Raw genomic sequence first — 1,153,433 nt, 5'->3', positions numbered from 1 at the left:
ATTAACAACTAAGAAGCATAGCTGTGCATATTTTTGATCAGTATACATTAATGTCCATAAACATTTATATTTTACTCCTTGAAGTATATGTTAAAGCATAATGATGGAAATATATTATCTGCTATGAACATGAAACCCAAATTGTTTCCTTCATTAACTAACTACACCTGAAAATAAATCACTGCTTTCAGAGTGTTATAAAATGGATAAAACCACATCTAAGAGCAGAAACCCAAAGAATTCATTTAATAACAAATGAAATATCTTAGATGTTAAACACCGATAATATGATTTTTGAAAATGTGTCATTTTTTGCTGTTTAGGTTGAGTCATTCTATATAATAAACACTTTAGTGTTCTTAAATTCTTTCTGCTCAAGCATAATTATTGGGGGTAGGGCATGTGATGTAGTAATATTGCTTAGTATTTATTTTAAAAGCCATTCAAAGGCAAAATAGATCTGAAAACATTATCTCTAGAAAATTTGGTTCCAAACAAAACCAAATGGAACACTGCCACCTTTTGGTTATATAAATTGTAAAGTTGCATGACTTCACTGTAGGCTTTTTCAATGGACATGTTTTCAGGTTTAGATATTATAACTCTGTCCCCCTTGATATGAAAATATCCATCGCCAAAATTTTGCTTCCTTTCAGTTTTTTTTTTTAAAGATTTTATTTATTTATTTAAGAGGTAGAGTTACAGAGAGTAAGAGAGACAGAGAGAAAGGTCCTCTATCTGCTGGTTCACTCCCCAGCTGGCCACAGCTGATCAGAAGCCAGGAGCCAGGATCTTCCCCCGGGTCTCCCACACGGGTGCAGGGGCCCAAGTGTTTGGGGCATCTTCCACTGCTTTCCCAGATCACAGCAGAGATCTGGATCGGAAGAGCAGCAGCCAGGATTAGAACTGGTGCCCATATGGGATGCCGGCACCACAGGCAGAGAATTACCCTACTGCACCACAGCGCCGGCCCCTCCTTTCAGTTTTTCACTTTCCATTTCACTAAGTTTGCACCAAAATTCTTGAACTGTAGAACTTGGAAACAATTATCCCTGTTTATTTTGTAAAGGATGGCAAAGTAAAGACCTAGCAATGAAAAGCACAAAGGGCTCTGTTGTGAACATTTCTGTTACTTCTCTTTCCAAACCACATCACCACACTACAAAACAGGAATCTTATGTGCTATATTCAGATTCACCAAACACTAATTGTATTTCATGCAGCTAGGATTTGTGCCTCCCCACCCTGTAAGTATTTTATGTATAAGTTTTTTAATTATAGGGCAAAAACCGGTGCCTAAGCACACCTAGTGCTTCATTGGTAGGTGAAGACATGAAGCGTTTTACATATACATAGATTTTTATTTAGGACAGCAGAATCTGAAAACAAAATAAGGACAATTAAGAGTGGGAGAGAAGGGGCCAGGGTTGGGGCACAGTGGATTAAGCCTCCACCTGCAATGCTGCCATCATTTATGAGAGATCGTTCAAGACCTGGCTGCTCCACTTCCAATCCAGCTCCCTGCCAATGCACCAAGGAAAACAGTCAGAGATGATTCAAGTGCTTGGGCCTTGCCACCCATGTGCGAGACCTAGATGGACCTCTTGGCTCCTGGCTTCAGCCTGGCCCAGCCCCGGCCTTTACAACCATTTTGGGAGTGAACCAGCAGATGAAAATCTGTCTGTGTGTCTGTCTTTCTCCCTCTCTGTAACTTTACCTTTCAACTAAATAAATCTTTTTTAAAAAAGAAATTGAGAAAAGACAAGTAAACACAGGAAAGACAAGGAAAATACGAAAGTGCTAAGTAGCAACAGCAAATCAAACTTTTTTTTTTTTTCATTTCAGTTCCTACAATTGGGCCAACTGTACTAATAAAGGGTCTCTCTGGTTATAAAAGTAGAGAAATGATACATAAAATCAAAATTATAAGATAAAATATATGGAAGAACATGGAAAGACAAATTCTTAGGTGCCATCAAGAAAAAATGCAAAACCAGTGAATTTGTAAAATGACTCAGTAGACAAATCAGGGAAATATCAGACTTGGAAAATATCTTCATTTCTAGTGGATATAGATCAAATGCCCATAAAGGGACATAGCCATAATCTTGACCATGTGACATTGGAAATTGAGTCTGAGATCCCTACAGGAAAGCCTGTAAATAATGGGGTGTCCCCTGAATGATAGAGAAGGACAAGATCATACCTTGGAGAGTAACAAAGACATCTAACTGGGTCCAAGGAGCTAAGTAAAACAAACTTTCCTTTTAAAATTAAAATTAAAACAAAACTCATCATGATACTATGCTATTCTTACAGATAGTAGTCAAATCTCTAAAAGTGGTATTTAAGAAATTGTCCTAAGCCAATTAAACAAACAGAATAGAGTGCATCAAATCACTTCAACAACTTGGAACCTAGAGTATTCCAACAAAGAGAAAAAAAATCCTTATTGAAATGAAATTCAAAAATCAGAAATTACAAACCATATAAGGATACAATCTAGCAAGAGCAGGAGTCATGTAAAACACCAAGAGGTATTTATTGCACATCCCCAAACTGGAAAGTATAAAACTATATAAATCAGATTTTTTAAAATTGTGATAAAAATGGTTAAAGATGCAGCAGATGAAATCGAAATCATAATATTTTCAAAAAGGACATTAAAAAGAAAATATTTGGAAAATCAAACCCTTAAAGAAATAAAAACAGTGGCCAAATTTTTAAAACAGCAAATGGCTGAAAACCACATCTGTTTACGGAAAAAATTATAATGACCTAGAGAACAGATCTAGGAAATTTACATATATGTACTAGAAAAATATAAAGAAAAAGAAATATGAAAAAGAAGTTTTTGAGTTCATTTCTACAAAACAGGGAAGGTTTCTCTTCACAAAACTTATGGTCTTTGTCTCAAGGTGATATTTGTAAACATATTTCAAGACCAGATCCATAGCAGGCACTATGGTTAAATACTCAAAAATGTTCCTTGACACAATGGTAGAAAGATATTCCATGGTGCAGATAAAAAACTGTTCTTTTGGAAGTAGCAAATATTATACAACCAATGGCATATAAAAAGGTGATAAGCGGAAAAGTTTTAACCAACACTCCAAATGCCAGATATAGACAAATATAAAAATTTTCATTTAAAGGTTTATAGAACAACCAGTTAAACAATCCATCAGTACTTTTCAAGCATATAAAACAGTCAACAGTAGAGACAAATGGCTGATGTCCAAGTTATTAAGGGTAAGACCTGGAGAAGGGTGTCTACTTCTAACTATATAGTGTTTTTTGTGGTATACCGTACCAGGTTTTGTCAATACTTGGATATAAGACATGTTTGTTTGTTTGTTTTGTTTTTTTGTTTTTTTTTTGACAGAGTGGACAGTGAGAGAGAGAGACAGAGAGAAAGGTCTTCCTTTGCCGTTGGTTCACCCTCCAATGGCCGCCGCGCCAACGCACTGCGGCCGGTGCATCGCGCTGATCCGAAGCCAGGAGCCAGGTGCTTTTCCTGGTCTCCCATGGGGTGCAGGGCCCAAGCACTTGGGCCATCCTCCACTGCACTCCCTGGCCACAGCAGAGAGCTGGCCTGGAAGAGGGGCAACCGGGACAGAATCCGGCGCCCCGACCGGGACTAGAACCCAGTGTGCTGGCGCAGCAAGGCGGAGGATTAGCCTAGTGAGCCGTGGCGCCGGCCAAGACATGCTTTTTATCCTTAGCAAATAACCTACTTCCCACCCTCAGGACTGGGGGCCGGGAGACAGAAATAAGCAATCTAGTGTGTTTGAGAGACTTAAGACAAGATTGATGTGGGTTCCTATCCCAGAGTTAAGATGCTCCTAGAAAATTTTCTGAAAGGATAATACTTAAACTATATCGTGAGCAAGTTGTAAATCACCATCAGAGCTCTTGCTTTTCTCCTTGTGTGCTTTCCAGTTGCAGTTTTGTAAAACATACTTAACCTTGTGTGAGCAACACACAGTAGTCTGAAGAGCTGTTTTTCAAAATCGAAATGTTGGAGCTGGTGCTGTGGCATAGTAGGCTAAGTCTTCACCTACAGTTCCAGCATCCCTTATGGCTGCAGGTTCATGTCCTGCCGCTGCTCTTCGGATCCAGCTCTCTGCTGATGGCCTGGGAAAGCAGTAGAAGGTGGCCCAATTGCTTGAGCCCCTGCACCCACGTGGGAGACCTGGAGAAAGCTCCTGGCTCTGCCTTCAGATGGGACTAGCTCCAGCCACTGTGGCTATTTGGGGAGTGAAACAGTGGATGGAAGCTTTCTTTCTGTCTCTTCCTCTCTCTGTAACTCTGTCTCTTAAATAAATAAATACATATGTTTAAAAAAATCAAAATGCCTAGGCCCCAACTGTTCTCTTTGAACAAAGTCTAGATGAGGTCAAAACCTGTTTGTTTTTCAAACACTGCCCACTTTGGAAACTTAGTCCTCAGAAGATCGTTTCCGCCCCCCCCCCCCCGCCCGCCCCCCGCCCCGTAGAGCAAATGAAGATAAATACGGAGAGGAAGATTTCTTCTGAACAGGGGAAAGCAATTCCTGATCTTGGAAACATGAATGGACTGCTCTCATCTCACATATTCATCTTCAAGATGTCTTCCAAGATGTTTCCCTCAATTTCAAGGACATCACCTGTGATGTATATCTATCAATGTCCTATCAATATACTTATCTTTGGTGTCTGCCTTCTCCAGTGGATACTGAGTTCCTTAAGAGAAGATATTTTTTCCCTTTTCATCTCCAGGGTTTTGGTTCTAGACAATCCTAGGCACATAGATGTCCTGCAAATGCTTAAGAGTGAATCAATTAATGGGAATTACTCAGTTGAACACTGGCTTGAGAAAAAAGAATGTTTGTTCAGAGGTAGAATTCAAGAACAGTTATAACCTGGGATGAGGCTCGAGAAGTAAGCGTGAACAAGATTGTAAATGGTCTTATACTAAACATTTTGGACTTTATCCTACAGAGTATAAGAAACTTTTGAACAATATATAGAAGTGTATTATAATATAACAAATTTAAGACATTATTTTTAAGTTATACAATCAGGTAGCAAACATTTTTAACATTTTTATTTTAATTTATTTCAATGTCAGTTGTAAATTTTGATTATAATTCTTTAGCCAATTTTATAGAAAAATAGTTATTTCCAGCTTAAATCCTTTTTTTCTTAAGATTTCTCTTTCCACTCCTCTTTCTCTCTGGAGTGTGTTTAGCTATATGTCATGAGAGGAAGACATCTGCTCTCTGGCCATTGGCAGCTGTCCATGCTGTCATCCACTGAAATGCAGAGTCAAGCACGGTTCCTAGGATTCATACTGGAGCAATTGGATGACCCAACTGACAGTTCAGTAAGAAAAAAAGATGGAGGGATAACAGTGAGTCTAAAGAGGGATCAGAATGAAGAATGTTATCTGTGTAGGCCTGGGTAACAACCAGATTAACTCAAGAAGGCAGATGGGCATCTGGGATCTGGAGTTCAGTAGAAAGAGCTGATTTGGGAATAATAAAATAATGCCTGGCAAAGACAGGTGCTCAATAAATACTTGTTGGAAAAAAAAATAGAAATCACGGTTGAAACCATGGGAATACAAATGTACAATGAGATATAATGGCTGAAAACAGAAAGTTAGGAAACACCACTACATATGAAACAAGTTAAAGAAGTGTTGTTCTTTAGATAGCTGGGTGTGTAGGAAAAGAAACAGAGATAGATAGTCATGTCACAGAACCCAAGATAGAAAAGAGTTCAAAAGGATTATTAATTACTATTATCAAATAGTTCAGTAAAATCAAGATAAGGAGCAGAAAGCATCTGCCATATTAAGCCACGGAGAGACCATCAAAGACTTTGCCTAAAGCATTTTGGTGGAGAGGGCTAGATGGAATCCAGATTTGAAAATGTTTGGGAAGAGAAATAACGGCAATAATAAATGAAGGCAACTATTTTACCAAATAATAATATCTTAAGAGTAACAGAAAAGGGAGAGAAAATTTTGCTACCAAAGAGAAAATATCTAAGTTGGAATAGTTGGTTGCATTTAGAATTCAAAAACACAATTTCTGTCCACTAGCCAGTTAATTAGCCTTAGATAGATGTTTGGTTATATGTACTCTTACGTTCATGCACCATCTATGTAGGCATCAGTTGCTAAGTGTCTTGAACTCTTTTCCAGGAGCAGTTTTCACATTTGCCTCAATCATTTGTTTCATTGTCCCATCAAGATTCCCCTGACGGATAAGTCTTCTTGTTCTCCCTTAAGCCACCCTGTACAACTCTCTTACTAAAGTACTGCTTCGACCATGTCACAACACCTACACGTTTTTTCAGTGCTTACTATTTCCTATCAAATAAAGCAGACAGTACTCATGGAGAGAAACAAAGTCAACAAAATGATTGCTCAGTTCAAACAACCACAACATCATGTTTATAAGACTATACCACTGATCATGCCATTCCCTGGGCCTGGAGATAATTCACTCTCCACTTACTCAAATTCCAGTCACCACACAAGGCTCAGTTCAGATTCCATCTCAATCATATTTGCTTTGATCTCTTCAACTAGGACAGAGAGATCCCCTTTTCCTGGGAAATCTGACAGTCTTGAATTTTTATAGCTCCTGTCAGTTTTCACATGCTGTTTATGTTGAAGTTATTGATATGTTTAAATTTCCTAGGAGACAGTAAACAGCTAGAAGATAGAGAACATGTCTCATGTGTCTTTTAGCACTCACAGAGCATCACTCAGAAGAATAACAACAATAAATATGTGAATCTACTTGTTAGCAATGTAAGGACAAGAAGAGTCAAGGAAAGAAAAACAGGTGAGAAGAGTGAGACAAATATTTTACTGCTTATTCAGTAACTAAGACATTCAAATATAATAATATTTTTGGAATTTCACAGATCATATATAAAAATCCTTCTTCATCAGGACTGTGAAAAAAATCCATTTAAAATGAATTCAATATATAGTACACAAATAATAATGACAGTAATTGTAGACTCTCCAACACAAATTAAAAACATCCTGAAGCTGTGTACTTGAAGAGATCCCACGGCTTCTGGGCAGTACTGGGGAGTGAAGGGATAATTGTCCTGGGGAAAGTTTTTGAAAGAAGAAAAAATTCCACTTTGTCCCAGCAAGTAAGTTTAAAGTGTATTTCTTGTCCAAAACACTTTGTGTGACATAGTACAAGACAGGAAGGAGATATGTATTATAGGACTTCCTCAGGAATGTCAGCTTCTAATGGGGAAGACAGAAAAATTGTTGTGAGCATAGGATTACTACTCCAGCCTCAAAGACTCAGCACCAAATCTAATGTGTCCAAGGAAGCCACCAGCAATCACAGTCATGGCCCCTGAGCATTCCTGATCTGCCTGCCATCTCAGAGGGCCGGGATGGCAGCACCTCAGTCCCCAGAGCCCAGAATTTCAAACCCCCACTTGGACATCTCCAGAGTCTTCATCTCTGGCTCAGCCTACAGAACTAGGGCCTGCCTGATGTGATGGTGTCAGCCTTACGCACAAGGAAAGCCAACCTACCTCCTGCTTCTCCCTCCTTGTCAGCATTTATGTTATCTGCTGCCCTTCGACCCTGGACTAATGCTCTCTAACTTGCATTTACTGCAGACCAGAGCTGCTCAGCAGAAATAACATTTGACTCAGCAGAGTCACCAATGTTATTTTAAATTTTCAGATAGCTACATTTTAAAAAAATGTACACTTATATCAGTGAAAGTAGTTTTAATTATATATTCATTATCCTAATTACTTAACACATCAGCATTTAAATGTGTTACAAAAGTTTTAGACACTTTGCACTGTTTGTACGATGTTTCTGAAATCCAGTGTTGTGTTTTATTCGTATAGAGTATTTCAAGGCAGGTTAGCTGCCATTCAAGAACTGAAGAGCAATAAAGTGTGACTACCATAGTGCACACACAATTCTAGACGTTTGATATCCATGGGGAGACTCAAGCAGGAAAAAATACTTAAAATAATGCAGTTAGGCATTTCTGCATTGCCAGCCTACACTATCCCAGTTATATTCTGACAGAGGCACATGGTCCTCTAAGTCCTGACCATAGAACGATCATGGACACTTAATTTTATGACCTGTCAAATGCAAACACTGATAATGAGTAATTTTCTGATTCTGTATTCAAAAAGAAATGTATCCAACATTTTATCATAAGAAATAATATTGGTTCTAGGTGGTTAGTATATATTTTGTACTACTCCTAATGTGAAAGTTTTGTTTTTGTTCTTGTTTTACTTATTTGAGGGTCACTGAGACAGAGATAGAGACTGAGATGAACAGAGAGTGATCTTCTTCCTGCTGGTTCACTCTTCGAATACCAGCAACAACTGGGGCTGGGCCAGGCTGAAGCCACAAACAGGGACCCAACTACTTGAGCTATCAACTGCTGGTCTCTGCATATGCATTAGCATGAAGTTGGAATTGGAAGCAGGGCCAGGATACCAATGCAGGCACACCAATATGGGATGCAAGGATCCCAAGCAGAGTTTTAGCCGTCATACCAAATCTATGCTTTTTTTTTTTTTTTTTAACAGTGGACTTTGAATCTTATCAAATGATTTAAGCTACTCTATTGAGAAAAGCATTCGGATTTTTTCCCTTCCTTAATCTGTTAATCTACTAAATTCATTAATATTCTTTCTAAGGTCAAGGGAAACTTGAATAGGGAATACAAGAATTTCAATTTGTATTTTTTGTATATTGTCTAATTCACTTTGCCAGTATTTCGCTCAGGATTTTCTGCATGTATATTTGTGAGTGGATTGACCTATGATTTGTTATTCTTTTAATGCATTTATCTAATTTGTTATCAGGATTATTTTACTATTGTACAAAGAAGAGGAAGTATTCCTTGGTTTTCTATTGTCTGAAACTTTGTGTATGACTGATCTATTCCTTTAAAAGTTTATAGAGCTCGTTTCTATAGACCTTATTATTTGTGAAAAGATTTGTTAATGATTCATTTTTAATGCTAAAATAATTTTTCAAAATTATATATTATTTAAAATAAAATTAAATCATAAGAAAACAGATTCAAAGAAATATTAAGCTGTAGATACATACCTAAATGCTGGAGAAATACAAAAATTAGAATTGCTACAAAGAGATGGAAAAGAGATTGCAGGTGGGCCCTGAGATAAAATTTGAAAGATGAGTGGGGTTTTATGTAGGAATGAATGCAGATAGAAACCCTGGCAGAGTGCATCCTGTGAGTCAACATCCTTGGTCATAAATGACCAAGTAGTCCACTCTGATAGAGCTAAATGGAAAAATATTGAAGAATATGAAAAGAGAAATTTAATTCACTACTCAAGTGTTTGAATCTGACCTTAATAGCTACATGTAGGTTTTCAAAAATGACAGAACTGCTTCCTATCTCTATTTTGGACAGGTAAGAGTTACCTAATATCATTCTGAATCAGCAGGTGCTGTATTCTGCTAGGCTATTTTTCTTAAAATTCTCTAAGCTTATAACTTCTATCATTTTCTGACAATGTAAGCACTGTGGGAAAACTATAAAATGGCTACAACACATCTTGATTGCCTTTTAAATTTTATCTGAAAGGAGATTCATGTTTAATCACTTATTTCCTGGGTAAACTAATGATTTTCACCTACATAAAAGGTGAAGTGGAAGGAATAGGTGTGACAACTGGTGTAGTAGTTAAGATACAGTTATGAACCATGCACCACAAATTGGAGAACATGTTTTCAGTTCCTGGTTGTGGCTTCTGATTCCAGTTTCTGGCCAATGTGCACCCTTGAAAGCAGCAGGTTATGGCTCAAGTAGTTGGTCCCTGCTACACACGTGGGAGACCAGATTGAATTTTCAGTTCTCTGCTCCAATCCTTGTCCCATCCCTGGTTATTTAAGTTGTTTGGGGAGTGAACCAGCAGATGAGAACTTTATCACTCTCTGTCTTTCTGCCTCTAGAATAAACATCATAAAAAGTACAAAAGTAAAAATTTAACTGGAGTTGCTTTAAATTTGATGCATATATATTTATTGTGAGTTAATATTATTTCTATACTAGCCCCTTTTAAGGTATAAATTGTTATAAAAATTACAATATAAAGAATATATTAGTCCTAGTCCAGGAATTTAACAGCTTGATAAGCACAGCAGAATCAGTAGAAAAACAATCTATTGACTACTTGCATGTGCCAAACCCTAAGCTAAGCATTTTGCTTGCATATATATTTTCATTTTCCTTCTCAATAGCTCTATGAGGTAGATACTATAGATTCCTCCTGATTAACAACCTGGCTTAGATTCTAAAATTTATACATCTGATACAAAGTTTTAATCAAATTTTAAAATAAAACAAATGTCTTTTTTTTTAAAAAATTGTTGGATAAAGCAATGTTTAATACTTTATGTAAGTCATTCACATACTACTTGGCAGACACAGAACTGAACCCAAGTCTCTGATCTAATGATCACACTCCAAAATATATTGCATTGACTGTCTGTCTGTAACATGATTCATAAAACACAACATTGACTAAAACGAAGGGATGATTTTTGCTTGACAAACCCAGATACACAAATATCAATCTAAATAGTTCACTCAGCACCGGGCACATAAAAAAGTTAAAAAAACTGCCCTTATTGCTAATAGTGGAATAATTCATAATATTGATTAGAAAATAAGCCTCACCAAAATATGCAACAGTAAAATTTCCATTATGAAAACGGAATTATGCCTTGGGATCACTGGATTGACTATAAATTGCTCACTTTACTTTGGAATAAGAGAGCCCTAGGGAGAAGGGTCTGTGTGAAATGGATACTTTGTGTCTGCTGCAGGAAAACAGGAAGAGTAAGAGCCAAGGCGTTCTTAGGAAGACAAGTTCAGAGTATTTGTTTTCTTTTCCCCAGGCTCAGATTTCCAGAGGCCCCAAACATAAGCAAAAGAAGAAAAAAAACAAAGAGTTGAAAGGTAAGGTTTAGATAAACGTGACTCATTTGTTCAGAGAAAAAGGTCGAGTTCCAAAGAGATAATAAAAAAAAGAGCACCCTTGAGGACTGGGGCAGTGAGAAAGGCCCAGGCTGAGTCAGGCTGTTTGAAGTCCCAAGTCTACTAGGTCAGGGAAGACAAACACAGATTTTGATGGCAGAGAGGGTTTGTGAATCAAGAAATCACTGGGAATTGCCCAGGAAGCTCTCATGGTGACACGAGCAGACAGGGGCACATCCTCATGTCCTACCTAGATGGCAGCCAAAGTTGACTATTCAATGTTATGTGAGAAGGGAGCAAGGTGGAGAGATTAAAAGTGCTCAAACAGAAATAGAGAGTATTTAAAATAAAAATCACTGTGGCCCTACTAGATGTGGAAGAAACAGGAGGGATAAAGGCACCACCAAAGCCCTCTCTTGTCATTCTCTGTGGGTCTATCAGCAGAACAGCAAGCAAACCCAAGTAGGAAATAAATACGGCCAACAAAGAATGAAGAATGCTAAACACTAATGATTTGGGGGACAAATAATTTAATGCCTAATTTAAAAGAATATTGAGAAATACAAAGGATGAAAACATTCTTCCTAGAAGAGAATTTATACTTTTTAAAGCACATAGTGGTAAGGAACTAGTATGTCACAAAGTATCTACAAAGAATTAATTTTTACAAGCAATTTAAGGGACCCAAGAAAAAGATTTGTCTATTTGGGTAATCTTATTACAAATAAAATTTAAATACATTTCACACAGATTTGGTATTATTTTTTGAAGAATTTAATTTTTTTACAAATGCAAGACACTGGTTCAATGTCTTCTCACCTTGAAATCTCTCAGTTATGGTCTCAATTATTTCACGGACTAATGAAGAGCAGCAACCCTGGATGTAACTTAAGCCTGCAGGGTCATAGGCAATCAGTATGAGGAAGTAAACTCAGTTAAGCTTTTCTGTAAGCACTGTTTCCTTTTTTTCTTTATTCTTCTCTTTGGAGGTGGGGAAGGCAGGTAGAATTTTGTTGGAACACACTTTCTGAGTATGTTTTGTGCACCTGCTAATTTAATGAAGCCAATACCACATTATCTTAATCAGTTCTGGCTGGTATAAAGGAATGTTATGGAATGGATTACTTAAACATCAGAAATCCATTTCTCACAATTCTAGAGGCTTTGAAGTCCAAGATTCATGTACTCACAAATCTGGTGTCTAGTGAGGGCCCTCTTCCGATTTGCAAATCATTGTCTTTTCATTGTATCTTCACTTCGTGGAAAGAGATCATTTCTCTTGTCTCTTCTTTGGAAGGCACTAATCTCATCAATGTGGGCTCCACCCTTGTGACTTAATTACCTCTAAAAGCCCAGTTCTAAAAACTAAAACACAATAATCCATTCACAAGTTTATAAAGGCATTAAAGAAAAAATTATATGACAGTTAAAATGATGTAGATATAGAAATACACTGTCAAGTGCTTTATATACTTGAATTCTATTTTTAATGCTGTAACCTTTCCCATGCTATTTTATGACCTATTTTATTGCTTACCAATACATTGTACTTTTTTCACACATATATAAATATATAGATTTATATCTTAATTTTGATCATTGCTTTCTGTTTTGTTGAATAAATATATGAATTGACTCTAACTTGCTAACTAAATCAAGAACAAAATTTCAGGAAAAAAGTGTTTATGTACTTTTAAATGCTTGTCTGAATATTTCCTTATTTATTTATTTTAAAGATTTATCTACTTATTTGAAAGGCAGAGCCACAGAGAGGCAGGGGCAGAGGCAGAGGGAGAGAGATCTTCCACCCCCTGGCTCATTCCCCAAATGGCTGATCTGAAGTCAAGAGCCAGGAGCTTCTTCCATGTCTCACACAGAGGGCACAGGGGCCTAAGCACCTGGACCATCCTCCACTGCCTTCCCAGGCTATGGCAGAGAGCTGGATTAGAAGTGGAGCAGCTGGGCCTCGAATGGGCACCCATTTGGGATGCCAGCATCACAGGTGGTGGCTTCACCCACTAAGCCATCTGGCTCCTCCATATTTATTTTTAAAAAGAGAATTACTGTGGAAAGAAACTTGATTTTATAGTTTCTGACATGCATTCCCAAATTTCATACCTGGAGATCTGGCTAATTTTTATTTCTGTGAATGAAAGTACTTCTTCACAAAAATGTGGTTCTTTGACCAATGATATTCTTTCTGTTTTCACTCATATTGATGTTAGATGGAAATTTACATCGTTTCTCTAATTCATTGTTTCCTCTCTTACTACCACCATTATTGTGTTGGTCTACCTTTCAAAATCCTTACCAGTATGATTATAATGTTATCTTGACTGATCCCCAACTTCCACCCATCTGCCTAAGTCATTTTACATGCTCTCCCTCTTTTTAATATCAGAAATCCAATCATATTATATTCATATTTAAAGTTCTCAGTTTCTCCCCTTGTTTAATAAACTAAGTGCAAACTCCAGTGTATCATATCATTCCTAAGAAATGAAGGTAAGGCAACCCAAGATTGCTATCACACATGGGCTCTTGTCAGGAAAAAAGAAAAAAGAAATATTACCATTTTCACTAGGGAAATATAACTTCAACCAAGACCTCATCTCCCCTCAGCTTTCTACCTCCATTGCACACACACAACATAATTATAAGAGCTAATCAAAATGGGGGCAAGAAATGCAAAACTCACAAACACTTCAGATATTGAAATGTTGAAACATAAAATATTAGTGTTTTTATATATTTAAGAAAATAAAAAGGATAATTTAAAATTCCACTAATATGGAACAAATATTTAAAAGGAACTAAATAGCTTATCTAGGAGTATAAAAACATTTATGGGGCCAGCACTGTGACTAGCAGATACAGCCACTGCCTGCAGGGCTGACATCCCATATTTTTGTCAGTTTGAGGCCTGGCTGTTCCACTTCCATTCCAGCTCTCTACTATGGTCTGGGAAAGCAGTACAAGATGGCCCAAGTGCTTGTGTCCCTGCACCCACTTAGGAGAACTAGAGGATGCTCCTGACTCCTGGCTTCGGATCAGCTCAGCTCCAGCCATTAAGGCCATTTGGGGAGTGAACCAGTGGGTGGAACACTTCTCTCTCTCTGCCTCTCTCTCTGCCTCTCTGTAACTCTTCCTTTAAATTAAGGAAATAAATCTTTAAAAAAGCAGGTAAGAATAGTTACTAACAGTTAAAAGCAAAATTTATTATATGGAAGAAATATTTTCAATTCTTACTACTTAAAAAGATTACATATTTGAAATTTATGAATATCTTAAATCAATAAGCAAAAGGCCAACAAATCAATGGAGAAATGATCAAGAGATGTCAATGACATTTTACAAAAGCTGACATCCAAACTACTAATACACATCTAAAAGTCAGCAAAGCAACAAAATTCAAATTCAAATGAAATTCCACTATCCACCTTACAAAAGGATCAGTGTCAGATACAGGAATCATAGCAGAGAAAGTGTAATTGATTTAATACCTTGGAAATGAGTTTGTATTAGCTACTACAGATTTATAACCCATGAGTTTCACTACTAGATATATACCCAAATGAAACACTTGCACAGGAAACTATGAGACATAATGGGAATGTTGTACATTAAAAATGTTGTACATTAAAAATGCAGTACATTTTTAAAAGCTTCAGCCTCAAAATAACAAATTACCGTCAATGGAAGAAGATAATTTCATGATGTCATACTATACAGAAACAACAAATTATTGTTATGTGCAACAAATTAGGTGATTCTCACCAAATAATGTTCAGTGAAAGAAGTCAAAAACAAAAGAGCTTATATTTCATAATTTCATTTGTAGAATGTTCCAAAAGACCAAAGTTAGTCTTTGAAGTTAGAATTCCGAAGAACAGTTATCATTAGAAGCGAAGGGTGGAGCCTGGCAGAGGCAGGTTTAGGCTTACAATGAAGCTAAGAATGAGTGAACTTCAGGCCCTTCACTGAATGGGCCCTTTATCAATGTACTCACAGCATAATTTTTTTAATGCTCAAAAGAAAGATATTTTAACAGCAACTGATTAAGAGCCATGGTTCATTCCATTCCAAATTTCCCTGTCACACTTCTCCTTTCATTGCTTGCTTTGAAACAGACAATAGGTATTCCAGGGAACCATCTAAAAGGCAGTAGAGTTAGCCATTCACTTAGTTTGGCTCCAGTGGGACATGCTTATGTGATTCACAACTGCTTTTATGAATAGATCAGTTATTATTATCATTTGCATGTAAGACTGGTTTCTGGGAATATTACTACCACTCCACGTTAGCATCTTAGTCTCATGACTAAAGGTCAGAGATGATATGGTAATATGAGTGTATCTGAGAGTGCTAGGCACTGGGAATATTTGGGTATTCGAAGAGAAATGATGGCCGGCACCGCAGCTCACTAGGCTAATCCTCCGCCTTGCGGCGCCAGCACACCAGGTTCTAGTCCCGGTCGGGGCGCCGGATTCTGTCCCGGTTGCCCCTCTTCCAGGCCAGCTCTCTGCTGTGGCCAGGGAGTGCAGTGGAGGATGGCCCAAGTGCTTGGGCCCTGCACCCCATGGGAGACCAGGAGAAGTACCTGGCACCTACCATCGGATCAGCACGGTGCGCTGGCTGCGGCGGCCATTGGAGGGTGAACCAACGGCAAAGGAAGACCTTTCTCTCTCTCTCTCTCTCTCTCTCTCACTGTCCACTCTGCCTGTCAAAAAAAAAAAAAAAAATTGAGCACCGAAGAGAAATGAGGTAAAATACACAGATCCAGAAACCAGCCCATGAAAATTTTTGCAATAATTTGTTGCTTAAAATTCTAGACAGATAAATTGTTTCTTATAGATGGCTAATCAAAATGAAAGTTGTCTCTTTTCAGAAATATACTAGATAATTCAACATAAGCAATTATGAATGCACTAGAAATCTTTTACGGTTTTGCTGGGGATTGGAAAAAATAGAACTTATCAAAGCCCCTGGATCTGCATAAGGAAAAAGTGCATAGCAGGATTGAAAATTCTGAGTATACATATCTACACAGTTACATGTTTTATGTATCCCACAGGAATATAGTTCGATCTACAGGCATAAGACAAATATTTTTGTCATACTGAAAATGATTTTATAAAATAAAAAAAATCTTTGTTATAAGAAGAGGTGATTAAAGAATTTATAGTGAAATAAAGAAGGTGAGAAACAGTTTTTTAGATCCATGCTATGCATTTTAAAAATAGAATATTACATCTCTGAATTTTGCAATATTTGTGGGTTTTTAAGATTATACATTTATAATTAAGATTTTTCTCATTCTGAATGATTGCTGATTTATACTCATAATTTTGTGTATATTCTCTTTAAAAGAGCCCCCAAAATTGTATAATGGTCATGTTTCTTAAAGCCTGGACTATCATCTGCATTGCCAGGCTATCAGGGCACTGGGAATGTTGTGCTTTTTGATTTGGATGTGAAATGTAATGATTATCACTTGTGACTTAATTAAGTGATGTGTGTGTTTTGTGCATTTTTGTGTATACATGTAATAATAAAAATTAAAGCATAGTAGACAGAAATGAAGAAAGAATATATAAACTGGATGATTCAGCTAAAAATATTTAAAATGTAAAAAATTTTAAAAAAGAAACAAGAAATAGGAAAGCAATGTGAGTAAAATCAAGAAACAAAGCAAAAGGGTTGGCCAAATCAGAGTTCCAGAAAGATATAGACAGAGGCAGGAAGTCAAGGTGAAGAACTAATCGTGAGAATAACACAGAAGTAGTGAAAATAAAGAATTATTAGATTTGGGAAGCTAAATCAAGCCCAAGCATGATTAAAAAAGAAAAAGTAAATTTGAATCTACTCTTAGAAACATCATGGCCAAAATTTAAAAAGAGCATTTAAAAGCAATTGGAAATAAACATTATTTTCAAAGGAATAATAACTAAATTCAAAGCTATAGACTCATCAGCATTACCGGAAATAGTAAGACAGTAGATTCTGTAATGGCTTGAAGAAAAATCTGGGGGATGGGGCCAGCGCTGTGGTACAGAAGGTTAACGCCCTGGCCTGAAGCGCCGGCATCCCATATAGGCCCAGGTTCGAGACCCAGCTGCTCCACTTCCAAGCCAGCTAAGGCCTGGGAAAGCAGTAGAAGATGGCCCAAGTCCTTGGGCCCCTGTGCCCACATGGGATACCCGGAAGAAGCTCCTGGCTCCTGGCTTCGAATCAGCGCAGCTCCGGCCATTACGGCCAACTGGGGAGTGAACCATCGGATGGAAGACCTCACTCTCCCTCTCCTTCTCCCTCTCCCTCTTTCTCTCTCCTTCTCCTCTCTTTCTATGTAACTCTGACTTTCAAATAATAAATAAACCCTTAAAAAAAAAAGAAAAATCTGGGATGATGGCATTGTGGCATACTGAGTAAAGCCACCATCTGTGACTACAAAATCCTATATTGTCACTAGTTTCTGTCTTGGCTGCTCCTCTGATCCAGCTCCCTGCTGATGGCCTGGGAAAGCAGTGAAAAGACAGTACAAGCGTTTGTGCCCCTGCACCCATGTGAGACACCCAGAAGAAGCCCTTGGCTCCTGGCTTTGGCTTGGCATAGCCTTTTGGTCATTGCAGACATCTGGATAGTGAACCAGTGGATAGAAGAACTCTCTGTCATGTCTCTCTGTCTCTCTCTGTCTCTCTCTCTCTCTCCAATTTTCAAATAAGTCAAAAAATCTTAATATTATAAGTACAAATATGAAACATAAAACTAATACTGGATAATAATAACAAGTGAACAGGAATATGCTGAAGACAGTTAAAGCGATCTCCAGGAAAGCATAGAGACTGATTCACTTGAAAATGCATTAAGTTTAGGTTCCATGTTTTAATTTCTAGAATATCAATCAAAATAATGTAATCTATATGGCAAATACCAATAATCTATAAGGCAAAGAAAAAAGTCAAAAAGGGGAGGAAAAGAAAAGCAACATTTATCAGAATGAAAGGATAAAAGAAACCAGAGATAAATCATGAAGCACAAGAGTAGAAATAAACTCAAATAGATCCATAATTACAATATATTTAAATAGGTTTCATCTGAGAAAACAAAACAAAACAAAAATCTGCCATATGGATTGGATTTAAAAACTCAAGCTACATGCTACATATAAGAGACAGCCTAAAATTTAATGAACCAGAAAGATTGAGAGTGAAAGTCTGGAATAAGACAAATCACATAAATATTTGTGCCGCAAAAGCTAACGGCACTCTTTTAATAACAAAGCTTGAAGCTAACAGCATGCTGACATAAAGCAATGAACTACCTAATAAATGTTTTAATTAATAAAGAAGGTAAAATATTTCTAAAATTTAAAGCAGTTAATAAGATAGCCACAAAATAGATAAGGCAAAAATTTGAGACTATCACAGAAAATAAATGGTACAATCACCAACCACCAGCAGTTAGGAACCATTCAGCAACATACAATCAATGAAATAGGAAAGACGTGGGACATTCAAATAGCACTGCTAACGAACTGATTATATATTTTTAAACAGATACTGAAGAACATACATTCTATTCATTTAAACATAACAATTATTCATATAATAAACCATAGACCAGTCTCAAAAATTTGAAAGAATTGCTTCAATTCAGAACACATCCTCAAATTACTTGTTATTAAAATAGAAATCATTATTGATCAATCTTTCTTATTTTAAAAGATTTAAAATACATCTAAATCGTGAGTTAATAAGAAATTATAATGGAAATAACCATATATCCAAAACTGACATATAGGAGCTGACATTTGGCGTAATAGTTAAGTCGCTGCCTGAGACTCCTGCATCCCATATCAGAGGGCCTTGGATCAAGTCTCAGCTCTTTGCTTTCCCATCCATCTTCCAGCTGATGCACACCCTGGGAGGCAGCAATCAATGGCTCAAGTACATAGGTCCCTGCTTCCTAAATTGGAGACCTGGTTGGAGTTCCCATCTCCTGGCTGCAACCTGACCCAGTCCCTGCTATTGTCATTTGGTGCATGAACCAGCAGATGGAAGATCTCCTTCAATCTGTTTCTCTGTCTCTCTACCTTTTAAAATAAAATGAAAAGAAATATATTTGTAAAAAAACAATAAATAAGACAAAAGTGACATACAATGTGATACTGAATTTAAATTTTTTTAAAATACAAGTAGAAGAGAATTTAGAGGAAAATGTACATCATAAATGCTTATATTATAAAGGAAGGATAGATGATAACTAATACACTTACTATACAACTTAAGAAATTCAATGAAAGTGCAGGGTAAACCTAGAGATAAGAAACAAGAGAAAATTATATCTGAAACAAATGAACTGGGGTGGTAATTGTGGTGCCGCCATTTTGGATGTCCATATCCCATACCTGAATGATTGGAATGGAGCCCAGCATCCACTTCTAATCCAATTTCCTTCTCATGTGCCTTGGGGACAGCCAGTTATGGTTCAGGTATTTGGGCTCCTTCCATCCATGTGAGAGACCAAACTCTTGACTTCAGCTTAGCTCACCCCTGGCTGCTGCAGGCATTTGATGCATGCACTGGCAGATGGAAGATCTCTCTCTCTTTCCCTCTCTGTCCCTGTCATTCTGTCTTTCAAAGAAAGGAAGAATAAAGAAAGAACTAAAACTTAACAAAAAACGAAAGAAATATACTGTAAAACTAAATGTGGTAGGCACTGTGGCTCAGCAGGTTAAAGCCCTGGCCTGAAGCAACAGCATCCCTTATGGGCACCAGTTCGAGTCCCAGCTGCTCCTCTTCTGATGCAGCTCTTTGCTATGGCCTAGGAAAGCAGTAGAAGATGGCCCAAGTCCCTGGGTCCCTGCACCCACATGGGAGACCCTGAAAAAGCACCCGGCTCCTGGCTTCAGAATGGCTCCACTCCAGCCATTGCGGCCATCTGGGGAATGAACCAGTGGACGGAAGACCTCTCTCTCTGTCTCTACCTCTCTCTGTAACTCTGTCTTTCAAATAAATAAAATAAATCTTTAAAAAAAAAAAAAAAAACTAAGAAAATGGAAATGACAAACAGAGCCAAAAGTAGGTTCCCTAACATGATGGTTGGATAGACAACCCATCTGAGATGGAGGAGAATGAAGATAGGGAACACAGAGAGAAGGTTGGTTTGCCTTGTCCTAGGATGGTGGAAAATATCCCTGAGAAGATATGCTGGAATAAGAAACCCTTGGAGACCAGGAGAAGCACCTGGCTCCTGGCTTCGGATCACTGCAATGCGCCGGCTGCAGCGCCGGCCGCGGCGCCGGCCGCGGCGCCGGCCGCGGCGGCCATTGGAGGGTGAACCAACGGCAAGAGGAAGACCTTTCTCTCTGTCTCTCTCTTTCTCTCACTGTCCACTCTGCCTGTCCAAAAAAAAAAAAAAAAAAAAAAAAAGAAAGAAACCTCTCCAGACAAGATGACCTATAGTGAAGCTGTCATAATAAAACAGGTCAAGAACAAAAAACAACACTTTTTAATCAAAAATTGTTTGAGTCTTCTCTGCTACTAATTTACAGTCAGGGGTCTCCATGACTGACCTCGGGACCCTCCTGGGTCACAACAATCCAAGCATCCTTGGAGGAGATTCTGAGTCCCTTCATGTCCACATATTGATATTTGCTACCCAGCAAAATCTCAGACCCTAAGTTGAGTATTCAGCCTTCAAAGACTTTAGCAATACCATATCCAATGTGAAAAGAAATTCTGGTGACCGTATCTTCAATATCTATATGGAAACTACCAATTTCTCATTATTTCCACTTCAAAAGATTGGTCCAAACCACTATCATTCTTTGCTAGAATTACTCCAGTGAGTTCTTCCCTGATTTACTTGTTTCTATTTTTAAAAAAATATTTATGTATTTTACTTGAAAGGTAGTTTGAGAGAGAGAGAGATTAAGAGAGAGAGAGAGAGACATCTTGCACTAGCTGGTTCACTTAACAAATGATTGCAACAACTGGGGCTGAACCAGGTCAGAACTAGGATCCTGGAACTCCACTTGAATCTCACAAATGGGTGGCAGGGGCCCAAGTTTTTGAACCATCTTCTGCTGGTTTCCTAGGCACATTAAGAGGGAATAGGATGGGAAGTGGAGCAGCCAGGACTCGACCTGGTGCTTATATGGGGTACCTGCATAACAAGCAACAGCTTAACCCACTGTGCCACAACGCCAGCCCCTGATTTCCCAGTTTCTATTCTCTTGCACCTCCATTATCTATTACAACAGAACAACCAGGGTGAAATTCTTAAAAAGTAAGTCAGATCAGGTCATTCCTCTGTTCAAAAACCATAACTGCCCCCCATTCCTTTTACTCAATAGACAAAGTCCTTGTAACTGCTTCTGCTCTAGTCAACATCAGCTCAACACAGTGTCACAATGTGATGCAGGTTGGGGGGCCTTCTTCTCAGGAGTGACTCTGAAATTCAGACTCTTATCATGTGATTCTATTGCTTCTACAGGACATCTTGAAATGATTTCTGGATTTCTCATCAAAGGTGTGTGTGTGTGTGTGAGAGAGAGAGAGAGAGAGAGCGAGAGAGAGAGAGAGAGGGAGAGAGGGAGAGAGATGAGGAGCTGAGGATTTCACTAGAAAGTTTAGAGGATACTTTTCAAAGAGATGTACAGGCATTCTGCCTGCATTCTACCAGCAGGAATTCACTACATACCCCCCCCCTCAGACTAATGATCTAAATTTGTGTCCAGGTGGAAAATGAAAATCTTGTGGTAAACATAACATTGTCTCTGCCACAGCCAACAAAAGCTATACCATCTGTCTCTTCCCTTAGGCTTACCTGCTGGAGTCCCCCCTTGTTCATTCAAACTCCCAGTAAAACTCATTCCACGGAGCTTTTTCACTAGCTCTCTCCTCTGCCTGAATCTCTGTTGCCCAAGATAATAAAACAATGATATTTTTCACTTTCTTCATTTTCCAAATGACATTTTCTTACATAACATTCAGACGACTAAATTATAGTTTCACCCCATAATTCTAATAATTTTCCTTACTCTATTTTTTCTTTTTCCAGAGTGTTTCTCATTTTCAAAAATAATTTACTTATTTATGATGGTTGTTTTTGTTGTCTTTTTCCTCACTACTAGGATACAAATTATTCAGAGTCATAACTCTTTGTTAGGGCATTGATTTTTTTTTATTTAGAACATTTTTTGGTAAAAAACAGGTACTCAGTAAATAGTTCGCAATAAATATTATAAAGATGGTTATGATACCATGGTTGCAGTGTTTGATTTTTTTTGTTTGTTTGTTTTTACAGGCAGAGTGGACTGTGAGAGAGAGACAGACAGAGAGAAAGGTCTTCCTTTGCCGTTGGTTCACCCTCCAATGGCCGCCACGGCAAGCGCGCTGAGGCCATCGCACTGCGCTGATCCGATGGCAGGAGCCAGGTGCTTATCCTGGTCTCCCATGGAATGCAGGGCCCAAGGACTTGGGCCATCCTCCACTGCACTCCCGGGCCACAGCAGAGAGCTGCAGTGTTTGATTTTAAATTTAAAGTCTTTATATAATTTCTCAGGGGTATAATCATATGAATTTGACTAACATCTAAAATTTTCTATATTTTTCACATGGTAAATTACTTTACTTCTTAAATTTTATGATTTCTGACTCTTCATATCTGATTGTAGCAGTGCTAAAATCAGCCTCCTGTTTTCTAGTTTGTTTCCTAAATTTTTATTTTAATGTTCCATTATTTTCATGATTTCATAGAACCACTAAATCTATGAATATTTCTCTAAGTAAAACTTTTGGTATATACTGTGTAATTTATTTTATAATATTCCCAGCATTTTATTTCCTAAATAGCTTGTAACTTTCAATTCCTTTGACAAATTTACTTACCTAAGCATTTTTCCAAAATAGTTCATATAGTTGATATTAATGCATAATGTTACAAAATGTTAGTTTTCCTCCATTGTGACCAGATAATGTAATCTTCATCATTTCCACTTTGTAATCTGCTTTGTTACTTATCTATGACCTATCTTGTGTATTATGCTTTATATTTACTTTCTTTCCATCCTAATCAATATTTTCTAAATATCTTTTTCTTGGTGATTGTGTACATATGAAATGATGCAGATGACTCTACTAGTGATGTGTGGGGTATAAATTTCCAATTACAAAGAGCACAACAAAATAATACATATGCTTTTCTTCCTCCATGCATTATTCCTGTTATACTGTTTTATTATCAGGAATATCATCTGAAAATTGAAAGCCAGTTCATTATTGTTATATACTTTATATAGCCTTTGAATTTTGTTTCCTAAATAGCTACAATTATTTAAAGTTCATTTTGCTTTTTCGTTTCAACTTTCACTGTCAACATTATTATGCAAATAAATATCTATTAATACAAATATCAGTTTAACAGGGAAAGAGATCCTAGATCACAATTTTTTTTCTAAAACTCTAGATATTTTTGTTTCACTACCCCTCTGTTTTGTTTTGTGTTTTATTTTGTAGTGATTTGGTTGAGCTGGTTTTTATTTCTTTGAAGTTAATACTTATTTTATGACCAAATGCTAGTGGGCTATTTCTCTGATCTACAAATTCAAAAATGTCGCTATAGTTTTTCTTGATGTCACTCTATTGCCATTAATGTTTTCCTGTTCAAGGACACATCTGTAGCTATGTAGATTCCAATTTGCCTTTGGCTCAGAAAATGTTTCCTTCATTTCTTTGACTGTTGTTTGCTGAGTTTTGTTTTGTTTTTTAGTAAAAGGCAAAAGATTGATACGATTTGCAGAGAGAAACCAGAGTATTTTTTTAGAGCAATGATCTATATTCAAGTTCTGTTCTCAGTTATTCATTTATTTTTAATCTCCAACCTCCAGGCTCTCCATGAGAATTTAAATTCCACCCCCCCCCCCTTTTTTTGTTGTTGCTGTTGTTGACAGGCAGAGTGGATAGTGAGAGAGAGACAGAGAGAAAGGTCTTCATTTTGCCGTTGGTTCATCCTCCAATGGCCGCCACGGCCGGCGCACTGCAGCCAGCGCACTGCGCTGATCCGATGGCAGGAGCCAGGTGCTTATCCTGGTCTCCCATGGGGTGCAGGGCCCAAGCACTTGGGCCATCCTCCACTGCACTCCCTGGCCACAGCAGAGAGCTGGCCTGGAAGAGGGGCAACCAGGACAGAATCCGGCGCCCCGACCGGAACTAGAACCCGGTGTGCCGGCGCCGCTAGGTAGAAGATTAGCCTATTGAGCCGTGGCATCGGCCTTTAAATTCCTTTCACCAGATTGATTTTAGACTACACATCTTATAGTTTATAGTCAGGTTTTAAGTATGTTATTGCATGCTTAACTGCCTTAGCTCTCAAAGCTAGTTCTTTTTCTGTTTCTATTTCTTATCAGGTTCTCATTTATTCTCTATCTTCTTAACATTCTGTCTTTCTTTGTGATTTTTTTTAAGATTTAATTTGCTTATTTGAAAAACAGAATTACAGGGGTTGGGGGGAGGGGAGAGCCAGAGATAGATCTTCCATCCAGGTGCAGCGACAGGGAGTGGGGACTCAAACCAGCACCCCTATGGGATGTCAGCATTGCAGGCCGCAGCTTAACCTGCTATGCCACAATACTGGTCCCACTTTCTGAATTCTTATAAGCGTAGAGCTGTCAAATAATGCTCCCACCATATGGCCAGGTTTGCAGTTACCTGAGGCCCATCACTCCTAGAAAGCAAGTCCTTTTAAAGACCTTAAATTACAGTAGTGAATGAGAGTCCAAGGGGAGAGCTTCTTCCTCTTCTAGTGGTTTTCTTGTTTTCTGTGGAAGTTTACTAGAATTTTCTATGTTGACTTCACTAAAAAGGAAAATTTCAAGTTTGACCGCTATGGGTCCCAACAGTTCATACTATCTCAATCATAAATTCCTGAAATTTATATCATTCTTACTTAGATGACAACATTGACTTTGGGTTTCTCTTACTATTTTTATTATTACAACTCAGTATATAAGAGGACAAGCCACAGTTAGCATTCAGGTAATCATTTTTTCTAAAAATCTTTAAAATAGATTTTTTCAATTGCATGTCTTTAAAAAGCAGAGAATAAAGTTAACTTCATAGGGATTACAACTTGCTGAGATGTCTCTGTTTTGTTTATCCTGTAACTCTGGCATCAAAAAGGCCAATGTTGTCAGGAATTGGTTACTTTTATCGTCCTTCTTTGGCTCAGGTAACCATTCAAAAAATTTGGGAAATCAATCCAAACAGACTTATTCTCTCCAATATGTCTTGATGCTAACAAGAATGAGACCAGTCGATGCCAGTGCCATGGCATAGCCATCAAAGCTGCCTGCGGTGCTGCATCCCATATGGGTGCCAGTTCGAGTCCTGGCTGCTCCATGTCCAATACAGCTTCCAGCTAATGGCCTGGGAAAGCAACGAAGATGGCGTAAGTGCTTGGGCCCCTGTACCCAAGGGGGAGATCCAAAAGAAGCTCCTGGCTTCAGCCTGGTCTAGCCCCTGTCATTGTGGCCATTTGGGTTGTGAATCAGCAGATAAAAGATCCTCCCCCCCCCAACCTTTAACTCTGCCTTTCACATAAATAAATAATGCTTAAAAAGAAAATGAATGAGAAAACCAAATAATAAGTAAGAGTTGGCAGGCAAACTTCCTGCCTTCACATAAATATGGAAAGTCACCTCCGCAGTGTCAAGTACAAAACGTGGCTGTAGACTGTTCTCTCACAGGGCTCACATGACTTCCTGTTAGAAAGTTTTCTCAGGGCTGGCACCGTGGCTCAATAGACTAATCCTCTGCCTTGCGGAGGCGGCACACCGGGTTCCAGTCCCGGTAGGGGTGCCAGATTCTGTCCTGGTTGCCCCTCTTTCCAGGCCAGCTCTCTGCTATGGCCCGGGAGTGCAGTGGAGGATGGCCCAAGTCCATGGGCCCTGCACCCCATGGGAGACCAGGATAAGCACCTGGCTCCTGGCTTTAGATCAGCGCAATCCGCCGGCCACAGCGCACCAGCCTCAGCGGCCATTGGAGGGTGAACCAATGGCAAAAAGGAAGACATTTCTCTCTGTCTTTCTCTCTCTCTATCCACTCTGCCTGAAAAAAGAGAGAGAGAGAGAGAGAGAGAGAGAGAGAGAGAGAGAGAGAAAGAAAGAAAGAAAGAAAGAAAGAAAGAAAGAAAGAAAGAAAGAAAGAAAGAAAGAAAGAAGGAAGGAAGGAAGGGAGAGAGAAAGTTTTCTCAGGGTCAACTCACCACTCGGTGCACAGCAGGATGGATGGCTTTTCACAAGCTGGTTACAGTCTACCTTTCAGGCTAACCTTAATGACAGACATAGACCCTTCTTGCATACTGGAGATCATCTTAGATTTTTACATGATTAATTAGCCACTTTTCCTTTCAAGTATTTCCCACATAACTTGTAGAAGCTGCTCCTGTTTTAGAGATGTTTGACTTTCAACAGTTCTGTCCTTCAATTTTAGGAGATGACAGATACAAAAGGACAACTGTAAATTCTTCAACATTATGTCACCCATTCATCCATGCATCTCTTCCATCTGGTCAGATTATTTTTAAGTGTTTAATAAATACAGAGAGCTCTGTGATCACAGAAACTCCCTATCATTATTGTTCATTCCATTCTTAAAATTTCTAACTCTTCCGTGTCCTTAGTGGATTTTATGAGAAAATGTCTTTCCTAAATAAAGTCTAAGCTTGAGTCTGCAAAAACAACTAAGCTGTTTGAATTTTTCTTCAGTTTATATCCAAAACGCATTTAGAGGTACATTTTTATACTTAAGAGGAAAAAAAAAGAATCAGCTTGCTTTTCAATAAAATGAATTTACTTACCACTGAGTAATTATAAGAAAATGCCAAAGACATATTGAAACCATATATACACTTTTTTTTTTCCCTAGAAATCTTCTCTATAGAGAATACAACCTTCATGCATTTTCTAAGTACAACTTCAGGAACATAGTGATTCTTCCCACCATAACCACCCTTCCACACATATTTTTTAAAGGTTAATATTAGAACAGTTTTCTTCATAATGTAATTAGAAAATGTTGGTTCTCATAAAAATAAATGGATTCACAATTAATGGTATTTTTAATTCCAGTTAAACATGACAGTATCTATGACGTGAGGATGGTAGAAAAGATAGTTGTACAGTGGGTCAATACAGAGATAATTGGCTTTAATAAATGTGATACTCTTGTATAGGAATATATAAATAGATTTACTGCTCCAATTAGGCCTAAAGTACCAGCTACTATTTTAATTTCCACTCCTATTTCATACTATATCACGCCAGAGTTAGAGTTATGAAGTGCACTGATTTCATTTGTCAGAATTTTTTACAAAAATAGTTTTATACTGGTCAATATCAAATTAGTCACCAAAATTCTGATCTTACAGTCAATATTTTAGCATGATTTTATAGTTTTCTTTTTTTAAAGATTTATTTTATTTATTTGAAAGGCAGAGTTATAGAAAGACATAGAGACAGAGAGAGAGGTCTTCCATACACTGGTTCACTCCCCAGATGGCCGCAACAGCTGGGGCTGCGCCGATCTGAAGCCAGGGGCCAGGAGCTTCTTCCAGGTCTCCCACATGAATACAGGGGCCCAAGGGCTTGGGCCATCTTCTTCTGCTTTCCCAGGCCATAGCAGAGAGTTGGATCGGAAGTGGAGCAGCCAGGACTATTACCGGCGCCCGTATGGGATTCTTGTGCTTCAGGCCAGGGCTGTAACTCGCTGCGCCACAGTGCTGGCCCCTATAATTTTATTTTCATATTCTATGTTTTGTGCAAAATACAGAAGATAGCCCAGACTGCTTCAATATACTAATGATGTGCTAATTAATGTTAAAAGTCAGTAATCAGGAAGTGGGGTAGAGGCCCTGATATGTTTACCAATTTTCATGCTATACATATTTCCTGATCTATTTTTCACCTAGGGTTCTGGATGCAAATATTTAGGATACAAAAATTAATCTGGAGGCCAACACCCTCTGCTGGGAAGCAAAGTTGTGGGCAGGTGAGAAGCTTCAGTAAATTTTTCCTCTGCTCCTTCTGCAGGTACCTAGGTGCTGGCAGGAGCATCTTTGTAATACAAGCTCATTCAGCTTTGCTAAATTTAATAGTAACCTTCATAACGTTATTACCTTCCATTCAAAAGTTAAGATGTGTAAACTGTATGTGGTCATATCCACCGCTCAGTTCTCCAAACATCAGTTTAAATGATGCTGTCATTAAGAAACCTTCTTAGACAAAAGTGCTCTTTCTCTGCTCTGAAGTCTCATAATTCCTTGTCTATGAACTTGTGTTATAGGGACTTTCATTTGTGTACAAACTGTTCTTATTTTAGGATTCAGAGAAGTGCAGATAGATTGGCAAGACAGGGAACTTAAAATACATTTGCAAGAAGACAATAAAACCTTGGAAAGACTTTAAGATAAATAAGTACCTCCACACAAAATTGCTCAGCAGCAATTCTTCACCGTCGGAGGTTGTGGGTGATTTTGATAGTCTTCCTTCTCTATTCCTGAGGACGTATATAGAAACTCCCAGGAAAGTTTCCTGCTCCACATCCATCCAGCTCTCTGCTATGGCCTGGGAAAGCAGTAGAAGATGGTCCTAGCCCTCGGGCCCCTCACCCATGTGGGAGACCCGGAAAAAGCTCCTAGCTCCTGGCTTCGGATCAGTGCAGCTCTGGCCATTGCGGTCAATTGGGGAGTGAACCAGCGTATGGAAGACTTCTCTCTCTGTGTCTCTCCTTCTCTCTCTGTGTAACTCTGACTTTCAAATAAATAAATAAATAAATATTTTTAAAAAGAAATTAAATCATCTGACAGCAGGTTTCATCTTATCTAAAACATGACATATGCTTGAAATCCAATAATTCTGATTATGCTTTCTTTTGAAAAAGTGTTTTAAAGTGTTAAATCTATACTTTTAAAATATGTACATGTGGACAGAGAAAGATCTTTGATTCCTTTGGTAGAAGTAATTGAATTTTCCTTTCAGAAAACTAAAAATAACTAAATACTTCGGCAGGAGAAGTTTCTTTAAATATTTGCTCCCCTTAATTCAAAAGCCACTTGGTGTCATTTCTCTCTAGAGGGAACAAGCTTGTATAAATCAAGTCTATCTCAAAGGCCACCTAATGTTTTACAACTACATTTTCTAGAAGAAAACATGACAAAAAAATCACCCCGTGCCGCAGCATTATATGAACAAACACTTTAAACCACAATGAAAACCTTACACTTGAACAAATTTGCATACTTTTCATATTTTTGCCAGCAACAGTAGCCATTTAATACGATGGGAAAATGGACATACACTATACCATCACATTCCCTAAGAAGTTCTTTAAAATAATATTATTTAAAGAGGGTGTTTTGATGGGGTTTGTGTCAAAGTGACAGAAAAATACTAATCTCCTATCATGCAGGGAATCAAATAACAGTGTTAATAGAGATTTTGATGATTTTAGAGGCAAATTTAATAATGATATAAATCAAACGTTAAAATAATCCTCTATGGAAACTTACTTCACTTGAGAGAAAAATAAAGTTTCACCAGTAACCATAGTGAGTTGATATTATTGCAGTTGTTTTTATAAGTTGTTGCCATGACTTTTTTGACTTTTGGGCTAGATTTTACTCAAATACAACAGATGGCAATGATTACACTTCTGTAACTTTTTTTTCCCCCTTGAACAACTAAACAGAGCACAATAAAATAAACAGGCTTATACCCCAGAGAGTTTTGTCTTCTTTCACATTTTATTAAAACTAAAAGTGAACAAAGTTACTAAAACCAAATATAAAGTAAGACCAGCATGTCTCAAAGTTTACCAAATTTTTAAAAATATTAATATATTCCATTTTCCTTCCCTTGTGGTTTAAATAGGACTAACACAAAATGGAACAAAATATTGTGAGATAAAGTTGCAACACTGACAGCTCAAATCAGAAGCAAATGTTTATAGCCTCAGAGATAGTTTCTGTTCATCATACCTCTCTCTTGCTACAAAATTTGAGTCATCAGTTTAGATGGAATTAAAATCTGGAATTAAAAAACTTAGTGAATGGTTTTTATTTCAAACATTTCTAATTTATTTCTTGGCAGTATATGATAATTTTCCATCTTTGGCTTCCCATGACTTTCCCTCAAAAGAAGATTTGGATAATTTTCAAAATTTAACCTAAATAAATAAAGCTAAATTATAATTACTACTCACAGAGCATAATTTAAATAAATTAATTATATGAGGATTATTTAATAAAAATGACATGTTAAAGGGAAATATGTTCTAAGGAATAGAGCACTTAATGAGTTATCAGAATATAGTTCCATATCAGATGTTTAAAATGATAATGTGTGTGACTCACCATCCCATTCCTGGGAATTTACCTCAGGGAAATGAAATCAGCATATGAAAGGGTTATTGGTACCCCCATGTTTATTGCAGTTTAAGTCACAATAGCTAAGATATAGAATCAACTCAAATGTCTGTCAACTGAAGACTGGATAAAGAGATTATGTGATATGTACCCATGGAATATTACACAGTAGTAAAAATACAAAATCTTATTATTCCAACAAAATGGATGAAACTGGAAGCATCATACTTAGTGAAATAAGCCAGTCCCAAACGCACAAATACCTTATGTTCTCCCTGATCTGTGATAACTAATAGAACACTTAAAAGGAAATCTGTAGAAGTGAAATTGACATTTTAAGAAGCAAAGACTTTGAACAATCCTTGTTTTGACTGCTGAGGAACAGTTTTATTGTTCATACTATTTGTTGAACTCTCTCCTTAGTATAGATTTAATCTTATGTGTATAAAGTTAATTAAAAATAATCTTAGTTAAAAATAATAATGGGGATAGAAGAGGGAGGAGTAAGAATGGAAAGAATCACTATGTTCCTGAAGTTGTATTTATGAAATGCATGAAGTTTGTATACCTTAAATAAAATGTTTCTGAGAAAAAATTAAAAATAAAGAAAGAAAATGATAATGTGTGTCCTTGGGTAAATCATTAAACTTGTGTTCTGTATGTTTCCCATTCTGGTAAACAAAGACAATAAATTCTGCAGACTTTTTAAATCACACTCACTGCTGATATATTATAACTAGATAAGGGGCTTTAACACATCAAAATAATATCAGTGTTAAAACTATTAGTCATCATGATTTCATTGACATAGATAAGAATCTTTCTTACACATTGTGTGGAATGGTTCCTAAAGTACCAAACTGCCTTTTGAATGATCTCATCATGAGTTCACTCTTTGGTTAACAGCTTAAGAATTCCATGGAATACAGTGTTCTGACTGAGCAATACCAAAAGTATTTGTCTATAAAATTTATATTTTTTAAGCAAATTCTGCAGATATTCAGCAAAAGTGTCACTTAAATAAGACTAGTGCACCAACTCTTACAAAGAGTTGAAAGTACAATCTTCTTAGGGACCAGAGCAGTGGTGTAACAGGTAAAGCAGCATCCTGGGGTGCCAGTTTGTGGGTTCCAGTCCCAGCTGCTCCACTTCCTATCTAGCTGTTTGCTAATGCACCTGGGAAAGCGATGCAAGATGGCCCAAATCCTTAGACCCCTGCACCCACGCGTGAGACTGGAAGAAGCTCCTGGCTCCTGGCTTTGGCTTGGCCCAGCCCTGGTTGTTGTGGTCATTTGGGGAGTGAACCAGTGGTAGAAGACCTCCCTCTCTGTCTCTTCCTCTCTCTCTCTTTCTCTGTAACTCTGACTTTCAGATAAATAGCAGGAACAACAACGAAATACAATCTTCATAACAATTTTTAACACTACACATCAATTAATTACTCAGTATTTCATATCAGAGGCCATGAATCCTGAAACAAATAGACTCAAGTTGAGTATTAGGACATGAGATTTTAAAGCAATACTTGGCAACAATGTTTGAAATTCACACCAAAAAGTGTGAGAGTGAGAAAATAATAAGTGTAAGTAATGCCCAGAAACAAACTGCTAAATCCTTTCCATATATCCTTTCAGGGTTTTTTGTTCCTTACAGTTCTAGAAAGTTTTCTGTTTACATGTGTTTCTTTTCCTGAAAATGTGTTTCAGTTAAAGTCCTAAAAAATTGAATTTTTAAGTATTACATTCAAATATATTGGGTTATATTCCAAAATAATTAAAATCATGCATTCATGACCCACATATCACAAAGCATACTTATCAACAGTTCAAATGGATTTACATTTATGGGGCAGGCAAATGTGAGAGTCACAGGCACTCAGAAACCTCCACCAAAAAGACCCTCCTGGGATTCCATTGAAGTTCTCTTGACCAGAGTTGGTCTCCTCCTTTCTCCAACCTTTCGATCAATGCTCCTTAGCTCTCCCCAGCCCAGATAAACTGAGTGCCTGACCTGGCAGTGGAGCACAAGGCCTGTTACTCCTTTGTACACACAATGATAATGGGCTCCATGGAGAATCTCTTGAATGCCAGATAGCAGTTGGAAAAGCAGGGTAGAATGGTTACTGGGTTTGGGCTTTGTCTGTGAAGCATGGCACCAGTAGCCACCTCAGGCCAACAATAACACAGTCAAAGGTGTGGCAACCTGCCCTGGCCCAATGTATCACTATGTAATACTTAAAGAGCATTGTGCAAAAGATGCATATCTTTATCCTGTGTGTGTGTGTGGTTATGAATATGTTTGACTGTAATCTTGGAATATTATTTCCACATATTGTACAATACATTATTTTAGTTATTCTTGCTTACATTAAATTTTTTTTCTTTGAATGATCAAGGCTTCCAGGGCAATTTTATTCATATAGATTATTAAAAATTGAATCAAGAAAAGGAAAATTGGAGAATTTTGGAGGAGAATGGAAATACTCATTCAAGTATTTCTGCTGTAACATCCTAGGGTATGGAGATTTGAAATGGCTCCAAGGTAGTTTTCAAAAGGGATGCATGAGTATATTTGAAAGAGATAGGAGATGAGAAAACTAGGTTGAGGTCAAGATCTTTCTACATCTCACTGGACATGAAATCTTGAAAATTATACTTAAACTCTCCTTTCTCAGTTTTCTTAAGACTTTAGGTGGATGGAATCAATTGTTCCTCCATTCCTGCAGAAGTACTTTAAAAAGGTACCTGAGAGTAGCATCACACTTGGAGATGGAGACAAGAATAGGCCAAGGAAAGAATGAAGGCAGAACAAGCTAGAAAGACTAAGGAAAAAGAAGTTTATAAATGATCTCAGGGAAAAAGCAGCTGGGAGGGAGTGGGGAAGCAACATTGAAGCAGAGCAAGAAAGATTATCAGCTAGAAAAGAGGTGATCAGCTGTATCAGAGAGGCCAAGAAAGAAACCATAACATTTTCTTTTGTCATATTAGAGAAGTAAAGAGAGATGGCATCTGGCTGCCGTGCGTGTGACAATCATACATGATTCTTTTCAGAATCTGGATGGTGAAAGAAACAGGAGAGATGGCATTTTTTAGCCAACTAACACCTATAATTCTTCTCTGAAGATCTGAAAAGAATCTGAAATCTTCAATTAGTTAATCAGTTGTTTCCTCCTTTATTCAAGGGCTTTCCAGTGGAATTCACAGAGTCGGTCTCTACCTAAATGAATCTTCATTGTGAGAATTGTGTCAGTGACACCCAGAGCCCTAAAAATACAAAGGACAATATTAAACTCCTCAAAGTCACATGACTTATTCATCTATATAGCTCCAGACATTCATATAATGATAGACTGTCTTTGAATGTTCAAGTAATGCTTACAGCAAACAAAATCTAGATCCTTTGCATCACACTGAGTGATAAGAAAAGCTCAGGGAAGAATTTGGGCTTTACGATGAACGGTTCATTTGTTTCCTTTTTATTACAGGAAGATGGAAATAAACTTGCTCATGGATGAAGAAAAAAGAATCAACAAAGAGGGTCATGCACACGAAAAAGAGAGAGTACCAAAAGATTAACTATCACTAACGAGGTGGCAGGGATGAGACCCAGGACACAGGTGGAAGGCCAATCTATCCACTCAAAGGGTGCAATACTGATAGGGACATCCCTAGACACATATAAATGTCTCTGTGGCTGTGAGTGGAAAAGGTGCAGAAGTGAGACAGGAAGGGATTTGAAGGAGTTTTAGTCCATGAAGTAAGAAGTCAGGTTTTCCGTTGAGTGTGAGGAGACAGAAGGGCACAGTCTGACTTGAGCTGAGCTATGATGGTTTGGAGTAGCTGTTGTGGGCTGTTCGAGATAAGCATATGCAATACTTTTCACATTATGCAGCCTTAAACAAATTTAAACTCTTATTATTGTATACAAAAGTGTAGTCAGATGATGTAATGAAAAATCACGTTCATTAATTTAAATATATAAGGACCCATAAATTCTACAACAAAGGAACAAATTATAAATTTGTAAAAAATAAACATGAGCATATAAATCACAAAATGGAAAAAAGGATGAAAAATAAAAACTGGGCAAAGTTCTTTAACTTCTCAGGATTCAAATAATAAAAATTAACAATGTCATTTTTGCTGCTTCAATCTAGTTGTGGTCTATTAAAATCATCACACAGCTAACATATGTCCATCTAAAAAAAAGAAAGACTAATAATAAAAGTGCCCTGAAGAAAACATAATGCAAATCACTTAAAATTCTAACAATCAGAGATATTCATTGTTTAAATTTTACAATATCTGCATTCCAATGTTTACTATGCATATTCACGCATAAAGCTGTGTACACATTTAGAAATTCACACAGAAATATCACATATATATTGTTCTAAAACTTGCTTCTTTCACCTAATATACAAGAGGTCTTCAAAAAGAAGACACGGATTGTGAGGATGCTGTACTGTACATGCATTTCAAAACTTTTTGTACCCAGATGTTTCATTTTCAATGAGTTTTTTTTTTTTTTTTTTTTTTTTTGACAGGCAGAGTGGACAGTGAGAGAGAGAGACAGAGAGAAAGGTCTTCCTTTGCCGTTGGGTCACCCTCCAATGGCCGCTGCAGCCGGCGTGCTGAGGCTGGCGTACCGTGCTGATCCGATGGCAGGAGCCAGGTGCTTCTCCTGGTCTCCCATGGGGTGCAGGGCCCAAGCACCTGGGCCATCCTCCACTGCACTCCCTGGCCACAGCAGAGAGCTGGCCTGGAAGAGGGGCAACCAGGACAGAATCCGGCGCCCCGACCGGAACTAGAACCCAGTGTGCCGCCTCTGCAAGGCGGAGGATTAGCCTGTTGAGCCGTGGCGCCGGCCCTCAATGAGCTTTTTGAAGTCCCCTGATACAATGAGTACCTCTTCATGTTGATAAATAAACATCTACACAATTATCACAATAGGTTATGTATCGTTCAGGTATGAAGATAACAAAATCAACTCAAGCCTATCATTGTGTTTTCATTGTTTATAATTGTTCCTATTACAAAGACTATTTCATGGAAGAACTTTCTACATAACATCTTTGTATGTATATATGATTAATTTCTTAAGGGAAAATTCCTTTTTAAAAAATTTTTACTTACTTGAAGGGTAGAGGGCTGGAGAAAGGGCAGAAAATAAATACATTCTATCCACTGATTTACTTCACAAATGCCCACAATGATCAAAGATGCACCAGGCCCAAAGAACTAGTACAGGAACTAGATATTTAATTCACTGTCTCTCCAGTGGGTGCCAGGGACCCAACTATTTGAGCCATAACCTTGTGGTCTCAGAACTGAAGCCTGATCAGAAGCAGAGCTGGATCTATGACCAAACGACGCCAATAGATATGAGTCATGGGTGTCCCAAGCAATGTCTTAATTGCTGTGCCAAATGCTCACCCTGGAAAATTCTTTTTAAGACTTATTTGAAAGTCAGAGCTACAGAAAGAGAAATCTGCCAACCACTAGTTCACTCCCAGATGGCTGTAATAGCCAGCACTAGGCCAGGAGCTTCATCTGGGTCTCCCAAATGGGTAGCAGCGGCTCAAACACTTCGGCCATTTTCTGCTGCTTTTCCCAGGCTCTGTCCCAGTTGCTCCTTTTCCAGTCCAGCTCTCTGCTGTGGCCCGGGAAGGCAGTGGAGGATGGCCCAAGTGCTTGGGCGCCTGCACCCTCATGGGAGACCAGGAGGAAGCACCTGGCTCCTGGCTTCCGATCGGCGCAGCACACTGGCCATAGCGGCCATTTGTGGGGTGAACCAACGGAAAGGAAGACCTTTCTCTCTGTCTCTCTCTCTCTCACTGTCTAACTCTGCCTGTCAAAAAAAAAAAAAAAAAACAAAACCTTGACCAGAAGTGGAGTAGCCAGGACATGAGCCAGAGCCCATGTGGGATGCCAGGGTGGCATGCCACAATGCTGGTCCCTAATGTAAAATTTCTGAGTCAAAAACTGCTCACTGTATCTTTTGAAACAATTGTCCTCCTGAAAGATTGCACCAATCTTGGCCCACAAGAGCAGCATCTTAATGTATTCATTCCCCCATACTCTTGCCAACAGGTTCCTTCATTCTTTAATCTTTGACAAACAAGTAAGGAAAATATGCTGCGACTGAATTTGCATTTCTTTAAATAGAAATGAGATTGCAATTTTAAAAAATACTTTATTCAATTGTCAAAGTTTTCTTTTCTTATTTTCTATTTCCTACCTTTGTAAACATACAGTATATATTTTTAATACTGATACTATTCAATACTAGTATCATCTACTGCAGGTAAAATTGAAATCTGATGCAGTTATTGTGGAAACACATTTGACAGTACAATAAATGTAAACTGATAAAGTGACTTTAAAATATCCCTGTTTTAAGGGGTATTTGTTAAAACCTCATATTTCTGTGAATAAATGATATATGTTAGATAAAACTACATCGTTGGCACTGTTCCTAGCACACACCCAATAAATGTTTCATTGTATAAATGAATGACTATGTTTAATCTTATTGAATTGTGTTCATGAAACAATAAATACTCCATATAAACATAAGAAATAATACATCACATCATCCTACTTTACAGTGGCTCATCATTTCTCTTAGGAAAAATAAGAACCAAGAGTTCAAGACAATAATTTTTGTTGTTATTAATTTTAATTTCTCTGATTACTAATAAGGTTATACATGTTTTATGTGTTTCTTGGACATATATGTTTTATATTTGATAAAATACCTGTTTGCCTTTGCCAAGATTCCCACTCACTTGTCTTTTTCTCATTGATTTATAGCAGTGCTTTTTATATTTGAGATATCATTTTTGGTTATCAGTATGTATTAACAATACCCCCCAGTTAGTAACATATTTCATAAAGTTCTTAATTTTAACAAAACAAAATATATATAAAAACTTTTCTTTATGACTAATTTTTTTAAAGATTTATTTATTTACTTGAAAGTCAGAGTTACACAGGGAGAGGAGAGGCAGAGAGAGAGAGAGAGAGAGAGAGAGAGAGAGAGAGGTGTTCCATCCACTAGTTCACTCCCCAGATGGCTGCAATTTCTGGAGCTGAGTTGACCCGAAGCCAGGAGCCAGGAGCTTCTTCCAGGTCTCCAACATGGGTGCAGGGGCCCAAGGACCTGGGCCAGCTTCTACTGCTTTCTCAGGCCACAGCAGAGAGCTGGATCAAAAGTGGAGCAGCCAGGTCTCGAACCATCGTCCATATGGAATGCTGGCACTGCAGGTGGTGGCTTTACTGGCAATGCCACAGCACGGGCCCCTGACTAATATGTTTTTGTCTTTTCTTGCAATTCTTTTCCTGTTGTCAGAACAAAAAGATCTTTCCCTCAACTTGAATCTAAAAGTTTTAAGGTTGTTACATCACACTTAAGTATTTAAACAACCTGAACTTTGTTTATTTTGTGGGGAGTTACATAGTTTCATACTTTATGTCAGTATATCAACTATCATATTTTTCATACTTTATGTCAGTATACCAACTATCATATTTATCTAATATGATTTTTACAATTTTTCAAAACAAATTAGCATATCTGTAAATATATAAAGTCTCATATATGCTTTAGGACTCTGCTGTTTCTTTTGACATTATCATTCAGATCAAAGTATTTTAAAATTTTCATTAAGTTTTCTTCTTTAATACATAAACTGCTTTTAAGGCATTTTAACTACCAAATGCATGCATTTTGAATTTCAACTTTTTATTATTGACTTTAGATTAAATTGCATTATGATCAGAAAACATGAGGTATGTAACTCAATCCCTTCCACACTACATTTATCCAATTACTCACTGAATTTCATCTATTGTTTCTTTTTAAGATTTTTATTTATTTGCATTTTTATTTGGAAGGCAGAAAGATAGAGATCTTCCATTCGCTAATTCACTCCCCAGTTGCCCACAGCAGTCAGTGCTGGACCAGGCCAAAGACAGGAGCTTGGAACTCAGTTTTGGTCTCCCACAAAGGTAGCAGAGATCCAAGTATTTGAACATTCCTCTGCTGGCTCTCAGGGTGTACACTAGGAGGAAATTGAATTAAAAGTATAGTCTGGACTCAAACCATATGGGATGGGATATCCCAAACAACAAACTACTATGCCAAATGTCCACCCCCAGAATTTCACCTAAATGTAAAAAGAATATTTTCTTAATGATCCTATCTATGGAAGACTTAAAAGATGGATTGGTATGTGGTACTATTCTACCGTATACTAGGTTCCTGTGCCTAAACAAACTCCCTCAACTTCTTCAAATCTTTGTTCCAGTTAATTACTTTTCAATGATATTTACCCTGTTAATCCTGCTTAAAATTCCCCTCCAATTTATACCTTAATACATTGAATATTTGTACACAGATCTACTTTTTTAAACGATTAATTTTTACTTATTTGAAAGTCAGAGTCATACGGGGAATGGGGAGGGAAGAGAGAGAGAGAGAGAGAGAGAGAGAGGGAGTTTCCATCTGCTGATTCACTTTCCAAATGGCCGAAACAGCCAGGGCTAGGCCAGATGAAAGCCAGGAACTAGGAGATTCATCTGGGTCTCCCAGATGGGTGCAGGGGCCTAAGGATTTGGACCATTGTTCACTGTTTTCCCAGGTGGGTTAGCAGGGAGCTGGATTGAAGTGGAGCAGCTGGGATTTGAACAGGTGCCTATATGGATGTGGGAACCACAGGAGGTGGCTTTACCAGCTACACCACAGCTCAAGACCCTTCTTTTTTTTTTTTTTTCTTTTAGCATTTTCTACTCTTTAAAATATTATGCATTATATCTATTGCTTCTATATTTTGTCTCTCTTCCCCTAAAATAATAAATACCATAAGAAGAGGAATCTCTTCCTGTTTTAGATCACTAACAGGGACCAGAAAATGTACATGGCAGGTGCTCAATGAAAAATGAATGAATCTATTTTCTTTCCTTTTTTTAAGATTTATTTATTTATTTGAAAGGTAGAGTTACAAAGAGAGAGGTCTTCCATCTGCTGGTTCACTCTCCAAATGGCTGCAACAGCTGGAGCTGGGCCAATCTGAAGCCAGGAGCCAGGAACTTCCTCCAGATCTTCCACATGGGTACAGGGGCCCAAGTACTTGTGACATCTTCCACTGCTTTCCCAGGCACACTAGTAGGGAGCTGTATCAGAAATGGAGCAGCGAAGACTGTAACCAGCACTCATATAGGACGCCGGAGCTACAGAAGGCATCTTAACCCACTATGCCACAGTGCCAGCCCCCAAATGAATCTGTTTTCTACTTCATAACTCTTTCCTTAGTGACATCTCATACATTGTTCAACACATTCACTAAGTTTTCAACTGTAAACATTTTTCTTTTGATTTCTAGGTGTTTAACTTGGTTCTTTTTTTAAATTCAATGGGATATTTTGTCATTTTTTCTATGATTTTTCTTTTGCATCTTTCATCTTTATAAATATCCCATAAATAATAATTTTAGATTATCAGGTGCAAGGTGATACAAATTGTTGTTCTGATTATTCTCAGCCGTGTAAGGTTATTTCATTTTATATCTGATGAATTTGAATGTAAGCTTCTCTTAAGCAGAGAAACTACAAAGTCACATTTCAAAGAGCTTGAGTTCTGTTTTGCAAGCTACTAGGATAATGCCATTTCTTCTTGCCAGGAATTTCCTTAGGCCTAAGAAGTCCATTACAGAAAAGGTTCACTACTCTGTTTCAATGGCAGAATCTCCATTGGCAGATATATGAACAGAAGTAACAATTCATGGTTTTTCTCCCAGCTATACCCTGGGGACTTAAAGTGTTTTAGTGTTTCTGCCACATGTTTCTCAAGACACTGCCTTCCCTCTACTTTTATTTTTTAAGGTTTATTTATTTATTTGAAAGAGTTATGGAGAGACAGAGAGTTCTTCCATCTGCTGGTGCACTCCCTAAATGGCTGCAATGACCAGGGCTGGGCCAGGCTGAAGCCAGGAGCCTAGAGATTCATCTGGGTCCGCGACTTGGGTGCAGGGGCCCAAGCATTTAGTCCATTCCCGCTGCTTTCCCAGGATCATTAGATGCGAGATGAATTAGAAGTGGAGCCACTGTGATTTGATCTGGTACCCATATGGGATGCCGGTGTCACAGGCGGGGACTTAACCTGCTATACCAAAATGCTAAAATCTTTTTTATATTTTCAAAATCATGAGTTTCTCAGGTGTGATTCCTCACAATGAAGACACTGTCTGCATTTTAACCTACAGTGATTGGGATTTTCTTGAATCTGTGCCTTTGTCATATGGATTCATGATTAATAGCTCCAAGATGTTCCATGACTTTGAATTAAATTTGGGATGGTTTATCTAGCATTGCTACCATCAAGGATTTGAACATAGAGCTTTACAATTGCCAGTTTTATGAAAATGAATATTGCTCAACTCCCCATGACTCAGAGTTGTGAGAATTCTCTGTCCTGGATTTTAGTGTTCTCTTGCTGGAACACTTGCTTCCAAGAGAGAGCCAAGAAAAGTCGAGTTGAGCATGCCCAGGTTACTCCTTCCCAAATTTCGGTGTCAAACAAATCACTTCACCTCCCCTCAAGAGAGTAAGGAGTAGGAAAGAGAAAGCGTGAATGGAAAAGTGTAACTATAGTCCTTTAACAGGTCAAGAAACTTTTGGAGATAATGAAGGCATACCAATGTAGCCTATGAAAATTTGGCTGATGGTAGAGAGAAAGAGATAATTTGGGACATCTTGTCATTCACATTTTTATCCAAATGAGCCCCAGAAGGAAATCATTTTGTCTAGAGAAGTGGGGTAAAAGAAAGTTAAAAATTAATAAAGTGCAGTTTTTTTTAATGCTGAAGACATTTCTAAAACTAGCATCTGAATTATGGGAAAAGACTTTTTTCTCACCTTAGCTAGATTAATGCAGACAGAAAATCGGTTTAATATTTGTGTGGACTAGGGGTGGTGTCTGTGTGGTGTTTAAGTGAGGCATGTGTCCCATATTGGAGAGGCTTTTTCAACTACAGGCTACTCTGTCTCCAATCCATTTTCCTGCTAAAGTGAACTATGGGAGGAGGCAGATGATGGCTCAAGTATGTGGATCTCTGTCACCCATGTGGGAGACCTGTAATGAGTTCTGGGATCCTGTCTTCAGCATAATATAATCTTGACTGTTGGGGGCATTTAGGGAATAAGCCAGCAGATAGAGATCTGTTATCTATCTATCTATCTATTTGTGTTTCTGTAATTCAAATAAAAATGGAAATAAAATCAAAATGAAGATAAACATTTGTGTTTATAATAGTTTATTCAAGATGATTAAATTCTAGTGTACTGGACCACTATCACTTGCAAAACATGAGAACACTGTGGATGGTAAAATCCTCTTGCTATTCTTATGTGAAGAGTTAGACTGCACTTGCTAACTTTTTTGGTTGTGCATGTCACATGGCTAACTGAAGTCTGGAACACTAGTGGAAGGAATTTGCATTGCATTTAAACCCGGCCTTCAACACTTCCTTGTCCATCCTTGTTCTTCCGAGTGCTCTTTCCTCTCATGCTAGAAAAATCCCGAGGACGTTTTTTGATGCCATGTTTTGAATATGGCAGAAGATAAAATACAAGAAATCTAGATTCTGAATAACTGCTTGGAAAAGAAACTACTTTATAAAAAAATGCACTGTGAGATGTTGAATAAATAAAGTACTTTTAATATTCAAGCCACTAAATTTTGCCAATTTATCCATTACACACGATAACTTTTCTTTATATAATATACATTTTGGATAAGAATGAGATTCTTCCATAACAGAAAGCTAAAATGTGCGTCATTGTCTTGGAAATAATATGGAAGCTATGGAAAAACTGATGTTGCACTCAGTGAAGTTAGAGAGCAAAGGAATATAATGACGAAATATTTGGTAAAAATGCCATCCGCTATTTCTCAGAAATCAGATCATGTCCCTACCTGGACTTACAGGTATATGGAAAATGGTAGGAAAGTATCAGTAAGCTTTTGCCTTTCCCTTCTGCATTTAGCAAGGCATAATAAGAAATAGATGTGCAAGGACTGGCACTGTGGCATAGCAGGTAAAGCTGCCGCCTGCAGTGCCAGAATCCCATATGGGCGCTGGTTCTAGTCCTGGCTGCTCCACTTCTCATCCAGCTGTCTTCTAAGGCCTGAGAAATCAGTAGAAGATAACCCAAGTGCTTGGGCCTCTGCATCAACATGGGAGACCCAGAAGAAGATCCTGGCTCCTGGATTCGGATTGGCACAGCTCTGGCCATTGCGGACATCTGGGGAGTGAACCAGCAGATGAAAGAACCCTCCCCCCTTTTCTCTTTCTCTCTGCCTCTGCCTCTCTGCACATCTGTCTTTTAAATAATAAATGAATAATTCTAAAAAAATAGATGAGCATAAGCAATCATCCACATATTGTTAGCAACCAATAAAAGACAATAAAGGGAGTCCAGATATTGGATGTACCATTGTTGGAAAACTACTCATTTCTGGATGTCAAAGAGTAAGGGACAAGATTGAGAGAGACTTTGAGAAATAAATTTTTATGTAACTAAAATTTAATTCTGGATGCCTTCCCTTTCAAACACAGTGTTTCAGACCATCTCAAGCAAGTACCCTTAAGTTGAAAAGTAGAAGGTTAAGGAAGCTGAAGTATTAATAAGGAAAAGATCTTTGGCAACTGGAAATGGTTGAAAGCAAAGAGTTCAGAAGATTACTAAATCTCTATTTGTTAGAGAGAGAGAGAGGGAGGGAGAGGTGAAAAAGAGAGAGGGAGGGAGAGGTGAAAGAGAGAGAGGGAGGGAGAGGTGAAAGAGAGAGAGAGAGAGAGAGAGAGAGAAAGACGAAAGATGGAGAAAGCGCTTCCATCTGATGAGTCACTTCCTAAGTGGCCAGGGCTGGGAGTCAGGAATGCAATCCAGGTCTCCCACATGGTGGCAGGGACTCAGTTATTTGAGCCCAATCTCTGCCTCCCAGATTCTGCATTAGCAGAAATTTGGAGTCAGAAGCTGGATTCGGGTATCTAGCCCAGGTACACAGGCATTTTAACAAGTATGTTAAAGGTCTATTCCAGTCAACCTAGTATTTGAGAGAAATGTGTCACCTAAACAACCAAGGATTGAGAGGAGGGAAAAAAATAAAGAAGACTAACACATGAGACTTTGAAGGCTATAAGGCCATCTTGAGCCACTTCAGATATGGCCAAAGAGCAAGCTAGACAAGAAAAATTCTCCAAGAAATCAGAGAGAAAAGGCCCAAAAATATTTGATTAAAGCTTCTTTCTTAGAGTGCAGAATCAGAGCCCAACAAAGAACTCTCCTCAACACCACCCGATGCAGCCAGCTCTTACAGTGCTCACTGCTTGGGATTCCAGCATTGCTACGGACAGTGCCTACTAAGGATATTCCTTCCACCCCTTTTCCCAATCAGATTCCCCAAGTTTACCATGCCCCCTAATGAGCTTTTAAATATCACATATGAGAGCCATACAGAAGGAGAGACAACTTGTTGTTTTAGGTTGCAGATTAAAAGATCAAGAGGAGGCATACTTAGGCTTGATGGAAAAGACCACAGAGCCCTGAGGTGCTGGTCATTGAGCTGGATGTTGTAACTGGCCAGAATTTCAAATTATCTCCCCCTGAGAATGGGGTTAGTGTGCTATCTATATGCAGAGGTGAAAGCCACCTGGTTTTTTCAATGATGAAAGACACTGTTCATCTCATCTGTAAGCATGTGTTCTTCTCTATCTCCCAGTCTCTCTTCAGAAATGGATTTTCTGTAGAAAGTTAAAAAAATCTCCTGAGAGGAAAGGCAGCTCCAGACACATGTGGATGGAATTGGTGTATGCTTCTTCCAAGCTTGACCCCAAAACTGTTTTTTGCTTTCCCTGTATGGCTGGAACCAAACGATTCTGAGATTATATACTTCTACTGATGGAAGGAGGGAGAATTCCTTAGTGACTAAGGAGAGACACTCAACCGGTTACAGACTGCAACAAGAAATAAATCACTAAGATCTGTTACAGCAGCTAATGGTATTTTCTTTGCATAATACAAAGCAGATTGTTGAGTTTCTCCCACACCAAGTCATACCTTAAAACTGATCCAGTGAAGCACAATCTACCGCAGAGACTATATTTTTTAAATAATGTTTTGGAGGGGTGGAAAAGTAAATGCAAAAAAATAGTAATGGACTTAGAACACTCTTCCAAAGATCAGAGACCTGTTTAAAGTAAATGATTCATCAGCCCTAGAGAAGCATGGTAGGGGATATAGCAGGCAGCCAGGTATGATATGAGAGTAGATGTTCCATACTGAAGATGGAATATGAGCTCATTCTTCATAAATGGACTTTTGAAAAGTTAGATCATGATTTGAGAGGGAAAGGCAGGTCCATGAATGATATATTGATATTTGGTTGGGCCAGGTTCAAGATATGTGGGCGACCACCTCAAGATCCAGGACCAGTGAGCTGGGGCAGACGCTAGGGATGCAAGGCATGTAAGGTAGAGGCTGCATAATTCTGGAAACTGAAGGATTTACAGGGATGCATTAGAGGTGCCCTGGGAGGAATTTGAACCATAATTTGACCACACTATGTTGGGAGTAGAACTTTTCAGAGACATGAAAATAAAGAAGAGTTGTGGAAATTTTGGAAGTCTTCTCTCTTGAGGATGGTTTGTGGTTAAAAGCTACAAATTAATCAGTTTGGATTCATGACAGCTTACACAACCTACAATAAGTCTTTTACTGTGTAGTATGCCAAATATACAGAATAATACAGCAAGAGTTGAAATTTGCACACTATAACTCAGATGTACCAAAAATATATTTTTAAAATCCAAAGATGATGTCATCCTGTCTCAAGTTTCCACATCTACTTGGTGGATTAAAAAAAAAGTCTTTCAAACACTTTCAAGGGTGCTTGGTCCTTTTAAGTTCAACAGTCTTTTTTGGGTATTAACGACTCAGATACTGCATTATATGAACTCACTGAATTTTTAACGCTTGCCTTCCTCATTCTGCTTTCCTCCTTCCCAAGCTCTAGCCCATCTGATTCCACCTGGTTCATTTGATCTTGGCACTAGCATCAACTGCTGAAGTCCACTGCCTTTCTATAGCATAAAGATAACTTTATAGACCTCTCCCACAAGCTGCTCTTTTAAGAACATCTATATGACATCAGTGCCCATAGAACTTCTGGATTCCCTAGATACCATGCTCACTCTGGAGGATAAATAAATAGTCCCCCTTCCTCCAGATATCTTAATCAACCATTCTCTTTGACCTATAGGTCTTCTTGACTTTGTTCATGACACCTGTCTCAGGAACTTTGCAAATGCCATTCCCTCTGTTTAAAATGCCCTTCACTCCCACATCCTCACTTCATTCAGGTTTCTGCCCATCAGAGAATCACCATCTGGCCACACTTTTTATCTGAAAATTTCAAACAATATTGCAAATGTTTATGGGCTACTATGTGACATTTCAATACATGTATACGATGTATACTGATCAAAACAGCATAATCAAATTTTCCCCTTCTTTGACATTGTTTTATGACACAAGGCTTGGAGCTTCTTTATTCAAAAATATCTATTATGCTATTGTGAACTCCCACTCTCCTGTGTAACACTAGGAAGTTATTCCTTCAATCCAACTCTGATTGAAACCATTATCCAGACTTCCTATTTCATTCCCTATCCCTCCCAACCTCTTACAATTTACAATTCTGTATTCAGATTATTTTTTTCCTTTTGCTTCCACATACGAGAGAGAATGAGTGGCCTTTGTCTTTCTGTCTCTGACTTATTCCAATTAACATTATGTCCTACAGTTCCATGCATTTTGCTACAAAAGACATGATTTCATTATTGTTATGGGCAGGTATTTCATCATGTATACATGTCACATTTTCTTTACCTATTCATCTAATAATTTGATACCTTGATAGATTCCTTATATTGGTTATTGGAAACAGTGCTGCAGTAAACATGTTGAAATAGTATGTCTTTGATACAATGATTTAATGTCTTTTGGATATGTATCCAATGGTAGAATTTCTGGATCTTATGGAAGTTCCATTTTCAGTTTTTTAAGAAATCTCAGTACTGCTTTTCTTACCAGCTGTACTAATTTACATTCCCAACATCAGTGTATAAGTGTTCCCCTTTCTCCACATCCTCACCAGCATTTGTTACATTCTGTCATTTTGATAATAGCCATTCTGACAGGGGTGAGGTGATATAACATTGTGGTTTTGATTTACATTTCCCTCTTGGCTGGTGATTTGGAGTATTTTTTCATACACTTGTTGACCATTTATGTTTCTTATTTTGAAAACTGTCTACTCAGGTCCTATGCCCATTTCTTAACAGGACTGGTTGTTTTCTGTTGTTGATGGGTTTTTTGAGTTGATAATATACTCTGGATTTTAATCTGTTGTCAGATAAGTAGCTTACAAATATTTTCTCCCATTCTGTCAAATCTCGCTTCCATGCTATTGCTTGTTTTCTTTGTTGTACAGGAGCTTCTGGGTTTGACATAATGCCATTTGGCTCATTTTGCTTTTATTTCATGTTATTTTAGGGTCTTATAAAAAAAACTCATTGCCAGCACATGGAAATTTATCTTGGAATGTTTCCCCTATGTTTTCTTCTGGCAACTTTATGGATTTGGGTCTTATATGTAAGCCTTTGATCCATTCTGAGTAGCTTTTCACAAATGGTGAGGTAGCGATCTCATTTCATTTTCTCTACATATATATCTAGCTTTGCCATTGCCACTTACTAAAAAACTATTCTTTTGCCAATTTATGTGGTTAAAATCTTTGTTGAAAATCAGTTGGCTGTATATACACAGATTAATTTGTGGGGTCTCTGTTCTGTTCCATGGATCTAAACCAGCACCAAGCTATAATTTAGTAACTACAGCTTTATTGCACACTTTGAAAACAGATATTGTTATATCTTCAGTTTCTCTTTATTTTTTATTTTGCTCAGCATTACATTAGCTATTCTAAAAGCTTTTTCTTTGGTTCCATATGAATTTTAAGATTGTTTTGTCTATCTCTGTGAAGGATATCATTTGGTATTTTAATAGGGAGGGCATTGAATCTGTGGATTGCTATAGTGTGGACATTTCAACAATATTAATTCTTCCAAACCATGATAATTTCTTCTTTAAAAATAATTTTTAAAAGATTTATTTACGGGGCTGGCACTGTGGCATAGCATGCTAAGCTTCTACCTGCAGCATTGGCATCCCATATGAGTGATGGTTTGTATCCCAGCTGCTCCTTTTCTGGTCTCTCTCTCTGCTTATGGTCTAGGAAAGCAGTGGAAGGTGTCCCAAGTGCTTGTGCCCCTGCATCCACATGGGAGACCCAGAAAATGCTCCTGACTACTGGAACCCAATGGGTTCAGCTCTGGCCATTGTGGCCATTTGGGGAATGAACCACCAGATGGAAGACCTGTCTCTCTGTCTTTGCCTTTATCTGTCTGTAACTTTGTCTCTCAAATATTTACTAGAAAGGCAGAATTAGAGAGAGAGAAAGCGAAAGAGAGAGAGAGAGAGGAAGAGAGAGAGATCTTCCATCTGCTGGTTCACTCCTCAAATGGCTGCAATAGCAAGAGCTGGGCAAATCTGATGCCTGGAGCCAGGAGCTTCTTCCAGGTCTCCTAGGTAGGTGCAGGGTCCCAAGTACTTGGGCAATCCTCTGCCACTTCCCTAGGTTCATTAGCAAGGAGCTGGATCAGAAGCCAGGACATGAATCAGAGCCCCTATAGGATGCCAGAGGCACAGGAAGTGGCTTTACCACTACATCACAGCACTGGCCCCTGGTGATGTCTTTTAACCATGTTTTATGATTATTGTAGAGACATCTGACTTGTTTGATTAAATTTATTCCTAAGATTTACTTTTTTGTGGCTATGGTGAATGGCATTTCTTTTTTTTTTTTTTTTTTTTACCTTTTTTTTTTTTTTTTTTTTTGACAGAGTGGACAGTGAGAGAGAGAGACAGAGAGAAAGGTCTTCGTTTCCGTTGGTTCACCCTCCAATGGCTGCTGCGGCCAGCGCGCTGCAGCCGGCGCACCGCACTGATCTGATGGCAGGAGCCAGGTGCTTCTCCTGGTCTCCCATGGGGTGCAGGGCCCAAGCACTTGGGCCATCCTCCACTGCACTCCCTGGCCACAGCAGAGAGCTGGCCTGGAAGAGGGGCAACCGGGACAGAATCCGGTGCCCCGACCGGGACTAGAACCCGGTGTGCCGGTGCCGCTAGGCGGAGGATTAGCCTAGTGAGCCGCGGCGCCGGCCCGACATTTCTTTCATAACTGTCCGTTCAGTAAGATTATTATTTGGTGTATAAAAATGTTAATGTTTTTTGTGTGGTGATTTGGTGATATTTTACTGATACAGAACTCTCATTAACATCTCCTGCCAGTCTTTTGTGTTTTTTTTGAAAAACAAAATTGGCAGGCGCAATGGCTCAATAGGCTAATCCTCCACCTGCGGCGCGGGCACACAGGGTTCTAGTCCCGGTTGGGGCGCCGGATTCTGTCCTGGTTGCCCCTCTTCCAGGCCAGCTCTCTGCTGTGGCCCGGAAGTGCAGTGGAGGATGGCCAAGTCCTTGAGCCCTGCACCCACATGGGAGACCAGGAAAAAGCACCTGGCTCCTGGCTTCGGATTAGCGTGGTGCGCTGGCTGCAGCACACTGGCCGCGGCGGCCATTGGAGGGTGAACCAACTGCAAAGGAAGACCTTTCTCTCTGTCTCTCTCTCTCTCTCACTGTCCACTCTGCCTGTCAATATATATATATATATATAAAGAAAAACAAAGAAAAATTTAAATTACTTCCTGAATTATATATTTTTTAAAAGATTTAGTTATTTATTTGAAAGGCATAGTTACAAAGAGCCAGGAGCCCCTTGGGGTCTCCCACATGAATGAAGGGGCTCAAGAACCTGGGCTATCTTCTGCTGCTTTTCCAGGCCATAGCAGAGAGATGGATCAGAAGTAGAGCAGCCAGGATTTGAACTGGCGCCCAAATGGGATGCCAGCACTGCAGGTGGCAGCTTCACCAGCTATGCCACAGCGCTGGCCCCTGGATTAAATATTTTTAGAACTACTTATATAAAGGCAAGAAAGAAGCGTATTGTGCCAAATATCATGAATTCTAAATTTAATTAAATCGTATTGGAGACTATAGAGAATCTGAGATCACATATTTAACAGAAGAGAAACATGTTTTTATAATTAATGACAAATTACTGCTGAAAATATTAGAAGTGATATTGACTCACAGTCCATTGAAAAGAAAGACTATACTAAAATATCATATTAACGTACATAATAGTGACATAACACCTTATTCTACTGCAAATGTGGCTCCCCAGAGAGGAAGATATACCAAAGTTTGGGTAGATTTATAAAAATTTCGGCAGCTTCACATTGTCTTAACACTTCTTATTTTACATTTTGGTTGGTATTTTTCCTTTTCTGGTTTACCTAACTTGTGAACACATTGACTTTTTCTAATAATACTTAATAACAGCTACACATTTAATTATAATATCATTCATGGTTTTGAATTCAAGCCAATATAGCCAAAAACTTAAAAATAGAATGTTATTTCTTAGAAATATGGGCTTATTCTCAAGAAACTTGTAGGCAAATAATATATGCCAAAAATCTTTTAAAAACTACAGGGAATATTTTATCCTCACAATATCTTTATAACAAATAACCAGTAATCTAGTTAGAGACTATTAGACTGACCAACAGGGCATTTAATGGGCTCAGCAATGTGACAGTTACTGTGACAAAATGCACCTGGTGGTTAAGCATGCTTCCCACCAGCCCCACAGGCCCTTTCTCTTCCAGACAGATAAACCTGAAACTCAGGAACCAAAATTCTTGAAAATTTGTAAGAAAATGGATTGAAAGACAAGTTCATTTTGTTGCAAAAATTTTGAGTTCCATGCATATCGTGCATTATTTCATCACGTACATTTTCATGAACTTTCTGAGGATTCCTCGTGTTTTGTTCTAACATTATTTACTAAATGACTGATGTACCCTCTCACTTATTTTTTCTCCTTCTGAACTTAGTGCATGCTAGTTGTAATAGATACAAACAATAGAAAAGTATTGGGAAAAAAGCAAACAATCACCCACCAAAGTCTAGTTATTCAAAGGTATTCACATTTTGGTTCACATTATTTCTGAATGTTCTCTATATGTACAAATAATTATAAATATAAAAATTCAACAGGGGCCGGTGCTGTGGCGCAGCAGGTTAATACCCTGGTATGAAGTGCCAGCATCCCATATGGGTGCTGGTTCGAGACCTGGCTGCTCCACTTCCAACCCAGCTCTCTGCTATGGCCTGGGATAGCAGTAGAAGATGGCCCAAGTGCTTGGGCCCCTGCACCCATGTGGGAGACCAGGAAGAAACTCCTGGCTCCTGGCTTTGGATCAGCACAGCTCCAGTCGTTGCAGCCATCTGGGGAGTGAACCAGCAGATGGAAGATCTCACTCTCTCTTTTCCTTTCCTCTCTCTCTGTAACTCTGACTTTCAAAATAATTTTTTTTAAAAAAATTCAACAAAGTACTTTATCCTAAACACACTTTTCATTCTATTTTTATCAATACATTATGTGTATATTTTCAGGTCATTTCTATTGCTTACATTTTATGTAAACTACCAAGAGTGGAGAATTCAAATCCCCTACAATACTTGGAATGCAACCCTATTGTTACATTTCTCTTCAACAATTTTCTTGAGAGTTACTATTTTTCTATTGGATAAACTATAGAAACACTTTATCAAATGGAGAAATTAGCACTTTAAATTGAATTTCACTGAATTATTGAATGATTTAGGAAGCTTGATATCATTCAGGTAAACTATTCAAGCATAAGATGTATGTTCCAATTCATTAAGTTATGCTTCAGATACCTCAATAAAGTTCAATTGTTTAATTCACACGACACATTTGGTTAAATTATCTTAGATGTTTGCTAACATCGTTGTGGGTTGTTTTTGCATTTATTTGGTCTTAAATTTTTTTTCCTAACATTTATTGAGTACTTACTCTATACCAAGTATAATGCCAAGATCCTTCACATATATTATTTCATTTGCACCTCACAGTAAATCTATGAAATATTATTCTTTTTCTTTCAATTTTCTTTATTAAAATTTTCTTCTAGGGCCAGCATGGTGGTGTAACATGTTAAGCCACCACCAGCAACTCCATCATACCATATGGGTACCAGTTAGTGTCTCAGTTGCTCCTCTTCTGATCCAGCTCCCTGCTAATGGCTTGGGAAAAGTAGCTGAGATGATGCAAGTGTTTGGGTCCCTGCCATGCACATAGGAGACTTGGATGAAGCTCCAGGCTCCTATCTTTAGTCTGGCACAGCCCTGACTGTTGCAGCCATCTGGGGAGTGAACCAGGGGATAGAAGTCCTGTCTCTGACTCTCCCTCACTCTCTGTAGCTGTGATTTTCAAATAAATAAAAATTTCAATTAACATATAATAGCTGTACACCATTATGGAGCATAGAATAATATTTCAATAGGTGAATAAAATTGAACTGATCAAACCAGGCAATCAGAATTCCCACCTTTCCACCTTTTGTTCATTTTTGAATCCTACCATCCCCTTTTTCCCAGTTGTTTATGTAGTACATATTACATTGTCATGATCTATAGCTGCCCTGACTATGCTGTGTAAATTAGAACCTGTTATTTCTATCCAATTTTAGTACTATTTATCCAAGCTGTTTATATTCTTCTTCCCAAACTCTGGTAATCATTCTAAGTTCAAGTTTACTATTTTTATTAATATCTACTTCTAAAAGACAAAAAGAGGTATTTATCATTCCATGTCTGCCATATTTCATTTAACATAATGATCTCTAGTTCTTTCCATTTTGCTGAAAATGGGAGGATTTCATTATTATTTATGAATAAATAATATTATATTTTAAATGTGTGTGTGTGTGTCACATTTTCTTTACTCATGTATCCACCAAGGGAAATATAGATTGATTCGATATCTTGACGATAGTAAATCATGCTACAGTGATCCTGGTGGTGGGAATGCAGGTATCAAACGCTGATTTCAGAAATGGAGTATCTTGGAATCAGATAGGACATCTATTTTCAATTTTTTGAGGCACCTCCATTCTATTCTCCATAATAGTTGTACTAATTTTAATTCCCACTAATGGTGAATAATGGTTGCCTTTTTTCTACATCCGAACCAGCATTTTTTTCATTTTTGTGTTGTTGATAATAGCCATTCTCATGTGAGACAATATCTCATTATGGTTTTGTTTTGCATTTCTGCCTTGGCTAGTTATGCTGATAATCCTGCATAAATTTGTTGACTATAAGTAATATTACTTTGGAGAAATATTTATTCAGATCCTCTGTGCCTCTCAACTGGATGGTTTGTTTTCTTGCTGTTGAGTGTTTTACTTCCTTATGTATTCTAGATGCTAATTCCTTTCAGATGAACACTTTGAAAATGTTTTCTCCCATTCTGTTGATCATCTTTTCTTTCTGTTGATTATCTCCTTTAAAGTACAGAAGCTTCTTGGTTTAATAAAATCCCGTTTGTCTTCCCTGTTCTAGTGCTGAGTATTAGATGAATTATTAAAGTGGTGGCTATGGTTGGGTGTCTGACTTTACTCCCAGGTAACATAGCAAGTAAGTATTATTATTTAGAGCTACCCTATCTGTGCTCAAATGATTGTTTACCTTCTCACTCATCACTGATTATAAGCCAAGGCGTAAGACACTATTACTCTTAGAATGCTAGCTAGGATAGTCAGTATTTCCAAATATCTAGTCTAACTTCTAAGATTCTACATTAATTTTAGTTTAGTTCAAGTTCTTCCTTTACCTCCATGAATGATCAAGTGGTACTATTTCAAAGAAATGGAATTTGACCATGGTTTTCCCTCTAAATGCAAAAATGCTCATTCAGTCTTTTGCAGACACTCATTTAATGACTGATGAAATGGAAGATGCTCCATTTTTATAAAGGATTAGAAAATTAATAATGACTTTAAGATTTTATTTCTTTGGTTAGTAAAAGGTACTATACTCTTCAAATGCTTGTTGAAGTGCCACATATTTTGAAGTTATAACTTCCTAGAGTCACCTTATACAACTCAATGGTTTGTTCAGTATAAATGCCACCAACTCCAGCCTTAAAATTTGTAAAAGAAGCACTCATAGCAAATTGCACAGAATTATTATTATAAAAATTATTGGAGAGCTGAAAATAAATATTTAAAAATAAATACATACATACTTAAATAAAAATTAAAAACACCAATTATTTTATTTTAACTTTAAAATGCACATTATAGGGTAAGCATTAAGTTATTGTGTTAGCAGTCTTCAAAAAAAATCCACATTTTTCTTTTGGCTAAATTACCCTTTGGTTTTCCAAAGATTTGGATCTCTTTCTGTCTTCATGCATTCTTGTAAGGATCCTGTGGAGACCCATAAAAACATTTTCTTGTATCCCAGATGGCCTTTTTCTTTTGTTTTTCATTTTGTTTGGAGGTAGTACTACTTAACAGCTGATGGTTAGCAATTTCTACAGAGTGAGCTGTGGGTTTAGCAAGGAAAACAAATCTCCAAGGAACCATACTTAAAGGAAAACACAATTGCTACCTGCACTATAGAAGCCAACTTCCTATTAGTGAAAGTCTAAAGAATGCTTATTAATGAGCATCCAATAAATGTTAAATTTTAGCTACTTTATATACAAACACTTTAATATATGACAGTAATTAAGTTTGACAATTTTTTTTGCACAGGGAAAGATTAAAAATAAATTTTAAGTTGTGACTTCAAAAGGGTCATATTTTAATAAAATCAATAAAACCAAATAGCATCAAAACCTGAACCCAAATATGGACAAATACAGGTCATCATACAGAACAGTTCTGGTTGGCAGGGTTTCTATCCCAGGAACCAAAACACGACCAGTCTCATTAACCAGTTTTCTTTAATCACTTACCCACTTGTCATCTATAGATGTCAATATAATTAACCTACTTATTATAGACTGAGTTGCAACCCCCCACCCCAAAAATTCAAGTGTTGAAGTCCTATGTTCCAGTATCTCAGAATGTGAATGGATTTGGAGTTTGGGCAGTGAAAGTGTAAATTAATGTAAAATAAGGTCACATGTGTGTGCTGTAATTCGCTTTTGTTGTGTTCCTAAAAGAAGAGATTAGGATACAGATTTCAGACATGCCCATAAGGCAGACTATGTGATGGTATTGGGAAAAGATGGGTATCTATACTTCATGAAGAGAGACCTCAGAGGCCACCCAAACTGATGGTACCTTGAGTTTAGACTTCGGAAATAAATTCCTGTTGTTTTAAGACACCTAGTATGTGATATTTTGTTATGGCAGCCATGGCAAAGCAATCTAGTATGGATATATTTGATTAACTGATCAATGATTAATGATCAATCTCATTAACTTGCTGCTTTGTTTAAAGACCTACCTACAGCTACAGTTGGCAATATAGTTAAGCTGGCCTTGAACTCAGCACATTTACAGTTTCAGGGATTACCTGGATAAGAGGAATCATCAAAATATTTGTGAAGACCAAGAGCTGAGCTCCTCTCTTTACCAGTTAATAATTTCACACAGCTCTAGTTAGAAAACCACACAAAAAGCAAGAAAAAAGGAAAACAATCCATCCTATTCCAATGAGCATACTATCAAAAGGAATACAGGCAATATTTTTATTTCAGTCTGTGTTTTCTGTTCCTTACAGATTAATCTATTTCTTATAGATTATTATAAATTAACCATTCTTTAGTTTTGATCTATGCATAAGTACCCTGTGTGTGAGGGTCTCTTGTTTTACAGTGCCCTCTGGCAGCCCCTGAGTGTACTACAAACCCATGATAACAGTTAAGACAATTGTTCTGAGGATACTTTTGTGTTTGTAATGGAAACATCAACTCTTAAATGCCAAGGAAACAATTTTCAGACTCATAGGGAATTGTAAAAGCAGTTTATACTGTAAAATCAAATCCATTTCAGTTGCTACTATACGATTGCTTAGTATAACTTATTACCAAGATGATGTAAAGAAAATACTTAACTGCTTTGGTAAGTCATTGTGAAAAGTGGTTCAGTGAATCATGAGAGACCCCTATTGACCCTTTCAGGTATTATGAGAAATCCATCACTGTTTAAGATACTTTGTCTGCCCTCCCTCATGCTTTTGAGCATTTGTGTAAATCAAAGATGCTTGAGATGAGGAACCATGTCTTATTTATCTTTGTTTCCCAACACCCACTCCAGAGGCAATGCCCATTAGCAGTCCAGTGATATCCATTTAATAATAGTGAATTTTATTGGTTAAAAATGAATAATTTACAATTTATAGGTTCCACTGAGACAACCTTAAATGTGCGGGGATGTATACAAAGGAAACAGGGACTTCTCACAGGTCCAAGAGCAGAAGTAGAGCTGGGTCTCAAGTTCAACTGAAACCTGGGATCTGAGTCCAATTAGGGCTCTTTATCCATTTCTTTTCTTGGTTTCTCTGTGCTCATTTCTTAAGTCCATGCAAAAGAATACAAGGCCACTAGCAGGAACCAATTTTTTTTTAATTATTTATTTTAAAGGCAGAGTTAGACAGAGGCACAGTCAGAGAGAAAGAGAGAGAGGGAGAGAGAGAGAGGTAATCCATCCATTGGATCACTCCTCAAATGGCTGCAACAGCAGGAGCTGGCCAATCGGAAGCCAGGAGCCAGGAGCCAGGAACTTCTTCTGGATCTCCCATATGGGTGCAGAGACCCAAGGATTTGGGCCATCTTCCACTACTTTCTCAGGCTATGGCAGAGAGATGGATCAGAAAAGTAGAGCAGCCAGGACTCAAATCTGCACCCGTATGCAATGCTGGCACTGCAGGCAGCAGCTATACTTGCTAAGCCAGTTGTATAAATTGTTATACTCTCTATGTCAGATGGCTGTGAGTGGTTAGTATTTGATTAACTTGGAAAATAATATACATGCTCTCAATGTGGTGGGAAAGATTGTTAATAAGGGAAAATGCTAGAAAGATTAAAATAATGTAAATCCCAATAATAAATACAACAATTTCATAGTGGAACTAAATTTCATGAAAATTCTCTAAAATATGAACATTCTTTTCCCCCTTTTAAAAAAGCTGACAGTGAGCCGACGCTGTGGCATAGCGAGTAAAGTCTCTGCCTGCAGTACTGGCATCCCATATGGGCACCAGTTCGAGTCCCGGCTGCTCCACTTCTGATCCAGCTTTCTGATGTGCCCTGGGAAAGCAGAAGATGGCCCAGTTCCTTGGGCCCCTGCACCCACGTGGGAGACTGGGAGGAAGCTCCTGGCTTCGGATCAGTGCAACTCTGGCCATTGCAGCCAATTGGGGAGTGAATTAGTGGATGGAAGACCTCTCTATTTACCTCTCCCTCTTTCTCTGTGTAACTCTGACTTTTAAATAAATAATATTTTCTAAAAAAAAAAAAAAAAAGCTACGGGATGTGTTTAAAATAGATTGGTGAGACTACCAGATTGGAATATTGGAAAACAGAACAAAATCCTCTTTTTGTTGGACTTCTGGTAAATTCACTTTAGTTTCAGGTGCATTGTCACTGCTTTAACCCCAAACAGAATTAGCCAAATTAAATGCAGATTCAATGTGTCATCATCAGGATTTTTCCATCTTTAACCTTTGAAACACACTTTCTAGAATTTTCCAAAGAATTTAAATAATATTTCAACATCATCCTATAGATTACCGCACAGTGAATTCTTAGTAAATGTGAACCTCGGGGGGCGCCACGGCTCACTAGGCTAATCCTCCGCCTTGCGGCTCCAGCACACTGGGTTCTAGTCCCGGTCGGGGCGCCAGATTCTGTCCGGGCTGCCCCTCTTCCAGGCCAGCTCTCTGCTGTGGCCAGGGAGTGCAGTGGAGGATGGCCCAAGTGCTTGGGCCCTGCACCCCATGGGAGACCAGGAGAAGCACCTGGCTCCTGCCATCAGATCAGCGCAGTGCGCCAGCCACAGCATGCCGGCCGCGGTGGCCATTGGAGTGTGGACCTTTCTCTCTGTCTCTCTCTCTATTGTCCACTCTGCCTGTCAAAAAAAAAAAAAAAATGTGAACCTCCTGATTAGTTTTTAAATTATCTGACTACAAACAGTGTAAATCTCCAGCAATTTCTGAAGTGGAAAAAGAAGGGATGATTATTGAAGTGTGGAAAGTGGTTGATTTGAGAAGATGGGGTATTTCTATATGTGAATTCTATATGGCTATGTGATGGGTATTTGGTGTGCACTTGAGATAAAATTGGGTGTTCAAGGAAGCACTGACTTTGTGAAATGGAGATCTCAGGTTTGAAAAATTCTAAAGTAACTTAGTGATTCTCTAACATTCTTGTGCATTACTGAGAAGCAGTAAGTCACAGAATCATGTTAGCAGCGACTAAATCATCAGAAATTAGTCAAGTTGTTTTTTTTTCTTTTTTTTCTTTTTTTTCTTTTTTTTTTTTGACAGGCAGAGTTAGACAGTGAGAGAGAGAGAGACAGAGAGAAAGGTCCTCCTTTTTCCATTGGTTCACCCCTGAAATGGCTGATACGGCCAGCACTGCGCCAATCCAAAGCCAGGAGCCAGGTATATCCTCCTGGTCACACATGCAGGTGCAGGGCCCAAGCACTTGGGCCATCCTTCACTGCCTTTCCAGGCCACAGCAGAGAGCTGGACTGGAAGAGGAGCAACTGGGACAGAATCCAACGCTCCACCCAGGACTAGAACCCGGAGTACCGATGCCCCAAGCGGAGGATTAGCCTAATGAGCTGTGGTGCTGGCCAGATAAGTTCTTTAAATCTCAGATAGCCTGATAATTTTCAGGAATTTCTATATAAAATTGTATATATCATATAAACATATTATACATGCATGTAAATTTCAAAACTATTGAAATAGCTACCAGGAAACTTCCAAATACCCACAGGCCAATTCATCCTAAGAAATGAAGGTGACATGTCTGCAAGATAACTACCATCACTTGCTCTGCATTCGGCATTTTCCCGTGTATTCCCCCATATGGATGTGATAAGGGAAAAAGAACCTACCTCCCTAAACCCCCCACTTCTCTTGGAGTTAATATTTAGACGTCTCATGCTTCCTCTCCATCTTCTACACAATGGTCCTTTCACCAAAATAATCTCTCATTTACCCCAATTAAAATCTTGGATGATGATGTGAATTTTTCTTGTTTTTACTGAATAATAGGATTGAGGTATTACAAATCCTACAAGTTTATCCTGTAGTAAAATCATTGTTAATAAGGGGGTAGGATTTATTTATGTTGACATAGATTTAATTCTGTGTCCTTTCTTATTTCACCTAGAAACTAGAAATTTAATCACTCTTTTCTGACTAAAACTTACATGGTTCTACCAATACAATTCAAAGGAGGAATTAATTTTAAAGAACTTATATGATAAATGTCAGTTCTTAAGCCAATCCCAAAGGGACAAATACCACATGTTCTTCCTGATCGGGGACAACTAACTGAGCACCAAAAAGGAAACCTGTTAAAGTGAAATGAACACTGAGAAACGGTGACTTGATCAGCCCTTGCCCTGACTGTTGATGAACAACTTAATATGTTATCCCTCTTAGTATTTTTGTTTGTTTGTTCTACTTAATACTTTTGGTTGAATACTGTAATCAATACACAATTCTTCTTAAGTGCTGAAACTTAACTGAAAAGTGATCACTGTTAAATGTAAGAGTGGGAATAAGAGAGAGAAGAGATGTGCAATTTGGGACATGCTCAAGCTGACTTACCTCAAACGGTAGAGTTAGAAACATACCAGGGGATTCCAATTCAATCCAATCAAGGTGGCATGTACCAATGCCATCTCACTAGTCCAAGTGATCAATTTCTGTTCACAATTGATCATAATGATAGGACTAAGAACCAAAGGGACCACATAAGTAAGACTAGTGTCTGCAAATACTAGCTGATAGAATCAAAAAGGGAGAGAACGATCCAACATGGGAAGTGAGATACACAGCAGACCCACAGAATGGCAGATGTCCTAAACAGCACACTGGCCTCAGAATCAGCCCTTAAGGCACGCAGATCCGGCTGAAAAGCCCATGAGAGTATTTCAGGCATGGAAGAAAGCCAAGACATTCTGAAAAAAAAAAAAAAAAAAAAAAAAAAAAAAAACCACCAAAAACCTAAATGAAAGATCTCTGCTAGTGAGATCCCAGTGGAAAGAATGGGTCATCAAAGAAGGGGGTACCTTTCTCTGAAGGGAGGAGAGAACTTCCACTTTGACCATGGCCTTGTATAAATATGATCAGAGTCGGTGAACTCAGGGGGCTTCCATAGACTTGGCAGCACATGACAAGAGCCTAGGTTGATTACTGATGCCATAAACAAGAGTATCAATTTGTTAAGTCAACAACAGGAGTCACTGGGCACTTACTCCTCATGTAGGATCTTTGTCCTTAGTGTGCTGTACATTGAGATTTAATGCTATAACTAGTACTCAAGCAGTATTTTTCACTTTATGTTTCTGTGTGGGAGCAAACTGTTGAAATCTTTACTTAATGTATGCTAAACTGATCTTCTGTATATAAAGAGAATCAAAAATGAATCTTGATGTGAATTGAAGGTGAGAGGGAGTGGGAAAGGGGAGGGTTGCAGGTGGGAGGGACGTTATGGGGGGGAAGCCATTGTAATCCATAAGCTGTACTTTGGAAATTTGTATTCATTAAATAAAAGTTAAAAAAAAGTCAGTTCTCAGTTTCCAAAATCCATGAACAATCCAAATAAACTTTAATGATTTGTTTAAATGTTCCCTTCCAGAACATTTATTTTCAATATATAAGAACTAATGTGTTACGTTACACTTGATTGATACCCAATTAGATGTATTGAATTATATATCTGGCATATTTATCCAGGAGTTATTTTCCTTTCTCAAATAGATGATAAATTACTCATTTTGTTCAATATTTTACAAAAGTATTTTGTTTAAATTATGTTATCAAATTACACATTATTACTGTGAATGTTACTAGGTTGCTAAATTTCCATTATGCAATCAAAGCTGAATCCAATATTGAAACTTAGCTTTAACTCTGAGCTTGAATAGAAATCGTTATTTACTCATTTAATTTCCCATTCTCTCAAAAAGGTTGCTTAATGATTTTACTCAAAGGAGATTTTTAAACAATCTTCACATCACTCATCAAGTCCACTCAACACTCAAACTATTATACTGATAATTCTATAGACACACAATATAAAAATTCACTACTAGTTTAAGAATGCATTTTATGTAATTTAATAAATTACTCTCCTTTGATTATTTTACTTCATTTAGAACTATTCTTAAATAAGGCCAACATTCAATTATTCACATTGTATAATAGAACCGGGGACATTGCTATTAACGGAAATCACCATTATTTCTTATAATGACAATAAAAAAAGGCAAATGATATTCTTTAATAATTCTATTAAACCCCTAGAATTTAGGTTTCAATTAAAATTTCCTAAGACATCTACCATACCATTGTTGTATTATTAATATAACATCTGGACAACATGTAAAATGGAAATAATTATTTGTGCTGTAAAGCTCAGAAATAGCTATGTGACATTTAAATAAAAAAAATCTTGAAATCTTACGTAAACTAAAGCATTTTTGTAGAAATTCTGAAGTAAGAACTGAAAGGGGGATTAGATGCTGTCAATTGTATTGCAGGTTTACATAACCACCTTTTAGAAGGGTAGTAAATCTTTTAATACGTCACATTTTTCAGAACCAATTACCTGGATTACTGTCTTTCAGCAACAAGTCCAAGCTTCAGCATTCTCTTCTGTGATTTGGAGCTAAAATTCTTTAAACTGATTTCCAACAGGTTTCCTAACCATCTGCTAACAGTAGTCTATGGAGAAAATTGGAAGGCATGAGGAAAGAAGAAAATACTGTCTTCCTGTTCTCTACTTCCTATCAGCATTGTCCCATTCCCAGCTTGCTTTAGCAATCTTAGCATCAACTTCTGAAATGTGATCCCTGTTAAACATAAGAGTGGGAATAAGGGAGGGAAGAGATGTATAATTTGGGACATGCTCAAGCTGACTTGCCCCAAATGGTAGAGTTAGAAACATACCAGGGGATTCCAATTCAATCCCATCAAGGTGGCATGTACCAATGCCATCTCACTATTCCAAGTGATCAATTTCAGTTCATAATTGATCATAATGAAAGGACTAAGAGTCAAAGGGAGCACATAAACAAGTCTAGTACCTGCTAACACTAACCGATAGAATAAATAAAGGGGAGAGTGATCCAACATGGGAAGTGAGATACTCAGCAGACTCATAGAATGGCAGATGTCCTAAATAGCACTCTGGCCTCAGAATCAGCCCTAACGGCATTCGGATCTGGCTGAAAAGCCCATGAGAGTATTTCAGGCATGGAAAGCCAAGACACTCTGGCAAAAGATCTCTGCGAGTGAGATCCCAGTGGAAAGAACAGGTCTTCAAAGAAGGAGGTACCTTTCTCTGAAGGGAGGAGAGAACCTCCACTTTGACTATGACCTTGTCTAAACAAGATAAGAATCGGAGAACTCAGAGGGCTTCCATAGCCTTGGAAACTCATGACTGGAGCATAGGGAGATTACTGATGCCATAAACAGGAGTGTCAATTGGTAAAGTCAACAACAGGAGTCACTGTGCACTTACTCCTCATGTAAGATCTCTGTCCTTAATGTGCTGTGCATTGAGATTTAATGCTATAACGAGTACTCAAACAATATATTTCACTTTGTGTTTCTATGGGGGTGCAAACTGTTGAAATCTTTACTTAATGCATACTAAACTGATCCTCTGTAAAAAAAAAAAAATATATCAATTCCCAACTTGACTCTCACTGGGATTAAACATGACAATAGGTCTGATCTGATTTCATCATCATTTAAAAAAATCATCTATTATTTTTCACTTTATGTTTCTGTGTGGGAGCAAACTGTTGAAATCCTTACTTAATGTATACTAAGCTGATCTTCTGTATATTAAGATAATCGAAAATGAATCTTGATGTGAATGGAAGGGGAGAGGGAGTGGGAAAGGGGAGGGTTGTGGGTGGGAGGGACGGTATGTGGGGGAAGCCATTGTAATCCATAAATCGTACTTTGGAAATTTATATTCATTAAATAAAAGTTAAAAAAAAAAGAATCAGAAGTTAAAAAAAAAAAAAAGAAAAAAACTTCTGCATGTCCCTACCCATAGAAACACAGCAAGCTAGGAGCACCAAGTCAGCACTACTCTGACAATTCAAGAATCAATGTGCTCACTAACTGGGTCTTCATCCAGGACTGTTCATGTATCCACTTGTCAGCTCTCCCTCAGCAGTCTGAGTGTCCACCAGACTACACTTGTCCCAATGGTCTACCACCCACCAGACCTTCCACCCACCCAGTATCCCCTCTTCATAAGCCCAAAGCAAATTGCAAAGAGCTCTTCTAAAACATCAGTCCCACTTGAGCCCCTTCATCAAATTCCTAGGTTCTAGGACCCACCTCTTCCCTATTGTTGCCATAGCTTCTTCTTGTCCTTAAATTCAAATACCTATTTTCACTCATTAAGCCTTCTATGCCAGTGTAACCAATTTCATAACTGCTCTGATATACCTGGTATTGTTTCTGTTACAATACCTATTAAGGCTTCTGAAATTTCTCTACTAGGCATGATTTTATTTATAATCATTTGTTTACGAATTTAAAATTCATTAAGCAAATACCAAGTTACAGGCAATATAAAGAGAGAGATGGAAAATAAACAGTTCCTGACTTCAAGGGTTCACAATAAAGGGGTGAGGTAAGTATTTAAACATGCAATCAACAAGTACATAATCTTGGTAACAAATGAACACTTCAAGTGCTGTGAATGTACATGAAGAGGCACAAACAAGGTGCAACAGGTGGCTTTCTGCAGAGGGTTGTAAGAGAGGAAGAAAGAAAAGCATCCTGTCCCAGGAAAGAATTTCTGAAAGAACAGAGATTTAATTTGAAAATGAAAGAATCTCTGAAGGAACACCTAGAGGAAAAGATATTACAGGAACAAGTTCTGTAACATAGCATAGAAGAACATAAATTGAAGATGACAGGGAAACACTGGTCATGAGAAGTGTTGAATAGGAAACCAATTATTTTTAAATTCACCCTGAAGCAATGGAGACCCAGTGAAGGAATTTTAAAAGATATCTCATTTTTTAATGTTATAAAAATAGGACTTGCACGTTGTATTAAAAAAGACATTCCTCAGTCTTTTTATCACCTTCCAGAAGAAGTTTACTAGTGTACAAATTTATAGTAACCACTAATAGAGATCTTATGCCAAATGCAGTTCAAAGGACGTCATATTTGTCATTTCATTTAATCTTCACAGCAGCCCTACAGGTAATTATGATCATAACTTCTACTTTATAGGGAAGAAAATGAGGCTCAGAAAGACTAACTTGTTCAGGGTAATAAAACTAGTAAAAGTAGTGAAAGTAGTCTTAAAACCTCAGAATCCATGATATAAACAACTAGGCTATAGTGCACCATATTTTTACATGGGTCTGTATGTATGGATAGAAAAAATAAGAAATAAGCATTCTAACACAAATGGTTCATTTTACATTTTACTCTGTACTGTGTTCTTTTCATTAATAATATATCTTGAAGATCACAAATATTCTTAATGACACATTTTGATCTTTTTATTCTTACATGCTGTACAGTACTCCATTATGTGAACATACAAAACTGTACATACATTTCTATATTGATAAAAATTTAGGTTATTTATTAATGTACCTCTTAATAATGTTGCTCTAGAGTATCTGAAATAAAATGTATTGGAGTGAAATAGACATTCTGAAAATCAATGATTGTTTATAGCCCTTGTCTTTTTCATTGGGGAATAGTGTTTTGATTTGTCTTCATAGTATTTGTTGAACTCTTTCTTTTACTTAGGGTAGGGTTAACTGTACAACTATTAAGTGTACTGGAAAAAGATCATTGTAGAAATTATGAATGGGAATCTGAGAGGGAGAGGTAGGAAAGGTTGAAGCGTGGGTGGGACAGAATGTAGAGAGGGAAGTGCCACTATGTCCTTAAAACAGTATAAAGGAAATATATGAAACTTGTATAACTTAAATAAAATATATTACAATTTTTTTAAATTAAAAAGAATAATGTTGCGCAATATTAATGGTATTGGAATTGTTCAAAGGAAATTATTAATATTGAAAAAAATGAAAAAAAGATATCAATAGCTGGATCCCCAGAGTATGAGATTGCCTATTATCCCACAATCTTGACAATGTTGAATTTTCATCACAGTTTGGTTTTTAGTTTTTTTTTTTTTTGCCCATCTGGTAAAAAAAAAGTGATCCCTACAATCTATTTAAATACCCTGATGTGATGAAGTGTGTATGTTGGAAAGATCATGGTAATAGGGTATGGAAGGTAGCTTTGTCACACCAAGACTCAAGACAGAAAAGACAGGTAGCATATAACTACAACAGACTGTGCAACACATGAGGATAGCCTAACTGGAGCAGTGCCTTGAATTCTTTGGGAAGAATGAATACATGGGAGGCCGTATCAGAAAGGCCAGCTGTTGAGAAGGTAGATAAACAGACTCTCATTCATGATACTTAATATTTTGTTAAGAGTGGGCAAGAAAGACAATGGATTCAAGAATATCTCTGAAGTTTATAAGTTGGGAAGCCAAGAGAATTATAATGAAAATAATATCCCTAGGAAACTCAGAAGAAGGCAAGGATTTGAGGGCATGCCAGAGGAAATGAAAATGCTAAAAAATAAAAGAGTCCTTACAGATATAAGATTCCATCATTTATTTTTGGAAACTACTTTCATCTGCAACAGAGGCTACTTCATGAAATTCACATATATTCAGTGTCACTTAATAATGAATCACTGAATTTTGCAGCAATATGAAGGACCTAAAATCAAATCACCTAAGCACATTTGTGAGACCAGATACTATGACAGCATAGTCCTTTAGTATCCTGCCATCTAGTGAACAGTAATAATTTGTGCAACTTGGCCTGTTAATTCATTATCCAGAAATAAGAGACCTGAATTTGATAGTTTCTCATCCTGCACCTTTTTCATTTCCACATCACAGAAATAGAGTCTGAAAACTCAAATTCAGTAAAGATAAAGGAAAGAATAATAGAATATAAACCGGGGTGTTTAATCTCAAAATTTGACAAGAGGCCTATTATAAAAATTTACATTTTCAAATCGTGCAACACTCACAGTTCCTTTTATATTATGACATCCTTTTCCACTATTTACAACAATAAAAGCAAAGCATTTACTCAGCGTATTTTCTCTGTAACAGAATGCTTTAAAATGATCTTTGTCCTTCAATGAGCATTACTTAATAATATTATCAAAATAATATTATCAAAAATTGTATCTATGTGATACAATAGAGATAAGTGTTTTAATATTGTGGCAGTATCTTATGAAATATGCTCTTGATATTTATTTTTATGAATTTTTCCCTGATTTCCCCTGAATTGAACACTTATTTTATCCTGTTAATATAACTTTGTTCCAGTAATCTTTGATAGCCCTTATGTTAAGTGTTTACATGAAAGCCTGTTTTCCCAAGGGGTTCTTGAATTGCTTGTTTGAAGAAACAATGTAATATATGGTTTTATATCTCTAGAAATTCTCGTGATACGTGACACCTATTGTTTTTCAAGAAGTGTTAGTGAATGGATGCATTGAAAAGATTGAATTATTGAAAAATATTTGAAGCTTCATTAATTTTAATTAAAATTAAATTAATGTATAATTTAAAGTAAGTAAGTACTGCAGTCAGCTTTCCTCATTAAGCCTAAAAAAGAAGTGCACTGAACACATTGCCCAAAGACTATAAAATACTGATGTGAACTCATTAGACCTCAGGACATGGATAGAAAAAATCCCCCTTTGATATTTTTCCTCAGAGGATATGGCCTCATTCCCAGGCCTATCCACTTCTTTCCCTTGGCAGATCTCTGTGGTTTGCTGAACTTAACTGCTGAAATGCTCTCAAAATAAGCATAGCTGATGGGCATCTTGATTCTGAATGATGATGCCAGCAGAATACATAAAATTGAGCTATTTCAGATTGCAAATGAAATTGTTCTCAAGAGAGTGTTTCCTTGCCTTTTGGGAAAAAAAAATTGGATGAAACTCCAAAATCATAAATATGTCCCAACAATTCAATTAATATTTGTAGTTTACATTGTTTTGTAAACCCTCTTAATCCAACTACATATCTAAATTTCCTCATTTTTACTATTTCCAAGCTAATTTTAGGGAGTTCAAGTAAGTATTCTACCTACTTTGTGGTTTTTCTTTTAAAGTACTGTTACCAAATTGTGTTCCTTGGGAAAATTGCTTTTGCTTCTCTTACAGTTTTAGCATTCCTGATTTTTTAAAAATTTACTCATTCACTTATTTTATTTATTTTAAAGGCAAAGCAACAGGCAGAGAGGGAGAAAGAGAGAAAGAAAGAGATCTTTCATCCATTGGTTCACTCCCCAAATGGCCACAACAGCAGGAGCTGGGCCAGGTTGAAGTCAGGAGCCTAGAACTCCATTTGGTTCTCCCCAGTAAGTGACAGAAAAACCTATATGGCTCCAGGTCCTACTCAGAATTCCTATTAAACTTTATCTGAAATAAGCCTAGTATCTTGTCAACATTTGCTTGACACTTGCGTCTTATTTCTCAATTAATTCTGAACTTTGGAAGAGAAGAAATGCAACTTATTATTAGCCTCATTAGATGTCAATGTATACTACTAATTATGCTGTCTTCTTTTTCAAATTTTTTTTAATTTACTTATTTGAAAAGGAGAGAGGGAAAGAAAGAGAGTATGAGAGAGAGATCGTCCCCCTGCTGGTTCACTTCTCAAATGCTCACAATGGCCAGGGCTGGGACAGGTAAAACTAGGAACTAGGAAATCCATCTGAGTCCCCACATGGGTGGTGGGTACTTAAGTCATGAGCAATAATCTGCTGCCTTTCAGGTGCATGAGCAGAAAGTGGAATTGAACCAAGTAGGCACTCTGTAATGAGATGATCCCAAGTAACTGCCTCTTTCTTTCAACTTTTGATATTGAACTAGTTTTCATCTTCACAATTATCATGAGGTACATGATCCACATAACACACTGCCTCTGTTATTATTTTTAAAAGAAAAGTCTTGAAAAGTTGTAAACACAACTGATCATCACAAAAGAGGAAAATAAGACTCTAAGATATATTAAAGGCACAAAGTCTTCAATATTTACATAAAATAATTAAAAGTAAACATTAAGAAAGGTGTATAGTCAATATGTAGATATAAGGATTCATGATAATCCATATATGGACATATTAAAAGAAAACTTAGGATGAGTTGTGGGCACTGCTTGGCATGCTCACATCCCATATGAGAATACCTGGTTCAAATCCCAGCTTGTCTTCTTCCAATCATGCTAATGTACCTGGGAGGCAATGGATAACAACCAAAGGACTTGGGTTTCTGCCATCTGTATGGGAGACCATGATGGAGTTCCTGACTCCTAGCTTCAGTGTGGCCTAGCCTGACTGTTGTGGGCTTTGGGGGAGTTAACCAGCAATGTAAGCTATCTCTCTGTTTCTTTTCTTCTCTGCTACTCTACCTTTCAAATAAATAAGTAAATCTTTTTTATAAGTGCACCATCTTCAAGTAAACCACAACAAAAATCTGATAAAGGAACTCTCCTAAGTAGATCATGAGAACATGGAGGAATTTATGGCTTTAAAGAATCTACAGGTGTTCAAGGCAATAAAGTACATCTGGAAACTCAAACTCTACAAGTAATAATACCATCAAGTCATTGCCTAAAGCAATGAATGAAAATGCACCTACCTCTAGATCAGTACAAAGAGAACCTCTGGTATCCAAGCACTCTCCAGTCAGAAGACACTGCATGCCATACAATCAAAGTGAATGCTATTTAGTAGATGACTTCAACAAGATCTTTTACTCTAATGATGGACATTTTATACATCTTTGTTTTTAAATAGTACTCTGAGTATATAGGGGAATCTTTGTTTATTTCTATTCTTGTGGCCAAACTTTCCTTAATATTCAGCTCCTGGGTGACTTTGAACTTCACAAAGTTCAAAATGGCCAGTATCTTTAAACATATCATCATCTACTTCGATGAGTTTCATTGCAGCACTTAGTCCCATATTTATCCTCTGATGGCCTCTTTTATTCCCCGGGTCTTAGAGTTTTTAATTGTGAAGCTCACTCAGGTGCTGGAGTATTTCCCTGAGTGGTAAATGTCAAGCTGATCTGATTTTCATGAAGAGTTCTGAAAGTTGAAAATGCTTGCTTCTGGGAAGAGTTTGGGAGCCCCTGGCAAAGATAAATAAATTAATTAATTAACTCCAATTTACTTTTTAAGGATCTCATTCACTCTTTATGTCATAAAGATTTTGGGAATTTAAGATAAAGATATAAAATATTGAATGGTCATGGTATTACTTGATATATTTGATATTAATGACAATCAGGAGTTGACAGGTGGATTTATAATTGAAAGAAAAAAGGATTTTTGTTAGCATATTTCTAAAGTCTTTTCACTATATTCTCAATAAAAAATAACAGAATGGTACAATATAGTGCATGAATAGTTTCAAAAAATTGAAGAAATAAATGTATTCTCTTTTAATTCCATTTTTCCATAAACAATTTGAAGCACCATCATGCTATATTCTCTTCCCTTACTTATTATTTTTGGTCATCTACTTTTATAAGGGAATAAGTTAAATTTACAGAGGCAATAAGCTTTTCTAATGAAGAGAAAATAAAGTACAAATTCCTTGTGCTTGAGAAGAAAATGCCAGACATAACAAGAATGTGGAACAGGAAGCAGACAGCTGGACCAAGCAGCATACTCAGTTCAGTGAGCACTCAAACTAATGTTCTAGCTTACAAAATGCATGAAATTGAAGTTCTGAATAACTGCACAATACTGATGACAGGACTTGCTACTGATTCTGAATCTAGGGACATATCTAATAAAGAAGTAAATAGATATAAATGGAATAAATTCAGCCAATGGTGAACTAGCCACTAGTGTGAAAAAACTGAAAATGATGCATATCTGTAAGTAAAAATGACATTAGCAAGAGTTTAAGATAAAATTTGTCGACAAACCGGGTTGCATGATCAGTTGCCATCTATGTAAATAATTTGGCAAATGACAATTTCCCTTACAATCGACAAGAGCTTGGTTTAAAAAACATACAACTTAGTCACAAGAAGTGGAAATCCTTAGAGAAATCCATGAGCAAACAGACATGAATATCTTGAATCAAGAAGAGTATATACTTTAAGACAAAGAAAAAAAGCTGTAAGATGAGAAGAGTAGAGAATTGAGGAAGTTGAAAGCGAACTACAGAAAACAGAAATCCTACTGCAACAAGATTGCTCGTCCTCTGAAGATAAGCTGTGTCAAAGGCTCATCGCTTCTCTCAGCTATTGAAGTCTTAAAAAAAAAACCTGCATGTTTTCTTTCCAGTCCATGTAATCTGATTGATAATCAAATGCTCTCAAGCCAAACACCATGAAAATAGCATGTTTTCTCATCAATTTTAAGCAAGAAGAAAAGAATTATCCTATACATTTTTTACCTGTATGCTATTACTATGAACATAAGTTTATAGAGAGATTATTTGGACACATTTGATGTATTTTAAAATAAATATTTGGTCATTAAGACAAAAGGAGCAAATGCTTATAATTCTAAAAGAAAATAAAACGTGTTGATAATAATAGAAGAACCTCAAATGGGAAGGAATGGAGTAAAAGGGGAAGAGAAGGAGAAGAAATGTTTAAATCTGGTGGAAGAAAATGTCTATACAAAGAAATGGGAGAACTGGCAGTAGCAACAAAACTAAATGTCCTGGAACCAGCTTATTCTGCTGTGATGAGAATAGTGGTTTGTGTCAAGTGAGTGATGATAGCTGTTCTGATTCTTTTCATTAAGTCACTCTCGTTCAGAAACATATCTTGAGTATTTCTTTGTCCCCTGGATCCATTTAGGTATTCATACCCCAGTGAAAACATAATTTCAGTTTCTTCCACATTATAAAGTATGTTAACACCTGTTTTGGAGCTGCTACATCTTAATTATTCACCCTCTTAGAAATTCTCGTGTGGATGTTCAGTATATTCTTTTTAGGGAAAGAATAATAGAAAAATTAATTTTTGAAAATAGACTTATTTTTACTTTGATTGCATTGTAGAAATGTGTTAAGGGAATATATATTACAAGAGTATTAATAACTTAATATTACTAAATTTGCCTGTCCAGAAAAAAAATATGTCTTTTTCTTTGCTTTCATTTTTTGTCTCTTATTCCTATCATTAGAGCTTGACTGTAACCTGAATACTAGAAGTGTACAATTGTTTTGTTTCTGTCATTACAATTCAATTATGCGCTGCATAACAATTTATTCAATGACAGATTGTTTTTACAACGTGGTCTCATAAGATTATATTGCCCTCTTAGTTCGTGTAAGTACACTCTGTGATGTTCACACAATGACAAAATCACATAATGATACAGTTCTCAGTACATACTCTTATTAATAAGTAATGCATGACTATTTTGTTCTATTATATTATCATCCAGTTATGGAATAACTAGAAGAGTACTACTGTGTTTTTGCTGTGTATTTCCTAAATAACCTAATATTGTAATAACTTTAATATTGTTTTTCAATTCAGAAACACATTCTCAAGTTTTCACGTATAAAATGTTAACATCTAGGGCCAGCGCTGTGGTGTAGTGGGTAAAGCTGCCGCATGCAGTGCTGGCATCCCATATGGGCACCAGTTCACGTCCTGGCTGCTCCACTTCTGATCCAACTCTCTGCTATGACCTAGGAAATCAGTAGAAGATGGCCCAAGTGCTTGGGCCCCTGCACCCGCATGGGAGACAGGGAGGAAGCTCCTGGCTCCTGGCTCCCGGCTCCTGGCTTCGTATCTGTGCAGCTCCTGCCATTGCGGCCATCAGGGGAGTGAACCAGTGGATGGAGGACCTCTATCTCTTTCTCTGCTTCTCCTCTCTCTGAGTAACTCTTTCAAATAAATAAATAAATTATTTTAAACATGTTAACATCTGTAATGGCTGAAGACTTGAATTCTTATGTTTACTTTGTGTAAATTTCTAATTTCATGGGCAGATACTTCTGGAACAGTCCTGAATGATAAGGTTGATAATAGCTGTTCTCATTCATGCAGTTGAAGTGAATGATGCTGATCTTTAACTTGAAACATATATTTCTTTATCATATTTAAAATTACTATATACTCATAATAATATTTTTGATTTTTATTAATAACATCATAACATTTTATTAATAACATCAAGAGTCTGATCAAAATAAGGTTGCACACTTAAAGTCGTGAAATATTTAATGTTAAATGCAAATGCATTCAACCCATTGTGCATCCTCTAGTTTTGCAAAACTGCCATTGAATAGCCACTACTATCCCTGCTGATTTCTCTAAATTTCACTGTGCAAGAGTTCTAATTCTACTTCCTTCAGGGAGAACCATCAGTCTCTGAAACTGGGTTGTGGTTTCTTTCACATGTAGGTTGCAAAGGAATTGTAGTTTGATGAATATATTTTTTAACAAAGTGACTTGTGCTATAAATTGATGAAACTGCTTTCATCAAAACACATTAATCACACTTGATCTACATCCAGAAGAGCTAGAGTTGAAGTTTTACCACTCACAGGAAAACAAAAGCATAAGTAGTCAGAAGCCAGGAGTTTGAACAAATCAAATTGATAATTGTCATTAATTTCTGTTTCACAGATTCTTCAGTTCATTTAGATGTGGAAAACAGAGATGCTTAAGGCAGAAATTCCCTATGATAGATGACTTATTCATTTTACAAACATCACAGAATGGATATATCAAGTGCCGCTTATGATAAGGTCCTGGGCTCAATAAGCATGGCTCTAACATATACACAAGAATTACATTTCTGGGAAGAATAATCCTTTACATCCAAGGACTTCATATGCTAGAGGGGTTTTATCTTTTATTCGATAGAAAAAGAAGCCAACAATGTCAAATGACTTTCTTTGTTGACTGCGGAATATAATTAGAAACCAGGTGTCAGGTTTTAGACCTACAGCATGACCTTGAAGGGAAATACAATTGGCTGTGTTAGACATTTGCATCTCCTTTTGAAACACCTTACTCAAACTGAAACCTTTGCCAACCACAACTAGCACAGTACTTGAGACACAGTATAGGCACTAGTTTATTTTGATTAGGTTCTAAAACGCTTATTCAAATTTTATTATGATTTAAAATCTGTCTAGTGATGAAATGACTGAATGGCACACATGCCCTTTGACTAAATTTTAATTCAATTAATTCAGTTCACTAGAAACCTGATCATGATTGAGTAGACTGATAAAATTTAGATTTTAGGGCAATCAGGCCAGAAAATGGATCCTATGGGGGTTCATCAATAGACACCCACACAGGAAATCTACCCCAAACATTAGACTATATTTACCCACTTTTTCGCCAAAATAATGAAGTTCTATAATGTACACAAGGTTTTCATTAGGGGTCACACACATCATTTGAAGAAGGAATCAGATTATAGAGGTACTTTTTTCCCCTCCCTCCTTCTCTCTCTCTCTCTCTCTTTCCCTTCTCTACTCTCCTTTTCTCTTTCTCTCTTTCTCTCTTTCTCCTTTCCTGAAAAGCAAAATGTATTAGCAATCTTTGAAGATAATAGAGATCATTTCTCAGACAAAACTGAAAAATGAGTTGTTAGGTAAGAAAAGCAAATGAAGACAATGCAACATAACTCTGCTTCACTGAATTTTGCCAAAATTCCAATAACTATTCAAAAAAAACCCTCTCAGCTTAAAATAGAGAAATTTAAGCAGCTCTATCACTCAATATGTAATTCTGCAACAGAAGTTTTTTCAATAATAGTCTAAGCTGGAGGGAAATAAAGGAAAAACTGACAGATGTAGAAGTAAAGCCTAAAACAACATCCAATAAATGAACTGCAAATGTCAAAATCTAGGGATATTCCATAAGATTCCAAGTTATTAATAATCAGAAAGTCCATGACAACCAACTCAATATTTTTGCTGAAGAGTTTTTGGCAGTAATAATAACCAAACTATCTTTCTGAAATAGAACTGAATATATGTTTTCAGAATTAATAAATGTAAATATAATTCAAGAAACATCTTGTCATCAGATCCCTCCTCAGGAAGATGTCCAGAAGATAAGTTGACCCTCTTGCCCCTAGCTGGTAAATTACATGATTTATATGACCTTCTTTTCTAAACTTTCACAAAATAAAATGCCTAAGATAAGCTTGAGTCTTTAGATAATCACTTATCTGGTTGTAGCACACCAGCTGCTTTTTCTGGAAACACATCTGCCTCTGATCTGAGCTCCAGTGCAAATCATCACGGAGATGTGACCAAGATGGCTCTTTCGTTGCTTATTTCCTTTGAAAAGTGGAAGTTCTAATGATGCTTTGATCAAAGAGATGTGGCAAGAAGTTATCAGAAGATTTCAGAGTCGCCACCTCTGGTACTGTGGAACCAGATGAAAGATAAAGGAAAACATCTGTTTTACAACTAGGCACTGGAGCCCTTTCATTGACTCACAGTGGCTGAAATGTTCCTTTGCTCACTCTGTATAAGTGGAAAAATATCTAATCCCCTTATGAGAGTGAAGCAGAGAGAACAACTGTCTTGACTTGTTTGGAACAGCCTGAGTCTTAACACTTGCAAGTTCCACATCCCAGAAAACTCCCAGGTAAACTGGTATAGTTGGTCACTGGTGTTATCTGAGACAAATGTCTACTCTCTGCACAAAACTGACATGCTGAAAACTCAACATGAGATTGTAAATGGGGTTTTATACAAGCCAAGTGTATACCAGCTTAGATGGACTAGAATGACCTGATTCTGGGCCCAAATCCAGAGGGACCCTTTAGTATTACTTTTATTTGCCTTGACAACTCCAAAAGTAAAAGAAATTTCCCTTCTAAGAATAAGCAAGTCAGTTTAACAACTCCATTTTTGTCTTCTGACTTCAAGAAACATGTGCACTGAGACTATGATGAGAATATTCCCACTTTACAGGATCACATTCATTATTGGGACAACTTTGTAAATATTAGACAGGCTCTAATATACCTCCCTGGTGGACTCTTGGAATGAAATGCACCCTGGAATTAAATTTTCCCTGATTACTACATTGCCCTTTTTAATAGGATTTATTTTTCACTAGCAAACCATTGTACACTTTTGAATCAAACCATACAACTCTAATATACATATTTTCAAATTTTATTTTCATCTAGTTGAAATGGGAGAAGGTGAGAGAGAGAAAAGGACAGAGAGAGAGAGAGAGAGAGAGAGAGAGAATTTTCCATCCATTTGTTTACTCTCCAAATGCCCAGGATAGGAATGCAGCAAAACAGAGTCAGGAGCCCTGAATTCTCCTTCCAGGGTGCTTCAACTCGATATCTCCAGCTGGGTCTTACACATAGGTGGTAGTAGCAGGAACTCATGTTTAGGGAGAACATCAGTTTTCTCCTATGCACATTAGCAGGAGGATGGATCAGAAGCAGGGAGTAGCCTGAACTGGAACCAGGTACCCTGACAAGGGATACATGTGCCCCAAGCTGCAACCTAAAATAGTGTGTCACAGCATCCATCCCAAAATAAAGATCATCTTTTAAATAACACCTCACCATACCTGTGATATACAACACAAAACCACACATGCCTGATTTCAATTAATGAAGCTTAGGTAAGTGGAAAATTAATATAGGTGTCATTCAAAGAGTTTTATTTAAAAATCCAAGTTAAAGGAGTAGGCAATTGCCTCAGGATTAAGATGCTGTTTCGGAAGCCAACATCCTGAATAAAAGTGCCTGGGTTTGAATCCGGCTCCACTTCTGATTCCAGTTTCTACCTGGGAGGTAGCAAGTGATGGCTGCACAAATGGCAAACCAAAACTGAATTCTGCCTCCTGGCTTTGTCCTGTTCCAGCTCCAGCTGTTGCAGGCAAATGTTTAGGGAGTGCACCAGCAAATGAAGATCTGCTTCTGTTTCTATCTCTCCCTCTCTCACTCTGTGTGTCTTGCTCCCTTTCAAATAAATTTTTAAAATAAGCAAGTTTTTAAAATCCATATTTAAAACTAATGTCTTCCCTTCATTTTATCAGTTTCTTATTTTTGAAACACATTTATTACAGAACATGCTGGATAAATTGTGTCATTCTTTTAAGACTTGTTTGCCAAGAAGCAAACCAGTGCAACTTGAAAATAGTTTCTAATAAAATTAGATTTGAACTCTTCAGAAAATTGCTCTGCAAATGGCTGAGAACAGAGACCTATTTTAGTTATTTTTCATCTTATCACAATAGCAAGGCACTTATAAATCAAAAACAGCAGAAAGCATCATTTATCTTCTGGGGTTACCCGAGACAAAGAGAAGCTGTAGTTGCATGCTTGAGTTATACTTAATTTTTAATAACACCTTGTTCTGGTTTTAAATCAATGAATAGCATACAAATTGTAGAAACAAAAATGTAACATAATTTTCCAAAAGAAAAGAATTTAAATCAACTACATTCTCTGTTATCATTCAGCTTCTGTTCAGTATTTTTGCAGCAGAGTTAATGTTCATATTTGGAAATACATACTTTTTTTAAAAAATGGAAATAGGGGCCGGCGCCGCGGCTCACTAGGCTAATCCTCCGCCTTGCGGCGCCGGCACACCGGGTTCTAGTCCCGGTTGGGGCGCCGGATTCTGTCCCGGTTGCCCCTCTTCCAGGCCAGCTCTCTGCTGTGGCCAGGGAGTGCAGTGGAGGATGGCCCAGGTGCTTGGGCCCTGCACCCCATGGGAGACCAGGAAAAGCACCTGGCTCCTGGCTCCTGGCTCCTGCCATTGGATCAGCGCGGTGCGCCGGCCGCAGCGCGCTGGCCGCGGCAGCCATTGGAGGGTGAACCAGCGGCAAAGGAAGACCTTTCTCTCTGTCTCTCTCTCTCACTGTCCACTCTGCCTGTCAAAAAAAAAAAAAAAAAATGGAAATAGGTCTATACTGCTGCTAGTTTCTCTTTTTTAAATTTTGTTTTTTTTTTTTATTTTTGACAGGTAGAGTTACAGACAGTGAAAGAGAGAGACAGAGAGAAAAGTCTTCCTTCCATTGGTTCACCCCCCAAATGGCCCCCACAGCCTGTGCCGATCCGAAGCCAGGAGCCAGGTGCCTCTTCCTGGTCTCCCATTCGGATACAGGCGCCCAAGCACTTGGGCCATCCTCCACTGCCCTCCCGAGCCACAGTGGAGAGCTGGACTGGAAGAGGAGCAACCGAGACTAGAACCTGGTGCCGATATGGGATGCCGGTGTCGCAGGCAGAGGATTAACCAAGTGAGCTATGGCACCGGCCCCTGGTTTCTCTTTTTTTAAAAGTTTTATTTGTTTATTTGAAAAGTAGAGTTCCAGAGAGGCAGAGAGAGAGAGAGAGAGAGAGAGAGAGAGAGTCTTCCATCCACTGGTTCACTCCCTAGCTGGCCTCAACGGGCCAGAGTTGTGCTGATCAGAAGCCAACAGCCAGGAGCTTCTTACAGGTCTCCACATGGGTGCAGGTACCCAAGTACTTGGGCCATCTTCCACTGCTTTCCCAGGCCATAGCAGAGAGCTGGATTGGAAGTGGAGTGGCTGGGACTTGAACCGGTGTCTATATGGGATGCCAGCGCTGCAGGCGGTGTGGTTCTATTCACTATGCCACAGTGCCGGCCCCGTTTCTGGTTTCTGTGTGGCCTGGGGTTCAAGGCCAGTTCTTCTGGAGCTCTCTTCCTCCTGGAAGCTGGAAAAGCCATGCTCCAGGGGTGAGGGCGCCCTCTACAGCCAAGCTGGCTCCTTAGCCTACTCTGCCCCCTATTCCCAAATCCTTCACAAAGCCGTTTCTGTGCAGAAACCATCATCAGGAAACAGCTCCACCTTTTTCTGAATTTGAGTCACTCGCCTGATCTCCAGTTGCCGTGTTCGATTGTACTGAATGAAAATTTCCTTCCAGCCTAAGTTTTTTTCTGTTATTGTTTTTTGGTGCTCCCCATGAAAAATTCTTTTTCTTAAGAAAGGGACTAGGTAAACTGTTGAAAATAAAATTAACATTTACTGATGAATACAGCCATAAAATGAAAAATCCCTGGGCACTCCCAGCCCTGCTGGCACTACACCCCACCCCTGCCAGAGTTCCCAGGTTCCATTTGGTTGCAACAATCCCATTTCTATTTTGTTGTCAAGTTAATTTTCATATGGCATATGGTTTCCCTAATGGTATGAGAAGTACAAAATGACCAGCCCTGATTCTCACACTCAAATTTCGAGTTGAAGGAGAAGAACATAGGTCCCTACTCCTCCCTACGCCTTAGTGAGGAGAAATGCTCACTGCTCAGAAGGTATAGTCTTTGCACACACTTTCACTCTTCATTTTGGATTTGGGAATTTGAGAAAAAGAGTTTATGATACTTCACTCACACTTTGGGACTCTCTCTCCAGATCAACGTATCTTCCCACTGCCGTCTCCAGTTTCTGCGATAACTACACTGACCCTACAGGGAGTCTGTGATGGCCCAGTGCTGCCAGCAACTGGGTGGACACCCTGCGGACTTCATAAATCAGGGTTACAAAAGCCGAATGTGGGGATGTAGCAGGTAAATGCTATGTCGGCAATGCCAGCATCCCCTGTGGGCGCTGGTTTGTGTCCAGGCTGCACCACTTCCAATCCAGATCCCGCTAATGTGCCTGGGAAAGGCAGCAGAGGATGGCACAAGTGTTTAGGCCCCTGCCACCCCCATGTGGGAGACCTGGATGAAGCTCTTGGCTCTGGCTTTATCCTGGCCCAGCCCCAGCCATTGCAGCCATCTGGGGAGTGAACCAGCAAATGGAAGCGCACGCTCTCTCTCTCTCTTTCTCTCCCTCACTCTCTCTCTTCCTCTGTCTCACTCTCTCTTCATACAAATCTGACATTCAGATAAAGAAATAAATCTTTAATAAAGAAAGCCCAGTGTGGCCGCACACCCACAAACACATCTACCTGCGTAGCTGTAAACTCCATGAAAGCTGATGTTTTAACTTCTGCAGGATCCCTGTGCTTCTCTCTCAGTTGGTCCTAAATCTGGACCAATTTAATATGGCAGTAGTTAAGCCCTGTTAAATTCTCATACTTCTGGTGAAAAGCAGATGATTATGTCCAAAGCAGGTCTTCTATTCGATGGTAGTGAAACAGAAATTTTCCTAAACCATTTCTGTATTTTGAATCTTACAGGGAATTAGGAACAAACTCCACGACAGAATTTAATAACTTTAGAACTTAGGCTCATAATGTAAGGAAATATATACTGGTGTAGCTTTGTTCTATCTTATGTATGCCAATTCTCCCTCCTTTAGGACACAACATATGTTATTATTGAAGGATATTGACTAGAGTATTTTTTAAGTCTTACACTATTTTGTAGATTTTATAAAGCATCCTTCCTAGTGTTTAACAAGCAACTAGAAGAGTACTGTTCAAATGGAAGCTAAAAAATAATAACTTTTAACTTTCAGACCTAATGTTTTGGGACCCTAGAGGGTATATTTTGTTTTTTTTTGTTTTTGTTTTTACTGTTTTCTAAAATTGGTTACAGTGCTGCAGATGTGGGGATACAAATGAACTTCAAAAAGTTTGGGGGAAAATGAAATTTAAAAATAAAGCTTTAAAATGTTTATTTTGGTACAAAAATGTTGAAATTCATACATAGATTCTTTGTAACTTATCTTTTCTATGAAATTTAAAAATATTTGTCCTTTGCATGGATTTTTAAAAATTTGCACCAAAGTAAACTTACCATTTAATTCCATTTTCCATGAAATTTTTGAAGTACTTTCAAACATGAGCACTGAAAATCTATTTTAACTAAGTCATTGAAAACAACGCTATGGCCTCTTTAATTTCCAGATAATGGTATTTTTTCAGTCATTTTTTTTGAAATAAGCTAACTGAACATATGTTAACAATTGCCTGTGAGAAAGTGGATATTTATTGTACATTTCATGTCAAGTCAGAAGATTATTATTTAAGCATAAACCATTAACGTGGTTGATTTCCTTTTGTGGCCTTAAGATAGGTTTCCTTACAATTCAGATAAGAATGTTAACCAAAAGAAATACAGGCTTAAAATATGACTCTGATTTAGAATGAGTGGTCTGAAAATTAGAAAGATATCCAAGTTGCATAAATTTCCAAAGTAACTACTGATAAATTACTTACATATATCTGAAGTAATTATCCATATATACTAGATATATTATTGTTAAATGTTAAAAATGGAGAGCTATCACAGTGGATATTCTCTGTAAGTGCTTGACATTTATTCTGAATAACATTGTACTAATTATGGCTAAGCATATGTAATTAATATCTTCTAAGTCTTAGAGAGCTCTGAATTTTTCATTAAGTATATTAGTCTTAATGTCCAATTTTCTGGTGACATTTTTATTGATTCATTTTCTGCTGATTTAAATGGCATGATATTTTAACCATTAGCTGTCCTAAATGAAGAAAAACAAATTCTACTCATATCTAATAATGAAGTAGATACATAAACAACACTCACTGATCTGCAAATATGCAATAGATTGATGTAATCAAAGGACAAGAGAAAGCTTAACTAGCAGTCATAGTACTTATTCAATGGAAGTTAGGAGGGAATGAAGGGTGAAAGAAAAATAAAGTGGACTTCCTTTTTATTTATTTTTCTTGTAAAATAGGGTAGTAGTAGGAGACAAGCACAGGAGGAAATATATTAAAATCTAAATGATATTCCTTTAGGATTCCAGTTGCTCACTTATACCAGTATATCACGTTTCTCTGGGTTTAACCTTTGAAAAACATTTTAATAACAGAAGTTGTCATTTTTATTTTAGTTGCCCTTTAAATTTTGTCTATTAGCTTTGGATATAGTAAAACTTGATCGCAATTCTAACATAAACAGTAAAAATACTGTCCATCTGATCAATGTTTTCTTTCTGATATAAGCTGTAAAAGAAAAAATTTTTATAATAGCAAAAAGCATTTGTTTTATATTATTGTGTACTGTAGATACAATTTTCCATGCACAAAGTTAACACCTAAATTAGAACAGAAATTGTTTTACTGAACAGTGGTAGGCGGCATGGGGAGGAGGGAAGTGGAACATAGGAAGTAAGCAGAAAGGAGGCCCACTTGCAATTCAGACATGCCGCAATTGAATCCAGTCTCTTCCACCTGGTGCTGGCTCCCAATTTCCCCTGGGGCAAGGTGGCTAGTGTCCCTAAGCCCCACATTCATCATCTCCAAAATGGAAATAGTCAGACCTATCCAATAGGGCTGTTTTAAGGTCTGAACACCTAGCATACCTGGTAGTTACAAGAAATTGCATAGGTATTAACATACTCCTCATATACTTTCTCTTCAAAATATTTTCTATTAATAAGTACATTTCTGTAAACTATTGATATCATCAAAGATAATAAAGGGAAGATATAGAGGATAAGATTTCTTTCTGATTTATTTTAAAATAAGAAACAAATGGATGCCGTATCTAAATTAAATTTCGTTTTTGCCAAGTGTTTTTCCCATTTGAGAAAACACATCTCCTAACACTTTACTTCATTAACTGACTTAACAGTATATAGCTCCCAAACCCTCCCATGCACTGTGATTACTAAAATTTTTGGCAGCTGGATATGCTAGCGATGCAGACAGATTAATTTAATTTTAACTAGTGAAGCATACTTTATTAGAATACCATCTTGCCTCTTATTACTTGGGTTAGGCTTGTCAAAAATAATAAATGAAATATTTGTCTATAATTTTCTCCTTCCACTTCACCTATTATACTATTGAATGTCATCAAAAGTGCTTTTAATACTCTAGAAGAGAGGCAGATTTAGATATGATGTGAATTTCAGTGTTGAAATACCTTTAACATACTAATTTTGCCTGCAAAAGCCTGAGTCAAATGTTAGCTTCCAATAAGATACTATGATTCTGTCCAGCAATCTTTAATTTGGTTATATAGCAAATATTTTGTTAGTAACACTTGATTATGGGGAGACACAGAGGAAACGTAAGTCAAATCTATCAAATGCCTAATCAACTGTCTCATTGCTTTTTGTTTTTAAAACTTCAGGTAAAAATAGCTTTTTTGGGCCCAGTATTACCCTTTTAATTCTAATATTGTATATATCTATAAGTAGCTTAACTATTTATTAAGCACCCAAATAGGTTTGACTTATTAAGGTCCAACATAAGCACAACATAGATCCTTTTTTTTTTTTTTTTTGAAGATTTATTTATTTATTTGAAAGGCAGACTTACAGAGAGGCACGTGTCAAGGTAGGTCTTCCATCTGCTGGTTCACTTCCCAAATGGCTGCAATAGCTGGAGCTGGGCAGATCCAAAGCCCAGAGCCAGGAGCTTCTTCCAGGTCTCCCACATGGGTGCAGAGGCCCAAGTCCATTGTCCATGGCTTTTCCAGGCTATAGCAGAGAGCAGGATCAAAAGTGGAACAGCAGGGACTCAAACTAGCACCCATGTGAGATGCCAGCACTAGCCTGGCACCGCAGCTCACTAGGCTAATCCTCCGCCTGCGGCGCCAGCACTCTGGGTTCTAGTCCTGTCCCGGTTGCTCCTTTTCCAGTCCACTCTTTGCTGTGGCCCAGGAAGGCAGTGGAGGATGGCCCAAATCCTTGGGCCCTGCACCTGCGTGGGAGACCAGGAGGAAGGACCTGGCTCCTGGCTTCAGATCAGGCAGCACCCTGGCCATAGCGGCCATTTGGGGGCTGAACCAACAGAAGGAAGACCTTTCTCTCTGTCTCTCTCTGTCTGCCTGTCAAAAAAAAAAAAAAAAAAAAATGCCAGCACTACAGGTAGCAATTTTACCCGCTGCACCATGGCACTAGCCCCACACATAGAACCTTTAACAAAGGAGATTTGAATCTAAGTTTCCCTCCTATCTCAGTTCTCAAATAATAATAACTGGGTTCACTTGCTTAAGGCACAAAGAAAGTGAATTGTCATTGAGGTTTTTACCCAAATATATATACTATGTGCCAGATATTGGCTTGCAGTGGTAAACAGGATAACCATTGTCTCTATTCTATCAAACTTTAAGGCTAAGTGGGAGACAGACAATTAATTAAAATGCTAGCATAAAGTCCTCGATGGTGTAGATATTTGAATGTTTCCAATTTTTGGCTAGAATAACCAAAAAAAAATGGTAATTACTGTTAACTCCCACAGGATAACCACACAGAATTTTAAGAAATTAGAAGGAAAATAAGTTCAGCTCAGAATCTGTTGAGTTTTAAGTGTCACTCCAGAAAGAACTTTAAAAAGTATACAGGGCTCCTGGAAAAATTTCCTGGAATATGAAATTAAAAGGTAAATTTATTTGGAGGCAAAACATTTTGAAATCTGCACTTTTTTTTTTCGTACTATTCATTTCCCATTAACTTTTTGAAGACTGCTTCTATAACCATTCTCAAATCCTAGAATTACTGCTACACTAGAATCATCTGACACAGATTGAGAAAGAGGATTCAACTATGGGGATTATTTTGAGAGTCCAACAAACCAATATGAGAGACAATGACTATGTTGTAGCACTGGCCAAAGCAAAGTCCCAGAGGTCAAGTTCTTTTTAAGACACTACTAAGGCATGGAACATAAAATGTAAGTACAGGAAAAATTGGGGGTAGGGACATATGTTTTACTCTTTTTAAAGAGGAAAGTTGAAATTTGCTTCTGTGATTGGAAAGAATCTAGCCATAGAATGCTTAAGCTCAATGATCTGTGAGTTGGTCTCTTCACTTTACTCTCATGAGTTAAAAGAAATATTTGAGTCAGAGACTGTAATGTAGATTTTTCCAGCTGTGCAACAGTACTGGGAGAGCAAATTAAAGACTTCTTTTTGATTAGATTGGAAACACGGGTTCTCAAATGGAAAGTAAAAATAGACATTGCTATAGGAAAAGGAGCACAACACTCAAAGCAAGACTTTTATTGTCAGCTAAAATTTAAATTGAATCAACACGGGAAAAGTTAAAAATACTTTACTTCATTGATCTTAAGTTTAAATTCTTTCACAATAAAATGGTAAGTAAATTCAGAATTTAACATCTTAAATTAGCCATCTTAAATTTGCTGTGATTCTAGTAGCATTTCCAACATAACTGTTATACCTGAGCAGGCACAAAATTGGTAATCGATATTTATTTTTGTCATAATTTTCATAGTGTTGTGCATTGTGGATATGCATGTTGAATTTAATTGCCATAAGATGCTGTTAAAAAGATTGTGCTGTGATGTAGCAGTGAATGTAAAAGTTACCATGTACCCAGAAAGCAGTGGAAACAATGTAACATATCTTAAACATCAGTGTCAAATACAATTTTTCCAGTAAGTATAAGATAAAAATATAGGCTATAAGAAAGCATTATATTATTGTTTCATCAGCAATATCTTTTTCCCCTTAGTAGTATATAAAAAATGTGTTGCCAATTACAATCAAAAGCATCTTATACTTTAAATAGAGTAAGTGGACCCATTTCCAAAGCATGCCATTGTCTCTCCAACACTTTATGTATCCATTGAATGTTAGTTAGGCTGAGTTGAATATTTTAAGTTATTTTAAAGCTGAGAATATGGACCTCAAAGAACATATTTTTAGAAGGTGCTGTGTTTGATAGCACTATCTGACAGCAGGAAATCCTAATTAATGGGAAAGAATTTAAAAGGGAAACAATTTCTAAAGTGCTGAAACTTTAAATTTTAAAGCAAATCCTGGCAAATTTCCCAGACACTTTTATGGACCTGAAAGAATAGTTGCACTGGACTGTGCAAAGGAAGTGATGTGGTAGACAGATTCTGATGAATTTTCCCAGAGATTTCAGAAAAACATCTCTAAGTCACTTTGTCATTGAAGAGGGATGTAAATTTCAGTAGTTCAAATTTCCTGGATTGCAAGCCAATTATGGATGCCATAAATACTGAGTGCCTATTTGTACAAGGAACTGCACTGGACTCTGTGATCGATGCAAGCAAACATAAGCAGAGCTCTTGTCATCAAGGAGCTTACATTCTGGACAAAGACTAAAATGCTTATACAAATAATTTTAACACAAAATGATGAAGATCTTCCAAAGACATGTGAGTCAGGGACCCTGGCAAAAAGCTACTCACACATTTCTCTATTTGAAATGAAAATAAGAAGGGTAGAGAAATCAGACAACTTAAAGAGATTTATAGTTTGAGATGTTCCTCTATAGAAATGAAAATATATTATTTTTCAAAGGAAATTTGAATGCCCACATTAAGGTTATCTATTCTTAATCAAGTGGAATAAGAAGGAAAATAAAAAGAATCAATATTGTTTTTCCTTATGATGCAACAGCATTTTTAAAGTAGATTTTAAAAGTAGAGCTACGGTTTGGAGCATCACTCTCTGTCTTTATGCATTTCAAGCTAAATGCATGCAAATGAATTTCCTTAAATAAAATTTAAATGTGTGCAATTTTAACAAGGTATTACCTTAAGGGGAAGGCATTTGGTACAATGTTAAGACTCCCATTGGGGTATGGGCTTTGTGGCACAGAGGATTAAGCCTCTGGTTGGGATGACTGCGTCCTATACTGAGTGCCTAGTTCTAGTCCTGGCTATTCTGCACTGCCAATCCAGCTTCCTAATAATGCACCCAGGTGGCAGTGATGGCGGCACAAATACTCAGGTCCTTGTATCTGCCATAGAAGACCTCGATGGATTTCTTCAATCCTGACTGTTGCAGGCACTTAAAGTGAATCAGTGGATATACGATTCTCTCCCTCCTCCCCTCTATCTCTCTCCCCTCCTTCCCTCCATCCCTCTCTCCCTGTCACTCTGCCTTTCAAATAAATACGGAAATCTTTTGGAAAAAAAAAAAAAACAGTTGGGATGTTCATATACCATATTTGAGTGCCTGGATTCCCATCCCAGGTCTGTTCCTAATTCCAGTTCCTGTTGATAATCCTGGAGGTAGCAGGTGATAACTTGAATTCCAGGCTGCCAGGCATTTGAGGAGCAACCACTAGACAAGATCTCTCTGTTTCTCTGCCTCCCTCTCTCTCTCTCTCTCTCTCTCTCTCCCTGCTGCTCATTGTGTGTGTGTGTGTGCCTGTGGGTATGTGTGTATCTGTCTCTCAAAAAATGCATTAGTATTTCCATATTCAAGTTAAAGTAATTGAAATTGTGTAGTTTTTCATCACTTGATTCAAGGCCTCTGCTGCTATACACAGTTTTGTATTAATGAGTTAATAACATGGTTTGGTACTCTCTAAGTCAGTTTCTCTTAATATACATTTTAAGTACATTTTTTGTCCAGATCCTTCTTTATAAAATTTTAATTTTGGGGCCAGCATTGTGGATTAGCAAGTAAAGCCATCGCCTGTGACCCTGGCATCCCATATGGGTGCAGGAACCAAGATCTGGCTGCTCCGCTTCCAATCCAGCTCCCTACTAATGCACCTGGGAAAGCAGCAGAGGACGGCCCAATGGGAGACCCTGAAAAAACTTCTGACTCCTACTTTGGCCTGGCCCAATCCCAGCCATTGCAGCCATTTGGGGAGTGAACCAGAGGGTGGAGGATCTCTCTCTCTCTCTCTCTGTAACTCTGCCTTTCAGATAAATAAATAAACCTTTAAAAATTTTTTGTCATTTTATTTGAGAAGCAGAGAGACTAGAAGAGTTCCCATCCACTGTTGTACTGCCCAAATGCCCACAATGACGAGGACTGAGCCTGGTAAGGAATGGCAGAACCCAGGAGCCAGTCCAGGTCTCCCATTTGGATGTCAGGGATCCAACTACTTGAGCAATCATGTACAGCCTTCAGGGTAGACAGCTGGAATTTTGAGTGGACCTGGGAACCAGGACTTGAACTCGGGCAGTCAACTGAGGGATGTAGGCTTTCCAACCAGCAGCTTAACCACGAGGGCAAACACCGACCTCCATGTTCTTTCTTGATTATTTCTTTGCTATCATCTTTGTTCTGATTTCAACATTTCACATTCCATAATTTCCCTTAAAACTGTAATTATTTATTTGTGAGATTGTCTTTCTCACAAATAAGTACCAGGAGTCCTTGAAGGCAGAAACTGGATCATACCCTCTCTTTCACATTGCCTAACAAAGCAAATAGCATCAACTCAGTATTTCAGCAACTTCATGGAAAAGTGGAACTAAAAAACAACACATTTTCCATTAATTTTTTTGTATATCCTTAAATGTTTCTCCCTTATATATGTTTAGCAGTTGTAGTGGTTTCTTAGATGCATGGTAATTATAAAAACAAAACCTCAGTATACTGCATTTTCTTCTAGGTCCTTTTGCTACAAATAACTTCTTAACCTATTTTTTGTTATTGTAACAAAATACTAGAGGTTGGGTCCTTTATAAGGAAAGGAGAGTTATAGAGTTTACAATTTGGTAGGCTGAAAGTAGAAGGTCAGGCCACCCCATCACTTCTGCTTCTGTAGCAGAGACTGTTTGAAAGCAAGGAGTGCCTTGCTGAGAGAAGAACCAAGAGATGAGGGAGGTGCTGGAATCTATCTTTTATGACATCCTTCTCTCCAGCTAACTGATGCACTCCTGTAAGACCTCACCCACTCTGTCAGACCAGCATTAGTCACTTCATAGAGTAGTCACATCCCAGTTGCTTCCCACTGGGCCCCAACTCTTAAAGGTTCCACCAGCTTGACACTGCCACACTGAGGACCAAATTTCTAGCACAAAAACTAAACCATAACATTTTCCTTTTTCTTTAATATTCCTTGCATTTTTAAGATGAATTATAAGAACTATTTGTGTAGCAGGTACTTATATATTTATCAACGTAACAAATTAATAGTTGTCAGTAGCAACAACAAAAGTTCTGAAATAATGGAAATGAACAACTTTATGCAGCTAAGCTTAATTTGCAATAAATAAAATTGAAGAGTGTACACTATTCACACCCTTTTTTCATTTCCTTATCGGGAAAATAATTAAATTATAGTTTGTAATTCTAACCAGGTTCACTTCAGTCAGATGAATTGCAAACAATACACAAATAAATCATGTTCACTCTCTGCTTAGTGGCTTTCTCGACATTAATAAGATGTTATGTTATTTTAAAATTACACATATCTGATATAGGGAAAATACTGGTCTTATGGAATTAAATTTTGCATAGATATTTCAGTTATGTTTTAAACATATTTTGTTTCCATTAACAAAAGATCTTTTGTGCACACATTCACTCAAGATATAAATGTATTTAATGTCATACAGAAAATTATTAGTGGTAAGAAATAGTAATTTTTTAAAAAACAGAAAATGATCAAATTGATAAATGCCTCTTTTTTTATAATTCTATATCAAACACAGGTAGGTTCTCTGACATCATGGGCTATCTGATTCGACTTTGTATCTCCAGGGCTTAGTAATCTGTTGAGTGCTTATTTGTGATTGTTGCATTATTTTTAGCTTAAAAATATTAAATCAATTTGTTACAATTATTCAACTAAATCAGATCTGTATAAAATAGGGTTTGAATACTTTCCTCTCAACCTTACTTTCTCCCTCCCAAGAGTCACTGAAAGTTTACTAAATTAATGCAGTATTTTTCTCTGTTTATTTTAAATTCACATGATTATATAGGTGTGTGTATAAGCAAAATACAGATACTTAACACACATATATATGTATACTTTCACACAGAGTGAAATACTGCTATACAATTCCTTTTCAGAAATTTTAATGAGAAATCATTTATAAAACAAAACACTTATCCATTTTAAAAGCAATCAGTTTTTAGTGATTTTACAGTTTTGTGTAGCCATTATTACATTCAAATTTTGGAACATGCTTGCCCCTGTAAAGAAACTTCATAACCATTAGCATTAATTTACTTTATCCAGTCCTCAGTCACAAAGCAACCCGTAATCTACTTTGTGTCTCTACAAGTTTACCTATTCTGGATGCTTCATAAAATTAGAATCACACAATTTGTGGGTTTTGCGTCTAATTTTTTTTCTTTAAAGATTCATTTTTATATATTTACTTGAACAGTGAAGGAGGAGGAGGAGAGAAAGAGATCTTCCATTTGCTGGTTCATTCCCCAAACGCCCAGACCAGCTGTGTTTGGGCCAAACCAAAGCCAGGAGCCAGGAGCTCCACTGGAGCCTTCCACGTGGGTGGCAGAAACCCAAGCATTTGAACTGTCATTTACTGTCTCCCAGGTGCATCATCAGGAAGCTGGATCAGAAAGAGCATGAAACTCAATCCCAAGCACTCCCATATGGGATGAAGGCATCCCCAGTGCTGGCTTAACCTGCTCTGCCACAACATCTGCCCCAGCATCTCACTGCTTTTATTTACAATAATTCTTTGGAAGTTCACCAGGTTGCTGTGTACACTGGTACTTCATTCCTATCTATTGCCTGGTTATATGCATATGCATATATGCATATGTTGTTTATTCACTCAGTTAATGGACATTTGGATTATTTCCACTATTTAAATTTTAGATTTTGCAGACATTGCTTACTTTTTCTCGGGAAGATACATGAAAGTGGAATTGCTGGGCCTATAGCAATGCCATATATAACATTCTGACAAACTGCCAGAATATTTCAGAAATGGCTGTCTTTTTTGCATAACAGACATTCTTGTAGAGGGTACAAATTTTTAGCTATTTTTAAACTTTTTTATTTGCACTAACACATACCAATTGTACATATTGAAGGGGTACTATGGAATGGTTTGATACATGTAAACCCTGTGTAATGTCCAGTCCAGTTAAGCATATCTAGCTCCTCAAATTTTTAGCATGTTCTTATGGTGAAAACATTAAAATATTTTCTTATGGTTTTTATTTTTAGAGAAACATACAATGTAGTATCATTATCTATAGTCATTTTACTCTGCAGTAGAATAGCAAAACTTCTTAATTCTAACTGCAGTTCAGTACCCATTAATCAGCATTTCCCCATACCCCTGCATTCCCTAACCTCTGATGATGATTTTCCCAATTTCCAAACTTCTATAAGATCAATCGTTTTTGCATCCCACATATTAGCGAAATTATGCAGTGCGTGTCTTACTGTGTTTGGCTTATTTCACTTGACGTAACAACCTCCACTTGCATCCAGGTTGTAAGTGACAAGATTTCCTCCTTTATGGGCAAGTAACCTCCATTGTTTGTATGCATCGTATTTTCTATATTCACTCACCAGTCAATGGACACTTAGGTTGTCTCCGTGGCTTTGCTACTGTGAATAGTGCAGCTATAAACATGGGAGTGAAGATGTCTCTTCAACAGAAAGATTTATTTTTCCTTGGAAATCTCCAGGAGTGAGATCACTACATGACAGGGGTGATCTATGTTTAGCTTATGAGGAATTCACCATACTATTTCTTCATAACAACTATATTACTTTACATTCCTAACCAAGTGTGCAAACATTCCCTTTTCTCCCCCACTCTTGGCCTATAGAGTTGTACTCACCAATGAGTTTTTGTTTGTTTGTTTGTTTGTTTGTTTTTTGACAGGCAGAGTTAGACAGTGAGAGAGAGACAGAGAGAAAGGTCTTCCTTCCATTGGTTCACCCCCTAAATGGCTGCTATGGCCAGCGCGCTGCGCCAATCCGAAGCCAGGAGCCAGGTGCTTCCTCCTGGTCTCCCATGCAGGTGCAGGACCCAAGCACTTGGGCCATCCTCCACTGCACTCCCGGGCCACAGCAGAGAGCTGGACTGGAAAAGGAGCAACCGGGACAGAACCGGCACCCCAACTGGGACTAGAACCCGGAGTGCTGGCGCCACAGGCAGAGGATTAGCCTAGTGAGCCATGGCGCCGGCCACCAATGAGTTTTTATCTTCATTTTCTTCTTTTCAAAAGAGCTATTTGCATTTTTTTTTTCATTTGTAAGGCAGAATTATAGGAAAAGAGAAGAGACAGATTGGGAAGAGATCTTCCATGTGCTGGTTCACTTCCCAAATGGCCACAATGGCTGAGGCTGAGCCAGGTTGAAGCAGGAGCTAGGCGGGCACTCCGTCAGGTCTCCCTCAAGGTTGGTGGGGCCCATGCACATGTATCATCTTCTGCTGCTTTCCCAGACACATTAGCCATGAGCTAGTTTGGAAGTGGAGTAGCCAGGCCAAAAATCCATGCCCGAATGGGATGCTGGCACTTTGGGTGGCAAACCAACATAGCACCACAGCACTGGCCCCCAGATATTTTCTTACTCATTAATCTCTCTTTATTTCAGGCTCAAGAACTGATAAATTCTCTCCTTTTTTTTTTTTTTTTTGAGAATGTCTTTACCTCTCCATCATATCTAAAGTGTAGATTTGCTTGGTATAATATTTTTGTTTGTTGGTTTGTTTAATATTGATCTGTTTAGGAGCCTGCGCTGTGGTGCAGCAGTTTAACGCCCTGGCCTGCTGTGGTAGCATCCCATATTGGCGTTGGTTCAAGACCCGGCTGTTCCACTTCCCATCCAGATCTCTGCTATGGCCTGGGAAAGCAGTAAAAGATGGTCCAAGTCCTTGGGCCCCTGCACCCGCATGGGAGACACAGAGGAAGCTCCTGGCTTCTGGCTTTGGATCAGCACAGCTCCAGCCATTGCGGCCAATTGGGGAGTGAACCATCGGATGGAAGACCTTTCTCTCTCTTTCTCTCTCTGCCTCTCCTTCTCTGTGTAACTCTGACTTTCAAATAAATCAATCTTTTTTTAGTTTGATTTATTTATTTGAAAGTCAGAGTTACACAGAGAGAGGAGAGGCAGAGAAAGTGAGGTCTTCCATCTGCTGGCTGGTTCACTCTCCAATTGGCTGCAATGGCTAGAGTTGCACGGATCCAAAGCCAGGAGCCAGGAGCCAGGAGCCAGGTTTCCCACACAGGTGCATGGGCCCAAGGACTTGGGCCATCTTTTACTGCTTTCCTAGGCCATAGTAGAGAGATGGATTGGAAGTGGAGCAGCCGGCACTCAAACCAGTTCCCATATGGGATGCCGGTACTCAGGCTAGGGATTTACCTGCTACATCATAGCGCTGGCCCCTGAGTACAATATTCTTGATCAGCAGGTTTTTTCCCTTCAGTGCTATGAAAACCTCATCCTACTCCCTCCTGGCCTGTAAAGTTTCTCTTGATAAATGTGAAATCTGGCAAAAGAAATTTTTATGTGTTTCTCCTCCGCCATCCTTTTCAGCTTTGAGATTTCTCACTTCATCTTTAACCTTGTAAAGCTTGAATACAAACTGTATTGCATGGACTTGATTGAGTTGAATCTATTGGTGACCTTTGACCTTCCTTACCTGGATAATTGTATCTTTTTGTAGATTTGGGATATTTTGTATTAATTTGTATTTGAATGCACTTTCTACTCCTTTAGTATTTTCAGGTCTGTTTTGAACCCTCAATAACTTGAATATTTTCTCTTTTAATACTGTCTCAAAGTTCCTAAAGTCTTTATTTATCTTGATTCTTTTTCTTTTTTATCCTCTAAAGTTATTTTCAAATAGCTCAACTTCAAGTGCATTGGTGCTTTCTTCTGTGTGTTCTGTTTTGTAATTGATGCCTTCTATTGAATTTTTAAATTTCTCTTAGTGTATTTTTCAGGTCAAGCATTTGTTTTTTCAAAAATGTTTCCATCTCTCTGTCAAGTATCTGTTGGAGTACCTATTATCAACATTCTAGTAATTATAAAGTGGTATTTTATGATAGTTTGATTCAAGTTTCCCAATGACTAATCATATTGGTCATCCACTTGTGTGCATATTGACCATCCTATATCTTCTTTGTAGAAATGTATTTCAAATCCTTTGATCATTATTAGTTAAATTTTTTATTCAGTTATTCTTAATAATAAAAGAGAAAGCTCATTGTCTATTCATTTGCCTTGAATAGCTCTTTATGAATATGCTGTTTTCTTCTTCAACCTTTTTCTCATGAACGTATAAATTATCATTATTATATAATACCATTTTCTGTTTTTCTCATTGGTTTTTAATGTCATCCACTGTGCTATTTTTAGATTTATGAAATTAAACATATAAATATTTTCTTTTGGATTCTCACTTTGGTGTTGTATCAAAAATGGTGAAAAGCTCAAGATTATATTTCTATTTCTCTTTATTTTCCTAGTTCCATTCTCCCCTTTAAATCTCAAGAACCATGTGTCTTCATGTAAGCTATATGATATTGATCTAAATTTGTTTTCCAATCAGCCAATTATTGTATCATTTGGTAGCTAGACTGACAGCCTTAAAATGCTGCATTTTTAATTTTGTAAAATTATGATTTTTTTGACTCAGTGCTATTTCTGTATGTTTTTGGCAATAGTAAATAGTAGCAAAATTGCTCTACCTTTTTAGTATCTTTTTGTATTTCAATAACTTTTATTTTGTTGAAAGTTCCTCTTTTTGAGGTAGGCATCCCAAAGTTTGTGAGTCCTTCTTTCATTTTTTTTCTGATAAATATTAAAATCTTTTAACGAGGTATTTCTCCTCAAATATCTTTGGATTTGATTTTCGGATTCTTAAAAAATTGTTAAAGACTCTCCACGAGATATTTTAAATGATTTTATTTTAAAATAATTTTAGTAAGAGTGGAATTTCTTCTAAGAAAAGAATGAGTGAGAAAACAAATCTGAATTAGAAAATTCACAATGTCAACCATCTCCACAGGGACCCACAGATGCTCCTTTCTTAAGAGCCTCCGGATAAACAGAAAGCACATGATTTGGCCACCAGAGGGCAGTGCACTCTAAATAATGGACCTCTGGGGTCTTTCTGATGAAGCCCAGTTTCAAGTTTCTTGAGAATCAACCTTAAGAGTAAGAATGATTATTTGGAATTTTAAATAATTACAAATTTCACTCTGATACCACTAATAAAATAAGTGCTCATAATATTTATAGAATATTAATAAAAACGTAGTCACCACTGAATCAACCCATATTAATGTCATATAACTAAAGGTTACATGACAACTCCTTGAAGACAAGAGCTGTCTATTGCACACCAGCTGTTTCTTCTGCATATACATATGTCTAAGAGTAAAAACTCCAGAAATATTTGATAAGTGAAAAAAATCAAATGATCCATAGTCTTAGCCTTACTCAATTTCTGAATTAATTCTAACAAAATCTGGCACTAGGCACTACAGTAGGAACCAGTACTATCCTCAAGTAAGTGATTACCCTAGGCAGGGACCTGCACTTCATGTTGGTCTTCTCTAGTCATATCTGTCTAGACATACCCTCCTTCCCATTGTCAGTACAAAGTCAACTGAAACCTGTGGTCACTCATATCATGCTCTGGGTATCTAGGACACAGGATTCAATGGAATTCACATATCCAAGGCCCGTGTAGTTGTATTTCTCTAGACTCACCTTACACAGAGTAGATCATGCATCCCAAAGATATGCTCATCCTAGACCCCAAGGGCAGCTATTTCTTTGGAGTACACACAAGGATTTATGGACTGGGACAAAGGCAGTATTCTCTCTTTTTTCCATATTATTTCTGGATCATCATAATTTTAACTGGGATTTTGTATAAGAGGTCTTCAAATATTCATGGAAAATATGTATTATCTTTTAATTTCCATGAATGTTTTGAAGTATACTTGCATCACTTGTACAGAATTTTAAACAATGATAGAAGTAAAACCAACTTAACTTGCTGACAAACTAGGCTCAGAGAGTAACAGATAACAATTCACCTTGCACACCTTTGTAGCTTGAGGACTGGGTGAATAGCAGTATCATCAGATGAAATTAAAAATTCAAGGAGAGTAGTGTAAAGATGACAAATTCTATGACAAACAAGTTACGCTGAGGACTTCTGAATATTTAAGGGCAAATATTAGGGAACGATCAGAAATCTCAAGAGCAAGAATTTTACTACACATTTTATGATACACTTGACAATAAAAGTAAAGAGGCCACCCAGGAAACCTATGTAAAATATAAAAGTAAATACATGAGGCCAATGTCAGCACTTGGGCAAAAAACTTCTGGAAACAAAAGACGCAAAGATGATCAAGAAAGAATGATCAGACTGGAGAACGATCTGGAATACAGAAACTGAGGGAAAGTTTTAGCTACACTTGAAGAGCTCTTGATGTCAATTGAAATGGAAAGGTCCATACAATCGTTTCTCACAAACGTGTCTGGATTTGCCTGGCAGGAGGTGATGTTTGACCTAAGAGGCCATCATGTTGGTGAGTGCCACAGGCTGAACAGTGGTAGGAGATAAGGAAGGAGAGTTGGTGCCAGTGCCTCCGATTCCAAGGTTACTCTCCTAGGAGAAAAGAGTGCAAACACTTTCCAGCCAGATGGAATCAGTTATCTTCAGGAGACTCTGTAGGCTGATAAGAAAATCTGAAAATCAGCCGCTTTGAAAATCCAGACATGGTCTCTAGCTCTTCTCTTTTCTCCTCCTTCTTCAACTTCAGCCATCATCACTTAGCAACACCAATTAGAAGTGAAACATTAAACAAATGAGCCAACTCCTGTCCATCCAGTATAAATTTTCTCCCACCGAGATTATTTTTATTCACCATTATTTGATCATTTTTCTTGGGGGTGAAAATCCAGTAAATGGAGTCTCAACTTATTAACCAGGCAGTTTAAATAACTCTACCTATTACTATCCTATTTATACAGTGACATAAATCTGATGTATTCCATTCTCTAATATTCAACAAAAACAATTGATAAGACATAAGACCCTCCTTTCTCAAAAGTAATACTGTGTCAGGACCGGCGCTGTGGTGTGTAGCAGGTAAAGCCGCCACCTGCAGTTCTGGCATATCATATGGGTGCTGGATCGAGTCCCGGCTGCTCCACTTCCAATCCAGCTCTCTGCTGTGGCCTGAGAAAGCAGTGGAAGTCTTTGGGCCCCTGCACCCATGTGGGAGACCCAGAAGCTCCTGGTTCCTGGCTTCAGATCAGCACAGCTCTGGCCATTGTGCCAACTCAAGAGTGAATCGGAGGATGGAAGACTTCTTTCTCTCTCTCTGCCTCTCCTTCTCTCTCTGTGTAACTCTGACTTTCAAATAAATAAATGAATCTTTAAAAAATAAAGTAATACTGTGTCAGCTGGGACAAATGCAACTCAATGCTTCAAGTCCCACAGGACCATGAGAAGCTTTTGGTTTGGTGCCAAGCTGCAAGCAGACCTGTTGGACAAAGGCTACACATCTCTAAGGAAGAAAAATTATCAGACAGTGTAGCTTGAACACATAAGGAAGCATAACATAGTTTCCCCAGAGCCTCCTTTCTGTTCTATCATTTGGGAGGTGTATCTGCCTCCTCTGATAGAAAGAGTAATGTTATTAAATAGACCAATAATTGGATTTCTCAAGAGTGGATCCCATAGAAAAATATAAGTTTGGACTATGTTTTAACAAGTCCACATTAAACTTCATCAAATACACTTGTCCTCCATTTCAATCTGGAGGAGCAAAATGAAGTTGGTTTATTCTGCTACGACTCTTGCTTATTTCAGTTGGGGTGAAAGACCAAAATTCATTACCATGTGATGCCCAGGATACTTACCCGTTTGATAGACTCAATGAGCCAATTATTTTTGCTGTCACCAAAATTTCCTCATTAGAACATCTCATAGTGAACAAGAAAAGATTTTTTTAAAAGTCATTCTTGGGCATTTTTACAAGTATAACAATTGTGATCTGATTCAAGGCATATTTAAGGAATTATCAACCCTTGATATTCATATTTGAAAAAATTATTTTAGGATATCTTGTAATAGTTGTGAGAATTATGATATTTGATTGGGAATATAAAGATGAATAAGATTTGAGTCTCTGCCCTGAAGAAACCTATAGAGAGTAAATCACTCACCCCAATGTAGTGTGACTAGTGCCGTGTTAGAATGAGGCACTAGAGCCTAGAGAGGAAATCCAAGAATTATGGGAGGTGAAATGAAATCCATACCAGCCTGAGGAAATCTGGGATGACTTCCTAGAGGAGATGTCACTAAAGTTGGGAAGGAAAAGGCAACAGTGCATTCTGGGAGAGGGATGAGCCAAGCAGCATAAAAGCTTGAGATAGCACTGCATGGTGAGAGGATTAAAAATGGTTTGGTACGACTAGAATGCAAATCTGGAAGTAAACAATTTTTATTGTAGTTTAACAAACTCACAATGTGTAGCAGAGATGTTAATTTGTTCTAGGGAAAATATCACTGGTGGAATATTGAATCCAGTTATAGTATCTATTAAGTTCAAAATTTTCCCATGTACCATTTGGGGATTTTTGCTGCTAATACTCAGAGACCTTCAAAACACATTTTGTGATATAGAATAACTTTTTATTTTATAAAAGTTTTAGATTTTTTGGAAAAGATGCAAGTTAGTATGAAGAGTTTTCACAAGCTCTACATCTATTTTCCCTTATTCCTAACATTTTACAGCATTGTACTTCTGCAATAGTTGATGAACAAATTCTGGTGCATGGTTGTTAACTAAAGTCTATACTACATTGGATATTTCTTTACTTTTTATCTAGTGTCCTATTTCTGTCCCAGGATCTCATCCAGGATACCACATTACGTTTACTTGCAATGTGTTTCTTGGCTCAGATAGTTTGTCAGACTTTCCTTGTTGATGACCTTGATGGTTTTGTGTTGTACTTGTCATGAATTTTGCAAAATCCATAATTGGGTTTGTCTTATAGATTGCTCGTAATTACAAGGAAGATATAAATTTGGAGAAGGAACCATGAACTTTTGAAAAGGTAGCATATGATTTTAGAGCAAGACTGGCTTTAGGCAAACTTGATGAGTGGGTAGAGTCCCTACTGAATAACCATTTCCACACTACATCCACACACAATTCCACCTCCTTTCACCAGACCCAACACCAGTGCTGTCTCTTTATCCTCCATCTCTCTCAGATTCTTATACAAAGAACATTGCTTCTACTTTCTTCTCCTCTCTCCTTGTCTGCATCTGGGATGATTGCTCTCTTCAAGATCCTAGACTGTGCCTTCCTCACTTCCCAGAGTTATTACACAAGCTATTCTCTGCTTTGAAATTTCAGCACAGCATTCCCACACCACCCCAATCCACAGCCTCGTTGACAGAATCCCTCTCAATCACCCTGCCTATTCAAGGCAAATGTCAACTTCCTCCAAAGATCACATGCCACCTGAATCACACCATGTTGCTCAGAAAATTCGATCCTTCTGCTCTAAGATCAGCTTGAGTTGTTCCTTTGGAGCATTAGTGTCTGGTGAGGATCAGGTGCTCACGTGATTTTATGACTAATGCCTACTTCCTTCCATTAGATTTCAGCTACATGAGGGCAGAAAATATTTCTGTTTTCTTCACCCAGTATTGTCAGTATTTTGCACAGTGGCCTGACACAATGAATATGTTAGGGTGAGGAAAAAAGAGAACACTGTAGACAATAATATCTTTGTTCTTTGACACAGTTTATCTGCTTTCTGGGATTCTGAGGACTGTAGCAGTGTGACTTCAATTCTCTGTGAACATGGCACTCAAAGGTAAAACACAGGGTGAATGCCTTAGAGGAGTCAAACCACCACCATATAAATTAGAACATGGGGCAATAGTATCTGTAGTAATACAAAAACTTTTCTTGCATTAACACATTCTCTCCCCCCTTTGAAATGAGAGTGTTTTCAGACTAACAAACTCTCTATATTTTAAGTTACATCAAATACTATTAGTTATCTTTTAGGATTCATGGAAATTAAAGTACATTAAAGACATCCATTGTTATATTTTATTACTAGAGTCACTAAAACAACTATCATCTCTGCCTATGAACAGTAACTTCCAAACTGATCTTCTACCAGAAATCACATAAATCTACACACACACACGTTTGTATGTGTGTGTGTGTGTGTGTGTGTCTGAGGAAAATTATAGAAATGGGAGAACTAGAATTAAATCCTTTATTTTTGTAATCATAAAAGATAGATGTAAATAATTAAATAGTGTGGATTGGAATTTATTTTATATATTAAAATATTTAATAAGCACTAGAACATAGACAGCATTATCCAAAAGAGGAATGAATAATATTCAAATTATATCACATATGAAATATTACAAGTGTATATTTCATCATGGTTTCTATCTTGAATAAACAATCATACAAGGACTACATTATTCTAATTGCATTTTTGCAATACTGGGCTTAATTCCAGCTGCCTGATTTTACCAAAACCCACAGCTTCAAAAGCATGTAGTTCTCCTTATACATACATACTTCCCTAATCCTGGTTTAACAAAGAGAGGTTTCTAGAACTGAATCACTTAACAACTGCTTATTTGTCCACCCTGATGTAATCTTGAAAAATGTGAGTCTCTTCGCAGAAGAGAAATCTGTATATTAACATTAAGGTAGCAGTTTAGGTAATTTCAGGGTTCTTATACAAAATCCAATAAGCAGGTTTTGTTAAACATACTTAAGAAAATTCTGTTTTTTCTCCCCTTTCTCCTCAAAACTTTACCAAAATTTGTCTCAAATAGCTGAACTGACATCATTTTATGCTTTGTTCCTCAGTGAACTTTCATTGAACACCTGTTATGTCCAGCTCACTGTACTAGTACCAAAGATACTGACTAAGAAAATCACAGTTCTTTCTTTCATGGTACTTACACTCAACAGGCAGAGATAGACAATGGGAAACTAAGTAAACACATATATACCGGTAAAGAGTTTTATTTGGAAAGGTTTCCTTAAGTGGAAAGTGAGTCTTAAACAACAAAAGAAACGCTGACTTGAAACATTCTAAAGGAAACATATTCAGTGCAGAGAAGAGCAAATACATAAGGCCCCATGGCTGCAGCAAGCTGAGTATGTGAAACAAACCAAAAACCAGTTTAGCTGGAGCACCCTGGTGGGGGAAGAATAATAACAGATAAAATTAGGAGATATCGGCCAGCGCCGCGGCTCAATAGGCTAATCCTCTGCGTTGCGGCGCCGGCACACCAGGTTCTAGTCCCGGTAGGGGCACCGGATTCTGTCCCGGTTGCTCCTCTTCCAGGCCAGCTCTCTGCTGTGGCCTGGAAGTGCAGTGGAGGATGGCCCAAGTGCTTGGGCCCTGCACCCCATGGGAGACCAGGATAAGCGCCTGGCTCCTGCCTTTGGATAGGCGGGGTGCGCCGGCCACAGCGTGCTGGCCGGGGTGGCCATTGGAGGGTGAACCAACAGCAAAGGAAGACCTTTCTCTCTGTCTCTCTCTCTCACTGTCCACTCTGCCTGTCAAAAAAAAAAAAAAATTAGGAGATATCCAGGACACAGATCTTGTAGCATTGTACAGACCAATGATGAGATAAGTGAGAAACCATTAGAAAATTTTTAGCACAAAGAAAATGGAGCCAAAATAGCATTTACAGTTTTTAAAATATAATTCCAGTTACAATGTGGGGAATGGATTACAAGGGTAGAAGTAGAATCAGAAAGAATATTTTGGAAGCTCTTGCAGGTAGGTAAAACAGGCAATGATGATCTGAACTAGAATTGCAACAGCGGAAACAAAGAAAAATTGATTAATTTGAGGTATAACTTGGAAGTCAACAAAAAGAGGACCTGGGGGTGGATTAATTTAAATATGTGGGATGGGGAAGAGAAAAGTGAGGGAAACCCCTATGTTTTTCATCCACCTTCCACCAGGGTAGAAGATAATGCTAAGAAGGGAAAGAAAGAAGCGCAGGGAGGAAGAAAGAAGAAAGAATCAAATGTTCCTAGTTAAGAAGGTTAAGCTTGAAAAGGTTGTTACCAAACTTACAGTTTACAGACAAGGAACACAAAGCCAATGGCTCAGTAACTTGCCCAGGGTGGTTCATAGCCACTACGCTTCCTGGCATTTGCTGTTCAGCCCTTATTCCAAAGTAAATCCAACTTTGCACAGGACCTCAGATTATTTTATTTATCTTATGTTCCCAACATACAATTCACATATAATTAACACTCCATTACCTACCTATTGACCAAATATAGATTCAATCTTCTTGATATTTAGATACTGAGTATGACAGTATAATAAAAATAATGAAAGCTATCACCATACAGAGTTTTTCCTCAAATTGGTTCATGTTAAAGATCACTTAGCATTTTCTACCTTTGTGATTGACATACACAGTGAATGTCTTCAGAGAGGCATGAGCTACAAAGGACAACTTTGATTGAGTCATAGAATCCAAAAAGAATGTTACCAAAAAAACTGTTGAAACTGAAATGGAACCCATTGCTGAGTTAATAGTTCTTACCTTACCAATGTTTGCTTCTTAGTGTTGACAATTTATTTTGGTTATATGGGATGTTTATGTTAGGGACAGTAGAGTGAATGAGGAGCTCTGTAAATTCTTCCAAATATAAGATGACATGAAAACAAACAAAGGATACTGATGTAGCTCATGGAAGCTAAGTGATTGAAATGCCCCATTAAGGAACTAGAACTGTGAAAGAATTAAATAGTACTGATAGTCATATGCAAAATATTTAACATCACTAGTCATTGAAAAAACACAGATCAATATGAGATATAATGCTTCCTATAAAACATGCCAATTTGTAATGATAACCAGTATTAAGTAGAGTTTGGGAAAATGATTCCTTTGTATCCTGCAAGGGATACTCACCATTTTGGGATTGGTATATTTTAGCTAATAGAAACTCACCCCCAACCTCCATGATAAGGAGAGGATTTTACAGCTTAGGTACCTGAAAAGTTTACAGTTAGGGCTCTTTTCAAATAAAGGATGGCCCAACATATACAAATCTTGGTTGCTTTTCTATTATTTCTCTCTGCTTTCTACAGTGACTGCATTACCCTAGAGTTGACTCTCCTTACGCCATGGAACTGCCAGCAGTTCCCACAGCTGTATTATTCCTCCTTCGTCCCATTCTCTTTGAGCCAACAGAATGACTCTCCAAATAGTGGCAAAAAAAAGAAAATATTTCTCACTACAACAGCCTGAGCTAAGTTAGGAGTGCATCCCTGAACCATTCCTTCTGGCCTGGAGGAAGTCTTCACAGATGAAGTCAATCTCTCCAACACCTCTCAAGATGAGAACATGAAAGCAAAGTACAGCAAAAGAAATAGAGAACAATGTTTTCTTGAAGGAGAGATATAAATTAATTCAATTTTTATGGAAGCTTTTTTTTAAAATATGCAGTTTTAAACTATTATGACACTTAAATTTATTCCAAGTAATTAGAACTATACAAAAAAGGAATCATGCACAGGAAATATTTTGATAATTTTATGCATAAAATCATTGAAATAAACCAAATGCTTGGCTATAGTATTACATGAATTACAATGCACTGGTCAAAGGATCTTCATGCAACCGTTAAATATGATTTTTTTCAATAAATATTTACCTTGTAAGTAAAAGTCATGTTGTATCAGTAAATTCACCACGTAATTATTGATGGTCAACTAATTCCCAGACACTGGGACACAGCAAACCAAAAAGATTATGATGCCTGCTCTCCTAGATTTAAATGAAAAGAATAATTTTACAAAAAGAACATAATGAATTTTTTGAAAAGCCATGATTCTCAGGTGCCTACACACTATTTTCAAGATGCTAAGATACTAATGTGCCTTCACACACACAAATCTGCAAAACTGGCAGCAATAGTGTTCTTTGGCCAGTGGCTGAGGTAGGATGTTTTTTGTTTCCTTTACCTACACTACTCAGTTTTCCAAATTGTCTAACATAAACATACTTCGTTTTAAACCAGGAAAGGAGCAACAAGTTTGTGACTTCTTCTTAGAGTATATATTGACTTCTAACATCTTTTCATTGATGAGTAACTGTTAGATGTCTAATTCTTTTCACTGTTACATAGTTGAGTTTGGGTTGTAAGAAAGGTAAGAGAGGATTTTGAACTTATGTTTCCATACAGAGAGTTAATTCCATCTATTTGCTCAATTAAAATATTCCTTGCATTAAATTTCAATCATTTTAGTAAATGATGATTAATTTGTATTCCCAAAGATAGAATTTTAGATTTTTGAAAAAACAATTCAAGGAATGGACATTACCTATTTTTATTATGTAAGATATGATTGCATAGAGAATTAAAATTTCACATTTTAGAATTCCTACAACATAATTCTATCATGTATTAAAAATAACTCTAATACTATCCAAGACATTCTGTATTAACTTGTGTGTGTGAATTCCAAAGACATTCCCAGAGCACAGTTGTTTTGAAACAATTTCCCATGAGAAAAGAAGCCATCAGACTTTTGTTAGTTTGAAAAAAATCAGTTCTTCTCTCAAATGGCCAACTTTACTGCATTAAATAACCACCGCCATCCTCAGTGGGTAACAACTTCTAAGGCACATGTGGCCTCAAGGTAAGTTTTTGGAGGAAAGTCCTCCTGTGCAATGAATTCCTACACACAGTCCATACTATGTATTAAATCGAACTTGATACACTTTGACCTCATGGGGTTGAACAATTGGTCAAACAAAACTATACGGACTCCTTGGAATTTGCTGGGTGAGTGATGAGTGAATCCAAATTTATTCCCAGGAGTACCATAATTAAGTTACTAGTTCCTCACATACTGAACGAAAGTCTCTGAAAGCCCTTTATACTTGTAATTGGAGAAGGTTAGAGACATCTCATGCATGAGAGGTGTTTTCTGAGCGTTCTGACATCCTAGTTTGAAGGATTAATGACTGCCTGTTAATTCCCAAAGTATTCCTTTGAAAAACTGGTCTAAAATTCATCCCAGAAAAAAAAAATCTGCTCACTAAATCTTTGACACTTGTCCTTTCACTATTATTTGGACACCATTTAAAGAACCTTAATTCATCAGAAATAAATACCAGGTATGTCAACTGTTTTCATGAACAAAAACCCAAATGAAGTTATATAACTGTCAAGTACCTCTTATTTAAAATATACGGAGACTTTAGGCAAAAGCAGATCTCTCTATATATCAGATATATAATCATTTATTATGAGTAACTGCTCAAAATACAAGGCTTAAAAAAACTACTTTCAAATAGGAGGTATTCATTTGTAGTGATTCAAAGAAGCCTAGTTTTTTCATAAGAGATTTAAATACTTTTGAAGCAAGGGACTATTAAGTGACAAAGATCAATGACAGGCCAATGTCTGCCTGATAGTAAATATTTTCTGCAAGAGCTGAAAAGAGAGAGAAAGAGAAATTAGAAGTAATATCTAGTTCCCAGTGGAAAGAATAGGTCACCAAAGAAGGAGGTACCTTTCTCTGAAGGGAGGAGAGAACTTCCACTTTGACTATGACACTGTCTGAATAAGATTGAAGTTGACGAACACAAAAGGCTTCCATAGCCTTGGCAACTCATGACAAGAGCCTAGGGTGATTACTGAGGCCATAATCAAGAGTGTCAATTTGTTAAGTCAACAACAGGAGTCACTGTGCACTTACTCCTCATGTAGGATCTCTGTCCTTAATGTGCTGTACATTGTGATTTAATGCTATAACTAGTACTCAAGCAGTATTTTTCACTTTGTGTTTCTATGTGGGTGCAAACTGTTGAAATCTTTACTTAATATATGCTAAACAGATCTTCTGTATATAAAGAGAATTGAAAATGAATCTTGATGTGAATGGAAGGGGAGAGGGAGCGGGAAAGGGGAGGGTTGCGGGTGGGAGGGAAGTTGGTGGGGGGGAAGCCATTGTAATCCATAAGCTGTACTTTGGAAATTTATATTCATTAAATAAAAGTTAAAAAAAGAAGTAATATCTAGTATAAATTGATTAAAGTAATTGCTAACCTGATTAACTGTATATAAGTGTTATTATCTGTGACTTTCTTGAAGATATGCAACTTTTATAAAGTTATAATCACACAATACTTGGAAAGCAAGTCTGTAGAACAGTAACAGCCACAATGTTTTAAATATAATGTTAATTTTTTTCACAAAACACTCTAACAGGAACTTGCAACAATTTAACCCAAAAGCTAGAAATAGAAATACCCAGCTGACATGAATTGCTTGATGTTATGAAATCCACTTGGTAGAAGACCAGTAAGCTCTTCTAGTGCCTAATCCAAATCACAGTGCAGAAATGGTAATTAAAATTGAAAAATAATCTACTCTGGCAATTAAAATTCATAAATTTCCCTTCTACAAACATGACAATGCTGGACAATGAAACATGCAACTGTTTGGCTTTATAAAAATAAACCCTTTAAAACTAGAAACAGAATAAATTAAACAAATAATCACGTAATTGATTACTGAGCATCCCCCAGTGTCATTCCTTACACTATAAAAAGCAAATTAAATTGTCCCTAAGTTGATTTTCAGGAACTTAAAATCTGGGAAGTTCAAGTTAATCTGGATTTGGCACTTGGAAATATCACATTCTGATTTACAAAGTCTTATACTTAAAATATTTATACTACAGTACTAGCAAAGCTTAAACTTCAGGATCTTTCTTTCTTTTGTGTAGGTCTCTTTCAAGGCCCTTGATGGAGCACTAGCAATGTACATTGTGGTATGTTTTTGATTATTTAATCACAGCCTAGTAAAATTCTTGTTTCTTCACACAATGATCTCCTTTCCATCATACTTCACTTCACATTGGATAGTATTGGTGAAATCATGGGCATTTGGGAGATATAGTAAAGAAAGTTTTCAGTTGGAGATTCCTGTAGTCTTAATTTAGTAGGATACTCAGCGGTCTTGAAAATGTCATGGAAATCCATATTATGAATAAATGCAAGGATTTAATTTCTTTTTTTGCACAAAAATAAAATTAGATTATCTTGTTATAATATGTTTGAACAAGATCTAGTTTGAGTCATTAAGACACCTTTTGAAAAGGGCCTCATCACATGAAATCTATGAAAATTAAAGCAAGGACAAATATCAAGATTATGGTGAAACTTTGGTAGAAGAATGCTGAAACTGCCACTGCTTGATGATTGGTTAGAGAAACTGTGGCATATATACATGATGGAATACTACTCAGCCATAAAAAGAATGAAATCCTGTCTTTTGCAACAAAATGGATGCAACTGGAGACTATTATGCTTAGTGAAATATTATTTTTTTTTCCACAGGCAGAGTAGACAAAGAGAGAGACAGAGAGAAAGGTCTTCCATTGCCGTTGGTTCATCCTCCAATGGCTGCAGTGGCCTGCGTGCTGCGGCCGGCGCACTGCGCTGATCCAATGGCAGGAGCCAGGTACTTATCCTGGTCTCCCATGGGGTGCAGGGCCCAAGCACTTGGGCCATCCTCCACTGCACTCCCTGGCCACAGCAGAGAGCTGGCCTGGAAGAGGGGTAACCGGGACAGAATCCAGTGCCCTGACCGGGAATAGAACCCGGTGTGCCGGTGCCGCAAGGCAGAAGATTAGCCTAGTGAGCCGCGGCGCCAGCCAAATGCTTAGTGAAATAAGTCAGATCCAAAAAGATGAATATCATGTATGTTTTCTGATTTGTGGAAACTAATATACAGTACAAAAAAATGTATGTTAGTGAAATTGAAATCTTAAGATTTGATTACTTTTTATATGCCTTGTCTGTACTCCTGCAGAATAGCTTTTCTACTTTCTACTTGTTAGATTTTTTTATTAGGTGGAGGATTAAGTTTTGATTATTAAGTAAATTTAAAGTATGCTCACAAAAATTAAAAGAAAAAATAAAAAAGAAGGATGAGGAGAATGGAGAGAAGGGGCTGGAAAGTTGTATGACATACATGAAATTTATTATCTTTATATAAATAAAAAATAAAAGAAACCATGAGATATAATAAAGGCAGAGTACCAAACAATTAGCTGATAGGATGTTTTGCTTAAAAAAAATCTTTGAAGAAGAGAAAAAAATTTATAGAGACAATGCTGCAAAGACATCAGTAGTTTACTAATAGAAAGAGATGATATTGAAGATGAAGCACCCAGCAACAAACCATTGAAATTAGGTCATAAGGAAAAAATTAGTCTTGTTTGTGCCTCTATTGAAAAGGATCAATGATGGACAGCAGAAAAAATAGCCAGTACCATAGATATATCAATTGGTTCAGCTTTTACCATGCTGACCAAAAACAAAAAAATAATGCAGCAAAGTTTCTGCCTGATGGGCCCCAAAGCAATGTACCAACATCAGCTGCAGACACAGGAGAGCTTTTAATGTAAATTTTCAACAAGTGGGGTGATGATCCTGAAACATTTCTTCCAAAGATTATACCAAGAAACAAAACACGACTTTACCAGTATGATCCTTAAGACAAAGCACAATGAAAGCAATGGTTACCAACAAGTGAAATTGGTCCAGTCAAGTCAACAGCAGACTGGAAAAAGAACAAAAACATGGCAAGAGTTTGTTGGGATATTTAAGGCATTTTGCTTATTGATTTTTCTGGAGGGCCAAAGAACAATAAAATCTATTCATTAATAGAGAGTTTTTAGAAAGCTAATGAAAACCTTAACAGAAAATATCCAGGAATACTTGACCATAGGGTCTTTCTCTACCATGACAATGTTTGTGCTCATTCCTCCCATCAAACAAGCACAACATTTCAGAATTTCAATGAAATCATTCAAACTACACCTTACAGCCTTGACTTGGATCCTTGTTATTTTGATTTCTATCTGTAAAATTTCTTTAGTGAAATCATTTTTCTTCAGTTAATAAGGTAAAACCTAATAGTAACAAAAGACTGTACTGACATGGTTAAACTCACAGTACCCTGAGTTTTTCAGAGATGGGCAAATGACTAGTATCATATCTCTATAAAAGTATCTGAAACTTTTTCAGAAGATTCTATTTATCTATTTTAGAAGCAGAGTTACAGACAGAGAAAGGGAGAGACAGAGAGAAAGGTCTTCCATCCACTGGCTCACTCCCCAAAGGGTGGCAATGGCCAGTGTTGGGCCAATCCAAAGCCAGAAGACAGGAGCTTCTTCCTGATCTCCCATGTGGATGCAGGGTGCCAAGCAGTGGGCCCATCCTCTCAGCTTTCCCAGGCCATAGCAGAGAGCTTGAATGGAAGAGCAGTAGCTGGGACATGAACCAGCACCCATATGGAATGCTCAGCCTGCTAAACCATAGTGCTGGTCCCCAGTATCTGAAATTTAATGGAGCTTATTTTGAGAAAAAAAATCTTTTTCATTTTTATTTTTTAAATTCCATCTTTTTGTGAACTTTCTGTTTTTAACTCATTTGCTCATGCAGTTCACAGTTATTCATATGTACAATTAACCACGTCAATGCATGCATAGTGTCCAGGAATTATCCCCTTGCTCCAGCTCATCCAATATCAAAGCACAAACATTTAAGATACAAAGGCCATGATACAAAAATGCCCTGTAACATGTGGCATGAGAAATATGTGGGTAAATACGGAGAAATAAAATTATACAGTTTATCTATAATGAGATGAGTGCATCTTGGATAAATTCATGCATTATCTATGCTAACAAAATATTATTCCAATATTTTAAATGAATTATCTTAAAGTTGTAGATTACGTGTTTATCATTCCAAGCTGTATTTTTTATTTTTAAATTTTTTATTTATTTTTCTCCCCAAAGAAACATTTTATTTAAGAAATACAGACTTCATGCATTTCATAAGTACAACTTTAGGAATATAGTGATTCTTCCCACCATATTCACCCTACCACCCACTCTTCAACCCCTCTTCCACCTCCTTTTCCATTCCCAGTCCCATTCTCCAGTAAGATCCATTTTCAATTAACTTTATACACAGAAGACCAACTCTATACTAAGTTCAGACTTCAAAAATTTGCATGGGGAAAAAATAAAAATAAAACAAACAAAAACTATTCTTCAACAGTCAAGACAAGGGCTGTTCAAAGTCATTGCAAGTTGAAGTTAACTTCACTTTTTTTAGAAACTTAATTAACTTTAAAGAAGCACTCAAGAATGATACACCTTTTGTGAGCACTTAGACATAATATACAATTCTTTGAGGACAGAGGTTCTGCATGGGAAGATAGCACACAGTGATTCCTGTTAATTTAACAATTAGCACACTTATGTATCATGTCAGTGATCACCCAGGGCTCTTGACATGAGCTGCCTAGGCTATGGAAGCTTTTTGAATCTACAAACTCTTTCCCTATTTACACAAGGCCATAAACAAAGTGGAAGTCATCTCCTCCCTTCAGAGAAAAATACCTCCTTATTTGATGACCACTTCTTTCTGTTTGGGTCTCACAAAAGTCCTTCATGAGGGACACTTTTTGTCATAGTGTCTTGGCTTTCCACGCCTGACATGATTTTAAGGGTTTTTCAGACAGACCAGAATGCCTTAAGGACTGATTCTAATGGCAGAGTGTTATTTAAAGTGACTGTATAGACTGCTTCCCGTGTTGAGTGTTCACTCTTTTTTTATTCTATAATTATTATCAAATATTTAGTTCAATTTATATGATTACTTTAACATTTAATCTTAGCTATATGATCATTTTATCACTCAATCCTATCCCTATGCTCACTCTAACATTCAAGATGGTATTTTTTCCACTCAGTTTAAGGGGACTTGGGGTACCACAGCAAGTTTTTAAGCTATACCTTTCAAAATAGGTCTGTATGAATGTATGAAGAAGTATACAGTTTTGCAGTTGCAAACTTCACACATTTCACAGTTACATCTTTAATAACATGGTGATTCTACCCACCGTGTCCACCCTGTCATCCATGTTCCTACCCTACTTTCTTTTCCCTCTCTTATTTCCAGTATTGTTTTTTAATAAGATCTATTTTCAGTTAACTTTATACACAAATGATTATCTCCATTTTGAGTAAATTTCAAAAGATAGTATGAGAAAACAGAAAAAGTAGGAAGAAAAGAAAAAAGGCAAACTGTTTCTCAACAGTCAGGACAAGAGCTGTTCAAAGTGGTTACTTCTCAAAGTATCAGTTTCACTTCCACATATTGCCTTTTAGATGCTCTATTAGTTATCATAGGTCAGGGAGAACATATGGTAATTGTCCCTTTGGGACCAGCTTCTTTCTTTTTTTTTTTTTAACTTTTATTTAGTAAATATAAATTTCCAAAGTACAGTTTATGGATTACAATGGCTTCCCCCCCCATAACTTCCCTTCCACTCGCACCCCTCCCATCTCCCGCTCCCTCTCCCATTCCATTCACATCAAGATTCATTTTCAATTCTCTTGATATACAGAAGATCGATTTAGTATATATTAAGTAAAGATTTAATCAGTTTGCACCCACACAGAAACACAAAGTGTAAAATACTGTTTCAGTACTGGTTATAGCATTACTTCACATTGGACAACACATTAAGGACACATCCCACATGAGGAGTAAGTACACAGTGACTCCTGTTGTTGACTTAACAATTTGACACTCTTGTTTATGGCGTCAGAAATCTCCCTAGGCTCTAGTCATGAGTTGCCAAGGCTATGGAAGCCTTTTGTGTTCGTCAACTTCAATCTTATTCAGACAGTGTCATAGTCAAAGTGGAAGTTCTCTCCTCCCTTCAGAGAAAGGTACCTCCTTCTTTGATGGCCCCATTCTTTCCACTGGGATCTCACTCACAGAGATCTTTCATTTAGGTGTTTTTTTTCCCCCAGAGTGTCTTGGCTTTCCATGCCTGAAATACTCTCATGGGCTTTTCAGCCAGATCCGCATGCCTTAAGGGCTGATTCTGAGACCAGAGTGCTATTTAGGATATCTGCCATTCTATGCATTCTATGAGCCTGCTGTGTATCCCGCTTCCCATGTTGGATCGTTCTCTCCCTTTTTTATTCTATCAGTTAGTATTAGCTGTGGGGAACCGCAGGCTGGCCACCTATGGGAACTTCCTCACTTTGCTGTTTGCATGGCCTGTTGTAACAACTTGTGCAAAACAAGTTAAGGAAGTGCTGGCTGCTGAGCAAAACAAGTCAAGGAAGTGCTAACCACAGGATGTCCTGAAGACACACAAAGAACCCCGATGGAGCAAGATGAACTTTTGAACTAAGGCACTATGTGCCCTTCAACTTGATTGGACTGTGCCTGCATGGACTGCATGTAAACAGACTTGCCATTGGCTGGGAGCGTCCTGCTAGGGGAACCTTGGGTATATAATGGGGATAGTATTGTGTAGAGGCAAGGGCTTGGCTTCTTTTCTTTCGCCTTGCAGCTGGATGAATAAAGTTCCATGAGAACCGAGTAAGCAGCGATCGTGTCTTTACTATGCTGGACTCTCGCTGGTGAGCATCTGGCAAGTTTTTATTCTATCAGTTAGTATTAGCAGACACTAGTCTTGTTTGTGTGATCCCTTTGACTCTTAGACCTATCAGTGTGATCAATTGTGAACTGAAGTTGATCACTTGGACTAGTGAGATGGCATTGGTACATGCAACCTTGATGGGATTGTATTGGAATCCCCTGGCACATTTCTAACTCCACCATTTGGGGCAAGTCCAATTGAGCATGTCCCAAATCGTACATCTCCTCCCTCTCTTATTCCCACTCTTATATTTACAGGGATCACTTTTCAGTTAAATTTCAACACCTAAGAATAATTGTGTGTTAATTATAGAGTTCAACCAATAGTACTAGAATAAAAAATAATACTAAATGGATAAAGTATTACATTGTACATCAACAGTCATTTGCAACAAAATGGAGGAATCTGGAAAACATTATGCTGAGTGAATGAAGCCAGTCCCAAAGGGACAAATATCATATGTTCTCCCTGATCGGCAACAACTAGCTGAGCACCAAAGGAGAAACCTGTTGAAGTGAAATGAACACTATGAGAAACAGTGACTTGATCAGCCCTTGTCCTGACTGTTGATGTACAATGTAATGGGCCAGCTTATTTCATGATTCCATGTCTTAGCTATTGTGAATTAAGATAATAAACATGGGTGTACAGATAGCTCCTTTATATGCTGATTTCAATTCCTTTGGGTAGATTCCCAAGAATGGGATGACTGGGTCATATGATAAGTGTATATTTAGATTCCTGAGGTATCTCCACATTCTCTTCCATTGTGGCTTTACCAGTTTACATTCCCACCAACAGTGGGTTAGGGTACCTGCTCCCCACCCCTGCATTCTTACAAGCATTTGTATTTTTGTTGATTCCTGTATGATAGCCATTCTAATGTCTGAGGTGAAACTTCATTATGGTTTTGATTTGCATTTCTTTGACAGCTAGTGAGCCTGAACATTTTTTCATGTGTCTGTTGGCCACATGGATTTCCTCTTCTGAAAAGTGCCTTTTTAGGTCCTTTGCCCATTTCTTAAGTGGGTTGCTTGTTTTGTTGTTGTTGAGCTTCCTGATTTCTTTATATATTCTGGATATTAATCCTTTATCAGTTGGAAAGTTTGAAAATAATTTCTCACATTCTGTCAGCTGCCTCTTCACTTTGCTGAGTGTTTCTTCTGCAGTACAGAAGCTTCTCAATTTGATCTAATCCAACTTGTAGATTTTGGTTTTGATTGCCTGTGGCTCTGGGGTCTTTTCCAAGAACTCTTTGCCTATTCCAATGTCTTACAGATTTTCCCCAATGTTCTCTGATAATTTGATTAGATCGTGTCATAGATTTAGATCTTTGATCCATTTTGAGTGGATTTTTGTGTAAGGTGTAAGTAGGAGTCTTGATTCTTTCTTATACATGTTTTACCAGATCCAGTTTTACCAGAACCATTGGTTGAAGAGACTGTCATTGCTCCAATAATTGATTTTGGCTCCTTTGTCGAAGATGAGTTGGTTGTAGATGGTTGGATTGATTTCTGGCATTTCTATTCTGTTCCATTGGTCTATCCATCTGTATTTGAACTAGTACCAGGCTGTTTCAATTATGACTGCACTGTAGTATGTCTTGAAATCTGGTATTGTGATTCCTCCAGCTTTGTTTTTGTTGTATAAGATTGCTTTAGCTCTTTGGGGCCTCCTATGTTTCTATATTAGAAGACTGGCCCTGTTATTTTGATTGGTATTACATTGAATCTGTAGATTGCTTTCAGTAGTATGCACTTTTTGATGATATTTATTCTTCCAATCCATGATCATGGAAGATTTTTCCATTTTTTTGTATCTCCTTCTATTTCTTTCTTTAATATTTGTAGTTCTTGTCATAAGCCCCTGTTCCAGGCCAGCTCTCTGCTGTGGCCAGGGAGTGCAGTGGAGGATGGCCCAAGTCCTTGGGCCCTGCACCCCATGGGAGACCAGGATAAGTACCTGGCTCCTGCCATCAGATCAGCGCAGTGCACCGGCCGCAGCGCGCTGGCCGCAGTGGCCATTGGAAGGTGAACCAACGGCAAAGGAAGACCTTTCTCTCTGTCTCTCTCTCACTGTCCACTCTGCATGTCAAAAAAAAAAAAAAAGATCTTTAACATCTTTGTTAAATTTATACCAATATATTTGATTTTTTTTGTAGTTATTGTGAATGGGACTAATCTTAGGAGTTCTTTCTCAACCTTGGTACTGTCTGTGTATACAAAAGCTATTGATTTTTGTGTGTTGATTTTATATGCTGCTACTTTACCAAATTCTTTTATGAGTTCCCATAGTCTCTTGATGGAGTCTTTTGGATCCCCTGCATGTAGAATCATTTTATCTGAGAATAGGGATTATTTGACTTCTTCCTTCCCAATTTGCATCCCTTTGATTTCTTTTTCATGTCTAATGGATCAGGCTAAAACTTCCAGGACTATATTGACTAGAAACGGTGAAAGTGAGCATCCTTGTCTGTTTCTGTAGCCCAGTGTGAGTGCTTCTAAGTTTTCCCCATTCAATAACACACTGGCCCTCAGTTTGTCATAAATTGCCTTGATTGTGTTGAAGAATGTTCATTCTATACCTAATTTGTTTTATAGCTGTGGGGGCCAGGAGACATCTTAGTTAGAAGTAATAAATGTTTATAGAATTAAAAAATCATAATTTGAGAAAATCAAAATGTACCAATTCTGATCTGTTCACAATATATCAAAATACAAAGAATAACTATAAATGACTTATTAAACATTTTAATACATGATAATTAGTTACTTAACCCACCATGACTTCTATTTCATTTTCAGAAATATTAGTTTAGCTTAGTTATCCTTACAGAAATGTTCTTTAGACTGAAACAACTTTGCTAAATTCATTTGAACATTTAACTCAATCATTTGATTGATCCCATGAGAATCACAAAACACCTGTTGGTCAAGCAATGTTGCTTTTGTTTCTTTTAGGGGACCCTGCCAAATTTTAGATTGTGAGACTATATATGCTCCATTGAAAGTCAGAGAAGACCATAATAACATTTGAAATGAGAAACAAAATAATTATTAATTCATTTATGCTTGGAAGAATAGAAAAGAAAATAAATCAAGAACATAAAACACCAAAAAGGACAAGGAGAAAATTATCTATATTTAGGGTACAGTTTCATCCATCTCATTTTAATCTGTAATTTGGTGGTAAACTTTTTATTGATTTAATAAATGATGATAATTTTCATGGGAGAGATTTTTAAATGTTCAGTTAGACTCTCCATAGTTTGAAAATTATAATTCTATATTTAAAAATAAGGAAAGTATTTTCAATAAATTTTAAGGTCTTTTTAGGACAAAGGCAATAAGTAAATAAATGAATAAAATATAATAAATTAATGAATACTGTCACGATCAGGGTTCAAAACTCAAAATGGAAAAAAAATCAGGAACATTTATTTACAAATAAACTACGTGGAAAGTAGAAAAACACAAGGCATACTACAGCAGTCTGAGTAACAATATAGCTTTACCAGACCAAGAGCAGCTAATGGCATCTAGAATCAGAGTCACTTAGGGAAATCTTCCTGGAGAAGAGCAGCGACCCCAGGTGGAAAGACACCACCATCTTAGGGTGATCCCCAAGGAAAAAGGAATCAATAATGGAATATACTCTCCTGCATCTGATTTCCCAGGCTTCTCGTTGGTCAAATCTGTTTTTGAAGAAGCCGGAAATAACAGAAACTTAGGTGATATAGAGATAGATTTGCCAATGGAAGGTATCTGGGCCAAATATAGATATACAAAATTGGATGATTTTGATAAAATAAAAATAACATGATTATAAGCTTTATTGTGCAAAATAACACTAAATATTGCTTTATGATTATTGCCCTTTATGCCTACTGTGGTGAGAAGGAGGGATGAAAAGGGGGAGCCATCTTCTCAGATTTACAGTCCCGGTGGCCTGTACCTTGACTCAAGAGACCACAACCAATTTCTCTTTTGATCCTGAGCATGTACCACGTATTTTTCACACAATAAATATTCATTTAATTAATTGGGAAGATGAGTGAACACATCACATTTAAAAGGAATAAGATTGATACAAATAAATCCAAACAGTGAAAATAGAAATCTATAACATATTGTTAATCCTGAAGGTAACTCTTTGGTGGTTTGTTATAAATCTATATGCAAAAGAGAGATTACCTTAATTCTGCAACACCCTGGCCAAGGTTTCAAAATTATTCCTTTAGGTTATCTCAAACAATTTTCTTATATCCAAATGAAAAATAAGGCCCTATGTTTTTAATTTATTTTATGGCTAGATGGTTCTCCAAATATATCATTACTAATTCTACCAGTTTTCTTTAGGTGTTATATGGTAACATATTAATCTCTAAATGAAAACAGGATGATTTGTTGGAATGAGTCAGCACTCAGGCCACCCCTGAGAAATAAATCTCAACACTTTCAGGAGAGCCAGGAGAGCTTTGTTCTTTTGGCCTCAACGTGGCTCACCAAGAAAGTGATCATATTTAAATAACATAAGTAAAACTCAAAGTCCCTCAGAGACCTAAAACGTGTAGCTAAATCCAATTCTAACTCAGTTTTCACTTGATTAAAAACACTGCTCCCTATGTAATTCACATTAGGAGAGCTATATCCTCAGGCTAATTATGAAATCATTCTTCTTTGTCATTCCTTTTCCTTTTCTCTTTTCCTCTTCTATAGCAGGAGACAACTATAAAATATTCCCAAGTAACACAGACACTTATATAGAAAGAAAGAAGGGCTAGAAGCATATACATAATTTGCCAACTCCCTCATAAACTTTACGATAGAACCTAAGGGTCTGGTTTTGCTTTTGTTGAGTGTGAATGCATTCTACCTTGAATACAGAAGTTACAAACTATTGCACGTATAATAGATGATGGAGGGGAACACTGAAGGAATAAAAGGAGACAAGAGAAGAGAAAGAGCAGGAGAAAGATAATCTTCTATGTTCTTACTCTCCCCAAATTCTTGAATCATATTCATATCAAAGAAATATTAAAAATAGAGAAAACACATGAAGAAAATAGCATGTGTCACTAGAATTTTTGAGAATTTTAGACAGATCATAGTCCTAGTTCAATGGATCCTAAACTAGAACAGAAAGGGGTTTTTATAATGCAGGAATTTCCTATTGATTTGGGTGAACTCTAAGGTAAGGGTAACTACTTTGTGTGGAGATATGTAAACTCCACATAAAGAAAGAGTATAGGCTTTATAGTTAAAATAATTTTGAGTGTGGTTGTGACTCCGAACATGTCTTTTGGCAAAGAAAAAAAACATAGGATTCTGATGAGTTACACACTGAAGTGTATGTAAGATGAGCTAAAATAATTATCAAAGAGAAGCTTCCCTTGGAACTAAGGAAGTTTCTGCTGTGGTTTCTCAGTTAGAAAACTTTATATGATGAGGAAAAAATGAAGCAAAGCAGAACAAAAACCCTACACAAAAGATGAATGTAATTGGTACACATAAACTAGAAGGATTATTGCAATTTATTCAAGTGTTCTAAGGACGCTGAGGTCTAGCTGAGTTACTCCTTTAAATCAAAGCATTCATCTTTGGAAGGCCACATTCAACCATCAACCAACACATAACCAACAGTCCTATAAAACGACTCAATGCAGTTCATTACCAAAGGGTATATTTTGACAACCAGTTTATCTTAGAGGTTACAATATATAATTATGTGATATAAAGATAGACATTTTTTGGGTGCTGTGGTTTAAGTAGTAGGAATATAATGACATCATTTTAAGAGTTTTTAAAAAATATTTTCAAACATACACAAGTCCTAAGATAGGACAGAAACCAAGATGGGTACAATATAGTGGAAAATTAGAGTGAACACAGATGTAATGTCAAAGTAGGAAAGGACTGAGCCATGGCTTTAAAAATCAGATCTTAGAACAACATGAAGCAATCAAAAGGTTTTAAGCAGAGGAATCCATAGTCTAAGAGATTATTTCTACATAATTTTAAGATTGTTGAAAATCCATGTACAAATTCGAATAAGGGTAATAACAGGATAACTTTATTATTTTTAACATTCACAATATTTAACAAAGTGCCTACTATTCAATACTTCCCAGACTAACTTAGGAGCCTTTTTGATTGAGAACAGTACTTAGGTGGTATGTGGTGCATTCCACACTCCAATGACCCCTGTCTCTTGGTATTCACACTCTTATGTAACCCTCTCTCTTCAAGTGTGGACAGAAATCGTGACTTGTTTTTAGCCAACAAAATGTGTCAAGTGTAAGAAAAATTTTTGATTAGGTTAAATAATGATTTGTATCTCACAGCTAACTTTGTTGCCTTCCTGGCTTATATGCTTTGATGCAACAATGTTCGAGAGATCCACTTGTCAGGGTATACAAGCAACATCTGTCTAGGAAATGCGACCTTCAATCCAATATCCCTTGAGAAACCGAATTCTACCAGTTTTTCCACCTATAAGTAGATCTCTCCCCAGTTGAACCTTTAGATGAGACCCCAGAACTGGCCAACACCTTAACTGCATCAAGAGAGAATCTGAAGAAGGGAACCTAGCAAAGCCATATACAGATTCCAGACCCATAGTGATTGCCATTCTCATTGGATATTGTTTTAAGCCATTAAACTTTTAACATTGCAATTGTTAACTAGAATGAGAGGTGGTGTTTAATGTACACTAATACATTCTTTTCTTGAAATGACCTCAAAAATACAGGTGTGGGAGTTTAGGAACCATTTTTGGGCTAAGAGCTCTGACACCCTAGCCACACTGTAATTCATTCACAATAATTTCCTGAACCAAACTGAACCATTCACAGTCTGTCTCTCAAGAATTCAATGCTTGGGAAAGAGCAATAATGAGGCATAAGTAAGTCACAGTCCTATTTGCACTATGGAAAAATGACTAAAGAACTCCATTACTAAGGAGATAATTTAGTAAATCACATTTTTACTAACAATGATGGCAAACTAGGTGGATTTCAAAAACTCTTCTACAAATTTACCAAAAAAAAATTCTAGTCTATCTGTGTAAGGTTCTCAAATCATAATTCAGGTATAAAATAATACAAACATGCATTATAAACAAAATTCTATAAATACAATAAGTCTTTCAAAAGATACCAAAATGCTATTTGCTTAATAACTTTATGTTAAGGGAAAAATTGAGTTAAATTTGTTAACATTAATTTTTCTTTCAAAAAATCCTTAAATTAAATGTAGGGATATAGCATGCACATCTGAAATCATGAGGAAATTATAAACGATGTTGAGCTGAAAGTGGAGGAGGATGGAATAATAATAAACATTTTTTTAAAAAACTTATTTATTTATTTTGAAAGTCAGAGTTACAGAGAGAGAGGGGGGTAGATATAGAGAAAGTGATCTTCAATCTGCTGGTTCACTTTCCAGACTGCTGCAACTGCCAGGTGAAAGCCAGGAGGTGGGAGCTTCCTCTGGGTCTTCCACGCGAGTGGCAGGGCCCAAGTACTTGAGCCATCTTCCTCTGCCTTTCCAAGGCACATAAGCAGGAAGCTGGATGAAAGCTGAGTAGCAGAGACACGAACCAATGCAAATGTGGGATGCTGGCGTCACAGGCAGCAGTTTTATCTGCTATGGCATGATACTGGTTCCTATAATTTTGAGAGAATACTATGAAAAATGCAAGGGGCCATCTTTCCAGAGGTGGAAAATAAAGGATTGATTTGATAAGATTAGACAGAATATATGCCTAACTTCCTTTGAAATGTTTTTATGGTCCTACAAAGAACTCAATATAAGGAAGCAAAACAAAGCAAGAAAGTACAGTTATCCATATTGCCACTCCTTTCTCCTCTGGAAGAGGACAGCACTGCGGAATACGGAAGGAAAGCACAAAACTCTAGACTTTTTAAGTTCTTGGAAACTTAGTTATATTAGATACCACAGATCAACTAAGTGAAAAGACAGAGCTATTTGGATCCAAGGAGAACTGTAATATAACATTTAGAAATCAATGTTTTAGCATGATAGGAAGCTATAAACCGGAATAATTATTTATGATGATTTTTAATTAATCTTTTTTTTTTTTTTGACAGGCAGAGTGGGCAGTGAGAGAGAGAGACAGAGAGAAAGGTCTTCCTTTCCGTTGGTTCACCCCCTAATGGCCGCTGCAGCCGGCACACTGTGCTGATCCGAGGCCAGGAGCCGGGTGCTTCTCCTGGTCTCCCATGCAGGTGCAGGGCCCAAGGACCTGGGCCATCTTCCACTGCCTTCCCAGGCCACAGCAGAGAGCTGGACTGGAAGAGGAGCAGCCAGGACAGAATCCGGTGCCCTGACCAGGACTAGAACCCGGGCAGAGGATTAGCCTATTGAGCTGCAGTGCTGGCCTTTAATTAATCTTGCATCATTCATCAGCATGATTACTAATACATAAAGATTACCAACAATCTGATGAAGTTTTCATTCGTTTCAAGCTCCCTTCTAACTCAGGGCACCAGGAGGCAGCAGTCACCCTGACCAAGAAGGCTCTACAATTAGCCTGGCATTCCTTCCTGGCTGATGAGAACATGGAAATTTCAAAAACCACTTTCCTTATTTTAAATGTGTATTATTATTACAAGAAATGGAGAAACTGACTTGTAAAGTTGAAATGAGATTAAAGCTTGTTTTTCTGTGTGGTCAATCTTCTTGGCGTTTAACCCAAACTATTTAGAAAGTGTACCATAAGCACAGCAGAGAACAATGGTGGAACTCTAAACCATTCTAACCCCTCCTTTGTTCACCCCTTGGACTCCACACAGACATAACCACAAGATCTAAATTTTGCCCTTACATGTGGCAAGGTTTCTTTTCAGAATCTAATGTGTGGATTTTGATGTAAAATGAGGCCCAATTTCCTATGGTTTCAGTTTTGTCTGTTATATTTTTCTGATTTAATAGTCACTACTTTACCTATTATAGTGTGGCTACTAGCACATTTTGAAAAACACTAAAATTTTGCAAGACATTTTGAAAATAGAAGATATTAAGATTTTTTTTCAGTCCAGGAATAGTTTTGTATAGCATTTAAGTGTGTGTATATTTTAGTCATCAATGTTTCATGCCCATATAAGTACATTTTATATGAAAGTTACAGGTTTTAAGATATCCACTTATTTAAGGGGCCAGTGTGCTGACACAACAGGTTATACTGCCGCTTGTAACAACGGCATCCCATATCAGAGTTTCAGTGCAAGTCCCAGCTGCTGTGCTTCCAGTTCAGCTCCCTGCTGATGTGCCTGGGAGATCAGGGGAAGGTAAATCAAGAAATTGGCCCCTGCCACTCTTTGGGAGATACAGATCTTATTCTGGGCTCCTGGCTTGACCAGGACCAGCCTTGGCCATTGTGGCCACATCGGGAATGAATCAGTGGATGTTCTGCCTGTCTCTTTCTTTTCCCCTATGCCTGACAAATAAATAAAAAGATCTTTAAGAATAGAAAAGATACATTGCTAGAATAATTCAAGAAGAGAATGATAATTCAAAACTAAAATAATTCAAGTGATACATAATTCATCTATAAAACGTATGATGCATAATTCTGAGATTTACGACTTTCAGTTTTCTTAATTTAAGTTATACAAGTTTCATGTATTTCATATATACAGATTTAGGAACAAAGTGATACTTCCCACCTTACCCTCCATCCTGCCCAATCTCCCACCTTTACTCCTCCTTCTCCTATTCCCACTCTTAATTTTTGCATAGATCTTTTTTTTCAGTACATTTCATATCATAAGGTTAACCCTACACTAAGTAAAGAGTTCAACAAATAGTAAGAAGAAAAACACTGTTCCTCAACAGAACAATCAAGGGCTGTAAACAATAATCGAATCTCAAAATGTCCATTTCACTCCAATACATTACATTTTAGGTACTCTTAATAAAGTTACCCCCGATCAGGGAAAACTATTTGAGAAATAAAACTTATTTTCAATGAAACAGTTATGCATTGAAAAATATGAACAGTGGGCTACATACACACTACAGAAGTTGTTTGATTTGCACATAATATTTTTATAGCCTGGACTGAAACAAAATACCTACATCATTTGTATAACAGTGAAAAATACAGTGTAGTGAATTTTAAAATACTGAATTTAAATTCAAGAAACAGGGTCCAGCATTGTGGCACAACAGAATAAGCCACCTTGCACTGCCAGCATCCCATATGGTGCCCATTCTAGTCCCGACTTCTCCACTTCTGATACAACTCTCTGCAGTATGCCTGGGAAAGCAGCAGAGGATGGTCCAAGTATTTGAGCCCCTGCCATCCATGTGTGAGATGCATATGGATCCTGGCTTTGGTCTGTCTTAGCCCTGGCCATTGCAGCCATTTGGGAAGTTAACCAGTGGAAGGAAGATATCTTCCCACCACCTTTATTCTCTCTTACCCTTTCCCTCTTTCTCTGTAATTCTAATTTGAAGCAATTCTAATAAATAAATAATAAATATTTAAAAAAACAAACAATGAACTAGATTAGCTCTAGAAAATAGTTTCAACTTAGGAATCAACTCCAAATAACTCGGTCTGTTTGGGACTTTGTTGAGAATGAATTACGAGACATATCTGGATTCAGCATGAAAAATATTTATTAGCAGTTGTCACCTTACACAGGTATGGAAAGATGTGTGTGTCAGGGTGGAGAGAAGGGATGGTAAATGTGTGGTATTCCTGTCCTAAGCAATATTTCCCAGAGCTAACCAACATCATTTTTTTCCAGCTTCATTACTTGTAAAATAATGGAGTTGGACTATATCTAATCTAAGATGTCTTCAGCTTTATAATTTAAGTCTGGGCAAATTACACTTGTGCATTTTAAGAATAAACATTTCAATTATTTATAACATAAACACATTGTAAATACATAGAATAGAACTTTTAGTAGGAAAAAAAATGAATGAAAAGGAGTGGGCAAACGTTTAGCCTAGCTGTGATAACACCAGCTAGGATGGCTATATTCCACCCTGTAGAGCTAGCTAGAGCTCCTGACTCCAGTCTGTGCTAATATATAGCTTGGGATGCAATGGTGAGGGCCCAAGTAATTGGCTTCCTTCCATCCGCATGGGAGACCTGGATTGAGTTCTCAGGTCCAGGCTTTGGCCAGCCCAGCATAGCCTGGTCCTAACAATTGCAGGAATGTGGAGTGAACCACTAGATGGGAGCACTCTCTCTCTCTCAAATAAATAATTAAAAAAATTGTTTTAAATTCAAAGAAAAAATAATTCAGTATTTTCATAAATCTGATTAAAAAATCAGTTAAGGGCTGTGCTTACCGGACAACATTATAAGTATACCCCACACACGATTTTACTAAAACAAAATGTCAGTGTTTCAAGAAAAAAATTCATCGTTTTATATTCTCATACCAACCACTGGAACAGTTGTGTAAAGAAGTTTCATACATTAATAACAAAACTTGAGTATAGTTTAGAGGTCTGCCTGTGAAAATTCTACTTAATCTATTAATTATCAGGTCAAGGATTGCATGTCATATGCAACAATTTTAAAGCACTATTAAAAACAGATGATTTTTAAAAATCTAAATTTATCCATATTTTAACTTTAATATTCAAAAGAAGCTAATGGATACAGTCTATTAGAGGAAAGGATACAAAGACAAAAGGAAAAGTAAAACTGTAGTGATTTGTCAAGGCATCTTAACGTGGAGAGTTTTAAATCAAGTCTGTGTTAAATTAAACAAAATTTGGCTTGAGGATGACTCTCTACTCTACGTTCAGTTCTTTTGTAAGGAATTGCAACCTAACTCAGTACATAAACTAGTAGAAAGCACAGTTTAGGAGAACACTTTTGTAACAATGAGCTGAATCTAGCCAACCACAGCAGCCAAGCTTTAGCCTATCGGAGTCTGCCAACTGGTCCGACCATGTTCAAATAAGGTAAACACCAATATGAAAACATTCAAGCTATTTATGTACCTCACTCACATCATCCATCCATAAAAATGCTACCTGCCCTCACTAGTAAGATTCACAAATTGTTAGTTACTCAATTAAAATCTCTTAATTCTAAAGTTTTTCTTTTAAGACATAAATACACTATAACAGTAGGTCTGTGTTATTTCAGTTCCACAATTGTGACTCCACCTTAAGTCCCAAACTTACTGAAACCTTACAAGTAACAAGGAGGACAGGTGGCAAGGTGGAGTGCCACTGATGCTTAGTCCTACTTACATCTGGTTCATTTATAGCAGAGGAGAGTAGACTAGGAAACAGCCACATTTTTCTATCTAAAAGCTGCTTTATTCAATATTCAACCAAAAGCAAACAAAAAATGAAACAAAATCATTGCTGAAGATACAAACTAATTTATAAAGCAGTTGAAGTTCTATATCAGGAAAATCAATGTTTTTAATTTTAAACTGATTAGGAATCAGGATTAGTCAGTTGGAGAAAACAGTTTAAAAACATTGCTACCAAGATAACCTTTTCCTAATTTGGAGAAGGCCAACATGTTCATTCTATGTTATGAAAAGAAAAGTGAGAACACACAGATGAAAGGGTAATTTAAAACTAAACAGAAGAGAGAAACATTTATATAGCAAATAATTAAATTTCCACATATTGGGTGTTAATAAATGGTGGTTAGAAATCAAATTAAGAGAGCTATGAAAGCTCTTAATTGTGCTCCTTTTAAATCTTACATAGGTTGTTACTTATACAAAGTCCTTGAACCTGCCAAGAGTTAGACAAGGCATATTCTCTAGAATTATTCTAAGATGTGGAATTTTACCTCTAATGTAAGAGTAATGGTGACCAATGACTGTAGATTTGTCAGTGGGGAAGGGGGAATTGTACTCAAGTATTTATATCCCATTAAATCACTCTTTTACAAAGTGGTTATTAAAGTCTCTTTGGAAAAGACTGCTCATACTCATCCAAACCCATCCCCCTTTTCTTCTCCAAGAAGAAAATGTTGCTGGACATATTATCCTGCTGAAAATCACACCCCCCCCTGCCCCCGCCCCGGCTTTCTTGTACCCTGGCCCTGATATGTGCAGACAGCAAAAACAGAGGAGTTGTGAGACATGTTCTTAGTCTTGTTTTAGCATTGTGTGTTCATGATCTATTCTCCTGTCCTGTGAGCTGGGACACACACGTATGGGATCCAGTGGTTTGAATGTGTGAGGACAGCATCCTGGCAAAAGGCAGAGTAATAAGCAGAGAGAGTTGGGTCCCTGAGTGCCTATATGGAGCTGAAATTCCTCAACACTCTAGATTGTTTCACTAAGGACGGATATGTTAAAAGTGGAATAAAACATTTTTCTATTTAAGTCACACATTTGAGAGCCACTTTATTGTATATGCTTAAATTTTGTACTGATTTTCTGCACACATTTTTAAGTTTATTTTGCAACATCATATCTATATTCATTTATCTAAATGTAAAGAAATATATAGATGATAAAATAGTGACTATTCATGTACCATTTACTCTCACAATTACTAAAATATTACCATTATGGTTATACCTCTTGTTTACTTGTTATCAATAAAAATTCTCCCTCATGGACAACATCCAATGTCACCAACAGATAATCTTGAATTTGACATTTGTTATCCCATGCTTCTTTCATAGCTTTCCAAAAGAGTAAGTTTCCTTACACAACAAATGGCTTTATTTGCATGTTTTACAAGATGATATAAGTTGTATCTTTTTCAGCTGAGAACCTTAGTTCCAAACACAAAATCATCTACTTTATCTAGTTTATCCAGAAAAAAAGAAATATATCATAACATCCAACACACAGTTCAGAGACTCCCCAGGATCCTCAGAAAGGCAAAGTCTATAACTTCACAGTCCAACCACATCACAAAGGCATCTCTCACAAAAACACCCATGCTTCCCACCAGCAACTGTGGTGCCATGGGATGTCGAGGAAATGTTTCTGTATTTATGCACTCTCTGGACTTTCTGAATAATTTTTGGAAAACTTGGCATTTTGGAATGAGAGCAAGGGCTGCAGAGTTCATTTCCAATTGAATATATGGTCAAAGAACTCCAGAGAGTTTTACTGAACTCTGGAGTTAACGTGCTTACAATGTAAGAGAAAATGTGGCTCAGGACCTTGGAGACATCGTCAGACCATAAAAAGCCAGGGTGATGCATGAGGCTGATGTGGCCTCTGTAGAGATGTGCATACAGTCCAAAAAGCTAAATAGAGAAAACAGAATGCTTTCCATCCCTTCTCCATGGAGCTAAGGTTTTCTCCTCTCTTTTCGGGAGGGAAGGGGAAAGCAATGGTCTCTTTCTCCAGTATTTAAGGAGAGAATCCATTTTTCTCTGTTCTTTGCCAATGGACTTTCCAGCTATTCATATAGTACAATTTTCCACCTGGCTTTCACCACAGCACTACAGGAGTAAGGACTAAGGTGAGCATAAATCACACACTTATTTATTGTAAGGTAATAAATAAGAAATATCTCATTGACCCTGTACCCTTCACATGCACATTCAACATAGAATTAATAGATGAATACAAAAATCCCAAAATTTTCTGCCACCATAGGCCAGAAATAACATCTCTGCCTTCCCTCTAGAAACATTATGCCACCACTGTCTGAGCAGATGTCTTAGCTCAGATTACTGAGGAAACAGGCTCTGTGCAAGAAGTTGATTGGGAAATCAAGAATATCATCTCTAAAAGAGTGAGGGAGAGATTAAACAATAATAACAAACTATGTATTAAGAACACACAAAAATTTATTTAGTGTCAAATGCAAACTAAACAAAATAGTCTATTTCAATATATGTTTGTATATTATATTTAATGTAAATAAATAGGTAGGTTCATATAAAATATTATTTTATAATTTTTTATATTTTTATATATTTTATATATTCCATATATTCCAACTCAAATATTTTATATCCTGAATTTTATATTTATTAAATACAACATAGATTTAGTAGTATGTAACATACCTAAACTAGTAGGGATATAAGAAAGTTTTGAAATTTATTTTTCTGTTTTGAATGGCTTCAGGCTGCTATAATAAATATGCTCCAAAAATTAATCTTACTGATCTTTCATTGTTAAAATATTGCCTTTATCTATATGGTCTAAGATTACTTGCTATCATGTTCACATTCTAAGAAATAGGATAGAGGGTGGGACAATAAATGGCAGGTTCTTTCCCTTTATAAGCACAATCTATAAATATTCCACATTACTTCTGACTGCACTCCATGGTCCAGAACTTAGTCATATGGCCACACAGGGCTGCAAGAAAGGCTATAGAATATGGTCAACACTAATACATATTGAATTATTAAACAGCTACTTAGTCACTCTACTGTACCCTGGATATAGTTTTTTTTTTTTTTCATTTAATCTTCACATTAGGCTCATATTAAATTTAATATGCATTAAGTCACAAAGTTGGAAAACTAAAACTATAACTTGAATGTCTCAATTTTTATTTTTTTTTCTCTTTTGATTCTATTATGCATTAATGATAGGATGATGACCTCTGAGTTGAGGGCAGAAAAGGACATCGCGTAAGATGATGTAGTCTTGGGTACAGGAAAGCCAAACTGAGATTATATATTTTCCAACAAGTGCTCTAGGCATGACACCATATTAGATGTCTTCACTCTCATTCATTGAGAAGAATACCAAAAACAGGAGGCACCCAGATCTGTAAATGATGTTCAGTCTGAAGATTGTTGTGACTGAAATTTCACACATAACAATGAGCATCTCTACATTTCAAGACCAGATGTTGACTTGATGCCAACTGCAATTGTGGTTTTTGAGTCTCTGACTAGTGTTTTCTATCCAGTGGAAATCCCTATAATACAACTGGTATTTTAACAAACCCCCTGCTGGGAATGTTTGTTCCAAAATTTCTCTCCTTAGGGCAAAATAAGCTTCCACTTAAGCAACTCTGTTTCATTTGTTGGTTAGTTAGACATTTAATAAAAACAACAACAAATACTTCATTAGCATGTACATAATATTCACTGGAAAGAATTGTCATTCAGAAAGATGTATTGTTTATGGAAGGTGTGGTGTAGTTCAGGAGTCATATTGGAAAGAGATGACAGTTTATAAAAATGACGATTATTTTAAAAATATTTCTTTAAAAGCTGGAGCATCAGCAGTTTGTTTAACTTGTATAACAATAGAAACCTTAGCCATATATCAAGGATAAAAAACTTATCCAGGAATATCTGATAGAAGAGAAATGGAAAACTCATTGATGTGGGCATGAAAGCTGATGTTGAAGCACATTCAAATGCAAACTATCTTGGTAAAAAAAAAAAAAAAAAGCTATTATTTTATATGCTCTTGGTTAAAAATGATTCCATAGTCCTATTTTGAAAAGGAAAGAGATAAGGAATGGCACATTGCTATTTAGGCTGGGACGAATTACTTCTCTGCTATAGCTACTCATCACTCCACTTCTTAGAAACAATTCCCTCTTTTAGAATAATTGACACAAGGGTAGAAATTATGAAAAGTGGTAAACAGGGGAAAAGAATTATTCAAGGCCACAACAAGCTTCATCTACTTAAAAAAAGCCTTCTGGTATGAAATGGCAGATGAAGAATTGCATATCCTTGCCTCCTGTAAGCTTATTAGTACTTTGTATATAAGAGACAGAAATAGCTTATGGAGATTTTGTGGTCTTGAATAGAAATTACAAAAATTTTTGTTTTGTTTCATTAGATTTTATTTTTTAGAGCAGTTTTGGGCCCATAGCAAAATAATGGGAGGTACATAGAATCCATAATGTATGATTCTTTTTTACATTGTTGGATTCAACCTGCTAACAGTTTATTAAGTGTTGGGGCCAGCGCCGTGGCTCCCTTGGTTAATCCCCCGCCTGCAGCGCTGGCATCCCATATGGATGCTGGGTTCTAGTCCTGGTTGCTTCTCTTCCAGTCCAGCTCTCTGCTATGGCCAAGGAGGGCCCTACACCCGCATGGGAGACCAGGAAGAAGCAACTGGCTCCTGGCTTCAGATCGGCGCAGCACTGGCTGTAGAGGCCATTTGGGGAGTGAGCCAATGGAAGGAAGACCTTTCTCTCTGTCTCTCTCTCTCACTGTCCATAACTCTACGTGTCAAATTTTAAAAAAAAGTTTATTAACTGTTTTTACATCTATATCCATGGGAATTACTGGTCCGTAGTTTTCTTGAATCATCTTTGTCCAGTTTTGGTAATAGGATAACACCGGCCTCATAAAAGTATTCTGTCTTCTTTTATCTTCTAAAAGAGATTGTAGAGAATTGGTACAATGTCTTCCTGAAATAGAAAATTGAGCAAGGAACTCACCTGGGCTGATGCTTTTTGTTTTGAAAGCTTATTATTTATCAGTTAAATTTCTAATGTAGATATAGACCTATTCACACTATTTCTTCTTCTGTAAGTTTTTTTCACCACCTTTTATTTTAATTTTTTATTTGATTTTTTATTTAATTTTTTATTTACATAAGTGGAACAAAGTTCATGTGTCTCATACACTCAGTTTTAAGTACATAATGACACTTCCCACCCCATCCTCCCTCCCTCACTCACTCTCACCCTTCCTCCTGCTTGCTTTCTTATTTTTTTTTCAATTTTTGTGACAATATACTTTTTTTTTCTTTGAGAGCAAGTTTTATCATTAATCAAAGAAGCACCTAAGGAAGCAGACAATGGAGTTGGAAACTTAGACTTATCTAAAACTTATGAGCATAAGAATATCTTCCACTTAATACACTAATACAAAGTAAATTTTTGAGAACAAGTTTTACTATTAACTCTCATAATACAACTCTTTGAGGACAGAAGTCCTGCATGGGAAGTTAATGCACAGTGACTCCTGTTGTTAATTTAACAATTAACACTCTATGTATGATGTCAGTGATCACCTGAGGCTCTTGAAATGTGCTGCCTAGGTTATGGAAGCCTTTTGAATCCACAAATTCCTTCAATACTTAGATAAGGCCATAAGCAAAGTGAAAATTCTCTCCTCCCTTCAGAGAAAAGTACCTTCTTCTTTGATGATTACTTCTTTCCACTGGGGTCTCACCCACAGAGGTCCTCATGTAGGACATTTTTTTGCCACAGGGCTTTGACTTTCCATGTCCATGCCTGAAATGCTATTGTGGACTTTTCAGCCAGACCAGAATGACTTAAGGGCTGATTGTGAGGTCTGAGTGCTACTTTAAACAATTATTTTTCTATGAGTCTGCTGTATGGACTGCTTCTCATGTTGGAGTATTCATGACTTTTTAATTCTCTCAGTTATGATTAACAAACACTGAATCCTACTTGTATGATCACTTTAACATTTAATCCTATCTACATAATCACTTTAATGCTTAATCCTATCCCTATGATCATTTTAACACTGAAAATGCTATTTTTATCACTCTATTTATGGGGATTTGGCATCCCATGGCAAGTTTTTAAACTGTACCTTTAGAAATAAGTCCTTAGGAATATATGCAAAACTATCTATCTTTACAATTGTAAGCTTCATACATTTCATAATTACTACTTTAGGGACATGGTGATTCTTTCCACTGTGCCCACCCTCCCACCCACACACCTACCCCCTTCCTCTTCCCGCTCTTATTCCCACTCTTATTTTTTACTCAGATCTATTTTCAGTTAATTTTATAAACATATGATTAACTCTATGTTAAGTAAAGAATTTAACAAATAGTATAAAAAATCTATTCCTCAAAAGTCAAGACAAGGGCAGTTCAAAGTTTTTACAGATTGTGTCTTTCAAGTAATTGGCTCCATTTTATCTTATTATCAGGCATTAGCAGGCATAGTGTTGGGTGTTATTCATCGTACCTCTTTATGTTATTTTAAAGTCCATGGGATCTGTAATGATGTATTATCTTTATTTTACTAAAATTAGTAATATGTGCCCTCTTTTATTTTCCTTAAGTACACTGAATACTTGACTATATTAATTTTATTGCACTTTTGAAAAAATCAGCTTTTGAGCTTTTGATTTCAGTGATATTTTTATTGATTTCTTGTTTTCAATTTCCTTGATATTTACTCTTGTTCTTAACATTTATCTGCCTAATTCTCCATCCCAGTATACTTGTTAGCTAAGGGATAGAGTAGGGTTGTCCCTCCCTCAAGTTAGTTAGGGTCTGATAAAGCTCCACAAGGTTACTCACTAGTCAAATAGTTCTTCTTGAGAATAGACAATGTCAAGAAGACCAGAATACTCAGGTGAGTTCCAAATGGTTCCTTTATTCCTCTCCTTGCTGGGAGCAGAAGGGGAATTTACATTTACAGTCACTATGAGAATCTGATAGTTCCAGAGTGAAAAAAAATCAAACCACAAAAGTGTGGAGCCCCAAATGACTGAATCCCCTTAGAGTGGTCCATACTAAGCCTCCAGCAATTCATCAATTAGAGTTTAAGCTTTTCCCTGGCATTTTTTCCCATAGAGATTTCTACTGGTAACTTCTCCAGTAAGCAATGAGTCTCTGTATTTGATGATAAGTTTCTCCAGTCTTGGAAGAAGTAATTCATTCTGTTACTTCATTTCTCTTCTAGATCCAAGGATGGCTGTTGATTTTTCAGTCTTTTCAGCTTTTTCCTTGCAGTTGGATAGAGCCAACACTTCCAACTTCCTAACAAGCCAGATTGGAAGCTGGAAATCCCAGAAGCGTTTTTACAAGAGAAAAAATGTTGATGATTTTATAGTGAGCAGAGCGTGCTGGAAACAATTAGTTGTACAAATGGCAACTTGAAATCCTGGTATAATATAGTTTTACATTTTGAATGAAAATATAAATTCTGAGTTCATCACAGAAAGACTGACATTATCTCCATTTTTCTCTGCCAAAGTTTCTTTAATGGAGGCCAACAGTGAGGGTAAAAGCTGAAGTGGCTCTGATGTAACCAAGATACTTGATCCCTGTGCTCCTTACTTTTGAAGAAATAGTAGACTCTTTTCCCTGGTAATGAGCAGATGAACCATTTGTCATGAAACCCACATATCCCCCTGGACAAACACAGAAGAAGAGGAGTAGGGGAGGGCAAGGTGGAGAAGGGAAGGAGAGAATTGCCCCAGAAGAAAAATATTAGTCTAGACTCTGCTGTTTTTTCCAAGTGAGGTGTGAGTGCCAGGAGGGAGCCATCACTATCCAACTCCTACTCTTATCTTGCAAGTGACTCCTGGAAGTCTTCTAAAGTGGAAACTTGGTTATTTTGGAGTTAATGCATTTGAAGGCTATGGAGTACCCAGATAATAACAGGTGGGACTTCTGTTGCAGTTCCAAAGCTCCATCCTCTGCCGCACGTGGTCCTCCCAGCCTAGCATGCCATTCACATATGGCTGAATGTATTTCTGCTTCAGCACTGACAGCTGTTTGCTTCTAGCAACTTGCCCATCTCCCACCTTATCTCTTTGGGCTCCCAGAAGAGCTTGTGGTTTTCACACCAACCTAAATAAGCAACAAGAGACTAACTCTGTGGAACCAGAAGTCTATTCAGAAATAGCAAGGAATTACAAGCCAGGATATGTATGTAAGGGTGGACTATAGATACAATCAAGAAGACTGGGACAGAGAAAATTTTTAAACACAAAGAAGAGAAATCCACATAAATGTTTTGAAATAAATCTCATTGGCTACAAGAATTAATTGCCAGTGTTCATGACTAGCCATTGGTAATACTAGTTATTGCTAGAGAAATGTCTTTATAAAAACTTATATGGAATTTCTTTTGTTTTCACAGTTTTTGCCTAGAGTCCCTACCATAGGCAAATATGCCTAGGAACTTTTCCATTAGGACCTCCTGGCTCCATTTTGCTAGTGTTGGACATATGTGACTTTCTTTTGGAGCTGACAACTTTCACATTCATATTACATGTGAAGTTCAGTGAGCATAATTTTCCTCTGAAAATTCTTTATCAAGTTTTTAATCCATCATCTTCACTGCCCACTACATGATGTTTGAGTATCTCTACTCGGTCTTGATTTTTAGACTCATTCAGGTTCCTTTTGGAAATGTTTAAACAAAGATTTCTGCACTTAAAATTGAAACTTAACATGGTGAAGAAGTTTGCCATTCTCCCTGCTCACCTGCTCTGGCTTTTGCCAGAAATAGAAACTACAACCACATATAGGACCAAATCTGCTGGTCATACACATGCCCCAAATGCCTCATGTGAGTGCCCAGAGTTTCCCTGGACCATACAGACACGGGAGATTTAGTTCAGTGTGGGGCTTGGACATTGCTGTTGATGATATGGGATGAAAATGAGCCTACAGAAATAGAGCTTGGGGCTATACTGGATCACAGCCCCTCACACTTATGCTTTGTGTGTTATATCCCAGAGGTCTGACTGTGCTCCACCGAAACTGACTTGTATTCCTAGTGTGGACTGGATTGCTAAGGGAACTCTGGTAGATGCAGAAGCATGGGGGTCTCAGCCCCTAATGTGATCAACTGCCTTTGACATTCTCTATAGAGGCATAGTCAAGGTTGGCCCACTCCAAAACCGGGGACTTGCTGCTTTGATTTGTGCTGGTGGAGACGGTGTTGTTCCTGAAGGGGACAGAATGTTCTTCCCTTCCAGAATGGGTGGGAGGATAAAAAGTGCATTGCTGTTCTGCTGGCCTTCTACCCTGAATTCAGGTACTTGTTAAGTCTCTTATTTTCTGTGTCACTACTAAGTATATTCTTGCAATAGAGATTGGAGGCAAGAATGACAGGCATTTGAAGGACTCCCTCCTTTGAACTGTAAAATAGTCTATGATCTATCTTGTAAGATGGAGAAGCATGCTGATGTCACAATATCAGCTGAAAGTAAGAGCTTTCGGAGCCCTCAAGCTCAGGTTTCCTATATTCCAGAAGCAGATAAAGTGACTATCATAACATTATTGCACTTCTGGTTCAGCATCAAGTCCTGGACCCTTTTCTTGTGTGTAACCCATGGATAATATCAATTCTGTGTTCTTGAAGTGCTTATACTCAGGGAGTGGCTATAGATTAGGCTTTATTTCATCATCTTCATGACCTATATTCAGCCATGGTATTTCATGACTTGTTTTAAAGTGACTCTTGCTAAGATTGAGACTGAGAAATTTCCCGAGCATATTTTCACATGCCCCGTGCACATGTGAAAGGGAATATAATATGTTCTATTCTGGTTCCCATAACTTTTTGAAATTCTGTCAATCAGAAGGCAGTAATCAACTGATTGTTGTATATAGGATGATTCATGGTATATGTACTCAAAAGGTGGAGTTTAGCTTGCACCATTTTGTCTTCCTACTGCCTTTGCTACTAGGTCCTCAAACATTTCTTCTATATGAACATACTCCTTGGCAAGGTGGAGTGTCTCCTAGGCCTCTATTTCATCAAATAATTTCACTATACAGGGATGGTTTAAAGACTTCAGGACTCTTCATAGGATAGTTTCCGGAAGCTGGATTTTACTGGCTCTTGCCAGTAATATTCAAGGCTACCTCTTTCCTAGTTATCATTTGCTGAGCCATCCTCACCCTGTAAATTTAACCTTGGCGATTTTCTCCAACAATGTGCTGCTGCCAGCAGGGCCTCTTCCACAACAGAGACAGCTGGCTGAAAGGTACCACAGCATATTCACCTTACCTCTGGGGTTGGAGTCAGTGTATCCTCAGGTCAAGATTAAGAATGAGAAAAACTGGGGCTGGCGCCATGTGAACCAATGGAAGGAAGACCTTTCTCTCTGTCTCTCTCACTGTCTGTAACTCTACATGTCAAATAAATAAATAAATAGAATTAGAAAAACTAGTGAGAAAGTTGGCCCAAATTTCCTCAAAAGAACTTCCAAAATTCACCAGACAAACTGATTTTTAGAAGGGAATCAAGACATACTATCAGATAATTTTGCGTTTTGGATTAGGGGTGCTCAACTGGGAAAGTGTATCAAAATATTCCAAAATATGAACAACTCTGAAACTCAAAACATTCCTTGTCCCAAGCACTCGAAGTGAGGGATATCCAAGCTATATTGCATGGGCATTTAAATTTCAACATGACTTTTGGTGGGGCACACAATAAACAATAGCAATCAGAGGTATTAAAAATATACAAGAAAGAAAAATGAGAAAAAAGTTTGAAAGAAAAAATAGAAAACAATGATAATAACAAACAGGATAGATAAAAACAACACAATGTCAGGAAGGCAGCAAGTTAACTTCCTCCTGAGAGTAAAAGTCCCTCAGATCACTGAAAACCAGCACCTTGAGCAAGAAGAACCTTATAATCCTTGACCAAGCCAAGGATTTAAACAAGGGCTTGAAATTCTGTAGCTACACACCAATGATCAGGAACCTCTGAGTCTGGGATTAATCCACAGCAGTTCTATCACGTTTTGTCTTAAGAACGTTTTACTCTTTAGAAAAGATTATTGAAGACACCAAAAAGCTTTTTGTTTGTGTGGGTTATGGCTATCAATATTTACTTTACAGGCAATTTTTAAAAGCTGGAGGGGGATGGCACTGTGGCACAGTGGGTTAACACCCTTGCCTGAAGTGCTGGCATCCCATATGGGCGCCGGTTCAAGACCCGGCTGCTCCCTTTCTGATCCAGCTCTCTGCTATGGCCTGGCAAAGCAGTAGAAGAGGGCCCAAGGCCTTGGGCCTCTGAACCCGCGTGGGAGACCCAGAAGAAGCTCCTGGCTCCTGGCTTCAGATCGGCGCAGCTCCGGCCATTGTGAAATAGGGGAGTGAACCAGCAGATGGAAGACCTCTCTCTCTCTTTTTCTGCCGCTCCTCTGTGTAACTCTTTCAAATAAATAATAATGAATAAATCTTTAAAAATAAAGGCTGGAGGATGTCTGTGTGCCATTTTCATTTCTACTTCAAAAAGCTGTAATAAACTTTGACTTTTAAAGAGTTCAAGGTGCCTACATTTAAAATATGATGTTCATTTTCCTTTAAACTGAGTTATTATTATTTAACTGGCATTATCTCTGCAAAATGTTCTGTTATATAGGGGAATATAAATTTATTATATTTTCATTTATCCTTTATAATTTTGTCCACTTTCCTTGGAATATATTCCTCCTTTTCAGAGGCCAACTAACTAACCCTTTAATCCATTAATGATTAATACACTCATAAGGACAAAGGTCTTAATATCTAATCACCTATTAAAGATCCCTCTTCTTGTTTAAGATTCATTTATTTGAAAGGAAAAGTTTTGAGTAGAGAGGGAGAGACAGAAAAAGAAAGAGAGAGAGAGAGAGAGAGAGAGAATCTTCCATTTGCTGTTTCATTTCACAAATGGCTGCAACATTAAGGACAGAACAGGCCAAAGCCAGGAACCAGGACCTCCATTCAAGTCCTGCACATGAATGGCAGGGAACCAAACACATAAGATGTCATCTGCTCCTTCCTAGCCGTATAGCAGAGAGCTCAATTAGAAGCAGAGTAGCTGGGATTTGAACTGGCACTCCAATAGGGAATCCAAGTTAAGTGGAAGCTAAAACTAAACATGTCCCTGGGCCCATTTCTTAATACCTCACAATGGGGTTAAATTTCAACATAAATTTTGCTGGGGACATTCAAACTACTGCACAGTGGGAGTGTAATGGTGCAGCATTGTGATTTTAATTTCATTTCTCTGATGTCTAATGAGTATCTGATGCCTAGAGTATTTTTTCATATGTTGATTGGCCACTTTCATTAAATGAAATATTTTTTCAAATCTTTTGCTTATTTTACTATTCTGTTGCTTGCTTTTTCTTTTATTTTTATCTGGATATGCATTCTTTGTGGGAAATAATCCTGCATCCACTTCTTTCTATTCATCCCTGTTAACTCTCAGACACCACCTCTTACTGTTTTACCACTTGCACATTGCTTTTCATCTATTGCACTTCTTGTGCATTGAATATGATAGACATGGTCCCTCGCTGGGACTCTTACTACCTGCTACCTCTGTCTAGAACATTCTTCCCCAGAGATCCAAATGGTTCTCTCCAACACCTCCTTCAGATCTTTTCTCTAATGTCAGTTTCTTGGTGAGGCCATCCTGATATCCCTATTGGAAGATTCAGATGGCTAAGCAGCCTGATTTAGGGTATCTTGCAATATCTCTTACACATCATATCTGCCATTTCCACCACTGATTTTTTTTAATGTTTTGTGTTGTAGACATCTTCAAACATACAGAATAGTATAGTATAGTATAGTATAAAAATATAATAAAAGATCTTCCTCATATATCTATCATTCAAACATTAATAATTATCAACATTGCTGCAATCTTATTTTCTCTTATGATAATATAAGTACATAAGTGTTCACCTTTAGATAAGTATTTTTAACAGAAACACTGTGCCATCATCATATTTAACAAATTAACAGCATCAAATAACAACAGTTCATTTTTGAATTTGCCAGATCTCTCTCTCAAAGACATCTTATGCAGTAATTTTTAAAGACTAATAATTTGCTTTCTGCTTTTATTCTAACCCTGAAGTTTATTCACAGCATAATTTTGTTTCAAAGAACTAAGAAATTAATTGTTTTTCAGAAGAATTGTGAAAGCATGCTCTTCAGAAGCAGAAGCTGAAGTAAAATTAGTTCCAAATATGATCTTCCTTCAATGTAATGATTATTCACACTGTCCACTGGAGTAGAAAACTATAGATGATGTTCCAAGATTCACATATTTGAAAATCCAAGCAAAATTACTTGCAATCCCCAGAGTGAACAGCTTCAAAGTTCACACAAATATGAAACATTGTCTAAAACACATCAATAAAAATAAACAAATATGCTCTAATTCTGATATTAAAAAGAATGATATAATGAAATTCACAATTGAGAAAAGTGATTACTTTAAGAGGTCAACATGCATGCCAATCATTAAAAGACACTTATTAAATTTTTATTGTTCAAATACAATATTACAATGTATGCTACACCTATTCAAGGGTTATTAAAGCTAAAATGGATTTAAGCAAGTTTTGTAAAGGACATTTGGCATGAGTACCAAGTGAGACAGCAGAGATGACAAGAAAATATATTGCACTGGGAATTAAGAGAGAAAATTTTTAGTGTATTCTCTACCAACAAGGAATCCGACATTAGGAAAATCAATGATCTTTTTGCTTCAGTATCCTCCTGTAAAGTAAGATAAAACAAAAATGTGTCCTTTAGTTCACAGGGTTATGAACTTTCATTTTAAATACCAATATGGTTTTCCTCTCAAGCTGGTTTTTGCCTGCCTTTTTCCAACAAATGCTAGTGATTTGTAACTTAGTTACTTTCCTTTCCTTTCTTTGCAAAAACTATGGGCATACACATTGAAATCTGAATCAAAAATGGAGTACTTTTTTCTGAAGTTCACAGGGTTCAGTTTTCAATACATGATGTATTTGGTGGCTATAAACATTGAGGGTGCTGTGGCCTTCTACAATGTGCTACCCTCATTCTTTCCAGTCATAGCCACATCCAAGAGGATTTCACCACTCTCTCCACACACTGATTGAAATACAGTGTTGTGGTGCTTGCAGCAATATTAGAGACACCCATTGTCCTCATTTCAAAGTTCAGCCAACTTCTGTACTCTTTAATGAAGGAAGTCCACAAAGGGTATGGAACTTTACTTGAATTTTCAAAGTACTCCCACATAAATGTTCCCCTCTTTCTCTTTTTCTTTTACAACCAATATATATATTCTTTCCTCTCCTATCTCTCTCTCCCTCCCTCCCTTTCCCTCTCTCTCTGTCTCTGTCTCTCTCTCTCCTCCCTCGCTTTCTCTCTCTCTCCTTCATTCTCTCCCTCTTTCTAACTCCCTCTACCTTTCTAAATAGTTGTAAGAAAACTGCTGGTTCTCCTACAATTCTCTCAGAAGCAGTCCTGAACACTATGAGAGATTACAGCATCTCAATATACTACTAGCTCTTTACAATTCAGTACAAATTTGAAGTCTCCCATCTTCTCTCTCTCTCTCTCTCTCTTTCTCTTTCTCTCTCTCTCTCTCTTAGTGCACCACCATACAGGTACACAGAGTCATCATCTGCCGTCCACCAAGGTACAAATTCGCACAAAGGTGGTTCAGAAACAGAGTAGCTACTCATCCAAATGGTATCTTAACTGCTGAGCAACAGTGTTAATTCCATAAAATTCGATTAGAAAATGAAAAAACAAGCCATAGACTTGAAAAAAAATGTAATATTTAGCAAAGTACTTGCATACAGAAACACAGTTGTTTACAAAGTTAATACACATGTATTACAATCCAATGATTCTACTCTTAACACCCAAAAGAAATGAAAACACATCCTCACACCCAGATTTATAAATGAGCATTCATAGTAGCATTACTCAAATAGGCCACTACTGGAAATGACCCAACTGTCCATCATACTACTCAACAATAAAATATGAATGAATTATTGTTGAACACATCATGGATGAATCTCAAAACCATTATATGTTCATGATGTGGCATAAAACAAAATTATATGAAGGGTGATTGTATTGACATAAAACATTAGAAAGCAAAATTCTAATTTATAATGACATAAAGTATATCTGAAGTTATCTACATATGGATGAAGGATCAATTATTGGACAAAGAAAGGTACAAGAGTACTATTTTGGATAATTGATTTAGAAATGTTCTGTGTCTTAATTATGGTGATAACTTTGAACATAGCTACATTTATCAAAAACCTACAAGATATGCATTTTAAAATGTTTATATTTCACTGTATAGTATAACTCAACATAGTTGATCTTTAAAAGTCAGCCATGCATTTATTAAGTATATATAGTAAACAAAATCAACTTTTAGTTTATACTTTGGGTTTCATGATATCAAGAAAAGATAAAGGTAGAAGTGAGAATAGGGGAAAATAGCTATTTTATTTACTTGGGTTTATTATTTTTTATTTGAATTATCCTGTGTAACCAGAAGTACAAAACCATTGCAATTATTTTTGCTCTCAACATTTTGTTTCCCCCAAGTAACATTAGGTACACATTTCATTTCATATATATTGAGACAGATTGTCACAAAAGTATATATTTGGAAAGGAATATTTCCTTCCTATTCTCCAGCTTAGAAAGTAGATAATGCTAGGCATAAAAAGCTATGTGATTGAATATTTTTCTTCAACTTCCATGTCAAAAGATGATCTTTTAATTCCATCAGTGGTTAGTTTTGTGGAATGCAGAATTTGGTACCAGAAAACCACTTTAGTCCACTGACAATTTCATAACATGGTCATGTCCTTAGGACACAAATATTAAATTAGAAGAAAATCAGTGGCCGGCACCGCGGCTCACTAGGCTAATCCTCCGCCTTGCGGCACCAGCACACCGGGGTCTAGTCCAGGTCGGGGTGCCAGATTCTGCCCCAGTTGCCCCTCTTCCAGGCCAGCTCTCTGCTGTGGCCCGGGAGTGCAGTGGAGGATGGCCCAAGTCCTTGGGCCCTGCACCCCATGGGAGACCAGGATAAGTACCTGGCTCCTGCCTTTGGATCAGCGCGTGGCGGCCATTGGAGGGTGAACCAACGGCAAAGGAAGACCTTTCTCTCTGTCTCTCTTTCTCACTGTCCACTCTGCCTGTCAAAAATAAATAAATAAATAAATAAAAATAAAAAAATAGAAGAAAATCAGAAAAATTAAACTAAATTGTGATTTTTCTTAACAATCTCTATATTTTTTTCTTTCACTGGTTCTCCTACTTTTTCTCCAAAGTGGCTAATTTTCTCTGTATAATTCAATATTTTCTTTCATGGACTTATATAATGAGTGAACTTAATGAGCAAATGCATAAAATAGGAGTAATATTTTAAAAGTATACCCAAATGTTCACAATTAACTATACTTCAAAACAATGAAACTTGATTGCACACTATCTTGGTCAAGTCCATTAATCTATTCAGGAAAAAGAAAATACTATCACACATTTCAGAGCAACAAATTGTGGTCCAGCCAATAGTGACCACAGAAACCACATCTGGATTGCAGGCAGCCTGTTCAATTCCTGCATGAATAGCACAGTTTCCTAGATGATGTGAGGTGATAATGGTGCTACCAATGGTGATGACATCCATAAGGTAGCAAGGGTGTTACCTTACACATTCACAGTTATGTGAGGTTATGATATTCCTGGGAAGAGATGTCCTTCATTCTATTATATGCAGAAGTAGATGAAGAAGAGTTTAGGATTAAAGATGGAGACGAGATCTGGCAATTCTTTGTATGGGTAAAACTTGTCCCAATACTTCAGAAATTAGCCACAAATGCTAATACAGAAACTCACCTAAGACCACTAGCTCCACTGGTAATCAAAACAGCTTACTATATGTCAGGCACTTGTGGTATATTTTTTAATTATCATATTTAAAAATAATCCCGTCGGGGCTGGTGCTGTGGAGTAGTAAACCACACCTCTGCCTGAAGTGCTGACATCCCATATGGGCACCTGTTCATGTCCCGACTGCTCCATTTCCGATCCAGCTTCCTGCTAATAGCCTGGGAAAGCAGTGGAACATGGCCCAAGTACTCAGGCCCCTACAGCCACGTGGGAGACCCAGGAGAAGTTCTTGGCTCCTGGCTTCTGGCCTTGGATCATCTTAGCTCAGTCCAAACAGCCATTTGGGGAGTGAGCCAAGAGATGGAAGACCTCGCTCCCTCTCTCTCCTTCTCTCTGTCTGTAACTCTACTTCTCAAATAAAATCTTTTTAAAAAAGCTAATTAAAATTAAAATAATTGAAAGTTTACTTTTAAACAATATGGTAAATAAAAATATGTGTAAAAAATATATACTAGTAATAAAATAATAATCCTCTGAGGTATTACTGTCATTCCCCTTTCAAAATGGAAAATATAGGGTTTATCACAACTCAGTTTAAGGCCACATAGCTGAGAAATGGTTACAAATCTGTCCAAAACCTGTGATATTAAAGAGCTTCCGGTTCCTATGACATCTTTCACAATATTGTGGAAGTTTAATATTGGGGGAGCTCCTGGCTCCTGGTTTTGGATCAGCTCAGCTCCAGTCATTGCAGCCATCTTGGGAGTGAACCAGCAAATTGAAGACCTCTCTCTCTCTCTCTGCCTCTGCTTTTCTGTAGCTCTGCCTCTCAAATAAATTAATAAATCTTTTAAAAAATCATCAGAAACTTGCAATAATGGTATTGTTTATGTAACTATTTATTAGGTACTTGCTATGATCCAGGTACTCTTCTAAGTATTTTACTGTTAACTCACCAACATCCTGAGACTGTAGTCATAATCATAAACCTACTTTATATGATGCTTGTACTAACCAACATGACTCAAAAAGACTTTCAAATCAAACCTTGGCAAGAGGTATACTTGAAACATATTTCCAAACACTACAGGAGACTTGCCTTTGTAAAGCTCATAGGAGAGGGTTAGAAAGAACAGTTCCAATACAAGGTTCAAAACAAAATTATTAACCCAAATTGACCTGGGATAGTCACTCAAAGTGACACCTGTAAATGACATATCTGAAGGACAGAGAAAATGCAGTCCAACATCTTCCTTTTTTGACTCACAGCTGAACTAGTTAAATCGCACCAGTGAAAAAAATCTGCCAGATGAACACAGCCACAAAATGATTAATTGGCCTCCAGTCACCAGCTAACCATTGTATTGCAACATGGACTCTATACAGAACACATTTCAGTTTTCCTAGGATTGAAAATGCTTTGGAGCCTGGAAAATCTGTGTTTGAATTCTGGATCCATCCCTGTCTAGTAATAGGAAGCTCAGTGTTTCCACTTTAAAGTGATGTTATTACCTGCTCCTGTTTATTATAAAGAAGACATATTTTGGAAGTCAGAGAATCAGCAGCTGCTGTGGTTATTGGTGCTTCTGTCATAGCTTCCTAACACATCTGTCATCCTTGACCAACTCAACAACCCCTGCTGCTTTTCCTCTAGGCTTCTAGGACTCTGAAACCCATAGTGGCTCATTAACATTTCCCGGGGATAGGCAAGAGCACTCATGTCTTTTACTCTCTGGGTGTCACTGGAGACAGTGATCATGTCTTATGTGAGCTTACGCCTCTAAAATTTTAACTAGCTTGCCTTAAAGGAACAAGAGAATCATGGTGTGATGTGGCATAAAAACTAATCAGAGCCAGCTGTCTTTTTCCATCATTTTCTTACATGGGTGCCACTTCTTCCTATTATGACTTGTGAAGATCTTCCCCATTTCCCAAGTCTTCACAAGGTATGAAGGAGTGTTTGTCAGTTAAATGAAAGCCAGACCAGCTGATATCACATCAATTTAGAGAAGCTAAAAAGGAAACGTTAAGTTTTCTCAGATGGAATTGAGTATAATATTATTTAAGGGAAGCTTGCACAGGTAGATTAGGAATAATTTTGGATGTTTCTCAAACATTGAAGAAAATAAATTCAGAAAGTTGTTACATGGTTCTTCCTTCCCACACACAACATCTATAACCAAAGATTTTTTTTTTTCACATTGTTCTTTGAAGGCGGTACCTTTCTCTGAAGGGAGGAGAGAACTTCCACTTTGACTATGGCCTTGTCTAAATAAGATCAGAGTTGACGAATTCAAGAGGCTTCCATAGCCTTGGCAGCTCATGACAAGAGCCTAGGGTGATTACTGACATCATAAATAAGAGTATCAATTGTTAAATAAACAACAAGAGTCACTGTGCACCTACTCCCCATGTAGGATCTCTGTCCTTAATGTGTTGTACTATGTGAATTAACAGTATAACTAGTACTCAAACAGTACTTTATACTTTGTGTTTCTGTGTGGGTGCAAACTGTTGAAATCTTTACTTAGTATACACTAAGTTGATCTTCTGTATATAAAGATAATTGAAAATGAATCTTGATGAAAAATGGGATGGGAGAGGGAATGGGAGATGGGATGGTTGTGAGTGGTTGGGAGGGAGGTTATGGGAAGGAAAAGTCGCTATAATCCAAAAGTTGTACTTTGGAAATTTATATTTATTAAATAAAAGTTTAAAAAAATGCCAATTAGCCTAAGCAGTTTGAGTCTAAAAATGGAAAGTTAACTTACAAGATCTTCCCAAAAAGCATTCCTCAGTAATTCCCTTATTGCTTCTTCCTTCCTCTTTGTTTTTCTGGACTCATACAAGAAAACTATGGGGCATACTAATTATATTTCAGTATTTCTGTCAGGCAAAAAGATAGGCATGAGTGACAGGGAAGAGGCCATGAAATTCCCCTCCAGGAGTGAAGCCAAGGGCCCTGCTGTCCACCAGTACCCACCCAAGACAGCCATAAATAAATTATGAGCTGATATTTTTAGCCAAGCCCAAAAAGTCCAATTTATAGTCATACGCTCAGAAAGCCCAAAGGTATGCAACTCCCAGATGTCACTCACAAATGCCAATCATGAGCATCACAGCCACATCACTAGTCAGCACCCCTCACACTTCAGTTATAAAAGTGTCAAACCAGGAAGAAAGGGTGCCACATACTTCCTCAACTGGCCCATTCCTCCCTTGGAAAGTACTTTGCGGTAAACTTTTTTTTTTTTTTTTGCTATCACTACTGTCATCTATCTGAACTATAATTCATGACACTGTTGGTGAAAAGGAATCTAGACAGAATAATATGAAAAGTACATTTCCTGACTAGGGTTAAGCTTCTCCATGTTACTCTGAGAATGTGTTTTTCCTAATGAACCACATCCTACCAAATAAATTTTTCCCCTTTTCCTTCTGCTACTAAATTCTGAAAGGATCAATCATGTTTTTTCAAAGAAATAAGCCATCCTAGAGGTTCAATTATCCATTAAATTTTTTTAAAGATTTATTTATTTATTTGAAAGTCTGAGTACACAGAGAGAGGAGAGGCAGAGAGAGAGAGAGGTCTTCCTTTAGTTGGTTCACTCCCCAAATGGCCGCAATGGCCAGAGCTGAGCCGATCCGAAGCCAGGAGCCAGGAGCTTCTTCTGGGTCTACCACGGGGGTGCAGGGGTCCAAGCACTTGGGCCATCTTCTACTGCTTTCCCAGGTCAAAGCGGGGAGCTGGATCAGAAGTGAAGCAGCCGGGTCTTGAACTGGCGCCCACGTGGGATGCCAGCACTTCAAGCCAGGGTATTAACCCACTGCGCCACAGCACCGGGCCCTATCCATTAATTTTATTTTTTTTTGACAGGCAGAGTGGACAGTGAGAGAGAGAGAGAGAGAGACAGAGAGAAAGGCCTTCCTTTGCCGTTGGTTCACCCCCCAATGGCTGCTGGGCTGCGGCTGGCGCACCACACTGATCTGAAGCCAGGAGACAGGTGCTTCTGGTCTCCCATGCGGGTGCAGGGCCCAAACACTTGGGCCATCCTCCACTGCACTCCCGGGCCATAGCAGAGAGCTGGCCTGGAAGAGGGGCAACCAGGACAGAATCTGGCGCCCCGACCGGGACTAGAACCCGGTGTGCCGACACCACAAGGCGGAGGATTAGCTTAGTGAGCCGCGGCGCCGGCCTCCATTAAATTTTAATACAAAAATGAATCAAAAGAAAAATTTCTGAGAGCATTTCTGAGATTACATCTAATATTTCTGATTTTCTTAGTTTGTGTCACTTCTTAATTTGCTGCTTACAATCAGTTATTCAATGCATTTTCTAATCTCTAGATCTGGAATCATTTGCGTCTGGCTATATTGCTAGAGAAAGATGTTTCCACTAAAAGGCTTAAAGGGCAACCACAAATGACTAGCATGCGAGTTGGACACTGGTCAGCATCTTCTCCTTTCAATTCTTAAGTTGAGCTCATAGATTTATTTTAATAATTTTGGGAGACAGCATCTATATGAGCACCAGTTTGAGTCCTAACTGCCCACTTCTGATCCAGTTCCCTGTTAATGTGCCTTCAAAAGCATTGGAGGATGATCCAAGTCCCTGGGCCCCTGCACCCATATGGGAGACCTGACTCCAGGCTTCAGCCTGGCCCAGCCCCAGCCACTGTGGCCATTTGAAGAGTTAAACAATGGATGGAAGATTTCTCTCTCTCTCTTCTTCTCTGTCTGTACTGTGCCATTCAAATAAAAATGAATAAATTTTTTAAAGCAAGATTTTTTTTGACCACTAGTACCAATGAGAAGAAATAGCTGGAAATAACTTAAAATAAGCATAGGAAATAAAAAACCTTATGAAAACCATTTCTATTTTTCAAGGGAAAGGACGTACAATGGAAGATGGACAGCTTTGAGTCCTGCTGTGCATCTAATTCCCATATAACCATGTAAAATCTGCACCTAGGTCCTTTAATATATAAAAAGCTTTATAGCTACATATTTTAGAGTTAAATCCAATTAAGAAAATATTATTGATGTTAAAATTCAAGTTTGTTGTTACAAAACCCCTAGGAGAGGTTACACATAGAAAAAAATCAGTTTCATATTTTCCTCCTAATCCAGTGCCCCACCCCATACATAGGTCCTCATTTTGAACACTAAGTCCCCAACCTCCTTAATTTCACCACTTCTTCCTTACAGCAAGGCAAATCAACATCTACATTAGGTTTATTTATTTATTTATTTTTTTGACAGGCAAAGTGGACAGTGAGAGAGAGAAACAGAGAGAAAGGTCTTCCTTTACCATTGGTTCACCTTCCAATGGCCACTGCAGCCGGCGCACTGCACTGATCCGAAGCCAGGAGACAGGTGCTTCTCCTGGTCTCCCATGCGGGTGCAGGGCCCAAGCACTTGGGCCATCCTCCACTGCACTCCCGGGCCAGCAGAAAGCTGGACTGGAAGAGGAGCAACCGGGACAGAACCGGCGCCCCGACTGGGACTAAAACCTGGTGTGCCGGCGCTGCAGGCGGAGGATTAGCCTATTGAGCCGCGGCGCCGGCTACATTAGGTTTTTCCATCCCACCAGGCAGTCACTAACAGTTGCTGGCATTTGACATTGAAAGCATCTACTTACCATTTCTGGTTTAAGGCTTTGGTGTTTCCTTCTTGATGGTAGATGATGATCTGGGGAGAATAGAGTTCATCTTTTATCTTAGAAGCTAATTCGATTTACTGAGCACTTGCAGACAGGATGACATCCATTACAAAGACTTTCAGCTCCTCATCAATCACAATGCTTTTAGTGTCCGTATCATAAACAGAAACCCATCTCACATTTTTATACTTGTGCTATTGGCAAATGCCACTGTGCTTTCACTATTCCATGTTCATAAAGGATCACAGCATTGAGTAAAATAGAATTCTCTTGAATCATTGAGCATCAGAGAAAAAGAAATATAAACATGTTCCAATCAGTAAAAGACTGGTGTAAGACTTGAAAATGCAGATTTCTGCAGTGGCAGAAAACAGGCTGGCATGCTTTGCCCAACCCAATCTTAAAATGAATACTTTGCCATTCACATTTCAGAACACAGGCACTCACCCTGAACCTGCCAACATTTTTAAGAGAAGCTCCTAAAATATACAGCACTCTGCAAACAAAATTTTCCTATACCCAACATCAGGTGCAAATCCAGAAAACTTCTGTTCATGCATTTATTTCACACTGCATGCCTTCACCTTCCTGAGTCACAAGGGTTGTGTGGGTACGTTCTGCAAGCGATCCATGATTTTAGAACTAATAAGTTGTCTCTTTTTTTTTTTTTTGTTTCCTTTGCTATATCTTATCTTCCTTTTTTTTTTTTTTTTTTTTCACCATTTTCCTCAATGCCATTGTAATGACATTTAGTTAGTGTCTCCCTACCCAGTATTGTCTGGTTTCATCTATTTTCCTTGCAATCAGAGTGATCAATCTAAAATGCAAATATCTACACCTGACTTCCATTTATGAAATTCCACAGGACTAGTCGTTTTCTCCTCCTTCCCTCTCAACTCATTTTCCTTATCCTTAATTATTATCTTTTGCCACCGGCTACCATCAGCTTTCCTTTTTTTTTGACAGGCAGAGTTAGTGAGAGTAAGAGACAGAGAGAAAGGTCTTCCTTCCGTTGGTTCACCCCCAAAATGGCCGCTGCCACCGGCGCGCTGCAGCCAGTGCGCTGCTGCCTGCGCACTGCACCGGCCACCATCAGCGTTCTAAAACCTAAAAACAATAGATTGACTTTCACTTCTCAGGGTCCTTATACAACCAATTTCCTCTGCCTGGATGACAAACCAATTATACTATAATCTCTGGGTGGAACCCATGCCAGGATAACTTTTTAAAGCTCCCTAGGTGATTCTAATACACAACTAGGGTTATAAAACACAGCAATTAAAACCCTTTGTTTTATAGGGAAAAAAATTAAATAGACTTAGGGAAGTTATCAAATTTATCTAAGATCACATGTGACAGGGCTTTTTAATCTTTTTGTGGATGCAAATGATTTTTCAGGATTATTTAATTTGAATGTCAGTAAGAGCTATTGAAACTTCCCATATGTGATTTTTAAGTATTATGTTGAAATGGCAACTACATTAAGAACTATGGTAAAAACATTTTTACTACATGTTAGTCCTTCCCCATAGAATGATTCTTTAGCTAGGATCATTGTATGTAAGACAGGACTTTGGAAGTCTATGTATTCAAAATCTGTCGTGAAAATCTACTTACGGGAAGGCACAGTTCTACAATAACTTACTGGGATATCATTGGCATAATGTTCCTTAATTCAAATGTGTTATTTTGGGCAAAATAAAATATTCTGTGGAGTTTTAAGACCAAATTTTGTTAATACATTTCAAAGAGAAACCCTTGCAGCTCCATTTACTAAAGCATGGGTTTATTTCCATTCTTTTTCCTTAAAACTTTAGGAAAGAATCCTAATTTGAGGTTCCACTTGTGTTCACCATCCTGCTCCCACAGTTCCCAGAAATGAAGCTCTCCTCACTGCAGGCACAGAGTTGCTAATTTATGGTGTTGACAGCTTTATACAATCCATTGTACTAGATTCTGGTGGCATATCCTTTGACTATTCATTGCAGGCCTGGATAATAGAGATGGTTGCTTGAATTATGATTTAGGTCTCCTACTTATGAAAACAATGTACTTTTTCATTTCTTTAGAATAATTATTAAGAAAATCAATCTAACCATACTTAAAAAAATGAGAAAATGTTTGGGCTGAAGATAGTTGCATAGGTAGGTGGATGGATGGATGGATTGATGGATGGATGGATGGATGGAGATGTATCATTAATATAATGAAAAAGGTTATCACAGTGTCTGCAAGTGCATGTGTGTGTGTGTTGCTGCTCTCTATTGGGGATCAAATAAATTCCAACTCTATTCCATTCGAAAACTTCTTCTTCATGAAAATTAAATAAAGTGCCTAGTAAAGTTCTAAGTACCAGGGACAAAGTATAACCCTCAACTATCTTTTTCTAAATTGTTCCAAATTTATGTTTAGATTAAGACAGTCAAAATTTGGCTAAGATAGCCTTTACTGAAAATTATTTTTCCTTTAAAATGGAGTGCTTTAATCTGCATGGCAATGAATAGAATTGACTTTGTTCAGCATAAGTTGTACACATACAGTTTTGAATACATTTTTTAGATGTTTTACCCTCAAGATTTTCTAACCCCAAATTTTCTGTGTGATTCTGGTAAATTGTAGGCAGGCAATTTTTTACACCGATTAATTTATCTTGTTTTATTTCCTTTAATCCTCTTAATATTATGAGGTAACTATAAGTATTCCTCATTTAACCTATGAAGAAATTTAAGCACAAAGAAGGAACTTGCAGAAGACTTACAGAAATAGAAAGTAGTAATTTGAATGCAGGAAACATCACTATGGAAGCCAGACTCTTTTCAATAACACTAAAAGGTCTTGCATGTAATATGGCCAAAACTAGGGAGCAACTATAGCCCAAAAAGGTACTTTCATTTAAAGTCATTCATTCTTAAATACTATGGCATTATGCATTAGTCTCAAATTTGCAAATAAAAATTATGTTGAGACCCAACATACTTGTATGCCATGATTACAGAAATGTTTCATAGTGAGATGCCAATTTAAAAAGCAGAGATCCTGAAAGTAAAAATGGTTTCTATTCCATAGATTCTGTTGTTCTTAAAATTCACCATGCACTTTCTAACCCCCCAGCTTTTTCTCATTTTCATTCTCTTTACATAATTTATATATGTGAATGCCTCCTAGTCTTTCAAATCTCAAATTATAATTCTTGTTTTAGGGAAGCTCTCCCTGCTGCCATCTGCATTAAGTTGGACTATCATAGCATAGTATTATAAACTGGATGCCTTAAACAAAAGAAATTTATTTTGAAAGCTGGAAGCTTAAGATTAGATTACCAGTATGGTCAGGTTCTGGTGAGAGTCCTCTTCTGGGTTGCAGTGAGCCATGTTCTCCATGTGTGCTCACATAGCCGCTTCCTTGATATATGGTTCTGTGGGGAGACAGGGGTTCAGGAGAAAGAGAGGAAGAAGGAGAGAGCAAGTGCTCCCTCTTCTTATGAAGCCATCAATTTTATCCTATCAAATTAAACCACAGCCTTATTACCTCATTTTTTAATCTTTTTTAATATTGAAATTTAATATTTTTTACTCTAACTTTCATTTAATAAATATAAATTTCCAAAGTACAACTTTTGGATTATAGCAGCTTTTTTCTCTCATAACCACCCTCCCACCCGCAACCATCCTATCTTCCACTCCCTCTCCCATCCCATTCCTCATCAAGATTCATTTTCAATTATCTTTATATACAGAAGTTCAATTTAGTATATACTAAGTAACCTGTTAAAATTACTATCTCTAAATTCTAGTAACATTAGGGTTTAGGGCATCAACATATGAATTTTAGGGAATACGTTCAGTGCGTAACATCATTGTATACGTTTCTGTAACATGTTCTCCTTTCTTAGAATAAATGTATTCCACTCACCTGTTTACTTACTTGTGTCTCATTAGTATGTGAGTTTCATGAGTATCTTCGAGCCAGATGCTAATTAAATTACCATGATATTCCTAGTATAAACCTGATACTTAATGGCATTGTGGTAAATGGTGGCTGAGTAATTGAAGAGGTTATATCAAATCATATTCCAACGTGCTTCTTTGCCAAGTCCAACAGCAAACACCATTAGAGCTGGGATAGGAGGACTGTTTTGCCCAAGCAGACATTTGGAGCATTGCTGGAGACAAAACACCAAAACAAGCCTCTGCCCACTTAGCTACTAAGCTTCACGACTTCAGTCTCCTCCAAAGTTCTCATCAAAGTGCATAACTGGAGTAAAACATAGACCAGCATTCATGACTGGTCTAGGAAGAAGGTGCTGCACCTGTTTATCTAAGTAGCATACCAACTCAATTTTTGAATTATTTCAGATGAACCAGATAGTCAATAATAGGACAAACAAATATATCTACTGAATAAATTACCATGTGATAAGGATAATATACACCAGAATCAGTTAAGATTGATTACAAAAAGACAATAGAAGCCTGTACAAAACTTTATTGTACTCGGAATAACAAGCATGTAACACAATTTTGAGCATGACAAAGATGAAACATTTCAAATTCTGTTTCTTACAAAAGCATTAAGTACAGTACACCAAGATTGTTCATAATGTTTTAAAGTTTGCTGAAAATATCAAGATGTACTACGATTTGTGTTGCTACCTTTCTTTACAACTAGAACATTTATTCCCACTAGCTTCGCTACAATGAAAATTAACATATATGGACATACACATGTAATACATGGGATGGAAACTGAAAGCATACAACAAATATTCCAATTGATCAGTAAGTATGAAGTAGAAAGTTCTTTTAGCACTTCTGAATTCATTTTCTCTGAATATGTTGTTCAATGAAACTTTTCTAAAATGTCTTTGATGTCATATAATCTGACCACTCCCAACGTCATCCATGTTTTCTCATAGCATATTCATTCTTTAGAGTTTGAAAATGAAATGAGAAACACTTTAATCTTCTTCAGAGGTGATATTCAAAATGTTAAACAACAAGAGGTCCACTGACCCTAACCAACAGGCACAAACACTGGAGTAAATGATAAGGCCGACAATACAGTTGTCTCTCAGTATCCACCCATTCCAGGACCCTCTCTCACCCCCATACCAAAATCTCCAGATGCTGAAGTCCTATAAAATGGCATTATATGTGCATGTAATCCATGCACAACCTCCTGTGTATTTTAAGTCAGCTCTAGATTACTTATAATACCTAATAAATATAAATGCCAGGTAAATAGTTGTGATAGTACATTGATTAGGGAAGGATGACAAGAAAATAGTCTCTGCATGTTCAGTTCAGATGCAATATTTTTCTGAATATTTCCAAGCCATGGCTGGTTGAATCTGGGGAAGCAGAACATGCAGATAGAGAGGGCCGACTGTACCGTCTATCCCAGCTGAATATCAGCCCTGATCTTATTTCCCATGACCAGATATGCTATTGCTAATGCAGAAGCATAAGTTGTGAGATGTGAAACATGAAATATACACGGACATGAAATTGAATTCCACTCTCTACTACATGGAGACTGAATGTGAAGTATTTCACAGTGACTAAATTTGACTGGCTAACAGGCAATGGTGGATTTTTATATTTAATTCTGATTAAAATGAATGGACTTTATAAGAAACCCTTGAAATTTAATTAATGCTACTCATGTCAAGGTGCCCTATTACTGAGGAGGCTTTAAAATCAGTCTATGTGACCTTTTATAACTCATATAGTTTTTCCTGCAGGACACAAATAATAACAATGCCGAGGTACTTCAGTTTCTTTTCAAGGGATCGCTGTTGGGTTTTCTTCCTGAGATGCAAAAGACCACAAAAGAAAAGCACCATGCCTAGGCTGCTGAATGAGGCACCAGACACTAATAGTTTGGTCCTTTTCTAAACGGATCTCTTCCAACAACGACACTAAAACACAGCGATGGGTCACAGATGCCAGGGGGGCCTGGCTGCCCTTGGATTCCAGGATTCCCATGATCTCCATCTTTCCCAGGAACACCTGGGTCTCCTGGGGGGCCTTCTTTGCTTATTCCAGGAGGGCCCTCTGGACCTAAAATGGGACATTAGCAATACATGAACAGAACATTTTGGATTATGATTTAAAATAGCATTCTGCAAAAAAAAAAAAAAAACACAATGTACACTGACAATACACTTAATGAGCATTTTGCATGTTTGCACTAATTGAAAAGAGAAAACATTCTCTTCCTAATTCTATATGCTGTCCACCTTGAAAAGAATTATTCAAAAGTGATCACTTATTCTTTATAAAAATAGGCTAAACATATTATTATAGCAATCATGCTACTGATTAAGACAATGAGCAAACATTTTAATATTCCAATTTGTAGACTGTCCAAACTTATTTCTTATACACTATCTTTTACCAAAATTATTCTAAATTACCAAATGATAAATACAGGTAAGCAAAGGCTCTAAATAGTGATTTTTATGCCACATCTGCAGTAACATTGATTATTTCCATTATACATTTTTAAAATTTCCATATCTGAATACATTGTTGTTAACATATCATAACAGTGTTTACAGCATTAATTTGTCAACTATTGCCTGATTAGTGCAAGTATCATGCTCAAGAACAAGACACTTCCAAGTGATCAATTTCAGTTCACAATTGATCATAATGAAAGGACTAAGAGTCAAAGGGAGCACATAAACAAGTCTAGTACCTGCTAATACTAACTGATAGAATAAATAAAGGGGAGAGTGATCCAACATGGGAAGTGAGATACTCAGCAGACTCATAGAATGGCGGATGTCCTAAACAGCACTCTGGCCTCAGAATCAGCCCTAAAGGCATTCCGATCTGGCTGAAAAGCCCATGAGAGTATATCAGGCATGGAAAGCCAAGACACTCAGGCAAAAAAGAAAAAAAAAACCTAAATGAAAGATCTCTGTGAGTGAGATCCCAGTGGAAAGAACAGGTCTTCAAAGAAGGAGGTACCTTTCTCTGAAGGGAGGAGAGAACCTCCACTTTGACTATGACCTTGTCTAAACAAGATAAGAGTCGGAGAACTCAAGGGGCTTCCATAGCCTTGGAAACTCATGACTGGAGCATGGGGAGATTACTGAGGCCATAAACAAGAGTGTCAATTGGTAAAGTCAACAACAGGAGTCACTGTGCACTTACTCCTCATGTAGGATCTCTGTCCTTAGCATGCTGTACATTGAGACTTAATGCTATAATGAGTACTCAAACAGTATATTTCACTTTGTGTTTCTATGGGGGTGCAAACTATTGAAATCATTACTTAATGTATACTAAACTGATCTTCTGTAAAAAAAAAAAAAAAAAAAAAAAAAAGAAGAAGAAATTATCAATTCCCAACTTGACTCTCAATGGGATTAAACATGACAATAGGTCTGATCTGATTTCATCACCATTTAAAAAATCATCTATTATTTTTCACTTTATGTTTCTGTGTGGGAGCAAACTGTTGAAATCTTTACTTAATGTATGCTAAACTGATCTTCTGTAGATAAAGAGAATCGAAAATGAATCTTGATGTGAATGGAAGGGGAGAGGGAGTGGGAGAGGGGAGGGTTGCGGGTGGGAGGGACGTTATGGGGGGGAAGCCACTGTAATCCATAAGCTGTACTTTGGAAATTTATATTCATTAAATAAAAGTTAAAAAAAAAAGAACAAGACACTGATCTTAGGCCTTTTAAAGGTGATGATTCAAATTTTTTTAAAAAATATTCAGATTTTAGGCTATAACACAATAGTTTGAGGTATTTCCTACTACTCTACTTCCTGTTATTACAAATAATAAGCATTTGCTTTGCACTTAACTACAGTTCGAGGTATCATTTTAATTGTTCTATATAAACTACATTAAAACATTTGAACCACTAAAAGCCTTATGAATTAACAGCATCTAAAATAATAATAGCAAACCACTAAAAACATAATTGCAATTGTCATGTTCTGTTCTGAAAGTAATATATATATTAGCATTTTAAAAATTCCACTCAAGTCATCACCATTTTACAAATAAGGAAATGTTAAATATCACAGCTAGCAGGGCTTACATACGAGTCCAGTTCAGCGTTAATGTGTGGCCCTCAAAGTCACAAAAACTATACACTGGATAAGCCAGAATGACTACAACTATTCCAGAACATTTCTAAGAACTAGATGTTAGACTATCTTACATGAAAGAGACAACCTTGCATTATCTGTGATTGTAGTACAAAAATTCTAGTAATTGGATCTCAGTGTGTTAAATGTGAATACTCAAAAATGGAAACAACTGTTTTGTCTTCAAATGATTTGACAGTGTCTTGTTGTTTTTCTGAAGTCAAAATGTGCTGCAACACTTTTATGCACCTGTCTATTCTTACCTGGGGGGCCAGGAGGACCTTGTTCTCCAGGAAAGCCAAACCCTTGGCTCCCCTTCTCCCCGTTTCTTCCTGGTAGGCCTGTGGAGAGTCCAATATGTGCCTGAGTTTACATTTCCTGAAAATCACTGCCTTCTCGAATGCTTCTTTCAAAGCTGTTAATACATACGTTGAAAGAAAAGTAGAACGTCTTTTTAAAAATAGCCTGCCATCTATTTTTGTATTACTAATGGGAAACAATTTTTGAAGCAATGGTCAAGATGAAAGACTCAGTGGAAATTAAATTTTAGGAAAAGAAAATGGCTTGGAATTATTACCTTTTGTATTAATCATTGTTCTTTTAGATTTGAAAAAATCTAAGTTGTTCATATAATATTAAATAAAAAGTGAAGAATTATCAACTAAAATTTCACATAAAAATTCAAAGAGAAAAGAAGTTGTGAGCTATTAAAAGGTTTTGTTATAAAATATCGTTTTTGCCAGCGCCACAGCTCAATAGGCTAATCCTCCGCCTGCGGCGCCGGCACACGGAGTTCTAGTCCCAGTCGGGGTGCCGGATTCTGTCCTGGTTGCCCCTCTTCCAGGCCAGCTCTCTGCTGTGGCCAGGGAGTGCAGTGGAGGATGGCCCAAGTGCTTGGGCCCTGCACCCCATGGGAGACCAGGAGAAGCACCTGGCTTCTGGCTTCAGATCAGCGCGGTGCGCCTGCCGCAGCGCGCTGGCCGTGGCGGCCACTGGAGGGTGAACCAACGGCAAAGGAAGACCTTTCTCTCTGTCTCTCTCTCTCTCACTGTCCACTCTGCCTGTCAAAAAAAAAAAATATCGTTTTTATATAAAAGTTTTTTTGAATAAGGTAGTAGTACAAAAAGTAACCAAAGTTAAAATAAAAGTCAAAATGGTGTCTGCTTTTCTATTTAAAGATCCAATTAGACTTCAAAAAAATTTCTAGATGCATTGTGAACATTTCTAATCTATAACTTCACCTGTTCATAATTATGACCTTGGTCTCTCTACTCTAGAATATTGCTATAAGAAAATAGAATAATGAATTCAGCTGACAAATTATCTAATGATTTAGGAACTTAACAATTTTCTTTCCTCATAAAAACAAAGATGAGGGAGGCCATTTAGCACAGTGGTTAATCTGCCACTTTGGACGCCTACATTGTCCCATGGTGTAGTGCCTAGGTTTGAGGTCTGACTTTGCTCTCCATTTAAGTTTCCTGCTAATGTATATCTTGGGTGACAGCAAATGGTTCTTGGGTCCCTGTCACCCACATAGGAGAGCCACATTGAGTTCCTGGCTCCTGGCTTCACCCTGGTCCCACCATGGCTGTTGTAGGCATTTTGAAAGTGAAACAATTGATTTGGGATTCAGTCTCTCTCTCTCTCTCCCTCCTTCCCTCCCTCCCTCTCTCTGCTTTTAAAGTTGAAAAAAATAAATTAATTAAAATAATTTTAAAAACCCAAAGATGAACTTTTCTTGCATGTTAAATGAATATTGGGTATGGATAATAATTTTTAAAATGCCCCTTTCCCCCACTTGCTTATTCAAACAAGTTTAGTACCTTTTAATCCTCTGGCACCTGGACGTCCAGGAGCACCCATTACTCCAGGAACACCATCTCTTCCTGGCAAACCAGGAAATCCTCGGGGACCTTCTGGGCCTATGGGACCAGGTGGTCCAGGAATGCCAGGGGAACCATGTTGGAACCGGCAATGATCACAATTTTGAATTCTTCCACGCTGAAGTAGGACTGGCAGCTGGGCTTAAAAACAAAGAAACCCCATCCCTTATGTTTAAATAGTGACTTACAGTTAACATTTCAAAGAACAACTTACCCAAGAATGTTATGATCACTGAATATGTACATATGTTTTCAACAATAATTTCACTGGTAGGAATTTAACAAACATGGGAATGGGAGGCCAGCGCTGTAGCTTAGCAGTTAAAGCAACCATCTATAGTGCCGGCATCCCATATGGGCGCCAGTTCAAGTACCAGCTGCTCCACATCCATCCAGCTCTCTGCTATGGCCTGGGAAGCAGTAGAAGATGGCCCAAGTCCTTGGGCTCCTACACCCATGTGGGAGACCCGGAAGAAGCTCCTGGTTCCTGGCTTCAGATCAACATGGCTCTGGCCATTGCTGCCATCTGGGGAGTGAACCAGTGGATGGAAGGCCTCTCTCTCTCTCTGTCTTTCCTTCTCTCTCTGTGTACTCTGACTTTCAAATAAATAAATAAATCTTTAAAGAAAAAAAAAAACATGGAAATACCATTGCCCTGTATAACAAATTTATTACAGTGATTGCTTAAAACCAGGGAAAAGTACAAGTGCCCTCATAAAAGAAACTGGTCGATTAGACATCATATTTTTTAATTCAGATATAAAAATTATGCTGCAGATAAAATTTAATAATGGTGTCAATAATGATAAATTGTTTTATAAAAAGGATTACAAAATAGCACATATATAAAAATAGATACCAATTGTAAGTTCTACTTTTTTAATTTATCTAATTAATATCATACACAACTTAATCAATAATATCTATGACTTTTATACTTTGAAAAAAGTTGCTCAGTTCTCTATGCTTGACACTTACCTCTTAATACATCAGTGCAAACTTGGCGAATAAATTGTTCTGAAAATTCTCTTCCCTGCATCAAATTATCAGTGGTTATCAAATGTGCACACCAAGTAAAAAGCATGAAAATACATAAATTGTGAAAGAAACAGAGTACGTACAGGTTTCCCATCCAATCCTGGAGGTCCCTGAGGACCTGTTTCCCCAGGTGGTCCCTTGGGACCCACAGGCCCCATCAAGCCATCCACCCCAGTTTCTCCTTTGGGTCCAATGGCACCTCTGACACCAGGCTCTCCATTTTCACCTCTCTAAAGTACAAAACATCTTTTAATGTTAAATGTAAACATTTCCTAAAGTACAAATTGCATCTTAAAAGTCCTTAAGGATATAACAGAGCATGTATATGTGTGTGTGTAATGTATGTTATGTGAAAATACTACCAGTGATCATGAAAAAATTTTCAAATGCTATTAAACTGTCATTTATCCATACACCCAGCCAACCAGCCCTATAAACAGCCACTATTTATTGAGTATATTGTATAAGTAATAGGTAAAATGCTAGATATATAGCAATAAATGTGGCATAGTCCTGTTCCAAAGATGCTTCTGTTCCAGTGGGACAAATGCAGAAATGTACAATATTCTTTACTGAAAATATGCAGGAAAAAATTCAACTCTCATTCAAGAAAGAGAATCAAAAATATTGGCAAACACGTTAGATTTTATAGCAAATTCAGTGTAAATATACTCACTAATTTGGAAATTCTACTGAGGAATACGAAAGATACTTTCTGTTTACAAAATGAAAAGCTTGGCCAGCACCACGGCTCAATAGGCTAATCCTCCGCCTGCGGCGCCGGCACACCGGGTTCTAGTCCTGGTCAGGGCGCCGGATTCTGTCCTGGTTGCCCCTCTTCCAGGCCAGCTCTCTGCTATGGCCCGGGAGTGCAGTGGAGGATGGCCCAAGTCTTTGGGCCCTGCACCCGCATGGGAGACCAGGTGAAGCACCTGGCTCCTAGCTTTGGATCAGCGCAATGCGCTAGCTGCAGCACGCCAGCTACAGCGGCCATTGGAGGATGAACCAACGGAAAGGAAGACCTTTCTCTCTGCCTCTCTCTCTCTCACTGTCCACTCTGACTGTCAAAAAAAAAAAAAATGAAAAGCTAGATTTACAGGATCAGAAACCCAACAACAAGGTCTATGTAGGGGATGATGTCATGGCCCAACAGGTTCAGTTGCCACTTGCAATGATAGCATCCCACATCAGAGGCTAGTTTGAGTCTCTATTACACTTCTGATCCAGTTTCCTGCTAATGAGCCCAGGAATTCAGCAGAAGATGTTCCAAGTGCTTGGGCCCCCTCCATCCATGTGGGAGGAGTTCCAGGCTCCTAGCTTCAACCTGGCACAGACCTAGCAATTGCAGCCATCTGGGGAATGAGCCAGCAGATGAAATATCTCTCTCTCTTTCGATTTCTCTCTCTCATCTCATCATTCTGCCTTTCAAAAAAATAAATACTTCTTTTTAAAACGAAGCATAATATATGAAGGAACATACCTCTCCTTTCATACCAGGATGACCTTGAATTCCCTTTGAAAATTAATAAGAAAAACTAGAATAAATGCACAAGCTACGTAATATGCCATGCATCTTTTACCAAATATTCAATCAAACTTTAATTTTCTGTTTGGAAAATAATTATAGAATAAGTGTCAAAATTATATAAGACTTTTGCCAGAGTGTCTTGCGAGTGAGATCCCAGTGGAAAGAACAGGTCTTCAAAGAAGGAGGTACCTTTCTCTGAAGGGAGGAGAGAACCTCCACTTTGACTATGACCTTGTCTAAACAAGATAAGAATCGGAGAACTCAGAGGGCTTCCATAGCCTTGGAAACTCACGGCCGGAGCATAGGGAGACTACTGATGCCATAGACAGGAGTGTCAATTGGTAAAGTCAACAACAGGAGTCACTGTGCACTTACTCCTCATGTAGGATCTCTGTCCTTGATGTGCTGTGTATTGAGATTTAATGCTATAACGAGTACTCAAACAATATATTTCACTTTGTGTTTCTATGGGGGTGCAAACTGTTGAAATCTTTACTTAATGCATACTAAACTGATCCTCTGGAAAAAAAAAAAAAAAGAAAGAAAGAAATTATCAGCTCCCAATTTGACTCTCACTGGGATTAAACATGACAATAGGTCTGATCTGATTTCATCATCATTTAAAAAAAAATCATCTATTATTTCTCACTTTATGTTTCTGGGTGAGAGCAAACTGTTGAAATCCTTACTTAATGTATACTAAGCTGATCTTCTGTATATTAAGATAATCAAAAATGAATCTTGATGTGAATGGAAGGGGAGAGGGAGTGGGAAAGGGGAGGGTAGTGGGTGGGAGGGACGGTATGTGGGGGAAGCCATTGTAATCCATAAATCGTACTTTGGAAATTTATATTCATCAAATAAAAGTTAAAAAAAATTATATAAGACTTTTTTGTCTTTTTAATAAGGCTAATAACTAGAAAATGTTAACTCATAACATAAAATTTAATTTGCATTATTTTTTCATTCTAAGATACCAATATTTTCCTATGTTGCAAGTCAAACCAGGTAGGTTAGAATGGGATTCCATTGGTTTTAAAATATATTATTATTTTGGCCGATGCCACGGCTCACTAGACTAATCCCCCTTGTTCTAGTGCTGGTTGGGGCGCCGGATTCTGTCCTGGTTGCCCCTCTTCCAGTCCAGCTCTCTGCTGTGGCCCAGGAGTGCAGTGGAGGATGGCCCAAGTGCTTGGGCCCCTGCACATGCATGGGAGACCAGGAGGAAGCACCTGGTTCCTGGCTTCGGAACAGCACAGCACACCGGCCCTAGCAGCCATTTGGGGGGTGAACCAATGGAAAGGAAGACCTTTCTCTCTGTCTCTCTCTCTCTCCTTGCACCCACATGGGAGACCAGGAGGAAGCACCTGACTCCTGGCTTCAGATCAGCGCAGCGGGTCGGCCGCAGCACGCCTTTTGGGGGTGAACAACGGAAGGAAGACCTTTCTCTCTGTCTCTCTCTCTCTCTCTCACTGTCTAACTCTGCCTGTCAAAAATGAAATGAAAATAAACACTAATCAGTTTAAATATAAGGTATACTAATTCTTTTTTCTGCAATTGAGTAGTATGTTTCTTCAAGTTCACAAGTGAACTTCAAAAAGTTCACGAAAAATTAGATTAAAAAATAACTTGGAAGCAAAAAATTTTTATGTTTATACATATTTTTTCATAATATACATTTCCTACAAAACTCCCTGATTTGTTCTTAATATTAAATTTTGATTGGGAACTATTGATAAAGAATGAGTTAAAAATACCATTAAATGTTATTAATAGGAGCGAAAACACCTATTTTTCCTGTGCTTACTTTACTCATTGTAGATAAGGAAGAGATTAAAGAAATCATATAATTTAAAATATGGTATTTATCTAGTTATGTAAACACTAGGACACATGTATGAAGTTCACTCATCATAATAACTGGATAGATCTGAATAACTATTAATTTTTTTCCATTTCATCTCTTTCACATATTCATTTCAATGGAATATTGAGATAACATTCAGGAAGGACAGTAAAATTCTACACTATTTAAATTCATTGTACATTTAGGCTCTAAAAACACCCAGTTATCAGTTAAAGAGAAGGGATTCTACTTCTACATACACAGAAAGGTTTTCATTACTCAAATAAAAATTGTTGTTCCACAAAACATTAAATTCCATGTATAACATTTCACACCATAAAGTTTGACTTTGGGTATATCTTTTGATTTATTTTCAGGTTCCTTAGACATCTCAGACAAAGAAAAGACCAACGTGGGTAACCATGTGTCACAAAGAAACACAAAATATCAAATTAAAATGTAAGCATAAAATAGCAAATATTTAGTTTTTGTATGAAAATCTACTGGTGCCAGTGCAGTGGCATAGCGGGTAAGGCTGCCTCCTACAGTGCCGGCATCCCATATGGGTGCCAGTTCGAGTCCTGAATGCTCCACTTCTGATCCAGCTCTATGCTGTGGCCTGGGAAAGCAGTGGAGGATGGCCCAAGTCCATGGGCCCCTGCACCCACATGGGAGTCCTAGAGGAAGTTCCTGGATCCTGGCTCCTCGCTTCAGTTCAGCCCAGCTCTGGCCATTGCGGCCATCTGGGGAATGAACCAGTGGATGGAGGACCTCTCTTTATCTCTCTGCATCCTTCTCTCTCTGTTTAACTCTAACTTTCAAGTAAATAAATAAATCTTTAAAAAAATAATAAAAGAAAATCTGTTACAGGTTTGAACATATCCAGTGAAAAATATTATATGCAAATAAGCCAAAATCTGAAATAGTTGAGCACTATGTGACAAACAGGTAGGAAATTCAACACTTGACCTCATGTGTGAAGCTTCATTTCATGTACTAAATTATTTTTAAAACTTTACAAAATTATCTTCAGGCTATGGGTATACAGTACATAAAACATAAATAAATGTCATGTTTAGACTTGAGTCTTTTCTACAGTATGTGCATATGCAAACACTCAAAACCTAAAAAAAAAATCTGAAATGTGAAAACATTTCTGGTCCTAAGAAATTCAATTTTTGTGAGTGAAAAACACTCTTTAAAGCCATTCTTTAAATATTGCTTTTTTTTCCCCCTAAAGAAATACAGAGACTATCTGTTCCAGATATAATCCTACAACTAGAGCCAACCTAAGATGAAATATAAAACAGTTAAGTTCTCAGGATAAGAACAGAATTAGAGCTGAAACTGAAAACAGCTCACATCCAAGAATACATTAAGATGATTTTGTGAGAGAAATATTCACTTGGACTCTATTCACAAAATGAGGGCCAAAACATTACACACGTGCAGCACTTGATATGCTGACAGACACGAAGACTGTTTACGTCAAAGCTAGGGTTGCTGAAAAGCTACAGCTGCTCTTGCCCCTGGGTACTGCATGTAGGCTCAGTTCCTGGTTGTGGGAAATGCTGTTTCCAACAAGTCAAGGACACAGCTTTCTATGGAACCCAAATCATTTCTGCATTAGGGGTGCAACATTGGCTATTTAGCTTGAAAAGTGAGAGAAAAACAAATGAATGGCAGCTAGTGGCTAGCTAAGCTTGAGCTCAAATTCCAAAGGACCTAGGATAATTATTCCAAAATGTTCCGTGAAGGGCATTAGCTTCCGGGGTTGAATGGATAAATGGGTGAAGATCCTATGAGAACAGCTGTCTATAGAGATGGTGTGATTAATTTAGGGGAACTGAAAATCTTTTGCGAGAGAGGGGAATAGGCACAGGTTCAGTTGTGTCATCAAGTTGGTTTGAGTTTGTGGATATTTTCCATCGAACATAAAATAATTACATGATTCTATGTAGGTAAACCTGATTAATTCCTCCTCTCCTTTACTTATGCTCTTAATTGTTAGCTTTTTAATTCTCAACTCCTCCTCAAACCTAGCCCTCAGTTTCCATCCTATGTTGTAAACAATCCTGATGTCATGTCAAACACTCTGCCCTCTGGTATCTCTCAATCTTCAAGTGATGGATACGGAGACCCTCATCCTCGGAGACATTCCTACACAGTTAAACCCCACCTTCTGAGCTGGTATAGTTGCTAAATCGTTCTCCCACTGATACTCAGAGAAACAGCTCTATTTTATGGGAGAACCCAAATGCAGAGCTTGACATTTCAATTCAGACTTAGGGGGAATGAGGTCAACATCTGAAACTATAACATGCTACATACATACTAAGTACATCTATGTTTCTTTTGATTCAATTTGACTCTGACATGGCAAACTGAATGAAACATTACCTAATGAGGAGAGTTTAGTCAGGGAAAAGGCAAAATAATCTTATTACATATCTTTTCATAACCCAGTCCCTCTGCGTGGCATTTTAGTTAGTCTCTAAAGAAGTAAATTCTATCTCTGAAGAAACTGGAAGGAACTAGTACATTCCTCCACTATACGTGGCTCCAACTGCTCACACTGCAAAAGAAAACATGACTAAACAGCAGATATGCTGCCATGGTGGCGCTGGCTGTTTCTGACCAATGACTTCTTCAAGAACGAGGTGGAATTGTCACCTTCCATCATCTACTTGGCCAGAAGAAACCCTGAAAATCAAATTCCAATGTTCTCAGTATCAGAAAATGAAAATACCACAGGTCTTCAAAAATGCGTGGAAATTATGTATTAATTTTAAATATTTTTCACCAAAATAAGTTGATCTTTTATCCATGTTTCCCTGAACCTTTTAAAGTAACTTCTCATAAAACAAAAAGCATTATTGCACCCCACCTAGCATTTTCAACCTTTCATATTTAGGACACATATTACCCCGACCCCCTACTTCACTCACTTTTATTTGAAAATTGCTGAATTATAGGATTTATTATCTCCTTTATATTCAAAAACAAAACCAAATACCTGTTGACCTGGAATTCCTTGTCTTCCATTTTCTCCTTTTGGACCCTTTAATATTTAATAAATAATAAATCAGCACAAATATGATATAATCACATATACAATATAAATTTTATACTATCTTGAAGTCTGAAAGACATGTTACCAAAGCAGTGATGCAAACATATAAATTATGTGAGAGATGGGAAAGTTAGCTACTTCAGAAAAAAAGGCAAAGTGAAAACAAAGTCAACCTAACATTGTAGTCAAAATGGACACAAAGAAAAAACTACTGACTTCAGAGGAACACATAAATAATTTTAAAGAATGAGAGCATTCTGCTGAATCCATATTAATAACATGAAAATAGCATTAAAATTCAATGGATGTGAAAATTTTTATCAATTCGTGACACGATTACATTCAGTGTTGACTATGGGTAAGTGAAGAAAAGCAAACCTCTTAAAAGTTTTCTTTTATAAAATTAAAGCCATATTGTTCTCCTCCAGCAAGAAATTAAGTGTAGATTTTTAAGTAAAGCCAAATTAGAGAGAATTAATAAGTACATAAACATATTTGTTGATTCAATAATATTTTTTTAATTTTTTTTGCTTTTTAAGTAATTTATTATTACATTCATTCGTTTTGTGGGTACAGCAAACTATACTCCTACAGTTGTATCTATGAACCTCATGGGATCTGTTCTCTGTGCATTAATATCACATTAACAAGAGAATTGATGAGAGCTGTGTTGTAGTAATTATCATGTGTTGTGATTCAATAAATATTTTTGAATAACCACTATATAAAGAGTGATTACACTAAATCCTGAAGTACTACTTCATCCCCATCTTGTGGAAGATAATTAAATTGTAGGACAACACTCTTAGATAATATAATCAGTGAAAGATCTAGTAACTAAACTTTTAAATTGGTCTTGCCTTGTATTTTATTCTTTAATTATATAACTGAATTGTCCATATTTATTGAGCAGTACCCATTTTCTGGAACTCAGGGACATCATTGTTGCTTTCAAGTTGCTTATGTTCCAGGATGTGGAAAGATGAGCAACTAAATCAGGACTGATGCAAACACTGACATAAAAGTGTACAATGCATAATTAAATGTGTGTGCAGCATACTACTAAAAATTAAAATGGGGCACCTGACAGAGGGGGCAGGGAATGTATCTCGCTCTTGAACACAGCCCTGAGAGCTGAGTAAGAAGTATACAACCGGGACAATGAAAGATGTGGTACCAAGCAGAAGACACGCATGACACAGGCAAGTACCTGTAGTTCCTTTTGGCTGAAAGAGCACAGCAGAGGTGGGCAGGTGTGTGGGTAGCTTGGCAAGAAATCACACTAATGAAGAAGATTCAGTCAAACCAGCAGGCAAATTATGGCACAGACTTGACTTTGAACTGTGTGAGGCATCATTAAAGGATTCCTAAGCAGACACATGGCATAGCTACTGCATGTTGGTAAAGTGGGAGGAGGAAGAGAGTTGATTGGACTCACGGAGACTGATTACAAGAATGTTACAGTAAACCAGGATCCCTGACCCAAAATGATTAGGACAGTGGGGACAGGGAGAAGGGACCAAGTTCAAAATATGTTTAGGGCTCATAGAACAACTGAATGTGAAGCAAGCAGGCTAGGTTTTAGGATGCCTTCCAAGATTTTTTTCTGAAGTGGGGAAGAGGGATTGACTGTGTGGTAACACCAAACACTATGAAAAGGAATCTACAAGTAGGAAATTATTTATGGAGAAAGATGTCAAGTTTGGTTTTCAACAAGTTACTGAGATAGAAACTGGAGCATGCACACAGATGTAAACCTTACCTTATTCCTACTTCAAAATTAATTTAAAGGAATTTCATTATAATAATATAGGAATACCTTCAATAAAAAATTGCCTGGAAAACAACTGAATTTTGTCATGCTACTCTAAAAGAATAAATTCATGAGGAGGGACTATTAAGAGTGTGAACTTAACAGTTTTTGACTGTTATTTCAATTTGAAATTTCTCCCAAATGTATCCAGAAATCCTACACCTTTCATAATTGTATCAACTTGAATATGCTTCATATTTGGTATTGTTTCTTGTCAGATCCGTTTTTCAGATAAGCAATTTAAAATCATTTTAGAAACAAAACACTATAGATATTCAAATATATAGATTTTTGTTTTGCTTTGTTTAATTATTTGGTTCCCAAGTTGTCTACTGCAGTGAAAAGGTGAGGAATATTTAAGTTATATTTGCTATTGTCTGAGAAGCTGAAGAGCAAAAAAAAAAAAAAAAAAAAAAAAGGAGGGGGGTTGAACAATTAGACATTCATGGGAAAAAATAAAGGAATTAGAAAACGATGTAAGAGTTTTAAAAAGCCCCAATTTTATTACTAAAACAAACAAAAAAAGAAATGCGCACAACATACCTGAATGCCTTTTTCACCTTGATCTCCTTTGTCTCCCTGCAAAAGGACAGTTTAATGTGTATTATAATCTACTATATTCTGTATTCTTTCAAACAAACATGTTTTTCTTCAGTACAAAAAACTGTAAGGTTTCATACAAATTCCACAAGTGCCTGTTTATACAGAAGCTGACTCTTAACACAATATTTGGGAAAACAAAAAAACCACATTATGTCAAAATTATATTCTAAAAGAACAGTTTCTTGTGCTCCTACATGCAAACGCAAATTTACCACCATTTCAATTTTATCAGGAAGAATAAAATTTTTCATTTTGTTCATCATCTGATATTAAACAAATGAGAAAACTTGTTTCGACAAATGCTGTTTTATAAAATCAAATTGGAAATCTTCCATTAACCTAACAGTAGCCACAAGTTTATAGGAAAAAATGACAAAGTAAAACACAATGCTTAAGTGGTATTTTAGAAAATATACACTCCAAAACTGAGCTTCTAGAGGAAACCTCATATTCCATAATGATAAGTTTCATAGAATTTCTCATCTAGAAGGAAAATTAGAGATCAACCAGAACAATGCCCTCATTTTCACAGATAATAAAACTGCTGGTTACAACAGGAAATTGAATTTAGACACCTTCTCCAAACTTTCTTTGTATCTTACCATGATAGCTAAACAATCAACTTTTGTGTTTACAGAAAAAATATAGATTTTCTTTAAAATTTAAAATTTTAAATCAGAAAATTCTTTTTAACACAGGTATGTATTCACAGATTTAGCTAACATTCACCAAGAATCTAATGCTTAACCGCTGCTGACAGGCCAACCCCTGTCTCGGCTCATGCTTCCAATAGCTCTTTTGAACAAAAATGACAAGGTTCATGCTGCATATGAAATGTATATTAGGAAAGCATTATACATGTACTTGAAATTTTTTTCCACAAAAATCAATGCACATTAATTTGTTACAAAATCAACAGTTTGAGGCACTTAACTTTATCAGAGATCAGCCTGACATCAGGTTGAAAAGCGCCTCTATCAGAACATCATGGATCATAAACTTAAAGTAAGAACAAATATCCAATTTAAGCTGAAACTTGGTTCAAAGAATGGGGAAATCACTGATGCTAGACGAAAAGTTTCGGACCACCACAAAGAAATCAGAACTTTACAAATGTATAACTTGTTTTATGAAAAGATGAATATGATGTTGAAGCCCATAGCAATTGACCAAATTAATTAATGAAGAAAAATTAATCTTGTTCATGCCCTCATTTAATAGGGCAAAATGATTAACAGCAGATACAAAAGCCAGCACCATAGGCATTTTTTAACTGATTCAGCTTACACAGTTCTGACCGAGAAGCAAGCTTTTTGTTTGACGAATGCCAAAACAGGTGTGCCCAGATAAGCTGCAGACAAGAAGAAACCTTTCTACGGACATTTTTAACAAGTGGAATCAAGATCCTGAAGCATTTCTTCCAAGAATCATAACAAAAGCTTACACATGGCTTTACTAGTACAATCCTTTAGTACAACCAAAGCGATGGCTATCAAGAAGCAGTCCAATCCTAGCGAAAGCAGAAAGTGAAGCGAAAAGACAAGAAATTGTTAGGATGTTCATGGCATTTTTCTTGTTTACCTTCTTGGGGACTAAAGAACAATAATAACTGTTTATGAGGAAGGCCTTTCGAGCAAGCCAGCCAGAGGTTCAGCAGAAAACCTCCAGGGAAACCTCATCGGAGTCCTGACTGACCACAATAATGCTCTGCTCATCCCTCATACCAAACAAGGCCAAATTTGTGAGAGTTTCCATGGGAAATCACTAAGCATGTACCTTAAAGTTTTTTTTTGTTGTTGTTTTGTTTTGTTTTGTTTTGTTTTGTTTTGACAGGCAGAGTGGACAGTGAGAGAGAGAGAGAGAGAGACCTAGAGAAAGGTCTTCCTTTTGCCGTTGGTTCACCCTCCAATGGCCGCCGTGGCCGGCGCACTGCACTGATCCAATGGCAGGAGCCAGGTGCTTCTCCTGGTCTCCCATGGGGTGCAGGGCCCAAGCACTCGGGCCATCCTCCACTGCACTCCCGGGCCATAGCAGAGAGCTGGCCTGGAAGAAGGGCAACTGGGACAGAATCCGGCGCCCCGACTGGGACTAGAACCCGGTGTGCCAGAGCCGCATGGCGGAGGATTAGCCTGTTGAGCTGCGGCACCGGCCTTTTTTTTTTTTTTTAAGTTTTTCTTTAGCTTCTTCTGACTTACTTTTGTGTCCTGTACCATTTTCTTCGACTACATTGTAAATTTCCAGGACTCCTCAGTTCTTTATGGATGGGGTAAATGGCTAATACTATCACTGACAAAAGTGTCTGGAACTTGATGGAGCTTATACTGAGAAACAAAGGTTACAGTTTTTATCTTTTAATTCCATCTTTCTCACCGATTATTTGATGCTGCCTCATATTTACAAGTACTTTTAGCTGGAAATGAATGTACATGCAGTAGTATGGACGTTGGCACACAAGCATCAGCTGTTCCTCAAAAATTTTAAACAAATAATATTTGTACAGATACAGCTTAGCATGCTGATACTTTACCAAAAACTAAGGATAGCAAGAAAGAGACACAGAGAAAGAGAGAGAGAGAAAGAGAGAGGGAGACAGAGAATATCTCATATTGCTATCTTACCTCACCAAATATTTCAAATCAATATATATGATTTGCAATTTAAACTTTTTAAATGAATTTTAAATGAACTTATTTGTGACATAATTGCTCCATGGCAAAACATTTTAGGTATAATTTTTTATATTCAGAATTTTGTCCCAGTTTTGGTAAGAGTGATATTCTTATTTTGGTAAGAATGTTTGAAACTGACTTTTAAAAAAATTATAATTCACTTGAATTGACTGAAAAAATTTGAATTCACAGGGTATAACTTAATTATACATTTATATTTTCTGATTTGCATTCCTCTCCCAAGATCTTCATCTAGAAGACAATGCCCACTCAGGGATATAAAAGGAGCCAGAGTTATTAGCATGGGCTGAACACATTACACACACATCACTTACATTGGGTGTTAATCATTTAAAAAACAACCAAATCTGCTACGTGCATTCACAAAAGAGAAACCTAGGGGCAGGTATTGTGGTACAGTGGGTTAAGCCACTGCTTGAGACATGGGCAAATAATGGTTTAAGTCCTGCCTCTGCTTCTAATCCAGCCTCTTCCTAATGTACCTTGGAGGCAGCACATGATAGTCCAAGTATTTGAGTTCCTGCCACAATGTGGGAGACTCAGGTGAAGTTTCAGGCTCCTGGTTTTAGCCTAGCCCAGCCTTGACTGTTATGGGCATTTGGGGAGTGAGCTAAAGGATGGAAGATATTTCTATCTCTTCTGTCTCCCCCTGCTCCTTCCCTCTCTTCAAAATTCATGACATTTTAAAAAGTGATTTCTGTTTTCTAAACTATGCATACCTTTTTTCCTTGAATCCCAGGTAAGCCCATGTATCCTGGTTCTCCTGGAAGGCCCAATGCTCCTGGCTCTCCCTGGATAACACACAAATTTCAAAAAGATCATAGACCGACTACTTATGAAAAAATACCAATGATTTTTATCTCTTATATAATATATCAAACTTACAACAGATGGTTAAATATTTGTTGACAATGAGAATCATTACTACAGAAATAATAAAGAATAAAAAGTTTACTAGGGTTCCAATAAAATTTTCTGCATTTTTCCCTGTCTTTGCCAATTAAAAGCATTCCACACTTCAGAATTATATGTTTGTTATTTTAAATCTTCAACAACAAAACAAGTAACAATAAACATGTATTTCTTTTTGTTTACCTATTTACTAATAATTTCTATTCTTTCTCCAAACTCCTTTTTCTCATATTGCTATTTTTAGAAAACTTATTTTCATGTTACCAAACTGAAAAATAAAAGTAATAAAAATTTATAATATCGGCCAGCGCCACGGCTCAATAGGCTAACCCTCCGCCTCGCGGCGCTGGCACACCGGGTTCTAGTCCCGGTCGGGGCGCCGGATTCTGTCCCGGTTGCCCCTCTTCCAGGCCAGCTCTCTGCTGTGGCCAGGGAGTGCAGTGGAGGATGGCCCAAGTGCTTGGGCCCCTGCAGCCGCGTGGGAGACCAGGATAAGTACCTGGCTCCTGCCATCAGATCAGCGCAGTGCACCGGCCGCAGCGCACCGGCCACGGCAGCCATTGGAGGGTGAACCAATGGCAAAGGAAGAGCTTTCTCTCTGTCTCTCTCTCTCACAGTCCACTCTGCCTGTCAAAAAAAAAATTTATAATATCACCATCCACTGTTCTCATTTATGATAATTTTTGTCGGACACACACATATTCAATTATTAAGTACATTCACCCTAAGTGCGCAATTTGACGTCTTTTAATCTCAAAATATAATAATACTGTGATTTTCCTTCATAGTCATTATGTATCTTTATAATATGATTTTTAATTTTAAGAATATTTAACTGTATAGGTTAACTTTTTTTGATAAATTTCCTAATGTTTAAAATTGATTTTCAAAATTTATATTTTTATAAACAGTGACGGGATAGATATCCTTATAGTTAAATTTATGCATATTTAGTTTTCTTCATATACACAGAATATCATTTTCTTAGAAATAAACGTTTGAGCTATTCTCAGAAAAGGAAATCTTGTATAAGTTATCCTAACTCAATTGCCCCACCCTCCATCATACTACAGGAGTTTTTCTTTCCGAAACTAAGATATTTAAAAAAAAAAAAAAGAATTTTTAAGTAAAAAAATCCATGCAAGTGTAAATGGATGATGCCTTGACAATTTTTAGGATCTATCTATAAAAGATGAAACATAGGGGCTGGTGTTGTTGGCACAGTGGGTAAAACTGCTACCCACAGTGCTGGCATCCCGCATGGTTGCTGATTCAAATACCAGCTGCTCCACTTCAGATCAGCTCTCCGTTAATGTGCCTGGGAAAGCAGTGGGAGATGGATTAAGGTGCTTAGGAACCTGGACCCATGTGGGAGACCCAGAAGAACCTCCTGGCTCCTGGCTTGGATTGGCCCAGCTTTGACCATTGTTGCCATTTGAAGAGTGAACCAGGGAATGGAAGACTTCTTTCTCTCTCTCTCTCTCTCTCTGCCTCTCTGTAACTCTGCATTTCAAATAAATAAATCTTTAAAAACAGAGAGAGAGAGAGAGAGAGAGATGAAATATAATATCCTGAACATGTTTCCTGGGTTTTGTCTTATTTTTACCTTTAGTCCAAATCTCTATCATACTAACCAAAGACCATCATTTTTTGTGGAAATCAAGATTTATTCTCTTTGCTTTCTTGTGCTCATTCCTGAGCCAGTGAATACTCCTCTAGGTTTTTAAAAGGCAAAAGAGAACTTAAAATCCCACAGAAATAAGCATGAACCATTTGGTTTGAAGGAAATTGTTAAAAGCACTGTGAGAGTCGAAACTCTTGTGTTAAGCTATTTTATACTCTGACTCCGAGAGTATATTTACATTTGCATGCACTTTTACCATTTCTAGAAAAATTAAGCCAAATTTTTTTCACATCTTTATTGCCCAATGATAAAGTACCTAAAAAATAGAAATGAAACCCTGCACTAGTCATTTTCCTCCTTTGGTATAAGGTAATCTTTAATTTCATGCATCTCTCTTTAAGGATTTCAAACCATTAATTTTCTCAAATAATGAGAACTTACATAGTAAAATTTCTTTGAAAATATTCTCAACTGCATCAAATCATAATTACCTTGTTCCCAGAAGCCCCAGGTGTCCCTGGAAGTCCAGGTTCACCTTTGCTCCCCTGCCAATGAACAAAATAATTTAAATTAAAAAATAAGTCATAATATTTATGATACAGACACTGAAGGGAATATATTTCAACTTTCCTATTATTTGAAACATATTTTTTTATACATAAAGCCTATTAATTAAGCAAAACCCTTTTAGTTCATCAAGTAAAAAGCAGAAATATCACTGTTCTGCAGGAGTACCAATAAGGGCTATCACCAATAATCAAATCACAAGATGTCAACTTCACTCATACACAATAATTATTTGATACTCTATATATTAGCTACCATAAATCAGACAATATATGATATTTATTTTTTTGAGTCTGGCTCATTTCACTAAGCATAACTTTATTCAGTGGGGGATTAACATCATGATTAAAAATAAATTGAAGGAAGGTTATTGCGAAAATTAAAAGAAAAAAGTGAAAGAAAAGAAGGACAGTGGGAAGGAAGCATCATTCTTAGAATTGTATCTAGGAAATACATGAAGTCTGTTCTCCTTATATTATTTAAAAAAAAGAAAAACGTTAGCAAAGAAATGAAATCTGCACATTTATAAGTCTCATAAAACCTCGTGTTAAATTTGGTAGCTCCATGTATAAAGGATGAGGTTAGAATTGTTAGGGATCAATATTGATTATCTTGGTCTGCACAACGTACAGGCAGGGGCCATGCATTAGGAACATCCTCTGGGCTTACACTGCTCATCATAGTACTGTTTCACTTTTTCTGTATGACTCATCTTCAGTGTCAAACTAAAGAAAAGAAAACCAGCTGCAAATATACAGTGGCTTTTTGAAGCAGCAAGAATCAGAAAGCATTTAGTGTGTGCTAATTTTCAAGACTGCTGGGTAATCCTTAGTAACCCATGGGCCACCCAGGTCACTGTATATTTCTGAAATAAAGTTTTACTGCAACACAGACACAGCCCATATCCATCTGTTTATCCATGGATGTTTATTTTGCACCATAACAGAAAAATTAAGACAAAATAGTTACAAACTGGCCCTTTGCATAACAAATTTCCAACACCTGAGCTAATATATTGCATGAAAAGAAGGTGAAATGCTTCACTGAAAACATTACACTAAGTATAATTTTAATTAAGGAAAAAAATTTAAAAGAAAATTATGAGCAATTTCTACTTTGCAAGTTCAGTCATTCAAGAGTTTTAACTAACTCTGTTTATACCTACTGCTATTAGGATCCATAATATTCCAAGGGACCATAAGGGTCCAACACTGATAAAACAGCAGCTACTTTTTCCTAATCGCTGGGTTCCCTTAACACTATATTCTTCTCTTTATAATTTTGTTAGTATAATTAATTTATAAATTAAAAGTAGAATAGATCATATTATGTATCTATCTGGTGTGCCAGGGTTAATTTCCCCGGAACAGTGTCAGCTCAAAGGTTATATGTTTCCAAAGAAGCAATTCTGTCACTTCCTTTTGAAAGGTTCTCCTTGAATCTACTCAATAAGTGGTTGGGAATAAAAATATTTTTCTGAATCAAGCCAGAATTTATTTGGTTTGATCCCTACTCTGTTTAATTCAATTTTTTCCACCCTAAAACCTCTACCCATATGATATTGAAAGCACGGTTAACATGTAGTTGGCAAAACTGGCAGGCAGAAGTAGACAAGCTAGTACAAGAGTCAGTAAACTGATTCATGGGCTAAATCTAAGCAAAAGAGAAACAGTAGTCCTCATAGCACAGGATTCCATATCCCCATAAAATAGTCAAACCGGGATATTCAGTTTCCATCTCACCTTAAAGTAACCTCACCGATATCTTAAATATATTTTTCATGCTCACCTTATTTTTTCTTAATCTGAAAGAAAGCTATCTTTCCCACAGGAATAGGGGAGTGAATATCTAATAAAATTTACTACAAGGCATTTTACAAAATTTTTTTTTCACAGACATTCCACTAAGTAAAAGTAAGAAAAGGAAAACTAGAAAATTAGTAAGATTTATCTTCAGTCATTGGTTTTGGAACAGAGCTCCACAGAGTTGCAAGGACTTCTAAGTGCCCAGTGAAACAGCAGAAAGGAAGAAGGGACAAACTGGTGAGTTTCTGGATCCTCCCCAGCTTGCACAAGTTCTGGTTTATTTTAGCCTATTTCACATACTGAACTTTTCCTTAAGACTTCATTCTTATAACTCATTGTTCATGAAATAATAAACACATTCATAGTAAAAATCAATGTAGTTAAAATTCTTATTGAGGGCAGGCATTTGTCTTGGCAGTTAAGATACCAGTTAAGATCCCCACATCCCACACTGGAGCCTGGGTTCAATACCTAGCTCCACTCCTAACTAGTTTCTTGCTAAGGCTGCCACTGGGAGGCAGCAGGTGATAGCACAAATGCTTGGATTCCTGCCATCCATACAGGAGACCTGGCTTCAGCCTGGCCCAGTTCTTGCTGTTTCAGGCAGTTGGGGGAGTGAGCCAGTACACAGGACACTCTCTCCACATATATATCCCTTCTTTCTCTCTCTCTCTTTCCCTCTCTCTCTTTCTTTCATCCTCTTCCTCCCTCCCTTCCCCCATCACTTTCTGTTTCCTTGTCTCTCAAATAAATAAAAAAAATTTTAACCGTCATTAAAGTTATAAATGGCCACTGTGATTGTACAAAGTTCTCAATCTTGTCAATTTCATTATATTTACCTTAGATCCTGGCGTTCCAGGCTGGCCTGGTAAGCCGGCAATTCCCATCAAGCCCTATATTTTAAAATGTGAATTTTAAGAATAATTTGGAGGAAAAAATTAAAAATTAAATCAATTTCCAAGTTATACATTTTCATAATAATTAATACATTAAATTACAATACTACATTTGGGAAATTTATACAAATACCTCCAGAGGGTAACAAAAGTAAAGAAAAATCAAATGATGCAAGATAGAATACAGGCTTAGTAGACCTTTGATAATGCTGTTGCTCAAAAAGCCTACATGTAGCAAAAATGAATAGAGTCTTCATAAAACACAACAGCAAAGAAAAAGTTGAGTTCTTTCTACATGCCTACCTTCTTCCTTGTGTAACAACATCTAAGAATAAAGCTTTCTCGTGGACATCATCTTGATCAATTTATTTAAAACATCTATCTTTAGCAATATTTTGAGAAGTAAAATCTAAATAATTATGTAACTATAATAAACACTTCAAAATACAAAATGGCCATATTTTTAACCAATCATGTGATTCAAAGTAAGACAAAGGGGACCAGCATTGTGGAACAGCTGGTCAAGCCACCATATCAGCATTCCAAATCAAGTGCCAATTCGAATTCTGGCTACTCCTCTCTGATCCAGCTCCCTGCTACTGCAACTGAGAAGGCCCCTGTCAACCACAGGGAAGACCTAGAAGGAGTCCTGGGCTGCTAGCTTCAGCCTGGTGCTGACCTGGTGGTTGTAGCCATTTGGGGCGTGAACCAACAAATGGAATATCTCTCTCTGTCTCCCCTCTCTGTTACTCTGCCTTTGAAATATTTAAACAAAGCTTTAAAAAATAACAATTATACTACTCTAGTAATTAGGACATAACAATTTAGATTCTAATGTAAATACTGTTATATGCACTTAAAACACTTGGCAAAAGAAATAATTAAAAAATATTCAATTAATTTCATCAGAAAGTATGATCTCAATATGAAAATAATGACAATAGCATGGCATCACTAACTATGCATTTATGTCAACTTAGGATGTTATACGCAATATTGCAATTATAAAATATAAAATATGCTAGTAAAGTGAACAAAATACTCAAAAATTTATATATAGATATTTTTGAAGTTCACTGGATACTATTCAGTGCTTTCTTTTTTTCTGGAGGTTAGACTAGATACTGATGAATAACCAAATTTAATTTATTATTTTAATTAACAAATAACTTGGTAACAATGATAGAAGGAAAATCATTCCATTTTAAAGGGAAGTACTTTCTTTTAAATCTCCTCAAAACTTGAATTTTTACTTAATGGACATTTCTCCTATTTACTCTATTTTTTACTTAAAGAGAAAGCTAATAACAGGCAATTCATAGATTAAAATCATCATCACTTCTAGTAAAAACTAGTATTTTTTAAACTTGTACACAAATGAAAAAGTTTCATAATTTCTAGTATCAAACTCGTATGTCCCTTCTAGTCTTAAAACTTAGTAAAATTACTTGCTAACTAATTTAGGCCTTTCCTGTACTACCTACTCTGAACATTTTCTCCTTTATTAGCACAATAAATTTGTAAAACATGAAAAAAGAAAAAGCACTGAGTTTTAGAACTTTTCCATGGTACTTAGTATTCTGTTTTAAATCAATAGCTATGGGGCGGGCGCTGTGGTGCATCGGGTTAACGCCCTGGCCTGAAGCACCGGCATCCCATATGGGCGCCGGTTCTATTCCCAGCTGCTCCTCTTCCGATCCAGCTCTCTGCTGTGGCCTGGGAAAGCAGTAGAGGATGGCCCCAGTCCTTGGACCCCTGCACCTGCGTGGGAGACCTGGAAGAAGCTCCTGGCTCCTGGCATCGGACTGATGCATCTCCAGCCGTTGCGGCCATCTGGGGAGTGAACTAGTGTTTGAAATACCCCTCTCTCTGTAACTCTGTCTTTCAAATAAATAAAATAAATCTTTTAAAAAATAAATCAATAGCTAAAGTATTTGATTTTGATTTATCTGTAATTTAATTTCAGTGGTCAACATTTTCAGAGTCTGAAAATGAGCATAAACATGATACTTTTCATAGAAATGGGTGTAATTTATGAACACCAAAAATCTAATTGATACATCCCTATAGTTTTGTGAACCCCAGAGCACAAACTCCTGGCACATAAGTAATAACATTTCAAACACCTTGATAACAAAGTTATTAACATACTGGCATTCCTGGTGCTCCTTTTTTCCCTTGTGGTCCTGGAGACCCAATTTCTCCCTAAAAGTGAAACACAGATCAAACTTAAAAGTTGTGTATTACCAATTAATTGCCAGGAGTTTTCTATCAAAGCATTTTGGAACGAAAATTTAGCATATATAAGCACAAGTAGCCTGTCTTTCATTCTTCTAATGCAAGAAATTGTAAAGCAAGGCAAAAAAAATAATGGACTTAACTTCTTATAGATATGGGCTTAGGGTATGAGGAATTGCTATTAAATATTTTCATTGTGACATACCATACTTTCAAAGGAACATCAAGTAGTTCAGAAAGAGTTGGCAAGACGAAACAACAGGGGAAAAAAATCAAGAGAAAATTTTTCTTGTTATCTTAGAGTTTAAGAGCTATTTATCAAACATAATTTATTTATTAATATTAAATCTAAATTAATAAAAATTAGTATTTAGAATAACAACACTTATTCTTCGATTTCTTGGTTTGTGGCTAACTAAGCGCCTAAAGGAAATTTTTAAGTCCAGAAAAGGACACCGCCTTTGAGACAGTGCTGGTCTTCTAAGCAGCAGGGAAGTATTCAAAGATCCCTCATTTTAATAAAATACACCCTGGAATAAGGACATAATTATGAGGATTGGAAGAGTATACAAATCTTGCCAAAGACAGACATATGAAGGAGTCAAGAAGGGAAAGAATGTTTGAAGGTGCATGCTCAGCTCTTGGGGAACAGTGTTGGCACTCATGCTAAGAGGGCAGGAATCATAAATATCTAATGATAAATCAGGATTTCCAAAGGGAGCTAAAGTGCTAACGATGACTATCAGCCGGAGACAGCTCACTATTCCAGAATTAGGATAACAGATCAACGACAAGCTGGCATGAAGCAATGAGCTCACAACCAACAATAAAGAAACAAGAGGCAGCAAGCCACAAGACTAAGAGTCAGCAGGAATAACAACACACTACAGATATTGGAACTGTCAGAAAAATAATTTAGAAATATATTTAAAAATTAAAAAGTAGAATCATGAAAGATTATTAGGGCTGAAAACATAAGGACTTCAAAAATATATGGAAAAACACAATAGAAGATTTTTCAAGTAAAAAATTTAAAATTGTGGAGAGTGTTTATAACATATGGTTTCTATGAATGTTTTGAACACCTTCTATATAACAAGTCTACCAAAAAAGATATGGTTTCAAAACTTAGAACTTCTTTAAATGTCATTAAACTTCTATAAATATGATTCTTGATAATTTTTTTAAATAAACTGATGTTTTTAATAATAGATTAAACAAAATGAAGAATATGTAAACTGGAACCTATATCCAAAAAAATTAACCAGAATATGAGACAGAATCAAAGATATGAAAATATGGATGCTTCTAAGAGATACGAGGTATAAAATTAGATGGATTGAAATATATATAACCAGAATTCCAGAAAGCAGATAGAATGAAGCAGAAGCAGTATGGAGATAATGGCTATTTTTTCCAACAATAAATGGAAGTAACACTGCAGCCCTAGAATGCAAACTGAATTTCCAACAAGATCCATGACAAGAAATCCACATCAAGACATACCACAGTGAATTTTAAGAAAACTAAAGACAAATATATTTAAAAGAATGCAAAACAAAGGGCTATATCACTTATAAAACAATGATGATTTGTTGTTAACAATATCAACCAGATGATAATAGAAATTACTAATTTATTAAGAGAAATTAATTGTCAACCTTAAGTTGTACACTAATTAAATAAAACCTGAAACCTTACTATTATTGTACAAAAGGAACATCTAAACATATAGTTCAGGAAGAAATAAGCTATACCAAAAAGATTATCTTAGATTACAAAAACCGGAAAAGTATTCAACTAAGACAGGCCACAGTCATATAAAACCAGATAATATTAACAGCATAAAATAACAGTAGAAGTAATAAAAACTAATTTGTAGTCAAAATAAAAGCTTCTGAAATTATATCATATTTGAATAATTAACCCTTACCATGATTGCTGTAAAGATGTACTCTATGTAAAAACAACAATATATCAATTTACTCTTTAAAGAGCAGATCCTGGTCCAAATTTTTACACTTTGATTAATACTCACCTTTTGGCCCATTAATCCTTGGCTTCCAGGAAATCCTGGGATTCCCTATAAAGAGATAAACAAATCATTAAAGCATAAGTCATAATTGGGATTTTTTAACTTGAAGAAAATACAAATGTACAAGTTGTATCATGCATATTATAACACTGCTACTTAACAATAATGGTTTTGCAAAAGAGAACATTTATGAGACTCAGCATTATATAAACATCTACCAAAATTAAAGCTTTAAATAAAGCCTGTCAAAGAGAGAAGCTGTGAGGAAATTAGTCTCAGTTCTTACTTCAACCCAATGTAAGTGTTGAAATGAGGCTGTTTCATTTGAATACATTCTATATAACTTATAATGTATAATGCAAGAAAAATTGTCAAATGATGTTCAGATTTCCAAAAGCCCTTACAATCTCCAAGCTTAAATAAAAATAAGTGAAACTACATAATTTCCTCTCAAGTGACCCTTGAAATATTCAGAAAACTTTACTCCTGATGAGTCCCTTGCTGGTGCCATCACAAACACACAACTCAGAACATGTGGATCCACAGAAGGGCAGAGCACTGGAGTCTTTCACATGACTCAATCCAAGTATACAAGATCTCTAGCAAGATTCAGATAACATCTTAATTCTGTACAGTTGAGAATAAACTTAACAAAATACTAGTGTGAAAACAGTTCTGTTATCAACCACTTAATGAATTTACTCAACATGACTATTACCCAAAATAAACAGTGTTGGTATCAATTCATTTTTATTTCTTAATAATTTTGCTTAGGTCCTTTTTTGGAGACATGTCAGTTGAAATAACTAACAGCATTCACATGTATACATATGTGTTGCCTTTTTTGGTAGAACAGGGAATTTAAAGGACAAGGAAACAGGGTCCCATCAGTAAGTCCTTGAAAGCTCTCTCCATTGTCCACCATCAGGGCTTTCACAGAAAGACAGGACTGTTCAGTAGATCAGGGTGGTGGAAGAGCTGCCACCGACAATGAGATCAAGTGTCTTCTATTACAGAGAGTCTATCAATACTTTGATGGTCCCATCTGGAGTTGTGGTTACAACCACTGATCAGTGTTTAGCCACAACAGGGAAATATGGGCACACAGTTATAATATTAATATTTAAATTTGACCTGCGCTGTGGCATAGAAAGTTAAGTTTCCACCTTGCCAGCATCCCATATGAGAGCCCGTTTGAGTCCCAGCTACTCCACTTCTGATCCAGCTCCATGCTAATGCACCTGGGAAAGCAGTGGAAGATGGCCCAGGACCTTGGGTCCCTGCCACCCACATGGGAGACCCAGAAGAATCTCCTGGTCCACCCCAGCCATTGTGGCCATTTGAGGAGTAAATCAGGGATGGGAGATTCTCTATCCATCTCTATCTCTATCTCTGCCTTTCAAATAAATACTATATTTTAAAAAAATATTTAAATTTGAATCATACATTAGAATTCAATTTAATTCTATTTAGCTAAATCAGTTTATCACTTCACAACACCCTCTGCAGAAAAGAAAAGTTATTTGTGAGCAATGACTGTCAACTTGGGGCTCACTATCTACCTGAAAAGACAAACCTCTATAAACACACTCTGAAATGAATTACATCTGAGGCAAAATATATATTCTCAATGTAATAAGTTAACATAAATACTGTTCAAAGTAAAGACCTCTGTTTCAATACACCATGATTTGGTGTGAAGCCTCCCATGTCCTCCTCCCATTCAAACACACATACACATACAAACACACACACATGCATACACATGTGTGTAATTCACTATAAATTCAGGATAAGTTCTGAATTTAATTAAAATATGTAAAACCTTATTAGAATCAAGGTAGCTGCACATTGCTCCATGCAGGAAAACTGGTGAAGTCTTAATACAATCTCAATTGGCTCCCAGATCTCTCAAGGTGACATGCCATGATTCAGGATACCATCAACCCTGAGAAGTTAAACTACTTATTCCATGGGAATTTAGGTCAACACGCCCTTACTTAATTTATGATGTTAGTATGAATTAGTTACAGATACCCTGAATCCAATGCTGTTTCTAAATCTGATCTCAGTGTTAGCAAGACCACTTCCTAGAAAGTTATGACCAGGCATCAACAGCATGAACAGCCCCCTCATTTCTAGCTCCCAGCAGTCCTTGAGACCCCATTTTGTCAAGGTTCACTCCCCAGATATCATATGACACCCTTTTATTAGGGTTATTCTAATACTGAGTTTGGTCTATATTGGTACATAAGCACAAATTTTATATTATTGTAATATACCAAAAATTGAGATAATTTAGAGTAAATTCCAGATTAAACAATGATTATTTTTTGTTTGCCTTTCAAGTTGGTCATAAAGTAATATATTTCATTGATAGCAAAAGATGCCATAATATCTTCTATGACCATATAAACTAAGAATTATTACTTATAAATATGAAGCAAAAGTATATAACCACAAATATTAAAATGTAAAGCATTTATATAAGCAATTCTGTATAAAACTAATAGAAGACAATAAGCATGCATAGACACAAAGGCTATTAAGAGAGAGTTTAAGCAGAAGAACCCAAGTTATTCAGTTATGTTAGTTAATAAAATTCTAGATACTATTTTTCTGGGATCCCAATACATGTGATGTTGAACTTTTGCAAAATTTATATTAGCAGAAATATCATTTAAAACTATTGAAAAGTTAACAGTTTGTTGATCTAAGAGTATTTAGTGACAATTACATCATACAGCAAAAATTTTTCCAAGCAAACTATTTTAGATTCAACTCTTAGTCCATGTGGGTTTGGGTTCAGGCAACTGTGAAAATGTGTAAGTAGAGACAGAAAAAGTATTTTTATTTGGTAAAATTAACTGGACATATTTCCCCTACTTTCAGTTTGGGTTTGAGAGCAGAAATTCAACTGGAAAATTCTGCATAATGTTGTGGTGAAAGAATGTTGACAGGATAAAATGTTCTAGAAGCTTCTCTTCAACTATTTAAACCATTTGTGCATAACTAATACATCATTAAAACAGAAGTGCATACTTTACAATTAACAATTCAGTGTCTATTTCTTAGAGATTATAATGAAGGAAATTTGTCCATGAAATACTACTTAGAACAGATAAAATATCACATTATACTTTCCTGCATGCCAAAGATGAATCTATCTCATCCATGAAACTGAACCATCCTGGATCAAATCTGCTTTTAAATAAGGCAGTACTTTCAATGCACTACAAGTCGATTTAATCTAGTATTGGTATTTTCTGTTAAAATGTTCAGCCTTTCTACATTGTTGTAGAGATATTTAATATCACACAGTTACCAAAATAATAAAAGCATGTTACATATTTTCTTTGGTTTTCTCAATAAGTAATTGATTTGGTCACACCTAAAGTTTCAAAGGAAAAAACACACACGTTGAAAGCCTCATTTATTAGCTGAAAATCTTACACTGTGATTACTAGTAAGAGTGTCAGGCAAGCAGCATGAAGCAGTCATGACAGAGGAGTCAGCGCATTGGCTAGTGGCTGACAGAGCCCAGACCGGTTATTTAAACAATGAAATCCTAGAATCTTCATTTTACACATGGGGAAGATCACAGAATCTAACTCACAGGGTGCCAGAATCTAAACTTTCCTAACTGCTGAGCCCAGTGCTGGCCTTACAATGAATGCATCTTTCTAACGTGCTCTCACCGCTCCTCCCTGACCTTTGAACATTCTAAAATGGATAAAAGTTAGTTCTTTTACATGTTCTAAAATTTTGTCCTCTTTCATCACTATGAAGATGTCAGTTAGCTACTTATTTACTTATTTTTGCCTTTCTTTACCCTGATTTCCAAAGGTTTCTGCTCTATGCAGGAAGACTCGCAATCTAAGGTTTACCACTGGAGGGCACCAACCAGTTGACATCACTACTCTGAATCAATCTGGCCTTTTCATGTTTGGCTTTCATTACACAATAATACTATAATGACTTTCCCATTTTAAATATATTTCATCACTATTTGTCTGAAAAAATATGACCAAGTAATTTAAATGTATTTGCAGTTGAATACCATAACATTTTTCAATCCTTGTTTTTTTAATTTCCATACTGACAGATTATGAGTGATCTACAACAGATCACTCTGTGGTAAAAGCACTATAAAGAGCAGTAACTCACAACTACAGTTGCCAGACCTAAAAGAAACCACTATACAAGTACTTGCAATAAACCTTTAACAGGGAAATTACCAGTTTTACTACTCCCATATTATATTCAAATTAATCTTCATAGGAAAAACATCATCTAAGAACACCAAATGAATTTATTTGACCTGGCCTGCAGACCACGACTCATGTGGATCCAAATTACCCAAATATGAATATTTTAAATAGAAAATGCTTTTAGTCGATATTTTAGGGCATTCATGTTTATATAGCACAGAGTATGTCAATAGTTTGATCTTACAAGTCACAGAAACAGACCAAAGATATCCTAAAAAGGAAAAGTTCCCTGATGGTTATTTTCAAAGCTATCTCCAGTTACTTGTACTTCTCTTACATACCAAAAGTCATTTCCACATTTTTTGCTAAGTCAACAAGGTGGTCTAAACAATGTTACAGTTTCAAAGGTATTGGTTTTTAAGACAAGACAAAAAGATAAATGATTAGCAAATTTAAATAACATATCCAGAAATGCAGAGACAGAGTAGGACTGCCTGGAAAGAACAAGATTAAGAAACCGGGGAATATATCTGCACTGTTACATCTTTGGAAAGATATATACAAGAATTATTCAAAAGATTCATTAAAAATAGAATGAAAATGTAAGTTAATTTTGGAAAACCAATGAAATTCATGTCTATAAGGGATCTTTTACAAGTTTATGAAAATGCATATCATGAAAAAACTATGTATTACTTTCAAATTTTGCACAAAAATGATCTTATGTTTTAATTCCATTTTCCACAACATTTTTAAGTTCCTTCTCTTGTCTGCCCAAAGCATTCAGAACAAAATCCTTCCCCATTTATATCAGAGACTACAGTAAAAGAATATTAAATTCATCAATGTTTTAAAAGGAATGTATCTATATGATTGAAAAATGCATCATTTTGATTGAAAAAGGTTAAAAATAATAGCAGAATTATTCTAAAATGAACTCTAATTCTTTGAAAGTCTAAAAAGTATGTACCACATTTTGGGGGCATATGAATCATAATTTCGGCAAATTTTTCATTAGTGGAAAAAGTAAAAAAGGATTTTTAAAAGAGTTTGATAGAGCCGGTGCCGTGGCTCAATAGGCTAATCCTCCACCTTGCGGCACCGTCACACCAGGCACACCGGTCAGGGCGCCGGATTCTGTCCCGGTTGCTCCTCTTCCAGGCCAGCTCTCTGCTGTGGCCCGGGAGTGCAGTGGAGGATGGCTAAGTCCTTGGGCCCTGCACCCAATGGGAGACCAGGAGAAGCACCTGGCTCCTGCCTTTGGATCAGTGCAGTGCGCCAGCCGTGGCGGCCATTGCGGGGTGAACCAATGGCAAAGGAAGACCTTTCTCTCTCTCTCTCTTTCACTGTCCACTCTGCCTGTCAAAAAAAAAAAAAAAAAAAAGAGAGAGAGAGAGAGAGAGAGAGTTTGATAGCTGTCTGAGTTTCTGAATAGATGTTATTCACCATTTTCCAGAAAAATAAAAAATTGAATCAAGTTTTTTGGAATTACATGTATGATAGAGGTCATCAAACAAAAATATTTAAAAACCACCAAATAAAAGGTGAAGCTAATTTGAAGAAAACAAATGAGGTTTTTACTTAATTTATATTACATAAATAAAATATTCACAAATTATCTCTAATCATATCTTTTCAGTGTATCTCTCATTTATAACTTCATATTTAGAGAATATTATGTATTAACTATTCTAAAGAGACCTAAATCTCTGTTCTACTTATGGTGTAGCAGTTCATTGTGAATGTTGTATTTATATACAATGTATATACGATTTTTGTTTTAAAAATGAAGTGAAAGACTAAATAAGCATTAACTAAACTAAAAAATTTAAAGCAATTACATTGGTTTCCTAAGCATCAAAACCAGGACTTGAATCAGTACTCAGAAATGTGATTCTGGCATCACAAGCAGCAGCTTAACCTGCTGTGCCACAATGCTGGCCCCCTCATTGATTTTTTTAATGCAGATAAAATCTATTTCCAAATGTTTTCTAAGAGTTATTTTCAATCAGGTTTTAAAACACAACCACCAGAACTAGCAATATATTATTACAATTGATTTTTTAATAAAAACAATTGAATTTTCAAACTGTATAATCTAAATTGTTAGATGTGGTTTGCATTCATGCTAAGAAGTGCCGTGTGAAATCCTTAACAGCGGATGTGGGTTTCCCATTAAGATTGGTTCATGCAATGTATATTAATAATGTGCCATTCCCAGAGCCCATAAAAGGAATGGGGAAAAGTATTAACAAATCTGTACAAAGGACTTAACAAGCTTACCCACACAATTGCACATAAAATAAGAACAACAGAACTGATAAGGATCTTCCCTATTTTCTTATCAATCTAAATTAAAATAATCAAGTGGGCAAATAAAGACATCTCCATATAACTAGCATAATAAAGTAGATTATTTCACACAAGAAATCATCATAATAATCTAACATAAACTTTCCCCAAGTATTTTATGTATGTCTTCTGCCTATATGTATAAAAGTAATATGTCAAATAATCAGACCACAGAAAAAAGGTGACTAAAAAATCCATTTGTTTATTAAGTAAACAGTAACTTGGACTGGATTAGCAGTTAACAGGACACCATAAACACAAGTATGGTTGTGGTTTAGCAAGAATTTGAAAGGCATGAGGAAAGGAAATAACAAAAGCCTCTATGAGCCAGTTTCCTCAAACTACTATAGTGCGCCCACACCTTTATTCCTGGAACAAAGAAACAGTAAACATTTCCAGATTAATGAAGGTAAACATATCCTTAATTAAGAAATATGTGCTCACTTCCATAGATACAGAAAATGTGGCTTTCTTTTTCTCATTTTCATGGCACTCCAGGGATCTCAACTCACAGAGTGAATTGAATCCCTGTCTATACATCTTCCCTGTGAGCCAACAGGCTCCTTGTTCACAATGAGGCTGGCTGGTGAGGAAAGAACTAGCTATTAAAAGGTGTGGACCACCTGACAAGGGTATTGCACTAAATACAACATGTCAGTGCGATGGAGCACCTGGACATGAATAACTGTGACAATAAATCAGTAGAAACTTTGAGAATACAGGTAATTTGGTTGGTAACAATTGGCCAAAATAAACTTACCATAATATTCAACAAGCAAACAGTAGAAAGATTATAGTTCTAAAGGAGTATAACAAGGGCTAAAAGCAACAATCAAATCACAATGTGTCCATTTCATTCCTGTACATTTTTTGTATTCTGTATTAGCTGCCACATATTACAGAAAACATATTTTTTTGGGGGGCACAATGGTTTCCAGTTGCATCCATTTTGTTGCAAAAGACAGGATTCCATTAATTTTTACAGCTGAGTAGTATTCCATAGTGCATGTATACCCTAATTTCTTTATCTAGTCTTCAGTTAATGGACATCTTGGTTGATTCCATATCTTAGCTACTGTGAATTGAGCTTCAATAAATGTGAGGTACAGATCACTTTTCATATGCTGATTTCATTTCCTTTGGGTAAATTCCAAGGAGTGGGATAGATAGGTCATATGGTAGATCTATTTTCAGATTCTTGAGAAATCTCTATACTGTCTTCCATAATGATTGCACTAATTTACATTCCCATGAACAGTAGATTGGGGTGCCTTTTTCTATACATCCCCACCAACATTTATTATTTTTTTGATTTTTGTATGATAGCAATTCTAACTGAGGTAAGGTAAAACCTCACTATGGTTTTCATATGCATTTCCCTGATGGCTAGTGATCTTGAGCATTTTTTCATGTCTGTTGGCCATTTGTATTTCATCCTTTCAAAAATTCTTGTTCATGTCCTTTTCCCATTTCTTGAGTGGATTATTTGTTTTGTTGTTGAATTTCTTGAGCTCTAGACCCTAGATATTAATCTTTTATCAGCTACAGAGACCGCAAATATTTTCTCTCATTCTGTCAGTTGCCTCCTCACTTTACTGAGTGTTCCTTTGCAGCACAGAATCTTAGCTTGATGTATTCCCATTGGTCTATTTTTTGCTTTTATTGCTTATGCTTCTGGGGTCTTGTCCAAAGAGTTTTTGCCTATGCCAATGTCGTCCAGACTTTCCCCAATGTTTTTCTCTAGTAATTTGATGGTAACTTGTCATGGATTTAGATTTGTTGATCCATTTTGAGTTGATTTTTGTATAAGGTGTAAGGTAAGTGTCTTGTTTCATATACTTGCATGTGTAGATCCAAAATTCTCAGCACCATCTGTTGAGGAGACTGTACTTTCTCCAAGAATAGATTTTAGCTTATTTGACAAAAATTAGTTGGTTGTAGATGTGCGGAATACTTTCTGAGGTTTCTATTCTGTTCCAATGGTATACATGTTTAGTTTTTGCCAGTATCAGGCTGTTTTGATTATAACTACCCTGAGTATGTCTTGAAATCTGGTATTGTAATGCCTCCAGCTTTGTTTGCATTATTTAAGATTGCTTTAGTTATTTGGAGTCTCTTGTGTTTCCATATAAATTTTAGAAATATTTCTTCTAGATGTGAGAATGCCCTTGATATTTTTTATTGAGATTGCATTAAAGCAGAAAAAGACACAACAAAGAAAGAGAACTATATATTAGTCCCTGGTAAACATAGATGCAAAAATCCTCAACTAAGTACTACCTAATCAAATCCAACAATACATCAGAAAGATCATTCACCTGGACCAATTGGGACTTTTCCTTGGTATGCAGGGATGGCTGAACATATGCAAATCAATAAAGGTGATGCATCACATGAACACCTCAAGAATAAAATCATATGATTATCTCAATAGATGCAGAAAGCATTTGATGAAATAATACAAACTTTTATGATAAAAATCTTTAAGCAAATCGGGTACAGAAGGAAAGTTCTTCAACACCATCAAGGCAATGTATGACAAAACCCCAGCCAGCATAATATTAAATGGGGAAAAGTTGGAAGCATATCCACTAAGATCTGGAACCAGACAAGGATGCCCACTTTCACCACTGCTATTCAATATAATGCTGGAAATTTTATCCAGAGACATTAGGCAAGAAACAGAAATCAAAAGGATACAAATTGGAGAGGAGGAAGTCAAATTATCTCTGTTTGCAGATGACATGATCCTCTGTATAGGAGAACTGAAAGACTCCACTAAGAGACTATTGGAACTCATAGGAGAATTTGGTAAAGCTGCAGGATATTAAATCAACAAAGAAAGATCAATAGCCTTTGTATACTCAGACAATGCCACAACTGAGAAATAACTTTTAAGACAGGAGGCTCCTCTGCAGATCTTTCCTGAGTAAGTTCAACTTTGTGGTTTCTAGTGGGATGGATCCATGAGGCATACACCTTATCTTTAGCAGTAGCAAAAGTTTGTCCAGCTGCATCCTTAGCCTTATCTCTAGCATGTTTTTCTAACAGTGAATCTTGTATTTGTAACATCTTTTCCAATATAAAGAAGCTGAATGAATAGTCCTTAAATCAAGTGCAGGTTCTTTTTTGCTTAACGACTCTTTCACAACTTATCTTATTCTCCTCCCACTTAATTATAAACAACAAAAATAAACTATTTCACACATTCAGCACTTTGCTGAGAAATCTCCTCAGCTAAATACACAATTACTTATAAGTTCTGCATTGCACATGACCAAACGACACAATCAACTAAATTTTATGCCAATATATGACAATGATAGCCACTCTTCCAGCTCCTAAAGCATGTTCCTTAATTTCTCTAGAGCTCTTATCAGCAGTGCATTATAATAACTACTTATCTATCAACAGTCTGTTGATGGTGACATATGTATTTTCTACTATAGTCTACTAACTTTCTCCCAATTCTGAAAGTACTACAGGTTTTCTCAGCTAGACTGCTGCTAGGTTCTGTCCTGAACCAATTCCCTATTATACAGTAAGAGTGATCTTTCTAAAACTAAAATTTGATCAATTCACTTCCCTATATTAAACCTTTGACTAACTCCCATTACTAATAGATATAAGTACAAATAGCAGAGATATATAAAGTCATTCTTGACTTGGTGCCCCCACCCCTACAACCTCATCTAGTTCTGTCTTTTCACCTTCAAGTACTCCATGCAGCCTGAACCATCAAATCCTATTTTCAAAGTACCATGCTTTGCTTTCGACTAAGCTAAAGAGCTCTGCCTTGCTGGGCCAAACAACTAGCTAATATCCATATATCTTCCAGAATTTGACAGAGATCACTGTGCATAAGAATCACCCTTCACACTTTAAGTGGGTAAACTGTACAGTGTGTGAATTATACCTCATTTTAAAAGAAGAATACATCCTTTCCAGCGATGCTCTCAAACTCATCTAGGGTAATACATACCTTCCACTTCTCAAGCCATTCATTGCCCACTTCCATAATATACATACTGTGCTGTGATCTACTGAATCATATAGCTTTTCAAAGACTGGGCCACTAAGTAAATTATCTTCACATTCTCCTCTACTAAAATGATGTCTGTCAATAGTGAATACTCAGTAAATGCTTGTTGAATGAATGACAAAAAAATTTGAACCTTAAATACTGTGACACATCATTGAAATCAATTATAATAAATCTAGCGAGTGTTATAACTGAGTTTATAGTCACTTGCATTGAAGTTAATTGGGTATAATTTGCCACTTAGAAAATAAATCACTTTAAGGTTGATGTGACACCAGCCTTGAAAATTCAAAGTATTAGCACATGAATGTGCTGGTATCTTAAAGCAATGTAATTATTCCCCATTGAAATACAGCCTTTGCCCTCAATTTGAAATCCAGGAGTCAGTGTTCATATATCACTCTGCCTAACTTTCTTCAGGGATGAATCACCATCAGGCTGCCATCCACTGTCTTTAATTAGTTTTAAAGCATTTTTCTAAGAGCTTGAGGCCTTCCAACTTCAACTCCATTAATCTTCTTGGCTGCCACATTAGAGAACAAATAAAATGAACATGTTGTTTTTAGTTGGTCTATATTATTCACTATAAATATTAAAACCTATACTCCCATGCAGTGGAAGAATTCATTTTTGCATCACAAAATATATAAACTTTAATGTTTTTTCCTGTTTTCAAAGATTTTCCACAAATGGCAATGATCAACCTTTATAGTGTATTTCTAACAAGCAAGTTTCCATAATTGTCAAAATAACAGAATAGTTTGTAATGATACACATTCTGGAAGATAATACAGATCAGAAGGATTATATCCGGATGGCATCAGCACTTTTTAGAAACTTTATCTATTAATTGCTTCCCTAAGCAGTATGTTTCCTGGCACAGGAAACCTGACTTCCTCTTTACCATTCATCATAACAGAGAGGATGTGGGGGGAAAAAAGATAAGGTGAACTGTATAGTTTACCTGCAGAGTATCTCTTGCCTTCCCAAACATTATAAGCTACAGTGGGAGAAGAGCTGGAGTCTCTATAAGTAACTCCCAGTTTTCTGTCTTCTATGTTCAGAAGGGGAGATTGCATCTAAATGACCTCTGCTACTGTGTTCTTATTACTCTCTGCCTCAACACTTTGTAGTTTTGTTCAGTTTATCCCTTTACTATCAATCTCTCTGAGTAGTCGCAATGATGCCATGAGGTATCTTATGCCATGAGGTCTTCTTATTCTCTTACCAACAACCCTAACTATTATAGGAAGGCAATGAATGTTGGGATGAAGGAAAAAAGAAACAGAAAATTAACATCTGAAGGGCCATGCTGTCTGGGATGAAAATTATGCAGTGCAAAAGCTCTAACAGGGATACGTTTTTAATAAAGGGAGAGTGGGCAGTGCAGGACCAACCACATATCAATGTCTTACGGTTGGAAGTGAGGAGCCTTAGAGAAGAAAAACATGTCCAAAGCACTTCTCATTTCCTATTCAATATCCTTTGCTTTGCTTTGGTTTTATTAATAAGATTGCAACAGTATTAGTTCAAAGTGTTCCTCACATGACATTGTGGTCTGCATAGACTTGCTGGTCAGTCTGCCATTTATACCATTATTTCAATCAGAAAATGAGTTACAGATTGCAACTAACTGGCTCACAGATGCTTACAACACAGTCAAGAAACAAATTATGACCTGGCTCCCTGTCATCCCCACTGTCCTTTATTTCTCTCTTCCCCTTCATTTCCCTCTCTCTCTCTCTCTCTCTCTCTCTCTCTCTCTCTCTCTCTTTTCTCTGTCTCACACACAACCACAAATTTATATACTTTTTGAAACAAGAGCACAAACCAATAGTCAAACCAAGTCTCACATCTAGTTCCCAAATCCTATAATTCTTACTAAATAATAATTTTGGATAAGATCTACTGAGCTCAGACTATCCCTACTGAATGCACTCCATCCCTATTATCACCCTGGTTGAGACCTTAAACCCCATGGCAGTTCTGTCAAAATGACCGGCTAATTAATGTTGTGATTCCAGTCTCTTCTTCATCCTGCACACACCAGTTGCTCATAAACTGCCCCTAAATCACTCCCTTCCATCAAATTATTCTTGCTCCTCTTCCAGTCTAGCTCTCTGCTGTGGCCCGGGAGGGCAGTGGAGGATGGCCCAAGTGCTTGGGTCCCTGAACCCGCATGGGAGACCAGGAGAAGCACCCGGCTCCTGGCTTTGAATCGGCACAGCACCGGGCGTAGCGGCCATTTGGGGAGTGAACCAACGGAAGGAAGACCTTTCTCTCTGTCTCTCTCTGTCACTAGCTATAACCACCTTTCAAATAATTAAAAAAATAAAACTTGTAGTCAAGAACCTCCATGTTATGCCTTTCTAATCTTATTTCCTATCACCCCACAGGAACAATTAACTGTATCCTCCAGACCTCATTAAGAGTATTTCATTATTTCTTGGGCATACCTTCAACCATCTCTCCTGTGTGTCATTACTCATATTAGTTCTCCCTGTCTTCTTTACATTCCCAGTCAGACTTTCACAACCAAATCTAAGTTCAAGTCCCTGGTAAAAATTTTTCAACCACTCTCAGATGGCTTGCTTCCTATATTCCTTTAAGAATTTATTATTTCCCCACACGTTAGTCAATGTTGTCACATATTTTCAGGTATCCTATGCAAGCCTTATAGAAACCCTATGAAATAAGCATTATAGGAATCTACACTATTCAGATGAGAAGAAAGGTATTTGGAGATGTTAAGTGACTTATTCAGGCTCATAGCTGTGACGTACAGAGATTATCTACAAACCAAGGTCTGTGCCTCTACATGAAGTACATATTTGGCACTTACTAGAAACAGTGTTATGGTGCTAATCATTTGCATCATTTTGTTCAGTCTTCCAAATTAGATTATAAATTCCTTGAAGTCAGTAGTTCTATATAGAACTTGCCCCACTGATAATACCCAAACGAGAATTCAATGAATATTTGCTTGAGCAATTCCAAGCGCAGTTCAATCTTGACCCTATTTAAGACTCAGTGATACTTCTTTTCCCTATAATGTCCAATATTTAGATTCTGAATTCTCAACTGAACACTTCATAATAAATACAATATATCTCAGGTATTATTTCACTTCTTGAATTAGTCTCCCCCCCATCAAATATACCAAAGCAAATTTCAAATTCCCAGAGGACAGTTACCTTTGATGAACAAAAGGAGATCTTCTGATTTTTAAATGTTGACCATGAATTATAGGATTAAAGGTGGGTACAAACTGCATTTCCAAAATAATATCAAGTAAGAATCATCTAGAATTCTTGCTAAAAACACATATGTCTAAGATTTTAATTCAGTATTTCTTAATCATAGGTTTCCCTACTCTTGATTTTTATTCAGTATATTATCGCAGAGAGTTTACTATAAAATAATGGACCAGTGGCAAAGTGTCATTTACTAAAGGTTCTGCAACAGACCAAGATGTTTGTGTTAATTCAATTATTTGTTTGGGCATGAGTGCTTGTGGTTGTGATTCATACTACATCCAAAATTCTTTCTGGTTTGTAAAAGAGGGTTGAATATTTCAGTATTTCATGGTGTTCCACAAAAATTGTCTACAGCATCTACAATCTGGAAGTCACTAAACAAGAAAAAGTCATCTGGATGAATTTAAATAGTCAAAAGATTTCATGAAGAGAAAAGAACTTCATCCCCTATAGCTGAATTGAGGAAGTACTCACAGGCTCTCCCCGCGGTCCGTCTTGCCCTGGAGCACCTGGAGGTCCTGCTTCTCCCTTTTAATCATTTGATAAAAAGAAACAGAGAATTTCATTTGCAGGCCTTCTTACTAACATAATATTATATAACATCACATACAAGAGCACATTAGATACAAAATCACTTCTGAAATATTAAGATTAACCTTTCCTGACATGAAATAACTTTTTCAAAAATACATGGAGTAAACAAAATCCACTTTAAAAATTTATACCTGATGGCACATGATTCCATTTTTATACAACAATTGTAGTTCTTTATAGTCATTCTTATCAAAATAGGACACTCTTATCTTCAGAGTAAATATGACCAACACTACCAGTCCTGTTCATATCCATTTTGATTTTCATTTCTACTTTAAATTTGACTATCCTATTGGATTTAAATGTCATTGCTTTCCAACAGTTTCATCCTAAAATAAAAATAAAACTTTCATTAAGAATGGAGTTATTTCTAGCCTGTTACTTAAAATTATCTGGCATATTAATTTAGCATCCATTTAAAATAAACATTTAGGGGGCTGGTGCAGTAGCATAATGGGTAAAGCCACTGCCTGTGGCACCAGCATCCTATATGGGTACCGGTTCAGGTCCAGCTGCTACATTTCTGATCCAGCTCTCTACTAATGGGCCTGCAAAAGCAGTTTATGGTGGCCCACATGGGAGACCTGGAAGAGGATCCTTTATCCTAGCTTCAGATTGGCCCAGCTCCAACAATTGCAACCACTGGGGGAGTGAACCAGTAGATAGAAGAACTTGCTCTCTTTCTCTCTCTCTTTCTCTCTCTCTCTCCCTCACTCTCTGACTCTGTGTTTCAAATAAATAAATACTAAATCTTTAGAAATTAAATAAAATTATTTATTGGTTGGGCTGGCATTATAGCACAGAGGGTTAAGCTGCTACCAGCAGCACTGGCATCCTATACAAGCACTGCTTTGAGTCCCTGCTGCTCTACTTCCAATCAGGTTACCTGCTAACGTGCCTGGGAAAGCAATGGAAGATGACCCAAGTACTTGGGCTCCTGCCATCCATGTGGGAGACCTGGATGGAGTTTTGGTCTCCTGGATTCAGCCTGGCCTAGCCATGGCCATTGTGGTATTTGTGGAGTGAAGCACTGGATGGCAGATCTCTCTCTCCCTCTCTGCTTTCTCTCTCTCTCTCCCCCTGTCTCTGTAATTCTGCCTTTCAAATAAATAAATAACACTTTAAAGAGAGAAAACAATAAAATATTGTTAGATAACTATTAAAATTATAATAGTTTTCATTTATATACATCTGAAGTATTATGTTCATATTATTTAACCATCTTATTTTATATCGACCTTTGATAAGCTAAAAATTTTCCCCCAAATGAATCAATTTTTAGGGTATACAAAAGTATCTGGTCTTCTACCTTCTAAAACAATAAATAGTAGCTACATAAAAACATAAAATGTGTAATATCCTCACATTGACATCAACTAAAGTTTTTGAGCAAAATAAAGAGTAATGGGAGGGAGTATTGAAATACAATAACACACCCTCAAACATTTACACTTTGGAAACCAGTCATTAATAGCCATGATTCTGTTCCTGTTTGTAAAGTGCTGCATCACAGCAAGCAAGTTTGCTGGAAGCAATCATGGCACACTTGTTTCATACCATGGAGATCATTTCATCCTAGACGACAACAGTAAGTGAATGTCTCAAATACCTGAACTGAAGTACATTTGACGGGTGAAGAGTGTTAGAATACATGCAGTGAAGCATTTTCTCTTTTTTAGTTTTATTTTTCCCAAAGAAACCTTTTATTTAAGAAATACAGACTTCATGCATTTTGTTAAGTACAACTTTAAAAATACATTGATTCTTCCCACCACACCTGCCCTCCCACCTACTCTCCCACCCTTACTCCTCCTCCTTCTCCCATTTCCAGTTCCATTCTCTACTAAGATCCATTTTAAATTAACTTTATACACAGAAGACCAACTCTATATTAATATAAGGGTTCACCAATTTGCATGAAAAAAATAAAACTTGGAGTTGGTGCTGTGGCGTAGCAAGTAAAGCCGCTGCCTTCAGTGCCCGCATCCCATATGGGCACCAGCTCAAGCCCCAGCTGCTCCACTTCTGAACCAGCTCTCTGTTGTGGCGTGGGAAGGCAGTACAAGATGGCTAGGAAGTGAACCAGTGAATGAAAAGTATCTCTCTCTCTCTCTCTCTCTCTCTCTCTCTCTCTCTTTCTCTGCCTCTCTGTAACTCTGCCCTTCAAATAAAATAAACACACCTTTAAAAAAATCTGTTCTTCAACAGTTAAGACAAGCACTCAAAGTCACTGCATCTCTAAGTTAATTTCACTTCTTTTATTATTTTAGAAACGTAGTTAACTTGAAAGACGCACCCAAGAGTGATACATCTTTTGGGCACACTTAGACATAATTATAACTTGTGAGACATAAGAATATCCTCCACTTAATGCACTAAAATGAATTAAATATTTGAGAACAAGTTTTACGGTTAACTCTCATAATACAACTCTTTGAGGATAGAGATCCTGCATAGGAAGTTACTGCACAGTGACTCCTGTTGTTAATTTAACAATTAACACTCTTATGTATGAATCAGTCATCACCTGAGGCTCTTGATATGAGTTTCTTAGACTGTGGTAGCCTTTTGAATCCACAAACTCCTTCAGTATCTAGACAAGGCCATAAGCAAAGTTGAAGTTCTCCCTTCAGAGAAAAGTACCTCCTTCTTTGATGACCATTTTTTCCACTGGGGTGTTACCCACAGAAGTCCTTCACATAGGACATTTTTTGCCATTTGTCTTGGCTTTCCATGCCTGAAATACTCTTGGCTTTTCAGCCAGACCAGAATGCCTTAAGGGCTGATTCTGAGGTCAGAGTGTTACTCAAAGCAATTGTCATTCTGAGTCTGCTTCCCATGTTTAACTCTATTATTATCACCAGATCTTTAATCGTATTTATATGATCACTTTAACACTTAAGGTGGTATTTTTTGGGCCAGCACCGTGGCTCACTAGGCTAATCCTCTGCCTGCAGCACCAGTACTCTGGGTTCTAGTCCCAGTTGGGGCGACGGTTCTGTCCTGGTTGCTCCTCTTCCAGTCTAGCTCTCTGCTGTGGCCCAGGAGCGCAGTGGAGGATGGCCCAAATGCTTGGGCCCTGCACCCGCATGGGAGACCAGGAGAAAGCACCTGGCTCCTAGCTTCGGATCAGCATAGTATGCCTGCCATAGCGGCCATTTGGGGGATGAACCAACAGAAAAGGAAGATCTTTCTCTCTGTCTCTCTCTCTCTCTCTAACTCTGCCTGTCAAAAAAAAAAAAAAAAAAAAGATGGTATTTTTTACCACCCAAGTTAAGAGGATTTGGGGACTCATGGCAAGTTTTTAAAATGTACCCTTAGAAGTAAGTCTGTAGGAATGTATGTAGAACATTACAGCTTTACAGTTACAAACTTCAAATACTTCATAATTAAAACTTTAGGAATACGGTGATTCCTGAAGCTTTTTTTAAAAGTTTTTCACAGTTCTGTATCTAATCAATTTCCCAAAATTGTAGAAAAGGATACAGAAAGGTCTATCAAGTTTAGCAAACATAATGACCTCTTAGAAAAAAATGCAACCATATCACCTTATAAAACTGATTCTTCCAATCTTATGAGATCTTGCATTTTATTAGCACAGTGAACATACCAACTAAAGCCAAATATCTCAATTCTTCCAGTTTTAGTTACAAACTCTAGTTGACTAGAGGAAGAAAGAATAATGTTTTCCTGTAAGTTAACCAAATTAAAGAGAAGGAAGTACCTAAGGATCCAATGGCTCTAAAGAAAAGCTTATGAAAATATCATAGAAAACAAAAATGTAGGTTGGGTTCACTTAATTTGAAAGCTACAGTCTAAAAGTCTAGAAAGTCATCACATCTCAAAGTGTCAATTTTGTGTCATAGATCACTTTTTACTCTATTAGTTATCACAGATTAGGGAGAACATATGATATTTGTCTTTTGAGGACTAGTGTACAATGACTTTCAACAGCCCTGACTTGACTCTCAGGAACAGTTATATAAATATACACACACATACACATACACACACACACACACATATATATACACACACACACATACACACAATTTGTCAAACTCTATTTACTGTAGGGTTAATATTATGTGTATAAAGTTTATTGAAAATAGATCTGTGCAAAAAATAGGAATGGGAATAGGAGAAGGGGCAGGAAGAAGGGTAGGAGTCTGGGTGGGAAGGAGGGTAGGATGGGAAGAATCACTATGTTCCTAAATTTGTATTTATGAAATACATGGAATTTGTATATCTTAAATAAAAGATTTGTGGGGGGAAAAAGTCTACAAAAATTAGAGAAAAGGGTATAGATCTTTTAGCTAGCTAGCTAGATAGATAGATATAGATCTTAAATACTACATGGAAATAAGGCAATATCACTATATCTGAGCTTAACGTTCCTATCAATAGTCAAAAGAATCTTCCAGGGCCAGAGTTGTGGTATATCAGGTTAAAACTCCACTCGCAAAACTGGCATCCCATATCAGAGCACCAATTTGAGTCCCAGTTTTTCCTGCACTGCTTCCAATCTAATTCCCTGTAGATGCTCATGGGAAAGCAGTATAAAATGGCCCAAGTACTTGTCTACCTACCACCCAGGTGGGAGGCTCCAATGGAGTTCCTGGCTCTTGGCTGTTGTAGACATTGGGGGAGTGAACCAAGGAATGGAAGATCTCTCTCTCTATCTCTATCTCTATCTCTCTATCTCTCTCTCTTCCCCTCCTTCCTTGCCTCCCCTCTCATTGTCTTTGACTTTCAAATAAATAAAATAAACCTTTTTTTTAAAAAAGCAGGGTAGGAAAAAGGAGGAATCCTCCTCCAACAAAATGTGGTTCTCAAATGTGGTCCTCAAATCAGCCTCTTCACTTAACATGGAAATATTAAATGCAAAATTTCTGGTAATCATCATGTTATTTTTAATTTCAGTGAGATCACTTTTTCCCCTTTTTTAAAGTTCCACATGAGTGAGATCACCTGATACTTATCTTTCTGTGCATGGTTATTTCATTTAATATAATAAGCTCCAGTTTATATCTGTATTGTTGCAAATGACAAAATGTGTACTTTTTATGACTAGGTAGTATTCCATTATATATATATATATATATATATATATATATACCACATTTTCTTTATTCATTCATCAGTGGATGGACACTTAGGTTGTTTCCATGGAAGAGTGGGAAAAGGTTGATTAATGAGTATGAGGCTATAGCTAGATGGGCATAGGAAGTTCTGAGTTTCTACTGTACAGTGCATGACTATAGATAATTTCAAGTGCTGCATAATTCTCTATAAAAATACTATAAGATAGGATTTTGACTATTTTACCATAAAAATTGTTAAGTGTTTTTAGAGATAAATACATTCACTCTATTGAATATTCCACAATGTGTACATGTACTGAAATACAGAAGTCCATAAATGTGCTCAATTTTTGTCTGTTAAAATTTAATGAAAGATTTAAAAAGTTTCGTAAAAAATGAAAAAAAATACTTTCCATGTATAAGAGAGGGGGAAAATGCAAAATTTCAGATGCTGCCACGGCTTACTGAATCAAAAGTTGAAGTAGGGCTGCAATCTGATTTCTAACAAGTCTCCAGATGCTTCTGTTGCTACAATTTGAGATCCACTGCACTACATGGACCTCCTAATTTCTCCCATCTCCAGGTAATATCTTACATGACTTATTAACTAAATTTGTAGTTTAGATTTTCTGTATGTAAAATAGGGGGGGGAGCAGTTGTTAAATAATAGAAATAATTAATTTGGAAATGCATGAGTACTTTGGTTTATATAGCTATCTCCTTTTACTTCTCTGTCCATGAATCTAAAACTTTAATATTTTCTTATAATTAGCAGAAGGTGTTTTTAAAAAGTAACTAGGTATCAGCATGGTTTTCCAATAGCAAAGTGCCACAATTATTTGAAGATGCCATAATTATTTGAAGATTTAATTGATTCTTATTCTTACTTCTTGTTAGGATAGGTAACTAGATAATACATAATTAAATGAACATAATGCCATCCATTCCTTGCATTCTTATAATCTATAGCAGTGATTCTCAACCTTTAGAACTATCAGAATCTCCTGGGTAGTTTGTCAAACTGCAAATTTTAGGCCCCACTTGAGTTCCTGATTTAATAGGTCTGAGGATGAACCCAAGAATCTGCATTTCTACCAAATACCACTGATGTTCTTGGGACCACACTTTGAGAACTATACTCTAGCCAAGATATCAAGATACTTAGAGAAGACATTTACTCTCTTTTTTTTTTTTTTTTTTTTTTTTTTTAACAGGCAGAGTGGATAGTGAGAGAGAGACAGAGAGAAAGGTCTTCCTTTGCCATTGGTTCACCCTCCAATGGCCGCCGCTGCCGGCACGCTGCAGCCAGCGCACCGCACTGATCCGATGGCAGGAGCCAGGTACTTATCCTGGTCTCCCATGGGGTGCAGGGCCCAAGCACTTGGGCCATCCTCCACTGCACTCCCTGGCCATAGCAGAGAGCTGGCCTGGAAGAGGGGCAACCAGGAAAGAATCCGGCGCCCATCCAGGACTAGAACCCGGTGTGCCGGCGCCACAAGGTGGAGGATTAGCCTAGTGAGCCGCGGCGCCGGCCGACATTTACTCTCTTATGAGTCATTTTTTTCTACAAACTACAAAGATATTGTAGAGCTTTACACTTAGCACTTACTTATAGGATGGTCAGGTTGTTCAACAGGTGCCCTGTTCTTATAAATAGCACTTCCTTGAATTGCACATTTTTAAAAGCAGGAAATATATCTTAAATCAATTTTGATCATGCACAGATCTTAGAATAGTGCCAGATAATGTAAAAAACTGTGTCCCCTTCTTTATAATCATTGGGCATCCCAAAGAAGGAGAGAAAGATAACGGAGAAAGTACTAGTGGATAGTGTTATATAGCATTTGCTACTGGAAGATTATGGAAATCAACTATTACAAGGTAATGGCCAGTAGTCTTTACATAAGAAGATTTTCCTCATTTTTAAAATAATATGTTGTCATAATGTTTCATCAGTAGTTAAAAGGATAATTTCTGCTTGGTTATATTCCCTAAGAAAGCCAAATGCAAAACACAACTAGCCTTTGAAATTCGGTAGTAAACATAACTTAATCTGATCATTTGATCGTTTTCATGATCTGGAGGAACTGGTACAGCTCACTTTGGCTTATGGGAAAAGCATATAACAACTCTACTTCTAATTTACCATTTTGCTATTCTATTAATTTCTTTCTTTATACAAAGGAATAGAGAAAATTTCATGTTCAACAATATCCCACAACCCAGTTTCAACAGATGTCAAAGATGATTTACTCCATAACAAATCTGTTAGTTTTTAAAAGGAAATTTAACCAAAAGCAGACATGTGAAATTTGTATTGCATGTGAATATCCTTTCATGTTGTGGTCCTTGTACCTAACCACAAAAAACAAAAGGATTTAGATTGTGATCATAACAGTCTTCAAAAATCAGGTGGACGGTATATATTACTGGCTATGAAAGCACAATTTTGAGGACAATACTTTCTTTGTTAGTAAAAAAAAAAACATACTTTATTCTGACTTTGATCTCACTACATAGTTTATTCTTAGTTTATAAATAATTCTCTCACATGCCAGAGGGTATACTGAAGATGTAAGGCTGGAGAAATGTCTCTTAACTGACCAAATAGTTAAGATTTTTGGAAGGCTTTATGCCTAGAAAGGGATCACACAAAATAGGCCTGGAATTCTTGTTCTGCCCTGATATTAACTATGTATACTTGGCTAAATCTTTTAATTTCTTTGAACCTGAACCTACAGGTAAATTACCATTAACGCCTGAAACTTTATAGATTCCTGTTAGGAAAATGAAACAAGAGGCTTTGTGAAAGTGCCCTCTGCACAGCTCTAGCCACAGTCACAGAAGGCAAGATTCACTGCCATCAAAAGTTGGGGTTTCCAAAATTTTTATGGATGATTTCTTTTAGGCTGTATTATTTCCAGAAAGTGTTATTTTTATATTTGAAATGGTGTAGTCTGTCACAATTTAGGCAAAAAGGTTAGTTTTTAAAGTAAGGATAAATAACAGTAGCATCATCAGTATCATCATCATTTTATATGTTTAGTGAGATCATTGGGATATAACATGATTTTTTGACAATCTGGTGAAAGGAACTTTTATTATTTATTGAATTACATCTACATGATATGTTGGACAAGTTGTTTAATCTCTTTAATCCTTGGTTTTCTCATCTGTGAAAGGAAATTTTTTTACATCTAACTCAAAATGATTTATGAAGTTAATGAGAAAAATGCATAGACAGTGCTGGGAAAAGGGCCAAGAATGTAGTAAGTATCTAATAAATTATGTCCTTTGTTATAAACTGTCTTCTCCTTTCTTCACATAGTTTCATATGCAGCATAAGCACCATGTTTCATTATTTGTACATTCTAAAATTCTCATGCCTTTATCTCACTGTTCATGCACTGTGCTCACTACAAATTCCACTGTTGAGTAATCCAAACAGAAAGCTGCCTCAGACTCATGCATGAGTTCTAAGTATGAGGAGTACACAATATTATAATGAGCTATTATAATAAGCTTCACAAGGTCTTCAGTACAGCTTTTATATTTCCATCATCTCTTCCACATTTTCACGTACATAAGAAGTTTCTGCTATATAAGAAGTTACCCAGTCAACAAAACCCTTTTTATCCCTCTTTCAATAGGTGACCACTACTACTTTCTTAGAAAAAGTAGAAGTCAAACTTTGTGCCTCCAAATTAACACCTTCGCATGGACTTGCACCGACCTATTCCTCTTTTCTATTACAGAGAAACAGGTATCTTATTCCAGCCATGGTCATCCCTTCCAATTCTGTTCAGTATCCCATTCCTTTCTCTTCCCTAAATGAGGTGGAATTCTACACCTGGATCTAAACTGCTTATTGAACATCTCTTTCTTTGCACCACAGGTTCCTCAAATGAATCTATCATGGTTCTTGCTCCTCCACCTCCACAGTGGAAAACACAAAACCCTAACCAATGAATAACCTGATGAATTGAGGAAGCTGCTAACATAAAAGGAAATATGCTAAAACAAGAGTTTAGTAAGCCACACAAATTTGTATGGTTCTGCAGATTCATGAAATCTGCATCTGTGCATTTAAAATTGAAAAGGAACATTGACTTGAATTGTGTTGTTTGTGTTGTGTATACTGAACCGCGCTGTACTGAGCTCTGATCTCCACCAACAGGTTAACTATAATTAATTTCTTGGGAATGATTCTATCTGGGCAGACTCTAAGAAATTCTTAGACTACCTCATAGTTTTCAAAACTTTTTTATGTTTTAAGATAGTAGAATCCTTTATTCTCAAATATAATTTACATGGAATTCCAGTATACAAAACAGATGAGAGCTGAATTTTTTCTGGTTTTGGCGTGGGCAACAAAAAAATACCAAAGGATGGGCTTCAAATAGAAACTACTGGAAAAATCTGATTTTTAAAAAAATTGTTCTACTCTTTACCTGCATTGTGCATGCATTTTGCTGATGAATAGCCTTTCTAAACTACATTATCTTGGGGCCAGCACTATGGTATAGCAGGTAAAGCCACCGCCTGCAGTGCCCACATTCCATATGGGCACCTGTTTGAGTCCCAGCTGTTGCATTTGTGATCCAGCTCGCTGCTATGTCCTGGGAAAGCAGAAGATGGCCCAAGTTCCTGGGTCCCTGCACCCATGTGGGAGACCTAGAAGAAGCTCCTGGCTCTTGGCTTCAGATCAGCACAGCTCCGGCCATTACAGCCAATTGGTGAGTAAACCAGAGGATGGAAGACCCCTCTCTCCCTCTCTCTCTGCCTCCCCTTCTCTCTCTGTGTAACTCTGACTTTCAAATAAATAAATAAACCTTTAAAAATAAACTATATTATGTTTCTGAGTTTAGAAATTATAAATCTTTAGGGCAGGTGTTAGTCGTCACCTGCAGCACTGGCATCCCATATGGGCACCAGTTCATGCCCAAGGTGTTCTGCTTCCAATCTAGCTCCCTGGTAATAACCAGAGAAAAGCAGTGGAAGATGGCCCAAATGCTTGATCCCCTACACTCTTGTAGAAGCCCCAGATGAAGCTCCTGGCTCCTGGCTCCTGGCTCCTGGCTCCTGGCTCCTGGCTCCTGGCTCCTGGCTCTTGGCCCAGCTCAGGCTGTTGGCCCAGCTCAGGCTGTTGTTGCTATCTGGGGAGCAAGCCACAGATGTAATCCCTCACTCTCTCTCTCTCTCTTAGTTTCTCCCCCTCTCTCTATAAATGTGACTTTGAAATAAATAAATAAATAAATCTTTTTTAAAAAATTACATATCTTTACTTTGCAGGCCAATATTTTATGTAATCATTGAGAGATCAAGCAACATGTGTTCAATCATGGATAATTTTTAAACTGCAATTTCATGGTGAAATACAACAAAATTAACAAAATGTTTATAGTTTTATAATGGTTCTTTTCTAAGTTTTATGTACAGAAATAAGTTATTGGATAAGTTGTATGAGCTCAATATTGGGGCTCAATTATTGATACAAATTCAAAACTGCATTTTAAGCTGACTTAAACTTCCTATATTATTTTAAAGAAACCTCTCAAGAGACCAGGAATAAAAATGTATATCCTAAACCTGATGAAGGATTCCTATATAAAACCAACAACTAATACTCAATGGTAAAGAAATGAAATATTTCTACCTAAGGGTTAGAAACAGACAAGATTGGGGGCCTGTGTTATGGCACAGCAGCTTAAGCAGGCTCTGATCCAGCTCCATGCTAATGTGGCTGGGAAAGCCACAGAAGATGGCCCACGTGTTTGGGACCTGAATGCCCACACAGGAGACTCAGATGAAGCTCCTGACTCCTGTCTTCCACTTGGCCCAGCCCTAGGCATTATGGCCCTTTGGAGAGTGAACCAACGGATGGAAGATATCTCTCTTTGTCTCCCTCTTTCTAACTGTGCCTTGAAAATAAATACATAAACCTTTAAAAAAAAAAGGGACAAGAATGTATGCTCTTATCACTTTCATTTAATATTACATAGGACAATCTGGTCAGAATATTAAAGCTACTAAAAAATAAAATTTTCCTAATTTAGTATAAAAGAAGAAAGTATCCTTATTTGCAGACAATATGATCAACCATGCAGAAAAACCTACAGAATTCACAAAGAAAGATTAAAAAAAAATGAATAAGGCTAGCTAGAATACAGCATATGTAATCAATACATCAAAACTAATGTTTCCATATACCAGCAACAAACCAAAAATAAGCTTTGAAAATCTATTCATAAGAAAATAGAATAAAATACTTAGTTGTGAGTTTAGCAAAAATGTACATTGAAACATTTAAGTCTATACATTGAAAAGATCTATACATTGATACATTTACACATTTGCTGAGAGAAAGTAAAGAAAATCTATGGGTCTTCAAGAGATTAATGGAAAAGGCACACTATTGGGGCTGGCGCTGTGGTGTAGTAGGTTAAGCCTCCTGCTACACTTCTAATCCAGCTCTCTGTTATGGCCTGGGAAACCAGCAGAAGATGGCTAGAGTGCTTGGTCCCCTACACCCATGGGGAGACTCAGAAGATGCTCCTGGCTCCTGGCTTTGGAACAGCCTCGATCCAGCCACTGCAGCCATTTGAGAAGTGAACCAGTGAATGGAAGATCTTACTCTCTGTGTCTCCCTCTCTCTGTAACTCTACCTCTCAAATAAATAAATAAATCTCTTAAAAAGAAATCTTTAAAAAAGAAAGAAAAAAATGCATACTATCTTTTAGTTCCATTTTCCATGTACTCTTTGGAGTACTGAAGTGAAACAATACACCACATACAATATACTGGAAGATTCAATATTGTTAAGATGGCAATTCTCCCTAAATATATTTATATTTATATTCTAAAAGTTGGAAATTAATCTCAACTTGTACCTCGGTAGGGGTTAGACTTGGCGATTATGTTCCAAAGAATAGAATATGGAGAGAAAAAATTAATAAATTCATAGTGGAGTAACCTGACAAATATTATTTTTTTTTTAAGGAAACTTGAGTTGCTTTATTTAGCTTCCAGTTTCTGGGAGGCTCAAGAGTTTTAAGTATCCTGGACAACAAAAAAAAATAAGACTGTGCTTACAGACCTTTTCTGCCATGTTCCTTCTTTAGGACTGCTATTTTATTGTTGCCCTTTCTGTTACATGGATGCACACATCAGGTGTTAAAAGGGACAATGCACTCTACAACTGAGCACCACTTTCTGTAACTGAACAGGCAAAGAATTACACTGAACATCAGCATCTGGCAGTATTTTTTGGAAAAAAAAGTGACTAAAATGGGTTTAAATTGATTAACACTATTAAATCACATCTAATACTTGATACTACATGATTCAATACAGCTATGCAATACAATTATACAAAATGTGTTAACATCAAAGAATACAACCAAAATTAAGATAGCAAACAAAACCTATATAACTTTTTTTTACAGGAAAATACTTTTGAAGTATGCATGTAAGTGCCAATTCTTTTAAAGAAAATCTACTGCAAGCAAAGTTATCAACCTCCAGAAAAATCACACATAGCATTACTAAGCATATCCCCAAAAAGTGTAAAATATGCACACTTGGAAAATACAAAATTAAAAAAAACTATAAGCAACAGGTGAGCTTCATATTTATAAGAATGTGAAAAGAAGTCCCGTTTTTAGCACTGCTGTATAAAGAATTGTCTTTTGACGTGAAGTTCATGAGTTGTCCTCCTGTTGGGACCACACTTTACAAAAATACCGTGTTTTTGAAACGAGATTACAGAGCAAGATAGAGCATCTTAGCAATGTCATCTTTGTAAAGTTTTTCTGAATTTTTTACTCTTTATCAAAACATGTCCCTTAGGTGTGGAAGATTCATTTTTAAAATTTTTCCTAGAAACAATATACAAAGGAGAGGCGTGTTTATTCCCAACCATACTCCTGGAAGAAGCTTTCTGAGGCCCAAGGGGCTTCTCTCTTCTTCCTGGTTGTTTTTGGCCTTGGCATGTCTTTAAACTAAATACCATTAGAGGTTAATATCACAAATGAATAGTCATGTGGATAGCATGTATGTTCTGATAAAATGAGATGACACCACCTGTGTTATTCTTCTCCAAAACCAACTATAATCCCAGTTAAATCATAAAACAAAATACACGAATTCATGCAGTGCTATTCCAAAAAATACCTGATCAATACTCTCCAAAGATTTTAAAGTCATATAAAAATGATTGATAAATTATCATAGACTGGAGGAGACCAGAGAGGAATACCAAACAAACAAACAAACAAACAAACAAAAAAACACAGGGTCCTGAATTGAATCCTTGAACAGAAAAGGGACATCAATGGAAAAACTAATGAAATGCAATAAAGTAATAAAGTATGGAATTCAGTTTACAGTAATGTTCCAGTATTTCTTTCTAAGTTTTTTAACAAACAGCAATATCAAAGGGTTAAAAGGCATAAGTAATATCAAAGGGGTAAAAGGCGTAAGGGAACTCTCTGTAGTATATTTGCATATTTTCTGTAAATATAATATTATTACAGACTAAAAAGCTTATTTAACAAATCTGAGAAGGTCTTTTCTCATAAAATTTTCAAGCTTAGATTGAAACTTACATAGAATTTATATGGTTCTGTGACATCCATTATAATTTAAAAAACAAATTTGAAGTATTTATGTTATCTGATTTCAAGACTTATTTCTTAAATTTTTTTTCTTTTTTTTGTTATTTATTTGAAAGACAGAGAAAGATCCTTCATACACTGGTTCAACAATTGCCCACCACAACAGCCTGGGCTGGACCAGGGCAAAGCCTTTTTTTTTTTTTTTTTTTTTGACAGGCAGAGTGGACAGTGAGAGAGAGAGAGAGAGAAAGGTCTTCCTTTTGCTGTTGGTTCACCCTCCAATGGCCACCGCGGCCAGCGCACTGGGGCCAGCACACTGCGCTGATACTCCACTGTACTCCCTGGCCACAGCAGAGAGCTGGCCTGGAAGAGGGGCAACCGGGACAGAATCCGGCACCCCAACCAGGACTAGAACCCGGTGTGCTGGCGCCACAAGGCAGAGGATTAGCCTATTGAGCCAGGAGCTTGGAATTTGATCCAAGCTCCCACATAGGTGTCAGGGACAAGAACTTGGTCCATCACCTGCTGCCTCCCAGGATGTGCATTATCAAGAGACTAGGTCTCTAACCTAGTGATTGCTGATGGTATACAGTTTCTTTTGATATGATGAAAATGTTCCAAAGTTAAACCATAGTGATGACTGTATAACTCAGTAAATATATTAGAAAGCATTAAATTATGCACATTAAATGAGTGAATTTTGTGCTGTATCAACTATGTATCAATGAAACTGCTGAGTGACCTGATTTATATTTGTAGGTTGTGTGCATGTACCCATGCTCCCCAGTCAGATTCAAAGGGGATCTGAAAGCTATGGTCAAATTAAGAAAAGCACAAAGACACTAACTCATTCATGAACTTTTATTCTGTCAGGCACTGTGCTGATTTTCTTTTTATCTTAATCCCCACCATATCACTTAAGGTAGATAACATTTTCTCCATTCTTAAAATGGAGGAAACTGGGAGTCAAAGAATTTGCCAAACAACATACAATTCATTAAAGTCATTACAATCTGAAAATGCAATTCACTCCCATTCTCTAGCCTCTACACTACATTAAAAAAAAACCATTTTGTATAATTAATGGACTTATGCTAACTGAAGACATAGAAAAATTAAATTAAAATGCCTATTTTATAGGTATACAAAGATCTGTGTTCTTTCACAGTGGATGGATTAGATTATAAAATCCATAAGAGGGATCATCATGGTTTTATTTTCCACTTTATGTCTAATGCCTAATTTAAATATCAATAAAATTTGCTTATGTAATAAGTAGGATATAAAATCTAAGTTCAGTGAAACTAACAGGAAGCTGACCAAGTTCTTTACAATGGGCTATAACAATTTAAATTCAATTTAATATTATCTTGGAAAGCACTCCCAATAATCTTTGATGAATCGTGAGTATTTGTAGTACTTTCATACACTCAAAGAAAATGAATGGACAATATTTTTAAAGAAAACAAATACAACTATAGACAAGGACAATTTGGACTAGATTTTTGAGGAAGTTTGGGGTCTAAAGTCCTGATCATTAGGAAATATGACATTATTCATTTCAACGCTTTATCAAGTGGCTTCTTTAGCTGAGATGGATTATACAAAAAAACTCAATCTTTTAATATGCTGTGATTATATTTCTAACACATAAGAGTTCACAAAAAAAAAGGAAATTTATTATCACTTTAAGTTTAGAATAAAAAATTTAGTGTTGCAACTTTATTCTAATGTCATATGTAATTCAAACATTAGAATATTGATATGTTCTTATAATGCTCACTCACTAGGTACAAAAATATTTTTGTTTTATTTTAATCAATACCTTGAAACCAGGGCTACCCATTAATCCATCTTTTCCGTGTCTTCCTGGTTCTCCCTGAAAAGAAATGTGTTTTTAATACATTTTGCACTAATTTTTCTTCTTTAAAAAGATACTTTTTATTTAAAATAATGTATTCAAGAAGATTTTTCTATCAAACTTACAGCAGGTCCAGGAAGGCCAGGAAAGCCCAAATTCCCCCTTTCACCTTTTGCACCCTGTAGCAAAAACAAACATTTAAACAAATCTTGTGATGATGTTTTCACAATCCTACTCAAATTTATACAGGAAAGCCAATACAATAACCTCATTGTAAGGTCCTTCAAAATGCTCATGGAAAATACACATGATTTAAAAATATGCACACACATCTCAAAAAGCTTTTGCACCAAAATGAAGTTATCTTTCACTTCCACTGTTTTATCAACTTTTGTGAATCACCTTCACATGTAGTAAGAGTTCAGGGAACAACTCCTATTGGCCCTGCAACTCAGCCAATTATTATCTTGCTAGTGCAGCAGGTACAATATAATAGATTGATAAATGCTGAAGTATTATTATATGCATCTTAACACAGAAACAACATCTTGGAAAAAATGAAAGTCAGGAGTATGTAAAATACACAGAGAACATAATCTCAGTCTGAGAAAATAGGAAGGTCCATAATAATGGATTCTCAGTGGACAGGTTTTTAAACAGTTACTTCTTCCTAAAAAATCTGTCACTATAAATATTTTAAAAGTTCAAAATGATCAATAATATCATACAGTCTTGTAGAATACCATGCATTGCAGTCACCAGTTATTTTTCAGTTTTTTTAATGGCTCTGAATAAGTCCCCTGAGAAGGATGAAAAAATTAATTGTTCTAACACTGGGCAAAGACTGCAATTCAAGTTTTCTATGTTTACCGCATTACAAGTTCAATGTGAATATTTGCTGGTGTGATCCATACTTCCCTTTTTGCCATAAAATCCCGGTGATCCTTTATCTCCTTTGGGACCCATTTCACCCTAAAATATAACAAATATTAACATTAGAGAACTCTTTATGAACTATTATGAAGAAAAAAAACAGATAATGTTTGTTTAAAGTTTAATATGCCAATGCATAAGTAAAATTGAAATAAAGTTCATTGAAAAGGTCCTATTTTCTAGACTTTGTAAATAAAGAATGAAAACAAGGATAATTAGTACTATCATAAGGCTTAAAGTTAGGCAGTAAAACTTACTCATCAATTTTTAAATAGCATAAGATTGCACATTTATAACTGGAAACTTTAAAGGTAAATTTTCCAAGATCGATGTAAATTATGATATTAAAATTAACTTAAATCATTAACATACCATTATTTATATATGAACAGTTATGTATAACACATTTGTCCTAAAAAAGTACTTTCACTTTGAATCAAAATATAGGATATATCTATGTTCATGAGGAATATTTGTATATAGTTTTCTTGTGCTGTCATTGGCTCCCGTATAGTAGACAAATACTGGCCCCATAGAATCATTTGAGTTACTTTTCTTCCATTTTCCTTTTTTTCAGCTTCTGGATTTTCTGCATGTGTTTTTAAAGGAATACTATTATTTCATCTCTGAATATGTTATTGAATTCTCCAGTGAAGACATCTGGGCATGGACTTACACAATAGTTCATGGAAAATTACATTATGAAAAAATAGGTACAGGTTTCAATTATTTTGTGGCAAAATAAACTGATCTTTTAATTCTATTTTCTTCAAACTTTTTGAAATACATACATATTTATGAGAAGATCTGTTAATTACTAATGCAAATCTTCTCGTATCTTTCAGATTTTTTAAATTTCACCTTGAGTCATTTTTGTATTTCTGTTTTTCTAACTGTCCATTTCAATCAAGTTGTCTGATTTGTTGGTACAAAGTTAACAGTCTGCTTGTACTAGTTTTATAGGAATTTTTATAGGAAAAGTAATGATGATCTGTCTCCAGTTACTGATTTGGAAATATGTACCTTCTTACTTTACTTCTTGGCCAGTCTAACTAAAGAATTCTCTTCATTTTGTAATTCTGATTCTCATTTACTGTCTTCTCTTATGTTACATTGACATTTTGAAATGTAAAAAATATATATACAACACAACTGAATTTAAAAGAAACCAATTTCAACCTTTGATCCTGGCATTCCATGAAGCCCAGGGAAACCAGGAATTCCACGGTCACCCTGAAAAAAAAAAAAGGTCCTGAAATTAATTAAAAAGAAAAATTTTTCAGCCCAAATAATATCATCACATATTCTTCAACATCATCCTTGTCAAAATCTTCTAGAAAGAAATCTGCAAACAGTTAAATTCATATCTTCACGAAAATCTCTATGAAAGATGAATCCCCATTGAACAGGGTTTCATTTATGATCATAAGAGGAAAGCATTTTTATCTAGAGGATCTCATCGGCAATCCTGCCTTCGCATTTAGTGAGCCAACACCTATTCTGAAAACAACTCTGGCTTCTACAGGGGCAAGACACATGGATCAATTGAAATGACTCCAGTGCCAATCTTCTGTGGAGACAAAGCTATCCCTTTGAGGTACCTTTAGTTCAGTCAGGACAGACTGAACTGAAAATATCAACATACACTAGGACTCTGGAATTTTTTTTAAATTCATGATTTTACAAATTGTTCACAGCAGGGATCTGTTCAGATTATGCCTATGAAGATGAAAAGCCATAAGAGAAAATACAAAGCAGCAGCCTAGCCACTTGATGTTCAGTGGATACAGATTTAGTATTAGTTCTGTGGAAAATGCTGGGTGCCATAGCTTTTCTTAAAAATCTTAACTGTGAAGAGAGAGTTAAGAGAGGACCAATGACTATCATGGCATGATTTGGATCAGAATCAGATGGGTTTTTTTTTTACTTTAGCATGGGAAAACGTGAAGAGGCAGAAATAGCTACACCTTACAGGCCAGGCAAGCATCTCAGTAAAGGACAGCATTCAGACTGGGGTTTTTACCCATGAGTATGGGTCCCCCACTTCTTCTCCCCTCCTCCCTCTTTGGGAAAATCTGGATGGGGGATTTTTCAGTGTGGAATTTCCTGAATCAAAGTCCTCTGGACAATCCTGGCCTTCAGGGTTCTTATTGATTGGAGAAACAAATGACTCCTTCAGTCCAGTGATTATGACCTGGTTGGTCCAGTTGTTTGCTCCCTCAATTCAGTGAAGTCCAATTGATAAAGGACAAGCAAGGGCACTCTGGGCTAGAAGAGACAGACAAACGGATAGGTCCTCCTTTCAAGACTTGTTTCTTCATTCCATTGCACATAAATTTATTTTCTTTGAAAGTTCTCATTTTCTTCTGCCCCTCTTACACTACCTAGTTGCATTAGCAAGATGACCCAACGGTAATACACTGGACAAATCATAGCAAAACCTGTTTTTTCAGATTCTTCTTGGACTCGCTGTGTGTAATTTCTTCTCTCTGATTATAAGGTAGGACACTTGTTACATGAGTGTGTTCAGGAGAAAAGGAGGGTAAAAGGCCAGATAATGACCTTCCCAGCTTATGTGGTCTGCTTCAGGGGAGAATGGCTGGAGAAAGTCAGAGAGACCTTCCTGCTTCTGCTGTCTTCTCAGATTTCAAAGCGCCAATTTAGGGGCAGTGTGACCTGACCACCACCACTAGTTGTGACAGACCTTGAGACAACTGAAGCTTCAGTTTCCTTATCTGTGAGATGGGAATAATAATTTTAACATTCTAGTATTGTCATGAGGGCTATATTAGCCAATAGGCTCAGCACAGGACCTAGCATCTAGGTTTTATATATTGGTTTTATGAGTAACATTATTGCTTCTATTTACCACTATTGACAGCATGTACCCTAGGAGATTCAAGTCAGACCAGATACCAATGCCATCCAAGGTTGCAAAGTGATTAACTAAAAGTGCCTTTCACCAGTTACTTAACAAATAAGAGGAAATGAAAGGTCAGAGGGAAAGTCGGAGAGAAGACACAAAGCACCCAATAAACACTGACTAAATGGTTGTAATGATAGGGATTTGCAAATCAAAGAATCAGTCAACCATTGTGACTCCCTGCAACTCTCCCACTGTTAGCATTCCTGGAGGCTTAACCAGAGGTCCTGAAATAATTATTACTTCTTCCTACTGAATGTTCAGTTATTCTCTGTCAATTCAATTGACTTATTGTTCATACCCAAGAATCTTTGACCTTTTTTTCTAAAGATTTATTTATTTATTTGAGAAGCAGACTTATGGGGGGGGGGTCTTCCATCTGCAGGTTCACCCCCCAAATGGACCAAATGGAAGGAGCTGGGTAGAAGCCAGGAGCCAGATGCTTCTTCCACTCCTCCCCACCCACCCATCCCCTCATATGCAGAAGCCCAAGCACTTCGGCCATCTTTGAGTCATCTTCCACTGCTTTCCCAGGTGCATTAGCAGGGCACTGGATCAGAAGTGGAGCAGCCAGAACACAAACTAGTGCTCTTATGCGACTGGCACCTCAAGCTGAGGTATAACCTACTATGCCACAGTGCTGGCCCCAAATCTTTGATCTTAAAATGAGTGCTCTTTCAACTTTTCATCCATTTCAGGTACTCTTCTACTTCTCCACAACTTTGAAAATCCCTTACTAGAATCTAATGACTTCCAAACTCAGCCTCAACTTCTCTTTTGAGCTCCAGATTCACTTGTCCAAAGTTTAGTTACCTACCTTTTACATCTCAAAAGTAGTTCAAAATAAACTTATTCTATGGTCACCTCAATCACCTAATTGCTCTAGCCAAAACTAGGAATACTAAGTTGAAATTTTTTCCACCACTTTTCTCCTCTAATTCAAATCTACTTTTAAGAAACCATATAGAATTAATTATTCTCTTGGCTTCTCTAGTGGCAAAAGAGGGATATCTGTGACTGATATAATTTTTATAAAGGTTATTCATTCACATGTTTCAAAAGTGACAGTTATTCAAGGCTTATAGAGCCCACTAAAGGCAATTCCTTTTACTCTAAAGTTCCCAGCACTGTAAGTTCTCAATTTTCAGCATTATCTACTGGTTTTCCACAGGGAACATACAGAGTTAACCTCTCATATCAACCAACACCATTTCCCTGCAAATATTTCTAACCTGCACTAATCCCCTTAACTTTCTATTGCAGTTTTGATTAAGTCAGTAATCGGTGTTCACTATATTGAGTCACAGCTAAGCCATACATGTACTTATTACTCATTTTCTTGTCCAAACATTTAGTTCTTCTAGAGTCAAAATTTATCTTTTGGTTGTGCTGCTTACTTTCCTATGAACTTATTGCTATATTCAACTCCAAACTCTCTCCAACTGTTAAGATTAATTCTAAAAAAATGCATTGAAAATTTTACATTCTTTATTCTCTCATAAAGTTGTCTGTTTCATTTCTGAATACACTTGTTCTCTACATTTGTGCTTATTCTTTTGTTTAGTGAAGCACATTATTCAGTGGCTTCCTGAGAACTAATTCATAGTGATAACATTTGAGATCTTACACCTCTGTAAATTTCTTTATAATATCTAATTATGTAATTGATAACTCACTTATAAAAATATAATTTTGAGGTTTTTTTCCCCTCAGACATTTGAAGGCTCTGTTCCATTCCAATTCTTGTTTCAATGTCACCTGTTAAATATGTAAAGTCTTCCTTTTTTCTGACAATTTGTAACTTTGCCTATTTTGAGGGAAGGTCATGAGTTGGGTACAAAGGTAGCAGGAATGGTGGTATTTTCCCTTTCAAAAAGCTTATAGATCTTCCTTTTGTTTGCAATGCCTTGACATTTCATAATATTATACACTGGTATGGTTGTAATAATTATTCCAGGCACTCTATACATATATCCTAGAGACTACACACATTAATATCCTACACCACACTTCCAGTCTCCATCCATACTTTACATAGACAGCCTCCTGCCACCTATCTACAGAAGTAGACATGCAACTGTGTTAGAGGCCTTTAGGAGGCCAGAGGCAGGAGAGAGAGAGGCCTGCAGACCCTGGAAATGGGATTGAGATGGATGGTATAGTGATTGCAAGAACCTGGTATCTGGAATATGGTCTATAACAGGGTCATGAATGGCAGTTCTGCTTCCAGGTTGCCTGAAAACTCCTTGCTCAACACTAAGGAGCACAACTAAAGCAGGCTCTATCATGGGTTCTCCTTCTCTGAGGACATTCATAACTGATTTTTTTAAGTATCCCTCTCTATTGTATGAATTCTTCAAAGAATTTTTGTTTTTTTTAATCTCTAACTTTCCTGAGCTATTTGGCGATTCTTGATCAACAGTTGATATAAAAGTAGATCAGAAACTCTCAATGGATACAGTTCACTGACTATGATCTTTAGTGTAACATGATCTTCAAAAACATTTCATTGGATAGCTCTGGGCATCAGTGGATTTCCCACAGAAGGATCATCTGGGCCTGAGGCATACAGGACTGGCTAATAGTGTTTTTGATGTCAAGTAGGAGGAGTACGAGTTTTTGGGATTGGTCAGCACTCTCTAAATCCCATTGTTGTAGTACAACTCTATTTCTTTAGCCTAGAGGCCCTCATGTTTGCTCAGAGAATAAACTTTTATTCTTCTTCCAGGTGTAAGAAGAGAAATTCACCTTAAGAAGGGAAAGTGGGATGTAACTATTCTTAGATATTCAACCAGGCTTCCAAATGCACCAATGAACTTAGATTTTATGGTAAATAGTTGAGAAAACATAATATTGGTATTGTCCCTGACTATATTTGACAAGGTACTATTTTTTAAATCTTGTATCAGTAAGTGTAGAGAGGAAACAAGACTGTGATTATTCTATTGACTGCAATCAAAAGTTAAAGATATAGGGTACTTCAAAAAGTTCATGAAATATAAAATCTCGATATAAGTTTATGTTGGCGCAAATTTTGAAATACATATGTAAGTTTTTGTAATATGTGTTTCCATGAATTTCGAAGATCCTGACAACAATTGCAAACATACATATACACATATACATATATACATAATATATGTATTATATATATATGTCATCAAAAAGTAGACTACTAAAAGAGACACCAACTAAAACTAAACAAAATAATACTTGTTTGAGGCTTAAAAAAAATTAAACTTACCCACTATCAGCACTATTTTTACTGTTTCTCTGGACTAGCCAATGAGTTTAAACAAGATACAGTGGTAAGAGGGATAAACATAAAAGGAAAAAACATATAATCTTTTTTAAGATTACATATCTAACTTGCCATTATACATAATGCTTTAAGTGAGTTAATAAATCAATTAATTGTTTTAAAAATTAATATATAAAAATAAACAGCTTTTCATATGTAAATAATCAATATTCCTGTTTATCCCAGCACTATTGACAATGGTCCAAAAATGGAAACAACCTAAATGTCCATCATCTAATGAATGGATTAAGAAAATGTAATACATATACACGATGGACTATTACTCAGCCATAAATAAGGATGAGATCATGTCAGTTGCACCAACATGGATGGAATTAGAGGTCATTATGTTAACATTATGTTAACTGTGATAAGCCAAGTACAGAAAGATAAGTGACAGATGATCTCATTCATTTATGGAATCTAAAAAGGTGGCTCTCATAGAAGTTGAGAGTATAATGGAACTACCAGAAGCTGGGATAAGTAGGGGGCACAGATGAATACTAAATTACAGTTAAGTAGAACTAAGACATTCTAACACACCATCATGCAGTAGGGTAATGATATACATGATAATACACTGTACATGTTTTCATTTTCAGTCCTAGAAGAAAGAATTTTGATATTTTCACCATAAAGAAATGATAAATATTTGAGGACATGGATATGCTTACCCTGATTGGACATCACATAATGTATATATATATATCATAATGCCAGATGGTATCCCATAAGTACACACAATATTAATGTATCAGTTAAAATAAATTTAAAAATAAAAAATACTTAAGAAAATATTCTACTTTTAATAGGGAAAAAAGAGAGTTAAAAATTCCTAGGCAAGGTAAACTTAAGTAATATTCAAGATCACTATAAAAAGAGCTTTAATATTATTACAGCAAATTTTCAAGAGTAAACATAAAAATAAGCCATAATCTTTAATAGGGAAACTCAGTACTGGAGAGATGTCAATGCTTCTAAAATCAATCCATAAAGTGAAAGTAATCCTAATTAAATATGAATTGAAATTATAAGAAATTGAAGGAAACATAGCTGAGTTTTATCTGGAAGAATAAGCATTAAAGGGGAGCCAGGAAATTTTTGATTATAAGGAATAATCAAGAAGCAACTCTCCTGCCAATATTAACTCATACTATTAAGTGACAATAATTAAAACAGTTTGGTGGTGGAAAAGATGTAGATAGATCAAGGGAACAGAATGGAAAGCCAAAATGTTGGGCCAATTGAAAATGGAAAGTTAATGACAAAAATGATTTTTCAAATAAATGAAGGAAAAAAGTGATATTCCACTAATATTTTTGTAGCAACTGGCTATCCATTTAGAAAAAAAAAGAAGAAATATACGTGAATGCTTATATAGAGCATTCCTACCAGAAGCATATAGGCTAAAAATAAAATAAGAGAATTTTTAAAATCCTATAAGTAATGATAATCAAAATTCTATAATGTGAAATAAACATAGGAGAAATAAAAGAAAAAATATATAATAAAATTTAATTTTCTGTATGGATAAAATGCCAAAACTAAGTTAATATACTTACTATAAGCCAATAAAACATTTTTACAAAGTAATCTATGAAATACATATAAGCAAATCAATTTCTGAAAAAAAGAGCCCAGAAAGGGGGGAAAAAAAGTGAGGGTATGAACAAAAGCAAAATATAGAGAAGTAACACAATGCCCCAAATCACATGTCAAGGTTCTTTATGTGACTTAACAACAAAGAAATAAAAATCAAACCAGTAGGATTATTAACATATATTGGTAAAATTTAGAAACTGTAAAACTAGTAAAACCCAAAGTTGATATGTGTGAGGAAAGATATTTTCATATACTTATTGGAAGAACACAGTTTGTGTTCTGCAGTTTGTGTCAAGGTATAATGGTGAATTTAACTCTTTTGATCCAGTAACAAATTCCACTTCTGGGTATTCTTTCTATGGATATACTGAGAAAAATTTAGTAAGAAAAATACACAAAGGTGTTCCTGTGATCTCGTTGGTAATACAAAAAAGTTAAGATGACAATAAAGAACCAAAGCAGAAGACATTCTGGGGAGGGAGCTGGGTGGATGAGTTAAGGTTGTGCTGACTGTGCATGAGAGAGTATTCACACTGTACATCTCTCTTGGAAGAAGAGGGATCATGAGCTCTAGATTATAAGTTGCCATACTTGTAAACTGCAAAACGCTTTCAGTAAGAGATTTTTTTGACATGTGGCCCTATATATACATATGAATTTTACACCTATGCTACTGAACAAAGCATTATATAATTCTTCTCACAGTGTACACAATACAGTCAGAGGCACAAGCCTCATGGTGGAAAATTATTCTGACCCAAATCCAGAAGTATAGGGAAAACATGGTCAGACTGGGATTAAGGCATTTTATCTCAATCCCCTGATCCTTGAGTTATGTTAGTCACTTAAATGACTCATGTGCTTCAGTTCTCAGTTTAGCAAATTGGAAAATAGAGATAGTTTATTTCACAATTAGCATAACATGGGCACAGAATAACTTGCTTTGCCAACATGAGGGTTAAGTGTAAGGAGTTATGAATTTAGATTCTACCAATGCAAAATCTTTTTAGGAATAAAACAGAAAAATTTACACTCCACAGGAAAACATTCAAGTAGCCAATATAACAACTCTTGTACCTAAGGCTCCTTCTCCCAGGCTAAAAAAATTTGCTAAGTTTTACACAGGCTCAGGCTATAATGATAGTTGGGATTATTTAAACTCACTAAAATATTTCCTTCCTCTAACACACTGATGGACATTCCCTTTGGGTTTAGCAATCACCACTGGCCTACTTGGGCTTACAAAAAATGTTGACTTGTGATCTGCTACTCCAGAGTCATTGCCTGAGCTCCTCAATGAACCCTCCAAACTGTACACCCAAGGTGGAATTTAGAAATGGAGTTTAGAACAAAGCATGAAGCTTTCTTTAAAAAATCAGCAACATTTCCAAATGATGTCACTATAGGAAGACAAAAAAAAAGGCAAGAAGAGTAATAGTAGCCAGTAGATGAGATAGGAAGTAAAGTTAATGTTCTTCATAATAAATTAAGATGCTGAATCAATTATTTATTGTTAAAATAAAAAAAAGGTTGAAAAATTAGGAAATAATCAAAACTTTGCTAAAGCAGCCACAGAAGTAATAAAACTATGAGCAGACAGAGGATAGCACTATACATATAGCAGGGACATGCAAGAGAGCCTAAGATCAGAAAATATTTAGGGAGGCCATAGCTAGTGTTTCTTTGGGTGAAAAATCTCTTACAAGCAAAATATATATGTTAACAGATTGTCTATATGCATATGTGTGTATATTTATTTTTAAATATTTGTCAATTGTATCAGAGTATTAAGAACAGTTATAATAAATAAATATAATTCTGTAGATAATATTAATATACATATTTATATAAGTTTATACTTAATAACATTATAATCATAAACTCTAAGAAGGAGAGAAGGGAAGTGCACAGGACTGAACTCTGGAACACCCTAACATTTAGAGAACAGATGAAGGAGGAAATGCCAAGAATTCAATAATAAAAAAGGTAACTACTAAAGGCCAGGGAAAATCTAGGAATGTGTAGCATCTCAAAAGCCAAGAGGAGAAATAGTTGCAAGGAGGATAGGAAAAAGAAACAGTCAGTGTCAAAGTTGCTGAAGTGTACAGCAAGGCAGCAAAAGATTTCTGAACAGAACTGACTGTTGGATTTGAAAGTAGACTGGTTATCTAAATATGCAGCATGATTGGGATGGATGTCCCACTGAAGTGGGTTAGAGAGAGACAGGGAAGTAAGAAAGTATCTTTTTGAGTATTTATACTATGATGTGAAACAGAAATGGGGAGGTTGCCAAAGGAGGCTATGTAGTCTTTAGGCTATTGGTAAATTTTAATTAGAAAAAAAATTAACGATGAGAAGAGAATGAGTAATTAATACTCAAGAGCACACTGAGGTTTGCGGATTATAGTTCACCCATCTAACAGGAAGGAGGATAAAATATAACTCTATAGTTAAGAGGGTAGAAACTTGGGAAATTTCTATTTGATTGTTTCAGATGGGGCATTTCAGCAATTAAAGAAAGATACAACAAAGCTATTTTCAAAATCTTTTTTTTTTTTTTTTTTGACAGGCAGAGTGGAAAGCGAGAGAGACAGAGAGAAAGGTCTTCCTTTGCCGTTGGTTCACCCCGCAATGGCTGCCGCAGCCTGCGTGCTGCGGCCGGCGCACCGTGCCAATCCAAAGCCAGGAGCCAGGTGCTTTCTCCTGGTCCCCCATGTGGGTGCAGGGCCCAAGGACCTGGGCCATCCTCCACTGCCTTCCCAGGCCACATCAGAGAGCTGGACTGGAAGAGGAGCAACCGGGACAGAATCCGGCACCCTGACCGGGACTAGAACCCGGTGTGTCGGCACCACAGACAGAGGATTAGCCTATTGAGCCACAGCACTGGACATATTTTCAAAATCTTTATGTTTGGTAATCAACAGGACAGGGTTTTCCAAAACAAAACACCATCATCAGTAATTTATAGTGTTTACTTTAGGCCAAACATGGTGGCCTCAATTAATCTTCACAATAAGCCCATGAAGTAATTCCATAGCTTCCACTTCCCAGATGAAAATGAGATTTAAAGAAATTAAAATGCAGGGTTTAGGAGATTAGCTATCTGAATTCATAACTGATCATGTAACAAGTGCCTGCCTTAAGTCCCCAAATTATACATACATGTACAAAATATGCATGCATGTTCATGCGTGAGCACACACACACATACACACACAGTGTTTGAGGCATGGTGCTACCAGAAAGCTATATGTATAGATTATACTCCTTTTTTTTTGGAAAAGCAGGACAAGGAGGCACTTCTTTTTAATTGGAAAACTTTAGGAGTATTTTAAGAACTATCAGCACTAACATACTAAATTCCAACATATTATCCCCTAAAAACTTTTGTTTTAAATTTAGTTCTCTATTACTGCTCTCTCAAAACATACATTGGTTGTAAAAGAAATCACTAAAAAACAACTCAGTCTTTTGACACTGGAAGGCCAGAAATATGAGACTTACGTAAGGAAGGAAGTCTAAACCGTGAGAGCAATGAGAAACTGAGGTTCTGAAGAGACCACTTAAATGTTAAATGTTCTTACAAAGACAAATAAAGTGGATGGTTCATTCAATAATGATATCTTATATATAATCAATACATCTTATTTCTTAAGTCCAGAAAAAAAAACAATTAATGAATTGGAACAAAGTCTAGATAAGCTAAAAAGTCAATTATTAATATTAACTGCATCTCAGAATTGAATTTTCTACAGAAAAGTTTCATGTCAATTTGAAAATTTATAAATTCAACAAGGAGTAACATAAGTTTTTTTTCCACACAATTTAAATATATTAGATCTCCTTAGGTGTGAGAAAGTATTCAATGGTTTTTTTAGACTTCAAAGAATACTTTTAAAGCATGTAATAAAATGAGATATCAATTGAAGATAATTTGCTGAACGTTCCTTTTGACAGTAAATTCATTAAGAAAAAAAAAACTAAAGACATTTATCATCTGATATACGGAGAACAAAATCAGCAAGAAAGTGGATATAGTTTTAATTATCGTAAGTGGAAACTCCTAATGTGGGAGTCTTTAGAGAAAAGCCACAAGATGGAAATTATTCTGGTAAAATATCCTAACAGAGAACAGTATTGGGTGGAACAGTCTCCCACAGGCCACTGTGTGATGCCTGGAAAAAGCATCTTGCACAGCCACAAGTCAAAGCCATCTCAGGGGTATATTTTGTAACCTTCTCATTTCTGAAGATCATGTATTATAGTAGAACAATCAAGGAAAAACTTTTACCTAACTCACTAAATTACTTTAATTCTGGGTAATGAACTGTCAAAAGCCAACTGGAATATGTGGAAGGAGCTGGGAAGATACCACAAGAGATTCTAGGCCCATGGTGACTGTGTCAAATGAGTTTAACCTTGACAATGAACCTCAGGAAACCACCAACTCCAAATGCAATCATTGCTGGTCTGAAAACAGAGGCTTATGTTGAAATATGCAACTTAGTTATCTTATCCAATTAAATGCATGGCTTTGTAACATTCACACCTCTATATTTAAAATTTAGTATAATGACCCAAAACAATAGAATAGTTAAAGATAATACTAGCAGAATTACTGTTATTCTTTGATTCTTTTTATTATTTTTAAAAATTTTTATTAATATAAAAATAATAGATTTCATATATTTCATAGATACAATTCAAAGAAGATAATCACACTTCCCTCCCTCCACCCATCCCTCAATGCCACCTTTTTACTTTTTTTCCTTTAATTTTTGCAATAACATACTTTCAATTTACTTTATAGTCACTGGCTTAATGTACCACTCTCCATAATGTTCAACAAGTGAAAAAGCAGAAATACCAAGATTTTTTTTTTGAGAAGAAGAGAGATGTGGAGGGACACACACACACACAGAGAGAGAGAGAGAGAGAGAGAGAGAGAGAGAGAGAGGAAGAGGGAGAGGAAGAGAGAAAGCACAAGCAAGCACCCTATTTGCAGGTTCACTCTCTGATTTCCTACAATGGTGCCTGGCAGGAGTTGAAGTTGGGAGTCAGGAGCAATTCAAGTCTCCTGTAAGGGTGGCACAGACCCAATTACTTGAGCCATCACCACTGCCTGTGTGAATCTGCAGAAATCTAGCAGAAAGTTGGAGATGGGCATCAGTTCCAGGTACTCTGATATGCGATGTGGGTGTTTTTAACTGCTAGATTGAAAACCCATCTCCATACCTTTAAAGATAAATTAGGATAAGTAAAAAAATTGCAAACAGTCATAAATAGTCATGCTCTGTCTCACTCTCTTTAAAAGAGATTTATTTATTTATTTGAAAGAGTAACAGAGAGGAGAGACATTTGCTAGGTCACTCCCAAATGTCCACAACAGCCAGGGCTGGACCAGGCCTAACCTAGGAGCCAGAAACTCTGTGGGTAGGCAGGAACCCAAGCACATGGGCCATCATCTTCTGTCTCCCAGGTGCATAGCAAAGAGCTGTATACAAGAGGAGAAGCCAGGACTTGAACCAGGTGCTCTCACCTGCGATGGGAACTTCTCAAGTGATGGCTTAACCTTCAGTGCCATAGTACCCACTCCAGCTATATTGTGATTTTTCAAAAAAAGCACATCTTTTCTCATAAAAGTTTACTCCAATTCTTTTAGGATATACAAATAAAAAGTCTCCTTTTTATATCTAGGCTCTAAAACTCAATTAAGAGGAAAAACAAATACATTATTCATTCATAGACATATTCATTCACATAAGCAATGTTATGTATTTTTCCCCAAAAATCAGACTGTTTGTGTTTGAGATTGCTCAGTGCTTAAAGGACTCATAGAGGCCCCTGGGCCTCTCAGTAGCCAAGAGGATTTCATTCTTCTTTGAGAATTAGATCAACTATCCTGCTTTACCACCCATCACTCTCCCCATTTTATCAATCTACCCTCATCTATTCCATCTTCTGTTTTGTTTTCAGGCACTGATCCTCCTATTTGCCCTGGTGAATGCAATAATTCATGACATCCCAATGATACATATTAGCTCCCGTCATGCTACACATCCCAACTATCACTAAACCTGATGAAGAAAACAGAACAAAAGCAACCCTTTATTTAAAACAAAAACAAAACAACAACAAAAAAACCTGTGCTAGGAGTCACACTAAGTACTTTCATATACAATAAGCATTCAGTAACTTGCCAAAAATTATACCGCTTGAAAGTTTAAAATTTGGTTCCAGAGATATATAATTTTCTGAAATCAACATGAGCAACCATCAAATCACCAAGTGGATAAAGTCTTCATCAGTATTTCTCTGATGTGAATGCTGAGAACATTATTTGTAAAAAGACTTTTGCAAAGTTGGAAGTTTAAAATTATTGTAGGTTTATTGTAATTTTTTTTAAATCAGGACACATCCAAATGCCTCAAAGATTCTGGAAATAAGGCTGTACTCTAGGGATGAAGCTAATAAAATCAAATTAGGGATTCAAGAAAATCCAAAGGGCACCTTGGACATGGACAAATGATCAGAGCTAGTAGTCTCTGACTATCTAGGGAACACATTTAATGAATATGTACTTAAATGGGAAGTATGGGAAATCTCAGTGCTGTAATAAAAGAGCCTGTAACATAAATTTTTGTCTGAAAACTTATGGGAACAGTGTATGACAAGAGACCCCCTTCCAGGTAAATATCGATTTGGAGCTGGACCTGCAGGCATTGGGTTATCTGACACTAATGTGCATATTTTAGTTCTAGCTACACAGAGTAGCACCACACAGAGCTTAACAACAGGACAGAACATGGAATCCAATCCATGCCAATGTCTGCTTCATCCAACAGTGGTCATCTGTTGTTGAGCACTTTCATCAAATTATAAATGCCTTGTATGAGCTTTATTGGTCAATGGTCACCAACAAATTTCTGAGTCCATGAATCTTGAATTCACCAAGGCGAACATTACTGAAAGGCAGCCATCAAGGATAATCCTGTTATTATATTTGAGTGATTAAAACCATCAATTTTGCATGTTTACCTTTCCACCATCTCTTCCTGGTTCTCCTTTGTAACCTGGCAGTCCTTGAGGTCCCTAAATTAAACACAAAATGAAATTCTGTTAATTATATTTTTTAGTTTCCTAGAGTTGAATTTTCTAAAATGTTTACAAACAGATCACATACTTGTATTCCTGGAGATCCTGGAACACCTGGTGATCCTGTGATTCCCTGATACCCCTAAAGAAAAATAAACATGAAACAATTAACATTTCTTTGTGTTTACAAAAAAGAAGCTCTCCACTTTATGATTCCCTTCTGTCTCAAGCTTTTTACACCTAAAATTTCATTTAGCAACTGTTCAAGAAATAAAACTAACAAAACATCAAATGCTTAATAAGCAATTCAAATCCTTCAATGTTTATAAAATCTATAAAAATACATGAAAAGGTCTTCCATATTAATAAAAATATTCAAAAGATTAAATTAAGTGGAAAGCTCTGGGTTGAAAATAGAGAGCTCAAAGAAATGTTCTGTATGTTGGAAACACAGTACTCAAGAGAAAACACTTAAGATTGGAACATTAAACAAATGTATCACATTTTTAAACTACTTGATAAATGGCCAACTGAGTTAATACCTGGAATAAATTAAAACCTTGATGAATGTTAATCTTCAGATGAACTGTATAACAATCTTTGGATTGCTTATTTTAGAAAGCTGCTGATGTTAAATCCAAGAATATGGCTGTGACATATCATTCTCCAACACAGAGCTGTCCACTGAAGGTCAGAAGACCAGAGGAGTCAATTTTATCTCCATTACATCTTACACATCCCTCCAGAAACTGGACCCTTGGTAAAGTAGCACAACTTTTTAGATAGAGGCAAACTATGCATTGTTTACTCAACACATGGCAGTTAAAATCTCCAAAGAAACTTGCAGGCCGCAAACTTTATCTATGTTTCAAGAATGACAATAACATTAACTTGGACCATCTGGCACCTATAAACACACTTACCATTCTATTCAGATTCAATCTTTCTTACTATTTGGATATAGGTATCTATTGCCAACAGTGCTAACACATATCTCATTAATGTTTCCAATTACATCTTCATTCATTAATCCAAAAGCTACATTTCCACATGGCTATCCATGGGTGCCTACTTTGACCTTCATATTCATCCATTCACATGTTGGTATATTTATAACTGTAATTTTAGAGAGTCATAATTCCCTTATTTACACTCACATTTTCAAATATTCCTTCTAATATTATTTGCTAGCTCTAACAATAATAATGATTGTCTCTGAATAAGTCTTACATTATAGATTTTCTTTTTTTACATGCACTAACATTTCTTTTTTTTTTTTTTTTTTTTTTTGTAAAATGCTATGTCAGTTCCTTCCAGAATGATGATGATTGTACAATTTTCATTCAGTTTTTCACAGGGTATAACATTATGCTTTCTGTGTGATGTCTAAGATTCAGAATTTTCTCTTGAGTTCCTTTGTCCAATCTTTAGACATTTCGCTTCACCAGCAAACAAAGAGTTCCATAATCAGCCTCTCCATATGTCATATAAAATAGCCTGTAATGTTCAAACTCACCATCTGCTCTCTGGGTGGCACCAGTTCTGTGTCACTGGATTACAAACCCCCTTCAAGTCAGGAACCAGATCTAATTCATCTAAGAATTACAGCATTGTACACATTGTTGGGCAGATTTTTGTTGATGCAGCAGTGGAAGAAATCTAAGTTATTCAAACTGCATACAATTGTACACAACCTCTCACCATCTTACATTTGTGCAGTTTCCAGTAGCAAATTGAAACTTCTAGTAATAGCAAGTGTTTGATATTCTCAAGATCAGTCAAAAGACAGAAAAAACTCAATCTATACAAATTTTGGTCAGCCCTACATTGCTATCTTTCTGCTTAGCCCTGAAACTATTTCTTTCAAAGACTTTGGAAGAAGTCCTGAAACTGAATCTGAATCCTGACTGATAGCAATGAACATAGCTAAATTACTTTAATATGCCTCCATCAAGAAATCCTGCAGATCTTTTAAAACATTATGCTCCCTCTGGAAAATCCAACATGATTTAACACAAGCTATTGTAATTGGGAAAAACAGTAACAACACTGATTTATAGTATTTATCATATGTTCCACACTAAGCATTTCACATACATTAATTCAAATAAACCCCACATTACCTGGTAATGTGGGTTCTAAATCATTGCCATTTTCAGACAAGGAAACGAAAGCATGGAGGGTTAAGTAACTTGCCCGGTTATATAGCTAGTAAGTCAATAGACTCAGTGGGAATACCCTCTACAGAATGTGCTTCATGGGAAATCAGATCTGATCATTCTTGAATGACTCATCACATTCAAAGAAGTCCATTTTTCCAGACTATTTTTAAATTGTTTAGAATTCTGAGTGCCCAGAGAAAGGAATGTTCATTAAATTCCTCAAAAGAAAGTTGTCACGAAGATTGGCTATTGATCAAAATGGCCAGTCATCTGCAAAGTTCACATTTATTGAATTATTTTTCTTTCACATTTTTTTCAAAAGCCAAGCCAAATGCCATATCTGCTTTATTACTTTTTAAAAGTTAACAAGCTGCTGTGATGTCTGTCCTCTTCGAAGAGGTTGATATGATGTCTTTATCATGGAGGACACATTGCACTTTAATGGATTTAAAGGACTTGGAGATGCCCTGGACTGTGTTCCCAGCTCAACTCTGACTCATAATACGACCTCAGGCAGAGTCATCAAATCCCCAAGTCCTGGGAGGCAACATAGTGAAGTGGAAAGACGATGAATTTTGAAGTTGGAAAAGACCTTGGACTGGATTTTTGCCTCTCCTTCTACTTTCTGTGAAGCTTTGGCTAAGTCACATTGCCTAGCAAAGGCTCAGTTTGTACCACAGGTTAGGCTAATATTATCTACTACACTTTTGAAGAGAAGGAAATGGAGTCACAGGTGGAAACACGTGGCATATGTTAGGAGTTTAGTGAATGAAACTTTCATCATTTTCTTCAGTCTCAAAGACTATTTTATAAAACCATGAGAACAATTTTTCAGAATGGTACTGCAAAGGCTTAACAATCACTGTTGGTGCATTCAAGAAGGCAGGCTCTGGAATCATCATTATGACTTAACCATTTCATAAAGACTTAATACAATACTGAACATACAAGCATGCTTACAGTGTATTTTATAATGACTATTTCATCTTTAGAAATACTAGATAAAAGGGGCTGGTGCAGTAGCATAGCGGGTAAAGCCGCCACATGCAGTGCTGGTATCCCATATGGGTACCAGTTCAAGTCCTGGCTGCTCCAATTCCAATACAGCTCTCTGCTTTGGCCTGGGAAAGCAATGGAAGATGGCTCAAGTGCTTAGGCCCCTGTACCCATGTGGGAGTCCCAGAAGAAGCTCCTAGCTCCTGGCTTCAGATCAGCACAGCTCCAGCCATTGCAGCCAGTTGGGGAGTGAAACAACAGATGGAATATCTCTCTCTCTCTCTCTCCCCCTCCCTCTCTCTCTCTCCCTCTCCTCTCTCTGTGTAACTCTTTCAGATAAAGAAATAAATCTTAAAAGAAATACTAGATAAAAGAATAAAAGCTCCCCACATTATCAGAATAATATAGCACATTTTTTTTTCAAATTTACAATGAGATACATTCTTGAGATATTAGTTGTGTAAAGAAAGTCAAGATTATTTTAGAAGCTAGAGGAAACATGCTCAATAACAAAATAAAGAAAACCAAAGCCACATCCAAACTGGGGGAATCCCAGGGCAAAACACCAGAAGAGATTGGGTGAAATTCAGAAAAATAACTTCTGGACTAAAAATCAGGGAAATAATGGTTAACAGGGAGGAGTATTATAACACAGAACAATTTCCAAGAGGAGCAAGAAATAAAACATTGGTTGACTCATAGCGGGATATACTAAAAAAAAAAAAAAAAAAAAGAAAGAAAAATGCCCTAAAGCTAGAAAAATGATAAGCTTTTACATGTAGCTTACAGAGGTTTACTTTTCTGAACATGAGTTTCTGTTTCATTGTAGAACTATATATTTCTTATGATCTTTGCTTAATGGTATTCAATTTTAGTACTGCAATTATCAACAGGTCTAAATACCTACCCTACCCCCATCTGCAAAATTTCTTGCAGTATTTATGTCTTTTCCATGTTCACAGAGAGTCTCTTTATAAATGAGTCATTTTTAGGAAAAAATATTCTCATTGCCAAATTGCAGGGTTGAAGAATACAAAAATCAATTTAATTATCTTCCATGATTCATAGTCACAATGCTCCAAGAAAGATGTATAGCAGTGAAATGAAAATTAAGAAAATAAAATCCTCAAATTTGCAAGGTCCATCATTTCTTCTAAATCTAGTAATGATCCCATAAAACACTCTGCCAATGTAAACATATACCTTTTTAAAAGTAGAAAGGATGGTAGACATACTGGTTTTCCTTAAATATTCTAAACTTAAAGTGAGAACAAAGTCCAGAGAAATCATTAGGATGTAAACCTTGCTTAGAAAATGAAAGAATGTGATTTAAAGTTTATTGTATAATATAATTGTCTTCAAAGTTTCCCAGAATTCCAACCTATACTCTGGTACACAGCCAGGGTAACTATGCAATGAAAATCAAGTTTGTATTTTTAATGTCCTCTCTGGATTCTCTGAGTCATTGGCAGACTTTATAGCTCTATACAACTAAACTCCAAGAAAATTCATGTCTTTGTCTTTCCACATACAACTAATATAGAAACCAGTTTCTTAACTGCCTAACCTATATTCAAGTCATTTATGTGCTTTAATTGGTTGCTCACTTATGGGATTAATAGGTGACATTAATCAAGTAATTAACAGGTGACATCTGAGCTATGTCCCAAGAAAGAATGGAGATGCAATGGAAGTGAAGAAAAGCAGGCACTGCTGGGATGCTTTCCCGGAGACAAAATCAAAGGGATGCAAAAGGAAGCACAGTGCACAAAAGGACGCCTTTCAGTATGTCCTGCCACAAGACCCGGTGAACCAAATTCACAGAGCCAGAAAGAGAGGAACAAGACAAGACTGGGACAGTAGATTGGAGGTTGCATGCATAGCTTACGAAGAACTTTGATCCTTTTCTAAGCCACTAAAGCGATTTAAAGCAGGATGTCACACAATCAGACTTGTGCTCTGAAAAGATCACCTGCTACCCAATGGAGGATAGATGATGAGGGACAAGGGAAAGCACATAAACCACACAGGAGAGCTGTTCCTGCAGAGGACACTGAATGGCAGGTATAACCTGAGTCCACATGCAGTTTGTTTCATCTAAATTAACAATGGGTTTTCAGGGCTGAGGAATTTTGAGTTGTGGAGGTATGACTAAGTTCCTAGGCAGTGGTATGGCAGATGATAGCACTTAATGTAAGAGGGATTCTAGGGGAAAATATAATTTAATTGATTATTAAATATAAAGTAGCACAAAAATATTTTATGAAATAATTTAAAAAGCATATTTGACATTTAAATCTATATAAGGTGCTGGGGAGGAAACACAATCTCTCCATCAAAGAAAACCACATTGACTACAAATGAAATTTAATCTAAATGTAATCCTCTCTGCCTTAGGAAAGGTGAACTGGTGACAAAAACAAAGCAACATCATCTGATTTCCTATAATAATTTGCCTTGAGCGAAGCACACAAGTGAAAAACACTGCCTACTTTTGACAAATAATCTCTGCAAATAGAACTAAAATCTTAGAGTCACGTATTTTAGTTAAACATTGACAAATTGCCATTTTTCCTAAGATTATACTCAAAGTTGTTCCAAGCTTATAAAAGAGGAGAATGCACAACTTTTTAAGGTAGCCTATTCTATTTTTGGCAATTCTTACATTACAACCTACATTTTTAACAACTATGCTTTTTATATCAAAACAACATAGGTAACCAATAGCTTACCTCTTTCCTTCTCCTGTTGTGCTGCTATATTTTTCCCATAGTACCTACCATTACCCAATACAATGTGTCTGTATTTATCGTCTCCACCCAAAGTATTGGAAGCTTAAAAGAGTTTTAGAAACACAGTAAACATCCAACAAATGTAAAGCTTATAAGTAAATGAATGAAAGAATGACTAATAAGAAAATAAACCAATGAATATTTATTGACCCAACCAGCAATGAAAATAAGAACTATGATAGAGACAGCCCTATATTCATATGGATAATGATCAAAAGAATATACAAGATAAGCATAAATTTATCTTTAAAATCAGAAATGCTAGATGTGTTACTGAACAATTCCTTGAAGAGTTTAATTTATATACAAACACTGGTACACTGGTGTATATATATATACTTATATATATATTTATCTACACATAAACTATTATTATTGTATATGCTACACATAATATATAAAATACAAATAATCAATTTAAAAGACATGTCAGACTAATGGGGAAAGATCCACATATGATTTCTATAGGACAGTGTTGTAGTAAAATGAATGAGCTAATCAGTTAATGTTTGTTTAAAAAAGCTTTATGGGGGCCAGCACCGTGGCTCACTTGGTTAATCTTCCACCTACAGCGCCAGCATCCCATATGGGTGCCAGTTCTAGTCCTGGTTGCTCCTCTTCCAGGCCAGCTCTCTGCTGTGGCCTGGGAAGGCCGTGGAGGATGGCCCAAGTGCTTGGGCCCTGCACCCGCATGGGAGACCAGGAGGAAGCACCTGGCTCCTGGCAGCGCTGGCCATTGCAGCCATTTGGAGAGTGAACCAGTGGAAGGAAGACCTTTCTCTCTGTCTCCCTCTATCTCTCTCTCTCAGTCTAACTCTATCTGTCAAATAAAAAAAAAATTAAAAAAAAGCTTTATGAAGATGTAAGTTTTAAAGGACATTTCATTAGAGAAAAGAGAGAACTACCCAAAGAGTAGGACAATTTATTCAAGACTAATAGGCCATATTTTAACTGGGCTGAGGTTGGGGAGAGGTTGTTGAGAGCGATTAATGTCAGTGGAATAAAATAAGAAAATAAATGTTGTTGCTAAGAAACCCAGAATGAGGTGAAATGAGAATTCAGGTAGGAACTGTTCTCTCTAGAAGAATGTTTCATAATTAAGCTGCCACTTTTAGTTCTCTTCTAGCCACTCCTTTTGTTTTTATTCTAATGTATCCCATTCTCCAGTTCTTTAATTTTCATGACAAATAGAACCAAATTCCCCACTGCTCTCCAATTGTTGAGCCCTCAACTGACACCATATTCAGTTAAGGGTCTGAAAGGAGGAAAGCATAAAGAGTTTTGCCTCATGGGTCCTGCTTGTTTTACTACTAACTATTACCTCCGTCAGTAGTCTGCAAGTCTAAGTAATAGTTCTCCTCCCATTTTTCCCCTACTCTCCACCATCTGAACATCTGGATATCTGAAAACAGTACCCTTCACGTGGATGACACAAGCAGTTCAGTAAATCCTCCCTCATAGTCTGCCTTCTGAGTTCTTATACTCCCCTAGTTATTCCTGCTGAAGGAATTCCAGCTGCTAAATGGCCCTAAATGTGGAGTCCTAAACCAGATCTAACACTCCATGGGCAGTGCTGTCATCTTCCTCAATATAAACATTTCATATTACCTAACTGCCAAAAATTGCACCAGCCTTTTAGGCAGTCCCATTATATATATGCTGAACTCTTTCTTGCCAAGATTAAACAACATCTCATTTTCAAGTTAAGAGCCATATATTTATTCAGGTTGAAATTCACTATGCTAGAATTGTCCATTCTCTAAGTTTCCCATATCTTTTTGGATCCTCAGGTCACTCTAAGTGCTGCAATACATTTCTATTGAAATCAAGAACTAAAAGCCATTAAACATCACAACAAATTAAATAAGCATATAGTAGGGTAGTTCATGCTTAAAAAGAATAAATAACACTGAAAGATATGTTTACATTTCTAAACTTAAAAACAAAATTATAAAGCAAATGAGTAGTCAGAAGACATATTCATAACATATATTTAATGGATTAATTCTCTTGAAGCATGAGATCATATTGCTCTATATGAAAAATACCATCACCCCTACAGAAAACAAAGGACACCCCCCAAAATGGAAATTACCCTGAATGCCAAACTTCTATATTCATTTACCCACTTAAAATTTCTACTCATACACATTTAACACATCCAAAGCTACACTCCTGATTCCATCACCTCATTCTTCCACAAAACTAATCTACCTAGACTTCTCGTTCTCAAATCCACATCTAACTCATTCGCAAGTCCTGGCAGCTCTATCTTCAAAATGTAGAATGTAAGCAGTTCTGCTCACCTTAACACTGCTCACCCTGATCCTTGCTGCCATCATGTCACAACTTGGTTATTGCAATAGCCTCCTGCGTCTCTCTGTTCTCATCCCCAAAGCCAGAGTACTTTCTTTTAAAAATGAGTTAGATCCTGTCACTTCTGTAGCCTGTGGAGCTCACTTTAACAGAAAGCTAAGGTCACCACAATGGCCTAAGGGACTCTGTGCTCTTCCTTCCATTGTCCTTCCTACCTATCCAAATCCATTTCCCACAAATCTTTCCCTTCCACACATTTATACTGGGTGATTTTATAGTCACAGAATTTTGAAATTTTCTGCCTGTGGCTGACTATCACTTGGTGAGGTTTAATGTCTCATAGAAGTAGACCTCTTTTTAAGACTACTTAATGCCACACTTAAGGGGAGCAGGAGAAGGAGGACACTGAATCACTGAGTGTGACCCCTTGAATAACTCACTGCTTTATCTATGGTGGCAAGGTGCAGCCAGGCTTCCCAACGCACCTCTTGAGGTCATGGATATATAAAATCATCTCCAGAATGAACAGCTTAGTATCTTTCACCTTTATTTCTTAGCAAACATGATGGCTTCCATGGACTCTTAGAAATAAACTGGACAGAATCTAGATCTCATTAGACACCATCTTATCATTGTCCAGGTGAAAAAACTGAGTCCTATAGAAGCAAAGCAATTTTGCTGACTAGAGAACAAACCAGACCCAGATCCAATCCCTGCAGTGACCAGCAAGGGCTTTTGTTTAAGTAAAAATGCTTTATTTCATGGAGAGTAACTAATAATGACAAGAAAAGTCTACAAAATAATAAACTAGTCAGTTTATGTTTCCACATATGGCCTTTTTTTTTTTTTTTAAGAAAAATCAATGCCATATCAGTATAAAGCCTTTAGTAATTGCACTACTCTGAATTACCCAGCAGGATATTTAAATATTTCCTCTGCCTCTCTTTTGTAATGATAAAAGAATTCAAATCTTAAACTGATAGAAGTTATTTACCTGATTAAGAAATAAGAAAGAAATGGAATGATATGACTTAGCTCTCTGATTTTTATTGAATTCACTTTCCTTATGAAAATTCATGTCTCCAGAGTGGAATAATTTCCTATTTAAAGCTTCAGTTGACTTGGCCTGGTTATAATGTGTGAAAGAGAATCAAATTGCTTATTGAGGGGGATTGCACAGAACGAAATCCAAACAAAGCAGAATTCCCCTCTAATTGTTCCATCTGAGTTTCCTTGGTCCAGATGGCTCTCATAGCCAGCCAGAGGCTCCACCCACACCTTCCCACCCCTGCTGGGTGCTGGCTCTGGACACATACTAATGACCCTCAGCTGTTCTGGCTTCCAGGCTCTCTTTCTCTTCCTGCTTGGCCACCCAACCTCATGTCTCCTGCAGAGGGAAAGAAACAGGGGTGGGGAATATTTAAGAAAAATCCACACAATGGGAAATCAGCATTTAGGCTGGTTTAACAGTTTCCTGTTTCAACCATGACAAATTATTTGAAACACAGATTAATTTATTATCTTCTAGCTCATAATTCTGAAGCTCAGAAATTCAAAATGGATCTTAAAGAGCTAAATTCAAGGTGTCAGCAGAGCATCCTTCATCTAGAGACTCCAGGAGAGGATTTATTCTTTCCCAAAAGTTCATAGAAAAAAAGATATGAAAAGATTAAGTTTATCTCGGTATAAAAAATTGAGATAGATGTACACAACCGCTCTTTAAAAAGCTAATGGTCATGCATGTAATAACAAAATCATATACAGACTTCAAAAAATTTTGTACCGGGGATTCCAATTCAATCCCATCAAGGTGGCATGTACCAATGCCATCTCATTATTCCAAGTGATCAATTTCAGTTCACAATTGATCATAACGAAAGGACTAAGAGTCAAAGGGAGCACATAAACAAGTCTAGTACCTGCTAACACTAACCGATAGAATAAATAAAGGGGAGAGTGATCCAACATGGGAAGTGAGATACTCAGCAGACTCAAAGAATGGCAGATGTCCTAAATAGCACTCTGGCCTCAGAATCAGCCCTAAAGGCACTCGGATCTGGCTGAAAAGCCCATGAGAGTATTTCAGGCATGGAAAGCCAAGACACTCTGGCAAAAGATCTCTGTGAGTGAGATCCCAGTGGAAAGAACAGGTCATCAAAGAAGGAGGTACCTTTCTCTGAAGGGAGGAGAGAACCTCCACTTTGACTATGACCTTGTCTAAACAAGATAAGAGTCGGAGAACTCAGAGGGCTTCCATAGCCTTGGAAACTCATGACTGGAGCATAGGGAGATTACTGATGCCATAGACAGGAGTGTCAATTGGTAAAGTCAACAACAGGAGTCACTGTGCACTTACTCCTCATGTAGGATCTCTGTCCTTAATGTGCTGTACATTGAGATTTAATGCTATAACGAGTACTCAAACAATATATTTCACTTTGTGTTTCTATGGGGGTGCAAACTGTTGAAATCTTTACTTAATGCATACTAAACTGATCTTCTGTAAAAAAAAAAAAAAAAAAAAAAAAAAAAAGAAATTATCAATTCCCAACTTGACTCTCACTGGGATTAAACATGACAATAGGTCTGCTCTGATTTCATCATCATTTAAAAAAAAATCATCTATTATTTTTCACTTTATGTTTCTGTGTGGGAGCAAACTGTTGAAATCCTTACTTAAGGTATACTAAGCTGATCTTCTGTATATTAAGATAATCGAAAATGAATCTTGATGTGAATGGAAGGGGAGAGGGAGTGGGAAAGGGGAGGGTTGTGGGTGGGAGGGACGGTATGGGGGGGAAGCCATTGTAATCCATAAGTCGTACTTTGGAAATTTATATTCATTAAATAAAAGTTAAAAAAAAATTTTGTACCAAAATAAATATCATTCAATCTTAAACATCACTTAATACTAAAATACTAAAAGAAACATTTTGAAGTACATTTGCAGAAGCTGCTTACAAATGCTGACTCATGGCTATTGCACTCTGATCTCCCCTTTCTCATCATCAATAACCCTCCAACTCTGACACTCTGGCTCCTTCTTCTAAATACTCATTCTACAACACTGGGCCACATAGGTAATTAACAATAATTTCCCTATCTCAAGATCCTTACATTAACTATATCTGCAACATCACTGTTGTCAGGTAAGGTAACATGTTCACAGTTCTTTGGAAGTAGGACATGTACGAATTGAGAAGCCATTATTCTGCATATATCACACTCACTGGTGTTTGATACTAAATATCTTTAAATAGAAAATCATATGCACGTACACAAAAGCACATATATACATACACTGATGAGATGAAGCACTAAGTCTATTATAATTTAAATCAGAGTCATAGACTAATATCCATGATCACTATATCAGGCTACATAGTCTTTAGTACTTCATGTATAGGAATATATTTAATCAAAAATAAAAATAAAAAACCTGCCAAAAGGCTTCTCAGCAACTCATTTCTACACATTGCTCAGGACTTTTCATTACTGAAAAAAAAAAAAAAAAAGGCCCTCAGGGGAGCACTGTGTCATTCTAAGATACCAGCAGATGACAGATCAGCTTATGAAGGGTATCTGCACTGGAATTAGTACAGCACTTCAGCTTCCAGTCAGAGAGTAGCTCCCAGGAAAGGGGTCTCCAGGAGGAGCAAGGTTCTTATTTATAAAAATCTTTTCACCCAGTGTAATTAGGAAAGAAGTCACAGAGGCCATAAGAGAAGTATCTTCATTTTTGTTTCTCTTTATGTCCTTAGAAGAACATACATGTTTATAAATGCTCACCATTTTCCTATCTCCCATTCCCTCTTGAATCCCTTCTGCCAAGCTTTTGCTCTCTCCCTGAATGAAATCCTATTTACCAAGGTCTTCAATTACCCCACACAGCAAATGTAATAGTCTAATCAGGGGTGTCACTTTTTTTGACCCCTTGACCACATTGATCCAACCAATGACCTCCTATTTGAAATAATTTTCTCACTTGGAATCCACACTCATCTAGTCTTGTGCTTCACTGATCAGTCCTTTCCAATTTCCTTGACTGAATCATCCTCCTCCTAGCCCAAAGCTCATTCAACTGCCCCCTTCTCTTTATCGGTACTCACGCTCCACACTCCATCCATTTACAGGGTTTTAGATACATCTACATTGGCCAGCACCCCAGCTCACCAGGCCTGCCTGCAGCGCTGGCACTCCAGGTTCTTGTCCTGGTTGGGGCACCAGTTCTGTCCTGGTTGCTCCTCTTCCAGGCCAGCTCTCTGCTGTGGCCTGGGAAGGCCGTGGAGGATGGCCCAAGTGCTTGGGCCCTGCACCCACATGGAAGACCAAGGGAAGCACCTGGCTCCTGGCTTCCGATCAGCACAGTGCAGCCATTGGGGGAAGGGGGGGGGGGAAACAACAGAAGGAAGACCTTTCTCTCTGTCTCTCTCACTGTCTAACTCTGCCTGTCAAAATAAAAAAAAAAGATATATCTACATGACGACTCCCAACTGAGCACCTTTGACATATCCAAAAATGTATTCTCAATTCTTTTCGCAAGACACACCTATGCCTGAGTCTTCCCCAGTACCGTAAATCGAACCACAATGCATCCAGTTACTCAAGCTAAAATACTTTGCGTCTGCTTTGACATCTCCTCTCACACCTCATACCTAAATTCATCAAAAGTTCTGGCCAACTTTACATTGAAAAGTAATCCAGTACTCTAGTGATCCCTTTTCCTCTCCTCCTCCACATCCTTCCACTCCAAGCCACTCTTACTTTTCAAGTAGAATCATGAAATAACCTCATACGTGATCCTCCTTCTTCTACTCTCAGACTCATATAATATACTCCCTAGATAATATTCATATTTTTCCTTCTATATCTTTGCAAAGCAAATCACTTCCTCTTTCAAAAGCTCAAAATTACCATCACATTCAGAATGAATCCAGCAGGTCAGCTGAGAAAGCCGCCCCAATCATGCAGCAGCTCATCGTTTACTGTAGCTCTAGATGGCCACCTCTGGGTTACCTCTTTGGCCTCTCTGGCTCTCTCTAGAGAGGACCACCTACTTGTTGAACCCTTTCCCATTCACTGGAGCAAAAGGCCTCACTTATCACTCTTTGTCGAAAGTGGACTCTATTTTTTGTATTAAATTTGTTAGCAAACCTCTCTCACAGACTTAAGAAACTTCCACCTTGATGATTATAGTATTTGGGATTTAATTTTAGGACAATGGTTCTTTCATTTCTTGATAACATTTACTCAGAATACAAACTTTCCCATTCCTTCATGGTAGAGTTATTGTCTCATGATACAGAAAGTTCCTAAGGAGATACCATTTTGGGTGGCAATTATTTAACATTCAAGAGCTAATCCCTAACATGTCCTTACTCTTATAAATATGTTGGCAGGTGACTTACCTGTAAACATTTACCAAAAATATTTTAACATTGATTTGCGCTTCCTTTAAAGTTTCTTTGAAGCTTAGAGGATACTGCTTTTTTTTTTTAAAGTCATATTTTAAGTCTATTCTAGCACACATATTCTTTGGAAAATAAGATCACCTGCAAAAGATTTTTAGGACTGGGCATTTGGTGCAGTGGTTAAGTTGCTGTTTGGGAAGCCTGCATAACATATTGGAGTATTTGAGCTCATAGTCCTGGCTACTCTGCTTCTGATCCAGTTTTTAAGCTAATGCTCACTCTTGGAGGCAGCAAATGTTTCAAGCACTTGGGCCCCTGACATCCAAACTATAGACCTGAATTGAGTTGCAGGCTCCCGGCTTTAGCCTGGCTGAACACAGACTATTGTAACATTTGGAAAGTGAACCAGCATATGAAAGAATGCTCTCTGTTTCTTGTCCTTTCAAATAAAAATCAATGCTTTTTTTCTTTAAATTTTAAGATTTTTGACTTGAATATTTCCATGCTGGGAAAATACAAAATTTTTTAGTGTTTATTTATTTTATTTTCATCGACTTGAAGAGCATAGCACGAGAAAGTGAGAGAGAGAGAAATACAACCAGAGCAGGCCCAGGTTTTAGCCAGGAGCTCAAAACTCCATCCAGGTTTCTTATGTAGGTGAGAAGGGCCCAAGCACTTGAGCCATCATCTGTTGCCTCACATGATGCATTATCAGAAAGTTGAATGGGAAGCAGAGCAGCCAAGACTTGAACCACCACTCTGTTGTGGGATGCAGGCATTGTGAGCAGGAGCTTAACACACTGTACCACAAGGCCTGCCACAGATTTTTTTAAATGCATTTATTTATTTATTTATATGAGAGGCTGGCTCATGCCCATGTGCCCACAATCTTAGGGCTGGGTCAAGGCTGAAGTCAGAAATTGTGAACTCAGTTCAGGTATCCCATGTGGGTGGCAGAAATCCAATTACGTGAGTCATCACTGTTATGTCCCATCGTCTGCATTAGCAGACAACTGGAGCAGATAGCAGTACCCAGAGCTGGGTGCTGAACCCAGGCACTAAAATGTGAAACATGGGCATCTTAATCACTAGCAAAACGCCTGCCCTGACAAGATTTTCACACCAGCCAATTCATGATATTGAAACTTATAGGAAGATATTTTAGATGTAGCAGAGACATACGAGATTTTGAAGTAAGGTAACCAAAAAGTGACTAGAACGCTGAGTCTATTGACCAAAATGGCCTTGATATTCCATTCAGTTTGACCAAACTTAGGTAGTCTTATTTTTTTCACTCTACCGTAGCTCCTGACCCATTGATAGAGCATTTACTTTAGAAAACATATAAATTATTTCTCTGCTCCTTTAAGATGTAAGTCTATTTAAAAGTGTGTAGACAGGAATGTCTTACAACCTGAACTGTCCTTCTCAGACGCTTATAATCAACAAGGGAAACAGCACCTCTACCTTCCAGTCTCTGTGGGAGAATAGGAACCTAACACTGATGGATATCAATCAGAAAACACAGATGTTCTAATCACAGAGGAAATGATTTTCAAATTGAGGAAGAACTCAGTACACTCCATCTCACTGGTCAGCTTTTCCATTTGCTACCCCAACATTCAAACACACTCTTTCCCTTTGTATCAGAATGGTTGAGTCCAATCTGTCTTCTGTATTATTGCAGTATTGAGTAAAGTCTTTCTTGTCTAATTGTGTATAGTACAGTTTATACTTCATCACTATGATCCCAGTACTGGAGATGACTAAGCTTTCAGTACTCACAGGCTTACCATCTTGACCAGGTTGTCCAGGATAACCAGGGTTTCCAGGTAGTCCAGGATCACCCTAAATAGAGAAAACAAAATTCTTAGTACAAAACCACCAATCATGTTGGTGCAGTCAGGGAATACTAAGTTCAAAACCGATTCTATTATCTGAGAGTTTTTGCATTTTTTTAAAAAAAAACAAGAGTTCCAATATAGGGTTACAAAAATTGTACTATATTTTAAATGTCTACTTGAATAAATATGGCTTTTCATTACATAAAACTTTCAATTATTTATTTCTGTGAATGTATCAGATATTTTTTTTATTTATTTTATTTATTTTTTTATTTTTTTGACAGGCAGAGTGGACAGTGAGAGAGAGAGAGACAGAGAGAAAGGTCTTCCTTTGCCGTTGGTTCACCCTCCAATGGCCGCCGCATGCGGCGCGCTGCGGCCGGCGCACCGCGCTGATCCGATGGCAGGAGCCAGGAGCCAGGTGCTTTTCCTGGTCTCCAATGGGGTGCAGGGCCCAAGCACCTGGGCCATCCTCCACTGCACTCCCTAGCCACAGCAGAGAGCTGGCCTGGAAGAGGGGCAACCGGGACAGAATCCGGCGCCCCAACCGGGACTAGAACCCAGTGTGCCGGCGCCGCAAGGCGGAGGATTAGCCTATTGAGCCACGGCGCCGGCCCATGAATGTATCAGATATAAAAGTGAAGTATTTTTTACTGGTACAAATGTCAATATTTGTGGCAGGATACATTTTGGAACTTAAAAAAATTGTGAAGTGCCTTAGCAAATATGGCTTCCATGAAAACAATATTTGACCCATAAATCTTTAGAATTAATCCTATTCTAAATGTTGTATCACAGATATGAATATCTGATAATAATAACTCAACTCATAAGATTATTATTTATTTAAAAAACAATCCACAAACCATATGATCTTAGTTGTGGGACTGAAGTTTAATACAGCATAATAATCACTTATTTCAGTTCATCACCCCACCTATATTAACAACCTCAGTTTAACAATGTTTAAATAATACAATTTGAATATTTTCATGACAGCAAGGTACATACCAAACAACTATCTTTGAATACCTGTTGTCCGTGAGTGCATGAAATGCTTACTAAATTAAGAAATAGTATTTTACACTTTATGTTCTGTGTGGGTGCAAACTGATGAAATCTTTACTTAGTATATACTAAATTGATCTTCTGTATATGAAGATAATTGAAAATGAATCTTGATGTGAATGGAATGGGAGGGGGAGTGTGAGATGGAAGGGTTGCGGTTGGGAGGGAAGTTATGGGGGGGGGAAGCCATTGTAATCCATAAACTATACTTTGGAAATTTATATTTACTAAATAAAAGTTTAAAAAAAGAACAGAAAATAAAAAAAAAAAGAAATGATCTTGGCCCCCCCATACCTGAGATTTTCAAAGAATACTGCCCCATTCAACATGGAAATGAGCCCAGGCACATTCTATAGAGCTCTGGCCAGTACTGAGCATCTGGATGATCTCCAACAATGAAAAAACAGTGAAAGCAACACTGTTTTATGAGTGAGGGTGTTCTATAATTCCAAGAAATACTTTAAAAATAATATAGTATTTACCTATCCCTGAATCATCAGGTCCAAAAGGGCTTTTTTGTTGAAAACACGAAGTCTCTATCATCAATATCAGTAAACATTTGTGAGGGAAAAAGTAGGGATTTTCATCCAATAATTCATTATTTTTAATCAAGAAAGCATCCACATAGATCCCCAATTATTAACTGTACTTTTACTGAGCTAAATTTACTGCTATGAAATACTACTTCAGACTCCTGGCTAGGAAGATTTGTTCCTGAAACATAACAAGAAAATAAATGGAAAAAATTATGTGAACTCTATTATGGAACCAATAAAGAAGGGATGGGTTATTCATTTACCACTTTCCCCTCAAGAAGCTCGGCATGAGGAATGGCTTAGAAGAAGGGAAGTGACATGTTTTAAAGATACATAAAAAAGGCCCATAAATCCAGGGGTTGAGGGAAAATTTTTCATTCTTATCCAAGGATGTAAAGTGCTGGTAAGATTTTAGGGAGCAAATTTCTGTGTCCCTAGAGAATTAGTCTCAGCATCTCTCTCTCTCTCTCTCTCTCTCTCTCTCTCCTCCCTCCCTCCCTCCCTTTCTCCCTTCATTACTTTAGAGGGTCTACATTAACCACCCGCCCACCTTTCATCCTTCCTTACTCATGTTCTGATTGGACTTGCTGTCTTTCATCAAATTCTGACTTTGCTTTGTCCTGGGAAGAAATGTTTCCTCCTTTTCCACTTAAGAACCAGTATGACAAAATTCTATACTACTACACTTTCTTTGTTAGTCTATTTCCTCCTGGAGTCTTTTCTATTGAAATATCATGGCAGTTCCTGTAGCAGGGATTTCTTTTTCTCAGCTCTTGTTTTCTCTGAGTTTTCCCTGGCTAATCTTCAATTCTCACTTGGATTGCAGCTCCTTGAAACTGAGTTCTATTAAACTTAGGGGATGGGAGCCATAATCCTGTGAATCAAGTAGAGATTCAGTAACTACTTTCGGACTGATTTTTTTTCAAGCACATTGACACAATTATTTGCAAAACTCAGGTAGGTTTGGTGGTGTTTCCATAAAACTGGAAGAATAAAGCTTGGATTAATTTCACTAATTTCACTGAATGGACAGACGGTCAATTAGAATAGAACAAAATTGAAGAGCCAATTTATTACCCTTAATGAAAGCTAAGGCGCAACCTTTACTGATTATTGTGTGCATAGGACTGCTCTAAAAATGTACATATATTAAATTTCTTAGTTCTCACAAAGACCCTATGAAGAGATACTTTCATTATTCTCATTATATAGAGAGGAAAATTAAGGCCCAGAAGATAAGGTAACTTGCCCAAGGTCATACATTAGTGGTTTATATGGGATTCAAACCCAGCTTATGCATCCTCAGAGCCCACACTCCTAAATACCACTATGCCTGCCCTGCTAAAATGCACACACTCATCAGGACCGCACATAGAGACAGATAAAAAAAACCTGAATATTAAAAAATTATTTCCAAATATACTTATTTAGATATATGATTTAATACTGTATAACTGTGACCAAATTCCTATCCACTTTATTCAAATTTACTTAAATATTTGCATATTTTGAATTTAAAAAAAATATACACAGGTGCAAAGCAGAATGTATTGATGTTAAGTTGAATTTCTGCCACAAAATTTTTGAGTTCTTGACAGTAGTGGAAATATGGACTAACCTAAAACATCTTTGAATATGGCTTGTCAAGTAGTATAAATATAACTAAATATAATTAAAGTAAGAAACAGTTGTGCTTGCAACTGTAACCTGTTGTTTTAAGTTGTTCATCCAAAGCAAATGTCTTTGGAATTCCTTCATGCTACCCTCCTGGACCTCCACAGAAGTGTCTGACCTAGGACCTAGCCCATTCCCGAAGATCAACATCTTTCCTCTCTCAAAACCCAAACAGAAGAGGGATCTACAAGCGGTAGCTTTAGCCACCATGCCACAGGGCCAGCATCCCAAATAGGTACCAGTTTGAGTCCAAGCTGCTCCATTTTCAATCCAGCTCCCTACTATTGCATCTGGGACAGCAGCAGAAGATGGTCCAAATGCTTGGGCCCCTGCGTCCATGTGGGAGATTGGGAAGAAGCTCCTGGCTGATGGCCATTTAAAAAGTAAACAAGCAAATGGAAGATCTCTCTCTCCTTCTCTCTCTCTTTCTCTCTTTCTCTCTCTCTCTCTGCCTGTCTCTGTCTCTCTCTCTCTCTCTCTCTCTCTGCCTCTGCCCCCTCCTTCTCTATAGCTCTGCCTTTCAAATAAATAAATAAATATTAAAAAAAATCCAAACAGGAGGGATCCACTCAGGGAAAATTAACATAAAGATGTGAAGGCCCAGTAATGAAACTTTCCTAAATCTTCTGTGTTTTAGAGACAGGATACATTGATAGCCCAAATAAATCTCTAATTGGTAGAATTATTAGGGTGAAATAAAGGACATCAACAGAGACATGGCTATAGAGAAAATGGTATTGCAGAGCAAAGAAATTCTTGAGAAATTGTTTCAACATAAAAAAGGAAGAAATGTGATTTATTTTCACTTTGGAACTACTATAAGTAACATTGAAGGTTAGGTCAAATATGGGGAGTTTGTCCCCAACAAAAGTTCCAATGGCTACTGAAGCAGGTGAAGAAGCTGTCACTTGAAAGGGATTTGTTTGCAAATTGGGGATTTCCTGGATCTTTCATACAGAACAGAGATATTTCATGGTGGATACTTGGGGATATAGGTGTACCTTATTTTTTCAATTATTTCAGAATTCATTCAATAAAAATGATTACTGTTAAGTACCATGTCATACAAAGGGATTCCAATGGAAAATTCCCTCTTTATTAAACGTCATTGTGAACAAGAGGTGCTTACATATGTAAGTGAAAAGTATTCTAATAGATTCATTATTAATTCCCTGTTTAAATTCATTATTAATTCCCCAATTTCAAAATTAGGGATTAAAAACTGAATAAACTATCCTTTGAGGGGGCCACAAACCAGTGAAAGATACATTTTTGACCTTTCATGAAGAGTTATCACACTACCAAGTCAAAGCATGGAGTGTCTTATTCTGACCTCCATTTAGAACAGCTTTATCATACCTTTCAGAACTTTAAAGAGCTTTCAACAGAAAACTTTATCTTAAAATAAGCACTTCCTATCCACAAAAGGATTTGTCTTCTATTTCAATATCACAGCTCAACACTCAGCTCTCAGAACCCTGTATCTGCTAACTAGAAAGGCAAGCGCTATGCTACACATGTGTCTGTTTGATGGACATCTGAAAAACTCTTCAAAAAGCATCTTACAAAAATGGCCAGTAAGTCTCAGTGGAATCCAGAGTAAAATTATCTCATGCATTTTAGTTTGGGCTCTGTGGAATTAATTAAAAGTCTATCAGTTCTCAAAGCCTGAAATTTTCTAGAAGAAGTGCAACTTGGAGTGTTGCTAAGGCTTCTGTTTTTCACATACAGGTCACTGATCTGGGTAAAGAAACACCTCCAAGGGAGAGTCCTAAAAGGATGGAAGAGTGTGTGTGTGTTCCTGTCCTCCTGCCAGGCTTTCTGAAGAAAATGGAAAGCAGATCAAGAAAGCATGCCAACTCAGATTGGTGGAAAACTGCAATTTCACTTAAAGTGGTAGGTGGCAATGAGACTAGATTATGAGTAAGAAAATGAATATGAGAAACACATGAAAATTGGATATACTATAAATTAGTATTTATAAGGTAATGGATGTACTATAAATTTGTGGTAGAAAACATATGAAAATAAGAATGGGTGGAAGTATAAGACACCTATTGGACCACAAATGAAGAATATGAAAGTAACAGGAGCTTCAGCAGCCTCCCCCAAAATGGTCAGCTGTTGAAATACCCTGGGGGTAGCTTGAATCTCATTGGGAGTCGAGAAGACACTCTGGGTTTTAAGAGGTCAAACATACAGGTGCCTGATTTCTACATTCTATCTCTTGCAGATCAAATTATTTTTATGTACAATATTCATAGTTGAAAAAATCATTCAATTTTTAAAAACAACCTGCTGGAATGGCACACCAAGCTGTCTTACAAGGTATATTCTAGAAGCATCTTATATTTCTTCTTTTAATATCGAATCATCCCAAAAATTATGTGGCTACCTAAGAACACTTGGATTAACTTTTCTAAATAAAACCTAAAAATAATAATTGGTAATGTGTGGATATTTTAAGAAATTCATTGAAAATGGAATTAAAAGATAACTATTTTGGCACAGAAAATTGAAATCCATGTTTAACTTTTTCATAATATATATTTTCTATAACTTTTTAAGACCCTTCAGTTTAATAATAGGAAAACATGTGGAAAGTGTTCTTATGTAAAAAGTAAACTGTTTAAAGCCAGTATATACAACATGGTTTCAATCACATAAAAATATATACACATGTGTGTGTACAAGTAAATATGTAAATGTAACTGGAGCAAATACATATACTCTGCAAAAGTAAATACTACATAATAAAGTAATATATATATGACTCTATTATTAGAATTAGACATTAAACTCCCAATGCTAACATCAGGTTAAAATCTTTTACCACATTTTTCCATCTGAAAATCACTTTGACAAAGAATTTAAACACTGAAGAATTTAGATGATATATATCTTAACAAATGCCCTTTCTTCATGTTTTTACCAGGTTGTAATGAAGTATGATTCTTGGGATCTAATAGCAATATTTCAGGGAAAAAAGAAAAACAAAACAAATAATTCTGTCTCACTTTAATGTAGGTTAGGGTGAGCATTGGATTTAGTTTCAAAAGGCAATTCCAGATTATAAAATGCCTTTTTAATAAAAATACCAAAACTCTAATTATAAACGTAGAGGGCATCAGATGGAGATTTTATAACAGGATCTACCATGATTAGGATTTCTGTGCATTTGCTCTGCTCTTGTTTGCATGTTTTAGTAAAAATAGCATATTGGGTATTACTCACTTTGGGGCCTGGTAGTCCTGGTTTTCCTGGAGGACAAACACAGGGAGCAGGAGTTGAACCTACATCGCTGGGACCATTTAGGCACTAAAAAGACAAAAAAGGAAATGAGAAGGAAACACAGAAAGTCATACATATCCACATACATTTATATATGTGGAGGTACTAAAAATTCATGGAAAATTCGTCTTATCTTTAATTCCATTGTCCATGAACTTTTTAAGACCATTTCTGATGTACATATTTGCATGGGGAGGCAGCTATTTGTATATTATTTAGCCCAATCCAATAAACTGTGAAGTTAAAAATCACAAAAGTCTATAAATAATGAATACAAATTGTGTTTGTCTAATATACATACAGTTGGTGGGAGGAAGCTAAATGGCTTCACAGTATAAACATTACCTTAGGAGAATCATAGTATCCAAGCTTACCTCTCCATTCTGAAAGAAAAACAACATGTATATTTTACAATAAGTTTTTAATTAAGTTGCTAAGTTATCTTTCTAATCTGCAGATATTTAGTTATATAGGTAGAGGTACATGAAATGTCAAAGACAGCAAGCACTGAGTATCTGCTTACACATAGCCTAAAAATTATTGATCTTTATTTGCTTACTTACACATGTACATAAAGACAATGGAATAAAATTTTAAAGGGGGAATAGTGGAAGCAAAGAATTAAAACATCAATGCTGCTTGATTTAACAGTCATGCAAGAACAGAAATCTTCCAGGTAAGATTATGCTCTCTCGAACTTTCAATAAATTGTTTAAGAAGTGGGGATGCGTAGGGAGCCATAAGACATCTGATTACATCATCAGCTGCTTGCATGAAAATGTTAGGTACTTTACTTTAGGAGAGCTTCTCATTCCCTTATTGAATAAAACATGTTTAAAATTCCTTAATGTCATCTTTCTAAACAGTAAGCAATTAGAGCAGAGTAAGAAGAATGTGCAAAAGAAAAACGGGCCACATGAAACCACAGCAGAGACTAAGGAGGAAGACATAAAAAAGTGGATGTGAGAATTCAAAATCTTCAAACTAAAAGCTTTGTTTTAATTGTATAGGAGGGTAATGGGAAAATTCATGCATCAGTACAAAGGCATCAATAAATAAATCAAGCACAATGCACTCTCAAATGCAATACTTTTAGGAGAGATGTATATTGCAAGTTAAAAATATCTAAACTAAAACTATGATGTTTAAACAATTATCTATCTTGAAAACTCATCCATGCTTTATTTATTATATGTGCTTCTCTATATTCTCAAGTTTTCAGAACATATGGATTCATAAATTATTCTGTTTCAAATGATTAAAGACAATGACACCATGATTAGTGTCAAAAAGATTGACAACATTCCACCTTATTTCCATTAGCAATAATGCACTATTTTTTGCCCAAAGAAAGGGGCCTTATTACCTATACACACAGAAATCTATATAATCAGAAACAAGCATGTCAGCTTACAGACTTTTCCCTCTTAACACATTCATGAAAATAGCTAAATAAATAGAAATGTTGCTTATATCCTAGAAACATGAAAAAATATTACTTAGTTAACCACAAAAAGAAAAACTATTACAAAATTAAAAGTTAAAATTAAAAAAATTAAAAAGTAACTATTGATTCATCAGGCTTAAGAAAGTGCTGATGAACAGGAAAATCACTTATTCTCTACTCTTCAGAACTGTACTGTTTAGACAGTGTTCTACACACATATTTAGTTCCATAAAGAAATATACTGTACATCCTAATATTCAGACAAAGCATCCTACATTTGTCAGGAACAGGTGCAATCCTGCTTCACATAAACATTGGAAAAATCACAATTAAAAATGATGTGGAGGGGCCGGCGCCACGGCTCACTAGGCTAATCCTCCACTTTGCGGCACCGGCACTCCAGGTTCTAGTCCCGGTCGGGGCGCCAGATTCTATCCCGGTTGCCCTCTTCCAGGCCAGCTCTCTGCTGTGGCCAGGGAGTGCAGTGGAGGATGGCCCAAGTACTTGGGCCCTGCACCCCATGGGAGACCAGGAGAAACACCTGGCTCCTGGCTTCGGATCAGTGCAATGCGCCGGCCGTGGCGGCCATTGGAGGGTGAACCAACGGCAAAGGAAGACCTTTCTCTCTGTCTCTCTGTCTCACTGTCCACTCTGCCTGTCCAAAAAAAAAAAAAAAATGATGTGGAGGAAAAACATTTCCTTGTGCTCTTTCATTCACATTTACACAGTGATACATTATAATTTTGTTTCAGTTATGAATCTGAAAATATATTGGCTACATTTAACTTTATTAATATGGATAATAAAGACAAAATTGATGATATACATTAAATTAAGCCTCAGATATTTTCTGCTTTTGATGTATTGCTTTGAGCATATCAAATAAAGCAACACTTCATGGAAAAGAAATATATCTTACTTACAAAGCCAGGAATCTCACATGCTGTTTCCCGGTTGTTCTGCTCTGGGTCACAGTAGATGCGCAACTTTTGTACATCAAACTGGAAACAGAAACATAACCCAGTTGAGTTACAGTTGAGTCACACTAATTGTTTTATAAGAGCAACTCAGATAATAAAAACAGCCTTTACACTACTTATGTAAAGTTTAGATCACAGCTAAAACTATAAAAAATACAAAATTTGAACACCTGACATATACTATAAAGGTCTGACACAACATACCTCCCTAAGAAAAATCCCCTAAGGTCAAGAGCAAATCTCGGATTTCCTTCAGAAGCCCAGGAAAGCTTTCTTAGTATTAACAGCTCGTATAGAAAAGCATTCCCCAAGACACTTGAAAATGCTTTCCAGTTTTTCTGTGTTTATCCAAAATTGCTGCAACATTCCAGATTGTATAGTATGGGCTCAAGAAACCATCTTTTGTTTCAGAGATTTAGTTGCTGGAGTGGGATATTGTGTGACAAGTATGCCCAGCACCTGTTGCTGTTTAAATATTTATATCAATGTGACATTGAATTAATACACAGATTTTGTAGAATCATCCATAATTCTCAATCCAAATACAGATATTCCAGCTTAAAGTATATTGAAAAAGTCAAAACAAAATGTATTTAGGTATGAAGTTTATATTTAAGCAAGTTTTGTTTGTGAAGAACTCTGAAATGCACTAATCTAATTTTATCCTTGCAGCTGCAAAGAAATTTTTATAGCCCACACTACAGCTCTAACCATATCATCTTTTCCGAATTCATTATTTAAAGTATGTGTCTCCTGGGAAATGTGAAATTAATGCTTCCGAGAATTCTACTCTGGACTCAAGAGAACGTTTTCCTAAGTAATGTTAGAAACAGATTAAGTCCAATTTTGCATTTTTATATGCACACACACACAATTTCACTAACAGATTTACCACATTTTGATTATATATCTTAAGAGAATTCATAATTAATTTAAATACACTTAAATGTGGTAAACACTATTACAAAGTATAGCAAAGATTTCATTTCATACAGTACAAAACCAAGTCATTAGTTATCTACCTGAACAGTTTCATCTTTCCCAGAATATTTTCCAATTTGGATTTGCCCATTGATGAAGATTCCTAAAACTGGATGTAAGGGCTTATCTTCGATTTGTTGATCATCTATATATAGAGTCACATCTTGCTCTGTTACCAAGAGACGAATTTGATGCCAGCCTTCATCAAATAATGTCTACAGGAACAAAGTATGGAGATTCATAAATAAAACCCCAGACAGTGTTTTGTTTTCTTTGTTCCCACTTCTTTTCTCCCAAACATTGCTGACAAAATCTGTATACCATGGATTGGCTGTGTTATATACAAATTCACCCTCACCTAAGCAGGGCCTCATGTGCTACCCATCAGCTCTTTTATTAACCACATTTTGAGTTCCTACCCTAAAGTTGCTGTGTCAAACCATTTACTAAAGCAACTCCCTCAAAGTCACAGATGTGTGCCTTAATCTCTAAATTCAAATGGCTTCTTTCTTTCCTCTCCGTTTGGTTCGTTGTAGCTTTGTATCCCATCATTATTCTATCTTCCTGATAGTCTCATTCAACTTGCATGATTCAAACCATCTTGATTGTTTTCCTTTCTTTCTAACCAGTCGCTCATTTTTACCATCCCTCCCTTTCAGGTCTCCTCTCCTTCACCCCACCCCCTTTTTTTTTTGATGAGGGCATCCGTCACACCCTTTACACTTTTTTTTTTTTTTTTTTTGACAGGCAGAGTGGACAGTGAAAGAGAGAGACAGAGAGAAAGGTCTTCGTTTTGCCATTGGTTCACCCTCCAATGGGCGCTGCGGCCGGCGCATTGCGCTGATCTGAAGCCAGGAGCCAGGTGCTTCTCCTGGTCTCCCATGCGGGTGCAGGGCCCAAGGACTTGGAGCATCCTCCACTGCACTCCCGGGTCATAGCACTATCTCTTTTATCTAGCTCTTCTGTTCCTGCAGGCCAATATTGCTTCTATGTTATACCGCCTGAGCTGCTCTCCTTCACATGGGACAAATAATTTAACACTGCTTGGAATAAGTTTTCTAAGCTATCACAATCACTCTAACACAGTACATAACAAAAGGAACTTGAACTATCCCCCAAACTTTCTCTCCTTATTTACATCAGATACTATCTTCTTTTTCTAAAACATAAGCTTCTTTCCCCAAGTTGCAAAAACAAGATGCAAAGTTCTACCAAATTTGTCTCTTCAGCATAAATTGATCATTTCTCAATTTCCATTATTACAACCAGTATTTAATGTCTTCCTTTATTTCAATGATTTCAAATGTATCTCTATTTCTGACCTCTCCCTCTTCAAGTATCCTTCATACCTCCAGGAGAATTAATCAATCCTATTAGTGTTTTGTTAAAGAAGATACTCCCTCATATTCATTCTGTATCCCTAATATATGACATAATTTAAGGACAAATTGAAAATACTGTTCATGGAAGGAAGAGGGAAAGGACAGTTTTGACCATGATACACCTGTTATCATGAGCTTTTAATGGAAACCTGTAACCAACTGAATATAAGGACCAATCCAATTTGCATGGCCACTCAGGCACTTCACCAATTGGGTTCACACCTTATACTGTAGTATGAATGTGACTTGTCCTTGAAGGTTCATGTGTTGATTGTTTTGTCCACATGTGGTTATATGAAGAGGTTGTGGAATCTTTCAGAGGCAGGAGGCCCTTAGGTCATTGGGAGCTGCCCTCATGAATGGCTAGGGAGTTTTAATGATACCATGGGATAGTTTGCACACACATACAAGAAAGAGATATTTGTTGTAAAAGAGAGCCAAGCCTCTGAACTCTCCTGTCTTGTGATATATTACTCTGCATGTGCTCTTGCCACCATGGTGCTATCTACTAAGCGGCTGACACCAGGGTGACTCAGCGTTGGCACCATGCCCTTGGACTTCTAGAATTGTGAGTTAAATAAACCTCTTTTCTTTCTAAAGTTATCCAGTGTCAGTTATTTCATTGTAGTAATGAAAACCATACTTGTACTCCTTGCTGGCCATTTGTTCCATGAAATTTATACTCCAAACACATTGGACACTGATTTTCAACCCTCCAAATAAAAATCCTGCTTTTCACTACATACATAATTAATCAATACTGAACCATTGACTTAGTATGACCTTATATCCATTCCCATCTAAATCCTCTGTAATCTTTAGTACAAAACCCATCTCATTTGTGACTATTTTCCCATTGTTTTGTGTTATTACCAATTTTCTCTGCAATATGCCCAATAATGCTTTGTACTTCTATTTTTTTTCTTTCTTTTCTTTTCTTTTCTTTTTTTTTTTTTGGACAGGCAGAGTTAGTGAGAGAAAGGTCTTCCTTTTTCCGTTGGTTCACCCCCCCAAATGGCCGCTGCAGCTGGCGCGCTGTGCAATCCAAAGCCAGGAGCCAGGTGCTTCCTCCTGGTCTCCCATGCAGGTGCAGGCCCAAGCACCTGGGCCATCCTCCACTGCACTTCCGGGCCACAGCAGAGAGCTGGGCTGGAAGAGGAGCAACCGGGACAGAACCAGCGCCCCAACGGGGACTAGAACCAGGGATACCGGTGCCACAGGTGAAGGATTAGCCTAGTGAGCTGTGGCCCCAGCCTGTACTTCTATTTAATACCAGTTTTCTTAAATATATCACTAGTAATAAGCTCCTTGAAAGTTAAACATATATCTATTCATTATCATTTCTTACATAGCTTAGCACATATTCTTTAATGACATTGACAGACAACAAAATTTTAAATTTAATATGCTTACTGAATGCAAATTATACAAATGTATATTTCTATATATAACATGTACATTTCCTGAATCAAATAATATACATTTTGTATACGGTAATTACAGTAAGAAGCAAAACTTAATTTTTTTATCATTACATCTGTATTTTGAACACATAACTTGGAAACTAAATGTTTTTGATTTATTTTATATATTTATTAATTATATATTTATATGTTAGTATAAATATATAATATGTATTATATATTAAGTATATAAATAGTTCATTTTTTAAATATATATTCCTTTTCAGGAAACAAATTACCCCTCAAGACAAGGGTAAATAATATACCAATCATGCACTTGGTATTAATGTTTAAATAGATATTTTTATCTTAATATCATGTAATACAGGGCAGTATAAAACACACCAACATAATCTATGAAGTCAATCAGACCTCTGAAGTACATTAACTCCTACAATTACCATTTACTAACCATGTGACTTTAAGGAGGAATATAATAGCCTTGAATTTAGATTACAAGTGTGAACAATAGCTTCTTCACTGAGTGATGATTTTTATTAACTGTAGCTGGTATCTAGTTGTAGGCACACAAAAGGTATTCACTCCCTTCACCCTTTGTCACCATATTAATTAAGAAACAGTCTTCCTTCTTCTGTTGCTTACCTCCCATAAGTTAATATACTTGTGGTTCTGTATGGGTGCAAACTGATGAAATCTTTACTTAGTATATACTAAACTGATCTTCTGTATATAAAGATAATTGGAAATGAATCTTGATGTGAATGGGATGGGAGAGGGAGTGGGAGATGGGATGGCTGCCAGTGGGAGAGAGGTTATGGGGAGGAAAAAGCCGCTATGATCCAAAAGTTGTACTTTGGAAATTTGTATTTATTAAATAAAAGTTAAAAAATATGAAGTCAGTACCTTTCTTTTAATAGGAAAATTATAGCCATCATTGCACCAACACACACGCTCAGTGGTGCTTTCAAGAGAATACCATTATCACGCATCTTTACCTTAACTCGAGGGTCAGTAAAAGTGATCACTTGTGAGCCATTAATTACACTGGTCGTTGTAAATAATAAGGTTTTGTCCACACCATTTAAGGTCACTGCTATTTGTGGCCTTCCATCAGTGGTTAATATTCTCCATAAATCCCACATTTTCTTGACTTTAAATCTCTGAGTGGAAACAAATACATACGATGGAGGAAGACCTTCTGGGAAAACATTGCTAGAAAAAGAAGAACACGTGTAAACTTCAAGAATTCTCAGCACATCCATAGACATATATTTTTTTTTTTTTTTTGACAGGCAGAGTGGACAGTGAGACAGAGAGACAGAGAGAAAGGTCTTCCTTTGCCGTTGGTTCACCCTCCAATGACCGCCTTGGCCGGCGTGCTGCGGCCGGCGCACCGCGCTGATCCGATGGCAGGAGTCAGGAGCCAGGTGCTTTTCCTGGTCTCCCATGGGGTGCAGGGCCCAAGCACCTGGGCCATCATCCTCCACTGCACTCCCTGGCCACAGCAGAGAGCTGGCCTGGAAGAGGGGCAACTGGGACAGAATCCAGTGCCCCAACCGGGACTAGAACCCTGTGTGCCGGCGCCGCTAGGCGGAGGATTAGCCTAGTGAGCTGCAGCGCCGGCCACATAGACATATTTTTTAAAATGTTATATGAACATACAATGTTTACCTAGTAAGTTCTGATAAATCAACTTTTGATGTTACTTCATATCCTTTTAACTTTGTTGGTGAAAGCTGAATTCTTTTCTTAACCTTTTTCTTTATATCCAAACCTAAAAGAATATCAAATCCCTTCTCATCACGAGCTGCCACAGGAATTCTGGTTGGACAGACAGATTCTATAAAACAAAAGCAATAAAATATGGTTAATCATGAGCCACTGTGACAAGCAAAATAACAATCCAGAGAGAAGCACCAGAGAATACAAGATTTACAAAGTCTATATTTGTAAATATAGGTGTATGAACACAATTTCTGTTAACACATGAAGTAGTTTAGGCATTTGAGAGTAATGTTGCAATTATCGCTTTTTCCCTTAAGAGGTGATAAAAGTAAAACAAAAATGTTAAAGTAATGTTCAATAGATTTTTATCAGGACAATGCTATGCTAAAATTTTCAATACAAGCAACTTAATAGTTAGGAAGTAGAACATTGGGACAGGATTCATGATTCTTATCAAGAATTTGCTATTAATCAGTCATGCACCTTGGATAACGCTCTTAAATGTCTTAGATCTAACAGATAAACTTTAAGATTTTTTTCTTGCATTCACAGCTTTGAAGAGGTGAAAAACATTTGTTTTTCCTAATATTCTTTCAAGTTTAGTTTATTATTTTATAACACATATCATTGGTTTTATCAAGTAAAACTTAACTTGGGCCTCATCTAATTATATGTTTATCAAGCGAACCAATTATTTCATATACTATCAATTATATTATATATTAATCACATTTATAAATAAGAATATTTCCTTTAGAACAATCATTAATATTAAAGAGCCATTTATATAATTTATAAATATATAGATAGTCTATAGTTCTCAGGGAAACTAGCATTTGAAAATATGTAGAAAATTTTTTATGGTTGAAATGCTATTAAACTCTCATACTGTAGAAATGTTACAATGTATTCAGTTTCTTCTAAGGCTCTTATATAACATGCACATTAAACATGACTGCTTATGTTTTATAGAACAGCTAACAGAATAAAACAAGAACAAATTCCACCAAACATGCCCTAAAATAATCATCCTCTTCCATAAATTAAGCAAGGAAAAGGTATTATTTTATAATACAATAAAAGTAAGGATGTAAATTTTATTAGTCTAGAATGTACAGTCACAACTTGTACCATAGAATATTATAAACAAAATAAAGTTTTGACATAAGTGAAATCAGCAGTCTTCCTGGAAAGGGGTGGTTATATTCAGGTCTTTAAAATGTTGTATTTTGAAAGGGCTCAATCAGTTACATTCTTCTCCTGGGAAGCTTGGAAATGATACAGGAACGAATGATTAGAACATGTTGGTTAGATGTGTGGTCCAATGATTTTCATGAAGTTGCTTGCTGTAATTAATGTCACTCTCCCAGCAATTCATGGCTGGGAGATTCATTCCCCAGCCTCCTTCAGGAGCAGGCCTGTCCACTGAGCTTATCATGGTCTGGAGATGAAGTCAGAACACACCAGCTCCACAGAACCCACCGATCCAAAAAGCAAAAACCAGAAGGCACTCTTCCAACTATGCCTCGTGTTATCAGACTCACTAATCAGAAAACTTACTTCTCTTTAAGTGGTAACAGTGAAAGAAGTTTAAGGAGACACCTGAAGAGTTAATCTAGTTCATCTCCATGTGAAAACAAACAGGCAGAGAACAAATATTCAAGAATAACCCTCAATTAAATAGCTTCAACCTATAAATCAACGCTGCGCTTTACTAAAGAGAAGGTATAAGATACTTAATGAAGAGCTCCAACTTTAAGACAAGATTTAGACCTGAGCCTCTCGTAACCTCCTGTGAACCTCCAAACTTATACCTGCAAGACAGACTTGTAAGGATCAAATGTGATGATATATGTGAAAGTACTTTATAACTAAAAAATCGCATGCATGCTCAAGAGATAAAGTAATTATTGCACTCATATTTTTCTATAGTAAAATCTTTCACATTGCACTCTAATCCTCAAATACAATAGAAAACAGTGTGGTACAGTTTGTAAAATCAAGAGCTATAAATTAAGAATCATAATAGGGCCAGGTTCTATAAATTCTTAGCACATCTAAAATTGGGGAAAATATTTCTACAGGGGAAGTACATTTAAATAACTATATTTCCATGTAGGAATATTTTTCCCAATTTCTCCATTTACAAGTAGTTCAGTAAGATCATTGGATATTGGAACTTATAAGAAAAATATAATGTGCTCAAATAGAATACAGTTTGTTGTGTTTGCATATGCCTGGCTATGAGAAACAGAAGAATTTAGAAATACACAATTTCACTTTAATTATCATCTGAATTTTGCACAAACTTCAGGAGAATCAATGGTAAATAATTAACTTCCCCAGTGTGTATAAAAAGTAAATAAATATATAATTTTCTAACCACACCTGAAGAAGAGATAGGAATTGGAAGTACTCACTGTAACTTGGAAGTTATAATTTAAAGTGCCAGGGAAACCAAAGACTAAAAAAGACTCAGTCAAGATCTTGTGCAATACCTAAAAAAGGTAAGTAGAATGATTTGTACAAAAAAAATTGGTTTAAAAAAATGCAGTCAGGAGCAAAGGCAAAAACAACCAACCAGAAAATCCCAGAGACTTAAATTAACAAATGGATTCCTAAACAGGCTACAGTTATTATTTCAGTTTAATGTTTAAAGACAACTCACAATAGAAATGTTTTAGGATGATCACAGATTATTTAAACTTTGGGATTTAAAGATCTAGAAATATTTACTTTTCTGTTAAAAGTGTTAATGGCATAGGTAATTCTGTTTTACTGTAATTAAAAAAACTGATTTTTTAAGTCCTGCCATGCACAGGAATACAAAAACTGCTTCTGTAGAGTCTAGACAGAGCAATCAAATATGCCCAGCTACATTTAATAGAAATACAGTAAAAACAGCAAAACCAAAGTAAATTTTCTGAACAGAGATTCTACTGCATTGATTATCGAAAAGACCACCCAACTTCACACAATGTCTTTTCTCAGAATAGATAGGGATGATCCCACCCTCTTTTTCTAGCAAATAACACTACTGACTTGAAATTTGCAAGGACTTGGAGTCCTTCACCTGAGGAAGATGTCTACAAGACACATGACTGGCAAATGGGAGAAGAGTAAGCACAGATTCTCATAACATTGCTGTCACTGTCAATGCCCCTACTTCGTTCCCTATTTCGTTTGCTTTTCATTCTTAACAGGAAACATTTTTCAAACTTTAGTTATACTTCAATTTAATCTTATGATTAGAAATACACAATTTCACTTTAATTATCATCGAATTTTGCACAAACTTCAGGAGAAACAAATCCTTCTGTTCGAGCCTTGGTATGTTTGAATTTGTTTAATCAGATATATAACCAAGTTGACTAATGTGTCCCTGCTTTTTGAAGACACACTGATCATAGTATTTCTTTTTTAACTTTTATTTAGTAGATATAAATTTTCAAAGTACAGTTTATGGATTACAATGCCCCCCCCATAACTTCCCTCCCATCCGCAACCCTCCAAACTCCCACTCCCTCTCCTATTCCGTTCACATCAAGATTCATTTTCAATTATCCTTATATACAGAAGATCAACTTAGTATATACTAAGTATAGATTTCAACAGTTTGCACTCACACAGAAACACAAAGTGTAAAATACTGCTTGAGTACTAGTTATAGCATTAATTCACATTGAACAACACATTAAGGACAGAGATCCTAAGTAAGTACACAGCGACTCCTGTTGATTTAACAATTGACACTCTTGTTTATGGCATCAGTATTCACCCTAGGCTCTTGTCATGAGTTGCCAAGGCCATGGAAGCCTTTTGAATTCGCCAACTCCGATCTTATTTATAAAGGTCATAGTCAAAGTGGAAGTTCTCTCCTCCCTTCAGAGAAAGGTATCCCTGCCAACCATGTGAGAGACCCAGAAGAAGCTCCTGGCTGCTGGCTTCAGACTGGCCTAGCTCTGACTGTTGGCAGCCATCTGGGGAGTGAACCAGCAGATGGAGCATCTTTATCTATGTAACTCTGCCTTTCAAATAAATAAATAAATCTTAAAAGAAAAAAAAAAAAAAAACATGAGAGCTCAACTATAGCCCACCTCCACAGAAATCTCCATCATTCTAGCCATAGCTCCTGATATGTGCACCTTACCCTTTGAGACTTCTGTTAAAATAAAAGTAGAAATGAGTAAGACATGGCAATTTTCCAGGACATTTTAAACAAGTATAAGTTTGAATTAGATAACCAAATTATCTAGCAATCTACAACCATAATACAATGTACAAGTCATTTTTCATATGAGGAAAAGGGATTCAGAAAAAAATGCTGATCATCATTTCAAGTTAAAGAACACCATGGTGAAGAGCATGGGAGAAACGCACTTGAGTTTTAGGAAATAAAGGACACCAAATGACCACCTAAGCAGGCAGTGTGCTCTCTATCTCTCCATCTCTCCCTCCCCCACTCTACCTCTCTGCTTCCTCCTCTATTTCTCAATCTTTCTCATTTGTCATGAGAGAGTGTTCTATCAGTGTGAAAACCAGACATTTTACCATAAACATCTGGCTTCAAAATGGAAAAAAACAACTAATCCAGCCACATACCAAACATAGAAATAATTTTATCTTTCTTGAAGGTTCTAAAAGACAAATGTTATTAGGTATGCTAGATACATATAAAGATAATTTGAATAAAGTTTTAACATATGCTAGGAAATTACCCATCTAGTCTAACCATCTCACTTCATATAATGGGAAACTGAGGCTCACTTAGAAAGGCTAAGCATAAAGTTGCACAGCTAAGAAATGAGATCAGACCTGTCTTCTGTCATCTAACCCTCTGGAGCAATATCATATATGTCTCTCAAGAAATATATAAATTTCCAGAATTATCCAAAAGTCAACATAGCTGTTAAGTGGAACAGTAAGCAGTCTGTTCCCTGCTCTCCAAATACTTTCACCTATCACAAGCAAGTTCAAAACACTTGAATCAAGATCTGGGCCAAGAAACCCAGTTATTCCAGCCACAGACTGTTGGAACCCCCTGGAGATTCCTAATGAAAGTAACTTTCAGGAGCAAGAGAAGACCAGAAATTAAATTTGTGGGGAGCAACCCGGACTGGACTGAGTTACTGGAATTAAGACTTATTCTATGCATCTGCTCTCCCACAATATGGCGCTGAGAAGGGAGAGACGGCTTCTGCACAGCTGCCTCCAGTTCAACCAATAAACAGCAGGACCTGCTCCTGATTGGAGGAGAGCAGCGTACTCGGCGTGTGGGCAGCCGAGTTAGGATTGGCGGAGGAGGACTATAAAGGAGGAGAGAGACACCATGCACCAGGAACATCTAAGGGGAACATCTATCTGAAGGAACACCTGTGCAGCCCCCGAGAGAGCCGGCCGGCCGTGTGCCGCTCCCCCGCAGAAGTGGGGAAGGTGGCAGGGGGAACCGCCCTTCCACGGAGGTGGAAGGGACGGTAGCCAACCCGGGAAGAACCAGCAGCAAACCCGGGGAGGGCCGAGCAGACGAAAGAACAGCGCAGGGTCCTGTGTCGTTCCTCCACAAAGAGGGGGAGTGACAAAATTCTTTCTTCTTCCTCACTCTGTTCCACCGGTCTCAAGCTTGGTTGACCCAATAAATGCAGAAGTGACATTAGAAATGCGAGAATAATAGGAATAGGATGGCAATGATAGGAAGTGCCCACCAATGTTGCCTCAAAGAAATATCAAACTAACAATAAAACAGGGACAAAAACACCTTCGTCAGAACTACCGAATCAAGTTGATATTGCAAATCTTGGGAGAACACAAGGCCAAGAACAGCCACACTGAAATTGGTTAAACATAGAATGGCAGATGTCCTAAACAGCACTCTGGCCTCAGAATCATCCCTTGAGGCATTTGGATCTGGCTGAAGAGCTCATGAGAGTATTTTAGTCATGGAAAGCCATGACTATGACATTGTCTAAATATGATCAGAGTCGGTGAACTTAAAAGGCTTCCATAGCCTTTGGCAGCTCATGACAAGAGCCTAGGGTGATTACTGATGCCATAAACAAAAGTGTCAATTGTTAAATCAACAGGAGTCACTGTGCACTTACTCCTCATGTAGAATCTCTGTCCTTAACGTGTTGTACAATGTGTATTAATGCTATAACTAGTACTCAAACAGTATTTTACACTTTATGTTTTTGTGTAGGTGCACACTGTTGAAATCTTTACTTACTATATACTAAATTGATCTTCTGTATATAAAGAAAATTGAAAATGAATCTTAAAGCGAATGGAATGGGAGAGGGAGCAGGAGATGGGAGGGTTGCGGGTGGGAGGGAAGTTATGGGGGGAAAAAGCCATTGTAATCCATAAGCTGTACTTTGGAAATTTATATTTATTAAATGTTAAAAATTTTTTTCATTGTACCCAAGTCAGGTTATTCTTGAAAGTGGCACAGATCATATTAAGATAGTCAAAAATGAATCTTGATGTGAATGGAAGGGGAGAGGGAGTGGGAAAGGGGAGGGTTGTGGGTGGGAGGGACGGTATGGGGGGGAAGCCATTGTAATCCATAAGTCGTACTTTGGAAATTTATATGCATTAAATAAAAGTTAAAAAAAAAATTCTAAAAAAAAAAAAAGAAAACCTCTCTCTCTCTCTCTCTTTCTGCATCCCCTTTTTTTTCTGTGTAACTCTGACTTTCAAGTAAATAAATAAAAATCTAAAAAAAGGTGTCTTTTATGACCAAAAAAAAAAAAAAAAAAAGTGGCACAGATCAAAGCCAAGCATGAAGGTCTCAGTGCACAACTTCTCCCTTGAAAAATGAACTAGTACTGAAACAGTATTTTACACTTTGTGTTTCTGTGTGGATGCAAACTGATGAAATCTTTACTTAATATATATTGAATTGATCTTCTGTATATAAAGATAATTGAAAATGAATCTTGATGTGAATGGAATGGGAGAGGGAGCAGGAGATGGGAGGGATGTGAGTGGGAGGGAAATTATGGGGGGGGAGCCATTGTAATCCATTAACTGTACTTTAAAAATTTATGTTTACTAAATAAAAAATTTAAAAAAAATTTTAAAAATGGAATATGCATCTAATGCTCTGACTTTTCAAAGCACTGCCTGAATTATGAGTATGTGTCTTACAACCTGGGGGCTCTTGAGAACTAAGAAGAGAAGAATGTGGTTGGTAGTGTATGGCACAATTCTGTGCAGACAGTAAAAGGTACAGAACTTAAGGCTTCTCCCTCCAGAGGAAGGGAGAGGAATAAACCATGTATCTGCTGCTTTGGCTTTTTGAAGTGCTTCCCACAGGACAGTTTATGTGCCTTACCTGAATAGGGGCACTGATAGGGAACCAGTATAGATGGATGATTGTAGTGGAATGAGAAAGCCATGCCAAGATGGCCACTGGCAAGCGAGCATCAGTTACTCAGGAATGGCTTTGAAACCCACCTGGCAACAGAAACTGCCTGGCAACAGGCTGTGATTGGATGGCTTTGGAAACTGCCTGGCAACAGGCTGTAATTGGTAGGGGCATAGACCGTCCCTTGACCAAATTGGCTGGCCTTGGCTAGATAAGATGTTGTACCAACTGAAATAAACGAGTCTGCAGGCTGCTCACCTCAGGCCTGCTTTCACCCGACTCCTGGAGTCTGTGTGGTGACTCTGCGCCTCTTGTCCCCCCCCCCCCCCCACGCTCCTCCTCTCAGAAACGAATCCACTGCAACATTGTTGAGAAATCAACTGCAACAGATGATGGTTTTCTGCTTTGAACAAGAGAGAGGGTGGTAGTTTGTGCTAGAACTAGAGAATTTACAGTGGCATAGACAGACACCAGGGGAAGCAAGAGAATATGAGTTTCTGAAAAAATAATTCAGCAAATCACTCTAATTGAGAAACTGCATGAACAGACCAACAAAAGTTTCATCCCATCATAAAAAGGTGTAAGTAGCCCTTCATAATCTCTCACCAGATAATTGGTGAGGGTCTTTCCTTACATGCAACAATTCTGTGAAAACTGGGGAAGAGACTGTTTCTTCCAAACACTTGGACACAAAAAAAACTAAAAACACACAAAGAAATAGAGAAACATGGCTCAATTAAAAGAACAAAATACATCTTCAGGTATCAACTATAAAGAACAGGAGTACATTAATTAAGTGACAATGAAAATAACTATCATGAAGAAGCTCAAGAAAATAAGGGATGAACATCAACATAGATATAGAAAATATAAACAGAAACTAAACAGATATATGAAGCTACTTCAAAAAAATTCATGGAAAATACAGTTAAATGAAAAGTTCCAGTGCAAAAAGTTTGAAAACCATGCACATGAAGGGTCTTCATAAAGTTCATTTAAAATGTATATTACAGAAAAACAATGCATTATTTTCAAATTATTTTGTACCAAAATAAATAGTCTGTTAATTCTACTGTTCCAAAGCTTTTTGAAGCTCATATTGGAGTTGGGGAATACAATAAATGAACTGAGACTCTCTACAGGAGTTCAACAGCAGACTTGAATAGTCATAAGAAAAAGAAATAGAAAATTCAAGGATAGGTAATTGAAATAATATAGTCAAAGGTCCAAAAATGGGTTCAGACTGCAGCATAGAAAATTAAAGCCTCTGTCTGCAGTGTCACCATCCAGTATGAGTGCCAGTTTACATCCCAGATGCTGCAGTTCCCATCTAGCTCCCTGCTAATGTGCCTAGGAAAGCAGCCCAAGTACTTGGGTGCCTACACCCATGTGGGAAACTAAGAGGGGGCTCCTGGTTTCTGGCTTCAGCCTGGACCAGCCCCAGCCATTGTGGCCATCTGGAGAAGGAATCAGCAGACAATTGGAAGATTTCTCCCCTCTCCCCTCTTCCATCTCCCTCTCTCCCTTTCTCTGTCTTTCAAATAAATAAATCTTTTTTAAAAAGTCCAAAAAGACAAGGAATGAGAAAGGATGAGGAAAGCCTAAAGGGATAAGCAGACCAATATAAGCATGGGAGAATCAGATGGAGAGCATGGTGAAAAGCAAACAAAATTAAGTTGAATAATGGCTGAAAACTTTTAAAATCTAGGTAAGGAAATGGACGTCAAGAATCATGAAATCAAATTAATTCAAACTAAATTACACCCAGAAAAGTCTATACAAAGACATATTATAGTCAAATTATCAAAAATTCAGAGACAAAGAAAATTTAGAAAGCAGCAAAAAATAGTGATTTGTCACAGAAAACAGGCCTTCCATAAGATTTCTCAGAGAAATAGAAATTTCAAGCCGAAAACAATCAGGATCATATATCCAAAGTGTTGAAAGGAAAAAACAAACAAACAAAATCTGCCAACCAAGAATGGACAACAAAACTATCCTTCACAAATGAAGGAGATGAGGGCTGGTGCCCTGGCTCACTTGGTTAATCCTCTGCCTGCAGCGTCAGCATCCCATATGGCTGCAGGGTTCTAGTCCTGGTTGCTCCTCTTCCAGTCTAGCACTCTGCTCTGTCCTGGGAGTGCAGTGGAGGATGGCCCAAGTGCTTGGGCCCTGCACCCACATGGGAGACCAGGAGAAAGCACCTGGCTCCTGGCTTCAGATCGGTGTAGTTCCGGCCGTAGCGGCCATTTAGGGGGTGAACCAACGGAAGGAAGACTTTTCTTTCTGTCTCTCTCTCTCTCTCACTGTCTAATTCTGCCTGTCAAATAAAAAAAATGAAGGAGATGAGAAAGCTTAAAAGCTGAAGAGATCATTACCACTGTACCTGCCTTACAAGAACACTAAGGAAATCCCTCAAGTTGAAATGAAAGGACACTGAACAGCAACATAAAAGTATTAAAAATACTGCTAAATGAAATGCATAGATAAATACAGAATAATATAGTGATGTGGTGGTGGTACTATATCACTTACTTCTGGTATAGAAATTAAAATTAGGGGCCAGCTTTGTGGTAAGCCACTGCCTGCAATGCTGGCATCCAGAAGCAGAGGAATATGGCCCAAGGGCTTGGGCCCTTGCAACCCAAATGGGACACCTGGAAGAATCTCCTGACTCCTGGCTTCAGCCTGACCCATCCCTGGTGATTGTAGCCATCTGAACAGTGAACCAGTGGGTAGAAGATATCTATCTCTTTCTTTCTCTCTCTCTCATTTCCCTCTCTGTACCTCTGACTTTCAAATAAATACATCTTTTAAAAAAGAAATTAAAATTATAAATATATGTATGGATATACAACAAAGAACATGCATTTTTTGACATCAATAACATAAAATGTAGGGAAGGAGTAAAAATATAAAGTAATGGTATGTAATTGAAGTTAAGTGCTATCAGTCTACAATAAATGGTTATAACCATATAATGCATTATGTAGCCACCCATGGTAACCACAAAGAAAATATCCATGTAATATATACAAAATAAAATGAGAAAGTAATCAAAGTACATCACCAGAAAATATCAATGAAACATAAAGAAAGCAAGCAAAATACGAAAAGAAGTACATAAAAGCTGTAAAAAAAGAATCAACAAAATGACAATAGTCATTTCCTCTCGAAAAAATGTTTTGATACTCAAATCCAATAAATGATCCAACTATCACACTCTTGGGAATATATCCAAAGGAAATGAAATCAGCATATGTAAGAGATACAACTGCAGTCCTATGTTTATAACAGCTTAATTTAAAATAACAAAGATATGGAATCAACCTAGATGTCCATCAACTAATGATTGGATAAATAAAATGTGGTACACATATAATACAGAATATTATAAAAATAAGAAGTAAATCCTGACATTTGCAACAAAATGGATGGAACTGGAGATCACTGTGCTAAAAGAAATAAGCCAGGTCTAGAAAGATCAATAACTCATTTTCTCTTATTTGTGAAACTTAATACATAGAAAGTGTATAAAAATCTTGTGGATGTCATATCATGTGGTATTTAGTTATAAATATTGCTTCACTGAGTAAATGACAATACACTCTTCTTTTTCTACATTATGATCATTGTCAAGAATCTCTCACTCTGTGAAAACTATATCTGTTTTCAAGAAAAAAATAGTATGCATGTACATTATGGCTATATTTGAAGTGAATATGGAAGAATGTTAAAAATAACTATAAAATAAATAAAAGAAAAATTAAAAATAAAAAACACTCCTATCCTCTACCTTCTCTTTGAATTGTTTTTCTATATGGCATTTAGCATGAGCTGATTTTTTTTTTACTATTTAGTTTTATTACATTTTTTTCTTCCTGTCACCTAAACAAAAATGTAAATTTCATGAAAAGAAGGACTTCCATCAGTTTTGTTCATTCTTTTAGCCTCAATGCCTAATATAAATTCTGGCATGTGGCAAGAATTCAATAAAAATTGTTGAATGAAAAATGATTACAACATACGTCAATGAAAAGAGAACAGAAAAAATAAACAAAGAACCAGGGCTGTAGCATAGTAGGCTAAGCCTCTGCCTGAGGCGCCAGCTTCTAATATGGGCACCAGTTTGAGTACCAGCTGCTCCTCTCCCAATACAGCTCTCTACTATGACCTGAGAAAGCAGTAGAAGATGGCTCATGTGCTTGGGCCCTTGCACACATGTGGGAGACCCAGAAGAAGCTCCTGTCTCCTTGCTTCAGATGGGTTGTGTCTCCTTTCTATCTGTAACTCTACTTTTCAAATAAATAAATAAAATCTTTTAAAAAGAAAAAAGAATCAAAACTATTGAATTTTTTTTGAAACATCAACAAAATTGGCAACTCTAATATAGATTAAGAAAAATGAAGGCAGACTCAAATTCAGAAATGAAAGGCAGAGAAAACACAACAGATATAACAGAAGTAAAATGGATTAAAACAAACAACTGCAAACAACTTCACTGTTATACCAAGAAACTGGAAAATAGAGAATTTATATATGTCCAGTAGAGATGCAGAATCGGTAATCATAAATCTCTCAACAGGGGCTAGTGTTGTTGTGTATTGGGGTTACCTGCAATGCCAGCCTCCCATATGGGTCAAAGCCTGGCTGCTTCACTTCAGATCCAGCACTTTGCAAATATACCTGGAAAGGCAGCAGGAGATGCCCAAGTGCTTGGGCCCCTGACACCTATATGGGAGAGCCAAAGCTCCTGGCTCCTGGTTTCGGTCTGGCCTAGCCCCAGCCACTGCAGTCATTTGGGAAGTGAACCAACAGATGGAGAATTGATCTCTCTCTTTCAGCCACTCTACCTCTCTTTCTCTGAACTCTGCCTTTCAAATAAATAAAATCTCTTTTAAAAAGTTCAACTCTTAAAACAGACAAACAAACAAAAAAACTCTCAACAAAGAAAATCTAAGAACGAGTTGGCTTTACTGGTAAATTCTAGCAAACAACTGAAAAAATACTATCCTAATCTATCTAAAAATCTTGCAAAATAATAGAGGAGGAAACAATTCCAAATGTGTTTTTATGATACCAGAAATATCTTGATATCAAAGAGAGAAACACTAAAAGAAGAAAAATAAAGGTCAATATATCTCATAAACACAGATGTTAAAAATTCCACCACAAGATGAATTCAATACCACATCAAAAGGAACATACACTGTGATCAAGCGAGATTTATTTCCAGAATACAAGGATGATTCCACAAATCAAAATCAATCATGATATAACTCATCAACACAATAAAGGATAAAAATAAGAGATACCTAAAATGCAGAAAAAGCAACTCACAAAATTTGATTCCAACTCATTGTAAAGAATATTAACTAATGGGAATGGAAGGACTGCACCTCACAAAATGGACATCATATATGAAAAGCCCACAACTAAAATCATATTCAGGGCCAGCGCCGCGGCTCAATAGGCTAATCTTCCGCCTTGTGGCGCCGGCACACCGGGTTCTAGTCCTGGTTGGGGCGCCGGATTCTGTCCCGGTTGCCCCTCTTCCAGGCCAGCTCTCTGCTGTGGCCAGGGAGTGCAGTGGAGGATGGCCCAGGTGCTTGGGCCCTGCACCCCATGGGAGACCAGGAAAAGCACCTGGCTCCTGGCTCCTGCCATCGGATCAGCACAGTGCGCCGGCCGCAGTGCGCTGGCCGCGGCGGCCATTGGAGGGTGAACCAACGGCAAAGGAAGACCTTTCTCTCTGTCTCTCTCTCTCACTGTCCACTCTGCCTGTCAAAATAAATAAATAAATAAAATCATATTCGGGGTGAAAAACTGAAATATTTTCCTCTAAAATCTTGAACATGACGAGAATGTACAGTTTCACTACTTATAATCAAATCAGTACTATACAGAGAAATTAGGCATATGATAAAGAAATAAAAACATTCGAACTGAAAAATCAAAGAAGTAAAATTCTCTTTTTTGAAGATGAGATAATCTTATATACTGAAAATGACACACACGCACACACACACGTACACACAAACACACACACATATTGTACATCAGCTTTGGTAGCATGAACATCTTAATATAGAAAAACATTTTATCTGTAAACATGGTATGGTTCTGTTTATTTGTACCTTTGATTTCTTTTAGTAATCACCATTATAATTTCAATGACAACTTTTCAGAAATAGAAAACATCGCAAAATTCACGTGGAACCACAAAGGACCATGAATAGTCAAAATATATTGAGAAACAAGAGCAAAGCTGGAGACCTCATATTTCCTGGTTTTAAGACTTAGATATAGGTAAATGTTTGCTAGTCATGTCTTTTTTTTTTTTTTTTTTTTTTTTTTTGACAGGCAGAATAGACAGTGAGAGAGAGAGAGAGAGAAAGGTCTTCCTTTTCTGTTGGTTCACCCTCCAATGGCTGCTGCAGCCGGCGCACCACACTGATCCAAAGCCAGGATCCAGGTGCTTCTCCTGGTCTCCCATGCAGGTGCAGGACCCAAGCACTTGGGCCATCCTCCACTGCACTCCCGGGCCACAGCAGAGAGCTGGACTGGAAGAGGAGCAACCGGGACAGAATCCGGCGCCCCGACTGGGACTAGAACCTGGTGTTCCGGCGCCGCAAGCGGAGGATTAGCCTATTGAGCCATGTCCCTGGCCAGTCATATGTCTTAGAAGTGGTTACTACCCAAAATAAACACAAGACTCATTGGGTAAATGTCTTGAAGGAATATTTATCTAAAAGACACACAAAAGGCCAACAAACATATGGAAAGATGGTCAGCATCACTAATCAACAAGGAACTGAAATCAAAACCACAATGAAGCATCACCTCATACAGTAGAGCAGCCATTATATTAAAAATCAGAAACCAAAAATAAGCTTTGTCAAGGATGTAGAGAAATTAAAACTCTTATGCACTGTTGCTGAGAAAACAAACTGATACAGCTGATGTGAAAAGCACTATGAAGTTTCCTCAAAACATTAAAAATATAAATAACACATTATATAGCAATCCTACTTATGAGTATTTATCAAAGAGTTTAAAATAGAACATGAAAATAGATGTATTTGTTAATATTCATTACAGCAATACTCAAACTGTGAAAACAATCTAAATGTCCAAGTATGTATAAACTGATAAGAAAATTGAAGTACACAGATGAAATAAAATTTAGCTATAAAAAGAAGGAAAGCCTGTCATATAAGATACCATGGATAAACATTGAAGCTATTATACTAACTGAAATAAGCAAATCACAGAGGAACCGATACTGCAAGGCACTACTTTAGTAGTCAAATTCATCAAAGCAGAATGGAATGATGGTTGGTAGTGGCTGTGGGAAGGAGGAATGGAGAGTATTTTTACAATGATTATATACAGTTTCAGTTGAGTAAGATGAAAAGTCCTGAAGAGCTGATGTGTAACACAGCATTATAATGCAAAACCTGCACCCTTAAAAATTTGTTAAGAGGATAGATCTCCTGGTACACGCTTTTTACAAAAAGCGGGGGGAAGAGGAGGAGGGCACTACAGAGGAGAAGGACAAGAAGGAGAAATAGTTGTGGTAATTTTAACAAGAGGCTTCCAGACACATAAATAAAGAAACCATTGCCCATCACAAAATTAATGGTCCTAACATAAGGAAAATATTGGAGATAATTCTCCTAGGGAAACTGTAAGTCCATGAAGATGAAATAAACTGGAAACAAAGGTAAACAACATTGTGTTCATTGTGATTCGGACCAGCAGTGTATAAAAGTAAATAATATTGCAAAATAGTCATTTTATATGGTAAGCATTTCAAATAGAAGTTAACCATTTGTCAAAAAAAGTGAAGTTGTCAATTGATTCAAACACAAATTATATGATTTGATTACACAATATGATGCATCAATTTAGTACAATAATTATACTTTAATATGGCATAAAAGTAAAATGTAAAAATACATGTATTCCATAAATATAATTACAAAAACCACATTTTAAAAGATAGCTGTTGTACAGCTTAAGTAAACTGAATAAACACAGAAATTATTTACATTCTTTGAGCGTGGATGAAGAAATATTTGGAAGGATTTCAAATTTGATTTTTTTCCTACAGATTGTAGATTTACCCCTTTTAAGTGAAGCTGTTCATTCATGTCTAATCAGTATTTTCATAATATAATGCACTACCCAAAACACATATCCAAAATAAGTCACTGAAGCAAACACTGAACAAGTATATTTAATCAGCTAACCTATTTTTGAATACAAATGAGTAAGTGAATTTCTTCAGGAAAATTCTATGTTGATAATGAAATACATGGCTTTAAAAATCAAAGAATTCTGGGGCCAGTGCCGTGGCACAGTAGGTTAATCCTCCGCCTGAGGTGCCTACATCCCATATGGGCACTGGTTCAAGGCCTGGATGCTCCTCTTCCAGTCCAGCTCTCTGCTGTGGCCTGGGAAAGCAGTGGAGGATGGCCCAAGTGCTTGGGCCTCTGCTCCCATGTGGGAGACCAGGAAGAAGCGCTTGGCTCTTGGCTTCGGATCAGCGTAGCTCCTGCCGTTGTGGCCATTTGGGGAGTGAACCAGTGGAAGAAAGACCTTTCTCTCTGTCTCTCCCTCTCACTGTAACTCTACCTCTCAAATAAATAAAATCTTTCAAAAAAAAAATCAAAGAATTCTAACCAATCTGACAAAATAATAGAAAGCTAAATCCATCTGGCCTGTTCAGCATGACAAAAGTCAATTCAGTCTTTCTGTTAGTCACTCATGAAAAAACACAAGTGTGTATTTGCACTTGTTACAGTACTTTTCATTAAAGTTTGATTAAAGAAGCTGCCTAATTTTCTATACTTTCTTAAGTAAGTATTCTAAATAAACTCTAAAATGCTTTTCTCTTTTTCCTGAAACAATTTTTTTTAAAAAGAGTTAATTAATGGTACAATTTTTTTCTTCATCCACAAACAGAGGAATGTTAACCAAATGTAAACTAACATACTTCTGGAGTTTTTGTAGGTAAAGCAGAAAATGAAGTCATTTAATAAATATTATTTTCATTTTACATGAATATTACATTCAACTAGAATATATTAAATGCTTATAATATTACAAATAAAAGACATGAACAAATTATTGTTCCACATAATCTCGAACATAGAATATCTATTTCCTGACAAGATTAACAGTGACCAAAAATTGGAGCTTTTGTCATAACATGTACTTATAATCAACAAGAAGTTAGATTTTGTGGATTAATATATACATAATTAATACCCTTATTTTTTCAAGTGTTCTTTAAAAGAGAATTTAAGCTTTTCCTTTTTTAAAAAATGTAATTGAGGGGCAGAGAGACAGAGAACGAAAGAGAAAGTGAGAGAGGACTTGTATTTGCTGGTTGACTCCCCAAATGTCCACAATGCCAAAAACCCAGTCCAAGGCTCTCAGAAGACAGCATGGGCCCCATCACTGCTGTCTCCAGAGTCTGCATTGGTGCAGAGCTGGGAATCAAACTCAGGTACCCAATGTGAGCATCTTAATTGCCAGGCCAAACACCCACCCCCTTTAAGTCTATCAGTGTAATTTTTAGCACTTTCCCAAATCTTTTAAAATGTCAGTAATTTGATATTCATTTGCTAAAAACTATTCTCTTTCAGAATTGTATACAAGAATATTTGATATTGTTATTTATAGTAATAAAATTTAGAAATAAACCATATGTATTAAATTTGAAATTGTTAAATTAATTACAGTAGCAAATTGTTATCATATTTGTAAGAGTATGGCAATTATATATCTATACACAATGAGGTATATAAAAATTAGAGTATGAAATTGTATAGCAAGGTACTTCTAAAAGTTCATGATGGGCTGACATTGTGGCATAGCAGGTAAGGCTGCCTCCTGCGACTCTGCATCCCAATGAGCACTAATTCATGTTCCAGCTGCTCCACTTCCAATCCAGCTCCCTGCTAGTGGCCTGGAAAAAAGCAGCAGCAGCAAGTCACAGTGCTTGGGTTTTTGTCACCCACATGGGAGACCTGGATAAAGCTCCTGGTTCCTGGCTTCTGCGGCCATCTGGGAAGTGAACCAATAGATGGAAGCTCATTCTCTCTCTGTCTCTCTCATTCTCTCTATCTCTCTCTCTGTGTTTCTCTGACTTTCAAATAAATAAATGTCATTAAAAATTCATGGAAAATGAAGTTATAAGTTTATTCTGGTCAAAAAATTGAAATCTATGCATAATTTTTAAATAATGCATATTTTTTCACAGATCTCTGAAGACTCCTCATATGCTGATTTAGGCAAAATAAATAAATTCTAAGACACACAGAGGGCAGAAACAGCAAAAAGACTACTGTAAAAAATATGTAAAACCTCAGTAACAGGAATGATATGATTATGTGTGGTTTAGTTTTATGCATCTTTACATTCTACCATCTTCATAATAGATGTTCTATACATTAAAGGAAATGTTGTGATTTCTATATGCAGATTATATAAAAACAATTATTCCTAAAAACAAAATTTATCCAGAATAAATCCAACATTAAAATGTGTGCTCACCTCAATTCCAATATCATAAATATTTTGACATTAAATGAAATTATACCAGAGTTTATGAGCAGATAATACCAAAAAGAAATGAATCATTAATTGCTGCCAAATCACAGGAAGACTTACCTTCACAAAGTTTCTGCTTCATCACTTCCCTTATTTTGGATATTGCAATGTAGTCCTCCACATAAAACACATAAGTAGATGAAGGCTTGTTGGCTATGGCTCTCAGTTCTGCATCCTCTGTTTCGGAACCAACACCGATGGCAAATAATGTTATTTTACTGTCTCTCGCTGCTTCTGCTGCATCCTTAACTTCATCTTGGGATTTACCATCTGTAAGTACCACTGCTATCTTTGTCAGAAATCGTGAGGACTTGGCAAAAAGGTAATCAAGTGCGAACTGGATGGCCTTTCCAGTCCTGGTGTTTCCTCCTAAGTAGTGTATGGATTCCACTGCTGCTATCAAATTCTCTCCTGAATCATAGCTGCCCAGGGGAATCTCCAGCACGGGGTAGTCGCTATACTGGACCACTCCAACTTGAATGAACTTTGGTCCTATGTCAAAGTTTTTTGTGATGTTGACAAGCCACTTTTTCACTATTTCAAAGTTTTCTGGGCCAACGCTGTAGGAACCATCTAAGATGAAAACTAAATCTGTAGGAGCAGTACGACAACCTAAGTGAAAAAGAAAACCACCAGAAAATATTTATTATACACAAAGGAAAGAGTAAGAGGCTTTAAATAATGTTCAGGTATAAAATCAAATCATGTGTGGGTATTTGGCTCAGTGGTTAAGACACTGGTTGAGACATCTGAGTCCCATATTGGCGTGCCTGGATTTGATCAATACTTGCCCCTGGATCCTGACTGTAGCTTCCGGACAGTGCAGGTGCTGGGAGGTAGCAGATAATTGCTCAAGTAATTGCGACTCTGCTACCCCATGGGAGACCTGAATTGTGTACCTGACTCTCTTATAGGTCTTTGGAGAGTAAACCCGTGCATTGGAGTACTCTCTCTCATATTAGCAAGTGAGTGAGTGGGTGAGTGGGTGAGTGGGTGTGGGTGTGCATGTGTGTGTGTGTGTCTCAAATAAATAAATATATGTATATAAATATATTTATATGTATATACTTTAAAGTTCTTAGAAAATGAAATTACAAGTTGATGTTTGGATAGGTGTTTGGCCTGTCAGTTAAGCCTCCAGTTAGGATGCCAGTGTCCCACATCAGAGCCCTTGGGTTCAATTCCCAGCTCCATCTCCTGACTCCAGCTTCCTGCCAATATAGAACCTAGGAGGGAGCAGTGATGCCTCAAGTAGTTGGATCCCTGCCATATACACGGTAAATATGAGTTAAGGTCTCAGCTTCCAGCTCCTTGCCTCTGCCCCTCAGTTGTGGTGGGCCTCTGAGGAGTGATCCAGCTGATGGGAGTGCTCACTCTGTTTTTCTCCCTATCTCCATCTCATAAATAAATAAATAAATAACTTTCTTACAGGATAAGTTTATTTTGGTGCAAAAATTGTTGAAACACATTCATTGCTTTTCTTAATATATGTTTCCTATAAACTTAAAATACATTTGTACAAACCAATGAATAAGGAGAAAAAATTAAAAACAAATTTCCTGGGTCAGTGCTGTGGTAGTGGGCAAAGTTGCCACCTGCAGTGCCAGCATCCCATATGAGCACCAGTTTGAATCCCGGCTGCTCCGCTTCTAATTCACCTCTCTGCTATGGCCCGGGAAAGCAGTGGAGGATGGTACAAGTACTTGGGCCCTTGCACCCATGTGAGAGACCTAGAAGAAGCTCCTGGGTTCCGGGCTTCGGATTGGTGCAGCTCCAGCCATTGCAGCCATCTGGGGAATGAACCAGGGGATGGAAGACCTCTGTGTGTGTGTGTGTGTGTGTGTGCATGTGTGTGGGTATATATATAATATTATATATGGATATATATTATAAATGGATATATATCTGCCTCTCTGTAACTCTGCCTTTGAAATACATAAATCTTAAAAACAAACAAATTTCCTGCCAACTTCGACTCAACAGCTCTTCATATAGTTGATAAAAGTTAAATAAGACAATCACCAAAGCAGCCAATTGTTTTCATTACATCCAAGATCAGTTTCTGAGGGTCTGATCTCACATTTTCAGCTACTACTTTAATCAAAACAACACTTATGCAGAGTTAATATAACTTCAAGGTTATAAATCTTTTTCTCTCAAAAATAGATTTTTGTTTTTAGATAACAAAAGAAATACAGGTAATCAGCACATCGTAGAGTTCTATCAGGAACAAAAAAGACTATTTTTGATATAAATTATACCTGGATATGTTATAAACATTTGTAGAAAAAGAATAAAATTTTGTTAAATATCTTGTCTACAGCATACACAGCATGTCTCTAGCCCTATTTCATTCTCCTAGTATATGTATAATGGATATATACTTTATGCCTGATAGTATGCTAGGTACTGTGTGCAAAGACACATAAGAATCTCAATAAAGCTCATAGTCTAATAACACAGAAAACTGGCTGGTGAGAGAAAGTACAGAGTACCGTAAGAGCACTTCAGAGGGAGGAAAGGTTTTACGGACAAGTGAAGAGACAACCTGAGATCCAAAAGGAGAACTTCAACCAGGTCATGGGGAGGACAAATTCCAGTCAAAGGGAACAGCAAGCACAAAGCCCAGAGATAAGAGACAGACACAGACCCTGACAGACAGTTTTATTTGCTTGGGGAATCGCACGTTTGGAATGGCAGAGACTGTGTGTGGGAAGGAGCAGCTGTATCTGGCTTCTCCTATTCTAACTTCTGAATGCAGGAAAACAGCTGTTGTTTATGGTCCACATGATAAAACTTTATATGTATTCTTTATTTACGTTTAGCACGGGGAAGTCTCATATCCCTGGAAATTATGAGTTGTAAAAGATGAGATGGGGAGTCAAGGAAATATGTGATCAAGTGTTAAGTATTTTGATTTTACTCATCTTATTGATCTCCTGTAAGTAGTTATCACATGCCCAATTAAAAGTCATAGTAAGGGTGATTTATTTCTTACACATATTTGCAAATAAGATATAATTGTAAAGTACCTCACTAAAGTAAAATTAGTGACAAATGGCATTCATAGCATTTTTTGCCTCTCTTTAGCAACCCTCTTTTTCCCTTGTCTTCTTTGCACTCGCCTTCCCTTATCTATGTCTGTTTACATACCTACCATGTTAACAGAGTTCACAGGAAGAGGCTCCGATTTTTTTTTTTTTTTTTTTTTTTTTTTTGACAGGCAGAGTGGACAGTGAGGGGGAGAGAGACAAAGAGAAAGGTCTTCCTTTTTGCCGTTGGTTCACCCTACAATGGCCACCGTGGCCAGCGTGCTACGGCCGGCGCACCACGCTGATCCGAAGGCAGGAGCCAGGTACTTATCCTGGTCTCCCATGGGGTGCAGGGCCCAAGCACCTGGGCCATCCTCCACTGCACTCCCTGGCCACAGCAGAGAGCTGGCCTGGAAGAGGGGCAACCGGGACAGAATCCGGGGCCCCGACCTGGACTAGAATCCGGTGTGCCAGCGCCGCAAGGCGGAGGATTAGCCTAGTGAGCCGCGGCACCGGCCAAGAGGTTCCGATTTTAACTCACTCATCACAAACACCAGCAAAAATAAACATTAATGTTAGCTGGATAAGTTTAACAGTAAAGGAATTACCAAAAATTTTCCAAAAAAAAAAAAAAAGAAAGAAAGAAAGAAAGAAAGAAAGAACGAATTGTCACAAACATTGAGCTGAGATTCTGACGATATGCCTAAGGTGTCATACTACAGGTATGTGGCAGTGCCCTCAGGCAGGTGTTAGGGACACAATTCCATAAAACCTCTGCCCTGACCACCACCGCCAGGGTTCAGGGCAGGGACAGCAGAAATGGAATTCTGCCTAAAGGCAAAATCACTAACCCAGGAGAATGCCAGTCTTTTGTTAGTTTTGGAAGCTTAAACAAGATTAAAAGGTTATGCTTTTGGGGAAAGACAAAAGGAAAGGAAAGCTGCATTTGCAGAGCTCCTCAATGTCAGCTCTTCTTAATACTGAGGCCCTCTGTCATCTGAACCTCATAGGGCTTGTGCGCCATCCTATTCAGTGGTTCCCCTCTTACAGGGTTATTCTGGGCCTTTCGCACCCCTTTCCTGGTCACAGAGCAAAGAGTATGTATTTCATAATGGTAACCCTTAGCCAAGAGCATGGGTACAAAAGCAAGCCTTGGCATTTAAAACTCCAGACAAAATACAGGAAGTCTCCTTCTTAGAGAGATGAACGATGTCATAGAACAGGAATGAGACTAAAGATTGAAAGTGCTGTTCAAATACTAGTTACCACTCCAGCCAGCTGTATCACACTAAAAACTCCCTTAAATATTTAAATCTCTTCTCACTCATAGATTTTATACAGTGTTGTCAGCCAGAAGTGTTATACTAATATTAAATAATATTGCTTTAATGAATTTTAAGTCAACTTGAATCATGCTGTTGAATTACGTGATTTAGCTGTTACAGAGACCATAGTTAATTTAGTCAGGTATTCATGAGTTTAAAATATGAATATGGGGCCAGCATTGTGGCTCAGAGGGTTAAGCCACCACCTATAACACCAGCATTCCATATCAGAGTGCTGGTTGGAGTCCCAGGTGCTGTTTCTTATCCAGTTCCCTGCTCAGGCTAGGGCCAGCCCTGGCTATTGCAGCCATTTGGGAAATAAGGTAGCAGATGGGAGATCTCTTTCTCTGTGTGTCTCTTCCTCTCTTCCTATCACTCTGCGTTTCAAATAAATGAAAGAAATCTTTTTAAAAATAAATAAAAGATAAGAATATAAGCAAACTTTTAAAATGAAGTATCATAACTATAAATAATGGCCTGGATAACAGCACTATAATTAGTATGGTTTTTCATCTCCAATGCAAATCTTCCTGTGGGTAATAAATAAAATAGCCACCATTTCCTGAGATGTCATTGTACTAAGCAATTTATATGCATTATTATCTCATTCAATCCTGATAACCATCCTATGATTCTTGTTTATTCCCACATCATGCAGTTCAGAAATGGCTAAACATGGACTAAATATTAGACTGTTCTAAAGCCTGAAAGATTACTAGAATAAACTTCATTAGAGTTGTGTCAAAATTACCCAAAAAAGGAAGCGATTCCTCTCTTTAATGCATAGCACAACCATTTGTTTATTTTAGGGAATTACAACAGTAAAGCCAGTAAGAATGAGCTCTTTAAAACCACTGTTTGAACTCATTTGATTTTATTTACAGAATCAACATGTTGGTAACAAAATAGAAAATGTTGATAGTTCTTACTTGATCTTATTTCACCATCTTCAGCTAAGACAGAATTCTGAAGAAGTAGAATCAAAATAATCCAAAGAACAGCAATGTGATGTGCCATGTTTGTGTTCATTCTAATATTTTGAATTTACAATTCCTAAAAAAAAAGGAAAGAAAAAGGAAAAAGGAAAGTTAAATATATCAGATAAGAACAAATGACAGAATTCTGAAGAAGTAGAATCAAAATAATCCAAAGAACAGCAATGTGATGTGCCATGTTTGTGTTCATTCTAATATTTTGAATTTACAATTCCTAAAAAAAAAGGAAAGAAAAAGGAAAAAGGAAAGTTAAATATATCAGATAAGAACAAATGCCTAGTCATTACACATTAGGTTAAAATTACAATATCAAGTTGGAAAACAGTTAACTTCATAAACTATCCTTAGAATTAATTTAGATTATCATTAACACAATAAAATAATATGCAGCTGATAATCTTGTAATTCATAATTATCTTGGGAAAGTGTGCACTTTTTCTAAGACTGTGATCTTTACTCAAATGTTTACTAGAACTTTTAGTACAGCATGTAGAGCTTTACTTCAATATCTGAATGGTAGCAAATATTTTTTTAAATATGTATTTGCATTTAAGAAACACTCAAAGGGTATCTGGTAAAAATATTTGCATGATAAAGCTGAGAAATAGCATGACAAATGAGGAGTGATTATAAACATTAAAAACTATTTTGATTCATATACTCACTTACATGACTTCAATATACCTTTTAAAAATCAGTCCCAGAATTTTGTTCTGAATATAGCATGGGAATTTGGAAGATACTGTTGTTCTCAACTGTGGACATACCAGAAACTACAAATCCATAGTCATTTTAAACGCAACAGAAAGGAAAGGATTTAAAGAAACCTAAATGAACTATAGTCTTAAAGTTTAGAAGTTATTTACCATATATAGAATAGAAGAAATTCACAGTTGTTTCATCCATGTCAGAAAGGCAGCCCCTTCAAAGAGAAGGAATTTAAAAGACACAGAGAGAAAGAAACAGAACTTACTTCTATTTACTGGTTCATTCCCAAAATGTGTATATCAGTTGAAACAAAAAAAAAGTCCAATAAGCACAATAAATGGTATAATCAATAGTGATCAGAGGGGCAGCGGATTCTAATGTTTAAAAAATGGGGCCGGGGAATGAACCCAGTGACTTGTGATCTTCCCTTAAATGGTGGAAATGCTGCTCCATACTCTCTGTTCTGACAGGATTACTGTGATAACAAAATTCTATAGTTTAGAAACTGCTTTGAGACAACACTAGTTTGTTTAATCTTGCACACTGTTGAGGGAAGTAAGACTGACTTAGGTTCTATGGCTTGCCTGTCATGCACTCCAACAAGCAACAGACTCAGAACCTCTGACTCAAGAACTCTTTCCTCTATATTTATTCAAAAGAAACACTTAGTAAGGGCCTACTGTGTGACAGACACTCTTTCAAGAGCTGGGAATTCAGAGGTGACCAAGCTGGGTAAGAAACCTCCTTTCATGCACTTTGTGTGTACCAGAGACCACATGATTGAATTTCAGACAGTGGTAAGTGGTGTAAAGAAAGATAAACAGTAATGTGTAACTTGGGACCATCGGGAGAGACAGCCTCTTTGAAGAGATGACATCTGAGTTGATATTTAAGCCACATGATGGAATCAGACTTAATAGGATTGGTGACAAAGTTTCCCTTCTACTGATGGAGTAGTTTCGCCTTGCTCTGGGAACAGAATGAAGGTCTAGGAATTGCTTGTGGGAACAAAGGGAAGAACCAACAGCAGGGGGCAAAGTCAAGTGGCAGGAGTCACATGGAGTGTGTATGTTTAAAACTATTTTCCTTAAATGTGGAATTAACCCATCAGTGGGTTTAAAGTATGTGGGTGCATCATGATGTAGCTTCCTCACCAAGTAGATCATCCCTCTTTTGACCCAAGGAGCTCTTTAAAACTGACTTCATTCTCAGGGGAGGCAGGAAATAAAGAAATCAACTGATTGATCATGTCCTCTTTTGCTTTTCGTATCTCCCCCACTTCCTTACCCTCTATGCTACACTGTCATCATTGCTAATATTTTGTTAATATCAAAATAAAAAAATACCGATTAGTGAATTTCTCAGAACAGTAGACACAAATGAAAGCAAATTTCTTGTCCCTGTGCAAAGAACGTAGCTTTAAGGGGATCGGGAGAAAGGCACAGGGATTAGCATGAGGAATGTAATAAAAACTTTCGAAATGAGGAACTGTCAGGAAAGATGCCACCCCAAACTGGTTGTAGTGCTTGGCTGTAAAACGAAGATTAAAAATAGCCCCTCCCCCACCACAGGAACGCATGCTTACTTAAAGGTTCTGTCTTTGACCAAACTGTAAAACAGAATGGGGGGGGGGGGGGGTTGAAATTCTAGTCTTTGCATGTACACATACACACACACACACACACACACACATGTGGCATGTTCTATATTTGAACATAATGATATAAAAGGAAGCACCAATGAGAAAAGAACAGGATTTAGAAGAGCAAAATGCTGGATAATGGGTTTTTTAAGAAGAATTAATTTATGTAAATATGTAAGTGCATAGTGTTTGTTAGCTTCATCAATAATAAAAAAAAAAAAAAGCAGAACAGTGGTTATAACTCCTGGAATTACACAAGTCAAAATGCAACTCCAGAAATATGTAGTTAATGAATATCACCTTAGGTACATATAATAATTTATGGTTAGCTAAATAAGTGACATTTGTTACTGTAATTATCTAAACCACCACCTAGTACAGCAGGCAGAACAGGAAATAATCCCTATTTTATAGAAAGGTTAATAGATACAAAGAAACTATTGTTTTACATATTGTCTTCAATGCTGAATATACAGATTCTCTCTACTCCTGCTCTGCAAAGTCTGATGGGAAAGAGGAATTTAATGACAATTCACTATAACTAGACCTTTAAAAAGATAAGTGAGTACATTTCTATTTAAAAAAAATACATATGTAAGGGTTCAAGTCTTGGTTCCAGCTCCGAATTCCAGCTTTCTGCTAATGCAGACCCTCGGAGGTAGCAAGTGATGTCTCAAGTAGTTGTATCCTTACCACCTATGTAAGACACCTTGATTGAGTTCCCAGCTCTTGGATTTAGCCCTGTGCCAGCTTCAGTGGTTGTGGGCATTTGACTTGGTGAGTAAACTAGCAAATGTGAGCTCTCCTTCTCCATCTCCTCTTTCTACTGCCTCTCCACACACTCAGGTTAAAAATAATAAAAATAGGAGCCAGCACCGTGGCTCACTTGTTTAGTCCTCCGCCTGTGGCACCGGCATCCCATATGGGCGCTGGGTTCTAGTCCCAGTTGCTCCTCTTCCAGTTCAGCTCTCTGCTGTGGCCCGGGAGGGCAGTGGAGGATGGCCCAGGTGTTTAGGCCCCTGCACCCAGAGGAAGTGCCTGGCTCCTGGTTTCAGATAGGCACAGCACCTGCCGTGGCGGCCATTTGGGGGGTGAACCAATGAAAGGAAGACTTTTCTCTCAGTCTCTCTCTCTCATTGTCTGTAACTCTACCTGTCAAATTAATTAATTAATTAATTAATAATAAAAATATACATGTAAGTCAAGAAAGAAAAAGTTATGCTAGGAAACAGTAGCCTCAAACAAGAGTAGCAAAAGGATGTTTGAGACATAAAGGATAATAGCTATGTAACAAATGTGGAAAAAAGTAGACCCAAAAGGAAACTGGAGAAAAGAGGGCTCAGAAGTATTATCTGCTGGAGGAAAAAAGCTAGAGTGGGCTGCAACAGACTATATATTACAACAGAGTATTTGGGAGGAGAATTAAGGATCTCTGGGCGACAAAAAAGGCAAGAGAAACATATAATCATGATTTTGAACAGAAAAGGTACTCAAGAAATGAATGTATTAGAGTATTATTCAGGAACCAAATAAAAAAACATGTATTTAATCATAACAATGTAACTGATTATTGACTTTAAAATGATGCATTGTCTAGGTGGGATAAAAGCAATGCACGTGGTATAACGGAAATTTTCAGTAATTATAATTGAAATTTAAAAGATATACAAAACTAATAAAGAATTTAAATATAAAGAGTTATTTAAAACAGGTAGATAATTTCCAGAAAAGATAGTTACAAGAAATTAGTAGGTTGTAGCTCTATGGTAAAGAGGAATGTTGCAGGAGATCTTCAGGTTTCTAACGATAGCTTTTAAGTAATATAAATTTTAGCCATTTCCATATATTTGAAAAAATATCTTTAATTAGAATGTCAGTATTTCAAGAGACTGTACAAATCAGTCAGATAAAGAATGGAAAACACAAAGAAAAGGGTCTGACAATTAGTGAGCTTTCAATAAGAAGCTGTTATGATTATAGACAAAAAGTACATTTAATTTTGTAAGGCAATTCTGTGGCAAGAAGCACAGACATTTGTACTCAACTTACTATCCAAGAAAATTCTTACATTTTAGTTTATTTTAAAACTTCATGCAAAATTAAATCATTCATTTTTAACTTACTCTTTAAATGTTTAATTTACCCCCCAGCTACTAGCTATTTTTTAAATTACTTGAACATCATGGTTGAAATACAAGAATAGAATCTAATCCATTTCTGGTTAAAAAATTAAAGCTAAAAGGGGAATCCCCTAAAACATAAATTTTGATTAACCATGGTTAGGGGTAATATAGATGAAACACCGCACTATGTTTCAATCCAGATGTTAGAAGCAAGAATGAACTAGCTTATACTTTCTCCAGAGAATATTATATTTTAAATATCTGTGTCACACAAAGAGGTAATTAATGAGTATGTCACAAAAATGTAAAGAGAAAAGCATTAGGGAAGAGTCAAGTAATTAATTAATAAAATTTTATTATTTATCTGGAAAAAAAGGAGGGAATCACAGCATTTTCCACCACTGAATTGAAAGCATTGGTTTCTATCCACTTGTTAAAGATAACACCTTAGGAGCTCATGTCCGTCTTTTCTATTTCCCCTACATTTATAAATGACCTCTAAGAATGAAAGAGACTTAGTCATTCTTTTTCATCACTGCACCATCAATGTCTGAAAAGCACTGCACAGCATTGACCCTCAATAGATATTGTCTCAATTAAATCTTATTCTACTTCCAACAACATCTCCTCTATGTGTCTCCCTACAAGGCAACACCTTGTCATCTCACATCTAGTCTATTAAAATATGTACTTAAGCCATCTCTTTATTGATAACACCCCCTCTAATCCAAACTGCTAGATTCAGAGTTTGCTTCCACTTGCAGAGTGGATGAATGCTTTCTTGATTGATTTGTAGAATTCCATGCACTCTAGCCAGTAAAAGCATACAGGACAGAAGTGACTGCCATATGGAGTTTGGAGGAGTGTTGTAAAATCCAATCTGGCCATAGCAACTACTAAGTATTGGATCAAAAAAATATATATACATGTCTGTATAATCACTTAAAATGAGACTGGTAAAAGATAGCCAAGGAACATGGAGTACAGTGTACTTTATCTGCCGGTGCCAGCAAATCTGCTGAAAATAGGCAGGGAGATTCTGTTGGTAATTTTAACCTGTGTTTATAAAGGTAGTCTTTTTTTCTATCTGTAAATTCCTCTTAAATTACATGCTATTAGCCTCATTTCTTTTTTTTTTTTAAGAGTTATTTATGGGGCCAGCGCTATGGCTATGGTGTAGTGGGTGGGGCTGCAGCCTGCAGTGCCGGCACCCTTAGTGGGTGCCATTTCCAGTCCTGGCTGCTCCACTTCCGATCCAGCTCTCTGCTGTTGACTGGGAAAGCAGTGGATGATGGCCCAAGTCTTTGGGCCCCTTCACCTACATGAGAGATCCGGAGGAAGCTCCTGGATCCTGGCTTGGATTGGTCCAGCTCTGGCCATTGCAGCCATTTGGGGAGTAAGCCAGTGGATGGAAGACACCTCTCTCTCTCTCTCTCTCTCTCTCTCTCTTCCCCCTGCCACTGCCTCTCTATAACTCTGCTTTTCAAATAGGTGAATAAATCTTCAAAAAAAAGTTATTTATTTTATTGAATTGAAAGGCAGAGTCAGAGAGAGAGAGAGAGAGAGAATGAGAATGAATCTTCCATCCACTGGTTCATTCCCCAAATGGCCTCAATGGAGATGGCTGGGCCAGGTGGAATCCAGGAGCCTGGAACTCCATCTGGGTCTCCCATGTGGGTAGCAGGAGCCCAATTTCTTGGGCCATCCTCTGCTGTTTTCCCAGGTTCTTTGGCAGGGAACTGGATCAAAACGAAGAAGCTGTGAGTCACAGGCTCCCATATGGGATGCCAGTGTTTCTCGCGTGTGCAGAAAATTGTCTCTCCAACTAATAAGTATACCTGCCAATGCTAGACTGCTATAAAAACACTGGCCCATCAATCATTCCCATGAACAACTTACCTAAACTTGCTAAGCTAGTTTTTCTCATTTAAAAAATATCAGTCTGTTAGGACTGCTGCAAAGCTAAAAGGGTATGGTAAATCTGTGGCTTATGTAAGTAGCAGGAGCTTCTATTTCATTTTTGACCCTTCTTACATCCCTTGCTCTCAGACAGGAAAGTACTATAGATGATACGTATCTCTGGTAATAGATATTTGATATGATTCTTTTTTATCCCACAGAGACCTTGACAGTACTAAGTTCCTAGAAGGCCATCAAGTATTTATTGGATCATTCATTCAATAAATATTTGAGAACCACCTTGTATCAGGTGTTCAAGTAGGCATCAGAGAAAATAAAAATGAAGGATGCCACAGCACTTTCACTGGAGATTTTAAATCAGCTAAACACCAGAGAATACAGATGTTACAGTAATTTTCAGTTAGCTTAGGATAGTCATTTTAGGAGGACAATCAAAATACAAAACCAAAATAACAAAAGCACATAGTAGTAGCTAAACATGAAAGATGTCAGGCTATGGCCATTGCTTATCTCCATAATTGAAACCGTCCTATAGTTCAACTTCAATGAGCTAAATGTGAATATTCATTTAATTGGAGACCTGTTTTCTTTTTCTTGGATCAGGACTCACAGGAAAAACATTGCAGAGTTTCAAGTTCCATGATAAAGGAGGAAAAACAAAATGGGTTTTCATGGATGGGATGAAATCATGTTTCCATGGAAACCCTGAGCTGGTCTGTTGCAGTCCAACTTTAGTTGGCAACTTGGGAAAATTTCAGCTATAAAAATGTACTTGCAACTTACAAAATGTATCCATCCTATCATTAATGTAATTTTTAAATGATAGCTAGATATGTGCAAAGTATCTCACTGAGTTAAAGACATATTTTTTTAATTCTTTAATTCTTACCAACTTAACCTGGCAAAGATGACATTTAATTATAAAACAAATACAATAAACTAAGTTGTGCCAAAATAAACAGAATCTAGAATATGACTGTCCTCTGATTCCAGTGTTGGAGCAAGAACAGGGACAAGGACTTCCTCGTTACAGACTAGCAGAGTCTGTGGGTTTAATAGCTTTTACTAAATCATGATAACCAAAACAGACTCAATATCCTACCCCAGTCAAGATTACTTTTTAAAATTTTGTCCAGTTATAGCTCCATTACATCATGGCATATGGTTGGTAGATAAAACAAAACTATGTATATATTAAAGATTTTTTAAATATCCTTACATTTTATATTTATTAAAGACATTTACCCTTAAGTAACACATTGGTATACAGAGACTGGCTCCAGTCTCTGAGTTCGCTCATATGAATTCCTTTTGCATTGGTTTTAGACACAAGAAATCCAAAGACAGGCAGATATACACCTGAAGACTCAACTTTGATTTAAAACTGTCCAGTAGAATAAGTTTGATCACATCCCAGTCACATTCACAAACGCTTAAACTCCTAGTTTTACACATATGACAGGCGATACCAGTTTTGGGACATGTGCTGACAAAATGAGTACTCACAGGCAAACACAAAACTGAGAAACTTACAATTAATTCTGAAAGGATTATCCCTCTCTTGACCTTGTTACATGGATGTTCCTTTATTTCCTTCTTTAATGGTTGAGCTTTATGAGATAAATATTTTCATTTGGTTCCTTCCACTTCCTCACCTCCTGCTAAACCATCATCCAACAATCAATTTCTCTGAGGATTTGGCTGGTCTCTCCCCCTCCCCCTCCCTCTCTCTCTCTTATACTATCACTTATCCCAAATATCTAGTTTTCAAAGACAGGTGATATAACATCTTATGCTATAATCATATTCTTTTTTAATCCCTCCTCCAGCAACTCCTAATACACAACCTCTATGTGCAGACATGTCTACCATAGTCAAGTTCAACTACCCACAGATAAAACTGGAAATATCCATGGAGATTTATCCAAATCTAAGCACTTTTGTACTTTCCTGCACACAATGCTAGAAATCATGGCATAGTTGAAAGAGTAAAGGCTTTCATATGAAACAGGCTCAAATTATCAATCTACTACTCACTGTATGATTTAAAACAAATTGCTTAATTCTTTGAACCTTACTGTCCTCTCTAATAACAGGGATAAGCCAACCCTGCCTACCTTGCTAGATTGTTGTTAAAGCTACATGAAATATCATAGAAGCACGTTGCACAGACACTAATCAACTTGAAGAACTAATAAAGAAATGTTTTCTTCCCTTCTCCTTAAATTTTGTTTTAAGATTTATTTATTTGAGTAGCAGTTAGAGAAACAGACAATGAGCTTCCATCTGCTAGTTCACTCCTCAAATGGTCAAAACAGCCAGGTCTTCACCAGGACAAAGCCAGGAGCCAAAAGCTCCATCCAGTCTCCCACGTGGATGAAAATGGGTCATCTTCTTCTGCCTTCCCAGGCACATTAGCTGGAACCTGAACCAGAAGCTTAGCAGCCAGGGCTTGAACCAGCACTTGGATGCCTGCATCCAAACCAGAGGCTTAACCTACTGTGCCACAATGCCAGAACCCTCTGCCTTTAATTTTTTAAAACCAGATTTTCAAAAATATAAATGGACAAAAGAGCAGTTGTTATGGTTGAAAGGAATCCCACTTTCCTGTGTATTCATGGTGCATAATCTGTTAAATTTTAATGAGTCATTGATGGACATCCTGTGATAATATACACTCATGTGTATATATGTATTCATAAATGTATAACTAGTTGCCTGTAGATTCCTTGAAGACAGGAGTTTACAACCAATTATTTTGTAAGCCATACGATGCCATGCGTGTTTTGGCAATCAGTTAAATATTTAGTGACTCCCCCATCACTGGTAAGATATTTTCTTTTTTTCTCAAGATGGTGATATATTTATATTAACATTTTTATTTTCTGAAATTACTTCTAGTGAAGCCACAAACAGTGGAACGACTGGCCCAGAACAAAGTGTACAGAACACAACTGTGGAATGCTATATAGTCCACTGAGACACAGAATCAACTGCTGCATTAGTGGCCATGTTCCAACCAACCAAGCAACCAAACAAGCCAACCCAGATACCACCCAATCCCACATAGAAAACCAACTGTTATTTTTGGAGTAGAGTTTATTTTTAGGAAATGCATCTTTAGCTTTGAAGTTGTGGATCAATTAAAGCCAAAATGTGACACAATCAAATACACAAACAGTAAAAAAAAAAAAACACCACCAATAATCTCTCTTTTGTTCACACAAAATAACTTTCTGTTTTAGCCAAATAACTTTTTGAAGCCCAATTAATGTCAGGATAATTTTAAAAGGTGCTTAGAATCCTGTTCTCTTCCTCTCCTTTTACTCTGTTTCTGTTATCCAAATAATTCCCATTGGAATCATCAACAGAGACTCTTGATTAGGGTCAACATCATACAGATGTGAAACTCCCTAGCTGTACACAGCCAGTGCTATGTCAGCATTATTCACAGCTTATGACTAAGTTTCTAGTTCAATTCCTTTCCCTAACCACCTGTAGAATCTTGAAGCTATATTTTCTTAACACATGTCTTTCGACGCAGGCCAAAACTTAATATACCAGAGCAAAGATATATTTTTCCACACCTGCTTGCATTTATACAGTGAAAATTTTTATGAGAACCTGTCCTAAATATATTATATCTTAAAAGTAACAATGTATTACTGCAGAATAATTTCTGTCTGAAAATTATACACATAAGAAAAAAGTTTGTAGATTTCGAAGGTATGTGCTGATAACATATTCCAAAGCAACTTATATGTAATAACAATATTAAACAAACAGAGCATATTCTGTGGTACACATATTGTTCAACTGTGTCACTTATCAATAAAGGTAGCCAATACATATTTTAAGAAATTCTTTAAGGTGTAGCATTTGGGTGCTAATTATAAAACATATTAAGTTTCAAAATAAGAAATAGTGTTACTCTCAAATGTAATATAAATACATTAGTTTTTTTTAGATTTAACAATTTTTAACATATATACTTTACATTTAATATCATAAATAATTATGTGCATACCATTTTTCTTGAAAGCAGGGATAAATATTTTAATACAGTATGGAATTTATGACAAATATCATAAAGAGAGGAAAGAAGGGCATATTCTTGTGTAAGGTGCATAATTCTGTGATGACAACATTTAAAAATATCTATTTAACAAATATATGCATTCACAAATTTTACGCTGCATATACACGTGTGTGTATAAACTTATACATGAGAGAAAATGGAATCTGTATTTCTGTGCTTTATTTGACATAATGATCTCAAGTTTCTTCAATTTCATTGCAAATATCAGGATTTCATTCTTTTTATGGCTCAGTAATATTCCTGTGTGTGTATATGTATGCATCATCTTTTCTTTACTGAGTCATCATCCATTAGTAGGCATCTATGTTGATGTCATATCTTTGCTATTGTGAATTGGGCTGTAATAAACATGAAAGTGCAGGTGTTTCTTTCATATGCTGGTTTTTTTTCCTTTCCATGTACTCCAAGAAGTTGGATAGCTGGATAGTGTGGTAGATCTATTTACCATTTTTTGAGGAATCTCTAGGATAACTGTAATAATCTGAATTACCACCAACAGTATATTATGGTACTCTTTTCTCCACATCTTGCCTAACATCTGTTATTTTTTGACTTTTGCAGAATATTCATTCTAGCTTCAGTGAGACAATACATCATTTTGGTTTTTATTTGCATTTCCCTATTGGCTAGTGATACTGAGCAATTTTTGTTGGTCGTTCGTATTCAGACCTATTCAGATCCTTTGCTTCTTTCTTAACTGGAACTTTTATTTTTTGTTATTTAATTTCATGAGCTTCTTATATATTCTGGATATTAATCCTTATTAAGATGCATAGGTTGCAAATATGTTCTCCCAATAAGTTGGCTGATTTTTTTTCTTTTGTTGTGCAGAAACTTCTTAGTTGATATAATGTCATTTGTCTGTTTTTGCTTTTATTGTCTGTGGTTTGGGGGTCTTCTCCAAAAAAATCACTATCTGAACCAGTTACTTAAAGTGTTTCCTTTGTGTTTTCTTCAAGTACTTTCACAGTTCCAAGTTCCAGGTCTTATCTTTACATTCTGATTCTACTTTGAGTTGATTTTTCTGCAAGGTGTAAGGTTGGGGTCTTTTTCAAATTTCTGTATTTGAAATCAAATCTTCCCAGCACCATTTATTGAACAAACTGTCCTTTCTCCAAGGAGTATCATTAGATATTTTTATTTTTTTTAATATTTTTAACTTTTATTTAATGAATATAAATTTCCAAAGTACAGCTTATGGATTACAATGGCTTCCCCCCCATAACGTCCCTCCCACCCACAACCCTCCCCTTTCCCTCTCCCTCTCCCATTCCATTCACATCAGATTCATTTTCAATTATCTTTATATACAGAAGATCGATTTAGTATATATTAAGTAAAGATTTCAACAGTTTGCACCCACATAGAAACACAAAGTGAAAAATACTGTTTCAGTACTAGTTATAGCATTAAATCACAATGTACAGCACACTAAGGACAGAGATCCTACATGAGGAGTAAGTGCACAGTGACTCCTGTTGTTGACTTAACAAAGTGACACTCTTGTTTATGGCGTCAGTAATCTCCCTAGGCTCTTGTCATGAGTTGCCAAGGCTATGGAAGCCTTTTGAGTTCACCGACTCTGATCATATTTAGACAAGGTTGTAGTTAAAGTGGAAGTTCTCTCCTCCCTTCAGAGAAAGGTACCTCCTTCTTTGAAGACCTGTTCTTTCCACTGGGATCTCACTCGTGGAGATCTTTCATTTAGTTTTTTGTTTGTTTGTTTGTTTGTTTGTTTTTTTCCAGAATGTTTTGGCTTTCCATGCCTATAATATTCTCATGGGCTTATCAGCCAGATCCGCGTGCCTTAAGGGCTGATTCTGAGGCCAGAGAGCTGTTTAGGACCTCTGCCATTCTATGGGTCTGCTGTGTATCTCACTTCCCATGTTGGATCATTCTCGCCCTTTTTTATTCTATCAGCTAATATTTACAGACACTAGTCTTGTTTATGTGATCCCTTTGGCTCTTAGTCTCATCATTATGATCAATTGTGAATAGAAATTGATCACTGGGACTAGTGAGATGGTATTGGTACATGCCGCCTTGATGGGATTGAACTGGAATACCCTGGTATGTTTCTAACTCTTCTGTTTGAGTTAAGTCAGCTTGAGCGTGTCCTGAATTGCACATCTCTTCCCTCTCTTATTCCCATTCTTATATTTTTTTAAACTTTTATTTAATGAATATAAATTTCCAAAGTACAGCTTATGGATTACAATGGCTTCCCCCCATAACATCCCTCCCACCCGCAACCCTCCCCTTTCCCACTCCTTCTCCCCTTCCATTCACATCAAGATTCATTTTTGATTCTCTTATATACAGAAGATCAATTAAGTAAAAATTTCAACAGTTTGCACCCACATAGAAACACAAAGTGAAAAATACTGTTTGAGTACTAGTTATAGCATTAAATCTCAATGTACAGCACATTAAGGACAGAGATCCTACATGAGGAGTAAGTGCACAGTGACTCCTGTTGTTGACTTAACAAATTGACACTCTTGTTTATGGTGTCAGTAATCACCCTAGGCTCTTGTCATGAGCTGCGAAGGCTATGGAAGCCCCCTGAGTTCACCGACTCTGATCATATTTAGACAAGGCCATGGTCAAAGTGGAAGTTCTCTCCTCCCTTCGGAGAAAGGTACCTCCTTCTTTGATGACCCGTTCTTTCCACTGGGATCCCACTCACAGAGATCTTTCATTTAGGTTTTTTTTTTTTTCCTCAGAGTGTCTTGGCTTTCCATGCCTGAAATACTCTCATGGGCATTTCAGCCGGATCTGCATGCCTTAAGGGCTGATTCTGAGGCCAGAGTGCTGTTTAGGACATCTGCCATTCTATGGGTCTGCTGTGTATCTCACTTCCCATGTTGGATCATTCTCTCCCTTTTTTATTCTATCAGCTAGTATTTGCAGACACATAATTGTGTGTTAATTACAGAGTTCAACCAATGGTACTAGAACAAAAAAAATACTAAAATGATAAAGTATTACATGGGGTTGATGTACAATGTAATACTTTACCCATTCTTATATTTAACAGCAATCACTTTTCAGTTAAGTTTCAACACTTAAGAATAACTGTGTATTGATTACAGTATTCAATCAAAAGTATTAAGTAGAACAAACAAAAAAAAATACTAAGAGGGATAATGTATTAAGTTGTTCATCAACAGTCAGGGTGAGGGCTGATCAAGTCACCGTTTCTCATAGTGTTCATTTCACTTTAACAGGTTTCCCTTTTGGTGCTCAGTTAGTTGTCGCCAATCAGGGAGAACTTACGGTATTTGTCCCTTTGGGATTGGCTTATTTCACTCAGCATAATGTTTTCCAAATTTCTAACAGGGATCACTTTTCAGTTAAAATTTAAACACCTAAGAATAATTGTGTGTTAATTACAGAGTTCAACCAATAGTACTAGAACAAAAAAAAATACTAAAATGGATAAAGTATTACATTGTACATCAACATTCAGCACAAGAGCTGATGAAGTCACTGTTTCTCATAGTGTCCATTTCACTTCAACAAGTTTCCCCTTTGGTGCTCAGTTAGTTGTCGCCGATCAGGGAAAACATATGATATTCGTCCCTTTGGGACTGGCTTAATTCAGTCAGCATGACGTTTTCCAAATTCTCCATCTTGTTGCAAATGACCAGGTTTCATTGTTTTTGACTGCTGTATAGTATTCTATAGAGTACATGTCCCATAATTTCTTTATCCAGTCTACTGTTGATGGGCATTTGGGTTGGTTGCAGGTCTTAGCTATTGTGAATTGAGCTGCAATAAACATTAATGTGCAGACAGCTTGTTTGTTTGCCAATTTAATTTCCTTTGGGTAAATTCCAAGGAGTGGGATGGCTGGGTTGAATGGTAGGGTTATATTCAGGTTTCTGAGGAATCTCCAGACTGATTTCCATAGTGGCTTAACCAGTTTGCATTCCCACCAACAGTGGGTTAGTGTCCCTTTTTCCCCACATCCTCTCCAGCATCTATTGTTGGTAGATTTCTGAATGTGAGCCATTCTAACCGGGGTCAGGTGAAACCTCATTGTGGTTTTGATTTGCATTTCCCTGATTGCCATTAGCATATTTTTCAAAAATACTTTGTTGTACCTTTCTCTGAAGGGAGGAGAGAACTTCCACTTTGACTATGACCCTGTCGGAATAAGATTGAAGTAGGTGAACTCAAAAGGTTTCCATAGCCTTGGCAACTCATGACTAGAGCCTAGGGAGATTACTGACGCCATAAACAAGAGTGTCAAATTGTTAAGTCAACAACAGGAGTCACTGTGTACTTACTTCTCATGTGGGATCTGTCCTTAATGTGTTGTCCAATGTGAAGTGATGCTATAACTAGTACTGAAACAGTATTTTTACACTTTGTGTTTCTATGTGGGTGCAAACTGTTGAAATCTTTACTTAATATATACTAAATCTGTCTTCTGAATACAAAGATAATTGAAAATGAATCGATGTGAACAGAATGGGAGAGGGAGCGGGAGATGGGAGGGGTGCGAGTGGGAGGGAAGTTATGGGGGGTGAGAAGCCATTGTAATCCACAAACTATACTTTGGAAATTTATATTTACTAAATAAAAAAAAATAAAAAAATACTTTGTTGTACATGCCTGGATTTATTTCTGGATTTCCTATTCTGAACCATTGATCTACTTATTTTTATGCCAACACCATGCCATTTTGGCTATAATACTTGTAGTATATCTCAAAATATGTTATTGTGTTGCCTCTGTCTTTGCTTTTACTGTTTAAGATTGCTTTAGTTATTTGGAGTATTTTCTGTTTAGATATAAATTTTATGATTTTTTAATTCTGCAAATAATGCCATTGAATGTACTGGGAATTATTGTGAATCTGCCAGTTGTTTTGGTAGTATATACATTTTGATTATATTAATTTTTCCAACCCGTGAATATGAGGGGTCTTTCCATTTAGTGTATGTGTGTCTTCTTCCATTTCTTTCACTAGTGTTTTGTAATTTTCACTGTAGAGAAGCATCACAACCTTAATTAAATTTGTACTAAGGAGTGTTACTTTTATGTAGCTATTGTGAATTAGATTGATTCCAAAAGTTCTTACTCAGAAAGACCATTGTTGGCATATAAAAATGTTACTGATTTTTGTATGTTGATGGACATTATGAGTTTTATATATGGTATCCTCTGTGGAGACAACTGGATCAGTGAATTAGGAGGAATGCACTTGATGAGATCTCTGATAACTATTTGAAGCTAAACTATCAACTAAATCAAGGCTTTATCCCAGATAACTGTTCAACTACTAGGTTAGACAGAAATACACTCCATCCTCCAGAGCAGTGACAATCAAGAATTTTCTCAGAGACATAGAAAAGCAGTACTAAACACTTTTAATGAGGAAGAAACTCCATACATACCGAAAAAAAAAAATAGTTCTTAAGAAAAATGAACCAAGTTACTGAATACAAGAAAGTCCTCCTGACTCAGTTTAATTGTTTAACATATTGAAGCTCAATGAGATTCAATATTCCAACCAGTATTACATTGTACATCAACGGTCAGGACAAGAGCTGATCAAGTCACTGTTTCTCATAGTGTCCATTTCACTTCAACAGGTTTCCCCTTTGGTGCTCAGTTAGTTGTCACCAATCAGGGAGAACATATGATATTTGCCCCTTTGGGACTAGCTTAATTTACTCAGTACAATGTAATACTTTATCCATTTTAGTATTTTTGTTGTTGTTGTTCTAGTACCATTGGTTGAACTCTGTAATTAACACACAATTTTTCTTAGGTGTTTAAATTTTAACTGAAAAGTGATCCCTGTTAGGAATTTGGAAAACATTATGCTGAGTGAAATAAGCCAATCCCAAAGGGACAAATACCATATGTTCTCACTGATTGGCGACAACTAACTGAGCACCAAAAAGGAAACCTGTTAAAGTGAAATGAACACTATGAGAAATAGTGACTTGATCAGCCCTCACCCTGACTGTTGATGAGCAGTTTAATATGTTATCCCTCTTAGTATTTTTTTTGTTTGTTCTACTTAATACTTTTGGTTGAATACTGTAATCAATACACAATTCTTCTTAAGTGCTGAAACTTAACTGAAAAGTGATCGCTGTTAAATATAAGAGTGGGAGTAAGAGAGGGAAGAGATGTGCAATTCAGGACACGCTCAAGCTGACTTACCTCAAATGGTAGAGTTAGAAACATACCAGGGGATTCCAATTCAATCCCATCAAGGTGGCATGTACCAATGCCATCTCACTAGTCCCAGTGATCAATTTCTGTTCACAATTGATCATAATGATAGGACTAAGAGCCAAAGGGATCACATAAACAAGAATAGTGTCTGCAAATACTAGCTGATAGAATAAAAAAGGGAGAGAACAATCCAACATGGGAAGTGAGATACACAGCAGACCCATAGAATGGCAGATGTCCTAAACAGCACTCTGGCCTCAGAATCAGCCCTTAAGGCATGCAGATCCGGCTGAAATGCCCATGAGAGTATTTCAGGCATGGAAAGCCAAGACACTCTGAGGAAAAAAAAAAAACCTAAATGAAAGATCTCTGTGAGTGGGATCCCAGTGGAAAGAACGGGTCATCAAAGAAGGAGGTACCTTTCTCCGAAGGGAGGAGAGAACTTCCACTTTGACCATGGCCTTGTCTAAATATGATCAGAGTCGGTGAACTCAGGGGGCTTCCATAGCCTTCGCAGCTCATGACAAGAGCCTAGGGTGATTACTGACACCATAAACAAGAGTGTCAATTTGTTAAGTCAACAACAGGAGTCACTGTGCACTTACTCCTCATGTAGGATCTCTGTCCTTAGTGTGCTGTACATTGAGATTTAATGCTATAACTAGTACTCAAACAGTATTTTTCACTTTGTGTTTCTATGTGGGAGCAAACTGTTGAAATCTTTACTTAATGTATGCTAAACTTATCTTCTGTATATAAAGAGAATCGAAAATGAATCTTGATGTGAATGGAAGGGGAGAGGGAGTGGGAAAGGGGAGGGTTGCAGGTGGGAGGGACGTTATGGGGGGGAAGCCATTGTAATCCATAAGCTGTACTTTGGAAATTTATATTCATTAAATAAAAGTTAAAAATAAAAAAATATTCCAACCAGTGTTAAATATGCTGAAATGACATAGCAATATCAGAACCCATGTCCTCTGGGCTTCAAACTGTATTGTTCCTTCTAATCTGCCATACTGCCTCCCTTAAAATGGAAAAAGGTGTAATGTTGTTGCTCTAGAAACAACCTGTAAGAGTCAGCATTTGGTTAAAACACAAGACTTCTACCTACATGTAGTGTCCCAAGACCCTCAAGAAAAGTCTGCTCCTTCCTCAGCACTGGGCAGAACTGTCCCAAATCCAGTCCTGGCTCTGCAAAGCACCAGGTACATGATCCTCCTTGTCATTAATCCCTTCTAAGAGCTGGTGTTTATATATGTCAAAGGAGATGGGAAATCATTTCTAAACCATCGTACTGCTGTGAGGACTAATGTGATAACAAAAGTTAGAGTTTCTCTTACCAAAGCAGGCATTGTGGCACAAAGGTTAAGCAACTGCTTGGGATACAACATCCTTTTTCAGGGTGCCTGGGACAGAGTTTCACCTCCACTTTCAATCCAACTTTCTGCTAATGTACACCCTGGGAGGCAACAGATGATGGCTTAATTACTTGGGTCCCTGCTACCCATATAGGAGACCCAGATGAAGTTTCTGGCTCCAGCCTTACACAAGGCCTTTCCCCAGTTGTTGCAGGTATTTGAGGAATGAAATAGCAAATGTTTTTTACATATTTTTATCTTTTATTTATTTTAAAGAGTTACAGGGGGTAGAGGGAGGGAGGGGGAGAGAGGGAGGGAGGCAGAGAGAGAGAAAGAGAGAGGGATTCATCCATTCACTAGTTCACTTTCCTGATGGCATATTTTTAGATTTTTGATAATAGCTAAAATATATTACCACATAATACACAATAGAAGCTCAATCAATATTTCTTTTACTGGTAACATATCTGTTCATATATTCATCCAGCATTTTATTGCCTGCCTGCCAAATGATGAAATGCATGCACAGTATATGTGCAATTATATAATATATTGCACAATACTGGCAGAGGGTTTTCAATATAAGCCATATTAGATGGAAAGAAAGCAGTATCCAGTCATGATTTGTATTAAGCAATGGGTACAAAATGGAGATACAAAGAATTCTGGTGTTCAAAAACAAGAAATCAACCTGGGGGAAATCTAAGCAAACAACTAACACTAGTTAGCTGAGGGAAACAAGGGAACAAGTATGTAAAAAAGAGTCAATGTCTTACTATCATGATACAAAGCAAGCTTGATATTACTGAACATTATTAGTGTTGCTAATACTTACTTGATGTCATCCTTACGTAAAATTTTATATTTTATTTAGGAATTATTTTGTATAACTAAGAAAGATGGAATGCCATACAACTACTCATAATAGTGTTGGAAGGAACCCAAGATGTTGTGCGCATTCTATTTGAACTTATCCTGGAAGAGGAAACTTGCTATTTCCTAAACAATTCAATCTTTAGAAAATTCTAATTGCTATGAGGTTCTTCCTAATAGTAATCTGCATAAAAGCATTTACTGAGATTTAACATAGACCAGGTAATGAATTAAAAAGTTATATACTTTTTAAAATAAATTCTATGAGCTTTTGAAGTGGGAACAATAATAGTTCTACTTTAAAAGAGCACAGTCAAGTTCTAAGATTTCAACCAAAGGATGAAGTTTCCATGAGGTCTATTTGAAGCCAAATGCTCTCTGCTATATACTACATACGTGTGTATATGTGTGTATGCGTCTGTGTGTGACTCTTATGGCAAAATTCTGCCCATTGTTATCTAATAGCTTATTATGTAGTTAATATTTTATTATACATTAAATGCATTGAATACAGTCCAGGGCTTCTCAACTATTGACATCTAGGTCCAGATAACAATAATAGAGTCTGTCCCATAGCATTCATGGTTTCTACCAATTAGATGTTAAGTGTGTGCCCTGCAGCTGTCACACTGAAAAAATTTCTAATATGTAACCAATTGTCCTGGAGCAGAAAATTCTCCCCCACTGAAAATTGTTTATTTGGGGGCTGGCATTGTGGCACAGCAGGTATATCTGTCCTCTGCAACACCACCATTCCAGTTCAAGTCCCAGCTCTTCCACTTCCAAAATAGCTCCCTGCTAATCTGCCTGGGAAAGCAGCAGAAGATGGCCCAAATGCTTGTGCCCCTGTCATCAAGGTGGGAGACCTAGATGGAGTTCCAGGCTCCTGCCTCCAGCCTGGTCCAGTCGTGGCGATTGCAGCCATTTAGGGAATGAACCAACAGATGGACTCTTCTTTCTCTCTCTCTCCCTCTGTCTTTGTAACTCTACCTTTCAAATAAATAAATAAATAGATCTTAAAGAAATTCACTGATTTAGTCAATAGTGTTGCCTCAGAAGTGACAATGAGATCTTAATGAATAAAACTACATTTGAAGTTTGTAATTCTTAGGTTTCATCCTAAGAATCAACCACATATTCATAATCCTTTGCAAAAAATGCAATTCTATAAAAAATATCAGTTGGCTTAAAATATTTAAAAGACCTGTATGTGCTACTTTTCTGTTTCAGGCTGGGCATCTGCTCTATTTTTTTACTATCAATGTTTCTGAAGAATTACCTTTATTTCAGAATCAGAATGGGTTTTTAAAGATGTACTTATTTATTTATTTATTTGAGAAGCAGTGTAATATACACACAAACAGAAAGAGAGAGAAAGAAAGAAGAGAGATCACCCATCTCCTCACTCATTCCTTAAACCAGGAACACCATCATGGTCTCCCACGTGAGTAGGAGGAACCCAAATGGGTGGGACATCTGCCGCTGTCCTAGATGCATTAGCAGGGAGCAGGATTGTAAGCAGACTAGCTGGACTCAAACTGGCACTCCAAAAATGGGATGCAAGTGTTGTGAGCAACAGCTTAACCCTCTACAACACAACACCAGCCTCAGAATCAAAATGCTTTTGAAATAGATCAGGTATTCCCAAAACACAAATGAAAATCAAGAAACACACTACATACTCAATTTCATGGTTTATATTTGATTTTTATTCTTTGTCTATGAACATTAAAGTTCCTTTGAAATTATGTTCTTTCTACTTTTAGTTTCACAGAGAACTAATTGTAAAACAGGATGTTAATAAGGTTGCATATGAGAATTTTCAGTATGCTTCACTAATTCATATGACAAAGATGGTTATATTTTTCTTGTTTCTCAATCCATACATCTGCAAATCTCTAAAATCTCATGGCTATAAATGAAATTATTATACAGTCCAAGTCTTTAGTGCATTCAAAGTACATAATAGAAAGGAGACTTCACTTCTCAAGAGAGGTATTAAATTGAAGACATGTAATCCATTTCCATGATGAAATGCACATTCACATTCGAGGATAAATAATTCATGTAAATCAGTTGAGTAGGATAGTACTAAGAGAAAATTCATCTGGTTACATTTATGGTTCAGAAAAAATAATGTACTAAAAGAATCTTTGGCTTTTAGCCTAGAGGATTTTCAATGTGATTGTAGATGCAAAATATTTTCATTCATTTTAAGCTCCTAGTCTTCAAAGAAAGGGACTCCCACAGAGGTGTTTGGGGAATTTCAAAGTGGATTACATAGATTTAAACTCCTAAGATTCCAGAAAAGCTAAAGTCTACCTGGTGGTTTTGGCAAAGGTGGGTGAGTAAACAAATTCTATGTCTTTGACATTTACCCTCTTTTGCATGTGTATTCTCATCGCAGTGGGATATGTGAGTCACTCAGGTATTTTTCATTAAATGCTAACAATATATACATGGAGGGAATAATTATCTTTGGTCTATTTGGAGTCAAAAATTTTGGAATACCTGGCTAAGCTCTTATTGCTATTATTGGACCTGCCATTTCTGGGATAAACAGGTCTACCAATATTACTTTCTATCATAGTCTATTCACATGTTATGTTCCATTGGAAGACAGTGACTGACAGTAACATCAATAGATGGGAGGACAGTAATAAGCTATTTTTACCGTATTCTTTGAATAACTATTGCTTTGATTGTATCTTTCCCTTTCCACTGACAAGTAAAAGTGCTTCCTCAATGTGAAGGGAAAGGCTTGTATTTATCATTTTATACATGCTTTATTTGGACTCCTAACCAGTATTCTTCATTCTATATGATGATGCACTGAAACACCTACTTATTTGCTTTCCCAAACAACTTAATCATTAAATTTTTAACTTACATGATTTTTTTCTAAAAATCTGAGTACTCATTTATGTAATTTTCTTATATACTTGTATTGGCAAACAAAGTATATTAAAACTTTCTGAATGCTACCAGTAAATGGTTTCTGGTGATAATTACAATTATTGCATTGGATTTTTACTAGTAAAGAAATCATTCAAATTTTAAGACGCATAAAAATTTAATCAATGGAGAACTATATTTGCATAATATATTCATTGTAAACTATTTTAAGCCAATGATGCTTAGTAATACCACTAGCTATTTCTAAAGTAACACAAGGTACCATGGTTCATCTTATAAGAACCAAATTAGTGGACATGCAATACATATTAAAATTCTGCACTGATTTTTCAACCGTAAAGCTTTGGAAAATGATTCTGCATGGTGTTTCTGTGCCTCTTCAATCAGCTTGTTTTTCTGCATCATCTTCCCATGAATGTTGTGAGTCATTCCATACAGTCTTGGGAAACACAGTGTCTCCCTTCTGTGAAAAAGGAAGGTTTGTTTCCTTATTGATATAATAAAGTGGATTTCTTCCTTCAGTACAAATGCTGAATAGAACTTTTAATAAAATTAGATATCTTGAGCTCAGAATCATCAATTGTGACACAAACCCCCCACATACACAGCACCCACATATCATCCCCATGGGACCTGGGATTGAAAGGAACCAGTACAACATGCAGTTCATTATAACTGTGTTGTAATGAAGTCCCTTGTCTACGACCCACCATTTTAATATCTGCCAGCTTCTACAGAATTGTAGCAGATTAACATGTTAGCTTCCAAGAAGAGTAAAGTCTCAGACTTCATAGTTCCTGATCAAAAAATAGCATATGGAAAATATTTGTTAAATGAAGAGCATGAGTTACCACATATAACTAAATTCCATTATGTAATGTGGAGGTTCACAATGTTTTTTAGCAAATGTAAAAGTTATAGTCCATATTGTGTGATACACACAAAACACAAGAAAATGAATTTAATACTTCCCATTCTCAAATCTACTTAGCTTATAGATAAATAATTGATACTTAAAAAGTTTCCATTTATTTCTGAAATACAGAAGATATAAACAAAATTTTAAAAAATCACAGTATCCAAAAAAAGTATTATGTTCCTAAAACCAAGCAAATTTGACTGATTCAAAACATAAAAACAGTGACACTACAGGATATTTTTATCCTGACATTGTTTGATTTTACCATATCCCTTACTGGAAAAAGCACATTACAATGAGCCCATTTAATGAAAATGATGATATATTAGGTTACATTTGGACAACTACACTGAAGTATTATAGTTGGAAAGGACCCCATCCTATTAAATTCCATTGTTTAACAAAAAGTACTGCTTGACCTATCACAGCAAGTGAACCAAATCACACCAACCACTTGTTCTAATTCTCTTTAAATAGGTGGTGATGAAGGACAGCAACACTTTTGAGCAGGATACCTTGCAATGTAAATTGTAACATAAAACAAAAATAAGTCAATAAACAAGGAAAGAGAAATTTAAACACTCCAGAATCCTCCAGGACCAAAAAAAAAAAAAAAAAAAAAAAAGCCAGAAAAAAAATTTCCCTTATCTCAAAACTCTAAAAATGATCACTTTAACCACTAAACACCACTAACTCATCCAAAGCCATTAATTTTAAATTTCCTACTACAAATTCTTTAAATATTCCATTTTCCTTTAACATTGTGCAAATTACAAGGAAGCCTAATTTATTAAAGCAAACTCTTCTCTTGACTTAAATGGTCATTTTTTAAGTCATTTTGAGACCCTGAGCTACCAAGAAATGATATAATTTCCAGGCCAGTAGATTTTATTCATTGCAAACACCTGCCACTGACTGATCTCACAATGAGTCAAAATTTTGTACACCTTTAGAGTTTCAATTTTAGTGGCTACTACTGTTTCCTCACGAATGAACCTTGAAAGTCTTAAGTAGCTGAGTTCTCTGCTCAAGAACAAATGGAACCTACAATAATTGGTGGAATGAAAGCAACAAAAACCTTCTCTGTCATTGGAGAGCTGAGATTTGGCTGTCTGAATGTTGCTACTTGGGTGAATTTTCAGCTTGTTCTCAGCCTAAGGATGTGCGGTTTTCAGAAAAGAAAATAATCTACATCAGAAAAGAATCTGGGGATGACTTCAGTAAGAGAAGATCTTCCTAAAGAGAACAAATTCAGGGGCAGGCATTTAGCCCTGTGGCTAAGACACCGCGTGTCCCACATGAGAGTAATGGGATTCTGTTCCCAGTCCTGGCTTTCAACTCTAGGCTTCTGCTAATGGAGGTTTGGGAAGGCAGAAATGACAGTTCAAGTAATTGGGTCCCTTCCACCCACGTGGGTCCTGGCTTTTGCCCCTGTGCAGCTCCTTGTGGGCATTTGGGGGAGTGAATCTACAGATAAGACTATTTGTTTTCCTCCCCTCTCTTTTCTCCACCACCGTGTGTGTGTGTGTGTGTGTGTGTGTGTGTGTGTGTGTTTAAAATCTTTTTTGTTCGTTTATTTAAAAAAAAAGACTTCAAATGACAAGAATGTGCCATTAATATGAATCAGGCAAAATTCTGAAATTTTGAAATACATTCATGACCTTTAATTTTTAAATATATTAGTCACTTAATAGAACATACTGTATTTATGATGTTATACATAGTATAGGAGTTACAATCAGTATTTTGCCTACTGTTTTGTGATATAATTTTTAAATTTTACTTCAAGTGTTCTCCTCAAGAATCAAGAGTATAAGTAGTAAAAATAATAGTTTAAATAATCCAAGTACCTTGAATTTTCTTCTGAAAACTAACATTAGAAACATTGCTGATGGTTGATTCATTTACCACTGAAGAGTAAAATAACTATATTAAGCATTGCTGAATCTCTCACAAGGTAGCTTTTACAGTCCATTTTACACCAAAATAAGTCACTTAATTAATTCACTTTCTAGAAACTAGAACAAAGTAACTTTTTATAAAATGTATGTCACTATTTAATTTACATGGAGGCATCCACTAATAATTTCAATTTTAAAAGATAAACATTAGATCTTCTCCTTCATAATACCAGAGGGAAAATGTAACTGCTATGAAATATTTTTAAAACTTCATGAATTGAGTCAATATAAACTAAACCAGTTCCTCAATTTTGTTAATAGTCTGGCTTTTCAGGACAGCATTCACTAGGATGTTGAGAATATAAACAACAATGAAAAATGTCAGACTTCCACTTGGAGGCAATTGCTAACTAAACTAGCAGGTCTGCTTTGAATCATGTTGTATTCAGAAAACCCCATTTTCTTAACTTATCTTGAATTATCTATATGATGTTGTTTGATTTCTTTTATGATACCATGTAATACTTCATATCTTCAGCATTGCAATTTACATAAAAATCAGATGCTCCTCTCTTCTAAAAAGAAAAGAAGAATGTGACTGAAACTAAATTAGGTGGCAGTTAGGCTGGTATGACTGAAATTTTTGATGAGACTATCAAAATTGAAAATGGGTCCCTGAGAAAAATAGGATTTTCTTTGGAGATTTTTTAAGCAAATAGGATTCTCACCTCCGTAGTATGGCATTTATAGAGAAGCCCACAAATTGTATAATGAACTTTGAATCACCCAAGTTCTTTTCCAAACCTGTAATGGCGACATGGAGGGTCCTCCAAGGAACTAAGAGAAACAACTTTCTCAGTAACTAAAAACATAACATAGTTCCCGATCATCAAAACTCTGCAATGCTGGTTTTGTGACCTTGACTCAGAGTCCTTGGGATGTACCAGGAAACCACAATTCTTGGCAGCTACATATTCAATGTGCAAATGTTTACCAGATGTGTTGTTCATATGATCCATGCTGTGTAACAGAAACAAAAATGAATGTACTGTGGGGGGCCAGCGCTGTGGCATAGCAGGTTAAGCCACCACCTGCAGTGCTGGCATCCCGTATGGGAGCCAGTCTCAGCTGCTGGCATCCCATATGGGTGCCGACTGGAGTCCCAGCTGCTCCACTTCCAATCCAGCTCTCTGCTATGGCCTGGGAAAGCAGTACAAGATGGCCCAAATTCTTGAGCCCCTGCACCCGTGTCAGAGAGCTGCAAGAAGCTCATGGCTCCTGGCTTCTGATCAGCCTAACTTCCAGCCATTGTGCCCATTTGGGGAGTGAACCAGTGGATGGAAGACTTCTCTCTCTCTAACTATGCCTTTCAAATAAATAAATAATTTTTTTAAAAAAATGAATGCGCTATATGACATGCTGGCTCTTCTTTGAGCCATCTGGAACAGAGTTGGTCTCATACTTAGGTAGGGGGTATCAATTTGGACTAAAGACAAAACTCCTTAAACCCTACTTCCAACTCCCAATTAAAACTAATCCCACAGCTTTGTTAAATCTGGAATTCTTAAAGGAAAAAGTCTTTAAGAATTCTATCACTATCAAGGGAAAACCCCTTAGGAGACATAAACTGTTTTCAATTATGATACTTCACAGTAAATGAATTTCAGACACTGTATTGACAGCCAATTTTGATAAGAGTGTATGAAGCTTTGTTGTTTGGATTTTAAGACACAGGGGAAAAAATCTTCAAGAGATAAGAGTTAACACATGAATAACACTTTTGTCACTATTATTTATCCTTTCCTTCACGCATTCATTCAACAATATTTATGGTATGCCACTATTTTGAGGCAATTTAGCTAAGCACTAAGCAAAGATTTAAAGAAGCATAGTAATGACTTCAGAAAGTACAAGGATTTTTGGTAGAAGTATGTCAATGCAACTACAATACATAAGTATAGATGTTAACTAAGATATGTACAAGGTACAATGGGAGCTCAGAGGAATGAGTACATAATCCTATTAGGCAGACAAGAGATGGATAAGTCTTCTAAGAACAGGTCAGCTCTCTAATGTGGCCCAGGAGTGCAGTGGAGGACAGCCCAAGTGCTTGGGCCCTGCACCCACATGGGAGACCAGGAGAAGCACCTGGATCCTGGCTTCGGATCAGCACAGTGCACCAGCTGCAGCGCGCTGGCCGCAGCGGCCATTGGAGGGTGAACCAACGGTAAAGGAAGAACTTTCTCTCTGTCTCTCTCTCTCACTGTCACTCTGCCTGTCAAAAAAAAAAAAAAAGAGAGAGAGAGAGAGAGAGAGAACTAGGGATTACTTACTAGATGATCTTAAGAGGATAATACTTTGGATGAGCTTTGTGAAAAAGCAATTCTTTTTTATTTATTTTTTATTTTTATAGAAAGCTTTTATTTAATAAATATAAATTTCATAAGTACAACTTTTGGATTATAGCAGTTCTTTCCCCTATACCTGCCCTCCCACCCCCAAACCATTCCACCTCCTACTCCCTCTCCCATTCCATTCTTCATCAAGATTCATTTTTAATTATCTTTATACAGAAGATCAACTCTATACTAAATAAAGATTTCAACAGTTTGCACCCACACAGATACACATAGTATAAAGTACTGTTTTAAGATCAGTTTTACCATTAATTCTCATAGTACAACACATCAAGGACAAAGGTCCTACATGGGGAGCAAGTGCACAGTGACTCTTGTTGAAACAGCAATTCTGAAGTGAAACCTCTGTGGAAGGTGGGATTGTAGGCAGAGGGTGAGGGAAATGAATGATTGGGGGGGTACTCAGGAAACAGAGCATGAAAGGCCTTTTACATCAGGTGAAAAAAAGTGGACTTTGTTTTTAAAGTTTATTATGGGGGGCCGGTGCTGTGTCGCAGCGAGTTAACGCCCTGGCCTGAAGCGTTGGCATCCTGTATAGGGGCCGGTTCAAGACCTGACCACTCCACTTCCAATCCAGCTCTCTGCTGTGGCCTGGGAAAGCCGTAGAAGATGGCCTAGGTCCTTGAGCTCCTGAACCCATATGAGAGACCCAGAGGAAGCTCCTGGCTCCTGGCTTCGGATCAGTGCAGCTCCGGCTGTTGCGGCCAATTGGGGAGTGAACCATCGGATGGAAGACCTCTCTCTCTCTCTCTGCCTCTCCTCTCTCTCTGTGTAACTCTGACTTTCAAATAAATAAATAAAGTCTAAAAAAAATAAAGTTTATTATGGGAGGGATTTTAGGCAAAGAGTGACATGTTCTTGTCCAAATTTTAAAAAGTAGCAGTAGAAAGAATGGTATACAAGAATACAGAAAGGTCATGGCAACAGCCAAGGTAAAAGGTTGTAAAGATTTGATGTAGGACAGAGAGAGTAGAAATGGACTTGAGAGATTTTCTGAAGTTTAATTAGGCCAGGGGATGATGACTGCTTCAATTGGAGTGAAGGGGAAAAAGAGATTCTCTAGTCTGTGATTCGAACATCTGGTAGAGGGCAATGTCTTTTCCTGAAATTCATGTTTTCTGGAGGATGAGAGACAAGAAATAAAAATCTTCTTAGTTTTTTGAAACTAATTTATAAGTTTTATATGAGGTATGAAGAGACAGAGTCTAACTCCATAGACCCACCATATGCCAGGATGGGGGTAATGGGGAGATGCAACCAATGCTGAGTGAGTGGATGCAGATCCTTGCTGGTTATCTGCTCGTAAGCATCAAGGGCTCAAATTTTTGGCATTAAAATCCTTGTTCTGAAAAAAAAAAAAAACTCTACTATGACAAGAATAACTAGATAACTGTCAGTTCATATGAGTGACTGCTAAAGAGGCATAAAGTTCATTATGTTCCACGAATACTGAATGACATTAAAAATAATGTGTATACTATGAGAATTAACAGTAAAACTAGTCTTCAAATAGTACTTTATATTTTGTGTGTCTGTGTGGGTGAAAACTGTTGAAATCTTTATTTAGTATATACTACGTTAATCTGTATATAAAGATAATTAAAAATGAATCTTAATGGGCCGGCATCGCCCTCACTAGGCTAATCCTCCACCTGCGGCACCAGCACTCCAGGTTCTAGTCCCGGTTGGGGCGCCAGATTCTGTCCCGGTTGCTCCTCTTCCAGTCCAGCTCTCTGCTGTGGCCCGGGAGGGCAGTGGAGGATGGTCCAAGTGCTTGGGCCCTGCACCTGCATGGGAGACCGGGAGGAAGCACCTGGCTCCTGGCTTCAGATCGGCACAGCGCACCGGCCATAGCAGCCATTTGGGGGGTGAACCAATGGAAGGAAGACCTTTCTCTCTCTCTCGCTCTCTCTGTCTAACTCTGCCTGTAAAAAAGAAATGAATCTTAATGAAGAATGGGATGGGAGAGGGAGTAGATCAGATGGTTTGCAGGTGGGAGGGTGGTTATGGGGGGAAAATCCGCTATAAGCCAAAAGTTGTGCTTTTGAAATTTATATTTATTAAATAAAAGTTTTCTTAAAAAATTAAAAAATAAATGCCAGTAAGAGAAAAAGTAAAATAGAAATATAGAGTAAGCCATTGTGTAAAAATGCATCTTTCACAGAAATGTCAAAAACTCTTATCTCCAGATAACAGCACTTTGGATATGTAATTTTCTCAATATTTTTCATATTTTTATAAAGAATATATATTATTTTTAAATTGGAAATAATAAACTTGTATTTCAACTTGTATGTTTTAGATAAAAGTTAATATTTCCAAAGAACAGTATCTTGACCAATAGCAGAACACATAATCAAGATGGGCTAGGTTATACTTACCCAAAAACACATTCAAAAATTTAAGTATTGTAAAGCAGGGAAGGTTTATTTTTTACTTGTGATTTATGTACACCATGATCTGACTAGCAGCTCTGCTCCACTGCACTCATTTTTAGGATTTAGTGTGAGGTGGATGGTGAGTTACTATGGCAGATGTTAAGAGATATGGAGGTCACACATGCAAATTAAATACTGGGGTCCAGAAACATCTACTTTCTACTTAGCTCATTGGCCAGAGCTCAGAACTAGGATGGAACCAGGAAAGGTAATCCTACCATGTATCTGAAATATATTTGGCAACAAGACTAACAAGTATAATATTTAATTCCAAATTAATCAGCCCTGAAAATCACAGCAACAGAACTGTGGAAGGATTTTTATGGCAACGTTTCTCAAGCTGCTAACTACCACCCAGCAGTAGATTGTGAAATCCATTTAGTGTTCTATGGACCACATTGTTTAATAAAAAGAAATGGAGAAGGGGAATGTCAGAACATAATGCTTGTATAAAAGGTAAATATTTATCATGAAACAACATTTGAGATATACATATATGAAATAAATTCAACTGTGTCACAAGGTAAAATTTATTTCTTTCAGAGAGTCCTATAAAATAATTTTGAAAGTGATAATACTGTGAGAGCCCCAATTAAACTAAGTATGCATAAACATAGCAATTGCCAAACTGGGCTGTTCTAACTCAGGTCCTATGAGTACCATTGGAGATTGGGAAATGCAGTCATCCTGCATGGTATCAATCCCAAAGACTTGAATCAAAATTTTACTCTTTAAAAAAGATTTATTTATTTATTTAAAAGCCAGGGTGACAAATAGAGAAGCAGAGACAGGGAAATCTTCTATCCATCGGTTAATTCCCCAAATGTCTCCAATAGCTAGAGCTGGGCCAGGCCAAAGCCAGGTGCCAAGAACTTCATTCTGGTCTCTGACATTGGCAGCAGGGGCCCAGGTAGTTGGGCCATCTTCCACTGCCTTCCCAGACACATGACCAGGAAGCTGGGTTGGAAGCAGAGTAGCTGGGACTTGAACTAGCACTCAGATATAGGATGCCAGCATTACAAGCAGCGGCCTAATCTGCTGCACCAAAACACTAGTCCTAAAGTTTAACTTTTTAATATGTTTCATGATAATAAATTGAAAAATATGAGGAAGTGACTGATTTTTAGCATCTTACAGCTAGAGAGAATATGCTGTTGCAATATATTTATCTTGCAATAAAAATTTCAAATTTCCAAAGAGATTTTCCTTCTCTACCTAGAGCCACATTTTGCTGATCTTTTTAGGAACTGATACAAGTCATATATTAATTAAAATTATATCTCTGATAATGATAAATGGTAATATAAGTGTTTTTACTTTGTATTATATTACCATGTTTTATAAGGTGATGATTTTTATCAAGTTTACTTATGCTTTGGTGTTTAAGGGAAGAAAACACACTTCAAAATTATATTCAATTGGAAAATACCCATTGTATCTGACTGCTTGTCTCAGATTAAATATCTACAATTTTCATCACTCTATTTCTTCTCTTCCATTAAGAAAACACAAATCAGGCATATGATAGTTCTGTATGTTTGTTTAGGTATAAGGTGTAATCTTTATAAATTTAATTTTAAATTTCTCTTTTCCAAAATCATCTTAACTCTTACTTTCTATGAGCAACAGTTTCAGTTAATTTTACTATTTTCTACACTTCCCTCAAATAACCACAATGCTTTTTCCTAACAACCCTTTATAACACTTCCAGCTCAAAAGCCAGTCCTTTGTTTCTACAGGAAAAATGCTTATTACACAGCCAAAAACAACAAAACTTCTCTTATGGTACAATCTTCTTTGACCTCCCAGATGACTCGACTGCCATTTACTACATATGCTGGAGAGGTTTCCTAAGGAAGAGAGTCAGTGTGAACTAATATAATCTACCATCCTGACATTCAAGAGAACCAAATAAAACATGACTAACTGTGTTTAAAAGAATGGAAAACGAAAATATCATCCTCAAAAATAAACTAGCGTGCAGATTTTTACCATATAAAAGGAAGCTGTGGTATGGAAAAATGATGAACATCCTACATCTGTTAATTAAGGAAGTATTATATTCAGTTAGCAACAGTAACTTGTTTAAAGGTGATGAGTCACAATACTCAGTTCCTTCCTGGTGTTATCCAGCTACATGTGTGGGGGAAAGGATTATAGCTACACTGACTCTGTTCCAGACCAGGCAAGGCCAGTAAGATCCTAGGAATCTGGGCAAGAAAAGAAGCCTGGATGGACTTCAGAGCCTCCTCAGCACAACAGGAGAATAAAGAGATAAGAGAGTTTAAGGATCTTGGTTCTACTCGGGTACGGGTCAACTCTTAAATATTATACTCATTATTTATACTGTTAAATACATGATTAATAATTAGTTTTCTAAATCAAACTTAAAAGTCATCTATTTTAATTATTGTAAACCCAATCTATAGATCTAAAACCTTATGAATTTTCCATGTTACAATTTTATAATCAAAATTATAATGTTATAATATTTCTATGACATTCAGTCAACTCCAATGATTTACAGTATTTAATATTGTTGGATCATTCTGTGAATATTTCTGATTGCTATGCTTTAAAAACAAGCAATCATTCCAGGAAACTGTTCTGTCAAGCACTACATAAATTAAACTGGCTGCTTGTGGTATGATATCAAATCTTAAAATGTGGGATTTTTTAAAACTATTTTACAATGTTCTCAACACACACACACAAAATTAGCAAATAAATGCCACAGGAAAATCTGCCAACTAGGATGGCAAGAAAGAAGCAGCAGAGAGATTCTTAAATGGTGGAAAGTACAGAGTAGGGCATGTACAACAGTGCATTAGAAAGTATCTTATTCTTATCTTGGATAAAATTATGCCTGATGTTCTGAAAATTGGCAATATTACACTTCAAACTGAGTAAATAACGAAAATATCTTGAGAAAAAAATCAACTCAAGAGAACTAGAAAACATTCTAGTTTGCAAACACCTTGGTTCCCACCTTCGAAAACATGAACAGTGATAAAGAGAATGTATTACTGGCTTTGATAACATCATTAACTATTTATAAAAGCTTGTAGATAAAAATCCTAAAAGGGATTATCATATGTAAACTCAAAATAGTATTAGAATCATTATCAAATTTTCCTTCTACAAAGCAAGAAATTTATGAAGTGGAAAACTCTTCATTTCTCACTCCAAAGTCGACTGGTTATGTTCTGTTACACAGACTTTCAGATTCAGTGATCTAAAACAGAAACAGCTGCACTGGACTTCATTCATCCAGGAAAACTGACATTTCTCAAGCAATTGCCAAGTGCAATCTCTAAAGTACAACACGTCAGACTTTATCCAAAAGGAGATATTCTTATTTTACTCTATCATCCAAATGCTTTTCAGAAGAAATTGTAAACAAGGTCCCCAGAGCCATATTCCACAATGGTCCAAGGAAGCAACAATGGCTCTCCTCCTCTTGCTTTATCCAAAATATTAATTTCATAATGGAAACAATAAAGGAGATATCAAAATAACTAGCTGCTTTTTACAATTATTAGTGCTTTATAATGTTGTCAGATTAGCATTGTATGTAATACCTTTCCAATTCTATAGCCTCTATTGCTGGAAAGGTCACAAGAATAATATTTCTCAGACCTACAAGGAAAAGTACACTAACAGAGGTATATGCCTTTCAGGCTGAGAAGAAATTAGTTTTATACAAAGAAGGAAGAAGAGTGGCACCTTGCACATCATGTAACACTTCTATTTGTATTCATGAGAATCCATGAGTTTGGACACTTAGACTATACTGGAAAAGCAGAACCCAGGTAGTTTCTAGACGAAGCAAACCTAAGAAAAGCAGGAAATAGCCATGTCCAGTAGAGAAGACACTATACATTGCCCAACTCTACAATCATGGAGGGCTAGCTACAGTAAACAGGAAAAGATATCCATCTAGAATAAAATATGAAAGAAAAAATCATCATAATAATAATAAAGGAGAAGAAAGTACAGTACAAACAGAAAAAGTAAAATTCAAGAAAAGAATACAAACATATTCACAATCATAACAAAGTTTCATGGGTTAAGTTTTATATTTAGAATTCAGAAAAGTGGGGCCAGTGTTGTGACACAGCAGGTAAAGCCACCCTGCAATGTCGACATCCCATATGGGCCACCAGCTGCTCCACTTCAAATACAGCTCCCTGCAATTAGCCTGGGAAAAAGCAGCGGAAGACGACCCAAGTCTGGGCCCCTGCCATCCATGTGGGAGATCTGCATGAAGCTCCTGGCTCCTAGCTTCAGTCTGGCCCAGCCCTGGCCATAATGGCCATCAGGAGAGTGAACCAGTAGATGGAAGATCTCTCTGTCTCTCCCACTCTCTCTTTCAAATAAATAAGCAAATCCTAAAAAAAAGAATTCAGAAAAGTTTCAGTGTGTGTGTGTGTGTGTGTGTGTGTGTGTGTGTGGTTTTTGTCTGCCTCTATATTATTTACAAGCAACCCACCTAAAACACTGGACAGCAAATGCTAAAAATAAAGATGCAGAAAACTGATTAACTAAGGTAATGCTAATAAAGGAAAACATATATATATATATATATATATATATATAAAATTCAAAGCCGAGGCATCAATCAGGACAAAGAAAGGAATATTTCATGTTTATAAAGAACATATTTTAATTATAAAGCTGTGCATATCATTCTTTTAATATTTTATAGGAAAATTTTCTGTATATAAATGTGTTTACTTTCTATATTTTCTACCTTTATATATTAGGTAGACACATTTACTGTTAAACATCATTCTAACAGTTTCAAAGCCAATACAACCTTTCCCCTAACAGTGCACATTTAGAATGTTTTCAAAATATCATTTACATAAAAAGTAGGGTAATAAACACCTCAAGGGATATTCCCTCTAAAAATTAATAGGCTGACAAATCAACTAAATCCAGACTCTCAGACCCTCAGGCCATCAGACAAAAAGGGAAATTCATTCTGTCAACATGGGAGCTGATTCATCATGTCTGGATCAACACAAACATTTCTGAAGTGCTTAGAGTCCCCACAAGTACACCAGCCAACAGCTGACATCTGCTCACGCCAGATACCAGGTTCCCACCACTAAATGTATCATCTCTATAAATATGTGGAAAATTTGAACAATGCATTACAAACTTTTTTATACTTATTTATTTATTTTTGAATTTAAGGAATTTATTAACACATTAGATTCTCAGAGTCACAGCAGATGCATGATAATTACCACAATTCTCATCAATTTTCATGTTAATGTGATATTAATAAAGAGACAACTGATTCCATGTAGTGAATGGATATCATTCTAAGAAAATAATACTTCTCTTACTCCCTTCCTCTTTCCTTCCCTCTCCATTTCTGTTTTATTTTCTTTCTTTTTGAGTTTTTGAGATAATATATTTCAAATTCATACTCTAGTCAAAGGCTTAATGCTCCACTAACTAAAGGGTTCAACAAGTAAAAAGACCCCAGTTCAGCATGAATATAGGCAAGGGCTATTATCAACAATCAAGTGAAAAGATGATGATTTCACTCATATGCAGTAAATTTTAAAATATTTGCAGGTCATTAAAACTATTATTATGAACTAGTGTGTTTCCCATCAGAATGTTTTAATGATTATCTATTTGAAAGGCAGAGTATCAGACAGAGAGAAAGAAAGAGAAAAAGAAGAGAGAGAAAACCATTCACTGGTCAAATGCTCTCAATAGCCAGGACTGGGCCAGACCAAAACCAGGAGGCTGGAACTCCATGGGAGACACATGGGTACCACCTCCACATGTGCAGTAGGAGCCCAAGCACTTGGGTCATCATCTGTTGCCTCCCAGGTGCATTAGCAGGAAGCTGAATCAGAAGCATGGAGTAGTCAGGACTCAAGCTGGCATTCTGATATGGGATACAGACTTCCCAAGCAACAAGTTAACATGCTGCAAACACCTGCCCCAAGTATTGATTTTAATAAGAATACTGTCTAGTGAAATAAACACAAGACAGACTTAGGAGAGAAGAGAGCCCTAGCTCGGGTATTAAAAATGGGTAAAATGAAGTACAATGATGCCCTAGAAATATTTGAAAAGATTTCTTTGAAATTAATTCACAATAATCTACAGAAAACATCTTCATATACCTCTTCAGTATGCCCTTATACAGGATTAACATAGCTACACCCCAAATCCAAAACCTAAAATGCTCCAAAGTCTGAAACTTCTGGGCATCACATACTACTAGTGGAAAATTCTACACCTGACCTCATGTAACCATTTACAGTGAAAAACACAAACAAATTAAAAAATATTGCTTAAGGCCAGCGCCGCGGCTCACTAAGCTAATCCTCCGCCTTGCGGCGCCGACACACTGGGTTCTAGTCCTGGTGGGGGCACCGGATTCTGTCCCAGTTGCCCCTCTTCCAGGCCAGCTCTCTGCTGTGGCCAGGGAGTGCAGTGGAGGATGGCCCAAGTGCTTGGGCCCTGCACCCCATGGGAGACCAGGAGAAGTACCTGGCTCCTGCCATCGGATCAGCGTGGTGCACCGGCCACAGCGCGCCGGCCGCGGCGGCCATTGGAGGGTGAACTAACGGCAAAAAGGAAGACCTTTCTCTCTCTCTCTCTCTCACTGTCCACTCTGCCTGTCAAAAAAAAAAATTGCTTAAAATTAGCTTCAGGCTATATGTATAAACTGTGTATTAAACATAAATGAATTTTGTGTTTAACTTGGAAACTATGCCAAAAATTCCTCACTATATATATATATATATATTTGTGTATATATTTGTATGCATATATATGTATATGCATACATATAGTATATATAGTATATGTATACATATACATATAGTATATATATACACACACACAAATATTCCAAAATCCAAACTCTTAATTCCAAAACACCTTGGATCCCAGGCATTTTTCTTTTCATTTTTTTTTACAGATTTATTTACTTATTTGAGAGGCAGAGTTACAGAGAGAGACAGAGAGAAGGAGAAACAGAAAGCAGAGAGCTCTTGCAACTGCTGGTTCACTCCCCAAATGGCTACAACATTCAAGGCTGGGCCAGGCTGAAGCCAGAAGCCAGGAGATTCATCTGCATTTCCCACATGGGTGGCAGGGGCCCAAATACTTGGACCATCTTTCTCTGTTTTTCTCAGGTTATTAACAGGGAGTTAGATCAGAAATGGAGCACCCAGGACTGAACAGGTGCCCATATGGGATGCCAGTGACTTAACCTGCCGCACCACAATGTTGTTCCCGCAAGCATTTTCAGTAAGGGCTGCTCAACCTGTACGTAACCTCATTTTCCTTTATCTTCAAAATACTTCCTTCACACATTTAGGAATGGCCAGGACTGAATTCTTAAAAGTTGGAAAAGCACAAATTTTTCTATTTTTGCTTGGTGGATATTCCACAAAGTAAGCAGCACTTGAATAATTGAGCTGCACAGGTTTTCCGATAAAGGCACAACACTTTAAGGGGACTTGTGTATTTGTACTGTGGTAATAATTATTTTCTTTAAATAAAGGGATATGTTATAATAAGAAAATTGTAATATTAACTAGAAAGCAGAAAGGTTAAAGTTTTTTGCTTAAACCTTCTCATCCCCTACATTTCCCTTACTGTTACTCACTGGCAATGTTTTTCAAGCAATTACGTATCTCTTGTCATAGTCAAAAACTCATCATTTTGCATTTTTTAAATATACTAAACACAATGAAATTGTTTTTCCATCCTCATCACCAAATAGAAATCATCACCAGAATATTTGTGGCATCTTCATTTCCAAATTCAAAGACTTCATCTGCATTTCCCACACCTTACTCCTTCATTTCCCTCTGCTTAAGATCACATTCTTTTCATGATTTTGCATATTTATCCCTTGAAAGATCTTCTTTATCTTCACAAGTCATCGTCTTTCATTCTCTTTGTTGCATGCTATTGACAAATACATCATCAGGCAGCTAACCACTGTCCCTCACGCAGAAAACATGTTTCCCACAGCTTCAGGACCTGCTCCTTCTCAAGGATTATAATAGTTTGTTTCCTTCTTTTCCACTCACTAAACTCCCCTTACCATCAGGAAAGTCATATCAAACTCCTTAAAAAAACCATGCTCATTTCTAGATCTCAGCTTTTTCTCCAGATAAACATTACTTTGTAATTATGTAGCCAGTAAACTACATAAATTCATAGAAAGTCAGTTAAAATTAGTCTGTATGTATAAGAAATAATCAAAAGGCAAATGTTTTTTAAAAAAGTTGTGAATATCAAGAATATGCCTCCAGTAAACCAATAAGACACAATAAAACAACTGTGAACCTATCCTAACCTCAGCTGATACAAAGCAGCTTTGCTATGCAGATTATGTACACACATCTGTTCTGAAGCGGCCCGGTGCCCATACTGATTAGTCGATGTTTGGGTCTTCATGACTTAAACATCTTAAACCTCACTCCTATGTGTGATCACTTACAAACTTAGAAGAGCAATGAGTCACTGAACACTGAACACAATGAAATGCTTGCTATGTGCCAAAAATAAATCATACCAAACTAAATGATACACTTTTGCTAGTAGTACTAAGCTGACATCAAGAGAATACTATGCTCCTATTATTTCAAAAATGAAAATAAGTCAATGAATGCTGTATGTAAAACTCTCCCAAAGGAGAGTAACACCTGGTGTCAGCCTGGTAGGAGGTTTCTATTACTGTGTTTTAGAGTTCTGCTACTTAACCCTGCCTGATTAATAGGTTATCTGAAATTGAGGGGAGGCAATGATGACTTATAAATCAAACTGCCAGACAAAGTAAACCTAAGAAAGATGTCTGACTGCATGAAACAGTATGAATTCAAAAATATCTCCACTGAATAAATAATGGACCATTTGCAATAAAACAAAATCCAAAAGAAACAAAGAAAAGTTCTAAGATCCAAAATCTGGATTATAGAATGCACCAGTAGGAATAAACTGACTTAGCAGAAGGGCTGAGTAGACTAAAAGGTCTTAGTTGATGGCAAACTAAAGTCATTAGTGTGAACTGGATGCCAACAATTAGCTTGCTCTGGGGCTACAGTGAGGAACAAACAGGGCCACACCTTTTCTATTCAATCACCAATGGCCACAGAGAATGAAAACTGATTAAGTCCATAGAAGGCTGATCACAGCAGGGATAAAAATCCAAATGATCTCCAAAAAAAAGAAGTATTTTTAGAAAATGATATTCCCCTTGGGGCACCATGTTAGCTACCCTTAAATACTGGCAAGATTGCCCCTCAGAAAAGAAATAAGGCTTCTTCCTGTCACTCCCAGAGGACAGAATTAGGTTCAAAGCCTGGAAGCTCCAGGGAGGATGTTTTTGATTTGAGGGGAAAGTTTTTAATAGATGGGGATCTCCCTAAAACTCAAGGTTTCCCATCACTGGCGATGTCTGGCATTGGACAGCAAACTCATTATATGTCACAGGGAGGGGTAACGGCCTCAATTACTGTTGAAACAAACAGTTTTGGTATTGTAAACATCAGTTCTATGACTTATGTTGACCATAGTGTGGGTCTACACTGAACTATTTTTTCAAACTAAGCTCTGCTTCAAGAGGCCAGTTCAAGGCTCATCCCCTTCACCTCCTCACTATTCATGTCTTCCATAGGGCTGACCTTGAGTGTTCTGGACCTTGAGATAATTTGGAACTCAGTTACACAAAGTATTAATTTGCTTCCTAAAAGTATTTTTTAAATAGTCCATCTCCATGCTCCATCAAAAGCAACCACAGATGATGGCCTTCCTCAATCTAGTAAGTATACAGTGGCCACTGAAATTGAACCTGCTAATGCACAGTTTCTCTTGTTTTTCCTATAGCACTTATTCAGTGTTTTCAGAATGATCAATATCTCATTGCCATGAAAGTGATGAAGGTTACAGCAATGGCTTCCTTAGAAGTTCCCATACACCCTTCTCCTGAACACCCTCCACCTGATTTATCAAAGTTCCTGTATTTTTCCATTTAAAATTTCTCAACTCTCTAATAAGAACAATGGCTACAAAAACTGAAACCATTACTTACAATTTTTGCCTAAAATAAAATATACCTTTTTTCTCTCCCCCTTTACCCTAGGATATGTCAAAAGATGACTCAGAAAGTAGACATTCCAAAAGAAAGATTTAGAAGGCAAAAATAAAATAAAATAAAATCTGAAATTCTCTAAATAGTAGTAGGGCTAGTATGTGGCACGGTGGGTTAAGCCACTGCCTGAAACACTGCCATTCCATACTGGAGAACCCATATGAGTTCCAGCTGCTCTGCTTCCAATCCAGATTCCTGCTAATGCACCTGGGAAAGCAGCAGAAGAAGCCCCAAGTTCTTGGGCCCCTGCCACCCATGTGGGAGATCCAAATGGAGTTCCTGGCTCCTGGCTTCAGCCTGACCCCAAATGTGGGCATTTGTGGGTGAAACAGTAAGTCAAAGGTCTCTCTCTCCCTCTCCCTCTCTCTCACTCATTCTTTCTCTTTCTCTCTGCCTCCCTCTCTCTGCCTTTCAGATAGATAAAAATAAATATTTTTTTCAACAAAGTAGTAGCAACAAAGTCTTGCACTTGCCATTTAGACAGCTTGCATCTCTGTATAAGTGGATTCCTTGCAGTCACTCCCTTGGGTAAAACAGGTTTGCCTTACTTAAGAACTGCAACGCTAAAACAATAAAAGAAAGAAAACAGGAAAATTTTCCTCTGCAATTAACTTTATCGTAAATGCTTACCTTTGGTGATAAAATGAAGAGTATATAAAGTTGAAAGCACGTACACATTATTCTTTTAAGTCACTATTATTCAAATCAAACTTGAAAATTTGAAACTATAATTGCTTCTCTAATCTTACTGAGGCTGTTTTAGGCCCACAGCTCAAAAATGTGACAAGTTATTGGAAGGGATATTTGGAATTCAACTCAGCAATCACATCCAAAATGGTGTAGAAACATTTTAAATGCGCAAATGTATTGAATTACTCATACAGCATTTAATAATATTAGGCTTGGCCAAAAAATGCCCAATGTGAAATTACGTTATCCAGCTAAAAATTAAAAATATTTAGAACCACAGTTAGGAAAACACAGATGCACAAATGGTTCTAACTTCTACATAAGTAATTGACTATTCATTTATCTAACTAATTAAAATGAATCAGGCCGGCGCCGCGGCTCACTAGGCTAATCCTCCGCCTTGTGGCGCCGGCACACCAGGTTCTAGTCCCGGTAGGGGCGCCGGATTCTGTCCCGGTTGCCCCTCTTCCAGGCCAGCTCTCTACTATGGCCAGGGAGTGCAGTGGAGGATGGCCCAAGTGCTTGGGCCCTGCACCCCATGGGAGACCAGGATAAGTACCTGGCTCCTGCCATCGGATCAGCGTGGTGCACCGGCCGCAGCGCGCTGGCCGCGGCGGCCATTGGAGGGTGAACCAACGGCAAAGGAAGAGCTTTCTCTCTGTCTCTCTCTCTCACTGTCCACTCTGCCTGTTAAAACATAAAATATTTTAAAAATATTTTAAAAAATGGATCAGAGATTAAAAAATCACTTTTTTCCAGTGTTTTGAGGTAAAAGATTAAAATAATTGATTCCAATTTTCCCAGTGCCACCATATTTCCTTCTGTTTACCCAGAGTCAATTCAATTCAGTTTGCCAGTTTTTTTGTTTTGTTTCTGGTTTAATAAACTACATGCCTAGTTAAATACTGTGTAGAAACTTACATACATTATAAACATAGACTTCACCACAGTTTAGATTCAACCATGGACTCCATTTGTAAACCTTCACAATGAGGTGAGAGTTTGGTGCAGTGGTTAACATGCTACTTGGGACATCCACATGCCATATCAGAGGGCCTGATTCAAGTACCAGCTCTCCTTCTGACCAGTTTTCTGCTAATGCACACCCTTGAAGGCAGCAGATTATGACCTCAAGTACTTAGGTCCCTTCCCAAGTCTCCAACCTGAATGGAGTCCTGGGATCAAGGCTTTGGCCTGGACTGGCCTGGCCCCAGCTATTGCAGGCATTTGTGGAGAGAAGTTATAAGATTGTGATCTTATTCTCATTGTCTCTCATTCCCTTTCTCTCTCTCGCTCCTCTCTCTCTCTCTCTCTCTCTCTCTTTCAAATAATGAAAGCAAATAATTTTTTAAAAAATAATCACATAAGGGCCGGCGCCGTGGCTCAATAGGCTAATCCTCCACCTTGCGGCGCCGGCACACCGGGTTCTAGTCCCGGTCGGGGCGCTGGATTCTGTCCCGGTTGCCCCTCTTCCAGACCAGCTCTCTGCTATGGCCAGGGAGTGCAGTGGAGGATGGCCCAGGTGCTTGGGCCCTGCACCCCATGGGAGACCAGGAAAAGCACCTGGATCCTGGCTCCTGCCATCGGATCAGCGCGGTGCGCCGGCTGCAGCGGCGGCCATTGGAGGGTGAACCAACGGCAAAGGAAGACCTTTCTCTCTCTGTCTCTCTCTCTCACTGTCCACTCTGCCTGTCAGGATCATATCTACACAACACCCATGATCTTAGCTATTATCTTCTATGGCCTCAATGTATTCTAGTATTTTACATCCTTTTGGCATTCACAAGAAGTAATAATTATTTTCTGCTTTTAAAGAAATTGTTTCATTTTAACCAAATTTTGATGTCTCTAATTAGTGTGTCTAGTATTTAAAAGTACATCGGGAATAATCAGTACTTCATGAATTAGAAGAACATGAATTACCCTCTTTCATTTGTATGAGATTCAAAATATGATTCCAGATGTTTCCATCTATAAAGCATGGAACTGTGTATTCTTTTTTTTTTTTTTTTTTTTTGGACAGGCAGAGTGGACAGTGAGAGAGAGAGACAGAGAGAAAGGTCTTCCTTTTGCAGTTGGTTCACCCTCCAATGGCCACCATGGCTGGCGCGCTGCGGCCGGTGCACCACGCTGATCCGATGGCAGGAGCCAGGTGCTTCTCCTGGTCTCCCATGGGGTGCAGGGCCCAAGCACTTGGGCCATCCTCCACTGCACTCCCTGGCCACAGCAGAGAGCTGGCCTGGAAGAGGGGCAACCGGGACAGAATCCAGCGCCCCGACCGGGACTAGAACCTGGTGTGCCGGCGCCGCAAGGCGGAGGATTAGTCTAGTGAGCCGCGGCGCCGGTGTATTCATTTTTAAATTACAAAAGTAGTACATAACTATTTTTAAGAAAAAATAGAGAAAAAGAAAAACAGGGAAGAATATTTCCAATCTTACCACCCAAACACAACAGTTAATGTTTTGAGAAACATGTAACTTAGAGCTAAAAAATATAATTTGATTACTCATAGAAACATGATTTTCCTCAAAGAACCCATAAGTCAGAATCAGGATTTTTTTTTCCAAGTGTTGAAAAGACCAATGAAAAATTTTATATAACTCCCACAAGGAGGCCAAACCATAATATTTTTAAGGATTATGAGAAAAGATCCAGGCCTCCTGGCTGCCCTACTTCCACTCCAGCTCCCTCCTGATGGCCTAGGAAGGCAGTGGAGGATGGCCCAAGTGCTGGGGCCCCTGCACACATGTGGGAGACCTGGAGGAGGCTCCTGGATCCTAGCTTCAGATTAGCCCGGCTCCAATTGTTGTGGCCATTTGGGGGGTGAACCAGCGAATGAAGGTCCTCTCTCTCTGTCTCTCCCTCTCTCTCTGTATGTAACTCTGCCTCTTAAATAAATAAAATAAATATTTTTAAAAAGGAAAAAGATCAATTTAGTTATTCATAATTCATTGTAACATCCATCATCTGGGATTATTCAAGAAATATGTTGCTCTGCTTTGTGTCTTCTCAAAAATTCAGGTGTTATCAATGTGATAACAGAAAGTTATTGGGTCTTTAAGAGATGGTCAGGTCTTGGCCGGCGCCGTGGCTCAATAGGCTAATCCTCCACCTTGCGGCGCCGGCACACCGGGTTCTAGTCCCGGTCGGGGCGCCGGATTCTGTCCCGGTTGCCCCTCTTCCAGGCCAGCTCTCTGCTATGGCCAGGGAGTGCAGTGGAGGATGGCCCAGGTGCTTGGGCCCTGCACCCCATGGGAGACCAGGAGAAGCACCTGGATCCTGGCTCCTGCCATTGGATCAGCGCGGTGCGCCGGCTGCAGCGGCGGCCATTGGAGGGTGAACCAACGGCAAGGGAAGACCTTTCTCTCTCTGTCTCTCTCACTGTCCACTCTGCCTGTCAAAAAAAAAAAAAAAAAAAAAAAGAGATGGTCAGGTCTTGAGGGCCCCTTCCTAATGGATGGGATTCGGACCCTAACAGAGACTTCATGCAGCTCAGTGTTGCTTGTCCTTCCACCTCCTGTCAAGTGAGCACAAAACATTCCTCCCCTGTGGAGGATACAGCACTAAGTAAGGCAACACCTGGGCATCTTGGAGGCAGATAAGAGCCCTCACCAGACAACTGAACATAGGGCACCTTGATCTCGGACTTCCCAGCTCCCTGAATGGTAAGAAAACAAATTTCTGTTTTTCATAGGTTACTGCCTCAGGTACCTTGTCAGGGCAGCACAAATGGAGTAAGAACTGTCACTAGCATTTTTAGAACTAAATGAGTTCTGCATTTCTCAGTAGACTAACTTCTGAAAGGATACATTACTCCACATCGACTATACACAGATGCTCTAAGATGCAGTTCTTAACATCTTCCATGATGGTCTCTAACAGTGTTTTTAACAAAGAAAAAAGCATGCAAACAGTGACATGCAAGAAGATTTGACAATCATACCTGTGTAGCTCCCCCTTACTGCAGGCTTTCCTAAGCTACCAGTTTCTCAATAAGCTGGTGCCAGGCTGGGATGAGAAACCATTTCCAGATAAAAGGCCTTCTTGGAAACAATGTTAGTGTCTACTTACTGAGTACTTATAAGTAGAGTTGTCTGTTGATTGAGTACATATAAATACTATTATCCAAATGGTACCATAGACATATGATTTACATTATAGGTATCTACTTGCACACACTCACATGTTTGCTGCCACTAAAGATACAAGAACTTGAATTGGGTTCCATGTGCCTCCAATTCCCATTAAGAACTCTGCATGTTACCTTTTTCAGGCCTACTCCCTCATCATTCCATGTGACCCAAGCAGGAACCCTGCCTCTACCACTTTCATGAACACAATTACCATGTTGCTACAAACAGAAATGGGCACACCCCAAATTCTTATGTTGAAGCTCTGCCTCGCAAGGTGATAGTATTTGGAGGTGAGGCTTTGGGGAAGTCATTAGCTCACACAGGTAGAGCCCTCTGTATGGCTTAATCAGAAGAGATAGGAGACAGCTTGCTTTTATGTGAGGACCCAGCAAAATGATGGCTGTCTACAATCCAAGAAGAGAGCCCTCACCAGAAACCGAGCCAGCCAGAACTTTGGACCTGTACTTTCCAGTACTATGAGAAATAAATTCCTGTTGTTTGAGCCACCAGGTAATGGTATTTTGTCTCAGCAGCCCCAGCTAACTGAGATATGTCATCCCTGCTCCATAGTACATATCTGCTTTGTCTTGATGTTTCTTTTTTTAAATGTCTACCCAAAGCTGCTAGCTAACAAGTGATTTGAACAGAGAGAGAAAAATAAAGGGGCTATAAAATGGCTGAAAGGCAAACTGACAGCGTAAACTTTCAACAGAGAAGTAGGGTTACCTTCATTCTTAGCACACTGGGTATAAGCGTCTGCATGACGCTTCACTCTTTCTCCACTAACTGCCAAGATATTACTTCAAATCATAAGGAATGCTTTGTAAAGAATGCAATGTGGTGTGTCGTCAAATGAGAATTAAAAACAGTTTGCAAAGAAGTCAAGTGAAACATGCTATGCTTGCTGCTGATTTTCCTAAATTGAAATTAAAACCATTTTTGCCTTATACATTTTGTTCATTCAAGATGTTTGTAAAATATTATTTTTACATAATAAATGGCAGAGTGTTTTCCATTTAAAAATGAAAACTGCCAATTGGCTATAAATAGATTCACTAAACTGAATTTAGCAGTTATTTTGTCTGAATCCCCTTTCTCTAGGACAGCTAAGCACCTAGAAGGCATTTCATAGCTATTTGATGAATGGCAAAACACTTAAAAGGAATGTACCTCTCTGTCTTATCTTCAATATTCTATCATCTTCTGGGCACTGCTAGAAAACATGTGCCTAGACACACCCTATGGGTGGAGTCAAACACTCTTTCTAATCATGTAGCAAAATACATATATAGCAATCGCTAATATTTTTAAGTACATATTTCAGTATCATTTCAATCTTTGAATCAGTGATTTCATGGACTGAAAGTGACCATAAAAATATAATATTTATTCTTTGAATGTTAGTTTTTATTTGTCGCTTGCACAGAAAAAAAGATTAAATTTCAAACAAAATGGTTAGAAGTACAAACTTTCTATAAAGCTGAAACTCCCCTAGAACTTTTTACTTTGCACATTAAAAAGGAACTTTCTTGGTGCTTAAGTTTTTCTTCTTGACACCAATAACTATACAAACAATCAATTAATGGGTAACACAACACTGTAGTCATAGCTAAATTGACCTAGAGCAAAACAAGACAAGTTAAACAAAAAGCACCAAATCAAACACAAGCAACTGGCAGGATTCCCAGAAGGTCACCAAACATGGACTTGAGAAAACTGTCAATGTTTCCTGAAATTTTAAAAGGTATCTCGGAGTATTTCATTAGTAAAAATCAAGATGCCAAATAAACAACAAAGAGAAAAATGCCAAATTGAATCCTTTGGAAAAAAAAAAAAGCATGTATAATGAAAAAAATGATCCTTTGCAAAATTGCTATAGATTTATTTCCTTGGCACTGAAAACATAATGCTTCCATTGCTTTTTAATTGAGGAAATCTTTTAAGTAAATATCCTTGAAATCAAAACAGGCATAACTAGAGCATTCCAAACAGTACTCCATAATAGGGATTATGTGCCTCTTTGACAACATTAGATGATTTTTTTTTATAGAAGGCAAGACAGTTGGATGAAAACCGTACTGAGTAGAACATAAGCAACCTAACATACTATCCAATGCCACCCTGAACTGTTCATGAACCCTTGGCTAAACTGATTTCCCCATACCTCTGTTTCCTCATTAGACAAATTATAATATCCCATTAAGCATTCTAAAAATTCTATCAGTATACAAGAATCCCATAGGTATAGTTAATGTGCAGACATGTAGAAAGGGCATGTCTATACAAAGGATGTGATTATTCTTTTCCACAATAAATTCTAAGTATTATAACCCAGAACCATCTGAAAAACTATTCTCAGGGAAGCAGTAAAATGGGGAAGCAGTGGGTTAAAAGCAGTGATTCTCAAGCTATACTGTCTGGCCAGCAACAGCAACATCTACAGGAATTTTTCAAAAATGTTGTTCAAAATATTTACTGTTATCTGAGAAACATGAAATAGTTCACCTATTTGAAACAAATTCTCCCACCATTTCAAACATAAAAACCATGAAATGAACACACAAGGGGGAATCTTCCAATGAAAAATGCACATTATGAAAACACTATGGGGGCCGGCACTATGGCATAGCGGGTAAAGATGCCACCTGCCGTGCCAGCGCCCCATATGGGTGCCGGTTCATGTCCCAGCTGCTCCACTTCCAATCCAGCTCTCTGCTATGCCCTGGGGAAGCAGTAGAAGATGGCCCAAGTCCTTGGGCCCCTAACCCGTGTGGGAGACCTGGAAGAAGCTCCAGGCTCCTGGCTTCGAATGGCACAGCTCCCTCTGTTGCGGCCATCTAGGGAGTGAACCAGTGGATAGAACTAACTAGCTCTCTCTCTCTCTCTCTCTTTCTCTCTCTCTCTCTCTCTCTCTCTGTGTGTGTGTGTGTTGTGTGTCTGCCTCTCTGTAACTCTGCCTTTCAAATGAATAAATAAATCTTTAAAAAAATATGCATGCATTTCAAAACTTTTGGCACCAAAATAGACATTTTAATTCCACCTCTCCACAAACTTTCTGAAGTGCTCCAAGTATATATTAAGAACCTAAAATATCCTTTGCTTCTTAGGACCCCAGCTTCAGAGGTAAAAATTAAAAAGAGTTTCAAAAGAGTACTTCCACTTAAACCATTCACTAATGTCCAAAGTAAAACAAGAGCAGACTCTTACTTCAAATTTGCAATGAGCCAGGTATGGTTTTAGAACTTTAAATATATTAACTTACGTACTCCTCCTAACAACCCGACTGTGGTAAGTACTACACAGGGACTTCCAAAAGTTCAGGAGAAATGCAATTAAAAGTTAAGTTTATTTTGATTCAAAAAAGATTCACATGCATTCATAATGGGTCAAGCTAAAGAATTACTATTGCATACTGAAATAGTATACAGAGATAGTAAATATGAAATAAAACCATGGGTCCATTTCCTGTGATGCTCTTTACTCACAAGGGCTTAGAGATTGACCTAGAACAAAACCATGCACTGTGGAATAGAGCCCTGGAAATGAACCCAAATGAATGCCAGGTAATTCTCAAAATCTTTCTAAATGAGCCTGGTTATATAAACCAAGAGCAATTAAGCTAACTTCAATTTCTACTCCAGGCCTTTTGCCTGGAAGAGGAGAAACATAAAGTCAAAAAGGGACATTGTAATATTGATCATTCCTAATTGATCACTCATTGTAAACAATGCTGTCGAATCTGTTCTGAATTATCTACTCTCATAGCTCTTTTAGCTAAACTACCCAGAGAGGGTTGGAACTGTGTCATAAAAGGTTAAGCCTCTGCCTGCAGGCATCCCATATGGGTGCCAGTTTGAGTTCCTAGGGCTCCACTTCCCATCCAGCTCCCTGTTAACATCCCTGAGAAAGCAGCAGAAGATGGCCCAAGTGCTTGGGCCCCTGCACCCACATGGGAGGGAGACCCGGAAGAAGCTTCTGGCTCCTGGCTTTGGCCTGGCCCCATCCCGGCTGTTGTGGCCATTTGGGGAGTGAACCAGTGGATGGAAGATATCTCTATCTCTGTCTCTCTCTCTCTCACCTTCTATCTCTGCCTCTCAAATAAATCTTTAAAACATTATCCAGAACTCACAATTTGATTAGAGTCTGAGTGTGCTTCCACATGCCTTTATTTTTGGCATCAAGAGATGTGTCTCTGATCTTCCATTTTGATTACCATAGCTATTTCTTATTCCATAGTAGGAGAAATAGAAAACCCTACGTATAGTAAGTTATAATTACATGTAGTTTAATAACATTAATTTCTAATTCTGTTCAACTTAATAACTTTAAGTTTTAAAGTGTCCTAACAAAAATCTGATTTTCTGACTGAAGGGTTACTAAGATGTTTATATTCTATACTGTGCCCTATGTGTAGTCTTCCAGAAGTCATGGAAGATTAATAGTAGACAGGTTATAACCTCTTGTATTTTAAGAGGGAAGATGAGTCATTTAAATGCATCCAAGTTAGAAATCTAATATTCCCCACATCACTCAAATTAAAGAGACTTGAAACTAATTTCAAAGTTCAAAATCACTTGGTATCTTTTCTTGGAATTCATAACATAAATATTTCTCATTAGAATTATTTGGTCCCAGAGGATTATACAGCTCAGTTCCAATAAAATAATGGGAAAGGAATTGATTGATTGTGTGTGCATATACACATGCATGTGTGGTCAAAGCATTTTCTAATTACTGCAGTTCAGGAAGAAAAGCACTCTCAATTACCTCACCTACACTTTTTGCCAGTTTAGGCTTGCCCTGGCTCTGGTCCTCATTTTGCCTTCTCTTAGATTTTCTTAAACAAACCTTAATGTAACAGGATAAGATTTCATATATTCTACCAAGAACCTAGAAAATACCAGATAGTACTTCTATATTAATTCTATTGACCATGACACTGGGCCACTTTCAGATACTCTCTCATAATCTGAATTTTATTTTATAAAGAATATTATTCTGAAAAGCTAGGTTTGAAGCCTATTTAAATATAGATGACAAGAGATTAGATACTGTACCACAAGGTGAAGTCCTTTACCACAGTGACTAAGAAAGATGAGGCTATTGATTTGAACCTAACCTAAAAATGTTTCTAAAAAGTTCCATCTAAATTTTGCAATAAAATTATAAAGGTAACTTGAAGATGTCTTTATGTTCACCTGTTAGTAAAAAGCAAAAACAGGGTGAGTGTTTGGCCTAGAGAGCAAGTGGATGCCCACTTCCCATATCAAAGTGGCTGGGTTTAACGTCCAGCTCCAATTCCTAATTCCAATCACCCAGTAAAGCAGATCCTGGGAGACAGCAGTGAGGGATTATGTGGTTGAGTTCCAGCCACCTATGTGGGAGCCAGTCCAATCCAGGCTATTGTAGACATTTGGGAAGTGAACCCTGTGGATGGCCATGCTCTCTCTCTCTGCCTCCCTCTTTCTCTGTCAAATGGGGGGGGTGGTAGGTAGAAAAAATGAATAAATTCTAAGGGTATAGCTGGCATATAAATATGTAATCTGACAATATATTAATATATTTTCATTTTGAGATATTTGGGGGTTTTTGGTTTCTTGTATGTGTGTATATGCATTTTGTATTTTGGACTAACAAATATTTAATTTTCTGTGGTAGACTCTTCAGAAGTATTACTCATTAACTGTAATAACAATGAGAGAATACTGAGGTTAGCATTGTACTCCTACAGTTCCCATTGTACAGATGAACAAAATGTAGTTCAGAGAAGTTAGGCAACTACATGCAAGAACACAGAGAACTAGAACAGGCCTTAAACCCACATCTGCCTCAGACTATAGCCCCTATTCCTAAAGAATCCTTTCCCTAGTTTTCTGAACCCAAGCTTAGCACCTGTACCATAACAAGTTTATATACTTCCAACACAAATTGGCACAGAAAATCACAGCTTGGAAATGAATATTCCCTGTACAGAAAGTCTTGGTACAGTCAGCACTGTCTTCACTACAGCACACATGTGGTGAGACTGGAGTTACGCCTACTCTAGATTTCCTTATCCAACTTCAAATTTTCTGATCCATTTAAGCCCATTTGCAAAGTCATTCTATTTCTGTACTAATGGCTTAGGAACAGCTGGAATTTTTTTTAGCCAAAATTTTGAAATCTTGTATCTCTATTAAAACACAAACCAAAGGACCCACTTCAACAATCCAGAAACCTGTAACAGTGAATTCCCTTTCACTTGGGAGAGTTGGTATTGAATGCCTGAAACCCCCAGTTGCCTTGAGGAAAAAAAATATTGTATATGAGTCCTGTCATCTATAGTAATGACAACCATGATCCAGGATTATCTCATCAGGGTCCAAAGATATGTGTTATTACAGCTAGAAGGCTCATGTATATTTCTTCCTTGGCTTCATTTCAACTCTCAAAAAAGGGGAAAAAAATCCTCCACTCTCCTAAAGCAAGTAGGCAAATTCTAATATGCAAAAATCAGTCAAAATGATGGTTAAGTCTCTACCCTGTATAGGACCTCCAACGTCCACAGTATTTTTTTTTTCAATATGGTCAAATCCCTCTTGATGAATAGCTGAGAGTTTCTAAAAAGGGGCCTGTTTCTCCCTCCCTCGGTGTGCACGTGCCCCCCTTCCTAACCTCCCACACACAACCTCCTACCCTTGGCAGTGGAATTTTGCAGGTGTCTGCCCTTACCTTACCTGGAGACCCAACCCAACAGTTCTCAAATTTGAGCAAACACCAGCATCACCTGGAGAGAACATGAAAACACAAACTGCTGGGTTCCAGCTTCTGAGTCTCATCTTCTGTAAGTCCAGTGTGGAGCCAGGGCCCTGGACTCTGCATTTCGAAAAACTCCCAGGTGCTGGGGCTGTGGCTGCTGGCTAGAGACCACAGAGAATCACTCCTGTGATTCACTAGTGCTTCAACTTACCTGCACGTGGTAATCACTTGAGCACAGTTTTTTTTTCCATGCTGACGTCCAAAGTCACACCCCCAGGTACTATTATTAGTCTTCTATGTGGGGGTGCAGCTCAAGCCCTAAACGTTTTAAAGCCCTGGAAGAGTCCACTGTAGGGCCACTTGATCTTTAAATTTGCTTCAAGATCGATTTTAGGTATAAACCTGTGTTCTATACTGCAAAGCATTATATTGTGCACGATAAATACATACAATATTATCTGTCAATTTTTAAATATATACATATATTTTTTTCAAGTATAAGAACTTTTGGTCCACGTCACACAGCCCGGGCCCCTGCCCTGGGCGCTCAGCGTCACGCTCCCCAACACGCCACGTGTGGACGCGGGAATCACTTTCAAGAAGATGAAAGCAGAGGAGAGCGGTCTTGAGGGAGTAATTCTTTGCGCGTTATTCGTTGTCAGAGGCCAAACACTTCGAGGCAGAAATCTGCTCCCACAGAACCTCCCAAGATTCATTAACATCAAGTAACTGCAAGACAAACCGTGACATCTCAGCCTGCAGCCTGGGCGCCGAATCCAAGCTCCTTGGCGCCAAGAAGAAACTTCACAACACCCAGAAGGTCAAACTGCAGCCCCCTGAAAGCCAACCCCGAAAACTCCCTCTTGGTCATTCCGGCAGAAGCCTGTGGCGCCTTACCTGGTGTGGCGTCCAGGCTCCGGGATGCCGTTGCGCCAGGCGCGCAGGGGTGTCCCGGGCGGTGACAAGCCCAACCCGGGCCAAACCTGGGCTGCAGGCGGGTGGAAGCCCGCCGCCCGGAGTCCGACTAGCCTATCGCCTCCAGAGCACTGCGCCTCGGCTCCTAAACGCTCTCAGCCCCCTGGAGGCGGAGCCCGGGAGATAAGGTTCGCGCTCCCCACCCGCCCCCTTTGCGGGGGCGAAGGCCAGAGGGTGGGTTTTGGATCTGGATCTGGATCTGGATGAGAGAGCAGCTCATGTAACTCTGGTGGAAACACGCTCAGTGGAAATCCGGCTGGGACCAGAAAATGCGCGCCTGGGGACTGAAAACTAAGACGAAGAAGGACTTGTGAAAAGGACAAGGGAACCGCGGGAGGGAGGCTAAGGATTACCGGGAAAGCAGGAAAGGGAAAGGCAGCGCATAGGTGTCAAGGGCAAGCACAGAACAGATAAACCCCTGGGGGCATTACTTGAACCAACCAAAGGGGGCCCCTCCTTCTTCTTGGCCAATGAGACCAGCCTCATTCCTGGGGGCACCAAGATCAGTGGCCACAGGCTGATGCACCTTGCTCACGACCTAGCTACCCGAAAACCCAAGGGAAATTCACCTTCCAATAGGCAGGCAGTTTACCTTTGAGGATGTGGGAGTTACAGGAAGCCCGGGAATAAGTATGAGGATGAGGGGTGTTTTAAGCTGTCCTTCTCTGAGCCCATTTTTCACATAGAAGTCTGAAACTCCTTTACTATGTAAGTGCCTTAAACCCTAATAGCTTTTTTCTGGCCCCTGGCTGGCTCTCATGCATCAGTCTCCCCCTCCTCACTCTGCACCCCCACACAAACGTAGGGGCTGCTTGCCCTTTTCTTGTATATACCAGCGTGCTCTCATCCCACTCGTTTCTCCTGCCTCCAAAGCCTGCTTCTCTTCATTCAGATGCCTACTCAGTTGTCACTTTGAGTCCTTCCTGTGAGCCCTATCCAAACGGGATCCCCCACAACTATTTCCTTCCATAGCCCCATTCTGTTTTCAACAAATTGCTTATTGCTATCTGAAATGTGTTTGCTGCTCTTGTGTTTCATAACCAACTCAAGGTACCTAAGAGGGCAGAAAATCAGGGCTCTTACTTCAAGCTTAACCTTCTGTATCTAAAACAATACCTATAAAATATAAGATGCTCAATAAAAACTGGCTGAGTGACAGTGTAAATTATATTATCACCACAGGAGACACCTCAAGAAATTCCTTCCTTCAAATAAGTGAATTTCGCTGAAATCTGCCCAGATATAAACATCATAGAGACTTTGCTGTATTTCCTCATTCATTGATTCGTTTTAGATTCTGTCATTATGTAAATATGATAGAAGCAAATTGCTTTGCATTTGGCAATAGATTTTTAGATATGACACCAAAAGAACCAGCAATTAAAGAAAGAAGGAAGTTAATACTTCACCAAAAGTTAAATTGCTTTTGTTTCAAAGTGAAAAAAGCAGCCCACAGACTTGGGAGAAAATATTTACAAATCTACCTTTAATAATATTTTTATATTTAGAATGGACAAAGGGATTTCAAAAAGTGCACTGATGAGCTAATTGTGGCACAACAGCTTGAGATGCCACTTCCCTCACTGGCATCCCACACTGAAGTACTAGATCAAGTCTTGGCTTTTTTGTGCTTCTAATCCAGCTTCTTCCTATTGCTACTGGGAAGGCCTAAGTACGTGGGCCTGGCCACTGGTGTGACAGATCAGGGTGGAGTTCCTGGCTCCTGGTTTCAACCTGGCTCAGATCTGGCTGCTGTGGTCATTTGAGGAGTGAACCAGTGAGTGGAAGATCTTTCTCTGTCTCTTGTTCCCTGTCACTCTGCATTTCAAATAAATAAAATTTGTCTTTTTTAAGAAGTTTATGAAAAAATGGAATAAAAGCACACATTTTCTAAAAACTTTCTGAAGCCCTCTCATATAAATCATTCTGCAACTCAACAATAAAATGACAACCCAACTTACATTGGAAAAATGACTTAAAACCACACAGTATATGAAAGGCTATTCAATATCAATAACTTAGGGAAAGGCAAACCAAAACCACCAGCAGATTTTCATAGCCACAAGGGTTAGAGTTCACAATAAACTAATGTGTATTTTCTGAGCAAACAGAAGAGAGGAGCTCAGAGCCTCTAATCATAAAGTAATGACAACTACAGACAAGTGTTAATTACCTTGATTTGATCAGTGTACATTCTACACATGTACTGAGATGTCACACTATACCCCATAAATGTATAATCATTGTTAATCAGAAATTTTTCAAAAAATACAAATGGAAATGCTAACTAATATGACTTTATCTTTACCTGTTGAATACATGTATTATATTGTACCCTGTAAATATTTGCAATTAAAATGATAAATTTAATAAAAGACAATAAATGTTAGCAAGAGTATATAGAAATTGGGAGACTCATGTATTACTAGTGGGATTATAAAAGTAGTTCAGTCACTTTGGAAAACTGTTTGGCCATTCCCTAAAATATTAAACAGAGCTATCAAATTGCCTGGCAATTCCATTTCTAAGTATAGTATACAGCTGAGACAAATGAAGATATTTGTCTACACAAACACTTTGATATGAATATCCATAGCAGCATTAATCATAATGGCCAAAGATAGTGACAACCCAATGTCCATCAACTGATTAATGGATAAGTGGAGTGTGACATATCCATACAGAGGAATACTTTTCTGTCATTAAAAGGAATAACATACAACATGTTAAACACAAATGAAATTTTAAATGTTAAGTGAAAAGTGCCAGTCAAAAAACCACATAATGTATGATTCTATCAATATAAAATGTCTACAACAGGCAAATCCATAGAGCCATAAAGTAGATTAGTAGTTGCCAGGCATTAGGGGAGGGGGAACCGGGATGGAGTTTGCTTTGTGGATGATGAAAATGTTCTGGAATAAGATAATGGTGATGGTTACACAATTTTGAATATACTAAAAACTACTGGACTGTTCATTTAAAACAGCAAGTTTTATGGCACATGAATTATATTTCCATTTCAAGACATATGATTGCACTCTTTAAAATGGTAAATTTCGGGGCCAGCGTTGTGGTATAGAGGGTTAAGACACCATCAGCGACTTTGGCATCCCATATGGGCAATGGTTCATGTCCTGATTGCTTCACTTTTGATCCAGCTCCCTGCTAACATGCCTAGGAAAGCAGTAGAGGATGACCCAAGTGCTTGGGTCCCTGCACCCATGTGGGAGACATGGAAGAAGCTCCTAGCTCCTGGCTTTAGCCTGGCCCAGCCCCAGCTGTTGTAACCATTTGAGAAGTAAACCAGCAGGTGGAAGATCTCCTTCTCTCTCTGAAACCCTTTCAAATAAATAAATAAAAATCTAAAACAAAAAATAAAATGACAAATTTCATGCTGAATTATATTTCAATGCACTTTTTAAAAAGATCTATTTATTTTATTTGAAAGGCAGTGCCAGGAAGGAGAGATAGAGAGATCAATCTTCCAACTACTATTTCATGCCCCAAATGCCTGCAACAGCCAGAGCAGGCAAGGCTGAAGACATGAGTCCAGAACTCCATCTGGGTCTCCCACGAGGGTTGTGAGATCCAAGGACCTGGGACATCATCTACTGCAGCTTGGGCACATTAACAGGAAACTGTATCTGAAGAGTGAAGTAGACAGAACGCAAACTGGCACTCCAATATGGCATGTGGGCAACCCAAGCGGCAGCATAGCCTGCTGTGTTGTAACGTCCACTCTACATCTGAATTTTAAAGCCATGGTTTGTATATTTTAAATGGGTGACGTTTATGATATATTAATTGTGCCAATAAATATGTTACAAAAATAAAGAGACATAAAATGCACTGGCTTAAATTAAGAACATTCCTTTAAATCCTGTCATGACTGTCAGGAGAATTCCAGTCCAAAGGGAATTCAGAATGTTTTTAAAATATGTCTGACACAATCATTGCTTGATTTCATCACTCTCATCCCCAAAATATCCCATGTAGTACATATGAGGGTACTTCAGAGGAATTAAAAGATGTTTATTTTGGTACAAAAATTTTTTGAAATTGATATATAGCTTTTGCATAATATGCACGATCCCTAAGTACGTACTTACATATTCACAGTACCCTTTGAGGCAACTGCTTCAATTATAAAATATAGCTATAAATTATCTGGATAACTACTGTGAAGAGATTTTGTAGGTGTAATCAGGTCCAAAATTAATTAGCTTTAAGATAGGGAGACTATATTGATCAGTGAGGTCTGATCACTTGAGCCCTTTAAAAACAGAGACTTTTCCTCACAGAAGAGAAGTGAGACAGGTTCAGGCTAGACTTGAAGAAAGCAATCCACCATGTTGTGATTGTCCCTGGAAGCCACATGCCAAGGAACTGTGGGCAGCCGCTAGATCTAAGAACAGTACCAAGTTGACAGCTAGACAGAAAACAAAGACCTTCATTGTACAACCGCAGGGAAATGAATTCTGTCAAAAACGAGCGAGCTTAGAAGATGACTCTGAACCTACAATGAGAAGTTCAGCCCTAGCCAACACCTTGATTTCAGCCCAGCAAGAACCAGAATCCAGCAACATCATGCCCAGATTTCTAACCTAAAGAAAGCATGATGTAAATATTTGTGATGTCTTCAAATGTTGTTTGTGGTAATTTGTGATGTAATAATAGTAGACTAATGGTGACATAAACTCAGATATTCTAACAAGGTCTAAATTTTCAGAGTAATTCATTTTTGCAGACCATGTTGGTTTGATGCCATTAACATTATTTATTATATCCATGCAATATTTGCATCCAAATGTTTAAATTTGTGTGTTAGGAAAAATATGCTTACCAAGTAAAATTTCCCAATGTTTTGAAATACAATAACAATGGTATGTACAAATCTGTAATTTTGCCCCTTACTCCCCAATAACAGAGATCTTAGTCATATATCCAAAAATTTGAACAGATCAAAAGATCCCTTTATTTCCTTTAAAGTCTTTTGTCATGTATCTGTCCCATCCAAACTCAGGCTATATATATAGAAAGAGCTGTTATAAAAATATGGCTATAATTAATATATTGCTTTCTTATAAGTGCCTTTTGTCCTGACTCTTTCGAGCTCCATGTCTCCACTCGAGGTACTAATTCTTCTTCAGAAGAAGGATAACCCTAGATTACTGCTATATTATTACATTTTACATTTCAAATTTGCAATAAAAGCATAGTCTACCATAGTGAAGCTGAGTCCAACATAGCTCTAACTAAATAAAAGCCAGAACCATCGAGGCTAATGATATATATAGAGATATACATTACCATTGATATTCTTATTTTGTAGATACATAATTCTCAATTGACATATATATTCTCATTCCCACAAGAACAAAAAAAAGTTTGTTAAATATATGAACAAATTTAATGAGACAAGATGAGGGGAAAATAACATCAGTGCAAATATACTGAATAAATTCTTGAATAGAGCTAGGAACAAAATGAGCCCTGTCCTCCCTCATAAAGATTCTAGCCTTGGAATGAGCATTTGGCCTAGCAATTAGGATTCTTATGTCCCTTATCAGAGTACCTGGATTCGATTCCCAGCTTCAGCTACTGACTCCAATTTGTTGCTAATACAGAACAAGGGAGGCAACAGGTGATAGCTAAAGTAACTGGGTTCCTGCCACCCATGTTGGAGACTTGGATTTGAAATGCTGGTTCCTGGTTTCAGCCTCAGCCCAGCCCTGGCTGTAGCAGACATTTGGGGAATGGACCAAAGGATGGAAATGCTTAATCATCCTCTCTCTCTTGCTCACTGTCAGTCTCTCTTATGCATTTTCTCTCTTGCCTCTCTTTCTTTCAGCCTCTCAAATAAATAAATATAGATTTTTAAAAGATTCTGGTGTAGTGGATGAAATCTAATTCGGGGCATAAATAGCTAAAAATCACCTCCAAAATAACAATCATGCACAAAAATTTACTCTTTCTAGATTTTCAGGAACGTTCATCCTTAGCAGATCTTATTACATTCTCTTTCCTCTAGCAATCCTAATTAAATGAACCATAACAAAAACTTAAATCAAGGGCATGTGTGGAGACAAAAATCACAGGCAGCTTCTGCCAGAAGGCAAACATATTTCTTTCTGTGGTTCCCTTCTTGATACTTTTTTACATAAGATTTTTTTATTTATTTGAAAGGCAGAGAAACAGAGAGAGAAAGGGAATGGGGGAGAGAGAGAGAGAGAGTGAGAGAGAGCCTGAGAGAGCCAGAGAGAGAGAGAGAGAGAGAGAGGAGTGGAGGGAGAGAGAGAAAGAGAGAGAGAATCTTCCATCCACTGGTTCACTTCCCAAGTGGCTGCATCGGCCCAAGGAGTCAGGAGGTTCCTCCAGGTGTCCCATGTGGGTGCAGGGGTCCGAGCACTTGGGCCATCTTTGGCTGCTTTCCCAGGCACATAGACAGGGCACTGGATCTGGAGTGGAGCAACTGGGACTTGAATCGGCACCCATTTGGACCACAGCACTGACCCCCTCTTGATACTTTTGATCATACTAACCTTATCACTGGCAGAGAACTTCCCTTTTCTGTTTAGTTAAGGGTCCAGAGTACCAATCTTTAAGGTCTCTTTTTTGCAGTCACAGTATCTGCAGAAAGACCCTATTTTTTGTCTTTCTTTGTTTTCAAAATGAGCTTCAGCTGAAGTTTATCAATTTCTTCCAGGATCCCACTAAAATCTACAAGATGTAGGCCAAGAAACTTCAGTATCTTCACATTTTCCTTCTGCGTCTCTGAAAGATTCAAATGTCCTGAGTCCCAAGTTACTACAGGCTACAGCTTAACAAGCTTTTCCCTTATTGCATAATAATGATGGCCAGCTTCCCAGACCTGGATGGAGGCACATTTTGTGCCTTCCATCTTCCCTTGCCTAGATAATTTTGCATGGTAAGCTCTGTAACTTGCAATACCCTAAGCTAGGCTTGATTTCTAAGTCAATTAGGGCTCTTCTGGTTGCAAGCACAGAAATTTCTCCTGCCTTTGCAGAAAATAAATCCTTTAGAAACATGCAAGTAGCTTACTGCCGGGCTGGAGAATTAACTTTAGACAAAGAGGAACCAGGAGTAGCAGAGATCAGGTATCAAGAACTAGTCACATCTTACAAGGACACCAGCACTGGTATAAATAAGCTTGCATCTTCTTTCATTCATAGATTAATAGAATAAGGACAATAACAGAAGTTGGACCAAAGAAACCTGCTGATCTCATACAATGAGTAGAGTAATCTATGAATGGAAAGACATGTGGCTTACTTACACCATTGCTGGTGTCCCTCTAAGATGCTGAATAGTTCTTGCTACCTGATCTCTGTAGCTTTGCCTGTTTCCTCTTTTTTTTTTTTTTTAATAAAATTAGTTTCAGAAAGGACAGGGACTCTAATTTTTGTGCCCTGCTACAACTGCCCACACTAGAGAAGAAAAAATCTTCAAAGATAATCAGGATGTGGTTACCATAAAAAGGGGAATGAATGATGAGTAGAAAAACAAAACTGGGACTACAAAGGGAAGGAAGATATGCCATGCCCTTAGGACTTCTTTAGAACCAACTACAGGGCTGGCGCCTCAGCTCACTAGGCTAATCCTCCGCCTTGCGGTGCTGGCACACCAAGTTCTAGTCCTGGTCAGGGCGCCGGATTCTGTCTCGGTTGCCCCTCTTCCAGGCCAGCTCTCTGCTGTGGCCAGGGAGTGCAGTGGAGGATGGCCCAAGAGCTTGGGCCCTGCACCCCATGGAAGACCAGGATAAGTACCTGGCTCCTGCCATCTGATCAGCGCGGTGCGCCAGCCGCAGCGTGCCAGCCGTGGCGGCCATTGGAGGGTCAACCAATGGCAAAGGAAGACCTTTCTCTCTGTCTCTCTCTCACTATCCACTCTGCCTGTTAGAAAAAAAAAAAAAAAGAACCAACTACAGGAGCCACCTCCTTCTCCATCTGATACCTACCTCCTTAAATTGTACATACCTCCAGTTTGATGGATAAATAAGAATGCTTCATAAACCGAAAAAGATATGACCTATAATAACCCGTGTTAGAAATAAATAGAAACAACTCAGACGCTCATTGTTGAAATACAGATGGACTGCCTCTTCCAGAAGCATCAGCCTAGCAGCCCAAGATCAATCAGCATCATTCCAGTGCTCTTTGGTTGTGTTTCCCATGAGAGCATCATGGGGTCACCCAACCTGCAGAGGGCACTCTCCATACCTAATGGCTTAGGTATGCACAGTGACCCTAATTGGGCCAATTATAATGCAATCTCACTGGGACTTTTTTTTTTTTTTGGACCGGCAGAGAAAGGTCTTCCTTTTGCCATTGGTTCACCCTCCAATGGCCGGCATGGCCGGCCGGCGCGCTGCGGCCGGCGCACCACGCTGATCCGAAGCCAGGAGCCAGGTGCTTCTCCTGGTCTCCCATGGGGTGCAGGGCCCAAGCACTTGGGCCATCCTCCACTGCCTTCCCAGGCCACAGCAGAGAGCTGGCCTGGAAGAGGGGCAACCGGGACAGAATCCGGCGCTCCAACTGGGACTAGAACCCGGTGTGCCGGCGCCGCAAGGCGGAGGATTAGCCTAGTGAGCCGCTGCGCTGGCCTCACTGGGACTTCTGAAAGGAAGGAGAGGGAGCTTGCTTGTTGCTCTTTCTTAGACTGTAAACCACAGAGAGCCAACAGAGAAGAGCAGAATTGTAGAAAGAGAGAAATAATCTACTGACATCATTTGTGTATTTATATCCAGCCTTTACTGAAATTAGGCCCATTTGTGAAATTTTCCCTTTTGTGAATCAATAAATCTCTATAATTAAAGTAAGCTAATTTGGGTTTCTGTTGCTCTCAACCTGATCTAAATTGAACATCTAAAGTTAATTCAGAAGCTAAAAGACTCTTAAGAAAAAAAAAAGTCATAGAAAGTCCTTTTCTGTGTTAAATCCTGCAAAAATGTCTAGTTTTAAATGCCAGATGTGATTAACAGAGCTTGGAATCAATGATGAATATTTTAATAAGCTTGCTTAAAATGTAAAATTTCAAAGAAATCTGACAGTTTCTAACTTGGTTAAATGACCAACAGCACTTATTTCTGCAGGCATGTTCTTAGATCCAGATGTGAGAGCCCAAATTGGCAGGTAAAGATGAACAAGTCTCACAAATACACTGGAGTGCAGTCAGGGAGTACTGAGAGATATTTATTCCACGTCATGATTTCCCTTTTCCTCAATCTCAGAATCCCAAGATGTTTGGCCAAAAGAACACTGAGTGAAATCATGTTCCCTGGGTTTGGGTCACATTTCTTATACTTTTTTTCTTAGGGCTAAATGGCAAATTCAGTGTTCTTCACATTTAAACAACAACATAAAAATGAGAAATTACCTTTTATTTCTTCCTATAGAAACTTCCAGTGGTCATCATTGTGGCATAGACCTGGATTCAGTTCTAGGTTCCTGGCTTCGGCTTGGCCCAGCCTGGGCTATGAGGGGCATTTGATGGGGAAACCAACAAATATTAGATCTCTCTCTCTCTCTCTCCCCAAACCCCTGAAAATATATATATATATATCTATATATATTTTTTTTTTAACTTGGAAAATAGAGTCCTATCAACAAGGATTCTACAAGTGCCCTTGACTTCTTTATAGGAATGGTTAGTAATAGGTTAGTATAAATCAAGAAAAGTCAAATTTCTATTAACTTTGAAGTTAGTATATGTATATGTAACAAAAAATTGTTTACAAGTTCAATTGAATGGATATGTGTGTATAAAGATATAAAATACTTAAACATGCTGAAGGTATGTATTTTTCTAAAAACTATAACAATCCAAGTCCCTTAACTTTTATTAAAGATCATATTTTCATTAACTTTTCTTAAAGATTGTATTTTCATTGCTCCAGTCACTTCCTTAGAAATCCACAGATTTCTTCAAGTTTTTTATAGTCCCTAAATAATAATTCATGCAAGAAATTAGTGACAACCACTTGGAAAAGGCTTCCTACAGTATGCCGCTTGCTTTTAAGAAAGAAAAAAGGGGCTGGCACTGTGGCATAGCAGGTAAAGTCGCCACCTGAAGTGCCAGCATCCCATAAGGGCGCCAGTTCAAGTCCTGGCTGCTCCACTTCTGATCCCGCTCTCTGCTATGGCCTGGGAAAGCAATGGAAGATGGCCCAAGTTTTTGGGCCCTGACATCCACATGGGAGACCTGGAAGAAGCTCCTGGCTCCTGGCTTCAGATAGGCGCAGCTCCAGCCAGCAGCCATCTGGGGAGTAAACCAGCAGATAGAAGACCTCTCTCTCTCTGTGCCTCTCCTTTCTCTGTGTAACTCTGAATTTCAAATAAATAAATAAATAAATCTTTTTTAAAAAATCCTATACTGTTTGTTTTCACAATTCATGTTAATAAACCCTAGATTTTTTTCTGTAACATTAAATAATTTATTATTCAACTTGTACATTTTTCCCAGGTAATGACTCAGCATTCATTCTCTTAAATTTTAATTCTGTTTAATTCCAAATACTATTCTTATTGAGGTCATTTTGACCATATTTAAGAGATACTTTATTAAGTATCATAAGAGTAATTAGCATGATTGATTAAAGGATGTCTGGGGTCTCTTTCCAGCTGTATGGGGTTAGTGAAATCATAATTATAATCATACATTACAAGCTGTGTATTTTTCTTCCTGTCTTCTGTAAATCATGGCTAATTAAAATAAGCAGTTCTAAATTACTATGTGCATAGATTTTGTCTCAGTCTAACTGCAGAGAGCCTTCTGAAGCTAATCTTTTCTTACTAATATGCATGCCTTTTTATCAGATGCTCTCTCTATAACTCATCTTTATAAATTAGGCCACCTGCCTGCATTACGTCCTGTTGTAAGGAACAGGGAGAGAAATATCTCCCTTTTGCTCTGCCAAGATTTTTTCCCTGGCTACAAACATACTTAGGAAGCTTCATGTAGCAGCAGAGGGTGGGCGGAGATGAATGCCTTGGCTGGCAGCATGCCACACCACCAAAGATGCCAAATTATTAAAACAGAGCAGTCCCTCAGCTGCTGTAGCAGTCATGGCTAGAATCTGTGTACAGGGAAGGTGCAACTTCACCTTCAGCCCTTCCAAAACTTGGAGTGATAAAACCCTTAAGCCTGGATTCCAGAAAGCCGCAAAGTACCTGTTAAACAAGATTCAAAGGGGTCCGAGCTCCATCCCTTACCACCACTTGGTCTGAGAGGAGAGTACTACAAGGGATGAACTAAAAGGCTCCTTACAAATGTGAACTGCAGCTACTTTAGAATGTCCTCCTGGCTCAGCAAAAAGACAGACTCCTGTCCTTGGTTCTGTTAGGGATTACTAAAATCTAAGAATGTGTGGTAATACTTCCAGAGTCACCCTACGAATTATTCGGATTTTTTCCTATGGAAAAGTTAAGTGGCTCTTTAGCAATTTTAGCAGACTGTAGGTTCTGTATAAGGGAATACAGTCGATCTTCTAAGTGATAACTCTCTATGAACAGGCTAAAATTATTAAAGCCAATTCAATAGTCTCACCACATTTCTCAGCCCCAGCTAATCTCACTGTGCAAGTCTTTAGGCATCTGAAGAATTTAATCAGAAGAGGATCTTATATGGGTTTCAGATTTGGCCTTTTTATCTCTGATGCGTATAGGGATAGAAACAGACACAATAACATACTCCTAAATAACACAGCATTTTCCTTTCAAATCCTAAGAGAATGTAACTTATTTCCAGGATTTTCTTGGTGAAAATACGTTTTGTGTCAATTTCTTACTTAAAAATATATTTCCCCTACATATGGAAACTTTGCTAAGCAAGTATTCAAAATCAGGACCACTGCATAATTTTGCACATTGTGAGAATTAAAGTTTCACTTCCTTTGCAACTTGGGCCCTACAAGATGGCTCCCACAAAGAAGGGTTGTGAGAAGAAGGGCCATTTTGACATCAACAAAGTAGTGACTGAAAGTACACCATCAATATTCACAAGCTCATCCATGAAGTGGGTTTCAAGAAGCGTGCCTCTTGAGCACTCCAAAAGATCCAGAAGTTTGCCATGAAAGAGATGGGGACTCCAAATGTGCACACAGATACCAGGCTCAGCAAAGTTGACTGGGCCAAAGGAAAGGAGCATCCCATACCACATCCAAACATCCCATACCACATCCACACAGATTGACCAGAAAACATAACAAGGGTGAAGCCAAGCAAGCTCTACACTTTAGTTGCCTATCTACCTGTCACTGTAGCAGGATTCATGTACCAAGACAAGACACCAAGGCCTCTTATGTCAGCATAAGACCCAGGTAGAATTTCTAATTCAAAATTCTGAGCCTGGAACAAAAAAGGGTTTTCCCTTATGTATGATTTTAGTCTGTCTCCTTTAAATGGTTACCTGCATACATTTGATTGGATATTTTAATGGGGGCCATAAGTCTGATACAATACTGCACATGGGAACATAGTTACTGAAGATTTTTTTTGTTTTGTTTTTTGTACACACTTACTGAGCCCTAAGCTGTCTGGCAAGGGTTAACATCATTTCTCTGTGCTAACAAACAGAACCTGAAATGATTATCTACCTGTTAGATAGGTTACATATAAACAGATAGGAACTGCAGCTGAAGCATGCAAGCAGATAACAACCACATTTAATTCCCAGAACAGATGCCTCCCTTTTTCTTCTTCTAAGCTTGGGCAGACCTCTACCACAACTTTAATCATGTCAGCTAGAAACAAGTTTAATTAAAATACAGGCCTCTGTCACATCACCACTTTCAAAAATCTACAGTCAGTCAGTGTGGAGGAGAACTAACTGCTGTTTAACCCTGTGAAACTGATGAAGAAGGAGGAGGAGGAAAAAGGAGGAAGAGGGGAGGAGGAAGAAGAAGAGCTTCAAAGAGGAGAAGATTGAACACTGTATCCAACATAATATAAATGAGTTTCAGGCCGGCGCCGCAGCTCACTAGGCTAATCCTCCGCCTTGTGGCGCCAGCACACCAGGTTCTAGTCCTGGTCGGGGCGTCGAATTCTGTCTCGGTTGCCCCTCTTCCAGGCCAGCTCTCTGCTGTGGCCCGGGAGTGCAGTGGAGGATGGCCCAAGTGCTCGGGCCCTGCACCCCATGGGAGACCAGGATAAGCACCTGGCTCCTGCCATCGGATCAGCGCGGTGCGCCGGCCGCGGCGGCCATTGGAGGGTCAACCAATGGCAAAAGGAAGACCTGTCTCTCTCTCTCTCACTGTCCACTCTGCCTGTCAAAAAAAAAATATATATATATATATATATATAAATGAGTTTCACATTAGGAAGGTAAAATCTAGACTTAACATTTTTCTATTCTCTCACTCCTTCAATCAAATAACATTAAAAGTTACTAAGCCTTTTTCAAGGGCAGGACTATACCCTCTAAGGTCACACATGTGGATGAGACTAATCATGTTTCACTGCTCAGGTGGCAAATATATTTATCAGTTGAAGGAGAAGTCACTGTGAGTAGATCCAGTAGAATTTATGTAAAATCAATCATTTGAGATAAAATGCATATAGTCAGGCAGAAGAACCCTAATCTCCTATTTACACAGGACCAGACAGGCTCTGATGAATCTTTTCTTCCCCCATTATAGAGACAGACATTTCCCCCATTAAACAGCCTGGTTTACAATGACTGGGGAGTAAGCAAGCTCCAGGAAGTTACACAATAGGATATGGCAAGAGCAGAAGCTGAACAGATTCAGGTCTATATTGAAAGGAGCAAGTGAAACTTACTCCCCCAGAAAATTATCTACTGGCAAAGCTGTACATGATTAATACTTTGTTTATTATTAAATATAAAATAGTTTAAGGCAGAGTAGTATGGATTTTATATTGCCAAAGAAAAATTACTGGGGCTGCCGCTGTGGTGCAGTGGGTTAACGCCCTGGCCTGAAATGCCGGCATCCCATATGGGCGCTGGTTTGAGACCCGGCTGCTCCACTTCCAATCCAGCTCTCTGCTATGGCCTGGGAAAGCAGTAGAGGATGGCCCAAGTGCTTGGGCCCCTGCACCCATGAGGGAGACCTGGAGGAAACTTCTGCTTCCTGACTTCGGATCGGCGCAGCTCCAGCCTTGTGGCCAATTGGGGAGTGAACTATCAGAAGGAAGACCTCTCTCTCTCTCTCTCTCTCTCTCTCTCTCTGCCTCTCCTTTCTATGTGTAACTCTGACTTTCAAATAAATATTTAAAAAATTAAAAGAAAAATTACTGGAGCTCTCATATGCTTTTGGTGGGGGTGTTACTTTGAGTTTTCTGGAAAGAAATTTAGCATATTTATACACTTTGACATAGTAATTCTGTTTTTAGGAAAACAATTCCCCAAAATTATCAGAAAAATAGAGAAAGATTTTTGTGCAGGATGTCAACCAAAACATTATAGTGGGCAAAAAAATGATCAAAGAAGAAAAAATCCAAAAGAGCAAAAATTGTGGATTGGTTAAATCAAAATCATCAGTTTCTGTAAAGACCCAAATAGTGAATATATTAGTTTTTGTAGACCATGCTCTTTCACAATAATTACTCTGCCATTGTAGTATGAAAATAACCACAGATAATAGTAACTAAGTGGATATTACTGTGTTCCAATAAAATCTTGTTCATATACAGAAATTTGACTTCATGTAATTTTCAAATATTATGGAATATTCTTTTAAGTCATTCAACAAATTATAAATGTAAAAACAATGCTTAGCTTATGGATTTTACAAAAACAGGTGGCAGATCAGATCTGTTGAACCCTGGGCTGATTTACAAAATTGTTAAAATTTAATGTTCATTATTTAATAAGTCAAATTATATAATAAGAAAGAGAGAGACTGGAAGAAAATATGCCCAAAGATTTAGGATAGTTAATAGTTATTTTTGGATATAGATATAGATTATTTCTTCTTTTATTCTTAATCCTCTAAGTTTTTAGAGTTTTCTACAATAAGGATAAGCTAATTCATGATGGAACTAAGATTTTAATAGGTACATTTTGGCTCAAAAGATTAATTTTTTCTCATTTTTAGACATTACTTAAAAATTTTGGACTTTCTGAAATTCTTCACAATACTCACACTGGTTTTTAGCGACAACTTTTAACCAACACTACTTTCGTAAATGATCAAACCATTTATTTTCAGGGGTAGACACATGAGGTCTTCAAAAAGTTCACATAGAGACTGGTGTTGTGGCACAGTGAACAAAGCTGCCACCTTTAAGACCAGCATCCCATGTCGGAGCCCTGGTTAGAGTCCCAGCTTCTCCACTTCTGATCTAGCTCCCTGCTAATTCTCCTGGAAAGACACAGTAAAACAGCCCAAGGACCTGGGTTTCTGCCATAATTTGGGAAACCTTCATGGAGCTGCAGATTCATGATTCCAGCCTGAAACGGCCTCAGCCACTGAAGCCATTTTGGAGAGCAAACCAGTGATGGAAAATCAATCTCTCTCTCACTCTGCCATCCAAATAAATAAATAAACCTTTGAAAAATAAGTTCACAGAGATGTGAACTATGAAAAACTATGCATGAATTTCAATTTTTTTCACCAAAATAAACCTCTTTTTTGTTTTATTACACAAATGGATGTTTTCTTTACAAATTTTTGTGATTTCTTATCTATTTAAAAGGCAGAGAGACAGAGAGACAGAAGAAGAAAGAAATCTGGAAAAAACAGCTGTGACTGGAGTAAGCTAAAGCCAGGAGCCCAGAACTCCGACTGAGTAAGTGGCATGGGGCCCAAGTAGTTGGGCCATCCTCTGTTCTTTTCACAGGCATATCAGCTGGGAGTTGAAGCCTTAGCAGAACAGCTGGGACTCAAACCAGCACTCTGATATGGGATATTTGCATTGCAGGCAGTGGCTGATTAACCTGCTGCATCACAACACCAGCTCCCTAAACCTATCTTTTAAGTTTGCTTTCCACAAATTTTTTGAAGTATCCTCATACTTTTTACAATGACTTTCATCAAAGTCTGTCTCTCTTTTAAATTACCATGCCAGACCTATGCTCATTCTGTCTTTTTCGATATCCTTCAACCTCTCCCCAGCCAATAAGCAAGGCATACTGCCCTAGCTCCCTTGGACTTGCTTTGTAGCACCTCCAACTATTCCACTTGACCTGGACCCAGCCCAGTATCTCAAATGTATCCCTCTACCTTACGTGCTCACTAGTCAAAACCCATACACATGCACTCTATTCTTTGATCTCTAGCTAGCACCTGTTAGGCCCAAGATCAGTTAATAAGCTAACTGTTGCTTACTGAAGTAGTGCTGGGTGTTTTAATTGACACTTGCTCACTCTGCAAGCTCTGCATTTATATGATTAAAAAGAATTTTTTAATCTTAATATCTTAATTGAAAAATTAGTTGAGAGGCAATTTGCAGGCATCCAACCCAACATTTCCCAAGCTGTTTCACAAACAATTGTCCTACGAGAGAATGTATTTTGCATACAATATTTCAAGGACTCATAATTCATATTAGCATTCTAAAGGCTCTGCAAAGTCCAAAAGTAAAGATACTCATTTAACGTTATTCCTTGTATCCCAAACTGTCACTTTCTCTCTCTCTCTCTCTCTCTCTCTCCCTTCCTCTCTCTCTCTTCTCTCTCTCTCTCTCTCTCATACACACACACACACGTACACACACACTTCACATACACTTTGTTTTGATAGGAACGTATATGTACCCAGTAGAAGCAGTGTTTCCAAGGGTCATTCTTGGGGAGATCTTGACCTGGTCAAACAAGAGTTGATTTGGGAAAAGGGAGTATAGTAATCCACAATAACATCCTTAAATCATATTGTGTTGGATTGTGAGGTCTCAGACACCAAAGTAGATCCATCCCAGCATGGGGTCTACTGCGTTCTTCAGCTACTTCAGCATGGCTACCATTTGCATCTCTGCATAGACTACTGAGTGCCTTCAACTCTCCTTCTCCACTTGCTGCTTTTCCACCCATCTATCTCTGTGACTCCATGCACAGGCACTATCATGCTAGTACGTTCCCATCGTTGCTGAGTGCTCACTCATTAATTATGCATTTAAACTGGAGTTAAAAGCACCATAGCTTCCCTTGGCTGTTTCCAAAAATTAGCATATGTTTTCAGTATTTGTGAGACAAACACAGCTGACATTTTTAGGAAATTACATTCCATCTGCAAAAACACATTTATCCAACTGTGATGAGATTAGATGTTCCTGCATGTATTTTTCTAAGAATCAAGCATATCCAATATACAGTCTTCTCTGAATGCATCCCATTGTTTCTCTTTTGGCAATGTTTTTCAAATGTCCAATCACCAGGGAAAGTTAGGCATGAAGGTTTAATTCAATTAATAGCTTCTAAGAAAAACATGTACTTTTCCCAAAAGCAAATTTCTATAGCCAGTCTGTGAATGACATAGGATATTACTGTTGCTTAGTATATCTGTCACAAAACCAATTATTTCAGATTTCAAATATGTGCCCTCTTATAAATAGAGCTTAAAGACACACATGGCCATTTCAGAGTTTGTCAGTTTCTCAGCCACAATATGATCTCCTGGATTCATTCTTGGCATTTTCAGAGAAATATATTTCCAGAGGAGGAAAAGCATGACATAGTTTCTCACAGTGACACTTGGATTCTCACCCAGAGTGCAGGAGTGAACCAATAACACTCTACCATACACACAGAGCATCTTTTAAATTCAATATCAGTGAAAAAGATAGACTTGCAACCAAATAATGAGTCAGTTTAATGGCAGGATATTGCTCCAGAACCTAGGTTAAAGCTAAGTTTATTTTCCCTCAAGAAACAACTCTAAATCTGATAGACTGACACTTCTGTAATCATGTATGTAACACCCAAGAAGTCTTAGATGAAAACAATTCAATGAAAGTTGTGAGACTCTGTTACATTATTACACACAACATGGAATCTCCCACTAAGATAGTCATAAAGTGGAAGTGGACGATAATTTTGTTCTTGAAGAAGTCCCTGCATTTTTAATATAATTTTACATTTAAATATAAGTATGTATGTATATGTGTGTGTGTGTGTGTGTATATATATATATATCTTTTGCAGTCATGTCTCTATGTTCAAATAATCCTTAAAAGTGACTCCCCGGCTGGCGCCGCGGCTCAACAGGCTAATCCTCCATCTGTGGTACCGGCACACCGGGTTCTAGTCCCAGCCGGGGCGCTGGATTCTTTCCCGGTTGCCCCTCTTCCAGGCCAGCTCTCTGCTGTGGCCAGGGAGTGCAGTGGAGGATGGCCCAAGAGCTTGGGCCCTGCACCCCATGGGAGACCAGGATAAGTACTTGGCTCCTGCCATCAGCAGCGCGGTGCGCCGGCCACAGCGCATCGGCCGTGGCAGCCATTGGAGGGTGAACCAATGGCAAAGGAAGACCTTTCTCTCTGTCTCTCTTTCTCACTGTCCACTCTGCCTGGCAAAAAAAAAAAAGTTGGGGGGTCATTTTTTTTTTTTTTGACAGGCAGAGTGGACAGTGAGAGAGAGAGACAGAAAGAAAGGTCTTCCTTTGCCATTGATTGACCCTCCAATGGCCGCCGCGGCAGATGCGCTGCGGCCGGCGCACCGTGCTGCTGATGGCAGGAGCCAACTACTTATCCTGGTCTCCCATGGGGTGCAGGGCCCAAGCACGTGGGCCATCCTCCACTGCACTCCCAGGCCACAGCAGAGAGCTGGCCTGGAAGAGGGGCAACTGGGACAGAATCCGGCACCCCGACCGGGACTGGAACCTGGTGTGCCGGCACCACAAGGTGGAGGATTAGCCTAGTGAGCCGTGGCGCCGGCCTCCCCAACTTCTTAATTTTTCCCCTTACATATTCAAGTCTAATAATAAGACTTATTTGAATGGCAGGTTTTAATGGCTATGGTTAATTCCTTAGTCTCTTAGTTTTCTATGTGGAAATCTTACCCTCCTCAGGGATGGTATGGGGAGACAGGGGCCTTTGGGAAGTGCTTAGGTCATGAAGCAAGAGCCCTCATGAAATGGATTAGTGCCCTGATCAAAGAGGCCGCAGAGGGTCTGTCCCTTCTTCCATGGGAAGAAGGGTCCTTCTATGGCCCAGATGGTTAGCCATTGCAGGAAGGAAACAGCTGGTGACTTGCACATGAATTTCTCAGCCTCTAGAACTGTAAAAAACAGATTTCAGTCATTTATATGCTATGCATTCTAAGGTATTTTGTTACAGCAGCCCTAGCAGACCAATACAGTTGGGTTTTCTGCAGTAAAGATCTGTCACAAAATTCTGATGGGCTTAACAAAAAACTATTTCTCATCCTCATTGTACGCAGTTCAGCAGGAAACTACTGCAAGTAGTTACTTTGGGAATTGGTTGGTGACAGATTTAGCTGGTTCCATCCCAAGCATGTGGTGCATGTGGTCTCAGACCATGGAAGCAGAGGGAGAATAAAGACTGTACACTGCCACAGGCCAGAAGTGATGCTTGTCACCTCCCTCTCATTTCATTTTCCAGAGGACTGGGAAATAGACAAGAAATTAGAATCTTTAAAAAGCTTTACTTTCTCTGCCAAATTCACACATATATACAAGGTTTACAAATATGTACAAGGTTTACCATTACGTTTTATCACAGTGACATTTGAATTCTTACCCAGAGTATAGGCATGACCCACTTCCACCCCACCATACAGAGGGCATATTTCAAATTCACCAAGGATGAAAAAGATAAGAGATTTGGAACAAAATGATCAATCCAATTTTATAGGAGGCTAATGTTTTTTTATTCAACACACACACACACACACACACGTAAAGTAACAACTAAATACAACAGATACAAATTTTACATACTAATGCATCGGATTCTTCAAATCTTATCCCCAGATTTTTTTTTTTTTTTTTGACAGGCAGAGTGGACAGTGAGAGAGAGAGACAGAGAGAAAGGTCTTCCTTTGCCATTGGTTGACCCTCCAATGGCCGCTGCGGCCGGCACGCTGCGGCCCGCGCACCGCGCTGATCCGATGGCAGGAGCCAGGATCCAGGTGCTTTTCCTGGTCTCCCATGGGGTGCAGGGCCCAAGCACTTAGGCCATCCTCCACTGCACTTCCAGGCCACAGCAGAGGGCTGGCCTGGAAGAGGGGCAACCGGGACAGAATCTGGCGCCCCGACCGGGACTAGAACCCGGTTTGCCGGCGCCGCTAGGCGGAGGATTAGCCTAGTGAGCCACGGCGCCGGCTCCCAGATTTTCAAACATGTTTCCTCTCTGCCTGACATATTCACCACAAACATATCCCCCTCCCTTCAAGCCCTAGACTTGTTAAATTATCCTCTCCTTTAAGGTCCTGCTTGGACAGAATTTCTTCTGAGAAATCTTAAAACAATCCACCTTCCCTTAACCTAGCTCTCCTATGTGCTCTCACTTTTTCCCCAATAATAACACAATAATACACATTTATTGTGTATTTACTGTTTGCCAAGTACTTTTTTGAGGACGTTAGTTAATGCTTACAATATACCAAAGAAATGGTGCCTTTGTCTGAGTTCCCTAAAAAATCAAGCTTGAGTCAAAATGCTAGCCCTCTATTATGTGAGCATTCCCAAAGAGGCATAGCGGGCCTGGGTCAGGGGTGGGTAAGCAGCAGGTGGAGAGGAGAAGAGTGCAACATGCCAAGGAAGAAGTGTAACGTACATAAGGGACTGAGATACAGAGCTGGCCATAGCTTTATAAAAACCTATATGTTCACAGGAAATCACAAAATTCATCCATTTGTTAATTTCACCCCTTTGTTAAAAACTCAAGAGTTCTGTTTGCTTGGGGTATCACCAGATAAGCAGCCTTAAATCAGATTTGCTCAAAGTAAAGTCTTCTTTACTTGTGATAGCTAAATAAGACAGTTGGATGGTATAGTTCCCTACAGAAACTGCCACCTCGAGATGCAGTTTGCCAGGGCTTTTATAGCAAGGGTTACGGGAGTGCCCAAAATGGAGAAAAGAGGGAGTAGGAGGACACTTCCTGCTCAAGCAACACACATCTTCAGACATTATAAATTCAAACCTCTGACTCAGATTGGTTTCTTGGGCTTTCCTTGTTTGTGGTGGTCTGGCCCTCTCTGAGAAAAAGGTTGCAAGATAAGCGTTCCTGAAACATCCTCTGGAAAACAAGCTCAGGCAAGTCAACTGATTCTCTGCCTGTGTTCCTGTGCTCTCTCTTGCCCAAACCCTGCACTCGGTTACCTCACCTCTAATTAAACACAGCAACCAACTAGCAGCCTCAGGTTTGCAGAGATGGCAGCAGCCTGTTCTATGTGCAAGAAGAGTACAAGATGTTTCAAGGGGACTGCTCCTTGAAAGGAAGGTGAGGCCAGAGATCTGGGGTGGGGCAGGAACTAAAACCAAAAGGATTTCTCTTAGGTAGTTGTAATTACCTCTAGTTTTCAGGTGATTTCAAACAAGATTACACAGTTAGAAAGTAACATAATCATTCATATTTCTTTTTTGGGAGGATTCATTTGTCTATTCAAATGTGTTGTCCACTTCTTCACTGGGTTAGTTTTTTCATTGTTCAGATTTTTTATATTCCGTATATTAAACCTTTGTCAGATGAATAATCTGTAAATGTTTTCTCTTTCTACAGGTTGCCTGTTTAGTTGAGTGCTTCCTTTGCTGTGTAGAAAGTTTTCAGTCTGATCCAATCCCATTTGTCTATTTTTAATTCTATTTCCTGTATCATTGGGGTCTGATCCAAAAAATACTTGCCAATTCTGATGTCATGAGAATTTTCCCTGTTTTTTCCTAGTAGTTTTGACATAGGCAAGCAGGTAGTTAGCAAGAAGGAGCTGAGATATATGCACATCTGCCTACACAGTACAAATCCCCTCCCTGCCACATTCATGCAATGGAGAACCACAACTTCCGCTATGCCAGCCAGAGCCAATACTGGCCAAAAATACTCCACATGGCTGCAGCTGTGACCCCACAGTAATATTTAGCTGATTATAATTTCATTATAATAAAATTATCATGGCTGACACTCCTACTTTCGTCATGCAACTGATGTGATGGCACTTCCAAGATTTCCAAAAAAAAAAAAAAAAAAAGAGCAAAGAAACTGGTGATAATCAAGCCCCACACCAAACTCTTCTCTGTATGAATTTTCACTTAAACCTCAGCCCAGAGGCCACACTACATGCCTCCAGATAATATAAGGAGTGGCACCAAACTTGTTCAGTGTAGTTCACTTTTGAATAGGCCCTGACTCCCTCTTGAGTATGTACTTTCATTTTGTGTGCAAATAAATCTTGTTTCCCTACTAACATTTTCTTATGTCTTGTCCTTGAATTCTTTCTTGCATAACAGACAAGAAACTGGACCCACCCATCTGACAAGTTTCATAGTTTCAAGTCTCACACTTAGAGCTTTGATCCATTTGAGTTTATATTTTTTTAGGGGGTAAGAGGCAGGGATCTTATTTCAAGCTTTTAGAAATGGCCAACCAATACATGAAAAAATAATGTTCAACATTACAAAACACATGAGATTATCATCTCATTCCAGTTAGAATGGATATTATCAAAAAGAAAAATTAATAAATGCTGGCAAGAATGTAGAGAAAGAGAACTCTTAGATACTCTGCGTGGAAATGCAAATGCATATGGTCACTTGGAAAATGAAAAAAAACCTAAAAATAGATCTATCATATGACCCAGCTATCCCTCTTCTAAATGTGCACCCAAAGGAAATAAAGGCAGCATATGAAAGAGATATCTATACCCCTATGTTCATTGAGGCACTGTCCACAATAGGCAAGAAAGAAATGGAATCAACTAGATGTCCATCAATGGACGAATGGATAAAGAAAATGTGTTAACATATAAAATGGGATATTATTCTGCCTTTAAAAATAATGAAATTCTCTCATTTGCAGCAAAAAGAATAGAACTGTAGATAATTATATTAAGTCAGACACAGGAAAACAAATATCACACATTCTAGCTTCTATGTCACAATTAGATTAATAACAATGATCTTTTTATATATTGATCTAAATTTAAGATGGTGATCACCAGGATTGAGTATTGTAGAGCAGCAGGTTAAGATGCCACTTGAGATGCCCACGTTCCGTATTGGAGTATTGGTTTGAGTCCCAGATCCTCCACTGCTGAGCCAGCTGACTGCTAATGCTCCTGGAAAAGCCGTGGATGATGGCCAAGTAGTTGGGTCCCTGCCACCCATGTGAGAGACCTGGATAGAGTTCTGAGCTCCTGGCTTTGGCCTGGCTCAGGCCTGGCTGTTGTGGCCACTTGGGAGTGAACCAACAAATGGAAAACCTCTCTGCCTCTCTCTCTCTCTCCCTCTCCTTCTTCTTCTCCCCCTCCACCTCCTCTTCCCCTTCTTCCTCTTTCTCTCCCTCTATATGTCTCTGTGTTACTCTGCCTTTCAAATAAATGAATAAATCTTTAAGAAAAAATTGTGACTAATAGAAATTGAGAAGTGTGGAGGAAGCAGATGGGAGGACGATGGATAATGGGAACCAAAGCACAATATGGTTGTGGTATTTTTGCAGCACAATGGGGTGACTATGACTCATGATGATGTATCATGTTTTATATAAAGAACTGGAACAGAGGCACTGGTGGGCTTCAAAGACAATGAAAAAATAAGGAAACAGAACTCCTGGTAGTCTGTTATGGTTGATTTATGCTGTGTATATTTGTTGAAATGTTGTACTGTATCCCTTAAAATAGGCAAGCACTATGTGTTAATGAAAAATATTTTTAAAATAAATGAAAGTGACCTAAACAGGATGTAAAACTCAGAATGCTGACTCTAAAACATGCAAGTCAACTACTACACTGCCATAGAGTGCACACTCCATGAAAGCAAAAACAGCTTTCTCCCTAGCAGCCGTGACAAACAGAGCCTGACACATGAACAAGTTTTATATAACTGGTTTTTCTTTAAAAGGCCAAATAAATTAATATTTAACAGAGATAACAATTTATAGAGTTAATCTGGAAAGTTCTATGGCAGAAGTGACATCTGAACTATATCTTCCAAAGAAAAATCTGACACAAAGGCCATATTTGGAGACTGTGCTTTTGAGTGGAGGATTAAAATAAGTGAGTTTCAGGAAATAAGACTTTAAAAGTATATTTATTTTGTATCAAATTTTGTAAACTTGCCATCTTCAAGGTGTGAACACAATGCCTCAGTTGAAGAGAAGTCAACAACAGTGTTCATTCCAGAGGAAAGCGCCTGAAACCATGTCCACAGCCAAGGGAGCAGGAGCATGCCCCAGAAAATCTCCAAATCATGGCTCACCTAATTCATGTTGTACTCTGCACTCCAGGAACCCATAATCATTCATTCTTTTCTAGCCAAAAGTTCTGTTCTTTTGTTACTCAAGTTTCTATGGCTTAAGATGAAGCTACGTTCTTGTGTTCTATCAAGGGAAATAGAAAACATCTGTTTGACATTCTCTCTATAACAAGCTTCACACACTTAAGGCAGTTATTTAAATATTTTCATGATATTTGATCATTAACATAGCACACATGATAAGAGATACCATAGGAAAATTATAGAAAGAACAAATGATAATATTGGCTCTAGAAAGATAATCATTCTCATACTCACACAGAAATTGGAAAAAACTATAAAGAAACAAATTATGTTCTTTATAGTATAATTTCTGTTTATAATGTTTTCCTTGTGATACATAATGCATTGCATTTATGATAAATGAAGTCCCTCTGGAAATGATTATATTTTACATGGGAAAAAATTGCTGAAATATATTTTTAGTCAGCAACATAAACATAACAAAGAAATCCACAAGAATTCCATAATGTTTCAATTTCCATTTGCAATTACAATTAATATCTTTGTATATCAATAGAAGTAATAGAAATAGAATAACCACAAATTATTTTTAGCCACTTCTTATCCTACACTTCTCTTGAAGACAAGCATCATTTTTACTTTAGAAACTATCTACTGACTCTTATGCTCCTATGGTATCCCTTTATCATACTCCTTTGGATGCTTAATCCTATCCACCCAACCATTAAATGTCAGAATCTCATACACACAAAGATCAATCGTAAGAGTTCTCCTTGTTTCATCCTGCACTGCCTCATTAGAAGATTTCACTCAGGTGACAAATATATTTACAACTGCTTCAAGGCTTCTCCTCTGAAGTCTACATCTATGTTCCTGTTGACTAGCGTGATATTTCAATTTAAATGCCTACATGGCACCTACAACTCAACATATCAAAAATCAAATTTATGATGCATGGACTCCTCATCTGAACCTAGTATGAAGTTCTCCTTCTTCTTATGTCATTCTCTTTTACTCCCTATATCTAATCCAATATACTCTAAGCCCTATAAGTATTATCTCCTAAATATTTCTAACCCATCAACTTCCATCCTTCACCACCAAACTAATCAAAGATACTCCAGCAGAATATGGAGTGGGACTTTCTTCATGCCCAAGAGTAATCAATAGCTATACACAGGAAACAGAAAGTACCTCTCCCAAGCCAGTGTGAGAGAGATCGTAAGACCAACATCTTGTTCTCTGGTAGATGCCTACTTATACAAAGCTCTTGTGGATTCTCCCACTCTGCGTATTTGAGTAGGAGGAGACAACAGGAGGGCAACGGCAGGGCTAAGACACAGATGGCAGTGGAATAGTAAAATCATCTTGGAAAATCAATATTGTGTGCCAAGTGGATGTCCCAGCATTTCTGATGAGAACATCAAGCACAGGAACCTCCAGATTGACTGTCAAGGGCAGAAGCTAAGTGGGAACTGAAAGAGATAACAGAATACAGCCAAGTTCATTATCAGAAGCCATAATTTAGCTATGTTTCATACCTGAGTCACCATGGTCTAGTCAGTATTAGTCCATAAAAAAGCTATGGCATATAGGCTGTCTCCTGCTGTGGTACCTGCATCCCATTTGGGTGCCAAATCGTGTCCTGTCTGCTTCTCTTCCAATCCAGCTCTCTGCTATGCCTTGGAAGGCAGTAGAAGATGGCCCAAGTCCTTGGGCCCCTGCACCCATGTGGGAGTCCCAGAAGAAGCTCCTGGTTCCTGGCTTCAGATAGGCCCAGCTCCTGCTGTTGCGGCCATTTGGGGAGTGAACCAGCAGGTGGAAGACCTTTTTTTCTAACTCTCCCTCTCTCTGTCTGTAACTCTCTCTCTCAGATAAATAAACAAAACCTTAAAAAAAAAAAAAAGCAGAGACCAGAAGTTCAAGGATTACAAAAAAGCAAAGTAAAGAAGAAACACTACTTCCCCTTCCTTCTTCAATATCTCACCAGACAGGCCTGTTTCAAGAGCAGACAATGATATTCTAGTACCCACTGCTAGGTGAGTCCAAAGACTAACTTAGAAACACTTGTTGCATGAACAAATGCTAGTAGTATCATAATTCAAGATTTCTTTATTAAACAAAGCTCTGTATTCCATGGTTCCCAACAGTGATAGACCACACCAACTTAATTCAGTAGGCACTTGCCTGCTTCCATCTACATCATTTAATTAGATCTCTCAGTGTACTCTTGCAAGTGAAAAAGTGATTTTGCATTTTTTACACTACTAGCTGATGTTAACATTTTAGGAAAATATCCCTTTCTAAATAGTTTGAAAATATTAAATAATGAAGAAAATGATTGTTGCTACCTGAAGCCTTAAGCATAAAAGCTTTGATGTAAGAAAATTAAATTCTACCCATTTATGAGAAGAATATAAGCAAATACCTACAACTAAAGTTTCATTAAAGACTAAATTTAACGAGAAAGTTCTATGAAGTCTTCTTTAGCAATTTCTGGGCCTCTGCCCTGGTACTTATAATGAGGCCGTTTTACTCTGTATACCCAATAGCATTGCATGTCTGTGATCTCACAAAACATTCTGACTTAGTGATGATTGATAGTTTCATTAGTGCTGGTGACAAAAGATATAGTGAATTAGTAAGCATTGTCTGATGATCATTCTTCTACCCAAAAATCAAAATGAAAGTAAAATTCTAAACTCTGTAAAGAGACATTAACTTCATAAATGTGATAAGCATCAAATATAAATCATAAAGTATAATCTTTTAGAAAGTACTGAACATTCTAGAACAGAAGCTGGCAAACCTTAGCCCATGGACCAAATCTGCGCTGCTACCTGTTTATAAGTAAATATTATTTTATTGGTACACAGCCATCATCACTTGCTTACATAACATTTGTAACTGTCTCAACAGTTTAATAGCACAGTTGAGTGCTGCAGACTATCAGAACTGCAAAGGCTAAAATATTTACTACTTGGTAACCTCCAATAAAATGTCTGCTGAGTCCTGTTAAATACAACACAGAATCTCCAGTTCTGCTGGAATCACCGCTGTCCTCTGAAAGAAAAGCACCTAAACCGAATCTTTTCTGGCAGGATTCACTTAGATAGATAGTGTTTACCAGTAATAATATGATCATTCCCATTAATAACACCTAAAAAATGTAATAAAAGACACAGGAAGTGTATTTCTCATCTCATTTTAACAATCATGTTATTCTTTATAAAAGATATTTTAAATTACCTAAAACTATGATCAAAGAAAGGAAATAATTTTACTCTTGCTTTCCTTTGTGCAGTTAACTGTTCCAAATTCATATGGATCCATCCATGTGCACACATTTTTCAGAGCACACAGTTTATATCTGAAAGTATACAGTTACTTTCACAATCCTGTTCATTTAAGCTTGATTTGAGTTTTAGGAATAGATTATGAGCAGGATTTTCCATCTCTCTTCCAAATGGGGATCTGGATTACTGAACTCAGTTTTTTAAATATGGCACACATTCAGCAAAATAAATTCTATCCTACAAGTGACTAAAATACAGAGGTGTCGTGAAAATTGTGAGTTTATATTCAATATAATAATAATACCAACACTCATTAAGGGATAACAGCATGCTAGACATTGTTGTAAGAAACTACAGCATTATCTATATATCTCATCATCAAACCTGCTTCCTCCTCTACATATCTTGTGTTCTGGTCAATGGAATACTTCAGGTCCATAAAAAATACTCATGCATGAAACTCCATTTATTTCCTTTTCACTGATTTGACAGAGATGGGTCCGGTCACCTGGCAAAACACTGTTGAAGACAGGAGAACTCATGATGGAAGAAACCTGGGTCCACAATTACATTTTGGAAAAGAACTCTATCTATAAAAATTCCCTATTTTAGACTTCATGTGAGTGTGAAACTAAATTCTTTAGTACTTGAACTAATATAAATATGGAGATTTGCTTTTGTCACTAGCATAATTGTGGTGGATATAACCATTTACTCCAGAGGTATTTTTGTTCGTATTACTAAGTATAGGTAATATCTAACACTTGTACTCTGCAGACATTTCTGTTAGGATCATCAGAGCAATTTATAAAAATATACTAAATCATCTAAATATTTGCAACTGTGTAGGTTTTTTAAATGTACTTAACTCCTTGTTCCTAGAAATACACATGCTATTTTTTGCTACCTTTTGGATAAGTCATTTTAGGTAGTGAACATCTTTGTTAAAACTAGAGAACACTAAATAAGCATGTGCACTTACATTAAAGTTTTCATGTATATTTACTGTATACTAAAAACTAAATAAGCATGTAAACTATGAAAATGTTCATAATATCACAACACAAATAAATGCTACATGCCTGAGGTGATACATATATCAATTACTCCAAGCTGATCATTACACACTGCATATTTGTATTATAAAGTACCCATTGTGGGCCGGCACTATGGCATAGTAGGTTAAGCCACTGCCTGAAGTGCCAGCATCCCATATTGGCGCTGGTTTGAGTCCAGCCGCTCCTCTTTCCATACAGCTCTCTGCTATGGCCTGGGAAAGCAGCGTAAGATGGCTGAATTGCTTGAGCCCCTGCAACCACATGGGAGACCCAGAAGAAGCTTCTGGCTCCTGGCTTCAGGTCAGCCCAGCTCAGGCTGTTGCAGCCATTTGGGAAATGAACCAGTGGATGGAAGACTTCTTTCTGTCTCTCCCTCCCTATTCCTGTAACTCTAACTCTCAAATAAATAAATAAATAAAACATTTAAAAAGAAAAAAATACTCCATAGATATATATAACTACAACGTGTCAATTTATAACAAAGTCAGGGCCGGCACTGTGGCACAGTGGTTTAATGCCCTGGCCTGAAGTGCCAGCATCCTAAATGGGCGCTGGTTCTAGTCCCAACTGCTCCTCTTCCGATCCAGCTCTCTGCTATGACCTGGGATAGCAGTAGAAGATGGCCCAAGTGCTTGGGCCCCTGCACCTATGTGGGAGACCTGGAGGAAGCGCCTGGCTCCTGGCTTTGGATCAGCGCAGCTCCGGCCATTGCGGCCAACTGGGGAGTAAACCAGCAGATGGAAGACGTCTCTCTCTCTCTCTCTGCCTCTCTTCTCTGTGTAACTCTGACTTTCAAATAAATAAATAAATCTTTTTAAAAAATTTATAACAAAGTCAATAATGGTTGGTGAATTCAGGTAAGGCATGAAGGTGGTTAAGACAGATTTATTTGCATGCCTGACGAAGGCATGCTATTTGCACTAATTACATAAAGGCCTTACAAATTGCAAGTAGATTATTATGTGTTAATTCTCATAATGTTTATATAATTTTGGTAGAAAGTATAGATTCCTGAAGCATCTTTTATTGTTGAATCATAAAATAACATTATTCAAAGTGGTATATTATTTCTTTCCAACCTGGACTTCATTTCAAGACAATTTTGGACATTTTGTACCACTTAGATTGGAATTTTTGGGTATATTTTCTTTTTGGGAAATACAGAATTAAACAAGAGCCAGAACCTCTCATCTTCCCTTTCCCATAAGAATTCTTACCACCACCCTCCTTTCCCTTGAGCATTAGACCCACGTTACTTAGTTTATGTGAAGAGGCTAAAATAAATTATGGGATGTTTGAACAACTGAAATCACTGCCTGGGGGTTACACTTAATGATCTCAAAAGCTTTCCAGCTGACACATCCCTGTGTAGACGCCAAAATGGAGCAGGGGATTTGACTGTAGGGGACTGGAGAGAAAAGAAAAAGCAGATTTTTATGTATAAGTCATTCTTGGTCCCTGTATCCCATAGCTCCACCCCACCATTCCCCAGTGAGCCAAACTCCTGCCCTATCCCCTTTACATACTCCTTCCAGTTATGAACAATATAAAATGTGCCCATCTATGCTCTCATACAGCCTTGTATCTTTTACAGAGCCCTTTCACATCGGTTCTCACTGAGCAGAGCAGCTCTTTGACTTGAGTACCAGCATGGTCACAATCAAATAGAAAACCCAAGGCTTAGGGATGACTGCCACTTCCCCTTGCCACACTAGTATTTTTGGTAGATGACTGAACCTATGATTGAAGTTCCATATACCTCCCTAAATACTTAGATTCTTACACACACACACCATATACTTCCCTACTGAAATAATAATACTCTGGGACCACACTGGACCCAACTGCTCTGCTTCCAATCCAGCTCCCTGCTAACATGCCTGAGAAAGCAGTGGAAGATGGCTTAAATACTTGGGTTTCTGCCACCCAGGAGGGAGATCAGGATAGAGTTCCTAGCTCCTGGTTTTGGCCTGGCCCATATTTGGCTATTTTGGATATTTGGGGAGTAAACCAGTGTATATAAGATATCTCTCTCTCTTTCTCATATCTGTATCCATCATTCTGTCTTTAGAATAAAATACATCTTAAAAACATAATTAGAAGCCGGCGCCGCGGCTCACTAGGCTAATCCTCCGCCTTGCGGCGCCGGCACACCAGGTTCTAGTCCCGGTCAGGGCGCCGGACTCTGTCCCGGTTACCCCTCTTCCAGGCCAGCTCTCTGCTGTGGCCAGGGAGTGCAGTGGAGGATGGCCCAAGTCCTTGGGCCCTGCACCCCATAGGAGACCAGGAGAAGTACCTGGCTCCTGCTATCGGATCAGCATGGTGCGCTGGCCGCGGCGGCCATTGGAGGGTGAACCAACGGCAAAAGGAAGACCTTTCTCTCTCTCTCTCTCTCTCTCTCTCTCTCACTGTCCACTCTGCCTGTCAAAAAAAAAATTTAAAAAAAAAACATAATTAGATACTCTGATTGCCTAGTTCTTAAGTTACACTCATGCATGAGAACAAAGTTGCTTAGGGCTGAGCTAGGAATGAGCAGGGGCAGAAGAGGCTGAGATAGATTTAGCTACTTGTTTGCAGATGTGTGGACCTGGGATACTTGCACTTCCTGGAATTACTGATAGCAACAGCAGGGGCCAGGAGTATTTTGCTCTTGGCAATCAAGAAGTGGCCACTCCTTTCTGATGCAGCCCTCATGAGAACCATTCAGTTCCAGTTGCCAAATTTGATAACTCCAGGACTGTTCAGGAAAAATATTGGAAATACTTAGGGGTGACTCAGAAACCTCAGGTGCAAAATAAAAGCTGCATTCATTTCATTGCTGAAAAAAAATCAAATGAGATACTTAAATGAGTTTAAGCTCATTAATAATTTTGTCCGACAGCAGGTGGACCAGAAAGATAAATACCAGAAAAAGCACTTCTCTTCTTTGGTCAACAAGTGCCAGATAGCTTTGTATCTCAACTATGTGTATTTAGATGAAAAGTTTCCCTTTGTAAGATTTCCAACATCCTTCAATAATGTGAGCTAACATTTAATAGCAATGAAAGGAAACTAAGCCTGATAAATCACTTGATTCCCTCAGCAGCTCATATGAATGCACATCCTCCCCCTCTAATTCTTTCCCCACCTCCTGTAACTTATCTTCTCTTTCTCTGTCTATAAAAACATGCGCACACACACACACATTGTAAATGGAATACAAATGGACACAACCTTCTACAAAAAAAATCACCTTCCAAGTACTATTTTACTTAGCTACCGCCCATGAGTTGTAAGTACTCTATTTAATCTTTTCTTTTCATTGATTTCATGAATATTTATTGTGTCTAGTCCATGCTAAGCACTCAGCAGGTCACCTAATTTCAATTCCACAAACCTTTCCTATGGGCTTTATTTACATATATCCTTATTAATATTCTTCAATCAACAAGTGTCGACTAAATACTAAACTATCAAGAAATAAGTTTGGATAGATGGCACAAGACCAGGCTTTTATTGCACTATTCTGATTGCTTCCAAGTTTCTCAGCTCCTCTCCAAATTCTTGATATTATCATGGATTCTTTCACACAACTGATACAGCTCAAGGCAACTGCCACTCATGTGGCCTCTGCTCTCAGCCAGGCAGTGACTTGTCCCACTGGAGAGGAAAAGGGTACAAGACATCAGCCCTGTCCTCAAGGGCTCAACCTATAGGGTGTGACTACAAGTAAGGTAAATGTTGAGCCGTGAGAGAAGTCAATTCAAAGGCTACAAACATACGAGAAAGAGTAGAAAATGCAAAACTTTAGGAAGTTAACAATAAGCTTATATGTGAAAGAGATTTCATTACTATCATTTTATGAGTAAGGAAACTGACGTTCAGAAGGTTGAAATGATGTACCTGAATCTGACTGATGACAGAGTCAATGTCGTTTCTCCTACAATTGTGTTGACATGTTCCCCAGGGCTCAGATCCCCAATGTCTGTCTACCTTCCAGCTTTCATGTCTCAGGTATTCCTATTTGGGACAGTTTCTGAAGCAGGACCACAGCCTGGCACAATTGTTCTGAAAGAAAAAAGAAAATGAGAGCTTTCATATTGCTTTGAAGATAATTACCTTTTTAACAATATTTTCATTTCTATATTTTTTATTTTATTCAAAAGGCAGAGAGACAGATATTTGTCTCACCCACTGGCTAATTCCCCAAATGCCCACAACAGCCAGAGCTGGGCCAAGTGGAAGTCAGGAGTCAGGAACTAAAAGCCAGTCTCCCATGTGGGTAGCAGGGATCTAAGTACTGGGAATAGCACCTACTGCTTCCCTGGATGTGCATTAGCTGGAAGCTGGAATTGGGAGCTACAGCCAGGAGTCAAACCCAGGCACTCCAACATGGATTGTGGGCATGCTAAGTGGTATCTTAATTACTACACCAAACAGCCCCATAAACATAATTACATTTTAATAGGTGATGATAATATCAAATGCCACAAACTTTTAATTAACAGATCCATTTCTCATTTAATTCATACATATAAAAACTGTGGGAGGGCATTAATAAAGTCTTTTTTTTCTTCTCCATGTATAATTATTGTGGTAAAGAGGAAAAGCAAGAAGGAAGCAGTCAATTAACACTACTCCCAACTACCATATACCACCATCAACATCAACTGAAATATATGCATAGATATTATATTTATATGTATCATATATATGTATGTATATATGCATATATATACAGAATGGTACATGAAGTTTAGACTTCAAGAACATGTCCAGATAAAAATAACATTAAATTCTACTGATATTCTTCCCCATTATGTAGCAAATAAATATTTTTTTCATTTTTTGCATGAATTTTTTCCTTTTTTAAAAAATCTTGACACTGCTACTCTGGAGAAGCACTGTTAAAACCTGTGAGTTGAATGGTTTCCTCTGATCTCAGCTTAAAAAAATTAAGAAATAATAGAAGCAGAAGTAGCTGATTCTTGTATTCCTCCATGGACCACATGGGCTGCTGAGGATAGGTTCGCATCAAAGGGCACCTGGACATGAGTGACGAGGCCTGCAATCAAATAATGCTAATGCCACAAGAAAAGTGTCACATCAAATATAAAGAAAATGTTCTAGGAGTTCTAAAGTGAAAAATGTTGTACTCTGAAAACCTGGGAAATTTTCTTCAATACTGAAAAACTTTTATGTTGTTTTGTGAGATGATGTTTCAAGAGTGGTTTTTTTAATGTTGCAATTTTCTAAGTGGCAAATTTCTCATTTAAATATTTTTGGAGGAATTCTAAAAGCTCTATAGCCTGTAAATTACTGTTCCAGGCATGTCAAGTAAACAACTATTGTATCAAACACAAAGTCTGTGTTTCCAGCCTAAAGGAGCAACTCAGACTTGGCACTGATCACCATCAATTGTAGGTGATATGAGGGCATTGTAAGGATCTATAGAAAGAAGAAAATTAATAGAAAATTTTCAAATGTAAAGAGTAAACAAGATACTAGCTCTGTTGGAAATGGTGGTAACTTTCATTTTTAAGTAATTTTTTCTTTTCTTAGACACATGTTTTTTTCATAATAAAAGAAAATAATTTTAGAACAAACATTCCCACCAAAAAAGAAAATTACAAACAAAGATATAAAGACTGGAGCCACATTTCTATTGTTCTATTATTATGAAACATGTGCAGGCAGAGAAAAGAGGCTTGGATGCCAGATACATCACATAAATGATCCAAAGTTTATCCATCACAAGCTTATGATAGGAAAGCTCCTCTGTGGTCAGACCAGCATGCAGAACACTGTATAGCATGAAGACTTCTTCCAGATGCATTGGTTGTGTTATATTAACTTAAACAGATCCAGCCACCTCTGCCTCATGCAATTTGCAATATAAAAATGCTTCCAAGAAACATATAGATGAATTTTAAAAAGTTTATTTATTTGAAAGGCAGAGTTACAGAGAAAGATGGAGAGAGAGACTGATCCTTCATCCATCTGTTGGTTCACTCTCCAAATGGTCACAACAGTTAGGGTTGGGCCAGGCCAAAAGCAAGAGATTTATCCGAGTCTCCCACATGGTGTAGGGGGCCAAGGATTCAGGCCATCTTCCACTGCTTTTCCCTGGGGGATAAGCATGGAGCTGGATCAGAAGTGGAGCAGCAAGGACGCAAACTGGTGCCCAAATAGGATGCTGGCATTGTAGGAGGTAGCTTAACCCATTACACCACAACATCAGTCACATAGATGAATTTTAATTATCTTGCAAGAAGTATATTATCCATGCACAAGTTACTAGCTGATAGATTGCGTCCAACAAAATGATCACTTTTTACCCAGTAAGTAAAATCCCTGCCAGCCAAATCCGCACTGCAAACCTATTGCAGGGCCACTCAAGTTAATGAACTGCAGTTCTTAAAAATAATTTGTGTTGGGGCCAGCGCTGTGGCACACTAGGTTAATCCTCCGCATGTGGCACCAACATATGGGCCATATGGGCGACGGTTCTAGTCCCGGTTGCTCCCCTTCCAGTCCAGCTCTCTCCTATGGCCTTGGATAGCAGTGGAGGATGGCCCAAGTGCTTAGGCCCCTGCACCCACATGGGAGACCAGGAAGAAGCACCTGGCTCCTGGCCTCACTCAGATAGGCATAGCTCCAACCATTGCGGCCATTTGGGGAGTGAACCAATGGAAGGAAGACTTTTCTGTCTCTCTCTCTGTCTGTAACTCTACCTGTCAAATAAATAAATAAAAAATCTTTAAAAAAAAATTTGTGCTGGTAATCTTGTTATCAAGTTCCCAAGGCATTCTCAGCTAAGATGTACTTATTTAAATTAACTTCTTATTTAAAAAGTATTTGATATAAGTCATATATTTTTTTTACTACAATGATGAGATGTTAGAGAAATATGTGTCTATAATATGATTAAATATTTTAATTTAGCAACATGTATAAAAGTTCCTCAACTGTAAACAAATGCAGTAACTCCCTTGCTTATCCTAAAGAAATTGAGACTTGAATAGATTTATGTTGTTCTCAGTGTGGCATTATTTATAAGAGTAGGGGAAGAAACCAAGGTTCAACAAGGGTATGTGGACAAAATATACTATAAATCAACTTCTTGGAATAGTATACAGTCATTAAAATTTTTGAAAAAAGATTTAGTCTGTAGAGAAAATTTCATAGTCCAAGGAAGGTAAAAAAATTAAGGGGAATAAAACTGAAGTGTGAAGGCTATCTTCTAAGTACAGATAAATGTGTCCTTGAAATATATGAAGCTGGTTATACTGCGTGACAATTGTATTATGAGTAATTCTTATTCTCCTCTTTGATTTTCCTAAATTTTTATAAGTATTTACAATGTACATGAAATATTTAAAAAAAGAAAGTAAGACACTTATCAGAAAAAAATAATTTCTATCAATTGTGTACAGTGATAGAAATACAGGCACGATGGTAGGGATCATATTAACTATTTGGGAGGACCACACAAAAAAAAGGAAATCAGACTGCTTTCCAAGAGATGAATGAATGAAAACCATACACAAACTCCACCAATCATGAGTAGCCATCTATGATAACAATCAATTTTTAAAATTAACCTTGAGGAAGATTGCGCCATAACTCAAAAGTTCCAATAAGAAACCAGTCTCAGGGAGGCAGGTCAGGGATGAAACTATATCTATTGACACAGATACACACACACACACACACACACACACACTCCACAACGGGTGAGAAATCAAACAGTAAAAGAACAAGATTGCCCCACAGCAAGCCCACTCATTATTTTTCATAGAGTGATTTCTCAATCAATGGATACTAAAATCATAATCACTAGGATGTAGATATCTGTAGTTCTGAAATTTAAGTTTAAGAGTGATCTTTATACTTGAAAGCATGATCTGGAAAATCTGTTATCTTGAGATCTCCTTTTTACCTCATCAAGCTAAGCCAACCAATTAACAAAACTGTGAGTCTATCCCAGCAGTGTCAAAGGAATATGCTTTTCCTCTCCATGCTCAATGCCAACGTCTTTGTTCACCTGGAATACAGCAATAGCCTATTAAAGCAATGTCTTCCTCTCCCATCCCAGCCCTCCACCAATGCCAGAATGACCACTCAATAGCACAATTCTTTTGTTCTTCTTTACAACTCTTCCTTGGCTCTAAGTAAGTACAGAATAGGCTCTGATCACTATGACAACCCAGGTCTTTCATGAGCTGAATGTCCCAACCTTTCCCTTTTCTGTACAGCAGCTCCATCTTCTGGTTATGATCAGTTCACCCTGTCCTTCACCTACTCCAAATCACTTATCCTTCTCCTCATTTGCCTTGCTTTTCTATGTTCCTACATCTGTGGGCACAGTTACTCCTTCTTCCATTTCTTTGCTTTCAAACCAACTAAATGAGACTCACTCAGGATGGAATATGGTCATTAGCATTTTCTAAGTACCTATGTGATTCCAATGTGGAGTTCAATGTTAAGAGCCACTTTCATAGATATTCCTATGCAAGTACTTTCCTCCTTGTATTCTTTTTGTGTCTGTCTCCCCAGTAACTTTCCCTTCCTTCCCTAGCATGCTGAATCCATCAGCAGCAGGGACTTTCTCATTTATTTATTCCTTCATCCAATTCTTACACTCTGTTTAAGTGCCAGGCATTATTCATCTTCATGTCTAATATCCTTTATTACCTTTTCCTTTCCATCTAGTATCCAGCATATAGACTGGCACAGAATAGGGATTCAGTGAAAATGTATTCTATTTCACTGAAATCAATAAAGGGATAGCCCAACTCTTAACTTTTTATACGTTTTTATTTATTTATTTTTATTGTATTTGATAGAGAAAGAGGGATCTTCCATCCACTGATGCATTCCATAAATATCTACAACAGTCTCAGGTATCCCAGGCCAAAGTCAGAAGCTCAGAATTCCATCTGAGTCTCTCACATGGGTGGCAGGGACCCAAATAATAGATGCATCATCTGTTGCTTCCCAGAGTGAGCATTAGAAGAAAGCTGAAATCAGGAGCAGATCAAGAACTCGCAGCCAGGGATTCCAATATGGGATATGGGCTTTCCACACAGCATTTTAACCACTGCAACAAATACCCATCCCTTAACTTTCACTAAATATATTAAATAGCTTCTTCTTAAAGAGCAACTAGTTAGCAAAGATGGTAGATGTGTGCTTTTTTATTTTTAAATTATACATAATTCATATAATTCGGGCTGAAAAAGATCAACTGTCCTGAGGGTGTAGAATTTGTTCTGAGCAATTAACCTCATATAACACAAATAGTTTTCCTCTTAGTATAAAACAATTCCTTCACAGAAGAACATATATTTTGAATTTGGAGCAGATTCTTTTCATTTCTTTTGTGTTTTGATAACAAAGAAGTAAACATGCCAAAAAGGTAACATGTGTTAAATTGGTATGAAGTCTTCTCACGTACCCTGTAATATAATATGTAAGTGAAAATGTTCTCAGTTACTACACTCCTGGAGTTCCCTGATTTCTATTGAGTAAAACCAAGTCTGTCTTATTTTAATTCTTCTGTTCAGGTCTTACCACTCCCAACCCAACCCTTCCTCCTCAGCCTGCCTTCTCACTGTCCTGAAGGCAGATTTTGCAAACATCGGCTACTCACAATAACATAGTTTGCTTACTCTATTTTCCTGCCTTATATTCTCAATTTTTGACTCTCTCGTGGAAAGAGAAAAGCAGTGTAGACTTGTTTTCCCCTTTCCCTAAGCATTGTCTACTGGAACTTCTTTTAAATTAAATCAGGACTTCACTAGTTCAAATGGTTCCAGGAGACTGAAATGTCAATAAGAACAAAGCTTAGAGTCTCCCTTGATAGGTCTTAATTAACAGGCCAATGAGAAATTGTCTTGCTGACAAAAAAAGGAAATTAATCACTGTTTAGGCTACCTTATAGGCCACGGAATTTTTTTTATACAAGCAGTGCATGTTCAAAACAAGTCAGAATAATAACTGCAGATAGAAACTTAATATTGATTTCAAAAATAGGGGAAAAAAACAAAATTGAAAGATCAATACACAATTCTTCTTAAGTGCTGAAACTTAACTGAAAAGTGATCGCTGTTAAATATAAGAGTGGGAATAAGAGAGGGAAGAGATGTGCAATTCAGGACATGCTCAAGCTGACTTACCTCAAACGGTAGAGTCAAAACATACCAGGGGATTCGAATTCAATCCCATCAAGGTGGCAAGTACCAATGCCATCTCACTAGTCCCAGTCATCAATTTCTGTTCACAATTGATCGTAATGATAGGACTAAGAACCAAAGGGATCACATAAACAAGAATAGTGTCTGCAAATACTAGCTGATAGAATCAAAAAGGGAGAGAATGATCCAACATGGGAAGTGAGATACACAACAGACCCATAGAATGGCAAATGTCCTAAACAGCACTCTGGCCTCAGAATCAGCCCTTAAGGCATGTGGATCCGGCTGAAATGCCCATGAGAGTATTTCAGGCATGGAAAGCCAAGACACTCTGGGGAAAAAAAAGAAAACCTAAGATCTCCACGTGTGAGATCCCAGTGGAAAGAATGGGTCATCAAAGAAGGAGGTACCTTTCTCTGAAGGGAGGAGAGAACTTCCACTTTGACCATGGCCTTGTCTAAATATGATCAGAGTCAGTGAACTCAGGGGGCTTCCATAGCCTTGGCAGCTCATGACAAGAGCCTAGGGTGATTACTGAGGCCATAAACAAGAGTGTCAATTTGTTAAGTCAACAACAGGAGTCACTGTGCACTTACTCCTCATGTAGGATCTTTGTCCTTAGTGTGCTGTACATTGAGATTTAATGCTATAACTAGTACTCAAACAGTATTTTTCACTTTATGTTTCTGTGTGGGTGCAAACTGTTGAAATCTTTACTTAATGTATGCTAAACTGATCTTCTGTATATAAAGAGAATCAAAAATGAATCTTGATGTGAATGGAAGGGGAGAGGGAGTGGATAAGGGGAGGGTTGCGGGTTGGAGGGACGTTATGGGGGGGAGGCCATTGTAATCCATATTCTGTACTTTGGAAATTTATATTCATTAAATAAAAGTTAAAAAAAAAGAAAGATTAAAAAAATCTTTACACATGGATTTTCTCCCTGTATTTTGAATTTTTTACTTTATTTGAAAGGCAGAAAGACAAGGAGAGAGAGAGAGAGAGAGAGAGAGAGAGAGATCTCCCATTCACTGGTTCATGCCCCAAACACACACAATAACTAAGGTTGGGTGAGGTCAAAGCCAGGGGCTAGGAACTCAGTCTGGGTTTACCATGTGATTGGCAGGAACCCAACTACTTCAGCCATTACTTGATGCCTCCTGATGTAATGAGGATGTAATTAAGATCTAATTAGGAATTAGAGTGCATTAGTTGGAAGCTGGACTGGAGAACAGAGCTGGGATCCAGGTACTCCAATGTAAGATGCAGATGTCCAAACTGTTCCCAATGCCTTCTCCTAGTATCTGGAATTTTTGGTTTCCAATTTTACATCTTTCTATATTGCCTATCTCTTTTTAAATTTTTTAATTTTTAATAATGTATTTATCCAAGAGACAGAGAGTAGGGGGAGAGAATGAGAGAGAGAAAGAGACAGACAAACCTTCCATCTACTGGTTAATACTCAAAATGTCCCAGGGTCAAAAACAACAGCTAAGAATGCAGTCCAGGTCTCCTACATGCATGGCAGGAGTCCAACTACTTGAGCCATCACTGCTGCCTCCCAGAATATACACGGAAAAAAATCTTAAATCGGGAGCTGGAGCTAGGAATTGAAGCCAGGCACTCCATTATTGGATTCAGGCATCTTAACTGCCATACTTACAACTAGGCCAACAGCCCACCTCCTATTGCCTTATTAGTACCCAGGCATCCAATATCAGAGCACCCACCCATAAATACAAAGCAAATATTAATAAACTCAAAAGGAGAAAGAAATTCCAATATAAGAATAGAAGGCAACATTAGCACCACACTTTCAGGAATGGACAGAATAAAATCAACAAAGAAACAGAAGAGTTGAACTGCACCCGGGACCAACTGGAACTAATAGCATCAGCAAAAAATTCCATCCATCAGGTGCAGAATACATGCTCTGATCAACAGCATGTGAAATATTCTCCAGGATGGTTCATATAATAGGTCACAAAACAAGTGTTCAAACCTGAAATTAAATTGGGTGTCTTTTATAACACTATGCAACAAAACTAGAAACCAGCAATAAAAACAACTTTGGAAACTATACTTAATACATGGAAAACAACTTAATTCTGAACAACCAATCAAAAGAGACATTATAGCCCACAGACATATGAAAACATGCTCAGGATCACTAGCCATTAGGGAAATGCAAATACAAACAACAATGAGGTTTCGCCTCACCCCAGTTAAAATGACTCTCATACAGAAATCAACAAACAATAAATGCTGGTGAAGATGTGGGGAAAAAGGTACCCTAATCCACTGTTGTTTGGAAGGTAGTCTGGTGCAGCCATTGTGGAAGACAGTACGGAGATATCTCAGAAATCTGAATATAGACCTGCCATATGACCCACTCCTGGGAATTTACCCAAGAGAAATGAAATCAGCATATGAAAGAGTTTTCTCTACCCTCATGTTCATTGCAGTTCAATTCACAATAGCTAAGATATGGAATCAACCCAGATGTCCATCAACTATTGATTGGACAAAGAAATTATGGCATATCTACACTATGGAATACTATTCAGTGGTTAAAAAAAAAAAGAAAGAAAGAAAGAAAAGAAAAGAAATCCTGTCTTTTGAAACAAAATGGATGCAACTGGAAACCATTATACTTAATGAAATTAGCTAGTCCCAAAAAGATAAATATGTTTTCTCTGATCTGTGGTAACTACTAGAGTATCTAAAATGTAATGCATATGACTGAAATTTTGAGATGTGTTCATTGTTTACCACCCTTGTCTCTACTGTTGAGGAACAGATGATTTTTCCCTCATACTATTAGTTGAACTTTTTACTTACTGTACAGTTAATCTTTTTTTTTATTTGACAGGTAGAGTTATAGACAGTGAGAGAGAGACAGAGAGAAAGGTCTTCCTTCCATTGGTTCACTCCCCAAATGGCTGCAATGGCTGGCACTGCGCTGATCTGAAGCCAGGAGCCAGGTGCTTCTTCCTGGTCTCCCATGCGGGTACAGAGGCCCAAGCACTTGGGCCATCCTCCACTGCCCTCCCGGGCAACAGCAGAGAGCTGGATTGGAAGAGGGGCAGCTGGGACTAGAACCCAGCGCCCATATGGGATGGCGGTGCCATAGGCGGAGGATTAACCAAGTGAGCCACGGTGCCAGCCCCTGTACAGTTAATCTTATGAGTATAAAGGGAGCTGGAAATAGATCTTTGTAAAAATTAAGAGTGAGAATAGAAGAGAGAGGAGGGAAAAGGGTGGGAGTACAGAAAGGAGGGAGGGTGGTGTGAGAAGAACCACTATGTTACTTATTTTGTATATATGAAATGCATGTGGTTTGAATGCCTAATGTAAAATTTTTTTAAAAGAAAAAAATTCTTGAATAAAAATTGAAAGACAACATAACAATACATATGTGATATAAGAAAAGCAGTAGTAAGAGGGAAATTTATGTGAAGTAATGCCAACATCAATAAAGAAGAAAGAATTCAAATAAAAGCCCATGGTTAAAACTTGAGGAACTAAAAAAGCAAGAATAAAGCAAAGTCAAGATTAGTAGAAGAAAAGAAAAACAATATTCAGAGCAGAAGAAAAGGAAATGGAGACTACAAAAAAATCAAAAGATCACAAAGTGATGAATTGATTCTTAGAAAAGATAAAATTCATAAATCCTAAGAAAAAAAGCTCAAATAAATAAAACCGGAGATGAAAATGGAGACATTAAACAAATGACATCACAGAAAGACAAATGATTGTTAGAGAGTATTATAAAAACTATATGGCAAAGATTTAATGACCTAGAAAAATGGAAAAATTCCTAGAAAAATGCCCCTTATCAAGATTGAATCATGAAGAAATAGAATACCTAAATAGACCAGTAGTGTATAATGACATTGGATTAGCAAAAACAAAAATTCTCCAATCCAAGAAAAGCCTAGGACACATGGCTTCACTGCTGAATCCTGCCAAACATTTAAAACACAAACACCAATTTTTCTTACATTGTTCAAAAAAATATAGAAGAGGAGGAAACTCATCTCACTCTATATGGCCACCATTACTCGATACTATAGCCAAACAAAGACACAACAAAAGGAGAAAGCTACAAGCCAAAATACTTGATGAACATAGATGCAAGAATCCTCAACAAAATACTAGCAAACCAAATCCAAACAGTACATGAAAAAGATTACACACCATGATCAAGTCGGATTAATTCCATCAATAAATTTGATATATCACACTAATAGAATGAAGGCCAAAAATCAAATGATTACATCATAGATGCAGGAAAAAACATAATAAAGGTTATCAAGCCATCAATTAACATACTGAATGGAGTAAAGCTGAAAAATTTCTGTCAATGATCTGAAACAAGAAAAGGATGTCTACTTTCACCACTTTTATGCAACATTACTGGAAATCCAATTCAGAGCAATTAGGGGGAAAATAATGGAAATAAAGGGCATCCAAATTTGAAGAAAGTCAAATTGTATTATTTTAATATGACATCTTCTTATATAAAGAAAATTTCAAAGACTACATCAAAAAACTTTCAGAACTAGTAAACAAATTCACTAAATTGCAGGATATAAAGTCAACATACAAAAATTAGTAGCATTATTATATGCTGATATCAATCAAGAAAGCAGTCACATTTCCAACAGTTACAAAAAAATTAAAATACCTAGAAATACATTTAACTGAAGATATAAAAGATCTCTATAAGTAAAACAATAAAACATTAATGAAAAAAATGGAAAAGGCCACAAGAAATAGAAAGATAACCCATGTCCATGGATTGGAAGAATCAATATTGTTAAAAGGTCCAAAATTCCAAAGCAATCTACAGAATCAATGCAATCCCTATCAAAGTACTAGTAACATTTTTCACAGAACTGGGAAAAAAATTATCCTAAAATGTGCATGAAACCACACATCAAAAAACAAAACAAAATAAAAAAGCAAATAGCCAACACAATCTTGAACAAAAAGAATGAAGCAGGAGTCACTACACTACCTGACTTTAAAATATATTACAAAAGCATCATAATTTAAATAGCATTATACTGTCATAGACACATAAGCCAATGGAACAGAACAAATCCTGGAAGTAAATCCATGCATAGACAGCCAACTGATCTCTGACACAGTGTTAAGAACTCACACTGAGGAAAGAACAGTCTTTTCAATAAGTGGTACTGGAAAAATTGATATCTGCGTGTAGCAAAATGAAGTTAGTCTCTCATCACTCACACATCCCACACAAAAATCAATTCATAATTGATTAAAGACAAAATTTAGTACTTGAAACTATGAAACTACTCGAAGAAAACAGGGGTAATGCTCATGATATGGAAATGAACAAGCATTTTTCAGATCAGACCACAGAGGCACAGGAAACAAAAAAAAAAAAAGCAAAATGAGATTTCATCAAACTGAAAAGCTGCATAGCAAAGAAAACAATCAATAAGGTGAACAAATAATCTACAGAACAGTACAACATATTTACAAATAATACGTCTGATATAGCATTAATAATCAGAATACATAACTAACTAGAAACACTCAATAGCAAAAATATAAATAATCCAATATAAAAATTGGCAATAGACCTAAACAGACATTTTTTTTCAAAGAAACACATACAAATTGCCAAAATGTACATTAAAAAATATGTTCAGCATCACTGATCATCAGGGAAATGCAAATCAAAACCACAAAAAAAATCACCTCATTCCTGTTAAAGACTGGCTATTATCAAAAAAAAAAAAAAAAAAAAAGCAGAAGATAACAAGTGTTGGTGAGGATGCAGAGAAATAGGAACACTTGAACACTGTTGGCAGGTAAATTAAATATGCCATTTGAAAAACAATATAGATATTCCTCAAAAAACTAAAAATAAAACTACTATATGATCAAGTAATCAAATTACTGGGTATATATCCCAGGGAAATGAAATCTGCCAAAGAGAAATTTGCACACTTATATTTTTTTACATCAGCATTCACAATAACCAGGAAATGGAAATTCCTGAGTGCCCATCAACTGCTGAATACATAAAGAAAATGTGGAACATGTACAAAATGGAATATTATTCAGCATTTTAAAGATGAACTCATCAGTTTCAATAACTTGGGTGGAACTGGAGGTCATTATGTTCACTGAAATAAACCAAGCACAGAGATAAAACTGTCACATGCTCTCACTCACATGCAGACTTCAAAAAAATTGATCTCATAGAATTTGAGAGTACAATGGTGATTAGGAGACCATGAGGATAAGAGGGGAGAGAGGAGAATGGGGAAAGGTTGATTAACGATTAATAAGTTACATTCATATGGAAGAAAAAGTTTGGTATTCTATTACACAGTAGATAAATACATATAAGAATGTATATATTAAGCGAGAGTAAAGGATTTTGAATGTTTTTTCCACAAAGAAATAACAGGGGAGACAGATATGTTTGCCTCAGTTTGAACATAACACAATGTACACATGTATCAAAGCATCATGTTCACTTAATCAGTTAAAATAAAAACAGAAACAAAACATTTAAAATCCACACACAAGAAAACAAGCTAGAGAAGAGGACATCCATAAAACACCAACTGAGAAGAAGCCAGTTTGATTCAAAGTTCTAGCAATTTAGTTACACTGTTATACATACCCATACATGCACATTAACATGTGCACACACATACACATGCCTATATATATATATATACACATGTGCACACTTACATATTATCTCCCAAATAAGATTCTACATTCCTTGAGGCTGGTGCCATATCATCTACTCTTTTATATTCCCACAGCACTTAATACTGGGCTAAGCCATCCTCAACACTCAACAAATAGTTTAGTCAAAGTGTTTCTGCAGTTTTTAAATTGGTATGCGTAATTTACTAGTTAATTGACTTTAGTTAATGAAGTAGCTTGTTTTCTCCAAGGAAAATTGGTTAATAATCCCTACTTATCTCGTAAAGTTAGAGTGATACTCACAGCAGATGATCCTTGGGCACAGGCACTATAAAGGCATAGGCAAGTGTGAGAAGGGGCCATAACTTCATAGCTTTCCATATAAAATGAGACTGGAGATGAAGAGAATGTTCACAAAGAGAAATGGGATGACCTTAGGGCAGAGATTGGGTTTTCTTTTCTGAAAAGAGTAGCATTATCTTGTCTCCTTCTTGGCTTGCATTTTGTTTAATCATAGTTCTGATACGACTTCAGTGTTCCATGCAATATACTAAGTGTTCTCAGGGAAACAATAAATATAAAGTGTGAGAATCGCTGCTGACATTTAGTCCTATTAAGGAATTCACATATGAATAGAAACCCAAATTTCTCAGATGGAAATTGTGGCAGACACAATACTGAACCTGTTCTAGCACTACATGGAAGCACTTCAAGACTACTTGATACATTTAAAGCAGGTGATTTCATCATTTTACTTTGTGGCCTTATGCTGAGAAGAACAATGGCTCCTCTTAAATGTCTACATCCTAAACTTCGGAACCCAAAGATGTCAGGTTGTGTGGCACTGGGGAAATTAGAATTCTAATCAGCTGAGTTTGAGACCCGGAGACCGTGCAGAGCCTAAAATGCACAATCTGGATAGGCACAGTGTCATCACAAGGTTTCTTAAGGGTGGAAGAGGGAGAACAGGGTAGGCATTGTAGCACGGCAAGCAAACGCGACCTGGGACACTCCATCCTATACTGGAGTGCTGAGTTCAAGTTCCTGTGACTCAGGAATGATGATGGTTCAGATGCGAGGTTCCTGCCATCCATGTGAGACTCAGATGGAGTTCTGGACTCCTGGCTTCAGACTGGCCTTGCCCTAGCTGTTGCAGGCCTTTGGAGAGTTAACCAGTGGATGGAAGGTTTTTCTCTATATCTCTTTCTCTGTGCCTTTCCAATAAAATGGGGGAAAAAAGAGTTTTGAAAAGGGGGCAGGCATTTGACACACTGCTTAAAATGCCACATCACATATTGCAGTACCTGGGTTCAAGTCCTTGTCCTGCTTCCAATTCCAGCTTCCTTCTGATGCACACTCTGGAGGGACCAGGTGATGGCGCAAGTTCTTGTGTCCCTACCACCCACATGTGAGACATGGATTACGTTATTAATTCCCAGCTTTGGTGCTCGCTTTGGCAGCACATATACTAATTCCCAGCTTGGTCCTGGACCACCACCAGCTATTACCAGCAGATGGGAGAGCTGTGTGTGTTTGTGTGTGTATCCCTGCTCTAAACAGAGATCCTCAATTCTGGATACACACAAGAATCATGTAGGGAGACTTTAAACAACCCAGTGATTAGGGAACACCTCAGACCAACTACATCAGACTCAGTTGGGGCAGTATCTACTCATTTGGAGTTTCCAGATGCTCCAGGAGATTGGAATGTTCAACCAGTTCTGTTCACCTCTGCGTAGCACGTCTGCTTGCTCATAAAAGTGCAGTGTGTAGACCAGCAGCTATACATCACCTGGGAAGTGGTCATCAATGCAAAATATCTGGCCGCAGACCTACTGCAACAGTCAGGACCTAGGAGGGATACTATAAATCACACCCATTATTTGAACAATGAAAATTTGGTATAAAAATTTCTATTTAAGTATAAAGTTGCTTCAGTAATTTTAAGAGTAAAAATAAAATTCTAATCTAGTAGGAAGTGACTACAAATTTTAGTTACCAAAAATAGAGTTAAAGGAACAGAAAAAGTTGAGATCTCCGAGAAATCAGGTATGGTTTTGCTTTGTAGTTTTGCCAGAGCTGGGGCTTTGAAGATGAATAATAAGGCTTATTCTGAGAATTCTGGAAGACTGCAAATGGGAAGTTGCTGCCCAGGAACGAACCAACTGCTGCCAGACTGAGACGCATCCTTGGGGTGACCCACAGGAGCAGCAAGAGGGCAGGGTATCATCCCCTCCTCCAGTACCTCCCACTGAAAAAAATCTAGCATACAGACAGCTGGCAAGGCAGAAATGGGAAATGCAGTGTTTTGCCCCAGTGACACAAAGCAGAACTTATGGAGGTGGACTTGGAATTGAAAGCCAATAGCTCAATATAGAACTATATTGTTCTATAGAAAGAGAACAACTATAGAAAGAGAATCTGCATTCTAACAAGATCCCTGGGGCTTCCCACACATGTTGTATCACAAACAGCCCTGCTTTAGAGGGGGTCACTCTATAGAGGGGGTCCCACCTTCTATACAAGTTACCTCAAGTGAGTCAGTCACTTGGCAGTCACCCCCACTTAATAAAATCACAATTCTCTTCCTAATGCCAATGGGAGAAACCACTACTTTATTGTGGTTTAGCCTCTTACATAGAAAGACTATTTTTCAATGTCAGGAAGAAATGAATTGAGTCCATGTGTGTAACTTCAAAGCTAAATATTCCCATGTCTGTTTTTCCCCTTCTGTTGAAAACGATTCCTAACAAGAACAAAGTGTCATCTTTTTCTTTGTCCTTTCTCAATAGCCGAGTAAAACTGAAAAACTTCAATTGTGTAGTTAATATCAATAAAACAGGTTGCTCCTCCAGGAGAATTGGGTTTCCTAAGTCATCAGAGAACTAGGAATTCCCAGGATTAGGTATTCCTTTCAAGTACAGGTGTCTTGGTTTCTATCAGGGAAAGCCCCCTTAAATTGGGGTGTCTCACTCAACCAGGCATCAGGAAAATGTGCCTGGTTTTCCACAAGGGATACCTGATGGGAAAAATAGCAGCAGCTCAGTGTCAACTCATGGACGCCGCGAAGAAAACATGGTCAGTGCATGTTCTCCTTGGGACCATCGGCATGTTATTCTGTGCAACACCCTTAGATAGCACAGTCCCAGGTCAGGAGTGTTTGTGAATGTTCCTGGTACGCTTCTGCCACCTGGTGGCTAACATCTAACTCTTAGATCTAGAGTAGAATTGTAAAGCCCAGCATTCTGAAATTTATTGAAAGCCGAAGCATAATTATTCCTGAAAATTGCCAATCCTTTTTAATAAATATATTAAGACCAGGTAAAATTGGTTGCATTCACATGTGTAGGATTGTGTGAACAATATGTAAGTGTATATTCAGTCTGATATGATTGCAAATTTAAAATAGGTTTTATAGTGGGAGAGCAACTCATATCAAAGTGTGAATGAAAACAAAGTGAAGCTGTTTCAACCTGGGGATGTTGCACATGATTTAAAGACATGTTAAGAGGATTAGTATTGCATTGAATCTATTATCAAAGGAAAATTTCCATCTGTGTCTACATGTTCAGTTTTTTTAGTTTCAAACATAAAGGCGGTATTCATGAAAAACATGGATTACAAAAAAACTATGCAAATATTTCAAAAATATTACACTATCATAAGCTGATCTTTTAATTCTGTTTTTTGTGAATTTTTGAAAGGCTTTTTGCATTATGAATTTTCTTCCAACTTTTGCACAAAGTAAAAATTAAGTAACATCAAGAATGCCAATAAATTTGATTCAAAGGTTCTTTTTTGTATACTGGCTTGATAAAACACTTTTCTTTTATAAGACTGTTTTGCTTATGTGCAGAGTTATTATTCTCACACCTTTTACAAGTCATAGATTCAGTCCTTGAAAACGTCATGACATATGACATTCAGGGATTCTGTTATTTGAAATTGAAAAAGTAAACTGAAAGATAAATATCCTAATAAAAATATTATGTGACGTTCTTCAGATAATAGGAAAGGAGCAATACACAATAATCACATGTTTGCAACGTAGAAACAAGAAGACCTGCTTTTCAATTTTTTTTTAATTAAAGGAGATTTAAGAAAGTTAAACCCCTTTTAAACTGCTATAAATTTTTGGTAATAAAATAAAATGAAATTTAGATAAAAATTATCTGACATTGTCATTTCTTTTGGTAACCCTAACTCAGTTGCTGAAACACATATTACAGAAGTTTTTGGATTCAAAATATTTAAATCAGAAAAATCTAAGAATCATGAAAAAAATTAACGATGGTATAAACATGAAGGCTGATGATGATTTGGATTTTCAAATGTAATTAAAATAAATGAAGTAGTTATATGATCATTTCAAACAGTTGGCTAAATATACAAAACACATTCAACCATGAGAAATATTTATGAATAAAGAAAAGGTTTCTATTATGTAAAATTCAACTGAACCATCAAATTACTAGAGAACATTAAGAAAACTCTGAAAGACATTGGCATAAGCAAAGAATTCTTCGAAAAGACTACAGAATCACAGGCAATCAAAGCCAAAATTGACAAATTGAATTGTACCAAGTTCAGAAGCTTCTGCACTGCAAAATAAACACTCAGCAAAGTGACCAGGTAACTGACAGAATGGGAGAAAATACTTGCAAACTATGTAACTGATAAAGGATTAAAATCCAGAATATATAAAGCACTCAAAAAACTCACAAACAACAAAACAAACAATCCAGATAAGAAATGGGCGAAGAAATTGAACAGGCACTTTTCAAGAGAGGAAATTCAAATCATCAACAGACATATGAAAAAATGCTCAGGTTCATTAGCCATCAGGGAAATGCAAACAAATCACCTCACCCCATCTAGAATGGCTCTCATACAGAAATCAACAAACAACACATGCAGGTAAGGATGTGGGGGGGGGGGGAATGTACCCTAATCCACTGTTGGTGAGAAGGTAGTCTGGTGCAGCCATTGTGGAAGACAGTATGGAGATAGCTCAGAAATCTGAATATAGACCTACCATATGACCCAGCCATCCCACTCCTGGTAATTTACCCAATTGAAATAAAATCAGGCCAGTGCTGTGGCTCAATAGACTTATCTCCGCCTTGTGGCACCAGCACACTGGGTTCTAGTCCCGGTCGGGGCACCAGATTCTGTCCTGGTTGCCCCTATTCCAGGCCAGCTCTCTGCTGTGACCTGGGAGTGCAGTGGAGGATGGCCCAGGTTCTTGGGCCCTGCACCCGCATGGAGAAGCAGCTGGCTCCTGGCTTCGGATCAGTGCGGTATGCCGGCCACAGCACACCTGCCACAGTGGCCATTGGAGGGTGAACCAACGGCAAAAGGAAGACCTTTCTCTCTCTGTCTCTCTCTCACACTGTCCCCTTTGCCTGTCAAAAAAAATGAAATCAGCACATTAAAGAGTTATCTGTATCCCCATGTTCATTGCAGCTCAATTCACAATAGCTAAGGTATGTCAGCCCATATGTTCATCAACTGATGACTAGATAAAGAAATGATAGTATATTTACACTATGGAATACTATACAGCAACTGAAAACCATTACACTTAGTGAAATAAGCCAGTTCCTAAAAGACAAATGCCATATGTTCTTCCTGATCTGTAGTAACTAATAGAATATGTAAAAGATAATCTATAGAAGGGAAATTTACACTTTGAGATGTGATGATCTTTTAAAGCCCTTGTCTTGACGGTTGAGGAACAGTGTGTTGTTGTTTTTCCTTCCTACTATTTGTTGAGCTCTTTACTTAATGTAGAGTTAATCTTATGAGTATGAAGTTACCTGAAAATAGATCTTTGTAAAAAAATAAGAATGGGAAAGAGTAGAATCAGTGATTGTGAAGATGGCAGATTAGGGAACAACATACTATGCTAGGCTGGGGATACATAGTAAAAAAAAAAAAAGTGTAGGAAGTGTATTCTCAGGAGAGAATAAGAGAGAAAGCAGAACTGGAAATTATACAAGAGGAAAAGGATCACCATGGACCTGCGTGGAAGATGTGAACTCACAGCATGAACACATACACAACACATGACTACAGAAGCTGAGAGCTAGAGTGGGTAGTAGCTTGGAGATGGAGGTGAAACTGGACTGCAGCAACCTGTGGTGATACAGCTGGAGGGAGAGTGTAGACTGGAGCCCTGAGGGCTAGCAGTTGCTAGTAGTTGCCCATGGACCCAGTGGGAGTAAAGGGGTGAATTTATCTGGCCCCAAATTCTCTACATGAGTGCTCACTGCCCAGCTGAGAAAAGTTGGGAGCCATTTTGGGTTTGGGCAGCAGCTGTGGGAGTCTTTGTGAGTCCACATATCAACTAACTGAGACAGGACACCATTCTCTCAGCAGTACTGGCAGCCTTGGCAGGGAGAGAACAACATTTGGCCAATGACTCTTGTGTATGCATCTGATCTAGAGATTCCAGTGGAGGGAAAAATCCATTATCTCCACTGACTTTGAGCACAACTGGGAGGAGAGACAAGTAGCTGGGCACTCATGTAGGACTGTAAGGTGCCCCCAGCCTCCCAACATACCACAGGCTCCTGGGATCAAGATGCCTAGGTGGAGATGGCTTGGGGAAAATCTGCCTCTCTGTTAGCTGGACAGGCTGGCAGGGCAGAGCCCAACCTCTGCACCCAGCAACTGTGGGAGCCTTGCGTGCTGAGACCGTGGGAACTTGGTGGTTACATGAGAGGATGCAGGGTATAGCTGGGTCTCTGGCAATGACTGGGAGCAGCTGCACATACTCAGAACTCCTTAGTATCTTAGGGCAGGTCATTGCATTGGAAATGATGCTCACAGTGAGGACTGTGCAGATCATTTGTGTGGTGCATACAGCAGTGTGGATGAGTGTCAAACACATTGGGGGCTAACATTCAGGCAATGCTGAGCTTGGAGGAGAAAAGGGGAAGGGGTGATTACAGCAACAGAGATGACCATTCCTCCCTTCTGTTGACAAGAGAAGACCTACTATGCACAACTTGGGTGTTACCCTGGATATTTGCCCCACAATGGAGCACTGACCAGAGCTTCCTGGCCAAACCCACCACACACTACTTGGTATTCACTGAAAGGGAGATATTCCACTAAGCCACAGAAGAATAGCTCAAAGATAAAAGCCATCAGAGGAAAAAAAAATCAATAAGTAACTCCACAAATGCCTAAAAATAAATGCAGAAATTCAAGAAAAAGTAGTAAGGAAGACCTCATGACCACTCAAAAGAAACACAATAACATTTCAATATTAGAAAGTAAAGATCAGCCGGCGCTGTGGCTCAATAGGCTAATCCTCCGCCTTGGGGCGCCGGCACACCGGGTTCTAGTCCCGGTCGGGGCACCAGATTCTGTCCAAGTTGCCCCTCTTCCAGGCCAGCTCTCTGCTGTGGCCCGGGAGTGCAGTGGAGAATGCCCCAAGTGCTTGGGCCCTGCACCTGCATGGGAGACCAAGAGAAGCACCTGGCTCCTGGCTTTGGATCAGCACAGTGCGCTGGCAGCAGCACGCCGGCCGCAGCGGCCATTGGAGGGTGAACCAATGACAAAGGAAGACCTTTCTCTCTGTCTCCCTCTCTCTCACTGTCCACTCTGCCTGTCCAAAAAAAAAGAAAGTAAAGATGAAGAGATTGATGAAATTCCAGAAACAGATTTCAAAAAATTAATCATAGGATTACTCAAAAGCATCAGAAGCAAATCCACAAACTAAAGAAAATCATACATGACATGAATGAGATTTTTTCTATGAAATTGAGATATTAAAAAGAAATCAAAAAGATATATTAGAAATGAAGAATTCATAATAACTTAAAAAATAAAATACCTTAGAATAAATTTGAACAAAGATGGCAAAGATCTCTACAATGAGAATTACACAACATTAAAGAAAGAAATAGGGGCTGTCACAGTGGCGTAGCAGGTAAAACCACTGCCAGCAGTGCCAGCATCCCATATGGGTGCCAGTTCAAGTCCCAGCTGCTCCACTTCTGATCCAGCTCTCTGCTATGGCCTTGGAAAGTAGTAAAAGATGGCTCAAGTCCTTGGGTCCCAGCACTCACAAAGGAAGAACTGCTCAGACTTTGAATCTGTGCAGCTCCGGCTATTGCGGCCAATTGGGGAGTGAACCAGCAAATGGGATTCTCTCCACCATGCCTGCCCTCCCACCCATACTCATACCTCTCTTATTCCTCCCTCTCTTATTCCCACTCTTTTACTGAGATCTATTTCAGTTGACTTTATACACGTGTTTAAGTCTATCTTAAGTAAAGAGTTCAACTAATAGTCTGAAACAAAAACACTTTTCCTCAACAGTGAAGACAAGGGCTATTCAATTCATTGCTTCTCAAAGTGTCAATTTCACTTCTACAGATCGTCCTTTAGGTGCTCCATTAGTTATCACAGGTAAAGGAGAACATATGATATTTGTCTTTTGGGGATTAGCTTATATCACTCAGTATGATGTTTATAGATTCATCCAATTTTTTGCAAATTACCTGATTTCATTTTTCTGTTTACCACTAGTAGTATTTCATAGTGTACATATCCTATAATTTCTTTATCGAGTGTTCCTTCAGTTGACAGGCATTTGAGTTGATTCCATTTTTTAGCTGTTGTGAATTGAGCTGCAATAAACATGGGTTTGCAGATAACTCTTTCATATGCTGATTTCATTTAACTTGGATAAATTCCCAAGAGGGGGATGGTTGGATCATATGGTAGGTCTATATTGAGATTTCTGAGGAATCTTCATACTGTCTTCCATTTACAGTGAAAAACACAAACAAATTAAAAAATATTGCTTAAGGCCGGCGCTGCGGCTCACTAAGCTAATCCTCCGCCTTGCGGCGCCAGCACACCAGGTTCTAGTCCCTGTCGGGGCACCAGATTCTGCCCCGGTTGCCCCTCTTCCAGGCCAGCTCTCTGCTGTGGCCAGGGAGTGCAGTGGAGGATGGCCCAAGTACTTGGGCCCTGCACCCCATAGGAGACCAGGAGAAGTACCTGGCTCCTGCTATCGGATCAGCATGGTGCGCCGGCCGCAGCGCGCCAGCAGTGGTGGCCATTGGAGGGTGAACCAACAGCAAACCCTTTCTCTCTCTGTCTCTCTCTCACTGTCCACTCTGCCTGTCAAAAAAAAGTGTATATGCGTCCACTTACAAGGCACTTGACTAACTGAAAGAAATGTTAGTAAATCCAAAGGGAGACATAGCCTTCAATACAGTAGTAACGGGGGACTTCAATACCCCACTTTCATCAATGGACAGATCAACTAGACAAAAAATCAGTTGTTGCTGTGGTGCAACAGGTTAAAGCCCTGGCCTGCAGTGCTGGCATCCCATATGGTCACCAGTCGAGTCCCAGCTGCTCCATTTCTGATCCAGCTCTTTGCTATGGCCTGAGAAAGCAGCAGAATATGGCCCAAGTCCTTGGGCCTCTGCACCCACATGGGAGACACAGAAAAAACTCCTGGCTCCTGGCATCAGATGAGCTCAGCTCTGGCCATTGTGGTCATTTGAAGACTGACCCAGCAGATGGAAGACTACTCTCTTCTCCCTGACTCTACCTCTCTCTGTAACTCTCTCTTTCAAATAAATGAATCTTTAAAAAAAAACTTATAGGATACAGCAAAAGCAGTGTTAAGAGGGAAGTTTATAGCAATCAGTGCCTACATGAAGAATTTGGAAAGGTACCAAATAAGTGAGCTATCAATGCATCTCAAGAACCTAGAAAAACAACAATGCAAACCCTAAATTAGTAGTAAGAAAGAAATAATTAAAATCAGAAAAGAAATAACCAACATATAAACAAACAAAAAAATGCAAAAGATCAGTGAAAGGAAGAGCTGTCTTTTTTGAAAAAATAAACAAAATTGGGGCTGGGGCTGGGGCTTAGCAGGTAAAGCTGCTGCCTGTACTACTAGAATCCCATATGGGCACCAGTTTGAGTCCCAGCTGCTCCACTTCTGATCCAGCGCTCTGCTATATCCTGGGAAAGCAGTACAAGATGGACCAAGTATTTGGGCCCCTACACCCACATGAAAGACTGGAAGAAGCTCCTGTATCCCGGCTTTGGATTGGCGCAGCTCCAGCTATTGCAACCAACTGGGGAGTGAACCAGCAGATGGAAGACCTTTCTCTCTGCTTCTCTCCTTCTCTTTGTGTAACTCTGACTTTCAAATAAATAAATAAATCTTTAAAAAAAATAGACAAAATTGATACACCATTTACCCAAATAACAAAAAAGGTAGGGAGAAGACCAAAAGCAATAAAATCATAGATAAAAAAGGAAATTTAACAACAGATACCACAGAAATAAAAGAATCATTAGTAATTATAGAGAGCTAAATATCAACAAATTGGCAAACCAAAAGAAATGGATAGATTCCTAGGTATATACAATCTACCAAAATTAAGTCATGTAGACAACCAACACCTAAAGAGACCAATAACCAAGATGGAAAATTGAATCAGCAATAAAGACTCTCCCAAAAAAGAAAAGCCCAAGACCAGACGGATTCACTGTTGAATTCTACTGGACATATAAGGAAAAATTGATTGCAATTCTTCTCAAGTTATTCAAAGTACTTGAAAAGGAGGGAATCCTACCATACTCTTTCTATGAAGTCTCTGTCCCCTTAATTCTTAAACCAGAAAAAAGAAACAACAGAAAAGAGAACTATAGACCAATACCCCTGATAAACACAAATGCAAAAATCCTCAACAAAATTCTTACCAATAGAATCCAACAATACATCTGAAAGATCATTCACCCAGATCAAGTAGGATTTATCCCTGTTATGCAAGGATGGTTCAACATCTGCAAATCAATAAATATAATACATCACATTAACAAAATGAAGAACAAAAGCCATATGGCTATCTCAATAGATGAAGAGAAAGCATTTGATAAAATGCAACATCCTTTTATGATGAATATCTTAAGCAAATTGAGTTTAGAAGGTATATCCCTCAACAGAATCAAGGCAATTTGTGACAAAACAATGGCCAGCATCTGATTGATTGGGGAAAACCTGGAAACACTCCCCTTAAGACCCAGAACCAAACAAGGCTGCACACTCTCACCATTGCTATTTAATATAGTCCTGGAAGTTTTAGCCAGAGTCATTATACAAAAGAAAAAAAAAAAGAAATTAAAGGGATATAAATTGGAAAGGAGGAAGTCAAACTATCCCTAACTGCAGGTGACATGATTCTATATAAGAGATTCCAAAAGACTCCACCAAGAGACTATTAGAACTATAAAAGAGTTTGATAATGTGGCAGAATATAAAATCAACACATAAAAATAAATAGCTTTTGTATACAAAAGCCTGTATACACATACAATGTCATGGCTGAGAAAGGACATTCAAGATCAATCCCATTCACAATAGTTACAAAAAGAATTAAATACTTTGGAATAAATTTTACTAAAGATGTCAAAGATCTCTACAACGAAAACTACAAAACATTAAAGAAATAGAACAAGACATTAAAATAGAAAAATAATCGTGCTCATAAATTGGAAGAATCAATATCACCAAAATGTCCATACTACCAAAAGCAATTTATAGATTAAATGTGATTCCAATCAAATTACTAATGGCAATTTAGTTCTACCATAAATGGACTTAAGCTGTTACATTACTGTATGAATCATAATCATCCTGAATGCCTATCTAGTATTCTAGTATTTGTTATTTTTTTGTCTTTTGATAATAGGCATTCTAACTGAAGTGAAATAATACCTCATTGTGGTCTTGATTTGCATTTCCCCAATGGTTGGTGATATCGAACATAAAACATATTTCTTTTTTTTATTTGACAGGTAGAGTTATAGACAGTGAGAGAGAGACAGAGAGAAAGGTCTTCCTTCCGTTGGTTCGCTCCCCTAATAGCTGCTACGGCCGGCACTGCACCAATCCGAAGCCAGGAGCTGGGTGATTCCTCCCAGTCTCCCATGCAGGTGCAGGGACCCAAGCACTTGGGCCATCCTCCACTGCCCTCTAGGGCCACAGCAGAGAGCTGGACTGGAAGAGGAGCTACTGGAACTAGTACCCAGTGCCCCAACTGGGACTAGAACCTGGGGTGCCGGCGCTGCAAGCGGAGGATTAGCCAAGTGAGCCACGGTACTGGCCAATAAAACATATTTCATGTGTTGGAGGGCTATATGTATTTCTTCTTTTGAGAAATGATTGCTTAGATCTTTGACTGTTGGTTAATTGTATTGATTTTTATTTTGTTGCTGCGTTTTTTGAGTACCTTATATATTATATATATTAATACTTTGTCAGATATTACTAATATTTTTTCCCATTCTGTTGGTTGTCTCTTCACTCTGTTGCTTATGCCCTTGGCTGTTCAGAAGGTTCACACTGTAGTATATCATTTATCTATTTTTTTATTTTGTTGCCTGTGCTTTTGGGATCTTATACAAAAAAATTATCTATACCAATATCTCAAAGATTTCTATGTTTTCTTCTAATAATTTCATATTTCAGAACTTACTCATATCTTTGATCCATTTTGAATTGATTTTCTTATAAAGTACAAAAGATGAGTTAGGGGACTGTCTTGTTTTATTCTTTTGCATATGGATATTTAGTTTTCCCAACACCATTTATTGAGCAGACTGTCTCTTCTCTACAATATGATTTTAGCTCTTTTTTCAAGGAGAAGTTGGCTGTAGAGAGATGGATTCGGCTCAGGGATCTCTATTCTATTCCATTAGTCCATATGTCAGTCTTTGATGCTATCTGGGTTAAAATAGCTCCACTTGGTATGTCTTGATATCTGGTATTGTGATATCTCTGGGTTTTGTTATTATCATTCAAGAGTGTTTTGGCTAGTCTATACTGTTGGTGTTTCCATGAAGTTTAGAATTGTTTTTCCTAGTTTTGTTAAAAATGTCATGGCATTGTGATGGATTGCATCAAATCTGTAAACCTCTTTAGATAATATGGAAATATTAACTCTTCTAATCCATGAACATGGGAGGTACCTCCATTTTACAGCCTTGGTTAAAAGTATTTCAAGGTCCTTTATGGTAGTTATTGTGAATGGAATTGCTCTTACAATTTCCTTCTCAGCAAATTTATTGTTGGTGTATAAAAATGCTAATGATTTTTAATGTTGATTTTGTGTCCTACAACTTTCCTTAATATGTTTATCAGCTCTAACAGTCTCTTGGTGGAGTCTCTTGGTTTCTCTAAATCACACTATCTGCAAACAGGGACAGTTTGACTTCTTCCCTTCCTATTTGCATGCCTTTTATGTCTTTTTCTTGCCTAATTGCTCTGGTTAAGACCTCCAACTGAATGAAAGTGGTGATGGTGGTGTGTGGCTTCAGATTTTTTTTTTAATCTTTTATTTAATGAATATAAATTTCCAAAGTACGACTCATGGGTTACAATGGCTTCCCCCCCCATACCGTCCCTCCCACCCACAACCCTCCCCTTTCCCACTCCCTCTCCCCTTCCATTCACATCAAGATTCATTTTCGATTATCTTAATATACAGAAGATCAGCTTAGTATACCTTAAGTAAGGATTTCAACAGTTTGCTCCCACACAGAAACATAAAGTGAAAAATAATAGATGATTTTTTTTTAAATGATGATGAAATCAGATCAGACCTATTGTCATGTTTAATCCCAGTGGGAGTCAAGTTGGGAATTGATAATTTTTTTTTCTTTTTTTTTTTTTTTTACAGAAGATCAGTTTAGTGTACATTAAGTAAAGATTTCAATCGTTTGCACCCCCATAGAAACACAAAGTGAAATATACTGTTTGAGTACTCGTTATAGCATTAAGCTTCAATGTACAGCACATTAAGGACAGAGATCCTACATGAGGAGTAAGTGCACAGTGACTCCTGTTGTTGACTTTACCAATTGACACTCCTGTCTATGGCATCAGTAATCTCCCTATGCACCAGTCATGAGTTTCCAAAGCTATGGAAGCCCCTTGAGTTCTCCGACTCTTATCTTGTTTAGACACGGTCATAGTCAAAGTGGAGGTTCTCTCCTCCCTTCAGAGAAAGGCACCTCCCTCTTTGAAGACCTGTTCTTTCCACTGGGATCTCACTCACGGAGATCTTTTTGCCAGAGTGTCTTGGCTTTCCATGCCTGAAATACTCTCATGGGCTTTTCAGCCAGATCTGAGTGTGGCTTCAGATTTTAAACAAAACACTTTCAGTTTTTCCCTAATCAGTGTGTAGTTGGCTGTGGGTTTGACATTTATATCCTTTATTATGTTTAAATATGTTCCCCTAACATTAACATCTTGCATTACTGTAGTATATTTGCTACAATTACTAAGACATCAAAACTAACTATAGCCCATAGGTTAACATTCAGACTCAATCTTAGTGTTATATAGTCTATGGATTTTGACAAGCATATAATGATATGTATCCACCATTAAAGTATCATACAGATGAGAATCACTGTCATAAGTAACTATGTTCCGCCTATTCATCTCTCCCACCTGTTCCCTGAATACCTGCAAACTTCTCATCTTTTTTACACCTCTATAATTTTCCTTTTCCAGAACAGCATATAGTGCCAATCACATAGATGTGGACTCTTCAGATTGAACCCTTTTTTTTTTTCTTGCAATATGTATTTAAGTTTTCCTTGAGTCTTTTCATGGATTTATAATTCATTTCTATGCATGTACATATGTATGTATGTATTTGAGAGGCAGAGCACCAAGAGAGAAAGAGAGCTTTCATCCACTGATTAACTCCCCTAAATGCCTGCATTCACTGGGGCTGATTAGGAGCCAGGAATGCAATTGACATCCTCCTTGCTGGTGACAGGAATGCAAGCACTTGAGCCATTACTGCTGCCCCCCCATGGTCTGCATTCACAGAAAGCAGAAGTCCGGAGCTGGAGCTGGGACTGAAACCTAGCTGCTTTCGCGTGGATTGCAGACATCTTAACTTCTAGGCTAAACACCCACCCCTGATTCCTTTCTGTTTATCACAAACTAATAGTCCACTCTAAGAACTTCCTCAGTTTATCTTTTTACCTATTGAAAAACATCTCTTTTGCTTTCAATTATGGATAACGTTGCACACATTTGTGTGCAGGATTTAGTGTGGACATAAGTTTTCAACCCCTTTAGGTAAATACCAAGGAGCAGGATTGCTTGATTGGAAAGTAAAGATACATTTAACTTTGTAAGAAACTGCCAAACTGGGGCCAGCGCTGTGGTGCAGTGGTTTAAAGCCCTGCCCTGAAGCCCAGCATCCCATATGGGTGCTAGTACTAGTCCCAGCTACCCCTCTTTCGATCCAGCTCTCTTCTATGGCCTGGAAAAGTAGTGGAAGATGGCCCAAGTCCATGGGCCCCTGCACCCACGTGGGAGACCCGGAAGAAGCTCCTGGCTCCTGGCTTCTGATCGGCGCAGCTCCAGCCTTTGCAGCCATCTGGGGAGTGAACCAGGGGATGGAAGACCTCTCTCTCAGTCTCTGTCTCTCTTTGTAACTCTTTCAAATAAATAAAATAAATCTTAAAAAAAAAAGAAAAAGAAACTGCCAAACTGCCAAAGTAGTTGTATAATTCTGCATCACTGCCACCATCAAGAGAGTTCATGCTGCTTTCACATCCCGAACATCGTTTAGTGTTGCCAGCGTTTTGAATTTTAGTCATTCTAATGGCTATGTAGTGATATCCCATTGTTGTTTTAATTTACAAATTCCCTAAATGACAAATGATGTCCAAGATGTCCAGTACATTTATCTTCTTTGTTGGGGGAGTGGGGCAGAGGAGGTAATCCATTCAGATTTTTTGGACCCTTTTTTTAAAAAAGAGTTATTTGAAAGTCAGAGTTACAGAGCGGGAGAGCGGAGACAAAAAGAAAGATCTTTTACCCACTGGTTCACCCCCTACATGGCCAGAATCACCAGCCTGCGAGAGGCTGAAGCCAGGAGCTTCATTTGAGTCTCCCACATGGGTGGCAGGGGCCCAAACACTTGGGCCCTCTTCTGCTGCTTTTCCTAGGCATATTAGCAGGGAGCTGGATTGGAAGTGAAGCAGCTGGTACAAAAACTGGCACCCTTGGGGCCGGCACTGTGGCTCATGTGGTTAATCCTCCACCTGCAGCGCCAGCATCCCATATGGGCACTCTGGGTTCTAGTCCTGGTTGCTCCTCTTCCAGTCCAGCTCTCTGCTGTGGCCCGGGAGGGCAATGGAGGATGGCCCAAGTGCTTGGGTCCCTGCACCTGCATGGGAGACCGGGAAGAAGCACCTGGCTCCTGGCATCAGATCGGCACAGCGCCGGCCATAGCAGCCATTTGGGGAGTGAACCAACGGAAAGAAGACCTTTCTCTCTGTCTCTTTCTCTCTCACTGTCTGATTCTATCTGTCAAAAAAAAAAAAAAAAAAAAAAAAACGGCACTCATATAGGATGCCAGAGTCACTGGCAGTGGCTTTACCCACTATACCAGAACATCAGCCCTTGGACAATTTTTAAATTGGGTTGTTTGTTCTCTTACTGTTGGGTTGTTAGAGTTCTTCGTCTATTTTGGATGCTGTCCCTTTATCAGTTATGTATTTAACAAAAATTTTCTCCAAGCTGGTAATTTTCTTTTCATTTTCCAAAAAGTGTCTTTCATAAGGCAGAAATTTTTAAGTTTATTAAAGCCAGACTTCTCAATTTTTGTTTTATGTATTGTGCTTTTGGTGTTATATGTAAAAAGTCATTGCTGAAGCCAAAGTCACCTAGATTTTCTCCTGTATTACCATCTGGGAGTCTCACAGTTCTTCATTTTACATTTACATCTATTACCCACATGAGCTAATTTCTGTGAAAGTTACCAGGTATCTAGAAAGTTATTTTTGTATGTGAATGCTCAGTTGTTTCAGTACTATTTTTTGAAAAGTTTATCCTTTCTCCATACACTTGTCGTTGTCCTTTATCAAAGATCAGTTGACTATATTCATGTATTTCTGAGCTGTCTGTTCTGTTCCATTGATCTTTGTCTATCCTTATACCACACTACACTGGTTAATGTAGCTTTATGGAAAATCTTGAATTGTAGTCATGCCGGTCTTCTTTGTTTCATTCCTTCAATATTTTGCTTTCTATTCTAGGTCTTTGTCTTTTCATTTAAAGTTTAAAATCAGTTTATCAAGATGCAGAAAATAACTTGTAGAGGTTTTGATTGGGATGGCAATGAATCTATAGATTAAGTTATGAAGAATGAACATCTTAATAACATTGAGTCTTCATATGTTTGCATATAGGAAAATTATACTTTTTTTAACCTTGTGTCATGCAAAAATGCTATAATTGTATATTATTCTTAGGATTTGTTTTTGTAAATTTATTGGAGTTTTCCACATAGGCAATCATGTCATCTGCAAGCAAAACAATTTTATTTCTTCCTTCCAATTTGGTATATATTTGATTTATCTTTATTGTCTTATTGGATCAGCTAGGACTTACAATACAATAGTGTATAGTAGTAATGAGAGGAGACATCCTTGTTTTGTTCCTGATCTTAATGAGAAAGCACTGAGGTCTTCATAGCTAACTGTAATGTTAACTATAGGCTTCTATAGATGTTCCTTAACAACCTAGGGATTTCCCCCTCTAGTGTTAGTTTGCTGAGAACTTGACCTATTTTAACATATGTATTAGTATAACAAATGCTGGCAAGTATGTGTGGAAAAGGTTCTATAATACACTGCTGATGGGAACTAGTACAATTATTATGGAAGACAATATGGCAATTCCTCAGAAATTTGAAATCAGGTGAAATTAGGGACTGGCACTGTGGCATAGAAGGTTATGTCACTATTTTTAGTGCTTGCATCCCATATGGGTGCCAGTTAAAATCCTGGCTGCTCCACTTCTGACCCAACTCTCTGCCAATGCAACTAGGAAAGCACGGGAACTTGGCCCAAGTACTTGGGCACCTGCACCCATGTGAGAGATTATTATTTACCACCCTTATCTGTGATCTAGAGGAACAGTGGTTTATCTACTTACTACTTGTTTAATTCATTATTTATCGGAGATTTAAACTTATGATTATAAATAAAATTGAAAGTACATCATTGTAAAAGTCAAAAGAAAAATAAGAAAAGAAGGAGGAAGGAAGGTGAGAGTGAGGGAGTCGGGTGGGAAGCACCCTTATGCTCTTAAAATTGTACATATGAAATTTGTTCCCTTTACTAAATAAAAAAGAAAAAGTGGTAATAAGTGATCTTTTCTAGTCTAACCTAAAATTCCTAAAGTAACAGTATATCAATATATATCATAGCTTTAAACAAAAAGAAATGGCCAATTCAAATGATTTCCCATGGAAATAGGTAAGTAGCAATAGCATTTACCAGTAAAAACTATGTTTAAACATAATAACTCTCCAATTCTCCTGGTCAAAAACATTTACTTTGGCCAGCACCACAGCTTAATAGGCTAATCCTCCACCTGCGGCGCCGACATACCGGGTTCTAGTCCCTGTCGGGGCACCAGATTCTGTCCCGGTTGCTCTTCTTCCAGTCCAGCTCTCTGCTGTGGCCCGGGAGTGCAGTGGAGGATGCCCCAAGTCCTTGGGCCCAGCACCTGCATGGGAGACCAGGAGAAGCACCTGGCTCCTGGCTTCGGATCAGCACGGTGCCCCAGCCGCAGCGCGCAGGCCGCAGCGGCCATTGTGGGGTGAACCAATGGAAAAGGAAGACCTTTCTTTCTTTCTCTCTCTCTCACTGTCCACTCTTCCTGTCAAAAAAAAAAAAAATTATCTTAGACTATTATGTATGCTAATAATTTTAAAATTCACTTCATGATATTTAGCTATGTCTCCAATTACCTGCATACATACAATGATATTTTTAAGCATATTATTATGTTCCCTCTCATTTTTTCTTTTTTTTTAAATTATATTTATTTATTTGAGAGGTAGAGTTACAGACAGTGAGAGGTAGAGACAGAGAGAGAGGTCTTCCTTCTGTGTCTCCCATGTGGGTACAGGAGCCCAAGGATTTGGGCCATCTTCTACTGCTTTGCTAGACCATAGCAGAGAGCTGGATCAGAAGAGGAGCAGCTGGGACCAGAACCGGCACCCATGTGGGAGGATTAACCTACTGCACCATGGCAACGGCCCCTCATTTTCTCTTGATAAATGCAAATGTATGGTGTATAATAAACATCCAAAAGCAATTCTGTAATTTGTTTCAATGATTCAATTGTTGGCAGATATACTGTGCAGTATGCCAAGTTTATCCCTGAGACAATATTTAGTCTGCATCTGAACTAACATTTGGGAAAGAAATACACCCTTATGTAGATAGGATTAGAAGACACCAAACAAAATTGTCATGATACCAGCAACCAAGAAGAGTTTTCAGTAACAAGAGACTACTTTTTACGTTTTTTCCCTAGAGAAATACATATAAATGTCCATGAAAGACTTGAGAAATGCTCTATTTCAGGCACAAAATATATGAAAGTGATTTCAGGAATGAAAACATGGCACAGTCCATCAAAGTAAGGATGGTCTCCCAAAATAAGTTGCTGTCCTTAGGGTCTTCATCACTGACCTGCAAAGCACCCTGGGGAAGGCTCAGCTCATTCTATTGCTATCTATGAGATGACTGAATCCCCTTCAATCATTTGTCCACTTCTTGAAAGTTCATAATCAGCAGGACTCCTGCTGCAACTTTGGAATAAAGCCCACAGCCAGATTAAATTGCAAAATACAATGTGAAGCCCACAATTTTCTAATTTTTAAAGAGCAGGACATTAAAAGAAGATCAAAATTAAAAAATACTGTGACACTGTGATAGCAGGTTGACTGAATATAGATCAAGTGACCATGAATTTGAGTTATGTAGAATGACTGAAACCCCGGACAAGAGAAAAACCATTTGTCATCCCCTGTACTTCAAAGTCATTTGAGCAAATTAAAAAAAAATCTGCATATCTCAGAATTTCCTTCTAATTACTTCATTGTTTTGTTTACTTTCAGCTTAAGTCAGGTGAAATTTGAGATTGCTTTTCACTGACCTTAAAATTAGATCATTACACAAAGATGGGCAGGTCCCTGCATGTGGGCCAACATATATATTTTTACTTTGCTTAATGTTCTTTCATATTGTAAAATAATTCCAAGAGGGAAAAAGAACAGTTAAGAATATTTACTATGTTTCCACTGATTGCAATTTTTTTGTTTGATTTCATGGGAAGCTGTTATAATGCCAATCAAAGAATGATATCTTTTTTAATTTTTGGAAACCTGAAAATTAAATTCCTTTAAGAAACGAGCATGATTAATAATGATAATAAAAAGACATGCTGGAAAGTAGGAACAAGTCCTAGACAATGAAGTTATGGTTTACAAAAGGTCACAGCGCTGTAGACTGATGGCATCTAAATGCCATTGCTGTGACTCAGAATTTGTCCTTCGAACAGTTGAACATTATGTTACAATCAGGGTTTAAAAGTTGAGAGTCTTCGTCATTTTATCCCTTAGTTGGGGCCTTTATTTTGTATTGTTTATTCTGCACATGTGCACATATTTTCAGGTCTGCAGAAGGGCATCTGGGAGGTGTTGGGTCCTAACATGGAGTCAGAATTTCTGGTACTAACTGTCAAGAGTTGTGCTAGTAGATGAATTTTTTGTTGCTTCCTTAAGGTTCAATTTCTTTTATGAAAGCAACATAGAAGCCAGGAGCCAGGTGCTTCCTCCTGGTCTCCCATGGGGTGCAGGTCCCAAGCACTTGGGCCATCCTCCACTGCCCTCCCGGGCCACAGCAGAGAGCTGGACTGGAAGAGGGGCAACCGGGACAGAACCTGCACCCCAACTGGGACTAGAACCTGGGGTGCCGGCGCTGCAGGCAGAGGATTAGCCAAGTGAGCTGCAGCGCTGGCCTCAAATATTTTAACTCATACATTTTAAAGAATTTTGATGTGGTCCTATTGAATGAAAAGGAAAATTAGCTTTGGTTATTGGTAATTAAAAATGGCAGAAAGACAGAAGCAACTCTTTGCAGATGATACATGATTTTAAAATAGTGACATCATCCTCTAGCCCAGCTAACCCTAATAATGTGAACTTTTGTTAATAAATTTAATATATTGAAGAAGGTCTTTTACAGTAACTGTACACAGCCATACATGAAAAGACAGTATTTTAATAATCAAAAGAAATATTTCATATTGTGTGATGCCATATTTTATATGACTTTGTATTTCCTACTCAACGTGATATCTTCATCAATATCTTATGTCACAGTTCAAGTTCTGCCTTCATTTAATTTTTAATTTTTTTTTTTATCTGAGAGACTGACAGAGAAAGAGAGATGGAGACAGAGATAGCTACCATCTATGAAGTCAGTTCTCCAATGCTCACAACAGCCAGGCCTAGGACAGGATCAAAACCAAGAGTACAATCCAGGTCTCCCATGGTGGTGGCAGAAACCCAGTTACAGGAGTCATCACCACTGCCTCCCAGGGTAGGGTTCCCACTGGTGGGAAGCTGGAGTCAGGAGCTGGGGCCAGGATTTTGATGTGGGACACAGGCATCCTAACCACTAGGCTAAACGCCCACTTCTGCCTTCACCTAATTATTAAGAGGAATTTTCCCTCAGAATGCCATTCTGGAGGTTCACTATGCTCCTTCTGAAACCGGATTATACAAAAAGAGCTTTCAAAAAAGGAAAAAAAAAACTCACACAAATGTGTATCATGAAGAAAATACCCAAAGATTTCAAAATCTTTTTACATCAACATAAACTTATATTTTAATTCTGTTTTCCCAAAACCTTCTTGAAGAACCCTTGTACATGTTTTAACTTGACACTATCAAATATGTTCCTAAAGTAAAAGGCAGTAGAACTTGAATGTGTTTACGCATATTTCCTCTGTGGTTAAGAACTGCCTTTCTCTTTCTAAATAAGAACGCAAATATTATCTTAAATCTACTTGTAATCTCATACAGTTCCACTTTGTAAGCTCTTTTCTAAAAAACACAAATTGAAGTAATAGGAAAATTAAACAAGGCTGGCTGGCTAAGTATTTGCTATATTTAGCTGTTATATTTTTCCTTCAGTACAAAATTCCACATAAGGTAAAGAAAAGACAGTAAATGTCAGAAAGATTATGGAGCAGCCAAAATGTGCAGGAAGCCAGCATGAATATGAGGAAATCCATTAACAAATATGTGAAATGTGTGTACAAATGATTAAATGTACAGATAACATGATATAATTCTGGCATTTGCTTTCAAGCAGTCAAGGTGGAGTGGCAGAGGGCATGTGGACAGGGAACAGAGCATTTAGTACAGATGGAAACAAGTCAGCCACGGGGTGGTCACTTTTTAAGCTGGGTAATGGGACATGGGGATTTTTATATGAAACTCTTTACATTTGTATATGTTTGGATTTTGAAAACTAGGATTTTATTAAATGCTTTATTTGTAGGTAAATAAAACTGGACATTTTCCATCCTGGAATATTTTCTCCAAAAATAGGATCGATAGCTCAATCTTCCAGTATAAACAATTAATAAAATAATCATAGATTCTCATACACTAACTCCCTTCATCAAACAATGTGTTAATATTAAAATGTCCTTGGGGCCAGCGCCATGGCACAGGAGGTTAATCCTCCACCTGTGACACCGGCATCCCATATGGGCACCAGTTCTAATCCCAGCTGCTCCTCTTCCAGTCCAGCTCTCTGCTATGTCCCAGGAGGGCAGTGGAGGATGGCCCAAGTACTTGGGCCCCTGCACCCACATGGGATACTGGGAAGAAGCACCTGGTTCCTGGCTTTGGATGGGTGCAGCTCCGGATGTTGGGGCCATTTGAGGAGTGAACCAGTGGACGGAAGATCTTTCTGTCTCTCCCTCTCACTGTCTGTAATTCTACCTCTCAAATAAATAAATAAAATCTTTAAAAAAATTAAAATGTCCTTGTGTTGTAGAATTTATTTATAAAACATAATCATTTGTCATTCTATTCTTATTTGTTCATATCCTATTTTCCAGAGAGCTATATAAACAAACTTTGACTTCTAATGCTTTAATAGTCCAAGACACATTTTTTTTAAATTTATTTGACAGATAGAGTTATAGACAGTGAGAGAGACAGAGAGAAAGGTCTTCCTTCTGTTGGTTCACTCCCCAAATGGCCGCTACAGCCAGTGCTGCACTGATCTGAAGCCAGGAGCCAGGTGCCTCTTCCTGGTCTCCCATGCAGGTACAGGGGCCCAAGCACTTGGGCCATCCTCCACTGCCCTCCCAGGCCACAGCAGAGAGCTGGACTGGAAGAGGAGCAACCAGGACTAGAACCCAGCACCCATATGGGATGGCGGTGCCGCAGGCAGAGGATTAACCAAGTGAGCCACGGTGCCGGCCCCCCAAACACATATTTAACCAAAATGAAAATACCAGGGAATCACCACTCAATCTTTGAGTGATGATTGATAAATACTGCTCCAAAATCTGTTTCATGAATTGATTGGTTGGTTAATTGACTGACCAAGATTTCAACCCAGGAAGATGGTAAAATTGATGTGCTTTTCTTTAGGGTATAAACATGTCATAATATATTTTTGCAAACATGATTTATACACTCTAGCAATCAAGGGAAAAGGCAGCCTTCATCAGAGTGCTAGACACCTTCCTTGGCCAACCAGCCTGCTTTTCAGTGTTCAAAGTTCTTTCTACGATTACTTTCTTTTTTTTAATTTTTTTTTTTTTTTACATTTTAGGCTTTTATTCAGTGAGAGAAATCAAAGGAGAGTGAGAGCTTTATCTAAAAGAGAGAGAGGTAAATATGAGTTCATACCAAGCACCAGGAACCAGCCACGTGGAGGAGCATCTAGGCCAGGAAGCCTAGAGCGGGTGGCCTGAAGGCCACGTGCCCTGGAGGCACAGGGCTACAGCCAGCCCCCTCCTGGCAAGAGACCGGGAAACAGAAGAGAAAGCCAGACATGCCATGTCCCAGGATTTTAACCCACTTCCAAAGGGGAATGGTTAATTAACCTGATTGGCTGGTGGGCACCCACACAGGGGCGTGGCAAAGGTATCAGTAAGACCTGAGGTCACACAGGGGCATGGCGAAGGCGTGGTCTTCCAGATCACAAACCTAATCGATTTTAACCTGTATGCCTGCCTACTTCTTTCCCCCCTCAGAGACTCCATCCCTTAATCCTAAGGGAAGTTGATGGATGTCAAATCATCTCTTCTGTAACTGCTTCCTGCTTATGAGGGGCATAGTGCAGCCCCTGCCTATCCAGGGTCTGGAAGTCTCTGTCTAATCCTATCTAATGAATTTGTTGTGTGAGCTGGAGCAGTCTCAGTCATTGCCAATGTCTGTGTCCCCTGCATGGTCAGTTACCCCCAGAAGATTTTACTTTCTATGAGTCTCCCCTCTGCCCAGGCTTCATTGTTCTAATTCAGTACTGCCCCCCCCTCTTGCATGCATAGAACCATTTTTCTAGTGGGATATGGGAGAGCATGGCTTATATCAGGAAGAGATCAAGATTCGACCCATATGGTTAATCATCAACTGCAAAGCTGACCTGTTGTCTCATGTGATCACTTAGTTCCCACTGCTTTCTACATCATACAGTGGCTGATGTTTGAGTTTTTGCTAAATTTTTTCTAGATCCCTTTGAAAAAATTTATTACCCCCACTATTCAGGCTGAAATCTAGTTGCAGAGACAAGGATAACTACAGGCTTCAGGGTGTCACGGAAGAATAGAGCTCTGTGGTTTTTCAACATTTAGATATTTCTGGAGCCTTCTCTCCCAACACCAATTGCAAGTTCTAAATGAGACCACAAGACCCCCAGATCCTTAAAATAGAGTCCTGCTCCATGCAAGGTCTTCTTTATAAATGATTAACTCCGTGCCAGCTTCACAGTAAACACTCTGTTCCAATTTCTGAATCATCTGTATAAAGTCATGGGTAGCAAGAACAGATAAAGATGAAATCTGTCACTTCAGAGAGAATATGAATTTGTTTAAAGCTGCTTCATTTATGAAGCAAACATGAACTGTTACCAATGTACAAAAGTAGCAGTGTTGAAACAAACCATAATTATACTTCTTGAAACTCTTTTTGCAACATACTTATCTCATTATCCTCTTCATTACTCTGTATATTTTCAACTGTCCTTGTAAGATTTGGTTGTTCCTTCTTCCAGTATAAGGCTCCAAAAGCAAAACCAATTACAAGAGAAAAGAATACTGGCAAAGCCATGGCTGCCCATTGTAGGCTGGAGTCGCCAATGAAACTTGCATCCTTGCTGTTACTGCTACAGCCGTCATTCCTAAGGGAGTGGGATGCAACGGGATAACATAAATGGTTTTGTGACGCTGACTCTGGAGTCTTTCTCAGAACTTAATAATGAAGAAACCACCCAATCACTAGTTTCAGATACCACCATAAAGTCCTTGAAGGCATCGATGGATCCATTAAAAATTCTAAAGAATTGTTCAGTAGTAAAGGGCCTGGGTTTGGACCTCTCAGATGATACTTTTACATTCTTAGTGAGTTTTCTTCCACGCACTCCACAAGGTCATCCACTATTTTCCCAAGTTTGTCTATGATAGAATAATTACTCAAGCCTTCAGAAACATTTGAAAACTTATCCAGAAGGTTAGTCAAGCTGACTGACAGCTGTATTACCATCTCATGTATCCAACAATGACTTGGCAAAATGTCCATCCCGGGGACATAGTTGAGGGTTATCATTATCATATAATCTTTTGGAAGATTTGCCACCAATTTTGTGATGTCTTTTACATTATCAGTCACATGATTCCCAAAGATCGCCTTAGTTTTGACAAGAGGATTAAATGGGAAGTGTTGAAGATAAATCAAAAGTTCGTGTCTTCTTCATAAGGAAAGGCAAAGTTGCAGTCCATCCCAGCCAGCAGTGTGGTGACTCCCGATTAGCTGTTCTGGAGCTCCACCATATTGCAGAAGCAGTAGCAGTCAATCCAAGCATTGGGTAGCTTGAGTGCTGCACTCTCTCCATGGCTCGTGTTGTACACAGCGCTCCAGGTCCTGGCACGAGGCAGCAAGTGAAGCCTAATGTTCTCCCTAAGGACAATCTTTATGCTTCATTCACTCAATGAGAACCTATCAAATACTTATTTTATTTATCTTAATTGATTCAATCCAAAAGAAATATTTTGAGTACCTGTAGTACTAAAGTTAACAGATTTACCCTAAGAATTAAAGTCATTAAGACCCAATTGTTGCTGTCAAGGAGATAAACAGAAAAAGCAGACTGGAAAATAGAATTTAAGGCAGAATAGTACAATCATGTGGTAAGCAGAATAAATGGCCCCCAAAGACATCCATATCCTAATCCTTGGAACCTATGAACATGTTACCTAACAATGCAAGGGGAATTCTGAAGATGTGATTAAAGATTTTGACATAAAGAGTTATCTTGGATCACCCAGGTATACCCACTGTAATCCAAAGTGTTATTATTATAAGTGAAAGAAAGAATCAGGGATGTCCAAGTGACAGAAAGATTTGAAGATGCTATCTATGGCTGTTGGCTTTGAAGACAGAAGAAGGGACCACAAACCAAGGAATGCAGGCATCCTCTAGAAGCTGATGGATGAGGAAACAGACTCTGCTAGAACCTCCAGAGAGGAACACAACCCTACCAACAGCTTAGTGCTAAGCCAGTAAGCCCCATTTCAGACGTCTGATCTCCAGAATTTAAGATAATAAACTTGTGTTCTTTTAAGTCACTAAGTGTGTGATAATTTTTTATAGCAACAAGAAGAAACTTAGTGAAAGGAACAAGATTACTTCCGACTTGAGATATCAAGAAGAGATCTCTGGAGGAGATAAAATAGAAATATGGCAGAGATCACTATTTCTGCATGCTTTAGATCTGTACTGTCCCACAGAGTAGTCACCAGCCACATACTGACTATTTAAATGTAAATGAACTAAAAACAAATACTTACATTAGCTAAGGTGTGGAAACAACCTAACTGAACATTGAAAGGCAAATGAACAAATAAAATGTGGTTACATAGATTGAAATTTGGAAAAGGAAATTCTACAATGCAGAACACCATGGATGCTGTGCTCTGCATGCTCACATACATTCATGTGTTGAAACATAATTCCCTCTGTGATGGTATGAAGATGTGGGGTCACTGGGGAAGTGATTACGTCATGAAGGTTCTTCTTTCATGAATAGGTTATTGTGCAACGTAAGAGCTGCAGGGAACTAGTTTAGGCCCCTTTTCACCCTTGTAGCTTCCAGCATGTGAGGAAACAGCAAGATGGCCCTCATCAGACACAAAATCCTGGTGCCTTGATCCTAGACTTCTAAGCCCCCTGAGCTGTGAAAAAAAAATGAATTTATGTTCTTTATTAATTACCAAATCTACACAATTGGACAAAGACAACAGGTGAACTTTGAGGACTTTGTATTATGTCAACCAAGTCAATCACCCAAAGACAAATACTGCATGAGTCCATTTATTCTTACATTAGGTATCTAAAAGGAGCTAAATTCACTGAATCAAAGAAGGTAATCATGGTTTTCAGGGGTCAGGAAAAGGGTAAATGGGGAGTTGCTACTCAAAGGTCATAAAGCTTATTTAATTCAAGCAAGATGAAAAATCTGTAGCGATCTACTCTACAACATTGTATCTGTAGCCAACAGCAATGTATTTTACACTTAAAAATCTGGTGAGGGTAGATATCACATTGAGTATGCTTACTGAAATAAAATAGGTTTTTTTAATATCATTGCTTTTAAAAGTAATATTTTAAATTCAGTTCTCTGCTGCATTAGTCAAATATCCAATGCTCAATAGCCATAGATGGCTAGTGGACACTCTATTGAACAGAATAGATATAGAGCATTTTCTTCATAGCAAATTCTTTGGACAGTCTGGCTGAAAGTCTGTAAGAACTGCACTAATTTCCATAGTTACTCTGTGATGCGATATGCTTCTGATTTACTATCTTGGCCAATATGGAGGAAAGACAGATGGAAAAGACGCATAAATTTCCATTCGACCTTCAATTGTGTCTTAATCACTCTCAGCCTTTTATATCTTTTTAATGCATGTCACTTGCACTTTTAAAGAGTTATCTAATCCCATTATCCTGATAGTTCCTACTCCTCTTTATTTTAAGTAACTGATACATCAGACCAGCTAGTTCATTCCTTCTATTGGTGTAGCACCCCAGCTCACCACTGGTGACTTTTCAAAATTGGATCACAAATTTCTGCCACTTGAAGGCCCACATCTCCCACCACCAGGAATAGAGGCCTCGATGCCACTGGAACACATCCAGTTTAAAACTATTATTTTGTCATAGCTTTCTTGTGTCACTCCTGCAACCACCTGCTGCAGGTTGCAGCACTTAACATGCAGAATGCTCATTAGAGAGTTTAGAGAGCACCTTTGGATGGCCCAGATCCAACATGCATCAGGTAATCCTTCGTGGAGTTCTGGAACTAAATGGCTATTACAGTTGCCCTATGTTGGGCTCTAATACACAGAACGTCATAACTCTGCCTCTGTCATTAGATGTGGGATAACCTAGGATAGGCATTGACCATAGGCTAGATAGCTCTCCATAGTTAAGGCAATGCATGATAGAACTAACAACTGAAAGATATTTACTAACAATGATCCCAAGCATCTGTATCAAGAAGTATCTTCTGAAGAAGATCTGGGCAATTTATTTCCATATCCTTTCATAACTCTCCTTGGAATAGAAACTTGACAACTGAATGGACTTTTGTCTACTTTGTTCATCTTTAGTACTCAGCCCCTAGAACACTGCCTAACATAGCATGACATTACTTCTTCATCTGCATAGACAGAGGAAAGATTGGATAGTGGATGGATGGATGGATGGATGGATGGATAAATGGATGATGATAGATTAAGTGCAAAATAAAGAATTCATTACTTACACATCTGTAATGATATAATCATACAGTGGCTTTTGTAAAGCAAAAGCTGTATTATTGTTTATACATTGAAGGCTCTGAAACTCTAAAATCAATAAAAGTTAGTGAATGAAAAAAGCCAGGGAGTTGCAAGGTAAGTTACTTGGAGTGTGAATTAAGTGCAGCAAGAATTTGGTAAAAAGAAACTAAGTTTATGTATGCAGAAAGGCCAAGAAATGGAGGACTTAAGGAAGAAAATTGAAATAATTGACATGATTCCTGTAGAAATATCCCAGCTCACTTTGGACCACTTTGGAAAAGCAAAGTTCATGTCTTCTGGCTCCTACTACAGAAAGACTTAAAGCAAGAGGTCTCAGCTCTGGCTGCAGATTAGACCAGTGGGGAGTTTATAAAATACTAATGCCCATGGCCCCACCCAAATGAACTGAATTAGAATCTCTAGGAGAAGAGTTTGAGTACCAGTATTTTTTATACCCCCACATGATGCTATATATCCATCCAAGGTTGAGAACCACTGTCTTAAAGGCATACTGATGTCCAACAAGCAGGTAAGTAGAAGTAAAGTTACCAATATTGATATTGTGCCTGATAATTATTTAATTAGGATTATTACTGACAAAGAAGTTCACTAAAGATAACCATTCTGATATTACAAAAATGTTTCTTTTTTATTTTTATAGAAATTACTTAGAAGCCATTTACAAATATATGACAGCAGCCAGGATAAATTGTGTTACTAGTTGAGTAGGTCTCAGTGAAAAGCCAAAGGGGTGTACTGAGAATAAATGAAGTCTTCAAATAGTTCATAAAAAATGGAATTAAAAGATAAGTTAATTTTGTTGCAAAATACTTTCAAATGCATGCATACATATTTTCATGAACATTTTAAAGATAGCTTATAGGCTGGCGCCACCACTCACTTGGCTAGTCCTCCACCTGTGGTGCTGGCACCCCAGGTTCTAGTCCCGGTTGGGGCACCGGATTCTGTCCTGGTTGCTCCTCTTTCAGTCCAGCTCTCTGCTGTGGCCCAGGAGGACAGTGGAGGGTGGCCCAAGTGCTTGGGCCCTGCACCCGCATGGGAGACCAGGAGGAAGACCTGGTTCCTGGCTTCGGATCTGCGCAGCACGCCGGCCATGGCAGCCATTTGGGGAGTGAACCAACGGAAGGAAGACCTTTCTCTCTGTCTCTCTCTCTCACTGTCTAACTCTGCCTGCCAAAAAAAAAAAAAGATAGCTTATATACATGAATTTCAATTTTCCTGCATCAAAGTTAACTTTTAAGTCCATGTTTCCACAAACTTTTTAAAATCCCTTTGCACACATTCATTTATATTCTTACATATAACATTATTATAGCTACAATATTGTTACACAATGCTTAAAATATTGCATATATTCATGCTTTAAAAAATGAATACATTTTTCCTTCTGCCAAAAATCTATTTAGCCCATAAACACACGTGAGTAGTTATGTAAAACATGGACATCCTGGCACAGTTACAGTAAATTAACAGATACCTAACACTCAAGAGCCAAAAATAATAAACAATTATTCATTTTTAAGACTTATGACAGATTTAGTAATGAAGCATCAATGCATCCTAAAAGCACCATTTCCATAAAGAGAAAACTTCCAAAACTCCTAATGTTACCCCTTTGAACACTCGTCTGATAGAATACAGTGATTCTTTCCCCAAGAGGAATGTACAAAGATGGTGAGCAGAAAGAATAAACTGTGAAAAGGCAACTCTTGGATTCGTGTGTAGGAACTAGTTCCAGGACATGAGTTGCTGAGAACTTGAGCTCCTAACGTAATCAGGGAGTAGTCCAGATCAGGGCCTCTGGGCAAGGAGTCATTTGGGCTCCTATAATGCCACCCTACTATTATAATGCCTGCTCAAGTTCCTTATCAGATAAGCAATGAAAAGCAGGAAGAACACTGAGAAGAATGCTATTAGAACCCTTTATAATAGGAGCTAAAGAAAAATTACAATCCATACTTTCCTGAGAGAGTACCTTTCCTTTAAGTGGACTGACAATACAAGTCTAGGTTTTTATAACAAAGTACCAGCATTTTTCTCTACTTTTGAAGACAACAGCCACCTAACATCTGTAACTTGTGTGTGTGTGTGTGTGTGTGTGTGTGTGTGTAGTTTCAAAAAGCTTTTCGAAGACCAAATTAAATGTATGAACTTTTTGGTGACCGTTTTTTTTTTCATAAGCTATGAAAAATTCATATTTGAAAAAAACTATGCATGGATTTAAAAAAAACTTGCACCACAATAACTTATACTCTTTTTTTGGACAGGTAGAGTTATAGACAGTGAAAGAGAGAGAGAGAGAAAGAGAGAAAGGTCTTCCTTCCGTTGATTCACTCCCCAAATGGCTGCCACAGCCAGCACTGTGCCGATCTGAAGCCAGGAGCCAGGAACTTCTTCCTGGTCTCCCATGCCAGTGCAGGGGCCCAAGCACTTGGTCCATCCTCCATTGCCTTCCCGGGCCACAGCAGAGAACTGGAGTGGAAGAGGAGCAACCAGAACTAGAACCCGGCACCCATATGGGATGCCAGCACCACAGGCGGAGGATTAACCTAGTGTACCACGGTGCCGACACAATAACTCATACTTTTCACTATATTATTTTTTGATTTGCTTTTTTGAGACACAGACAAAGAGACCTCCCATCCATTGTTCACTCCCCAAATGCTTACAAAGACCATGGCTGGAACAAGGCTGAAAGTTAAGAACTCAATTGAGGCCTCTCCCCTGCTGCCTCTCAGAGTTTATATTGGCAGGAACCAGGAGCTGCAGTTGGAAATCAAACCCACGGACTCTGATATGGAATGCAAGCATCTTAACATCTGTGCCAAATGCCTACCCCACTAACATAAAATGCTAACAACACTGAAAAGCTTCTAAGGTACACTCAGCTTCCATAGTGTCCAACTCAGAATCTCCTATTAGAGTTTTATGTGTCTCATTTTTGATTTTAACATGGAAAGAAAGATAAGGATATTGTGATATTATGGTTATTCTTAGTGCATTCTCCAAATGGAACAAAAGCAACAAGTCTCCCTTTTAATTTCGAATTAGTGCAGAGCTGCTTTCTACATATAGTAACTGTAAACCACGAGAGAGCCACTAGAGGGCAATAGAGCAACATAAATGCTCTGGTATTTTGCATTTGCTTCTCTAGTGCAATATACTTGTAGACAAAAATCTTTAGAATCTGAGCACTTTCAATATTATGGGATGTTCCTTAAAACACAGGAAGATAATTGTTCAAAAATCAATCAACTAAGAACTATTTAAGGCCAGTCAGTGCAGTAAGTGTTGTAGATATCTTGTCTGTAAACAAGGCAAATGCATGAATGCAAACTCAAACTGAATTTTCAGCCAGATATCCTACTATACAATAAAGCACACTTACATTTTGTTCCCTTTTTAAGCGTATGGTCTCAGGAAGAGGCCCCGAGGTATTCTCTAAGCATAGTGGCTGTTTTCCACCTGTGAAGGTCCTCACCCTTCTTCACCCCTACCCTCCCAGCCTTGGATCCCACAAGAGCAGATAATGCACATGCTGGCAATCACCTCTGAGGTAGCTTCATATGAAGGCTCTAAGTAAATGTGGCCAAGGATGGCAGGCTGAACCAATAAAATTCTCATTCTGGAATTTAAATGTATATCCATGGAGAGAATCAATCAGTTCGTTGCAGGAATGTAAACAAGAAGAAAACAGAATCCTTCTTCTGAGGGGCCACTAGAATAGTCCTGCAGACGTGGGCTGAGTCTCAAAGCTTTCCCATTTCCAAACCACAGTTGCTATTCCTCCTTAGAGGCTATTTCCTAGCTTCCTTTGAATTCTTCTCTCCGGCTCTCTCTCTCCTCATAACCCTTCATTTTCCCTCTCCCTTTCTGTTTTTGCACATGGATAGTTCCAATTCTTGAGTCGAGCTCATCAGTTCCCTTTTCTTTCCACCTGAATAGGGAGCTTAACAGCATACAATAAGGGCTGGCATGTAATCAATACACAGTTATTCTCAGGTGTTGAAACTTAACTAAAAAGTGATCACTGTTAATTATAAGAGTGGGAATAAGAGAGGGAAGAGATGTGCAATTCAGGACATGCTCAAGCTGACTTACCTCAAACGGTAGAGTTAGAAACATACCAGGGGATTCCAATTCAATCCCATCAAGGTGGCATGTACCAATGCCATCTCACTAGTCCAAGTGATCAATTTCTGTTCACAATTGATCATAATGATAGACTAAGAGCCAAAGGGAGCACATAAACAAGACTAGTGTCTGCAAATACTAGCTGATAGAATAAAAAAGGGAAAGTACGATCCAACATGGGAAGTGAGATACACAGCAGACCCATAGAATGGCAGATGTCCTAAACAGCACTCTGGCCTCAGAATCAGCCCTTAAGGCAAGCGGATCTGGCTGAAAAGCCCATGAGAGTATTACAGGCATGGAAAACCAAGACACTCTGGAAAAAAAAAAAAAAACACCTAAATGAAATATCTCCACGAGTGAGATCCCAGTGGAAAGAACATGTCATCAAAGAAGGAGGCACCTTTCTCTGAAGGGAGGAGAGAACTTCCACTTTGACTACGACCTTGCCTAAATATGATCAGAGTTGCTGAACTCAAAAGGCTTCCATAGCATTGGCAGCTCATGACAAGAGCCTAGGGTGATTACTGGCACCATAAACAAGAGTGTCAATTTGTTAAGTCAACAACAGGAGTCACTGTGCACTTACTCCTCATGAAGGATCTCTGTCCTTAATGTGCTGTACATTGTGATTTAATGCTATAACTAGTACTCAAACAGTATTTTTCACTTTGTGTTTCTATGTGGGTGCAAACTGTTGAAATCTTTACTTAATATATGCTAAACTGATCTTCTGTATATAAAGAGAATTGAAAATGAATCTTGATGTGAATGGAAGGGGGGAGGGAGAGGGAGAGGGGAGGGTTGTGGGTGGGAGGAAAGTTATGGTGGGGGGGAGCCATTGTAATCCATAAGCTGTACTTTGGAAATTTATATTCATTAAAAAAGTTTAAAAAAAAAAAGGGCTGGCATGGTCGCACAGCAATTAAGCACAACTCACAACATCCACATAGGCATCCACATAGGACCTTCAGTTTGAGTTCTGGCTGCTCTGCTTCAAATCTAGCCTCCTGCTAGTGGGCTGGGAAAGCAGCAGCAGATGACCCCTATACTTGGGTTCCTGCTCCCACGTGGAAGACCCAGATTGAGTTACTGGTTTCTAGCTTCGGGCTGGCCAAACCCTGGCTTGTGGGCATTTGGGGAGTGAACCAAAGGATAGAAGATATCGCTTGCTCTCCTCCCCCCCCGTCCTCACCCCCTGTCTGCCTTTCAAATAAGTCTTTTTTTTATTAAACTCCACTGTAGTTAATAATAATATATACCTGAATTTTGTTACGAGAGTATCTATCAAGTATTTTTCCTGCAAACGAGTAATTACATGAGATGACAGATATGTTCATTAGTTTGATTGTAATCACTTTACAATGTATATGTATATCAAAACATCACAATACATACATCATGTATATCCAATATTATTTGTCAATCACACCTCAATAAATCTGGGGGAGTTCATCTACATTAAGTACTTGGCCAATGCTAGCCAGTTTCTTTTTTAATTTATGCTTTGAATTGGCAAATAAAAATCATATATTTATGTTCTACAACATGTTTTGACATATGTTATATATTATGGAATGGCTAATTCAACAATCTATTTAACATATACATTATCTCACATACTTACAACCTTTTTGTGGTGAGAACAAAATCTAATCTCTTGATAATTTTCAACTATACTATAATTTGTTATGAGTAGTAGTCACCACAACATACAAAAGCTTCCAGTGAACATATTGCTAACCAATTTTCTTTTTTGCTTATGGTACTGCATTGCAATTGTGTGGGCATATCCTTGAATTACCATGGAGTAAAATTACAATTTTATTGATGCTCTAAGAAAAACTACAAATAAAAACACAATTTAATTTTAAGTTCAACATTCTTATATTCAAAAAACAATTGCGGCTTTATAAGAATATTTCAAAAGATTAAATAATTTGACTTCTTTTTTTATTTGACAGGTAGAATTATAGCCAGTGAGAGAGACACAGAGAGAAAGGTCTTCCTTTTTTTTTTTTTTTTTTGGCTTTTTAATATATTTGAATTTATTGCTGGCAAAAATAAAAATTAGTAATATAATAATAAGTTTCTTATTAAAATAAAGTAATAATGAATTTCTTAAAAATTTAGTAGATATGTGGAATATGGAAACATACTAATTATTTGTTTTTTTTGGTTGGTTACACCAAAAACTATGGGTGAGGGTGGGCATCTGGCCCAGCAGTGAAAATGCAGGTCCCGTGTTCCATATCCGAGTGCCTGGGTTTCAGTTCCAGCTCTAGTCCCTAATTTCAGTTTTCTTTTTTTTTTAACTTTTATTTAATGCATATAAATTTCCAAAGTATGGCTTATGGATTACAATGGCTTCCCCCCCATAACGTCCCTCCCACCCGCAACCCTCCCCTTTCCCATTCCCTCTCCCCTTCCATTCACATGAGGATTCATTTTCAATTCTCTTTATATACAGAAGATCAATTTAGCATACATTAAGTAAAGATTTCAACAGTTTGCTCCCACACAGAAACATAAAGTGAAAAATAATAGATGATTTTTTAAATGATGATGAAATCAGATCAGACCTATTGTCATGTTTAATCCCAGTGAGAGTCAAGTTGGGAATTGATAATTTCTTCTTCTTTTTTTTTTTTTTTTTTTTTACAGAAGATCAGTTTAGTATACATTAAGTAAAGCTTTCAACAGTTTGCACCCACATAGAAACACAAAGTGAAATATACTGTTTGAGTACTCATTATAGCATTAAGTCTCAATGTACAGCACATTAAGGACAGAGATCCTACATGAGGAGTAAGTGCACAGTGACTCCTGTTGTTGACTTAACAAATTGACACTCCTGTTTATGGCATCAGTAATCTCCCTATGCTCCAGTCATGAGTTTCCAAGGCTATGGAAGCCCTTGAGTTCTCCGACTCTTATCTTGTTTAGACAAGGTCATAGTCAAAGTGGAGGTTCTCTCCTCCCTTCAGAGAAAGGTACCTCCTTCTTTGAAGACCTGTCTTTCCACTGGGATCTCACTTGTGGAGATATTTCATTTAGGTGTTTGTTTGTTTGTTTTTGTTTTTGTTTTGCCAGAGTGTCTTGGTTTTCCATGCCTGAAATACTCTCATGGGCTTTTCAGCCAGATCGGAATGCCTTTAGGGCTGATTCTGAGGCCAGAGTGCTATTTAGGACATCCGTCATTCTATGAGTCTGCTGAGTATCTCGCTTCCCATGTTGGATCACTCTCCTCTTTATTTATTCTATCAGTTAGTACCAAAAAGTAAACCTGTTGAAGTGAAATGGACACTGAGAAATGGTGACTTGATCAGCATAGCCCTGACTGTTAATGAACAACTTAATACATTATCCCTCTTAGTAGTTTTTTTTTGTCTGTTCTACTTAATATGACTGGTTTAATTCTGTAATTAATACACAGTTATTCTTAAGTGTTGAAATTTAACTGAAATGTGATCCCTGTTAAACATAAGAGTGGGAATAAGAGAGGGAAGAGATGTACAATTTGGGACATGCTCAAGCTGACTTGCCCCAAATGGTAGAGTTAGAAACATACCAGGGAACTCCAATTCAATCCCATCAAGGTGGCATGTACCAATGCCATCTCACTAGTCCAAGTGATCAATTTCTGTTCACAATTGATCATAATGAAAGGACTAAGAGTCAAAGGGAGCACATAAACAAGTCTAGAAAGGTCTTCCTTCTGTTGGTTCACTCCCCAAATGGCTGCTATTGCTGGCGCTGCGCCCATCTGAAGCCAGGAGCCAGGTGCTTTTTCCTGGTCTCCCATGTGGGTACAGGAGCCCAAATACTTGGGCCATCCTCCAGTGCCCTCCCGGGCCATAGCAGAGAGCTGGACTGGAAGAGGAGCAACCGGATCTAAAACCCAGCGCCCATATGGGATGCTGGCACCTCAGGCAGAAGATCAATCAAGTGAGCCACGGCGCCGGCCCCAAATAATTTGACTTCTAAATTCAAGCAGCTGGAGAGAAAATATAAACGTATCAAGCCCAGCCTACTCACTAAGGCACATGACTTCTACAGAAGTGATGTCTAGGATTTGAAAATGGAAACCCCAGGACTGGCATTGTGGCACAGCAGGGTAAGCCCCAACCTGTGATGCTGACATCCAACATGAGCACGGGTTTAAATACTGACTGCTTCGCTTGCAGTCCAGCTTCCTGTTAATATACCTGGGAAAGCAGCCAAAGATGGCCCAAGCGCTTGGACCCTTGAAACTCCTGTGGGAGCCTAGGATGTGGTTTCAGGCTCCTGGTTCCACACTGGCCCAGCCCCAACCATCACAACCATCTGGGGAGTGAATCAGTGGATGGAAGATCTCTCCCTCTCTCTCTTTCTCTCCCTCTCTGTCTCTCTCCCTCTCCTTCTTACATATTCTCTCTCTCCTCTCTCTAATAAATAAAATAAATCTCTTAGAAAAAGAAAAGCGCAACCTCGAGGAGTGCCTCATTCTTATGCTAGTCCACACTCAACCTTGAAAAATTCATCAAAATTATCATCTAAGTGTACCTACCAGCTTTTTTTCCAGGTAAGATCTCATCTGTGACTGAGTTCACCTCTTTCTCCAGATTTCAGGGTGGTGGTTTGCTCCTCAACATCAGTTCTATGATAGGTTAGATAAAATGATCATTGTGTTTCAGTTTATTCTGGTTTTTTTTTTTTTTTTACTCTTGTAATAACAAATGTTGACATCCAAGCTCTTTACATGTCAGAACTAAAACTACAAAGTTCAGAAATGATTTACTAAGCACTGACTGCACTATGCAAAATCCTTTATGAGCTTCTGTCCCTTTTTTCTCCCAATAACAATGTGGTTCCCTGCTGCAACCTGGTGTACAGCCACCATTGTGCCTTGCTGCAACCATTGGAAGATCCCTGGGTGATTCTTCCTTGTTATGGGAAGATTTTAATTCCTTAGTTGCACTATTTTTTGTCATAACATTTACACATTTTGAAATCCATGTCTGTGAGACTTCCAATATCTCATCCTTTAAATTCCTTGACCTCTACCCTCTTCACAGTTAACCATACCCTTCCTGTCTCAGCTCCCAGTTCCAAACCAATGGCATGTTTCCCATTACAAATAACTGAATCCCTTCATGATCTCAATTACAAACATATCATGTTCTGACTGCCACTTTGCATCCCTCCAGCTGAATCCCTCCAAAACTTCTACTCCATAGAGTCTTTAGTGGTAACAGATGTATGATACATTAATTCTACTTTGATTGTCCCTTGCCACCTTCACAATCTACTTTCTTCCACACCCATATTCTATCATTATAAGCATGCCCATGAAAATAGCCACAAATCCTTTTCTTCTTCATTATACTTTCCTACTACAATTCCTCTCTCATGAAATAGTACCTACTCTCGGGGGCCAGCAACGTGGCTCACTTGGTTAACCCTCTGCCTACAGCACCAGCATCCCATATGGGCACCAGGTTCTAGTCCTGGCTGCTCCTCTTCCAGCCCAGCTCTCTGCTGTGGCCCAGGAGGGGAGTAGAGGATGGCCCAAGTGCTTGGACCCCTGCACCCACATAGGAGGCTGGCAGGAGGCATCTGGTTCCTGGTTTCAGATCGGTGCAGCGCTGGCCATGGCAGCCATTTGGGGATGAACCAGCAGATGGAAGACCTTTCTCTCAGTCTCTCACTCACTCTCTGTCAAATAAATAAAAAAAAAGAAATAGTACCTACTCCTAACCTGTACCTGTGAAGGTGGAAAGTGATGAATAAAAATAACCAACCTTTCTGACTGCTCATATACTAAAGATGTGTAAACTACTCCTTAATGCTACTTGGAAATCCAATTGTACTTTCTAGTTCATTCACTTGCTCATTCTGCTAAACCCTTTTCTGTAGTTTGTCTTTCCCCAAACCATCAACACTTTCACAGTCCTCCTGATTCTCAGATGATGGAAACAGCTTCTGCTTCTATTTCAAGAGGAAAAAACTATCAACAGAAAGTTGCCATTCTCACTCACCACTCCGTCTATCCACTTACCCTGAAATGGTGCCCAAATTTTCTGCTTTAAAGGTTCTTGTATCTAACTTAGCTTTCCCATGTGTGCATTGAATCCTTCCCTCTTAGTTTCTCCAGCACTGATCTCTTGACAACATCATTTTTTCCTTCTCTAATAGATTATTCCCATCAACATACAAACATGTTATAAAGTATCTCAAATTAAGAAAGTGTGCTTGGAGAGAATAGCAAGATATACTTCAAGTCTTAAGAAAAATAAACTGTCAACCCAGAATACTATATCATGCAAAGCTCTCATTTATGAATAAAGGTGAAATAAAGACCTCCCATAACAAAGAGAAATAGGAAGAATTTGTCACCACCCATTCAGCCTTGCAAAAGTTGCGTAAGGATGTGCTGCACACAGAAACTCAGAAACATAATCATCACTATAAAAGAAGGTGAATGCAGAAAATCTCCCAGTAAAAATACAAAAAAAATCCAAATTAAAAAATAGGAATATTTATGGAAAAATGGCAGGGCAAAATCGTTACTTACAAATAGTCATCTTAAATTTAAATGCCCCGGTGCTGCGGCTCACTAAGCTAATCCTCCACCTTGCGGCGCCAGCACACCGGGTTCTAGTCCCGGTCAGGGTGCCGGATTCTGTCCCAGTTGCCCCTCTTCCAGGCCAGCTCTCTGCTGTGGCCAGGGAGTGCAGTGGAGGATGGCCCAAGTGCTTGTGCCCTGCACCCCATGGGAGACCAGGATAAGTACCTGGCTCCTGCCATCGGATCAGCGTGGTGCGCCGGCCGCAGCGCACCGGCCGTGGTGGCCATTGGAGGGTGAACCAACGGCAAAGGAAGACCTTTCTCTCTGTCTCTCTCTCTCTTACTGTCCACTCTGTCTGTCATAAAAAAAAAAAAATTTAAATGGCCTCAACTCTCCAGTTAAAAGACAGATGGCTGAATGGATTGAAAAATAAAACACATCTATTTGTTGCCTGTAAGAAAACATCTCACCAACAATACATCAGAAAAATCATTCATCCAGACCAAGTGGGGTTTATCCCTGGTATGCAAGGATGGTTCAACATTCACAAATCAATTAAAGTAATACATTACATTAACAACATGAAGAACAAAAACCATATGATTATCTCAATAGATAGAAAGCATTTGATAAAATACAACACCCTTTCATGATGAAAACTCTAAGCAAATTAGGTATAGAAGGAACATTCCTCAACAGAATCAAGGCAATTTATGACAAACCCAAAATATTGGCCAGAATCCTATTGAATGGGGGAAAAGTTAGAAGCATTCCCACTGACATCTGGAACCAGACAAGAATGCCCACTCTCAACATGGCTATTGAATATAGTCCTGAAAGTTCCAGCCAGAGCCATTAGGCAAGAAAAAGAAATAAAAGGGATGCAAATTAAGAAAGACGAAGTTAAACTATCCCTATTTGCAGATGACATGATTCTATATATAGGGGATCCAAAAGACTCCACTAAGACACTATTAGAACTCATAGAAAGTTTGGTAAAGTAACAGGATATAAAATCAAGATACAAAAATCAACAGCCTTCGTATACACAGACAATGCCAAGGCTGAGAAAGAACTTCTAAGATCAATCCCATTCACAATAGCTACTAAAAAAATCATACTGTCTTCTATAGTGGCTTTACCAGTTTACTTTCCCACCAACAGTGGATTAGGGTACCTTTTTCCCTACATCCTTGCCAGCATTTGTTATTTGTTGATTCTGTATGAAATCCATTCTAACTGAGGTGAGGTGAAACTTCATTGTGGTTTTGATTTGCATTTCTTTGAAAGCTAGTGATCCTGAACATTTTTTCATGTGTCTGTTGGCCATTTGATTTTCTCTTTTGAAAAATGGCTGCACCCCCATGAATATTGCAGCTAATTTCACAATAGCTAAGACATGGAATCAACCCAAATGACTGTCATCTGGAGACTGGATAAAGAAATTATGGGATATGTACACTATGGAATACTACATATTGGTAAAAAAAAATGAAATCCAGTCATTTTCAACAAAACAGATGAATCTGGAAAGCATCATACTGAGTGAAATAAGCCAGTCCCAAAGGGACAAATAGCATATGTTTTCCCTGATCTGTGATAACTTATAAAGCACCTAAAAGGCAGTCTGTAGAAGTGAAATTGACACTTTGAGATACAATGACTTGAATAGCCCTTGTCTTGACTGTTGAGGAAGAACTTTTTTTTCATACTATCTGTTGAACCTTAACACAGAGTTAATCATATGTGTATAAAATGAATTGAAAATAGAACTCAGTAAAAAATAAAGGTGGCGGCTGGCGCTGCAGCTCAATAGACTAATCCTCCACCTTGCGGTGCCAGCACACCGGGTTCTAGTCCTGGTCGGGGCGCTGGATTCTTTCCCAGTTGCCCCTCTTCCAGGCCAGCTCTCTGCTGTGGCCCGGGAAGGCAGTGGAGGATGGCCCAAGTGCTTGGGCCCTGCACCCCATGGGAGACCAGGAGAAGCACCTGCCTCCTGCCATCGGATCAGCGCGGTGCGCCGGCCGCAGCGCGCCAGCCGTGGTGGCCATTGGAGGGTGAACCAACGGCAAAAGGAAGACCTTTCTCTCTGTCTCTCTCTCTCACTATCCACTCTGCCTGTCAAAAAATAAATAAATAAATAAAGGTGGCAATAATGGAGAGAGGAATAAGAGAGGTGTGAGTATCGGTGGGAGGGTGGGCATGGTGTGAAGAATCACCATGTTCCTCAAGTTGTAATTATGAAGTGCATGAAGTTTGTAATTGTAAAGCTGTATAGTTCTTCATATATTCCTATGGACTTATTTCTAAGGGTACAGTTAAAAAACTTGCTATGGGACCCAAGACCCCATAATCTAGGTGGTTAAAAATACCATCTTAAGTGTTAAAGTGATCATGTGGATAGGATTAAGTGTTAAAGTGATATTATATATAGGATTAAGAGTTAATGTGAACATATAAATATGATTAAGTATCTGATAATAATAATAGAATAATAGGATTAAAAAGGAGTGAATGCTCTGACATTGGAAGCAGTCCACACAGCAGACTCACAAAAGCACAATTGCTCTAAGTAGCATTATGACCTCAGAATCAGTCCTTAAGGCATTCTGATCTAGTTGAAAACCCCACAAGAACATGACAGGCATGGAAAGCCAGGACACTGTGGTAATAAATGTCCTACATGAAGGAACTTGGTAGGTGAGACCCCAGTGGAAAGAAGTGGTCATCAAACAAGGAGACACTTCTCTCTGCAGGCAAGAAAGAATCTCTAATTTGCTTATGGCCTTGTCTAAATACTGATGGATGGAGTTTGCAGATTCAAAAGGCTTCCATAGCCTAAGCAGCTTATGTCAAGAGCTTTGGGTGATCACTGATGTCACACATAAGAGTGATAATTATTAAATCAACAACAGGAGACACTGTGCACTAACTTCCCATGCAGGACCTCTGTCCTCAATGAGTTGTATTATGAGAGTTAACAGTAAAACTTGTTCTCAAACATTTATATCATTTTAGTGTATTAAGTGGAAAATATCCTTATGTTTCATAAGTTTTAGTTATGTGTAAGTGTCCAACTCCATTGCTTGTTTTCTTAGGTGTTTCCTTAATTAATGATAAAACTTCTCAAGCACTTACTTTCTTTTAATGTATTAAATGGAGGATATTCTTAAGTCTTCTAAGTTACAGTTATGTCTAAGTGCTTGCAAAAGATGCATCATCTTGGATGCTTCTTTAATGCTAATTAAGTTTCTAAAAAAAGAGTGAAATTAACTTGGAGATGCAATGATTTTGAACAGCTCTCCTCTCGACTATTCAGGAACAGTTTGTTTTGCTTTCTTTCAAATTGTTGAACACTTTACTTAGTATGGAGTTGATTTTCTGTGTATAAAATTAATTGAAAATGGATCTTACTGGTAATGGGACTGGGAATGGGAGAGGAAGGTGGAGGAGGAGTGGGAGTGTGGGTGGGAGAGTGGGTATGGGGAAGAATCACTATATTCCTAAAGTTGTACTTATGAAATGTGTGAAGTTTGTATTCCTTAAATAAAAGGTTTCTTTGGGAGAATGTGCACAGAGGACAAAAAAATCATTTATCTGTACACTTATATGCATTTCTTGGTATGTGTACTGTATTTAAATAAAATGTTTAAACAATCCAGAAAAAAAAAATAAAGAAAGCATGCGTCTAGTATTGACCCCTCTATCTCATTTATTTAGGTCTACTTTTCAATGCAACTTTTTGAATGGGGGCAATGCTAAATTTAAGAACTGTCAAAAGGATAAGAATTATAAATATGATCAAAGCTGTAGTGCAGCTAACTGCACCTGTTGTCTGAAATTCCCCCCCACCACTCCCCTCCCTATCTCTTTCATTCTGTCTCTCTCTGCCTCTCACTAACAAACTCATTGAGGCTTTTACCTCAGCTCCAAAACCATTCTTTCCATAATCATCCCTGAACACAATGCTGTCTCATCAAATACTCAGTTCTCATTTTCTGCCCACTTTGACCTTACAGCAACACTTAACTCTGTAAATGCCACCTCCCCATTTCAGCACTCTATTTACTTTGCAGGTAGGGTGTCCTCCTACTTGGTTTTCCGCTATTGTTTTGAGATTTCTTCTCACCCCTACATTATCAAGGAATAAGTCAGAAACATTTAATTATTTGTCACTCTGTTTAGTTAGTTTTCATGCAGAAGTTTCTGCATATGTCTGGTTGGCAGAGTAGAGAGACAGAGAAGCTGGGAAAAGTACAGAATCAAATAGTAGGTGTTTTTATACATTGGGTAAACTGATTAGTTGACAGAAAAAAAGATCAGCAGTATGTCTTTGAATAAACTGACCAGGGGTAGCAAAGAAAAAATTTCAGTTATTTGCATAGCTTCCATGAAATCTTGAGAGTTGAGCCATGGAGCGCACCTGAAAGGTTGTCACACGTACCATCTGCCCGGATCCTCGGCATCTCTACCATAATTAGACCAAATCTGTACTATTGCCCTCATTTGAATTTTTTCCTTCTCCAAAGACTTTGGGTCATCTCAAACTTCTTCTCTTTTTAACTAGTTAATAGTGGCTTCCTTAAGTCTCACATCTTTAATATCATCTAGATACTGACAATCCCACATTCCTGTATCTAATGAGCTATTTAACATCTCTTGGATATTAAAGAAGCCTCTCAATGTAACACATATCCCAAACTGGTATCTTGCCTTATACCACTCCTAAGTTGTTCCTCCCATCCTCACTGCCGTCAACAGGAACTCCATCCTTCTAAATACAAGGGTCCAACTCTCTAAAGTTATTCTTGATACTTTTCTTCATCTTACACCCCTTAGCTAACTCTTCAGCAAATTCTGTTGACTCTACCTCCAAAATATATCTGAAATGTAATCTTTTCTCTTTACTTCCTTCTAATTATCAGAAACTCTCTCCTACATTAGTACAGTAACATCCTAAATGATCTCCCTAATTCTTCCTTTTCATTTTTCTGCCAGAGTACTTTCAATTTATGATACCACTTTAAAATAATATAATGATAGTTCTTAACTCAAAGCTCTCTAGTGACTTCCCATTTCATGCATAGTAAACATCAAAGTTCCCCAACAATAACCCCTGAGTGCCTGTATTCATATGTACGCACTTATATACACACATACATCACTCTGATTATCTTCTATTTCTCATCTTCTGACTTCCCCTATTCCTGCCTCCTGGCCTACTTCTAATTTCTGCAACTCAAGCAATAAGGACCCCCATCAGATTTTACATTTCACATACACTGTTTCCTTTGTCTGGAAATCTCTTTCCTTTTATATCATATTGCTTGTACCTTCATATCTTTCAGACTCATACTCAATTTTCACTTTCATTAAAAAAACTAATACTCTCCCTCCTTTCTGCATTGTTTTATATTTTCCATTTGACTTCCTATACATCAAAATATTTATAATCAACATATACCCAGTGAAATATAAACTCCATAAGAGTGAATTTGCTTGCTTTATTTACTGTTTTATTCTTAATGCCCAGAAGACTGCCTAGACTCAGTGAGCATCAGGTACATGTTAATTGAAAGAATACTAATTTTTATAGATGAGGAAACCAAATTTTATAGGTGACACATTTAGCTTTTCCACTAGGAGTTCAAAACTGACAGAAATTGCAGAGCTTATAATTATTCATATAGTTTCATCATAACACAGTTGGGAGTTAATTCTTCATGAATCTCTCATGTTTCTGCACATCTTATTAGTAAATTGTTCCCGACTGCATTTTCAAGAATATTTGTAAAGTTATCAGTTTTAGAAATTGAAATAATATCTCCCTCTAGAACAAAGGACAGGGTGCTCACTTCGGCAGCACATATACTAGAACAAGGGACAGGAATGCTTTTGCCCATTATAAAACATGTGTGTTCCCAAAGGTCAGTGTTTCTTTCTTAGGATAAAGCCTAAGGCACCAACCTGGACACATTGCATCAGCGCCAAGGAAATCTGCAGCAAGGATAACTAATGTAAATATGCTACTTGCTGTACCATAATTCACAGTCCTTTTTGTCTTTGAGCCAGCTACCTTCTGCTAGCATTCTTATAACTGAGCAGGTTAACCTGTAAGCTGAGCAGAAGATAAAAACGCAGACCTTTCATAGTTTGACAAACACTATCCTGCTGTACTCTGTGTACCAAGTGAATCCCTGAAGTTTATAGCTCAAATTCCTAGCAACCCTAAACTTACTCAAAATATTCAATTTAATTAGCCTTTATTTAATTATCCATACCACCTATGTAGTTGGCTGTAGATGAAATGGTTAATCCTTTAGTTATGCTGGTATTTAATCCAAAATGCCAGGTAAATCCTTTAAAATCATGTTTTCCAATAGTCTGATGAAAAAATAACAAGTTGAACATTCAAAGACTACAACTGTTTAAATTCTCAAGTACTTTTTAAAATTCATCACTCATTTGTGTGTGATTAAGGAATATTTAACCAGAAATTTTAGATATGGTATGAATATCAGTTTTCTGATATTTTTCTTGAAAATAACTTTTTTTTTGGACAGGAAGAGTCAGACAGAGAGAGAGAGAGAGACAGAGAGAAAGGTCTTTCTTCCATTGGTTCACCCCCCAAACGGTTGCTGCGGCCAGCGCACTGTGCCTATCCAAAGCTAGGAGCCAGGTGCTTCCTCCTGGTCTCCCATGCGGGTGCAGGGCTTATAGCTAATTGGGAACAAACTTATAAATATGCTTCAAACGATGTCATAATTCTAGGGTGAATGTTACCCCTTTAATGTAGGTAACTTTTACAAAATGTTCAGTCTAAAACAGAAGAAAGCACTCAGTTTACATGGCAATATTATATTGTTAGTGTACTGCAATTAATAAGATAAATATATATGCATACTTAAGCATTTAATGATTTGAATAATTATTACTATTATGTAGCCAAAAGTAAAAATCTTAGAAATCACTTTTCACTAAAATTAATAGTGCATCTGTGTTGTGCCTGTGCTTATACACATGAAACTACCAAAATGGCAGTCTCACAAGCAAAGGCTCCTTCTGCTTTAGCCATAGCTGTGTTCAAGCACCTAATATATTGAATAAATTTGAGAAGCAGCAAGTGCAAGAGAGTCCCTCTGACTTTCCCCTACTCTTTCTCCCTTCAGCAGGTCAGAAAATACAGAAAGGATTTTCTGGCCGTCCCTTGAAGCCAGTCATAAGATCATGAGGGGAAAGTCATCTTCCTCCTACCTGCAAGAAAGGAGCATCCTTATCTCTGAAGATGATGGTCACAGAGAAGAATATGAACAAACAGGCCTGGCCAAGTTTTCCCCACTATATTACCATTGAACCATGCCCTTTTAAACCGACCCATTTCTCCACAACTCTCTAACTAAGCGAAACAATATTTTGTTTTGTCTTTGCCGAAGCAAGCATAACAATACTCAAGTTCACCTTATTCTTTAGGCCTTCATTTCCTTATAGAGGAGCGAAACATGACATAGTTATATACAATGTCTAAATTATCTTATTAATATACTAGAAGTACGTAGGGTCCCATGACTGTCCAGATTGAAGGATGGAAGATATCTGGTTCTAATAGAACCTTGATCCTATGTGAGAGTATGTAGGTTGGTTTCCCTTCTCATGTCATGTAAAACTGGTTATCAAATAAACCTGGATGCTTCTCTCCTGTTAATCTGTCTTTAATTAAAGGGGCCTCAGCCATAAACCTGAGATAGGTAGAGGAAAAGATAAGTTCTGCCACAAATCATATTTAATTAATATTAGTTGCAATAACTAATTAATGATTTTAACACAAAACAAGGGAAATCTGAGGAAACACGTGATTCTAAATCACACGTGATTAAATATGAAGTCTTTTTTTTTTTTTTTTTTTGACAGGCAGAGTTAGTGAGAGACAGAAAGACAGAGAGAAAGGTCTTCCTTTTTCCATTGGATCACCCCCCAGATGGCCGCTAGGGCCAGCGCGCTGTGCCAATCCAAAGCCAGGAGCTAGGTGCTTCCTCCTGGTCTCTCATGTGGGTGCAGGGCCCAAGCACTTGAGCCATCCTCCACTGCCTTCCTGGGCCACAGCAGAGAGCTGGACTGAAGAGGAGCAACTGGGACAGAATCCAGCGCCCCAACCGGGAGTAGAACCTGGGGTGCCAGGGCCGCAGTCGGAGGATTAGCCAAGTGAGCCGCGGCGCTGGCTGACATGATGTGTTTCATTTCCAAAGCTCTTCACACATGTAATTCACAAAGTAATTAACTGCACATATATTTATCATAAAACAGATAATTGAGTTTAGAAAATCTTTTAATCATTCTAATAGTGATCAGTGTAGTAATTTTGAATAGTTGCATTCTTCAATTAGTGTTAATTTAGTGTATTAATATAATTCAAATATATTAATTCAAGCAACCTAGGAAATTATAAAACAGTACTGAGTTACAAACAATAGGATGGCTGGCGCCGCAGCTCAATAGGCTAATCCTCCTCCTAGCGGCGCCGGCACACCGGGTTCTAGTCCCGGTCAGGGCACCGGATTCTGTCCCGGTTGCCCCTCTTCCAGGCCAGCTCTCTGCTGTGGCCCAGGAAGGCAGTGGAGGATGGCTTCAGATTGGCGTGTCTCTGGCCATTGTGGCCATCTGGGGAGTGAACCAGCAGATGGAAGACCTCTCTCTCTCTCTCTCTCTCTCTCTCTCTCTGTCTCTCTCTCTCTCTATCTCTGCCTCTCCTCTCTCTGTGTAACTCTGACTTCCAAATAATAATATTTAAAATAAAGAATATTTCACAGATATTATTGATTCATTTTTATGATCCTCTTGATTCTAAACAAATATCATTCACATAGTAAAGATTTAAAAGCCTAAGAGTTATGAGGAAAACAAAGAAAGTAGATGACAAGGCTTTGACCACAAGATGCTTCTAAAGTCTGCTTGAGCAGAAAATATGTGTACCCTGTAAATGAAATTGCAAAGTTGACAAATAAAGGCTCTACTGAAAAAGAGCTATAAAATTAAAGAAACAATTAGGTGACTTCTTGAATAATTACATGCCCTCACTGCCACCAGGGTGCAAAGAAGGGAACAACTGTCCCTGGGAGTAGGGGGCAGTGGTAAAAGGAATCATACGTAAAAAGCATTTAGAGGAAAGAGAAATGGAGTTTGACTTGACACCCTGCTTGAATGCAGAAAGAATGACATATGGCTGTTGCCTGTACTATTTTAGAGACAAAAAAGATATCTTAAGAAGAGCAGACAACAGTACCCAGCCCTGCTAGAAAAAACATCTAGAATACCTCCCCAGCCTCATCAAATTTTTTCATTAAGTGGCCTTGGGTCTCAGAGAAGCCAAGATACATGATTGAACACACAAAATTAGGTAGTGGAGTGGCTAGAAATAAAACAGGGTTCCATCTCCCAAGCACTTCCTCTTCCTGTTCCACCATTCTGCCTCCCTAACATAAATAAAGCTAAATCCCAAGAGAGTCTCACCCTCTGCAGGGAAAGCACATTTGATTTATGAGACAAAAGTATATTCTTCCTAGAGAAAGTTTAAAATTTAAGCAAAAAGGCAAATAAAATAGAATAGCCAAAATAATCTTCAGTGAGAAAACCTTTACTCAGCTTTAAGACTCGTGAAACTTTTGCTCAACTTCAAGGCTATGGTTATCAAGACAATGTAGTCCCAGTGAATGAAATGACAAACAGATCAGTGGAACTGAAGTATACCCCCAGACACAACAAGTACAGTGAGGGTCCCAGGATCTTTATCACATGAAAGAGAAGATAACTTTTTTACATTGTTTCAATCAATTGTATTGAGGTATAATTTACACAGAATACTGCAGCCCTGATTCAACAATTTTTGACAGATTTATGAACCTGTGTAATCATTATCATAATGTTCTACATTTTCATCACCCTCAAAGTTCCTTGTGTCTCTTTGCTGTCAATCCCTCCTCAAACCCAGGCAACTACTGATACGCTTTTTATCACTAGAGATAGGTTATGCATTTTTTGGAATTTTCTACACATAGACTGATCCTGTGTATAGTCTTTTGTGTCTGGCATAATCACTAGCGAAATATTGAAAACCTTTACTTTGAGGCTGGGAATGAGATAGGGATGTTGACAACTACTGCTTCAATGAACACTGTACTAAAGTATTTAGTCAGTGATGTTGTTGAGGTGGATTCGTCTGAGAGGAGGAGCATGGTAGGGGCAAGAGGTGTGAAGTCACCACACAGACCCCGGGAGCTGGCTGAAAGCAGGCCAGAGGTGAGCAGCCCACAGACTCATTTATTTCAGTTGGTACAGCAGCTTAAATAGCCAAGGCAGCCAATCCAGTCAAGGGGCAGTTTATGACCTACCCAATCACAGCCTGTTGCCAGGCAGTATCTTTGAAGCCATCCAATCACAGCCTGTTGCCAGGCAGGTTTCGAAGGCATTCCTGAGTAACTGATGCTCGCTTGCCAGTGGCCATCTTGGCATGGTCTTCTCATTCCACCACATTTCACCCTTTTCATTTATTTTTGAGCAACAGGAAGCATGATTCTTGGCCATACCATTGTTGACCCCATTTCCATGTGGTCTCCATATGCAGCTGTGCCTGTCTTAGGTTGTCCTCCAAAGGATCTTACCCATCATTGACTAACCAGCACTCAAAATGGGAGACCACAGGAGTGCTTGCTCAGATAGGGATAGGAATGAGGAACAATGGTAATCAGGAATTGCATGACCACATGCAGGCTATGGGCCATTTGAGTGGCTGACTGGAGCTAAGTGGTGTATAAAACAGTAACAGATGTGGCTATGGGCAGTTTCTCAGGGTAGGACGATAGGGCAGGTGTGCCCGCTAACAAGGCGGACTCTCAGTCTTATTCAGCTGGTTCTGGTTGACTGTCAGTTGCAGGCTTGATGTTTCTGGCTGGTACCCAAATTGGCTGTCCCGCATTCTCTGGAAAGACACAAGCATATCCTCGGCCCTTGGTTAGCAGAAGGTGTGGTTCCTTCCATTCTCCTGTCAGGGGGTCTTTCCACCTAACCATAGGGGCTGGGGTCTGGGAAGAAAAGGATCCCCAGTGTTTATAAGCTGGGCTGATCCCTTGGGAATCAAAAGTAAGAAAATTGATAGTGAAGAGGACCTCATTCAAAGCAAGCTGTGAGTCTGGGGAAATATGATTGTTTTTCTGTCTTTGTAAGAGATCTTTAATTGTCCTATGAATTCTTTCAATGATTGCCTGTCCCTGTGGGTTGTATGGGATAACTGTGGCAGACTGTATGTTCCACGACCTCAGGAAGGAATTAAATTCCTGTGATGTATACGCTGGCCCGTTATCAGTCTTTATGGTCCAGGGGACACCAAGGACCAGCATGGCTGACTTAACTGCCTTTATCACATTACTAGCCTTTTCTCCAGGTTGGGCTGTTGCAAATACAGCCTTTGAATAAGCATCTACCACCACATGGACAAACTTAAGTTTACTAAAGAAGTTAATGTGGGTGATATCCACTTGCCAGAGCTTATTAGGAGCAAGGCCTCGCGGATTCACTCCTGCTTGTTGCAGTGGGCCTAACGGGGTGAGGGGTGCACAATTCTTGCAAGAGTGCATTAGGTGTTTGCACTGGCTCATTGTTAGCTCCGGAAAAAGCAATTTTATGTTGCTTGCTGACATACGAAATTTTTGGTGTAGAATATGGGCTTGTTCTATGTGTCCAATGGAAGCCGTGTTGCAGGAGATAAGATGATCAACCTTTTTGTTGCCTTGAAAAATAAAGCCAGGTAACCCAGTTTGTGATCTTATGTGTAATATATACCATGGGTGTTTTCTGTTCTCAGTTAGCTCTTTAAGTGTTGTAAACATCTGGTCAATTGGCTTATTGGTCAGTTTAAAGACTGCAAAAGAGATCGTCTTTGCTACCTGTACTGAGTATTTGCTGTCCGAAAATATATTTACCGGCCCATCCTGGCTAAGGAGTAGAACCTTGATTATTGCCCTTATTTCTCCCAACTGTACTGATCCCCTGTGGGGTTCTACATGGATCTTATCTTTTTCTGTTGAGAATTTGATCACTATTCCAAACACTGACTTGTTGGTGTCTGTAAATGCACACAGTGTCATGGGTATAGATTGATTAGCAGGGAAAGCATGTTTTGGATAGTCTATTTCTAAGGTTTGTAACATCTGGAGTAGCCTGTCCACTGGCAGGTGATTGTCAACCTGTCCTGGGAAATTCATCATTAAAGTTTGAAAGAGCATGCTATTCTGCATCAATGTGGACAGTTCTAATTGTGATAGGGGTAGGACCACTATGTTTGGTTCTGTGTTAAATATCTTATTGGCATAATATCTTAAGTCCCATCTTAAGGATGGTATCTACTTTGTTAACTATTTTATGACACTCGCTCCAGGCTATGTGCACCCAAAAAAGTGGTCCATGTTGTTGCCAAATAATTCCTAAAGAGGCCTTAAGGGTAGATATGGTTATGACAAATAGAGGCACCTGAGGGTCATATCTAAAGGTTTTTAAATTTGACAACTGGCTGGCACCATGGCTCAACAGGCTAATCCTCAGCCTGCGGCGCCGGTAGACCGGGTTCTAGTCCCGGTCAGGGTGCCGGATTCTGTCCCGGTTGCCCCTCTTCCAGGCCAGCTCTCTGCTGTGGCCAGGGAGTGCAGTGGAGGATGGCCCAAGTGCTTGGGCCCTGCACCCCATGGGAGACCAGGAGAAGCACCTGGCTCCTGGCTTCGGATCAATGTGGTGCGCCAGCCGCAGCAGCCATTGGAAAGTGAACCAACTGTAAAGGAAGACCTTTCTCTCTGTCTCTCTCTCTCACTGTCCACTCTGCCTGTCAAAAAAAATTTTTTTTTTTTGACAACTGGGTGTTGATCTTTTCTGTAGTGGATTCGGCTGCTGACGTCAATGTGATTTTTGAAGAAGGGCTATTCCCCTCAGTCAGTAAATCGAATAGCAGTCTAAGCTCTGCAGGTGTTAGGGGAAGGAAGGGCTTCAGCCAATTGATTTGGCTGTATAGTTGCTGAAGTTCATTAAGTGAGTTTTAATGCTTGACTTTTAGGTTTGGGCCCAATGGAGATATATGGGAGGAGATTTGATAACCCAGGAATTGAAAGGGAGGAAAGTGTTGTACCTTTTCTGTGGCAATAGACAAACCCAGGAATTGTAAATTTCTTACTGTCTCACTTAGGCCTTCAGAGTTGCCACATTCTTGTGAGCAGTAAGATATCATCCACATAATGTATGACCAAGCACTGATCTTTAAGTGTGCTGGTCGCATGAGAAACATATCTTCGGCAAACGGCAGGGCTATTTTTCATGCCTTGTGGGAGTACTGTCCACTGAAATCTTTTGGCAGGGAGCTGAAAATTGGGTTTCCATACTGTAAAGGTGAAGTAGGCCTTATCCTCCTCTGCGATGGGAATGGAAAAGAAGCAATCTTTGATATCAATGGTAACTATGTGGTATCCATTAGGAATGCCCCCTGGATAGGGAATGCCAGCCTGGAATGTCCCCATCTTTTTTTATGATTTTGTTGATGGTTCTCAAATCCTGTAGTAGCCTATATTTTCCCTGTTTCTTTGGTATCACAAAAATGGGCATGTTGTGAGGTCTAGTGGAGAGCTCTATGTGTCCCTTTTCCAATTGTTCCTGTACCAATTCTCTAAGAATGCCAAGTTTGGGTTGTAATATTGGCCACTGCTCTACCCAGATGTTTGACAGAGCAGGTATTTGGCATAGCAATTAAGATGCCTCTTGGGATACCTACATCCCATATTAAGAATACCTAGATTCAAATCCTAATTAACTCTGCTCCTCATTCCAGCTTCCTGGTAATGGATACGGCTCCAGTAGTTGGGTCACTGTCACCCATAAAGAAGTTCTGGATTAAGTTCCTGGCTCCTGGCTTTAACCTGAATCAGTCCTGGCTCTTGCAGATATTGGGAATGAACCAACAGATGGGAGCTCGCTCTCATGCTCTCTCTCTCTCCCCCTCCTTTCAAATAAATAAATGATAAATTATTTTCTTCTTTAAAAAAATAAAAAAGAATAGTAGGATATGTCTATATCCACCTTTCAAAATTGGATACAACAAGAAGACAGAAGATCAACAAGGAAATGGAAGACTTGAGCAATACTATTGCCAACCAGACCTAACACTTCTATAGAGCACTCCATCCAAAAGTACCAGAATTCACCTTCTTCTCAAGCACACATGAAACAGTCTCCATGATTGGCCAGATAAATCTCAAAAAATTTACAAAGGCTTAAATAAAACCAGGTATGTTCTTGGGCCACAATGGAATAAAATCAGAACTCCATCAACAGTTTCCTTCTTGACCTTTCTGGAGGCTGGAAACTACATGAACAAAATGAGGTCTAATTGGCTTAACATGGTGGAATAGCAGACACACAAGAGACAAAACTTACTGCCTCAAGCTCTTTTATATGGACACTAATCCCCTCACAAGGACAAGGCCCTCAGACCTCAGCATCTTCTAAGGGTTGCACTCCTTGGCACTGATGCACTGGGGATTAAATTTCCAGGTGTTTGAAGAGGGGCACAAACATTCCAACCACTGCATGTCTCAACTTTTGAGATACTCCACTCTTAGTGCAATCAAGCTGGCCAGAAGTGCCAGGGTGCCAACAAGCACTGTGTGTGTGTAGGGCCTTCCCCTACATCCACCCATTCTAGGACACCAAGAGCCCCTGCCCCTGGCTACGAGGGCCAGTGCCATGCTTCCTACCTTGCTTCCAACTCCAATCGCATGCTGGCCCTCTGGCCCCTAGAGTGTGGAGCACTCTAGAGCTGCTGAGCTATGCTTAAATGCTGGCCCCAGTGTTCACAGTATGGTGGTATGCAGAGCAGGTGGGAACAATCCTGGTGCTGGAAGCCAGGGAGAGAAAGGGCAGTGTGAATGTGGGATGAAGCCCAGGTTAAAGTCCCTGCAGAGAGCATGGTATATGCCCCTGCAGCACTCTGCATGAACTCCACTTGTAATCTAGGAATAAACAAGGGAGTCTTTAACCTTTCAGAAGAAAATTATTCCCAATTAGTAACAAACAAATTTTTTAAAAATTAAAATCACATGCTTGCTTGGTTCAAAATAATTATACATATTTATAATGGGTGAAAAATCCAAAATTCAAAAGCCTTTTGATTTAGTTAAAATAATATAAATACATATCCTTTGGGATTATGTGCTTACTGCCCATCAAAAACAACATACCAACAAAACATAGAACCTGGGAGAATGGGAATGGTGCTTACTTCCCATTATATTGCAGATGTCTTGGAAACAGGTGCCTGGGCAACAGCATCAAGAAACCCAAGCAATCATCTCCTCTGCTGATGCTGATAACTTTGACAGGCAGGTCAGGGGCCCAGCGGGGCTTTCCAGGAACCCCTGAAACCCTCTCCTCACCATAAATGTCCCCATCCCCCTCCAACAGAGCAGCTTCACTTTCAGGTGTTTTTCTAGGGTAGATTCCAGATAAGATTTTCTTTTTCTTTTTTTATTTTTTGACAGGCAGAGTGGACAGTGAGAGAGAGACAGAGAGAAAGGTCTTCCTTTTTGCCGTTGGTTCACCCTCCAATGGCCGCCGCGGCCGGTGCACTGCGGCCGGCGCACCGCGCTGATCCGATGGCAGGAGCCAGGTACTTCTCCTGGTCTCCCATGGGGTGCAGGGCCCAAGCACTTGGGCCATCCTCCACTGCACTCCCTGGCCACAGCAGAGAGCTGGCCTGGAAGAGGGGCAACCGGGACAGAATCCGGTGCCCCGACCAGGACTAGAACCTGGTGTGCTGGCGCCGCAAGGCAGAGGATTAGCCTAGTGAGCCGCGGCGCTGGCCCCAGATAAGATTTTCATGCAAACATGGTATCCATGGCTGGGGAAGTGAAAAACTCAATAAACTAGGCCACACTCTTCCTTGCAGCTGTTTTCATAAGTAACAAACTTCCAAGCTTGCTTTAAAACAGTGCTACACTTGCATATCGCGTCTTCCCTTCTGAAAATGAGACTGGTGCCAGAAGTTAGAGCAAATAGCAAGAATAGACTTCCACAGAAAAAGATAACTGACTAACCAGGGGTTTACATCATGACTGAAATAAATTCAACCCAAGTCCACAGAAGGACTTAGTGACAGAGCTGAAGGTCCTCATTAAGAAACAGCAGGAACTCAGGACTCAGAGTTCAGCTCCAGGGCCACCATTTTAGCATCAGCAGCTACAAAGCCATTATCAGGACTTCTCAGACCAAGTGATTTGGAGAGGGAGCCTAATGCCAAGAACTCCTGTAACTTGAGATCACACAATCCTGGTGTTACAGGTGAAACGGTGGCAGAGAAAAGATTACGTCGGTTCTTTGTCTCACATGGAAGAAGAATTTCCAGGAGGATAAGCCAGAGATAAAACAAGATGTATTTAAAGGCAAGTTTTATTTAAGTCAGAGACCACCTGGTAGAGTGGCCAGGAGGGAGGCTCCAAGAGGCAAAATCTGAAGGGGCTGGTGATAGTGGAGTTTCTAAGCACAATTTTTGGGAAGAAAAAACTTGATAATCAGTTTGACATTCAGTTACAAGGCAATAACAAATCCCATCAAAAGACCTGATCTGTAATCTTATTTGCCAAGGGGTGGGATATGTAACTTTGTTTTTACAGTAAACTGGGAGCACAGAAGGATGGAGTCGCCACTCCCTTGTTAGTCTCATGGTAAAATTGGAAGCTCCCAAGGAGTGGGGCTGGCACTTTTGACCTTGCTAAAGATAACTTTTGGGGGAAGCAAGCATTCTGCGCCTCAGTTTCCAAAGGACCAAGTTGACTCCCTATTACCCCATCTGACTCCTCATACCAGCAGGAAATCCCAGGTGACCCAACTGATTGCATCAAAACTTTGAGCAAGTAGTATGATGATTCACCCAAAGAAGGACTTTCAGAAAACATGCAGCAGGCCAGGTTAGGTAAACCACTGCAAAGCACTATTCTCTTGAGATTGTGAGGAGCCAAACAGGTCAATAGACAAATTGGTCCCCGTGGAAAATGAGGAAAGGAGAATCCCCCTTAGAGGGTGCAAAATGGTTGCTTTCCCCAAAAGTTACCTTTAAGAAGAGCAGAGTGTTTTATTGCGTGGCAGGTTTCTCCCCAAAAACTACCTTTAGCTAAACAAAAGTTCCACTCCTTGGGAGCTTCCAATTGTATCATGAGAATAGCAAGACAGTGGTGATTCCAGATTCCATCATCCCACTTTACTGTAAAAACAAGTTACCTACCCCTCTTTTGTTTTATCATAAGCAAGCCAGAAAGGGTAAATAATATACAAATCAGGTTTTTTCATGGTTTTTTTTTCTCCACCTTATATCTGAGAGTTAGCTTATTGTAAGTTTTTCTCTCAAAATCATGCTTAAAAACCTCACTACCACCAGCCCCTTCAGGTTTTGCCTCTCTTGGAGCGCCCCTTTTGGCCACTTTGGCAGGAGATCTCTGACTTAAATAAATCTTGCTTTGCTCTCTGCCTTGTCCATTTGGAAATTCTGCTCCCATATGAGACAAAGAACCGAGGTAATCTTTCTCCGCTGCCATTTCACCCGTAACAAGAACACATTTATTAATAAGAAAACATGGTTGCTTCTTTAGAGAATCCCCTGAAAATGTGCTTCCAAGTAAAAAAGGGAGGAAATTCTTCTCTAAAGTAATACAACAAATTAAGCAAATGAGTCCCATGACATGCAGAACAAACCCCTCAAGAGAGAGTCACAATTCACAGGTGAGGCACTAATGTAAATGTGCCTGACATTAAATAAAAACACATCTGCTCTCATGACAAGAGCCTAGGGTGATTACTGATGCCATAAACAAGAGTGTCAAGTTGTTAAGTCAACAACAGGAGTCACTGTGCACTTACTCCTCATGTAGGATCTTTGTCCTTAGTGTGCTGTACATTGAGATTTAATGCTATAACTAGTACTCAAACATTATTTTTCACTTTATGTTTCTGTGTGGGAGCAAACTGTTGAAATCTTTACCTAATGTATGCTAAACTGACCTTCTGTATATAAAGAGAATCAAAAATGAATCTTGATGTGAATGGAAGGGGAGAGGGAGTGGATAAGGGGAGGGTTGCGGGTTGGAGGGACCTTATGGGGGGAAGCCATTGTAATCAATATTCTGTACTTTGGAAATTTATATTCATTAAATAAAAGTTAAAAAAAATTAAATTAAAAAAAAAAAACACATCTGCTATGATTTGAATTTGGTTTGTCCTCCACTGGTTCATGTGTTAGTGTCCAAGGCTTGATCCCCAGGAGGACTGCATTCAGAGATGGAAGCTAGTGGGAGGTCCTGAGGTCCTGAGCCAGGGATTAGGGCAGTTCTCTTGTTACAATAGTCATCTGATTACTCAATCTCACACTTTGGTTTCCTGCCTGGGGATGTGATCTCTTGTTCCAGTGTGATGCCTTTCTGCTATTAGGCCTTCACCAGAGCCAAGCTGATGGAATCACCATGCCCTTGAACCTACAGCACTGTGAGCTAGATCAACATCTTTTTAAAATCATGTTATCCTCATGGGAAGCAGACCACCCAGCAGGTTCATAGAATGACAAATGCCCTAAATAGCACCCTGGCCTCAGAATCAGCCCTTAAGGCACTTGGATCTGGCTAAAAAGTCCATGACAGCATTTCAGGCATGTAAAGCCAAGACACTGTGGCAAAAAAATGGCCTACATGAAAGATCTCTGTGAGTGAGAAAGAAGGGGCCATCAAAGAAGCAGGTACCTTTCTCTGAAGGGAGGAGAGAACTTCTACTTTACTTATGGCCCTGTCTAAATAATGACAGAGTTTGTGGACTCAAAAGGTTTCTATAGCCTTGGCAGCTCATGACAAGAGCCTCTGATGATCACTGATGTCATAAATAAGAGTAATAATTGTTAAATTAACAACAGGAGTCACTGTGTACTTGCTCCCCATGTAGGACCTATGTCCTTAATGAGTTGTACTATGAGAATTAATGGTAAAACTTGTCTTCAAACAGTATTTAATACTTTGTATGTCTGTGTGGGTACAAACTGTTGAAATCTTTACTTAGTATAGAGGTGATCTTCTGTATATAAAGATAATTAAAAATGAATCTTAATGAAGAATGGGATGTGAGAGGGAGTAGGATATGGGATGGTTTGGGAGGGTGGGTTTGGGGGGAAGAACCACTATATTCTAAAAGCTGCACCTATGAAATTTATATTTATTAAATAAAAACTTCCTTAAAAAATCAAATTATCCTGCCTCTGGTGTTTTGTTGTACTAACATAAAACAGATTAGATTAATATACCTTCCCTTCTCTGGAGGTAAAAAAAAAAAAAAAAACATTCATGCTATGAAAGGACAATAGAGTTTTGCAGGTTGCCTGGGACTTATGTAAACACCTAGGTGAACTGGTTTACCAAAACTCATTTACCATGGTTTAAACTCATTCAGACTCAGTCCAGGCACCAGAGAGCTGGGATCAAAATCAACCATTGCCCAAAGAGCCAAGATTGCTTTACAAAATGACTTGTAAAAAAAACATAAAAATACAAAGAAGACTATGAGCACTGTTGTAAAGCATCATCCATAATTTATGACTTTTTTCAAGTAAGTCAAACAAAAAATATCAAAAATGTTAATCACTACATGCATGGTTCTGGGATAGTGACAGTATCTATACCACTCAATAAAGCATTTTACCAGATAACAAGAACCAATGTGGACCATGATTCCCTGGGGGCAAATTTGCCTCAAGAAGAGAAGGTAGCTTTAGCATAGCCAAAGGAAAATTATTTCTGAGAAACAATAAATTATTTCTGACAAGCAAATGACACTAGGATGACAGGCAAGAAATGTAGAATCTGGTTGATGATGAAGTTGAATGAAAATTGAGCAGGCTCTTTGAAGATCCAGTTGAACTTTTCCAATGAGACAAGGAGACCACCTTTGAGTGTGCACAACAACCTTCCATGGTGGAGAGAATCAGGTCCTCTCTAATCCCTGAGAATTCTGCATCTAAGGACCAAAGGGCAGGAAACCTCAGGAGCCCTCTGGAAAGGCTGCCCAGAAAAGTTCAGAAAGCTTAAGCTCACCTACCACATCTGGAGAGCATCCACACAGATCCTAATGCTTTGACTTTTTTTTAAGATTGTGTTTATTTATTTGAGAGGAAGAGTTACAGACAGAGAGGGGGAGACAGAAATGTCTTCTATCCAATGAATCACTCCCCAAATGGCAGTAATGGCCAGAGCTGGCCCAGTCTGAAGCCAGGGGCCAGGAGCTTCTTCTTGGTCTCCCACATAGCTGCAGGGGTCTAAGCACTTGAGTCATCTTCTACTGCTTTCCCAGGTCACAAGCAGAGAGCTGGATGGGAAGAGGAGCAGCTGGAACAAAAACCGCGTCCATATAGGATACTAGCTCCACAGGTGGAGGCTTAGCCTACTGTACCACGATGCCAGCCCCATGCATTGAGTTTTGATATAACCTTTGGGGAAATTTACATACTTTACATTCTTTGAGGGTAACAAAAAGTAGAATTCCAAATAAAAACTCTCCTCTGACTTATTGAAGATTTCAGGAAGGAACACCTCATTTAGTAACAACATATAATAAAGTTTTGAATTTGTTTGAACTTGAGAATAACAATGTACAAAGTCCAGCCACAAAAAAAAAAAAAAAAAAAAAAAAAGGACTTAGAGACAAAGGTTGGAACCCTATCTTTCTGGATTGAGACCAGAAACAACTCCCTCAATACCTATTTGGGCTCTGCTTTCTTCCTGTCTTTGTGGCTTGGGCCTCACTGGTGCCACGAAGTGGTTCCCGAGAAGTGGTCTAGGAAGCTCAGTGCCACCAATCAGATATCAAGTACCAAAACAACACTGCCTACCCCAGCTGAATCATACACCTGTCCAGGCATTTTTGCATATTTTATCTTCTACCATTGTCCCACAAACAACAGAAAGGAGGAGCTTGCAGTGTTAAGAATTTGCTTGTAGTCAAAAAGGTAGTGTTCTTGAGTTGGGACTCCAACACTTTCCTCTGTCCCCCTGCACAAATCATCTTTACTAATGTGATAGTATGACAGCAACCCCAAGCTTACTGCTGCATTTCCATAATTCTCTGAACCCAAACTTATAAATAATCACGCAATGCATTCTAAGTAGACACTTGATATTCCCAAAGACACAGCTTGACTCCAAATAAATAACTAAGATCATTTCCTGCTCACCTTTCACCACATCCTGGACTTCCACTGAGGTGATATCATTCAAGCAACTATATAAATTCTGTGCTGGGGCACAATTCTGATTCCTCTCCTGTTACTTTTTCAGCATCGTAAATTTGCCGATTGTAACATTTTCTGGCCCCTCCCAGATAGTATCAGTATCACTAACATTCAAACCTAGGTCAAATTAAAATCATAATTCTTATCCACTCATTCCACAGTTTCCAAGCAAGGAAAATTAACTGACTGTTAACAGGGTTGTAGCCTAGGATCCTTATAAAAGTGGCTTAAGAATTCAGTAATTCCTACCAATACATCATTTATAGCCATTTACAAGAAAAAAAAAACACTCCCTTTATTAAGACAAAAAAGGTGAAACACAATTTGTCACTTAATTCACTCTTAAAATATATTATGTGGCAAAAAATCACTTTAAAACTAACTTAAGTTCTGAAGGGCACTACTTCACATAATCAACACTAAACTGTTAGGATATAATGTTCATTATGGTAATACGGGTAGTGAGACTGGTTTACAATACAGCATGAATTAAGTTGGAATTTAAGAAAGTAACATGCAAGAAGGAATTCATGTGGCTCAAAAAGAAAAGCAGATGCTTTAGCCCTTGCCCACCCTGTCTCCATGTGTGTTTAAATAAAACACAGACACTATTTTAGTGGCCACAAAAGAAGACAGCAAGAGACCTGAACTCTAGTCTCCATTTTGCCATTTCTGGGCATTTGGGGAAAGAGCACATTCCAAAGAAAAGTTATGAGATGGTAATATCTGCTTTGTAATATCTGTTGATCTCTTAGAAACCATATAACTTACTTAGCAGAGTTTGTGTTTATCAACGCAAGTCAATGCTCCCCCCCTCCTCAAAAAAATTTAACCTTGTCACAGAGTTCTTAGATTTTATATTTTTTAGGTGTTTGTGCTCATTAGTTGTAGATTTAAGATTCCCCAGCCATTATAAATACCAGAGGTGACATCAGAGGGTGTGAGAGGAAAGGAGATGTTTACTGCCCTTTCCACATAACCTCAACACCTAAATTTGTCTTCAGATAATAATTTATTAATGTGCAGTTAACATTATACTTGGGCCCTTCCCCACTTCGCTCATTTCCTCTTTGACAGCTTTCTAGATTGAAGAATGGCTCCCAGAGATATTCCACACATCTAGTGGTTTCCTGGTACATGGTAGATTGTTCCTAGTCCTCAAAAGATGTGCTTGAATCAAAGTTGTGTGAGGACTCTAGGAAAAAAAAAAAAAAAAAAAAAAAAGTTCTCAGGACCATCTCAAAACCTACTAGATATTTCAATAAGATCTCAAAGCGATTTTGTTAAGGTTGAATCCTGACTACATATTTTAATTGTATATATTTATGGAGTATGTATATGATGATATATGTATACACTTCATAATGTCTAATCCGAATAAACGTATTTATTACTTCAAAACTTGCAGATTGTAACATTTTCTGGCCCCTCCCAGATAGTATCAGTATCACTAACATTCAAACCTAGGTCAAATTAAAATCATAATTCTTATCCACTCATTCCCCAGTTTCCAAGCAAGGAAAATTAACTGACTGTTAACAGGGTTGTAGCCTAGGATCCTTATAAAAGTGGCTTAAGAATTCAGTAATTCCTACCAATACATCATTTATAGCCATTTACAAGAAAAAAAAAACACTCCCTTTATTAAGACAAAAAAGGTGAAACACAATTTGTCACTTTGTGGTAGAAGCATCTAAAATCCTATCTTTCATTTTTTTCTTTTAAAAGACAAATTTATAGTAAATTAATATTATCTATAGACACCCTACCATGCAATAGAACCCCAGAATTTCTTACTTCTATCTGGCAATAGCCTAGTACTCACTAGTCAATCTTGTCCCCTCCCTCCCCAACTTCAAATAACAATCATTATTTAAAAAAAAAAAAAAAGATGTTATTTGTTTATTTGAGCGGTAGAGTCACAGAGAGAGGGAGATACACAGAGAGAAGTCTTCCATCACTAGTTCACTCCCCAAATGGCTGCATCAGCCAGAGCTCAACCGAGCTGAAGCCAGGAGCCAGGAGCTTCTTCTTGGTCTCCCACATGGGTGCAGGAGCCCAAGTACTTGGGCCATCTTTCACTGCTTTCCTAGGCCATAAGCAGAGAGCTGGATTGGAAGAAGAACAGTCAGGACACAAATCCCTGCCCATATAAAATGTGCCACAGAGGCTTAGCCTACCATGCCACAGCACCAGCCCCCATCATTATGATTTTAATTTCTATGAAATCACCTTTTTTTTCAGTTTCCACATACTAGTAAATCATATGATACTTGTCTTTCTACACTTATTTTATTTCACTTAACATAGTAACCTTCATTTCCAAGTATTTTGTTGCAAATGATAATATTTCATCTATTTATGGCTACCCACACCCATTGTATATATTTACACCCATTGTATATATTTACAACATATTCTTTATCCATTCATCAGTGGATGGATGCTTAAGTTGTTCCTAAATTTTGGCTAAAACAAATTGAAGAACGAATCAAAAGTTGTTTGGAAGACTAGAGATTACAGAAAGGGTTGTTGTCAGTGCCTTGGCACAGCACCACAGCGTTGTGGCAGTGCTGTTTCTTCCCTTAGAACGACAGTTTCCACAGAAGAAAGTCAGCTTGTGTGCTCATTGTCTTTCCATTCTTCTGCTGTCATACATGCAGGAGCACAATCAGTACCTGAGTAAAGCATCCAATACCCCAACTCACATCCCCAGCTTCACAACATATGGTAACGTTAAACAGATATTTAAACACTCCCTGGGAGTCAATTCAGTGTCACATTATTGTGTCTGGGAAACTCACCACAAATCTAATACTTGAAAACTTAGTTGAATGTGACTCTTCACCTTCCATGCACCTCTTTTTAGCAGGTAAGTCTGCATCAATTATTTTCCTATAGGAGCAATCACTCTCTTGTCACCCTGCAACTTCATCCTCACCTCTTCCTCACACCACAAACATAGGGAAGAATGACAGCGAGCACACAGCCTCACTCTTACCCTGAGTAGAAGAAGATTCCAAGGCCAGTGTTGTGGCCTAGTAGATTAAGCCACCACCTGCAATGCTGACATCCCATATCAGAATGCCTGTTCAAGTCCTGGCTGCTCTGCTCCCTATCCAGCTTTGTAGTAATGCACCTAGGAAGGCATCAGGCAATGGGCCAAGTGTTTTGGCCCCTGCTACCCACATGGGAGATCCAGATGGCGTTCCTGTGGCCATTTGGGGAATTAACCAGCAGAAAAATGATTCTTTCACTCTCTCTCCCTCTCCCTCTCCTGCTCCCGCTCCCCTCCCTCTCCCTCTCTCTTTTTCTTCCCACCACACCCTGCCCCAACATCCTGTTTTTCAGAGAAATAAATCTCTTTTCAAAAAGAAGATTTCTTGGCCAGAGACTCTCCTAGTTCCCCAACTGTAGAAAACAATAGGCTTTGGTAGTTGTGAACAACCTCTTCATGAGAATCAATCATCACACAGACCAGCCTCCCAACTGGAGAGCTGCAGCATTCATGCAAGAGTCATTAAAGTACCCAAGAGCCTAGAACTACACTGGCATCTCATGATCATCAAGATCAATGCTGGCTGCTGGCTGGCATCAGCCCTCCAGGCCCTTTATCTAGTTAGATATTTACTTGGAGGTTATATATTTTTAAAATAGGAATTGATATCTGGTTTCCAGCGTATCTGAATTGGAACTGTTTTAGGAAGATTCTTGGATCCAGCATGCAGACTCTTCCATCATGGCTCCAGGCTATGAGTGATCTGATTCCCTGTTACTTCTTCCCCTACCAGCCTCCCTGCTTTTGCAGCCCTCTGGTCACTCCTTGCCATTTGATTCAGGGCCACCATTTCTTCCCACAAATAGTCATGTTGCTCCTTCCTTCACATCCCTCAGCTCAGATGGTACTGTATCAGAGGGTCTCTCTTGGCCATTCCATCTAATGCAGTACCTGGAGGACACAACCTAGTTCTCTATTCATTTTCCTCCAGGACACTGACCCCAGCTGGCACACTATGCTAAGTAGTGTTTGTGTCCTCTCTCTCTCCCTACTAGAATGTAGACTTCGTAAGGACTCTATCCCTCGAGTCTAGTAAGTGCTCAGTGATGATTTTTAGAGGACCAGATTTCCATCATCTTAAGATGTATTATTAAAGGGAACAGCAATGAACTTTCCTATTGTGTGTACTGAATGCTAGTTGCATGAGCATGGGCCATCTAATTCCATTTCCATGTCTCTCTGAGCTTTACTTTCCTCAACTGTTTAAGAATATCACCCCCACAAAGTTATGAAAATTAGATTATAGTTAGGGATTGTGGTTGGCATACAGAGAGTGTTAGCTGTTAATGGCTATTATTTTGCTATGGAGATGGGAATCATTGACAAATACAAGAGTTCCAAAGAAGACAACTTTTTCCCTTCGGTTCAGACCCAATGTGTCAAACTTTGACTTTTATCTGAAAGCACTGATCTAGCTTTGGAAGGATCATCATGAGTGAACTGGGCATTCCTCCTCATGTATTTGTCAAGGTCCCTAAGCCATTGCCAGTGCCTATGGCAATGCTCCAGCCATTGCCACACAAGCTGCCTAATCTCTCAATCCATCAGGGCAGTGTGCAGAGACCATGTATTGCAAGAGAAAAACCAGCTTTCAAAAAAAGCATTCAAAATGAAAATGGAAAATAAAGATTAAAAATTTTCAGAATCCTGGTCTCAGAAAATTCTAGGCCTAAGGTTCTGAAATACTACTGACAACTCCTACACCACAGGATGCGAGATACTGAGAAACTTACACAAGTCTTCCCTGTCTTCAGCTACCCTGTTTTGCCACTTTGCTTGCCAGCTAGAAATTGTTTACCATGAAAGTATCTTTTCAGTAATCTCCAAAACCACAGTAGTAATTCATATGTCTGCAAGCAATAAGTGATATGTGCATTATTCCAAAATAAAGGCTACCATTAATTCTATTTCTACAACTAAAGAATCCATACATATCTTTATTAATAGATGAACTTTGAGAACTGTTCTCAGAACTACCATCCTGTACTAAATCAAAATTGATGCCAGAAGATGTAAAACTCACACACACATTATAAAATAATCCAACTCAGCTAATTTCTTCACTTGATCCATTCTTCTAGAATCCAACACTAGTCTGTTTCACATCAAAGGAGGCTCATTCTTCTTAGGAAATGGATCCAGTAGAATGGCAGTTTGAATCTGAGTTCAAACCACAACTGTGGCTCCAACAATAATTTCATTTAGTTATCACTTAAGTACTATCAGTCTTGACTTGCTCCTCTCCTTACCTCTTACCCCCTGCACTTGTATTTCTAGAAGCTCCACATGCATAAGTTTGATGATACAACAGGGCAGAATACTGAACTGTAAATGTAATTTCTCGGAGGCACAGGACACAAGTAATCCATATTTTTCAACTATTTCCTCCCAGAGTCATCCCTAAGAATACACTTTCCATGTCTTCATCCCAAATACAGTACCTCGGTGCACTAAAATCAGGCTAAAATCTATTCCAACAACTAGTTCTAAATCTTTTTCCCTAGTCCCCAGTACTATATTAATTTGAAGACTCCAAGGAGTCCTCCTATCGCTGTGCCTCTCCCTCAGTACTTCCCTGATGCCCCTACCACCCTGAGTGCTCTCTACTTCTCGGCTTCTCTTGCCACACCAACTTTAACTAACAACTCTCCAGCTGCACTCCTCACTGCCCACCTACAACCACTCCCCACCTCCTTTTCACCTCCAGATACCAGGGAGGACATTCTACCTACTCCCCTTTATATATATTTACTCTTTAATCCTCACCAGTTTCTATACCGACAATTAACAAAAATGTGAGTGAATAAATACTTTGCATAGCTTTAAAGCACCCAGTAGACCCAACTACTGCAGGATAGAATTTTGCCCAGGTAGGCCCACGTGAAGCCTCATCCTCAGTCCCTGGTCTATAGAACAAGGTGGTTCTTCCAGAGTGAGCTTGGAGTGTGGACACTAATGCTTGTGACTTCTGAAGAGAACCCAGTGACTCTGGAGTCATTTGCTGCTGTTACTGTTACCTAGGACTCCTGCCTCAATCTCTTCTCCCTGCCCAAGGCACTCCCCAGCATCTCTGACACCATCTTCCTACCACGGTAATGAATCTGAGGAATGGTTAAGATGTCTGTGAAGCCGGCGCCGCGGCTCAATAGGCTAATCCTCTGCCTTGCGGCACCGGCACACCAGGTTCTAGTCCCGGTCGGGGTGCCAGATTCTGTCCTGGTTGCCCCTCTTCCAGGCCAGCTCTCTGCTGTGGCCCAGGAAGGCAGTGGAGGATGGCCCAAGTCCTTGGGCCCTGCACCCGCATGGGAGACCAGGAGAAGCACCTGGCTCCTGGGTTTGGATCAGCGCTATGCACCGGCTGCAGCACGCCAGCCGCGGTGGCCATTGGAGGATGAACCAATGGCAAAGGAAGACCTTTCTCTCTGTCTCTCTCACTATCCACTCTGCCTGTCAAAAAAAAAAAAAAAAAAAAAAAAGATGTCTGTGAAGCATGCTCAGCCCTGGGCATGGCACATGTTTGTCTCTTACTAAGTGGCAGCCAATGTCACCATTAGGACAAGCTCACTGATAAATTCCACCCACAGGGACTGGCCAGCCCTGTTGTTACTAAGCACTAATTGTGCATGTGCGAGCTCTGGAAGCAGAATCTTTGTTTGGCAGGAGCTGATGTGCAAACACTCCCCAGCTCTGAATTTGCCCCTCTTCCACTTTCCCATATCAGATAGCACTCCTGATGCCATCTTCATCTGTCCTTTAGAAAGCCAGCCTAGGTGCAGGGAAAATTACCTTGAATATATAAAGTCTTCCTAATTTTCCAGACAGACAAGGATAAAAACTGTTCCAACTTACAACAGGTTACCTAACTCACCCTTTCCTCAGAAACTACATGAGTAAGGAAAGCAACTTAGTGCAACATATTTGCTACTTACCTGTCCTAAAATATATTGTGCTCTGCACATCCTAACCATAGGAACAAATTCTGTAAGCAAAAAACAAGAGCTACAAACTTTCTCTAGGATTCCCTTTATTTTTATTTATTTTTTTATTTTTTTGACAGGCAGAGTGGACAGTGAGAGAGACAGAGAGAAAGGTCTTCCTTTGCCGTTGGTTCACCCTCCAATGGCCGCCGCGGCCGGCACACCGCGCTGATCCAAAGCCAGGAGCCAGGTGCTTCTCCTGGTCTCCCATGGGATGCAGGGCCCAAGTACTTGGGCCATCCTCCACTGCACTCCCTGGCCACAGCAGAGAGCTGGCCTGGAAGAGGGGCAACCAGGACAGAATCCGGTGCCCCGACCGGGGCTAGAACCCGGTGTGCCGGCGCCGCAAGGCGGAGGATTAGCCTAGTGAGCCACGGCGCCGGCCGGATTCCCTTTATATTTTAAAGAAAATACATGGACTTTTTTTCTAGCTAATAAACTTTGGATTTATATATATATTACATGCATACATAAATATGTATGTATTTATACACTGTTCTTCAATAGTTTTATTGATATATAATTCACATATCATACAATTCACTCATTTAAAGTATACAATTCAGTGGCTTTTAAGCTTTACCAATCAATTTTAGAACATTTTAATCACTTCCAAAATTTGCTGTACTCTTTAGCTATTACCCTCAACATTCCCAGAAGTAAACAACCAACAAGCTACTTTTCAGCTATTCTGAATGTGTCATGTGATGGGAATTGCAAAATATGTGGGTTTTTGTGTCTAGCTTCTTTCACTTAGTGTAAAGCTTCAAGGTTTGCCATGCATGATGAATACTCCATTCCTTTTGATGGCTGGATAATATTCCATCATGTAGTATTGTAGGTTGAATTGCATCCCTCTATCCCAAAATCAATATGCTGATGTCCTAATCCCCAGTATCTGAAAATGTGACCTTGTTTGGTGATAGGGACATTAGCAGTAATACAAAGCATGTAGGATGCATCTTAATCCAGTATAATTGGAGTCCTTATGGAGGGTGGAAATGTGGATACAATGATACATACAGGTAAAATGCCACCACCCACTTTGTGAGGTGTTTTGTGACAGCGGTTTTAGAAAACAAATACAAATGGATAGATCATATTTTGTTTATACATTCATCAGTTGGATTTGGGAGTTGCTTCTACCTTTTGGTGACTAGGAACAATGTTACTATAAATATCCATTCACAAGATTTTGTGTAATCTTATGTTCTCATTTATCTTGAGTATATATGTAAGAGTGGGATTGGCTGGGTCATATGGGAACACTATTAACTGGAGTACTGTTCAACCACTTCATATTCCTATCAGCAATGTACAGGGTTCTTCTAATTTATCTATATCCTTGCTGACACCTGCTAGGATCTTTTTTATTATAATCTTCTTAGTAAATGGGAAGTGGTATCTGTCGCTCCCCCTCTTCATGGAGGAACGACACTAAACCCTGCCTAGGCTTCATATCCGAGTCACGGCACCATTATGTCGCTCCCCGTCTTCGTGGAGGAACGACACAGGACCCTGCGCTGTTCTTTCGTCTGCTCGGCCCTCCCCGGGTTTGCTGCTGGTTCTTCCCGGGTTGGCTACCGACCCTTCCACCTCCGTGGAAGGGCGGTTCCCCCTGCCACATTCCCCACTTCCACGGGGGAGCGGCACACCGCCGGCCGGCTCTCTCGGGGGCTGCACAGGTGTTCCCTCAGATGTTCCCCTTAGATGTTCCCGGTGCATGTTGTCTCTCTCCTCCTTTATAGTCCTCTTCCGCCAATCCCAACTCTGCTACCCACACGCCAAGTACGCTGCTCTCCTCCAATCAGGAGCGGCTCCTGCAGCTTGTCAAGTTGGTGAGAGGCAGCTGGGTAGAAGCTGTACGCTCCTCTCCCAGCGCCACATTGTGGGAGAGCAGATGCATAGAATAAGTCTTAATTCCAGTAACTCAGTCCAGTCCGGGTTGCTCCCCACAGCATTTTTTCTACACGTTCATTGACCATCTGTAATTCTTTGCAGAACAGATTTTTTTAATGCAAAAAAGGAGTGTGGAGGGGTGTAGGCCCCTGCCTGTTTCTGCAGACATGTAACAACCCAACCTCTCTGATTCCAGTTGTCTGGCCTTCCTCACTCTGTGGAAGCAAGCACTATGTACTTTCCTACCTCGGGGCTCTTATGCCCAAAAGTCTCCTGAACTAAGGCAACTCTCCCCCAGCTTTACCCTGTTAACCCCAACTTATCCTTCAGAGTTCAGTTCAATCCTCACCCATTCATGGAAGCCTCCCATGACCACCACAGTAAGAATCCATAGCCTATAGGAGCTCACAGAGAACTCTAACTAAATGGTCAGTTTAAAAAACAGCCTAATTACCCTCACCCAGATAAACCCTCAGTTTCACTGGATACGGCTTTGTTACCAAACTTTAAACCCACTTTTTTCTCTAGGCCAAGTAATCATAAAATTTCAGCGTTTTCAAATGAAGATGAAATGTTCCCATCTTTCACTTGGATTTCCTCAGTAGAATAGAAAAGTGAATTGTAGTCTATCTTGCTATGAACTGGTTGTTTTCCAACATTTCACTGGGGCACTTAATACTCAAACCCTTACCTAAGCTACAGTCTTTTGACATATCCATGTTGGGTTACGGTAATCTAAATTCTGAGATACAAACACAGTTTAAGAGGGTAAATAGAAGAATAGAATAAAACATTATGGTCACTTTTAGAAGCCACTAAGCCAATAATAATAGAAGAACCATGTGCTATAAATTAAATCACCTCTCTAGACCCAAGTAGCCTTGCATGTCAAATACACACCATCTACCAATGGCAAACAATGCCATATCCTTGGCGGGAAAAGATTTAGGTCAGGAAACCTTAAACATTTCCTACTATAGAGCCAACAAACTTTTGGATTACATTTGGTTTGGTTCCCTGAAAATTCTTCAATTTTGTACCTTAACCTCATATATTGTTCTCTTAAAAACAAATTAAAGTCATCTTGGTATATATATATGCTATAGTTTCATTTACATAAAGATTTCAATAAAATAAATGTAAATAGAGATTTTAGAAATGTATGGCCAGGTGGTAAAATTCCAAAGAAATAGTCGTTTTTGCCCTTAAATTATCATTTAGTGAGGAAGGAGCTGCAGTTGGAAAACAGATGGGGGGGGGAGTAGCCTCTCTCGGATTGATGTGCTTTGTATTAAAATAGGTTGCATAGATTTCTCCCTTTGTGCCTTTAAAAATTACCACCTGCCTCATTCTCTGTGTATATGACCACAGTTCATTATGCAGTTCTCTGTTATTCCTAAATAAATACTATCCTTTGAAGAATCTCTCTCTGTTATCTAGGTTGGCAGAAAGAATTTATATTTCCACTTTCACAAAATCTCAGTCATTCCAGGATGGGTACTTTAACCAACCACCCACCCTGTACTCCTCCAGAACTCTGCTTAAAGGTCTTCCAGAACCTAGGGGTCTGGAATCAGTGCAAAACAAGAATGCTGGCCAGGTGGGTGATACACAGCTGGCCTAGGATGTTCGTGCACAACAGGACCTGGAGTGGGCAGCAGAGCTACAGTGTACCATCAGCAGTGGGCTCCGCTAAGGAGCGACAATGATCTGCCATGGGACCAGCTTAGATTATGTCAATATGAAGAGAAACATGAAGTCCTGGCCTTGGACACCTTTCAGACTGAGCAGTGACCACAAACAGGGGTGCAGAGGAAGGGAATCCCAGAACACAGGACAAAGTAGAGTTTCTAGGATCAGAGTGCACATATAATAAATGTCACTCAAACAACGGCCTGTGAGGGAGGGAAGAGCAGAGCCACTGTCACACACAAGCCTGTTATGCCCAACATGGAAGCTGAAGGTACAGACTGGCATCTTTTGGCAGGTCAAAGAAATCAACCTCTACACTAACGATTCCTTATCCCCTCCACATATTCATTACAAAATTAAGATTTGGTCCTGCAGCGGCAGGTCTATGGCACAGTGGTTAAAACACCACTTGGGATGCCCACATCCCATAGTGGAATGCTCAGGTTCAAGTCCTGGCTTTGCTCCCAATTCTAGCTTCTTGTTAATGTGCGATCTGACTCAAGTAGTTGGGTCCCTACCACCCACATGGGAGACCTGGACTGAGTTCCTAGCTCCTGGCTTCGGCCTGACCCAGTTCCAGCTATTGTGGCATTTGAGGGAGATTTGGGGAGTGAACCAGAGGATGTAAAATATCTTTCTCTCTCTCTCTCTCTCTCTCTCTCTCTCCTGCTTTTCAATTTTATTTTCAAATAAAATAAAATTTCTTTTAATTTAAAAAGATCTGGTTTTATAACTCCAATGGAAAACACTTTTTTTGTTAAAGAGTAAAGAGTGAAGTGAGCATTTTGCCTGGTGGTTAAGATGCCCATGTCCCATAAGGAAGTACTTGAATGTCACTCCCATCTCTAACTTCAACTCTAGTTTCCGTTTTTGTTGTTTTTTGTTTTGTTTTGCTTTGCTTTGTTTGCTTATGCACATCCTGGGAGGCAGCAGGTGATGGCTCAAGTGGTTGAGTCCTCATCAGTCACCCACAAGGGAGACCCATACTGAGTTTCAGGCTCCTGGATTAGACCTGGCCCTGCTCCAGCCATTTCAGATATTTGAGGACTGACCCAGTGAATGAAAGATCTGTGTGTGTGTGTGTGTGTGTGTGTGTGTCTTCCTCTCTATCTCTCTCCCTTCTTCCCTCCCCTCTTCCTCAAACCCTTTAATTTTTAGAAAAGGAAAAAAGCAGTTAAATATATAAAGAAGTCATCACTGACAGTGATATGAGAAGACTCCACTGCCAGCCTGGAAAAGCTCTGCTAAAGGATCATGAAGTCTACAAACCAGGATTTAAAAGCTCTCTGGAGTTGCAAAGCCCCTTGAGACTGTTTAATCTTGTAACTTCCCTTCTCTTCAAGCTGTCTAGACTGGAAGACCCATCCACTTCCCATGAACTTTACATGCTCAGCCTAGTCTCACCCATGGAAACACAATCCTCCACTTGCCTGTGAGTGAGGCCCACCATACACAGGGTAGCCTACCCCTTTACTTCCACTCTCCTTGAGCCTTAGCATTAAGAGGTAGCTTATAAGGGAAACTTGCTATTTAAATTTGTCTAGTAAGTAATACATTATGTAAATTACATGGTGATAATAAAGTATGTTCTAAAACATGAGCGCCTCAGTTTTTGCAGACACGCTACCAGGCTGGGGTAACTCTACTGCATAGGTAGTGGACAGGAGTGAGCAGAGGCTGCGATCTGTTAAAGCTCCGTGGCCCTGGCCGGTGCCGCGGATCAATGGGATAATCCTCTGTGTCCCAGTTGCTCCTCTTCCAGTCCAGCTCTCTGCTGTGGCCCAGGAAGGCAGTGGAGGATGGCCCAAGTCCTTGGGCCCTGCACCCACATGGGAGACCAGGAGAGGCACCTGGCTCCTGGCTTCGGATCAGCGCGGTGCGCCTGCTGCAGTGCGCTGGCCACAGCAGCCATAGCGGGGTGAACCAACAGAAAAGGAAGACCTTTCTCTCTGTCTCTCTCTCTGTCCACTCTGCCTGTCAAAAAAAAAAAAAAAAAAAAAAAAAACTCTGTGGCCCTGACATAAGGACTGCATATATTGACACATTTGGCTTTCAGCATGGTGCTGAGTGGTTGAGTGGTGGGCAGAGATCACCAAGGCTTACAAAAATGATCTTGCCCAATGTGAAGTTGCCTAGTAAATAATGATAAGTCTAATACTGAGTACTCATATTTCCAAGCACTTCCAATCTATTATCTCATTCTCTCGAGAGTTCTGCTTGGCTTTGTTGCTGCAAGCTTTCACCCCACTCCTGAATTCCTCTTGGCACCCCATCTATGGACCAGAGGGAGTATCGTCATGCTTCATGCTGATCCAACTGCCCCAGGATTCATATCTTCGCTGATTTATCATAAATATAAAATGTATATAGGGAAAAGTGGAAAGAGGAAATATCTGTGAGTCTGTGAACAATTGGATCATACAGAAATCAAGTAGTTTTCATCTCATTACTCCTCCTCTTCTCTTTTTCTTTCCTTATATTTTTTCCCTTCCCAGCTTGAAACCATTAGCTACAGAAATTTGCCTAAAGTGAAATCAGACCACCAGGGGGCAGCATGAGGCCACAGCTTTGTCTGAAAACAAGCAGGTTCTAATCAACCAGTCCTGATCCAGCTGCTCGGCACCACCCCACTGTCTGCTACAGCTCTGTGGATGAACTTCCTTCTCTGGACTCTGAGTTCTATAAAAACCTCACCTCCCTAAGTGCTACAATGGGGACATCGCCGATCTGGGCCTGACGCTGTCTTATGATGAGGATGTCATGGGCCAGCTTGTGTGTCTTGAGCTGATTCCAGGCGGAAAGACCAAACCTGGCACAAATGAAAACAAAATTAGCTACGTTCATTTGAGGGCTCATTTTCAAATGCACACTCAAATTAAAAACCAGACAGCCGTCCTCATTAGCAGCTTAGCAGCTTCCAGTCCATCATCAAACCCAAGTGGATCCAGATGTTCTCAACTCCCGAGCTGCCGGGGCTTATCTCTGGCAACAATGCTGAAATCGATCTGTATGATCTAAAGCAGCACACGGTGTACTACGGTGGTTTTCACGGAAGCCACAGAACGAGCATCTGACTCTGGGATATTCTGGCCTCTGAGTTCACATCTGATGAGAGAGCCATGTCCCGGAAGTTTGTGACTAGCTGCTCCAGGACCTTGCTCCTGGGATTCACCCACCTCAGGCCTCCATTCTCCATCTGCTGTGTGGAAGTACCAGATGATCCGGATACTGGGGACACCCTGGGCAGCGTCCTCCGGGGCTTCTTCACCATCCGCAAGGGGGAGCCGGCTGCACACCGCCTCCACCTGCTTCAACCTGCTCAAGCTACCCAACTACGGCAAGAGCGTGCTCGGGGAGAAGCCGAGTTAGGCTATCAGCATGAACACGAGTTTCGAGCTCTCCTAGCTCCCGGCCTTCTAAGGCTCCTGGTGGCCTTGGCCCCCGACCTTCTGTATAGCCTTTAGACTGTCATGTGATCTGCAGACGTTTGGGCGCAGGTGACGACGTGACCCACACACTCCAGGTGGCACCCACAGACAGGGGCTATTGAAAATAAAGCTCCGGGTTCCACCCAGCCTGGTCCTCTGTTCCTGCTTCCCCCGGGGGCCGGAAGGCCAGGCCCGGCCATGGCAGAGGTGCTGCTTTTTGGATGGTTGGGCTTTCTGTGAGTCTGTCTGCCCTCAGCCCTCTGAGCGAGCTGCCTGCTTAAACCTGAGGAACTCCAGGCCCTCCAGGGGTTTCCACCACCGCGCTGTGCAGGCACGAAGTCCCCAGCACCGCGAGACAGCCTCTGCTTCCGCGTGTGAAAACTACCCAGGTCAGGCCTCACCAAGCCTCTACGTACTCTGTCCCGTCCACCGCAGCCTCTTCCCAGCCGGCCAGGCTCTGCTGCCACACCACGAAGCCACATGGTCCACACTGCGTTCCCTATCACCTCTCGTGAGCCCTCAGCTGGCCGAGCTCCGGTGCTTTCAAGCCGGCCTATGGAATAGCTCCGCGTCCGGAACGTGATGGCTACTGCCCAGAGCCTGCGGGCGCCAGAGACGGCTGCCCCTTGCCCCACTTGTTGTCTTCCGGGGAAACGAACACTCAGCCCGGTTTCCGATCCTGTCTGGGCAGGGGCTGTACTACGTAGACGGCAAAACCCCAAGAAGCTTGGGTCCTCCCGCCAGGCTTTCCTCAGCACTGGGAGCCTGAGAGCTCACTGCCCTGCCAGGTCTCCGGGGCTGAGGGGACAGTGTCCATCTCCCCTTTTCTTTCTTCCCCTTGATGGCGACGCCTTTCTCCAGAGGCTCTGTCGGCGGCCACACTGACGGCCTGTCTACCCTGACCCACCTCCTCATGCTCCCCCACCAGACTGAAGCCGATTGGAAGCCAGGAGTGCCCAGCCCTGCCTCTGCCCGTCGCTGCCAGCTCCTGGCCCGCAGCTCTCTACAAAGCGGCAGAGCACGCTGTAGCGAGAACCTCCTTGCTAGCGGCAAAGCGGGTAAAACGCACCCAGCCACCCATCTCCGCAGCGTACTTCGGGCGGTTTCAGCCAGGTGAGAGCCCTGGGCTCTGGGGCACGTGGTTACAAAGATGGTGAGCGACTTACAGACAGGAATTTGTTATTATTGAAGATTTGTTCCTAACCTCTAACTGTGTGGACTTTGCACTTCATTTAAACTCTTGACGCCTTTGAGGAGTTCTTCCAGATGTGTGTGCACTAAGCAAGTTTGTGCGTAGATGCCAGGACCTGCACAGGACCCAGGGATCCCATACTGATTTATGTGCCCTGAGAAGTCGAGCCAGTGCGAGTTTGGAGAGGGTAGCTTAGGAGCGCCAGTATCACCTCCACCCAGCTCGCTTCGTGGCGGGGAGGTTGTGATTTCCGTGGGTTCTTCTTTCCAACAGTGGAAATCCTGGGCTGAATCTGTGCTTTTACAGCTGGTGTTCATTGGCACCAGGATGGCTCTTGATGGCTGGAAAGAGTCGTGGGCTCCCTTGTTGCTCCGTCTTCCATCTTCCGGATAGAGACGCAGACAGAGGCTTTATTAAATTTGTATGTCAACACTAAAAAGGAAAAAGAAACTACCTTCTCATTATTTATTTAAAAGCATTATGTTGGCAGTCTCAGCCAGAGCAAAAAAGCATACAGATAGGAAAGGAAGAAACAGAACTTCATTTGCTGATGATAAGATAGGAAAGGAAAAAAACAATTTATTTGCTGATAAGATGGTTATGTATATAGAAAATCCTCAGGAATTTTTTTTGTTTTTTAAGAAATCTCCCAGGGGCAGGTGTTTGGCTTATTGTGCTGCCTGAGTTTGGTTCCTGGCTCCACACTTGATTCCAGTTTCCCACCAGTGCAGAACTTTTCACCCCAAGCTGTTGGGTCGCTGACACCCATGTGGAAAACATGGAGGACTGAGGTTCTGCATCCTGGTTCTGGTCCCAGCTGTTGTGGGCATTTGGCAACTAGAAGCAGATGGCAGACCTGTTGCATTTGCTCTCTCCTCCACCTTTCAAATATATTTTTTTTAAATTTTAAAATATGCTAGGTCCAGCGCCGTGGCTCACTTGGTTAATCCTCCGCCTGCAGCGCCGGCATCCCATATGGGCGCCAGGTTCTAGTCCCCGTTGCTCCTCGTCCAGTCCAGCTCTCTGCTGTGACCTGGGAAGGCAGTGGAGGATGGCCCAAGTGCTTGGATCCCTGCACCTGCCTGGGAAACCAGGAGGAAGCACCTGGCTCCTGGCTTCGGATTGGCGCAGCTGACCATTGCGGCCATTTGGGGAGTGAACCAATGGAAGGAAGACCTTTCTCTCTGTCTCTCTCTCACTGTCTATAACTCTACCTGTCAAATAAATAAAAAAAAAAAATGCTAGACTATTGTGAATTTAACTCAGTTACAGACTATCAATACACAAAAATTGATTTTACTTGTATAGATCAGCAAGGAACAATTCCTTCATATGAGAGTTCCAGCTCTTCTGTATCATCATCAGTTTGCATGGTCAATCTTTAATTCAGCCATTACAATAGGTATGTGGTGGCATCTTCCTGTGGTTTCCATTTGCATTTCTCTAATGGCAAATGATGTTAAACATCTCTTCATGTACTTAATTTGCATTTGTATGTCCTGTTTAGTGCATTGTTCAAATCTTTTGACTTTTTGTTGTTTTCTTTTGAGTGTGCTTTATATACTATGGTTATAAATCCTTCATCAGATGGAAGTACCATGGCAAAAGAGGAAAGAGTGTCAAAAAGTTCATAGAAAAACAAAACAGAAAAGGGGCCAGCGCTGTGGAGCAGGGTGTTAAAGCCCTAGTCTGCAACACCAGCATTCCATATGGTCGCTAGTTTGAGTCCCAGCTGTTCCACTTCCGATCCAGCTCTCTGGTATAGCCTGGGAAGGCAGTGGAAGATGGCCCGAATCCTTGGGCCCCTGCATCCACATGGGAGACCCGGAAGAAGCTTCTGGCTCTTGTTTTTGGATCAGCTCAGCTCTCGCCCTTGCAGCTATTTGGGAAGTGAACCAGTAGATGGAAGACCTCTCTCTCTCTCTCTCTCTGGCTCTACCTCTCTCTGTAACTCTGTCTTTTAAATAAATAAAGTAAATCTTAAAAAAGAAAGAAAGAAAAAAAAAACAGAAAAAAAAAACAAAATTTTCATTGTCTTTTTGAATTCCCTTGTTATTGTTGCATACTGACTTTCTAATCTCTTAACAGACTCTTTTGAAGAGATAAAAGTTTTTCATATATATGGAGTCCTTTCATTCTTTTTTTTTCTTTTCATGCAGGTGCTTTTATTGTTGTATCTTTTTTAAAAAAAAATTTATTTATTTTTGAGAGTAGAATTACAGAGAGAGGGAGAAAGGTCTTCTGTCCGTTGGTTCACTCCCCAAATGGCCGCAATGGCCAGAGCTGAACTGAACCAAAGTCAGGAGTCAGGAGCCTCTTCCAGGTCTCCAATGTGGGTGCAAGGGCCCAAGCACTTGGGCCATCTTCCACTACTTTCCCAGGCCATAGCAGTGAGTTGGATAGGAAGAGGAACAACTGGGACAGGAACCAGCACCCATATGGGATGCTGTTGCCACAGGCAAAAGCTTAACCAACTATGCCACAGTGCCAGTCCCTCGTGTTGTATATTTTAAAAAAACTTACCCTGCCCAAGGTCACAATATTTAGAGTGCCCGCTTTCAGTAAAAAATTTTTAGAATGTAAAGAGCTAGAGAATGGGGGCTGGTGTTGTGGTATAGCAGATAAAGCCGCTTGCCTGTGGTGCTGGCATCCCATTTAGGTGCAGGTTCAGTTCGAGTTCCAGCTGCTCCACTTCTGATCCAGCTCCCTGCTAAAGTTTCTGTGAAAGATGACCCAATTCCTTGGTCCCCTGCACCCACATGAGAGACCTGGAAGAAGCTCCTGGCTCTTAGTTTCAGCCTGGCCCAGCACCAGCCATTGCAGTCATTTGGGGAGTGAACCAGCAGTTGGAAAACTTCTCTCTGTGTCTCTTCCTCTCTCTTTGTAACTCTGGCCTTCAAATAAATAAAATCAATCTTTAAAACATGCAAAGCATTGCAATATCTACACAAACACTTACTTTTCAAAAAATAATAATAAGCTATAGAAAGAAGGAATAGTCAGAAAGTCACTTATTCAGAGATGCCCTTCATGACTGCTCAAATTTGGGTCCTTTATGTTATTTGGGAAGTTTATCATAATTTCTAATCATAGACATACCTGTCCATCAGCCTTGCTATAATACTGGTTTCAAAATGGAACCCACAGATCAGTAGCATCAGTATCACCTAGGAACTTACAACCCCAAATCCTCAGATAGTTTAAAATCAGACCAGCTGACTCAAAAACACATTAGTGCAATAATAATGCTACCTATGTTATAACATTTCTGTGGAAATGCAAACTTTAGCCTGGCACACAAAGGAGAACAAGTTTTGAGTTACAATTGGCATTTGCTACTTCTAGATGCTGGTGTGATGACTGAAAGGGGCTGTACAGGGAAGATAGTCAGAAGTTAAATGTAAACTGCAATGAGATCAGGTTTTGTCTATGGAAGGATGCCTATATGGCCAGTAGGGGCTTGTCACATGGCATTAGCTTAGAATTCAGTAAATTATAGGATCAATAGGCTCAGAGTCTTAACTAGCTAGTGTGCCCAGAACAAGTCATTTCCTTGAATAGACTAACACTAATTAGGTTCACAATAGGTGATGCCAAAGTGAACCAATCTCTGAGTTGTAGTAAGGTCTAAAAATGCCACATGTGTTAGGTCACTGGTCAGTGAAGTCAGAATTTCCTCTCCCTGTAGATTTTCTCTGTGGTCGGAAAGATTGAATATATAAGCAAACAATGTCCAGACTACATATAAAACCTGAACTTTGACCAGCAACCTGCAGTGATCTGCCCAGGAAGCTCCTTATCTACAATAAACAACTCAGGAAGTCAACCCATGATAAGACTTGCATGAAGTGATCTCTAGTGACAATCCACAACACTAAACTTCTGGAACAATTGGCCCCAAATGGTCAGACCTTGACTAATAACTGATAGTTGCCATAATTTTTGTCACTGCCTCCACTTAGGACCAACCAAAGGAAGCCAAACATGCATTCCTAGCCAATTACAGTGGATGCCCCTATTTCTTCTTAGCCTACTTACTGCCTCCCTTCAACAGTGGCACACCTGAAGCCTTCATTTTGTTCTAACGTAAAGTCTTCCCCTTCCTCTGTTTGCCCTTGAGTCTCTGCCAAAACACAAGTGGCAATGACCAACTCTCTTGCTTTAGCAAGCTCAGAATATGTGGGTTTAGCTTCTCTCTTTTATTTAGTCTTTATTTAAAAAAAAAAAGATTTTATTTATTTATTTGAGACATAGAGTTACAAACAGAGAAAGGGAGAGACAGAATTCCATCCGCTGGTTCACTCCCCAAAATGGCCACAACAGCTGGAGCTGAGCCAATCCAAAGCCAGGAGCCAGGAGCTTATTCCAGGCCTCCCACATGGTACAGGGGCCCAGACACTTGGGCCATCTTCCACCACACTCCCAGGCCACAAGCAGAGAGCTGAACTGGAAGAGAACCTGCTAGGACACAAATCAGCACCCTTATAGGATGCCATCACCACAGGCAGAGGCTTGGCCTACTACACTACAGCGCCCACCCTTTGTCTTTATTTTCATATCTGCATGGGTAAGCCAAGCTGTGCTGCCCACAGGGAGGCCTGCCATAGATATTTGGTTTAGTTCTGTCCAAAGTAATTGCTCGGGATTGCCAAAAAAGCCTCCATCCCTATTAACTTTACTATTTTAACTGTGAGAGTTTAAGAAATGCCTTGCTGTCGACTCATTGCATTATCACCTGCTTGAGGATAATGAAGACAATGACCACAGTGAGGATGAGGTTGACTGGGAGGACAGCAATAGATGAGGGCAACAGCAGACAAGGATACAGCTAACATTCACTGAACACAGGCCATGTGCTAGGTCCTCTGAAAAGCACTTCACATAAATCAATTCGCTCAATATCCCCAGAGTTCTCAAAGTATATAAACTTCAACCAGTAACTATGGGGCCAGCGCTGTGGCGCAGAGGGTTAAGGCCCTGGCCTGCAGTGCTGGCATCCTATATGGCCTCCAGTTTGAGTCCTGGCTGCTTCACTTCCGATCCAGCTCTCTGCTGTGGCCTGGGAAAACAGTGGAAGGTGGCCCAAGTCCCTGCACCAGCATGGGAGACCCAGAGGTAGCTACTGGCTCCTGCCTTGAGATCGACTCAGCTCTGGCCATTGTGGTTATTTGGGAAATGAACCAGCAGATGGAAGACCTGTACCTCTCTCTATAACTCTGTCTTTCAAATAAGTAAAATAAATCTTTAACAAAAAAACAAAAAAGCATGCAACTGTTCAGAAATGCAAATTCTCTGCCCCTTCCCCCATCAACCAAATCATGACCCCTAGGGATTGGGCACAGAAATTTGTTTCAAAGAATCCCCTAGATGAATTTAGTGCTGCCTAAGTTTCTGGAACACCTTATGAATTCATTTTAGTTTATATAATTTTAAGATAAAATTTGTCTTAAGGCACAAGACAGTTAAATAACTTGCTTAAATTCACACATAAAATAAATCACTAGGCTATGTTCAAACCTGGACAGTTTGGTCCTCTATATTGTTTCTCTCATCATGAGAAAAGACATAAACTACAGCTTTCCTTATGTAATTAGTAAATGTGGATACTATTCACTTTGTGAGACTTTAAGTAATTATAATATGAAGGATAAACAGATGGTATGAAAACTTTCTGATATTAAAATTTTCTCCCACAGCCTTGTATAAGGGATAATATAAACCAGGCTTAGGGATTGAATGAACTTTCCTCAAAACCACAAAGATGAACCATTTTCCCCGTAACCATTTTCCTCTCAGAGTTGTGCAACAGCGAATTATCAAAGAAGACAAATTGGGGTCATTCTCAACCAAATGAGATTGCATACGTAAAAATATTTTTAAGGAGTTATGTGTATTGAAGTTGCTATCATTATAGTTAGCTAGGATCAATAGAAGTGTCTGCAATATGATCCTGCTAGTACCTCTCCCTACCCTGTGATTTAGGTTGAGTCTACTCAGTGCCAAAATTTTGGTCATTGCAGTGGGAAAAAGAAATCTGTCAAGCCAGTCATTTAGTACTATCTAGCCCCAAACAATGGGTGGATCATTTTCATCCAGTTATTTTGGCAAAACCAATATGGCCTCTGTTGCTTTGTTGTGTCTACATAAATACTTTCTGTGCCTTTTTCCACATTTAAATCTCCAAGAATTCCACCCCACCCCTGCCACATTTAATTATTTCATGGAATTTTTCTTAACTCAGACTTTAGCTTATTCTTAGAGAGATTTCTTTTTATCTTTCAAATATGCTCCCCCAATTCACTTTTTGTGGATGTTTTTCTTAATCCACCAAGATGACAATCATGAGTAGACATGAAAACATTGAATATTCCCAAGTCCAAAAACATTCCAGACAACAAACATCTTTGTTTTTTTAGAATCAGTTTCTCAAGGACTCTATGATATAATACTAAAAATAGCAATAGCAATAACAACTACTATACTGAAGGTCAGTGATATTGAAAGATCTTCCGATCTGCATTGCTACCCTGCAAGGCTGAGATGAAAAGATACAGTCCTTGGAGAATAAATTGTTTCTTGAAGAAGCCCTCCTTATAGACAGTCCTTAGGTGTATGGGAAGGTGTTACACCACATTAAGAATTATAAGGATCAAAGTTTGTCACTATTAATTCTTGTTCTCAACCACCAATCTGGGATTCTGCTGAGGGCCTCAAACTAGAGTCAGACATCCCCTCCTGCCACTGTGATCTTGGACCTCTCTTGCCCAGAGTTTTAACACCTGTGAAATGGAAAATAACACCTAGTTCAACATTCTAGTGAGTATAAAATTGGGTAAATGTGCACATAACAAGCTTACTGATGTGTTTAAACTTAATGTATATAAATGTAAAAAGACTTTCTTTTTTCCTCATATGCTGGTTTCATCAAACACTATGTTAAAGTTTTTATAAGGTACTCAAATTTAAAAGTATTGTCTAGTCTGGTTAGATTTTTATATTGCAGTCTCACATTCACCACAATGCTCACTTTTTCCCTTAGCTTATGTCACTTGAAACAGGGAAGAGTAGGGGGCCTTGTCTTTTACATTACCTTCCTCTCCTCCTTCCATTTCTTTGGAGACTAGGCACTCTTCTTTCACCTACCTCTAACTGCTTTCTCAACTGCTGCTGTTCTACACCTGCTGGCCTTCATAAGGCCGCGTATCTCCTCGAGGCACTGGAGACTCCCCACAGCTTGGTTCTCTGACAATGGAAATGGCTCCACCTTAACCTCTTTTGACCCCTCTCCTCCCTCACCCTGACACTCCATCCCTCAGCATCCTGCTTTTTGGGTGGAGCTCCTACAAAGTAACCTAAGCCCAGCCACTGTTAATAGTGCTCAGGGGTGGCCGGTGCCGCAGCTCACTAGGCTAATCCTCCGCCTTGCGGCGCCGGCACACCGGGTTCTAGTCCTGGTCCGGGTGCCGGATTCTTTCCCGGTTGCCCCCTCTTCCAGGCCAGCTCTCTGCTGTGGCCCGGGAGTGCAGTGGAGGATGGCCCGAGTCCTTGGGCCCTGCACCCCATGGGAGACCAGGAGAAGTACCTGGCTCCTGCCATTGGATCAGCGCAGTGCACCGGCCGCGGCGCGCCAGCCACGGTGGCCATTGGAGGGTGAACCTTTCTCTCTGTCTCTCTCTCTCACTGTCCACTCTGCCTGTCAAAAAAAAAAAAAAAAAAATAGTGCTCAGGGGTCCAAATGGAAAATCACATCCTTACCGGCCACGATATCACCTTCTCTTCCTCTTCTCTCCTTGACCCAAGATGCAGAGGGCTCAGCTAGTCTGCTTACTCAGCAAATGTGTAACAGAGTAATGCTAGGCCTCCACCAATTGCTCTCTGAGATGGTCATTGGTGCCCCCTGTTGGCTGTGTAGGAAGACAAATTCATGAGAAGGAAGAGAGTAGTTCATGGTAAGTATAAATCCTCTCAACTCCTCATTTGAATGAGTGCCTGGATATTCTTGACTCCTACTTCCATGAAGATACTCCAAAAAGTTTGTGGAAAAAAATAAATTAAAAGATAAGTTTTTGTTGGTACAAAGAATTTTTGTAATTAATACATATCCATTTCATAATATGCATTTTTCATGAACTTTTTGGAAATCTCGTATATGCATAGATTTCAAAATTCTTTGCACCAAGATAAATGTGTCTTTTAACTCCATTTTCCATGAACTTTTTGACTGCTCTGTATAGGCTTCTGGGAAGAGAGAGAGGCTCTCATGATGGTTGGAATGGCAGAGCCGGCTCACATGCTTCTTAATGAACCATGAAAACAAAGTCTAGCAGCTCTCTATCAGAGGGTGTTTCTTGTCGCTATGATTCCAGTCTTAGATGCTAATAGTAACATATTAAACCAATAGGAAATGATTCTGTACCACATATGAAGCACAGTGCATTACAAATTAGCCATCATTGTCATCATCTCAGATGCAAAAACTGGACTTGGAGAAACTGCATCATTTTCCCTAGGAGCCACGGTAATCAAATGGCAAGGGAGGGAGAGAGACAGTCAGAAGTAGCTTCTATCTACTAGTTCATTTCCCAAAAGCCCACAGCAGCTGAGCTGAGACAGACTGAATCCAGAAGCCCAGAACTCCATCTGGGTCTCCCATATGGACATAGACAACCCAACTACTTGAGCCTCACCTGCTGCCTCACAGGGTGTGCATTAGCAGGAAGCCAGAATTGGAAATGGAGCTGGGACTCAAATGTAGGCACTCCATAGGGGATGCAAGTCCCACTTAGCAACTACTGCACCAAAGCTCTGCCCACAGAGGAGTGATGTGAACCTCTCCCTTCAGACTGCTTCTCCTGATTGCTCCTGTCTGGTTGCCTGTGGGTCTGTTGTTTAGCTCATAGGTTAGTGCCCTGCAGTAGTAACTGTTTATTATCTGGAAATACCTATGTTTTATGACCCAACAAAAAATTTATCATTCCATTTAACCAAAACCTCATAAATACCTGTCTAAAATGTAGTACTAGCCTACATGTTCTTCTGGTAGCCACTTAGGATTGTTTTTTGTAGTTGTGGTTCTTGTGGATTTCAATGAAGAGCCATGTGGTCATCTGCCCTTGAAATGTCTTTAAACCAAAAGAGTTTGGGAATCACTTATCTAGAACATTAATTTATGCTGCTGATAGTTGGTATAATCAAATCTTCGGTCATCTATGGAGGAAAAATTCTAAGTAGCATATACTTCATTAAAAGGACCCAGCTTATTTTTGGAAAGTCACTTTCTTTTGATCTTTGTAGTAGATTTCCAGACATGCATACTCACCAACATTTAGGTAAAGTGAGAACTAGAGCCGGTATAGAAGCAATGCAAGGCATCTAAACCAGCTTTGTGTGGTTACTTCCACAGTCATAATAAAAATATTTCCTCTTAACTCAGCTGATTGAATACTTTCCCAAGCCTAGTTTCCTAAGCATGCTGTAATGTTTTCTTTTTAAAATGTGTAACCTTATAAACACAATAAGAGAATAAGTATAAAATGTAATGAACTAGTAATAAATGAAAAACCTCCAAAGTGTATGAAGATGGAGTAATATGATATTTTGGAAAGAAAATGGTACTACTTGTGGTAGTGGTTTGGGCATCAGTCAAGTTTGGAGGCTCCATTTCCTACCATTGAATAGCAACTATGAGGGGGGAGAAACAGCCATTCAGACCCACACAGCCAACCCCATCTGAAAGTAGGGTGTTTATCTGTAGGCATTGCTTGTCCTCTCCATCGAATCTCCTTCTGAGCCCCGCTTTACCCCCTTCCTGCCTCAGTGGTTCCTCAGCCACCTGAGAGCGATGCTGTGCTCCCTGGCTCCCACCTTGAGCTCATGTATGCTGTCTCTCTCCCTAAGAACTGCAGAGGTCACCGCCTCGAGAGAGGAGGAGGGGGCGGGGCAGAGCTTTGAGGAAGCTGTAAAGGAGACAGGTTGGACAGGTGGTGCCCTGCTGCAAAGTGGGCAGCAGGGGAAGGACTGCAGATTTTCAAGACCATGCTAAATTTTCTCCACATCTCTTGTTGCAGGAACGAGGACCATCCCTGTCTAGGCAGCGCTTGTGGAATATTTAGTACATAATCGTTTGCAGATACTTACATAACAGATTTCATAGTACACATTTAAGCTCAGAGACTCCGTTTGCTCTGTTTATTTTCAAGTAACTCTTTGGATTTTCCTGATGTGCATACAATATTGAATACCTTCCTAACAAAGAACTGAGTTTTTCAGTATTTTCCTCATTTGGGGGATATTTGAAACTTACAATAAGTTTGCTGGTATCCACAAATGATTTCAGATTGGGTTGAATTTCAGTCTGAAAGTGTCTGCATATTTTGCCATGAGGAGCTGTGAACTCAGCAGATTAGTCATTGTTTCCTCTAGCAGGCTAAGGTGCCAGCAGGTTTAAAGTAATAAGGCTCCTTTGCTCTTTGAACACAAAAACAGCACGTATCTGAGACAGGTGCAGTAAACTTCCAGGGTATCACAGAGTCATGTTTGTGCTCTGAGAGTTACTACCATGGCTATCATTTCAAAATTCAACTTGAAGAACAAAATTGTGCATTTACAGATGGAAAACCAAGGCCCAGTGACAGACTACTGCACTCTGAAATAGAAGGAGAGAGAGTTTTGGAATAAGAAATTTAAAACTAAATGAAAGAATAGAATATCAGTATATCAGAAAATTAAAAAGGAAAATTCTGATAATAAACATGAAGGAAACAAAAGAAAATAGAAGACCTTTTTCTCAACACATTTGAAAACTCTCTTAAGGTTCAGTGGAATTTATTTTTACATGATATAATCATTGTTCAGGGATGTATGAAAATTACATTTGTTCTATTACATCCAAACAATGGAATATTATTCAATTATTAAAATAAATGAGTCATTAAGCCATGAGAAGATGGATAAGAAAATAGGAAACTTAAATCCATATTCATAAGTGAAAGAACCCAGTCTTAAAAGACTATATATGGGGAGCCAGCACTAACATGCCCTGGCCTGAAGTGCCAGCATCCCATATGGGCACCAGTTCTAGCCCTGGCTGCTCCTCTTCCAATCCAGCTCTCTGCTATGGCCCTGGGAAAGCAGTAGAAGATGGCCCAACTCCTTGGGTCCCTGCACCCACATGGGAGACCTGGAAGAAGTTCCTGCCTCCTGGCTTCAGATCGGCGCAGCACCAGCCGTTGCAGCCATCTGAGGAGTGAACCATCAGATAGAAGACTTCTCTCTCTCTGCCTCTCCTCTCTCTGTGTAACTCTGACTTTCAAATATAAATAAATCTTTTTTTTAAAAAAAAAAAAAGACTATATATGGTGGGGCTGGCATTGTGGTGTAGTGGGTAAAACCCTCTGTGGAACCTACATCCCATATGGTTCGAGTCACGGCTGCTTCACTTCCAATCCAGTTCTCTGCTAATTCCCCCGGAAAAGCAGAGGAAGGTGGTCAAAGCCCTTGGGCCCCTGCACCCATGTGAGAGACCCATATGAAGCTCCAGGCTCCTATCTTTCATCTGGCTCAGATTTAGCCATTGTGGCCATTTGGGGAATGAACCAGAGGATGGAAGATTATTCATTCATTCTCTCTCTCTCTCTCTCCCCCTCCCTCCCTCCCTTTGTAACTCTGCCTTTCAAATAAATGATTCTTTTTAAAAAAAAAAAAATGGAGGATAGACAACAAGAGTGAACTGTAATATAAAACATGGACTTCGGGGCCAGCGCTGTGGCGTAGTGGGCTAAGCCTCTGCCTGAGGCACCAAAATCCCATATAGGTGCCAATTCAAGTTCTGGCTGCTCCTTTTCCAATGCAGCTCTCTGCTTTGACCTGGGAAAGCAGTGGAAGATGGCCCAAGTGCTTGGGCCCCTGGACCCTCCGTGGGAGACCCATAAGAAGCTCCTGGCTCCGGGCTTTGGATCTCCTCAGCTCTGGCTGTTGCAGCCATCTGGGGAGTAAACTAGTGGATGGAAGACTTTTCTCTCTGTCTCTCCCTCTTTCTGTAACTCTCTCAAATAAATAATAAAAATCTTTTTAAAAAATGGATTTTAGGTGATAATAGGTTTACCAAGTTATCTGGTAGGTGGTGCTGCTATGTATGTGTAGGGACAGAAGATATATAGGAAATCTGTACCTACTGTTCAGTTATGCTGTGAACCTAAAACTGCAGTAAAGAGTAAAGCCTGCTTTTAAAAGTGTAAGGAGAAAAACAGAGGAATGTGAAATAGAGATATATTTGGACTAAAAATCTTTCATTTATTTAAAATGAAACTGCAATACCAATAATAGTCACTGACTTTTAAAATGTTCATTTCCCCTTCCCTGTTCCAAATAGCATAAGCCCAAATTGCCATTGTTTGTAATTAATACTAAACAAAGTTATGTTTGATTCTGGTTTGGGATTTCTGGATGTTTTCTAATTTGTGAATGTCATTTCCACAAACAAAAACTAAGCTAAGGGAAGTTTCTGATGTGCCTTGAGGGAGTGGAGATTGTCAGGAGCAGCTCCATTTCCGGAAAAATTCTGGAAGAATTTGGATTCTGGACATGTATCTACATGGGTTATAATACAAAAGCTGCTCTCAATATCATTATCATTATTACTACATGATCTGTTTCTTCTGAAACTGCCTTAGTGTTTGATATTTTATCGTGATCCATCCTAACTCCTATTTTATTTCTTCTTGCGTGAACTCTACTGGTTTGAGGATGAAACTCAGTCATCCTCACCCTATGAACTGCTCCCAAGAAGTGAGCAAAGGGATATCCAGAGAAGACGACAGCTGACTAGATGCTACACCAACAAGACAAATCAGTGTCTTGTTTACCCCTTGTGAAACATTGCTGCATATTTTAGAATTACACCATCTGGTGCATGTGCCATATCTGCTTCCATTTTGCAGATGGGAAAACACTCAAATGTAATTTGTTGAAAGTGACTTTGGACAAATACTGGAGCTGGAAAATAGAAATTCAAAACTAATATTGTTATCTCCTTATAATGAAAAAGGAAATGGAGGCACAAAATCTTTGTAAACCCTACTCTAGGAATTCACAAGATTGCAGATCCATGACCTGAATGTTCTTTTTCCCATGCTAGTGCTTTTGCCAACTCACAGCACTGAAACACACGAGGGAGCGCAAGGGAGGGGGAGCCAGCAGAACATGCCAAATTTGAATTTCTTGGGAACCCTGTTTCCAGTCACTTCCTCAGCTGTTCAGACACTTCACAGGCTCATGGCTGATTTCCCATGGTTGACCAATTCAGATGAAATTTTTTTTTTTTTGACAGGCAGAGTGGACAGTGAGAGAGAGAGAAAGAAAGAGAGAAAGGTCCTCCTTTTTCCATTGGTTCACCCCCCCCACCCCCCCAATGGCACTGCGCCGATCCAAAGCCAGGAGCCAGGTGCTTCTCCTGATCTTCCATGCGGGTACAGGGCCCAAGGACTTGGGCCACCCTCCACTGTCCTCCCAGGCCACAGCAGAGAGCTGGACTGGAAGAGGACCAACCAGGACAGAATCCAGCGCCCCGACTGGAACTAAAATCTGGGTTGCCGGCGCCGCAGGCGCAGGATTAGCCTATTGAGCCGCAACGCCGGCCAAGATGAAAATGTTAACATACAAGCTGCTAAAAAGGGGGCTTCCTTGCCTTTATACATACCGAGCTTTGGATTATTTCTCAAGGAAGCCCCAGGAAAGTGATGTTTGAATTCCTGGGGACCCATTTGTAAAAAACTACCCAAAGTTGCAAGGAAGGTATTCTTTTAAAGGCAGTAACAGGGGCCAGTGCTATGGGGTAGTAGGTTAAGCCTGTGCCACATGGGTGCCAGTTCAAGTCCCAGCTGCTCTACTTCTGATCCAGCTCCCTGCTAATGGCCTGGGAAAGCAGCAGAGGATGGCCAAAAGGGCTTGAGCTCCTCCAACTATATGGGAGAATTGGAAGAAACTCCTGGATGTTGGCTTCAGGCTGGCCCAGTTCCAGCCATTTTGCCAATCTGGGGATGGAGTACTCCCTGCCCATCTCAAATAAATAAATAAATCTTTAAATATTTTTTAAACAATAAAAGTAATCATGCCAAAGCCACCCAGAGGGAAGGTGGCTCTTTTAACAAACAATTAAACTCCTATATTTGGTCTTTGGAAAGATCCTCATTCAATTCTTGAGTGATATTCTGCTGTCTGCTCTGAGGACTAGTAGTTCACCTGCACAAGTTAGGACTTGCCAGTCTAGTTCTATTACCTAAGAAGTTATCCTCTTGCCTTCTGAGACTCTTGTAATAACCTACAGAACCTCCATTAATAATTATGCCAAAGTTTTAAAAACTGTGCATTTAAGCTGGTGCCACAGCTCAATAGGCTAATCCTCCACCTTGCGGCGCCGGCACACCAGGTTCTAGTCCCAGTCGGGGTGCTGGATTCTGTCCCGGTTGCCCCTCTTCCAGTCCAGCTCTCTCCTGTGGCCAGGGAGTGCAGTGGAGGATGGCCCAAGTGCTTGGTCCCTGCACCCCATTGGAGACCAGGAGAAGCACCTGGCTCCTGCCTGTGGATCAGCGCGGTGTGCCGGCCGCAGCGCGCCACCCGTGGCGGCCATTGGAGGGTGAACCAATGGCAAAAGAAGACCTTTCTCTCTGTCTCTGTCTCTCACTGTCCACTCTGCCTGTCAAAAATAAATAAATAAAAACTGTGCATTTCTCACACACATAAGCAATACTGTCAGCTTCCATCACAATTTAAATGTTGAGACTCTGTTTTGACCACATGTTGATCTTTATTGCTAAGACAATCATTATCTGCTTTTGCCCATGGCTCTTCACTCATTGGCTGGGATGCAGGTGGGGGCATCTCAGATACTTCCCTCCACTTTAGGGGCAAAGGAACCTTCACAATAATAGCTGACTGTAAACCACTGGGAAGTTGAGAGAGGGGTAGAAAACCATATTTAACTATTTTAGCCCATTTTTACTATACAGAGCTCAAATTTGCCTTCAGATTTTTCTATCTTCTATATTTGTGGCTAAAGTTGCTCCAATTAACCTATATTACTCCATAGCACAGAGATTAAAGGAAAAATTATTTTTCCTATAGTTAATGACGTAACCTATATCATTCTTCCATATTTCACCAAGGATACTTCTCACAGTCTGCCTACTATCATGTTATAATAACAAACACTTAAACATTAGTATAGTATTATAATCAAATCATCAAAAAATTCTACTTCTAGAATTAATCTTTCTGATAGAATTTGAATTTCCCTATTTCCTTTCCTAACAGGGTTATATCAACAAGAAAAAGGAAAGAGATGTTTCACAAGGATAAAAACATTCCAGAGGGGTAGGCATTTGGCCTAGCTATTCAGATGCCTGTGTGAGTTACTTTGTTACACACCTGGAAAGCACAGACATACTCTAACAAAGTCTCCAACGTTGTCAAACGTGGCAGTCCTGCACATGGAGTCAGAGCCAATACAACTTACCTTCTTGCAACAAGCCTACAGAATGGGTTCTAATTTAATCTCTAGTGCCAGCCCATGGTACCCACCTCCAAAAATGGTCTCAATGATTCTTGGCTCATTCTATTAATGCCCTTGTCTAGTCTGCTTTTACATGAAGCAGGTCAGAAGTGATATTATGTGACTTCCAAGACTACCTCATAACACTGCTGTAGCTTTTAATTGTCTCTTGAATTTCTTACTTTAGGAAGTCAGTTATTATGCTGTGAGAACACACAAGCAGCCCTGTGGAGAGGGACACATAGAGAAGTACTACCGCCTCTCATCAGCAACCAGCACTAACTTGACAACCATGAGCACCTTGAGAGTAGAACCCCTCATTGTAGCTGTTGTGACATGTGTTTTGCTGTATTGTGATTCTTGTGACTCTAATAGGCACTTTAATTACAATTAATCTGACTGCTCTGACAGCACTAATTCCATTTTGAGCTTTTTCCTCTATCTCCAGCTGTAGCTGAGCAAAGTGGCTGACAGCAAAGAGGCTTGCTACTGCACATTGGCTAACAGATGGCCACCGCGACAACTGTGCACTGATATGCAAATGGAATAGTTTGGATCCAGGCTTTTCCCTCCAAGGTTAGCATCTGGAGGTGGGCTTTTGACACAGCAGTTAAAAAACACACACACACACACACACTTGGAACTCCCACATCCCATATTGAAGTCCCTGGATTCATCTCCCAACCCCATTCCCACTCCCAATTCCAGATTCCTGCCAATGTATACCCTGAAGAGCAGTAGGTGATAGTTCAAGTAGTTGCGTCTCCACCACCCACAAGAGAGATCTGGATTGAGTTCACGGCTCCAGTGTATTTAGGAGAGTGAACCAATGGATGTGAAGTGCGTGTATGTATGCGTGTGTGTGTCTTTTTCTGTCTCTTCCCTCTCAAAATTTTTAAAATAAAAATATGGTCAGCATCTAGAAGCTAAGATAAAATGGTTTCTGGGGGCAATAAAGAGTAAAGCCTTTAAATTGCCATTTGAAGCACATCGTGCTGTGACTCCTCTCACTGAGAACTCACTCTGAAAAGGCATCAGCTGCCAGAGGTCCTGCTAAAGTTAAAGTCTATTTATTTCATTGCTGATGGCTCAACAGAAATCTGGAACCATTGAAAGTCATTGCAAATATGTTAACAGTGTATCTTCTTTCTGCTAAAACATTTATATTTCTAAAGAGTCCTTCAAGAGAACATGGTTACCTATACAAATCATTGGGATGGACTTTATTTTTTATAAGATTTATTTATTTCTTTGAAAGTCAGAGTTACACAGAGAGAGATCTTCCATCCCCTGGTTCACTCCCCAATGGGCCGAAATGGCCAGAGCTGCACCAATCCGAAGCCAGGAGCCAGGAGCTTCTTCTGGGTCTCCCATGTGGGTACAGGGGCCCAAGAACTTGGGCCATCTACTGCTTTCCCAGGGCCATAGCAGAGAGTTGGATCAGAAGTGGAGCAGCCATATGGGATGCCGACACTTCAGGCCATGGCGTTAGCCCACTGCACCACAGCGCCAGTCCCTGGGATGGACTTTTGTGGAATGCACAGATGAATAGTCTTCCTTTCAGATTTTATCAAATAGCAAGGGAGACAAAAGGCAGATTATGACTTCATGCTGATAATGGTTATAACTACATATCTTAGCAAAAAGCAAAATGGATTACTTCTGGGTAGGAAGAACATAAAATCCCATTTGAGTTGAGAGTAGAAAAAAAGAAAATTCCAGAAAAACAAAACCATGTGGAACAAGGTCCGTGACTGATGGGGGTGATACATGAGAAGGTAGCCTTTTGCAGTCCTACAAGAACAGTAATAAGAACCCACTTGGTGAGAGTATCATTTGCTAAGCACCTATGTGTGGTCTATTCAAATCTTCATATCAATCTGTAAATGAGTTGCTATTATCTCTTTTTTTTTAATAGATGAAGGAACAAAAGTTTTCAAAGATCAGTGACTTTCCCAAAATCACCCAGATGGAAAATAGAGAAGTCAGGGACTTCACTCAAGACTTTTAGATGTCAAACCCAACACTCTTCCAGCTATATCACAATGAAATGAAACAGCTTTCCCAAGGATTTAGAACTTGCAAGGCCATGGTCCCTGTGTCTTCCAAGGCCATTTATGTCACCAACCTTTCTTCCAAAAAAACACCATTAGGATGTGTTGACAGCCAGTTTTTATTTTCAAGGAGCCAGCATGACTTTAGACAAATCAATTCCAGGAGGGAAGTTTTGGAAAAATGCTGTGGTATCATAATGGCATCTAAAAATTTCTGAGGGAGAGAAAGAAGTTGTCAAAGGAGGCCCCAGGGCTTTTTGGTAAAAATGCATTTCTTGGTAAAAGCACATTTTCTTCACTGCTTATGTCTGAACCTTCTGTCTTCTCTCTGCTATTCGGAGGCCAAGTCAACCTCGGGTGGATTTTAGCACCACATACATTTTTATCCGCCACCCTTTGCTTCTCAGCAGTTGGCTTTATATTCTGACAATTTGTCCCCAGCCTTTGGGTGAAAAATTAGCAAGACCGCTTTATTCATTTATCTTCCTACCTTTTTTTTTTAGTACTTTTAAATTGTAATTTACTTGCAATAAGATGAACAACTCTTATATGAACAGCTCAATGATATTTCACATGCATATGATGGTAAACACATGGGAAAATGAGATTAAAATATAATGGATATTTTCCAGGAACAATCTGAAGACCCCCCTCATGTATATCTATAAGTACTGCACATATCAAAGTACAGAAATCATCCCCCATCCCAGAAGTTTTCCTCATGCCTTGCCAGTTAATAACACCCAACACCCAGCAACAACGGATAACCTAACTGCTGTAATTTATATTGTCTTGTGTGTTCATCTTCGATTGTTTTACCTAGCCTTCAAATTCATACTAATGGATTGATACAGCAAGTACTTATTAGGCCTGGCTTCTTTTGTTAATTATTCCTGCATTCCATTCATATTTCATATATTACCAGTTTCCTTTCTTATTGAGTCCCATTCTATTGTATGAAAAGCTCCTTTATATGTAATAATACTGAGCAGTAATCTACTTGGTCTACTTGGTCAAGCAGTAGATCTACTTGGTCAATATTTGAGCTCATCCTTTATGTTCTTTGTATCATGTCAGAATTTGCATAGCACAGCCCAAATATATAGAAAACACAGCTTTCTTTATGGTCTACTATTAGCCTCTTATCTGTTTTCACTGATAAGGAAGATAAATTCAAACGTGAAAATTAAAAGTAACTCAATAGCTTTTTTATACAAACCAGTGCATATTGGCCTAAATTGACTTAAAATGAATGTTAATAATGTTAATTCCACTCTAAGTTCCAACTCTCAATGACAACCATTTCATTATTCTTTTTTATGATATATAAAATTTCATTTAATTCATGCATTTCAAAAATGCAAATTTGGGAACATAGTGATTCTTTCCACCCCTCTTTCCCTCCCACCTATTTCATTATTCTTAGAGTTATGTCCAGATTGAAAGGAAGGTATTTCTACACTAAGGAGCATATAGGTGGGAGTTCAAACAAAATTTGGCCTCTAGAAGTTTGTTAGTTGCCAGTGGGTGAGCTGCTGCCCACTGAGACAACCCTGTCCCTTCTGGTCTTGTGGATATCATGATGTTACTCCCTACCGCACTCCATAATTCCTGCCAGAACATCTTGCAAGAGACTCCCGCATTGAGCAGTCTCCTCCTTTCATCTTCAGTCTTATCCAGTTAACCAGTCTATAACCGCTTCTGCCTTGCACCTGGGTTCCAGGAATTCTCAGCAGCCTTTGCTGCCCCAACATAAAGAGTGATGATCTCTGTGGGGCTGCCTTAGGTCCACTCAGTTAGTCCCATTCCTCAAATATTCCTAAAACATTACCCAGGCAGCCCTCTGCTCAGCACCACGTTGAGGACATGACTCTCCAAAAAGGCTTGGATTCCCTGGAGGACACCCCAGGCATCTTCCAACCCTTCTGAGTGTTCCTACTTCCTCTTCCCCGCCCTTTGGTAGGGTTCATGTCTCTGGAGTTAGTCTAACCTCTCCGCCCCGCTCTTCTTCTCCTCCTCCTCCTCCTATGTGACAGGTCTTTCTGCAAAGTCCAATCATCCAGCCTTCAAACAACACTGTTTACGGAAGTGTTCTCAGCTTGAACCACATATTCAAATCACCTGAGAAACATTTTTTAAAACAAAACAGTAGCACCTGTACTTGATCTCAGACCAAATAATTAAAGCAGAGTCTCTAGCAGTGAATATCTCATTTAGCATTAGTATTTTTTAAGCCTTCCCAACAGATCCTTATATGCAACCCAGGTCAGAACCCACTGGTTACAATTAAACTTTCATTCGAATCAACCACGCTTAACTCTGGATAAAAGAAAAAAATAATAAATATGAAGGGAAATTGGGGGAGGGGTTGAAAATCTTTTTCTGATATTAATACACAGTAGTGCTAAAAATTTTTTTAAAACCCTCAAGAATGTTGACTGGAAGAACCAAAACTGTAGACTATCTATTACTTACCCCCAATAACAAAACTCCCTGATCCATGTATGAGTAGTTGAGAGACATTATAAGCTAAGAGAATTACAAATCACATCATACATGCCATACATGTTTTCCTTTTTCATTCATTCATCTACTCACTATGTCCCATAACATTCCATAAAGTAGTAGGGACCAGTACTACTTAGAGAAGGAATAAAGGCAATTGCGTGTTACGAATGGAGTGACTAAGGAGAGTCTCCTCCATTTACTCTTTGTTGAACAAAGTTACCTACCAAGTACTTACTCAGAGCCATGTGTTTTTTCAGCCCTGAAGAAGGGCACAATGTTGAAACCTGCTGTCTTCCTTTAAGAAGTGAAGAGTCCAGGGCTGGAATTCCAGCATGTAGGGTAAAAGCTGCCGCCTGCAATGCTGGTATCCCATATGGGCACTGGTTTGTGTCTTGGCTGTTCCACTTCCTTTCCAGCTCCCTGCTATTGCACCTTGGAAAGCAGCGGAGGATGGCTCAAGTACTTGAGCCCATGCACCCACGTGGTAGACCTGGAAGAAGTTCCTGGCTCCTGGCTTCGGCTTGGCCCAGCCCCGACCATTGTGGCTATCTGGGGAGTGAACGAGCAGATGGGAGATCCCTCACTCTCATTCTGTAACTCTGTTTTTCAAATAAATAAAAAAGTTTAAGGGCCCAGCGAGGGAGATGGTCATACTGAACTAGGGATTTAAGAGCACCCAAATGTGACTGTTAGAGGAAGGACTCTCAGGGAGCGTCCTAAGGTGAGACGTGGGGGCTGGCTTTGGGGCACATCACTGAATATCCTCTTCTTTCTCATTTCACTTTGTCCAAAGCCGGCACTCTGCCCCTTGGGAACAGCCACCACATAAACCACAACATGAGAGCCCTCACCTCAGAGGAAACACAGGTTAAAAACCACCTGGTCATTGTCGTCTGAAACTTTTCCAGCTGTTTCTGTTAGGATGATAAGAAGGAAGAGGTCCTGGGTGGAGAAGCACGCCAGTGATTGCAGACAGGTGGGAATCCCAGTCAGAAAAGTGATGGAGGCAGGAAAGCAAGTTTGGCTTCCTTTCCAATTCAGACTACAGCCAGCCTCCCTCAGAACTCTTTAGGATTGGAAAACAAAAAATTTTACTCCTTTGTGAAGGCTGGAAGGTGGATCTTTGACAATGCTATAATTTTCCTATAATGATGCACTTTTATTATTTTTATTCAAAATTGACCATAAGAATTCACACACCATGAATCTGTGAAATTAAGAAAGGCAAAGGGATGGGTGATTTTATTTAATTTGCAGAAGATGGTACAGGATAGGGGATTAAAATTCAAGGTGAAAGTTTAGATTAGTAAAGAGATAAGAATGCTAAACAAGTCTCCCTCACTTAGAGAGGAAGGGGACATGGACTTCACTTTCACAAAATGTTCCTGCAGGGGAAAATGTCCTTAAAGCGCAAAACACTGGAAAGAATAGATGATGATGAAAAAAGTTCACAATACGTTTTTTCTCACCATCCCTGGTTAGGACACTAGAAAAATAAACATTGAAAATAATCCACTATGCTGACAACATAAATTTAGTGAGATAGGAGCTTCATGGTTGAGCACCTTAATACTGACCACCAACACCCCAGAGAGACTAAGATGAATTAAGAAACGTAATTACAGTTCTTTTAATTTCATGTTTTTGAAGAGAGAGCTTAGCTAATCCATGAAGATTCCCCCTTTGAAACAAGTTAACCACAGAGACAAGGAATCGAGTCATCATAAATGAAAATAACCTTTACAAAACAAGCTCAGAGTGCAAAGCCATAATTATCTCAAGTTGCATTCTTGCCAGCAAGCAGATTTTTGACCAGAGAAATTGGAGATTCTAAGATCTATCATCAAATGGCCGATAGACATTTCTACGTAAACTCTTTTCAACCATCAATTATGGATAAAATAATCAAAAATTACAGTACATTTATGTTTAATTTTTATTGTTAGAAATGGGAGGAGGAGACACATAGCAATAATTTAGAAAATGTATAGAATGAATATGCCCTGGGGCCAGCGCCGTGAACTAGCAGAAAGCTGCCGCCTGCAGTTCTGACATCCCATATGGGCCACAGTTCGAGACTTCCAATCCAGCTCTCTGCTACGGCCTGGGAAAGCAGTGGAAGATGGCGTAAGTGCTTGGGCCCCTGCATCCACATGGGAAACCCAGAAGAAGCTCCTGGCTCCTGGCTTTGGATCGGCACAGTGTTGTGGCCATTTGGATGGAACTGGTAGATGGAAGACCTCTCTGTCTCTCTCTCTCTCTCTCTCTCTCTGCCTCTGCCTCTCTGTAACTCTGCCTTTCAAGTAAATTATTTTAAAAAATAAACATGCCCTTCTTTTGAAAGTCAAAATTACTGACTAGTTCTTCTTTTATATTATTGCTTCTATTTCTATTTAGATTGCATTTCATTCGATCATTTTAACCACAGATCATTTTTGTTAAATGAAAGCAAACAACTAAACCAGAAAGTAACTCAGACTGGCATTAAAAAAGTTTTAATTACAAGAAATCTGGCCAAATCATGGATTACAGGAGCAGGAATACAGCGAACCTCAAGGGGATGGGGCACCATTAGGAACCAAGCAGGAATTCTTCTTCAACTCTTAGAGGTGATGATTCCATTCAGATCCTGTCTACATTCTATTCTCCTTAAAATTTCCCTAGTATACACATCATTGCACTTGCCTTGCTAACTTGCCACTGGTCCCCAAAGGCCACCCAAAATGGCAGTTTCTACCTCTGAGTATTCACCAGCATATTAAGCCAAATCAATTTGGAATGTGACCCCAATTCAAAATGATCAGAAGGAATCCTATGGGCTAACTAGGCTCCTGTATGCACTTCTGATTCACTCAAACTTGGGAGGAGGGGAGGGGATGTTGAGAGTCGCATGGTCTGTCACTAACATCTCAGGGATAAGTAAGACTGCCTGCATGGGCAGATTAGAAACTCAATGTGAGGAGTAACAGGGGTTGGTGAAGGAGGCATCCACAACCTCTTAGGGACACTTGTTTTGTAGTTAGGGGTTAAACATGTTGATCTGCAGGAGAAGATTGGCTGGTGACCACAGCTTCTTCAATAGGTCCTTTTTATCCCTCAAAGAACTTTCATATTGCCTCTCCCCAAATAGGCATTAAGCAATATGGACCAAATGAATACACAGAAGGCAAACTGAAATACATTTCCGGGAAATAAGATCCAATAGAGCATCCCTGATTCAGTTTTCTTCTGCATCTGTATCAGAGGGCCTTAAGTCCTCATGGCTTTCCTCCAGATAATTTCATTAGTAATCTACAAGAAGAGAATGTAAATATTGCTCACCGTGAACTAGAATTATATTCTGATGCCCCACCAGTTGAAACTACTTTCTACAAGTTGGTAATGTAGAGCCCACACCCAAGGACTCAGTCCATTTCCTATAGCAACCCAGAGGCCCAAGGTTTAGTTGTAATAAATAGACAGAAGTGCTCATTTAATGGAGTATCAGTTCATAATGGGTTTTTAAATCTTGTTAGTATAATTGCTGTAGCCAAATTGTTGATGGCTGTGATGTTGAAGTCTGTGGCTTGAACATTTAACAAATATTTAGTGTCTAGTCTATTCCCAGCCATGCATGAAGAATAAGCCAGAATGGCACAGGTATGAGGCTCAGAATTTTGTGGAAACTCTAGATGCTAAACAAATAATCAGCTGCCTGCTTAATGTAAGAACCTGTGCTTGATTTGACTTGGGCAGCTCTGCTAAACTCCCTTTGGACTCTTGATTTTATAACCCAAAGGTGATAGCAGAATAAAATGATACAGTTGACAAATGTTTGTGTAGTAGAGTGACTGATGCTAAGAAGGATACGAGAAAAGAGGTTCCTGTCATAAAAAAAAAAAAGATTCTCCATTATCTTTTCCTTTCTCTTGTCTCTCCCAGCTTCTTCTAAGGCAGGACTTGTCATTCATAAGTTCACACTGGCAAAGGGCTAAAATTCAGAGGCAAAGCCATGCATGTCTGCACTCCCACTGGAACCGAAGAAAAGAGGACAGAAATTAGAGTTGGCCCTAACTGGGCTGATGTCTGATAAAAGAAAACAAACAAATCAACATTTTCTGCATGATTTTAATAAGACATAGTGTTTAGTTAAATATTCAAAATGTCGGGGATGGGGTTGACATTGTGGTATAGCAGGTACAGCTGCCAGCTGTGTTGCCGGCATCCCATATGGGTGCCAGTTCAAGTCCCAGCTGCTCTACTTCCATTCCAGCTGCCTGCTAATATGCCTGGGAGAGCAGAAGAAGATGGTCCAAGCATGTGGGAGACCCAGAGGAAGCTCTCGGCTCCTGGCTTCAGACAATCAGAACTCTGGCCATTGCAGCCATGTGGGGAGTGAACCAAGGATTGAAGAATCTCTCTCTCTCTTTCTCCCTCTCCCTCTCTTTTTTCCTCTCTCCCCCCCCCCCACACTCTCTCTAACTCAGCCTTTCAAATAAATATTTATAATAAATTCTGGAGATGAAACTAGGATGAGGTAAGTGAAGCACATACTTTGGATACAAAATAAAAAAGACAAGGTAAAATTATAATTTAGCAAAATATCATAAACAGTCAAAGTAGAAGCAAAAAAATTCTTAAAATGTAAATAAATGCAAGTCAGTATTACTAATTTTTCCTTTTGCCTCTGCTGCAATATGGCTTAGCATATCTCTATGCTGGTCATAGCCTGTTCCTTGATATATCAGGAACTCAGGTGTGTTCTTCATTGCATAACATTTAAGTTGTACCTTTATAAATTATGTGATTTCTGCATATATATAAAGTATATAAAATATATAAAAGTACATTTTAAAATTAATGGACAAGATCAATCCAAGCATTTGTGTTACTTGGTAAAGCTATTAGCAAAAACAGTGTCCATTTTAGAAGTAAAATCATAACTACTGAAACTTTAAAAATGAGAAAATGACTTGAATAGCTTCCTATTGGCCACAGATGAAACAACTTCAATTATAATAATTTAATTGTTAAGGTTAATAATTATATAAGTATAATGGAATAAAGCACATTCAGTATGTTTAAGTTCATAATAATAAATAGCAATCATCATTGGTCACCTACCACTGCACAACGAGAAGAAACCCAATTGTCATGTTCCATTTTGTGCTGCCATAACATAATACCTAAGGCTGGGTAATCTGTAAAGCACAGAGTTGTTTTCCTGATGATTCTGGAGAATGGGAAGTTCAAGACTGAGAAGTCCACATCTGGCAAGAGCCTTTGTGCTGTGTCATCCCATGGCAGAAGGTGGAAGGGTGAGAGAGTACAGGACAGCAAAAAATCAAATTTAAAGTCTAAGTCCCTTGATACTGGGCATTTAATCCATTCAAAAGGATGAATCTCTCATGACCTAAACACCTCTCATTAGGCCCTTCCTATCAACACTGTTGTGTTGGGGATAAAGTTTCCACCACAGGCTTTTCATCATTATATCACACTATTAATTCATTATTTTAAATAAAGGAAAGAATGTAGCCCTCATTCTGCCATTCTGTACAAACTAAACCTCAGAGGAGCCTAAGAGTTGTTGACAAGTTTCCTCTTTATAGATCATCACAGCTCATTAATAATTAAGAATGACAGGCCGGCGCCATGGCTCAATAGGCTAATCCTCCACCTTGCAGCGCCGGCACACCAGGTTCTAGTCCCAGTCGGGGCGCTGGATTCTGTTCCGGTTGCCCCTCTTCCAGGCCAGCTCTCTGCTGTGGCCAGGGAGTGCAGTGGAGGATGGCCCAGTGTTTGGGCCCTGCACCCCATTGGAGACCAGGAGAAGCACCTGGCTCCTGCCTTCGGATCAGCGCTGTGCGCTGGCCGCAGCGCGCCAGCCGTGGCAGCCATTGGAGGGTGAACCAACGGCAAAGGAAGACCTTTCTCTCTGTCTCTCTCTCTCACTATCCACTCTGCCTGTCAAAAAAAAAAATTAAAAATGACAAAATATCAACATTTTGTAATCCTTAAGAAATTAATGGATCAATGGCTACTAAGATCACAAAATGAGAGATAAGAAGTCATTACATGGTTCATGATGGGACCACCCATATTACCTATGTAATAGTGCTGAAAATTATCAAACTTCTAAATACAACTGGCAATTTGTAGAGACCTGGTATACAGGGAAGCTCATTAACACCACAGGGTTGCAACCAACAAGATTCAGGCTGTGGGAAGCACTATAGGAAAAATAATTTCAGTGAAGAAAGTGCAAAGGAAGAGAGAGTGAGAGAAAGAGAGAGAGGATTGATTTACCCACAGAGTTTTTACAGATAAATTTGCTTCAAGACCTTGGGAAGGATATAGAAGTGAATGACCGACTATATGAGAGAGGCAGGATGAAGTCATGAGTTGATGATCGTTGGAGCAAGGTTGTCGCTCCCCGTCTTCGTGGAGGAACGACACAGGACCCTGCGCTGTTCTTTCATCTGCTCGGCCCTCCCCGGGTTTGCTGCTGGTTCTTCCCGGGTTGGTTACCGACCCTTCCACCTCCATGGAAGGGCGGTTCCCCCTGCCACATTCCCCACTTCCGCGGGGGAGCGGCACACCACCGGCCGGCTCTCTCGGGGGCTGCACAGGTGTTCCTTCAGATAGATGTTCCCCTTAGATGTTCCTGGTGCATGTTGTCTCTCTCCTCCTTTACAGTCCTCTTCCACCAATCCCAACTCTGCTACCCACATGCCGAGTACGCTGCTCTCCTCCAATCAGGAGCAGCTCCTGCAGCTTGTCAAGTTGGTGAAAGGCAGCTGGGTAGAAGCTGTTTGCTCCTCTCCCAGCGTCATATTGTGGGAGAGCAGATGTATAGAATAAGTCTTAATTCCAGTAACTTAGTCTAGTCCGAGTTGCTCCCAGTTGCTCCCCACACAAGGTGATGAGTCCAAAGGTGCTGTTTTACTACTTAATTCTTTTGATAAATGTCCATAATTCTTATTTCCTATTTCATATTTATGAAAGAAAAAGAACTCATTAAGCTCCTAACCATGCCACCCCTCAACTGAGGCTTTAGCCTCAAACTTAAATAATAAAAAGTTTAAGGAGCAGAGATGTAGGAGCTGATGAAGGAAAAGGATTCAGAGGATGCTGCTCTGTAAGCAACCTCCCTCCTCTCCTGAGCTATTTACTTCAGGGATCATCTCAAAAAGTTAGGTTACCATCAAAGCTAAATGGAAATCAATTGTTTGACACTTCTTTTTTGTTACTGATTTTTAGTAAGTGGTCTTTAGTTTTTACTTTAATACTTGATAACCTCTAATTTAGGTTTCTTTCTCCAAAGTTACTGAAGTAGTGATAGAGCAATGCAATAGAGTATGAGAGCTGTAATTTTGCATCTCTGTGATGCTTTCTCGTCTCCTTTATTTTTGTTCCTTTGAGAACTCCTCTGTGACTTTATTTGAGTACTAGTGCACTGTCATTCAGCACCTGGTCTATTATCATAAAAGTGGACAGGAGGTGAAGTTGAACCAGTCTTTGTGCTCCTAACCACAATCATTAATTCAATGTTGGGTCTACAACCCAAGGTAAGTATATTAGAGTCTTTTCAGATATTGACACATGAGATGCTTTTATTTTTCAAGGATACTGGGAAGACATAAATCTAGGTCTTACTGTGATCATCTCTCTTTATATACAGAGTCTGCAAAAAGAGTTAGGACAAGCAAGAACAGAGTATGAATTGTTTGATATCCTGAATCTAACCAGGCCTGCAGGTCAATCTATCCTCAGATTTCAGAGCTACATAAATCTAAAAGGTCCTATTATAGCTCATGCTATGGTATGAATATGGTTTAAAAGTGTCCCTCAAGCCGGCGCCGTGGCTCAATAGGCTAATCCTCCACCTTGCGGCGCCGGCACACCGGGTTCTAGTCCCAGTTGGGGCGCCGGATTCTGTCCCGGTTGCCCCCCTTCCAGGCCAGCTCTCTGCTATGGCCAGGGAGAGCAGTGGAGGATGGCCCAGGTGCTTGGGCCCTGCACCCCATGGGAGACCAGGAAAAAAAAAGCACCTGGATCCTGGCTCCTGCCATCGGATCAGCGCGGTGCGCCGGCTGCAGCGGCGGCCATTGGAGGGTGAACCAACGGCAAAGGAAGACCTTTCTCTCTCTGTCTCTCTCTCTCACTGTCCACTCTGCCTGTCAAAAATTAAAAAAAAAAAAAAAAAAGTGTCCCTCAAAGGTTTACGTCCGAGAATCTTGGTCCCCAGTGTGGTGATGTTGAGGTAGTGGGACCTTTAATAGGTGGGGCCTAGTGGGAGGTAAGTAGGTCATGAGGACAACACTCTCAGAAGGAATTAACGTAGATGTCCCAGGACCACCTTAATTACCATGGGAATGAGTTGTTATAAAGGAGCCCAACACCTCCCATGAATCCTTCTACACACACAGCTTGCCAATCTTGGATGAACTCTGGCATTGTGATGTCATCTGTCAAAAGGGCCCTTGCAGAGCTGAGCAGATGCTGTCACCATTCCCTTTCACCTCCAGAACTGTGAGCTAAATAAACCTTTTTTATTTATTAGTGCCCTGCTTCAGGGGCATTTTATTATAGCAACACCAAATAGGCTAAAATAGCTACAATGAGTCAAGTTTTAACCTTTTTTTTTGCCAAAAAGTTCTAACTAATGGAAGGCTTCCCTAAATCACAAGCTTCTCAAGTATCATGCAACCTTTTGTCAGAAATTGCATCTTCTACTTTAATAGTAGATGCTCCTGAAGATTATTCTAAGTAGGTTGGTGCATGTTAAATTGTCATGGAATTGCCAATATTCAATCATTGAACAATTAATTATTGTCAGTCGTACTCTAGGGCAGTAGACACCTGAATTTTGTCTGCTGAGTATTTCTCCTTTTCTAGGAACTTCTGCTATGGGCTTAACCCACTGTTGATTAGGTCAGAATAGACAACTAACCCATGGTAACCAAAGAAGAGCCTTTCTTGAAATTTTTTGAGCTAGAGATCCCAAAATTGGGTCTATTCCTCTTCAGAAGAGGCACCCACAGACTGAAAACTCAAGAGCTATCAAGAGCCTTATTCACTACATAGAAAACTAAGGGATGTGTATAGAGGAAAGCATAGATGGGAGACAGAGAAAACCCTGGCAAATGCTAATTATTCCAGATGTTCCTGGAGTCCAGCTGTTTCCCTGAGCTTGTGGAAGTTGAGTTATCCAATATTTCCTATAATTCTTTATTTTGTCTAAACTACTTCTAATCAGACTTTTATATTTCACTAGTAACCAATGTAATGTGAGTAAATACAAGTTTCTTGTTATGGGCGGGGGGAGCCACTGTAATCCATAAGCTGTACTTTGAAAATTTATATTTGTTAAATAAAAGTTTAAAAAAAATACAAGTTTCTTAGGACATGGTAGAGATCAAAACATAGTTCCTGTCCTCAAGGAGGTTGAATGATTCCATGAAGAACAAGAAAAAGTAGATGATTTTAGTATATTGTAAGTTCTCTAAAGGCAGCAAGCACAGGGCACTGTGTTGCCTATGGAAAAGTCACCCTGAAAGAACCTTCCAGAAGAGGCACTATTTGGTAGAAGCTGAATGACTATTAGGGGCTAGACCAAGTTGTGTCAACGTCAGCACATGTGGGATCCTATAATTCTATCTCATACTGGTTTGCCCTGTAAACTATACAATATTTAGCTTCTACTCACTAGATATCAGTGGAATCTTTTCTCTGCCCTTCCTCTACAAGTGGTTAGAATCAAGAAAGTCCACAGACCTGCCAAATGTCCCCCAGGGGAGCAAAAATATATGTCTACCTAGCGGCTCCACGCTGACATGGAGGGGTGTGTCACATGGAATGTGGCCAACATAAAATGATGCCTGCCTTTTGGCATAACAATGTGATTTCCTCATAACAGACATCCTTTGTGGCCAGATGTTGACAGCTTGCAAGCAGCTTAAATTCCTCAGGCAGTTCTTTGGCACATGCCTCGGAAAATGTGTTGACACATTCTTGTTGCAATAGGATGAATCCCTAAGCCACCAATTCCTGCTGTGAATCACTTCCTCCTGAAGAGGCTCTTGCATCTTTGTTGAAGATGGTTCAGATTTCTCCATGGAGAAGCCCTGCTGACCATTCCAAAAAAAACATTGGGCCCAGTGCCGTGGCTCACTTGGCTGATCCTCCACCTGCGGTGCCGGCATCCCATATGGGCTCCGGGTTATAGTCGTGGTTGCTCCTCTTCCAGTCCAGCTCTCTACTGTGGCCTGGGAGGGCAGTGGAGGATGGCCCAAGTGCTTGGACCCCGGCACCCACATGGGAGACCAGGAGGAAGCACCTGGCTCCTGGCTTTGGATCAGCCGATCGGTGCAGTGCTGGCCATGGTGGCCATTTGAGGGGTAAACCAATGGAAGGAAGACCTTTCTGTCTCTCTCTCTCTCTGTCTGTAACTCTACCTGTCAAATAAATAAATAAATAAATCTTAAAAAAGAAAACATCAACAGTCCAATCGCCATAATCCTGAAGCAATCACATAGCTTCAACAATTTTGGTACAGGATATGGTGAAAAAATTTGGAATGTACCTTTGTTTTTTAGAAATCCGGGTTCTTTAGAGGCTTCTTACATCTTATCAATACTTTTGCAAATCCTGCATAATTCTGTGATTTTTTTTCTGGGTCTTCTGAAAATGGCATACAAGAGATAAATTTGCTTCTTTGTAAATACAGCAGATAGTGTGCTACAACCACTCCTTACTTCTACAAGAATGCATCCATATAACAATGTTTCAGTCAATGATAAACCGTATAGACCATGGTGGCCCCATAAGATTGTGCCACCTAGTCTTGGTTTCTGGAAGCACACTCTAGGATGGTCACACAATGAAGTTGCCTGATGACCATTTCTCAGAACGTATCCCTGGAGTTAACCAACACATGGCCATTGCTTTCGCTGGTGTGTTCTCTGCATTCTTAAATCATCTCTTAGTGCTGTAATTTCACAGAGTAATCTGTAAATCAGAGATAACAAACTTACCGCTTAAGATCATAATGGATGCTAAATTAAAGGGTGATGTAGCATTCTGCATTGATTTTAAAAAGCACATTCCCACACCCCACCATACCCGTGCAATCTGAGCACCTCCAAAATAGGAATGTATCTCACAGTCACCACCAGTGACAATCCTGCTGTCACCACTTGCCCATGCAAAAATGTATCGATAACATTGGTGGCAGGACTGGCAACTCATCCATTTTCTTTTTTTTTTTTTTTTAATTTTTATTTTTTTTTTTGACAGGCAGAGTGGACAGTGAGAGAGAGAGACAGAGAGAAAGGTCTTCCTTTGCCGTTGGTTCACCCTCCAATGGCCGCCGCAGCCCGCGCGCTGCAGCCGGCGCATCGCGCTGATCCCATGGCAGGAGCCAGGTGCTTTTCCTGGTCTCCCATGGGGTGCAGGGCCCAAGCACTCGGGCCATCCTCCACTGCACTCCCTGGCCACAGCAGAGAGCTGGCCTGGAAGAGAGGCAACCGGAACAGAATCCGGCGCCCCGACCGGGACTAGAACCCGGTGTGCCGGCCCCACAAGGTGGAGGATTAGCCTAGTCAGCCGCGGCGCCGGCCTCCATTTTCTATCAATAGACAATGTCAGAAGAGTTTGAAGAAGGATCACAGGTCTTGGTTGTTTCATGAAAACCTTCTGCTGACACCTCAAGAAAGCACCACCTCAGACCTTACACAGTACATGTGAGTGACGTGAGAAGAAATCCAGAGGAAATAAGAGAGCATCGTCTAAGAGAGGCTGTGTCTTCCACACTGGCAAAGGAAGGGAGAGAGCACTGGGTGGGGAGACAAGAACCTCAGCAGCCTTTAGGGAAGAGACTGAGTAGACTCTGAAGGCAATTGGGAATACCTTAATTTGTTTCTATTTTCTTTCTTATATATGCACAAGAGTGAGAGTTGATGGGAAAAATCAATGGTTAGTTAAGTGTGAAATAGCTTTTTCAATATTTATGCAAAGATTTGATGTGATGATAAAGCTTTTATTAATCAATTCATTGCACTTGATGGTATACCTCACATTTGAGGCTGTGTCAGGCTTAACGGAATACAGTGTAGAGAAGGCCCAACACACTGGCTCACACCTAACCTATTCTCACAGGCTATAGATTTTGTTACTTTTTTTTAGAACTTTATATTTGCCGAATTTGGTTGAATCAAGGGGTGACATGTGAGAGAAATCTGCAATTTTAAGATGTTATTTTGAAAATCTCCCAGTGAAGCATGAGGCAGGTGATACTATAACTTAAACATCCATGTGCTAAGATACTGATTTCATTTGTAACGTGAATCTGTGAACAATAACTGTCCAGCAAAGGGTGAATCATACCCTCCCTTCTCTTCCTAGCTATCTTTTCTAGTTAGTAGAATCCAACAACATAAAGAGTCAGAAACAGTGAGAGAATTAGATTTCAAAACAATTCTAACCCACTGCTATGCAAACCCGCAACTCAGTTTTAAGCTTCTAGGACACTTCATTAAATCTCACTGGAATTTTTTTTAATTTGCAATAGAAGAAAGAAATAGCATCTGAACTTGGAATTCCATAAAACATGACTCCAAGTTAGGAAATAAACTCAAATAATATCAATTAAAGAAGAAAAGATAAGGCCTAAAATGTCCCAAATTTTGGAAAATAAAGTCACATGGGTTAATAATATTTTTAATTGCATAAAATTACCTGTTATGGGGGCTGGCGCTGTGGCGCAGTGGGTTAACGCCCCGGCCTAAAGCGCCAGCATCCCATATAGGCACCGGTTCTAGTCCCGGTTGCTCCTCTTCCAATCCAGCTCTCTGCTATGGCCTGGGATAGCAGTAGAAGATGGCCCAAGTCCTTGGGCTCCTGAACCCGCATAGGAGACCCGGAAGAAGCTCCTGGTTCCTGGCTCCTGGCTTCGGATTGGCGCAGCTCCAGCCAGCACAGCTCCAGCCGTTGTGGCCAATTGGGGAGTGAACCATCGGATGGAAGATCTCTCTCTCTCTCTCTCTCTCTCTCTCTCTCCTTCTCCTCTCTCTGTGTAACTCTGACTTTCAAATAAATAAATAAATGTTTAAAAATAAATAAATAAATAATAATAAATACCTGATATGGCCAAACAGATAAATAGAGGTATAGATGTGTGTATTGGACCTTTGTTTTATACAAACAGTAAGATAGTGCGTGTTACCCTTCCCATTGGAAGGATATTTCCACTGAACAGATGTTTGGCTAAAGCACAACAATTTGTATATTCTTTCAATGTTAACTTTTCTACCCATAACCTACTGGATAACTTTCTTCAAAGCTTTCATATAAGTTAGTAAGAATTATAACTTATTACTAATGCAACTCCAAAGTATAAATGCCTAAGAAATCACTGCAAAATATATCAAATCATTAAATCATTATGTACCAAAATTATTTTGTGAAAGAATTTTCCAGATATTTTCCCCAAACTATTTCAAATCTATGAATAAATAAGTATCTATTTGTCCAATAACCTTAACAAAAATGCTCCCAATTAGACCACTGTGGGATTATGTCTCCCTAGCCCTGTGAGCCAGGCACTGCACTTATCTAGGCCTTGGTTTGGATTCTTAGAAAGTTGAGTCATTAAGCCATGTCCATGCTGTTGAAGTGATTAACCACCAGAGGACAGCAAAGCTCCTCACAATACCCTTTCCTCTGTTTTTACTTCACCAAGTCAGATTATGAATTATATGGAGGAGACATTTTTTTTTTGCTTTGTTTTCCCTATCTATGTCTTGTAAGTCTTAATTACAATAATGAAGTTATACTTTTTAAAGCAGCAAGTATGAGACATCTAGGACATTTGTCACTGATTATTATAAAGGAGCTACTTCTGAGCACCTCCCCAGATTCCCCTTTAAGAGTGATGTTCCCATTTTTTAGTCACGTTTAGGATTGATAAATTAATGCAGGATAGAAGATAAAGACTTCCAGTCTTAAGCAAGAAGCCTATTAAATTAATCATGCTGGGTTATGCAGAGAAATTCTTTGCAAGATTGATGTTCTATTATGTGAGTTTGGAAAAGCAAGACAAAGGAGAATTCTCAGAGCCTCAGAAGTCCTATCTGAGCCCTACATCAAAGGAAATCCAGCAGTCCTTAATTTAATTTGTGATCCTCTTTAAGTACAGAGTCATTACCAACTGAGAAATAATAAACTAGAAAGTATCGTGTGCTCAGAATATAACATCATAATTTTATTTGCAATGCAAATAAACAATCACATAAATGAGTAAGCTTCTACCCTAAAAAAGAAGATAGAGAGTAGTATTTGCACACTGATTTTTTCCTAGGATTTTAAACATCATTCTCTTAAACTTGAGTGTTCTTAGAGATACAATGGAGACAAGGCGACAACAGAGGCAAAAGCAATGGGGGCTGGATGGGAGAGTATGAGCACACCCACCAAAAACAGGTTGAGCACCCAAAGAGAATGGAGGTAGTTGCATTCTCCACAGCATCTGTTTCAACTTCACACTAGTGTGGTGATGGGGACCACTCGGAACGTTGTAATAGTGGAATTAAAAATTGCAAAGTCAGGGAGAACAGATGCTATAAAGTCAGGGATGTGCACAACACTGAGATCACGGCAAACCTGATGAAAGACATGGAGATACTTTTATTAAACACACACACACACACACACACACACACACACCACGTCCATGCTGCAGTAAGTGTTGTGAACCTGAGAACTTGAAGCCATGACGTGGCAGCCAGAGTACGCAGAAATAGAAACCGAAATAGCAGACAAGACAACGTGATAGCAACAGGCAAAAAAGTCTCAGCAAAAAGTCAGCAGCATGAATTTAAAAAGCACTGGAAAAGTTTACATTAGAAATGGTGTAGGAAAAACAATGGCAAGACTACATGCTAACTTTTTAGGGCAACATTCCAAATACATTTGAATATCAAAAATACATTTCTATAAATCTCAAGTAGATAACTGTTGAAATTATTTACAGCAACCCTTATCTTTTCTTTTCCTTGTTTATTTCTATTTTTAGATATAAGAATATTGGATTTAAATATTTACCAAAGGGCACAAGATAGGAATTCAAAGACCTGGGGTTTTTATTATTTGCTTGTTACGTAATTGAAAGAAATTGTTGAGCTTTGATGAGTCTCAGTTTCCTACAGTGGAGAATAAGAGGGTGAAATTCAACCCCATCCTTCAAAAGTAGAGTCTGTGAAACACCCCTCTCCTGGAGCCAGCGTTGTGGCATAGCGGGTAAAGCCTCTGCCTGCAGTGCTGGTATCCCTTATGGGCGCCAGTTTGAGTCCTGGCTGTTCCACTTCTGATCCGGCTCTCTGCTGTGGCCTGGGAAGACAGTAGAAGATGGTCCAAGTCCTTGGGCCCCTGCACCCATGTGAGAGAGGAAGCTTCTGGCTCCTGGCTTCAGATATGCACAGCTCCTGCTGTTGTGGCCATCTGGGGAGTGAACCAGCAGATGGAAGACCACCCCCCACCGTCTGTCTGTCTGTCTCTCTCTGTCTCTATAACTCTGCCTTTCAAATAGATAAATATATCTTGAAAAGAAAAAAAAAAAGCTCCTCTCCTGTGCTTTTTCCAGTTCATGCTCTGTCCATGAATGAATAACCAGGATGTGCATTAATAATAATTTTTTTCAGGACATATAATTATTTTTTAATTTCATTTTTAATATAAAAAATTAAATACTCAATAACAATAAATTCTTTTTCATTTCTGACAAATTCAGTGGATTATCCAGTTTCCATTTGAAATGATACAGAAAATTTTCAATGTTTTGGGGAAAAGGTCAGCCTACTTCAGGTAGGAAAAGGATTTCAGAAACAGAATGGCCACACTTTCATTTTAAAACACAGTGCCTGAAAAATGTCAGCTATTAATCTCTGGTTGGTGGGATTATCCTAAAGAAAGAGCCAAACGTTTAAACCTGTAAATCAAATCAACCGCAGTTATCTCAGATTGATGGGATTTTGGAAGATGTGTGTGTGTGTGTGTGTGTGGTGGAGCTATTTTCTACAACATAAACAACACAAAGATGACCAATATCTTTTTCAGAGTCCAAAAGTTCCATCGCAAAGACTGTGCAAGAACACAAAGCCCAGAACAGCCACCTTGCATCCAGAAGGACTTGAACTTTGTTTCATGTGGGCGTAACGTTTTCCCTTGGCTCCCTGGCTGTTTGGCCTCCCTTCAAACACAGCCGCCTTCCTGGTCACCAGGAGGATATGAATCAGGTCTCCAGGTTAACTGAACACAATGGGCCCTTGGCCCTGGAAACCTTGCCCAGTCCGTCCCCCTGACCTGTCCACCACCTCATTCCACTGTACAGGCACAGAGGTAAATCTGTGCTTACCAGATGACAAGTGGCAGGTCACCTAGTAGAAAGATCCTAACAGATCAGTAAGTGAAAAAACCTCCGTAAAGCAAAGTGTCATTTATTATTTTTAAAATGCATAATAATCATGAAAACATCTGACGGGTATTCACCAAAATGTTAATCGTGGTTATCTCTGAATAACCATGGTAGAACTACTTATGCCTTAGATTTTGTTGTTTGTGCTTATCATTTTCTATAATGAATATGTATTATTTTATAATTTTCAATAAAATGAATAAATTACTTTGTCAATTTAATGAAGCCAATAATTTAGGATCCCTTATTGATAAAGAGACCAGTATAGGAAAAGTACTGAATAGTTGAACATATCAGGACTTTTTGCTGTGTTTGCTTAACACATTTGATGAAACTGATTCAAAGTAGCAGCCACCCTCACTTAATGGCAGCCTGGTTTGGCTTTTCCTCATTGATATCTCATGGGGGACTTTCCATGAAGGAAATGCTTCTCTTTGACCTGCTGGCCTCTAAGACATCTTTCTCTATTCAACTGGAATCCATTATACTGAGTGAAACAAGCCAGTCCCAAAAAGATGGATAGCATACGTTCTCCCTGATCTAGGGTAACTAACAGAGTACCTAAAATGTAATGTATTGGAGTGAAATGGACATTTTGAGGTTTGATGATTTTTTACAGCTCTTTTCTTTTGAGGAACAGTGGTTTTTTTCTTCATCCTATTTGTTAAAATCTTTTTTTAGTATTTTGAATAGTTTATTTAAATTTTTAAAAAGCCATTCATAAATTGAGAGTCACCATACTGAAAACAACTTACTGTTTCAATGACAAAGTATTAGGGGCAAGTATTGATAGTATAAATATAAAGCAGGAGCAAAATAAACCTTATTGCTGTTAGAAAATTGTCTTTTTTTGTCTAACTTTTTGGGATGTCCCTAATCATGTAAGTTTGTTGCAGTTATGATTGGTTGAGCTTAAGTTCTGTTTTTGTTTAATTGTAGACATTTATAAGAAATAGCTCCAGTTTTGCTGTTTGCAGATCAAATTTGAGGTCACTTACAGGTCTAGCTGGTTTTATCTGTTTAGGGATTCTCCAGTCATGTTCTCCATTTTCATTTACTTAACACTATACTGACAGCAACATGGATAAATCTCAAATCTATTTTGCCAAGTAAAAAGTCAGCCTTAAAATGCTACATACCACATAATTCGTTTTGTACTCTTGAGAAGTCAAAATAATAGTGATAGAAATGTTGGTGGTTCTAGGTTCTGGGCATGCAAGACAAGTATTGTCAAAAAAGAGATACGGGGGTGGGTTGTGGGTGAAAGAAATCACCTATATAATTATTTTTGTGATAGTTACACAGTGATGTACCTTTGTCAAAATTCATAATGTATATTCTTTTTTTTATCTTGAAGCTAGTTTTATTTATTTATTTTTTATTTTTTCCCAAAGGAACCTTTTATTTAGTGAGTACAAATTTCCTAAGTACAACTTTAGGAATATAGTGATTCTTCTCACCATACCAACCCTCCCACTCCTACCCCCACTCCCACCCTGCCTCCTCCTCCCTCTCCCATTCCCAGTCCCATTCTCCATTAAGATTCATTTTCTTTTTTTTTTTAATATATTTTTATTTATTTTTTTGACAGGCAGAGTGGACAGTGAGAGAGAGAGACAGAGAGAAAAGTCTTCCTTTTGCTGTTGGTTCACCCTCCAATGGCTGCCACGGCCTCCGCGCTGCGGCCGGCGCACCGCGCTGATCCGATGGCAGGAGCCAGGTGCTTCTCCTGGTCTCCCATGGGGTGCAGGGCCCAAGCACTTGGGCCATCCTCCACTGCACTCCCTGGCCACAGCAGAGAGCTGGCCTGGAACAGGGGCAACCGGGACAGAATCCGGCGCCCCGACCGGGACTAGAACCCAGTGTGCCGGCGCCGCAAGGCGGAGGATTAGCCTAGTGAGCCGCGGCGCCGGCTTAAGATTCATTTTCAATTAACTTTATATACAGAAGACCAACTCTATACTAAGCAAAAATTTCAACAATTTGCATACACATACACACAAAAAAATGAGAACAAATTTTACAATTAATTCTCATAATACAACTCATTGACAGAGGTCCTGCATGGAAAGTTAGTGCACAAGGCAACCAGCAGAATGGGAGAAATATTTGCAAACTACGCAACCGATAAAGGATTAATAACCAGAACATATAAAGAGATCAAGAAACTCCACAACAACAAAACACAACCCAGTTAAGAGATGGGCTAAGGACTTTCATAGGCATTTTGCAAAAGAGGAAATCCAAGTGGCCAACAGACATGAAAAAGTGTTCAGAGTCGCTAACCGTGAGGGAAATGTAAATCAAAACCACAATGAGGTTTCACCTCACTCCAGTTAGAGTGGCCCTCATACAGAAATCAACGAACAACAAATGGAAAAGGGCACCCTAATCCACTGTTGGTGGGAATGTAAACTGGTAAAGTCACTATGGAAAACAATATGGAGATACCTCAAAAATCTGAATATAGATGTACCATATGACCCAGCCATCCCACTCCTGGGAATTTACCCAAGGGAAATGAATCAGTAAATAAAAGAGCTATCTGCACCTCCATGTTTATTGCAGCTCAATTCAGAATAGCTAAGACATGGAATCAACCTAAATGCTCATCAACCGAAGATTGGATAAAAAAATTGTGTGATATGTACACTGTGGAATACTACACTGCAGTAAAAAAGAATGAAATCCAGTCATTTGCAACAAAATAGAGCAAGCTGGAAAACCTCATACTAATATACCTGAAATAGATGAAACTTGTATAACTTAAATAAAATAAAAAAATACAAATGAAGCTCAACCCATCCCATTGACTTTTATATACAATTTGCATGGATCAGGCCACCCCACTCCCACCACACCCACTACTTAGGCTCTCCATGAGAGACTCCATGGGCCCTCCTGGCTGCCATGCAATTCCCTTGTTGTTTCTGAAGTTGAACCAAGATTCCACATAACAAATATTCAGTCCTTATGCTTCTTCCACTTGGTAGATCACTCCTGAAAAGCACCCTGCCCAAGACTCCCTCTTGAGTTCTTGGACACAGGCTTAAGCCTCTTTTCCTAAGTGTCCCAGGCAGCAGTAGCAGTTGACCACAGAAACATATCACGCATTGAGAACTTTCTTCTTTGCAAAGTGATTGCACACTCTTCTATTTCAATGCTCACAGTCATGTGACACAGGTTTTGTACTTTAATTTTTCTGATATGGAAATTGAGGCTTACAGAGGTTAAGCCACTCAGCAGAGATTGCACTACTAGATAATAATAGAGTGAGATTTGAATCCAGTCCTTTTGACTCAACTAACTGGTTTCTGCTGCATCGAGTTCATTTGATGAGCAGTTACCAGTAGATAACATGTTTCAATAGATTTCCTTCTGATGGAGATAAGTGGAATTCCTAAGAGGGACCAACCAGGACTGAGTGGGTAGGTATCAGGCAAACATTTCTCAATTTGGATTCACCTTGGGCAACTTGGGAGGGACAGACTTTTATTGGATGGGTCTGCCTTTCACATTACAGGAAATTTAGCATCCATGATGCTTGCTTTCCAAAATCTGATTGAAACAAAGCAAAATGTCCCCACACATTTCCGGAGACCCTCAGATGGACTATGCCTATTGAGAATGAGAACTACTTCGGGAATCTGAGAACTTCTGATGTAGAAGTAAAAATGCTTATATTGCCAGCAGGTGACAACTCAGAACAATTAGATCAAAAGAACCATAACTCCTGGGGCAGGGCAGATAACCTGAACTAGGCTGACCTGGACTAACTCAGAGTCTGCACTGGACAGCAGATTTGATGGTTGATGTGATCAGTAAGCATTCACTAAGTAGCTGCCAAGATAAATGCATTAGGAGCATAATGAGTGCTGTGTGATTTCATTAGAATGGAAAAAACAAACATCTACCTCTTTGACACAGTATGTGTCTCTCCCAGTTGTCCCTTGAGTTGGCGATGATGACGGGTTCTTTAGTGTCCCAGACCCTCATTAATGTTAAATTCTTTCTAATTGGCTGAGGGAGCCATCGAGACAGTACTAATAGATCTTGGCAGCAGGAGCAGCGTCAGGTGCTGTAAATGAGGAAACCTAGGAAGCGACCTTTCAGACAAGAGGCAGACAAGGATTAGAAGCTGCAGTGATTCTCCACCTCCATGGAAACAAATAGTTTCTTTGACCAGCACACAATGCTTTCTCACTGATATCATCTTCAAGGGCCATTTTCCCCTGGATGTTGTTAATAGATGAATGAGGTTTCCTGTTTGACCGGAGAGAGAGGATTGTGCACCAGACCCTCTGTAGGGAGAGGGACCCCTCCCATAAATTGAACTTATCTCCTTCCTTAGCAAGCCATCTGAATCACACAAGCAGCTGGTGAAAGGGGCTTTGTGCTGCACTGCTTTTCCCATCACAAGCCCCGCCTGGTTTGCTGACAGCTGAACCTGGAGCCTTTCATTTTCTCTTGGCCGCCTTTAGGGCTGCAGTGTGCTTCCCCCCCCCCCCCCACACTCCCACCCCACTACCTAGCAAAAAAGCTCTGATCTTATGCTACCTGATTTGCAAAATGTTACCTCTCTCTTTAAAGAGCCCCCCTCCACACACACACACACTATGGGAAAATTCAGAAATTTAAGTAGCCTGGTCCCTCATGCAAAGGTCACACTCTTTCCACAGCTATTATTTGGGCACTTTTTAAGGCGTTTACAAGGACAATTATACATGTTCCAAGACCACACTGCAGTTTCATTTTTGTCTCTGGTGACGGGTGAACTGGATATGCTAAAACCCTACAGGGACATGGAAAGTCCTTCCCCCACGAGAGGCCCCCAGAATGCTCAGGTGTTCTCTCTAGAGCCGTGCTTCATGAGGAGCAACGCCTGAAAACGGATTTCTCGGGGCTGTTGAAACAAATGCAGTCACCATCTTTAATCTCAGAATCCGAAATCATCGGAAATCAAATTTGTCAGGAAAAAAAATCAATGACAGTTCACCACCGACCTCTCCCCAACCTTTCCGAGTCTCGGCTAGCTTCCTAATACAGCATCTTGTCTTCTGTGTCGCTCAGTGTTCCTCATGTCAAACCTCCAGCATAGAGTTTTCCCTAAATTGAGAACTGGGGTGTGTTGTTTTTCCCTCCTGAGGAATAAACAAATAATGAGAATGTGTACTTCCCAACTGTTTCACGACTGTAAGGTCAGCACTAAGTTTTATTCATTGAAAAATAGTTTCACATACATAATTTTCTGGCATAGAATTCTTCTTCCCCTTTAACTTCTTGAATGCTTTTTCCCGTTGTTTTAGTGGTTTTGCTATTTTATTGCGCAGGATGTTTTCACGTAAACTGACTTCCCTCAGCTTTGGCTACAAACAGGACGTAAATACAGTGTCTAGGATTTTTAAAAATATTTCTAATCTCAAATACAGTCTCAATAGTCTAGTTCCCTAAAGCCAAAAGGCCACCCAATGTTATAACTCGTGGCTCCAATGTGGCAATAAAATGCTCTCACCATTCTGTGGTGATGACTCACAGATGGGGAGGGTGGTGAGTTGCTGTGACATTGAACAGTTTCATTGACCCAGTGGACGTGACTCTGAACCTTTGCAGCATGGCTAACAATCAATTCTTTCCAAGGCTCTTTTCATGACACCATAGCCCCCTCTCCTGTGGAATTGGAGGTCATCTCAGTATAGAGGAAGGTTGGACAGGCCCTAGGAAAAAATCCCAATCTCTGCAAAAACAAAACAAAAGAATCTTTCTTCCTGGTTTATATGAATCCTTTGACTTAGAAATCAGTCTTAGTTGAAAATTCAAGTGGAGGATTAATGCAAATGTGTCTCTAACTTTATAGCATTTACCCTTGTATGTCACTGAGTCTATCAGATTCCTTTTATTATTATTATTATTATTTATTTGACAGGTAGAATTATAGACAGTGAGAGAGAGAGACAGAGAGAAAGGTCTTCCCTCTGCTGGTTCACCCCCTAAATGGCCGCTACGGCCGGCTTTGCACCGATCTGAAGCCAGGAGCCACATGCCCCTTCCCGGTCTCCCATGCGGGTGCAGGGGCCCAAGCACTTGGGCCATCCTCCACTGCCTTCCTGGGCCACAGCAGAGAGCTGGACCAGAAAAGGAGCAACCGGGACCAGAACCCGGTGCCCACATGGGATGATGGTGCCGCAGGCAGAGGACTAACCAAGTGAGCCACGGCACTGGCCCCTGTCAGATTCCCTTTTGAGATTGCATCTTGATGGAAGGAAAGGGATAAAAAGGATGCAGACACAAAAAATCATAGTGGGAGGGGAAGTGCAAAGAGGACAAAAAGGTGGGACTTTTTTTTATACGTGGCTCAACGTATAAAATTCCTTTTACAACACAGTCTTACCAAGGCAGAGCCTGTGTGGTGCTCCCACAACAAGTTGGAGAGACACTGGACCTGTAGCTGACTTTCAGCTTTGACGGCCAAGTTCTACAACAGGAAAATCTGACGAGTGTCTGGCTGGGATCTTGTCAATTCTCAGAAGCCAAGAATCAGGAGTGAGAATGGGCTGCTTCTATTTGAAAAGAAGTGTTTTTATAGTGCAGAAACATCCCAACGTACAACCAAGTGGTGCCAAAAAGCAACTAGCTGAGAGGAGGAGGTGATGGACGTCATATTTCTCTCTCCTCTTGCAAGCAGTATATCTTACGGAGCTCTGCCCGCCCCCCCAGCCAGGTTACACACAAAGGGAGAATTCTTCACTCCTGAGGCCATGTGGCAGGAGCAATTATGTTGATGGGATTTGGTTTGACCTCCTGGCCAACACCTCCCAAAAGGACAAATGTGGGTTTCTTCCAGATGAGTGTTTCCAGTTTCACAAGTGGAAAATTGTTTCATGGCAAGAAAAACAGCACAGCACTTTGAGCAACCATCGAAGCGATCGCTTGTGAGATGCTTTCACTCCACCCGGCCAGGTTGTGTGCTCCACAGGGGAACTGGTCAACCGTGTAAGAATAATGGCCGCTCTTAGGTTTGGGGGTATCCTTTGGACTATTTGAAACACACCTATATAAATCTAATCTTAATTTATTTGATACAGAATATAATCTCGTCAAAGTTAAACCTAACACTGGAAGCTTAAAATTTCAAAAATATATAAGGACTCTGTGATCTGATAAATATATATATATATTTAATGGGACATTAGAGACATGTAAATTTCATAGCTTTTCCTCATATTTAAAATCAAATTAAAGTATTTAAAACTATTGGAACAGGTGTCATGGCACAGACAGTTAAGCTGACACTGCAAAGCTGGCATCCCTAGTGGGTGCCAGTTCCAGTCCCAGCTATACAGCTTCCAATCTAGCTCCTTGTTAGTGGGCTTGGGAAAGCAGTGGAAAATGGCCCAACTACTTAGGCCCCTGCCATCTGCTTGGGAGACCCAATGGAGTTCCAGGATCTTGGCTTCAGCCTGGCCCAGTGCCTGCTTTTGCAGCCATTTGGGAATGAACCCGCAGGTAGAAGATCTCTCTCTCTCTCTTTCTCTCTCTCTGTCCTTCCCCCAACACCCTATAACTCTACTTTTCAAATAAGCAAATAAATATTTTTTGCAAAATTAAAATGGGAGCCAGAGCTGTGGTATAGTGGGTAAAGCTGCCACTTGCCAGGCCAGCATCCTATATGGGTGCTGGTTCAAGTCCTGGCTGCTCCACTTCCAATCCAGCTCCCTGTCTGGGAAAGCCATCTTCTGCTGGCTCAAGTAATTGGGCCTCTGCACCCACATGAGAGAGAACTGGCAGAAATTCCTGGCTCCTGGTTTCAGATCAGCTCAGCTTCAGCAATTGTGGCCATTTGGGGAGTGAACCATCAGGTGAAGATTTCTCTCTCTCTCTCTCTCTCTCTCTCTGTAGTTCTGCCTTTCAAATAAATAAATGAATTCTTAAATAAATAAGTAAAAATTTTAAAAATTATTATTACTATGCATGTATGACACTGAGTAAGTCACTCTCTAATGCTGGTTATTGTTTTCCCATCAGCCTCTTCCTTTTTCCTGGCTGGTGGAATCCTGGTATTGTTTGTATGTTCACACTTTCCCCATATGACTCAGAGTGGAAACCCATATTGGTCTAACCCCACCATACCCATGGTATTTTCTTCACCAGGGATAAGTTTAGGAGTGGGTGCATGGCCCAGATCTGACCAATGAGATGTGAGGGGAGGTATTCTGGGGACATCTGGAGAAAAATGCTCCCCTCTCACCAAAGGGAAATAAGGAAAATCAATCACATTCATCTTCCACATAATTTTGTTTCTGCAGAAAATACTTTGAGACAATGTGGGAAGATGACCCATCCCTCTCATTACCCTGAGTGTGGGAGCATAGCGAGCCGAAGTAATCAAGCCAATGCACTAGGCTGCTCTGGATCATCTGCCCCTGCATATCTTGCTGGTTGATGTAATAAATAGCCTCATCATGTAAGCCCTCCATCCAGAGTTTTCTATTACTGGAAACTTAGATAATTCTGAAATGTACATCACAGGCATCCAAAAATATCAAGGTACAATCACTTTAATGAAATAACTATGTGATGAAATTAAGCATTTCTAATTTGTGCAAATCTCAACACTTTAATATGGAATTGTCCAATTGATTGCTCAATTGATTCAAAAAAGGGGTGGGATTTATTAATCAGCCTTTCATTATTTTAAAGAAGATACCTGAGAGAGATAACTTGAGAGAGAAGAAAATCTATTTTGTCTCACAGTTTTGGAGGCTCACAGATCAAGACTGGATATCCCCATTGGTCTGGTGTCTGAAGAGGGCAATAGATGGCAGAAAGCTTGTGAAGGGAGGCTTGCTCGGTGAGCCAGGAAGCAGAGAGAGTTAAGGCTGAACTTGGCCTTTATAACTAATCCTCTCACAAGAACCACCTTCTGGGAGCACACCACCAATGATCCAGGGACCTCCCACTTGGTCCACCTCTCAGACACCATAATTGGATCAAGCCTCCAATAATCCATCAACCATTAAAATGAATTCATTAACTATTAACATAGAATTTGGGGTTTAAACAGCTGCATAAGTTTGGTAGCCAAACCATTTTAGAACTATAGCAAGTGATATTTATAGAATATTAGAGTTTGTGAATTTTACAAATGAGTCTAAAAATTAATTTTTATTGAAGATGAAATCTACCCTATTAAATCATCCCCTCATGTACTGATATATAATTCATGATTTATGGACTGGACAAAAATAGAATCCTAAGTCATGCATATATACACATAAAAAGTATATTCTTTAGGTGTGTGGATTAATCAAGAGGAAATGAAATGGCACTTTGTGTTCAAAGTAACCTTGGTTGGATGATGAAATACACAGTTTCATGCATAGCAGTGGAAGAAACTAAGTGCTAACTGGTCTGATTTATCTATAGCTAAAAGGAAACCTTGGTTAAGAACACAACAGTAGAATACACAAAGCAGTAACCACATTGTTATTTGATTAAAATTCCAGTTGGTCATGGTTGGAACCAGTCCTTACTACACACTTGCTTATCCTCACTCCCATTAAAATTCATTTACACTTCCCTTTGTTTCAGAATTATCTGCTTTCAGCTGTCAGGGAAAATTTGTTTATATTTCTTGGGAACCAATTTCAAGGTCACTTCCTACGATTAATTCCCTGTCAGCAAGTGTCATTTGGGATGTTTCCTGTTCCTATTTTCGATAGTGCTGAGGAAGAGAAATTTTCAATGGTCTCTAATTTTTAATCCTCCACAACAGTCTTCAAATATACCATTCATTTCATTTAACTATGACTATTCTATTTAAAAAATAGTCAACATAATTTCTCCAGTATAAATCCAATAAGTTCCCTATCAAAATATTTTCTGCAGAACATGCAACACAATATTTTCTTCCATCTTTGGAAACAAGTTGGGTTGAGTACAGGTTGCTTAGAAATCAATACAAGTGAGTATTAGGTCTGACTTCAGTGTATCCACTGTTAGATGAATACCAAGAAAAAATTGCTTTGGCAATCTTTATTAACTAAAGCCAAGAGACACTTCAAGTTTATTGAAATCTACATAGATGTCCATCAACTGTTGACTGGATAAAGAAATTATGGTATATATACATTATTGAGTACTACTCAGCAGTTAAAAAAAATGAAATCCTGTCTTTTGCAACCAAACGCATGCAACTGGAAACCATTATACTTAGTGAAATGAGCCAGTCCCCAAGATAGATTCCATATGCTCTTCATGATCTGGGATAACTAATAGAGTACCTAAAATGTAATGTCTTGGAGTGAAATGGACATTGTGAGATTCAATGATTGTTTATAGCCCTGTCTCTTCTGTTGAGGGAGACTGTTTTTGTTTCTTCATACTATTTGTTGAACTCTTTTACTCAGTGTAGGGTTAACTTTATGATCATTAAGTAAACTGAAAGTAGATCTTTGTAAAAATTAAGAGTAGCAATGGGAGAAGGAGGAGGAAGAGCAGTTGGAGCATGGGCAGGAGGGAGAGTAGGGTGGAAAGTATCAATATGTTCCTAAATCTATATATGAAATACATGAAACTTGTATAACATATAAAATTTAAAAAACAAAAAAAGAAAACAGATAATTAATTTAAAAATCATTGTGGGCTGGTGCCATGGTGCAATAGGTTAATCCTCTGCCTACGGCGCCAGCATCCCATATGGGTGCCAGTTCTATGCCCACCTGCTCCTCTTCCAATCTGGCTCTCTGTTATGGCCTGGGAAAGCAGTAGAAGATGGCCCAAGTCCTTGGGCCCCTGCACCCACGTGGTAAACCTGGAAGAAGCTCCTGGCTCCTGGCTTCGGATCGGCGCAGCTCCGGCAGTTGCAGCCATTTGGGGAGTGAACCAATGGAATGAAGACCTTTTTCTCTGTCTCTCCCTCTCACTGTCTGTAACTCTACCTCTCAAATAAATAAATAAAATCTTTTAAAAAAATTATTGTAACCATGGATAGGTTTATAAAGAAGGAATTATCTATTAACAGAATGATCATTTTCACTTCCTGATGGGATACAACAGGATCAAAAGAAAAAATATTATGAAAATTTCCCAGTAACTGTGTATTAAATTATAGAGAGCTTTAAATATCTGATCATGTTAATCATAACTGATAAACGTAAAATCATTTAATACCCTTAATTTGATATTATTCAGATTTACTCGAAAAATACTCAGAATCTCAACAAATCTTAAGTGCATTAGCGACCTGTAGAATAGAAAATATCAGCTATTCTGTTTGATTTTCATCTAAAGCTGACTTGTTTAAACACTAAATTAAGCTATTTTTTCACAGATTCCCTATGTGAAGACTCATATGAGGAAAACTACAAAATATCAAGAAAAAACATGAGACTATTTAGATGAATAAAGAAGCATTATGTTTCCTAAAGGGGAAATTTTCCAAAGAAAAGTCGATAAAAACAGTTTTTAAATTTATCAGAAAACAGACGGGCACAAACAGCTAACAAAATTCTGAAAAAAAATAGTAAAAAGAGAGAAGACTTACCTTAGGTTATAATACAGGCATATTATAAAATTATAATCAATTAAGCAGTCTAATAATGGTATAAGAATAGAGTAAGTCAATTCAAGGCAGAAAGAGATATTGGATAAATGCAGGAACAATCACAACCCATGCTGCCCATCATACACATAAAGGAATAAAGAAATCTTGGGACAAAAGTATCTGGTGTTAGGGCTCTGAGGCCTTTCTAGGCATAAATGCAGGAGAAAACCTGTAAAGATAAAAACCTTATGTATGTGATTACATAAGATTGTGTATTTCTGCATGCTAAAAGAATCTGAACCAAAATATAAAGGCAATCAATTGTAAATCCTTTCTGTGAGAAAGGAGTATGCATATCAGAGAGAGACCTTTCAAATTCATCAGGACAGAGTCAATGCCTCCTTTCACCATAGAAATAAAGCAATTCACCAAATTGCAAAAATAATTATAATTAAGCAGAACCTTGCCCAACCTCAATGATAATCAAGCAAACACAAATTAAAATAGGTGGAGCATACATTTATGAAAGTCATCTGATATTCAGAGGGAACATACAGCTGTAAACTTGTTTCCCGCAAATTAAAATAAGGGAAATGTTTTTGACAAACTGTAACTGAAAAAGTATATTACAAAAGAGTTTATGTTCATTATTTGTAATTATTCAACAACATACGTGTATGTGTGAATATTTTCATAGAAAAGACTTGAAGGCTTATAGGAGTTATCTCCAGGTGATAGAACATCAAACTATTTTAAACTTATTTTTATGCCTTTTTTTTTCTATTTGCCTTTTACTTTATTAATGAAAACACAGAAATGTCAATGTCCCTCATGGTGCCTGATTTCCAGCTCTCTCACTCTCCCAGCAGTGGCCACTTGAGGACACTTCAGTTCCTGATTTGCATGATTCAGACCTGAAATCAATTTTTTCAGAACTGAAAAAAAAGTGTCTCTGTTCCCAGCCTTCCTCGCAGGGCTCAACCTTCCCTGGCTTCATGTCTTCCCCTGAGCACATCCAATGAGAACTAATCAGAGCCTTTCTCTAAGATATGAGATTTGTCAAATGTATGAAAACTAGACAATAACATTTGACACAGTGGCTAAACAAAAGTGTTGCTAACGTCCAGTTGAAAACAACTTCGGTCCCTCAGCTCAAGGCACTGCACACGATCAACACAGAACTTTACTCGATGGCTGGTGTTATTCTTGCATTTTTCAAATGCTTTTACTTGGACCTTTTCAAAATAAACCGTGCAATTGGGCTTTATGTGCTTATATGGCAAAGCTGCTCCCTGTGATACCGTCACAGGGCTAAAGCCTAAAATCTAGTTTCGAGTTCTTGCCAAGACATGAATCAGTGGCAGCATAATATTCTGAACTCTGTTCTTCTTTTTTTCCATTCTCTAATATTTCTTCACATCACAGCCCAAACAATTGCTCATAATTAAACTGAGCGGAGGAGCAGGCCCTGGCAGGAAATGTACTTGGCAAAGGTCCAGTAGCTCTTCATTGTCTTCCACACTGCACAATTACATCAGTTCCTTCCATTTCCAGAGAAAGAATGGATTTTGCAGGGCAGCAGATGAAAATCAGAGGAAGGAGGCAGCTTATTTACATATTCCTAATCAGGTTAATATATGATCTTTTATGGGAAAAGGAAATGCCTGGGTGAACTGAATGGTCATTTTGAAAACCTGCTTTTCTTTCCTGTAGCATCTACACCATATGCTGACCACAGTCTCTGCTCACCAGTTACTCATGTCTGCTGAAAAACCTCCTGGTTCAGAGGGAAACACAGCCAGTGAGTGTGATATATTCCAGAGTCTCGAAGCTTCGAGAGGAGTTAAATGCCATCCACGCTGCTGTTTGAGAAGTTAGAATGTATCATCACTTGGTTCTTCAGTATCTGCTATTTACTCAGTAGATTCCTTCCAAATCCTAATGCAGAAAGAGGATTTAGAGTCTTAATATGTAAACTGAGATGGACGAATATATGAGATGTCTTCTGAATTGTTTGGCATCAGCTTGTCCGAGAGATTAATGTTGGTAGCCAGATCGGCTGTATCCTGATGCTTAAGGGCATGCCAGGAGAAAACAGGTGTCCAATCCCCTCTCAGGGGCTTGCAGGGTAAAGAGAGGCCAGCTCCTGATCATCCCAGACATCTCTTCTTGTGCCCATTTACCTGGCACTAACCAGCATTCCCTAGGAAAGGCAGGTTGGACAGAGTGGTCCAGCGGTTTGGGTAGAGCAGTCTGTTCTCAGTAAGCTAAAACGTCCCAGGGACATATCAGATGAGAGAATAGTGCTGTCCACTGGAGTGCTCCAGCCATTTAGAAGGAATAGGAACCTTTTCAAATGCCAGGAAGAAGATAGAATTCCCATTCATCTGTTGCTAGAACACCTTGATATCTCTCACTTATTTCTCCTAGGCTAAGCCCCTGGAGGCCTCAGCTCCCTAGGGCATCAGAGAAGGGAACATAATCAGACACGAAGGAGAAAGTGCCCAGCACCCATACCTAGGTCCCTGCTCCACAGAGCTGGGGTGAGTCATCTTGGGGCTGGAATAAGCCCATGAAATAGGGAGCCAGTGAAATATAGGTGCCTGGGTGGACGGAGTCAAGTGTTCTGCTCTCAGAGAGCAAGGGGGCAGCTCCAAGAATTTCATTCCTCCGGAGAATCAGTCCTTGGTGTGTGTCTCACATCAGAAAACTAAAATCCATGGGACTGGAAATATGCTGCCTCCCCAGAGGGACAGGATTCGGTGGCTAAGTGTGTTCCTATGAAGGCATTAAGGAGTTGCCATCTCAAAATATGCAGAGTTGGTCCACCAGTAGTTTTACTGAAATCGCTTGAGAAGGTGTAACTTTGTAGCCAGATATAACATAAGCAGAGAATGTTTACTACTAAAATGTGGAGGCGGGAAGCTGGTGCTTCAGGATCAGACTTCTTGCTTGCTGGTGTCCTAAGGCACAAATAGCCTTGCGCCTTATCTCAACTTCTGGTCCGGTCCGGGTAGATTTAATCTCACCACCTGCAGACCTCAAGACCCAACACGGGGAAACAGAAAAGGAATGTATGGCGATTGACCTCATGCAAGCCTGGCTCATGACACCGGGGACCTGAAACTCTTCTGTGATTCTGCCACGCCAGCAGGCTCTTCCTTTTAACCCCTTTGGAAGCCCTCACACATCCTCACGCAGCAGAGTGGGATTTCTTGAGACTCTCAGATCCGCTACCTTCTCCTCTGTTGACAGACTGAATGTTTTCTTTCCTTTACCTCAAAACCTTATCCTTGCTGTTTTGATTCGGCACGGGTACAGGGAAAAAGCCATCCATTAACAGCTTCAGAGGGAGCCGTTTGGCCTGTATTTTCCTACCTGCAGCAAACCACAAGGACTCTTCTTGAGTGAAATGGTCTTCCCACACAAAGGCCAGAAAACAGCCTTGATTGCCAAAAACTGATCTTTTAGGCGTCAGCGAACCTGATTAAACAAGCTGCAAAGGGACCCTTACCTTCCACTCACTTCCACACCCCCAACCAGCCCTGGCTTAGCAACATGCCTAGCAGTTACTCCCCTATTCCAGAGATTCATTTTCCAGTCCTTCCTTCACAAACACATTATTCTTTGTCTAACAAGTATCAAAGCATCGTGCTTTGGTCATTTCTTTGGATGTCACTCTCTTATGAAGATCCCCATGCACAAGTAAATTTAATAAAACTTGTTATGCCTTTCTCTTGTAAATCAGCTCTTGTATTAATTGGGTTCCTGGATCCAGCTAGAGCCCACATCACAAGAACAAAGAGGTGGCAGAGGGGATCTCTCCCTCCACTGCAGGTGCAAATAGATCTCTGTACAAATCCACAAATAGTAGAGACAAAAGGACCCTTTGGCCTGGAAACTGTACCATGGCTTTCACACCCGAGCAGATGATAATATTCTTCGAAATATAGGAGACAGAAGCAAAATTAGAGAAAATCCGGGGACTTTGATATGGAGAACATTTACACAGGACAGGGTCACGGCTGGCCAACCTGTGAGGTTCTCTTTCTCTCCACCAGCTTCCTCATATGCCGACACATTGACAGTATTCTGAAAGGTCTGACAGAGTGAACTCAGTTTAAAAAAATAGTCCCAATAAAGAAGCAAGAATATGATTTCAGCACTAATAATGAAAGCAGCACCATATAAGGCAGGAGTCTCTTGTTTACAAGTGACAGACACTTAACCCAAGAGGGAGTTTATAACTCAAGCCAAAAGGAAATTTATCAGCTTACATAAATAAGTCAGGGTTACACAAAAGACTCAAGCACTCTAGACTCAGGGGCTTCAAGCATATCATCTTAGCTATATCATGGCTTTTCTTGCTTCTCTGTGTTGGCTTAATTCTGAAGACCAGTTCTCCTGTGTATAGGGACGGGACCTGTTGTCCTGGTATTGGTCATTCCTTTGTTCTGTAGCATCTGGAACTTCTCTGTCTGCTTAGGGAATTTCCCACCTCATAAGTCTTGGTGGAGCATGTGCCCGCTCAAGATAGAAGCTGAAAATGTCAGATGTTGATTTCCCAACTTCTCTGCAGCTGGGTCTCAGGCTTCCCAAACCAAACCTGCCTTCCTAAATTTGGAACTAGAAAGCAAAATATTTTTTAAGAAGCAGGAACTTTGACCTCCCCCTGGTGAGATCACATTCCTGGGGTGGCAACAGCAGCAATAGCAGCAGCAGAAATTCTGTGTTCAGGTCCGGTACTCTGTGCTCAGTGTCAGTTCCTGAGGCTAGAGAGCTTGGTGCCTGGCCATGTCAGCAATGCTGTTCTCTCTTGATCCATTTTAAGCCATTCCCGTGGCCATATTCCTGGTTGTTAAACATAGTACCTGAATTTCTGGTCAGCCCAGAAATTCTATTTGTTAAACAATAACCCTCATTTAAAAAAACACTAATTTTTAAAATTAAAAAAATTAAATGAACAAAATTTTATGTGTTTATTATGTACAATATGTTTTGAAACACATACAAGGGACCAGCTGTGGGTTAGGCTGCCACTTGCAACACCAGCATCCCATATCCTAGTACCAGTTCAATCCCATCTACTCAGCTTCCCATCCAGCTCCCTGCTAATACACCTGGAAAGGCAGCAGAAGATAGCCCAAGTGCATGTGCCCACGCCACCTGTGTCAGAGGCTAGTATGGAGTTTCAGGCTCCTGGCTTCAGCCTGACCCAGACCATACTGTTGCAGCCATTTATAGAGTAGATCAGTGGACGCAAGATTCCTACCCCCTCCCCCTCTCTCCTGTTCATTCTGCCTTTCAAATAAAATAAATCTTAAGAAAAATAGATACTCTAATTTTCTAGTGCTTAAATTCTACTCATGCATGAGAATGAAATTGCTTAGACCTGAGCTAGGATTGAGTGGAAGGGGATGAGGCTGAGATGGATTCAGCCACTTATCTGCAGGGTGTAGGCTGCTAGGCATCTTTGGGGAATAAACCAGCAAATGCAAGATCTCTCTCTCTCTCTCTCTCTCTCTCTCTCTCTCTCTCTCTCTCTCTCTCTCTCTGTATTTCTCTGCCTTTCAGATAGATAGATAGATAGATCTTTTAAATATACATATGCATGACAGATCTTCAAAAATTCATAAAAATTGCCTTTTCTTTTAATTCTATACTCCACTAATTTTTGAAATACCCTCCAATACATTGTAGAAAGCTAAATAGAGCCAATTAAAATATGCGTTACTTTATGTGTATGATTCTAGCACTTCAAATCTATTCTTAGCAATTTTTAAGACTAGAAATTATTAGTTATAGTCACCATATTGTTCAGTAGCTTTCCTGAACTTATTCCTCCCATCTAATTGAAATTTTTCATCCTTTGACCAACATGTCCTCAACCTCCTTGGTAGTCATTTGATACATTTCTTTTCCGCTTAAATCATCCAGGGTGGATTTCTACAGCTTGCGGATAAGATCCTGACTATGATCAGCTGCTCAGATTCAGACCAGACTGGCTTTATAACTGCAGCCAACAATTCTTTTTTTTGTTTTATTTTATTTTATTTTGACAGGTAGAATTATAGACAGTACGAAAGACAGAGAGAAAGGTCTTCCTTCCCTTGCTTCACTCCCCAAATGGCCACCACGGGCGGCGCTGCGCCGATCTGAAGCCAGGAGCCAGGTGCTTCCTCCTGGTCTCCCATGTGGGTGCAGAGGCCTAATCACTTGGGCCATCCTCCACTGCGTTCCCGGGCCACAGCAGAGAGCTGGACTGGAAGAGGAACAACCAGGACTAGAACCCAGCGCCCTTATGGGATGCTGGTGCCACAGGTGTAGGATTAACCAAGTGAGCCATGGTGCCAACCCCCAGCCAACAATTCTTACTGATATTTTATGGGATTGTGAACTCACTCCTATCCCAAAACATATTCCTTGATAAATAGAACATTATTTTTGGTCCAACCTATGTGAATTGTCCATTTTCTGTGGCCAAAAACAGTGGAGTTTATGAAGAATAATCCCACACAGTCCTTATGGAATGATGGAGGTGACATCTCTCAAAGGATATAGATACCCATGATGAGCGCTTTCCTTTTATACCAAATTTTCCCTAATTCTTTACTAAACTTTTGAAATCCACAAGTTCCAAACTGCAAAAATTGAAATAATAAATCTGTTTGGTAGTTCCTTCTCCCAAGTAGGACAAAAATAGAAAACCTTAGGTAAAGAAACCAAGAAATATGATAAATAGAAAGGACCTTGTATAAGGAATTTCTCAAAACAAGATATCTCATGTTTTCTTGTGTCCAAGCCTTGGAAAGTTCGTAGAAAAGATTTCTGGTAGCAGGTAAGCATTATTAGGAAGGCAGTGCCTCTACACAAAATCCCCATTCCCACTTTTTTCTAATTCTGTACCCATTTTTGATCACCTACAATTTCATGAGATTCTTAGGAAACTTCTAAGAAAATTCTCCTCGTAGAGGTTTGCCAGGAAACCGGCTTTGCTAAGGCAAATAAACAGCTTCAACTATCACACAGTGTCACTGTGCCCCCAAAGAGCAGGAAGCCCACCACATGCCCGAATAGAGACTTACAATGACGCCAAAGCTCTTAGGACATACAGGCTCAGCCAGGGGGCAGAAAGCCAATGTGAACAAAAAGTGGAGGAAAGCCAAAGCCAAAGGGAACAAGACAGAAAGAATGTTAGAGACTGAGAAAGGGAGCATGTATGAAATTGCATCAAGGTCAGCAAAACCCGGATAAATAGTAACAGCTGTATGCTAGTCCCTGCAGAAGGAGTCTGTCCTGGATATTTTCCATTTGGCCCTCCAGATCTGCTCTCCACACTTCTCCATGCTCCTCTCTGACCACGGAAGCTGAGCCATATGGACTATGTCAATCAACTCCTTGACCACTTGCTTCCAATTGAGTTCAGCCAGTGCAAGGCATCAGTGGGAGATAGAAGGACAGGAGGAAAGTAAGACTTAATGTGTTCCCCTTCCCTCCTAACCAGATGACACTTCCCATCAGGCAATCTTTCCAAGTTCTGGTCACTGCACCTTCTCCTTGCCCTTTCAGGATTAGGGGAGTGGGCATTCTCTTCTGTGCTGATCAAGTGCATGGTCCATTCCTTCTTGGGTTCCCTAAACTCTGCCCACACTACAATTAACCCCTTCTCACAGTGGCTCTCATACTGCCTAGTTATATCATTTGAATATGCTACCAGGTTCCTGCAAGGGATCATGGAAGATGCAAAATGAAAACATTGTCTGGAAGACTTAATGATTGACCAAGTGTGGCTTGGGGTGCTCATTGTGGGTAAATTCAAAGGCAGGAAGAAAGCAACTAAAATGGAAGTGAGGACAGTAGGCATGTGATGCTAAGTTTAGACATGTGCCTACTCTGCATCCAAGTGGAGATGACAAATATGTGCATGGGGATGAACGGTTCACTTCTGGAGATGGAGGATCAGGAATCATCCACATGTTGGAAGTCAACAAACGTATTGGAATTGTACAGAAAAAAGTAGGGTGCACAGCTGATGTGTTCCCCAGAACACACATGTTTGATGGGTAAGAGGAAGAATGGCCACTGACAAGCAGCCAAGAAGTGGTAATAGAACAAGTAGAGTGAGGTCTCCCAAGGCATGGGAGAAGAGAGTTTTTAAAGGGAAGTCCTGGTTAATTAAACAGCATGAAGAGGTCTCTTAGGACAAAGAATGAAACTTACCCATTGCTGCAAAATAGGATGATATAATTATAGCCTTTGTCAGAGAAATTTCCAAGGGGTGGTACCATGTTTTCCAGCTCATTGTGAATCCCCTAGCGGAAAGGAAAGGAAGGAGATGGAGACAGGTTGTAGGAACCTGCTGCAGGGCACCTGCACTGAGAAAACTAGGAGTAAGATATGACAGTAACTAGGATAATTAAAGGTAAAGGGGAGTTATTTTTTTAAATGTGAGAATCCTTATATGCAGAATCAGAAGAGAGAAAAAGAGAGAGATTGAGTCACTATATAAGAGAACAAAGGCAGGTTCCAGCAGATTGGAATTGGATGGAAGAGACCTCACCCTTCACCTATAATGGAGGAAATTAAAACTGGGTGTGTATGCAGACAAATCTTTTAGAGATGGAAAACAACTCAAGACATTTTATAAATTCAGGCCTTAGTCTTCTCAGTAACTCAAGAGGTATGGGATTTGACATGAAACTGGGATAGGGATATTAATATTTTCAACAATTACAGAAGAAAAAGAAGAAGGATTTCTGGAAATACTCAGAGGAAATACTCTGGAAATACTCACCCCCTGGATAAAGGGGTGAGGGAATGCAAGATCTAAATACTTTAAAGACCCAAGAGCAGGAGTATGTAGTGTCCACTAGAAGGAAGAAAGGACTCAATATAGCTAAGATACAGAAGAATATAAATAATAAGTATGCTAGGACAAGATAGTACATATTCCAACAGTTTCCTACCTCCTCCCTACTCTACCCTTCTGCCCAGGAATATATTCATAAAAGTTACAAACTGTAAGTTTAAGGAGATAGAGGCCAGGGGAAAAGGTGCTCAGGTAACCTCAAGTACCCAGATATGACCAGATAGTTTTGTACATGAACTTGACCAAAATAAAATAAAGTAGAAGCTAGAAGAACATGGAACTTGGTGTGCCACTTAAACTGTAAACACATGCACAGTATAATATACTGCACAGTTTTTAAAATTCAGTGTATCTTAATGAGATTTCAAATTATTTCATAAAGCTGTACAATATTCCATAGTCTTAATCTATCATCATTCCATTAATGAGAGAGTTACTGATGAACAGTTGGGTTGTCATCAAGATTTTTGTGGGGCCGGCGCTGTGGCACAGTGGGTTAAAACCCCAGTCTGCCTCGCTGGCATCCCATATGGGTGCCGGTTCAAGTCCTGGCTGCTCCTCTTCTGATCCAGCTCTCTGGTATGGCCTGGGAAAACAGTAGAAGATGGCCCAAGTCCTTGGACCCTTGCACCCACGTGGGAGACCTGGAAGAAGCTCCTGGCTCCTGGTTTTGGATCAGCTCAGCTCTGGCTGTTGCAGTCATTTGGAGAGTGAACCAGCAGAATGGAAGACCTCTCTCTCCCTGGCTCTACCTCTCTCTGTAACTCTGTCTTTTGAATAAATAAAATAATTCTTTAAAATAAAGATTTTTGTCTTTATAAACAATGTCGTGGTGAATAACATTGTGTATATATATATATATAATTTTGCATATATAGGCATATATATAGGATACAAATATATCAATAGAACAACTCCCTGCAAGTGGGATGCTAGAAGAGAGGGCATGTGCTTTCCTCCTTATATAAAACTATCATTCTGCACTCCAACAGGAGAATTGTGTAAGTGCCTATTTCTTCACTCTCTTCAACACAGTATTTTGTCCAAATATTTTATCTCTGCTAATTTGATAGGTTTTAAAATAGCATCACAGGCCGGCGCCTTGGCTCACTAGGCTAATCCTCCACCTTGCAGCGCCAGCACACCGGGTTCTAGTCCCGGTCGGGTGCCAGATTCTGTCCCGGTTGCCCCTCTTCCAGGCCAGCTCTCTGCTGTGGCCAGGGAGTGCAGTGGAGGATGGCCCAAGTGCTTGGGCCCTGCACCCCATGGGAGACCAGGAGAAGTACCTGGCTCCTGCCTTCGGATCAGTGCGGTGCGCTGGCCACAGTGCGCTGGCCGCGACGGCCATTGGAGGGTGAACCAACGGCAAAGGAAGACCTTTCTCTGTCTCTCTCTCTCACTGACCACTCTGCCTTTAAAAAAAAAAAAATAGCATCACAGGATTGGCGCTGTGGTGTAGCAGGTAAAGCTGCTGCTTACAGAGCTGGCATCCCATATGGGTGCCGGTTAGTGTCCCAGCTGCTCCACTGCTGATCCAGCTCTCTTCTGTGGCCTGGGAAAGCAGTAGAAGATGGTCCAAGTCCTTGGGCCCCTGCACCCATGTGTGAACCCTGGAAGAAGATCCTGATCCTGGCTTCAGATTGGCCTGGCTCTGGCTGTTGTAGCCATTTGAAGAGTGAACCAGAGGATGGAAGACACTCACTCTCTCTCTCTCTCTGCCTCTGCCTCTGCCTCTCTGCAACTCTGCCTTTCAAATAACTAAATCTTTAAAAATAGCATCACATATAATTTTAACTTAATCTGAATTTTTCTTATTATGACAGAGATTGAGCACCTTCTTTTCTTATAGATGGGGATCATTCATCTTTCCTGTCTTGAGGTCTATCTATTCATTACCTTGGCCCATTTTTCCAACAGGCAAGTTGGTCACTTATTGTTGCAAACTCTCTATACAATTGAGTCTTATTATCCATGAACTCCATTGCTTTGAATTCACCTCCTCTCTCAAGTGTATCTGTAATCCTCAAGCCCATACTTCCAGGGCCTTTGTGCTCATTGGCAGACAAGCACAGAGCAGCAGGAGTGCACCACCAGCTGAGGGAAACAAGGCCACACTCTGCCTCTTTTGTGCCCTATGTCATAGTGTAAACAAGCATCCCCTTCATGTTCTGCTCAGGGCCATGTTTTCTGCATTTTTGTGCTTTTTATTGATGATTTCTTTATTCAAAATGGCTCCTAAGCAGAGTGCTACACTATTGCATAGAGGTTGTAAGACCCAGAAGGCTGTGATACACCTTAAGAAGAAAATCTGTATGTTTCATGCAGGCACGAGTTACAGAGAGGCTGGCTGTGTGTATGTTAAAGATGTAACTTTAAACAGAAATAAACAAAATGAGTTTATATATTGATTGATAGTAATGTTGTAGCCCACAGCTCTCATAGGAAATAAGCCATATATTTTCTCTAGGCACAATAGTTTAGTATGAGGGTACTTTCAAAAGTTAATGGAAAAATGAATTAAAGGGTAAGCTTATATTAGTGCAAAAAAAGACATCCATGCATTGTTTATCAAATACACATTTTTCTGTGAGCTTTTTGAAGGCACCTCCTATGCATGAATTTCAAAAATGTCTGCACCAAAATAAATTTATCTTTTTTTAAACATTTATTTTATTTATTTGAAAGGCAGAGAGAAAGAAAGAGGGAGAGAGAGAGGTCTTCCATCTGCTGATTCACTCCCCAGAATGGCTGCAACAAGTGGAGCTGAGCTGATCCAAAGACAGGAGCCAGGAGTTTCCTCTGGGTCTCCCACAAGGGTGCAAGGGCCCAAGGACTTGGGCCATTTTCCACTGCTATCCCAGGCCATAGCAGAGAGCTGGATTGGAAGTGGAGCAGCTGGTACTCAAACCGGCACCCACATGGGATGCCAGCACTGCAGGCGGTGGCTTTACCCACTATGCCACAGTGCCGGCCCCATAAATTTATCTTTTGATTCCATTTTCCCAAAGTCTTTGAAGTATCCTTGTGTATTTATTTTAATGTGGTCAAATTTATGAAGTTATATTCACTGTATGTTTCTTATCATTGTGAGTTAGTTAAAAAGGGAATAAAATGGATGAGTGGAATAAATATCTGAATCCAGGTATTACCTAACATCTGGTGTGGACCTCTGTTCAAGCACAAAGAAGCTTCCTGCCATCCACTCAAAACTCACCTGGTAGAGGGGAAAAGCAAGGTTATATGACTTACTTCAAAGGGGGAATAATTGGACTCTTAAGGGTACTATTTCATACTATCCTTGAAATTTCTCTATGGATGGCATAAGCCCATGGCCTCAGTTACAAAGAAATGTAGAAAGCCTTTCAGTTTTATTTCTACAAAATTTGCAGCAGGAATGTTGCCACAGTTTTTGGTGACATGGTGAACTCTACCTAATATATCAATTGCTTTGAGCAATCATTAAAAAAAAAAAAAAAAACAGAAATACCTTTCCCTTTAATCAAGTTTGACTAGGATCATCCCCAAATGAATGAGAAACTACCTTTTATTGAAAGTAGGAGTATTCTGGGGCCGGCACCCTGGCTCACTTGGTTAATCCTCTGCCTGTGTCACCGGCATCCCATTTGGGCACCAGGTTCTAGTCCTGGTTGCTCTCTAGTCCAGCTCTCTAGTCCAGCTCTCTGCTGTGGCCCAGGAGGGCAGTGGAGGATGGCCCAAGTGCTTGGGCCTCTGCACCTGCATGGGAGACCAGGAAGAGGCACCTGGCTCCTGGCTTCGGATGGGCGCAGGGCCGGCTGTGGCGGCCATTTGGGGTGTGAACCAACGGAAGGAAGACCTTTCTCTCTGTCTCTCTCTCTCACTGTCTATAACTCTACCTGTCAAATAAATAAGAAAGAAAAGAAAGTAGGAGTATTTTGTCACTTGTAAATTAGGATGGTCCACAAGCTGTATTTTAATGTAATAGAGAGTGACAAACTGACTCCAAATTGGAAGTCACATTTTCAGTCCCTCAACTTATCTAACCTCTGGTGATGACTGTGTTTCAGACTCTGATACCAACCCCCTTACACAACACCTCCCAGCCCTTAGTCCTCTCTGCTGGTGGTTTGACTTCAGCAACAGATACGAATCTGTGACCTACATGCAAATTATTCTTGATGACATGGATACTGATCTGTAAAAAGGACACTAACAAAAGCATCCTATTTGACAAGCATTCAGTTTTACCACCACTGGAGCAGTAAGTCAGTCACACCTTTGGGGCTGCTGTGCTTCATTTTGTATAATCTACACAATAGCACCATAGAATTTTTAGTGTTCTGGTTATCAGTCCCAAAGCTTTGTGAGCCTAGGTGAGCTGGAACTGCATTTGCAATGCTCAAACCTTCCCTTGTTCACCTTTGATTATTCCAAATACTTATCTTTTTTTTTTTTTTTTTTTTTTTGACAGGCAGAGTGGACAGTGAGAGAGAGAGACAGAGAGAAAGGTCTTCCTTTGCCATTGGTTCACCCTCCAATGGCCGCAGCGGCCAGCGCGCTGCAGCCGGCACACCGCGCTGATCCAATGGCAGGAGCCAGGTACTTCTCCTGGTCTCCCATGGGGTGCAGGGCCCAAGCACTTGGGCCATCCTCCACTGCACTCCCTGGCCACAGCAGAGAGCTGGCCTGGAAGAGGGGCAACTGGGACAGAACCTGGCGCCCCGACCGGGACTAGAACCCGGTGTGACGGAGCCACAAGGTGGAGGATTAGCCTAGTGAGCTGCGGTGCCGGCCCCAAAATACTTATCTTTCATATGAAACAAAAGCACTGTGTTTTCTATCCATTCCCATAACCATATTAGAAAAATTAAGTGGCTCTACTGTTCTTAAAGAGGACAACCTTATGAAAAAAAAAAAAAAGATATCCACAGATGTGAAGTTGGGAGATGGGTTCTCTGCTCTTCCCATTCTATATCTCTGTCCACCTGCTATGGACTGAATTATGTCCTTGCCTCGCCATTACCCCCAATTCTCATCTTGAAGCCCAAATCCCAACGTGACTATATTTGAAGGGAATTTAGGAGGTAATTAAGAAGTCATACGGTGAGGCCTTAATTTAATAGGATTGGCAGCCTTTTAAGAAGACAAGGGGCAGATGTTGTGGTGCAGCAGTTAAACTGCCTCTTGGGATGCCTGTATCCAGTATTGAAGAGCCTGAGATCCAATTCCACCTTTGTTTCCAATTCAGCTTCTTGTTAATGCACACCCTGGGAGCCAGCAGATGATAGCTCAAGTACTTAGGTCTCTATCACCCATGTGTGAGTTCCATTTGGAGGTCCTGGCTCCTGGCTTTGGCCTAGCCTGGCCCCAGCTGTTTTAGACATTTGGGCAATAAACTAGCACATGGAATCTCTGTCTCTTCCACTTTTAAATACATAAATAAGGGGCCAGTGCTCTGGCATAGCAGGTAAAGCCACCACCTGCAGTACCGGCATCCCATATGGGTGCCGGTTCGAGTCCCGGCAGCTCCACTTCTGATCCAGCTCTCTGCTATGGCCTGGGAAAGCAATGGAAAATGGCCCAAGTCCTTGGGCCCTTGCACCCTTGTGGGAGATCCAGAGGAAACTCCTGGCTCCTGGCTTCGGACTGGCACAGCTCCAGCCATTGTGGCCAACCAGAGAGTGAATCAGCAGATGGCAGGCCTCTCTCTCTCTCTCTCTCTCTCTCTCTTTCTCTCTGCCTCTCCTCTCTCTGTGTAACTCTGACTTTCAAATAAATAAGTAAATCTTTAAAAAATAATCTTTTTTTAAAAAAGAGAATGATCTCCCCTTTCCAGTCTTACTTCCCCTTTCAACACTCTTCCTTCCTTTTCTTTATGCACACATACCAGGGAAGGCCATGTGATCACACGGGGAGAAGTGTCATCTATACACCAGGAAGAGGGTCCTCACCAGATCCAACCATGCTGTCACTCTGATCTCTCTGACTTCCAGCCTCCAAAGCTGTGAAGAAAAGACATCTGCTGCTTAAGTCACCCAGTCTATGGTTTTTTGTTATGGTAGCACAAGCTAACTGAGACATTGCCTCTCCTTTTCTCAAGGGGTCCAGGGCTTCTCCCATGTTGGTTCTGAACTGCATGCATGCTGTGCAGCCAACAAATTTCCTTACGACTTACCTCCACTCTCACCTCAGCAGTACCCACAGGCCTAATCTTTCCTGGTGATTTGCTGTTCTCCCAGTTACTGTTCCTCAGAGGGTGCTGCCTTAGTCCTGGATGGGTTCCAGGAGGGCTCTCCCCGGCTTACACACAGCCACCTTCTCCCATGTAGACAGAGAGCTTTCCAGCCTCTTCCTAAGAGGGCACTCATCACATTCTTGATGGCTCAACCTCATGACCTAATTACCTCCAAAAGCCCCACCCCTAAGTACCATCACCTTGGGACTCGCACAGACGAATTTTAGGGGAGAGAAACGTTCAGTCCATTGTGAGTACTGCTTTCTCAGTGACTGGATGATCTGATAAACTACTCCACGCTACAGGGTGACTGTCTGAAAATAATTTGATGTGTCACATTCATTTCTCCCTCCTTCTTAATTCAGGAGCTTATAAGCAGAGCAGGTCTCCTTAAACCTTCCCAGCTTCTTCCCATAGAGTTCGATAAGTACAGAAACAGCCTGGTAACACTGAGCGTATTAGCGTATTCTGAAGATGGGCAGAGGAAGCGTCACCCCGAGGGTTCACACCTGAAGCAAACTATCTCCTCCACGATTTTGTCCAATGCTGTTGGGAAATGGCCCAGACTTCTACTTCCTATCAATAGTCTTCCCATTATACACTCCTTCAGTGACTTTATAAAAGTTCTTTTTAAACAACGCAGTTTGGCCGGTGCCACGGCTCACTTGGCTAATCCTCCGCCTGCGGCGCCCGCACCCCGGGGTTCTAGTCCCGGTCGGGGCGCCGGATTCTGTCCCGGGTGCTCCTCTTTCAGTTCAACTCTCCAGTTCAACTGTCCCGGGAGGGCAGTGGAGGACGGCCCAAGTGCTTGGGCCCTGCACCTGGATGGGAGACCAGGAGGAAGCACCTGGCTCCTGGCTTCGGATTGGCACAGCGCGCCGGCCATGGCGGCCATTTGGGGGGTGAACCAACGGAAAGCAGACCTTTCTCTCTGTCTCTCTCTCACTGTCTAACTCTGCCTGTCAAAAAAAAAAAAAAAAAAGAACATGGTTTGCAAAAAGAGATATTTAAGGATAAGGGGATCTTTTGGACTCTCCACTGCTTTCCCTATAGTTTGATTATTTCTTCCATTTATCAACAGTTAAGAATGTATGAATCTGAGTCCGCAAATTCAAAGAGGAAAGAAATACAGATGAAAATTTTTCACTTATATTAAACTAACCACAACTCTTAGCCTCTTTCCTGCTAGTTCGTAAGGCATCCATCTCTCCAAAGCCCATTTTCAGTACAATCACGCCAGAATCCAAGCGGCTAGATAGTTGCATGAAAATTAGGGGAAAGTTACTTAATGGTCAATTGCTTCCTATGCAGGTGACATCTGCACTTGCCAAGCCCACTATACTTCCTTGAACAGACATCTCTTTGCTTCTGCACCATGAGTGCAGATGCTGCTGCCGCATATTCCACTGTATAGAGACACAGTGTTATGTTCACCTGTTCATTTACACCCCCCCACCCCCAGCTCTTTCCAATTACACTGGCTCTCTACCAAGGAACTGGGCATGTGTCTTCCTTCTCTCCCTTCACCTACTCCAAAGACTTTACATCTTTGACTTTTTATTTTGATCTGTGGGGAAAAAAGCCTCTGCCCTCTCATTATCCTTAGAGGAGCTTAACATGAACTTGTCAAACTAAGACTTTAAGAAAACAAAAGCCAGGAAGAGAAATCACTCACTGACAAATTCTACTTCCCATCCAGTAACAAAAACTTCCTTCAAAAGGACACAAAGTGTTGATTACATTTGTGGAACTGGGAAAGGGAAAATACAGGGAGAAAAGGCAATATTTTCTTAAATTATTCTGGTCCACAAATACTAAGTCTTGAATAGAATTATCTTATAGAGGTACAGGAGAAGTTTCCTTCTTGAATATTATTTGGCAATTGGTAAGGGCCCAGCCTGGGAAGACTTACTCCCAGTTCTGCTAATAATTCTCTAAAAGCTATTGCCTGGCTGTAAGCTAAAATCTGTGCATTGATTCTTTCAAAAGATTTTTGTAAGCACAACTCTCAGGAATTTGGTGAAGGTGGGGGAGTGGTAGAGAACCTGGGGCTTCAAAGATAGGTCTTGACCTCAAGGTGTCCACAATTAGTTCCTAAGTAGCAATTGCAAGGGTAGAGACATCCAAGGCGCTCTGGGAGCTGAGGAAGGAAGCTTAACTTGGCCTGGAGTAGAGTGTTCTGAGTCCTGAAGGAGTAGATGACAATCAGGCCAATGGCACCCAAGGGGCAGCACTGGAAGGGGTCGCAGTAGCAGTAGGAGTGAGGGGGTGGTGGGGACCAAATCTCAGTGGGGCTTATCATCCATTCTGGATTGCTCATATTGTCTCCTAAGAGCAATGGCATACCTTGGAGCAACTTGGGGATAGAGAGTGATAATGATTTGCTAAAATTTGCATTTTTTGTTTTGTTGTGTTTTATCAGCCTAAACAATGCAAATTTATTTTTATGATCATCCCATTGGTCAGAAGTGTGATGTGGTTTTCACTGGGCTGAAGTCAGTGTTGGCAAGGCTGTGCTCCTTTGTGCAGGCTCCAGGGGAGTTTCCTGGCCTTTCCTAGCTTCCAGATGCAGGCCACATTCCTCAGCTCATGGCCTCTTCCTCCTTCTTCAAAACCAGCAAAGGCAAGTCGAGTCCTTCTCACCACCCACCACTCTGACCTTCCCTCAACCACTTTTTTAAACTTTAATTTTAATATTTTTGGACAGCTTTTTTTAAGATTTATTTATTTATTTGAAAGACAGAGTTACAGAGAGGCAGAAGCAGAGAGAGGCAGAAAGGTGGGTGGGTCTTCCATCCACTGATTCACTCCTCAGATGACCGCAATAGCTGGAGCTGTGCCGATCCAAAGCCAGGAGCTAGGAGTTTCCTCTGGGTCTCCCACATGGGTGCAAGGGCCCAAGGACTTGGGCCATTTTCTACTGCTTTCCCAGGACATAGCAGAGAGCTGAATCAAAGTGGAGCATCCGGGACTCTAACCAGTGCCCTCATGGGATGCTGGCACTGCAGGTGGCGGTCTTACCTGCTACACCACAGCGCAAGCCCCAGGACAGTTTTTAAAAAGTAAAAATCACATAACATAAAATGAGGTATTTTAAAGTGTAAATTTCAGTGGCCTGAAGTACATTGTTATGTTGTATATCCACTATCTATATCAAGTTCCAAAATAACTTTCATCACCCCAAAGGAAAACCCACGACCACTAAGCAGTCACTCGCTCTCCCCTCTCCTAGCTCCTGGAAACCTCTAATGTGTTCTCTTTATAAGGATTTACCCGATCTGGAGATTTCATATAAATAGAATCACACAATATGTTACCTGTGGTGTCTGCCTTCTTTTTCTTGGCATAACGCTTTCAAGGTTCATTCATGTTGTAACATCTATTAGCCTTTTATTGTTTTTTATGACTGAATAATATTCCACTATATGGAGACGCCTTGTTAGGTTCACATGTTCATTTATTGATGGACATTTGTGTTGTTTCCACCTTTTGATTAATGGCAATAGTGCTGTTATGAACATTTATGTATAAATGTTTATTAGAGTACCTGTTTTTCTTTTTTTAAACACATAGTAACTAGAAGTAGATTTACATGGTAGCTTGGTTTAAGAAACTGTCCAGGCTGGCACTGGCTAAGCCTCCGCCTGTGGTGCTGGCATCCCATATGGTTCTAGTCCTAGCTGTTCTTCTTCTGATCCAGCTCTCTGCTATGGCCTGGGAAAGCAGCAGAAGATGACCCAAGTGCTTGGGCCCCTGCACCTGCGTGGGAGACCCAGAAGAAGCTCTTGGCTTCGGATCAGCTCAGTTCAGGCCCTATGGCCATTCAGGGAGTGAACCAGCAGATGGAACAACTTTGTCCCTGTGTTTTCCTCTCTCTGTAACTCTACCTCTCAAGTAGATAAAATCTTAAAAAACAAAACAAAACAAACAAAAAAAACTACCAAACTTTTTTCCATAGGAGCTTCACCATTTTACACTCCTACCAGTGATGTATGAGGTTTCCAATTTCTTTACATCCTTGACAATACTTGTGATTTTCTGGGTTTCGTTGTTGCTAATTATATCATAGTGGGTGTGAGGTAGTATCTTGTTGTTTTTTTATTTGCATATCCCTAATGGCTAATAATGTTGAGTATCTTTTCAAGATTTGTATTTTAAATAACTGAATTTGGAGGTTGTATAAATCATGGGTTTAAAAGAATGTAAAGGGGCTGGCACTGTGGCATGGTAGGTTAAAGCTACCACCTACCATTCTGGCATTCCATATGGGCTCCAGTTTGAGTCCTGACTGCTCCACTTCCAATCCAGCTCTCTATTAATGTGCCTGGGAAAGCAGCAGAAGATGGCCCAAGTCTTTGGGCTCCTGCACCCAGGTGGGAGACAAGACCCAGAAGGAGTTCCTGGCTCTTGGCTTTAACCTTTTGTGGCCATTTGGAGAATGAATCAGCAGATGGAAGATATCTCTCTCTCTCCCTCCCTCTCTGTAATTCTGCCTTTCAAATAAAAAAAATATATATTTTAAAAATATAAAGAAGGAGGCTGGCGCCGCGGCTCACTAGGCGCCGGCACACCAGGTTCTAGTCCCTGTCACGGTGCCAGATTCTGTCCCGGTTGCCCCTCTTCCAGGCCAGCTCTCTGCTGTGGCCAGGGAGTGCAGTGGAAGATGGCCCAAGTCCTTGGGCCCTGCACCCCATGGGAGACCAGGATAAGTACCTGGCTCTTGCCATCGGATCAGCGCGGTGCACCGGCCGCAGCGCGCCAGCCATGCGGCCATTGGAGGGTGAACCAACGGCAAAGGAAGACCTTTCTCTCTGTCTCTCTCTCTCTCTCACTGTCCACTCTGCCTGTCAAAAAAAAAAAAAAATATATATATATATAAAGAAGAAAAACTAGTTTTCCAAATTAAATCTCATGACACCATGAATAAATAATGAGGTAGGTAAAGAGAAGAAGAGACAAATTGGCAAAATAGAAAATAAAAGGCTAATAATGTGAGACAGTTGCATTTGGGGACATTGAAGGAAGAGAGAAGTCAAAACCCTCACCATCCTCCTTCATAAGGTGAAAAGGGCTGGGCCACGTGACCAGGGCTGCTTCCCAGGCTGACATCCTTCCTTCAGAGTGACCTCACCTTGGCAAATATCAAAGAGCTTTATCAGCTGAAATTTACTCAGGGATATTTTAAAACTGATGTTACATGCATCCAGTAACTGTTTCTAAGGATAAGCCTCTGTCATTTTCAGGGACATCTGATATGGGACAAAGTTGAAATGAAATAATTTTATTTTATGAAAAACTTATTGTGAATTAATTATATTATTTTAAACCTTTGTAGCTTCCAAATACTAGTTACTCTGCTTTTCACAATATTGCATAAGTCAAGCACCAAGGATTTGCTCTTGCTTGAGCCTGTTCCAGAAAATGGGTAAACAGATTCTAATGGGGATTACTTTTTTTAAGTCTGTTCAATGGAAATAAGTAAATGTCCAAGTCTCAAGTGGAAACATGAAAGTTTTATTTTAAAACAGTGTAATTTCTTCATGGAGGAGCCAAGTTTAAGCTGGAATTAAAAGATTTTAAAATGTGCAATTTCCTTGGGCACTGGCTTTCTTCATTTCTTACAGAAAAATGCTAGTCAGAGTTGGCACTTTCAAAATTTACCTTAAACCTGACATCATTCGAGGCAAAACTGTCTCAGTGAGAACAGCATTCCTTCAAAGCTATAAATGAATCAATAGAATATTGTTCATTATAAACCCTTCTCTTAAAAATTTAGGAATAAACATAGGTGATATGATCCTAATTAGAAAGAACTGCACCTACTTTTAAACAATAAAAGCAATAGTTTTATCATGTATTTTATTGGGAAATAAGTCACAGTTTGTTAGCACTACGGTGACACATGAGCTAAAATCCAGTCAGTTGCTATAAAACTGTCTTTTCTGAAGGACTGATGAATCCTTTGATTTTACCATTATTAGGTCTTGAGGATATGAAGGGACTGGATGATTTTTCTCTTCTTGTACTAAAGCATGTTTCATTTTCTTTACTTTCTCCCATTCATTCATAATTATTCTTCACTTCTTTTTCTTAACTTCATCTTCGGAGGCACACTTTCTTTCAATCATTAGATTTAATTATGATCCTATTGAGTAATTGCTATCCTCCCACTCTTATTCCTAATGAGATATAAAATGTCCATTTTTCTAGAACTCAACCTGACCATGACAGATTCCTAGGGAGGCCATGGTAAAGGTCAAGTGTTAAGTGTGTGAGATTGGTGAGGGAAGGAGTTGGAGGAAAATTTTCCCTGGCCCCTCCTCATGTTGAGGTTTACCCCTGAACCACCCTGAAATCAGACATGACCCCCTAAATTTATACCAAAATGTGGCCCTTTAAAGTTCCCCAGAAGTGCTATCTGGGGTGCCAACATATGCTACCGGAATTTGGGGTGCCATACGATTTCACCATGGGCTTATATTTGAATCCCCAATATTAATGAGCCCAAGAGGGTTCTTGCCTAATATTTAGAGAAAAATTCTAAATACCGGCACAGATAAACAAGGCAGCATGGTACATTTTAAGCTTTTATTTAGTGAGAAAGATGCATAGGAGAGTGAGAGCTTTATTTAACAGAGAGGTAAATAGGGGTTCATACTAAACACCAGGAACCAGCCACATGGAAGTTCTTCTAGGCCTGTATCTGGGCCAGGAAGCCTAGAGCACATGGCCTGAAGGCCATGCGCCCTGGAGGCACAGGGCTACAGCCAGCCCCCTCCCTGCAAGAGGCCAGGGAAGAAGAGCGGGGGGGGGGGGGGGGGGGGGGGGGGGGGGGGGGCACACCCTGTCCTGGCTTTTAACCCACTTTCAAAGGGGAGTGGCTAATTAACCTGATTGGCTGGTGGGCACCCAGGTGTGGCCAGGTAGGGGAATGAGGTCACACAGGGGCATGGAAAAGGCGTGGTCTTCCAGTTCACAAATCTAACAATTTTAGCCTGTATGTCTGCCTACTTCACACCTGCACGTGGGAGCTGACTTGTGGGGGCAGACTTGTCAGGCCAAGCCATTTAATTTGTAGGATCTGATGATAATTCCAAGTAGATGGGTTAGAATAGGACTGGGTTATTGAATACCCAAGTGGTATCAGAGAATTAGAGAATTGTTGTGGGAAAGTAACACATATTGGCTGTTGCAGGAGAAAAGCAAACCACATGCCATCTTCTCATTTTCAATTAAGTTTTGAATCTAAAGCATATATGTTTAGATCAAGTTGGATCTTGCTTTTTTCAGTCTGATAACTACTACCTTTTAATTGGATTGTCGCATTTCTTCATATTTAATGTTAGTGATACAGTCAGATTTACATCTCATTTTGCTGTCCATTTCTGAGAACTGGGATTTTTTTTGTTTCTCTGTTTTTTCAATGTTTCATTTTTTAATAAATGAACATTTTCTTGTGTATAATTTTAATTCATCCATTGTCTTTTAGATTATATTTTTAGTTATTTTATTACTGTTTACCCTAGGGATTGTAATACATACCTGAATTTAACAGAATGTGCCTCAGATTATTACTGACTCAATTCTTATAAGACATAGAAGAAATTTTGATCCAATATAACTCGATTTCCACATCCTTAATTTTTGGGCTAATTTTGTCAGATATTTTAAAACCATATGTGTAAAATACCCTAGCATACAGTGATATATTTATCATTTTACATGATCTTACATCATTTAAAAGGAAAAGAGTGTATTCATAGGATCTGTTTTTTAAAATGTATAAATCAGTTTATTTACAGATTTTATCCTTTCTTAAAGCACATTTTAGTTAAATCTATTTACACAAGTAAACATGGGAATTCAGTCCAGTTTTTTTTTACATTAATATTCCTGTTCAAGTTCCTGTTCTCTTTTCTTCCAATGGATTTGAATTCTCACATGATGTCATTTACTTTTTTTTTTTTTTTTTTGGACAGGCAGAGTTAGACAGTGAGAGAGAGAGAGAGAGAGAGAAAGGTCTTCCTTTTCCGTTGGTTCACCCTCCAATGGCCGCTGCGGCTGGCGCACCTCGCTGATCCGAAGCCAGGATCCAGGTGCTTCTCCTGGTCTCCCATGCGGGTGCAGGCCCCAAGCGCTTAGGCCATCCTCCACTGCCTTCCCGGGCCACAGCAGAGAGCTGGACTAGAAGAGGAGCAACCAGGAAAGAATCTGGCGCCCCGACTGGGACTAGAACCCGGGGTGCCGGCGCCGCAGGCAGAAGATTAGCCTATTGAGCTGTGGCGCCGCCCGATATCATTTACTTTAATTGGTTTCATTTAGCCCTCTACCCTTCTTGATGTCAAATATATTATCAAATATATTTCTACGTGTTATAGGCCTAAAAATACGATTTCATACATACAGCCCTATTGTAGTTTTCAAAGATCTTTTCAACATTTATTTGAAAGGCATCATGACAGAGAGGAAGAGAGAGAGAGGTCTTCGATCTGCTGGTTCACTCCCCAGATGACCACAACAACCAGGTCTGGGCCAGGCCAAAGCCAGGAGCCATGCACTTCATCAGGGTCTCCCATGAGGGTGGCAGGGCCCAAGCATCTGAACCATCTTCCACTGCTTTCCCAGATGCATTAGCAGGCAGCTGGATTGCAGAGTAGCAGGTTCTCGAATAGGTGCTCCAATATGGGATGGCAGCATCACAAGCCACAGCTTGACCACTGCACCCCAACTCTGGACCCTATTCGATACAACCTCTAATCAGAAGAAAGGATGCATAATTACAATGTTTTAATAACTATCGACACAGATCATCACATCTGCCAGCACTACTTGTTTTTTTCACATGCACTCAAATTATTCCCTATTTAAATTTATTTTTTAGTGTCAAGAACTTCTTTCAGTATTTTTTTTAATCTTAAAACTGTATTTCAGACTTGTCTTTATGTGCTGGTGTAAAAATAAACATATGCTACATATGCTAGAGATTTTCAGAGGAATAGAAGCTGGAAATGAAATTCAAGGGCAACTAGGAACACTGGAATTGCCCCAGAAACAATGTGAGGATAACTCTTCTTTAAACGTCCTTGATAACCTTTTCAAGTTCTTCCTTTGAGAACATGTTGACGTGCTGGCCAGGCTGCACAAAGGCTACCTCTGTGTTAGCTGCACTCATCTTCTCTTCCGTGGCTTGTCTGAGGATAATGAGGGAAGACTTGATGTCACCGACTTGTGGTCAACTCCCTGCAAGGAGCTCTAAGCACTACTGAAGCAGTCAATTGATTGAGCAGCACACTGTACACAAGTTCCAGATGCATCCATATGAAATAGCCAGTGTCCTTTTCCATAAATTCCTCTTAATAACAGTACAAATCCAAAGTGATGAGAAACAATACCTGTGTCTGTATTTCTTTTCCAAACTGCAGAGCCAAATCAGACACAGCCTGGGTCAATGAATTCTATTTTTGTTTTTCTGAGTACTTTTCATTTCACATTCATTTTTGGAAGACAATTTTGTGGACTTTTTTTAGAAGTACATTGAATAGATCATCTCACTGTCTCCTGGACTCCGCTGTTTCTGACAAAAAGTTAGCCGTTAATCTTACTGGGAATCACTTGCATGTGACGAGTCATTTTTCTCTTGCCTTGTGCTTCCAAGATACTCTTTCACTTTGTTTCACTATAATGTGTCTGAGTGTGGATATCTTTATTATTCATGGAACTCACTGAGTTTCTTAAGAGAAGGTCAAAGTTTTTCATCAAATTTGAGAAGTTATCTGCTATTATTTCTTTATTTGAATATTTTTCAACCTCATCTCTCCCATCTCTTGGTATTTTCATTACACATATTTTGGTGCACTTAATGCTGTCTTGTTCATTTTTCTTCATTTTTGTTCATGTGTTCTTCAGAGTGTATAATCTCTATTGATCTATCTTTAAGTTTGCTGATTCTTCATCCTGCTAGCAAAAACTACTCTGTTGAATATCTCTAGTGGTTTCTATATAAGTATTTCTTGGAGTTACTTCTGGAAAATTTCTTTTCTTAAATTCAGCAATTCAGTTCTGCCTTCTAGAGATGATACAAGCCTGACCTCCAATTACTCCTTTTGGGGGATTTCTGAATCTTGTCTCCTCCAGTTTTCATGGAAAATTGGTCAGTGTTACTAGATTCTTGCTAAAACTCTCTATTAGCTCTAAGACAAATATAATTATTTTTGCTTTAAATAAATGAGAAAATGTAAACCCAGAATCAAGCAGTGATTAAATAAATGAAATTCAAAGACTAGAACCCAGGTAATTGGAATTTTAACCAAAGTTGAATCTCAAATAAAAGAATTACCTAAGAATTTATGAAAAGGACATGACTATCATCCAAACCTCTCATGAGCATGAGATATTTATTTATTTATTGATGAGGAAACCCGCTGGTTGAAAATGCTGGTGCGAAAGAGTATAGGGTAGATTGATATAGCAGTAACTGAAAGAGAGTACTAGAATAAGGTTGCTAAATTATTTATAAATGTGGTTAATATTCTATAGGGTACTAAAACTTAACATTTGTGATTATCTTTTTTATGGAAATTGTTTGCATTTCTGCCATCTAGAAATTATTTGAAATGTTATTAATCTGTTATAAATTACCATCTAATTTCACACAATCTGGGCCTGAATTGAAATAAATACAAAGATGCATTCCTAGAGAATTAAATAACTCTTGAGTAGACCTGTTAGACAATACTCCATCATAAAAAAAACATGCAGTCATCATTTTGTCATACTTCCAAGTCTGGGATAACTTTTTCAAATACACATAAGATGTTTAGTATAGAGCCTGCAACATAAGCACTCATAATGTAGTAGTACATTTGCTATTTTTGTCTTTGTAGTCCTGGCTCAGCCACGTACTTGCTGGGTGATCTTACTCAGTGAACTCTGTTTGAGCTTTCTCATCTGTAAAAATGTAGATAATGGTGGTGTCTATCCTACAAGGCTATGGTGAGGATTAAGTAAGGATTGAATACATGCAAGGCACTCAGTGCCTGGCACATAGCAATTACTAAATAAGTAAAAGTGAATGCTGTCATTTCTCAAGGCATTTGATGTCACACTCCACAAGCTGACATTTTTACAATATAAGGAAATGGAATCATTGCTGTAATGGCGAGAAGGGGGGGCCCATCTGGTCAACAAACCCAAAGACCTTTTGCAGCTTGAGCTCAAACTGAAGAACAGGCTATTTATAGCTAGTCTGAGAAACTAGCCCAGTGTTGCCACAAACATTATTAAAATGGACATATTCCAGGGTTCTGAATGCAAAGATAAATTGTAAACTCTTGTTTGTCTGCTTTTTGCCCTCTCCCTGACACAGTATTAATATAACACACTATCATAGAATATTATAATAACTGCTGGCCTGTGCTGCCGTGACATCTTTCCCTGGGGATGAATATTCATTATTTTTTTTTACTAAGCAGCTTCTCCAACATGTTTCACTGCCTTATCTGATGTGGAAATAGAAAGCAAATAGAATCACCAACCAACCAGTCTACACAATCACAGTACAAATGGCCAAGAAGCTAAAGCTGTTTTCATAATCCTGTTTTGCATAATCATATATGCAAGGAGCAACTTATATACAAATGTGTATAGAGATCTTCCTATTAATGATCTCCTGGAATTGGTGTACAGTGGAACATATTTTAGACTAATGGTCAGTCTATGACAACATAAATAAGACATCCCTTGAGATTTGTATATGTCTCTTTCCTCTGACTCATTATATTAAGAACAAAGAACAGGAGTATAAATTTTGAGAACCCAGATATAGCCAAATAGTTTTTCTTAAGCACAATTAATACTGATGAAAACTGACAATATTCTGGTGAAAACAAGTTACTAGGCAGCCATCTGGAGTTTGGGCTCTCTCCTCCTAGGTCATGCTTCCAGAGTTGAGAATGCAGCATCTATGAAACCAGAGTGCTTAGCACACGGTTACAGATGGTGTGGGTTTTCTTTGATAGAGTTCAAGAATGATATGGGCTATAATGTGTCACTGTGTAAATAAGTGATGAATATTGAAATGATTGTATGATCCTTCTCAGGATTGATTCATCCTTCCTGTTTGTTCCATTACTCATTTATTAGTTTCTCCTTCAATGATAGAGGCAATAAATATATCACCAACTGTAAATAATCCATGTATCATAGAAAAACACAGCAGACCAAGCTCTCCATAATTCTCTTACCCAAAGGTAACCCCACCAACACATTTTTGATTTAGGTACTCCTAGTGTCTTTTCATGACAACAGGGTTGAGACAAAAGAGTGAGAAGGGTCTAAGAAGGAGAGGGAGAGGAAGAGAGAACCATGTCCACGGTTTGTGACTTGCTTGGAAGGTAAGGGTTTGTTGCAGTTATCTAAGTCTGCTTAAGAAACACCTCAAAACCTAGTGACTTTAAAAACAGCCATGACATTGAATTTTCTCACAAATCTATTTGAACAGAGTGTAATCAGGAAAGCTTATGCCCTAAGGTGGGGTTGGCATTATCTGAAGGCTTCCTCACTAGTGTGACTGATGCCTAGACTGGAGCTGGAACACCTGGGCCTCCTCAGGAATCCTGCTTTCTATCTACTTTCACCTCATGTGTCTCCAGTGTGGAAGTTTCAGATGAGCCATACATCCTACATGTCACCTTAAGGTTCCCAAGGGTTGTTTACTAATCATAAAAGAGGAAGGGAAAGGGACAACTTCATCAACCTTTATGACTTGAGCTTGGAAGTATACAGCATCACTTTGACCACATTCTATATTAGAAACAAGTCACCAGAGCAACCCATATTCATGGAGAGGGGGAACTAGAATCCTCACTGTGGGGAAGAGGTTCTGAACACGTTTTAAACCAGTGGGAATCTTAGCAACTGAAAGAACAGTTGAATAAATAAATGAGAAAGGATGAATCACTTCTGAGTAACACTGCAAAAATGTAACACTAGTCACAGTGTCTTTTGTGTCACATTATAGCCCATCTCATTCTTGAAATATATCTATTAAAGAGAATGCATACCTTCTGTGGCAATAAATGTGTGTTGGCCAAATGAGGTTAGCAAATCATGAATATTTCCCTGCAACAATGAATATTTTACAGCATCTATTCAAAGAGTTTCAATGTTGATATAGCATCATTTATTTAACCAATATCCAGTTACTAATTATTGGATACTTAAATTATTTACCTTGGTGTTTAGATCATTCCATGATTAACATCTTAGAGGAGCTGTGCCTATTTTCTTTGAATAGATTCATGGACCTAGACTTTCTGGGTGAAAGAAATATAAAGTTTTTGAATGGCTACTTAAAAAATGTCCTAGTTTTTTAAATATTCTTGTTGCCTACCTTAAGAATATCTAGAAGTATTCCAGGTAAGCCAAGATATAAAGAGAGGGTAGAATATCAATAGAAATTTTGAAGAGAATACATAGGAATCTGTTGTTGAGAGTATAGTACATTACTTAATAAAACAATATTATCTATGTTTTCAGTTTTTTAGCCACCCTGTTCATTAAGAGGAAAGGAAAAAAGAAAAGGAACTAGTAATGAAGTTCATTAAAAGAAAGCCATGAGTTCCTATTTTCTTATTACTGATAGTATACAATTTGGTTCATTATTTTCAGAGTGTCAAGAAAGAAAAAATAACAAATGGGTAGGGTGGGAAGTATCATTATGCTCTTGAATCCGTATATAGGAAATAAATGGAATTTGTTTTCCTTATAAAATTAAATCATTTATAAAAGAGAGAAGTTAATAAGAACATAATTGAAATGTGATTAAGGTAAAAGCAAGCTGGTTGCTTAGCAGAAACATGGCTGTTCCTACTCCCAAGACTACAGAGAAATTTCTCCCATGAATCTTCTGAGAGAGGACCCCATGAAAGGAGGGAATGCTTTACTGGCTCTTAATCACTGTCTCATCTGTAAAAACTGGGGTAAAAGCCTCAGCTACAGTGGAATGTGATAAAAGCCATGTGCTTTAGTACATGTACGGTGATTACAACAATACCCAGCACATAAATACCTATAAATGCTAGTTATTGCACCAAGAAACAGCAGCACAGGGGTTAGGAGATCAGGTCTAGAGTCAGATTGTCTGGCTTTAAATCTTAGCTCTACCACATACTTGCTGGTCATTGGTGTTCAAAAAACATGAGCTATGATGATTATTAAAAGTTCTATGGGGTCAACACTGTGGTACAGTGGGGTAAAGCCCCAGCCTGCAGTGTCAGCATCCGTTATGGATGCTGGTTCGAGTCCCGGCTGCTCCTCTTCTGATCCAGCTCTCTGCTATGGCCTGGGAAAGCAGTACAAGATGGCCCAAGTCCTTGGGCCCCTGCAACCGCATGGGAGACCAGGAAGAATCACCTGGATCCTAGCTTCAGATCAGCATAGCTCCAACCATTGCAGCCATCTGGGGAGTGAACCAGATGTCGTTCCCTCTTTCTGTCTGTAACTCTACCTCTCAAATAAATAAATAAAATCTTTTTTAAAAATGCTTTAAAAAAAAGTTCTATGGTAAGCACATCCACAGGTTACCCAGGGCCAACCTGGTAACAGATCCCTGATGTAAACGCACCAAGTTTTAATTCAGTAGAAATTATGTAGAAGCAGCAACCGTGGTTTGTCAGGATGGTCAGGAGGTTAATAACTACAAGAATTGCCCATACATCATTTCTTCTATTCAGCATAAAGTGAATTACTTAGGATAGCAGTACTGATTTTTTAGCTTCTAAAAACACAAATTTAACCTGAGTGAATTAAATTTTCCCTTGCTTTTTCATGGTAGTAACTTTTCTCAAGGATACTAATTTTATAATCTTTTTGGTGTTCTATTGCACAGTAGGGTAAAAATAGTTAAAATAACGTACTGCATTTTTCTAAATAGCTAGAAGAAAGACTTTTGAATGCTCACACTACAAAGAAATCTTGAATATATGAAGCAATGGATGCTAATTATCCTAATTTGATCATTTAAATGTATGCATGTGTTGAAATATTACATTGTACCCCATAAATATGTACAATTATTGTTTGTCAATGAATATAAATCTAATAAAAAGTTAAGATAAGTATGAAAAAGATGTTAATTTTAATAACTTCAGCATGCTTTTTAATAAGAAAAAGAGCAAGAGAGGCTGGCACTGTGGCACAATGGGTTAACACCCTAGCCTGAAGAGCCAGCATTCCATATGGGCACTGGTTCAAGACCCAGCTGCTCCACTTCCGATCCAGCTTTCTGCTGTGGCCTGGGAAAGCAGAAGATGGCCCAAGTCCTTGGGCCCTGCACCCACATGAGAGACCCAGAAGAAACCCCTGGCTCCCAGCTTTGGATCGGCGCAGCTCCAGCCGTTGCGGCCAACTGAGGAGTGAATCATTGGATGGAAGACCTCTCTCTCTCTCTCTCTCTGCTTCTCCTTTCTCTGTGTAACTCTGACTTTCAAATAAATAAATAAATCTTTTTAAAAAATAGTAAAATACATATATAGAATATATTATAAGGTATTGAATTTATTTGTATATATATAAATGGCAGATAGAATTATATTGATATTAAATATGTAATTGTATATTGACAACATATTAAAATGCAAAACCTGGGGTAATGAAGTCCATGTTCTCATAATCCAGCAGGAATAATTCCATATACATGGTTTTCATTCCTTATCTAGGAAGTTATGAACGTTTTTGTATTCACTTATGTTTTCTTAGATCATGATTCCAATCTCAGATCCAAAGAAAAAAATGACTAAAAATGAGATTTAAAAAATAACTCTAAAGCACACAATAACGTCAAACAAAACTGTTTGTTCTCATAGTATGTCATATCAGTTACGATTCTCAGTTTAGCATTAATTAATTTCCCTATTAACTACTTTGCTGTAATTTAAAAATTACATGTAACAGCTTCTCTTGTTTACAATTGATAATTAAATATATCGAATTTGTGTGTATCTCTGTCTGTTTTTATTCTTTGAAATGAATTCTCTATTGATCTCCTTGTGATTTTGTTTAAAATTATGGCTTACTCTTAACATACAGTATTTTTTTGGTAAGAACTGGAAACCGTACTTCCCAGTCCCAGGTTTCTCCCAGCTCTGCTTTCAATTAAAATGCAGTTTCACTCCATTGTTGGCCATATTATCAGATGCATCAGATAAAATCTAATTTACATATACTGAAACATTACAAGCACACCAGAGACACTTTTCAGTTATTTAAATTCTAAAATTATCCGCTTATCCCACATCTGGTGGAATCATGTAATGTTCACTTTTGCTAATCCTTTGAAATTCCCCTGTGAGCTGTTAGCATTAGATGAAGTCATCCTCAAAGGTTCTGAAAATAACTTTATCAAACATTCGTACTTCTAGCATTATGTTTTCTTATTTTATTCACATATACCACATACCAATTCACATTAACAACTTACCTCTCCTTATTCCTAAATGCACAATGATATTATATTTATACTGAAGAGAATGAGCATTGATGATTTCTTTGGGATTCTCTCTCACCCATACACATCCAAGTCCTTGTAATACTTACTGCCTTTTGGTTATGATCCTTGTGGTTGCATATAACCGAAACTTAACACAAACTAATTTAATCATGAGAAAAGTCATTGAAAATTCAGCAGGCCCAAAACGCACAGTGGTAGACTTAGAAAGCCATTATGTACCCAGGCTTTCTAGTGATAAGAAACATAATCAGGGCTTGGTCTCTCCACTTACTGCTCTTTTGTTCCTTTCCTTCCCTTCTCACTTGGGCATTTGCCTACCTGTGGTAGGATGATCACCATCACTTTGACCTTATAGCTGCCAGCTCAGTGACCACAGTGAGACAGAAAGTCTCTTCAGTAGAGTTCCAACAGAAGCCCTGGATTGTGCCACATTGGTTTAGTCTGGGATGCTCATCCTTGAATCACTGTGGCTAGAGGGTAAAACCTGCTGGAATAGGACAGGTCATGTGCATTCCCTAGATCTAGGTGTGGGGTCAGGTCCACTCAAAACACAGAGAGTAGTGACAGGGAGTCAGCTCTCAATGGAAAAATAAAACCTAATGCCAGAAAGTGGAGAATTATTCCAGCAAGATATACAAAATAAATGTTGACTATCCTTTCTGGACAATTTGGAAAATCAAGCATCCCTCCAACCAAGCTCTAACTCTTGGTCTTTTCACACAACTACAGTTCTCATGTAAACTTAACAATTCACCCAGCAAATCAGGTTGGGGAAATCATTTAAAAACTTGCACTGTGTTGAAATATGCAGGCTCCAAACATTTCTCTTTCAATGATTTTTGTTATCATCACACACACACACACTCAGATCCATGCGGTAGCTCACCGCAGTCATCACAATGATACGGCGATCAGCAGCAATGAAAAGAAAAGGGTAAATAATTGCAGCCAGCGTAACATATTTATCTCATCTAGATTCCAAAACCTCACTAAAATGACTGAAATTTTTTCTTTAAGCATAAATCTGGCAGCACCAAAGACTCATCGACGAGATGACAGCAGACAGATTCTGGAATCTGGAAAGCAGATGGGCAAGGCCTGTGACAGCTGACAACCTGGCATGGGGAGCAGGGCCCAGAAATGAGCCCACAAAGTACAGAGGTCAGGAGCTAGCAACATGCGGTGCAGTTCAAGTGGGTTTGAAAACAGAGGAATTGGAGAAGATGAGGACGACTAGAGAGATGTCCATACCAGTCTCCTTCTCTTCAGTGGTCTGGGGCCTTGACCTCACAGCACTCAGGAGGAAGACTGCAAGCCTGAGTGAAGGAACAACGAAACCACGTGGTCTTTAGACTCCGCCGAGACGTGAGCCCCTACCTCCTCCCCATTCAAGACTCCAAGAATTCTAGCTTTCGAGCCTGACTTTCTAATTCATTATGCAGGTATAGTTGTCAAGATGGGAAGCAACAGGAAACTTTATGAAACAGTCTGTGGTTTGGCGACTCATGACAAGAGCCTAGGGTGATTACTGATGCCATAAACAAGAGTGTCAATTTGTTAAGTCAGCAACAGGAGTCACTGTGTACTTACTCCTCATGTAGGATCTCTGTCCTTAATGTGCTGCACATTGTGATTTAATGCTATAACTAGTACTCAAACAGTATTTTTCACTTTGTGTTTTCTATGGGGGTGCAAACTGTTGAAATCTTTACTTAATATATGCTAAACTGATCTTCTGTATATAAAGAGAATTGAAAATGAATCTTGATGTGAATGGAAGGGGGGAGGGAGTGGGAAAGGGGAGGGTTGCGGGTGGGAGGGAATTTATGGAGGGGGGAAGCCATTGTAATCCATAAGCTGTACTTTGGAAATTTATATTCATTAAATAAAAGTTAAAAAAAAAACAGTCTGTGGCTTGATTTATGACTTTTATGTCTATAGACACATAATGTAAGGGCTTCCATTTGTACTGCTCCTGCATTGAGGTCCTGCAAATAGAATTTCAGGCAAACAGGGAAAGGGAAACACAAGGAACACAGATAGAGTAGGGAACAGATGAAAATCAAATAAAGCTTATTATGGATGATGGTGTTATGGAAATAGGAGATACAGCCAAGGGGTCTAAGCTCAATTTCCTCCAGCTCACTGTCTACAAAGCACCATTGATTTGGTTGAGCAGGGTTCCCCCAGAAAGTCTTGTGCTTCCTACGAGAACAATTCATTTGCAAGACAGTCCACATGTTCGCATCGATACCTCTTTCCACAGCATCCACACCACTGTAGCTGAAGCTGAAGAAAGATTCCATGGAACTGTGTGTGCTCACAGCAGGACCTGCCTCCCTCCACACACCACTGAAATTAGGGCTGAGCCTGTGTTCCCTGACATCAAGAACATCAAGATAAAATTCTCAGCCAACCATGCCAGTATACCTGTAAACGGACCCAGTCACCTTCTGCCGCCTAGCTCTAAGCCTCTGCTGTGACTTCTGGAATATAGGGTCAGACACAAAGGCAGTCAGCAACAAGATCCCTATGCTGTCAACCTCTGTAATGAAAATCCCTTCACCTTCTGCTCCCCCATGAAACATAGCTTCTCCCCTGTTCAGCTGCTGATTGTTTTGTTGCCCACATCCAACACACCAAGGGTCTGGAGGAATGGGGAGGTCACCGTCTGCTCTCCATTTCATTTCCATTTCCATCTGTCCCTCCTTCAATGTTTCTGAAGTTCAGACATCACACTGTATTCTATACCTCTTGATTAGATACTTCTACAGTTTTAGGTTATTTCATGAAGATGTCAGCATATAGATTGTGATCACTTTCTCCAATAATACCTTAGTCATAACACATGGAAAAGAATTTGAATAGGTAAAATTCTCCAGTGAAGATATAAATTTTTCAATAGGCACATAAAAAAGACACTTGATACCATTAGTCATTGGAACATACAAACCAAAATCACATTGAGATGCTACTTCATATCCACTTGGATGGCTTACTACAAAAGACAGACAATAAAAAGTGCTGGGGCCTGCATGGTAGCATAGCGGGTAAAGCCCCAGCCTGCAGTGCCAGCATCCCATATGGGTGCTGGTTTGAGTCCCGGCTGCTCCACTTCCTATCCAGCCCTCTGCTGTGGCCTGGGAAAGCAGTAGAAGATGGCCCAAGTCCTTGGGCCCCTGCACCCACGTGGGAGACTAGGAGGAAGCTCCTGGCTCCTGGCTTTGGATCAGCACAGCTCCAGCCATTGTTGCCATCTGGAGAGTGAACAAGCGGATAGAAGACTTCTCTCTCTCTTTGCCTCTCCTCTCTCTGTGTAACTTTGACTTTCAAATAAATAAGTAAATATTTTAAAAAAATAACAAGTGTTGAAAAGGATATGGAGATATTGGAACCCTCATATATTACACATAACATTATAAAATGGTGCAACCCCTTTGGAAAACAGTTTGGCAGTTCCTCAAAATGTTAAACACAGAATTACCACATGATCCAAAATTCCACATCTGGGTATATAACCAAGAGAATTGAAAACATCAATCCACATGAAAACATATATTCAAGTGTTCAGAATAGCATCATTCAAAAGAGTCAAATTGTAGAAACAATCTAAGTATCCAATAACTGACAAACAAGAGTGTTATTTCCATATTTGGAATATTATTCAGTCATAAGAAGAAATGTAGCATCTATATAATAGTATAGGTGCACTTTTTAAATATTATGCTAAGTGAAAGAAGCCAGTTGCATAAAGCTGTATATTATATAACTCATTTACCTGAAATGTTTAAAATAGACTTACTCATACAAACTTAAAAATTATTTGTGATTGTTGGGTATTAAAGGAATTGGGAAATTACTCCATATAGTTCAAAGTTTCCTTGAGGACTATGAAACTTAGGAATTAGATTATCCATGAGTATACTCTGTGAATATACTAAAAACCTCTCAAGGATACAATTTAAATGCATGAGCTTTATAGTGTATGAATTACATCTAAACAGAGATAGAATTTTTAAATTTCTGAAGGGTTCACCATGGGCATTGGGGTGGGGGAGGGTCAGTGACTCAATCAGATGGTGCCTAATGTTTGATTTTGATAATTTCTTCAACTTCATTAAAGATGTTCAAGAAGCTACTCATTTTACCAATTCAGAAATTCTTAGATACTTTAAAGTGTTAAATCTTCCCAATCAAATTCACTAAAGATGGACTAGAATTCATACTAATGTTTGGAAATCTATTTCACACTCATAAACAGCCTATTCTCGACTAATCTCCATCCCTAAAAAATTATACATGGAATAAAGTACATTGAAAAATAAAACTGTACAAATTGAGGATTTAATCATTAAGGTAAAAGGCACTCGGATCTGGCTGAAAAGCCCATGAGAGTATTTCAGGCATGGAAAGCCAAGACACTCTGGCAAAAAGATCTCTGTGAGTGAGATCCCAGTGGAAAGAACAGGTCTTCAAAGAGGGAGGTGCCTTTCTCTGAAGGGAGGAGAGAACCTCCACTTTGACTATGACCGTGTCTAAACAAGATAAGAGTCGGAGAACTCAAGGGGCTTCCATAGCCTTGGAAACTCATAACTGGTGCATAGGGAGATTACTGATGCCATAAACAGGAGTGTCAATTGGTAAAGTCAACAACAGGAGTCACTGTGCACTTACTCCTCATGTAGGATCTCGGTCCTTAACGTGCTGTACACTGAGGCTTAATGCTATAACGAGTACCCAAACAGTATATTTCACTTTGTGTTTCTATGGGGGTGCAAACGACTGAAATCTTTACTTAATGTACACTAAACTGATCTTCTGTAAAAAAAAAAAAAAAAAAAAAAAAAAAAAAAAAAAAAAAAGAAAGAAAGAAATTTTCAATTCCCAACTTGACTCTCACTGGGATTAAACATGACAATAGGTCTGATCTGATTTCATCATCATTTTAAAAAAATCATCTATTATTTTTCACTTTATGTTTCTGTGTGGGAGCAAACTGTTGAAATACTTACTTAAGGTATACTAAGCTGATCTTCTGTATATTAAGATAATCGAAAATGAATCTTGATGTGAATGGAAGGGGAGAGGGAGTGGGAAAGGGGAGGGTTGTTGGTGGGAGGGACGGTATGGGGGGGGAAGCCATTGTAACCCATGAGTCGTACTTTGGAAATTTATATTCATTAAATAAAAGATAAAAAAAAAAAAAACCAAAAAAAAAAAAAATCATTAAGGTAAAAGGGATACTTAATCTGTGCCTCATGTTAGTGGGTACACCAAGAACCTACAATGGTGCAAATGCAGTTTGTTCTAATATTATGCCTTACATAAATGAGTGGTTTGAATAATATGTGAATGAAGAAAATGGTTCAAAGAGGTAGTCATATCACAGAGAAAAGAAATCTGTTGCTTTTACATTATTATACCTCTTAGGCATGATATTAACTTTTTAGGAAGTCAATTTTATGAAGATAATGTGCATTAAAATGAATTACTGTAATAATGTAACACATAGGCTGAGCCCTTAAGAATCCCCATATAGTATTCTATTCTTGAAAGTCAAGAATTCCAATCTTTGTGGAGGGATCTCACTGGCTAATGGAAGAGAATGGCAAGGGATTAGAAGTCATCCCAAGGTATTTATTTTTGTAGCTATTGTGAATTGGATTGATTTTAGCAGTTCTTTCTCAGCCGTGGCATTGCCTGTATATACAAAGGCTGTTGATTTTTGTGCATTGATTTTATATCCTGCTACTTTGCCAAAATCTTCTATGAGTTCCAATAGTCTCTTAGTAGAGTTTTTTGGATACCCTAAATAAAGAAACATATCATCTGCAAAGAGGGATAGTTTGACTTCTTCCTTCCCAATTTGTATCCCTTTAATTTCTTGTTCTTGCCTGATGGCTATGGCTAAAACTTCCAGAACTATATTGAATAGCAATGGTGAGAGTGGGCATCCCTGTCTGGTACCAAATCTCAGTGGAAATGCTTCCAACTTTTCCCCATTCAATAGGATGCTGGCCGTGGGTTTTTCATAACTTGCTTTGCTTATATTGAGGAATGTTCCTTCTATACCCAATTTGCTTAGAGTTTTCATCATGAAAGGGTGTTGAATCTTATCGAATGCTTTCTCTGCATCTATTGAGATAATCATATGTTTTTTCTTCTGCAGTCTGTTAATGTGGTGAATCACATTGATTGATTTGTAAACGTTGAACCATCCCTGCATACCAGGGATAAATCCCACTTGGTCTGGGTGGATGATCTTTCTGATGTGTTGTTGCATTCTATCGGCCAGAATTTTATTGAGGATTTTTGCGTCTATGTTCATCAGGGAAATTGGTCTATAACTCTCTTTCTCTGCTGCATCTTTTTCAGGTTTAGGAATTAAGGTGATGCTGGCTCCATAGAAAGAAATTGGAAGGATTCCTTCTTTTTCAATTGTTCTGAATAGTTAGAGAAGAGTTGGAGTTAGTTCTTCTTTAAAAGTCATTCTTCTCAGATCTGGAAAAAATGATGCTGAAATTTATGGAGGCACGGGAGACCTCAAATAGCTGAAGCAATCTTGTACAACAAAAATAAAGCCAGAGGCACCACAATACCAGATTTCAGGACATACTAGAGGGCAGTTATAATCAAAACAGCATGGTATGATACAGAAACAGATGGATAGACCAATGGAACAGAATAGAAACACCAGAAATCAATCCAAACATCTACAGCCAACTTATATTTGATCAAGGATCTAAAACCAATTCCTGGAGCAAGGACAGTCTATTCAACAAATGGTGCTGGGAAAACTGGATTTCCACATGCAGAAGCATGAAGCAAGACCCCTACCTTACACCTTACACAAAAATCCACTCAACAGGGATTAAAGATCTAAATCAATGACCCGACACCATCAAATTATTAGAGAACATTGGAGAAACACTGCAAGATATAGGCACAGGCAAAGACTTCATTGAAAAGTCCCCAGAGGCACAGGCAGTCAAAACCAAAATTAACAATTGGGATTGCATCAAATTGAGAAGTTTCTGTACTGCAAAAGAAACAGTCAGGAAAGTGAAGAGGCAACTGACAGATTGGGAAAAAATATTTGCAAACTATGCAACTGATAAAGGATTAATAACCAGAATCTACAATGAGATCAAGAAACTCCACAACAACAAAACAAACAACCCACTTAAGAGATGGGCCAAGGACCTCAAAAGACATTTTTCAAAAGAGGAAATCCATATGGCCAACAGACACATGAAAAAATGTTCAGGATCACTAGCCATCAGGGAAATGCAAATCAAAACCACAATGAGGTTTCACGTCACCCCAGTTAGAATGGCTCACATTCAGAAATCTACCAACAACAGATGCTGGAGAGGATGTGGGGAAAAAGGGACACTAACCCACTGTTGGTGGGAATGCAGACTGGTAAAGCCACTATGGAAGTCAGTTTGGAGATTCCTCAGAAACCTGAATATAACCCTAGCATACAACCCAGCCACCCCACTCCTTGGAATTTACCAAAAGGAAATTTTTTTTGACAGGCAGAGTTAGACAGTGAGAGAGAGAGAGACAGAGAGAAAGGTCTTCCTTTTTTCGTTGGTTCACCCTCCAATGGCCGCTACGATCAGCACGCTGCACCATTCTAAAACCAGGAGCCAGGTGCTTCCTCCTGGTCTCCCATGCGGGTGCAGGGCCCAAGCACTTGGGCCATCCTCCACTGCCTTCCTGGGCCACAGCAGAGAGCTAGACTGGAAGAGGAGCAATTGGAACGAAATCCGGCACCCCGACTGGGGCTAGCACCCGGGGTGCTGGCGTCGCAGGTGGAGGATTAGCCTAGTGAGCCGTGGCACCAGCCTACCCAAAGGAAATTAAATTGGTAAATAAAAGAGCTGTCTGCACCTTAATGTTTATTGCAGCTCAATTCACAATAGCCAAGACATGGAATCAACCTAAATGCCCATCAACAGAAGACTGGATAAAGAAATTAGGGGATATGTACTCTATAGAATGCTATACAGCAGTAAAAAAAAAAAAAAAAAATGAAATCCGGTCATTTGAAACAAAATGGAGGAATCTGGAAAACATCATGCTGAGTGAAATAAGCCAGTCCCAAAGGGACAAATAACATATATTCTCCCTGATCGGTGACAATTAACTGAGCACCTAAAAGGAAACCTGTAGAATTGAAATGGACACTATGAGAAACAATGACTTGATCAGCCCATGTCCTGACTATTGAGGAACAACTTACTACTTTATTCCTTTCAGTATTTTTTTGTTCTACTAAATACCATTGGTTGAACTCTTTATTTAACACACAATTATTCTTAGGTATTTAAATTTAACTGAAAAGTGATCCCTATTAAATATAAGAGTGGGAATAAGAGAGGGAGGAGATGTACAGTACGGCACATGCTCAATTGGACTTGCCCGTAATGATAGAGTTAGAAACATGCCAGGAGATTCCAATTGAATCTCATTAAGGTAGCATGTACCAATGTCATCTCACTAGTCCAAGTGATCAGTTTCAGTTCATAATTGATCATAATGATAGGATTAAGTGTCAAAGGGATCACATAAACAAGACTAGTGTCTGCTAATATAACTGATAGAATTAAAAAGGAGAGAATGATTCAATAACTGATAGAATTAAAAAGGAGAGAATGATTCAACATGGGAAGCGGGATACACAGCAGACTCATACAATGGCAGATGTCCTAAACAGCACTCTGGCCTCATAGTTAGCCCTTAAAGCATTCATATCCAACTAAAAAGCCCATGAGAGTATTTCAGGAATGGAAAGCCAAGGCATTGTGGCAAGAAAAAAAATCCTAAATGAAATATCTCTGTGAATGAGATCCTAGCAGAAAGAATGGGCCATCAAAGGAGGCACCTTTCTCTGAAGGAAGGAGAGAACCTCTACTTTGATTATGGCCTTGTCTAAATAAGATCGAAGTTGGGGAACTCAAGAGGTTTCCATAGCCTTGGCAGTTCAAGACAAGAGCCTTGGGTGATTACTGACGTCAGAAATAAGAGTGTCAATCGTTAAATCAACTACAGGAGTCACTGCGCACTTACTCCCCATGTAGGATCTCTGTCCTTAATGTGTTGTACTATGTGAATTAATGGTATAACTAGTACTCAAACAGTACTTCATATTTTGGGTTTCTGTGTGAGTTCAAACTGTCGAAATCTTTACTTAGTATATACTAAGTTGATCTTCTGTCTATAGAGATAATTGGAAATGAATCTTGGCCGGCACCACGGCTCATTAGGCTATCCTCCGCCTGCAGCGCTGGCACCCCAGGTTCTAGTCCCGCTCGGGGCACTGGATTCTGTCCAAATTGCTCCTCTTCCAGTCCAGCTCTCTGCTGTGGCCCGGGAGTGCAGTGGAGGATGGCCCAAGTCCTCGGGCCATGTACCCACATTGGAGACCAGGAGAAGCACTTGGCTCCTGGCTTCAGATCGGCGCGGTGCCTTGGCCACAGCGGCCATTAAGGGGTTAACCAATGGAAAAGGAAGACCTTTCTGTCTGTCTCTCTCTCTCACTGTCCACTCTTCCTATCAAGAAAGGAAGGGAGGAAGGGAGGAAGGAAGGAAGGAAGGAAGGGAGGGAGGAGGAAGGGAGGGAGGGAGGGAGGGAGGGAGGGAGGGAGGGAAGGAAGGAGGGAGGGAGGGAAGGAAGGAAGGAAGGAAGGAAGGAAGGAAGGAAGGAAGGAAGGAAATGAATCTTGATGAATGGGATGGGAGTGGGAGATTGGATGGTTGCAGGTGGGAGGGAGGTTATGGGGGGGAAAAGCCGCTATAATCCAAAAGTTGTACTTTGGATTTGAGATTTTATTCAATAAATAAAAGTTGTTTTTTTGTTTTTTGTTTTTTGTTTTTTGTTTTTTTTTTTTTTTTTTTTTTAAAGCCATCCCTACTCACAGGCGTGGTGGTGTGGGGACCCAGAACACAGTGACTCCACTGCTGACGGCAGCACTCATTACACCAGCAGGATTTAAGGGCTCACTCAGGACTTCTCTTATGAGAACTTGATAAAGGCTTAAGAGAGGCAGTAGAAAATTGAAAAGTGAGAACATGAATAAAGATCAGGGCTTGCGGGACACCTTGTCACATGCAAGAGATGTTTACACGAATGCGCTCATCCACAGAGGGCAGCTCTACAGAAGTTGAGCAGAAAGCCAGCTGTGTGTTTTTCATGAGATCACTGGGAAAGTGCCTATCCCCTTTCACAGCACCTTCAGTCTAGGAAGCAGTTTTGTTTTTATCTTTAGATGAGATACAACTTTTTCTTGAAAGTATCTTAACACTGTTTATCATTATTATAGTTTTGTGTGGTGAATTTCTTCTTTTCATTTTCCTTCTCTTTTTTTTTCTTTTCTTTTTGACAGGCAGAGTTAGACAGTGAGAGAGAGAGAGAGACAGATAGAAAGGTCTTCCCTCTGGTGGTTCACCCCCCAAATGGCTGCCACGGCCAGTGTGCTGCGCTGCTCTGAAGCCAGGAGCCAGGTGCTTCCTCCTGGTCTCCCATGCGGGTGCAGGGCCCAAGCACTTGGGCCATCCTCCACTGCACTCCCGGGCCACAGCAGAGAGCTGGACTGGAAGAGGAGCAACTGTGACAGAATCTGGCACCCCACCCGGGACTAGAACCGGGGTGCCAGTGCCGCAGGCAGAGGATTAGCCTAGTGAGCCCTGCGCCAGCCTCTTTCTCATTTACCCATGAATGTTGACATTGGTATTCATGGAAATGCTCAGTGAGTGTCATTATCATCCATTGCTTAGAGATCAACAGCGTACTTAGCTAATCATTGATTAGGACTACTGATTTCTATAAAAGGCCAAATTTGTTTTTAGCCAAGTTGATTTTAAGTGTTGGGATATCTCCATACTATTACAGAAAGACTAGCTGACTTACCACCAATGACCAGTGCATGCTTTAACATGCAGTCCCATTTAAGTCTTCTGCTTCCTTCTAATTGTGTATGTTTGAATACAACACTTTAAACCAATTTTCAGATACTATTCAATGCAGATAATTTACTTACACATATGTCAGTTTACCAAATAGTGAAAAACAATATAATGAGATCTCCATACTTAAGTAGCTTTGTTTTTTAAAGGCAGATACTTCTAGGGAGTAATTTTAAGAAATCCTCTCTTGGGACCATCATTGTGTTATAGTGAGATAAGTTGCCACCTGGGATGCCAGCATCCCATATGAGCACCAGTTTGAGTCCTGGCTGCTCTACCTCCAATCCTGTTCCCTGCTAATGCACCTGGGAAATCAGTGGAAGATGACCCAAGTGCTTGGCCCCTGCCACCCACATGAGAGTCCTGGATGGAGTTCCAGGCTTCTTGTTTCAGCCTGGCCCAGCCCTAGCCTTTGTGGTCATTTGGGGAGTGCGCTAGCAGACAGAAGATCCCTCTCTGTCTCTCCCTCTCTCTGTAACTCTGTCTTTCAAATAAATAAAATAAATCTTCAAAAAGAAATAGAAACATTCACCAGGCCAGCACTGTGGCGTAGCAGGTGAAGCCAGCACCTGTAGTGCCAGCATCCCAAATGGGCACCGGTTCCTGTCCCGGCTATTCCACTTCCGATTCAGCTCTTTGCTATGGCCTGGAAAAGCAGTAGAAGATGGCCCGAGTCCTTGGACCCTGCACCCCCGTGAGAAACCCGAAAGAAGCTCCTGGCTCCTGGCTTTGGTTCAGCACAACTCCAGCCATTGCAGCCATTTGGGGAGTGAACCAGCAGATGGAAGACTTTCTCTCTCTTTCTCTCTCTCTCTCTCTCTCTCTGCCCCTGCCTCTGCCTCTGCCTCTCTGTAACTCTGCCTTTCAAATAAATAAATAAATCTTTAAAAATAAATAGTAACCCTCTCAATTCTGCTACCAAATAATATGGAAATCATCAGTGCAGAAAACTCATTATATACCATTTTCATTTTACAGTCTTTTCCTAAAATATTTATTTCCAGAAAGTCAATTTTATTTACTCTTTGCTACACAGAAAAATTAAAATACCCTATAGGCTCCAACTGCTGGACTTTAACTCCAAGCACTGAATTTTAAAGTCAATTTTAAAACTTAATGGACATATCAAAAAACCTTTTTAAAGCTCTGCCTCAGCAATAGACATCAAGTTCACTTGGGAATGGAGTCTTTGTGATGCCAGACCTGGATTCTTCTGTGGCTTTGACCAAATGGAAATGTAGAACCACCAGGACTTCTCAATTTTAACTGTTCTTGATTGCAGTTTCCTGACCAAAAATCATTAGCTGTGTCAGTCCTGTTGTTTTTAGACTGTCTTATCCATTGCCACTGCCTTCATCTTGAGCACTACAAATTTCTCTGTTATGTTAATGAAATGTATTTCAGGGGTGAGCATTTAGCCTAGCAGCTAAGATGCCTGGGTTCCTTATCAGATTACCTGGGTTCAATTCCTGGGTCTGATTCCTAACTCCAGTTTCCGCTAATGCAGACCCTAGGAGGCAGCAGTGATGGCTCAAGCAATTAGGTTTTACCACCCATGTGGGAGACCTGGATTGACTTAGCTCAACCTGGACCAATGCAGGCACTGGGAAGTGAACCAGCAAATGGAACTTCTCTCTCCCTGTTCCCCTTTGCCTCTCAAATATTTTCTTTAATTTGAAATGTATTTTAAATCAATGCCAGTTGAAGCTGATGATCAATAATTGCCAAAGGTCAAAGCAACTCATTTTTATCCATTGTGTATAAAATGCTTATCTGCATTTTTTCCTCTTTAATATCTTATCGTAGTACATTAATATGAAATTAATGTTCAAAGTGTTTGCTTTTACTGATACTTTGAAGTTCATCCCTGAATTTAATGTATTAGTTAATGACAAATGATGATAATAAAGATAGAAGGAGGTGTTTATGTTTTATTTCAATTTTCATCAATATAAGATTACTAGTTTAGGCCGGCGCCGCGGCTCAATAGGCTAATCCTCCGCCTAGTGGCGCCAGCACACCGGGTTCTAGTCCTGGTCGGGGCACCAGATTCTGTCCCAGTTGCCCCTCTTCCAGGCCAGCTCTCTGCTGTGGCCAGGGAGTGCAGTGGAGGATGGCCCAAGTCCTTGGGCCCTGCACCCCATGGGAGACCAGGAGAAGTACCTGGCTCCTGCCATCAGATCAGCGCGGTGCGCTGGCCGCGGTGGCCATTGGAGGGTGAACCAACGGCAAAGGAAGACCTTTCTCTCTCTCTCTCTCACTGTCCACTCTGCCTGTTAAAAAAAAAAAAAAAAAAAAAAAGATTGTTAGTTTAGTTAAGGATAAAGTGGGGTTTTGTTTTATGTTCAGCCAAACCAAAGAGAGAGAACATGTTTAATACTAGTTGTGAGGATGTCTTACTTAACCACATACTTGGAACTTCTCCTTAATACTGCATCTCTGAGTAACTAAGAATGCTTACATAGTGATATGGCTTACTTTTATATACATATCTAACTATTTACCTTTAGGAACACTACTATTATGTTACATTTTAGTTAAGCCCATTTTCACCAGGAGAAAGTATTCTATAGCCCAGTATTTTATATATAAAATTCTGTTATTTTAAATCACTTTGACATTTGTTAGTTATATTATAGAAAATTATCACTATAAAATCAATTTGTAAGTTACTACTATAGATAAACCCTGTGATATTTGCATAAAACAATTATTTAGCATAGTGTTTACGGAGGCAGGGAGATCTACACTTTTTATACCATTTTCAGTTTTGTTGCCCAGAATTAGAAACATGCTTGTATAAATCATAATTCATTTTATTTTATATGTTATTTTCCCAAGACATACTTAATCTTACTTATAAAAATATATTTTGGAAACAACCGTTTTACTACATAACCACATTTTATCCACCAAATTTTTTAATCCATAAAACTCTTATTTGGATTTGAGGGAAAATTATTTCCAACCTACAATTCTATAAGAAACCAAGATATTAAACAATTATGAGGAATAAGATTAAGACATATAAACATGCAAACTGTCACAATATTTATTACCCATTCCACACTTCTTGGAGTTTTATCAGAGAATCTAAACTAATTAAACAAAGAGTGAAACAAGATAGAGGAATGCATAAATCTATCAAGCAGATGATCCAATCAGGAGAGAAATGTGAAGGGTCAAAGACTAAAGGAAATTCCAAGGACAAAGAGAACAATCATCAAGACAGATGTCTCTAGGAGCTGTTCTCCAAGAAATAATGCTTGTGGGCTGGCGCCGTGGCTCACTAGGCTAATCCTCTGCCTTGTGGCGCCGGCACATCAGGTTCTAGTCCCAGTCAGGGCGCTGGATTCTGTCCCGGTTGCCCCTCTTCCAAGCCAGCTCTCTGCTGTGGCCCGGGAGTGCAGTGGAGGATGGCCCAAGTACTTGGGCCCTGCACCCCATGGGAGACCAGGAGAAGCACCTGGCTCCTGCCTTCGGATCAGCGCGGCGGCCATTGGAGGGTGAACCAACGGCAAAGGAAGACCTTTCTTTCTGTCTCTCTCTCACACCGTCCACTCTGCCTGTCAAAAAAAAAAAAAAATAATGCTTGTGACAGAAAGCCTGGTAGAGAAGACCATTTTGAGAAAATATACCAATGTGGAGGAAAGCTTGGGAATAAATTAGAAAAGACACATCAAAAAATTATTTTACTGTATTTTTCTAGAACAGAAAAATGATTGCTAGCTCCAAGAGAAACAAAATTATATGACAATAAGAAATATATTCATAGTACACTATAGAACCTAGCTATATGGAAAATTTATACAGGAATAACAATGTAAGTAATGGCTATTGAGCTAATAAGCATTATTATATAAAAATGCTAGAGGAATGGAAAAAGGAAACTATATATGTGATGTGCTTCTGCAAGTTCATGGAAATGGAATTAAAAGATAATTTTATTTTGGTGTAAACATTTTTGACAGCTATTTATATGAGAGATGTTCAAAGTGTTTAAGAAGTGGTTATGAACTGTTAGAGATGACCTGTGACTGTTTTCAGAACTGAATGTGAATTAGGCCTCTCTGCCACCCCTAAAATGGACACAAAATTCCACAACATTTTACAGATCCTTTGCAGATCCATATATCAGAGTTTATGAACACTTATTTTTAAGAAAATAGTGAGTAACCAGACGTAAGGTCGAAGTCTTGAAATGGGGGACTGGCACTGTGGCACAGTAGAATAAGCTGTCCCCTGCTTCACCAGTATCCCTGATGAGCATTGGTTTGTGTCTTAGATGTTCCACTTCTAATCCAGCTCCCTCCTATTGGCCTGGGAAAAGCAGTGGAATATGGCCCATAGTGCTTGGGTCCCTGATATCCATGTGGGAGACCCAGAAGAAGCTTCTATCTTCTGGCTTCAGCCTGGCCCAGCCCCAGCTGTTACAGTCATCTGGGTAGTGAACCAGCAGTTGGAAGATCCTGTCTCCCCCCCTTCTGTGATTTACTTTCCAATAAATGAATAATTTGTTTAAAAACAAAAAGTAGTTAAATGGGTCACATAAAAAAGATTTCTTTGCTTACCTGAGTGATATTGATAAAACTGGATGAAATCACATGTATATCTTTTATAGAAATCTACAGTACCAAGTAGAGCTCAAATAAAGCCACACTCTAACCCTCTGGAACTATTTCCTGTTCTCAGTAGTTTTAAGAACAAAGAACAGGGCTACTCTTACCATGAAATAGATCTTTTTGCTCCAAAAGTGAAGGAAGCTAACGTTGGAGGGTCTGTTTTGCAGGGTATCCAGATATTTCTTCCATTGCTAACGCTTTGTGTAGCTAGAAAATGCAGGTCCACAGTTTCATCTTCTGGACCCAATTTGGTCATAAAAGATTAAAGAAACCCAAAACAGATTCTTTTTACATTAAAAATGATGAAGGCCCCATGGAATCTGGTATATGAATGTTTGCAGTTAGCAAGAAAGTCTTCAAAACACCACTGAGGCAAACCAGAATCAGCCAAGAAAGCATATTTTCCAGATTTGGCGTCATTTGCGTGGGTCCATTTGGGGGTTTTTGAGACATATTATAGAAGACATGCACAGAAAAGAAGTCTATTTTAAGAAGCATTAGGTAAAGTACTAGTTTGGAGTGGCTTTGAACCAGTGAGCTTTCACAGTTGTATAATGACTATCTGTTGAGTAAGATTTTACACCAATCACTCCCTCCAGTAATCTGAACTTCACATACCGCCTGCTGCCAGATTAAAAGGATGCCAAATAACATTAGTTACAAAATGCAAAAGAAAATTTGTTTCCTCTTTTTTCATACTGGCAGGTTTCCCTACCTAGAAGAAAGAAATTAATATTTTGCCAGGCTCTCACAGGAAAGAAAAGAAACTTTATTTATTATTCCTCCTTTTGGGAACTGGTGAATTATAAAGCTATCCCCCTCCCATTTTTTAAAATATAAAAAACTACCTAAGACCTATTATTCCATATTTCCATATTTGGGTCTATATTCAATTGAATTTCACCATAGCTCTCTTAGGTCTTTTGCTCTTTCCAAAATATGGACCCAGTCAACAGAAATATTTAATGAGATTGGTTCACACTGTCATTTAAGGAGCTTCCCTTTTATGCTTTCCCACACTAAATATAAAACGGACTGCCAAAGGAATTCAGTAAGAAAAATTAAGAACAAAATCTGACACATTACATATTAAATCACATGTAACACAATTGTAGGGAAAAAATACAAGGTAGGTTCATCTTTTGCAACCTAAGAGATGACCCCTCTAACTGCAATTCAAAGGAGAGGGACTTTATGCAAGCCTCATAACCCATAATCTCCATGACTCACAGTATTACAGGTTAGTATTCAGCACTCCATCTCTCCAGTACACCTCTTCAGTCCTCTTCTAAATCAGCTGTCAAACTGTTCTAGATATACATTTTTCATTCTAGCAGTAGCTTACAAAATAGATTTATTTCATTTGAAAGGGAGAGAAAGAGAGAAAAAGGGAGAGAGAAAGGAAGAGGGAGAGCGAGAGAGAGAGACAGAGAGATCTTCTACCTAAAGTTTCACAGCAAGAGCCAGGAACTTCATCCTGGTCTCCCACATGGTGGCAGGGGTCCAGGTTCTTTGGACATATTCCACTGCCTTCCCAGAAGCATTAGCAAGAAGCTGAATAGAAAGGGGAGTAGCTGGGATGTGGGCAGACACTCTAAGATGCCACAATCATAGGCAGAAACTTAACCCACTGTGCCACAATGCCAGTTCCTATCTATAGAATTTTTTATATACTTTTTAAATGCTAATGATTAATTTTTTAACATTCTGCCACATTTGCTTCACATGAAGATATTATGTATATATACATATATATACACACACATAGTATTTTTACTTGAAAGCAGGGATATTAATATCACAAAATATGGAATTCATGACAATGATCATAAAGTAGAGAAACCAAGGTATATTGCCATGTATGTGGTATAATTCAATGAAGCACTATTCATAACTATATACCAAATAATACAACCACAAAATTCTTACACTCTCTCTGTATTAACTTCACAATTCAGAGAAAACATGTGATATTTGCCTTTCTGTGTCTGGCCTATTTCATTTAACGTAATGATCTCCAGTTCTATCCATTTTGTTACAAATATTAGGATGTCATTATTTTTTATGAGTAATTTTCAATTATGTTTGTAAACCACATTGCCAGCCTTATTATTTTTTGATTTCACAAAAAGTAAAAAAATCCTCCATGTTCATGGATTGGGGGGAATTAATACTATCAGTTCTAATAGTCTCTGGCAAATAAAACCCAACAACATATCAAAAGATTATTCACCCTGGGGCCGACGCTGTGGCGCAGTAGGTTAATCCTTCACCTGTGGTGCCAGCATCCCATATGGGCAATGGTTCAAGTCCTGGATGCTCCCCTTCTAATACAGCTCTCTGCTGTGGCATGGGAAAGCAGTAGAAGATGGCCCAAGTGCTTGGGCCCCTGCACCCATGTGGGAGACCAGGAAGAAGCACCTGGCTCCTGGCTTCGGATAGGCGCAGCTCTGGCTGTTGCGGCCATTTGGGGAGTGACTCAGTGGAAAGAAAACCTTTCTCTCTGTCTCTTTCACTGTCTGTAACTCTACCTCTCAAATAAATAAATAAAATCTTTTTAAAAAAAGATCATCCACTCTGACCAAGTGAAATTTATACCAGGGATATAAGAATGTTTTAACATATGCAGATCAATAAATGTGATATAAAATGAAGGATAAAAATCATGATTATCACAATGGATGCTAAGAAAGCATTTGATAAAATATAACATTTTTTCATGATAAAAAAACCCTCAAAAGCTAAATATTAAAGTAACTTACTTCAACACAATAAATACCACAATAAAGCCCATAGCCAACATCATAATGAATGGGATAAAAGCTGGAATAATTTCCATTAGGATCTGGAAGCAGACAAGGATGTCCACTCTCACCAGTTTTATCCAATATAGTTCTGGAAGTTTAGGCCAGAGCTTTTAGGCAAGAAAAATAAATCAAAGAGATACAAACAGGAAAGGAAGTCAAATTATCCTTGCTTGCTGAGGATATGATTCTTTATATAGATGAACCAAAAGACTCCTATTTCAGTCTCTAGAACTGGGTAATTTGCAGGTGAATATGCAGTGCTTTTAGACACTGGGGAGGGGCTGTAGGAAAAACAGGTGAAGTCTTTGGAACTTACACATTCTTTTTTACTGGTTTCCAACTATGAGATAATCAGGGCCATCAAAGTTCAAGTTATCTCCTAGGTGGCAGGGCTAGGAAGATAAACATGTTCCTGCTCTTCAAGCCCAAAATTATAGTTTCTTGCCTAATTGCCTAATTCTTCTTTATTTCTGATATTCAAAGACTGCTTCCTGTCTTTTGCACACATGTACATGGAACTAGTCACCAGCTCAGTCTACATTTCTTGCCTTCAATAGGTTTCCCTTGATTAGCCTTCAAAGCCACAGCTGAAGCTCTTGGTTGCTACGCTAAAGGCATTGCTCTTGCTGTCCTGATTTTGTCTGGGTAACCTGCTTCCTCCAAAAAGCTGTCCTGCTCACCAACCAACCACAGCAAGGCCATCACCTGCTGTTGCTTAGTTTAGGAATAGTCTTATGATGGACTTTCGGCCACTCACTGAGAAACCTGCTCGTTGTTACATGAGAAAGGCAAATCCTGAAAAAAAGACCCACACTTTCTTTGAGATACTTCTCATGTCTGGAGGTGATGCATTGGATTGCTACAGCCTCTGATTACCAGACTAATAAAGCCAACACAGAATGGTAGAGCCACAGGGATCACAAAGAAGAAAACAAAGAGCCTGACAATTTGTGCCTGGAAGATCTTCTCACTCAGGATGTGTTATGTTGTGAAATAATGAAGTTTCATATTGCTCAAGCCAGTTTCCTTCAGGTTTCTTATTCCTTCTAATAGACAACAGCCTAACATATTCAGAAGGTAAATTTCTAGAAACTTCACCCACACATATTTTTCAGTGGTCTCTGCTTTCTTCTTAGCTGGTATCCTCACAATTCCCATCCCATAATACCAATAAGCAGTGAAAGGGACACTATGAGAAACAGTGACTTGATCAGCCCTTGTCCTGACTGTTGATGTACAATTTAATACTTTATCCCTTTTAGTACTTTTTTTGTTCTAGTTAATTCTATTGGTTGAACTCTGTAATTAACCCACAATTATTCTTAGGTGTTTAAATTTAACTGAAAAGCAATCCCTGTTAAATATAAGAGTGGGAATAAGAGAGGGAGGAGATGTACAATTTGGGACATGCTCAATCGGACTTGCCCCAAATCATGGAGTTAGAAATGTGCCAGGGGATTCCAATACAATCCCATCAAGGTGGCATGTACCAATGCCATCTCACTAGCCAAGTGATCAATTTCAGTTCACAATTGATCATACTGATAGATCTAAGAGTCAAAGGGATCACACGAACAAGATTAGTGTCTGCTAATACTTACTGATAGAATAAAAAAGGAGAGAATGATCCAACATGGGAAGCGGGATACACAGCAGACTCATAGAATGGCAGATGTCCTAAATAGCATTCTGGCCTCAGAATCAGCCCTTAAGGCACTTGGATCTGGCTGAAGAGCCCATGAGAGTATTTTAAGCATGGAAAGCCAAGACACTTTGGCCAAAAAAAAAAAAAATCCTAAATGAAAGGTCTCTGCGAGTGAGATCCCAGTAGAAATAACGGGCCATCAAAGAAGGAGGTACCTTTCTCTGAAGGGAGGAGAGAAATTCCACTTTGACTATGACCTTATCTAAATAAGATCGAAGTTGGTGAACTCAAAAGGCTTCCATAGCCTTGGCAACTCATGACTAGAGCCTCGGGTGATTACTGATGCCATAAACAAGAGTGTCAAATTGTTAAGTCAACAACAGGAGTCACTGTGTACTTACTCCTCATGTAGGATCTCTGTCCTTAATGTGTTGTCCAATGTGAATTAATGCTATAACTAGTACTGAAACAGTATTTTACACTTTATGTTCTGTGTGGGTGCAAACTGTTGAAATCTTTACTTAATATATGCTAAACTGATCCTCTATATATAAAGATAATTGAAAATGAATCTTGATGTGAATGGAATGGGAGAGGGAGCGGGAGATTGGAGGAGTGCGGGTGGGAGGGAAGTTATGGAGGGGAAAAAGCCATTGCAATCCATAAATTGTACATTGGAAATTTATATTTACTAAATAAAAGTAAAAAAAAAATAAACCAAAGGGAAAAAGATCCATAGGCCAGATTATTCATAAAAATTCTTTTAATATCATCTGAAATTGGCAAAATTTGCTAAAAAAATCTGAAAGATAAATCTTTTCAAATATCTTGGAAATTATGTTATAATAATTTTGAATGAAATAGACTAGCATCCCTACAGAATAAGCTTGTGGGCAATAACTATTTGATCAATTATTTCCACTCATGTTAAGGAGTTAACATTTTGTGGCACAGCAAATAAAGCTGCTGCCCATAATCTTGAAATCCTATATATTTATATCTATATCTATATCTATATCTATATCTATATCTATATCTATTTCAAATCCAGCTTCCAGATAATGTGCCAGGGAAAGCAGTGGAAGATGGCCCAAGTACTTGGACCTCTGTCACCCATGTGAGAGACTTGGATGGAGCTCCAGGCTTCTGGCTTCCAAAGTGAACCAGTGGATGGAAGATCTCTCTGTGCCCTACCTCTCTTAACACTGCCTTTCAAATAAATATATAAATATTTTTACAAAATGATAATCTATAACAAACAATCAAGAAAGATCTATTCAGAAGTCATAGAAATGAGGATAAAGGAGGGATAAATTGCATAAGACAAGCAAATAATATAATATATAATAATATAATATAAAATATAAGGAGATATTTTATTCCTATGTAAACCATACTTTAAAATCACCAATTGATAAAGGCAGTAAACAACTCATCAGTTTTATATTATCACCATTAGAATCAACAATTCTGTCATTATTTGCGTACTCAGCATTGTAGGGCTGCCTACAAAGAGTCAGAAAGTCTCAACTTACATTGATAAGAAAAATTTTAACTGAATTAAACATGAGGTAGGGTCCAGTAGTGACACACATCGTCAGGCTGCTACGTGCTTGAGCTTGTTGCTAACGTAACTCAACAAATCAGATTAGGAATAGAGGACAGGGATCCCACTAGTTCCCTGCTTTCCCCTGGAACATCTGGGTGGGTGTCACTCTGTCCTCCTTCAAACATACAAACTTGCCTCTTCCGATGGAACTGATGGAAAGTGAAAGATTGCGTCTAATGTGGTAAGAAGCTGTTAAAAGATTAGTATTGGCTTTTGATGGAAAATAATTATGCCAAATTACAAACACATCTGCCACACACTCAGTAAACTATCAGAGAAGCCAGATTTTCCTCACATTTTATTTCTTGGATCCTTTTCAATTTGCAAATAGAATACAGTGCTCCAGTTATTGCTTACATATATTTTCTTTAAATAAATTCAGAACGAAACTTATACATTCTGAATTATTTCCTACAGAACCTTTTATTCTCAACCATTTAGCAGGAATAGAAGTAATTTCCTCTACTTTTGTAGTGCTTTATAATTTTTCAGATTCTCACTTGGGCATTCATTAAAGAACATTCTTTAATTCATTTGATAAGGAATAAAAACCTTAACAATCCTCTTACAACTATACTTAGAATAATTCTACAAAAATAAAAGGATAAACATTCAGATCTGCTGTCTCATTCATTCAATAAATATTTATTAGTTACTATATGCCAGACTTTGTTCTAAATTCTGAGAATATAGCACTAGGAGAAAGAACTAGACAAAATCCTTCTTATAGTACTTAAAGAATAAGAAAATTATAGAATTATTTGACATATGTATGTTTAATAACAGGTCCATCAATACCAAATAACTTGTTTTTTGTGCTGTTTTAAACATGGAAGGGTTTATAAATAATTATTTGAAGGAGCAAAATCTAAAACTAATAAATTGAGATAAGCTATTATTTAACAGCATGGGTAAGGTTTATTAATTCATGATAGGAAAAAGCATAAAGCCATGCTCCTTTGAAGTTTTTCCTCAAGTAAGAGAATGGATTTTCTATGACTATAAATCCAGAGAAGAACACACATCACAGTACTTCTTACATCTGTTTCATAAGCAGATACTTTGTATCTAGAGATGGCTGTATTTGATTTCAATTTAATATTCACATCAACTTTCAGAAGTTAGTAAAATTATTCAAATTTTCCAGGTTAAAACATATAGGCTCTCTTTCTCTCTCCCTTCCTCCCTCCCTCCCCCCCTCCTCTCTCTCACACACACACATACACACATACATACACACACATGCACACACACACAGGTCACCCAGAGGTGAAACAAGAAGCCCAGCATCACAGATTTTCTCCCTTGTAGCCCCAGCTCCAGATCTTCCCCTCCACATCTGGCTATTTCTAAGGACCATGACTCACATGAACCTTTAGTTTCCAGTCTTGAAGAAACAACTAGAAGGACAAATTTCCTTTCCACTGAATTTCCGAGAGATGTTTCCTGTATACCACTTATGACAGTGATAACCTCAATTTTGTATTAGTTTTTATTAACATCCTTACCTATATTTTCCCCTTTCCTGGAAGGACTCATCCTAGTATTCACTCAGGCCCTGGAATATGCCTAGCATAGGGTACTCATCCAGTCTGGTTTGTTGAGTGAATGTATGACTGTGTTTGCTTTTTCATTTATTAAATAGAACAATGGATTGTACAACACAATCCCCCATCAGAGGAGAGCTAAAACTGCCCAATCAAACCAATAGACGATGCTTGTAGCAATTTCAGTGGGGCATGTCTTAAAGAAAGATGAATAATATTATTGAGCAATGATTGGATATCAGGCACAGTTTGGGCTGCTGTAAATGTCTTACATGGTAGAAGGTCAGGATGGGGTGGGTATGTGCAGTGTCAATCACAGGAACTCTGAAACTAGACTGCCTTGGTTTGGTGACCAGCTCTGTCACCTGCTGAGTGGTCTCGGGAAAGTATTTAGCTTTTCTGTGCCTATTACCCCATCTTTTAAGTTTATTGTGCCATTTCAGTAACTTGATGGATTAGATAATATTTCAAAAAGTTTGTGGTAAAATGGATTTTAAAAATAAGTTTATTATGGCCGGCGCCGTGGCTCAATAGGCTAATCCTCCACCTGCGACGCTGGCACACTGGGTTCTAGTCTCAGTCGGGGCACCGGATTCTGTCCCAGTCGTCCCTCTTCCAGGCCAGCTCTCTGCTATGGCCTGAGTGTGCAGTGGAGGATGGCCCAAGTGCTTGGGCCCTGCACCTGCATGGGAGACCAGGAGAAGCACCTGGCTCCTGGCTTTGGATCAGCACAGTGCGCTGGCAGCAGCGCGCCGGCTGCAGCGGCCATTGGAGGGTGAACCAATGGCAAAAGGAAGACCTTTCTCTCTGTCTCTCTCTCTCTCACTGTCCACTCTGCCTGTCAAAAAAAATATGTTTATTATGGTGCAAATTTTTAAAATTTTTTCATAACACGCATTCTCCATAAAGTATTTGTAGACACCCTCATATTTGTGCCTCAAAGTATGTGTTCATTAAATGTTATGTATTCTATCATTTTATCAAATTTAAAGACGAAAAAACAGAGGCCCAGTGAGCTAACTTGCTCAAAGTTATGAAGCTGGTAAGCACTTGTCTCCTTTGAAAGAAGCAAGAGAGACTTGGGCTTGATCTCCCCTCTCCAGTGGTTTATACTCTGACCTGCATACCATGGACTGCTACTACAGTACTATCTCCATGTCATGTTCAGATACACTTAACTTGTGTATAAAAATGAAGCAGGTGGCCGAGGACCCAGTAGGGAGTTATAAGCCTATATTCTTCCTACTTTGGAAATGGAAAAATAGCATTCTGCAAGTATTTGACACAGGATTGTCCCTTTTTGAGGAAAGAGACAAGGTCACAGGGACAGACAGTTCAGGGCAGAGTGAAGTTCTACCTCCTGGCAACCAAGAGAAGACAGAGAACAGTGGGGGCTGGGAAAAATAAGACAAAATATAAATATGCCTGCTTTGTAATGTGGCTGGAGTTTTCATTTTTCATTAATTTATCAGCTATCCTCTCTGGGTGATAGAAATGAGACAGTGACAGGGGAAAATCTTGGAGTTTCGTAACTCCTGATGGTTCGGCCCCTTCCCTTGTGCACAGTTCATTGAAATCCACATATGGAAGGGTCTATGTAATAGGGCACAGGTGAGGCAGTGGAAGAAAGAGTTCTCTCTTTGAGGGACAGACTTGTCCCTATCCAGTTTAATGTCATTTAGTCATCTAAAAAAAAGAAATCAAATTTACTTTAGCACTCTTGTTAACCCTCATTTGCCTCTATAAGGAAACAGTTGGGTCAAAAAAGCTATGGTTTCTATGAAACATTTTGGTCAAAAAGATATGGTTTCTACTGCTAGGTTCACTTTAATTTCTAGAACCATTATCTAATGTAATAGAATCTTGGTTTGTTGATATCAAGATATTTACACTTTTAGACTCGCCCTTCTAGATATATAAGGAAATCTTTCTGGATGTACTTTAGTTTAACGGCATCTTTTTCAGGGTGCATTGATAGGGTTTTCATTGTTTTCTCTAAGAACAGGACATTTGCAGAAGTCCCCAGTACTATATCATCCCCTCCAGAAGTCTTTTAAGAGAATGCTTGTTCTCGTTCAGAGCTGGCTCTGGGATTAGAGATCAAAATGATCATAAACTGAGCAGAACCCTGCTGCCTCCTCAGGGGCTGTCAGAACCTGTTCACAGCAGAGAGTCTGTTAGAGCCATCACTTGGCCTCCTAAACTGCTGCAAATTGTAGGCCAATGTTCCATCATTACATATGGTCTGGCCACTGTCCATGTATAGATTCAGCCTCTCATCTCCACATTGGAGGGGCCATCTAAGCTGACCTCCTCAGAGCACTAAAGCGTCAGGCCCTACCCTCCTTCCAGGGCTTGTAGACTCTTCCATTTCCTCTGAAAGCTGGAAGGCTAGACAAGCTCTGCCTTTAGTTGTAAAACCCGAGGGGTCCTAGAAAGCCAAGTGTGTGTGCCAAGCAGCTCTGACCTGCAGTCTCCATCAAGAACCCGGTTTCAACTGCAATCCTTACAGACTTAGGAAGGAATCCTGCTAAGAGGCCAGACAGAATCATCTGGTCTTACACAGGATCGCTCTGCGGGTAAAAATGGCTAATGATAAGCAAAGAATTGTGAAATCTTTTTAGCTGTTATTCAAAACATGCAAAAGTATTTAGCATTCTTCAAGTGATAAAAGCATTTACAAATGTTTAAAAGACTGTTGTCCTCAGTATGTCCATCCATAAGCCAGGGAGGCCCTGGAACTCTTGACAGGATTGTATTTGACTAATGGTCCTTTGGGGACATGAGATGACCAAGGGACAGAAACCTCCCCAAAGCAGTTTTCTCCCAACAGCCAGGAGTCAGGGAAGAGCTGAGCTGCTGGCGGCAACCTTGGCAGACACAGGAAGTCACATCATATGCCGAGTTCAAGAGGAGGTCAAGAGCTATGCAGCCAGCACCACCCCATTATAATCTATTTGTGGAAAGCATAATGTGTATTTTCGTTAAAGGACAATCATGTGCAGAGGAGAATTAAGCTGGGAGTCTGGTGTTTAAAGACAAAATAAGTGCAAGAGGAAAAATCTCACACACTCAAAAATTGACTTGTAGGAAGATGTGTTGAGATGACAGACAGAGAGCAATGATCTGTAGCATTTACACAGGTCAAACTGCCCAAGAGGACAGAAAAGTCACAGAGCTTTCTTAACTGGACAAGTCTTGAAAAACATTACTCTGCTCATGCAATTCATTTACTCTCCAGCCAACCACAGACTTACCCAGTAAGGCATGAAATTGTGTCTAAGGGCAACCTCTGTCCAAGCCCAGGAAGACAATTCATCACTTTCTGGAGTGGCTTTCGAAAATTAAAAATAGTAAAGACGCACCATGAAAAGCTAGATGCCTTATTGGATGACCAAATTGCACTAAGATAATTGAGCTAAGTTTAACACTACTTACAAAATAAGGGTCAAAAGGAGGTTTATTTTAAAGGACCTCCAAAAGTAAATGAAGAGAATCTTTTCCCTAATGTATTTAGATTGTGGCTCTGTATAGCGAGGGATTAGCTAAATAAATGCCATTGTAATGTTATGGTTCTGTGTTTTCCAAAGAAAAAGTATTGATTTACCCAATCATAGAATTAACTCTACTTCCTGACAGTACTTAATCCAGAACAAAACTATGCCTCCTTGAATTTTCATCAAAATCACCCAACTTAAGCCTAAATCCTATACCAAGTTCTGCCTAACAACCCATTACAAGACTCTCAACAACCCCCATGGTGTGAGATTATCCTTACCACACTGAATTGATAAACCCAAGCTTTTTTCCATGTACAGGTGGATTCCTGGTGGATTTGACCAGACAGCAAGGACATAAAAATAATAGACAAAAATGCTCGCTCAAACTTACATTTCAAAGGCAGCTCCTTTGGCTGTGCACACACAGATCATCAAAAAGTTTATTGGTGGGGAAGTTCAATCAAGCTCTATGACTCACTCCTGTGGACCAGCATTGTGGCACAGTGGGTACAGCTGTCACCTGCATCACCAGCATCCAATATGGGTGCTGGTTTTTGTCCAGGGTTCTCCACTTCCAATCCAGCTCCCTACGGACAGTCTGGGAAAAGCAGTACTTGGGTCCTTGCATCCACCTGGAAGACCTGGAAGAAGTTCCTGGATTCTGGCTTCAGCCTGGCTCCATCCTGGCAGGTGCAGCCATCTGAGGAGTAAACCAGCAGATGGAATATCTATCTCCCTCTGTCTGCAACTCTTTCAAATAAATAAATATGTAAGTCTTGATTAAAAAAAAAGGAGGAAGGGAGGAAGGGAGGGAGGGAGGGAGATAGGGAGGGGGATAGAGAGAGAGAGAAAAAGGGAGAGAGAAAGGGAGAGAGAGAAATCACTACTGAATGTAACCTCTTTCCCTGACTTTACTTCCTCCAAGAATTCTAGCCCATTCTTCCTCTCTCCCTGGCCTGCATTCCCAAATTGAAAAGAAGCTGACTACCTTGCTCCATGCCTTTCTGCTGATGATAGACAATGAGAAAACTAGTAACAGTTGAGAGATTCATGAGAGGTGAAATCAATCTTCATGATAGAGATGAGCTGGGCTAATCAGGAGAGAAAGGGGAGAATCTGCCTCAATTGGGTTTAGAGGGGCCAATTTTTGGAGAAGAGTTGGGAGTGGGGAAGATATTTTAAAGCAGTTGCAATAGTAGAAACAGTAGATGTAAAAAATACAAGGAAAAAGAATTTTAAAGGAGTTTTCCTATGCTTTATAAAAATATTCAACATCCCTCAACTCCTCCTGTTCTGTTCACTGCCTTCTTAAAACAAAAACAAAACAACCTGGCATTTTGGGAGAGATAATGGGAAAGATTGTGATTTTAAAAACTTATTTGTTGCTGCTGGCCTGGTTTTTTAAATGCCACCTCCCTAGTGACAGTGCTGTATGACAGCTTTATTCAAGTTATGTTTAAAAGATGGCTCAACAAAGCCCAGGTTTCATCCAGGTCCTGGCTTCTCTCCTCACCCTACCTCTGCCTCCCTGTGTTTAGGCCACAGTGGACATTAGAGGGGGCAGAGTGAGGCAGCACAGCCTACAACATCAAACTTCTGTCATTTTTTTTAATTCTCAAATCTGCCTTGCTTACTGGAATGTATATTCCTTGAGGGCAGAGATTGGATGACTAACACAGAGCAGTCACTCAGCATACTTTGTTTTGTCAAATGAGAGTCATCTGGCCTCCTGCTCTAGCCATTGCCACCCTGGCTCTGTCATTGACAGGACACTCTAAGGTCTCCATCTCCTGACAACCAGCACTGGCAGGACCCCTCCAATACTTTCTCCCTCTCTCTTTTTTTTTTTCTTTCCCAATTCAGGGCCTCTTTCAGAAAAATAATAATTTATGCTGTTTATGGGCAGTGTCCTAAGCCACTCTTTTCATTTTTGGTTTTTTTGTTTTGTTTTGTTTTGTTTCATTTTAAAGAATTGTTTTAGTTATTTGAAAGAATTACAGAGAGAGGTAGAGCCAGTGAGAGAGAGGGGCTTCTATTCCACTGGTTCACTCCCCAAATGACTGCAACAGCCAGAGCTGAACTGATCTAAAGCCAGGTGCCAGAAGCTTCTTCTGGGTCTCCCACAGGGGTGCAGGGAACTAAGCACTTGGGCAATTCTTGTACTGCTTTCTCAGGACATAGCAGAGAGCTGGATTGGAAGAGGAGCAGCCCAGACTCGAACTGGCATTGCTGCAGGCTGGGGCTTTAACCCACTGTGCCACAGTGATGGCCCCCCTTACACTCTATTTTCACTATTAATTATGAGAGATAGGCATGCTTTGCCCAATTTAAGGTTAGATATATGAGGTTTGGAGAGTTTCTGTGATGTATCGTGGGACACAGCTAGTAAGTAATGGATCTGGGACCTGAAAGCCTATTTGCATTGAGTTTCTGACTTCTCACTGTTATGCAGTGAAAAATAGAATCTTGGGCCAGTGTTGCAGCATAGGGGTTAAGTCACCACCTGCAGGGCCAGCATCCCAAATGGACAGCAGTTAGAGTCCTGGCTGCTTCACTTCTGATCCAGCTCCCTGCATTTAATGTGCTTAGGAAAGCTGCAGGAGAGGGCCCAAGTGCTTGGTTCCCTGCACCCCTGTGGGAGACCCAGAAGAAGTTCCTAGCCCTGGGTTCAGCCTGGCTCTGCCCCAGCTGTTGTGACTATTTGGGGAGTGAATCAGCAGATGGAAGGCCTCTCTCTGTTTCTCCCTCTCTCCCTGTAACTCTGCATTTCAAATAAATAAAATAAACTTTTTTTAAAAAAATGGAAAAACATTCTCATACAAAACTCCTCAGCTAGACCCTATGCCATGTCATTAGCCCTATTTCACATCATCTCCCAAAATCCCAGCTCAATAGGTCCGTGGTATTCTCCTCATAGGTCTCCACAACTTTGCTTCTGCTGCTGACTTCTCCTAATACCCCCCTCACATGGCACCTTCATCTACCCACCCGTTCCTGAAGGTCCAACTCAAATGTCTCCTCTGTCATAAGGAACATCTGCTTTTTCCATCCCTATCCCCCACCCCCACTGGAGGTAGCCTTGTTCCTCTTGTTTAGTTTGAGTCTCTCTTAGGAGACATATTCTGCATCAAAATAGAGATATTCTGATGCTCATCTTTTACTTCATCCTTCCTGACCTTCTTGATTAGGTGTAAAAATAGCAAACACACATAGTAGTTACTAGAGAATAGTCTAAACACTTAACACATTCATATATTGAGTAATCAAATCCTTATAATCAGTCCCTGTGGTACGTACTATGCATTCTCCTCTGTTTTGCAGGTGAGAAAACTAAGGTGCCAAGAGATCAGTAAACTTGCCCAGGGTCCTAAAACTGATGAGTAGCAACAACAGGGCTATCTAGCACCCCTGCACAGGCAATCTAGCGCCCCTGCCTGTGCCATGAACCATTGTACCAGGCCACCTACACATAGCAACGTCTTTGTGTTTACTAAGACTGAACGAATACACAACTGGCTGGAGGCAAGCAAGTCAATTCAGTGTAAAATTAACCAAGCCAGGAATAGCATTTGGTTTGTTTGACATGCAGTTGCTCCTAACTTTGTGGTATTAGACAAGGTTTTCCTGTAGTCATCATTCACTTTTTTCATTAATTCGGTAAATACTTTCTGAAGACTCCGTGCCAGGCCAAGGCTGGAAGCTGGGAAGTTTATGCCCTCAAGAACTCATCACTGGGGCTGGTGTTGTGGCACTGAGACTTATATCATCACCTGTAATGCTAGCCTCCCACAAGTATGAGTCCCAGCTGCTCCACTTCTGATCCAACTCCCCGCTAACATAGCTAGGAAAGCAGCAGAAGATGGCCCAAGTAAATGGGCCCCTGTACCCACAGGGGAGACCTGGGTAGAGTTCCAGTGTCCTATAGTTTCAGCCTGACCCAACAATGGCTATTGTGGTCATCTGGGGAATGAACCAGCAGATGGAAGATTCTATCATCTATCTATCTATCTATCTATCTATCTATCTATCCATCCATCTATCTATCTATAGATAACTTTGCCTTTCAAATAAATAAATCTTCAGAAAAAAAAAAAAAAGAATTCACAACCATCCAGTGAGAGGAGCTTGCAAGTGCTTGTTTATTTGCACTGGGGTTGTTTGTTTGAAATGGGCCTTTATGACTACACTTGACTTCCTTCCTGTGATGAACCATGGACCAAGCAATGGTATCTCCCTCCCCTTCTGACATTGTCTGGATAAACTTTTGGTGTCACAACTAGGGATGTGGCATCATGTAGTCACAATTGGAGAAGGCTACTATATGTCCTATAAGGCACAGAACAACTCCTATTGACAGAGCTAAATGGCCCAAAATGTCAATAGTGCTAAGACTGCAAAATACTGTATAAATATAAAGAAATTTCCCTGCACCAAAAATCAAGATGAACAAAAAACTCCCATTGAGATGGTGCCTTTCAGACTCCTTAGGGAAAAGGCCTATGTAAAATCAAGAAAAATCAATTAAATCACAGCAGAGATAAAGAAATAAGCAAAGCTCACGCAGCTAAATAAAATCAAGCTTAAAATACTCCTTGGATATGCAGTGGAATTTCACAAATTAATCTACTTACTGGAAGCTTTGCAAATATTGTCTGTGATACTGGTGTGCTGGAAGAAAGAAGATTCAATTTCCAGCCTCCCCCAGAAATTCACTCAGGAAAATCTATTAGTTAGCTATACCTATGTGCTGCAGGGCGGAGGTTCTAGCATGAAGCTACTTCATCTCAGGCAATGCATGACATCGACACCTCAAGTGGACAGAGTGAGCAGCTCTGGAATACCCATCCTAGTTAGGGCAGATTAGCTCTCTACAGCTAGTGAAAAGCTACTTGGCTTTTCATTAATCTAACATAATACCTGAGGCAGCCTAATTTTATAAGGAAAAGTGATTTTGGGTCACAGTCATGGAGATTCACAGTCCAGTCTCCAAAGAGCCCCTGGCAATAGTGTTCTTGTTGGCAAAGTTCCAAGGCCGTGCAAGGTATCATACAGCAAGAGACAGGGAGCATGCATGTCTGTCTACATCCTTGTGGTATGTTCTTCCCTATAAAGCCACCAGAAGTCAGTCGTGGGGGCTTGACTCTAACAACCTAATCCAATCGCCAGCGCCATGGCTCACTCGGCTAATCCTCCGCCTGCAGCGCTGGCACCACTGTTTCTAGTCCTGGTTGGGGTGCTGGATTCTGTCCCCATTGCTCCTCTTCCAGTCCAGCTCTCTGCTGTGGCCCAGGAAGGCAGTGGAGGATGGCCCAAGTGCTTGGGCCCTGAACCTGCATGGGAGACCAGGAGGAAGCACCTGGCTCCTGGCTTCGGATCGGCACAGTGTGCCAGCTGTAGCGGCCATTTGGGGGTGAACCAGCGGAAAAGGAAGACTTTTCTCTCTGTCTCTGTCTAACTCTGCCTGTCAAAAATTTTTTTAAAAAAATTAAGTAAATAAACAACCTAATCCAATCTAGTCACACCTCAAATGTTCAACCTCTAAACACCCTAACTGAAGTAAGGTTTCACCCTTACAAAGTCACTAAGACTTTGGGGACTAAACTGTGTGGGTTTGGGGGTCAAATATTCCAACCAAAGCAGATGTCCGCCCCTTTCTTGCTATGTTGGGAAATCTGAGCTTTTAAGAAGCTCCAAAGAGGAATCCTTACAGAATCCTGGGGAAAGGTGGAATCCCTATATTCTCCTTTTTCAGAAATACTCCTACTCAACGTTAAATCCTTATGGGAAAGAAAGTGTCCACCCTCATAGAGTTCAAAAGAAAAGACGAAACATGGAATAGGACCAGACTACCTGTGTTCAAATCCCAGCTCTACCACTTACTGTGCTGGCTTTTGGTGAATTTCTCAGACTCTCAGTGCTTCCGTTTTGTCACTTGTAGAATCTTCAATTTGAGTGTCCTCACAGCTTATTTCTGGACAAGATTATAAAGACACACTTAGTTCATCCTTCTAAAAAATTTGTTGATTCGATCTTTCCGTTTTGTCACCTGTAGATGTGTTCTTGGGGGAATTCAATAAATTAATACAAATAAAGTACTTTAAATAGTTCCTTGAACACACGAAGTGGTATGTAAATCTTGATTTTGAATATTATTATGCTGTGACCCCATTGAAGGAAAAGGTCACATCTCATTCTCACGATTTCTCTAGACATGGCATAGCACCTGTGTTATCCCAGAATACACTTATACTACCATAATTAAACTCCCGAAATTTTGCTTAGGTTTGATATCAGTACTTCAATCAAGGTCCTTAGAAAGAATATAGATCTTGAAGTTTTGGAAATTGACTTCTTGTTTTACCACTTATAATGAGAGGTATTTTTAAGTCTATATTTATGAGTCAGGATTTATTTAATTATTTTATTTTTGTTTTATATATTTTGAGGATGCACTGTTAGACACATAGACATTTAGGAATACATTTTCCTGTTGTTTCTTTTATCATGAAATGGTCCTCTACATATCTTTGCTAAAATGCGTTGTCTTAAAGTATACTCATACTTTGACGGTAATACAGCCTTTTCAGATTTCCTTTGGTTACTGTCATCCTGATATATCTTTGTTATCCTTTTAATTTTACTATTTCCTTATTTTTAATGTGTATCTTACAAAACAGAGTATTTTGGATAATTTTTATATTCAATCTGGCAATTTAATTCACTTACATTTAATGTAATTGCTGATATACTTGGGGTATACTTTACTACTTTGCTTTTTTAGTTATTTAACCATCTATTTTTTGTTCCTTTGATCTTGATATCTTCTATTCATTCAACAGTTTTTCAATATTCCATTTTATCTTTTCTGTTAGCTTCTAGTTAAATGTATTTGGATTATTCATCCAGTGAATATAAAATATAAAGATTATAATATGCATCTTAGTAAAATTTAACTTAATTTGTAGTTTTACCACTTCATGAAGAAATACAAGAACTTTAAAACAATTTAACTCTGCTTATCTCTTCCTGCCTTTATGCTTTTATTTTGAAATATTTTATTTTCATAAATGTTATAAATGCCACAAGATATTACCATTATTGCTTTAAGTAGAAAATTTTTTTTTCTGGAGAATCTTTTCTCTCCTATAGATTCTAGAAATTATTTTCTTTCAACCTAAGGAACTTACTTTATAATTTCTTATACTTCAGGTCTGCTAATGACAACTTTGTTCAACTTTCCATGGGCTGAAAATGTCTTTAGTTTGCTATAAATTTTTGTTGCTCCCCGTCTTCGTGGAGGAACGACACAGGACCCTGCGCTGTTCTTTCGTCTGCTCGGCCCTCCCCGGGTTTGCTGCTGGTTCTTCCCGGGTTGGCTACCGACCCTTCCACCTCCGTGGAAGGGCGGTTCCCCCTGCCACTTTCCCCACTTCCGTGGGGGAGCCGGCACACCGCCGGCTGGCTCTCTTGGGGGCTGCACAGGTGTTCCCTCAGATGTTCCTCTTAGATGTTCCTGGTGCATGCCGTCTCTCTCCTCCTTTATAGTCCTCCTCCGCCAATCCCAACTCGGCTGCCCACACGCCGAGTACGCTGCTCTCCTCCAATCAGGAGCAGGATCAGCTCCTGGAGGTCAGCACTCAAGTTGGCAAGAGGCAGCTGCGTAGAAGCTGTTTTCTCCTCTCCCAGCGCCATATTGTGGAAGAGCAGATGCATAGAATAAGTCTTAATTCCAGTAACTTAGTCTAGTCCGAGTTGCTCCCCACAATTTTGAAAGTTTTTTTATGATGTAGAATTCTGGATTGGCTGCTCTATTTTTTCCTCTCTCTTTTAGCACTTTAAAGTAGCATTCCATTAACTTTTGATATGATAATTTTAATGAAAAGTTAGGTATTAGTCTTAGTGTTGCTATTTGCATGTAGGCTATTGCACAGATCACTCTCTTACATTAAATTTAACCACTGCATACGTATTTTTCTTAATTTATTTGACAGAGTTAGACAGTGAGAGAGAAGACAGAGAGAAAGGTCTTCTTTCCGTTGGTTCACCACCCAATTGGCCGCTACAGCTGGAGCTACACCGATCCGAAGCCAACAGGAGTCATTATGCACTTACTCCTCATGTAGGATCTCTGTCCTTAATGTGCTGTGCAGTGTTATTTAATGCTATAACTAGTACTCAAACAGTATTTTTCACTCTGTGTGTCTATGTGGGTGCAAACTGTTGAAATCTTTACTTAATATATGCTAAACTGATCTTCTGTATATAAAGAGAATTGAAAATGAATCTTGATGTCAATGGAAGGGGAGAGGGAGCGGGAAAGTGGAGGGTTGTGGGTGGGAGGGAAGTTATGGGGGGGAAGCCATTGTACTCCATAAGCTGTACTTTGGAAATTTATATTCATTAAATAAAAGTTAAAAAAAGAAAAAATGTGATTTTAAGATAATATTGGAGATAATATATTGATAGGATCTAATTTTATTTTATTGTTTTGCTTCTCACTGAAAGAGAAACAATGAAAATGGCGTCAGTAATCACCCTAGGCTCTTTTCATGAGTTGCAAAGGCTATGGAAGCCTTCTGAGTTCACCGACTCTGATCATATTCAGGCAAGGTCGTAGTCAGAATGGAAGTTCTCTCCTCCCTTCAGAGAAAGGTACCTCCTTCTTTGAAGACCTGTTCTTTCCACTGGGATCTCACTCGCGGAGATCTTTCACTTAGATGTTTTATTTATTTATTTATTTATTTATTTTTTTTTTTTTTTTTTGCCAGAGTGTCTTGGCTTTCCATGCCTGAAATACTCTCATGGGCTTTTCAGCCGGATCCACATGCCTTAAGGGCTGATTCTGAGGCCAGAGTGCTGTTTAGGACATCTGCCATTCTATGAGTCTGCTGTGTATCTCGCTTCCCATGTTGGATCGTTCTCTCCCTTTTTTATTCTATCAGTTAATATTTGCAGACACTAGTCTTGTTTATCTGATCCCTTTGGCTCTTAGTCCTATCATTATGATCAATTGTGAACAGAAATTGATCACTTGGACTAGTGAGATGGCATTGATATATGCCACCTTGATGGGATTGAATTGGAATCCCCTGGTATGTTTCTAACTCTACCGTTTGGGGCAAGTCAGCTTGAGCATATCCCGAATTGCACATCTCTTCCCTCTCTTATTTGGAATTCATTTTAAAATAAGTTTACCTCATGTAATCTTTAAAGAATGAAAATGTGTTAGACACAGAAATTAAAAGCAGCTTCAGGTGATTTTAAGCAAATAAAGATAATGCTCCTTCTCAGAGAGGATCAGCCTTAACAACCATCACAGCCAGACTTACAGATGAGTGAAAAACAGCTTCTGCTTGCCAAAGGGAAGGAAAGTATTGTGTTTTAAGAGTGATTCCTATGTTTACCCATTATTTTTTGCAGCTTCAGTATTCTTGTCTATTTGCAAATAGTAAAGATCAACTTCAGTTTCACCAACGTGACTACTTCGATGACTTCTTGATTTTCTACACACCACTTTACAACATAGGAGGCAAACCCTTGAAGCTCAAATGCTTATCCAACCTCTAGTTCTTTAATAGAAAGATAAAAAAACACAGAGGCTGTATATCAAGGAGAACTATTGTATTGCCAAATCCAATAAAGAGGGCAGAAAAGTACAGGAAAATGGAAAAACTGACCATTTGTTTCTGAATCAGTTCTAAAATTGGCTTCATCTTTAAATTCCCAGAACAGCAATCATTTGTCAACACATGCATGATTGGGTGCTCCAGAGTCTGTTATGTGATCTTCAGATAATCCACACCCTGGAATTTCTCTAATAATGGGAAGAGCTGACGCCTGGCTTTGTATTTGTGAAACATATCTCTAGGAGCACATTTTCTTAAAATCAGGAATATCAATGAGTACATTACCGAAATCATTTCTTTATTCAAAAAATAGGTGTTGTGTACCTATTACATGTGTTGGTGCTTGGAAGAGGGTGGTAAACAAGACAGGTAAAATCAGGATAATCACACAGCTTGCATGCAGTGAGAGAGCCTGAGAAGAGTGACAGAGCCACAACACTGTGAAAGTCACAGACAGGATCGGGAACAGGCAGGAGACGAGGTTGATAAGTTGGGGGTTGGCCTGATAATAGCAGGGCAAAGTTGAATGGGTGGACATGGAGAAGACAGTTTGAAACAAGAAACTTGGTAGCATTCATAATGAGGTAAATGATTTCCCAGGAACTGGTGCATGGATACACCAGAACTTTCTGCAAACACGTTTCTCAGTGTAATGACAGCCGTGTAAGGCAGATAAGCAGAGAACGGCTCTAGCTCCGTGGAAATTCTCATCAAGAGACCGCTGCTGATACCTGTTTCATGTAAATATCTATTAACGTGATAGCACGGGCAACTATTTGTTGGCTCTGGAAACTGTAACGCACTAAGAACTCCCAAGGCCATCTCATCCCATCCTTTACTAAGCCAATGAAGCAGACACATTTCATTTCCATGTAATAGATGGGGCCACAAAGCCTTGGAAAGGGAAATTTGCTCAAGTTCACAGAACTAATAAATCATGGAGCCAAGGTATTAACCTGCATCTGCCAGACAGATCTTTCAGAAAAGATCAACATATGTGAATGTACAGACATTTTCAACAATTATTTATCCAGCACACATCATGGGTCAGGAACTACACTAAAATCATAGAGCCTCAGGGACCTTAAATACTTCATGGCCTAATCCTCTCATCTTAGGCATGAGAAAACCTAGATTCACGAAAGTTTTGAGGGACTTAGGAATGTGTCATACTATCTTTGTCAACCATGAATAGAAAAAAAATCTATAAAGGACACAAGATATAATAGATCTATGGATTTTTGTTTTAAAACATTAACAAATCAGACAAAAGAGTATTTAGCCTAGTGGCTAAGATACCTAAATCACATATCAGAATATCTGGGCTCAATTCCCAACTCTGGCTCCTGACTCCACATTCCTGCCAATGCACACCCTTGGAGGCAGTGCAGCTGTGTAGCTGTCTAGTTGGGTTTCTGCCATCCATATGGGTAGCTGGGGACCAAACCAGAAGATGGAAGCTAGTGTTTCTCTCTCTCTCTCTCTCTCTCTCCTTCCCTTCATCTCTCTATCCCTCTCAAATTAAAAATAAAAGGTCAGTCATGTAGTCTACCAATGTTATTTCTCTTCAGTTAGTCACTCAGAATGAATATATATTAGAGAAAAGTTTCATTCACATCTGCCGGCGCCGCGGCTCACTAGGCTAATCCTCCGCCTAGCGGCGCCGGCACACCGGGTTCTAGTCCCGGTCGGGGCGCCGGATTCTGTCCCGGTTGCCCCTCTTCCAGGCCAGCCCTCTGCTGTGGCCAGGGAGTGCAGTGGAGGATGGCCCAGCTGCTTGGGCCCTGCACCCCATGGGAGACCAGGAAAAGCACCTGGCTCCTGGCTCCTGCCATCAGATCAGCGCGGTGCGCCGGCCGCAGCGCGCCGGCCGCGGCGGCCATTGGAGGGTGAACCAACGGCAAAGGAAGACCTTTCTCTCTGTCTCTCTCTCTCTCACTGTCCACTCTGCCTGTCAAAAAAAAAAAAAAAAGTTTCATTGACATCAACAGTTAAATGACATTAACTACCCTCCATCCCAATGCTTTCATGGTGAATATTACAGCTTTTATGACTTTGAATCTTTGCATTTGCACAGTATTCTGAGGTGCCCTTCCTAGAATTACTTGCCAAGGTGTTTATAATGACTAGTCTAATTAAAATGTCAACTTCAAGAAACAACCCCAATAAAGGACTCAGTCTTTCAATGAAATCAGAAAGACTTTAAACATTCCCCAAGTTGGCTCACCAAACACATGGAATTTGCAATTGCAATGGCATCACATGAGGTGCATTCCCTGAATCAACATCTGGGTATGATTATCAGTTTGTTTTCATCTGGAATATTCATTAGGGTCTGGTCCATGCTCCCCATTTGTTTAATGGAAGGTAAATAATGTTCTGAACACTTGAAATAACCCGTGGCAGACGTCAACCTGGTTCAATTTTTGGAAAGCACATAGAAAAAAAAATCCTCCATGAGTTAAATCACACTCAAATACTTTGGATAAATTGCAGTGTGGAAAGAGATTAGGTTAATACTAATTACTTAGTATGATGCTCTCTATGTAAACCACAAAGCCAAACCTTAATCTAGTTCCAGGAATTCTTGTTGATTTCTAGTTAACATAGTCTAACAAGTCATGATTCATGTGACAGCCCTGGCCATAATGGTTCTTGTCTTTGGTCAGTAAGAAATCAATGATCCAAAGCAACCATTTTCAAGGTATGTTGCATAGAAAGTCAATATGAAATACATGGGGAAAGAAATGAATTTTTAAAAATTTCTACAAGCAAATAGATTTGGCAAACCAGGTGAAAACTAAATGAATGTTCTTACTGTCAGTGTTTTACAATGGTCTTTTGTCTATCAGAATTGTACCTTTCCAAGCATATTGGAAAATAGCCTTTTTTTTTTCATAGTAATCTCACCCTTATTTTTTCCTTATTGTGTGTGGTCAGGCTCTAGGTCCAGTACATAACCACTCTAAAATTCAGCTTTCTAATGAAAAAAAAGGAGAATATTTTCCTGTCATGGGGTTATTGATTAAGTGAAAATTTATATAGATATGTAATTCTATACATCATAAAGTATTATATAAATGTCTCTGTTTTTAAGCCGTGCCACAGACTGGTGGTAAAAATCATTATACTTCCTTTTCATTATTTTGCTAGCCCTTCATAGCTTGAAAGAATGAAAACTTTGTCTTTCTTAGACAACCTCACTTCTGCTTAGGCTACTATGATTTCTGTTCCTTACAATTTTTTCCGCATCCTCATTATTTCCTCTGCCTCTCCACTTACTAACAGATACACATACACTGAATTTTCCCAAGTGTGAACTCTTGAATAAACACAGGATTTAACAATGGTCAACAGATGTCACCAGTTTCAGTTCCGCATGACATCTCAGAGTCTTCATTATGCATCACAGTAGGAGTCTCCAAGAGTGAGTCCTAGTTTGCAGCATATTAGCCAAATTTATTTTACAGTGGAATTCCTTCTGCCCTGAACTGTCCATGAGTACCAGTGACTTGCAAAACACACACACTTGGGAAAGCTGTGATGCAGGCATGGTGGAACTAAAATTATCAGTGCTAAAGACAAGGAGCATATCCCCAATATTCTCCCATTGTCCTTTGCTAGTGATCTGCAATGTAAGTATGGCACTTAAAATACAGTATTTAATTAGGGCTAAATGTGCAAATTCAACCCAGTTTAATTAAATTATCTAAAGTGGTGCTAACGATGTCACATCTAAACCATTTCACAGACAGAAAAGGCTGTAGTAATCTAAATTTCCCAGGGTATGAAGTACCCAGATATATTGAGTTTTGTTAATTCAGATATAATTTGGGGCTTAGATTATTATAACATTTATAGCAATGCTTTGTCAACTCAGTAAATAAACATAATGGAAACATTTTGATGACGGAGACAGCTCTGGAAGATTACCTTGTATCTGTATTGCTCCCCCATGCACACTAGAAACTTGAAAAAATTATTATTTCAGAGGCAGAGAGAGAGGGAGGGAGGGAGAGAAAAAGCACACACTCCAATTTGTCAGCTCACTCCCCAAATGCCTGCAACAGCCAGAGCTGAGCCCTGGGGCTGGAGCCAGGATCTGGGAGCTTAGTCCCAATGTCCCAAGTGTGTGGTATGGATCCAAGAGCTTAAGCCATAACCTGCTGCCTCCCAGGATCTGCTTTGGCAGGAAGCTAGAATCAGGAGCTAGAGCTGAAAAATAAACTCAAGAATTGTGGTATGGGCTGCAGGTGTCTTAATCACTAGGCAAAATTCCTGTCTCGAGAAGCTATATTTTTTAATCAACAGCATCTTGTTTTCTTGATCATATTTGTGTGATACAGCAGGATTTCAAGCATGACAAGAATTATCATTATATCCATATCTTGTTATTCACTAACTTGCAACACTGAACAATCTTTGGACTGGACAACTGTGCATCACCTGGACTCCTTCTCACTCATCCCATCCTGAAACTGTAATCATAAGTGAGTCAGCCAGGATAGATGGCTGACCTGAATGTGGCCAATCAGGTTCTTTCTCACTGGAATTTAGAAGTGAAAACTAAATGTATGAGTCAGTTTGACAATGGTGACTGCCTTGGATATTAATTTGGGGCCAACGAAGGCCAAAACTACACAATCCACTAAAAGAAATTACCCATCTATGAGACACAGATTCAATCCCTGTATTAAAGACAAAATAAAATGCCTGAAACAAGATAGGAGGTTTTCTTTCATCTTTTCCAGGTATCATTCTGAAAATAATTAGCCCAGATCTCATATAGAATTATGCATTGTTGGGCTCCCAGGCTCTTTTGAACTTGTGGTCTACCCATTCTTAGGGCTGCATGGTCCAAAATAGCTTACTATCATGCTCATGGATGGTGAAGGAAGTGTGCTCCCTCCTAGGATCCAAAAGTGCAGACAGAACTTCTACATAAAACCAGAACTTGGTTATATTCCCTTGCCTTCCTCCAAGAGAGTCCAGAAAAATACAGTCTTTTAGCTGTGAGACCATTGTCCAGTTAAACAAAAGTTTCTCTTGTTAAAGAGAGAACGGATATTGTAGAAAAACTGTGATCTCTGCCAAAGGCTGTAACATGAAAAGGGATGTGCTCTGAGAGAATCACTAGAAAGGAACAACCTCAGTAGGAAGCAGAGATGACAGAGTGAGAGACAGAGTAAGCAAGACAGAATCAGTGAATCCGGGAAGTGTTGTTTTGTGATTTATCAATTCCTAGACATCCATCTGTCCTTGCTGTAATAGAAACTAACTACTGTGAAACTTCTCTGTAACCTTTCAACCAGCCCTACTCTTTCATCAACTAGTAAATCGGCTTATGTTTCTTGCAAATGAAAAACTATAGATAACATTTATTGTATTTATTGAACGCTCACAATGTGCTAGGCATTATGCTAAGTGCTTTACAAGACTTATCTCATCTAAGCCTTATAGTATCCAGCAATCCTACAAGGCATTTATTATTCTTTCTCAAGTTTTGTACCCAAGGGAAATGAAGCTCGGGAAGGCCTCACTAGGCACAGGTATCATAGCATCATTTGAACCTGAATCCTAACGCCAAATGCTCTTCACCACCACTGAATCCAATCATAAGCATGTGGACCCACAGCAGGATGAGGCCAGGGTGTGGAAAGGGCTAAGGCTGATCTGAGTCAATAAATGAAGAACCATCCACAGGGACATGTCTTGGGAAGAGGCTAAGTTGGACACTAAAACTCCATGTTTGGTGGCATACAGGTAAACAGATGAGGATGTCTACCTGAAATGTTGGGGCTGTCCGTTTGACAGAGAAATGCTGGAATCAGCAGTAAGTAGGAAGGCTGGCAGATGGACAGCAGTGGATAGATAAACTTGTGAACAGAATTCCTATCCTTAGGATCCCAACAAAGGCCTCTTAAAGGCAAAGTAGAGACTGAGAACTAGGCAGGTTTTGACAGCCCCTACTCCTCCCAGAAAAGGGTAGTTGAAGGGCTGTAATTATAAGCAGGTGAATTTCCTCTTGATTAATTGTGCTTTTGAACACGCCGACCTCTGACTCTGAAGAAAGGTCGTCTGGTGGGTCTTTCCTAGAAGGTTGTCAATCATGCATTTTTTTTACCTGTGTTCATATCAGCATTATTCACAACAGCCAAGAGGTGGAAGCAGCCAAATTGTGTGTTGATGGGTGAATAATTAAGCAAAATATGGCCTAAACATTTTGGAATATTATTTAACCTTAAAAAGGAAGGGATCTCTGGATAAAGGGACATACTTTGAGACCACTACACTAAATGAAGCAAGCCAGTCACAAAAAGACAAATACTGTATGATCATACTTACATAGGCCCTAATGGCCACAGAGACAAAAAGCAGAATGGTGATTTCCATGGGCTTGGAGGTGGAGGGAAACTGGGAGTTATCATTTAATGAGTGTAGAATTTTCATTTCCCAAGAATTATGGAGATGGATGGTGGTGATGGTTGCACAACCATATGAATGTATTTAATACCATTGAACTGAGCCGGCGCCGTGGCTCAATAGGCTAATCCTCCACCTTGCGGCGCCGGCACACCGGGTTCGAGTCCCGGTTGGGGCGCCGGATTCTGTCCCGGTTGCCCCTCTTCCAGGCCAGCTCTCTGCTATGGCCAGGGAGTGCAGTGGAGGATGGCCCAGGTGCTTGGGCCCTGCACCCCATGGGAGACCAGGAAAAGCACCTGGCTCCTGGCTCCTGCCAGGATCAGCGCGGTGCGCCGGCTGCAGCGGCGGCCATTGGAGGGTGAACCAACGGCAAAGGAAGACCTTTCTCTCTCTGTCTCTCTCTCTCACTGTCCACTCTGCCTGTCAAAAAAAAAAAAAAATACCATTGAACTGTACACTTAAAAATGCTTCAGCTGGTAAATTTTATTACAACTACAAATTTAAATGTATATGTAGCCACATCTATTTTAGGTGGAAAATTAAGATGTAGTACACTCTTTATTATATTAAAACACTTTTGGTGGGCACGCATTTGATAAAGTAGCTCAGATACTTTTATTTTAGGTGGAAAATTAAGATGCAGTACACTCTTTATTACATTAAAACATTTTTGGTGGGCAAGCATTTGATAAAGCAGCTCAGATACCACTTGAGACACCTGTATCCTATACTAGAATGCCTGGGTTGGAGTCCTACATCCACTTATGTCTCTGGGTTCCTGACAATGCACACCCTGGGAGGCAATATGTGATAGCTTAAGTATTTGTGTTCCTGATACCCATGTGGGAAACCCAGATTGAGTTCTGTGATGCAACCTGGTCCAACTCTGGCCATTGTGGGCATATGGAGAGTGACCCAGCAGATAAAAGATCTCTCTCTCTCTCTCTCTCTCTCTCTCTCTGCCTTTTAAATAAATAAAAATAAATTGGGGGTTAAAAAGAGGATGAAGCATAATTTGTGTCATGCTTTATATTATGTATAAACACATACACATGCACAAAAAGAGACACACATTCATGTCAAGAACCACTGCAGGGCTGGCACTGTGGCATAGTAGGCTAAGCATCTGCCTGCGGCACCAGCATCCCATACGGGTGCCAGATTGAATCCTGGCTGCTATACTTCTGATCCAGTTCTCTGCTATGGCCTGGGAAAGCAGTAGAAGACGGCCCAAGTCTTTGGGCCCCTGCACCCATGTGGGAGACCCGGAAGACGCTCCTGGCTTCAGATCAGCCCAGCTCAGCCGTTTCGGCCATTTGGGAAGTGAACCAGCAATTGGAAGACCTCTCTCTGTAACTGACTTTCAAATAAATTAATTAAATCTTAAAAAAAAAAAAAAAGAAAAGAAAAGAAAAACACTGGAAGAACAAATAGAAAGCGAGTAAAATGAGATGGAGAGTGCAGGACTGGGACTTCTGTTACATTTAGTTTTGACAGTTAAATCATATAAGTATATTGTCGATTAAAAATAAAGACTCATTTATAAAAGCCAAGGAGAGGCAATGTTGGTGGAGAAACTGGAAGAGCAAAGGGCTGTTCCTCCCTGGGCCTCTCAGGGGCCTTAGGATTCAATGGACATATAAATCGTGGCTCCCCTCTGAGTGCATGTGGCTCCCATTCTTATCTGGCTGAGATAAATGGGAGATTAATGCAAACAGGCTCCTAGGAGACAGGGTGTGAGAGTCTAAGAATGCCAGAGCAGGGGAGAGGAGAAGCCACTCTGGTGTGGGATAAACAAGGACTAGCTTCTTGCTGAGGATGGAGGAGGGGTTGTGCTTGGAGAACTGCACGTTTTATAGGAAGAGAAGCTAAGTGGTCCTAAGAGGGAGTGGAACAGAGAGCATACGGTTCAAAGGAGAAAAAGCAAAAGAGGGCTTTAAATACAGGTGGGACACGTGGGGGAAGAGTCCTGGAGTATTTCAAATGTTACTCTTTACAAGAGTCAGGGTGCACAGGGGATCCCTTCCCCCACCGTGGATACATCTTGATGGAGAAGCTCTCTCCACAGAAATTAAGTTTACAAACTGTACATTCACTCTGGATCCCAGCTCAGCTTGAACAGCTTCTTGGAAGGCTTGAAAACAAGGATATTTTCTCTGTCTCCTGTGTCCCTCTGTTCCTGCCCTGAGGCAATGCCAAGTCACCACTTGGGTCTTTGGCTTGCAAAGCAACATGGGTTTGTGGGGGAAATAATATTCTCCTGTTAGTTGTTCTAGGATGGCACACAGTCCTGTTGGATCCACTTGCAGTAGTATCATCAAAGGGTATATGTTCTTAAAGCTCTGAAAGACATTGCCAAGTGGTCACCTAAGGAGGCCACTTCACTTAACACTCTCAGGATCTTCATCAACATGGTGTGAACAAACATGTCTATACTTGCCAATCTACTAGGTGAGAACTGTGATCCATAGCTCTTAGATTTGAATAGAGGGACTAGTGATGTGGCATAGCAGGAAAAGCCTTCATCTGCAACTCCAGCATCCCATATGGGCACCAGTTCATGTCCCACCAGTTTCGCTTCCAATCCAGCTCCCTGCTAGTGATCTGAGAAAAGCAATGGAAGATGGCCCAAGTACTTTGGCCCTTGACATCTATCCGCGTGGAGTACTTGGGTGAAGCCCCTGGCTCCTGGCCTAGCCCTGGCCGAAGAGGCTATCTGGGTAATGAACCAGAAGATAGATTCTCTCTCTCTCTCTCTCTCTCTCTCTCTCTCTCTCTCTCTGTAACTCTTTCAAATAAATATATAACTTTTTTAAAAAATCTAGTAGAGAGGGTAGGGAACATTAATAGAATCTTATTTTGAGAGAAGGCAGGTTTTTACCAGCTAAAATAATTAAAACATTTCATAAAGCTAAGTATTTTTCTTCTGTTTTGGTCCCACAAGGACATCATGGCTTTTGTCCCTGCTTCTCTGAGCATTGTCAAGTCTTTCTCATATTTTTAACCTAAAAATATGTCTACAGAAATCTTGCTACCATCGAGCACACACAACTGATTTTTCATGCCTTGCACAGCCAGCATTCTGCTCCAGCACCCAGAAGGCTTGTATTTACAATCTTGACAACAGTCTCCAGTAAACAGACCGCACTGCGTGGGAGAACCAAATGTGAAAGGGAACTCAATTGAACTTTCATTATCTGTCAATTATCACCATGGAGCCGCTGCTTACAGATTCCATGTGGCAGATCTTGAAGACCACTTGCTATATCTTTTAAAGGAGAATTCTTCTGATCTGTTTTATTCAGAAAAATTAATGAATGTTTCAAGACAAATGGTTTCATCAACTTCAAAATAGGCTGTTTTTTTTTCAACTTAATATTCTATTATTTTTGAGATAGCATTTTAAATTTACATTATAATCCAAGGATTAATGATGCCACTAAATAAAGAGTTCAACAAATAAAAAGTAAAAAAGACCATACAGGTCACCAGGAAAATAGGAAAGGACATATAAAGTAAATTTTAAAAGTCATAAAACCATTAAAATATGGTAATATATAATTCTTAAAAATCTGACAAAGATTTTTTTAAAAGCTTGACAAGCCGCTGTATTTGCTGCAAACATGATACACACAGGCATTTCTTTCTTGTTTTTTGATTTTTATTTTTAATTTAGCTCCCACGTATAAGGAAGAACATGTGGTATTGGTCTTTCTGTGTCCAGCTTATTTCACCCAACATGTCCTCCAGTTGCATATTTTTTGATGCAAATGATAGATTTTCATTTTCTGACTGAATAATGTTCCATTGTATATGTAAACCAAATTTTCTGTATCCATTCATCTGATGATGGACACCTTTGTTAATTCCATATTTTAGTTATTGTGAACAGTGCTGCTATAAAAATGATGGTGTGGGTATATCTTTGATACAATGTGTTCATGTCTTTTAGGTATATATCCAGTAATGGGATTGCTGGATCTTATAAAAAATCTATTTCTGATTTTGAAGAAACCTCTGTACTGTTTTCCACAGTGGCTGCATTAATTTATATTCCCACCACCGGTGAATTGGAGATATAAGAGTTTCCCTTTATCCACAAACTTGCAAGCATTTGTTGCTCTCTGTCTTTAAGATAATAATCATTCTGACAAGGGTGAGTTGATATCTCATTGTAGTTTTGATTTGTATTTCCCTGATGGCTACTGATATAGAATTTTTTTTCATAAATTTGGTGATTATTTCCACTTTTGAGAACTGTCTACTCAGGTCTTTGCCATTTCACTTTTTTATTACTACTTTTTAAATTTATTAATATATTTTCAGAACAGATTTCATGAATTTCTTAGGTACAATTGCAAGAATACAATGATATTTTCTTTCCTCCCTTCCTCTTCCTTTCTTTCTTTTTTCCTTAATTTTTTTTTGAAATAACATACTTTGAATAGACTTCATAATCACAGGCTCATTGTGCCTCTAAATGAAGAGCTCTGCAAGGAAAAAGTAGATAGATCATTGTTCTGTAGGGATATATAAAGGTGTTATAGACAACTATCAAATAATAAGATGTCAGTTTAGCTTGATACACATTAAGGGTTTGTTTTTTTTTTTTTTTTTGACTCTCTATATTAGCTACAGCCAATCAGAGAAAATATATATTTGTCTTTTTGGCTCTATTTCACTAACAGCATTCTTCTCATAACTAAAAAAACAATGCTAAAATTCATATGAAAACACAAGAGACTCCAAATAGCTAAAGCAATCTTAATTACAATTACAGATTTCAAGACATACTGCAGGGCAGTTATAAGCAAAACAGCAGCCTGGTTCTGGCACAAAAGTAAGCACATAGACCAATGTAACAGAAGTGAAACCCCTGAAACCAGTCTATGCATCTATAATCAACTAATCTTTGACAAAGCAGCTAAATATCACTCCCTGGAGAAAGCACAGTCTCTTCAACAAATGGTATAGGGAAAATTGGATCTCCATATGCTGAAGTATGAAACAAGATCCCTACCTTACACAGTGTACAAAAATCAACTCAAAATGGATCAAGGATATAATCTATGACCTAATATCATAAAATTATGAGAATACAACATTGAGGAAGCTCTGCAAGACATTGACATAGCAAAGGCTTCTTGGAAAAGACCCCAAAGTACAGGCAATCAAAGCCAAAATTAACAAACGGGGTTGCATCAAACTGAGAAGCTTCTATACTACAAAGGAAACACTCAACGAAGTGAAGAGGCAACAGACAGAATGGGAGAAAATATTTGCAAATTATGCATCTGATTAAAGGATTAATATCCAGAATTTATAAAGAGTTCAAGAAACTCAATAAGAAAATAAACTGTGCAGTTAAGAAATGGGCATAGGACATAAACAGGCATTTTTCAAAGGCAAAATTCAAATGGACAACAGATACTTGAAAAAATGCTCAGGATCACCTGCCACCAGGGAAATGCAAACATAAACAACAATGAGGATTTTTTTTCCCTCCTCATTCCAGTTAGAATGGCTCTCATACAGAAATGAAAAAAAAAAAAAACAGTAAATGCTAGTGAGGATGTGGGGGAAATTAACCTACTACACTATTAGTGAGAATGTAAACTACTACAGCCATTGTGAAAGACAGTCTGTAGATTCAGAAATTTGAATAAATCTACCATATGACCCAGACATCCCATTCCTGGTAATACACCCAAAAGAAATTAAATAAGCATATGAAAGAGTATCTGTACCACCATGCTTATAGCAACTCAGTTCACAATAGCTAAGATATGGAATCAATCTGGAAGTCCATCAACTGGTTACTCGATAAAGAAAATATGCCACATATACACTTTGGAATTAAAAATTCCTGTATTCTGATGCAACTGGAAACCATTATACTCAGTGAAACAAGCCATTTCCCAAAAGATAATATCATATGCTCCTAATCTGTGGTAAGTAACAGAGCACAAAAAATAATTGTAATGTATATGAATGAAATTGCCATTTGGAGATTTTATTATTGTTTATAGCCCTTGTCTCTACTGTTGAGGAACAGTGCTTTTTTCTACTTCTTCTTAATATTTGTTTTATTCTTTACTTAATGTAGTGTTAAGCTTATGGCTATAAAATAAACTGAAAGTATGCCATTGTAAAAATTAAAAGAAGAATGGGAGGAGGGTGGGAGGGTGGGCAGGAAGGAAGGTAGGGTCAGAAATATCTCTATGCTCCTATATATGTATATATGAAATACATGAAATTTCTTCACCTTGTGTGAATAAAATATTGAAAAAAGGTCATGGAAAATATATAAGAAACTGAAAAAAATCTCTTGTTGGATAAGTAGCTTGCAAATATTTTTCCCAATTGTCAGGTATCTTTTCACCCTATTGATTATTTCCTTTGAGGTGCAGAAACTTCTGAGTTTGATATAATCCCATTTGTCCTGTTTTGCTTTTGTTGCCTATGCTTGTGGGGTTGTAGCAAAGAATTCATTATCTACACAATGGCTTGAAGTGCTTCCCCTACTTTTTGTTCTAGGCACTTCAAAGTCTCAGTCCTAAATTTAGGGCTTTGGATAATCTTGTGTTGATTTTTGTATATGGTGAGGGGAGGGCTCTAATTTCATTCTTCTACATACGTACATACATCCAATTTTGCCAGCACCATTATACTTTCTCCAATGTATGGTCTGGGCACTTTTGTCAAAAATCACTTGACTATATGTACATCAGTTAGTTTCTTGTCTCTCCATTCTGTCAAATTATCATATTTTGTTTTTTTATTGCAGTACCATGCTGTTTTAATTATTGTAGCTTTGAAGTCAGATATTGTGATGCCCCCAGCTTGATTATTACTATTATTTTTCGCTCAGGATCAGTTTGACTATTCTGGGTTTTGGAGGATTCCAATGAATTTTAAGATTGTTTTTCCTAATTCTGCAAAAAATTTTATTGGTAGTTTAGCAGAGATTGTGTTGGATCTATACATTGCTTTAGGTAATATAGACATGTTAACAATATTATTTCTTAAAGGGGAGAGTGATCCAACATGGGAAGTGAGATACTCAGCAGACTCATAGAATGGCGGATGTCCTAAATAGCACTCTGGCCTCAGAATCAGCCCTAAAGGCACTCGGATCTGGCTGAAAAGCCCATGAGAGTATTTCAGGCATGGAAAGCCAAGACACTCTGGCAAAAAGATCTCTGTGAGTGAGATCCCAGTGGAAAGAACAGGTCTTCAAAGAGGGAGGTGCCTTTCTCTGAAGGGAGGAGAGAACCTCCACTTTGACTATGACCTTGTCTAAACAAGAGTCGGAGAACTCAAGGGGCTTCCATAGCCTTGGAAACTCATGACTGGTGCATAGGGAGATTATTGATGCCATAAACAGGAGTGTCAATTTGTAAAGTCAACAACAGGAGTCACTGTGCACTTACTCCTCATGTAGGATCTCTGTCCTTAATGTGCTGTACACTGAGGCTTAATGCTATAACGAGTACTCAAACAGTATATTTCACTTTGTGTTTCTATGGGGGTGCAAACGATTGAAATCTTTACTTAATGCATACTAAACTGATCTTCTGTAAAAAAAAAAAAAAAAAAAAAAAGAAATTATCAATTCCCAACTTGACTCTCACTGGGATTAAACATGACAATAGGTCTGATCTGATTTCATCATCATTTAAAAAAAAAATCATCTATTATTTTTCACTTTATGTTTCTGTGTGGGAACAAACTGTTGAAATCCTTACTTAAGGTATACTAAGCTGATCTTCTGTATATTAAGATAATCGAAAATGAATCTTGATGTGAATGGAAGGGGAGAGGGAGTGGGAAAGGGGAGGGTTGTGGGTGGGAGGGACGGTATGGGGGGGAAAGCCATTGTAACCCATGAGTCGTACTTTGGAAATTTATATTCATTAAATAAAAGATAAAAAAAAAAACAATATTATTTCTTCCAGTATATGAGCAAACAATATTTTTCCATTTTGTGTATACCCCATGGTTTTTTCATCAGTGTTGTATAATTTTCATTTTAGAGATCTTTCTAATTTTATTCCTAAATATTTGATTTTATTATACAAAATAGGCCAATTCTTAACTTATGTAATTTGGAAACTCTTCTAGAACTTTTTTTTTTATCCTAAATCCCATAACTAGGAAGAATACTCCCAAGCCCTAATTCATTGGAGGAATGTACAAAAAATACATTGTACATGTTGCATCTTGGTGGTGAAAATTTCACAATGCCTGATAGGAGCACAGTCTTCCAATTGGTATGTTTCCAAAAATCACCACCAACACAGTTCAATTACTCTTTTTTAAAAAAAATTATTTTTATATAAAGAGAATGGATTCTATGTATTTCATATATACAATTTTATGCCCATAATGATACTTTCCACTCTCCCTGTTTCCCTTCCTCCCTATTTCTTCCTTCCTTAATTTTTGTGATGACATATGTTCAATTTACTTTATAGTCACAGGCTTAATCCTATATTAAATAAAGAATTTGATAAGTAGAAAGAAAGACTGGTGTTCCACGGGAGTACAAAGGCTATAAACAATAATCAAATCTCAGGATATCAATTTCACTCACATACTGGATTTTTTTTTTTTTTTTGATAATTTTAGAGTGCTGTTCTCTTTCGCATCTTCCACTGTACCATATCCAAACCAGGGACTAGGGAGCAGTGAAATGATCCTTACAAAGTAACTAGAAACAAAGAAAATGGAAAGATGGTAAGATCTTCAAGATCCGGCCAGCGCCACAGCTCACTAGGCTAATCCTCCACCTTGCAGCGCCGGCACATCCGGTTCTAGTCCCCATCGGGGCGCTGGATTCTGTCCCGGTTGCCTCTTTTCCAGGCCAGCTCTCTGCTGTGGCCAGGGAAGGCAGTGGAGGATGGCCCAAGTGCTTGGGTCCTGCACCCTGTTGGAGACCAGGATAAGTATCTGGCTCCTGCCATCAGATCAGCACGGTGCGCTGGCCACAGTGTGCCGGCCGTGGCGGCCATTGGAGGGTGAACCAACGGCAAAGGAAGAACTTTCTCTCTGTCTCTCTCTCTCACTGTCCACTCTGCCTGTCAAAAAATAAAAAATAAATAATAAAAAATAAAAAAAAGATCTTCAAGAGCACTCCTCCATGCCATCATTCACATTTCTCGTAATCAGCACCTGGAAATACAATTTTTCCCAAGTAGGGTTGCCAAATTTGGCAAGCAAAAATATAGGATGCCAAATTAAATTTAAATTTCAAATAAATAATATTTAGCATAAAAATGTTCTATGCAATATTTGGGACATACTTATACTGAAAATTTTTTTCAGTGTTATCTGAAATTCAAAGCTAGCTGGTTATCTTATATGAATATTTTATCTGGCAACTCTGCATCCTAGGTAGCCACATTAGGACAGCTGTGATTAATGAAATGTTTTTCCTTATAATGAAATCAAAAGTTTTCTACTATTAATTATCTTTCAAATATTCAAAGACAACTATTGAGTCACAAAAGTCAGCCAGTCTTGGCCGGCTTCGCGGCTCACTAGGCTAATCCTCCACCTGAGGCGCCAGCCCCCTGCACCACCCCCACCCCATGGATTCTCTGTCCCAGTTGCTCCTCTTCCAGTCCAGCTCTCTGCTGTGGCCCAGGAGGGTAGTGGAGGATGGCCCAAGTGCTTGGGCCCCTTTACCGCATGAGAGACCAGGAAGAAGCACCTGGCTCCTGGCTTCGGATCAGCACAGCACCGGCTGTAGCAGCCATTTGGGGGGTGAACCAGGAGAGGGAAGACCTTTCTCTCTCTCTCTCTCTCTCACTGTCTAACTCTGCCTGTCAAAAAAAAAAAAAAAAAAAAAAAAAAAAAAAAAGCCAGTCTTGGGTTTTGTTTGTGATTATGTGGTCTTGGGCAGTTTATTTAACCTCTCTGTTTGCTCATCTCTAAATAGGATATTAATACCTGAATTATATGAAAACCATTATTATTATAGCTTCTATAATCCCAGCATACTCTCATTTAACATTTATTTAAGTTGGCAATTGTTATCAGTCACAAAAAATTAATGTTAATGGAAACCAAAAGAAGACTTAACAAAGGAAATGGTTAGCAAATGGCTACCTGTTGGTTACCATAGAATTTAAGTAAACTGGCCAGCCCCACGGCTCACTAGGCTAATCCTCCACCTTGCGGCGCCAGCACACCGGGTTCTAGTCCTGGTCGGGGCGCCGGATTCTGTCCCGGTTGCCCCTCTTCCAGGCCAACTCTCTGCTGTGCCCAGGGAGTGCAGTGGAGGATGGCCCAGGTGCTTGGGCCCTGCACCCACATGGGAGACCAGGAAAAGCACCTGGCTCCTGGCTCCTGCCATCGGATCAGCGCAGTGCGCCAGCCGCAGCGCACCGACCGCGGCGGCCATTGGAGGGTGAACCAATGGCAAAGGAAGACCTTTCTCTCTGTCTCTCTCTCTCACTGTCCACTCTGCCTGTCAAAAAAAAAAAAAAAAAAAAAAAAGAATTTAAGTAAACTACACATATTTTATATCAGGTCATTGTGAAGTCAAGTGCCTAACTATGTTATCTAAAAAGTAAAAGAACATCCCTGTAATACAGAGAAGTTTAGATAATTCTTCCTCTAGTATCTAGAATCTGGAGTGTGTGTTTGTTTATTAAAGAAAATCAACGTTAGTTGTAAAATAATTATTGTTAGCTTTTCTTGTTAGGTGTGAAGAAATTTACACATTAAAGTTGTGATAACTAAGGTTAACTGGATTTCACTGATCTGTTACAATTAAAGTAAGCAGTACATACATTTTGTAGATTCACTTGCAAAATACATCTCTTTGCAACAACTACACTGCGGTTGGTTAGATTAAAAATTTCATAAATCTATTCTTCCACATTATTATATCCACTTCCAATATGCATCTGAATGGTTTTCTGGTCCCTCACTTGTAGAAGCTGAGAAGTTGCCCACATTTTATGAGGCACGACAGTATAGGTGGTTTAACAACAATATAGGGTGGGCACTGTATCTCTACTGACACAGCTCAAGATCATTTAATAATCACATCACCAACTCATTTCCACTGAACATACAGTAACTTAGTTTCCATATCTGTGCTATGGATAAACTTGTGTTCTGCATTTTGTTCCCTTATTTTCACATATGTAAGACTTGTTAAATTTTACCTTATTTGTAGATCATCCAGCTTGCATGTCTAGATCATGTTTGTATTTTTCTAAATTTTCAACTCTCATCTATCTATTTTAAAAATACTCCTCTATATAGCAATTCCAGTTTTGATGCAGGATAACTGAAGAATCTTGGGTTAAAAAACTCAGAGAGCTCCCTACTGTGTGGTATTATATCAGGGGGCGGGAGTTTTTCCTACCAGCCATTGTTTGGTAACCATTGGATTGACGTCAGACAAGAGAGTGACCAGATGGGTAATCACTTTCTGTCATGTGCCTACCACTTCGAAGGCCATGGAGGAAAGAAGGCAAAGGACAAGCATGAAAGCAAGTATTTGCAGTATTCTGGTTGAGTCAAAAAAATTAGGATTTATTTTACATGCTGACCATGTATGCTAGAATATGTGCTGGAACCAGGTAATCCTTCTTCCCTAACATTTCCCCACAAACCTGTTGGCTGGTGCACAGCTATGTACTGTGGTAGCTCTGGCATTTATAGTCATAAATTTAGTTTGGAGTTAGCATTCTCTCTGGCATAGAAAAGAAAAAGGTACTGTATCCAAAGGCCATCTTGATCTTCGGAGACTCAAGTACTATACATCAAAGAGATAAGCCATAACAATGGGCCAAGTTCACCAATTTTTGGCACAAAGGATGGACTCCTCTACTGACTCAGAGTCATAAGTCCATCTAATCCTCAAGCATGTTTACATGTTTATATATTACAAGCCAAAGAATTCCCCTCAAAAGCTGAGCACAAATCAGTTGCACACTTTGATTTACAAAGATCCACATTTTTGTGCTTCCCAATCACTTGTTAAACATTCTGCTTTTCTCTTGCTAATCTCTCCCCATATTTGGCTGTCATGTAAGCAATGTTTGAATAAATTAGATAAATTCTATTTTTAAAAATTTTTTATGTTGGCAGGGAAGCAGGATAGGAAAGAACATATTTTAAGTTTTTTTTTTTTTTATTTCCTAATTTGCTAAAGCCCTCCAATTAGAAAAAAAAATACAGTGAAAAAAAAAAAGACCTAAATGAAAGATTTCTGCGAGGCTGGCAGCATGGCTCACTAGGCTAATCCTCCGCCTGCAGCGCCAGCACCCAGGGTTCTAGTCCTGGTCAGGGCACTGGATTCTGTCCCGGTTGCCCCTCTTCCAGGCCAGCTCTCTGCTGTGGCCCGGGAGTGCAGCGGAGGATGGCCCAAGTCATTGGGCCCTGCACTCATATGGGAGCCCAGGAGAAGCACCTGGCTCCTGGCTTCGGTTCAGCGTGGTGCGCTGGCCGCAGTGTGCCAGCCACAGCGGCCATCGGAGGGTGAACCAATGGTAAAGGAAGACCTCTCTCTCTGTCTCTCTCACTGTCCACTCTGCCTGTCAAAAAAAAATCCTCTGCGAGTGAGATCCCAGTGGAAAGAATGGGCCAAGAAGGAGGTACCTTTTTCTGAAGGGAGGAGAGAACTTCCACTTTGACTATGACCTCATTTAAATAAGATCCGAGTCCCCGAACTCAAAATGCTTCCATAGCCTTGGCAACTCATGACAAGAGCCTAGGGTGATTACTGACACCATAAACAAGATGTTAATTTGCTAAGTCAACAACAGAAGTCACTGTGCACTTATTCCTCATGTAGGATCACTGTCCTTAATGTGTTGTACAATGTGAATTAACGCTATAACTAGTACTCAAACAGTATTTTATACTTTGTGTTTCGGTGTGGGTGCAAACTGTTGAAATCTTTCCTTAATTTATACTAAATTGATCTTCTGTATATAAAGATAATTGAAAATGAATCTTGATGCAAATGGAATGGGAGAGGGAGCAGGAGATGGGAGGGGTGAGGGTGGGAGGGAAGTTATGGTGGGGGAAGCCATTGTAATCCATAAACTGTACTTTGGAAATTTATATTTATTAAATAAAAGTTAAAAAAAGAAAAAATACAGTAAGAAACTGATCAGTTAAGATAGGGACTGGCGCAGTGGGTTAAAGCCCTGGCCTAAAGTGCCAGCATCCCATATGGATGCTGGTTCTAGTTCTGGCTGCTCCTCTTCCTATCCAGCTCTCTGCTATGGCCTGGGAAAGGAGTATATGGCTCAGGTCCTTGGGCTCCTGCATCCACGTAGAAGACCCGGAAGAAGCTCCTGGCTTCAGATTGAAGCAGCTCAGGCCATTGTGGCCATCTGGGGAATGAACCAGCAGATGGAAGACCTCTCTCTCTCTCTACCTTTCTCTGCAGTTCCGTCTTTCAAATAAATAAAATAAATCTTTTTTAAGAAAGATAGGGACTGGGACAGAAAATAAATCTAAAAGACAGCCACTTGCACATGGTACAGTAGAAAGATCATGGGCTTGGGTACAGCCAGAACTGGGCCATTAAACATGGATTCTTTTACTTATTAATTGGACAGCCTTGGGCATGTAATTCTCCGGGCTTCTGTTTCATCAAATTTCTTAAGGGAAATTTGGGATAATTCCTGCCTCAATTCACTGATGAGATTTAATAAAACAAGTTTTCTAGAACAGAGATACCTATAAGAATCCCAATTCCTGGTGTCATGGCTCACTTGGTTAATCCTCCACCTGTGGTGCCAGCATCTCATATAGGTGCTGGGTTCTAGTCCCAGTTGCTCCTCTTCCAGTCCAACTCTCAGCTGTAGCCCGGGAGGGCAGTGAGGATGGCCCAAGTGCTTGGGCCCTGCAGCTGCATGGGAGACCAGGAGGAAGCACCTGGCTCCTGGCTTCGGATCAGCATAGCTCTGGCCGTGGTGGCCATTTTGGGGGTGAACCAGCGGAAGGAAGACCTTTCTCTCTGTCTCTCTCTCGCACTGTTTAACTCTGCCTGTCAGAAAAAAAAAGAGTTTAAAAAAAAAAAAAGAATCCCAATTCCTGTCAGTAACTATCAATGGTGGGGGCAGAAAGGTGGAGAGAGTCACACTCCCCAAAGTAGCTTCAGTATTCTTTTGGCTTTTCCCAAGAAGCAGTACATACTGGAAAATGGCTCTGCCCCCTATACACCGATGTATTTATATGGTACTAAATGAATTATCTCAATTGTTTATAGATTGTTTAACAATAATTCACAGCCAAGCTAGTTCATGGCTGCTGCAAAAATCTCTTTAAGCACTGTTTCTTCATTATTTGTAAAATCTCTAAGCTAAACTACAGTTTGAAGTCCACGAAACAGTGCCCTGTTCATGAGGTGTTTTGTGCACTTTGGTTTTCAAGAGAACATCACAAAGCAGTTACTCTGAATCTGAAAGTCATCTCACTGGCACAAACCAAATTTCAAACTGTGCCAGAACGTGCCTACAGGGCAGAAGCCACAGGAACATGTTTTATCTGTTGCCAAACCTATTTCCCCTGCTTCACAAGGAGCACAGCTCTTTTAAAATGCATGTGCAACAAATGTGCGATCCCTTGAAAGATTTGGATGTGGTATTAACTCTGACTATCTGATTCCTGGGAACTCCTGGGACAACACAGGTCCCCATGAAAGCAAGCATTAAGGGCCCATGAAACACTGCACATATGCCGGCCTTGAGAATAGGTGCTCTCCAGCGGAGAGAATCATGACTCCACGTACCAGCAATCCACAGCCACAGGGTAACAGGAGGAAGGAACTTAAGAGAGGGAAGCAAAGCGACATTTAATCGAGGTGAGATGAGGTGGGTTCTAATGAGCACTCAGCCTAAAGATAATTCACACCATCCTCCTCTGATACTTGAAGATTGCTTGTTCTTAACTTCCCTCTGCCTTTCCATTGTGCTTACTGGGGAGTAACTGAAGTTCATCTGTATTGTAACCATTGTGTTTGTTGCTTTCACTGCCCGTCAAACTCCTGTGGCTTGGAATAGACAATTTTTGCCTGCATGTTCATTCTCAACTATTGTAAGTAACTTCTTTATAAAGTGAGGTTTTAAGAAACATTCCTTTCCCAATCTAGGCTGCATTGAACCAGTAATTGAATTTTGCGGAGTCATGCTTTAAAACAAGAATATTGGAAAAGGCTTTAGAGACTTTGTTGTTGAGATTTTTTAACCAGTCTCTTTATTGCATAAGGAACGTAACAGATTAAAATATAGCCTTTCTGATTTAGTATTAATGTAGGGAGTTTTCAAAGATGACCCTCAATGATTCATTCCTCCTGGTAATCATGCCCCTCATTGTGGTGGAATGAGAAGGCCATGCCAAGATGGCCACTGGCAAGTGAGCGTCAGTTACTCAGGAAATGGCTTTGGAATCCACCTGGCAAAGGAGCCTTCCTGGCAACAGGCAGTGATTGGTTATGGCATAAACCACCCCTTGACCGGATTGGCTGCCTCGGCTATATAAGCTGCTGCACCAACTGAAATAAACAAGTCTGAGAGCTGCTCACTTCTAGCCTGCTTTCACCCGGCTCCCGGTGTCTGTGTCGTGACTCTGTGCCTCCTGCCCCTACCAAGCTCCTCCTCTTAGAACGAATCCACAGCAACATCTAATTAATAAGTTTGGGCATAACCTAGCAACATGCTTCCAACTAACACAGTATGGCAAAAGTGATAGAACATCACTTCTGTGCTTGGGTTATGAAAAGATTATGATTTTACCTTGCTGGATTTTAGTACCATCTTGATTTTCACACTTAGAAAAATTACTTATTTTAGAGGCAGAGAGAGAGAGAGAGAGAGAGAGAGAAACACTCCTATCCACTGGTTCATTTCCTCAATGCCTTCAGGAACTCCCATGTGGGTGGCAGGAACCCAACTTCTTGAGCCATCACTGCTGTCCCACAGGGTACATATTTGCAGAAAGCTGGAATCAGAAGTCAGAGCCAGGGATTAAACAAGAGGTACTCTGATAAGAGATGTGGATTTCTTAACTGGTGTCTTATCCTCTAAGCCAAACTCCCAACCCTTGTTTTATACACATTGATGAAGAAGCTTGCCACACTGAAGAGGTCCATGTGGGCAAAAAGTTGGGGTGGCCTCCAATCAACAGCTAGAAGGAACTGATGCCTTTAGTCCAACAGCTGCTGTAACAACACATCTTAACACCAGCCAACTGATGAGTGACCTTGAAAGTGGATTCTGCCCCATGTGAAAGTTAAGATTACTGTGGCTCTGGCTGCTACATTATTGTGGTCTCATGACAGACCCTAAAGCAGAGAATCCAGCTAAGCTTTGCCCACATGCCTGATGTAAAAGCTGTCAGGTAAGTTATTTGAAGTCACCAAATTGTAGAGCAATTTTTTTTGTCTAGAAAGGGATAACAGAAATATTCTATTTCCTGCTTTAAAGACCAAAATAACTATTGATAAAAAGCTTACAGTATCTTTGGCCTTTTTAAATTTCAAAACATAATTAGAGATATCAAAAGTATAAAATGACATCATAAAGTAATAATCACCCTCAAATTTATCAATGATTTATTCTGAGAATTGGGGTGATGAGTGATTTTGCATTCCTGTTAATACATTTATATATTTTATAAATTTTATACAATTAACAAGTGTAATTTAGGAATCAGAAAGGGACAATAAAATCTGCCATTGAATATACGTGCTATCCTTCTTTCAAAATGCAACCAATATAAATAAATATAAATAAAAGGGATATACTTAAATAAAAGTTCTTCACTGAATTAACTACCATCCTAATATGGTTTCACAAGAGCTAAGAATTCTGACACTGATATATTTGTAATGATATTAAATGATACATTTCCAGAGTAAAAGTGAGCAAAAGAACACATGCATGCAAGTACTAACATCATTTGAAATATGTGAATAATGGAATCAGGATAACTGCCTAGGGTCATCTTGTAAAGCATCACAATCCAATTGACCAAAAATTAAGCAGGAAATTTTGAATGTACATAATTTTTTATATATATGCATTAGGCCTTTTTGGGGTTAGGTCACATTATATATTCTGCACACCTGAAACATATTTTTGGAAACCATTTCATTTGAAAATAACACACCAAGACATAGTTAGTGAACATTTATCCATACATATTGTTAATGAGCTTAAGCAAAAGCTAGTTTTCAAAGGTCCGGTTCAAATAAGTCACTTAGGATACTTACTTGGCAGCAAAAGAGGAATCAGAGCTCATTCATAGTTAAGTGATGAAACAATTTTAAAGGCGAAGTCATTGTGCATCTTGTAATAGTTGGAGTGGAAAGGCATGTTAAATACCTCAAATCAGACCATCTGACTCAGCAAACCAACTTTAAAAGGCTATTTTTTGGGGAACTAGATAATTTGATGAGACATGAAATAATGGAAAAATTAGTCTAGTTATGGAACATAAGACATTTCCAACACTCCAAAAAAGGTCTACAACTATCTTAACTAATGTTTGTGACTGTAGAAAATCCAGACATGGATTTCTAGCACCTGAAGAGAGGTCTAAACTATCTAAAGTTTACTATGCTGGGAAATCCAGAGCATGGGCTCCTAAGGGAGGTCATGATTCTGTCTGCCTTATTAAGTTACCTTCTTTATAAAAGGATGCAGGAGCCCTGGTGAAATGGTGAGATGCTGCTGAATGATCATTGGCCTCAGCATGAAAAGATCTACCTGCTCACTCATTTTCCAGTCATGTGACCCTGGACAAATAACACTCTCTCTGGCTTCATTCAATTATTTCCTAAAATTCAATAATACAAATGTACTAGTTAAGTGACTGACTGAGAACATCCTATATGTTCAGAACCTCATAAATAAAAATTGACACATAAATGTATTTTTTAAATGTAAGACTTCATGAGCATAATCAAAAAACTGAGATACAAAACATTTACCAAGAGAAACAATGCAAAATTAAACCATGGTCAGATATGGTACTAGAAAACATAAGCAGACGTTGATTCAAAACGTTTCTATTCTTTGAATTCAGTGGTTAACGCTCAAGCAGGTATATTGTGACTAGATTATTGACCAGAATATATTCATGCATCCATTGGATGAATTTTCAAAAGAGAGAAAGAAATAGAGACAGAGAATGAGTGTTCCCATCCCGCTGGTCTACTCCACAAATGCCTACATTAGATGGAGCTGGGTTGGACCAAAGCTGGGAGCCGGGAACACAATCCAGGTCTCCCACGTGGATGACTTGGACTAATCACTTGGGACATCAATCACTACCTCCTAGAATATGTAATGGTAGGAAGCTGGAATTGGGAGCTGAGCTGGCCAGGAGCCCAGAACTCACTTTGAATATCTCATGTGGGTGGCAGGGACCCAAATATTTGAGCCATCAATTGCTGTGTCCCAGGGTATGCATTAGCAGGAAACTGGATCAGATGCAGAGTGGGGATTTGAACCTATGCATGCTGATATGGAATGTGGGTGTTCCAAGCAGTCTCTTAATTTGTGTACCACAGTGCCCACCCTCAAGTGGTGTTTTAACTAACAAATGCCTGCTGGGTGGTTATTTTTTAAATAAACTCTTCCACACTGGATAACAAAAGACATAGCCATGTATGCTATTTTTTTTTTTTTTTTGACAGGCAGAGTGGACAGTGAGAGAGAGAGACAGAGAGAAAGGTCTTCCTTTTGCCGTTGGTTCACCCTCCAATGGCCGCCGCGGCCGGCGCACCGCGCTGATCCGATGGCAGGAGCCAGGAGCCAGGTGCTTTTCCTGGTCTCCCATGGGGTGCAGGGCCCAAGCACCTGGGCCATCCTCCACTGCACTCCCTGGCCACAGCAGAGGGCTGGCCTGGAAGAGGGGCAACTGGGACAGAATCTGGCGCCCCGACCGGGACTAGAACCCAGTGTGCCGGCGCCGCTAGGCGGAGGATTAGCCTAGTGAGCCGCGGCGCCATGTATGCTATTATAATTGGTTAATCTTCCTTCTAGAAATTAGTGTATATGGCAATCCATTTATAATTCGTGACTAGAGCCATGCGTGTATAATAAGCACATACTGAAATACTATACTGCTGACGTTAGATACTCCTGTCGCTTGGAAAGCCAGAGAAACACACAAGGACACCTCAGCCTATTTGGGGCTCTGAAGCACAACCAACCAGAGCCATGAGGTAGACTCTTCCACCCCTCCCTAACTCTAAGGGGTGGCTATTAACTGGTTTTGCCATGCATGTGCTGCTATAAGCACAATAAAAATCAATGAAGACTAGGAATAGCTGAAACTAATTTTTAAAGAAATGGTGAGCCTCCTACTTCCCAAAATCCACATTCTTATTTATTTATTTGAAAGGCAGAGGGAAAGGGAGTGGGGCAGAGAGAAAAATGAATCTTTCATTTACTGGTCCACTCCCTAAAACCCCAAAACAGCCATGTCTGTGACAGGCTGAAGCCAAGAGCAAGGAACTCCATCCTAGTCTCCCACATGGTTGGCAGGAGCTCAAATATTGAACCATTTTCTGCTGCCTTCCCAGACATATTAGCAAGGAGCTGGATTACAAGTGGAGTAACCAGGATTCGAACCAGCACTCTGATAGGAGATTCCAGGTCACAAGCAGTGGCTTAACCCACTGCACAACACCAGCCCCAAAATTCACATTCTTGCAACGCTTAGTCAATGCCTAAAGAACCAATCACTCGCTGGCGCCGCGGCTCAATAGGCTAATCCTCCACCTAGCAGCACCGGCACACTGGGTTCTAGTCCCGGTCGGGGCACCGGATTCTGTCCCGGTTGCCCCTCTTCCAGGCCAGCTCTCTGCTGTGGCCCGGGAAGGCAGTGGAGGATGGCCCAGGTACTTGGGCCCTGCACCCCATGGGAGACCAGGAGAAGCACCTGGCTCCTGCCATCGGATCAGCGCGGTGTGCCGGCCACAGCGTGCCAGCCGTGGCGACCATTGGAGGGTGAACCAACGGCAAAAGGAAGACCTTTCTCTCTGTCTCTCTCTCTCACTGTCCACTCTGCCTGTCAAAAAAAAAAAAAAAATCACTCTTGGCCATTCATCTCTCTGCTCCTGCTTGCTCATACATACTGCTCTAGCCTCCCAGAATCCCAAACCAAATTCCCACCCACAGTGTACCTTCCTCCCAAATTCTCTCTTCTGAGTACCATTAAAACTTGATGTCTTGATCTGTGATCGTTTGCTTAACTCCAGGCAGGAAACCATATGTTCAAATATGCTGAAACATTATGTCAGCACAGGGAAACTGCCTTAGCTTCTCTTGTCCCCTCTTAACCTTTCTTTCTTCCAGTCCTTCAGATCAAAAGGCATGTCCCTCTGCATGAGGCTGATTCCTCCAACCTCATGTATGGAGAAGAAACCACTGGAAATGAGGAAACCAATAGATTGCCATTATGGTAGCAGAAGAGATGGGTAACAAGGGCCAAAGCTTGAATTGTGGCTTCAAGAAATCTTCAGAGTATAGCTAATGACGGTTTTGAGCCAAAGAGAACAGGTGTGTGTGTCCATGAGGAAGAACCTTCTTAGCATACTTTTCTACTCTCTGGAAAAAGATGATTGAGAAGAGGTAGAAAGATAAAAATATAACAATGATCTCTATAAGTCAACATATGTACGGTGACCTCATAGGAGGTGAGGAAAAAATAAGATGTCTATTTCCATTTCCTCTTAAAGGAGGAAGTTAACCTCCACTAACAATTTTTTGTAAGATTTACTTATTTATTTGGAAGTTAAGTTATGCAGCGAGAAGAAGAGGCAGAGAGAGAGAGAGAGAGAGGCCTTCCATCTGCTGGTTCACTCTCCAAATGGCCAGAGCAGGGCCAATCTGAAGCCAGGAGCAGCTTCCAGGTCTCCCACATGGGTGCAGGGGCCCAAACACTCACTTGGGCCATCTTCTACTGCTTTCCCAGGCCATAGCAGTGAGTTGGATTGGAAGCGGAGCAGCCAGGACTCGAACTGGCGCTCATATGGGATGCCTGCACTGCAGGCAGCGGCTTTACCGCTATGTCACAGCACCAGCACCAGCCCCAACCTCCATTAACATTGACTATAGACTGACACTTGGGGCCGTCCCTCTAGCAAAATCCACAGCATCTGAGTGGATGTCATGTCACCTCTCAAGGTGTGCACCTGAAGTGACCAAAGGCAGAGTGAAAATCTCAACAGACCCCAAACTCCTTAGCTTGCTTTCAGCAAGCACAAAAAACTGCAGTTTATCTGTATCAAGTTGGATGAATATTTTTATTATTTTTAATAATCTTTACATAAAACAGCTTGCATAAATCCATGTCTTATGAACCATTCTAAGACTTCTCAATATTCTTTAATTTTTAGAATGAATTAGAGATGACACTTCTCTTTCTAGAAAAAGTGACATTAAGGATGTGACTGAAGCAGATAATCTCATCAGACTGTACCAAGAAAGTTGACCAAGAAAGTTGTCAATACTATTAGAAATATAGACGTGTACCACTATTGTTATGATAAATCTTTCAGACTATAGTGACCCTTGGGAAACTAGCTAATGATAAAGTATATGCAAAATATATCTCAGGAAAATTAATAAACATACATTGGAGGTGTTTTCTCAAAAAATTTTGGCTGACAGGAACATGCCAGCTAAGAAGCCTGGAGACTACTGGCACATCAGCTACAGTCTAAGGCTGCGGGAACTAAATTTCCTAGTCTTTGCCCTGGGGCAAAAGTAGCTGTGCTTTAGTCATATTTTAGAAGAATGTTTTGTTTTTGTTTGGAGAAAGCTTTTGAAACTTTTGAAACTTCTATTTTAGTCTCATCTCTTAGGCACTCTAATTTCCAGTAACTGAGTACAATGAAAGTATAGGTCAACTGAAATGAAATTCCTTTAAACACACTTTGTTTTATACATATTATTTTTAAAAAAGATTTATTTGGAAGACAGAGCTGAGAGCGAGCGAGAAACTTCCATCTGCTGGTTCAGTCCACAAATGGCCCCAAAAGCCAGTGCTGTTCCAGTCTGAAGCCAAGAGACTGGAGCTTCTTCAGGGTCTCCCACATGGGTGCAGGAGCCTAAGCACTTGGGCCATCTTTGGTCACTTTCCCAAGCACATTAACAGGAAGCTGGGTTGGAAGTGGAGCATCTGGGATGCGAACTGTCACAGGCGGTAGTTTTACCTGCTCCACCACAATGCTGGCCCCTACATTTTAAAAAAAAAATTATTTATTTGAGAGAGAGAGTTACAGAGAGAGAGACTGAGAAAAAGGTCCACTCCCCAAATGGCCACTGGGCCTATCCAAAGCCAGGAGCTTCTTCCGGGTCTCCCACGTGGGTGCAGGGGCTCAAACACTTGGGCCATCTTCTATTGCTTTCCCAGGCCACAGCAGAGAGCTGGATCAGAAGTGGAGCAGCCATCACTCGAACTGGCACCTATATGGGATGCCAGAACAGCAGGGGCAGCCCAACCAACTATGCCACAGCAGTGTTCCCCCTATATTCTATTTTTTTTTTTAAGATTCATTCTATTTATTTGAAAGACAGAGTTACAGACAGAGAGGAGAGGCAGAGAGAGAGAAGTCTTCTATCCGACGGTTCGCTCCCCAGATGGCCGCAATGGCCAGAGCTGTGCTGATCCGAAGCCAGGAGCCAGGAGCTTCTTCCGGGTCTCCCACATGGGTGCAGAGGCCTAAGGACTTGGACCATCTTCTACTGCTTTCCTAGGCCATAGCAGAGAGCTGGATCGGAAGAGGAGCAGTCAGGACTAGAACTGGTGCCCATATGGGATGCCAGCGCTTCAGGCCAGGGCTTTAACCCACTGTGCCACAGTGCCGGCCCCCCTATATTCTTAATTTAGTCCATCAGAGGCCACAGTCAAGGGGAAAAACTCTCAAAAACTCAACTAATGTTGCAGGTTAAGTCAGATATTCTAAACAGTCATATGGACTGTTTCTTGTTGCCTACACCTGTTCATGATTGTGTCCATGTCCAAGCAGATTTTGGCAATTATAGAATAATCTGGAACATGAGTAAAAGGAATTTAGCAGGGGTTTTCAAAATGTTCAAGAAAAAAAAAAAAACACGCTTTCAATTCCATTTTCCACTAACTTTTTGAAACTCCCTGATATTAACAAGTCAAAGTCACAGTATTTTGCCTTCTTTGTGGGACTCCAGGTGGCTGAGTCTGTCAGACACCCTCAGAGAAGCAATGGGCACTTGCGAATGTACCATATGGTGGCATTAGATCACCTTCCTCCCTTTGCAAGGTTACAGTCAATCCCAGCCAGCCAAGGGGTATTTTCTCTAGCTCTTCCACCTATACTTGCTATAACAAGAAACCAGATCTCAGATTTGGCCAGGTCCGTCTACTTCTGTACAGAAGCCAAAGAGGACTCTAATATTTCAGGAGAAGGTAGCAGCCTACAAGAACTGTTGTTTTATTAGACCCACAAGCTTACTCTGTGCTCCAGCTTTCCTGAGGCTTAAGATTCATTCTTTCCCAATAAGATTTTCAGTACTCAGATTCATTTCCATGTCCTTGTTGTTAAAGTAAAACAAAGAAAAGCAACAGAGAAGAATGTGTGTAGGGAGTGGAAAAATTGTTTGAAGAGGCCTCAGAGGTCAGCCTGAAGCTCTTGGATTCTTAGCTCCAAGGGAAAGAAATAATCAGCTACCATCCCAGTGTTTGAAAAGCTCACCAGGAGCGCGAATGCTGATAACGAGGAGCAATACTTCAAGACTTCTCTGAAATGTTTTAAACCACTTATCTTTTTTCAAAAAGCCCATTTTACTACTATAAAAGGAAAATCCTTAGCTCTGTAACAGGCGTAGCATTCATACAGGTTAGGATAAAATCATTCCCTTAAATATTTGCCTTTGAAGTGGAAATGTGATCATATGCAAAGGAATGAACATGATTTCAATTGCTTTCTCAGATGACACGTTTAGAATCAAACGCATGTGATCTCATAGGTTAGAATTACCCTTCTCACCAAGGGCTCCCACCTGAGACCCATTTTTTAACAAAGAAGGAATTACCACTGCTTTAAAATGGCACCTAATTTCATGTCAGTGGGAACTCCACGCTCTTGGCTTCCACCAAAAAGGCCAAGCAGGAAGCACATGCAACACTGTTCCCAGGAACCTGAATACCACACTCTAATTGGCTACAACAAATTCATGAAGTTAGGCAGAAACGTGTGACCCATCATGTTCAAAGCAACAATTTGCGATCCTTTTCACTGTATCTGATATTCTTTTCACACTTATGAGAATTCCGTAATTTGGTTAAAATTTTAAAATATTTTTATGAGAGAGACAGAGAGCACCCTCATCTACTAGTTCACTTCCCAAACACCTCCAATGGCCAGAGGTTGAGGACAGGAGCCATGAACTCAATCAGGGTCTTCCATACCGGTGGCAGGGACCCAAGTACTTGAGAGCAATGCATCACTTGCTGCCCCCCAGGGCCTGCCTTAGCAGAAAGCAAGAACTGGGATTCAGAGTCAGCCCCGTGATATGGATATAGGTATGGTAAGCAGCATCTTAGCTACTAGGCCAACCACTTACCCTATAATTTGATTTCTGAATGTACATAGGCTAGAAGAGTATTACTATATTACCCCAAACTAATCAGTTATCCTGTCACACATTCTCTGCTTTCAGTTCATGGGGGATTTTTTTTGTTTTGTTTTTGTGATTGATCTATCAACTGATTCCTCCTTGGCTATAACAATCTGCATCCAATATTTTTAGAATGAGTGGTTGACACTATAAGTGCCTGCTTTTGATAAACTCCCAGGTTTATCCTGTTATAGTATTAATAAACATATATCATACACAAAACCTTTATTTACAATAAATAAACAACAGAAAAAGTTCACTTTAAATAATCAGGTATTCCATATATTCAAGTGAATATGTTTTATTAAATGCATACTAATATCTTTCTATAGTATGTGAGTATACATAATAAATTAAAATGTATATATTTATTAAATATAGATAGATATAATACCAGAACATGATTATTTCAGATGAGAAATCAAAATAAACCCATTTTTAAGTATCTTTTGGTCACTCCAAATTGATACTGCTCATAAAAAAATACACTAATTTTCCCTGGGGAAAAAAAATTAATTCCATAGCAATGTAGTTAAGGGACATGTTTTATTTCAGAGCTTTCTGCAAGCAAAATTGCTTTGATACAAAATGAGTTCAATGATACAGGTGCTACTGTCCACTCAAGCAAAAGAAAACCTCATGTTTATATGAATGCACTTTATAATTATATTCTTACAGTATAATAGGTCTAATATCCAGAACGTTTCGGCTTCATTTAAAGCAATGGCACAGAAACGCTGCAAGGTACTTGAACATCATTGTACTGGCAAGTGCTTGAAGTAACTCCCCGTGAGTTCTCTGTCAGATACCGCTTACAGAACTGTGTGTGGATGCGTTTAGCTTTCTTGGTCTACATTCAAATCTCAACATTATACCCCCTCTGTGTGTCTTTCAGCTTTTCAGCAGTTCCATTCAAACAAGAAAATGTCACGAGGTATCCTTAACGTTAGCTAGCGTCGCAGTGCTGTGTCGGTCAGAGGATGCAGACTTACCTGTAGGTACAGTAACTGATTTTAGTGTGTGCTCTACACGTCACAGTGCAGAAATGATAGTTCATGTAAAACTCTTCCCACTCACATATGATGTGACTTTAACCCCAGAACATCTGACCAAAAAAATATACAGATCAAATAAAAAGACAAATACACAAATAAGGCCATCTGCAGAATTTTAAGCTCACCTCTTGCAATATTTCACAATAATTTCTACATCATATTTTACATTGTTCAAACTTAAATAGTAAATGCTCAAGGAAAGGCCTTGGTGGAACCAACTGCACTATCTCTTTGAGGACTTGCTGGCAGGTGATTTCCTCTGGGGCGTGGGGATCTTCGAAGGCTTGGCTGTGGATGGCCGAGAACCTGCTCGGGGCGTAGGTCTGTGTGTTTGGGGGACAGTCTCCACGTCTGAGCACACCGACTGGATTTCAGAGATGTCAAAGTCTGACGCATCACTGCCTCGACGGCTGCTGGCCCTGCTGCCAGCTTTGCTTCCAGCTCGGCTTCCTGGTCGGCTGGGCGTCTTCTTGGGATCTGCAGAGAGAAGGGCACGGGTGGGTCACTCTCATTCCTGGGTCCATATGTGTCCAATTCTTGAAACCTGATGCTGCATTCCCCTCCCCTCCCCCAGACATGTAATAGGCACTCAGAAAATACTTGTGGAGTCACAGTCATTCCCCATTACATAAGAGCAGGTTGTCTCAGTCAAGGTAGACATATTATAAAAAGTTAGATTTACACACAAAAGGCAAGGTTGAACTGCACTCATTTGAAACAGGATTCCATTTATTACAAACAGACAAAGATTGTGATTTCTACAGTGTAGCAGGTGCATACGGGAATGTGTGCTGTGCAAGCATGAAACAAATTCTTAACAGGTGTGCATCTCACCTGAGGACAGGTAATTCAAAGAAGGCAGGAATTAAAATGAAAAGAATTGAAACTTCAAAGAAGCCTCATGCTTGCTGAACTCGGAACGCAGGGGTTTAGCAGGTTCACTATTCTGGGAAGAAAGGTGAGATGCACAGGCCTGTGGCCCAGTAAGGCTGGCTTTTTCCAACTTCCCAAACCAAAGTCCTGTCTGTGCAGTCTCTGAGCAGGCAGAAAGGCCACGGCTTTCTGGTTTGAAAGAGTAGAATACTATTGATATTTTCTTCTTTTCTATAGTAATTGTCTCACCTTCCTTGGGCATTTTCCAAAGTTTTTTTTGTTTTTTGTTTTTTGTTTTTTTTTTTCTCCTGTGACTCCTTTATCCTGCTACCAATGTCGCAGGATGGGAGCCATGTGCCATTTTGAAAGAAGACATCATTGTCAGTTTGGAATTTCTTCCCCAGTTAAATAAATGGGACTCCAACCTTCACATCATCACACTGTAAAAGCCACTCAAAACAAAAACGCACTGTACTGACCAGCAAACTGTGTCCGGACGCGAGCAGCTGCAGTTGTTATCAAGCCACTGTCCTCTGCAGAGTGGAAGCCTTTCCCGGATAAGTATCCTGGAAGTCGAAGCTTGCTTCCTTGGATCGGAGTTCCCTGTATTTAACGGCGAAAACACATTTCAAGCTACTGCCCATGTTCCAGGACAGACTACCCATGCTACTTCTTTAGAAATGGGTGTACTTTAGAAGTCTGAGGGGGAGAAACCTCTCAATTAAACATGGGACAGGGTTCTCAGTGGATTTGCGCCCCTAATTTCTTATTCTTTCCCAGAAGTCAAAGGAATTATTCTAAAGAAAATGAATTCACGGTTGAAGGGAAAACACAAACATGGAGGTCCCCAAGCGAAAACAAGTGATTGTGGGGGAAAAAAAAAGATAAATTGAGTACCTTAACATTTATATCAATGAGTCAATGAGTATCACAGAGCTAAGAGAACTATTGCCAAAAGGTGCCAATTGGGTGAATGCCTGACTAGAGAAGGGACAGGGGCTCTGAAAAATCATGCTTGGATGTTCTGCCACCTCTGGTGCTCTTAGGGAAGTAAGCAAAAACAAGCAAACCATTTAAACACACTTATCTGCAAAAAGAAAAAGACAATGAGGTTTTATAACTAGGCACCATATCATTTCATTTTTTGGTTTTATCACCTTCTGTGGTCCTCACAGGTAAGATGTAATATGCAACATTGGGGGATAATTCTATAAATTCTCAAAGGAGTCTGTACAGACTGGCTAAAGCCATCAACACTATATTTTCTTACAAATATAAGGTGATCACATTATTCCACACTGCTACAACATTTTGGAAATTCTGCCAGAGTTTAAAAAGTAAACAAATCTCTCGATTAAGAGATGCCATATTCCGCAATGGATACACAACCAAGGAGATTTGTGGAAGTAATGAACCAATACAGACTATGTGTGCATTTTGAAAATAATGTATTTTCCCTTAAGATAGTGCTAAATGTTTAATAAAGCATATAGAAGACCTTTTGATGCATTTTATACAACATTCATATGATTCAAATGTTTATATATGTAAGTATACTATTCGTATATAAGGCATATATATAGAATGCTCAAGTTCTCAAAATATTTTCACACACATAACCATAGTTAATCTGTACATTCACCTAAGCATAGCCTTTTTACATATGTGAAAAAATTGGGGCCTGAGGAGAGAAACAATTTGCCCAAGATCTGCCAATGCTGATGTAGTTAAATTGCTATCTTAAAAACAAAGTGACAGTCCACAAAAGAGTGAGGGCCCATGAATTATGAAACTTGTCATTCAAAGTGGAAGAATTCATTACCATGAAAGACCCAACACATTTTTCTCAAAGTGCCTTGACAACTTTGGCTTAATTGTTGTAGACCCTTCAATAGAAGCACATTGTGGTTCTGTTTGGTTGGTTGTTTTTATGAGGCTATTTGAGAGGAATCACAGTTTTGTAATCATCAAAAAAAATTTAGATATTAATTTGGATGAATGTCTACTTTTAGGCCTAAATATTGAAATTCTTTAAATCGCTCTCAGTTTTTGCTATAATAGATTCATCCAAATTGGCAGATATCTCTAGATGTCATAAATGACACAAACATCCCCTATTTGGAGGAAAAGGGTGGCAGTGAGGAGGGAATGAGAGATGATGAAGAGAGGGTTGTTTCTGTCCTCATTCTACCATTTATCAGCAAGGGGCTTTCCACTGAGTCATGAGATCATGAACTCTTCTGCACCTGCCTTTTATTATTGATATAAGGATTGAGTAACAGATAAGACAATGTTTTGAAAAGCACAAAGGGATTTTAAAAGGTAACATTTCTTTTTATGAAAGGGTCCTTGTCTTTTTTCAGTACATTCTTGATCATTAAGATGAAATAGTTCCTTCATTTCAAGAAAAGGTGTTTAAGGATATTTTGTCTCCTAATTATCGTGAATTGACTCAGAAACATGACTATTTCATGCCTATGTTTATCATTCCACAGAACTGTCCTCAAAATATTTAGGGTAGCCTTTCAACTGAATGTAAATGATTTGATACATAAAGTAATCTTGGCAAATTTTATGCCACCTAAATCTCTTTTGTATCATATCATGTTAAGAGGCAAAACCAAATTTAAATCAGTTATTAAAGTCTAAGAAGGATACGTTCATTACGTTTTGAAAATGAGAGTTAACTTTCTGCATACCTGAGTCTGTCCCTCCTCCCCCATTCAAATAACTGAGAGCTTGTGCGACACCTACTGTGAGTAGGAGTGAGAACCAGAAAAACAAAGGTGGCATACGGCTTGTAGGTATGACTATGGAAAGGTGACAAATAATCAAGGCGATATCAACAGTCTTTTCAGTCAACCCCTTGCAGCTGGGTTGGCACTTACTCAGAAGACATCTATAAAAAGGTGTAGTACATCACAAGTACATATGTTAAGGGATGGTGAGGTGTGTTAGTGGGTGACAGTTTTAATTAAATAAGGTGGTTAAGACTGAAGTCTGGGGCCTTACAATACCTCTGCAGATGACACAGGATAGTCTGAGAACTCTGCTGGTTTACAAGGAGTTGACATTTTGCTGTTTGTCAACCATGGTTTACCATAATTGCGTGTTAAAGGATGGAGGATCTGTATGGAACAATGGCAAATCAAATGTAAAGGATAGCAGATGAAAAAAAAAAGAAGCCATAGAAAGAAATATTCATTCAAAGGAACACATTTCACAGTCAGAATAATAATCAAAAACAGATGTAAAGATATGATGGCAAATCACACACGAACACAACGACAACAACAAAATGAATGAAGCTTTAAAAAGAAAAACTAATCTGAAAGATCACAAAGCCCCTGAATACATCATCTCCACATGGGCCACTAGACAGAAACTTAAATTTAAAAGAAAACAATCTTTATTTCCCACATTGTGAGAAGGGACACAAGTGCTGTAAATGCTAAGGACCAAAACCATTTAAAGCATTCAGATCCCTCGACTGCATAGGAGAAGAGTTCATCCCAGAGTCTTACCTTGGGTGTGCTGGTGGCAGGGACCTGTGGGGAGGCTGCCTGACCAGCCTGGCTGGACAAAGAGGTCGATCTGTTGGGTGAGGCACCTCGAGACGAAGGCCGTGATCTTCGGCCCCGGGGTCGGAAAGCAGCCATACCCTGACTGGTGCCGTCTGCTAAAATGAACTTCTCACGCAGCTCCATGTTGGTCCTTCCTTTAGCTGGATTACACATACACACACACACATACACACACACAAGACGGCACATATGAAAAAAAGAAAAAAAAACAAAGAGGGGGTACTCAATCATTGATGGCAAGGACGACCACCTGGCACCAGAGATCACGCTGAAAATCTCAAGAGCATCTTTTTGCCATGCCAACTCCAACTCAGCATAACAAAAAGCTAAATGCATTCCTTGCCAATGCATTCCTTTTGGGTACAAGTGAGTTTGGGGAGGAAAGAAAAAAGTGTGCTTATTCTAACACTAGACACCAGCAAGAATAACCACTATTAAAAAAAGAGTCACCATGAAAATGGAAAGCTCATGCTAAAATACTGTTAATCCACCAGCTACTGATGCCCACATGGTTTCATTACCCTTTCACCACACACAGAGAAGACAAGGCAGTAAGGCAGGGACTGTGTCTTTTGCATGTACTATTCAGGTCAGGAGAATGCCAGTATTTTCACATTGGAATTAATTAAACAATTGAATTATACAGAGTGAGAGACGGCTTGTTAGTCATGATGACAACATGTAAGCTTCCAGATTTTTCACTTAAGGACAGCAGCTAGTATTTTTATTTTATGCATTGAAGAACTGCTTTTACCAACATGCAATAACAAACACTAGACCCAAGGGTCCATGAGGTAACCAGTGATGCAGCACGCACACAAACACATATGCACACGGAGAACACGCCACACGAACTCAGTGAGCAACGTGTTAGCACGTGTTCCATCACTTACAGAACTCCTGCATGTGCAACACACAGGCAGTGTGTCAAATTTTCAGAATTTAAATTTGGAAGCACCAGCTCAGTTGGATATGAATTAAGCCATACATGGTGGATGAAGCATGTTATTTTAAAATAAATGATTAAAGCAAGAATGTAAAAGTAGGAAAGAGAAAAAGGAAAGAAGGGAAAGGCAAAGAGAGGGGTTGCCAACCTATAGTAGGCTGAGTAGTAGTAATTGAAGAGTTTGATTCCGAACGTAACATTTTACTCCCATGATGATGAACTAGAAAAAATGACACAGGATACCAATCACGTTAAAGAATACTGTTAGCAGAAGAAGAAACAAGTACAGTAGTTGACTATGCAAAGGGTGCTCAGATCCAGCCTTTAGCACACATTTTATAAGAAAAGTTGCATCTAGAAAAGAAGCCCTCAATGGTTTGACTCCCTAAGAAAAAGGTTCCTGGAGGCTTTACCAGTCATGCTAACTGTCTCCAAGCAACGCGACAGAAGAGTATCTAGTTCACTTTCTCCATTGCACAGAGCTGCATTCTACCCTAGGTGCACTATTTTCAAAGCAGAATGAAACAGGTGCTTCTGTTCTCATTTTACTCCTCTCCCAGGTGTGTCTTTGGTAGACAGAGAGCAGGGTTACTCTGTGGTTGCATAAGGATCCCTCCTGGCCTTGGCAAAGAGGCCTGCTGACTTCAATAGACCTGTGTATCCAGAGGCAAGCCACCAGCAGCGAAACTGCCCTGGCCTCCCACTGGGTAGGCCAAACAGGCAGTGCTGGCACAAACATTTGTTGTTTTTCTGTTAAAATGTATTCAAATGAGCTCACAGGTGAAAGAAAACGGTAATCATTTTACTGTTTGCTTTGTTTTGAAAGAAAAATGGGCCTACTGAGTAAGTGGTACCTAATTAGAAACCGCAATCAACCAACCACTTGTAATTGAAATCAATTAAGAATTCAAAAATTGACTGCAGGATCTGAAATTAGGAAAATAAAATACCAAGTCAGGGCTCCTGGCTTGGTAAATATGGAGAAAACTTTAGCATTCTGTTTAGATTTCTAATGCTCTAATCTGCAGCTTCGAAGAGTCAAATTAACAGGTGACTATTTTTAAACTTTTTAAGTATTGCCTTCCCCATCTCCTCATCATTTCACAAAAACTCTGATGTTTAAACTTTTACTATCCAGTATTTGCAGTCTTCATTACCTCAATTTTCTTTCCTCTTACTTTGCTATTTAATGACCGATAAAACAAATCTTTTCTTCAGCGGCTATGATTGTTCCTTTGGGAAACTGCAGATGGTACAACCTCATAGAGGAAAATCTATGCCAGTATTTCCTGCTTACTGGCCTCATACTTCTCCATAAGAAGTAAAAGAGAGAGAGGAGAAAGAAAGAGAGGGAGAACATGATTTACATGAGTACTACCACAAATTCTTCGGAAACTCCAGGTTGACAAACCAATGTGAAACATTCCCTATTTAATACATGCCTGACTTCTGCCCTGTACCAGGCGTCTTCAAAGACTTCATGGAAAACAGACATTAAAAAAAAAAAAAAAAAGACTCTGTATGGACTTTAACCTTTTTTGCACTGAAATAACTACTGATCAATGGCATTTCCCTACAAACTGCCTGAAGGACCGTCACACGTTGTACCCTTTCATGGTGTTGATATCTGGAATGAGCGTCTCCTTACCCCTGCAAGGATCATTTTTCACTAAGAACTCATCAAGTGCCATCCATCCACCTCCAACACGGACCATCACAGTACTTCGTAGGATCCGAACCAGCCGTAGTTGCTGGGAGTCTCCAAACTGTGCAAGGGAAAAAAAGAAAGAACCTCTAATTGTCAACAATCATTCTAGACAAAGGAACTAATATGCAATCTGCAGTAGCTTAAGCAACCAACTTTAATTTCTTGCTTAGCGATTAGTAAATTCTTAGAAAAAAAAGGGTCTGTGAATGATCTGCGTTAGACTGCCGCATGCTGATTTAGCCCAAAGGAAACAGTTTGGAAAAATAAAAAGATTACAAAGGTTATCAAGTATAAAATTAAAGCTTTGGTCTAACAATTCTTTTTTCTTTCTTATGACAGAACAACATGAGCAAAGCAGTAATTGAAAAATGTTTCCAGGAATTAAACAAAGGCATGAAAATAAGCACTGGCTTGATAGCCCAGAGCTTATACAAAATGAGATTCCAAGGAAAATTTAATAAACTCCGATTCCTCTTCAAAAAAACTGTCTCTTACAAGAAAACTGTTTTCCACTGAAATCTGTGGGAGAACATTTTATAAACTCATTTTATTTTCTCTAGTTTTGCCATAGAGAGAATAAAGTAGTAAATGAGTATGACCAATAAACATTTCACAGTTATAAATAAATTTGTTAAGTGCTGGATTAATATGCCATTTTAGATTACTATTATTTAAGAATAGCCAATGACATATTATTATTGATAATAGCTTTCAAATCTAAAGGGGTTTCTCTCAAAGCTGTTTGTACCATAATTGTCCACACTAGCAAGCATTCAAACTTTTTTTCTGCCCTTTCAATGGCTCTCCAATTACTTGGATATGCTATAAATTCAGCAAGTCCTGAATAAATTTCTGCACTGTGGGTAGTTCCTGATCATAGATTTGTTTTGAAAACCTGTGAGAAATGATTTTATACTTTCATATCATTTCTAATAGGCTCACGTTCAACTTTTGAAAACCACCATACTGAATTGCACAGTTGCCAACTCAGCAGATAACAAAGCAAAATGAATAGACAATTAAATAGACATAGATTTTTTTTGAAAGCAGGTGAGATACAACTGTGACTGTGACAATTTATTTGTTTGGGTTCATTATGGATAAACAGAAAACTTTAAGTAGAAACCAACTGCTAGTTTCCCATAGCTTTAACATTGAATTTCAGGAAGAGAACCCTAAAACAAAGCCAACCAAATCCCATTCAGGATCCTGAAACTCAGAAGGACCCAGAAAGCATGTGAAATGCACCAGCAGGAACCCATGGTTTTTGTTGCAAAATTTTTAAAATCACTTTTTTCTAAATCTGATTTTAAGTATCGAGACTTAAATGTTTCTGTAATTGAATCTGTTCCTGAAATGAAAATTAAAATTTAAAACTCAAAATAAATATTTATTTTGTTAGAACAAATTTGGTGCTGCTAATAAGCAAAGGGAAGGGAGGGAATTTAAAGAAAATTACCCTTAAGGAACCAGATAATTTAACCGGATAATTATGGTCCAAGATTATGTTTCAAATAAAAGTTTTAAGGAAATAACTGAAAATATTTTAGAGAGATAATCTTTCAACTTTACTAGACAAAATTTTAAAACATATTTTAATCTTAAAAAGACATTCTCCAGACAAGTAACACTGTCTGCAGAATTTCCTTCATCTTCCCAATAACCAACTTCTGAGACAGGAAAAAAACAAACTAATGTTGCTCTTTGGTCCTGCAGTTAATAAAATCATTTGAGGTAAGTATTTCTCTGTTCTCAACAAACACAAGACATTATACAAATATATAAGAATGGAAGAGCAACATTTTAGTATTATAACCAATGGAAGCCTTAAAAATGTCTACTCAAAGTAATTGAGTATTTCTATTTTAAGAAAATCATTTGCTTGCAAAAAAAAAAATGGAGTTAATGGATAATGTGAAACTTGAGATGTAATATACCTTAAAAAGGGAGTGGCAGAGTAATATCCAATCTGATACAGTCAAATACTATAGAAAAGCATGGTTCTTTCCAAAAGCAGACAGTAAAAATATCTTCTCCTTGAACAGGTTTCAATGAAAACACAACTCCTCTTGTCTTAACTTTCAAAATTCTGATCAGGTTGCAGTACCACTGGGCAATTTATATTGACATGGACATCAATATAAACATTTTGCCAGGATAGCATGAGATTTTTGTCTAAGTTCCACACAGAAACTTCCCTCAAAATGACTGATGTCACTTAAAAGCTCCAGTTAACATTTCTACTCAAAGGATGTAAATCCCTAAATCAACAACTTAGAACAAATGGAAAACTGCTGCTTTAGAAAGAACACGCAACTTGTGGCTAAATGCCATGCAGACTTCTCAGTATTTTGATGCAAATCCTTCTCTGATACTGTGTACCATATGTCCTAGATAGTTAGAAACCAATGAGGCTACAGAGATATGTGTGGAGAATCAAATTTGTGTTCCAATGAGTACTGGCATAAAATATATGCTAATAGTATTATTAAACATGGGAACTGAAAATTGCATTTGTAACACTGTAGCCAACTGTGCTACAATTCATTATCTGGTTTGCTTAAAAGTAATCTCCTCATTTGAGACACAAGGCAAAAAGGAATCCTTGATGAAGGACCCTTCGAGTGCTGACAGAAACACCACGCCAACCAACAATGTAGTAGCTAGGGAGACAGCATGGGAAAGATTGGCCATGGCAAGCTTTAATGACTATGAATTAAAGATTGGAAAAAAAAAATCATTGGGAACTTGAGAATACATTCCACTGGTTTATACCTGATTTCCCAGGAAGAACTGATAAAAAAAAAATGAAAAATGGAAGAAAGACACAATTAGTTCAACAGGAAACTATCTGTATGACTCTAGAACACACACACACACACACACACACACACTCACACTCTCACACTCTGGGCTCTGGATATAGTACCTAGGTTAGAGAAGTGCAGGTACCCTGTTGTCCCAATTTCAAACCAAGTAAGCAGAGCAGTTTTGCTATGATTCTTTTTGGAAATCTTACATTTCAAATTTAAGTTAAGATTTTGAACATGTAGACAAATACTTTCCAATTTGGAAATATAAAACTAAAATAAATAATGTTTCATTTGTAACACATTGTTAATAGGGAAACACTGCACATTTCCTGTCCAGTTACTACATAAAGAGATGTTCCAAAAGAGAGAAACAAAATCAGAGAAAGAGTGATGAAGTCACATTGTTTTTCTGTTTTGAGGGAAGTGAACCAAGTTATAGAGGTTTTTGAATAAAAGAAAAATAAGTGCGCAACTAGAAAAAATACTGCTTCTTCATATTTATAAAAATGAGTCAATATTTTTAACTGTAGATCTGATTTGGAATATCTTTGTTGTTTGAAATCTGAAAAGTTACCTCTAACCATAAAAAATATAAAGTAATGTACAGCAACCTAAATACATGACATCTGTGTGTTTTCCTGTGAGTAATTTTCTCCTTGAAATTAAAATGCAGATTATAATTGTCAAAAGTATGTCCTAATATGTAAAACTCAGACTTTATAGAAGTTGTAATGCAAATGTTTGAGGTGAGAATAGATTCCCTACAAAACAATGCAGACGAAATTGTACACAGATTTGATTTTATACCCTTTAAAGGAACTGCAAGGTTACTTTGGAAACTTACCCTGTATTTGTTATCACCAATCTGTTCAACTTGAAATCGTTTTGCACATTTACACTTAGCTACCTGCCTTGTCACCTGCCAAAAACAATGATGAAATATTCACTTTAATGTTAATATTACAGAGTGGAATCCTTAAAACTTTGACACAACAAGTAAACATGGAAACAAACGAAATGGTTGCATGAATTGCACATGACATCCTGGCAGAACACACTATTACTGTTGTAGGCAGTCAAAAGAAAAGTGAATACCTCATCTTCAATTTTGTCAGCATCTGTGATGGGTTTATATGCATCTTTATTTGGGTGGAGGGCTGCTACAAACTCATAGTAGTCGATGTATCCGTCACCATCTCTGTCAAAGATGTCTGCAACCGCACTCATCTCCAGGCGACTTGTTGGGAACTCTTAAGATTTTTGAAACAACAGTAAGCAGTTAAATTGTCAATTTGATACCAAGACATTCTTGACGGCACATTTTGATCTCACTGTGGCTGGCTGAATACTAGAGATATCAAATACATTAAAATTCTTTCCAAAAACACAAATTTAGCACTGGGTGTTTAACCTAGTGGTAAAGATGCCCATGCACCACATCAAGTACCTGGATTCAATTCTGGGCTCTGGCTCCTGACTCCAGCTTCCTGCCAATGCAGACCCTGGGCAGGAACAGGTGATGGTTCCAAGGGTCCCTGCCACCCATATGGGAAATCTAGATTGATTTCCCAGATCCCAGCTTTGACTCTACCCAGTCCTAGCCATTGCAGGCACATGGGGGTGGGGGATAGAGAGTGGTAAATCAACGGATGGGTTCTCTCTCTCTCTCTCTCTCTCTCTCTCTCTCTGTGAGCTCCTCCCATCTCATCTCTCAAATTAAAACCAAACAAACCTAATTTGAATCATAAAAAGGAACTGCTATATATATATGTTTCAATTTATCTTTAATTGCTACTAGGGTAAAGCACATGAAAATGCTGGTTTTGTAGCTTGAAAACCTTTTAAAATCAGCAATTTTATGTGGCTCCACTACTACTCTAGGTGAGGATTAATGAATATAGAATTTACTTTAAGAATGACATCTAGGGGCTGGCATTGTGGTATAATGGGTTAAGCCACTGCCTGTGATGCCAGCATCCAATATGGGCACCAGTTCAAGGCCTGGCTGCTCTACTTACAATCCAGCTCCCTGGTAATGCACCTGGGAAGGCAGTAGAAGATGGCCCAAGTCTTTGGGCCCCTATACTCATATGGGGATGAAGCTCCTGGCTCCTGGCTTCTGGCTTTGGCTTGGACCAGCCCTGGCTGTTACAGCCATTGGAAAGTGAGCCAGAAGATAGAAGATCTCTCTCTCTCCCCCCCCCTCTCTCTCCCATTATGTAACTCTGCCCTTCAAATAAACAAAACAAATCTTCTTTTAAAAAAGAATGATATCTAATATCATTTGTTAGGTCAACACATACAAATGATTGAAACATATAACAAGAAGATAACAATTTAAGAATATATATAGGGTTGTAATATCCTCTTAATGACCATGTTAGATGAGAATATGAATTAGAATGAAAAAAAAAAAGGACTTGCATTTAGTGACTTATTATTACATGCTAGGTAACGTAAAAAACTTAAGAATCAAATATTACTCTCTGAATTATATGAATGGGAACACAGCTCACAGCTTCAGTGGAGTGAAAGAATGTATCTGTCAGATGATTCATAAGTGTATCTGATCCAGAGACATGCATTTTACTGACACTTTTTAAAAGAGTGGTGACTTCCAAGTCAACTTTAATGGTAATGCTATAGTAGTACATAAACTTAATGGTCTTAACAATTTTAAACTATGCCCATGCTCTTTAAAAAATTACACCACTCAGCACAGCAGGTAAAGCCACTGCCTGCAGTGCTGGCATCCCATATGGGCGCCAGTTCTTGTCCCTCCTGCTTCATGTCCAATCCAGCTCTCTGCTATAGCCTGGGAAAGCAGTAGAAGATGGCCCAAGTCCTTGGGCCCCTGCACCTGTGAGGGAGATCTGGAAGAAGCTCCCGGCTCCTGGCTCTGGCTATTGCGGCCATCTGGGATGTGAATCAGCATATGGAAGACCTCTCTCTCTCTGCCTCTGCGTAACTCTGCCTTTCAAATAAATAAATCTTTAAAACAAACAAACAAGCTACACCACTTACAGTACCTTATATGGGACTTACTTGAGGAAAGAATTCCATCAATAAATTCCTGTCGGGTTATTTTCCCATCCTGATCTTTATCAATTCTCCTGAAGAAGTCCATCACTCGAGATTTCTTATGATTCATCCACCGCATGTATTTTTTACGCCAGATATCAAAATCAAAGTTAGCAAATTCCCTCAGCTGAAAGGGGTAAAAGCATTTTGCTGGAGGTTAATGCTGTGCTCACAGTACATCTTATACTATTTGAATAAATTCATCTAGGTAATATATATATTATTCCTATTTCAAAGAAATGTAAGATCTTGCAAAGGGGACTCAAAACCACTTTTTTTTTTCCTGTAAAACTTATTTCACTAACATCATTGACTTTTATTTACAAATAAAATACCTCAAGACAGAAACTGAACATTTTTTTCTGTTGGTTTTAACTTTTTAAATTTATATAAAGGGAACAAATCTCATGTATGTCATTCATACAGGTTTAAGGGCATAATGCTACTTCCCACTCTATCCTCCTAACCTTCCTCCCACACTCCTTCTTCCTTCTTTTCTTATTTTTCTTTTAAATTTTACAATGACATACTTTCAGTTTACTTTATACTCACAAGCTTAAACCTCCACTAATTAAAGAATTCAACAAGTAGTAAGTAGAAAAACCACTGTTCCTTAGGAGTACAGACAAGGGCTACAAAGAATAATCAAATCTTAAAATGTTACTTTCACTCAAACACCATACTTTTTTTTGTACTCTGTATACTAGTTACCACAAATCAGGGAAAACATGATATTTGTCTTTTGGGGACTTATTTCACTAAGCATAATGCTCTCCAGTTGCGTCCATTGTGTTGTGAAAGACAAGATTTCATAAAATTTCTAACACTAAAGCTACAAAGGACCACCACGCGTCTTATGCTCATCCGTGATGGCAGGCCCAGCTCAACAGCACATACAGTAAGCCTACACCCTCTTCCCTTTTTCACTATCTTGTGACTCCCTTAGACTTTTAAAAATTGCCCAGTTTCAGAAGCTAAAACTCAGGTCACAGAACATACACAATTAAAAGTTCTGAATGATAGATGAATATGCTTGCCAAATAATATTATCAGCAAATATGTGAGATTTTTTTTCTTAAGGAGTCACTTTCTGATTGTTCAAACATAGAATTTTTAAAAAAATTTATTGATCCCCTAAATCCAAATCCCAGGTATCAGTTTTTCACAAAATATGTGTATTTGTGGTAAGCATTTTGGAAGTAAAACATACTCAAGCAACAAGAGTCTGCTTATCAATTCTCAGAAAAGTAAAAAATAATCCATATTTCTGCAGTGTGTTTTGATGAATGAGAGAAAATGACAATCACAATGAGCACATGAGTTTCCTGACCTCCTCCAGCCTGTCCAAGGCGTCATTGAGCTTCCTCCTCCTTTCCAACGCCAGGAGCCAGACTTGCTGCCATTTGCTCACCAGTAAGTTTACCCTGGGATTCTTGGTTTCAATTTGTGTCTGAGATCCAGAGGGATACAGGCTTGATGCTGGGAAACGTTTTCCTGTTGAAACACAGCTGTAGTTAGGGTGGCAGAGTTTCCAGGGTTCTGATACATGTTAAGCCTTCACCATTTCTGTTTCTAGCTGAGGCCAAATTGACTTAGTGGATATCACAAGTAATAATATCCTTATTGAGAAGGTACATATACTATGATGATCTGAATCTGGTTTCTTAAAAGGAATGATCACACACTCTTCATATAGAGAAGCATCTCAGCAGAAGTACTTCAGTAATGGAAAGCTCTCAATAAATTTACGCTAACACTTTCCAGCTTCCAATCCATGCTGTTTCAATGACCATGAGGTGGGCTGTGATCATTCTCCCTGTTAAGAGAAGATGAAAGAAATCTCCCAGGGCAGAGAGAGATAGCTCAGAATCAGTCATGGCAAACCGAGCTTTTTAAGTAGAAGGCTGGAAGGGAAGAGACACTGGCCCATCACTGGAGTCAGCAAGATGCTTTCCAAATCCTAATCAAATGTGGAAGGCTTACTGGACCTTATCTTTCACCCCAGCCTCTTTTCCACTGAGATTGTGTGCTGCCTGTGCATAGGCTCATATTCAAGTTCACTGCCATACTAAAGTTCTCCTACCCTTTCTGGCTGTTTCACATGAGTTTCTGTAACTTTACAAAACAACTATCACATATGTCCTAGAGAAACTAGTGGTCTACAGACACAAAATGCTGGTGTGCCAGCTGTGATTCGTGTCAACAGCTGACATTCACTGGGCATTTAACTACATAACTGGAGGTATGCTGAGCACTTCCTAGGCAGTAGCTCCCTTAACTCTCCCCACAATCCAACGAAGTCAAAATGATCCCCTTCTACGGCAGAGGAAACTGAAACCCAGGAGTCTAAGTGACTCATCCGGACTTAACGCTTCCCAGCTGGCGAGTGGCAGGGCCAATCAGAGAGTCTGACTCTGATGTTACCTTGTCTCCCTGGGAAATACAGTAATTATGACAGCTCTGACCTCACTTTTTTTTAAATTAAGGAACCATTCAGGAATACACAAAATGTACAATTTAAAGTGTACTTCTTTTAAGTCTTCTCCAAGCTATTATCATGTACTTATACTCATTTTGTTGGGTTAAGAAACCCCCATAGACAGTAAATACAGCCTGAAGTCACATGAACACAGGTAACAGCTATGAAAAATTGGGTCAGTTTATCCACATTATGACATTTTTGTTATGTTCAGCGTTAATATTATTTATATATTAGGAGGAAAAATAAACTATTTAAAGAAAATGGTGCTCTTGTTACAAATTTTTTTTCCAGTTTCTTCTTGCTAATTAAAAAGACACCCTTCAAAATAACAAAAGTAAATACAGAAACCTGGATATAACTTTTTAATTTTTTCAACAAGTAGCTATAAAACTTGAGCCCACTTAATCTCTCAAGAAATGTTTTTATGATAGAGCTCAAATGCAGAATCACCAATCACTCCCACATTTTAAACAGTAACTCAAAATAAAAGGAGACTGGCCTCCTCATTTAACAATCTTTGTCTGAAAGAAACGGCACTGCTTACTTCCTGCTCGCCCCTTATCCAAGACTGGAATATGGGACTGTAAGGAGGAAGGATCAGCTGCTCTCCTCTTGTAGGTCTTGGTAACTTTATCAACATCGGGCTGTTTTCTGGTCATTTCTTCCATGAAGGTCTGAAATGGGGAAAAAATATGATGTTGGTTAAAAGAGAGTCTGCCCAGAGAAAATCCTCTTTTGAAATGAACTAAAAGCAAAATGATAAAATGATCATGCTATTATTCCTGCAGAAGAATAAAGCATCACATTTTAGATCGGTGGTGGTGGGGTGGGGGTCTGAACCACCATAATTTAGTATTAATTAATTTTGGAAGAATGTTAAATATTATAGCTGCAAAGAGAGTGACTTAAAATTAGAAACTAAAAGGACTTATTTCAGCGTGAAGACCAGCAGTGCACAGCTGTGTAAATGATATAACTCGTCTATGCCCCAACCAAGGACAAACCTCCACACTCTTCCCAAAGAACCTTAGGAAACATCTGTCTCATACAGAACAGCTGGGCACTCTCTCGGACTGTTCAGTGGCACATTTCACCTACATCATTGAAATACTTAAGATAATCTTCATATACAGGGATATCATACACCATGTTACATGAAAATATATCAAAAACTTACAAGTAAGTGACTTTGACTCTACTGTATGGCAAAGTTAGGTTAATGGTTATTATGTTTACATGGAAAGGGTTTGACTGTTTTGTCATCATTTTTCATATCTCCTTAAGCTGACTGTTGTTATTGATCCCTATACACAGAATGTGTAGCAAAGGCTGAGGAATGGCAGACAGTGGTGAAAAATAATGGGGAGAAAGAGAAGCAGGAAAAAATGACAAGAGAAGTAACACATTTCAGGAATGAAGACCACACTGAAGAACTCTTACCATTTTAATACCTCTGATCACAGACAACATGATCTGAGACATGTCGGGTCATTATGGACATAGATAACACAGTGTATCATTAAAATATAATAATGGCAATCTTAATTGTTTAACCAGCTTGGCGGATACTTAATCTCTCAATGTAAATGCATATTAAACAGGCTAATATGCAGACTGATAAACCAGAATGAGCATGATGCTCATCATTTTAGAGTTTAAAAAATGTAGCATGCACAGGACAAGTAATTTTTCTGAGAAAGACAATGCATCTCCTTTTTGATAAGATGGGTTTGGAGTACCAATGGTCAACTTGGGATACAGATTAGAATGCAAACACAGAGAATTAATTAAAATAAGTTACCAGTGGAAGCCATGGGGATGGGGTGAGATAATCAGAAGAAGGAGTGAAACAAAGGATAAAGTACAGGAGTAAGAAGAGCTATACAGAGACAGGGAGAGATAATACAGCAGTCAAGGTGAGATAGAGCCACATGAGTGTAACTTCACAGAGGCAATAAAAATTATTTTGCAAATAACACAGTGGGTGACTCAACAGGGAAGTGTTAAGGAAATGGCAGATTTAGAAACCAAGAAGTATAGAAGCTGAGGAATATGTTTGAGGATATAAAGGTACCCAACACAAAGCAATCATTTGAGAACTATAGCAGTGGAAGAAAAAATACCTGAGACAATGATTAACAGGGACTGGGATTAAATTTACTTTACCTGGTGTTCTGCAATGAGGGCTTTCACCTCTTCAATCTCCTGGGGGATGACTTCTTTATCCTTATCAGTAAGTGTAGTTTCTGCCCATTGCAACCAAGCCAGCAAAGCTTCCAACAGTTCCTGTTTAGCAATGAGCCCAGCCAGAGCACTTGCTAATCTCTGCTGATGTTGCTTTGCCCAGGCAAGCACCTGTTGGACAAACCAAAATTTGTCTAAGTTTCTTCCAACTACACAAATGTTAAATATAAACTGGGATCATTGTGGACTAGACCCATGATGCTTCCAATCTTTCTAGATTCTATTAATGGTACCAAGATTCAGCTTGAGGAAGCTATGAAAGTCCTCTATCATGTTTGTCATCTGAGAAAGTTTAAAGATGCCAATCACTCACACCTCCTTTGGCATTTTAATGAAAGTCCAAATAAGGATTCTCTGAAGACCACGTATGCTTACTCTATGAGTACAAACTAAAAAGATAAGATCTTAAATAGAGAATTAATTCATTTTATGTATAGAAATTCATTCTATAAGTACACATTTCTCTGAAATACTATTATTAAACAGATGCAATATGTTTATGGGAAAGAAGTTTTGCCACGAACCAAATAACAGCCTTCTAACATTTCAGCAACATAACGGCAAAATTCCTTTTACTTTTTAAAGAAAAGTAAATTGCAAAAGACTAGTAAAACAAAGAAGAAGCGTATTTTCAGAAATATGTTCTAAGTAGAGGCCTTATTTTCCCACAGTTGTGAAGCAGACACACTGACCTCCTCAAACCTGGCCCGGATGATGGTTATCCAGTGCTTGATGGTGGTGATGGAGTCAGGGTGGCAGATGGCCAAAACAGCATCGCCCATGTTGGTGGCTTTATTTAGTTCAGCTCTTTTCTCTTCCAGTTTCTTCATGAATTCCTACAGCAGAAGCAAAGACTTCAATCAGGTGTTGGCACTGACTGAAAACGTAACGCTGGCAACGTTCATCTGAACTGTCAGTTAAATGAGCAACAAAGCACTTTCTGATACATATTTCAAAATACAAAAATAGGATAAAATTTCATGCTTTAAGAAATAAATTATAGGGCCAGCATTGTGGTGCAGTGGGTAAAGCCACTGCCTGAGTCGCTGGCATCCCATGAGGGCAGCTGGCTCATGTCTTTGCTGCTGCACTTCTGATCCAGCTCCTTGCTAATGTGCCTGGAAGCAGTAGAAGGTGGCCCAAGTGCTTGGGCCCCTGCCTCCCATGTAGGAAACTAGATAAAACTCCGGGCTCCTGGCCTCAGCCTGGCTCAACGCTGGCCATTGCAGTTATTTGGGGAGTGAACCAGCAGATGGAAGTTCTCCCTCTGTCTCTGTTTCCCCCTTCTGTCTGTCCATCTCTCTCTTTCAAATAAATAAATCCTTTTTTAAAAAAAAGGCAAGTTACAGAAAAATAACTTTCATTTTGAATATATGGTATTATTAATGGAGAGTAGGAATGAGACAGACAGTATTGTCAGAGATAGAAGCAATATTGATTAGAAGTTTGAACAAATAAGTCAATGAGGTTAGTAATTAAAATAGTTTTAACTGTACCGGGAAAGATAGGAAATATGTACAAAGTATCAATGAAGACAGAAGGCTGGGCAAGGAACTATGCATGTTTGGGGATGGGGAAGAGAAATACCAAAGTATCCCCTTAGATGAAAGCATAAAAACAAAGTGTTCTAGAAGAGCAAACTTGGGTTAATGACACCTGTGGGTCCCCAGAGGACATGTAGTAGGGATCATGCAAAGTCAAGTGTGTTCCACTACAGGGATGGGAGATGCATCATTGCACAGCACAACTGTTGTGTGAACATCACAGAGCCTACTGATGCAAACACGACGGCTACAACATGACTAAGCATATCATCTTTTTTATTTATTTATTTATTTATTTATTTATTTATTTATTTATTTATTTATTTTTGACAGGCAGAGTGGACAGTGAGAGAGAAAGACAGAGAGAAAGGTCTTCCTTTGCTGTTGGTTCACCCTCCAATGGCCGCCGCGGCCGGCGCGCTGCGCTGATCCGATGGCAGGAGCCAGGTACTTATCCTGGTCTCCCATGGGTGCAGGGCCCAAGGACTTGGGCCATCCTCCACTGCACTCCCTGGCCACAGCAGAGAGCTGGCCTGGAAGAGGGGCAACTGGGACAGAATCCGGCGCCCCGACTGGGACTAGAACCCGGTGTGCCGGCACCGCAAGATGGAGGATTAGCCTAGTGAGCCGCGGCGCCGGCTAGCATATCATCTTATGTCTACCACTGTGTATGCGGTCCACCACTGATCATCATGATACACAGTGCACAGCTATGTACTGGTAATCACTCTTACACCAAGAAGAGCCAAGGGTGATGGTGGACTGGACCATCAACTCCTCACCTCATTCTGTGCTCTTCTAGTCTAGTGTGCGTGTTACCTCAGTGGTTTGTACCTACATGGGAAAGCCTGCTATTTTTAGAAACTGGATTACAATAAGAACTAATCCTGGTGCTAAGAAATTCAATTAAATATCCTGTTTCTCTACAACTGGTGAATGAACATATAAAGGGAAGCAGAGGAAATGAATGAGAAATGTTATGGTAAAACACTGTTACTAGGAAGCCGTTTATAAAATTATGGGTAATCCTGTGCTTTTAAGAACAGTTCATTGTACAAATTACTCTTCTGCTGAAGATACTTGCCTCCCGGGGTTCCCAGGCGCTGTGGTGAGAGTGCTGATACCACAAGTAGGCTACTTTCTAGAGGGCTTTAGATGTGTACTGTGGGCTTTTGTCAATGGAACACAGAGCTGGCTGATGGTCAGCCCATGGCAACAAAATAAAAATTAGATTTTCAAAATACTGAACTAGATACAAAATGATTAATTTGACATGATTTTCCTATTATAATTCAGGCTTCAAATTTAAATGGTATATGAAGCATTCTATTCCTCTAATGCTATCCATGCTTGCCTACTTTCATTAATGACAAGATAATTATTCACTGCTACACATTAGGCCACGCATGTCTGAGAGATGCCATGCATTTGAATAAGTCTCTATGGTGATGTCATCTATACAATACATTAGAGTTAATATGTCTACCTTCACCTTGAAAGACAAGGTTATTCAGTGGTATTAAAAATATCCTTTAAAGTTAATAGGAAGTGCTGACATCAATACTATATTGAACATTAGAACTGTAAATTTCCAATTTTTAAGTCAAAGGTTTAAAAACATCAGTTAAGAGTTATCTGGACCACTCTCATAAAAGTCTTTCCAAGATCCATGTCTTGCCATAGGAAAGATGTTGAATTGAAAATTCTGGATAAATCTTTACTTGGATAGTTATTCAAGAGTACATATACTTAAAGAATTCTTTTTTTAATGTAGGATACTTTTTATTTATTTATTTATTTATTTTTATTTTTTGACAGGCAGAGTGGACAGTGAGAGAGAGAGACAGAGAGAAAGGTCTTCCTTTGCCATTGGTTCACCCTCCAATGGCCGCCGCGGCCAGCGCGCTGCGGCCGGTGCACCGCACTGATCCGATGGCAGGAGCCAGGAGCCAGGTGCTTTTCCTGGTCTCCCATGGGGTGCAGGGCCCAAGCACCTGGGTCATCCTCCACTGCACTCCCTGGCCACAGCAGAGAGCTGGCCTGGAAGAGGGGCAACCGGGACAGAATCCGGCGCCCCGACCGGGACTAGAATCCGGTGTGCCGGCGCCGCTAGGTGGAGGATTAGCCTAGTGAGCCGCGGCGCCGGCCGATACTTTTTTTAAAAAGATTTTTTTATTTACTTGAAAGTCAGAGTTACACGAGAGAGAAGGAGAGGCAGAGAGAGAGAGAAAGAAGTCTTCCCCCATCTACTGGTTCTCTCCCCAGATGGCTGCAACAGCCGGAGATGCGCCAATCCGAAGCCAGGAGCCAGGAGCTTCCTCCAGGTCTCCCACATGGGTGCAGGGGCCCAAGGACTCAGGCCATCTTCTACTGCTTTCCCAGGCCATAGCAGAGAGCTGGATCGGAAGTAGAGCAGCCGGGACTAGAACCAGCGCCGATATGGGATGCCGGCACTGCAAGCGGTGGCTTTACCCGTTACTCCACAGCACCGGCACCCAGAATTCATTTTTAAAATCTATACTTTATACTTCAGTTTACTTCTAAAAGAATTTAAACAGATTCTTGATAAAAAAACAGACTATTGATTAAAAACAGTGGGTTAAGTTGTCACTTGGGGTGCCCCATCCCATACAGGACTACCAGCTCTAGTCCTGGCTACTCTGCTTCTGACCCAAGCCCCTGTTAATCACCAGAGAGGCAGCAGATAATGGCTCAAGTACTTGGGTTCCTGCCACCGACATGGGACACACAGGTGGAGTTTCAGCTCCTGCTTTCAGCCTGGTCTGTTGTGGCCATTTAGGGAGTGAAAAAAATGGATGGAATCTCCCTCTCTCTCCTCCTCTGTAACTTTGCCTTTCAAATAAATAAGTAAATAAATTATTTCTTTTTAAAAGAAGTTCCAGAAACTTAAAAATAAAATTTTTAGGTTGAGTGATTAAATTATTTGCTTGTGTTTATTACAAAGGTCAAAGTTAGGGGCTGGCACGGTGGCATAGGAGGTGAAGCCAGCACCCGTTTGAATCCCGGCTGGTTTGAGTTCGAGTCCCATATGGGCACTGGTTCAAGTCCTGGCTGCTCTACTTTTGATCCAGCTCTCTGCTGTGGCTTGGGAGGAAAATGGAGGATGACACAGGTCCTTGGGCCCCTGCACTCTTGCGGGAGACTCAGAGGAAGCTCCAGGCTCCTGGCTTCAGATCAGCCCAGCTCCAGTCATTGCAGCCATCTGGGGAGTGAATCAGCAGATGGAAGACCTATCTCTGCCTCTGCCTCTCTGCAACTCTGCCTTTCAAATAAATAAATAAATCTTAAACAAAAAAAATAGTTAGGGGCCAGCACTGTGGTATAGTGGGTAAAGCTGGTGCCTGGGATACCAGCATCCCACATGGGTACTGGTTTGAGTCCCATCTTCCCTACTTCTAATCCAGCTCCCTACTACTGCTCCTAGGAAAGCAGCAAAGGATGATAGACTAGGTACTTGGGCCCCTGCACCCACATGGGAGATCCAGAAGAAGCTCCTGGCTCCTGGCTTCATCCTGGCCCACCTCTGGCCACTGTGACCATTTGGGAAGTGAACTGGCAGATGGAACATTCTCTTCCTCTGTCTCTCTGTAACTCTGACTTTCAAATAAATAAATCTTTTAAAAATGCAAATGTCAAAGTTAATAATTTACAGTAATAGCAGAATAACTATATAAAGGTCAAACATATTGTTAAGGATATGTTTTAAAATCCACATAAAATGCAAAAACTCCCTGAAAACTACTAATGGCTTCATAGAGATAGAAATCAGAATGACTAATTGTAGAATACCCATCTTTTCTAAGAAAAAAAAAAAAACATAAAAAGACAGCTACACTTGCCAATGTGCAGGTACAGAGGGACACATGTAGGTTAGAAAGTAAAACACAGAGCCATTCTCAGAACAGATGTTTAACCACTTCTGGGGGTGGGGAGAATATGCATGCAGGGTATATTTGCAACCCTGAGTCTATTTTGTTTACTTTCTTGATTTTTATTTTTTTTTTATTTTTTTTTTTTTGTATAAACTTCTAGTTAGCATTTTTTTTTAAACTTTTATTTAATGCATATAAATTTCCAAAGTACGACTTATGGATTACAATGGCTTTCCCCCCATACCGTCCCTCCCACCCACAACCCTCCCCTTTCCTACTCCCTCTCCCCTTCCATTCACATCAAGATTCATTTTCGATTATCTTAATATACAGAAGATCAGCTTAGTATACATTAAGTAAGGATTTCAACAGTTTGCTCCCACACAGAAACATAAAGTGAAAAATAATAGATGATTTTTTTAAATGATGATGAAATCAGAGAAGACCTATTGTCATGTTTAATCCCAGTGAGAGTCAAGTTGGGAATTGATAATTTCTTTCTTTCTTTTTTTTTTTTTTTTTACAGAGGATCAGTTTAGTATGCATTAAGTAAGGATTTCAACAGTTTGCACCCCCATAGAAACACAAAGTGAAATATATTGTTTGAGTACTCGTTATAGCATTAAATCTCAATGTACAGCACATTAAGGATAGAGATCCTACATGAGGAGTAAGTGCACAGTGACTCCTGTTGTTGACTTTACCAATTGACACTCCTGTCTATGGCATCAGTAATCTCCCTATGCACCAGTCATGAGTTTCCAAGGCTATGGAAGCCCTCTGAGTTCTCCGATTCTTATCTTGTTTAGACAAGGTCATAGTCAAAGTGGAGATTCTCTCCTCCCTTCAGAGAAAGGTACCTCCTTCTTTGAAGACCTGTTCTTTCCACTGGGATCTCACTCGCAGAGATCTTTTGCCAGAGTGTCTTGGCTTTCCATGCCTGAAATACTCTCATGAGCTTTTCAGCCAATGCCTTTAGGGCTGATTCTGAGGCCAGAGTGCTATTTAGGACATCTGCCATTCTATGAGTCTGCTGAGTATCTCACTTCCCATGTTGGATCACTCTCCCCTTTATTTACTCCATCAGTTAGCGTTAGCAGGTACTAGACTTGTCTATGTGCTCCCTTTGACTCCCAGTCCCTTCACCATGACCAACTGTGAACTGAAACTGATCACCTGGAACAGTGAGATGGCATTGGTACATGCCACCTCGATGGGATTGAATTGGAATCCCCTGGTATGCTTCCAACTCCACCACTTGGGGCAAGTCAGCCTGAGCATATACTACTCACTTTATGCTGATCAATGAGAGTCCTGAGGGCATCCTCATCGTCTGGGAGAACACCATGGAAGCGCAGGGTTTGCTCCGCCTCAGCCAGCCACTCCAAGAGGGCATGCACCACCGAGTGGAACTCCTCTGCCTATCAGTTCACACACACACATGCACATGTGTGCACACACGCACAACAAAGAAGATTCCAGATATGTCCATCAGTAAGATTGACAGAACCGCACATTAGATTCCTCCCCTCAATGAAAAAATCAGTCTTAAATTACAATTATATGCATTAACCCCCATAAATAAGATAAAAATACAGGGTGCTGCGTTTTACAGATGTGAGGACACTGTGGATGTATCAAAAGGCTCCTAAGAAGAGTAACTCTCCACTGCCTCAAGTCGACTGTGGAGGAATGGCACACCACGATACTTTCAAGCTGCAAAAAAATGACTCAAGCAGTGCTTCTATGTGAGGATAAGAAACCTCTCCTTCTGCGAGTTAAGTTCAACTCTTGGGGAGGCGGCGGGGAAGGACGGAGGCAATGATGTTATGTGCATTTCCTTCTCCAAGACTGTCCTGGTTGAAAAATGAGGAACTTCATGGTGTTTTACTGGACCAGTTCTTGGGGAACTTTCAATACCTTTCCCATTACACCCAGCTATCACTGCCGTGATGGTTACCTGACGCAGGGCTGCTTCCAGTCGCGTCTGCTTTGATATGGAAAGCGCACACACCGTCTCCCAGCGCGTGCTCAGCTCCTGCATCTGCACCTTGACCCAGGAGGAGTCGTCCCGACTGCCTTCTATGAGCTCTCGGGCAGAGCGCTTCAGGGCCTGCACACTGCTGGTCCTCTTCCCCAGCTCTTTCTGGAAGACCTGGGAAGACCATATTTTCAAGAATTAAATTTTAATTACAAAAACAGCAAAATTTTCTGTTTTGAAATACATATGTGTATAAAACATCATGTCCAGCTATCTAAGACCCACAGTTTAATGACCATATTTTTGGCACCATTTTCAAATTATAAAAATGATATCTGCTCATTTCTAAGGCCTTTTATGCCAGCAGTTACACTGGCTGTTTTTTGGCTACAGATTTAATTCACAGACAAGGCCAGGGTTCTGCAGTTCTGACCCAAGATTCTGGATATGCAACTGGATTTTTCAAGTAGCCAACCTCTATCTAGAACAAAATTAAGTTATTTTTCAAAAAAAAAGTCATGAGAGATGAATATTAGCATTTGGCTATGTCTATGTGTTTCTATTCTGATACTCAGATCATTCACAAAACAAGTCCATCAAAGGCAATTTGGATATGGTGTTAAGAGTTCTTTGCGACCGGCACCGCAGCTCACTAGGCTAATCCTCTGCCTTGCAGGGCTGGCACACCGGGTTCTAGTCCCGGTCGGGGTGCTGGATTCTGTCCCGGTTGCCCCTCTTCCAGGCCAGCTCTCTGCTGTGGCCAGGGAGTGCAGTGGAGGATGGCCCAAGTGCTTGGGCCCTGCACCCCATGGGAGACCAGGATAAGTACCTGGCTCCTGCCATCAGATCAGCGCGGTGCGCCGGCCGTGGCAGCCATTGGAGGGTGAACCAACGGCAAAGGAAGACCTTTCTGTCTCTCTCTCTCACTGTCCACTCTGTCTGTCAAAATAAAAAAAAAAAAGCGTTCTTTGCCTGATTTCACCCTGATGATGTTAAAGGTGATGTGTCTGCAAAAAGATACATACACATGTGCACAGAAAGTACAGAATCTAAAGATTCTATTTGTGATGGACTAGTCCAACAGTTCTGCATTGCACACTCTTAAATTTCTTGAGCTTTCCAATTGTAGCACTGATTCTAAAGGATGAAGTCACTCTTGATGATCAAAAAATCTGGTAATTGCCTACAGTAGTAAATATTTAGACAGTGAGCTTACAAAAATGGTATTTATGTAAAGAGCAACATTATGCTAACGATTGATCATTGAATGAAAGTCTGGAAGCGGAAACGCTGTAGTAATCATGGGTAAAACAGGTATTTGTGTCAACACAAGCAAGGCAATTTTTAAAACACTTAATTTTTATACAGTGATCTTGACTTATTCTTTTACTTTCTGTTACTACTCAAGTATAACAAACTTATGTGTAAAATCATAGAATAAAGACAAAAAAGGGAAATAAATTTGCTGAAGAATGGGTAAGATCAGAATAGTATAATTAGGAGGTATTGAGAACATGATAAAATGAAATACATTTTTTGTAGCCAAAAACCATCCATTATAAAGGAAACAACATGAATTTGAGTGATATCAGATACTTGCATATAAAGTTAACTCTGATAAATCATTCCACAATGGTACTTGTGTTTCATATTGTTTCCAAGTCCTTTTATTATATTACTTGATGATAATTAAGGGCTTTACACTTATTATCAGCTGGATATTTCGATTATTATCTTCGATTTACATGACAGTTTTAATATATGACATAGGAGAGTGTAATGTAAACAATTTTCTTGGTGTAAATAATAAGCAAAACCCTCATAGCCTATTTGATGGACAAATTGCTGTAGCTCAAAAGGAAAGGTTAAAACATTTTTTTTAAAAAAAGCAGCTGAGTATGACCTCCATGGGTCATGTCACAAATCTACACATTTATGCCATGACCTAGTTCCAGGTCACTGAAGAAATGATTTTAAATTTTATTATGTAATTGTTTAAATGAATAACCAAAGACAGTAAGATGTTCTTGAAATATGTTTTAATGAACTACAGAATGAGATGCCTTCTAAGTTCTAAAAGGTTTTAGATCTGGTCATTAAAGGCTAAAGTGTTTCTCTGATTCTAATCTTTTCCTGTCACTTCTAAATCTGGCTTATAGATTCTGCTTAAACACACACATGTGTTAACAATAAAATCATTATGTGGCATGATATTTAGTCTCCTTGTTTTAAAATGTTAATATAAGTGGTTACATTTACATCTATGCTCAGAATAATCAAATAAGATAAATTAAAATGTCCTTGATAATACTACCTTGTGATTATCGATCAGATTCATCACTAAATCAATGTCTCCATGGACAGGCTGGTCTTCTGCTAGTTGGGGTTCAACTCTATATAACCAATCAATGAGAGCCTGCAGGGCATCTGTGAATTGTCCAGAAAATAACAGAGCTTCCTCCAATTTGTTTTGTCTGGAGAAAAAAAGTGGAATAATTATTCTTAATAATGAAAAAGCTGCCCTCATACATATGAACATGTTAAATTCATCAAGAAGGTTGAGAGGTTCTCAAGAGGAAGAAAAATCAATACATTGGTATTCATTATTGTTTCTTTGCTTTCCTGAGAAAACAACAAAACTTTTCTCAAATTTTCTTTTTATTCCTTAAATACATGGCATCTGTTTCAGGAAATTTCCTTTATTGCATCATTGAAAATCACTAATTCTTTCAATTTCTTCATGGAAATAAGCTCTTTTTAAATTTCGAGCATTTGTTGAATTCTTTATTTATTGGAGCATTAAGCCTTTGAATATAACATAAATTAAAAATGTTATCTCAAAAATTAAAGGAAGGAAAGGAAAAGAAAGGAAGAGAATGGGAGAAGAAGGGAGGGGAGGGGAGGAGAGGGAAGGAGATGAAAAAAAAAGGGAACAGAAGTGGGTAGAAATATCATTAGATTCTTAGAATTGTATCTACGAACCACTTTGTGTCTGTTCTCTTTGTAGTGATACCACACTAACATGATAATTCTGTTGTAGTAATTATCATGTATTTGCTGTGACCCTGACAATGTCACATATTAATAAATTCCTTGAAAAAAATTTTTTAAAAAATTATTTTAGGGGCTGGGTGCTGTGGTATAGTGGGTAAAGCTGCCCCCTGTGATGCCAGCATCTTATATGGATGCTGGTTCTAGACACAACTGCTCCACTTCTGATCCAGCTAATATGCCTGGGACAGCAGCCTAAGATAGCCCAAGCTGTTTGTCATCACTGTTAATTTCTGTCATTTAAAAAGAGTCATAAATGATGTGATTTATATGACATTATAAAAAATCTATAATCTTGAGACAACAGAAGTCAAGATTTTCAAAAATATAACACCATAGAGACTCCGTATGAGGTCCCTAGAACTGAATATGGTATTCCACTTAATCTTCACACTGACAAACATCATTGAGACTAAGGATCAATGACGAATTTGAAAAATATTTACAAGATATTTGAACTGTTCTACTTCTTTTGTGCCTTCTTAAATAATTAAAATTATTGAAATGAATCTTGTGTCTTCAACAAGAGGGAGGTTGGAAAGTGGTGGATGAGGGTTGGAAGAGAACACTACAGGCAGGTTAATATTATCTTGCACACCATCTGAAAGAGCATGCATTTTATTTCATGCCCTAGAGTAAGTCCCCAACGTATATGAAGCAGGAGAATGACAAAAACCCCACTTACATTTTTAAAAACATTATCCTAGTAGTTATACAGAAATTCGATCAGAGGGTGGATAAAAATGGATCTGGGCAGATAGAGATATTTGGTATAGTCAGGTGTGAGATGACAAAATCTTGGAAAATGATAGCTGCTTTTTCTGTGGTACTGATGGCTAAAAAGAAGTCACAACAAATAGCAAGGCTTTCTTGGAACAGAGGCTGTGTGAGTGGGTAATCCAGATTGGGCAGGTTCCCCAGGTGAAGCGGGTATTTAAGGTTCCTGAAATGTCCCTGCAAGGCATCATTACCTTATACTTAAGAGCAGTGCATGGAGTAACCCAACTGTCTGAAAGCACCCTGTACCTTTCCACAGACTTCCCACATATGGTATCCCACTTGTCCCTGAGTTCACTCAGCATGTCGTCTAGTTTCAGGTTGTCATCAGCTAGGGAGGTTTTCTCCTTCAGAGAACGCCCAGTCCTGTTGGTGGTGTCATACACAGAATGCTTGGCTCCGAGTGACTTCTGAAATTCCTGTGTATTTAACAAAAATCAATCAGTCAATGTCGTGACTGGGCATCTCTATTTGGGACTACTAAGCAAAAAGGTCGGAGGCATCACAAGAGGCATTCATGATAAACGGAGTCCAGACACTGAAAGAAGACAACAAGTAATCAAGTCAGTGTGGTGCCGATTTCTACACAACTACTTCAGGCTGGAAAAGCATCTTCAATCTTTGAAATTGGAGAATTTGTTTTTTCTCAAAAGTCAGGTGTCTCTCAAGAGTACCTGTGCTTGTCCAAGAAATAATCTCAAAGCAAGGCCTTAAACCATGAATCTTGCGAAGATGTGAACAACAAACTGTGTCACAGCTGTGATAAAAAGAAATTGCTCATAAACCACTGAAAAACCCAGGGTTTTGAAGTGGAAAATGTCGTCAATACTTTTTGAGTGACTGAGTCCAATGTAGACAGATTGACTTAATAGCTCAGAAGGTCACTATATTTTTGAGTCTGTTGCCCCTCAATCATACTTACTGTCATACATTTTGAATAATTATAACATAGATTCACACAACTTTACCTCTGAGCCAGAATGAAGGGCAAGTAAGAGTCCCATTGTAGACCTTCTGTTTGGATCTATTGCTCATGCTGATCGCAGTGCTTAGAAAGCACACATCCCTCCTCCCCTTCCTGTGCAAAGCCCTACTAAAACCTAAAATACCTACAGACTACTTGTCTAATATCAACTAGCTGGACTGCTAATAGCAGCTGAATATACTCTGCTGCTATCATACTGCTAGCTAGCCTTTTGTGTTGTCTAGGTATATGAGGGTATTTCAAAAAGCTCATGGAAAAGTGGAATTAAAAGACATTTATTTTGGTACAAAACCTTTGAAATTCAAGCTTCTCTTTCTTCAAAATAGCCTTTTTCAATGAACTTTTTCAAGACTCCTTTTATGTATGGGTTCTAACAAAAATTGTACCAAAATAAGCTTATCCTTTAATTTCATTTTCCATTAATTTACTGACGTCCCTTCATTTGTGTATCTGTGTGTGTGTACAGGGGGACATGAGTTCCATTCTTTGTATACAACTTAATTGTAAGATTATGGAGAAAAAGAACACTGTCTTCGTAGGACTGTCTTTATCATCTTACACCTAGTAGGGTTTTAGAAGTAGTTAATACAAAGAATAGAAAAAATGACACGACTGTTATTGACTATACAATTTCAGGGATGAGTAATAAAGAAATTTCTTTTAACGTAATGGGCAGCTTACAAGCTCAAAAGATATCAAGAAAAACTAATACAGTAATTTACATGTTAGTACTCCAGATAGCAAAATACAATGCAAATGCACAATTTTCCAAAATGTTACAAATACCTAATGAGTAATTTTTATTCCCTTTTTTGGCTACCTGCTTTAAATGTTTTAATATGATCAAATCATTTTATCTTGTAATATGAAGCTACAATCTGAAAAATTTTAGGTAATGATACAATTACAATATACTATTTTTTAAATATTAGCTTCCCATGTTATTCTAAAAAAAATTCTAGTGTTTAGAGTATTGACACAGATGCTCTTCACACAGCATATTAATAATAAACATTATAGCTGAATAGAAGATATATTAAAGCTTTCTAAAGGCAAAAGTACCCAACTGACAGACAGAAAAAATTTCTTTTAAAATTGATATAGTGGACTACCCTGCATACGTATCACAGAGATTCTCGCAATAGGTCACACTAGGAAAAACAGAAATTCTATAAGGTTTTTTTGCATATTTTTATTTCTAGGATTTTATATTCATGATATTTTCTTAAGAATACTCGATGCACCATCCATGTGCAAGCTCAAATAAGGCGTTCCACTGTTAGAAGGACACTGATTTTTTTTTCCATCTCAGAGAGGAAGGATGGAAGGTGCTGTTCACTGTCAGTATGCTTCCAATATTGGATGTGGCAGCTCACTGGTGGAGGCAAAAGAATAAGCCATTTATAACTCCTGAGCTAGCTGAATAATAGTTGCTCCATTACGCTCCCTCCCATCATCCTACAGTCACAACCTTCCGGGATTAACACAATGAAGGAAGCAACCAATCTGTGTGAAGATGATGACTAGAATTTTCTGGTGGTGGTACATCTTAACCTTGTTCCCAAATTCTCAAGCCCTTTAAAATTGTCATGTTTAAAGAAATAATTTATATATAGATGACTGAAATAATAAAACTATTTGCAGGAGCCAATCTCCTTTTAATAAACCACATCCTCACCCTCATGGCTGGTGGTCATTTTACAAACAGAATTAGAAAAACCCAAACACGATAGAGGGTCAGAGGGAATGCTCTTTGACTGCTACATGGAAGGAATATGAAAGGTAGAGAATAGTAAAACAAAACAAAACAAAACAAAACCACAATGTTTCTACTTGCTTCCAGTCTACACAAAGAAGCCACTGACTATGTGTATTTAAGCGTAGGGGTACAACTTTATATATACACACACATACTCAAATAGATTTAGATATTGACAACCAACATTTCTTCTCCATTGTTTACAAGAACCTATAATGCAAAAATTTATATGACTTTTTGCTACAAAACTGATTTCAAGGTGGCATTTGATCTACGAACAAAGTGACAAAACGACTGTCACAAAAAATTGAAATGTCAGTGCTCAAATCACTACAAATGCAATAAATACTAGGCCGGTGCCCCGGCTCAATAGGCTAATCAAAAAAAAAAAAAAATACTAGATCATAGAGGAGTTCCAGTTTTAATTTTGCATGTTTTTCTCTTTAACATCAATTAAATGGTCAGTCACTAAAAAGTAAAGACATTATTGCCACCCACACAACATGAAGGATAACTGATTTTAAATTTAAGATAAATTCACTTTGGACAGCCATTTTCCTCTATTGAAGAAATCCTCTATATAGGATTAATAAAATAATGATCAAATGAGAATCTGAAAGAGATCTTGAAATACTTGAGACAATACAGCCTTCTTAATTACAGACCTACCTTATGCTGCGCAAGCTGTGTTTTTATTTTGTCTGGATCATTGGCGATTTCTAGTTCAGCATCCAAAGACTTTTCTGACTCTTCCAGCCACTCCATGAGTTTACTCCAAGCTTCGTGGAACTGTAAATGCACACACACACAAACAAAAATCATATCTGTGTCCAGAAATGCTTCGATTGTACTATGTTTGGAAACTCTGTTTTTTGGGCCAGCACTGTGCTGCGGTGGGTTGCCACTGGCCTGCGACACAGGCATCTCATACAGGCGCCAGTTCAAGTTCCATCTGCTCAGCTTCTGATTCAGCTCCCTGCTGATGCGGTTGGGAAACCAGCGGAAGATGGTTCAAGTACTTGGGCCCCTGAACCCATGGGGGAGACCTGGAGGAAGCTCCTGGTTTTGGCCTGGCACAGCCCTGGTCATTGCAGCCCTTTAGAGAGTGAATCAGCAGATGGAAGATCTTTCTCTCTCTCTCTCTTTGTAACTGTGACTTTCAAATAAATAAATAAATAACAATAAATCTAAACAAAAAAATCTATATCTTTTTAAAAAATTAATATTAATGGAAATGCTCAAAATTAACTCAAAATTTCCTCCAAAGAAGGAAAAGGTAGTACTTTGATCAGAAAATTACAGAATGTCTCACTCATAATGCTTGGCATTTGGGGTTGTGTACCGTGCCCACTTTATCACCCATTCAATGTAGCAGCTTTAACAAAAAAGAAGAATGAGCCTACAAACAGTTAAGGAGCTTCAGGGAGAAATTTTTTTCCTTTCCTTTTCTTTTGATAAAAAAATAACATAAACTCTCAGAATTTCCCCACTACTGCTGTCTCTGGATAGATCTGGGTCTACTTCTAAGGAGATTAATTCCAATATGAAGGAAGACGATGCAGAGGGTGAGCGGGAAGTTTATAGCTAGCAGATTCATGTTTACAAGTAACAAGAACACAACGAGGTCATCATATTCCTGTTTAATATAAAGACAGTCCAACATCTGTACTGCTCCTCTCAAAATCCTCAAATCAACATGTGTGCCTCATATACTGCTTTTCTTCAAATAAGCATCCATGATACACGAGACCTAACAAGGATTAATTCTCTTTGCATTTAGGACCATGCAAATATCTAGTGCTACACATAACTGATTTCAACCATAGTCACTTTCTTTGTTTAGCATAAAGAACTAGCAGGTTCTATTTTTGGGAGCCAAACAGTGAAATTTGTTATAAATTATTTCTCATAATAAACTTAAGTGATCAGACATATTAACAAAAAACAAATTAAAATCTTTTGTATAGCAAAGCACATTAATAATGAAAGAACAAAAAGACATTTAACAGTAAGAGCACAGTAAGGGCACAGAATGACAAATTGCAGGGCCCGGAGGAGTGGAGGATTATCACGCTACAAACCTGCTCTCCTGCATGTCCCTCCTACAACTCTAATTAACCTAAACATGGAAACAATGGAGGCCAGAAAAGGCGCATCCATCGACAGAGTCAGAGAGTTATGATTAGCACCTGAGCTAGCTGAAATACTGAACTATTACTATTAATTATTAAAGCATTAAAATCTAATATCTCAAAAATCGAGCTATCTGAATATGAAAGAAGTAACGTATGAAACAAACAGCTGGTAGTTTGACTCCAACTAACAGACTTGCTACTAACAGTTGTAGGGTAAGCTCATTGCTGTAAATTCACAGGTTCTAAGGCTGGCCCGGCTCTCAAATCTACTCTTAAGACATATAAGTAGAGGGAATACTACAAATTTGCAGTGAAAACAGTTGAAAGTGTTTACGTAAAGTTAGTTAATTAAACAAACTGAGGCAGGGGCTAGCACCGTGGCATAGCAGGTAAAGCCATCATCGGCAACCATAAAAGCGCCACTTCATGTCCCAGCTGTTCTACTTCTGAACCGGCTCCTGAAAAAAGCAGCAGAGGATGGCCCAAGTACTTCTGCCCTGCCACCTACTTGGGAGATACAACTGAAACAACTCCTGGCTCCTGGCCCAGTTCTGGCTATTGTGGTCATCTGAGGAGTGAGCCAGCAAATGGACACTCTCTCTCTCTTCTGTGTGTGTGTGTGTGTGAGAGAGAGATCTTCTGTAATTCTGACTTCCATATAAACAAATAAATCTTTAAAGAAGTAAACAAAATGAGGCAATTACAATTAATTAAGTAGAGAAAGGAGGAAGAAAATAAGCAACCAACTACGGTTACCCATGAAACCTTTCTAAGTTAGTTGTTTGTAATTCTCAGAATTTCTATCCTAAACATGGCACTATGCCACAGAGGAAAAGCTCATGTTCAGAATTAATATTGTCAGGGCCGGTGCTGTGGCATAGTGGGTAAAGCCACCGCCTGCACTGCCAGCATCCTATATGGGCAAAAGTTTAAGTCCCAGCTGCTCCACTTCCGATCCAGCTCTCTGCTACGGCCTGGAAAAGCAGTAGAAGATGGCCCAAGTCCTTTGGTCCCTGCACCCATGTGCAGGAAGAAGCTCCTGGCTCCTGGCTTTGGTCAGCACAGCTCTGGCCATTGCGGCCAATTAGGGAGTGAACCAATGAATGGAAGACCTCTCTCTCTCTGCCTCTCCTTCTCTGTGTAACTCAGACTTTCAAATAAATAAATAAATCTTTTTTAAAAAATATTGTCTTAGCAAAACATTCAAAACTCATTTTATTCCAGATACTCTCTTGTAATACTGAGTATGTCATAGCTCCACTCAAAAAAGATACATGTGGCATATTATTCTGTAACAAAGAAATCTGTCTGTTTTAAAGCTTGCAAAAATTCAGAGTATAGCTTTACAAACACTGAAGCACTAAACTCTCATGCCATCTTTCTGCATTGACCCAGTAAGCCTGGCTCCCCACACAATGAAGTGTAACCCAATACAACACTAGAAAAATGCAGCAGAAGGGGCACAAAGAGTAATTATAAAAGTCAGCCTTAATGTTATGCTAAGTTTCTAGTAAAAAAATCCTCAAGGATAAGATATATATGTATATAAAATATATACATATGTGTGTGTGTGTGTGTGTGTATATATATATATATATATGTGCCAATCAAGGTAGGTAAAGCTTTTCCCATGGAGCACAGGGACACAGGGAGATACATAACTTTACCTCCTCTTTTTGTTTAGTCTAGAAGGAAATGTCAGACAAAAGGAATAAAAAAATTTCCTTGTGAGATTCAGGAGATGCTTTAGGTTACATAGAAAAGCCATCCACAAAAGATTTAATCCATTTCAAAGTGAGATGGGGCAGTATCGGAATGGCTGATCAACAATGTTCACAGAGGTGAGAGATGTCCATCACCTTCTGACAAAGTCTGTGCCCTTTCAGAAAACGATCTGGGAAGCCACCTGTCTGGTTCTCAGCTCTGAGAGTTTGTAAAGAAAGCTCGGCTTAGGAATTAAACAAACTATGGTGCCTTACTCTGTGTCTGAGAGTGGAGGAAAAAGACAAATAAACAAACCCGATAACACAATTTTGGGCTTCCTTTTGGGCCTTAATGATAATGGCCTATGATGTCAAGCTATAATCAGTCTTTTTAAGATTGGCCTCCAAGGTCTGAGGTTGCTGCCAGGCCAAAAAGTGATGTCAGCATTCAAATCTAGGCCACAGCCCTTCCTTGGCTCTGTGTCCTGTTATATCTAATACAGCCTGTGATAAAAGTACATTAATAACATACATGTCAACAGCTAGGACTCATTTACTGCTAAGCTCTGACAGTTTTTAGAAAGGCTTCTTACCTGTTTGGCCCTTTTCCTTGCATCGTCCAAAGATCTTCCTCTTTCTACTAAGCGCTGAACCACTTTTTCCCATCGACCTTGTACACTGATCAGTAGATTCTTAATGAGGACAACATCCTGCTTCTGACTGAAATATTTTAGGTGGGTTCCAGTTTTGTCCAGCTCTATTATCTGCTCACGGTGAGAATTTACTTCATTGGCAAATACCTTTACGCCAAAAAAAGGACACAATTAAAAACAAGTGAAAAACTGATTGATCTTAAAAATGCTTCTAGTGTCAGGAAAGTGAAATTATTTTCAAGGACGAAAGAAAGTTTGCAAACTGCTAAATTCATGCTTTTTACATTAAAAAAAATCTAGTGTCTGAAAGGAGAAGATTAGCCAATTGAGTCACTACATACCTTGTGTTCATCAATTTGAAACAAGACTGTGTCCAGGATAAGACTTGGCCGAGAAGCTACGTTTAGGGTCTGTTCAGCCTGGGTAAGCCAGTTGATGAAGTCTTGGAGAGAATTGTGGAACTCCATTGCCAAGTTCAGGGCCTCTTCCAGTTTAGTCTGTGAAGATGGATCATTTAGTATTCGATGTTTAATGGCTTTGGGTATTTTGTTTGCTTTAGTTTAACCATTCTCTGGCAGGTTCCTTAGCCATCTTCACTTAAATTATGCATATCTAAGCTAACCTCAGAATTTATGAACAGTACAGGTTTTCAATTAACTCCTGGCAAACTAAACTCCTTTTAAGGCTAGTAAGAAGCATCTCATTCCAGCTGAAAAGTTTTAATTGTGTCTTTTGGCATCTAACCAAAGAACACAATTACTAAGAGAATCAGTAAAATGAAAAAAAAATTGACATTCCTGCAGTTAATTTTGGGTGTCAAAATGCTATGAAATACACTTTAAGTTCTAGCTCTATTAGTTGGGGCATTTAATTTGGTTATATTGTATTTAATTTAGTTATATTTGCCTATTATTTTTTATTTAGCATTAAACAATACTACTGGGATTTCTTAGATTATTGCTTCTTTTTTTAAAATGCCAAAAGCATATTGGCAATTTAAAATAAATGTTAATGCCTTCTTCATGGAATTTTAATGTAAGTGCTTGTAAAATATATACACACTCATCTTACTCTTTCTATCTCCCAACTCCACCCACAGATCAGCTCTTTGTTAAGTAAGTGTGATCAGAATACTTAAATCCCAGAATTAAAGTGGTTCATAACCTTTAAAAATGTACCTGAGTAACACTTGATTGATGACACAACTGTACTTACATTAAATAGATCCCTTAAACTTTATTCTCTTGTCTTAAAATAGAATATAGTATTCAAATGAACCATGAAAACTTTGAATGTCTACAAAAAGTTTAAACATGAATCACTAAAGTTCTACTCTTGACAGTTCTACTCAGCAATAAAGCAAAACCTATGAAATGAAACACTGATTCTATTACATTAATCAAAGCACATACTTTCCTTTCGTTGAGTTTGGTTTCTACTGATTCCCATTTTTCTTTCAAGTTATTTATGTCTTGGTCAATGTTTGTCTCTGCAGATTTGGGGCATCTTGCAAGCATCTGCTGGCCTTTCTGCATCAGACTCCTATATGTTTCTTCTTTGACATCAAAGGCAGCACAGATTTCCTAAATTGAGATATTCCCAAGTTATATCTCTTGAAAAGAATAGAACCCGAGAGTCCTATTTTTCCAATTGATCCAAAACCCCTCATTATACATTCCTCTCTCTCTGGCATAAAGAACAACCCTGACATATTTAAACTTTTCATTACATTGAAACAACACCTAACCCTATAGTTACACCCTGTCTACTGAGAAAACACAGAAATGATGCTATCGTTTGCAATCCATTCTGGCATAGTAAGGTTTGCAACAATAGTTTAAATGCTGTAAGAAGGGTTTTACTGCAAGTAATTAATCAGCAGCTCCATGACTGTGGGCCTGTAATTTCATTGCTGTGAATCTTAATTTCTTCCTCTTTAAGGGGCGGGACCGGCCCTGTGGCAAAGTGGGTAAAACTGCTGCCTGCAGTGCCAGCATCCCATGCTCCACTTCTGATCCAGCTCTCTGCTATGGCCTGGGAAAGCAGTAGAAGATGGCCCAAGTCCTTGGGCCCCTGCACCTGTGTAGGAGACTGGGAAGAAGCTCCTGGCTTCTGGCTTCGGATTGGTGCAGCTCTGGCCATTGCGGCCGTCTGGGGAGTGAATCAGCAGATGGAAGACCCCCCTCTCTCTCTGCCTCTGCCTCTCTGTAACTCTGACGTTCAAATAAATAAATCTTTTAAAAAATAAAAAGGAAAGAGGCTCCTCTCCTTATCCTATGATACAATATAATATTTTCTTGGCATAACTGAATTCTGGGCTCAGAAAACATGCATAAAAACTGGAAAATAAACAGTAGAGTAAGGTGTTAAAGTTGATTATTCAGACTCTAAAATTACAAGAGTCAAACCTGTGGGAATATGCATATTATTCTCATTTATAACACTTTGAAAGCTTCCAACTATAATACAATGTTTATATTACATGGAGAATATAAGAAAATATTGTTTTAATAAATTCAAAACTTAATATCAATAAAAGAACAATTATACTTCATTTTATAGATTAAACCTAGTTTTACTCCTTTGATTCAGTAATAATGTAGATCAAATCATAGCTTCCACTGAAAAATTATATATTCTCTGTCTCATTAACATTTTTAACATTATAATTTTAAAAATTGAAAAATAATTCATACGCCATAAAATTCACATTTTGACACGTTTTTGTAGTATATTCACAAGATTATGCATCCATTACCACTAATTCCAGAACCTTTCACCATCTCAAAATTTTATTTCTTAAACCTTTTAAAAATTAATCTTTCTAAACATATTTATAATATCACCTACTAAAATCTCTAAATTCTAAAACAAAAATTTTATATATAGCTAAAAATGCAGAAAACTACTATATCATAGTTTTTGTACTTCTCTCCATTTATAGCACAAATCAGAATAACCTGTACTAAAGATAAGCTCTTTGCTTTCAAGTTCTTATTTATATTCTTCCAAATTAACATTTCAAAAAGTTATTTGTCCTTAGAGAATAATTCCAAGCATCTACTTGTTAAAAGAGTTCATTAAACTTTTAATTAATGGATACTTTAAAGGCTATGCAAGCACTTCCAGGGAAGTAGGATGCTACATGGAAGTTACTCAGGTTTTATGGAAAAGGAAGATAAGTGCTCTCAAGCTGTTATTTAATTAGTCACTTTGTCAGAGAAACAAAGGAGTCTCTTGTGGCATCAAACAACAACTACAACAAAATCAAGGACACAATAACTTTCTAAAACAATGAATATACCTTAAAGACTTCTAGAAAATTCTATACTGGATTAGCAGCATCTACTTTTTCCTATTCAGGGTAATTGTTAAATAAGTAAAATATTACCTCCTGTCACAGTCTGTTTTACTTCTCTGTAATGTCTATAAGATGGTTACTTCCTCTCCAATCACCAAACTCAACATTATTCCAAATACGTATAGTTCTGTTTTGATCTTAGATCAATGTTGATAATTACTAATTAGGGTGGCCTCCCATGTACAATGGCCTCTTTCTTTTACTATGTCCCTAGGTACTTCTGATTTTATTTCCCAAGATGTTATCTATCCATATTTGAATATGAAAAAAAAAAACAAATTCTGATGCAAACTCACAAGTGTAAAAATTAGAGGAACAGTTTGTAAAACTCTGAAAGACTTTTCTTTTAGAATGCTCGGAGGGGCCAGCGCTGTGGTATAGCAGGTAAAGCCACTGCCTGCAATACCGGCATCCATATGTCCCGGCCGCTCCACTTCCAATCCAGCTCTCTACTATGGCCTGGGAAAGCAGGAGAAGATGGCCCAAGTTATTGGGCTCCTGCACCCACGTGGGAGACCTGAAAGAAGCTCCTGGCTCCTGGCTTTGGATCGACACAGCTACGGCCATTGTGGCCAATTGGGGAGTGAACCAGTTGATGGAAGACCTCTCTCTCTCTCTCTCTGCCTCTCCTTCTGTCTGTATAACTCTTTCACATACATAAATATATCTTTATTAAAAAAAGAATGCTTGGAACCAAATTATAAGGAGATTATATGAAGAGGAAATGTCAGTAAACCAAAGGTGTTCTAAGTTTAATTCTTGAGTCTATATTCCTATAAAAGAAAACAGAATTTCAACTTTCATTGCTTTGTCCTTCTCACTGTTGAAAGTCAGCAGTGCCACAGAATCTAGGTGGCAAGGGGCCCCCAGGCACGGTCATACAGATTGGACAGGGAAACAGAAGCCTTGTCCTGGTGTCTATTCCTGGTGTAGGTACAAAGTTGAAGACACAACAAACCAGTAACTTCTATAAAACAGTAATATATCTTCCAGACTTCCATGAAACTAGGTGAGAATAGCATGTTTATAACACGTTTTAAGTCAATTTTTATTATTCTGGATATTTTGGTCAGGGCAGAGCAGTTAAGAATTTCTATACAGTCTGACACTAGTGCTCATACCAGCTGATCACTGTGTAGGGAAAACTTTGCTTCTAAAAAATGTGAGTGCTCATACACTGACTCACTAACCTTTGACACCAAGAGTAAGGTCTAACTTGAACATCTGATCAACAAGTGGTGCTCTTTTCTAGTACATATCAATAGTGATTTCTGCCATAAAACTACGTATACTCTAAAGCCTTCTCCCATGATTTATGTATCACTAGGGCCCCTGCAAAATAGTCAGTCTGTTCATCCGAGGCTAGAGCTGCAGGAAGTACTATACATACCATATGGGCATTAAGCTGCTCCCTGGCCGTTTCCGGTAAACCTCCCAGAGGTTTGGATGCCAACAGATGCCGCTCCGTGTCAGTCAACCATTGCTGCAGATCCTCAATTTCGCCATGGAACCCTTTGGCCTGAAGTGATAGAAAGTTGCAAACACCATCACTTTCAGGCAGAAAACAAGGTTCCAAGAATGCCAGCCTGCTAAGCCTCTCTCAGTGCCGGTACGAGCAGCCTGAGTCTCCTTGCCTCTCTTCATCACAGGAGCTCTAGCAGATAAGAGTATTATACTAAGAACTAGAGAGCTGCCTTCTCTCCTGCTCTGTTCTTTATCCCACATATTTGCTCTCTCCTTGACATATAAAAATTAAACAGGAGTCTGAGAACTCAGAAAAGAATTCCATGCTATGTTGGTATTGAGCGCTATAGGAAGTGGCAGAATTTATTCTGAGATTCACCTGGCGCAAGGCACCATCCAGCTGCTGCTTCCGCTGTTCAGTTTTTTCCAAAACATTTTGCCAGCGTTGATTTAAGACCTCTAGCCTGTTCTGAAGGTTGCTTGCTTCTTCTCCTGCACTTGATTCAATTAGATCATTTCCTGCTTTATTAACGGCTTCCACCGTGGACTGATGGGCTAACACATCATTTTGCAGCACCTGAAATGTTAAGAGAACATCTTTTTTGCTCCTCTGTAAAGTGTTCACATTATTTTCAACGCAAATGTTTAACCTTATGGTTATGAAGCATTATTAAACAAAAACAGCAGCAAATACACAGAATTTTCACACTAAGATTTTAAAGGATGGACTTTCTTTCCCTTAACTTTGCAGCTTTCCTGGACTTGCCATTAGTCTACCTACGTCCTTTGAAATGACTGTATGAAAACAATTCGTAAGTTACTTCCATTAGAATGACCTTGCAGTTGATGATCTAAGTCATCCAGGACCATTAAGTGGTCTTTCATTTCATTCAAGCTCATTTTAATTGACCTTAACTTTGATATATTAATTAATTTAAAAGATATTTTACTCCTTTATATCCATTTTCAAATATAAAATTACCACCTAAGGTATACAGTGATGTATTTTATAATTAGCATTGTGAAAGGTAAAAAAAAAAAATAACCATAGGATATTCTTTTATATTCTCTTGGGGCATGGGGGTCAGGGACATTAGATTTAACTGGGAATTAATTAATCTGGGAAGCCCTCACACTGAAGGGAAAGAGATTTCACTGCATATCAGACATAATCAAGTCCAGCAGTCTAAAGTTCAGCTGTTCTTTTATAAGAAAATACAAGTCCCTGGCAAATAATATTTATATGCCAGAAAGCTAACAGATTAATAATGTTCAGATGGGTAAAATGCAGAAAGAGTGGCAAGTGCAGAATGCACTAAGGTGGAAAAAAAATCAGTTTCTTATGCTGAAAAGACTTATACTTTACAGGACAAATACAGCCTTGGTAATAGTTTCCTTTTGAGGAGCCTATGCTTACATTTGTGGGAAGCAGAAGAAACCCCCTTTAATGTTAGTAAGAGTCGACCATAATCCTACCCCACACTCATTGACTCAGGGTTGGCAACGACAAAGCAAAAGAACTTCATCTCTCATCCCATGTAAGACATCAGACATCTGGAAGGAAATCCGAACCAGGGAAGATTCCCAGGGAAGAGCCATCCCCATCTGAAAACACTGTTTCTGGGACCATATTCATGCGCTTTCTGAGGCATCTGGTGAGGGAGTGTTTTTCAAAGGCTATAAAACCGACTGAGTAAGGAGTTATCTTTATAAAAACATGTACTTTGATATGTTAATGGTAGGAATCACTCTCAAGATGTAAGAGCTAAATATTCTTGTGGTCGAAATATAAAAGGTAACCCTGTAAAATTCATTCTTCCAATGGTTTGTGTCCCACTACAAAGGCAGAGCCCAGCAGCAAGAGAGGGATGTGAACAATGCAGCTGGGAGTTCTAAGTCCTCAAACTTTTGATCTTTGAGAAATGGAAGGAAAAGAGAAAAAAGAAAAGGAGCCATTTATAAGCATTCACATAGAGATTATCAGTATTAAAATGTCCCTACTGATCCCCTGTCAAAATCACTGGTCATGGTAATTCATCTTCCCACATATACTATATTATTTGCAGTTCTGACCACCAATATACATTAAAGACAACTCTTCAACTGTCAGATTTGTGAAAATGTAACTGCATCTACAAACCCTACACTATGAGAAGAAACATACCGGGTCTTCATACAGCCAGTCTAGCTAATGATTATTGTTCGAAGCAAGGATACAACAAAGATGTGAAATAATGAAGTGGCCTTCCATGCAATCATTGATTATGCAACATAAATTCTAGTTGGCTAGTTAGATATGGCTGAGTAATGGTTACTGATGTGGCCAACACCAGGCAAAACAGGAAGAAACAGGAAGAAAGGTTTACTGTAGGGAATAATCGCTATGGGAAAAAGTATAAAAGAAGGACAGCCAAAGCAACAACAGCCAGAAACTACATATCACAATCCTGAAGTGCTAAAAACATGCTCTATTTTTAAAATGTTAATGAATCTGTAAAATATGCAAAAACTTTATCTGATAATTAGGGAAAATTATTTAAGTTTAGGATTTATGACTTCAAAGACATTATAATCACTGGAAATGTTAAAACTCTGTACAAGATCATAGGATAAACTCTACTGTGGATGACTTTTTATTAATTAAGTCTGCTGACTTAAGAGATAGGGAATGATCTATTAAGAATTATCAACCAAGTGTCACAAAGGTGACATCAATATAAAATTGTTTCACAATACCTCAAGACAAAAATTTTTAACTCAGAAGCTTTAAATCAAGTGCAGGACATATCAAAACTCTTCTACACATAAAAAAAATTTTACAAGGCTAATTCAGAAAGAAATATGGCAAAGAAAGCTAGTCCTAGCCAAGAGCAACACAGAGACAAAAGGACAAATCATGGCATAATGAGAGATGGACAGATACACAGAAATGTGCTAGACCTTCCAAACAGGCTGCAAATGAGAGAGATGAGATGAAGGTGACCAAGGGAAAAGCATACACCAAACCTCCAGCAAGCAACAACATTTTTAACCTCTAAGGTTTTAGGCTACCCCCAAACAACTTTAAAAATAGGTGGCCTTAATATAACTAGGGATTTAAATCTTCAGTGTCTGTCAGGCAGCCCTCTAATAAGACGTAGCTTCAAATTTTTCATTGGTTGTGTTTGATAATAATTGCCTTGAGGAAGAAGAAGAAAAAATATTTTGATTGTAATCTTTTAAGAAGTTTGTTTTAAGTAGTTTAACCTTCGGGTATAAATGTCTAAACATAAAGTTGTGTTAAAATCACAAACTTGAAAAATGCATAAAGAAATATACAGAAAAACTGATGACAGTAGTAATATATTAGAGAAGAAACAGAATATGAAATAACAGTTACATACATGATGCTTGGCAAGTTCAATTTCAATGGCTTTAGGGTCTCCTCCAACAGGTTTCTGTTCACTTAGCAAACCCTCAGTGTGTGTCAGCCATGCCAAGAGTTCATCCAGAGCGTGTTGGAACTGACCCAGTGCTAACAAAGCACCCTCTAGCTTATGCTACAGAAAAAAATGGAGAGGCAGAAATCAATTTATCAATTTGACATTATGAATGACACACATTCATAAAACAAGGACAAAGAATCAATAGCTTCACGCTGCATAAGTTGTTAAGCATATCCAGTGACCATCATATCATTTTGACATTTTCATTTTGATGCGTTTTGTGCTTCAAAAATGGCTTAAAAGAAAAGCAAGAGGAGTTCTAATGAACTGAGAGAACTGGGGCTTCAACAGTTAATAAGCAAAATCACCTGATTTTGTTTTTATTATATTTCACATTAATATCTGAAATTGAAAAGGTGTAACTCTAAAGAAAAGTCTTGGTATTTACTTGTCTGTTGATAATTCTCTCATCCAGGCTATCCCATATCAACTTCAGCTCCATTAATGGATCTTGAACCGTGTGTTTGTCACTTTCTTCTGTTACTTTCTTCAGCAAGAGTTCTGCTTGATGATTCAGTCTTTCCATTTCTATTTGTTGTTGATAAGCTTCTGACTTAAATTGCTATTTAGTTTTTAAAAAGAGAATATATAATAAAGAGAATTTTAAAATACATCAGTAATTATAAACAAAAATATTCCATGGGTGAGATCTTTATTCTGTTTTGCTATGGGGAAGGGAGGTGACAAAGAATAACAATCTAACATGAAAGAAAATAAGGGTAATTTTTTTCCTTTAGTCAAAGTTTTCTGATGGAAAACCATTTCTAATTTTGTTACTTCATTTTTTTCTCTACCATAAAAATTGACAAATTTCAAGATTGAACTTGTTCCAATATCTAACTATGCACATATATTTTCAAAGAGTTTTGAACTCATAGGAAATAAAAAATATAAAATATGAACCCAGAAAACAATATTTCTAAGAAATTCAAATTAGTATTTCCTGCTTTGAAACATCCTCACAACTTGTATTTCCTAATGATTTTATATTTTCTGTAGCTGAGCCATGTTCATTAGTACTTAGTTATTCCCATACCTCATCAACTGCTAACAAAGAATAACATTATTCTCACTCCTGGTGCTCCCTGTGTTACTGACATAAATCACCTCCACACCTAGACATAAAGTATAGCATGTGTTTACTGTATGAAAAGATTAAGTTTACAAAAACCTCAATCTAATGATGGTAAGGGTAAAAGTCTCAAAAAGAAAAATTTTCTTCTAATATAAATATCCTGTCGTACTTAGAGATGAAAAATAAAGTTTTAAAGCTAGATAATAACTTCACATAAACACCTAGTAGGGCTCACTGAAAATAGTGCACTGTCTCTGTGCATGGGGGATTAGGAAGGAAATAGCTAACCCCACTTTGGTAAATGATTGTGGGTACAGAGGAATTCAAAGAGGAAACAGTCCAGCCATTTTCACAGTTGGAGATCAAGAACCACAAAAGCAAAAATTACAGAGAGAAGCAGATAGAAAACAACATTCTGAGAAATAGTAATAGATCACTGATGTGTTTTCATCCCAGGAGACTGAATGAATGACTCAGAATGTGAAGAAAGAAAAAATGTCGCTGTATGTGTATTGATGACAATGATGCACGACTGAGTGCTATAAAAAGCCTTTCAGGATAATCTAAGCATGTCCCTCTCCCTCCCCTTCCCCCTTTCCCTTCTTCCTCTCCCTCTCCCTCTGTCCACACTTCAATCTGCCCCCAATATGAGGATATCTGAAAGGCTATAAACCCAATCTTCAGAGTAGTTGTCTCAGTACATGTCATTTAGAAATGTTCTTCACCTTTCTGCTTAGTTTTATTTTCTGTTTCTTCTGTCACTATATTAAATCAGATTCATAGTCAAAGAGTAACATTTCAATAATGTAAAAATAAACACATGTCAAGAATCCATGAATCACAAAGTTTAAAATGCAAGTAAGTTTATGATAACTTAGCTTCCACACATACCTTTAGTTCTTCAATTTGCTGCTTGACAGTTTCAAGATCTGTTCCAATTGGAGACATAGAAGCTAATTTGCCACCTGCAATATCTACCCAGTCAAATATTGCCTGAAAGACACATTAGTCCACACGTTATTGTAATAGTACCCTTGTGCTATTATAACAGTACATTTTAAATTGCTACAAGATCTGATGTTATAGAAATATACAATCATAAATCTATATTATAAAAAGAATCTATTCTGTAAAAAATTAGGATGGCTCACCTAAATAAATAAAAATAGCAAATATAAAATATGAAACAGATATAACCTCCAATTCTGCATCCACATTTCCAACCCTTTACTGACTAGGTTCTTAGGATACTAAGAGCTTTCCAAAAAGTTCATTTGTAAAATTTTTATAAATTCAATCATATGAAATAAAATTGTCTATGTTCTCACATGCATAAATATAATGGAAAAAAGACCCAAATCCATGTGTTTATTAAAATAAGAAAAAAGTTCTGTTATTTAGCACTTGAGCACAATATTTGGTTTAACTAATCTTTATGTATTATTTAGAATAGCATTATAATTCTGCACATACAGATGATTAGTATTTAGGTTATTCTGAGCTATAACATAGTTTTCAGAATCTCTTTAAAATATTTTTAGGTAACAAGGGCTAAAAAAGGCTCAACTCACATTTTGTTCAGCTACTATAATACATAAGAAAATTCTTTGGCACTATAATGAATTTGTTAGCCTATACAATAGATGGGAAAATCTTGGAAAATATCTGATGTGTTTTTCAGTTATCATTACTCCACACTGATTAAGAATTTAAGTAACAGCTTGTGAAATAAACTATATTTTACTTTACAGTCAAACCTTGAAAGCTTTGGAGCATGTGGAGCTGTCAACATGAACTACAGCTGGCCGCAGCTATGTAATAAAGCAACCTGGCTCTTCATTGCCATAGGGGATGCTACCAATGCAAGACCAACCAATGCAAGGGCCGGTGAAAGGCCTTGTTTTTCTAGTATAGGTTGAGTATCCCTTACCTTAAATGCTCGGGATCAAAAGTATTTCAGATTTTAGATTTTTCAGATATTGGACTATTTGCAAAGACTTAACCAGTTGAGCATCTCTACTCCAAAATTCAAAATCAAAAATATACCCAAATCTGATTTTTTTTGACCACTGCCATCATGTTCAAAAGTTTTGGATTTTGGAGAATTTGAGATTTTAGATTCTTTGGATTAGGGATACTCAAACTGTTAGCAGTAGAATCTGCACAAATCATGGTATCTGGGCTGTGACCCAAAAGGCTAAATGAGTTGGCAGTGCCACTTCTAGCCATGGAAGGAAGAGTGCCACTCTATGACTCACTAGAAGCACACAAAAATCAAGGCCAGGTCCCACAGAGAGAGGGCTGGAGCCCGGTTTACTTACCGGCCATTAATACCTAACTATAAAAATGAATAATTTTTTTTTAAAAAGGGGGGAAGGGGAAGTTACAGCAAGGTGTTATTTGTAGTGAATTTTTTCATATATTTCCAAAGTACAAAACACGTTTTGGCTGACATAAGCCTGGCTTTTGATATTTATTTTTATAAATACAGAAATGGAGCAGCATAATGAAAAAGGAAAAGCTGTTCTCATCTAAGATTTAAAAATAATATTCACTTAGTGTTATGGAAATACTTAGGAAAGCTTTTTCCATATGGTAAGGGGGATGAAAGATTAAACTCCTGCCAACCTGTTAGGAAATGGAACAAAGTTAAGGAAGGTAGGGAAAGAAATATCATTCAGTTGAGCTCAACTGACATTTTTAATATTAAAAAAATCAACTTAAAAGTTGTTAATGAACTGAATTAGAACCTTGAAAAGATGTTAAAAACAACTACTAAAAGGAATTATATATATGGAAACAAAGAAAGCATTTTTTACACATCAGATTATGACCTAACAAAATAGAAATCTATTTTTGTACATGGAGAACACTGGCTTACAATCAAATTTCTTTACTTCTGACTTTGGTTAAACTTAGAGATATTTTTAGGTAGTGTTTACTCCTTTCATCTCATTCCACTCAATGTTAGAACAGAATTCACATTCAGTTCCATTTCACTGTTTGGTGCTGAACCACTTAGGAGAAACACACTGTGTGGGAATTGTACTTTCACTTTAAAACACATTAAACTATTTCTTTCTAAAGCAAATTTCATGGAGTGTCTATATAAAACCATGTTTAGAGGTGCATGTAAACCTATACATATCTGAAAGGTCAGAGATACCATCTAAAAGGGGAAACATGAGTTGGACGAGGCATAGGTGTGCCCACAACTGCACGCACACTGGCTGTTCTGCAGTGGTGCTGTTGCGCAGGTCTGTGAGCACTCATCGGTAGGAATCCTCCTGCCAGCCGAGGCCAGCAGACTCCTCTCACCGCCTTACCTGCAGTCCATCCTGGTACTGAACAGCAGCCTGCATGGCCTCCTCGAGCTTGTCGACCCGGTCCTTCCAAGCTTTGTTTAGAGAATCCCATGCTGAATTTAACTACAATTCAAAGGTCAGAACTCTTTTAGTGTCCTGTTTTAAATTTGCAACTTCTATATTTTTAACAAATTTAAACAAATTTAAATTTTATACTTTTAACAAATATATTGTGTGCATTTTTAAAAAAGCATTCTGATAAGAATGGAAGAGATGTGAGTTGTACCTCATCTATGCTTTTCTTGACAATGGGTTTGTCTGGCTCCCCGCATGCAGCAATGAGTTCAGAACCCAGGTTAATAACCATGTCCAGCTCTTCCTGCAGTCCATCTATTTCTTCCCTGATGGCCTAGAATAAGAAAATGAGAGTCTTAAAAATTTTAGGCAAAGCCACACTGAAACTGGAAAGTTGCATACAAAGATCTATAAATGGTGCTTTCTAGGAACGGGAATTATGATCACTTTTTCTTCCCATTTCCTACATTTCTGAAATACAGTTGTTCTTTTTTTTTTTTTTTGGACAGGCAGAGTTAGACAGTGAGAGAGAGACAGAGACAGAGAGAAAGGTCTTCCTGCCGTTGGTTCACCCCCAAAATGGCCACCACGGCCAGTGTGCTGTGCCACTCCGAAGTGAAGAGCCAGGTGCTTCCTCCTGGTCTCCCATGGGGTGCAGGGCCCAAGCACTTGGGCCATCCTCCACTGCGCTCCCAGGCCACAGCAGAGAGCCGGACTGAAAGAGGAGCAACCAGGACAGAATCCGGCGCCCCAACCAGGACTAGAATCTGGGATGCCGGCGCCACAGGTGGAGGATTAGTCTAGTGAGCTGTGGCGCCGGCCTGAAATACAGTTTTTCAACACAGAAACAGAAGAGAAGTAATATTTTCAAGGAAAAACAGTAACAAATGACAAATGTTTACTACAAAGGTTAAGAAATAATAAAAATATCAACAATACTGCATAGTATGGAAACAGATTTTATTTTCCAAACCAATTAGCTTGGTAATATATATTTAAAATAGGCATAAAATATAAATTAAATTCAAATACTATACACATATTAATGTATTTGTTAGCAGATTTAGGATAATCTAATTTTGGATTTATATGTTAGGACCTTCAACTACAAAAATATGAGTACGATGGAAATGTGGCATCCTAATTTTTCTTCCATTTTCTTAGTTAAATATATTTACTCACTCAACAAACATTTAAGAAACATCAACCAAGCCCTAAACTAGACACTGGCAATACAAAGAAAATTAGACACAGCTAGAAAAAGACACAGGGCCATTCTCTTCAAGGGGCCAAGGTACAGTAGGAAAGACAGAGGAATAAGCAATGATAAGTCATACTATGTACAGAGTCTTCTTGCAGGAGGAAAGTATTGTGGGAACCCAGACAGACTAACCCGGCTATAACTATGTAAGAAAGGATTTCAGGGTCAGCATTGTGGCATAGCTGGTAAAGCTGCTGCCTACAATGTCAGAATCTCAAATGTGTGCTGGTTTGTGACCCTGCTGTTCCACTTTCATCCGACTCCTGACTGGTGCGCCCAGGAAACGAGTGGAAGACAGCCCAAGTGCATGGGCCCCAGCACCCACGTGGGAGAGAGACCTGGAGGAGGCCTCTGGCTCCAGCCTTGCACAGCCCCAGGCATTGCAGTCATTTGGAGAATGACCCAGCAGATGGAAGATCTCTCTGTCTCTCCCTCTCTCTCTGTACCTCTGTCTTTCAAATAAAAAACTAAATCTTAAAAAAAAGAAAAAAACAACAACAACAAGAAAATATAGGAAAGATTTCACATCAGGAGTGATAATCTAACCGAACCCTGACACTTGAGCAGGACTGGAAGAAGGAATGACACAAAGGGCATTCCAGGTAAGGAAATCAAATGTGTAAAGGCACAGTTGCTAAAAAAAAAAAAAAACCAAAAAAAAAACAAGGCAGTTTGGGGCAAGCTACTTTCTAAATTGCTGGAAGAGACGGAGCCCATAAAGGCAAACTAGGAAAAATGCGTTGAAAACACAGTTACAGGCCAGGCTATAGGGATGCATACACGGGGATGAAAAACGCTACACTGCCGCATTCTAGGGAGTTTGGAATTTATGCAACAGGCAAGGGATGCCTTTGAGGTTTTTCAAGCAGCAACAAATAAGAGCAGTCCAGAGAGATAACTGGCAGCAAGGTTAGAGGTCTGGCAAGGAAAGCGGTTCTGTACTTTGGAAGCCAAGAAAGAGATAATGAGGCCTTGAAATAAGGCAGAGCACTGAGGATAGAGAGAGATTATTTTAAACATACAGTTTCCAAGTGAAATTTGCGGGTATACTCTATCTCCTACTAACCACTATGCATTCCACTTTTGAAACCAAATATAAATTTTAACAGAGTGATTCCCAAGAGTTATCAAGGGAATCCAGGTTTCATTATGCCACAGTCATGTATGTTTGTGTTTTTAACCTTAAGTCACAGTTTTTTTTTTTTTTTTTTTTTTCTTACCTCTGCTGATTCTTGCTGTTGTTTCACTACGGAAGGATCAATGCCAGGATCCTCCAGGTCCCGGATGAAATCCTGAGTGTCTTTAGTGGTAACGACCAACGACATGTGATCACACCAAAATTTTTCTGCTAACTCCATCACATCCAGGAGCTTGGCTTCCCTTTCTTCCACCAGCGTGTGTATGTTCTCCCAAATGAAAATCATTTGGTCAAGCTTATCCTGAACAGCTAATGAGCAACAAACAAACAGAAACAGTATCAGAGAGGCTACTGGTTAGCCCCATGTAAGCAATAAAGCAGAATCTTTTATTTTCATGGAAAGCAGTGGTTCCATTTCTTATGCATCTAAAACTGGGCCAACTTTTAGTTGATCTCAGTCTGCTGGGTATCATTGGGCCCAAGAGCTTACAGCATACAATGCAAGGTCTATAGCTCTCCTACTCTTGCTAAACCAAAGCTCTTTCTTGCAAAACTGGATGTCGAAAGCTAAGAGAGATCTGAGGAGACCCATGTTCACCAAGTTTTAAGTTCTAAGTTCCCCAAGGCTGGCTTTAATCCCAAAGCAAGTGAAATAACTATCTAGGTGTATTTTCAATTCTCTTTGAATCAAGAATAAAGTTGTCTGCTCAGTCCCAGGTAGACAGCAACGTATGATAAGCCACTTGGGCTTCTTTCCAGAGAATCCTTATCATGCATTTATGCCACACACATATTCTTCCTTTTGAATCCAAGCTCATGTCTCCAAGATGGCTAGCTGTGATCCCAGTTGCTATTCCTGTGGCTATGGATGGAAGATGTGTGCTATGTGTAGTCAGTACAGTAAAGACAAAAAAACAAATGCATAAAAGACCCTAGCTCTGGCCTTAATAGCATTGTGCTCTAACCTACTGTTGTAAAAGGTATGAAGAATACATTGTCTTTGTACAATGGCACACTTTGTATTCAAGCAGTTAATCTCACAAACACAGGGAAACACTAACAAAGGATTTGTATACATAGCCCTTCAACCCTAACATGTCATATTTGTAATACTTTTTCTAAGTTACGCAATTGGATTGTCAACAAGCAACATAAAAATTTAAGGGTTGGTTTACAGAGTCAAGCTTAATCATTTCATTATTCTAAAATTATTACCTTTGGCAGATATGTCTTTGTCAGTACCCCCGGATCTAGCAATCATTTCCTCTCCCCTCTGTTTGAGTGTTTCATACAATGGTTGCAGCTTTTCCATGTCTACCGACACGTTCTTATTCTCACTGATCTGCTCCTTGATCTTTTCCACCTCTGCAGAGATGGAGGGCGGCTGCCTCAAACGCTCCACAATGCGCTCTAGGCTCTCAAGGATCTGGTCAATCTTGTCGTGGAACTAGTGGTAAAACAATGAGATAATTTATGGCAAAAAGACCAAATGTAAACACTGGATGGCAAAATCTATTTAATGTCCCAATCAAGAAGTACACCTCAGTTCCTTTTGTCAATGGATCCTTTTAAAGAGATATACCTAGCTGGTGTATGAAGACATGCCTAAAATCTGACTAACACGTATTTCCCTGTCACAACACTCATGCAGAAGAGACATAGTTTCTCATTCACTAAGAATTGGTATATGTAAACATAACTGGACAGCCGGCAGCAGCATCTATTTTAGTATTGCTTCATTTTGTTAACAGAATTCAAATTGGTTTTATTTTATTTTTTTTAAGATTTATTTTTATTTATTTGAAAGACAGAGTTAGAGAGAGAGGTAGAGACAGAGAGAGAAGGGGGTCTTCTATCTGCTGGTTCATTCCCCAGATGGCCTCAACAGCTGGAGCTGTGCCAATCCCAAGCCAGGGTCCAGGAGCTTCCTCTGGGCCTCCCACGCGGGTGCAAGGGCCCAAGGTTTTGGGCCATCTTCTACTGCTATCCCAGGCCATAGCAGGGAGCTAGATTAGAAGAGGAGCAGCTGGGACTTGAACTGGCGCCCATATGGGATGCCGGTGCTTCAGGCCAGGGCGATAACCTGCTGCGCCACAGCACCGGCCCCTCAAATTGGTTTTAAAAATGAAGTTCAATGGCTTGGTGTTGTGAGGTAGCAAGCTAAGCCTCTGCTTGCAATGTTGGCATCCCATATCAGAGTACCAGATTGAGTTCTTGATTCAGTCTGGACTAGGCTTGGACATTGTGGTCATTTGGGGGAACCACAGGATGGAGCATCGATCTCTCTCTCCCTCTCTCTCTCCCACACCCCACTGTCTGCCACTCTGCCTTTCAAATACATAAAAAAAAAACCTTTAAAAAGAAAGGTTCAGAAAGTTGGTTGTTTTATGTATCAAAATGGATTGTTTTCCTCCCTTTTGAGATATTTTGGCTACCTTAAAAGTCATATTATTTAAATGTGAAATCCACAGTGAGTCCTGTCCCGATTGGACTCAAAGGAGTCCTTTAAGTTATGCATTTCCTGAAAAATAATAATAATAAAAAGTCCCTAGTGATATATCAGAAATTTCTATTTAATTCATGGGCTAGCACATAGAGAAATCCATGAAAGAATTTTACATCTGCATTTGTAAAGGTTATCATAGACAATTAAGCAAAGCTATAAAAACTTGCTCTTTCATAAGTTATTTGCTATCTTCAAAGTTAAATGAGCTATCACACAGGATTACAGAAAACGGGCCACTGTAATATCCTCTATCTATAATGATACCAAATACTGAAAAATGGAAACCCTATAGGTAATTTCAAAAGTTAACTTCTTAAAAAAAGAAGTTTTAAAGAAAAGAAGAAAGAAATCAATTTCTACCTTTATATTCTTTTCCTTTTTATTCAGCCTATTATTCAGTCTTCTGACTTCTTTTTGGGGAATGTTCTATAAATAACGGTAATCTGACTTTATCTTTCCCAATGGCAAAGATTACATTCCACTCAGGACAGGCACTAAATTAAACATTTGGACAATGATGACAATTTTATGTTTCTTAAGTCACTGCAAAATTAATTTTTTGTTGTTGTACCTTCAAGCAACCAAAGAAATATAAAGGCTGGATGTATGTAAGCATTACTTCCAAGGGACAAAGACATCAATACTCATAGTTGATGTAGTGAAATGATTTTGGTTAAAATTTAATGAAGAGATCCAGGATAACAACTTTCCAAGCTTTGTAGTTTAGAAGAACCCAATTCTACTTCTAGTGAAAATGATTACCTGTGTTGACTGAGAAATGGCTTCATCCAGTGCCACAGCCCGCTTCTTGACATCTTCTTTAATTTGACTGTAAAGGGTGTCAGCTGCCACGTACTTCTCTTGGATGGAAAAGCCTTCCCCTGGGCTCAATTCCAGTAACTGAGGCCCAGTTTTGTTCATCTTATCTATATGAGGCTTGTGTTCAGCTATCAACTCTCGCAGTTGCTATAACAAACCAAACAGCTTCTCAGTATCCCAAGGTCACACCTCCATATTACAGCTGTCCACACCCCCAATGCATCCAGCTGGCAAGAAATGCCAAACAAAGGCCCTCCCCAACACATGGTACTTAACACACTACAGCTCAGACAACTCCTGGCTAGGATGAGATGGCCCTGACACAAAAACTCAACAGTTTGGTCATGTCAAAGCCCCTTTAAGAGTCCACACAAAAATGCTGGTTGAGTGAATAATGAATCCCAGTTCATCATGCGTTTCATACCAATAGTAGAACATTATGACAAGAATATTAGCCAATGGTCATATTACAAGAAAAGATTTTGAACTCACAATATCCCCAACCTACAGGGACCAGGACATAAATCTTGCTGTTCTCTTCTGTACACTTATGACATATATGAAGGAAAGGGAGAGGGAGGGAGGAAGAGTAAGAGGAAGGAAGGGCGGGAGGGAAGGAATGGAAAGCAGCTCAGTAGAAGGCTGACATAATCTGAGAGAAAAAACTCAAGGTAAAGGGATGTTAGGGCAGTGTAAGCCCATAAGACGTTGCAATTACATATGTGAGAACATATAAAATATATGCACATATTATATTATATGGTATATGTATGTATTAATTTATTCTACCTACAAGAGTACTTCAAAAAGCACATGGAAAATGGAATCAAAAGATAAGTTCATTTGGGCACATGAAAATATCTGAAATCCATGTATAATTTTTCATAACACATTTTTCACAATAATGCTGAAGAACCCTCATTATGCACAGATTTCAAGTTTTTCTGCATCAAAATATGCATATTTTAATTTTCTTTTCCACAAATATTTTGAAGGGAAAAGGGAAGCTGTAGATGTCAGACCAATTCTAGCTTTAATATTCTATAAGGCATGCTTGGAAAACAAGCTTAGTCTCGAAGCCAGCAAGAGACTCAAGAAAATCCAAGATCGCTGCTGAGTCCTTTTGAGTTCCTACAGCCCTGGTAGATCTCTCTGTAGCATCACTATGAGACAACTTGACCACAGAAGTAGTCACATGAACCATCAAGAAGAGAACATCTTCTTGATGCCTACTTGGGCAAGTGTATGCATAGGAAAAGGATTCAATGAGAGCTGCCTTTTGCCTCACAGGTGACAAAAGTGATCCTTGGTAACAAACTGTCATAGAAGTCCACTCACACTACAGATACTTAGTGTGACTTTAAGACATTTATCCTTTGTTGAGGAAGGAAAGGCAATGATCTTGCCCAACCCCCAACTCCCAGCATATCCAGTCTTTTTCTATCACTGTTAACATTTCCTTTGGTAACTCTGTCTCTCCCTGCATAGTTATGAGTGTGAGTAGGGGTGGGGCGGGAGACATACATGGCAATCTGCCTTTTTCCCTTTAAAATAAATTTTGGAGATCTTTCCAAGGGAAAAACAAGATATTTATCCCTCGAGAGCAGAGCCTTGCAGTCATTTTTCATTCCTGGCTGTAATGAACTAAATCTTCAAAGATGATAATGTTGTGTAACTGTAGAAGAAATGTCATTCTAGAAGACTGTAGATATTCTGAAACAGGAAAGCTTTTAGTTTGCACAATTTGAAGACTTGGCTACAAACTTTTGCAATTTCCTTTGCACATAAAACCATGAATTTATTTTGAGAGCTTAGACTATGCAAAAAAGGAAAATTAACTTAATTTTATAATTTTCAGCTCAGCAATGAGCCTATTCACACTATTTGATGTTGTGCTGGAAACACAGCAATTCAAATGACCTCAGAGTAGATGAAATCCACACAAAAAATTTTATAATAAAAATCACTTAGTGAGTAGGCATAAGGATTTCTGCCACAAACAAATCTTGTAAGTATTTCTCCAGCTCAATGATGTAGAGAGAATGCCATAAAAATTCCTTTTGCCTTAAAGAAAGTATTCTCTGAAACTCTCTTCTAAATAAATACTTTAGATATTCTTCAATGCCAATACATTAAAAAATTAACAAGATTAATATATTATGTGTTCCAAAAAATGATGTAATACCCTGAATTAAAGTTCTTTCTCTCTGAATCTTTCCCCTCCCCCAGCCCCACATGCTTGCACTTGCTCTCTCTCTCTCGCTCTCTCTCTCTCTCTCTCTCACACACACACACACACACACACAAACTACTCTCAAAGCATATCTTGTATAGATCCATGAGAGCACACAGTTTTTCCTGATCATCCTGCACATTCTCTCACCTAAACCCTGGCAAAAGTTTAAGCTACATTAACAATTAAATGACTGCATTTAATTAACAATTAAATGAACCTCATAGTGGCATTTTATCCATGTTTAAAAAGTAATTGTGGTTCTAAGTACATCCCCTAGTTTACTCATCTACAAGTGCTGGAGCAAGACCTCCAAAGAGTTCCATGAATATACAGTGAAAAATAGGGAAACAATTTGCCATCACGCTTCAGCATTCTTCATGTTCCAATCTTTCATGATATTGCTGCTTTCATGTATTCCTTATATTGCTCACTTTCTCCAGCCTCCATGGAATTATTTATGTGGTGGCTCTCCTGTACATTTCCACTCTTCATTTCTATTCTAGATGGCTCTAATCATTCCACAGAAAGCATAAAACTTAGTCAACACACCTAAATTGTTGACAGCAATTAATTCATCATGAGTAAATTGAAAGCACTTTAAAAGTTTATTTAAGATGGGAAATTTGTTTTTCTGCCCAGATGGTTTATTTTGTGTACTACTCTTTAAAGTTATGATGTAATTATTGACATACACAATGTGTTCTACCCACAAGTCATCTTCTCATTGTAATCCCGGGCAACAGGTTCAACAGCTATGAGGCAAGCAAACCATGCACACCAGAACACATTATTACTAAAATGTCCTAATCATGGAAGTATCCAATGGCCTTCTGAAAAGCTGTAAACATTATGACTGTCTTCTAATGGAGAACACAACATTCTCTTTCACACCAAGCCTACCCGGTGCTCTTCCTGCTGCTGTCTGAGAGTTTCGTACTCAAGGGCTGGAGCAGGAAGTTGAGAGATGATCCTCTGTGTTTCTGTCAGCCATGGCCAAAGTTCTTCATATGTTTCCCAGAACTGGTTAACCAGAGACTGTGCTCGTTCTAGCTGCAGATACCTCTCTGAGTTTACTTGGCAGATGGCATCATAGTTCTTCAGTACTTTGTCCAGTTTTTTCTAGAAAATAATATGGTGAACTGTGTTTAATTGGTCAGGCGAAGATGTATGCATGATACATAATACTTTGTCCAGCACTGTACACTTGGTACAGGGCAACCATAACAAATTTAAGTTAAAGCAACAAAAGCTTTTTAGATTTCAGCTGTTCCTGTGTGTAAAAGTTAATTTTTAAATTAAAGAAAGGCCTTAACTTTTTGGAATCAGGCACTGAGCTCTCTAAACTCAGTAAGCAAAATTCTCCAGTCATTTTTTTCAAGGTCTTTGAGGTTAGAAAAAAAAGAAACTCATACGATTCTAAAAACAATTAGATTATTTTCCAGAAAAAAATTACCCTTTGCAAATTAAATTGTGGGTCACGCTAGCTAACAGAATTTGTTACATATTCTAGAATCAAAGCAGAATATTGTGCTTTATATTGATTTTATGGGGTGGTCACGGTGATCTAGATTATAGTTTTAATTCACAACAAAACTCAAAAGCACACAAAACACAACAGTAATTCAATATATCATAAAATAACCCAGAAACTATTTCATGACAATCTATTCTTTTCATTTGAGAATCTTTATAAAGATAATGAAGATTCACTTACAGATAAGTATATTGTTATTTTAGGGTATAAATAAAAGAGAAAGCGTCATTATATCTGTATTCTACATTCTATCGCTTTATCTATGATACACCTTACACCCTAAAAGAAATGTGTACTCTTAAAATATGGTTTTAAGCATAGCCCTTTGTGTATATGTTTTTGCCAAGGGATATTTTCCTATCAGAAGCATTAATATGCATTAATTTCTTTAGATTCCTTAAATGTCTAAATAGGAATCAAGCAAAAACATATCACCTTGTGGCTGGTTTTCTACCAATTTAAAAGATTATTAAAACTACACAAACTTGGTGCTTCCTTAATTATTCGGCTCAGTTTTGCACTGTATAGCTCACTATAACTCTGCAGAGTGGATTTCGGTATTAGACAGAACCACATATTTTGTTTTTTGTTCCAGCATGAGGGACTGAGATGTTCCTGATGCATATAAACAACAGTGCACATATATAACAACGTATATTGATAATAACAGCAATAAAACAGCTAATGCTAGCTGAATGTGTAATATGTGGCTCAAACCCTATAGCTTTCATGCCTATTGAAAAAGTTGTCCCCACAGTCATTCACTTAAGGAATATTCCTTTCACTGTTATCCTGTCAGCTTAAAAACAAATGCCTTATTTAAAACTAATGATTTTGTTGCTTAAAGAGCATCTGTGGACGAAGAAAAAGTGCTTTTCTAAGACTGAAAGCTCAACACATGCTGTGTATTGAAGAGCCACACTCCCAGTCACACAGACAAGATTATACCTTCATTGATTGCTTTTCCTCTTCACTGCATGTGGTCATGATTTTATGCCCAGACTTAACAAGTTCATCAATAATATCCTTGTGTCTCAGAATCTCCATGGTGAAAGTCTGTGATTTACCAAACAAAGATTTTTAAAAAGGAGAAGCAAAGTATGTGACTAAACTGAAAACAATTAGGCAAAGCAGTTAAAAATAACAAGTTACACTAGCAAGGTCTCGAGAAGTAAATCATGCAAGCACATTTTCTAGAATTGGAGCACACTAGCAAATAATTTAGATGGCATCTGGAAATGTATTTTTTCACCTTTTGAACTTGCAGCTGAGCAGAGGTCTGGTCTTGCTCAAGCCTGATATCACCAAGAGACATCAATTTCTTTTCTGTTTCAGTAATCCAGGATAACTCAGCATCAGCTGCTTGGTCAAACTAAACAAAAGATAAATAATTAGGTCAGCAAGTTCCTGTAACTGGTGCCAGAAAAACACCTATCCTCATTTATTTTCAATATATCTTTATTACACAAGTGGAAAATCTGAGCTTATTTCTTCATGGCATTCTGAAGCAATTCACGATAATGACTGAGTTATAAAGGAGAACCTTCCACTGAGTAATTAAACACAAACTCTTAAAAAGGGATGAACCTGTGACATGGCATTAATGCTTTCAGGACAGCTAGCATGTTTGCTTGCCTAGTAGTCCTAATAACTTGCTCTCCGGGGTACCACCCAATATAACAGGTACTAAAGTCAACAGCTTGATACTATCTTTTAACCATTTCATCTATCATCTAGGCCCATAAGATATACAAGTAGACTCCTGCTATCAAAATACACAATTCTCAGTGAAAGAATGACATGCTCCCATTTATTAATTATACTATGTGTGTATATAAATGTACATGCAAACTTATGTGTCTGTATGGACAGTATATTTGGAAATTAATCATTTTTAATATCTCATTTAATAATGGCAGAAAACATTATCAAGAGCTTTCTTAATATTTAAGAGGTTTTATTTTCCTGATAATAACAGTAATTCATGAACATGGAAGAAATCCATAAGCAAAATAAAAAAGAAGAAAGTTAAAACTTAGAGTCAATACTTTTAATACTGTTGGTATTTTAGTGAATTTTCTTCCAAGAGTGATAAAAATTTGTGAAGGTCTGGGATAATACCATGTATTATTCATTTATTACGAACAGTTCCCATGTCATGTTCTTTCAAGTGTGATTTTTTAAAAATACATCATTGTATTCTAGCATCCCTGGATGTTCTCACTGAGGCGGTCTGCACTTTCTTGCTATTATATAAATGACTGTGTAATGAGTATATTTGTATATAAATCTCTGTTGGCAATTCTCATTAGTTTCTTAGTACAGATTCCTAGAAGTAACTATCAAGTCAAAGAATTTGGATATTTTCAATGCCTCGCATAACATAAATACAAGGCACCTCCAGGGCTGAGTAGTTATCATAAATGAAATGGGAAAGTACAAGTACCAATGACAAATGTTATCTAACAATGGCCTCTGTTGGAAGACTTACTGGGGAACTGATATCACAGATATTCAAGTCCACTACTGCCAGAATTTCTCATTTTTTGAGAAGAAATCCATACTGGGATAGAAGAATAACTTGGTGAGGGGAGAGAAGGGTGTATACGACAACCAGGTAAGATAATAATTCATATTATTAGAACTCTGTGCAACAAATGTGGACACATGGGAAGGTGGATAGAAGACTTTTTTCCTGTTCCTCATGATAAGCACCCTAAGCAACAAAATAGCCTTACCAAAACAAACAAAGGCTCAGAGAAGAAAGAAGAACTAAATGAAAATTTTAGAACTCTAGAATATTACTGAAAAAAAAAATTCAGTGGGTGAGCTCAGTGAATGGGGACAAATGAAAGCTTCAGTGAAGTGGATGATACGATAGAAACTGCCCAAGCTGAATAACAGAAAAAGACTGGAAAAAAGAAAACCCACGGACTCAGTGTCCTGTAGAGCTACAACAAAATATCTAATATCATTGTCAGCAGAGTCCCAGAGGGAGAAGATGAAGTGGCTATGGCTACACAATTCCTTTAAAATTCTTCAAATAATAAAATTACAAAAATGGAGAACAGATTGATGCAAGGAGCTAGCAGGGGGTGGGGGAGAACTGGGAGGGAAGGGGCACGGCTACAAAAGGACAACAACTGGGATCCTTATGGTGACAGAAATGTTCTATAACTTGACTGTGTCAACGTCAATAACCTGCTTGTGATACTGTAATGTAATTTTGCAAAATGGTACCATGGGGGAAACAGTAGAGGGGCTTGTGGGGCTCTCTATTATTTCTTACAACTGCATGTGAATCAACAAGTGCTTTGAAACAAATTTGATTAACAATTTATTCCAGTTTTTCTTTTTTTTACATCTATACCACTAAATTCTCCTTGGGTAGATTGTCCTAACTGATGTTTCCATAAATTATACTCTGATCAACATGGGGTATAATTTATTTCTTAATATTTGTCAAGTTTATAGGTAGACTTCCGTTAACTACAAGGAAACCAAGAAACTATTTGAAAAAGTCTATGTGAACCTAGTTCAACATTTTTCAAATCAAACTATTCATGATAAATTATTGATCAATATGAAAACAAATGAAAAACATTTCACTGGCTAATTCAGGATTTTTGTGGAGAAAGAATCCCCATGAAAAGGAAGAGGAAGAGACTTTTATGTGTGGATTATTAGTTTCCAAGGCATTTACCATGATGCTGTGGGTAGAACTTGATTATGTTGTTGACTTAGAGTGTTAAGACTCAGAAAGCACGTCTAGGCCTTTCTACCTGAGTGTAAATGCTGCAATATTGCTGAATAAAACTTAACAGTGGGATTTTTTTTTTGTCTTCTACTAGACATTGGAAAAATAAGATGAACACTAGCCTTCTTACTTGTTAAAAGTATGACAGTATTTATATGACAGTAAAGTCAGGCCAGTAAGTGTTAATATAATGTTAATACCATGTCTCCTTCCTTTAAATAAAAACAAGTATCCAATGAAAAGCAGTATGAGGAGACCATACAAGTCACCAGAATAGAAAACTGAAACTCAAACATACTGTTTCTTTAACCAAGTCAAATATTTGTTCTGCTAAGAGAAAACAAGACTTCAAGCAAAAATTTCCCTTCTACTTTTTGAGATATTTTAAAAATTAAATTAGCAAATATTTATTGTGAAACAACAAACAGAACAGTCACAGGGTATGTATTAAGCAATTAATAGTAAAGCAAGGTAGTGGGTATAGCTCAGGGGTAGAGCATTTGACTGCGTAGTATAAAGCAAGGCCTTTATGACTCATTCAAATGACTAGCTAACGTGTATTTCTAATGGGCCATAAAAATGGCTCATTTTACATGGAACAACAGGGTGGACATTTTACTAGACTAAGTTTTAATACATTTGTTTACTGCTTATACAAATAGCAAAAACTGACTTCCAAGTAAATTGTTCATAATTTCAGCACCCATAACTGCATTCTGGGAAATAGTTCAATAAGTAGCATCTCTGGATGTCTAACCATCAGCTTTAGCAACTCTAATTCTAATTTTTACTACAGTTGAGTTAGTATTTCAAGTTTCCTAAAAATTAGTACAAAAAGATTCTTAAAAATTAGTACAAGACATGTTAAGTGGCCATCTCTAAATATTCCCGAAAAATACTGTCTAGAACAATCATGGCCAGCATTCTACGGAACACACTGTTCTAAGTGCTTAACATGCAGTACCTCCTTTAATCCTGACAACCGTAAAATGTGGGTATTACCCTCATCTCCATTTTAGAGTCCAGAGCAGAGACAAGTTAACTAACTTACCAAAGATTACCCAGCTAGTACCTGTTGGACCTGAGATTCTATCCTAGGTGGTCTGACCTCAGAGCTGTACTTACTTCCTGTATTACACTGTTTGTGTTAATCTTGACTTTGAGCTTCATGTGATCTCATGAAAAGTTCTAGAGTACCACAGCAATCAATCAAGGAATAGATTTTAATTTAATATTTAAACAGTTCTCTAGTCTCTGACAATTTGCTTTCTTACTTATCCAGAAAGTTCCTCCCGTGTGGAAACAGGGGTTTAAGAAAGACAGAGTCAACCTTAGCTTCAAGGACATCCTTTTTACTCCCTTCCCCTGGCTAGGGATCTGATCACTTTCTTTTGATTAGAGTTTCCTTCCACTTTACTTCTCATTATTCATAGCATAGCCTGTATTTTCCAGCCTCCTACACCTGGAGGGTATAAACAAATCTCACTTCCGTAGGGGATATTTCCTTGTGGTCCTTTAAAATAAACAAACAGGTGGTATTTTTCTCCAGAGCTGATGCCTAACAACCCAATGAGCTATTTAAATTGTGCCCAAAGTACCAACTCATGGGTGTTTATATCAGGGGTTATTATGTGCCCCTTTATCTAAGCCAAGCAATGAGCACTGCCAGAGTCCCAAGGATTCCCACACTCAGGGAGATCCACATATTTTGGCAACTTTGGACATCTGCACATTCATTAGAGGCAAAGGGACAATGAGTTGCTTTAAGGTTTAAACATACACAGCAGTCTGAATTCAGTAAACAAGTCTGGACCTCTTTTAAGAAAAAGTGTCTTTCCCCATTCACACAGGGCTCCTCCAGTTTATTTTGCAACAGGAGAAAGAAAGTAAAAAAAAATATGCTGCCTTGGTGTAGGCTGAAAATGCAAAAACTATGTACAGTTTCTCACACAGAAAATGGCATGTATTGTGAGAGGGAGGCCACCGGGCTCAATGTCAAAATATATTAAGCTGCCTGTTCCACTAAGATTTTTTTTTCCAAAAAGCAATGAATAGGTCCAATTACTTTTTTTTTTTTTTTAAAGAATATCCTCTTCTATAGAATCAGACTGGGGAGCTTATGGCCTGGTAGCAAGGAGTACATACAGCCCTCGCTTATTCACCCATAACTGAGGCCATCCATCCATTTATTTCCCAATTAACAACAAACATCACCTAAATTTACAGAGTCTTTGCCCCGACAGTTTCAAAATTATAAATGTTATTGTGACACGATTAACATGAATATCCAGCCATATCAAATCAGAACTCCTGAAAACTAAATTTATACAGGTATATCCATGCTCCCTTTTCCTTCCCCCTTCAAGCTTGAACTTTTTCCCCACGTTTTCCCAGACATCTTTCATGTTGGTGTTTGGAAGTCAGTATGCTCTGGATCGGTGCTCTGATAGCCCACAAATACCCTACACATTTGCTGAATTCCAAAAAGGAGGTTATAACATTATAAAGGAGGTAGATCTGCATATAAACCACCTTAATTCTGGACCAAAATACGAAATATATTGAGAGATGTCTGCTTGGAAAGCAGAACATTTAGTCACTTAAAATCGAGTTGAATTTAGCCAGGTCATTTGGGAAAGAGCAGTCAATCCCTAAACTTTTAAATGGTCAAGTAATGTTCAGAGCATCCATCTTCACCCTGTCACTTGTGGGTGTGGGGATGCTGAGCGCAGAGGTCAGGAGAGGAGCTGTTGTTGATAAAACAAAGTGGATATGACTCAAGGTGTGTCTAAAAAGATGAATGGAAGTCAGGGCATGTCTGTATTTCATATGGAGAAGAGACACAGGATGGTAGATAATTTGTTTATACAACACAGAATAGACAGTTACAAAATATGTGGCTAACACTCACGTCTAAAGACAGTTTTTTTTGATAGCACTCCTTTCATAGTTCATGGATGTACTATCATTGGCTAAAATAGAGAACACATTTTGTTATCAAACTTTAGCACCTATTCCAAGCACCTATAGATAATTTCAGTGATACATTACCTTCCTTATAAACTTGAAAATTGAATTTAGAAACCTATCATTTAGGTGTGAAAGTAAACTTCTGTTCAACCAGAAAGAGAGGTACCTACTCTGTCCCTGAACTTGCTTAGACAGTGATGTTTCATGATCCTTTTAGTGCTGCATTTTCATGTTCCATAGTCTTTATAGCAGGAAATAATTTCACTACAAACTTCTATTTGGCTGTAGTAATGGCATTTTTCTCGATATTACTGAAGAAGGTTACAAAAAACTGGATCATGGAATTTATAAGGTGGCACTATGGTGTGGTAGAGGTAGAATGAGATCTGGATTTAACGTTAGCTGCAACACTGCCACTTACTAACTGTGGGACCACAGGGAAGTCCCGTCCTATATATTGCATACTGCACATGTTCCTCTCAGCTCTAAATGTGTATGTGTGTACGTAAGTGTGTGTTTAGCTTTACTGGAAGTATTTCATTGGGCAGGCATACAGGTATCTGAAAAAAAATGCAGATATAAATACACACATAAAGAGTAAGATGATATTAAGGGGATTAATATTATCTGCATGACCTAATGGTACTAAGACTTTTTTACTATACACGTTCTCTGATCACCTTGCCTAAAAGAAGTTATGAAGGCTATAGCCCAAATTATTTATACATCTCTGTGTGTGTGTGTGTATCTTTCTGTAACTTTCAGAAAACAATTGAAATAGAAATTTCTCTATAAGGAATCATTTTACCAGGTAAAAACCACAATAATCATTGTTCTTCCAAATATGTTTTAGGTTGTAGAAGACTTCCATTGATCTGGTTACTGTCTTTCTACTTTGGAGAACATTTGTAAAACTTTGAATAAAACTGGGTTACAGTTAATGAGGTTGGCACACTTTAGAGCATACTAATCAATACCAACTCAGTCTGTGACCTTGCCCTTATTACTGTCTGACTTCACTGAACTAATCAACCATAGCCAACGTCAATGAAAATCTTTCTCTCAAAAGTATAGAGTACTTGTTTTACCGCATGGAGAAGTCTTAAGTGCTAGCTCTAAAATGCTGAAATAAATTTCAACAGAAAAAAAAATCAGTATTTTAAAATAGCTGAACAAACTTTACAAATAAACACACTTTCTCCCCTATAATAACTGAGACACACAAATTCCCCCAAACTTTAAAAACAGAGTCATGCAAATACATTCCTCAGGCATGAATGCCCTCCCTTGCAAAAATTTCTTAGGCAGGACTTTTGCTATTGCATTTTATCAGCTTGTGGGATCCTACAGCACAGTACCAGAATGAGGAGAGGAGCGTTAAGCTTTAGGACTACATAAATTGTACTTTTACAGCGACATCACAAAATTAACTTTGGATGCTCCCACAGAGTCGGCTTGATTTGTGTTTCTTGCTTTTGGCTTGCATTAGTAAAAGCTTAGTCATACACCTTCCCAAGCTCTGCTCTAAAGGCACACTGCAATATCATACTAGAAAGTCTGTAATAAGAGTCTGATGCCTTAATGTAAACATTCACAGAGATTTCAATAAAAGTTAATCAAAACACGTATTCTAAACTCCTATTTCCAGGGCCCCTCTCACTGCCTCCAGTTTTCCGAGGAGCTGCGGCTAAGGGTTGGGTGCCTATAAAACTCCTGGAGTATAAACTCTGTATGAGTCGTAGACAGGTCAGAAGCCATAATATTTTCCCTTTCAGTCATCTTTGGAAAACACTCCACATTACCAACCAAATGGTTTCCTTTTGGAAAAAAAAAAAATACTTTCTCTCTGCTATGGCTGTATGTAAATGAACAGTTAGTACTGGCTTATCATTCAAAATATTTACTCCCATACAGATTAGATTTAGGCCAGGCATAAAATGAATACTGGTAATATGCAGATGTGTAGACAAAAAGCATTTTGTTTGGAAAGCAGGGCTGAGCCTGTGAAACAGCGTGAGGCAGATGGCTGTGAACAATGTGCAGATTAGCCTTGCCCTGGCGCTCAGACGTAGCCCGGTCCAATTTTATTCAAATCTATCCTTTTATTTCTGAGGCACGAGAAATGAATGGGAACACTGTTCACAGACATCTTTGTTCAGGTACGGGCTCCGGGAACAGCTGGAGCAAATTTATTGCCGGGACAACAAACCACTCGTCCCTACCTGCTGTGCTCTCAGAATGGCAGCATCGATCTCCTCCACCTTCTGAGTGATGGTGTCGCTCACTAATCGGTAGCGCTCATTGTCCTCCGCGACCATTTTCTCCAGTCCTTCCCTCGCCCTCCACGGTACCAGTTCCAGCAAAGCACTGCTCACTTCGTTCAGGGAGTCCAACACAGCTTTGTTGTTCTTAGCTTCCTTTTTCAGTTCCTGAAAACACACAAGCAAGAATTTCCACAGGTTTTGCCTTTTGCCATTTTTAGGGCTAAAGGCCTGTGCCCACCAGTACCACTCTACTTAGGTCTCCTCACTTTCAGTGGCATTAAATAAAGCTTTGTTATTTAAAGCTATTTTGCCAAAAGGAATGTGTTTCCGGGGAGAGGTTCAAGGAACAGTTCCTTTGTCAACGTTTACAACGTTTTTTTGTTATAATTTAATATAAATTAAAAATCTGGGAAACAAAACCTGGCTAGTTAACATGTATTACTCTTTGCTTTCTGGGAACTGCTCCGTAATCAGGTAACGGAAAAGTACAATAAAGAAGACATTCCTAACCAGAAGTCAGTGGCCTTCAAAATGAGGACACTGGTTTTAAATCATTCCCGTTGAATCATAATAGGCTCAGTGATCCTGACCTCACACACTCCCTTTCAGCCACATGTGGTCATTCTTCAGGGATGAAAAAACAGAGGATGATGGCTCTGAAAGGCCGAGTGATGAGCCTGGCAGCATACAACTCTTGTGATAAAACTGGAAAACCCACCCCCTGCTACATATTCATCTTACAGAAATACCGCGGTTCCAACCAAATTATGTGTGTCTCTGAAACAACAATCATTTTCATCCCCCTCCTTCACTCTTTTCATCATTCTGTCTCTTGTGTAAACCACACTCCCAGCTATAAGACTCTCGAAACAAATTATAATTCACTTTTTTCATCTCTGGGCTCCTCAAAGTTTAATTAGTTGGTACGCTGCCAGTTTTTGTTGGGTCCCCGCCCACTGAGGCATCCTTCAGCATATTAGTTATGACACAAGATATACACAGAATTTCATTTGGTGTGTGAAGAAGACTCCCTAAAAGAAAACAAACAGATCTGGAATGTACAATCAGAGCGTACTTTTTGCCTCACTTGTGCTTGGCCTGCTGCTTCTCCTTTCAGAACCTGTGTTTCATAGGAAAGTAATTCCACCTCTACTTTGTCCAGCCAGGTACATAGCTCCTCATGTGTAGAGTGCAGCTGTCTTGCAAGCTGTAGTGCCTGTTCCAGAGTCTTGGCCACATCGGTGCTCAATTTCGTAATGTCTTTGTACCTTGCTTTAATGGCTTCCAATTTATCTTGAATTATTAAAACTTCATCACCTAAAATTCCAAAGGCATGTTATTTTTTATGAAAAGAAAAAGGGGGGAGGAAGAGGGTCTCTTCAGATATTATTATACACTGATGAGATTTTCTAGGGAGAAAAAAAGGAATTTATTTTTCTAAGGATAGTCTGACCAAGAGAAGCAATGTTCGCAATTTTAGTCTTTTGCAAGATTTCAGGCAAATCCTGACACTTAAGATGTAAAAAAAATTAGAAAAGGCTACAGGATCTTCAGTTTTGTGGAAAGTGGTGCTTTTGTACCTGTCTGTATGATGCTTTCAGTTTCCAAAGCACAAATGTTAAAAACTGCCTCGAATTGGTTCATGAAGTTCACTGACTTCATAGCTTAAAAGCTTGGATCACTCTAGGTAAGACAGAGCCAAGTGTGTCCTGGGCTGCAGACTTCTACTTCAAAGCTCTACAATGCTAAGTTGAATTTCTCCAACTCATAACTGAATGGGAACCGTTGCCCCCACACACATCTTGCTGCAGCAGATAAAGTGACAGTGAAAATTTCCTATGGTCAGAGGAATCACTAAAGGAAGTTAGTTTCTCTGAGCTGTTCTAAAAGCTCCCCATGTAGATATTAAAGCAAGTTTCTGTTTTCTTAGCATGCAGAAATGAAGCTTGTATATAGCCATAACATGTGCGTCACTGAGATGCAATCCATGTTAAAATAAAACAAATTAAAAAAACACACACATACAACTGTCAACAACCTACATGTTCATCTGCCTTCCACAAGTGGAAAACTAATGTAACTCTGTCATGAGCTTCTCTGACCAGCTCCTGTGCCAAAGCGCTCTATGTTATGAGTAATACACACAGTGTCCATCAAGAACTCAAGTGAGATCATGAGAAAAAAGTGAGATCATATTCTAACCACCACCTCCCCCAGCCCCTTGATTGTTCTTCAAAGCATTCTCTGAGACGAAGTCTTGGAATGGCCTTCAAGATTATAAAGTGTTTTGTCTTTCTCCCCCACCCCGTACCTACATTATTTTTATTTTTGAAAGCAAAGAAAAATGCTGACTGCATGACAATGGATTTGAAAGATATCTCACCTGTGGTTTGTTTAAGGAGTTCTAAACCATTCAGTAATGCCTGATCTACATTTTGCTTCCTGAGAAGGATGTCCTCTTGCAGAACCTAAAAACACAGGCACCAGTTTTTACATGGGGTGGGGATTGGAGGGCTGGGAAGAATTTAAATCAACACTGGATTTAGTTGACCTCAAAGAACTGTAATTAAGCCTGTGCTTAATAGAGATGTATTTGAATAAGCACATCATGTTTCCATATATTCATTACTGTTCTTGTGTTTAGACCTCTTCTTTCTACCATGGTGTCCTATAACCCATGTTCATCTCCAATAATTCACAGCACTCTTTTTATCAGAAAATACTTAAGGATTTAAGAAAATGGGCTAAATGGAAACTCTGGAGAATCAGTTAATTACAGGTCTTTGTATACAATAATAAAGTAAAGCAACAAAATGAAAAGTGAAAAAACCCAGATAATGGATAAATCTAATCTCTCTCTCTCTCTTTTTTTTTTTTTTTTTTTTTGACAGGCAGAGTGGACAGTGAGAGAGAGAGAAAGGTCTTCCTTTTTTCCATTGGTTCACCCCCCAATGGCCATTGTGGCCAGCGCGCTGCTGCTGGCACACCGCGCTGATCCGAAGCCAGGAGCCAGGTGCTTCTCCAGGTCTCCCATGCAGACCAGGGCCCATGCGGGTGGAGGGCCCAAGGACTTGGGCCATCCTCCACTGCACTCCTGGGCCACAGCAGAGAGCTGGACTGGAAGAGGAGCAACCAGGACAGAATCCGGCGCCCCAACCGGGACTAGAAGTGGAGGTGCTGGCACCGCAGGCGGAGGATTAGCCTAGTGAGCCGCAGCGCCGGCCCTCTTTTTTTTTTTTTTTTTTTTTTTTAAGCGACTTCATTAAAAGCAATCTATAGGGACTGGCGCTGTGGTGCAGCAGGTTAAAGCCCTGGCCTGAACCGCTGGTTTCCCATATGGGTGCCAGTTCTAGTCCCGGCTGCTCTTCTTCCAATCCAGCTCTCTGCTATGGTCTGGGAAAGCAGTACAAGACGGCCCGAATGCTTGGACCCTTGCATTCACATGGGAGACCCGGAAGAAGCTCCGCTCCTGGCTTTGGATCAGGTCAGCTCCAGCCATTGTGGCCATCTAGGGAGTGAACCAGTGGATGGAAGACAAGACCTCTCTGTCTCTACCTCTCTCTGTAACTCTGTCTTTCAAATAAATAAAATAAATCTATTTTTTAAAGCAATCTATAGGGGCTGGTGTTGTGGCATAGCTGATAAAGTCAGCCCCTATCGCTCCAGCATCACATACGGGTGCTAGCTGGAGTCCCAGCTGCTCCACATCTGATCCAGCTCCCTGCTAATGCACCTGGGAAAGCAGAAGAAGATGGCCCAAGTGTTTGAGCCTCCACACCCATGTGGGAGACCCAGAGGAAGCTCATGCTTCTGGATTCAGACTGGTCCAGCTCTGGCTGTTGTGGCCATTTGGGGAGTGAACCAGCAGATAGAAGCTCTCTGTCTCCTCTCTATAACTCTGCCTTTCAAATAAATAAATAAATCTTAAAAAAGAAAAAAGAGTAATCTATATACACAGGAAAAGCCTTTTTGGAGTATAGTTGATTCACCTAAATCATAATAGACATAAATTAATACAGAAATAATATGAGAAAACAATGATAACTGAGATGAATAAAATAAAATAGAATAGAATAAAATAAAATAAATCCAAATACCCGAAGTTCAGACTGCTGCTTCCACAGTCCCTCAGTGCTATAATCCTGGACTGAGAGCTTGCTGAGTTTGCCATGCACTTCATTCAGCCAGTTCATCAGCTCAACTTCATCTTCCCCAAAAATCTTAGCATTACATAAGGCCTGCTGGAGGAGCTCAGACCTGCTGTGACTTTTCTCTTGAATCTCAATGTACCATACTTGAGAGAAGTCTAGTTTATTCTGCACCATATCTTTATCCTCCCTGGAGCTCAAAACCTTTAAGGACTGGCCAATGCTAACAGCTTGATGTAAATGTTTATTGTGATTGATGATGTCATCTTCCAAGGCCTAAATACAGTTTACAAAAAGAAAGAAGAAAAACAAAAAGGATGGACAAATAAAAATGAAAAACATAAACAGAACTAAAAGATGGCAATTGAAATGAATTTAGTTTGTAAGTATGCGTAACATAACAATAGTACATATAACTCAAATTTATGTCAAAAACCACAACATAAATGGAAAACTGAGTCTTACTTATGTCTGATTAGCATCTTACTTTGTGCTGTGCAATTTGCTCCTCAAGTTTAGATGCTTGGGTTCCTATGGGCTCACAATTTGCCAGCCTCTTCTCTATGGTTGTAAGCCACTCATTCAGTGGTTCTAAGGTTTCATGAAATTGCTGTGCTACCACGGAGATACCTTCCAACTGACGATTCCTACAAAAGTGCCAAGATAAAGGTCATTTAGGGATGAAGAATGTGTGAAACATCCAACAAAAATCTTGAATCATGCTCCTGCATTTCATTGTAAACATTTTTTGCACAAATCATATAAGGTTAAAATATAAATATTTAACACTTAAAGGACACAGCAGAATACTTCTTATACTAAACAGGATTAAAGTTGAACAGACCATCCTCAAGTACCTGACTCTCAGGAAAACCCGACATAATATTTTTTAATAATAATTATGGTAACAATTATAGTCATAATTATAGCAATGTCATAGTAACAACAGCAGCAAAAACACATAATAGTTTTCAAACAGCCATCCTGTGCCAGGCCTGTTTCAAGGGCTTTATATCTTAATTTCAATTGAGCACTAGTTATAGAGATTGATTTTAACCAAAAGGCCCAAAGAACATATGCCCATCTCCTCCCCCTCCCCCACCGCCCTGCCTTCACTGCTTACTGGCATTAACAGGGATTCCTAATTTATAAAAGTAGTGTCAAATATAATTGCCAAAAGCAGTATTTACTATTGTTATGGTTTCAAATATCACAAACAGGACAGAAATGTTCATTGGATTTTTACTTAATAGTGAAACACTTTTTTAACATTTTTACTTATTTATTTATTTGACAGATGGAGTTAGTGAGAGAGAGAGAGACAGAGAGAAAGGTCTTCCTTCTGTTGCTTCACCACCCAAATGGCCGCTACTTCTGGAGCTACGCTGATCTGAAGCCAGGAGCCAGGTGCTTCCTCCTGGTCTCCCATGCAGGTGCAGGGGCCCAAGCACTTGGGCCATCCTCCACTGCCCTCCTGGGCCACAGCAGAGAGCTGGACTGGAAGAGGAGCAACCGGGACTAGAATCCGGCGCCCATATGGGATGCCGGCGCCGCAGGCGGAGGATTAACCAAGTGAGCCACAGCGCCGGCCCCAGTAGTGAAACAGTTTTAGAAAACAATCCAGTTTCCTCTGTTGCAGAAGAGCCATGTATAAAACCTGCTTTTACTGTCCACAACCTTCCTAGCATAAGGGAATATGCTGGTCTGTAGCCAGGGCAGCCCATTCAGTACAAAATCCTGGAAATCATTTCTACTGAAATCAAGAGTTGTTGCTGTCATCACTTCTTACTACGTTTGATTCTTAGGAATATTACACAATTCAAGAAATCAGTGTAAAATGGGGACAAAGTACTTTAGAGGAAATTGCCACAAGCTACTATGTATAATTTATGTAACATATCACAACTTACATACACATGGCTTTTTTTTTTTTTTTTTTTTTTTTTTTGACAGGCAGAGTGGACAGTGAGAGAGAGAGAGACAGAGAGAAAGGTCTTCCTTTGCCGTTGGTTCACCCTCCAATGGCCGCCGCAGCCGGCGTGCTGCGGCCGGCGCACAGCGCTGATCCGATGGCAGGATCCAGATGCTTATCCTGGTCTCCCATGGGGTGCAGGGCCCAAGTACTTGGGCCATCCTCCACTGCACTCCCTGGCCACAGCAGAGAGCTGGCCTGGAAGAGGGGCAACCGGGACAGAATCCGGCGCCCCGACTGGGACTAGAACCCGGTGTGCCAGTGCCGCAAGGCGGAGGATTAGCCTAGTGAGCCGTAGCGCCGGCCATACACATGGCTTTTTAAAGCTTTCGTTTGAAATACATTTGACCCTCCAAAAAGAATAAAATTACTATGTTCTTTTTAACTTTTGAATTAACTATGTATGACTTTTTTTTGCCTAAATTCAGATGTCCAATCACAAGTATCTTGTGATTGGGTTTAATACACGATTTAAATTATGAGCAAGAGATATAGGTGTACATCATAATTATTACCAATATTCTCTCTGTTTAATCCCATTGTGAGGAAGGTTTTAGAGAAAGAAGACCAATTATGGCAGTAAAGCTGAGATCCGGTCATTCTGTCATTTTAAAAAATTCACTGACAGTATCTTCTAGCCAGGCCACAATACCTGGGGCATTACACAGATGGGTGCCTCAACACACACCATGCTGCCTTAGAAGCACCTTGTTCTATGGTCTTGAAATTGTAATTAACACTACTCCATAAATTCAAGAGTAGTTAAATGTGCTTCTTAACCTTTCTAGCTCCCAAGAAGGTAGAAATGTATGGAACATGCTTATTTTGTTCGGTGGCTCATCAATTTTCAGCCCCACCAGTCTAAGTGGCTACTCTTCAATGCAGTTTCTACTTAACAACACTCAATGTAGCTTCAAAGCAGAGGATGAATTAGTGGTTGAAATTTGGGCAGAAGGAAAATGTGAAAAACAAAGAAACAGAGAGGCCGTGCTGCTGGCTTTCTGACCTTCACGAAGATAGGGCACCCTTCCACTGGCCACGTTTCACAGCCAACTCTAACTTCTCAGTTAAAACATAGCTTTGTGTTACTCCCTTGGTGCTGGACCAGGTTCCTTCTATAGCAAGTTCCCAAAGCACACTGTATTTTTTCCTTTGAAACAGCACATTGGCCATTTTTCACTTTGAAAAATGAAACCTGAAAACTCTACTAGAATGTACCCAACCTGAGGGCAGAGGTGATCTGACCAGCTCACCCACGGAATCCAAGGCCCAATCTGCGCCTGACTCATAGTAAGCAGGAAGCAACTATGTAATATAAGAATGCTTCACTTCTGAGGGTAATGTTTCTCTTAAAAAAGATGAAATAGCTGGTGACTATAAGAGAATATCATTAGGGGCTGACGCTGTGGCATAGTGGATTAAAGCCCTGGCCCAAAGCTCCGGCATTCCATACAGGCGTTGGTTAGTGCCCCGGCTGATCCTCTTCCAATCCAGCTCTCTGCTATGGCCTGGGAAGGCAATACAAGATGGCCCAAGTGCTTGGGCCCCTGCACCCACGTGGGAGACCCAGAAGAAGCTCCTGGCTCCTGGCTCCTGGCTTCAGATTGGGTCAGCTCCGGCCATTGCGGCCATCTCGGGGAGTGAACCAGTGGATGGAAGACCTCTCTCTGTCTCTAATTCTCTCTGTAACTCTTTCAAATAAATAAAATAAAGCTTTAAAAAAAGAGAGAGAATATCAGTAAAGGAATAAAGAGGTATCCCAGCTTTCTTACCTATGTTCACACACATGAAAATAATGACTTGAAGAAAAGTATTACCAAAGCATGACATCTCAGTATTAAAGCTACGGCTCCTCTTTCAAACGAACTGGAAGGATTTAAGTTACCTTGTTTCAGCCTTACTAAGCAATGCCTCCCATCTACTATCCAAGAGACTCAGCTGCTTCAAAATCTTCACTTTGTCTGCAGGTTCTGCCGTTGCAGCGATTTTTTCTCCTTCTCGTTTGATTACCTCCACTGTGGATTTACGGTCATCCAGCAATCTTTGTAGAAGCTTGAGACAAAATGTGAAAGATTTTAAAAATCAAGAGAATAATGTATCAACAGGAAGTAAAATGAATTCTGAGTACTTATGATATGAGACAGAAATATAGATTCATATGGATACACATACAAAAGGATCTGAGAAGCAGAATTTTAAAAATGATTGTTTAATGATTATTACTGTTATGTCAGATACTATAGTAGGATCTTTTCATAGCAGATAAAACGAATAAATCTACTAAGCTCTTCATGGTAATCTATTTATTTATTTGAAAGGAAAAAGAGTGACTGATGTCCCATCCACTGGTTTATGTCCCAAATTCCCACAATAGCTGAGACTGAGCCAGGCCAGGAGCCCAGAACTCAATCCAGGTCTCCCACTTGTGTGGCAGGGATCCAACTATTACTTGAGCCATGTAGAGGCCTGCTGCCTCCCAGGGTATGTATTAGCAGGAAGCTGGAAATAAGAGTCGAGCCGTGATTTGAATGCAGGCATTCCAACATGGGAAGTGGGCATCAGAAACAGTGTCTTAACCACGACACCAAATGCCCACACCTTTCATTTTAAATATAAAATATTAGAGTAGAAGTGCTATTTAAGTTAACACAGTGAATCATGGATTTAATTTAACGAATGGTAATGCCTTGTCAGAATAAAAAGGATTACTATGAACAATTAATGTATTCTAAACCCTTTCCTATGTTAAATAATCTGTAATAACCAAGGAAGTTAAAATACAGATCCAGTCTGCCTGTTAGCAAGGCAAAAGTAACAGCTCCCAGCTCCTTTTAATAAGTGGCACTAACTCCTAAAATCCTTTTAGGAAGATGATGACTAAGAAAAGAGACTTTACATATTTTCTAAAGAAAGCTAGAGTGTAGTATGTTAGAAATCCCCAAAGCTGCCAAAATAAGACTAATATTTTAGGAGTTAGCAACAGAAACAAAATACAATTTAATTCATTAGAATACATTTTTAAGTGCCTGGAATGGAATGCCTGCTATGGCCAACCAGAATTCAGGATTACTTTGCTCTAAGCTCACCCTAACAAACTGTTGGTGAGCAACTGCTAGCTATGCATAGGCACTGTGCTAACAGCAATGAGAAAGGCACAGGTATGTAAGCAACTAACTGCCTCATTGCTTCCTTTGTCTGATCCTGACTGAGTGTAAAAGATTAAAGACTGGACAATTACGAAGAAGAGTATTTGGAGACCAAGTTCACCAAGGCAGAATTTAAAAGGAATACATGTTTAGAAAGGAGGGGAGGAAACACACACTCTCTTGACACAGGTTTGAGTCATTCACTGTATGAGCAAAGTATTATAGCAGGTGGTGTCAGCAACAAGGAGAACTAATTAAGTGGATCACTTTTGATGAATTTAAATAGCAATGTCTCTAGCAATTAAGAAAGCAAAATCAATAAATAGGTTTAGCTGGCTAATGGTCATTAATTACCTCAGGGAGGATATCTTAATTAAATTAAAATTACTCTCTGGGAGAATAACTTTAAATTAAACTGTGAGTGGTAGCAAAAAACCCACACAAATTCAATGTATTTCCAGTTATAGTACCTTAATCTGAAATCAACCTCTAATGGATATGATTTCCTGACATGCTAATGTTTTCGAAGAAAGATGGGGTTAAAATTCTGAGAACAAATGCAGAAGTTCTTTAAAAAGCTTTTAACTGACAAAAATTAATTGTATACATTTATGGAGTACAATGTGATGTTTTGATCCACATACACAATGTGGAATGATCAAATCAGGCCAATTAACATATCCATCACTGTACCTACTTACCATTCATTTGTGGTAACAACATTTAAAATGAACTCTTTTAGCAATTCTAAAATACATAATCCATGATATTAATTATGCTAAGTGCCTAAACAGTAAGTGCAATAAGCCATGCATAGAAAGATAAATTTTAAATTTAAAAAATTAAAAAAAGTTATTTTAAAAGGACTAGAGTAATTCACTTCCTTTTAAATATTATTATTTATTTTCCTTTTATTTGAAAGTCAAAATAACACACAGAAAGAGAGAGACACACAGAGAACTCTCCTCCACTGTTTCACTTGCGCAAATACCCACAATAGCCTGAACTGGGCCAGGCTGAGAGTCCAGAACTTGATCTGGGTCTCCCACTTGGGTGGCAGGAACCTAAGCCATCACCTGCTATCTCCCAGGGTGTGCACTGGTAGGAAACTGGAAGTAGAAAGTCAGGACTCAAACCCAGGCACCCTGATATGGCATGTGGGTATCCCAAGCAATGCTGAAAATGACCATTCCCGCTCCCTTCTTTGTAAATTTTACTGGAGAAAGCTTCCCACTGTACTGCATGCTAAACTCCTTTGCACATGTCATTTCAGGCTGAAGCTGACAAATTACTACTGAAAATGTCACTAAATGCTTCACACCTGAACTCCTGCCATAGGGAATACAATGACTGTGTAGGTGGTCCCAAGTAGTTATCATCCTCTAGAGACTGTGTTTTTCCAACCTGGCTTTGTTTTGGTAGCATTCAAAGACAACTGGTACATTCCTTAGCAGATATAAATGGATTATTTTTTTCTTTGGTAATAGGTTGAACCATAAGAAACTGCTGTTATTTAATCTACAAAAAGGCAATTTCATATGGCTAGTGCTACTCTGTAAGGGAACAGTATTGCTTTCCAAATGTCACCTTATTAGTGAAGGCTTCCTTTACTGTCCTATTTGAAACTGCACAGACACACACACACTCAATTCTAACATTTCCAGTCCCTCATTCTTGTTCGGTTCCTTCCTGATTCCTTCTCCTACCATTTTATTTACCACTTGCTAATTTATCACAGTGTACTTACTTCATGTTCTCTCTCTCTCCCTCTCCCCCCGCACCTCCACTTTCCCATTGGACTTTAAACACAAGAGGACTTTTTATCTTGTCTATCCAATGCCATATCCACAGAACCTAAAACAGTGTCTGGCTGACAGAAGTATCTAGTATGTAGGTATTGAATGACTAACAAACTAAGATACAGAGTATCAAGAATCAGTTAACTAAAATATCCTATTGATAGAGCTAAAGACAGCCAAAGGGAAGCAGTCATTCTCATTACCAAGACTGAACATGAAACACAACATGAAAGCATCACTACCTTACCTTTTGTTCTTGTATTTGGGCCTTCACCACTTTGTACTCGGCTGATGGGGGCTTCTGATTGGCCACAAGCTCTTCGGTGTCCACCATCCAGCTGAGCAGAGACTCGAGGGCATCCTGGAACCTCCCACAGTGTAGCAGGGCCTCCTGTAACTGGGCTGCTCGCTGAGCCACCTGCCAAGTCCCAATTGCTTCCACTTATTTCCATGTTTCATAAATTAATGAAAGCGCCCACAGTCACAACTTTTCATGCTTATTTTCCCATTTTGTTACAAGTTTTGTTCTCCTTTTCACTTAAAATTTACCCAAAGCATTAATAGGGATCAGGATAGGAGTTCAAACTTTAAGAAGTAAACCACAAAGATAAGATGTCCATCTCAAAAAGTCAATAATAATGACTAAATCTTTGAGACTTTGGAAATGCTGAACACAGTTATGATTAGCAATGAATGATTCAAAATATCTTAGCATTGTAGAAATTAACTACATATTATCTTAGCATTATAGAAATTAACTACATATTGTCATTTTTATTATTCCTGGATTCATTTCTAAGTTTCCTATCAATGAATGTTAGAGATAATGAAAAAGACCAGCTTTAAAAGATTAAAAGAGACTATAATAGAAGATAGGATCAGCATTTATTTTGCTACCCAAAAATAATGATAAAGCATCCAATTAAATCCTGTTAGCCCTGGAGTCCTTTTTCAACCAGCCAGGGCCTTTGTCTTCTAGTAAACACAGCCTCTGTGTCCTACACAGTGATATCCCATTGCCCCTCTCATAGAGCTTTTCCTTCGGATTCAGAAGGGAGTTAGTTGGCAAGATGCTTTTAAACACTATGAAGTGTATTTACATGTGACACTGCACGCCAGTTGTGTTTAAGGAACACTGCAGTATGAATCAGACTTTAAAGAATGGCAGGATTTTAAGACCTGGCAACTGTTTAAGGCTTCAGTGCAGAAACAACAACAAAATTACCACAACCACTACCATCACTACCATCAGCACTACGTAAGCACTGCCACTCCACAACAATTTTCTGGTAATTTCTGTCACATGGAGAACTGCCTGCCATTTTGTGTTGTCAGTGTTGCCTCCCTAAGATATCAGAGCATGATTTCCAGTGTTTTCCCTCATGGAAATCTAGGGAAAAGTGAGACCCGTATCTTTCAAGTAAGATGATATTTGGAGTTGATGGTCTGTAGCAAGGGCGGCAAACCCATACTTAGTCCGTGGCCAACAGAGCCATGACTTCTTTCACTTGCATAGCCCTGACCTACCACACAGTTTACAATTAGTCACCAACATTTGAAAAATGGAAGGTTTCATGTAGAAAGTGAAATTTCCAGGTCCTTCTGATAGTAATCAGACCATCTGACAACAGCCTACATCACTATATGCAAGCCATTTTTCTGGAGCTAAGAGGTGTGTGTGCTCTCTCAATACAGGGCCCCAGATTCTGGCCAGGCCATCACACCGCTTGTGTCTGAGGCCAGGTCTCTATCAAAGCGGAGATAACGTCAGGGAGAGGCCCTGTTTCACCTAGTTCTCTCCTTTCACTTAGGCTCCCTGTCTAGTTCCTGGGGCTTTGGAGTTTGAGCTATCCAGTGTATTGGACCATAACATAGATGGAGGGATGGAGGGAGGGATGGAGGGATGGATGGATGGATGGATGGATGGATAGATAGATATGTTTAGGAAGTGTGTCACAATAAACACAGGTGAAAAAAATCAACAAAAATGATGATGAAGGGCATCAGAAAATTACCTTCTTATTCAGAGTCTTCCACCGTGTATTGACCTCATCCAGGTCATGCTCCAAACCCTGCGTGCTGGTGCTTTTAGCAGCACTCTGAATAAGGCCTTGACCTAACCAATTAACATCTTGCTGTTTAACCTGTAAGGGTTCGATCTCTTCTTTCTGGAATACCTGCAGTTGGAAGAGCCATAATTGCATGAGTTATATTCTCTAGTAACTACCAAATATACAAGCATTTCTTTAAACATCGAGTAGTAGAAACTATCAATCATTACAGTAATTTTTAGTGCCTATTAATAGAGCAAAGCTACCTTATGAGCAATAGTAAGGGAGAAAATTAAATGTAAATTCACAGCCTACCAAAACCATTCAGGAAAATCAAGACTGATGTTCTTAGTACACTGAATAAGATAATCTATAAAACCAAGAAGATGGCCTATGTGTTCCCTCTTTATTGCTTCATTATCATAACATGAAAAGCTTCCTATTGTTCCCATGTAACTCTAGCAAAAGATTTACAGGAAACCCTAAGGAGCAAAATGGTAAGAGGGGGTCAGGAGGAGGCTTTCTGGGCATGAGATTCTCATAAGCTCTCTAATGATAGCTGCTGCTTGCTGGTAACCAAAGTGTGAGACTCAAAACATAAATGGAGACTCATTGACAAGGAGAAGAAATCAGCCAAGAGCAAACACAGGGCTTGCCAAAGGGGCCAAAAATATAGGGACAGGAAAAGGAAAAAGACCTAGTCATGTTCTGAAACACCAAAGATCTCGGTATTTCTAGCCCCCTCAAATGCTTCTCAAGATGCCAATGGGCCCCCAAGAGGCATGGAGACCTCACCCTCTGGATCTGATCACACACATCACCAGCACAGCAACTCTGGTCCCTCGGTGGACACTGCCACCCACACCTGCACTACCAGCAGTTCCCCAAGGCTTTATTCTCTACTCTGCATCCCATTTAACCTATGGCTCTGCAGTTGCCTGTGGCAGGCAAAGGCCATAGACTTAAATGCAAGTACCATCAAAGCAAACATTTCTATCTTTTTAAAAAAATATTGTAGTTCTGTACCATGGGCTCAGCATGTAATAGTTACCTAATAATTGCCAGATTAATATCTACTTAAAAATCATATTTCTGTGTTTGGATGATGGCACTGACCCCTTAACATATAATACTAGAGGTTGATCCAGAAATCCTTTAATAGATAATTCAAGTGTTTAGAAGATGCTTAAAAGAAAATCAATTATTTTAACTAAGGAAGGAAGGTTTCAGAGAGACATTAAGGTAAAACATGGTTTGTGATTCTGAGTCATTACACTGAAGAACACCATATTAAAAAAAAAACAGTGATGGATAGCTGAACAGAATATATGGAAACATAATTAAGGTCAATAGTAAAACAACACCTAAAATTATAGGCACAGTGTGGAAAATAATTTGGCAAGATGTAGAGGCTGTAGGAGACAAAGTCGGGAGAGTCTGGCCCAAGGCCTAACACACAGGATACTCCTGTGTTACTGTAGGAGTGAAATGAAGGAACAGCAAACAAATTAAAGATCATTTCCTGCAAAATTCCCTTCCTAGCTAAAAGCTCACACTACTTTTTTTCCACAGAAACACCCTTACAGACAATTTCCATAACAGCTAATTGTTTCTATGTAACAATACCAAATATAAAAAAATCAACTATACACAATTAAAAAGTATCAGATCCCTCAAATCACTAATAAACTTCTCACAATTCTCCCCAAGAGTATAATTTACCTAATAAGCCAAAAGAAAGTTGCAAGCAGGTGGTAAAGACAGAATTTGGGCAGTACGATTCTATTTCTTTCCTATAACACTTTCTAAGTTACTTTCTAGGAACAAATAACAGCTTTGGATATGTTTCACTAACCAAGCATGAAGGGACCAGTGATATAGAAAAACACTAGAAGCTTAATTTTAGGAATTTGTATGGTATATAGGATTTAGAGGAAAGTTTCATTCTCTCTCTCAGTCTTCAGAACACCACCACCAACAACAAAAAAACTAATATATTCTAATAAATTCCTTTAATCTGATCTTGGCTTTAAATTAATATTAAGGGTATAAATCAGAGCAGGTCCAAGTGAGTATATGATACTTTTCTAAAGCAGTACAAATATATACTAAAAGTTTAAAAAAAAAAAAAAGATAAGTACTTAAGAGTTAAGAGTATATCCACCTAAAACGTAATTATTTTCTAAAATACACTATAAATTCCTTTATAAGGAAAAACATACTTGGCTAAGCCATTTGCTATTTGTGCAAGGAAAGGGCACAGTTACTTGGGAACGATTGTTTTTCATAGACCGAGAACAGGAACATTTCTGATATTGTCTAAATTCCTTATCTCTCAGTGGTAACAGAATACCTGTGAGGAGAGACTTTCTCCCCAAACTACCCACTGCAAACAAACACAAAGAGAAACTTAAAATAAAATAAAATTACCTCTGAGGCAAAGTTTACCAGAAGAGCTTAGTAAAAGTACCAAAATAGCTGAACTTCAATCTGAGTGGGAAGAAAAAAATTACAGGCCTGAAAAACAACCTCTCCATGCTACAAGGCTGCACCCTTCACTTCCTTACCTCATTCCTACTCACAAAAAGCTAGCAGCCCTATTACTCACATGCACAGCTCCTGAGAGAACATTTTAAAAGTCCTTAATTTGGAGCACAGCATTTTGCACACCACAACAATATACTACTGTGTTTGTACCTTCATGACTAAATCAGTTGCAGCTTGATAAATCCAATATAACTGCCCTTAAATGGCAGTGCCTTAAACCATAATTTGTCTAACAGGCTGACATTAACATAAATTCACAGTGGAGGCATTCTGAGCGGAGGGGAACCAGCCACCATCTGCATGGCCAATAGCAGGACCCTTAACAGCTGGCAATAATCATTGTTCTCAAAAAAAAAAAAAAAAGTCCCTAGTTAATTTGTTACAACAGTCAACTTATCAATATCTGGCATCTTATAGGGTGCTAGTCACACTGCCCAAATAAACGAATGGACTGAGTCATGATTAGAAACACCAGTGACCACTCTGAAACACAACCACAAACCCTTGGCAATGCAGAGTTTCGCATTTCCCTTAATTACCTGAGCCGACTGGAAGCCATTGCAGACTGTGTCCAGTGTCCCAGCCTGGGCCCCAGCTTTTCTGGGTGCAGCTTTTTTTCTCACTGGTGTGAATTTCAGAGAGCACTTCATCCGGAGCACCTCTACTTCCTCTTTAGATGCTACCTTGGGTTCTTTGGAATCATACGGTGCCAACAGTGCCACGTCTCCTACCACCCCTGTGCTACCACAATCTACATCACTCTCTCCCAGATCTGTGAGGGAGAGCTCAAAATCGAAATCCTGAGGGGACCCCTTTGTAAGTTCCCTACTTTGTGCTGTGATTTGGGAGTCTTCGGCTCCACGTGTTTCCTCCTTGTCTCCGTACCTTGGCATAAATAATGGGTCACGCTGAACAGTGCTCGCCTGCAAATCATCATGCAGGCAACAACTGTCACCAGGGATTTCCCTTTGGCCATTTACACACTTTGTTTCCTCTAGTGGAGAAGCATCATGTAAAATCAGTTTGAAGTTGTCATCAGTGTGGGCACTTGGACAGGCAAGCAGCGGGACTTTCTGTTCGTTCAGGGAACTTGCAGAAAAAAATGCCCTATATTGCTCCGTGATAGGAATATCCTCAGCAGAAGACAAGCTTCTAATTCGTGACTGGTCTGCAGTTAAAATGCCCTGCTTTTCTTCCCTCTCTGCTGGAGGGCTGCACAAACCAGAGTCATCATCCTCTGAAGTTAGAGAATTAGTACCCCATCTGCACTTGCCGGCCCTGGTAACGGCATCGGACATATCAGTAGGTTCAACAAAAGAGCTTTCACTTTTGTTTGCATAATCCATAAAATTGGCTGGGACGAACATTCGCCATGACCGTCTATGCTCTTTCTTTTCTGCGTGAGATTTGGCTTTGGGTAATCCTGCGGTTCGGATGATATCGCTGTTTAGTTTGAGTGCATCAAAGATCATCTTCTCATCTAGCTTGTTAGCTTCACGACCTCTCAGCTCAAACGCACTGGAAGAAGTAAGGGCACCATTGGAGGACAAGGAACTGACATCCAGTGTTCTGTGACTGTAGGGTAAGGTCCGATCTGTGAAATGCCTGGAAGACAGGCTACCTTTTGAACCAGAGTCTATCTGTTCATTCAGCCTGACAGTGTCATAGATGGACCGCTGTGGGACATAACAGTCTTCGATATTGAGGTCCTCTTCCTCCTCCCCTTTGCCTACACATGGGGGATTCTGACGTAAACAGTCTGGCCTACTGAGTGGCTTCCCCATCTTGTAGATCGTCAACACAAATATTGCAACTCTTGATACAGAATGCAAGAAGTCAAGTAAAGCATCTTTCAAGAAAGTATACCTCTGCACAGCGCTATGAAGCGGCTTCAGCATAAAGACATATGCTCAAATAACAGACAATGTTAACAGCTGAGGTGTTTAGGTCATCAGCAGTGCATCAGTACAAATGCAACTGTCACCTGGTTGGTTTTTGAAATACTCTAAAAAAGTAAAGTGCATCCCAAACAGAACACTGATCCCTTCCCTCCACTTGGCCCAGCCCCCAAACTTCCCTTTCACACACTCCCAGACACAGAAAGAAACAAACACACCCTTAACAGTGGCTCAAACACTGAACATTCCATTGTCAGTCGATTTCCCTTTTTAGTCTAATTTTTGCATCTAAGGTTTCCAGATTAAAATTTCCAAACGAGCAAGCATTTTAACAGGCTGAATGTTCACTTCGGCAGAGGTCTGGTTAACTGTAATCCACTTAAAGAGGGCTTGCAAAACTCCATCTCCTTTATAAATAAACTAAGCTTCGGCAACTTACAAGACAAACAGAGGGACCGTGTATTGTTCAGATCAAGGCACAGGAAAAAAAAAATCCTCAGAGAAAAATAAGTTAAGTCCAACGTTGTAAGGAAAGTTAAATTCTTTTGCTTGGGGGGGGGGGCAGTAGTTATAAATACTCTTGATTCAAAAGGCAGTTTTTCTTCCCATATTAAGCTTCATGGAGGCTACGGAACTACCCAAAGGAGGGGGAAATCAAACTTTTGGACAGCTAGGGCAGCACAATCCAGCAACCGTTTAAAGTAAACAGCTAGAAAGCATGACTAAGAGCGTCCCTTTAAAAAAAAAAAAAAAGGCCATTTCCAAAGAATCTTATCTGATCCTGCTTAAGAAGGCTGATTCCACCTGAGGCACTTGCAGCAAAGAGCTCCGCGGTTTCCTCTAAGGCACAGGCGGCGGCGGCGTAATTCACATTCGGCTGGAAACCCAGAGACTACACTATCCTTTGAAACTGACCAGCTGCTGTGGCCACAGCTTGGCCTTCATGTCAGCCAGCGCTGGCGAAGAGACGGAGGTGGCAGCGGCAGAGAGGGCGCTCCGGCTGGAGGGAGCTCCTGCGTTGGCCCTGGCTCCTTAGGGCAGCAAGGTCCCGGGCGGGCATCCTCTGGGGTCGGGGCGCGTCCAGCAAAGCTCTCTCCTTTCAGGCAGCATCGACTATGTCCCAGGGCCCGCGGGGCGCCGGGGACCCGCGGCTGTGGCTCTCACCTCGGTGCTACGCCCTCCCGTGACTTAACTTCGCAGTCATCTTTCCTCTGACTCCCAGCCTCTTCCCCTGCCGGCGAGTGGTTTCAGGGGGAGGTACCTCGGGCCCGGAGGCTGCAATGCAACAGCTTGGTGGTGACATCAGCGCAAGGCAGGCCGAGTCCGGCAGCTGGAGAGAGGGCCAGCTCGGGTTCAGAGATCGCTGAAACCCCAACCACCACTACAAGAGGGGAAGGGGGACTAAGGTCTTGCAGACGCACAACCTAACACCGCCTAAACAATCATTTTGTGAGCATCCAGAGAACCCAGCTCAGTTGAGTGCGAAATGGGGAAAAAGGGGTGTGGTGGGAGGTACACGGGTCCCTATCCTTGTCTAGAACCTGCACTCATAAGAATGTGAAGAATCTATGTTGGAGTAGCATCTGCGATGCAAAGTGCCTATCACTTTGACTTTGGGTGTTTTCTGTCAGTCTCTTAAAGCACAAATTCACCTTTAACTGTTACCAGAGGAAATGATTCCCACAGGCAGGGTGCCAGGAACACTGCTGACACAAGGTTAGAAGTTACTAATAACCATGCAGTCCCCTTGACAGGAGTGCTCGGCCCAGGCAAAGATCAAGGGTAGAAACTGTCTCTGGATATTTAATAAACGAGATCACATCCACAGATTTTTATCTACTGCACAAACATCCTTTAAAAAATTAAGTTTAGTGACTCAAACCTTAGCACTAGTCCTTGCGGGAGAAATTAATAGTCCTATTTAAAGTCTATCCATTCTATATTTTGCAAAAATAAGCAACAGTGCCAGAGGGCCAGGTAGTATCACAAATGAAGGCGGATTGTCTTTTCAATCTCACAAAAATCAGAACATGAGCTAAACTGCAATCACCCCAAGTGAAGGCACTTCTCATAACGATATTATATTTTTTCTAGTAATTTGATGAAAAAGATGTGGAAGGGCACTTTTGTGCCTTTGATGAGAAAATATGATCCCAAATTACTTTTATAATTTATGAGTTTAAATTTAAAAATTTATTCATAACCAGAATTATTTATAACTATTCAACAATTATTAGATGCAACTCAGTATATGGCCATATAAAGTTGAAAAAAATACAAATTATATGCATGTATATTATATATGTATAGCTGTCTATAAAGAAACATAAAAATACCCATTAATATCCCAATATTAATGATCATTTTTCAGGTTCAATAAGTGAAATATTTCAATAAGCACTTAATCTGTGATGTCCAACAACACAGGTTGTTATGAGGTGCTGATATCAAGACAAAGAAAGAAAAAGGTACACACAGTTATGCTGTTTGAACAGTGGATTGGAAATTAATAAACACTAAGGGTCTTACTCTTATTTGCCAATGTCTTGATCTGTAAGCCTGGAAAGTTGCTTATTCACTGCAATAGTAACAAAAAAGTTTCTGTGAAATCTGGATGGGTGCTTTCTCTAAAGACTTTATTTTTTAAGATTTATTTTATTTTATTTATCTGAGAGACAGAGTTACAGAGAGAGATAGAGACTGAGAGAGAGGTCTTTCATAGGCTGGTTCACTCCCTAAATGGTCACAACTGGAGAGGATCCAAAGCCAGAAGCCAGGAGCTTCTTCCAGGTCTCTCACAGGGGTGTAGGGGCCCAAGGATTTGAGCCATTCTCCACTGCTTTCCTAGGCAAGTTAGCAGGGAGCTAGATAGGAAGTGGCGCAGTGGGGACTCGAACCAGTGCCCATATGGGATGCTGGTGCTGTCAGCCAGGGCTTTAACCCACTGCCCTACAATGCTGACCCCTAAAGACTCTGAATAGAACTTTTCATAAGAATGGCCCTGATTCATTCTACTTCAGACTAACTCTTGAATCATCAGCTCAGTACCTTTAGAAGAGCTAAGAAGGGTAGGTGTTCAACCCAGCTGTTAAGATGCCTACCTCCCAGATCAGAGTGCTGGGCTTGGTGTCTGCCTCTGGCACCTGATTCCAGCTTTCTGCTAAAAAGACCCAGGTGATGGCTCAAGTACTTGAGTTCTGCACTCATGTAGGAGACCTGGATTAAACTCCCAGCTCCCAGCTTCGACCAGCCCAGCCCTGAACCAGTAGATGGGAGCTTGCTCACTCTCTGTTTCTTTGCCTTTCAAATAAATAAATAAACATTAAAATAAAAAGAAAACATGCCTATGATGAATCTTTTTTTTTTTTTTATTTTTTTTTATTTGACAGGTAGAGTTATAGACAGTGAGAGAGACAGAGAGAAAGGGCTTCCTTCCATTGGTTCACTCCCCAGATGGCCACCACGGCCGGCACTGTGCCAATCAGAAGCCAGGAGCCAGGTGCTTCTTCCTGGTCTCCCATGCGGGTACAGGGCCCAAGCACTTGGGCCATCCTCCACTGCCCTCCCGGGCCACAGCAGAGAGCTGGACTGGAAGTGGAGCAACCGGGACTAGAACCCGGTGCCCACATGGGATGCTGGCGTCTCAGGTGGAGAATTAACCAATTGAGCCACAGTGCCAGCCCCTCCTATGATGAATATTTAGAGACCAGGATTAAAAAAAGTTAAGAGCAATATTTAATACCATGTTTGAGGTGGGAAGTACATTTTTAAAACTGCATAGATAATTCATTCATAAATTCAAACACTGAATAAATAGTGCTCATTATCTGCCAAACACCATGGTGAGCAAGCAGTGGGAAAATGATGTGCACAGAGACACAGCCAACTCTGTCCTTACGTAACTTACGTTAGGGTGGGAAATAAAGATGAGAAAATGAAAGGAATGTTATGGGAAAACGTCCCCTGGTTGATTATGTCTAAGTATGGGTCATTTATTTAATAAATAAATTCCTATTTTACTAAACCTGTCATTTTCTGATTCAAGTTACTGTATAATATATTATGAAATTATAGAAATAATTTACATGTATCTTTATTACTTGTAATAACATTCCAAAGAAATATCTGGATGACATAAAAGAACACATATATAGCATAACAGCTTGGTTTATCTTCCCTCCCACATTTGGTCTATACAGCTACTCTAAATGTTGATAAAAATCAAGATATATTAAGCTGGATCCTGATATCTGATCTCTCACATTTTCATAATGAGAGAAACACACAATGAATAAGATGAGAAATGTTTCCCTGAGAAAAATGGTCAACACTGTTATTTCATAGAGAATTCACAATGCTAAGTGTTTTCAAAATGTAATTTTACTTACTGTATGACCAGATGTGATCCATCTAAATTATCTAATAACTTAGATTATTTTGGAAAAAATGCACAAATCCTATTTGAATTATAAGCAAAACAGTGCCATTTCCTTATCTGATATCATTAAGGTTAAAGACTTTTATTAAAAAGGAGAGTTTCATAAAACAAATCTCACCACTAAGGGCAGCAATTCATTTCATAGAAAATTTAAAGACTAATTTTATAAACTGAAACATGGAGATTTCAGAGAAGAATGTAGACATTAAGAAGTTCAATGCATAGTAAATGAAAAATGTTTAAGTCAATGTGGTATTATCCATTAAAACTGACAATAGTTATAGCTCTTGAAATCTGGATTAGAAACTAAATGAGAGATGTGTGTTTTGTGCTCCGAGTTAAAAAATAGGCCTTAGGAGCATCAGTTTCTATTGTTCTCCTTACAACAGATAAGCCATAAGTTAATGAAAACTGGAGGCATCCTATATTTTTAGTTTTCTAATGAATTAACTTCTTCAAATAAATGACCAAGGAGTTTTGATAGTCATCAGATGAGTATGTAGGCTATTTGTTTCCCTGGAAAACAGTTTTTATGTAAAAGGAAGAATATCCAGACCTCACCACAAAAGTAATTAAACTTAGAAGCAATTAATAGATTCATTGTCTGATTTTGACAGGTATTTTTCTTAATGTGAGCATTTGATAATCTTCCTGTAAATCACTATAATACGAAGACTATGCATCCCTGCCCCCACTTCAGTGAGATTTACAGGTAACATTAGTTAAAAAATATTCTAACAGGAAATGATTCTATATATAATCTAATTAATTAAAATATATGTATATATGAGGAACCTTCTAAAAGCTCATGGAAATGAACACTATGAACAAATTATGCATGTATTTCAAAATATTTTGGGGCCAAAATAAACTTATCAGGGTGGATGATTCGCCCAATGGTTAAGACACCAGTTACCAGAGTGTATAATCAGGTATAAAAATAACACAAACCGATGATGCTTAACTACTTCAATGTAAAGTTGGGAAGTCGATGCTTCAGGGCCTGAATACTAGCTTCCTGCCTGCCCATGTCCAGAGGCACAGATTGCACTGCTCCTTATCTCAACTTCTTCTGCAGAACAGGAGGACCTGGTCAGGCTAGATCTAATCTCGCCACCTCAAGGACCACCATGATGGAGAGAGAGAAGGAACGTATTGTCATGGATCTGGTGACAAGCCTTGGCTTGTGACACCACAGACCTGCAGCTCTGTCGTGATTTCACCATCCAGTACACCCTTTATACGTCCCCGAACACCCTCATCCAACAGACAGCAGACGTTGAGACCCTGAGGTCTGCTACCCTCTAATTTATCAACAGATGAAATGTTATCTTTCCTTCACCCCCAAACCTTATTCTTGTTATTTTGATTTGGCACCAGGGAAAGGGACTGTTCTGGTAACAAAGATATCTAGCTTCAATTCTTGCTACGGTGCTGACTCCACTAATTGGGTTCCTTCTATACTAGTTGGAGATCTGAACTATATTCTCATCTGCTGCCCTGGCCCAGAAACCAATGTACAATCCCATTCTACCAAAGCAATTTGTTTCTATCCTTCTCTCACAAACACGGACATAACGCACCTCTAAGCAACTTTCCACATCAGGCCCTGCCCAGGGCATTTAAAAGTGAATCAGCCAATGAGAACTCTTTCTCCCTGCCCCTCTCTCTCTCTCTCTGCCTCTCAAATAAAAATAAAAACTGAATAAATAAATTTCAGGATTACTTTATTTCTTTGGTCATTATTTTAATATGAAAAGTGTTTTCAGATTTTGTTCAATTTTGGTTTCTCTGGAGGAACTTGAATAAAGGTCATTAATGCAGTTTTGTTTTCTGGAAGCTCTTAAAAAAGCTGACATTTATATATATATATATCTTCCAGGGTAATTCAAAATGTTCATGGAAACATGGAATAAAAATGTAAGTGTAAAGATGAAAAATTTTGAGAGCCAAGGAGATGGGAGTGGGAGAAAGAGATTGGAAACCACTGTTTGCTGATTCACTTCCCAATGCTTATAATGTCCATGAGTGGGGAAGGAGCAAGCAGCCAGGAACTCAATCCCAGATTCCCACATGGGTGGCAGGATCCTAATTACCTGAGCCATCACTGCTGTCTCCCAGGTTCTACACGAGCAAGAAGCTGGATTTAGGCGCTAGAGCCAGGAATCAAGTTCAGCTGCTTCAGTATGGAACGGGAGCATCTTAACCACTAAATACCTGCTGCAGTACCCTAATTCTTGAACAGCTCCAAAAGTATTTTTAAAAATTTACACTTGCCATATTTATCTATCCTATGTCATTATTTATTAAATGATTACAGGCCAAGATAAATATTTTAAAAATATTTATCAATTAAATTTCTAATCAAGAAACTGATGTACAATCCCATTCTACCAAAGCAACTTTTTTTCTTTCTCTCACACACAGACACAACACACCTTTAAGCAACTTTCCACATCAGTAAAATAAATTATTGAGGTCTCTCTATCTAATGGAAGTCTATGATTTTTTTTTTTTTTTTTTTGACAGGCAGAGTGGACAGTGAGAGAGAGAGACAGACAGAGAGAAAGGTCTTCCTTTTGCCATTGGTTCACCCTCCAATGGCCACCGCGGCTGGCGCGCTGCGGCCGGGGCATCGCACTGATCCAAAGGTAGGAGCCAGGTGCTTATCCTGGTCTCCCATGGGGTGCAGGGCCCAAGCACCTGGGCCATCCTCCACTGCCTTCCCGGGCCACAGCAGAGAGCTGGCCTGGAAGAGGGGCAACCGGGACAGAATCCGGCGCCCCAACCAGGACTAGAACCCAGGGTGCTGGTGCCGCAGGCGGAGAATTAGCCTATTGAGCTGCAGCGCCGGCCAGTCTATGATTTTTAAGATGACTTTAAAATGGTAATATAGACATCCTCAGTTACAAAGTAACAACAACTGCTGAAAATTTCGTTATAAAATCTCTAACTGTAACTGTCCTCAGAACAACCTACTTTAATTCTCCCATATTAAATGAATCAGTAGAAATTAATTGTAGGCTATGTCACAGCACAACAGCAAAATTGGATACAGAGCCAACATTGTCAAGTTCCCTTTTGACAGCCCCTTCATATAAGTATCGTATAGTCCTTACATGATATAGAAAAAGAGGGCATCTGTCTGTTATGTCTGATTTGTGCAGAGGAGAATATTAACATTATACAGCTGATCAGTTTCCAATTATTAAAAGCTAGCTGTGATCTTTGCTTTGTGGAGCTTCCTTTTTGCCCAACCTATGTGGTATTCTTTCTTCCTGAAATCGTAAATGCCACTTTGAAATGGTATGAAATAATGTTAGTTTCCTATAAAAGCCCAAGCGTCTAGATGGAGTTTCTGTAGTGATAACATTTTTGCTTGTACAAATACCAGAGGATGGTATAATGCAATCCCTTTGCTGGTATAGTCTGATTAACCAAAATTTGGTCTGTTAAGAATTTTTCCTAACAAGCATCTCTTCTGCAGTAGCTTTATCTAATTTCCCCTTTGTCCAAACAAACAAATGGAGAACGGTTCACCATCGACCTCTGTATTTAACATTATGAACACACTTAAAAAATTGCTATTAAAACATTCTTTGGATGGTTTGATTTATCTTTAAAAATACAGTGACATCACAGAGCTTGTTTTCAGGTCATCTCTTAAATGCCTTAATCAGAAATTTGTGATCATACAGTTTGGCTTCTCTAGCCTCACGATACTTCGCCATTTTGTCACCTAATATGTTAAGGTTTAACTACTATTTACAGCTGGGTTAAACAATGCCTTCACCTGGACCACAGAAAATTTATTACAGTCTCATGAGGCATGTGTTCTGGTCTTTCTCTTAGGTTTCAAATTGGCTTTCAAATCCTCTGCTTTATGTAATGTTATTTCCACTTTGAAAGTAAAATGAAATTTTCAGTTGAGAGAGACTTAAATCAGAGATATGTTCATTTGTGAGGACAAAATAAATAACAATTGGGGCGGCAACAGAGTGACCAGAGATAAACAGTAGGCAAGTTCTGTGGTAAGGCTTTTTTTCTTCTAAACATGGCCTAGATGGAAGTGGGAAGGGGTACAGATGTAGCGACAATGTGACTGTCTATATCCATTAAAAACATCAAGTTGCTTTGATCTTCACTGAAATTAAATCAATTCAATATGGTGATAATGATGACATCATGCTAGTCAGAAGATCTGATTGGCTGTTAGTGACATCACAAGAATTACTGGAATGTACTCCTTTTACATACTCAGTTATATATGCCTTTGATAAATAAAATGTGCAAACATTAACATTATTTAATAATTTAGATTTGGAGATAATCTTGAGCTAGGTGTTTTAAAACATGAGATAAAGATACAGGGAATATCAAAGGGCTTTTCCTTCCTCCTACTCAGAGAAACACGGAATCTACTGCTATTCAACCCACCAATTTATAAGTATACATATAATTTAGTTGTAACAGCAGTCTAAGAAGAAAAATAGTACTTTGAGTTACCAACAGTATAGAAAACACTTCTCTTCAGACAAGTTAGTCCAGTGACTCGTGTTTAAAAGCAGGACAACACGTGGACAACAGAATTTACACACATAGAATTTATACATTATGGCACAGTAGGTTAAGCTGCTGCTTGCAGTGCTGGCATCCCATATCGGAAAGCTGGTTCGAGTTCCAGTTACTCTGCCTCCAATCCAGCTTCCTGTTAATGGGTCTGGGAAGGAAGCAGATGATGGACCAAGTGCTTGGGTCCCCAACATTCATGTGGGAGACCAGGATGGAGTTCTAGGCTACTGGTTTTGGCATGGGCCAGCCCTGGCTGTTGTAATCATTTGGGGAGTGAAACAGCAGATGGAAGAATCAATCTCTCTCTCCCCCCACCTCTCTGTTAGTCTGCCTTTCAAATAAATAACTCTTTTTAAAAAAGAATTTATATAATCAAAACAGTTATGAAATGTCAAGCGAACTAACACAAAGTGTAACATCAATCTAGCTTCAAAATCCCAGGTCATTTTCCACTAAGAGTCAATCAGGATATTGTGTTTGGAATAGTATTTGTTTTTAATCGTTAGGTTGGTATCTTAATCATAAATTTTATCTTTTCAAGGATGCCTAATAAAATATTAACTGCTATTTCTTACGTTAAGTTTTAGGATTGAAAAAAAAAGGATGAAAGTAGGGACGTCTGTTTACCTGCATTGAATAATCTATTATCCTCTCAGTGAATACAAGGCTCCTCCTACTGAGTAACTGGGTAATAGCTATTATTATGCTTCTGCCCGGCTCAGAAGGCAATTTTGTATGAAGAAAAATTGTTATAGGATTTTATCCATGACATTAGGTTAAACTAAAGCTACCAGACAGATTAATGTCAGGCTGGATTATACTTCAACGTCTATAACAAAAATAGACCAAGTCCTTGGGAATGTCTCCGTTTCATTGCTAGAAATTACAACTAGCTTTTCACACAATACAAATCATTCTACTTGAAAAAAAAACTTTCTAAAAAACTGTATGAAAACAATTTTTAACAAAAATCTAAGGCCCAACAGAAACCAAGCTAAATGAACTGTGAACAAGTTAATTTACCACTTTAAGAAACAAAGAATCCCTAAGACGATGACATGTTCGGTTTCAGTAGTAGCAGTAGTGATAACTATTGGGATCAGCAGCAGCAGCAGCAGCACCAGCACCGCTACCATCACCACAACCACATGACATCAGTTTCTAAGACAGCTTTGCCCATGTGCATCATGCTTCTCCCAAGAGCCAGTTTTATGAACACTTTCCTCAAGTCAGTGCTTCTGATAATTCTGGATTAAAATGAGCAATGGCGGATCATTCAGGCCACTCAAAATAGGCTACAACTCAAAGGATCTGCAAATCCTCCAGAGGAAATATCAGATGTGAAACAGGATGAATAAAGTTAACACAAAGCCCTGCATTATTCGCATCCAGGCTCTGACACTTAAAACCTGTGTGATCTGGGGCAAGCCACTCTTGCTCCCTAGGATATAGAAGAAGAATAGCATCTACTTTTCACCACTGCTGATAGGCTTGAAGACAGAGAGTGCAGAACAGCACTTCACCCATCTGTAAGCCCACAATAAATGCCGCTTGTTTTCATTACTATTTTTTTAGAATAGATGCACAAACACAAAGAAATGGAATTAGCAGCTGAGTACACTGCCGTGTTTATTTGCCATTATCATATTCTTGTTATTTTTTTTTTTTTGCTTTTTACTTGTGGTGCTGCAATATATTAAATGCAAATAATCTGTTGACTTCAGAACTTTTATCTTCTAGACATGGGATTTTAAGACACTGAAAGTATATCATATTATTACTGAACTTCAAAAAAGTCAATCAACTCCTTCCACAATAATCAGAAAATAAACACAGCATGATAAATGTCTTACTCTAGGAGAATTGACCATTCTGATTTTCTTCACAATCAAACAAGACAATCTCTGCAGCTATTAACGGTAACAACACTTACTTGATGCTTTTCAGTTTGCAAAACATTCTCAATGCCAATAGGAAGAAAACTCCTATCTATTATTTTTTCTTATTTTTAATTTTCCACATGGAGAGCCACATTTTTCACTGTTGCAAAAGCTTGGAATCACAAAGGGTGAGATCTACAAGCAGCAGCACCACTATTATTATTTTTGCTCATTTCCTTACAAGTATTGAAACAGGGAAGAGAAATGAAAGCTTATTCTTTTCTCTACACAAATGCACAGAAAATCTAGACCCATGTTTCACAAAGACATCAAACATGGATACATTTCATTAGTAAAAGAGAATGCTTGATTACTGTCATCTAATATTCAAATTTTTTCAGAGTTCTACAGAAAATTCCCAAGTTTTCTGTCTGGGGAAGAATCACTCCCAAACTCTGTCTTAGAAACAGCAATTGCCACAGGACTGCATTTTTCTAACACAGAATTTGCTCATATCAAATCTTTATTCTCCATATCAGAAAAATGAAAATTTGATACAGTAAGAAGGGAGAAATGTCTACAGTAAGGTGGTTTTCCTTCATCTTGAAAAACCAAAATCTAAATATAGAATTACAGATTTTTAAACCTCAAATGAACTGGTCCTCAAAGGCACTTAATAAACAGCAAATAAGCATAACAAAAATAGGAAAAGTGAAGTTCTATGCAACAAATTTTTTCAAAATCTAATCACTTAAGTCATGTTACTGAAGACAAGGAAAAGAAATCACAAATAAAACAACATGGAATTTGGAGGTTCATTTCACTTATGTTCATTTCCCATGAGACAGAACTTGTACTTTTGCAAATTTAATTTCAAGTGACTGTCTTCTATGTGCCAACGTTGCAACATACCTGTGGTACTCTGTATCAGACAGCAAAACCCACCTCATACTAGAACAAGACTCGTGACATTTTAAAGGCTTATACTAGACCCGTGCATCAGAAGCTTGATACTTGGATCTCTATGTTCAGATTATATATTTTACTCCTTATTGAGATGCAACTTCTGCTCTTACTATCATAAATGAGGCCAAATCCAATGTTACTGAAGCTGGCCCTTCATTTTTATCTAAGGTCCCATCCATTAAGTATCCTTGAGAATTATCAAATTGGCAGACATTTCTTGGTACCAAAGAACTTAGAGTCCAATAAAAATGATTTACTCCTAGGGCTCTGGAGTACCAGGATTACAACATGGAACTCTACTCTGTTTTAAAACATGAACTTTTAGAAGAAAAAAGTCTACAGAAGAAATTAAGATGAGAAGACTATTAAAAGAGAAAGAGCAGGAAATGATTATAATTCACTATCAAGGAAAATGCTAAGAGACAAACAACAACATCAGAGTTCAAAAGCCAGTTCTGGTCAGTACAGACCAGAATCATGAATGACATTACAACAAGCCTCACTATATCAGTTTCAGGCCTGCCTGGAACGTTCCCAAGCTCCCTTTTCATCTCTCAATTTTGTCTCGGGCATTAATTCCATGAAAAACAAATCCTAAGTAAACCTGGAACTGGCCCACCTGCCTGGGTATCACCCCCTAACATGCCCATTCAACACTGTGTGACAGTCTATGAGGGTTCCACAAAATAAGCCATCTCTTTCCTATGCCAATAAGACACTTCGTTTAATAATAAACACGCTCAGTGAGAAGGAAGAATTCCCTACCTTGAAAACATTTAGCTGCTGATTAATTGTCTCTGTTTCCATACCCACAGGACCCTGGGACTCTTCATGTTCTTCAGCCTTCTGGAGTAGAGTAGAAAATTCTTTCAATTTATTGTAGAATTCTTCAAGTCGCTCAATTGTCCCTTCCACCTGCTCTTCTCTGGCTTGTGCTCGGTCTAGCAGCTTGTTGCACTGTTTGCTTAATGCCTCCAAGTCCCTTTTGATTCCCACGAGGTCAGGAGAGGTTTCTTCTGTGGCCAACATCATCTTGCAGGTTTTGTTGGCATTGTCGATGCTTGCTATGAGGGCTTCTAATTTCTTCAGGAAGGCTTTTATAGCTTCCTTTTGCTTTTGCAATGTTTCTGCATCTCTCCCCACTGCAGCCATGCTATCCAGTTCATCATCAAACTCTGCAAACTGAGAAAACATTTCTCGGATGGTATTCTGGAAATGCCCAATACCCTGAAGCTTGGTTTCCAAGAAAGAACACTTGTCATCAACCTGCTGACTCAGCGTACCATGATCTTGAACTAAGGTTTCTGCTTGTAATAAAACATCAGCAGTTCCCTTTGAGTCTGAGGCTTCTACCACAAGGTCCTGTGCAAGTCTTCTGGCTAAATCTACTTGATGCTTCAAAGTCTGAAGTGATTTCTGCTGGGACTGCAACATGGTCAGGTATTTGTTACTGTAAGCCTGGGACCCCAGGGAGTCATGGACATCCAGCTGTTCCTTTGTACACTGAAGCTGCCTTTCAGCTTCTTTGGAAACTTCTTGAAATTCCTTAAACTTCTGGGCCATGTTCTCCAGAGAGAATTTCTTGCTGTGAAGTTGTTCAGTGACCATGTCTACCTTCTGCATCAGTGATTTATTCTCATCTGTGACAACCTCTTTATCGACCTCACAGGCACTGAGAAAGCTGTTGGTTGCGTTGTTTAGTAATTCTACCATTCCAAAGTGTTGATCCATTTCCTTCTGCAGAGACTTTAGCTTGGCAATAGAATTCTCTGTTTCAGCAGGATCCAAGGAAAATTTTATTTCTTCCAGGTTGTTTTGACATTTGTCTATCCAAGGCCGGAGAGTCTCCACGTGCTCTTTATACTTGAGGGCTTTTTCCAATGAATTTTTTAATTTATCTTCTCTTTCTTTCACCTGCTTATTAAATCCATCCCAGTTGGTTTTAATCGTGTTAAGCTGGGACTGCAAGGCTGCCTTCTCAGACCCCTGTGTTTTTAGTAGCAGATTTTCACCTTCTGCGATGGTTTTTTCATAAATATTAGACTGGGCTGTCAAGGTTTTACTAAAGTCTTTCTGTTCTTTAATTAATGACTCTAAGACATCAAGTTTAGCTGATATTGGAAGAGACTTGTTTTGCTCTTCTTTCTTTGCATCCAGCCAAGCCTGAAAATCTCTAGACATTTGCTGAAATTGATGAGAGCTTGCACAGGCCGACTGAAGGTGCTGGACATGATTCTCTAAAAATGAAATTATAGACATTTTTATTCTTAATTTAATCTATGAAAGGCAAGAGAAAGTGCCCAAAGGTACAGAATTGTCTAAAAGCAAGGGCTCTTAACACTAGAACTACACTTAAACTTATATTATATTTAAAGAGGAAAAAGAAGCAAGAGGAAGGCATAACAACAAGAGAAGAGAAAATCAAGCTAAGAAGCAGAAGGCAGAAGAGAGGGGGGAAAGTTTGTGGGAATAGATAAAATGCACAATTGTGCAGGATGCAGTCACAGTACCCAAGGCTGACTATGGTAGTGTCTTGCTCATTCTAGTATGGGGAATGGACAACTGCAAATTTCTAGGTTAAGTTGACAAATGGCCCATCCCATAAAACATGGCAACATAATGTAGCACACAGGACCTGAATGAGATTGCAACCTGGCTTAATCTCTTCAGCGCTGCAAGATTCTCAGCCTATGATTATGCCGCTAAAGCTACATACCCCAGCTGCAAATTGGTGACACTAAGAGCAGCGTTGGTGAAAATTATACGTGTTAAAATTCTGAGTTTAATCCCTATCACACAAAGGTGTTTTTAATGTGAAGAATGATAACAATAATAGCAAATATCAGCATTGTGTCAAATAAAGGAATATGCCTATAATGGACACTGTGATCAACAAGTCCAATCATGTAAAAAATACAAATTGAGTATTGCTATGTGGAAAATATAGAAACTGGTATGGCTTTTTAAACAGAACAAATGCAGCAGCAAAATGTACCCTTTTTTGATTAGCACTTTTGAATTCTAATAAGTAATTATTGCTGTCTCTGACAGCTATCAGCACATGTGGCACAGAATTCTGGCTGCCAGAGGTAAGAGAGGAAAACTGTGCCAAATGCAACTCTTTCCACACATCTCTCTAGAAAGAGTTTTCTATAGCAGCATCAAACAAAGTAAGAGCAGATGAGTGATTGACAGTCTCTCTTTCTGGAGAAGTAAGACTATGTAACACAGCAAAAGCAACTACGTCGTTAAAAAGCTCATTCGGGTTACCCAAAATTTTTATTCATTATGTGGATTTTGCCAGCAGACCATCATCTCTCTCTCTTGTCTGTGTCAAATCAATTAGGGTGTCAAATCTGTAGGGTCCTGGGTTAGTGCCAATGGCTCATAAATGGGCAATTTTTGATGTCTATTCTGACCAGGAAATATGTGCATTAAAAGAAGATAGACACACCTGCTTTTTGTTCGATATCCTTAAATGCCTTTAAGATGCCTTCCAGTTGCCTACTAAGTTCTGCTTTCAAGTACTCTTCTTTGACCAGCGCTGACAAGTCCTCACAGAGGGCCTGGGCCACTTTTATCTGCTTCATTTCCTGCTCTATTTCCTGCTTCGTATTTTGGGCTGTTTCCAATTGCTGGTTCATAGCATCAGGGTGTGTGCTCACGGCCAGACTGCTGCTGAGTTTATTATCCAAGTCACTCAGTTTATCAGAAAGACTTCTCAGCAGGCTCTGATACTGTGTGCTCTTAACAATAGCTTGGTCAATCCAGTCACATCTGTCACTCAATTGTCCTGTTAGGCTCTCCCATTTTTGGGTCACAGCTGCTAGTTGCTCTTTCACAATCCCATGTAAAGAAGGGTCTTCTCCAGGTCTGCTCAGAATTCCCTCACCAGCTGCTGTTAGTTGTTCATACTGAGGTTTCCGAGTATCGAATTCTTGTAGTAGAATCTAAGATGATAAGGGGTAGCACACAAACTACTGTCAGTTCATTACAGACAACATAGCTCTAAATGTCCATAAAGACAGACATGGTACTTATTTATCTGGTTTTTTTAGTTACCTTTTTCTTTATTTCAATGGCAGGATATTTGTCTCAACAAATTTAAAGAGCAGTGAATCTTCACAGAAATAACATCTTCTCTAAATTAATCACAGCCCCCCATAGGAAACAAGAGTAGAATAAACATTTTTGGTAGTCTGGGCAAAATGATCAAAAGTTCATGTACAAATTTCCAAATGCAAAGGAAAACTGTGACTGGACAGGTTCACATCTCACTAACTACAAATTTGTTTTTTCCTACCTACATTTTTCTCCTTGTAGGAATTTTTAAATACTCTGCATTATCTTACATGAAACGAAATGCCCAGTGGTAACAGTATTAAATATATTAATTCATGTTGCATTGATTTGCAAATGTATTTGTAACCTAAGATTTACTGATATTTACAGTTTTTGTTATAAAGATTTTAGCCAAAAAGTCACATTGCTCAAATTGCACAGGCCCAATCGCCTCTCATTACAAAATGAATGACCACAAAATTTCTTTCTTCATGTACTGCATTTTATCTACCTATCATTCATTTTTTACTTTTATTATCTTATATTTATCTACTCATCTCTGGAAGGTCATTAAGAATAGAGGCAATTATTTCTCCCCTGATATTTATTTTTATCTGTTGTTTTCATTCTCCTCAGATTATCAACAGATAAGAATGACAACATGCGACCCTCAAGTACCAAGATCTATTTGTATTTTTTGGCTACACAATCAGCTCCTTTGCTCTACAACCACTCCTCATAAACCACGATGGAGCTTCTGCTTTTACATATAACTTAAACTTTATGAATTTTTCTCCTTGTGGGTTTATCTGCTGTGTTAATTCCACTAGTCTAATGCCCTGAGTTTCAAAGCTCCTTCCCTGCTTCCCTCATGGGTAGTCCTCTCCATAGTCTTTCTCACCCCCCTCAGGACTGTACCACACAAGTTTTATAAGTTTCATTATCTATTGCCACAATCAAAATAATAAAACCTCAAAGGAGCAATTTCTAAACAATAAAAATTATATGCTAACTTCTCATAAAAATATTCCTTAAACAATCACATTCATACTTCAAACAACACCATTTTTAATGGGGCCTGCCCCAACTTTAGTATTACTGAAATAATCAGGGGACCTGGCCCACTCAAGGCTACACTGGGATGCCTCACAGCCTTAGTGTCTTAGGGCATCTGAATTATTACAGACATACTTCCAAAGCAGTTTAAGCACATGCTGTCCAAAGCTTTATAATGAAACCATCTGTCTTGTTAAGTTGCTGCAAATGAGGTAGGTCATTGTTTAATACTCACCTGTACCTGCTGCTTCTGTGTGTTTAGCATATTTGGGTCGATTGACAAGGGCCCAAGAACACTGACCATTAGTTCTTTTTCCATTAGCCACTGCTTTAACTGGGCTTCTATGGTCTGGAATTGAGTTAGATTATTGGAGGATTCTTCTAGTTTTTGTTGTCTATCAACTGTTAATTTGTTAAGTTCTTGCCACTTAGAATCTAAAAGAGAAAGGATGAAGATGGTGATTGGTTTTTACATATTTAACTATATCCATGAAGACTATATGGTATGATTGAAAATAATGTATAAGGTTATCGTTCTATTTTTATTATTTATTGATTTAAGAGGCAGAGCAACATGAAGAGAGAGAGAGACAGAGACAGCTCTTCCATCTACTGGTTTACTCCACCAAATGCCTGCAACATCCAGGGCTGGGCCAAGCCAAATACAGGAGCTAGGATTTTCATCCAGGTCTCCAACATGGGCAGCAGGAATCCAAGTACATGTGCCATTATCTACTGCCTCCCAAGGTGCATCAGCAGGAAGCTGGATTGGAAGCAGAGGTGGGACTCACTCCTAAGCACTCCAACAGGGGATGTGGGTGTCCCCTGTGGCTTAACCCATTTTGTCACAATGCCTGCCCCTCATTCCACTTGTATAACACTTTTTGTACAATTAATTAAAAATCTAACCAAGGAGAATGAATTGCTTCATTAATACAGGTTTCAGGGATATAGTGATTGTATGTCAATTGAATATAAGAAAACAATACTAAAGTTTAATCCAATTTTAGATGATACTGTCGAGTATAGAATATTCCTAATCCTGAGGGCCCTGTTACATCTAGACATTGGATCCAACAGATGTCTAGATGTTCATTCAATTATAACTAAGCTATTGCAAAAATGAACACCGACCTTTTCTTTAATATCAAATCTTCCGTGATCAGTTTTAGACAAATGTCTCCCAAATGTGTATACCTATCCCTAATCCTTTTCTCCTATTAAAGTCACACATTAACAACCAGCTGCTGGAAAGCTACAGGAAAAAAATCCCACCAGCATGTTAAACTCAACATTAAAAGATAAGACTCACTATATCCCTGTCAAAACTGATGGATTGCCGACGCCGCGGCTAAATGTGCTAATCCTCCGCCTTGTGGCGCCGGCACACCGGGTTCTGGTCCCGGTCGGGGCGCCAGATTCTATCCTGGTTAACCCTCTTCCAGGCCAGCTCTCTGCTATGGCCTGGGAGTGCAGTGGAGGATGGCCCAAGTGCTTGGGCCCTGCACCCGATGGGAGACCAGGAGAACCTCCTGGCTCCTGGCTTCGGATCGGCGCGGTACGCTGGCCGCGGCGCACCGGCCGTGACTGCCGTTGGAGGGTGAACCAACGGCAAAGGAGGAGTTCTCTCTCTCTCTCTCTCACTGTCCACTCTGCCTGTTAAAAAAAGGAAGAAAAAAAAACCTGATTATCTTAAAAAAAGGACCCGAATCTTTTTTTTTTTTTTTTTGACAGGCAGAGTTAGACAGTGAGAAAGAGAGAGACAGAGAGAAAGGTCTTCCTTTTTATGTTGATTCACCCCCTGAATGGCCACTACGGCCGGCGCGCTGCGCTGATCTGAAGTCAGGAGCCAGGTGCTTCCTCCTGGTCTCCCATGCGGGTGCAGGGTCCAAGCACTTGGGCCATCCTCCACTGCCCTCCCGGGCCACAGCAGAGAGCTGGACTGGAAGAGGAGCAACCAGGACTAGTACCTGGCGCCCCAACCAGGACTAGAACCTGGGGTGCCGGCACCGCAGGCGGAAGATTAGCCAAGTGAGCTTCGGCGCCGGCTGGATTATTATCTTAATTTTGGATCTCTTTTAGAGGTTGTCATCTGTGCCATGTCACTGAGATGCAGTAATTCACTATTCTCTTTTACAACTCTCCTATCTCTCTTACATCTTTGGACATAACTCCTTTCGACCCTTGTGATGTTTTGCCTACACCAGTGGTACTCAAACAGGAGCTGCGTTAGAGTTGCCTGTAGGGATCACTGACACAGACTGCTAGGGGCCAGCTCCAGCATCACTGGTTTGGTAGCTGTGGATGGGGTCTGAAATTCTGCATTTCTACCAGGTTCTCCTGTGACTCTGATGCCACTGGTCCTATTTGAATACTTGAGACAGACAGACCTACAAAACTAGTTTTCTAACAGGTGTTCCCTCTATTAGTGTTCTCAGCTATAATCTATCCAGTTCTAAAATAAAAGCCCTAAAAGAGAAATCACTCTTATGCACTTCACTTCCCTGCTCCAATCCTTCAACAACTAATTCCTTGCCACTGTGATGCTAAAGTCTGAAGACTGACTCCGTGCCATGCAGGACCTCCCAACCTGGTCCTGGTGCATGAACCTGAGGATGCATCTTCTAATCCAGCCCCGGTAATCTTGCCATTCTGAAGGGAACAAGCAGTTGCTCCAAGAGGCACCATGTGCCAGGCTCAGCATCTGCTCCCTGTCTCCCAACACTATCCTTTCTTCACAACCCTAACCTCTGCTATGAATCTTTTTCTGCTCTTCCCACCCCCAAGACAGCAGGCTCCCTGTAGTCAAGGATTACTGATCAGAACACTCAGTCCAAAAGCTGAGCACATCAGTCACTTAATAAACATTCACTGATGGAAGAGATTAGTTGATTTGAGAGATTTCTTTTTTTTTGCTTTGTATAATTTACTAAAGGGCTGATTTTAGTAGAACACAATCTCTAAAATGTCTAATGACATAATCTAATGACGTAAGTCTATATGATATGTTCTAGACAAACACAATCTGACAACAAAATAATGCAATTAAAACAGTCAGGAGGGAGAAATATCAAATCATCAGGAAACTTTCTTGAGATACACATTCCTCATTCCCAGTCCAATTTTAAAATGTCTGGGTAGTACTTCCCCAAGTAGTTCTGATATCCCAAGAACAGGCACTGAATCAGGAACAATTACAACGCAGCGGGAGTCTCTACAGCTGGATCAAATACACCTTTGAACATTCTGGTACCTTAGGGCAACTGTATCAAACTAAAACACACTTACAGATTTCTGAATGTATTACAGTGCACCTGACTCTAAAGGAAGGCTCGTATTTAGATAAACAGAATGGAACAGTTGAAGGTAAAATAATCATTACAATCATAGTATCCACTTTCATAGCACTTCCTGTGTGCCAGGTCCCCTTCCTCTAAGCTGTACACACATGAACGAATTGAAGTCTCCCAGCAAGATTATTAAGTACGGAAGGTTACTGTCCTTGTATTATACTGATTTTCCATTATAATGATGAAAATTGCCGAGATAATAGGGCTTGAAAAGCAGTCCGTACAGGGGTAGGATGGGGTGGGAGGATAATTCTGGGTAGAGAACCAAAACCATCAGTTAGTGCAGAGAGCTACTTTTGAAGTCAGGCCAGGGGACAGAAGGCTGCATAACTTAAGGAGCTGAAGTGAGCCCCAGAAGTAACCCTGTGAAGGGGATGTACCTTTTCCAAACAAATGAACAAAATATTTAAACTAAAATATAGTAAAGCATAAAAGAGAAAAAAGCATATAGATAGTAAAAAGTAAATAAGCATTACAGAAATCTACAGGATTCCACACACGGCATGTTATTAATTAGTATCTATCCTCTTCAGAAAAATAAAGTGAGGTGCCGTGATCACTAAGATATGCCAACTCTCAGTACAATATAATTTTAAATGACACTTAAGTAAAAAAATTAATTCTGGGGGCCGGCGTGGTTGCGTAGTGAGTTAAGCTGCTGCCTGCAGCAATGGCATCCCATGTCCTAGTTGCTCCGCTTCTGATCCAGCTCCCTGATAATGTGCCTGAAAAAGCAGCGAGAGATGGTCCAAGTGCCTGGGCCCCTCTATCCTTATGGAAGACCCAGAAGAAGCTCCTGGCTCCAGGCTTTGGCCTGGCTCGGCACTGGCAGCTGGGCCATCTGAGAAGCGAACCAACGGATGAAGACTCTCTCTTTCACTCTCTCTCTCTCTCCCCTTCCCTCTCCATTTCTCTGTAGCTCTTTCAAATAATAAATAAATCTGTAACATTAAAGTAAATTTGAAAATAGGGGAAGCTGTTAGATGTTTTATGATAAAGCTTTGTTAAAAAATAAAAAATGGCCAAGCTTCTGTTCATGGACTTTGGCGTAAGGTATACAACTTACCTATCTCAGTCAACACCTGCTTCCATCTGGGCGCCTCAGGAGTATCTGGGTTTTCCTCCAACAGCTCTGTCAATTTGTCTTTCAACTCCTGCACTTTGTTTACATTTTGCTTCAGTTCTGCCTCAAATGACTAACAAGGGGGTAAAAAGAAAGTAACTACATTAAAGTAGGCCAACATCAAAGGACAGAAACACAATTATGATGGAGCACTATTTTGTCCTTCTCTCTGGCATGACCAAAAGAGGAAAAAAAATCTACCGCTGAATGCTACAGTGTGTAAGAACCTGGATTCAGCAGTTAATTATTTTCCTTGACTGCAGGATAAAAGAATCCCACAGAGGACACCATAGCGATGGAGCTAATGACTCTCCATTATATCCATTATCCCTATTCCTGAGGAAGAATTTCATATTCTTAAACAAATCCTGTGGGGAAAAAGATGACATCAGCAAGATTATAATTAACATCAGCCTTGATAGAGGCTGCTGGAACTTGAGAATCTACTAGTGAATAGGCACTTTTTTGGCAATACATCAGAGTTCAAATAGAGTTTAGTAACTGATAGAAATTTTTGCCACCATTGCTACTACACAAAACCATTTTCCCACCCTTGACAGATATAGAAAGAAATACGTTTTTAAAAAAGAGAGGCCATTAGCTACCCTATTTTATATTAGAACAGATCTCTAATACACTTAGCCCTGAAATAAATCTTTCCCAATAGCTGACTGGTTAATATCTCAGACTTGAACTGACTTTTTAAAGGTGGCAAGCTTATTATACCCAACAGTTCACTCAACTTGAGAAGGTTGGTGTGCAAAAAAATAGTGATTGTTATCATCAATCTCTGCAGGAAGTCACATTAAACAAAACTGTCAAATTATTCATTGAATGTTGTAGAACCATAAACCAGAACAGAGCTCCCTAGTCATCAGGGCTCAGTTCTGAATGCTAAGCCACTCTCTTTCACCCATAGGCTGTACCTTATTCTGTTCAACTTGGGTTTTCACAGCTTCGGTATCTGTAGGTGTAGGTGTCTGATGCCATTTTGTCGCAGTCTTGTTCATTTTCTGTAACCACTTCATCATTGCACTTGATTCTTCCTGAGCCTTTTGCAATTTGGAGAGCTTAGTATTCAGTTCTCCTATTTTATCTTTGAGTAAGAGGCCAAGATCTTCATAACCATGACTTACGTCAGTCATGTCCTTTTTAATGGATGTTAAACCTGAGGTGAAGAAAAAAATTTTACTGACACATTTCCAAGGTGTTTGGAGTGGATGTCTAGAAATATGCTTTATGTGACATTCCTTTCTGTTTTGTCACTATTAGGTCTATTATGATAAAGTCAGACTTTTAAAAATGAAGATGGAAGATCATTTTATGATGCTATTTAATGTCAAAAAATTTAAGAACATTGCATGATACAAGTGAAATGCAAAAGGTGTTTAAAATGAAATAAAAAAGTCCACATAACAAATGTTAATTAGTGATTCCTCAGGCAACAAATTCAAACAAATTCACTCAATAATGTTATACCAAGTGACAGAGTACCTCAACCACAAAGAAGGAAACACAACCAAGTGTCACACCCAATGACACGATTTCATTAGTTTCAGATGAACAAAACTTCATGGAATGCTATGTAAATATGATACTTAAAGAGACTGTCACCATTAGATTAGATGTCATTTTACTTTAAGTTTGAAATTTCAATTACCTACTGTTCTCTTCCAAAATGATTTACAAGTTCAATTAATCAAAATCATTTAAAATTACTACTTACCTTTATTTGCCAAAAAATCCTGCGTACTTGTGTCTGTTCCTTCACCATTTAATATTACTCCACCTACAAAAATATAAAAACCGAATTACAGATATCTGGTATATTTCTACACATTAAGAGTAGATGGTATTGAATCTAATCCCATAAACAGTTTCTACTGTTTAAATATGTTGCTACTATTTGTGACTACTATTTGGAAATGTAAAATACTGATTTACTTTCAAATCCAAATAAAGAACCAAAACTAAAAATAAAACTACCTCTCCTAATATATATATATATATATAAAATATTTATTCTTAAATCACTAATATGATTGCCTCAAGCACTGGAGTTTAGATGTTTGTATTAAATAAATCATTAAATATTAATTCAGAAAAAATGTGAAGAAGGTGCTCAGTACATACGTGTTGGACAAAGCGTAAACGACTGACGAACAACAGTGTGTACCTTACTAAAAGACGGAAAATTGTCTGGTATAGCTACACAGTGTTACTTGGCATTTAAGGGAAGCAGAATGATGTAAAAAGACATGGAAAACAAGTTGAAAGTAACAAACAAAAAGAAATGAAAAATCTATCATTAAATCCACATTATGTCAACAGAGAGACTGCAAGCAGGCACAGTGGCTAGGAATGTCTGAGCCTTGGTGTATGACCCACCTAAATTTAAATCCCAGCCCTACTAAACACTGGCTCTGAAACGGGACACACTAATCAGCCAAATTCACAAGCCCAACTTGGTCTAACTTGTAAGATCAGTGTGAGAGCTAGAGACAGATAACCACTGCTTAACAAATAGGAACTACCTGCTTAAAGTAACTATAATTTCTTGTTTTGTTTTTATAAAACCATCTGTTATCGGTACGTTTTTCAACATCCAACATCAGAATACGAAAAAATCAATTATCCATTGGCCATTATCCAAAACACGAAGATACTTCCCAAACCAATCATAAGAAAACAAGTAGAAATATTTTTTTAAAGATTTATTTATCTGAAGGGCAGAATCATGGAGACAGAAAGAGATCTCCCATCCACTGGTCCAGTCCCCAAATGGCCACAAAGCATAGGGCTGGGCCAGGCCAAAGCCAGGAGCCTGGCACTCCATCCAGGTCTTCCACTGCTGCCCACCCAGGCGTATTAGCAGGGAGCTCGACAGGAACAGGAGCAGCCAGGACTCCAGCGTGTATACAAGATGCGGACATCACAGGCAGTTTAACCTGCTGTGTCACATCGCTGGCCCCAGAAATATTTAAATCTTAAGTTTAAAAAGAAAATCACACATAGGCTGGGTTCAAGTCTTGCTCGAGTCCCAGTTCCAGCTTCTCACTAATGTGTACCCTGGGAGGCAACAGGTAGTAGTTCAAGTAATTGGGTCCCTGCCACCCAGTGGGAGATCCAGATTGAGTTTTCAACTCTGGGCTTTGGCCTGGTTCAGCCCCAGCTTTTGCCCGCATTGAGGAGTGAACCAACAGATGACAGTATTCTCTCCCCCATCCCGCCTTCCAAACAAATAAAATAAATACATACAACATATATTTTAATCACACACGAGAGCACTTCAGATGGAGATAAATATATCCTATAGATGCTCAAGACTAATTCCTACCATGCTTGGTAGTTACCAAGAGTTAAAAAAACAAAGTAATAATAATAATAATAAACCATTTTGTACCTACTGTAAATAAAAAGGGGTCATAAATTACTAAAACAAAAAAAATATAGTAAAATTACTTTTATGAAAAAAATACAATCTGACATTTCAGGAAACCTGATTAGGAGAGAAAGGAGAGATCACCACTCTATATATAATATGGGTATTCCCTCAAATGGGATTAATAGAGTGGAATAAATGTTTGGTTGAGAAAGGCCCAGCTGGAACCTAAGTATCACAATAGGGACAGCTGGGGGCCTGGTTGGACTAGATAAACCACAGGGGATGCTCAGAGTCTCAGGATGCAGACATGGGAGTGCCTTCTGTCTATTCTTGGATTTAAAAAACAAAAACAAAACTTTATATGGTATGATTTTTCAACTAAAGCTGTACCTCTGACTTAATTTTATAATCAATATTTATACATGACTCTCACCTTTTGTTGTTAGGAGTAACTCAACTATGACTTAGATTGTGATTTAGATATGCTGGCTAACATATGGTATGATTGTTTTCTTTGGCAATAGGGTACACAATAAAGTGGATGGGAATAAAATGAGAGAGGTCCAAACTACAACAAATAGTTTGTTTCCTCCTCTCATTTCCTCCCCTAAGAGACCAGCTCATTTCTTCAAAAATATTAGAAAGAGATAAAAATATTTCAAGTAGAATTTCAGTATTTCATTTAATTAAAATAAAAAGCACACAAATTGGAATCCTTATACTTACACATTAATTTGGCTACATTTTAATTATAGTCTTTAATAAAATGAAACTTAAGAAGGACCTGAAATTTGATTAGTACAGACATTTTTCCATGGCAGGTTTCAGTAGGTTTAAAATACCATCAATTTTGTCACTTTCAATTTGTATTTTTATTTTGTACTTGCTATGCACTGGTTTAAAAATAACATACACAAATAACACCAACATGGATGGACCTGATTCTTACAGTCTTGTCATGGAAATACAGCACATACCTGATTTAACTGCTGCAATTGCCTTAGCAGGAGTAGTCACTGCACTTATTAGGTTACATAATGAGATCCCACTGTTGTTCACTTTCTGGATCTCCGGTGTTTTTAAAGTCCACTCTTCTTGTAATTTCTTGAGATATAAAAACACATTATTTTTTAGTCTTCTTAATATTGTCAAAGTTGCACATTATAGTTCAATTTCTTTAACATATCTCAGAGTAAGAATGACTGTGTGGGGGTAATGGATAGAAGAAAAAAAGCACCATCCTACTTGTTCCCCCAGCCCAGGTGACTGTTAGCACTGTTAGCACTGAGAAGTAGGGTAAGGGCCTTCTGCATTCTGTCCCCAGCCATAGTGGAAGTCAGGCTATTCCTGGCTGCCATGAGTTCCAAACTGTCAACTGTAAGTGTAAAACTGTAATAGGTAGGAGCCAAATTATAAGGTGACATGTGCCAGGAACAATCAAAATAAATAAATGAGAATTCAGAATTCCATTTAACAGTGAATTTTAATTATCAAAATGTCAATGACTTAAAAAAAAAAAACACTGCTCCACAAATTTGGACTGGAAAAATTGCCATAACTGATCCTATGACCATTAACTGATTTTATGATTTGATTCAGTTAAGCAAAGACTTGTGAATTGTTTGTGCAGGAAATTCAAATAACCTCTCTCCTCAAGCACTAGGTAAAAATGCTGAATGAAAGAGAAGGATATTTTACTATTGAGAAATGGTAGTAATAACTGAAACTAAGTAGAGGTTTGAGGGAAAAGAAACTTGGATACCAGAACAGTTTGCAACCTGCTAGCTCACTAATGTATCTTTTAAAAAATGAATTAACTGAAAGATTATGTCCTTACATCATGATTTACAGGGTACCAAAATATACAGCACATATATGAGAATGATCTTACATTAGATCATAAGAAACTACCATTAGTCTTTTAACTATTGATGACTGACACAGGCAAACGAAAAATTCACTGTAGACACAATGAGTCACCTTAGTTTCCTCCAAAGATTTTCCTAAACGCTCCGCACCAAAGGAAGGCTGCACAACGGGAACTCTTTCTGTTGTTTCTTTTATCCAGGACTTCAACGAGTTAACAAGGACTTGGAAAGCATCCAGCTGCTCTTGACAAGAAGTTACAGCTTCTTTTCTGGATAAGAAAAATCATAACAAGAACTGAAGCCACAAAAATGTGCTCCAAAGGACTAGTTATTAAGAAGAATTCTATTGCTCTTATATTGGGCTTAATATGAAACAAACAGCTTCCACACACACTCTGACCCTTTGATACAGGAGGAGAGGTTCCTGGGTGGCAAGTGCAATCAGCTAAATAACTATTTTCCTACTGCACAGGCAAGGTTCAGAGCAGCAGTCAGGAAACCTGTAACCCATACGTAATAACACTCTACAACGCTACACAAACTCGAAGACTACATAAACAGTTTTTAACATTATTTAGATTCAATAAGCTTTGATCTGTCCACTTTATGTGATGCTCACTGCCAGCAGGCACAGAACCAGAGAGGAAATGTTTACAAGACACATGCGGAAAACAGTGCCACCTAGTGGTTACCACGCTATACTACATACATGTTAATGGAAAAAAACTGACTAATTCAGGGGGAGAACAGGTTGAAGCCTCCCAAAACGAGATGAAAGCTGACTGCAGGGTTTTAATGGGCGCCTCTCCCACAGATCCAGGAAGTTCCACAGTGCACTATCTACATTCAGCACCAAGGAGGGTGCGCGTGTGGCCAGCCCATGACTAACTGGGAGGATCGTCACATTCGACATGTGGGTGACATGTGTACATATGTGAGCGTGTGGGATACTGGCAGATATGAATGCACTCACTGCAGCTGGATTAATTACTGATGACTACCTCGTTTTAAAGTTGGACCCATCTGAAAGGAAAAATAACCTACAGATTACTTAAGAAAGCCAAGAACATTTCTTCTGTGCAATGTGCATTAAATACAGTGACTTGATGAAAAACATAGCCCTGTGAGTAGCACAGGCAGCACTCAAAAGTTTTATGTAAGGATTATGAGGAAATAATGAAAAGTAGTTGAGAGACAAATGACTATTTTCTAATTTGGGAGGGTCCTTATATGAAACTTCAGTGAAATCAGATGGATATTCTAAATTTACACGAGATCAGAAACACCAAAATTAAGTCAAAAGAATTTTTTCTGCACAGCTTCATCTTAGACTCATGCTCGTTTCTCATCTTGTTTTTTCATGGACTCACGTCTATTCCACCACTCTTTAAAAGATGAACTATTTTACATAAAAGAAGGCCAATGAAACACAACTGAGTGGCCAGTGTTGTGGCACAGTGGGTTAAGTCACTGCCTGGGCCGCCAGCATTGCATATGAGCACTGGTTCAAGTCCCAGCTGTTCCACTACCCATCCAGCTCCCTGCTAATGTGCCTGGGAAAGCAGCCTAAGATGTTGCAAGTACTTGGGTCCCTGCCATCCATGTAAGAGATCTGGATACTGGTTTCAGCCTGGTCCAGCCCCAGCCATTGAAGCCATTTGGAGAGTGAATCAGTGGACAGAAGAGCTCTGTCTTTCCCTCTCTCTGTAAAGTTGTCTTTCAAATAAATAAATAATCTTTATTAAAGAAGTATACTGAAATTGCACATAGATTCTGAATTGAACCCAGAAAGTAAAGAATCACAAGCTGGCTCTCCAGGTTATTTCAACCTTTGCAAATACAAATGTGTTATTTGCAAAGGCTTCAGAGACTACAGTGAGTTTAGATCACTTTTCTTATGCAGTGTTTTCTACTTTTATATAAGAAATACTCAATGTTCATCCTATCTTAACAGATAATACACTTAACAGCAAAAAAAAATCAAAATATAAAAAAGAAACATAAAATATAAAAAAATAGCCCCGGGGTCATTCTTGAATTTCCAAAATTGTTTTAGTTACCTATATAAGTAAATAAAGGTAACTGATTCTAGTTAGTATCCAGAAGAAAAAATTTTGAAGTAATGCTTACTTTTCTTTGATGGTGTCTTCCATTTCCTTAAATTTCTTTGACAAATTATTTGTCTTTTCAAAAACCAAAGCCTTATCACCAGGTAAGCCATGACTGGATATCTCCTTCAGGACACTATGCAAAACTTCAAGATCTTTCTTGTGCTCTAAGAATTCAGAAGTTGATTCCTACAGAGGATTTAGACATTTAGTCATTATAGATACTGATAGATCTTCAAATGACATTCCATCCAGAGATAGGTATGGGACCAGAATCATAAGGAAGAATGATTCAGTCCTCTAAATATAATAAACATGCAGATAAGCTATTTAAAAGAGAGCACAGAAAACTTAATTTAATCTAAAAATCATAATCTATATTTTGTCTCTGTGGGTTCTGGCACATAGATGCTACTTATAAAACTCTGATACATGTGATAAAAGGAATTTATTTCTAATAAAGGAGCCAAAGTTTAAAGGAGAAGATGGGGTTTTATCTACTTATAGGAGGAAAACAAATAGTTACTGCTCCATAAGCAACTAAAATGATTGCTAATCCCAATTCTGCTAGTGGATGTATGAGCCCATCTTAACTCTGAATCCACTTGACAACTCTTGGGGAGTATCAGACGTACCTGCATATACTGAGACAATTCAGTGACATCTTTCCCTGGCACTTCCACTTCAGTAAGAGCCTGAGTTTTTGTTTCTAAAAATGTCTGCAGCTTTTCTGAGAGGTTCTCAAACAGCTCTACTTTGGTTTTCAGCTCCTCCATTTTGGCAAGTTTCTCTTTGTGTTTATGACTTGCTTCCGAAAACCGCACACACAAGTCCTTCATTTTCGCTTGCAATGAGGATGCGGTGGATGGGTCTGTTGTTGCTATAAACTTCTTCACTTTTTCATTCATGGCATTGATGCTGCTCTGACGACCTGCAATATCTTGTTCCAGCATCTGAAACAGACCACGTATTGCCTGTGTCTCACAACAACGATTACAAATAATGCCACAGGGTTTTAAAAAGTTACTATTCATAACAACATGAGCTTGAACAACCTGTGACTAAGGAGGTTAACGGATGGAACTGAATGACAGTCTGAGCTGTCCCTGGAGGAATCCCATCCCAGATCTCTGCAAGGGGGAGCTGGGAACAGCTGGTTAGTTGCTTGAGAGAGGCAGGGGACTGCTGCTACTTAGCCATCTCTGGGCTCTATTGGAGCCTGGGGATTAGCCATGGTCCTAATTTTTGAAAGGCTGGACAACAACAAGCCTGATCTGATTAACCTCATGTGCAGCTGGCTGAAGCAACAGTAAACTAGATAAGAGTCAATGTATGCATACGCTCTCTATGATTAATAAACATTCATGAAAAAGTATACCAAGCCTTTTGTATATTCCTTTGCAGAGAAGTCGTTTTGCACATTTTGTTCAAGAGCTGCTTTCCACACTGTTACAGCCAGGAAATATCTCTTTTTCTGTGCCTAAAACTATCTTAAACTCACATGTTCTTGGAGCTTATAAAACTGTTTCTTGCTTTTTAACTGTAACTGGGATTACTTTTTTTTTTTTTTTTACCTTTTTCACATGTTACTTACAATGTTTTTACTGATGATGTCCTGAAGAGCAGCAGAGTTTAAGGGCACTTGACCTTGTTCTTTGAGAGAACTTTCCACACTGGCCATCCAGTCCAGCATTTCATCCAAGCCATCCTGCACGCTCAGCGAGCGGGTCAGGGTTATCTGGAGCTTTTCATTTCGTTCGTTAACGGACTTGGACAGATCATCGTACCTCCCCACAATGTCATCTAGTCCAAACACATTAGGAAATGTTAGCCACAAAGCTCTCTTTGCCGCATTCCTCTTCAGAAATACACCAAGGTGAATCATAAAGTTGCCATACAAAAGTTAGAATATAAAAAGAAAGTTTAAAGGCTAAATTCATAATGCAAAATTAGAACAGTATCTAATAACCTTAACAGAAATCCAAGCGGAGAATAAAAAATGAATTCTCTGAAACATTATAACATCTATATTTGAAAAGAGATTTTTGGATGCACAGACATTTCAACTGTCCCAGAGAGATGAAAGAGTGGTTTGAACACTGGTCTGAAGTAAGTACTGGATCTCAAACTGACATTTTGAATCAGCTATACTTACTGATAATCACTCTGGGGGAAAGGTGACAGGCACCCAAACAAATTCATGGAAAAATGGGATTAAAGGTAAGTTTAACTTTGGTGCAAAAAATTTCAAAATCCAAACATAGTATATTTTTTTCAAAATACACATTTTCCATGAACTTTTTGAAGACCTTTTGTAACTATTCTCAGGAGACAAAATATAGTTATAAAATTAACCTTTACATATAAAAATGATCACACTCAGTCTTGCACTCTCCCTCTCCCTCTCCTCCAACCCTCCCTTCCCTTCTCTGTCTTCCTCACACAAATATATATGCTAAGTTTCTGTTATTCCATTTGGCAATGCAAATAAATTAAGAAAACAGACAAAGAAAATCCTCTTAAAGTTGAGATTATACTTCTATAACATGCACAAATGAAACTGATTTAAAAGTTTAACAGGAGGAGCTGGCATTGTGGTTCCATGAGTTAAGCTGTGCCTGCCTGCAAGGCCAGCATTCCACAGGAGTGACAGTTGGAGTCCTGGATTCTCCACTTCAGACCCAGCTCCCTACAAATGCAGCTGGGAAAGCAGCAGTACTTGGGCCCCTGCAACCCACATGGGACACCTGAATTGAGTTCCAAGCTCCTGGCTTCGGTTTGGTACAGCCCCAGCCATTGAGTCTGCGTGGGGAGTGGACCAGCAGATGAAAGATCTGTCTGTCTCTGGTTTTCCCTCTCTCTTTGTAACTCTGTGTTCCAAATAAACATTTTTTTTTCCAAAAGAAAATTTGAATAGCAGACAAGTGGGAAAATAAGCTCAACGGGTTAGCCTATCTTATATGAGACACACTACTTTATTTTTATTTATTTATTTATTTATTACAGGCAGAGTGGACAGTGAGAGAGAGAGAGAGACAGAGAGAAAGGTCTTCCTTTTGCCGTTGGTTCACCCTCCAATGGCCACCGCGGCCGGCGCACCGCGCTGATCCAAAGGCAGGAGCCAGGTGCTTATCTTGGTCTCCCATGGGGTGCAGGGCCCAAGCACTTGGGCCATCCTCCACTGCACTCCCAGGCCACAGCAGAGAGCTGGCATGGAGTGGGGCAACCAGGACAGAATCCGGCGCCCCGACTGGGACTAGAACCTGGTGTGCCGGCGCCGCTAGGCAGAGGATTAGCCTAGTGAGCCGCGGCGCCAGCTCTCTACTTTCAATTCTGAAGATTTATGATGCTAAGCAAATCCTTTCTGTCCTGGTTTTCACTTGAATATAATGCCCTATAATTTTTTTAAAAGATTTATTTATTTACTTGAAAGTTAGAGTTACACAGAGAGAGGAGAGGCAGAGAGAGAGAGAGGTCTTCCATCTGCTGATTCACTCCCCTGTTGGCCACAATGGCCAGAGCTGGGCTGATCTGAAGCCAGGAGCTTTCGCTGGGTCTTCCCAGTCGGGCTCAGGGGTCCAAGGACTTTGGGCCATTCTCCACTGCTTTCCCAGGCCACAGCCGAGAGCTGGATTGGAAGTGGAGCAGCCAGGACTTGAACCGGTACCCATAAGGGATGCCAGCACTGCAGGCAGTGGCCTTTCCTGCAGTGCCACACAGCCAGTCCCAATGCTTTAATTTTAACATCCTATATTCTATATTATAGACCCATGAGGAGTTCAAAGAACAATGGTTTTTAATACTCATCTGTCTCTGCAAAACAGATCTGTTTTTAATTGTGAATTTAATTGATCTCTTATTGTCTAAGAATTTGAAAAGCATTTTAATTATTTCTGGGTACCTTAGTCTGATACATTATGGAATGCTTCAGTAAAAGAAATTATATGGAAAATAATATAACCAAACAATATTTCTGTTTTGATTGTTCAAACACTACACTGTTAAAAAAAAAAACAGCTTGACAAATTTTCACTGAATTGAGAGGTTAAGTTTAGATGATTTAAAGAGACAATTGTGCTCCTATTTCTAAAACACAACAAAACCCATAGGAATGTCAAGTAGGGAAGAAGAAGGCATTCAATCAGCACCAAGATTCTGTAAACAGATTCAAATATGATCCATAATTTAAAAGTCGCAAAAGCAGATGGTCGGAATTACAGCTTGAGATTGGCAGGTGACCTAACAGTAGAGCTAGAAACCTGCCATGGGACTCCAAATCCCATTAAGTTGGCATGTACCAATGCCATCTTACTAGTTAAAGTGATCAGTTTAAGTTAATAATTGATAATAAAGATAGGATTAACTGTCAAAGGGGTCACATAAATAAGACCAGTGTCTGCTAATAATAATTGATAGAATTAAAAAGGAGAGAATGACCCAACATGGGAAGCAGGATATACAGCAGACTCATAGAGTGGAAAATGCCCTAAACAGCACTCTGGCCTCAGAATCAGCCCTTAAGGCATTCAGATCTGGCTAAAAAGCCTATGAGAATTTCTCAGGCATGGAAAGCCAAGACACTTTGGCAAAAAATAACCTAAATGAAAGATCTCTGTGAGTGAGATCCCAGCAGAAAGAATGGGCCATCAAAGAAAGAGGTATCTTTCTCTGAAGGGAGAGAACTTCCACTTTGATTATAGCCTTGCCTAAATAAGGTCAGAGTTTGTGGACTCAGAGGCTTCTATAGCCTTGGCAGCTCTTGCCAAGCGCCTTGGGTGATTACTGACATCATAAATAAGAGTGCCGGGGCTGGCGCTGTGGCACAGTGGGTTAAAGCCCTGGCCTGAAGCGCCAGCATCCCATATGGGCACCGGTTCTAGTCCTGGCTGCTCCTTTTCCGATACTGGTCTCTGCTATGGCCAGGGATAGCAGTAGAGGATGGCCCAAGTCCTTGGGCCCCTGTGCCCACATGAGGGACCCAGGGGAGGCTCCTGGCTCCTGGTTTCGGATCGGTGCAGCTCCAGCCCTTGCGGCCATCTGGGGAGTGAACCAGCAGACGGAAGACCTCTCTGTCTCAACTTCTCACTTCTCTCTGTAACTCTTTCAGATAAATAAAATAAAATCTATAAATAAATAAATAAGAGTGTCAATTGTTAAATCAACAACAGGAGTCACTGTGCACTTAATCCCCATGTAGGCTCTCCGTCCTTAATGAGTTGTACTATGTGAATTAATGGTAAAACTAGTATTCAAACAGTACTTTATACTTTGCGTGTCTGTGTGGGTGCAATCTGTTGAAATCCTTACTTAGTATATACTAAGTTGATTTTCTGTATATAAAGATAATTAAAAATGAATCTTAAGGAAGAATGGGATGGGAGAGGGAGTAGGAGATGGGATGGTTTGCAGGTGGGAGGGTGGTTATGGGGGGAAAAACCAGTACCATCCAAAAGTTGTACTTTCAAAATTTATATTTATTAAAAAAATTTTCTAAATAAAATCTGGTATCATTTCTTTGTGAACAAATCTTCTTATATGTGAAAAATTTAAGTATCTAAGTACATTCTATTTTCTACCATATTTGATTTATCATGTATGTCAAAATATGATTGATCAACATGCCAGCAATAAGTGATTAAAAATGTTATACCCAGAAAAAAAAAAGAGAGATTAGCAGGTGAGCTGCTTCTCAATTGGGCAACTCTGTGCATTAACAGGTGAGTAATTTCTACAATATCTTTAGCCATGGTGAGTGGGCTCCCAAACAAAGTTAGCTATTTTCATATAATTAACACATTGAGTGTTACTGTTGGCTATGGACTGCATGTTTTGAGATGGGGCCTTTGGAAGGTGTGGTGTTCTGATAACATAAAAAACATGTATTTGGTCTTTGACCATGGGCTCCCGGAACTGAGCTCCTAAAACCCTTATAATTTTCTGATCAATGGGGGTACTAGAAGTATCTTCTGCACTGATATTTGATTTTAGACCCAAGTTCCTGATACAGATCTGCTAAGACTTTCATAATCTCTTGAGTGATACAGTGACCAACAAAGCTCCTAATTTCCTTGGAATTTCCTACGTGACAGGAATGTCTTTTCTAATGAAGTGACCCGTGGTGGGCTCCTGGATAGCTTCAGGATAGGGGCTGCTTGCCAGGGGAACAAACCATGTGATTAGAGTTGAAGTTTTCAGTCCCAGCTCCTGACCTTCACGGAAGTGAGAGAGACTGAAGGCTGAGTTGATACCAATGGGCCATGAAATAATCAGTCATGCCTATAAAATGAAGCATCCATATGGAATCAACCCAGATGCCCATCAGCTGATGAATGGATGAAGATATTGTGATGTATATACCCTATGGAATACTACTCAGCCATAAAAAAGAACAAAATCCTGTTATTTGCAACAAATGGAGCAACTGGAAACCATTATACTTAGTGAAATAAGTCAATTCCAAAAAGACAAAGCTCATATTTTCTGATATGTGTAAGTTAACACAAAAATTTAAAGAAAAAGTATAGAAATGAATGAACAACTTGTGGTTTGATTTTTTTTTTTTTTAGCCCTTGTTTATATTCCTGTAGAACTGTGGTCTTGCTACTTTTTATTTGTTGAGTACTATGGTTAGTGATGCATTAAGCCTGTGATTTTAGAATGGATTGAAAGCATGTTTTTGTAAGAATTAAAGAAAGAGAAGGAGGGGCCGGTGCTGCGGCACAGCAGGTTAATGCCCTGTCCTGAAACGCTGACATCCAATATGGGTGCTGGTTCGAGACTAGGCTGCTCCACCTCCAATCAGCTCTCTGCTGTGGCCTGGGAAAGCAGCAGAAGATGCCCAAAGATGAGATGGTTGCGGGTAGGAGGGAGGTTATGTAGGGGGAAAGCTGCTTTTCCAAAATCCAAAAGTTGTACTTTGGAAATTTATATTTATTAAATAAAAGTTGAATAAAAAAAAAAAAGAAGATAGCCTAATTCCTTGGGCCCCTGTACCTGTGTGGGAGACCTGGGGGTAGCTCCTGGCTCCTGGCTTCGGATCAGCATAGCTCCAGCCATTGTGGCCAATTGGGGAGTGACCCATCGGATCAAAGACCTCTCTCTCTCTCTCTCTCTCTCTGTGTAACACTGACTTTCAAATAAATAAATTAATTAAAAAAAAAAGAGAGAAGGAAGGAAGGAGTGGGATTGAGTAAGGGAGAAAGGAGGAAGGGAGGGCAGTATGGTGTCTTTTTGGAACTGTGCCTATGAAAGACATGAAATCTGTTCTCTTTTTATTAGTAAAAAAATTTTAAGAAGGGTTAGGAGCTTTTGGAGAGGCGAACACATGAAATTTCTGGAGGATGGCATGCAGAGAATGGGTATGCACATTCAACACATCTTTTTTCCACGCTTCACCCTAAGCATTTCTTTCATCTGTATCCTTCGTAATTTCAATGTTAAATGTACTCAAGGATTGGGGTCATGGAAACCTCACTATTTAGCCAGTTGCTCAGAAGTACAAGTCACAAGCCAGAACCTGTGACTAGCATCTTAAATGGGGGTTGAGGGAACTGAGCCCTTGAACTCTGGGATCTGATGTTCTCTCTAGGTAGACAGAGTCAGAACTCAACCAAATGACAGCAAATGAGGTGGGCACATCCACTGGAAAGTGCTTGTTGTATAGGCAAACAAAACCTCCCAGATCTGGTGACAGGAGCATTCTACACTGGGTTGAGTGAGGTGTGAGCATGGTCTAAGTGTTTCCTCTCAGAGCACGCAGTAAGGGTGAAGCTCTCATGAATGTGGTTAGAGCAATCCCTAGAAGAGCAATGAGAAAGATGATCTGTCTCTGCCGCTCTCTCCCAGGTAAGGACACAGCAAGAAGGGGGCCATTTATCAATCAGGAAGAGGGCCCTGTCCACACTGGTATCTGGACCCTGAGCTTCTAGCCTCCAGAACTAGGAGAAATTACTGCTTACTGTTTAAGCCACGCAGGGTACACCTTTTTGTTATAGGAGCCTAAACTAAGACACTGTAAGCTCTGTACTTCTTAGCGATCAAATATTCTCATTAGTACCTTTTTTATTTTAGTAACAAAAAAGTATTCTAGAAAAAGTACAAAATGAAATCTGCTACAAGAATGTATGTTTCTTTTCTTTTTGCTGAGGAGTTGGATTTTCAAGAAACTCCTCTATATCTGAAATACAGCTGCAAAATTTCTAAGAAATTGTGCCAGCAAGAATTTTGAAAATATTAATATAACATGAATTTTAAAGAACTCAAAATCAAACTATGTACACTTAACAATGGGGACATGTCAGGGCCGGCACTGTGGCATAGCAGGTAAAGTCTACACCTGCGGTGCTGGCATCCCACATGGGCGCCGGTTCAAGACCCAGCTGCTCCACTTCTGATCCAGCTCTCTTTTGTGGCCTGGGAAAGCAGTGGAAAATGGCCCAAGTCCTTGGGCCCCTGCACCCACATGGGAGACCCGGAAGAAGCTCCTGGCTCCTGGCTTCTGGCTTCCTCAGATCAGCACAGCTCTGGCAGTTGTGGCCAACTGGGGAGAGAACCAGAGGATGGAAGATCTCTCTTTCTCTCTGTGTGTAACTCTGACTTTCAAATAAATAACTAAATCTTTAAAGAAAAAAAAAAAAAGAGGACATGTCAAAATGCCTCTGGCGCCGCAGCTCACTAGGCTAATCCTCCGCCTGCAATGCCGACACCCCGGGTTCTAGTTCCTGTTGGATTGCCGGTTCTGTCCTGGTTGCTCCTCTTCCAGTCCAGCTCTCTGCTGTGGTCCAGGAAGGCAGTGGAGGATGGCCCAAGTGCTTGGGCCCTGCACCTGCATGGGAGACCAGGAAGAAGCACCTGGCTCCTGGCTTCGGATTGGCGCAGCACACTGGCCGTAGTGGCCATTTGGCGGGGGTGAATCAACGGAAAAAGGAAGACCTTTCTCTCTGTCTCTGTCTCTCTCACTAACTCTGCTTGTCAAAAAAAAAAAAAAAAAAAAAAGAAAGAAAAGAAATACAAATAAGTAAGTTTTCTTTTTATCTCCTTCAAAGCATCATGCCTGAGTCTTTACAGCAGTGACCCTCAATGTGGATGTGCAAGGTAACTCACTGGGACAGAGGAACAAAATGTCAGAACTTCCATTCATAATTACATCTTAAACTTAAAAATTCTATATTGTTTTGTGCCTGGAATTATAATACATATAATAATCTAGTAATATGGATGTGTAATTTATAAATATTATAAACATAAAATTACTTATTAATGGGGTTCATGGTCAATAAAGCTTGGATGTGTACCAGAGTGTAAAGGACTTCCCTTCCACAGAGCAGTTATAAAAGAATGAACTTATATTCCTCTCTTTATATAAAATTTCTACTCAGATTTTAATTCATGCTCTATTCTGGGAGAAACATATATTTAGGCATCTGCTATGAAAGTTTTTTTTTATTTCACACATGACTAAACAGAAATATATAATAACTTCAACCCACATGTTAAATATTATGCAAAACAGCAAAGTGAAAACCAAAAAAATGTGTTAAAGACAGTAAACAACATTTAGCTGGTTAATAATCCACTGTGCATTTAGTAAAAACACTGCGGGTAGACACAAAGATAACATGAAAGGTCTTCAGAAAGCTCATGGAAAATGTCTTAGGAAAAGAACTATGCATGGGTTTCAAAATATTGTTTACACCAATATTATCTTTTAATTTTACTTTTCCACACACTTTTTGAAGTTCCACTGTACAATAGCCCTTTCTCTTAAGAAATGTGTTTATCTAATGCAAAGGGCACAGAAGCACTATTATAACTATATACAAATGTCTAGTTTCCCTGAAGAACTGGGGTAACTGGACCCCTGTGAGACTCCCAGCTGCCCACAGAGACGTGAGAACACTGCTTTAAAACACACCTCTTAAGTTCTGGAACTCTTTCTCCCACTGTTGATAAGGATACTCACAGTCTATTTTGGCCCTAAATTGGAAGTCTAGCTCTGCCCTGTCCTATCAACCAAGTAGATTTTACAGTGTCCTATTCTTTGTAGTAGACAATATAAAGTTTTCTCAGTATACATTCTAAATATAAATATGCTCTTTCCAAGCTACATAGCTCCCCACCAAGGTTCTAGTATACCTGCCAAAGAAGGCATACCTTCTCCCAGATTCAACATTACAGGTCAGAGATAAGGATGACAAATAATGCAATACATTCTTGTGAGTGCTTTTTCCATATCTATTAAAAGCCCTTTATTCAGAATTTACCAGTGAGACAGGAAACAAAACAATGAATATCTTACCCAGTGTTTTCTGGATATCATTCTTGGCTGGAAGTAACGATCCCCTGGCATCCAACAGCACTTCAGCCGTTTTCTTCAGTTTTTCTACAGCCACCTGCTGACTTGATATCTGTCCTTGCAGAGCCTGTAGGATTAAAAGCTTTTCAATTATACTGCAGAGGAATAAATAATATGTTTAAAATATGAAAAAAATCATTTACAATAAGATACATTGGACAGAGTAAATTTTCCATCATAAAAATTCTCATCCTTGTAAACTTACCCAGAGTTCTCAGAATAATGCTAGTTACAAAGCAACATTAGCAAAAGAATCAGGCAGTGTAGAGAGCACAAATTCAATCTGGAAATAAACCCTAGAGCACTTGTTCACAATAATTTGCCGGGTTCCTGACTTACCCTCTTACTTTAGCTTCTGCTCCCCCTTAACCCCATTTCTAGATTTTGTGCACTATCCCCCTAACATCAAAACAACAGCAGCAATAGGGACTGATGCTGTGGCACAGCAGATTAAAGCTGCAGCCTGCAGTGCCAGCACCCCAAATGGGCACCAGTTCTAGTGACAGCTGCTCCACTTCCAATCCAGCTCCCTGCTAATGCACCTGGGAAAGCAGTGGAAGATGGCCCAAGTGCTTGGGCCCCTGCACCCATGTGGGAGACCTGGAAGAAGCTCCTGGCTCCTGGCTTCAGCCTGGCCCAGCCCCATCCATTGTAGCCATTTGGGGAGTGAACCAGCAGATGGAAAATCTCTCTTTTTCTCTAACTCTGCCTTTCAAATAAACAAATAAATCTCTTAAAAAACACACACCAATAACAATGATAATAACAACAAAAGCTTCAAACAACAACAAAAGAAAAACTCAACAACAAAAAACACCTTTGGGACTATTTCTGACTGCAAGTAAGGAGACAATCAAAGACTACCATATCATTAGATCCTGAATCAGTATCTACTCCTATTTACTTCAGTTAATTCAATAAAATTACTGAACATCTAACAAATTCAAAAAGGTTTGCTGCATTTTATGAAAATAGAAAAGTAAAGCAGACACAAAGCTTATTCACAAGGATCTTATAGTCGAAGGCAGGAAGTAATAAATCCTGAAGGTAAGAAAAATCACTGGAAGTTGACATGAAGAGAGGGAAATGAGGGCCTCCTCTGTGGTGGTGACACTGAGTCGGGGCCTGAATAAACTGTGGATCTGGACATGTACAAATGGAGAGGGAAAACATTTCCCAGCAGGACAAATACAAGGCACAAAGATGCGGATAGAGAAATCACAGGAGAAGTGGGGAGGCCTGTCCAGTTTGAGAATGTGCATGGGTGGATATATAGAAATAGGGCTGGAAGACCGACAATGTTAGGCTAATGGTTTACATTTTGTCCTGTAGAAATGGGGTGTTACGGGGCTAGCATTGCAGTGTAGCAGATGAGACCACAGCCTGTGAGGCCGGCAACCTCTATGGGTGGTTAGTGTCCTGGCTGCTCCACTTGCCATCCAGCTTTCTGCTCATGGTCCGGGAAAGCAGTGGAAGATGGTCTAAGTACTGCGGCCCCTGAACCCACATGAGAGACCAGGAAGAAGCTCTTGGCTTCTGGCTTCAGCCTGGCCCAGCCCCAGCCACTGCAGACATCTAGGGAGTGAACCAGAGGATGGACAATCTCTCTTTCTCCCTCTCTGTAACTCTGCCTCTCAAATAAATAAATTAATAAATATTTTAAAAATTTAAAAAAAGAATGCATAGCTATTCAAATCATTTGAGTAAAGGGTTGAGTAGGAACATCCTCAGGGCTGAATAATAGGAAGGCTAAATTTGTGACCCTGCAAGGGCAAAATTTAATGGGACAGAAATGAATCAGAGATGCCAGGAGTGAAAATGCAGTGAGGAACACTGAGGGCTGAGGACCAGCGCAGTTTTACTACTCCGTCTGGGCTGAGAAAGTGGAATTAGTTGCAGAGATGGAAAGCATACAAAGGACTTGCTAATGTTACTGAAGCTGCATTGTGCAAGAGAGTAGCCACTAACTTCCTGTGGTTTTTAAATTTATTTTAAATAAATTAGAATCAGATAAAATTACAAATTCAATTCCTCAGCGGACCAAGCCACATTTCCAGCACTTAGTGGCCAGGTATGACTAGTGGCCACCATATTGGCCACAGCAATTACAGAACGTTTCCATCATCACAGGATGTTTTATTAGTACTGCTCAACAGAGTGGGAACAAAGGATGAGATAAGAAGCATCCAGTTCTTGAGCCTAGGTAAGTTACAGAGTTTGTGAACAAAAGTAAGAACAAATTTCAGTGGCAAGTAGCTGCCATTCTCAAATTCACAACTTCAGGGTGCTTCTGGGACCTTCATATGGAGGACACTGAGCACAAACTGGAACTACATAGGCAGAACTGTCAGCTAGGACACCTGATGCAACCGCTGAAGGCCAAAGCACAGCGACACCAGAGAAGGACATGGTAAAGGGTCAGGGAGGGTTCTTGTAGTCAGAGGAATGGGAGAGGAGGCAGAAAATAATGTGATCACAGAGGTGGAAATGAGCCCCAAATAATTCTGTCCTTATTGTTTGGGTATGGTTCAAGTGCGACCTCCACAAGTTCATGTTAAGAGGGGGAGTGGGAGCCAGCATCGTGCCATAGTGGGCTAAGCCTCTACCCACATCCCACATGGGCGCCGTTTCCTGTCCCGGCTGCACCTCTTCTGATCCAGCTCTCTGCTATAGCCTGGAGAATCAGCAGAAGATGGCCAAAGTGCTTGGACCCCTGCACCCACATGAGAGACCCAGAAAAATCTCCTGGCTTTGGATTACCCCAGCTCTGGCCATTGCAGTCATTTAGGGAGTGCACCAGCAGATGGAAGATTTTTCTCACTCTGTCTCTCCCTCTCTGTCTGCAACTCTAACTCTCAAATAAATAAATAAATAAATCTTAAAAGGGGGGGTGGGGGCTTTAAGAAGTGAGGTCATTAGGTCATTGCCTGAGTGCCCTGAGAAGGGATTAAGGTCATTCTCCAGGGACCCTGGCTTCTCACAGAGTGAGTTATTACGAAAGGGACTCTCCTCTCTCTGGCTCCTGTCTCCCCACCTGCTCTCTCCCTCTCTAATGCGCGCTCCCATGATGACATCTGCCACAAAGTGGTGCGGTCAATGGGACCTTTGCAGAGCCAGCACCTTGCTGCCTGGACGTTCAACCTCCGGAAGTGTGAGATAAGCAAACCTTTTTTTTTTTTTTTTAAAGTCCCTCGGGGTTAGGTGTTTTCTTACAGTAATGAAAAAGGAACAAATACATTCCCTCAGCTTAAAGGTAAGACAGATGTTGCAAAAGGTTAGCAATGTCTTATTGGTTTAGAAATGACAATGTAAACCAAAAGAGTAATGCCTTCTTGAACTTCCTGAATGGAGGTCCCTGTGGATCTCTGAGAAAGCAGATGCAGCGGGAGCGAGGAGAAGAGGGGCAGAAGCGTGACCACAGCAAAGTCTTCCCGAAGTCTGGCCCTGCAATCTGAACACCCCTGACACATCTCTGCCCCAGTGGCCTGGCTGGCCACAGAGGCCCTATGCTTAGCTTCAGTTTCACTTAAGGTACTTGAACTCCTCTTCCAGTCTTGCATTCAAATTTCCAAGTCCATACATCCAACTGTAGATGAACTCATGCCTGGCCAAGGGCTCAAGTTTCCAACTGCTTCTTGAATGTTTCCATCTGGGTGTAAACAATCACCTTAGAACTCAGAAGCACTAGATCTGAACCCATCATCTCGTTCCTTGCACCAGTACTTCTTCCTGAGGTTACACCTCATTACCCAAGTAGAAAACCTGATGCGCCTACTGCAGTCTGTCCTCTCAATCTGTTCCTCATACAAATCAAGCACCAAGCCCTGACAATTTTACCTGCTTAATATATATATGTATTTCTATATATTTTATATATTTACTATATACAATATATATTATATATATATATATCTAACATACGTATTTTAAATAATCAGACTTTTGTATTTCTGGATTACTTCAAGACAATCCCTCACTCATGTTACTGACAAAAGACAGCCCATGCTATCTTCAGTCCCACCTTTGTCCACTTTCTGTCCCACAAAGTCCAATGACACAGCCATCTGAGCATCTGTTCACGCTAGACCCAAAGCCTTCATATCTCTACATACTAATCTTTTCACATACCTATACCCTCGTAATCCTGAACCTAGCACTTGCTTGTTCCTTTATATTCAGCTGGGAAGCCTTTCCTCTTTCCTCACACCCCTAGTTCAGCACTTCCCCCCAGGAACTTCCACAATCACCCAGTGACAATTTCTTAATTTGATGGAAGTCCATGTCTTCCATCAAACTGTAAATTTCTTGAGAACCAGGAACTCATTCTATTCAACCTTCTATTCATAGTGTTCCGTCTAGTGCTTGGCACATAGCCACCACCTGATAAAAGTTTCTAGAATGAATGAATAAATAAGCAAGGGTATAAGACCTAAAAAGTTCCTCTTCTGTTTCAGTATTTATTATTGTTTTAAAATAAATACCTAAGGGTTATGGCTAAAATATCAATTAATTTTTTATGATACAAGAAATTATGAGGACACATGGGCAGTCTCTGTATACGCTGAAAACCCACCAACCTATGGCTAACATGGAATTTGTGACCTGAATACCAGATCCTGCAGGTTTTTTAAGCAGAAAAAAATGCACATCAAAGTAACTCTATTTGGGGAATTCTCTTAGAGATTTAGTTTTAAAAAGTGACAGAAATCCCTTGAGACATGGACTTGCTCTATAAACATATTTATATCACATGTTTATTTAGATCTTCTAAATAATGTTAAAAAATTAAGAACAGCTTCTCCCATCCTCAAATTTTTTTCAAAATATGAGTTCCCTGAGGACAGAAACAGGGTTTTAACATCTCTGTGTTTTTGTAAAACCAAACAATGGGTCCACTTCAAAAATGTTCACTGAATGAATAAACATAGTAAAAGTTATTGTGGTTCTAGAAAAACACCCAATACCAAATATGGCTGTGCCTTCCATCTTAACACCTAGAAATGGATTACAAAAGAAGTAGATACATCATTATTTCTTCTCTCCAAATCAGCCCATGCCTTGATTCTCCAAAACTGTGTTCAAAAAGGTTAACAGTTTTCAATTATTACATGTATCAGGTCATAGTTAAGTGTTAGTGGTGGTTATGGTACTATTTTGGAACAAAACTTCAAATTGATATATTCAAATGTGTACCTTAAATTATTTTGAAATGATTTTAATAAAAGTAAATGAAACATGAAAGAAGCATCTGCAACAGGGACTTCTGTAAAATTGTGGCCTTGATCTCTAAAGCTGCAGGCACTTGTCCAGTTTATGAAAGTTTCCTTGCTTGACACCACCAGAGAGTCCAAGAAATCTGGCCCCTTAACTAGTTCCCAACCTGTGTCTCAGAATGGTCCCAGAATCCTATCTTCTGTGTCTATGATGGGGCTAAAATCCTCTTTTATTCTCTCCAAGATCTTGATGTGTGTCACATAGCCCAGTGGTATTAGGCTGTTGACAACACAGCTAATAATCCCCTGAATAGGAATGCTAAAAACAACATGCATTGGACAGAAATACCTCAAATGAATCAACAGGGTACCCCCAAGTCAAATTCATTTTACCACAGAATATAAATAGAAGTTAGTATGTTAGATGTAGATGAATGATTTTTGTTTTAGCTTTATGTGTTTATATTATTGGTAAAAGAAAAATAATTTTAACATGTTGCTAATTTTTCTAAATGGAGACTATCTAATCCTCATAAAAATTTATCCTCACTACATACTAGTATTTTCATCTATAAAAAAATATGTACATATGCCAGGGAAAACCTTAGGCACACATTTAATTTTTAAAATTGTGCTGTGGCTTAATTAGAATTCATTCTCCTTTGAGATGTCTCTCTTTATATTTCTCTGAGTGCCTAAAGAAGTTGTTTTCTACAGGGCTTAGCAAATAAATTTTGCTGTTTTAAAAATTAATCCATATATCTATTTAATTAAAAAGCTATAGCATTCTCTTGGGATTTTCTCTCTGTTTTGCTCTAGTTCCATAAAAATTAGTTTATACAGGATATAATCTGGTTTTTAACATAGGTCTAACTCAACATGTATGTTCTATGTTCTATACCTTTCTTTATATAGGGCATTATGTCCTAACTACATGTAACATAGGAAATCACAGTAATTATTTTAAACTATTGGCATTTCCTACCAAAATAACAGCCTTAACATCTCAGTATCTTCATTTCCGCCACCATATATTCTGTCCTTGGGCACTTATCCAAGTGGAAACTGAAAACTTAATTACAACAGATCTGTTCTTATGCTTGTGGAAAAAAAAAAAAAAAGAAAGTAAAAACAAATAAAGCTACACTGAAGGCTGGCACTGTGGTGTAGGTTAAGCCTCCTCCTGCAGAACCTGCATCCCATATGGCTGCTCCTTTTCTGATCCAGCTCTCTGCTATGGCCTGGGAAAACAGTGGAAGATGGCCCGAGTGCTTGGGCCCCTGCACCCATGTGGGAGATCCAAGGAAGCTCCTGGCTGCGGATGGGAGGAGCTCCGGCCATTGTGGCCATCTGGGGAGTGAAGCAGTGGATGGAAGACTTCTCTCTCTCTCTGTCTGTAACTCTGCCTCTCAAATAAATCAATAAAATCTTTAAGGAAGAAAAATACTGAAAAAAATATGTCTGAAGGCAGGAGACAACCCATGGGGAAGCTGTATCCATATGGTGGTACTGACCTCACTCAAGACATCTCCCTGACGCCTGGGTAGGGGTTTGGGTTAACTCTCTAGCCCCAGAATGACTCCATCCTCTTTACCTCCTTGCCCCTCTCCTGCCCTCCACTCATCCTTTGCTTCCACCTCCCTTACAGGGCCTTCTCTCAGTTTGGTCTTAACTGCAACATTCACTTCCAGGATGACTTCATTTTCTTCCAACTGCAGAGGCCAGTGCCCGGCAATGCCTAATGTTAAGTCACCCAGTGGAACTCTTCTTTCTAGTTAACAACACAGTGATTTCTGACTTTGTAACTGACACACAGTCAAACTTAAACAGCAGTTGTTTAACAGGCAATCCTGGCAACAGAACTGAATCATCAGCCATGGCAGTACTAAGCTACCGCCACCTATCTACTTAATATCACAGAGTGCGGAGGGTACTTTGAAAGGTCTGTGGGGAACTGAAAGATTTTTATTTCGGTACAAATTAATTTTGAGGTCCATGCCTACTTTCATCACAATTATGCATAAGACTCTTCACAGATTTAGATGAAATTTTCAAGTTCAAAATTGTTGGTCATATTAAATAATAAAAAAATACTACCTCTGTTTACATTAGAATTTTTAAATATACTTTAAATTTTAAAAATAGCAGAGACTCCCTCTGCAGTGTGGGGATGATAAAGATTCCCACAGTGGCAGAAGTCTGACATTAAACCTGCATTTCTGAAAGGGAAAACGGGGGCCAGTGCTGTGACATAATGGGTAAAGTTGCAACACACCAGCATCCCACACTGGTGCTAGTTCGAGTCCCAGCTGCATCTTTTCCCATCCAGCTCCCTGCTAATGCACCTAGGAAAGCAGTGGAGGATGGCCCAAGTTCTTGGGCCCCCTGCACCCACATGGGAGACCTGGAAGAAACTCCTTACACCTGGCTTCCATCTGACCCAGCCCTGGCCACTGCAGGCACCTGGGGAGTGAACCAGCAGGTGGAAGATTTCTTTCTTTCTCTCTCTTTCTCATTCTCTATCTCTGCCTTCTAAATAAATAAAATAAATTTTAAAAAAAGAGAGAGAGAGAGAAAGAGAAGCAGACTTCTTCAGAACTGTGCTAAGTAATAGTAACTGACTTTGTATCTCCATGGATCATGAGGATCCTATATAGGAACCCTAGTCCTGGTCCTTAGAGTTCCTGAATATGACAGTGATAGTCCTTCCCTTGCATCTGGACACTGGACAAGTATTTCTTGAATATCTGCTTTGAGCCATTTTAGGCACTGGGAAAACAGCAATGGACGAAGCAGAGAGGGAGATCTGCCCTCACGGAGCTTAATTCTAATGAAGGAAAAAACAATGAAAAGTATCTGGATAAGGCTGGCGCTGCGGCTCACTAGGCTAATCCTCCGCCTGAGGCACCAGCACCCCAGGTTCTAGTCCCGGTCAGGGCGCCGGACTCTGTCCCGGTTGCTCCGCTTCCAGTCCAGCTCTCTGCTGTGGCCCGGGAAGGCAGTGGAGGATGGCCCAGGTCCTTGGGCCCTGCACCCGCATGGGAGACCAGAAAGAAGCACCTGGCTCCTGGCTTTGGATCGGCACAGCACCGGCCATAGCAGCCATTTGGGGGTGAACCAACGGAAGGAAGACCTTTCTCTCTGTCTCTGTCTCTCTCTCACTGTCTAACTCTGCCTGTCCAAAAAAAAAAAAAAAAAAAAAGTATCTGGATAAATAAGAGGCCTAAACAACTCTAGGTTTTGTTTGGGCAGAAGCTGCTGTGGAATGCAAGTAACAGGCCTTGCAGCCACAGCAAACCGGTCAGGGCAGCAGGAAAAGAACGAACGCACTGTGAAGACACACAACTTCCTCTGGAGGGAGGAATGCACTTCTCCCAAATCCTCCGCTCCTCTACCCTGAGTGAAATTATCACAGAAGTGTGGGAATCGGAAGCCTTCCAGTAACTCTACTGAAGGGCTGGCTTTGGTGCTCGCTGAGGCGTGCCCCCTCTCTCACCTTGGTCTCTTCTAACTGCCTTTGCAGATTCTTGGGGTCCACAGCAATGGGTTCAAGTAAGTGTTTGCTTGCCACGGCCTCACAGGCCTGGAGTCCAGAAAGAAGTCCACAAGAAGCGTCTTCATAGTGTTGGTATTTGTCCACCAGATCTTTAAGATTGTTTCCAAGAACATTGCACTAAAAATCAAGAGAAAAGGGTTGGGGTGAGAGATTAAACTTGACTTTTAACATGTGCCAAATAAACTTACGACCCATGAACTATGAAACCTGGGAAAAAAGAGTTAATTAATAAAAAAGAGTTAATGAAAACTCTATAGTTCTCAGATATTCTCTTTTATATGAAGTATATTCTAAAAAGTCAAAAAGTAACATAAAAATGAGGAGACAGCTTAGATTTATACCAACTCAAAAACATTCACTTAAGGGATGATTTTAATCCAGAATAAAGGATAAAGACAACAACGGTCAAAGGAGGCAGGTTTACCAAGGCATATTCCCACTGGGGTTTACACACCGGGAATGCAGGTATGTATTTTATGGGAAGGTTTCCAACGTGCTTGATAACTTATTTCTGCAAGTTGCACAAGATTCATTAACAAAAGGAGAGCAAATGGCAAATTGTACATTAGAATGAAGCAAAACCCAAAGTCAGCAATAGTCTGTAAATCCTATCAATTCAGCTTACTGTTCAGCAAACAAGGAAATGTGTTCTTACTGTTTTAAACAAAACTCTTGTACTTATTCACAAAAGCAAAAGAAGCAGAATAGTTTGTTAGTTGTTGATTATTAAAGTAACATACTGATCAAGTGTATTTGTAATACAATCACTTGCAATGTTTGTGTAGAGACCTAAGACAATACTTGCATACTTTCCAAGTTCAGTGGCCACAAGCCACTCCATATGCTTGGAGTCAATACATAAATGCCATCTGGTGGTCAGGTTGGATAGCACAGTTTTAGAGTTTAGGCTTCCACAAAAAATAAAAAACTGGGAGCTCTCAATCTTTAAACACTTTTTTCAGAACGAAAGAATACAAGGGAAGTAGGCTGGAACTACCTCTACTCGCTATTTCGGTTTTCAGGTTTCCTACTTCTAATCCCAAAAGGAAAGTTAAGAGGACAGAGTGGAAACAATAACCACAGATTTTCCCCTTAAAAAATAAAAATAGCATTACCTTAGAGTAGAGAGACCTGAACCGATCAGTAGCGTGATCGAGCTTGCCCTGGACTTCTCTGTGGGTGGCAGAGGTGTCAATATTACCCTTGTCAGTCTTGCCGTCTCTCTTGCTGCAAGATTTGGCGGCTTCTAACACTCTGTTTCCAGAAATCGTGATGTACCGCAGGTCCCCTTTGTGAGAAATAACGTCTTCAGAGAAACTCTTCTGCCTCTTTAATTTGGTCATTAAACTATTGAAGTCGTCTGCACCTGCCCCCAGGTTTTCCAGCTCCTGTTCCGCCTGCTGCAGCCAGTGCTCGAACTCGCTATAATCAGCATCGAACTTCTCTAATTCTTCCTGCAGCGAGTGCGTCAACTTCATTTTCTTCTCCGACTCTGCCAGTGCTGTTTCATAATGTGCTTTCAGCTCCTTCATGTTCTTCTGCAGCTTCTCTTTTTCCTCAGGAGAGAGATAGCGACCCTGTTTCTCAAGCAGCGCTTGGGCAGACTGAGTGGCTACGATGACTGCTTGGTGCTGAGAGATGATCTTCTCGTGTTGGGCCTAAGTGAAAACAAACTGACGGTCACTTTAAAGCAAAAGGGGGTTATATCAGGGCCATCAGGAGCTCCAACCAGCTTCAGAGAGGCACAGGGCCACAACTTGGTCTTCATACCCCTTCCCAAGCTGTAAAACATTCCTTTTTATCGCTGAGCTTCAGCATAGCTAGAACTGCATTTTGAGCTCTCCCATTTTATTTTTAAGGAAGTTTCCAACCTTTGCTAGCAAGTACCTAGATAATTGCACAAGACACATACTTTTTTTGAGAAATTTGGGGGAAAATGCTAACAAATAAGGGTGGCTGGTTGGCCCAATATTTATAAGATGCTGCTTAGGGGGCCCGCGCTGTGGCGTAACAGGTAAAGCAGCTGCCTGCAGTGCTGGCATCCTTAATGGGCGCCTGTTCAAAACCTGGCTGCTGCACTTCTGTTCCAGCTCTCTGCTATGGCTTGGGAAAGCAGTACAATATGGCCCAAGTCCTTGGGGCCCTGTTCCCATGTGGGAGACCCAGAAGAAGCTCCTGGCTTCGGATCGACACAGCTTCAGCCGTTGTGGCCAATTGGGGAGTGAACCAGTGGGTTGAAGACCTCTCTCTGGCCGTGGCTCAATAGGCCAATCCTCTGCCTGAGGCGCCGGCACCCCAGGTTCTAGTCCCGGTCGGGGCACTGGATTCTGTCCTGGTCACTCCTCTTCCTGTCCAGCTCTCTGCTCTGGCCCAGGAGTGCAGTGGAGGATGGCCCAAGTGCTTGGGCCCTGCACCTGCATGGGAGACCAGCAGAAGCACCTGGCTCCTGGCTTCCGATCAGCACGGTGCACCTGCCACAGCGCGCCAGCTGCAGCGCACCAGCTGCAGTGGTCATTGCGGGGTGAACCAATGGAAAAGGAAGACCTTTCTCTCTGTCTCTCTCTCTCACTGTCCACTCTGCCTGTCCAAAAAAAAAAAAAAAAACCCTCTCTCTCTGCCCTTCTTTCCTTCTCTGTGTATCTCTGACTTTCAAATAAATAAATAAATCTCAAAAAAAAAAAAAAAAAATAAAAAGTTGCTGCTTAGGATGCCCACATCCCATACAGCATGCCCAGGTTGGAATACCGGTTATGCATGTCGTGGGAAGCAGCAAACGGTATGCTCAAATGGTTAATCCTTGCATCCATGTGGAAGATTCAGATTGAGTTCAAGGCTCCTGGCTTCTGCTTGGTCTCATCCCAGCTGTTGCAGGTATTTGGGGAATGAAGCAACAGATGGGGGGACTCTCTCTCTCTTTTTCAAAGTAAAAAAAAAATAATAAATTTCTATTCCAATTCTAAAGCAAACATCTACTGGTTTAATCTGATCATATTTGACTCACTGCTTCTTCATGGTCACCCAAAAGGGATCTCTAAAGTCCTTAAACAATTATTGAGCAGAGAAATGCAATATTTTTAATTAGGAAATTATCCTGAAAAAAACATTTAGGTACAGAGAAAAAAATTGATATTTTAAAGCTTCAACAATAATTAAGCAAGAGCCATGTACAGTCAGAGAAACCCAATGTAAATACAGGAAGCAATATAATAAAAGAGAACTCAGCTTCACTGGGCTCCTACCCATCACAGGGCTGCTGTAAGGAGCACATGAGATCACATCCACAGAACACTTCCTGTATAGCCTAGCACATGCCAGGGATTCAAATCTACTCCAAAGGCAGGAAGGCAGAGTTCTCAGGCAGGTGTGCTGCAGAACAAGTCCCAGATATGCAGAGCTACTGACAGCACCTCCGCCTTCAGACAGCATGTGGGCCACAGGTGGCTGAAGCCCCTTGCCCTCCACCCCTAAGTATCTTCTCCTATTCATCCCAATATGCCATACAAAATGGCAAAATGCATAATCACCCTTTTGAGCAATGTTCTACGTTTCTTATAATGGCTTACATGGAACCAAATGACCTGATCCTGCTATCTTAGATCTCTTTTTTATTGCTCTAACCTCTTTGCTGCTCCTACTCCTACCCACACCAGCTCCCCCTTGGCAGACACTATAGGACCTTTTTTTTTTTTTCCTGTTTTTCTTTTTGTCTGCCTAAAACAGCTTTTACATCAGATAGGCATTTGGCTAACCCCTCCCTCCATCTTCCTTTTTAGTCTGTACAAATCCCATCTTCCCCATGTGGTCTACCACATGAGCCTCCTTAAACACAGGTCTACCTTCACGAGCCTCCTTAAACACAGAAAAGGGTTCCCAGCTCCACAGCCTCACTTTCCCAGTTCCTTACGTTTCCTCCCTTAGCACCCATCATCTTCCAACAAGCCACAGCAGTAAGTTACTGTCTGCTGCACTATGCACAGCCCCTTAGTATGCAAGCAACAGGACAGCTTTATTTTCCTCACTGCAAAGTCCCAAGTGCCTAGAACAATGCTGACAGTCAGGAGCTGAAGCAAAAGAACTATTTGCTACTAGGTAACAAGAACATAGAGTAACCACTCATTTATGTAAGTCTGATCCCAATTAGTCAGTTGCAAACAATTACCATTGCAGGCTCGCTGTCTGTAACTATGCCTGTCATATGATGGGCACATGAAAATAATCTTTTTAAAAAGATTTATTTATTTATTTATTTATTTGAAAGACTGACATAGAGAGAGAGAGAGATACAGAGAGATTTTCCATCTTATAGTTCACTACCCAAATGCTAGCAACAACCAGGGCTGGGCCAAGCCAAAGCTAGAAGTCAGAAACTCCCTCCCATTTAGGTGGCAGGGACCCAAGTATTTAGGCCATCATCCACTGCTTCCCTGGCACATTAACAGGAGGCTGGATGGAAAGCAGAACAGCCAGGACTTGAACTGGCCCAGCAATATTGGATGTGGACATCCTAAGCAGCAGCTTAGTTGGTGCCCCACCACGCCTACCCCAATAAACAATCTTCACTAAGTTTTCTTCCATAGATTCAATCTTTCATATTTGAATATATGCATATGCTACATTCCATAAGGACTCTACATAACAGGATGGATAGACATACAGGATATCTTTAAAATGTCCAGATCCATCTCCTGCCTTTTACAGATGTAGTATCTCAGGCTAAAGGAAAATGGGTTGGTCCAGGACAGGTGGTACAACTACGGAGAGATAGACATCCTTGGCTCAGTGCCTTTGACCATCTCTCCACTCTACCAGGAGACTTTTAGGCACATTAAGACTCCCATATTCTTAGTGGTAAAAAGATCAGAAGGGAAATGTCATGCTGCAGCTAAACACAGGGCATTCCTGTGTGACATCTTCATGTTTAAGTCCACCTGCTGGTATTTTTCACTACTTTGGTCAAGTTACTAACTTTTCTTGACTTCTTTGTAACTGACTGATAAAGTTCCTTTAGGAATTCATCAGATGTCTCATTTTAACACACAATTGTAATAAAGTCCAATAACAGTCCTTGTAACTGAGATATAAGTAACACTTCCACTCTTCTGCCTTAATTTATATTTTCTATAAGAACTCCACAGAGAGCATCCTATTACAAGGATTCCCAAGACACAGAGCTGGAGGGAAACAAATAGAACTTTCTAAGTCTCTAATTACCAAAAGCCAAAATGAAATTATTGATTACAAGATACTTGAAAATTTTTTTCTACAGTTGCTTTGTTCCTCTGACAGCACTGATGCTAGCTTTACTTTCCATCAGGAAGCAATTTTTTTTTTTTTTTTTTTGGACAGCAGAGTTAGACACAGAGAGAAAGGTCTTCCTTTTCTATTGGTTCACCCCCAAAATGGCCACTACGGCTGACACACTGCACCGATCCAAAGCCAGGAACCAGGTGCTTCCTCCTGGTCTCCCATGCAGGTGCAGGGCCCAGGCACTTGGGCCATCGTCCACTGCATTCCCAGACCACAGCTGAGAGAGCTGGACTGGAAGAGGAGCAACCGGGACAGAATCCGGTGCCCCAACCGGGACTAGAACCCAGGGTGCCAGCACCACGGGCAGAGGATTAGCCAAGTGAGCTGTGGCGCCAACCTAGGAAGCAAATTTTTTAGGACTTTTGTCTCTTCTCAACAACAGCCTTCACTGACTGTATTAGATGAGTTGAGTGCTTAAAGACCTTAAATAAGCTGAAGATTGCACAATGAGCTAGTCAACAAATACGGATTGGAATTTAGGAGTGAGCACATGCCTTAGTTTTAAATCCAAACTCCATCAGGGGTGGTATAAGACCCTCAAGATTATTTGATCTGGCCCTGCCAAGGCAACCACAGGCGAGACTCGAAATTCAATAAATCTACAGCACACTAATTTTTAAGTTGATCATTTTGTATGGCCCATGAATGTTGTTGTAAATATCCAAATGGTCCATGGCAGAAGAAAGGTTCCCCACCACTGCCTTACAAGATGTGTAACTCGGGCAGCCTAGTAGTTCTGTAAGCTACAGTTTCCCCCTTTATAAAGTGAAAATAACCACCTCAAATAGTAACTGAGAAGGCTCTAAGAGTTAAGTTCAGAAAGAGCTCAAGAGCATGCCTGGCCCACTTTAATTGCTCTACAAATGTCAATTATTTTTATTATTACAGTCTTCCCTCACTGTCCTTAGAGGATTGCATCCAGGATCTCTGTGAGTTCAAAATCTAGGGATACCCGAGAGTCTTATATAAAATGATGCACTATTTGCACACAACCTATGTACATCCTCTTTACATCACTTTAGATCATCTGTACATTAATTAGAATGCCTAACACAATGTAAATGCTTGGTAAACAGCTGTAATGTTGTTGAAGGAATAATGACAAGGAAAAAGTCTGCACATGTTCATTATAGACACAGGTTTTCTTTTCTCAAATCTTTTCAATCTGCAAACTGGTTGAATCTGTGAATGAAGAACCTTAAAGGTTCAGGGAGTTGAATGTATCTCTATCAACTCTTCACAATTCTATATTACTTATGTGGAGAATGCCAGATCCAATGATTAACTCCTTATTATTATTATTATTATTATTGATATTTATTAGTTGTTATAATAAATGCCCAAGGACAAAAGGACACTATACCCTCTATGGTCATTAAGGTTTGCAAAGATAACTCATGTGTTAAGTTGCTTTCATCTTCATGACCTGGAAATAAAACTTTAAAATACCATTGCATTTAAAACAACACACCTTGATTTTCTGGTATTGCTGGTTGAGGTTCTCCTCGGTAGTTCCAACTTGCCCATCAACATCGGTTTCCAACAAGTTACCATTAACTTCATCCTCTTCACCAATCCCCGACATGCCATCACCTTCTTGAAAATGTGTTCCATTCTGTTGAATTACCCCTTTGTGATTTGCACCTGCCCTTTCTGAGTCTTTGTCAACATTGGACAACCAGTCCAAAAGGTTCTCTATTTTGGTTTTGCTTTCTTCCAGCTGCTTCACAGCCGCCACCTGGACAGGGAAAGTTCACAACAGGTATTCAGAACACAGGTCAAAGCATGGCTTTAGAACATCCAAAAGTAAGTGCTTAGATAACTTTAAATTAGGAAAAGAATACTAAAAATTGACACACATTGAAGCTTTAATGCATTAAAATTAAACCTTAGAGCAACAGGCAATTACTCTGAAGTTTTTACTGTTTTTAAAAATATAATCCAAAGTTAAAACTGTAATTGACAAGGGATGACACATTTCACAAGCAGAAAGTCTCACAATCTTACTTAAATTTTAAGCAAAAGTTAAGTAAAGCCAACTCCTCAAACCTTTAGTAATATTTGTTTGGATGCAAAGCTGGAAACCCAATATTCTAGTCCTTGGCACTAATCAATGCTAACTACCACCTGGCATCACTTCATATATGAGGTAGATATTATCTCAGTCGTTTACTGATACAGCAATACTGTCCTGCCATACATCTGAATAAATACCTTTTCAGTTTCTTCCTTGATTGCCGTCGTCACAACTTTATCCAGTTCCTTCTTCGACTGTTCTGCCTTTAAATTAAGCTGCTCACACTTTATCTTAGCTTCATTAAGTTTCTGTTCAATCAAAGCTTTATCTTCTTGTGACAGCTTTTCACCATTCTCTTTTAAGAAGTTTTCTGTGTTTTTCACTATTTCTGCCAAAGCCTGTGCACTTCCTTGCATATCTTTTTGTAATTCCTTATAATACAAAAGAAAAAAATATTATTAAATTTAGCTCTTCCAGAGTTGTAATCTACAAGGAGTGAGCACAGAACTTAGCACAGGCAGTAGTTTGAAAATCATATTCCTATGTTTAACTTGAGTTGACTTATTTTAGTAACAGTATTTGATATAATTTGAAAGCTCAAACAGCATTACAGTAAAGCACGATTTTTTTCATGTTCAATGAAGAAATGTAGTTTGTCAAGCATTGAAAACACTGGAGTATTGAATTTGAGTATATAATCCAAAAATCTGCATATATATCAATTTTTGTACTATATAAATACATTTACAAAAGCTTATAAATACAGGATACTATTTATCCTGTTTTTAAACATTTATTTTTTAATCTATATCCACTGCTCAGGATAAAAACAAAAGTTTTCCCACTGAAGTAAGATGCTATTGTCCTCTAAATCCCAGACTCTACAATATGTATAATATGTTTCTTACTGTGGCTGCTAGGAAGCTCGAAATTAATATCTGTGTTTAGCAGTCATAGCTTTCTTGTCTAGATTTCTATACATAAATTTTCCTCCTTGGTTGTTAGACATTTTCATTCTCTATACCACACTGTGTGTAAGTTTCAGTATTGTTTTTTGCATATCTGTAGCCTTCTTAAATTGTTCTAAATATTTGAATTAAGAGATCTTAATTGAGTCATGATTATGTGACATTAATTGTAATAGTGACTCAACACACAATATTTAATTAACTTTTATGAAAATGTGGCAATGACAGTATTACCAATGCAAAAATTGAGGCTCAGAGAGATTAAGTTATAAAGCCAACAATGTAGATAGTCTGGAATTTGAACAGAGTTATCTAGGTAACAGTCTGGAATTTGAACAGAGTTATCTAGTTAACAGTGAGACTGTTCTTTCCCTTGATACTAAAATAAAAGTATCTGGGGCTGGTGCCGCGGCTCACTAGGCTAATCCTCTGCCTTGCGGCGCTGGCACACTGGGTTCTAGTCCCGGTCGGGGCGCCGGATTCTGTCCTGGTTGCCCCTCTTCCAGGCCAGCTCTCTGCTGTGGCCCGGGAGTGCAGTGGAGGATGGCCCAAGTGCTTGGGCCCTGCACCCCATGGGAGACCAGGAGAAGTACCTGGCTCCTGCCATCGGATCAGCGCGGTGCGTTGGCCGCAGCGCGCGGGCCGCGGCGGCCATTGGAGGGTGAACCAACGGCAAAGGAAGACCTTTCTCTCTGTCTCTCTCTCTCACTGTCCACTCTGCCTGGCAAAAAAAAAAAGGTATCTTAATCTGTCATGTCTCATTTTTTTCCATCTTCAATCAGTAACAAGGAACAAAATGCAGAAAATGATGGCAGAAATAAAAAGGAGCTAGGAAAGACAAAGAACTCATACCAATGATTGTTTCCCCTGAATTGGCCTTAAATGGATCAATTTTATTTCATTATACAAGGTATTTCCATTATCAAACCTTCTATATGTCTTCCACTCAATAACTTACAAAAAAAATCTAACGTTCAGTATAGTGTTTCAAACTCAGGCCTGAGGCAACTAGGTATGCCTTTGCTTCTGAAAAGCCAAAATGACTGGGATTTTTCAATAATCCTGACTGCCTTCCAAATCATAGTACTCAAACCCCACAACAGCACAGAGCTGCCACTACAAAACCAAACTCTACCTCTTGTTTGGACTGGTACTTCTTTAACTCAATTGTGCCATCACCAATCACAAAGGCTTCTTGGTGACCAATAAGGCGGTTTTCAGTTTGGGTGAGGAGATCACATATCCCCTGGAGTTTCTCTTTGTACTCCTCTTGCCGCTCGGCCACAATCTAAAGTGGAGAGAAACCGAGATACTGTAAATGTCACAAAATCCCTGTGTGATAGCTCCTTATCAAAACACTTTTCAAGTTTCCTCTAATCAGCTTTGATAAGTATGCTGTAAACATGATAGCAATGGGGTACAAACTGAGCAAGGTGACACAGAAAGTACGAGCAAGTCCCAGGTACAAGGAAAAAGACCACGTTTGGATGAAACTGCTCGACAGAATACTGGCCATGCATATGTGTAAGAGATGGAACTTCTGACCGACAGGAAGAAGCATCCCATTTTCTTAAGCTCTTGAAACCTGCGACACACACAATTAATTCTGCAAAAAGGACATCAAAAGAGAAGTTAGTCGCGATTTGTTGGTTAACATATTTGAAATGTGTATATAGGTTATCATGCTAGAGACAATGTTTGGTTGCTTCAAGAAATCATAAAAGAAACACTGCATGCAACATATTTACTTATTATGTTTAATTATATTCCCATCTCTCTGCTCATTACTGCTAGTAGAGCACTCTAATATCATTTGTCAAATCTTCTAAAAGATGATTCAGTAAATTAGTACTAATCACTTTCTTCTTTCATTTTCCTATTATATAAATACCAACTATTCATCTTCTAGATGATATTTACTAGGAGCCTAACACAGGTGCCATGAGGCACTAAGTGATTTATTTACAGTCTTTTATGAGTGGTCCCAATACCACCAGGTAAGTACTGTTATGATGTCCAACTTGCCAATGAGAAAGCTGAGGTTGTGACTGCCCTGGGTCACACAGTGAGTGAGCAGTGCAGACGGGATGTAAGCTCAGGCAGTCTGGCCCCAGAGTCTACACTGTGAGTTGCTGTGCCACATCACTTCCCAGAGGAAAACTCTAAACTTTGTAAGCCATATGTTTTATCGATTTAATTCTTGACATTTTTGAATGCATTCATGTTTCCTATTCTTAGGGGGTAAAAAAAATCAAGTCTCCAATCTGAGTAGTTTTAGGAAGTCATGAAAATTAAAATCAACTAAATTATATGGAAACCATATATAAATTATCATGGAAACCAACATCATGATACACTGTAGGATCTCTACACCGTATCCTGTCCATTAATGCCTTTCCAGAAAATCTTCTCTGTGATGCTATAATCCCTGGGTATCTACATTAAAGTGTTACACAGAACTAAAAACAAAGGATTCCAACTCCACAAAGAAAGGCAAACCTTCTGATCATCAAGATCTTGTTCTAGTTGTAACTGAGTCTCTACACGTTCCACCTGAGCAATTACTGATTCCTGCACATCAACAAAACACTTCTGGGTTGCATTTAAGAGCCTCAGTAGTTGCTTGCTTTGCTTGGGTGACAAATCTTGGGCATGTTCAGAAACGAAGAACTGCACATCAAAGGCAATAGTCTCCAGCTGCATTTTGGTATGTCCAAGATCTTTCAACACATTCTGTGAACCAAACAGGACAAGTTACCATTGGAGAATTAAGTCCGGATAAAATTTTAGCAATGATATTTATATTTAAAATAGGCTTCTCGGCCGGTGCCGTGGCTCAATAGGCTAATCCTCCGCCTAGCGGTGCCGGCACACCGGGTTCTAGTCCGGATTCTTTCCTGGTTGCCCCTCTTCCAGGCCAGCTCTCTGCTGTGGCCAGGGAGTGCAGTGGAGGATGGCCCAAGTACTTGGGCCCTGCACCCCATGGGAGACCAGGAAAAGCACCTGGTTCCTGCCATCGGATCAGCGCGGTGCGCCGGCTGCAGCGCGCCAGCCGTGGCGGCCGTTGGAGGGTGAACCAACGGTAAAAGGAAGAACTTTCTCTCTGTCTCTCTGTCTCACTATCCACTCTGCCTGTCAAAAATAAATAAATAAATAAAATAAAATAAAATAGGCTTCTCATATCAGCAATGCAAAGATTTAATGACTGTTTTCATTATTCATCATAAACCTATTAATCATCTCTTAATGTGTGACAATAGTTATTTTAAAACTAAGGTGGTCAATAATATGTAAAAAGATAATTACTCCTTCTAAGAATATTTCTCCTTTGTCTGCCATATCACACTTAAAATGTAACTGAAGAAATGCAAAGATCCAACTAATGTATATTTAGCACACTGAAGGAAAACCTGGCATTATTATTTGCTAATATCTAAACATCCATATAATTCTGGTAACACATAAACAAGACCTTGAAAATTTTGAAGTATGAATTTAATGGGCCTGAATTCCAGTTTTTTTAACCCTCTTTTGAGGAGCCTAACCATCATTCATGAGGCTGATATTTAAATTGAGAACTTGGGAAAAAAATCATGTCTAAATTGACTATGTATAAACCTTACTTATACTATTATGTATTAATATGACAATTTTTAACATGACTAATTTATCCTATCATGTATCTATATGACTGAAACACGAACAAATACAAATGTCAACATGTCAGCAGTCTTAAGAGTTTGCTAAAAGATTTGGGATGGCATCAAATGGCATCCCTAAAATTATGATTATTTAGTAGTTGTGTCAACCCTGAACAAACATCTCTTAGAAATAAAAAAGGGAAGTAATTCTTTATATCATTAACAATGTCTTCTTTTTTCTAAAAACTTACATTAAATCCATAGGTTTTTAAAACATACTTTGTCATATTTACTTTGATACTTGCCTTGAGAAACACCAAATTTTTCTTTACATCTTCAGTGTCTTGAACATTCACATTCTCAATATCTTTCACAGATTTGCTCTTCTCTGATATCCAATCTGAGAATGACTGAAGTTTATGCAGAAATTCTTCATGGGAAACTGCGAGCTTAGACTAAAAAATAAAACTGTGCATTCATTTCTGTCTGTCCCCCAAATTTTAAATTACTACAAACAGTGATTTTGCTAAGGGATTAACACTCTTCATTTTAAGACTAAATTCTCCAATAATCAAATTTTCTCCAAAATTCAAAATTTGGAGGTAGCATTTGGCTTGGCAGTTCAGGCACTACTTGGGATACCTATATCCCATAATGGAGTATTTGGTTTTTAAGTACCAGCTCCACTTCTGATTCTCATTTCTTTCTAACATGCACCCTGGGAGGCAGCACGTGTTGATTCAAGTAGTTAAGTCCCAGCCACCCACAGAGGAAACCTGGATTAAGTTCCTGGTTGCTAGTTTTGGCTTGGCCCAGTCGTTGCTGTTACAGGCACTTGGGAAGTGAACCAGAGATGGAAGATCTTTCTCTGCCTGTACCTGTCTTCCACCTTTAAGATAAGAACACATTTTTTAAAAAATCTGACATCTTGGGACCAATACTGTGGCAAAGGGGGTAAAGCCACTGCCTGAGGTGCCAGCATCCCATATGGGCGACAGTTCAAACCCCGGCTGCTCCACTTCCGATCCAGCTCTCAGCTATGGCCTGGGAAAGCAGAATAAGAGGCTCCGGTCCTTGGGCCCCTGAAACCATGTGGGAGACCTGGAGGAGGCTCCTGGCTTCGGATCGGCCCAGCTCCAGCCATTGCAGCCATCTGGGGGATGAACCATCAGATGGAAGACCTCTCTTTCTCACTCTCTTCCTCTGTCTCTCTGTAACACTGCCTTTCAAATAAATAAATAAATCTTTAAAAAAAAATTTGACATCTTGATGCCCACCATTTCAGAGTCGATCGCAAGCATGATCTGTCTCGTTCTGTCTGAAGACAGGCTGCTGAGGGAGGAGAAGGCAGTGTGCAAACGCTGGTGGCTTGTACTCAACTCCTCAAGAGGTCCTCTAGGAAAGCCAGTGGGAAGAGACTTTAAGAACTCTTCTGCCAACGTCAGGTCTTTTCTTAAAATAATGGCAATTGGAGCCAATCCCAATTCGAATGTCTGTGAAGAAATACATGTCATATATATTGACTACTTAGTGAAAAACTTGAACATAAAAGGAAAGCGCTGTGCCTCTTTGTTCCAAATTGGCTGATTCCATCCATAAACGGGAGCAGACAATTCTTACCTCTAACTGTTTGAGTTGATTCTTCAAAGCTTCTAGATTGTTTTCCAGAGACTCCTGGTTGTCTAACGGAGGCTTCATATCTTGAAGCAAAGCCAAATACTGGTGCATTTTTTCAGTGTGCTGTAAACACTGCTGTAACTCATTGGAAAACTAAAAACAAATTTGAGCATTTTAATTCAACAGCCTTTGCACATGTTTTTAAAGCAAACAAAATGTAGGGGGGTTCGTTTGCAAATGTTTCATGCAGGTACTTTCGCATAAAATGTGTAAGTGAACTTACTTGTTCCATTGAATTTTCTCCAGAAGTCTTTTCTTGTGACTCTGAAACACATTCCAAATGGTTTGGGAAATCACTACACAGCTCCTGGAGTGTCTCATCTCTTGGCAAAGCTGATGCACACAGAGTAGATTTTTCTAGTCCAATTTCCTTTATATTTTGTAAGTTAAGGGAACAGTGCTTTCCTTCTCCGCCTTCAGGATCACCAAGAAGCTGTGTCTTTTCTTCCACCATCCCAGAAGCAGTATTAGCTTTATGAATCAGGGCTCCAAGCTGTTCAACTTTTTCTGAATATCCTCCTGCAAGCAGCTTGTAGAAAATGTTTTCAAGTTGCAGTGGAAGTATTTTAGATGTAATATTTCTTTTCTCTAAGTCATAGTCCATCTGAGTTAATTCTCTCACCAGTTCAAAGGCTCCTGTAATTTTTTGGCTATGTTGGTTTTGCTTCAGTAACTCGAGGAGAAGCTCAGACTCCAGATTTGCAATAGAGAAAGGATCATCTCTACTCTCTGTTTTTAGTCCCAGCAAGTTATTTGTGGGGGAAACCCCAGTACAGTCACTGAGTTTCAAGTCACTCAGCCCACCAGATGCTGCACTGACCACCCTGTCCACACAGGCTGAAGGTTCTCCAGCCTCCTCAGGAGTTACAGGATCTTCTTTCAATTTGCTTTTTAAGATATCCTTTACATCCCCAACAAATACCTGAGACAATTCAGGAATATGAAACTCCCTTTCTTGGGGTCTTAGAGATAACACTTGTTCTTTTGGTACCTCTTGTTCAATTCTTTCTTCTTTATTGGTAATTTCTAAAAATGAGTGGTCAGTAGTTAAAGTGTGACTCAAGTTATCATTTTCTATTCTATCCATATACAGCTCTGACTGGACATTGTTAAGAGAGAAGGTTGCAAGTGTGGCTTCATTATTTTCTGGTTCTATTCCTCCATCTAAGTCATTTTCTTTAGTAGTATGATCATCACATGGAACCATCTCTTTCAGAGGACAACCTTCTTGAGTACAACTCCAATTTTCTTTCACATTATTACCTCCAAATTGTAAATGTTCCTTCAAGGGAGGGACAGCTGGTAAAATAAAACTCGAGATATCCTCATTTGATTTCACCACATCTTTTGCTTTTATATTTTTAGCACAATGTTTTAAGAAAGTAAACAGATCAGGGTCTTTGTCAGGTCCATCAGTGGAGGAATCCTGCTCAATACTCGTATTCCTTTCAGACAATGCCATGTCGGAAGCAATGTCATCAGTGATCACTTTGGAAACTGACGTGTCAAATATTTCTTCAAGATTCTCAAACTGAACAGGACTTTTACTAGCCATTTGTAAATTAGCCGGTTCATCTTTAAGAGTTACAGTTGTTTCCTTAAGATTTTCTTTCTGGTTAAGTTCTTCATGGTCTGTGATCTGTGGAAACGGAAACTGACTACTAACTAAATTGAGACTTCCCAGTGTGCTTTCATCAAGCAAAAGTCTTGGATATTTCTTTTCTTCTTCTGTAAACACATCTCCTTTACTCAAGCACATTGGCTGAACTGTTGTTTCATTTTCTACTGGTATATTGTTATTGCTTTCTCTCCTTGTCATTCTATCTCTTTCATTTCCTTGGAGACCTTTATCAGTTACAGGGGCCGTGGTTCGTGGAAAATGGTTTTCCTCAACAGATTTTCCTATTGAATCAGGTTCAGAAGAAATGATGCTGTCCAAAGACAAGTGGACTTTAGATGTTACATTCTCAAAACATTGATCTCTACCTGTCACAGAGTATGTATATTCTGACCCCTGAATCAACTCACCCTTCGTGTTCATTAGATCCCTATTTAATCCAGAAGCTGAACTGATATTATCATTATTATGTAAGATATCTACAGGGCCAAAGGTTTGTTCTGATTCTGTATCTTTAAGCAAAACATCCTTAAGTGCTATCCCATGATTCAACAGATTATCTTTGCTTTTTCCAACAACCTCAGTTGTAGATTCTGGAAGACTGCTTCTTTCACTAACTAAGCTACTCTTATCGGTTGATTGTAGCTGTAAAGCAAAGGCACTTTGCTCTTTTTCTAAAGAACTACCATTGTGTTCGTTATCCAGGAGAAACTTTTTATTATTCCTATGGTTTCCATCACCGATTCCTTTTTCATTGACAGTTGTGGAACAAAGCTGGATATTCATATCTGCAGCCATATCTGGGCACAAGAGCTTTCCATTCTCATCTGCCACTCCTCCCCTTTCTTCATCACCACCACCATTGCCATCATCGTGATAATCACTATCATCATCATCATCACTGTCGTCGTCATCATCGTCATCATCATCCTGATCATTAATGTCAAATACAAAATCCATATAGCTCTCTTCACTGTGTATAGAATCTAAATGGTCAGTATCAGATTGAAATTCTTGTCCAGTTACATACTCCTCTTTTCTTCCTCTCCAACTGCCACTGTCATCAAAACTTAATGATGTGTTAAAGCTCTCTTTCCTTCCTACAATTTCATCATCAGTCAATGGGCCATACTCATCACCTTCAAGGTCATTTGTGCATTTCCTTTCTGATACAGATTCTAGCAATTGTCCATTCTCTTGATGTGAGTCAACTGAATTTAAATGTATATTTTTATCAGAACCAGATTCTACTTTATTGATACCTATAGAAAAATCCTGAGGACACTGTTCTTTGTCACTCACACTCAAGCTACCAACTGGTCCCCCCTGGGGATCCACAGAATCTTCATTATCTTTTGAGACATCATAAAAAACATCTCCAGTAGGCGGCATCCCATCATTTTCCTCTTGTAGGGTGTCATAGTCCTCAGGTTGCAGACAATCATGATCATCGCCCTCAAGAAGTAGAGAATCATGGTCATCATCTTCAAACAAAGGAGTATCATAAAAGTCATCATCACTATCAGTGTCTGTTTCTGTGTCACTCTGCTGATCATCCAGCAGTGATGTTTCATAGTCACCAACACTGACGGGTTCTACAAGCAATGGTGCATCACAAGTCTTGGATGCAATCGCATCATCAGTATCACCATTTGGGGGAATAGGTGACTTCTTCAGTGTCACTTCCCATGGGGTCACTTCCATTTTTGACTCATTTTGCTCTTCAAGTTTCTGCTGAGAAGCAATATGCATTATGTCCTCCTCACCAGCAGTATCTGACATGTAGTTACTGTGATATTGTACTTGAGGATTACAACCAGTATCTAAAGATTTTTGTCCAGAGTTTTCTCCCTGTAAACTTACGTTAATTGCTGCAATTCCTAGATACTGGTCTTGAAATTTTTCTTCCATTGTTTCACCCGATAACACAGTTTTGTCATTTAATGACAATGTAGAATTTTTACCGTGATTTTCACTGCGCTCTGAGATGCGCACAGCATTGAATGTTCCATGACTGTGCCTCAGTTTATCATGACTTAACAGGGCACTGAGCCTGGGGGAATAGTCAAAGACAGAAGAATCTTTGTTCCTATTATCTTCATCATCAGTTTCACTTGGATCACAGAATCTACCAGTTTCTGATTTCACAACAGGATGCATGATCAAATCATTTGCAAAGCCGTGAATGCTTTCAGCATGACTGCAATCATCAGCATGGTTGCTCGTTTCGACTTGATAGTGATTTTCACAGTTTTTAAGTATGTTATCAGAATCATGTCTAAACATGCTAGCTTCTACAAACTCAGTCTGTGTTAAATAAAATCTGGGGCTGGGAACACACACACTGGATGAACTTCTAACTTTATTACCCATTGTTACTACATTTTCTAGGTTTTCTGATTGATACAGTTTGCTACTGACATCATTATTTCCCATTTCATGAGATTCTTCACACATGACACACTTTCTATCTTCAGGGGTCTCTTTATGTTCAGGTTCTCTGCAATGACCTTTATCAAAACTACCTGACAAAGCTGTACATTCATCATTTTCTGCATTTGCAGCACAATTAGGAAATACACCAGGGAAGTTTAAGACATCGAGACTTTCTTTTACAGGTGTGTTCTCATTAAATTCTGCACTGCAGCCCTCCAGCAGCATACCAACCGCTTCATCCAAATCTCCATCATACAGCAAGAGCCTCTGCCCTGTGTTCGCATCCATGTAACTATTTATCATCAAGTAAGATAGAAACAATTTTTTAGTTTGTTCTGCACTCTGAGTTGCCACTGGCTCTTCTCCACCAAAAACATCCTCTTCTTGCCTGTAATCGTGAACTGTAGAAGGTTGAAATTTACAAAAAGAGAGCCATCTTTTGGCATTTTTACAAGCTTCCAGATCTCCTAAATCTGGCATTTTATCAGGCAGTATTACACTTTTTAAAATCGATGCTGTATTGTTATCTATAATCCCCAGCTGTTTTGCAACATCTAAACCAATGACTTGAGAACTTTCTGGAATATAAAGAGCAGCAATTTTCTGCCTGCCATTCAACATTTTGTACGCCAATTCATTTGTGATCAACTTTTGCTGCAAGGAAGAAGATGTGGGGAATATTTCACCAGAGTGGGGCCAAATGAGTCCAACATAGCCTCGCTGAGCTTCTAATACCAAAAGAGCACTGCTCGAAGTTATTAAGTCACACTGGACTGCTTCATCTACAGTTAAACGTTTAGCAGGATTTGAGCGGATGATTCCACCTGTTTGGACCTGATAGGTGAGAATACTGTTGGCAGTGTCTCTGTCAATCACCCCTTCTACCATGGCTTCTTCAACAGTCATTCTATGGCCAGAGTTGCAATTGATCAGACCTCCAGAAAGAAGCTGTGCACCCAACAACCTAAACATGGTTTCACGATCAATAAGGCCTTCATGAGCTGCTCTTAAAATGCTTATGTTCCTTCCACATTTTAAAGTTATTCTGCCCCCGTCTTGTGGTCTTACAGGGAGAAGCCACAATCCAGTACTTTCCTGTAAAATACTTCTTTGTACCATATCTATTAAAGACACTTTCTCACAGGTGCAGGGGTCAATAAGATCTTTGCACAAATTCTGCCTTTCCAGGACTTTAGAAAATAATGCTGAAGAAACCAAGTTCTGCTGGAAAGCCTTCTGCAGGGTCAAGTGTTCTCCTGTGGCTGGAATAACCAGGAAGCCTGTGGAAAACAGTATTTCAAGAACTCTGACGGCCATGGATTCTGATATCATGCCTTGAGCCAGGGCATCCAGGACTGGAATTGTGGTAGTTTGCACAGTAGAAATAATGTCCTTGGCTTTGTTTAATTCTTTGAGCTGGCAGAGAATTTGTTCATCAATAAGACCATGACGTTCAGCATCCTTGAGGTCAAAGCACTTTCTTAATTCTGGTGAAATGAGACCAGTAATCATTAGCTGTGTCTCAAGCAACCTGATTCCTGTGTCATAGTCAATAAGGCCTCTTAAAACTGCCTGAAAGACTGAAAGGACTTCTCCAGTTGTCTGATCAATGGTGCCTGCAATCACTTTAGCCAGCTGAAAAGAAAATTCAAAAATCTCAGGTCAGTCTGTTATACAACAGTGGCAGGTTTCATGCAATTTAGGTTTTGTGTGTGGTTCTTTTTTAAAAAATTTTGGAGATAAAGAATACACTTCAACATAAAAATCCTCTACTTACCAAGGTGCAGCAATGCTGTGAATGTTAGGCAGCTCAAATGCAAAAGTGATCTATGTCAGTGATCTATTCAACAGCACAGGATGTGATTAAAGCTTTGAAAACAACATGCATCTGTGAATTGAAAACTTCATATCGTGTACATTAACAAGGTTAGTGAGGACACAACAGATAGATGATGATAGTGAGGAAACAGAACATATACCTAGAAGGCAAATCATGCTTTCTGCATTTGGCTGAGATTAGAATCTAGTGACGTGAAAGAGTATCAAACCCCATGCTATGGATGTTTACAGCATACAGACTTCTTCAAAGACAGTCCAAATGTAAGGAACCAGAAAAATTGTTACCTACCCCCAAAATGTGACAAATTATGTTGACAATATTCCCAGAAGTGAGGTAATTAAATATGAAAAATTTTTGAATACCAAATATTGTGTTGGGCACATTGATACATACTGTCAAATTTAAGTACAGCCAAATTCAAAGTGCTTTCTGTCATATTTTAAGATGCTAAGGCATCCTCACAGAAATATATGGCCTTGTGGTATTCAAATTAAGTCTCATGGGTTATCTCTGAAAACCAAATCAACTCCATAACACAGCAAAGCCACTACAGAGATGACCCACAGGTTATTTCATAATATCATGTTATATACTAAAATACCTAATATAGCAGAAGAATGGCTTTTAAAGAGAAGAGTTAGAAAAATGAATGATTCTTTTCTTTTACCATGCAAGGCAGAGATTAAGATGTCACAGAAACTGATGATCAGCACGTGTAAGACTACATTTAATTAACAACACTGAAATCTCCAAATGTTTCATTAAAGTCCATCTATGCTTTATCCATATACAAAATTCAAGGTCATTTCTTTATTATTGACACATATATTCTCACAGTCATGCAATAAAACCAAGCTTCTTGAGACAGCCTTGCCTTTGAATAGATAACATTACCTTCTCCTCTACCTTTTCATCTGCTGAGGTTTGTGATTCTTGTAGTTGTTTCAGAGACTCACTGAATAGTAAGTTATAACCTTCTTGAAGAGTTTTCATATGCTTTTCCAATTCAATTCTTTCTTCATCTGTCATTCTAAAATAACCAGAAAGTTTGAAAAGAGTAATGCAGATTTTCAGGTGTAAAAATGGTACATTAGGTTCAATGTCTTTGTCATATGATAAAATAAAAATATAGCCTCATGTACATATTGCTCAGGTGTTGATATGGCTGTATGTTATAATTAAGGAATGGCCTTAAGATCACCTAAGATTCTTTTCATTCTCTATAAAAGGAAATGAAGGAAAGAGTAGAAAGTAATATTGGCACCTATCTAACATATACATTTCCAGAATAACAATTATTGACATTGACAGAGGGAAAGAACCCATTATTCATCCCAAAATAGAAAGGGGATAGGTAAAGTATCATTTCTTAAAAGAAACTTGTTTGATAAAGAAATTAGCCCAGTTGTTTTCGGTACCATAAAGTCTTTGAGGAATAATGTTAAGGAGGGCAGCCAAAAAAGGGCTTGATACAAGGGTGGATTCTTTCCCGCCTGAGGCATTCTTTCAAATGAAGTGATTTGTTGAAAAAAAAATATATATGAGAAATCAGGTTGCCATTAGGTGTTAGCTAAGAAAATGAAGAAGACATTTATACATCTTGTGATGGTCTCAGGAACACTACTTAATAATTAAGACTTGACTTGAAGTCTTAACCCTACCACTCACAAGCTATTTTAATCCTCAACCTCTCTGAGTCTGTATCTTATCAGTAATATATGGGAATAATAGGTACATATCAAAGTCACACTAAGACAAAAAGAGGTAATTAATTAAATTGTTAAAGTTACAATTGTTTATGTCCTTACACTCATTGAGAAAACACTGATTGGTTTAAATTTCATTTCTAAAAATCCCAATTTACCACTTTCTGCTTTTCTTATTTGGAATAAGAGAGTTCATGAAAACTAGCATACTTGTCTCCATGCTTAGCCAAAAAAAGCTGCAAGGTTTGAAGTGCTTCGGATAATTGTTCCTTCTTGGTTGATATTTCCTCACTGGAAATCTGCAAAGTGAAGAAGGCGTATTCAAACTCTCACCACAAAAGGACTACACAACGGTATTTTTTTTTAACAAATCAAATTTTAATCAAGACCCAAATGATAGTTCTTCTTTCTGGGTGACCCATGTAAATAACCTGTCAGTTATTAGCAGGTTATACATCTGGATAAGAAGAGCATTTATTTAGAATGCATGATGAAGACAAGATCTTCTCTAATCTTAGTGCATTCATTTTCATGAGGAATTAATAATACATTAAATGGTCCTTGCTATTGTCCAGCTCAACCCTGAATTCAGGTGGCCCTAAGCATCCAAGTGGCTAGAGGTTTGGCACTGGGCCCAGTATCTCCCATGTATGTCAGAGTACTGAAAAACATACAAGAATGTGGAATACTATTTCCAAAGAGTATATCTTTCTTCCCCGAATTCCTAGACATGTGTTCCTTTTGAAAAAAAGGTTATGGTGAAAGTGTTAATCTTAGGTCTTCAGATGAAGATTTTCTACTTTCAAATGCTAAAAATCCTCCCCTATAAAAGTTACCTGTGATACACAAATACGATTCATCTGGCTCAAGAAAAGCAAGAGGCCATTACACCTTCTCCTAATTTCTCAGTGCATCACATTCTTCTGAATACCTTATTTCAGAAATAAATTATTTTAAATGAGCCATTCTTTTAAATGAGTAGAAATGAAAGGAAGTAATAGGCCAATGAAAAGATATATTTTCCCCCAGTATGTTTCACATAGTGTCAACTCCAATTCTATTTTTCATGGTTATAGATGGTCATAAGGCCTCATCAATTTTTGGAGGACACACCTATTCACATCAAATTATCTTAAGTTTCCTTTAACAGACATCATCCAGTATTCCTAAAGAGCTATAAATACGGCCATGATTTGCATGAAACAGTACCTGTATGTTTTTCTGTGTATTAGAAATATTATGACCTAGTAATGTTTTGAAGAACTCGGCAACTATAGAATGTGAAAATGCCAAGGATTTAGTATCTGGGTTTCAGAGAAAAATTTGTTCTCCTAAAAGATTTTTGCTCAAGTGTATGTTCCTATTTTACTTGTATGTTTATCTGATAGGAGGGAAAGCGAAAAATAGGAAGAGAAGATATTTTAAATATTTACATTAAATACTTGTGAAAGTTGATGCTTTAAAACATCAAATGTAAGTAACTTCCAAATTGTCATTTCTTCCACTCTGATACATAGCGTGCAATATTATGAGCTAATACAACTTTATTTGAACTGAATATATTGCAAGTACATACTTTGGTCTTTAAACGTCTCCAAGGGGGAATCCCTGATAAGACAAATCTGACTCATATAAGAAACAAAATCAGTTAAGACATTCACATCTTCCTCAATTTAGTCACAACAACAATATTTCAAGTGATGACAAGTGAGTACTGAAGCAGAGATAAATACTGAGATTTAATGATAGCCCCAGAAATTTCCAAATGTCAGGCATGGGCGGGAAAGCAGTGTAGGAAAAGTATTCCTTGAGGACATAAAGCTTATCTTGATAGAACTTTACTTTTTAAAGATGAAGCAGCAATCCCACTAGTAGCAACACTGGGATTTATACCTTAACTACCAGTGTTCTAAGAGCTTCTAGTGATGTAGCCCATTTGACATCATGGAGCACTAACATCTCACAAGCTGTCCCCTCAACTAATAATAAGTAGTTGAGAGTCAGAAGATTATTCATAAAATTGAAGAATTCAGTTTGGTGAGGAAAAAGTCTAGAATTTCCATTTTCATCCCTATGAAATAGAAAAGATTCAGAAGAGTGCAATAAAGTCAGTATTCAAAATGTAATATCCAAGTTTGTATTTTCATTGACCTTGAAACATTTTATGTTTATAAGTATGAGCCTGTCTATCTTTATGATGTGGAATGTGTGGATTTACCCTGAACAAAAACATGATTTAACTCCTTAACAATTCTCATCATAATAATCAGAAAACATATCCTAACTATTAGGAAATTTAGTACAAAGTATCAGTTTGCTAAGAGTAAGTTCAATATATATTCTTCATGCTTTGGAACCAGAGACAGCTTCTCCTGCCATAAACTAATGGACATTCCTGAGGCAAGTTACTTTAGCTCTCTGATCATCAGTATAATTGCTTATAAAAATGGAGAAAATTAAGGTAAAAATGGAACGTTGTACTACATGGACCATATTAACTATGTAACTTCTATACACTGCTATTACTAATAAACCAAGACCTGTGTGAATACCTTTTGCTTAGAGAAGGGAGATTTTCCAGCCTTCTCTCCATCTTTCAATGTCTTGCTGATATTTGATACCCATTTCTGCAATTCTTTGGCTTTTTCAATATGTTCTTTCTTTTCTTCTTCCAGTGACTTCTGACAAGTGTGAGTGATTTAAAAAAAAAAAAAAAAAGATAACAGTCCAGTAAATGACTGAGCTGCAACACTGACCTCTCCAGCGAAAACAGGAATGTAGAAGCATCTTTTCATCACACAGAGGTTACTAAGATATTTTATTCATTCACTTAACCATGTTTACCATGTCATAGAGCATTTGTTCTTACAAAATGTTTACAATAGCAAAGAAAGCTGTGATAAACGTTCTTTAATGGCTGGTCTAACCTCCCAGCTGTTCCATCAATATGAAAAATAAAAAAAAAACAAACTCAACTTTATTCATGAGGCACTAGAAGATCTTTGAATTGCTGCCTTTGCATTAGCATTACAATCATAATGGTCTTGACAGACAGGTATCAGACAACAGGAAGCTGAAAGGGTAGAGAATGTCTACACACACACACACACACACACACACACCCCAGTATGAAAAATACATAGGATAAAATACATAAAGAAAAACCCTCTCCCCTCTTAAAACACATAATACATCCGTAACGGTAGCTTTTGAGTCCAAAGTCTTAATGAGAAATAAGAAACTGTGACAAACATTTTCATATGTAAAGAAGGTCACTGTATACAGGAACACTCAACATTTTTTTGAAGCAATCTAAAATACTGCAGCCTCATGGGTGTGGGAGCACATTTACATCTTTCTTTTTGATTCCACGGTGCTTGGTGATGTGCTCTTTCAGGGACAGTGACATAGCTTTTAACAAATGGAACGCTAACACCAGGAGGCCCCCACTCAGTGAAGGGGTGCTATGAAGTTGTTGGAAGTGTGGGCAAGATTTTAAAAAACCCATTCTAAAAGCTTAGGGAAGCAGTTTGAAGGGCAGTAAATCTTTTGTTATGTATCATTTAAAAATTATTCTCTCCTCTGAGTATTCAGCCATTTCCTGCCCTCAAGAAATAGTGCTTCGAGTTGGTGACACAATTCCTGCATATTTAGTGGATACCATCTGCTCTACACAGATGGCATGAACCAGCCGGTGTCACCCCTTGCACAAAGGTACCTCTACGTGTCCTATTAGGCTGAATAGTATAGGCTAGAAATTCCTGTCATCAAGGGTTCAGACACCTCTAACAGTTTAAGTCCTGTGTGGAAATCAAAATCAGCTTTTTCTAAGGCTTCTTTGTACGTCAACTTTCTTTTTGTCCGGGGACATATTATATTTCTGACATGCGACTTTTGATCTTTCAGTTGTGTAGCAATGAGGACATCTATAATACCTACTTGGAGAGCCTCCTCTATGGACAATCGAGAGTGAACCTGGGGCTCGATCAGGCCCCCTGTCAAGTACTGAAATTCCAGACAGCGCATGCCCATCTCCTTGCTAATGATGTTTGCATTCACAGCTTCCACCACGGACATCATTTTGGTGGTGACCGGATGACCAATCCCTGTGATTACTAATTCACACTGTCTCAGCTGCTGGGCAAACCCTTCATCAACAAGGCCCCTATGCAAAGCTTCAGCCACCCGGTACTTTCTGCCAGTCAAAGGATCAATTATCCCTCCAGTACTGACTTGGGCTTCCAGACATCTGAGGGCAGTAATCCGATCAACCAAATTTCGCCGGGAGGCCTTCAGTAAAGAGATCCTTTCCCCACTAGAGGTCAGCCAATACCCTGCAATAGGACTGTGCAAATCCTTTTTGGGAACTAACCGGCTCAGCAAAGAATCAGCGAGCTCTGTCAGTGTGATGAGGCCTTCCTGATACTTTTGGAGCATGCCTTTGTCAACTGTTCCCTGCTCTACAGCCTCATTAATATTGAACTGCAACCCTGTTTTAGTATCAATCAGCATCCGAGAAGGATGCCCATAGGATTCAAAAAACATAGCTTCCTTCCACTGATACTGCTGCCCTGAAAGCTCAAGATACGTATTTTTCTCAATGAGGTTTCTCTGGAAAGCTTCATAAGCAGTCAGTTCTGCCCCTGTTTTAATATCTACTACAGAAATTTTGTGGGCTTTCTCTACGTTGAGATTAGAAATGTCCCTCTCCCCAAATGGAAACAGAAAGCACTGGCAATCTACATCAAACACACACATTCGCAATAACTCTGCGTAATACAGAGCTTGCCTATTGTTGGGATTAGGAAAAACTCTTGTGTTGCTGGATGGCTCATGCAAAAACTGGAAGATGGCATTATTTAACAAGCCCTGCTGCAGAGCCACTTCCGGAGGAACACGAATGCCTCTCACAGGGTCAATGATGCCGCCACTGGCAATCTGGGCCTCCAAGATATGTTTACCTTTTTGTCTGTCAAGCATTCTATTTTCCATGGCTTGAAATACTGACAATGTCTTAGTAGAAGACGAATACCCCAGGGCTGCTTTCTCTGCCTCAAGGAGCCTAATTCTGAACTCAGGGTCCACAATTCCTTTAAGAACTGCCTCTTCAACAGAATACGTCTGACCTGACATGGGATCGATAATAAAACCTGTGGCAGCCTGAGCTTCTAAAAATGCTAATGCCATCATTTTGTCTATGATGATTTTCTTGGCTGCTGAGGCAAATGAAATCTTCTCTTTTGGGGACTCTAGATAGAGTCCTGCAATTGAAGTGGCTTTTGTCAAAAACTTGCTAAGAGTTTTCTGAACTTCGTCAACTGTCTTAAGACCAAGTCTGAGCTGCTCGATTGTCTTCATGTCCAGAAGTTTAGCTTCAACCAGCTGCCTGGCAGTCACAGTGTGCCTGAGCCCTTGGAATTTAAATTCATCATCTCTAACTGAACATGCATGATCGCCATCAGAGTTCTGGGAAGGCTCTGGATCTAAGCCTTTCTTAAGGAAATCTCCTCTCTTGAGTCCACCAGAAGCTCTGCACCCTTCAAGCGTCCATTCTTCGGCATTGGGAACTGGGTTCATTTCTTGCTTTAATGCTGTGACTTCTGTGTGCATATCGTACTGCTTGTTCTTAGCTATCTGCAACGGGAATTTATAAATGTTAAAAGTCACCTAAAGAACATGATGCCACTGTACTCATTCTCAATCCAAACACAATTCCTTGAATTGCAAAGATGAAATACGTACAGAGAAGAAACACCTCAAATCAAGGAAGGTTCAGGAGTGAGTAATACTGAGAATCTGCAGTTTTCTTTAGATTATATCAAAATAGTATGTTGAAAAAAGGCTGAGATGAAATTTGGCCACAGAATATATTAGAAAGTCAACTACTTGGCTCCTCTAAAGGTTTTGTTTTTCTATTATCAGATTTTTCAAAATCTATTCCCATAGATACAACATCTGTGTGTCTAAACATCCAAATATTAAAGAATGATAATTTACAATAAAGATTTCAGGTAAATCACTAGGAAAAATACAGGATTATTTTTCAGTCAGAACTACTGAGAGCCAAGCACATTTCAGAATCATTTAAAAATTTCACCTATGAGAGAAGAGAAGGAAAAGAGGAAACCTGCCATTATGTAGCCAACAAGGTCTCAGAACACAAAGTATACCTCTAAGGGTGTCAAAAGCTTCACAAGTTCCATTTCACGTTTGTCATCTGGATACCTAATAGGTGGCCTGGCACCGTGCAGGGCTTGATCTCTCATCGTCTCCATTTCTGAGAGTCTTGTCCTAGGGTTTGCCTCATCAAAGGTTATCTGCAATTCAGTGCTAGTCTGAGAAAAATACTCAGAGTAACACTGCTGGCTTTTCTCTTTCTCTAGAAGAGACAACGGTGGCTGAAACTGGACTTCCTTGGGGCTTTGTTCGACGATCTGCTGCTGCCATTTTTCTTCCAATATCTGTGGTTCCTGAGCCCATCTCAACAGGGAAGATCTGCCAGTTGGGTGAAGGTGTCCAGTGTTTCTGGAAGAGAGCTCTCCAGAGTGCTGACACCCCTTCACGGTCATCTCAAAGTCTGGTTTGAAGGTACGCTCTTTGGCGGTATTCTTCCTTTGGATTTCAGACTGGAGCAAAACTAACTGATGTTCATGTTCCTTTATCTGTTGATCCATTTTCTGCTTCAGATTTTCAACTTCTTGTTTCTGGGTGATCAGCTCGTCCTCAAGTTTCCGACATTTTTGGTAATGATTTGTCTCCATGTGCTGCCCTTGCTGCGCTTGCTCGCGGTATCGCTGAAGCTGCCTTTCGAGTTCTTTGATATTTGTTTCACAAAGCTTAGCATTCTCTTGAGCTCTGCAGTTTTCTTGCTGAAGAGACGCAAAGTCAAGCTGAATGCCTGAAATGTCATTTTCAGTGACGACTTTGGCTTCCATCAATTTTTCCATCTTTTTGCGAAATTCCTCAGCCGAACGTTTGAATTTATCAGACTCCTCCTGAAACAGAAGCATCTTTCTGTGGGTCACCTGCTCCTCTATGGTCTTTAAGTGCAGTTCGTCTTGGACCTTTTTCAGCCTGTTGTTTAACTCTTGCACTTGAGCTTGCTGTAGCTGAACTTTCTGCTCTCCCCGTCGCTTTTCCTCTTTTGAAGCATTCAGCTCAGCGTTCAGATTTCTCACCTCTTTCTCAGTATTCTGGATGATAATATTCTGCTGGTCACACTTCTGCTTAAATTCACTTACTAAATTTTGACTTTTGGCCAGATCCTCTTCCAGGCATTTGATTTTTCTATGGAAATCTTGCTCTGTTTTTGTCTGTTTATGCAAGTGTTCATTCGTGTTGCGTAACTGATCTTTGAAACCATCTGCCTGAATTTTTAGTGCTTCACATCTTTGCTGGATAGCTTGTTTTTCTAAAACTATATTCTCTGATTCTGCTTGAATTCTCTGCATCATTAATTTGGTTTCATTATTCTGCCTAGTAAGCTCATCTACTTTTTGTTTTAACATTTCTGCACACTCATTACTTTTCTCCAGTTCTTCATTAAGCTTTTGGATTTTATCATTATTTTCTTTTTCAGCCTTAATATTCTGAAGCAACTGCTCGTGGCTTTTCTCAAACTGTTCTTTTAGATGGTCTGATTTTCTCTGGAATACTCGTACTCTTTCATTAGAGAATTCCTTCTCACCCTGAAAACACTGAACTTGTGAGTTTAAATGCTGAATATTCTTCTCAGCAATAGCATGTGCCCTAGTGATCCTGTCTACTTCTCTCTGCAATTTCCCTTTCTCATGATGAAGAGATTCTAATTCTAACTGATAATTGTGCTTTATTTTCTTGAGATCATCAGCTTCTTGCATGACTTCTTCAGCTTTATCTGTGGTTTGCGTCAGTTGCCTACTGAGTTCTCTGAGTTGCTGAGAATACTCTTCCTCTGCCTGATCCTTCCTTTCCAACTCCAACTTAAGACACTTTAGGGTATTATTTGTTTCATCCAGTTTATCTTTTAGCAAACGAGCCTTTTCCTCAGATGAAGTTTTTTCAAGCTGCAGGGCACTGAGTTCATACTTGAGCTCTCTCATGTCTTTCTCAGCCTTTCTGTTGGCAACTGTGAGTTCATCCACCTGCTGCTTGAGTTCTGCTGCTTTCTGTCTGTCGTGCTCCTTCTCAAGGTCTGCTATTGCCCTGCACGATGCCACCGGCGTGATCGCACAAGCTGGCAATGCACTTTCTCTGCAGGAATACTGAATTTCAGTTATTTTTCTTCTTGCTTCCAATTCAATTTTCTGCTTTTCCTTCAACTGCTTCTCTGCTACCTGTTTCTGATGTGCGAGGTCCTTTTCCATCTGCTTGACCAGCTTCAAGAGTTCTTCTTCATTGTCTCTCTTTCTTCTTAACTCTTCCATCAACTTCTTTTTTTGTTGCTCCAGATCATTGAGACTTGAGTCTTTTCTTTTAAGATGATCTTCCAGCGTTCTCCTTGTAAAGGTGTTTTCCTCTAACTGATCCCGAAAATTGCGGAGGTTTTCCTCCACAGCTGCTCTTCTGGCCTCTGCCTCCATCGTGAGATGCCGCACGCGCTCCAGCTCCCGTTCCGCTGCTTCCTTCTCTCTCACAATGGTCTCCAGTTCCCTGCGGTACTGCTTGGCTTCACTTTCTGCCCTCATCTTCTGCAGAGCAATGTCTTCTACATTCCTCTGCTGCCTCCTCAATTCATTTTCCGCAGCTTCCTTGACCTTGGGAAGTTCTTCCTCGACTCTAGACTTCTGTTTCTTTAGTTCAGCTACCATTTTTTCCAGATCACTTATCTTTCCTGTAAGTTTGCTATTCTCAATCATGGTTGCCTTCTGCCGCTGAAGCAGATCTGAATATGCCCCATGTTCAGAAGTCTCCTTACACCTTTTAATCTACAAGAGAGGTTGGCAAAGTGTCAGACCTGTTCTACTCGGGCTTATCGTACAAAATATAAAGCAATGTTCATCAAGGTACTTACAAAACCAAGTGAACCCAAATGCAGACCAAGCGCTACCACCACCAAGAGCACCGCCTTCTTCAGAGAGGAAGCGTAAGAGAGTCAGCAGCAGAAGACAAGACATCCTCATGACGGACTGCCTGAAAATCTTGTTTTGTCTCTCAGGAATAATTTTATTTTAAACATTAGCTAGCTCAGGATTTTATAGGAAGAAGAGACGCTAGAAAACACTGGCTATGACCCCAGCTTTTCACAGGTAAAGAACTTGAGATAAAGCTAGCTAAATGACTTTGCAAGCTCCCACAATGGTTAAGTGACAAAAGCAGGAATTAAAAATCATGATAGTGTTCTTTCTGGCCTTGCACATAACTTTGTCCTACAAGCTAATAAGAACACAAACACACAGGAACCAAATGACACTAAAGAGTGCAGTTTTCAATATCTAGTCCCATGGAAATTAAAAGTGAATCTATGTGACCATATTTTTATAATGAAAGAAACAAAAGCATACTGTAGAACAGACAACCAAATTCAGAAATAATATTTAACGTGGGGAAGGAGGAAAATTATGCAAAACTTGAAGACAAAAATCTTTGTTTATACTTGTTATATTATGACAATTACAATAATGAGAATTGCTAATGCAAAGGCAGCTTTAGTTCCCAATAGGAAAGATGTGCCCCCATATACTCACAGATGTTGTTGCTGTTGCTAATGACATGCCTCATATGCATCCACCTTGACAAGTACCTTTAGATACTCCGTAAAGAAAGTTGTTAAATATAGATGTTTTTCAAAATGTACTAGGGATTCAGCTTCAATTTATAGACAAAATATTAGAAAAGTAATTTACTCTTTTAATGAATGAATTGGTCTCAACTGGAAGGGGTACATTTTACACTTACTACAGAACAACATGAACAGGGTTACTTATAATTTAACTTCTTTCTATTAATATCATAATGCTAGTTTCATAACATCAGTCAAGTTACCATAATTAGAAATAATTTAAACAGGAGTAGAGAAATTATCTTGTATAGATTTGTTTTCAGTGAGAAATGATGGTGAATTTCAAGAACTTAATTTATATTATAGACCATGCCTCTTATTTCACTTCCACTAAATGTCTTGATCACCTCATAATTCTGATGTGAACTTCAGTTGCTTCCGTAGATAACCTAAATATGATTTTGAATAAAAATTCACATAGAAGCAAATTTCATCACAACCCACTATGCTCAATGTTCTATTTTCTTTACTTTGGAATCAGGGCCAAGTCTCAGTGACCCTGAAGCATGTTCCCTATTTATATTAGATTTTTTTGTTTTTCAAAAAGATTATTTCTAAGAAGATCTTCTTCAGTTCTTCATCAAATCTCCTTTAAAACCTACCAATTGCTAAGAAATGTTGAGCCTTTTTTTCCTCTTTGATAATGTCATTAAGTTTAAATAAATGAAAATTCCTTCAGAAAACAATGTTATTAGAGCCTTACTATTTTAGAGTCATTGTAATGATTGCAAATGCTAGAAAAATCACTAGAAGTGATTTAGTCCAATTGATGATTTGCTTTTTTGAATATTTAAAACTTATTTTCATAAAAATATTTCCTTTTCTCTAAGTGTTCCACCAATGTCACCCTTTAGTTTCAGTGATAAATATTTAGTATATTTTGCTGTGAACACAGACTTATAAATTGCATCATATCTAATATCCTTTACAGATACACTAATAACATTTTTCTAATAGGATATTACTTCTAAAATTAACTTACATCTCTAATTTTTGTTTATTATGGAAAATTCTGCTCTCAGAACAAGGTTTCTATGTGAGTCTCGAAGACTCCGTTTCAGAAGAACTACTCTTCTGAGTCTATAAACTGTTGCATATCTCTTTTATGCATTCCATTAATGATCCATAAGTGATGATTTTTTGTTTATTGTAAATTGTTGTCATTGTATTTACTTCCCTAAGTATATTGTTTTGATTTTCATTGCTGTCTTTGACATTTCAAAGGGTGACAACAACAATTTGCATATATTTAAGCCATTTGACATATCTTTTGTTTCGTCAATTGCTAGTGTTCTTTCCCACAAGATAAACTGAACAGAGTGGTGTGCATATGCATATATGTGTGTGTATAATCTGTTGTATACAATAATGAAGGAAAAAATTTTATTTTACATTTGAGTACCACATATATAACTTAAATGGTCTGCATACTATTTAAAATGGAATAAATCTCAAAAAGTAAAAATGTAAAAAAAATAGATATTGTTTCATAGATAAGAGGGGAAAACAATTAATAAGATGGCCACAGATATTCTAGTTCTCCTTTCTAAGCACAAAGGAAGCTGGTTATAAAGTCTTGCAATCAGCTATGTTAGTGATTTAGTCGCAGCGAAGTGTTAACTGAACAGACTACAGTAGTTTAGAACAAGGCAGTTAAATTTTTAGAAACTGAAAAAGTAACATCCCATAGAAATTTATTATGTTAGGTTCTCTCATTACTTAAACAGAATTACACTAAGGATAATCACCACCAGAATTTCACCAACAGTCTAATTTAAGATAGCTCATGCCCCACACTTTATAATTGTTAGTATTCATTCTACCATTTTGTGTGTTCTGAGGCTAGAAGCAGAAATTATATCAGGAAAACAGGGCATGATCACTTCAAGATTTAATAAAACAGTCTTTGATGACAATGTATTTTTATAGCTAACTCCTTATTCTTCCTATTTCTGAATATAATTTTTAAACGCAGAATCAAAGTAGTAGATGTCCTTCAAATGAGAATGCTAGTCTTTTTACAAATGTACTATATCATCCCAAAATCTTTAAAACACTCTTTTATATAAATATCTACTACAAGTTGATGTCTTACTGATATATTGATTGTAATGATTTTAATTCCTTAAAGATGTAAATTCACTTTAAACACATACAACTAAAGCATCCCCATGGTATCCCAGGAGACTTGGTAATAGCAGTGACTCATGACTGCACTTCACAGCAGCACACAGCTCAGCTGTGAGAAAGCTGAAATGTTCTGCCAACGCTTGTTCCCAACATGTCATAATTTAAAGAGAACCACTGTAACATAATAGAGTCTAACATGAAAACTTAAAAGTACTATTCTATTTGAATCATTAAAACAAACAAAAGTCCCAGGCCTTCTCTCATCTTCATCGTAATTTAATGATCAAATAATTACTAGACTATCAGCTATCAGCAGTGTAACTGTATCCTGAAATCTTTTCTGCCCTAAACCATACCATAGTTCCTGATGAAACCTAGGTTCTTTTTATTTAGCTGTTCATTGTTAATTGTTACCTCCTCCTCTTCCAGCCTCTTCAGGGAATCACCGGCAAATTTAATATATTGTGTCATGAGAGTGACCAGAGCAGTGTATCGAGTCCTCAGATCCATAAACTGCAATTCAGAAAAAAAGAAAAACACCATCTCCATTTGTCCTAAATAAATTGAAGACTTCAGGACAGTAAAGTATACCACTCCTTTATGATAAATGGTAACTCAGTAGCAATGAGCTTATTATTATACGTTGTGAAAAACATATTAAATGACAATTATTTCCTAAATTTAATCCTGAAGTACATTTATTTACCTTTTTAGTTAATAAATGATCTTGAATAAAGATCTGTAGAAGGATTTTTAAGATCCTTAATAACAAGTATTGTTATAGACTTTGTGTATGGGATTATGAAAAGAGTCTTGAGGTAATAGTGGTGATGGCTGCATACCACTGTGATGTCCTGAAATGTCATAAAGTGTAAATTTGATACCATATGTATTTCACCATTGTAAAAGTAAAGCGCTTGGCAAAATGATATTTCTCTTTTGTACTCCTTCCCCCCTCTCTTCCACTTTTATTACCTCCTGAATAATGAGATCTGCTGAGCTCTGCATTCTTCGGCGTTTCACTGGAGATTTTTGTTGTGAATCAACCATGGCCCGGTAGGTCATTGTTTGTAATTCATAGTCCTGTATAAAAGAGCCAGTAAGATAAAATTAATTAAAGCGAAGCACTAGATCTTCACCCTATAGTTATCTGTCAGGGAAAACTGGAACCTAGTTACTTTGAGTTAACTTTAAATAAAGAAAATACTGCAAAATGACATTTTTAGGAATCTATATAATCCTGCAGATGCTTCCAATGAGATGATAAAATCAGAAATATGTGAGGAGGTCAGGAACGTTCCCAGGTTCCTCTGGAAGCTCATAAAAATACTTATTAAAGTATTCTAGTATTCTATCTTCAGCTTCCCTTTCCTTCAGCTAGACCATGGAACTGTGGATCTGGAAAGCTAAAGCTGAGAAGAGGTCAGGGATAACATGCAAAGAATCAGAAATGTCTCCTAAGTTAGATAGCCAGAAATTCTCCTACGGACAACTTCAGCAGTGTTAGAGAAAAAAAGGGTAAGAGAAAAGCAAAAAGCCAATGTCAAAGCTTTGAATTTATTCTGGTGGTGGTGGTGGCAGCGGTGGTGGTAGTGTATGCGTGTGTGTGTGTGCATGCATAAACTCACATACATGTGACAGCAAGAAAGAAAATGAATGAACTGGGGGTCTGTCATGTGACTGAAATTTCCGAAGAATTATTAGGTAATTGTCCAGAAGTTCAAGTGAGGATTCTTTTTACTTTTTTAACATGTGGTAACCTGTATAGTCATCTCATCCATAAAAAGTGCACTGTAGAATCACATCCTTGAATATTAAACTTGACTACAGTGATTTAAACCTCTTACCTTCACTATAGCTGAGTACTGCTCTGCATATTTTTGACACTCATCCATTTTGCTCTGCTTCATTTCTATTTCAGACACCAGCATCTGTAAATGCACATAATTTAGAAGGAACAGGACAATGAAATCTGTGCTGTTCTACTTATTAAGAACTCAGGACCTAAGGGATGTTCGCTTAACTTAATAGTATAGCTCCTGGGGCTGGCACTGTGGTGTAGCAGGTAAAGCCGCTACCTGCAGTGTCAGCATCCCATATGGGCACCGGTTAGCATCCCATATGGGCACTATTTCGAATCCCAGCTGTTCCACTTCTGATCCAGCTCTCTGCTATAGCCTGGGAAAGCAGAACAAGATGCCCCAAGTCCTTGGGTCTCTGAACCTGCTTGGGAGACCCAGAGGAAGCTCCTGGCTCCTGGCTTCAGATCAGCACAGCATAGGCTGTTGCAGCCAATTAGGGAGTGAACCAGCGGTTGGAAGACCTACCTCTCTCTCACTCTCTCTCTCCCTCTCTCTTTCTCTCTCTCTCTCTGCTTCTCCTCTTTGTAACTCTTTCAAATAAATAAATAAATCTAAAAAATGTATAGCTTCTAATCCCTTGACATTTAATATGTTACTTTAATTTTGAGTAAATTACAAATCTCCAGACTAGGCCATGCATGTGACCCATCCTCACAGCCCTTCCAAAGCAGAAATTACACTAAATCATGGGAATTAGCAAAGGCAGACTTGAGGCCATTGGGTACCAATGACACTATTCATTTTTATTTATTTAGGAACCCACAATACTACTGTGGTCAGCAAGGTATCACAATGGTTTACCTATGATTAAATCACAAGTAGGAATTTGAAATTATTCTATTTATGTTACTTTCCTAATACCTTTGCTGTCAATAATGATTTCTAAGAAATAAAAATAAGCAATTATGTAGGTCTGGGCTACAGGATTTTAGTACTTATGATAAACTCCACACTTTTCTCTAGAAAGTTGCTAACTTTTTCCTTTAACATAAGAAAGGGGAGGATCATAACTGACCAAACAGAGGCAACTGTAGTACAAAGAATTTTCTTCACATACCTTCTGTTGATTCAGCTGTGTGGCTAGGTTTTTACTATTCTCTGGCTGATTTTCCTGAATCTTTCTCTGAGTGGTTTCAACATGCTGGATCCAATCATCTAGCGGGTGATAGGTATCTCTGTAATACTTCAGTGATTTCCCAATGCCTTCTAAGTCCCGTAACCTAAGAGAAAAGTAATAGGATAATGAGTTTAAGATTGTATTAGGAAGGTGGAAGGAGCAGAGAAGGGAGAGACAAAGTAAGTGCACTTCAATGCACTATGTACAACTACAGGAGTCTGTGCAAAGAATTCAATGCATACCTCCATGGGCACTCCATATAGTTCTGGGTTGAATATAAAAAATATAAAAATTTTGCTCCTGGAGTTGTGTCATTTAAGGCCACCAGTTACTCTACGGACATACCCAAGAGACTAAAGCTAAAAAGTACGAAAGTCAAACACAGCCATAACAATAATCAATCAGGATATCCTGACTAGCCAAGGTGTCCATCAAAGGGCTGTTCCCTCTTGAAATAATGAGAAGGTAATCCGATGAACATTTTACACGGTCTCAGGGAATATTTCCCAGGAGCTGTGATTAAATACCTGTGTCTTTTTTTTTTTTTTTTTTTTTTGGACAGGCAGAGTGGACAGTGAGAGAAAGACAGAGAGAAAGGTCTTCCTTTGCCGTTGGTTCACCTTCCAATGGCCGCCGAGGCCGGCGCGCTGCGGCAGGCGCACCATGCTGATCCGATAGCTTGAGCCAGGTACTTATCCTGATCTCCCATGGGGTACAGGGCCCAAGCAGTTGGGCCATCCTCCACTGCACTCCCGGGTCATAGCAGAAAGCTGGCCTGGAAGAGGGGCAACCGGGACAGAATCTGGTGCCCCAACCCGGACTAGAACCTGGGATTAGCCTAGTGAGCCACAGCACCGGTGTGTCTCTGATTTTAAAACCAACCCAGTAAGCCTATCTGTCAAGTATTTTACAGAGATGAAATAATGTACATTTGAACATAATTTTACTCCTCACTTGTCATAGCAATTCACTGGCATCAACATAAGTAGGACATGAAAACTAACCCATTTTTTTAAAGATGAGTCCTAAAACCATCTCATTTCTATTGATATGTTTGGTTTAGTCATGGTGCTGACTGATTTGATTTTCTCGTACCTTCAGTTACAATGAATATAAAGTCTTCAATCTCTTACCCTAGAATAGATTACTACATAAAGTCCTATAAAAGTCATAACTTGTGCTGTTAATAAGTCATGGCAACTTGAATATTACTAGTTGATAATAATTAAAAAACTGTTGTTTTTCCTTGTAGAAAATTCACATAGATTATCTACGCAAATGCCAGAATACATTGACAATTTTAATAACACAGAGTTGAAAACCAGTTAAAGTCTAATGTCTTGTGAAAGTTGTAAGAACAAACTATCATGAGATAAAGCTCTTATCATTAACGAAATTAACTGTAGAAATTAAAAAAAAAAAGTTTATTCAGTTTAGATTTTACCTGGAAAAGGCAGACAGGTATTCAGTCTGTGCTAAAGCTGAGCTGAAAGTACCAACCTGTTATCAATCTGTACATGAACATTTTGCCACCTTTCAACCAACTGATCAGCTTTTTCTTTGTGCCAGTCAAAATCCAGGTCACGTTCCTTATATGTTTTAAACATCTCATCACTGATGGCCTTAGCTTTCTGTAATTCATCCTCCAGTGCATGGAATACCTCTCTCTTTTCATCTACTTCAGATCTCCATTGCTAAAAGACATCCGTTTGTAAAAGTTAAAAAATATGTCAACAGTCACTGGGTAAGCACATTGTTAATAATTTATTCATAAATTACTGATATAAAAATCAGGCAAAGAAAAGAGTATCTTTCATATACAAAATATTCTTAGGTTTAACCTTATGATACTATACTGTTAATATTTGGCTGTATTTTGATCTTTTATAAAGTGACAATTGAATAAAATGCATCCTATTGAAATCTGCATATTAATTAAATATAGTACATAGGTAAGTTTGCCATCTCTGTAAGTAAAAATAAGTCTTTGTTCAGTGTTGATTTTTAAATGCCCACTAATCCCACTGATGAGTAATGAATATATGCATTAAAATCAGTTACAACTTTTCACAATTGCTTTGCTGTAGTTTTACTAAGTGTTTTACACTTAGAAATAAGATACAGTTGATACAACTATCAGTCTTTTTTCATTTCTTAGATGAACTTCTCTATTTACCTCTTTTTTTCTTAAAATGATTACCTTTTCCAGCATGAGTCTATTATAAATAATTTTTAGTTTCAACTCTTTTGCTGCCAACGTGAACTGACTCTAAAGAGTTACTGTCATAAACATTCAAACTTCAAATAAGAACAACTCTCCTTACACTGAAATGACTGAACATAATTACTTATAGGAATCTATGCAATTATAGAATATGAAATGGGATGAATACTCTCAATCTAAAAGATTCGATACTTGATGTTGGAAGATCCAAATTAATTATTAGAGAAATAATTGTAGAGTATGACCTTGAAAAACAGCCAAGAGTGAGACTCATACCTTTAAAGTACTTATTAGGTTTTCAATATTATTCTTGTCAGCTATAACTGCTTCTTCTTCACATAGTTTAGTTTCATATAGTTTTACAAGGGCTTCAGCAGCTTGAGTGTTTTTTAACACCAAATTAACAGTTTTCAACCTTAAAAGGAGGATTGAACAATAGTTACCTCTTGTTAAATGTTTATTTTTGCATGTTGCAGTTCTAAAAGCATGGCAGGACACAAGACACAGCATGTTCTTCCTCTTGGAATACTGACAGATTTACTACAAGATCAACATTCAACTGACTCTACCCTTAAGAGGCACCATGTGCCCCAACCCAGGCCCTTGCCCCCCGAGTGGTAGACAGCAAGAGTCCAACCTAACATATTTTCTTCCTAACCTTAGTTAGCCCAAGTAGGAGAGGGAGATCCTGTAGGCTACAAAAGCTGTGCTACTGAAACTATTGCAAAATACGGGGAGATTATGCACCAATCTCTGAGGCACAACCCGTTTCAACTTGGAGAAGTGTGCTAAATCTATAGAAATATTTAGTAGATTCCCTAACACAAAATAAAATTGAGTATTATATCCCTAAAGGTGAACTTGCAAATGAGCACAAAAAAATGATAGCTATACAAATTATATGTTAAGATAATGGTTACATACTTATCTATATAAGTGGAAGACATAGAATAGACTTGATTCATGTTCTGAACGACCACACTAAGCTCAGATCGCAAGGCAGGCACAGATGGAGAGGCTGCTGCTTGACTGAAGAATTCTTCACATTTACTGCTGATTGTTCCCAAGTCATCTTTAAGTCGTTCCAGCTCTTTCTTTAGTTTCTGTAAATCACAGAACAGATACAGACAATAGACGATCACCCAGATGGAACATTTTCTTAAAACAGTTTTTATACATTTTACATTATGATCATAGGTTTAAAAGCTAAATATCCTTATGAGATATTATTCCTAAAGACCCACTCCTTAGGCACAAACATCTAACTTAGTGCTTTTGCATAAAGCAAGTGTATAGTAACGCTTGCTCTGAGATGCCCTTATACCCCTCTTCCCAATAGGGTGTTTATCTGAGTCAGAGAGAAGTGAATCACAGATCCTAGTTTACGATCAGCAATAAATACATCATCAGACCTCACAACGTGATGAGTGTTTTAAGGTGTGCACATAAAACATCACAAGAGTTGATAGGGTCACCAAGAAAGTACTTTGCCCTAATTTTTCCCCAGCACATTTAGAACTCTCACCTCCTGTTCTGTGATTCTGAACACACTCTCATGCAGATCATCTCTCTCCAGGGGAGTTCGGATCTGTCTAATTAACCGATCTTCACAGTTCTCTAACCGAAGTCTAATGTTTCGAACTTCAGATATGTAGAGATTATAAACTGATTCCTCTTGCTCCTCTGCGGAAATAAATACGATGTTCAGAAATAACCTTGTTGTCTTCTGTGTTTTGGATGCTCGTTTGTGTCTTAAAGGACTGTTTTACTATTCCTGGGACACAGCTGATCAAACTGATGGTTCCTATTGTCATCACAAACCTAACTGAAGTACATAAATCTTAAAATATAGATCTTAGGGGAGGGTTGCGGGTTGGAGGGACGTTATGGGGGAAGCCATTGTAATCAATATTCTGTACTTTGGAAATTTATATTCATTAAATAAAAGTTTAAAAAATATATATAGATCTTAAAATTTAGAGAGTTAACAATACTTCCCTAATGCCATCTTAAGTACCAATTTCAGATTTATGATGTCTAAAGAAAGTAATATATTGTTTACAAAAATGTGAATTACATTAATTAATTACATTAACTGCAAATTATGAAAAAAAAAATCCTTTAAAGTGAAAAGAATGGGGGCCAGCATTGTGGTACAAAGGGTTATTAAGCTGCCGCCTACAGTGCCAACATCCCATATCGGTACTGATTCAAGTCTCAGCTGCTCCACTTCTGTTCTAGTTGCTTGCAGGTGTGCCTGGGAAAGCAGTGGAGGATGGCCAGGTGCTTGGGGCCCCACACCCACACAGGAGACTGGGAAGAAGCTCCTGGTTCCTGGCTTCAGTCTGGACCAGCCTTAGCCGTCATAGCCATTTGGGGAGTAAACCAGAAGATGGAAGACCTCTGTCTCTTTGTCTCTCTCCCTCTTTCTCTCTCTCTCTCTAACTCTGCCTTTCAAATAAATAAAATAAATCTTTTTAAAAAAGTGGAAAGAATGCATTAATGTTTAAGACTTTTAAACTACACCATTACTAATAAAATTGTTTCTAAGTAATATCCAAAAGAGTTCAGAATAAAACTTACATTTCATTTAACAAATGTTAACTAGACAAAATTTTTTACCTTAACTCCTATCTATGATCCAGTTTTGTACCTAATAACTATATCTCTTCTGAAACAGAAGAACCAACCACTGTATTGAATATTACATCTTGCAAAACAGTGAAAATACTAAATAGCAGATGCAAAAGAATTCATTGTTTGTCATACAGTTTAACTGGTACCATTTTCTGAATTCATCATTTAGAAATACATGAACTATCCCTTGCATCTTCCTATCCCAAACATGCTACTAATGTTCCAGTAACAGTGTCTACAAACATAGGCTGAGTGGCAACGTACACCCAAGTCTGACATTCCTACTGAGAGCAGAAAATGACCTGGACTAAATATCCATGGGGAAAAGACAAAGAAAGTCCCATGCTTTACCTCTTTCTGCAGACTTAAGAAGTTCTTGATAATACTGCTTACACACATTAACCTCCTTTTCTATTTGTGTTATATCTGAGCCTGAAAATATTTGGGACTCCTGGCTATCTTCCAGAAAATCTTCAAAGCGAGACTGTAGATTACTCAGAACTTGCTGGTGTTCACCAGGTAACATTGTCTTTATCTAAAAAAGACCAAAGATCCAAGTAATTAAGTGTTTATAGTCCTAATAGCTAAATTTGAATGGACTGATCTCAACTTGGTCTCAGGGCATGTGTCAGTTTATGTTAATAGTCATAAGCTGAAGAAGCAGATAAAATTAAATTTTTGCATTAACAATTTTATATTTTAAAAGAAATGGAAAACCAAACTGATAAAATACAATAAATGAAATCAAACTATACCCATCCCTACATGTCCAAACACAATAGCCTGTCTCCCTATCTCCCAGTAAGCACTGAATGAATCTGTTTCTCTAGATTTCTCCAGTTCTCGGCGAGTGCTTTATATATAGCAAGCATATAATAAAAACTCATAGAATGAATAAATAAATCAGCATGGATATGTTGGGCTCCATCCTGTTCTAGAGGAAATACAAACTCCATCCTACTCATAACAAGATCTCTCCCATTTTTTCACATATTGGGTTGTTTTATACTTACGGAAGCCACATTGCTAGCTCGAACTCTATCAATTTCATTGACGAGATAATGCCAGGATACTACACTCTTCATGTTTATGTGAGACTCATGCCACAGAGTCAGGACATTCTGATACTGCTGCTCAATTCTGAAATATAGGAAAGAAATCGCAGATCAAGGCCTTTTATTACCTCTGAAAACATGCTACAGATTTTCTCTGTGAAAGCTGCACAAGGTTACTAATTCTAGAGCCTTCTGATCCTGTGGGGCCTTCACAAACTACCGATTGTTTCTTTAACCTAACGACAGCCCCAAGAATGTCTGTACGTTTTTAGCTAATGCTTACAAACCTGTTTGCAAAGTCTACTGCTTCTTTATTTGGTGGAGGAACGGTGAAGCACACAGATGGGACCATGGCCTCATTCCCAGTAGGACTAATGACCTTCCATTTAGCACGATGAGAGTTGTTCGCCAAAACACATTCATCGTCTTTGTAAATGGTTATCTGGTTTTAAATGAAGAACAGAGTAACTAAATGAGGTCACTGCTCACTCTTTTCCATGTTCATGTTAGGAATTTTATCTTTTGTTTTATGTGATGGAAAAAATGTTATCCACAGTAAGCACTACGAGATTTCGTTTTTCAGAAATAGGGATAAGAAGTACCTCAATCTGTCTGTAGTCACAGATAGCTTTGATCGGGATGGAAGTTTTGAGTGGACAGTCAGGATTCCTTGGCTTCAGCTGAATTATTGTTTTTGCTCTCCCCATCAGGCTTGCTATTGTGCTTTTGTACTGCAGAAGTTCTTCTTTCTCTTCCTAAGTAATAAACATGATGGATCTTAAGAAGTAAAACACTAGTACTCCACACTCCCTCAGGGATTCACACAAATGAAACTTCATCAGAAAAATCTCCGCCTGAGCACTTGACCTAAGCTTTCAATCTACTCCCACCTCCTCTTCCTTAGTTTTGTTTGGTTGGTTGTTTCACTTAGCATTTACAATCCCCAACATACTACATGCATTTTGCTTATTTAACATTTTCATTGCCTAGCTCTATCTCTACTATGTATCACCACAAGGATAGAAATTCATATCTGTTTTGTGCACTGCTATATCCCTAGAATGTGAAACTGTGTCCGAGATACAGGAAATGCTTAACAAGTATTTATAGAATGAATGAACACACACACACACACACACACACACCTGCTGCTAAAGCATTTCAAAATATGAAGCAATTTAAAATATCAGTGCTATCACATAAAAACTCTTCTATTTCCTACCAAAAAGTCTAAAAACAAATATTTAAATCTGAACTGAATTCAAGAGTCCAATAAAGTTAAATAATTCAAGTCCAACAAGTCAAGTTCTTAAATGAGATATCAAGAGTCCAAAGAGTACAATGTTCTGCACATACAAAAATATTATAAAACACCAAACTATTGCCATTAAATGTCACCAATGAAATGAAAGGGTATTTGTGTCAGTACCATTGATTCCTGAACAAGGTCTTCCAGTTTGTGGATGCTGCTTGACCGATCACAGCTGTACTTCCGCTGAATGGCATCTTTTAGATTCCTTAAGTAATCAGTAGCTTCTTTGGCATCATTGAAAAACTAAGGAAAGATGAAACCACACCGTGAAAGGATGTTAAATGCCAGTAAAGCACAGAGTTGTCAAGTTTGGGCTTCAGGGTCATGCGTGCTCGTCTTGTTAAGAAAAGGATGAAAACACAAGACAACTTAGCAACTAAAGCTGCAACTTCATAACTTCTAATAGCTGCATCCTTCCCTGAACCAATCAACAACCCTTGAACTTGGATGATTATGAATAAACAATGTGTCCAAAGTTAATGTGTATATTATATTTTAGCTCTGTATTATTTTAATGAAAGGTCTGTCTTCGCTTAGGGCTCAAACAATTTTTAAGTCGGGATGAAATTCCAAGAATACTTTAAAATTTCTGAGGACTAAAACTAAGACATCGTTCAGCTGACTCTCTTTAATGAAAACATTTCCTTATAAAAATGCATTTAGAGACTAAAGGTCTTCTTATATACTAAGGAGTTTTTAAAGGATTTCTTCCTTAATAGAAGGTTTCAATCTATCCTAGAAGCCCATGAAACTATCCTTATCTGTTTGCTTATTTCCCCTGTACAATGCATACCCATTTGTGTATATTGTCAATAAATTGCAGAGAGGGTATCTGCCAAAGTCAGCCAAAGTCACAGTATCATCTATTGAAGCTGTGATTCTATTCACAAACCTCGAAATATGCGGTGTTCTCCTTGATATGTTGCTCCACACACTGGCAGAGCTGTAAGATCCAGCTCCACTGGGTCTGCATTGCCGCCTTGTAGGCCTTAAAGACAAAACACAGACATTGTAACTGGCCGCAGAGAAACAAAGCCCATATGCACCACTCTGGTGCTCTGAAATGACAAACAACCATCAAAACAGATGATGACACTGTTGTCACAGAATAACACTTTTATCTGAGAGTTGTCACATACACAAAGTCAGTCTTACAGTGTAAATATAATTTTTAAAAATCAATCCAGTTGATTTCTTTCAAATTTCAAACTTCTTGAAATGTCTTCTTGAGAGACAAGGGAAAAGTTAATCCTGATTATTTCCACATGAAAAATGTTGAACACTGGATGTACAATTTAAATGCTAAATGTATACAATTTAAACAATAAAACATTTTCCTGTTTTGAAAACCAACCCCTAACTCTTTTGCCACCAACCCTTAAACCTGCTATTTGGAACCCTCAGATATGCTTTCTTTCAGGATAGCTTTACCTTCCTTTTTCTGAATTTCATGTCTCCAAATCATAAAATATACCTGCTAGCAGGGAAATGCATAGTTCTCTGTTTTCTCTTGGTTTTTGTTGGGGGAAAGTTTGGGGACGGTGGCCAAGGGAATGCACATACACGTTTCAGTGTAGTTTTGAAATTAAAGCAATTAGAAAATATAATTATATAAATTTTATTTATATTATATTAATTATAATTTTATAAATTATATATAAATTATATAAATACTTGGATTTATAAGATGTATTTTATAAAATGTATTTCTTTACTCATACTTTTTATTCTGCTTCATTACAGAAACATGTTAACACCCTTTTACATTTTAGGTATAATTCAATGACTTCCTAGAGAGGGCGCTCTAGGTGTTTTAAAAACTAGTGCAAGCTTGTTTTTCCTCCTTTTGGAGGCAGGCTTCCTGAGTGGACTGTATCACGCAGCACTGGAAACCTGGCAACATACTCTGATCATATTATCAGCTCCCTCAAATTAAGCTATTTCAGGTAACTTGCTATAAAAGACATATCACTTAGCATCATTAGATTACTAGGTTCTTTTTCCATATAAAGAATGAAGTGGTGTTGATAATAAACCAAGCATCATCCATGTACCCATATACGATGTTGGACAGGTCATAGGAATAATAAATATAACTAAGGCTTCATTTTCCTACTTAAGAAACTTATGGTAGATTATCCTTTATACAAAAAAGTAATCAGATTTACATTCACATTTTTCATCCCCATCAAAATTCTTTATAATCATATTTCCTACATCTCTCCTTTATCTATACTGGGGACTACTCTATTTTTAGTTTATTACACAAAAGTGTACCCAGCCATTCCATCATTATTCTAATTTCCTTTCCACAGTGGTATGCCTACTCTCCCATGTCTTTCACAGTTACACATGACATGGCATGTGGATGCAAAACCATATTTTATATGAAAGAAGGTCAAACACAACATCCCAAAACTTCCCCAGGAGGCCTAGAATTTCACTAATCTTTAATGTCATAACAATTTCAGTGAACAAAGACCAGCTGATTCCTTCCCTCAGTCTGGAGTGCATTATCTTTTCTATAGGACATCATTTCTTTCCTCTGGCAAGAGCCACATCTGTCTGCCCATTTTGGATGCTCCCTGCTCCCTTATACAATCTACCTCCATGTTCACAAAGTCAATTATCTGTCTAGCATGGATCAGGCCTAAAAATTAAGATAACTTCCACTGCCAAAACTGGATGGGAAATCCATAAAAACTATTAAATTGGGTCATAATAGCTAGTATTTATTGAAAACATACTACATACCAAGAACTGTACTAAGTAGTAAAAGTAAATTATTTCTTCTCCATATCACCATAACTCCACTGATTAGAAGCAACTTCCCCCAATTTTAATGGAGAAAGGAGGCTAAGCAAGATGACATCACTGTGCATTACATAGAAAGGAAGAACTGAAATGTCAAAGCTTCTAAAGAGAATATCCCTCATATTAACAGCAATACATCTCTTGGGCCACAGGGGGCAATGAGCTACCTTTATTCTAAGTGATGAGTGGCATACTTAGAGGAAGTGAATTAAAGGCAAAAATCAGGATGAATTATTAGCAGCATTATTTTTAAGCCAGGCTTGTAACAAAAGTTAGGTGATTTGCATTTTTTCAATTTATCAACAATGAAGGAACCTGAAAGGTAATAACCACATATCAACATTCAACCAAGACCGTTAACTTTCTGACTTACCTCGATAGTTAACCGGGCTGGGTGATTTTCTAGAAGTAGCTGCTCTGCTATTTCCTGAACTGATTTAATATTTTCTTCCTTTTGTTCAAGTTCTCTCATTAGTTCCTGTTTTAAGAAAGAATTAAGAAGTATGTCAGATAAAGATCTAAGCCTGAAATACAACTTCAGTAGGCAGGTGCAAAGGTTGTACTCACCACATGATAATCTTTCTTCCGAGCTATCTGGGTATTTCTCTCGCTCCAGTCGTAAGCAACTTCTTCCTCTTCTTTTTCATTCAACCAAATAAGTTCATTAGTTGCACGAGTTACAAAATTATGGAGTGTATCAAGGTGCCGTTCCTGGTTTCTAGATGTATTCTTTATGAGGAAAATCGTAAGAATCATGTCTTTGTCAAACAGAGATAAGGGAAACCAAAGGTTTAAAGAAAACACACACTTACCAAGAGTTTTGCATACTGACTCTCTAATCTGTGCAACTTTTCTGCATACGTTAGTTTGAGAGGAGCTGTCATCTGAATCTGTAATATGGGATAAAAAGACATGAAATTTAGGAATCTTGAGGAATTTTGACTCACTCTGTAACTGAGTTACAGGATCTATATGTAAAGGGCCAAATAAAAGCCAAGTACAATGAAACAAACACCAATGTTTAATTCACATACCTCACTGACTTTAGCTTCTTTAAGGCTAGATTCAAATTCTTCAATAGCTCGGTGAACATTTTTATGATTTTCTAAATGGCTTTCAACACTTGGCAAATCTGAGCCCCATTCCGTGTGGTCTAGCTGCACCTGTAAAGAGCAAACTGCTAGGTTCAAAAAAGAAACTGACAGCAACAAGGATTGGAACACTCAGGTAAAGGAAACCTTTCTTTACCTGCATCTCATCAACCCAATTCAAGAGATCCTGAACAAATTTCATGTTGATTTCCTCTTCTGTTAAATTCTGATCCAGCAAAGAGGACTTAAGAAGGGGTTTTCGGATCTGCATCAGTTTCAGATTCTGCAATGAAGTTGGCTCTACCCCAGAACTGAAATTTGGAACCAATCCTGATGGAAAACCAGGTGTATAAGCTGGAGTGACAGACGGAGTTAGGCGGGACGTCATCCCTGAGGAGAGTCCAGAAGTCACACTGGAAGAGGTCAGGGAAGGTGTTAAACTCTGGGTCAGCCCTGAGTTCAGACAGGGGTTCAAAGTCTGTGCAAACCCTGAGTTTAAACTTTGAGTGATTCCTGATATCATGAGCTTCGTCTGTTCCGTCGTCAGCAATGCACGTCCTTTGCTGTACACTGAGGAACATTCACTCCTTAAGGCCATAATTTCATCGCGCAGTTTTGCAACCCTGAAAACAAAACATCAAAGGGATAAGGTAAAAGGTATTTGTCACAAAGAGGGGCCCTATTAACTAGGGCCTTTGGTTAATAATAATGTAACAATGTTGACTTATTACAATGTTCATGAGAGAGGGAAAGGGAGGTACAAGGCATTTATGAGAACTCTCCATACTTCCCACTCAATTTTTCTGTAAATCTAAAATGCTCAGTAATATAAAGCCAGACAAGTATCACATGATCCTACTCATGTAAAACCTAAAAAGTTGATCTCAAAGAAGTTGAAAGCAGAGTAGCAGTGTCCAGAGAGTGGGGAGATTAGGAGGTGAAAGGGTGGGGAAAAGTTGATCCAGGGGTACTAAGTTATAGTTAGAAATAAGTTCTGGTTGTTCTATTGCATAGTTGGTAACTGTAGATAACAATAATGTACTATATATTTCAGAAAAGCTACAAGAAAAAATTTTGAACGCTATTCCCTAAAGAAATGATAAATGTTTAAGGTTACAGATAATGTTTACCCTGATTTGGTTATTATACACTGTATACCTGCACAGAAACATCACATGGTACCCCATAAGCATGTACAATTTTAATGCATCAGTTTTAAAAAAGCTTTTTAAAATGAAGACTTAAAAAAATCCTTGTTATCACATTGGTGAAATTTTGTGTCTTGATTCTTTGTCACTGAAATTTGTACTATGAACTTTTTGTATTATTATTATACTATAATGTAAGCAGATTCCTATTGTTTGACAGCCAGGACAGTTCCAAACTTCTGTAATTATAAAATATTTCTGGCATGAACATAAAGCTTTCTCCTGTTTCTATTAATATATTATTTATATTTAAATTTACTATAGATTTCTTAAAAAGGGAATTTATTTGGTCAAAGCATCATTTACAAATTTTACTTAAAAATAAATATATATCCTTACTGTGTTGTACTATGTGAATTAATGGTAAAACTGGTATTCAAATAGTATTTTATACTTTCTGTGTCTGTGTGGGTGCAAACTGTTGAAATCTTTACTTAGTATATATAAGTTGATCTTCTATATATAAAGATAATTGAAAATGAATCTTAATGAAGAATGGGATGGGAGAGGGAGTAGGAGATGGGATGCTTTGCGGAAGGTAGGGTGGTTATGGGGGGAAAAACTGCTATAATCCAAAAGTTGTACTTTTGAAATTTATATTTATTAAATAAAAGTTTAAAAAATATGTATGTATATTTTGTATATGATACATATAATGTATAAAAATGTGAATGAAGTACCCTGACGGGTAAGAGGAACTAAAAGATAACATGCAGCTTCTAGGAACTTTTTAAAGTTTCCTCACATGTGTAAACATAGAGACAGAAAGAGATTACAGTCTGAAAGGTTCCATCCCTAACCACAAACACACTTCTCTGGAGAACAGATTTTGACACACATATTTTTCTCAATATATTTATTCCATTTTTTTATAATAGGATACACAGAAAGCTGAAAAATTATATTAAAAATAATATTTCTTTTATAGCTGCTTTTTCAAATGTCACAAATGAATATTTTAAGTGTATGTATATTAAATGCATATATTAGTTACTGTTGCAGGATTTTTATATAGATATAAATATCATGAAATGTTTCCTACTACTTATCTTTGGAAAGCACACACCTACTTAATGCATGAAAATATGCCATAATTAATGTAATATAATGTAATACATATTTTCAACTGAAAAGAGCTAAGAAATATACTCTGTAAAATAAAATTAAGTATCCATGAAATAGTTATACAAAAGGACAGGGTCAGAATAACTAGCACTCTTACCTCTGTACCAGTTGATCTGCCTGGTAGTATTTTCCATCGATAAGAATTTGTACATCAATTACATGCTGGCGCAGAAGGTTCTCACATTCAAGTATATACCCAGCAATTTCTGCTTCATTCTGAAACTGCACTCCAGATTCTAATCTTTTAGAATCCTGTATTTTAAAAAGAACTATTAATGCTGTGAAACAAGTTTCAAAACTAGCCTTAAATATAAAACCCCACACAGAGGTACAGAAGCCTATTTGGGCTTTCTTTGTTTCCCTTTTGGTTAAAAAATATGTTTTCCCTTTGCTCATTGTCCCTCAAGATATCAACCACTGGGGCTAGTGCTATGGTGTAGCAGGCTAATCCTCTGCTTGTGGCACCGGCATCCCCTGGCTGCTCCTCTTCTGACCCAGCTCTCTGCTTATGACTTGAGAAAGCAGTAGAAGATGGCCTAAGTGCCTGGGCCCCTGCACCCGTGTGGAAGACCAGGAAGAAGCTCCTGGCTTTGGATCCACTCAGCTCCAGCAGTTGCGGCCATTTAGGGAATAGATGGAAGACCTTTCTCTCTGTCTCTCCCTCTCTGTCTACTCCTCTATCTCTCAAATAAATAAAAATCAAATCTTCAAAAAAAAAAAAAAAAGTGAGAAAGCAATCACCAATCTTAATCTTTAACGGACTTTAAGTTTCAGTAGAAGACATATATAAAGAATCAGCCAAGTGTTATGTACAACATTTAGTTCATGCCAGCCCACACTGACCCCTCCACCACAATCCCAGTGGCTCCCAAGATTAACTTACAGACTGAAGAGCATTCCGGGCGAGGATCAGCTTGTCTTCACAGATGACACTGTCCCTCTGCACCCGGTTGGCAATCTGCTGCAACATTTCCAACCTGAAAGAAGGGATGAAATAAAACAAAACACAGTCCTCCCCTTTGCAACTGAAGAGATCACTTTCCCTGAAAAATGCTGCCCACCAAAAAGTAACGCACAAGCCCACACCAACGATTCAATACCTGTGTCCATCAAAGGATTCATTGCCAAAGCTAATGCAGGAGTTGATCAGGGTAGGACCACAATGAATGGAGAGGAGATTTTCATTTGAATCAAGACTTGTCCGAGTGCTGGTAGTGTTGCTAAACACAGAATCGCTGCTACGGTAACTGTAACTGCTGCTGTGCATTTTTATGCCTGAAAGGATGTTCTTTCTTTGACCATTAGAAGTAGACTATAAAGTAGAAGGTCTGGAAAAAGCTCTACTTCTAACGGTGAAAGTGGCAGCTGAATGTTACAGCTTTAATGGCTCCTTAAATATGCTTCAACATGAATATGCAACACACAGCAAATAATATGCTGATAACTATTCAAAAGAATCTTGCCTAAAGCCATTCATTTGCTAGCTGAGGTTTGCCTTTTGTAGCTCGCCTTAAAATCTTACAAGTACGGACAAAGCAGGCTGATTGGGGCGTCACTGGAAAAGATACGCCACATAGTTTCACTAAGAGTCATGCAGTCGCAACCACCTTAAAAACAACCGAGATGGCGCACAGAAGAGCAGGTATGGGCAGCCAGAGTTATTCTGGCAATACAAATCATCAGCTTAAAAAACACAAATATTCAATCACAAGCTGACTTCTACAAAGGACCAGGTCTGTAGTGAAGAACACAAGGCAAAAGGCTGTGACTTATCAACTACCCATACACAAACAAATTTGATGAGAAATAAAGTGCACTTCTATGCAGCCACCCTGTCATTTTTTATCAGGTTTAATTGACTGGAAAAATATCCACTTTCCTTTTTTTATACGATGTGGTCTCAGTAACAGTACTTCTGACCTACTAAAGTTACTTTATATTTTTAAAAGTCAAAGCACTAAGCATATTTAATACATATTTAATATAATCTTTGCAAATTCAATTTGTCTGTGCTTGTTTTTCCTTTCTATAGGTTATTACATGATACAAGAACACTGGCTCTTTCCCATTTGTCTTTTACACACTCCCATTCCACATAGCTATTATTTGCAATACACAGTCAATGCCAAAAAACTTGTTGTGTCAAGAAAAATGAAGGCATTTATCCAACCAAGCTCCTAAATATTTTCCTACCTCCAACACTACAAAGGCAAACTGTTCTTCTCCATTCTAAGGACAGATATCTTTCCTTTTCCAAAGCAAGAAAAGGGACATTTAAGAGTACCGTGTCCAAGACGGTGAATAAACAGAACAGCTCAAAATAATCATAGCAGCACTTAACATTTATTAGACCATCATTATGTGCCAATAAATTCATCATTTTACATACAGTACCTCATCTCATATTCATAACCACCAAATGGGTTAGGTATTGTTACATCCTGCTTACAAATGGGGAAACTGGCACTTAACAAATTAAAGAACTTGTCTAAGACCACACAGTTTGTAAGCTAACCTCCCAATAATCTAACCCAGATCAACCAGCTCCAGCATCCTAAACAATTAACTACTACTGCTTTCTTTTATTAATATATTGAAATGGCTTGAATATGTCCACCAAGTGCATGTGCTGGACTCTTAATCCCTAATGCAAAAATGTTGAGAGAGGGACATTTAAGAGAAGTTTTGTTCATGAGGACTCTACCCTCAGGAATGGGCTGATGTCCTTATTGTAGGATAAAAGCAAGGTTAGCCTCTCCTGATCTCTCTTATCCTTCTGCCTCTACCATAGCTAATGCAGCACGAAGGTCCTCACTGGCTGCAGGCACCATGATATTGAACTTCCCAGCCCCCAGACGGTGAGAAGTGAGAATATTTTCTGTATGAAGTACCCATGCTGCAGTATTCTGTTACAGCAACACAAAACACACTGAGACACATATGAAGAGTCTTCTGAAAGTCTATGGAAAATGTGTATTAGGAAAAAACTGCACGTGGATTTGGAAATTGTTACGCCAAATTAAACTTCTTCATATTCAATTTCCCATGAACTTTTTGAAGTTCCCCCATATATTAAAATTCAGCTAATATTCTGATAACTCTGATGGCTAAAAATCTCTGTATTCTTTGTCTGGAGTCCTTTCCTGTTATTTCATGTGTTTAGCTATATATCTCATTTTCATCATTCAGAATTTCTTCCTCCATAAAAAAGCTCCATTTAAACCTGTTTTGAATCTAGTGATTTGGGTATGGAGATAAGCTTAAGCAAGGGTAATCAGTAATTTAATAATGGACAGATAAGTTAGACCAACTCTTCCATCTTCAACACATTATTTCATATTCCACCAATGTTGAAGTCAATATGGGTTGCACCAAGAACATGATAATACTGAGCGCTCCTACTGCATACCAGCCACTGTGTTAAGCACTGGCAACACAATGGACAGGTAAAAACAACAGCTTGTCTTCACATTCTTAGGGTTCCTATCTATGGAAGAGACAGCTCTTAATCAAACAAATAAATTTTAAAAATTACAACCAAGAGAAGTTCTATGAAGGAATAATTTGAGGGTTAAAAGCAAGATATCTGAATTAGCCTGGAAACCAGTGAAAGTTTCTTGAGGAAGTAACACTGGAGTTGAGATCCAAGAATGAAAAACAGTAAAGAGAGATAGGAAGGATGAAAATAAGACATCCCGACCAAAGGAACAGACTGTGCAAAGAAAGGCCCTGTGAATGGAGGAGGGCAGGCCCTCAACAGGGAGCTCCTGAGAGACAGCCAGTGCGGCCGCTCTGCCGCACTGAGAGCAACGAGGCTGCAGAAGCGCCTGCCTTCCTGTGCGGTCCTTAAGCTGCGAGGCCCTGATCCCACAGACCTCAAGGCTGATGAGGGTCACAGATCACAGCACCCACCTAGCTCCAGTTGCGTGGTGAGATAAAGACTACAATGGAGACACATTCTACCTGAAGACTGATTGCCCTTCCTGGGTAACTGGGTGCAGTCAGGGAGACAGCCTGATAAAGAGCCCACGATGACTTCATAAGATGCATACATTTGAAGAGTAGCAGAAAGGGAACTAGAACTGACATTTACTGAGTGTTTGGCCCTTTAAACAGAGGTCAGCTACACATAGGTTGTCACTGCCCTATGGGAAGACAGTCATAGACAAAAATGGTACAAGAAACTGAATTCGTTAATTATTGACTTACAAGCTTTCCGGGCCTAGTCGGTGACTTAATGGCCAGTTTAAGAAATTCTTGCAGGATAATTATTATTGGGATTAAAACCAGGTAAAACTTCACACACCAACCCAGCCACTAAGATCCTTTATATATTTCACGGATTTATTCCTTACAACCTCTTGAAAGAGTCTCTACACAAGAAAATGGGGGATGAGAAAGAGGAAGTGACTTATCCAGGGCCATGCAGCCATGCAAACAGAAAAGGTAAAGTTGAGTCCTAGGCCTGCCTGGCTCTAAAACCTACACGTTCCTTCCACAAGAACAAGGAGTCCCCCGCCCCACCTGACACTGACGACACAGAACACCTCCAGCCTACCTTTCCACTTCCGGGCGCAGCGCCTTCTCCCGCTCCAGCATGGCAATGATGAGTTTCCCCCACTCTTTCTCAATGTCGTTTGGATGATAACCTTGCAGCAGCTTGATTCGTCCAAATTCTATCCAAATCTTGAGAACACAGGAGTGATTAGGTGAAGCCAAGGTGTAAAACAATGTAACAAAGATTATGCTTGGCAAGCCACAGGACTTTCTCACCTACCTCTAATAATTTATAGAGCCGTTTAATTTTTGATTTCTCTGCTTCCTTGGGTGGAATTTCTGTCTCTTTAAACTGTAAATACTGATTATAAAGTGCCTAAAATGAAAAGGAAAATTAATTAAGTATCAAACTTCAATGACTTGTTTTCATTCTCTCATTACATCACCGTCTCAAATGTCTTTTACTTTGTCAGAATGGATTTGGTGGGATTCCTTTATAAAACTGCCACTTAAGGACAAGAACAACTCCCAGCCAATTGGTGACCTGGATTGCACAGGATTTGATGATAGGGTAATTTAATTATTGATGTTGGCCATGATACAACATGTATCCAGGAATCTGAATAAACATAGCGGTATTTACCATGGCTTCACTAACAATTTTCATCATCCTAACAAAAAACACATCTTTTGAAAGATGCATGTTCTAAATGTTGCACTTCAGCTTTAAGTTCTTAAAAAAAGAATTTAAAGCAACTGTCACAAAGGAAGGGCAAAAAAAAAAAAAAAAAAAAAAAAAAAAAAAAACCAAAAAAACAACAACAACCTAGTTCTATTCCATTTCATGGTTGTATCCTTAAATACTGAATTCTTAGCAGATACAGAGGCCTAACATTTGGTTCCAGTATCCCACTGGCCAATTAAAACAATAAATGAAGGTAAATGCTATTAGCTGATGGTACTCTTATTAAGGAAGTTTGAACTATATAATTATATTATTATCTAGTTCTTAGACATTGATTTAAGAATCTCTTAAGTAATTTATTGTATTTATTTAAAAGGACCTTCATAAAAATTATGTAGACAAAAGTCTCCACATTTAATAAGTGTATACTAATTATTTCTTCCTAATTCATTTACAGGAGCCTATAAATCTTCAAGCAGACACATTTATGAAGATTCCATTCTATGTTTGTCTGGCTACTATAATTATTCGGCATTTCCTCATGATGTATTTTCTTTCCTATATTATCTTAGGTACCAGCAAGTAACCTGTATCGTCACTCAAACTTCTCCCCTAACACTAAAAATCTGCACTAATCAGAAGCTAGTACAACTGCATCCAAGGGGCTATACAATCAGAATATATCTGAAAACACGGTGTATTTGAACATGAAATCTGAAAGTTGTTTTAAACTCAAACTGCACACTTTGGGACATCTACAGTCAGGAAGCCTCAAATGCCACTATGTGGTCAACACTCTCTGTGATGCCATGTAGGAATAAAAGGAAAAAGCTCTCCCTCACTAGAAAAGTTCGCATCAATGTAGACATCATACAAGCAATATTAGAACGCTTTTTATAAAAAAGGATTAGATCAACAGATGCCAAGTAACTTCATGCCAAGGACAAACTCCCTCAAGGCAATGCAAGTAAGAGCTGTTCTGCAGATGTTCTGTGAAGATGCGTGAACACAGTGAAAATTTTTCACAAGGCCCTCCCTGGACTATTACAGTTTTTGCAATACCAGTTTGATCAGGAAAACAAAGCTTACAAATCAAGGCATTAAGGCTTTCTAATCAACATTGCCACCATCAGTTTCTAGAAGTAAGGTAAACTGCTTTGCTATTGTAAATCCAAAAGTACAAAATGAGCTGATTTATTCTTTGGAAGTTTATATATCTATAATGTTTTTATAGGTCTATCAATAATATCTTTGTCTCAAAGAGGTTGAACTTAGTTTTTCAGTATTAGCAAACGTTTGGCTGAACTCTGAACCTATGTATACTGAGCGGGTGTCACATAATGTATTTTCAAATTCATGGTGAAACGAACTCTTCTTACTATACAAAAGCAGCCTCAGAAGCAGTTTCTAACAGGAATCAACCACAGGCACACACCCTACCACGGTCACACTTGCGTGAGTCTCCACAAGACCTGTCTCTCCCAGCCATCAGGTGGGCTCTACTACTACATGCACAAAACTGATCTGGCAGTGTCAACCCCAAAGACTTTCATATTAAACCATTCAACTATTAAGAAATTGAAGCTTAGGGACTACACATTTAACAGGTTGTTACTGTTATGTTTTAATTGTTAATGTTTACCTCCAATTTTCTCTGTTATTTAATAAAGACATGACTAAATAAAAATGCTGTCTTAGGAGCCGGCGCTGTGGCTCAGCAGGCTAACACCCCGGGCCTGAAGCACCAGCATCCCATGTGGGCGCCGGTTCTAGTCCCAGCTGCCCCTCTTCCCATCCAACATCCTGCTATGGCCTGGGAAAGCAGTAGAAGATGGACCAAGTCCTTGGGCCCTGGCACCCACGTGGGAGACCCAGAAGAAGCTCCTGGCTCCTGGCTTTGGATGGGCGCAGCTCCGGCTGTTGCGGCCATCTGAGGAGTGAACCAGCAGATGGAAGACCTTTCTCTCTGTCTCTACCTCTCTGTAACTCTGTCTTTCAAATAAATAAAATAAACCTTAAAAAAAAAAAGAAAAAAAATGTTGTCTTAAACTTACTATTTTGCCAAGGATAAACTTTCTTGAACAATCTAAAATTCCAGAATTATTATAGTATTCTTTAAAAGCTTATAATCAAATCAGTCCTACTTAACTTCTATGGTGACACTGACCTTTAGTTCTACGGGATTATTGGGAAATGTTCTCTCAGACATTGTGGTCACATGGTGTCTAATCCACTGGATGAGGTAGTTCACCATATTCTGGTATTCAATCCATTTGACTTCAACATCCTAAAATAACAAAACAACAGAAAAGGTTCCTGCCTATAGATAATAATATAATTATCACAATGTAGTTAGAAGTCATCCTATGAATCTGCACACCCTGAAGCTTGGAAGAATCAACTAAATGCTTTATTACTTCCCACCCAGACCCCGATCCTTTCCATTTACACAGCTTGCTTTGGCCACTGACACTAACCTAATGAGTGCTAGTCTGATCCAAACACAGTGACTACGTGGGCACTGTGTTCACGAGGCTTCTGAGGCTACCTCCAAATGCAAAAGGAAAACGAAAATGTCATGATCAACATGTGGTGTTTGCCAGGGCCGAAAAAGGGGGAGTAGCAGCTTCAATAACCAGATGAGTTAACATCTCTGCAAACCTTTTTAGAACTAAGTCCATTGCATATCTGGAACTACAATGAGTTATAAAGAACATGTCGGAAACCAGATGAGAATAAAAACTCCAAGGAATGTCAATGGCGGAATTATTCAAGTAAACATTAAGCAAACTTTTTCAAAATGGAGGAAACTGGAGCTGCTATGTTCAATGACATATCACATGACTGCCAATTACATTTAAAAATTGAACTCAATGTTTTAAGAAAAATAATACTTAAAATTATAATACCTATTGTCAATGAGCTACTATCTACATGGGGAAGCAAGAGAGATTCCTAATATAAACAGTTAAGTAAGATGAAAAGCAACAATTACTTAAGTGTTGAAATAACTGAAATAGCATATGCTAGAAACTGAGATACCAATCTGGGAAGCATTGTGCATGTGCCTCAAAATGGCCACTAAAGGCTTCCTGGAAGTTACCTGTAATGACTGGTAAGTAGATGGGGTTGTAGAGGGAAGGACAGAGTAGATAAAAGACCAGGGAGTCCCAAGTGAGTGAGAATGCCCTAGGTAACACTGCACAGTCCACACTGGGAAACTGTAGCTAAAAATGGAAGTAAGCAAACATCTACAACCACACTTGAACAAGTTCATGGAAAACGGAATGAAAAGATGGGTTTATTTTGGTGCAAAAAATTCATATGCATGAAATCCATGCATATGAGAGGTCTTCAAACATTTCACAGAAATGCACTTAGGATAAAAACTATGCATGGATTTTTCAAAAATTTTTGGCCCCCAAATTACCTTTTTACTCTATTTTTCCACAAACTTTTTGAGGTCCCCTGACAGTATCAGTTCATTAAGTAGCATGATAACTTCTTTTAAGCATATGTGACATTAAAGAACTATAAAAAGCACTAAGAACTAACTCTCAGAGAATTCAGTCAGCTGGTCATTTTCCAGTACAGAAAAATCAAATACTCACATTTGCACTGATGCCTTCACCACCTTCAGGGACTTTAGGAAATGCATCATAGAGAGATGACACATAAGTTATTACTGACTTTTCATCAGGTGAGGAGACATCAACGTCTAAAAGCAGCAACATAAGTTAATGATTTCATGATGCTGATAAATTACTTTTGAACAGACGTGCATGCCAGTCCACAGGTAGTGAAGAGAACAACTCACCTTCAGGGTCCAGGAGTCGTATAACACCAATTTTTTCTGCTACGTAAAAAGCGTGCTCTAAGTTTGCAAGGTTGCTTTGAACAGCAACAGTATTCATGTCTATCAGGTCCGGCCTAGGAAAAAAGTTACCATGTTAATTAAGTTTTCTCATGTGCCAATTCAAGTACTGTATTTGCATGTGTTATCTATTTACAGAACTTCAACAAATATTAATACCACATCTGTGTTAAAATATGGAGATTTCATCAAGCAGTTAACATTAACTACTTCTCTCAGAAACTTTTGTGTGCCAAGAAAAATTTGAACATATAAAACTTTAAATGGAGTCTACAAATGGCTCATAACCAGAATATATAGGAATATCTATCCCATTCAACCAATTTAAGCTTCACTGTTCCAATAGTGTCCTTGTTATCCAATCATCATCTTTTCAATATGTCCCCCTAAACAAAAAATATATGCCATACTCATGGCACCCTCTCTTCTGGGATATCCTTCCCAATGCTATTGGCTTCTATAATCACTCATTCTTCTGATCAGGGATCAAGCCCCATTGCTTCTTTGGAGCCCCTTGCTGATCTTCCCAGCATTCATTTTTCTCTCTCTGTTCTCTGAACTCCTTATATCCCTGGCCTGCACGACTCAATGTAGCACTTATGAAATCGTATACTTTTGCCCTCTTTTTTTTTTTATTTTTTTATTTTTTTATTTTTTTTTGACAGGCGGAGTGGACAGTGAGAGAGACAGAGAGAAAGGTCTTCCTTTTCCATTGGTTCACCCTCCAATGGCTGCCGTGGCTGGCGCACCACGCTGATCCAATGGCAGGAGCCAGGTACTTATCCTGGTCTCCCATGGGGTGCAGGGCCCAAGCACTTGGGCCATCCTCCACTGCACTCCCTGGCCACAGCAGAGAGCTGGCCTGGAAGAGGGGCAACCGGGACAGAATCCGGCGCCCCGACCAGGACTAGAACCCGGTGTGCCGGTGCCGCAAGGCGGAGGATTAGCCTAGTGAGCCGCGGCACCGGCCAACTTTTGCCCTATTTTAATTATTTTATACTCATGTACATCTTGCTTCTCTCAACTAGCTCACCTAGATAGCAAGAACCACATATTAATAAGTTTTTATATTTTAGCCTTCTGCTAAGATACATATACACAGTAGACAGTCAATAAATATCTGCTAAGAAGTTAGTAAGGGGGCTGGTGCTGTGGTGCAGCGGGTTAAAGCCCTGGCCTGAAGCACCGGCATCCCAGATGGGCATCAGTTCTAGTCCCAGCTGCTCCTCTTCCGATCCAGCTCTCTGCTATGGCCTGGGAAAGCAGTAGAATACGGCCCTTGTCCTTGGGCCCCTGCACCCATGTGGGAGACCAGAAGAAGCTCCTGGCTCCTGTCTTCGGATTGGCACAGCTCCGGCCGTTGCGGCCATCTGGGGAGTGAACCAGCAGATAGAAGACCTCTCTATCTCTACCTCTCTCTGTAACTCTGTCTTTCAAATAAATAAAATAAATCTTAAAAAAAAAAAAAAAGAAAAAAAAAAAAGAAGAAGTTAGTAAGTAGGTTGGGTCACTAGTAATTTGAATCCTAAATGAGTGGCTCGGATAAGCATGAGAGTTTTTAATTCTCACAAGCATGAATATGTACTTTTATGCTCAAATAATCTCACTCTCTCTACCCCCTCCAAAGATCAGCCTTCATCTCTAATTTGTGAGATGCACATGATACTCTAAAGCACAAAGGATACTTTAAATCCAGTTCTGTCTACAGGAGCAGGAAAAAGACTCCTCAAATGCTCCTTGTATAGAAAATGTCAAAATATATATGGTAGCTGGAAACTTGACTCAAGGCCAAAAGCTGGTCAGAAAACTTTGATCTCAAAAACAAAGCATTAAAAGAATGCAGAAGCAAATATGGAAACTAAAGCCTTCAAAAAATGGCACCTACCCCCAAATTTCATGAAGAACTTGTTTATCAACTTAAATAGGAAGACTCTACAATCTCCACAGACATTCTGGTTTGCTCAAAATATTCATTTGGGAAATCACCGAAAGAATGAAATATCACAGAGGTAGTGGGAAGAATGAAACACAAATTATTTTGAATACTACTTGGGAGGCTGTTTACAAAAGAAAAACCTTGAAAATATATCACTGATCTTATAAAAGGTAAACAGTAATTTGTACTCTTATTTTCATCAGGTGAAAAAGCAGACTTCCAAAAAATATATTTAGTTTTATAGCACAACAAAGAGTACATATTCTGAAGTACATAACCTGAAAATGTAGCTACTATTACCCACATGCTCATCTCCCAGAAAATCACTAGGAAACTCATACTTTTTACATGCCACCAATATGATCATTTATTATAGGAGCAAAAATTTGACAATAGAGGCAAATGACAGAGCTCTATTATATTCAGAAAGAATATAATAAAGAAATCTGCCAACTTCCAGATTACCAACCAGGTGTGCATAATAGTCTAGACAAAAAAAAATCTAAATTTCTTTCATCAAAAAATTTTTTGTTTCCATAAAGTTCGCATATTTTAGAGAAATCAAACCAGTCTTTTGGAGTCTGCCAACTCTCCGAACAAGAGATGGCATGTTATTCTGAGAACCCTGCCATTAGCAAAGAAGGCAAACACTGACTAATCCCAGAGACAATGAATAAAGTCATTGAAGAATCAAGTTTTTTGAGCTGCAGAATAAAACATAAAACTTCCTTCAGAATGACATAGTCATTTCATTACAAGAGCAGCTGTATAATACAATGAGTTTGAATAAGTTGCCTCTTTCACTCTGATAGTTAACACTTTAATGGAATAAAAACTGAAATGGTTTTCTTCCATTAAATGACTTTAGTAGATAAAGAAAACTAAACAGAAATGAGAAAAAAAGAAAAAAATTTAAACCACCATTTAAAAGTAATTGCATGAAAATCATCAAAATCTTTTTATCCCCTCGTTGTCCTGACACTTTGGTCAGTTTCCATCTTTCAATCCACTTCTCTACTTTCCTGGAGCATTCAGAAGAAGCCTGGGCTGTGTCTTGTCTAACTTCCTTCTTTTTCAGTCTTACTGAGATAACATATAACCTTTAAAACTTCAGATATTCACATACAGAAGATACTAATTTTCATTCTAAAGGTTTCATTTTGCTGTAACATGTTTTTGTGGACTGGCAGCAGGAAATTTCATTTCCATCTTAGGTTTCATTAACCTGAGTACATCAGTCAACACTCTACATAGAGCAGACAGTGGTCATATTCCTGTATTACACCCGAGCTTAGTATCAACTATTCTAATTTCTCTAGTTTACAGAAATTTTTCTAAACCAGATAATGTAATCTTCTGCCACCTAAAATAATATACACTATATATACTCATTTTTTATGGAAAAAGGGTCATTCTAACTCTTGTTTTATTATAATGTAATCTTCTTGAAGTGACTCAATCATCTTAGATTGTAATGTTTAAGCATGTATTTATATTCCATTTTTTTAAAAGATTTATTTATTTATTTAAAAGGTAGAGTTACAGAGAGGCAGAGGCAGGGAGAGAGAGAGAGTTCTTCTATCCACGGGTTCACTCCCCAGATAGCCACAATGGCCTAAGCTGCACTGATCCAAAGCCCGGAGCCAGGATCTTCTTCTGGGTCTCCCATGTGGATACAGGGGCCCAAGGATTTGGATCATCTTCTACTGCTTTCCCAGGCCATAGCAGAGAGCTGGATGGGAAGCTCATATGGGATGCCAGCACTGAAGACAGTGGCTTTAACCTGCTACGCCACAGCACTGGCCCCTATATTCTGTTTTTTTAATAAGCTATTCAATGTAGCTTAGAAATTAAAATACAATAAAATAACATAAATTTGAAATTAGAAGCATAAAATCGAGAGAAGGTCATGATCTTTGCCTGTGTTCCTGCTGAACTCTGGTCATTTTGTTTTCTGTCGAACTCTTTATTTTGTGGAGCATTAGGCCTTTTATTATAATGTAAATTAAAAATATGTTCTCTCAAAGATAAAGAAACACAATAAAATAAAATGATTTGAAACAGAGAAGGCTATGACATGGAGCTAAAAGTGAGATAAAAAGTGCAAACTATATACTTGCTTAATGCTCTTAATTCATTCCAAAATTATAGAGCAAAAAGATATTAAAAATGAATATTATATAAAATAATTTGGGATAAAAGTAATGTCAATTTTTCTATAATATTCATCTCAAATAAAGCTGTCTTAAAGACACACTGATACATATGTATGGATATGGGCATTTACGTAGTTGTAGATATATATGGATACATAGTACAAAGATATCACCCTGTGTAGTAATAGACAACCAATGCTAACAGGATATTAAAATTGCTTAAGAGATTTCTTTGGTGTAGACACTCCCAAATACAATAGCTCACATGAAAGTTAGATAGGATCCTGTGGGAACATGTGACTTATATGCAATAAATAGCTGCAGAAAGACACATCAACTACCTAAGGCTTCCATATTACATTATGCCAAACACCAATACACTCAACTACAAAAATATGAAACAAAGTGAAAATACTTGGGAAGAAAGCACTCTGAAATACAGCAGACAAGACACTGATTAAAGATAACTATGGAAAAAAAGTTACCTAAGAGTATTTTAGTATTGACATAATTTTTTAAAGTATGAAAAAGTTAAGTGATTTTAAGTTCTTGGTTTGTTAGGTTGTGTTGGCTTTTGATTGGCACTGAATAACTACTTATGTGGATAAAAACAGTTAGATTTTGGCTATACCTTGAGCTCCCCTTCCAATGTTTGAGAAATTTCCCTTTTATGGGTCTTAGTGGAAAGGAAGAACAGAGCCCATTTCCCAATACAGAAATAAAATATGTCCTGTTTTTCTTGCCTCTTCTCTTTGCTCAAGAAATACCCATTGCATACCCTCCCCTCACCCCATGTATTACACTACCTGGCCGACTCAAATCTTCCTGTAGACTTGATTCCACCATCGTATCTGCCAGAAAACAATTCTCCCTCCTTCCCAAATGCTGTAGGCTATCTGTAACTGTTAGGACATTTTGTCCTAACTAGGAATTTGTGTCTCATCCTGAACTGTGCGCTTCTGAAAGCACAGCCTGTGTTTCATCCATGTTTATGGCCTGGATATCTAACTCAATGCCTAACACAAGAACTTTTACGGAATGAATGAATAATAATAAAGGGACAAATGAGCTACTAGGCGGGTGGCAGGTACCAGTGATTCAAATTCCTGGAGGTATTTTCCATCCCAGGTTTGTTCCTTTTCATTTCACTAATTTCCACAAACAAGACCACCATCTATGGTTTCCAAAGGATCTCAAAATCTTATCAAAATCCACATGGAAAAGGATACAATGTCATAGCTTCTGCATGTCCTCAATAAGGTCACACCCTTTTGAGGTTTCCTCTTTTCTCTAATGGAAACAATTTAGAGAACAGGCATGGAGTGAAAACAACAAACAAGGGTGACTTAGGAAACTTTGAAAAGTATAAATTACTGCTTCTGGGCCTCCTTTCCTTCCTTGTGTTCCCTCAATTTCAGCTTCTACTCAGTGCCTATTGGTATGTTTTATAAAATGGGAACAGTAACAAAACAACAACAAGCATTACAGTACACTGACACCAGCTATGTGGCAGGCAATGCATTAAGAAATGTAAAGGCCTTGTATCATGCAGTCCTCTCAGCACCCCTGAGCAGTGGGATGTGTTACTATCCTGGATTTACAGGAGAAAAAACCTGGAGTACGAGGAGGTTACATAACTTGAGCAAGAGCACAAATCTGGTAAGTGGTGGGCAGATTTTGAACACAGCTCTGTCTGAGTACAAAGCCTGGGGACTTTGCTGTACTGCCCTGGCATTATAAACTGAGAATTTACTAAACAGTCACATCCGATGTGAAGATAAGAATTCAAAATACAGAAAATAGGAACAAGTGATTTTGTCTGGTGGTTGGGATGCCCATGTTTATTAATATTACTGAAGTACCTATACTGAAGTACCTGGGTTTGAGTCCCAACTCCACTCTGATTCCAGTCTTCTGCCTACCACAAGAAGCAACAGCCATGGCTCAACTAGTTCAGTCCCTGTCACCCAGGTGAGAAACAAGGTTTGAGTTCCCAGCTCCATTGTGGGCATTTGGGGATTCAGTCAATGAACCAATGGATGGGCGCTTTCTTGCTCGCTCTCTCCCTCTCTCTCTCTCAAATAAAATAAAAAGAAAGAAAGAAATATTCAGAAGATTATACTTGTGCTTCCAGAGAAAATAAGGATTACGGTAACACCCATGAAGAAACACAAGAAACTAAATAACTGTTAAAAAATACGATGACGTTCCAGATAGTCATGAAAACAGTACTCATGAATACATACTAAACCATCTTTCCCACTTGTAATGTTTGTAGGGCAATAATCCAGACTGAGAATTTAGAGAAAGCCAGGCTATCTGTAGTTCAGTGAGGTTCTCCTCCCTCCCAAGGAAACTGAATTGTGTTAGAATCCCTCCTCATTAAAGATTCTTTAATGTTCTTTTAAAATTGGCAAACAATCCACAATACCACCAGATAGCTACGTAACAATACAAACACAAAGCACACACAGGCACAGACATGCCTACTGTCTTAAGAACTCATTACGAGACAGAGCTCCTTTTAACTCTTTCACAGTGCCGATTTTTCTTGTCTAAGTCAAGAAAAAAAGAACACATTTAGTGCTGAGATGGGGATAATTTGTGTTGGCCCACTCTGGAATATGCTAGAAAACAAGTCTGTAAAAGAGTGTATTTAGTCACAGATTGCTTTTCCTTTAAGTAAGAATTTAAAAAAACAATTAAATTTTGTGACCTGAGATATCTCAAAGGACATCAGCAACCATTTCCTTTGTCAATTAAAAAAAAAAAAAAAAAAAAAAAGACAAGACATAAAGTAGACCCATGGCTGCCATGGGCCACTAGGAGAAGGGAATGAAGACTCAGTGTTTACTGGGTACAGTAAAATGTGGCTGGAGATGGATGGTGGTGATGGCAGCACATAGAGTGAATGCACCCAATGCCACTGAACTGCATACTTCAAAAAGGTGAGATCGTAGTATATGTCGAATATCTGAGCGTAATTATTTTAAGACAATTTTACATATTTGAGAGGAAAGGCTAAGTGCAGGTAGAACAACAAAACAAGTAACAGAGCTTTCAGCCGTCTTGTCATTGAGTTCCAAATTGCTATTAGACTTTGGACATACGTCCTGCAACTAGTTCCTTCTATCAAAAATGAAAATCAGGAATTACAGAAGTTAGAATAAAAAGCACCTAGGATTCCTATTCTTTTATGTCTAGGGAGTATCTGGAAATGTGTGGAAGTATGGGAGAAAGGGTTTTATTGGCTACTGCTGATAGAAGGTTTAAAGAATCCAACTGATTTGACTAAGATCTCAAGAGAGGATTCATGTCAAAGTTCTCATGAAACTAAGAATAAAGAACAATCAATACACACAGGTTGTTAAGAAATTTCTGGGGGCTGGAGCCACAGCTTCACATTGGGTTAAAGCTACAGCCTGTAATTCTGGCATCCCATATGTGCACCAGTTGGAGTCTCTGCTACCCCACTTCCAATCCAGCTCCCTGCTAATGCACCTGGGAAAGCAGCAGAGGAAGGCCCAAGTGCCTGGGGGCCGTGCACCCACATGGGTGACCAGAAGAAGCTCCTGGCTTTGTCCTGGCCCACCTCTGGTCATTGTGGTCAGTCAGGGAATGAACCACAGCTAGAAGATCTCTCTGCTAGTCTTTCCTTTTCTCTCTCTGTAACTCTGCTTTTCAAATAAATAAATCTTTAAGAAAAAAAAAGAAATAATTGTTCACAAAACCATGCGATAAAAATGTAGTTAGAAGAGGCACAACTTGATGCTTTAGTATGCTATATAGGAACAATTATTTCTTTTTTTTTTTTTTTTTTTTAATTTTTATTTTTTTGACAGGCAGAGTGGACAGTGAGAGAGAGAGACAGAGAGAGAAAGGTCTTCCTTTGCCGTTGGTTCACCCTCCAATGGCCGCCGCTGCAGCCGGCGCACCGCGCTGATCCGATGGCAGGAGCCAGGATCCAGGTGCTTTTCCTGGTCTCCCATGGGGTGCAGGGCCCAAGCACCTGGGCCATCCTCCACTGCACTCCCTGGCCATAGCAGAGAGCTGGCCTGGAAGAGGGGCAACCGGGACAGAATCCGGCGCCCCAACCGGGACTAGAACCCGGTGTGCCGGCGCCGCAAGGTGGAGGATTAGCCTAGTGAGCCGCGGCGCCGGCTAGGAACAATTATTTCTAATCAACCAACTAGCAAGTTCATTCACTCACTTAATATTTAATAAGCATCTGCCTACCATGGGCCAGGCAGTGAGGCACCAAGAAGATAGTAAGTATATGGAGAAATCAGAGCTCCATATGGAGAGGAAACTAAAAGAACACCTGGTGGGAAACTACCTAGGTGGGAAAAACATGCACAAGCTCTGGGGTTGGTGGAAGCATGACTACAAGGAGCCAATGCATGGTGAGGAGTTAGCACCCTGAGGCCACATGGTGAGATATAAGGCTGAGTGGGTGGCAAGGGGCCAAGATGATAGCCAATCTCATGCAGTTCTTCAAGGATTTTTGAAATTTTTTTCTAAGAACTATGGAAAGTCATTAAGGTACATTAAGGAGGATTGTAAGAGATTAAATGATCATATCTGGGGTCAGATGGAACAGAATTTTTTTATTTTTAAAGATTTATTTATTTCATTTGAAAGAGTCACAGAGAGAGAAACAGTGACAGAGACAGAGAGACAGAGAGACAGAGAGACAGAGAATCTTCCATCTGCTGGTTCATTCCCAAGATAGCCACAATGGCTGAGGTTGGGCCAGGCTGAAGCCATGAACCAGGAGCTTCTTCTAGGTCTCCCACATGGGTAGCAGGGGCCCAAACACTATGAGCCATTTTCTGCTGCTTTTCCAGACCATTAACAGGGAGCTGGATCAGAAGTGGAGCAGCCAGGACACAAACCAGCACTCATATGGGACGTTGGCATCACAGGCAGCAGCAGCTTCACCTGCTACGCCAGCCGTGGAACAGAAATTCTAAGTGGTGAAAGTACTCCCACAGAACCCAGGTAGGAGACCCTGGTGTCTTGCAGAAGAATGTGGCAGCAGTGGAGAGAAGTGGACAGGTCAAGAGATATTTAGGTCATGTCCACCAAATTTACTTCTATAAATTAACACTGGTTTGAGTAAGTTAAGTCTAAGGGCATGGATGAGAGACAACACAAGGAGAAAGGAGAAGGCCAAACATGCCACATAAAACAATTCCAACATTCACCAACATGTCTGCAGAGGGAGAAGAGGAGGAGCAGCTCAAGAAATGGGAGGAAACCCTGGGGAGAGCAGTGGCATAAAAACTAAAGGAAGGAGTATCTCAAGAAGAAAGCAACAGGCAGTTGGGTCACATAATAACAGGCAGCCTAAAAACATGGCACCAGGCTCCCTGGGGATCTTAGCAGTGTTTTATGGGATTTTGGGCCCAGAAAGCAGATTCAGTGGGCTGGGGACTAAGTATGAAGTAGTGGGGTATAGACAACTCTTTTGAGGCATCTAGTCTCAAAGGAAAGGAGATAGCTGGAAAAAAGCACAGGGATAAGAGGTGCTTTTGTTGACTGTTGTTTTATTACCAGGCATCAGAGTACTTAAAATCCAGTGAGAAAGATTCATCAAAGGGAACAGGTGAATACACGGGGGAAAAGAGGACCTTCAGCCAAAGGCTGAGATGAGATCCACAGCACAGTAGGAGGGGGCGGCCTTGAATGGTTGGAGAGATCTCCTGTGCTGAACAGGAGTGAACGTGGTTGGGAGGTTTGCAGAGGAGGGTGGATTTGTATCTTCGGAAGCAGAGCTAGCACATGCTGGCTTCAACATTCTCTTAGGGCAAGATCAAGATCATCTGTTAACAGTGAGGAAAAGGCTGTAGCAAGAAAATGATGTGAGGGAGAAGAAATGAACAGAAAAAGATGGTGGTCAGGTCTGTTGCTAATGGCGGAGGTGCTGCTAATGAAGTTCCAGTGAAACCAGCCGACCCTGAAGCGTGACTCTCCAGTGTGCCTCACTGCTCTGGGGACGTGCACAGACAAGGCCGCAGCTGCGCGCACAACAGGCTCAGGCATTGCTGGGAACATGTTAGACACCGAGCAGTGTGCAAGGAGCTGAAAAAGGATTCTGTGCAAGTTTTAAAAACACAACAAAAAACCCCTCACTTCATTGATCTTCACTAAGATCAGTCTTAGAACACTCTCTAATCTCCAGCCCACCACCCACACAGTCACATGAAGCAGCATGTGTCACTTAATGTCAGATCTTTGAGAAATCACACCAAAGAAAAGACATTCAATATGCTCACTAATCCTACGACAACCATAACAAATTCCTGAAGATGACTGTGGATTATATCATGTTCAGACTTAGCATATTCTTACTGTTCTTGGTACAAAGAGCATCGCATCTTGCTCATTCCTACCCCCCCACAAAAAAAAAGACCTGTAATATGGTCCACCTCTCTCCTCCAGCAAATAAATATGTGCATGGAGAAGATCCATGCACAGTTATGTAACTGATGCAGATATTCCTTTGTGCTCATATTCGAACACATCTTGTTGAAAGAAACAAAGCTAAGAACTCCAAGGTGGCAATAAGCTATGAAGGTAATATTCCCTTGTTTGCAAAACTGGATGCCTGAATTTATTTGAAATATTCTTTTTTGTCCTACAGAGTGGCTCTCAAGGCAGAGGGAAACAGTGAGAAATACTATAATTTGCAGTAAGTATTGTTAATACTTTAATATTAGAATCTAACAACTTCAGTAATTAAAATATACTGAATGAATTATGCCTTTTATCTCAGAATAATCCACTCTATGATAGCCTTATGGATTTTAATAAATACAAAGAAGAGTATCTATTTTGAGCAGAAATAACTCTTCCACTACCTATGCTTTCGTGAGCTGATAAAAGTTTTAGTAAACCTTAGTGACTAAGGGATAAATAGTCCCTCTTTTTCAAAAGGAGCAGGTGTTTGAGGTAGGGACCCACTTATTTTTACTTTGGGAGTAAATAAAATCTTAAAATGCTTCATATCTGAGAATGTGAATGTACAAACAAGTCAAACTGAAAGAAGTACTAAAATAGATGAGCCTATCAAAAATGGCAGCTGCTCCTGTAATGTAAAACAAAGGCAAGACAATGGTGAAGGGAAGCCTGAAGACAGCACATGGGGGTCTCAAGGAGAGAAGGGTCTTTACCCAAATCCCATTCCTCTTGAGCTTTAAGTCCGTGCCTGGGGTTAAGAGAATCACCGCAGCACATAGGGAGGGAGGGAAACTAATGTTTACTACCCACTTCCTTAACCCTGACACATAGATACACACTCGCTCATAGGTTGTAGCAAGACAGCCTCCAGTGCTGGTATTGTTTACAGGATCCCGTAATTCTGAAGATTGCCAACTTATTTCACTATTTCTCCCCACACACACTGAACACACAGGTTTAGACTAGCAGCATACACATCAAACACAGGGAAACAAGGGCCCTCAGCTTTTGGCACATTTTTAAGAGCTGAAAATAAATAATTTTATGAATAAAAGGGTGAATATTAAATAAAGAATAATAGGAAAAAAATTGAATGGGAGTTGGACCAGCTAGAATGCAATGAACAAGCTGGGAAATGTTTCTTTCTCAAAGGCACCATTGAGATGAAACAGTGCAGAGGGCATATATCAGTACAACTCTTTCAGCAATCAGGAAACGTATCTTAAATATTAAACACAATATCCTTTGACCCAATAATTCCACATCTAGGACCTTATCCTATAGACATGTTCATACTTCCCTACAAAGACCCATATAATCAACAAATTTAGCACCAACAAACAACATCAATTAGGCAATACAAATAGTGCACAAAAAGGACAGACAGAAGAGCCATCTTCCTATAATAGCTGAATCACTTTTTCAGTTTTCTGCCTCAAAAATGGAAATAGGGGGATACAAGCTTACTTCGTATCTGTAAGGATCCTTTTCATACAATAATGGGAAACTTAGTATTAGAGAGTTTCTGTACATCATTCTGAGCAAGAGGGCCAGGAACACAGAAAGAAGTATGAGTAAATCTTTCCTCTAAAAATTTAAATGCCAAAAATCATACCACACAAATTGCATGTAAAAATACACAGACATACTAAAAATGGCTGTGTACACTAGCTCGTACATCTCGCTTGGATGCAGGTTCATGATATTGCAAGCTGTGTACCTTAGCTCTTGAAGAATCAAAAAATGTGATGATGATTAGAAATCACCCATTTCTGCTGACCATGTTAACCATTTGTTAGTTCACTAAGCAATTTGATTTCATCTCCCAGGCCAGTGATTTTTGAAAAAATTAATAACCTTCAGTGTCATACAAACCAGAGCCCATACCTGTGCACACACACACACATACAGCCTCATATCTCTGGACTCTACAGCCTGAGGACTAAGCAAAAAGAACCACCTACTCAACACTAATCTAACTTCCCAAAAGAACATTTCAAACCCTGAAGGGCCTCCTCCCTGTACTAAACCAGTTCAGTCCAGTTTAGCCTCTAAGGTGTGACTGATCTCAGCATGTGACTGATTCATTAGCCTCCAGGTCATACTATTAAAGAGGATGACTCTAACCACAGCCTCACAGTCTGGCCTTCCCAATTCCGGCATCTTTAAACACTCACAACAATAAAACGTGAGGGTCTCATTAAATTCCAATCCAAAACTCAAACAGTTAACCAAATAATTGCTACCCAACCACAAGTAAAAAAGCAAGTAAAAACAAAAAAATCCCTGGCTGTTTAATTAGAAAATGTTTCAATGGTGTGTTCCTGCATTCAACCTATTTCCAAAATTTTCACTCTTAACTTGGCAAATATATTTAAAGGAATATCAAGGGCCTTGAAAGGAGACATAATTGAATGAATGGGCTAAATTAAAAACAAGAATAGGGCAGGAAGAAACCAGTAGGCAGAAATCATCTCTCTTCAAGCACCCCCAACCCTGTAGCATTTTGGTTGTAACATCCTGAGTGTCCTTCCGTGTCAGCGCCTTAGGTTCACACGGCCATACAGCAGTTTGCAATGTTCTTTCTGGCCTGCGAGTACACACTCATGTTCATGCCTGCTCAGACAGACTTGTTTTCACACTGAGCAATGCTGGGTGCTGCTGTTTTGGAACTTGTCTTTCGTTGTTGTTCTAGGGCAGATACCCAACTGGAGAGACTGGTAGAAATCAAACAAGTGAGGTGCCGCATTACAGGCTGGAAGTGAGAGCTTTTCCTCCCTCAGAAGGAAACAGATCAGTCTTACCGGGATGCCTGAGCCCATCTGTAAATAAGAGCATAACTGGATCCTCTTCTTGTTACACCTGCCTCTGAGTAACAGGCAGTGATGGCGGGAATTTTATTCCCTGCATCTATTCATCCCAGCCCTAGAGTCTCTAGGACACTCCTGGACTCCCTTGACTCTTGGCTCCTGAAGGTTAATTCTACTTCATTCTCTCAGGCGTTTAAGCTCCTTACTCATTAAATGCTTTCGTGACATCCTTTTGATCTAAGTTTATCAAATCCAGTCTTTCTTGTTATTTTGAATGAAAATTGTTAGGGGCAACAATGAGGTTTATTTACCTAAGATCTGTCGGAGTTGTGGTTTTCAGGGAAAGGATTTTATTATGCTTTTAAAAAATGTGAACTATACAAACAAAACAAGCAGAAACAAGTACAGTATGTGGTTTTCTACTATGGGAACCCTTCCCATCAAAAACTCCACATTACTGATATAAGTTCCTAGAAGTAATTATCACAATTGTTCTGGTCAACAGTCGCATTTCTTGACAGCCAGCATGCCTAAAATAATTATATGCATAATGACAAAAATGTTTATGAAAGGAGCAAGCTTGGTGGTACAGTAGATTGAGCTGCAGCAATCATGGGATTCTGTCCTGCTAAGCCCTCTCTCTACAAAGCCTTTTCTACCAGGTGTTCATATGATTAGAAACCAAAGCCACAGGCCTCCTTGGAAAATTTTTATTACAGAAGTCAAATAAAATTCATAAAATAATAAAACTCACCTAAATGCACACAAAAATAAAGCCCAATTAAATAGCTGTTCCCACAGCAAATTCAAATACAACACAAAATTTATAGATAGTTATCAAGTAAAAATAACTGTTAGTTATCAAGTAAAAATAACTGCTAAGATATGCCACAGCTCTACTCTCTAAATGTGAATATCACTATCTTACACAAACATCAAGTCACAGTGTAGTTTCAATTGTATATAACTTTGTCTCTTGTTAGCATAAATCAAGGCATTCAACCATGAGAAATATGAGCACTCCAACCCCATCTATTTAAATTCTTACACATGCTGAAAAGTGCTAAATCTTTTTTATAAGTAAAGAAAAGAACCAAGGACTTTGAAAATACAGTGCTACAGATAAAAGTTTCCTTCAGGTGAAAGAAACCATAAGTTTTTTTAAAAAAAAAATGAGAGAAGGAGGGTAGGACGAAGGGAAAATCATTATGTTCTTAGATTTATATGTATAAATCATATTGAATCTCTTAAAAATTTATTGAAATTAAACAATGTATTAAAATTAAACAAAACATTAAACAAAAAAATGAAAAGGGGAGTTCTTAGATGTGAATAGAAAGGGGGGTTCATTACAATTTTCATAGATGTTAAAATGGCCTAATAAAAAAGAAGAGCAGAGCAAAGAGAACTGAAAGGAAGGAAGAAAACAAGGAGAGGTAGAGGAGGGGATTTCAAGTCGAATCTTAGCTCTGTAAGTTCTTCACAGTGTGGCCTTAATAAACCTCAGTTCCTCATCTGTAAAACTGGGATGATAACAATTCCTGCTTTATAGAACTGTTAGGGGGTTGAAAGAAACAACATACGTAAAGCACTAAACAGAATGCCTTACGTGCATAAAGTTTTCAAACCTTTAACTATTGTAATTTATTACTTTTATTGTGAGAAATAAGTTTGGTCAGTTTAATGAGTTTATATCTTGGGCTTAGCCTATTTGGGAATATAGTCAGTTCTTCAACAGCTTAACACAATCTTCGTAAAACCAAGATAACTGAGATCAAGAAATACGTAATTGTGAATAAACACTTTCTGGGGATTTAACTTCTTATAAGGAGATAAAAGCATAGGCTCCAGAGCTCGACTGCTTTGATTTGAATCCCAATTCTGCCACTGGATGACTGCGTGACTTTAAGCAAGTACATACTCTGTGTATCAGTTTCTGTTTGTTAATCAGGGATGACAATGGGGATGGGGTGAGGATTAGATGGATTAATATGTCTAAACTGCTTAGAACAGTGCCTTGCACTTACTAAGTACTATGTAAGTAACAAGGATTTGGTTTTTAATAATTCTCACATGGAAACTGCTTACCACCTAGAATTGTTTATTGTTAAGCTCAACTACACATTATAGTAACAAGACTAGAAAAATATGATTTGGAAACTTGTCTAAAATAATCATTACCTTTCAACTCATTAGTTTCCTACAAACACAGTTTTGGTCATCTACCTGTAGATTCTACTTACCAAAGCTTATCTGCTAAGTAACTGGCAAAGACCAAAGACATATTATAATTGTTTTCTGGTGTCTGTTACACTAAGGTTTAGAGTGATGATTTCTGAATAATGGGAATTTGATGTGTTCATTTCTGTTTCTTTTTCCTAATTTTCTGCCATGCACAAGTATTACTTCTATAATAATCAAGAGTTATTTCAAAATTAGACATGAAAGACACATTTCCTTGCACATATTTGTATATGGAAAAGAATCATGAATTGCATACCTGTATTTATGAATGATGGCATTAAATAGTTTCCCATCTCTCCAGCAGGTAGTGAAATTTTCACACCGGATTCCAGCATAACCCTCTGTGGCCTGCTGTGTCCACAGCAGCAATCTCTCTTTTGCAGACATATCCTCTGACTCTCCAGTAACATGGATATCAGATATCTAGATAGAACAGAAAGTGTTAAACCATTAGGAGGGAAGGAAGCTAACTCTGATTAAGAACCTACTAGGTGCCAAACACAATGAATACAACTGCTAGTTCATTTAATCTTTGTAACTCTCTCAAGACAGTATATTACTCTTATTTTATACATAGGAAAACTGAGTTCCAAAAAGGTTACCAGATTGAAAAGGTTGTATTTAATTCATTTGTGTCCAATATAAAAGCATCTAATCTCTTGTAACTATACAAAAACTTCACAGCATTGAAAAGTATACATTCTTCCTTGTTAATCTAAGATTTCTTAACTTAAGCAAATGTTTTTCCAAGTTCAAATGGATCAAAAGTAAAACCTATGTGTTATTCGACCCTACCACCTGCAGAGCAGAATTTGATCCAACAGGTGTTGCGTGTGTGTAAAGAACACAGAAATGTGAAATAGTGCCCTCTCCCATTTCTGTATTATACAACACTATGGCTGAAAATCTCTTTCTCATGAGCCTTGCTCAGCTTGCCCAACGTGGAAGCTTTATCAACTAATTTTTTTCTCCTATACTTTGTATGTTTTCATTAAGTGTTCTAAAAAACTCCTCCACTGAATAACAAACAGTTGCTATGATTGCTAGTTTCTGTGATTTATCTTTGCCTGAGCCCATCTCTTTGGTTCGGGTCCTATTTAACCTGTTGATAATTATGTTGAGGCACATGGTGAGTTTACCACAGGTTACACAGTAATTCCAAAGCTGGGATTAACACTAGCAAACAACTGTTCTCTGCCTCGGTGCAGCACTGCAATGCCAAGGGATCGAGAAGACAGGCGCCAAGCCAGGAAGAGGATGAGCATGTGAGATACTGGAAGCAAGACAGAGAGAGGAACATATCATTCTGGAACAGCAGCAAAATCACTGGACTGGAGTCATGAGACAGGCTGTTAGTGCTGGCCAGAAGTCTCATAGCTTTGGATAATTCATTTCATATGCGTGAGTCAACTTCCTCCTCTATAAAATGAGGAGGTAGGAGGCAGAAGCACATAATGGTTAAAGCCCTTTTTAGTCTGAAGTCTCACTAAGAGACCATAAACACAACACAGAACTCAGAGGTCAAAATGGGCAGTCAAGCAACTAAAAGTAGAGCATAAAAAATTCTAGACTAAAGAAAGCCTGTTACAGGCAACCATGCCAGCCTGGGACAGGAAGCCCTTTATTCCTCCCAGCTGCCACAGGAGCCAGAGACAGAGGGACAGCCAACCCAGGGACTTGGGGCAGGAAGGCTACAACAGCTAAAGCCCTTGGCAGGCCTGGCAACCCCTACAGTACCATTTACCAGAGATGAGGCTGGGCCTCATACACCCTTTCTCCAGTATTCAGAAGAAGCAGCCATGCCCTATGAACCTCCACTCTTAGCCACAGTTGGGAGACATTCCTTGACAAATGACCAGAGTTTGAAAATGGAACAAAGTATCTCACTGTTAATCATCCTTCCTAAGAACCTGTGCTAATCTCAGTACCAGGAAAAAGAACTATGTGTATGGACATATCATATAGTACATATGGAAGGGATCTCTTTTTGATGCACAAAAAAAAAAAAAAAAAAAAAAAGAAAGAAAGAAAGAATAGAAAATCACCAATATTCTTATGTCTACCTTCCAAAGATATTCAGGTTTAAAATTAAGCCAGCATGCTTTTCTGGGACATCCTGTGCATTCAAATATTTAAATCACATCTCCACCATTTACATGCTCAAGTTACTTAACTACTTTAAGATCATTCCCTCACTTGCACAGTAATGGTGATAGATATTACCACACCATGTGGCAAGACTGCAACAGGAACACAGTGAGCACATGCTCAGTCCACCAGAGCTATTTGTTGTAGTTATTCTTTCTGACAAAGGGAGGAGCAAAAACCTATCTTTATTATTTTCTCTAATTTTCTCCTGTGGAGAAAATCTAAAAGATTTGAAAACAAGGTTTCAGAGAAACTAATCTAGGAAACTGGGAATGGGAAAGTTGAGCTTTTAGGCAAAGTTTCTTAATAGTTTCCTCCGTGTTTTAACTAATCATAAAATCGACCTCCTTGGAGACCTTCCGATGCAGGTGCTACATGGGTGGTACTGATAGCAATATAAAGAAAAGGGAGATCGCTGGAGAGAGGGGAGACAGTTTTCTGCTGATTCAAGAACATTGCATGCCAGTCCAATTACAAAAGTAATTACCCATTAATAAGTCAGTAAATTTCAGTGTCAAGGTGATAGGCTTGTAGTATTTAATAGGCTTGAATACTAACATATTTCTTTTATTAGAAGATGAGTTTAGAGGTTTAAAAATGGTCTAAATATTAATCGAAAGAAGAGCATCTTATTAAGTAAACTTTTTGGATAAGTTTCAAATTGTTACAGACACTATTTCAGACTGTTACACATGCACACATCATCTAAACAGCTGTAATTTTAAAATACATCTTCAACTATGTTATGAGCCATGCTTTAAGATATCAGAAACAACCCAATAACTCATTTGCAGCTTCTGTTATTCTCAATTAACTGAACATCATCTTCACATGGCAGTTGAAGGTACTTTTAAAAAATATAGTGTTACCATTACTCACAACCTCTGAATATATCAGAGTTTTCATGATACTGTGCAAACTAAAAAGAAAAGTAAATTAAATGCTAAAACTTGCAAGCATGCAACTGTCATGCATAACTCATGTTTTGAAATCTGTGATCAAACTGTTTGAATCCCCCACCAGGACAGGTTAATGATGGCTCCAGATTCAGGCTGGATTGTAGGAAGTTATCAAATCACCTCCCTTCAAAACCCAAGGGAGGGCCAGCACCGTGGCTCAATAGGCTAATCCTCAGCCTGCGGTGCCAGTTGCGGCACCGGTTCTGTCCCGGTTGGGGCGCCAGTTCTGTCCCAGTTGCCCCTCTTCCAGTCCAGCTCTCTGCTGTGGCCCGGAGTGCAGTGGAGGATGGCCCAAGTGCTTGGGCCCTGCACCCGCATGGGAGACCAGGAGAAAGCACCTGGCTCCTGGCTTTGGATTGGCGCAGCACGCCAGCGGCAACGCACCAGCCATAGCAGCCACTTGGAGGGTGAACCAATGGAAAAAGGAAGACCTGTCTCTCCGTCTCTCTCACTGTCTAACTCTGCCCGTCAAAAAATATAAATAAATAAATAAATAAACCCAAGGACAATTCAGTGATGCTACAGAGGGTGAGTTTCAATTCATGCTGCCTGGATTTAAATCTCAGTTCTAACAGTTAAAGAAATAAATGACCCATACTAATCACAAAATATCTCTAAAATCCACGTGAAACATAAATGATGACATAGCAACATCCGCCTCTTTGGGTAGTCTAAAGATTAAATGAAATAATCATATCAAGTGTTCAGCACAACTCTTGACATATGGAAAATTCTCTCACCACGATTTTATTAGTAGCACTTACTGCTTAAAGTGTCTTACCAACAACTTGTCAGCTAGCATCAAAAACAAACAAAACACTTTATACCACAGTTCCTTTTGGAAACTTGAAGCCCTCATGCCTCATATCCAGGTCATTGTTGGCTACCACCCAAATTCAAGTTCTTCCTGTTACTGAGCCTCATGCCCAGTTTTCATCTGCTTTGTCTCCCCTGACCAGTTTGCCATCTTTCCTAATCTTTCTAGACATATCTACTCCATGATAAGCAGAGTCTCATACATCTTCAGTACCTTACACTGTTTCTGCCATTGTACTAGATCCCGGGACTTCCCTATTACCTTAAATCAAGTCACAGACCCCAACAGGCCAACAGGCAACACAGATATATTCTACCTGCCTCAATAGTGCAAATCCAGCTCTTTTCAAACCTCTGCCTGTGGCTGGGCAGCTCTCATCTGGACATTATAAGACAACTCTTGCTTTAACATCTTTTTCTTCTCCTCAAAAATGATTTCCACATGTCCCCAAAGGTCTGGGCAGTGGCTGTGTGTGTACCCTGAAGCCCAAACCTTGTCTCCACATAGCACCCCACCTTCACAGCCCTTTGTCTCCTCCCCATTTCTTTTTTTTTAAGATTTTATTTATTTGACAGGCAGAGTTACAGAGAAAGAGACAGAGAGAAAGGTCTTCCCTCTGCTGGTTCACTCCCCAAGTGGCTGCAACGTCCAGAGCTGCGCCGATCCGAAGCCAGGAGCCAGGTGCCCCCTCCCGGTCTCCCATGTGGGTGCAGGGGTCCAAGGACTTGGGCCATCCTCCACTGCTTTCTCAGACCACAGCAGAGAGCTGGAACGGAAGAGGAGCAGCCGGGACTAGAACCGACGCCCATATGGGATGCCAGCGCCACAGGCAGAGGATTAACCTAGTGCGCCACTGCACCGGCTCCTCCTCCCCATTTCTGACATTCAGACACCTATGTGCTAGGTTTCATCATCTTGATCCAGAACTAGTCTATTTCAGATGTTTAACTTCTGACAGGAATTATCTGTTCGGCACTTTCATTCTCTGACTCTAGCTAAACCAATTATCTGGCTTCACCAACATCTCATATTCCTTAGCCTGCTGAATTCTGTTCCAATCCATGAACTATAGCGGGGGTGGGGGGGTGTGGGGGGGACAAAAACAAAACAAACAAAAAAACTCTTTTTCTTCAAACCTCATTAAGTTCTTAGAACAGAAGCTTTTTGTTGGGAGGACCCCTATAGCAAAAGACAGACTGACAAGAGAAAAACAAGTGAATTGATATGTTTATTTCCTATCTGGGAGGCAAGGAGGGGATATGCCAGACTAGAACATGCCACCTGAACTAGGAAGGATTGTAGAGATAAAGGAAATTATTTATGACACTCTCAATTGTTAAATCAACAACAGGAGTCACAGTGTACTTACTCCCCATGTAGGATCTCTATCCTTAATGTGTTGTACTATGCGAATTAACAGTAAAAGTACTACTAAAACAGTACTCTACACTTTGTGTGTCTGTGTGGGTGCAAACTGTTGAAATCTTTACTTAGTAAATACTAAGTAGATCTTCTGTATATAAAGATAATTAAAATGAATTTTGATGGAGAATGGGATGGGAGAGAGAGTGGGAGATGGGATGGCTGCGGGTGACAGGGAGGTTATGGGGGAGAAAAAGCCGCTATAAACCAAAAGTTGTACTTTGGAAATTTATATTTATTAAATGAAAGTTTTAAAAAAGAGAGAGAGATACAGGAAATTAGAAGCAGCAGATACAGAAGGCTCTCTAGCCTCCCTCTACTTGTCTGGCAGGACACAAATTTACAAAACTAAAAGTATTTTGTCCCCTTCCCATCGAGGAGAGTAAAAGTTAATCACTGAAGATAATTTTCAACCTTTATATAAGGTTATAAAGCTTGTTCATGGCACTAGAGGAATCCACGTAAACAAGCTCTACCATGGAGCCTTTTTCTGACTTTTGTCTGCCCTCCCACAAGCTGTCACTCCTAGAGGCCCAAAGTCCTTTCCCTTCATCTTGTCACTTCTAAAACTTGTTCTTTGCTGAAGATGCCCTGTAAACTGTAATTCAAAGCTGCCTCTTGGAGAACTGTGCATTCCCTGAGTGTCTCCCATGTTCATACAAAATGCACAGGTTAATTAATTTGTTTTTCTCTTGTTAATCTGACCTTCATTAATGGTATCTGGTCCAGCTAAGAATCTTCTCTCAGTTGTACAGAAGAGTATTTTTCTTTTCCTTTAGAGACCTCTCCTATCATTCCGCCTTTCTCATCTGTCTTGTGCTACATGAACCACTAACATCCTCAACTCCCTCACCCCTTGCGCTTTCCCGGCAACCACCCAGACCTCCATCCTGATCAGTCCAGCTCTACGTCTTCTTTCCCTCAGGCTATGAAGCCCTACTGAGAAAGAAAATCACACCCCCATGTGGGCTGCTGCCACCACAAACTCCACATCCGTCATCTCAGCTAGTCAAGGAAACCCAGAAATCCTTCCGGTGCCCCACATGGCAGTTCTTCCACTTCTAGCAATATCACTTTCAATTCTTCACTAGCTGCCAAAAACTCCCTACTCAACCACTTCTTCTTTTACGTTTAACAATCACTCTCATCTCCTCTGCACAGAGACAACAGCCTCATGACTAAGAACTCCTTCACTTCCCTGTACAGCTTTGCCTCTACGCAACCTCCCTTCCTCCTGTGCTCCTGCTTCCTGGGGATCCCACAGAATCAATTATCCCTTCTCATCTGGGTCTTTCCTCTCTGTATTTAAAATACCCAAGTTTCTTTCATCGTAAAATAAATGTAAAAAATAAATAACCCTCATAAACTCAGTTCCCTCTTCATTTGCCATCATCCCTCTCCTTCTCAGCTAAGCAACTTAAAAAAGTGTGGAGGAGGGGGTTTCTGGGTTTTTTTCCTCTCTTATTTATTTATTTATTTATTTTTTCAGCCTTTATTATCTTCAGTCCTCTACCTACTGTGATTTGGCTTCCATCCCCATCACTCCACTACAATTGAACAGAGATGACTTACAAGAAAGTGAGGGAGTTCTTGCTTACAAATCCATCTTTCTAGTAGAAGCAGAAATTAGATTGTTTGCTAAAGATAATAAAAGTGGTGAATAGGAGACTGCTGAAGAGTGACAGATACTCCGAGAGATCATCTATCAGCTCCTCTTTCACAGCCTCATTCATTCAACGAACATTCACAAACGTCTACTTGTACCATTAACAGGCAAGGGTTATAAAACCATCCTTAGGGACCTTAGAGTCTAATGAGAGAAACACAATGCAGAGACGAGCTCAAGGCCTTTTCCCGGTCCTTCCATTTTCTAATCCTGGGCAATCTTTCCTCCGGTGTCAACCCCCATCTAGGACACAGTCCTGGAGTGATACTGGGCTCAGTGTAACTTCTACCTCCTTCAAGAATTGAGTCTCAATGTTGATGGAAATCTGAGGGTATGATCCATTATGCTGTGGCCTGTCTCTTAGGAGCTTGCTATTCTACTTACAATCAAAACCAATTTTTGGCTTATTTTCTTTTTTCAAATAACTAAGATTCCTTATACACTTTCTGTCTGGCTTATCTGATTTAAACTTTAAATTTCAGTAACTAGTTTATCACAGATTCTGCTTAAATTTATTATTATTTATTTATTTTTTTTGGTCTGCAGAGCAGATTTAACACAAAAACTTCTCAATCATTATATACTTTTTGCATTTACACAAACATGAATAGGCCAAATCTTTATGTCACTTAAGTTAGTGAGGGAAATATTATTTCCTCTTATAAAGTAAAATTCAGAGTGTGGTGGTACCACTATAAGGACAGCAAGAAAGGTTAGCCCACCTTGTACACCATTCTATTTGTATGTATTTTTCAATATCTTCCAACCTTAAATTACAAAGAAGAGTCTGCAAGATTTTTATATCATGTGAAAATATTTTCCAGAGCCCTGACAAAAGGTGGTTTACAGAAAACAGTCCTGGATAATAGAAATACACAACACAAAGCATTTTTAGCTACTACCTAGAGAGGTTACAAAGCAAGTTCTCTGAACGTGGATCCTAAAAGTGTTGATCCTCCTGGTAATGAAACAAATGCTCAGAAAATCTAACCATTTGGACAGGGAGTCCTTAAAATCATTTGGATTAGAAACTTTGCTGGTGGGTATTTTTTCACCTAAATAATTCTGGGCACTCAAAAGCATAAAAAACCATAATGTAAATATCAATGTATAAAGTCATTTTCATAGTTGAGAATCCAAGGCTGAGAATACAGAAGTCTCCCACTTGTGTTTTACCTTTTCAGTCCATGTAAGCAATCTCAAAAACTGAAAGGAAAACACTGAACACTAACATGAGCCTTAAAAAATAATTCATGCCAATAACCAAAATACACTCATGATCTTTATACTGGCTTCTCTTTTTCTGACATTACCTGTTCCTTATACAACACTAATACCTTACTCCATTTTTTTTTTTTTTTGACAGGCAGAGTGGACAGTGAGAGAGAGAGAGACAGAGAGAAAGGTCTTCCTTTGCCGTTTGTTCACCCTCCAATGGCCGCCGCGGCCAGCGCGCTGCGGCCGGCGCACTGCGCTGATCCGATGGCAGGAGCCAGGTGCTTCTCCTGGTCTCCCATGGGGTGCAGGGCCCAAGCACTTGGGCCATCCTCCACTGCACTCCCTGGCCACAGCAGAGGGCTGGCCTGGAAGAGGGGCAACCGGGACAGAATCCGGCGCCCCGACCGGACTAGAACCCGGTGTGCCAGCGCCGCAAGGCGGAGGATTAGCCTAGTGAGCCACGGCGCCGGCCCCCTTACTCCATATTTTACCTCTCACCTCTCGGCAGAGCTGAGACAATATCCAATGATTAAAGCCTCAGTCAACCAACCCAGAGGTCATGCACTGAATCTGTGAACATGAATGTCCTCTGAGCAAAGTCAATGCCACCAGATAACTGGGCAACAGGAACACACGTAAACCCAATGTCAAGAAGAAAAATCAGCCGGTGCTGCAGCTCAATAGGCTAATCCTCCTCCTTGCGGCGCCGGCACACCGGGTTCTAGTCCCGGTCAGGGCGCCGGATTCTGTCCCGGTTGCCCCTTTTCCAGGCCAGCTCTCTGCTGTGGCCAGGGAAGGCAGTGGAGGATGGCCCAAGTTCTTGGGCCCTGCACCCCATGGGAGACCAGGAGAAGCACCTGGCTCCTGGCTTCAGATCAGCACAGTGCGCCAGCTGCGGCGGCCATTGGAGGGTGAACCAATGGCAAAGGAAGACCTTTCTCTCTGTCTCTCTTTCTCACTGTCCCGCTCTGCCTGTCAAAAAAAAAAAAAGAAGAAGAAGAAGAAAAATTGTGCTTCATCTGAATCATTTCTCTAAAGCAAATGCGCAAACCTCACATAGTATGCAACCTTAAAACGTCTTATCAATGAAAGAAGCAAGCCAACGTATCCTATCCCACAGCACACTGATTTCATTCACAGTCATTGCTAAATGACCCACCTACTTCTAAATGAACTGCAACAACCTTATGGTGTTAGTCAGCTGAATCTGTGAACGTGACATCCTCTGAGCAAAGTCAATGGCACCAGACAACTGGGCAACAGGAACACACTATTTTTACAGATGCTATCATGGTTGTGGCATGCAGTAAGTACACAAGAACAGCCAACTCCAACGCTGACTCAGATACTCCCTGCAACCTTACTCACTTTTTTTTAGTATATGCATGGTATTCTTCTATATAAGGCAAATAATGCAACTTTGATCTTTTACATTGGTTTAACAATTTGTTTAAAGGATTTAAAATCAAATTTACTATTTAAATAATTTATTTGAAACAATGGAAAAGGCAACATCTTTGAAGTTCACAGAACTAAGTATTTCACTTGGAGAAGGCTGTAAATACAGTGAAGATTAAGAAACCACTGGAATTCACCCAAATCCTGGCATAGGATTGGCCCATCCTTGGTAGTTGTCGCATTGTGGGAGCGAAATAGCGGAAATAAGTTCTGCTGCTTATACTCATTCACTCACTCACTCTCTCTGCCTTGCAAATAATATTTTTAAAAAACAAAATAATTGTGGGAATTCAAACTGAAAGAAAGCAGAGCCGTTTGGCAGACTCCCTCACTTCACTGGGGAACAAGCTTGGAGGAAAAGAGGAGACGTGACGAGCCAGGGCCTCACAGCATACTAGCAGGATGCCTAACATGCAAGCCTAAGACTCCTAAATTCTGGTACAGAATTTACAAAAAAAGTGAAATCTCTCCTTAACACTTAGGAAGGGACTCTATCCTCGTAACTCAGACTAACTTTTCCTCTGGCTCAGCAGTGTACTCGCCGCTGTGAAAATGGCTGCACAGAGAGAAGCCGTGAAGGGGCATCCCCCAGCTTAGCCTCAGCCCCTGAGGTCAATATTCTTGCCACTGGAGTGTCCCAGCCTCTCTACTGGCAGAGCAGCTGACACACAAGAGCACCAGGCACCATCAAAGGAAGGTGCACACCTGGATTTCTCATGTGAACGGATCCTGGGATTCACTAACACCCTCCTCATCCTCTAGTTGCACTTGCTTAATTGATGGCCTTTTCCCCTTAATACAAGATTTTCCTCACTAGGTTCTTTCCTCTCTTAAATCACAGTACTCTCAATAATGCCTAAAAGAAGCCGGCGCCGCGGCTCACTAGGCTAATCCTCCGCCTAGCGGCGCCGGCACACCGGGTTCTAGTCCCGGTCGGGGCGCCGGAATCTGTCCCGGTTGCCCCTCTTCCAGGCCAGCTCTCTGCTGTGGCCAGGGAGTGCAGTGGAGGATGACCCAGGTGCTTGGGCCCTGCACCCCATGGGAGACCAGGAAAAGCACCTGGCTCCTGGCTCCTGCCATCGGATCAGCGCGGTGCACCGGCCGCGGCGGCCATTGGAGGGTGAACCAACGGCAAAGGAAGACCTTTCTCTCTGTCTCTCTCTCTCACTGTCCACTCTGCCTGTCAAAAAAAAAAAAAAAAAAAAAATAATGCCTAAAAGACATATCCACACTAAGGAAGGAATAACTAAAATGGACTTCAAGACTTGATTCCTGGCCAGAGCCATGGCTCACTCGCTTAATCCTCTGCCTGCAGTGCTGGCATCCCATATGGGTGCCAGGTTTTAGTCCCGGTTGCTCCTCTTCCATTCCAGCTCTCTACTGTAGCCTGGGAACACAGTGGAGTGCTTGGGTCCCTGCACCCACATGGGAGAGCAGGAAGAAACACCTGGCTCCTGGCTTTAGATCAGCGCAGTGTCAGCGGAAGCAGCCATTGGGGAGTGAACCAACGGAAGGAAGACCTTTCTCTCTGTCTCTCTCTCTCTCTGTTTATAATTCTACCCATCAAATAAATAAATTAAAAAAAAAAAAAGGCTCTTTCCGTTTCCGGCAGCCTCCGCGCGAGGAGCCGCCGCCATGTCCGCGCACCTGCAGTGGATGGTCGTGCGCAACTGCTCCAGCTTCCTGATCAAGAGGAACAAGCAGACGTACAACACGGAGCCCAACAACCTGAAGGCCCGCAACTCGTTCCGCTACAAGGGTTTATCCACCGCAAGACCATGGGCGTGGAGCCGGCGGCCAACGGCAAGGGCGTCGTGGTGGTCATGAAGCGCAGATCCGGCCAGCGGAAGCCTGCCACCTCGTACGTGCGCACCACCATCAACAAGAACGCCCAGGCCACGCTCAGCAGCATCCGGCACATGATTCGCAAGAACAAGTACCGCCCCGACCTGCGCATGGCCGTCATCCGCAGAGCTAGCGCCATCCTGCGCAGCCAGAAGCCTGTGATGGTGAAGAGGAAGCGCACCCGCCCCACCAAGAGCTCCTGAGCCCCTGCCCGCAATAAACAGTCAGACCTGTCAAAAAAAAAAAAAAAAAAAAAAAAGAAGAAGAAGAAGACTTGATTCCTCTCAGGGGACAAACTTTCCACCCAGCTGACAAACTTTTAAGCTAACTCTGGAACTGCAGGAACATAGGAAACACATGACAGGTATTCAGTAACTATCTGCTGAAGACGTGAGTGAGAAACTGAAGAAGGCAGGATCACAGTGGGGACGGATGGGGAAGGTTCTGGTTATGCAGACTGCTGTGTGTCGTAAGGAGAGAAAGAAATGTCCTGTTAGTTCTGAAAACTTGTAAGCTCGTCTATTTAGAGGATGGTTACAAGATGTTTCCTATTTTCTACAGAAGAATGACACAGAAGTTATAAAGCACCTTGCGGTCTTCTAAGTACAAATAGGACCTCACTGAATCTTCAAAACAAGTAGTCACCCCCAATTTTACAGATGTGAATGTTAAGACATGGGTTACATTTAAGTGTATTGACTTGAAATCTTGTAAGTTCTCATTCCTCCTAGTACAGCAAACCTACACTGACTCCTTACAACATTCCAGCAAGTGCTTCCTGTATCAGTAAGGCATCTCCTACAGAAGCAAAAACTGACTTCTAATACAGGTTCTGGATACAAAAATGATAACTATTCAAATGTTCTGCTGTGAAGAACACAAAATTCCAACAGATTGGAAGAGCCATGTATAAAAAGGTCATGAAATGAAAATTCAATCCTTTCATTTTTTTAAAGATTTATTTATTTACTTGAAAATCAGAGTTACACAGAGAGAGAAGGTGAGGCAGAGAGAGAGAGAGAGAGAGAGAGAAAGAGCGAGAGAGAGGTCTTCCATCCGCTGGTTCACTCCCCAATTGGCTGCAACAGCTGGAGCTGCGCCGATCTGAAGCCAGGAGCCAGGCACTTCTTCCAGGTCTCCCACATGAGTGCAGGGGCCCAGGACTTGGGTCATCTTTCATTACTTTCCCAGGCCATAGCAGAGAGCTGGATCAGAAGTGGAGCAGCCAGGACTCAAACCAGCGCCCATATGAGATGCCAGCACTGCAGGTGGCGGCTTTAACTACTATGCCACGGTGCCAGCCCCACCTTCACATTTTTATTAAAATTAAAAATAAAGGTCATGGCGGCGCCGCAGCTCACTAGGCTAGTCCTCCGCCTTGCGGCGCCGGCACACCAGGTTCTAGTCCCGGTCGGGGCACCGGATTCTGTCCCGGTTGCCCCTCTTCCAGACCAGCTCTCTGCTGTGGCTTGGGAGTGCAGTGGAGGATGGCCCAAGTGCTTGAGCCCTGCACCCCATGGGAGACCAGGATAAGTACCTGGCTCCTGCCATCAGATCAGCGTGGTGCGCCGGCCGCAGCGCGCCAGCTGCTGCGGCCATTGGAGGGTGAACCAACGGCAAAGGAAGACCTTTCTCTCTGTCTCTCTCTCTCACTGTCCACTCTGCCTGTAAAAAATAAAAATAAAAAAAAAATGAAGGTCATGACAACAGGCATGCAGCCTAGCAGCTGGAATGTCTGCACCTAACATTGGAGTTCTATACCCAGCTCTAGCTCCTGATTCAAGCTTCCTGCTATGCAAACTCTGGGAGGCAGCAGTGGTGTTTCAAGTAATCTGGTTTCTGTCACCCATATAGGGGACCTGGATTGAGTTCAGATTCACAGTTTCAGCCCTGCCCCACCTCCAGTTGTGGGCATTTGAGGAGAGAGCCAGCAAACGGAAGAGGGAGATTTTTAAAAATAATAGAGATTATATCTGTTTGAAAGAGTGTAGGTCTTAGTAAGAGCAGCAGGTTGGAAAAGGTGGAACTAAAGACTTTCCTACACACACAAGCAATTCAAGTGCAAGTTTAACCCTAGGAGGAAGATTGGTGCAGGTCTGAGGAGGGTGGTGATTGGCATTCAATTCCTGATCCCACTGCTTCTAGCCCTGTGCCTTCTCTGGGTCTCAGTTTCCTGTTATGCAAAATGAGGATAATAGCAGTACCTCTTCCTAGAGATGTTGAGAGACTAAGACCCGGTACACAGGATCAGAATAGTGCTTGCCCTGCAGTGAATGCAAGGAGCTAGTAAGAGGGTGAGTCTTGTTGCTGAAACTCTTTTATTCACATCGTTGACTCTGCAGTCAGGCAAAATGAATTCCATATTGAATTTGTCAACACACACAATTATTTCCAAGCCAGGATGTTTGCCTCTAGAGACCATTTCCTCAACAATGTTTTAACTATTTTGGCAGAAACAAATGTAATCAACACATTTTTAGCGTCTCCTTCCAAGTTTAAAAAAATGTGTGAATATGCTCCACAAATTATTTTTATCTGCAAAAACGGCAAACACATTTTGAAAATTCTAACTGGTTACATTTTGTGAGCATAAAAGAGTTAACTGGAGAACAAACCAATTATGAAGATATTAAAGTTCAAATGTTAATTTTCTAAACTGCTGACTACCTTGAACAAATTCTCATCTACTCTTATTTCTTATAGCAACAGAAAGAAAAATGTAGAGAAAAGGATTTTAAACTTTTCCAGGTCCTTCATTTAACATAAAAACCAGAGGCATTATAATCCTGTTAAGAACCCAGATTCTATGCAATTATTTTAAAACTAAATTTTCACAAACTACTTATGCAATCTAAATGGCCCCAAATAGTTAAAAATCAATAAATGAATTTTTTTAAAGTGAGATAAGGTGCCAACGCTGTGGAGTACTAGGTTGAGCCTCTGCCTGCGGCACCAGCATCCCATGTGGGCACAGGTTGGAGTCCCAGCTGCTCCTCTTCCAATCCAGCTCTCTCTCTGCTTGTGGTCTGGGAAAGAATGGAAGATAGCTCAAGTGCTTGCGTCCCAGCACTCACGTGGGAAATCCAGAAAAAGCTCCTGGCTCCTGGCTTCAGATTGGCCCAGCTGCCATTGTGGCCATTTGGGGAGTGAACCAGCAGATGGAAGACCTTTCTTTCTCTCTATTTCTGTCTGTAACTCTACCTCACAAATGAATAAATAATAAAAAAACAATTTATTTATTTATTTATTTATTGACAGGCAGAGTGGACAGTGAGAGAGAGAGACAGAGAGAAAGGTCTTCCTTTGCCGTTGGTTCACCCTCCAATGGCCGCCACAGCCGGCGCGCTGCAGCCGGCGCACCGCGCTGATCCAAAGCCAGGAGCCAGGTGCTTCCTCCTGGTCTCCCATGCGGGCGCAGGGCCCAAGCACCTGGGCCATCCTCCACTGCACTCCCTGGCCACAGCAGAGAGCTGGCCTAGAAGAGGGGCAACCGGGACAGAGTCCAGCGCCCCGACCGGGAGGATTAGCCTATTGAGCCATGGTGCCGGAAAAACCAATTTTTTAAAAATGAGATAAAATTATTCAGAAACCAATAGCTGTAGCATAAATGATCTTCAAGATTTGTAGAGCAAAGCTATCATATGAAAGAAAACATATTTAAATCTTATCCTATGGAGTGAGCCTAGCAATTAAGGTGCCCATAAAACACAAAGGAGCACCTGGACTCAACTTCCAACTCCAGCTTCCCACAAATGCAGACTGCAGAAAGCAGTGGTGATGGTTCAAAGTAACTGAGATCCCACCAGGCATGTGAAAGACAGATTCCCAGCTTCTGGCTCAGGCTCTTACTATTGTGAGCATCTGGGGAGTGAACCAGTAGATGGGAATTCTCTTGTTCTCTGTCTCTGCTCCTCTCCTCCTTTCTGTCTCTCAAATACATAAAAAATAATTAAAATTATATTTAATTTTATCCTTACCCTTGTTAACCTTCATAAAAGATGGCTGGAGCAAAATAATGAACATTAATATAATTCTCTCACATTCTGACACGGCTCAATTTTTTTAATTTTTTAATGTGAAAGTTAATTAATAAAAATATTGGCTGGTAATATAATCTGTATAATATTCATACTTCTTATTTCTCATCCTCCTCTCTGTCGTTCCTTTCCTTTAGATCACTGCACTATTAATTGGCAATTCACCAGAAAATGGAAAGAAACAAAAGCAATTCAATTTTCATTAGTTAACACAGCCACATGGGCCTGTAAAAATTAGTCATTATCACCCCAGAATACTGATTTTCAGGTGACTAAGTTTACAGTTGCGGTCCCTGTCAGCTGTTAGAAACAAATAGGATATAATGCATGCAGAAGAGGGCTATGCTTTAAAGTGCCTCCTTTCGGTCTAATACATAATAAATGTTTGAGAGAAGAATAAAAAGAGGGGAAAATGAAAGTACTGCACAAACGCAAGAGGACACACTTATGTATGCGATTCACAGAAATTTAAAACTGGAAGAGATGCATGCAGAAAAAGAAGAATAAATTGCATCTGTTAAACGGTCAAGCCTGGTAGACAATTTGAGGGCAAATCCACGCTCTACCACTGGCTAAGTGAACTGAGCAAATTACTTAACTGTCTGAGCCTCAGTTTCCTCATCTATCCAGATGGAGCTAAGAACAGAACAGCTTCACAGACGAAGTGACTAACACACAGCAGGACTCAAGTGAAATCTCATCTAATGAAACATCTGCCTTTAAAAGAAAATTAAACCAAGCATACAGAAATCAAGAAGACTTTCAAGTCACACTTCTGTTTTCAAAACCTGACTAAAGGGCCGGCGCCGCGGCTCACTAGGCTAATCCTCCGCCTAGCGGCGCCGGCACACCGGGTTCTAGTCCAGTTCAGGGCGCCGGATTCTGTCCCGGTTGCCCCTCTTCCAGGCCAGCTCTCTGCTGTGGCCAGGGAGTGCAGTGGAGGATGGCCCAGGTGCTTGGGCCCTGCACCCCATGGGAGACCAGGAAAAGCACCTGGCTCCTGGCTCCTGCCATCGGATCAGCGCGGTGCACTGGCTGCGGCGGCCATTGGAGGGTGAACCAACGGCAAAGGAAGACCTTTCTCTCTGTCTCTCTCTCTCTCACTGTCCACTCTGCCTGTCAAAAAAAAAAAAAAAAAAAACCCTGACTAAAACTCAGACCTTCTGCCTCCAAGGCGCATGATCAACACTGCTTATCAGAAAACTTACCCTGAGAAGAGAATGAGGTGACAAATGTTAAGCTATGGTGATACTGGTTCTTGAAATTCAGAGTGTTTTTAAAAACACATGGAAAGGTGTGTAAAACAAAGGTAACATTCTCTCATGCCCCACAAGAAGATATTTCGATCAAATGAAATCTGGGATACTGTGCTTTCAAAAAGCATTCCAGATTATTCTCGTGCATGGACCTTGGACCATACATTGAGAAGCTCTGCTGTAGAAGAGGAAAAGTAAACAGCTCCCCAAAAATAGTCTGACCATTACAGTCACCTCCAGAGCCCCACCTTGACCTATATATTAGAATCACTGAAGGTGACATCCAGGCCATCTGTATTTTCTGCAGTCTCCCCAGATTGACCCTTCCACGTGTCAGGTTGGAGAATCCACGGTTTACAGACAGACAACATCACCATCTCTGCAGACATCAACCTATTGACACTGGAAAGTGGTGAGTTGGTGAAATTAAAGAAGAATCCTTTATAAGAGCTCAAGGGCAAAGGTAGGCGACCCTGTACTAGTGAACCTTAAACATGCAGGAAGCATGTGAGTCTTAGACAAGCAGGCGATCCCTGAAAAAGCAGCAGACGCTGAGTCCACTTCTGTCTGCCCCTAAACACGATCTGCCATTTGCCTCCTCTGTTTATACATTCATCTTTAACAGACACACCGCTTGCTCTGAATCCTCGGCAATCTCTGTTGGAACTTTTGACAATTAAGTCGAGTAGGATCTTGTGCCATAGTTCAACTCAGCTAATCACATTTACTCTGGTTCCTGGAGGACTTGCTAAACTTCTCTGACTTTCCAAGTCATTCTGTATAAGATCTATTTTGCCTATTTCATATGGATTGGGGATAATCAACAGAAACAATGTATCTGAAAGCCTTTTTCCAATTCCAAAGCAATATATGATTTAAGACATTCCTTGTTCAAAATTCATCTACCTGGGCCAGTGCTGTGGCTTGGAAAGTTACACGGCTGCCTGCAGTGCCAGCATCCCATAAAGGTGCTGGTTTGTCTCCTGGCTGCTCCACTTTGAATCCAGCTCTCTGTTAATGTGCCTAGGAAAGCAGTAGAGGATGGTCCAACTCCTTGGGGCCCTTGCCACCCATGTGGAAGACCTGGAAGAAGCTCCTGGCACCTGGCTTTGGCCTGGCCCAGCCCTGGCCATTGCAGCCATTGCAGCCATTGGGGAGTGAACTAGCGGATGGAGGATCTCCTTTCTCTCTTTCTCCTTCTCTCTCTCTGTATCTCCAGTTTCAAATAAATAAATAAATCTTTAAAAACAAAACAGAAAAAGGAAAAAAAAACTCATCTCCTTATCCTGATAAAGGTGTAGCATGCTTATGTAAGTTGTATTCAGCAGGCAAGGAAATAGGGGCTGGTTGAGTAGCTTCCACTAAGCCCCTGAGCCTGGAAGACCACACTGTCAACATATTATTGCAAAGATTTAATCAGGAGAGGTGACCATCTGTACTGAGAATGACAAATGTCACAGGACCAGGGAAGTTCAAGTTAGATTAAGGTAAGATCAAAGAATTTATATGCTTACTACTTGGAAAATAATTCAAAAGCCATCCAGACGAACTCTGCACACAACTAAGCAAGAGAACAAACAGAGAAGATATGAAAGAGAAATTGAATGACAAAATAAAAGAAACAAGCTACTTCTATAATTAAATACCAATGAACAAGCTGGGAACTCTCATTGTACCTAATTCTCCAGTGGGAATGTATAATCTAATGCAAGACGAGATCTAAGGAGATCTAAGGAGAGTTCTAACCAGAGATAATTAAGTTAAGGCTACCTTAACTTTAAGGTAGCAGGAAGGATGTTCTAAAAAGAATAGCTAAGCCTTTGCTTCTGATTCTCATGTGCCACAGAATACACAGTCTCTATATGGACTACCGGGAAGTGAGATGTCAAACTCCACAGATAAAATAATGACCATCACATTCAACTCTGACTTCTAAGACACCAGGCTTTGCTGCGTAACTCATCACAATTATTTAACAAATTTGATAATTTTCAAAATCATTGGCTACACAGTTAAGTAGAAGGGTAAACTTCTCAGCAGGTGGATAACACAAAAAGGTGGGTGGGGGGGGGGGCTTTATCACATTTGAGAAACAGATTTTAGGAATCTCCATTAATGACAAATGCACAACTTCGTGAAGTGAAATCATGCAGTTGGAAAACATATGTGAAAGAAAACCATGGGCTTGCATTCATAAACATGCAGCACCAAGTAGTTTTATTTTGCACTGGCTTTCATGCCAGGCCTACACAGATGATGACACAGATTGGAGACTTCCTTTTAAAATGCAACCATTGTAAAATGTAAACAGAACTGATGACATAATGTTGGCAAGGTGTGTGGTGTATACAAAAAGGGACACCTTCAAAAGAAAGCTGCCAAGGTCAAAGATAATTCTGCACACTAACCCTAATAAAACCTCATTCTATCACTATACAAATGATCTTTGCTCAATGACACAATGATCTTACCAGGAATACCACTCACACCCAGATTTCTTTGTCAAACAATAAAGTTATGAATAACTTAAAACAAAAATCTATATCTTCCAACTAGCAACATGCAGATGTTGTTTGGGTATTGTACTTTTAGGGCAAGTAAAAAATACAGCTCCAAATACATTTCAAAAATGAGTAAAAATCTCAGATAGCTAACTTAGCTAAAGCTAAATATCATTGTGAAGAATAAAGACCTCAACTTTGTTAGTCTGTGTCATATTCATATTCAAATTCCTATGACATGTTGCCCTAAGGATTTCTGATTTTAGACTAACTCATGTAACAAAGGGACAGGATGGATCAGGATGACTTTATCTCTATAACTACTCCTAACACACACACACACACACACAGAATTGAAAACCATGATGTGAATGTTTCTGTGCTTGAAAGCTGACAGAGATTTGGTATTTGACTTTTCAGACTTATGGAGCAGCAAGTCAATATTGACTCTCCATTGTACCATATACCGCAACATCCTGCTGACTGGGTAATATCTAAGCTATTCTTTTCATTGCTTCCTAACTTAACTTTTACTGATAATACAGTTACATTTCCACAGGCTACTTCATAAGAAATGTGAATAGGAGAAACTCAAAAGATAAGTACTCTCTTGAAGCAGTGCTTTTCTAAATCTTCCAGTGATAATAAAACATATAGGGTTTTGACTTCAAAGGGTGAATAAAGAATGTGGATAGCACAACATAAAAAAATCACTATCAGATGTAAAACTATGAGTAAAATACAAGAAACTCTACATCTTTCACACAAGCTAATATAAAAATAAGTTAAAGACAAATTACAAAACCTGTTTGATATGTGCACACGGAATATTCACTTACAGCTTAAACTCAGAATCCGCATTTCACTTACCTCACTGCCATTTGTGTCCTTGGAAACAGAGGACACATTAGGACAGAGGGAATGGCATCTCTTTTTTTCTAACTGAGAGCTACGTATTGCATGGGGGCAAAACCTCTCAGTGCTTTGCTTTTCCAAGACACTGCTATCACTTTTCCATGGGTCTTTAGCAAACCCACTGTTTCCAAGTGATCTCTCTGCACCACAGTGAATGGAACTTAAGCTGGCTGCCTTTCGGACAGGAAACACATCAGTTTTGCTCTGGAATGTTATTTCTCTTGTGTTGACATCATCTAAATGTTTCTCCTGCTTTGCGCAACATGGAGTGCCGTCTTTTTCTGAGATCCTTTCATCCAGTTCGCTGACTTTTACTTCGGTTTCAGTGTCTTTGGCAGGAGAACCGTTCGCACCATAAGACCAACTGCTTGCAGCGCTTGACAGAAGTTTCTGTTTAACACCAGCAGCTACAGCTGTCTTCTCTTGCCGAACCCCGCCTTGCTGTGAAGGGTCTGGGGGAACACAGGGCTCCTGTACCGGGCCCCTGGATAAAAGAGCAGACTCTTCTTTCGAAACTTGAATGTGGCTCTTCTTGCCTTCATTTTCCCTGTCTGGCTCCCCTGATGCTGTGTCACATACAGTTTTCTTGATCGGGTTTCGTCTGAAATATTTTCTTCCGGGAGAATATTTTTCAGGGCTCAAAGGAGTTTTGGCAGGATCTAAATACTGTTCTTCTTTCTCAGCTCTTACACAGCCACAGACATTCCCCATTTGATTTCAGGAGCTCAGAGCTGTACAAACTCACTCATTTCAAAATCCAGGACTTTCTGAGATCCCCATTAAGTCTGAAAACTCCACACTGACCTCCGATTCCTCACAGAAGCTCTGTGACCATCCTCTTCAGTCTGAGGCCATCTTGCTTATGAGAAAGGCACACGCAAGAAACGCTGTGGCATCCTGCCCGGCTGGGTCCCTGTGTCTCATTAGACACCGTGGCTTATTTCTGGCCACCAATCCTCTTAGACAAACATCACTGCTCACTGTCAAACTGTAGCACTGCGGAGCTTTCAAGGCAAACCCTTAGCTTTACTGACAGAAGAAGATTATGACCCTTGCTTTAACTTTCAGTTTTCTAAAATGCAGACACATTAAGAAGTTTGCATTAACCTTTGAAACTACTGGTGGTTCAACCAGGCTGCGAGCAAACAGAAAGCAAATGCCACTCAGGGGAGCTTTAGCAAAGTGCCTTTCAAATTTAGTCCCAGAAAGCCTATACCTTCTGGTATACAATTTATTTTCTTAAGAAACACCACCTAATTTTGGTAGTTATACACAAACAAAAAGCTCAAAAAGTTCTGCAAATTACACTAAGACTCTCATTTAATACAACAGCCATAAAAAAACAACAGGATGGTTCAACAGGTAGCTGAAGGAGACAATAAATGCTAAAATACTCTAATAAATTTGCTTCTAACATCAATCCTCTAAAATAACTTGCAGTATTTTTCAAATAACATAAATTTACAAGTCTTTTTGCCATTAGTTGATCATTAGGATTTTCATGTGAGCAAACAGATAGATTATATGATTTAAAACATGGAACACTTAAGCAAAAGAAACATTTATGCATTCTTAAACATTAATTAAGGCAGTTAAACTTCATATATAACTTTTATAATTGTGCCCTAGTTAAATATTATGCAGTTCTACTGGGACCTTGTTAGAAAAAACAATAAGTCAGTATAGAACCTTATCATCTAAGGTGTGCATATTTCTAACACTGAGTCATAGATAGGGTAAGGAAATGAGCACTGCATGAAATGGACTTACACGTACGCAAAAGTCACTTGACTAATAAAAAAATTGATGATTACCTTTCTCTAAGTCTTCTCTTGCCTGATCGAAGTATAGAACTCATCATATTTGACTGAGTTAGAATACTCAATTAAACAGTTTAACAATGAGGATTGTGGAGGTTTTCCACAGCCTGCACTGTAAGGTTTTCCAGAGTCATTTAAAGGGGACATTAAACATTCTCCAGTAGCCAAACTGAATATCCCAGAAAGCAAGCTGGCAAAAATAAGGTCTTAGGTTGGTTTGTTTTAAATTGATTTTCAGTCTCCTCAAAGACAATTGGTCTGACATGACTCAAGAGAGTCTAAAGGCATATGGGTGGTATCTGTTCTGACATGACAGAGGGGCAATGAATGATTTGCACTCCCTTCACCCTTCCTTGTAGCCTTGGCAAACTAAGCAACTCCCTATATTCCAGACTAATAAATTGATCTTTCTTAAAATGGCCCGACTTTAGTACCTGCCAACTAACTGCCAAGCCTTTCTTTAATATTTGTAAAAATTTTCCTTATTCTCTCATACCTTCCTGATCCTAACACAATACTCCCTCCCCATACATTTCTGCGTATTTTTATTTTTATAGACAACTGATTCATTACCGTAAATAATAGTTCACTGGATTTACATCCCCCAGGAGACAGAAGTACATGTTTCGTTGTCTTGGTAATCTCTGGATCTAGCATGTGGTGGCCAATGATACAGAATTACTATGATGATAACACCTATCTTTAGAAAGCCTGATTGAAAAACAGATTCAATATGTAATGCTCATAACAAGTAATTTTGAAGCAAATAAACATGCTACTCTTCTGAAACCTCCCTTTCTTAGGTGAAGTATAGAAGGCAAAAAAGCTTAGTCATCTGAGTGCATGGTGATGACTGTTATAAATAGCTTTATATCTTGGCATAACCTGAAAATACTTCTTTTTTTATTTATTTGACAGGTAGAATTAGAAAGTGAGAGAGAGAGACAGAGAGAAAGGTCTTCCTTCCGTTGATTCACCCCCCAAATGGCCACTATGGCCGGCACTGCACCGATTCGAAGCCAGGAGCCAGGTGCTTCTTCCCGGTCTCCCACGTGGGTGCAGGGACTCAAGCACTTGGGCCATCCTCCTCTGCCCTCCCGGGCCACAGCAGAGAGCTGGACTGGAAGAGGAGCAACCAGGACTAGAACTGGCGCCCACATGGGATGCCGGTGCCGCAGGTGGAGGATTAACCAAGTGAGCCATGGCGCCGGCCCCTGAAAATACTTCTAATCTTAAAATTGTCATAATACTAAGAAAAAGTTATTTTGTTTAAATAAAGAACACTATATTTTCTCAAAATGCAGGTGTGTTCCATTTTAAATAATCTAGGTCGAATCTATAATTATTGGTGATAATCTCATAGTCATAACATTATATGATTCGAGTCCTAAAACACAATGTATTCCATAATATCATGCCACAAAATTATATTGAAGTAAAACTTTCGGAAATTCTGTGAATAGTCCTCCCCTTTCTGCCACAGACACTTGAACCCCAAAGGGCTTTCTTAGTCATACTTTTCCTTCACATTTCTTTAACCTAGAATCTCAATACACTGCTTCTAATTCCCAACCATTTATTCACATTTCAGTCTGTCAATTTCTAGTTTCTGTTCCCAGTAGACTGTATAGACTGTATTTTCTCCAAGTGTCTTCCTTCTAGACAAAAACTATTCAGCTGTTCTCCATTTTCATTTTCTCACAGTCTCTAAAGGCACTTTATACAGCTCATCATTCTCTTGTACTTGAAATTCTCTCCCCTTGGTTTTTTCAGAACATTTTCCAGTTGCTTCATCCACCTCTACAATTGCCCCTTTTCTGTTTCTCTACCATGAGCCTTCCTTGCACCTGGAATCATGAGTTTTCTACACATTGCTATCCTTAGCTCTCAATTCTTCTCCACTTACTCTCTTCTCTTGGATTCTCTGAAGATCACTTCTCTCTGCTCCTGGGTGCACCACCTGTGCCTGACTTCTCAGCTCTGCTCTGTTCACATTTCTCAATGCTCACCAAACCGGTGCATAATAAGCTATCCCTCTACCCAGCAAGTCCACCAAAAAGTCACCAGTGTTCCCCACATCTCTGTTCGAGCTCCCAGGTTAAAGTTTTTAGTCACCCTCTATGCCCTGTGGCTGAGTGCCTTCCTTTCTTTCTTCAAAATGTCTTCTCCTGGATTCAACTTTCCACCCTCACCTGAATCCAGACCTGCCACTCCACTGAGATCACTCTTCAGCTGTTTAGCTTATCTCCCTGACACTGGATTTTGCTCATATCTATGTTACTTAGAACTGGTACAGTCTGATTCCTGAAACAATCTGTCAAGCTCTGACTGGCTAAGTGATTTACCTAATCACAGCTGTAAGTAAAAGAGCCAGAGAGAAATTTACTTCTGCCTGCCTCCAAAGCCTGGGTGCATTCCCTGCCCCACAAGGATCCTTACTCTGATATTCAAAATCCAGACATAGCCAGCCTCACCACCTTTATGGTGATGCAGTGACCCACTCCCTGCTCTGATTGGCCTCTGACTTTCCCACCTGCCATTCATATGGTTTCTTTTTTTTGACACATAGAGTTATAGACAGAGAGAGAGACAGAGAGAAAGAGAAAGGTCTTCCTTCCATTGGTTCACTCCCCAGATGGCCGTAACGGACGGAGCTATGCCGATCCACAGCCAGGAGCCAGGCGCTTCTTCCTGGTCTCCCACGCAGGTACAGGGGCCCAAGCACTTGGGCCATCCTCCACTGCCTTCCCGGGCCATAGCATAGAGCTGGACTGGAAGAGGAGCAACCAGGACTAGAACCCGTCGCCCATATGGGATGCAGGTGCCACAGGCGGAGGATTAACCTGGTGAGCCACGGTGCAGGTTTCAATCCTGCTACAATCTGAGGGACTTGATCCATTAGAACTAATGAAAGGATCCTCAAGAAAGCCACTGAGAAAATCCCCATGAAATCAGCTTTTGGGTCAATTCTAACTATACTCTTCCCAACTAGGTTAACAAGCTGTGGCTCTGCACCCTGTGTGCAAATCCTTGCCTTAGTCTGGTGTTCAGCACACCCCATCCCTGAAGGACAGGGGGCTCAAGTAACGGGGATTCTTGGTTCTCCAAAGTCCTGGATCCCTACTCTTGTTCCTGGTTCTCCCTGACATCTGGCTGAGTGGACATACACCTGTACAAGTTGCCCTACAGTCAGGCTGGCTAAAACCTTTCTTCTGCTTACCCTGACTCAATTTCCTCCTGCTCAAACTGCTCTGCTTCCTGTTCAGCTCCTGAACTATTCCTGGACTTAACTTCACATAGCTCTCCATATCTGCCAGGCCTAGCCTATGCCCAAAGGAACCCTAGGACCATTATTTTCCACCATTCCCTAACAAACTCTGTGTTTCAGTCTAATTTTACTCCTCTCCAGGCTTGGTTCAAAGGCCCTGCTCTTTTCTGAAGCTGGCAAGCTCTCTCTTCCTCTTGAAGTCCACCTGCACAGTAATCAACCAGTGAGAGACACTGTCAGCCTTCTTGCTGCGCACAGCACATTTTGTGAGTGAACAGGCGGTTGATAAACTAAAACAAGTTCCAAAGTTAGAGGTCACCTTTAATCAAATGAAGGTGATTTTTAAAAGCTTTTTAAAAAATCAAAAATTAGTCTCCAGTTGGCATAAGTTTATTAGGTATTATTTTTATAGTAAGTAAATTTGCACTTCTCACCTCAAATCTAGAATGAGAAAGGGTAACTCTACACACTGTACATAAAGCATGGGTATCCTATTTTACTTCAAACACATTTCTTTTTATGGTAAGTGTACTGCCATCTAGTGTCTACCATAGGAGAAATGCCAATAAAAATCATTCTAAATAAAGACTGAGTCATAAAATCTTTATGTATCTAAAACATGTAATACTTTCCAAAGAACAAAAGAAATGTGTCTGCATTAAATAGTAAGAATAAGTTATCTGTTTTCCAACTCTGGAATTACAAGTATTGTCCTTAAAATTGCATTTAAGGCTCTCAAGAACAGAAGAAAATGAAGTCCCAGGTTCACAACAGCATGTAAATTAAAAGAACAATTTGAATACATTGCTTAAGAAAAGAAGACTGGAATTGACTTTTCTTCCTTGTGGCCTGAAGGCATGATTCACCCTCCTTACCAGTCATTTAGTAACTAGCAATGAGAGGCTACCAGAAACTACAATAAAGAACAGCTGGGCTTACCTGAAAGTGCAAAATTATTGTCCATATTAATCCCAAAGTCAATTTGGGATTTCCATCTGTTATGTCATCATTTCTAATGTTCACTAATTTCACCTGTTGTATATGAGAAGAAATCAAACAAACTTTATCAAATTGGCACTAGTTACCTTTACCTACATAAAAGCAATTTTGATTTTGCAAAGAAAAAAATGAAATGATTTAAATACCAGTAATACCCCCCAAACACACTTTTACCCTTATGATAAATCATTTTATGTTACAAATTACAGGACAACCACAAAGAAAAAAATGGATGTTGTCATCTAGAACAAACATAAAAAGCACATGTAAAAACAAAAATACAAATCAAGTAGGAAGTCCAAAATACTTTACATCTCAAATTAGAAATATTTTGGGCTTTTGAAAATATCTTATATTTGATTCTCACAATTAAGTAGGAAACTGTTCTGAACCATAAAAATTTTAAGTTTTTTTTCAAAAGATTTATTTATTTATGTAAAAGTCAAGAGTTACAGTGGTCACATAGGCCAGGGCTGAGCCAGTCCAAAGCTGAGAGCCAGGAACTTCATCCAGAGTCTCTCATGTGGGTGGCAGCGACCAAGCACTGGGGCTATCCTCTACTGATTTTCACAGGACATTGGCAGGGAACCTGCAAGCTACCAGCATTCTAAGCAGCAGCTTTACCTGCTATGCCACAATGTCTGCCCCAACCATAAAATAATTGTAAAGATATTTTCCTATTTCCATCCCAAAGGTTTTTAAAAAAAACTAATTATTTTTCTATCAACCTACAAAATACAAATATATATAAACAACTGGCCATTTGGAAAGCTGGTCAAATATTTAAAAATAATGCAAATCTCAGACTTAACACTTATCAAGTATCAAAGAGTATGTTCAGATAATGTACTATAATCTCTAAATTGTGTCTTAGGAAAAAGAATTATATCATGAATTAAATGTCAAAAATTACATACCATAGTATCCAATATTTTACTACCTAGACAAAATACTGTCAAAACATTTCAGACAAGGGAGTCTAATTAATCATTAATCTGTCTGAAAACTTCTACTGGAATGAATAATGAGGCAAACACCAATAACATTTAAAATATTTAAGCACTGAACATTTGTTAGAATTTAATAAAAGCATTGAACTTAATAAAAGCATTTTAATGTATATAATAAACTAAATGAAGGAATAATAAAATCCAGCATTTCTCTCGCCTCTTTACCCTTTTGCCTACTCCTCTGAAAATTCCAATTGCTGCCACCTTTGGTTTCTTGTTTTCATTAATTTTCAACTTCCTTGCATTTCTTTTTATAGTTACTAATGTGTTGGCTTATGCTACTATAACATACAAGGCCGCCGATTCAAGATCACAACCAATATGGTGTTCATTCTTTTCCATGATAGCACCTGAAAACTCAAGCTAGTTGGAGACTGCTGTCAGAAATGTTGTTTTAGAGAGCCAGTGTTGTGGCACAGAGGGTAAAGCCACTGCCTGTGGTAGAATTTGGACACTGGTTCACATCCCAGCTGCTCTACTTCCAATCCAGTTCCTTGCTAACGGCCTGGGAAAAGCAGCAAGAGATGGCCTTTGCCACCCACATGGGAAACCTGGATGAAACTCCTGGCTTTGACCTGGCCTAGTTCTTGCCTTTGTAGCCATTTGGAGAGTGAGCCAATGGATGAAGATATCTCTCCCTGTCTCATTCTGTAAATTTGCCTTTCAAATAAATAAAAAGTCTTTGGAAAAAAAGAAAGGGCAATGTTTTACTTTTAACCACTCATAAGTTACTCAACATTACTGCTATGGTTTCAAGGGGTCCTCTTCAAAATTCAAGTGTTATCAATGAGATTGTGTTGAGAGGTGGAGCCATTTAGACATAATTAGGTCACGAGGGCCTCTCCCCTCATGAATGGAATTAGGAGCCAGCCGTTCTAAGACAGCTCGATGCAGGGAATTCTGCCCTCTGTCCTGTCTGCCATGTGAGGATGTGTTGTACCTCCTCTCCAGAGAATGCAGCCCTCATCAGACACCAAACGCCAGTGTCTTGGTCTTGGACTTCTACCTTACAGTACTGGAGGAAATAAATTTCTTTTCTCTGTAAATTATCCAGTTTCAGAAACAGCAGCACAGAACAGGCTAAGAAAATTATCTACTTAGAAAAAATAAAATATTGCCTCATCACCACTAAACACTCAAAATGCTTACACTAAGTTACAAGAAGTATGAATATTTATGTAAAATAATAATAAAGGATTGCTTTGCTGCTACTAAGAACTGTTCACAGGCATTCCTGGCATTCTGTTGCTGTCAAAATGTCTTTTACTTCCTTAGACAAATGCTTTCCACTTCAAACAGAGGGAAAATCAGTTGTTCTTACTCAGATGAAAATGTAGTCACTTAAAATTCCTCTGGGCTTACATCTGCCATTAGGTTCCTTTTCTTAGGAGCAAATATTTTAAAAAACATTTAAAAATATTTGCTTACCAAAGCACAGGCTCAACGGTTACAACTCACAGTCAGGTTTAATCTTTTCATTCCCTGACATGTTTCCATATAGATTTACTTAATCACATAGATGATTACCCCCTTTGGAAAGCATCCTACCTGGCGTCTTTTCAAGTAGTCAAGTGCAATCTGTACATTCTGCAGTCTGTGAAAACGCATCCGACCTTTCTCTCTGGGCTAAGAACAGAAAAACGCAAGTATAAAAAAAAAAACACTCTAGTTTCTGATACCACCGACCATGCAATTTAAATATATTTTCTGCTTATTCACTCACTTTTTAGGATAGGCTCATAATTTTTAAGATGTTTTTAACTTATTTGTAACTACTTAGTATTGAACTTCAAACTACTAGGATTTTTTTCCAAATGTGCTTTATTCAAATATATGCTTTATTCTAAATGTTTTATTTAAACAAAAGGAAAAGAGAAAATGACATAAGACACACAGATTTTCAATATTTGCTAAGAGAACAATTCTAGACAACAGTTATTCAGCCATGGATGCACAGAATAATTAAATATCATTCTCCATTTTACCTTTTAATAAACATTAACTACTAGCAAGAGGGTTTATATTTATATATATAAATATATGGCATGTTAATGGAAGTGAGGTAGAGTAGCATGCAGTTAGTATAAAAATTATAAAAATCACCAAGGAGAAAGATAGAGGTTTACTTAACCATAATTGAGGAAGAAAGAAAAGCAATTAAATTCGAATATTTCTTCCTCACTTTATTTTAATTTTTTTACAAAATTGGACTCTGTAATAACCACAAGGGATTGTATACTAGTTTTACACTGCTTGAGAATGAACATGATTAATTTCTCAGTCTCAGAAAAAGTGGAAAACTATGATTATTTTCCTTAATGCCGTTTCCCTTAAGAAACTCTGCAAGTTGGCAGAAGGAAAACATAAGGAAACAGAGCTGAGAAATGCTAAACAAAATACAATGAATGGAGCTGAAATTTATCAGATAAAATCTTCCAAAAAAAAAAAGAAAACTGACAACTTAGCTTCTTAAATATGAATTGGTTATTGAAGCCAAGGGTGTCATAATAAAATAGACAGCAAACCACAGGAGGGAAAGTAAGTTCTTTTGGATAATGAGTAGAAATGATACTCATAAATTCACCCGCTGGATCCAACAAAAGCACTATTCCCAATGAAATCTGGGGACTCAAGATGAAGATGACAAAAGAAACCATCTGTCTTGCAAAGGTGGGCTGAAGTCAGCTAAGTATGATGGAGAATGAACAGCCCTTTTGAGTTCTACCCAATACAGAATGTGAACTCTTCCTCCCTTCCAAATATTAACAGGAGAAATAGTAGATAGGTAAATAATCAAATACCTACTGACAACAGGTATGATTTAAAACAGGCACTGGCGTAATAAACAGGTCCCATGTTTGAAACATCAATTTCAGAAGTAGAATAAATGTGCATAAAGATTAGGCTGGTTATAAGGTTTCTGTATTTGTATACAATGGATATATAGAACTCTTTGGCTAAAATGCCATCATATAATTTAAGTAAATATGAAGAATTACCATGCAGTGCATAGTAATGTATACATAATCATTTTAGCTTTCTGTAGACAAATTTAAAGAGAAAATACTTCATTATTTCCAATGTTTTGGTACAAACACCTCCACCTCACTGTGGGCTTTCGTCCCTTCACTACTGTTCTCAGAAGGAGCCCCAAACCCGTGAGTTACTTCTCTATCAGGTTAGCGCTCACCGCACTGGACCGGCTAGGTTAGTCGAGTTATGGGGGCCGACACCTACCCCCTTATCCTCATCCTCCACATCCTCATGCTGTTCATATTCGCATGCTTCTGTTGCACTCACCAATCGTAAGGTCTTCAAAAAATCTCGCTCCCTTGGCTAATGAATATAACAGACAGGAGATAGGACAGCAAAGACACAAGACAGACCACAAATGAAAAGAAGAGCATGAACAGAACATAATGAGGGAGAACATGTAACCAAGAAGGGGAAGGAATGTCCACAACAAAAGGAAAATGACACCTATGGAATGGGTTAGACCATTTTTCAGAAAGCAGTGTTTATTTCTTTGCTTTGTGTGAGTCTTTTAATACGCGGTTACATTATGCATCCAGCTTCCGCCAAGCAAAAAATTTCAAAGGTGAAAAAGAAGCCAGAACAAAAATAGTATTTTAATGGCAGAACTGCTTTTATAAGTGAAGTAATCAAAGTGCTTCAATCTCTCAAATCATATCATTGGAAGTCTGAAAATGCTTCAAAATCTAACTAGAACGTTTTCTTTCAGGCAGAATTCAAAGATCAAAGGATAAATGTTGCAAAAAAATGAATCATCTGTGTGGAAAACACAGTGATCATATATGGAGAGGATTACATGTTCTTCAAAATAAATTCAGAAATGTAAAACTTACCAAGGTATCCCCTGAAAGGACCTCTAAAAGAGAAATCAAATTGTGTCCATCCCTTAAATCTTCATAGAGGTCATTCACATGTTTTCGGACCTACAAAGGAAAAAGGGAAACTTTTGGTCCTAGAACTCAGAATCATCCTTAACATTCTTAAACAAGAAAGTAGAAAATATTCTTCACACAGTATTCCATCATGCAGCTACTTTCTTTTTATCTTTAACCACTCATTACCTAAAAACTAAATTTAAATCTAAAACTGAAATGAAATAAACTGAATTCCAGAATAGTTCCTCATAAAGGCAGTTAGGAATTTTATATTTTTAACATGCTACAATAAATATGAGCACAGACTACTACAAGGGAGTTACCATTTCTTGATCACTGGCAATGCCCTAACTTTATTGACAATTCCTGATATACAACCAAAGCCACCTTAACAGGAGCACTAAGTTTTTTTTTTTTAATAAAAGATTTATTTATTTATTTATTTGAAAGTCAGAATTCCACAGAAAGAGGATAAGCAGAGAGAGAGAGAGAGAGAGAGAGAGAGAGATCTTCCATCTGATGGTTCACTCCCCAGATGGCCACAACGGCCCAAACTGCACCGATCTGAAGCCAGGAGCCAGGAGCTTCTTCCGGGTATCCCATGCAGGTACAGGGGCCCAAGGAGTTGGGCCATCTTCTTACTGCTTCCCTAGGCCATAGTGGAGAGCTGGATCAGAAGTGGAGCATCTGGGTCTCCAACTGGCGCCCATATGGGATGCCATAGGATGCCGGCACTTTAGGCCAGGGCATTAACCCACTGTGCCATAGCGCTGGTCCTAGAGCACTAAGTTTTTACCCTCCAATTGGTCTTCCTATATTCTAACCCACAACAGTATTAAGGATGCAGAGGCACACACTCCACATTTTAAACATCCGTGAATGTAGGCTAGGTAAAGGAGACAGAGACTGTGTACTATTATTGCAATTTCCTGTGAGCCTAAAATTGCTTCAAAATAAAAGGCTTTTCACAACCATATATGTCACATTAGAAGGGCTCTGGGCCGGTACTGTGGCAAGTGGGTAAAGGTACCACCTGCAGTGCTGGCAACCCATATGAGCACCGGTTGGAGTCCCGGATGCTCCATTTCCAATCCAACTCTCTGCTATGGCCTGGGAAAGCAGTAGAAGATGACCTTGGGCTCCTGCATCTACATGGGAAACCCAGAAAAAGCTCCTGGCTCCTGTATTCGAATCAGCAGAGCTCCAGCTGTTGTGGCCATCTGGGGAATGAACCAGTGGATGGAAGACACCCTCCCCCCCTACTCTGCCTCTGCCTCTGCCTCTCTATAACTCTATCCTTCAAGTAAATAAATAAATCTTTAAAAAGGGGGGTGGGGGAGGGCTCTGTCCAAACCTTCCTCTGTATAACATAAATCTGTGATGGAGCATCATTGAAACTACGTCAAAACTAAATAACACTAGCAAACAACTGACATCCAATCTGTAAGAGCTATATCCATTCCACAGGCTGATTAAAGCCTATGAATTTGGAGCTCAAACCGCCAATGTCCTAAAAGCTTTGCCCAATCTGCCTACTGGGGACAGCTCTCCTAAGTACTTAGCTGATTACAAGATTTGTGCTAGACAGACGAATGTCAAAGTAGGCTACTCAGATGGCTGCTCCACAGTGGCTGGCATATTTCCATTTCTCACCTTTCAATGATTCTGGGCCTCATTACATTATGCTGCTGTCATGAAAAGAACCAAAGAAGTGGTTTACAAAGAGGGAGTAACCAGAATTCTGTCTGTTTCACCTGTGACACAAGACCTACGTGGCCATCTAGTCTCTGGACTAAATTCTGAAGGTTTAATCTATATGAATCAAACTTCTTTATACTTCCTAAATGTCAAGTGAATATATAGCAAAAAGTAATAAAAAAAAAAAACCCTAAAACTATGATTAAAACTAGCTGACTATGAGCAACAAGCAAGAAAGGGCCTAATGTACACTGTACCTTTAATGGTAAGCCTTTCACTCCAGAACTGTAGTTTAAATGCCATTAAACTATATTATCTTAATTAACTACACATTTTGCAGTATTTTTTATTAGTGTCAGAAAATACGTTTGAATTATGAGTAAACAATTCCCTTAAGAGTTTCATATCAAATTTATAGTGCTTTGAGACATTTTACCTAACTCACAGAAAATTTTTTTTAAATTTTATTCATTTATTTGAGAGGTAGAGTTAACAGACAGAGAGAGGGAGAAACACAGAAAGAGGTCTTCCATCTGCTGGTTCACTCCCCAGGTGGCTGCAACAGCCGGAGCTGAGCCGATCCACAGTAAGGAGCCAGGAGCCTCCTCCGGGTCTCCCACACGGGTGCGGGGACCCAACCACTTGGATCATCCTCTACACTTTTCCAGGCCATAGCAGAGAGCTGGGTAGGAAGAGGAGCAGCCAGGACTTGGAACAGCATCCATGAAGGATTCCGGCACCTCAGGTGGAGGCTTAGCCCACTATACCACAGTATCAGCCCAGAATCACAGAATCTTAATATTCAATTAACAATTTAGTAGCATTAACCACAAACAATTTAACCATTAAACTTAGGCTTAGGTTCTTACTACTAAGTAACTGCAAAAAAAAAAAAACCAAGATGAGTCACATGACTTTTAATCACATCTCCCTCTTTACAAACTGACATTTTGTTTTGATTTCCTAATGTCCAAGTAGTAGTATCACATGACTGGTGCCACAAGACTACACAAACAAAAGTTTAAAAGTATTTTCTTCCTCTAAAACAAATATCATCATATATTTTAGGCAATCTTTATTTATAAAATATGTTAATATCCAAATAAGGTACTAAGGGATTGTCCCTTCCATTAAAATATTTATCTTGGGAATACTTGTAAGTAATAATGCTCTGGAGTTCTGAATTACATTTCAGAGATGAATCAGTTTTCAATGACCTTTGCAAGAACATATCTACGCCAGCGCTGTGGCTCACTAGGCTAATCCTCCACCTTGAGGCGCCGGCACACCGGGTTCTAGTCCCGGTCGGGGCGCCGGATTCTGTCCTGGTTGCCCCTCTTCCAGGCCAGCTCTCTGCTGTGGCCAGGGACTGCAGTGGAGAATGGCCCAAGTCCTTGGGCCCTGCACCCCATGGGAGACCAGGAGAAGTACCTGGCTCCTGCCATCGGATCAGCGCGGTGCACCGGCCGCAGCGCGCCAGCCACAGCGAACATTGGAGGGTGAACCAACGGCAAAAGGAAGACCTTTCTCTCTGTCTCTCTCTCTCTCCCTGTCCACTCTGCCTGTCAAAAAAAAAAAAAAAAAATCTCCTATGAGTCTGCATGCACAGCACCTATACATGCACAGAAACTTAGCAAAGTAACTCCAACACTGTATTTGTACTTGCATATCAGAGCTCTGTAATAACTAAGCACTATTCCAAGGCAGGAGCTCAAATTTATCTGACCAAGACTTACTTAAAAACAAGTCAGAAAAGCCACACTTGTGAATATTATACATATTAATATCTGAATCTATGTATTTCTGAATGTGTCGTGTATGTAACCAGAATCAGCCTAACTCTAAAAGAGCCTGAACAGGAACCCTGAGATCATATTTATATAAACAACATTATGCAGCTCTTGATCCATGGCCAGTTGTTTAATCTCTCAAAAATAAATGACTTCATTGTGCAGGTCTGACACTCTGAGTGCACAAAAGGACAGAGGACTACAAGCACATGATCGGGAGGGGCCTCCCAAGACAGCAATAACAGACAGTAGGGAGAATGCCGTGAGAGCCCTGCCAGTCTCACATTTCACTCCACGTCCCACTTCCTATGTCTTCTCACTCCAGGACATTTAAAGATGGGGTGTGATTCCGAACACTTATTTCATAGGAAGGCAATTTCACAACTTGCCTTGCCAGATTGAACTAAACCCTCTCTATCAGGGGAAGCTTTCCAAAACTAGGTGTCAGTTTTCACCATCATGTTTATGCTACAATAAAAAAATAAGTATGCTTAGAGAAGGAAAATAATAATATTAATATGTAATAATAATGTCAGGCAAAGATGAAGTAGTAAAAGAAAAAACTTGTTATAAAAGAAAACGAGTTAGGAGACCTTCATTCTACTCTTGCTTCTACCCCTGGCCTCATGAACCTGCATCAGCTGCCTTCACTTGCCAGGCCTGTTTTCTCATCTGCAAAATCAAAGTATGAAAAAAGAAAGCATCTAGTTCAAACTAGAGAACAAAAATTCTATGGTTTGAAAGTAAAATTATCATTTTTTTAAAAAAAAATCAATGATTTGTCAGCTTAAAAGAAAATGTGTACAATGCAGAGCTACTCTTAAGCCTGTGGCTTAATTCCTTAAGAACTTTAGAGGAAATACACAACTTTTATACTGCTTTAAAATACCCTGAGACGCTGGCTTTCATGGAACACTGCCTTCTCTTGTCTCGGGTGATTATTCTGAACATTCCCAGAAATACTATACATGAAAAGTACTCTACAAATTATCATTCCATGAAAAGCAAATGTCACCATCATAACAACACTAAACAAAACTGCACACAGGACGAATTATCACTAGGTGCCTGACCCTGTGCTAAAGTGCTTCATAAAAATCAGCTCTCATTCTTATCACAAATAAATAAAATTTTAGTAGGTATTAAAAATCAACATTATGAAGATGGGGTGGTAGTGTATGAACTGAGGGGAGAAAAAGTTCTGGGGAAGTGTCTGATCAAATGAGCAATGAAGAGACAGAAAGGAAGCGGAATTACATAGAAAAGCCTTAATTATTCTGTCCAAAGTCTGAGTCACACACACTTGGCCTGGCAGCTTCCCTTCACAGACGACTACACTAACTGCCCAGAGTCTTGTGTTTCCCATTTTTAATAAAACATTCTTTCTTTTCTTTTTGGATATTTCTCCCTGTGGGACGAAAAAACTGTCTGGATAAATAGTGCTAGAGGAAGAGATGAGCAAAGTAAAAGCACCATGAGATACTCTGGGATCAAATTATGTAATGCAGATTACATAACAAGGGCGCAGCAGCATTTGCTGTATTTCACACAATTCTCCCAGAAGTTTGCAAGGCCTCCAAAATGGTTATACTGCACTGCACCTACAGATTACCCCTAGGGGGCACTAATCTTCTGCCTAAGAGAACAGCCTGGGGAAGGACAATGTATAGAATACAAAGTATTTTAAACAAGGTGCTGTTGACCATGGGTACTCTTTCAAATTTATTTTGAAGAGTCATCAAGGTAGGTTATGCTAGGTCTGTGTCAAACAAATGGATCAACTACTTCAAGATTTTACTCCAGAAATTGTTTTTATTAACTTGTAATCCTTGGTTTTAGATGAGCTAAATCAAATTTAACTTTGAAGAAAAAAGGATCATTCTATAGCTGTTTATTTAATGTTTAAGACTCCTTTTTTCAAAAACATAACTCTGTAGTGGCCAACGTTAATCTAGACAAATCCCACAAAACGTTATTTTTCATATTTGAATCTATTGCTACTAAATAGCTGCAATTCAATTCAAATCACTACTTATTAAGCATCTATCTCATGCCAGGATATCCTTTAACTTCTAAGAATACAGTGATAAACTAAAAGTGAGTGCTACCTCTCAAAGCCTACAGACTGAGATGACAGAAATTACAGAGAATGTATCTGTATAAAGTGAATACAGTCCAAGCACACTGAGTTCTAAAGAGCTTTAAAACCAGTCTGGGGCTGGCACCGTGGCTCAATAGGCTAATCCTCCGCCTTGCGGCGCCGGCACACCGGGTTCTAGTCCCAGTCGGGGCACTGGTTCTGCCCCGGTTGCCCCTCTTCCAGGCCAGCTCTCTGCTGTGGCCCAGCAGTGCAGTGGAGGATGGCCCAGGTCCTTGGGCCCTGAACCCCATGGGAGACCAGGAGAAGCACCTGGCTCCTGGCTTCAGATCAGCACAATGCGCCGGCCGCGGCGGCCATTGGAGGGTGAACCAATGGCAAAAGGAAGACCTTTCTCTCTGTCTCTCTCTCTCTCACTGTCCACTCTGCCTGTCAAAACAAAAAACAAACAAACAAACAAAAAAACCAGTCTGGGCTCTAAGAAAGTCTCTGAGCAAAGAAGGTGGGAATAGTCTAGAAGGGGCAGAGGGGAGGGGCGGGGCGAAAAACAACAGAGGAAAAAGTCAGGGACAAACAAAACTGCTTGGTGAGTTCCAAGAAAAAGAAGTAGCCAGGAAGTGAAGGATGTGTGAGGTGGAAGGTGACTCAGCAAAGGTGGGTCAGGAGACCCCAAGTTAAGTTACACACCAAGTTAAGAAGCTGGGCGTCTTCCTAGGCAAAATAACCATGGAACACTTTTAAGCAGAAGACACTGTTGGAGGAGACCAGAATGTGCCACCCCAAAATATGAAAGATCGTTAAGCTGAAGGCAATGAGGAAGCAGCATATGTAGGAGAGTTCTGACCTCTGGTCTCCGAAAAGCAGGACACAGATTTACAAAGACTTAAAGATTCTGCCCCTTTCCGGCCAGGCGGCACAAACGTTAACTACTGAAGACCGTTTTGAACCCTTATTGGCCAGAGGCTAGAACTAGAAGTCTCCACCTTAATAAGGTTCCTAATTAGCCTTATCTGCCACAGATTTGCCTTTCCCATATTGTCAACCCTGGAGACTCAAAGCCCTTTCTCTTTTTCTTGTCACTTCTCTAAAAATGCACTGCTCTTGAAGATGCTAGACAAGCTGGAAGCAGAGCCACCTCTTTGAGAACTGCTCACTTCTCTTGGTGTCTCCCATTACACGTAAAATATACATATTCATTAACTATTTTTTTTCCTGTTAATCTGTCTTTTGTTACAGGGATCCATTACAATTAGAAAACTGTGGGGCTTGTGCTTTCCTGATACTATTTCTGATCAATATATAAGCTTTCTGGTAAATTACTATCTTGAGCAAACCCAAATCACAGGTAAAGTCAAAGACCTAATTTATAGGTGTAGTAGCTGAGATAATTTATTCCTACTAATAGAGAAAAGATCCTTTAGGAAAAAGCAAACCAGAAAGGTCATTCAATCAATCAACCATGGATAAAACACATATATACTAGTGCAAGAGCAGTAAACAAAATAGCAGCCACATAAAAGACCCACAGTCCTCTCTTAAAGAAGTCTTGTATCTAAAGGATACGATTCTGGAAAACAATCTGCTATCTTTAGAAAGGAACATAAATAATAAAAGAAGTCTTGTCCCAAAGGAGAGCACCTCACTGCCTTGCACTAATTGCCTGAGGAGAAAGGGGACAGCCTGCTTTAGTGAAAATTGCCACGTTAAAATGCTTTCCCACGTGATGTTTCTTAGTTCAAGCCAATACAATGATAAAAAATAGCTAGCAAATTCTCCTGGGACAGCTCCTTAGAAGACCAAATTTAAGGAAATAAAAAAGTATTAGTCTATTATATCCATTATTGATAAGTAAATCGATGCTTTAAAAATACACAGAAATGCTTAAGAACAATGTATTTTTTGTTCAGAGAAGACAGCTTGTTGTAAATTTATTTTGGTACTACTGCTTTAAGAGGTCAGAAACAATAAAATAAGAACTCAGTTTTTCCTAAATTAGTACAAATTCTAAATTGATGCAGGTAAGTAAAATGAGGAAATACCAGTATTTGATTCACCTCCTTTATTTTTTCAAATACAAAATAAAGGTATTTGCATATACCTTAGGAGATTAATGGATAAAATAGTGGAGAGCTTTAAATAATTCCATGTTGTCCCAGGACAGTACAAATAAATCAGCTACTTGGTAGTGGGCCTGCCTGATAAGCTCCTTGACAAAAAAGTTTTCCCTTTTCTGCTTTCAGGTTGATAATCTGTAATCAATTTTTAAAACACAAAAATAATAAGGTCTTTTCTGGTCTCTTACAAGTGGTAACTAAAATATAAGCTTAATACAAATATTCCTGAAAAACACTTGAAGATTTGAGGACATTACCGTCTTCATTTCACCTAGATTTATTTATATATACATCTGCATACATATATATACATATATATGTGTATATATACTTACATATACATACATATACATAGATATGTATGTATGTATATGAAAGAGAATATATATATATATTCGCAGTATTAGCAATCTTTCACAGTATTAGCAATCTTTCCAAAAGGCTATTCCAATTTTAAAATTTTAAGTATGTAACTGGTTTTTAAGATTTATTTTATTTATTTGAAAGAGTTACAGAGAGAGACAGAGACATAGAGAGAGGTCTTCCATCTGTTGGATCACTCCCCAATGGCTGCAACAGCCGGAGGTAAGCCAATTGGAAGCCAGTAGCTTTCTCCAGGTCTCCCACATGGGTGAGACTTGGACCACCCTCTGCTGCATTCCCAGGCACAGGGAGCTGGATCAGAGCCTGTATGGGCTGCCAGTGCTGCAGGCCGGGGCTTTAACCTGCTGTGCCACAGTACCAGCCCCATAACCGTTTTCTTTAGCAGTCTGCCTTGGGTTTGGGTTGATTCTGGTTTGGTTCAGTTTGGCTTTGGGTCCTCTGTCTTTCCATTTCGCTCTTGCCTATTATCAATCAAAAAACAGACAAGCATCTCTATTTGCATGCATTTCTCCTTGGCCTGCAGATCTTCCACCTTGTACACAGCTGTACTGACCTTGGTTTGAGTAATTATAATGTAACTGAAAGGGAAAAGTAATTCAGAACTAATATATTCTGCACACTGATATATTTTTGGCATCTTCCCACTGGCTTTATTTCTGAGTTATTTTTTATTAAAGTTGTAGTCTAGACAACATTCACATTACAATGCCAAACAAATGAACACTGGCTTATAAAGACATCAGCATTATTCATTCTGTGTATGTGAAAGAAAAGAATGCTAATAATAAGTATTGTCCCATGATATTTTAAAAAGAGATGAGAGGTATCTTACATAAGGAAGATTAGAGTTTGATTCTGTCCAATATCCTGTCACTTGTTACTGAGAGTAGTAAAACCCAGCCACAGCTGACAGGAGGATTTGAATCTCACCTTTTAAAAGTATTTCAAATATCCTCCTAGTTCACTTTTATGTAAATCTTTATTTTATGATGTAAAAGAAAAGTCATAGTAAGTGCTACTAAATCAAGAGCAATTTTTAATAACAGTTTAAGGAAAAGAAGAACCATCACTAGCATTTTTATGTTCATCTCATTCCCATTCCTCCCAATTTGAAACAGAAAGAAAAAGCTGGGGCCGGCACCACAGCTCTCTTGGCTAATCCTCCGCCTGCAGCTCTGGCACAAGGGGTTCTAGTCCCGGTTGGGGCACTGGTTCTGTCCCGGTTGCTCTTCTTCCAGGCCAGCTCTCTGCTGTGGCCCGGGAGTGCAGTGGAGGATGGCCCAAGTGCTTGGGTCCTGCACTCGCATGGGAGACCAGGGGGAAGCACCTGGCTCCTGGCTTTGGATCGGCGCAGTGTGCCAACTGTAGTGGCCACTTGGATGGTGAACCAATGGAAAAAGGAAGACCTGTCTCTCTGTCTCTCTCACTATGTAACTCTGCCTGTCAAAAAAGAAAAGAAAAGAAAAGAAAAGAAAAGAAAAGAAAAGAAAAGAAAAGAAAAGAAAAGAAAAGAAAAGAGAGAGAAAGAAAAAGCTGGGAAGCAGGGGTCATAATAACAATTCTTTTTTTTTTTTAAGATTTATTTATTTATTTATTTATTTGAAAGATGGTGGGGGAGAAACAGAAAAAGATATCTTCCATGTACTCCCAAATGACTGCAACAGGTGAGCTAGGCTGGCCAGGTCAAACCCAGGAGCCTGAAACTCCATCTGGGTTCTCCTACATGAGTGGCAGGGGCCCAAGTACTTTCCTTTGCTGCTTTCCCAAGCACAGGGAGCTGATGAGAAGTGGAACGGCCAGGACTCAGAGTGGCACCCATGTGGGATGCCAGTGTTGCAGCCAGAGGCTTAACCCCCTCTACCACAACACTACCACTCACTTAACACTTCTAATGCTATGCAATCAAATGAGAATTTTATAGAAATTTGTGATTATAGTAATATAGTAAGAAAAACAGCTTAACAACTACATGGCACATACATGCCATTTCTTAAAAATACAACTACGGGTCTTGAAGTCTGCTTGCTAGGAATCTTAACTGCAGCATCAAAATCCTGTCCTTTATCAGCAATATGTTAAACAGATTCCGTGGTATTTTCAACATCCAGCTCTTTTTTAAATATGTGAGTGGCAGAAAAATAGAGGATGGGGGAGAAGGGAGTGGAGTGCAAGAAGGAGGGAGAAAGGGAAAGAGAACATGCACTCACTCTTATCCCCTAATACACCATCCAAATGCCAAGGCGAAGCTGGGAGCTAGAACTCAATCTAGGTCTCCCAACTGAGTGGCAGGATCTGAATTACTGGACCTATAGCTGCTCCCCAAGTCTGCATTAGCAGGAGTCAGGAGTCAAAGGCAGGTAGCAAACTCATAGATATGGATACAAGCATCTTAACCACTATACCAAACTACTTGTTCCTTCAAATTCCAGCCTTTACTGCAAATGTTTAAAAACATCATGAATATGTTTCAATAAAAGTCAGGTAGAAGAAGTTTAAATTATTTCATTTAAATTATACTTATGACCAAATTCACAAATAGTTAAAAAACGTGTATTCAATAAGCCCCACTCAATGAGTGTCTAATAATATTACATTAAATGCACAAATCAGGCTCAAACTAATTATTATAAATTAGGTAAACATTCAGCTCCTCTTTGAAAAGAAAGCTCCTGAGATGCAGAACCCTCTCAGTTTCTTGCCTTTTAAAGCAAGGTCATCTTATCAGACTTTCCTCTTTACACCTACCTACCTATCACTGGTTTCAAAGAAACCTTAACCATGGCTGGTGGTGGTAAGATGGAATAACCTGTGTGGGAGAGGACATGATAGGGTGCTAGAGGAAAAGCCAGCATGAGGATCCCAGGCACCTGGCAAACAGGGAGAGAAGAGTCCAGGAAAGGAATAAAGGGAATTGGCAAATAAAATGTTCAATTCCTTTGCAATTCTGATTGAAGCACTGGCTGTGGCAAGGGCCCTAAATACTTCTGAGCTGAATCATCTTTTTGGGGACTTTTGTCAAAGGAGCCGTAAGTTGTCCATGCCTGACTGGCTACACAGTGATTCAACAACTAAATGGATGCTTGCCCCAAATAAGAACCATTTTCTCTCATTCTGGCACCATTTAAAATATTTATCTTTGCAACACAGTTGTTTACAGGAAAAAACAGGTTCAAACTCAGTGCACACAAACATTAAAAAAAAAAAAAAAAAGAACCACCTAGACCATCAAAAATGAATGTTATCTCTCCCTTGCATGATGTCTAACAAGGCTGACAGCTGTCAACCAGTCAGCCATTTGCTGTAGTGGTTATAACAAGTTGGGCTCTAGGCTCAGGAGGAAGTGAGGTCCTTGGAGACTGGACAAATGCTAAGAAGTAATAGAATCCACGGGTACCCCTGGTTCCAAGTAAGGTGAAGCCAGCAAGCAGCTATGTGCTGGTCACGCCACTGTGCGCATTCGCTGGTGTCCCTTTCACAGCATTGTTTGCCAGGGTTAAGAGACCCATGCATGGCATGATACAAGGGACTGCTGCATCCCGTTTTTTAAGTCTCAAGAACTGGAAAAGCTAAAGATTTCTCAGTAGCATATTCTATAGGTTTAGGGTCTTTCATTCTCTGATACTTCTCCATAGTTTACATGCAAACTAATTCACTTCTCTTTAAATACAAATGCACTTCCTCAAGCCCTTACAAGTAAACAACTGAAAACAACTGGTTTCATCCTCTTCACTAGACTTTTGAAATAACCAGGATTATAACCAAGACAACTGTGCAAGAGATGAACACTGAAGCTATTTTTAAAGATACCCCCAGATGATGAGATTCCACTGCCTCTGTCAACTCATTCAAATGCTCACATCTTCCTTGTCAAGGAACAATTGCTTAAGTCCAGGTCACTGGCCCCACAATTTGTATTTTTCAAACCAGATCCACTGCAAATCATCTCTGTGGGACTAATATGCCTCAAATGGAATTATAAATATGGGTTTAATCTGAGTTATTTAAGATTGACCTAAGTTACATACGCTTATGATAATTAGTCTCTGCCATAGAAATCTACTTTTTGTAGGAGAATTAAAACTTTCAAAGATGTCATCAGTTTCTTGAAAATTATCACTTCGTAAATGGTATTGTTGGAAATTTTACCAAATTTTCAGACTGCAGTTTACTCAAAAGAGATCTGTGGACCACAGATACCCAAAATTAAGTTCTTCCAATTGTACAAAACCAGAGTCCCAGAAAAAATGCTGTATTTGGGTCTCATAGTAAAGCTTATACCCATAGTCGATATTTTATCTCCAACCCTTGTTCTGAAAATCCCCTTTAAACTGATAAAGTTCAGCAAACACAGACTTGAGTCAAATAACATCAAGCAAATCTGGGGCCACAGTTCTGAAAGTGAACCTCAGAACATAGCTATGGGTTCACTTTAAGATTCTTAGGCCACAGGATCCTACCAGCAGCTTCACTAACAATTCCAAAGACTGAGAGAATCTGAAAGGAGTGTCTGCTGGATGGCTGAGGTCACATTCTTAAAACTTCCACCATCATATATCTCTGTGTGCATTCATGGTATTCCCTTTATCTGAAAGGCTGTTCTGCTCCCACTCTTCTTTTGGCTATGGAAATCTTACTTTTCCTCCAAGGTCAAGTTCTATCATCACCCAGATATTAAGAGTGAAGGTGTCCCTATTCTGCACTACCAGATTCCTTGGTTTATCCCAGGATACCAGTCATCATTTTCCTTATAGAATAATTTTATGTGTATAATATCCATAAACATAAGCCCCTTAAAACAGCAAGGCCCTGCCTTAGGACCTCATTGTAAGTGTCTCATGCCTTGCACAGTACTTTCATATAGCAAATATTCAAAGAATGATTGTTGAATAAATAAAAGATTAGTCACTTTGCCCTTTGCATGTGACCTTAGCCACGCTTTCAGCTGTTGGCCCTTGAGTGCCTGCCCAGGGAACAAAGAGAAACTTGGGAAATGGATTCACTGAAGCATTAAGCTCCGTCCTACAAGGGCACTTTCCTTTTCCCCCAGAGCCCAGGGCTTGAGCATCTATGAGAATTAGTGCTAGTATCAGGTCCTGCCACACAACTGGTGCCAGATAAATGCTGCTGAAAGACTGCCACACAAAGAAGGCATGTCTGCTTCCGCATTCCAAACCTAAGTATTTGCCCTTCCTCATCTAAATTGGTTTGGTAAATGATTGGTAGGAAAGCGTTCTGATCAATCTAATTTTTTTTTTTTTTTTTTTTGACAGGCAGAGTTAGTGAGAGAGAGAGACAGACAGAGACAAAGGTCTTCCTTTTTCTGTTGGTTCACCCGCCGATCTGAAGCCAGGAGCCAGGTGCTTCCTCCTGGTCTCCCACCAATCCGAAGCCAGGAGCCAGGTGCTTCCTCCTGGTCTCCCATGCGGGTGCAGGGCCCAAGCACTTGAGCCATCCTCTACTACACTCCTGGGCCACAGCAGAGAGCTGGACTGCAAGAGGAGCAACTGGGACAGAACCGGCGCCCCAACCAGGACTAGAACCTGGGGTGCTGGCGCCACAGGCGGAGGATTAGCCTAGTGAGCCACGGCGCCAGCCCAGATCAATCTGATTTCAAGACTTAACCTTAAGCAAAACAGCTTTAACTAAGGAAAAAAAAAAAAAAATCTATGGGGCAGGCATTTGGCCCTACAGTTAAAATACCACTTGGAATGTCCACATCCCCTATCAGAGTTCTGAGGTTTGAATCCTGGTTCCATTTCCAAGTTCTGTTGATGCACACTTTGGGAGGTAGCAGGTGATTCGTAAGACAGTTATATCCCTGCCATTCATGTGGGACACTTACATTGAGTTCCTGGCTCCTGACTTTGGCCAGGCCTGAACCCAGCTGTTCCAGGCATTTGGTAAATGAACCAGTGGATGAAAGAGTGATCTATCTATTGATCTGACAATAAAAAGGAGTGGAGAATGTCACAACATGGATGAACCTCAAAAACATTATGGTAATTGAAAGCCAGACACAAAAGAAAATATATGGGTTTTTTAGGTGAAATAGCCAGGAAAGGCAAATTTACTGATAGAAAGTTCATTAGTGGTTATATAGGGCTGGGTGGTATGGGGACAGGATATGACAAATGGGTACAAAGTATCTTTCTGAGATAATGGAAATGTCCTAAAATTAGACTATCGTTAACAGCTTCACAATTCGCCAAAAAGTTGTTCAATTATATAATTAAAACAAGAGAATTTTATGGAATTTAATTATATCTCAACAAAGCTATTTTTAAGGTAACTTAATCACACTCTTTGAGAATAGGAGTTGTGGGGAGCAACCCGGACTAGACTGGGTTACTGGAATTAAGACTTATTCTATGCATCTGCTGTCCCACAATATGGCGCTGAGAAGGGAGTAACAACTTCTACGCAGCTGCCTCTCGCCAATTTGATTGACTGAGCTACAGGAGCTGATCTTGCTCCTGATTGGAGTAGGGCAGCGTACTCGGCGTGTGGGTAGCAGAGTTGGGATTGGTGGAAGAGGACTATAAAGGAGGAGAGAGACAACATGCACCAGGAACATCTAAGGGGAACACCTGAGGAACATCTGAGCAGCCCCCGAGAGAGCCGGCCAGCGGTGTGCCGCTCCCCCGCGGAAGTGGGGAAAGTGGCCAGGGGGAACCACCCTTCCACGGAGGTGGAAGGGTCGGCAGCCAACCCAGGAAGAACCAGCAGCAAACCCAGGGAGGGCCGAGCAGACGAAAGAACAGCGCAGGGTCCTGTGTCGTTCCTCCACGAAGACGGGGAGCGACAGGAGTGGCAGTGATATTTGTACATGGGAAAAATTTATATCCATCATAATTCAAAAAATTCATAATAATACATAGGTTATAGGACAGGATGTTATATTCTAGTATGGTTCAAGACACACAACTGAAATACATTTAAAAGGATACATGATATTCCAATGGTTATCAATTAATAATTAAGCTAAAGACCTGATCTTAATACTAACAATGAAAAAGCTGTTAGCGTCAACTATAATAAAAATCTTTAATGTAGACCAAAAAAGAAGTATACTATTAAGACAGTGAAAAGTAAGTGAAAGACATGTGCAAAATACTATCAAGTGATGTAATTATATCTAATCTGAGTAATAGATGAAACACTTCCTCAGCTTCACATCACCACAAGCTCCGACTCTGACACTGATTTACTGAACTCTGGTTTGAAATAATATGCGTACCTCACTCATAACCACACCTTGAGTCAAAGAAGATGATTACAAAGCTAAGTCTTCACCTAAGTAGTAAAGCAATATACTGACCTGGCTTTTCAATTACCACTTTGTTAAATAAATCGGAGTAAAACATTCAGAAAAGCAGACCAGGCAGAAAATTCCATTCATAGAACCACAGCTGATCTTAGACAGAAAAGCCACTTTCACAAACTCAGGAGAAACACAAGTCCCTCCCTTCCTCATCAATAAAGTATACATATATAAACTTTACCCTAAATATATGTAAAATCTTATTGTGGGGCCAGCACTGTTAAGATTAAGCTGCAGGTTAATTGTAGGTTAAGCTACTGCCTGCAGTGCTGGCATCCCACAATCCAGTTCCCAGCAAATGAACCTAGGAAAGCAGTAGAAGATGGCCCAAATCCTTGGGCCCCTTCACCCATATGGGAGACTCAGAAGAAGCTCCTGGCTCCCAGCTTCAGCCTGGCACAGCCCCAGACATTGTGCACATTTGGGAAGTGAACCAGTGGATGGAAGATCTGTCTCATTCTCTGTTTCAAATAAATAAATAAATAACCTTATCCTAAGGCAGAGGTCAGTTAGGTTTTTTTTATTAAAGATGAAATAGTAAAAATTTTTGGTTTATTAAATTTATTTATTTGAAAGGCAGAGTTACAGAGAGGCAGAGGCAGAGAGAGAGAGAGAGAGAGAGAGAAACAGAGAGGTCTAGCTGCTGAATGATTCCCAAATGGTTGCAACAGCTGGAGCTGCACCGATCCTAAGCCAGGAGCCTCTTCTGCTACGTGGATGCAGGGGCCCAAGCACCTGTGCCATCTTCTACTGCTTTCCCAGGCCATAGCAGAGAGCTGGATCGGAAGTGGAGCAACTGGGACTCAAACCAGCGCCCATATGGATTCTGGCACTGCAGACGGTGGCTTTACCCACTATGGGTGGGTATTGATGGTCATACAGCATAGCAAGCCGGCGCCGTGGCTCAATAGGCTAATCCTCCGCCTTGCGGTGCCGGCACACCGGGTTCTAGTCCCGGTCGGGGCGCCGGATTCTGTCCCGGTTGCCCCTCTTCCAGGCCAGCTCTCTGCTATGGCCAGGGAGTGCAGTGGAGGATGGCCCAGGTGCTTGGGCCCTGCACCCCATGGGAGACCAGGAAAAGCACCTGGATCCTGGCTCCTGCCATCGGATCAGCGCCGTGCGCTGGCTGCAGCGGCGGCCATTGGAGGGTGAACCAACGGCAAAGGAAGACCTTTCTCTCGCTGTCTCTCTCTCTCACTGTCCACTCTGCCTATCAAAAAAAAAAAAAAAAAAAAAAAAAAAAAAAAAAAAAAAAAGATGGTCATACAGCATAGTAATAATACAAAAAAATAAATGAGGATGGCTGAGTTCAATATAATTTTATCTGTGGCCACTGAACATTCAAACATCACAAAATATTACTCCTCCCTGATATGCTTCCAATTTAAAATTGAGATTTCCTAGTGCAAGAACTGTACCAAAACACAGGCTGTGCCTGGATTTAGCCCACAGGCCACAGTTTGGAGCCCTCTGTTCAATGAGTCCCTGGTTAAAATGCAAAATCCTTTCTACCCTTTATTCCTTCAAATGTGATGCATTATACAATTGCCTTCCCATGCTATGACAAATTAAGAGTGGAAAAAGACTCTATTCTACAAAACAACATTACCTAAGTACTCATTTTTGATAACAATACAGAGTCCTCAAAAAATTATGGAAAATGTGTACTATGAAAAAAACTTTGTATGGATTTCAAAGTATTTTACAAAAATAAATAAACTTATTTTTTTCATTCCATTTTCCATGAAATTTCTGAGGGATCTTAGTACAAATTCTGTCTAGAAAAACTGAAAAGTCATTAAGACTAGAGGAATTTTCCTATAAGGTAGGCAGGGAACAACATAAAGAGGTAAGTGCTAGGGGGCCAGCTCCGTGGCTCACTTGGTTAATCCTCTGCCTGCGGCGCCGGCATCCCATATGGGCACTGGGTTCTAGTCCTAGTTGCTCCTCTTCCAGTCCAGCTCTGTGCTGTGGCCCGGGAGGGCAGTGGAGGATGGCCCAGGTTCTTGGGCCCTGCACCCACATGGGAGACCAGGAAGAAACACCTGGCTCCTGGCTTCGGATCGGCGCAGCACCAGCTGTAGCGGCCAATTAGAGAGTGAACCAACGGAAGGAAGACCTTTCTCTCTGTCTCTCTCTCACTGACTATAACTCTACCTGTCAAATAATTATTTTTCTTTTTATTTTTGACAGGCAGAGTGGACAGTGAGAGAGAGAGAGACAGAGAGAAAGGTCTTCCTTTTGCCATTGGTTCACCCTCCAATGGCCGCCGCAGCCGGCGCGCCGCGGCTGGTGCATCGCTCTGATCCGAAGCCAGGAGCCAGGTGCTTCCTCCTGGTCTCCCATGTGGGTGCAGGGCTCAAGCACTTGGGCCATCCTCCACTGCACTCCCAGGCCACAGCAAAGAGCTGGCCTAGAAGAGGGGCAACGGGGACAGAATCCGGCGCCCCGACCTGGACTAGAACACAGTGTGCCGGTGCCGCAAGGCGGAGGATTAGTCTATTGAGCCACGGCGCCAGCCCAAATAATTATTAAAAAAAAAAAAAAGAAATAAGTGCTCAATATATATGAAGGTGAATTAGTGAAGGATAAGTAGATAATATAAATATGAGAGTACTTCAAAAATTCGTGGAAAGTGGAATAAAAGACTCACTTTGTGTAAAAAAAATTTTAAATCTACACAAATAAGTACAGTTGAGGTTACAGTATAGCTAACTTTTTTTTTTGTTTGTTTGTTTGTTTTTGACAGGCAGAGTGGACAGTGAGAGAGAAAGACAGAGAGAAAGGTCTTCCTTTTGCCGTTGGTTCACCCTCCAATGGCCGCCGCGGCCGGCGTGCTGCGGCCGGCGCACCGCGCTGATCCGATGGCAGGAGCCAGGAGCCAGGTGCTTTTCCTGGTCTCCCATGGGGTGCAGGGCCCAAGCACCTGGGCCATCCTCCACTGCACTCCCTGGCCACAGCAGAGAGCTGGCCTGGAAGAGGGGCAACCGGGACAGAATGCGGCGCCCCGACCGGGACTAGAACCCGGTGTGCCGGCGCCGCTAGGCGGAGGATTAGCCTAGTGAGCCACGGCGCCGGCTACAGTATAGCTAACTTTTACTCATACTCTGTAAAGCTCTGATTCATAGTAGATGCTCTCCCAACCCATTTGTTTTCATCTTAATAGCCTTCATTATTCCAAATGTATAAACTGAAAGAGAACATGCTAGAAAGAGAAAGGTATAATGAAAATCTTATCACATGAAAAGCAAATACAGAAAATAGAAGTATTCGTTTGACAAAAAACAGTGAAAAAAAAAAAAAAGGAGGGGAATAGAGGGTACAAAATAGTCTCAGATATATATAAGTTGTCATACATGCCTTACTGGGAGCTGACGCGAGATAAGTGGATAGAAGTTACAGAAGGTAACATCTAAACAACAAAAGAAAAGGCTCAGCTAGAATTCAAGTGGACCAAAAGTACGAGTTGTCCAGATACTACAAAACCCACAGGAAGGGCTATGAGAAAACGTTCCTGCAATGGCCACCAAATTAACTGCACACCAAATCTGTAACTCAAATTAACACGTCATTAATTAAATTTACTGAAAAGCAGTCACTTTTAAGCTTTCCTGCAGGACTTCCCAATGTGGGATTAATAAATACTCTTTGATTAAAGGAATTCAACATCAAGAGAATTTGGAAAACAGTACATTAAAGAGAGTTCTAACAGCAGAGGCTGTTTCAGACTTTAATATGCTAATATGTGACATAAATCACTCCACTCCCACTCCCAACTGCCCCCTGGCATCCCGCAGCTCTGATGTTCCTGATAAACTCATCTGGAAAAAGCTCTTCCTTTGGGGGTAAAAATAGCTTTTATTTTATCTTATCAACTCTGAGAACTGAATTTTTTTAAATTCATCAAAAAACTATTAAACAGACATTAAATAAATTTACAACACAGAAGTTTAAAATTTTATTTAAGGACCTAAAACTTTTTATCAAAATTATTTTATTATAAACAATGCTCAATAATATTGAAGAATGCAGGCATATAGGTTAAAATTGATTAGGTTTGTGAGCTGGAAGACCACACCTTTGCCACGCCCCTGTATGACCTCACACCCCACCCCTGTGTGACCTCATGCCCCTACCTGGCCACACCTGGGTGCCCACCAGCCAATCAGGTTAATTAACCACTCCCCTTTGGAAGTGGGTTAAAAGCCTGGAACAGGGTGTATCTTGGCCCTTTTCTTCTTCCCTGGCCTCTAGCCAGGAGCGGGCTTGCAGCAGCCCTGCGCCTCCTGGGCCTGTGGCCTTCAGGCCACCTGCCCTAGGATTCCTGGCCTAGATGCTCCTCCACGTGGCTGGTTCCTGGTGCTTGGTATGAACCCACATTTACCTCTCTCTCAAATAAAGCTCTCACTCTCCTATGCATCTTTTGCACTAAATAAAGCTTTAAATATTCCATGCTGCCTCATTTATCTGTGCTGGTATTTAGAATTCTTCTCTAAATATTAGGCAAGAACCCTCTCGGGCTTATTAATATTGGGGGTTTATTAATAAGCATATGGTGATGTCATATGGCACCCCACATTCCAGTAACATATGTGGCATCTCAGATGGCACTTCTGGTGAACTTTAAGGGGCCATATTTTTATATAAATTTTAGGGGGTCATCTCCGATATCAAAATCAGTATCTACAAATATGATTTCTTAAATTTTCTACATTTATTTGAAATAAGAGATTTTGAAGCAACTGGAATCAATAACAATTATGATAAAAGAAAATATTGAAATTCAGTAACTCAACAGATCCTGTAAGAACCATTTCTAATTTTAGAATATGTAGAAACACCTGAGCTCTATCCTTTTGAAATAACTGTGCTTAAATTAAATATAAGAAGAGGAACTTCTACACTATCCTTCAAGAATTCAGTAGGCAGCACTGAAACCTACGTGCCAGGTTCTCTGTGTGGGCAGGAAGTTGAAATGCTGCATGGATGTAGCTCTGCTGGGCTACTGCTCTTAGAATTAACCAATCTGGGCTAACCTCACCGAGTGATAGTGTGGCTTGCCAGTCATCCAAATAATCAGCTGCCATGGGCTCACAGCATCTCATGTCAAACTGTCATATCCAGGTGAAAGGGGCAGAGGTGTCTGTGCAGGTACTGGCCAGACCATGAAAAACATGTTCTTTATTTAGATTTAACTATTTAACTGGCATTCATTTACTGTAATATTATAAAACCACTACAGCTATACCTTATGGATAGTCTCCTCGGTCCAATGTATCACAATATTATGACTCAAACCTATGGACATGCCAACATCAGGACCACAACTGCCAATGCTATGGAAGACAGGAGGACAAATCTGAACCTTTTAGAGTATCTTAAAAGTCTGTAGTTACATAGGCTGTTTTACATCCATCCAAATACTCTCACTACTGCAACAGGCACCATGCTCAAAGCCTTATATATTATTTTACCCTGGTAACAGGACACTATTTTAATCTCTTTCACAGATGAGAAAATTAAGGTTTAGAAAGGACTGAGGTCACACTGCTATCAAATAATCTAGGGACAATGTGAGTCCAAGTAGCTCCATCCAGAGCCTCGGCTCAACCATCCACACTACATCACCTTCACTGGGTTCCAAAGGACTAGGAAGGGAGGAGCTACACATCCTATATCACAGTGCCTGGAGGATCGAGTCTCCCCTCTGCTTCCTGCTGGTGCACACCCTGGGATACAGCAGATGACGGCTCAAGTTGTTCCCTTGCACCCACATGAGACCACAAAGGAGTTCCTGGTTTCTGGTTTCAGCCTGTCCAGCCCTGAGTATTATAGCCATTTAGGAAGGGAAGCAGCAGATGAAGGATTTTTCTGTGTTAAGTAAATAAATAAATTATTTTTAAAAAAAGGAGTATGTCAGCACTGCACTTGGACAGCACAGTACCACCAGGCATACATTTCAGTGTTTTTAGAAGTGTCAGTAGTTTTCCCAGTTTCAACAGCAAATTCCCTTTGAAGTCAATTCTCCTTTCCTATCTCACAACACCAAAGTTCCTCCTTTATTCCATTAAGAGACAGACTGACTCCAGGCTTCCAAACTTCTAGGCAAGCCCAATTTGACCCACTGCTGTCTTTGACACCCTGACCATCTTCATCATACCCTGAAGGGTATGGTCTTCTCCCATCTCCCTGGTGATGAGCTTCTTCCTCTCGTTACTAGTCTGCCTCTGTCAACTCCTTTGAAACCTGGCTTCTAAATGTCCCCTCATGTTCTTAGTATGAAAACCCTGACTATAGCCTAGAAAAACAGGGTTTTCATTCCATTCTACAGAAAGTACTACCTTAGGCTTTTCAAAGCAACCTGATTACATCTGCAATAAGACAGCAGAGAATACGCCATATTTATCAAGTTGTTATGAGAGAATTTCCAACTGAGAAAAACCTTCCTCTAGCCAATATTATTCTAACTTCTGAACTGATGGAAATAACAGTGGAGAAGTACAACAAAGTCAATTAGAACAAATAAATCACTTAAATAAATCACTCTCATCTATGAATATGAGTAAATTATGCTAGGTACTGGGGATGCCACCATTTAATAAGACAGACATATATCGTATCTTCATGCAGTTTAGAGCCCAGTATTAAATAGCAAGTCAAATCTTCCACTTTACTTCAGCTACTACAAAATGCACACACTTCTGATGTAAAGGTTGTACAACACGATGCTGGATATGTTAGCACCATTCATCAAAGCATGATTTTTCCTTCTTTGAAAATGCCTCCAACATTATTGTTCTCCACTTAAAACAATGACCTTCAGGAATGTTGCCTAACTTCTCCGTATGTTTTACCTATAAAGTATCTCTAAACTCTTGAAAAGTACACTGATTAGAGAAGAATGCAAATAGAAATTTATGGCCACATGAAGGGGTCAAGGCACACTGGCAAGGTGCAAAAGCATGTAAGGAAATGCTGAGAGAAATCAGAGCTGTCACAAGGCGATGTGCCATACCTACTGGACGGTGCTTTTGTTACTCACTTCTCTATCTTAATTAGTTCTTTTTTTAAAAAAAACCTTTTAATGAATTAATTCAAACTTCATGCATTTCTTAAGTACAATTTTAGGAATACAGTGATTCTTCCCACCATGCCCGTTCTCACACCCCTACTCCTACCCTTCTTCTTCCTCCCTCTCCAATTCCCAGTCTCATTTTGTATTAAATCTATTTTCAATTAACTTTCTGTTCAGAAGGTTAAGTCTACAGTAAGTAAAGAGTTCAACAATGTGTATGATAAAAGAAAAAAAGAATGGAACTTTTTTAATAGTGTGGACAAGGACTGTTCAAAGTCATTGTACCTCAAACTTATTTCAGTTCTTTTTTTAAGAAGCCTTTAATTAGTTCTTGATCATTCAAGGCTCTGTATCTGTCTATCATGGGGTGATGTGGTGGTCTGATGTAGCTCTTCGGCAGAGCCAGAAGGATCAGGGATTCAGTCTTAGTTCTGCTCCATTCCAGTTATTTCATGGTGGGTAACTTATCCTCCCTGAGTCTCAGTTTCCTCATTGTTAAAATGGAGATTTAGTCAGACAGCGTATGTGATGTATCTGATCTACCTGGTGTACAGCAAGGATTCAATAAACGGTAGTGACAGTGGTAGTGCTAACTATGACAATAATGAATAAGGAAGAAAAAGTATGGATGGAACTACATTTATCTGATGAAAATACTGGGTAAAATTTGGCTTTCTTAACTTAAAAAGATAATTTACCTATACACAACTATTTCACACTCTTCCATGTATCTCTTCCACTCTTGGAAATATCAACTATTTTTTCCCATTTGTAAAACTTGATTTGCAAGATTTGCTTGTAAATTCTATAGTTGGGCCTTTAACCAGTCATTTCTCCAAAAAGCATTGAACCCTTCTGCTATCTCCTATGACACAACAGAAATAACTGTCAAGTCCTATCTACAATGTCCAAATTTCAAATTCAGCTGCCATTTCTTTAGTTTTAATCATTCAACTCTAAATTTATCAACACGAATTTAGCACAGTAGAGAGCAAAGGACCTGGAGTCCAGCAGACTTGGATGTAAATTCTTTCTCCTTAGACTTCTGCCCAGCCCACAAGAAGTTACATAATCTTTCTTATCCCTATTTTCCATATAAGTTCCAAGAATTATCAGCTATGTAACCTTGAGAAATAATGGAATCTTTTTGTGCATTAGTTTCTTCATCTACAACAGTCTGAACCTATCCATAAGGATTGTAAGAATTAAATAAATAAGATATGAAAGTGACAGGTTCTGATACATGGTTAGCTCTCAGCCAACACTAGCAGCTATTATTATTTAATACTGATAATAGTACTGTAAAGAATCTGGTATACAGTCAGGGTACAATAAAAGACAGCTACTATTGCTTTTTCCTTTAGCTTATTTTTCTTAGGTTATTTTTATTTTTTAAAGTTTTTGATTACTATGGCGTAGTGGGTCAAGGCACCCCTGCCAAGTACAGGTATTCCATATGGGTGCCAGTTCAAGTCCTGCTTGCTCCACTTCTGATCCAGCTCCCTGCTAATGTGTCTGGGAAAGCAGAAGAAGATGGCATTAGTCAACAACAGGTAAGATCCCCTGGGGGACAACCTAAGACAGGCACAGCTGCATGAGGAGACCACATGGAAACGGGGTCAACAATGGTATGACCAAGGATCAAGCCTCCCGTTGCTCAAAAATAAACGAAAAGGGGAAATGTAGTGGAATGAGAAGGCCATGCCAAGATGGCCACTGGCAAGCGAGCATCAGTTACTCAGGAATGGATTCGAAACCCACCTGGCAATGGAGCCTGCCTGGCAACAGGCTATGATTGGTTAGGGCATAAACTGCCCCTTGACCAGATTGGCTGCCTCAGCTATATGAGCTGCTGTACCAACTGAAATAAACGAGTCTGTGGGCTGCTTGCCTCTGGCCCACTTTCACCCGACTCCCGGGGTCTGTGTGGTGACTCCGCCCCTCTTGCCCCCACCATGCTCCTCCTCTCAGAATATATATAGGGAGTGTAAACCAATACATATATACAGAGTGTAGACCAATCAATCCAGACAACCAGCTTTCCAATTTCTTTTTCTTTGTGTTTGGAGTCCTCCAGCTCCTCTATTCCAGTTCTTTGTACAGTAGATAATACACTATTGTTACCTATAGTCACCCCACTGTCCTATGGAACACTAGAACTAAAATATATTACACACTTACTGGTTAAGACAAATGATATTGATGATTATTTGCATAGTTATCCATTTATTTATGAAAAGAGTTCTCAAAGTGTCGTCCCAACTCAGCAGTTTCAGTACTTTATTAGATATGCAAATTTCTGCAACAAGTTAGAACAGCTGATCTTCAGCCCTACCCTAGAACTAGGAAATCTGAAGCTCTTGGTGGTAAAGGCCAGCACGGTGGCACAATGGTTAAGCAATTGCTTATAATGTCGGTGTCCCAGACAGGAGTGCCAGTTTAAGTCCCAGTGGCCCTGCTTCTAATCCAGCATCCTGCTAATGTATCTGGGAAGGCAGCGGATGATGGCCCAAATGCTTGAGCCCCTGACGCCCATGTGGGTTGCTGGAATGGAGTTTCTGGCTCCTGACTTCAGCCTGGTTCAGCCTTGGTTATTGCAGCTGGTTGGGAAGTGAACCTGTGGTTGGAAGCATGTGTGCTCTTGTGCTCACCACACCCCCCGCCCCGTTGCTATACCTTTCAAATAAATATTTTTTAAAAATAGAAGCTCTTATATTGGAGCCCAGCAATATATTTTATTTTTATCTTTTTTTTTTTCCAGCAATATATTTTAACAGACCTTCCAAGTAAGTCTGATCTGCTTGAGTTTAGATAATACTATTATAAGGTTTTGGGATAAAAAACAAACCTTATATTCAGATTTAAGAACCAGAAACACTACATTCTATTTTTGTAAGAATATTTTTCATTAGTCCTTTATAAAGTCAATATTTTTTAAATGCCCCTATCTCATCTGTGGCCATGGATGCAAAACTGCTCAATAACTATGCAGTGGTTAAGAATACAGAGCAAACAGAGTTTTTTGTATATACTCCAAAAGATATCACTGTTTTCTCAGTTTAGGGATGCATATTTCCACCAAATCAGAAAATGAAGAATAATATGACTGATTCAGGGGAACCATGAAGTAACTGACTTTATTACATGTGCAAAGGATATCTACACAGTGAGTAAATTAAGTTTTCCAAAGATGGGACAGAGATTAGAATGTGATAGTCAGCTAGGTGGATCCCCTGCAGTGACTAAGCAAATTACTAACAAATGGGGTGTGTCCCAGTACTGGAATCTGGGGCCTCTTACTCTCTGAATGCATTTATGTATCAATAAATTAAAAAACGTTTAAGAAAAATTTAGACCAAAAGTCTTTTTGTACAATGTTAAAGAATAAATTTACAATATAGCTGGTCAGTGCTGAAAAATATAATTTCCACTCAAACTGTGCAATAAATGGATCCTATGCAAGGAAAGAACAATATATGGACTTCCTAAACTCCAGGTGTCTCCTAAAATTTCTTAATCCCAGACCCAGTACTGTGGCATAAGTTAAGCCTTTGCCTGTGGTGCCAGCATCCCATATGCACGCCAGTTCCTGGTTGGTACACTTTGATCCAGCTTCCTTCCTGAGAAAGCAGAGGAAGATGGCCCAAATGCTTTTGCTCCTGCACCCATGCGGGAGACACAGAAGCAGCTCCTGGCTGCTGGTTTAGGATCAGCTCAGTTCCAGACGTGCTGCCATTTGGGGAGTCAATCGGCAGATGGAAGATCTCTCTCTCTCTGTGCTTCCCTCTCTCTGTAACTCTACCTCTCAAATATGTTTTAAAAAATTCTTTATATCCATAAATTACTCATTGAATATACCCTTTCAGTCATGGCTCAAGATCTAATTCTCTGTTCATGTAAACAATTTTTTAAGGGACTGGCACTGTGGCGTAGCAGGTAAAGCTGCTACATGCAGTGCTAGCATCCTGTATGGATGTTGGTTCAAGTCCTGGCTGCTCCACTTCTAATCCAGAAGAAGATGGCCCAAGAGCTTGGGCCCCTGCACCCACGTGGGAGATCCAGAAGAAGTTCCCCGCTCCTGGCTTTGGATTGGCCCAGCTCTAGTCACTGCAGCCATTTAGGTAATGAAACAGTAGACAGAAGACCTCTCTCTCTGCCTCTTTAACTCTGCCTTTCAAATAAATAAATTTTTTAAAAATTACAAATTTTAAAAATATTCTAATCTTTGATAACTATTAACGTGCTTCCTTCTTGCCTTCCCCCAAGAGAAAGGCAAAAGCTAAATCATGAGTACTTAAATCTTAGGTGACATTTTTTGTATTATTTCCCTTTCAATTTCTTGACAGCAAGACAGAATTGCAAGAGGTAATCCCTAGTGCCATTGGTTAGAATGGGCAAAACAAATGCTGCAAAAGGTAACAGGATGTCACTAATTTTATATTTTAGGGCAATTCTCCAAATAAAATGTAGTTAGCTGAAGTCACAGGTATTTTCAATAACAATCAGCTCATTTATATTCTAGTGCTACAGTTCAAATTATGCTCAAGAATAATACATTAACATTCCTGGCACCAATAGTTTCCCTAGAAACTTATTTGCAAGATAAGTAATGCACTCTATTCAACGTATGAAAAGACCTTGAGACAGCAGACATGAATGTGTTAGGTGGACTTTATTCTTATAAAATATTCTAAAGGATAATGGCTCAAAGAAAGCATTCTTGACAAAACAATCAGTTTAAGCACAGGCTTACTCATGCAACTGGAACACCAGACACTAAAATTTAAATACATTTGGAAAAAAGCCAAAATCATCTACTTGTCCACAAATTTAAGTTTTAATTAACTAGTCTTGTGATTTGAAACAAGTGTAATTTTAGCTCTGATAAATACAAAATAAGATGGTGCGGTAGGTTAATCCTCTGCCTGTGGCACCAGCATCCCATATGGGCACCAGTTCTAGTCCCAGCTGCTCTTCTTCCAATCCAACTCTCTGCTATGGCCTGGGAAAACAGAAGATGTCCCAAGTGCTTGGGCCCCTACACCTGTATTGGAGACCAGGAGGAAGCAACTGGCTTCAGATAGGTCCAGCTCCAGCTGTTGCAGCCATTTGGGGAGCAAAACAGCAGATGGAAGACCTTTCTCTGTCTCTCTCTTGTAACTCTACCTCTCAAATAAATAATGAATAAAATCTTTAAAAAAATACAAAATAAGGCTATATTAAATTTTGCACTGGAGCAAAGATTATATTCTTAAGTGCTTACCAAATATTTTAAGGAAAAAATGCTTATACATACACATTATACCAGGGATCCTCAAAATGTTTATGGAAAATGTGCATTATAAAAAAGTATGCATATATTTCAAAATAATTTGCACCAAAATAAACGTATCTTTTAATTCCATTTTCCATAAACTTTTTGAAGTACCCTCATAGTAACTTAAATAATGATTTAAAATCTCTATGATATTTACTTTTCTCAGACATTGATACTTTTAAAATTGACCACGCCAGAATCATCCCTGGGCATTGGGTACATGCTATTTGACAGATGCAAAAAATCAAACAGCTGAAACTATAAGCTAGGGAAAGTAAACAGCATCTCACAGGCAAGGGAACCTGCTGGAGGATCTGTAACAAACCACAGTGCTCAGAGAAATCAGACACTGAGACACAGACCTCATCTGAATTTACATTCTCTTTTCATGACTTCTACAGCAGCTCTCCCAGTACGTAGCTGTGGCAGGCTTCCCGTTCTGTTCAGTGAGGGAACAGAACCTGATGATCTGGAAGACGCCCTGCGAGTGTGACTCTATGTAAAATTACCACTGAGGATCAAGTGCTGCCAGACTTTCCAGGAAAAAAAAAATGTATTCTTGACTCTCTCTCCTTGAGGAAAGTGTGACAGAGAAGACAGTAGGGGGAGTAACAAAGGTATTTTGATCCCCAATTCAACACTTCAAAATCTGAAGTAGGGGCCTGTATTGTGGTGCAGCGGGTAAAGCCACAGTGATGCGACATCCCATATGGGCGCCAGTTCCAGTCCCAGCTGCTCAACTTCCTAACCAGCTCCCTGCAAATGCACCTGGGAAAGCAGCAGAGGATGGCCCAAGTGCTTGGGCCCCTGTACCCATATGGGAGACCTGGATGAAGCTCCTGGCTCCTGGCTTTGGCCTAGCCCAGCCCTAGCCATTGTGGCCATTTAGGGAGTGAAGCAGCAGACAGTAGATCTCTCTGCCTCTGTCTCCCCTCCATTCTAACTGTGCCTTTCAAATAAATAAAATATATCTTGTAAAAAAATCTTCAAAAGAGTAGGCAAGGAGAGGGGAAGGCCCAATTTACAAGATTATCACAAGTAAGTGGTTCTTCAAGGCCCCAGCAGAGCTCTAAGGCAAGAAGGTGAGACTACTCTACCTCCTCAAGAGATTTTGGACCCAAAACTCTGGCTTCTTCTAAAAGGAATGAGCTACAAGGGAAAGAACTTGAGCTATAAAAAGGTTCAAGGGAGAGGGAAGGACGTCAACATCCACTTAAACTTACAATTTTGTCTAAAGCCATCCAAGCAACCTACTCTTCCACACCATAAACTTTCATTCACTGAATGTTAACAAAGTGCCAAGCACCACACTTTATGCTTAGATGAATTAGCATATTTAAATCCTAGAACTAACCAAGCAGACCCATCATGTTATAGACAAGGGAATAAGGAGGTCAAATTTCACACAATAACAATACACTGCAAAGCTTGGCTGTACACCCCTGTTTGCCTAACCTCAAAGGTGAGGCCTCTATCAGCTCTTCCTGCCGCCCGCCCATGCGGAGTTTACATGTCACAGACTGATAAACCCTGCAGGAGACAATTTCCTTTCAAAGGTAATTTACTCTATGTTAGCACAGTATACTATTTATGAATTCAAAGAAAAAAAATCCAGTGAAGAAAGCTCTGTTTGGGGACTGACTTCTCAAAAACCCCACTGAGCAGAACTACCCAAGGAAGGTCCTCACTGGAGTCATAATGAGGGTGGGGAGAAAAGACTGGGGCAAAATAACTAAGTAATATTAAGTTGAAATTCTCAAAGTAAAATAAAAAATTAGAATAGGTAAACTTTTGAAGAATTACGTAAAAGATGAGGAACGCATCCCTAGCCTGAGTGAGCACATTATAGTACAGGAAGCCAAGGGCAATGGCATAGGGTCTACAGACCCCTGGCCCCTGCCTTAGGTACAACTCCAGAGCTGTGAGGAGAACCCGGGGTGGACAAAAGAACCATTCCCTCATCCCCTTCACCTCCTTCCACCTCCTCCCTTGCTCTTTCTACTCCCTTTATTCCCCTAAGTTCCTTTTCCTCTTTTCCTTCCCCTTGGTAAAGGATTACTTGCGACTAAAATTGACAAAGCAGAGAAGACACACAGAAATATTCAAACTTTTACGAAATAATTTTATCCCATGTTCTTCTCTTCTTATTCAATAATTACTCTTTTATTTTATTGACTCACTTCTCACTTCTGATGGACATTTCTCATAGCTTTCTTTTGACATTTATATAACACAATCCCATTTGATGAAAAGCTCCTCAAATAATATATTTTTCATTAGCTGAATATGGTACAGAAAGATATGAGACCTATTTAACTCTCACCCCCTGAAAGTATTCAACATTCCAAATGGTGAATATAAGAAAACCAATAAAGAAATACTTTCTATGTTCTCTCTCTCTCTGTCTTCCCTTCTCTCTCTATAACTCTTTCAAAGCAAATAAATAAATCATTTTAAAAAATTTCAAGATTGGCCGGCGCCGTGGCTCACTAGGCTAATCCTCAGCCTTGCAGCGCCGGCACACCGGGTTCTAGTCCGGGTCAGGGTGCCAGATTCTGTCCCGGTTGCCCCCCTTCCAGGCCAGCTCTCTGCTGTGGCCCAGGAAGGCAGTGGAGGATGGCCCAAGTGCTTGGGCCCTGCACCTGCATCGGAGACCAGGAGAAGCACCTGGCTCCTGGCTTCGGATCAGCGCGGTGCGACGGCCGCGGCGGCCATTGGAGGGTGAACCAACGGCAAAGGAAGACCTTTCTCTCTGTCTCTCTCTCTCTCTCTCACTGTCCACTCTGCCTAAAAAAAAAAAAAAAAAAAAAAAAAAAAAATTCAAGATTTTTCAATCCAATATTCATACACAAACTTTTTATTCCCACTAATTAGATTAAGGCCCAAACCACAAGTGTCCAGCATTTGTTTTAGTGGACAAAATGAGGCTGATAACCTCATGCAACATTTCTTCCATCAAGGCATAAGTCAAACGTAAAAGGATTTCATGAAAGGGGCAGGCACTGGGCTCAGCACCTACCTTCCCTATTAGAATGTCTAAGTTAGAATCCTAGCTCTGCTTCCAACTCCAGGTTATGCAGAACCCAGGTAATAGCAGGTAACGGCTCAGGTACCCATGTGGGAGACCCAGACTGAGTCCTGTGTTCCTGGTTTTGGCCTGGCCCCAGCCTGGCTGTTGCTGGCAGCTGGAAGTGAACCAGCGGATGGAAAATTGAGATCTCTCTCTCTTTCTGCCTTTCAAATATATTACAATTAATTAAATTTTTAAAAATCTCATGAAAGCTGATTTTTCTCTGGTGAGTAACAACATAAACCTTAATTATCTGGAGCTCCAGAATGTCTGGGGACTTTTTTTTTTCCACTTGAGGTTAACACTGTAACTTGTAGATATAAAAAAGAAAGAAAAAAAAGCTATGTTCTGACATGTTTGAATTTTGTCTCAAAACTTTCATTGTATAATTTTTAGCATTATAAAAGTCTACCTTGAGCTGATGCTAAAACAAAACACAGTAAGAATGTAAATATTAAAACTATATTGCCTGGCTTTCTCCCTCAAAGTGGCTTCTCACTTAATGAGAGCTAATTTCAAATTCTGACCTCTAACAGAGTTCAAGAAGCAAATAAACTAATCTGATCACAACTATGGGCTGCGACACCTAAGAATACTTATTTTCACAATTCTTCCTGTGTTGCAGCATAGTTAAGCCTTAAATCTTTGGGATTTGTCATTTTATCAGAAAAAAAAATCAAGTACTTCAAGTAAATGAGGATTTTAATACTTGCTGACTGACTCTAAAGGTTATATGTGTGTACCCATGAAATTAAATCCCCTGGGAGGGTTGTTGGACACAGCAAACAATTTCATGCCCACAGTGTGCATTATACATAGGGAGAACATTCCCATCAAGCAGTACAGTGGGCTCTAGGAAAGAGTATTACAGCCTCTGTCCTCACAGAGCTTAATCCATATTTGGACATTTTTTGCAAAGGTTAAATTGGCATATTGACATTCATTTCAATTGATAGTCAACCATCCAATTTATGAACCACTCATAAGATAAATGTTCAGTCCAGTCTAACATGGCAGGTAGACAGTAGGCTCCCAATAAATATCTGTCTGATGCCAGTGTTACAATTTTCATGACAGCCATCGTCATTCGTGTTTCCACTCCTCTCTGGTGCCCAGCAGCTGTGACTTGATTCCCAACCTGCCATAGCAGTTAACAGAGTGCCTACAGAAGAGACTCACATCTGGAGAGTGGGTGACATGCCCTCTCTAGAAACAGTATCAGAATTTGAGAAAAGGGGTATGAGTGCCTAGTGGCAAGGGGTGGGAGGAATGACACACCCTCAGGCAATTCTGACATGCTTAGAAAATAAAAATCACTTTTATAGAAGGTTATCAGATGCTATTACATTATTATTATAACTCCTATGGTCCAAGGTAATCCAAGTAAGATTTTCAGGCTAATCTCAGAATGCGACCACATTCAAAATAATTTTTCTTTGAAAGAAAATTCTTTCCACATAGAAATATTACCTGTTTTCTACTTCAGAGTTCTCCATAGAAAGGGGAAAAAATGACTATAGTTCAGTGTGAAATCTTAAGCCTTATTTACTTGAGATTTATGGAAGGGCTTCAGTGGAGTCCAATAACACCACGACTGCAAGCAAATATTGTTTAAATGTGTATATTTTTCTGGAGAGCTTACATCAGATTCTTAAAGTGATCCACAACACATTGAATAAGAATTAAGAGCCAGCACTATTAAACCACTTCATGAACAAAGCAATGCAAACATGAACACCAATCCTTATGCTATACGAAATACAAGAAGAAAAATTAGTATAGACATTTGTCTCTACAGTTCATCTCTATTCTCATTTAACAAGTTGTCACCCACATAAATGATGTCAGAGCTTGGTTTGAATCTTGAAAAGGTGACAAGAAAATTCTTACTGAGAAACATAGCTTTTCTATTCCCTAACCTACAAATATTTATAGATTTTTATTAAGCTGCTAAGACTTTTCAGAGTCCAATAATAATAAGTTTTAATAATGTCACAGAATGCACTGTAATCACTGGGTACTTGTCACCTCCTTCATTACCCACAAAGCACACATCAAATAACTCTACATGCATAAAATGTATGTGAAACACTCTAGAATTTAAGCTTCCAACCTGATATTCAGAAGCTGTGCTTCAACACCCATATAATCAATGACTACAAAAGATCTAAAGCATGCAAAAACAATTCCGAGAAGGAAATAATAACCGACCTTCATGAGATGCTGATTTATCCATTTGGTAAATGTTTTCTTTTGAACTTTGTCCCGTTCATCTGGGGGGAAAAAAAGAAGATACAAAACAAGGTTGGCAAAATCTATGAATAACAAGACTTTTGCTGTGATCTTGCACATAAACAAAAGCAAGGCATTTTAAAGGTTCTGTTCAGTGCATTCAAATATTCTTATTAAATTTCAGCTGCTTTCAGTTCTTAGTAAGAACACATGAAAGGGTTCTTTCTCACTGCAGTGTTGTTTTTGCCACCAGGACTCCATTAAACAAATGCCTCTGTCCATTTGTTGCATAACCCACCACCACCACCACCACCTGAGGTTGTCTAACCCACCCTTAACTAGCACTAGGAAGCTCCTGCACTGAACTGCCCAGGAACATCCACTTCATCCCACCTGTTCTTAAGAACCAGAAGAGAAAGGGTATATGGTGGCATTCCTGCTTCACAGTAAAAGAGACCAAGATTTACAAAGGTTAAAACTCTTCTCTAGCAAACAGTTTCAAGTCCTGACAAAAAGCAAGACCTAAATTCAGTGTCTCTGGCTTGGAGGGGATTGTGGATTAATTATTCACCATGCCACTTCTCTCCTAAATTCCTCCTATTGTCTGATAATAAGGCACAGCCCAAGGACTGGCATTGTGGCATAGCAGGCAAAGCTGCAGCCTGCAACATATGGGTGCCAACTCATATGGGCGCCAATTCAAGTCCCAGCTGCTCCACTTCCAATTCAACTCTCTGCTACGGTACCTGAGAAGGCAGCAGAAGACAGCCCAAGTGCTTGAGCCCCTCCCACCTATGTAGAAACCTGGAAGAAGCTCCTGGCACCTGGCTTCAGTCTGGCCCAGCCCTGGCAATTGTGGCCTTTTGGGGAGTGAACCAACAGAAGGAAGATCTCTCTCTATTTCTCTCCCTCCCTCTAACTCTGCCTTTCAAATAAATAAATCAATCTTTAAAAGCAAACCAACAGGGCTGGTGCCACAGCTCATTAGGCTAATCCTCCGCCTGTGGCGCCGGCACACCAGGTTCTAGTCCCGGCCAGGGCACAGGATTCTGTCCCGGTTGCCCCTCTTCCAGGCCAGCTCTCTGCTGTGGCCCCGGAGTGCAGTGGAGGATGGCCCAGCTCCTTGGGCCCTGCACCCACATGGGAGACCAGGAGAAGCACCTGGCTCCTGGCTTTGGATCAGCACGGCCAGCCACAGCGCGCCAGCTGCGGCGGCCATTGGAGGGTGAACCATTGGCAAAAGGAAGACCTTTCTCTCTGTCTCTCTCTCTCACTGTCCACTCTGCCTGTCAAAAAAAAAAAGGGGGGGGGGGGGCAAACCAACAGGCATCCCAACCAGATCCTCACTAGAGAGTGATCCTGTGGTAATTACTATGGCACCAAGGGAGAAGGCTTCAAAAGGCAATTGGAATATTCTGGTTCATGAAGTTATTGTTTCAAAGGATAATCATAATCTTACAACGTCTAGAGCTAACAACTGATATTTCACCGCCTTCTTCTAGGCAGCAATTCCCTCTCTACTGTTTCCTCCACTCCACCTTTCTGTGAGATGGAGGGGACAGATTTTTCTCTATCCAGGGTGGCCTGCCCTCCCTCTTCCACAAGTCAGATGCTCTCCATCCTTTCCCTGGGACTAAGACAATCTTGGTCTCTTGTTTTCATCTCTTGTTCTTTCCATTCTTCATCCCTGAACCCCTGGAACTATCGTAATGGAACTAAAGTATCTCTGAACATGCTTTATCCTATTTATTCAAAGACCTGCACCTTCCATAATCATTTCAATATCAATTAAATATAAAACCAAACCAAACAGGAAAAATAGCTGCAACATCAGACATTACTGACAATAATATCAAAAAAACTCCTAGACATTTGAAAGAAAAAGATGATCATCTTAACATATAAAGTGGGCAAAATCAGTTATTCCATTAAAAAAAGGTTAATTCCCATAGGTACTCAACTTCACTAACAATAGTATTCTTTTTTTTTTTTTTTTTTTTTTTTGACAGGCAGAGTGGACAGTGAGAGAGACAGACAGAGAGAGAGGTCTTCCTTTTCCGTTGGTTCACCCTCCAATGGCCGCCGCGGCCGGTGCACCGCGCTGATCCGAAGCCAGGAGCCAGGTGCTTCTCCTGGTCTCCCATGCAGGTGCAGGGCCCAAGGACCTGGGCCATCTTCCACTGCACTCCCTGGCCACAGCAGAGAGCTGGCCTGCAAGAGGGGCAACCGGGACAGAATCCAGTGCCCCGACTGGGACTAGAACCCGGTGTGCCGGCACCACAAGGCGGAGGATTAGCCTAGTGAGCTGCAGCGCCGGCCAACAATAGTATTCTAAAAAACCATAGGGAAAACTTTTGAGCCTATCAAATTGCCAAGTTTTAGGAAAAAATTTTTGAAAAGGACAGATATCACACATTCATATAATGCTAGTGGAAATATACTTTGATTTAAATCTTCTAGACTTGCACTGTTCAATACTGTAGCTACTAGAACATATGACTATTTAAGTTTAAATTAATTAGAACAAAAAGTAAAATTAATAAGCAGTTCCTTGCTTGCACTAGTCAAAATTCAAGTGCTCCATGGTAAGATGTAGCTAATAGAAATCACAGATAAAGAACAATCCATGATCACAGAAATTCCTATAGGCAGTGCAGCCCTACAAAGAAAGTGCCCTGGAATGATTTGCCAATACATATCAAAAGCCTTAAAATATATAGACTCTTCCCCAACAAGTCTACTTCTAGAATTTATTTGAAAGTTATAATCATGGACATACAAAAGGCATCTTTGAGAATACAAATCAGAGTGTTTTAAACAGCAAAATAAAAGCTTGAAAAAATAAATAATCAATGACAAGGAAATGGTTCAAGAAATTTTAAGGGCCAGATTAAGCCACAGCCTGCAGCACAAGCATCCCATATGGGTGCCAGTTCAAGTACCAGCTGTTCCACTTCCAATCCAGTTCCCTGCTAATGTGCCTGGGAATGGAGCAGAAGATGCTAATGTGCCCGGGAAGGCAGCCTCTGCACTCATGCAGGAGACCCAGAAGTTCCTAGCTCCTGGCTTAGGCCTGGCCTAGCCCTGGGTCATTGTGGCTATTTGGGGAGTGAACCAGCAGATGGAAGATCTATCTTTCCTCCTCGCTCTGTAACTCTGCCTTTCAAATAAATAATTTGTTTTAATTTTTAGTAAAGCAATTTAAGGGCTTATTCAAATACAATTATTTGTAGAACAACTTAATAATGGCACACTACTTAGAGCTCCTTATACTTTAGTACCTACATAAAGGGCCATGTAACCTAGTTTGTATTTCATAAGCATCTCTTCAGGAAAGCACTTCCTTAAAACCTCTTCCATGTCCTATCATTGTCTGGGAAGAACAAAAGGGTACCTTATCACAGCCTATCATTTGATTCTACCTATAGCAAACACCTTTTCAGAGCTCCAAACTTCTAGTCTCTTTCCTGACTTAATGCCGGGTATTTAAAAACTGGAGAAGGGGTTGCACAAAGCAGACAGGGAGGTAGAAGCTTGCAAATTCTGAATTTAAATGCTCAGAATTTATACTAAAATTGTTATATTTGCATTATTCCAAAGGTAAAATTCCCTAGGAATTTTGCTTATATTTACTATGCCAATAACAATGCTATTAATTGTTATCCAATATTATCATTCACAAAACACTTATTAATTCTTCTGTTGGCACCTCAGAGTACCATTTACAGAACTCATTCATCTTTGTCTACCACACACTAGATGCTACACTGCTTTTACGCACTCAACAGGTGGATATATATATATATCCATATGAATTGATTATGTTTCAGAAAGGACAATTCAACTCAGGCAAACAATGAAGAACTGCTTTCACATGTATACATGGAAGTACATATGACTATATCTCTTAAACCAACAATGTCTTTCAGCCTTGCAATTCCTAAAAAGTTCAGAATGAAACTAAATTACTAATTAGTACATGAGGCAAGAACGAGGAAATACAATCTATTAGTCTTCCTTACTGATAAAACACAAATGCTATACTTCTCTCATTTACTTATTCATTCTAACCTCTATCAAGTGCTTTGTTGAGCCCAGTGCCATGGTGGTACTGGCACCACGAAGTCGAAGATAAACTGCACTGGCTTTGGCCTTTGGAGCTCAACCCCTAGGATATACACCTGATGGGTAGGCAGTGTGGTAAGCACAAAAGGAAGGAGTTCCAACCATGCCCAGGGTAGGTCACTGGGGCTGGAAGGAGACAAGTAGGGTAGGAAGAGAAAAGTCAGCCAGGTGCAAATTTCTCCTCCAAGAAACCAGGATGTAATAATTTATCATTGAAATAGCCATGATTAGAATCCAAGTATTGCGATTCCCCTGCAGGGTTGTTTCCACTACTTGAAGCTGTTCTCATCCTTCAAACAGAAGTGCTGAACACACCTCAGTCATAAGCAGGAAGCTGAAGAACCGGGCCCTGCTATGTGGTGTGAACTTTGGACAAGGGATTACAAACAGGAGAAGCTCTGTGCTCAAGCCTAGCACGTATATCACATTTTAAGCAATGCTTTTCTACGCCTCTAGCAAAAAGAAAACAAAACAAAACAAAAATTACTCCCTAGGTAAAAAAAAAAAAGAAAAAAATATATTCCTATTATTCCTATCCAATTAACAATCTAGGATCCTAAAGTTAAACTGTCAATAAAAAATTAAAATGTTAGTAAAAATCTTTATAATTCAAAAATACACATTCCACACAGTTATAAAATATAAAGTATTTCTATAACCATCCTCCAAATTTTCAGTCATTTATTTAATCATCACATAACAATATGATCTCTTACAAATCTACTTTTAGGAAATTTATTATGTTTATTATATAAACTCTCCTCCTCTTGATTACATGAGGGTTAACAAGATACATTTATTATTTTCTGTTAATAAAAATTGGTCCTATATTTTAAGGTATATGAAGTAGAACAAGTGAATTAAAGATAGATTTACTAATTTCTGATCCAACTCTTTTATCAAGAAAGCTAATGTGATCAAATATTTTATTGCCAATTAAAATGAAGAGATTCACTTAAATACTATAACTATGAAAGGACTTCCAAAAGTCTGTGGCAAATGAATTAGAAGTTTGTTTTGGTACAAAAAAATGTTCAAATGCATGCATATTTTTCACAATAGGCATACTCCTCATAAACATGGAGTTCAACAACTTTCTGCACCACAATACTTATTTTTCAATTCCATTTTCCACAAACTTTTTGAAGTAACTGCGCATAAAAATTCTCTTTTTGTCACGGAGGTTCTGTGTGCTGGTTGTTAAAGGCTCAACAGCACAACTGAAAATGTGACATGATGCTAACCATTTGGCAGGCAATACCGCAGTAATATCTGGGAAAGAGAATCAACAAATACAACATACAAACACACATAAATTCTGATACCATTTTCTCATAGCAACAACCTAAACCTTTTTCTTTTAAAACATGTTAAACCCATATGAGTCTCATTCAAGTGTCAAGAGAAATTCTTGAACCCTAGAATGTTCCTACAATGCTACATTAATGAGAAAAGTGAATGTGAACTTTTAATGGCCTCAATCATCTGCAAGAGAGCAACTTACAACAACGGCATATTTAAATCAGAAAAGACTGTAATTTTACCACTTTCCATGCACATTATTTCAAAAGGGAGTATTCCAGATTACACTATTCAATTTTCCAATTACAAGTCTCATAATGATCTTTCATTCAGTTACAGACGTCTAACATTAAGGTTTATATTTAGGGCAATGTTGCCATGACAACAAAAACAGGAACTCATTCTGTGATTTTAACCAATCTATTGGTTTTACAAACTACCCAGTTATTATTCTGAATAGTTTTAAGGTATTCCTCTATTTGAATATTAATTCATTTACAGAATAAGCTTTAAATGAAAATATACATTTACGTTCAGCTTATAAAGTACAATGTGATAAAAAATATGAGCAAACGTGAAGGCAAACAGTAATAGGATTTGGAGGAAAATAAATGCGAAAAAAGAGCTCTGAATATCACAACCTACAACTGACTGGTTTTCAGAAAGATCCAATCAAAGCTAAATGCACTAAGTATCACACACACAGCAAATACTAAGACCATAAAAACACATATGCTAAGCAAAACACTACAGGGGAAAGTTCTCTCCAGGCAGCTTCGGAAGTGGTCATGATTCTGTTCATCTCAGAAAGGTGCGTGGCAGAAGCTAAACTCCTATCGTGCAAACCAAAGCAGGTAGTGCAACCTTCCTCCTCCCGGACTCTGAAACAGGCAAGTGCTACCACAGGTGACACTACTAACCCATACAGCACATCAGTCCCACCAGCTTTGCGTTCCAGGCGTGATCCTTTTTCAGGAGCTGCCCCATCATTCTTCTGGAAATCTGTGCAACAGCTCCCCAGAGTCTCTCAGTACAAACCCAGATGTGTCAGAGTCCTGTTAACTTTCTATGTAGAAAGGAAAACACTGACTAGACACTCCTACTTGGAAGCTGAAAATCAGTCAACACCCCCTTTTAAACAAACATTGGCAAAGCCAGGTCCTCTGCTATTTTGTACAGTCTGCATTCAACTATTACTAAAAAGAAAGTAAACTGTCTGCTTCCTCCTTTTAGTATTAAAGTTGTTAGTAAGAAGTCTCTTTAAAAAGGGAGCTTTGCTTCCTTTTTTTTTTTTTTTTTTTTTTTTTTTGCAATGAGGCAAACCAATAGAATGTTAAATCTCATGGCTGAACTAACTCATCAGTCTCTCTCCTCTACCGCCCCAGGCAAAATTCCCCTGCAATAAAAAACAACATCCAGCCCAGCTTGTTTAACTCATCCCTGATACATGTGCTGTGAATGTGTTGGGAAAGCTCACCTGTGCAGGCTAGACCGTTCCTTCGGGGAGAATACCATATCAAGTTTTTCTTTATTTGTACGGCATGGATGAATTTTCTGAGAACGGCCAGTGGGGCTGGGGGTCTGTGGGCCCCTCAGACATAGGTAGAATGTCCTCCACAAGCAGGCTGCCAGCCGTGGCTGGAAAGCCTGTCTCCAGGCCAACTGGCATCTCCCCCACTATTAGCTCCTTGTGCTGCATGGGTGACCTTGCAGCTTTAACTCACACCTTCAGGTGGGTGCAAGCTTTCACTAAAAGCTGGCAAGGGAGGGCCGCACACCTGGGGAGAGTCCACCGGCTCCAGGAGACCCTGGTTATCTCTGTGACCTTGTGGTTTTAAATCATGCCTTCAAGTTAGTTGCAATCTTGCACCCAGAGCTAGCAGAGGAGAGGGCTGAGCCCCTAAGAAGACAGTCCCCAGGAGACCCCGGCTATCTCCATGAGCCCCAAACCAATCAACATACGTATGTGAAACCCCCTGTCCAATGAGCATCCCCAATAGGATAACCCACTGAATAGACAGTAATGCCACTCACAGCCAGTGTCCGGCACGGGCACTCCACCTGGTCTCCTCTCAGACCAGACGCTTTCTCTGTCGCTTCTCAATCCAATAAAAGTTTCTGCCTCTTTGCAAATTGTTCTGTAGTTTTTTATCTCTATACTAAGCTGAGGAAAAGAGCCCATGAGACTACCGCCCTTCCCTCCATGATCGGTAACATTATCATTTGGATCACACATCAGTTCCCTGAGTTGGGTGGTACTGTCATTTTAAAGCTGTGAAAAGGCTTGAAGAGATGAAGAAAGTAGCCTAAAATTCCACAGCCCGAGCGGGACTTCTTTGTAAATAAATGCTGTTTTCATTTGCATTCTTTAATTTTTAATGAGGCTGAAATCTATGTTCATTGGCAATTTGTAGTTTTTTAATTTGGTTATTTGTGTGTGTGTGTGTGTGTGTGTATGTGTGTGTGTGTGAAAGAGAGAGAGAGAGAGAAACACAAGAGAACTCCCACTCATTGGCTTATTTCTCCAAATGCTTACAGTGGCTGAGGCTGGGTAGAGCTGAAAGCCAGAAGCCAGGAACTCAGTCCAGGTCTCTCACGTGGACAGCAAGAACCCAATTATTCGAGCCATCATCACTACCTCCCATGGTCTGCATTAGCAGGATGCTGAAGTCAGTAGCCAGAGCTCAGCAAACAAAACCAGGCTCTCCAGTGTGGGTAGGAAACAGGAACCTTGACTGGCATCGTAATCGATAGGCTGAGTGCCTGCCTCCTAAGTGGGATCTCAAGTCTGATTCCAAAACCCGTTCCTTTTCTATGTCATCAACCAGTAGAATCCTTAATCTAACACTGTAGAAAACCCAAGGAGCCTCCAATTTGTGAGACTTTCACTTCTATGCACAAATAAATGAAGAAATGTCAAGAATTGAAAATTCTTATTCTAAACGAGCAATAGACCAGCCATCGTCAGCATGTCCATATTTCTCTGAAACATCAAAGGCCTTCCTGAATAGGAACTGTACAAACAATAACTCCAAAACATCACAAAATTATTAGTTATTTTTAGCAAGAGAGTCAATCAAGCCAAGAGAAATCTAGCACAATGATGCTAGATTAATTATTGTGAAGATGCTTCAAAATATCCTTATACAGTTTCTAACTATTCTAAGTATCTGCTTAGTAAACATCCCTTCACTTCCTTTCTCTCCTTTAGCAATTCCTTTTATTTGTTTTAGAACCCCTGCCTCCACTACAAAAGTGCCTGAACCTGCCTATTTGGCTGGAAACAGGAGTATAATAAAAATACTAAACAATTGGCCGGCGCCGCGGCTCACTAGGCTAATCCTCCGCCTAGCGGCGCCGGCACACCGGGTTCTAGTCCCGGTTGGGGCACCGGATTCTGTCCCGGTTGCCCCTCTTCCAGGCCAGCCCTCTGCTGTGGCCAGGGAGTGCAGTGGAGGATGGCCCAGGTGCTTGGGCCCTGCACCCCATGGGAGACCAGGAAAAGCACCTTGCTCCTGGCTCCTGCCATCGGATCAGCGCGGTGCGCCGGCCGCAGCGCGCCAGCCGCGGCGGCCATTGGAGGGTGAATCAACGGCAAAAGGAAGACCTTTCTCTCTGTCTCTCTCTCTCTCTCACTGTCCACTCTGCCTGTCAAAAAAATTTAAAAAAAAATAAAAATAAAAAAAATACTAAACAATTATAAAGCATTTCACATTTACCAGGTGTTCTTCTTCTTATGACACATGTTTATAGCACATTATACTCATAGTGACCCTCCGAAATTATTTCCACTTACAGATAAAGAAACTAAGTCACTTAGAAGTCAAACAACTTGCCCAGGATCACAAAACTACTAAGCACAAGAGACGTGGTTTGCGAATGCATACTTGATATTAAAATTTCACTTGGAAAACAAAATTTTAACTTTTCAAAAATGGGTTAATAAAAAGGAAAAGTAAGCTGAGTTCTCAGTGGTAGGGAACACAAAAAAGTTGGAATTTACCTTGTGTAGGTTAGGGATTCTAAAGAATGGAGGGAGGGAAGCCACCACCCTGCTTTCCTAAGGGGTTACATTGGCATTTAGGGGTGGGGAGAGATTTCTGTGTTTATCAATAAGGATCAAGCAGAGTTTTAAAAGATCAAGGAACACTCTGCAAAGGGCTCTCTCAAAAAAAAAAAAAAAAAAAAAAGGCAGGAACTTTGAAGTGCTGGAGTTGCATGGGGAAAATATGGAGAGAAGAACGAAACCTAAGTTTTCTACCACTAGAAAGAGCTCCTTAGTACAACATAGCAAAAATACAATAAGTGAACTGTTCTAAGGCTTTCTGGTTTGTGGCGGGGGGGGGGGGGGGGGGGCTTTAGTAGTTGAGATCGGTGAAAAGAACCATTCCTGAAACTGGCAGACATGCATTGTTTGTATACACAGAAGTGAGTGGAAACAGACCACAGAGTCTGCACACCCCAAAGCAAGCCATCTGTGGGTTAGCAGCCTTCACCATTACCACACAGCTGGTACCACAGCCCTCCCTTGTCCACCTGATTAGGCCCTTCAACCACCAAAGCCTCAGGCAACATAACTTGTGATAGGTTGTAGCTGCCAGAGAGATGAACTAGGGAAGAAGGAAGTTCTTACCTCCATTTCAGTTGAAAAGTCCTACCAAATGCTCCAGAAACACTGTTATGGCTTATTTCTCTTGGTATAGAGCTACAATTGATGTTCAGATTCCAGTTAATCTAACCTTTCTCCATTGCTCCATGTGACTCATCTTTGTGGGACTACAGACTTAGAGGAAGCGACTTCACACGGCTGAGCCCAAGGTAAAACCCACGTCCCACTCACCATCACTTCCCCTCTGCTACTGTGAAAAGGAAGCTGAAGTGAATCCAGACTGCTTGGATCAATTCCTGGCGCTGGCTTCACTTTTATTTACCTGTTTAATGTATTTGAGAGGCAGGCAGAGGAGGCAGAAGGTGATGGCTAAAGTGGCTGAGTTCCAGCTTGAGTTCCCAGCTACTGGATTCAGCCTGGCCCTGCCCCAGCTGTTGCAGGCATTCCGAGAGTGAGCCCGTGGATGAGATCTCTGCTTGTATCTCCCCTCCCCTCCCCTACCCTACCCCCACCCCATCTCTCTCTCTCTCTTCCAAACAAGTTAAATAAATAGAAAGAAAACTGGAAATATAAAACCCAAGAAATTTGACAAGCCACTGGTATAACAACACACACCATAAGCAGGTTTGTTTTTTTTTTTTTTAAAGAAGAAAAAAAACTTGCCTGGGAGAAAATAGTTGCTACATATATAATACATACCAAGAATACCCAAAAAAGATGAATGACTCCTATTAATCAGTACAAAAAAAGAACAGTTCCCCCTAAATTACAGAGTGAGCATATAATTCATAGATGGAATGCAAATGATCAATAAAGATGGAGAGAAATACTCAACCACTCATTAAATCAGAAAACACAATTGAAGAACACGACTTCACACTGGCGTGAATTTATAACAATGATAACAGCTATTGTAGAGAAATGGGTAGACCAAAACTACTGTAATATGGATGCATAAAATAGCAGTGGCAGACTTCTCCATGGGCAATTGGCAGTACTCATTCTAAACTGAAATGCGCATTCTACACTTTCTGAACTAATAATTCCACTTGTAGGAAATACTAAATAAACACTTCCATATATATATGTGATTAGCATACAAGGATGTTTACTGCAGCAAAATATTACCAACAACATGAACGTCAGACAACAGAAGAGGAGATACATAAATTATAGTTCACCCATTCTATAGAATTTAAATAAAGGAAAATATGCATGCACAAAATGACATGAAAAAGATTTCCAAGATATGGAGTTCAGTGAAAAATAATACAAAATAATTGTATATGTGTGTATGTGTGTGTGTACCATACATCAGAAGGAAGAACAGTTTCATCAGGAAAGAGCAAGGAGAGTTGTATAATAGATATCATTCTACCTATTTCTAGATTGAGTGTTTGATTATCTCATAAGGAAGATGCATCTGCATATTACTATTAATAACAATTGTGGTTTAAAAAAACTGCTTCAAGTTCTTTTACTCACTTTCAAATACTCAGTAGAAAATAGGGAAAAAGACTAGGTCACCAGTTGGAGTACCTTCTTTCAGGTTTGAAGACTGAGCTAAGCACTCTAGGTGCGGCTTCCCTTGCTCCTCAGCTGCTGGTTGAGGGAAAGGAAAAGGGATGAGACGAGAGAGGAGTGACAGGTGGAGACAGAGGTGGAGGCACATTCGATGACACACTTCTTCAGAGGACAGTTGCCCAGGCTGGGATACAAAATGGGGAGGCTGAGAAAGCCTCAGAAAAGAGAACCAGCAGCTGAGAATATATTCAGGAATTCACCCTGCTTGGAGGATCCCAGGGTTTAACTGCCATAAAACAAAATGCAGCCTGGTTTTGTCTGTATCTGTCACAAACCCAGAAACAAGAAAAGCTTAGAATGTGCTAGGTAAGCTGAGATTCAGAACAATAGATGCCACAAATCTCTCCCCACAAATGCTTTTGTGTATCTCCTCCACTGTTACCACCCCTCCCCCGGCAATCTATTATCAGATCTCTGCCTTTTGTCAGGGCAGAAGCTGCTTAGAGAACCAACTGTGGCTGAAAAATGAAGCACTGGGTTCTGCTCTGAAAAGGAATGCATTGGCCAAGACTTGAATACAAAACTCCTCCAATCTGCTTTTAACTCTACTTTCTCCTACCTGAGCACCAAAAGAGACTTTTAATTGTATTTACCTTGCTACAACATTTAAATACTGTATATGATCTAACTTCTGCCCATTTGAACTGTGTTCAGGACAAAAAGCTTCTGCAACTCTTTATACTACATTGACTGTAAGCACTTGGACATTTTCTTGTGCTCAGTGTCAACCTTTCTTTCAATATTCAGAGATCTGATTAAGAAAATATCTCGGCGGACGCCGCGGCTCAATAGGCTAATCCTCCGCCTTGCGGCACTGGCACACCAGGTTCTAGTCCCAGTCGGGGTGCCAGATTCTGTCCTAGTTGCCCCTCTTCCAGGCCAGCTCTCTGCTGTGGCCAGGGAGTGCAGTGGAGGATGGCCCAAATACTTGGGCCCTGCACCCCATGGGAGACCAGGAGAAGCACCTGGCTCCTGCCATCGGATCAGCGCGGTGCGCCAGCCGCAGCGCGCTGTCCGCGGCGGCCATTGGAGGGTGAACCAATGGCAAAGGAAGACCTTTCTCTGTCTCTCTCTCTCACTGTCCACTCTGCCTGTCAAAAAAAAAAAAAAATCCCAAACCATGCAGATATTATTTAAATAGGTGAAGCAAAATTAAACAAATATCATTTCTACATCATTGATATATAAAATAAACCTCTTACATGTATAAATGCCTTAGATAATATTTGGCCTTAAAGTCTTTGGTTTTTAAAAAATTTTGCACTTAGAACTACTACTTGTGGAGAAAACAGTTTATTTTAAATTCAAAGTAATGTAAGATATCCTCAAAAAGTATCCAAATAGGGCCTAAGTAGCTCAGATAAAAAAAATAGCAACAAATTATAGTGAATGCATCTAGTTTCTCAGGTTTCTTTAACATTTTATGACTTGTTACTTTCTGAAAAAAATCCTGTTTCCCCTGATTTTTATGGCATTTCCTGCCCAAAACAATACCCTTTTTAGACAATATATGTCTGCATAAGTTCATTAAATAACTAGGTGCCTTGAAGACTTCAAAATATACCAAGAGTCTTTCATTTGGTTTCACCACCTATGTGACTGCACCCGGTGGGCCCAGGGAGCAGCTAAGCTGGGGATAAACAGCATTACAGGAGTCTGAAAGAGGCAAGGAATCTACATCAGTGTGGGTTCAAACTTTGGTTATCAATGCTAGCTAACAACTTCAGTTTGGAAAAATGATGTAATAAGTTCTGTCTGTAAAACATTCACCTTCTTTATGTACCTTACTAGAAAATTTGTCACACAGTATTATGACAAGTATTAAATACAATGCTGTACGTTAAATAAGATGATCACATAGGCCCACTACAAACAGCATTGGCTTTCTGGCCACTTTAATCAATCAGCAAATACGTACCAAGTACCTACAACAAATATCAAAGTCACTGTGCTATGCACTCCCATCAGCTCATAACAATACTACCGCTGCATTCATCATTGACTTCACCCTACTGATTAAAAAAAGAATAAGAAAAATAAAGAATTTAATCTAGCCTAAAGTTTCTCTAAGGGAGGAAGCAGCAGAGTTGAGACTTGACCCAGATTTTCCATCACCTTTCCACTATGCAGGAAAAGGAAATAGGGTGATTCAGACCCATATAGTTTCTAACATCATGGAAAGGACATGAGAGAAACAGATGTTTTAATTTCTTACTATGTATACCAATTCCAGAAAAAGAAAAAATGAAATACAATGTCCTAAGCGATTGAGGAATCAATCCCTTCACTAAATAAACTGTAAAAATTCCTCCATATTGTAAATTAGAAAAAGCGATAGATGGAGAAATTTTTATTCTGCCCAAGATGGGAATATAAATCAATACAAGGACCGATTAAGAACTTGGGAATTCTTTTTTCTCTCAGGTACCAGACTCCATGGGTTACTGCACGATGGAATGTTCTCATTGTTTCCATGAATATAATCAGAGTTTGTCTTCAAGATTGGTACCATGAATTTGTCACTATGGCCTAAGGAATAAAACCAAATACACCTTACCGTGTGTTCTAATATTCATCTAACAAATTTCACTTTTCATGAAAGAGAGTAACCTATAATTCTTAGGATTCCTTTCACACAATTGTGTTTTTCACTTTGACCAACAGCTTAAGAGTATTTTTCTCAAGTTCTGAGTCCACATTTCTCAAATCAATGTAAATTACAGATATGACTCACATGCATAACAATCTTCACTCCTGTAATACAGCAAAGCCAGTCACAGAGTGAGTCAGCGGTAGGCATAAAAGGGTGGGGAACACCCCAGACAACTGCTCTGAACCACTGGAAGAAATTCTGTCTCAGCTTGTTCCATAATGAGATGGCCTCCCACCTGATTGAAATATACTGGACAGTTTGTGTGCATAGCGGCTTGAGTGACGGGGTCACGGTGCATGCCCCAGGAGGCCTCAGAAGCCACACTCCAGGTGACACAATCCCAACCCAGAAGGTCTCTGCCACCACCACCACCACCAGCGCACCCCTCTCCCTGTAGTCACACCCAGGAGCACGGATGAGCAAGAGGAAAAGCACACAGATGAGTCAAGAATCTGTGATGCCAGGAGACCTCTCCCTGAGACTTAATCCCTCCTTCTAGCCTATTTCAGTTGGGACTCATTCTCCCAGAGAAAACTTACCCAAAACATCCTATAACAAACAGATGGAAATACAACAGCTCTGACTGAAGTCAGAGGAGAAAAGAGCTCCCCACGAAGTTCACCCACTAGAGGGTATCATCCTAGGTTGATTCTCTCCACCTTGTCTGCTTGTTTTTCTTGGAAACCAAGGGCAAATTTTGAAGAAGTGAGATACTCTTCTCAGATATCTTACCACGCACTTAAAAAAATACTCTATGCATCTTAATTGTCTAGTGGCCTCAGACTTTCAAATTCCCTGACCACTCCTATCTATCTTCATAAGAAAGTGAGCTTAGCCGGCACTGCGGCTCAATAGGCTAATCCTCCGCCTTGCGGCGCTGGCACACCGGGTTCTAGTCCCGGTTGGGGCGCCAGATTCTGTCCCGGGTGCCCCTCTTCCAGGCCAGCTCTCTGCTGTGGCCAGGGAGTGCAGTGGAGGATGGCCCAAGTCCTTGGGCCCTGCACCCCATGGGAGACCAGGAGAAGCACCTGGCTCCTGCCTTCAGATCAGCGCGGTGCGCCGGCCGCAGCGCGGCGGCCATTGGAGGGTGAACCAATGGCAAAAGGAAAACCTTTCTCTCTGTCTCTCTCTCTCTCACTGTCCACTCTGCCTGTCAAAAATAAAAAAAATTAAAAAAAAAAGAAAGTGAGCTCTATATCATCTTCTAACTCTAAAACAAACAAAAAAACAAAACAAAACAAAAAACAAAACTATCTATAAGAAAAGAATATTTCTTTTTTTTCTAGACTTTTATTTAAGAGTAAATTACCTAACCTAAATCAGGGAAACTAGAGCAAAGAACAAGACACAAAGACTAAATGTCAATGTGCAAGTAAGAACAGCTACATATGAGGAAGTTTCGCTAATAGCTAATTTTGTGTGGTAAAAATTCCCATCCTGAGATAATGCTGATGAGAGACTCCACAATACAACATTTTGGGAAGCTTTTTAAATGTTGATAATGTTCATGTGGTTTTGAAATTTTATATTTATTTATTTTCATTTTATTTCAAAGTCGGGGATTGGGAGAAAGAAAACAGAATGATTTCAATAGCAGCTGGTTCACTCACCAAATGCCCACAACAGCCAGGGCTGAGCCAAGCACCCAGAACTCAATCCAGTTCTCTTCTATGGGTAAGGGGACTCAAGTACTTGAGCCATCATCTGCTGGTGCCCAGGGTGCACATTAGCAGGAAGCTGGATCAGAAGCAGAGGAGCCAAGACTAAAAGTAGGCACTCTGATCTGGAATGTGGATGTCCCAAGGGGCAACTTAACTGCCACACCAAATGCCTGCCCCAGCTCACGTGTTCTGTAAGTACAACGTGACATACATATAGCACTGAACATGTGCGAGGCCCTGTTCTAAGTATTTCATGTCTTTCGCAGTGGAGGGCTATAATTATTCCCGAGTACCTGGGCTTCAAATCCAGACAGTTAGCCCCAGAATCCATGGTCTTTAACCCTGAAACTCCAGTCTAATGAAAATTCAAAATTTAAACTGCGTTTATGAAAGAAAATATTCATTTCAACATAAAGTACATGTTTTATTAATAATACTCAACACTCAAAATGTATTAGCTATTATTATCATCTACTAGAAAATGTGAAATAATATAAATTTCCAATAAAAAATGATCAAGTCAGTTATAGTGTCGCCACATAAAAAGATTATTCATTCATTAAATAAATATTTATGAAAAGGTTTGGTGACATGGAAAATGCCTATTACAATATCAATAGGGAAAATATGCTTCAAAATGCTCAGAAAAAAAGATTACAAGGAAATATGCCAATATAATATCAGTGGTTAAGTCTAGATAATGAGATTGCTGGTGATTTTATCTTTTTTTCTTAAAGGAATTTATATATTATTATTTTTCACAACAAAGGGATTTACACAGCAAGTATTCTTCAGATATTTTTTGAGAACATCTCAATTTGTACAATATTTTTTTAAAAATGTCTCCTGGTTTCTTGGCTATCATGTGTTGTTTTTTTTTTTTTTAAGATTTATTTATTTATTTGAAAGGCAGAGTTAGAGGGGGAGGGAGAGAGGGACAGAGAGAAAGAGAGAAAGATATTGATCTTCCATCTGCTGGTTAATTCTGCAAATGTTCACAACAGCTGAGACTAGGCAGGGCCGAAGTCAGGAGCCAGGAACTCCATAACATGAATAGCAGGGGCCCAAGTAGTTGGGCCAATGGCTTCTACTTTCCCAGGCACACTAGCAAGGAGTGCAATCTGACAGGGATCACCTGGGACCTGAATCAGTGCTTACATGGGTGGTGTCCCAGGCAGCAAACCCTCCTACTGTCACCTTACACAGATGGAGTTAACACTGAAACCCAGTGTCAGGTGCCAGATGCAAGCCTCCCATAAAGCAATATCAGAGAAGGGAAAATGTTGAGTAATCTGTTTTGATCAGTACACGTTACATACATGCATTGAAATACCATATATAGCTCATAAATATGCAAAATTATTAACTAAAAAAACTTTAAAAAAATTTTTTAATGCAAGAGTTTTTCCCAGGAGACAGTCACGCTGCTGGGTTCCCTCAGAGAATAGGGCACCACCATGTGGCCACTAGCTACAGACAACTGAGCACTCAGCAGCCTTTGCCTGACTACTGAAATGGAACTAGTAAACCAAAATTTATCTCCGTAACAAAGTAATTTCAAGGCTCAGGGATCTGCTCCAGTTAACACCAATTCCAAAAGAAATGACTGGGGATTAGGGTGGAGTACAGAAATTATGGAACTTTAAATTTCTGACATCTAGTGACTAAAAAAGTGAAAACAAATCACTACAAAGATAGAAATCTAGTCTATGTTTTCTGTACATAAATCTCTATAACTAAGTTAATAACGACTTGAATTGCAACTCCTATGATGCTTAGATGTACAAACACCTGTCAACCATGGCAAACACACTAGACAGTTCCTACTATTTCCAAACCCTCTCTTTCCATTTTTTTTTTTTAAAGGGGCCAGTTTTTTTCCAGAAGGTCAATTCCCCTCATTCAAAAAGTACCTCCTGAGAATCCACTAAACTCACGCAAATACTCATCATTTGCGATACACAAAGAAATAAGTCACTCATTCTGCTCCAGTCCAGCAGGACACTAGTAAGCCAACCTTTGCAAAACTGCGTGGTAAGTGCTAGGACAGGGCCATGCAAAAGGAGCTTAGCCTGTTTTTGTTTGTTTTAATTCTGGCATAAACTCACTTAAGGAAAGTAAATCTTAAGTGTTCAAGGAGATTTAACAATTGTTTGTGTACCCTGTAACCAGCACCCCCAACCCCGCAAAAAAAAAAAAAAGAAAAAAAAAAAGAAAAGAAAGAAAAGAAAAAGAAAAAAAGACATAGAGCATTTCCAACCCCCAAAGTTCCCTTGTGTCTCTGTGTCCTTATCACAGGCAACCTAATTTCTCTCACTGAGGACTAGCTCCGCTTGTCCCAGCGCCTTACTTAATGGAAATATGCAGCCTTTTGAGTCCAGCTTCCTTCACTCAGTACAATATTTTTAGGACTCAACAATATTGTCGCATGCTTGTGTTAGTGATTTGTTCCTTGTGTTACCAAGCAATGTCCATTGCATAGATACACTAGTCTCTTTTCAATCACCTGCTAATGGACGTCTGAGCACTTTCCAATATAATAGAAGCTTCTTTGAACAAGACTGAATTGACCTTGTTTGCCTGTGTCTTTACCTTGGGGGTGAGGGAGACAAAGTGGTGGAAAGTATAACGTAGAATAAGACATGTCCTTGAGAGAACTGAAGAAGATAAAGCATGGATACAGTATGCCTTGTTTAGTATTACAAGAAATCCTGAGCTAAGGAGTTGGGACCCTAAGCAAAAGGAACAGTGAACACAAGGTTCAAATAGCAGCACAGAAGCATTTTCCTTTTAACCGCAGGATAGACAGCACCAACTTCAAGACCAAGCCTCAAATCCCCACACTGCTACAAACTCTATGGGTTGCAGCAAGTTAAGAAAGCTCCCTAAGGCTTATTTTTGTCATCTGTAAAATAGGGATAGCACCACTCATTTTAAAGACTTGAAGAGACGCTAAAAAGGAAAAAACAAATTTTATGCACTTAAGAGAACATTTAGCATAAAATCATGTATTCCTAATACTACACAATGGATTTAAATGTACTCATATCAAATGTTTCCTAGAATCTAAGTAATGGCAACATCAAAAGCATCCTTGATGGCTTTGTCTAATCCCAAAGTGCTTTAGAACCCTTAGATTAATCGAGATGTCTCACTGTCACCTGCCTTTGAACTCAGTTAGCATTTCTTTTCCAGAGATTTTTAGAAAGATATAAGAGAGGACAAGCTAACAAAACGATGTTTGAAACTAACAACAGAGTATGTATCATGGATGCACATTCATCAACTAGATGCATGTTAATAGTTCTTGCTACCTGATTAAAAAAAAAAAAAAGTCTGGTTATCCAGTTAAAGCAATATAGTAGTAACACAGTTAGTAGAAGTAAGAGAATAGCCATGCTTCCTAGAATAGAATTTTATCATTTACACAAAGCCTTCTGGAGATCCACTAAGAACTACTGGCATGAAATTTTCAATTGCAAAAGAAATAACACTTTGGGGGCCGGTGTTGTGGTGCAGCCGGTTAAAACCCTGGCCTGCAGCACTGACATCCCATATGAGCGCTGGTTCGAGTCCCAGCTGCTCCATATCTGATCCAGCACCCTACTATTGCACCTGGGAAAGTAGCAGAGGATGGCCCAAGTCCTCAGGCCCCTACACCCATGTGGGAGACCTGAAAGAAGCTCCTGGCTTCAGACTGGCTCAGCCAATCTGTTGCGGCCATTTGGGGAGTGAACTAGCAGATGGAAGACCTCTCTGTTTCTACCTCTCTCTCTCTGTAACTCTGTCTTTCAAATAAATAAAATAAATCTTTAAAAAAGAAAAAAGGACTTTTAAAAAAAATACTGTCCACTCTGCCTGTCAAAAAGAAAAAAAAATACTTTGTTTCTTCTTAGCAATAGGAAAGATAGAGATCAATGTTTTACATAGTGATACATGCAACTCCAAGTGAAACTTCTCAAGGAAGTCTTTTAATTCAACAGAAGAAATATGTGGCTTTTTATGGATGGTAGTCTTTTAAAAAGCATAAACAGAGGTGAGCATTTAGTGAACATCTAGTGTAGCAGTGCAAAGACGCCATTTAGAATGCCTAGGGCGAAGTCCCAGCTCCATTCCTGATTCCAGCTTCGGACTGATACACACCAGCAGGTGGTGAGAAACCAGCAGGTGGTGGCTCAAGCACCTGCATCTCTGCTACTCACATGGGAAACCCAGACTCAGTTCCTAGCTCCTGGCTTCAACCCAGCCCAGGCCCCACCTGTTGCAGCATTTGGTGATTGAATTAGTAGATGGAAGGTATCTCTGTCCTTCTCTTCCTCTTTTCCTTCTCTCTGCTTCTTAAACTTTTTTTTTTTATTAAAAAGTATAAACAAAACACAATGGTGCTCATAGTAAAGGTAGATTTTTGTCTGACTTCAAACATTTTTTCTGTAAAATTTTATTTCTGCAGATAAGGTCTGTATGACTTATCCTTTTCAAATTCTGTGCTCTTAACTGAGAGATCCAGACTTAACTGAACCTACTGTAGCATGTTATCTACCACAGAGGCTCAAGAGTAAATGTGCTCAGTTGATTCCGAATTTAGATCATCCCCCATTATCACTGGTTTCTCACATATGTCATCCTCATAAATATTAATTAGCAAAATATACATGAAATCTGAGACAGCTTAATTATAGTAGCTGAACATATAGACCCTGATACAATCCAAAAGTATTACAGACATGATTGTCAAGATCAAAATGTGATGTATATTAGATAACAAGTCAAACAAACCAATCGTAAAAAAAAAAAAAAAAAACCTTTGAACAATGAATATTTTAATAGGGTAAAAGAAATTACTTCATAGTTCCAAGATAAATTTCTAAGAACTAAAAATATTCTCCAACAGTCAAAACTAAATATGGACAGTATTTAAATTAAAACATATGTTCCTTATTTCATAGGTCTTAAATAATTTCAGCTAGTAACAAATTATTCAAAGGCTAAGTGCTTTTCAGAATCAGGAAGGGATCAGATACAAAATAGGATTATGAAGTAAATATAATTGGATTATCTTTTCTATTTCACTGGCTTATAGTAAAATCAAGCAGTATTTTTTTTCAGCCCCTAAGTGTGCCCCAGGCCTATAGAAATATCCCAAAAATATGAAATACATTAAAAGTATATAAAATGTACTCTTTCCATGAAGGCATTTCAAATCTAATGGATAAAATAGGACAGAATATAAAATATTAGACACAGGGTGGGCACTGCAGTACAGTGGGTTACGCTGATGCTTGGGATGTCTGCGTCTCATAATAGAGTGGCTGAGTTGGAGTCCTGACTCCACCTCTGCTTCCAATTAATGGTGCATCCTGGGAGGCAGCAAATAATGGCTCAAGTGCTTGGGCCGCTGCCATCCATGTGGGAGAGCCGGATGGTGTCCTGGGTTCCTGGCTTTGGTCTTGCTCAGCCACTGGTGTTATGGACCTTTAGGAATAAATTAGAAGATGAAAGATGCTTCTCCTTCTCTCTTTCTCTCTCTCTCCATGTGTGCGCACACACACATGCATATGTCACTCTGCCTTTCAAGTAGATGAAAATAAGTATTTTTTAAAAATTAAACACAAAATGGGAAATCTATTGGCTATACTTAGAAAGGGAGCTCAAAGAGGCTGGCATTGTGGTGAGGCAGGTAAAGCCACCACCTTTGACACCAGCATCCCATAGGGGTACCAGTTGGAGGCCTCGCTGCTCTACTTCCAATCCAGTTCCCTGCTAGTGCGCCTGGGAAAGCAGCAGAAGATTCCCATGTGCTTGGGCCCCTGTACCCACATGGGAAACTGGGATGAAGCTCCTGACTGCTGGCTTCAGCCTGGACCAGGTCCAGCCATTGCAGCCACTTAGGTAGTGAATCAGCAGATGAAAGACCTCTCTCTCTGTTTCTCTCTCTCTCTTTCCTTCCCTCTTTCCCTCTCTCTCTCTCATAACTTTGCCTTCCAAATAAATAAAACAAAATCTTAAAAAAAGGGGGTGGGGGAAGGAAGCAGGTGACTAAGACTGAGAGGTGAGTGACCAGCTCAGAACAGACCCATGGGCACAAAGGAAGAGTGGTACATTCCAGGTAGATGGAACAGTAGCAACAGGATAGAAATGGGAATGAACACAAGGGAGAAGTCAATTAATAAAATCCCACTGCATTTCAGAGTTGGCAAGAATGCTTTCACATCATCAGCCTACTTTATAGTCACATATACTTTGTGAGGAGATACTCACATACTAAGATGAAGAAACTGAGCTACTCATAGATAACAGCCACACAAAACCTCGGATGGAAGCAGTTTCTGCAAGCTGGCATTGCTGTCCCCCCCGCCCCCCCCGGAGAAGCCACCTGCTGCTAGAACCCTGTCTTGTCTGCCCTCCTAAGGACACCTCTTTTCAGCATGAAGCAGCCATAGCGATCATTGCCCAGTTCCCCTAACAGAAGTTGGAGTCCATTCTTCTTGAGAGGGGGAGTAATGTGAAGAGTCAGATAGGTTAACAGGCAATCACTGGAAATTGGGATGCATTTCCTTAGGAATCTCCAATTTTACCATGAGAATAGTAAGGGAGTGGTGATTCCATCCTCCTGAGCTCACAGTTTATTGTGAAAGCAAGTTACCTACCCCATCCTTCTGTATGGTGTTTTTGTTTTATCATGAGCAAGCCAGACAGGATAAAGAATTGCAAATCAGATCTTTTGATGGGTTTTGTCCCTGCCTTCTAACTGAATGTCCATCTGATTATCAAGTTTCCTTTTCCAAAATTGTGCTTAAAAACCCCACTACCACTGGCCACTTTGGGTTTTTTCCCTCTCTTGGAAGACCCCTCTATGCCACTCTGGATGGAGATCTCTGACTCTAATAAATCTTGCTTTTAAATCTCAAAAAAACAAACAAACAAAAAAAAAGATAACAGCAACTTATCTGACATCACCTAACCAGCAACCAGAACTTGAACACAGGTCTTCAGATAATCCAACTGCCTATTATTCCTAATCACTACCAGCAAAGAGACTGATTTCAATGATATGAAGTATAAGAATATAAAAATTTTAACAGATCTTAGAACAAGTGTAATGAGATAATATTTTAAAATTTATTCATATATTCTCTTCTGTCTTTGGCATGTTTTTCAGCCCACATAGAGAAATGCTACAAAAAGATAAGAGTAATCATTTTTGATTTGCCAAACAGAATTATTCACAGGACTGTACAGCTTTGACAGCATGCTACTGTCTAGAGAATTCTCTCAATTGCTTTATTCCTGTCTCCCCTCCCTATTGCCTTTTTCAAATTTATTCATTTATTTATTTCAAAGTCAGAGTTACAAAAGAAAAGAAGGGCCAGAGAGGGAGAGAAGGAGAGAGGGAGGGAAGGAGAGAGGTGTCTTCCATCTGCTAGTTCACTCCCCAAATGGCTGCAACGGCCATCTTCGCTGCTTTCCCAGGCATATTATCAGGGAGCTGGATAGGAAGTGGAACAGCCAGGACTCAAACCGGTGCCTATATGGGAGCCTGTGTCACAGGCAGCAGCTTTATCCATTATGCCACAATGCTGCCTGCCCCTGATCTGACCCCTGCCACCCCTTGCCTTTTAATCAGACACCTGGCCTATCTCTTCCTTTGGGGTAGAAAAGATATCCTTTGCAACCATGACAGTGAAGCCATATAGCTAGTTGAAAGAAGTACAGTATGTACTCAGAGGTATACAGTATTACGGGGAGAAGGAGAGGGAGTTAAGACTGGGTCAATTTACCCTGTCCAGGCTTTGACCTTGAGACATGGAGGCATGTTCAGTGAGGCAAAAGTGAAGAGTAATGAATGAAGGGGCTCCTGGCCGAATCCCCACATGGGACTCTTGGAAGAAGGCCTCCCTTGATTCCACCTGATACAGACTAGACAGACAATACCTGTGAATCCAGGTGGGACACCTGACAGAGGGGTCATCCTATCAGGAAGAGGCATCTCTATAGCAAGGGATGCAAAGCAGATCACAATGGCCAGGAACAACTGAGTATCCCAGACAGTCCTCAGATAGGAATGCAGCAACACGGAGAGCCAAGTCAACATAAAAAAGGCCTGAGTCACAGAACAGGCCCAAAGTTCACTGGCTGCTGACTTGAATCAGTGGCCGACTGAGTGCCATCATCCAGGCAGAAAATGTGCATAAATCTCCCAAGAGGCAAGAGGAACTGAAAGGCAGGATAAAGACCCTGGTATGTATGAGCACCTTGCTTTTCCCAGAAAGGCAAGGTCAAAGAAGCCCACTAGATACCCAGAGAAAGAGGGAGGGAAGGCAGACTACTCACAACATCCAAACATTTTTACCCAAAGGAGAAATAATGACAATCACAGAGACTGTGCAATCTCCTTCAGAATATGCTTTCCCAGCATGCCTTGAGCTAAATGTAGCCATGCTCGGGCTACATTTATACATACATATATATATATATATATACACATTATATATATATCATGTATATATATACAATATATAATATATATTATATATAATATATATATATACATGGTATATGTATATACACGGTATATATATAATATATATTATATATTATACATTTATATCACTGAGCTATATATTGTATATATATACATGGTATATATAATATATATATATATATTATACATTTATATCACTGAGATATGAACAGCCATGAATGTGCTACTTCTCGGGAGGACCCTTTAAAAAGCAGAAGGCAGTAACTTTTTTTGTACTTCCTCTCCAGAGGGCTGGCATGCAGATGTGGTAGCAAAACAACTAAGAATCACGTGAGGGAAAGCAACATGACACAAGGGACCTCTGTATCTATAGCCTGACCTCCTTACAGCATGGTGACCTCAGGGTAGTCAAGCTTCCTTGGAGTAATTCAAGAGTCTCAATAAGGAAGAAGCTTATCACCTTTCTTGACGTGAACTTGGAGTTCATGCAGCTTCTCTAATCCCACATGCTACTAGCTAGAAGTGAGCCACATGCTCAACCAGATTCAACGGGGAAAGGTAGTGGGAAAAGCAGACAAGAAATTGCAAGTGTTTAGAAACCATCACAGACCCCAACTTAACCATCACACCAGCCCTGCTGACCTCATGGAGTTGTGCTGCACATGCTTCTGGACTCCCCATCTGAGCTCAGCTACACGAGTAGAAATAAAATCATCATCATTTAAGCCACTGCTATTGTGGGTGTCTTTAGAACAAAAATTTTTAAGGCCAATGTACCTCAATACTTAAAAGTCAGTCATCAGGAGCTGGTGTTGTGGCACATGAACTAAGCTGCCGCCTACAAGGCCAACATCTCATCAGAGCACGGGCTCAAGTCCCAGCTGTTCCACTTTGACCTCGCTCCCTGCTATTGGGCCTGGGAAGGCAGCAGAAGACAATCCAAGTGCTTGGGCCCCTGCACCCACATGGAAGACCTGGATGGAGCACCAGGCTCTGGCTTATGCCTGGCCCAGCCCTGGCCATTGCAGTCATTTGGGGAATAAACCAGCATATGGAAGATATTTCTTTTTGCCTTTCTAATAAATAAATCTTCCCCAAAAAAGTCATCAAATGCAAGTAACAAAAATGTTTACTTCAAGAAACTAATTTTATAACTACTAGAATGACCTTGTAGTGACTATTTATTTTATGTTATCAGTTGCTGGCGTTTTCTCCCTTCAAAAATTAATGACTGAATATTAGAAACCCAAACACAATACAATCCATTTGTGAGTCATTTGCATGCTGTCGATTTCCTGTCCTAGTCTGGTGCATGAAGGGATTTCTGAGCCCAGACAATAAAGATGCTGACACAGCCAAAGAATTGCAGCCTGGAAAACAAAGAGCTCCAGATGCGTTGTGTGAATCTGACTAAATGCCCCCGACAGCCTCTCATGTCACAGCTTCTCCCAACTAAGACACCAGGCAAAGTGAACCACTTTTCCCACCAAGGTAACTGACATTTATTTTTTACTAAGCAAAGTGAATCCTTGAAGAATTGGAGAGTTTCATAGAATTCTTTCACAGTCTAGTCACTTAGTATACACTGGGTATGTCATTACTGTTTTAATTTTTAATTCAGTGAACAATATTTCCACCTACTCATAACCATGTTAAAATAAGCCTCATGTGCCTTCATGTTCCTCCCAAAACAAAGAAAACAGACTTTGAAAGAAGACAAATTTAAAACAAAATTGTGAATGCCTGAACATTTCAAGATACATTCAAAACCATCTAGCTTCAAAATATATCTAAAGAATAATAGCAAAATAGGGGCTGGTGTTGTGATGCAGTGGGTAAAGCCACCACTTATGATGCTGGTATCCCAAATGGGCACCGGTTCAAGTCCCTGCTGCTCACTTCTGATCCTGCCCCCTGCTAAGGGCTTGGAAAAACAGAAAAAAATGGCCCAAGTGCTTTGCCCCTCCTACCCACGTGGAAGACCCAGAGAAGCGCCTGGCTCCTGGCTTCAGCCTGGTCCAGCCCTGGCTGTTGTGGTCATTTGGGAAGCGAACCAGTGGATGGAAGATCAATCTGTCTCCATCTCTCCCTCTCTCTGCTACTCTTTCAAATAAACAAATAAATCATTAAAAAAAAAAAAGAATAGCAAAATCAACATAGAATTCAGAAAAATAAGGGTGTTGGAAACAGAATACATTAAAATTCCAGTTCTGCAATCAACTAGCTGTATAAACCGAGGAAAGCAACTTAACTTTCCTGAGCCTTAGTGTCCCACTGGAACCAACTGCTGAGAAATGCCACACAGATTAAATACATCACCTGGCACAGAGTTAATGTCCGGTATGTGCTGGATCCTCTTTGATTCAAGGACTACTAACTCACTAAATGAGCCTGCACAGCACCTGATCTCTCTGCAGATCTCTCTCCAGATCACAAAATACCCAATCTCACTTCCAAACAACGGTACAAAACCGTGCTAGGATTTTAGCAATAAATATTTATGTAAACAGAAAAACTAAGTTCTCTTTGATAGAATGGCACTATAATTAGACCATTTCATCAGCTGTGGGATGGCCCAAAACATATGCCCAAAAGAGGGCTCACAGTTCTGTCTTCTCTTGACTATTCTGATTTGCAAATCTCAGCCAGGACCTGGCATCACACAGTGCTGTTTGATCTGCAGGTTGGCCACCCCAGTGCCTTCTATTGGAGCAGACCAAGGGTTGTATTGCAACCATGTAATGCCTTTCCCAACAGGGCCCTGGGTTTTATCTTGCTCACCAGTTTCCAACTGTATTCAGCCATCAAGATCAACAGTTGTGTTTGTGGTTTGAGAAACATGAGTCTATCTCCTAATTTAGAAGGGACCTCATCTGAAAGATATCTTAGCCTCCTAGAAAAGGTCTGAACATTATAACTTTCTTAACTACCTTTTTATTAAGGAAAAGTGCTAACAAAAATAGTGGGAAGTGCATCAACGAGCTTCACTATCAACTCAAACACAAACTTGTTCCAACTCTATTCCCACCCACTCTTTGTACTTGGAATTACTCTGAAATCAATCCCAAGCATCATATCATTTCATCTGTGAATATTTCACAGATGTGAAATGTGTCTCTAAATAGTAAAGTCTTCCTTAATAGCATGAAATAAAGTGTCAAAATTTCCCCAGTCATGTTTTCTTTTCCTTCCACAGTCTCTTTGTTTCAGAATCCCAATAAGGTCAATAATTACAGCTGAACGATAAGCCTCCTTAGTATTTCAATCTATAGGTCTCACCTCCTTTTGCCTGTAATTTATTTATTGGATAATTTATTTATTGGAATTTATAAATTCCTGTAATTTATTTATTGGATCATTAATCCGAGTGATACCATTTAACATGTACATACCTAGTATTTCCTGTAAACTAGATGACCGATCCAAATGTCTAATAATATTCAGGCACATAAAATCTTACTGGCCCTGGGACCAGTGTTATGACCCAGCAGGCTAAGTTACTGCTTGCAACACCAGCTGCCCATACCAGAGCACTGGTTCAAGTCCCAGCTGCTCTGTTTCTGATCCAGTTTCCTGCTAAAGCACTGGATGAAGGCCCAAGTACTTGGACCACAACCTCCCATGCCAGAGACCAGGATGGAGTTCCTGGCTCCTGGTTTTGGGTTGGCCCAGACCTAGCTGTCACAGTCATTCAAGAAGTAAACCAACAGACGGACTAATCTCTCTCCTCCCCCTCCCCACCATAGTTCCGTCATTCAAATTAATAAAAATTAAATCTTTTTAAAAATCTTATTCTTTCATTATGCTAGCAGTCATTTGTTATCACTGCTTAGATAGGATTAGATATTGTAAAATAGTGGCATTTTTTACTCTATGATTCCCTTTCATTTAAAGTTTGTCTTTAATGTTTATACACTTAAATGCTTAATTCTTTCCATTTGTTTTAAATTTTAAAATAATGAGCTGGTTTCCCAGAATCCTCCAGAACTCAGTGGATGATAGACAAATGGGAGGAAATAAAGGGGAAAGATTTTAATTTTCAAATTTCTAATTTTGATAAGCCATATTTTAAGAGAAAGTTTTAATAGAGAAGATGCTCAATTTTGAACATAACAATACTTCCAAAAGCTTAGTGAACATACAATTAAAAGATCTTTCATATGCATGAATTTCAAAAATATTTTGCACTAAAATAAACTTAACTTTTAATTCCATTTTTCCATGAACTTTTGGAAGCACCTTCATATTAGCCTAAATTTCTATGGGTTTTTCTGTTTACAGTTTTTACTTTTTGGTACTGGTATAACTTCTTTGGTTTACAGTAATAAAATCTTTCTGGTAAACTGGATATTAATTGTTAATTACTAATTGTTAAATATTAATTGTTAATTGTTATAAGACAACTACAAGGATTTTTTTTCCTTTTAGGAAATGGTACTTTGGCATTTTCCTTTTCCTTTAGCTCTTAGAAAGAATGATCTCAGAATCATCAATTAAAAATTATTTTTGCAAAACCATATAATATTGTTTCAAAAAAAATCTTATGGGGCCAGTGTTATGGCACTGTGGGTTAAGCCATCACTTGAGATGCTGGCATCCCATATTGGAGTACTGGTTCGAATCCCACCAGCTCCACTTCTAATCCAGTTTCCCGCTAATGTCTTGGAGAAGGCAGTGGAAGATGGCCAAAGCACTTGTGCCTCTGTAACTCATTTGAGAGACCGCAATGGACTTTCTGATTTCTAGTTCCCATATGGCCCAGCTCTGGCTGTTGCAGCCATTTGGAGAGTGAACCAGCAGATGGAAGACTGATCTTTCTCTCAATCTCTCAATCTCTCTCTCTCTCTCCTTCCCCCCATCTCTGATATCATGCCTTTCAAATAAACGAATCTTCAAAAAATATGTTGTTGAGGAAAATATAGGAGTATAAATATACAGCTACATATGTTTTATGAGACCGGGGAAAAGCTTGGAGTAATGAACAACAAACCATTAAGACCAGTGGCAAGGAGCAGGTATTGTGGCCCACTGGTTAAAACACCCGCATCCCATATTGGAATGCCTGGGTTCAAGTTCCTACTCCTAGTCCAGCTTTCTGTTCATTTGCATCCTGAGAGCTAGCAGGTGACAGCTCAAGGACTTGGGCCCCTTTCGCCTATGTGGGAGATTCAGATGGGTTTCCAGGCATCTGGCTTTGATCTGGTGCAGTTTTAGCTGTTACAGACATTTAGGGAATGAACTAGTAGATGGAAGATTGATCAATCTAGATTTCTCTCTCTCTTTCAAATAAGTTAAACATATATTTAAAAAAAAAAGAGTGGAAAACATAGAGTAGGGAGAGAAGGAAATAATTTTTGTTTTGGCCTACTTGTTGCAACAAATTTGTATTGCTTTCATTAAGTGAATGCTGAGGATTAACAACTACAGTCCAATGATGAGAGATTCCCTTATTCCTACAGAGTGCTGAAACATCATCTATATATAATAAACAGCAGTGAAGAGAAAAAAGATGTTCCGGTGTTTTTTGTGGGACTGATTGCAGAGAGGTGACAGAGACGACAAAAATCACTTCAGAAGCTAGGAGCAGGGCTGGATAGGATAACTGATATGCCAGTACCCTTTTAATGGCTTTCTTTTTAGGGAGACAATAGGTCTCTAATACCAAAAAAGCCCAGAAGTGCAGTGGAGGATGGCCCAAGTGCTTGGGCCCTGCACCCGCATGGGAGACCAGGAGAAGCACCTGGCTCCTGCCTTCAGATCAGCGCGGTGCGCTGGCCGCAGCGCGCCGGCCGCGCCGGCCATTGGAGGGTGAACCAACAGCAAAGGAAGACCTTTCTCTCTGTCTCTCTTTCTCTCACTGTCCACTCTGCCTGTCAAAAAAAAAAAAAGTATATACCATGTCTTTGAAAGTCTTCTGTTTGCTTTCTTACATTATCTTACAACGTCCTTAAGTTGCTAAGTCGTTGGTATTTAGATAAATGGTTTTTCTTCTAATTTTTAATAAATAAAGCAATTCGTGGCCATTTACCTAAATGGTTCAACTATGACGCTGCCATCACTAGCTCTGAATCACTGAAGGGGTTACCGACATCTGACCACAGAAGCCAAAAGCCATGCTGCAAAAGAGGTTGTGCTGGCCTCCGGCCACCATCCTGGTTCCGGACACAGGAGAAGGTAGGGAGAGAGCAAAGATCATAGCTGGGAGAGTGCTTTCAGTTGTGATAGAAGGGACTTTAAATGGAACTTATTCTAACAGAAAACAAATAAAGCAACTGAACAGTAACTCAAAATCTTCAAATACTTAGATTTCAAAGGGAAGTGCATATTTATATTTATTGAAGGAGCCTATCTGGTAAACTAATGTCAGCATAGTACAGTCTACAACTGCCTTTCTAAGTCAAAAAGGTGAAAAAACTGTAACTAGTCTAAGATGATCAACAAAATGAAGACAATGTCTAGTGATCAATACGCCAGTCTGTAAATCACAACCTACTCCCCCACATAGATCCATGGCCTTCCCATCCTAGCAGGAGTCTTTAACTGACAGATCAGCTGTTCCAGGAGCCACAAGGAAAACAGTTGGCCCTCCAGGGATCAATCTGTCTGCCATTTTCCACAGAAAATAAAGGTAGAACCAGGGGATAAAAGAAGCCAGTCACACAAGGCCAAAATTTGTATGATTCTATTTATATGAATGACCATGACAGGCAGATCTATAATGACAGCAAGTACATTAGTGAGTACCTATGGTTGCGACAGCTGGATAGAATAGAAAGTAACTGCTAAAGAGTGTGGGATTTCTTTTTGGGGTGATGAAAATATTTAAAATTGATATTGTAGTTATGGATGCACAGCTGTGATTATTCTAAAACCACTTAGCAATACTCTTCAAATGGGTGAATTGTCTGGTCTGTGAATTATATCTCAGTAAAACTGCTATTCAGAAAAAAAATACTAAAAAGATATTAGTATACTTAGTTCTTTATAAATGTGTTCCTCAGAGAAATTAAGATATATAGTTAATATTTAAAGTTAACATTTTGACTGCAGAAATATAACACTTCCAAACAAAACTAGAGAAAAAGGACTTAAGTGATGAGTTTAGTACATACAGAAGAGCCAGCTGTCTTCATTTCTTATATAGAAAAAGTGACAGACTTTCTCATGAGACAGAAACATTCCCTAAATTCAAGCAAAATTCAACAAAATACATGAAAATGTGAAATCACTGTACATTATAAATCTGCATATAATACTACATTTGCAGTTTTGATTTTAACCAAACATTATAAAACACTTGTGCAACTACTTTCTCTTCTTGACTTTGTGTATAAATTTTTGAGTATGAAAAAAATGTAGTTTGGAGGGCTTGATTCATTTACTGCATTTATTGATAAGCATCTATTTTAAGATCTATACCATACTGTATCTTAAGTAAAACACTTTTATGAGAACACCACCTTCACAGAAAATAGTTCCTCCTTGCTTACCTTGAGTATCTGGTACCCATGGCCATGTGTTTGTTCTAGCTTCTTCCTTACAAATTCCAAGCATGTTCACATAAGTGTTAATTCATGCCTCATCTTTCTAATCACTATGTCAAAGTGCTCTTTCTCTCTGCCTGGATCAAGTCCAACACGCCCTAGCTTCCTCTGTGATCAATTAATTAAACAAGACGGGAAGAAAGACATATAAACACACACACACACACACACACACACACACACACTCTCACTCACTCACTCACTCACAACCCTTGAGAAAGTAACATCAGCTCTGGTCTGACCATTTCTACCTAGACAGGGGCCTCTGGGAACTTTACTACCCAGTTCTCCAGCGCTCCCCAGTGGCTAAACAGAAAAATGCAAGTCACAAACAAGGAAAGCCACAGGCATAGGCTCCAAGACTTGTACAGGTGAAACCACTTGCTAGTCTGCTTGGCTAGTAGCTCTTCTGCTACCTCCTCTGGTCACTTCAGTACTCTTACTTCTCATGGCCCATCACATGCTGCCTGACTTACTATGCGCCCTCTGCACTAAGGGTCTGGGATTCTCTTCTTCATCTGTCAGATAACTGGTTCGGTTCTTTACAAGTCCAACTCCCTTACTGTTCTTGTTAAAACTTGAGAACAATGGCTTGGTTTCAATTATCTCTGTATTTCCAGCAACATTCTAACAAAGAAAAAGCTGCAAATATTTGTGGAAAGAACGATGAAAATTTGGAAAGGAAGAAGTTAGGAAGCACATTAAGAACAAGGATGTTAGAAGGAGGTAGTGAAAGGAAAAGCAAAATAAATTCAGGCTCAGGAATGTACAGACACACTTCTTGATGCCAGTGGGTTATGTCCAGATAACCCAATTACAAGTTGAAAATACCCTAAGTTGGAAATACATCTAATACTTAACTTATCCAACACCACAGCCTCACAGCACTGTACACTGTAGGGTGCCAGTTGTTCTCCCTGGTGATCGCCTGGCTGACTGGGAACTGCAGCTCACTGCTGTGCCCAGTATCAGGAGAGGGTATCTCACTGTTTGCTTATCACATTTGGAGTTCAGTTTCAACTGAATACGTATCCCTTACACACTACTCTAAAGCCAAAAAATTCATTAAGTTAGGGACCGTCTGTACAAGACTGCCTATCACATGATCATTTCATTAGCAGGGATAACTTATCCTCTAGGCCCAGTTTCTTCATATGTCAGATTACTAGACTATAGTCTATGATCTCTGAGATTCCATAACCTGCAGATTCTAATATCGTACTATTTTATACAAACATCCATCATGTTTGTCAAAAATCAATAAATTTTCTAAAACACTATCTTGGTTTGGCTTAAATTTCAACTTCAAGTTATAAGGTCAGGTAAGATAAGTATCAGGTAAGATCTAATGAATTAGCATCCTGCTTTCTTTCATACAACTAACCCTCTATCACTCAACAACTCCTTCATTCATCAATTTTTAATTAATATTTGTGTCTAAAAATATTCTATTTTATGAGCTGAAGATATCTTATTTAAAAAAAAATCAGCTTTGCCACTATGGAATTAAATTCTAGCAGAAGCACAGGAAAACAAGCAGTAATAATGGACATAAATAGGGGCCAGCGCTGTGGGGTAGTGGGTAAAGCCTTCACCTGCAGTGCTGGCATCCCTTATAGGTGCCACAAGTCCTGGCTGCTCCACTTCCGATCCAGCTCTCTGCTGTGGCCTGGAAAAGCAGTGGAAGATGGCCTGAGTCCTTGGGCTCCTGCGCCCCACTGGGAGACCCAGAAGAAACTCCTTGTTCCAGGCTTTGTATCTGTGCAGCTCTGGCCATTGTGGCCAAACTGGGGAGTGAACCAGCAGATGGAAGACCTCTCTCTCTGTGCCTCTCCTCTCTCTGTGCTATGCTAACTTTCAAATAAAAAATAAATCTTAAAAAAGGACATAAATAAGTATATAAGGTGTTAAAAGTAATAATGCTAAAAAAAAAATAGAGCAGGTAAATAATCCAAGTGTGGAGGTTGACAGAGAGGAGGAAGGCAAGCTGGAATTGCAAATAAAATGATCAGAGAGTTCTCATTAAGAAGTTGTATTTGAATAATAAAAGAGATCCTGGAATTAGCGATGCCCATATCTGGGAGAAAGATACACAAAGCAGGGCCAATAGCCATGGTGAAGAGCCTAAAACAGGCTATTTCTGGTATATTCAAACAAGAGCAATGAGGCCATTATGTCTGGAACAAAGAGACCAATTTGACTCATTTAAATGGAAAGCTAGTGGGGAGATTTCTGGCAGAAAAATAGTAGATCTGTCTTATGTTTTAAAAGATCACTAAGCACCATGACAGCTGTATTGAAAAAAGAAGACTCTCAACAGACTATTTACCAAGCACTGATTTCTGATGCAGAAAGAAAAAAAACTTATTCCAACCCAGAAAAGCCAATACAGTTCTGAAAGACAGTAAGTCAGAGGACTAATACTATGCAACTTCAAGATGTACTATATAAAGCCACAATAATCAAAGACAATGTGATTTTGGCAAAAGGAGAGATAAACTGATCAATGGAAGAGAGAGCCAAGGAATACATTCATACAGATATGGTCAACTGATTTTTGACAGATAAGCGAAGGAAACTGAATGGAGAAAAGAAAATTTTTTTTCAACAAATGGTGCTGGAACAACACTGGAGAGCCACATATGAAGAATGAATCCGGGCACAGACCTCACACTAAACAAAAATTCATTCAAAACAGATCACAGACCAAAATGTAAAATGCAAAAGTATAAAACTTCTAGAAGATTAATTACATAAGAGAAAATCGAGATGACCTTTGGATTTTGTGATGACTTTTTAGATATGTGCCATACCAATATCATCACCAATGAAAGAAAAAAGTGATAAGCTGTAGTTCATTAAAATTAAAAACTCCTGCTCTACAAAAGGCTTTGTTAAGAAAATGAAAGACAAGCCACAGAGAGAAAACACTTGTAAACCACATATCTAATAAAGAACTGGTATCCAAAATATACAGAGAATTCTTAAAAGAATCATAAGAAGGGTCAGATATTATGGTGTAGCAGGTTAAGCCACTGCTTGGGATGCCCACATCCATACTGGAGTTCCTGGGATCAATTCCTGCCTCTGCCTCAGTTTCTGATCCAGCTTCCTGTCAATGCACCTGGGAAGGAACAGATATTGATTCAAAGTACCAAGTCCCTGCCATTCAAATGGGAGACCCAGATGGATTTCCTGGCTCCAGGCTTCAGCCTAGCCCAGCCCAGATTGTTGCATCTGAGGATTGAATTAGTAAATGGAAGCGCTCTCTCGCTCTCTGCCTCTCTCCTTCTCGCTCTCTCTTTTTCTCTCTCTCTCTCTCCTCCCTCTCTCCTCCCTCCCTGTTCTCTCTCTCCTTCTCATTTTGCCTTTAAAATAAAATTTTTAATTAATAAACATGAAATCTTTTTTAAAGAATCAATAAGAAAACAAACAACTCAATTAAAAAGTGGGCTAAAGATCTGAACACAAAACTCACCAAAGGACATATATTGGGTAGCAAATACACAGAAGCAAAGATGCTCAACATCATATCATTATGGAATTGCAAAGCCAAATAATGAGACATCATTATACACCTGTCAGAATGGCAACAATCTAAAACAATAACACCAAATGCTGACAAGAATGTAGAGCAACAGAAATTCTCAATCTTCTTAGAAATGTAAAATGACACATCACTTTAGAAGACAAGCTAAAAACTTCTTAAGTGGGGGGCCAGCACTGTGGCATTGTAGGCTAAGCCTTCGCCTGTGGTGCCGGAATCCCACACAGGCACCGGTTCATGTCTCAACTGCTCCTCTTCTGACCCAGCTCCCTGCTAATGGCCTGGGAAAGCAGTAAAAGATGGCCCAAGTGCTTAGGCCTCACATGGGAGACCGGGAAGAAGCTCCTGGCTCCTGGCTTTAAACCCACAGCTGTGGCACTGCAGTCCATTCGGGTAGTGAACCAGCAGATGGAAGATCTTTCTCTCCATCTCTCCCTATCTCTGTCTATAAATCTACCTCTCAAATAAATAAATAAAATATTTTTTAAAAGTTTTCTCACAAAGCCAAACCGAGTTTTATCATCTATTCCAGTAACTGCACCCCTGTGTGTCTACCCAAATGACTTGAAAACTTATTTTGACATAAAAACTTGCATATGAATGTTCAAAGCAGCTCTGCCAAATACTGGAACCAACCAAGATATCCTTCAGTAGGTGAATGCATAAACTGTTGTAGATCTATACACATTAACTATTATTAGGGATAAGGATAAACCAGCAATCAAGTCACAAAAAGACCTGGAGGAAGTCTAATAGCATTTTGTTAACTAAAAGCAGCTAGTCTGCAAAAGCTACATAATGTATGGTTCTAATTATAAGATCATCTGGAACAGATGCAACTCAAGAGACAGCAAAAAGATGAGTAGTTTCCAGGCTTGCAGAAAAGGGGTAAGACGAATAAATAAAGGAACACAGACGATTTTAGGGCAGTGAAGCTGTTCTGTATGGTACTGTAATGGTAGATAAATGACATGCATTCAGCCAAACCCAGACCTATGGATTGGGTGAGCAATAATATATCAATACCAGATCCTCAACCGTAACTAATGTCCCATACTAACAAGATGTTGATAATAGGAGGAACTGTTAGGGGTTGGAGAGGGCAAGAGAAATCTGTTACTTCCTGCCCAATTTATCTGTAAACTTAAAACTACTCTAGAAGTCTGTTAATAAAAAAAAATTATTCCTTCCTCAAAAAGGGCCAGTACTTTGGCACAGTGAACTAAGCTGCTGCCTCATAAACACCAACATTCCATACTGGAGCATTGGTTGGAGTCCCAGCTGCTCCACTTCCCATCTAGCTCCCTCCCTGCTAACAGGCCTGGGAAAGTGATGGAAGATGTCCCAAGTACTTTGGCCCCTATACCCACACAGGAGACCTGGATAGTGTTACTGGCTCCTAGCTTCAGCCTGGTCCATCCCAGCTGTTGCAGCAATTTGGGGAGTGAACCAGCAGACAGATTTTCTCTCTCCCTCTCTCTCTCGCTCTCTCTCTCTGGCACTTTGCCTTTCAAATAAATATTTTTCTTAAAAAAAAAAAAACTATTACCTTATATCCATACCTTGCCAATTTCCAAAATATATTTAAGATATCATAAACTAGGGGCTGGTACCATGGTGTAGCAGGTAAAGCTGTCACCTGCAACACCAACATCCCATATGGTCATCAGTTCAAGTCCCGGCTGCTCCACTTCCAATCCAGCTCCCTGCTAATGTGCCTGGGAAAGTAGCAGCAGATGGCCCAAGTACTTGGTCCCCTGCACCTATGTAGGAGATGTGGAAGAAGCTCCTGGCTCGGGATCGGCTCAGCTCCAGCTATAACGGCCATTTGAGAAGTGAATCAGTGGGTGAAAAATCTCTGTCTCTCCCTCTCTCTCCCTCCCTCTCTATAACTCTATCTTTCAAATAAACAAATAATTTTTTTAAAAAAGATGGATAACATAAACTAAAAAGATATCAGAAGTTGTAATAAAATATAAAAAAATCACATGTAGGAATTATCAATCCAATTATATAAAAATTTTGGCTAGAACGTCACTTATCAATGTCCCCCTGATCGCCCTCAACCCCATTCTTATGCTCTTACTGCACAAGATGATTATGTCCCTCAGCGCACCAACATCACTGTCATGATTGGAACAAGGTCTACCCCTTACATACCAGACTCCTGCAAAGCACATGAAGAGGTTTAACGGCATGAGAGCAATCAGAAAACCATCAATTTGCTAAAGAAGCTGAGATGCAGAGAAGCAAAATAAATCATGCAATGTCCCAGCCCAAAACTGGCACGGGCAGAACTTTGACACCTGTCTCTGACTCAAAAGCCCCAGGGCTTAACCATAAAGCACAGTGTCATTTTTATGGAATGCATCATTCTTAAGTGGTCAAAGTCAGCAATTCAATAAACTTAGTGGCTGAGCTGGAAATCAGCTTACCTTAGCAAAAAATGATCAGAATTGCTTCTAATTTCAAATCTTGATAATAAATTATAACCCAGGGGCCAGCACTGTGGTATAGAAGGTTGAGAGGTGCCAGCATCTCATGTGAGTGCAGCTTTGAGTTCCCGTTACTCCACTGCCTGTCCAGCTCCCTGCTAGTGTGCCTGGGAAAGCAGCAGAGGATGGTCCCAGTCCTTGGGACCTCTGCATCCATGTGGGAGACCCAGAGAAAGCTCCTGGCTCCTGGCTTTGGCCTGGCCTAGCCCCAGCCATTGGAAATATCTGGGGAGTGAAGCAGCAGATGGGAGATTCTCTCTCTCTCTCTCCTTCTATCACTGTCTTTTGAATAAATAAATCTTTATAAAATTAATCAGGGGCCAGCGCTGTGGCATACTGGTAAGGCTGCTGTCTGCAGTGCAAGCATCCCATATGGGCATCAATTAGAATCCTGGCTGCACCACTTCCAATCCAGCTCCCTGCAAATGCATCTGGGAAAGCAGTGAAGATAGTCAAGATCCTGGGCCCCTGCACCTGTGTGAGAGACCTGGAAGAAGCTCCTGGCTCCTAGCTTTGGATCGGTCTAGCTCTGCCTGTTGTGCCCATTTGGGGAGTGAACTAGCAGATGGAAGACCTCTCTCTCTCTCTGCCTCTCCCTAAGTCTACCTCTCAAATAAATAAAAAAAAAAATCGTAAAAAATGTTGCTATGATTTAAAAAAAGAATTAGTTCATTAATTAAAACCCAGAGAGTGTGGCACCGCATGCATCTCTCCAGAGCTGGGAGCTCAGGTTCACCCCTGGATCAAGTACATGTCTGCCGTCCTCGGCGTATTCACCTGCTGCCAAGCAGTAAGGATGAACCAGGACAGTACCCTAAACTAGTTTTTCCTACACCAATAACACAGGGCCTCTTATGGTAAAACTTGCTGCCTTTTAAAAATGTAAACAAAGAAATATCACAGCCCGGATTCTAAGCTATCAAGAGCTAAGGTAGGCGCTGGAAAGAGGAAAAGCTCTATAAAAGCATCTCTTCTGGTCAGTGTAAATACAGCCTTAGAACTACCACATCTCAAAACAGTCTATCTTTAAAAAACTCAGATCATACACTTACCAGGAGAACAGAATCATAGACATGACCTTAAAAAACTGGGAATTATTTCAGAAGTTCATAAATTCTTTAACAGGAGGCCACAGTGTAGGCTACACTAATCCTCACACTGTACATGACTAAAACTGCCTACAAAGAGCAGTTGTGCAACTGACATACTGGAGCTGTCTGTAATGTAATAGTTAAAGAATGTGATGTCACTGAGGAGGTACCATAATTTCCTGTATTTAATGCAGAGTATTAAAATGTTGCTATAAAATTAGTATTTACAACATTTTTAAACATATCACCAAAATAAGTATATCAGTTGTGGGTTAAAATGTTCATAAGAATATGATTTATTATTGTATATTTGTGGACAAAATGCTAAGACTCCATTTTCCTATTCAAAAATTAAAAATATCCGAACACTGCCATCAAAACAAGATCAAATTCGATAGCTATGTGACAAAAATTGGCTCAAATGGTAGAAATCATTAACAGTTTTTAGATCATAGCCCTCTGCAAGAATTTTTTTTGATCACAGCTCTCTGAAAGAATGTTCTGAAAGAATGTGATGAAACCTGTGGGCTTTTTTTTTTTTTCCAAATGCACACAGCACATGTACACAAAATTTCCCTTATAAATTTAGCAAGCACCACACTCTTTAATCTCAGCTTAAAAACTTCTAACCTGAGAGAAAAACTTAATACTAGATTGTATAATCGCTACGTTTGTGCTTTGGCCTGTAACGCTCTGGAACACTGACCTATACATATCAATATTCTAGTAAGAAAATAAATGAATACCAATATTACCAATAAAATGCACTCCAAAAGAAAAACTGCCTTGGAAGTGGGAAGAGTAGCACTTAGTCTGTGGGATCCAGGTTATTTTAAACACCAAGGGTGAGTAATGTCAAGAGTGCTGACATGTCAAAATCCCAACTTTTAAAAATAGGTATATTTTTAGGCTTTTTTTTTAGTAGACTTCTATTACATAAGCACTTAATCATTTGGTAAAAGCAAGTTTCAAATTTATATATGAGGGTTCTTCAAAGTGTTTGTAGAAAATGAAGTTAAAAATTAAGTTTTGGGGGGCTGGAGCTGCAGTGTAGCAGGTTAAAGCCCTGATCTGCAGAGCCGGCATCTCATATGGACACCGGCTCCAGTCTCAGCTTCTGCACTTCCAGTCCAGCTCTCTGCTAATGTGCTTGGGAAAACAGTGGGAGATGGTCCAAGTCCTTGGGCCCCTGTGCCCACATGGGAGATCCAGAGGAAGCTCCTGGCTCCTGGCTTCAGACAGGTCCAGCTCCAGCCATTGTAGCCATTTGGGGAGTGAACCAGTGATGGAAGACTTCTTTCTGTCTCTGTTTCTACCTCTCTCTGTAACTCTTTCAAATAAATAAAATAAACCTTTTAAAAAAATTAAGTTCATTTGGGAGCAAAGAAATTTTAAAATCCATACATACTTGTAGAAATCCACAGCAAATTCTCAGTACAGCATCTGAATTACTTCACGGGATAGAAAATAAGAATGTTTAAATGCCTAAGCTATTTATTGTCAGGATCACAGAAATACATTTGTTAAAGTTATATTTTTATGATGATACTCTCTACAGTGGAGGAACAGGGAAAGGGAACTGCACAGCAGAGCAAAAACAGCACTCTATACAAGGCAAAAACTCTCAAGCTTCGATGTACTCCTGGAACTGCAAATGACTGCCACACACTCCTATCCTCACTACCTTTCAGGATGTCAGTGTCAAAAAACTACAAGATTAAAGCAATTAACTAGATGACATTTAAAACCGCTAATTTTTTTGTTAAAGATTTATTTATTTATTTGAAAGGCAGAATTACAGGGAGGCAGAGAAAGAGACAGAAATCTTCCATGCACTGGTTCACTCCCCAAATGGCCCTAACAACCGGAGCTGGGCCAGTCCAAAGCCTGGAGCCAGGAGCTTCTTCAGGGTCTCCCACATGGGTGCCAGGCGCAAGGACTTGGGCCATCCTCCACTGCTCTCCCAGGCCACAGCAGAGAGCTGGACTGGAAGTGGAGCGGCTGGGACTTGAACCTGAGCCGGCACTGCAGGTGGCAGCTTTATCTACTACACCATGACACTGGCCCCAAAACTACTAATTATTTTATTCTAAATGTATCTAAGATATTTCAAAAGCAAACAGAGTCAAAGTCAGTTAGTGAAATACGACAACTAGAATCAGAGTAACTTTATTAACACGGTGCCCTAATGAGACATTTCAAACACGAGTTAACATTCCTCAAAAAGGCTGCTGCTGCTCATGGTTTTGCTCGGAGCCACTGTAGTAGCCAGTCCCAACATGACCCCCAACAACGCTGCCTTCTATTACATACACCCTTATGTAGTCCCTTCCCACACTGTACCAGGGTTGCCAACGTCACCAATTATATTCAGCAAAAATTAAATGTTACTTCCAAAATTGGGTTATAAAAGAGAACACGTTCCGCATGGATGCCCACTCTTCCCTGCTCCTGGATCTGACATTCAGGGGAAAGCAAGCTGCCATACTGTGAGCATACGGTGAGGTCCAGCCAACAGAATGTGACTTAGCCTGGGAATAGATTCGCTGGCCCAGTTACCCTTGAGAGACTGCATCAGCTTGCCTGCCACCTCAAGGGAGCCAGACTAGACCATGGGCCAGAGACACCCAGATAAGCTGCTCCTAGATTCCTAACCCTTGGAACTAGGAGAGAGTAAATATTTGTTGTTTTCAGCTATAAGGTTTAGGGATCATGTGTATTACAGTAGTAGATAACTAACACTACTTTTTATTCTTTTATATTTTGAGCCTCTTGAACTTTATAAATTATTGGTCAGCAGATTATTTAATTCTTCTTTCACCCTGTCACATATTTTTTTAAAGATTTATTTTATTTATTTAAAAGACAGAGTTACAGAGAGAGGTAGAGACAGAGAGGTCCTTCATCCACTGGTTCACTCCCCAGATGGCCGCAACGGCCAGAGCTGTGCGGATCCAAAACCAGGAGCCAGGAGCTTCTTCGGGGTCTCCCATGTGGGTGCAAGGGCCCAAGGACTTGGGCCATCTTTCACTGCTTTCCCAGGCCATAGTAGAGAGCTAGATTGGAAGAGGAGTAGCCAGGACTAGAACCGGCGCCCATGTGGGATGCCGGCGCTTCAGGCCAGGGCTTTAACCCACTGTGTCACAGCACCAGCCCCTTACCCTGTCACATATAACCTCTTGCTCTTTCATTTTCTCTACAACCACTCAAATTTGAGTCCCTTGCATATTACTATGACAAATACAGTCGTATACTACATAGCAATGAGACTATAATCTAAGAAACATTAGGCAATAACACAGTACTACAAATATGGAGAGTACTTTCATAAACCGAGATGGTACAGCCCACACACACCTTGGCCGCATGGCGCAGAAGAGGCTTATAGAAAACACATTTTATGAAAAAGCTATGCATAGATTTCAACAGTTTTTAAAACAAAATAAAACTATTTTTTAATGTCATTTTTAATCTTCTTGAAGTACTCTTTTTAGGAATGGTACACCCTATCGCTCCTAGAGTAGTAACAAACAAAGCAACATGATATTAAGTCAGGTACAAGAGAAAATGCCACAGACCAGGTAAGACTAAAGAGACATGACAATTAAAGATAACCGGGCATCAAAGACAGTATCCTGGGAAAAGACAAGGACATTAGGGGGAAGCTAATGAAAACCAAGTCAAGTATAAAGGTTAGCTCAAGGTAATGTACCAACATTGGCACATTAGCCGTGACCACTTAGCACACTGATGTGAGATGTTAACAATAGGGGACATTGGGCACAGGGCATTCAGGAACTATCTATAGTAGCTCTGTGATTTTTCTGTAAATCTAAAACTACTCTAAAACAAAAAGTTCATTTAATTTTGTATTTCAAAAGGGTAACGTTTTGAGGAATTTTGAGAGAAAAAATAATCATTCAGTTTTATGGTAAAAAAATTTTAAGACAAACTCTATAGCTAAATTATTCATCTTTAATTTTAAAATCTTTTAATTAAAGCCCTTGGCATTAAACTTCCGTTACCACATTCAGAGGTTTTATTTTGATTAGCATTACAAAAGCAAATTGTTTAAAAAACACAATAAGATCCAGGCTTGAAGGCCTCCTACACACCAGGGAGAAAAACAAGCTTTGAAGACACAAACATTGTGACAGCTTAATTTGAAATCTTAACAGTTACAGCAATGGAGTACATATGTAAATACTATTTGGGCACCCTAACAAAGCCCATTGTGTTTTACAGATTAATCTACCAGAAATTAAGAATGACTGCTCTTCATCTTCATGCAGAAATGAAAACATGGGCTTTTGTTGTTGTTTTTATGTGAAAGGCAGAGCAAGAGAGAAAAACAGAACGAGCACTGTGATCCTCTGCTTCACTACCCAATGCCCTCAGTGATGGAGGGTGGGCCAAGGCCCAAGCCAGGATCCAGGAATACAACCCAGGTTTCCCATATGGAGTCCAGAATCCAATTATTTATGTCATCACTGCTGCCCTCCAGGGTCTACATTAGCAGGAAGCTGGAGTCAGGAGCCAGAGCTGAGAGTTGAACCCACATACTCTGAGACACAGGCACCTTAACCATTAGTGTGAACATCTTCCCTGCTAACACTTGTCTTTATTACTGATTATCAACTTGACAATGGCTCTGCACACTTTACTTGAATTAACCTTGCTTTACCTGTGCAAATAATAAATGGTGAGCAATTAAACTCAGAAATGCAAGGTATTTATGTTTTAAGAGGAGAGCTAGCAAATTGGAAGCCCTGTTTTCTGCCTAAATTCTAAACCAACTGAGAAATGATATAAAATAGATAAGGCAAAAGCGAAATTACAAGTGGCAAGTTAGCAAGATGGGTGGGGGGGGGTTGTAGAATAGCCAGTAAAGACGCCACAGCAACATTGGCATCCCATACATGCACCAGTTCCCATGCAGTTCCCTGCTAATGTGCCTGGGAAAGCAACAGAAGATGGCCCAAGTGCTTGGGCCCCTGCTCAAGTGGGAGACACAGAAGAAGCTCCTGATTCCTGGCTTCAGTCTGGCCCAGACTTTACCGTAGCAGCCACTGGGGAGTGAACCAGCAGATGGAAGATATCCACCCCACCCCCCTCTGTTTCTGTCTCTCCCTCACTCTCTCTGTAATGCTGCCTTTCAAATAAAAACAAAATTAATCTTTTTAAAAAATGGGTAAGAGAAAAAAGAGGGTAAGTGGCGGACCAAAATATTATTCTTACTACCAATCATACCGAAATTGGAGAATATTACTTATGAAGACAGGTAGGTGGTTTCCAAACACTGACTCCCATAACTGAACAGACTCACCCTCCAGTCATGGGCAGTGTGGTATCATGATTGGAGAGTCTATCCCAGTAAAATTTACAGTATGGTGGAACAGGCTGGGCCATGGGTAGTTTCATTCATAAGACAAAGAGAAGAACGTGGATGGGCCACATAAACTTGATTTCTAATTTCAAATTCACCAATCAGTTTAAGTCACTTCTATTTCTCAAAAAGGGCACAGGAAAGCATAAACATTATATTAACAGAGTTTTTGCCACATGAAGAAAAATGGAATGCAGAAGATGCATTTCCCCCACATATGAACAATGAGTCAATCAACCAACATTTACTTAGTAACATCGTGTTAGGTATTAGGAGGAATATTCTTAAATGCAAAAGAAAATATAATAATATTTAAATCTGAATATTTCCTGGCTCAATTTTCCATTATTGCTAATTTATTAAATAGATGTACCATGAGAGTATAAGCAAAAAGACTGGATAAATCTAGTAAGTTCTCTTATTATTATTATAACTTTTTAGGTCATCAGTATAAATGAAATCAAGGAACTTAGAGTCTTTTTGTTCATCCCTATCTCCCTAAATAACACCACAAATTAGGATAAAAATAAAACGGACCAGAGTATCACTGTGCAGAACTGAGGCAGGAATGTAACAAAGGGACTACAGGTCTGAGGACCTGTTCAGGCCCAGTCTTCCCTATTCTTGACCTTGTTCTTACCCTTATTTCCTTACACTTCAAGGAAATGGTTATGAGCACCTTCATCTACACTCAGATATCAACTTTATCACACATCAGTATCATTCTATAAAACTACTACAGAATTATAGTTAACTCTCAAGAGGATTTATCTTCACACCCCCTGTACCTAACTTAGGAGTAAAATAGTGTGTTCAATTTCAATTTTAAAGAAAAATAATTAACAGTCTGTTTCCAACAATGATCCTTTACCCACTCCAAGTCCTGGATTGTTCCAAGATGTAGTCATCTCAGGTTTTGGGTCCACCCATCCCCTACATTTGATAGAGGTGTTTTATGCTATTATGTGATAGTGAGCCCCAATTCTGCTGACTTTCTGGCATTAACATTAAGCCTGTCAGGCCTTATTTTTTGTTTTTAGTTTTTTGTTTAAGATTTACTTATTTATTTGAAAGGCAGAGTTACAGAGAGGGAGAAAGAGAGAGAGAGCGATCTTCCAGCCACTGGTTTACTCCCCAGATGGCCCCAATATCTGGGGTTGGCCCAGGCCCAGGCCAAAGCCAGGAGCCAGGAGCTTCTTCTGGGTCTACCATGTGGGTACAGGGGCCCAAGGACTTGATTCATCTTCCACTGCTTTCCCAGGCACATTAGCAGGGAGCTGTATCAGAAGTCGAGTAGCAGGGACACAAACCCGTACCATATGAGACGCCAGCATCAAGGACAGAGGCTTAACCTGATCCACCACAACACCGGCCCTTCCTGACCATTTATGAAAACAAGAGCCTACAATCTGCTGGAAAATCCCTACTTGTTTAATACCAAGCCCTGTGGCTTCCAATTACTCCTTCCCTTGGTGTCACAATCTTAGCATCTCAGTTGTGCTGTATTTGTAACCCAAGTGTTCTGTGCACAACAGGGACCCATCAGAGATGGAACAATCACTCATCACCTGGATGTAGGCCAAGTGCCATCTTCTGTTTAAATGAATGCAGTAGAGGATCAAACAGCAATCACCATACCCACAAATGGCTGAGCAAATGGAGCTGTTTCAGGAAGAATTTACAGATATCACGATATTCAGAAAAAAGCAGCTGGAATTCTCAACTCCAACGTCAGCCCAAATATTAATTATTAGGAATCTCCTGCTTCTTCTGATCCTTAAGTCTACTACATCAGAGCCACAGGAAAAACAGAATATGCCCCAAAGTGTAATTTCCTTGAAATCTTAATTTGCTACATACTAAAAAATATCTACCAACTGCAGGTCTTTATTTACCAAAATATTAAAATTTTTATTGTTTAAATCACAACTATATACTACAAACTAAGCACCAATAACTAACACTTATCAGTTATCAGTCACTTTTCCAAGTGACTGGAACTAGGCACTTTTCCAAGAAATTTACATGCAGGAACTTCTCCCACTTCACAATAAACCTACAAAGGAAGTACAATCATCGTTCCCATTTTAAGAGGACTCTGAGGCACAAGGATGTTCCAGCTATCAGGGCCCAAGAGCTGAGAACTACTGAGGAGACAGGAATTCTAGTGCCTAAGGTACATGTGCATGTGTTCCTTTCACAGAAATGCAGTACGTGCCTAATTACCATCGCTGCTTATTTCAGACCAGTAAACTGAAGCCTGGAGAGATGATGTAATGTAATCAGGGCCACTCAAACAGAAACCTGACTTCATTGGTAGTTCAGGATCTAGTTCAACAAACAAGACTAAATAGTCTACATTCCTAGACACTGTACAAAATGACACAAAATAGCTTGAGGTATTTTATAAGATGAAGTACTTTGCTACCTAGCATACTGAATATTTGAGGGACAGGCTTTTAATCTAGCAGTTAAGACACCGTGTTCCCCATCCAAGTACTTGGGTTGGAGTCCCAGCCCCGGCTACTGAGTCCAGTTTCCTGTTAACATACAAGCTTAGAGCAGCAGTGACAGCTCAGGTAAAGGGGGTCCTCCACGTGGGAGACTTGGATTGCCTTCCCAGCTCTGGGTTTCAGCCTCCGCCCAGCCCCAGCTATTGCATTTAGGGAGTGAAGTAGCAGGCAGGAGCTCTCTCTTGTCTATTTATATATCTTTCTCCCCCTCAGTCAAATTCTCCCCCCCCCCTTTCTTTCTCTCTCTCTCTCTGCCAAGTGGAGGGGAAGGTGAGGGAGGATAAGAGGAGGAGAAGAAAAGGAAAAAAAAATAGGGAAAGGATGAAGGAAAAGGCCTTATTTATAGAATACAGACTATAAGAAAGAAAGATCACTATTTTTACAATTAAATAATTGACTCAGGCATCACCAGCTACCAAGTAAAAGGCTATTGGGAGAACACAGTATATGCAAATTATCTGTAGTATAATCATTAATTAAGAGTTAAAAAAAAAAAAACACCAAAAACTGTTTTTACAGTAGGGAGATGTAGCAGACGCTCTCTTAACAACTGATAAAATGTTCCACCATCATTAACGGGACACACAGCCATGTGCCTACTGATAGGGTGCAGTAAGAAGCATACCTCATCATCTCTGTAATATTTTTACCAAATATGTTTAATTCATGAGAAAGTAAGACATGTCATGAGGAAGTAAGACAGCTCTAGGCTGTGGGACATTCTGTAAGACAACGGGTGAGGAGGGGCTGTTCCAGAATAAAAAGAGACTGAATATACACACTAACAAAACACAGTACGATCCTTATTTAGATCATGGAGTTCCGTGGGGGTGAGGAAGAGCACTGAGTTAAAGGTTGGGGAAAATCGGAGAATATGTAGTACATGTTGGCTGATATATATAATCACAACTGGTCTAAGGAGAAAAGCCAAGCTTTTTTGGTTGAAGGCAACATGATGTTTTTAGCGTTTCTAAACCATTTTATTTTAATTCAGACTGTCAATCTGCACTACAGCAGAAGAGTTTAAATAACTTTTCCAAATGTAACTAAGCCCAACTGAAGGCAATCTGATCTGTCACAAACATGAGCTCTTGCCAGCTTCTGCAAACATTACATATACCGAGTCATATGACTGGCATCCAGAAACTGACATAAGGAACAGAATCATCGTGACAATCTGAGGCCTTTCCCCATCTTTTCATTTTTCATTTACCATCATCACACGATTCAGTTCTGGTTAAATAAAACATTCAAACTCACAGCTTTTCTCTCGTAAAAATGCATTACATTGACAGTAATGGGCTTTGTTTTTAGGACAACAGGGAAAAAGGAAAAAAGGAGTTGACAAGAACACCACCTGGGAGCTGGAAAGCAAGACTGATGCCTGACTTGACAGCTGAGTCCTAAGCCAGCGGTGAGAAACAACCTGATTCACAGCTTGAAACCTCCCCCGCAAAATCCCACCAGAAATGCACACCACAGGCAGCTGTGGAAGCTGGGGCACAGTGAGCCTTCCAACAGAAGGGGAAAGATCTCAAAGCAGATTTTTCTCCATTAAACGATGACCTGACCCCAAAAGGCTCCCGAGGTTTCTTCTCTGGAGTGAGTAAATCACTGAGGGTCTCCAATCTGTGTGACAACAGACACAGACAGGAAAGGCAAATGGAGCACAAGTTCGCACTCTAAAATTTAACATCCTCCAACCACTGTCCACCCACTCGGCTCTCACAGGTGAAGCTGAATAGAGTGTTCTCCGATGAATCTGACAAGCCTAAGAAAAATGACTCCAAGATTTTGACACCAGGGTTTCCCCGATGCCATGGCCCAAACAGATCATCCTTTTAGTAAAGGCTAAAGTTGACAAGTCCACCACACAGTCAGAGCGTCCATAATTAGCTTTAGACCAGGAGCAGAACACAGCCCAGAAAGAGTTCTGAGGAAAGTCCCTACTATAAAACCAGGGACTAAAACAAATGATAGGTCTTTTTAAGAGAAAACAGAAAAGGCAATGAAAATTTAAATAATTATTAACATTATTAGGAGGAAAGAGGTCTTTTAAAGAGAAAACAGAAAAGGCAATGAAAATTTAAATAATTAATAACATTATTAGGAGGGAAGATACTGCACCTATAAAATAAGGAAAGGATGCCACAAAAACACAATAAAATAAATGAATTCTTGGAGGAACAGGCATTGTGACACAGTGGTTTGTCCCTCACCACCACCCCCCCCCCACACACACACTGGGAACACCCATATCAGAGCGCCTGTGAGTCCAGATCACCCCATGCTTCTGATCCAGCTTCCGGCTAATGTAACTGGCAGGTAGTGGACGACGGCCCAAGTACTTGGGTTCTGCTGCCTATGTCAGGGATCCAGATGTCCAGATGGAGTTCCTGGCTCCTGGTTTCAGCCTGGCCTAGATGGTTGCATGCATTTAGGGAGTGAACCAGCATAAGGAAGATCTCTTTCTCTCTCTTTCTCTCTCTCTGCCTCTCAAATACAAAAAACACTTTTTTTTTTAAAAAAGCAAATTCCTGAAAAAATAAAAATATGACAATAGAAAAAGGAAAATTCAATTGGAGGACTGAAAGATCAAACTGAGGAGATCACTTAAAAACCCAAGCAAAAGGAAAAAAACAACTGAAAATTAGCAATATGCAGAGGGCCTATGAATAACAGGGCAGGAAAACTAAAGGGAAGAAAATTTTAAAAAACAAAATTAAAGTACATAACCTTACAGACTAATGGAACAATCAAGTTTCCAGCAGAATTGATGAAAAGGCACTTACAACATAGTGTGTCATCATGACATTTCTGCACATTGTAGGCGAAGACAAGACTGCAGAGCAGTGGTTCTCAACCCTGACCACCTATTAGGATTACATAGGGAACTTCTCCAAAATTCTTTTAGTTGGGCTCCACTCCAGTTCAGCTACTTCAAAGTCCCTCATACCAAGACTTGATAAAGTTCCCAAATGATTCTGAAGTGAACCTGCAGTTGAAAATCACTGTCTTAAAACTTCCCAGAAAGAAACAGAAAATGGAAGAGGAGAATGACTTTGAGATTTCAACAACAGTGAAAACCCAGAAGAAACCAGCTTTCAAAATTCTGAATGAAAACTTATTCCCAAACCAGATACTAAAATTTCAGTGTAAAAAGGTTAGTAAACATTTTTCCAGAACACTGAGGTCTCACAAAAATTCTCTTCAATGCATCTTTCTTCAGGGTACTCCTAGAGAAATTAGTTCACCAGAACAAGGCTGTAAACAAGAGAGTAACAAGACCTGCTGGAGGGGACATAAGATCCAGCAAACAAGGCTCTCGCACAGAAATGGGTGAGTGGTATTCCAGATTAGTGGTTACCTGTGCCACAGCGACAGAGGGCTGCCATCCAGAATAAAATAGAATGGCTCTCAAGGTTCTCTGAAAATAGCATCCAAAAAAATACAAAATGCCTGATGTGTCTGAATGCTTTGAGAGAGAATTTTAATTGTGGAGGATGGATTTGTGATATGTACATAGAAAACTAAGTAAAAAAGACAAGACAATCATTAACTCCAGAGCTGTACAAGAAGAAAAAAGTAAAAAAGTTATACCCATGCTTCAGCTGTAAAAACATTTACTATGTCTCAGGAATGTGATACAAAATACTGATCTAGACATACAAATTACACAACCACACCGAGAAGACAGGCTGGGAAGTCTGAACTGTATAGCGCTAGCAAGCTAATTGGTCACCCTCTGGAGAAGACACCCAACAGACAAAGCACAAAACAGAAAACCAAGCAGTGCATTAGTGACATGATTGATTGATTTCTTTCTTCTTCCTCTTCATGAGGCAAAGAAAGAGCTCCCATCTACCATTTTATTCCTCCAAATGTCCACAGTGCCCAGGACTCAGCAGGCCCAAAGCCAGAAGCCAGAAATTCAATCCAGCTCTCCCACCTGAGTGGGTACGTGCCCAACTACTGGAGTCATCACCTGCTGCCTCCCAAGGTGCACTTTAGCAGGAAATTGGAATCAGAAGCAGAGCCAGGACTCAAACAATGCAATCTGATATAAGACATGTAGACGGGCATCTTAACCTCTAAGCCAAAGCCCTCCCCTGGTGGTGTTATTTAAACACCAAATGAAACAGTCAAAAGTCTGAAGTTTTTGTCTCTTTGAATGTGAGCAATGGTTAGCAGGAGTGGGAATGAGTGGCTATGGAGGAGATTCCTAATTTTTGTGACAATTTTTGTAAACTACATGCATGAACAATCTGATAAAAACTAAACGAAATTACAAAAAGACTAAAATGCAAAAAAAATTTATAATCAATAATATTAAAAAGGGGGAAATTAAGAATGGTGTAAGCTTGGTAAATCCATATCTACATCTATTCTAATAAGAAAAAGAAAATTTCTGTAGTTACAATGCTTTATTAAATTTTTTTTTTTTTTTTGACAGGCAGAGTGGACAGTGAGAGAGAGAGACAGAGAGAAAGGTCTTCCTTTGCCATTGGTTCACCCTCCAATGACTGCCGCGGCCGGCGAGCTGTGGCCAGCGCACCACGCTGATCTGAAGCCAGGAGCCAGGTGCTTCTCCTGGTCTCCCATGTGGGTGCAGGGCCCAAGCACCTGGGCCATCCTCCACTGCACTCCCTGGCCACAGCAGAGAGCTGGCCTGGAAGAGGGGCAACCGGGACAGAATCCGGCACCCCAACCGGGACTAGAACCCGGTGTGCCAGCGCCGCAAGATGGAGGATTAGCCTATTGAGCCGTGGCGCCGGCCATAATGCTTTACTAAATTTTTAAAATGTTTATTTATTAGAAAGGCAGAAAGGGAGATAGCTTCCATCTGCTGGTTTACTCTCCAAGTGCCCACAACAGTTGAGGCTGTATCAGGCCAAAGCCAGGAGCCCAGAACTCAATCCAGGTCTCCCAAATGGGTGGCAGGGATCCAACTACTTAAGCTATCACTTGCTATCTGCCAGGGTGCACATTAGCAGGAAAGCTACAATCAGAAGTACAGCTGGGACTCCAACCCAGTCACTCCAAGATGGGATGTAGGCGTCCCAAGCGGCATCTTAATTGCTGTGCAAAATGCCCACCTCTATGGTTAGAAAGTATTTTAAAAGTTACAGTATAAATATTTTATTAAGAGATATGGAAGTAACCACCAGAAACACTGAAACATGATTCCAAATGGCTTTCGGGAACAGGGTAGGAAGAGAGAAGGAGATGAAGCTGAAATCATTCATTTTCATTACAAATCCTCTTTACTATTTGATTCTGTATCCATGTAACTATTAATATTTAAATAAACTTTTTAAAATAAAATTTGGAAAGCTATTCAAACAAGGTCTGTTTTTAACTTTATACTTTGCTTCATTTACTAACATTAACTTTCCTCCATTAACATGTAATATTTGTATATTTTAATGGGGAACAGTATAATATTTCAATACATGCATACAGTATAATCTGGTCAAATCAGGAAATCAGCATAACTGACATTTCTATTTCTTCATCTTTCAAAGGAATGAAGTCTCCAAGCTCCTCTCTTCTAGCTCTTCCTACATCATACATCACACAGTATATATAACACATTATTCTGACCACAGTCACCCCACTGTGCTGTAGAACACTAAAACCTAGTGTTTCTATTTAGCTGTATTTTTGGTACCTGTCAGCCACCCTCCCTCTTTATGCCTCACAACTCACCCTTCCCAGTCTTAGTAATCCTTTTTAAACTTCCACATGTAAGAGAAAAATACACAGTATTTGTATTTCTGTGTATCATAGACTAATTTTACTTTTTCTGAGGACCCATCATGCTGTTCTTCATACTGGCTACTCTAATTTGCTTTCCCACCAAAGTCTTTTAAAGGGTTCCCTTTGCTTGTCATCCTCCAGCATTTGTTATTTATTTTTTTTTTTTGGCTTCTTAATAATAGCCATTCTAACCAGAGTGAGACAATATCTCATTGTGGTTCTGATTTGCATTTCCCTTTTGTCTAATAATATTAAATTTTTAGAGTTAACTGTTTATTACAACTAAACTTAATTTAACTGATAGTACTGATTGCCCAATTATATCATCCTGAATTTATTCACTATAATATCAATAGGCATTTAGGTAATTTCCAAAGTTTCTCCATTAAAAGTAAAAGTATGATAAAAAAAAAAAATCCTATCTACCTGCATGCATGCAAAATGCTCCTCTGTTCAACTGTCTTTAAACTTTTTGCCTCATGTTTCCTCAAAGAATTTCTAACCCCTCACACATTTTTTTTTTTTTTTTTTTTTTTTTTTTGGACAGGCAGAGTGGGCAGTGAGAGAGAGAGACAGAGAGAAAGGTCTTCCTTTGCCATTGGTTCACCCTCCAATGGCCACCACGGCCGGCGCGCTGCAGCCGACGCACCGCACTAATCCGATGGCAGGAGCCAGGTACTTATCCTGGTCTCCCATGGGGTGCAGGGCCCAAGCACTTGGGCCATCCTCCACTGCACTCCCTGGCCACAGCAGAGGGCTGGCCTGGAAGAGGGGCAACCGGGACAGAATCCGGTGCCCCAACCCAGACTAGAAGCCGGTGTGCTGGCGCCGCAAGGTGGAGGATTAGCCTAGTGAGCCGTGACACCGGCCACCCTCACACATTTTTAAAAACGAATTTTCAGGAGTCAGGCATTAGGTAGAATGATTAAGCTTCCAGTTGGGACCCTCACATTCCATATCAAAGCATCTGCGTTAAAGCCCTGACTCTGCTCCCAATTCTTACTTCTTACTAGTATACACCCTTAGAGGCAGCAGATCATACAGCTCAAGCACTTGGGTCCCTGCCACCACTCAGGAGACCTGGGTTGTGTTCCCAGCTCCTGGACAAGTGGGTAGTGAATCGGCAGATAGGATCATTCATTGATTGATTCTCTCCTCTCTCTCTCTCAAATAAACTTAAAAATAAATTTTTAGATTTTATTTGAATATCATCAGTTATTCCCGTAATATCCTCTTTATATTCAAGAACCCCACCCAGAGAATAACAATGCATTTCAGCTGTCACATTTCTCCAGTCTAAAAGCTTGCTTTTCATTTATACTCGAGATAATTGTTTAAGACCTGTAAACTGTGTAAGTTTCAGCAAAATATCCTAACCTTCTGATTCTCAGGTCCCTTTGCTGTATCATGTAGAAATAACATTATCTGAAAACATCTAACGAGATAATGATAGGAAAGGGCCTTATAAACTTTGGTTTCCATGCCGGGAGTGTGTGTTTGCTTAACATGAATAATTCACAAGCCAGTGAAAAATTAGAAATGTCTTCTCTTATAAAATGTCCATAGGGGATTAAAAGCTTCTTTTCCCACCAGAATATACAGTTTCATCTTTATAATTACATGGCGAAACCAAAGACCCTTTGCATGCTCTTACAGGATTTTTGTGTAATAAAACTTTGAGAGACTCTAGGGAAGAAAATCATACTGCTAAGTCCACAGAAGCAATAATAGAAAGGTATTAAATGTTCCAATCTTACTGATATATGTCACAGAATAGTTATTAAAGGAGAAACTAGAGCTGATTTCTAATATCTTCATATCTACTATGATCTCTACTTCTTGATTTTTTCATTAACCTACTTAATTTTTACATTTGAGGAATAATCAGAAAACAAGTTTGAAAACTGAGCAATATAAGCAGAACTAATGATGACATGAATGTCACAAAGAATAATATTTTAAATTTCCTAATGTCTATAAATAATTAAAAATTATATTTACGATCTTCACAGACAATAAGCAAAAATTTTCTTATGACTCAAGTACCATTTTTGTTAAAACACCTGGATGAAAAATTGAAGTACATATTTTAAACTTGGTAACAGTAGGAAACTCCTTAGCAAATATGAATAATGCTTTAACAACATACAGAATGTAAGATTTTAATAAATCTTTTTGTTTGGGCTTTAGTAGTAATAGTTTTGTTTTTTTTTTTTGTTTTTTTTTTTTTTTGTTTTTTTTTTTTTGCAAACTCTGAATATCCTAGTAGGATTTCACTCTTAGAATTATATCAAATATTGACTCTCACCACTATTAGACTCTAACAGGACCTCAAGACAAAGACATCTTTTAGGACAAAGCATGAGCTCATGGGAACATACTAATTTATCTCACATAGCACATTGCCCCTACTTCTGAGTAGCAAGACCTTTCCCTTGCTCCACACAAATAACAACCATTGATATCCATGGGAGCCTGGTGCAGGAAAGGAGCACCATGTGGCCCCTTGTGAAGGGGGAAATTTATGTCTGCTTTTGAACATTGCCTGCCACCTGGCCGCCAGCCAATGCAACATAAACATCGCTATTCATGGTGTGTTGGATAATTCCTTGTCTTCAGTGAATTCCAGACTTTTGAAAAGGTCAAAATTCAATTTGAAAAAGAGGGAAATCATTATACTTAAAAAGGCCCAGAACACAGAAGAATATCATACAGTAAAACATAGTACAATACTGACAAATGATCCCAAACACTGTACAGTAGCTGACGTGAAAGTCTATACAATGTTAGCTGTCATTTGGGAGGGTGAAAGGGTTATATGCTAAGCTCTGAGTGCTGTGCTCTGTGCTTCACATGTATCAATCCCAACTGATTCTCACAAAAAATCCTACACATGGATGTCAGCCATATTTTTCCAATGAGGAAAGTGAAACAGAGAGGTCAACTGGCAGAGCCAGGACTGTCAAACCCTTGGGCTCTTAAAGCATTATGGCATATCTACCATTAACATAAGATGAAGGTACACAATATGAACTGTCTGGAAAGAGCCAGTTCTTTCGGAAATTACTTTAAAAATGTATGCTGGAGACAGCGGCTGCCCCAGAGATTGAGATGTTGGTTAGGATGCCCTGGTCCCCTATCTGAGACTAAGGTGTTGGTTAGGATGCCCTGGTCCCCTATCTGAGACTAAGGTGTTGGTTAGGATGCCCTGGTCCCCTATCTGAGTGCCTGGATTCCATCACCAGCTCCAGCTTCCGTTTTCCAGCTTCCTGCTGACGCAGAACCCTTGGAGGCAGCAGTAATTGCTCAGGTAACTGTTTTCCTGCCACTCAAGTGGGAGACCTGGATTGAGTTCCTAGCTCCCAGCTTTGCTCTCACGGCCAGTCTGGCTTGTGTGGATATTTGGAGAGAGAACCAGAGGATGGGAGCTCTATTTCTCCCTCCTTCCCTCTAACTCCTTCTCTCCACCTCCCTCTTAAGTATATTACAATATTTTAAAACTTTCAACAAAAGCAAAAACTAAAAACACATGTTTTATTGGATACTTCACTTTGTCTTATTGGATACTTTGCTTTCACAGGGTTTTAATTTTCTTCTTTTATCTGTAACAATGACACTACTGCTTAAATACACATCATTTTCTTAATTGTTCAGGAGTCTGCAAAATGTAAGGAAGAACAGTTCGCAGGACAGGCTGAGTGTAAGCATCTCCTGAGCAAACTGCTATCACTTTCTCTTTTTATAAAGTCTTTAAAGTTTCCCACAATCACTTTCTACACCATCAGAGGCAGAGCTCCTTGCTTGAGGCAGCTAAGAGGTGTGAACGTTCAGTCTCCCTAGCCCCTTATAGGAGTCCAAGATGGCCAGCACAGTCATCTTCACCCCGACAAACCTAGGGCTCAAATGTGCTGGGACCCCAAGACAGCTCCTGGTAAGGATTTAGGACAACTCACTAGGATGCCGTGCCACAAGCATTTCTTTGAAACCTTATGTGGGATTATGGTGCTAGAAAGGAAGACAGCTTTCTTGTCACGTAAACGAAGGCAAAGAACAAAGGTGAAGGGTCACAGCCTCATTTCATCGACTATCTTGAAGTCCTAAATACAGGGCGGGTGTTGTGGCCCAGTCCAGTAAGCTGCCCCTTGCAACACTAGCATCCCAGTGCTGGCTGCAGTTCCAGCTCCTCTACTTTGGATCTAGCTCCTGTCCTGTGATGACAGCTCAAGTACTTGGGCCCATGTCATCCAATCAGATACCAAGATGGAGTTCCAGGCTCCTGGCTTCAGCCTGACCCAGCCCCAGCCATTGAGGCCATCTGAGGAGTGAATCAGCAGATGGAAAACATCTTTCTCTGTCTCTCCCTCTCTCTCTTCCATGCTGCCTTTCAAATAAATAATAATCAAATAAATAAATTCCTAAATACTAAACACATGACCAAATTCAGCCTCCCAAATTATTACAATTTAGCTGCTGGGTTTGAAAACATTTGTATATCTCTCTTACATTACAAATTTCATTCACAAACTCAAGGATCAAAATAAAGGCTCCATTCATGTGTATATCTCTCTATATATATTGCAAACTAATATAGCAAAACATGCCAAGGGCTCTCTCTACAATTAGATTTACACTGCCAGGATCGAATGCCTGGTAGAAGACCTATCATCTCAAACTTTCAATCAGAAGGATTTTGACAGTTTCCAACCTCCGAAAACCAGGTTACTGTAGTAACTTTCAAATAATGCTCTAGGAAAATTGTGCCAATAAATAAGACAAAAAAATAAACACTTTTTAAAATGAAAGGTAGCTTTGGCCCTACTTACACAGAACTAAAGGTTTTGGCACCACCAAAATGTATCACCAATACAATAATTTCAAGAGAAGAAAGGAACTCAACATACTGTTTGCTCCATAAAATGCTCAATTCCCTGGGAGTTTTAAATATATCTTAGTCTCTTTTGACAACCAAAATTTGATGAGGAAAATACAGGTTTTCCTGAAACTTCACTGCAATTATAGGCTTAAGGACCATATCACAGAACAGACAATGTTCTGATGACTACACTAAAGTAAATCTATTAAATTCATTTTCACAGAGGAAATGAACATACATAACTGTATTACATCAAAATGAACCTTCCCACATCTTGTTAGAATAAGCCTCTTATCCTGGTGATAATAATTATCAGTAAGCCTTTCCAAAACAGAACATTTTTTCCCATGAATGATTCATAAAAACATATAATCAGCAAGTTTTGCTACTATAATTTTGCATGTGATAATGGAATTTTGGTTTCTCCCTTATGGTCTTATATTTCCCTTTTATTTTTTCCCAGCTACATTGTATGGTATTAACTCTTTTTGTTTTTTCCAAGAGCTATGGTCCTGAATGGATGTCTCTTCTATCCTCTTGTCTAACTGGATGGTTTAGTAGTTAAAAGATTTTAAGTAAGCCAGATTATAATTTCAAGCTGAGAATGCTTAACTGATTTTGAATCCACTGCGCAAAAATGTAGAAATTACACTGATCTCTTCGAACTCTGAATTCTTTTCCATCAAATTTCCTTTGGAGTCCAGTATTGTGAGGGTTTAGATTACAGACAGTTTCCATACTTTTAAAAATTTATTTAAGAGGCAGAGAAACACAAACAGATTCCCATCCACTGCTTTATTTCCCAAAATGCCTGTAATGGCCAGGACTGGGCTGGGCCAAAGCCAAAAGCTAGAACTCAATTCAGATCTCCCACATGAATGGCAGAGACCCAACTCCTGTAGCCAACACTTGCTGCCTCCCAGGGTCTGCACTAGCAGAAAGCTGGAATTGAGAGCTAGAGCCAGAAATTGAACCCACACATTCAAATATGGGATGCCATCATCTTTTTTTTTTTTGGACAGACAGTTAGACAGTGAGAGAGACAGACAGGTCTTCCTTCCGTTGGTTCACCCCTCCAAATGGCCACTACGGCTGGAGCTATGCCGATCCCAAGCCAGGAGCTAGGTACTTCTTCCTGGTCTCCCACGTGGGTGCAGCCACCCAAGCACTTGGGCCATCTTCCACTGCCTTCCCGGGCCACAGCAGAGAGCTGGAGTGGAAGAGGAGCAACCAGGACTAGAACCTGGGGCCCATACGGGATGCCGGCGCCGCAGGCGGAGGATTAACAAAGTGAGCCACGGCGCCGGCCCAAGGGATGCCATTATCTTAACCACTAGGCCAAATGCTACTCCCTGCTTCCATATTTTTTATATTTTAATTTTAAATAGTTAAATAAACATATACTTATCTATACATGAGCATTAAAGTTACTCAAATTATATCTTAAGTATTAAAATAAGTTCAAACAAGTTCTTGATTTAACTTGATGTGCAATTCATAAGTCATGTACATCATGCAGTTTCTAAGGAAATGGAATCATCTGGGACTAGCAAAACAAACTAAAGAACCAAAGGTTCCTATTTCCTATGTGACTGTGAGCAAATCAAATACCTTCCTTATGATTCAGTCAGTTTATATAGAAACAAGGTAAAATACAGGATTCTCTGGAAAATTACCTTCAACATTTGAAGATAAAGTTTCCATATTATCTGAGGAAACAAAACTGAGTTTGATATTACCTACAATTTGAAAATAATATCACCATGAAGTCAAAAGACTATCTCTGAGCTACTACAGTGTTTCCATCAGCTCTTAAGTAAAAACAAACATACTGACATTATTTCCTTGCTAAACAAAATTATATTCTCATTATTTCTTATTAAACAGAATGATTAAAGATCAAAATAAGTGGACCAGGTATTTAGTGTTATAGTGAAGATGCTCATTAAGTTACCCACAGCTCCTATCAGTGGACCCAGATTCAACACCCAGCTCTAGCTCCTGACTCCAGTTTCTCCTAATGGAGACCACTGGGAGGTAGGGCTGATGGTTCAAACAAATGGGTTTGGGTTACCCACGTGAGAAACCTAGATTATGCTCCTGGCTTTAGTTCCAGGTCCAATCCCAGGCATTTGGGAGATGAACCAGCAGATGGGAGATCTCTTTATCTTTGTGTCTAGAATAAATATATATTTTAAAAAGATTAGAACAAGTGACTAAACCACCAGTTTGACTCCATGATTTTTTATTGAGCAAAGCAAGCATAGGATGTCACTCTTCAAAGAACTATAATAAAACAAGTTGCCAACATTTATTATCTACCATGTATCCACCAACACTAGCCTGAGAATGTAACTTAATTTAACCCCCAGTATAGATGTACACTAATATCATTCCCATTTCAGAGATAAGGAAACTGATGCACAGATAGGATTCATGATTTGTTCAGATTTGGCGAGTTAGGAAGCAGCATACTGTGTTCTTAAACCAACACCAAATGAAATGTAATGACTATCTGATGATTCAGAAAAGAGTAGATTCTTTAATGCCAAATGTAGAATCCTCCTTCTGAAGCTATATCAAGACTGCACAAAAATATAGACTCCATGTGGACCTAGGAGAGAAGTCCCAAATCTTCCCATAAGAAGAGCTCTGCAGAGGGAGGGTGCTGAGCAAAAAGACCCATGGGGCAGGCGGAAGGTGCAGGTTCTGATGTGCAAATCAAGGGTTTTCTGAATTCCCAGGACTTGGAAAAACTAGAAACCACAGGCTGATTTAGACAGCATCAAATTATTTCCACATGTCATCTTTTTCAAAACTCTTAAATAAAATACTGCCCTGGGGGCTCGCTCCGTGGTTCACTTGGTTAATCCTCCGCCTGCGGCGCCGGCATCCCATATGGGTGCTGGATTCTAGTCCCAGTTGCTCCTCTTCCACTCCAGCTCTCTGCTGTGGCCCGGGAAGGCAGTGGAAGATGGCCCAAGTGCTTGGGCGCCTGCATCCACGTGGGAGACCAGGAGGAAGCACCTGGCTCCTGGCTTGGGATCGGCATAGCTCCGGCCGTAGTGGCCATTTGGGGGGTGAAACAACGGAAGGAAGACCTTTCTCTCTGTCTCTCTCACTGTCTAACTATCTGTCAAATAAAAAAAAAATAAAATACTGCCCTACTTCTCCATATATGGAGGCAAAATGTAAAAATATATAGCTGTGTGAGCATCTAAAAATGCTGTCCTAAAAAACTTAAGCTATTGCCCAGTCTACAAAATTCTCAAACGAAAACTGAGGTGACTGTAAGGCAGCCCGAAAATCTATAAAACAGACACAGAATAGGAGAGTTCAGACTGACAGAGGAACACTCAGGACAAAACCTTCCCGACTGGAAGATCAAAGGAAGACTGGACTGAATGCAAAGCAAAGCTGTGGCCTACTCAATGGTGTTAACATAATCCAAGGGAAGAATGTGTCAACAGTCACAGCTGGAGAACAGGGAGTGCACAACAGAGAAAGAGAGGCCCAAACAGCAAGTCTGGCAGCTTATTCATCAGCCATGTTGACCAAAACAGGAGACCTGGACAGCTGCTACAAACCATCTTGTCTCTGGGTAAGAAAAAAATTTTGGCAGGATAGCTAAACCAGGCTATCACTACTTGATTGTGTGAAGACAACAATGATAATGACAACAGCTAACTTTCACTGTGCACAAGACTTTTTTGCCAAATGTTAAGCTCTTTATATAAATTACTCCATTTAACTCTTTTTTAAAATATTTATTTATTTATTTGAAAGGCAGAGTTACAGAGAGAGAAAGAGAGACCTTCCAACCACTGGTTCACTCCCTAAATGGCTGTAACAGCTGGAGCTCTTCCAGTTCTCCCATGTGGGTGCAGAGGCCCAAGTACTTGGGCCATCTTCTACTGCTTTCTCAGGCCACACCAGACAGCTGGATCGGAAGTATAGCAGCTGGGTCTCAAACCAGCACCCATATGGGATGCCAGCACTGCAGGTGGCGGCTTTACATGCCATGCCACAGTGCAGACCTCACTCCATTTAACTCTTACACATCTATATTATAGTTGAGAAAGCTGAGGCTCACAGAAGCCAATCAATGTGCCCCACGCCACTTAGACATAACTAGAAGAATCCCAATCTCAATCCCAATCTGAGTCCAAAATCTATGTTTCACTAATCAATAAAACAACATATCTATAAAAACTACTGGGAGAAATTAAAGGATACATAAAGGAAACTCAATATTGTCAACATGTAAACTGTCTCCAACTGATCTATAAATTCAACACAATCACAATCAAAATCACAGCAAAGAGGCAGGCATCTGACCTAGCAGTTAAGATGCCTGTACCCCATACTGGAGTACCCATCTCCAACTCCTGACTCCAGTTTCCTGCTAATGCAGACCCTGGGAGGCAGACTGATGCCTCAAGTAATTGGGTTCCTGCCAGCCACACAGGAGACCTGGATTGGGTTCCCAGCTCCTGGCTTCAGCCCTGGGCCCATCTCTAGGCATTTACGGAGTGAAACAGAGATAGAAGCTGTGTATCTATCAATCAATCAATCAATCTATCTGATGCTCTACATCTAAAATAAATAAATTTTTAAAATTACAGCAAGTGGTGTGTATTTGGCATGCTGGTTAACATGCCCCTTGGGATGACCACATCCCATATGGGAGTGCTCGAGTTAGAGTCCCGGCTCTACTTCTGATTCCATACCCTGGAGGTAGCAGGTGATGACTCAAATACTTGAGTCCCTGTCACCCATGTGGGAGACCTAATTAGGCTTTGGGGTCCCTGGCTTCAAGCCAAGCTATTATGGATATTTTGGGTAGTGAACTAGTGGATGAAAATAATCTCTGACTCTTTGCCTTCCAAATAAATAAAATAATTTTCTTTAAAAATCACTTTTTTTATAAATTGATAAGCCGATTTAGAAAATTATGGAAATGAAAAGGAATAGCCAAAATAATTTTTGTAAAAGAACAATGTTACCTGGCTGCAATATTTAAAGCTATAAACATCAAAGAGGGTACAATCATGGCATAAAAGTAGACCATTGAGTCAATGGACCAGGACAGGGCTCAGAGAGACCCAGTATATGCTCTTATATATACATATATATATGATTCTTAAATGTACAAAGGCAATTCAATGAAGGAATGGATAATCTTTTCAACAAATGGTGCTGAACAGTTTAACATTCACATACTACTAGCACATGTATTAGCACCATACACAAAAATTAATTCAAAATGAACCACAGTTTTCCAGTAAGAGCAAAAATTACAAAACTTATAGAAGAACATGCAGGTAACTATCTTTACTATTTTGCTTTAGGCAAAAAACTCATTAAATGTGATATCAAAAGTATGAACACTGGCCGGCGCCGCGGCTCACTAGGCTAATCCTCTGCCTGTGGCTCCAGCACACCGGGTTCTAGACCCGGTCGGGGTGCTGGATTCTGTCCCGGTTGCTCCTCTTCCTGTCCAGCTCTGCTGTGGCCCGGGAAGGCAGTCGAGGATGGCCCAAGTGCTTGGGCCCTGCACCCGCATGGGCAACCAGGAGGAAGTGCCTGGCTCCTGGCTTCAGATCGGTGCAGCACACCGGCCATAGCAGCCATTTGGGTGGTGAACCAACAGAAGGAAGACCTTTTTCTCTCTCTCTCTCTCACTGTCTAACTCTGCCTGTCAAAAAAAAAAAAAAAAAAAAATGAACATTAAAAACTGATAAACTGAGCTTCAACAAAATAAAAATTTTTTCTTCAAAATGATCTAGGTAGGGGCCAGCATTGTGACACAGTAGTTTAAACCACTGCCTACAATGCCAGCATCCCATAATGGCACCAATTCAAGTTCCAACGGCACCACTTCCAGTCTACCTTCCTGTTAATGTCCTGGAAAAGCAGCAGAAGATGGCCCAAGTGGTTGGGTTTCTACACCCACGTGGAGACTTGGAAGAAGCTCTTGGCTCCTAAGCTTCAGCCTGGCCCAGCCCTGACCATTAAAGCAAGCCATCTGGGGAGTGAACCAGTGGATAGAAGACTCCTCTTTCTCTCTGTCTCCCTCTCTTTCTGTAACTTTTGACTTTAAAATAAATAAAAATAAATCTTTAAAAAAATGATCTCTGTAACCCTCACTTCCTTGTATACCATGGCTTCTCAGATAGCTTTTCAGATGAGGAAAATGCACTAGTGTTCTCTCCAACATCAATGCCCAATCCCCTAGGCTGTTCTGTTTTTTTCAATGAGTGTTAATAAACTGACATTCTGGTTTGCATTCTGTCACTTCACAATTTACAAGGGTCATTCACCCTGAGTACGGTATGGTAGCAAGTCCGTATTTCTCCGACTTCAAAGTTAAGAACCAGATCCTGGGCTCTGCGAACTTCATGTGAGTAACACCCCAATGACTCCTGCGCTGCCTATCCAAGCCCTAGCAAAGTCTCCCAAGCGTATATTATGGTTTCTTTTGAAAATCAAAACTCTGCTTAAAAATTAAATGGTATTTCCCAAGATGATTTTTTTCAAAGATATAAAAAGTGTCTCTTGGTCTGTTTACTACCAAATGCTCCAGCCAAAGGTCTGACAACAACAAATAAAAGGGTTCAGTGACATAAATGGTTTGAAACAAAAACAAGTCATAGTCATGAACTAATAAAACAATAAATTGGGGGAAAAATTAAATTCATGTTTTCCATTCTTATTAAAAAGTAATGACAAAGGAAAATAAATGGCCTACCATTTAGCATCTGTGGATCATTTCCTAAGTTAAAATAATGCAATTATATGCAACTAAGTCTAAACAAGTTTTTTAAATAAAGAAAGCTATGGATGTAGCTACTTGGAAACAGCATGAAATACCATCCTATTTACTAATTACCGTTCGAACTGAATTTGATTTCCTGTAACTAGTAAGAAGTACTCCACAATTTGTTTTCCTTTAATAAAGCTTCAATCAAGATGTTAAAAGTAAATGAATCAGTGATATCTTTATAATTAACAGATGGAGCACAATCTAATAATAGAAACTTGACAACATATTCTGCCGACCGCTGGTAGTCCATCCTTATTAGTCACTGATAAGGATTTCAGTAATTCCTGGATAATGCTTGGTTGGCAAATGTGCTGCACGAGGCCTAATATGATGGCAGAAGCTGGACTGTCTTCTGTGGATCCCATGGCTCTGCACAGCCTCCCAACCACCTATCGCCCTCCCTGACTGCCTGCAATGTCAAATCACTCAGCATCTGACGGCAGAGGGAACAGCTGAGAGGCAGGTCTGTGAGAGGGTGGCCGACGCTACTCATCTCCCACCCTCTCTTGAAAGGCACTCGTCTCTCTTTCGCCTCCCTACCCCACATTTTGATCTGCTTCTTTGTGCAATCCCTTAAGTCTCCACCATCCCATCTCACCCCACCCCAAATTCCTTCTCTCTCCCACTCCAACCCAGTCTCATCAGTCACAAGCATTCAAGGAATGGAGCTGGCATCAGGGAACAAATCGCCACGCCCCTCCTTGAGCAAAGTATGAGTGCTGGAGAGATGCTCCCAGCATCTTCTTCAGGCTGTCCAGGGTCTGACAAGGGGTACACAAGCCTTTCAACACTGCATTAAACAACTTCGTTTCACAACATATCCAAGTGCATGGTAGTTTAAATTAAATTTTGACTATTACTGTTTTTCTATTGCTAGACTAGACTACATTATACACCCCCCAAAAGTTACAGCATCCAACATGTTGTCCCTCATAGCTCCACCTCAAAGATAAACAGAAATTTTTAAAATATTTAATAAATTAGTTGTTGTTTATATCAGCAAATATTTAGCTGAATCTCCCACCTTCCACAGGGACAGCTGATAAAACCACAGTCAATATGTCCACTGATGACTCACCCTGTGGTAGGCTCCTTAAGAAACTCAGTTATGTCTACTATGCAGACCCAGAACAGGAAGAGAGACTGGTGTATCTTAGCTTTTTAATTTAAAAGAAAAGTGATTTTTTAAAAAATCTTTCTGCTTTATTTTCACTTAGGAAGTCCCATCAACAATTTAAATGTTGATATGCAAACTTTTAGGAATTTTACATATATCATTTTTACTTTATTTTCTTATATTTTTGTCTCCCAGTAGCACACGATGTGTTATGCTAGAGAAAATAAAAGAATGACAGTGCACTTTCAGTATTAGCTAAGAGTGCATGCCAGTAAAATCTCCATATTTATGTAAAAGTGATATCACCCCACCAGATATCACAACTTTTAGTTAAAATATACTGAGGTTATAAAGTCAGCTATTCATAACAATTAGAAACATCATAATTTTTCTTTAAAGATTTATTTATTATTTGAAAGGTAGATTGACAAGAATAGGGGAAGGGGGTAGAGATATCCCATCCACTGATTCCCAAATGCTGGCAACAACCTGAGCCAGGCCAGGCTGAAGGCAGGAGCCTATAACTCCATCCAGGTCTCCCATATGGGTGGCAGGGACACAAGTACTTGGACCATCTTCTGTTGCCTTCCCAGGCCCATTAGCAGGAAGCTGGACTGGAATCAGAGGAGGTAGGACTTAAACTGGCACTGTGATGTGGGATGTGGCCATTCCAAGTAGCAGCTTAACCTGCTGCACAACACCTGCCCCTAGGCATTCTAATTCTAAAGGGTTTCTTGTTCAAATATAGGTAGAAGTTCATATGTCCTATGTGAAAAAAAATCTTATCTTCCTACCTTTTAAAGGCCTAATCATTTTTAAACTCTACTCTACCACCATTGCCATGATAAAAAGGTCAGTGATTTGCCCACGACCTCACAGTAAGGAAACAGCAGCACCAAGCTAACTGCAGATAGGCCGACCGCACACATTTTGTTCCTCCTGCCAGTTCATGTTGTCTTCATGAACAGCGCAAGCAGCAGCTCCCTTCAAGCTGCCATGCCTCGGGTATTACCCTGCCTCCCCCTGAAGCTGCCAGGGTGACAGGGCAGAGCTGCTACTCAGGGAAAGAAGGCAGGATGGGGAGAACGTTCCCAGAGCCAAGGTGAGAGGGAGCAGGAACCCTGGGCCACTGACCCAAAGTAGGAGGGAGGAAGCCAGGGAAGTCTAGGCTGACACCAGAGATCGAGAGGAGAGCCAGCTCTTTACCCCAGGCTACCGGACTGAAACGGGTCCTGCACCCAGGCGTCTGATTTTCTCCATGGAACTAAGAAATATGCTCTTCCCATGAAAACCACAGAAGGCTGCAGGACGCCTCGGCTTCCTGACAGAAAGTGTAAAAAAAAAAAAAATTTGAGGCCCAGACAGTCCATTAAAAGAAACTTTGAAACAAATCCATTCGTGAAGTGGATATTATCTTGAAATTAAAATGGAGAAGAAAAGAAAACATAAACTACCAGCTGATAATGAAACCTCTTCCCACTTGCCTGGTAAACACATGATGGCCTGTCAAAAGTCTCCCTCATTTTCAGAGAGCCACAATCTGACTCACCAACACGAAGGCTGCATTGCAAACAAGAGAACGCACTCACTTCTTTACTAGTAGGTAAGGAGATTATTAAGATGAATTCTTGGGTAAGAAAAATAAATAAATATCTTGTACTTCTCTATGATTACACCGACACAAGATGAGTAAAAAAAAATTAGCAGTTATGTAACGTGGGTGGCATGTCTTTTTAAACAGCTTACTTAATTTTAAATTAGGCCTTTTTTTGCTTTTTTTTTTTTAAGATCTAATTATTTATTTGAAAGGCAGAGTTACAGAGAGGCAGGAGCACAGGCAGAGAGAGAGGTCTTCCATCTGCTGGTTCACTCCCCAAATGGCCATAACAGCCAGAGCTGTGCCAATCGAAGCCAAGAGCCAGGAGCTTCTACTGGGTCTTACATTCGGGTTCAAGAGCCCAAGCACTTGGGCCAATTCCTACTGCTTTCCCAGGCACATTAGCAGGGAGCTAGATAGGAAGTGGATCAGCTGGGACATGAACCAGTGCCCCTATGGGACCAGCAATGCAGGCAGCAGCTTTACTCACTATGCCACAATACTGGCCCTTGCTGTTTGTTTAAAACTAAAATTACTCTCTTAAAAAGAAACTCAATTTTCTTTAGCTATTGCAAAAGACAGTATAAGGCCAGCGCCTAGGCTCACTTGGCTAATCCTCCGCCTGTGGCGCAGGCACACCGGGTTCTAGTCCCGGTTGGGGCGTCGGATTCTGTCCCGGTTGCTCCTCTTCCAGACCAGCTCTCTGCTGTGGCCAGGGAGCGCAGTGGAGGATGGCCCAAGTGCTTGGGCCCTGCACCTGCATGGGAGACCAGAAGGAAGCACCTGGCTCCTGGCTTCAGATCAGCGCAATGCGCCGGCCGTAGTGGCCATTTGAGGGGTGAACCAACGGAAGGAAGACCTTTCTCTCTGTCTAACTCTGCCTGTCAAAAAAAAAAAAAAAAAAAAAAAAAAAAAAAAACAAAAAAAAAAAACAAAAAACCTATCCAGGGCCAGCACTGTGGCGCAGTGGGTTAAAGCCCTGGCCTGCAATGCCAGCATCCCTTATGGATACCGATTCTAGTCCTAGCTGTTCCTCTTCCGACCCAGCTCTCTGCTATGGCCTGGGAAAGCAGTCAAGGATGGCCCAAATCCTTGTGGGAGACCCAGAAGCAACTCCTGGCTCCTGGCTTCAGATTGGTGCAGCTCCGGCTGTTGCGGCCATCTGAGGAGTGAACCAACAGATGGAAGACCTCTCTGTCTCTACCTCTCTCTGTAACTCTTTCAAATAAATAAAATAAATCTTTAAAAAAAAAACTTATCTTATTTTAACCATGAGAGGAAACAAATATGACTATCTAGTAAAATAAAATAAAATAAATAAAACTAAATGTCTTCCATTACTCATGTAATGAAATTACTAAGCCTAAACATGGTTTTTATATCACTAACTAAAAAATAAGTTGATTCCCAAAGAAAGCATAAGAATATGCAACAACTGTGATGGTTCCAACATAAAGACAAAATTACACATTAATTATTCTTTATTATTACCTTTATTATCCAAACAAATGCAAACATAGGTAATTCATGCTTCTATACAACTTCATTTTTAAAGTACAAAAATTCATGTCTGTGGAAAATGAGCAAAGAAAACATGCTCTTTCACTTTGTTAAATTTTATTTTTACCATTACACAAGGTATTTTTGCGTGAAATATGATGCTATGTCTCACTGAATAAATAAGAAGCAAAAAGACTCTGATCGCGGAAGGACTGGGAATGACGGAATGCTTCTATTTGGGGATGTCACTGCATTAAAAATTAGCAGAGACCGTACGGGTGACAGAAATAGCACCTGCCACTAACAGTTCTTCAGAGTGGGATTCAACCTCCTGTGAAACCCGTGACAGGCAATGAAAACACGTAATTGAGGCCTATCCCTTTCACCCCATCCTCAGCGCAGCAGTTTGCTCCAGTATTGTTATCACAACAGTTACAGCTCTGCCTTCCAAGGAGAAAAACCTATGGCACCCCACCTATCAGAATCAAATCCTGAAAAACAGAACACAAATCCTCTACTCGCAATACACTTGCTGGAAAATGAGAGAACTCAAAAACAACTCTCGAGATATATTTTGCAAATGATATCTGAAAAAACAACTGTTCCATCAAAATACTATGGGTAAAAAAAGAATTAGGGACAAAATATATGCCGCTGGGTTTTACCAGTTTGTTTACTGCTATATCCAATGTGTTCCAAAAATGATCCAGAGTCACTCACAAACTGACAGCAGGATAAATTCGACATAGGATAGTGGCAGAGACAGCACAGTATAGGTGGGAGATAGGAGAGCACACAGGCTGCACAGCCAAACAGCCTGGGTTAGGATCACAGCTCTGCCACTAACTCATCCCTGTGTGGTCTTGGGCAAGGCACTGATCTACAATGAGGATTATGACACTTACCTCATAGCGTTAGCATACGGATTAATTTATAGCAACCATTTAGAACAGTACCTAGCAAGTAATAATAAGTCTCACAGAAATCTCAGCCTAAAATGAAAAACTGGAGAAAAGAACAGGGTGCAAAGAGAAAATAAAGCCATATAACAAGGCACACATATCTCTATAACATGCTACATGCATGCGCACGTGCACACACACACACACACACCCCACCTGACACCAGGTGTTTATCAACAGTCCCGTCACGCCAAAGTATATGGAGGCAAATCTTAAATTTGGGGAATTTATACCCATTCTGTTTTTATGGCACAGGACAGCCTCTATGTGCCAGATTGACACAGCAAACTAATTAAGCACTGTATTTGGCTGCCATGAGTTTGTCACAGCTTTCCAAAAAGGAGCATGTCCAATTCAGGTAATTGTTAAGTCACAGAAGTGCTCCACTTTTAGAACTGGGTGAAAGGTCTGTGCACACGGCCTTTAAAGATGATCCCCACAGAGGGGAGAGGGCGAATCCCGGCACCTCTGCCTCCCCTAAGCTCAGAGCCTGACCAGTTCTGAGGACACCGAGAGTGCACCTGAGGTCAAGCTGACCCTGCAAGTAGATTATACAATACAGTAAACAAGCCGGCGCCATGGCTCAATAGGCTAATCCTCCGCCTTGCGGCGCCGACACACCTGGTTCTAGTACCGGTCGGGGCGCCGGATTCTGTCCCGATTGCCCCTCTTCCGGGTCAGCTCTCTGCTGTGGCCCGGGAGTGCAGTGGAGGATGGCCCAAGTCCTTGGGCCCATGGGAGACCAGGAGAAGCACCTGGCTCCTGGCTTCGGATCAGCGCAATGCGCTGGCCGCAGCGTGCCGGCCGCGGCGGCCATTGGAGGGTGAACTAATGGCAAAGGAAGACCTTTCTCTCTGTCTCTCTCACTGTCCACTCTGCCTTTCAAAAAAATAAAAATAAAAAAACAATACGGTAAACACCTGATTTCCAACTCTTTCTAAGTTATGACGACACAAACAATAGTATCAGCTATATGAAATGACAAGCATGGCGAGGTAGTTATAAAACATGCATTTTTCATCTGCTACTAACAAAGATGTGCTAGCACATAAACAGACCTCGGCACAGCAATGATGTTACCCAATTTAGATAGCTGATAATAAAACAATGAAAGTCTATGGTCTTGTACCCTCACTCTTAAAAAAAAAAAAAGAATAATTTATTTCACTTTTCCTTTTTGCTCTGTTTTCCATGAAAACTTAAGATTCAATGTCCATACATGGATCCCTCAGCTTTGATCAAAGGGGTAACATTAGGATAGAAAACACATGAAGTGAGTATTCCCTCAACCTCAATAATATTATAATCTCTCTCCCCTTATAACTATGCGCTAATTTACTTGCAGTGTTATATCTCCTCTTAATGAATTTAGTTTGAAGACACAAAACAAGCCCAAAGTCACAGAAGTGAGGAATTGATGGACTGGTGAAGATGTTATTTTTTCTAGCTTCCTGTAACATCAAACTGATGCACAAAGCAGCTGGGTCCTCCTTCAGGAGAACAGTGAGACACAGCCCCTTGGATACATCCCATTTTGCTTACAGAGGTGGGCACAGCCACTGCACACAAGTTCAGCCAACTACGAGGGCAAGTAGAGAGCACCCGAGACCCGTGGCATGTGGAAAGACACTTATCTTTGTCCGCAGTGTATTATTACAGGCCTAGGGTTCAACTGCATAGCAACGGCACTCTTGTCATAGCTCGAGTTGCTCATTATAAGCATCCTGGCAGTTTATTAACAAGCCTTATCTACGCAGTAAACAGGAACCAAAGGAATCCCCTGTCCAAGTGCAGGGCTGTGGTGCTGGTAGTTCGCAGAAAACACTCAACAAGCCCAGTGTTACCAGCACTCTGACTGCTTTATGTTTCCTTAAATTTCAAGTAGAAAAAAGCTATTTTAAGTAGACAACTTTGGTCTTGCTTTTTAAATGCTTTTTGGGTTATTTATACCATGTATCAAGTCCAGCTTGTTAGCAATAATAACAATAATAAAAGCCAAGTAGAAATGCAGCCATGAGAGCGTCAGAGCCCTGGTAAGCAATGCCCAGCCTCCTGACCCATGGAAACTGTGATATAAATAAGCAGGTGTTGTTTTAAGCCACTGGGGGAAAAAGTACAAAGAACTAAACAGATTTATTATTTAATGAAGGAAACAAGAGGGGCCTAAATATATTGACAGAAAATATTTCAATAAGCATTATCACTATACTAGTATCTCCCTTCCTAAAGACAACTTCCCTTCAGGTAACTTTACTGATGTGTTAACTTTCTTGAATAAGAATTTAAATAGTTCTAAAGGCAATGTCACAACTGCAATCAGCCCAAAAAACAGTACAATCTTTCCAAGAGAATCCAAGGGTTATTTGATTTCAGCTGAAGATATGTCCCTTATATGAGTAGGACTGGAAATCTGAAAAGCAATTTGTGAAAATAAGATTCTAGATGGACTCCTCTGGGATCAATGTTTTGTTCTTTCAATAGCCTTAGAATTGTATTACAAAAGTCTATGTCAAAATACCAAGTCATATTTCCTTTCAATATTCTCCCCCACCCCTTTTTCTTTTTTATTTTATTTATTTATTTATTTATTTTTTGACAGGCAGAGTGGACAGTGAGAGAGAGAGAGAGAAAGGTCTTCCTTTGCCATTGGTTCACCCTCCAATGGCCACCGTGGCCAGTGCACTGCAGCCGGTGCACCATGCTGATCCGAAGGCAGGAGCCAGGTACTTATCCTGGTCTCCCATGGGGTGCAGGGCCCAAGGACTTGGGCCATCCTCCACTGCACTCCCTGGCCACAGCAGAGAGCTGGCCCGGAAGAGGGGCAACCGGGACAGAATCCGGCGCCCCAACCGGGACTAGAACCCGGTGTGCCTGCGCCACAGGCGGAGGATTAGCCTAGTGAGCCGTGGCGCCGGCCCCCTTTTTCTTAATTAAAAACAGTGTAACACAAACCTGCCAGACTTGTCATATCTTGTTTTTCATTAAATTATATTCTTATGTGTTTGAGGAAATCATGTTGATGTTCCCAAAAGCTGCAGACACCATCTCCAGTCTCCATTAGAATCAACAATATTGGAAAAGCTGTGCTACCTGGTGTTTAACCCAAAAGTTCTTAACATCTCCAAGGCAGACAGGATAATGGATGCCCACGTCCTAACACCCAGAACCATGAATATGTTACCTGCTGTAACCCAAGGGACCCTGCAGAGGTGATGAAGTCCAAGGGCCATTATTCAAGCGGGCCTAGGGTAATCACAAGGGTCTTCTAAGAGGCAGGTGGGAGGGCCAGGGAAGAGACGATGTGACAGGTGGAAAACTAGCGGCCATGAACCAAGGGATGAGGGCCTTACCCAGAAACCAGAAAGACAAAGAGAGGGAGCCCTCCACCCCGACCCCTGCAGGGCCCAAAAGGAACGCAGTTCTGCTGACACCTGGATTTTTTTAGCCTGTAAGGGTCATCTCGGACTTCTGACCTCCAAAACTGTAGGACAATGAATTTGTGTTGTTTCTGCCACCAAGTTGGTGGAAATTTGTAACAGCAACAGTAAGAAGTCAACACAATTCCCCTTTGTGGAAAAACTGTCACACATATACACAAAAAGCGTAACTGTTAGTATAAAGGGGACAGGAGTGGAAAGGCAAGCTCAACAAAGGAAACACTGCCCGGGGAAGCCACAGTGTACTTCTTAATGGACAGATGTGTGCAAGCATGGGAGTCAAATGGAGCAGCGGTCATTAACCTTTTCAATGTCATACACCCTGTTACTCCACCCAGTGCTCCATCCTTCATGCACCTTGTGACAGGAAGGAGGCATCGTCTGCCAAATAAATAATTGTCCTTCCTTTTCAATTTGTGTATACCATATTGTCCATCAGAGAGGCTGATACAGTAAAATTCAAAATAATATAGCTTCAATCTAAAACAGAACAACTTGCTTTTCTGGCCAACTTTACTGAGGACGTTTGTAGAATACAGCAAAAGGTTTCAAGTGCTGTGGTATGTAGTCGCGGACATAAATTAACAAGGTTACCTTTTAGTAAACTTCCTACTTTCTAACAGAAGGAGCTCTTCCACCTCCCCCAATCTCTACTTCTAAACTGGAGCATAACCTTTTACATTAATGATGCATGCACTCTACATTGAGCACCGGATCTCACTGGGGGATCATCACACACTGTTTGTCCTTTTCTTCCCTTCTCCTTTCCCCTTACTATTTTTGCCATCTTCAGAAAGAAATACTACAGCACGCTCTTGATCCACATAAGGGATGACAAGTCAATGAACATAACTAAGACACTTCTTTCAATCCCATTCAGGAATCTAAAATTCCTAATCTGCAAAATTCAGCTGTCAGCACCAGAAACATTGTTCTTACAGGTTTCACTGCTTCTCAAAGAAATCTGCAACATCCATCAAAAGTTTAAGTAAGCTGTGAGATCACTAAATCCACACCTACCAAAGCAAAGCAGAGAAAAGATCCAGGAAACCTCGGACAGCCACAAAAGGAAATATCCATCCTGTATGGAAGTTCAGATGGCTTTCTGAGGCTGTTCCTCAGAAAGATTTGTGGATAAACAGCTCCATTGCAGTAAAACATCACCACTTGTAACCTAAAAGGACTACAATTTACATGGAAACGTCTCATAACTCCATTAGGTCTCTTAAATTTAGGAATGTCAATTTGACTTATAGAAAACAACATAAGCCGGTGCCGCGGCTCACTAGGCTAATCCTCCGACTAGCAGCGCCGGCACACCGGGTTCTAGTCCCGGTCGGGGCACCGGATTCTGTCCCGGTTGCCCCTCTTCCAGGCCAGCTCTCTGCTGTGGCCAGGGAGTGCAGTGGAGGATGGCCCAAGTGCTTGGGCCCTGCACCCCATGGGAGACCAGGATAAGTACCTGGCTCCTGCCATCGGATCAGCGCGGTGCGCCGGCCGCAGCGCGCCGGCCGTGGTGGCCATTGGAGGGTGAACCAATGGCAAAGGAAGACCTTTCTCTCTGTCTCTCTCTCTCACTGCCCACTCTGCCTGTCAAAAATTAAAAAAAAATAAAAATAAAAAATAAAAAATGATACTGATTCATTTAAAAAAAAAGAAAACAACATATAGAATTGTTAATTATAATCAAGAAAAAAAGGGGCTGGTGTTGTGGCATAGCAGGTAAAGCTGCTGCCTGCATTGCCTGCATCTCATATGGGCACTGGTTCAAGTCCCAGCTGCTCCACTTCTGATCCAGATCTCTGCTATCACCTGGGAAAGCAGAAGATGGCCCAAGTCCTTAGACCCCTGCCCCAGCATGGGAGACTTGGAGGAAGCTCCTGGCTCCTGGCATCAAATCAACACAGCTCCAACCTTTGCAGTCATCTGGGGAGTGAACCAGCGGATGGAAGACCTCTCTCTCTCTCCAACTCTGTCTTTCAAATAAATAAATAAATCTTTAAAAAAATCGAAAAAAGAAAACATTTGTCAGGCCTCTTCATCCTTTTTTTTTTTCTTTCTTTCTTTTTTTTTTTTTTTTCATTTGAAAAGGCAGAGTTACAAAGACAGAAAGAGAAATCTTCCATCTGCTGATTCAATCCACAAATGCTGGCCAGGGCTGGGCCAGACCAAAGCTAGGAGCCAGGAGCTTCTTCTGGGTCTCCCATGTGGGTGCAGGGACCCAAGCACTTGGGCCATCCTCTGCTTCTTTCTCAGGTGTATTAGCAGGGTGCTAAATAGGAAGTGGAGCAGCCAGGAATTGAACCAGCATCATTTAGGATGTCGGCACTGCAGGCAGCAGGTTTAAAAGCTACGCCACAGCACCAGCCCCCTCTTCATCCTTCTTTGAACTAAGAGACTTTAATAAAATGTTTCTAACAATATAATCAGAAACATTTTTGTAAAAATTTAATGCCTTAGCTAAAAGCAACATTAGAAAACAGCTTAATACATATAAAACGACAAGAAATCTTTAGAAATGCATCATTAAAATGTGTAAAAATTAACGGACTCTGAAGCAATATTCACAGATCCCTGCTGTGTGTGAGGCATTCTGCAGTGGTTGGGTTAATAGCTGGATGAACACAATGGACACTGTCTCTGCCCTCAACGCTGACAGGCCATTGTTAGTTCTTCTCTGTGAACTGCCTATTGAAGTCTCCAGTCTGTTTTTCTACTGAAGAGAGAATCGCTTTTCCTGCTGACTCATGTAAATACATCACATACAAGGATAGCAAGACTTGGTCAGAAATGAAATTTAAATAAATTAAGATCTAGACAATGTAGAAAAAAGCCATAAGGTAATTCTGAAGCAGACACAGTCAAAGTTTATCATAGCTACTACTGATTCATATTCAAGAACATCTGTAGCCTGGAGCAGGCCTAGCAGTTAAGGTACCAGTTAGGACATCTGCATTCCAGTCAGAGTAGCTGGATTTCTGTCCAGCTCCACTCCCAATCCCACCCTCCTGCTAAGGCACTGCCAGGGAGGCAGCAGCAATGGCTCAAGTAGCTGGGTCCTTGCCATTCGTGTGCAAGACCTGGATTGAGCTCCCAGCTTAAGCCTGGCCCTGCCTAGGCAACTGCAGACACTTAGGGAGTGATGCAGAAGATTATCACTCAGAGAGCGCTCACTCTGCCTCTCACATAATTTACAAAACTTCTTTTTGAGAAAGAATGCCTGTAACTTCCAAAATCAGAATGGCAAAATGTCAGAAGAGCCCTCACTCTTGAGACAAGTGAGAGTTTGGGATCCCAGCTCCACCACTTTCAGACAGTGGCCTTGCCCATGTTGTTCAACTTCTGTGTGACTTAGTTTCATCAGCTGCAAAATAGGCATAAGTTAAGTACCTCCTTCAAAAGGTTACTTTGAGAAAGATATAATTCACACACACACAAAAAAAAGACTATGGCTGGTAGGACATGCTAAGTTAAGTATTACCTATTTTCAGTGGTATGCTAGAGCCACATCACACTTGAGAGTTGAGTGTTGAATTTTCAAAATTATGTTAGCCAGTTATTAAACTCTGCCATCATTAAAAAATAGACTATACCTATAATTCAGTAAATTACACTAAAAACAAAGATAGGGACTGGCATAGCAGCTTAAGCTGCTGCCTGAAACATTGGTATCCCTTATGAGTGCCAGTTCAAGTCCTAGCTGCTCCACTCCCAAACCAGCTCCCTGCTAATACACCTGGAAATGAAGAAAATGGCCCAAGTACTTTGGTGCCTGCAACCATGTGGGAGACCTGGAGGGAACTCCTGGCTCCTGGCTTCCACTGCAGCCATTTGGGGAGTGAAGCAGTAGATGCAATCTCTCTCTCTTGCTCTTTCTCTGTGACTTTGCCTTCTAAATAAATAAATCTTTAGGGACCAACACTGTGGCGCAGCGGGTTAATGTCGTGGCCTGCAGTGCCAACATCCCATACGGGCGCCCATTCAAGGCCCAGGTGCTCCACTTCTGATCCAGCTCTCTGCTATGGTCTAGGAAAGCAGAAGATGGCCCAAGTCCTCAGGCCTTTGCACCCATGTGGGAGACCCAGAAGAAGCTCCTGGATTCTGGCTTCAGATCGGCACAACTCTGGCTGTTGCAGCCAACTAGGGAGTGAACTAGCTGATGGAAGACCTCTCTTTCTCTCCCTCTCTCTCTCTGCCTCTCCTCTCTCTGTATAACTCTGACTTTCAAATAAATAAATAAACCTTTAAAATAAATAAATAAATTTTTAAATAAAAAAAAACAAAGATATAATAAACATTCAAAGCTAATCACTCTAATAGCTTTACTGCATCTTAATGTGGTCATTTCTATTGAGTCAACTTTACAGGTACTGGATCTGTATGGTGGAAACACTAAAGAATGGTGGTGTGCTCCTGAGCATCTCCTCCCAGCTCTGCGTTCAGTGATGTCAACTTGGGAGTTTGAAAGTGGCCAAGGTACAATCATTTACATCACAGAAATGAACAACCGCTATGGATAAAGGCTTTTTCGCTGAAAAGCTGGTCATCAGATATTTAACAACACACCATTCCCTGTTCTTACAGTGAGTATTATAACAAATCATCCATGATTTCTTTTACATTTCACTTAAGTCTTTTTCACAGAGAAAAAAAGAAAGAAACAGTGGCAAATCAAAATATAAGCTCACTTCTTGTCCCAACCTGGTAGTGTGTGTACAAATTTGACCGCCAAGTTCAGGTTCCCTTTTCAAAACTATGTCCCAAAAGAGTTACATTCCTTCCTCTGAAACTGCCCCAGACAGTGGCCTTGCCTTTTCTGTACTGGCAAAGCCTGACAGATTCAGTGGTCTTTAAAAATAACAAGGCTAATCTGCCATAGTTCAATATAGAAGCCACCTTAAGAAGATAAAACACCAAGTGTCCAACTGTCATCAGATACAGTCCACACATCTCTCAAAACTGTTTTGACCTCTGACATTACTAAGCAACTTAAGTCAGTATCCAACAGTATCCACAGTCACTGTAGCTGAAACACAAATATTAACTTTCAAATTATTGGTCAAGTACCCCAACCGCCTTCCAGTGGCTCACTACACACTTGTGTAAGTACCTGAAGTGATGCATGCATAAATAATGTGCTCAAAGAGATCAGCCAAGTGCCTGGACTCATGTCAAATGTGTGGCAGTGTTTACGCAATACAAAATGTAGTTTGCAAGGAAGCAGGCTGGCTGGGCACTCAAGACGCACCCAAGGTATTCAGAACCAGGAGAAAAGAGGAAGCAGATTGCATATGTCTGGATGCTTAAAGAGTACAGAAAGCTTTCTTAGAGCAGCATGATCAAGTGCAAAAAGCATTAAGGTAGACATTAGAACACCTGGGCTCCAGCTCATACTCTGATACTAACTAGTTCCATGAGCTTAATACCCGTTAGCCTAATACTTATCAGACATCAAATGCAGGAGGTAAATGGCACCACCTCAGCATTATGATTCTTCTCTATCATTCAGAATAAATGTTGTGTCACAATAAAAAAAATCTTTTCCCTGTGCCTGACCCACTATGATAACATAGTTTAATTACACTGATCCAAATTTAAACATCATAAAGAGAAACATTTGTGGGAAAATATAGAAATCTTATGTAGCAGGTCTTCATTCTCTAGTTACACAGTAATGTTTACACTTCTAGGGTCAACCTAACACAAAGGCACATGCACAAAGACCAAGCTTTTTTTTTTTCCTTTCCTGTCCTTTCACCAAGTTCAGTTCAGAGCTTCCCTCAAACATAAGGGACTTAACAAATGTGGATAAATTAAATATGAAAAACATTGAGGATTTCAAGTTTATCACATTCATATTCTAATTAAGATAACTGAGGAAAATTTTAGGTAGGTCTGAAGCTTATTTAAACAGAAAAGGAGGATCTGCCAACTCCGGGCATAGCAGAATAAGGGGAACTGGATTTATTCTTCCACCCTAGACAACCAAACTCTAGACCTTATATATGTAAAGGATCTAGAACATAAACAGCTGTTTGAAAATGCCAAGAGATCTCTAAAGTAAGCAACACTGTGGTGCAACACTATTCCTACCAAGCCTGTAAGCCAATCTGCCCATGAACTACATCCAGGATTTATAAACAGCTAAAGAAACTGCACAACAACAAAAAAAAATCCAGTTAAGAAATGGGCAGGGGCCGGTGCCATGGCTCACTTGGTTAATTCTCCACCTGCGGCGCAGGGATTCCATATGGGCGCCGGTTCTAGTTCTGGCTGCTCCTCTTCCAGTCCAGCTCTCTGCTGTGGCCTGGGAAGGCAGTGGAGGATGGCTCAAGTGCTTGGGCCCTGCACCTGCATGGGAGACCAGGAGAAGCACCTGGCTCCTGGCTTCGGATAGGCACAGTGCTGGCCATAGTGGCCATTTGGGGAATGAACCAACGGAAGGAAGGAAGACCTTTCTGTCTCTCTCTCACTGTCTGTAACTAACTCTACCTGTCAAAAAAAAAAAAAAATGGGCAAAGGAAATAAATAGGCAATTTTCAAAGGATGAAATACAAATGGTCAAAAGACAAATGAAAAAATGCTCAGGATCACTAGCCATCACAGAAATGCAAATAAAAACCACAATGAGGTATTGATATCATCTCACCCCAGTTACAATGGCTACCATCCAAATATATAAAAAAAAAAAAAAAACAATAAATGCTGGTGATGATGTGGGGAAAAGGTACCCTAATCCACTGTTGATAAGAATGTAAACTAGTACAACCACTATGGAAGACAGTATGGAGATTCCTCAGAGATCTGAAAATAGATCTACCATTCCACTCCCTGAAATTCACCCAAATGAAATGAAATCAGCATATAATAGAGTTATCTGTACCCCATGTTCATTGTACCTCAATTTACAAAAGCTAAGATATGAAATCAGCCCAGTTGTTCATCAAATGATGACTGGATAAAAAAAAATGTGGTATACAGACACTATGGAATACTACTCAGACATAAAAAGAACAAAATCCTGTCTTTTGCAACAAAATGGATTCCAGTGGAAACCATTATGCTTAGTAAAATAAGCCAATCTTTTTTTTTTTAATAAAGACTTATTTATTTATCTGAAAGTCAGAGTTACACAGAGAGAGAAGGAAAGGCAGAGTGGGAGGGAGGTCTTCCATCCACTGGTTCACTCCCCAATTGGCAGCAACAGCCAGAGCTGTGCCAATCTGAAGCCAGAAGCAAGGAGCCTCCTCCAGGTCTTCCCATGTGGGTGCAAGGATCCAAGGACTTGAGCCATCTTCTACTGCTTTCCCAGGCCATAGCAGAGAACTGGGTCAGAAGTGGAGCAGCTGGGATTTGAACCAGCACCCATATGGGATGCTAGCACCAGAGGCAGCGGCTTTACCCACTACACCACAGTGCCAGCTCCAGATAAGCCAGTCTTAAAAAGACAAATATCATTGATTTTCTTTGCTATATGGCAGTTAATATAGAATACAAAAAAAGGTATAGAAATGGTCACTTGGGGATATGATTGTCAATTTTAGCCCTTATTTATACTCCTGTGGAATGTAGTCTTCCTACTTTTTACTTGTTGAGTATTATGATTAGTAGCAAATTAAGCCTGTGAATAGAGTGGATTAAAATTATGCCTTTGTGCCGGCGCTGCGGTTCACTAGGCTAATCCTCTGCCTTGCGGCATCGGCACACCAGGTTCTAGTCCCGGTCGGGGCACCGGATTCTGTCCCAGTTGCCCCTCTTCCAGGCCAGCTCTCTGCTGTGGCCCAGGAGTGCAGTGGAGGATGGCCCAAGTCCTTGGGCCCTGCACCCCATGGGAGACCAGGATAAGTACCTGGCTCCTGACATCAGATCAGCGCAGTGTGCCAGCCGCAGTGCGCCGGCTGCGGCAGCCATTGGAGGGTGAACCAACGGCAAAGGAAGATCTTTCTCTCTGTCTCTCTCTCTCTCACTGTCCACTCTGTCAAAAAAAAAAAAATTATGCCTTTGTGAAAACACTGATGAAGAGAGGAGAAGGGGGAGGGGTGTGAGAGGAGCAAGAGAATGAGGGAAGTATGGTTGTCTTCTTGGAACTGTACCTGTGGAATATATAAAATTTGTTCTATTTAATAGAAATTTTTAATTAAAAATTTAAGAAAATCAATACACTCAATGTGTCTGTCTTTTGACTATATCAATCACAAATAACAGTAATTCCCAAAAGATGGGCAGATAGGAAAGGAGAAGCCAGGTTAAAGGCAGAACTATTCCATGTTCTATTAATGGGGTGAAGTGGGGGAAGTGGAGTATGGGTCAGGATAAGCAAATTTAAACAGCTTCAGCAATCTCTGAGCTGAAAACCACATTCCCTAGTTCTTAGGCTGTAGAAATAACTGATTGAAAATCTTGGAGAAAGAAATGACCAGTCAGGAATTTTGTCCAGGATCACTATTGAGTAAGCAATTAAAGTACCACAGAAGAAATCTCCAACATGACCAGAGATGGAAGAAGAAGCCTTTCTTCCATACTATACAGGGTGCTCCTCAAACCAAACATGAAAGAAACACTGACCTAAATATGAAAACAACACATAGTGGTAAGATGGTTAACAGTTTTAAAGTTCCAACAAGAGATAATTGGCACAAATTCAAAGGCATCAAGTTTACATAGCCTTAATGCATGGAATAAGAGTAGGAAAACTTTTTAAAATGTAGATTCCCCCTAAAGTTCTACTTCAATCAATGTTACAGATAAATCTAATCCTCACAAGTACTCCTTGAGTCCATCCCATTAATAAACAATACAATTGGGGCTGGCGCTATGACATAGTGGGTAAAGCTGCTGCCTGCAGTGCTGGCATCCCATATGGACACCCGTTCAAGTCCTGGCTGTTCCACTTCCAATCCACCTCTCTGTTATGGCCTGAGAAAGCAGTAGAAGATGGCCCAAGTCCTTGGGCCTTGCATCCACATGGGAGACCCGGAAGCAACTCCTGGCTCCTGGCTTCGGATTGGCCCAGCTCCAGCCATTGCAAACATTTGGGGAGTGAACCAGAGGATGGAAGACATCTCTTGGTCTCTCCCTCTCTGCTTTTGTCTCTCTGTAACTCTGCCTTCCAAATAAATAAATAAATCTTAAAAAAAAAAAAAAAAAAAAAAAAAAAAAAAAAGGAAAGCAAGCAAGCACTCAAGAAATGAATAGGGGCCAGTGTTAAGGTGCAGCAGGTTAACCTGCCACCTAGGGACGCAGGTTTGAGATACAGCTGCTCCGCTTTGATCCAGCTCCCTGCTAATGTGCCTGGGAAAGCAGTGGAAGATGGTCCAAGTGCTTGGGCCTTTGCACCTACATGGGAGACCCAGAAGAAGCTCTGGGCTCCTGGTTCAGCCTGGCACAGCACCAACCACTGTGATCATTTGGGGATTGAACCAGTGGATGGAAGATGTCTGTCTCTTCCCTCTCTATATAACTCTGCCTTTCAAATAAATAAGAAATAACATATCTTAAAGAGAAATGAATAAAAGATGAAGCAATTAATTAAATAAGTATTATAGGATTTTTAGGAAACTTGGCAACAATTCATTTTCATTTATAAGCTACCCAAGACCAGCTAGTTACAATAAGAGCCAGGAAAGAAAATCAGATCTCATTATTAGTCATTGCTTCCTTCCAGAATTCAGACTGATTACAATTTTTAAATTGGATATATAATTCTATAATCTATTCAACCATAAATTAGGCAGTATTTTATAAATGGTTAATTGCATGCAGTTTATGTATTTCTTATAATTTCTTTCTTATCTGGAGAAAGTTGTATTTCTGAAGTTTAAAATTCAATGAAACGATATCAATGTAGTAATATTAACCAAAAATTATCAAGATGCAAAATTGCTTAAACATTTCATGAAACTGGCTATCACCACTGCATAATAGAATGCATGGATCAGTCATTAAAAATATTTTTAGGGGCAGGTGTTGTAGTGTACCTGTTTAGGCCACTGTTTAGGACATTCATATCCCATATCAAAGTGTCACTTTGAGTACTGGCTGTTCCACTTCTGATTCAGCTTCCTGCTAAGGCATCATGAGAGGCAGCAAGTCATGGCTGAAGTACCTGGGCCCTACCACCCACTTGGGAGACCCAGATGAAGTTCTAGGCTTCTGGATTCAGCCAGGCCTAACCCTGGCTGTTGTGGGCAGCTGGGCAGTGAACCAGCATATGGAAGATCTCTCTCTCCCTCTCCCCTCCTCTCCCTCTCTCTCTATATGTGTGTATGTGTGATTGTGCCTTTCAAGTAAATGAAAAATAAATATTTAAAAATATATTTAAAATAGTATATTAATATTAAAATGCTGGGATATATTAAGTGAATAAGGATATGAAACTTTGTACACACTGGTCCAACTTTTTAAATGTTGTATGTAAGAGGCTGGTGCTGTGGCATAGCAGACAAAGCCGCCGCCTTCAGTGCCACCATCCCCTGTGGGCACCAGTTTAGGACTCAGATGCTCCACTTCCAATCGAGCTCTCTGCTGTGGCCTGGGAAAGCAGTAGAAGATGGCCCAAGTCCTTGGGCTCCTGCACCTGCATGGGAGACCCGAAAGAAGCTCCTGGCTCCTGGTTTCAAATTGGCGCAACTCTGGCTATGGTGGCCATCTGGGGTCTGAATCAGCAGATGGAGGACCTCTCTCTCTCTCTCTGCCTCTGTTAACTCTGAATTTCAAATAAATAAATAAATATTTTTTAAAAATGTTGTACATAAGAGAATTCAGAAAAGGAGAAGGAAATATGTTAGAAAACTAATATTTGGAATAACAGAACTACAAATTGCTTTTACTCTTATTTTCTATATTTCTTTTTTTCTACCAAAAATGTTAGCAAGAATGTTCCACAAGTTTTCTTCCCATATTCCCCAAGTACATGCACAGTTCCTCCTTTTGCAGTGAGTACTACAGAAATTACATCTTTAGTTAATGGAACAGTTTTTCTGTCTAAACATACAACCATATAATTTGAAGAGCTGCCTCAATTAACAACAGAAAGAAGAAGAGATAATGGAGTTTTCCCCTAAACAACTAAATCTTCTACAGTCTGTAACAGAATTTTTTACTGAGGTTTATATGGTAGCCCCCAAACCACACTAAATTAAAAAGTAGGGACCAGAATTACAGTTTAGTAGGTCAAGCTGCAGCCAGCAAAACTGTCATCCCATATGGACACTGGTTTGTTTACCAGCTGTTCCAATTCCAAACCAGCTCCCTGCTAGTGCAACTGGGATAGCAACAGAAGATGGTCCAAGTGTTTGCACCCCCACCACCCATGCGGGAGACCTGGATGAAGCTCCTGGCTCCTGACTTTGGCCTGGTCCCGGCTGCTGCAAACATTTGGGAGTGAACTATTGGATGCAAGACCTCAAACCTCTCTCTCTCTCTCTCTCTCTCTCTCTCCCTCTGTCTACTTCTCCCTCCCTCTCTCTCTCTCTCTTTCCCACGCACACACACACACACACACACACACTCCTGTCTCTCTCTCCATAACTCTGCCTCCCAAATAAGCAAAATAAATCTTTTTTTAAAAAAAGAATGTTTATTGAATGATGACTATTCACCTCTTACTGCACATATTTATAGAACATTTTATAAAGATATAAGGGTGAGCCACAATTATCTAGAGTAGAGAATTGTCTGGAGTAGCTATCAAAAAACCAAAATTCTAGTCCCCAGCTGGCCACTCCATCAATATAATCATAGGAGCCTGGTTTCCTTGGCTATAAAATAAGAGCACTGGCACCTATGTTCCTTGTCTCAGGGAGCTGCAAAAAGAATCAAATTATATCATATTCATAAAAACATGGTAAGAATGTAAGATGCTGCAGTTATGATCTAATTCAGAGTTTCCTACATCTGTTACAAGTATCTCATTCAATCTTCACATTTGCTGAGCTATTTCTAAAAATTACTTTCACCACTAAATCCTCAGGTTTGATAACATATTTACAGTTTACCAGAGTTCTTAAAAACAGAGAATAACTGCCCGGCGCCACGGCTCACTAGGCTAATCCTCCGCCTAGCGGCGCCGGCACACTGGGTTCTAGTCCCGGTCGGGGCGCCGGATTCTGTCCCGGTTGCCCCTCTTCCAGGCCAGCTCTCTGCTGTGGCCAGGGAGTGCAGTGGAGGATGGCCCAGGTGCTTGGGCCCTGCACCCCATGGGAGACCAGGAAAAGCACCTGGCTCCTGGCTCCTGCATCGGATCAGCGCGGTGCGCCGGCCGCAGCGTGCCGGCCGCGGCGGCCATTGGAGGGTGAACTAACGGCAAAGGAAGACCTTTCTCTCTGTCTCTCTCTCTCACTGTCCACTCTGCCTGTCAAAAAAAAAAAAACAGAGAATAACTTTTTCAACACATGATCAGTTACCTATAAGCAAAATCCGCTGGGTTCATATTACAGTATTAATTAACTCATATTTTCTTACAATGCAAAGAGTGAAATGCAAGGTCAGACTGCCCAAATGAAATGGTAAAGTTGAGGAAACCCTCTGCCAACACGATTCACCTCCACACAACACAAAAGCTCTTTCCCTCTACTGAAATGTAGCCTGCCTTCCAAACACCAACCATTTTTGGAACCCTGGGATGCTCAGATCACTCCACTTGTAGCATTGACTTACAATGAGTGGAGCTGGTTCACCTTCTTCACAAAACTTTGCTCTTTGAGAGAATACAGACCTGCGTGGTTCCTTCTGTAGGTTCTGGTTTCTTTGCATTCTCTTAAATTGGAAAAGCAGTAAGTATTTAGAATTCAACCTCATATTCCAATGCTTAATCTCTTCCGAGCTTTTCTAGGGAGATGTTGAATGCAAAATGTGATAGAGGTAGAGGCGAGGCTACATCATATGGTAATTTGTTCACCTGAAGCACAATCAATGAATTCCTGACTAGTAATATGAGAAAGGTTGAGAATAATGCTGCTTGAATGATTTCAAATGAATGCCAATTTTTAAAGTATTTCATTCCTTCCCATTATCATTTTAATAAAATTTCCATATAGTTTTCTAAATGAACATAGATTCATATTAAATACTTACCCCCTTTTCCACAAGAAAACTGAAATGTCTTTGCACGCTGCTTTCTGTAATTTAGAATCCTTCACTCCTGCCTTAGATTCTCCAAAAATGTTCAAAGAAGTTGTATAAAGACTACAAATCATCTATGATAGCTACATCTGCAAAGCCTCTGAGATTGCCTGAAGAACGCCAATGACGTTGCAAATCACCTTCATACACAGAAAAATCCTAAAGGGTATAAAATTCATTCCACATGCAAAATCAAATTCTGAATTACAAACACTTCTATCTACCAAGTATTTTCAATATTCTCTAGCTTGTCTGACAGGTAAAGTTATCACAAAGATCACAAAATGCACAACCAAATGATTCTTTCTTTTTTAAGCAAAGCCAGTTATTAGTGTTCCAGCAGTCATACATATGTAAGAGCTGCGGCTCTTCTCTAATATACTAAAAGAAAAATCAGGTAATCAGGTAACCTTGCGCAAACTCAATTCATATTTTAAAAATCAAACATGAGCATTCACATAAAAGCAATGTCTTAAGTCTAAAGAGTAGTAACATAAAACTGGTTTCTCAGATATTGTACACATATTACATGACACCCAAGCTATAATCAAATCACCATAAGAAAACATACAAAAATATTTTTTAAAAACTAACTTTCCAAACAACTCTACTTATGATTAAGTTTTAAAAGAAGTAATTCAATATCCCAAGAGTTTAACTTTCACATATTTTACAGGACATGAACTAGTAATTTCAGTCTATCCTTAAAATAGAACAGTTCAGCTAATTTTAGACCCAAGTGTTATAAAGCATCATAGCTGCCAACTAACTGGATACCTGAACTGCAGCAGCAGCATATGTAGACATTCCAAAGCAAACTGTCAGATTGCTGAACTCTGAGCCACTAGTACAATATACAACATATGCAAACAAAACAAAACACTACTTAGGAATACCAGGATCATATGAAAGTATGTAACTAGGTCCTTATTCATTTTAATAACATGCAATCATGCAAAGGTACGGAAAAGGAGGCAATGGTATAAAAGGACTACTGTGGGGGCCAGCGTGGTGGTGTAGCGGGTTAATCCATTGCCAGCAGTGCTGGCATCCCATATGGGCGCCGGTTCGGGACCTGGCTGCTCCACTATCCGATCCAGCTCTCTGCTATGGCCTGGGAAGGCAGTGGAAGGTGGCCCAAGTCCTTGGGCCCCTGCACCCACATGGGAGACCCGGAAGAAGCACCTAGCTCCTGGCTTCACATCCGCGCAGTTCCAGCCATTGCAGCCATTTGGGGAGTGAACCAGTGGATGGAAGACCTCTCTCTTTCTCTGCCTCTCCTTCTCTCTCTCTCTCTCTCTCTCTGTGACTCTGATTGTCAAATAAATAAATAAGTCTTTAAAAAAGAAAAAAAAAAAAGGACTACTGTGGAACAGGCATTGCGTTGTAGCAGGTAAAGCTCCTGGAACACTGGTGTCCCATACACGTGTTGGTTTATGTCCTGGCTGCTCCACTTCTTATCCAGCCACCCTACTAATGTCCCGGGAAAATCAGAGGAAGATAATCCAAGTCCTTGTGCCCCTGAAATCTATGTGGGAGACCCAGATGAAGCTCCTGGCTCCTGGCTTCAGCCTGACCCAGCTCTAGCCTGACCCAGCCCCAGCTGTTATGGCCATCCAGAGAGTAAACCAGCAGATGGAAGACGACTTTCAAATGAGAGAGCAGGTTAGTTCTCAGGAGAATGAGCCAGATCTCAAGGGACTGGAGTGATGACTGAAACAGTGGGTTGTTATAAAGCAAGCCTGGTACCCAACCTTCTTATTCTGTCACATGCGCTCCTTCTGCACATGCCTGATTCCTTCTTCCCCCTTCTGCTACTGAGCCATAACACCATGTACTATTAGGCCCTTAGCAGAGCCGACTAAATGTGGCCAACCAGTCTTGGATAGAACCATGAGCCCAAATACACTTCTTTTCTTTATAAATGATGCAGCCTCAAGCATTTTATGATGGCAACACAAAACAGACTGAGACAAACACAAAATGGGCACAAGAATGCAGAGCAACAGGGACTCTCATTCAGTTCTGGTAAAAATGAAAAATGGTACAGCCAATTCAGAAGACAGCTTAGTTTCTTACAGCTTGGTATGTTTCTAAACAAAGCATCCAATGCAACAATCACACTCCTTTACTGAAAGCACTGGAAAATTATATCCACACAAAAATCTGCACATGTGCTTATGGCAGCTTTATTAATAATTGACAAAAACTGAAGGCAACCAAGATGTCCTTTAGTAAGTGGGTATATAAACAAACTGCTTAGACAATGGACAATTATTCAGCAATTTTTTAAAAAGATAGAGTGATGAAGACATGAAATGACAGGGGAGACCCTTAAGTGCATATGGCTAAGTCAAAGAAGCCAGTATGGTATGATTCTAAATATATGACATTCTGGAAAAGGTAAAACAAGAGAGAGCATACAGATCAGAGGTTGTCAGGGGTTCTTTGGGGCTGGGAGAAGAACAGGGAGAACACGGAGGACTTTGAGGACTGTAAGGCTATTCTAGACAATATTATAATGGTAGAAACATGACATTATGCATTTGCCAAAACCCATACAACTGTACAGCAGAGTGAACCCTAATGTACTACGGCTCTTAGTTAAGAAAAATGTTTCAGTACTGATCCATCAGTCATAACAAATGTAGCACACCAGCACAAGCTGTCAAAGAGGAAACTTTAGGGGAAGAAGTGTGAGTCCACGGCAACTCTATATTCACATATACAACTTCAATTGGTTTTTTGCACCAAAATAAGTCTTTCAATTCAATTTTCCATGAATTGTTTGAAGTACCCTAATATTTTCTGTAAACCTAACACCACTCTGAAAATTATTCCATTAATCTAAAAATTATGAAAAAGGCTACTGGCCTAAGAGCAACAACAGGGCTTGAGTTCCTATGTCTACAACTGCATATATCATGTCTACTGCTCAGAGTATTTCAGATGCCCTGTTGTGTCCCATCTTATTTAACCCAGAGTCTACCTCACTGGGTTAATAAATGTGGGATACAGTAAGCTACCAAGTAGTATTACTTCATGTCAACAATCAAAAGTACATATTGGCCAGTTTGAGTCCCGGCTGCTCATCTTCTGATCCAGCTCTCTGCTATGGCCTGGGAAGGCAGTAGAAGATGGCCCAAGTCCTTGGGCCCCTGCACCTGTGTGGGAGACCTGGAAGAAACTCTTGGCTCCTGGCTTCAGATTGGCACAACTCTGGCCACTGCAGCCATCTGAGGAGTGAACCAGCAGATGGAAGACCTCTCTCTCTCTCTCTCTCTCTCTGCCTTTCAAATAAATAAATCTTAAAAAAAAAAAAAAAAAGAGTGCATATTGTCACATTGGTATGAGCAGCATGGAGAACTCTAATGCTGGATAGTGGCATGCTTTTAATTCACTGGAACAATAGCATCTTTGTACAATATCTTTAATACCAGGATTCACTGAGAAATATTTTCACCCACTAGAGAAAAATCAAGACTTTGTAAACTCCCTTTGACAATTCTTTCCAGGGAACATTTCAGCCATGTATCCAAGTAGCACTCACTGGTGACATTTACAAAAACACAATTCTTTTCAAAAGTTCATCCTAAATATACGTGAGAAATACAGTAAAATTTTTAATTTTTCTTTCATGGTTATCTAATCATTAAAATTTACAATCCAGTGAAGATACTAACAGTTCAAGCTCCAAAACCTACTTAATATTTGAATCAAAATAAACCTCTATGAACCTTTAAACTATTTTTATTTCTTATGTCCACTTTAAATGCCTCAGAAAGAATAGTATTTATCAAAATCAACATCCTAATTAAAAATATTCTCATAAAACAGTTTCTGCTATATTTCTGTCTGTTTAATATATTTATGATATACAGTTTATATCAAACACACTCGATGCTCGAAAGCCATCACTACAATTTCCAGCTGTATGATTTCAGAGAAGTTAACTTCCCTAATTCTCAATTTCCTTAAATGGTAGTAGTTATAAAGTTATGCAAACTGGAAAACATATATACAAGGATATTTCAAACAGTTGTGGGAAACAGAATTGTATTTTAGTGCAAAAATGTAGAAATCCATTCATTTTTTTCATAATACACATGTCTATAAATGTCCTAAAGATACTTCCTCATATGCACAGATTTCAAAAATCTCGTTTACCTCCCTTGCACTTTCACCTTCCACAAAGTAAAAATCTCATTTGATTCTAAATACAAAGCTTTCTTTCACATCTAATCCAAGCAATTTGCTTCCTCTTTGGGGAAAGATGAAAGCATAGTGGAGGGGCCAGTGTTGTGATGTACAGGATTAAGCTGCCACCTGAAACTCAAGCATCCCATATGGGCACTGATTTGAGTCCTGGCTGTTCCACTTCCAATCCATCTCCCTAATGGCCTGGGAAAAGCATTAGAAGATGGCTCAAGTGCTTGGGCCCTGCTACCCAAGTGGGACACCAGATGAAGTTCCTGGCTCCTGGCTTCAGCCTGGCTGAGCCCTGGCTGCTGCGGCCATTTAGGGGAGTGAACCAGCAAATGGAAGATATAACCAGCTCTGTAACTCTGCCATTCATATAAAATAGAGTGGAAAACAACAGCAAAATGTATTAAAGGATAGGCCAAAAATAGAGGAGGAGGACTGGGGTAGGGGAAGGAGAGTGGCTTACATCCACTTAAAAACAATGATACACCTTAGCAAAGTGCTGCCTGGGGGTCCTCCTTAGAAGTAGTTACAATGCAATCCCTAAATTCCTAAAAACTGAGAAACAGACACAGAACTCTCCAGTATGTTTCTATTTCTTCTTCAAATGCCATTACAGAGAGAAGTCTTGTGCAGGTAAAGGAAGCATCTGGGCTTCTTTTCAGTTACTGAAATAACGAACATTCTGATCTACAGTTTGTATCTCAATCCATTCGTTGGGTTGTTAGGATCAGATGATTTTGGAACATATACTTTCTTATGCTCAGCTGTGGAACTGGAATGAACATGAGAGCATAGACATTCCATCTCAGTGGCACCTGCATAGCTTCAGAAGTTTTCAAAATCTCTCATTTCCTGAGCATGCTTTGGTCAAACACTATCCAGCAGCACATGAACAAAAGACATAAATATTATCACTTCTTTGCCTGGCTACAAAATAAGAGATGATAAGTTTTGACAACTCTCTTTATGTTTATTACCTAAAAGTACTGTTGAGCCAAAAAAAGAAAGGCATCTCCAAATTGATTAAAAAAACTAAAAACTTTTTGAAGTCCCTGACTAAACATCTTGAGATAACACTAAATCAAACAAAAACTCAAAGAGCATTGAGTATAATATCTGAAGTTCAAAGTTAAATTCATAACTGCTAACATTCTCATGCTCCTATGGCGTCAAGCAATAAACAAGTTCTTGGATCAATTTAGTTCCCAATCATTTGGTAAAAAAATACTTTCAAATCCAGGCTGTAACATTATAAACATTCAACCGTGCCATTTTTAAAATCCGCAGAGAATTCAATGGAGCTCTTGCTATTTCTTCTAACTGAAGTCCAGCTTATTGTGTTATGGTTGTTAACTTGAATCCAAATTTCAAGATTCCAATTTCAACACAAGACACTTTACTCTCTGTGTGTCTCACACTGCTGGTTCCAAGGGCAATCACCAGACTTTCCTTATTCAACACAAGCAGAACAATTTTATTCAGGGCACTGTATGGGGTCAGCACAAAAATCTACATTTTCTGCTCCACTTTCAACTAGGGGTGGCCTCTAAAACAGATCTCACTTGGAACTGAGACACAAGGGTTGGAAGAGGAGCAGCCATCTTGTGATCACAAAATAACCATGATATACTGTAAGTGGATAAGCAACAATACAAGTTAGGGGTCTAGGTCCCTACTGACAAATGGAGGTAACTTACAGCCTGACCTGTTTCCCTGGATCACTCAGTATCTGAGAAAAAGAAAACATCTATTAGGTTCATCACTACCATTTGTTTTTTGTTATAAACAGCCAAACACAACCTCAAAGAACAGTAGCCAGACTAAGGCTGTTTCATTTTTTTTTAAATGAAAACTAATACAGTTATATATAACTAGCTACAATATAACATTATCATGATGCAGCACAGTTAAAGTTCACTTATTACATAACAGACTATTAAGCCATGAATAGAGCACAGGCAGATGAAATCTGAAATCAAGTTTCTGCAAAATCCTGGAAGCCAACCGAAAACCACTGAGCAAGATCATCACAGGATGCACTATATGAAGACGGAGAGATTCTCCGAAAACTTTATACTCCAGCTTTCAATTCAACTGAGCACCAAAGTCAGCTGACAGAGTGAAAAGGACGATTTTTACCAATCATAGATCATATACAGGCAATACAACTGAACTGAAAATGAAAACTACTGTTGTCTTAAGTTCCTTTTGTCCCCAGGCACACATGCAGAATTATACAGCCCTAACGGGAGAAGGGACCAAAGCAACTGCTTCAGTTATTTATGCAGTATGGGAAAAACTGCCTATTACCTAAATAATGGAAGAGTTCTGATATGTTCTTAGTTATTTTATGTATAAGTAAACAAATCTTCCACTCGGCTTTCACAGACAATGCAACACTCTCATTACAGTTGTTGAGGACAACTGATTAACACCAAGATCAATTGGAAAACAACCATTTTGTTGAACAGTTTAACATTTTTAACTAAGTCTAAAACGTATAGAAAACATCTTGGGTTCACAATAATGATCTCATTTTCTCACATAAAATAATTGAAATGTTTCTGGAAAACAAAATCCTCCAATGATACCACAGTCAAATAGAATTCCATATATTATAGGGATAATTAACTAATCTCATCATTTATAAGAAAAGGATATGGGTTAGTTTTCTTGTACTTGAGAAGAAATGTAAGAAAGTTCAATCTATGTCTCTTATGTTAAGAGACTAAAAATGTTTTGTATCACATAGGAAATACACTGGATTATTTACTACAGAAATAAAAGAAAGTCACTGGTGGTCAATTTCCAGCATAATAAAGGATTAGGTTTTACTTAAAAGTAAATGACTGTATTCAACCCGACTTCAGTATCAATTGAAGTAAAATGATGGTTTTTACTCAGGTTATCTTGGATGGCCTACGAATAAGCAGCAAGACTAGAATATGAATGAGAGCACTGCATCCTGCATCCTTCTCTGTGGAAGACAGTTCTTTCTGTGGCATTCTAACTCAGCAAACACTGGCCTATTTTTATTCAGAAGTAAAGGACCAACGCAAGACACAAGAATAGATCACACCATAAATAATTAGGGCTCACCAGCCACTCTTGTTTTTCTACAGAGGCTCTGGTTTGAAGGCCTTCCAAAGAGCTGGGCCTGACAAAACTCTAATATTCATGATTCCTAACGTTACAGATTATTCCAATTCTACATTTATGATGACAGGCAGATTTTGAATTTGTTCCAGCTGACTCCACCACTTACACTACTCAACAGCTGGGGCATATGATAACTTGGCAACCTGAGAACACCCTAGATGAATGCAGACTCACTCTGTAACCAAGAAACTCCGTCAGAAATAAAAATCAAAATAACCCCTCTTAAGTTCGGATGGGAACACAAAATGTTTTCAACAAAGCGTGATTTCAGAAAAAGAGCAACTGTGCTTTGGAAGTTTAGTGAACTGACACTCCCCATTCAAAGCCTCCAATTCTTTTCTGATTAGATCAGCCCCCATAGCAAGTCATCAGGATAATAAGCACTGCAGTGAAGTCATCGTATTGGATACTGATGGGAAATCATAACTGGCTTCAAAACACACCAGGAAACAATGAGTTTTCCAGGTCTCCAGCTTTTCATGGAATACACAGGCCAACACGCTTCCTTTCCTTTCCAAGACTAAATGAAACATAGAGCATCCATAAAGCCAAGTACAAATTGACGACCTAAGCATTTTAAAATCACAAAGAAAATGATGGAAATACCCGACTTTTTCCGATGAAATCACAGACAATGTGTTTGAAAGAAGTGTATGTTTAAGTGCAATACTGATGGTTACATTATAATGAACATGAAGTGTAGTGAGAAATACAACGGACTTCCCGTCTTTAATCTTTTATTTCCAAAGGCAAATAAGACAAGCTTTAAAATGATGCCTACTTTTCAAGACAAGTCAGATCAGCAGTGTAGTTATTTCAGTTTCCAGACACCTGAAATCACTCACGTGTCACTGAAGTAAAATTCTGATATGACAAAAATTCATACAGCTATGTATGTTTTCATAAGTACATAAAACACATCAGAATATTCTGATTTTTTTCTGAATTTATAGAACACTGATACATTTCCTCAATAAGATTTAATAATCCATATGGCGATATTTCTTGTTAAAGTTCTGGAGAGAACTGATTAAGAGGAAGGCAAACATGAGTGTATTACACACTCATACACACACACATTCACAAAGGCCACCAATGTGCTTCAGCCTAAAATATCACTGCACTTGCTCGGTGGCAATGTTATACATACACAATAGAGTCTTGGCACAAAGGAATTCCGATTGTGCTGCTGACAACATTCTACGTGGACTGCAATATTCCAATTATAAAATATACACGAGTGATAAACATAAAAAGATGTAAAACCATTTGAATTTAACCAGGAGACAGGCAACAATTCACTACTAATATAATGAAAGCTCTGTGAGCTACCCTGGGGTGCATTTTAGAAGCCACAATAAGAGGCCAATCTGTACACACATAAAAAATAGGTTTCCAGAGAGAAAGACTCATAAGATGGAGAGATGCGACACCTATTTTGTCTAATACAATATAACTACGTGGTCAAAGTAAACATCACACTAAAATATCAGTATTCATCAGGCTGGCATAGAATCTCCTAAACATAAAGGATAGGCAGAAAAACATTTCAAAATATACTTCTTTCTATTGAAGTATACGACAAACGCAGGCGCTGGTGTCTTTTCGCCCATCGCCCTTTAAAATAATTTTTACCAGACATCAGGCTGGGTATGCCTCATCAGAAACCCTAAACTTTTTCAAATAAGGAAGAACATTTTAAGGCAAATGGTTTGGAGAAGCTCTTTGCGGTGAAAGAGTCCTTGTATTTAATAGTCTTTTTTCTGGAGTCAACCAAATACACTATGTCGAGCTGGAGTAGCAATGCCTTCGGGATTCCCTTGGGGAATTGATGGCATCCACCCTCCCAGGAAGAATTACGATTATGCGTAGTGCCTCTACAAGGGGCAGAAAACGCAATGAACTTCTTGGAAACCAAACCCCTTCCAGCACCACCACCCCAACTCTACAGCCTATCCAAGGGCGTCTGGTCTGCAGACCCTCGCCCATGCCACCACCCTTGCTGCGTTAGGGGTTGCTGAATCTCATCCAAAAAGACCTGGGCCATTCCCAAGATTGGTCCAGACACCTGTTTACTTGCGCCCAAGCCATGGTGGCTCTGGCTAAGGAAAGGTAACGGCTGCCCCACCAAGCCACACAGCGCCAGCGCGGGGCAGAGGGGACTACGTACCTTTGTACCTCTCCAGGACATCTTCGTAGGCCTGGAGGTACTCCTGCTCTTCCACGTACAGGTAAGCAGCAGGGGAGAGGTAACCCGCCATGCCGAAGTTGATCTAAGCGATGACTGGCCAAGTCCCCTCTCCCCCTCGTAACCCTGGGACAGTACTATAGTCAGCAAGACGCAGCCTTTGGGAACTGGAAAAGAGGAAGCAGCAGCAAGCAGGGGAAAGAGCGCTGAAGCCTGAAACGCAGAGCCGGGCGCGAAGGGGCGGCCGGCGCCCTAGCCGGCGGAGGAAACGCCCAGGCCCCCTAGTGGGCCGCGGGTGCTGGGCGGCCCGGCTCCCCGAGAGCCAGAGTGACTCTCAGGTTTCAGCAGCAGCAAATCTCTGCGAGCCCGGGGGCGGCGACGGGCAACGCCACTGGCGCGCGGGGGAGCCGGGAGATTGGAGGTGGTGGCGGTGGCGGTGGCGGACTGCGAGCGCCGGGACCCTCTGAGCCGGTGCACTCCTGTCTCTGCCCGCGGCGCCAGCTCCGGGCCGGGCCCGACCTAGGCCTGGGTGACGGCTGCAGCGGCGGCGACGTTGCGGGAGCACGGGCGCACTGCCTCCGCCAAGGATGCTGCGCGCGGCGCATCTGCGGCATTTCCTGGCCGCCGCGCTGCAGACACTCGCCCGCGCCCCCGGAGAGAGGGAGGGAGGGAGGGCGGAGGACGGAAGGGAGGGGGCGAGCGCGCGGTCAGCGCCCCGGCAGGCTGGGCTCCGGCCCCGGCGCCGCCCGGCCCCTCCCTTCCAGGCAGCGCCGCAGCGCCCCGGGCCCCCTCCCCCCACCCCAGCCAGCCTGCCCACCCGGCTTCACGGTGCCGCCAAGCACGCCCACCGCCCGGACACTGGCTGCCAGGCCCCCGGATCCCCCAGGGCTAGGTTTCTATTTGGGACCCACAACAGGTGCCCGGGAAACAAAGCCTCAGATCACCGCCAGCAGCGAGCGCAAGCCCCCTGCTGAGGGGCTAGCGGCTCTCTCTACCCCCGGGGAATCGCTAACCAAGAGTGTTGGAAGCACTTTTTTTTTTTTTTAATGTATCTTGTGCCAGAGGAGGACTCGGGTCTCTGTGCCGCAGCACAGGCAGGCAGACACCGGGGTCTGTCACCAGGGGCATCCCGGGACGGGGCGGGGCGGCTTCTGCAGGTGGCCCCGCGCATCAGGGCCTGACAGCCGGGCCGCGCCTGCGCCTGCGCACCCCGCCGCCCCGCGGCTGCCGGAGGACCAGCCCGCGGTCCCTCCCTTCTGCCCCCCAGAGCCCGCCGGCGCATCTGCCGCTGGGCTCCGCCGCGGGCCCTGTCTGCTCAGCACAGATTACTTTGTCTCTTTTCTCCTCCTTTCTACTTAGTATTCATCCCGCATAGGACTCACAGCCACTAAATTGAGTAAAATGGGCACCGTCTCCTAGAATTTGATATATCACATAGTGAAGTGGGTGAGTTTAAGGGTCTGTGTAAATAGGTGTGCTGAAGAGGAATGACTGAACAGGAGCCCCTTCTCATTGGTACAATGCAGAAGACTAACTCACAAGGTTGCGATGATAAATGAAGTACAGAACAGTGCCGAGCAGACAGTAAGTGCTAGGAGTGTCAGCTACTGTTACTATTACTAGGTAAACCAGCTTATTGTTGATCATCTGACCTATGTCAGATTCACCTCTTACCCAAATTTTCTTTCCCATTTCCTCCTCTCACATATACTGACCTTTTTGCCCTTGATGATTTTTTTTTCTTTATTGGTGTCCACTAATTCTTGGATGAGATGAATTGCTCTTGAAAAATGATATATTCTCGGGAAAAAAATAATTTCACTCACATTAGGATCTGAATGCTTAACTCCTCAGCAATTATCCTAATATTACTACTCCAAACAAAGTAAAATCACATGTCTCCTTTCTATCCCAACCAATGGTTTAACCACCTGAGTTTGATTCCTTACCCACTAAGCCTTCAAGAGCACTGGAGGTTTTTTTGGTAACTTGAAATGCATTGATGAGCAAATTAGTTCACTAAGTAACAAACAGGTATCATATGGGACACTTTCTTGAAAGGGTTAGTGATTAGATTCCAGAGTTATTTCATTCTCAGACCACGTACATCTGTTTTTCCAAACCATCTTGCCTCCCTCACAGTGAGTGAGGCCACTGAGGGTATAGTCAAGAGTCCTCATCAGAGGTTGATGCCCAGTAGCACCCAGTTTTAGAAGACAGCCCATGCACACATCGTGATTTTAACTGTCCATTTAAGGAGCCACCAAATTAACAGAAGCAAACTTGAGGTTGTTTGTAAAAACAGCCTTTACCTCATGCATTCTCGGAATGATAATATTAGGTTGATATGCTAATAATAATAGCACATTCCACTGAGGAGCTTAGTCTCTGGAATCAAGACTGAATTCAGATCCCAACTCTCCTTCCTAGCCCTGTGAAGTTTACCTTTCACTCTGATCTGCAGATTTCTGACCTAAGAAAGGGAGAATATGGTAACACCTAATTCCTAGACTCCTGGGAGGCCTGAATGAGATAACAAATTGAGTGCTCAGCTGAGCACCTGTTGCCATGACTAAGCTATTGTTGATAGAGCATTCTCTCTGTACAAGGAGTGTGCATAATGTTTTGCCTTATCTTATATATCACAATAACTATGACCTTTTGAGAACGAAACCAGAGCTGAGAAAAGTTCAGTAAATTGTCCAAGCCAAACCCAACTAGTTGGTGACAGGAGAAATTAAAATCCAAGTTTACCTGAGTCCAGAATTGGACTCTGGTCCTTCAATTACAACTTCAAAAATTCTTATTTAGGATAACAGTACCACTGACAAACTGTGGACACATTTACAGGTACTCCAAGACTGAAAAACACAACTTACAATATTCTGTAGCTAAGAACAGAAGACCTATATTATCTGTATGCAAAAGGCATTTATATAGTGATTACTGGGGCCCATGCTGTGGTGTATTGGATCACACTGTTTCACTTCTGGTCCAGCTCCCTGCTAATGTACCTGGGAAAGCTGCAGAAAATGGCCCAAGTGCTTCAGCCTAGCCCAGTCCTGGCTGTTGTAGCCATTTGGGGAGTGACCCAACAGATGAAAAAATCTCAAGATCTCCCTTTCACTCTCTCTCTGTCTCTCTGCCTTTCAAATATATATTTGATATATATATATCAACTATTACAAAGTCCCTTTCCCTTACATTTTGTCATTTTATCCTCACATTGATCCTGAGAGATGGAGGTAAATATGTTAGAAGCTCAGATTTTAATGATGAAATTACAATTCACGGAGCAAAGACAGATAGTAGCCCCTCGCATTCTTTCTCAACTAGCTCAACCCCACCCTCTGCATTCTTAACTAACCAACAGGCCTGCAGAGAGGAAGGCTTGAAAAGCCCCCACAAACCAGGCCAGCCCTGCCTAACACCCTCCCCCTTACAACCTTCAGCTGCCTTGTCTATATAAGCGTCAGCTTGTAAGGGCGTTGGGCTATCTGCCATGTATTCACCCTGTGTGTACACCGGTAGTGAGCCACATCTCAGATTTATTCCCTGAATAAACGTGTTCTGGCTGTGAGTTTGTATCTTGCCTCTCTGTCTTGCTCTTCTTTCTTTACAGCAATAAATGTAAATGCACTTTGTAAAAGACAAACTGTCAGATGTAGGACAGCATCACCAGTCTGACTTTATGATAGTAAACCTGGATACGTCACTGCACTACTTAAAAATCTTTGAGTAGGGGCAGCTGTTGTGGCAGGTTAAGCCACCGCCAATGACGCTGACATCCAATATGGGAGCCAGTTCAGGTCCTAACTACTCCATTTCCAGTCTGGCTCCCAGCTAAAGCACCTAGGCAAGGCAGCAGAAAATGACTCAACTGCTTGGGCCTCTGTACCTACAGGAGGGAGAGGAGACCAAGATGAAATTCCTGGCTTCGGGCTGGCCCAGCACCGGCCATTGCTGTCATTTGGGGCATGAACCAGCAGATGGAAGATATCTGTCTGTCTGTCTGTCTCTCTGTTTCTCTAAGCCTGCCTTTCAAATAAATAAATAAATCTTAGGGAAAAAAAAGTCTTTGAGTGGTTCCCTACCACTTAACAGCATTAAGAGCCCAGCTGTCTCAGAACCGGACAAAACAGCTTTACAATTTTTGCCATTCCTTCCAGGCCCTGTGCTATACACACATTACTTGCAGTTCCCATTTAAACACTCTGCCTGCCTTTGTTCTTGTAGTTCCATCCCTCTAAAGTGACCTTTGCTTTCACCCCAATTCCATCAAGCTCAATTGGCACCTCCCCTGCCCCTCCTCTGCCTCTGAGTTAATTAGACTCCCCTCTGAGTACTTTCACTAGGAGGTGCTTCCAGGCATCACTGGGCTTTCAACACCACGTTGTTGTCTAACAACACGTCCCTTTACCATATTACACCGTAACTTTCTAAAGGCCAAACTATGTGCTGTTCTTTATTTTCTTACAGAGACTTAGTATTTGTTCAATATGGTTGCATTAAGGTATCGCACAGACCCTGAAGTCTTTTTGACACAGTAGGTATTTTCACAATTCTAATTTTATGAACTTAAAGGCAAATGAAAATGTGAACTTTTCAGCTTTTAATTACTAAGCAATCAATGCCACAGATATCCTCACACCATTTCTGAATTTCACCCCATCTCTTACAGGGGACAAATTTCAGATGCGGGAGGGACTTTCAAAGCTATTATGAAAATGTGTAATAAAATCATAAGTTGAAATTTTAGTGTATGTTTTCAAACTCCACAGTACCAAATTCCCTCATTCTTAAATGGGATGACCAGTGACCAATTTAATACATAATATATCTGAATCTCATAATTCAGCCACATTACAAATTAAACAGATTCTGTGGACTGGCCCCAGGACTACCCTCCATGTATGATTGTTTATGATTTGTGCAACAAACAGCTCCAATATACAACTTTGTTTTAAAATATAGTCGTATACTTCCATACCATCTGTTGCTACATGCTGTTTTATACTGTTTTGAAGAATGACTATAACTTTAAATTTGTTCACTTTGAGATCTCAAGTGAATTAACTGTCACCAACTTCACAGCTACCCCCATAAACACATGAGACATTTTACCATGAACCAGACATGGCCCTGCCTCAGTGAGTCCACGGTCTGCTAACATCATCAGTACCTGTGTGCATGCTGCAGCATTCCATTAGCATCCCAGTTCTTCCACTGCTTCCCCACCGACCTCTACACTGAAGGCTCATACCACCAACCTCACTTGACTTCCTGCCCAGTAGTCTGTCCCAATTTATATACCCTATCCTCTCTAAAACCCTTTCTTCACTACCAAAAGCAAAACACAGCCATCTCTACTACAATTTTCAAAACTCTCAGGCTTCCATAAAAAGGCACCTGAGGGCAAAAAGGGGGGTCAAGTGGAAGAGGGCAGGGATTTTGGTGCAGTGGGTTATATATGGGTACCAGTTCAACTGGACTTTCCCACATGGGAAACCTAGAGGAAGCTCCTGGCACCTGGCACAGCCATGGACATTGTGGCCATTTGGGGAATGAACCAGCAGATGGAAAATTTCTCTTTCTGTGTCTCCTCTCTCTCTCTCTCTCTCTCTAACTCTGCCTTTCAAATAAATAAATAAATCTTTAAAAAAAAAAAGAGGCACAGGTGCTGGGGCTGTGACATAGCAGGTAAAGCTACTGCAGGTGAAGCTGGCACCCCATATGGGAATGGGTTTGAATCCCAGCTGCTCTACTTCCTATCCAGGTTCCCTACCAATGCATCTGGAAAAGCAGCAGTGAACAGCCTAGTGCTTGGAACCCTGCAAACCACAAGGGAGACCTGGAAAAGGCTCCTGGCTCCTGGCTTCAGCCTGGCCCAGCCTTGGCCAAGCCCTGGCCATTGTAGCCATCTGGAGAGAAAACTAGCAGATGAAAGACACCTCTGTGTGTGTGTGTGTGTGTGTGTGTATGTCCTTTTCTCTCTAATTCTTTCAAATAAATAAATAAATAAATATTTAAAATATTTAAAAGAAAAAGAAGTCGCAGTATATTTGGGTCAGCATTGTGGCCCAACAGGTTAAGTTGGAGTCCTGGCCAGTCTGCTTCCAATCCAGCACCATGGGAGCGCCTGGAAGGGCAGCAGAAGACGGCCCAAGTGATTGGGCCCCTGTTACCCACGTATGAGACCCAGATTGAGTTCTGTTTTCCTGGCTTCAGCCTGGCTCCTGCATGTTGTGGTCACGTGGGGAGTGAACCAGCAGATGCAAGTGCTCTGTGTGTGTGTGTGGGGGGGGGGGTCCTTTCCCTATCACTCTGCCTTTCAAATAAACAAACCCTTTTTTGAAAAGAGGCACAGTATAGACATGTTGCTTTGGTGCCCTAGGCTTGCTACAAGGCCCCAACAACCTCTCTCCCACACCTTTCTTTCACCTGCTTTCCCTTTCTGCTGAGCCAAACATCTGGTATGGGCAGTGTCTTGCCCTCTTCCTGGAGCCTCAAACCTGCAGGAGGGAGCTCAGCTGGGCAGGGAGAGCAGGCCTCAGTGACTAAACACATTTTGGTACTGGAGGAGGGTGTTGAGAGCCTAGTCTGCCCTGGCTTTCAAAGGCCACTCTGCTCACTCCACTTGGCTCCCAAACAGTTTCCATCCTGCCTTCTCCTGCCCTTTCCGGCTCCACCCCTCTTCTTCAAAGGCCTGGTTGAGAGGAGCCAGCATCTCATAACAGCAGCCAGAAGAAGCTCAAGGCTGTTGCCCCAGAAACCCTGACTAGAGAATGGCTGGCTGGAGCTGTTTGTTTTTCCAGTAATCAGAAAATCCCACTGGGGGGAATCTAAGGGGGACTCTCCTGCCTCAGAAGCTGGAATCTGGGCTGGTCTCCTGCAGCTCTCTTAGAGAAAGAGAAAAGTCCCAACTTTGCATAGTAGCAGGAGGCAAACACAACTATGGGACACCCACCTCTTGAGTTAATACTGGTAGAGAGCATAGGTAAGGAGGCCTAGACCTCTGGCTACAGAAACCAACTCAAAAACCACCTGCTCTCTTGCCTCTGTAGGAAAATCCCAAAGATACACTCCATCCTGTCCTGTGACCATTTCCAAGAGGGAAAATACACACACACACACACACACACACACACAGTGAGGGACTGAGGGAACAACTATCCCCAAAAGCCACTCTGATATGCATAGAACAGACACACACACACACACACACACACACACGCCACACAGGTGCTGCAGGTTGGAGAGTTGCTTTCCAAAGAGTTCTCAGCTTTCAACTAGGTAAAACAAGCCATCGCTTCTGGTTTGTCTTCTACTGCCAATGCAAGGGAACACCAGGTAACGCAGAACAGAAATGCTGGCGCCTCACGTATATTAATTAATCAGGAATGCACACCACCTACACACTCAAAAGCAATAGTGATATAAAGCTGCTAAGGACACACGATGCTGACAGAGATTCTACATTTAAAAAAGAATGACATCCAAGTTGCTAGAATATATTCTGCAACCCTGGGTACCCCAAACCAGGAACTGCGTAGCTCAGTGCTCCTAGGCAAAAATGAAAATGAAGGCTGATCTCTTGCAACTTTCAGCAAATACACTAGGAATCACCAGAGTTAATACTTGCAAATTCATTCTCTCTCTCTCTCTGCCTCTCCCTCTCCTTCTCCCCAGCATGTAAATACTAAAGTTTAATGCAGATGACAGTAAATATCTCCTTGCATTTCAAATGTATCGATTCATCCAACCAGAAGGCAGAGCCAAACAGCTTAGTCACTAGCAGGCAGGGCAAATGGCTCTATCAGTAAAAGGAGGCACAAGTAAACACAGTCATCCTCCTCCCCCACCTCCAGCGCGCAAATCTGCCCAGTGCATCAGCTCCCAGCCATGGCCCCCAGGGAAGGGAAGGGTGAATTTCCGCAACTCTCCCCCCAACTCATCCCCTTCTCCTCTGATGCTCTTACCTGCTATCCGGAGCACTGCCCTCTCGGCGGGGTCCAGCACCGAGCCCCCTTGAATCTTCCTCTTGGATCTCTCATGTTTAGGCAAATTCCAGGGTAAGGTGTCTCCGGGAGCTGGAGACGCCGAGCCAGATTTCTGGCTGAAATCATCCTCGTCAGAAAAATCCGCAGAGGAAGACATAGAGCAGCGATAGGACGCGTTCCCGGAACTCTACAGAGGATGACACAGAAAAAAAAAAATGAACAGCAAAATACTCACACAGGCTCATCGATTGCAACGGCCCCCCTTGCCACCCCCATGATGGATCTGGCATCCTGCACCACCCTCAGAGCTGAGGGGACACCCAGAGACACAACCGCGAAACCCAGCGCTCACCATCTTTGCCCGGCTGAGGCTCGGACCGAAGAAACGATACCTAGGCAGATCCAATACATGAGGATTTGCACGGAAGCAGTGTGTGGCCTGCGGTCCGGCCACCAGCTCACAAATGACTGGCCCAACAATGAAGCCAGAATCAACAGCCTTCCTGTTCCAAATCTATAGTATTTGGCTCCCCCACCAGGACAGGAGAAACATTTTCCAAGACCAGACTGCTGGTTAATTCATTAATGCAACTAAACTCTAAGTTTCAAAAACAAAGCACAAACGCAGGATGTCGGTCCCAATTCCTTTCCGTTTCATGCCGCCTCACCGCCTCACCGCTGGAGATTTCTTTCTGGCCAGTTTTGAGCTGCAGGTCCTCCTGATTTAATTTTTGTCATGCGACTCAAGCTGGTTCCCAGAAAGGAGCAAGGAGGGAGGAAGGGCCGATTCTGAGAAGAGCCTTCTTTTAAGACAGGGACAACACAAAAGACTGTTTTCAGAAGCCTATGGCAGCGCCAATAAACAAACATCTGAACCCAGTTTGGAGTTCCTGAGATAATTTAAACTTCGAGCAAAGTCACAGCTGCCAATAATGTAGATGAGAATGAGGCAGTGCAGTGACAGGAAACAGAGCCCTGTCTCAGCTCCCGGTCATTACACAGTGAAATGAGAAACATGACGCTTTCACCAAAGCACTTTGCCTGAAGGTTAGTCCTGCCTTCACGGAGCAGGATCACATCTACACAGTCAGATCCTGCATCAGTGGGTTATGTCTTCCACAAAGGGAAAAGGCCCAAGATGTTACTCCTTCCTTTTTATTGGGTTGTGTTTGTAATAATTTAGAGAGCCACTGGCTTATTAACGAACCCAGGAAACCAGGATGCTGACTATCTGTGCAGCCAACAGGGTTCTGAATAAAATCAAGTATCAAAGGCCAGTCTTCACTTTTCCACTGGGAACTGGACTTCGCCGGGGCTCTCTCGGGGAAGAGCTGAAACTGGTATAACTTGAATTCTTGAAACGTGAAGTTGGAGCCACGGATTCCTAAGAAGCAAATTGCAGGCAGGAACCAGTGAGGCGTGCTCCAATTCGAGCAAAAACACTGCGCTGCTCACAAAAGCAGTGGCAAACACAACCTCGGCACACACAGGCTGTGGGAGCTCGGTCCCAAAGCAGTCACCTAAGGCATGTGAAATAAACTGTCATTGAATCAGGACTACTGATCTTCCCTCGGTGGATTCAGGCATTCAGCTACACATCATCCACACCATCATTTTAAAAGTTCACTTAAAAGATCCCACAAAAGGAGGCACATAGGATTTATCTTTAGCTCCATCCTTCTTCCCAGAAAGTGATCTTCCCTTTTATCAAACATGAGATTTCATCATCTTGGCTAATTTATCTACATTTTGTATATTTTCCTAGTGACAATAAGTCATTAGGCAAACTTAAGGCAAATAAGTAAACAAAATTGATTTTCTGTAGTGCAGCTGCATTCCCTAGAGAGTTGTGAGTGGCATTAAGTCAGTCACAGCATGCTATTATCAACCCAATTTATTTTTCATGCTTTTCTGAAAATTCATCTTGAGCTCTCTGAGGTCTCATCGTAGGTTGCATCTGTGAAAAGGGGTGACATTCTTAAAGACTTCTAAAAGGGTATTGGGTTTCTTCCGTTGCACTCTGTCTTCCCTAAAATGGCTTCCTAGCTGTCCTTACTTAAGGTCATCCTTTATCTGTGAGATTATATTTCTTGTTGTCTGCGCTATTTTCTTGAGTATAGTAATTTGACTGTTTACAGACAGACTTGGGAAATAACTGTTAAAGACCCACTGTTCTCCAAAACCCACTGGTTATTGATTTTTGTAGAGTAAATTTTTTTAATGGCTGGAGTCTCAGCTGATTGAACAACACAATGTGATTTATGCTATGACATAAACACTATTAATCACATGTAGCCAGATGGGAACGGTTACTACCCCTGTCCCCAAGGGTGTTGACTGGTGCTGCCTCTAATCTGGTAGAGTCACTGGTAAACAGATAAGAGAAAAAAGCAAGAAATCTACCATGCCTCTTTCAGTGATATTATATATATATATATACACACACACACACACATATGCACATACGCACACACACATGCATGCACGCACACTCTGAGGGAAATCACACATTTATATTCATATATGCTAAGGTCTCTCCCAGGCTGCATAATTCAAGCATTTTAACTATCAGAGTACTAGATATTTTTCCACAAAAAATTTCTATAAACATTCCTTTAAAATTAAACTATACAAAATGAGCCCAATTTGAACCCTGGTAATTGACAATGGACTTAAATGAAGCTGCTTAGAAGCAGATGGATCATATAAAACCATTATATTCTTTTATTGGTTTGAAATGACTTGTCACAGCATGTCACTGTCTTGGCTGGGGGTGAGAGTACAGTTCTCTTTTTGTTTGTTTTGGGTGCTCTGACCCAACATCCAGAACCTAATTTTTGATTAAGGGTTTAGAAAGGTAGGACAAAGGAAAAGGGCTCTTTCCAAAGCCCCAGGTTCCTATTTATTACTCTACTCTTTTTTTTTTTTAAAGATTTATTTATTTGAGAGCCAGAGTTACAGAGAGACAGAGAAAGAGATCTTCCAACCACTGGTTCACTGCTCAAATGGCCACAACGGCAGAGCTGGGCAGACCCAAAACTAGTATTCAGGAGCTTCTTCTAGGTCTCCCATGCAGGTGCAGGAGCCCAAGGACTTAGGCCATCTTCTACTGCTTTCCCAGGCACATTAGCAAGGAGCTAGCTCAGAAGTGAGCAGCTGGGATGCGGGCACTGCAGACAGAAGCTTAACCTAAGGCACAGCACCCACCCCATAAGTCTACTCTTGTTGCCTAAATTTGATTCCTCTTAAAATACAAGTATCTTTGTGCATCAATAGGGGATTGGTTAAATAAACTGCAATACCGCCATGGTTAGCTTCTGGAGAGGGATGTGTTCTGAGAAATGAGTCACCGGGCAGCTTCTTCATTGTGGGAATAGTGTATGTTTCCACAAACGCAGATGGTATAGCTTACTGCACATCTAGGCTGTACGGTATGTGTACATACAGGGATGACACAACCTACTCTTCCCAGAGCCATACTAAACAACATAGTACAAGATTAAACCAATCACAAGAGAAAACGATATGATAAAGAAGACATGGTTAACTAACACAAGATGTTAGGAGGCTGCTACCATCCTAACACACTATACTGTTCTACAGTAAACTTTTTAAAAAAATATATAAATAGGAGTACCCTATAAATTATAAAGTATAGTACAGCAAATACCCAAACCCAAAATATTATCATTTATTATGATGATCAAGTGTAATGTACTCTGCATAAAATTGGGTGTCACAGGTTTTTACAACTGGCAACACAGTACATTGGTCTACACCAACTTCACCACAAACAGGTGAGTGACACCTTATAACTCTTTTTCTTTAAAGATTCATTTATTTGTCTGAAAGGCAGAGTCACAGAGAAGCAGAGGCAGAAAAAGAAAGAGAGGTTTTCCATCCACTGGTTCACTCCCCAGATGGCTCCAACAGCTGGAGCTTCAGCGATCCAAAGCCAGGAGCCAGGAGCCAGGAGTCCCAGGTGGGTACATGGGCCTAAAGACATAGGCCATCTTCTACTGCTTTCCCAGGCCATAGCAGACAGCTGGAACAGAAGTGGAGCAGCCAGGACTCGAACTGGCTCCTATATGGGATGCTGGCACTGCAGGCAGTGGCTTTTACCTGTTATGCCACAATGCTGGCCCCAACACCTTATAACTTTTTCAGCTCCAATATATTCCTATGTGACCACTATCATACATGCTTGTGGTGTGTGACTGTATATCCACATCATGGGCTACTCTGTAGCAGTTAAACAAAAATGTTATTGATGTACATGTAGCAAAGAGGAAACAATTCACATGGGATAATCCTTTCCCAAAAATCTATGCATGTATGCATGTGTGTAAACAGATAGGTTGATAGATGACAGATACATAGACAGATAGACTCCAGTATTTCCAGTATGTAAACAGTGGTTATCTCTGGATGATGACTAAGAATGTGAATTGCTTAAACTATATTCCTTGTCATTTTTAATCCAAAATATGTACACAAAAGACTACCCAAAAAAAGATAATATGTCAAGGGTCGAAGAAAATATCAAAGACCCTGTGAAGAAGCAACCATTCAAGCCAGGGCTTTTAACTGTTGTGGGCTCATGGACACCTCCAGAAAGTTAATAAAATCAATGGAAACCTCTCTCTAGAGCAAAGCATCTAAACAACTACACACAAAACTTCACATCTAATTTATGGGACTCACTGACCCACTGACCCCAGTTAAAACTCCAATTCACACCACGATTTGTCATTCCCATTTAGCAAGCACATTGAGAAAAGGAGAAGTAGCAAAGAATAATGGGAAAAGCACACCAAAGAGCTGAAAGGGTAATTAGGGCAGTAAAGACAAAGTTGGCAGAAGTCACAATATTTTTAATATTTGACTTCTTTTTTTATAAAGGGGTATGAGCTATCTTTGGAATGATATGACAAAACAAAAAAAAAATCTGTATTTGTATCTTTCACAACTTAGTTTTTATAGTAGTTTTAACAAGTGAATTAGTTCACCAAAGCTTTCAACTGACTTTCCTAATAGCCAATTCATCCACATATCCACATGGTATAAAAACAACCCAAATCTCCTAAAGCCAGGATAATTACATAATGCAACATTTTTAGAAGGAGAACTGAACAATAACTTCTTTAATTAAAACCCCGGTGGGGGATCTGAGATAAGTACAATGGAACTGTTGAAGTTGGATGCTGCCCAGCATTAGCACCCCAATCTTAGACCAGTGCCAGGAAATTTTCTTGGCAACAGGCATTCTCTAAAGGCAATGGGAAAATAAATGCAGAGATAAAGATTTCTACAATAGCCAGAGTTTTAGAATCTCAGAAGCAGGAAAGTAAACTTTCACAAATCTGAAGACTTAACATTTGTGTACATTTCTTTATGTATAGTTCAAAAAAAGGTAAGGATAATAAAAAGCACATGAGGAAACCATTAGACAAATCCTGACTGTAGAGCACTCTGCAAAGTAGTTGTCCCAGATTCTTCAAAAAGGTCAATGTAACAGAAAGGTGAACACCACATGTTCTTATTTGAATGTGGAAGCCAAAAATGTTAGTCTCAAGGAAGAGAGCAGAATATTGGTCACCAGAGGCTGGGAAGGTGAGGACTAGAAGACAGAAAACAGGTGTTTTGTTTTGTTTTGTTTTGTTTTTAAAGATTTCTTTATGTATTTGAAAGGCAGAGAGAGAGGGAGAGAGAATCTTCCACTTGTTGGTTCACTTCCCAAATGCCAGTGTAACAGCGCGGGCTGGGCCAGACTGAAGCCAAGAGACAGAAACTCCATCCAGTTCTCACTTGGGTGGCAGGGACCCAAGTATTTGACTCATCATCCCATGCAAATCAGCAGGAAGTTGGGTTGGAAGCAAAGTAGCCAAGACTCAAACTGGCACTGCTATACAAAACAAAAAGTGGTGGCTTAACCTGCTGTACCCCAATACCCATCCCAAGAAAGAGGAAAATCAATGTATCCAGGGATATAGTTGGATAGGAGGAACAACTTCCAATGTTCTAGAGTACAATATGATAACTATGGTTGACAACAACTAATTGTGTATTTCAAAATAGCTAGTATATAGAATTTGTATGTTCCTAACACAAAGTAAGCATAAATGTTAGAGGCAATGCACATGCCAATTACCCTGACCTGTTACACATTGCATATGTATACTGTAGTCTTGGGTTGGCATTGGGCCCAGTGTGAGGCCATCCAAGTCCCACATTGGAGTGCCTAGGTTTGAGTCCTGACTTAGCTCCCAAGTCCAGTTTCTGGCTGATACAGCTCCCAGTAGGCAAGCACATGATGGCTTCAGCAGTCAGCTCCCTGCCATCCACCTAGAACTGAATTGAGTTCCTGGCTCCCACCTTCAGCCTAGCCCAGCCCTGGCAGTTGTGAGCATCTGGAGAGAGGGCAAGCACTCTCTCTCTGGTTCTCTCTGCCACTCAAGGAAAAAACAAAGTAATATCATACTGTACCCCAAAATATGTACATTATGTGTCAGTTTAAAAGTTTTTCTTTAATATATTTTTACAGATTTATCTGTTTATTTAAAAGGCAGAGTTAAAGAGAGACAGACAAAATGGGGCCAATGCTGTCACATAGTGGGTAAAGCCACCACCTGCAGTGCTGGCATGCCATATGGGCGCCAGTTCGAGTCCTGGCTGCTCCACTTCTGATCTAGCTCTCTGCTATGGCCCGGGAAAAGCACTGGAAGATGAGCCAAATCCTTAGGGCCCTGCACTCATATGGGAGACCTGGAAGAAGCTCCTGGCTCCTGGCTTTGGATTGGTGCAACTCCGGCCATTGCGGCCATCAGGGGAGTGAACCAGCGGATGGAAGACTTCTTTCTCTCTCTGCCTCTCTTCTCTCTGTGTAACTCTGACTTTCAAATAAATAAATAAATCTTTAAGAAAAATAAAAAGAGAGAGATCTTTCTTCCACTGGTTCACTCCCCAAATTGCCACAATGGCTGGGGGTTAAGCCAGGCAGAAGCCAGGAGCCTGGAACTCCATCCAAGTCTCTCACAAGGGTGACCCGTGTGGAGGCCAAAGCACTCGGGTTACTCGGACCCAAGCTGCTTTCCCAGTTGCATTACCAGGGAGCTGGATCAGCAGCAGAGCAGCTGGGACTTAAACAAGCACTCAGATGAGTTGCTGGTGTCACAGGCAGCGACTTAACCTGCCAGCCCCTATTTAATATTTTTTAAAGGTCAATGTCATGAAATATATACAAACAAAAGGGAGGGCCTACTTTAGATTTTAAAAGTTAAGCTATAACAACAAATTCATGAACCTTCACTAGATTCTGAATTCTTTTTTAAACTGAAGACACTTTTAGAACAATTTGGAAAATCTAAACATGGATGATGGATTGTCTATTAGATGATATTAGAAATTATACATTCTCTCAGGTATGATAATGATTATGACCGTATAGGAACATGTCCGTATTCTTAGGAGAAGGAGACTGAAAAACTCAGGGTGTCTACGCTTGTTTTCAATAAGTTTCAATAAGAACAGAGAGAACCTGTAAATGTGACAATAGGTTAACAAAACATATTCATTCATTGGACTATGTTTTCAAGTTTTCTGTAAATCTGAACATTCTGAGAATGATGAATTGAGGGGAAACACACAGCAAGGTCTTTTCCAACGTTTCTAATGTGATGTTTGATCTGGGGTTATTCTCACAAGATCAAGATTCTTAGGTTGCAAGGCATCAAGAGAGACCCAGAAGAAGCTCTTGGCCTGGCCTGGCCCAGCCCTGACCATTGAAGCCATTTAAGGAGTTTTAGCTATCTCTCTCTCTCTCCCTCTCTCTCTATCTCTGCATTTCAAATAAATAAAACAAACCTTTAAAAAAAATCACCTTTATGAGGCCGGTGCTGTGGTGCAGCGGGTAAAGCCGCTGCCTGCAGTGCTGGCAATCCATATGGGTGCCAGTTTGAGTCCCAGCTGCTCCACTTCTGATCCAGCTCTCTGCTATGGCCTGGGAAAGCACTGGAAGATGAGCCAAGTCCTTGGGCCCCTGCACCCGTGTGGGAGACCCAGAGGAAGCTCCTGGCTTCAAATTGGCAGAGCTCCGGCCATTGTGGCCAATTGGGGAGTGAAGTAGCAGATGGAAGACCTCTCTCTCTCTCTCTCTCTCTCTCTCTCTCTCTCTGCCTCTTCTTCTCTCTCTGTGTAACTCTGACTTTCAAATAAATAAATCAATCTTTAAAAAAAAAAAACACCTTTATTAGGGAAGTACCAAAACTAACTTCTAATCTATTACATAAAAATACATGATATGGTCCAAGATTGTCATACATAACAGTTTCTGTGTAAGTCAAAAAGCAAAGGTGGTAGCAGGCATATGAGCCTAGCATTAGGACACTCAAATCCCAGGTGGGATTACCTGGGTTCCAGTCCCAGCTTCAGCTCCTGATGCCAGCTTCCTACTACTGAAACTCCAGGGGGCAGCAGAGAGGGCTCAAGTACTTGGGTCCCCGCCACCCACACGGGAGACCTAAGATTGCAGCCCAATTCTTCACCCATTCAACCACTGATGAACCCTTAGGTTGTTTCCCTATCTTTGCTATTGTAAAGAAGGCTGCAATAAATGCAGATATCTCCTGGACATATTAATTTCAGTTGCCAGTAAGAGCATGTGTGAATTCCAGACAATCTTGATTCCTTACTAAGACATTCTACAAGGCTTCCTTTATTTCAGTTTAACCAGTACATTCTAACCAGCTGCATCATTTGTTGAGTAGCTATAACCGGGGACAATACTAAGCATGTCCACTCACATCTTATTTAATGCTCACTGCAATCCAATAAGGGAACAGATGTTTAGGAAGATTAAAGAACTTGTCCACACTCATTCTGTCAGTACAGGAGGAGCCAGGATTTCCATTTGGAGCCTTTTGGCAGAGTCTGTACACTCAACCACATGGTACTAAGCATCCTAAAATGCAGTCCCAAGCACCAGAGGCGCATATAACAAGCTCACATCCTCAAACATCTTACCATGTATCTGGGGAGCTCAAAATGACTGGACTTGTTCTGAGTTAAGAACTGGGTCCAACACACAGCAATGACCAGGAGATAGGTGTCAGTTCACAATAAAGAAAAAGCACCCCAAAATATACAACTATTCACAGTGACAGATGTGTGTATAGTGAGCACCCTCCTACTCCAAAGGATTAATCCTTTCACTTACTCTTCAGTCTCTTCCAACAGTAAGATTCTTTGGCCCTAGGTGCTCCCACATAGGGAACCTACATATATCTCCCCAAATAGATTATAAATAACAGAAAAACTATGTTAAGTCTCAAAATATCAAATCGCTCTAAAATTATAAAATTCTTTCAAAAATTTCAGATACCTTTTTTGCAAGTCTACCTTAATCCAATCACATTAAAAGTACAGAAATGGAGATATCAAGAACTGTTTTGCATTTGTATATCTACATACAGTATTTCCAATCAGAACAAGGACATTTTAAATAATTTGCCTAAAATAAAAGCAAAATAGATCCCCAAAACATAAACACATGAGGAAGATAAATACTAAAAATACCCCTTTAACGAGATATTTAATCTTTTTTAAAAAAATTTAATTATTTGTTTGAAAGTCAGAGTTCAGAGACAGAAAGACAGAGAGATTGATCTCCCATCTGTTGGTTCACTCTTAAGATGGCCCCAATGGCAAGGCCTGGGCCAGACCAAAGCCAGGAGTCAGGAGCTTCACCCATGTCTCCCACATGGATAGCAGGGGCCCAAGTACATGGGCCATCGTCTGCTGCTTTTCTCAGGCCATTAGCAGAGAGTTGGTTCTTAAGTGGAGTAGCCAGGACATGAACAGGTGCCCATACGGGATGCCAGCGTTGCACATGGTGGCTTTACTCTCTACACCCCAACACCAGCCCCTTATCTTATATTTTAAATGGTTGGTTATTTATATCAGTCAACTGGAGACTTCTTCCTTGGAGAAGAAACCCAACTAGGAAAGCAGAGGTGACAAAACAGCCAGCTTGTAATGGCATACCATCATCTTATCTTTACATGCCAAGATTAAAACTATGCCTTCCATTGGAATAACGTAAGTATATCCATTAAAAAAATGTGATTTGTAGTAAAAAGTCCATTAGGAGGGAGATTCTGAGTCAAAGACACTAGAGTATCTAAGGTCCTTCAGAAGCCAGAATAGAGATGGAGGTGTTGCCATCTCCCTTCCTCATCCAAGGATATGCTCCCTAAACTGCTAACTACTAATACAGTCATCAGGTAGATATAATGTACATGGCCTATCCACTTTTCAAAGCAAATTCATAGCAAACATTCAAAAGGTATTCAAAATGTATTATACTGGGCTGAGTAGTGAGATCCCCTTTACAGAAAAGACATGTGCTTTCCAGTAGGTCAGTGTCCTCACCTGCCCCCACTTTATTCATTTATGACATCAGAACCTTATAGGCATATGAGTTTAAGATCCGTGGCACAAATCAATGGATAGGTAACTTGTTGCATTCAGAGAGCAAAGGAAAGACAGAGAGATCCGGTAAGGAGGGTAACAAATATAATGGCAAACCATAGACAGGGGATGAAATGTTTAAAAATAAGGAGAAGAAAATTGGAGAAGAGTGGACAAAACAAAATAAAAAAGAAGACTAACAAATTATTTCAATTAAATGGATGTAAAAAAAATCAATGACACCACGTTTCTACTGACGTCCAAGAGCTGACCTCATTCTGCTCTGTCCTCAAGAACGCTGGTTAACGTATCAAATGGCCAGGAAGTGGATAAGAACTTTATGATTCATACAGATGCTGGCTCATGATCTCTGGTGAATCTTGCTGGGTCCATCCACTCATCACTACAGCTGCTGATGCTGATGGTTTTGCTTCTGGCCCTGCCATTGTCAGCTTGCTCCCCCATGACTCTCAAACCATTTTTGTGTCATGAAGGAGGTTTTGATTTTAATACTTCAGAGCCTTGCTTGCTTCGTCAGCACATATACTAATACTTCACAGCCAAGGTTTGCTATTACTTCTGTCAAAAAGAAGATGTGGGCTATCATCACTCATCTGGGCCCCAAGGTATAAACACAGCACCTTTGCAGAGATCAAACCCTAACTACCATCTATGCTGTCCATACAGCATGTTAAAGATATATATTCCAAAGATTGAATCCTGGGAAAAAGCTGTATGTCCTTGGAAATACTGTTTGGCTTCTCTTGGCTTCAATTTTCTCATCTGAGAAACAGGAAATATAACAGTACTGAATCAATAGGGTTGTAGTAGCAGAATAAACCATATGTGAAAAGTGGTGAGAGCAATGCCCAACACATAGCAGAAGCATTGGGTAAACTTTAGTAGTTAGGCAACATTTCCTAGTCTCACTTGTTTGATCCAAGGGTAAAAGACTACTGCAGTTGAGGCAGTATGCCTGTCTCTCCAGGAAATTTGGAATAGCTGAGGTAAAGAGACTAAAAGTGATAGGAACTGGGTCATATTGCTAATAGCTCTCAAAATACAAAATCCATTGTTTCTTTACATGTATTTCTCAAGCTTGGTTATTGAAACTTCAAGTCTTTGGGATGCCTTGTACATTTCTCTCTCTCTCTCTCTCTCCCTCTCTCTCTCTCTCTCTCAAATTCATTATCTCCCTTATTGGAGACAATAACAAAGTTAGACCAATACGTTAGTATCAAAAAAGCAATCATAGATATCCTATTCTTCTCTGCTGACACATAAACAGGATTATGTTTCTATGCCTTCTTTAGGCTTCCATTCTCATTACCTGTCTTCATTAATGAGACTTCAGAAAATTGCTTTTGCAAATAGCTTTTACATGTTATTTCTCTCACTTCAAACAGCTACTATTTAAATTAAGTGGACAAACAACTTTTTCATTAAAACAAAAGTGTTTATTATTGCATGGAAACAAAATCTACAAAATTTTAAGTGCCTGGCACCACCCACTGACCCCTTCTGAGGACAGCAAGGCTGTTCCAAGTACTTTAAATGAAAACAACCCTATTATCTTATGCCACACCTGACTGGGGCCTAGGATCAGTACCTGGACCCAGAAGGTCTGCTGCCCAAGAGGTGGAAAACTCAACTTAGCTGGGATGTTTCCTATTGGATGGCTGCAAACCAATCTAACTGTTGCCTCCCCACCCCAGGGAAATAAATGGTAAGTGCATTCCAACTGCCTATAACTAACATTTGGATTTTCCCCTAAGATCTGCCAGTCTTAGAACGCCTAAGATCCTTCTGGAACAATGATGTGGCTCACAGCCCCGACATCTGCACTAAAGGCTGCCTCAGGTTTCATTCTGTCTTTGCAATAGATCTCTGTCTTTGCAAGGTAATCTGGGCCTTTCCCTTCCTGGCTTTACCCCTAGGGGAAGCTACATGGCAGGGCAGGAGGCAGAATCAGCCTGCAAGAACACTCGCCTTTTATTTTCCACAAGTAAAAAGCTATTGAGACTAGGGTTGTAGTCAAGAGCAGAGGTCTCTGGAGAAAAGATATTCTTCAGCCTAAAACATAGGCCCCCTTTAGCCAGAGGAAGCATTTGTGTGGGTCCTGGAACACAGGTTTCTAAAATCCCAGGAAAAGACCTAGAAAGAGAGAGCTGCCAGGGGTGTCTAGCGGGACTGACTATGGGGTAAACCGTTCTCAAGATCCTTGTGTCCTGAAAAGCACTCAGAAGCAGCCTGTGAGGCACTTTGGGGAAGTACCATGGGAAGGCACCAACATTCCCTCCCCATTCCCTGACACCTGGGCATCACATAGGAACTCAGGACTTTACCACAACCCTGAAGTGAAGGAATAGCGAGCACCAGGTCATAATGGAGATCAGTAAATCAGAACCCGGGTTGAGTTGAAAGTGATATATCTTCTTTTTCTTTAAGATTTATTTTTTTATTGATTTGAAAAGCAGAGTTACAGAGAGATAGATATAAAAGTCTTCCATCCGCCAGCGCCACGGCTCACTAGGCTAATCCTCCGCCTTGCGGCGCCGGCACACCGGGCTCCAGTCCCAGTCGGGGCGCCGGATTCTGTCCCGGTTGCCCCTCTTCCAGGCCAGCTCTCTGCTGTGGCCAGGGAGCGCAGTGGAGGATGGCCCAAGTACCTGGGCCCTGCACCCCATGGGAGACCAGGATATTACCTGGCTCCTGCCATTGGATCAGCGCGGTGCGCCAGCCGCAGCGTGCCGGCCGTGGCGGCCATTGGAGGGTGAACCAATGGCAAAAGGAAGACCTTTCTCTCTGTCTCTCTCTCTCACTGTCCACTCTGCCTGTCAAAAAATTAAAAAAATAAATAAATAAAATATTAAAAAAAAAAAAGTCTTCCATCCACTGGTTCACTCCTCAAGTGGCCGCATCAGCCGGAGCTGGACCAAGATGTAGCCTGGAGCCAGGAGCTTCTTCTAGGTGTCCCATGTGGGTGCGGGGGCCCAAGGACTTGGGCCACCTTCTACTGCTTTCTGAGCCCACACTAGAGAGCTGGATCATAAATGGAGCAGCCAGGGCCCCAACTGGCACCCATATGGGATGCCGGCATCGCAGGCGGCGGCTTTACCTGCTCTGTCACAGCACCAGCCCCCGAAGTGACAGATCTTACACAGAGCAGACTGAGATTCAACCTCACTGTGTGGACAGGGACTGCTTCTCACCTCCACTAGATCCCCTTCCATAGGAGTGGGCCCTGATCAACATCTGCTGAATGAGTTCACGGCCTGGCTGTTTGGCTTCAGCAATTGGGTCCCATGTGAGTGCCTAAAGGCTAGACTTGATCTTACAGGAGCTGGATCAGTACTGCGATCTGCCCTTAGAGACGAGTGACCCTGACAGATGTGCAGAATGGACTGGAGGGGGATTAAACTCAGTCAGATAAGATTAGTGGGCAGTGATTGTAACAGTCCAGCAATGATGAAAGCCTAAACTAAATCACCGAGATTAGAGACGGAAAGGAGAAGATGGATTTGAGAAACTTTCAGAGAACAGAAAAAGCAAAGGTTTAGAGGTAGGCTGCTCTGTGGCTGGGAAGGTAAGAAGTTAAAGGTGGAAGTCAGGCAGCAGCGCAATAGTGATGAGCCAGAGAAGACGGGAGGAGAATGAGTGGATCGCAAGCGAGTCACACAGGAGGGCTAGAGATGTTGAGGCTCTCTCGGTGGTGCCTGATGACACCACTGGCTTAAGGCCCAAGGATGGTTAGACATCAGCCTTCAAGAGCACTGCGGTTCCCTCCAATGACAGCCCTGGCCCACCACGCCACAGGCAGCGACCTGCTCCTTAGAGAAGCTGCAGCTGGTCAGCATCTGCAAGGGGCTGCTGAGGTCGCAGCACCCTGGGAACACAGTATTTGTGAGCCACACCAACCTTACTTGTCTTTTCCTCAGACATGCAGAAAGCAACAGTGCCTACACCACCTTGTCCACTGTCTGCTTGCCCACAGGATTCATACTGGACAGCCTAACATCTTTGTCATTCTCTCCTATGTCTGGCAGCATACAAACCATGTGAAGAGTCTACTTAAAAACACAAAAATAATGAGGCCCATCTTTCTCCTGACTTGCAATGGTCCATAAGCCATAGGTAAACGGCTCCCACTGTGCTTGTAAAGCAAATTCACTCCTTCTTTCCCAGGGCACCCCGCAGGGCTCTCTCCTCCGTCAGAGTCCTGTGCTCTGGCTTTGTTGCCCACGCTCCTCTCCCCCTTGATCTTAATGCTCCCGTATGATTTGTGTGCATTCCAGTCCCCTGGCCTGCCTCCCCTTCCCCGCTGACCTCCCGACCCTGAGAGATTGCTTCAGTGTTTTTCTTTCTCCTCCCTTTCTCAACAGGGACTTTCTTAGCTAGTCTAACAGCTTCCTCCCAAGACAACATAAAGCACAGAAGAACTTTATTAAATGTGTATCTGTGTCCAGAAAATATCAATGAATTCCATTAGAAGGCACACATACAACGAGGCTGGCATTATGGTGCCATGGGTGGAGCCGCCAACTGTCATGTCAGCATCCCATATCGGAGCGCTGGTCTACAACCTGGCTGCTCTGCTTCTAATCCAGCTTCCTGCTAATGTACCAGGGAAGACAGTGGAAGATGGACCCCCGCCATCTATGTGGGAGACCTGAATGGATTTCCGGCTCCTGGCTCTGAGCCTGGCTGTTGCGGCCATTTGGGGAGTGAATCAGTGAATGGAAGATCTCTCTCTACCTCTCTAAGTCTCTACCTTTCTATCATTCTTTCAAATAAATAAATCTTAAAAAAAAAAAAAAAAGAAAGGAAAGCATACATACCACCGAATATATAAATAGTTGCTCCCTTAGGCACCCTGTCTTTCTCCATAGTGCAGGAACCAGCTACAGAGTTAGCAGGTACCTTGAAAATCTGTTTAAGGAAATAATCAGCTTTTGGTGTGATGGTTACTTTGACGCTTCAATTTGCCTAGGTCATGATACTCAGTTCTTGGTAAAACACCAATGGAAATGTTGCTGTGAAGGCATTGTTCAGACGTGATTAACACTGACAGTGGCTGACTTCGGGTAAAGCAGGTTACTTCCACGGTGTGGATGAGCCTCATCCAACATGGAATATCTTACAAACAGAGACAAGACTGCAACATGGAAACTCTGCCTGAATTCCCAGCCTGCTGGTCTGCCCTACAGAATTCTGATCTGTCAGCCTCAGTCATAGGAGTTAATGCCTTAACATAAATAAACAAATAAATAAATATGCGTGTGTATGTGTGGTATAACCAATATATTCTATCGGTCTTTCTCTGGAGAATCCTAAGTAATACAATTGGCTACCATATTACTCTACAAGTTGATGATTCACCTTGACTACATTTCAGGGAAGTAGAAACATCTGCTATAATTCACATTTTACAATTTTACAGAAAGAAAGTGTGTGCAGGACTTTTACCAGGCTGAGCTGGTAAGCCACAGTGCTGCTTCCAGCTCCATATTTAACTACCCAAACTACCACAAGAAAACTACCTAAACTCTCTAACTTGTTCATCTTCTAAATATAACCATAGCTGTTTCGCTGAGTGTTGGACAGTATTAAAATGACATAATGTGTGAGAAACTTTTAATACGATGCTACCTAGCATGTAATACTACATTTTTGGAGCATTTCATTCTAAGATAAAGACACAGGCATGCAGGGTTTGATTCCCACCTCAGGCTGCTGACTCCAACTTCCCACCAATGCAGGCCTTGGGAAATAGTGGTGATGACTCAAGTAATTCTGTTCCTGAAATCCATGTGAAAAATCTGGCTCCTGCAGGTTTTAGGAAGCAAACCAGCAGAAGGGAATTCTCATGTCTCTGATTGTCTTTACTGCACTGCCTCTGCTTCTGTCACTCACCCTCTCCCAAAATTTTTTTAAAAATTAGGAAAAATTAAAACCAAGTATAAAGAAGTGATAATAGTAGTAATTATAGTAATATTACCAAAGTGTTTATCATTTTTAAGACTTAAAAAACACATTTTCAGGGCCAGCACTGTGCTGTAGTGGGTTAAGCTGCTGCCTGCAGTGCCGGCATCCCATACGGGTGCCGGGTTCAAGTCCCAATCCAGCTCCCTGCTAATGTGCCTGGGAAAGCAGCAGAAGATAGCTCAAGTGCTTGGTCTGCTGTACCCACATGCAAACCCAGAAATATCTCTTGGCTCCTGGTTTCTGATTGGCCCGACTCCAGCCTTTGTGGCCATCTGGGGAGTAAACTAGCGAATGGAAGATCTCTTTCTCTGTCTCTCCCTCTCTCTCTCTCTCTGTAACTCTGTCTTTCCAATAAACTATTAAATTTTTAAACACACACACACGCACACACACATTTTCCACCTCCCTTTCTATCACCTGCACACTTTTGTCTAAAATTCCAATTATAAAGATTTATTCTTTTGGTTTAAAACTTTTTATTTCTAATCAAGCTTCCCATGAATGCAAAACACCAACTGGTATCAGTCACTCATATCTGAGTGTGAATAAGGCCATCAGACTACATCTAAAGAAACACTTGGATAGAAGGGAATGAAAACACTGAGGCTCCTATAGATTAAAACAAAGAAAGAAACAAAGAAACTTTGTCTATTACACAGCCCTTTCTACTGTCTCAGAGACAGAGATTCAAGGACTTAAATGAGTCTCTGTCCCAACAGACATGCAGACTGGCGCAGTTCAGATCACCACACAAGAGACACCCACCCTGGACCACAGGCTTTTAATTCAATCGTGGCAATCCACTGCTCTGCTTCCCTAGTTCAGAGTAAAAGCTCATCATTACCCAAAGACACAGAAGGTCTCATCTTCTCCCCTGCCTTCCAGATTCTCGAGGGAGCATATAATCTTGGATGTGGCCTGCTGGGAGTCAGAAGATCTGCAGGCAAACCTGGTGCCACAATGTCTGAAATGCTCCCACACAGTCACCCTTCAGTGCCCCTGGCCACATGGCAGGCTTCTCAGGTGCACCTAATTATAGGAGGGCTAATAAAATATGTCAAGACAGCTTAAGCAATTGGTAACTACTCAGGCAATTTCCTCCAACTTGGATGTGGATCATCTGAAAGTAGTCAAAGCCAAGGGGGAGACGTGGTAAAAAGATGCATAAAAGTAAACATTTTTTTTTATAATTCTGTGAATTCTTTGATTTGCCATAATTAAACAAGGGGCCCACGAATAAAATTTTTCATGCTAGAAGAGGTCATGGGAGGAATTATGGGAAGTGTTAAAATGCGATGGGAAGTCTGCGCTGCGGCTCACTAGGCTAATCCTCCGCCTAGCGGCGCTGGCACACCGGGTTCTAGTCCCGGTTGGGGCGCCGGATTCTGTCCCGGTTGCCCCTCTTCCAGGCCAGCTCTCTGCTGTGGCCAGGGAGTGCAGTGGAGGATGGCCCAAGTGCTTGGGCCCTGCACCCCATGGGAGACCAGGAAAAGCACCTGGCTCCTGGCTCCTGCCATCGGATCAGTGCGGTGCGCCGGCCGCAGCGCGCTGGCCGCGGCGGCCATTGGAGGGTGAACCAACGGCAAAGGAAGACGTTTCTCTTTGTCTCTCTCTCTCTCACTGCCCACTCTGCCTGTCCAAAAAAAAAAAAAAAATGCGATGGGAAGAACAAAGGCTTTAGAATCAGATGAACAGAGCTTCAGTTCCCAGTTGTGTTATTTACTAGACATGCAGCTTTTTTGGAAGTCATGAAGTCACAACTTTTGCCAAACCCTGGATCCCTCACCTATCTGTCAGAGTTGTGGTACTGATAAGTAAGACACTCAAGGCACTTAAGACCAAATCTAGCATCCAGGAGGACATCTTAAGTGACAGCTATCATTTTAGGCCGGCGCCGCGGCTCACTAGGCTAATCCTCCGCCTAGCGGCGCCGGCACACCGGGTTCTAGTCCCGGTCGGGGCGCCGGATTCTGTCCCGGTTGCCCCTCTTCCAGGCCAGCTCTCTGCTGTGGCCAGGGAGTGCAGTGGAGGATGGCCCAGGTGCTTGGGCCCTGCACCCCATGGGAGACCAGGAAAAGCACCTGGCTCCTGGCTCCTGCCATCGGATCAGCGCGGTGCACTGGCTGCAGCGCGCCGGCCGCGGCGGCCATTGGAGGGTGAACCAACGGCAAAGGAAGACCTTTCTCTCTGTCTCTCTCTCTCACTGTCCACTCTGCCTGTCAAAAAAAAAAAAAAAAAAAAAAAAAAAAAAAGTGACAGCTATCATTTTAAAGAGCTGTGCCCAAAATGTCAATTTGATAAAGAGCTCCTACCGTCATAGCCATGTGGCTTTAAGCAAATCTCTCAGCTGCTGGGAACTGTCACCTACAGCACAGGAATAGCTAAATTAAACTGAATTACTGAAATGGTTAGAAACTACATACAAAAAGTACACTACATACAAAAAGAATAAAAACGGTTCTTATTCGACGTCATCCCATCTGTTCCCTGGACAATTACTGCAAAACATCTTCCAACTGGTCTCCTGACTTCTCTCCTTGTTCCGCACACAAGCTAGATTGAGTCTTTAGAAAAATAAGCCAGAGCCTATTATGCCTGTGCTCAAAACTCTTCTACTTCCCATGTCACTCAGGATCAAATCCAAAGCCTGTACCACAACCTACAATGTCTCAGGGTCTGCCCTTAATGATCCCCTCAAATGTCGTCTTCCAGGGCCGGCACTGCAGCATACTGGGTAAAGCCACTGCCTGCAGTGCCGGCATCCAATATGGGCAGCAGTTCGAGTCCCAGCTGCTCCTCTTCTGATCCCACTCTCTGCTATGGCCTGAGAAAGGAGTAGAAGATGGCCCACGTTCTTGGGTCCCTGCATCCACGTGGGAGACCGCGAGAAAGCTCCTGCCTCCTGGCTTCGGATCAGCACAGCTCCAGCCATTGCGGCCAACTGGGGAATGAACCAGCGGATGGAAGACCTCTGTCTCTCTTTCTCTGCCTCTCCTTCTCTCTCTGTGTAACTCTGATTTTCAAGTAAAATAAATAAATCTTTAAACTTTTTTTAAAAGATTTTATTTATTTATTTGAGAGGTAGAGTTACAGACAGTGAGAGGAAGAGACAGAGAGAAAGATTTTCCTTCTGTTGGTTCACTCCCCAAATAGCCACAACAGCTGGAGCTGGGACAATCCAGAGCCAGGAGCCAGGAGCTTCTTCCTGGTCTCCCACCCAGGTGCAGGGGCCCAAGGACTTGGACCATCTTCCACTGCTTTCCCAGGCCATAGCAGAGAGATGGATTGGAAGAGGAGCAGCCAGGACTAGAACCGGCACTCATATAGGATGCTGGTGCCGCAGGCAGAGGATTAACCTACTGCGCCACAGCGCCAGCCCCAATAAGTAAATCTTTTTTAAAAAAGTCACTTTTCTAAAGAAAAGTATTTCCTAACCACCTAGGATAACTTTATCGTCCCCTCAGACTCCCTTAATCAGCTTCAGTTTCCCCATGGCACTCATCACCACCTGACATGTTACAAATGTTCTTGTTAATCAGCTGTTGTCTGCTTCCCCCACTGGAAAGTCAGCTCCAAAACTCCAGGGACTTGCTTTTGTCCACCACTATCTATCCCCAGTTTGTGACACAGTGACAAAGCCATAGCAGGTGCTCAGACAATATGTATGGAATGAAAAAAGGAACAGTGAATGATCTTGCAAAAGGACTTGCACTGCTTAGCACATAGTAAGAGTTCAGTAAATACTGATTTTCTTCCATAAATATTGGTTTCTTTCTGTTTATCCTCTTTCGTCCTATAGTCATGTCTACAATACTTGTCCTGAAACTTGTCCTGGAGAAAGAGGTTTTGAGCACAACATAGTCTCCCAGTGAACAGCTAACCTCTCCTAACCATGCATCAGAAATGAAACTGCTCTCAGCAAGCTACCCGGGGAGATGGTGGAAAACTGGGTTTAGACACAGACCCAGAGAATGGCAGAGCTGTGTGTCTCTTGGGCCAGTCTCACCACTTATCAGCAATGGCGAATGAGCTCTGGTTTTCTCATTTATACAGAAAATCTACCTCAGGATTGCTGTTAAGATTAAATGAGCTCATGTCCATTGCCCAATACAATGCCTAGCTCACAGTAAGAGCTTAAGAAATGTCAGCCACTATTATTATTAATAATTAGCACCAATAAAAATGCTGTTGATGAGAAAGGTCTGTGTGTTTTTATAGTTTCATTTCTTTTACTATCTCATGGTTATCGACGGAGCTGATGAAGTTCTGAAACAGTCATTAGTAGGATTAAAAAACAGGAAATAATGACAGTCATTTGTTTATAAAAAGCAGTGCTCTTGTTTCAGAAAAAGCTATTTTTCACTTCCTTAGTATCCTGAGCTGTCTATGTCTCAGACTTCCTGATTTTTTTGCTCTAATAAACAGACAAGTATGCCTGGAGTCATGATTATTCGTGGTCTAGAAATAAACTTGGGAAATCTGAATTGCCTGCTTAATACTCCTGTAAATTCCAAAGATTATTATGTAGTTCTTTTTAAAATGTAAAATTTATAAATTAAACATGATGGAGTCAGTTCATCTTACAAAACATATAAATAGTCCCTTTTTGTTTATAAGTATAAAAACTTCAAAATGCCTAGCTAGGTGAGGCATAGAAACAGGGAGCATAGGAGAGAGAGGATCCAACTTGGAGGTCTTATTTCCAATCACAGGTCTGATAGAAAATATCTGGCCTCTCAGGTCACTTTTCTGCACCTTGTTTCCTCAAAGTGACAACCCAGAATGGATAATTTCTGAGTTTCCTAAACTGTCCATACAACAATCATCTCTAAAGCCCTTTTGATGTTCAAATTACAAAAACCATAATGTTTCAACATCAAATTTATGAAGAGCCTGTTTATATATTTATCCTGAACTAAACTGAAAAGCTAATAAGTTGTAATGTACTAAGTAGCACATGGAAAGAGAAAAATACCTCTCATAATCCCATAACTCACTCTCGTCTCAAAAATAAAAAGTGTATTCAAGACTACAACATTGTTTCAGAAAGTTGTTAAATTGGCCGGCGCCACGGCTCAATAAGCTAATCCTCCGCCTATGGCGCTGGCACACAGGGTTCTAGTCCCAGTCAGGGTGCCGGATTCTGTCCCAGTTGCCCCTCTTCCAGGCCAGCTCTCTGCTATGGCCAGGGAGTGTAGTGGAGGATGGCCCAAGTACTTGGGCCCTGCACCAGCATGGGAGACCAGGAGAAGCACCTGGCTCCTGGCTTTGGATCAGTGCAATGCGCCGGACGCAGTACGCCGGCCACAGCAGCCATTGGAGGGTGAACCAACAGTAAAAAGGAAGACTTTTCTCTCTGTCTCTCTCTCTCTCTCTCACTGTCCACTCTGCCTTTCAAAAAGAAAAAAAAGAAAAAAAAAGAAAAAATTTTAAAAAAGAAAGTTGTTAAATTACTAAAAAAATGAATAAATCAACAGTAAAATAAAATATCTTGACAACCACATTTGCTATTTCATAATTTATCTGATTCTTATCATGAAAATATTACATGAATGTTTTCTTTTTTGAGATCTTATGTACAACTCCAAGTTATAACAAAACATTGTGCAATTAGGAAGTTGTTTTGACTTCACTGAAATGACAACTATGTACGGAAATTTGAGACTTGAAAATAAGTGAGTCACTACAGTGCTTGTCAATACTCTATGTGAACATGAATTCTACTCTCTGCAGAGATGAAGGTGCTAAGTCATCAGCTTTAAGACTAAGAGATGAGGAGTAATTGCCTAAATGTACTGCACTATCCTACATGGAAATGAAATTATGCTAGAAAAGACAGCCAAAAAAAAACCTTGATAGACAACAGCAAGAATACTTTGAAAATTATGTCCAGTTTTTCATTAAATTTTTTAAATTTATTGATTTTTATTTGAAAGGCAAAGAAGTAGAAATGTTCATCTTCCATCTGCTCCCCAAATGCTCACAACAGCTGGAGCTGGACTAAGCTGAAGCCAGGAGCCCAGAACACAGTCTGGCTCTTCCATGTGGGTTATCCCAAGTACCTGCACTAACACCTGCTTACACCCAACGGTGTATATTCAGCAGGAAGCTGAATTTGGAAGCAGAGCCACAACTCAAATCTAGACATTTGGATATGAGATGCAGGCATTCTAAGTGATGTCTTAACCACTGTGTCAAATGCCTACCCAAATGTCCAGAATTTTTAACTTCTGGTGGCCCCAGCGTTCGAAGCTAGAATTTGGGGGTACACATGATCTGACATAGGGCAGCCTTTTTAGTCAAACAGAAACGAGGCAAGGGGTTCGCAGCTTTATTGCTGATTTGACTTCCTATGAAGTTTTCCAACTATATGATATCTTAAAATGCTAGATAAAATAATAACAACATAATTTTAAATGTGTCAGGGAACTGACAGGAAAGTATGAAGAATCTCCAAAGACTAGAGAAAGGCAAAAGCACAAACAAAAGAAAGATTACACTGACCCCTTGTGACCTAAACTTCACTTGATGGCCAAGCACCTGTTCAAGAGACATAATACAAACCCAAGGAACCACCCTCCCCCAGATAAACCCAGGGAAGCTATGACCTGACCAGCAAGACAGAAAGATCCTAAGATTCCAAGGGCACATGACTATCCCAAGCTTGAGGCTGGATGCAATACAAAAACCACCTTTTTAACACAGCTGGTTATCATGTGGATTTTGTGGCCCAAGTTCACACTAACTATGCAGTATGAAGAAACTCTGAAGGTGAGACTTTATTTTTAGAGTTCCTGGTTTCACAGAATTTATTTTTCCCTGGCCAAAAAAAAAAAAAAAAAAAAGAAAGAAAGAAATGTGCCTTCAACCTAAGATGGGCACTGGTGCAGCAGTTTTCATTTATGATGCTTGTATCCCATATCAGAGTGCCTGGTTCAAGTCTTGGCTCCATTTTCAATACAGCTTCTACTATGCACACAGTGGGAGGCAGGAGGTGATGACTTAAGTCTTCAGGTCCCTGCTATCCCCATAGAAGTCCCTGATTGAGTTCCCGGCTAATGGCTTGGGCCTGGCCCAGCACCAACTGTTCTCGCATTTGGGGAGTAAACTAGCAGGTGGGAGCTCATGGTTTATCTCACTCTCTTTCTGCCTTACAAATAACGATGAGAATAAAATAAATAACAATCTAAGCCCCCCAAATTACCACAACATTCAGACCAACCAAAGATCATGGGGGGAGTCCTTTGGCATAATGGTTAAGTCTCTGATGGGTCACCCGTATCCCACAGTGGAGTCCCTGGGTCTGAATCCCAGCTATGCTCCAGATTTTACCTTACTGCTAATAATGTGCACACTGGGAGAAAACAGTTGATAGCTCCAGTAGGTGTGCCTCTGCTCCTCACTTGAGAGAACTGGATTGAGTTCCAGGCTCCTACATTCAGTCAGGCCGAGCAACAGCTGTTGTGGGCACTTAGAGATTGAACCAGTGAATGGAAACTCTCTCTGTGTCTCTACTTCACAAATAAATTAAATACTTTTTTTTAAATCACGTTCAGGCTGGCACTGTGGGTTAAAGCCACAGTCTACAGCACTAACATCCCATATGGCTGCCAGCTTGAGTCCTGGCTGCTCCACTTCCAATTCCAGCACCCTGCTAAAGGCCTGGGAAAGCAGCAGAAGATGAGATCTTGTACCCACGTGGGAGACCCAGAAGAAGCTCCTGGCTCTTGGCTTCAGCCTGGCCCAGCCTGGTCATTGCAGCCATTTGGGTAGTAAACCAGAGGATAGAAGATCTCTCTCTCTCTCTGTCTCTCCTTTTCTCTCTGTAAATCTGCCTTTCAAATAAATAAAGAAATCTTAAAAAAAAATAAGATCATGATAAAAAGTCATAAAATGTACAATGAAACCAAGCTCCATGGGTAAAACTATAGCAACAACAGATGAGGACACAAACTCATAGAAGAAAAAAAAAACCAGGTATGTGAATTACCAGATATTAAAGATAAAACATTTGTTGTGTTTTTAAAAACTAAAAGTTATCAAAAGTAGGAGTTAGAAACAAGAGATTAACAAAAATAAACCACCAATAAAAATACAAATTAAAACTCAGTGAATGCAGAATATATATAGAATTTAAATAAACCACTAAGAAAAGCACAAAGAAGAAAAGAGGTGATGATAAGGACAGACATTTTGCAGAAGAGGAAACACAGGGCTAATAAATATATGAAAAGATGTTTGGCATCATCACTGACCAGGGAAAGCAATCCAAGTCCACAATGAGGTGAACATACTACATGCATTCAATGGGTAAAAATTTTAGAAGTCTCTGATGACATGATGAAAAGAATATGGCCCCCTCATGTTCACAGACACAACTGATAAAGAGTATAAGCTGGGGCCAGCAATGTGGTACAGCAAGTTAAGCTGCCACCTGCAATGCTGGCATCCCATATGGGTGTTGGCTAGAGTCCAGCTGCTCTACTTCTGATCCAGCTGCCTACTAATGCACTTGGGAAAGCAGCAGAATGCAGAAGATGCTTGGACTCCTACACCAATATGGGAGAACTAGATGAAGTTCCATGCTCCTGGCTTTAATCTGACCCAGTCATAGCCATGGCAGACATTTTGGGGAGTAAACCAGAGGATGGAAAAATCTCTCTCTCTCCCTTTGTGTGTGTGTGTATGTGTGTGTGTGTATGTGTGTGCATGTGGGCATGTGTGTCTCCCTCTCTCTGTAACTTAGCCCATCAAATAAATAAATCTGTTTTTTTAGATTCGTTTTATTTATATGAAAGACAGAGATACAGAGAGAAAGAGACAGAAAGAGAGGTCTTCCATCCACTGGTTAACTTTCCCCAGATGGCCGCAATGGCCGGCACTGCACCAATCTGAAGCCAGGAGCCAGGAGCTTCTTCTGGGTATGCCAGGTGGGTGCAGGAGCCCAAGGACTTGGGCCATCCTCTACTGCTATCCCAGGCCATAGCAGAGAGTTGGATCAGAAGAGGAGCAGCTGGGACTAGTGCCGGTGCCCACAAGGGATGCCGGCACTTCAGGCCAGGGCATTAACCCACTGTGCCACAGTGCCAGCCCCAGTAAATCTGTTTTAAAAAAGTATAAGTTGCACCAACAAAGATGCACACAGACTGAAAGTGAAAGTATGGAAAAAGATATTCCATGCTAACAGAAACCAAAAAAGAGCTGGTGTAGCCATGCTAATACCAGACAAAATAGACGTTAACCCAAAAACTGTTAAAAGAGACAAAGAAGGACACTATTCAATGATTAAGGGATCAATTCAACAGGAAGATGTAACTATTATAAACATACATGCACCTAATTATAGTGCTCTTGGCTATAAAAATGAAATGTTAAGAGAGCTAAAGAAAGACATAGATTCGAATACACTAGTAATGGGGGATTTCAATATGCCACTTTCAGCAATGGACAGAACAACCAGACAGAAAATCAGTAAGGAAACAGCAGAGTTAATCAACACTATAGACCAAATAGACCTAGCAGATATCTACAGAACTTTTCCTCCTACAATTGCAGAATACACATTCTTCTCACCAGTACATGGAACTTTCTCTAGGATTGACCACATGGTAGGCCATAAAACAAGTCGGAGCAAATTCAAAAAATTTGATATTCATACCATGCATTTTCTCAGACCACAATGCAATGAAGCTGGAAATCAGCAATTCAGGAATATCTAGAACATATGCAAACACATGGAGTCTGAACAATGTGCTCCTGAATGAACAGTGGGTCATAGAAGAAACCAAAAGAGAAATCAAAAACTTTTCAGAAACAAATAAAGACGACAATACGACATATCAAAACTTATGGGATACAGCAAAAGCAGTGTTAAAAGAAAAGTTTATAGTAATTGGCGCCTACACCAAGAAATTGGAAAGGTACCAAATAAATGAGCTATCAATGAATCTTAAGGACCTAGAAAAACAACAGCAAACCAAACCCAAAACTAGTAGGAGAAAAGAAATAATTTAAATTAGAGAAGAAATCAACAAAATTGAATCCAAAAAAATGCAAAAGATCAGCAAAATAAAAAGCTGTTTTTTTAAAAAAAAAATAAACAAAATTGATACACCATTGGCCCAGCTAACTAAAAAAAGAAGAGAGAAGACTCAAATCAATAAAATTAGAGATTAAAAAGGAACTGTAACAACAGACACCATAGAAAAATAAAAGAATCATCAGAAATTACTACAAACAGCTGTATGCCAACAAACTGGGAAACCTAGAAGATATGGATAGATTCCTGGATACATACAACCTACCAAAATTGAGCCATGAAGACACAGAAAACCTAAACAGACCCATTACCAAGACAGATATTGAATCAGTAATAAAGACGCTCCCAATAAAGAAAGCCCAGCACCAGATGGCTTTACTACTGAATTCTACCAGATATTTAAAAAAGAACTAACTCCAATTCTTCTCAAGTTATTCAAACCAATTGAAAGGGAGGGAATTCTCCCAAATTCTTCCCATGAAGCCAACATCACCTTAATTCCTAAACCAGAAAAAGACACAACAGAGGGCCGGTGCCGTGGCTCAACAGGCTAATCCTCCGCCTTGCGGTGCCGGCACACAGGGTTCTAGTCCCGGTCTGGGTGCTGGATTCTGTCCCGGTTGTCCCTCTTTCAGGCCAGCTCTCTGCTATGGCCCGGAAGTGCAGTGGAAGATGGCCCAAGTCCTTGGGCCCTGCACCGCGTGGGAGACCAGGAAAAGCACCTGGCTCCTGCCTTCGGATCAGCGCGATTCACCGGCTGCGGTGGCCATTGGAGGGTGAACCAACGGCAAAAAGGAAGACCTTTCTCTCTGTCTCTCTCTCTCACTGTCCACTCTGCCTGTCAAAAAAGAAAAAAAAAAGACACACAGAGAAACAAAACTACAGACCAGTTTCCCTGATGAACATAGACGTAAAAATCCTCAATAAAATTCTAGCCAATAGAATCCAACAACACATCAGAAAGATCATTCACCCAGACCAAGTAGGATTTATCCCTCATAAGCAAGGATGGTTCAACATTCGTAAATCAATCAATGTGATACATCACATTAACAAACTGCTGGAAAAAAATGATGATTATCTCAATAGATGCAGAGAAAGCATTTGATAAAATACAACACCCTCTCATGATGAAAACTCTAAGCAAATTGGCTATAGAAGGAACATTCCTCAACAAAATCAAGGCAATTTATGACAAATCCATGGCCAACATCCTATTGAATGGGGAAAAGTTGAAAGCATTCCCACTGAAATCCGGAACCAGACAAGGATGCCTACTCTCACCATTGCTATTCAATATAGTCCTGGAAGTTTTAGCCAGAGCCATTAGGCAAGAAAAAGAAATAAAAGGAATTCAAATTGGGAATGAGGAAGTCAAACTATCCCAATTTGCAGATGACATGATTCTATATATAGCGGATCCAAAAGACTCCACAAGAGACTGTTGGAACTCATAGAAGACTTTGGTAAAGTAGCAGGAAATAAAATCAATACACAAAAATCAACAGCCTTTGTATACACAGACATTGCCACAGCTGAAAAAGAACTTCTAAGATCAATCCCATTCACAATAGCTACAAAAAAATAAACCAAATAGCTTAGGATAAATTTAATCGAGGATGTCAATGATCTCTAAGATGAGAATTACAAAACATTAAAGAAAGAAATGGAAGATACAAAAAAAAAAATCTTCCATGTTCATGGATTAGAAGAATCAGCATCATCAAAATGTACAGATTCAATGTAATACCAATCAAAATACCAAAGGCATTCTTCTCAGATCTAGAAAAAAAAATTATGCAGAAATTCATGTGGAAACACAGGAAACCTCAAATTGCTAAAGCAATCTTATACAACAAAAACAAAGCTGGAGAAAACACAATACCAGATCCCAAGACATACTACAAGGCAGTTAAAATCAAAATAGCCTGATACTTGTACAAAAACAGATGGAACAGAATAGAACAGAATGGAACAGAATAGAAATGCCAGAAATCAAGCATCTACAACCAACTTATATTTGACCAAGGAGCAAAAACCAATCCTTGGAGCAAGGACAGTCTCTTCAACAAATGGTGCTGGGAAAACTGGATTTCCACATGCAGAAGTATGAAGCAGGACCCCTACCTTATACTTTACACAAAAATCCATTCAAAATGGATTAAAAACCTAAATCTACGATCTGATACCATCAAATTATTAGAGAACATTGGGGAAACCCTGCAAGATATTTGCATAGTCAAAGAGTTCTTGGAAAAGACCCCAGAGGCACAGACCATCAAAGTCAAAATTAGCAAATAGGATTATATCAAATAGAGAAGCTTCTGTACTGCAAAAGAAATAGTCAGGAAAGTGAAGAGACAACTCACAGAATAGGAGAAATTATTTGCAAACAATGCACAACTAATAAGGGATTAATAACCAGAATATATAGAGATCAAGAAACTCCACAACAACAAAACAAATAACCTAGTTAAGAAATGGGCAAAGGACTTAAACAGACATTTTTCAAAAGAGGAAATCCAGATGGACAACAGACACATGAAAAAATGTCCAGGATCACTAGTCATTAGAAAAATGCAAATCAAAACCACAATGAGGTTTCACCTCACCCCAGTTAGAATGACTTTCATACAGAAATCAATGAACAACAAATGCTGGTGAGGATGTCGGAAAAAGATACCCTAATCCACAGTTGATGAAAATGTAAACTGGTAAAACCACTATGGAAATCAGTTTGGAGATACCTCAGAAATCTGAATATAGACCTTCAATATGACCCAGCCATCCCACTCCCGGGAATTTACTCAAGGGAAATGAAATCAGCAGATAAAAGAGTTACCTGCACCCCCATGTTTATTGCCACTCAATTCACAATAGCTAAGACATGGAATCAACCTAAATGCCCATAAAATGAAGACTGTATTAAAAAATTATGAGATATGTACTCTACAGAATATTATACAGCAGTAAAAAAATAATAAAATTCAATCATTTGTAACAAAATGAATGAAACTGAAAAACATCAGTTCCAAAGGGACAGATACTATATGTTCTCCCTAATCTGTGATAACTAATAGAACCCCTAAAAGGAAATCTGTAGAAGTGAATTTGACTTTGTAAAGCAATGACTTTAACAGTGCTTGTCTTTACTGTCGAGGAACAGATTTTTTTTTTTAATGGAGAATGGGACTGGGAATGGGAGAGGGAGGAGGAGGTGGGGTAAGAGTGGGGGTGGGAGGGTGGGTATGGTGAGAAGGATCATTATATTCCTGAAGTTATACTTATGAAATTTGTACTCATTAAATAAAAGATTTCTTTGGTAAAAAAAAAATACCTATTCAGTCTCCTGTTCATGGACATTTAATTCAGCTCTAAGTTTTATTATTATAACATACTATAATGAAAATTGTTATACATATAGTTTTGTGTCCTTGTACAATGATTTCTTTAAAATCCCTACAACTAGGATTATTGTGTGAAGGGATATGTATTTCTGACATTGGGATATTTATTATCAAACTACCCTTCAAAAAACTTGAATCAGTCCACATTCCCACTAACAATGTGTAAACAAAGGGGTTTATTTCCTCTTGTTCAAGTGAAATCAAGGTTATTGTTAATTGTTTCAATCTGGTAAAATTTCTATTAAAATCTTTTATTTCTTTACAAAAACAAAGTATAATTTGGTACAAGTATTTTGAAAAACAGTTTGACATTATCTCCTGAAGTTGGATTTTCACATATTTCCTATAATCTAACAATTCCACCGATCACACATGTAAGAAAAACTCATGTGCTTTGTACAGAAAACTTAAAAAGAGCTGGAAACAAATGCTCACTTACAAAAGAGTAAATAAATGAACTGTGATACACTCACACAGGTCAAAATAAAAAAATAGCAATATTCAACAATATGGCTGAATACTAAATGGAGAAAAGTTCCAAATAACTATGTAAAGTATGATAACTTTTTTATTAAGCCAAAAATAACTAAAACTTTAAAAATACAAACTTAGGAATACACAGAGATGCAATAAAATTCTGTGAAAAAGGAAATAAGAAACTGATGAAATGTGTCATAATGATGAGGGAGACTCAGGCAGAAAGGGAGAGCTCTCGATTAGATGTAGGTTGCTACCATGGTCTCAGCTTTGGTTTTCAATGGCAGCATGGGAGATGGGTCCATATCAGATAGACAGAGAGGCAGACACACAGAAAGACAAAATAAATGCAGGCAGTATATGGGCCAATGATGAGGCTGTCACAACTCTACCACTTTTCTTTTCATCCCTGTTAATCACCATCCTGACACCTAACACCTTTGTGAAACTTAAATATATAAATATATTTGTAGGGCACTTTATAGTTCATGAAGCCTTGTGAAAAATAGTATCTCAGGGTGGGCATTTAACTTAGCAGTTAGGACACCAGTTAGGGTTGGTATTGTGGCATAGCGAGTAAAGCTGCTGCCCACAATGCCAGTATCCAAATGGGCACCTGTCGCTCCCCCTCTTCGTGGAGGAGCAACACAGGACCCTGCGCTGTTCTTTCGTCTGCTCGGCCCTCCCCGGGTTTGATGCTGGTTCTTCCCGGGTTGGCTACTATCCCTTCCACCTCCGTGGAAGGGCAGTTCCCCCTGGCCACATTCCCCACTTCCGCAGGGGAGCGGCACACCGCCGGCCGGGTCTCTCGGGGGCTGCACGGGTGTTCCTTCAGCTAGATGTTCCCCTTAGATGTTCCCCATAGATGTTCCCGGTGCATGCCGTCTCTCTCCTCCTTTATAGTCCTCCTCCGCCAATCCTAACTCGGCTGCCCACACGCCGAGTACGCTGCTCTCCAATCAGGAGCAAGTCCTACAGTTTATTGGTTGAACTGGAGGCAGCTGTGCGGAAGCTGTTTACTTCTCTCCCAGCGCCATATTGTGGGAGAGCAGATGCACAGAATAAGTCTTAATTCCAGTAACTCAGTCTAGTCCGGTTTGCTCCCCACAGGCACCGATTTGTGTCCCAGCTGCTTCAGTTCCAATTCAGCTCCCTACTAATGGCCTGTGTTAGCAGCAGAAGATGGTCCAAGTGTTTCAACCCCTGACACCCACGTGGGAGGCTCAGATAGAGTTCCTGGCTCCTGGCCACTGTGGCCAGCTAGGCAGTGAACCAGCGGATCCAAGATCTCTTCGTGCGTCTCTCCCTCAAAGAGTTACTGGATTTGATACCTGGCTCCACCTTCTGATTCCAGCTTTTTCCTAATTCAGCTCGTGACCTCAGCTTCTTGCTATTGTAGCAGTGATGACTCAAATAATTGGGTTCCTGCACCCACATGGAAGACAAGGATTGAGTTCCCAGCCTCCCAGCTTTGGCTCTGGCAAAGCCTCAATCATTCCAAGCATTTGGAGAATGAACCAAGGAATAACAGCATGTTCTCTCTTTCTCTTCTTCTCTCTCCCTCTTTCTTTCTCTCACTGCCTCAACATTCAATCAATTAAATAAATAATGATTTAGGGGCCAGTGCTGTCACACAGTAGGTTACTGGCATCCCACATGGATGCTGGTTCTAGTCCCAGCTGCTCCTCTTCCAATCCAGCTCTCTGCTATGGCCTGGGAAAGCAGTGGAAGATGGCCTACATGCTTGGGCCCCTGCACCTGTGTGGGAGAACCAGAAGAAGCCCCTGGCTCCTGGCTTCGGATTGGCTCAGCTCCAGCCGTTTTGGCCATTTGGGGAATGAACCAGCAGATGGAAGACCTTTCTCTCTGTCTCTGTCTCTCACTATCTGTAACTCTACCTCTCAAAACAAATAAATAAAATATTTAATAATAATAATAATATAATTTAATGAGTAATTGCAAATATTTAAAAATATTATCTCCATGCAATAATCCTAGGAGGTATTTATTACCATCCTTCTGGCTCTACATAAGAGGAAATTATGGATCAAAAAGATTAAGTGATTGTTCCAGTTTAAATCTAGATCTCAAAACTCCAGCTCTATATTCTTGCCTTTATGAGCCTGAAGAATAAGTGTTCTTTCAAACCTCTCCCTCACTTCAAATGATATGCTATTTAAGAGATCGGGAAGAAATAATTTAGGCTTCAAAATCTCCAAAAGTAGATGCGAAAAGCAATGCCATTAAAAAGGGAGATGGATTTCTCAGAATACTCAATCCATTTCCCAACTACCCACACAAGTCAAGATGGGAGGCCTGTTTAACCTTAATAATACCATTTTCACTTGAGCATACACACATTCCTTCTGAACAATGCTTACCCAAGGTTCTATTTGGAACCCAAGCCAGACAGGTTTTACAATGTTCACGAGGCCTTAGGTACTGTTTTACAGGCTCCATCCATATCACATCAGACATAAGATCAGATGTAGTCAATAAACTTTTCCATTAAATGTTTGAACGGGCTTTAGTTATTTAAATAAAAATGGTGTTTAAAATAGTTTTTGTGTAATAGCAAGCTTCATTTCTGTGCAATTATATAAAAGGTGAATTGCAACTCCCATTTGAAAGAGACATAATGTCATTACAGACTGTTTTTAAAGTTCAAGTTCCAAACTGTTTATTTTGGAATCTGTAATATATGCTTAGGTCTCAGTCCTCCCCAAAGGCCTTTGAAGGGCTCATGGTCCCTAGGCACCACAAGAGTGTCTAATGGACACAACACCTGGTGGGAGCAAAGGCTGCAGACTAATGGTGTGAATGATGCAGGCTGCCTTTGGCAACCCCTGAGGACCATCCCTAGAGATGCTGATTCTTAGCACGGGTGAACTCACCCACCATACCAGTTGCCCCAGTCATACTTGTATGCACACTTGCCCAAATCCAAACCCCAGGGGTAGTTCTCTTCTAACAGACTAAGATCCTCCTCCTACTCTACCTCTTCCAATGTCACTCTTCTTGCCAACTTTTTCTCAGCGCCCTATGTCACCTTCATTTCATGGCCAGCAATCTCTACCTCCTCTCAAAGTGCTGCCTCTGCTGTTACTGAAACCAAGACTCTGTGTGTTGATTAAGTGCCTGCTCTCTGTACCTCTGCCTCCCTCCAGCAGAGGCTGCTCCTTCTGCAGGTCCCATCAAAAGCTGGCCCTGCTTCAAGGTCACCACCACCGGAGGCACTTCTTTCCTCTCCTTGAATTATCACTGTCTGACCTCTGGCTATATTCCCCTTCCACTGAGGACTCTGATATCTGATTTATCACTTCGTCTTCACTTTAAGTGGTGTCATCATCCGGGAAGATATCCACAAGTATGTAAATGAGCCACCCAACACCTCAGCCACACAGGTTCCTAACTTCCTGAACTCCAGTAATCTTCACTTTCTCTCTTCTGTCAGTGACACCATGGCCCTATTCTGGATGATGACATCACCTGGAACTGAACCAACACTGAAACCTCTCATTCTCATCCAACAATGTGACCTCCAATTCCGGGCTCTCCGGTCCTCTTACTCATCTTTAACTGAAATCCAGACCTCCAATCCTCTTTGTTCCTGACCCATTACTGCCATGAAGATTTTCTGTTCTTCATCCAGCTTCTAATGCACCAAGCATTCTCTTAACATCTGAATCCCACCCACCTCATTCACTCATAATCCTAAACTCCAAACCTGCTTTGGAAAACATCACTCAACCAGGAAATCTGATACCTTGACAAACAAGTATCTAGCATCAACTGAGTCCACAGCCCTATTCCTATTCAACAACCTCTATCTAGTCCAAATGGATCTATTTATGTTCCTACCCTTACTCTCATTTTGTTGATGTCCAGTAAAGGCCCCCTTTTTCTCCGTAGAACATCTCAAATGTCTCTCATCTTAAGAAAGACCTTTCTGGAAAGTTCTTTAGCAAGTCATTAGGACACCATTTCAGACACCTGTATCTCATATTGAATACCTGGTTTCAAGTCTCAACTCCAATTCCAAGTCTAGCTCTTTGCTAGTGCACACCAAGGGATGCAGCAGTGATAGCTCAAGTACTTAGGTCCCTGCCACCATGTGGGAGACCTGCATGGAGTTCCTGGCTTCTGTCTTGAGCCTGGCCCAGCTTCAGATGTTGTGGGCATTTGGGGAGTGAACCAGCAATGAAAAACATCCATATCTCTTTCAAATAAATAAAAATAAATAAATTTAAAAATTTTTAAATGAAGACCTTTCTGAATTCTTCATCCTCTCTAGCTTTCTGCCCATATTTCTCAGTTCCTTTTTGGGAAAACTTATTTAAAGAGCAGTTTACAGTGGAATATTTTATAATTTTTAAAATAATACGACATTATGCTAGAAATTCAACTGGTCAATAGTTGGAGACATGTAGTAAGTCAACTGTGATGCAAGCTGAAGACCAGTCGTGCATTAAAGAATCATGTGTAAATTTGAGATGGACAGGAAATTAAGAAAAAAAATACCACAAATGTGTGAAAAGCACTGTGTAAGATCATCTATGAAGGCCATGTGAAACAACTAGACACCAATTAGAGGAACACACGCTCCAAGAGACATATACAAAGCCAGAAACAGAGATTAGCTTGCTATAGAGAAAGCTACTGATGCCTCAAACATTTTCTGCTGGAGGAGGGGTTGGTGTACTTACCTTGAACTTCAACGCAAGGTAGAGAGCTTCAAGGAGACCTTTTATTTCCCTAATAATTATTTTATTTATTTAAAAGGCAGAGTTATGGAGAGAGAAAAAGAGAGGCAGTGAGAGAGAAAGATAAATCTTTCATCTGTTGATTCACTGCCACAATAGCCAAGCTGAAGCCAGGAGCTTTATCTGGGTCTCCCACGTGGGTGCAAGGCCCAAGGACTTGGGCCATCTTCCGCTGCTTTCCCAGGTGGATTAGCAGGTAGCTGGATCAGAAGTGGAGCAGCCGAGACTCAAACAAGCACCCACATGGGATGCCACTGTTGCAGGCGGCATCTTAACTCTCTATACCACAATGCCCACCTCAAGGTGACCTCTTAAAAGGCAAAATCTCTCTGTCCTGGAGTTCAGGTAATGTCTGAATGGAATGCAACTCTCACCAAAAGAATCTGAAGACAAAACCTGGCTGGAGTCAACAGCCTGCCTGGAACTGAGCTGACTCTCCCTGGCAAACAAAAGCATTCAATTTTGAAGGGCCTGATATGAACCCCAAGGAAGGGGAGCTACTTTAGGCTTCTGTTCAAGGGGATCCTACTCAAGGGGACTCCATGGGTAAAGGAGGGACAGAGGTGACCCGTCAGCTCAGCGGTGGGGGGACAGGCCCAACACAGAAGCACACAAGCAAAGACCTTTGCCACACGAAGGGAACACCACCACAGCAGGAGGGCACTGCTGCCAGATCACAGCCATCACAGGCTATGCAAAACAAGGCCCTTGTCCTCTAAACCCTTCTCTCCCGGAGCCAATTCCAGAACAGCCAGAAGCAACCACTGGAGGGTATAGGAGAATACAAGGAAAGAAGAGAAGCCAACCATGTATTTTGCTATTTCAGGCCGAATTAGGCTCAAGCAGAGGAAAGGGAAAAGTACTAGCTATGAATATGGAGCGGAGGTGATACATGAGGCAGGCCGGAAGCATGTTAATATTAGCCTGTGCTGAAATCATTAACATTGCAAAGTGACCCTAGGCCTTTCCACTATCTAAGAGTGACAGTTGTGGAACTTGTCCTGAGATTCTTCTTAGAAGTAGAGATTGAGTTTAGTGATGATCAATGAGAAAGAATTAATTTGATTTCTCTTTGTACCCTAATCACTAAATGGATTATATGCAAAAATTGTGATTCCCTGGCTCTTCTTCCTACTTTCTCAGATATAACCACTTTGAATTCTTTATTTCTTATGGTATTTGTCTTTACAGTTCTAAATAATATGTGTATAGCGATTATCTCTATTTTTAGATATTATCTATTGAGTTCCAATTACAGCAAAGATTATAGCTTACATAAGTTTTGATTAAATCTATATTCAGTGATTTCATCATGAATTCCATGTTCATTATCCATTGCTGAATTAAGGAGCATACCATGATTAAACTTTCCTTCTTATTCAAATGTATAGATAGGTTAACCCACACAACAACATTATGGAATCATGACCCCCATCCTACAGTTGAGGGATCTGAGCCACAAAGAAATTAAATAACTCATCTGCCTGAGCTACAAAGTGCTGGAGTTAAAACTGCAATTCCTGTTAGGCTATAAGGCCCCAGAACGGACACTCTTAGCCATTCCATTACACCACCTATGTTTGCTCAAAGATTTAGTTAAGCGTTACCTCAAGCAAAATCAAACTGAACCCAGCCTATTAAAAGAGCACATGGTCTGTAGTATCTAATTTAAAATTTTTTAAATTTCTATTCCTATGAGGAATAGATAACTTTCAAAACAGCATCAAGAAAAGTACTTTTGGATATATGAAATACAATGTAACCTGACAATTCTTCACGTTAACTGTGTCTGTCATTTTCCTTTTTTCTACTCTTCTAACTTCTCACCTTACAACATTCTCTTATTCCATTAAATCTAAGCAATAGCTATTCAGAGAAAAAATAGACCAGAGATCCATCATAAAAAATTTATTGAAATCCCATAATTCTCCAGGGCTAAGGTTTGTTACACGGCACAGTCTCTAAGGTGACATAATGCTTCTCATTATTAAAGTCAGAATGAAAGAACTACAATGATAAAGACTTTTAAAAAACAATTTAATAGGTTTCCAAGAAAGTGGTACTATTGTATTTGTTTTTTTTTTTTAATTTATTTGTTTTATTTGAAAGGCACAATGACAGAAAAGAGGAGACAGGATTTTCCATGCTGGTTTACTCCCTCAAATGCTTGCTAACAATCAGGGCTTGACAAGGCCAAAGCCAAGAGCCCAAAACTAATCCAGGTTTCCCACATGGGTAGCAAGGACCCAAGTACTTGAGCCATCTTGTACTGCATTCCCAGATGAGCCTTACCAGGAAGCTAGATCAGAAGTAGAGGAGCGGGTACTCAAACCAGGTACTCCCAACGTGGGAAGCACGCATCCCAATCAGCAGCTTACCCCACTGCAACACAACCCCTGGCCCCAACACCACCACCACCACATTTTTTCTTAGTAACTGGCCTTATAATGAGTGAGAGTGATATTTGTAAATATCAATTAATAAAATATTTATACTATACCTAATAATACCAAACACTCTCTTTACTTAAAGTTTTCTACACCTAAGGAAACACAAGAACAAGTGAAAATCACTAATTCTACAAAGCAAACAGTAAGTAACTGCCCAAAGCACAGACAATGCCTGACATCTAACTGACTCATCTTCCCACCCTACCTCACACCTTCAGGCCCAGTAGTTTATTTTTATATTAAATGTGAAACCATCTAGCCTTTTAACAAGTCACAAAATCCTAAAAACACTCCAACACTACACAATCTTGGCTACTAAGACCAAGCAATCACACAAGTCAAAAAGAGATAAAAATCAGATATTTAACCCAAGAGGTTTCTTCTCTTAGTTAAAAAAAAAAAAATCACAGTTTCTATTATTTGTCTACAGCAGGAGAAATCAAGGCTGACTAACTCTAGTTCACACTTTATTAAGTAAGCAGCCAACCTTCTGTTTCACAGAGACCAAAAAAAGCCACCCAACAAAAGGAGAGGGTAAAGGTGCCAAGAAGCTTGGCTGATGATTTTTCAGAGACTTTTTATTTAATCCAAAGACCTGAATGAGCACAGAATTCCACTTTAAAGTATATGTTTAGGTTAAATGTATAATGTTTGCCCTTTGGAGCTCCTGGGACAGAAGCTTAGGCTCAATAATGTTTAACCTTCTTGGAATTAAGGAGGAGGAGAAAAGGCTGAAAATAATATGTCACAACTGATTATTATCACAGTCCAAGCGAAATGGTTTTTCTGATGGCTGAGGGATGAGTTTATTGAAACACTGACATTGCCCATTTAAAAATAATTATTTTTCTGCAGATCCAGGCTATAAAAATTAATAGTAGGAAAACATGTCCTATAAAGACTCCATTGCATCTTAAAGATATCCACATCCTGCCATTTAGTTTTAGAGAAACTAAACTGGTTATTTCATTGTATTTGGCAAAGCAGCTAAAAATTATACTCCATTTTCAATTATCCATGCCCATCTCTAGTAGAGCTAACATATAAATAAAATTCACAGATAATTCTAAAGCATCCTAATGACAGTTCCAGCCCTTCTTAATTCAGCTTTAAACAGAAAGAAATGTGTAAACAAATTGTTGGCTGCCCTACCTCTGTAGCAACAGAAATGCAGAGGTGTGAGCAGAAAAATGAAAGCAAATAATCTATCACTGGAAAACCATCTCCTGAACACAGCCACATAATGGAATGTGATATCAATATTAAAGATTAACTCAAATCGATTAGGCAACTCATATCTTGCATTTCGGTTATCATCAAAATTTCACGAGTGCTGTGAAAAATGTAAGTGTAATTTGTTGGAACAAAGTAATGATGGAACGGAAGAATTCTACTTATTATTTAAAAAACTCTTAGACCAGTTATTATGAATTTCAGCAAGACCAAAATCAAGCAATGTGGTAGTACACTGCTTCCTGGGTCAGTGTTGTTTCAATAATGATTTTATTCTCACATCAATAAATATGCCAAGAACAAAAATAGTAATCTCAGGAAAAATAAGCTTCCACATATTAACGGAAGAATATGTTTATGAAATTCCTTGTGATTTTACATTACTTGTTTATGTTTTAAATAATAAGCACTTTTATACTATTCACCTCTACGATTTTTTATGTTCTAAGCAAAAAGTCTACAAATAAGCAAACTCTTCTTTGTTTACAAAAGAAGGTAGTAGGGGCTGGCAGTGTGGCATAGAAAGTTAAGCCTCTGCCTGCAGTGCCAGCTTCCCATATGGGTGCCAGTTTAAGTCCTGGCTGCTCCACTTCCAATCCCACTCCCTGCTAATGTGACTGGGAAAAGCAGGAGAAGATGGCCCAAGTGCTTGGGCCCCTGCCCCCACATGGAAGACCAAGAAGAAGATCCTGGCTCCTGGCTTCAGTCTGGTCTAGCCCTGGTTGTAGTCATTCATCTGGGGAATGAACTAGTGGATGGAAGCGTGCTCTCTCTCTCTCTGTCTCTCTCTCTCTCTGTCTCTCTTGCCCCTTCTCTCTTTGTATCACTGCCTTTCAAATAAATAAATCAATCTTGGAAGGAAGGGAGGAAAGGAGGGAGGGAGGGAGGAAGGGAGGGAAGGAAGGAGAGAAGGAGGGAAGGGAGAGAGGGAAGGGAGAGTGGGAAGGGAGGGAGGGGAGGGGAGGAAGGGGACTAGGCCAGGCACAGAAAAGACAAGTACTGCATGATCTCACTCACACATGGAATATAGAAAAGTTGGTTTCATACAAGTTGAGAGTAGAAAAGTGGTCACCAGAGGCTGGGAGAGTAGGCAGAGGGAGAATAGGAAAAACTGTTTTATGGATACTAAGTTACCAAAAGACAGGAGAAAGGAGTTCTATTATACAGCAGGATGACTATAGATAACAATAATGTACTGTAAATTTTTCTTTAAAAAACAAGCTAGAAGAAAGGATTTTGAGGGACCAGTGTTGTGCTGCAACAGATAAAGTGATGCTAGTATCCCATACAGGTGCCAGTTCATGTCCCAGCTGTTCCACTTCTGATCCGCCTCCCTGCTAACAGCCTTGGAAAAACAGTGGAAGATGACCCAAGTGTTTGGGCCCCAAGCCACCCACATGTGAGACCCAGAGGAAGCTCCTGATTCCTGACTTCAGCCTGACCTAGCCTGGGCCATTGCAGCCACCTAGGGAATGAACCAGTGGATGGAAGTTCTCTCTGTCTCTCCTCCTCTTTCTGTAACTCTTTCAAATAAATACATCTTTAAAAAAAAAAGGAAAGAAAGGATTCTGAATGTTTTCACTATAAAAAATAATGTGTTTGAGGAGATATGTTTTTCCTAATGTGAATATTACAGTGTACACATGTATCAAAATATCACATAGTACCCCATAAACATGTAGAATTTTTAGGTGTGTTTTTCTAAAAAATGTTTAAAAACAACAAAAGACAGCCATGGGAATGTGTGTCTTCTCTCTTTCTAAAACCCTAGTCATAAATATCTGAACCTGGAAATGTTACTAACAAAAATTTAGACTTACTCCATGGCAAACAAAAGCCAGAAGTGAGAAATGGAACATAATGAAGCAAAGTATTGGGGATGCAAACCTCAGAAGTTTGTTTCTTTTTTCTAATGTTTTTTTTTTTTTTTTTTTTTTTTTTTTTGCCATTTATTTGAGAGGTACATAAAGACTGGGAGAGAGAAGGAGGAGGAGGAGGAGGAGGAGGGGAGGAAGAGGAAAGAGGAAGAAAGAAAAAAGAAGGAAGAAGGAAGACAGACAGACACAGAGACTTCCTACACACTGGCTCACTCCCAAAAGACCCACACTAGCCAGAATTGGGCCAGGCCAAGACTGGGAGCTGGGAATTAAGTCTGGCTCTCCCATATGGTTAGCAGGGACCCAGCTGTCACCACTATCACTTGAGCCATCACCACTCCCTCCCAAGGTCTGCACTGGCAGGAGGCTGCAATCAGGAATCAGAGATAGGACTCCAACCCAGGCATTCTAATGTAGGACATAAACTTAAGCACTATGCCAAATGCTCACCCATAATGTCTTAAACTTTTCGTTATAGAAAATTTAAGCTTAAACTGTTGTTAACAAGATGTATCTATTTATTTGAAAAACAGAATGAGATACAGTGAAAGGGAGAGACCTTCCATCTGCAGGTTCACTCCCCCAAATGCCCAAAGCAGCTGGGACTGGGCCAGGCTGAAGCCAGGAGCTAGGAACTCTAACCAAGTCTTCCACATGAATGGCAATGACCCAAGCACTTGAGTCATCACCAACTGCCTTCCGGGGCAGGAAGCTGGATAGGAAGTAGAGGCAGAACTTCATCCCATGCACTCTGATATGGGATGCAGGCATCCTGAGCAGGGGTATATTCCCCCACCCAATTTAAATTTACATAGCAAGAGAAGAGGACAAAGAACTTCCATTTATAGAATACTTGGCTTCAACAATTATGCTGCATTTCTTCCACATTTTCTCCATCTCACTGGACTATATTACACTCCCAGGGATTTTACTGTTTCACTATTAAATATTTTAGTATGCATCTCTAATAAAAGATAAGGACTATTTTTAACAAAATCACAATACTATTACCAATCTATAAAATTAAGATAAATTGGTTTATATCATCAAACATTAAGTGTTCACATTTCTTTTATCAGGAATTACTTTTCTACATTTGGTTTGTTCATCCAAACAGGGCAAATGTGTTGCAGTTGGTTGGCAGGCCTCTTACATCTCTTTTCATCTAGATCCCACTCTCATTTTTTCCTTATAATTTATTGCATTTGTCCAAAGTTCCACACAGTCTGATTCTGCTAACCATCTTGTACCATATCATTTGACATATTCCTGTCCCCTGTAAGTTGTGCAAATTTGTAGTAAGAATTAGCAGTTGGGGGACAGCATCATGGCACAGTGGGTTAATCCACTGCCTGCAAAGACAGCATCCTATATGAGCACCAGTTCTAGTCCCAGTTGCTCCACTTCAGATCCAGCTCCCTGCCAATGCACCTGTAAGAGCAGCAGAAGATGGCCCAAGTAGTTGGGCCCCTACCACCCACATGGAAGACCTGGATGAAACTTCTGGCTTCTGGCTTCGGCCTGGCACAGCCCTGCGCATTTGGAGAGTGAACCATGAATGGAAGATTTCTTTCTCTTTTTGTTTTCTCTCTGTTCCCCCCATCCCTGCCAACTCTCCTTTTCCTTCAAATAAATAAATCTAAAAAAAAAAAAAAAAGTTTGATCTGATTTAGGTTTAAATATTGGGTCCAGAAAACTTCCTAAGTACAAGGGAATGTCAAATAGTTCAGAGTCACGAAATTAAAAGATAATTTTATCTTAGAATAAAAAAGTTGAAAGCCATGCATAATTTTTTCAAAGTATGCCTTTTTCATGAATTTTGAAGACCTCCTCATAAGCATGGCTATCAAAATAAATTTACCTTTTAATTCCATTTTCCACAAAATTTTTGAAAAGTATCCTTGTATTCCTTTCATCAGGAGGCACAGAGGCGTGGTTATCTCTCTCATGGGTGTTGGCAATCACGGATGATCACAGTCTAGGTTCATTATTTCGTTAGGGTTTAATTTCCCTCAACGACTATTTGATTACTCCATGGAATAATTCTTACAGCAAAGACAGGACATGACTCCCCTTTACCACTTTTCAGTAAAGTGAGTTGGTCCCCTAGCATTCTCCAAAAGTCACCAATGAAGTGGCTTTTCAAAATTATCATAGATTCATGCATTTTAAATATACTGATGTGGCTCAATCCACTGCAATGACTATTATATTACTGACTGGGCAGTAGAAGTCTGGTCCTTTTGATATGCAACCCCTGAAGTCTCTGATGCTTCCTTGCTTTCCAGTTTGATAAGATGTGCCAGACTCATTCAGCATTTCCTACTCCAGATCTGAAATTAGCCATTTATTTCTCCAGGCAGTCTGAGGTTTCCATGGGTCCCCCATCCCAAACCCCCAACTGATAAAGAAATTAGCTTCCCTGCTGCTGTGAGTGTTGGCTCCTAATGGTTCATGGCTGCCCCTCTTCAGAGGCTCTGCTACACTAAATTGGAGCTTCCTCACGTCCCCATTCAGCCACGACCAATGGCTGAGAAATGAGGAACAAAAAGCTTACTTCCAGTTGAGATGAACTGTGGTACAATTTGTGCAATGAAGCTCAAATCGGAGGAGAGTGAAGTTGTTCTCCAGCCAAGCCCACATCCTGGCTTGTTAACTGTAGCCCCACCCTACTCTGCTTCCCATTCTCACCTCCTGAGAGCTGTCTCTCGAGAACCACTTGCACAAGAATTCCCCTTAGGCTTTGCTTAAGGAACCCAACCAGAAACACAGCCTTAATTTCTTTCTATAAGAAATAATTAGGACATCACAATACAAGCTTTGCTATGGCATTAATCATTGTTTCTAGAACTTTTCAGTGGACAGAGCTAGGAAATGGTTTTTTTCCTTTAATTAATTCAAACTGATATTTCCAATACAATTTTAGGATTATGGGGTTCTTCTTAATTTGTCTGATTTTATACCTGCACCTCTTTTCTCTCCTACTGAAAATCCTAGCTCTTAACAACAATATATTTATTTACATAAAGTTTCTGAACAGTTTTTGAAACATGAACTGATTATGAAATTTTCAATATTCAAGTACATATAATTTTAGGCCAATACTGTTTACTTCAGAATATAACACAAACCTATTATACAATAGCCCTGAAAACATTAACAAAGAGTTTACATCTATGTAGATTCTCTACTTTTAACAATAATGATTTTTTAATTAATTTATTTTTTTTAACTTTTATTTAATGAATATAAATTTCCAAAGTACAGCTTATGGATTACAATGGCTTCCCCCCCCCATAACTTCCCTCCCACCTGCAACTCTCCCCTTTCCCACTCCCTCTCCCCTTCCATTCACATCAAGATTCATTTTCAATTCTCTTTATATACAGAAGATCAGTTTAGCATATATTAAGTAAATATTTCAACAGTTTGCACCCACATAGAAACACAAAGTGAAAAATACTGTTTGAGTACTAGTTTAGCATTAAATCACAATGTACAGCACATTAAGGACAGAGATCCTACATGAGTGCACAGTGACTCCTGTTGTTGACTGAACAAATTGACACTCTTGTTTATGGCATCAGTAATCACCCTAGGCTCTTGTCATGAGTTGCCAAGGCTATGGAAGCCTTTTGAGTTCACTGACTCTGATCATATTTAGACAAGGTCGTAGTCAAAGTGGAAGTTCTCTCCTCCCTTCAGAGAAAGGTACCTCCTTCTTTGATGACCCGTTCTTTCCACTGGGATCTCACTCGCGGAGATCTTTCATTTAGGTGTTGTTTTGTTTTTTTCGCCAGAGTGTCTTGGCTTTCCATGCCTGAAATATTCTCATGGGCTTTTCAGCCAGATCCACATGCCTTAAGGGCTGATTCTGAGGCCAGAGTGCTGTTTAGGACATCTGCCATTCTATGGGTGTGCTGTGTATCCCGCTTCCCATGTTGGATCGTTCTCTCCCTTTATTATTCTATTGGTTAGTATTTGCAGACACTAGTCTTGTTTATGTGCTCCCTTTGCCCTTAGTCCTATCATTATGATCAATTGTGAACAGAAATTGATCACTTGGACTAGTGAGATGGCATTGGTACGTACCACCTTGATGGGATTGAATTGGAATCCCCTGGTATGTTTCTAACTCTACCATTTAGGGCAAGTCAGCTTGAGCATGTCCCGAATTGCACATCTCTTGCCTCTCTTATTCCCACTCTTATATTTCACAGGGATCACTTTTCAGTTAATTTTCAACACTTAAGAATAACTGTGTATTGATTACAATATTCAACCAAAAGTATTAAGTAGAACAAACCAAAAAAAATACTAAGAGGGATAACGTATTAAGTTGTTCATCAACAGTCAGGGCAAGGGCTGATCAAGTCACCGTTTCTCGTAGTGTTCATTTCACTTTAACAGGTTTCCTTTTTGGTGCTCAGTTAGTTGTCACCGATCAGGGAGAACATATGATATTTGTCCCTTTGGGACTGGCTTATTTCACTCAGCATAATGTTTTCCAAATTCCTAATAGGGATCACTTTTCAGTTAAAATTTAAACACCTAAGAATAATTGTGTGTTAATTACAGAGTTCAACCAGTAGTACTAGAACAAAAAAAATACTAAAATGGATAAAGTATTACACTGTACATCAACCTTCAGGACAAGAGCTGATCAAGTCACTGTTTCTCATAGTGTCCATTTCACTTCAACAAGTTTCCCCTTTGGTGCTCAGTTAGTTGTGCCATTTCACTGCAACAAGTTTCCCCTTTGGTGCTCAGTTAGTTGTCGCCGATCAGGGAGAACATACGATATTTGTCCCTTTGGGACTGGCTTAATTCCCTCAGCATGATGTTTTCCAGATTCCTCCATCTTGTTGCAAATGACCGGGTTTCATTGTTTTTGACTGCTGTATAGTATTCTATAGAGTACATGTCCCATAATTTCCTTATTCAGTCTACTGTTGATGGGATGATAATGGGAATGGGTATTTAGCCTAACAGTTAAAATGCTCACATCCAACATGAGAGTGCCTGGGTTCAATTCCCAGCTCTGGCTTCTGACTATAGCTTCTCATCAGCTCATATGGTGGGAGACAGAAATGACAGCTCAAGAAATCCCATTCTTGCCACCCACATGGGAGACCTGGATTGAGTTCCTGGCTCTGGGCTCCAGCCTCAGCCCAACCTTGCCATTGTTGATACCTAGAGAATCAAGCATGGTATAAAAAGCTCATTCACTCACTCACTCTCTCTCTCCCCTCTCTCAAATTTATTTTTTAAAATTTGTAAGGCTTTAGGGAGAAAAGTAATTAGCCACTCCCACTTCATTCATACAAAGTAACATGTCTTGCAATCTAATATCCAATCCAAAGTCATGTTCAACGGGTATACAAGGAAATGTCCTCCAATTAGAATTAAGTCCTTTTCTCAGCACTTGCTACATACAGTTTCCTCTTGCTTAACTTGTAAACTGAGTGCACTTCTTCGATAATGTTCTTCCCATTTGGGGCATCATCACATGAAAGTTTATTGTTACTCTTTTGCCTCTTTGCCTATAGTTTTTCTTTTCACACTTAATTTTTTTAGTTTGAAAGTCAGAGATACAGAGAAAGAGGGAGAGGCAGAGAGAGAGACTGAAAGAGACAAAAAGACAGATCTTCCATCTGCTGCTTCACTCCCCAGATGGCTACAACAGCCAGGGCTTGGCGAGGCTGAAGCCAAGCCAGGAGCTTCATCTGGATCTCCCATGCAGGTGCAAGGGGCCCAAACACTTAAGCCATCTTGTGCTGCTTTCCCCAGGCCACTAGTAGGGAGAGGGATCAGACATGGAGCAGCTGGGACACAAACTGGCACCCATATGGGATGCTGACATTGCGGGCAGCAGCTTTACCCCCTCTACCACAAAGTTGGCCCCATACTTAATTGTTTTGTAATTGTGGTAAAATATACAAAACATGAAATGTATCTTCCTATTTTCAAGTATATAATTCAGAAGTGTTAAGTACATTCTCATTGTTGCGAAACCAATCTCACCAATTCTTTTTATCTTGCAAAAGTAGAACTCCACCCAGAAAACAATTTCCTATTCCCACTCCCTCCGGCCCCTGGTAACTACCATTCCACCATTCCACTTCCCATTTCTATAAAATCAACTATCCTGGAATCTATCATTAGAACCTTTGACTCAGATAAACTCATAACATCCCCTTCAACCTTAACACTCTTAGATTCACAAAGACCGATAGTAACCCAGAAGCAGGTGGGCTACACATCATGCTCTTCACAGATGACACAACAGGAAGTGGTCTTAAGAGATTTAGGCAAAGATCTCAGGCAAAGATGGCTGTTAAATGCAAAACAGAATTCCAAGGGAAGCTCTGGTTTTGTTATTTATAATTAATTCCAGTCTTCACAGAACAATTTAAGGACTGTTCTGGTCAGAGGTAAATAAACTAGATCTTGAAGGGGCTTTCTTCTCAATGATTTGATTCACCAATATCCATGAGAACTTGGAATGCATAAGTGGCTATCCAAATGTTTTCTTTAATTTACCTTTGCTCACAGCTTAAAGTATTTAAAAGTTTTTAAGACAACAGGTGACCCTGAGTACAAAAGAAAAAAGATAGTAAGAGGGCTTCCCACCTCAAAGTGTTGGCCTTGATGAGAATTATATGTTGGAAAGATAAGCTCAGTTTTCTTACTGTTCTCCTAGGCAAGCCCATGAATCCCTTCACCAATGTAATCTTGGTTTCATGAGCTCTTTGAAAGAATAAACATTCTCTACATTAGCACTGTTCATTCAATCTCATCCACCTGCCTTACATGCTTCTGTATTTGTATACCTGCTGCCTGCAAATCTGTAATAGATGAAACCTTTTCTAAGAGTCCATTACTTGAGACTCCAGAACCTCAAAAAGGCAGGTACAGCAAAGTGTAACAGAAGCTGAGTCAACTGAAGGGGCTTTATTCAGTAAGATCCTTTGCAGGCAGCTAACAAAAGGAATGTGACTTTATTAACCCAATTCATTCTCTCAAATTCCAAAGAGGAAAAGGAAACAAACATTTCCTTTAAGATCTTTGCCTTTTCCGATTAATTAGCCAAACTGAGGTATAAGCTGTACAGTCAAACCTGCCACAGAGGGGAAGTGTCCTAAGGTTATGCAAATAAAGCTGCCTGGTCCTACATACTTGACAAGGAAAGGGAAATGGAAGACCATTTAACAACCTCAGCAGGAAAGGAACAGAGAAACACCCTGCTATCTTTTCAAGGAGATCAAGAACTTGTGCTTATTGGACTTTTCTACACAGTGGCGATCTGACTATGAAGATAACCTTGCTGATATTACTTTTAAAAAGTTTAAACAGTGAAAATTAAAAATATATATCTCACAGCTTTGCAACAACCTACACTGCAATCAGCAAAGCAGAAAGCATCCCCAAGACTCAAAAACAGAAACAACAGAAGGAAAAGAGCGGGGAAGCCAAGGAAGTGGCTTAGTAGAAAGGAATGCAGCGCAGGGAAGGAGCCTCAGTATGTCTGGGGAATCCTAATCTGCTACCTCCTCTACTCTCCACCAGAGTGGTCTTTTCTTGACCTAAAATAGGAATCCTTAAGTGAAAGTCAAGAACCCTGAACTCTTTATGCTTAAGGCATCTATATTTCCAAGGGAAAATTGGAAGTAATATGGGAAACATTCCTGTTAAAAGAGAAAATCAAAGCCGGCGCCACGGCTCACTAGGTTAATCCTCCACCTTGTGGGGCCGGCACACCGGGTTCTAGTCCCGGTCAAGGCAACGGATTCTGTCCCGGTTGCCCCTCTTCCAGGCCAGCTCTCTGCTGTGGCCAGGGAGTGCAGTGGAGGATGGCCCAAGTGCTTGGGCCCTGCACTCCATGGGAGACCAGGAGAAGCACCTGGCTCCTGCCATTGGATCAGTGCAGTGCGCCAGCCACAGCAGCCATTGGAGGGTGAACCAATGGCAAAAGGAAGACCTTTCTCTCTCTCTCTCACTGTCCACTCTGCCTGTAAAAAAAATAAAAAATTAAAAAAAAAAAAAGATCTCATCCATACATATCTATGTAGGTAAAAAACAAAGACTCAAGGTGATTAAAACACTTTAAGAAGGTTAATTAGGGGTAAGCATATAGCATCTAAAATGTGAACACTTGGAATTCTCCACCCTCTACTCAGAGTGCTCAAGTCGTGTGCCTGGGATAGCTCCACTACCCACTAGCTGGTTGACCCTGGCAATTTCCCTCCTCTGGAAAGTGAGCACCCACACCAGACAACTGCTCGGAAGATTGAGAAAAGAATAGGGAAGAGCTCAGAGAGCAATGCTCATGTATCACCGATGCGATAAGCATACACTAAATGCAAGAGCTCTTGCTATCACGATGAGGATGTTTAAAGGCTGTAGGAATGGGACTGGCACTATGGAGTAGCAGGTTAAGCCACCGTTTGAGATACCAGCATCCCATATGGGCACCAGTTTGAGTCCCAGCTATTCCACCTCTGATCCAGCTCCCTGCTAATGCACCTGGGAAAGCTGTAATAGACGGTCCAAGTACTTGGGACCCTGCACCCATGTAGGAGTTCTGGAAGAAGCTCCTAACTCTTGGTTTTGGCCTGACCCAGAACCAGCCGTTGAGGCCATGTACGGAGTGAACCAGCAGGTGGAAGTTCTCTCTGTAACTCTTACTTTCAAATAAATTAAATAATTTTTTTTTAAAAAAAGAACATCTGAATGGTCAAGCATTCTTGTTGCTGACCCTTTCAAAAAATATATTGTACAATAAAAAATACTAAAGATCAAAGGAATAAATGGATATAATTACATTTTAGAATTTATTTTTTTTATTTGAAAGCCAATAAGAGAAATATGCAGTCAGACAGAGATCTCCCATCTGCTGGTGCATCCTCAAATGACCACAACAGCCAGCGCTAAAGGCTGAAGCCAGGAGTTGGGAACTCAATCCAGGTCTCTCACATGGGTGGCAGGGAACCAAAGACTTGAGCCACCCTGTTTCCTCCAAGAGTATGCATTAGCAGGCAGCCGGAATAAGGAGCAGAACCAAGAGTCAATCCCAGGCTATTCATTGTGGGAAGTGGGGATCCCAAGTGGTGTTTAAACTGTTATGCCAAACACCACCACCCCCAATTATCTTTTCTAGTCTAAAGTGGTTAAAAACTTTTTAAAGATTTATTTATTGATCTGAAAGCAGAGTTACACAGAGAGAGAAGGAGAGATAGATAGAGATCTTCCATCAGCTGATTGCACCATGACCGAAACGACCTGGGCTGAGCCAGGCCAAAGCTAGGAGCTTCTTCTCGTGTCCCATGTGGGTCCAGAGGCCCAAACACTTGGGCCATCCTCCACTGTTTTCCCAGGCCTTAGCCTAGAGTTGGATTAGAAGTGCAGCAGCTGCCAGGGCCGGCGCTGTGGCTCACTTGGCTAATCTTTCGCCTGAGGCACCATCATCCCATATGGGCGCGGGGTTCTAGTCCTGGCTGCTCCTCTTCTAGTCCAGCTCTCTGCTGTGGTCCGGGAAGGCAGTGGAGGATGGCCCAAGTGCTTGGGCCCTGCACCCGCATGGGAGACCAGGTGGAAGCTCCTGGCTTCGGATCAATGTAGTTCCGGCCGTAGTGGCCATCTGGGGAGTGAACCAACAGAAGGAAGACCTTTCCCTCTGTCTCTCTCTCTCACTGTCTAACTCTACCTCTCAAATAAATAAAATCTTTAAAAAAAAAAAAAAAGTGGAGCAGCTGGGACTTGAATCAGCACCAATATGGGATGCCAGAACTGTAAGTAATGGCTTAACCCCACAGTGCTAGCCCCCATTAAGAATTTCTAAGCATCCCAGGGACCTGTGTTAATATGCAATAGAAATCCCAACACATATTTATGAGAGAAAATCAGGATAGCTTTTTTTGTTTACTCAACCTTAGAAACATTTAATTCTCCAGTGGAGTGACATAAAACATACATGTATTATTAATTGAGCTTATGTTAGCAATCTCCATTACAAATCTTTATAGACATTTGAATATGAATTATGCAATCAGAATAACTAAAGGGATTACAGCAGCCAAAGATGCTAACGTACAGTGCATTCCACGTGACGCTTCGTCAAGGGGTTGGTCCCACTGGAAGCTGGCTGAAACTGCACAGTCACATTTTCTGATTCATCTCCTTTGTGGCTACTTCCAGGTCAGAATTTCTCACTTGTGAGTCTACTTCTTGTTTCAACTGCACTAGAAATGTCTGGAGTGTTTGATACACAGCCATTCAAATCATCCTGAACTACCAAAGCTCGTTTATTTTTATTCCAGCTATAAGCTACAATCAGAGTTGCTCTTACGGCAACATGAGTAATGCTGATTTTCTCCAAATGCGTACGTTAGAAGAGGCACAGGCTATGGGCACGTGTTGAATAGGTTGGCTCTCACAGGTACCATGGACGGCGTTTAACCAAATCTTGAGGAGGACACAAAACCTCAGTTCAAGACCACATATGACATCAAAATAGGAAAACGTCAGCAGAAACTGTTAGTTTCCAGAACACTGCACAGGGATTGTGAGACAAGGAGCCAAAAGCCAACTTGCTACCAACTCTTGACAATTTCAGGTCTTAGAGAACTGATAGGAGAAGCATTCAAATGGAGAGAGGAGGTGAGTTTCACCTGCCCTAAAGAACATGCTTTGGAATGCTGCTTTGCCCCCAAGCAAATAATTGGCCTCCACCGCCATTTCCCACACTCCCTTCTCCCTCTTACAGTTAACTGATCCTTCCAAAGAGAAGGTGAAGGCATCCTCAGATTCCCATCAGCAGTGATCCCCGGCTGCCAGCAGAGAGTGCCATGGCTTAGGCCCAAGTTCGGACTCTCACCACCTCACACTTAGACTACTGCAGTGGGCACTCAACTATTCCCTCCCCTGTTCCTCTGAAGCACACCCTGCATGTGTTTAATCTTCCTAAAATGTTTGGATCATGCTACTCAACCCACGTAAGTGTCTTCATGGAGAACAGAAAATAAAGTTTCAATCAGGGACCATCTGGAATGTATTCTGACCTTAATAAACTTTTCCAGCTCTGTCTTATTCTTCTCCCATGTAAATCCTCACATCCAGACAGTCCTCAGTACTTCTGCTTCTCTTGTTCCCAGGCTCACTCTCTAATGCCTAGCCAGTCCCTACTCTTATTTTAAAGATCAACTTAATCCCAATTCTTCCAGAAAGCAGTTGTTTCCTAAGAATCCATCTGGGGACAGGGAAACCTCTCTCCATTCTCTGGACTTCTGTGGTACTTACTAATTGTACCACTCATTTCATAAGCTTTGTAGTGTGTGTGTGTGTGTGTGTGTGTGTGTGTGTGTTTCTGTTATTCATTCATTTATTCAATAAAATCATTCAAATGCCAGATGGGAAAAGATATTTTAGACCAGATGATATAGCCCTCAGTGAAAGAACTGAACTCACCACCTAGGAGAGGGGAGAAAAGAAAGGAACTACTACAATTTATTGGCTATCTTTTCTAAGCAGGCCACCACGCCATCTCCTTCCATTCATCAGTTCTGCTGGGTTGAGAGAAGCATGGCTTTCTTCTCTCCCTGCCACACATGTGCTCAACCCTGACACAGATGTACTCTGAAAAGGGAGAGGCATCAGGCACAAATGTCACTTCGCCTGTTATGTTCAAGGTTCCCACTTGAGCACAAATTGGGAATTTTGTTCACACCAACTTGCACAGAAACAACAAACATCACTATGCTGTCAGTGGGTCAGCAGGCCATCAGACCAGAGTACTGACAGGTCTGGTGTAAGTTCCCAGAGTTCAAGGTGGTAGGACTACTGATCTGACCAGGGTGCTTTTGGAAATATGGGATGAAGAGACTGCATGCTTGCACCAACCAGAACCTGTACCACTGGCACTACAGGGTGAACACAACCCAAAAGTGACATACCATCTGCTCTTCCCTGGCTGTCTTGGCCTTATGAACACTTCATATCTAGAAGTCACTGTAATTCAGAAAATTTCTTGACTTGGTGGTCAAAGAGAAGTAAGGTTGTGTTGCTTCTTAAGGAACTGAAAGCCCGGTATAAGGCACTTCTCAGTGAATGGGGGCTGCCAAGGGCAAGAGGAGAAACTGTCCTTGTTTCTAGCATATAGACGACTTTGCATTATCTATAATTAGGACACCAGTATCACTGAGGGCTTCAGAAACCTTCCAGGAATTACTTTGCTAATATAAGCAAACTGAACACTTTGAAACTTGCTCTTGGTAGGCACGTGGGATGTTCTGCATTTGGACTGAAAGTGCTTTCTGGAAGCTAGATGAATTGTGTGGCACTTGGCACAAAGCAGCTTCCCTTAAGAGTAACTAACTTCCCATGCACAAGATGATCAAAACAGACCATTCCAGGATCTTGGAAAGCCCAGAGACCCAAAGAGCCCTCCCAGCACCACACTAGAAGAATTGTCACAGAGTGTTGAAGAAGAACCCACTGAAAAACCTGAGAATCATGCCAAAACTACACCTCCATGCCAACACCATGTGCCAAACCATGTACCCAGGAATCTCAAACCCCGGGTAGAGAAGGCAGCAACAGTACTGGCAGCCAAATCAGATGAGAAGTGGGTTGCAGGCAAGAAGCCGGTGGTGGGCAAGAGAGGAAAGAAGGCTGTTGGTGTTTAGAAGCACAAGCCTTGGTGGCAAAAAAAAAAAAAAAAAAAAAAAGAATAAGACTATAGCTACCTTAAGAAAAACAGCAGCTGTGAAGAAGCCAGCAGAAACGAAGCCTACCACACAAGAGAAGAAGCCTGCTACTTACATTTGTTTATTTTATGAACATCGAACCATTTTCTATAGCCTATTTTGAATGAAGACATGATAAAGAAGTAGTGAAGGGGAGTTCAACAGGCAACAAAGAGAGAGGATGCACTCAAGGACAAGGACAAGGTGATGGCTGTGCTGTGTTGTGGCACAGAAGATTAAGCTACCACCTGCAATGCCAGCATCACATATCGGCATTGGTTGGAGTCCTGGCTGCCCTGCTTCTAATCCAGCTTCCTAATAATACATCCTGAGAGGCAGTGGGCAGTATAATTGGGTGCCTGACATCCATGTGGGAGACTCAGATAGAGTTCCAGGTTCCTGGCTTTGGCTTAGCCCAGTCCTGGTTATTGTAGCCATTTGGGGAGTAAACTTACTAATAAATGAAAGATTCTCTTTCTCTCACTCTCTCTCTCTTTCTCTTTCTGTCTTTGTGCCTTATTTGAAAGAGCTACACAAAGCGAGAAGGAGAGGCAGAGAGAGAGAGAAGCAGAGAGAGAGAGAGAGGTCTTCCATCCGCTGGTTCACTCTCTAATCAGCTGCAACAGCCGGAGCTATGCCAATCCGAAGCCAGGAGCCAGGAGCTTCTTCCGGGTCTCCCATGCGGGTATAGGGGCCCAAGGACTTGGGCCATCTTTTACTGCTTTCCAGCCAGAACTAGAACCAGCACCCATATGGGATGCTGGTACTGCAGGCAGAGGCTTTACCGGCTACATCACAACGCCAGCCCCTCAAATAAATAAATCTTACAAAAACAAAAAACAAACAAACAAACAAAAACAAAACAAAACAAAACAAAAAAACAGGAAAAGGCAGACAACCAGTTCAAAGTCATGGAATCATGAAGATGAAGAAGAACTTCATGTGGGTGTTGGTGTAGCAATGAAGATGCCATTTGGGATACCCACATCCTATATTGGTTCTGCTGGTCTTGCTCCTGATTCTAGCTTCTGGCTGATACACACTGTGAGTGGGAGGAGATAACGGCTTGGGTCCATGCTGACCACATAGGAGGCCCATACTGAGTTCCCAGCTCACAGTTTCTGCCAGAAGAGCCCTGGATGTTCTGGGAATTTGGAGAGCAAACCAGCAGATGGGACATTTGTCTCTGCTTTTCAAACAAACAAATAAATACATGAATGTATAGGCCATTATTAACCAGGCAGTAGTGGGTGTGTAAAATAAAAAATGGTAGTTGAGGACTTCTAAACTTTAATAATAATCACTTGCTACTCTTCTAATCCATGTGGGGAGACCAGAAATAAGGAATTAGATGGATTCTGAGCAAGAATACAAATTCACCTATTCCCCACCTCTTCATCCCCATCACAGAAGTCCAACTATTTAATGTGATACACAAGCCTCATCTGGCCTCTATCTTACCCATTCAGTTTCACATGCCAGCACTACCTGGAGCTGCCCACTATGTACACCAAACCCTTTCACGTTTCTGTGTGTGTGTGTGTGTCTGTCTGTCTCTTGTGAGATACTCGCATCTATTTCCTGCTTGGTAAACTTTCTCCTACCTTTCAGGACTCATCTCAGGTGTGATGCTTCCACAGCACATCAAAAACATGCCTTTTGTTTTACTTGTTTGCAGATCTCTCAGTTAACTCAATTATGAGCTCCTAGAGATAGGGACTAGAGGAAGGTAACATTGTACAGAGGTAAGTGCCTGAGCTCTGGAGGCAGGCTACCTAGATCCAAATCCTCAACTCTGTCTCCACTAGGTAACCATAAGCAAGTTATTTACTCTCTCTCTCTGGGCCTCAGTTTCATTACACATAAAATGGGAATAATGATAACATCTATATCACAGGATTAAGCAACATAGAATAATGCATATTATACACTAAGCTCTCACCAACAGATTCATATAAAGATACACACACACATATACACATATGCATACATATATATACACATACATGTATACACACACATATATATTCATATATATATCCTTTATTTCCTGTATAGAAAAGCATGTTTGTTGAATGAATAAATCATCCTATTATATCTATGCATAGATGCCAAATTCTACTTAGAGCCTTTGTGTTATTAAATCATGAAAAGAAGATTCATGCATAAATAATACCTGTTTTGCAAATGGCACAAGATAAACAGGAACTTTTCTGTAAAGGAACTTAGTTTCTGACATTGCTACCAGCTGAGTCACTGAGTCAGACATCCCCTCAGCCTTCTCACACATGCTGCCACACGGTTACCCGTACAGAAAGGGGAGTTTTGCTTTAATAATTTACAAAGACTTGCTATCATGTCAAATCTTGATAGCTCATCTGGGTTGGCAAAAGGAACAAGAATAGGCCCCTTTACAGAATAGGAATGAACCAAAGAAAAACTTTTTTAATGCTAAAACAATGTGAAATGATTGCATGCATGAAAATACTTTTTTGAAAGTTTTTCAATGGCATTTTCAAAGGCCCAAATCCAAAACAGTCAAAGCATTGGTAAAAAGTTCACATGCCAGATCCTCAGTCAAGAAAAAAAATCACAGCACACTCGGCAATGTGCTCAGAAAGTGAGAAGGTGGAGGAGACCAGCTCCTAGTCGAGCCCCAAATTCCCTGTATAGGCAGCACAACAGACACTTGGTTAGAAAAAAACCAATGCTGCTACCTTCTACCAATACAAAGGCCACAGTTGCAAAGACCCTTACAGCATCAACCTGGGCCAGTCACAGAGGGAAACATAGGTCCTCCTGAGACAGACACATCCTGGTGAGATTCAGCTACCACCCCACACACCAGCCCTAACTTCACTCCACTACTTCTCCTCCCTGGTACTGGCTTTGGTATTGCCTTCTTTTCCAGCTCTGATCTGGTCACTATCTCACCTTGGCTTGTGACCCTATGGTTCCGATCCTCCAGCTCCAATGGGGCTGAGAATTCACCAGTTTTTCTGTCCATCTGACAGTAACTAAGTCTTGCCTCTTTAACAGCCACCTGCCTAAGCACCTTCTATGAAACCTTACTCCTTGTGAAAAGTCACATGAGCACACTGCCACGTGCTGGGAATAGCATCAGGATACTTAAGTGTTCAAAGCTGATCTGATCATTTCTTAAAACCAAGAGCATGGCCATACAATTTGGCAGGGTATTTAATAGTCTTATAAAAAACAGTTCTCTACTTACAGGCCTTCTGGTCGAAGCACCTTGAACAGAGTGATAAAATTCTGGCTGGACTCGGCTGTTTTTCTTGATTCTTCGTTTCCTCACTGAAGTTTCTTGCTCACTCTGATGGTGAACTTCCACCACGGGCTTGACTTCTTCCAGCCGGGCAGCTGCAGCCGCTGCAACTCGTCTTCTGATGTGTCGAGGACTGGCTCTGAATCCCTGTGGCAGGGAACACAACCCAACAAATCCAGATTTGTATTGCATTCATTTGCAAGTTCTCTGGGGCTACTAAAATGAAGGGCTCCAAAAGTCCCCATGCTCAATGAGATCAACTGCAGCCCCAAAGCGTGGCCCGACATGCAAGCAAGGGTTATCTACAAATGTTCTAGACAGCACCTCAGTATTTTGGGGCCCAGAATTATTCTACATTTAGAAATGGCTCTAGTCCAACAGTCAGTCCAAAAAAAAAAAAAAAAAAAAAAAAAAGGCAGAGGGGCTTACTGCTTTGACTACTATTGCTTTTGACTTACTGGTTTGACTACCATGTGTCAAACAGACTCTGTGTAAAGAAAGGCAGTCTTACTTCTACATAATACAGGGTACAGGAAGCAAGACAAAATGCCCTCCCAGTGTAAAGCACCCATCTACACTCCTGAGAGCAGACTCCTTTTGAAGGAAGGAAAGTAGGAATGAAAAGCCTCAGAAAATACCACAAGTGACAACTCAAAACTAAAAGAAAGGCAATATGGTAGAACAAAGGCCATGAGTCTGGGCATCAGATGGGCTTGGGAGTCCAAATGCTGACTTGTTCACTATGGCCACACAATCTATGAAACAACTCTGGGCCCAACTGTTCTGATCTATAAAATGTTTCACACAGTACTCATAAGCTTTTTAAGTTTTAAATAAGAAAATAGATGTAAAAATCCAAAGCCCGGTCTCTGGTAGATGTTCAGTAAAAAAAGGTCATTTTTCAGCCTTTCTTAGAGTAGGGAGGGTAAGGGCAACTCATTAGACAATGGAAACAAATTCAGCTAAGCCACATTATGCAGTTGGGAATGGGTAAATTAGTTTGATAAATACCAAAGAATTACATAAAATAGTCTCAGTCCTTAGGTAGCATATAATTTATGGAGAGCACAAGTTTGACACAGGGTTCATGAGCACACAGGAAAGTGAAAGTAAAGGTTAAAGTAAGCAGTCCAAGACTGTCAGAGGAGTCCATGAATGAAGCTGAGAAGAGTCTATATTTGGGTTAGTTGAGTGGGTGGCACTTAAAAAATAAATAGACTTCATATTCCAGGCAAGGGAAACAACATAAGCATGAATGAGTAAGTAAAACAATGGATGGATGGATAGAACAGTTACGTAGCAAGAAGAAAACATTATTTGAAGATGTGCCAGGATGATGGGACCTGCCAAGTATCTTGGGAAATTAGAGGGAGAGAAGCAGTAAATGCTTCAAAGAGGGCTTCTCTGAGTTTGTGCGTCTTCTGAATTTTAAAAAGCTTGAAGGCTTCTGGAAGAGCATAAAGAATGGGAACTCTGCATGTCAGGGGAAGAAGCTGAGTGAGAGGAGACCTGAGCATGTATCTGTGCAGCACAGAACCAGGGATGTGTACAGGGAGCTCCTCTGAAGGCCACAGGAGACCGGCCAGAATCTGCTGAGACTCTGGACACCAAGTGGCAGGACACGAAGCGGGGGAGGCTGACAAAAACAGAGGCTGACCCATAGTCGAAAACAACACGGAGGTCAACAGGAATAAGTTAGGAGGAAATGCAAGTGGATTTGGCAAAACTGAGGTCACTGTTCGGGCTCTTTCCTCCCATCCTCAAACACCTAAGCCTGTTCGGCTCTTCGGCTCAAAATAGTCGCAGAAGATCCCCCACAGCTCCCACATAACCCTGGAGAGACTACAGCTGCAGCTGCCGGAGATTACACAGAAAAGAGAGCAGAGCCGCCCACCGCAGCCGCCCTCTGGGGCAGAGTCTGGTCCAAACAACGTCGGAACCAGCAAGCACGCAGGCTGCTTTCTAAACACACAGGTCCCTGGACACATCTGATCCCCCTCTCCCCTCCTCACACACACAAACACACACACACCCACACACACACACACAATTTCCTTCTGAAATACACCCCCCGGGAGTGGGGCCAAGAATTTTTGGGAATTTGGGGACGCACTGAAGTTGGTTTAGTCTAACCACTAGGTGGCGCGAATTCCCACCATGCTGGTATTCTTCCCACATCAGAAATGGCGTGTACTTGAGAACATGTACAAATTATTTGATAATATACTAGCTTTCTATCATAGTGCAGTGAGTCTCGTATATTTCCCTGGTAATTTAAATTATCCTTCTAGTGTAAGTAATAAGCAACCAGATTCTTCTTAAATTGTACTGTTACTGAGAGTCCCTCAATGGCCCACAAATTCTTGAAATGGGGGGAAAACCAACATAAAAAATCCCTCAGTATGACCAAAAAAAAAAAAAAATTAAAATGCTGGGACAGCCATTCTGGAGAGAAAAGCTCAATGAAGCTACACCTATGTCTCTATCCTAGAGAAAGTCTACCCAGGGATTGCAAAAATATTTGTGCTAAAAATTTCAAACAACTGAAACTGGTCTTTCCTAAACTCACTCATCTTCTCCCACATTCATATTTATTTCCTAGATCTGCGCACTACCAGGCAAGTCTCCATGATTTTCATTAGACCTAATTACACCTGTTACGATTTTGAAACAGCTTTTTAAATAAGCACTATAGTGCAGTACACAGACTGCAGCCAGATCAGCTGGGCTCACAGGTTGCCACTGTTTTTCCCAGTGACTGATGTGATCTTGGGTACTCACTTAACCATTTCCTCATCTGTAAATAGGGGTTTGGAATAGACAGTACTTTCAGAGCTATTGAGGGGAGTTAATGAATGAATACATGTAAGGGGAACAGATGTTGTGGCTCAGCAGGTTAAGCCACTGCTTAGTATGCCCATATCCCATACCAGAGTACAGGTTCAAGTCCAGCAACTATGCCACCAATTCAGTTCCCTGCTAATGCACCTAGGAGGTAGCAGTGACTCAAGTGCTTGGCTCTGGTCACCCACACAGGAGACATGGATGGAGTTCCCGGCTCCTGGCTTCAACCTGGCTCAGCCCTGGCTGTTGCAGCCATTTAAGTGAATCTGCAGGTAAGATGGAAGATCAAAATCTCTCTCCCTCTCCCGTTTAAAATAAACAATAAATACAAAATAATTTTTAAAAAAAAAATGTAAAGTACTTAAGAATGCTTGCCTGACAGAATATAGCACTGGCAATTATTACTATGATTATAACTTGTGTGAATGAAACATTCTTGAGCAATATAATGTGTTATCAACCAGATGTGAAAAGAAAAATGGGTCACATTGCCAGTGTCTTCCTGACGGACACATGCAAAGTCCTATCATCAGAAGAGAAATTCTACGCTCTAGAAAGTACCAGGCATTTACTCTCCAGTGAATCAAGCCACATGGCCTCAATACCAGCTCTAGTAAGATGTATGTTCTTGGCTAAACTACTTAACAGTGCCTCAGGTTTCTCCTGTAAAATACATATAATAACACCGCTCTCCTAGACTTCTGGTAGTGTTTAAATAAGATGATCCCCACTAGCTACTGGAAACAGTACAGAACATACAAGGTAGATAATAAATTATCACTATCATTACCATTTCACTTACTTCCTAAATTCTGCAGCAGCAATGGACATGTTAGCTGTTCAGAACCAGGACTATAACACTTTATAAACACCAAAGAGGCATCAGTGCACAGTCACCATTTCTACTTCCCTAACTCCTTGCGTAGAATCATAGCTCTTTGGTTTTTGCACACTTGCTTGTGCTAAATAACCATCAAGCCACATATTTTAACAGAAGGAAATTTTCTTTCAAAACAGTAGGTGGTGCTATAAGTTCTTGTAGGTGTTAAGACTTGATAGAGTCCCTGTGAGTCATTTCTCTATTCATTTGATGTTGCTTGCATTTTACAACCTTCAATCATTTTATGATTGCTGCTGGAGAGTCTCTCAGCAGTGGATTCTGCCATTTTCAGGCCACTCTAATTTATTAGCAACTTTGGGGTAGTAACTGCTCAAGATATATAATCGGGCCAGCGCCGTGGCTCACTTGATTAATCCTCCGCCTGAGGCCCCGGCATCCCATATGGGCTCCGGGTTCTAGTCCCGGTTGCCCCTCTTCCAGGCCAGCTCTCTGCTGTGGCCAGGGAGGGCAGTGGAGGATGGCCCAAGTGCTTGGGCCCTGCACCCGAATGGGAGACCAGGAGGAAGCACCTGGCACCTGGCTCGTGGCTTCGGATTGGCATAGCTCCAGCAGTAGCGGCCATTTGGGGAGTGAACCAACAGAAGGAAGACTTTTCTCTCTGTTTCGCTTTCTCATTGTCTGTAACTCTACCTGTTAAATAGATAAAAATAATAAAAAAGATACATAATCACAGTCCGGAGTGTGTGTGTGTGTGTGTGTGAATACTTAATATGAAAGTCACTCTCTCAAATGTTCAAGGGCACATTACAGTACTGTTAAGTATAGGCACAATCATGTGAAGCATGTCTCTAGAATTTATTCACTTTGCATAACTGAAAATTCATGCTCACTGAACAGCAACTCCTCACGTCCCCCACCCCCAACCTGACAACCAACATTCCGTTCCTGGATTCCGTGAATTTGACTATTTCAGATACTATATGTAAGAGGAATCGTGCAGTGTTGTCTTTCTGTGGCCAGGCTATTTTCATTATCATGAGGTCACCTGGATTCATACCTGCTGTTGCATATGGCAGGAATTTTTTTAAGGCTAAATAATCTCAGTTGTATGTATACAGCATACTTTCTTTATCCATTCATCTGGCGATAGACATTGTTTTAATATCTGGCTGTTGTGAAAAAAATGAAGCAATGACTCTGAGAATGTACCTATCTCTTCAACATCATGATTTCAATTCTTTTGGATAAATACCCAGAAGTGGTATCACTGGATCATATAATAATTCTGTTTAACTTTTTGAGGAACCACATTTTTTTCTATGGTGGCTCCACCATTTTATATTCCTTCCAACAGTGCATCAGGGTTCCAATATCTTTATATCTTCACCAACATTTGCTATCTTTTGAGGGTTCTTTTTAAAGACATTTATTTGAAAGTCAGAGTTAACAGAGAGAGAGGGAGATACAGACAGAGAATCTTCTATTCACTGGTTCACTCTCCAGATGGCTGCAATGACCAGGGCTGAGCCAGGAACTTCATCTGGGTCTCCCACATGGGTGGTAGGGGCCCCAAGCGCTTGGGCCATCTTCTATTGCTTTTCCCTAGCCATTAGCAGGGAGCTGGATTGGAAGCAGACCAGCCAGGACACAAGCCAGCGCTCATATGGGACGCCAGCATTTCACTAAGCCATAACACCAGCCCCCTATCTTTTGTGATTTAATGATAGTATCCTAGCAGGCATGAGGTGATAGCTCGCTGTGGTTTAGACTTGCACTTCCCTGATAACTAGTGGTGTCTTGACACATGGTTAAGTCAAGCTGCTCTACACCCTACCCTAGATCTTTCCATACCATGATGCAGCATACCACATGGTAGGCATGTGACCAGTGCTCAGTTAATTAATGTCTCTCTGCTTGGACTTTGAATATTAAATGGAAGCATGTGAAGACTGAGAAAAATTAGTAGGAATTCATTAGTTCCAGTAGTTACATCAAAGACCTTCTGAAGCTGCCTAGTGTTGTCTGTTCTAACCAGACATTCAGTCTTGTCTGTCAGTTCTACCATATATTTGTAACAGAGTCTCTTTTGGGATAAATCAGACAGAGTCAGATTCTGCTGCCTGCAAACAAAACCTCCAATTAACGTACTTTCTGTTATGCTGTCAGATGACTAGCTATTTTCCTTGGAAGTTGAATATTTAGACCTAATCAGGTTGTTTATATAAACAGGTATAAATGAGGAGAAAAGAATGAATAGTAATAATTTACTAAGCAACATTTAGGTACTACTCACTTCAGAGACCAGCAAATTGAGGTTCTTTGGGGTTAAGTAATCCTCTCAAGAGCAAAAATGTGCAATTAGGAAAGTTGAGATTAGAACCCAGGTTAGTCTAACCCAACCAGCACCCTACACCACTCTGTTCTTATGTAGAGAGATGGAAAGGAAGAAACTGGACAGAACTGGACAGGACCAGATGGTGCCCCAAAACATATGTTGACTGGTCAGAACAAGGAAAGGTCTATAGCCAGTTTCGATAAAGGAGGCAGATATTGAAAAAACTTAACTATGTTCGGGTAAGATTTATTGTTACATAAGCTCAAGCTACCTTTAAGTTTACTGATGAAGAATATGAATAGATGGAAGCTTAACACATTGAATCACTGAGCATTCACACAGAATTACCTTCATGTTATTACTAAACCTGTAATGCTAACCTGAATGGATACACAGCATCAATTTACTACACACAAACATTATAAAGCTCAATATTATGATCCTTTTCATCCCAGACTATCAGTAAAGTATAAGTGGAAGTTCTTTGGATCCAAGGAACAAAATCCAATGACGATGAGGCAGGTAGTCAATGACCTTGGAGGGGGAAAAACTATGGCCTTATTGTCACTAGCCTCTATTTGATACTAAGCATATGTTCATTTTTGGATGTTGGTCATAAATTTGGCATCATTACTAGTGCTCATGACCTTTTCCACCAAAAGTAAGCATAGATATTTAAGTAATAAATTATAGTGGCTGCAGACATATTTTGAAAGACCATTTATGCTCATAATTTCAAAATCTGAGATAAATTAGAGAGTTTTTAGTGAACACACTAATAAAGGAGTACAAGTATTACTTTGTCAAAATATTTTGATTGTAAGTATATATCATATAAATGTTTCCTTTATAATTCTTTATATTTTATTTTATTCAGTCAAAAACATTCAAAGCTATGCATTGTGGCACAGTGGGTCAAGCCTCTTCTTGAGACACCTGTTTCCCATATTGGAGTGCCTGGGACTTGGTCCTGCCTCTACTACTGATCCAGTTTCCGGCTAATGTACATCCCAGAGGCAGCAGACGATGGCTCAAATACTTGGGTTCCTTACAGTTCCATGAGGGACCAGACGGGTTTCCCAACTCCTGGATCCAGCCTGGCCCAGCCCTGGCTGTTGCAGGCATTTGGGGAGTAAACCAGTGGATGGAAGATATCTCACCACATACCCCTCTGGCATTCTACCTTTCAAATAAACAAAAATAAATATTTTTTAAAAATTCATGAGAATGAATACATCAGCTTCATCGGATTACCAAAAGAATATACTGCAAAAATTATATCCAGAATACAGAAAATCTCAGAAATTTCTATAGTATGTGACAAAGTCTACTAGCTGCTCAACAAAATATATGTTTGCCTATTTTTGTTGGGCACAAGCTGGGCTACATTTCTCAGTCTCCCTTGCAGTTAAGTTAGGCCGTGTGACTGAGTTATTAGCCAATGGCATGCAGCCATAACCAATGTATACCATTTCTGAACCTAGCATGTACGCATTTTCCACAACTACTTCTCTTCTTCTCTCTTGGTTGGGATGACCTTCAGAGCAACCTTCAAAGTCACATACCAAAGATAGCAGTGCCTCCATCAGACTGATTCCTTAAATAATTGCACAAAGCAACTTTGCCAACCTATTCACCCACCTGTACCTGTGAGCAACAAATACATTCCACTGAACTATATATTTGCTATAGGACTTTGCATTATTCTGACTCAGTAGATGTCAAACTTTATCAAGCATCAGAATCACCTGGAAGGTTCATCAGAACCCAGATTGCTCAGCCCAGTACTGAGTTTCTGAGTCACTAAATCTTGGATGGGGTTGAGAATTTATATTCCTAACAAGTCCTCCACTGATGCCAATGCTATCATCATATGACTACACCCTGAAAAACCCTGTTCTAACACTAGACACTTACTGTGTGGCTAGTGAGTAACTCGGTAAGACCAACACTGTATGCCACGGTGCTGTGTGCCAGGGGACCATGAGGAATGGAGCAATTTAGCCCTTTGTGGTTTTAATAACCCTACTTCGTCATTAAATAACTGGTCTGGAAGCCACTCTGTGAGCTGGACAAAGAAAATAAGTGTGCCTAATGTTCCCTTTCTGTTTCCCAAGAGAAAGTATTCCCTGAAAAATAAGGGATAATGAAACAAAGCATTACTTTTATAAAGTCTTTTTTTAAAGATTTATTTGCTTATTTGAAAGATAGAAGTACAGAGAAAAAAGGGGGGAGAGAGAGAGAGAGAGAGAGAAGGGAGAGAGACTGTCCATCTCTTGGTTCACTCCCCAAATGGCCACAACAGCTGGCACTTCTTCTTAGCCTCCCTTGCTTGTGCAGGGACCCAAACACTTGGGCTATCCTCTGCTGCTTTCCCAGGTGCATTATCAAGGAGGTGGACTGGAAGTGGAGCAGCCAGGACTCAAACAGGCACCCATATGGGATGCTGACACTGCAGGAGGAAGCTGAACCTTCTGTGCCACAGCACCAGCCCCTATAAAGTCTTTTGCAATAATCATTTTTTGGTAGAGATTCCCTTGGTTACTAGAAGTATAATTACAGCAAAAAGTCTATTGTGGGAAATCTAAGAAATTGTAAATTTATTATATGTAAGTTTTCACATGCTAGTAATGTAACTTTTATTTTGATTGATAATATATCAATTTATTATTTGTTCCAGCTGATCAGAAATTTGGATTGGCAGACAGCCTTGATTTTTTTTTTGAAAATGAATTAAATGCAGTTTTCTAAACAAATTTCAATTTAAATGCAGTTTTGCAAATAAAAATCCTTTAAAATCTCTTAGTAATGTCAAACATTCACTTCTTGACATAATACTGCATCCACAGTGCCTGCTGCCTAAGAAGGCATGTTATGCACAATGGTTTCCCACCCCTGCAAGTAAATGGCTGCTCAGTCTTGACACTTGGGACTGTGCCTGCCAGAGTCCCTCCTTTGAGAGTTTGCTGGAGAAATACTCAGAGCCTCAGTTACTTAGCATAGAGGTTTCAACTAAAAATAAAAGAAAGAAAGAAGAAAGGGAGGGAGGGACCCAGGAAAGGAGGGGGAAGGAAGATGACAGATCATTTCTGCAAATCAGTGCTTCTTGAACTTTAGGATGTGTATGCATCACCTGGAGATCTTATTAAAATGCAGATTCTACTAAAGAAAGGTACTGTACATTTCTGTAAAAAAATTATATCAAGAAATGTTAAATGTTTGAAGAGAGAAATATGTTTACCTTGATTGGACATTACAAAATGCATACATGTATCAAAATATCACGATGTCCTATAAATATGTACAGTTTTCATGTATTACTTAAAATAATTTTTTAAAATCATCTTAAAAAATGCAGATTCTGAGGCTGGTGTTGTGGCATAATGGTTAAAGCCATCACATATGGTCTCAGGTTCAAGTCCCAGCTGCTCCACTTCTGATCCAGCTCCCTGTTAATGTGCCTGGGAAAGCAGCGGAAGATGGCCTAAGTGCTTGGGCTCCTGCACCCATATGGGAAACCCAGATGAAACTCCTGACTCCTGGATTCAGCCTGGCTAGCCCCGGCCATTGTCACCATTTAGGGAGTGAACCAGTGGATGGAAGATCCCTTTCTCCCTCTGCCTCCCTCTCTTTCTGTAACTCTGACTTTCAAATCAATAAAATAAATCTTTAAAAAATGCATATTCTAATGCAGTAGGTCTACACTGTGGCATGAGATTCTGTACTTCTAACAAGCTCCCAGGGGATTCTGATGCTGCTGGTCAGCAGACCAGACTTTTTGAGAACCAAGGATATAGAAGGACTAATGGAAGATGGATGGCCCTTTTACAGGCCGAGGTTATCTGATGCGAGAGATACAAAGTAATGAGAGCAAAGAGAAAAGACACAGCTATAGAAGCAGAAGTGAGTCAGCCACATGGCATCTGACTCCTGCAAGGACTGAGGCCTTGAAGAGTCCACAGCCAACTTCCAATTCTTATGCTTGTAAAGCAGACTCTAGTGTGGATCTTTTTTCTCAGATCTCCACCAAATCACACATGCTACACGCTAAAACATAGTGTATCTGACTGTGCACCCAAATGAAGCTAAGACACAAAACACCATCTCCACAGTATAGGTGGGAAAAAGAATAAAAGGAGATTTTAAGGTTGTAACTTTTTGATACATAGCATCTTCTCCTTGAAAGAGAATAAAGTACTATTTAAGTACAATCATTAGATTAACTCAAGCAGGGATCACAGAGGGCACTGAGAAAACAGCTACATTTTCCCAGTCTGGCTGACCTTCCAAATCCACAATGAGGGGTTAGCTTTCTCCCAACCTTACATAAAATGCTGTGTCGGTCCTATAATCTTTCTAGTCATTCTCAGATAATTAAAAAGTCCTCTAGCCACTTCTAGTCACAAAAACAGAACCATTCCAATGAGGTCACATCATTCTTTCTGGTTTCCTCTCAGAGAGGGTTTAAAATGACTCCAGGCTCTTTCTCCCAGGAGATCCATAAGAAATGCTCATGCATTCCAGGACATCAGGCTGTTCCCAACACAGTCACTTCTGTTTGGTCTTCCAGTAGAACATTCAGCCAGCCAGTATCAGGCCCTTTGGAAATATCACATGGGATCTGGTATCAGCTTTGACATACAGACTCAGTGGACATAAGTCAAGTTTACACAATGGGTTCCTTAAAATAGCTTTTACTAGACTTAAAAAGGCTTGGGTAGGGCTCAGTGTACTAAAGTCTCTAACCTTTACCTGTCCAATAGAGTGGCTACTGACAAAATATGGCGGTATTTATTTAAATCTTAATCAACTAAAATTAAGTCCCTCGAACAAACTAGCCATATCCTGTGTTCAAGACTACAAGTGGCTAGTGGTAACCCTTCGATTTGCAGAGGAAACATTTCCATTCTCATAGAAAGTTCTACTGAACAATACTTCTATAACTTCTCATAGAAGAACCCTTAGCTTTTATTCATATACCTAAAATCAGGGATGGTTAACCATCAATGTCAGTGTAGGTTAACTGCTATGGCAAGCAACACTAAAATCACAGTAGTTTCCACAATAGAAGTTCATGCCTCGCTCATGGCACAGTAATACATAGATCCAGCAGGTGGGAGAGATGCTCCACTCCACATTTTTAGGGCACCAGACATCTCTAGGTTTCCAGTGTCCTGTCCACTCTGCAGGTTTAAGGAAAAAGAGTCAAGACAGTATGTGAGTGGTAGCAGTGGGCCAGGCCTATAAGTGGCACACATCACTTCTTATACCTCAGTAACTAGAACGCAGTTGTCTGCCTATCACCTAACTGCAAATTACAAAAAAAAAAAAAAAAAAAAAAATCCAGAAGATAGGAATTCTGATATAATTGAACAACTACAGGCTCCACCACAGAGCTGGTGGCAAAACCAACTTGATGGCCACCTCCAGAGCAAGTCCTCCTAAAGGCACAGCTCCTCTCTGCCAAAGAGGGCCTTTCTGACTATAACACTTGAGATCTAAAATAAAGGTAAGACAAAAAGAGATCCATTCATTTATCTTATTATGTAGCCACATACAAGCTGAGTCCCATTTATCTAAAACTTAGCCAGCACTGTTCAGGTTTAACGACATCCAACTTTCTCTAATTCTTTACAGTTCCATAAACAGGAATAATTTCTAGTTATCAAGCATCGCCTATGTTCCACACACTGTCATGCATTATAACATCATTTCTTATCATATTCCTATATATAAAACAAAATATTTCTTAATGCCAATTTTACAGATAAGTGGCCACCTAAAGGTTTTCCTAAGACTTAGTATCCCTGCTAGGACTGAAAGTCAGGCAACGGGCTGTGTACTCTTCATCCCAGGGGTCAGCAAACCACAGCTCTCAGCCCCAGTATGATCCACCATCTGTTTTTGCAAACTATCTCTGGAATATAGCCATGTCCATTCGTTGCCATATTGTCTATAGCTGGTTCTGTGTTACAAAAGCAGAGCTCAGTAGTTGCAACAGAGATCCTGTGGCATGCGAAGTCAAAAATATCTAGGTCTTTACAGAAAAACATTGCGCACCTCTGTTCACAGGCATCCTGCAGAGCCTTTGGCATCGTGCTTCTATCACAGACTGAGAAGTACTTTTGACATGATGGTTTGGTCTGCTAATCTGTACTTTTCATCAACAACCTAGTCTGAAATAGGAGGTCACTCTAATTTCCCCCTGGCAGCCATGTTTACTCCATCTGTTTGTAGTTTCATAGTCAGATTAAACAGCATCTGTTATGTTGTTTTGCCAAACACATAGATGAAACTACCAAAGGATGCACTGGCATTACTTACCTAATAATTATGCCTATTCCTAATGAGGATGCTTTAAATCCAGACTGTATCTACCAAGCAAAAGTTTGAACAAATTTATCAACTCTACCTGTTTTGGGTACAATAGGTCTCACTCCTTTACCCTTCCTATCTCCAGCTTTGATCTTCGGGGATAAAGTCATCAGGCACTGAGTGATAGTGATTTTTAAAGAACAGTGGCTGTTCAGTAAGACAGGGCTTAATCTGCTGAAATTGGGCTATACTCTAGTTACACTTAGCCCAAATTCATCAACTCCATGTTTTTGTTTTTTACCAAATGGACCACAAAAGGAAAATAATTATGATTGCCTTTTAAAAGACTCTCAGAGGAGCCAGCATTGTGATACAGCAAGTTAAGCCACTGCCTGTAATGCCAGCGTCCCATAGGAACAGCTGTTCAAGTCCCAGCTGCTCCACTTCTGATCCAGATCCCTGCTAATGTGCCCAGGAAAGCAACGGAAGATGGTCCAAGTACTTGGGCTCCTACCACCCACATTAGAGTCATGAATGGAGTTCCATGCTCCTGGCTTTGGCCTGGCTGAGCCCTGCTTGTTGCTACTATTTGGAGGAGTGAACCAACAGATGGAAGTTTTCTCTTTCTCTCTCTCTGTAACTTCGCCTTTCAAATCTATAAATCTGTAAAAATCAAGACTCTCTTGGGACCAGCGCTGTGACATAGCGGGTAAAACCACCACCTGCAGTGCTGGCATCCCATATGGGTGCTGGTTCAAGACCCGGCTGCTCCACTTCCAATCCAGCTCTCTTCTATGGCCTAGAAAAGCAGTAGAAGATGGCCCAAGGCCTTGGGCCCCTGCACCCACGTGGGAGACCTGGAAGAAGCTCCTGGCCCCTGGCTTTGCATCAGCGCAGCTCTGGCTATTGGGGCCAATTGGGGAGTGAACCAGCGGATGGAAGACCTCTCTCTCTCTCTCTCCCCCCCTCCCCCTCTCTCTCTCTTTCTCTCTGTGTAATTCTGACTTTCAAGTAAATAAATAAATCTTTTTTTAAAATATTTTAATCTTTATTTCTTTTTTTTTATTTTTGACAGGCAGAGTTAGACAGTGAGAGAGAGAAAGAGACAGAGAGAAAGGTCTTCCTTTTTCCGTTGGTTCACCCTCCAATGGCCGCCGCGGCCAGCGCACTGTGGCTGGCGCACTGTGCTGATCCGAAGCCAGGAGCCAGGTGCTTCTCCTGGTCTCCCATGTAGATGCAGGGCCCAAGGACCTGGGCCATCCTCCACTGCACTCCCGGGCCACAGCAGAGAGCTGGACTGAAAGAGGGGCAACCAGGACAGAATCCAGCACCCCGACCGGGACTAGAACCTGGTGTGCCGGCGCTGCAAAGCAGAGGATTAGCCTATTGAGCCATGGCACTGGCCATAAATAAATCTTTAAAAAAAAATCAAGACTCTCAGAGTATGAAACCAATATTACTTTTGCATTTAAACCAAGTGAAAAGTAGGGCAGAAATCACACTATCTGCAAAATAATGACAAGAACATTTTATTGGATGCTGTAGGGCACCACTCAGATCCTGCTAAGAGTGGTGGCAGCTCACAGCTCTCAGCTAAATCTCCTCCTGGGAATTGCCCGCAGACTACAAGCTGGCTGCGATGCCCAGGCTCACACTGCCTTCCCCACCGCCAGTGCTGGGCAATGGTTTAGGGAGAAGGCTTGCCTCAAAAAGAGGCAACTCTGAAACTTTCCATGGGAACACAGGGGTTCCTGCATATGCACCACAATTCAGCTTCTCCCTCACTCTGTTAAGGGGCTGATCCTCAATAATCTCCTGTACATACTCTCCACCTCAATGTCTATATTCCCCGGAAATTGATCAGGAAAAAACATGCAGTCTGATTTCCTAAACAGTGCATCAATAACACTCATGAACCACATCCTATGATACAAAAGAATCAGGAATAAAGAGCTTCTAGAGGCTATCAGGTCCACCAGTGCAAAACTGAGTATCTGCAAGAATGATTGTAAAACACTGGGCTGGATGTACATCAAAAACACATAGGAAGTGGGTGTTATCCTCACAGTTAAAAAACCCGCATCCCATATCAGAGCACCCGGGTTTGTTTCCAAGCTCCAGCCGCTGACCCCAGATTCTTCCTGACGAAAACCCCAGGAGGCAGCAGTGACACTTCAAATGCCTTGGTTCTTGTCACCCATGTGGGTGACCTGGATTGTGTTCTCAATCCAGCCCGGTCCCAAACCCTGGGGACATTTCGAGGAGTAAACCAACAGATGGGAGCGTGCTCTCTCTCTCTCTCCCTCTGAATGTCTGTCTGTCTCTCTCCCTCCCTCCCTCCCTCTTCTCTCACTCTCTCCCTCTCCTGCACTCTCCCTCATTCTCCCTCTCAAATAAAAGAAATACAAAAATAATAATAAAACAGTCAGCAACAGAATACAGAGCACTAATCACATGGAAATGCAAACTGGGCACTAGACAAGAGTTCTAGAAGGAGGCGGATACTACATGCGACGCTAGAAAGGCGAGTGAGGGAGTGAGCCCGAACAGGCACAGCAGACAGTGCAATCTGCTCGGCTCCTCTCAGCAACAAGGCCCACAGCCTGGGGCACAGACAGTCATGCGCAGTGACAGACTCTATAAATAGCACTGCAACCAGCAAATCATACCCCAGGCTTCATAATTATACACTGAGGGGTCTTGCAGACGATTCTTCAAATGTGAGCACGATCTGTTTGCATGCAGCCTTTTCTGAGACACCCACTCACAGACAATATCACTAGCGACCATGTCTACAAATAAAGAGCCAGGGCTTAAAACCGTGTGTATCAAAGACACTGCCCCCCCTCTTTTTTTTTTTTTTTTTTTTTGACAGCAAGTTAGGAAATATAAAAAAAAGGAAATGTGTTTTATGAGGGGTTTCCAACTTCCCAATTGCAAATGCTAGGAAGCCAAAAAGCACCCAAACAGCAAGGTTTCTGAAATGGTATATAGTCACACTATGCAAAGACCACAAAGATCAGCATAATAGAGAAGGCTGTGGGGGATAGGGGGGATGGGAAAGAAGGGGCCTCAAGAAGTACAGAGAGGCACACCAAACCAAGATAGGTGAGGCTGTGCAATCCACTGAGTGGGTAGGGGAAATCATGGGAGTGGGGAAGAAAAGAAAGATAACCAGAAAGGAAGAAAAAGCACATGCAAATTTGCAACAGGTCATAGTAAAGTCTCAACAAATAATCTTTTTCAACGGCAATCTTTAAACGCCTTTCAATTCTCAGAAAATCAGTCCTGAAGAGACAAAAGCCAATTTATCTGACAGTGCATTAGAAACAACTCAAGACACAGGAGAAGGCAATGGATTAAGACCAGGAGGATGAAATAAAGCCCTAACCATACATGTGAACTGAACGGCTAAAACTCCAGCTGTATCAATTACATCTCCAACAAGCTATTCTAAAACAATAGCTTGATCTTCAGGTCCAACTCGATCCTAATAAGGTGCTGTTTCTATAAGAAACTCATGAGGTAAGGCAAACCCTATGGTGTCTCAAGCAGGCTCAACCACAAGGCAGGTGGGCCTCACTAGTTCAGGTGGCAGAAAGGTAGGTGATGGGGCAAAGTAGCAAGCCAGGTCTGCTAAGCATCAAATACATAAAATTAAGAGCCCATGGGTAGAGGCCAGCACTGTGATACAGTGGGTTAAAGCCTTGGGCCTGCAGTCCCAGCTGCTCTGCTTCCAATCCAGCTCTCTGCCATGGCCTGAGGAAAGCAAGAGAAGATGACCCAGTTGCTTGGGCCCCTGCACCTGCGTGGGAGACTAGAAGAAGCTCCTGGCTTTGGATAGGCTGAGCTCCAGCTGTTGCAGCTGTTTGAGGAGTGAACCAGCGGATGGTAAGACCCCTCTCTGTCATTCTGCCTTTCAAATAAATAAAAAAAACAAATCTTAAAAAAAGAGAGAGCCCATGGGTCAATGTGAGAGGATCCAGGCATACACATCAGGACACCATTAATTAGTTCAAGGGGAGTAAAACATGGGTAACCATAGGGGCAGAGGCCTCAAGACGCCTGAGCGTCCTATGCACCTGAACCTCTCCCAAGATCCAGGTATAAAACTGCAAGGTATAAGCCCTTTAGCTGGCACATGACCTACTTTTTACTAGTTGTTAAATATTTTTGAGTTAGGGATGTGGTGGAAGCAGCTGAGCCACCATATCCTAACCTACAAGATATGGATTTGGTTCCCCTTGCTCTGAAGATAAACAGACCTCCTGCCTGGACAGGTTCATACCAGCTTGGGGAGCCAAAACTAACCTATATAGACCTATAGCTCATTACATGCTCACTGTGGTACCTTACCATGCTAAAAGACACACCTACCAACCACCATGACAGGAAACATCAGACCATATAAATAAAAAGGGGCAGTAGCTACATCACAGGAAGTCGTCACTCTCCAGAAAAACCATAGATAGCCCTTTCATTTACTAGAATATACCCCTCCTTCATTAAATGATCCATATAATGATAAAGCAGTGCAGAGACAGGACAACTCCCCTAGGTAGGCCCCACCCTGTGTATGCAGTTTGTAGCTTTGCTTTCTCCATAAAATGCTTGCTGCTCTCTATTTGTTGAACTCCTTCTTGAAGCAAAGTCAAGGACCTGGGTCCTGGGCAGCCCTCATATCACTCTCTGGCGTCATTTTGAACACCACTCCTGCCAATGTATGAAGCTTGCTTTGAGGCTAGAGTTCAGAGCAGGATTTCAAGACCCCCAAGGTGAGCCACAGTACAGAAATGGGACTGCATGGTAGCAGCACCTTCTGAGCTCACATGTCAGGGGAGGGATGCTTTCCAAGACTCGCCCTCAAGCCCCAGGCACACCACCTGTGCAGGAAGGCCAAAGAAACAAAGGGCAGAGGCTCCCAGCACACGCTGTTCTGATCAGAAATATCTCAGGAACAGCAACGGCCCCCACTGAGGATGCACACAGCCAGGACTCACCGCGCCTGCCTGCAGTCTCTGGGGTTGAACCTTTGCTCCCACAGAGACTGGATGTGCATTTGGTCTGCGTTCAAGTCTTAAATGCTTTTTTGGCAGCACATTCCCTCTCAAAATCTGCTTACTCTGAAGACACACTCATCAGCAAGAAGAGGAAAAACAAAAAAGTCTCATGACCTAAAACCTTCTGAAATTTACACTGAGTAAAAAGAGAGAAAGGGAGAGCTATCGAGACCAGGTTCTAAACAAAGAGGGTTAATCAGAGGTCCGTGATAATTGTTTGTGGCTAGTCCATTCTGGGGATGGCTATAGCATCTCTGAGAACTGTGGCTCACCTTGGGGACTTGCTCTTGGAGATGCATCAGAACCGTGCGTCAGAAGTCACCTTGTGCGGCCGGTGCTGTGGCATAATGGCCTAGGCCTCCGTCTGCAGCGCCAGCATCCCATACGGATGTGTTTGCGTCCCAGCTGCTCCTCTTCCAATCCAGCTCTCTGCTTATAGCCTGAGAGGCTGTGGAGGATGGCCCAACTTCTTAGGACCCTGCACCCATGTGGGAGACCAGGAGGAGACTCCTGGCTCCTAGCTTCGCAGCAGCCCAGCTCTGAGTGTTGCAGCCATTTGGGGAGTGAACCAGTGGATGGAAGACCTTTCTCTCTGGCTCTCCCTCTCTCTGTCTGTAGCTCTGCCTCTCAAATAAATAGATAGAATCTTAGAAGGAAAAAAAAAAAGAGAAAGTGAGAGAAAAAAGAAATCACTTTGTACTAACTTCTTTCCCTAAGGTGATGTTGCTGGCTCTCATACAGTAGCTCAAAGTTGTGAAGAGATGTTGTTACCTTCTCTTGCCTCTCTTTCAGTTATTTGGGAAAGAGCTATGAACTTTCTAACCCAGATCACATGATGTCTGCTTTTCTCAGTAGACTGACTTAAGTGGAATTTCTTTCAACATGGCTTTTTACAGTATTTATCACAGTCTGATGTATCTAAAATGTGTTCATGGACAGGAAGTCAGAGACATTCTTCTCTTTTCAGCTGTGTGTCCTGCATTGCTCCTACTTACATTGGCATAAAGTAAATCCTCAGTATGTTTGGTTTTCATTTCTCCTAAACAGATATTGTCTGAAAATCTCAGAATACACAAATTAGGAACATAAATCCATTTATAATCCTAAAAAACCTTCTTTGAACCACATAATTGTGACTGTTCCTATTCTGTGCCCCCAAACACATTCCTCCAGAGTACTCACTATGAAGTTAGTGTGTCTCATGCTGATTTCTCAGGGATTATGGATGTCTATGGATATATAAAACCAATTTAACAAAAATGGAATTTTGCTATACCTGTTCAGTATTTTGCTTTTGTAACAATAACACAGACAGCATTTTAGAAGGAGATTTTTTAACTGAATAATTTTCTAGTACATGGATGAACTACGGTTAACTATTCTACTGATTGAAATTAGGATATTTAAAAATTTCCCTGATATGAACAAGGCAATAAACAAGATAATGTGTATCTATAACTAATAATCTTCTTTACTTAAAAGTGGAATTGGGGCCGGTGCCATGGCTCACTTGGTTAATCCTCCGCCTGAGGCGTTGGCATCCCATGTGGGCGCCAGTTCTAGTCCCAGTTGCTCCACTTCCAGTCCAGCTCTCTGCTGTGGCCTGGGAGGGCAAGGAGGATGGCCTAAGTGCTTGGGCCCCTGCACCTGCATGGGAGACCAGGAGGAGGCTCCTGGCTCCTGGCTTCAGATCGGCACAGTGCCAGCCTTGTTGGCCATTTGGGAAGTGAAGTAACGGAAGGAAGACCTTTGTCTCTCTCTCACACTGTCTATAACTCTACCTGTCAAATAAATTTTAAAAATAAATAAATAAATAAATTAGAATTGCTTGCCAGGGCTGTGGCGTAGTGGGCTAAACCTCTTTCTGCAGTGCCAGCTCTAGTCCGGGCTGCTCCTCTGCTGATCCAGCTCTCTGCTATGGCCTTGGAAAGCAGTAGAAGATGGCCCAAGTCTTTGGGCCCCTGCACCCATGAGGGAGACCCAGAAGAAGCACCTGGCTTCTGGCTTTAGATCAACTCCGCACCAGGCCATTTTGGCCATTTGGGGAGTGAACCAGCAGGCGGAAGATCATTTTCTCTGTGTGTGTGTGTGTGTGTGTGTGTGTGTAATTCTACCTTCCAAATAAATAAAATCTTTTTTTATAAAAAGTGGAATTGCCAGGCCATAAAAAGAACTTTGAAGGGCCACCAGTGTGGTGGGTTAAGCCACTGCATGCGACACTGGCATCCCTTATCAAATCGCTGGTTCACATCCTCACTGGTCCACTTCGAATCCAGCTTCCTACTAATGTGCCTGAGAAGGCAGTGGAAGACAGCCCAAGTACTTGAGCCCCTGCCACCCTTGTAGTAGACCAAGATGGAATTCTTGGCTCCTGGCTTTGGTCTGGCCCAGACCTGGCTATTGTAGCCATTTGGGGAGAGAACTTGTATATAAAAGATCTCTCTCTCTCTCTCCTCTGTCATTCTGCCTTATAGATAGATAGATAGATAGATAGAGCCGGCGCCGTGGCTCAATAGGCTAATCCTCCACCTTGCGGCGCCGGCATACCGGGTTCTAGTCCCGGTCGGGGCGCCGGATTCTGTCCCGGTTGCCCCTCTTCCAGGCCAGCTCTCTGCTGTGGCCAGGGAGTGCAGTGGAGGATGGCCCAGGTGCTTGGGCCCTGCACCCCATGGGAGACCAGGAAAAGCACCTGGATCCTGGCTCCTGCCATCGGATCAGCACGGTGCGCCGGCTGCAGCGGCGGCCATTGGAGGGTGAACCAACGGCAAAGGAAGACCTTTCTCTCTCTGTCTCTCTCTCTCACTGTCCACTCTGCCTATCAAAAATAAAAAAAAAAAAAAAAAAAGATAGATAGATAGATAAAACTTTTTAAAAGAAAGTTGGAGAGATACTACCAAATTTGTGTATAACATTTTCGTACCAAATTACATTTGTACCAACAGTATGGAAGTGACTGGATTGGAGAATCCTTTTTTATGTTTCCAGTCAGATGGGCAAAGCACAGGTCTTAATTTGTACTTTTTTTATTAGTAAAATTGGAAATCTTTCCATATTCTTATAAACCACTTTTTTTATATTTTCTCCTTTGAGTTGTCTGATCATATTCTTGGCTCATTCTACTAGAAGCTTTTTATACATATGAATAAAATTATTTGCTATCCATGCAGCAAGTATTTGTGCCTCGTTTGTTACATATATTTTTATTTGGTTGTGCAGAAGCTTAGAATTCATAATTAAAAACTGCCAATCTTTTCCTTCATTACCACTAAGTTTTGGTTTTTCTTAGAAACTTTCTCACAACTCAAAATATTCTGTCTTCTCATATTCCTTCTTTATCTTTTAAATGCACATTTGTAATCCATCTAGAATTCATTCCATGAACATTTTTAATGCTCTCAAATGAATTTTTTACTATAATGTGAGATACATAACTAATTTTATTTCCTCACAAGTGGGTAACATCATCTACTAAACCATTCTTTTCTTCAATGTACTGGTAAACTGGCTCTGTTGGGGAAAAAAATCCTGATATAGGATATATTAGTTATGGTTCTCCAGAGACATCAAATTGATAGGAGATGATGGATGGATGGATAAATAGACACATATGGAAGTTTATTATAAGGAACTGGCCCATGTGACTATGGAGGCTGATTAATTCCAAATATACACAATAGGGCAGTGTGCAAGAGACCCAGGTACAGCCCAGTTCAAAGGCCATCAGGCAGAAAGAGCTAATGTCCTGGCTGAAGTCTGAAGGCATTACTTTGTGAGGGGTGGAGGCTTTCAGACCATTTGTTCTATTCAGGCCTCTGATTGGATAAGGCTTCCCTACATTATGAAGGACAATCTTCTGTGCTCAATTCCCCACGCAGCTGGCTCTCCCCAGCAGACAGAAGCCAGTTCCATCACCATGGGATGGGGACTGATTTCATGTGTTTTACACTGATATGTTTTTATGTATGTATATGCACATACACATAATCCAGTTTTTCTGTGTTCAAAGACAGCCTGAGGACAATCTGAACCAGAATAATTGAGAGGACACTATTTCGATGACACATTGTATAATGGCTTCTTCTCAGCTTTGGTCATCTAAGGTTTCTACTAATATTTTTTTTTTTTTGACAGGCAGAGTGGACAGTGAGAGAGAGAGACAGAGAGAAAGGTCTTCCTTTTGCTGTTGGTTCACCCTCCAATGGCCGCCGTGGCCACTGCGCTGCAGCCAGCACACCACGCTGACCCGAAGCCAGGAGCCAGGTGCTTCTCCTGGTCTCCCATGGGGTGCAGGGCCCAAGCACTTGGGCCATCCTCCACTGCACTCCCTGGCCACAGCAGAGAGCTGGCCTGGAAGAGGGGCAACTGGGACAGAATCCGGCGCCCCGACCAGGACTAGAACCCGGTGTGCCGGTGCCACAGGCGGAGGATTAGCCTATTGAGCCGCAGCCCCGGCCCTACTAATATTCTTTTATAGTGGAGGAAATTTTACAAAAGCAATAAACTACACATCTAGAAAGCTAGACTTTTTGGCATTGGAAACATAAAAGTCATCATTTCTAATTTTCAAATGTCTGTCACCTATTTTAATATAATCATCAAGAGGAGCTGCCTCTGCATTTCAGGAAACACCTCTCATATCACTGTATCTTATATTCCCAAAAATGTTACCAAATAACTTCTCATTCACAGCAAAAATTCAAAATGAGAGGCTACTTTCTTACATTATAGAAATGGACTTAATTCAGCTCATCCTTCTATGGTTAGAATACCTCCAGCAAAGGAGTGAAAGCTACATGTCCAAAAACACTGTTGGAAACAGATGTAGGGGATAAAGGACACCAAGTTCTATAAGACCACCTGAGTTTTAAAAACCCATATTACAAATGCTTGCTTTAATTTAATAACACAGGAGAAGGAGAACTGGGGTATTCCATTTTGTGTCAAACTTGGATTGAATTGGCTGACATTATACATTCATGTCTCCTTTTTGACCCAAGAATTAAGAACGATTGATTTGGGCATCTTCATGGTGGCCTAATTCAAAAAGCCTCTGTAGCACAATAATGGTTGGCCAACAGGAGATAAACACACACACACACACACACACACACACACACATACACAGTCAAAATAACATCAAGAGGAAGAGAACTGGTTTCTCATCTAGACCCTGTGGTCATGAATCATGAAAGCCAGTGGTCACAAATCAGAGTTCACGTTCACTCTACCCCTGGGGCAAAGCAACATAAGGAAAGCCCTTCCTCTGCTTAGGGTATAGTGAGGTTAAGAAAAATAAAACAGAAGCCAACTAAAAGGGTCAAGAAGTCTGCCTATGCCAATGTCTTGCAGAGCTCCCTCAATATTATCCTCTAGTAATTTGATGGCGTAGGTTGTTGAGTTGATTTTTGTATAAGGTCTAAGGTAGGGGTCTGGTTTCACACTTCTGCATGCAGAGATACAATGTTCCCTGCACCATTTCTTGAAGAGATTATCCTTGTTTCAGGGAGTGATTTTAGCTCCTTTGTCAAAGATGAGTTGGTTGCAGATGCATAGCTTGATTTCTGGGTTTCTATTCTGTTCCATTAGTCTACATGCCTATCTTTGTGCCAGTACCAGCTGTTTTGATTATAACTGACCTATAGTATGTCTTGAAATCTGGTATTCTGATGCCTCTAGCTTTGTTTTTGTTATTTAAGACTGCTTTAGCTATTTGGGGTCTCTTGTGTTTCCATATGAATTTCAGCATCGTTTTTTCCTGTATTTGAGAAGAATGTCAATGGTATTTTGAGTGAGATCACATTGAATCTGTAAATTGTTTTCAGTAGAATGGACTTTTTTTTTTTTTTTTTTGACAGGCAGAGTGGACAGTGAGAGAGAGAGACAGAGAGAAAGGTCTTCCTTTTGCTGTTGGTTCACCCTCCAATGGCCGCTGTGGCCGGCGCGCTGCAGCCGGCAAACCGTGCTGATCCGAAGCCAGGAACCAGGTGCTTCTCCTGGTCTCCCATGGGGTGCAAGGCCCAAGCACTTGGGCCATACTCCACTGCACTCCCAGGCCATAGCAGAGAGCTGGCCTGGAAGTGGGGCAACCAGGACAGAATCTGGTGCCCTCACTGGGACTAGAACCCAGTGTGCCAGTGCCGCAGCCAGAGGATTAGCCTATTGAGCCACGGCGCTGGCCATAGAATGGGCATTTTGATGATATTAATTCTTCCAATCCACAAACATGGAAGGTTTTTCCTTTTTTATTGAATGTTCTTCTATTTCTTTCTTTACTGTTTTATAAATTTTCCTCGTAGAGATTTCACCTCCTTGGTTAAATTTATTTCAAGGTATTTAAATTATTTGTAGCTATTGTGAATTGGACTTTCTCAGCCATGACACTGTCTGAGTAAACAGAAGCTATTGATTTTTGTGTGCTGATTTTATATCCTGCAAATTTTACCAAGAGACCAATAGTCTCTTAATGGAGTCTTTTGTTTCCCCTATATAGAGTCCTGTCATCAGCAAACAGGAATGATTTGACTTCCTCTTTTCCAATGTGTATCCCTTTGACTTCTTTTTCTTACCTATTGGGGTCTGGTTAAAACTTCCACTATACTGAATAGCAATGGTGAGAGTAGACACCCTTGTCTGGTTCCAGATCTTAGTGGAAATGCTTCTAACTGATCTAATAACCTGGGCAGGAGGCCTGGCCTTGCCCTTGACAGTCCCTGGACTCTATCCTTACCCCTACCAGTCTGAAACCGTAATTTTAGGGCATTCAACTAAACCCTATGCTGCTAGGACTCCTGCTGGGATCAAGCTTACACTTACTTCAAGGAAAAGCAGCAGCATTGCTCTCTAGACTGTGTACACTCTGGAGAGAAGAAGCATCTCCCAGAGGAAGACACTCCAGCTGGAGAAACCTTAAATGCAATCCCCTTGGCATCTATCCTGCATTGATTCCTTACTCCGAAAAAGCAGACAGAAACAGGCTCCATGGGACAGAAATGAAGGCACTCGTTGGATATTCAGGTAAAAATGAACCTTCTTCCATTTCAGCTGATAAAAGCAGATCATTTTTCCAAAAGTATTAAAAATGTCTAGAGAAAGGTTATTAACACTGTTAATTAGCCAATTAACACTGTCACCACCAAATAATGTTTCCCCATTTAGGGGGCAATGGTAAACTCTTTTAAAAAGATTAATTTTAACTTGTATGCAATTCATTAATGATCATAGACATTATGCAAATTTCCAAAATTACTCCTCCAGGAGTCAATACAAATATATATATATATATATATATATATATATAAATAAAACAATACATCAATAGGAGAAAATTAGAGTGCGAAATATTTATCTACAGAGGAGAATACATAAATAAATTAGGATGTACTTTGGGCAAGTAACATTAGTGGAGCAGTAAGAAAAGGATAGCAATACATATATGATCTTAAATAATTCTGGTGGCTAAAATGAGATCAAAGAATTCTAAATTCCTCCCTTTGTCATCCAAACACCACTTGCCAATTAAAATCTTTCCAGCAGCTGAAGATGCAAAAAGATTCAAGTTAAACATAACCCCCAGATCTATTTATATTTATACTCTCCCTGTGGAAGCATCAAGAAAATAGCTTTTATTTCCCTCAAATCCCTCAATTTGATCCTCTGCTTTCAGGTCACCTCACCTCCCAAGTGATCTATTTTTAGTATCCCATATTAATCCCTTTGATTCCCTTATCTCGACTATCATCATTTTCTGAGCGGGACATAATTTCCTGAGACAGGAAGGATAAACACAAATGTCCTGAATTATTATAAAGCTAAAAGAATATTTCAGACTCTCAGGGCCTTGGAAGCTGTCTTTCTGACCTACTCTGATGCATGCCTTCTGAGTGAGCAGCTTTAGAAAGAGAGCATGCTGCCAGAAAAGCATCTGCAGTGTGAACATAAATCACACGTAAATTAAATTCATTCTGAATGAAATCATTATGTTTACTTTTTTTTATACTATGCAAATGAGTTACTGAAAACCCACCTTTTAGCATCTGGGGCACAGTACTAAGTCCCTTCAGAGTCCACTCACCCATCTGCCATTCATCTTTATTTTTGCTCACTTTTATTGGCTCTCATTTATTCAACAGTTCAACTAACATTTTTGAGACCTACTATGCATATAGCACGGTGCTAAGCATTTGAAACAAAAGACTCGACATGGAAGGTGCTCTCAGGAGCAACCAGACCAGTGAGGAAGCCAGACTTACACATAATGCAGTGATGGTAACATGAAGGAAGCCAGCCCAGAAAGCAACATGGGAAAATCAAGGAGGTGATCAGTTCATGGGGGAAACGGGAAACCACTATGTGAGGGAAGCCAGTGCCACGGCTTCAAAACCAGTGAGGATTCAGCAGGGTCCCAGGTATGCAAAGGCAAGCTTGTCAAAGACAGAAGAAAGCATAGAGGCACTGAAAAGCAAATGATGATCTAGGATGCTAGAGATGAGGCCAAAATTAACAAGTGCTACTCCACCTTTTCCTTTACTCATTCTAACGGCAGTTAGGTGGTGACCCTGGATTTTTTTTTTTTTTTTAAGAGGAAGACTGAAGAACTGAGTGAAAAGCTCACTATATTTGCTTAACTGAGTCGATAGGAGAATATGCTCTCCTCCAGCAGCTGGCACATTTATGCTTCATCTCAGCCCAAAGTGTACTTGGAGAATTTAAGAGAGAAAATGAGGGGACGCAACATCAAGTACCCAGAGCCATGATTCTGCTGTGATCCCATTTATGATTCTGCTAAGGAAATGCAAATCTTTCTATGCAAGGTCATACCTTAAAAATGGTGTCGTTCAAGAGTAACCTCAGTAGAGAACAGCCACAGAATAGGAGGGGAAAGAACAGCAGGTAAGAGGGAGAATTCCTTGGAGACATAGGTATAATAATTTGGGACTAAGAGGCCACCAGAGACACACTGCTTATTTCACAGTCTGGTGTGGACTAGCACTGATACCTTTTAGAGCTGTGCTTCACCAAGCCAGTAGTTGCAGAATAAAACATCATTTTAGGTCTTAGCCATTTCTGGATTCATTTAATGAGAAAGATCTCTCGTTATATGATCTCAAACTAGAACCAGTCCCAGAGGTTCTCATAAAGGAATGCTTCCAAAGCTTAAAAAAACAAAATCAAGAAAAAACAGCAACAAAAGCCCGATGATGTTCATGTTAAATATGATTTGAACTGTATCAGAGTTTACAAAGAACATAGAAAACCCCAAATTTGTATAAAGCAAATATAACATTGAAATTAAAACGCAACAAAGATTGTCGCAAAAAAACTCCAGACCAAAGTCATAAAAATTAATGCAAAAATCCTAACTAAAAATTCACAAGCATTATCTTAAAATAGTCACCAAAAAAAAAAAAAAAAAAAAACCCACAACATGATGAAGGATATCTTGTTACAGAAATTCAAGAAAAGTCCCATGTTAGAAAATCTACTATTGTATTTCATAGACCAAAAGAGAGAAACCATACAATCACCCCCTTGACACAGAAAAAACATTCAAAAAATTGAAAAAACAATCTTGTTAAAAACATTCAATAGTACAGGCATAGAGTAGTCATTCAGGACTGAATCCTTTCAGGAAAGCAAAAAGCACGCCAGGTATTTCAATAGATGAGATTTAACAAAGGTAATGTTGAAATAAGTGTCAGAGGACTGGACCAGCAAAAATAGGACACTGGGGTAAACGTGGGATAGTAAATGCAAGGAAGCAACTACCACCTAAGGGGTGAGGGGACAAAAGGAAAGAGACTGGGTCATGAGAAGAGGGAGCACAAAAGAACGCTCTCACAAAGCCAGGACTCCGCCTTGTGAGACGCTATTCAGCTGCTCTTCATTCCTTAGGAACTCAGTGCCTCTGAGTTTTGGTTCATGTGATGATTTTTTTATATCTTTGTCACAAGCAAATTGCTATCTGAAGGCCTAATTTCCTTATCACCAGCATTAGCAGTCATTTTTCCAATGTTCATTTGAATAATAAAGATAAAAAAGCAAAAAAATTTTTTCAAATAATTACACAAACACTACTGAACAAAGACAGCCGTGTTGCTGAAACTGTTTATAAGCAGGCAGCTCTCAAAATATTCCTTTGTCATGACTGAATGACATAATCTGAAATCCTGGCATGGAAACCTGTGCAGGATGACATTGATGTACTATGTGAAAAGGAAGTTCAGAAATTTGAACACGTTTTTGTTTTGTTTTTCCCTTCTATTATGGAATTCAAAATTCAATCACTTCCTGCTGCTCCATGTGGGTCATTTATAATCTGGCAGAAATTGGGTTTATGTAATAAATCCTCAAATTATATCCACCTGCATTTTTCAGCATGGAAATGGGATTCTGATCGGAGTTGAGAGTAGAAGTTTGGACGAGAAAGGCAAAGGGCCTGTTTTGTTTTTGTTTTTAATTTTCTATGTAGCAAGACAGAGAATGCAAGCTCCAATCCACTGGTTCATTCTCCAAATGCCTACAAAACCTGGGACTAACCTGAGGCCAGGTTCTCGCTGGTGTATTCCAGACTGTCCTTGTGGAGATGGCCTGTGCAATTGTTCAGTCCCTAGCAGATCAGGACAGGTTTATGTGCATCTACCCTGTATACTTAAACAATAAGAAAACCATTGCAGAGGGGAGATGGATCCCCATCAGTAAGGCTGTTGAAAATCCTACAGCTACAGAGCTTCAAGATGTACGCTCAGGGGGTCAGCGCAGTGGCACAATAAGTTAATCCTCTGCCTGCGGTGCCTGCATCCCATACGGGCGCCAGTTCTCATCCCGACAGCCCCTCTTCCAGTCCAGCTCTCTGCTATGGCCTGGGAAAGCAGCAGAAGATGGCCCAAGTCCATGGGTCCCTGCACCCACATGGAGACCAGGAAGAAGCACCTGGCTCTTGGCTTTTGATCGGCGCAGGTCTAGCTGTTATAGCCATTTGGGGAGTGAACCAACAGAAGGAAGACCTTTCTCTGTCTCTCCCTCTCACTGTAACTCTCTCAAATAAAATAATTTTTTTTAAAAAAAGTATGCTCAGCAGTTGGACTTCATGTATTTCTTGAAAAAAATAAAATGTACTCTAGAGAAAGGAATCGTGATGTTCAATACAGAGGCAGATGGCCGGCGCCGCGGCTCACTAGGCTAATTCTCTGCCTGTGGCACCAGTATCCGGGTTCTAGTCCCCGTTGGAGCACCAGATTCTGTCCCGGTTGCCCCTCTTCCAGTCCAGCTCTCTGCTGTGGCCCAGGAAGGCAGGGGAGGATGGCCCAAGTCCTTGGGCCCTGCACCCGCATGGGAGACCAGGAGGAAGCACCTGGCTCCTGGCTTCGGATCAGCGCAGCGTGCTGGCTGTAGCAACCATTTGGGGGGTGAACCAACGGAAAAAGGAAGACCTTTCTCTCTGTTTCTCTCTCTCTCACTGTCTAACTCTGCCTGTCAAAAAAAAAAAAAAAAAAAAAAAAAAAAAAAAAAAAAAAAAAAAAACAACAACAACAACAAAAAAAAACAGAGGCAGAGCCCAGGTCCAGCTCTCACAGGAAGATGGCAGCCTCTATCTTGTGCAGTTCCCATCATGTAAGTCAGTAATGCTGTATGCAGCAGAAATGACACCGAACCTGAAAACAAGGGCGCAAAAAGCCGGAGGCGATGACCTGAGTCTTCAACAAGGAGAGGGAATGAGGTTCGAGAAAGCGACGCCATTGTAATGGCCATGAGTGGAAGCTTCTAATTTGTACCTTAGGGGAACAAGCTTTTTGCTTCCATCACATAATTGATCTGTGAACATCAGTGCCTCCATCTTCATCATCAGACTTGACAGCGAAGTAAATGTACTTCAGAAGTTTGTATCTAGTTCTTATGCAGTATACAAGAAAGAACTGCTTTGTCCACCAATGAAGATTTTTTTTTGTGGAAAAAAAGAATATTTTTAAATGGACAATGGACTGTGCTGTGAGTTACTTGAAATCCCATATTCCTTTGTCCTCTATGTAAACATATGTTTCAGATAGGTTTAGTGAGTTTTTTTTTTTTTATTTGACAGGGAGAATTATAGACAGTGAGAGAGACAGAGAGAAAGGTCTTCCATCCTCTGGTTCACTCCCCAAATGGCTGCTACAGCTGGCGCTGCGCCTATCTGAAGCCAAGAGCCAGCTTCTTCTGGGTATCCCTCATGGGTTCAGGGGCCCAAGCACTTGGGCCATCCTCTACTGCCTTCCTGGGCCACAGCAGAGAGCTGGACTGGAAGAGGAGCAACCGGGACTAGAACCTGGCACCATATGGGATGCCAGCGCTGCAGGTGGAGAATTAACCAAGTGAGCCATGGCTCCGGCCCCTAGTGAGATTTAAAATACACATTTTGTTCATCTTTTAAGTGAATGAATAAATTTTTAATTAAAAAATAACTGGGATCCAGGAACACCATCCAGTCTCCCAGGTGGGTGGCAGGAACTCAACTATTTGAGCAATCATTGCTGCTTCTGTGGGTCTGCACTAGCAGGAAGCTGGAGTCAGGAGCCAGGGCAAGGTATAAAACCCAGATATTACAATGTAGGACACAGGCATCTTAATCAGTGTCTTAATCACTAGGCTAAATGCTCACCCCACAGACAGCAACTGAGAAGCTCACCGGCACTCAGAAGTAGGGCAAGCCTAGGAAAGATATTAAAGAAGATGTTCAGAAAAGCCAAATAGGCACTAGGGCAATTGGCACCGAGTGGAGGCAAGAAAAGAGTGGGAGAGCGGAAGAAGGAAAAACAGAGGAAGCAACTTTCAACTACTTTGTGATCTGTCAAGTATGCCCTGGTGGCTGCAGCCATTTATGTACTGAATGCCATTCGTCCACTCAGCGAATGTTTACCAAATATCAAATATTTAACCAACAGTAAATACTGAATCCATGCCAGATGCCACACAAGGCTATGGAAACAAGACAAAATTACAGTACTTGCCTTGGGAAGACAGAGGTGTAAATCCCAACATCTGATGCCCTCATCCAGTCCCAGAGAGGAGACTGTTTGGAAAGACTATGAGATAAAGGGAAGGAAGTGGTGGTATTTAACCCTCATTTTAAAGTAAGAGTTTGTCGTGAAAAAAGTGGAGTAGATGAAGTCCAGCCTGAGTGATGGCATGAAAACAGAAGGGGATAGGAATAGGGTGCACATGCGTTAGAGGTATGTTGGAGCTCAGACTGAGAGAAGTTGCACTCATCCAGGAAGCCATTAAGTAAAAGGAGTAGAAGATCAGACTTGAATACAGATGGCTAACTCTGCCAATGACATAATAAAAGGTGAACTGGAAGCCAGAGCCAAGGAGACCAGGTAACAGGTATTGTAAGAGCCAGTTCCTACACTGACAGGCACTTTTAACATTTGTCACCATTATGTATTATCTCATTAGATCTACTCATCTTTTCAGTTATTGCCCTCATATCATGACTATGCAATTCAGCTTGCAAACAGCAGCACTAATCAGAGGGATTGTAAAACAACAGACAAGAACCAAATTCTCCCTGGCAAAAGGGGCAACTGAATTTGCCCCATGGCCGGTGCCACAGCTCAATAGGCTATCCTCCGCCTGCGGTGCCGGCACACAGGGTTCTAGTCCCGGTTGGGGCACCAGATTCTGTCCCAGTTGCTCCTCTTCCAGGCCAGCTCTCTGCTGTGGCCTGGGAGTGCAGAGGAGGATGGCTCAAGCTCTTGGGCCCTGCACCCGCATGAGAGACCAGGAGAAGCACCTGGATTCTGGCTTCAGATTGGTGCGGTGTGCGCACCTGCCGCGGCGGCCATTGGGGAGTGAACCAACGGAAAAAGAAGACCTTTATCTCTGTCTCTCTCTCTCACTGTCCACTCTGCCTGTCAAAAAAAAAAAAAAAATTTCCCCATCACAGGAGGCTTTTAGTGTAAGTAGTTTGATGCAAGAAAAATGGTAACTCTTGCTTTTTTCATTTTTTATTTGAAATGCTAACAATAATATATTAAACTTTGGTATACTCTTAGCTTATAAATTCTAGCATATGGGTTGTAAATGCTTCAGCTCAAGAGGGGAACAGTTCACCAATCTGTCAATCACCATCCCATCAGGGACTTTACTATTGTGTATATTATATGTGTACTATACATATAGGGGTGGGAGCAGATATGCAGGAATACTTATGTCTCCACTATCAAAAGGGACAGATTGGCGCTGATATTGTGGTACAGCAGTTTAAGCCACCACCTATGATGCCAGCATCCCATATGAGCACTGGTTCAGGTCTGGCCACTCTACTTCCAATCCAGCTCCCTGCAAAAGTAACTGGGAAAGCGGCAGAAGATGGCACAATAACTTGAGTCCCTGCCAGCTATGAGGGAGACTCGGATGGAGTTCCAGGCTTCTGGCTTTAGCCTGGCCCAGCCCTGTCTGTTGTGACCATTTGGGGAGTGAAGCAGTGAATGGAAAATCTCTCTCTCTCTCTCTCCCCCCACCCTGCCTCTCTCTGTAGATCTGCCTTTCAAATAAATAAAATAAATCCTTTTTTAAAAAGTGGGGGTGGAGAGATGATCCATTGTGTGCACTACTCCAGTGTGGCCACTCTCTGCAACCAAGGATATCTCTAGGTTGACCATTCCAACTATCAATTCACATGTCCACAGGAAACACAACTTCATTTCAATATTAATCTTTAAAACATAACTAGGGAGCTATAGTTTCTTTTTAAAAAAGTATCTTAACATATTCCAAAGCCAAATATTGCTATCCACTAAAAAATTACTACTTTTTCTTCAAACAATACAGATAACCAAATATATCTGAAAAGAATTTTTTTCGTTTTTCTGGATTATTCCTGTGTACTCTATCAATTGGCAGTATCTCTTGGTTTTTCTAAGCTACGCACGCTACTTCAGCACGCTACTTCAGCTTTAATTAAAAGACCCGTTGCCATAGTTTCTCAGAGAATAGCTCAAGGCATGCTGGAGTCCATTATTTTCTTCACGTTTCTAAAGAAATTGTAATAGAACAGTAGCCAGCCAAAATTCCCCAGTTTTATCTCCCAGCTAGTAGAGCTTATGACTTGCAGCCATACAGCTAGGTATTCTAAACATTTCAGGAGAGTCTAACAGTTGGGACAGTTATCGGAAATTCAGCCTTTGGTTCTTTTCTTCTGCACATGGGTGATGTAACCATGCAGCTCAGCCACAGACAGCAGACAGAGGGGGAGTTCAGCCTCACAAAACCTCTGATTCCATCTGTGGAAAACACCAGCAGATTTCTTTTTTCTAATAACAATGGAGAAAATGTACTACATTATTGCTTCTCAGCCTTTCGGCTAAGATCAAGCGTAAAATGCACTACCTTTACATGTTGTAGTGATAATGGTATGCCTCCTATGTTTCAATTATTTCAGAAATGTAAATTATAAAATGCTCAAAAAGGCAACTTTTGGAAGAAACACTCAATAATGGAAATTCTTTAAGGATTTCAAAAAAATTCAAAGGGAAATTCAGTGAATCTTATTTCTTAAAGCGAAAATTTGATTCCATTTGAGTCCTACTCTGCTTCCACATGGCAAAGACCACTATCTTCAAATCCTGAAGAATAAGCTCAAAGGTTATTCTGACCTTTCAGTGTTAAAGAATGTGAGTAACAATGATCCCTACGTACCTTAGAAAAGGCAAATGCCAGTTCGGTAAGATGTGAATTTGGCCTCACTTTTCTGCTTCCAAGTGGTTATGAGCATGCACTTCTTGCCACCAACATAAGCAGGTGGACCAGGGTTTGAGTTTCAACTCTAAGAACCATGCAACCATACACAAATGATGACTAAATGAGACAGGACATATGGAAAGATGGCTGGTACAAAGGAAGTACTCAGAAAACGGTGACTGTTATCATTTCTCCGTAACTAGGTCACACCTCCAGGTCAGAATGTGGGGCAGGATTAGATCTCGCTGTTTTCATCATCCTGGCTCCCATCAACTATCATTTTAGTAGCTAACATAAATCATTCAATTACTGATATTTCCAACCTAAATAGTACACAAATCAGTTGACTTCTTTTCATTTATTCCCTATCACTAAAACTTCTCTTAATCTCTCTTTTCTATATAAGATAAAAAGATTCTAAAAAGTGTTTGAGGAGCTCGCATAGTAGGCTAAGCTTCTGCCTGTGGCACTGATTCATGTCCCAGCTGCTCCTCTTCCAGTCTGGCTCTCTGCTATAGCCTGGGAAAGCAGCAGAAGAAGGCCCAAGTCCTTGGACCCCTGCACCTGCGTGGGAGACCCAGAAGAAGCTCCTGGCTCCTGGCTTTGGATCTGCCCAGATCTGGCTTTTGTGGCCATTTGGAGAGTGAACCAGCAGACAGAAAACCTTTCCGTCTCTTCCACTCTCTGCCTGTAACTCTGCCCCTCAAATAAAAAATCTTTTAAAAATATAAATAAATAAAAAGTATATGAGAGACAGAAGTCCCCTATTTTTAGCCAGGTACAAAGTGTAGACCAAGAGCATAGGGAAACTGCAGATGTCCTATGCATGTTAAATTATATTTATTAATGAATGAATAAATGCACATTAAATAAACAAAGGTTCCATTTTGTCATAGCTACTATGATACAGATCCCTATAATATCTTTGATAGGTATTTACATAGAAAAAAGTATATATTATCTCATTGATTTTCACAAAATCCTGTGAAAGATAAAACTAGTTATTCCTGCTTCTCGCTTACCAAAAGAGACAGCAATATTAAGTGATTTACAGGAGGTAAGCTAAGGAACAGGTCTTAACCTCCAGGTTTTAACACCTAAGTCAGGATCCACTCCACTTCTCATGTGATCCAATCACTGCAGCTTAAAGACAGGAGGTTGAGAAACATCTCCCAAGTGAATTCCCATTGCCACGTGTATTTTCTGCATATTCACTTCTTCCCTGTTCAGACAAACTTGCAGCCCATGGGCCTGAAAAGGACATCCTACCATTATGCTGTTGAGAAACAACCCCAGCTGAAATTTCAGCTTATAGATTGTGGGCAACTTTATGAATTACTACTCCTGTTTGTCCAAATGTCACAGATAACTGATAGAAAGCTGTCTACAGCACACCACAACTGAATCACAGCAAAAACTAACTGCCCTACAAAAGGCATTTTCTAGTATAAATTTTTACGTGGTGGAGATTTTTTTCAATGATCCCAATTGCAGCTAGACAGAGATATCTAGTCATCATCCTGAAAGAGTTCTTAACTCTGGCCTATAAATCCACATATGAGCACTTCGACGGCCCCTGCAGGCACTTGAAAGTATATACAGAAGCAATATATCTACTTAATTATATGCATTTTTCTAAAGATGTGGATCACAGCTCTCCTTAGGTTTTTAAGAGTTCCCCAAAAGTCAAGATCCTGCATAGGGACCTCAGAGTAATAGAATTCAGACTTCAGTTTTATGGGTTACTTTTTAAAAATTTCTAATTTCTATTTGTGACTGTATCACTTTCCTTACCCCCAAATATTGGAACATTCATTTGAGGTTTGCTTCAGGATGCTTTACCACAATATCAAGGAGGCAGTCACACTCCAGACAGATCTGAAAGGCTCACAGGTGCCTGTTGCCTCCTCCAGGCAGCTCAGTGCAGAATGGGTATGAGCAGGAATTTACTTAACATTTTTAATGATTCTCCAGAGTGGGTGCCAGTTAGCTATTTAAAACCTGCTAGTGGTCTACTGCTAAATGACTTCCAAATGTGAGTTGTACTTCTTTAGAAAACTCATCAGTAAACACAATGAAATGTACACTACTTTCTCTAAAATATGCAAGTAGTTCCTTAATGTCTATTTGGTTTTCTCAAGTTGAGGGGAAATCTAGAAAACGTGAAGAATAATGCGACTGGACAAAACAAATTTTGAAAAGAAATCTTTCCAAATAAAAATGTACTGAGGAAAGATTCTTCAAATTTGCATAAATTGATAAAATAAATGTAATCCTCAGTATTGCATGAGTTATATGTAGTAAAATACATCTCTACCAGTATCATCCAAAATAACAAAATGCGACAAGGATTTCCTAAAAAGTAAATAGTAAAAAAGAGCAGCAATGGGCTGGAGGTGGTGGGGGTACAGACTAATTGGAAACAGACCATGGTTCCTGTGACAAGGAAGTAGTAGAAGCACATCTCTCGTTGAGACAGCCCTAAAACTGGACAGAACGCATTCAGCATTTAAGGTTGGTGAATAGTGAATAGGAGCAGGTGGACTGAAGTAAAAAGGCCAGAAATCAGAAGACACCAACCCCGTGATGAGCTTGCCATTTTTAAGGTCTATTATCTCCATGAAAGAATGCAGCCTGAAACTCACAAGGGGTACTGAGTCAGGAGAGCTACAGAAGAGCTCTCTAATTCCAGTTTGAGAACTAAGAAGGAAAAGTCTTTAGACCCAGAGAAAGTACCCATTTTTATCCTCGGAGTTCTGTCAATCCTCATCACCTTAGAAATCCCACAGGCAACAACGTTAGAGGTCCTGAAAGCAGCTCATAGCAACTAAACCGTCCCCTCCTATCTCCCAAGAGAGGAAGGCAAACTCCTATCACTTTATTTTCTGACTCTACCTTCTTGCCACCAACACAAGTGCAATTATAGAACTGTGTCCCACAACGGGAAAATAAAAGTCCTAACTTTCTGGCTAGATGAATAAAAAGGGAATTTAAAAGTACTACCAACCCTACAGAAATTAAAAAGAGTAAAAGCAACGTTAGGCCAACAAATTAGACAACTTAGGGGAAATGAATAAATTCCTAGAAAACCACAAACTGCAAAGTAACTCAAGAAGAAAAAAAATTTTTGAATAGCCATGCGAAAAGACAAACAAACTAAACTGATAACTTAAAATATTCCCTCAAAGAAAGCAACAGCCTGAAATGGCTTCTGTGGTAAACTAGAATTAATATTAGTGATTCACAATCTCAGAAAATAGAGAAAAACTTAGGGTTCCTTCTCCTTCTCCCTTTCATCCCTCTCTTCCCCTCCCCTTCTCCTTCATCCTTACTTCATGAAGTTCTCTCTCCCTCTCTCTTTCTGGTTTTCTGCCTCTCAAACAGAAAAAAAAGACTATATATTATATGATTCCACCTATACGTAACATACAGAAAAGACAATCAATAAAAATACTGAAAACAGATTAGCAGTTGCATGGAACTTGGGGTTTAGAACAAGTACTGACTGCAAACAGACATGAGAGATCTTGCTGGGGTGATGGGAAATATTCTAACACTGGGAATTATTGCTCAATAAAATTTTTGAGAAATGATGTCAGACCTAGAAATTTTAGGATGTTATTTCCATATATATGAAACCAAAAAGTTAGAAAATACTGCCTATGAAAAACCATAGGTAAAGCTTAAAATGAGTGTTTTGGGATAGTAGACAACAACAATTAGAAATGTCAGGGGGCCAGCACTGTGGCAAAGCAGGTAAAGCCACTGCCTGCAGTGCTGGCATCCCATATGGGTGCCAGTTCGAGACCCGGCTGCTCTGCTTCCAATCTGGCTCTCTGCTAGGGCCTGGGAAAGCAGTAGAAGACAGCCCAAGTCCTTGGGCCCCTGCACCCACATGGGAGAACAGGAATAAGCTCCTGGTTCCTTGCTTCGGATTAGAGCAGCTCCAGCCATTGCAGCCAATTGGGGAGTGAACCAGCAGATGAAAGATTCTCTCTCTCTCTCTCTCTCTCTCTCTCTCACTCTCGCTCTCTCTGTGCCTCTCCTTCTCTCTGTGTGTAACTCTGACTTTCAAATAAATAAATAAATCTCAAAAAAAAAAAGAAAAAAGAAGTCAGGGGCCAGCATTGTGGTGTTTCAGGTAAAGCCATGGCCTACAACACTGGCATCCCATATGGGTGCTAGTTCGAGTCCCAGCTGCTCCACTTCTGATCCAGCTCCCTGTTCAGGGCCTGAGAAAAGAAGCAGAAGATGACCCAAGATTGTGGGCCCCTGCCACCCACATAGGAGATCTAGATGAAGTTCCTGGCTCCTGGTTTTGGCCTGGCCAGTGCTGGCTGTTGTGGCCACCCAGGCTGTGTACCAGCAGATGGAAGATCGCTCTCTCTCTCTCTGACATTCAAATAAAATAAAGAAATATTTTTTTAAAAAAGTAAGAAATCAAAATGTGCCCTATAGCAGACTGTAAAAGTGGTCAAATGCTATGCAAGTCCTCTCATCAGCACTTGACTGCTCCACTCTGTGACTTGCTTTAGCTAAAGCAATGCATCAACTAGGCTTTTCACACGCCAGAGCCTAGACCTCAAGAGCTCTCAAGCACTTCCACCTTTGCTGCTTTTGGAATCTGAATCTAATCACATGTGCTACAACCTGGTCTGGCTTATCAGGAGATGAGAGACCATGTGGAGGAAAAGTGTGAGTCAGTCAAAAGCTGACTAAAGGTATATCAAGGAGCTACAGCTGTGCTGAGTCAACTCTGACCCAGCCTAGAACAACTGCCAGCTGGGCTCAGTCAACATTGCCCATCCACAGAAACATGAGCTAAATGGTTAATGTTTTAAGCTACCAAATTTTAAGCAGTTTGATACAAAGCAGAAGCTAATTGATACACTATAAGAACAGTAGTCTCTACTGGACAACACACTGAACCAAACAGATGGGTTTTGTGAAGCTGTCCATTATGGACAGGCCTCCTAAGCACAACTGACATTTAACCCAGCATGTGAAACACCACCCCCATCCCATGTCAGAGTACCGGGATTTGACAGCCAGCTCCGGATTCCAGCTTCCTGCCAATGTAGACCCTAGGGAGGCAGTGATTATGGCTCAAGTAAGTGGGTTCCTGCCACTGATGTGGGAGAACCCTGTTGAGTGAAGGCTCCCAGTTTCAGCCCGGCCTAGCAACAGGTATTGTGGGCATCTGAGGAATAAACCAACGCATGGGAGGTATCTGTCTCTGCCTCTCAAGTCAATAAATAAATAGCCTAGAATAGGAAAGCTGCAAACACTGTTGACCTGTTATATAAGTTGGGAGTCACTGGGGCAAAAGAACTAGCTGCATGAGTGAAGTGAGAATAACAGTGAAAATTTGTCCAGAAAGTTGATCTAAAAGTCTTTAATGAGCAGAAAAGCAAGTGAAGTAAAATCAGAAGGTGCTAACAAGCTCAAAACCAGGGAGGACTTAACCTGGTCCTGATGAAAATAAAAAGGAAATTCATGAAGAGTCTGAAATTAGGCACAGAGATTAGGAGAGTACATGATCAGATATTTCAGAATTCAAGTATGTGGTGACAGAGCAGCTTTATAGCATGATAAATTACACACAGGGAGAATGGAAGGAGGAAAGACATACAGGTAGGTAGATAGATAGTGACATATATAGGTATAAAAAGTTAATTACAGGAGCCAGTGTTGTGGTGTAGCAGGTAAAGCTGGTACCTGCAGCACTGGCATCCCTTATGGGTGATGGTTCAAGTCCCAGCTGCTCCACTTCCAATCCAGCTCTCTGCTAACCTGCCTGGGAAAACAGCAAAATATGACCAGATCCTGGGCCCCTTACCCATGTGGGAGACTGGGAGGAAGTTCCTGGCTCCTGGCTTCAGCCTAGTGCAGCCCATTGGTTGTAGTCATTTGGGGAGTGAACCAAAGAATGGAAGATCTCTTTCTACTTCTCTCTCTCTCTAACTCTGCCTTTCAAATAAATAAATAAATCTTTTTAAAACAAAAGTTAATTACATAAAGATTAGAAAGTACCCCTTATATCTAAGCTTTCTTTTTCTGCTGCCTCTCCAAACTGGCCAAATCATTTTTATTGTTTTTTACATCTTGATTGCATTTAATTTTGTAAATTCATTTTAGTTGTATAGATGTATGTAGATCTCTCTTCTAAGAAAACAATTACATAAGTAAATCTGGTAGAAATGGAATGAAAAAGCTTTTAAACATACTATAAAAATACCATAACTCACTTAAAACATGATAGAAACTTTTTAAAGGAAAAAAAAACTCCACAGACTCAAATGTGTGTATGTGTTTGTGTGTGTGTAACAAACCTTAATGAGTTGCCATCTACAGCGGAAATTCTCCAAGTCTGGAGGACAAACTTCTAAGGTCCATGAGATTCTTTCAGGGTGTCTACAAGGAAAACAAATTACTTTTGGAAAATTACTAACCTACCTTAGTATTGATGTCTGGTAGCTTTGGGATCCGCAAGGAGGGAAGGCCTACACTTCCGAGAATGGAGAGGCCTACTTCCGGGGAAGAAAGTCCTTGTCAAGGTCCCTGCGGGTGCCTAAAGGTCAACCAATGAGGATCAGACCCACCTCAATTTTTTTTTTTTTTTTAATTTTTAACAGGCAGAGTGGACAGTGAGAGAGAGAGACAGAGAGAAAGGTCTTCCTTTGCCGTTGGTTCACCCTCCAATAGCCACTGCGGCCGGCGCACCGCGCTGATCCAATGGCAGGAGCCAGGTATTTATCCTGGTCTCCCATGTGGGTGCAGGGCCCAAGGACCTGGGCCATCCTCCACTGCACTCCCGGGCCACAGCAGAGAGCTGGCCTGGAAGAGGGGCAACCGGGACAGAATCCGGTGCCCCGACCGGGACTAGAACCCGGTGTGCCGGCGCTGCAAGGTGAGGATTAGCCTATAGAGCCACAGCACCGGCACCGCCTCAACTTTTAACCCCCATGCCCTGAATCTATAAAAGGAGCTCTGCCAATTTCTGACGCGCGACTTCTCTGGCCCCTGCTCTGTTTGCTCTGTTGGGACCAGTGAACCTCGCCCGGTGAACCCCAATAAAAGCCTGTGAATTAACTGATTCATCTGCCTGGGAAGATTTGTTATGCGCCGGACACCTTGCAATGTCCTGTGTCAGTTTTGACATATTTTTCCAAGGAATCTTTTCACTTCATTCTAAGATGTCAATTTTTCATAAAATTTTACAGTATATTCTCTTACCCTTGTCATGTCTATAAGGTTTACAGTTCTAACTTTTCATTGTCATACCAGTGGCTTAATTAATCTAACTAGAAGCAAATAAACTTTATTGCTCTTTTCAAAGAATAAATGTTGGGTTTGTTTTCTCCAGTGTGCATCTTTTCTCTATTTCATCCCTATCTGCTCCTGTCTTTTATACCCATGTATCACTTAACAACAGGAATACATTCTGAGAAATGCATTGCAAGGGAATTTCTTTGTTGTGCAAACATCACAGCGTGTACTTATACAAACTAAGATGGCCATGACATCACTCATCAATAAAATCTTAGTGGACGACCATCATACATGCAGTCCATCGTTGACAGAAATACCATTATGTATATCTCCCCATTGCTCTGAGCCTCTCATAGCTAACTGATTTTAAACATTTCCTCTTCTTAAATAGATGTTAAAGCAATATGTTTTCCTCTAAGCTCTGCTTTGGCTATATCACACAATTATAAGAACTGTTTTCATTACCGTTCAATTCAAAATATTTTCTAATTTCTTTTATGGCTCTTACTGCCTGAATTACTTAGAAGCATGTTACCTAATTTACAAATATTTGTGAGTTTTGTAAAGATCTTACTGTAATTGAGTCCTAATTTAATCCTGTTATAATCATAGAATATAATCGCTATGGTTTTAAAACTACACATTTATTGTGACTTGATTTTTTATTTACTTTCATTTTTATTTGAAAAGCAGAGAGACAAGAGGCAGACAAAGAGAGATTTTTCCATTCACATATTCACTCTCCAAATGCTCACAACAGTTAGACATAGGCCAGCAGTCCGGAAATCAATCCGTGTCTCCCATATGGGTGGCACTGCTTACAGTACTTTATCTGTACATCCAAGCATATCAGCCGCTGCAGCTGCATCCCAGGGTGTACATTAGCAGGAAGCCAGGCCAGAAGCAGAACTGGGACTTGAAACAGGCTTCCCAATACAGGATATAAGCAAATCAAGCAGTAACTTAACTGCTGTGCCAAATGCCTGCCCCTACCGGGACTTCTTTTAAGGCCCACACGAACTTTTCACGCGAACTGGTCGTATGAATGTGGTATTCTACAACTACTAGGTAAAGATAGTAGAAAAGGTTGTTTATATCACCCACTCTTCACTGTTTTCTATCACTTGTAGAGAGAGAGATGTTTACACAATGTGTTGATCACCAACTATAACATTACCTATTTCTCCATTTATTTTTGACAATTCCTACTCCAAACATTTTAAGGCTGTTTTAAGGCACATGCACGTTTATTATTACGTCCTCATGAGCAATCGGCCCTTTCATCATTACAAACAACTCTCTTTATCTGTGTCAATACTATTTGCCTTGATACTTATTTTGTCTGATATTAGTATAGCCAATCCAAACTTCTTAGGCTTATTGTTTGTATCACTTACATTTTCCCAAGAACTCATTTTTTTTCCTGTTTTTTTTTTTTTTTCTTTTTTAAAGATTTATTTACTTGAAAGGCACAGCTACAGAGAGAGAATGAGACAGAAAGAGGGAGACAGTGAGCTTCTATTCACTGGTTCACTCCCCAAATGGCCACAATAGCCAAAGCTGGGCCATGTTGAAGCCAAGAGCCTGGAACACCCTCTGGATCTCCCATGTGGGTGGCAGGAGCCTAAGCACTTGGGCCATCTTCCACTGCTTTCCCAGGCACATTGGCAGGGAGCTAGATTGGAAGTGGAGCAGCCAGGACTAAAATGGGTACCCATAAGAGGTGCTGCTGTCACAAGCACCAGCTCTACCTGCTGCACCACAAGGCCAGCCCCCATTAATTCATTTTCAATCTGTATCTATATACTAAAGTGCATTCCTAGTCAAGCCTTACTACTTATCCATTCAGATAATCTCTCTCTTAACTGGAGCATTTAGTTCACTAATATTTACTGTAATTATTATTATGGGAGGATTTAGGTCTATCATTTCATTATTTCAGCCTGTCCTCTCTTTTTTTGTTTTTGAACCAGTGTACCCTCCCTGCCGCCTTCTTTAAATCATTTGTATATGTTTTGCATTTGAATTTATCTATTGCCTTCACAATACTTTTTGTTGTTTGCTCTGAGGATTAAAATAGCCTTCATGCCAGTGCTGTGGTGCAGTGAGCAAAGCCACCACCTGCAATGCCAATATCCTAAATGAGCACCAGTTCATGTCCCAGCTGCTCCACTCCCAAACCAGCTCCCTGCTAATGTGCCTGGAAGAGCAGTGTTAGATGGCCCAAGTCCTTGGACCCTTGCAGCCATGTGGGAGACTCAGAGGAAACTCCTGGCTCCTGGCTTCAGCCTGGCACAGCCTCAACGATTGTGATCATTTGGAGAGTGAACCAGAGCGTGGAAGATCTCTCTCTCCCCTGACTCCCCCTCTCCTTCTAACTCCACCTTTCAAATAAATAAATCTTTTTTAAAAATTTATACTTATTTGTTAATATACAACTTCCCATAAAATGTAGAAATCTTGCAACCACATAGGGAGAATTCATTTACTCCCCTCTCTACACTACAGTTGTCAAACATTTATATATATTATCATTCTCATAAGACAATGCTGTATTTTTGCTTTAAACAATTATATATATTTCTCAATTAACAGTAATAAAATGTTATTTTATATTTTTCTTGGTATGTGCCATTTGTGATTCTTTATTAAAACACAAATATACCACCACATTTCTTAAAACTAGTTGAACAGATTACCATTAGGCCCTTACCTGGCATGAATGCATAAATTACTCATTAAAAACTGTCCTGAACTTTTCTCTTAAGCTCTTGACAAGTAAGGCAATATCACTTAGCACCAATGTGGTTGTAAACAAAACAAACTCAGGCACTGGAATTGGATAATACTGATATTAAGGTGAAACTGTATAAGATAATTCAGTTATGTAATTCAATGTATGTTTACGTCAACTTTTTTGATTATAAATTTAAACAACAAATACTAAAACTTGTTTAAAACTCTCAGATCAAATTATGAAAATTTTTTCAATTAAAATAAAGTCAAGGAATATTTCCAACTCAATTTAAAAGTACCTGAATCTGTGTATCTTCAAAGTAAATTAAGCAGACCTTAGAATAAATCTAAAATAAAAGAGAAAAGGATTTGCCTCCTTCCACTTAAGGAAAAGAAGAATATGGAATATTTTATAAAATCCATAAGAATTGAGAATTTAACTATCAGAAAACTTCAAACATCCATTCACTCAGCAAACATTTACTAAGCTCTAAATGCCAGACATCAAGCTAAGAACTACGGGATTTAGACTGTATTCAAAACTTTCTCAACCTTATCAAGCAAAAAAAGTTAACTGCTATTGTGAGGAGGGAGCCAAGAAAATTTCCTAAAAGAGATGACCTATGAGCTGGGATATGAAGATGGAGCAGAAATTATGTTTTCTGTGCTTGAACACTTTTGTTTTTGTTATAGGTGGATGGGAAAGGAGGAAAAAAAAGGAAAAGAAGCCTTCTGAGCTGGAAATAAGGCAGACAAAAGCACTAACCCTAAATCGTCATGGTTAATTTGGTGAATTACAAGAGGTGTGGACAAATGATAGACTATACCTAACAAAAGGACATTACATGGGGATCTTAAGAAAGATGAACTTTGATATTGGGATGGAACTGAAACACTACAGGAGGATTTTAAGTACAAGTGGAATATGGCTTACTCAATCCTATATCCCTAACCTACCTTTACTACAAACTCTAGGAAAGATGAAAAGTTCATATCCCAAGCCTGCTTGGCAGTGAGACACGACTTTATGACATTTCTGGCCAGTGAAAAGCAAGCAGAAATCTAAACTAAAAATGCTTCTAGCAAGAATCTGATTTCCTGATGACCATCCACAGCTGGTTCTGCCCCTTCTCTTCCTTCCTGCCTTGAATTTGGTCATGATGCCTGCAACTATGCCAGCCATCTCACAATCATGACAAAAGACCCAGATTATTCCAAATATATCAGCAATGACCCAGGAGAGTGGCTCAAGCAAAGCCTACAGCCATGTCTAGGCTTCTCACCATAAATGAGTGGAAATACCTATTTAGTAATAACCATATTAAGTTGGGCTTTCCATTGCTTGAATCTGAACATCTCCATAACTGACACAAGTGTTAAAAATTAATTTGTGTTTCAGACTTATCTTTATTAAATTTATGTGGATGGACTGGGGCAGAGGGAGATGCAGAGAGACTTGAGTGTACCCTTCTTATAAGGCCTGAACCAAGGGAACAGCAATTGGGACAGTTAAGGAGGTATCAGTTCAGAGATGTTTAATTTATTTATTTTTTTTTTTTTTATTTTTGACAGGCAGAGTGGACAGTGAGAGAGAGAGAGACAGAGAGAAAGGTCTTCCTTTGCCGTTGGTTCACCCTCCAATGGCCGCCGCGGCCGGCGCGCTGCGGCCGGCGCACCGCGCTGATCCGATGGCAGGAGCCAGGTGCTTTTCCTGGTCTCCCATGGGGTGCAGGGCCCAAGCACCTGGGCCATCCTCCACTGCACTCCCTGGCCACAGCAGAGGGCTGGCCTGGAAGAAGGGCAACCGGGACAGAATCCGGCGCCCCGACCGGGACTAGAACCCGGTGTGCCGGCGCCGCTAGGCGGAGGATTAGCCTAGTGAGCCGCGGCGCCAGCCAGTTCAGAGATGTTTAAAAGAGAAGACAGGGCACGAGGGATGAGAGAGCTGTCTCATATCTTCTAAATTGCTACTTTGAGCAGCTGCAGAGGAATGGGAGGATAAAGTAGATGTAAGACACAGATTTCAGCATGACCCTTACACCATGTGGGAGTACACTGAAACAGTATGAGATGCCACAAGTAAAATCTGAATAGGCAAAAATGAAGCCCTGTAAATCTATTAAGATAAAAAGTAGATTAGTGGTTGCCTAGAGTCGAAGGGTGGAAGAATTACTGCTTCTTTGGGGAGCGATGAAAATGTCCTAAAATTAAAATCCAGTGATGGTTGCACAACCTTGTGAATACAAGAAAAACCACTAAATTATACTCTTTAAATAGAAGAACTGTATGGTATGTAAATTATGTCTCAAAAAATATTTACTTAAAGTAGGCCCAAGGCAGGGAATATCACCAAACAAGTAGGAAAAGCGTTGAGTACAGGAACAGAAGCAGCCAGGGCCAAGAAAAAGAGAGAATTTAAAAGGGGTATTATCCAAACACTAGGCAGGAAGTTCCAAGTAGAAATGAGAGACCAACAGTGTCAAACAGCAGATACATCAATTAAATTAGGGATTGGAACATTTGGCTTGGCAATTTGAAAATCATTGGTAAGCTAAGTGTAAGTGATTTTAAACAGTAGCAGTAGAAGTCAATGAGAGGTAAGGAATAGGAGGTAACAAATAAGGATATTCTTCAAGAAACTTTTCTTAGCCAAAAAAAGAGCAGGTGGTATGGGGAGGTTTCTATTTTCATTAGAAAGCACCCAGAATGGTTGTATGTAAAGGAATGAGCTCAGCATAGAAGGAAGAACAGACTATAACGGAGGAGATGATAACTAACAGACCATCCCCCAAGAAATGGGAAGGAAGAATTCACAGCCTAAGTCTAAAATACTGGCATGGAGAATAGATGAATTTTCCATTAAACTGGGGAGTTTGGTTAATATGCCATTGAGTTTGAAGGGGCAATAATTGTTAAAGGGGCCAGTGTTGTGGTATAGTGGGTAAAGCCACCACCTGTGATGTCAGCATCCCATATAGGTGCCGGTTCAAGACCTGGCTGCTCCACTTCCAAGCCAGCTCCCTGCTAATATGCCTGGGAAAGCAGCAGAGAATGGCCCGGGTGCTTGAGCCCCTGCACCCACGTAGGAGACCCGGAAGAGGCTCGAGGCTCCTGGCTCCTGGCTTCGGATCGGCTCAGCTCCGACCATTATGCCCATCTGGGGAGTGAACCAGTGGATGGAAGACCTCTCTCTCTGCCTCTACATCTTTCTGTAACTCTATCTTTCAAATAAATAAAATAAATCTTAAAACTAAAAAATACCTTTAAAAAACTATCACGTGATATATTGATGTTTTTCTGTGGTTTAGGACACAAATATTACTGGCATAGGGCAAGTAGTAGACTTGAGGATTTGAGGAAGAGGTAAACCCTTGGAGTAATTATTGAAGGAGAGGAATTTTCAAGGAACAAGCTGTAAAGATGAAAGGAATCTATCAAATACTTTGTTAAGCTGTAATGTATTTCATAACCAATAAAAATAGTCTTGTATGTTATCAATTGCCTGCAGATTTGCATTTGTGTTGAGATTTGTAATGACCATGAATGCTCTGTCACAAGTCCCTGGACAGATGGTGTCTGCAGTCAGAATACAACCCAGTGATGCCTGATCCATGGACTTCAAAAACATCTCGCCCTTCAAAGGCTCAGGTGTAGGGTAACCAGAAAGGCCCCCTAAAGGCCGTCCATTTGCTTTAGGGACTGATGAAAACATTTCCCAGGCCCTCTCCAGCAGGGGCCATGATTCTTCATTCCTTTTGAAAGTGGAATAAAAGTGACTGGCTGTTTTGTTGTGGTTGCTGCAAAATAAATTAGAAGGTGTTTGTTTTGCTACACTTCAACAGGAATCATAGCAGGTGCCCTCCTAAGTTGTTCAATTTACAATGTTATGTCAAAGCCTTTTGTCAACTGTCAACTAGTACACAGAAAATATTTTTATTTTAGCTGCACCTACTCTGGTTTCCACTGTATATTCCTTTGTGCACTCTCAAGAACCTTTTCTGCTCTACTCATACTTTCATGCACTGAGCGCTGAACATGTGTTTCCCTAAGTCTTTGTCTATGCTCGTCCCATTCTGCCAGTCTGGGAGTTTGGTTTCATTCCCTCCCAGTCTACGCAGGTACTAATTATCCATTCTTCATATTTCAGCAGGAATGACACCTCCTTTTGGAAGGCTTCTCTGATTACCCCAGCTAAATGTAATCATTTCACCAGAACTACTGCTTCCTTTCCATTTGTGAGACATAATTTATTGCTTGGTATTTGTGCTTGTTGTATATTTGGGAGGGGAGGGCTGCCTAAGCTCTTCAATGTGAGGAACCATGTTTTACAGATGCTTTTCAGCATGATGCTTTGTAGAGAGTAGAAACGTGGCCTTTACTTCCAGAAGGGGATTCAGAGATCATCCTCACGTTGAGTCTCAGTCTCGGCGACTCTTGGAGAAACTTCACAGAGGTGACCTAGCATCAAACTTAGAACTCAAAACCAGGATTCTGAACTCCTATTGCTACACTGTACCAGTACTCAATGGTACTTGTGTGGTTCTGTTTTGTACTCTGAATCTCAGAGAGTCATTCTTGAATCATGGGATTCAACAAAGATTCAAATTTCTCCATAAAATTTTTGTTTCAATTTTAATTTAGACAGCAGCTAATTAGTTTAGATGCAGGGGCTAAAAAGTGAGATTTTTTTTTTCCTTTTTTATTTTGTTCTTTCTGTTTTGTCACCAAGTAGGTAAAGTAAGGGTTAAGTAAGTGGTAGGGTTCATTCTGGTGTAATATGCTCTGTGGAGGGTAAATGTGCCTTTTAAACACATGCATTGGCTGTATACTTGCACTCCCCGGCTCCTAATGCTCTCATCACATTTGTGACTCATAGTTGGAACAGTGCAGCAGTTCAGATACTGTAACAGAAGAAATCAGCAACTATTAAATTTCAGCACTGATATTGGAAGTGACCTAGAAGTAATCACCAAGGGTAGGGACTAGATCAAAGACCTTTGTTAATTCTAGTGCCTAACATAAGATTTTGTACAGAAAGAAAAAGTGAATATGTTTATTCTAAAAAAAAATGAGTGACATTAAATGAATATTACATAAACACTTATAACTTATGATTGACTTAATTATTACAAATTAATCTAGACCTAGAATTCAACCCTAGACAAATAAGTTATTTACAAGGATAACCTAATTATAAAGGAAACTTCCATAATAAACTATCATTTTCACTAATGCACTAAACTGGGCAATTCTTAATAACAGATGCAAATTGAATGAGAAGCAGTGATGACCCATCCTCCCATGCTTTGGTATGCAAACAAGCGGAAAAACAAGGAGGCCAAGGGGCTTGGCTAGATTATCATTTCCATGATTTTATGGATTTGCCAATTCCACTTTACAAGAAATGTCTACTAAAAGCTCAACTTAATTTCTTTCATTGACAGTTCTGGGCATATTACTCTCTGGGCTATGAGACATAGTTAAATACCACAGGATAGATAAAATGTAGCCAGGGAATTCTTGTTTTACTCAGTCCTTATCTTGCAATGTGACTCTTGGAGATCTGCTCAACTTGAGTTAACTCTTTTGGTCCCTTTGCCTGGAACGGGAAGTGAAGATACTTACTCAAATCCTGGTAAATAGAAAACATACTCTTCCCCTCCCCTTGAATAAAACAAGGCTTCCCTTATCCCACTGAGCTGATGAACAGGGATCATTTACCACTATTCACCCTGAGCATTCTCAAAGGGCATTCTCATCGTCTTTATTCTACTGAAGTACTCCCAAGACTCGCTCTTATGATCTACTGGTACCTCAACCACCCATATCACTTTCTGAAATTTCCTTAAATCAGGAATTCTAGAATCTAAGGTAACAGTATATCATTGTTTAAAGTCACAGCATAAAACATATATCCCCAGGAAAAGTTTACTTCTTAGATGTCAGGATTCTCAAAACTGAAATGAGTACTTGGTTTCTAGGCTGTGTCCTCTTATCAGTATGAAATCCTTTATCTTCATTAATTATTTAGAACAAAAAGAGAAACAGAAAACTCTGGACAAATTTTTTTGTATGCATAGGCAAAACACATATTTCTGTCTTTTTATCCATCAGGTTCTGAAATGGGGTTACACTGTTTAGGCCGTGCTAGGGGAATTAATTTCACATTCTCATATTTTGTCGTTAAAAACGTTGAGATCTACGAAAAAGCCAGTAAAGACAAGTCTGCAAGTAAGTGAAAATAAAAAGGGCTGGTGGGGGTTATAGTTCCAAAACATAACCACCTATGTGACTTATTTCTAGCTTCACGAGGAAGACATGGAACTGAAGACATATGCTCTTATGGTGGCACTCCTCAGAGGAGAGGCGAGGCTACTTTCCCTATTGCAGAACTCTCCCCACTTCCAATCCGGGTCGTGAGGCCCCATTTGTTCCCCTTGGAGGAGGACTGCTCTGACTACCTGGAAGGAACACACTGAAATTTCCTGCCCAGATGGATTCCTTCCTGGGCGTGTGGGTACAGAAGCAAGATCCTCCACCAAAGAAAGCAGCAAAGTGCTCCCCGAACTCCTTGATCTGTCCAAGGACTTTCGCAAAGCTCCTTCCCGTTTCAAAGTGAGTCAGCAAGATCCCAAACTCATTTTCCTCACTGGATCACGATAGAAATGCTGAAAGTGAATTATCTACTTACTGAGATTGGAATGCAGAACAGAGAGCACTAACTTCTCAGTTCGATATGATTATGACTTGCCAGAAAGTCAAAACATTTTCTTTGATAATTAATTATTTTGCTGCAGCTGCTGCTAAGAAGCAGTAATAAGAATGTCCATTATACTACTCACACTCAAGTTTTTTAATATGCCAGAAACCAAGTAAATCCTGAGGCTTTCCTCAAGGAGAAAATCCTGCAGGAGATATAATTTTGAAAGAAAACGAGAAGAAAAACATTTCCCTGTTTTTTCTAAGGGAAGATGTTTTATTTGTGGTACAAAATGCAATGATGAAATATAACATTTTTATGCAACAATGGTCTCAGAATTTTCACTAACTAAATAGCATTCACTAATTAAATAGTATTTCACTAATTAAATAGCATCAAAGGTACTTGTTGATATGTAGTCTATCAACGAAACAAGCTAATATTGTTTTCAATCTTCTCAGAAAAAAAAAAAAAACTCTAACTAAATTTATTTTCTGAACAAGGTCCTAAGAAAGTGCATTTTTTTCTGTTCTGTCTCAGTTGTATTTGCCCAGTTAGAAGAACTAACACCCACCAAGAGTTATTTTTAATTCATGCAATAAACATTTATTAAAACCAACTATTGGGGCCAGCATTGTGGCATAGCGGATAAAACTGCCGCCTGCAGTGCCGGCATCCCATATGGGTGCCAGTTCAAGTCCTGGACTCTCCACTTCCAATCCAACTCTCTGCTATGGCCTAGAAAAGCAGTAGAGGATGGCCCAAATCCTTGGACCCCTGCACCCATGTGAGACACCCAGAAAAAGCTTCTGGCTCCTTGCTTCAGATCAACGCACCTCCTGCCAATGTGGCCAACTGGGGAGGGAACCAGCAAGTAGAAGACCTCTCTCTCTCTCTCTCTCTCTCTCTCTCTCTGCTTCTCCTTCTCTCTCTGTGTAACTCCGACTTTAAAATAAATAAATAAATCTTAAAAAAAATAATTAAATAAAACCAACTATTGACCACATGCTGGGCCAGGCAATGGGCATACAGCCCTAAACAAGAGAGACACGGTCCTGCCCTCACGGAGCTCACAGTCTAATAAGGCAAATATCAAATAGACACAAGAATATCAACCTGTACCAGGAATCTCATAAAATGGGTTAAAACATTAAACAACCACCCCCAGCTTTCCTAACCAGATGCCAACTCAGGACAAACAGTTAACCAAGCAATAAAGTAAACAAGACATGGTGCTGTCTCATTTTCTCTGGCTTTGCTTAAGCTGAAATGCCTGATGGATAGTGTAATAATCTGTAACAGAATTACAATTCTGGTTCTGTCATTTATGTGTATGGAACTGGTGACTTTTTTTTTAATCAAAACCCTATATATTGATGTTTGTACCGTGACCATTATTGAGATGTTCTATTGAATGAACTAGACATTCAAAAACCATTGCTTCACAATAGACATGCTTTCTATTACTTCCCAAAAACCTGAATGAGTTAATAGACCTGAAAATTTGCAAACACATCTTGTATCTTTATATATTTCTAAATACAATTTTGCAAAATAAAAATGGCTACTGGGTACTGAATACCTGCTGTGAACTAAGTGGGGTTTCTTTTAAATTTAATTTCTCATAATAACCACCTGCAAGGTAGTAGTGGCCCTATTTTACAGAAGGGAAAGCTGAGATGCCAAGAGTTAAAGACAGTTTCCCAACACCACAGAGTTGGGTAGTGGAAAGCCGAGAAAGGAGAATCTGATTGTCTCACTGGTTAATTGATTCTCTCTAGAATCCTAACTTGAGCATCCAGGATTAGACACAGCAGAATTCCTCCTCACAGTGCAACATTAAAATGATGTTATAATAAAGGCAGTCAACGCTTTTCAGCCACCAGAATCCAATGGGGTGCAACCACACACCTGATAGGCTAGTGAAACAACATGTGAAATAACTTCAGGGAAATCAGAAGTAAATGGAGGGTGTGTGACTAGGACATCTTTACTAAGGTGAGTCAATTGCATCGAGCAGCAACTAGCAAGCCTGGCTGCATGAAACTTTCCCAAAAAGAGAGAACACTGTCAAAAAAAGATCTTCCTCTAGGTAGGGACTGGCCCAAAAACTCGTGAAGAAATGCTGGGCCAGGCAGAGCTTGAGTTTTGCTTCAGTCCCATCTACAACGGAACTGGTCTACAGCAGTCTCCCCTCATCACTGTGTCTCAGTCACCTGCTCTAGACGGATGGTCCAAGTCCGGAGAGTAGAGACCAGCACGAGCATTTCGGCTCACACCATCAGATAAAGATCCATCACCACAAACCATGGAGGGTTTCATGACAGCACAGGATCTCAAACAAAACGCATATGGATCGAACAGTTTTGCACGAATCTCCTAAAAGCTCTTCTCGTCTCATTTATCCAAGTGCACAACCACAGTCAACTAGCAGCACCCAGAAAAAGCCTCCACCAGCACATGACTGAAAACTAAAGTGATATCCACCCTGTGACGAAATGTATCTAAGGTCGGCAGAGCTTCTAGAGGCTACCTTTCCCCCTCCCGCACAGCAGCTCAACTACACAAGACATTTGCTAAAACCGTTGGCTGGGCACGAGTGTGGAATTACTTAAAAAAAAAAAAAAAAAAAAAAAAAAAAACAGAAACAGAAAGAACCACGTCACTTTCGCCTTAGGGGCAGCATGCTAGCCATTCAATGTCCTACTGGTTTCTTAACACGCATATGACTAATATTGGTACTCAGGAAAGAGAACTTCTTCTGACCTTGAGCGTGCGCGCTAAATAAATTACCTCAGAACGATAGTGGTGAGATCTCATAACAGCATCTGGGGAGAAAAGAGAAAAAGGAGACTTTATTGAACTCCTTGTTCCTCACCCTCCGAGTTACTGATGACTTATCTGGGAGACAAGGCACACTGAAGACCCCTCGAACTTGGCGGGCCCGAGGCGGGTGGGGGCGCGAACGTTCTCTCGGTTATTTCTATGCGAGAAGTTTCCGGGGAAAGTTCTGGGGGAGTTGGGGAGCCCCAAACTCGCCATGCCTTCACTTTCTTGGCCCGAAGCTCCAGGGAAGGATGGATAAGAGCCAGACTGCCATACAGCCCCGGGCTCCACTCGGAGTACCCTTGGGGCTTGAGCAAACTGATCCTGAGAGTGTGAGTCCCTTCCTGCCCGCCTAGCCCTCTGCATGGCCATGGCTCTCCACACCAGGGAGGCCAGAGGCTGGGAGTGAGGGCCAAAGGGACAAGGACTGTTAAATAAATCAAGGTATTCAGCTGTGGGAGTGGAAGCCAACAGGGGTAGGGGTTGCAGCGGAGGGAAGGAGCCGCGCGGCGCTCTCCACAGCGGCATAGACGTCCCCCACCCCACCCCCCTGAACCGGAGGAAGCCCGTCGCGGCGCGCCTTACCTCGGCTTCTTGAACGACCCGAAAAGACTGATTTCATCGGATGCCTTCCTTTCTGGAGCTTGCGGTGCCAGCAGCAGAAGAAGACGATGGTGGCGATGGTGCCCAGCAGGAGCAACAAGAGGAAGAGGGCACATTGAATGCTGTAGGGTCTCAGCAAAACGAGGAAAGCCGCGGCGATCATGGTGCGGGCGAGGCGGGGGCGACTCGGCGGCGGGGCTGGAGGGCGGCGGCACAGGCACCCGCGCGGGGCGCACGCCTGGGCGGCGGGCACGGGCGAGCGCAGCTCAGCGCATCATGCCCGGCGCTCGCGGCCCCGCGCCCAGCCCAATGGCTGCGCACCCCGCGCCAACCGTGCTATGCGAGTGATCCAGGGCTGCGGGAAGCGCTTGCCATGACTCAGCAGACGGCGACGAGGCTGGGACTTGGCGGCAGGGAGCCTCTCCCCTCCCTCCCGAGGCACCCCCGCCCCCGTCCGTGCGCAGCCCCCGGGCGCAGCCCCGCCGGGGACGCGGCGAGCGGGGAGGAGCAGCGCCGCCCGAGCCCCGCGCATCGTCTTGTGGCCGCCGCCGGCCTCAGCATCCCCGAAACCGGGCGCACGTGGGTCGGGGCGGGGACGCAGAGCCCGGGCTGCAGCCGCGGCGGCCCGCGGGGGGCGGGAATGGGGCGCCGCGGCGGGGGCTCGGCTGATGACATCACGGCCGGGCTGCGGCAGCGCGGGCGCGCGGACATGGCTGCGGCGGCTTCGGCGGCGGCCGCGGGCTGCGCCCGGGCCTGAGCGCCCAGCGCCCTCCCGCGGGGCCGCCCGGCACTTGACACCGTCAGTGGGTCAACAGGCTGGGCGCCTCTTCGACCCCGGGACACCTGGGGCTTCCACCTGTCCATCCTCCCTTGGCCGAGTTGCTGTTGAGCCCGGCGTCAGGGGGCGCCAAGGAGCCAGGGGGAAAACCTTAAGGCGCCGGCGGGAATCTCCAGGCGGTGTTACCCCCACCTCCACCTCCCTGCGCCCCGCCCCGAGGCTGGGGCTTTGGAGGATGCAGCCCGGTGAGCTATTGCTTGTTGGGGGGTTGGGGGTCCTCACACGCTGAGGCGCGAACAGCGGGAAGGGCCTTTCTGGAGAATTGGGGCCCTCCAGGAACGGGAGGCCCAGCCCTCCCTCAGGCCCCTCGAAACTAAGGAGTGCCCCAAAACGCTCGGGTATATAGTTCATAAACCGTGCACCCCCAAACTTGGTGCTATTTCGCAGCCGAGAAAATGGGCACGTTAGATCCTGTTATACCCTTCGTTTCTCCTAAAAGCCTGACTCATTTAGTGTGTTTGAAAGAAACGTGCGATTCCAGGTTTAGGAACCTGGCAGTGAAGGAAGTTGGGAATTGATTGGTCTGTGTCGCGGGCAGGGTGAGGCGATAGGGATCTGTCACACTCGCGCGCACACTGACTGCCCTCGACCCCCTACCCCCACATTCCTTCATAAGCTGCAAAAAGTATGTTGTAGTTGGTGGCCGGGGTCTTTCACAGTGGTCGCTGATGCGGTGCCCACGCCGGAGGTACCGCGGCAGCTGCGGAGGGCCACGGCCACTTGGCAGGAAAGCCGATGCCGCTGCAGTCAGTCTGCGGCATCCTGCGGCCTTGGGCCGGTGCAGTACCGCGGTCTGCTGCCCCCAAGGCGATGTTGGCTTTGCCTGCGTGGGGCCGGGTTGTGTGTTTCATAAGTTAACTGCGGTGATAATGACAAAGTGACACATTGTCACATTTGTGGAATTTCCAATAACTACTAGGTGGGACTCGTAATATTTAAAAAACTGAAGAAAGTGTCTCAGAAAAGAATAGTTTGTAACCTTCCAAAATGCAGTGAAAAGAATCGATGAGAATGCTGAAGTTTTGTTATTTGCATGAAAGGCTCTCAATATCAGGGTCGTTTTTAAACCATATAAAGCCAAGTCTAGGCTTCTGGATAAAAGCTTAAAGGTTGATACTCCCAAGGCCAGTCACTATTACCAGCTGTGATAACTGAAATAAACTCAAGGAGATATTGTGTGAGCCATCTCTTCAGTGACAGATTCAAGACATGGAAAACAATGCATAAGGTTTCTTACTTGCAGCTGGTTTCCTAAAATGAAATCAAGGTTCAAATTGTTGGCATGTTGCATCTCACTCATTCAGTTGCTTGGGGTTGAAGATGAAAGGGACCTTGCTTGAAGAGGCAATCTTGAATGTCAGAGTGTAGGCTGCAGAACACACCAGGACAGCCTTCCCGGGTTCCTGGCACTTGGAGGGGCTCAGAGCACTGCATCATATGCACATGGCTAAAGGTTTGCTGATACCGCAGCCCTCTGCAGTGAGAAACTTACTCCTGTCTATCATGCAGAGCTTAGTGAAGAGATCTGAGAGCCTGTGGAGTGTGGTTCATCAGGAAAATAAGCACTCTCCATTGCCCTTCCTCATCTATGGCATGGGGTAGTGATTAAAAACAAGAAAACTGATTTAATCATTGGTGAACAATGAGTGAAAATACCTAGTAGAATTTTGGAAGGTCATTTTACTTTATGCTTCTCAGTGACTAAGACTTGTCAGTGATCAATCCTCAAACAGAAACAAGTCTAAAATTACAATCACAGCATAGCAACCAGTTTCACTTAAACTGCATTTTTAACAACAAAAAAACAACTAAATAGCAATTGTGGTTCTCTTAGCTATTGCCTCAGCACAATTGTTACCACCCTCAGTCTTGCTGCAGCCATTTTTAAGTTTCAAGTGTGCACAAGAACATCATTTATCTCCCTTGGCAGGCAAATACTTAACTGCCATGCAATAGGATTAGAGATACTTCTTTTTAGAGGCAATCATTTCAGCTCTTTGCATTAGTTATCTGAAGGGTACTAATACTAAGCAAACCAAATCCTCAAAAGAATCTGGTATCTGAGTCCATTGTTACTTTCTGATTTGCTTTACTAATTTATCATTTCCTTTTCCAAATAAGGCTGTTATTAATTGATTCTTTCTGAGTGTTTATATGGTACCTAATGCAATTGTGAAATTCAATAAATATTAAATCAGCCAATCAGTCTTTTTTGGAAGCTAATTGAGTAGAGTTCATACCTATTCTTGCTGCTAGGCTTTCATTTTAAAAAGAATAATTAGCATTATATAAAGTCATAAAAAATTTTTAAAGTTTTCAGTCAATAATGGAGGAGGAAAGCCCATGACCAAAATCTTTCATGCCAAAAATGAAAAGTCATAATGGGATTATTTGTATATAATTTGTTGACTTTTTATGACAATGAATTAGCTTTGTCACCCAAGAGAACACAAATGGGTCAGAGGAAATAAGAAAGTTTGATATCAGGCATGTAAAAAGTAATCCATCATATAGTTCTTCCCTTTCATTCTCAACCTAATTGGGAATAGACACAAGGACCCAAAGGAAATAAGAATATCAGCATAATTCAGGGTGAAGTAAGATGGGAGGGTGTGGCTGAGACTCAAAGCCAAAATGGAGAATCTTACTCCTTCTCTTCTTACTTTGCCCACCTGGTCACTGCTAAAGAACAACAGGTTAATCAGGACACATTGCTTCATAGAGGGCAGAGGCTAATCAGAGCCTTTCCAATCCCTAAGGCACACAGCATGAGAGCAAGGGACAGGCCTGTGTATGAGAAGAGATCTTTTATTCCTCAGCCCTGCCTGTTCATTAGTAGCTAGCAGGCCCTCTCCAGTTTCCTCCATCACTAACTGTTTCCATCTCCCAAGGAGTAAGTAGGGTCCTTTACTAAAATGACAGAAACATTTTCTGCGGTACTCCTTTAGAGGTAGGAGATTGAGGCACAAGTTCCTAGTTCACAGATTAGGAAGAAGAAAAGTTTCCATCCTGAGCTCTCTAGAAACCATCTGAGGGAAAAGGAGGAATTGAAGATGAAATCAATTTTTTTTTAAATGTTTTTACTCGAAAGGTAGAGAGACAGGGACAGACAGAAAACTTCCGTTATTGGTTCACTTCCCAAATGCCTGCAACAGCTAGGACTGAGCCAGGCTGAATTCAGGAGCCCAGAACTCAATCCAGGCCCCTATGTAGGTGTCAGGGACCCAAACACTTGATCTATCACCCGGTTCTTCCCAGGGTGCATGTTAGCAGAAAGCTAGAATCAGAAGCAAGTTGGGCTGTGAACCCAGAACTCAGAGGGGATGCAGGCATCCCCAAAGGTGTCTTAAATGCTGCACCAAATACCTACCCTGACGACTCAAACTCTGAGCTAGGATAGAGGAATAGTTTTGAAGCAGAAGATCACAAACTATGTTTTAGACCTGCTAAGGTGGAGGTATCAGAAAGATGTGAAAATATCCAACAAGGCCATGAAAATGTGGATGGAGATGTCGAACCAGAAACTGATGGAGTCAGGAGCATTGTTGAAGTCAGGGAAGTGACAACAGAAAACACTGTAGAAAGGAGACAGCTTCCATCTGTAGGTTGCAGGGAGAGCAAAAGGCAGGCCTGTGGAAGCCACGTGGGGAATGCTCCAATTTAGTGGCTCCCTAGAACAGATGCGCAAATGGGAGGCAAAGGAGGGTGAGGACTGGGACAGGGAGGCCTCTGGAAACCTTCCAGAGAACTGACTCACTGTGGAAGGAAAGGTTAAAGCCCTACATTAACGGATTTAAAAGGAAATGAATGGTGAAAAAAAGAGAATTTGTCTTCAATCTTTAGAGAAGTTTAACTGCAAAGGGGATAAGTGGGAAAACAGTTAGAGCCCGAGTAAAGGCCAACAATGAGCCTTTTGTCAGGAAAGGGGTTTCCAAACAAGTGTCCAGAGAATTTGGGAAGTAGACACAGTGACGGGAGAGGAAGAATTGAAGACAGGAGAGAAGAGGGCATTCTCCTGGGGATGTGTGACTTAGCAATTGATTTCAACATACTCTGAGGTTCTTCCAACCCCCAGAAAGTTCAGTGCCCTCTATGGCTGTTTTTGGTTCTGCAGAGTTAAGATTGAGCCTCACTAGTTACCATGGCTCCTGCCTGTGGTCTCCTCTCCATCAACCCTGGCTACTAAAATTCACACTTGAAGAATGATTTTCAGGAAAAGATAAGGAGTACCTGGGAATGTAGCCCTAGTTTTCTATACGAACCTGTATGCAAGTGAGTGAATCACCCCACTGGTGGTCACACGGGGCATTACATTGAACTATTACCCACTTGAAAACAAGAATGTCTCTGTCAGTGAATTAGCAAAAGATAAATCATGTTGATTTTGGACTGGTAGCCTTCGTGTTCCTAGGTGAAGTCTTTCACATGAGCTTGTATGAATAGTGGAGGAGCTATGCCATCTGGAACAGGCTATGTCATCTCATGTAATCTGGAGGTGATTTCCAACCACCACAATCAGGGTGGATTAACATTGTCTACAATATTTGAGTTTTTGAAGGAAATACAATTATAATGTGCAGTCATATCAAACATTATTTTCAGCAAATGTTCCCTGAAAACAGACTTTATATTCACCTTACCATAATGAAAAATTTTAAAATAACCTAAAACCATCATTATAATAGAAAATATCTTAAATGGAAGCATTCCAGATTGTTCTTTTAATATTTTAGAAATTCTAGAGCCTAATTAGAATTTGTCATCCTCTGGGTTACTAGACTGCGGGGTGAGGGGCAGAGTTTGTTTTGTTAGCATTACAGACTTTTCCAAAAAGTCTTCTGAGTTTGAGAGCTTAAAGCCATCAATATAATTGAATTTATCTACAACATAATGCTTTGCAGACAGTTTTTAGGGAGTAATCATTTATTATCCACAAGCAAATAGAATTCATTTATATAGTTTCCACACTGAGTGTAGGATTAGTCATGCAGGAAAATACTGAGTCATTTGGCCAGAAAATTTACTCATAGTTGTATGAACTGCCAATGGAAAATTTGAGAGCTGTTCATAAATCAAATTATACAACTCTTAGAGTCATAAATCACTGAGTAGTATTGTTCATTATTATTATTCAGATAGTGTACATATTTCCACTGTTCCTGAGAATGGGCAATTTACAAAGCAAATATAAAAGCTGAAGGTATTGCCTTCTAGATCAAAGGTGAGAACTGCCATATAAGTTACAAGCATTTTCAAGTTCTTAAATGAAAAAAGAAAAAAATAATATGAGAGGCTATAGTTGTATAGTAAATACATTATGAAATGAGTAAATTCTTTGTTAATATTTATGAATCAAAAGACCATCTTGATAATAAAACTACAACATTGAATAACTAGATTTGTTCCAATAATTGTCATTTGAAACTCTTGCACTGAGGATTTTCAACTAAAAGACTTTTCTTAAGATTTATTTATTTGAAAGACAAAAACAGAATGACAGAAAGGGAGAGATAGGGAAAAGATCTTTCAGACAAAAGCCAGGGGCCTGGTACTCCATCCAGGTTTTCCATGTGAGTGGCAAGGGCCCAAGCACTTGGGCCTGCTGCTTTCCCAGGCACATTAGCAGGGAGTTGGATTGGAAACAGAATGGCCTTGACTGGAACCGGTGCTCCGACATGGGCTTAACCCACTGTGCACCATGCCAGCTCCCTACTAATAGATTTGTATGCTAATGCATCAATGTGCTGACAGCTTGAATAAGAGAACAGAGATACCTGTTGTACCAAGGAAAACAGAAAGTTGCAATGAGTAACTGATGATTAGTAAAAGACATTTCAATAACACGTAGTTCCAGAGGTTATTGAAATTATCCCACTTAATGCCATCCCATGAATCTAGGGACAGAAAAAAAAGTACATATTAAAATGTCTTTGTAGTCCCAATTATTTTATAGAGAGAAATGGAAAAAATAATCTATAAGTACACTAAACCAAAAGAGAGTAGAGTTTATATTTCAAAGAAGAAAGCCAAAAACATAACATCTGTTCTTTCTTGTCCCGTTTCTATGGTAGAAATTCTTAACCTGGAATTCACATATGGGTTTCTAGGGACCTGAAATGTGTAAAGGTTTTTATCTCCTTTGGAAAACATAATTCATAACCTATAATTCATTCCTTTCATTAGACTCTTAAGGTATTTATTTCATTTATTTGAAAGGCAGAGATTGAGAGAGAGATCTTGCTTCTACTGGTTCACACCCCCAAATTCTCACAACAGCTGCAGCTGGACCAAGCTGAATCCAGGAGTCCAGAAATCCATGTGGGTCTCCCACGTGGGTGGCAAGGCCCCGAGTACTTAAGCCTTCATTGCTGCCTCCCAGGGTATGTAGTAGCAGGAGGCTTGGTCAGAAGCAGAGGTAGGACTTGAACCCCACCACTCCATTATGGGATCCAAGCTTGGAAAGTGGTGGCTTACCCACTGTGCCACAGTGCCTGCCCCTTCCTCGATTCCTGAGTCATCTGCCATCCCCCTCCAAAATGAGAAGCGCCAGAATGATACAAATCCACATAAGTACTAAGGCTTCTGAGTACAGTATCAGATCATTCTCTCAATTTATCAACACTGACATAACCTGAATACCCTGAGACAGAGAAGTGTTTCAGGCCCTGTCAGTCTAGAATGAGCAAAGAAAAATTTCTACTCTAACCCGTAAATTTCAGAGAAGGCTCCCAAGTGGATTTGAATCCTGCCTACTCTAAGTAAAGATGATGCCCTGTGAGTTTCTTTGTCCTCTTGTAGCTTTAGACATAGTGGGATGGAGACAAGTTGAGCTTCCTAAAGGAATTTCCATCAGAATGTCAATGCTAAGGCTGTGCTAACTATCCAGGACTGCTTCCACAGACTTCTGTTACAGAATGAAGGGCTAACTCAGTTCCCAAGCTACCTTCAAACGAAATAAATATCCCAATTGATATCGAGATGTTTGAATAGATAAGCCCATCTCGAGTCAATACACTTGTCCTAAAATCTAGTCTTAAATTCAGACTCTCTAAAGATTGCCATAGTATCTAGGCCTAAAAATGAAAACAAGAGGTTTTAGTATCAGGCTCCCAGAAACTACTCCTAGACACAATGGTGAATCCAGCCCCTGCTCTTCATACAGCCTGCCCCAAGTCACAATTTATGAGGTTTTGGGGCTGGTGCTGAGGTATAGCTGGTGAAGCCACCATCTGCGATGCCGGCATCACATATGGGTACTGGTTCGAGTCCCACCTGCTCCACTTCCAATCCAGCTCTCTGATATGGCCTGGGAAAACAGTGGAGGATGGCCCAAGTCCTTGGGCCCCTGCACTTGCAAGGGAGACGCGGAAGCACCTGGCTTTGAATTGGCACAGCTCTGGCCGTTGCGGCTGGTTGGGGAGTGAACCAGCGGATGGATGGAAGACCTCTCTCTCTCTCTCTCTCTCTGCCTCTCCTTCTCTCTGTGTGTAATTCTGACTTTCAAATAAATAAATAAATCTTTAAACAAAAAAACAATTTATGAGTTCAACAACTCTCTGTGGGCTATTCTGACCTTCAGACCTGGTAACTGGAACCTCAGTACCACCAGGGTAATTCTGTATGCCATGGTAGGAAGGTCACTTATTCATATCAGTACACAGTTCCAGCTACGTATTATTTTGACCATCCCACTAGGGGTGGAACTCTATGGTTTCAATGTTTGTCCCCTCCAAAACTCATGTTGAAGTTTGATGGATGTTGTGACAGTATTAGGAGGTGAGACTTTAAGAGGTGATTGGAGGGGCTAGCACTGTGGCATAGCAGGTTAAGCTGCCACCTGCAATGCCAGAATCTTATATGGGCACCAATTCAAGTCCTGGCTGTTCCACTTCTGATCCAGCTCCCTGCTGAAGGTGTGGGAAAGCAGTAGAAGATGGCCCAAGTGTTTGGGCCCCTGCACCCACATGGGAGACCTGCAAAAAGCTCTTGCTCCTGGCTGCAGCTTGGCACAGCCCTAGCCAGCCACTGCAGTCATTTAGGGAGTGAATAAGCCAATGGAAGATCTCTCTCTCTCGCTCCCTTTCTCTCTCTCTCTCTCTGTCTCTCTCTCTTTGTGTATGTGTGTATTGTATGTGTCTCCCTCTCTGTAATCCTGCCTTTCAAATACACAAATCTCTAAAAAAATTTGGATTAATGCTGCTACTGGGTCCTTTTTTTTCCCCCTTTTTTTGGCAGGCAGAGTGGACAGTGAGAGAGAGAGACAGAGAGAAAGGTCTTCCTTTTGCTGTTGGTTCACCCTCCAATGGCCGCCGCGGCCGGCGCACCGCGCTGATCCGATGGCAGGAGCCAGGTACTTCTCCTGGTCTCCCATGGGATGCAGGGTCCAAACACTTGGGCCATCCTCCACTGCACTCCCTGGCCACAGCAGAGAGCTGGCAAGGAAGAAGGGCAACTGGAATAGAATCCGGTGCCCCGACCGGGACTAGAACCTGGTGTGCCAGCGCCGCAAGGCGGAGGATTAGCCTAGTGAGCCGCAGCGCCGGCCGCTACTGGGTCCTTTTAAAAGGGCAAGTTCAACTTCTCTCTCCTTCCTTTCTTGCTTCTTCCATGGTATGACACAGCAAGAAAGCCTTCAGCAAATGCCAGTACCTTGATACTTGGAATTTCCAACCTCCAGAACTGCAAGCCAATAAATCTACACTCATTTCCATGATATTCTATTATAGGAGCATAACAATGACTAAGACACTACCCTTGCCCTACTTGGGGCCTTGCCTCCCTCCTACCACCATATTTCTAGGACACTAGGTCTCAATGCCCCATCATCGTGATCACATTCTCTCACAGTGTTATTTCATTATGAAACTGTCTCACTCCAGTTTCCTGAGGAATCCTGATCTCTCAATCTAGCTGGTTCCACAAGTTGAATATCCCAAATCTGAAATGCTTGGGACCAGAAATGCTCCAGAGTTCATAGTTTTGGATTAGGGATGTTCCACCTGTTTTCTTCCAAGTTCCCTTCTGATCCTCTAGCCGTTCCAGGATTGATGACACAATAACAATGCATTCCACACAGAGAAATACTGGATCAACACCATGACCTGGGCCCAGAAGGCACTATTCTCTGTGTAATTTCACTCCATGGCCATTTGTAATGAGGAAGAAACCCACCTTGAGAAGACATTGCAAGACTATATTTAATGTACAAGACTTCCTGGTGGTCTTCAATCTGGTAAACTGTTAAAAATCTGGGTCTTGAAGAGAAGACATTTGACATAGCTGCTAAGACACTGCTTCAGTTCTCCACGTCTCATATCATAGTGCCTGCATTCCAGGTCCAGCCCTACTCTGTCTCCAGCTTCCTGCTGATGGATACCCTGGGAGGCACCAGGGATGATCCAAGTGCTTGGATCCCTGCCACCCATATGGGAGACCTAGACTGAGTTTTTGGCTCCTGGCTTCAGCCTGGCCCATCCCAAGCTATTGCAGACATTTAAGAATAGGACCAGCAGATGGGTTTCTTGCTTGCTTGCTCTCTGTATCTCTCCCTCCTTCCCTCTCTCTGTCTCTGTCCATCTCTAAGGAAATAAGAAAAATCATAAATAAAATTAATTATTAAAATAATTTTTTTTGGACAGGCAGAGTTAGACAGTGAGAGAGAGAGACAGAGAGAAAGATCTTCCTTCTATTGGTTCACCCCCAAAATGGCCACTACGGATGGTGCGCTGCACCGATCCGAAGCCAGGAGCCAGGCGCTTCCTCCTGGTGTCCCATGTGGGTGCAGGGCCCAAGCACTTGGGAGATCCTCCACTGCCCTCCTGGGCCACAACAGAAAGCTGAACTGGAAGAGGAGCAACTGGGACAGAACCGGTGCCCAAACCGGGACTAGAACCCAGAGTGCCAGTGCCGCAGTTGGAGGATTAGCCTAGTGAGCCGCGGTGCCGGCCTTAAAATAATTTTTTAAATTTATTTGACAGGTAGAGTTATAGACAGTGAGAGAGACAGACAGAGAGAAAGGTCTTCCTTCCACTCTCCAAATGGCTGCTACGGCCGGAACTGCACCAATCCGAAGCCAGGAGCCAGGTGCTTCTTCCTGGTATCCCATGCAGGTGCAGGGGCCCAAGTACTCAAGCTATCTTCTACTGCTTTCCCAGGCCACAGCAGAGAGCTGGACTGGAAGAGGAGCAACCAGGACTAGAACCAGCACCCATATGGGATGCCCGCGCTGCAGACAGAGGATTAAGCAAGTGAGCCACGGCGCCGGCCCCTCTTAACATAATTTTTAAAACATTCAGTTAAAATATCCAGATTTCAATGCCTGGATTAAGGGGCACCAATTACACCCTAGGAGTTGGTTGGTATGGTCATTATTCATCTGTCCCCCTCTTCCAAAAGACATGGACAACATTGGTCTTCTTTATTCCTGAGTGGCTGCATTGGTATGGACAATGTACTAATTTGTAGTTGCAGCCAACACTATTGAGCATCTCTCTGCTGAGCCACTGCTAAATGTTTTATATGCATTTAGTGATTTAATCCTCTAGTGAGCAGCATAAGGATTCTCCAGCACTTAAAACCCATATCTATGGTATATTTTTGCACTGCCTCCCTACCTACTACAGCCCCGCTGCTAAAGGAAGTCCTCTTAGTTGGGGCTTGATGGGCAGCTACTCTTCCCTTCTTCCAAGTATCCTTGGAATACCCCTACCCAGATTAATGCAGGCCAACCTAACAGTCCAGCAGAATATCAGATGTTTCCTGGCATACAATATACATGGTAATCTCTTTTTAGTCTGTGAAGAATTTGCCTAGACTGTCTCTCCTAATCCTTCAATCTCAGAAGTCTCCATTTACTAAAAAATTATTATAGTTCTCCTATCTTTTTTTAAAAAAAAATTTATTTATTTATTTAAAAGTTAGAGTTACACAGAGAGAGAGAGGGAGAGGGAGGCAGAGAGAGAGAGACAAGTCTTTCATCTGAACCAATCCGAAGCCAGGAGCCAGGTGCTTCCTCCAGGTCTCCCACATGGGTGCCGGGGCCCAAGGACTTGGGCCATCCTCTACTGCTATCCCAGGCCATAGCAGAGAGCTGGATTGGAAGAGGAGCGGCCGGGACTAGAACCAGCACCCATATGGGATGCCCATATGGGAGGCCAGGGCATTAACCCGCTGGACCACAGCTCTGGCACCCACTCCTATCTTTTTTATTGCATGTCCCTATCACACTCACTAGGATAAAATCAAGCCAGCACCTCCAGAAAGCTAAAGAAGCTTGGAGTCCAGGCAGATTCCCACTTTGGGATAAAATCTCTCTCTTGAAAGTCACCTGACTGTCCTTCATAAAATAGGTAGCTCTCATAATATTTTCTATATAGTTTTGGATAAAATTGAGGTTTATGTAATGTAGCATCATAGGTATTGAGGTTAATTAGCTGTGTTTCTTGAAGCTCTGTTCTGCCCCCACTGTTATGAACACCCCTCTACTCCTACATTTGATCTAAATTTGTATGATTGCAATCTGGCTCTATTTCCTTCAGTCACTAATAAAAATATTAGATAAATAAGTTAGATGTTATTATAAGACAAACATATCAACTCATAATGGAGTACTGTTACTATATTTCAGAAATGAAGAAGCAGAGACATAGAAAGTTTGCATGGGTAGTACTTATTGGAGCCAGGGTCATGGAGCCAGGCAATTTACTGCTAGGGCCTTTGTTTATAACCATTTTTGTGAACCATCTAAAATACCTGGAAGAGACTCAGACTAGAAGACTATGTTGAACTACCTACATGGTAACATTTTACCTTTTTTCTTTTTTTTCAACTTTTATTTAATAAATATAAATTTCCAAAGTACAATTTTTGAATTATAGTGGCTTTCCCCTCCATAACCTCCCTCCCACCCACAACCATCCCATCTCCCACTGCCTCTCCCATCCCATTCTTCATTAAGATTCATTTTCAATTATCTTTATATACAGAAGATCAGCTTAGTATATACTAAAGATTTCAACAGACTGCACCCACAAAGACACACAAAGTTTAGAATACTGTTTGAGTAGTAGTTTTACTGTTAATTCACATAGTACAACACATTAAGGACAGAGGTCCTGCATGGGGAGGAGGTGCACAGTGACTCCCATTGTTGATTTAACAATTGACACTCTTATTTATTTATTTATTTATTTATTTTTAAACTTTTATTTAGTGAATATAAATTTCCAAAGTACAGAATATGGATTACAATGGCTTCCCCCCATAATGTCCCTCCCACCCGCAACCCTCCCCTTTCCCACTCCCTCTCCCCTTCCATTCACATCATGATTCATTTTCGATACTCTTTATATACAGAAGATCAGTTTAGCATACATTAAGTAAAGATTTCAAAAGTTTGCTCCCACACAGAAACATAAAGTGAAAAATACTGTTTGAGTACTAGTTATAGCATTAAATCTCAATGTACAGCACACTAAGGACAGAGATCCTACATGAGGAGTAAGTGCACAGTGACTCCTGTTATTGACTTAACAAATTGACACTCTTGTTTATGGCATCAGTAATCACCCAAGGCTCTTGTCATGAGCTGCCAAGGCTATGGAAGCCCCCTGAGTTCACTGACTCTGATCATATTAGACAAGGCCATGGTCAAAGTGGAAGTTCTCTCCTCCCTTCAGAGAAAGGTACCTCCTTCTTTGATGACCGGTTCTTTCCACTGGGATCTCACTCGCGGAGATCGTTCATTTAGGTTTTTTTTTTTCCCCAGAGTGTCTTGGCTTTCCATGCCTGAAATACTCTCATGGGCATTTCAGCCGGATCCTCGTGCCTTAAGGGCTGATTCTGAGGCCAGAGTGCTGTTTAGGACATTTGCCATTCTATGGGTCTGCTATGTATCTCACTTCCCATGTTGGATCATTCTCTCCCTTTTTTATTCTATTAGCTAGTATTTGCAGACACTAGTCTTGTTTCTGTGCTCCCTTTGGTTCTTAGTCCTATCAGTATGATCAATTGTGAACAGAAATTGATCACTGGGACTAGTGAGATGGCATTGGTACATGCCACCTTGATGGGATTGAATTGGAATCCCCTAGTATGTTTCTAACTCTACCGTTTGAGGTAAGTCAGCTTGAGCATGTCCCAAATTGCACATCCCTTCCCTCTCTTATTCCCACTCTTATATTTAACAGTGATCACTTTTCAGTTAAGTTTCAGCACTTAAGAATAATTGTGTATTGATTAGAGTATTCAACCAAAAGTATTAAGTAGAACAAACAAAAAAAAATACTAAGAGGGATAACGTATTAAGTTGTTCATCAACAGTCAGGGTGAGGGCTGATCAAGTCACCGTTTCTCATAGTGTTCATTTCACTTTAACAGGTTTCCTTTTTGGTGCTCAGTTAGTTGTCACCTATCAAGGAGAACAAGTGGTATTTGTCCCTTTGGGATTGGCTTATTTCACTCAGCATAATGTTTTCCAAATTCCTAACAGGGATCACTTTTCAGTTAAAATTTAAACACCTAAGAATAATTGTGTGTTAATTACAGAGTTCAACCAATGGTACTAGAACAACAACAAAAAAAGCTAAAATGGATAAAGTATTACATTGTACATCAACCATCAGGACAAGAGCTGATCAAGTCACTGTTTCTCATAGTGTCCATTTCACTTCAACAAGTTTCCCCTTTGGTGCTCAGTTAGTTGTCGCTGATCAGGGAGAACATATGATATTTGTCCCTTTGGGACTGGCTTAATTCTCTCAGCATGATGTTTTCCAAATTCCTCCATCTTGTTGCAAATGACTGGGTTTCGTTGTTTTTGACTGCTGTATAGTATTCTATAGAGTACATGTCCCACAATTTCTTTATCCAGTCTACTGTTGATGGGCATTTGGGTTGGTTCCAGGTCTTAGCTATTGTGAATTGAGCTGCAATAAACATTAATGTGCAGACAGCTTGTTTGTTTGCCAATTTCGTTTCCTTTGGGTAAATTCCAAGGAGTGGGATGGCTGGGTTGAATGGTAGGGTTATATTCAGGTTTCTGAGGAATCTCCAGACTGACTTCCATAGTGGCTTAACCAGTTTGCATTCCCACCAACAGTGGGTTAGTGTCCCTTTTTCCCCACATCCTCTCCAGCATCTATTATTGGTAGATTTCTGAATGTGAGCCATTCTAACTGGGGTGAGGTGAAACCTCATTGTGGTTTTGATTTGCATTTCCCTGATTGCTAGTGATCTTGAACATTTTTTCATGTGTCTGTTGGCCATTTGGATTTCCTCTTTTGAAAAATGTCTATTGAAGTCCTTGGCCCATCTCTTAAGTGGGTTGTTCGTTTTGATGTTGTGGAGTTTCTTGATTTCTTTGTAGATTCTGGTTATCAACCCTTTATCAGTTGCACAGTTTGCAAATATATTTTCCCATTCTGTTGGTTGCCTCTTCACTTTCCTGACTGTTTCTTTTGCAGTACAGAAACTTCTCAATTCGATGCAATCCCAAATGTTAATTTTGGCTTTGACTGCCTGTGCTTCTGGGGTCTTTTCCAAGAAGTCATTGCCGGTACCTATATCTTGCAGGGTTTTTCCAATGCTCTATAATAATTTGATGGTGTCAGGTCATAGATTTAAGTCTTTAATCCATGTTGAGTGAATTTTTGTGACACTCTTATTTATGACATCAGTAATCACCCGAAGCTCTTATCATGAGCTGACAAGGCTATGGGAGCCTCTTGAGTTCACCAACTCTGATCTTATTTACACAAGGCCATATTCAAAGTGGAAGTTCTCTCCTCCCTTCAGAGAAAGGTACCTCCTTCTTTGATGGCTCCTTCTTTCCGCTGGGATCTCACTCACAGAGATCTTTCATTTAGGTCATTTTTTTTTTTTTTTGCCACATTGTCTTGGCTTTCCATGCCTGTGAAACTCTCATGGGCTTTTTAGCCAGATCCAAATGCCTTAAGGACTGATTCTGAGGCCAGAGTGCAGTTTTGGGCATTTGCCATTCTATGAGTCTGCTGTGTATCCTGCTTCCCATGTAGGCTCATTCTCTCCTTTTTAATTCTATCAATTATTATTTGCAGACATTGGTCCTTTTTTTTATATTTGACAGGTATAGTCATAGACAGTGAGAGAGAAAGAGACAGAGAGAAAGGTCTTCCTCTGTTAGTTCACCCCCCAAATGGCCGCTACGGCCAGTGCACTGTGCTTATCCAAAGCCTGGAGCCAGGTGCTTCTCCTGGTCTCCCATTCAGGTTCAGGGCCCAAGCACTTGGGCCATCCTCTACTGCCCTCCTGGGCCACAGCAGAGAGCTGGACTGGAAGAGGAGCAACCAGGATTAGAACCTGGCGCCCATATGGGATGCAGGTGCCGCAGGCGGAGGCTTACCCAGTGAGCCACAGCGCCAGCCCCCAGATATTATTTATGTCTTATTTATGTAATCCCTTTGACACTTAATCCTATCTTTTTGATCAATTATGAACTTAAACTTTGACGCAGCAGGTTAAAGCCCTGGCCTATAGCACCAGCATCCCATATGGGCACTGGTTCTAGTCCTGGCTGCTCCTCTTCCAATCCAGTTCTCTGCTATGGCCTGGGATAACAGTAGAAGATGGCCCAAGTCTTTGGGCCCCTGCACCCATGGTGGAGACCTGGAAGAAGCTACTGGCTCCAGGCTTCAGATCGGTGCAGTTCCAGCCATTTCAGCCATCTGGGGAGTGAAACATCGGATAGAAGACCTCTCTGTCTCTACCTCTCTCTGTAACTCTTTCAAATAAATAAAATAAATCTTTAAAAATATACATTATCAAAAAAAAAGACAGTGGAAGATGGCTTCTGACATTCCCTTTCATTTTTATTATTCTATGAATTTATTGCTAGGAAAATAGCATTGCTCATAAAAATATATGAATGTATTTTTCTAAATGAGCTGTACATAGAAAGAAAGAAAATAACTTTGTAAAAATGTATGATATAGCTGATTTTTTAATTTTAATCTTGCTTCAAGGTGCTATGAAAGAATATTAAAAGTAAAATAAAATTTTTAGTAATAGGTGAAGGGGGAACCACATAAGGTGATTTATTAAGTAAATTATCTGAAATTTGTGACTGAATACATTATATTTAGACCTCAACTTTTGAGAGTAAAAAAGGACCAAATTAATAGGAGCACTGGTAAATGGAAACTAGTTATTTCATTAATATATGATATTGAGATAGGGTATAATGGAAAGGATATTTCAAGGAGAAATTATCTAATCCTTTCATTTTATAATTGATAAGATAAATTAGTATTTGAAAGTTGAATCACTCCTAATTTTTATGCATAGACATTGATCTGGGATCAAAATTATTACATTTTGTAAATGTAAATTGATCCAAAAGTTATTGAAGTTGTAGAACACATTTATTTGAAGCAAAAAGTGTAATGATCTCATTTTGCTCTCAACTTCTCAAGATAAATAAATTGTTCTATATTAATCAAAAGAAGTGAAGTAAGAGATATTTTACATGACTTATGATTATCCCCAAATGCAACTTTTAATTGACTTTATTCCCTTTCAGGTTTAACTCTTTATATGTGTTTTTGGATAAATGAAGGGGAAAGACCCAGAAACATAGAGGGGACAGGTAGTCACAGAAGAATAATGAAGGAGAAAATACTCAAAAAACTGGCATTTCTTAGGAAATATTTTGGAGGCCCTAAAGCCATAAGGAAATTTGTTCAGAGTCCCTGAGTTTTGCATATACTTTCTTAGCAAACTTTCAGGTAGATGCAACCTTAGCTGTATGATTTTCATTGACAGTTGATGGGAGAGGTGACACTGAGGAGCTGGTGGAGATTGTCTGTTCCCAGTCTCTGCTTTCTGTGCCATTATCTCTCTTCTACAGAAGTCCTATTTAACACATCAAGATGAAAGTAAGCCTGTCGCACTGTCTAATTACAGTTAAAACAAGGACTGCATCATTTGGAACTTGGTTCTCTGCCAGGTCAGGAGCAACAGAGAACCTCTGTTGGCAATGAGGAAGTTAATGTGTGTGGAGCCAGTGCTAGCAACAGCAGAGGTATTGATCCAGTAATAGAGATCTGAGCACTTATGCATGGATAGAAGAACAAAAAAATAAGGTTTTATCCTTTCCTTTGTACTACAGCTTTGTCATTGGAAATAGAACTTAATCAGTGGTGGAATGGATCGTTGTCAGACCATGGAAATCAGAAATACCAACTCTATTCAATACAACAGTAATATCCCAGTAAACTAACAGCATAGGTCAAGGCACATTTTCAGAATCAACTGTCCAGGGGGAAACAACGTAATAGGAGTATTGGCAGCAGAAGGAATTGTCTGACTGTCAGTTAATAGACACCCAGCCAGTCAGGAAGTATGAGGATCCTGCTGTGTTATATCAGTCAGGGTTCTGGCAAGAAACAGATGACCCATTAAAATTAGGATGCTTTGAGATGGTTTTTTCAAAGATTATTTTAGAAGTTATGGGTGGCATCTTATATGGGTGTCTGTTCAAGTCCCAGCTGCTCCACTCCCAATCCAGCTTCCTGCTAATGCACCTGGGAAAGCAGTGGAACATGACCCAAGTGCTTGGGCCCCTGCACCTATGTGGGAGACCAGGATGAAGCTCTTGGCATAGCCCTGGCTGTTGTGGCCATTTAAGAAGTGAACCAGTCAAAGAAAGCGCTCTCTCTCGCTCTCTCTCTCTCTCTCCCCCTCCCTCTCTCTCCCTCTCTCTCCCTCTCTGTAACTCTGGCTTTCAAATAAATTAATTAATATTTTTTTAAAAAACATGGTGTAGGGAAACCATGAGAGGTAGTGCTGTACCTAATCAGAGTGAGGCTGTTACTAGCCCTGGACTGAAGGGGTAGGGAAGGCAGTGATTATTGCAACCTGAAAGGAAGGGTTGACAGGGCTACTATAAAATCTGAAGTGACCCACAGGAAGGGAGCCAGGAGGATACATTCTCCCAACTCATTGGCTTCCCTGCCTGTGATTGCCTGCCTAGACCCACTCTTGGCTTAACTGGAAAGACAACAAGCAAGGGAGCCTGAGCAGAAGAATCTGCAGACTTAGCAAAATAGGGAAGGCTGCAGAAGAGATCTGGAGAGGGAGGGAAAGAAGGAAAGAGGGAAGGGAGAAAGAGAGAGAGGAAGAGAGGGAGGGAGGGAGGGAGGGAGGGAGGGAGGGAAGGAAGGAAGGAAGGAAGGAAGGAAGGAAGGAAGGAAGGAAGGAAGGAAGGAAGGAAGGAAGGAAGGAAAAGGAAAAGGAAAAGGAAAAGGAAAAGGAAGGAAAGGAAGAAGGAAGGAAGGAAGGAAAGAGAGAGAAAGAGAGAGAGAAAGAAAGAAAAGAACGGAAAAGAAAAGAAAGAAAGAAAAAGAATGAGAGAAAAAAAGAAATCTCCAGCACTGGTGTTTGAACTTTAGTTCTAAGAAACATTTGATGAGCAAGCCAAGACTCCCATTGCTGGGGAAATGGGAACATATTTAACAGGGCTTAAATTCAGGCAAGAGAGACCCTATAAAAGAAGGACTTAGATGAAGAAAGCAAAAACCTAGTGTATAAGTTACCAACTGGGAGCTTTTGCTAGGATTCGCTGTGGACCTGTTTCCTCATTTGTAAAATGTGAATAATATTTATATCTATGCAGAGCGTATCTGAATTAGCACAGATTATATGTTATAACAGTGACTCATTTATATTAAGCAGTGAATGTTAGCTGTGTATTTTTATTAAGTGAATTGGATGTAACTGGGAAATATGTGAGCATGTCAAAAAGGGAGATAAATTAATTCCTTTTCAAGATAATGTTTACACACATGACAAAACATGGTATTACTGCTTATTCATTAAATTGGCCTCAGTAAAAGTACATCCATGAACTTTGGCCAGAGAAGAATGTTTTTATTTCCTTCCCCATCACTGAGAGCATCAAATAACTCAGATCAGCCTTTCAAATATACTTAATGTTTCTTAGGCTCACGTATACTCTCCAAGCCACTCTTAAGTAATGCTATCATAGTTTGGCAGCACTGTTGAATCATCCCAGGATGTATTGACCATCTTTCAAATCAGGATATTGCTGGAACAACTTAGAAATTGAAAATGTGTTTGATGTAATTTGAAAATGGTGGAAGCAACAAAAGAAAGTTGAAATGCTTGCTAATGGAATTAGTAAAACTCAGTAATTTCCTCCAGGAGGTTAAGAACATTTTGATGAAAAAGCCTGCTTTTGTTTTGCTCAGTGGAGTGCCATCAGAGTGTTGGGGTGCTCAGAAATCACCCAGTGGGGTGGGCGTTTGGCCTAGAGGTTAAGATGCCTGCATCCCACATCCGAGTGCCTGGATTCAGTTCCTGGCTGGGCTCCTGATTCCAGCTTCCTGCTAAGGTGCACCTTGACAGACAACACTGATGGCTCAAGTAGTTGTATTCTTACCCCAGGATTAAATATTGCGTTCCCTGCTTCAGCCTCTGCCTTCTAAGCCATTGTGGGTTTTTGGGCAGTGAACCAGCAGAGGGGAGATCTCTCTATATATCTATCTGTCTGTATGTCTATCTTTCCACCTCTCAAAAAAAATTTTTTTGAAAAGAAATCACACAATAATTTAGGTCCATTCCAATCTTGATTTTTCTTCCTCTAGTGGTGTGTGTGTGTGTGTGTGTGTGTGTGAATGTTTGTCTAAATAATGTGGCTCTTTCATTCCCCAAATCCCATCTTGCTTCAAGACTGGACAGAACACAAGCATACATTTCACAGAGATCATTAAGCCAGCAACTGATATTTAGAATTATGTTGGCATTATTTTCCTGGCACTTTGAGACTTGTTTAGAGGGGAGTTTTCAGTTCATATTCTGATCAGAGTACTACAGGGAATCTTTCATGTCTATATAACCCAAAATTGATATGTACAGAAGAACAATCCAAAATTTTTGAAACCTATGAAAGGATATTTAGATTTCATTGTAGTAGTGCTATACTTGGTTCTCACAACTTTTATTAAATTCATATAGAAAATTTATATTTAAATACAAGAGTAGCTGATATACTTGAATTATATTTTGATATTCATTTAGTTCCCTTAAGTTTAGTGACTTCTGTTTCTTAGAATTTCAGAGGTATCTTTTGAATTTCTGCATTAATTGTGTTATTGACTTGTTAAAGGTAAACATAAATAAGCTATAATTTTATGAATGTCATTTACCTTCATTGGTTTTAAAGCTCCCATTTTTCTATGTCTTATTTCTTGGTATTATGTTTTCATCATTTTTATGTTACTGATGACATTTGTGGGTCTTTTTTTAAAGACTTATTTCATTTATTTGAAAGTCAGAGTTGCAGAGAGAGAGAGATAGCACAAGCGTGAGTGCTTCTATCTGCTGGTTCACTCCCCTAAATGGCTGCAATGGCCAGAGCTAGACCAGACCAAAGCCAGGAGACAGCAACCTCATCTGGGTCTCCCACGTGAATGCAGGGGCACCAGCACATGGGCCATCTTCCACTGCTTTCCCAGGCACATTAGCAGGGAGCTGGATTGGCAGTGAAGCAGCTGAGACATAAACCAGTGTCCATATGGGATGCCGGCACTGCAGGCAGATGCTTAAGCCATTACACACAACGCTGAACCCCAGGACATTGTTTTTAGAACTCTGGGTTAGTTCCCATCATTGGATTGTAAAATCAATTTAATGTGCTATGCCTAGCACTTTTAAAACTCAAATAAAATAGAGAACCTAGAATAGAAACACAGTGGGCATCCTAATTGTAAGAGTAAATATGTTTCATGAAATTTTGTTTCAGTTTCCTGGATCAAATGTATTTTTTGTTGTGAGCTGCAGAGTTGCAGTAAAAAAAAAAAAAAAAAAAAAAAACCATTGAAAGCCACTGGCTTATATTATTCATCCAATCATATATCTTAGGTATTGTCATGGCTGTGGTTATATTTAATGTTTCATCCTAATCTCAAAAAGAGATTCTCTAAACATCCTAATCTCAAAAAGAGATTCTCTAAAAATTAAGTTTATTTGGAAATAAACTGACATTGAAATGGGAATACACACGTGATAGTAAACGGATTGTATTCAAAAGAGGTTGAGGCAAGGGGAAATTTTTAAAAGGTGAGTTGAGGAGGATTACATAAGATATTTTGAAACAATAACTTGGCTAAGGATCAATAACAACAGTGGCATCAGTCCAAGGTTAAACAGACAGTGGTAGATGCCCTTGCAGGAGTATATTTTATGTAAGCCTATCATGGTTTTTGTGCAAAGCTGTAGTTCTGGCAGTTTTTGTTACCAGGCTGAACATAACTTCTCTTTATAACTCCCAGTTTGTTTCTTACTGGAGCTTGAGAAAAGTGACTCCATTTTGATCTTGACAACTTTCACAAATCTCATCACTATGAAATGCTTTCTTTTAGTAAATAAGTAGGGAGAAGAGAGAAATATGGTGAGGGTTTTTTTTTTTTTTTACTAGCTATTAGGAATCAGTATTGTCTAATATAAAGCTGTGTTTATAATCTTCCTTCTGAATTTACTAGCTGGCAGGTATTATATACACTTTGAATCACCTGTTTGTGGATGTTACAACAGAACATTGACCTGAAATCTACCAAGAAGCAGGCATTCTAAAGGAAGTCTGACATGTCTATTTCTGGTTGATCTTTAGTAAATTGTATGTATGAGAAAAAAAAAAAAACTCTGAGAACTTGCTTTGTAATCAAATCCACAGTAGAAGAAAGATTTTTTTAAAAGATTTATTTATTTATTCGAAAGAGTTACACAGAGAGAGGAAAGGCAGAGAGAGAGAGAGGTCCTCCATCCAATGGCTCACCCTGCAATTGGCTGCAATGGCCAGAGCTGTACCTATCCAAAGCCAGGAGCCAGGAACTCCCTCAGGGTCTCCCACATGGGAGCAGGGGCCCAAGCACCTGGGCCATCCTCCACTGCCCTCCCAGCAGGCCACAGCAGAGAGCTGGATCGAAAGCAGAGCAGCCGGACTCGAACAGGCACCCATATGGGATGCCAGCACTACAGGTGGTGGCTCCACCTGCTATATGCCACAGCACCAGCCCCAAGAAAGATTTAATACAAACAGGGAGAATACAAAAATTGCTTTTTATAAACTGTTTTTCTCCATATTTTTTTGTTGTGGTAAAATTATTATCTTCACCATACATAGTTGTACAGTTCATTGATATCAAATACACTGATATTATTGTGGAACCATCACTACCATCCATCTCTAAGACACCTTTCATCTTGCAAAACTGAAACCTTTTTTTTTTTTTTTGACAGGCAGACTTAGACAGTGAGAGAGAGAGACAGAGATAAAGGTCTTCCTTCCGTTGGTTCACCCCCAAATGGCCGCTATTGCTGGCACTGTGCCAATCCAAAGCCAGGAGCCAGGTGCTTCTTCCTGGTCTCCCATGCAGGTGCAGGGCCCTAGCACTTGGACCATCCTCCACTGCCCTCCTGGGCCACAGCAGAGAGCTGGACTGGAAAAGGAGCAACCAGGAGAAAATCCAGCGTCCCGACCAGGACTAGAACCCAGGGTGCTAGCGCTGCAGGCGGAGGATTAGCCAAGTGAGCCGCGGCACTTACCGCAAAACTGAAACTTTATACCCACTAAAGAGTAACATCCTATTCTTTCTCTCCCCTGGTCCCTTATAACCAACATTCTTCTTTTTTAAAAAAAAGTATTTGATTTGTTTGAAAGACAGAATATTTCATATATATAGATACACTTTCCAAAATTGATATATATATATATAGATAAATAATCCAAAACATTTTTTAAAAGATTTGCTTATTTATTTGCAAGTCAGAGTTACAAAGAGAGAGGGAGCAATACAGAGAAAATCTTCCATCCCCTGGTTCTCTCTCCAGATGACTGCAATGGCCAGATCCGGGCCAGGCTGAAGCCAGGAGCTTCTTCTAGATCCCCGACGTGGGTGGTAGGGGCCTAAGCATTTGAGCCATCTTCCACTGCTGTTCCCATACCGTAAGTAGGGAGCTGGATTGGAAGTGGAGTAGCCAGAATTCAAACCACTGCCCATATGTGATGCTGGCTTCACAGGCAGCAGCTTTACCCACTATGCCACAACACTGGGTCAAAGTTTTAACTGTTAAATCCTAATTATCATGTACATTAAGGGCTTGTAAAAAAGACTTTTACATTTTTATTTCATATGTTCTCAATGTGTGATTTTCAACTTTTTGATGAGTGTCACTGCTTTTTAAATAAAAAGAAAATAGAAGTATTAGTTATATCATTTTCTGTAGGACTGTATGCACTTACATTCTCAGCAGAAAACTGACACTTATTTTGCAATAGAAGTGTGTTAATAAACTCAGGCTGCCATAACAAATATCATTTAAGGGGTTGCTTAAACAACAATAAAAAATCATTTCTCACAGCTCTGTGGGCTAGGAAATCCAAGATCACCATCCAAAGGGTTCAGTTTCATCTGCCTGGCTGGCAGATGGGCTCCTCACTGTGTTTACACATGGCAGAGATAGAGAGATCTTATAAGACCACTAATCTTATCTCATTAGGCTCCACCTTTATGGCCTCAAGTCTCCTTCCTAACCAGAATTCTAAAGCCCCTGTCTCCAAGCATAGTCTCATTAAGGTTTAAAAATTCAACATATGAATTTAGGCACGAAGACACAGCTCAGTCCATAGCAAAAAGATTTGATGTCTTCTTTTTCCTATTTAACTATAAGTTTGCACTCATTAATCAACCTTTCACCATCTCTCCCTCCCAAATACCCACACCAACTTCTGGTACCCACCATCATCTCAACTTCTATGGGATCAACTTGTGTAGATTCCACATAAGTAAAATCACATGGTAATTCTTCCTGTGTGCCTGGCTTATTTCACTTTTCACTTCACATCATGGCCTCCACTTCTGTCCATTGTGTAAATGGCAGGATTTCATCATTTTTATGGCTACATAGTATTCCATTCTGTATATGTACCACAGTTTCTTTACACCTTCAGCAGTTGATGGACACTTAAGTTATTTCCATTCCTTGGCTATTGTGAACACTGCTGCAATAAATATGGGAGTGCAGACGTCTCTTCAATAGATTGATTTCATTCATTTGGATATATATGCAGTAGTAGGACTGCTGGTCACGTGGTAGTTCTGATTTTTTTCTTAAGAGACCTCCATGCTATTTTCCACAATGGCTGTGCTAATTTACATTCCTACTATCACTGTGCAAAGTTTCCCTTTCTTCCTTGTCTGGTCCATCACTTATTATCTTGTCTTTTAGATGACAGTCATTCTAACTAGAATGAAGTGATACCTCCCCCTGGAGGCAAATAGTCTCATCTTTCAACTGTTAAAAAAAGGGGGGGGGGGGGGGATCTCCACACACCCTGGATTATCAGCAGCCCTGCTGATCCAGAATTCTGACATCTGTCACAATTCCTAAATAGTACCTATCAGTTAAACCTGCTAAAATTCTGTTTTAACCAGTAAAAATATATTTTAAGATTTTATTAAAAATTTATTTAAAAGGCAGAGTGACAGAGACAGAGGTGCAGGGAAAAAGAGAGAGAGAGAGATCTTCCATCTGCTGATTCACTCCTCAAATGGCAACAAAATGGCTAGAACTGAGCCAGGCTGAAGCCAGGAGCCTAGATTTTCGGCTGGTTCTCCCATGTGGGTGCAGGGGCACAAGCAATTGGGCCATTTGCTGCTGCTTTCCCAGGCACATTAGCATGGAGTTGGATTGGAAGTGGAGCAGCTGGGACTTGATCCAGTTCTTTGATAAGGGATAAGCCACTGCCTGCAGTACCGGCATCCCATATGCATGCCGGTTCGAGTCCCAGCTGTTTCACTTCTGTTCCAGCTCTCTGCTGTGGCCTGGGAAGGCAATAGAAGATGGCCTGGGGCCGGTGCTGTGGTGCAGTTGGTTAATCCTCCACCTGGGGCGCTGGCATCCCATATGGGTGCCCCTCTTCCAATCCAGCTCTCTGTGATGGCCTGGGAAAGCAGTAGAAGATGGCCCAAGTCCTTGGACCTCTGCACCTTCATGTGAGACTGGGAGGAAGCACCTGGCTCCTGGCTTCGGATTGGCGCAGCTCCAGCCATTGCGGCCATCTGGGGAGTGAACCAACAGAAGGAAGACCTTTCTCTTTGTCTCTCCCCATCACTGTCTGTAACTCTACCTGTCAAATAAATAAATAAATAAAAGAAGAAGATGGCCCAGGTCCTTGGGCTCCTGCACCGGCGTGGGAGACCTGGAGGAAGCTCCTGGATCCTAGCTTCAGATTAGGCAAGCTTCAGCCATTGCAGTCATTTGGGAGTGAACCAGCAGATGGAAGACCTCTCTCTCTCTGCCTCTGCCTCTGCCTGTGTAACTCCACCTATCAAATAAATAAATAAATCTTAAAAAAAAATAATGTACAGTAAAATAAGGCACAGGAGAGGAAGAAGTTAAAGCACCCTGACTACTTCCTAGAACAAGTAATGAGGATGAAATAAAAAAGGCAGGTAATAAGATCTAAATTGTGGCTCATCTGCTTATAATCTGTTTCTGTTTCTTTTACAGTTTTAATTAATTTTTAAAAATCTATATAAGAATAATGGTTCATGCTCTATGAAAATTATATAAAAGTGAAGTTTCTGTGTCTTTAGGCAAAGTTTAATTGGAATATTTGTATGCTTACATATGTGGTATGGCTGCTTTCATACTGCAAAGGTGAAGTTAACTAGCTGACAGACACCATATGCAGAAATCTTATTGCTCTGTAGTGCACCACATATTTCAGTGATGTAGTTATAATAATTTGGTAGTAAAGGCTGGCACTGTAGGGCAGCGGGTTAAACCCCTGGCCTGAAGCGCCATCATCCCATATGGACACTGGTTCGAGTCCCAGCTGCTCCACTTCCAATCCAGCTCTCTGCTATGGCCTGGGAAAGCAGTAGAAGATGGCCCAAGTGCTTGGGCCCCTGCACCCATGTGGGAAACCCGGAAGGAGCTCCTGGCTCCTGGCTTCAGATCAGCTCAGCTCCGGCCGTTGTGACCATCTGGGGAGTAAACCAGCATGGAAGAGCTCTCTCTGTCTACCTCTCTCTGTAACTCTGTCTTTCAAATAAAATAAATAAACAAATACATTAAAAAATAACTTGGTAGTATTCTGAGCCGTCTATATTATTAATCATAGCATTTTAAAATTACCCTTGTATATCAATCATAGCAAAACAAGAAAAAAGAAAGATTTGTACTTAGTCCTTTTAAAGCAGAGTGGAGTACAGATTAATGTGTTATCTAATTAGGTAGCAAAGTATTGTAATTACTATAGAATGTTACCCTAGCTATCTTAAAAGAACATAATACATGTCAGCATTACTAAACTAAGCACTCATCACAATATATCCAACTCACAGGAAAGCAAGTCAGAAAAAAACAGAAAATTTAACATGGAATATCTCATATCTCACAGAAGAATTTTGTCACAAAATAAAAAATGAAAATGAATCTACAGTTTCTTAGCAGTGCTTTTGTCAGCCAAGCAAGAAAAGTCATTTACTGATAATGAGTTAATAAATCGTACATGACTATAGTTGTTGAATCTTTATATCCAGAAAATCTAGCCAACTTAAGACTACTAGCCTTCCAGTAAACAAACAAACAAAAACAGTCACTCAAAGAGTTGGGGATATTGGGAACAGTGCAATAATCAGTTCAAAAACAAGCCAAGTTGGGGCCTACGTTGTGGCATAGTGATTAAAGCCTTGGGCTGAGACGCTGGCATCCCAAAGGAGCATTGGTTCATATCCCAAATGCTCCACTTCCGATCCAGCTCCCTGCTCATGTCCTGGGAAAGCACCAGAAGATGGTCCAAGTGGCCCTGCTACCCACGTGGGAGACCCAGATGAAGCCCCTGCCTTCAGCCTGGCCCAGTCCTGGCTGTTGCAGCTATATCAGACATGAACCAACAGATGGAAGACTTTTCTCTTTCTCTCTTTCTGTAACTCTGACTTTCAAACAAATTAATAAATCTTTAAAAAATTAAAAAAGAAAAACAAGGCAAATGATTTTGTGTTTTTCTTGGTTCTTGAGTCAACAGATGTTCCTATTCAGTTGTTTTTTATTTAAGGAATAAATACTGCATTTAGAATGAGTGAATAATTAACATTTATAAATAGTTTTCATGAAACAACTTTTGGAAGAATATTTTTTTTTTGGACAGGCAGAGTTAGACAGTGAGAGAGGCAGAGAGAGAGAGAGAGAAAGGTCTTCCTTCCATTGGTTCTCCCCTCAAATGGCCGCTACGGCCGGCACGCTGCGCCGATCCGAAGCCAGGAGCCAGATACTTCCTCCTGGTCTCCCATGCGGGTGCAGGGCCCAAGGACTTGGGCCATCCTCCGCTGCCTTCCCAGGCCACAGCAGAGAGCTGGACTGGAAGAGGAGCTACTGGGACAGAATCCGGCACCCGAACCGGGACTAGAACCCAGGGTGCTGGTGCCGCAGGTGAAGGATTAGCCTAGTGAGCAGCGGCACCAGTCTAAGAAGAATATTTTCAATGAAATTGAAAAAATATTAATGCAATAAAACATGAGGTGGAGTCTACTAAGATGCATTACACCTAATTATGGCAAAAATATGTGTAGAGCAGAAAAATGTTCGTCAAATTTACAAAGCTTATGAAAATCTAAGGTGCATACAGCCTATAGTTATTTGTTTTTATTTTTCATCAGCAGGTATTTTGAAAAATATTTGAACATACTATGTATTTTTAAATGAATTTATTAAAACAATTCACATGCTATTCAATTTGCCCATTTAAAGTACACAGTTAAAATTTTTTTTCTATATTTACAGGGCTTTAAACCAAAACCACAATCCAATTTTTTTTGCTTTCATTTTTAAAATTTTTTTAAACATCATCACTTATATTTAAACAGAAATACAGATTATTAAAAATGTATGAACATAGAACACAAAATGTAGTTTTTACTTAAGCAGTTACATGAATAAGGCTATTTTTTTTTTAAGATTTTTTTTTTTTATTTGAAAGAGTCACAGAGAGAGGTAGAGACAGAGAGAGAGAGAGAGGTCTTCCATCCACTGGTTCACTCCCCAAATGGCTGCAACTGCTAAAGCTTAACCTGTCTGAAGCCAGGATCCAGGAACTTCCTCCAGATCTCACACGTGGGCACAGGAGCTCAAGCACTTGGGCCATCTTCCACTGCTATCCCAGGCGCACCAGCAGGGAGCTGGATCAGTAGAGGGGCAGCCAGGACTCGAACCAGTGCCCAAATGGGATGCCAGCGCTGCAAGCTGTGGCCTTAAGCTGCTGCACCACAGTACCGACGTCAAATTTGGCTGTTTTTAAGTTTCTTCACTGACAACCACAGTTTAACCATTGACCAAACTGTACTTAAATTAACTGTAGTAAAATTGTAAAAATTCAAATTTAAGCATGAAAATATGGAACAACAAAAAAGGAACAGGAAGAATCCTCATTACCAAACAGATTAACAAATCTGCAGACACTCAGATACTTTCTGAAGCATATAAAAACACAGCAAAGGTTGCATTCCTCTGAGAGGTATCAATACATGTTCAGTGCTGAGACTATTTGTAGCACTTACAGTGTATACAAAACAGCATTAGACTACTATGGTTCACATTTGAGAAACACAGATTTAAGCTTTACGCTACAATTTGCCAATTTAACATTACAGCTAACACAATGACAATTACTCATTTCATATTTTTTTCTTCTGAAACTAAATAAGCAAGTTATCATTTAAGCACATGGAATAATGCCATGTCTTCCTTCTTGTAATAATAAATTTAAAATGCAAATACTTTGTATCATGGAAATTTTTCCTAGCTGTACAAAGGCTCCCAAATGCAGTACAGACATAAAGTTTCTTCTTTGTAGATTCCATTAATTTATAGTTATTTTAGCACAGATAAGTGCAGGACACTACTCCAGATTATTGGGCAATAAAAATGTCAGTGTGTCACTACCTATATTTTTCTTAAGATTTACTTATTTATTTGAAAGTTACACAGAGAGAGAAGGAGAGACAGAGAGAGAAAGAGGTCTTCCATCCGCTGGTTCACTCCCCAATTGGCCGCAACAGCCAGAGCTGCACAGATCCAAAACCAGGAGCCAGGAGCTTCTTCCAGGTCTCCCACATGGGTGCAGGGGCCCAAGGACTTGGGCCATCTTCCACTGCTTTCCCAGGCCATAGCAGAGAGCTGGATTGGAAGTGGAGCAGGTGGGACTCGAACCAGCACCCATATGCAATGCCGGCACTGCAGGCAGCGCTTTACCCGCTACACCACAGCGCCGGCCCCACTACCTGTATTTAAGTATGAGCACACCACTACCACAGCCACAACATGGCAAGTAAATACACTCACATGTCCTCCACTGCTTTCAGGGTTCCTTTCCACATCACAGGAGCTAGTTTAATAGATACTGTCGGGTCTCAACCTATCTCTGAAAGTTCCTTTGATAAAAACTTTGAAATGTAACTAATGGAATATCTACAGTCTCAATAGCTAGTTTTTTTTCTTACTCTGTAATAACTAGTTCAAATACAGTATGTAATTAAATTTTTATAGACTCCTTATTAAAATGATTAAAGGTACCTAAAACACTCTTAGTGGGTAAAATATTAACCAAAAATATGGCACTAAGAGTATCTTTGAGACTATTTTTTCCTAATTAGAAAAGCTATGGGATTCATAATGAATGCAGATATAATGACACTTTAACACTGCTGTTTTACATCAATAATAAGAGTAAATGCGTGGGGCCGGCGCCGCGGCTCACTAGGCTAATCCTCCACCTAGCGGCGCCGGCACACCGGGTTCTAGTCCCGGTCGGGGCGCCGGATTCTGTCCCGGTTGCCCCTCTTCCAGGCCAGCCCTCTGCTGTGGCCAGGGAGTGCAGTGGAGGATGGCCCAGGTGCTTGGGCCCTGCACCCCATGGGAGACCAGGAAAAGCACCTGGCTCCTGGCTCCTGCCATCGGATCAGCGCGGTGCGCCGGCCGCAGAGCGCCGGCCGCGGCGGCCATTGGAGGGTGAACCAACGGCAAAGGAAGACCTTTCTCTCTGTCTCTCTCTCTCACTGTCCACTCTGCCTGGCAAAAAAAAAAAAAAGAGTAAATGCGTGAAGCACAGAAAAGAAGAGCAGGATTTCAGGAGAAAACACTTGAATTTTGGATGCCTCAAACACAAGAGTTCACAGTGCTTATAAGCACTATCATTATTTTCATCCTTTAAGTAGTTCAAATCTTTGTCATTTCTAATTTTATCCAGAAATTAAAACCTAATTCATTACATAATGTATCTTATCAATTTCATTTTTCAAGTATTCAAGTAATGCAAACCCAAGTATTTTCTTTTGAGCAACAACACACTTATGGACTGAGCTTCAAAGACAAGGAAAATTCATTTAAAATAACTGATACAATCTACTGCCCAAAGACATAAGAGCTAAGATTTAACACTGTAATCACACAAATGGTATATAAGAGAAGAAATAAGCAACATGGTCAAATATAGTCAATGTATTTTTTTAAAAAAAAGATTCAAAAACAGATTACCTTAATATATGGTGAGATTGCCAGTAACAGGATACTTCATCTGAGTCTCCCATGTGGATGCAGGGGCTCAAGGCATTAGCAGGGAACTGGATTTGAAATGGAGCAGCCAGGATTCAAACTGGCTCCCATATCAGGGAGCAGTTTAACTGGCTGTACCTCAACACCAGCCCTAAGAATAATATTTTATAAAATAATTAATTAGTATAATTTGATAAGGAGTATATGTTACTTTCTGTTCAACAGCCTGCATATTTCTTGAAGTCTTCTGTGTTCAGGGTATTATTTATGATTAAGTGTCATTTCATGAAAACAAACTACTACAAGTATGCATAAGTAATGAGAATGCTAAGATCTAATATGCTGTATTATCTGTATATAACAAAAATTAAATTTCATCATTTAACCCTAGTCTACTTGATATCTATCACCTACTTTATCATTTTTGAAAAATTACCATTTATAATTTTTACAAATTTTCCTTCAAGTTTTTTTCCACTCTGTGGTACAATTATTTTGTTTGCATCAAGGAAAATCTTCCATCTGAAGACTTCACAGTTTTCAGGGGGAAAAAAAAAAACCTGCTTCTCTGCAATTCTTATTGATCTTCCTGGAATATTTTGGTCTTTGGTTCTGGTGAGATCTGCTATTATTAACAGTTTTTTTTTTCCTAAAAATATGTAACTTGGTCCTTTGTGGTAATGTTTATAAATTTATTCTTTGTTTTCTAGATACTTCATAACTGCTTGACAAGAAAAAACTTAAGAAGATGGAAAAAATTTTTGCACTAATTGACTTGGTAAGTGACAACTCACTGCAGACCACAATGTGAATATCCTCATCAAGATGATGAAATTGAAAGACTTTTGAATCAAGTGAAAAATGTGTCCTACCGTAGTCAGTGGGAGCAAAGAAGATAGGAGACATTTAGTAAAAGTAGTTTACCTGAATGGCTAGTACAATTATGAAATATACAGTTATAAATATATTTTGTATTCTTTTGTTGTTTTTGTTTTTAAGGAAAAACATTAACTTTTGGGCTACATCCAGAATAGCATCATCTACTTGAGCATTCTCTCCTTCTCCAGTTTCAGAATACCTTTGACAACTAATTGAGAAAATGCAGAAGATCTTGCAGACAGATGATATTGCCAATACCCAAGTTTTTAGAAAAGGAAAGAGGAAAAGGACAGAGACAATGGACTCAGAAAATGCAAATACTGACATGGATAAAGGACAGGTAGGTTTTTTATTACCTTGGTTTAATTGTGTTATATAGCTCAACTTTAATTCCATGGTTCCTTTCATATTTGGTTAGTATTTTCCCTTCTTCTCTTATATTATTCTTTCTTTTAATTCTTTATTCATTCAAGGGAGTATAATTACATGTTCCCTTTTTTTCCCCAAGATTTATTTATTTATTTAAAACTCAAAGTTACAGCCTGAGAGGGAGAGAGAGAGAGAGTGACATATCTTCCATTTGCTCATTCTTTACCCAAATGGCCACAACAGCCAGGGCTAGGCCAGGTCAAAGCCAGGAGCCAGGAACTTCATCCAGGTCTCCCACGTGGGTGAAGGGACCCAAACACTTGGACCATCCTCAACTGCTTTCCTAGGCACATTAGCAGGGAACTGGGTCAGTTGTGGAGCATCCGGGACATGAACTGATGCACGTATGGGAAGCCAGCACTGCAGACAATGGCTTAACCTGCCATACCACAGCACCAGCCCCACATGTTGTCTTTTTAATGTCAAAGTTGAGTTAGGAACATGGCCAACAATTTACCTACTGCTTGCACAGAACAATGGCTAAATATGCCATACTCACCTTTCCAAGATATTCTGGGAAATTAAGAATCAGAAGTTAGAAAATATTTTTCCTCCCCAAAAATACTAGAGAAATTGGAATACCTCTTATTTACAATACTGTTTGCTTTTCTTTTTAGATCCCAGTTTGTGATCCATTCTCACAGCTACCTGGATCAAAAGCCCTCTCCTATTTTTATTATTTTCTTACTTTTAAAATTCGAATTCCTTACTGCCATTCCTCTTTTACACTTTGGACAACCAATCACTGGACTTCTCAGTGACTTATTTGTGTCTTTGGAACATACGTTTGTATATATCCTTGTAATAATACATGCAGTATTTTATGTTCATATATTATTTAGTTCTTTAAATAAATACATTGTGTGATTTAAAATAGTGGTTTTTTGTTTTGTTTTGTTTTTGTTTTGTTTTGTTTTGTTTTTTGACAGGCAGAGTGGACAGTGAGAGAGAGAGACAGAGAGAAAGGTCTTCCTTTGCTGTTGGTTCACCCTCCAATGGTCGCCACAGCTGGCGCGCTGCGGCCGGCGTACCATGCTGATCCGATGGCAGGAGCCAGGTGCTTCTCCCGGTCTCCCATGGGGTGCAGGGCCCAAGCACCTGGGCCATCCTCCACTGCACTCTCTGGCCACAGCAGAGAGCTGGCCTGGAAGAGGGGCAACCAGGACAGAATCCAGCACCCCGACTGGGACTAGAACCCCGGTGTGCCGGCGCCGCTAGGTGAAGGATTAGCCTAGTGAGCCGCGGCACCGGCCTTAAAATAGTTTTTAAAGATTAAAAATGAAGTGAAGGGGCCAGCACTGTAGCATAGGAGGCTAAGCCTCTGCCTTTGGTGTCAGCAAACCATATGGGCACTGGTTCATGTCCCTGCTGCTCCTCTTCTGATCCAGCTCTCTGCTATGTCCCAAGAAAGCACTAGAAGATAGCCCAAGTGCTTGGGTCCCTGCACCCATGTGGAAGACCTCGAAGAAGCTCCTGGATACTGGCTTCTGATTGGCCCAGTTCTGGCCATTATGGCCATTTGGGGAATGAACCAGCAGTGGAGGACCTTTCTCTATGTTTCTCCCTCTCTGTAACTCTACCTCTCAAATAAATAAATAAATCTTTAAAAAAAAGGTTACCAATGAAAAATCTTCCTTATTCTACCTATCTACTTTGTGCCCACCTCTCACAGCCCTTATTACTCACTTGTATATCCACTCAGTGTTTCTTTGTTGAAATAGAGCAAATAGGAATAGACATCCTAGTCAACACTGTGGCACAGTGGGTTAAGCTTTCACATATGGCTCTGGCATCACCCATCAGAGTACCAGTTCAAATCCCAGCTGTTCTGTCTCTGATCCAGCTTCCTGCTAATGTACCTGGGAAGACAACAGAAGATGATTCAAGTACTTGGGCCCCTGCCACCCATAAGGGAGACCAGGGTGGACTTGCTGGCTCTTGTCTTCAGTGGCCCACGTCTGGCTTTGTTACAGCCATGTGGGGAAGAGAATCATCAGATAAGAGATATCTTCCTCTCTCTGTCTCTTTCTCTCTCTGCTTATTGTAATTCCTTTTGCATAAGAAATAATTTACTATATATAATTCTTTGTTTTGATTTTCAACATATATTTCAAAGATTTTTCCATTAGCATATAGAGTGCTTTGTCTTTTTCATACTCCATATGTGTATATGTATATGAACCATCCATTGTATGACCAGTTCCTTAGAATGAACATGAGTTGTTCTCAACCTTTTTCTTATTACAAACCATAATCCATTCTACAACCTCATGTATACAGCATTTAGTAGTACAATGGTACAATATAGACCCTACCATGTTTTGATTTTTTAATCAATACGGTTTTTTAAAGAATGGTTTTTATTGTGTATATTCTAGGTATATAACATGATGTTACTGGATACATATAGTTAGAAAAAAGGTTACTATAATGAAGCAAAGTAACATACATATTATTCTACATATTTATCCTTTTTGGTTTGTGAGACAACATCAGCTACAATCTATTCATTTAGCATGAATCCTAAATACTGTACAGCTTTATGATCTACAGATCTCATTTCATACTTTAGATCTCTAGACTTGTTCATCCTGTGTATTTAATACTCTGTTTTCTCTGACCTGCATTTCCCATTTCCTCTCACTGCTTCCCACCCAGATAACCAATGTTTTGTTCTTTATCTCTGTATATTTGATTTTTTTAAGATTCCAGATAGAGATTCTTGCAATATTTACCTTTTTATGTCTGCCTTATTTCACCTAATATTATATTCTCCAGGCTCAGGTAAGTTGTGACAGATAGTAAGATATCACTTTTTCTTAGGGCTGAATGCTATTTCATAATAACATTATACATACATAATATTGTATGTATAAACTTCAGTTTTATTTCTTTCTTTTTAAAATATTTATTTACTGATTTGAAAGGCAGAGTTACACAGGGGCAGAGGCAGAGAGAGGGAGGTCTTCCATCCACTGGTTCACTCTCCAAATGGCTGCAATGGCTGGAGCTGGGCAGATCCAAAGCCAGGAATCAGGAGCTTCATCCAGGTGTCTCACACAGGTTCAGGGGCCCAAGGACTTGGGCTGTCTTCTACTGCTTTCCCAGGCCATAGCAGAGAGCTGGATCAGAAGCAGAGCAGCTGGGACTTGAACTGGCCCCCATGTGGGATGCCAGCACTGCAGGCGATGGCTTTACCCGCTATGCCAGAGCACCGTCCGCACCACAGTTTCTTTATGCATTTTTTCTTAATAGCCACTTAGATTGTTTCCATATAATCAGCACTATTTTTAGCATCTATCTGTTTTTCTGTGTGAATATCTGATCTATTGTGTCTGAATTCTGTATAGCATCATGCTTTGTGTAACTTTTCCTCCAGTGATGTATACCTAGATAGCCTCCAGCATCTTGCTAATACCAACAATGACAAAATAAATATCCCTATACATACTGATACTTCTTTCTTTGTGGATCCCTCTAACTTTCTTGGATCTATCCTCCTCAACACATTTCCTATAACTCTGGATCTAAGATGACTCCTCTTACCCTCACATTATGTCTTCCTCTCTGTGAAAAGGAAAAGAAGAATACAGGCAGGAGAAGCTATGCCCATTCCATAAGGTTATGAACCAGTAGCAATACTCATGGCTTCTGCTCATATCTTCTGTTATATTGCCACATTGAGCTGCATAGGATTCTGGGAAATTAAGTCCTTAGCTGATGGTTATGTTTCCAGCTAAGAACCTTGTACTGTAGAAGAAGGGGAGATCAGATAGTTGAAGATACCTAGAGACAGACCTCTGACATTCTATTGGGTTCTTATTCTTCTCTGGCTTTTTTCACCCATGACTAGTTAGACTTCCTGTTCTAGTCTTATTGATTTCAATAAACATCCTATCTATTATAGAAATTAGTCTCTTGTGGTTTGATATATTAAAAACATCTTCTCTTAACTTTATTTAAAACCATTGATGCTTACAAATGTATTTGCTTTTACCTTCTTTCCTTTCTGATAGGAAACCACTAAAATTTGCTAACAAGAACTAGACCATAAATTCTGATACCTTACAATTACTTTTCATAGAACTATGACATCAATAAGCATCTCTCAGGTGTTAAAACATACTTCATTTCTATTTAATCAAATGCATCATATTTTTCTTTTTTTGTAAGTTTAAATAATTCTATTTTTTAAAAGATTTATTTACTTATTTGAAACACAGAGTTACAGAGAGGCAGAGGCAAAGAGAGATGTTTCATCTGCTGGTTCACTCCCTAAATAGCTGCAATGGCCAGAGTTGGGCCTCTTAGAAGCCAGGAGCCAGGAGTTTCTTCTACGTCTCCCATATGGATGATAGGGGCTCAAGCACTTGGATCATCTTCCACTGCTTTCCCAGGCACATTAGCAGGTAGCTGGATCAGAAGTAGAGCAGGTGGAACACAAACTGGTGCCCATATGGGATATTGGCACTGCAGGAAGCAGTTTTACCTGCTATTCCATTGCACCAGCACCATCATATTTTTCTTTAGGATTTATATATCCAGTGTGAGAATTTTAGCTATTTGCACACATATGATAATAGTAATTCTATTACCATTATATGTATTACATATATAAATACACACTCATATATAATGCATTGAAATATGTACACAGGTGTATTTATAAATGTTATGTATACATGTTTATAAATAAGCATTGAATGTACACACTACAAATCATAGAAAATTGTAATTGTATTTTGTGTAATTAACCTCATCTGTGTTTCAATCTGCCATGCTTGAACTTGTCCATTCAAAAATGAATGACTTCTTTTTTTTACTTTAAAACAGTCCTTTTGACCTACTATTAATTCAGTCACTTTGAGACTTATTAAGCCTCACTTGATCCTGGATTCTTAACCCCACCCCCTTCTATTTTTCTTCCTGGCTGGTGATCCAAGTTTACAGGAGTCTGACATATCAGCTCAGTATTTAGGGAGAGAGATTTCATCTTCTACTGAGAGTCTGACCTTCCTGCCTGGTTCCTCGGTGTCCGTTACTGTTAGCTGCTGTTGAGCCAATCCTTCCAGATCCTTAGGTGAATGCTATTGGTACCTGCCTCTGAAATTTGCCCTCCTGGCACCCACTGCCAATTTCTATGAGGTCTGGCACCCTGTAGCCTCTCTGCCAACATACTAAACTATTCTTTTTTATCCATTTCCCCAGAACTTACTTGTCTACTGACTAGGACACAAGAACACTGGATTCTCCAGAAGCTTGGCACGAGATCAGGGGAATCAGGATGCTGTCTGCAGTCCAGTTGTCTGGATATCACTCTGGCCATTTCTGATCTATGGCTCAGAGAGGCACCATGTTGCCATGGTGTTACACTGGACAAGGAGCCTCTCTAGGGGATTTAGAATGCCAGAAGAAGCAGGGAGCCGGCCTTGCTGCTCAGAGTTTGCCTGCCATTTTTCTGGATGTTTCTACCAGGTTCTCCCACCCTTGGGATCCATCTCCCTTTTCCACAAAGTACAGGGGCCAGAAGAACAAGGAAATTTGAATTCTTGGCGCTCTAGTTCTTTGTTCCTCAGGCTCCTCCTCTGGGCACAGGCATATCTTTTGCTTTTCTGGGAAGCAGAAGCAGTAGCTGTCTTTATGTCACATTTTTATCTCTTCTACTCTTTATTTTTTTTAATTTACATTCCAGCCTTCTGGGTTTGGATCTTTATAAATTCCACACTTACTCCAGGTTTATATATAGTAACAGACATATAGATGTATATATATGAAAGTTTAGAGATATATAAAGGCCAGCTTGGTAGTTTGAGAAAATTATTTTTTGTTTCAACACAGCTTTTTTTTTTTTTTTTTTTAATTTTTTGACAGGCAGAGTGGACAGTGAGAGAGAGAGACAGAGAGAAAGGTCTTCCTTTTGCCGTTGGTTCACCCTCCAATGGCCGCCGCTGCCAGCGCGCTGCGGCCGGCGCACCGCGCTGATCCGATGGCAGGAGCCAGGAGCCAGGGGCCAGGTGCTTTTCCTGGTCTCCCATGGGGTTCAGGGCCCAAGCACTTGGGCCATCCTCCACTGCACTCCCTGGCCACAGCAGAGGGCTGGCCTGGAAGAGAGGCAACCGGGACAGAATCCGGCGCCCCGACCGGGACTAGAACCCGGTGTGCCGGCGCCACTAGGCGGAGGATTAGCCTAGTGAGCCACGGTGCCGGCCTGTTTTTTTTTTTAAGATTTATTTATTTTTGGGCCAGAGCTGTGGCATAATGGGTAAAGCCACTGCCTGTGACACCAGCATCCCATTTGGGCACCAGTTCGTGTCCCTGCTGCTCCACTTCCAATCCAGCTCTCTGCTATGGCCTGGGAAAGCAGTGGAACATGACCCAAGTTGATTTGGCCCCTGTGCCTATGCGGAAGACCTGGAAGAAGTTCCTGACTTCTGGATTTGGATAGGCCCAGCTCTGGCCATTGAGACCATTTGGGGAATGAACCAGCATATGGAAGATATAGATATAGATATAGATATAGATATAGATATAGATATACTAAAAATTTCTCTTCGGTATTGGCCTAAGAATTAGTTGCAATATCAGAGGTTAGATACATCTCTAACTTTAAAAGATAATGTCAGCATATTTTCCAAGAGTGCACATTTGGCACAGCGGTTAAGTCACCACTTGGAATCTGCATTCCATATCAGAGTGCTTAGTTCGAGTCCTGGCTATTCAAATTCTCATCTAGTTTCTGGATAATGTATACCATGGGAAGCAGAGGAGATGGTTCCAGTATTGGTTCCCTGCCACCCACCTAGGGGAGGAATTGGGTCCTGGGCTCCTACCTTTGGCCTAGACCAGTCCTGGTTGTTGCAGGCATCTGAGGAGTGAACCTGCAGATCGAAGACCTCTCCCTCTCCCTCTCCCTCTGTATGTGTGTGTGTGTGTGTATGTGTGTGTGTGTAGCTCTCTGCCTTTCAAATAAAGTAATAATAGATAACTAAAACTTAAGAGAACAGTGTTTTCCAAAGTACTTATACCAGTTTATATTCTTACAAGTAAAATACAGGAAATTCTATTGCTTCGCATCCATTCCATGCTTAGTTTTTGGCAAATTCCTTAATTTTTACCAAAAATCATATCTTCTTTTTGCTATTTATTAATGAAGTTGAATTTTTTATATGTTTTTTAGTCATTTGTGTTTTCTGTAAAATGCTTGTTTATGTCTTTACTCATTTTTCTCTTGAGTTGCTGCTTCACTTTTCTTTGTATATTTGTGGGGCTATTTATATTATTTTTATTTATGTATGTATATTTTGTCTATTTTGTCACTTAACAGTGTTGTAGATGTCTTCCACTGGTTCATGACATATCTTTCACTTTCTTTAATGTTCCTTAATGGGGACCAGTCTTGTGGTATAGCAGGTAAAGCCACCATCTGTGACACCAGCATCCTATATGGATGCTGGATCAAGTCTAGGCTGCTCCACTTCTGATCCTGCGCCCTGCTAATGTGCCTGGACAAGAAATGGAGGATGGCCCAAGTGCTTGGGCCCCTGCACCCACGTGGGAAGTACAGAAGAAACTCCTGACTCCTGGCTTTGGCCTGGCTGTTACAACCATTTGGGGCGTGAACCAGAGGTGGAAGACATTACTCTCTGTTTCTCCTCCTCTATCTCTCCATAACTGTGGCTTTCAAATAAATCAAATAAAACTTTAAATAAAGTTCCTTATTGAGCAAAACTTGTTCATCTTAAGGTAGTTGATTTTTATCATTTTTTTTTTATTTGAAAGGCAAAGTTACAGAAAGGCAGAGGTAGATGCAGAGAGAAAGAAAGTTCTTCCATCTGCTGGTTCATTCACTCCCCACATGGCTGCAATGACTGGAACTGTGCTGATCCAAAGCTGGAAGCCAGGTGCTTCCTCCTGGTCTCCCATGCAGGTGCAGGGTCCCAAGCACTTGGGCCATCCTCCACTGTGCTCCTGGGCCACAGCAGAGAGCTGGATCAAAAATGGAGCAGCTGGGTCTCAAATTGGCACCCATATGGGATGCCAGCACTGCAGACAGCTGATTTACCTGCTACACCACAGTGCTGGCCCTATTACTCTTTTGTATTAGAATCAGTGATTTAATATCTAAAGCATAATTTCCTCCTCCAAATTCAAAATGTAAGCGCATATATTTTCTTGTAAAACCTGAAGTTTTGCTTCTGACATTCAAATTTTTCCTTTAATTAATTATTAATCCCATCTGGTGGTTCATTCCCCAAATGTCCAATTTTTAAATTTCCAACAAAAAATAATTTGGATTTGTAGTGGAGTTGTTCTAATTCTATAGCTCAGTCTTGGAATAGTTAGTATTTTAAGTTTCAGCTTATTTTTTTTTTCAATTAGGTCTTATTTATTTATCTTACATTTATCATGCCATGAATTCATAAGGAATGGGTTCCAGCAACTCATGCTCCTTTCCATTGGTTCTGACAAAGTGGGCTTCTCTGGGTGGAGCAGGCTGACGCTTTAGTTGAACCCAGGTACCCTTCTCTTTGGCTTCCTTCTTCTTCTGATCATTTTCCTTCCTACATTTCAAGAAGCTATCTCGGCTCTTAGAGTGCTTAATGTGTTCAATACACACATTTATTCTCTTGGCAAGAATCTTGCCCTTCACTTGTTTGTTTACAACAATGCCAACAGCATGCTGGATAACATTGTAGACTCTTCCAGTTTTTCCATGGTAACATTTATGGGGCATTCCTTTTTGAACAGTACCCATTCCCTTGATGTCCACAATGTCACCTTTCTTGTAAATGCGCATGTATGTGGCCAAAGGAACAACTCCATGTTTTCTGAAAGGCCTGGAGAACATGTACCGGGTACCTCGCCTCTTTCCCTTTGTGTTCGTCATCTTGGCGAATTACTGGAAGATGGCGGCTCCGGCCGAAAAGAAGTTTCAGCTTATTTATAAATATGGTTCCTCTGTAATTAATGTAGATCATCTTTGATAGTTTTCAGTATTCATGTTTCACTTCCTTCATAAAGGTCTTACACATTCTCAAAACATGATTTAAACATAAAAACAAAACTTTAGGATGTAGGAATTGGGAACTGTCGGTGATGAGCATTTTGTCTAGTGGTTAGGACCCCACTTGGAATGCCACAACCCATTCCAAAGCACCTGAGCTCCAGTCCTGGCTCCACCCAATTCCAGCCTCCTGCTAATGTGCACCCTGGGAGGCAACAAGTGCCAGCTTGGGTGGTTGGCTTCCTGCCATCTACATGGAAGCCAGGGGTTACATTCCTGGCTCCCAGTTTAGGCCCAAACCAGCCTCAGCCATTGCTGGCATTTGGAAAAGGAATCATGAGATAAGAGTTCCATCTGTCTCTCTGCCTCACAAATCAATAAAATAAATAAGTCATTTTTTAAAATTTCCTTTCCATAAACTTTTTAAAAATACTGCATGGAAATATACATACAGAAGAGTTCACATATCAGAAAAGTACACTTGATGAATTATCACAAACTACACATGTCCATATCCAAAATTAGAACATTACCAGCCCCCCAGAAGGCTCCCTCAGGCCCCTAGGACTCCACACCCTCCCCTCCTGACTTTTAATAAATGCTGTCTTTCTGAATACTGTATTACTAATTATTTGTAGCTGGACCATAGAGACAATAGCTCCTGTGTATCCTGTTGTCTTGTTGGGTTTCCCTATTTTATTAAATACTTTGTGTATTCATAGATGAAAGAAATCGGGTTCAGATGGTGAAGTATTCTTCTCTGGGTCAGGCTGCTGCACATCACAGGAACTCAGATTTGAATGGAGGCCTTGTGGGCTCTACTCTGTTGTACTCATGGTCTACTTTTCATTCTCACTGAATTGAGGCAGGAAGACAGAATCCTGATATCTACTCTGCAGGGGGCGCATGTGCATGAAATTTTGTTCTTCCCTCTAGATGGTGGAGGATGAAGCCAGGGCTAGATCAGTAGCCAGAAGTGCCCATGAGAGCAGGAATGTGCAGGTCCAATTAAGTCCCTTTAGCATACAGGACATGGGCTAAACCGTTAAAGTGCTGTGAAGCTTCTTTTGTGCCTGCCTTGAATTTCAGAGAGATCCATACTCGGGAAATGCCTTTCTGCCCGGTGAGAGCTCCAGTGAGGATGAAACACCTTTAGAAGAACTGTCAAAGGAGGAATTATGTGCCAAAATAAAAAACCTGAAAGAAAAACTAGCCAACACCAGGAAAGAAAACGGCCGACTCCGACAGTCTTTGGTCATGCTACAAGGTAAGCTTTGAGGAAACTGACAACTTAAATGAAAGGGAAAATAGATGATCAATGAAAAGTATTGCAAATCAGTCTTAAGATTGAAGAAGAAAATTGGTACCTTAGAGAGTTCAAAAATCACATTTTAAGAAAAATCATGGCCAGCGCTGCGGCTCACTAGGCTAATCCTCCGCCTTGCGGCGCAGGCACACCAGGTTCTAGTCCCGGTTGGGGCGCCAGATTCTGTCCCGGTTGCCCCCCTTCCAGGCCAGCTCTCTGCTATGGCCCGGGAGTGCAGTGGAGGATGGCCCAAGTGCTTGGGCCCTGCACCCCATGGGAGACCAGAATAAGTACCTGGCTCCTGCCATCGGATCAGCGCAGCGCGCCGGCCGCGGCGGCCATTGGAGGGTGAACCAACGGCAAAAAGGAAGACCTTTCTCTTTGTCTCTCTCTCTCACTGTCCACTCTGCCTGTCAAGAAATAAAAAATAAATAAAAAAATAAAAATCATATAATTATATAAATGAAATATGGAAGCACTCCTAATGAAACATGTAGTTTGTTGCTTAAAATTAGATTTTCCTACAAAATACCAAATATTGAACCCATTAATAATGTTCAACTGATATTTGTTGAGCATTTAATATAGGACACTCACAGTGCTAGGCCCTAGACGGAAAAGACTGGTAAGACAGCAAATATGTTAAAGAGCTAGTGATGTACTTATTCCTGTCTGCTAGGGAAAGCTCTAGAAAATAGAGTGTATTGTGATCCATTATGGAACTAATGGAACTAACAATTCCATCTATTACATTTTAGTTTTGTGTTGGGAGGAGTGGTTTGGGAAAATAATCAGTTCCATTGGAGACTTACTCATCTAAAGGAGGAAAATCTAACCAAATTAGAAAACGTTTGGCATAAAGCTTTTTTACAGGATCCTCTGTTGTGTTTAAATGTTTATTTTTTCAAAAATTTTGCTCCCCATATATAGTTGGGGACCATGTCCTATTTTACATAGCTGAGTATTAGACAATTATATCCCATGTTGGAGAGTGTTCTGTTGTACAACTGTAAAGACACAGAACATTTTAAAAATGGATCCCTCTGGCTGATGTGTACAGAATGGGTACAAGTGGTACGAAAAAGAAAGCAAGGGAAAATGACCCAAATGGTGTTGTGGTCTCCCAGACTAACATGTTGGCATCCTCCAGTGGGCCTAGGGCCCTGGAAATAGAGGCCAGTTTCATGGCAGAAAAGATAAGAGATCAAACATGGGGATCAGCAAAGTTGACAGTGTAATGGGCCACGTGTTTTTCTAAGAATATTTATTAAAGTCTTCATGATTTTAATTAGAAATAGCCAAACACAAAATTGAAAGAAGGTTATTCCTTTCACATGCCATTACCTCTTTATTTCTTCTCTTTAAATATAGCTGTTTTCTCCTAATGAGATTTTTTATGATTTTCACAGAAAAGATAATTCCATTTTTATACAAACTGTTGCAGAACTTAGAGTGAAATGAGAAGTTAATTTATAAAGTTAGCATAAATTTCTGGTTCAGCACATCGAATTTGGAGTGAGAGGCCTTGGTTTGAATCCCAATTCTGCTTACTATCTTTGCAACTTTGGTTCACTTCACTGTGCCCTCACCCTGGTGTCAGTTTCTTCATCTTTACAATGGGGGTGATATATCATTTCCCTTTAAGAAGTAAAAAAGATAGTTAGAACTGCTTTACCTAGTGCCTGAGCAAGAGGAGCTCTCAGTAACGGTACAGACTATTGATACTATCTCTGGTTTTATTGACATAGAAGCTGACATAGAAATTTTCAAAAAAAAAGAAAATTATAGACCAATTCTTTTTATTTATTTATTTTATTTATTTTTGTAAGATTTATTTTATTTATTTGAAAGACAGAGTGACAGAGAGAGGTAGAGACAGAGAGAGAAAGAGGTCTTCCATCCGCTGGTTCACTCCCCAGATGGCCGCAATGGCCGGAGCTGTACCGATCCGAAGCCAGGAGCCAGGAGTCTCATCTGGGTCTCCAAAATGGGTGTAGGGGCCCAAGGACTTGGGCCATCTTCTACTGCTTTCCCAGGCCACAGCAGAGAGCTGGATCGGAAGAGGAGTAGCCTGGACCAGAACTGGCGCCCATGCAGGACTCCGGTACTTCAGGCCGGGGCTTCAACCCGCTGTGCCACAGCACTGGACCCAGACCAATTCTTGTTATAAAATTGATGAGAAAATCCCAAATGAACAGTACCACATCAAGTTCAATAGCATATGAAAAGAGTCTCTTACTATAACCAGTTTCTTCTCTTTCCTACGCTCTCAACTATGATTTCATTTTCTCCTCTCTGTCAACTCCCAATGCCTCCTCCCTTGTCCTCACTCTCAATTGATTTCTCTTCATTGAGAAAGTGGTGGATAGGAAGAGACTATCATCTCCATGCTCCCATGGTCCTGTTACCCATGAATGCCCCTTTTTGTGGATAGTCATTTACCATCAATATACCAGATCCCTTATCTTTTCAGATAATCGAAGGCATTGCTCCAGCAATATTGCCCCATTCTCTAGCAAGATCAAGTTTTCCTTCTCTAATGAGTCATTCATTAGTGTGTATATTTCCCTCCCTGGGAAAGCAGTGGAGGCCCAAGCTCTTGGACCCTTGCACCCATGTGAGAGACCTGGATAAAGCTCTTGGCTCCTGGCTTTGGCCTGGCTCAGCCCTGGCCATTGCAGCCATTTAGGGAGTGAACCTGCAGATAAAAGATCTCTCTGCCTCTCCCTCTCTCTGTGTGTAATTCTGACTTTCAAATAAATAAGTAAATCCTTGAAAAAACAATTCAAAACAAAGACCCCTTTCATGCCATTTGCTTCTCTGTCTTTGGCCCTATTTATCTTCTCCTTTTATAGAGAAATTCCCTAAAAGACTTGACTATACACCCTCTCCTCTATTCCCCCCTATTACTCTCTCTCTGGATCCCTCTGCAGTCAAGACGTTGAATCCTACTGTAATTTACTTTCTCATAATCTTTAGTTACCTCCATGTCTTAATTTGCTAGGGCTGCAGTGACAATGTAAACAAACTTGTGGCTTAAACAACAGAAACTGATTTCCTTGCAGTTCTGGAGGCTAGAATTCCAAAGTCAAGGTGTCAGCAGGGCCAAACTCTCCCTGAAGCTTGGGAAGAACCTGTTCAGGCATGTCTGCTAGCTTCTGGTTGTACCTTGACCTCAAGGTAGCATTAACTTCAATCTTCCCATGGTGGTCTTCCTGTGTGCTTGTCTCTCTCTATGTCTAAACTCCCTCCTCATAAGAACACCAGTCATGTTGTATTAGGGTTCATCCTAATGACCTCATTTCAGTTTTATTATATCTGTTTTAAAAAAACCTCCAAATAAGGTCACATTCTGAAGTACCAGTGGTTAGGACTCCATAAGTTTTTGGAGGGACACAGGTCAACTCATGATGTTCCAGGTTTCTAATCCCAGTGTTCATTTATCAATTGACATCTTACATGCCCTGTTACCAACATTTTGACACATTTGGGAAACTCCTTCCTTGAAAAAGTTCTTTGCTTGGTTTCCAAGATACCACTTTTACCAGTTTCCCTCCTATATTGTTGGAGGTCTATTTGGTTCATCAAGTACTTGGGTCACTGTCACTCATGTGGGAGAACCAGATTGAGTTCCAGCTCCAGGCTGTGGCCAGGCCCAATTCTGGCTTTTATAGGCATTTTGAGAATGCCTGGGTTCAAATTCCCCACTCTGCTTCCCATCCAGCTGCCTGGTAATGGCTCAAGGAGTTGAGGACCCTGCAACTCATGTGGGAGACCTGGATTGAGTTCTAGGTTCCTGGCTTCAACTTGGCCCAGCCCCACTTGTTACTAGTGTTTACAAAGTGAATCAGTGGATGTTGGGTGTATCTTTCTCTCTCTCTCTCTCTCTCTCTCTCTCTCTCTCTCTCTTTCTGCCTTTCAAATACAAAACAAGATATAGAAATGAAGTCCTTTATATGATCTATGGATCTGTGTATGATCTAGCTCCTCCCACCCCACCCCACCCCCTCCCTCTCTGGCCTGCTTTTCTCCTTCTCTGTGACCCAGCCACATTGGACCATTTATTCGATCTTTCAAGACATCTGGCATGAACTTAACTTCAGCATCTTTGTACTTGCTGTATCCTGTGCCTAGAAGTTCTTCCTCTAGATATCCACATGGCTTACACCCTCACTTAATTTGAGTCTTCATCTTTCTCCTGACCTCTTCATCCCATCTAATATTTCAAGTTCAGTCCTCCCCATGTCTTTTTAGCCCTCCTCCTCTGCTTTTCTTCTTCTTTGGCACTCACAACTCCATATAATCTATTTTTTAAAGATTTATGTATTTATTTAAAAGTTAGAGTTACACACAGAGAGAAGGAGAAGCAGAGAGAGAGAGAGAGAGAGAGAGGTCTTCCATCCACTGGTTCACTCCCCAATTGGCTGCAATGGCCAAAGCTGTGCTGATCTGAAACCAGGAGCCAGGAGCTTCTTCCGGGTCTCCCATGTGGGTGCAGGGGTCCAAGCACTTGGGCCATCTTCTACTGCTTTCCCAGGCCATAGCAGAGAGCTGGATCGGAAATGGAGCAGCCGGGACTCAAACCAGCACCTATATGGGATACCAGCACTGCAGGCAGCAGCTTTTACCTGCTATGCCACAGCATCGGCCCCTCCATATAAACTATGATATATCTAATATTTCTGCCTCTGCTTCCTCCAGCCAGTACACACACATTGGATGGGAACCATAGAAGCTAACTAGTAAAGTCGGCCATTGGCTGTTCTTCAGGCAACCAGAAAATTCAGTAACTGCCAGGTGCTGCTTCAGTGTTCATTCATGCATCTATCCATACAATAAATATTTTTAAAGTCCCTAGGATATGTGAGGCACTGTCCTAACTACCTGAGAAGATGAATGAACAAAATAGACAAGTAAATAAAAGTTTCATTAAATAAGAAAGTACCACCAAAAGCCCAATATAAAGAAAGAAAGAAAGAAAAAAGAAGACTGTACAAGGCATACCATTGTGAAATTCCAGGGAACCCCCCCCAAGCAAAAGGATGACTCAGAGTTTCAGAACAAACACATCACACGCTAAGGACTGGGAATCAGAACAGTATTGGGCTTTTCATCACCAATATTGTAAGTTCCTACATACGTAAGCAAAATGCCTTCAAGTTTCTGTGGGAAAATGGTTTAAGCCTAGAGCTCTGAACTCACTGAAAGTGTCAGCCAAGGATAAGAGTAGAATAAAAGTATTGTCACACAAAATCTCAAAAATGGACTTCCCAGGTTTTCTTTTTCAGAAGCTCGTGTAGGATGTGTTCCTTCAAAATGAGACAGTAAGCCTAGAAAGAGAAAGAAATGCTACCTAGAAAACAGGTGATCCATTTCAGGAGTGACACAGGGAGGTCGCACAGAGCGGTACTGAAGTGGAGCCCTAGGGTGACAAGTATGTGGTCACCTCTCAGGTAGTCTGTTTCTGGAGGGCTGCAGAAGAGCCATCACTGAGAGAAACATGCAATTGATTGATCGCAGGTTATACACAACACACTGGAAAAATGTTTTCCATCTCTGGTGGGAAGTTGAGACATGTTACTGAAAGAAACAGTTGAAAAAAGTAATAAACCAACTAAAAAAAAAAGGAGACAATTTTTAACTACAAGGTACAAAGTCATGTTTTAAATGAAAGGAATCATGAATAAAGTTCACATTGCTATCATAATGTAAGCACAATATTTACTGAATAGCAATCCTGTTAGAATACACAGGATGAGGGAAATGGAGAAAAGCGTGTGTATGTTGGGCCGGCGCCGCGGCTCACTAGGCTAATCCTCCGCCTAGCGGCGCCGGCACACCGGGTTCTAGTCCCGGTCGGGGCGCCGGATTCTGTCCCGGTTGCCCCTCTTCCAGGCCAGCTCTCTGCTGTGGCCAGGGAGTGCAGTGGAGGATGGCCCAAGTGCTTGGGCCCTGCACCCCATGGGAGACCAGGAAAAGCACCTGGCTCCTGGCTCCTGCCATCAGATCAGTGCGGTGCGCCAGCCGCGGTGCGCCAGCCGCAGCGCGCCGGCCGCGGCGGCCATTGGAGGGTGAACCAACGGCAAAAGGAAGACCTTTCTCTCTGTCTCTCTCTCTCTCACTGTCCACTCTGCCTGTAAAAAAAAAAAAAAAAAAAAAAAAAGAAAAGTGTGTGTATGTTTACATGTGAGTGCTGGGTGCTTAATATTTCTGTGTGGTTGGTAGAGGAGTGGAACAAGAGCTACATTCTCATACCACACAGTTCTAAGTCAGTAAAGAATTGAATCTTAAAACAATCAAGAAATAATTGTATTTTCCTATTATTATTTAAGACTATGAAGGTAAATACCTGGAGAAACAAGTAAATGAATTGTAAATGGAGACCTGTAGGAGCCGTAACCAACAGTGGTTAATGGTAGGGTAGAGGGCTGCTGTTTTTCATTAAAGACTTCTTTAAAAAATAACAAATGCCTAGTACATAATAGGAGCCCAATATCTAATACCTACCTTTGAAAAAAAGTTTTTTATATATCAGAAGTTGGCAGCTGTATTCCTAAAGGAAAAGGAAAAGAATCTGTTCACATTAATTATAAACAACTGTGTCAACTAGAAGAGCTTCTACCGACTGGCGCTTCAAAAACAGCATCAAAAAGAATGATAGGGGCCAATGTTTGTTTAAAGTATGACTTCATAGTGATATTTTTAAAGCAAAAACATAATTATTATCTGAAAGAATCAACTAATTTTGGAAACTGACAAATAGAAACCAAAATAACCCCTCAAGCATTTATCCTGTCATTACTATATGGAATGTACCTCTGGATAACCCAATAGTTGGTGAGAGGAAGTTTCACTTTACAGAAGAATTTCTGCTAATAAATAAAGAAAAGAATTCAAATAGCAACTTTTGGCAACCCCTTAACATGTAATGAATCTAAGAGGTGATCATCACTGGCCACTAATATCGCAAAAAAGCTGACCATGCATTACGCCACCTGATAGAAATTAAAAGACTACCTGAATATGATGAAGCCCTCAGATCTAACTACCCATCTACATGAAATTCAGGGAACAGATACCATGCGTTTAACGTGCTTAAGATACCACTAAGGACACCCACTTCCCATATCAGAGTGCTTGGGTTCAAGTGTCAGCTCTATTCTGGAATCCAGCTTCCTGCCCATGTGGACCCTGGGAGGCAGCTCAAGTAGTTGGGTCCCTGTTACACATGTGGGAGACCTGGACTGAGTTCCTAGTTCCCAGGCATTTGGGGAGTGAATCAATAGATGGAAACTTTCTCCCTCCCTCCTTCTCTTTCTGTTTTCCCTCTATCACTCTCCCTCTCAAATAAAACCACTCTTTTAATAATTTTCTAGAAAAACTCACAGAACTCACTGAAACTGATTATATTCTTTGTTGTGCTTATTACAGGGAAAGGATACAAATTAGAATCTGCTAGATAAAGACAGTACAGTCTGGGAGGTTTCTAAATATGAAACTATGTTGTCCTCAGGATCCCTTACCCTCTTAGCATCTGTGTGTGACAATAAGCACTGAGTAGCATCCATTCAGGAAGCTCACCGGGCTCCATTGTCCAAAGTTTTTATTGAGGCAACATTACTTAGATGTGAGTGATTGGTTTCTCATATGATTGAACAGACTCTAGGTCATATAGTTGGTTTTCCTGGATTTCTGGCTGTGGCCACCTTCCACCCTCAGACTATTCAGTGTGACTAGCCCCAAGCAGAGTCATCTCATAAGCATAAACTATCAGGTGTGGTCCCAGGGGCTTACTGCTCACTATGGCCAGAGTGCCCATCAACTGGTTCACTCCTCCAAACTCCTGTATGGTTGAACCTCTGCCAAGCCAAAACCAGGAGCCTGTAACTCAATTCAGGTCCCCCATATGGGCAACAGGGGTACAACTACTTGAGCCACCACCACTGCCTCCCAGGATACACATTACCAAGAAGCTGGAATAGGGGGTGGAGCTGGGACTTGAACCCAGGCACTCCAATATGTGATGTGACATCCCAAGGGGCAGCTTCACTGCTGGGCCAAATACCTGCCTCCCAGGAGTTTAGATGTTACCTCCCATGAGCTGGGACCAAGACCAGGTCTGTCTTGGAGAAGGACAAAATTCTTACTACACAGTATGGTTAGGTGAATCATGTCCTCCTGTCCATTCATCCCTCAGACTCTAGCTCCAAAAGCACATGGATTCTGTCTGGTTTTGCTCCTAGTTTTATCCCAAGCACCTAGCTTAGTGGTTGGTAAATGTTTCTATTCTACATAACCTGGTCTTGGGAGCCAGATGCTCTGAATTTGAATCTTAGTTTTTCTTTTCATTAACTAGGTGGCCCCTGACAAGTTATTTAACGACTTTGCCTAACTGACTTCATCTATAAATTGGGGTGATGATAACACCTATTTCAGAAAGTTGCAATGAGGATTTGAGGGAATATCACTAAAGGTTTCAAAACAGTACCTGATAAGAGTAAATGATAGATAAATTTATTAAATGCTTAATAAATAACTACTGATGGAATAAGACTCTGACAAATGACAGGAGCTTCATAAATATTTATTGAAAAAAACCTAGAAAATAAAATTTTCTTCTTTAGTAGTTTTTCCTATTAATATATACCAGATGTACTAATTTCAACTTGCCAACAATTATTCTAAAGATTGTATCTCAATAATATGCTTCAGAGAAGTAAAAAAAAAAAAAGGGTACAGAGTCTTTTCCCCTTTCAGCTGGCGGTGCCCTCAAACATCAAGTGAGGAATTGAATTAGACAGGGTTCAAGGTCTCTTCCAACTCCAACAACATGTTATTTATCTTTAGGAAACAAACTAGATATAACAACAGAGGAGACTATTATACATGGAGGCATGAAAACTTTGAATGTGTAAGTTTCCATTAAAAAACAAAAAGAACGAAGAGAGTGTTCAGTTGATTACCAAAACATGTCTTTACTAATTTGATGGAATTTGACTCCCTGGTAAACCATACACAACAGCTGCAGAAAATTCATTTAATCTGTGAGAAATGGCTAATTTTAAATCCTGGCACTTAAACTAGCCTAATGTGAGCTGCCAGAAGGTGACTGGTTATAGAATCAGTAATGTCTCCAAACAAGAGATTCAACACCTTCAAATAGCATTGCTCGTCATTAGAAATAATAGTAAACTTTTTTTTAACTTTTATTTAGTAAATATAAATTTCCAAAGTACAGTTTATGGATTACAATGGCTTCCCCTGCCCCATATTTTCCCTCCCACTCGCACTCCTCCCATCTCACGCTCCCTCTCCCATTCCATTCACATCAAGATTCATTTTCAATTATCTTTATATACAGAGATTGATTTAGTATATGTTAAGTAAAGATTTCATCAGTTTGCACCCACACAGAAACACAAAGTGTAAAATACTGTTTCAGTACAAATACTAAAAGGGATAAAGTATTACATTGTACATCAACAGTCAGGACCAGGGCTGATCAAGTCACTGTTTCTCATAGGGTCCATTTCACTTCAACAGGTTTCCCCTTTGGTGCTCAGTTAGTTGTCGCCAATCTGGGAGAACATATGATATTTGTCCCTTTGGGACTGGCTTAATTCACTCAGTATAATGTTTTCCAGATTCCTCCATCTTGTTGCAAATGACCGGTTTCATTGTTTTTGACTGCAGTATAGTATTCTACAGAGTACATGTCCCATAATTTCTTTATCCAGTCTACCATTGATGGGCATTTGGGTTGGTTCCAGGTCTTAGCTATTGGGAATTGAGCTGCAATAAACATTAATGTGCAGACAGCTTGTTTGTTTGCCATTTTAATTTCCTTTGGGTAAATTCCAAGGAGTGGTGTGGCTGGGTTGTATGGTAGGGTTATATTCAGGTTTCTGAGGAATCTCCAGACAGACTCCATAGTGGCTTAACCAGTTTGCATTCCCACCAACAGTGGGTTAGTGTCCCTTTTTCCCCACATCCTCTCCATCATCTATTGTTGGTAGATTTCTGCATGTGAGCCATTCTAACTGGGGTGAGGTGAAACCTCACTGTGGTTTTGATTTGCATTTCCCTGATTGCTAGTGATCTTGAACATTTTTTCATGTGTCTGTTGGCCCTTTGGATTTCCTCTTTTGAAAAATGTCTATTGAGGTCCTTGGCCCATCTCTTAAGTGGGTTGTTTGTTTTGATGTTGTGGAGTTTCTTGATCACTTTGTAGATTCTGGTTATTAACCCTTTATCTGTAGCATAGTTTGCAAATATTTTTTCCCATTCTGTTGGTTGTCTCTTCACTTTCCTGACTGTATCTTTTGAAGTACAGAAACTTCTCAATTTGATGCAATCCCAAATGTTAATTTTGGCTTTGACTGCCTATGCTTCTGGGGTCTTTTCCAAGAAGTCTTTGCCAGTACTATATCTTGCAGGGTTTCTCCAATGCTCTCTAATAATTTGATGGTGTCAGGTTGTAGATTTAAGTCTTTAATCCACGTTGAGTGAATTTTTGTGTAAGGTGTAAGGTAGGGGTTTTGCTTCATGATTCTGCACGTGGAAATCCAATTTTCCCAGCACCATTTATTGAATAGACTGTCCTTACTCCAGGGATTGGTTTTGGATCCTTGATCAAATATAAGCTGGCTGTAGATGTGTGGATTGATTTCTGGTGTTTCTATTCTGTTCCATTGGTCTATCCATCTGTTTCTGTACCAATACCATGCTGTTTTGATAACAACTGCCCTGAAGTATGTCCTGAAATAATAGTAAACTTTTAAAAACATCCTTTTAGTTTCAAAGTAGTGCTTATAAATCTAAATGCAATAACCAAATTCTTTTAAATTGATTTATTGTCAAGCAAGTATTATTTGATGAAAAGTATGTTCCAAACAGCATGTTTCTTTTCCAAAGGTAGCAAATGTTATCATTTGTTACACATACTTCTATGTATACATCTACAACAAATATGCACCTGTTATAACTGTATTTATAAAGTATTACTTTTTCTTACCATTTTAGTGCTACCACAGGCCGTCACTCAGTTTGAAGAATTGGTTGGGATGGCGGAGGCCCTGCTTAAGGGTGGAGGAACCATGTCTACGACTGCTGCCACCCTCTGGAGAGCAACAAACAACTCCTCACCAGATTCATTCGCCTCAACATGCAGTAATTCTAACTCTAATTCTAGTTCACCCATTTCCTTGAAGGCAGAAGAAGAGCATCATGTTGATGAGAAACAGGTTAGTTGGAACACCTGTCCTGTGATCCTCTGGGGTACAGTTAAACACAAAAATTAAAATAAGAGTAGAAATGGTCATTGTTCTATCATTAGCTTTAGGTAAATTTAGCTCACACCCGTAATACTCCTGTTGCATTAAATTCTTTTATTTTTATAATAAAAATTGATATTTGTGAAACAAATGCCTACTTTAGAAACTGAAGAAAACTGTGGACAGAGTTCAAATTATTAAACTATATAATTCTTAAGCCAGTGATAGGACCTATGCATTAAGGCTATGAAAGTTACATCAATGAGAAGGTAAATGTCAGACTCTGCATGCTGACTGAACACAATTCTTTTTCTGGTTTCCCCAGTTTTTCTTAATGAAAAAACAGAAGCTCAGAAGAAGAGTTTTGTTAGAATTAGTTATCAGTCCAGGAAAATACATCTTCAAAAGCAATAATTAAATACTAGCAATCTAGCATTCAGAATATTTGAATCTTAGTGAAAAAGCTTCCTGTTGCTATGTAACAGATTACCACTTACTGATTTCAAATAACACAAACTTATTATCTGAGAGCTCTCTAGGTCAGAAGTCTGTACAGTTCTCACTAGACTGAAATCAGCAGGTGCTTTCCTTTCTAGAGTCTCTAGGGGAGACTCGCTTTCATGCTCATTAAAGCTGTGGTAGCATTCAATTTCTTGTGGTTGTAGAGTGGAATTCTCCATTTTCTTGCTGACGGTGAACTGAAGGTCATTCTCACTTCTAGAGGTGATTGCATTCTTTGGTTTGTGACCCACTTCCTCATTCATCAAAGCCAGCAATAGCCTGTCAAGTCCCTCTCTTCAAATCTTTTCTTCTCTCTCTTTTCTTTCTCTTCTGCCTCCCCCTTCTGCCTTTGAGGACTTGTGTGATTAGATTGGACCCACTTAGCTAAGCCAGGCTAATCTTCCATGTAAAGGTACTTAACTTTAATCCCATCTACAAAATTGTTTTTGCTCTGTGAGGTAGCACATCCATAGCTTCCAGGGAGTGGGAAGTAGACATCTTCAAGGGGCTGTTATTGTGTCTACCACACATAGTATGAAATGTTGAGGACAGGACTAATCCTTAAAGCACCAGATCTAGATGACATATCAAGAATTTGTTTAGGCCCTGTAGTAAATCCCTAATAAATATTGAGAATTACCTCAAAGATAGGATTCAACTCTAATCCCTGAATGTATTAAAAGTATAATACATAGGGACCAGCACTGTGGCATAGCCAGTAATGCTGCCACCATAAAGCTGCCACCCGTGGTGCCAGCATCCCATATTGGGCATTGGTTCAAGTCTCGGCTACTCCACTTCTGACCCAGCTTGTTGCTAATGCACCTGGAAAAACAGCAGAAGATGGCCCAAGTGCTTGGGGTTCTGCACCCACATGGGAGACCAAAAATAAGCTCCTGGCTCCTGCCTTTGGATGGGCTCAACCTCGGCCATTGCAGCCATTTGGGGAGTGAATCAATGAATGGAAGATCTCTATCTCTCACTCTCACTCTTGCTCTCACTCTGTCTCTCCCTCTCTCTTTGTCTATCCCTCTCTCTCTCTGTAACTCTGCCTTCGAAATAAAATAAAATAAATCTTTAACAAAGGTATAAAATATCACCTTAAAGAATGTTTACATTGTTTTCTGATAGGTCTTGATTCGAATATATTTATAAATATATTTCTCCAGATGTCACTTTTAGTTTTCTAATTTCAATTTTTTTTTATTTTTTAGTTCAAGATTGAAAAATGGCAGATTGCCCGGTGTAATAAGAGCAAGCCTCAGAAGTTTATTAATGATTTAATGCAAGTACTTTACACAAATGAATATATGGCTACACACAGCCTAACAGGGGCAAAATCTTCTACTTCCAGGGACAAAGCTGTAAAACCAGCCATGAATCAGAATGAAGTTCAAGAAATCATAGGTGATAATACCATTGCATTATATTGTCACATGAGTTTGAAATTATGTTATCATTCAGGTCATGATTTTTTATGGTCTTTTTGTCAGCTTTTTTTCTTTTTATCAGAGAAAACCCTTAGGATAGTCTAAAGCATTATTTAAATGTGGGAAAAAATAGAGAAACTTTACATTGATTGTTAAAATGAAATTAAATTTTGAATTAATATAATTTATAACTTTAGAAAGTAAATCTTCAAAATTCTTTAAAATAAAATTTGAATAACTGCTTATATCTTGTTTTCTCTTTCTTATCTTAATTATACTCCTCATCACTTATTCTAGAAAGACAGAGGTCAACTTGATTATCTTATTTATGGTTTTTAAGTTAATGAATCTCCTTAAATAAAATCCTCTAGATTATCCAACTAATTTTTTAAAACATCCAAAAAATTTAGGGATTCTCTGAACCCAAGCTCTACATGTATCATTTTTTAATTAGAAAAGGATCAGTCACAATCTACTTGTTTCAACTGAAGTAAAGAATGGATGAAAATATATGTCTACTATTTTTGAGAAAGATTTAGAGTTCATAGCAAGTAGTAGTGTTAAAGTTGAGGTGCTTCAGAAGGATAAATGTGTATGCTCTCAGTTTATAATAGAGACTTTCTGGTATCTCCTGCTTGGCTGTGAGAGACCTTCTTAGATATTCACTTGTTAAACGTATCATAGGCATTTGAGCTACTTTTGTAAAATGGGTGTGAAATTTTAATGTAGAATGCTTGATGTTTTACCTTAATTCATATCTTAAGATGCAAAGTCCTCATCGAGTATTTTGTTGGTATTTTTTTACAGGTGTAACAAAACAGTTATTTCCCAATACAGATGATGTTTCAATTAGGAGAATGATAGGGCAAAAGCTAAACAACTGTACCAAGAAGCCAAATTTAAGCAAAAATCTTAACTCTCAGGATATTAAGTAGATCATTTTGGTAAGTCATTTAAATCTTCACAACCCTCTCAGTGTGGCAAGAAAATACTGTAATATTTTTATCTGTTGAAATGCTTTTCTAAATATGCTACTAGTGTATTTAGTGGCCTGTGAAGTGCCAAAAGTGTTACTGAAGGGAATGGTGGGACTGGGAAAGAGATTTAAGTTTGAGAAATCATGAGTTCAGTCACATAGGTTTTCCTTACACAGAACCTCTCAGATATTTTTGAATGCTTTTAATATGCCCATGTGCACCAGAAATCTCTACAAAGGCCATTTAGTAGTTAGTGTTCACCAAATGTGTTTTATTTAGAAAGTTTTCTTCACAGTACACATGTTAACTTGGGCCTAGGGTTACAAAGAAGCCAAAGGAGGGACACATGAAAATTTAGGAAGGGCTTTAGAACAGAGGAGATTCAGATCCTTGGGGAATCTCTGATACATCCATGAGACTGAATTTATAGCTCTGGACAGTGGCCTGACACATACACCAACTACTGGCCACAAGTATTGAGGGGTCTCCTCCACCATCCTCCATGCTGCTTCACATTGTTCTTATTTTTAAAAATCACTTGTTTAGTTTTACTTTTAAGGCAGAGAGAGAAAGACAGATAGACACAGAGATATCTTCCATCCTCTGGTTCACTCCCCAAATCCCCCAAAAAGCTAGGACTTGGGCCAAAATGAAGCCAGGAGCCCAGAACTCAATCTGGGTCTTCCACATGAGTGGCAGGTATCCACTGTCACGTGGTATCTCCCAGGTTGTGTATCAGCAGAAAACTGGAATTGGAAGCAGAGCTGGGATTCAAGCCCAAGCACTCCAATATGGGGTGTGGGTTTCCTATGTGGTATCTAGCTCTGCATCAAACACCTGTCCTGTTTCTCACTGGTTTTAAATCTTGAATCAGTTGTGATAGTTCAATATGGATTTTTGCTAAGATATGTGAATTACACTAAGAAGTATTTATTTTTTTAGATTTATTTATTTATCTGAAAAGCAGTTATAGAGAAAGTGGGAGAGACAGAGAGAGGTTTCTTCGATCTGCTGGTCCACTCCCCAAATGGCCACGGAGATGGATCTGAAGCCAGTAGCCAGGAGCTTCTTCAAGGTCTCCCAAGTGGGTGCAGGGGCCCAAGCACTTGGGCCATCTTCCGCTGCTTTCCCAGGCACATTAGCACAGAGACAGATCACAAGTGGAGCAGCCAGGACTCAAACCAGCGCCCATAAGGGATACTACCACAAGCAGTGGCTTTACCCACTATGCCACAATACCAGCCCTCAAGAAAAAATATTTTTAGTGTAAGTTTTGAAGAAAATACACTTTATAATCAGGGTTGGCCTCAGGTAAAACTGTGAAGTGGAATTTTATGCTTCCTTTAGCAACGCAACATCCTGGTGCATTGGTTTGTCCTTACCTTGTTCTTTTTTCATTATTTTGATGAAAAATACATATGATTGTGTTATTAATAATTTCATTGATTAATAGAGACATAAAGGTGACTCATGAGAGTAAATTCCACTGGGTGTCCCTTTTTCTCTACCATTTTATTCTTTTCTACTTTTTTTTTTTTTTTTTGACAGGCAGGGTTAGACAGTGAGAGAAAAAGAAACAGAGAGAAAGGTCTTCCTTTTTTCTGTTGGTTCACCCCCCAGATGGCTGCTACAGCCAGCGCGCTGCAGACCGCTACGCCGATCCAAAGCCAGGAGCCAAGTGCCTCCTCCTGGCCTCCCATGCGGGTGCAGGGCCCAAGGACCTGGGCCATCCTCCACTGCCTTCCCAGGCCACAGCAGAGAGCTGGACTGGAAGAGGAGCAACCGGGACAGAATCTGATGCCCCGACAGGGACTAGAACCTGGGGTGCCAGTGCTGCAAGCAGAGGGTTAGCCTAGTGAGCCACGGCGCCGGCCTCTTTTCTACTTTTGACTTTTACTTTGCTTATTCTCTGCATAATTCTAGTCCCCTTTCACACTATTTTACTACTCTCTATTTCTTCTGACCATATTTAAATTTTTGTATATTTATTGGAGAGGGAGGGGGAAAGGGGGAGGGGAGAGAGAGAGAGAGAGACAGAGAGAGATGTTCCATCCACTAGTTCCATCCAACAACAGTGCCAGGCCAAGGGCCAAAGCCAGAAGTCTAGAACTCAGTCCAGATCTCCCATGTGTGTGGCAGGGACCCAACATCTGAGCCGTCACCTGCTCCCTCCAAAGGTGTACATCAGCATGAAGCTGGAATGGAGCAGAGCCACTGACTGGGTTTTAAATTTAATGTTGAATTATATTTAATACACTAACTCATCCCCATTCCCTACCCATTGAGGATTAGCACTTTCATCCTGCTTGAGGATCCCTTATCTATTTTGCTGTACAAGTATGTCCAGCTCTGTTGAGAATTTACAGTAGTTTCTCTTATTTTTTTTTTTTATTTTTTTGACAGGCAGAGTGGACAGTGAGAGAGAGAGACAGAGAGAAAGGTCTTCCTTTTTTCTGTTGGTTCACCCTCCAATGGCCGCCGCGGCCAGCGTGCTGCGGCCTGCGCACCGCGCTGATCCGATGGCAGGAGCCAGGAGCCAGGTGCTTTTCCTGGTCTCCCATGGGGTGCAGGGCCCAAGCACCTAGGCCATCCTCCACTGCACTCCCTGGCCACAGCAGAGAGCTGGCCTGGAAGAGGGGCAACCGGGACAGAATCCGGCACCCCAACCGGGACTAGAACCTGGTGTGCCTGCGCCGCTAGGCGGAGGATTAGCCTAGTGAGCCACGGCGCCGGCCCAGTTTCTCTTCTTTTTAAAAATACTATCTTTAACAACTGTGATGGGATTCTTTCCCTGGCTCATACATACTAGTAGACTGAACTAAGGAGTTACAAACAGTAAGTATATTTGCATCCTTTTTTCCCCCAAATGACTATAAACTTCAGTAGATTGTGAATTTCACAAGTTTTTAATCATGCTTAGATGGGCCCTTAGAACTTCTCATTTTGACATGAGGTCACCCAGTTGTCCGGCTCCCTTTCTAAATGCTGTGTAACCAGATCTCCAAGCTACACAGCTCTTTAGGAGCATACTATCATACCTCAGCACTCTGCAAAGCATTTAATATCATAACCTCTGCCTTTTTAATATCTCAGACTACCAAGGGTAGGTACAAAATTCTGACTATATAAGCCAGCAGGTTGTTGAAGAAATGAAAATTAAAGTTGATATTTTGCTTTTATTTGACAGCAGTTTTATGACATCACTTCTCTGCAGCATTAATTAACATTGAAGCAAGGGAAAAACCTTTTGTATAAACACAATACATGCTCATGCCTTCTGGACCTTTGCTTTGTAGAGGCAAGTTGCTTAGACTAGTAATTCCTGCATTTTCGATCACATGTGGAGACAGAGGCCAGAGACATTGCTAAACACGTTACAATGCTTAGGAAATCATCTCTCCCACCCATTACTCCCTACCCTTGCCTCACACACACACTAAAATGGAATTTTTTTTAATTGCGCAGTATGTGTCATTTAAGTATAGCTGAATTCAAATTATTTCAAAATGACATAGGAAAATAACGTGAGAAAGACAGGGTTTCCTACAACCTAAATGAGACATGTTTGATGAATTAGTCTGATATAGCACCATCTAGTGGGATGCTGCTATTCTATTCTGGGTCACCTTATTTCACAGAACCTAAAGATGACTGCACCAATTAAGGCAAACCATACCCTGACCCTGCCCTATCACAAAAAATTTCTTTGGAGAAAGAACTGTGCTACAATAGCTATTAGCAAGACAATACATACTGCAAAACCACGCAGGTGTGTACAAGTTCCTATGCATCCAAGAGGCTGAGAAGAGCCCACCTGTGGTCCCTGTGGTAGACTCTGCCCTCCACCCAGTACTGAGCTCAGATTGCAGCTAGTGGCTTGGATTTGAAAGGGCAGCTGTTTCACAGTGAAGGCTCATTGCTCTGCGGTCAGAACTGAAAATTATTCCTCCTCTTTTTTTCATCTTTTCTCTTTCATTCCTGTGGCTGCCCTCGAGTTGCCTGCAGCTCTCGCTTGCCAAGAGTTTGACGGCACCAATCTTTCTGGTTCATAGGAATCACAGTGTATTAGGCTATCACTGCTGCTACATCCCACTAAATGACCAGTTTCTCATGAAGTTAACAAAGCTGCCTCTAACATGGCATTACTTATGCATTTATTATAACAACACAGTGTTGCTCAAATGAAGGTGACTTGACCCTTCCTCCCATTAGGGGACATTTGGAAATGCTTAGAGATATTTTTGATCATCACAACTGGATGGTACTACTGGCATCTAGTGGAGAGGTCAGAGACACTGCTAAGCATCTTACAAAATGCTCAGGACACAGTTGTCCACTGTTCTCCCGACCCCTAGGCCCACCCCAACTCCTACCCACCCACACTGCCTCACCTGGAGCAGATACACACAGCTCCAAAATATCAGTAAGTGCCACCATTGAGAAACCCTGGTATAATATGATTTCTTTATTTTAGAAATAATGAAACTAAAGTCTAAAAGGATTGAGTGAACTGTCAAAGTCGAATGGCTTGCAACAATGATGAGCCAACAGCAGCATCCGGTTCTCTGAATTTCTCATTGTATTGAGCATGATTTTCTAGAGAAACAAAACCAATAGTGTGTGTGTGTGTGTGTGTGAGAGAGAGAGAGAGAGAGAGAGAGAGGAGGGGGAGGAAGAGAAAGAGAGAGAGGGAGAGAGAGGCAGATTTTACTGCATTGGCTCCTGCAGTTCTGGGGGTTGGCAAGTCTAGAAATGCAGGGCAGCCCAGCAGGCTGGAGACCCGGGGAAGAGTTGATATTTTTGTCTTGAGTCTCAAAGGCAGTTTGAAAACAAAATTCCTTCTTGCTCCGGCTCCTCAGTCTTTTTAAGGCTTTCAACTGATTGAAAGAGGCTGCTTAATTCAAAGTGTACTGATTTAAATATTAATCACGTTTAAAAATAAATTGACAGCAACATCTAGATTGGCTGGTATTGGACCAAGTCAAGTTAATACATAAAATTAACCATCACGGGGCTGGCGCTGGGCATAGTGGGTAAAGCCACTGCCTGAAGTGCCAGCATCCCATATGGGCACCAGTTCAAGTCCCAGATGCTCCATTTCTGATCCAGCTCTCTGCTATGGCCTGGGAAAGCAGTAGAAGATGTTCCAGGTCTTTGGGCCCTACACCCACGTGGGAAACCCGGAAGAAGCTCCTGGCTTCAGATGGGCCCAGCTCCACTGTTGCAGCCATTTAGGGAGTGAACCAGCAGATGGAAGATCTCTCTCTCTCTCTCTCTCTCTCTCTAACTCTGCCTTTCAAATAATAAATAAATAAATCTTTTAAAAATAAAATAAAATTGCCCATCACATTTAGCTTATGTTTTAGGGACAGAAAGTCTGGTTTGAAATGCCTGCTCTGTTTTTTAAAATCAGGTGAACTTTGAAAAATCACTTGACATCTCCAAACTTCAATTTAACAAGGATAATAATACTGTCTATCTCAGGGACAGAATCAGGATTTGTAGAACTTGAAACTTAGCAGAATTTGTAATCACCTCCATAAGGAGAAGCGGGGCAGGCATTCTGCATAGCAGTGAAGACACCATTTGGGATGCCCACATCCCACATCAGAGTGCCTGGCTCATGTCCTGGCTTCACTGCTGACTAGTTTCCTACTAATGTGCATCCTAGAGGCAGCAGATAACGGCTCAAGTACTTGGATCCCTTCCACCCAAGTGGAAGACCTGGACTGAGTTCTGGGATCCTGGCTTCAGTCTGGCCCAGTCATGGCTGTTGTAGGCATTTGGGGAGTGAACAAGTAAATGGAACATTTCTCTCATGTGTCTGTCTTTGTCCTTCAAATAAAATGAAAACAGATAAATATCTTATAAAAAAGGAAAAAATACAAAAGTGTGAACATATAATAAAGTACAACTCTGAATATTAATTTAAAAGGAAATAAATGATGAAAACTGCAGAATTTTTAAGTTAAATTTCTTAAATTACATATTGTAGGAAAAATTACAGTGGTTTTAAAGTGTTTATTTTCATCTACTTAAAAGGCAGAGTGGAGAGAAAGAGAGAGAGAGACATAATAATCTCTTTCATCTGTGGGTTCATTTCCCCAAATAGATGCCACAGCCAGGGGTGGGCCAGGCTGAAAGCTGGAGTGCAGAACAGCAGCCAGGTCTCCCATGTGTGTGGCAGGGACACAAGCATTGAAGCCATAATCTGCTGCCACCCAGGACACCATAAGAGGAAGATGGATTGGAAGTAGAATAGCTGGGACTCAAACTGACACTCTGATAAGGAATGCAGGTATCCCAAGCAGCAGTTCAACCAGCTGCATGACAATGACTTCCTCATGCATAATATTTTTGTTAAGAGCTGTACAATATTTTTATCCAACTTTTCTGGGTTGCATAGAATTTTGTTGCCTCTTTGTTTGACAGCAGTTTTGCTATGGTATTTTTATAGAAGAAATATTAAAATAATTTAGACTATCCTCTAGTATATTTGATCAAAAATTACCTTTTGGGGCTGGTGTTGTGGCACAGTAGGTTAAGGCCACTGCCTGCAATGCTTGCATCCCCCACGAGTGTCAGTTCAAGTCCTGGCTGCTCCACTTCCAATCCAGCTCTCTTCTAAGGCCTGGGAAAGCAGTAGAAGATGGCTCAGGTGCTTGGGCCCCTGTACCCACTTGGATGAACCAAAAGAAGCTCCTGGCTCCTGGCTTCCGATCAGCCCAGCTCTGGCTGTTGTGGCCATTTGGGGAATAAACCAGTGGGTAGAAGATCTCTCTCTCTCTCTGTCTCTCCCCGCTCCCTCTCTGCAACTCTGCCTTTCAAATAAGTAAATAAATCTTTTTGAAAAAAAAAAAAAAAAAGAGAATCGTTCATAGCTTAAAATGACTGGTGGGAGATGATGGTGCTGTGGCATAGTAGGTTAAGCCTCTACTTGCAGTGCTGGCCTCCCATATGGCTGTGGTTTGAGTCCTTGCTGCACCACCTCCAGTCCAGCTCCCTGCTGGTGCTCCTGGAAGGCAGCGGAGTATGGCCCAAGTGCTTGGGCCCCTGCACCCACTTGGGAGACCTGAAGAAGCTCCTGGCTCCTGGCTTCAGATTGGCCCAGTTCCGGCTGTTGAGATCATTTAGGGAGTGAGCCAGCAGATGGAAGATTCTCTCTCTCCTTTTCTCTCTTTATCTGTGCCTTTCAAATAAATAAATAAATAAATCTTTTTAAAAAATCATTATAAAAAAAGTTACTTGGAATAAATATAAATGTAAAATACTTTTTTTTTCTGTGCTGAAATTCTTCCAGATAGATCATAAACCAATTCCTAAGGTACCTTAATGGGGACAGATCTTCCTAACAATTTATACTTGAGGTGCAAATTTGTGGTAGAAAATAGAAATAACTCATACAACTGTTAAAAGTACTCTAAAACTTTAATACATTTGCCTTTTTAACGTTTGCTTTTTTTAGGTATTACAGGTATCCAAAACAGACCATCTTCAGTTTTAAATCTAGCATTGGATTTTGTTGGAGAATCTGCAAACTCCCTGGCAGTGAGCACAGAGGGACGTGTGCAGTGACAGGCTGTAAGACACCTGTGCCATCACTGGGCTCTGCCAATGGAGCAACGAGCTTGCTGACGAAGCTGCATGTAGATTCCACCCTAAATACAGTGATGCATCGAACCAGAGAATCCGTACCAAATAAGCATGCCATATGATTTATTTGGAAATATGCATTTTTCTATCACAAAATACTTATCTGTACAGAATAGTCGAGGTCATATAGCAACAAAATCGTCAACCCCTAAGATTAGTCCTTCTAACCAATCATTGTACATTTATTATTACCAAGGACTCCCGTTACAGTTTTTAGATCACTAGAATAAGCACATGTTTGGAAAAGCAAACAGTGAAATAATCAATTTTCACAAGTATAAGTGCAGCAAAATCAGCCTAAAATCTGATAATCATGTGCAACCAAGTAATAATGTTTTAGCAATAAAATTTCAGGAGTATTCTGTTATCTAAAAATCTATAAAATAGACATATGAAAACATGAGAGCAGCAAAATCTTTTCATTTAAATATTAAATTATTCTAACATAGTCCTGAAAAACAAACTCAAGTTTTTGTGATTGTTAAAACAATGTGTCTACTTTCAGGATAACCTTGTTGTCCACAGCATATTAAAAAGATGTGTAATAGAAACATCAATATCACCTAAAATCTAAAACATTCTATATGAGATATAGCATCATATGTGTTTGGCTGGTTATGTTGCTACCCTGCCTTTTTTTTTTTTTTTTTGGTTGGTTTGTTTGTTTAGCAGTAAGCATGCTAGCAAAGCTTAATGAAGAGAAATCATGGAAAGAGTACATGTGACAGACCAGGCGAGCATCTCAGTGAAGAACCGAGAGCCACTGCTTAGTTTTTACTGGTTTATTTTTATTGTAGCAGAAGAAAAACAAATTGAAAAACACTATGAGTTTGGTAGTCACACAAAAAGAAAAATACCACTTTGTAAGTCAACAAAGGATAAAACATCCTTCTTCCAGAGGCCTTGATGACTGGTTGGCACACGTGAGGACTCTGCCTTGTGAAGCCATGCTTCCTCAGTGCACACGGTCACGTTCTAACTTGAGAAGGAGAATGCTACAATAACTACGAATTTCAGTATCGTGGACCCAGGGAACATTCCATAACTGTTGCTTGATACTAGTATGGTTGTACAAAATAAATGTTCTTAAGGAAATAATTTATGTAAAATTTGCTACTTTTACTCAAAAATAAATAAATCCCATTGAAAAGATAAAAGGCATTTTCTTGTTTCTTAATTATTGCTTTTTTTTTTTTTATTTCTTAGAGGAAGAAAAAGGTGAGTCTTCTTCCAAATTCATCCTGGAGTTAGGTCCAATGTTGGAACTATAGGATTGCGGATAACATAGCAGATGCTCAGTTAAATTTGGAGAAGGTGAACAAAGAATTTTCTTTAGTGTTAAGTATATCCCATGTAGTATTTGAGATAAACTTAACATGAAATAATTACTCATTCATCTGAAAGTTAAATTCAATTGAATGCCATATATTTTTATTTGCTAAATAAGACAATTCTCTGCTATACGAAGCATGGTATCATTCTAATTCTCATATTTTATTCAGAATATGTTCCTTAACCCTCCTGAGACTTTTACGATCTTCTTATCAGGGACCAGTGCTGTGGCATAGCAGCTAAAGCTACTGCCTGCGGTGACAACATTCCATATGGGCACCAGCTCAAGTCCTGGCTGCTCCACTTCTGATCTAGCTCCCTGCTAAGGTCCTGGGAAAGTAGGAGAGGATAGCCCAAGTGCTTGGGCCCCTGCACCCACGTGGGAGACTTGGAAAAAGTTCCTGGCTTTGGAATCAGCCCAGCTGTGGCTGTTGCAGCCATTTGGGAGTGAACCACCAGATAGAAGCTTCTCTCTCTCTCTCTCTCTCTCTCTCTCTGTAAATCTGCCTTTCAAATAAATAAGTAAATCTTTTTTTAACAAAAAGTCTTCTCTTTCCCTGGTATACTAGAATTTGATTAAAATGCGCCATATATATCCGTTTTCATGTGTTCTGCTGGGCACTTTATCCTTTTAAACTGGGCAATTTTTAAAAAACAGATTTGCTTATTTATTTGAAAGGCAGAGTTACTGAAAAAGAGTGAGATACACACAGGGAGAGAGGGAGGGAGAGAGGGAGAGTAGGGATGGGGGAGGGAGAAAGAGAGAGAGAGATCTTGCATCCACTAGTTCACTCCCCAGATGGCTGCAACAGCCAGGGCTTGACCTGGCAGAACCAGGAGCTTCACCCATGTTTCCCACATGGGTGCAGGGGCCCAACCATTTTCTTCTGCTTTCCCAGGTACATCAGGGAGCTGGATTGGAAGTGGAGCCTGTGCCAACATGGAATGCCAGCAACGCAGGTGGCAACTAAACCAGCTAGTACACAATGCTGGACCCAGTATATACCGAATCACTCAGGCAAGGACATTTGACATAGGGGTTAAGACTCCACTTAACCCCTTGGAACACATGCAACCTGCATGTCATATTGGATGAAGTTCATGGCTTTGAGTCCCAGCTCTGCTCCCAATTCTAGTTTCCTGCTAATGCAGCACACCCTAGGAGGCAGTAGGCAAGTTGTTGGATCCTTGCCACCCACGTGGGATACCTAGATTGACTTCCAGGCTCTGAGCTGCAAGCTGGCCTACCTCTGGCTATTGTAGGCTTTTGGAAAATCAATCAGTGGATAGAAGATAGCCGTCTGTCTCTGTCTCTCTGTTTTTGAAATAAATACAGATAAGTACATAAAAGAATTACAAGTATTATAATTAATGTATGACTTTAGTTATCATATTAGTCCTTTGAGTCTCTTTACAGTTTTTAAGGATTTATTATTATTTATTTATTCATTCATTCGTTCATTTGAAAGGTGGAGAGAGAGAAATCTTCTGTCTGCTGGTTCAACCCACAAATAACCACAAAAACCAGGTCTGGGCAATGCTGAAGTCAAGAGCCAGGAACCATGTGAGTGGCAGGGACCAACCTTTGGACTGTCCACTGCTGACTTCCCAGGTACATTAGCAGGAAGCTGGATTAAATCCAGTATGAGATGCCAGCATTGCAGTCTGCCACCTAACCTGCTGTACCACAACACCAGCCTCCTTAAAAGTTTTAATCTCCTTATCTGTTTTTGTTTGATTGAATTTTGGAAGATACTCTTGTTTCTATATCTTCAAATCTATCTATTAATTTCTAATACCAATCATCCAAATTGTAATTCCCAATAGTTGTTTCTTGGGTTACAAGAGAAAGAGGGAGAGACAGAGATCTTCTGTCTGCTGGTTCACTCTCCAGATGGTCACAGG

The 1,153,433-nt window shown here is 39.6% G+C and overlaps 4 protein-coding genes, 1 long non-coding RNA gene and 4 pseudogenes across 50 annotated transcripts; 5 read left to right on the top strand and 4 right to left on the bottom strand.

Annotated features, from left to right (window-relative positions):
- Positions 1 to 150,433: 150,433 nt before the first annotated feature.
- On the bottom strand, positions 150,434 to 330,126 carry COL21A1 (collagen type XXI alpha 1 chain). Of its 2 annotated transcripts, XM_070073928.1 has the most exons (30): positions 329,989 to 330,126; positions 318,004 to 318,093; positions 277,806 to 277,929; positions 272,580 to 273,131; positions 254,477 to 254,645; positions 253,801 to 254,017; positions 250,041 to 250,214; positions 248,962 to 249,039; positions 246,535 to 246,618; positions 239,964 to 240,026; positions 224,590 to 224,643; positions 224,445 to 224,498; positions 210,760 to 210,813; positions 209,568 to 209,619; positions 208,773 to 208,828; positions 208,612 to 208,665; positions 192,968 to 193,021; positions 178,635 to 178,679; positions 176,510 to 176,563; positions 174,302 to 174,355; positions 171,582 to 171,635; positions 169,274 to 169,345; positions 165,805 to 165,840; positions 163,392 to 163,436; positions 158,482 to 158,514; positions 157,085 to 157,231; positions 156,942 to 156,996; positions 155,904 to 156,104; positions 154,341 to 154,418; positions 150,434 to 152,025 (listed from the first exon to the last, which is right to left on the bottom strand). In XM_070073928.1, exons 3-30 carry the CDS (start codon positions 277,903 to 277,905, stop codon positions 151,838 to 151,840), a joined length of 2,877 nt encoding a protein of 958 aa, XP_069930029.1. In that variant the 5' UTR covers positions 277,906 to 277,929; positions 318,004 to 318,093; positions 329,989 to 330,126; the 3' UTR covers positions 150,434 to 151,837. The 2 variants fall into 2 exon arrangements, with proteins under 2 accessions (XP_069930029.1, XP_051710585.2); XM_051854625.2 differs by lacking the exons at positions 248,962 to 249,039; positions 250,041 to 250,214; positions 253,801 to 254,017; ... (3 more) ...; positions 318,004 to 318,093; positions 329,989 to 330,126 and having other exon boundaries at positions 239,972 to 240,026; positions 246,535 to 246,665.
- A 70,617-nt stretch (positions 330,127 to 400,743) lies between these two features.
- LOC100357747 (kit ligand pseudogene) lies at positions 400,744 to 401,548 on the bottom strand (annotated as a pseudogene).
- Positions 401,549 to 417,958: 16,410 nt separating this feature from the next.
- Positions 417,959 to 423,032, top strand: LOC103349780 (uncharacterized). The gene is made up of 2 exons (XR_517916.3): positions 417,959 to 418,037; positions 422,511 to 423,032. It is a non-coding gene; the product is annotated as an uncharacterized lncRNA (long non-coding RNA).
- A 4,017-nt stretch (positions 423,033 to 427,049) lies between these two features.
- Positions 427,050 to 450,709, top strand: LOC103349781 (ubiquitin-protein ligase E3B pseudogene; annotated as a pseudogene).
- A 148,594-nt stretch (positions 450,710 to 599,303) lies between these two features.
- DST (dystonin) lies at positions 599,304 to 1,085,586 on the bottom strand. 42 transcript variants are annotated; one of them, XR_007923259.2, is made up of 105 exons: positions 1,085,280 to 1,085,586; positions 1,084,635 to 1,084,696; positions 1,031,995 to 1,032,195; positions 975,301 to 975,508; positions 871,562 to 871,623; positions 838,442 to 838,531; positions 837,813 to 837,911; positions 836,124 to 836,201; positions 833,506 to 833,598; positions 807,493 to 807,659; positions 791,572 to 791,684; positions 791,366 to 791,472; positions 789,922 to 790,041; positions 787,350 to 787,445; positions 787,131 to 787,258; positions 783,456 to 783,549; positions 782,670 to 782,824; positions 780,397 to 780,862; positions 780,183 to 780,311; positions 779,961 to 780,038; positions 779,716 to 779,877; positions 779,522 to 779,626; positions 777,227 to 777,322; positions 776,452 to 776,577; positions 775,625 to 775,777; positions 775,310 to 775,464; positions 774,981 to 775,107; positions 774,319 to 774,502; positions 772,856 to 773,013; positions 772,255 to 772,433; positions 771,607 to 771,745; positions 770,607 to 770,800; positions 769,047 to 769,209; positions 767,975 to 768,058; positions 767,103 to 767,210; positions 766,542 to 766,640; positions 756,790 to 756,918; positions 754,448 to 754,536; positions 753,426 to 753,561; positions 746,861 to 752,326; positions 746,581 to 746,730; positions 746,238 to 746,453; positions 745,266 to 745,415; positions 743,819 to 744,052; positions 742,455 to 742,607; positions 740,549 to 740,782; positions 739,806 to 740,072; positions 734,143 to 734,685; positions 732,968 to 733,144; positions 724,202 to 724,325; positions 715,499 to 715,707; positions 714,540 to 714,857; positions 713,927 to 714,093; positions 711,909 to 712,065; positions 710,906 to 711,032; positions 708,270 to 708,332; positions 707,470 to 707,711; positions 706,487 to 706,616; positions 702,306 to 702,505; positions 700,407 to 700,902; positions 697,718 to 699,189; positions 680,616 to 680,777; positions 678,848 to 679,018; positions 675,541 to 675,707; positions 672,171 to 672,330; positions 671,633 to 671,959; positions 669,919 to 670,003; positions 668,611 to 668,852; positions 667,494 to 667,700; positions 659,797 to 659,916; positions 659,493 to 659,600; positions 657,911 to 658,129; positions 654,718 to 654,921; positions 652,665 to 652,896; positions 651,532 to 651,758; positions 649,262 to 649,384; positions 648,997 to 649,098; positions 646,562 to 646,663; positions 644,984 to 645,157; positions 644,494 to 644,649; positions 641,490 to 641,687; positions 641,037 to 641,165; positions 637,698 to 637,868; positions 636,627 to 636,782; positions 636,226 to 636,432; positions 632,464 to 632,583; positions 629,300 to 629,469; positions 627,537 to 627,696; positions 625,202 to 625,396; positions 624,534 to 624,662; positions 618,497 to 618,640; positions 617,727 to 617,915; positions 616,105 to 616,234; positions 614,409 to 614,572; positions 613,043 to 613,205; positions 611,093 to 611,247; positions 610,842 to 610,916; positions 609,960 to 609,977; positions 607,125 to 607,242; positions 605,625 to 605,696; positions 604,471 to 604,670; positions 603,964 to 604,074; positions 601,426 to 601,549; positions 600,199 to 600,550; positions 599,304 to 600,010 (listed from the first exon to the last, which is right to left on the bottom strand). XR_007923259.2 is itself a non-coding variant. In XM_051855540.2 (104 exons), the coding sequence occupies exons 1-104, from the start codon at positions 1,085,458 to 1,085,460 to the stop codon at positions 600,297 to 600,299; spliced, it is 23,448 nt and encodes a 7,815-aa protein (XP_051711500.1). In that variant the 5' UTR covers positions 1,085,461 to 1,085,586; the 3' UTR covers positions 599,304 to 600,296. The 42 variants fall into 42 exon arrangements, 39 of the variants coding, with proteins under 39 accessions (XP_051711500.1, XP_051711501.1, XP_051711504.1 ...); XR_011388661.1 differs by lacking the exon at positions 603,964 to 604,074; XM_051855540.2 differs by having other exon boundaries at positions 599,304 to 600,550.
- Positions 818,521 to 819,041, top strand: LOC100345686 (large ribosomal subunit protein eL28 pseudogene; annotated as a pseudogene).
- Positions 1,026,374 to 1,028,702, top strand: LOC138849756 (large ribosomal subunit protein uL4 pseudogene; annotated as a pseudogene).
- On the top strand, positions 1,085,323 to 1,151,353 carry BEND6 (BEN domain containing 6). Of its 4 annotated transcripts, none has more exons than XM_017345217.3 (8): positions 1,085,323 to 1,085,461; positions 1,117,455 to 1,117,522; positions 1,117,812 to 1,117,963; positions 1,128,146 to 1,128,323; positions 1,139,385 to 1,139,605; positions 1,141,351 to 1,141,543; positions 1,142,374 to 1,142,510; positions 1,150,009 to 1,151,353. In XM_017345217.3, exons 3-7 carry the CDS (start codon positions 1,117,844 to 1,117,846, stop codon positions 1,142,499 to 1,142,501), a joined length of 840 nt encoding a protein of 279 aa, XP_017200706.1. In that variant the 5' UTR covers positions 1,085,323 to 1,085,461; positions 1,117,455 to 1,117,522; positions 1,117,812 to 1,117,843; the 3' UTR covers positions 1,142,502 to 1,142,510; positions 1,150,009 to 1,151,353. The 4 variants fall into 4 exon arrangements, with proteins under 4 accessions (XP_017200706.1, XP_017200707.1, XP_002714562.1 ...); XM_017345218.3 differs by having other exon boundaries at positions 1,117,744 to 1,117,963; XM_002714516.5 differs by lacking the exon at positions 1,085,323 to 1,085,461 and adding an exon at positions 1,086,068 to 1,086,320.
- On the bottom strand, positions 1,126,417 to 1,126,979 carry LOC108177438 (large ribosomal subunit protein eL21-like). Its single transcript, XM_051855576.2, has one exon. The coding sequence runs from the start codon at positions 1,126,937 to 1,126,939 to the stop codon at positions 1,126,457 to 1,126,459; it is 483 nt and encodes a 160-aa protein (XP_051711536.1). The 5' UTR covers positions 1,126,940 to 1,126,979; the 3' UTR covers positions 1,126,417 to 1,126,456.
- Positions 1,151,354 to 1,153,433: the final 2,080 nt, after the last annotated feature.

The sequence above is a fragment of the Oryctolagus cuniculus genome, chromosome 5 (assembly GCF_964237555.1).
Source record: "Oryctolagus cuniculus chromosome 5, mOryCun1.1, whole genome shotgun sequence".
Lineage (NCBI taxonomy): Eukaryota > Metazoa > Chordata > Mammalia > Lagomorpha > Leporidae > Oryctolagus > Oryctolagus cuniculus.
Note: the sequence above shows the minus strand (reverse complement) of the source record. Positions and strands in the feature narration are given on the sequence as shown.

What these genes read in the sequence shown, in the direction of transcription:
- COL21A1 (XM_070073928.1), bottom strand. Translation starts at nt 277,905, where the DNA reads ATGAACACAAACATGGCACATCACATTGCTGTTCTTTGGATTATTTTG. An exon ending in AGATGGTGAAATAAGATCAA is followed by an intron (nt 273,132 to 277,805) that starts GTAAGAACTATC and finishes TTTTTCACTTAG; the next exon opens with GTTGTCGTACTGCTCCTACA. An exon ending in ACCGGGATTTTATGGCAAAA is followed by an intron (nt 208,829 to 209,567) that starts AGGGAAGTATGG and finishes TGTTTTTGCTAC; the next exon opens with AGGGTGCAAAAGGTGAAAGG.
- DST (XM_051855540.2), bottom strand. Translation starts at nt 1,085,460, where the DNA reads ATGATCGCCGCGGCTTTCCTCGTTTTGCTGAGACCCTACAGCATTCAA. An exon ending in GGGTCGTTCAAGAAGCCGAG is followed by an intron (nt 1,084,697 to 1,085,279) that starts GTAAGGCGCGCC and finishes TTTTCTCCCCAG; the next exon opens with ATGCTGTTATGAGATCTCAC. An exon ending in CACAGCTGAATCAACAGAAG is followed by an intron (nt 768,059 to 769,046) that starts GTATGTGAAGAA and finishes GTGCATTTACAG; the next exon opens with ATGCTGGTGTCTGAAATAGA.
- LOC108177438 (XM_051855576.2), bottom strand. Translation starts at nt 1,126,939, where the DNA reads ATGACGAACACAAAGGGAAAGAGGCGAGGTACCCGGTACATGTTCTCC.
- BEND6 (XM_017345217.3), top strand. Translation starts at nt 1,117,844, where the DNA reads ATGCAGAAGATCTTGCAGACAGATGATATTGCCAATACCCAAGTTTTT. An exon ending in CTGACATGGATAAAGGACAG is followed by an intron (nt 1,117,964 to 1,128,145) that starts GTAGGTTTTTTA and finishes CTTGAATTTCAG; the next exon opens with AGAGATCCATACTCGGGAAA. An exon ending in GTCTTTGGTCATGCTACAAG is followed by an intron (nt 1,128,324 to 1,139,384) that starts GTAAGCTTTGAG and finishes TTACCATTTTAG; the next exon opens with TGCTACCACAGGCCGTCACT.